Below are 947,776 nucleotides of genomic sequence, written 5' to 3'. Positions count from 1 at the left end.
TGTATATATGGGTGTGTGCATGCCTGTGTGAATACAGAGGCCAGAGTTCATTGGGTATTTCCCCCTGTCATTTTTCATTTCAGACCTATTAAAAGAGGGTCTCTTGCTGAGTGTGGAGCTCACTACTTTTAGATAAGCTGGCTGACCAGCAAGTCAAAGCGGTCCTCACTCCCTAAAAGTGCCTGGGTTACAAACGTGTGTGTGCCCATGTCCAGCTTTTTATGTGGGTTGTTGGGCATATAAATTCAGTTCTCCAGGTCTGCACAATTGCTGTTACAGAGTCATTCCCTCGTCCCCAAATTTTTTCTTTATCCTAGATTTTAGGGCTTGCTGTGCTGAAGTCAAGCTCAGAGAAGTTCACTTTTTCAGTATTAATGGAGTTTGTTCCCCCTCTCATTTCCTTTCTCATACCTGTCCCTTTTTCTTTTGCCCCCTCAAAACAAAGGCTACCCCAGTTTACTAGTCGCTGTAGCTCATCTCCTGGGACACTGCTCTGCTCTCTGACTGCCAATCTCTAACCCCTCTTTTTTTTTTTTCAGTCTACGTTTAATATAAACTCCCACATCTTTGCCACCATTACCCCCTTTTTGTTTCTTTTGCTTACCCTTCTGTCTATGCCCCCACTTCTCTAGCAACCTAACCTTAATATCTAGTCGAACTGTATTTGCTTTCTGTGTTTTTTTCTTCCCACAATAACTGATATATTAGTACACAGGGTCCCTTTACACCTTAAGACAATTGGTGTTCAAGGAGTGATTGCTTTGGAAACTGCTACTCCATTTTTATAATGGGCTTCCTAATGAATAGTGGCTGTTGTTGCAGATAGTACTCCACTTTCAAGGTAGGACTGGGGATGAGGCCTGTTGCCCTAAACAGCAATCTAACAGAGGAAGCCAGAACCTCAGTGCGGCTACAACCTAGTCTCTCTAAACACTGCAAATGCATCCACTCAAAGAAGAAAGGCAACAAGAGGGGGGAAGGCTTAATCTAATAATCTCACTCCAAGATGAGGAAGCCCCCAAACAAAGTACAACATTAAAAACCAAGATTCCTCCTTACCAATTCCAAAATGAGAGCAATATTGTAGATGGAAGTTTCTGTCCTGCCCAGTCCCACAGCCAGTTGGTCCCAAATAAACACACAGAGGCTTATATTAATTATAAACTGTTGGCCTATTGCTCAGGCTTATTACTAACTAGCTCTTATGACTTATATTTACCCATAATTCTTGTCTATGTTTAGTCATGTGGTTTGATACCTTTTCTCCATAAATAAGTCACATCTTGCCTCCTCTGCATCTGGCTGGTGACTGACTCTCTACCTTTCCTCTTCCCAGAATTCTCCTACTCTGGTTGCCCCACCTATATACTTCCTGCCTGGCTACTGGCCAATCAGTGTTTTATTAAACTAATATGAGTGACAAATCTTTACAGTTTCAGAAGTTTAGTCCATTATCCTCATGGCAAGAAGCATGTCAGCACACAGGCAGACATGGTGCTGGAGAAGTAGCTAAGAGTTCTACATCCGGATCTACAGGCAGCAGGAAGAGAACAGCCACTTGGCCTGGCAAGCCCACCCCCAGTGACACACTTCTTCCAACATGGCCACACCTCTTAACTCCTTTCCAACTGTGCCACTCTCTGGTGACCAAGTATTCAAATCTATGGTCCTATCGGGGGCCATTCTCATTCAAACCACCACAGAGGGGATCCCCAGATCTTTTTGTCCCTCTTTACAAAATGTGGCCACAACTAGCTAAATTTCCCCCTTCTGCTTTTCACTATTAATTGTCTTTACAGAGGATGGGTGACTGAAACAGGCTAGAGGCACAGGCTGTGAACACTAGGAGTGGAGGTCTTTAAACAAGGATTGGAGTTTTCTGGAGATGGGGACAATGCATATAAAAACCTAATGAGAACCTATTCATTTATAAACTTTTAAAATATAAATACATTAATAGTCATATACCAATTGATATGATGGTCATATATTAATATTAATATATTGGTAATATGTTAAATATTACCAATATATTAAAATATATTGATATAAATCAATATTTTAAAAATTTAAAACTTATAAATGTATATGTTCCCATTAGACTTTTAGATATATAGAGCTTATAAATATATATGTATACACATATACATACACATGCACACACATATATGTGTATAGATAGATGACAGACAGACAGACAGACAAAGAGAGAGAGAGAGAGAGAGAGAGAGAGAGAGAGAGAGAGAGAGAGAGCTTAACATGCAGCCAGATAATATTGCCCCAAGAAGCCATGGGGTTAAGTGAAAATCTCAGTGCCAAGTATGAGATGTCTTCTTATAAGTCAGAGAGACCTCATACACAATACCAACTATTGCCATTGCTCTTGGTTGCTCAACAGAACTGAATGTAAGAACCTACTGCTGAATGATGTGGGATGTCCTTCTGTATATGTACTGCTTTAATTGGTTGATGAATAAAGCTGTTTTGGCCAATGACTTAGCAAAGTAAAGCCAGGCAGGAAATCTAAACAGAGATACAGAGAGAGTAGGCAGAATCAAAGAGATGCCATGTAGCCGCCAGAGAAGAAAGATGCCAGAACATTACTGGCGAGTCACAGCCTCATGACAATACATAGATTAATAGAAATGGGTTCATTTAAGATGTAAGAGCTAGCTAGGAATACGCCTGAGCCATTGGCCAAACAGTGTTGTATTTAATATAGTTTCTGTGTGATTATTCGGGTCTTGGAAGCCAGGAAACAAAAGCACAGTCTCTGTCCACAGCTAAAGAAACCACAAACTGTTCTTTCAGGACACATGAACCAAGCTGGAACCCAGCTGGAAGTTCTCCATGCTGGTAGCATTCAACAGGCATGAAGGTACTATGCAGGCTGCTGGGGAAGAAGAGTTATCAAAGGTCTTACCTAGCTGTGAACCCCGCAAGTTACAATGACTTGCTGAGCAAAGTATGTCCACTGGTACAATAGCGGTGTGACTATTATGAGAATAAGCAGTCACTTGGTGATAGGATTTGAAGACCGCTTCACTGGAGGGAGCTCATGCCTAGTACAGTAAGCCTGGTCAAGAGCTTATGGGTGGGGATGTCATAGACCCTACTGCCGCTCATATGCACACTTCTGTTCAACTGCCTCTAAATACCTATCCTTATATTCACAGACATGCACTAATACCAGTCATCAGAGAAGCGTCTCTTTTAATAAGCAGTGGCTAATGTAGACTCACAACTGGCAAATGTTGAGAGTAGGTGCCCATTGAAGGCTCAGCCCCCAATAGGGCATTATGACCCGTTTCAAGGCTCTGGGAACATTTTCTGAAGATGGGGCATAAAGAATGTAATAGCTGGAGGATAGGGGGAGGGCTGCAGACTAGATATGGCTGCTGCACTCATGAACTCCCAGCAGCTGGGGTTACCTGCACAAGACCTGCCCTGGATTGGGCCTTTGATGTCTCATCACGGCCCTACCCCTCAGTGATGCTAGTGGCCACTGGGAGGAGGAGGGTCATTTTCTTCAGTGGTGTAGCCACACATTGCTCACGCTTCAGTAAATTAGCCCCTAACTACATTCATACACGCAACTCTAATTAAACTCAGTGTGTCATACACACACACAAGGTAGGAGAGATCTGTTGGGTTTCATGGGGAGGCAGGCAGAGCTCAATGGAAGAGTGAAAGTTATCAAAATTCATCATATGCATGTTATTAAATCATCCAGAAAAAATGTTTCACACTCACTCTCTGAATATTGTCCTGTGATACCATTCTCTCCATGTCGTGGGAATCTGCATAGTCTAGGCGGCTTGCTTCTCCAGGACTCCACTCTACTGTTGTCTAATCGTTCTCATTGTTACCACTTAAATCCTTAGACAAGCAAGTTTTCACAGTCTTGGTCAACATTTCTTATCTTCAACATGGGGATAACTATCGCACCTAGTTGGCAGATGTCCAGCAAACTGTAGTAACTCACACACAGATCGCCTGGTGTATGGGATAACAAATTCCGGCCGGCGCTACAGCTGTCACTTCCCATCTATTTAGCAGTGAGCTCTGGGGGCTTCTGTGTTGTGTCTGAAGATATTCAGATAAGAACTGTATGTGCGCTGATTGTCTTTATGTCAACTTGACACAAGTCAGAGTCATGTGGGAAGAAGGAACCTCAATAGAGAAAATGGCCCTATAGATTGGCTCACAGTGTATTTTATTGATTGATGTGGGAGGGGTCCAGCTCACCCCTGGGTGCCTTAGGAAAGGTACCTTAGGAAAACAGGCTGAGAAAGCCTCCAGCAACAAGCCAATAGGCAGCACTCCTCCATGGCTTCTGAGTCAGCTCCTGCTTCCAAAGTTCTATCCTATAGCAACAGTAAATGGTAAACCGTAGTGTGGAACTGTAAGCTGAAATAAATCCTTGCCTTTCCGAGTCGCTTTTGGTTATCGTGTCCTAATGCTGCCACAGAAATGCAGCTAAGACAGTGTTGAAAGAAGCCGATGTCCACTTCTCTCACGTGCATTTAAACATGGACTCCAATCTGATACTATCCTCAGGTCGAAATTGTTATTTAACCTAGTGCTTTCGGGTATTTTGTTTTTGTGAGATATTGAACATGAATATTCTAATTTTGTAAAGTATGGTTTCTGCAAATTAAAATAAGCAAGCTTATTATCTATTTGGATGCTAGAGGTGTTTTGCTCTTACCTAACATATTTTAATAGACTTATTTAAGATAAATTCTCATTGTCTTTATTTTATGTTTACTCAATGTGCCCAAGGACATGGTCAAGCATTATTTGTGTGTTTTGGGATGAAAAGTAAAGCAGGTTGCCTGCTGTAGGTGGACCTCCCAATCCACTGAGTAATCTTTGTGGGCACTAGGTCTTTGGGATTGACCTGGAGGACACGAAGAAAGCATGAATGTGATTTGTGATAAGGCTTAAAAAAACTTAAATGAATGATAAATATCTTTAAGACTGACAAAAAAGCTCAGAGAAGCCTAATTAGAATACTAAATAAAAAGGGATGCCAACACAACAGAAAGGTCCAAAGTGGGGTCCTGGACCTACTGCCATGCTCTTAGCTCTTCTCAAGCTTGCCAATCCCCACTGTGTATTTAGAATTACAGCCTGGGAGCTAATTCCTGAGATGAAATATTCTCTATCTATATACACCCTGCTCGCTTTCTGAAGAGTCCTAACTCACCTATAGAAAATAACACATAAAATTAAGTTAACAAATCTATCACTTAAATTTAAAAAAAAAAAACCTGGTAATACTAGAATTCAGTATATTTTGCTATATGTGTATTTACATGTAGTTATATATGTTACATAAGAGATAAGCAAAAATATATGTACAATTATGTAACCAGTAAATAAGAATCCTTGACACTCATTTTTCTTCTCATTCTTTTTCATTAACATCCTTGTTTATATAGAATTAAGAAAATACAAATGGGAAAATTTACTGCAATTTTAAGTTTCAAAATTATTATTTAGTTTGAGTTATGAAAATATAAATTATACATATAAATATAGGTGCTTTAACTCTTTAAAATATTTTGCAGTAACATGCATTTTCAAGCAATATTCATTATTTTTACAAGACAGGAAAAATACAATTTTATTTATTCATGAAACTGTACATAGGAAAACACAATTAATAACTTCAATGTTGTACTGTCCAATTTTCAGTTCTTAAGGAACATTATTTATCACATAAATTTCAAAATCTGGTCCAGTGCAGCAAACAGGTTTAAATAAAAGTATTTCCTCTGGTAATGGTTTGTTCACTGTGACTAACAGGTCTGTAAAGGGTTAGAATCACAGGATAGCTTAATTTCTGGTCACAGAGGTCTTAGCACTGGTGTATGCAAATGTCCCACAAGGGTATCCTGCACACAGGTGCGATCTTCAGCAAGCCTTGAAGAGCAACCCCCTCCTACTGCTGTGGGCACTGCATCTCCGGGGTTGACTTTGAGGACACATACATGATTGTGTGTGATTTCTTACACGCTCCTTTTTCCAATTTGCTTGTAGTTTCTTTCCTTTCTTTCACCTCTGTTGAAAGCTTTGATTCCGCAGATAACCTACAAGCATTAAAGCATATATTCTGAATTCAAGTATGGTCAAGAAAAAGAAGTAAATGCCTAGTAACATCGACCTCCAAAAAGGGCTATACTATCTTATGTACACAGGGCAAAAACTATAGTAGACTCCATTATGAATACTAAATGACTGACTTTAAAAAGAATGTGTAATGTTTGTAGGCTTAATTTTTTAAAATGTTTAATAAATATCCTTAAATCTGAAAAAAGGTCAAACAATGCCTGAGTATTAGGTAAAATGAGATACACATCATAAGAACACCAAATACTGAAGCAGTATTTTAAGGTTGACACCACATACAAAAGGTTAATGAACACAAGATAAAATAACATGAAACCCCAGGCTACCCAAGTAGATGGCTGTCTCAGACAAGAAAACAGAAAAGCAAGCAACCAAACAACAACAACAACAAAAACCCTTCAAACAGAGTTTAAAGCAGTAAATGAGTAACACAGATGTTAGCATCCAGCACTTGAGAAGCAGAGGCAAGCAGAACTCTGTAAGTTCTAGGTCAGCCTGGTCTAGAGAGTGAGTTCCAGGACAGAGAAACCCTGTCTCGAAAAACAAAACAAAACAAACAAAAGATGGAAGAACATTCATTAAGTGAATAATGAAAGTGCAGAATTTCAGTTCTCGACAAAGGCCATCTTTTCTGGGACAGAGTTAACCTCAAACAGTGAGTCTAGGTTACACCTGCAGAAAATACATATGGTTGGAAATGTTTTAAGTTAGTAGATGGACTTACACACTTAAAAACAAACACTCTGTAGTATTTTCGTGTGTGTGTGTGTGTGTTTAAGCAGACAAAAATTTTCCAATGTGCAATTTGAATCCATTAGTGACATGCATTATGTAATGTTTCTCCAGCAACAAAGGGCAGAAAAAGTAACGAGGACAACAGACAGCAAGATGCCGTGCCATCTAGAAGCTACCTAGAGACATACTGTCACCCATCGACTTCACACACGACAGGGAGCAGCTGCCCAGCCCCTTCCAGAACTGCTGGATAAGGTGGAGAGGCTCAAACACCAAGTGTTTACTTCTCATACAATACAGATTTAAACATTATTTTAAAAAACTTAACAGAATAATACAACAGTAGCAGCTGATGTTTTTTCTTGGTGAATCCCTCATTAGCACTGAGAACTTACAATCATAGGAAGCGTACCAGGAAACCCTGTGGTATGGGGTGTGCCGTCTTGCTATCTCAGTTAAATGTCTGATTCTGCACCTACTCTAATTAATGTAGCCCTAGCAGTTCCCAGAGAGCTAGCTCATCTCATGGTGCAGATGCTCACCAACAATTTAAATGTGTAAGGGCGTTATTTTAAATACTTTGCACTGCATGTAGACATCATCCATCTCCTTAAAACTTTTGGCTCCTTCATCTTCTTTAAGCACTTTTTAAAACTTTTGTACAAGTATGTGGGTACATGTGTTCTAACCTATCCTTCCTATGCCTGTCCCTTCCTCCCATTAGTCCCTAAAGATGCTTTTGCTTCTATTTTCATGTCACATGCATGTTTTATGTACATATCTGGGAGCCACAAATGAGAGAAACATGCACTATTACTCTGAGACTGGCCTAATCAGCTTAGCATGCTTGTCTCCATTTGCATTCATCTTCCTCCGGATTACCCAGCTTTGCTGCCTCTGAGGCTGACAGAGTTCCGCTGTGTATAAACCATGCATCCTTCACCATGCCTGTGCTGCTGGATGTCTAGGCCAGTTCCACAACAGCAACCGTCCTGCACTTCATGATGCTGTACAGATCCAGGACCTTCGCGCTGACACGCCATTCACTCTTTTACTGTCTATCTCTCTCAGCTTCGCTTTCTCCAAAGACAGGGCCCTTAGAACACTGGCTCCTTCATGTGCTACCTGGCACTTTCTCTTTCCGTCACAAACTCAATTACACAGAAACTGCAAGCTTTGAAGTTTGGGAATAAACACGAAACTAAATTAGCTTGGATATTTAAAAATATCAAGCAGGCATCAAAGCCTATTTCTGAAGCTTAGTATAGATATCAAAAACCATAAAACTTTTACCTGCTCTTACCAAAAATTTAAGTCTAAATGCCTCAGACTACTGAATAGTCCTTTGAGAAAGTTTTTCTTTCATGGCTACTCCTGAACTGAGAGAGAAACAACAGTGCATTTCCTCCACCCAACGGAACCCTCAGGTGTGCTGTGCTGTGCTGTGCTGTGCTGTGCTGTTTCCATCGACTAAGGAAGTGTAACTGCCTAGCGTCACTTGCCATCCACTGCCCTTTCCTCCTGCAGTCACCTTAGTCTTCCTGATGCTCTGAGAAGAACCAAAGGAAGACAGATCAAATGCAGCGTTACAGTGCACACACGGCCAGGAAAACAGACAGGGCAGCATGGCACAGTTCAGGCAGTGAGAGGAAAGATGGAGAAGGCTGCTGGAGGCAAGGCAAAAGGACACACTGACCTGGGGGAGCTGGGGGTGTTCCCACTCTGTTCACGTAAGGCCTCAGCACTGCCTGGACCGTCCATGAGCTTCACACACTTCTTCTCCGTCTTCGGCTGCGTCTCTACAGGCGGACTCTTGCGAGGAGAGAGGCTAGCTGGCTGAACGGCCGAAGAGGCTGGCGGTCCCGGCTGCACAGCGCTACCACTTAAGCTATTGAGGCAGGACTCTTTCTCCTCCCTCTGAAGCGGCAGTCTAGAAACTTCCCCGATGGCACTGGCAGCAGGTGTCTCTTCTGGGGCGGTTACATCCAATGGCAGCACCTCACGCCTCTTTTTGAGCACAGGCACGTCAATTTTCTCTGAGAAGAAAAAACTTATTAAAATGCACACTCATTGAATAAAACCAAGTCACAACCCGAGGAAACCAAGTTACAAATAAATTCGCTCCTTTTTGGGTACTTTTAAAATATATTTTTTCTCTTTGATAAAATTATATTTTTTAATTATTGTACTTTTTTCAATACTTCTAAACTTTCATATAAGCATGTATTTATTACATGTTGGGCACCCGACATGTACAATATATCTCCTGTTCTCTCCACCCTCCAGCTAGCCCGTCACTCTCTGGTCAGCTTCACTTCTATGCCTTGTACCGTCTTTCACCCAATCTTTTGATAGACACTCTGCTGTTTCTGCTTCTGTGGTCCAGGAAAGGGCTCCAAGCCTTATCCTGAGTTCCAGCTCTGGCCCCACGCACCATCAACTCTATCTTGTAAGAGCGTCTATTTCTTTTTCCTTGTAAATTCTGTGATATATACAGCTCAGAAATGATCTGATGTGCTGGTGACAGCAGGGAGCTCTACTGAGATCTCTGGCAGGTGAAGCAGCAATGGCAGAGTCCAGGAGTTCTGGTTGAGTCCCACGCTGCAGCCAGGACACCCTGTGCAGTAACTTCTCCGCACCTGGGGATCTATAAGGCTGCTCCTCTCAGTACTGTCTTGTAGGGACAGAATGAAAAAGACTGCCAGAATTCTGAATACTGGTACTGTACGCCTACTGTTCATTTATAAAATGTACTCAGAATCTGGCCACCTCTATGATGGATGTCTCCCGAGTCCCAACCACAGCCTGTCTCACGGCAGCTGCTACAGAGCCGTTATCCTCTATGTGGTCCCACACAGCCACCCCATCACTTGCTCTACTGTCTCTCTCCCACTGTCACCAAGGCACCCTTTCATTTTCAAACTCAAAATATTAGAGGTCTGAAGTACTACAGCAAAGAAAGGGGTTCCTGCTCACAATCTGCTTTCAGATTAGCATGCCCCCCTGTTTTTTGCACTGCTCCTCTGAATCACCCCGACCCCCTAATCCTGTGTTCTTTGTTGGGTTGGCAGATCTTTGAAATTCATAATGGGTAATTCTTAATCAGGAGAGCATATTGGAATCACAAAAGAGAAAAGGAACAACAAAAGAATCTTTTAGAAACTATAAAAATCTTCCTATTGTCAACAACCTCCCCCTAGTGGTGAGGCTCACTATAGTTCCCACAGGTGATCTCGAAGAAAGTTAGGCAGAGGTACCTCGTTAAGACTCCTCAAACTGGAACACGCCAACACAACCTCGTGAGGGGGAGGCAGTGGCAGCACCACAGCGTTCACAGATTTCTTAGTACCGACTTTCTATTTTTTTAGTTTAAACACAATAAAATGAACTGTTTGCAGTGTATCAGCTGCAGAGACTGTATGGCAGGCTATTTTCTGAGTAGTTAAGACTTACTGTATAGCCTGCATCAAAATGTTTTTCCTTAAAAACAGAATTCCTGGGCCAGGCATGATGGTGCACACCTTTAATCCTAGCACTTAGCAGTTATCACTGGTATGATTTTTGTAAATTCAAGACCAATCTGGTCTATACAATGAGTTCCAGGATAGCCAGGACTACATAATGAGAGTCTGTCTCAAAATTAAATAAATGTAATTAAGTAAATAAATAAATCCAAGATGAATGGTGAAAGAAGACGGTAGAATCTGTATTTCCATCCATTATCCTTCCAGAGTTGGAATAACTATGTACTTAAAAACACCTCAAAGAGCTCAGAAAACCAAAATACAAATGCAAGATGGTAAAGACTCTGGAACACACACACATAGCGACTGAGCTACGAAAGGGCCTGTGACTGTGTTCCCCTTCACCAAGCCACTAGAGCATTATGTACATAATTCAGGGGCTACGTTGAGAGACTCACAGAGGGGGACATTTGACTTTCCCATCATCCCGACTCATTATGTGGAGTTTCACTCCTGCACTGGCCCACAAGGGAGACTACCAAGGGGCTATTCTACTCCAAGTCGGCAGAGAACAAGAAGAAACGGGCAAGCAGGAATTAATATCTAGATCTTGCAAAGCCCTTCATCCCTGTCAAATAGTCCAGACTGTGTAAGGGCCCCATACTGCTGGAGACACAATGTGCATGGCCCTTGGACTTAAGTGTGGGACTGGCTCTCCCAGATGTCTGGGTGCCTCCTTAGGGCTGTCCATGGACCCACACCCAGGTGGATAAGCCACAGAGCTGTCACAAAACTGACAGTTAACCTGTGCTGAGGGTGACCTCTAAATGCTGAAGTGGAATGTAAGAAGTTGGTATGCTGAGAATTGCAAAAAACAAATAAACCAAAAACCACCACCAACAACAACAACAACAAAAACCCACCCCAAAACACCAAAACAATGAAATAGAAGTCACAGGCAAACACAGATGGCAAAGAATATAACGAGCACCTAGTTCATCAATCCAGAGCTATATTTAGGGACTAAGAAAATCAAGGAAGGAGGGTTTTAAAAATGGCAAAGCAAGGTGCCAATGACAGAACTAAAGACATGTATGGGAATAAATAGTTTGAGGGGCAAAGAGCTTAAAATATCATTTTAAGAAAAAACAGAATTTTAAACACACAAACCAGATGCAAAAAATAAAAAAATGTAAGTTAAAAAAATATAGTAAATAAAAAGTTAAGCATAAGATATCAACAGTAGGACTGACCAATCAGAGGAGAGAATTAGTGAGTCTGAAGACAGGCACTTTGAAAATAAGGAAAAGAAAGTGACTACGGAGGAAGAAAGAAAGCTCCAGCGGTTTATGAGACACCATCCAAAGGAAAAGCTATGTCGCTGGTACCAAGAGAGAACCAGATAATGACGAAAGGTACAAAGTCTATTCAAATGAAGAACAGAAGCTTTATAAACCCAAGAAGAAACGACCTTCCTGTGGAAAGGTCAAAAGTTTGGTCAGACCCAACCCAAAGAGTCAAACTCTCAAAGGTCAAAGAACACTCTGAGAGCAGCATAGGGGGGCATAAGGGAGCAGCAATGACCCTGGCAGCAGCCTTCAGAGTGACAAAGGGAAAGAGCTGCCAGTCAAAGCAGATCTTTGGAAATGGAAGATGGATACTGTTCCCTAAGAAAAGCTGAATTCACTGTCTTACAAGAGGTACTGGGCCGGAGTAACAGTAACAATGGCTCAGTGGTCAACAGCACTGGCTGCTCTTCCATAGGACCTGAGTTCAATTCCCAGCAGCCACATGGTGGCTCACAACTGTCCTTAATACCAGTTCCAGGGCATCTGATGTCCTCTTCTGACCTCTGCATGCACCAGGCATGTGCACACATACATGCAGAGACAAAACGCCCATACACATAAAAATAATACATTTTGGGGGATGGGTGGCATCTGAAGTTTTAAACCTGAAACGATAAGAGAAAAATCTCAATATTCAGACCTGATAGTCATGTAGCCCCCTATGCACTGAACAGGAAGATATAAAAAAACACCAACAAAGGAACAATTATAATCAATAGTTAAGGAATAGGAAACATAAAAAGGCTTAAATTTTGACATCAAAACTCAAAGCAAGGGGAGAAATGGAGCTAAGAGGAGGTATTTTTTCTTTTTGACTTAGTATTCAAAATTGTCACACTTCAGTTCAGTCTAGGACGTTCTTTATAAGTGTGTGGTGATTATAACTGAAAACAAATATAGTGACTGAGAAACAATTCTCAGCACCGAAGACTGGAGGGAGAAAGAAAGGAAGAAAAGGCCTACCAGAAAACAACCAGAAATACGGCAGCACCAAGTTCTTAATTACCAGTAATTACTCTGGATGCAGATGGGGTACATTATCTAATTAAAAGACAGTGAGTGGCTAAAGGGATTACAAGAACAGGAACAGAGGATGCTGCCGATGTGAGACTCATTTCATCTGCAAGGATATGCAGAGGCTGGAAATCAATGAATGGAAAATGCAATCCACTTGCAGCCCGGAAGAAAAGTGAGATATTTATGTCAGGTCAAATAAACTTCACATCAGGACAGTAAAGAATGATAAAGGGGCCCAGAACTGAGTCTGTAGCACTGTAGCATACACACACACACACACACACACACACACACACACACCAAACAAACATCAATACATCTCTCTGTATTAGAGAGACAGCAGGCAAGTGACACCTGGGGATACCAATGCCCACTTACAGCAATGGAAAATCACCCAGATAGAAAAATCAGCAGACACTCTGGGCTTAAGGTACACTCCAGACTTCAAATGAAGCTAAGAGAAATGTATAGGACATTCTATCCAACAGCTGTAGAATTCATTCTTCTCTATTGTATATGAAGATCACATGCTAGAAAAAAAAAAAGTCTGAACAAAAACCTACAAATATTTGCTTTGGTGGGACCCCAAACCAAGGTCCCATCAAGTATCCTTTCTCACCCCAAGGAAACCTGTCAACAACAGGGAGAACACTGACCAACAGAGCATAACGGAGAGCTGAGGAATTAACCAATCCATTGACACATAGCTTGTATGTTCACAAAGTCAAAACACGTAACGGAAAGGACAATTTCCTCAATTCCTGGTGCCAAGAAAACTGGCGACTTCACGCTAATTACTAAACACCTCATCTCTCGTATGAAGTGAGATCAGCTAAAAATGGGTTACTCACTAAATACAGTTTCAGAAACTGGGACACTAGAAAAGAGCCAGTGCTGCAAGACTACTCTAGTGAGGACCTTTTAGAGAAGACTTTGAAATGCACAAGCAATAAACGCAAAAGTAAAAAAAATTAAAAGAAAAAAAAAATGGATCATATTAAAACTAAAACTTCTATTAACAGCAAAGGAAACAATGAAAGAGATCACAGAATGGAAGAAAAGTTGGCAAATGATATGCCTAATAAAACATTAATAGCTTAAAAATGATAAAAAAAAAACCCAGAAAGAAAATTACCTAAAAAACAGTCTGATTTTTAAAAAGAGCAAAATAGGGGCTAAAGAATGGCTCACTGAGTAAAGGTGCTTGCCTTGTGAGCCTGACAGCCAAAGTTCGAGCTCCAGGAACTACATAGAGACAGAAGAGAACCGAGCACACATCACACACAGGTACAGGCTCACACGCAGTAATAACAAATACCTGTTTAAAAGACAAACACGATGTGGTCTCGTTCACCTGGGAGCTCTAAAGGCATGACAACTATAGTCAATAACACTGGGCATTCCAGACAGAGGAATTTTGAAAGTTCTCAGCAAAGAAAGGGTAAAAGTTTAAGATACTAAACTTAAACCATAAGTAGCTCTGAGATATGACTACAGTGGTGGATATTAATTACCTCGATCATTCTACAATGCACCGCACTGTACCTTATAAATGTGTCCGATTACTATGTATCAGAAGAAAAACAAACAGAACTTTCCATGTGGAGCTGGAAACACAGACAGCCCTTGAGGTCAAGACTACATCTTCTTTGCCTTTCTGGTGATGGGTCCCGAGGACACAGGACTAATGTCTGGTCAATGGAATGGCAGCAGACAACAACTAAAGAGCCTGAATCCTAACACGTACAGTCCTGGAACGCTCCTCCAGAGATTCACGGGGGCTGGGAGGGGGAAGAAGGGAGGGAGGGAGGGAGGGAGGGAGAGAGGGAGGGAGGGAGGGAGGGAGGGAGGGAGGGACGGAGGGACGAGTACTTGAACCTAAGTCTTGCTTAGTTCTTCTATAAACAAACTTAGCTAGTCTAGCGCCCAGTATCAGTGGCTTCGACAAGCTGAAACTCTGACCTGTGCTGGTCATATGCATCTATGACCCCACTCAGGAAGCAGAGTAAAGGTCAGGAGTGTGACACCAGCCTGGGCTGCAGAGTGAGACCCTTTCTCAAAATAATTTCAAAGCTCTTTCAGCCACCATAAGATGCTACAGTCTTCAAGAGGAGAAACTCAAGTTCTTGCTGTTCAGTATGAACTCAGATATCCTGAGAGAGAACACTGTTATAGTCATGCAACCAGTTCTAATTTTCTTACACATCTGACAGCTAACCTTTACTGCAGACACAGGGTCGTAATTTAGTTTATAACGACATTGGTAAAAAGCTACAAAACATGTCTTGGTTTCTCAGAGCTAGTAGTGATCTTAAAGACGAAAGCCTACGACACACACCTTCAGGCTCATACTTCAGCTTTAGTTCATCCAACTTAGCTCTCAGTTTTATGTTTTCACTTTCTGAAAGCTGCAGGTGTCTTTCATTCGCAAACAGTTTCCGCTCAATATCCAGGGCCCGCTGGCTCTCAAACAACGCCTTCATTCTCTGTATGGATAGCTCGCCTTTTGTGCTTTCATTTTCTTTGCTACAGTAACAGAAAAGAATGATTAAAGAATATTAAAATAACACACAGTACAAGGATGGTAGAATAAATCTTGTGTATTAAAAAGGCATTTCTCTGAGATTTTAACAATAAAAGAAAGAATAAAGTAAGTCTTAACAATGCAACGCCCCCCCCCCACAAGAATTTCATGGAGTCTTTAAAGAAAACAGAGGGAGAAAATATTTTTTCCAAAATGCACACATGCATATATTCAAGTTTTAAATTACACGAAATTTATTCTTGAATTTTGATGGAGAATCTGAGAGTTCTTTTCACTTACCAATCTGAATGCTAAACACAAAAGAAATGCATATTTTATATAAACTCATATGCTACATGAGGATATTTTTATTGACATTCCTCTGGAGATTTTTTGGCAATTAAAAACAAATTAAAAAATGAGTCAGTAATACTCTTATAAGCAAGCAAACCCTTCATCTTTGTATTCAGATTCCAAACACTTACTTTAACTTATCAAGCTTTAGCTGAAGTAAATCTGCATAGTAGGTGCTGTCTTCTAGAGAACAAGGGCTGGCTGATGTGGACGGCTTAGATTCCATACTTTCATATAAGATCTAACGAAAGCAGAAACTCTTATTACACAGAGCAGGCAACACACTAGGTTTGCTGTAACAGCAACAGCCACCACTAAGTAGAAACTGACTGTTAATTTACAGTCATCAAGCTAAGAACCACCCTCTTAACTCACCTGCCTTCTGGAGTAGGAAGACTACTAAGCAGTTCTCTTTTCAAATAAGCAAAATGGATCAATGTGACATGGGCATAAAATAACACATGTTTAATTACGAAACTAAGGCTCCCAACCACACCATTCCCACAGTTCCCCCTCCTAGCTTTTAGAATGGAAGAAGCAATGACTGCTGGTTCAATTCTGGACTTCAGAGAAAAGCTATAAAGTGGAAAGCATGGAGAGAAAAGCCTTGGTGTTACCTTTGGTATTCCCCCATCCCCAATACTGAAGGAAATTCTTTCTATTTCTCTGAGGCAGGGGGTAAATTTGTTTAAAATTTAGCAAACAATTTTAGAGACCGCAAAAACCCAGCTTTCCCTGACTGTAAATGTACTTTTCAAAGAACAGTGCTCAGCCAATGTAGGCACACCACCGCCCAGTAATACACTATACATTTAACAAAATTGCTACCTTTTCAACAGTTTTCTAAGAGATGAAAGTAAAACTTAATATTTAATGATAAACTAATGACCACAATACAGAATACTTAAGGGATCATTAACATAACAGTTATAAAATCTGCTTCTTATATGAACTTGAATCTTTCATTAGAAGCTTAATGAAAAGATACTAATGCTCCCTGAGGTGATTAAAAAATCTGAAAATTTATAAATGTAATATAATCTTACAAAACAACACCAAATAGTTCTTTCTGGTATTGTGTGCATGTGCGCATCAGATAAGAGAAAAGCAAACATGTAAAAGCAACCAGAACACTATGAAGAAAAACTAGGGGAACTAAAGTCTAAAAATAAAAACATATACTCCAAAACCTCTGGAACCCAAACAAACAGAGGTCAACCAATACACAGACACTGTCGAAAGGTTCACGCACAAACAGAAACTTGTTATGTGGTAAACCTGGCATCTCACTGGGGCCGAATTTAACAAACGATGCTGGGACTGACTTCACACTCTATATGCAAGACTGAGGCTAGACTGCGTGAGCTCAAAAAATAAACACTGGGTAAACTGGTACCGAAACTGGAGGTTAATTGCCTAATAAACTACAGAAGCTAAAAATATAGAGACATTCAATTCAAACTTTGGCACATTTACCTTAAATTTCTCCAGATTTTTAATTTCACCTAAAAGGTGTTTTATTTCACCGTTCTTCTGCTCCAACATGGCAAACAACCTTTCCTGCTGCTCCAGCTCAGTTTGAGACCCCCGCATCCTCAGCAGTGTGGAGATTTGTAACTAGAAAAACAATCACCCCCAAAATCAAAATCCTGGTAGGTATATTTCTAGTATAATTCCTGTTTTGTGCTTCACTGATTTGAATTCAACCCAGAAAGTAAATAATCCTATTTCATCTCATAATCTGAAAACATTTGCACCAAATGTTTTGTTGTGGAGATCTTCCAAGTACTTATTTTGACTACTTTTATGGTATCTGAAGTCTTTAACGTAACTATGTATGTGCTATGAAATGGACATGGAACTACATGCTGAGGTCTGGCAGCGTGCCATTTAGACGGTACATGAGCCTGGCCAAACATCGCCTGCTACTCATCACTTGAGTTAAGACTATGGCTCTACTGGGGGTTTTCTAAAATTTGTAAGTGAGTGAGGAAATTGTTAAGTTACTCACAGAAATTAACCACAAGGATGGGTAAGTGTTTACTCCACATTAGTCCAGAACAACTCTAAGAGGCAGGTTCTGGCTAGCACTTTCATGAAGACTAATACCCCACCTCAAGTAGCTTATGTAACTCCCAAGTTTAATTACTGAAGTTCCTTATTTCTTTGGTAAAACACTTAGGGAGGAAAATGAGGGAGCCTTTCTAGCAATCTATTACTACCTTAGCAGCCTCGGGCCCATGGGAGGAGGGCTCAGATCCAAAGGACTGGAACAGCCAGGACTGTGGCCTTCTCACTGCTCTGAGCACTTCCATGACCTCTCACTTAATTAGAATGAGGAAAAAAAGACAAAAGAACCTTACATGCAGATGGCCCACACTTGGCTTACTGAGCTGTAGCAATAAGAGACCATGAGCAGTACAGATGTCAATAAAAAATAAGCCTTTGTGTGAGACCTAGCAAGAGAGCTAAGTCTAGACGAAGTAGGAAACAGCGTTATGCTCAGGAACACACCATGCTTTGTGCAAAAAAAAAAAAAAAAAAAACTATTTCTCATTCCAATGGACAAGAAGACTGTCCACCTGGTGTCAGTGAGGAACCACTAAAGCAATTTGCAGCTGCCTTCCCAAGGTGCTTTTTAATATAAAATAAAGAATCATGCAATTCTACAAACAATTACATAAGTATACTTTCTGAAGGAAATCAGTTTCCTGTATATATTTGCTAAGACAAAGCAGATTAAAGCCTTTACTGATGAATCCATACCTTCATTTTGTTCATCTGCTCTCTGGTGAATGCATTGTGCTTCTTCAGTGACTGATATTTGACTTTCATCGAGTTGAGCTGGCGTTCCATAGCCGCCCTTCGATCATCCACCTGGAAGACATTAACGTGCTTGTTCTTGTAGTAAATGAAATACCAGTTTCGTCAATTTAGTCATGAGAACACTTGCAAGTACCTCTGCAAACAGGGAGTTGCCTTTACTATTGGGATCCAAGGCTTGCTGAAGCGCGTGACCCAACTGCACCTGAAGATCTTGATTTTCTACGCGAGCTTTCTAGATGGAAAAGAAGAGTTTCGCTAGCAGAGGGCAGCAAGAGGGCACTAACAACTGTGCATATGACAACATCCTCACCATACCTCTAAGGCGTTATAATACGACACCACTTCCTTCTCTCGCTCCTCTTTTTCTTCTTGAAGCCGGTCTACCCGGTGAATTAAGGAAGCATTGGCACATTCTAGTTGTTCTTGTTTGTACTGCAGCTCTTTCACCTCTTCTTGGAGAGCAGTCTACCAACAAGAGTACAGCAAGGTTTCTCTTGACTAATCTCTTACACACAGTTGATCCATTCATTCTATTCCCGCCTCACAGTAAAACAAAGCCATCCAGAGGTTGCCAAGTATATTTTAAAATGTTTTTAGTTAATGAATTTTTTAGCAGAGAGCCAATGAAAATACCTTGGAAATTGTCTCCTTTTCCTTTGAATTTTGTTTTAATTATCCACAATTGAAATGAAAAATCTATAGTGACAAGCATTTTAATTTCCACTGTGCTAACATTGTATATCGGGCTTTTATGACCCAACTAGTGTCAAAATAAAAGCCTATAAATGACTCCAGAGTTTCCATAATATAAAATATGCCTTAAGAAGTTATAAAATAGAAAATTATTTTATGAATGAATTAACCCACATGAAAACTCTGCAGAGTGCTTTTTGGTTACGGTAAACAACCAGTTCAGTCTTCAAATTGTTCTTACGAACAACTACAAGAACACGCAAACTGTTCTAACGAGAAAGGAGAAAACACCTGAGATATAAATTACCTTCACACCTTCCATCTCAGTTAGCTCAATCTGAAGAGCCAGCACCTCCGAAGACATGCTATTGAGCATGCGCTGCTCAGACATTAGCCGGAGCTCTTCCGATTTGTGGGCGAGAACTTCCTCCTGGTGGTCCAGCTTCTGCTTCAGCTGCTTCTCACTTAACCTGGCTTCATCTAATTCCACTTTCAGTTTCTCTAACTAAACCAGGAAAAGAAAAAGAAAGACTCACAACCTCTGAACTCAAGGGTCCTTGTGCTTTCTTTGAACTTTCCTTCCTGAAGCTGAATTTACAGTTTATACCTGATTTTCCAGATTCTACTCTACAGAAGCTCACTGGATCTAAGTAACATCCCCACTCACAGTGCTGGGAACTGAACACGGAGTCTTGGGTTGCAAGCTAAACATCTCTCATCTGCCGAGTGTCTTTTAAACAAAGACCTATATTGTTCTACAAATTCAGGCATGACCTACACTAGACATCCAAGTAGACCTGGTTTTCTTAGAAGCAACTGAAGGTGGTATAGCTAACCACGAGGCAGCTGTATATAATGGGAGGTACGCCTCCTCCCGAGCCCTGCAGAGGCATGGGTAACAATGATTCAAGCGGGTAACCTGGTTAGACCACAGTAGCATGATGATGGTCTGGACTACAGGGACAAGAGCTACCGTGAGAGTTTATAGGTCAACTCCTTGGAATTCAACAACAGATTAAATGTGAGAAATAAGAAAAAGATAATGAGCAAACCTTGAGAATTTTAAAACAAATAATTTGAGACTATTGGCAATACGATTTTTGTAAAAATTTTCTTTCTTCCATAAAAAAGGCCATCTTGATTATTATCTTTGCTTTACTTAGTCCCAAATATTTCCTCTATCATATCTACTTAGAAAATTAGGGCTACTGCTAAATCCATGCAAGAATGAAAAACAAGAATATATCTTTTCCAGTTATCCACATCTCAAATCGGATTAGCTACAAATAGGATTACTAGTTGTCAGAGCCACAGGCAAGATGATTCTGTATTACACAAAATCGTACTTACTTAGATATAATTTTGCTGATACCATTATTCAAAATATATATTCAAAAATATATTGTAGTTTAATGAAAAATTATAGGTGGAAACAGACTTGGAAAATATTAAAAGATACTATACAAAAAATTAAAAATTGAAAAACAGACTTCTGAGAAAATAGGACATAAAAAATCTTTAAAAATTTTCATAGAGTAGGATCTGAAAAAGAAAATCAGGGTACAAGCTCCATCTGAAGAGAAGCATAAGCAGAGCCCCAGATTTCTTAGAGGCAAACTGAAGGCCCAGGGCAGCTGGGGTCCTGAGAGTGAACGGGTGCTCACTGCACAACTGCCCACTCTGTGTTTACAATGGAGCCAGGATATAAGGAATCACTGGACCATGGGCACAAACTCAGTACCGGGCTTTACTGTCATCGGCTTCAATTCAAATAGCAGTTCACAATTTCTAGCTCTTATTTTGTTCAATCTCTTCAGTTCACCTAGCCACTGGCATCGTTGTCTGTCATAATGGAGATAAGGTTACCTCCTTCACAAAGTACTTTTGAGAGCTGAGACGTCCACATGTTTCCTTCCATAAATACATATGAAGTTTCACCTCTGAAGCACAGTAACTCACAAGACAGCACACCAGTTTGTGTGCAGAGTAGCAGCAGGGACAGCTACAGAACTAGTCAGTTATCTTACAAGGTGAACACACAGCCTATAAGGAGGCCTTACTGGTCACCAATATTACGAATACAAATATTCAGATACCAAATTTAAATAATTAACAATTTCATGTCATTAGCAGGCTAGTTGTACACAAATTCCTTTGATGGCTTATTTCTCAGTGTTTCCACTTGAACATTAAGACAGGGAAAACTTATTTTCGGCCATTAGTACTTAAGCAACTCCTCTGCCCCCACCCAGTACTTACAGATAACCATACAAACACAGGATATTTTGCTCTGAAACACAGATCCAAACCTTATTTTTCAGGTCATTCACTTCCTGCCTGTGGCTTCTGTTTAGCTGCATTTCTAACTGCTCCAGCTGCATTTTCTGTTGTTGCTTCAAAGCTTCGCATTCACAGCTCAAACTTTCTAACATCCGATTCTTGAGCTCAACTTCTCTTTGAAGGGCATACTTCTCTTGGTTATAACCCTGAAAACACATTTAGATGCATAAAAAATCTTAATCATTAGATATTAGTTAGCATCCTAAGCTGGTTCATAACCGCTATTTGCTATCCAAATAGCAACCACTTGTCAAATGGAATACTGTAGTTAATCAGTTTTTATTGTCTTGGGTTGGGGGCAGGGTTACATGCATTTTCATGTGTATGCGTGTAAGTATAGTCCAGGCAACAACCTCAGATGTTGTTCTTAAGGCAATCTTATTTTTGGGACAGAGTCTCTCACTGACCTAGAACCTGCTGTCAAGTAGGCTAGGTGGAACTGCCAATTAACTGAGCCCCAGGGACCCACCCATCTTTCTGCCTCTCCTGCACTGGAAGTCATCAGTGTGCATCATCATATGGGCTTTTTCAGTATGACTTCTGGGAACTATGCTCAGGTAAGGATTTCACCAAATGAGCCAGGAGCCCAACCCTGCTGCTAATCAGTCTTAATGAACCCCCAAAAGATGTATTTGGAGACTGCAGTGGCCTCAAAACACTCAAGTGAAAGAAGGAAAGTCCTAGTCTCGGCAAATTACCAACTTCTGCTTTCCAATCTGTGGTCTCTGGTGTCCTGAAAGCCAGCAGTGGAGGTGGTGATGGAGGGAGCATTCTCTGGACTCCACATCCAATGAACCCTCGTACTGATGAGTGATGCCCTCGGCTAAACATCAACCATCATGGTAGCAAGCAAGTCTTATCTCAAGCTGATCAAAAACTAGGAATTTACTGATTATTAGGAAAGTTACCTTTAATGTAGCACAGTATCAGAATCTTTCCAAAATTTAAAATCCACTTGAGAGACAACAAGAAAAAGTAAAGGGACATTTGGTAGCACGAGACCAGAAACTCTGTAACCACCTCACAGAGACACTCAGCCATCCTCCCAACAACTGTCCATTCCATGCAAATGTGCTGGGTCACAAACCCATTAGCAGATAAAACACGGCACTAACCTCAAGATTAGTCTAGAACCCACAAGGGCCGGCTAAGAGGAGGCTTTTTAAGAACTAGCTCCTGCCAAACACTATACAGAGGACCAAGGAGACATTTAATTCTACTTAATATTATGCAAAGAATCCCGCAGAGCTATGACTAAAGTGACTTAAAGAAAACCTCTCATGTTTGTGCCTTCCACAAGTGTGCACACACCACACTCCTAAATCAAAGTGTCCAACACGCAGACTCCGTGAGGGTAAGAGTTCTTCTCAAGTGCACACCATAATTCTGACTAATATAACGCTTAGTTCACCAACAACTGAGTAGATTTACCACTATGGTATTATCTATCAGATGGAATGTTTTATGAGAGTGTGAATCACCATGACTAAGAGATGAGGGGCAGTGTATAATGTCCAGATGGCAACGGATGCTAAACAGTAGAACAGGGGAGAACTTTGAAGAGGAGCCTTTCTAAGGAAAAGATGTATGAACAGATTTCCAAAGCAGCAGAAGGAAATGCTCATGGATGCCAGATGCTGTGATGCACACACTATAAGGGACACATGTTTAACAATCATACCGTGCCAGACATCCAAACTCCAGTACAGCTTCAGATGTCATTTGCATCTTAGCTGCTTGAGTTTGTTCCAGAACCCCAGCCTGATGCCTGGATCCTAAAGAGTACCAAGCCCAACAAATACCATGCACCTCCCCCTATCTATAGTCTTTATCCTGACAAAATTTAATTTTAAATTTGACACAGTGGGAAATTAATGATATAAACAATAATAAAAAGAGCAATTAAAAGATATGTGTCATTTTACTCTCAAAATCGAACTGTTCTTAGGATGCTAGACAGTATAATAGCCATGTGACAAGACACAATGACATAGTGTTACAGGAGCATCATCTGCTTCATGTCTCCTGGACAGTGATCCGTGTCCCCAACAGGACACTTTAGCTTTATAAATTACATATGGAATTTTCCGTGTATTATGTATGGATAACTGTACTGTTCAACGTACAACTACAGTAGGGGGAAGAATGTTAATGTCCAGGCTGGAGATATAGAAATTGCTTCAGTTCACTATCAAGGAAGGATTAAAAACCCAGAGCATGATGGTCTATCAAGCCCCATTCAAACAAAGACAAAACAGGGACGCTTTTCTGGCACTCAGATGCTACCAGTAAGCATTACTGTTTGATAACCAAATGCTCTTCCTTATATAATGCCTTGAAAAAAAAACAGCAGAATGGGTAAAAAGGAAAAATACTGAATAAACTATTACTTTCAAAGTGTTGTTTGCTAAAAACCATTTACAAAATAATCAAAGAATGGAAACATGCTAAGGTTTAAAAAAGGTATTATAATTCTTTCTAAATTACTTTTGGAAAAAAAATAAGACAAGGTAGGATAGAGAAGAGATTATGGCAAGAGACAACACATTTGAAAGAAATGACTGTAAACACGTCTTGAAATGCATACATCTATGAAAGGAGTTTAATTGGTGTTACCATGTAATTGGAGGCAGGTGTAATACCCAAATCAGACATATACTACCAAGTAAAACCCAACATCAGGAATAGGTTACATGTTTTTGTGCTGTTGGCCAATGGTATCCTCAACAATTATAAGGTACTACCAGTGCTACTGGTTACCCTCCACAACTTGCCATAAGACCCGACATGGAGAAATCTAGCTGGTGTTCGGCTAGAAGTTTCATCCTACTGGTTAGTAGTGTTCACAGTGTTGAAAAGTGCTACGTACAACACCAGAGGAGAAAAATAACAGTCTCACCCAGCTACATACCGTGTAAACCACAATTTAACAACCTGCTTACAAGTTAGGCCTATGGGTTCAATAGTGGCTTGAATGCTAGGGGAATAATCACCAGTCTTTTTACTTGGATTTGAGCCCTCTCATTCCCTTCTACAAGATGAAATCCATACCTGACACTGTCAGTGAGACCAAGAACCTGAGGGTAGATAGGTCATGGGCCCTAGAGGAAAACCTACAATTACTATTCTGCTAAATGAACAGCAATGGAACAATGCTTAATCACACACTGCTAAACCCATAGTTCAGGACGCCACTCAACTCTCACCAGAGACGTTCTTACAGTAAATGGGAATTAACACAGGGAACAAGAGACTCTGGAATGTTCAGCCCTAAATGGGATGTCTTATATCACACCCCTCTCCTCAAGGTTCAGAGATCCATTTGGAAGAAGGGGCAGAAAGCCTTGAAGAGCCAGAGGTAGTAGGTGACTTCAAGGAAAGAGCAGGGCAGATGAACTCACATAGGAACTCCCAGAGACTGTGACAGTGTGTACAAGACCTTTATAAATTCCAGGCAGACAAAATTCCACCACAGAGGAAGGGAGGAGGGCACAGAGTCCTACCCCGAAACAAGAAGCTATATATGCAACCGACAGCTGCTGAAGAGGGAAAATCAGTTTCTGCAGTGCAGCGACAGTAGGTGGATCTGGGAAGAGTTGGGGAGTGGAGAAAGAACATGATCAAAATATATTGTATAAAAACTTCAAAATATTAAAATAAAATGAAACAAAAATAAGATAAATAAAATTCAATTAAAATAAGAAAAAATTGGCTGGAATTATTTATATTTCCCCTCCCCCCAACTCTTCTGTTTTTAAAGGAAATCTAAGTTTGGTGAGGTATTTTCAAAACAATTGTGCAACATGACTTTATTTCTACTCTGAGGCCTGCAATCTTTGTCTTATGATTTGGCACTACGTGATTATCAAGAACAGCAGTACTTGGGAAAATGACAATTGCCATTAGTGATCTTTTACCTATTATATTTAAACTTCTGAGATTCAAATTTAAAATACCAAGCATTTAGTATTAAACTGACTTAGCCATTCTAAAAATATCTGTGTGCCAGGCAACAAGGTTATACCAGTGAATACGAGTAGACAAAGTTTCCTCTCTTGCAGAGTTTGCGTCTCTGGAGACAATCAGCACTCCAGAGATTTAAGAGCAAGTTTGGACTTCATACTACACAGTCAGTGTTAGCTCTGCTGACATGACATTTAACTGAAAGTCTAAGGCTGAGCACAGAATCAAGAAGCACGGGGATGAGTCACTCCACAGGAAAAAACAACTAGTATAAAATCAGCACAGGAAAGACTGAAGAAAAGTGGTTCGAAAAGGGGTGGTGAGTCAGGCAGAGGCCAAAGCACAGGGGTACGTACCCAAGCAAAGAGCTCAGACTCTACTGAAAACATATCAGAAAGCCCCATAAGGTTTTCAGAAGGAAAGAAACGAGCTCTCCTGCATGTATCATGAGCACTCGATGTGTGCAGCGTGAATGGTCAGATGGTAATGTGGATGGTGACACCCGTTAGAAGGCTGCAGCAGTAGGTAAGTGGACAGATGGCCGTGGGCTGGGTAGAGCAGCAGCATCCCAGGCAGATGTTTGGTTGTGCTAGGTTGTTTTTTTTTTTTTTTTCTTTTAAGTCAATTTAACACAAACCTAGACATATCTGGAAAAAGGGGATTGGTGATCTTGGCTGAGAAAATGCCTCCATAGGATTGACCTGTAGGTAAGTTTGTGAGGCATTTTCTTGATAAATAATTGATATCTGAGGGCTCATGTCACTGTGGGGAGTGCCTCTCTGGGCATGTGGTCTCGGATAGTACCAGAAAACAGGCTGGCCAGGCCACTGAGCAGCCCTCCTCCATGGCCTCTGCACCAGTTCCTACCTCTAGGCTCAGGCCCTGACTTCTCTGGATGATGGACTACGAGCTGTAAGATGAAATCAACCCTTTTCTCCCCAAGTTGTTTTCGATCACAATGCTTTATCACAGCAATAGAAACCCTAACTAAATGAGTCCTTGGATTTGTTGATGGATAAAATGTGGGCCTTCCTGACTTCAGGCTCAAGCAACTGGATGAATGCCAATCCATTTACTAAAGCAAGAGACCATTCAGTTAGCAGACAAGGAACGAGTTGTTCTTTCGTCAAGCTTGAGATGTCCGTTAATGGCAGGTACTTGAATACACTAATTTGGCCTCCAGGCAGAACTAAAGGCTTGGTGCGATGCCACGGAGCATCTAGATGTTTAGAACCAGAAAAGAAGTGAGGTCACGTAAGTAGAGCGTAGACTAAACAAAACCTGGCAGTAAATGCAGCACAAAGGGAGAGCGCATTATTTGACTTTTCAAACTCAGAGCACACTGTTGGAAAGAAGCCTGGAAATTCATTTAGTTCATTCTCTTTCTCAACGGCGCTAGGGTGGGAAAGACTTAGGTCTTCCAAAAAGAATAAATAGTTGTTACACAAAACAAGTATGTAGTCCCCAAGCACATCCTTGTTAACAGGTGTGCCGGATCCTACCTCAGTAACGGTCATCATTTCTTCATGGCATTTATCCAGTTGATTCTGCAGTTCAGTTTGCCTCTCCAAGAGCTGTAAGCCATACTGTGCAGCTTTCAGTCGCTCCTTTTCACACTCTTTGAGTTTGCTTCGAAGATCTGTGATCTCTCGCTCCATGCTGTTTTCAGCCTACTATAAAGAGAAAATTTACTGAACTTGGAACTAAATGTAGTGATATCAGAGCAAGAGAAGAAACACATACAGTTAACACTACTGTCATATAAAATGAAAGGGTTTTTAGATTCTATTCCTGATTTGTAAGCTAATACCTCTAATCAACAATAGCAGAGTAGGTATTGAGAAATCGCTGAATACTACAAAAATTATGACGGCAAAATCAATATGATTGGGGGACGGGGTGAGACAGAGTTTTTCTTTTCGTATAGCCTTGGCTGTCCTAGAACTCATTCTGTAGACTAGGATGGCCTCAAACTCATAGAGATCCTCCTGCCTCAGCCTCCCCAGCGCTGGGATTAAAGGTGTGGGCTACCACCACCCAGCAAGATTTCTTTTATTATTATTTTTTTGTTGTTGTTTTTTTTTTTTTTTTTTGAGACAGGGTTTCCCTGTAGTTTCTAGAGCCTGTCCTGGAACTAGCTCTTGTCAACCAGGCTGGCCTCGAACTCAGAGATCCGCCTGCCTCTGCCTCCCGAGTGCTGGGATTTAAAGCTTTTATTATTTTTTTAAAAAGATTTCTTATCATTAGAATATAAGCATAATTTTTCACAAGACTCAGAACTGAATTCTGTTATGAAAGAAGACGACAGGGCACTCTCAGGAATGATCCTTGAAGTAAACGCGAAGTCAAGACTATATAATGTTCTGGGAAGTCAATAAGCAAAATTCCTTCAGGATGTGGGAATGAACAATCATAGCAAATAGTGCTAAGTCAAATTAGGTGAGAACTTGGAAGCCACCCACTGGATTTCAAATATACCCATCACTGGCCCAAGGGCTGTTCCGGCAGAAGTGGGCTGTGGCTGAAAGTCTGACTAGAATAGATTTGAGGGAAAATGGTGGGTCACACAAGGATGTGGGTAAACGACACACAGAGCTCCAAAGCCTGATGTTCTAACCACTTTTCGGCCCAACCTCTGAAAAACACAACCTGCATAAGTCATTAAAGTAACAGGAAGGTCTGTGGATGCGCTACTTTAGTTCTAAGCCCACTTCCCCCACTGACCCCCTGCATCAAAGTAAGGTTTGTAAACACCTTTCATCTATCAGAACAATAAAAAGCCTGTAACTAGATGCATTACAGCTGATAGATAACACATGAACGCTGACTGGGCATCAACAGAAATACCATGTGAGCCAAATGGGATTTTAAACTTTCTGGGGGCCATATCTTCAAAACTAAGCACGCTGGAAAACATTTAACCCGATACATTCAAAATGTTACCATTGCACACTCGAATCATTGTAAAACAAAATGAGACGCTACAGTGAGAACTCATTGTGCGTTTGTTACATTTTTTGCAGCACCTTAATTCGGGCTGCATCACTGGCTAGGGGTAATGGGTACTGAAGATTCCAGACTCAAGGTCACCGAATTCATGAAGACCACCCAGCACCCTTATTTATCGGCAGCCGAGCGGGCAGCTAGCCGGTCCTACGGAAAACTACGCCCGGCCCGGAAGGCGGCTCCAGAGAACTCAGGTTCCGGAAGAGCAGGCGTTCCGCTGGCGGACGCGCCGTTCTCCCCTCCCGCCGCTCGCCCTTACCTCCCAGCTCACGCTTGCCGGCTGCTGCAACCAGAGGCTTGTCCAGAAAGCACCGGGCGCCCGGATTCGTGTCGGTACATCCACCTCAGCACAAAAAAGCTGTCCTGTTTATTCAGCTGAACCAGAGCTAAATAAGTGCCGGGATTTTTTGAATACTGTTCCCGCGAGAGCTTGCATTTCTCACGAGATGTCTCGTCCAATCCGCACCTCCGAGACAAACAAAAAAGGACGGACTTGTAGCGACTGCGCAGGTGCAGGCGACACGCCCGCGACTTTGGCTTTCCTGCCTGTTAGTTTTCCCGTGAGCTTTTTTTTTTTTTTTTTTTTTTGCTATATATCTGCTTTACGTGAACTGTGTTTCTGCATTTTATTTGTTTGCCGTCGTCTTTAGCAGCGCCATTGTAGAGGCAGTGTCGCTGGTCAGTGTGGGGCTGACACCACCTTGTGGCCCGGCGACCCTGTCAACCCCACCCTGGCCTGCATGCTGTCATCCGCTGTAGCTAAGGCGTTTTGTCTCCCCGGTGCCGGGACAGTGCCACATTCCACACGGAACCACCAGCTAGGCCCGCCTTGCCAAGTCCACGGCATCCTTCCCCCAGAGAAATGTGACCTATCAAAGTCATAGAGCTGCTGTTCAAATGAACGCCAGCTGTTCCGCAGGACAGCTGAGGCGCATGCGTATTTAAATAGAAATGCCTTGTAAATATGATTATTCTTTAAAAAAAAGTTTAAGCACTTGGAAATCTGGTAAGTTCAAGTACCTGGTACATGGCATCATTTCTTGCGTATCTAAGGACTTGCCTCTGTCTCTTTTCTTGTCATGTTTCACAGTGCTGAATCCTCCCAGCCAGTAGATGAAGGTGTCGACGTGACTCTCATTGCAAAATCTAATCAAAACTTCCCTGACTCCAGCCAACCACGGCCCCATTTCGTTTTTATGTATATAACAAAATGTCTGAGGACGTTTTTTGCACTGTCCAGTTTCTATTATTATTACTATGATGATGATTTTTGAGACAGGGTCTTCATGTACCTCTGGCTCTCCTGGAACTCACTCTGCAGACCAGGCTGGTCTTGAACTCACAGATGATCCACTTACCTCTGCCTCCCAAACTCTGGAATGTTGAAGAATATTAGTTTACAAATGTGTTACATTTGTTTCTGCTGGGAAACATTTGTTTAATGATGCAAATATGTGTTGCATTCTTTCATGTAGCATCTGTTTAACTCTGTAAAACTGTGTTTCTTTACCTGTCTGAAACACCTGGTTGGTCTGATAAAGAGTTGAACGGCCAAAAAAGCAAAGCAGGAGAAAGGACAGGCGGGCTGGCAGGCAGAGAGAAAAAAACAGAAGCAGAAATCAGGGAGGAGGAGATCAAAGAGTGAGAAAAGAAGAGGCCAGCTACACAGCAAGACATAAAATAAGAAGAAAAAATATACAGAAATAGAGAAACGTAAAAGTCCAGAGGCAAAAGGTAGACGGAATAATTTAAGAAAAGCTGGCTAGAAACAAGCCAAGCTAAGGCCAGGCATTCGTAAGAAAGAATAAACCTCTTGGAATCTGGGTGGTGGGCCCCCAAAGAGTCAAAGAGCCAAAAGAGGAAAAAAAAAAAAAAAACAAGCAACTGCACTGGGATTAGTTTCTTTTATTATTCTGGTATTCCCATCAACTGGGGTCTGGTCTTAATCTAGTACACTGAATTGTCTCTTGACAAGATCACCAGTGGGTTTTTTTTTTTTTTAACATGCAGGCCAAATATGAACTGCGCCAGTACAGCACCCCAGGGATTTCTACCGTGCCTTGTCTCCTCCCCTTTCCTGCATTCCCCTTAAGGCCTCCATTAAGGTTTAATAGCCATCCCCCTTGACTCCCAGCCTTCATATTCATGTGTAGACCTCTGTTTCTGAGGGAGCTTGACTAGGCTTTAAAGGATTGAGCTGACTTTAAGATAAGCATATGTAGCCATCCCTGAGTTCTTGATTAAATGAGGCAAATTCTGTTTCCTCTATTATTTTCAAATTCCTTGACTTGGGAGTCAGGAAGATAACCTTGAGCCTTAGCAGGTCAGGACTAGTTGGTAAATAAAGTCTTTATGAACTCCTTTTTTTCTCCCTTGTTTCATGAGACGATAATTCATATATCTCTCATGTAAAGGGTTAAGTGGCCACAGTGAGGCAGAGAATAGGAGGATGTGATAAAACGTACCATCGAGGAGTTGCTCACAATTTAATATATTACTTACATCTATTTAATTTATATTAAAAATTAGAGCTGTATAAATTCATATAGACATGAGTGATACATGCCCCTGCATGAGGGGGAAAGTGTTCTTTGTCTGGATACTCGTTTTTTGTTGTTGTTGTTGTGTTGTTTTGGGTTTTTGTTTGTTTGTTTGTTTGTTTGTCGAGACAGGGTTTCTCTGTTGCTTTGGAGCCTGTCCTGGCACTAGCTCTACATAGACCAGGCTGGCCTTGAACTCACAAAGATCCGCCTACCTCTGCCTCCCTAGTGCTGGGATTAAAGGCGTGCACCACCACTGCCCTGCCTGGATACTCGTTTTTTAAACGTTAAAAATGCAGTGGCACTAAGAGCCTTGAAAGATGGTGGAACTAAGGAAGAATGGATTCAAAGGGGAAAGGGCTGTGTTCACGAAGTCTTGGAAGCCACTCACCCTGTAGTTGTTAAGCACAGCTTGTGGGAGAGCACTGACTTGAGCTAGTCTTCTACACTGGCCCCCTACACGAAAGTCACATGGGATCACTTTTGGTAACTGGTACATGAATAACTAAGCTTCAAGGCCCTCATTAGTGGACAGACGATTCTAATCAGTAAATGCTGAGCTGGGGACCAGGGAAGTTGTCTCTATACCTCACTTGTTTCCTGTCCACAAATGCTGCCTGATATTGTTGGGGGTTTTTTTTGGGGGGGGGGGATTGTTTGTTTTTGTTTTGTTTTTTGTTTTTTGGGTTTTGTTTTTTTTTTTTTTTTTTTTTTTTGGTTTTTCAAGACAGGGTTTCTCTCTGTAACAGCCCTAACTGTCCTGGAACTAGCTCTTGTAGATCAGGCTGGCCTGGAACTCACAGAGGTCCGCCTGTCTCTGCCTCCCAGTGCTGGGATCAAAGGCTTATTGTTGTTTAAAGGAGTAATTTTATCATCTTGTGATTCAGAGAGCTGTTTTATCTTAGCATCATCAATAAAAGTCAGCTGGGGTCTTTAAAGTAACTTTGTCATTTTCTCTTCTGGACACAGTTAAGTCACTGTTTGAATGTGGCCGACAGTGGAGGCTGACTGAGAAGCCAAGGACAATGGCGCTGGGCTTTGATTCTTCTGCATGGACGGCCTCTGTGGGAGCCTTCTCAGGTTGGTTGATCACCTTCCTGGACCTGGGGGGAGTTGGGAGGACCTTGGTCTTAACTTAGAGTAGGGAACCCCGATGGCTCCTTGGCCTGGAGAGGGAGGGAGGGGGGTATGGGTGGAGGGGAGGGGAGGGAAGGGGGAGGAGGAGGGGAAGAGATGGAAATTTTTAAATATAAAAATATAAACCATAAAAATCTTTAAAAAAAAAGAATGCCCTGGATGAAGTGCAGCCAATACCATCACCAGACACTAGATGTCACCAGTGAGACAAATTTGAATAGCTTCATGAATGAACTTGGCCGGTTCCATAGTGCTAAGTACAGATCTCCCAGATCACACTGAGGTCACACAGGTGCCCTACATGCCAAAGGTGGGGGTGGGATCTCTTGTGTTCCCCGTTTTCATTTTAAATAAGAGATGGGGCATTCCTCCTCACACGGTAGTGGGTTCACCAAGCATAGGAAAGGTCTCTGAATTCCGAGAAGCAGCAAAAATATCCACTCAAACCCCTAATAAAATTCCTACTACTACAGCTATTCACGTAGGGGTTGGCTGCTGTAATAGCTTGTCGTCATTCTTCATTGTGACAGTACTAACCCACGTGTACCGGGGTGTTGCACTGTCTTGGAAAGGTATACGTTTTGGTGCAAACTTATTTTGCAATTGTTTATTAGAGTACGGCAAAGGAAAAAGTCCCTATACTTGGGCTTAGAGTTCAGTGGAAGAGGTATCTGTCAAATGATTCTTAGAGGATTCTTTGACGTCCCTGTTCTTTCATTGTTAAATAGAGCTATAAGCTAGATGACTTTGGGGGCCAGGCAAAACATGAGTATAGAACTCTGAGAAGCCAAGCAGTCTGAAATAAAACTGGATCCATTAGTGAAGTTCCATGGTTGATAGAATGGGCTGGGAAGTGAGGTTTTAGAATTTGTGGTGAAGGTTGTGGCCATTGAAGCCTGTAGAATAGCTAGATCAGATTAAAGAGAATAGCTGTCTGGGTGCAGGATGTGGGGATTGTCCTAACCCATGAAACAAATAAGCCAATAGGATCTAACCTAGTAGTTCTCCTTCCTAATACCGCACCTTTTTAATACAGTTCCTCATGTTGTAGTGAGCCTCAACCACAAAATTATTTTTGTTGTTACTTCATAACTGTAACTTTGCTACTGTTATGAATCATAATGTAAATTTTTGTGTTTTCTGATGGTCTTAGGCCACCCCTATAAAAGGGTTATTTAACCCCCAAAGGGATCATGACCCACATGTTGGAAACCTCTGGTCTAACAAGAGAAAGAGGAAACAGGAGACAGACTGGAAGTGGAATTGTCACAACCCCTAGTGTGACAGATCATAGACTAGTTGTCCAAGCAGCAGCTCTGACTGCGTGGTAGGAACAACGCCAGTGAAGCCTGGCGTGCAGTCTCCTCCCCTTTAACTCCCAGTGAGCCCAATTGCTACATTCTGGGTTTGATTGAATAAATAAAGCCTTCATTCAGCAGTGTTGTGCTATCTCAGTATACTGTATTGATGGGTGTCCTGTTTTTCCTTCCCAGTGCACTGTGTATTTTAGAAGCAATTCATCTTTCCATCCATGTTCAACCATGTGGACTTGGTACAGCTGATTCTGTCCTTCAGTTCCGGTGTACTTTAACCTCTAGGATACTCATCTTCTTACAGAAACTGGTTGAAAGATGACCAGTGAACGACAAGCCAATGCGATTTTTCATTGGGACTGCTGGGAAAATGGATTGTGTTAATGCCCTCTCTTGTGTACTGAAGATATTGGCCCTCATAACATTGTGCCCCACAGCTTCCAGTTGCCACATGGCCTGAAAAAGGAATGAAAAGCAGGGATGTAGGTAGAGGATGATAGGAGTCCTGGCCATGCCATCTGAGTGCTTCAAGCAAGCCCTGGAGCTAGAGACATCCATCATCCCTTGTTCACATCACTTCAATCTGAGGTCTCTGCTTGGAAGACAACGTGTTTCAGCCAATATACAATAATGCTTCTATCTGAGAAAAAGTGTCTCAGACTGCCCAGCCCCGGATGAGAAATCTGTATGTGGCCCCTTCCTCTCAAGGCCCAGAGAGCACTGCACAAGAGGAGGTGGGAAGACTGAGGGCCATGGGTAGGGGATGACAGGGGTGACACTGATTTCCTGGACAAGAGCTGTCCATCCCACCCACGAACTCAAAGCTGCCATGACTGCAGGTCCAAGAGCAAGGCAAAAGCAAGTGAGTCACAAAGACCCAGTGTAGTGTGGAGCAGTTGGCCATCATCGGCTGCTGGGAGGGTCCATTTTCTTCAGAAGTACATCCACCAAGGGGCTGCCCACCCCTCCACCAAATGGCCCTTCACCCGTCTGTGCACATCCTGGCAGCATAAGTCGACTCGGTGGGTGTAGAAGAAGAGCACCTGAAGTTGGAAAGGAAAGGTGGGGAGGTGTGGGGAGGGGCTAGAGGGGCGGGAATGGAGGAGGGGTTGATCACAACACACTGCATTTATGTATGAAATTATCAAACAGCAAAATAAAATAATAGATTTGTCTGCGCTTGAGTGGACCCAAACTCTTAAGTTCCAAATTTACAGTTAGAAGTTCTGCTTACTTCTAGACAAGATGGCTTCTTTGTTGGGTAAAAAGGCTCGCCTGAAGGAGAAGAAGGTTTAGCCTAAGTGGAGGGGCCAGCGAATGGTAAAGGAAATTGAGGTCTCAGGCATTATACTGACTAATATTCTGTCAACTTGACACAAGCCAGTGTCTTCAGATAGGAGGGAGCCTCACTTGAGAAAATGCCTCCATGTGAGCTGGCTGTCAGCAAGCCGTTAGGGCATTTTCTTAATTAGTGATTGATGGGGAGGGCCCAGCTCATTGTGGGTGGTTCCATCCCTACGATGGTGGTCCTGGGTTCTATAAAGGAACAGACTGAGCAAGCCATGGGGAGCAAGTCAGTAAGGAGCACTCCTCTGTGACTTCTGCACCAGCTCCTGCCTCCAGGTTCCTGCCCTGTTTGAGTTCCTGTCCTGGTTTCCTTTAGTGATGAACGGTGCTGTGGAGGTGTAAGTCGAATAAACCCACTTTCCCCATGGTGTTTCATCATAGCAATAGTGACCCCAACTAAGACAGTCAGCTTGTAGGTAATCTTTTTCCTGCTCTTGATTCAGATGCCCTCCTGACTATATTAAAATTGACTTTTCCCCCTAGATAACCTTAGGGTTTAAACTCATTGGAATTAAGATTACTATGTTTACAGATATTGGGTCTTTTACTTCCTAAGAATACAACAGAACTTGTTAGTCTGCTTATGTGTATAAAAAACAAGTCTTTATTATTATTTATTATTATTATTTACGATTGTATTTCTACTGAAACCCACTTTCCAGCACCCATTCCATATCCTTTTTTTTTTTCAGACAGTGCTACAGTTCACTGGAGCTCTTGGTCTAGTAGGATGTCCGAATCCTCTCTCATAAAACATGTTCCCTAGTTATACTGATTCTCCTCTTGGCTTAAATCTATTTGACCCAAGTCAAAGGGGAGTGAGTGTCTTAAGGTCTCTCTGAGGTCTTACACTGGTCACACTAAACTTTCCAGAGATAGAGATAGAGAGAGGGGTATTAGACTGCCTAATTCTTAATGTATTCTATTATTTTATTTCTAGAGTAAACTATTGGGAAATACATACTTTAGAGTCAGCTCTACCGCGTAAGAAGCTGGATACTATTTTGTAATTCAGTTCATGACCACCGCCACTTCCTGCCTATTGCCACTAGGTGGCAGTCTTGGCAAATATTTTTTTTTTTCTGTGACTGAAAGGGAGCATCTGTCATAGAACTAGATTCTACTTACTGTTGGAAGAGACTACTTGCTAGTGTCCCTTAGATCACACACACACACACACACACACACACACACACACACACACACACCAATAACTTGCGATGTTAGGCATCTGACTGTGGTTCTGCTTTAACTGGTCTTTCTCTAATTCTCCCTAACTCCTTTGTTTCAACATTTTCTCTGGAGAGGTCAGGTGATGACTAATGATTAAAAAAATATATAATATAGAATTAGATAAAGAAATAACACTGCATGTTCTGAATCTAGTACTGACACTGAGGGCATGCTGTGTTACAACTTAGACACAATCACAAGCAGCTGGCCTTTCTGGACCTCCATTTCTCCGGGGATAGATAATCAAAGCATCTAACTTAACAGATAGCTGGGAACGTAAATGGTAATGACATCAATAACTAATCGTCATTCTTATTAAGACCATCTTTCCATTCATATATCGCTCCCTTTGGGACCCTTTGCTGGGTTCCTAGCCTAGGACTCACCTCCCAAGTATGGTCCATAGCACCCTGTGCTTAGCCTTCAGAACAGGAATTGTTTGTGGTCGTTTATATCTGCCTTCAGCAGTAAACTGTAAATCTTTTGAACATAGAGAAGACCTTTATCTGTTTTGCTCGTTATAGTTCTTTTTCCCCCAGTAATTCTCACAGTGCCAGGATATGCTAACTTAAAGTTAAGCTTGACGAAAGAATTTTTTAAATATGCATATCACTAATGTGGAATGCAGATAAATACGGATTTATAGTTTCTTGGATCTCTAAGAGATCAAAGCACCTTACAAAAGGGTTAGATGCTGAACATTTATTAATTAACTTACATTAAGTAGCTTTTGGTCTGTTATCCAAGTAAGTATGTGGTGGTATTTGATACCTCAGCAGTTTGATTGCTTCCTTTACCAAAACAGGATAGGTAGCCCTTTACTTGAGCCAACATTTCTTCATTTAAAATTTATAGTTTGATATTGTTTCTACAATTCCAGCAGTCCTTCCTTTCTTTCCCCTCTTCCTTATTTCTTGGCATATTGAAGATGAAGCCCAGGGTCCCTCACATTCCAGACAAGCACTCTATCATGGTGCTGGGCTTCCAGCTCTATCAAGCGTTATGTAAACTTGTTCTATTGGAAAATCCCATAAAGCAAAGAGTCCCTGGCTAAGGCATATGCTCACTTTGTGTAAATTATCAATTCTGCGTATTGTGTTCTCTTTAAGGGAAGAGCTGTACTCAGAGAACTTAAAGTTCTCTAATATTTTATCAATATTAGATAGACAGGTTTATTTATATGTCATATTCATTTTCCTAACCAGAAATTATTTGAGTACATCATTTCAGAGCCCCTAAGTTCCCTTAGTTATGGTGTAATCAATGCAGCAAGTACGAGGGCACAGAAACAGCCACAAGAAATACTAGAGGGAGGGTGAGTTTACTTTTAAAAGAGTTTTGTTGTTGCTGTTTTCCAATCCTTCTCTCACCGTGAGAATGAGAAAGTGTTCTTTTGCACAGACCACCTCGACTCCCTCTTCTCCTGTCTCGATGATGAGACTTTAGGCTGCCCTGGGAGTAGAGACGTCCATTTCTTTGTTCCAGTCATTCTTTACTGGTTGTACTTAACCTTCCACTACCTGGCAGGATGCTGGAACCATTGCTTTATTTCGAATGAATCCCATCAACCACCCACGAGATACCGTGTGCTGCTGGCTGTATGTGGCCACTTGTGATAAATCGGCCAGTCTTGTGAAATAGTTCCCTGAAATGAAGTTCTGGAACTCATCAGGTGTCTTCTCTGACATTCATATCTTCGTCCAGTTCTCAGATTTCCCAAGCAGCTGGGAAGAGGCCCATATCCTCCCCCAGTGCGTGCCTCTTTGGGAATCCAGATCTATGAGCTCTTTGGCACTAAAGTTATGCTCTTTTCACTCTATGTTAGCGCAGGGCTGAGAAATCTCTCAGGGGTGAGCAACCATTTAAATGTTAGAGCACAGACAGTTTCAGGATCAGTGTGCAGTTAGCCATTTGCAAGAAAGGTTGCTGTCCCTTATCACTGCGCCTAAATTAGCAAAACCCCCATTGTATTTTGTCTTCTTGTGGAACAAGGCTGCAGGTTGACTTGGTCCTCTTTTCATGCCCATCTGTGTGGTGTGGTCTACACACAGGAATGAAGTATAGCTTCTGGTTAAGTCAGTGCGTAGCTTTCAAGTTTTCCTTAATCTGTGTGACTACAGATTAATTACAGATTAATTGTTTAGCCATGTGAACACCTTCTCAGAACTGTGGTAATATGTCACTGTATGAACACCATAGTGTAGTTAACACAACCTTGACATCCCAGGTCAGTCGTGTGATGGCTTTCGTGATGTTAAGATGTGAAGTCAATAGCTTTGGAACACGCCTATGGTATCAGCACCCAGGAAGCCAAGGCAGGAGCTTTGCAAGATCTAGGCCCACCTGAGCCATGTGATGAAACCCTATCCCAGGAAGAGGGAGGGTGGGGGAAACAGGTGATGTACAAAGCCGCTGCCGGTTGCTGCTGTTTTTCAGTAAATGTCAAACAGTTTATTTTCTATGCTGGTGGTGGAAACAAGAGCTTTGGGCATGTGAGGCCAACAAGTCTGCTGGGAGACACCCCCAGTCCTAAACAACAGTTGTTGCTGTTTTAATGTCTTATTTTAGTGTGTGTGTGTGTGTGTGTGTGTGTGTGTGTGTGTGTGATGAACCATCTCTCCAACACCTGCTTTTTTTCCATTGTTTTTATTTAATAAACAGGAGTGCACTCCAAAATACTTATAAGAAGTATAGTAAATTCATAAACAAAATAATAGTCATTTATTATTATCAAGTATTATGTACTGTGTGTAATTAAATGTGTGATACATTTATATGACAGGCAGAATGGGTTGGTTTTTCCAGCATCACCACAGATACATCTGCAGTGCATTACCCTGTGCCCTCAGGATGGCTGCAGTACCACTCAGGGACTAGACTTCTTTGTGAACATATGGGACTTCTTGTTGTACATGTGGCAATCATTGACCAAAGCATTGTTATGTGGCCATTGCTATGTGTAATTCAAGGCACTTCACCACGGAAAGATTTTGTGTGACCATCATTTCCCCCACAGAATTTCTGGCAAAGGGGTTAATACGGATCCTACAAGCAGAACCAGGTTAAAGTTCTTGCACACGGCACCTCATTCATAAGGTTTGAGTCTCCCAGCCAATCCAGGGAAAATGGGCTTGCAAAGCAACTTCTCATTTATTTAATAATTTGGTTAGAAGGTTAGATTTTATTTCTGCTCCCACAAAAGTCATTAGGGCAGCTCTCATCCTAAGAAGATTGCTTTCCAACCTTGCTGTGCCTTAGAAACTCCTTCATTAGAGTGCCGGCAGCTTCTAATGCCTGCAGACCGTACCCAATACTAATTAAATCAGAATGCACGGGCATACGTTTTGCAAATCCCCTGAGCTCAGTGTATGGCAGAGTTTGAGCCTTACGTTGAAGCAGCCATGTACTCTCTGCCACACCACTGAGTTCTATTACCTCTGTAGCCCAGTGGCTCTCAACCTTAGTGCTCTTCAGCAATGCCTAGATCCTGACAAAAAGTTCTGTTCTGTTCTGTTAAGGGTCACATCTAAGTATCAAACATGATTATCTGCTCTCCTAAGTGACTGTAATGTCTGCTGGTAGTATAATTCCTTCGCCCAAAACTCTTAAAGAGGTAGTACAATATAACTCTCTTACCATTTTTTCTGGCAGTTAAAAGCTTTCTACATTGTTAAAATTCCTTTCCACTAGTAATTTCATAGAACTTACGGAATGTTCATTTTTCTTAAGTTCTCTCAGCTCTAATGTCCAACCATTTCGTTTAATCTTCATTGGAGACTTGTTCATAAAATGCAGGTTTCATCACAGCTAAACAAAGTTTTGTTTTGTTTATTTATAAGTGCATCCATACCATGTTTGAAATGGATAATACAAAATTATCATTTATCTGAAAATCAAATTTAATAAATGTCCTCTGTTTTTGATGTATGTGCTCAGACTAATTGGAGTGAGATCATGGGTTATCCTTGGGAAAGTCAGCAGCTGAACTGATGTTGGGGAGAGCGTGGGTTATCCTTGGGAAAGTCAGCGGCTGAACTGATGTTGGGGAGAGCGTGGGTTATCCTTGGGTAAGTCAGCAGCTGAACTGATGCTAGGAAAAGCGGCATGCCATAAGTTTCAGGGTTGGAGCCCGTATTGGAACCCTTTCCCTTACAGCTAATGGTTGTACATAAAAATGCAGGGTGAAGTGTGTGTTTAGCATCTATAGGGGCTTTGCTTCAGCTAGTAGCATCACCTCCCCCAAGACCCTGCCTCTCCTAAAAGATCAGCACTTTGGAAATTAAAAAAGGAGTTTGAAGCGCCCATGAATACTTTGACTTTCCTTCTCTCAAGGTCAAGTGTAGGAAAGGGGAGGAAAGTGTTGAGCCCGTAGATAGACAGAATGTAGGAATCGGTGAAGACCTGGGTCCCAAGTCTAGGCTTGGGCTGTACCCACCGCTCCCAGCTCCAGGGTCACAGCTCTGGCCACAAGGGAGTTGCCACCTTATCATCTTGAACCTGCCGTATGGTTTCAGATGTGACTTGATTCATTGTTCTTTTCTTTTGCACTTTGTAATTCTTACTCTCCCCACCTACCGGATGCCTGCTGCAATGGCTGGAACCAGCCTAGTTCCAGGTAGAACTGCTTCATAGCCCAGTGAGTCTGAACCAATAAAAAACTTCTCAAGTACCCAGTTTTGAAGAACCTGCTAATTTTAGGTTCTTCCCCAGAAGTATGGATGCCTTCAGCTTCAAATTTAAAAGACTGTTCACTACTGGATCATTTCCATAATTTCCTTCCTTCCCATCATCTCAAGTAGGCCTTTGCTCCATAAATGAAAACTATTCTGGGTATATTTCTTTGCCAACAGCAGAAAAGCTAAGAAAAGGAAAAGGGGCATTTATGGATAGCTTCCTGAAAGCAGGCATTATAATGATCTGGCAAATTGAAGCCTGAAAGTTGGAGGCACAACCTTCAAGCCCTTGTACTGTCCTCTAAGAAGGGACTAGGGAAATAGGTGATGTGCCAACTCCCCTATGGCCTGACCAAGCTTGTCAATGGAAAGAATGCCACAGGGGAGCTCTGTAAACTTACAGCCTGCTAACAACACTGTTTTTCACAAAGCATTAGATACTGAGAGGGAAATGGGAAAGGCTAAAGCTGGCCTGCGTCGTGGTACATATTCGTAAACCAGCTTGCCCTCTTTTGTGCATATGTTTCATAGGATCAAGAGGAAGGGGCCAGGTCCATAATATTCATGTGTTAGGTATCTCTTTTAGCTGTGCTCCTAATGCCTTTCTGGCTGCAGAAGAGGAGGGGCCTCCAGCCTTGGGATAATTGCCCAACCTGACTTCAGGTTCAGGAAAGTCGAATAATTAATAATAAAACTTCTAGACTGACAACTCTGAAAAAGGAAAGAGGTACAAGTACTTGCACATCCAGAGAAGACAATTTAATGATCTATTATAATTGTGTTTAATATTCATAGATGAGCAAAAGTGGTTTGCAAAAGCTTCTAAAATCCATCTTCTCAGATGTAAGGACCGAGGATGTCTTAGCATAGTGGACAGCATGTCCTCGCTTCCGAGACTGGCTTGGTATTTTACTTTGTGCTTCAGTGTTACACTAGTTGTCCATGTCAATTTTCTTACAGAAAATGGAGGGAGTTGTGGTTTTTATGTATGATGAGAAGTGTGCAAAATGGTAACCCAAGATTGTTCTGCTTACCCGTTCACAACGCAAGGGGAAGAATCTTTGAACAAAATTAGGAAATTGGGGGCATACATACTCAGAGTCTCGATTTCTGGCTTATTTTCAAAAGTTCAGCATGTTTGTTAATCATTTTGATCCCAATACCCGTATTCGTGGTGTCAGACTCACTAGCTTGTTTGTTGCATTTGCGTGCTTTTTCCAGTCTACTCACGGCTGCCTGCTCCGTTATGTTTGGCTTGCTCCTCCCGTGAAGTGAGTAGGGTGTCAGAAGAATTTTTATTATGTGCATGGGTTCCTATATGCATTTGAATTTGCCATCCCCGCTATGAGACAAGATTAGATTGTAACATTACTCCATTGTCTCCCAAGCTGAGTCGATTTTTTTTTTATCAAATGGAATTCTTTGAATTGTTGTGGGCCATCTGATAACTTGGCTTGAGGAAAGAGCTCAAGTCATTTCTATCAAATTTCAATTTAATCTGCTTAGAGAATGGATACATTTGTCCCCAGCAGAAAAGTTGCTAAGTGACTTTTCTTTTTTGGCCTTGCTTTCATTGGTTGAATAAAAGTAGCCATTAGGATAGGTTCATCAGCACTTGAAGAACAGAATTAATAATCTGAGAAATCTGAAGTGTTTGCCAGCGTCTAAACAGTCTACAAGGTGCTTACCTGTTGGATCTGCTCTAACACTGGAAGAGTCCTTGGGATAAAATCTAGGCTTTTTATTTAAGGGAAGAAATAGCTAAGCAGAGGTTAGACATTTATTCTTGATCACACAGTGGATTCGTGTCAGAACTCAGATCTAAATTCATCTTTTTTTTGTTTTTTTTTGTTTGTTTGTTTGTTTCGAGACAGGGTTTCTCTGCAGCTTTAGAGCCTGTCCTGGAACTAGCTCTTGTAGACCAGGCTGGTCTCGAACTCACAGAGATCCGCCTGCCTCTGCCTCCCGAGTGCTGGGATTAAAGGCGTACGCCACCACCGCCCGGCTCTAAATTCATCTTTTGACTTTAAGCAAGGCCAGTGTTATTTCCGTTATCATTAATGGTCTCTAGCATATAATAGATACTGTTTCAGGTTTATTTTCTGGTCTCCACTGAGGTTGAGTTCTATAACCATTATTTACAATAAGAATAATAACACTGTCATACTTTAACTTTTAAGTAACAAGATTTTATCATGAAATTATGAGCCATTATACAAGTTGCTTTCTGAAAATATCAAAATGATCTTGAGTGATGGAAACCTTCTAATTCATATTCTAAGGGAAAGATGCATAATTATAACTGTAGATGCTTCCCCTGTTTTATTCCTTTTATTATCTCTATGTCCGATTTCCCCCCAAGGAATCCACATTGCTTTTAAACTTGTTAGAGTGTTTAAACATCTATGTAAAAGCAACAAGGGCAAATTAGTTTGATAAAGACGGGAAGCATTTTTGTGAAGTTCTCACACCTCATTCATTCCCTAATAGGATGTGAAGGCCATTTCCTGTGACTCAGATACGCACACTAAGAGAAAAAGGACCTGACACTTTCCCACAGTGAAAGAAAAATGTCTGGTGGCCATGACTACACAGGGCATACGCTGGGAGCATGACCCAGAGTACATTCCAGGCTGAGCAACACCGACTTGAAAGTAGAAAACCCAGCAGTTTCCTTTCTCAATGAGTACCCCTTCGAAGTATATGGCCAATTGACCCAGCCTAGTGTGCTAGAATGGCCTTTGATTTTTTTCTTCTGAAAGTCTGAAGGCTAAGGAGAGCTGGGGAGTTGGTATAGCTTTGCCTCCTTCCAGAGAACAGAGTGGCAGTAAAGTGAGCACCCACGGCCACCTTCTCCCCCAGTGGCTGGCAACAGCTGCTTGGTTACCAAGGGAAACGTTTACTTGGGTGGGGAGGAAATCCTTCTTTATAAATAATGTGTTTTATGACTCCTGTTTCTGGGAAACCTGATACAATGCAGCTACAAGTATTTAGGGTCAAGTTCCAATGGTTTTAATTAAATATTTGACTGTTTTATGTGTTACTGTAATTGACTGAGTTTGAGGCCTAGGTTATTAAGAAGTAAGAAATTTGTATGTTTGGGTCTCTCTCTCTCTCTCTCTCTCTCTCTCTCTCTCTCTCTCTCTCTCTCTCTCTCGGCTATCTTCCTCTCCCTCCCTTCGGTCTGTAATCTTCTTCTGTAGTCCACACTGCAGTTGTGTTGGGCACTGACACTGTGCTCCTAGAGGTGAATAAAGGAGTCCCCAGGACAGGTTTGATGAGACAGAAGTAAAATCGTCCTCTCTCTCTCTGATTTTCTTACTGTTTTGGGAAATCTTTCTTCAGATCAGAGATGGTGGACAATGGCTTCAAGCTGGGACATCTCCACTCAGATCCATGGGCAGGAAAGCATTTAGAAGGGCCACACGGCATCTCCATCCAGAACCGAGAGTAACCGACAAAGCCTAGACTGTACTTGGTTCATTCCTGGAAACAGACTTGGAGAGTCAAAATCCCTTTTTCTTCTGTTAGGCTTCTTGCTTTTCCCCTAGCAGATGTGCGCTTCTGGAACCCCGAAGCTCTTCATCTAATGTAAATCTACTCACTGTGGAGATGTTCTAGAGGAGAAGTTTAAGGAAAACTTTACTACAAGATTTGGTTTCTTTTAACAATCTTGTAAAACAGTTTTACAAATAGTTCCTGATTTAAAATATTGTTGCTGTCAGAAGCTGAGCGAATCTTTCCTAATGCCCCATGGTTGAGAAAGTACAGACACACTGTATTATGTAGCAGAAGAAAAATGGGGTTGTTCCTTATGTAGGAAATAGGTTAAGTAATCTATTCAGATACGCAATTGACTGAGATATTAATGGTCATTTCAACATGCCATATGGGCAAGCGAAACCAGACAGGCTTGGACTAGTCACTAGAGGAACACCACAGAGGAAACACCAGCTCTAAAAGTCCCAGGCTGGCACTATGAAATATGAGCTCCTGCCATTAACAGCCTTGCCAATCCTGTTTCTACTTTCAGCTCCACTATACAGAGTGGGGGGCCTTGGAACCCCATTTCTTGGATCCGAATCAGGCTTTTATTAGTTATTCTGTGACGTGCAGCTTCCCAGTGTTTCTTACCCGATAATAGCAGTGTGAGTGTCCAGTGAGAAAGCAGGGTGCAGAGACGGCCTCTGGCATACGGTAAACAGCAGTTGCGTCACACTGCAAGGCTACGTTGTAATAGTCATGAAGCCTTTCTTGACTTTCTTGTAATACCAGCCCCCTATCTCATCCTAGTCATATGTAAAACCGGAGAAACATAACACTGGAGGGCCAGCGTTCTCATCATTTAACTTCTATTTTAAAAGTTTCACGTGTACACAAAAGCAGAGACGTTCACGTGAGTGACTTGGTGCATGCCCGTTGTTGACCTTCAGTGACGGTCACTTTTTATAGCTCTGCTTCCATCTATTCCTCACCAATATCTTTGTGGGATGTTTTGCAGCAAATCAGAGGTGCCAAATTCTTTTCACCATAAATGCTTGAGTATGCAGCTGTAGCAGAGAGGTTGCAAGATGGCCAATGTGATTCTTCTGTGTGCGGCCCCTTTGCAATGGGACTTTTGTCACTCAGGAGGAGATGGACTCTCTTTCTCAAGCGCCATCCTGTGGGCTAGCTACTCTTGTGAGCCTGTAAACATAGCCACTCATGGAGGCTACCGTGGGAGGATTTTAAGTCTGAGACCAACTTGAGCTACATAGTGAGACACTTCTCAAGAGCCACAGCAGAAAGTGATGTGTAATTGCTAAGCAAAAGAATTCTTCAGCTGAACTTGATCTATGATACTGACCTTAGAGGATATTGAGGAAGTATCACTTCTAAGTCCTTAGGTATGGGTGGGTTTTTATGAATGACCAGACAGCACAGTCATCACAGTGAATTTTTAAAAATGTTTACACATTTAAAAACATGAGACTCTTACCATCCTTTCCATGGGTCTGAACTTAGACGGCACAGGGCCCTTCATGACTGTGAAGGAGCATGGCAGTGCACTAGGATCTGTTAGGAAATCCTGTCCTGTGATGCTCATGCTAACTGCTTCTGACGCTGAAGTAGCTGATCTACATTGTGGTCTAAACAAGTGTGTTGATCGTTGATCTGAGACAGTCGTTCTTAAGCTTTATTGGCTCACAACCTTCTTTGAAAAATCTAATGAAATGCGTAGAACTTCTTACTGAAAAAAAATGCATGAGAGAGCGAGGGAGAGCGAGAGAGCGAGGGAGAGCGAGCAAGCGAGGAGAGAGAGAGGGAGAGAGAGAGAGAGAGAGAGAGAGAGAGAGAGAGAGAGAGAGAGAGAGAGAGACCCTTAAATGCCTAAATGGGGAACAGTGCATGGATGGGTGCATGGGGAGCGGTGGTCACAGGCTAGTACTGTGGGGATACAGGGTAAAAGGCTGATGTTCTTGGTGGAGTGTTCCTTCCTTGAATCCCCAGGGACGTATGGTTGACTCTTAACTGCCAGATAATCTGTTTCTGTTGTCAGCTGTGTGTTTTCATTGTTGCTACCGTTACAGCTACTTTGGACAGAGTAGGGACTGTTGGCACGCGCTTCTGCCTGGATGTCAGGTTTAAAGGGCTCCTGACCAAGTCGTGGTTTGGTTGGATACATTTCAGTGTCTCATGAAGATTCCGTGTGTTCCTGCTACTCCCACTCCTAGACCTGCCTTTGGCCCAAAGCCCTGAGTGACAGAATGACTAGGAAGTTGGTGGCTCCCCGGAAAAGCCTTCACGGCTGTTCCTTACCATTGCTGGCGCTGTCTGATGGACTGGATGCTTCTGTGGAGTGTGAGCTGAGTGTTTTGAAGATTCTAGGTGATGATGTATTAGGAGTGAGTAGGCTGTTAACACCACCTTGGTTCAAGTTTCACCCCACTGCTTGACTATTGTCTGTGTTGTTCACCACATATTAGCTCATTCGTGTTTGAGAAGGATAACCTTTGTCCTTGAGGCTATCTCTGGTTAATACTCCATATGGCCAGTTGTCGGTGGAGCTAGGGATGGAAGGAAGCAAGGATCGAAGGCTGAGAAGCCAGAACCAAACTCAGGTAAACTGGAAGATTGCAATGTCTTTAGGACAACTACTTTATTGTTTGTAAAATGATAGATAAAAGTTATTTATTGTAAATCATTATATAAAGAGGTACTCACTCACACCATCTTTCCCCATCCATTGCCTTGTTTTTAATAGTAGCACACACCGCCTTGCACAGTGTTTGCTTACTTGCTTGCTCATTGGTATCCTCCATTCTGACATAGGCTTCCCTAGAACATAGACTCTGTTCAGTTCAGTGTTCTAGCCCCGCGACAGTAATTAACATGATGACTGTTCACCCGCTTCAGTTTCTTCTTAACAGACAGGTGAACAATTAGATAAAGTACTGTTGACTAGCTGGCATTTCCTGAAGCCCTGATGCTGGTGTGTAAGAATCCCCGGGGAAGGGTGCTTGAAAGATGCAGCTGTGCCCTCTGTCTCTTTAGTGACCCTAGCCTTAGTGTGCCAACTGAGCCTCAGGATCAGGTGCTGGATTACATTCTGTAGAGCGTCGTGAAAAGGCTGCTGTTGTGTGACTCCTGTTCCCTCCGAGTGTGTAACACAGGAGTCCCGCTCTTTCTTCCCAACGATTCAGACAAGTCAAAATAATAATAAGCCAAACAAAACTGCTCCAAATTACAACCAAGCAGGTGTTCCCTGATCCATTCTCATTAAATGAGACATTCTTCAGTACTTCTCCTCCCCTCTTTTTTTTCTGTATTCTTTCAAATAAGCATGTCCTAGGAGACACACATCTTACAAATGTAGAATATCCTTCTTGGCTGTATATTCCTTTCCAGCTGTAAAGCATTCGGTAGCAGTGAGAACAATAAAAAATAAAATAAAACAAATTAGCATTGGAGTCTTCCATTTAAAGTACATATAGGCCAAGTAACTCCTACAACAGAAAAAAAAATCAGTTAAACTCCAAACAATGTCATCAAATAATTAAAAACACGCATGATTAAAACTACTTTAAAAGTTATAATTCTTTTTTACTGTCCAAAGGAATGTAAATTAAAGGAGTATTGACTTTTTTGTTGCTGACCAGCGTGGCAAAGTTATTCTCTAGCACTGTGGAATAACAGTTATGCCAAAACACAAGACAAACTGCAGCCAATCAACCATAGTGAGTTCTATGGAAGCGGTGTGGAGGTTGGGTGGCAGATTTTCCATGTAGACATCTCAGCCCAGAAAGTATACTGAGGACTATATTTTTAGGAAGATACTAGTCCAAGATATATTTTCTAGGCTATTAATGGATGAGCCATTTATAAAATCAAATATTTAAAAGACGTTAATATCCGCCCACACATTCAGGATTAATAAAAAGTGCTTGACATAGTTCTATATACTAAAAATAGCTGACATTTATTTAGTACGCTGCCCGACTACCACTGTACTGAGTGCATCATAAAAATTCGCTCCACTTTCACAACAATCCTCTGCGAAATTAGTATGATTGTCTCATTTGATAAGTGGAGAGACTGGGCTGCACAGAGTTCAAGTGATCTCTGCTCAAGGCTATGTGAGTGGGAGGGGTGCGGTTGTGACATCACCCAGACAGTCTGCCTGGGGTCTGTACTCCTCACGCTGCCCTCCATGGAGGATGTGACACAGCCACCGTGCAGAGAAAGAATACAGAAACTTCAGGAGAGGAAAACGGATCTCAGAGGAACCCAGTAATTGCAGAAGGAACAGAGGAAGAAAGAAAAGATGTAGACAGCTCAGAAAAACGTTTCCGATATGTGACACATCATACTAAATATGCCACAGCAGGGGTTCCCCTTTATAATTCACCACAGTCTGAGACTTAGTTAGTAAGTCATATTGTTGTGAGAATCACAAAACGTATATTTTAAAACCATTAAACTGTTAGCCTTATTTAGTTCTGACAAATGTTAAAGACCCCAGACTGACTCAGTACGAGTTTTCCTTGCTCGTCTTTCCTATAGCTATAGCTTAACAAATTTTCATGGTTTTGCCATTTGATTTTGGTTCTGTCTTTATCACGGAGAAGCCCTAAGTAAATGTGTGCGTGTTAGTAATTGAAATGCAAATGGGTACAAACATATAGTGCTGAAATAATTGTAATAGACATGGTTGTTTGGCTGACCCAAGAAACACTGAAGAAACTGAGATCTCCACTTTTTAGGCTGCAGCATAAAATCTTCAATTCTGCAGTTGCCTTTGGATGTAGACTTGGTCCTGTGATATACGAGGAACTGGCTGCTGTAGGATTTTCGATAAAATGCTATTCTGGGACTTGAAAAATAACTTAGGGTTTAAGAGAATGGCTGGTCTCCCAGAAGTCCTAAGTTCAACTCCCAGCAATGACGTGGCAGCACAGAACCATATGTAACTCCAGTTCCAGGGGATCCAATACCCTCTTCTGACCTCTGAGAATACTGCCTGTGTTGGGTACACAGACATACATGTAGGCAAGGCATCCATACACATAAAATAAAATTTTAAAATATTTAAAATGCTCTGCTTTCCAGATAGATCAAACCTGGCTGGCACTGCTGCCTGAATAGTTTCTGCACCTCGATAAACCTTTCCACCAACACAATAATCCAAATCAGATAAAATCAAACCGAATTAGAAAAAGCCCAGGTTTAATGGCTACCAAAGCTCCCGGGTGGCCCTCTAGCCCACCAGAAAGAATATGGAGAAGGAAGACCAGAAAACCACGTGTTTGTTCTCTGGGGTACAATTTAAATACACTGTGAGAGTGATCTTGGGCATCTCTGGGGAAGAGATCATCATTTGATGGGCTTTCTTGGAGGTGGAGTCTGGACTGAGGCAACTCCCAGGGGAGGGGGCTTGAGATGGAGCTTCCACCGGAATGTTCCAGACTCTTTGGATATTTGGATGTCAGGGACTGTGGTATGGCTTTAACCGAAACATTCCAGACTTATTGGGCATATATTTGCCAGGGCTGGGGTAACACTTCCAACCAAACGCTGCCCTCTCCCCAAACTTTTCGGTTATCCTTTGAGCTCTGAAAACAGAAATATTTTGCTTTTCCAGTGTCCAGCTTGTGAACCAGAAGCTACAAGATAAGGGAGAGAGAAGGTATGCTGACCCTGATATTGTACCACGACTGAGCCAAAGCCAGCTGAAGCCTGCTCTAGACTTCTTGTTATGCGAGAAAAATAAAACTTTGTCTGTTGGGACCACGGTTGATGTGTTTGTACATTGCAGCCAAGCCATTTCCAGTGAATACAGAACTCAGCATCCTCCGATGTGAATCCTTCCTCTGTTTAAACACATGTTTAATATCTTACCCTACAAAAATATTATCTGTGTCATTTCAATGGAATCTTAGAAGACTAATATTAGAACTTAGGGTTCTTATGCTTAGATTTCTTCTTTTTTATATATAAAAATGGGTATTTAGGGAGGATAAATGATTATCACGAGATCATATGACTAGTGGTTATTTTATATATTACAGAACTTTACATGGAGTCACCTCCAGGCGGTCATCTCTGTTGACTCCAATCATAAATCACAAGGGTTATGCACTCTGAGGTATAAAATGTGAGGTGAAGAATAAGCTGCAGCTTCTCAATAGATAAACTTCCTGGCAAGAAATATGTCTGCTCCTAACCCCGAGCGTGGGGACTGCGGGCTGATGAGTTCACAGCAGAGCTGAGCGTGCGAGCCCCTGCCTGAGAGCCCACATAACTGTGCTCCGGCACACGTGTTTGAGGAGTCATTTTGCCGGATGATTTGGGTTACTGATAGCCGCTGAGATGTGTGAGCCTGCGGCAGCTGGCGCAGCAATGAACTCATTATTTTTGTCTAAAAGGCCAGCTCAGTCCCTGCAGGAACATCTTTTGGGTATTTTTATATCACTTATAGCTAATGGGTCTAGATTTGCCACTTAGAGTTCTAAAATGAATTTGAGTAGAATAACGGCATTTTAAAATGAAACTTAGAATCATAGTAGGTAGAAGCCAAGGGTGTGATATCAAGTCAAATCTTCCAGAGGTGTATTATGAAAACCCGACTGAAATGAAGGAGGTTTTTTTTTTTTATTACGGTCAAGAAAAAGCAATCCCCCCCCCCCAAACAAAAAAATCCTAAAACTCAAACATGTTGCTATAACCTAAACAATTGCAATTTAGACTGAGCTTAAAAGCCACTAACATTCTCTGCACTTTCGTCTGGTGCATTCCCCATGGAAGCACAGTTTTTGTCCCTTCTTGCCTCTTCCCACCCTCTATCATTATTAATTTTGCTTCCCGTCTCCTCTGTCCCCTCACTAGCTCGTTGCAAGTAGCAGGATCATTTCCCTATTGTTTACTGTGACACCTTTAGTGATGGCGCTGGGCCTCAGAGTAATTTAAGAAGATTTGTTGAATCCAAGGACACCCAAGACCTCTCCAACAGTTTTTTTTTCTGTTCAGTCAAGTCGACAAATGACCCTTTCTAGGTGAGATGAGGGAGAGATTCTCTTTATGTTGGGGTGATAGCTTTGACTGGCATTTCATTCAGGCACTTGTGTGTCTCAGTCCCAAGTATTGGAGTGACTGAAATGTGTCTTAGTCATGACGAAATTACTGTGTGTGTGTAGAGTTCGGATTTATCTAACTTGTTGCCCAAGTGAACAATGAGGAAGACAACTTTTAACTGTCCTCTGTAGGATACAGTGATATGTTTACATTTCACAGAACGGAGTTTTCTAGGGATATTTTCACAGCCTCCAGTTGAGCCCCTGCTCTCAGCATGCAAATGTGTTGGTCTGCTACCCCAACAGGAAAAGCATCAGGAGCCTGGCAAACATTAGCCTAGCCTAGAAGGCCTGCAGGGGGTGTGAGTGAATGGAAATGGGGTGTTTGTAAGCATTGCATAACAAGAGCAAGAGCCTGACACTTTGCCCAAGACGGAAGGCCCCAAGAGAGAATTCCACACACCCCACCCACACTTGGGAAGGAGCTCCGTGTGGGATGTGGTGTGGGAAGACCATTATTCGGCTCCCAAGAGCAGCTTGAGTTGCCAGCAAACTGAGTTTTCAGAGTATGATAAAAAGGTAATTACAGACATCAAGATTAGAGTTGCTTTTTCTGCAAATTCCATGGGGTCTCTAAGCAACTTGATCTTTGAATCCCCGAGGAACTAAAAATCTACACAGAAGAGATTCTTCTCTTGATCCTGTAAGAATCCCCACCTTGAGCGCTGCCAAGGAAAGATTCAGCTTCGTGACACAAACTACAAGAAATATGTCTAGGCTGTTTTAGAGGCTAACATTTAAAACACAATTTAAACTGGTAACTGTGGCTAAATTCTCCCAAAATATTAAGACTATATGTGCAAGGTGCTTTTCCTGAGTTTAATGAAACCCTATGCAATCACCAAGAATGGATTCTGGTTTCAGAAAACCTTACGCATGCTATTTGAAAAACATTTTTCAGTTTAAAATTGTTTGCCATTTTATCAGAGAGGCACATCTCAGAAGAAGAATTTGACTGCTGGAAGGTTGAATCCTTGCATTTGGTACCCATAAACGTGAGTCCCCACCTCCTCTTTTCTTGCCTCAGTCAATTAATACTGATCACAGCGGATGCCTGAGAACAAACAAAGGCTTACTCTCTGATGCCCAAAGTACTGAATAAACTCCTACCACCCGGAAGAATCTGTTTGTTAGAGAGAAATGCTGCCTCTCAAAGTAGAGTCTCATGCTACAGGAACGCCGATGTACAAGATCCCTCTCACTGTTTGGTTTGGTGTTCTTAAAATTTTAACTTCACATAAATATATAGGCTCAGTTCTCTTGAGTGGAAATAAAATACAACAACATAAAATTAATTCTTTGTGACTAAGTTGAGTCTTGTCCTGAGTGAAACTTGGTGGATGAGCATGTCTTTCTCTCATTCTCCTTGGAGGGGCAGGTCAAAGGAGTTGAGCCTGACACAGAGCTCCACCTGACTGCTGAAGTAACATGGGTCAAAAAATACCAGGCTAACTCCAAGATAAACCAATTATAAAGTTTTAATTATAAGGGGCAAACTCATGGAAATGGAACAAGAAGTCCAAGCTCGGCTGTGTAGTCTGGGAACCACAGAGAGAGCGAACCTTGGGAGGCCCAGTGTTTTTCTCTGGGTACCCAAAAGGTCAGGCCCTAACCTGGTCCCACCTCTTAAAGATCATTGGCTGACATAGATTCCCCATCACCTCCCTCTTTTGTTGAAATAAAAGAGTTCCAAACCCAATACAAAACTATATATAATAGGAACAGATATCAAGTATAAAATTACAACCAACATAAACAATATTAAGCAAGTAACACATGATAAATGTTTTAATAAACATTTTATTTTAAAGAGTTTAAGTCTTGTATCAGAAATGGCTTGGCTAAATCATAAGATAAGGGTAACTAAGACTTTCTAATCTTTAACCCCATCAAAGGCCTGAGAAGGGAGATAATATTACTTGAGTAGGCAGGAAGCGTAATCAAGCAGCTTCCAAAGCTTATATGACAGAGACAACTGGGTACCTGAGCCATCACTCAAATTCTCATTTTGCAATGTTGAAGCAACCAACGTTGGCTAAGGCCTAGCATAACTGATAGACCATTTTTAGAGGCAGTAGAACCATTTTACCCTGTCTTGGGAAGGTTTGGTAGTCTTTTTTCTTGTGTCCTGCTTATCCAGTTCGGACACCAAGTACTTTGTCAGTGGTCGAAGCATAGGCAGTTTCTTGTCCAAAGGCCAATTGTGCCAAGAAGAAAACAAACTCCAAGTGGAGTGTCTTCAGTGCTCAACATTCTATTAGGAATAGATTGGTGCTGTCAGGAGCAATTGTGTCTCATGTCAACAGAACCCTAAGTTATTTAAATGCCATGTTCTACAGATCCTTGAAGTGGTTGAAGATTACCTATCTAGACAGAATACAATCTCTATGTATCTAAAGGACCTAATTAATCTGACTATATGTACAACAAACATGAATAACTATTGACCTATAATACTTAATACCTGTATAACTTAAAGACTAAGACTTTATATCAGAATATTAATAATAAATAATCTGTAAAGAAATGTGCAGCAAATAAGGACAATGAACTCAAAGTTAAACAATGTAGAAGTATCTTGATCAGAAGTAGGAATAATATATAATGCAATATGAAAATATATCCTAAAAATTGTATCAATATACAAAATGTCTTAAACAGAGGTAGAAACATGCATGCATACAATCTGACAAAATAACTTTGCATAGGTGTACAAATATTGTAAACAGAAATAACAAATATAATTTGAACTTGTATCAATGTACAAAAACTGTACCAATGTAAATTGTCCATAAATAATAGCTCACAAGTATTCACTCGATTACCCACTATTATTATTATTAGTGTGAATAAGTTCACATTAAATTACCTATTATCCCAGGCCCATGACTCTCTTTTCTTTTAATCCTCACCTAAAAATATGCATTTGAATAACTCAACCTGTAGAAAATATGTATGACTAACAATGAACATTTGCAAGCCCTTATTTAGGTACAGAAATAGTTTACCTCAATTACTTCATTTGTCTTTCTGTGTGTGTGAACATGCGCATACGCGCACAGACACACACACACACACACACACACACACACACACCACATTTTCTTTCATTTTTCCTGAATCAAAAGAGCTTGTTACTTACATTATGGCAACTTCCCTTGAAATACATAATTTATGTCCATGTAAAGGTGGATCGAGAGAACTGACTCCACAGAGTTGTCTCCTAACCTCATACACATCATCGCACACATGCCACGCCCATACATGATGATAAGATAAGTTAAAAATTGAATATTACTTGTTCTCACTAGAACTCATGTTGCGGCTTGGTCCCCTATGTGACAATGCTAAATGGCAGGTCCTTTCCCAAGTGTTTGGGGTTATGAGCTCATCGCTCTAGGAAGAAGTTCATGCCTGCCTCCTGGCAGTGGGTTCATCTCCTGAGATTGACCTCCTTATCATGAGAGGGGTCTGTTAAAGTGAGATCCCACTGTGTGATCTGGGTCTCTCCTGCACACATCTGCTTCTCTGAAACAAAGTCCTCACCAGCATCTCAAACCTTGCTGAGAGGGGTTTCCAGCCCCCAGACCTGTGATTCTGATGAGCTTTTTTCCTTCTCACATATGCTATTTTGCCTGGGTTGTCCCTGAGTTGCTGAGTTCCAGTCATCCTCGTGTCTCAGACATCCAAGCTGCTGGAGCCGGGACTGCAGGTGTGCACCCTCGTGCATCCCTACCTCTTTCCTGTACACCAGTGTTGTATGGCAGCACTAGAGGATTGTGTAAGAAGCTAGTACTATACACTTGTATATAAAGCAAAACAAAAGACTCCAAGCTGTTGTTCCCACAACTTCCTTGTTAAGAACCAAATCTGGGAGCGCTCACTATGTTTAGTCGTCGTGGATCTGATCCATTCTTTAATTGAGACTGTCACCTGAGAAAACAGTTTTGTCGGAGTCCAGGGAGGGAGGGGAGGGAAATCTTGTTTTATCCTTCAGGCAAAGTTCTTGGCTTTTGAAGTACAGACGCTAAGAAATCAAGCTTTTCGTCACTATTGTAGTTTTTCAGATGCCTGCCCTGTGAGCAGAAAACATAAAAGAAAACATAAAAGAAAACATGGTGCAGGTAATTTCCTGTCTGGTGGTTTTATATAGAAATGGAATGGTATCTCCAGTTTAGTGGACATGTTCCTTGGGGAATTCTTGGAAGTATCTCCCAAGTGTTCTGTCTTTTTACCTTGCAGATCTAATCCTGGATCATTCTCTCTCTCTCTCTCTCTCTCTCTCTCTCTCTCTCTCTCTCTCTCTCTCTCTCTCTCTCTCTCCTCTCCTCTCCTCTCCTCTCCTACAGTGTATTCTTGCACAAAAGCACAGAGAGAAAGTACTTGGGACTAGCTTTTAGGGGAACTTTTTTTTTCCAATGAGAATCAATGATAGCTGCAGTTGAGATTTTCCAGAACTCTGGTAATGAAATGCTCTCCCACGGACCTTGCGTGGCTGGAAGAATCAGTAGCGGTATTGAATTCAGAGTGCATTCTCTTAGTGGTATTCTTCTGAAACTGGTATTTTGACAGTGAATTAAGTTTACTAACTAGAACTCATAGCTTCTTATCCGTAAGTCAGTTGCAGAGTTTGCATATGAATTCTGTCGCTTCTGAGGGGCTTCCATTAGAAAGACAACAGGCGTTCTAACCATGATCTCGGGGACCCTACGGTGTTTGTTAACAGTCTTTTATTTAACACAGGGAAGGTGTTCTGTGCATCTTTCACTGGCAGAAACACAAAAGACTAATTATCCTTGTTTATATAACAACATAGACAATTAACTCAGAGTCTGAGACTAACTCAACCAACTCTCAGAGCACGAGTTCTTGCTGAGATGTACAGAAAATAAAAAAAACCCTTTTATTTCTGATTTTTAAGGATTATTGTTTTCCGTTGTGTGTCTCTGCACATCTGCCTGGCGCAAGTGCCTATGGAGGCCAGCAGAGGGCACCAGGTACACTGGATCTGGAGGTTCAGGCAGTTTATGAAGGACTCTGTAGGTTCTGGGAATCAAATTCAGGGCCTCTTGGAAGGGCTGCAAGCACTCTTAACCACTGAGCCAGCTTTGCAAACCCCGCCCCCACCCAAATCTTCTTTGAGAGATACAACAGGCTGTAAAAAAAAGTTCTCCAAACATCTATATGACAAGGACTTATATCCAAAATAAACAAAGAACTCTTGTGGTTCATACTAGGAACGCAAACAGCCAAATTTAAAATGAGCAAAAGATACAGACAAATTTAGCCAGTAAGTACACAAAAACGCATACAAGAAGAGTGCATGGAGATACCACTCTGCAGTCACTAGAGTGGCTAAAATTAAGAAGACCATTACTAGCAAACGCTAGCAGTCAAAATGTCCGTCAGCACATGAGCAGATAAGCCAGTTTTACAATGTGTATGCAGTCGGATTCAATTTAGCAGAACAATAAAAAGGAATGAAGCAACAGCATGGGCTGAATCTCAAAATAATTTTGCCAAGTAAAACAGCCAGGCAAAAATGAGTACATATTGTACATTCCTTTTGTGTAACATTCTAGAAGAACAGAGTCATCTCCAGTGATTGAAAGCATACCAGTGGGTGCCTGAGGATGGGCTTGGGAAGTTGAGAGGGTGAGGCAGGAGGAGAACACAAAGAACTTTTCCCATGTGTTGGGTATCTGTGATGACGGTTTCACGTTGCCTAGGCCTGTCAAAACTCATCAAACTGCCCTTATCGTGTGTTGTCTACCACATCTCATTATCCCTCGATAAAACTGTTCTTAAAAGAGAAGCACGGATTGGATTAAAATGTTTACAGTATATCACTGATAATGGACAGAATAAAAAGAAAATGTGAAAATGTAGTATTTCCAAAGTCCCTGGAAATCAATAAGAGAAAAGGCAACCCAGCAGGAGACTATCTGGTGGAGTATGCATCTCACCACTGGAGCCCCAAAGAACAAGGAAGAGAGAGGTAAGTAGACCCAAGCATTGTCACAGCCTTTGGTTGTTCGAGCGTACGTCAAACTACACATTCACATTAGATTTAAACACATTAAGAATACCGCAATTTCCAGGAAAGTCATTTTAGATTTAGAATGTATGGTAATAAGAGAGGCAAGAACAGAAATATAATTTAAAAAAAAAACAATCTAAAAGATGAAACAAAAGAGAAAAAGGTTACTAGATCAGATGAGAGATTCTAAGTTTACATAATTTAAAACCACAGCACATGTAAATTTCTGTTATTATCTTAGGCGCGCTCATGTGTGCGTGTGCACACATGCACACAACACACGGTATATTTTCAAGTTGGTCATGGCTCTTGTCTTACCTCCTGGATATCTGAGCTTCATTCGATCTGGTATCAATTTCCTTAAGAAACTTGCTGTATTGTTCTCTGCTTCTGAAAAATTATTTTAGTGTCTGGTTGTAGAAAAATACCTTCTTTTGGCCGCAACTAAATGTTTTCTTGGTCAGTGGTGGGTGTACTGACGTTTGTTTTCAGGTTCTATTTGTCTACTCTAGTTCTTCTGTTTTATGTTGGGAACTCAGCATTGTTTTTGGATTCTTCATTAGTAATTTCTTTTGCCTACTTTCCTGCTTTTCTTTTGAGAAAATAACAAAAATGTGAATAAGATAGTGCAGTGGAAACCTATTTATACTTTACCAATATATACCAGCTTTTAATAGATTTGCCTGTGCTTTCTCTCTCTTGTGGGTGTTTGCCTATCGACATATGATATATCGACGTATCGATAAAGTTAACTTTACCCATAGTCATGCTAAAGCGATACTTGTTAAAGAAAGGATAAATCCCCCATAAGATCCTTAGACAATTCAAAGCCCATCATCAAGCATTGTGGGTGGCTCTCTGATTCTCAGTCTTTGTTTGTTTTTATTTTTCTCAGAAGACATTACCCAAGGGAAAAGTGAACAGCTGGGAAGACAGGGGACTTTTGTTTAGTTTGTATTTAAGGGACTGCACATGAAACATTATAGACTTAAACTGATTAAATTATTGCTCGTTTTGGGATTTAAGAAGGAGATGGGAAGAAAAAAGTCTAGATGGCACATTTCAGGACTCTGGCCTTATGCCATATTTTCTATTAATAAGCAGGCTCTTTGACCATGGTTGTATTTTCATCCGAGTATTAGGACCATTGCCAGGTCTAAGGTTCATGTATGGCATGGCCCTGAAAATGAGGCTCCCTTAAGCCTCTACAGTAGACACATAACATGATTCATCCCCATCCAGAACTCATGTTGGATCCTTGAACACAGATTGAAAACCCCAGTCTCCTTTTTCCTTGGACACTCACCTGACTGCAGCATTGTAAACATTAACTTGTCCAGGCTAACTTAGTTATTCTTCTTTTTTTTTTTTGTTTTTTTTTGAGACAGGGTTTCCCTGTAGTTTCTAGAGCCTGTCCTGGAACTAGCTCTTGTAGACCAGGCTGGCCTCGAACTCAGAGATCCTCCTGCCTCTGCCTCCTGAGTGCTGGGATTAAAGGCATGCGCCACCACCGCCGAGGTAGTTATTCTTCTTTATTTGTCTATGTATGGTATTTCCAAAAGTATTATTTTTAAAAGCTTATCATCAGTGGGCTGCCATTCTATACTTTTAGAACAAATCCTTAAGTGCCAAAGTGGATGGAAGAAGGAAGGAAAGAAGGAAGGAAGGAAGGAAGGAAGGAAGGAAGGAAGGAAGGAAGGAAGAAAGGAAAGACCTTCTTCCAGCTCTTCCACTCCCTTCTTTGGGGATAACCCTTGATATCACCTATCCTTGCTACTATGCATTTATACAGATGCAAGTTTGCCTGCATGCACTTAAAAATTAGTATCATGCTGTAGTGGTTTGAATAGGAATGGCCTCCAATGGCTCCTATTTGAAAGCTTGGTCATTAGAGAGTGGTGCTACTTGACAGGGATTAGGAGGTGTGACCTTGCTGGAGGAAGTGCACCACAGGGAATGGGCTTTGGGATTCAGAATCCCAAGTCAGGCCCAGAGACTTTCTCTCTTCCTGCTGCCTACAGATCTAGTGTAGAACTCTCAGCTCTCTCTCCAGCACCATGTCTGCCTGCATGCCCCTTGCTCCCAGCCATTACAATAATAGGCTAAGTGTCTGAAACTATAAGCAAGCTCCAATTAAAGTCTTTCTTTTCTAAGAGTTGCCGTGGTTATGGTGTCTCTCCACAGCACTAGAACTCTGACTGAGACACATTCTTATGCACTCTCCTGCAGTCCTTCTCTGGTCTCACAGTGTGTTTTGGTGTTTTCGTGAAGAGTTACAAATGAACGCTAGTCTTTTTAAATACTACACAGCAGTGTGTCCAAAATAGCAACCATGATCGTGCAAATTCAGTGTATAGCATGTGGCAACATCCTGGTCCTTTATGGATGGCACCTTCTGTAGTTTCTGTAATAGCTCTATAGAGAAGGGCATTTGGCTATCATTTTACATTTGCGGGAAGCTGAATCACTAGACAGATGATTTGGGCAAGTCTAAATTACTAGTAAGCATTAACTGTAGTTCTGATGATTTTCTTTCAACCACTATATAGTTTGTTGCTAGTATAAGCACACCACATTCTTTTTTTTTATTTTCTGATGGTGTGTGTGTGTGTGTGTGTGTGTGTGTGTGTGTGTGTGTGTGTAGTAATATAATATGCACATGTCTGTGTGTGAACGGAAGTGAGGCTGCCTGGCAAGTAAGCTTCTGGTGTCTGCATGTCTCCTCTACCCCTGAGTGCTAGAGTATAGTCTCTTACAGACACAAGCAGATTTGACATAGGTGCTGGGGATTTGAGCCCACATCTCAGGCTACTGCAACTAGTATTTTTGCCAACCAAGCCACCTTCCTAGCCTCAAGTAAAACATACTTTAATATTCCTTTATTTATATATAGTTAATGTATCATAAGCCATAACGTTGGGGTGACATCTTTTGGGGTCCAGCCTTGAAGGGATTCACATATTCCAGGGCAGGAGCATGAGGACCAGAATTATTAAGCAAAAGGAACAGAGATATGAGAGAAATAATGGATAGAAACACAGAACAGCACAGAGAGGAAAATTCAGTGAATACTGAAATCACCCCCGTTTATTTCCACATGCTTATGAACTTCACTCCAAAAGGGGAGGAGGGAGGCAACAGACTTCATTAACATGATATAAGGAATAAACAGAGCATTCTCAATTAAGCACTCTGTAGTTTAAACAGGACATGTAATGCCTACACCTTTAGACTACTGCAGGCAGCCACTCCCTGGAACCTTCTGCTGATTTTCATGAAGGAGCAGGAATAGACTTGAATTCTCCAACCTCTGGTCAAGGTGGAGCGGGTCCACCTCTATACTCAAAATACTAATTAACCACACCCTATGTCAGGATTTCTTGTTTGTAGCCACACCTGCTGTCAACAACTTTGACAGAAGCTCAACCTCTTTAGTCAAGGTGGAACGGGACTCGCATTTGTGGGCCCTGGGCATTAAGGTGCTCCAACATATTTATTATAAACAATATTACATCAGAAAACTTTGTTTACTTGCTTTTTTTCTGTATGCAAATGTTTAGGTAGAGTGGAGACGTAAAAATGAGTCTCTGGATCAAAGTCTAGGACACTCGGAGTTGTGACAATTGAAGCAGAAGGATGCTTGCTGTATTGGTTAGTTATCTGACTTCCTCAGGAGGAAATTTAGTACACACTAGGGCAGGCTGAACTGTGGAACTCAAAAGCTGTAGGGACCCTCAGCCAGGGTGATCATATCATACGATGATCTCACTCTTTGTTTCACACACTGTCCCAAGCCCCTCCCTGATCTTTTAGATGGATCAGTTGGTTAGGCCACACATTGCTCTAGCCCTAATTACTATTCATTTCATTTGCATCTTACCTGTCTTATAGTGACGTAGACAGCATATACACAAGGTGAAGGCAATTATGAGTAGGGACCCGAGTGCCATCTCCTGATAGCCCTCAGCTGCACTGGACCCTTCAGATGTTCAACAGTGTTCCTGGCATGTTTGGTCTTGTGCTCCTAATAACCCAAATTGATCTCTGCCTTGTTATAGTTATATGAATGTGTTATTAGCCTCCATTCTCCTTCTCATAAAAATATTAACTCACTTTAACTTTGATAAATCTTGCTGCATTTCTCTCCTCCACTACACACAGTCACCTTTGATCCATGCTCAACACAAATACCATTTGTTCAAGGTCATACATGTCTGTGTTAAGCGTTGCATTTAGATGGGCGCCATAATTGAACACAGAAATTGAAAGTTTCTGAGCAGTCAAATACTTCTGGCTTGATTTATTGAAAATACAAGCAGGGATTCATATTTGAGTGCCCTAGGCATGGGAGTGAGCAGGGCCCATGTTACAAGAATATGAAATCATACTTAATATGAACCCTTCTCTTTCTTGGGAGTTGTATGAGAGATCTTCGTTTGGATATGCAAATGAGAATGCTTTTATGAAGCTCTGACCCTATAATAATTTTCAGAAAGGCAGAATTTGAGCTTCTAGCCTGTGCTTGCCCGAGAATTAAATTCTGCTTTCCTGGAAACTATTATACTTCAATATAATCTTTTCTCCACTGAGTCTTTAATAAATGTTTTATATTGCATTTTGGTCTTTGTACCCTAAGTAAGCTAGCAGTAGAAAGGATAAATCGGTGTTTTAGGGAGAGGTTGTTATAAGTCTCAAAGCCTCATATATATATATATATATATATATGTGTGTGTGTGTGTGTGTGTGTGTGTGTATACATATATATATATATATTTGTGTATATATAGTGTGTCTGTCTATCTGGGTGTGTCTGGGGTTATTTCTCTGTGTATATACATGTATATACACACACCATGCAATTTCCTCAGTTAAATACATTTTTTTCATTTTAACCTTCAATTACACATTTAAATAATAGTCTTTCTCACCTTGCCTGAAGAAAGGAATCGATTCAAAAGTCTTAGCACTGGGTGAAAGTCAATTCCTGAAAGTTAACTTTGACCTCCTCTGTCAACGCTCTCCCTGGAAATTCTTCCTGCTTGTGTGAGACAAAGAAGTACTAAGGAAGGGCCCTCCAGGTTGAAGAGAGGAAGTGAATTACAGTGGACCTTTGCAGTGGACTTTGGGGGCGGGGAGCTGATGGGATGGGAAGGGTCCCCTGAAAACACTCTCTTCTATTATCACCAAGTCCCTATTATCACAGGGAATAATCCATGAAGGCCTTTCAAGTGCTAGAGGGTTCCCAAGGTTTCTTTAATCTTTTGTAGCCTCCCTTTTGTTGGAAAAATGCTCAAGGTTAAGTAAACAAAACACACAAGCAGGCTGCTCCTGCATGATAAACTAGAGAAGGAACAGAGAAGAAAGAATTCTCGGACTGGCAGATTAGACCAAGACATAATCTGTTTCCTATTAAAATATGTCTTGGAAACAAGAGCATGTTTGGGGGAAAACAGCTCTAGACAAAATGCTGTTGAATAAGGTTCTACTTGAATTGCAATATCTGCCTCACCTTGCCTTGGTCAGTCAGTCATGGCTAAGTCATGAAAACAAAATTGAAAGTTGTGTGTTTTGTCATTTCTATTTCTGTTTCTGACATCATCTTATCCACTGATATTAAAGCTTTGTGAGTCTGAACATAGAAAATTATTTCCCTTTGATTTCTGAAAGTTCCCATTCTCCCTAGAAATGAACTAATGTCCTCCTGTTGGAAGGTGTGACCACCACCCTCATTCCGTATCCTTGTTGACAATAGTGTTTTAACATTCCAAGTATATATGGATGTTATAGCTCTCCCTTACAGTTTTCATATGTTCTAAAACATGCATGGAAACTTCCACAGGAGAGGCTAACCCCCACCTAATACTTTGATGTACTAGGTAAACAAACTTTGTCGAAACTGTTTTGTTGCAGATTCCATAGAAGATCCTTTCCCCCTGCCTTGTGGGATGTGCTCATACAGAAGGAAGGCAGAACAAGTCTCCTCTCGCCGTATCTTGACATTGGGGGCCGTATTAATCATACCGCCCCTCAGAATTAGTATCTTGCTCTGTAGTTAAGGAGTCACAGAGGTGTCCCAACAGTTCTAACTGTATCCATCCCAAGAGTTCCTGTGCAGCAATTGCTCTGTGTTTACAAATAAATGCACCCTTGCTGACTTGCTTCTGGGAAGTATTAGTAAATGGGAAAGAAGCTTGTCTTGGAATTCCTTCATGCCAGAGAACATATTCAAATAACTGTGAATTCTGAATAAGTTTTTGCAGGCTAAGATCTTTCTAAACAAGATTGGGAGGATTTCCTAGTTGACATAAGTATGAGATGTTAGAGAGTTATTGGCTTGATCCTTATGTTTGAGAGAAGGGAATGGGGGGATTTGAAACACACATGGAACTGGTTATTTAATTATTTGATTCTCAGACAGTGTCTATAATAGAGTGAAACCGACTCCCCAGTCTATCTGTGGCAATCACCTTGAGCTTTCTGAAGCACGTTGCTGAATGCAGCACCAGCCCGAATTTAGTTTAGTTGCTGGCTGGCACTTCACAGCTCGTGGGCTTCCTTGCCTTAGCTGCAATCTGGGAATCTTTGGAGAGCAGCTGGATCTCCTGGGACCATATGCAAGGACTCTCTTAACTCTAAGTATTGTTCTACATGGGACCCTACACAGACAGATCAGCTCTTCTCACATGAGCACTCATAAATTAATTCAAGCTTGTGCCTAGGCTGATTTTTCAACATACGCTTGAGTCATAAATAGTTGAACTTCTGGCCTTGAGAGCCAGGCCCAGAGTTAGCTAATTCTAGACTTGTGCTATGCATCTCACTTCCCTTCTGCAAATGCATTGATGATGTAGTGGTGTGCACAGCTGCCTTCCATTTCCCCTCTGTGCCCACCAGTTCATGCCTTTAGCAGATATCACCAGAATGAGGACAGGCTTTTTTTTTTCAAAGTGAAAAATGGACAAATGCACTTGACTATGAGATCTCCAACAATGAGGCAGCACTATTGCGGTAATCTCCCAGAGTAAATGTGATGCTTTTGTGTTTAGGGTTCCAAATACGATGTCCTGCTCTATTATGTTGACAGATGAAAAGTGATTAGATTTCCAGATACATTACAGTTGTGATTAAGTTAGAAGTTATGCTGTTGAGGTTGTGGTCAGAATCTGATGTATTGAAGTTTGAGGCTTCTTATTTAAGAAGTTAAAAAAAAAGCCCTCACACGCTGGAAATGTGTCTAGAAAACATTACTCAAAGAAATGCCGAAGGATAGGTCTGAATATCCTGCAAGAGAGCAATGGGCCAGGAGAGTGGAGATACTTAGGTATCCCAGTTACTATTTGGAGCTTCGTGTTATGGGCTTCAAGAATAGGAGGAGCTTGGCTACTAAGGGACATAGAGAAGGTGGTTCTCTGTTTTTATTGACAGGTTAGGCCATAAAATATTTTCTGCCATACACATCCCTACCCATAATGCATCTGATTTTAATCATATGCATGCCCAGTTTTTCAGATGCATAAGATAGTAACTGGGTGAATCTCCCTAAAAAACTCCCCTGAGGGCAGTTTTTCCTCAAACTAGTTCAGACTGGATCTCACCCCACATCGTCATACTGGACTTAACTGAGGATATGTTTAAATAGGAATTCTTCAGGTTTAATGATCGTTAGGGTAGATGATACCTTTCCATTGTTTGGAGTAGAATGTACAGGTGGGGGCCCAAAGTTGCTAGGTGCAGCGACCATGGAGGAGCTTGGGGACATCGCGCATGCCGGTGAAGAAACGAGGCTGTCAAGTGCATTATTTGAACAACACTTGGGAGTTTGTGGGTGTGAATGATAACCCAAACTAAGCCCGGTTCGATGTTAAACTACTTTCTATGACTGCCTGCCTCAGCAAACCACTGGATGTCACTCTTAAGCTACGCAAGCATATCTCTAGCCTCAGTAACAGCTTCTGATAGCACATTGGAAGTTAGACACAGCCAGGGATGGAAATCCCCAAAATAGCTTGGCTGGTGCATGTGCAGTGTCAATGAACTGCAGCCAAGTTTACTCTAAGTCCCCATACCTTTTCTCTAACTTTGTTCTCAGTGGCTGTGAAAAGGGCTAACAAACAGAGAAAATCCCACCCATGTCGAAAGGCACGCAGATCACTCAGCATCTCCATTAACTGCATGCTGCAATCGGGGCGTTGGGATAAGGAGCTATCCAAATGAGGGACAAGAAGAGGGGAGTCTACATCAGGCATACATTTAACTTACTGGACTCTAACTACAGCCAAAGACCGTGGGAAGAAAATAACAAATAGAATAGTGCTGTGGTTTGAATGCACATTCCAGATTCGTGCTGAAACTGAACTGCCATTGTCACAGTGTTCCGAGGTGAGTTGGTCACCAGGGCTGTATCGTTCTGGACACATCACCGCCATTATCGGGAGTGGGTCAGTTAGCGCAGATTGACTTTGTTATAAAGCAAGCTCTTTTTGTGTGCTTTCTTCTCATTTGGGTTCTCTACCCTGTTACAACCTCTCGTGTAGGCCCTTGGGATGTCAGTGCCAAGATCTTCGCCTCCTCAGCCTCTACCCCTCTACCACCACATGGCTATCGAGACTTGAGCTAGGTCTTTAGAATGCTAGCAAGGGCCTTTATCCACCAAGCTGTCTCTCCAGCCTCCCGTGTTTAAACTTTATAGACCCATTTGAAAATAAAAGACACTTTCCCAGAGAGAGGTCTCACTTAGTGCAGAATGTTTTCTTCTTAAAGTCATTTTGTTCTTCTCAGTGACCATGGAGAGCACAGAATTTTCCGAAGGCTTCTCAATAATCATGCTTTAAACTTTACATCATTAACTGCCACTAATGGTGCAGAACAAGTTGCTTCTCTATCATGTTCACAAATGTGTTTACTGGGCTTCGTGAGTATCCACAAGCACACATGCCCTCCTATCTGCTTTCCCATCCCCCTTTTTCTTCTCTATTGGTTGCTCTTCTGCTCGCAGACCTTTTTATTAAAGATTCTACAAATTAGAGGCTTGTGTGATCCTTGTCGCTGTGTAATCGCTTTATTTTGCTCAACATGATGATCTTTAGTCGCATTGATTTTTCTGCAAGTGACTTGATTTCATCCCTCTTTATGACTAAATAGTACTCCATTGTGTGCATATAGCCCGTTTTGTCTGCCCGCGCCCCTGGGGATGGACACTCAGGCTGATTCCACAGCTTGGCTACTGAGACTGTATGTAATAATACACGTGTGGATATTTTACTAGAGCAGGGTTAATTCTTCATTCTGCGTGATGAGTTTCTTATTCTGCGTGTTTGTTCATATGTTTTATGTCTCCGTCAGAAACATGCGCTTTGTATGTCCTGGTTCCACCAGTTGTTCTCAGCCCTGCCTCTCCATCTCTCACCTCTGGAGTCAATGAAATAAGCACTGTCCTTTCAGCAGAGCGCCAGCATGGGAAAGAAAAGAGAATGATGCCTTCTTGTGATGGTGTGAGCCATTAGTCCATGGGAGCATTTGAATCTCAATGTGTTTCATCCTCTTACCAGGTCATTCGTCTTTGAAGATGGTCACACATCAGGGTGAGAGATGACCTAATGACGGGGGACGTCTTCACAAGTTATCATCTGAAGAAGTGGCTTTTGAAGAATAAGAAGATGTGTGTGTGTGGGGGGGGGATCCGCAGTCAACTCTTCCTTCAACTATTAAACCTTTTGAGATTCTGTGCTTTTTCAAAATATATTTGCCTAAACTTATTCAAGGACTCACTTAGAAGGGAGAAGCCGGAGGGAAGGGGAAGGGTCTGAAGCTGAATGGAAGAGTCACTGCCACCCCTGCCCACACTTGCACGACTTGAGCTTACTTGAATACCTTCTCCCCTGCTCAATGGCTTGGCTTAAGGGGGTTATAGAAAAAAATCTCTGAACATGCCTCCTGCATTACTTCGCTCTGTATCAAAGCGTGTCCCATGCACAATTCTGTACATTTAGTGTTTTTTTTCCATAGCAACTCCTTCCAGATGAATGTGACACCTTGATAGGTTCTAATACAATAGGAGTAACACACTTATTTAAAACGGGTTTTACTTTACTCTAAAACAAAATATCTCTAACTATGGCTGGCTGAGTAAACTGTGAAGCTTTTTACAAATGAAAGGGCTAACAAGATACTGATATGTTTTGAGTATGGGTCTAAGAGATGGCTGGAAGAACTTGGCTGCTTGACAACATTACATTACAGATCAACTTCAGTGTGGAGTAATACACAGTTCACATACACCTTAATGGGAACCTCCTGCCTCTGACTCACAGCAAGAAGCAGAGCCAAAGACTTGTGTCTGGAGCCTTTTCTTAAGTTCCCTGATTGAAATCTGGACTTATATTTACCCTGTGTTTACTTTCTGAAGTCAATGATATCATGGTGGCCAGGACTCCAAGTCTAGTTGGGGGCAGCTTCAGAGGGGAGCCTTGTCAGAAATCATCCACAGGTCAGCCTGGAGAGGCTTCATTTTTCCAAAGACAGGATGGGAGCAAGAGTGAGAGCAGGAGAGAAGTCAGCTCTGCGGTCCATTGGTTCTCACGTTCACAACTGGGCAATTTATTCTAACAGTCTCAGAGAGAACTGCCTCAGGAAGACAGGCCGGGTGGGACCAAGCTTCCTCTAGGAACTGTCGCTCCAGGGTGTGTAAAGAAGGCAGCAGCTAGGTTTTCAACATAAGCAAAGCAAGAGCCCCCTAAAAAAAGGGGAAACATAATTAATAAGATTAGATTCTTAACCTATAACTCTTCTGGATCGTAAGAGCAAAAATACTTCCAAGCTCTCTAGCAATCAAATAGAAACCCGAAACCAGGTGTTGCCACTGGGCCAGACAGCTGTCTGATGGACCAGTCGTTTGACTATCTTAAAGTGTGAAACTAGGGGAAAGTTTGACCTTAGCCATACCTCTGTAATGTGATTAAGTCATTTGGAGATAATGAAATTAATGTCCTTTTCTTCCCCACTATTGACTGTGTTAAAGGCAATTTGATCTACAGTGATACAACAATATTCTGTTTTGGAGAAGCATGGCTGGCCCAGCGCTAGCTGTTTTGGTTGTGAAAACTGAGTCTCGGTCTCCACGATCTAAGTGACACAGGGGCCATGGGGTGTCCTCCAAGTGCTCTAGTTCAGATAAAACAGTCTTTTCCCGCCTGGATCTTTTGACAAGTGCTTTGCTTGAAGCAGTTTAGTAACTTCCCGATCCTGGATATTGTTCTTGCCAGAGGGACACATGAAACATACATGGTAGATGGGAGAATTTCCTTTTATTAGGCTTAAGTAGGTTTTGTCTGGTCTGGTAGGGTCTGTCTTACCTAAAGGTAGGGAAAATGTTGTTGATTGAGGTGTCTGCTGTGTTGGGAGTGTGGGGGAGGAAGTAAACCGTAGCAGTCCGTGGCACTACTAAGTCAGGAACCGGAATACGACCACATCAGCTTTGCAAGCTGACTTATGGACTTGGGTTCCACCTTCATTTCAATGGTTTTTCAAAAGGTTTTCTTATGATTCCACCTGATGGTCAGGATTCCACTGGCTTGTAAAAAAATCACTTTTCTAAAGTAGGATCTTCAAGCGGAAGAAACTTCAAACTTAAACGACAGAGAAAGATGGCTGAATTAAATGATTGGACGAGAGAGTAAGGAGTGGAGGTGGGGGAGGCTATGACAAATCTTATCTTTTATGACCTATCAAAAACCCATATTCTTTGTTCATCTCTTCCTAGTGCAGTATGTAGGTATCACCATGGGACTGCCATGGGGTTTTGCATTTCCTGCTAAAAGCCAGAAAAATAGATATTTTTAAAATAAAAATTTCTAGTTTTTAAAACACCTGGTTGTTTTTTTTTTTTTTTTTGTTTTTTTTTTTTTTTTTTTTTTTTTTGTATTTTTACTCAGTTAAAAAAAAAACCTCTTGGAGTTGTCAGGAGCCAGTTAATTACCTCCCTCTCTTTTTCCTCTGTCATTCATTACCAGTTGAGAAGTGCCACAGGAGTGGGACAGATGGGGATGAAGATGTCATCATTATTACTGACAAAGCTGATTGCAGAAGGCAGGGATGTGCAGCCAAGTGTATTTTCTAATTCCCACTTGCTGAAGAAAGCACGGGTGTTCATGACTGCCTTGTAAGAAAAGAAAGGGTGTGAGAGCGAGAGGCAGCGTGGTGCTCCGAGACTGTTAACAGAGTAAGTTACCCCATTATGAAGTGAGGAGCAGCGGGTGTCAGAGCTAGCCTCCCTCCCCATCAGGGGAGAGCAGAGCTCCTCAGAGTGAGAATGACCTGCCCCTTTCCCCGCCTGCCCATGAGACTGCCCTAATAACAAGAACTTCCCTTACAAAACTGTGGTGCAAGATAAACATTTCAGAAGAGATTCAGCCCAGAGATGTGAATTTGCAGCCTCTGTTTTTATGGTTTATGGCACTCTGTTTTAAAATATGTCTTAAGGTATTTTTTCCCTTCTGAGTAAGTTGCCCCTTTCTGTCCTGCAGTTTTCAGAATGAAAAAAAAAAATCACAGTACTATTGTTGTAAGCAAACCCGCTAGACATATTTTCTCATTTTTATGGGAGTTCAACAGATCTCTTTGGGTGTTCCTTGATGGTTTGGTAGTTGTTAAATCACTGTGTCCTATATTGTAGAACCCTGTCAGCTGTCCTGACAATGCTGGAAAGTAGATTTCAATTGCTACCATCCCACAATGTTTATGTCACCTGACCAGGTAAGTAAATCTGAGAAGCGCTGTTTACAGCTCCAGTTCTCTCCCATGGAGGCTTTCCTTCATAGCTGTTGTCTTCCAATTCCTTTCCTTGTCTTCCCCTTCTATTTTAACATCTGTAGTCATTTTCCTGAATCTTCCATGTTTCTGCTTCTTCCTCCCTTGCCTACCTCAGGCCATCCTCCCCTGAGATGCACACAGTAAACACTTGACCAAGTACAATAGCAGAGATGGTCTGACATTGTGAGTCTCCCATCTGGCTTGCTCCAGACACCTAAACAGGAAATGACATTCATTGTTTTCCCATTCTCTGTGGTTGTGGGAATGGTTATTCCTAAGTACAGTTTGCCATGAAGGCTCCGTGGACTGAAACAACATTTGTCATAGCAAAGTAAGTTGTTCTCAAGGCTTGTCATTGTAAATGAGTGTTGCGTTTAGCAGACAGTAAACAAAGCCATTTTGATGCAGGCAGTTTAAGTTCTCATTAATGTGACTGAATCCCAAGAAGTGTGAAGTCTAGCTTACCTTAAGAAAATCCACTCCTGGGGCTGGAGAGATGGCTCAGAGGTTAAGAGCATTGCCTACTCTTCCAAAGGTCCTGAGTTTGATTCCCAGCAACCACATGGTGGCTCACAACCATCTCTAATGGGGTCTGGTGCCCTCTTCTGGCATGCAGGCATACACACAGACAGAATATTGTATACATAATAAATAAATAAATAAATAAATAAATAAATAAATATTTTTTAAAAAAAGAAAGAAAATCCACTCCTCAGATCTATTTTTAAAAGATTTATGTTTTACATGTGACCTTCTGTCTGTATATATGAAGGTATGTATGTACACCAAGTTCATGTCTAGTTCCTGCAGAGGCCAGAAAGAGCATCAGATTCCCTGGAACTGGAGTCATAGGTGGTTGTGAGTCTCCCAGTTTGGATGCTGGGAACTGAACCAGGGTCCTCTACAAAAGCAACAAGTTCTCTTGACTGCTGAGCCGTCTTTCGAGCCCCCCTCCCGCCCCTAGAATCTTAGTTGGCTAAAAGTATCTTACAAGTTTCTTGTGAGAGCATTGTAAGTAAGACCATTGCTTTGGTCTGGGTTCTATCTGATGCATCGCCTTCATTTTTTGTCCTTTAGTCTGTTTTTGACTACTCAGAACTTATTTTTTTAGGCAAACAATGTTTAATATCAATATGATAAGCCTTTCCTTTCATGCTATCCCTGGTATTTCCTCATCTGGAGTTTTTTCCCACCAATATACAAGGGAGCCTTAGTGGCTTAGAGTGCTTTGAAGGGGGGGCACTAAACAGGATGCTGGAGCTTAGACCTCACAATGTCCCTTTTTGTTCCAAAATGATCCTATGAGTAGATTTTATGTGTGTTCGAGGAGAAGTGGAGTAGACCATTTCAGACCAGACTACCTCAGCTTCATGCCTTGAACTTCTTCCTGGCCAGCACAGCCCACTATGGAAGTTCATATCCAGCAGTGCAGGCAGAAGGCCAAGCGCTAGGCCCTACACCCAGGGGTATACAGTGCATTGAGGCACCAAGGTTCAGGTGCATCCCAGGCAAGCCCAGTCCTCTAAACTCATCAGTCAATCAGCTCCCATTTAGGGAATACTTCCCGGGGTTTTAGAACTGCTAAATATATCTCACATATTAGCACTTTTAATTTAATCATTGCTATGTGTATGATGAAGGGAGTCTCATAGTGAAGAAACTCACGCTGAGTCGTTAAAGACACTAAGCTAGTAAGCAACAGAGTCAATATTTTAGCCTGGGAATCCGACGCCTATGTCCCCCAACCCTGTCCATTGGTCTGATCCTGCAACTTCGCTTTCACCCAGACATTCAAGTTAACATTCTAGGTTCATGTCTGGCTGGGAATGATAGCATCCGGCCTGAATTTTAGAAAGCCATACCCAAGTGCGTGCATAGCTTCCATCTCTGAAGCAGGCTGTTTCGTTTTTGTTCTTTATACTCATCTCTAAGTTAGGGAAAGTCCTGGTTTGCTAGAGTTGTCAAAGCACTAGCAGAGATGGGCTGGATTCAACAGATAGCTATTTTTTAATACCCCTGAGGGCTGGAAGTCCAAGATCAAGTGTCCACATATTTGGTTTCGTTAGAAGCTGTTCTCTTTGATTCACAGATGGTCGTGCTCCCCACCAGGCCCACATATGTTTTCTTTGGATACATACATACCTCACATACCTGGCATCTCCCCAGGCCCTGACCTTCTTTTCTTATAAAGAAGCCATTTGTAGGGGATTTCACTCAATGATGGAGTGCTCATAGAGCAAGTGCAAGGCCCTGGATTCGGTTCTCAGTGTGGGGGTGGGTCACATCAGTCAAATTGGATTAGGATAGACCCTAATGGCTTCATTTTCACTTAATTATGTCTTTGAAATCTCTATATCCAAACTATTCAAGTTATGATGTACTGGAAATAGGGCTTCAACATGTACATTTTAGGGTGGATACAGTTCAGCCTATAAAAGTGGACTGAGAACTTGCTGCCAATAAATTGATTAATTGGGGCTCCAGAAACATCTATTTGACTCTCACTCTTGGTTAGAATGCGCTGCTCTCTTCACTACTATCTAGAATGGACCCCTTAGGAAGTAATCTAGTGTAAACCCTCGTTTCCCATTGCCCTATAGCTTGCTTGCACCTTGACACAGTGTGATTACCTGTATTAGCCTTTGGCACAGTGTGAACACCTGCATTTGCCCAACGTTGGCCTTTTGGAATTTAATGACCAAGGAGATACTAGTAAGAGGTGGGACCATTAGACTACAGTCAAATCATGTTAGCTTCATCCTCATGAATAGGATTAGCCTCTTATAAAGTTCTGTTACAAAAGAGGCTTGAGCAAGTTCACGTGTGTCTTCCACCCTGTGATCATATGTAGAAGGTACCACCCATGAGAATGGAACCCCATTAAACATCAGATCTTTTGGTATTTGGATTTCCCAGCCTCCGGAACTGTGGGTGGTTTGTAAATTAGCCACGTCTCGTCAAAGTTTGAAAACACAAAGACACACCCTTCCCTACTAACATGGCACAGTAAAGGGACTTCAGAGCACACACCTGTATTCATTCCTGGACAGACGGGTACTTAGGGTGTGTAAATTTTTTTATGAATTAAGGGATTCTCTGTTTGATTTGTAGATAACAGATATACTCATGCTCACATAATAGCCCCTGACTTTTACAGCATTGATGTGATCTCTAAGGCAGCCACTGCCGGGCTACGTTTTGAGAAGCATGTTGGGGTAGAGAGTGAGGCCCTATTAGTAGAATTTTGCAGTTGGGCTGAACTTGCCTGGGTTAGCATCCAAGTGTCACCTTCCTCCTGGATGATCTTGCACAGTCTGTCTGCCCTTTTGATTGAGACACACCCCTTTCGCCTGTAAAGAGAAAATGAGAATATACACCTGGTGGATTTGTTGCTAAGTGTAAATTAGCTGAGACATTTAGTTGAGTTGAAATGGTGCCTGCCTCAGAGTCAGTACTTAATAAAGGTTAACTCTGAATTTTATTACTAGTGCTGGAGTTTATGGAACGGTTTTCACTGGCTTATCCTAGGTAGTTTTTTTTTTAACGAAATTTATATTAATATCATTTATTTTCCTGCAAAAGGTAAAAATTCAACTCAAACTGATTAAATATGGAAAACTGTCTATTGGCTTTTGCACATCCGAAAATATAACAAATGTAGCTGGAGCCTGGTACAGAGCCTAAATGGTGTCACCAGAACTGAGCTTTTCTCTACGCCTTTCTGAGCTGTCCATTCTTGGTGGCTCCCTCTCATAGTTGAAAGGTAATTCCCATTAGTACATGGAACTGGATGAATCTAGGCTGAAATCCAAAGAAAAAGAGAGCGTCTTTATTTTATACTTTCTAGGAAAAAAATAGAATGCCTTCTGATTGGTCAGGTCAGTCCATGTACTACTCTCATTTTAATTAACAGATATCATTAGACTTGGGACTTTCTTTTTTTTTATTATTATTTTTCCATTCAAAAATTTACACTTCCTCACCTCCTCCCATTCCCCTCCCACTAGCTTCCCCACTCTCCCTTCTCCCTCCCTCTCCCTCCTTAAGAGAAGGCAGGAAACCCTGCCCTGTGGGAAGTTCAAGGCCTCCCCGCTACATCCAGGCCCAGGAAGCTGTGCATCCAAATAGACTAGGGTCCCAAAAAGCTAGTACATGCAGCAGAAACAAGTCCCAGTGGCTTTATCAATGGCTTCTCAGTCAGCCACCATTGTCAGCCACATTCAGAGAGTCCGGTTTGATCACATGCTCATTCAGTCCCGGTCCAGCTGGATTTGGTGAGCTCCCATTAGAACAGGCACACTGTCTCAGCGGGTGGACCAACCCCTCGCGGTCCTGACTTCCTTGCTTGTCTTCTCCCTCCTTCTGCTCTTCAACTGGACCTTGGGAGCTCAGTCCGTTGCTTTGATGAGGGTCTCTGTCTCTATCTCCATCCATCGCTGGACAAAGATTCTATGACAATATTCGAGATAATCATCAGTGTGATAGTGGGGCAAGGCCAGTTCAGGTAATCCCAACAAAATTCTTCACAGACCTTGAGAGAACAATAATCAACTTTATATGGAAAAACCAAAAACCCAGGATAGCCAAAGCAATCCTATACAATAAAAAAACTTCCAGAGGCATTACCATCCCTGACTTCAAACTCTATTACAGAGCTACAGTAATGAAAACAGTTCGGTATTGGCATAAAAACAGAGACGTTGACCAATGAAATCGAATTGAAGACCTGGATATTAACCCACAAACCTATGAACACCTGATTTTTGACAAAGGAGCTAAAAGTATACAATGGAAGAAAGAAAGCATCTTCAACAAATGGTGCTGGCATAATTGGATGTCAACCTGTAGAAGAATGAAAATAGATCCATATCTATCACCATGCACAAAACTCAAGTCCAAATGGATTAGAGACCTCAATATAAACCCGACCACACTGAACCTGTTCGAGGAGAAAGTGGGAAGCAGACTGCAACACATGGGCACAGGAGACCACTTCCTACATATAACCCCAGTAGCACAGACAATAAGAGCAACAGTGAATACATGGGACCTCCTAAAACTGAGAAGTTTCTGTAAAGCAAAGGACACTGCTGTTAAAACAAAAGGGCATCCTACTGGATGGGAGAAGATCTTCACCAACCCCGCATCAGACAAAGGTCTGATCTCCAAAATATATAAGGAACTCAAGAAACTAGACATTAAAATTCTAATTAACCCAATTTAAAAATGGGGTACTGAACTGAACAGAGAATTCTCAACAGAAGAAGTTCAAATGGCCAAAAGACACTTAAGGTCATGCTCAACCTCCTTAGCAATCAGGGAAATACAAATCAAAACAACTTTGAGATACCATCTTACACCTGTCAGAATGGCTAAAATCAAAAACACCAATGATAGCCTATGCTGGAGAGGATGTGAAGTAAGGGGAACACTCATCCATTGCTGGTGGGGAACACAAATTTGTGCAGCCACTTTGGAAATCAGTGTGGCGGTTTTTCAGGAAATTGGGAATCAACCTCCCCCAGGATCCAGCAATACCACTCTTGGGAATATATCCAAAATATGCCCAATCATACTACAACAGCATTTGTTTGACTATGTTCATAGCAGCATTATTTGTAATAGCCAGAACCTGGAAACAATCTAGATGCCCCTCAATGGAAGAATGGATAAAGAAAGAGTGGAATATATACACATTAGAGTACTACTCAGTGGTAAAAAACAATGACATCTTGAATTTTGCATGCAAATGGATAGAAACAGAAAACACTATCCTGAGTGAGGTAACCCAGACCCAAAAAGATGAATATGGTATGTACTCACTCATTAGTGGACTCTAGCCATAAACAAAGAACATTAAGCCTATAGTTCACAAGCCTAGAGAAGCCAAATAACAAGGTAAACCCAAATAAAAACATATATAGATCCTCCTGGAAACTGGAAACAAACAAGATCGCGGGGCAAAATTTGGGAGCATGGGGGTGGCGTAGGGGTGGGAGGATTGGGGGAAGGGGAGAGAGGGAGAGAGAAGGGAGAAGGGAAAGACTGGGGAGAGCTTGGGGGAGTGGAAGGGTGGAGATGGAGGAAGGGCAGATATAGGAGCAGGGAAAAAGATATCTACATTAAGGGAGCCATTTTAGGGTTGGCAAGAGACTTGGCTCTAGAGGGGATCCCAGTTGTTCATGGGAATGTCCCCAGCTAGGTCCTTAGACTTGGGACTTTCATAGGCTAGATCTGTTTCAATGACCCTCCCCCAACATACACACACACACATTCTCTCTCACACACATACACACACGTGTTAGATTAGTTAGGGATGGTGATACTCCACTGAAAGCATGTGGCTTTAAGCGGTAAAAACGGATATAAGTGCTGGGACAAAGGTTAAAGGGTTCCAGCCCGCACAACATCTGCCACCAGCATGGATGAATGTAAATAGATTTGGAGGACTTAGCATGCATTGCAGCTCAGTAGTGCTGTGAATCCAAACTCATCAGGTGGTTATGAATTATGACTAGTATGAAAGAAAATGTCAAGAAAGCGAGTCCCGTGTATGAGCCAAAGAAACATACATTAATGTTCACAGTGCTGGGGTATGAAAGATTTTTACATTTCCAGTTCCTAGCAATGAAGAAAAGTTCATTGGTTCTTCTGGTCATCATTCCATGTATCTCTTCTGCCAGTAGCAAGGGAATGATGAACACAGTTGACTTCTATGAAGAGTTTCTCTGTAGTGTTAAGTAGTATAATCAAAATAACAATGCCCCCTCACCAATTCATCCCTTTTCCATCATCTTGACATACTGGCCTTGTCCTGTAATACTGGAAGAATCATTGACTTTCTGTGGATGTGTCTTCTCTCTCAGAGCCTAGGAATGCCCAGTTTGGTGTTAGTTCCTGAAGCCTTTGCAGAGTTTTGCAAACCCAAGCACTCTGAGGAGTTGGGCTTTGTAGAGACAGGTCAACCTTGTCACTTGCTTCCAGTCCAGTCAAAGCTGTGTCATTTGGCTACAGGATGTGTTTATCGAGCCTAAACCAGCTTCCTTGTTGGGGTCAAATCCCTTGTACTTTGTCTTTCTGTACAAAATCTCCTTGGGGGTGTTCTGGAAGCAGCTGTGCAACCAAGGCAAGAATTCAGGTAGTGTTAAGATCCCTAACCAAAGCCGGGCGGTGGTGGCGCACGCCTTTAATCCCAGCACTCGGGAGGCAGAGGCAGGCAGATCTCTGAGTTCGAGGCCAGCCTGGTCTACAAGAGTTAGATCCAGGACAGGCTCTAGAAACTACAGGGAAACCCTGTCTCGAAAAACCAAAAAAAAAAAAAAAAAAAAAAAAAAAAAAAAAAAAAAAGATCCCTAACCAAAATTCCACCATATCTTTCTATCACTACTCTATTGTACCCGATTATGAATTCCAGATGCAATTTTTGAGAACATTGCTTGTCATGCCATTGTCTGTAAGTTTCGTAATTGAAGATTTAAGGAATGGCTAAGAAGGAAATTAAAGGTACAATTTTTTGCTCATGTTCTTGGGGGAACGTAGGTCAGTAGTAGTGTGAACAAGGCTGTCAAAATCCTTGCCAAGAATAATGCAATGTGGCTCCGAACACCAAGCTTGAATAGTATCTTATCGGGCTGTTTACCAATACAATTTCCGTGGCAGGAGTCTGGTCCCCACTCACAAAATATCTCTAACACATGCTAGTAATCTCTGGAATTTAATTTTTTTTTAACCCAAAGCCTGAGCACTTTTTTGAAGTACATCTCTATATATTGTGTGCTATGTATCCCCCTCATTAAGAGAAAGAGTGAAGAATATCAGATTTTTGTCAAATGAAGCAAAGGAAAATAATTTGTCTTTCATTTGTAGAAGAGAAAATGATACTCCAGGGACTTGGATGCCTGTTCTGTATTAGTAGGCAGTCTCTAATTGAACCTACTTTGAAAAATTAGACTTCAGGAGTTATATCTTAGAAAGTACCTCTAATTTAAACATTCAGTAGTTGAGCATGTGAGATCATCACCTTCTGAGAGGGATGGACTAACAACCAAAAAGAAACCTGTGAGATATAGATATTACCTTCCCTCATGTGAACTTAGTGATTTAGGAAGAACTGATTTACCAGGATTTTTTTTAATTTAATGACCTTTCCCACATGCACTCTCCCTAATTCCCATAATAACACTTTGTTTATGTGGGTAATTTTCTTTCCAGTGGGAGTTCTTACATGCATTAATAGCCTTATCTCATAAATCAACTCAGTGCACTGTTTAGCTTGATGAAGTGCAGAGCTGGGGGTTTTCTTAAGTACATCAGCTGGGACTCAAATGACTCTGTTTCTCTCTTGTGGGATTCCACGTGAGATGGTATTGGCATAAGGAACTATAATTAGACTGGGTAAGGCGGTCACCTGACATCTGCACAGAGGGATGGGTACAAACTCATAGATGTCTAGGGTGTCCTCGTGAAGAAGGTAAATCCTGAATTTGTGTCCATATTGACAGAAAGTTGAATCAGAAGTTCTTGGGGAAAGAAAGTCTTTGGTTATCTCTTAGCGATATCATAGTTCTTATTTGTTTAAATCTCCATTCACAAATTAAAATTTCACCACTGGATAATTCTAAAACCCAGCTTCAATGAATATGAACAGAAAGAATTAATGGATATTGTTGATAGGTATTCTTGGTTATCAACTGGACTATATCTGGAGTGAACTAAAACCCAAAAGGCTGGGCACAGCTGTGATGAATGTTTCTTAGTTAAATCATTTGAAGTGGGAAGACCCACCTTGAACCCGGAGTCTTCCTCTATCACCTTATTCTTTTGAGACAAAACCTCCCAATCAAACCCAGAGCGCACTGATAGGTCTAGTCTCCCTTATCGCTTTGCTCTGAGGAGCCCCTGCTTCTGTCTTGTGAGTCTAATTGTTGGTGAGCGGTTACATTCTCCCATCATCTGTGTGGGTTCAATGCTCTTGTTTGCATGATAACCACTGAGCCATCTTGCTTCCCCTACATTCTTTGTTTCTTAAATCAACATCAACTATATCATCTGTAGATATCTTTCAGGCACTTCCATTTTTACAATTTCATTTTTGGTATCTATCCTTGTGGATGCCTATAGAACTGGATGATAAATTATATTTTGCATTATAATGTAACATAGGGTATACTTCATAATAGATTCCATAATTCAAACATATAGTATAATTCTATCAGTGGATATTTAAAATATGTTGTCCATTATAAACAAAGATGAACATCTTTTCAAAGACCTGCCTACATCACAGACATCCACAGAGCATTTTGCCTCCACTTAATAAAGGAAAACAGGTGCTTCTGTGGTCACTGTACGCTGTTCTGGGACCATCTTAATTTTGCTTACAAGACATAATTATTACAACTTCAAGAATTTTCCATGTAGTTATTAAGAATAGTAATTATAAAAATGAGATCATATAAACTTTCAATGGAACAAATTAAGCTATAGTAAGCTATTAACTCCCCCAATCCCATTATTTCCTAATTATTTTGCCATGCCTTACCTACATATGTGCTCTTGAGATCAATGATTGCTGTGTTTGTAAGGTGAGAACAAGATACAGCAGTTCTGGACTGTGCTATCCCAACTATACAGAGTTATATTTTTAGCTTCAAACTGGCCATAGAGGAAGTATTTGTACCATAGAAATCACAGTGCTTCAAAAATCATGACTACCTTTATCATTTTGTTGGTGTATAGACTAAGGGTCAGCAAAACTTTTCTATAAAGGTCAAACTAGTAAATGATTTAGGTTTTACTCGACATGGACTTTGTCCGTATTCCTCTTCTTGTGTGTGTGTGTGTGTGTGTATGCAAGAGTGTGTGAGTGCATGTGTAGTGCGTGCATGCATGCTTGCATGTGTGTGTATGTTTAAATAGGGAAGAAAAAGACAGTCAGATAATGGGCTATACTCTTCTAACATCTGGTCTAGACATAGAAAAGCTAAGCACATTTAATTTAACATGGTTGTGTAGGAACTCTTTACACTGCAGAGTGGGAAGCCTGAGGAAGTAGCAGGAAGCTTAAGGAAGTAGCAAGAAGCTTGAGGGAGTAATGGGAGCCCTGAGAAAGTAGCGGGAAGCTTGAGGAAGTAGTGGGAAGCCTGAGGAAGTGTTGCTGCAGTGTTTAAAACTATCGCCCTGTGCAGCAAAGAAGTTTACCCTTCACAGACAAATCAACTCTCGACATAGGTGTTCACTGTTTATGCCACTTTCATTTTGCTCACTAATGTAAGAGAAAACATAAGCCCGCATTCGTCAGGAATCACACCTGGAAATGTAGAAGTTGAACATTCATCAACACTACTGAATCAAGCCCATGAAATTTGTGCAGAAAAGGAGCCCTTGTTCACCTGACTAGGATCCCTTATTACACTTAAGTTGCATCTTTTCTCTCTCTTAAGCATGCACACGTATCTCTCACTCATGGATTTGGCACACCTTCTTTAGTCTTACGTTTGGTCTTCTTACAGCTGTTTTTCAGTTGTTATAGATATATATCATCATCACCCCAAGTCAGAACCCGCACTGCAAATACTGTGTTTGTACCCAGTGTTTTCACCAGAAAAACTGGGCTCACAGGGCGGGAAGGGATGCTCTGTGATTAAGAACACATTCTGTCCTTTCAGAGAAACAGAGATTAGTTTCCAGCACTCCCAGTCACGTCCAACTCCAGTTCCAGGTGCTGTGACAGCCTCTCCTGGCCTGTGTGGGAACAGGGGCTCATGTGCATGGACACACACACACACACAGACACACACACAGACACACACACATGCAGGCACAGAAATGCATAAATAAATAATAAATATTTTTAGTTTAGGGGCCACTGTGGAAAAGGATGCAATATGAGTTTTGAGAGCTGGAGGTTAGGGAAGGTGACAAAAAACATTATCTTCTGCACATTACAGGACTGCTGCACTCAGGAACCTAAAGCATCTGTGGTCACCTGCACAAGGCCCATACAAGAGCAACATTCTAGCATGGAGTAGGGAGAGGCTCATGAGCCCTGCCCCTAACAACAGAGGAGCTATTGGTACTAAATTGACTTCTGGGGGAGGAGAGCCCATTTTTACTAAGGACATAGACCCCAGTAAAGTCGACTACACTTCAGGACTCGGCCCCATACCCGTAAGTGTGTGAGCATCAGAAATGAACTTGGTAGATTGGTTTTTTTTTCCCCCCCACAGAGGAGGTGGGGAGGGAAGAGTGGATCCTGGAGGAGTTAAGAGGAGGAGTTGGGAATGATATAATCAAATTGCATTATATAAAATCCAAAGTTAATAAAAATATTTTAAAAAGAAAGCTGGGGTAAATCCTAATACTATCTCAGCGTTATTATGAAGAAAAACAAGACAATTTGCATCCAGTGTGCAGATGACATTCTGCATACGGTAAGCAACTTGAGCCTTAGCTGTCATAACTGTTAGCAGTTTGCATGGTGACAGTACTATCCCCACCATCCTTAACTCTGTGGCAGTGCAAGATCCCCAACTCATCCCTGGCCTACGGCAGGCACACCGGAGTTTTACATCCCTGAATATGCCGTCTTTTTACCATACGGAATGCGCCAGTTGCCAAGGAACTGAAACTAAACTGCATCTAATGTCTCTGACTCAAGATGTTTGCTGACGTGGAAATACAGAGACGAGTAAATGTAAACACCACTCCCCGCTGCAGAGGGCTGATGATCTGACTGAGGGGTCGTCCCACGTAGCAGATGGAAAGCGCTGGAAATGAAAGAGGCAGTAAGTGTCAGGGCATTAGAGATAAGAGGAGATTCTGGGTTCTGTGACGCCAGGGAAAGCCGGAGGATGAGATGGGTTACTCTGCCTCTCGCTTTTTACAGATCTTTCTGTCCCTCTGCAATGACCTCAATCCCTCTCACTTACGTATTGGAGAAGAATCTCACATCCGGAATGACTAACGCAAGTGCTGCCATCTGAACAGCTCTGAGGACCCTCGGAGACACTGGCAGCTTCCATTCTGAAAAGCCATTGCAGATTCCTAACAATTAGGAACAGCATTCTCACATCCCATAAAGTGCTGTAGCAAGCCACGCTGGGAACATTTCGCATCCACGGTAATGTTCTCGGTGTCTGATGGGGACATCTGCCTGGAATGGAATTGATGCTCACCGTCAAAGGAAGCCTCCTGAAAAGGATCCTTGCAGAACCAGGTCCTTGCAAAGCGACCTCAACCATGGCCCTGTGGCCACTTCTCTGCACCTCCTGTGGTAGTTCTGGTCTATGAGGTGTTGGAGGACCCTCACCCCAAGCTTAGGGAGGGTTTGGGGAGAAAGCATGATGCCAGAAGAATGGATTTTCAATATTTGTTGGCCTTCCAGAAAGGCTCACATAGCCTGTGAGTGGAGTTTGGGGGCTGGGAAGTGGAGCTAATATCAGAGGGTAATTTTTCTTCCCTTCTGCTGGTAGGTTTCTGAGAGGGGCAATAACTATCTGGGTCATTGTTGGCAAAGCTGTAAAAGAGAGTGACCTGATGGGGGCCTACCGAGCATCTTGGTCCTTGCTCCCAGTCTAGAGCAAGAGATGAACGTGGAGAAAATGGGTCAGGCCAATAAATAGGCTTCTAACAAACCATGGGCAGCTTCCTGTTATGCCAAGGTCAGAGGCCGTCAAGAAAGACCCAGAAATCAGTTCCCTGGTTTTGATCTATACAACACAGAATGGCATATCAGTGCATACTAGCACATGACCACTTTATGAAACAGATGAATTACTCCTCAGAGGAGAACCAGTTAGTACAGGGGAAGAGGACAGAAATTTTCTCCTCCCCTAATTCATCTGAGAAAGGGGCATTCTTATGGGGGGGGGCAAGATCTTGGTCAAGGACAAAGATATCTCCACATTCTCACACCCTCTTCGGAAACAAAATTCTGTCTGATCACTGAGCACCAGGACCATGGTCTCCTCTTATCCCACCTTTGTCTCTTCTGCCCCTACTGTTCCTTTTCTCTCTTTCTTTTACGTTTTACTTTCATTGGATGCCTATTTAATTCCTGTGCTGAATAGTTTTATGTCAACTTAACACAAGCTAAAGTCATCTGAGAGGAGGGAATCTCAAGAAAATGCTTCCATAAGATGGGGCTATTAGCAAGCCTGTAGGGCATTTTCTTAATTAGTAATTGAGGTAGGCAGGCCTAGCCCATTGTGGGTGGTGCTGTCTCTAGGCTGGTAGCCCTGGGTCCTCTGAGAAAGCAGGCTGAGCAAGCCATCAGGAGCAATTTAGTAAGCAGCACTCCTCCATGGTCTCTGCATCAGCTCCTGCCTCCAGGCTCCTGCAATGTTTGAGTTCCTGTCCTGACTTCCTTCAGTGATGAACAGTGCTGTGAAAGTAGAAGCCACATAAACCCTTTCCTCCCCAAACTGCTTTGGTCATGGTGTTTCATTCCAGCAAGAGAAACCCTACCTAAGGCAAGTCCCTTGAATTTCTTTTACACAATTTTGTTTCAGTGCCAAGCATGTGCGGTGAGAAGGTAAACAGATGGCTATAGCTTGTACTTCTAAGTAAACATTGAAGCGAAGTAGTCTGCTGGTCAGGTAAGTACTCAAGCAAGCCAATGATTGTAAGATGTGGTAAATGACGTGACTTCATCATGCCAAAAAGAACGGGAAGAATTGTGGGAGGCATCTAAGCATTTGTTTGGGTACCTAATGTCTCTAAAGGAGGGTGTTTTTGGAGGGTAGCATTTCTGTAAAGTCCTTTCAGGGACTGGGGTGAGGAGGTGAAAAGGGGGATAGGAGAAAAGAAGATGAAAGTTTACTCCAAACTCTTTACAGAATTGGTCCTTTCTGGTGGCAAGATAGGGCAGCTCAACCACTAGGCTGGCCCATTGGTTTCATTTATGTGTGCACGAGCGTGGGGACACACACATAAGTACACACAAACACTTGGTGGTGACTTCCTAGACTGTTAGGTTCAGAAGGGTTTCAATGTCTTCCAGGGTTCAGCGGTGTGAGGGCCCATGGAAACTGGTCTAGAAGTGAGAAGAACACCAGGGCAGGGTTACTCCTCTGATAGATTTGTTCAGCAACCTGATTAGTGAACAGATCATAAACTGGGCAGACAGTGGGTTCCTGTACTAGCCCTTGTCCTAACACCAGGCCTTGATTCTTTAAAAATCCATATAGTCAATGAACTTAAGGTAAAATGTGCCCTATCCCATCTTAATTTATCTAGTCAGAGTTCTTCCATAGTTCACTGTGTCTCTTAAAGCAGATGAACAAAGTCCTAGACAATAGAGAAATGAGGGATAGATCTAATTCTAATAATCATTATAATGTATATTTTAAAAGTATTAGCCTTGTGTTCATATTATAAGTGAAGTTATCATTTAAGTAAATCTATTTCATCAATATACAGCTTTCTTCGTAAATATTGAAGGGGTAATCATGTATGTAAAGGGACGATGTGAGGATATAAAAATGGCATAAACCCATAAAACCCCAACTTAGAGTTTGTATGGCTTAAATTATGCTCCTTTCCTCAAAATTAATATGTGGAAGTCCTAACCACAAGTACTTCCAAAAATGAGTGCAGTTTGTGATCAGTATCTTTACTGAGGCATTCAGATTAAAATGAGGCCATCAGGACAGTCTCTAACTGATCTAACTAGGGTCCTTATGACATGGGGAAATTTGGACACAGAGGTGGGTATATATAGTGAGAATACAATGTAAAGACACCCAGGGAGAGGATAGCTATTTACTAACTAAGGAGACAAGGGACAGAATGTCCCCTTACATCCCTCAGAAGGAAGAAACCCTGCTAACACATTGATTCCAAACTACTAGACACTAGAGATGTTAGATAGTCAGGGCTAGAGAGATGGCTCAGATGTTAAGAGACTCATCACCAAGAATATTATAGTCAGTCCTATGGCGAAAGCCACCCAGTCAATGATGCTACAGTAAAATAGTACTAATGATTTTATACAGAATTTGTCTTCATATATTTGAAGCAGGTTGGAAGATAGTAAAATATTCCTCGTTAGTCAAGCCATTTAATGGAGATACAGCTAGGCTTGGGGTCTAAAGACCTAGGTTCATGATCTCATTGTGTCATACTCAATAGGGCTATGAACGGTCTCTCACTTGTGACATCTCCCTAGAGACTGGTGTCCCCCAGTCACCACTTGATCCTTCCCTTCTCTCCCGCTAAGACTCCACGTTTAGAAAGCACTGCGTCTCCAAGGATTCCAAGATGTCAGTCATCTCCACAGCTGGATGGAGGGAGAATAAGGGCAGGACTCATGGGAGAGTGGAGAGCTTGGAAAAGCTGTCTAGACAGACAGCCTCAACATTTAAACTTGTCTGTACATATGTGAATGATCCAAGAAGCTCCTGATGCTATGCTGGCCTGCAGATGGTCTGCTGGGGGGAGGCCACCAATGATGCTGCTTGATGGTGGCAGGTGAGGGGCACACGATGGTTGGGAGAAGGTTGTGTACCTGGAATCTAGATTCTAGATGATAGCGTCTTGCTTTGGAAGTCAATTTTCTCTCACTGGCCAAATCCCAGAACTTAAAGTCCTCGGGGTCTTCTGTTTAGTCTGGGTATAATAGAATGAATACGTTCTATTCTCAAAATGTAAGTTCTTCCTTTTGTTCTTATTATAAGAAAGGCTCCTTCCTCACCAGCTACTCCCAACTTATTTTGACACGTGATCTTATCTCCTGTCACTGTGTGGTTTCCTTGAAGGGTTGGGGGACATCTGAGATGAGAGTAAGGGAATTATATGAAAAGTAAGGGAATTATATGAAAAGTCAGCCAAAGGAAATCAAATTAAACTATATAATTCATATGAGAGACAGTGTTTTATACCTTCTTCTAGTCTTGTTTTGGGAGAAAGGATAGGCAAGACCTAATTTAGCTTGGTTAGTTTTGGTAAATTCATATCTGCCCGCATAGTGATGGTTCCTGAAGCAGCATGAACAAAAAGAATCTTCAGTGTTCTAAGCAGAATGAAGATTGTATAAATAATACTTTTTCAAGTCCCCCCCACCAATATGTTAATAACAATGTCATGAACAATAGCAACAAATATTTTCTGATACAATAGTTTAGGTATTGGAGATCTACTCATTAACAATCCGACAGTGACCCTTACCTCAGCTAAACTTATGGCCTTGGTGTATCGACCTCATGCTTGTGGATATATGCTTGCTCTTACCCATTAACTACTCCCAACCCCCCTATGAAGGGGCCATGATGTTCCCTCCTTTGTAACCGGGAAAACTGTTAGGGTTGAGCTTGCCTGTGCCCATGTCCCTGGACTTCAGTCCACCCGCTATCACCCCACTTCCTGAGAAGACTTACAGACACCTTAGGCCATTTTCTTGTGTGATGGTCCTCACAACGCAAGGCTACAGCCCTTGGGAGTCTTAAACTTAGTAACCACGTGCCCATTAGAGCCAGGGATTAGGGATTAGTGTTGTTATTTTAGCTTCCCTCTTTGTCTCCCAAGCTCAGGAGCGGAAGTGTGGTTCATTCCAGGCACCCACGTCCTACCCCCTCTCCTCCGGTGCCACTGTCACACTGCACTCACAGCAACATCTTGATCCTTGGCAGCACTTCAGAACTTGACATTGGGGTTGCTAATTATCCACTCATTTTTTTCCCTTTGGGGTTCTTAACCATTAATAGTGGCAAATTGAACGTGTGGAATTGCAATTTCCAGGCTCGGCTTTATTAACCCTCATATTTGAGCTGCTCGTAGTCCACGCTTTTATACATATGTATTGACTTTGAAGTCATAGCGAGCCTCCCACCGCTTCCTCTCTGCCATGGCCCACATTTCAACTTTCAGTGCCCTCTCTGGAGCCTGCAACAGCTGGTGTTAGTCAGCCAGCTGTCTGGAGGGCTGCAGCCTGCTCTACCGTGGTGTGTCAGAAAGCCGAGGAGGATGCTGACCCTTTGGATATTCTCTTGCAGGCAGATTCCCAGCTGCCTTGGCACGCCCTCGGCATGAGAACGGCTGTGGAGTGAGGCTACGTTCACTCGCTGACCAGATGGGATGAGGTGAGACTAGTCAGAGCTCATTACCCACCATTAGGTCAGAGTCTCTCCACTCACTAAATCCAGAATATAATCTTCCTGAAAATGCCCTGGGAGGGAGGTAGTGATTGCTTTAGTGGGTGAAAAGATCACAGAAGTGTTGGTAATTCATTGAGCCCTCAAAATAAAATTGAAGCTATTTCTCAAAATTCACCACAAGTAAACAACTTAAGGAGAGGAAATAGCCTGTGTTGTGTGGAGGCTTTTGAAGGGGAAAAATGAGAAACAAAATGCCCAACTGAAGGGTGAAGTTAAGAGAAATAAATGTTGCCTTTAGTAGAAGTGATACACAACTTCTCCAGATACTAGAATGGACCGCTCTCTTTTGGGAATAGCTAAGAGGCAGAGACATAAACCTAGAAGAGGGAGACTTCTCCCTGTTGAAGATGAGAAAGGACTTCATGGACGCATCCACTCAAAGCCAGAAACTGTACAAGGAATCCAAAGTCCTGGTTCCCCCTGCAATAAGCCTTTGTTTATTGGTTCCGGCTGGACGCAGCAGGCTGGCCCTGAGAGCATCCATGTACCTACACCGTCTCTAGGTTTCGGCTGGCTCTCAGTAGCCACACAGAACAGCAGAGAAGTCTTTGTGACAGAGCTTTGATCAAGTGGCCTTAGGCAGTACATGGCTTCTCCTATTCCCTATTCAATAGGCTCTGTCTGTTGACTGTCACCTTCCCAGCAGCTTTCTGTTCTGTACCAAGAGCCCTAAGGGCAAGGCTGCAAAATCAGAGTCAAACGTAGTAGATACCTTGTCATTCTGGACCAGAAGGAAACCAAGGAAAATGCCTCATGCACTTCCTTCTCTCCCCCATCTTTGGGAAGTTTCAATTTCAATTATGAGAACTGTAAAGAGAAGATGTATCTCCTTGACTCAGAGGATGAAATTCTGGGTCAAAGAGGCATAGATGTGAACTCTAGTCAGGCCAACTGACTTATTTCACAAAAAGGTTTTTAATAATTTCCCCTTATCTAAGGGGGATCTCTCCCAAGACTTCGGTGGATTCCTGAAATCACCAACAGTACTGAAAGACAGACAGACAGACAGGTGCGAGCATCCACGCATGCACGCACGTGTATGCACGGACACACAGACACTATTTTCTTGTACATAGATATCTATGATAAATCTTAATTTATAGATTAGTGACAGTAGCACACCAACAATTAAATGAAAGAGTCGGCAATGTTACTCGGCTTTCCCTCTCAGTATTCTCCTGCTACCGTTGAACACAGTAACGTCACCGTGGAACACAGAACCTCAGATGCATGGTGACCTTGGAACCCCAAAGCTTCCTGGTGCATGTGTGAAGGGAGATCGCAGACACAGATTTCCTGGGGGTGAAAGTGTCCCAAGTCTCTGCTTTTCAAACTTGTTGTTTCAAGTCTGTCATTTTCCTTCCTCATTTTCATCCAGAGATGCAAAGAAACTTGTATATATTGTATATGTGACATTGCTTTCTGTGTTTCCCTCTAGCGCCTACCACCATGTGTTCCTCTGCTAATCATAAGGTGAATGACATAAAATGACTGAGATTCAACTCCTTTGAACTCGAAAGATCAATTCCACGTGACTGCATCTTAGACCTGGCTCTCCGACACCACAGGAAAGATGAACAGTATTTTTTTCTGGAGTATTTTTTTTTTGATCCACTGTGATTTATATAAGGACTCCTTATTGTTAGCCATTTTGATTCTCATTTTCCCCCTTAGAAAACCTCCATGTGTATAGGATGTTTCCTCTCTTTAAGTTGTTTTCTCGCGGTGACCGTCTTGAAAGAACTACAGATTTAGTTTGAGGTCCAATGAGCGATGCTCGCTTTTGCCCATATTTGTCACGCCTCTGTTCTGCTCCTCTGTAGGTCTGGCTAGGAATAAGTCTGTTGACAGAACTGACGCAGAAACAATAGGAATTTCAGGGAACGTGCCTGGTGCTTGTCACAGGCCAGGCAGAGGGGCAGAGAACAAAGAACTGAAGTTCTTCTAGGAAAGTCTGGTCAGTCTCAGGCAGAAATTTTAAAAGGAAAGGACATTTCATTCAGGCAGAGCTGTCAAGGAAGTGGGGAGGGGAGGAATTCACAAAAAGGTGAACCGTGAAAGTCACTTAAATGCCTACCAGTGCGAGAATGAATAAATAAAACACACTATGCTCCTTTGGAAGACGTTCATAAACAGTTGGGAGTGAAGTAAGTCAATAAATTGGAATGTAAACAAATTTCAAAAGGCTTGATGAAAAAAATTGCATTATAACATGGTGCAATTTACATAATTTTAAAATCACATTAAAATATCATCTATTTCTCACAAATGCTAACAAACACATTTATTTATTCCCAAAATGAATTTTAATTAACATGTAAAAACATAAACGTTGAATTAATACATGAAAGCAGCTGTCTTTTTTGAGCCTGTCAAAAATATTTGAAATCTTTTCTTCAGTTTTCTTGGGATATATGTTATCATCTCTATCTATAGTTTCAAGTTGTTCATTTACAATATCTAAAATGAACAAGGAAATTATCATATGTGTTATGATTACTTTTCTCCATGGGAGGCAGAAATAGAAGCAATTTAAATTTTCCTATAATACTTTTATTTAAAAACAATAGGGATGTAAATATGATAACAATTTAAGAAGAGTGAATTCTAGAAAGGGGTTACTTAAGCATTTTATTCATCTTTATTGTTTTCTGCTCTTGTTAACTTTCCCAAATCATTATCAAGAGCAGTGAAAGAACTTCTGAATATTAGAGGTGCAGGCGATGACTTGGTGGAAGAGGACTTAGGCAGGTAATGGGCTGGAAGAAGAGAGGGGGTGTAGCTGAGTGGTTGGCAAGGGAGGGACTTATAGGTAATGAAGATAAGAAAGCCAATAGTAAGTATTGTCACATGCTATCTGACTGTAGAGGCTACTGTAGCAGCATCAATAGACTTTGCCTTTAGAACCAAAAGCTGCTGGTGATTTGGACCCCTGGTTTCTCACTCCTGCATTCTATTTTGGAAATTGCTGAAAGTGGTTGTCTTACCCACAGTTATTCTCTTTCACTGGGTTCATCTCAATCCAGAGGAATCCAATTGGATGTCAATGACCTTTGCTTTAGCTGAGACAGGCAAAGGAAGCATACAGTTCCAAAGATTCCCAGGAGACTGGCTGAGAATGTTGGATTGATATCACAACTCAACTACTTTCTTCCTTGCCCAAGCCCCATCCTTCATCCCTTGTCGCCTATTCTCCCAGATACTGATCCCAAGAGCAGTAACTTTTTGTAGAAAAAATGCATAGTCTTGACACAGCAGCAGCAATAACAGAAACACAGCAGCAGCAACAACAATAGCAGCAGCAATAGTAGCAGCAACAGAAGCAGCAGAAGCAACAGCAGCAGCTGCAACAGCAACAATAGCAACAACAACAGCAGCAGCAACAACAGAAGCAGAAGCAGCAACAGCAGCAACAGCAGCAACAGCAGAAGCAGCAGCAGCAATCGCAGCAACAGCAGCAACAACAACAGCAACAGCAGCAGCAGCAACAGCAGCAACAACAACAGCAACAGCAGCAGCAACAGCAGCAACAACAACAGCAACAGCAGCAGCAACAGCAGCAACAACAACAGCAACAGCAGCAGTAGTAGCAGCATCAACAGCAGCAGCAGCAACAACAGCAACAGCAGCAGCAGTAGCAGCAGCAATAGTAGCAGCAGCAGCAGCAGCAGCAACAGCAACAAAGCAACAACAATAACAGCAGCAGCAGCAGCAACAGCAGCAACAATAACAGGAATAGCAGCAGCAGTAGCAGCAACAGCAAGGAACTCTGAGTAATAGCAATGGTTTTCCATGGAACTTGACCCACACCCTTTACCAACACTGGAATACAAACTTTCCTAATGTGTCCCCATGTGAATAGCTCAAGCAAGTCTTGTGTATTTACATTCTTGGCTTCCACCATCCCCAGTCATTAACAGCTGTTATTGTGCTTGCAAAAAGAATATCAGATTCAGGTTCTGATATTGAGGAACTAATACTACAGACTGAAAACCAAAACTCGGAAAGGAAATAGCACAAAAGCACTCCTCTCCAAATGATATTAAAATATAAAATTCTACCTGAAGGAACAATATAAATACACATTGAGCAGGAATACATAGTCTGTGAGCTCAAATGCATTAAATTATGGAAATGAACAAAGACGCTGGAAAGTTAGCAAAACTTTTAAAAAGAATTAGAAAATCGGAAAAGAACCAGAAAGCTCACCAATAAATAGTTCACTGACACAGTGAATTGAAGGGTGAAGGGAGAATGGCAGAGCCAACTTCATATTGGAATTTGAATTGACGAAATGAGGACTTAGCTAGAAGAACTATAGAAAGCCAGAAGGGAGCTATGCTGGGTGACATAATCACAGCACTTGAGTCACGTTCTGAAAAGTGTGACACATCAGGCCTGAGGATAATGACTTCCCAGTGAGGGAAATGGTTCTGGAAGAGGGAGCCTAGAGGAACAAGATAGAGAGAAGGCGACAGCAGTTCTAGAAGAGGACTGATTTAGCAGAGGGTGTGGAGGGTTTCCCGGGTGGGGTGGACCCCACTGCCAGCTTGCACATTGGTCCACCGTGAAACCAATGCAAAGTGAGGACGGTGGCAAGGCAGCTTCCTGGCCTGACCACTGCAAATGAGTCCCCATGTTCAAGGTAACCTCAGTTACAATAGCTCAGCACTCCCCATCTTGATGCTGACCTCCTACACCCCCAGTAGTAACCTGGCCCTCCATCACTTAACGCTATGTCCAACAGGGCCATCAGGGTAAATCTGCCTCTTGTGTGAAATCTCGCCTCCCCAGGTCACAGTGATCTCTCACTCCCTGGAAACCCTAGTCATTCTAGCCAAACTATTTTGTTCTAGGTTTAAACTAAGTTAGCACTGGCTCACAAGTTGCTGTTGAGGTCCATGCCAGTTACCTATAGCCAAAGTGGTCTTGCCACCATTTCCCCCCACCCAGTTGAGCAGCGTTTGACAGGTTTTGGCACATAGACTCTCTTTGCATCTGTGACTCTTCACCCCTCACAGCAATCCTAGAAGGTGATTCTTGTCATTATCCCATTTCACAGATAGTCAAAGCACCCAGCCAGTCATCTGTCCTTCTGAACCCACCAGTTTCACCCTCAGCCTGCTCAGTTAGATATTGGAAGAAGGCTGCTAATGGGCGCCTGAGTGGATGAGGAAGGAACCAGGTAATGGCGTGCCTTAGTCGTGGACACAGTGAGAGTTTAGGTCCTCGGTTCGTCTCTAGACTTGTGCACGGGTAGAAACTGTTCTGCTGGCAGAGAAGCCATGTGCTGCCATATACGTTACAGCTGATCTCTGAGGTCCTGCCTATTGCTCAAAAAAAAAAAAAAAATGAAGAGAAAAACCCTCCTTCAGAAGAATTCCTGGAACGGTAGCAATTTCAACAAGGTGATTTTTGTTGACCCAGAGGGGTATTGAAAATCAAGGAACTAAGCGACTGACGACTCTTTTGAAAGCATTGTTTTTCTAAATCTGTAGCTTCGAGCGAGCGTTCATAAACTTCTCCAGACCCCTGTAGGGCTTGGGATTCCTCTGGGGCTCGGTTACGGTAAAATACAATCAACAGTACAGCCTGGCTGTTTATCTTCAACACTCATCATTGCTTCCCACTCTCTTCCTTCTTATCGGAGGCCGAGGAAGTCAAAAGCAACATGTAAGCAAGATAGTGGCTGGAAGAGTTATCGCGCGTTGCCAGGTGAAGAATCATAGCTGAGTTGGGTTAACTTGATGGCCCCTCTGCTGAAATTCAGAGCCTCTTATCTTTGCTCCCACTTCTCCTGTCTAGACACTTGACAATGATTTGCAGGAAATTAAGGCACTTATCCCTGCTGAGAAGCCAAAGTTAAAACATTCCTAAACATAATTTTACCCTGTGTGTGTTTAATGGGAGTCAATGTTAATTCCGCAGGAAAAGAGAGATGGCTTTTCCTCTCTCTGTCTCTCTGTCTCTGTTTCTCTGTCTGTCTCCCTCCAGCCCCCTGTGTATGTGAGTGTGTGTGTGTGTGTGTGTGTGTGTGTGTTGTGTTGTGTGTCTGTGTTTGCCGTTAGCCCACTCTCCTTCAAACGTAGCTGTGTTATTTTTCAGTCTGTTCTTTCTAGGCTTGTGAGCTTGTCAGATTATTTAAGACATAAAATATAGGGTTTTTTTTTTTCTCTGACAAAAGGAAATGGGAGGGACTAAGACTCTAGCATTCAGCCTCTTTTGGTTTCTTTTGATTTTCTTTTCCTCACAAAGTTATAAAATGATTCTGTTCTCTCAACACACGGCAGAGGAATCACCTAAAGTGAAACACTGGCTTTTGTTGAGAAAATGCGCTGATATATTCATGCTAAGGTTCCAGGGCTTAGCATTATCATCTGGCCTCCAGGCTGGGAAAGGATGAAAGAACTGCTTTTCCACTAAGCAAGAGAGAGGGGGATTTGAGGTTCTCCTTTCTAAGAGACAGGCAGAAGGGTGAGTGAACGGTGCTGGGGAGGGAATGTTGTAGCTGAGAGCTGCCACCGCCGAGCTGCCAGCTCTAAGGAAACAATTTAGGAGAGAATGCAAAAGGCAAAGGATCATCAACAGCCGTTCTTCTGCCCCCGCCTCCTCTCCCCTCTCCTGTGAGACTTTGAGATGCTGAAGGAAAAGCGGAGGTAAGTCATACATCCAATACTAAGGGCAAAAATGCTTCCACAGAGGCCAGAACCAAAGCTAGGTTATCCAAATTATTTTGTTTTATTTTATTTTATTATTTATTGTTTTCAAAATGGGCCTAGTTGTTCCCAGAATGGATCAGAGTGAGATAAGATGGCGAACCTCGGGCCTGGGGAGATGGCTTTGTTGGCAAAGTACTGCCACACAGCGTGAGGACCTGACATTGGATGCCCATGTGAAAGCCAGGAGAGTTAGCAGCTTAGCACTGGGGGGACAGAGGTGGATTCGATCATGGCCTGCCAGTCTAGCCAGCCACTGAGGTGCAGGCTCAGTGTGACCTTTTCTCAAAAATAAGGTCGACAATATCAACCTCTTGTTGCCACATACATATGCACATACATGTACACACCCATAAACGTGTACTCACACATAAAAACTATACCCTGTCCCACACACCTATATATGCACACACATGCATACACCTGCCACCACATACTCACACATAAACTATACACTCCCCCCACATATATATGCATACACATGCACACACCCGCAATCACATACTCACACATAAACTATACCCTCCCCCACACACATATATATGCACACACATGAACATACCCGCAACCACATACTCACACATAAACTATACCCTCCCCCCACATATATATGCACACACATGCACACACCCGCAACCACATACTCACACATAAACTATACCCTCCCCCACACAATGTTTTTACATTTGTCTATCACATACATCACTTCTCCTTATGCAATATGTTCTAGAAGGAAAAAGGAAGAAAGAGCTAACCATTTGTTAAATGGATATGAAGCATTTTGTCTGTAGTTTTATCTTGTACAAATTGCTGTAGGGTGAGAATTCATTATCTGAAATGCTTGTGATGAGAAGTAGTTGGAATTTAAGATACTTTTCTGATGTGGCAATATTTTCATGAATATAATGAGATGTCTTTGGAATGGGCTTCAAGTGTAGATGTGAAGTTCATTTATGGTTCATTTGTAGTTTATACACTCGGGCTGGAGGTAATTTTAGATACTATTTTAATAATTTTGTGTCTTTTACTAGTATGAAATATTAGTTGTGGAAGACAGTGGGTTTCCCCCTGACATCATACATGCCTCTATGGTGCTTCGACCATTTCTACTCCCCCTGCTCCCCTCACTTTATCCCTCACTTCTGCTGCTCTGCTTCTTCTCCATAACTGTTCGCCTCTACAATTTTGTTTTTATCTTTTGGTCTATGTATAAGAAGTATTTCTATGTACACAAAGTATTTCTGAGTCAACATGGCAGCTTCCAGCTCTGCTCATTTGTCTTCAAATGACACGAGTTACTTGTCACATGAGGCCAAGCATGGATCTTTCCGTTTGTGGCGTCATGTTCATATTCAGAAAGTTCTAGAGTTTGAAGCCTATCCAATTCAGATTTTCTATCAGAATATAGTTTTTAGCTCAGCCTACAGCTTTCTGGAGCTGCCACAAGAACATACCTCAAAGTGTGTGGCTAAAACAGCAGAGATAGATTTTCTCACGGCACTAGAGTCTTGACTTCTACGATCACTTCTGGTCTCCCTCCTATGCTTGCAAGGATGGTCATCTTCTGCTTCTTCCTGTGATCTTTTTAAACATTTTTAACTGTGGTATAGTCTCTGTATATGACGACATCATCATTCCTGGACCAGGGCTTGCACATGCCCTTCCAAGGCTCTATATACAAATGCAGGACATTCTGAAATACTAGGAGTTAAGGTGAACATACAAATGGGAGGTAAACGCAGTGGGTTTCAGCCCATGTCAGTGAGGTATTTATAATGCAGGAAGGAAAAGGGCAAAGGACATCATAGGTTATTTTATAGCTGGTTGTAGTTTGGTTGGCACTTGATAGTTGGCATTGTTATACTTATGACAAAGAGATATCTCGCTGTACATCAAATATCTACGCCACATGGATGCAGAGAGGGCAGACTAGGTGAATGCTGTGAAAATTTAGAATCGTTTGGAACATAGGCAATTCATACCCTGCTGCTATTAAATGAAGGGCAGGGCAATCCTGCAAAGAATTCTGAATGCGAAGGAGTGAAATGGAAGGCATCTGCCATGATGGGATTGCAGAGATGCTCAACAGTAACGACCTTCATATTGACGCTCTTAGCCCCCGAGCGCCTGGTTTTATGAAATAATACACACTCTTCTCATTGCTGCTGATGTCTATAGCTGGAACTCGTGTTACTTGCGACAACAGTCATCCCTGCTGACACGCAGCTGTAGACTCCTCTGACACTCAGCCCCCAGTAGCTTTTGCAGTCTCTAGTGAGAGTAACTGCTTCGAAGCTGTTCATTTGTTAGAGAATGGCAGCCAGCAAGGAAACAAATAACAACAAATGTGGACAAAGGATAATGAGCCCGTATGCTGCTGGTGGGAATGTAAACCGTTTCAGCCACCACAGAGGTCAGTATGAGAGTTTCTAAAAGAACTGAAGTAGATCTACCACATACCATTCCAAGGATATTTACATGCATTACACACTTCCAGGCAACTTACCATAGACCCTTGCTTATCAGTGTTTGTTGAGCACCATCCCCAACAGCTACATTATAGAACCCATCTAGATGAACAACAGAGGAACGGATAAAGAAAATGTCATGTGCATATAAAAGTAATTGTTTTCAGTCATCAAAAAGAACAACTCAGTCATTTGCCATAAAAAGGAAAAACCAAAAATACTCATATTAAGGAAATAAAACCAGTCATTCTGAGACCTATTCCAGTTCCTAGATTTTATATAGATCTATGAAACCATGTAGGTATATATGACAGGGAAGTGGAAGTGAATTTTTCTCAGGGAAGCAAGGGATCTAATGGGAGGGGAGAGGGACCACAAACAGGAAGGGAGGGCACAATGGGAGGAATATGCTCAGCATACAACAGACACACGTATGAAATTTAAAAAATAACGAAAAAGTAAGTTATATGAAAAGAAGTCATTTGTTTGTCAGAGAGATGCCAATGCCCACAGCCTAGAGAAGCATGGTCAGCCTTCCAGGTTATTCATGGCAGGTCCTCTGGGGTTTGGAAAGCAACTAACTTTGCATTTCTGGAAGGCTATAATATTGGAACAAAAGGCAAAATAGTTTAACTTAAGAATCAGTCATAAAGAGAGCATGGTGGTAGCAGACAGCTTTAATCCCAGCATTTAGGAGCAGAAGTAGGTGAATTCCTGAGCTGGAGGCCAACCTGTCCTACAGAGTGAGTTCCAGAACTGCCAGGGCTTCACAGAGAAGCCCTGTCTCAAACAAAAACAAACCAAAAGCATCAGTCATATGTGCCTGTGAAATTTTCTTTATATTCTGTTTCTTTATCTATGAATCAGAAATAACCTTCATGCCTCAAAATAAGTGAAATTACACATGTAATGCTAAATGACAAGTTCAGGAAGTAAAATATAAAAATCTCAAAGAAGAGCCTCAGCAATGAATTTGGTCAAGTGGAATAGAGACTATCAGGTCTTGAAGGCAAAGGAGAGGAGCTGGATAAGCCAGTCAAAGAAAATGTTAAATAATAATAGTTACTACTATTAATAACAATAATAATAAAAGAAAAGCCATAAAGGGAATGCACAGGAACTGGTACACTATAAAGAGGCTAACCTGGGGCTGGAAAGATGTCTCAGCAGTTAAATGTGCAGGCTACTCTTCCAGAGGACCCAGACTTGATTCCCAGCACCCCTATAACTACTCACAAACATCTGAAACTCCAGTTCCAGGGAATCCAACACTCTTCCTCTGGCCTCTGTGAGCACCATGCACATATGTGATACACATACATACTAATAAATCTTTACTAATTTTTAATTAGTTAAAAGGAGAAGTGAGATAGGAATTTGAAATTTATTAGTAATTTTAGTAAAGAATTATTTAATATGTAACATGACCAGAAATGAAAAGAATCAAAAGAATGGCGGAAGAGAATTTTATTTACATTCAATTTCTGTACAAATGACACAATTTCTAATGAATATCTAAGGCTTGGTGAGTGGTTGGGTAGACACATCAGTGAACAGAGGTAACCACTTTCAGAAGAATAATTATAATGTATGTTAATCCTTTTAATAAGTACCTTTGCTCAAGAGCCATGTCATATGAAGAATAATACTCTGGACTAGAACCTCTTGCCCAAAGCTACTTGCTACCATTAAACACAATTAAACTCAGATATGTCGGGTTTTCATTTTCATTCAGTTCCAAGAATTCTCTGATTTCCTGTGTGATGATGTCTTTCTTGACCTAAACTTATTCAGTAATATGTTGTTTGGTTTCTATGAGTTTGTATATTTTCTGTAGTTCCTATTGTTGATCTACTTAGGGATCTGAAGAGATGGCTCAGTGGTTAAGAGCATGTACTGCCCTCGCAGAGGACCTGAGTTCAGTTCTGAGCGCCCATGTCAGGCAGCTCACAACTGTCCGTAACTCCAGATCAAGGGGGTCTGACACCCTCTTCTGACCTCTGTGGCCATCTGGATTCATGTGCACATGCCCAGAGAGACACAGCACACATACACATAATTTAAACTTTTTTTGGAAACCTACTTAGCTTCACTTATGCTTTCTTTTGTAAAACTTTACCACTCACGGATCTGAGTTACAGACAACAACAAGCTCACGGATTGTTACATCTAGATAGACACAGATTCAAGCAGCTGCTTCACACATAGAAAATTAAGTCTTCACTATCATGTCCTCCTAAAAATTCATCCATGTTTAATTTATGCCCATCATCAATAAATATTATCTTCAAAACTCCAAACCTATAATACACATGCTTAAAATTTTTACTTGGCGTACATCTCCTAACATCTGGGTTCTGTTACTATTATCACGTTTCTCCCTTTATCTGATGATAGCAGATAATAGATGAGAAGTTCCCAAAGGAGACCGTCACGTCTCACTCCATCTCTTTGCAGCACACGGTACACCTGGCTCGTGTTCCTGTTTCAGGTAGACACGTTGAGCATTTTATGCCGAGATAATTTTTTCTTGACTTATGGGGCCCTTCGAATAGCTAGCTAAAAGGGAGAATGCAAAGTCGGTAGTGGATGTTGACAGAGGCATGTGGGCCGTTGTCCAAGAATTTGGAAACGTCAAATCCCTAAGATGAAAGGGCTAGCCAGTGCCTCATCCACAGTTGGGGAAACTGATCGGCTAGGAGAAACGATACTGCCAGGAACACACGCTCTCGGAGTACCGCCTGCGTTACACATCCACTCCTGCAGTCTCCGGACTTGCCAACCCTTGCAGTCATTTTTAACTCAGCTGCTGACCTGACTAAAGAGAAGCCGTGGGTGGTGAAATGGGCTGGAGGGCAAGGTATTCAAGTACTATTGGGCCAAGATGAAAGTTGCATTTGCTCGCAATATTAAGTTCTTTGCTGGGCGGTTTCTCGCTCCTTTTCTGTAACGGTATGCAATAGATGGAGCACAAGCGATGGGAATTGAAGGTGTGTAATAGGAAATGCATTTCTAGGAAGAGCTCAAGGAATCACTTTATTCATGTTTTGGTTTCATCTGGATACACACGGCTAGCGCACAATTTATGTGGAGAGAATAAAATCTGACATTGTTAGTTCTGAGGATGGATGTGCCCTCTAAATCCAAGACAGTGAACTGATTATTACTTTTCAAACAAAACCTATTTAGTCTGACTGAGAAACCTGCTGTTTCTCCCTACCCTTTGCAAAATTGCTGCTTAAATGGAACCTAATGGAAAATTTCATTGTTTTGCATCAAGAATTTCTGTGGCCTTTTGTGTAGCAGGAAATCAAGGTCACAAAATGCTTGCATCTTCCGAAGCTTGCCCTGCAATAATTTAAGGTTCAGGGGTGCAATTGCTTCCCATAATGCCCTTCTAAGTAAGTGGCTTTGCTATTTCTTTCAGTTAAAAGGAGGAAAATGGGGCATTGTGAAATGAAATTTGCACCCGGAGGTTTCTTTCTCAGAGACACTGAAAAAGCAATGGGTCCCACTGCAGGCTGAACACCCATGTACTCTAAGGGGGCCTTGCAAATGATACACATTCCCAGACATTCTGATTTAATTGGTCAGGAATGAGGTGGGGCCAGACTCCTCATAATGAGCGCGGCTCTGTGAATCTTCTTGGCCTCCCTTGACCTCCTTTACCCTGCGGAATGCTCTGCGCGGCTGCCTGACCATGACCTTGCCTTTGCTAGGTCCTTGCTGACCCTCCCCATCTCCCATCCCTTCACCCTCACACTTTCGTGAGCTAGCTAGAGCTGAAGGCAAAACTGGAAGGGGCATGGTTCTCGTGGCCCACATTTTGATGAAGTGCCACAACTCCAAGCATTAGATCTCTCTTCTGAGAGCCACAGCGCTGTGGGTGGGGCAGGGAGGCAACTTGCCTTGAGAACAAGCTTGAGTGAGATATAGAAGACAGGAAGAAACTGGCTGGATAGATATCCACCCCCACCCCCGTCCCCACGCACACATCTTTTTTTTTTCTCTTCTGTGGACTACTCCAGGATGTGGCTCCTACTTAGACAACTACAGGCACCCTGTCAATCAATTACATTGTCTCTTCCATTTTCGTGTGACATTGTGGTCAGTGTCTGAGTTAGGGTTACTATTGCTGCAATGAAACACCATGACCGAAAGCAAGTTATGGAGGCAAGGGTTTATTTGGCTTATAATTTCATATTATTGAAGGAGGTCGGTTCAGGAACATGGATGATGCAGAAGCCATGGAAGGATGCTGTTTACTGATTTGCTCCTTTTTTTTTTTTTTGAGAACCGAAGACCACCAGCCCAGGGGTGACCTCAGGCACAGTAGGCTAGGCCTTCTCCCATCAATCACTAATTAAGAAAATACCCTACAACTGTGGTTCTCCATCTTTCTAATGTGGCAACCCTTTAATACAGTTCCTCATGTTTTGGTGACCCCAAACCCCCAGCCATAAAATCATTTTGCTGCTGTTTCATAACTATAATTTTGCTACTGCTGTGAATCGGAACCTAAGTGTCTGATACGCAGGATATCTTATTTATGACCCCTATGAAGTGCTCATTCAACCCCCAAAGGAGTCGCCACCCACAGGTTGAGAACCACTGTCCTACAGGCTTACCTGCAGCCTGATCTAACAGGGGTAGGTGTCTTTCTCAACTGAGGTACCCATCTCTCAAATGACTATAACCTGCATCAAGCTGACATGAAACTGGGGAGCACAGCCATCAAAGTAGAGCACATCTTTCCTTTATTTCCTTATCTTTGTTATCCTGGGCTTGTACCACCCCCCGCCCCCAAATTGAGTCCCAGCTTTTTAATTCTTGCCTCAGGCTCTGCTTCTTATAGAAGCTGAGTTAAGTGCATTTTTTTTTTTAATCTCGCAAGTGATTTTGTGATAAAGGGAGAATGGAAAGCATTGCTTCTCCAAAGACCCAAACTCCCATCCTTCTCGAATATCAGAGAGGAGGGGAATTTTCCTGTTGTCATTTCCTTTCATTTATTTTTCAAAACAAACACAGAAAGAAATTCGAAATTCTCTTCCTAGTCGCTGTGCACTCAGGTCTCGGCATTAAGCACCAAGCAGTGTGGTGTGCTGCCCAGCAGAAATACATTCCACGCAGACATGGGGCCTTGTGGTTTATTTTTTTTTAATTAATTTATTTTTTATGACTTTGTAACAATGTCTTCCAAATACTGTCACAATACAAAGGACTTCTCCATTCTTTTGTATTTTCACTTAATATTTCATAAGGTTAGGGGTTTATTTTCTGTCACCCTAATAGGGATTTAGATTGCTTGCAACATTTTTGACATCACAAACACTGCTGAACTGAGCGCCTTTGAGTGTGTGGCTTGGAGTATGGAAGTCTTGCAAAAGACAGCTAGAACTGGAACTGTTAAGAGCGCATTAGGTTTTGACAGACACTCTTTTTTGAAAATTTTTAAAACAATCTTTTCTCATTTTATATAGCTATCCCCATTTCCACTCCCTCTTCTCCTCCAGCTCCACCCTTCCTTCATCCCCAACCCACTCATCCATTCCTTAGAAAGAGTAAGGCTTCCCATGGGGAGTCAACAAAGTCTGACCCATCACCTCCAGGCAAGACCAAGGCCCTCCCTCTATATCTAGGCTGAGCAAGGTATCCCTCCAAAGATGCCAGTTCAAGCACTAGGGATAAATCCTGGTCTGACTGATAGTGGCCCCACAGAGTGTCCAAGCCTCATAACTGTCCCCCACAATCAGTGGGCCTAGTTTGGTTCTATGCAGGTTCCCCCACTATCAGTCCAGAGTCAGTGAGCTCTCACTAGCTCAGGTCAGCTGTTTCTGTGGGCATCACCATCATGGTCTTGACCCCTTTGCTCATATTATTGATCCTCCTTCTCTTGGACTGGTCCCAGAGCTTGGCCCAGTGCTTCGCTGTGGATATCTGTATGTGCTTCAATCAGTTGCTGGATGAAGGTTCTCTGATGACAATCAAGGTAGTCATCAATCTACCTTGGCAAGAAAATCTACCTTGACTACAGGGCAAGGCCAGCTTAGGCATTCTCCCCACTGTTGCTTAGGATCTTAGCTGGGGTCATCCTTGTGGATTCCTGGGAGTTTCCCTAGTGCCATGTTTTTCGCTAGCCCCTTAATGGCTCCCTCAATCACAATATCTCATTTCTTTCTCTCCCTCTCTATCCCTTCCCATTCTTGATCATCCCATTTCCTCATGTTCTTCCCTTCCCTCCCTTTCTTCCCTCCTCCTCTCTTTTCACCTTCCCTTTTCCTGCCCCCCCACTCCCAGTTTTCTCTGGAGATCTTGTCTGTTTTCCCTTCCCAGGGGGATCCATGTATGTCTCTCTTAGGGTCCCCTTGTTATCTAGCTTCTCTGGAATAATGGACTATAGGCTGGTTATCCTTTGCTTTATGCCTAATATCCACTTATGAGTAAGTACATACCATGTTTGTTTATCTGGGTTACTGGAAGGATGGTTTTTAACCAGTTCCATCCAATTGCATGCAAATTTCAAGATGCATTGTTTTTTTTTCTGCTGAGTAGTACTCCACTGTGTAAATACACTGTATATTCTTTATCAATTCTTTGGTTGAGGGGCTCCTAGGTTGTTTCTAGGTCCTGGCTATTATGAATAATGTTGCTATGAACTTAATTGGGCAAATGTCCTTGTGGTAAGAGTGTGCATTCTTTGGTTATATGCCCAAGAGTGGTATTGCTGAGTCTTGAGGCAGATTGATTCCCAATTTTCTGAGAAACTGCCAAACTGATTTCCAGAGTGGCTGTTCAAGTTTGTATTCCCACCATCAATGGATGAGTGTTCCTCTTACTCCGCATCATTTCCAACATAAGCTATCATTGGTATTTTTGATCATAGCCATTCTGACAGGTGTAAGGTGGTATCTCATTTTGATTTGCATTTCCCTGATGCCTAAGGATGTTGAACAATTCCTTAAATGTCTTTTGGCCATTTGCAGTTCTTCTGTTGAGAACTCTCTGTTTAGATCTGTACGCCATTTTTTGATAGGATTGTTTGGTAATTTGATATCTAGTTTCTTGAGGTCTTTATGTATTTTGGAGATCGGTCCTCTGTCTGATGTGGTTAATGAAGATCTTTTTCCATTCTGTAGGCTGCCGTTTTGTCTTAGTGACTGTGAGTCCCACTCTGCATTCCTAGCAAGAGTCCATGGGAAGCGCTGCTTCTTCACACATTTTTGCCATCTCAGTTGTCAGTTTTAAACAGTTGTCAGGGTGGGCAAGTAAAACTACTCCGTAGTTGTTTTAACTTATTAAACAGCATTGTTTTCAATTTTTATGTTTAGCCTCCTTTGGTCTTGTAACTCTAATTTGAAAAGCAATTTCAATAAACTATTAGAATAGAGTCTGAGGAGAGTGTAGTTGCTAGGAAATTGGCCTATTCTTTATTTCTGATAATCTTTTAAGCAAGTTCAGATAACTCATGGACTTTCCTCTCTGTATCCCTCTCCCCCTTTCCTCTACTTGATCTTTCCATTCTAGCCCCATCCCATCCATCCATAACTATCTTTTTTATTTCCCTTTCCTAGGGAGCTCTATCCTTCCCCCCACCCTCAGTCCCTTACTCTATACATAACCTCTGTGGATCTACAGTTTGTATTTTGGTTATCATTGACTTAATGGCCAATATCTACATATATGCAAACACATACCGTATTTGTCTTTCTGGATATGGGATACTTCACTTGGCATGAACTTTTTTTCTAGTTCCATCCATTTACCTGAAAATTTAATTTTAACACAATTTTTTAAAATGATTCTTTGGGAATTTCACATCTTGTGCCCCAGTCCTACTCATTTTCCAATCCTTCCATGTCTGCCCTCTCCCCTTGCAGCCTCCCCACCAAAAGTAAATAAAAAATTAAAATTAAAGGAAGCTGTCTCATCTTCAGTTCTGCCCTGTGCATACTACTTTGGTCCTCCTTCTTTCCCACCTCTCCATCACATATTGGTTCACCATAGTGGCATTGGGGGCTACATTGTGTCGTGCAGTATACCCTTTTGCCCAAACAGCTTTGCTTGCAATGAGTCATTGGTCTGGTTCAAGGCCTCTGGCTTCTGCTACAGCACCCATCCTAAACCCTCACCACGATTCCTCTCGGATATCCTGCTGTTGCCAGAGTCATGGAAACCCTGAAGTTAAGGTTCTACCTGTTCTCCCACCACTGAAGGAACTACCTTAGTGGCCAGGGAGTGGCAGGACCAGCTTCCTTCTCCCACACAACCCAGGCCAGCTCTCCTGTGCCCATGCCATGTATGGTCATTGAGGTGGTGCCAACTCAGCACCACCCTTGGACAGCAACATGACTTTAGGTGCCAACCCAGACCACAGACATCCTCACAGTTTTGGTGGTAATGTGGGCCACTGATAACAACCTGGACCCCAGCTACTGTAGGTCTATGGACCAAGACATGGTCCTCAACTGCAGCACTGGTCCAGATGTTACTATGGCCTCAGGTGGCAGCTCAGGTCACTCAGATCAGAATGGCTCCAGTGGCAGGGTGCCCCTTGGACATCAGTGTGGCCTCTGGCAGTGGCCCAGACCACAGAAATCCGCATGATCCTTGGTTGTAACATGGGCCATAGACATCCACACAGGCCTCCGCTGCAGAAGGGCCACAGACCCACACACGGGCCTCTGTGGCAGCTCAGGCGGTAGGTGGGTGGGCTGTACCCATAACCTTAGGTGGCTGATCAGGTCACTCAATCAGCCCCTGTCCCTCACCATGTCGTATCTCCAGTTACACCCCTCTTCACAGCACCTGAATCACCCCACTTTTCTCACTCTCCCATTCCCCCACCACATACTTGCTCATCATAGTGGCACTCACCCATCCCTTCCCAGTGGCAGGCTGGGGTCGTAACTGTCTTTCCTCCAGGCTCACTTGTGTGGTGGAGGGCCAGGGCTCTGAAAATCTCATCTTTTAAATGCCCTAGTAATACTCCATTGTGTAACTATACCAAGGGACATCTAGGCTGTTTCCAATTTCTGCCTATTACGAATAGAGCAGCAATGAACAAGGGTGAGCAAAATCTCTGTGGCAGGATGAAGTGTCCTTTGGGTATACGCCTGTGATGGATAGTCTTATGTCAACTTGACACAAGCTAAACTCATTTGAGAGGACAGAAGCTCAATTAAGAAGATGCATTCATGAAATCAGGCAAACATGTAGAGCATTTTCTTAATTAGTGATTGGTGGGAGAGGGCCCAGTCCATTATGGGTGGTGCCATCCCTACGCTAGTTATCCTGGCTGCTATAAGAAACCAGGCCAATCAAACCATAGGGAGCAAGCCAGTAAGCAGCACCCATCCATGGTCTCTGCATCAGCTCCTGCCTCTAGGTTCCTGCCCTGTTTGAGTTGCTGTCCTGACTCTTTCAGTGATGAACAGCGATGTGGACATGCGAGCCTTTCTTCCCTTTCTTCCCTGAGTTGCTTTAATCATGGTGCTCATCACAGCAATAGAAACACTGACCAAGACAATACCAATGGTGGTATAGCTGGATCTTGAGAAAGACCCATCCCTATCTTCCGAAGGAGCCCCCACACTGATCTCCATAGAGGCTTTTCAAGTTTGCACTCCCTCCATCAATGGCTAAGTGTTCTCCATACTCCACATCCTCACCAACATGAGCTGTCACTTGAACATATGGACTCTTCAGGCCAATAGAAAGTCTTTATAGCTGGCCATCACCTGCATGGGAAACTCACCCAAGTCATGCAGCCCAAACCTTACTGCTCTTGACTTTTTAAGCACAAAAAGACATAACCTTAACAAACCGACTTGATATACTTTAGTTAACAAGAACAGTTGGCAAGAAACAGAACTACTGAAGCAAAAAAAAGCGAAGTTAGTGCATTTATAGACTTTCCCAACCATATCCTGGGACTGTTGACTTACCCTTTGTCCCTGTTTTAGCAGGTAGACTAGGTCTTTGTTCCTATTTTGACAGACATTCCTGCCTACATGCTGGGTTCCACGACCCAAATGGACTTAAACATGGCCAAGATCTGGGGCCTGTTACACAATGACTTCACACTCTCTCACACACAAGAAAGTCTAGGACATCCCAGTTTTTCTTTGAGAGGAGTCAGACCTGGGCATCAAACAAGATGGCTTTCTAGTGTTTAGGTAGCTGGCAGAATCCTGCACACCTGCCTGGCCTGCTCTCCAATTCCTCTGAGGACACTAATTCCACCTAGTTCCTTTGAACAGAAGCAGAGCATGCTGAGAACTCTCCCCCCGCAAACAGACACACATGGGTTGCCAGGGAGTTTGCATCCAGAAAAGCTGGGCCAAGATTTCCATGGGAAACAGCTTTACGCAAGCTGAAGTAGACCTGGCAACATGAAACAGCGCAGTTCCCCTGCCTAATGGAAGCAGAGTGGATGTGTGGATAGGAAAGTGTGGCATACATGTGTCTCATGTCTTCCCTAGAGACTTCACCTCTAGGGAAGTCTCACAATTACTGTCTTGGGGACACACATGCCCACCAAAGAGTTCTCGCTCCTGATCTTTCAAACCATGTATAAAATAGGCATGGTAAGCCTGGCTAGAATTCCTAACATGCTTGACGAGAAGGCCAGCTTTGCATAAGATGACTCGGAGACACTTCAGATAGCCGTGCATTTGGTATGAGTGCACATTCGACACAGAAGGGAGTCGCAGACGTGCTTAACTGAGACACTGTACTAAGAGGCAAGTGTTGAGTATTTAGGACCCTAGAAAGCCGCATCCTTCTATTATTTCCACTTCATTTTCTCTCCTTGCCTATCCCCAGGTATGTTCTTCCCAGTCACGGGAGAGAAAAGCAGCTCTCCTCACCCTTGCACTTCCTGATTGACCCTTGCAGGGACACAGCAAGTCCGGTGCAGTGAGAATGACTCTGAATGTAGCCTACTCCTCTCCGTCTCTCAGATTCTTGCCCTGTATCTGGCACCAATGTAATTTCCTGTATTAACTGAAACCCTCTTTGTGTCCCGGCCTGTGCTAGGTGGTGATGAACAATAACAAAACCACAATCTCTGCAAGCATCCTGAAGAGGAAAGGAAGCCCAAACAGCTGGCCGTGGTTTCTTGATGAATGGAGACTGCCGTTGGACCAGGAATGTGTAGGTGGCCTATTCATTTTCTACATGTCGAGTTCAAGCGCATTATGGGCCACCTAGAAAAATGAGATCGTAAGTCATTGGGTAAATAGTCTGGGAATTAGAACAATAGATTGAAATGATGAGAGGAATTTGAGATTCAGCATATGGGTTCGCTTGACATTTTGGAATGAGATTCTGTAGAGGGAGAGGGGGAAGTGAGGAATGGCTGTGTGGCAAACTGTCTAAAAGTGAATTGAAAGAACACCAGGGATCTGGGCGTGTCGACCAATGGCACCACACTTGGTTAGCATGCATGAGAACTTGGATTCAATCCCCAGGATCAGAAAACAGGAAAAGCAGAAGATAATGGGGAGGAAGGAGAAGAAAGAAGAAGAGGAGAAGCAGGAATTGAAAAGAAGAAGGTGGGAGAAAGGGAAGGGGAGGGAGAGAGGCAAGGGAAGGAGCAGAGCTGTATTAAAGTCTTATCATCAGGGCCTTCAATTCTCACTTAGATTGGAAGGTACCAGCCTGTGTCCTCCATCGGAAATGACAGCATTAGCAATAACACAACTACAACAGAAAACAAAAGGAAAAGAGTCATTTTCAGGATACTGGCTATCCAGCGACAAAAGACAGTAATCCATGCATGATAAATGAATGTGGAAAGCAGCTATGCCCAGTACTATACCATCAACACTGGGGGGCAGGTAGGGATGGGAATAGGAGGGATCCGGTAAGGGGTGTGGAGGAAGAGAGTACTGGGAGAAACGACTGGAATTGGAAGGCATTTCTGGGGTTCAGGTAGAAACCTAGAGCAATGGAAACTTCCTGGAATCTATGAGACATTAGCTTCATAGCAAAGCAAAGACTACAAGCAGTGGGGGGATACAGAGCCTGAACAGGCCATCTTCTATAACTCAGCAACCCAGTCACAAAACCTTCAACCTGCAAAATGTGCCTGGATAAAGATGTCTCAGATGTTTTGGGAGTAGCCAACCAATGGCTGTGGTCTAACTTGAGACCTTTGTCATGAGAAGGAGCTTAAGCTTGACACTGCCCAGAGGGCCAGAAAACAGAGAGACTGGATAGCCCAGAGACCTAAGATAGAACCAAACACAACTGGAAAAGAGTCATTGAAATGATTCCTAATGATATTCTTCTCTACTCAGAGACCAGAGCCTAGCATAAGCATCATCAGAGAGGCTTCATCCAGCAACAGAAAAGAGCAAATGCAGAGACCCACAGCCAAATTTTAGGCAGAGCTTAGGGAATTTAGCAGAAGACTGGGAAGGAAGGACTATATGAGCCAGATTGGTTAAGGACACCACAAGTAAAAGGCCCCCAGAGTCAACTAAACAGGGATCATAGCTCACAGAGACTGAACACACAATCAGGGAGACTGTATAGGTCTGGCCTAGGTTCTCTGCATATAGGCGATGGTTGTGTAGCTTGGTGTTCTTGGTGTTCTCTGACTCTTAGGCCTGCTTTTGGAACATTTATCCTCCTACAGGGTTGCCTCATCCAGCCTTGATTTGAGGATTTGTACCTAGTCCTATTGTAACTTGATATGCCACGTTTGCTTGATTTACCTGGGAGGCCTGCTCTTTCCTGAGGGAAAACTAAGAGAAGTGAATCTGGGAGAGAGGGGAGGTGAGGAGAGGGACTGGGAGGTATGAAGGGAGGGGAAACTGCGGCCAGGATGTAATATATGACAGAAGAATAAGTTCAAAAAGCAAAAAAAGAAGAAAGCAAATGTGGTAAAGTTCCTAAATTATTTTATGTTCCTGCCTTGAGAAAGTTGCTAGACCTCAGCCCTGAGGAGAGAAGCATAGCAATGAGGGAGTAGGAGTCCTGAGGGCAGTGGCTGGGCCTCACAGAGAACTTGGGGAGGGGGGGCAGCACCAGAGACCACAGGTGCTGAAGAGGCTTCAGAGTCCCCGGATGAGGTCAGTGCACTCAGGTGAGGAAAATACCCAAACCAAAGAGTCATCTGAAATTAGTGAAGGAAACACCCCCTGAGACGGAATTACAGAGCCAGGACTGGTGTCAGGATAAGCAGCCAGAGTAAAACACTTCTTAACCATTCAGATATCAGGCAGAATACTCACCAGGGGTTGGCCTTATATGGCAAATTAACCCGAGAACAAACACTGATCTGGCTTTGCCTGAATAATGAGCATGTAAAATCGGTAGCATTTTTATAGACCAATAATGAGATTGCTGGGAAAGAAATCATGGAAGCAATCCCACTCACAACACCTCCAACTATCCTAAGAATAAATTCAGTGAGGAAAGTAAAAGACCTTTACATTAAAAGTTGCAAAACATTAATGAAAAAAAAATTTGAAGAGTTTCCCTCATGGAGTTTTTGCATAAGAGGAAAGAAATCATGTAGCTAAGGACTTGAATATTCATAACAGCTTTCTCGGCAGTGTCTCCAAACCAGAAATAACAGAGTCCAGAAGCGAGTGGGTAAATTATCTGTAATATGCACACAATGGGAACAATCTATTGATACAGGGAATGACACCTATAGGTTTCAGAATAATTATATCGAGTGGAAAAAACACACCCCTTCCAAGTATACTGCCTGGGACCCTGGGTTTACTCTCTAGATCTGTAAAAGATAAAGCACAAGAAGGAATAAAGGTGAGGTGTTTTGTGAGGTAAAGAAGATTAGAAAATAAATAATAGTATGGAAAATATTTTGGCTTTATACGTAAGTTTTACTACATTAATTATGGAGATAGTTTAGTAATTGTATATAAATTTGCACATATAAGCATGATTAATAATTTAATTTATATCAAACCCTAAGCATCCTATACTCACACTCTTGGGTTTCCATGGTCGAGCTAACACCAGACGTGGGATGTTGAATGAAGAGACCTTTACGGTGCATTGCAATTCCACACTCCCACTATTCGCTCGGAGAAGTATGCAGAGATTATTTGTACTTCCCCATAGATCTGCCATATGGGGCAAATTTCCTTTTTGTGTGTATTGAACACAGCTTGAGGTGACATAAAATAATGAATAAGGAACTGGAAAGAGATTATTATATTTGCTATTAATAACCGATGTGACTTCAGGCAAGTCATTTCCCCTGAGGCAGGCAAGCATAGAGAATAACCCGGGACTCTACTCGCTTTGGGTTATACAGATACATCATCCCTCTTCTCGTAATATAATTGGCAGCCTGCCTCTTTTACCAGCTCATATTATGTACCCAGGTCTTGGAAGGCATCAGGCTATATGCACAATCCTCTCTGAACAAAGGAATAAATTTCTCTTCTCCTTTACTATCATTAAACTTGGAAAATGTACATATAAACATGTTCCCCCATACATCCTGGTACAGGGTAGGGGGAGCTGATGCAGCCTGAATTGGTTTGGGGGAATGTACAGTAAGGCAAAACTTGTAGGGTGAGTCCCCTATTTACCATCTGATGCCTATGCGTAATTGACTTGCATATGAAAATTAGCTACATTATGAGAAGGGATGTGCACAGTAAAAAAAGTACTTATATGACCTCATCTGTCACTCAAAACATAGAACCACTCTCATCACACCCAACTCTTCTCTTGAATCTCATAAAAAAAAGGTCACAAACAACTGGGGCCCTTGAGTATCTTCATTCTGGTACCCACTGCTCTCTTGCAGCGTATTCTGTCATCCTTTATAGTTTTGCTTGGAATAAAACTTCCTTGAATTTTTGCAATCAGGTGAGCCTTTATTTCAGTTATTTGAATACAAGGCTGAGATCCTAAAAGTACCCAATCCAGACCATACCCATTGATAGCACTCCTACCTCTGGATTAAAAGATTTGAATAAGATGATCATGAAAGCTCCTGGAGTTGGAAGATTTAAGCTCTTAACTTTCCCCGCATCACACAGGGGAGTCTTTAACACTCTTTCTGGCAGGCAGAACAGTCATTCCACCAGTAACCCTTTAATATTGTGGTCCCACCATTAGGCGAGTTTACTGCTTACTCTAGCCACCGCCTGCAGTATTACAGTGCACATGAGCATGTCTATGGTCCTGGGTGTCCCACGGAGAAACAATGGATTTAATTTTGTTAGCTTAGCCTTCCCAAGTTTTGACCACAGACTCCTATAGTTTTACCAAACACCTAATAAATATTTCATAGTTTGGAATATACTGATAATTATATATTGTTTTCTAGAAGACAATAATGAATGAGAATGGGAAAAAGATAGGTTTGGAGGGCTGGTGTGACGATGCAGAGAGACCAAGAAATGGCAGAGTTGCCAGGGTTATGGGAAGGGACAGCAGGAGGGTGATGGTATAGGAGCAGGTTGCGGGAGGCAGCAGGGAGGAAGGTCAGTGGCTTCCTCTGGGAAGTACCATCTCAGATCCTAAATATGGCTTTCATTCTCTACTTCCCGCAGTTCCTCGGAGCCACTGGAAGGCAGGTTGTACATCCATCAGCCCGAGTATTCCACTTGGCTTTGAATCTCTCTAATTGGATTATTAGCAGATGGGAGTTTTTCTAGCGCCTTGGCTCCAGGTCTTCCATTGTGTACAGAATGATGCTTGCTGGGAGAGAGTCCAGTTGCACCGCTTCTCTCTGCGGTGGCTGCTCCCGTTCTCACATCTTTTATGAGCTTTAGGACATTTGGGAACTAGCTCTTCCAATACCAGAGATTGCTCTGTTCACACACGCCTAATGCTAATACTTTTGATCAATGCAACTAGCTCTGTTGCTCACCTCTGACAAGATCAACTGATATTTGAAAAGATAACACATTATTTTAAAAGTTGAGATTTAAAAAAAAAACCCTGCCTTCTACCGCCTAGGATGACCACTGGCAGCATCTTGATCATATGTCTTGTACTTTGAGTTGCTATTTTCTGAAACAATGCATTCCCATTTGTGCCAGTGGACTTGCAATGTATGGGAGACAGGATAGCGGCTTCTCAGAAACTTCTGCTTTCTAATGCCCAGATAATAGAATGGGCTTCCTTACACGGCAAAGGGGGAAGGTAGAATTAAAGTTGCTAATCAACTAATGTGGAAGAAGGGAGATTATGCTGGGCTATCCAGAAGGACCCTGTGTACCCGTGAGTGACCTTAAACACAGAAGAGGGAGGCAAAGGTTAGGGCAGTGCGGTATAATGTGAAATGTCAGCTGGCCATTGTTGGCTTTGAAGATGGACAGGGACCATTAGCCCAGGAATTCAAGCAGTCTCTAAAAGCTCGAGAAGCCTCATAAAGCAAATGTATAGAAATACTGTTATTAGTAAGAATGCCCCTAGTCTTTTATTCTATTTTCCTTGGCCCCATTTCTCACTCTATGCCAGCAGTGTTAGGGACCTGCTATGTATGTCTTCATAACTTTTCAGCTATACACAACGATGTTTAGGTGCACACACCACCCCCACCCACCTCTCCACCCACCCAACCCCCCCCACACAGATGATTTTGAAAATATTAAATGGAAATGGAAGCACAGATCTCATTTTGGTCACAGTTAAATTTTTTAGATAGCTTTCCCAACTGAGTAAGCCTGCAGGTGGCATAATTGGGGTGGGTGTCTGCCAGCCTTATAATGAGCTACTCTGCTGTGTAAATGGAGCACAACATAAAGCCATCACCATTCGAGGCAGGAAGGAGCAATGCACACGGTCAGACTGTGGGTGACAGTATTTGAGAATTTGGATGTCTGTACATGAGCGGCACTTGGGGACTTCCCAGCTGCACAGGTCCAAACACCCCCTTTGTATTTTGACCATTTTCAATCATATGTTTTGGCACCTCATGCATTGTCCCACCTGGACATGAATTCTAAAACAGTGTTTCTACTACTGTACCACCCCAAGGTTTGACACACACACACACACACACACACACACACACACACACACACACAGAGTGGTTTAATAGTTCCCCCCTCTGCACACAAGTTCAACCACTTTCTATTGTTTTTGTCAAAGGACAGAAAACAAATTCAAGAAAGAGAAAAGGTTATTAGCTCACAGGATGAGGTTAGGGTCAGAAAGCCATAGAAGCGACTCTTTGTTTATCTTCCCTTTTGTGCAGCCAGCTTCTTTTAGTGGGCTGCAAGTGTGGCTGGAGGCAGTGTCTGCTCCTGCTGCAGTAATAAGGAGCCTTAAACAATTCCACATTTGCCTTCATAAATCCAGCAAAGGAGTCTGACTTCCCAACTTGGATCATGTGGTTACTTTTAGTTTAACTTCTGTGGCTCTCGAATACAGGCCCAGCCTAGGTTGTGTGTGGACTCAAATGTGTTCTCAGCTCCAGGAGACAACACATGTATTCCACAGATGATTATCATGATATTATGGGGAGTGGACAATTAAAAGACAAAAATCAAAGAATGGGCAAACCAGAGAACTCTAAGTTTACTGAATTCTATTCCGTTGATATTCCGAAGTTTCTTGCTAAATATAAATGAAATTTAGGGCAAAATCAGGTGCAGTGAGTTCACAGGTTCATCTGTGCCATCAACACACTTGGATCGAAGACATTGAAAGCAAACTCTCCTTTCTATTGAACACGAGCACATTTTCCTTTTCATCACTGTTCCCTAAATGTGGCAATATGTGACCATTCGCATAGCATCTACACTGTGTAAGTATTATCAATTGTCTAAAGACGATCTTAAATGGGTTTGTACAAATGGGCCGGAAGGGGCTTGAGCATCTGTGAATTTTGAAATGTGTGGGAGTGGGTTCTAAAACCAGTTCCTTGGGGAAAATGGACCACTGTTCTTCTAAGCTGCAGACAGGTAACTTAAAATACATGGTTTGTCTCACATACTTCACTCCTGGAAAGGTAAATCAGGCCACGGGATGGTGCTGAAGACCCCTTTGTGCCATGGAACACTCCCCAATGAGCTGGCAGTGTTCACTAACCACACCCACCTCTCCACAGAATGGACTCACAGAGCTTGCCTGGCATGGTGGCTCTGGCTGTTGTGTTTTCTGTCCCCCCTACTGGACAAATCGCTGTGCCTACTCTGGCAGTGGGATTGGATGGCATTTTGAGGCAAGCTGTCTCTTGGAAACTGAAACCGTTAAGAGAGGCTGGGTTGAGCTGGTGGGACAACTGGTATTTGGCTGAGTTGGAGGAGGACAAGAAACAGCTTACCAGCTGCTGGGGAAAGTGTTTGTAACGAGAGAGAGGAATGGGGGGAAGAGGGGAAGGGGCAGGGGAAAGAAGTGGGGGGAAGCATGTTTGTGTACAGATGCTCTTGTCTGTGAATGCATGGGTGGAGGTCATAGGTCAATGCCAGTATCTTCTTTTGATCCCCATCTTGTTTATATCTTTTTGAGATAAGGTCTTCACTAAACCTCAAGCATGTAGCTTAGTTAGACTGCATGGCCAGAAAGGCCCAGAGTTCTGCCCATATCCCCCATTCCCACCCCTACAACACAGGAGTTGTGACAAATACCTGCCACCACACCCGGCTTTTTACGTGAGTGCTAGGGAACAAAATGGAGGTCCTCGTATGCCAAGTAACTTACCCGCTGTGATACGATAGCCCCTAGCCCTCTAGAGCCTTAAGAAGGCAGTCCACTACTGAACGCATTTGAGGACTAGTCAAGTGAGCCACAGAAGCCAAAGTAGTAACTGATTTGGACATACAAACAAACAAACAAAAAAAAACCTAAGGAGCAGAACCAGACCGCATCATCACCTTGTCCCGTGAGACAGAAACACAGCACGGCAAAGAGGGCGCATGGCAGAAAGACAGAACGTTGAAGAAGACTCCTTACAAAGCTCCCGGGAAGCTGGAGGGTGCATCGCTAGCTGCGAGGCGTTGAGAGATGTGTGCGACACTTTGGACCCTGTTTTCTTATTTATGCCGAACGGCTGACACGGCTCTTAGCTAAGAGTGGGCCTGATGCATAGAGGGTATAATGGAGTTAGTGGAAGTGGTAAACCTTCATTCCTTTACAGAAACCCCTTTCTTTGTTATTCGAAACAGAGCAGGCTATGACGGAAGAGGCTGGAGCCTTGCAGGAGAACATATTCTCAAATGACAAATAAACAGTGCTTTCCTGGATATTACGCATCATCAGCATCCCGCTCTCTCTGTGAGTACAGAGAGTCAGCAGCTGACAGCGCAGCATTTTCTGCCCTCAAAAGCTTCTCTTCCCTCCAGAAGGACAGCCAACATATGTAGAGCAGTAGGTGATGTGGGCCAGTGATGAGTGCTGGACAGGGAAGCAGCCCACCCTAGCCATCAGCCATGGCATGTGTGACCTTGTCCGCTACTGGCAGTCATTAGATTCCACTTACTCAGTATAAAACGCAGTAGCCATGTGTTGCCTTCTGTTCTCATATGGTCATTGTGAGAGTCATTTAAATAGGAGGCTAAAAATCAAATAAAATGAGAAACGTGTTACACAAACCCGGAAATGTTGATTAGTGTCAGGCAGAGTTTCTCCATCTTCTTGGAACTCCAGGCAACCCTGACTTTCCTCCTAGTGTCTCCCAGTCAAACCTGGCACCTAGTGGATGAGGGCCCTTAAGGCCAGACCATTTGGAAATCTACCATGGCTTAGGCCAGACATGTGGCAGCCCCTGTCTATGATTCCAGAGTTAAGTATGTAGAGGGAGTTGGTGTAATATGGAAGTGGCCTAGATCACTCCAGCTTGGGAGTGGCGTTCACAGCCACCAGCAAAAGGACTCAGGTAAGTGAAAAGCATAGAACTCAGTAACAAGCACTCGTTGCCTTCTGTGAGGGGCTAAACTTTACATCTGGAGTCTGAGGCTCTTAGATCTAGGGCTAAACAAGTCACTTCCCTTATCTTGTCTTACATCTCCCGCATGGCGGTATGGAGAGCTTACTTACAGGAGAGGGACCAAGCACTTAGAGTGGTGGTGAGGTGTTATGAGCTGCCAATGACAGATAATGAACAACGACTCTGCAAGCTTTGTGGTATCCTCGGTTGTGCAGATTTTAGGCTTGCAGCGGAGCATCAGACTTGCTTGTTCCCTAAGCCTAGCAAACAGGACCCTTATCTTCGAAGAGGCAGGCCTTGTACCTGGAGCTGCCCACTCCTCCTATTCAATTAGCTCCTCCTTCATTATCCCCTTCCCCTCCTCTTCATCTTACTTACTGAAAGTATTTTTTAAAAATCAGAAGGCTGGGGATACGACTCAGGGGATACAATGTTCGCCTTAGAAGCATGAGGACCATTGTTTGGATCCCTGGAATCCACAGAAAAGCCTGGTAGGTGCAGCGGCAATTCCTAGTCCCAGCATTCAGGAGGCAGAGATGAGGGGTTCCCAGGGCAAGCTGGCTAGCTAGACTGGCAGGAATTAGTGAGTTGCTACCTCAATAGACAAAGTGATCAGGTATCATGAAAGAAGCCCATCAGCCCCAGACCTCCACGTGAACATGCCTGTACATACGGTATACACCTATAAACACAAGACAGCTAAGCAACAAAGAAATGGGGGTTTTCATGTATACCCAGAGCCATAATAGACTTGACCCTCTCCCTTCTAAATCACTGTGCAGAACTAACATAATTCTCTTCTATGCCTTAAAAACAAAACAAAGAAAGCCTGATTACCATGCAGCCACAGGGTTAAATAAACAATGGGCTCCAGCAGGAATAGCCCCTCCTTTTCTTCCCCAGTCTTCCTCTTAGGGCAAGGCTTGAAGGGTTTCTTTCTGGGAAAGGATTTGTTGCTGCCACAGAGAATAATAAGGGACCCAAAGAGATGATTAATTAGGTCCTGTGCCCAGGCCAGGATTCAATAACAAACATTCATGGAAAAGATTCAAATCCATTTGCATGAAAAAAGATGAACGTAAGAGTTTTTGTAACTTAAGTGATGCTGTATGTGTGTGTGTGCGTGTGCGTGTGCGTGCATGTGTGTGTGTGTGTGTGTGTGTTTACAGCAAGATAAAGAAAGCTGATCTGAAGTCTAAGTGGCTGTGTGTTCAGAAATTCCAGGGCACGCGATGCTGGAGCCAGCTCATCGGAATCCTTTGCTTGAGTTCTGACAGGTTGTGTGAACTTGGGCGAATAAATGAATATCCCTATTGCTCGGTTTTCCCATCATAAAGTGTAGAGGCGGAGCGCTAGAGCGAGGACTAAAGGGACTCTCAGGACAGAGTTATCAGAACACACTTGATGTGCAGTGACTGCTTGAGGCCGCTTCTGTATCTGTGTGTTCTAATCCCTCACTGTAGTGGGAGACAATACTGCAAAATGCTTTTCGACCATGTTTTCTTTTCATCCGGGGCACACTGCCAGACTTGGACATCAAGCCCTTCTGACAATTTAACCCAGACATATGACTGAGTTCAGCCAATAAATATGATCAGAAGTGCCATGATGCCTATAGGTCAAGGTTGGTGACTGGTGCTACTTGCCCATGCCTCTTGCAGTGTCCCGAACCTTAGTGAACTGTGAGGAAGAGAGACTGGGTCCCTGAAAGGCTGTTCCCACTAATCTTTGGGTCATTTGTTATGTTCAGTGGCAACAGAATACCAAATTGTTACCAGAAAAAAAACCCATAGAGCCTTGCCCTTCACTGTCTTCTGCTTCTGAATGGAGGTTGTTACAGAAACTGATGATGTACCCTCATGGGTGCAACAAGGGTCTCCACTCACTAACATGCATGAAGTTACTTGGGACTTTGCTCTTCTTTCTTGCTTCCTAAGAGGTGGTCACAGCAATAAGAGAATATATGGACCCATCTAATAAGAACTGGCTGTAATTCAGCCCTGGCTCTTCCTTGGCGACATGACATATTAGCAAACACATGGGACTTGGAATCAGATGACTTGAGTTTGCATCTTGGCTCCGCCATTCTCCAATTGTGTAACCTTGGACTAATTCTGTAAGTCCTCAATATGGTTTGTCATCTTCAATGTTAGTATAATAAAAATTTGAAATTCACAGGCCGTGGTGGCTTGAACAAGAATGGACCCCACAGAATACTTGAATACTTGGGTACCATTTAATGGGCCTGTTTGAAAGGATTGGGAGGTATGGCCTTGTTAGATGAGCTTTGTCACTGAAGATGGGCTTTGGGGTTTTAAAAGACTTACATCATTGCCTGTGTTCCTCTGCCTACAACTTAAGAATCAAGATGAAAGTTCTCGGCTGCTCCTGCCACCATGCTTTCACCCCACCCTCATGGACTCTAGCCTTCTAAAACCATAAACCCCAAACAAACTTTCTTTATAGGTCGTCTTGGTCATAGACCAAGTAGGAGCAGAAAAGTAACAGGCACATACTCTTGCCCAGAAATCATACTTTTAGATTATTTTCCTGTGAAAAAAAAATACCTCCACAAACATCCTACCTATATATGTAAGAAGACAACTATTAAAGAATTGTGTGTAATTGTCTAAAGATGGATCCAATAGTAATGTGAAAACTAAGCAATTCATGATGTATTCATACTTTAGAATATACCAAACTGCTATTAATGGGAGTTGTATCATGCATGCTGATACAACTGTCCACATTATTTTGTTAATTCAGAGGCAAAATGCAAGGCAAAAATAGAGTAATTGAGCTTAGGTTACTTAAGCAGCTGTGTACCTATAAACACATCAGGCACACACAGAGGTACATTTCTAAATGTGGTTTCAGATACTAAAGTTAGGACTTTTAAGGTGGGAAGAACAATCAAGAGTGGGAAAGGTAAATGAGGATCATTTCTGCTCTAACACTTTTATTTCACACAATGTCATTCTTATGTAACAAAAGAGGGAAAATGGTGATAAATAATGCCACTCACTTAAAAGAGTTATTGCAAAGCTAATTTGAGAGAAGAGAAACTTTGATATATTTTGCAGTCCTTATGAAAAGCAAGTCTTTTTTTCTAATTGTATTCTTGGGCATGTATTTACCGTGGCTAGAATTTTTAAAAAATCTATCCAGGGACTGCAGAGCCTCTTGGGAGGCTATCTAATTCTCTCTTGTTCATTTCTTTTTCCATTGTGTATGCTTTTTCCAGGTTTTCCCTGAACATGACAAGTGATCCTACCACCGAAGTCTGACTATCTCAAGTTATCCTACTTAGTACTTCCTTTGTACAGAATCTTATCCACTAAAACATCTTAAATAGTATTCTTCTTAGTATCTGGGTTAACTCCTCTGGTGACTATCCAGATGTTGCTGAGGTGGACATGATTCTGAAAGGAAGTCAGTTCAATGGTATTAAAGTCCTAAAGCCCAGGCTCTTGATGCTCGTGAGATTTGGAGGTTCAGTTTTCACGCAAATTTTGCTGTCTTAAATAATCCTAAATTTGTGTCGATATACAAAAATCCATTATCACTGTAAAATACTTAAAACTAGTAGTTGCTTTTTTGGTTTAAAAGTAGACTCAATAATCTATTTTTTATCCTAGTTTTATATTTCCCCCTTTCTTTTCAGAGTAGACTCAATAATCTACCTGTGTATCTCATCATATCTATATCCCCCTTTTTCTTTTCAAACAAGAACCCTGAATCTAAACTCCTTTGTTCAACTTTTTCCTGACTATTACCATAAGGACTCATAACCAATCGCCCTAAACAATGATAAATATCCATAACCCATTAAACTACCAAAACTCATCCCACGTCTTGGGAATGTGGGCGTTGTGTTCTTGAATTTACTTCCTACTGTTTGGGGGCAATAGCATCTTTAGGGGATCCTGAAAGGAAATATTTGGATTAATTGTCAAGTCCTGGGAGAGATAGCTGTACCATTTATTATCCAGTCTTCATGTAATGGGAAAGTGCAGAGCTTGTCTCGGGTCCTGCTTAGAGTCGTCTGTAAGCCTGGATCATCTCAGCTAGCTACCTCAAAATGATCCTGAGTAGTTTGTAGTTCAAAACTGATCTTTAGATGCTGTGTCTTAGCTTAGTGGTGTTATCATAGTCCTGGTGGACTCGCCATTGTGGGGCCCCATCCTCCTTTCAGAGACTACAAAGGTCACTCTTAGGTATGATCATGGTTTGCTTCAGAAAATTTAAATACTTTAAATATCATATACAACAGATCTCAAAGAGATTAAAGGACCATATTTTGTTATAGATGTCCAGAGTACAAAAACTTAATTCCTAGTTGCCTCATAGAGACTCAAACCCGAAATCATGTAGAGGAAGCTAGTTGAAGCCTTTTTCCAGAATTAGTACTCTATATGACCATTAATATCATGACAGAAAGTTATATATATATGTATATATATATGTTATATATATATGTGTATGTATGTATTAATCTTTAAAATTTTGAAATAATATTTATACCTTAAGAAAAGCTGTTAGCTGGGCGGTGGTGGCGCACGCCTTTAATCCCAGCACTCGGGAGGCAGAGGCAGGCGGATCTCTGTGAGTTCGAGACCAGCCTGGTCTACAAGAGCTAGTTCCAGGATAGGCTTCAAAGCTACAGAGAAACTCTGTCTCGAAAAACCAAAAAAAAAAAAAAAAAAGAAAAAAAGAAAAGCTGTTAAAGAGTCAAATTAAAACCAAAGGATTATGCAAAGGATTATGAGATTAGTGGCAATAGAATAGTCTCTAAATCTTTGTTTTTCTTCTGTCCTATATCAGGTGGGTCTTCTGACATAAGACAGAGACTTTGAATTTTACTTTGATAAGCATGTTTGGATTTAGAGAAGCAGATAGCCACAGTCTGACTCCAAAACCAGCTTTAACTTTTAATTGGACAGGAACTACACAAAGACCATTTGCATTATGTGTCTATAGAGAACAGCAAAAACAAACTTTTTTTTATGCTGCAAATATCAAATATCAATAGCCCAATTTACTCTTTTTCTTGGGACATTATTTTGTGGATGATTTATCCCTTTTTTTCACATGTTTCATTTGTCCAGTGGTTCTCCAATTCCTTATCTGGATGCCTTTATTCTCCTGAAAAGATGGAAACAAAACCTCCCCTAACCCTCATTTTGGGGAGGTTCTCTTATGGCAAGTTATACCTAATCAAATGAAAAGCATTTGTTAGTTTTATAGGTTAGTTTCAACTGAACAGCCTTGCTGTTTGATAAACTACCATTTCTTCTAATTAAGAGGTCTTTTTTGTTCAAATCAAACCTTTTGTTAATTTTTATGGTATCCATATCTTTTCTTCTCCTGTGGAAATAAAAGCAAAATCTCTTCTCCAATATAATACATATCCTGGTTTCCATTCAGAGGTCAATACATTTTTAAAGTATACAGGCTGATCAAATTCTGTAGTTTTTTTCTATTATCCAATGTCTCTCCACACCTATTCCTTTCTCATTAGCATTTAGAAAATTCAAAGTTAATAAAACATTATGCAATCTATTTCTGGAAGTTTTTATTACTCCTTTCTGTTTATTTAGCATATCCTTTAGAGTTCAACTTGACCTTTCTTTAACTGCTTTCCCTGTAGGATTATATGGTATACCTATAATATGCTTTATATTATAATAAGCAAAAAACTTTTATTTTACTAGGAACATATGCTTGAACACTTTCAGTTTTAATTTGTATAGGTATACCCATGATGGTCATAATGTCTAACAAATGTGTGATTACCAAATCAGCCTTTTCAGAATTCAAATCAGTTTCCCATTTAAGTCCTGAATAGGTAGCAATGGTGTGGTGTACATATTTTAATTTTCTAAATTCTACAAAATGGAAAACATACATCTGCCAGATTTTATTCCTTTGAATATCCTTTGGGTTAGTTGCTGCAGGTAGTGAAGTCTAGCTGTATAAAGAACAAGTACATTTCCTTATAATTTCCATTGCTTGTTGCCAAGTAATGGAAAAAATTTTTCTTTAAAACTTTGCTATTGACATGATGCTTTTTTATGAAATTCTGAGGCCTCCAGAATATTTCCTATCAATAGTTGATCAATTTCTTTATTACTTTTTGCTAAAAGGCCTGGCAGACCAGTATGGGATTGGACGTGTGTTATATATACGGTATTGTTCCTTTTCCTGATAATTTCTTATAAATGAATAAATAATGAAGTCAATTCTGTATCATCTTGTATAAACCCAGCAGTTTCAATATGCAAAACAACTCTTTCTGCAGACTGAGAATCAGTAACTATGTTGAGGGATTCCATAAAATCAATTAATACCATGAGAATAGTATGACTCTCTTTTTTGGAGAGAGTCATAAGGGCTTTGAGACACTCTACTTCAGTTTTTCTGATTTGTAACCTTCATTTCCTGATTTATTTGCATCAGTATAGAATGTAGGGCTCCAGATATTGGTGTGTCCCATACAACGAGAGAAAGGATCCAATTAGCTCTCTTTATAAATTGGATTCTCTTGCTTTGGGAATATTTGTTGTTAATCTCTCCCAAAAAATTAGTGCAAGCTCTTTATCAAGGTTTGCTTTCTGCCCAGCATTTGTCAATTTCATCATTAGTAAAAGGTACTAGTACAATTTCTGCTTGGTCTAGTACTGCTAATTCACGAAACCTCAATTTTCCTTTTAGAATCAACTCAGAGAGCTTTTCCACATAAGTTTATTTTGCTCTGTTTATGTGGTAAAAAGAACCATTTTAAGCAATATCTTCCCTCTGCATTAATATTCCTGTAGGAGAAGGCTTAGAGTGTAAAATAACCAGAATGCAATCAAGCTCTGGAACCAAACAATCCACTTGTGCATTTATTTTCTACCAAAGTCAATTCTCTCAGCTTCGCCTGATAATTCTCTTGTACTATTCAAGTCCTTGTCACCATTTAATGTTTTGAATGAGTTACTCAGTTCATCATTTTTTAATTCCAATAGTTGGGTGAAGACTGGAAATGTCTGCTAGCAATCTTTGCAAGTCATTAAAAGCTGACCATTGAACTCTCCTAATTTGCTCTTTTGGGGTCTAATTTTTTGTAGACCTATTTTATATCCTAAATAATTAATAGACTCTTCTCTTTGTATTTTTTCAGAAGCATTTTTTAATCCCCAACTAGGAAAAATTTTCTTTACCTCTTCAAACATTCTTTTTAAAGTATCTACATTTGAAACAGCTAATAATATGTCACTCATGTAATGGTAAACTATAGATTGAGGAAACTGCTCATTTTTAATGGCTGAGTTACAAAATATGGTCACATGGTGGGACTATTTAATATTCCCTTTGGGAAAACCTTCCATTGATATCTCTTAGCAGACTGAGAGTTATTATGTGTAGGCACTATGAAGGCAAATTTTTTCTCTATCCTTTTCTTGTAAAGATATAGTGAAGAAACAACATTTTACATCAATAACTATAAGAGGCCATTTTTAAGTAATAAAAAAGACAAAGGAATTCCAGACTGTAGAGAGCCCATTGGCTAAATCACCTTATTCACAGCTCTTAGATCTGTTACCATTCTTCATTTTCTAGGTTTCTTTTGTAATAACAAATACAGGAGAATTCCAAGGACTGCTTGATTCTTCAGTAAGCTGATTAATTTAGCTGCTGCTGTACCAGCTGGTCTAAGGCCTGCAGTTTCTCTGTTGTTAAAGGGCATTGCTCAAACCATACAGGATTGTCTGTCAGCCATTTTAAAGGTAGGGCTGTTGGTGCCTTTGGAAGATCAGCAGCTGTTGTGCCCTGTTCTTGTACAATGTGAAAGGCCAGTGACTGTTCTTTATAAAACCTTCTAATACTTTTCCCAGAAACACACATTAATTTATGGTTTATTCCTAAGATTGAGGGAATGTTAGTTAATCTGAGTATTCCACTGCTGTAATAAATCATGTCAGCTACATATGGCTTTAAATTTCCTCTCTGTCCTTCTGGACCTATACATTCAACTCATCTTGTGCTCGTTTTACTTGAGATAACATTCCAATCCCTAAAAGCTGAGCATTTACCTCCTGAAGAAGCCAATTTGGATTCCAAGATTCTGGTGCAACTATTCATATTTTTAATTTTAGTCTTTGTTCATTTATAGAAATTAGCCAAAATATTTGACTTATGGTTTCACCTGAATTTTTTGTTCTCTCATTTATAGGTTTCCTTTATCCAGATCAGTATGGTTTTTTACAATTAGCACTCGGTTCTTTAATTGCTCTGGGAAGAAGTTTCTTCATTGGTGACAGAAAATTACTGAACCGAATTTCACATGGGGTCTTCAAGAGGCCCCTCAAGGTGATTCCTGTTGGCAAAACATTATCTTGACTGTCCCTTATTGATCTACATTCACTAGTCCAATGTCTTTCCTTGTCACACCTTCTGTATAATTCAAAGGAGAGGGGCATTCTGTTTGAATTATGCTTAGAAAAAGCATTGTTTCTAGAATTGCTGTGTTTACAATCCCTTTTTAGTAACCTTGTTTACAAAAATGGAAACATTTGACATTTTGATTTTTCTTCAAACCACTGGAAATCAACTCTCTTATCTAAATATCATCATGGTTGTAAGATTCAGTATTGATTGTATCGTGGATACATTTCTCCAAGGGAGTTGATATTGCCTTTAAAGGCCTAATTATTCTTTTGCATTGTGAACTGACATTTTCAAAAACCAGAGATTCAATTACTATTTGTCTAGCTTCTGAATTTGGTATCTTTCTATTTACTGCTGAAATCAGTAAAGTTTTATTTGGGGCCCTGTATGACTTTAGTAAATGAATCAATTTTCTTTCCTATTTCTTCAATTCTGTCCCAAGCATTCAAATTTGCTGCATAGCATAAAGCCAGGGTGAGATCATCATACAGAGATTGCCTAATTAGCATAATCTCCCTCTGCAAGAAGTTAGTCTTGGAATACTTCCATACCTCTAGCCCTACTTCATTGTTCAATGGTCTTAGCTTCATCTTTCCACCAGGTCTTTCATTGTAATTGAGCACCAGGCTTCAAGACTTCTGTAACCATGTCTCTCCAGTCTTGAGGGATAACTCTATTACAAGTTGACCATGAGTTTAACATCTGCTTCACAAAAGGTGAATACATGCTATATGAGACTATCGCTTCCTTGACTCTCCTTAAATCTAACATTTCCACAGGATTCCAGTGAGCACTTAAACAGCCTTGGGGATATCTGTCATTTGGCAATTCCTATAAGGTGACTGGATAAATTAAGGTTGGTTGTTTGAAAACCTTAGACTGTTCCTCTCTAACCTTATACTATAATGCTGAAATTGGTTCTCCTTTAAATTCCTCTGATTGGATTTGAATATCTCTATGATCTTTTTTAATAAGTTTTTCTAAGGCATGTATCTTGGCACTCATATTAACCAACTTTTTTAGAGATAAATAAAGAATTATCAAACTGACAATAAAGATTATAAAAATGATAATTAATATGTCAATCCCAGTTGATTATCTCTTCATTTAATTGATTTAATTGTTTAAATTTTAAATTATGCATTGCATAATCATACAGAGACCCACCTCTCTCCATTGTATTAGTTTTCCCATTTTTTAACTTGGGAAAACACTCTCTTTAAACTAATTCCTCCATTTAAGAATTCCCAATTGTCTCACCAAATCGGCTGCTGATGACAATGAACATGTGAGGTTGACTGCTGGTGTGTAGAACAGTGGAAACCTGAGCGGGTTTCAAAGCAGCTACCTAATTTGGCAGCAGCCCAAGAAGGGGGTCCAGGGAAAGCCCACCAGGAGAGAAGAAAGGAAAACTTAGCCCATGGGGCAGTGACTCTGACCACAAGTTGCTCTGGCCTATGTTGGCGACTGCAATGTCACGGGAAAAAGGCTTTCTCATAAATTCATGACCCAAAAGTTGGATATCAGTTGTTGTGCAAATTCTAATTGGTCTTAATAATAAAAACAGAGTCAGATATTAGGGTAAATGCTGAAAAATCAGAGAAGTAAATGAGCCAGCCACTAGAGAGACCTTTTATCTCTACCAAATCCTCAGACCAAAGTGGGCAAGATACCATCTCCACGAATTCTTAGACTGAATGCACATGGTCTCCTGTCTCCTTCTGCCTTATAATTCTCCCTGCTCAGCCATATCCCTTCCTGTCTCCAGCTCCCTAGTGCTGGGATTAGAGGTGTGAGACTCCCAAGTACCAGGATCTGAGGTGTGAACCACTACTACCTGTTTCTCCTCTAGACTGGATAAATTTCATGTAGCCCAGGGTGACCTTAAACTCACAGAGATCCATCTGCCTCTGTCTCCTGAGTGCTGGGATTAAAGGTGTGTGCTACTAGTGCTTGGCCTCTATCGCTAACTAATGTGGCTAGCTCTTCACTGTGATCTTCAGGAAAGCTTTGTTACAGAACAAACAAAATATCACCACAAAGCTCAGAAGTCATGCAGTTCCTCTTGGCTTGTGTTCATCTCATTCGTCATAAAGTTTTGCTCAGTTTCAAGGGAAGAAACATATTCAATTTCTTGATAGAAAACAACAATGTCCTGGAAGACCACAAGGAGCAAAAACATTGTTATAGGAAATTTTGGAAGGTGCAGTCACAATTTATAAGGTCTGGTGGTCATGGATTGTTAGGTCATCACACCCTGACCACTTGGTGGCTACTTGAAGTCTGGTGTCTTCTTGGGCCTCAGCGTTTATGAGATGTACTAAAGAATGTATAGTAGTCCTAGGTTTGAGGAGTTCTCCTATTTGTCTTTGTCTTGTAGGAAAGGGAAGAGCCATAGCAGAGAATCATTTTCCATTGCCATGCCTCATTCCATATTGCAAACATTTCAAAATCTATTCTGTCCTTAACAGCTAAAAGGTTCAGTGGAGCATATCTTCTGTTTTTCTGATGAGCATGAGTTGGATCCCCTTTCTCTCATCTCAACATGCATCCCTAGGTCCTATCAAGATGATGAAATGAACCCACATGCTTCCTCCACACTTCCTGCAAGAAAAGAGTTCAGATTAGATCTGGACTAAAGCCTTCCAGTTATCAAAGGAGTCTTCTTTCCTGAAAAATTGATGTTTGTATGTAATGTCCACCTCTGTCCCCTGGCACAGCAGAACATAACAGTGCCTGGAACAAGCTGCCTAAAGATTTTAAGCAGCTTGCAGTGAGAGCAAACACTCTTTTCTCTGCCGTGTGAATAGTGAATTCTCAATCAAGGAGCCATTTACTGTAGTTTACTCTCTTTGATTCTCAAGGCACTTAAGACTAGAGACTAAAATTAATTTATCGTGGTATCGAACAAGATACTCTGCTCTGTCCTTTCTGTTCTAAAATCAGCTGCCTCAGGTCTGTCTTACTTTAGGTACAGAGAAATCAGGAGATTTTTATTTATGGTTGACTCTTGAGAGCAATATGTGAACTGAAGATGCCAGAAACATGGAAACATACACACACGTGCACATGTACACACACACACACACACACACACACACACACAAGTACAGGCATCACACTCCTCAAACAGCCCTATAATCAAATATCTAAGCTTAGATCCCCACACCCCTGACCCACTGTTAAAGATGGAATCCAGGGCCTCTTGCATGGTAGACAACTACTCTATTCCTGAGTAGTCAGTCTCTGGATTTAATGTTGAGTCTTCCAAAATTTTGCTGCTAATAGTTTTCTGTTGACTGCAAGCCCCATGAAGACATAAACAGTTTCTTAGAACCTATTTCATGTAATAGCTGTATTATATTTAAAGAATGTGAGAGAACTGTGGATCCCCTTTCCACAGCAATGCTCGATTTACTGAACAGTTGAACTGCTCACCTGGAGGTGATTAGCATCTCACAGGGCTTTGACAGCACATTTGCAACACTTGAGATGCCCTCAATAGCAACAGGAGGTAGCCATAAAATTAGTGTTGAGGCGTAGTGTATTCCATAGTTGGTTGTATGGAGTTATGATCTAATGCTGTATCTATGCTTGTTAAAAATTCCCTCCATCACACATGACACCATGCATGCTGTGTTTAATAAGTCTTCACTTTTAATGATACTTTTGTATATATTTATGAAAGCAAGTAATGATACAACAGGCAATTGTCGACATATTTTTAAATTTGTGTCTTTGTCTTCTTTGGTATTTTTAAGCTGCACAATGCATGTGCAATTTTTAAATTGTGACCTATCTCCAAAGTAAACTTGATATCTTGTGGACCCATAAAATCCAAACCTATATTGTTCAAGGGTCAGCTGCAATTGTTGTTGTCGTTGTTGTTCGGCAGGTCTGGGAATGCGTGTGCTAGAGCTCGCACAAGCCAGTCTACTGCTCTGTCGCTGAGCTGCATTCCCAGCCCTGAACCAGGGTCTTGATGGTTGTGGAGCGAGTGGTGAGCTGCCTCTCTCCCTTTATTGAAGTTCTATGTTTTCTTAATTAGTGTAGGATACTACAGAAGAATCCCACACAGTGGGTGGTACAAACAACATATATTTATTTCTATTTCTTTTCTTCTTCCTTCCTTCATTCCTTTCTTCATTTTTTTCTTTATTTCTTGTTTTAAAGTAAAATCTCATGTATATACCTGGCTGGCCTCAAATTTGCCATATAGCTGAGGATAACATTGAACTGATTCTCATGTCTCTACCCCCCCAAACCCAGTGCTGGGCTACCATTCCTAACTTATGTGGTCTTGGGGATCAAGCCCAGGGTTTTGTGAACTCCAGGCAAATACTCTACCACACTACTAGCCCCAACCAACATCTATTTTCACAGTTCTGGAGACTGGTAAATCCAAGAATAAGGTGTCTATTGACTTTCTTTGTAGTTTATAGCCAGCAATCTTCTCATTGTATTATCTAATGACCAAAAATAGAGAGAAGCAATAGTCCTCTCCTACTTTTTTCCCAGTAATGCTACATAGAGAGGCTCTACTTGTATGAACTATGTAACTTCTGAAGGGCCCAGTTCCCTAACGCTATCACACTAGGCTTGCAATTCCAGCACCTGGCTGGAGCAATGGCTTAGAGTTTAAAAGCACTAGCTACTCTCTACTTGGGTTCGATTCCCAATACCCACATGGTGGCTCACAGCCCGCTGGAACTCCAGTTGCATGGGATCCAACACCTTTTTCTGGTCTTTGAACAGGCACACCTGTGGTACACAGACATCCATGCAAGCAAAACACCCAAGCACATAAAAAAAAAAAAACTCAACATATGTTGGGAGGTATTGTTTAGAAATTTCCTCCAAGATAAACCTCCACCTTGGAGGGAGCCTCACTAAAACACAACATCTTTTAAACAGTGAAATATTTCATCCTGCAGGGGAGCACTGTAATCTCAGGAAGTAAACAAATCACAGGCTTCAGGAAGTCCCTAAAACTGAACAGATACCCTAGGTCTCTCTCTCTCCACAGCTTATATAAGCAATGAGGACTGTATAGAGATACCCTAAGACCAGCAAAGCCATTTGAAAGAGACAGAGACCAGCTGAGCTACCTGAGTTGCCTGGGAAAACACCAGACATGAGTCAAGCATCCTGGGAAAAGTTCAGACCAACTGAGATGCCTGGAAAGGACAGTTCCAATTCCTGAGCTGCCTGCAAGGATATACTCATTGTTTCCAGCTTTTGTGAGCTGTCACCTTTACAAGTCATTTATAAGTTCTGTAAGTAACCCCTTTCCCATGCTGCTGTAAGTCACCAAAACAATCAAATTTCATTGATTCTCTAAGTTGTACTTTGGTTATATCCTTATTTTGGTCTATTGTCAGTTTTCCATCTGAGTAAATGTTTGTTTTCATCTTTCCAAAAATGCTATCAGACAAAATAGAAAAAGACATTCAGCTAAAAACATGTTGCCCACATTTAGGCTGGGTTATCTTACATCAATTAAGACAATTAAGGCAAAGTCCCCCATAAACATGCCTATAAGTCAACATGATCCAGACAACACTTTACTGAGACATTCCATCTGATTGTCAACTGTGTCAAGTTAGCAATTAAAAATAACCATGACAGGAGCTAACTGGGAAAACATATTTTTCTAGAAACTGGTAAAGAAAAGAATCAAGCATTTAGTCTGATTTCCTGTAGGAGCGCTCGCCCCTCAAGTAACAAACAGCTGATGAAGGTGTGTTTTCCTTCAAAGGGGGTTTTCAGCGGTAAACGAAGAAAATAGACCATTTTGCAAATTGCTACCTACATAATGGACCTAGGCAATGATCAATGATGGTGCTAACAGCAGAGGAAGGGAGACAGCAGGACATTGTGTTTCACCTGATGAAAGGTATCACTGTCTACAAATATCCTATAAAGAACCTGCAACCTGTAGCTGGAGTTACAAATTCCCAGAGAAAAGAGAATTATGAGATGATAGTAAGGTAATGTCATCCGAAGAAGTCTACATTTGCAATTCTACAAACAATTGAGTTTCATCAACAAATTAAAAAAAAAGAGGAGAATGGTAACTATGGCCAATTGAGTTTTGGGTCTCCATTCTTCCTTCATTTCCACGTCTATGTGACCTTTAACTTAGGGCCTAGCAGTGGGACTTGTTTGAGCAGTAGAACAGCCTAGGAGTGAGCTGAGTGGCCGCCATGCATGCAGCCATCTTGTCTCTGCTTTAGTCTGTGGATGGGATGGGACAAGCAGCTTTAACTTCCCTATAGTAATGAACTGAAATTGAAACCGGGAATTAGACGCTAGAACTTTTCTCTCCCGAGTTGCATTCTGTCCTGGTATCGTATCACAGCAACAGAAGTGAAACTGGGGCATCTTAGAAGATGCCAGTGAATATGGGTTCTAGTTTCTTTATTAACTCATGGACATTTAACATATCGGGTGTGCTTTAACTCATTGGTTTTGCAAGGGTTTTTGCAGCGACTGGAGGGCCAAGGAATACTGCAAAAATCACACCACACAACAGACCTCAAGCAAGAGATTTCTTTTAGGAAAGGCTGCCTCTGAGCGAGGGAGGGAGGAGAGAGGGAGAAAGGAAGGGAGAAAGGGAAGGCCAGGGAGGGAGAGAGGGAGGAAGAGGAAGAATGCAGGTAGTGATGATGCAGATTTTATGGGGTGTGGAGCAAATGCATACTGGATGGAGGAAACCTGTCACATCAGCCCTTAGGAATGGTGTGTGTCCCATTTGCCTATAGTGATGCCAATGACCGAAGGCAGGGTCAGTGAACATCTGGTCCTGGAATGTGGGCAGTTCTGACAGGTTTTATGTTATTTATACCACTATTCAGATTGCCCCATGGTAGGCAGTGGAAACTTCTTTTGAATTGTTTTTTGACTTTGAGACTTTAAGAGTGTCTTTGCTAGTGTCATGACTGTTGAGAAGATTTCCTAAGATTAATCTCATACTTGCTTTATTTATTTATTTATTTTGCCCATATTATTAGTGTTGGTGTCTCTCGGGTTCCCAGATAACTCAAAAAGCAACTGCAATGAAGTGTGACATTGAAGAGAATGGGAGAGAGCTTGGAACAGAGCTTGTGTTGTTCCACTGAGGAACAGGCGGGGGCTTCAGTGGGAGAAATGGGCATTGGCAAAAGACAAGGCCATGTTTTTAAACCAGGCTATAAAGAAGCGGGAGATATACACCAGGAGTGATCCTGGGGTTCTGAGGTTCTGACAATCTTATATTGCCCTTTATTGTTCTGACTCCCCAAAGCCCCTTGACCCAGTGTTCTCTAGGAGCTTTTGGCCAAGATAAGAAATTTGTGTAACAGCAATTACTGAGTGGGATGGATTCACCCTAGGGCAAGGCTGTCTCTGGACAATAAAACGCAGCCTTTAGGCCTTGGAACCAGCTTCATTTTAGAGTCTTTCACAGATCAGCCTCTCACTCCTGGGTTTTGAACAGCTGGTAGCAATTTTCTTGTAATAAACGACTGCTAATTATCCCATACACAACACTTAATTCATGCCTTGTTGTCAGAATTGAAACTTCACCTATTCATTTTAATTATTCTGTTCCCTGATTGCCCTGACCCTCTTTCCTAGGAGCCCTACTTTCTTATCCCACCTCACATCTTTATCACCACATTCCAGAGAGCTGGAACCAATGGGACAGAGGCTTCTGGCGATAGTCATTCTCCCTGGATCAGAACGTGACCCTCTGGTTCTTCCAAATGATCCACCTAATGAGAAAATGCAGCCTCCGGAGAGAAATTATCATCACAGCATTCTAGTGAGCTCAAACATGACCCTACACGGCAGAGTCCCCGAGACCCAGTTCTAATAATTTTATTGCCATGCTGTATGCCTTTGATCGTGCTGTTTGACTTAATTTCTCAATTGTTTTCACTTCTAATGGGGTATAGAAGCCTCCATGAAAACTGCAGAAAGATAGTGCACACTCTTGTGTCACTCAAAGACAAGCAAACCTTCTGGTAAGTGCATTGTTAGGTAAGTTTGTCATTGCAGGAGTTATCTTAGGGTATGCTCACACAAATCATAAGGATCTAGGTTACTCGCTTGGCTTGGTCTGTAGATGCAGTGAAGACATACTGTACACATAAGATGTATGAGGATGTTGTTTGTATACTTTGAGTACTGCTTTACAATAAAACACTTAGGATATAAGAGTCATAAAATAACAATAAAAACTACAAACGCATAAGTCAACGGCAGTCGTTTATCAGCATATATTATTTTTTACATGCTGGTTTGGTGTGATCGCAGCAAAAGAGATTTGTTTACACTGGCATCACCCAGAGTGCACTACGCTACAACATTCAAAAGATTATGATGTAACTAGCCAATAGGAAATTTTTAGTTCATCTTAATCTTGTGGGACTGCCATCATATATGCAATCCATCTTGGGCCATTGCATCATTATGTGGTGCATGACCATACATTAATGGAATTAATAAGCTATGAATTCCTTTAAGTATCCAAGTTGACAATTCAAGTTTTGTGAAATATTACTATATCTTCCCAGTAAATGGTAAAGAGAAGAAAGTCTTCCAAGCATGTGAATAATAATCTGTCATTTCTAAATAGTTTTTCATTTATTATTCCACTGGGTCCTAGTCACAAAGTTAAACTAGATCAGACAACTAGAATAATCCCTTATATGGATAGAATTACACTCCCCATGCCCCAGAAGGATATGCTGAAGTTCTTAGTTCTGGTGCCTCAGGATGAGACCTAATTTAGAAATAAGGTTGTTGCAGGTATAATTGCCGAACATGAGGATGAGGTCATGCTGAAATAGGGAACACCTTTAATTTAATGGCTGGTGTCCTTTAAAGAACGGAGACAGAGAGAGAAGATAGCTGGGTAGGGACTAACAACACTCCCCTACCTCCCTGTAAATCTAAAGGAAATAATCTGTTCTGTGACTTCACAGAGTAGGGAGGATCCCAGTCAACAGCAAACTCGAACTCAAAACAATCACAGGGAGACCATCGTTAGCTTTATGAAAGGGGCCACGGACTTTAACGGAGAGGACTGAACAGGGTGACGGCAGAGGGAGAGAGTCTAGCCTTCCACTCTGGATCCACAAATGAATGGAAAAAAAATGTTATTCTTTTGGTCCCCGCCCCTTTCCACGCCCACTCCCCAAAAAAGGAAAAGCTCCGGAGGCAAACCCCAAAAATGTGTACAACAGAGATCCAAGCTGAGTGCAGCAGATGCCGGAAGCCACTCCGGGCCCTAGTTGCACATCACTTCCTGTCTGTACCGGAACAAGCAAACAGAAAATTCAGTGCAATCATATCTCTAAACTTCAAAGTCTTCATCCCCTTTACCCCACCCCACCCGCGGCCTCATCACAAAGAGCGTGAGACCCAAGAAACCACAGAGCCACATGAACGACCCATAGGAAATGATCTGGACTGAAACTCAGTGGCGCAAACATACTTACACTAGGACTTCGGACACTAAGAGAAAGGTATCCTGAGCGCACCAGGCAAACTACAATATTCAGCTGTTTTAAAGGTAAATACAGGCACGTGTGCAGCCACGCCTAAGCTGCTGACATTTGGACATTATAATGCATACGGAGAAATGTGATCATTTAGCACACATGCAGAAGACCATGGCTGACCAGGCAAGAACTATTCTGAGGAGGCGCCCCCATGCTGAGATCCGGGAGACTCCTCGGGGAAGGCTAACCCCAATGATACCTCGACAGAAACTGAAACTAAAATGTGACCATTTGAGCTCCACTAAACACTACATACCAAACGATCTGATCTAAGGAGTTTGAACTGTAGACACGAAAAGTGGCAAACCCATATTAGACAAGTGTTAGGGGCTAAAGACAGCACCCATTCCAGAAAGGAAGAAAACTTAGATTATGCTATAATATTTTAATTTTACATCACCATTTGTTCTTTTTAAATTTTCATTTTTGAATAAGTGTTTGATTATTTCTTTAGTTTTTCTATGCCTTGAGTTGATCATTGCCCTGTGTGTGCCTACGCCTGCTCTACTGCATGACCTGTATTATTTTTCTTACCTACAGCGTTCCCTTTCCATCCTCATTTTCTCCCTTTCTCTTTCCCAGTCCCTTCTTTTAGTTCTTTTTTTATTTATTTTTTTTTCTCATTTTTTTTATTCAAGATTTCCATCTCCTCCCCTTCTCCTCCCCCTTCCCTCCCCTCCCTTCCACCCATACCCCCACTCCACCCCTCTCCAAAGACAAAGAGCCATCAGGGTTCCCTTCACTATGTTTAGTCCAAGGTCCTCCCAGCTCCCCCTAAGTCCAGGAAGGTGAGCAACCAAACTGACAAGGCTCACAGTGAGCCCGTCCATGCTGTAGAGTTCATGTTCATTGCCATTGTCCTTGGTTTCTCAGTCCTTCTCCACCGTCAGCCACATTCAGAGAGTCCGGTTTGGTCCCCTGTTCCATCAGTCCCATTCCGACTGGACTTGGTGGTCTCCCGTTAGATCTGTCCCACCGTCTCAATGGGTAAAAGCACTCCTCGCGGTCCTGGCTTCCTTGCTCATGATCTCCCTCCTTTTGCTCCTCATCAGGACCTTGAGAGCTCAGTCTGGTGCTCCTATGTGGGGCTCTGTCATTTTCTCCATCCAATGCCAGGTGAAGGTTCTATGGTGATATGCAAGATATTCATGAGTATGACAATAGGATCTGGACATTTCTGGCACCCTCTCCTCAGCTGCCCAAGGAACTAGCTGGGGGCGTCTTCCTGGACACCTGGGAACCCCTCTAGAGTCAAGTCTCTGCCAACCCTAGAATGGCTCCCTTAACTAAGATATATAATTCCTTGTTCCCATATCCACCCTTCCTATATCCCAACCATCCTATTCCCCCAAGCTCTTCCCATCCTCCACTTCACACTTTTCTCTCCCCATCCCCCACAAATGTATATGATTTTAATAACCTTTGAGCTTTACTTGTCCCAACCATATATCAACTCCCCCCTTACTTATCACTCCTCTATATTCTCTTGCACTTAGAATAATTCTTTAACTTATTCGGCTTCTTTTCTTTTCATTTCTACCCTCAGTGACTAACGTTTTGTACTGTGTGTTATCTACACTTTTCACTCTTCCAAAGTGATTAGAATTGAGGGGAAATATTTTGATTGACTGCTACAATACCTCCGTAAGTGTCCTGTCCATCAATCATGGTTGCATCTGATTTTAGTGTTTTACAGACCATCACTGAAGGGTATGCCAGGGACACTGTGGATACAGGTTATGGGTATAGCTACTGAGCTACACCCTCAGGTTAGAGGGGAGGAATGACACTCAACCCTGCTACTACTGAGTCCACTTGAATAAATATCTCAGCTGAAAGAATACAGGTGACTTTTTAAAATCCAACGTATGACGTAATTCTCTGTGTCCAATCACCAAGGCAGAAACATGAAAAAATCAATGTAATATGGCTTCAAAAGTTACCAATTCTACAGCTGTGAGTTTTCATGGAAGTTAATTAAGTGAAGTCTCAAGCAAAGTATTCAAAATGATAATTGTAAGAATGATTGATGAAAGCCATGAAAATGTAATAACTAAGCTCTTTAATTCAAAAGGAATATGAATAAATGCCTTAATGAAATAAGGAAGTCAATACAAGTTATGGAGTAAGAATTCACTAAAGATATAGAAATATTGGGAAAAAGCAAACTGAAATTTCAGAAATGAAAAACTTGGTCAAATAAAAATCTCGGTAGAAATCCCAGTCAAGAGAATTGAGTTGATGGCACAATATCAGGGTTTAAAGAAAAGGTAGATGAACAATAAAGATATAAAGAATGAAATTAAACATATAGTAAAAGTATGAACAGAACATGTAAGTTCTGTGGGACACTGTTGAAAGACCAAATTTATAAACCATGGCATAGAAAGAAGTACAAACTAAAAGCATGGAAAACACATTCAATAAAATCATTCCAGAATAAATGCTCAATCAAAGGAAAGAGATGACAAGATACGTAGCCTTTAGAAGGCCAACCAGGTAGACAGACCCAGAAAAGTACTCCCTGTATTGTCACAGTTAAGACACTGAGAGTACTGGGCAAAGAGCACTGAAAGCCACAAGGAAGAAGTTTCTCATCACACATAAGACAAATCCACAACAATCCCAGTGGCTCTCTCAACAGAAACTCTAAAAGACAGAGTCGTATGGAATGATGTGTTTTAAGATCTGATATCAGCAACTGTCAACCCAGATCATTAGATGAAGAAAAATTACCCTTTATTACTGAGAGAACACGAAAACCTTTCCAGGATAAATATAAGCTAACCCCTCATGTACACACATAGACACCACAGAAATTATAGTCCACAACCAGTATGGCTTCATTCCATACTGTACCCAATCTCAAGTTATACTATACATTCTTTAGTATAGAGCCATAGTAATAGTAATAGAAACCACATGTTTCTGGCATCCAAACACATAAAAAATGGAACATAATAAAAGACATGAACTTAAATACACCAATTTTTGACAATGATACCAAAAATACATACTGGAGACAGCATATTCAACAAATGGTGTTGGCAAAACTAGGTGGCTCATGCATGGGTGGCTCATGCCTCTAATCTCAACACTGCTGAGGCAGAAGCAGGTAGATTTCTGTAGGTTAGAGGCCAGAACTATCCAATAAAAAACTTTCTTTAAAAATCAAAAACTGAACAAACAAAAACCTGAATGTGTACATGCAGAAGAGTGAACTAGACCCTTAGCTTTCACCCTGCACAAAAATATGATCCAAACTAACCAAAGACCTCAATGCAAAACCCGAAGCTACAAAGCTAATCGAAGAGAAACTGCAGAGTGCAGCGCATGGGCACAGTCAAAGACGTTTTAAATAGGACCTCAGTGGTTCAGGAAATAAGACCAACAATGACCCATGGGACATTATGAAGCTAAAAACCTCCTAGATAGCAAAAGAAGAGTCAATTGAGTGAAGGGCCAGTCTACAGGTTTGGAGGGAAACTTTGCCATCTACTGACAGAGAATCTATACCTAGAATATACAAAAACTCAAAAACAAGAAAATAACCTAATTTAAAAAAAAACAGACTGAAGACTGAGCAGAGATGTCTCAAAAAACTACTACAAATGTCTAATAAACACTTCAAGAAGTGTTAAACAGCAAAGCCTCATATATAGATATTTATGCAAAAATAGCAATGACCTAACCTGAAGCCCTGAATGCATATGATCTTAGAAAGCCTTTGTTCTTCTACTTGGGCTTTGCCTGAGTATCTCAAACAGAGATGTTTACAGTAATGATACCCTGTTTTCCCATGCCCTGTGAGAGAGTCTTTTACCTTAGCCATTGTAATTCTATCAGGAACCCTCCATGATGAGACAGTAACTTCGGACCCTACCCAAACCCCATAAAGGACTACAGTGAAAACAGTGAGCGTATCTCTCTCTCCCTGAGGAGCCCTTAAACACAGGGAGTCCTAATTTGTTTTGAGCAATTTTCCCTCTCCCAATTCTCATTTTTAAGCCTATTTTAAAATGTATTTAATAAAACTTCCAGTTCTGCTTCATAAACTGTCTAGCCCTAAAATTAATTCCAGCACCAAAGCCTGGTTTGGGCTGAATCAAGGTCCCTACGCCTAGGAAATCTCCTCAGGCTGCTAGGATCAGAGTGGGCACCTCTGTTTCCTTGATTTGTGTCCACCAAATACTTACCTTTCTACTACAGTGAGGGATGAGACACGAGTACTCACTTTTTCCATTCTTGCCCTTTGTAGTGTCTGAAGTCTGAGCTAAAGTAATTAGATGAAAAATGAAAGAGATACAAAGAGGAAGATGCCAAATTATCCCCACCTGCAGATGATAGGTTCCTACATATGAGACTCCCTAAAGACTCCACCAGAAAACTCTCTGAACAGGTGAGCGCATTCACAAAGTAGCAGGGTATAAAATCATCCAGAAATCAGCAGCCTTCCTATATACCAATAATGAGCACGCTGAGAGAGAAATCAGGAAAGCAACAACGTCACCGTAGCTTAAAAACTTCTGTCAAGTAACCAAAGGTGAGAAAGACCTCAACACTGAGAATTTTCGAGCACTGAAGAAAAAAAGTACCAAAGAAGACAGTACAGTATGAAGAGAGCGCCAGTGCCCGTGGATTGGCAGAATCAATTTTTTTAAATGCTGTGTTTCCAAAAAGTGATTTACAGATTCAATATAATCTCAATCAATGCCTCAATGATAATCCTCACAGAAGTGGAAAAAGCAACCCTGAAATGTATATGGAAACTCAGAAGATCCTGAGTAGCCCAGGGAATCCTTGCAGAAGAGCAATGCAGGCTGTGTCGTACTTCCTCATCTCAAATGATCTTACAGAGCAATAGTAACAATAACAGCAGCGTGGTCCTGACACTGAAACAGGCATGTAAAACAGACAACCCAGAAATAAAGCCAAGCAACCATAGCAGCTACCCGATGTTCTGTAAAGACAGTAAGATGTACATGTGTGAAGGCCAGAGGACAACCTGTGCCAGTAAGTTCTCTCTTCCATCAAGAGGGTATGTGGGTCCCAAGGGAATCCAACTCAGGCCCCCAGGCTTTGCAGGAGGAGCCCTTACCTGCTGAGCCATCTTGCCAGCCATAGGACAGCCTCTTCAGCAAGGCAACAGAGAAAACAGGATGTCCACATGGAAAAGAACAAAAGTTCATCCAAATAGCTTACTCTGCACAAAAAAACCAAAGCAGTTCAAAATGGATCAAGACCTTAATATAAGACTTTAAATTTTGAAAGTGCTAGAAGAAAACATAAATAAAACATTTCAAGACGCAGGCACAGGTAAGGGTTTCTCCGAAAACGCATTAGTTGAGTAATTCCAAGAGCTGACAATGGGACTGCATGCAAGGAACAACATTGTGCTCGCAAGGGAAACAGTGACGTGAAGAGAGAGCCTCCAAAATGAGAGAAAGCCGTCACTCAGTGTCTAGAATATGCAAAGAGCTCAAACCTACACACCAAAACACATAATCTAATCAGTAAGAGGGCTGATAAAGCAAACAGACAGTTCTCAAAAATATAAAGTACAGGTGATTGTTCAATATCCTACCACCCTGGGGAAATAGATGATAAAACTACATGCAAACCCCAACTTACAGCGGTCAGAATGGCTAGCATTAATGGAAGGTGCTAACAAGTTCTGGGAGGATGTCCGGTGGGGGAGAGGGAGCCCCTATCTGCTAGTGGGAAAGTAAACTAGTTGAGTCACTGCAAAAGTTGACAGGAAGGCGACGCAGAAAACTAAAACTGGGAGCTGGATAAATAAGGCAGTGCTTCATAGCACTAGCTGCTCTCCAGAGGACCCAGGTGTGATTCTCAGCATCTGCATGGTGGCTCACAGCTGTCACTCTAGTTCCAGGGGATCCAACATCCTTATCTGACCTCCACAGGCACCAGGCATGTGTGTGGTACACAGATGTGCATGCAGGCAAAACGTTCCCACAGCAACCAAGGGCCAGAAAGTGGAAGTCCAGGTTTCTACAAGGTTTCCAGTTGTGGAAATAGGCATTTGAAGCCCTAACCAGAGTTCAGAGTTCAGAACTTGTAAAATACATAAATTCCGACTGAACACCTAAACTCACACTTTTGGTATGGCAAAGGGAAGAAAAGTACAGAGTGGCTGTAGCAATGACTCAGGAATTAAGAGTGCTGACTGCTCTTTTAGTGGACCAGGGTTCAAATCCCAGCACCCAGGTAGGGGGGGGTCATAACATCTGCAAATTCAACTCCAGAGGCTCTGTTGCCCTATTTTCGTTCCTGCAGGCATCAGGCACACCAGAGGCAGTGCTCAGACAACCATGTAGGCAAAACAGCCACACACATAAAAATATAAAGAAGAAGAAGAAAAGAAAAGGGGGGTGAAAATTGCCCTAACAGCTTGATCCTGCCATGTATAGAAAACAAAGATTCGTTCCTCGACTCCCTTGTTGATGGGAGCTTCATGTTTTCATCACTTAGGGGAAAGAGAACGGGAATAAATGTGTACAGGACCCCCGTTCTAAAATAAATCCAACTAGAGACGCAACCTTGAAAGATGGCTTCGAGAGCGTCTCCCTCCCCACCTTGATGTTTTAACGGAGTCGGCAGTTTGAGCTTCCTTGTAATGGGAACCAGAAGAAATCTAAAGGGAAAAGGCCACAACAGCAGGCCCAGCTGCCTTTGTGTCTAACTGTATCAGCTCTGCCCTCAGCAAATAGCCAAGTTGCCCGACAGGCAATTATTGCTGTTCCTAATTGCTTCTATCAAACCCGGCTGTTGGAAGTACCTAGTGCCCCATACTCAGCCATGCCTCAGCCAACCCGATTTTTTTGGCTTTGGTTAAGGCTCTATTTTTGGCACACTGGTTGCTGTCTGGCAATTGAGTCCATTCAGACGTGTTAAACTTTCCAAAGGGGCTCTTTGATCAATGCCAGAAGATGATCTAATTAGGTTCTGTCTTAAGGAGTGAAATGGTACAGCGTAATGTCTCCTGTGTGGTTTGTCGGTACCCTGGGAAATGATGGAAGCTCATTTTGAGCTCTGCCCATAGACATCCACAGTAGAGCTATCTGCAGGCAGCATCTTCTTGAATACATGCAGAAATGGGGATTTGTGTGGGAAACTATGAGCACCTATAGGAAAGGATGAGTTTAGAATTTAAAGTATGCAAGCTCTGATATATTGCCAAATGTAGGAAACACAATTTAGCACTATTTTATTAGTTCTCTCAAAACTTTTACTTAATGTGCTTTGAACACACATATCAAGTATTCCCATCACACACATACACACACACACATATGCACACACACATGCACACCCTCCTCTCACCTCTTCTGATCCAACTTTGAGATGTTTCCATTTTTTTGTATTTTCTTTCCCTTTCAAGTCCAGTTTGCATTACCCAGCTACCCTTGACAGTAAGGTCTGTTCCGGTAGGCAGTCAGCTACCAATGGGTCACATCGTTGAAGGAAACTGACTCCCTGTCTCCCAGCGGCTTTCAAATGCCAGCAGCTGCTCAGTTTGTGGGAGATTTCCTGTCCATCTTGACCTCTCTGTGCTGGATTTTGTCTGGATCTTGCACAGGCCTTGGACATGCTAACGTAATCACTGCGTGTTCATTTATGCATCTGGCCCATTATGTGTGGAAAACACTCGTTCCTTGATGTTGCTGACAGCCTCTGGCTCACACAATCTTTCTGCACCCTCTTCAGGCATTTTTTCTCATTTAAAAAGTTTCCAATGTGATTAAATTGCAGCTCATTTTATTTCCTTCTGCCCCATCTTAAACTGTCCATTGATACCAGTAAACTCCGTTCTTGCTAGGATGAACATGAGCGAGGTTTTCTAGTGGAGTTTTTCAATTCATTCTCCACGAACTGGCATTCACTGAGCATCCAGTGTAGGGATGATCCCGGGTGCTACAGGAAGGGCAAATCCAGAAGGAGGCAATGTTTTCTAGGACCAGATGTTATAGAATTACATACAAGAAAGTCACTATAAAAAATGGATAGGATCATGACAAACTGTGGAAAGGAAGTAGGATATGACATCAGAGTTATTCTGGTACTGAAAACGCCATTTTCAATAAAAATAATAATAAGTGCAGAGAAATTGGAAAGTGTAGCTGATGCACAGAATGAATACAAACTGTCCCGGAAGAATCTGACATTCTAATTATTAAAGATTTTAAACCAGCTGTTTTATAAACAGCTTCCAATAATAAAATCCATGTAGAAATGAAGAAAATATGAAAATGATAAATCTCAAGTGGAGAAGAGCAACAAATAAATATTTCTAAGTCTTCTGGAAATTCTGGAGTTGAATCATAAAGTCATTGAAATAAATTCAGTTGTAACTACCTGCACAAGACCATGCGGTCCAAAATCCCAGCACAGATGAGGGGCGAGCACATGAAGCTGCACCCTTGGCTGAGGAACTCTGGACAGTTAGTGACTACTAGGAGAAAACAAGTCAGATTTCTTCCAGGACGGCATCACTGTGAGGTTACCCATGTTCTCCTAGATGGTCCTTCCAGGATGACATCACTGTGAGGTACCCATGATCTCCTAGATGGTCCTTCCAGGATGGTATCACGGTGAGGTTACCCATGCTCTCCTAGATGGTCCTTCCAGGATGACATCATTGTGAGGTTACCGATGCTCTCCTAGATCTTGATCCATGTATATACAGAGAGCAATAAATAAACTCTGTAACTTAAAAAAGAACAACAAAAAGACAACATGATATCAAGAAATAAAATTAGGGGGGATATATAAGGAAATAAAAGGGAAGGGTAAATGGGTTTAACCAAAATATATCATATACACTTACAAAATTCTCAAATAATAAAAAAAGGAAAAAATGAAAATTTCACCAGAAAAGCACAGAATCATATCTGATGTATCAGAAGAAAAATTCAGTTAGCTTGAAAGTAAATTCATTGATGTCAACTTTTGGGGGGGAAAGAAAGGAGAAAGAAGTTTTTCAAATGAACAGATTCTTAGATACCTGTAGGAGTCATGAAGCCTAGTACTATTACCAAAATACTAACTGTGGCTGTGTGTGGGGGGGATCAGAAAAATAAAGGTAAAGAATTAAGAGCCCAAGCTGCTTAAATGTGATTTTAAAAAACATCCACTCATCTACATATAGAAAATTGACAATATATCCAAGTAAGAGAAAAAAAAAAGATTATGTTATTTGAAGTGTTGAAAGATAACGAGAAAATAAAAACTTGACTTTAAAAACATAAACTTGATTTTACTTCAGAAATCGTGGGGGTCAGAAAACAGTAACAAAACTTATTCAAAGTGTTGAAAGAAAATAGTTCACTTTAGATTCAAGCACACACATGGGCTAAAATGAACATTACCTAAAATAAACAGTGCAAATAATAGCAAGAAATAACTGGGAGAGAGAAAATATGGAGAACTATACAAAAATCAGAGAAAGTAGACTTTAAAGGAAAAATTATTAGAAAAATAATTGCATTATGACAAAAGTGACAATCTATAATGAAGATTATAATAATTATAAACATATGTCCTCTTAACACAGAGTCCAAAAATACACTTTCTAAAAATTTGCCAGAATCAAAGGAGAAACAAATGACAACGGTGATATTTGGAGACTTGAATACTCTAAACTCACTAATTGAGAGAGAGAGAGAGAGAGAGAGAGAGAGAGAGAGAGAGAGAGAGAGAGAGAATACATATTCTTTTCATGTACTCATGGAACATTTTCTGAAGTATTTTGGTCCCAAAACAAGCCCAAAATGTTTCAAGGTGAAGTTACAGAATTTGTTTCCTAAACATAATGGAAACAACTTGGAAATCAATAATAGAAAGAGATTTGGGGAATTTGCAAATGTGTGGAAATTAAAAGACACATTTCTACATAAGAGGTTTAACCATTGGGCCAAACAGAAATTTCAAAGAGAGTTGGGTAACCGAGTGAGAGGAATGAGAATATGCTGTACCAAAGTGTGCATGTTTAGACAGTTTACCTTCCAATGCGTATGTAGATAACTCAACATAGTAAACTGTCACCTGAAGAAACTAGAGAAAGAGCAGACCAAATTCAATGGTAGCAGAAAGAGAATAATAAAGAGGAGTAATTAATTTTATAAAAAGAATTAGAAGGACAATACAGAAAAATCAACGAACCAGTGTTTCTTCTTTGAAAAGACTGATAGAACTGATAAATATTTAGCATGTTTCAACTGAGCACAGGAAGAGAGCAGACTCAAACTCAAAAACCCTGGAAAGGAATGAACAAGAACAAATGGAAAGAAATAAGAGCATCATAAAGTAAACTGTGGGGCTTGAACGAGCTTATCTCCTGTAGACTTGGATATTTGAACACTTACTCCCAAGTTGGTGATGCTGTCTGGGGAGGTTGTCGAACCTTTGGGAGGTGGAGCGATGCTGCAAGAAGTGCATCACTGGGTGTTTACGATCTCACCCAACATCCAGTGTCTTCCTCTGTTGTGTTCTTGTCTATGAAGATGTGAGCTCTCTGCTTTCTGCTCCTGCTTTCATGCCTGCCTCCTGCTGCCACGCCTCCCTGCCATCATGGACTCTTATCCCTCTGGAATGATAAGCCCAAGAAACTTTTCCTTCTGTAAGTTGAATTGGCAACGTTTTGATGCAGCAAGAGAAAAACATGTAGCTCACAACTTGGTCCTGGAGGGTGGGCTGCTGTTGGGAAGAACCTGATCATGCTGTGTCTTGGAATAATGTGGGAACCCTTGGAACTTTGACTAGAAAGTAGTTGATTGTCTGTAAGCAGAGTTTTAAGGGGCATCCTAATAGATGCCTGTGAGAAGCAGTGCTAAGAGCTGCGTGGACTGTGGATACCCAACTTCAGGGATTCCAGATGGGAATAATATTAACAATTGTACCAGAGGCTATTCCAGCGATATGTTGGCAAACAAAAATCTGGCTGCTGACTGGCCTGTCCTAAGAACCTGCCTGAGGCAAACTTTTAAACTAATGGACTAATTTCTTTGGCAGAAGGAACTTCAAGACAGCAGAATATTGAATCTGTAGTGCTGTTATTGGTACTGCTGATGACGGTCTGCAATGAAAAAGAGCAAGTGGGGGCAGACACAAATAAAAATGTACAGTTTGGAGAGAAAAGGAGCATTAAAAAGCTTAATGTTACAGCCAAGGATTGTGCTGGAAGAAAGGTTGTCATTGCCAAGGAAATTAGCACCCTCACGGAGAGACGGGATCTTTACTAGAACAAGACTTGGGGCAAGACTCCACCCAACTAGGCTTCCAAATGATGCAAGTAAAATGCCTAAGAAATGTCCTGATCCTAGAAGGCAACAGCAAACAAAAGCCGCAGCCCACGTGGTCAGAGGGTGAGGGTCCAACCCAACCTGGCAGCTGAACTTGGCAGTGTTGCCCCTGTGGCGCTACAGGGGAATGAACGACGCAAAAGTGAACGGGCCCTGGATTCTTCCTCTGTGTGTTCAGAGAGCTACTGGGGCCAGGCAACATGTGGGTCGGGAGCGCCTTCCATGAAGGTCCTGAGAGAATCGGAGGCTAGGAGAGGCCACTGCATGAAGCTGCGAAAGTGCAGTGTGAATCCAAGATGTCGGAGATGCCAGAGCCTTGGGATATCTGCCAAGAAGAGCTGCATCGAGGGAGCGGAAGTAGCTCAAGACGAGAGAGAGATCTATGTTGCAGGCAGCGAAGCTGGAGGGGCTGCGCCCTCTGAGAGCTCTTCGACACTAGATAGGGAACTAAAGAGTTGGGTGTTTGCCACGCTTGGTTTCAGTCTTGCTTTGGTCCAGTATTTACTCAGCATATTCCCCTTTCCCCTCATTTGAAATAGTAATGTATGTTCTTTGAGATTATGTTGAAAGCATTCAATTTTCTTTTTATTTCACAGAAGTTTACAATTAAGAGATTGCCTTGAGTCTCAGAAGAGAGTTTCAACTTTGGACGTTTAAACTGTTGAAGTTGTGAAAGACCGTGGCAACTTCTGTAGTTGGACTGAATATATCTTGCCTTGTGATATGGCCACCAGCCTTTAGGGGCCAGGGAGTGTAATATGAATGAGAGTGACCCCCGTAGGCTAAGCTGTTGGAACACTTGGTCTCCAGTTGGCGGTGCTGCTGAGGGAGGTTTAGGAGGTGCAGCCTTGCTGGAGGAGGTTTGTTACTGGAGGCAGGCTTTGAGGGTTAATGTCATATACCACTTCTAGTTTCTCTTCCTACTTTGTTCCACGTGTGAGCCCTCCGCTTCCTGCTCTAACTCTCATGTCTGCTGCTCACTGCCATGCATCCCCACTTTGACAGGCTATTATTCCTCTTTAAGTTCTAATAAACACTTTCTTCTATAAGTTGCCTTGGCCATGGAAGCAAAAACAATAAGTAACTGGTATGGAAATATAATGATCAATTGCACAGCAATAAATTATGAGTGAAACTGAAAAATGCCTAGAAAGACACTAACAGTGATTCGAAAAGAAAAACAATCTGGATAGACATAAACGGGATGAATTAATAACCTAAAAAATATTTTTATGAGCTGGACATGGTGGTGCATGCCTTTAAGACCAGCACTCAAGAGGCAGGTGGCTCTCTGTGAGTTTAAGGGCAACCTGATCAACCCAGCAAGCTCCAGACCAGTCAGGGCCACATAGTGAGACCTTGTCTCAAAAAAAAAAGTCCTCTTTTCACAGAGAAAAATCCCAGGCCCATATGAATTCATTGTTTTAATTCTATTGATACATCAAACAAATTAATACCAATCTTTTGCAAACCCTATCAAAATATAGAAGAGGTTGAGAATACTTTCTAACACGTCCTACAAAGTCACTATTAATTTAATACTCAATACAGAAAATTCACAGTAGAAGTACAGTTCAATATCCCTTGTGGACATAAATACAAAAATCCTCAGTAAATTCTAGCAAACCAAATCCAACAACATATTTGAAGAATTATAAACCATGACCAAGTAGGCTTTTTCCCAAGAATGCAAAGCTGGCTTAATATGTGAAAATCAATCAATGTAATATACCACATTCATAAAATAAATAGTCCATGTCCCCACTTGACTTAAAAAGGATATTGACAAAATGCTGTATCCTTTCATGATCAAGCTACAACAAACTAGGAATTAAAGAGAATTTGTTCAGTATAATGAAGTACATATCTAATACAGACTTATGACATTATACTTAATAATGAAAGAAAAGCTGATGCTTAATATGCACAAAATAAGTCCACTCTTGCCACTTCTATTCATTACTACTTTAGGCATTGTATAAAGGACAAATAGAAAGACATAATAGACATTTACATCATAGTAGCGATAGAGTAGGGGGAAAGAGGGAAGGGGAGGAAGAGATGGAAGAGAATGGGAAAGAAGAGGCAGAGGAAGTATAGAAAGGGAGGATGGAAGAGAAAAAGAACAGGCAGGAGGTGGAAGAGGAAGAAGGGGAGGAGGATGAGTTGACAGCAAGAGTAAATGCTAAATTCATTATGCCAGATTTTAGGTTACACAGTCAATATACAAACCCCAATCATATTTTACTATGCTCTTAAAGAGCATCTGAAATCAAATTTAATATTCCACTTTCAATAGCATCAGAAAGAATAATAGATTTAAGAAGAATATTAATGAAGTGCAAGATGTATGTACCCCGTGGAAAGTACAAAAGCATTGTTGAATGTAAATAAAGTAGGCGTGAAATAGTAGGGACCTGTGTATTCCCTGTGGCTTGGAAGATTTAAGATGTCAAAATCTAAAGTCAAAGGATGAAGTTGGGCTCCTTTCTTGTGCCATCAAAGAAACTAATTCAAATGAATCATGGATCCAAACATAAAATCTGAAACTATAAATATCTTAGAAGAACATTGAGGAGTAAATCTCTGTGACTTTGGCTTAGCCAAAGCCTTATTCGATTTGACATCAAAAATCACAAAAGAAAAAAAATAACCTGGGCTCTATCCAGATCTTACAAAAAGCCATGCCTCTAACCACGTAATGAAAAAGCCAAATGCAATCTGCAGAATAGGAGAAAATATTGGCAAGTTAGGTATCTGTTAGAAGACATCCCTAGAAAAAGTAACTCAAAAATATCAAGACAAAGGACCCAAATGGAAAATGGGCAAATAAATTGAATGGATTTTATTTTAAGAAACTGAAAATCACCAATATCCATGTTCAACATGATTGATCATTGTAGAAATGCAAACAAGAGCTATAAGACAGCAAACAGCTCCCCAGCCTCCCTAGAAAGGCTTTCACTAAAAAGACAGGGACAACAGCGTTGACATAGATTGGAGAGAGCTGAGCCACCATGTATTTCTGGTCGTGTCATAAGCTGTACAGATGTTTCGTGAAATGGGTTGACAAATTCTTTAAAAGATAAGTCTGTAGTTACCAAAATAATGGATTTCACTTCTAGGAATAAGCCACAAAGAAATGAGAACATGTCCACATAAAAATCTGTGTACATATGTTTATAAGCAACATTTCCAAAACATAAAAAGTAGAAACAAAGTTTTTTCAATCGATAAAGTGAAGTGTGCCCATGTACTGCCCAATTATTTACCCGTAAAGACATGAAGTTATACACGTTGTAATAAGGACAAACCATGGAAACCTTACTTTAAGGGAAAGAAGCAAAGCACGAAAGGTCACCTGATATTTAATTTCATTTATATGAGATGTTCAAATAGGTAGATTCATATAGGAAGGAAATAGAATGGGCTATGTTAGAGTTAAGTGTAAGAGAGAACGGAGAGACTGCCTGTCTGTCTGGGGAAGTTTTTGAGACAATAAAAATGTTCTAAATTAAACAGCTTGGTTGCACAAGTCTGAACATTCTTTGCCCCACTGAATCGTCCACTTTAAAAGAAAGAATTTTATGGTAGATGGGTTTTATCTCAATAAAACTGCTATTTACAAAATATAAATCATGCATCTGTGTTTTAAGCTGTTCGATAGCATTCCCTGCTCTTAAATTCCAAAGCTTAGCCATGGACACAGTGTGCTATGTCCCTTCACACCCCCTCCTCGGTGTGCTCAGTCACCCTGACCCATGACCTTTGCTTTGAACATAACTCGTTGCTTTCTACTGTAGAGTCCTGTTTGGCTTTTGTTTTGGGAGGGGTGGGGAATGCTCATTCAATACTTTGCCAACAGTTTTTCTAACTCATTCCTTCCGTTTGTCTAGAGTAGAAATTCTCCCCTCTCTGTCCTTGGATAACTAACTATACTGTTTATTTTCCTTGAGTATTTATAGCTTGAGTTGAGATTACTTTGTGTATTTATGTGTGCATTTGTAGATCTGTCTTTTGACCTCCCGGCCCAGTTCCCTCTTGTAGTAAGCTATCTCCATCTTAGGAAGAACTTTCTCTGTTTTCTAGTCATTATGCTTCAACTTTGAGAAGTGTTTGTCCAGTCATTGTTACCTTGTACCTGTTCCTTGAATAAATTCTCACGTCTAATGACAAAGCCACCAGATTTCTTCTCTCACACTGCTCATTCTAAAGAAGGCCAGCATAATGTGAACGCAGTAATGGCTACTGAGCATCCCCACCGACGGCCATGCTCTTCCATCATGATATCAGAGTTCTCTGTTAGATTTCTTGACCTCACTTGGAAGACCACCTTTGTGTCCTGTCAAGATCCACTATGTGCTGCAGAGAAGAGAAACGTGAAAGCTGTCCTTGAGGAATTCACATTCGGCTTAGTGAAATAGACCTGAACAATGGAAAATAATAAAAATAATAATAATAAATGCTGGTCATAGCAAAGTGCTTGGGAATTACAAGATTGAAGGTCATTGATGTTTGATGGATGATGTCACTGAACTGGTTAAATGTACTTTATGACTTATGGAGAAAGGGGCTCCAGATTACTGATTCTCACATCAGGGATGAAGAGATACAGGTAATTTTGCTCTACAGCACATCATTGGCCATGTCTAACGGTATTAGATGTCGTGGAAGGGGCTGTTGGCATCTGGTAGTAGGAACGAGGGAGACTGTTGAGCATCCTCCAGTGCACAGGGCCGTCCCTGCCGAACAGGCATGTCCTCACCCAATCAGTGTTGAGACTGAGAAACCCGGGTCAGACAATGGTACTTGGTGCTGAAATGGTAATGGGAGAGACTGGTAGGTGTGGTTTGGAATGGATGAATAAGGCTAACAACACCAGAACCCATGTTCCGTCTCGATGTCACACGTGCAGAAAAAGCTCATCATCCATGCTGTGTCTTCTGCTGTAGCACAGGAAGGAGGGTTGTGCATAAAGGGTTTTCAGTGATGAAACAAATGTAAACCTGATCAAGACCATAGGGCATCACGGATGATTAAAAATATGTGTGAAGCATGTGTTACTTGATATTTAAAATAACCACAACCACAATGCTGAAAATTTTAAGCCTTAATCTTGTAACCTTAGTTTTCATATGTGAAATTAAAGAGCGTCTAGCCCGACATCAAAGTCACAAAAATTTTATCAATTGAGGCAAGTCATTAACTTTAAAATTAAAATTATTAAGTAAAAACTGGCACAGGTGGGCTGTGGAGTCAAGAAATGCTCTGAAGGTGAACCACAGATCAGCCAAGCTGGGGAGCCGCTCCAGGGAGGGATTTCCTTCCCCTGTGAGCCTGGAATGTTAAGGGTGGGAAAACACACAGAGAAACAAGCCCATAAAACAACCAGCCAGAGAGATTATTTCAATTTAGAGTGATTTTCATTATGAAAAGAGCATATATTCCTGGATTAATTTCTCTGTGTTGTGCCAGGACATACTTTCCAATATCCCGAGCCTCCTAGAGCATCAATTTGGTGGGAAAGCAGGAGAGAAGGAAGATAGTTTTTGATTCGGGGGTCAACCCTGTTGCCTGGAAATCCCTGCCTAGGAGAACTCCCCTTCGTTCTTGCTTCCATGTGGATTAGACAGAAATCCCTCATTCGAGCTCCCTGCCCCATGTCATCTGATCTCTGCTCTTTCTCAACTCCACCGTGTGAGCTTCAGCTTCATGCCAACCTTCTGGGTTTGCAGCCTTGGCTGCTCTGTCAGCTGCACCGACTGTTTTCTGTCTATTTCCTCAGGGGATCTCTGCTTGGTGAGTCGCCCATAATTTGTTTTCAGTTCAAATACTGCCTCCTCTTGGGGGTTTTTCTTTCGAAAAAAAGCACTTCACCAATCACTCATTCCCACATTATCCTCTTTGGTCATCTTCAATGAAGTAAACACACCCTAACATCACGGTATTTGTTTACTTGCTCCATGAAGAAAAGACCTTGTCTGTTCCATTCCCAGTATTCCCCTATCGTGTTGAATGGTGCCTGGCATGTGGAAGGAGTTTGGCAAATATTTGTTGAATGAATACATGAATTAGATAAGCTGGGGCTTGGACTGGATCATCTAGGAGGATCCCCTTCCAGCAATGAAGCACTATGATTTTCAAAGTCCATCACAAAAAGCATCCATCTTTCCAACTGAGCGCTTCTCCCTGTATATCGGCCAAGATAGGATTTCTCGGGGCTTAACTGCAATGGCGGGTAAGCAAGGAGAGCGAAACAGATGTCTTTGGGGCAGGACACATCTTCCTCTGAATTTAGCAGTGGAGCAAAGAGCAACCCCTGTAATCAACGCAGAGGTGGCTGAGAGAGCAGCTGGGTCCTCTGCCAAACGGCCTTTGTGGATGTCAGAGCCAGCTTCTCCGAAAACAGCCCTCTATTTAGAACAGTACTGCAAGCGGAGCTTGCCCAACACCCCCGGCCTGTTCTCCTCTCAGTTGGGCTCTCCAACTTGTCACATATGTGTTCAATTGCTTTCTTAACATCGGCTTGGGTAACCCTGATGTGAGGGAGATGAGAGAGTCAGCCATGAGGTCCGTGAAGGTCTGATGAAAGCAACTTCAACACATAACCATTTGCCTTGGCAGGAGCTCGGGCCAAGAGCAAAAGTCCTCTTGATGTGTCAAATTATAGATAAACACAAGTTTCTAAAACATTCGTGATATAACTGCAAATAAATGCTGGCAACTGGCACTGCGCTCCGTTTACAAATAGTTCCTGTCATCCAAACAGTAAGGGGATAAACTTAAGTACGACTGACTTCCCAAACATTTGAAAGCACTTTAATAGGCAGGCTCTGAGGCTGTATCAGCATAAGAAAATCTGAATTAAGGAGTAAGGTCGAACCAGCCAACAGCGAAGTTGCACAGGGCTAAGGTCATGGGATCTGGAGTTTATCGAGATGACTCAACCGAAGATTCCTGTGAGATTTCTTCTCCCATTCTTCCCATCTTTTAAAGACCTTCTGGGCTGTCCACAGCCCTGACTCAGGCTTGGATTGGCTTCTCATTTGGGAAGTGTGTCCTTAGAAACCGGATGAAGAGCCTTGGGCCCCTGATTAGATAATTATACCTGACAGAGACTCTAGAAAAAAGAATCAGCGAGAACACCTGGCCCTCTGCAAAGCTCTGTCGTGATGTCGAAGAGACCAAGAGATCGGGGCCACCACCTCTGCCCCTGGCCACTCTGTGCTTCCATGCATCCATTAATCTACCCATGAGCCAAGATATATTTATTGTATTCTTCTTGTATGCTAAGCACCATGCTAGGTATTGAACTACTTCATTAAGAAAGACTCTGGTTCTGGTATCTGAGGTATACGTATCTATCTGAAGACAGAAGACTCAGACTTCTGTTGTTATCTGAGTTGACAGTAATCATTGAGATACGAAAGATAAGAGAGTATATGTGTTTTAGGGAAACCCCTATTTCCTACATCCAATGCAATGTTGGGGGTACAATAAACATTTCCTTCTGGTCTCTCTTTGAGTTTGCTTCTAACATAAACATTTATGTCAAGTCTGATTGTTATTGCTATTTCAAGTATAGAATGCAGCAAGTCGCCAGAGTGTCTTCCTCCATCCCTCCCTCTCTTCCTCTTCTCCCTCCTTCTTCATATATATTGACAAGTAATGATTGCACAGACACATTCAAGGGTTGTGTGGATCCTCCTTGCACTCCTAAAATGCAATTTCAATTTCCTAAAACCTACCAATTCCAGAGTTCAAGACGCCAAGATTTTAAGAGTTCTTAGAACTTGGAGCGATTATGATCGCAACTTCTTCTGGCTCTTAGGCCTCTGTAGCACCATTCCCACCCACTGTAGTTGGACCACAGCCAAACACAGAACTCAGGCCTTTCTTTGAGCTCCATAAGGAACTGACTGAATCACCAAAAGTATTTGTAAACTTAACAGAAGACATTTTGAGGGCGGGAGAAAGAAAAAAAAGCAAAAAAAATTTAAGAAAAAAGTATTTGGTAGTGAGATAAATTGACCTCAACAGATGCAATTTCACTTGTTCCATGCCTGCCAGTTAAAGCTCTGTCAAGACACTTGCCTTTCTGGGCACCATAATGCTTGCTCAAGGGCTTGATATGTATCTGAAACACGTCCTATTTCATTTTTTGAAAGTAAAAGGATTAGGGCTGGAATGATGGCTCAGAAGTTAAGAGCAAGTACTCAAGCACCGCCCTGGCAAGGGGACCCATGTTTGGTTCCCAACAGCCATGTCTGGTGGGTGCCTCAGAACCATCAAGTCCAAAGAGAGCTGACATCTCTGGCCTTCACCAACGCTGCAGCCAGCTGCATCTCTCCCCCACACACAGATGTATATATAATTAAAAATGATAATAATTTTAAAAAGGAAAAGTCCATACGAGCTCATGTACTGGGAGAGATGATAGACAGGCGGATAGATGATACACAGAGCTCTCATGTAAGGCTCTCAGGGCTATTTATGCATATACATAGGTGGGTACCATCATCATTTCATTAATTCCTGCTTCCCTTCACGCTGCCCCTTTTTTTCTCATTTTCCTCTCCTGTGCCATTTAGGAAGAGAAACAGAGATTTACCATTGGCCCTCCTCTCCCTCCCTTCTTTCTGCTCTGAGGTCTTGGCTCCCACTGACGTCATATCCCAAGCATGTTTACCAAGGTATTTTCCAGACAATGAAGGCTTCCTCCTTGTGAGGGATTAAGGTGTCAAATGTCAGGATAATATTTTTTCAACTTGTTACATTTGTGTATACACAAAAGGTTCCATGGCTTTAAATCAATATTAAAAACATTGGCTGTGTCTTTGGGGGTGTTTTCACTCTCAAAAAATTCTCTGGTTCAGAGGAAGTCGAGTTTCCTGGTGGTGAGAGAGGCCTCAGAGCATGCCTCCTAGATGGCCGGGACAGCACAGTCTGTCCGAGCCTGCTCGCACCCTCCTCCCAGACACAGAAGATGCCATTGGCCCTGTTCTAAAGAGTCAAGGGGGCTGCAATGCCAGGTGGCTAGAACCTGGTACGAAAGTCAGATAATATGCTGCTCCCCTCAAGAAGTAGTTTATCATGTTAGTCTCAGAATATTTCTCCCTTCTTTTATTCGTTCTGCTTCCAAAGCAATCAATCACACAGATGTCACAGATGGAAAGAGACTTCTCTCAGGAAGGAGAATGCGTGATAACAGAGTTCCACAGTCTTTATGTATTAGGGTTGGCTGGTAGCTGCAATGAGCAAACACGGACTCCCAGATATCCACTCGTTTCTCCTATAATGCTGGCATTACATACACTTGTGTATGTGCATGTGCGTGCGTGTGTGCGTGAGTTTTATATTACTTTCTGAAGCATATTTAACTCTGTTTGATTCTTGGTAGAAAATCACGTTAAAAACTGAAACCTCCCATCGCTATCTCGGTTTCAGATCGCCTGTGTGACTCCTTCCCTCCTGGTTACCATGGCCCACACGAGAAGAGAGGAGTTTGCTTGCTGTCTTTGGCATCTGTCAGAGGAAGAAGTTGACTTTGGAAGCATTTTGGTGTAATTATAGTCTATTGTAGGTTTGGGTTACAGATAGAGGCAGACAAGGAGGAACGTGAAAGGCCTGTTCCGTCACCCACCGCACACAGGTGTGTCATGGAAAGAGCCCAGCAGACTTGGCTGGAGTCGCAGCTCCATGGTAATGAGCTTTGTGTTTTGGATAAAACAGACCGAGTGTAGTCTTCCTGCGTCACAGAGGAACAATAACACCTGCTTCACAGGACTCTGAAGGTTTGGGAATGGTGACTGTTTCTCTTGGATTTTCAAAACTGCCTTCTCTCGAATGTTGCTCCTACCTTTTTGGACCTTCCTCTCCAATTCCAGAAGACACCAGACACAGACCTGGGAACTATTCTTTTCCCTTTGACTCTCTTTCCCTGCATGATTCTGCCCATAATACCACCATTGTTTCTCTATAAGAAAGCTATGAAGATAGCCTTCCCACAGTTCCCTTAACCCAACCTAATGAAGGGAGTGTGTAGTAAGCAGGGAGTCAGCAGATCGGGGGTTTTCAGGTTGGCATTTTCCCAGAAGTCATCACTGTTGGTAGATCAGAGCCTACAAGAAGAGTAAAGGGGCGGGTTCCAAGGGGAACATGTTCAAATGACAAAGCCAACAGTCTATGCTCAATGCCTGCAGTGTCCCAAGACTGTAAATAATAAATATAAGGACCCCGATACTCAACCATTTTGCAGGGTCTGGTTACAGAGCTGAAGGTGTAACTAAACACAAACACGGCCTCACTGGCACTCAGAGGCTAAAGAGCCTAAGAACACTAGCGATACAGTACATGGAGCTTAGGCTGGAGTAGGCTCTTAATGCATTTTAAACTATACAAAACTTGGGAGCTAGGATGACGGCATAGCAGCTAAAGCACTTGTTGCCCTTCCCCAGGACTTGGCTTCAGTTCCCAGCATCCACAGGGCAGCTCACAACCACGTGTAACTCCAGGTCCAGGAAGTTTGACATCTTCTAGCTTTCATGAGCACCAGGCACGTACACGTTACATATACAGTCTACATTGATGCAGGCAAAGTGCCAACACGTAAAAATAACAATTGAGCTTTATTGAAAACTTCATAGAATTTGAGTTTAAAGATGTCTAAGAATGTCAGGTGATCAAACCCTTCCCTGGAGATGAAAAAAAAATTGCAGATTCAATCAATGTAAAATAAACTGTTTAAGGCCAAAAGAAAACCAGGAATGTCTGAAGGACAAAAAAAAAAAAAAAAAAAAAAAAAAAAAAAAAAAAAAAAGGAGTGAATGGCTTTAGGCACCTGATGGGGGATAATTATAACACTTGGCTAATACATTTTTGGCGCGAGCTTCTTGGCAGAGAAGGCAAAGTGGAAACACGCTGGGTTACTTAGTTTTGGTTCTCTGACAATGGAAAACATAGAATTTTTTCTAAAGAGACAAATTTTTTCCTGGAACCGAACATGGGCATTTATCATGTGAGTCATTGCGAAAGGATGCTGAGGACAAAATGGACCCATCTCCCTCTGTGGTTTCTTACCATGCAGCTTCCCATCTGGGTGTTCTCATTTCCACCCTTTATGGCTGTTTCTTAGTGATCAGGAATCTTTTTAAAGCACTGGGTGGGCCTGGAACAAATCGAGAACGGAATGACTTCTGCTTCCCACCTCACCACGCCCTAGCCTGAGGCCGCTGAGAGAGACGGTGCAGGTAATTTCTCACCTCAGCATAAGCATAAGACAATAATGATAATCAGAGAACTTCTAATTGTATTTCTTCTCAACGGCGAGTACATTTTCTAAGTACAAGCATGCTGCTGACCATGGTGGTTTGAATAGGAATGGCCCCACAAGCTCATATATTTGAGTGCTTGCTCATCAGGGAATGGAACTGTTTGAAAGAGTTACAAGGATTAGGAACTGTGGCCTTGCTGAAGGAAGTGTGTCACTAGTGGGTGGACTTTTAAGTTTCAAAAGCCCATGCCAAGGATGTAGCTGTCAGCTGCTGCTCCAAGGCCCCGTGTGTCACCATGCTCCCTGCCGTGATAAAAATGGGCTACATCTCTAAAACGGTAAGCAAGGCCCCCATTAAATGATTTCTTTTCATAAGAATTGTCACGGTTATGTTGTCTTTTTACAGCAGCAGAACAGGGACTAACACACTGACCAAGTCAGTGGTTCTCAACCTTCCTAATGCTGTGGCCCTTTAATGCAGTCCCTCATGTTGCGGTGACCCAATCATAAAACCATTCTAAATGCTACTTCATAGCTGTGATTTTGCTACTGTCATGAGTTGGAATGTAGGCGTCTGTGTGTTTCCCTATGGTCCTGGGTGACCCCTGTGAAAGGATCATTCAACCCCGAAAGTTTGCAGCCCACAGATTGAGAATCACCAGACTGAGGCTTTATCAGATTACATAGCTCTTCCGAGCCCTCCACACTCATCCCAGTCTCCAGTTCCTTCCATTGTTGGTGGATCCCCAGGTGACTTTGTTAAAGAGTGTTCCACTGTCACTTTTGACCATGGCAGTGGCAGCATGGTCTCGTCACATGTTTGCATGTGAGAAGGGAGTGACACACAACCTGCAATGACTTCAGCCACAGTTGTGCGATTACATTTTCCTGTGGCTAGCGAGGCAAATCTCGTATGACAGCAACTAACAGGTAAATGTGTTCCCTGCGTTTCTCTACGTTTATAAGTGGAAATATGCTAAGATGTAAGCACATTTTATCACATTCCACTTGGATCCTTGGCGTTCCCAAGAGTTGAGGTGTACACATAGAGAGCAAAACAAACAGAAACTCACCTCCCCCCTCAAAAAATATCAAGCCCACAGTGCAACTTGTAATTATTATGAAGAATTTGTTTATATAGTCAATTTATGAATTATTAATTTAAAATCTTACTCTACAGCTAATGACTGCTCTTTGTTCTTCTTGTATTTACTTAAACAGTTGAACCCATTTCGAGTTGAAAATTACAAAACATCCCAGTGAGGCGCTTTGACCATTCTGGAAATTTCAGACTGTATACAAAGGCTGACTTTTGTGGGCGTGCATCCTAAAGGACCTGGGTCCCTCCAGAATAAACTGTGATTCCAAGGTTGCACAAGGCAGTTGACAGGTCCTGAGGGGACCGCTGCTGTTCCTGACTGCCCAACCTCCTTTCATCCCATTACATTGCCCATGCCAAATCAATGCCTGTGCTCCACACAACAATACACAATTAATAAAACTTAGTAAATAAATCAATGTGTATTAAATTATGAGTAGATTTTTGAATGAGTAAATCAGACATCCACCCTGCTGATACCAGGGCAAACCCAGAAACGCCCATCTACACACTCCGTGAAGGGGGCTGATCTAGCGAACTGGCTCTGAAACTTCTTGCCCACGTTGGAAAGAAAGAGAAATAAATATTTGCTTAGCAAGGGAGTGTGTGGTATCACAAGCAGATGTGTGGAGTTTGCAAATGAGTAGTGAAGGAAGAGACTCAGTAAACGAAGTTAAAATAAACTATTTATTGCACTAACGAAGCCACAATGTGGTCGCACCCAACAGATCACAAGTGTGGTAGCCCCGCCCCCTTGAAAGTCGTCAGCCTCTGCAGGATGTACTCGCAGTAACAGGGAAAGGAAGGCTTCTAACTGACTTGGGGCATCCTGGACCGTTTAAAGCCTCAGTCCATGAGTGTTAGGTCTGGTGGTTTTCTGTCGGTCTCTGCGCCAGACGGAAAGAGGATGGGGTGGAAGAGAAGTCATTTGTGTGCCTCGTTGCTAGGGAGGCAGCTTGCAGAGTTGGGTGCACACATTCCCTGCTTGGGTGACTTCTAGACTCTGGGGCTTGGCAAAGCTGCAGCTAAAAACATGGAACAAAATAAACTACAAAACATAGAAGGAATGTGGAGAAAGTCATGAAAAGCAAATTAGTGATTCATAGAGATTACAGTGTAACGGCTGCAAGATTTTCCAGGCTTTGATTTAAACATTTTCAAGAAAGCAGTTGCAGCAGAGACTCTCTTGGTGGCTAGACATGAAGGAGGATTTTCTTTTTTTTTAGAAATAACAGACCTTTGTTTAGGATGCTTATTTTATTTTTAATAAAACAGACATCACTTTTATTCCCCTGTTCCTCTCTTGAAGAAATAAAAATCCCCATGTAATCCCAGCTTCTGGATGTAGGTCACATAGAGAAGACACACAAAGATCATTTCAAACTTAAGGGTCGTTTTTTTCATCACCCGGAAGCTCTTAAACAATTGTATAAAGAGTTATAAATACCGGTTGTGCCAGTAGCCAGTGCATGTATGTATGTATGTCTAGCCGTTGTCTGGGCCCAGCAAATCTACAATTCCTGAATGAAGATATCAGTTTATCATGGTTCACCAGGTCATAACTAATTTTTAAAAAGACCCCCAGATTCAGATGAATCATGGCTAGTGTGCCAATATAGGAACAAACACCTCAAGATTGACGGTATAATGGTCAGAGCACTAGCCAAGATCAACCAAGCGCAAGGAGCACGCATGCCTAGCTCAGCCTAGTGCAAGGATGCAGGCATGCCTCACTGGCTGGTTTTTGTTACCTTTACACAAACAAGAGTCACCTACGAAAGGAATCTCAGTTGAGGAATTGACTCCATCAGATTGCCCTTTGGGCATGCCTGTGGGGAATTTTATTGATTTATGATTAAAGTGGGTGGGTCTGCCCTCTTGGGTGTTGCCTCTCTGGGGCAGATAGTCCAAGGTTATATAAGAAAACAGGTCCAGCAAGCCCTGGAGAGCAAGTCAGTGAGTACTGTCCCTCCATGTTGAGAGTGCCTCTGTTCCTGCTTGGAGTCCTTTGATGGCTTCTCTCAAGGATGGGCTGTGACATCGAATAAACCCCTTTCTCCCCCATGTTTGCTTTGTGCAATGAACAAAAGAACTTTGGGGTTGGTCAACCTCTGCCTTTGCCTCCCGGTCAAGTAGTCCCTTTTTTTTTGTCTATAACTCTTCCTGTTATATTAACCTGGTCTTCATTCCTCCTAGATAATTTGATGCCTTTTTTAATACTTGTAATGGCAAATAGTACCCAAAATACTTGTTAAAAAATATAGACCCGCCGGGCGGTGGTGGCGCACGCCTTTAATCCCAGTACTCGGGAGGCAGAGGCAGGCGGATCTCTGTGAGTTCGAGGCCAGCCTGGTCTACAAGAGCTAGGTCCAGGACAGGCTCTAAAAAAAAAAGCTGTAGAGAAACCCTGTCTTGAAAAACCAAAAAAAAAAAAAAAAAAAAAAAAAAAGCTAGTTCCAGGACAGGCTCTAGAAACTACAGGGAAACCCTGTCTCGAAAAACCAAAAAAAAAATATATATATATATATAGACCCATAGGTAGGACCCCAGGAAACAGACCCTCCGAGGGTCAGTGTTTTCTTGCCAGAGAATTTGGGAGTGCTGGGGCTCCTGGTGGTTTTTCAGTGTCCTTTTTATGCTAAGACAGCACAGTCATGAACCCTCCCACAGATGCCTCAAATATGCACACTGTTTTATGTTCCAGAACTAGTGGCCCCTTGGAGCTAAATGTTGACTTTGGGCCAGAAATGACTTCTTGTCTAGGACCTCCCCAACAGGACCCACTGGTTTCCAGAAGCTTCTGGTAATGATGGAAATAGTGCTATCAAGAGTCTCTTGCAAAAGATACGATCAAATCTCTGAGAGCACACGAAAAGTTATGAAACAAGAGGAAGCCTGTGGTTGCTGAAGATGAAGAAAGGGGGAAATGAATGAAGTCCTGTTCATGTGAGCACTAGTGTATTCTGATAAGCAACAAACCTTCAAAACAGCTGCAATGGGAGACAGCGTCATAGTGATCCCTCTGCAGAACCCTAGTTCTGAAAAATAGCCCATCAGAAACAGGTTCTGGCCTCAAATGAATTTGAAAAATACGGTGAACTTTACCCCAGTAAACAGACTCATAAAGTGTATCTATTTGCCCTAAAAGGCTCTGAGAAGTCCTGTTGCAAACAAACACAATTAAAATGTGAAAACAGAAATACCTCAGACCTGGAACATTTTCTCCCATTGTCCCATAAAACAAGCATAAACATCTGTCTGAATGTACTTGGGTAATGTTGATTTAGAGCATACAGTGAGGGAAGAAAATGCATTCACAAAGGTGCTTAATACTGTGTGTAGTACTGTAACTACATCCAACAGAAAGTTTACTGCAGGGGTCAACCTCCTGATTTTTTTCTCCCCATGTAAAACTTTAAAATGTGTGCATGTATATGCATGCACACACACACACACACACACACACACACACATACATAGAAGCAGCAATATGAAGCAGGTCTGTTTCTCATGTCTTCACTTATTTTAAAGAGACTGGTGGGAACATAGGCAATAGACTTGCCCCACACTTCAGCTTCTGATCCTCTCTTGGTCCTTGCTAACGAAAAGCAAGTGTATGGCGTGAGAACTGGGTGGGGGCTAGCTGAGCTCGGGAATGTGGAAAGGGGGTATGTCTGGAGCCTCTGGCTCTTTCCAGGCATCTGGATTGGAGTTCCAGCTTGTCTTCCTTTCTGTCTTTGCCAATCTGCCTCTCTGGGGTCCTGGCGGCCTAAAGATGTCACCTCGTTGACATGCTTCTGCCCTTCCTGTGTTTAATGCCGTTGCTTTAGAGGGAGCCTTGCTTCCAGGGACCTCTGGGACCCGAGGATACCCCAAGCACAGTCCATGTGGCCTCTGGGTCGGAAAGGAGCAGAAAGAGCAGTCTTGGCTAGCTTTGCCAACTGTGTCATTGTTCAGAGATGTAACACTACTCTGGCCAGAATGGGGACATTCTAGGCTTAGGTTATGAGTCCCATGTGTCAGAGCTTAATGGCACTTTGAGGTGCCTCTCAGATCGGGTGATGTGGGAGTGGATGTGTGTCCCTGAGATGATTGGGTTAGAAATCACTGAGACAGTGGGCCAGGGATTAGGAGGAATGCTGTTCCTCCTTTAGTCGTTAAACCCAGTCTTAAAGCAGGGAGAGAAATCATTTCAGTTGTGTGTGCTTCCATGCTTAGGCATGGTTGATTGCTCCATAGGGTGGGTGAACTCTCATTCACTGAGGCCCTCACTTGATCTGCCCTTGGTTTGACAGAGACAAATCATAGTTGGAAGTAGTAGGGTACAGAAGTTTTGTTGGAAAGAATAGTGTCTTTAAAAGTAATTTTATACGCATTCCTTAGAACGGTTCACCTCTTTTAGCATTCCAGTGGTTGCTAAAAAAAATAGTTGACAACTGCCTCCCCCCAAATTAACAATGTGTGTGTATGTTAATTAATCACAATTACTGATAGAAGGGATATACAGCCTAAACTTATAATAAAACATTATATAATATGAAAAACAATATGTGATAAAAACATTATATATTACATTTCTGCCTGCATGTCACCGTGTCCCGCCATGATAACGGACTAGACATCTGAAACCGTAAGCCAGCCCCAATTAAATGTTTTCCTTTTTAAGAGCATCTGTGACCATGGTGTCTCTTCACAGCAATAGAAATCCTACCTGAAACAATAATTGATCCTTATAGGACCATTTCATTGGTTTTTTTTTTAAATCAAATCCTTATATCCTCAGCCAACCTTGTTTATAACTGACAAGTGTATTTCCAGCGTGACTTGATATCTGTTTGCTAGCAAACAAGATGAGAGGGAAAGCTGGAGACTCATCATGCTAAAGATCTTTGTTTCACAGTCACCTCCTCTTCTTTGAGGGGACTATGTTCTAAGATTTGACAATCCCCCTCCCCCAGGCAACTGACACCTACACATTACATCCCTGAAGGAGGAATTTAAGAGATAGATGTACAGAATTACATAGTATTGTACAATATGTCTGGCATATAAATACAATAGATCCAAACCCTCCAAGGGAGTCTATAAGAAGAATTTGATTATTGTTGTTGATGATGTTTGTTTATTTGGTGTTTTGGGGGGGGGGTTGTTGTTGTTTGTTTGTTTGTTTTTGAGGCATGCTCTCTCATACAGCTGTGACTGTCCTGGAACTCACTATGTAGACCCCCTGGTCTTGAACTCACAGAGACCTGCCTCCTGAGCACTGGGATTAAAGATGTGCGCCGAAAGGCCCAGTTGCAAGAAGAATTAGTGAACGGTAACTTTGCTTACTTAATGATAAATTATTTTAGCTTTGTTTAAACTGACTCACAAAACTTGAACAATATAACCACCTCTGTGAGCTATGGACAACTGCTCTGGTGTACGGCTGAGCCTATCCTATACTGTCTAAAACCCATAGTCTGTCTTATTATTTGCAAATGTTGCCTTCTTTCCAGGGAAGTTGGAGCTGGTGATATTTAGAGAATGGTTGGGAAGATTTTGAACCAAAACTCCACCCTTCTCCACGGGGTTTTCAGCTCCTTGGGGGCGTTGTGCACATTCACTCAGGGCCTTGTTTTTTTGAATCAAATCTGTATATCCTCAGCCAACCTTGTTTATAACAGTTGCTTTCTGCTGAGCTTTTAGGACTGTAATCTCATAGACACCCCCCCCCGCTACATAAAAATAAAAACTCAAGGCAGCCTGCACTTAGACATGAAAAATTGCTAGCATTCCAAGGCAGAAGAAGGCTGGGAGATGAAATCACCATTCCTACTGGTCTGCAATATTATTGATTATCAATATCACATAGTTAAGGATTGGAAGGGATTGCTTTAAATAATCCCTCCTCTACGGCAGTAGTCTTAAAGGATAGCAGCATTTTCTTCTCTAACCTCCTTTGATGTTGGGAAGATTTTTCTGGAGATAAGTAAAGTCTATGATACGGACAACAAATGCATGAAATCCATCAAAGGGGCAGGTTTTCCTCCCACACATGGAGTGTAAGCTGGCCCTGAGGAATGGAAGGGATTGTAGGGAAAGCATCCTAGTGGGGCATGTAACATAAGTGAAGGGCTAGAGTAGGAACTTGGGAGAAACAGCAAATGAACAGTCCAGCTAGAGAAGACTTGGGTTTATACAGAGATACGACAGCTATTTCAGCAGGGCCCCACAAATACACTCTTGGCATGGAATCAAGTTTTAAAAACTAATAACTGGAAAAAATTGAAAATAATTTGAATCTTTACTATAGCTTGTTAATAAAAAACAAATGCTCGAGCTCTTTACCCATCAGAACTTTGGCTCTCCCCTTTGGGACTCCATGCTCTGTTGACACATAATTCCTAACTTTTTAGCCCACTGATTGCCTAGTCTTCCCATAATGCCTCAAGAAATTAAGGACAGAGTTGAATGACGATCATAATTTCCCTTCATGGGGACTCTCTGCGAGTCAGTGAAAAGATGCCCCAGGTCTGCTGCTCTTAATAACGACAGCTGTACCAGTAAAGAACAATTCTATGAATAAGCTTGTCCGATGGTGCACCTTAATGCAGCCCCCGGAAGGCAAAGGCAGGAGGATTCCCATGAATTCAAGGCTAGCCTGGTCTACATAGCAAATTCTAGGCCAGTCAAGGCTACACAGTGGGACCCTGTCTCAATAAAATAATTATGTGAATAGACCATCTCTATACTTCTCCCCTGATTAGCTCTGCAGTATAATGTCCATTTGAGTGTGTGCATGCATGAATGTGTGTGTGTATGTCTCTGTGTGTGTGTGTGTGTGTGTGTGTGTGTGAAAGAGAGAGAGAGAGAGAGAGAGAGAGAGAGAGAGAGAGAGAGAGAGAGAGAGAGAGAGCGTGTTTCCTTTGCCTTAGGCCTTAGGGCTTACTGTTTCTTTTGCATATATCGTTTGTTTCTTGTGGGTTTTACCTAACTAATTCCTGCTAATCCTGGAAATTCAATTTAAAAGAAGCCTCAGGGCTGAGGATGGGACTCAGTGAGAGAGTTCTTGCCCAGCCTATGCAAGGTCCTGGGTTTGATCCTCAGCATTGCTAAAAGGAAAAAAGATAATGACTTTTGCCCAAAGGTGTTCCTTGAATGATTATTTATCTCTCTTTTCTGAACCCATGTGTTTCTTGGTATTTTTGAACTCCCTGTATTATCTTATGATTCCATATTTTACCTGTTTCCATAACTATATAAAGTTTAAAAATAAGCCATAAGTCTTATTTCTTATATATACATACATATATATGTATATACAAATACACAGGCTTACATATAAATATATTAATATTTTTTTTCATGTTTTTTTACCTGCTTTATGTTAATACGATTTTTATTTTTATGCAATGTTTCTTGTGTGTGTATGCATACATTTTTATTAGTTTAGTGTTTTATTTATGCTTTTGGGTGAATGAATCTCTTTATGAGCATCTTCCATAAGATAACACTGTATTAGCCCATTAGCAAATTTACATCTTTCCATGCGCTACTGGTTCATATGAAGTAGAAGCTACCCTTAACTCTCAGAAGAGCAATCAAAGACTGGGAAACATTCAACAATTGGGACAGGTCACACAACCAGGAAATGGAGCACCAATCTGAGCCCAGGGCTGGCTGAGGGGCTTTTGTGCATGCTAAAACATGAGAAGTTATTACTTCAGGAATTGAGAAGAGATGTGATTCTCTGGAAAGGAAAGAGGGGACAGGGACTCTCTTGGTTGACCATCAGAAGTAGTGCGTGTGCCAGCATCATCCAAAGACATGGGTAGAAAGGAAGGCAAAGGAAAGATACAAGGTACACATATACTCTCTCCTTAGGGGATTCTGAGACCTTGGCTTCTTACATTATGGGACATTTGTCTATCAACATTTTTTTTCAAGAATAGTCTGCTCTACTTCAGAAACCCTTGTTCTGGAAGAAGAAACAAGAAGCATAGGGGCAAAATTATTCTCAAGAAGTCATCTGCTTTTTGTTTGGGGGCTTTTTTGTGTTTTTCTTTTGTAGGTCTCCCCACCCCCATGATTTGATCCAGGTCTCACTAATGGCTGAAGTTCACACTAAGAACACAGATCACCACCAAAGACATGAGGGAACATGTGTGTTCCCCAAGCAACTAGCACCTATCCAATCATGAAAGTGTATAAGTGACGCTTGCCGCAACATAAACACAGAGGCAACTTGCAGAAGAAAGAGTTTATTGGGGACTTCCAGTTTCAAAGGGTGAGTCCATGACCATCTTGGAGGGGAGGATGGCACTACGGCGGTATCTGAGAGTTTAGATCTTGATCCACAAGTCGAGGCAGAGAGAGCTAACTGCGAATGGTGTGGGATTTTTGTAACTTCCATACCCATCCCCAGTGATACATCTCTTCCAAAAAAATCTTCCTATTCCTCCTAATCTTTCCCAAACAGTTCTACCCACTGGGACCAAGTACTCAAATACACAGACTTTTAGAGGCATTCACATTCAAACCACCACAGAAACATAGCAATAGCATAAAGTTGTTTGAGTTTCCTACAGTGTCTGTGACAGATAATATCGCATTTACCTTTAAGTCAGACTTTCAGCCAGGCTCTCAGTATGTTAGGTAGAGGTGTCAGTAAGATACCTGAGTTTCTAAAGGTTGTAAGAAACTTGTTTTCTGGACTTTTTCAGTTTCTGGAGACAGCCTGCATGTCTTGGGTTTATGGCTTCTTCTTCTACCAGGCCTTCGAGGTCATGTCCTCCTCATGCTGCCATTGCTGAGCTTGTTCCGATTGGACAGTCAGACAACCTGGACAGATTCTTACCTCATGTGAGTTCATATAATTAGGGTGGTGTATTCACTCTGTCTGTCCACTGACTGTCCATTATGTACCAGGTGCTAAGATTGCAGATTATTCTTCTGTTAAGATGTTTCTAGTCCAAGCGGATAGATTTATAAACACCAAATGCAAGATAGTATGCCAAGGACATTGTGAGAGGCAAGTGGGTCCTGGTTTCAGCATCTGTGGATTAGGTAATTGTGGATCACAACTATTAGAAAAATTGTATTGAATAGGTACAGCCTTGTGTTCTTGTCATTATTGCTTATACTATACAGCATAGCACTTACGTTAGGTATTTTAAGTAATCTAGAGGCAATGGTTTGAAGTATACAAGAGGGTGTACATAACTTTAATGCAAATGCTATGCTATTTTATAGAAAAGACTTGAGCATCTGTGTATTTTGATGTCTGCAGAGGTCCTGGAACTAATTCTTCACTGAGATCAAGTAATGACTACATAGACAAAGGGCCTTTAAGCCAATACAGAAAAACAGAAGGCATCATGGGTAAGATGATGCTTAGACTGCCTAAGGAAGAATTAAAAAAAATCTAGCCAAGAAAGCAGAGGAGACAGAAAGGGTGCTATAGTCATGACTTTTTGTTTCTGTGAAAGCAAGAAATGGGGCCGTGTACATCTAAGGAATTCACAATGAGTCAAATTCCTGATCCACAATTCCAGTTCTAGAAATGTATTCTAAGGAAGTTAGCAGACATCCACATAAAGATTTATGGGTGCAGACGCTCATTGCCGTGTGATTTATAATAATAAAAAATTAGAAACAGCCTAAATATTTATAGTAAATTGGATAAATGAATCCATATGATGAAATATAATGTAGCCCTTAAAAGCCATCTTAAATGAGGGGAAAGTACTCACATTGAATTAAGCAGGAAAAAGTAGTTTAAAATGTGACCTCAATATGGTTAAAATTGGACACAAAGCAGGCCAAAATGAATACTATGTATATAAGTTATGCACAACGAAAGACTTGAATAAAAATCTATAAAAAATGGTCAGAGGCCAGAATTTAGGGAGTAAATGCATTTATAAAGCACTAATTTTATGCTGGGAACAGTTCTAATAACTTTGTATAGATTAATTGATGAATGGATCGGCACAACACCCTATGAGAGAGACATTCTAGTAACCGTTCACCTCACTGATGAGAAAACTGAGGCCCGACAAGGTTAGTGAACATGGCTAAGTTTTCCTAAATAGCAAGTCCTGGAAGTTGGATTTGAACTCAAGCAATCTCCATACAGATGACTAAGGCCCAAAGAGACACTCACACCTAGTGAGGGCCTTTCTCAGGACAACAGCATTTCAGCCTCTTTTTCTGTTTGTTTTGTTTGGTTGTTTGGTTTTTCGGGTTTTTTTTTTTTTTTCACATTTAAAAATTTCCATCTCCTTCCCTCCTCCTCCCCCTTCCCTCCCCTCCTCCTCCCCCTTCCCTCCCCCCCCTTCTCCCCCTTCCCTCCCCTCCCCTCCCCCCACACCTCCCCTCCCTCCCCCTCAAGGCCAAGGAGCCATCAGAGTTCCCCACTCCATGCCAAGACCAAGGTCCTCCCAACTCCCCCCCGGACCAGGAAGGTGATCGACCAAGCTGAGAAGGCTCCCACAGAGCCCGTCCATGCAGAAGAATCAGAGCCCAGCACCATTGTCTTTTGCTTCTCAGTCAGCCCCCTTTGTTGGCCACATTCAGAGAGACGGGTTTGGTCGCATGATCCATCAGTCCCATTCCAACTGGAGTTGGTGATCTCCCATTAGTTCTGTCCCACCGTCTCCATGAGTGAACGCACCCCTCTAGTTCCTGACTTTCTCCTTCATGTTCTCGCTCCTTCTGATGCTCATCAGGTCCTTGGGAGCTCAGTCCAGTGCTCCAATGTGGGGCTCAGTCACCTTCCCCATCTGTCGCCAGATGGAGGTTCCCTCACAGTCCTGACTTTCTTTCTCATGTTCTCTCTCCTTCTGCTCCTCAACAGGACCCCGGGAGCTCAATCCGGCGCTCCAATGTGGGGCTCCGTCATTTTCTTCATCTATCGTCAGGTGGAGGTTCTATGGTGATATGCAAGAAACTCATCAGTATGGCTATAGGAACTGGCCTTTTCAGGCTCCCTCTCCTCAGCTGCCCAAGGAACTAACTGGGGGCGTCTCCCTGAAAACCTGGGAACCCCTCTAGGGTCAAGTCTCTTGACAACCCTCAGGTAGCTCCTTAAATTAAGATATATGCTTCCCTGCTCCCATATCCACCCTTCCTATATCCCAAGCACCCCATTCTTCCGAGCTCCCCCCATTCTCCCCTTCACACTTTTCTCTCCCCGTCTTCCCTTGGCCCAGTCTTGCCCAACCCTCAAGTTCCCAATTTTGCCTGGCGATCGTGTCTACTTCCAATATCCAGGAGGATTACTATATCTTTTTTTGGGTGTTCACCTTCATATTATCTTCTCAAGGATCCCAAATTTATAGGTTCGATGTTCTTTAATTATGGCTAGAAACCGATTATGAGTGAGTACATCCCATGTTCATCTTTTTGGGTCTGGGTTATCTCACTCAGAATAGTGTTTTCTATTTCCATCCATTTGCCTGCAAAATTCAAGATGTCATTGTTTTTTACCGCTGAGTAGTATTCTAGCATGTATATATTCCACAGTTTCTTCATCCATTCTTCCACTGAAGGGCATCTAGGTTGTTTCCAGGATCTGGCTATTACAAATAATGCTGCTATGAACATAGATGAGCATATGCTTTTGTTGTATGATTGGGCATCTCTTGGGTAGATTCCCAATAGTGGAATTGCTGGGTCCTGGGGTAGGTTGATCCCGAATTTCCTGAGAAACCGCCACACTGCTTTCCAAAGTGGTTGCACAAGTGTGCATTCCCACCAGCAATGGATGAGTGTACCCCTTACCCCACAACCTCTCCAGCAAAGGTTATTATTGGTGTTTTGGATTTTAGCCAATCTGACAGGTGTAAGATGATATCTCAAAGTTGTTTTGATTTGCATTTCCCTGATAGCTAGGGAGGTTGAGCATGACCTTAAGTGTCTTTTGGCCATTCGAACTTCTTCTGTTGAGAATTCTCTGTTCAGTTCAGCGCCCCATTTTTTAATTGGGTTAATTGGCATTTTACCGTCTAGTCTCTTGAGTTCCTTATATATTTTAGAGATCAGACCTTTGTCAGTTGCAGGGTTGGTAAAGATCTTTTCCCAGTCAGTAGGCTGCCTTTGTGTCTTAGTGACAGTGTCCTTTGCTTTACAGAAGCTGCTCAACTTCAGGAGGTCCCATTTATTCAATGTTGCCCTTAAAGTCTGTGCAGCTGGGGTTATGCGCAGGAAACGGTTCCCTGTGCCCATTTGTTGTAGAGTACTTCCCACTTTCTCCTCTATCAAGCTCAATGTATTCAAATTAATATTGAGGTCTTTAATCCATTTGGACTTGAGTTTTGTGCATGGTGATAGATATGGATCCACTTTCATTCTTCTACAGGTTGACATCCAGTTATGCCAGCACCATTTGTTGAAGATGCCCTCTTTCTTCCATTGTGTACTTTTGGCTCCTTTATCAAAGATCAGGTGTTCATAGGTTTGTGAGACAGGATTCTCTGTGTTGTTTTGCTTTGGAGCCTGTCCTGGAACTAGCTCTTGTAGACCAGGCTGGCCTTGAACTCACAGAGATCCACCTGCCTCTGCCTCTGCCTCCCGAGTGCTGGGATTAAAGGCTTGTGCCACCACCACTTGGCAGGACAACAGCATCTTAGCCAAGTTCCTAGCTGCACAAGGCTCTGTTGGACTGAGATGGGAAAGTTAATGGGTTTCCTGGTCCTGCGAGATTCTCAGGATGTTCTGGGATCCTGCTGACATGTGAATCTTTATGTTTGCATTTCTTTGAAGTTCTTTTCTGGGCAAAGGGCCCTGGAGGCAATGAGGAATTATGCTCCTGCATGGAGCCGAGAGGGTGTGTGTGTGTGTGTATGAAGTTGTTTCCCATGATATAAAATTTCTTACACCTCTCTGTTATTGTTTTTCTTCATGCCAAGGAGAAACTTCATTGTTTAAATGGTTTCATGTAGGAAAAATTAGTTTCCAAAAAGAGCCTTGTCATATCTTTGATTATATTGAAAACCTGGGTGGACAAGTTTCCATGTGAAAGTCCTGAAAGCTTTTGCCCATTGGTAAAACCTTACTCCCTGAGTCAGTGTGGGTTGCAGAGACCCAAGTCTGAGCCAGGTGGTGAAATTAACTGGTTGACAGACATAAGCTGATAGATATTCCAGGGAAAGACACATCATTGACATTTACCAACTTGGTCAAGTTCAAAAGTGACCTGCTACTTTTGTGTCAGGCTGTCCCATCTGGGCCAGATAATTCTCCTCCAAGAGAATTCTCTAGCCGACCTAAAGAGTAAGTCAGTTGTCAGAGAAGCAAACTTTAGGCTTCAGGCCAGGACGTTTCTTTCAGCCCTAATGCGGGGAGACAAAAGCTGACGTGAAAATTGCTATGATGGTAGTAAGAGCTTCTAGTTTACTGTTGAATGTGTTCACCTCAGGATGGAAAGAAGGAAGGACTACACTGAACACATGGCCGTTGTCCTTGTCACAGAGGGCCTTTGCTTTTCCAGCCATCTTGGCTTGCAGAGTCAGTGGATAAGACAAGCAGAATCACAGATTGTTCCCTCCTCCCTATCCCCAGTAAAAGGCATTGTGGGAAACAGATCATCGCGGCCAGTCAATGCCTAGACAATGTGGTACTGATATGGATATCCATTATGTGTCAGCTAAAACAAGGCCAGCACTGGACATGCAGAGGCCTTGGAGTCACCATAAAATGGCTGGATGGCTGAGACCCCAAAAGTAAGCAAAAGCTATTATACAACTATTTTAGACAGAGTGTCATTTTTAGTGATTCTGTATAAAGAGGGCCTTGAGGTCAGATCAGAGGCCCGAGTCTTGTCTTTTCCTTTCTTTTCTTTCCTTTCCTTTCCTTTCCTTTTCTTTTCTTTTGTTTTTTTGGCCAGCCTACCTGTGTGTTTTTACCTGTAAGCCTGTGCCTGCCTACCTGTGTGCAGCCCATGTGTACCAGCTGTATCTGGGTGTGAATGGCAGCTGCCTTCCTGGTCAGTTTTACTCAAAGTACATAAAGAATGCCTTATCAGTCTATATTTATGCTAATTCCCTCCAACCTCCTAACCTCCTGTGATCATTCTACTTTCCTGGGTTGGGAGCACAGACCCTACAGGCATGAGCCACTCCGCTTACACAGGGGAATTCAAGGCCATAGCATCCCTGATAGCCATGCCAGTGGATATCTGAAGGTTAGATTTTCCACCTTATGACTAAACTCGATGCATTTGGACTGGGGAAGGAAAAAGGGGGTAGAAGCAACACAGAGAGATTGCTGTACCCGGACCTGCTAACGCAGAAGAAAGCATTCATTGGTAGACCCACACGACTCTGAGCGAACATCCATTGACTCTACTATTGCCACCAGGTTAGGACAAACCATCAGTCAGATGGTCTCCAGGGGTGACTAGACTCAAGACACTGCTCAGCTCCCATTTGTCCTTTTTTCCCACTGTGCTTAAATTCTACAATTAATTCTATCAACAGCTCTTTGCTACTACTGGCTACTGTCTACCAGGAACCACCCACTGTTCTGGTGCTCAACTGGATGAGCACAAGGAAAACCATAAAACCAAATTGAAGTTCTGTGCTCTACTTCTCCTGTGTGACATTTTATTCTGAGTGTGTTAGTCCACCTTGAACATTCTTCCAAATCTGGGACTGGGATTCTCTTTAAGGTTATATCGTGATGTAACCACAGTTGAAAATTTGTATTATTTCTTATAACTTGTAGTGGCATTTCAGTTGTATTTTAATAAATAAAGACCGCCTGAAGATCTGAGAGGAAAACAGTCCCACTGGTCAGCCTTACAGACCAGGTTATGGTAACACACATCTTTAATCCCTGTAGCCATAAAACCTGGCGGTGCACACCTTTAATCACGGTGGTGAACACCTTTAACCCCAGCACTAGAGAGGATTATAAAACAGGAGGAGACAACTTTCACACACAGTCTCATTCTGAGATTCCTGCAGGCAGGATCACCATTTCATACTGAGGTCGAGGTAAGAGCCAGTGGCTGGCTGTTTTGCTTTTTGGATCTTCATGTTGAACCCCAATTTCTCTCTTTGAGTTTTTATTAATCATGCTTCAATAACTAGTTAGTATTTTATTGTATAAATTAAACATTCTGGAACTGGAGAGATGGCTCAGTTGTTATACTTTTCTTGCAGAATATCCGACTTTGGTTTTTAGCACCCACATCAGACAGCTCACAACCTTCTGCAGCTCCAGCTCCAGGAAGATCCAATGCCTCTGGTCTCCTTAGGCACCACAACAAAAGTGAATCATAATCCACACAGGGACACATATTCCTTCATTGAAAAGTAAGTTGTGGGGGGTGGAAAGATGACTCCATTGTTAAGAGCACTGGCTGCTCTCCCAGAGGACCTGGGCTGGATTCCCAGCACCCATGTGGCAGCTCACGACTGTATGTAACTCCAGTTCCAGGGACTCCAGTGCCCTTTTCTGGCCTTTAAGGGTACTGCAAACAAGTGGTACACAGACGTATATGAAGGTGAAATACCCAGACATAGAAAAATAGAAGAGAAAAAAGTGTAAAGTCTGTATCTCAGCCAACCCTTTTCTTCTACCTCATGTGGAGCCACAGGGAAATGCAGTCACTTCTCACAATCATGCCCTTCCTTCCCCCCATACTCACCCAGATCCCTTCCTGTTGTCTCTGGATCATTCCCCCAGTTACTGTGGAGGAAGTTTCCATCCCGCAGTCCCCAGACACACTTAGCTTTGTCTTTCTCTCCTGCACATGTGCCGTATTATACACTTCCCTTTCCCTTTCTGTGATTCTACATAGCTATAAGCAGAAACCCCCACGAGGACAGAGACTCTCCTCGTTTTCCCCTTTTCTCTGGGTCTCCCTTCTACATAGACTAGGCTTATACCATGTGGATGAGTAATACTTATATTTGACTCTGGGGCTGGGAGAAGGGCACAGGATGCATGTGGAGGGCCTAGGACGAGGCTTAGGAGGAAGAAACCTGGAGATGAATATAACTCAAATTCAGAATAAGGGAACAAAAACTTTTCTTTCTTGCTTTTAACTTTAGGTTTTATCAAGTTCGTCCTGGAATACAGAACCTCAAGGAGCCTCCCCCAGTGCTTTGCTTTGAAGAGCCAAGCCCTGAATTTTCAGCATCTGTTTGGATCCTTTCTCCCTTCAGAAAGTTTGACCTTAACCTTGAGGATTTCTATAGCGATGAGTCCATCTCAGTGTCAGTGAACTTAAGTAACTCCCAAGAATGAAATAATCCTGAACTCAAAATGTTAACTGTCTATTGGAGGTTTCAATAATCAACTAAGTGGAAGCCTTCACCATTTAGAAGGCCTGGCCCTGGGAAGGGTAGCAGATGTCTGTAGGCTAGGTGACAAGGTGACTCATTTTCTCGGAGCCTAATTCCAGCAGCCTTGGGGGCCCTCTGCTAGCTATGCTCAGAATGGCAGGCAGATCAATAAGATTATGGTCAAATCCCTAAACCCAGTTAAGCTGGAGCTGTAGCCCAGCCTAGGATGGAGGCACAGCGTGAAACAGCTTAAAACCAAAAGTCAAGAAGACAAACCACAATCACAGTGTATCCATCAGACCTAGGGTTTGAGTTCTTTCTTTCAATTAATTTGTTTGTGCGAAGTGATTCTAGATAACTAATGTATATATGTGGCTTTTAAAAAAAATCACGTAAGAACATAGAGTTAAGAGTCTCCTTTCTGTGACTGAGCATCAGTTCCCCTGGCTTTCCACATCACAAGGCAGCCAACTAGCAGCGTTAGTACATTTCCTTGAAGAATCTCTGTGTATTTGCATATGCTGGTGTGCGCTTGCATGTGTTTGCATTTGTTTCTATGTTTTTGTGTGTGCTCTATATATTTGTAGGTGTTTGCATATGGTTACCTGTGTTTGTATATATTTGATTATGTTTATGTGTAGTTGAATGTGTTTCTGTGTGTCTGCATTTTTGTGTATTTGTGTGGATCTGTTTGTATGTGCTGATGTTTGTGTTTTTGCATGTACATACGTGTACACGTGGGTGTGTGCATATCTAAATAAGCAGCAATGTTCCATGCTCACTTTTCCTACACTTTGACTATTTTACTTTATCTCAGCAAGCACTGTATGGAAGATTAAATGCATCTCATCTTTAAATGTCTCATCACAGCTCCTTATCCAACTAAATGTAACTCAATTAGCCAATTTCTGCTACCACGAAAGGAGTTATAAGAAATTTCTTCATATTCCATCTTATTAAGAGGAAAGCCACCTGAAATTAACCAGTTTACTTTCTTTTTTTGATGGTGCTGGAGCTTGAACCCATGCTAGGGATATGTTCTGTTGCTAAGCTACATTCCCAAGTGTGGCAGTTTGAATAAGAATGGCCCCCAGAGGCTCATATTTTGAAATACTTGTCCTTAGTTAGTAGGACTGTTTGGGAAGGCTTAGGAGGTGTGAATTGTTGGAGGCAGTATTTATTAAGGGCAGGCTTTGAAGTTTCAGAAGACTCATATCATTCCCAGTATGCTCTCTGCCTTTTGCTTGCGATCTGAGATGTGAGCTCTCAGCTGTTCCTGCTGCGGGTCTTTGCTCCATCACCATGGACTCTGACGCTCTGGGACCATATGCTAAATTAAACACTTTCTTCTAAAGTTTGCCTTGGTCGTGGTGCTTTAGCATACCAACAGAGAAGAAATGAATACATCAACCTTTTTCATTTTAAAAGTTGAGACAGAGTTTCGCTATGGAGCCCAGGTTAGCCTCAAACTTGCAATGGTTTTATCTCGGTCTCTTGAGTAGTTGGGATTATAGGATAGTTCCACCATGCCTGAAAGTTATAATTCTTTTAAGTAATTTTTTAACCTTATTGTTATCAAAGATTACATATTGGTATAGAGAACTAAAGAAACAGAGAAAGACACAAAGTTCCCCAGAACATTAACATAAATAGCCACCTCAAAGGTTTCTTCTGTATGGCTTTTTATATTTATAGCATAGCGTACTTCTTCCTCCTTCACCCAGTTTATGTATTGTGAGCATCCTTCCATGTCATCAAACACTTTTAAAAGCAACACTCCAAAATGCTAGTTGGGCTGGAGAGGTAGGTCAGTGGTTAATTGTGCTTGCTTAACTGACTGCCACTCCAGCTCCAGAGAATCCAATCTGGGCCTCCATGAGCGTAAGGCACATAAAGATATACATGTAGACCATTCATGCACATAAAATGAAACTTAATAAAACCTTTAAAATGCTATACTTGCTTTATCAAACTATTCCCCCACTGTAGTGTTCTGGCAGCTTTGCATTTATCTGTGTATATAGCACTTGAACATACATTTGTGCGCACAACTGTTCATACTATGGTGATGTATACACAGATTAACAGTTCCTACTATTCAAGAGCTGGTACAAAAGAGCATACATGTCTTCCCAGGCCTTTCTCTTGCCGTGTCAATGAGCTTTTTCAGAAGAGCCTGTGCCCAGGCCGCTGTCCCCAGCAATGACTGCCAGTGTCCGGCTCACTCATTCATGAACACTTTCCCTCTTCTGGATGCCCACACTTCTTTATTGGTTTACAAGCAGAAGTGGCTGTGTGACCTGCTTTGGTCATTGAAATGCGAATAGGATTGACATGTGTCACTTCCAGGTGGGCACAGGGAAGGAAAGTGAAAATCAGTTTTCCTTCTCTTGCTGCACAAACAAGGAACATGCTGCTGGAAGTCTTGTTTGCTTCAGTCTCTGAGGAAGTGAAGATGGTACAAAGAAAACTCCCAGTCAAGTCCTCCATTGGAAAACCTGCAAAAAACAAGAGATAAATCTTTGCTTTTAAAATCACTCTGGAATTCGGGACTATCAGGAGAATGAAACCCAGATCCCTGAGACAGCCCAGGTTGGGAAGGTCACGTCTCCTCTATATCTCAACACAGCACTAGGTTCACAGCAGCCCAGGCAGAAGTGAGAACATTGCGATTATGTCAGACATATCCCACACACCGTGTTGCTATAGAAACTTGGCCTTATGCATTCAATATTTCATCACCAGGTATTGCCTTGGACACAGGAGTTGGTTTGAGGATGACTGTGTGACTCCATGGAGATTGGTAAAATGTGATAACAAAACTTCTAGATGGATCTCAAGAAGAATATGCTTTCCTGCCTGAGCTGCCCAATGCCAGGTACTGTCAGGAGTAGATATGCAAACTGATTGTAGCCACGTTGGGACTGACCCAAGAAGAAAGGCAGGCTCCAGAGTCACGCACTAAATCTTTTAAAAGCCACACACAGCCTTTCCCTAGCCTTGAGATTCTGGCTGATGACGTAACTGAGCATTTAGCCTCTTGCAGATGGAGTGTGGTAACTGATTATTGTAAATACATTGCTTGAGGTTAGGCTCTTCCTGGCCACCCCTCTCCTATTCCAGCCCCACATCCAGCCTATGGTGACACTAAGAAACCAGGTCACCCACTCCCTGGCTTCCTGAGTCTGCTCTTTTCTCTTTCTTCTTCTGTTTTCCACTACCAAGCCTCTTTTTCAATCCTTACGATCTCTACTAAGGGGCCTGCAGCTCTCTCTGCTCAATCCAAGTCTTTCCCGTCCTCTGTACAGAGCATGCATGGGCCCAGGCCCTTCTGAGAGAATCAAGCTTTGAGCTGTCTTGATTTGATGGCAAAGTCAAGACTGAGAGGGCTTTTGGTAGAGAGAGCTTCATTCGCATAGTGGCCTCTAAGATGCAGAGTAAGAAAGAGGGTTGGTGGACACCCCAGAGGAAGGAGATAATTGTGTCTTCCTCCAGCCCAACCAAGGTTTCCCTGCTCTTTCAAGCCTTGCCTGTGCCCTGGGGGCTGGTCTCTGAGACAGTGCCAGCAGGTATCTTGTCCTCTGGCTTCTGGACTGGTATGGTCAATAGGGAGCGGCAGCAGGAAGTTAAAAGGCGAGAGTGCTATGTAAGAGTAATGTTCTCCTAATTCAGGCCGTGTTCAGCAGGCTTTTCCTTTGGGACTCCGGCTCTGCCAAGTTCCCTTCATCCTCAGCACCACCTCCTCCTGGGACCAGGGAGCTGGCCCACTCCCTGCGAGACTTCAGCTGGATTGGGGATTGTGTCAGTTACGTTTTGTTGCTATGCTGAAACACCGAGGCCGAAAGTGACTTACAGAACAGAGTTTATTTTGACTTATGGTTCTAGATGGAGAACATAGTGGTTCTAGACGTTTCCATAACGGTGAGGGCATCATGGCAGCATATAGCTGGGGCAGGAAGCTTAGAGATCACACCTCCACCCACAAACCGGAAGCGGGGCTTGAGCTGGAAATGGGACAAGGCTCTCTCAAAGCCTGTCCTCTGTGATGTACTTCCTACAGTAAGACAGAACTTCTAAAGGTCCTGTAACCTTCCAACCAACATTGTCACCAGTTGGGGACCAAGTGTTCAAACTCATGAGTCCATAGGGTGGTTTTCTCATTTAAACCACCACATTGATGGATGGCTGACATTTTTTCATCATTTCTTATGCTTTTTCCAAAATCTCTGTAGGTATACACTTCTGAAAATAAAGCAATTGAACTTCTTCAACTGAAATCTTTATGTGTTTCTTGCTAGGATATTGGTGTTATAACAATTGACATTCTACTCTGTGTGCAAGGGGACTGTATACCTATAATATAGCACCTTTACACTGGACTCTATAGTCATGAATGATTCTAACTAAGTTTCATATATATGTTTATATATTTACACATATACTATATATTTATATTATATGTGCCCAAATATACACTATATGTGCATATTTATACATGTCTATTTATATGTACACTACACACACATACACACACACACACATACATGAAATTTGAAAGTGAAATGTATGCCCTGGCAATTCTGAAGCATGCATTCGCAACCTGTATATGGTGATTCCATTGAACTTGACCATATCAGGTTTCATGATCTAAGTTGAAGAGGACAACTGACCAGGTCTCTTCCTCATATACACACACAAATGTATGTATGTATGTATGTATGTATGTATGTGTATGTGTGTATGGTGTGTGCTTGCATGCGTTTGCATTTGTTTCTATGTTTTTGTGTGTGCTCTATATATTTGTAGGTGTTTGCATATGGTTACCTGTGTTTGTATATATTTGATTATGTTTATGTGTAGTTGAATGTGTTTCTGTGTGTCTGCATTTGTGTATATTTGTGTGGATCTGTTTGTATGTGCTGATGTTTGTGTTTTTACATGTATGTACATGTACACGTGGGTACACACACACACACTGCAACTATAATATATTTAAAAAAATAGTGGATGTGATTTTGAATATTCCCAACACAAGAAACAATCATTATATATTGTGCCCATATATTGAAATAATACATTGTACCTTAGAAATGTTTATAATTACCATGTTAATTGCACACAACCCTCATTGTGATGGCTAATCTTGGCTATCAACTGGACTATTTCTGGTATCAGTTCATAGGCAAACCTGTGAGAGATTTTCTTGATCAGATCATTTGAGATGGGAAGATGCCCCCAAATGTGTGTGTGTGTATGTGTGTGTGTGTGTGTGTGTGTGTTGTGCAGTTTATTAGACTGGATTACAGGCTGTGGTCTGGGTAGTCCAACTATGGCTGTCTTACGATGAAAAGGTTGAGAATCCAATCACTAGCTACCCTGAGCTTCTGAATCCTTACCTCGACTCTTAGTGCTCTGTCACACTTGAGCCAGTATGGAATGTCTCACTAAAGTGTCTGTTCCACAAGGGCAGGAATTGCTATTGACTTGTTTATTGAACACTTGGAAGGCACAAACTCGGAAGGCACGAACCCCACCAGACATATTTGTGAGCAACAAATATTCGGGCTAATGACTTGTGTAAACACTGACTGCACCTCAAATCCGGTAGGGGGCTCCGGAGTGCAGAGCAGACAAGAAAATTCCACTAAGTACTTGTAAAGCTGCCTCATGCCCAACCATTCTTTGTCTAGTGTGTTAGCCATGTTTTTGTTACAAAGTGTGTAAAGGGGGAACATGTTCTTTTGGCTCAGGGCTTCTGAGGTCATGGTTCATGGCTGGCTCCAATTCTTCTAGGCCTGGGGGAAGCAGAACAAATGGTAAGAGGGTGGAGGATGAACAGAATTGTTGACCTCATGGCGGTCAAGAAGCAGAAGAGGAAGGGCCCCAGGTCACGGCCTCAGCTCCTAAGAACAAACTCAGTTGCCAGGGTTGCTGTCTTAGGGAGACAGGGCAGGTTGGATTCATGGACAGAGGAAGTAGAGATCACTGGAGAGTTTCTGTCAATCTCACAATCCATATGATACCAAACGAGACAAATGCCATCCTCCTAGCTGAGGGCTCAGACGTCTGGTTGCTGTGGATTCCCCACGTGGCCGGTACAGTGTGTGGTGTACAAGACATTCCCCTTGACCTTGACAGGGTCCGGTGAAAGTGCTCAGTGCGGAGTAAGTTTCACTCTGGTCTTCTGACAGTGACACAGAGGTTGGCATGGGAGAGGGGAATGCTCAGTCAAGTGATGCAGCAGGGGAAAGGTCACACTGTGTAGGCCAGACACCCCCACTGCCTCTTTATTCATCCCTGCTTGTTTTGGAGATGCGAAAACAAGGTCCAAAGAGGGTCCTGAAGGCCATAGAGCTGACCTGGAAATACCTTTCATAAAGGCTTTTCTATTGGTAGTGGCTCTTTGCATTAGGAAAAGTACATGTGTGCACACGATAAAGGAATGAAGGCCAGAATGCCACTGGTGAGCAGTGAGAATATCTCCATCGCTTAGGTAAGAGGGAGAGCCAACTGGAACCCAGATTAACTAGCTTGTAGGTGGCACCCAGTGGGCAGGATCCTGGAAATAGGAATGGGCTTTGGAGTTTTCTTGTGCTGTTTGAAATCTGAAAAAACACTTTTATCATATTTTTAGAATGACGGGAAACAAACACATAAACCAGCCATCCACCTTGGGTATTTTAAATAAACAAGCTGAGAATTCTGAGAGCTAGAGGGTGAACAAAGAGCCCATGTTCACTTAACATTTTCACCCCTTACTCCAAAGGGGCCCCGGTTCTCCTGACAGAAACTGGAGCTCCTTCTGCGGTGAGCCACAGCTCCCCTGGGCCTGGTCTTCTCGATGGAGGGTTGTTAGGATGTCTCTCTTAGCAGGAGTCTCAGTTGAGAAACCCCCAGAGACCCTCACAATCAGTGCCTTGCTGCTCACCTCCCCTGCCGGAAATGCCTGCTCCCTGATTTCAGATGCAGCTCTAGTATCATATCTGGTCACTGTTTTTTTCTGCCCACCCCACACCACTCCATTACATGGAAGCCCGGCTCCAGCATGGCAAGCGTCAGAGGACTTCAGCAATAGACATTCCCGTGGATAAGTCATCTTTCCTTTGTCGCTTCTTCAGTTGCCAGGAAAGGAACTCAGGCTCCATATCTTTTAATTTTTTCTTTTCTTTTCTTTTCTTTTCTTTTCTTTTCTTTTCTTTTCCTCTCTTTCTTTGAGGTGGGAGTGGAAGTTCTGAGATGGGGGTTCTCTCGGTATGTACCCCTGGCTGTCCAGGAACTCACTGTGTAAGCCTGGCTGACCTCGAACTCAGATATCTGTCTACTTCTGCCTCCCCAGTGCTGAAATTAAAGGCGTGAGCCCCCACCACCTGGCAATTTTCTTAATTAATACATGTTAATTATAAATAGTACTCAGGGCCAGTGTGGTATACCTATACATGTGCAGAGCATGCGTCGGTCAAGTCCAACCTCCGTTTGTCGGCCTCCACTACACTCCCCCCCCCATCCTAGTAAGTCACTTCCACAAATGAGAGCACTTATCTTTCTGTGTCTGGTTTATTTCATTTATAGTGCCATCCAGTTCCATCAACTTTAATGCAAATGGCAGGATTTTATTTCTGTTGACAGGCGAATAATACTCTACTATTGTCTTAGCTGTTCCAAGTTAGCATTGCGGTAAACATGGGCGCTCAGCTTCTTTCCTTTGAGAAGTTTACCAGTGTGAAAGAGCTGGGTGTTTTAAGTCTGGTGTTAGCTTTCGCTCGCTTGCTCTGGGGCAGTGTTGGGGGCAGGAGGTGCTTCCATTCTGTTCTCCGTAGGGGCTGGCCTAACTTACATTCATTAGAGTTGTTTTTTCTCCATGTTTGCCGGCATTTGTCTTCTACAAAAGAGTAAGAGAAGCCATTCTGCACGCCCCCAACTCCTTCCAAGGCCTGTTATGTCCTTTTATCAGTTTGGGACCGAAAAAACTCCAACCCTTCTTCTTGCAGAGGTGGCCGAGGGCTTGGGAAACCATCTGATCACACATTTCCCACCCAGTCTTTCTCCTGCTGGATTTCCTTTTCTGGGCAAAGCTGTGCACAACCCATCTGGCGGGGCAAACGGGAGTCATAATCAGAGCCCGTGGAAACAGCACGGTTACCGGTCATTTCCCAGGCTCACTTTTATGACTGACAAGGTGGGTGGAGGAGAATTGCCATGCATCTCATTGGATCAATATTTGATTTCCTCTCTGCTCCTGGCTCCCCTCCCAGCTTTGATCTCGGCCTCGGGGGCAGAGCCAGACAGGTGACTTTCACAATGCAAATCAGGGTCAGCCACTCTCTGCTCAGGCTTTGATCCCCTGGCTAAGGAGAAGCTGGCAGGGAATGCCAAGGACCCCGGGCTCTGCTCACCCACGGACTCTCGGTGACCTTGCACAAGGTGGAATTCTGCAGAGGGCTGTCCTTCTTGCTCTAGTAGCAGTTATTAAACTATCATTTCCACTACGAGAACTTTAGAAGGGCTTCATGAGAAAGGCCAGCTTGCTGGCAGATTGTATCTGTGTACTTACCCTTGCTCAAATACAAGTTAAGTGGCTACATTTAGTACAAGGTCAAGGCATTGGAAATAGCAGGTTTTACACTATTGTCCTGGGGACTTCTTTTGTTGCCTTTGATGAATTATTCACACTCTTCCACTTCCAAAGGTTTTTACTTCTGCAGCCTTTTCCATGCTGTGGGCACTGGGGCTCACCCTGGGTTCACCCTGGTAGGGAAGAAGCAGGCTGTGAAGGACAGGGAGAGAGTTCTTCCCTATGCATTGATCAGGGCAGGCTGACCCGGAAGGGGAAGTAAAGGCAGTTCCCAAGCATGTCCGCTCCGGGATTCACTGGTAAAAGAGAGGTAAAGGAAAGAGAACCAGGAAGTCAGGAATGTCGCTGTTTCCCGATGACCATGACTGTAACAAATGACAGGGTGTATGGCTAGAGTTCTCATATTTGAGACTCTGAGGATAAGTTATTTCACAAGCTGCCCTCATTAGCTTAAGACAATTCAGATTCAAGAACAAAAAGCCTTATGTTGTTTCTGCATTTCTCATTATACAGGGGTGTGAAACCTTGTTGGTACAACTATTTATCCATGGCAGATCTTCCGGAAATCTCTATTCTAACACTGTCAATATGTATCTAATGCAGTCTTTAATAAGCCATATTTTAAAATGTTTATAGTATTAGGAAAAAGCTAGCCTTAACTTGCTAAGTGATGGTTTGAGGATTGATACGGCTCTGCTGAGGATTTCACTCCCTACACAAGGGCATGCTCTTAATATCTATTATTGCACAACAAACTACTCCAAAATGTAGTGGCCCCGAATAACTCACTCTGGTGGTTCTGTAGCTTAACCAGACTCTCCCATAGCTGTTTTGGGTATCTGGGTGAGATTGAGTCCAAGGCAGAGCGCTCCCATGGCGAGCATTGCTGCAGACTGGGAGTTCAGGTGAGGCTGTTGTCTCGAGTAGCTAGCTGTGTATAGACTTGGATGGCTGAAGAGATCTGAGGACATTCCAACAGTCCCTTACAGGTGTATCAAAGCTTTGTGTGCCCTAGTCTTGGTGGCCATGCGGTCACATACATCATATTCAAGGGCTCATGACATCAGTCCAGATTCAAAGAAAGTGAGATCTTCAGGAATACTATGTGACCTGTTAGATTAAGAGGGCTTTTTTATTTTTTATTTTTATTTTTATTTTATTTTTTTATTTTTTATTTTTGGCAACTACATGCCTTGGAGCCATTTTTGACTCACCCTTCGTTTCTGCCCCCTCATATCTTGATTTGCTTATCATCTTTCCTGATTTACATTGCCTAGCCCATCTAGATTCTCCCATGATGCTCTTTCACTTCCTTTCCCTACTTGCATCAGCTCCATCCATCCTCTTCAACAAATTCAAATTCTTGCTGGGTGACTCTCGCTGGCTCGAAATTTCACTGGACAGCCTAGAGATTAGATGCTCAATCTGACATGTTCTGTCAGAGGCAGACTTAGGTGGAGGCTCACCAACCCAGACTTGCTCTCATTCAAGTCATGGATGGTCCAGTCCCTCCAGGAGACATGGTAGGCACAAATTACCATAGCTTTGCTTTTGCTCCTGAGCTTTGGCAATGAACAAGCACAACTGTACAGAGACCCACTATAGAAAGAGGTCAGTCCTAGCATCTGAATAAAGGAGCTAACTTTCATCTGGTCATCTGGCATCCTTTAAATTGCTGCATAACTCTTTTGGGGAGAGCTCTAAAAGTCCTAACCATTAGCCTGGCCTTCGTTCGTTGTCCCTGACTCAGAGAATGTACCCCTGGACTGTCTACTTAGAACGTGCTTGGGTCAGGAATTCCAGACCCCTAATTTTAGAGATAAGGAGATAGATCTTTAGAAGGGAATTCTTTAAAAATTCCACAAGACAACGACAGACAAATTTCATTTCCCAGGACCCCAAAGCCAAAACTATTCAACGCAGGCAATCAGAACAATAACAACAACAACAACAACAACAACAAAAAAAAAACAACAGTAGACACTGGACACAGGAGCAAAAATAGAAGTTAAGCCCCACCCCTTGGGGGGTTGCCCCCAGCTTCATTCAAGTGGAGGCTACAGTTTCCATTTTCATGGATGATCAGCCAGATTTTTTTCCCCCTCATTACCTGCTGGTATCTACATACTACTGACTTTCACTGGAACTTACATGCGGCTCACCACCCAGCCCCATGCACCAGGCTTGGCCCTTCCTTTTCCCTTCCTGCCCTTGCTTCTCAAAGGGGCAGCCATCAGCATCATGCCAGATCACTTTACAGCCCTTTCACACGCTGCTGTGAGTTCTCTGGGGAGCTCATAGCCCCGGCTCACTGACTCTAGTCCGTATAAACTCGCAGGGTATTGACTTATATGGAATTTTCCAACCCTACTTACAATTTCGGCTGAAGAATTAGGCAAAATGCCTTGCATATATCCCAGAAGTCGTAACATGAATTTTTCAGGCTGGTATTGGTTAAAAAAAGAGCTCTCCACATGGAATGTAGAAGAGTTCTGGGAACCGCCTTTCCCAAAGGCTATTGAGATGAAGCGATGCTCATGGCTGGGCATAGGTTAGGTGGTGGGAACTGAAAGTTCCATCCAGTGCAGCTCTTAGGATGTTGTAGAATTTCTTTTTAACTGTAACAAAGAAGGAAGTACTGAATTTTCCCCCAGTTGACAGATTTTTTTTTTCAGGTCTGGAGGCAGAGCTGTATTGATTGGGTCAATAGGCTTCAATATCTGCTTTGGAAAAAAAATAATCCTAAACGCTGACTTTTGTTCGCCTTACAGTGTTCTAACTAGCATCTTTCACACCTATATTAGAGTCCTTTCTCCCTTCCCCTTCAGAGTCATTTCAGTGTTCCAGTATGAAGACCTGCAGGCACCACCCACCTAATGCGTGTTGAGTGACAGCCATCAACTACTTTGTCAGCCTCCAAGAAGCTCTCCCCTGCGTCTTCTGTTACCACCTCAGGCCTCAATCTCCTCTTTTATTTTCTTTACATTGACCCTGGCCGGGTCCCAGAAAAGCATCATGGAAATTGTGCTAGTGCCTTGAGATCTCAAAGGACCCACAGTAGCCAGGCAATGGTGGCACACGCCTTTAATCCTAGTACCCAGGAGGCAGAAGCAGGCAGATGTCTGTGAGTTTGAAGCCAGCCTGGTCTGCAGATCGAATTTCAGGATAGCTGGGGCTACACAGAGAAATCCTGCCTCAAATAAGAAAGTGCGCGTGCGCGCGCACACACACACACACACACACACACACACACACACACACACACACAGAGAGAGAGAGAAAGAGAGAGAGATCCACAGCAATTTCCGACTCAACTGTTTATTAGCTAGCTAATGATGCAGTTACCACTTTTCTAAGCTTCTATTGTCTTCTCTCTATTTAGCTACTAAAGTGAACCTGGAGGCATTGCCATCCCAGTATCTGATACCATCAGCTTAGGGTCTAGAAGGAGACTAGAAAGAGGCATGTCCACAGTGCAATGCATGGACACTTGGCTCATCACATGTCCAACGCTCTTCCTATTGTGGATTCGGCCGGCTGGCTTGGTCAGTCTTTTCCAATACGGTGACGCTGGTGTTATTCTGACAAAGAAGATCAGGCCACCACCCATTTCCCACCGAGCATCTCTTCATCTTTCACCCCAATGACAGACAGCTACACCAACATGGTTCGAGTCTCTTCTATTCAGTTTGCTTATTGAAACCGATAACGTCCCCTTCCCATCCCCCCATAAAACAAGATCTCTTCAACATATACCCTGCCCCAGAAACTAGTTATTTACAGTATGTATGTTCCAGAAATACCTTGTAATGAACCATACAAATCTATTTGTCCTGCTGCTACTATAATTGCCTATATCTTATTATAACTTAATATGTAACAGATTTCTTTTGGTGAAGGCAGAAGCAGCTGAGCATTCACTGAGAGCACAGACATTGGAGGTTGTTGAGGAGCCAGTGAACCCACTAATTGGATAAAAGGGGGGTGGTGTGGAAATTTAATTAAACTGGCATTTGCTCTAGCTGCTGGAAATATTAATCAGAAAATGAGCTGTTAAAAAAAAAAAGCAAAAGGCGAGGGATGACATTAAAAATGCCATGGGTGCCATTCTTTCTAGCATCGAGGAGGAAATGGATCTCTTCCTCCCGTGACGGGCCGGTCATCTGTCCACTGAGCCCTGCCGACAGCTTGTTTGGGCAGAGATCACAAAGAAAGGCGCTTGGAAAGCTGTGAGCAGAGAGGAGACGTGTGAGATTCTTGATTTGGGGACCAGATGCATCTCTTGGCAACTCTTCATGAAAACATAAAGATAAAATATGTGTCTAAAAAGGCTGGGTGGGGGGGGGGGGAGGCGAGAAAAGAGAAAAAAAATAAGCCGATTTCCTCCTTCTTTTCAAGTACTCCTCCCAGAAAGGGAGGTGGGGAACATCTGCATCCATTCAAGCAATAACGCTTAAACAATTGTCAAATTTGAGAGGGGCGCATGAGGGTTTTGAACCCCGCGTTTAAATACATTCCACAGCCCAGGAGCCTTTGGAAAGACACCATCCTCCCTGGGCCTGCAAACAAGAGCGTAGGAAGGCAAACACAGATGGCAGCGCTGTGTTTAGTTAGGGCTGCTTTCACAGGTTTGTTTAAGTGGGCTGAGTGGCCAGACAGTCGTTCCCCTAGAGACCATCGCCCCATCACCACCAGGGACAGCTGGGCCTTGCGGGGAACTCCGGGTTAATGGACTCGGCCAAGGCCCTGGACGGCAGCGAAACACAATTCTTCACTCAGAAGGCCAAAGGCCGCGCGATCTTCCCTTCAGTTCTGGACTTTTGCAGGCGTCTGGAGAAGCCTCGCTGATCAATTGGATGCTTCCGTTGGGGGTGGGAGAAAGCTTGCCTCGGGGAAGTTGTCCTTTGAATATAGGCCTGACAACGGCATAGAGTTCTGCTGATTTATCACGAGTACATTTTTTCTTCATTCTCCCCGGCCCCGCAGCACTTGGGAAAACTCATGTGAAATGGCCGTCTGGGCCAAAATGTATGGCAGCCCTTTCGTGTGGGTTTCTATTCCCTGTGAGTGACCAGGGTGCTGAGAGCTCTGCTCACATGAGTCACTGCTGGGTGGCTCAGGCATTCCTCAGCCTCTTGTTGGGACCTCTGGTTGCCTTGACTCCCTGATGATGTGTCCTCGTGTTAGCTCTCCAGGGCTGCTGCAACAGAGCCCAGGGGTCTCCCTTACCAATAACTTCACTTTCCACGGTTCCAAGGCTCCAGGGTCATGTGGCTAATTGAAGAATGTCTTCATTAAAGGGAGAGAGGAGTGGGGAGGGAGGGAAAGGGAGAGAGAGAGAGAGAGAGAGAGAGAGACAGAGAGAGAGAGAGAGAGAGAGAGAGAGAGAGAATGAGAATAACTTTCCTTGCACTCAGGTCTATATGTTTAGGGTACATAAACCAGTATACATAGGGTTTGGTAATATTTATGGTTTCAAACAACCGGTGAGAATCTTAGACAGTATTCACTTGTGATTAGAGACCCTTGTTCTTTCTACAAGTTAGCTATCTAAAAAAAAAAAAAAAAAAAAAAAAAAAAAAAAAAAAAAAAAACGAATAATCTTTGCCTCACAGTTCTGAGAGGTAAAATCCCAAATAATAGAAGAGCCAACAGGGCCGCATGTCCTTTAGAGGCTGTGTTGAATATTTCATTGCCTCTCCCCAGCTCTGGTGTGGCCTGAGAGCTCTTGGCATCCTGGGCTTCATTAATGTTTAAGTCCAGTTCTGTCTCCACCTTCACATTACATCTTCCCTGGATGGTTGCCTCTGTGTCCCTCTCCTTTCTCTTAGAGTGACCCGACCAGGGTCCGCCCTAATCCAGTCTGCCCATCTGCAAAGCTCTACTAGTTAGGATTCACATGCGTTGGGAGTTAGAACCTCAATTTATCTCTTCGGCAGAGACCATTCAGCACCCAGCAGCCTTTATTGCAAGAATCAGAACAATAGGATACATCATTTATTTACATCTCTTTAGGTCCCGTGAGATCCTGACCTGGACTATAGAACTCAGTGGTACATTACTTGCCTGGCAAGGCCCTGGGTTTGGTCCCTGACACAAAAGATAAACAGGAAAGTAAATGTTTGGACTCCTCTTTGTATCCTTCCGATGAATACATACTCCTAGTGTCAACACATGGGTATGAAAAATTAATTACATGTAAAATAAGACCACAAATTACTCTGGCGAGTTTTTCAACATTTAAAAGGTCATTGGCTCTCTATTTAAAGACGATTGAGCAACCACCAACTGTTGTTTCTTAATTCATCGTGATATTATAGTTTCCTGCATACTGGTGTCGAAACGCTCCTCCTATTATGAAACATTGGTGACTACAAATGGTATTTACTTTTACTTTTTTTTTTGGTTTTTCGAGACAGGGTTTCCCTGTAGTTTCTAGAGCCTGTCCTGGAACTAGCTCTTGTAGACCAGGCTGGCCTCGAACTCAGAGATCCGCCTGCCTCTGCCTACCGAGTGCTGGGATTAAAGGTGTGTGCCACCACCGCCTGGCACAAAACAAAATCTTGATGAAGAAAAAAATGCCCTGTTCCCACCTGAAGGTGGATTCCATTCTTTACTGATTACCCCCTCTGAAGAAGTAACACTTGAATAATTTCAGAAATGGAATAAAATTAGTCAATGGCTATGACCCACTTCCATGAAGGTCTAGAGATCTGTTTGCAAAACTATCCAGATATGAGTCCCAAAGTTTATTTAGACTTCTAATAATGGTCACTACTTGTTTCCATAAAGTTTGGTGGTTTGTGTTTTATTTAATGTAATTAGCTATCTGTCGAGGGACAGAATGAGGTAGTGTTCTAGTTTATTCCTGTTGCTATGATACAATATCCTGACTAAAAGCAACTTACAGGAAGAAGAGTTTATTTGAGCTCACAATTCCTGGTTTCAGTCAATCAGTAAGGAGACATCAAGGCAGGAACTTGAGACGAGACAGGCCGTTAAATCCAATCCACAGTCAAGAGGAGAGAATAGTGAATAAACACAGGCTCACTTGTGCTCATCATGTTCTCTCCACTCCAACGCAGCTCAGGACCCAACGCCTAGGGAATGGTGCCACCTATAGTGAGTGGGCTGAGTCTTTCCATCTCAAATAACTTAAGACAAACCCCTAAGGCAAATATGATCTAGACAGTTGCTCAGTGAGACCCTCTTCATGCTATTCTAGGTTGTTTCAAGTTTATGTTGAAAGCTTACCACACAGGTGGGAATCTGGCAGTGAGCCCAAGATTGACCATCACGACTTGGAAGGTAAAGATCTTTAAAATGTGATTACTGGTTACACATAGAGGCTAAGCCTATAGTCCTAGCTTTGTAGCAGGCTGAGATGGGAGCATCATTTGGATCCGTAGGCTGAAGACCACCATAGGCAGGAGAACAAGAATTATCTCATAAGAGAAAGAAAAAATGTGATTTTCAAGCCATCTGGAAAAATGATTCTAGTTTCTAACATTTCTGTCCACTTGCATCTTTGCAGGGGTCCACCTCCTACATTATATGTACTGTGTCATTTTTGAATTACGAGACTGGTGACTGAATCCATGGTAGTGAGTCAATATTTTCTTCGCATAAACCAAAATGCCACCGGTCTCCACTTCCACAGTATGGTCTGAACATTTTCCACATCAGACTTGAGCTTGAAAGGCCTTGATTGGCAGCAGATATGAGTGGTTGAGCAAGCCAGCAGGTCGCAGACGGAATAGCAGAGTGAATGATTAGTCAAAACCATGAGCTGCTAGATTTGTTTGATTTTGTTTCCTGCAAAAAAAAAAAAAAAAAAAAAAAAAAAACAACCCAAAAGTAGTTCATATTTGCACATTTGAGCAGGAACAGTTTTTCACAATAGAAAGGAAGCTAAGCAAGGGTTAGACCTGACCGTCCAACAAGATCGATTCTGGACATAATCACTTAAGCTTATCAAAGAATTTCACAGCTCTCAAGAAAGGTAAATTAATTATTGACAGACAGGATGTGGGGAAATGCTGGCTGGCCGGTAAGTAAAGAGACAGGAACAGAGTGAAGAGTGGATTCATCAAGGCCAACCATGTTTTCTAGCAAGGCCACGAGGGGGGAAAATGGGTTCCCATTGAAGGAAGACAGTTAACACTTCCTCTTGGGACACTGATTTTGTTTTTCCAGCAATACTTTTAGATTCAGATGGAGGGAATGTGTGTTTGGGGGGGCATAGACCAGTCTTTCTGTGTATAGGACAGAATCACTGAGCTATGATAGCCAGGACTACAGTTTCTCTTTCTCCCTTCCCAAACTCAGTGCAGTTCCTCTAAGTACAGGAATGAGGTTGTGACTCTTTACCAACACTCACTCTCCTCATACGGGCAGTGTCAGTGCAACTATGTATGAACACCCATCCTCGTCTCTACACCTAATACAGGCCTACTCTTCATTTTGAACCAAAATAATTTCTGGTTAGGTCATAACATAAGCTGGTTTGGGCCATCTTAATCTGGAAATCACATTCCTCCCCTCTCCCCAAATTCAGCCTAGTTCAGGGAAAGGAAAATCAATATGCCACTGCACAAATGGATACCATGTACTACAGAGAAGAGCTGGTAGCTAGCTGGAGGAATGGAGTGTTGCCTGAACCACTTGGAGGTTGTGGCCAGGTACCTGATCCGGCGCCAGCTGTGGCTTTCTTTCACTTGTGCTTGTTTGAGAACGCCAGATGTTTCTCGGGCAGCCTAGACACTCTTAGCTACTACACACATTCTGAGTCAATGAACTAGATATCTGCTGTGAAGACCTAGAACCCAGTTTTAAAGAAACAAAGAATCCAGGCTATAAACCAGTAATGCAGGTGCAGATTGCTCGACCTGTCTAAATTGCGGAAGAGAAGGGGAGTGGTAGGTGGGAAGGTGGGTGCAGAGAAACACTTCCCTACAGTTCATCAAAAACTCTGAAAATAAGCAACAATATTTCAGCCAAGAATGGACTGAATACATAGCTGTGGTCCCATAAGATACAACGGACCTGAAAGATAACTGCCAACTAGTGATATTCCTCGCCCATCTGTGGGACGCAAGTCTAGACAAACCTAGCACTGCCGGTTGTATAAAATTACAGGGCATAAATTTCTGCAAATTGCATAATACTTGATAAGGTAATAAGTAATGGGTTTCTGGTTTTTCATTGGTATCAAATATACTTTTACATGTAAAAAACCAAATCTAGGGTAAACAGTGTGTAGCTTTATCTGGCAGCTGCCTCATCCCATCTCTTATTTACTGGGTCTCTTTCCGGCGTTAAGAAGTCACACTGGGGGGACCAGTCTATACTATCCAGGTTTCTATAAGTGCACTCCACAATGCTGAACCAAGGAGGAAATTGCTTAACAACGTATTTCTCTGAATACATCCGGCCATTAAGTAGCATGTGACTGCAGCTTTCTTTTTCTTTTATAAATAAACCCTCCTTGGATTACACTACTTTAAGTGTACCCCAGGGCCTGTTGGGGGAAAGTCAATGTTAGAAGCCTGGTCTGCGTGCATTACGTTACTAATTAGTTTAAGAGACGATTTATCTTGAAAGTGTGGTTTTCTTACATCGAGGAGGTCCAGAGCCCCTTGTCTTTCCCTCACCATTGCTCTGAGATTACAGAATGGCAGACTGCTCATCCTTAACCAGAAATGTTGGTGTTGGAAAAGTTGGTCCCATGTGTTTGTTCCCTCATCATGTTCAGAACAATGGGAAGTAGATACAGAGTACCGTGACATCCAGATTTCAACGTTATTGCTTATGGAGAATGGACTTCTCTCTGGTCTACCGAAAGAGCAATGTCTACCAGTTTGGAAGATGGTGAAGTCCCACTCAGGCAAGCTTACCTTCCGTGACACTCTAAGTGAAAAGGCAAGAACACATGCATTGTGGGCAGGTCCCAGACAGTCAACCTAAAGATTCCCACTCTCTGAATGTTTTCCTCTGGTGTCCCAGCTCATGAGTCAACATCCTTTATTCTTGGCAAGTGATGGAGGAGGAGGATATGAGAAGGCAGGGAGCTGTCATCCAAATAATTTGGAAAAGGAAACCTTTTCTATTGTGGTGAGTAAAGTAATAGCACTAAAGAATTAACAGACAAAAGGGATTGCTTCTATATAGAAGCGTCTTCAAGAATCAAATGTTTGCCTAGGTTGATTATAGTTGAAAATTAATGTTATTTTTTATGATGTCTTAAAATGAAAAACTTCCTTCCTATTCAAGTCCCCATGTGGAAGGAGAGGAGGGGAATGTGCTGTGCCCTGAGTTGTTGTCATGGTATTGTTTTGGAGCCATGCAATTGAGATTCCACACTTGGGTCATATCTTGAAAAAATATAGTATCATTGTCTTTCAGAATGAACAAATACATGTGTGTATACAAATGAACAGACACACGTGAGGCCTTTTTATTTCAACAAACTTTATCCATGTCCTGTCACATGATAAATGCTTTTGTAGGTGGTAATACAGAAGTAATATGCAGAGACTGTTCTGAAGTTGGCCACAGACTTAAAGATGGGAAATACTTAAAGCAATAGAAATAGATACAAAATAACAGCAGCTCCTATACATTGAGCATTGATTATGCCATATACCAATATATATACTTTCTGTGTATTTTATGATTTAATTCTCCTGAGAGCTCTAGAAAGGGATATATTTCTTTTACACATCCCCTTTACACAAGAGAAATATGAGGCACAGAGCAATTAAACAACTTGTCCAAGGTAAACACAGTCAATAAATAAAAGAGTTGTATTTGGACCCAGGGAGTTTGATAAATGGCCTAAGAGACTGACCCACACAGTCATAGAAAACTGAACATGAACTTCTCCTCTAGTTGTTCTGAGGACACATTCCCAATCTAGACACAGACATTAGGGCTTCTGTTCAAAGGATCTCAGGGTCCATAATCTGTTTCCACTGCTTAGAGACATTATGAGCCAATCAGCTTGGAGATTAGTCTTGGACTCATCCTGTTGCCAGGTCCAAGAAGTCTGAATGTTCCTGGAGAAGCCCTAGTCTTGTCCTCACTATTCCTCCCAGAAATGGCCCATCAGCTGGACCAGAGAGTATCATTCTCTCCTTCCTTCAAAACCACTCCTGCTGGGGATGCAATACCCCTATGTTAACCATCTAGAAATGGAGATTCCCTTTTTGTCAGCCTCGCTCACAAAGAACAAGGCCCTGGGCAGCTCCAGTTGCTTCCTGCCTAATGAGAACCATGTGAGCATCTCACTGATGAGGAGCAGAATAGAGGTTCATCTGGCTTGATCATTTCCATACTCTTATAGGATTCTGGGCATGAAGCGCATCTCCCATTGTCCCAGCACGCTTGGGAGAGGGGGGTGGAAATTCTGTGAGGAATTCCATTCAAATCCCTCTATGGGCTCCATGCTAAAAAAAATGTTCTGCCCGATACCCACAAAATGACAGATGTGGTAAGCATTTGTGGAAGATTGCTGTTGGGTCTCAGATCAGCTTTGTAGAATCGGTGTGGACTAAATCAGCCTCTTTCCTCCAGAACCATACTTTCTTTCCAACCAAGGTGAAGAGATCAGGCCTGATGTGGGATTCCCCTCGGTATGCTATGAATACCACTGGTGAATAAAGAAACAGTCTTGGCCTATATATAGGGCAGAACTTAGGTAGGTGGGGAAAACTAAACTGAATGCAGAAAGAAAGGAGGCAGAGTCGGGAGAAACCTTGTAGCCCCGCCAGAGACAGACCCTGGGAACTTTACCAGTAAGCTACAGTCACGTGGAGATACACAGATTAATAGAAATGGGTCAAATTAATATGCAAGAGTTAGCCAATAAGAAGTTAGAGTTAATGGGCCAAGCAGTGGTTTAATTAATATAGTTTCTGTGTGAATATTTCGGGGCTGAGCAGCCGAGAACCAACAAGCACTCGCCCCACAACACAGGCCTTGGACTTAGGGGATAGAACTCCCTCCATTAGCATTGACAGTGTGGCCTTGTATGACAGCCCCATAGGATTACCAGGAGGATGGGTGAGGTTGAGGGCTGGAGCTTGGGGTGCCGTCGGCTCCCAGAAAGCATCTGCTCCTGTTATTACTGTTGTGCCGGTTACTAAGTGTTAACAAGTGAGTGTTTATAAATAGTCTAAATTAAAGACACAGCTTTAGCCTTTGGAGTTCCCTGAAGCCGCTTCCCTGCAGTCTCTCATATCATTGTGGCTGTGCGGCTGGCTGGTAGGACTGAGGCTACCTGGTGCCAAGAAAGAACTGGATGTTCTTGCCTTCGACTACATCTGCAAACACACTGATTTTCCCCAGGAGTTTACTTAAAGCGCGTTTAGAGTTGAATTCTATTTGATTTCTATTTCCAATGACTCATGAACCCAAGGTTCCTGCCTGTGCTGAAACACACATTTCAGTCATGGCTGCTTTGACCCCTTGATGTCTCCCTTCTAGCATTGTGTGATCCCATCTCTCTTCAATCTTTCCATGCCCGGCATGATCCCATACCTTTGGTTCTTTGCGACACCGAAGAATCTCTTCTCTGCAAGGGATGCTGGTTTGAAAAGCAATCTGCACGTCCTTGCTCTTCTGATCTTTTCAGTGTCCTCTGAGAAGTGGAAAGGCTCCACACATATTGGATGTCTTCATTAGCGAGGCTTAGCTCCGTTCTCAATTGAATGCTTACACCCCCAGGGACAGCACAGCCTAGTGACCAAACCTGCACTTCAAAGCCTCGCTCTCCAGGTTCCAGCAATAGGACTTCTCCAGTCCTGTACCTTTTGGGGAACATGAGAACGTACCTATGGAGGAACATATGAATGACTGTTATTATAAAGTCTTTCTAGGATTTAAATGAAGTAACTCATGTGAAGAGCTTGGCACAGAACCCAACTCAAAAAAATTCTCAAAAAAAGGGCATTGTATTAGCATGAGCACTGTCCACTGGAATTGGGGTTCAAATTAGAATGAACATCGTTATTACTACCCAGGCCTTTGCACAGCCTTTTACAAAAATTAACACATGTATTAATATATAATTTTTATTTGTTTTTTTCATATAGTATATTTTAATTATGATTTTTTCTGCCCTAACTCCTCCCAGATCCTCTTCACCTTCCTATCTACTTCGTGTCTATTCTCTCTCTCTCTCTCTCTCTCTCTCTCTCTCTCTCTCTCTCTCTCTGTCTTTCAAAAGCAACCCCACCCAAATGAAAATCAAAACAAACAAACAACAAGAACAACAACAAAATAACACAGGAGATAAAAACATGTCCAAACTGAACATAAAGCTCACAAAAAAACAAACAACAACAAAACCCAGAAGTCATTTTGCATTTCCCAACTAGTCCTGGGTATGGAGCTGCCCTGAAGCCTGGTTGATATACTCAGTCAGACTCCAGTGGGGAAAACTGAATTTCCCTTTGTCAGAGGCTATCAATTGCAGGTAGCTTCTTGGTTGGGGGTGGATATTGTGTCCACTCTCCCCTCTCCGTGCTAGGATCCCTTCTAGCTTAAACCTGAGCAGGCTTTTTGCTCACTGCACAGTCTCTATGGATCCGTGTGCACATCAGTCCTGTTGTACCTGAAAGGTGCTGTTCCCTTGGAGACATCCACTACCTCCGGCTCCCACGATCTTTCCCTCTCCTCTTCCACCTAGATTCCTGAGCCTTACAGAGAGGGGTTGATGTACTCTGGTCTTTCTCTCTCTGTACTTTGTCCTGCTCTGGGTCTCTGCATTAATTCCTATCCACTATAAGGAGTTTCTCTGATGAGGGGGTAAATGAGTCACTAATCTATGGTTATAGCAATAGGTCATCAGCAATCATTTTTTCGCCACGCTCCTTTAAGCGAATTAGTAGACTTTTTCCCCCTTAGGCCCATGACCTATCTAGTCCCAGATCTAGTTTTGTCTAGTCTTGTCTAGTCTTGTGTTGCCCACTTTGGCAACATTGGGATTAGGTCCCATCTCATGAAAGGGGCCTTAAATCCACGTAAAAAGTTATTGGGCGCTCTTGTTATTTGGGTCAGTATCGTACCAATGCAAAGGACACTGTTGCAGATCAAAGCGTTTGTAGCTGGATGCTATTGGTTGATGATTACCTTTCTCTTCCAGCCATGTTTGAAATAACTTCCAACACCAAGAATGCTAGTCACTGGGTGCGAAGCTTCTAGCTGGGCACCTGTTTGATTTCTTTGTGTTCTATGATGTAAGTATAGATTATCCTCAGAAATAGTGGCTTACCATCAGGTTGTAGAAAGCAACCAATAACCTTGCTGTGGGGGTTGGAAGGGTCCATATCTCTCCACCCCTCCCGTATGTATGTGTGTTGGGGGGTCTGTGTGGACATGTGTGCACATACAGAGGGCAACCCTCTCCTTCCACCATATGGGTTCCAGGTATCAAACTCTGGTCCTTGGGGTTCCAGCAAGTGACTTTACCCACTTAGCTATCCTGCTAAGCCCTATCTGCATCTTCACTTCCCTGGTGTATTTAGTAGACACCAAATAATCTTTAGCATCCAGCGTGAATTCTGTCTGCTGCAGAATACCATCCCTGTTCACTCGGGTAGAATATATCAACGCCCAGCACCTCTGCTGTGATGCTAATCCCTCTAAATAGCATTTACACGCTACTGTGACTATCTATCCTAGAGACTGGGCTTGTGGAGAGTAGTCTTGGAAATCACCTGTTAGAGAACCCTTCTTAAGTACTCTGCTAATTGAAAAGAGCTGCAGATCTCGCAGGTCTGAGTCCAGGAGGACAATCAAGACGGAGCCCTTATTCTGTCATGCCTGAGCCAGTTTGCTGAGTTTAAGGAACTCGGGGACATTTTGCAAATGGTAGCGTATCTCTGCCTGGTGGGTGTCAGGAACCAGCGAGTTGGTTTTTCTTGTTTAATCAGATGCGGTGAAGACACCAGGCAAATGAGGAGCCGCATGGGATGGGGGCACACTCCTTTTAAATAGCTGCCCTTGATTTCTAAACTTTGTTGTATTGGAATGAGAGTACATAGAACCCGCCAGGCACCCTGCCCTCCCTTTTATTTGTGCAGGGCTTCTTTCTTCTTGGTATTTATTGCTCTGAGTCACTTCTCTGGGTGCCAGATGGAAGGAAGACGCGAAGCTCCTGGCTGCCTATGAAGAAACGTGAAGTTGTGTTGGGGGCCAGCTGAGAGCGGGGAGGGGCAATGAAGCTGCGCTGGGGACTCATTTTTAGATAGGATTACGCTCCCACTCTTCGGCCTTTCTCATCCCAGGAGGCTTGATCGGTTCCCCAGAGATGGTGATTCTCATATGTTTTCCCTCTTGTTCTTTGAGCCCATCTGTAAATTTGTAGGAGAAATTTAATCCGTATGGTCTCATTCATTAAACTCATTAAGCTTCGTATAATGAGAACAATTTCGTGGCTGCAAACCCTTCAAAGTTTACTCCTGGCAGCCACAATTTCCTGTTTGTGAAGAGTGAGTTGGGCATCAGGCCTGAGATGGTTGTTTTTGGGGGCATCTTGTTCCAAAAACTGAGATTTTTTTTCTCTCCGTTTCAGAGAGGGGCATTATATCTAGGTTACCAGATGCAGTACCCACACCAAGTTTGTCCTTCCTGGTCAGAATGACCAAGACTATTCTGGTCTGAAAGATTTGACATTCCTAAGTGATGTGGTCTTTTGGATTTAATACAGGTCACCACTTCCACATAACCTGTACCAGTCATAAGAATGGACGTGACTCCTTTGGCTGATTTTCCTTTCTACATTTTTGTGCCACCATTGCTTTCATTTCTCGTGTTATAGTTAAAATTAACCACCTTCTACAAGATGCCGGCTATGCTGTAGATGGTACTTTAAAACACAAATTCTGAAGTCAGGGGGACCAAGGCTGCTTTAAACTGACGATGAGTGCACCATTTTGAAAAACACAAACTCTCTGAACTTTATTTTCCTATTCTCTTTGAAAACACCCTCTGTCTCTCTCTGTCTCTCTCTCTGTCTCTCTCTCTGTCTCTCTTTCTCTCTCTTTCTCTCTCTCTCTCTCTCTGTGTGTGTGTGTGTGTGTACTATTACCATCTCCAAATTTCTGTTGTTGCCTATTTTGGGTTCCTTGGGTATAGAGAATGTTAATTCCTGGTCGGATATATTTTTTTGCAAATATTCTCTCCTAATTTGTGTGTCAGAATTCATGTTCCTGGGGGTGCACATCTGTGCTGGCTAGTCTCATGTCAACTTGAAACAAGCTAAGAGACACTTGGAAAGAGGGAACCACAACTAAGAAAATGCCATCACCAGATCAGTCTGTGGATCCTTTTCATGATTGATGATTTATGTGGGAGGGCTCAGCTCCGTGTGAGTGGTACCACCCCTGGGTTGGCGATCCTGGTTTGCTCTAAGAGAGCTGGCTGAGCAAGCTGTGAGGAGCAGGGAAGTAAGCAGCCCTCCTTCACGGCCCCTGCCTCAGTTTCCACCTCCAGGCTCCTGGCCTGCACTCCCTTCATGATGCACTAGAACAACAATATGAAATAAACCCCTTCCTTTCATCATCATCATCATCATCATCACCATCATCACCACCACCATCATCATCACCATCACCACCATCACCACCACCACCACCACCACCATCATCATCATCATCATCATCACCATCATCATCACCACCACCACCACCATCATCACCATCATCATCATCATCACCACCACCACCATCATCATCATCATCATCATCATTTTGAGACAGGGACTTGCGTTGGCCTTGAACTCTCTGATGACACATGACTGATTGGCCAGCAAGCCCAAGGATCCTCCTGTCTCTGCTTTCTCACTGCTGAGATTATTGACACCAGACCCAGCGATTTTACTCGGGTTCTAGACATCACACCTTGGTTCGTGTGTTTACATGGCAAGCACTGTACTAGCTGAACCAACTTCCAGCCCCAAAACTTCTTTTTAAACTTTCTAATGTGAAATAGGCCGCAGAGAAAATGTACAAAGCGTGAAAAGATAGCTTAACAGGTGTTAAAATGGATACACTAGGTCGGCCCCTGTATCACCTTTCCCATGGTTCTTCATCTCTCATAGCAAAAGGCAGGCAAAATTTTGCCATTTCCTGATAGCGCACATCTTTAATCCCAGCACTTGGGAGGCAGAGGCAGGTGGATCTCTGTGAATTCAAGGACAGCCTGGTCTACAAGAGCTAGTTCCAGGACAGACCCCCAAAGCTACAAAGAAACCCTGTCTCAAAAAACAAAAGGAAACAATAATAACAACAAATGCCATTTCCTGCCACCATCACTTTGGCATTTCTTTAATTTACCTCCCAATAACTCTGAAGGATGTGCCTTAGTTGCCCTTTTAGTACAGTCCTGAGCTATTTGTTCTGTGGTCTACGGCTTCCTTTAAACAGTTTGTTTCTGTGATTCGGGTGCTTGGCTGTAAGTAGCTGGAATTCACTTATCTTCAGTGCTGTATGCTGTTTCATCACATGTGGATCCCACCGCGTATGTAGCTATTTCACACGGGATCCACATTTGCGCTATTTCCAGCCTGAGGTCATTATAAGTGATAGTGATTAGTAAGTGATATGAATGTTTCCCCTGGGCACAGCACTGATTCTGGGTAAGTGCTTGCTGAGCCACAGCGTGTACTATCTCCACATTTAGTAACGGATGCAAAGGTGCTTGCTGGTTTCTGATTCTACGGCCGTGCCTGAGAAGCACTACTGCTCTCTAGCCTCGCCATGCTTCCTGACTTGCTAAGGGGGTCACGCATGCTACTGCCCTACAGCTGGAGGACTTCCATTAACCATGGAAGGAATTTGACTCTGGCAAAACCAGATCGTTGTCTTCAGTGCAGAGGAGAACTTGAAGACTAGCCCTGAGGAAGCACAGTTGGGGTGATTAAAGGTATTTGCATACAGACTTTAAGCACAGGGTTAAGAAAAACAATGGCTCACAAAAGAAGATGGGCTCGAGGGTGGGCTTGTCGAAGAAGGACTGAACTTCTTTATATTAAAGTTACCTGGGGTATTTTTCTGTTTTGTATTTTAAAATTAAATGTATGCCTGGGCAGGAGGAGTACAGGTGCCTGCAGAGGTCAAAAGTGTCAGATCCCCTACAGGCAGTTGTGAGATGCCCAATATGGACCTATATTCCAGTCTTCAGCACATGCTCTGAACCACTGAGCCACGCTCCAGCCCCCTAAAGTTACTTTACTATAGACTTTAAGCACGAGAGTTAAGAGAAGTTTGCGGGTGAGAGCGTGCTCAGAGAGAAAGAAGCTGCGTGCAAGAGTGTGGGTATGGGCTTCTCGAAGACAGTCGAACTTAGCAACTTGTTGAGAGCATACTGTCTCTACGGTAGTCACATACAGGATTTGGATGTATCTTGAAGCTATCATCTTCAAAGCATTGCTAAGAAACCTAAATGAAGTCACAGAACAGCTCCTGAAAGGCCTCTTTGGGATGCCAATTGATAAGATAAAGATTAGGCTACAAGGATACAGAAAAGTGGAGGATCTTTATGTAAACAACGCTAACAGTCCTCCTTGACAGTCCCAGGAAGTTTCTGGGAACAGGAAGGAGGCCACACTCACAGGCACCGTGAGGCTTGAAACTGGTTCCTCGCTGCGTTATCATAAGGCATCTAGATATGAAAGGAATGCCATCTCCATGTTGATAACCTTCAGAGCAAACGTTAGCTGTGACGGAACTCTGATTCAGAGTCTGTCCAGAGCCATTAACCAGACTCAGGAGTGAGGCGCCCCAAACTTTCCCTGTCTTCCTAATCTGCTTCACAGCGTCCATCTTCAACTCTTAGCCATGCCAGCGGGCGATAGAAATTTTCGTTTCGATTGTAGTTTGCCTTTCCCTGACCCCCGGTTGATGAGGAGTTTTCTGTGTGATTGGGGTGTTTATAGAGGTTCCTTTTGCAGAGGCCCTGTTAAAGTCTCTTCTCTATTTGTCTTCTCTACTCCGTTTGTGTTTCCTACGTTGCTCAGCTGGAATGCACGTCTTGCTTTGGCTGACTTGTGGCAAGCTTGTCATTCGTCTCACGGTGCCGTTTAAGGAAATGAAGCTGTTCCTTGTAACGTGGTCAGCTTCGTCAACCTAGTGCCTTTTATGTCCTCCTTACAAACTTCTCTCTTAAACCAAAGTCATAATCCCCTGTAATAGATCTGAAAACGATATTGCTTGCTTTTACTACTTAGACACATCATCTTTCCAGAACTGATTTGTCGTTGTTACTGTTTACGGGGCTAAAATAGGAAGCCAACAGTTCCCCAATGCACACGCCTAACTTTCTCTGTGACACTCTCTACCAACATTGTGTAAACCAATGTCCCGACAGTGTGTACTCACAATTCAGAGTCCTCTGTCTACTGTAACTTTTCAATAAATCTTGATGCTCTGCTGAGCAAGTCTACTGCCTCATTTTCTTTCTTTATGCTGTCTTTTTTTTTTTTTTTTTTTTTTTTTTTGGAATTTCTGATTTTCAATGACCCCAGAATTTCCACAGAAGGTATTTGGAGAATTTTTTTTAAGGTAAAATTGATCTGTCTTTGTGTTGCATGTCCATTTCCTCCTAATTGAAATATTCCCTCAAGAGGGGGTGGAGGAGGGCTCATGAGACTCAAACTTAACAAGATTCTCAAAGCCCCTCTCCAAGGTTAGGGAAGCAGCAAAGAACTGCTAGGAGGGAAGAATCTGGCCAGCTGAGCAGCTGAGGGAGATTCTGAGACCTGAGAGATTCCTGCAAGTCACAGAGAGAGAGAGAGAGCTCAGAGTTGCCCTTTAGTGGGTTATCACCTGCGCTTTGGAGGGGGGCATTCCAGTCACCTCAGTCCTGAGAGTCACTCCTTACCTACACTCCTATAACTAGCTCAATTAAAGCTCACTGGTTACCGAGTTGGGTTTGTTAGAATCCTTACTTTGGTCTGTTGTGGGTAGACCTGGGCGTGTCCCTTCTCCCCAGGAGAAATCTCATATAATCCACTGCAATAAAGAAATCCCTAATTCATCAGCGAGCCATATCCATGCCTTTAGAAATTAAAAAATTCTCTGAATAGATCTTTACAACTTTCTGAAGGTGGAGGGTTGGTTTGCACAAATTTCATTAGATTCTGCACTAGCAACTTGATATTTAAGACCTATCCCGAGTGGCATCTTTTCCTAAACGTCATTTTTCATGCTGTTTCCTTGATTTGGACATGTAATTGATTTCTACATTTGACCTCATTAGTTTTCCTTTTGTTTCCATTGCTTTCAGGTCATTCACACGCTTGCCATCATTCCTCCTTGTTGCCTCTTGCCCTCGTTTTCTTCCTCTCGGAAGAACATCCTTCCTTTCACACAGGCCCACGTGCAACAGGGTCTGTGTTTCTGTGGGTCTGAAAATGCCTGCATTTCCTCCTCCTGTCCCCTCTCAGTCTGTCTGTTTGAATGAGGGGTCTGCTGAAGTCTGCACACGACAATGATAAATTGTTAGTTGGTAGTGGAGTTATTGGATGCAGATTCAGTTCTTGGTAGATAATTCAGATACAGTAAACAGGACTAAGTTCTTCCATCAGAAGACACATTCTGGCAGTTTCTAGTCTCCCCTCTGACAGCAGTTATGATCGGCTCTCTTATTTTGATATCAATTACTCTCGACTCATAATTAGTTGTGTGAAGTCTTTCATCTAGCATATCATTGTCCGTGGTTTGACTTCTACGTCCTTGAAAGACAATTTCCCAAATAAACAGCGCACACTCTCCTTCCTGGGAATATTTTGTTACATCATGGCCTTTTGGCATAAAGCATAGCTATTAAAATTTATATAACAATATGATAATTTCATTGTCAGTGACTTGGTAACTTTGTTTGGATGACCAAAGAAGACTTTTGATTTCTAGAGACTTCTATTGTTTCTCTGAAATAGACTGGATATTAGCTGTTCAATTTGATTTTTTTTAGACATAAAGCTAAACATTTATTAAAAGAGAAAGGGAGAGAGAGAGAGAGAGAGAGAGAGAGAGAGAGAGAGAGAGAGAGAGAGAGAGAGAGAGAGAGCACACGCCAGAGGGGACAGGAAGAAGAGAAGGACCAATTTGATTTTTTTGAGTATTTTGTCTTTTCAAAATATATTTCCATGTCTTGGGTTTTTTCAGCTTACATACAGCTGTGTGTGTGTGTGTGTGTGTGTGTGTGTGAGCGTGCGCGCGTGCGCGCGTGCATGCACGCACACGCACATTTTCATACTTGTGTAATATTTACTTTTTTATTTTATATTTATTTTGCTAAATTTCCTTTGTACAGGGAATCTTACTATACATCCACAGTCCTTTTCCTATCTCCTATATCTTATATTTTTCTCTCAAACAATTTTGATCTGATATAATTTGAATATTATCTGATATTTGAAAGCATCGGTTTGATGTTTTCCTCTCTCACCACCCATTTCTCTTAGGGATTTATCTTTTTTGGATACTTCTTTGTTCTATGTAGAAATTTCTTAACATTATTTGTTTTATTAAAGCAAATAAAAAGCTGTCATTTTTTTATTGCTATTGATCTGTCACCTGTATTACACTCTTGTGAGCATGCATGTGTGTGTACACCTGTGCCTCCATGTATGGAGGGCAAAGGTGGGTATTAGGTGTCTTCCTCTATTGCTCTCTGTCTTATTTTTTGAAACTGTCCCCCATTGAGCTCAGACCTTACCCATAGGGCCACTTACAGGCGTAGATCACACATGGTCCCCACTCAGCAAGCATTTCCCACTGAGCCATCTCCTCAGGTCTTATTGATTCTCTTCTGACGATTATAAGTGTCTTTTCCTTTGGCTAGTTAAAAAAAATAATTTGGTTATAATCATTCAGTAAGACCTGATTTGTTTCAGACTTACATCCTTAGGATTTGTTGGTTTACATCAAGTTTGAAGATAATATTTTCATCAGTTTGAGACACCACTTAACCGCAATGCCTCCTTCTAATCTTCTGGCTTTTATTTGAAATCTTTCTGACTTTTCAGTTGCAGGCATTTTATTTTATTTACAACTCTATTACTGTATCCTCTGGGTTCCCAATTGTTCCTAATTATGTGCCCCTCTTTACTCCATGCCAGTTCAAAGCAGTTTTTCCCAAGTTTTCATCCAGTTTTCTCATTCTGTCTTCGGCTATACTTAGCACATCATTGAAACCAACTATGGGTTCCTTTTTGAAAATTCTATCTTGTCTACCTGTTTTCCCACCTGAAATCCATTTATAATTCTTAGTTCTTTGCTAAGAACATTAAGTTCAACTTTTATGCTTGTGAAGATGGAGGACTGATGGCTTTTGCTATCTATACCTGATTATCACACCAAAGATTTTTAATTCCTATCATTTGTTGATTTTTTTAAATATTCTCTTATGTCTTCTCAGTAGTCCTCTTGGAAGTTATCCTTGTGTGTTGGGCATCATATGTTGGAATGAATCCTAGACTATAGCCTGATGGCTACTGTGCTGTTGTTCTAGTAATTCTAAGGGACTTTCATCTGCTTTCTCCAGGTTCCTGGGGTACAAGAATATGGGAGCATCTGAATCTAATGTTAGAGGCTGCGATTTTTCTGGGCTACAGAAATGAGATCAAACAAAACCATGCTGCTTTTGTCTTACCATCACATGCAAGCAAGGACCAGGACCTCCTTCTGCCGGCTTCTGGAAGTTCGTGTATCATGTTTTCTTAGCCCAACTTTGGCAAGACCTAGACACAAATTTTCTCTCCCTAAACCTATAGGATGGTGTGATATGTGCTGCTGAGCATCTTAGCCATTGCTGCTCCATTGCTAAATCTCTCTGGATAGAAAGAAAACTGCAGAAGGCTTATTCTACTTGAGCCTATGTTTCCTAGATATTTGCTAGTAACTCCACGTTAGCTTGGAATGTTTCTAGCAGGAAAAATCACCCAATCCAACAGAAGGCAAATATCTGTTTCTTCACTGGTAAAGGTAAGGTCTATAAATTTTGATCTTATGGAGATTTGGTGTTTTCTTTTTTAAAAGTTTTTTTGTTGTTTGGGTTTTTAAGACAAAGTCAGTTCAAAGACTGTAGCACAGGCTAGGCCAAAATGTATTTCATCACCCATATGATCCTAAAACTTTCAGCAATCCTCCTGCTTCAACCTCCTGAGTATGGGTATTATAGATTATGCCTCTATGTCCAGCTCATCTTGTGTTGTGTTGTGTGGTAACTATTAACCCTCCTGGAAGGATAGAATATATCTACCTACTTAGCACCTCACTGAGAATTTACAGGCATATAAATGAAAATAAACATTTTTTTTTCCAGTTAGGCTTAGAAACTCCTGTAACTAAAACAATCAGAAAAGGTTGGAGGAATAGTGAAGACTAGTGAGAATCCTTCTTAAATGCTTTAACCAATGGTCTATTAACCATGGGAATATCTATTCCTAGTTTTAACTATTGCTTATATTTTATTGTATTTATTAGACTGTGGCTAGAATATCCTTTCTTTATATTTCTAGAAGATAAACATTCTTGTTCTCTGTGGCCTCTAGCTGCTCTACACGCTCCCAGTCACACACTCTCCCTGCAGCAGAGGAAAGAAAATACATCAGATCTCCCCAAATTTGGAGTGAACAAAAGCTCACTAAGGTCATGGAACATTTACTCTTCCTCTGTCTTCATAGAGACATCCCTAATGGCAGGACTGACTGCCACGTTTACTGACGCTTGAGATGAGATCACATCACCTTAAAGGTTTACATACCTGTCTTCCCAGATCCTGTGATTTCATGTTCTAAATACATAAAGAACAGGACATGGAGCTCACTGCACTGCACAGCCTGCCCCATTCTGTGCAAACCTTACGCCTTCTGAAGACAGCACATTCCATATGGAATGCCGTCAGCATTGGCAGTGATAACAGTATGGCTGCCCCCACTGAAATACCAACTGCATTACCTGCTTTAATTCTGCGGTCAACATAAAAAATATTCTACACTTTTGATGTTATTTTTGTAGCAGTGAAGAAATGAAAGCCAAGAGAGTTAATCATCCAAATTCATACATTTAGTCAGCACCTACTAACCTTTGTAACTTTGAATTTCCCACTTATAATATGGTAAATAGCAATTAGTTTTAATGGGATAATTGGATTCCTTAATTATGTAATATACCAGCCATGTTATAGGCAATTAATATTGTTGGTCACCTAGACAGACACAGACATATTAGAGGATTATGGAATCCTCTAGACTGTGTCTTCCTTGTTTAGGATATTTTGATCATATAGCATCCAGTGTCCACCATAGTCCTAGGTGAAACATTGGCCTTACCAAAATGTATAAGCCAAATCTTCACATTAAATAAGAACTTTAGAATTCTGTGATACAACCTAGTTTAGAGAAAAACATTTTTTGCAGAAGATTCCAAGGAGGGAGAGAGACAAATGCATCATGTTCATAAAGCTCTGTTAAAGAAACTTGATCTTAGAAAATCTTTCCTGTGAACCAGTACCATGCCATTTTGTAAAAGCCTCCATTTTGGTTGAATTGTGGCAATTCCTGGAATTCTGATAATTTATTTTCTAGAACTGATCTGTTTTCTATATTCTTACTTTTCCCACCCTCATGGCTGATTCAGAGACAGTGTGACAGCAAGCATGTACTGGAGAATACCAATCTTATGGCAGAGAACCTCTTTCTGCCTCATGAACCTCTAAGAAGAAACTCTCTCCCTCCCTCCCTCTCCCTCTCCCTCCCTCCCTCCCTCCCTCCCTCCCTCCCTCTCCCTCCCTCCCTCCCTCCCTCCCTCCCTCCTCTCTCTCTCTCTCTCTCTCTCTCTCTCTCTCTCTCTCTCTCTCTCTCTCTCTCTCTCTCTCTCTCTCTCTCTCTCCATACTACATGATCTTGGGCCGATCTCAGAGCATCTACCAAGCTGCTGACTATCTCTGGAACTGCTGAGACTTCCAATAAGAAGAGTCTTTATCCCAAAGAACAGTTCTGTGTCCCTGAGAAGCTGCAAACTTGAAATGACCAGTATATTGAGAATATTAGCTCTGATTCTGCCCTCTGGAAGTGCATGGAATAAGCTTCTTGTTTTATTTAATTGTTTTCCCCAAATCTTCCTCCGGATACTGCACTACAGATCATAGATCCACCTGGTCCCTTCCTTCCAGGCCAGATATGTGTGGCAATATTCAGTGTACCCCACGGATCAACTGAGGACATTCCATCCCTTTGAGATTTAAATAAAGTTGGCTAAAACCTCTGATGCCACATCCTGTGGGAATTTGACAGCCCAACCCTAGGTTTCGGCGAATTCCTAGGGATTTGCTTTTAAGGTGAGGTTTGGATGGGTTACTAACTTTGTAGAACTCTTACTCCCTCATGCTCTTCTGTCTTCTCAGGTCTCCATCTGGTCATCTTCACACAGAACTCACTTCCTCGAATCCTCTGTACCACACATGGGTACCATTGGGTGTGTGGCAGAGTTGACCAATGGTAGCAACTGACGATTTCCACTGCCACACAGACTATTGGGAAGTAAAATATTTAGCGCTGTGGTTTTTAAAATCCCACATCCATCTATTCTTCCACTAGGAACTTTTTAGTGGTCATCTTTCTCCTTGAACTATTAAATTTTGCATGCTTCCCCGGCTGTTTTTTCCTGTCTGTTTCTTGAGACAATGTCTTGCTTTGTAACTCGAGTTGGTATGAAGCTGAATAACATGCAGTCCTGATTACCTCAAGTTCTCAACCCTTTGCCGCCCCGTCTCCAATACTGGGATTACAGCTGTGAGCCACTATCCCAAATTCTTCTCACTCTTTCCCTTAGTGTCTCTGTTCTTCTCATAACAATACATTCCTGCCCCTCATTTTCACGGAGCTCTCTCCTTTGACACTGGGTCCTAGCTCTTGTGCCAAATCTATTTATCAAAATATTTTCTTAAGCAACAAAATTACCTTCTTAATAAGCCCTCTGCCACATACTTACAACATGATTTCAACTCTTCTCACTCATTAAACATTTTGTTGCTGTTGCTAATGCCTCTTTTGGCATTCATTTCCCAGAAGGAACTCAGTGAGGTCTTCAGGAGAAACACTTTACTAATATAACAAAAAAATATCTACCTTTATAGTTCCAAAATGGTGCTTGGATAGGACCCTGTGTGGAATATTAATGACTAGTATGGATCATGTACCTCTTATTTCTTTTCCTTGAAGATGTTTCAGGCAGTCAGGCTTTTAATTTACAAATGTAAATTAAATCGCACCAATAGACTATATAGTTGCGAATCCAAAGAATAGGATGGAGACACCTTGGATACATGACTCTCATTCGGAATGATGAGCATGTTTTCTTCATCTTCTGGTAGCTAAGGGACATTCTGGCAAAGATGCATGCATATATTTTAATCTGAACATGGTTGCTTATGGTTGTCATATGTGACTTGGACTTTTAAAAGCGTCAGAGAGTAATTAGAGAGCGCGAGGATGGTGATTACTACTCGAGAAAACCCCATTTTGAGCTCATAATGGTTGTAGACAACTTTGGAGTAACCCAGAATGTTAAATTAAGCTTATATTATATTCATAACTGTTGACTGGAAAGATAAAGCCACCTGAGATACATTTTAAGTATGCTAGTATTTATTTCCTCAATACTCAGTTTAGGCCAGGTATTGTGTTAACGTCATTCTATGCATTAGGTCATTTCCTCCTTCCTAAAGAGAGCTCGAAGAAGGGAAACATTATTCTCTTCATTTTATAGGTGAGGAAACTGGGATGTGAAGCGACACAGCAATGTGTTCAAGGTGCCTTGACTATGACTTGGAGCAGCGCGAGACTCAACCCATGCTGGCCTGGAAGCTATCGGTGTCCTTCCACCCTGCCCACCCAGAGAAGGAAACAGATCATACGGGACATTCCTCCCCATGGCGGCAGCATTCTTCCTCATAAATGCTATGTTTATTTTTATTTTTTGCAGGGCGCCTCAACAGCTCCCCCTTGAGTCTCTAATATGCTTTCATTTGCAAAATCCAAACCAGCTAAGTGGTCAATATTTTGAAGGAAGCCACTAAAGGGAACGCTTTTCCCTGTTCTCTCCCTTGTGGGAGCCATGGCTGTACAAGAAGTAAGGGGAGAGTTCACCAAATCTTAAGAGGAGAGAGGCCCTGGTTCGCGGGGACATGAAGAGGTTACCAGGGAGACTTCAGAGATCACAGCTATCAGAGAAAAACTCAGATTCCATCTTGGTCTCTAAGGAAAAAAAAAATCAGTCCTTTTCAAAGAGCATAATTTTGCATCTTGATTAAAGTGTCTCGGGAAATGAACCTCATTAAATCAAACCAATGGGTTGAAAGTGTGTAATTAAGCTAATCCATTTTGCTTTTCTTAATGCCTTAAATACCTGTTTGTATGGAAGCCTGAACATCGTGAAACTTCCTCAGGTAAAAGACAGTGTGAGCCATGGGCGACTGAGAGTCCGAGCATTTCTTCAGGGACTCAGTCTTCCTTGAACGCTCTACTTCCGCAACACCATCAAAACAAACATATCCATGGATATTCAGCAGCATGGCTTCATATTTCGTATTTCACACACTTCGTTGATGACGTTGTCTTAGGGTTTCTATTGCTGACATAAACACCATGACCACAAAGCAAGTTGAGGAGGCAAGGGTTTATTTTGTGTCTGAGGGTTTTTATTGCTGGGAAGAGGCACCACGATCACGGCAACTCTTCACGAAAGAAAATATTTAATTGAGGTAACGGCTTACAGTTCCAGAGGTTCTGTCCATTATCATCATGATAGGGAGCATGGTGGCTGGGAGTGTGGCTGCACGTAGGCAAACATGGTGCTGGAGAGTTCTACATCTTGATCCAAATCAGGAAGTGTACTGTCCCATTGGGCTTGAGCATATATGAGCTCTCAAAGCCCACGTCCACTGTAATACTCCAAAAAGGCCACACCTCCTAATAGTGCTACTCCCGTTGGGGGTCATTTCTTTTAAACCACCACATTTTGCTTATACTTTCACATCACAGTTCATCACTTAATGAAATCATCAAGGGAACTCAAAGCAGGAACTGAAACACAGGTCTTGGAATAGCGCTGTCTACTGGCTTGATTCCGCAAGGCTTGCTCAGTCGGCTTTCTCTTATGCCCCAGGACCACCCGCCCAGGTGTAGCACCCTCTACAATGGGCTATGCCCTCCCACATCAATCACTAATTAAGAAAATGTGCCACATACTTGCCCATAGGCCAATCTGATGAGGCATCTCCCCAATTGATTTCCAAATGTCTTCCCAAATCACTAGCTTGTGTCAAGCTGACATAAACCTACCCAGCACTGATTGATCCATTTATTTGCATTCAATATTTAGTGTTGGAGGAAGGCTGCTTGTTTCCCAGCCGCCTGGCAGCTCAGACCTGAAATAATCACACAGAAACTGTATTAATTAAATCACTGCTTGGCCCATTAGCTCTAGCTTCTTATTGGCTAACATTTATATCTTAATTTAACCAATTTCTATTAATCTGTGTGTCGCCATGTGGCTGTGGCTTACTGGATAAAGTTTTGGTGTCTCTAGCGGGGCTGCATGACTTCTCTCTGACTCCTTCTTCCTTCTCCCAGCATTCAGTTTAGTTTACCCCACCTACCTCTATTCCCTGAGCAGGCCCAAGACAGTTTCTTTATTCATTAATGGTATTCACAGCATACAGAGGGGAATCCCACATCAATTTAATAGACACCTATCATGTGGCAAGCAGTAGAAGTGTCTGCCCTTGGGAAATACACAATGTATAGGAATCAGAGTGGATGTTCTTCAGTAATGTGATCCTTAATCCCTTTGCTTTTCTGCTAGTCTGCTAGTTTTCCTTCATAGTCTTGTATAGGTGACTCTTGCTATCCTTATAGATTCACACCACTTCTATAAAGATTGATTTACAACTACGTGTTACCTATCTACTCTTATTTTTTGGAACATCATATCCATATGCTCATCTTTGTGTTTTCTGAACATAAATAATTCACACAAATCTGCAAGTCGATATAGCCAAATCTTAGCCCTCAATTGTTGTCCAAAATCTGCTTAAATCTTAATAAGCTGATCTGTATTTCATTTACCAAGAAACCCAGATCATAAGCTTGGGGGTTGTGCAAAGCTTCACATTCTTTCTCATGAACCCACAAGTTCTCCCCCATAGTCACAATATCTCTTTGTGACTATTAAACACCTATTTGTCTTTGGTTCACCCCTATTTCTTGGCACACTAATTATCATGCGTGTACTATGTCAACAATATAGATGTCAACAATTTAGATGAACACACTTGTGTCTTTTCACAAGTTCAGAATTTATTAACAAATTATAAATTTATTAACAAATTATAAATTCATGTGGCACAGTAGTTTCATTGTCAGTATCAATTTGCCAGACAGTCCCACTTCGTTGATAGTCCTGGACAAAGCAAACATGGATTTTTTTTTATCCTAATCTCAATTACTGATATCAACTCTCAGTTCATACATTACATATCACACAATAAATAGATCTCTGTCTGTCTGTCACTCACAGGAACAAGTCACTTATTAGTCTGGGCTACGTGGTATCATAAAAACATGCTCTTCATATATCCACACAAGGCCAATAGCAGCGGTGGGGATCAGCGGGGAAGGATCTGAAGGTTTAGTTGCTCATTGATGGGAAATCATAGAGATTCCTGAAGGGCTCCTCACACAAGCAGAACATAGAAGTTCCAGTTCCTTTTTGCTATACCCTGCTCTTTGCCTCCCTTCTTCCATGGTTCAACAGTATCCTTATGAATATTTTTTCTAATAAACCAGAATACATAGGTAAATATTGCCCTGAATTCAGCAAGTGACTCTAACAAATTCATCCAACCTGAGAAAAGGTGTGTGAGCACCCTATCTTGTCTCTATCAAATGCACAAGATGACATCAGGATTGGCTTAAATGGGAGAATTCCTCCATCACATTATTTCCTTGTTTGCTGGTAAGCAGAAATCTCCAATGCATCCCATTGCTGAGTATGAAAGAGAATCTGAGTTTAGTCTCTCCTGCAAGACCCATTCTAAACATCTGTCATCTTTTACCAGTACAAAGCTTTTACACAGTCTCTTGTTCCCATTCTTATTGACCCCCCCAAGCCTGCTCTTCACACATCTGTCATGGTGATCAGCCAGGAAAGAGAAATTAGACTGGGTCTCTTGCTTGTATGAATTAATCGAGTCCACAGTAATTCAAGTGATGTATTCAAATTTGTCTCAGATGCTGATCCCCAACCTCATAGGCATCTCAATCCTCACAGGATGGGCTGCTGGTATGGGATTCCCCTCTGTAGGCTGTGAGTATGTATTACTACCATTGGTTAATAAAAGAAACTGCTTTGGGCTATAGCAGGGCATAACATAGCCAGGCTGGAAGATATATACATATAGAGCTAGAGCTAGAGCTAGAGCTAGAGCTAGAGCTAGAGCTAGAGCTAGAGATAGAGATAGAGATAGAGATAGAGATGATAGGGATAGAGATAGAGAGAGATAGAGATAGAGATGATAGAGATAGAGATAGAGATGATAGAGATAGAGATAGAGATAGAGATGATAGAGATAGAGATGATAGAGATAGAGATGATAGAGAGAGATAGAGATGATAGAGATAGAGATGATAGAGAGAGAGATAGAGATGAGATAGAGATAGAGATAGAGATAGAGATAGAGATAGATAGAGATGGAGATAGATAGTAGGCAGAGTCAAGGAAAAGCCATGTAGCCACCACAGGAGGCAGATGCCGGATGCCACACAGAACGTTACCGGTGGACCGCAACCATTTGGCAATACACAGATGAATAGAAATGGCTTAATTTAAGATATAAGAGCTAGCCAATAAAAAGCATGAACTAATAGGCTAAGCAGTGTTGTAATAATACAGTTTCTATGTAATTATTTCGGAATTGGGCATCCAGGAAATGAACAAGCAATCTCTGCCTACAGGTTGCCTTGATATTAGGCTGCGGTGGGGAGAATATGTACAAGTCCCTATGATGTACCCGCTCTGTACTGCATAGTTATAATTATAGACTTTCTTATCTCAGACCACACCTTCCTTCAAAGGAGGCATTAATGAGACAGGAGACAGGCAGATCCTACAATAGGCAGATGGAAAAGGGACAAAGGAGTCCCACAGGGGAGTGGCAGCACGCAATCATCTAGCGGGACTGCAGGAGCTGAAATGCCACCAGCTAACTAGCTTGAACACTAGAGCTACCTCTTCATAACACGTCCCCCTTCCTGCTTACAATAGGTGTTCTAGACCTTGGTTTCTAAATGGCCCACTAGGACTAACGCCAGACTTCATTATTCAATGGAGGGTCTTCAAGATTTTAGCCTCACTGATATATAAAGTCTGGTCTGTTCTCCTTTCTCAAAGCACATGTAACCTCTAAGCAAGGGCCTCTGCTAGGAACCCCTTTAGGTCCCTCCCCCATTAGCTAGGAAGTTTCTCTTTCATTTTTATTTTTTTCTTAATAAAAATCTCCCCTGCATTGCTTGCTCCTTGTGGTCCATGTGCCTCATTCCTCATGGTCACGAGACAAGAGCTTGAGAAAGAGAAAGAATCTACAACATTCATGGACCCACTCTGTAGTGAGGAGACAGAGGTGTGAGCTCCTACTGAGAACGACTGAACCTAGTTGTATGGTATCAGTAACCCATTGAATGAGAATTTCAACCCAGGACTCCAAAGTCTTGACTTTTCTCCTATTACTGTCATATGATAGTGCCTCTTCTCCTAGGAAGTCTTTTTCAGTAGCCATAAAGTTATGGAAATGGTAAATTCTGGTTATGCAGAAGAATTTGTATATGCATAATTGACTATTGACCTAGGCATCATAAAAGAGTCCTGCAGATGTGGGTAATTTTTATAAATGATGGTAAGGCTCTACACCCGGGAATCTGATTGCAGAATTGCACGTGGTGCAACCTGAGTTCCAGGTGTTGGTTTGGGGTGTGAGTGTGTGTGTGTGTGTGTGTGTGTGTGAGAGAGAGAGAGCGAGAGAGAGAGAGAGAGAGAGAGAGAGAGATTGTGTCTTTTAATGTTTTCTGCGTAATTCTAACTTGTAGCCAGACTTAGAAGACACCCTGTTCCAAGTCAAGATGACCTCTCTGAACTTCTCTTTCTGAAATCTACTAGCCAGGTAAGCAGGTGGCTTCAGAACTGACCGTTATTTGGACATACTAGGACAAGAGAGTATCTGAGAGATGACTGTCATCCTCAGTGGCTTCTGGAGGCTAATTGCTTACGCAGGATTATGTAAACAAGAATTTCGAACCCACTTAAAGAATTTGTTTCTTGCTGAGCATCCCTGTGTAAATGCCGTCTACATCTTCCCTGCTGTCTGCATCTTTCCTTCAGCAGTTTACTGTATGGTCAGAGACGTCCTGAAGGTGGAGACCTCATTCATAGCTGAGGTTGTGTGACAACCAAGTTTGAGGGAAGAATGAGAAATTAAGAGCAAGCAAGATCCGGCTAGGAGAAGGGATAGCGCACTCTCATCTGCCTAGTCTACTGAGGCACCTACCCTTTAAATAGAGTTCAGATGGTCCTTCGGCATTTGAGCTGAGAACTGAAACATACTGCTGTTAAATTTTTATTTAATATCAATAACAACTGAGTTACTTAAACTATCCCTGTGGAGGGTCTGCGGGGGTGTGGATGAGTGTGTGGGTGAGGTGTGATACGGCACATGCATGTGAGCACACGGGGGGGCAGGCACCTGCACTTGTAAAGGCAGAAGCATAATCTCCTCTGTCAATCACCACCTCATTGCTGTGAGACAGGGTTTCTCACTAAACCAGAAGCTTGTCATTTAGGCTAGGCTGGCTGGCCAGTGGGATCTTGGACTCCTCCTGTCTCTGCCTGCCAGTGTTGGGGTTATGGTCATCCACAGCCATGCCTGGCCTTTTAAAGGTGGATGTTGGGGATTCCAATTCAGGTCTTCGTGCTTGCAAGCACTCTTAGCCCTGGAGCCATCAACCGGCCTCTCTGAGTCTTACCTTGTGGAGTAAAGATTACCTGGACAATGAGCACTGTCCCCTCTCTTGCTGTGTCACCACTGGTCATTGTTATCAGGACTGAATAAACAGTTCCTTCTTTATGGTGGAAGAACTGAATGGTTAGGCATCCGGGTGCTGGAAGCTGATTCTATGGCTCTTGGGAATCTACTCCTTATGAACGGAGGGGCTCTGCATAAGTAAACTTGCTTCAGTCTCTCTACCTATAAAATGGCCGTTCTAATCCTGTAGGGTTGTTAGGTAAAGTAATTCATGGGTACGGGAGTGTCCGTCATTCCTGGGATTTAACGAAGACTATGAAGAATATTTGTTTTAAATTTTCATAGCATATATAGAAACTCACCACCAAATGGATCATCTGCCTTCTTAGCAAGCTTCCAAGTCAAATCCAGAAAGAAGTTTAGCCTGTGAATCCCGCAGTATTTTCCATGCGCATGATCTATGATCTGGTGGAGAGAGAAGGCGTGTGCTCTGGACACTCAGTATCATCTTGGCTCCTCTAACAGGCCTGGGAAACCAGTTGTCAGTCTCTGAGGTTCTCCTTGTATTACTTCGGGTGTGTATGTCTATGAATATTCATTCCAAATTATAACCTGCAGATACTCTACATCAAGTCCTGGATACTCCCTCATTGCTCCGCCCCAACATGTTCTTAACCACTACGATCCCTTATTTCCCCTGCATTCTGCTCATCACACCCAACCAGGACTGTGCCGAATCATTTGCTCTGGCCCATAGAATTTGTCATTTATACAACTCAATTACTGCCAGCAAGGCTTAAAGGTAAGAGGCTAGATCTTGAGAACCGAGGATACTGTTACCATGGTTTCACTATAGGGGGGTCTCTAAATGACAAGGAACCTTTCATCCAACTTCAAGCCTTGATGATGTCTGTTCTATTTGGTGTTGAACTAAAGGCTCTTCTCTCTTGCTTATTTTTCTGGTTTATTGTGTGATATATCATCTTTCCAGCTTTTGTTGGAGGTAAATCTATTCTACCACAAAATCCTAAGAGTTAAGAGTTGTTGGGTACCTACTGTGTGTCACTGTGTTATTATATTAATACAGTATACACCAGAACTCGTCAAAAATACACAGATGTTAATCTTCTAATTTAAATTAATTTGAATCTTATTTTTTATTATTTCTTTTACTTTTAAGATTATAATTAGATCCTTTTCCCTTCCCTTTCCTCCCTCAAAACCCTCCTTTATACCCCCTTGCTCTCTTTCAAGTTTACCTCTTTGTTCATTAATTGTTGTTACATGCATATATGCATATGTGTATTCATATATATTCCTAATAATAACCTACTCAGTCTAAATAATGTTGTTCACGTGCACGTTTTGGGCTGACAATTTGGTATTGTATATCCACTTGGTGTGCTCTTCCATTGGGAAGACTATTTCTCCTGATTGATGTGTTCTTTAGTTGCCTGTAGTTCTTTATGAAGGGCTGAAGTTTTGCTTATCAACTTAAGCATATCTATTGTTGATGTCTTTGTTCAGCTTATTGATTCATTTTTGCAATGCTGAAATTAAACCCCAGACAAGTGTTCTATCACTGACTTACATTACAAACTCATGATCAGAAGAGATTCCTTCCTCCATGTAATGCCATTTTTTTCCAAGATACATTAAATGAATCATGCGCCCCCAGGGAGTGGAGAGATGGCTCAGTAGTTAAGAGCCCTAGGCTGCTCTTCCAAAGGACTGGGATTTGATTCTCAGCACCCACATGGCAGTTCACAGCTGCCTATAACTCCAGTCCCAGGAGATCTATTGCCCAGGAGATCTTCAGGCTGATGCACAGACATACATACATAAATCTATTTTTAAATTTAAAGGAAAAAAGACACGTTTATTTTATGCTAGAGAGATGGTTCAGTGTGAGAACACTGACTGCTCTTCCAAAGGACCGAAGTTCAGTTCTGGGCCCAGGTGGCAGCTCAAAACTATCTGCAACTCCTCTGGCCTCTTCTGGGCACTAGGCATGCACATGGTACACAGATGAAGGAAAATACCACAACAGAAATAAATATTTTTTAAGACTCACAAATTAAATTATTTTAAATTACCATTAAAAACTGCATTGACCACATTTTACATTTTTTTAAATGAAGCATTATCTTCCCCTTTCAAATAAAGATATAAAACTCAGAGAATTTAAAAGGCATACCTCATATGACACAGCAGGTACAAGCCCGAGATCAAAATCCATTTGAATATTCTCCACTATGTTGTGGTTTTCTTAGTATAAAATTGGAGAGTGGTATGCACTAGGTGATTATCCAACATTTCATGAATGAGTCAATGTAAAACTAAAGGTGATCTTTAACCCTTTGTTTGTCTGGGTACTATTCAGAGAATACACTGTGTCTGTGTCTTCCTGATACATTGCTACGGTACATTCTCTAACCGATGAGAAGCATGCTTTCACTAGCAACTCACAAGGCACTCCTAGAGAAAATTTTGTTTGGGCAATTTTACTTTCATAAAGAGGAAGATAAAGAGGAAGAAGAAGAAGAAGGAGGAGGAGGAGGAGGAGGAGGAGGAGGAGGAGGAGGAGGAGAAGAAGAAGAAGAAGAAGAAGAAGAAGAAGAAGAAGAAGAAGAAGAAGAAGAAGAGAGAAGAAAGAAGAGAAGAAGAAGACACGACGACGACGACGACGAAGAAGCCCTTGAAGAACCCAAGTTTTATAGAGCTTCCTAAGTGAGGAATCTAGGATTCTGCCATCTGCTGTCTTGGACTCCTAAGGTGAGGGTCACACTTGCTGAAACCCCTTCTGCCTCCTCACAAAGTTGACAATGACTGCCAAGAGTTTATGCTTTTACCCACCCATCCAGATGGGCATTTGCATTTTAATAAGGTCCTTCTACACTTTAGCTCAATGCTTCTCAGAGTGCAGTCCCTGGGCCTCAGGGACCCAGAGAACCTTTCATGAGGTCTACAGAGTCAAAACTATTTTCATATGTTATTTGCCATTTTCACTAAGTTAACGTTTGTACTGACGGTGCAGTGGTGGCTCTGCCAACGCCTCCGAATAAATCAAGACATTAGTCCTCAACTGTCATTGCCTGCTTCGACACCATACTTAAGCAGGGGGAAAGCTTATTTCCTTAATATTTATGAGGAGGTAGTAAGTGGTGTGAATTTTGTTAAATCTGGACCCTTGAGGACACATACATTTAAAACATTTTCTGTGACCAAATGGGATATACACATAAAACGTAGCATCTTGCATTCCTAAGGAAAAGCACTTGTGCAGCTGTTTGAGCTGTGAGTTGAACTAGTCACTTTTGAGTGGAACAATATTTTTTTTCTTGAAGAAATGACTGACAGGCACACTAGTTGTTAAGTCTTGGCAGACACTTTCTTTTAAAAAAAGTGAACAAAGCAAGCCTGTCATTTCAAGGAAAACAACTGACAGGACTTGATGTCAATGATAAAATTTGGGTGTTGGAGCAAAAATTAGAATTTTGAAAAATTTGTATCTGCTACTCGTGAGCTTGGCATTTCCCCAAGACTTCAACAGTCTCTTGATCAGATTGGTGGTAATATTAATGGATATGATTTCTTCATATTGTATAATGGGATATGTCAACATCTGGGAGATCTGCATAACTCAGGCAAAAGTCAATATTTTCCAAATGATCAAGTATGATGTTAGAAAATTGTGGCTGGGTAAAAATACCCACTGAAAGTTCATGTCAGATCTAAGGATTTCAATAAGGAAGTGTATGAGAAGTTCATAGATACATGTGGAGCTCTGTAGTACAACTAACATGCTTTGGCATAATATAATAATTAATAATAATAATAAAAATAATAATAGTCTCTGTGGTTATCTAAGAAGGCTATAAAATGTCCCTTCTTTTCCAACAATTTCTCCCAAACAACATACCACAGCAGACTGAGAACAAGGGCAGTTATAACCTACCTTCCTCCTTGTTTTTTTTTCCTTTGTCTCATTTTGTTTTAGTGGATATAAAAAAAGTCTACATTAGACATGGGGAAGGAAGAAATAGGAGCCTTGTAGACAGCAGCCAGTAGACAACGCTTCAACTGGTTGCTGTCTACAAGGCTCTGAGTGACCACTATGTCTATCTAGAAGGCACATTGCTGAAGCCCAACTTGGTCACCCCAGGCCATGCTTGTACCCAGAAATTTTCCAGTGAGAAGATTGCCATGGCAACTGTCACAGCACTTCATTGCACAGTGCCCCCTGCTGTCCCTGGAGTCACTTTCCTGTCTGGAGGGCAAAGCGAGGAAGAGGCATCCATCAACCTCAATGCTATCAACAAGTGCCCGCTGCTGAAGCCATGGGCCTCGACTTTCTCTTATGGTCGAGACCTGCAGGCCTCTGCTCTGAAGGCCTGAGGCGGGAAGAAGGAGAACCTGAAGGCTGCCCAGGAGGAATACATCAAACGAGCCCTGGCCAACAGCCTCGTTTATCAAGGAAACTACACCCCAAGTGGTCAGTCTGGAGCCGCAGCCAGTGAATCTCTCTTCATCTCTAACCATGCCTACTAAGCAGAGGTGATCTAAGGCTGCCCCATCAATACTCCGGGCCCCTGCCTAGCCACTTGCTTTTGAAGAGGGAGCCTTCAGGGTCTTCCCCATTAGTCTTGCTGCCCTCGCTTCTGGTGTGGTATTGTTTGTGAATGCTAATTCTGCCATCCCTTCCAGCCCACTGCCAATAAAATAAGAGCCTCAGAAGGCAGGGTGGAGAATGGCATTTGGGGCTTAACATATTGTCTGTAGAAGGCTGGAGGCATCCCCTCTGCTTCAGAGGAAGCAGCCCTCACCTTCTCAGTAGGGTTCTCTCCACTCACATCTCCAAAATGGAGAGAGGCTGTCACCCTACTGTCACTTTGGGCCACCTTCTTTCTTTGCAGAGCAAAGGGTGCGACAAGCCTCTACTGGCAGAAATTTGCCTATGTGGGTTAAAATCAATATTCCCAGTGGTCCTGTTATGCCAGACATCAAAAGGATATTTTTTGTTTTTAAGTGTAGAACAATGTCAGTGTTCTCACTAAGTATTTTCTGCTTGGTAAACTATTTTTCCAGAAAAAGAAAATCTGTTCATATGTAGTGGTGGACTATTTTTTAAGAAATTAATGCCGGGCGGTGGTGGCGCACGCCTTTAATCCCAGCACTCGGGAGGCAGAGGCAGGCGGATCTCTGTGAGTTCGAGACCAGCCTGGTCTACAAGAGCTAGCTCCAGGACAGGCTCTAAAGCTGCAGAGAAACCCTGTCTCAAAAAACCAAAAAAAAAAAAGAAAGAAATTAATAATTCCTTAGCTTACATTTTTCTTGAGTTTAGTCTCAGAGGTGATAACTACCGAGGTAGAACTCACGCAGGTACCAAGGTGCTTTAGAGGCTTAATTATTCTTCAAATCATGAAGGGAATTTCAGAACAAAATTAGGAGAGTCACTGCTCTACTAGAAGGAAGAGATTGGTATTCCCCCCACGCACGCACCAGTCAGTGGGGGCTGGGAAAGAACGTTTTCCCTCCCAAAACCCAAACGGGCACTCTGAGTACACGTGGCCCCAGAACCCCGATAAGACTCCGGTCCTATAGTCTCCCGGTACTGCCGCTTTCACTGCGCCATCAATCCCGAACTCAGACAAGTCCACAGCGAATCGGGCGTCTGATTCGGGGGTTCTTTCATGGATCATAACCTTCAGACTACGGGACTGGGCAAGGGCAGAGGTCTTTAGATGACTCTGCAGAAAGGGTAGTTCTGGCAACCAATGTGAGACCCAGGCCAACAGTACTTCTTGGCAGGGACCAAGAATGTGCGTCCGTTAATCACCTTGCCAGGGACTTGGGATAGCCCTTTGGGCAGGAAGGGAGAGGCCTGGGAGACAGGGAAGAGACAACATCATCATCCAAATCAAGACTGAGGTCAGCTGTCCAGACTTTTCTTGTGGTTGCAGTTCCTGTGGCTACTGCCCACGGCTTCCCCTACTTCATCTCACTGTCCCTTGAAGGTGCTTCCTGCCCTGTCCTCCCTAGGCCAGCGGTCAGCCCAGTGCTGTGGGTTGGACTCTAATTACTAGCTGTGCTGGGCAACCCGCCCCTTCTAATTCAGCTTTGACACAAATAGCTAGAAAGCTTGATTGCAGAGTCAGAATTCCCTCCGCAGTGCACCAAGTTGGTTCCCTTCTAGAAAGTGGACTCTTGCTCATTCAACTCAATGGCTATTACCAATCATCTAGCAGATGCTTAACAGTTCCTGTGAACAATGATTTCCAGAAAGATCATTTCCAGAACCATAGAGCCTTGGAAGCTCCAAGCATCTCAACCTACAGCTTCTTCCATGCGGGCCCCAGCTTGTACTCCTGCCACTATAATAATTCCCAGCTAATTGTCTCCCAAGGCATTTCTAAAATCTTTCTGTTATTAGAAAAATTCTTCTTTTTCTCTGAAAGAGGTGGCATAGCACAATGGTCAAGTCACACAGTCCTGGGTTTTAATCTGTTACACATAGGACTTTGAACAAGCCGTTTTCTTTCTTTGTCTTGGTTTCCTTGCCTAAACTCATCACAGGCTCTATGGTGAGACTGTGTGCCTCTGACATGTATTATTGTCTGTGTCCTGACACAGATTTAATGCTGATGAAGTCTGTCTGGTACCACGCATAACCTCCTATGGCCTTGGGGAAATTTGGTGGCTTGGAGCTATTTTGTAAATAAAATGATGCCCACATAACAGGTTGTGAGGACACACCTCTGCCCAGAAACTTACTAGATTGAACTGGGGTGTGTTGTTTGAATTTTTCTGAGCATCAAGTTTCTTCTGTCTCTAGATGAGAGTGAGCAATGGTTCTGGCTTAAGAGACCAGAAGTAAGGAAGTATGTAAGATACATAAAAGCTGGGCCCTGTGTCTGAGCAGGGCACATTGTAGACTCTATTGGCTGTCTTTCTTTGAAAATGTCTTACCTATTTTTTAGATCTATATAAAATCGAATCTTCCTTCCAGGTAGATCTTTAATTGTAAGGCTCTCTAGTATTTCCCCACTCTAGTGTAGACTTATCCCACACAACAAAGGCAGTTCTAAGATATGGTTTCGAAGACCATTTGCCATGTTGAGGAGGCTCCCCAGATGGCCTCCAGTTTTTCTATGTTCCCTTCAAAATGTGACAAGTCAGATTGAAATGTGCAAATTGACCATGTGCAAATTGCTTAGCCCCAAGAACTTAGCCCCATCACCTTTATTGTGTGTGACACTGAGCTCCTTAAATACAACAAAAGACCAAGCAATAAGCAGGCCGTGTTCTCAATCATCTTGTCTCAGAGCCACCTTCAGCCCTGAAGCCATGTACACACTTACTGCTGGTAAACTGGTCTCCGTGGTGCCACACTCAAGAAACAGAATGTTTTTAATCCTATACATAAGACTTTCTCTCTTGTTTCTTTTTTCTCAGCATAATAGAGCATAACTGGCAAATAAGAGTTGAATATGCTTAAAACATACAACATGATGTACTGAGATGCACACATGGAGATGACTGTCACCTCAGAGCTCATGTATACATCCATCCCCTGTATCTTTATCCGTGTTCCCTTAGCCAAGGATAAGTATGTAACCCAGGGCTCTTACCATAGTCACTGTGTGTGTTTTATACTTTTTAGTTAAACCCTGACAAAAACATTCCCATTATTTTTATGTATTTTCTTGTCTAGTTCCTTAAAAATAAACCTGTATTTTGATATTCAGCATGTCTCCTACATATTACTGTTGCTAGTCACAGACCTCAGTTTATTTATTAAATGTCTGAAGAGGATAGAGAAAACCAGGGCTCAGCTGGGTGGTGGTGGTACACGCCTTTAATCCCAGCACTTGGGAGGCAGAGGCAGGGGAATCTCTGTGAGTTCGAGGCCAGCCTGGTCTACAAGAGCTAGTTCCAGGACAGGCATCAAAAGCTACAGAGAAACCCTGTCTCTAAAAACCAAAATAGAAAAAAAGAAAAAAGAAAGAAAACCAGAGCTCCATAGATGAAATGGAGGCCAGGCTATGACAACCCAAGTGAACGAAAACTCTGGTTTCTCACAAATCTATTATATAATCTCTGGGGGAGAATACTTAAATTTATCATTTATTTGCTAAATACAAAAAGACAACATGAATACATCCCTTGTCATTTATTGAATGAAATTATCTTCTATTTGTGCATATGATTTAAAGGTAAACAAATAGAGAAGAGACTCAGAGAAGGATCTCGGTACCAAGCATAAAAGACCTTTATCTCTCCAGGATTCTGTATTACTTTGCTAGGACGATGTGTTTGAAAAGATCTCTCCATTATAACATATCTGATGGATGTGGATTGTTAATTCCATTGGCTGGCTGGAAAGAAGGCTGAGAAAGAAATCAGGGTCATCTGGTGTGATTTGTTCTCAGTGACTCCCCAGCACTCTTGGAAACTGAAAATTTCCTTTCCTTTAATATGCTTTCCAGTCAACTTTCAGTTGTTAGTTGTTTTACTTTATGAACAATGCAAAGTTTATAAATTCTGTATTTATGTCTTCTTAAGAAAAACAGAATATTTATTCTTCCCCAGTGCTGTGGTTGGAATGTGAAATGTCCCCCACAGGCTCCTGTGTTTGAACACTTGGTCCCTAGATTGGGTGCTATTTGGGAAGGTTATGGAAGCTTATGATGTGGACTCTCCCTGAAGTCTCTAGGGGTGGGCCTTGTGTTGTTGTAGCCCACCCCACCGTCTCTAGGCTCTTTGCTTCCTTACTACAGAATGATGTGGCCAGCTGCTTCTCCACCACAATGGGGTATAGCTCCCTTAACTCTAAGCCGAAATAAGCACTTCTGTAAAATTGCTTCTTGGCAGATATTTGGTCACAAAAACAAGAAAAGTAACTAATACATCCTAATATGTGGCACTTTTCCCATCAAAAAAATATGGGTTGGTTGGTTTTTTCTTGCATACAAGATTATTGACACAAAACTGAGAGAGGAGAAACAGAAAGTAGGGAGTTACATAAAATGTAGCCTTGAAAACATGAACAATAGACACTGAGAAGTGTGCTTGATGGCTAGAAATTGATCAGCATGGGTTACCAGCATCAGCAGATTTTTTTTTATAGCAAGGACTGGAACTCTAAACGCTAAGAGATCCGCATCTGATTGTGACTTCTCCATTATCACACAAGGAATCCTTTTCATACTGTGTGCTAGCCAAAGAGTCAGCCTTTACCCTCCCACATTCTCCCATGCTCCCGTTTGTCTGCAGCAGGGTCCAGCAGCGGAGATGACCCTAGGGGCCATGTGGTTCACGCCTTTCTGGCTGTGGTCAGTGCACTGAGACACACTGAGCTGAGAGAAACAACCAGGGAAGTCTGTGGGGAATTACATAATGATGGCGAAATCAAGGGGCTGTCGCTGCACAGAGTATCTGCAAACTGTGTCAGCAATTCACCCAGGGAACTTTCACCCAAAGTCCTGACTGTGGGATTTTCAATGTATGTACATTCTGAACACAGACTGAGCTCGTATTTCACACGAGGCACTAGGCTAAGTTCTGCAGCCACACAATCAAGTTTACATGCATTCCCTAGGAAATATCTGAGGAGAGGTAATGTTTGGGTTGAGTTTTCAGGAGGTCCCAGATCTTGGTTAGGAGAAAAAGACCGATGAGAAGGAGAAAAGCAATCCAGACAATGAGAATAGCTGAGGAAGAGAGGGCTCAAGAGCAGGAAATAGCCTGTCAAATTTCATAAACTGTAAATACCTCTGGTGGACCATATAATAAACTGTCTGTGGGACAGGGCGGGACACGGCTGGAGAGGTTAGGTTAGCAGCCAGATAGCCAGGCACGAAATTAATGGTTGCTTGAACTCATTGTAAAAACCATCATGATTTCTACAAAGACTCATCATCAATGAGAAATCAACACAACTGTGTTTTAGAAAGAACTCTAACGGAGTTGTGAAAATAAATCAGCAAAGGAGCCGTCCAAAACCCAAAGAGACCAATAGGAAGGCTGGGGCAGGGGTAAAAGTTGGCAAGGGTGGAGCCTGACTAAAGCAGGGGTCGGTTGTGGAAGCAGAACAAAAGGGACGGAAGAAACTGATATGAAAGAAAGCCACAGTAGGAAATCATATGAGAGTGACTTCGGTGGCAGAGGGATGAGAAGGTGGCGGGGAGGCTCGAGGGCAATTCTCACATTTTGTCATTTGGCTCATTGTGTCGACAAAGTTTTCTTCACCACAGACAAGGAACCGGGAGGAAGAGCCAAGCCTACGGAGTGAGATGATGAGTTCAGCCTTTGACATGTGGAGAATTGGTTCTTCGGGGTTTTTAAGTGGATTCTTGCAGTTGGCAGTTTTATATGGGGATCCGAAGCTCATTTTAAAGGTGTGGGTGGATGGCTGGGTACAGGCTCATCAAAGTGTGCAAAAAAATAGGTTTGAAGTCGTAAGTTACATGAAGAAGTAGGTATCATAACGGGTGTTCTGTCGCGTCTTTCTCACTAACCTGTATACTGCTCAAAGGATATTCATCTGGTCCATCGGTAGACAAGCGTGTAGGGGTATGGTCCGCCATGCTGTCTGCTCTAACGTCCATAGTTAAATGGTTCAAATGGAACCAATCAGGTAATTTAACCACCATGAAATTTAATTTTGAAATCTTTGTACAATATTTCTAATGCTTTCTACTAGGGGGATGTAAAGTCGGGTGGTGGGGGTAGCTGGGTTCGGCTATGAAATGACTAAACAAGGTGAGAGGATTGAGCGAGTGAGGGAGTGGGGGAGTCTAGACTTCCATGCAGCTCTTGAGAGTCTGATAGCCTTCGTGACATGAAAGTTTTGAGATAATTAGAGAAATGTATTTACTGATTGCTCAAATTGATCTGCTGGTTCCATGCAATCACCATTAAAATGCTAGATTGCGTTTTTTCAGAAACTGACAGGCTGGCTCTAAAATTCTTGCAGCAGTATAAAGAAACCCAAGTCACCAAAACTATAGTAAGACAGAAAATTGTTGGAGGACTTAGCCTTTCTGATATTATAACCTAGTATAATGTCACAGTCATGATATTTAAAATTAATTTCAAAAGGCCAGAACCCTGGCATAGAGATCTAGAATAGAAAAGAAGAGAATTGAGACTCCAAAAAGAAAACTCACCTTGATGAGCCCATCGATTTTCAGCATTTTCAGCAGGGTGCTTTGGAATTTAGCTTCCAAAGAGGAATATCATGTGACTCACAGGACAGGGATCCTTGTAATAAACAATCTAAAAAAAGCACAACAGCCTCAAGCAGGGCAAGAAAGGGAAATACATGGGCGCTGGGCTGAACATGGCCAGATGGCCCAAGTTAATTTGGGGCTTTAAGGTAGGCCATGCTGGAAAAAACTACAATCTCACCCACACGTAAAAGAGGCCATGATAATAAGAACATGCTGAGAAAAATGAAAAACAGAGGAGAAACCCACAACGACTGTGCAACAAGGAAGACAAAGACCAGCGCTCCTGTCACAGTCGCTAGAGGCTGGACGCGTATCTAAATGTTTTGAGTGTATTAATTCGCTCAGTACTCACCCAAGTGTAATAAACACCAGCATTAAACAAGGGGGGGCAGGGGATCGAAGACAGAGTTTCCCACAGCCAGGGAGTTGGCAGTGTTGAGGAAGTGCTTCTCGGCTCCAACTGCACATCAGAATCACCCCCAGGAACCTGTAAAACACACCGTGTTCAGCCAGCCGCTCACCCCAATTAAATCAGACTCAGTGACGATGTTTTAAACCTTCCCAGGTGCTTCCAAGGTGCAGTCAAGGCTGCGAAGCATTGTATTAAGGCACAGAAAAAAATTTCCCTCAGTAAACAGCGGGGAGAAGCCCGAGCTCGCTTGGCATTATTGCATCTGCTGGGCACCGGGACAATGTATTTCAGAAGCTGGCCTTTGAGAACTTCAAAATAAAAATTCTTGGGCCTCAAGCCAAGCCTTGGATCCTTCAAAAACCCTTAGGTAGAGCCTTGTTGTTCATGGGGAGATGGTTTCAGCTTTATTTTTTTTATTACTTTTTATTTTTTTAGACAGGGTTTCATTGTGTAGTCGAGGCTAGCATGGAGCTGTCAATTCTCCTGCCTCTGCCTCCCAGTTGCTAGATTAGATTACAGGTATATACCACACCAAACCCAACTTGCCGTCTATCTAACAGTTTAGCAGACTGATTCAAATCCTGGGTTACTAGGCTCTCTCTGGGTATAATGCCTTGCTCTGTATTTTCCTATTTAACCTTGGGAAACTTTCTTTATCTATGTGAGCTCAGTCTTCATTGTATCATTATATCCTTCTTACCTACATACCAGGTTTATCATGCAGGATGGAAAAAGGAAAGGTATCAACACACACAGGTTTATCATTCAGGATGGAAAAAGGAAAGGTATCAACACACACACACACACACACACACACACACACGCACGCACGCACGCACGCACATACGCACGCACACCAATTTCTCATTTAATGCAGTAATCGTTACCATGACAGTCACATGCCTTGACATTTTCGTCAAAAGCGGGCTGCATAGCAGACAGCGGCCCTAGCAGATTGCATCACCCAACACTGGTAGTGATCTCAGTGTATGTGAGCTCCCTCCGTGATCGTCACAGAATGACGACACAGCCTAAGGACACTTTCCTCAGAATATGTCCCCTTCACTTAAGCAATGTATGACTACCTGCTATTCTGTCACACTGGGTATTGGCACAAAATTTAAATCTCAAGCTTGCTCTCATTTTGGGACCCTCTCAAAGGCATATACATGACGGGGAAAGTTTTGGAAACAGAAGAGAGGGGGCTAGCAGAGAAATGGGGCAGTGAAGGGACTACGTAACAAGAATGAAATCCCAGGACCAGTATGTCATAGCTGGGAAGAACCACAGCTACAATCCTCCATCTGTGTAGACACAAAGGGCAGCTTAGGGTAGAGTCTTGTCATGGGGAGCATCCATTTGTAAGACACTGAGAGGTTTCTAAATGGATGTGATTAGGGCTGGGTGTCTCCATAGAGCTTCAGTCAACAAACGGGCTGGTCACTGGTGATTAGAATGGGGATCCATAACCAACCATAACTCCTTTCACACTCTGACATGGTCCGATCCAAAGATCCACTCCACTGGTATTCACATGCTGAGAGATGATGGTAGAGACATACTGAAGTCTGTTTTCTATACTTGACGCATGATTTTTCTTTAAGAGCAGACCTCAGGTATGTAAAGCATATAAAATGTATATACATCAAACATTTACTGATGATGAATCATAATGCAATATACTTTAAAAGAATTGTTTGATATTTATGTGTGTATGAAATGTAACCACTCATTAAGGACTAGAATTAATTTGTATATGAATGAGATGAATGTCTTTATTTTCACATAAAGAATTAAGCCTTGGATGAATATTTCATACCACAGGATTATTATAGGATTATGTAGGAGTTAACCTACATAGAGCATTGTGAATGTTTTGTTTTCTAGAACTAATTGATATCTTGACTTTTTTGATTATCAATGCTGAAAAATGCCTCTTCACAAAATTTCAAGTTTGTTAGAAATTCTGTCCTAATCTTAAGGCAAAATTCATTCAGTGATTTTTTTTTCTTAAAATAAAGCTCAAATTAGCAACTCAATTTAAAAAAATCTATATGTATGTGTGCATGCATACACAAGGGCACATATACATGCATGCACGCATACACATGCACACATGCCATTGCATGTGGAGGCCAGAAGACAAGTTACAGGATTATGTAAATTCTGGGAATTGAACTCAGGTTTGGTGGCAAACACCTTTCCTCCCTGAGCCATCTTGTTGGCCCTCAATAATTTTAAAAATCAAACATTCTAAACCTACCCAATCCAAGGACACACTAATTTGTTGCTTGGATACTGAGGATGATGATAGGGAAATATTTCAAGCCTGTATTCCATAATTAAAACATTATGTTTCTATAAGAGCAGAAAACTTTATGCGAAGCAGAAACACTAATTCACAGCGTAGAATAGTCTGGAATTGGAATGGAGCTGTTTGCAAAAATTTGATTGGTGTTGCCAGGTGTGCTGATGTGCAGTGAGAAGTGTCCTGGATGCGTGCTTAGAGCCAAGGCTGCAGTGAAGTTGCTCTTAACTGCTGAGCCATGTCCACCCTCAGTCAAGGGCTGGTCTAATCCTAGTTTATAAAATGCCTGCTAATGAGAGGAAGGATGCCGAGTGGCATTGAGGCCCAGCTAACAGTGCTTGGAGGGCAGAAGAAGGCACCTGGAGAGGTGGAATGGGATGCCAGATGCTTCAGGACAGAGCAGCAAGCAGCAATTGTCTGGTGCAGATAGCAGGTGTGGGACACGGTTGGGTGGAGGATCCTGCCCTTTTAACAGTTTCTCGTGCTTCGGACTCCTGGTCGTGATGATCTGTTATTCGCTCAGAAGCAGGGGAGGATTAGAAGGAAGCAGTTGTCCGGGTAACAGCGTTTGCTGGTGGAAGACACAGCATCGTAGCACGATGGGACACAGAAACAAAAATGCTACACGCTGGGCACAGAAATTCATGGGCTCCCATTCCTGATGTCTAGAAGCCCGTATTGAGGTATCAGCAGGGTTGAATTCCTCAGAGGCCTGTGAAAACAAGGTGTTCCAAGCTTCTCTGGAAGTTTCTTGGGGCCTTAGGCTATCCTAAGTTTACAGAAAATATTTCCTCCGCTTATGTCTGTCTCTATGTCCAAAATCTCCCTTTTCCAACAGCACACTGTAGTGGGGCCCACCCTAAGCATATCATTTTAACTTCATTGAAAAGGTTTTGTTTTAATTATTCATAGTATGTTGATCTGGTTGGTCTGTGCTCAAATGATCCTTCTGCCTCAGTTTCCCAAGTAGTTAGGACTACATGTGTGTGTTTATGTGTGGGCGTGCCAGCGGACGTGTCTCCCGCCTTGTTTGTTTGGGTCTGTTCTTCTATTGTTTACCAGGTTATACCAGGCTGGCTGGGCCAGAGCTCCAGGGACCTTGACATCTCTGCTTCTCATCTCGCCATAGCTTGGGGATTACAGATGTGTGCCACCACATCTGGCCTTATCTGGTTTCTATGTGTTCAAATTCAGGTTCGCACACTGCACAGCGCTAGTATTTCACCCACTCAGTCATCTCGCTGGGCCTAAAGACTTCTTCCCAAATCGGGTCTGATTCACAGTGTCCTGGGTGCTTTCTTCTTGTTTTCTCATTGTTGCACCTGAACGCCTGACAACTTAAAATAGAGAGGGTTTATTCTGGCTTACAGTGTGAGGTGACAGAGCTCCTTAGAGTGGAGAAGGCATGGGATGTGACTGGTCAGGTTGTCTCTGGCGTCAGGAAGCAGAGGGTGAATAGAAAGTAGGACCTGGCTATCAACCTTCCAGGCCTTCCCCAACAACCACCCAGTAATATAATTACTCCAGCAAGGCTCCTCATCTTAAGGTTCCACTCCTTCCAAAATAGTACAACCGTTGGGTATCAAATGTCCAAACACATGAACCCATGGGGGACATTTCACATTCAAGGCATAACACAGCCCTTGCCCCGTTCTCTCTTAGCGTTGAACCCACACAAACTCTCAATCACTTGTAGATTTTCTTCGGACCTCATTTTGTTCAAATTCAGGGCTGTGTGACTTCAAAGCACATTCTCTACTGCCTTCCACCTGGAGAATAACAGTGAAACCCCACATTGCTCTAGCAGGACGTCATTCTGAGGAACCTTTCCAGGGCCTCAAAGACATCTTACTAGAGCTATTGATAGGAGTGTTTACAGAAAGAAGATACAAGGCCGAGAAGAACTTCAGTAATCACATCACCGCCTACCCAAGGGATGGGACCAGGGATCGCAAATTAACTTATTTTTGTCCCCAGGTACATAGTAGAACCAATAGATGAACTGGATCTCATGGAGTCTAGTGCTTTTCTCGCTGTATTTATGAAAAGCACTGCACCAGATGCTGTAAGAATATCAAAGAAGTATAATATCCCGTCAGGATAGTAAGCACATCATTTCAAACTGTTGAATCTCTGAATTAGGGATGCTACTTAGCATTCATTGCAGGTCCAGTTGGCAGCATTTTCTCTTTTATAGTGGAATATAACAATAGGCATACATTTTACCTTAAGAGTCTTAAACCCAATAAAACTGAATTTAAGAACCAGCCCAAGAAATCTCCCATCTAGTTTTGAAGAGGAGACATTTGTCATTTGGTGTCACAATCAACATCACATGATAGACTCTAATGATGAAGTTCAAACTAATCACTTTAACACCACAGATGAGAAAAAGAGTGGGTAGGAAATGGACCCGTCTTGGAACTCTGAGTCGTATTCTGAATCCTTCCAGGGTGTCTCCTTGCTTTTCAGGTAAAGGCAAAATTTCCTCCAAGATTGGACGAGTACTCGTTCTTCTCAGTCTCCACCCTCGTGTTGCACCACATTTCTGGCTCTCCCCACAGAGGTCCCCTCTCAATCCCTCAGCACTACAGGCTTCCCCCGCTACAGTCATTCTGCCATACTGCTCCTCCTTCAGGAGTGCCCTTCCACTCAATGACACTTGCTTGGAGAAAAAGTTCAGAATTCTCTGACAAGGTCATATCTATCTCTTAAGTTGTTTCAAAGCACCATGAATTTTTTCTTTGTAGCCTTTGCTCTCAGGATCCGCTTCTAAATGCATTCCATCATTTGGTTACTGTTCATTTGCTCCATTAGACTTGAAGATCCTTGAGAATAGATTTCTGCCTGGTTTGTCCTCATTGTATCAGAGCTAGCACAGAGCCCTATACATAGATGACAATTAATACTTGCTAAGTGAATAAATGATGGGTGTGTTTAGAGAAGAATTCATGGCGACTGTATGATTTGATACACATCTTGAAATAGTATGCGATCGACATAGTTGCTGAATCACACAAACATGACGTCAAGGGTTCTGCCTTTTGAGGATCTATTGGAATAATTTATAAAGCACATTGAAGTGTTTGAGCTACATGTATCTCTTATCTCTTATTAGTGCATGTCTTCCTCCTTAGTAGGAATCTCAGGTTTGAAACTACAGTTGATAGTGCTTTTGTGTATTCAAAGGGCCTTGCTGCACAAGACGGTCCACAAATGCCCATTGACTGCATTTGACCAGCAGTGATTCTAAGCAACTCTACAGAGATAATTGAGTTTGCTTTGTTTCTGAACTCACATCTGACTAGGAACCACAAAGGTCACATTTGTGTCATTCAGCAAATTTATGGATGGCAGGGAATCATTCAAACGGGTAATCTAAGTAACCCAGTTTCCCTTCCGGTCTACTTTCCCCACAATCTCTCTATTTCTACGTGGTATTAAGGGATGTCAAGAGTCCATGGTTTCAATATGGAAAGAACTCCGAAACAAGTGTCAGAAAGGATGTTTTCATCAATGCCCCTGACCAGTGCATTGCCACTGTGTTCCCCAGGGTTGCTGTCAAAGCTCTCCTTGGCTACCTCACAGGGCCATCCTTTTTATAGCAATCCTTATATAAAAAGCCTTGACACAACGTGTTCAAGAATCAATTTCCTTCATTCTGCCTAAACTTTAGCAACTCTTTTCAGTCCATGAATATCGGTATTTTCCCCACACCGAAGCACTCTAATCTCTTCTCACCTTTGATCATCACATCGAGTCAATTTAATAACACCATTTCTGTGTTTGTTGTGAGCCCCTATTCTCTTGTCACTCCTGCCCGCTTTGTGTTCCTATGGCTTTGTTCTTGTTATCCGAACTGAACTTTTCATTTGCAGTCAGTGTGAATGCAGGCACAGCTGTAAGGCGCAGTAGAGAGATCCTGTGTGTATCCTACTCAGTTTTCTCCTGTGGCAATATCTTGTAAAAAGAAAATTAGGGTACAACTTCACAAGCAGAATATTGAACCTTATGTAGCCCACCAATCTTACTTTGATTTCCCAGTTTTACTAATCGGACATCTGTGCCATTCAGTGTGAGTGTGTGCTTAGTTTTGTGTAATTTACTTACGTCCATTGGTCTGGACATAACCAGACCACTTACACACCACAGGCAAGACGCACAATTTTGTCACTGCAAAGGCTCCTCGTGACGTCTTTTTAGCAGCCACACCCATCTCCCACCCACCCCACACCTCTCTTTTTCCTTTTTTCATGCACCAGTCTAATATTTCGTGTCTTTGCTGCTGATTTGCTTTTCTGCAATACTAATTCTGATCTTCACCGCCTCTGAATTGAAAGTTTACTCATTTTAATTAATTAATTAATTAACAAGTTAATTAATATTTCCAGCCTGATCACATGACTGGCAGAAAAGGTCAATGAAATGATTCCTAATGACATTCAGCTGTGCTCATAACTAGCCCAGTTGTCATAGGAGAGGTTTCATCCTGCAACTTAAGGAAACAGATGCAGAGATCAATAGCCAAACATTAGGCGGACCTCGACAAATCCTGTGGAAAGGGGGAAGGAAGAATTGTGGGAGCCAGAGAGGCCAAGGGCACCACAAGAAAACTCACAGAATTAACTAACCTGAACTCATAATTGGGGCTCACAGAGACTGAACCACCAAACCAGAGAGCCTGCATGGGAGTGACCTAGGCTCTCTGCATATGTTACATTTATGAAAAGATGGTATGCTGCTGTATTTTGCTCCTTCACAGTCCTGTGTTAGGTTTATAATTCATTCATATCTCTTGTTTTGTTATTCCCTCTTTTCTCCATGGTTATTTTAACAAGCACATGAGTTCTGGAGGAAACTCAAGAACTAAGTCATGGAGGCAAAGTCTTGGCAAATAGATGGATTACTCCAGCCTCAGATGCCACTTGTCAAACTTCATGGCTCATGAGAATCCGGGCAGATAGAACTAGTCAATTGGACAATGTTTACAAAAACAAACCAATGGACATTGTAATCTTCAACTGACCTTCATTTTTCACATGGATAGACTGAGGGCAGCTGTCAGAGAACCTGCAGTGGAGACAGACTGAGGACAGCTGTCAGAGAAACTGCAGTGGAGACAGACTGAGGGCAGCTGTCAGAGAACCTGCAGTGGAGACAGACTGAGGACAGCTGTCAGAGAAACTGCAGTGGAGACAGACTGAGGGCAGCTGTCAGAGAATCTGCAGTGGAGACAGACCGGGGACAGCTGTCAGAGAACCTGCAGTGGAGACAGACTGAGGGCAGCTGTCAGAGAACCTGCAGTGGAGACAGACCGGGGACAGCTGTCAGAGAACCTGCAGTGGAGACAGAGAGGACAGCTGTCAGAGAACCTGCAGTGGAGACAGACCAGGGACAGCTGTCAGAGAACCTGCAGTGGAGACAGACTGAGGACAGCTGTCAGAGAACCTGCAGTGAAGACAGACCGGGGACAGCTGTCAGAGAAACTGCAGTGGAGACAGACTGAGGGCAGCTGTCAGAGAACCTGCAGTGGAGACAGACTGAGGGCAGCTGTTATAGAACCTGCAGTGGAGACAGACCAGGGACAGCTGTTAGAGAACCTGCAGTGGAGACAGACCAGGGACAGCTCTCAGAGAACCTGCAGTGAAGACAGACCAGGGACAGCTGTTAGAGAACCTGCAGTGGAGACAGACCAGGGACAGCTGTCAGAGAACATGCAGTGGAGACAGACCGGGGACAGCTGTCAGAGAACCTGCAGTGGAGACAGACCAGGGACAGCTGTTAGAGAACCTGCAGTGGAGACAAACCGGGGACAGCTGTCAGAGAACCTGCAGTGGAGACAGACTAAGGACAGCTGTTATAGAACCTGCAGTGGAGACAGACTGAGGACAGCTGTTATAGAACCTGCAGTGGAGACAGAGTGAGGACAGCTGTTAGAGAACCTGCAGTGGAGACAGAGTGAGAACAGCTGTTAGAGAACCTGCAGTGGAGACAGACCGGGGACAGCTGTCAGAGAACCTGCAGTGGAGACAGACCAGGGACAGCTGTTAGAGAAACTGCAGTGGAGCCAGACCAGGGACAGCTGTTAGAGAACCTGCAGTGGAGACAAACTGAGGACAGCTGTTAGAGAACCTGCAGTGGAGACAGACTGAGGACAGCTGTTATAGAACCTGCAGTGGAGACAGAGTGAGGACAGCTGTTATAGAACCTGCAGTGGAGACAGAGTGAGGACAGCTGTTAGAGAACCTGCAGTGGAGACAGAGTGAGAACAGCTGTTAGAGAACCTGCAGTGGAGACAGACCGGGGACAGCTGTTAGAGAACCTGCAGTGGAGACAGACCAGGGACAGCTGTTATAGAACCTGCAGTAGAGACAGACCAGGGACAGCTGTTATAGAACCTGCAGTGGAGACAGAGTGAGGACAGCTGTTAGAGAACCTGCAGTGGAGACAGAGTGAGAACAGCTGTTAGAGAACCTGCAGTGGAGACAGACCGGGGACAGCTGTTAGAGAACCTGCAGTGGAGACAGACCAGGGACAGCTGTTAGAGAAACTGCAGTGGAGCCAGACCAGGGACAGCTGTTAGAGAACCTGCAGTGGAGACAAACTGAGGACAGCTGTTAGAGAACCTGCAGTGGAGACAGACTGAGGACAGCTGTTAGAGAACCTGCAGTGGAGACAGACTGAGGACAGCTGTTAGAGAACCTGCAGTGGAGACAGACTGAGGACAGCTGTTAGAGAACCTGCAGTGAAGACAGACCGGGGACAGCTGTTAGAGGATCTGCAGTGGAGACAGACCGAGGACAGATGTGAGAACATCTACTGCATGCCAACTACATAAGTAAATTATCAGACTCAAGAATGTCCTACAAAGGTGACAAGAGAAAATGCCCTGCACTCTGGTAGTTTGGCAGCTGCAGTAATGTGTTGTGTCTGGGCTGGATTTGTGGACCTCTAGAAGGCAGAGAGCTCTCAAGAGGGATCTGCTAATATAGCAGGGTTTTTTAAAAAAACAGTTCTTTCCTTGAAGATTTCCCTGCATCCATAAGGGAGAATAAAGACAAAGGACCTCCACCTCCAAGGTTTAGTCATATGATTGAAGAGTTCTCTCTACTGCCTTTCTGTTTTAACAGTCAAACCATGCTTTAACCATGAGTCGAATTTAATCAGGCTACATAGGATTGAAAATACAAATAGCCCTGGAGAGAACTTATATTCCTTAACACAGAGGGTGCTGTTGTATACTTGGACCTCACCTGAAAAGGGACAGTGACATCAGCTGTTAGAGCCTTAGACACTTGGTCCAGCTGCACCAGTTTGGAGCGTTATTAAATGTGCTATGTGACCTAAGTTACTTGACCTTTCCACACATCAACTTTTGTATCTATAAAACGGAAACTTAACGTCAGCATCTTCTTTTCAATAGTGTTGTGAGGATAGAAGCACAGCATCTGAAACACTCAAGCATGTTATGACATTTATCCTGGCACCGATCTTTTTGCGCTATGTTCCAGGCACAATTCACAGAGTGGTTTTATGAAGCAGATACTAGGTTTCTCAGGGAGTAAACAAAGACTCGGAGAGTTATATAACAACGGTAAATTGGCTAATTTAGAATAGAGAAGAGAAGGCTGATCCTTCCAGCCTGGGGAAGCTGTGGAAGGTCTGTTGGAAGAGCAAACTGATGCGTGCAGGAGGAAGGGAGGGGCATCCGTAACATAATAGATAAGGAAAAGAGCAAAGCATTCCAGGAAGTGTCCAGAGCTTCAAATTCCTAAAAATAGGTTTATTAGATGTAAAGATATGTGTTAGATATTAGATGTAAAGCAAAGGGTAACCAGACTACAATCCACAGCCCTAGAGAAACTAGGTAATAAGAAGAACCCTAAGAGGGATGCACGGGCTGCCCTGGGAAGAGGAAACAGGTAGATCTCCTGGGTAAATTGGGGGTAGAGGGTAGATGGGATGGGGGATGGGAACATGAGGGACTGGGAAGGGATGGAGGGAGAGAGCAACAAAAAAATCTTGATAGAGGGGGCCATTAGGGGTTAGGGACAAACCTGGTGCCAGGGAAACTCCTAGGAATACACAAGGATGACTCCAACTAAGAACCCTAGCAATAGTGGAGAGGGTGCCTGAACTGGCCTTCTCCTGCAATCAGATTGATGAATATCCTAATTGTTATCATAGAACTCTCATCCTGTAATTGAGGGAAGCAGATGCAGAGATCCACAGGCAAGCACTGGGCTGAGCTCTGAGTCCAGTCAAAGACAGGCAGGAGGAGTTATATGAGCAAGGGGCTGGGTCAAGAGCGTGACAGGGAGACACAGAGACCGCTGATCGGAGCTCCTGGAAGCTCACGAACTCTAGGCCAACAGCTAGGGAGCCTGAATGGGACCGACCTAGGCCCTCTACATACGGGTGACAGTTGTGTGGCTTGGTCTGTTTGTGGGGCCCCTAGCAGTGGGACCAATATCTATCCCTGGTGCATGAGCTGGCTTTTTGGAACCCATTCCCTATGGTAGGATGCCTCACTCAGCCTTGATGCAGGGGAGAGGAGCTTGGTCCTGCCTCAGCTTGATATGCTATGCTTTGTTGACTCCCACGGGAGGCCTTACTCTTTCTGAGGAGTGGATGGGGTGGGGAATGGAAATGAGAGGAGAGAAGGGAGGGGAAACTGTGGTTGGTATGTAAAATAAATTTTAAAAATGCAATCATCATTCCACTCATCATGCCTGCATTGAGCAATGTGTTCTAGTGTCTGACCATGACGGGAAACAAGAAAACTGTCTTCCCACGCTCAACTCATATCTTACACATTCTGCCAAGAGGGGAAGAAAAGTGGATGGCGATTAATGCTTTTTAAGCTTTTCTTTCTCTCTCTCTCTCTTTCTTTCTTTCTTTCTTCTTTCTTTTCTTCTCTCTTTCTCTTCTCTCTCATCCTGCCTTTACTCTCTATCTTCGTTCTCGTCTATTCTTTCTTTACATTTTTCTTTCTTCTTCTTCTTCTTCTAGCTCCATCTCTCACATCTTTTCTTCTTCCTTTCCTTACCTCTCTCTCTCATCTCTCTCGTACATCGCATCTCTCTCCATCTCTCTCTCATCTCTCTCCTCTCTCCTCTCTCTCTCTCTCTCTCTTTGAGTCTGTCCTAGAACTAGCTCTTATAGACTAGGCTGGACTCGAACCCAAAGAGATCCACCTGCCTCTGCCTCCCAAGTGCCGGGATTAAAAGCTTGCGCCACCACTGCCCGTTTTCTTTTTTTATGCCTTCTTATCACATTATATTGTAAAGAATCCTTGGGCATAGAGAAGATGAAATTTGCCAGGGATCAGATCTTAAGGTTCAGCCTTCCGTTACTGAAATCTCTCATCAGACTATATATCCTTTAGCATAGCTTCTGCATTAGGATTGCAGACTCAGATTCCAGCAGGGGTCAAAGTTCAATCAACCGAAGCAACACAGGTAAGAGATACCAGTATGTAAAACAGTTGGGCCATGTTGGAACTAGGGGTATACAGCTTATATTAGGAACTCCCGTTCTTAACTTGTAACAGACTACTGGCAGATCTTCCCAGTCTTTAACAGGATCCAGAAATGTAGAATTTGATGCAAAAGTTCCTTGCATTTAAATATTGCATCCGATGTTATAAATAAAATGAGGTGTGCCAAATAAAAATGTTTGAATGTCACTTTTCAGCTCTTGCTACCAGCTGGTGTTCAAACAAGAAATGGCATGCGGTGGATGCTGTCATTTCTAGCTTCTTGGGAAAGCTCAGAGTCCCTGCTTCTACCCTTGGTCTGAGAGTCACCCATTGCATTCCTCACTCCCACTGGCTCCCCCGACAACAAACTGGGCAATCTGAACCAGGAGTCTTCCTGCCAAGGTATTGTTGCTGAGTTTTCGAGTTTCAAGTCCCTTGTTATGAATGAGTCATCTCCAACTCCATTAGCGGAGAGCTCCTCTGGGTTCAGTCACCAGAGGCAGAGTGGGGATGACTCAGACAGAGGAGCACGCAAAGCCTAATGGGTCCAGCATGTGGAGGCCTTTGAGATGTTGAAGCTGGTGTTCATGGTGTCCAGGGAGAGCACAGAGGAGGGCTGGATGTTGTAATGTGCTCCCAGCGAAATTCGCTGCCGGCTCTTTTGCACTCGGAAGAATTTGAAATATTTGCCTCTGACCTCAAACACAAAGTGGTCTCGCACCTCAAGGAGATGGTTTATTATGAATCCCTTATGACCTGCTCCAGCCTTCTTCCCTCTTCAAGCCCGACTGCAACGTCTGGGTTTAGGTATTGCCAAACTGTTTTCAGTTCCCCCATTCTTTCTTGCTCTGATGCCTTTGTGCATGCCATTTTGTTCAGCTGGGAAATCTTCATGTGCCTCTGGACAATCCCTAGTTTTGCTTTAAAACTCAAAACAGACTTCACTACGTCAAGGGAGGTATTTCTGATGCCCCTCCTCCCCACTCCTTGGAGTTAAATGTGTGCCCTTCTTTTGTGCGTGTATAACTTGAAGTTGCCTTTTCATATTGTGTGGCCCTGACCTGCTTATCTGCCTGTCTGCGTTTTTGAGGCAAGCCTCTGGAGGCCAGGAAGCTGTAGTCTTCTTCCTTACATTCGCAGGCATTATACACAACAGGCAGTCAATAAGAGTTTATATGACTATGTGGAATTGAAGCTCTGTGGGGACTTCTGTGTGACCTGTATCACTCTCGTAACTGACTTAAGGATCCTACCTCAGCCTTTGCCGTCTGGGCCTCGCTGCGTTCTCTGCAATCATAGGTGGAGTGACTGTTGCAGAGAAAGCAAGGGTGGACAGATAATCCCAAAGTCAATATCTCTGTCCAAGTCCCGTTATTCACTCAAATTCAGTAAATACCTACTGAACAAATACTCTCCACTCTTCAAATCCTTATATTTTGGAGACAGGAACAATAGACACACAGGGTTCAAGGTCAACAATGAGGTGCAGGGAACATTTATTGGATATTTATAGTGTACCAAACACAAAACTGATATGAATAGGTGCTGTCATCTCTATCCAACAGAGAAATTGAGACTCAGAAAAACTTTTCTAAGGGCTCCTTAGTTGCAGAATAATAGGGTTAAGACTTCAGTGAGTCTAATGGAAGGTCATTATTCAGTGTTATCAGGTAAGTGCTGGAAGATATGATGAGAAACAGGACACCAGATCTGGGTGGTAAGCAAAATGAATATAATTGGGCAAGCTGCCAGAACAGGCATGGGATTTGGGGAACCAGAGAAGAGCCAGAAATGAACCAGAACCACAATATTGAGTTGACATCAAATTACTGCAGGTTTTTGTATGAATTTCTTGTTTATGGTAAGAGCCACACTGAGTCTGGCTACCTTGAAGCTTACCAATAAGAAGACAGAGCTATAGCCTGTTTTATAGAAACAGTCAGTGGGAATGGGCAAGGTGAGTTCCTCCTCACACCTTCCATGATCTCTTTTGAAAAAGGGTTTCTCAACTCATGAGAGCTTTTGAATAGTTTGTCTCTCTGGGTCCCAGCCAACACTGAATGAGCCAGGTTTCTGGGTAAGAGGCTCTGGCATCAGTACAAACGGAAGTTATCCGTAGCTGATGAGCAGCAAGGATGTAAACTCTAGTCTTAAGACAAATGAGCTTTGTTTGTTTTCCTTTTGTCTGAGAACAGAGCTGTGAAGCCACATGCTTCGAAGGGGCAGGGAAGATGTGTGAAGGTTTCTTGGGCTAAGAATTGGAAAACTGAGTTCTTCTTTTCAAAGGAAATACAGATGGGAATCAATGTGTAACCTCACCAAACGTGAGACATTCAGAGGTAGCTGTCACCCCATATTTTAATGAGGGAACTTCTCGTGTTTAACTTTCATGTCGTCAAAGTAAGGACTTACTGTGAAGACAGAGGGTGTGCACATGAAACATTCTGTCTCAAAACTCATTTCACTGCGGTATTCTTGTATTTGGCTGATATGCTTGTGGTTGAGGTCAACCATGTTTTGATTCTCAGCCCTGCGACTCTAAGGGCAAAGTGGCTGTTGGTTTTGAGCACAGTTGCTTGCTGAGTCATAGGGCAGCTAGAGTTGAGTTTCAGGCCTCAGAAAGCTGCCTTCATCAACTAGTGTGCCCTTTAAGATGATCTCCTAAATATTGTGGGGTTCTGAGGGGACCCCCACTTGGTGTGCCCAGATTACCCCAGCCTCATAGTGGCTACTAAAGGATTTACAGGTAGCTGTATTTCTCAAACTCCCTTGCATCCAGGAGTCTGCATTTGTATTACTATCCTCAGTTAGATGTATGATGGAGGAGTGTTTATGTGTTACTTTTATTATTAATAAAAAAAACTGCCTTGGCCCTTTAAGAGAAAATTAGGTAGGTGGAGTTGACAGAACAGAATTGTGGGAACAAGGAAGTAGAGTTGGGGAGATGCTTCAGGCAGTCGCCATAGTGAGGCTCCATGCTGCTCCTCTCCGAGATGGATGCAGGTTAAGATCTCTCCCGGTAAGCCACACCTCCTGGTGCTACAGATTACTAAATATGGGTTAAAGGAAGATGTGAGAATTAACCAATAAGAGGCTGAAACTATGGGCCAGGCAGTGTTTTAAAAGAATACAGTTTCCGTGTAATTATTTCGGGTGTAAAGTTAGCCGGCAGCCGGGTGGCAGGACGCAGCCCCTGCCCCTTCACACTACAGATGTAAGGTGGGGGATGTTTTTAACCTCTGACCTGGTGCTGATAGAAAAAAATCTGACCGTGATGATCTCTCAAGCCCAGCTCTATGGGTTGTCTATTTTTCATCCATTGGACACATCTTCTCTTAGGAGACAGCTTATTTAGATAAAGGACATCTAGTTCATGTCTTGTCTTCTGAAATGCAATGTATCTTTGTTATATCCCACTGAATTAGAAATGAAGTGTGCAAGATGATGGGGATTTCTGAGACAAATGGATCCCTCCTAATATTATTTCCCGATGTATCTATATCTTGGGAGTTATTGCAGCCCTTTTTGCTCTCTAGCCCCACCTGTGGTGGTGGGATGGGAATGGCCCCCATAGACTCACATATTGTTCCCAGTTGCTGAAACCATTTGGGAACCATTAGGAGGTGTAGGCTTATTGGAAGAGGTATATCACAGGGGTGGCCCACTCTTTCTCAGTTAGTGACTCCCCCTCTCTTTTGGCATCATTCTTGCATATATAAGCTTTCAGCTCCTCCTCCAGCACCATGCCTGCCTGCCTGGCTTTCCTCCTGATGGTCATAGACTCTAACCCTCTGGAAGTGGGAGCCTCAAATTAAATTCTTTCTCTTCAAGTTGCCTTGGTCATGGCATCTCTTCATAGCGGTAGGATAGTAACTGAGACGCCATACCTCTTATTGGGAGGGTAGTAAGTAGAGATGGAAAAAGCAAGCTCAGGAATCTGTTTCTACCAGCATTTCCCAAACACAAGGCCTGCACACTTCGAGATGTGGCTAGATGTCATATTTTATTAATTAAATTTATTCATTTATTTTGCAATACTTCTGAAGCTCCTCCTCCTTCTTCACCTCACATTCTCTCCCCCAACTCCTTTCTGCCCTCCCCCCGACTCTACTACTCCTTGGTTTCTGTTCAGAAAAGGGAAGGCCTCCCATGGGTATCAACAAAGTATGGTATATCAATGAACTCCTCCTATTGTATTAAGGCTGGGCAAGGAAACCCAATATGAGGAATAGGTTCCCAAAAGTTAATCAGAGCGTTAGGGGAAACCCCTGCTACTGCTGTTAAGAATTGCTAGAGTAGTAAGGGCATCTGGGTGATGGGCTGGGTCTGATCCGTGAACACATATGTGTGAGAACATAGCACTGTAGTACATTATTACATACAATTAATATATCTTAGTCAAAAGTTAAAATACACATCTTCTAAGGGGTTGATAAAATATTATAAAACAGGAAGGCAGGAAGAAATCTGCAAGGGGAAATAGACAGAAGGTGAGAGAAACTAGAAACTCCAAGGAAGGCTGCGTGTTACATCTCTGCCAGTGACCGGAGGGAGAAAACAGAAACGCTGTCTGTTTCCTCTCCTAAGGCCAGCCCCAGCTCTCCAAAGAGGTGGGAGTCCCTCAATGCCTTTTCCACGTGTGCCTGGAATACCTTGGTGGTTTGACCTCTGTCAGTTACATGTTGTGTTTATAAGGAACCAGACTCCAGCACTTTCTGAACAGTTAAGAGAGACTGTCTTCTGGGCTTTGCCCCATTAAATATCTATTCTTCTCCCTAGATGTGTCGTACAGATGTCCTGGCCTTCTGACTCAAATCCTCAGGGTAGGAACATGAGGCACTTTCTCCTTTGGTCCCTGGGAAGATGTTTGTGTTTGTCCAGGAGTTGGGAGGACTTTTCATTTGGGCGGTCATTCTCCCTACATGGAGCACTCAGAAGAGCGCAAGGGAAATACCGTCTCCAGCATTTACACCCTCGGCAGTCACGTTTCTCAGCAGATCTGCCCTCCTGGTAATCATTTTTCATTGTGTAGGTGTGGGGGAAGTGTGAGGAAGGGAGGGAGGGAAGCGGGGAAGAAGAAAAATAGAAAGGAAGGAAAGAGAAAGAGACCTTGATCTAGTATGGATCAATCGTGTTACATACCCAAATGCACAAAGCCCACAGTCACTCTGAAACGATACTTCAGGCTGAACATTGTAAGCCTGTTAAAGTTGCCCGGGCATTCTGGGTCTATAACCGTGCAGATCCAGCCTTGCTGTTGTGCACAGGGCACCTGAGATTTCGGGTTATAGACTAGACTTCCAGCCACGGTCAGCAAGGCTGAAAGGATGTACCATTCCCCAGTCACACAGTGCTTCCTTCTAGGATAGTCTTGAGATTATATTCAAATTCTTCTGGAACTGGGAAACGTGACACGTTATGAACCATCACATCCATGACTCTTTGAATGCAAACTGCTACCCCAAAGGTGGTTTAAGGATCACCTAAAGAATAAAGGAATATGATGCTTTGTAGAGTCCTTTCTATGTGACTTGTCCTCAGGTAAAAATTCCCCATATCATGTCCTGTCCAAGCTGACATCCTCATAGCTCTACGTTCAGTAGGAAGTGAGAGTCTAACCTCTCATGCTCAAAAATATCCTAGCATGAGTCTCACTGGATGAACTTCAACCACATCCTTATTCCCAAGCCAACCTCTATGGCCAGTCATCTGGCTGCCAAGGCCTGGGTCACTTCATTCCTGGCTCTAGAGACAAGACAATGTTAGTAGCAATAGATGCTTGTCACACATACAAAACTATTCTTACACTCAGCTTACTGATTTTTTTCTTTCATTCACTCTGCAGAGATGAATTAGAATGCACTTTGTAGAAACCTGATAGAATCCCAGTAAATGGCTACTTAGCTTTCCTGCCACAGCTCAGGATTCATCGTTTACTGATGAGTCCCTCATTGCTGTCTTCTAAGCAGTTACTTCCTTCTCCTTGATGTTCCTGCTGTGGCCAAGGAATTGGCACACAACATTCCATTTATGTTGATGTCTCCTCATCCTTCTCTCTCAATTTCTGTTAACTCCCAGAGGTCAGGAATTGTTTCTTATTTACTTTTGGTCTCTCCAGGTAAGAATAGCAGGCACAAAACCCTCAAAAGGAATTTTATGGAAGAAATATAGGAATGATGAGCTAATTATTTCATTAAAAATCAATGCATATGCTCCTAGTTCATGGTGGGGGGAGACTTGGCAAACTGTCAAGGGAAATAAACCCACAAAGAAGTAGAACATAGTGAGAAGCATAATCAGTTGCTGCGCAAAGGGTAGGAAATAGAGAGGAATATGTGCTCAGCCCTGGAAGAGAAACACCACAACATCTCTGAGAGCATACGTAGTTCATATCCACATCTATCTCCTACAGCTCCCACCCACATACTCTCAGTTCTTGCACTCTTGAACAACATTAAATAAGTGTTCCTATTGTTTTAGCATCCTGGATAATTATCCACAACACATTAGAGGCTGAAAAAATATTTCTGAAAAGAATTTGTTACATTTTCTTAACTACTAGCAGGATCAGTAGAGTGAGCAGACATAACTTATTCCACTCTCAGGATTTTTCCAGATAACGCCCCATCCTGAAAGCTAAAATGTAATACTTTACTGTAGACAGTTACCTATGTCTGAATGTCTCTATCCCTATAGTCGGAATGAAAGTGGGTTGTGCAGAAACTGTATTTGCTTTTGGTCAAATGCGATAAATGATGCATGCTGTCCTGACTAACGTGGAGTAGCTGCGCTGGTAGAGTAGCTGAGCTAGTGGATAAATAGCACTGCTGACCTGGGACCCAGGAGTCACAAGACTAAACATCCTTGCTTCCATTGTTTGTATTTGTGTTGAGTTTGATTCTAGGAAAAATGGAATCAAAGTTACTCTCTGTCTCATCCTCTCTGCTGATCGTTCTTCTCCTCTCTCTCCTCTCGTGTGCATTCCTAGGTTTTACCTGCACTGAGAATTCATGGTAGCTATGAAAATGCACCAGTACCATCCCACGGCCCCAGGGAGACCATAACGGATCGAGAGTAGCAGCTTGCCTTGAGTCTATAGCATCCTGCTGCTGCTTTCCTATGGCTGCTCTCACTAATCATGGAGCCCAAGAGGGAAGCTAAGGCAGGCCACACGCAAAATACTGAACAAGTGGGCTCTAGGACCTCTCCATCAGCCTAAGTGAGACCATGTTGAAACCTGAATCTCTGTCTAGCTTCCCCCAGGTCAGTTCTTCATTGCAGCTGACTTTCTTGCTACCTCTTCTCATCATTCCCCTGTTCACACAGATACTGTTTTTTTTTTTTTTTTTTAACGCATCTAGAGACTGTCTGACCTCATTTTAATCCCTGTTTCTTGGAGGACCAAGAATGTCTTGGAGTTTCTATTACTGTGATAAAACACCATGACCAAAAGCGACTTGAAAGGGTTTATTTTAGCTTTTAACTTTTAGGTCATACTCCTATCACTGAGGGAAGTCAGGGCAAGAATTCAAGGCAGAAATCTGGAAGCAGAGGCCATGGAAGAAACTACTTACTGCCTTGCTCCTCCTAGATTCCCCACTTATACACAGACTGCCTAGGGTGACATCATCCACAATGGGGGGGGCTGCCTACCCTCCTATATCAATCATTAATCAAGAAAATACCTCTTTGAGGTCACCCTGGTCTACAAGAACTAGTTTCAGGACAGGCTCCAAAGCTTCAGCCAGAACCCTGTCTCGAAAAACCAAAAAGATAAAGGGAAATATATCTCACAGACTTGCCTACCATGCTGGTGGGGGTATTTATGATTGAGGTTCTCACTTCTCAGATTACACTAGCATGTGTAAGACTAACAAACAAACAAACAACGACCGAGACCAAACAAAATACAAACCAGGACAAGGAGCAATGCCATTGAAACCCCACATGGGAAACATACAGGTGAGAGACTTCTCCAACCCCAGTGATAGGTAGGGATTTTCCTCTTTAGGATGCGGGAAAGAATTATAACCAGTGAATGTAGAAAAGATGCCTTGGAGCCAGAGGGTTCGAACTTTCCAAGGTTGTGACAAAGATCCTCACAGAAAGATTCTCACAGAACCATTTGACATCCCATCTCTCTCAATCCTTCAAGGTTAGGTGCATGATCTGTTGGGCTTGTTTCCTGAGCTATATTTCAAACTGTTCCATGTTTTGTTTTGCTTCATTTCCAAATGGAGGTTACTTTGAAGATTTTCTTTTTGGTCTGATTTTTACATGGGAATGATGAGAAGAGAAAAGCCCAGAAAGACTTTCAGTACCATTTCACTGAGTTCTGCCCTCCATCTCATAAGCAGCCTGACCAGGCAGCCACGTACCTGGTGGGAGTCCTTGCATACTATAATTCTTTCCGTGTCGGCTCAACATTTAAGCTGAAATGGAAAAATCATAAAAGTATATGTTTTATGCTCAAAATAAAGATTTATTTCCCATGAACATATTAGATGTGACTTTTTTTGAACAGGACAATTTCTTGAGAGGCATATCAAAATATTTTAATGCAGACAGTCCACTAAATCACTTCCAATAAAGAGCAGACAGCATTGTGAATTTTTCAGTTGCAGGGTAGCTTGTAACCGGGAACCCTCGATGGGCCAGTCTGGGAGTTAGTGGTCAGGCCATATATACACCAGGTTAACTGCATATACTTAACACAAAAATTGCAGCAGACGTAGGCTGGCAGCAGGATGGAGAGTTTCACTGAAGCCAAGCCTATTTAGGCTCACTGGTTTTGCCAGCATGTACAGAGCTAAATTGGCTCCCTACTCTAATTTTATCCCGTGACATTTTAGTTTCCTCTCTATCCTGGTAGTCTATATAACCCTCAGTGGCTCATCTATTAATCTGATCTGTGTCGTCATTAGCCTGTGGTGTGGAATGAGCATAGTCAATTCTTGTGATGTCCTCCAGTCAGTTTGAACACTCTGCTGGTCGGAGGAAAAGCTAGAGATGGTAGTGCCTAGAAGAGACAAATGAGGGGGAGCAGTATTGATCAATGTGCCAGAGAAACTGAGGGAAACTATAGAAAGAAACCACCTTCTGGGCGGGAAGAACCAGGAAGGCCAGTGAAGGGAACACCTGCCTTCCCAGGTTGGGTGTCTGACTTACCCAGGGAGAGCTTCATCAGAGGTGGAATCCTTCAAGTGAAAGAGGATGTCTGGGCGACCATGGGTAGAAGACAGATGTGTTCAATTAGGAGACACTTCCAGGGGAGCAGATCCTTATAAACAATTGCCTCAAAGTAAGGATATAGTTGGTGGTGGCACACGCCTTTAATCCTATCATTAGGGAGGCAGAGGTAGATGGATCTTTGTGAGTTCTAGGCTAGCCTAGTCTACAGAGTGAGTTCCAGGACAGCTAAGGGTACACAGAAAAACCCTGTCTTGAAAGAAAGAAAAAGAAAGAAAGAAAGAAAGGAAGGAAGGAAAAGAAAGAAAGAAGGAAGGAAAGAAAGAAAGAAAGAAAGAAAGAAAGGAAAAGAAAGAAAGAAAGAAAGAAAGAAAGAAAGAAAGAAAGAAAGAAAAGTATTATGCAGTATGGTTGTGTTCCATTGTATATCTATTACTTCCACAGGTCACCTGTCTTCCTTTTTATCTAACTCTCTATTAATGCATACGAAACAATACACAAATTGAGCAATTTAAAACTTTTAATATGTCACATGATTCTTAGGTTGGCTTTTCTGAGTGTCCATTCTCACTTGGATTTCCTATGTGTGGTTGTAGGCAGATAGTGCTCTGGGCTACAGCGTCTTGTACTTGACCATCTTAGATGTGTTATAGTTATTGTTGGCTGCTGCTATGGGACTCAGCTGAGGATGTCTCCTGGAACCTGTCTATGTGTCCTCTTCATATGCAAAGCATGACAGCCAGCTTCAGAGACAGAAGAGCTCTTTGTAGCCCAGCCTCAGAAATCCCAGGTTTGGGGCTGGAAATGAACTTCAGCAGTAGAACAGTTGCCCAATCTTGCAAGGCTTAATTTGATTCCTACTTCTGCCAAAACCAAACCAACCCCAACTTCCCCAAACAAACAAACCAACCAATTAAGTGAAAACAAAGCCTATAGAGAAATCCCATCTTTTGGATGATTAAGGCAAAATCACTGAAGCCAGCCCGACCTCAAAGGGAGGAAAGCCTGACTCTTCCCACTAATACAAGGAGTTGCATATAGGCCTATGGGGAGGGTAGCGGAGGCGGGTGTTGGTGGATGACATTTTTGACTCCTCACCACTTCCCACATTTGGGTGACACCCTTTGTACCTCTAACTGCTTCCCAGACAAAAAAACAGCCTAGTTCAGAGCTATACCAAGTTGTTGATGGGCATAAAAGGTAACATTCAAGAGCCTGAACACTTAGACGTAGGAAGACCTACCTGGCTTGGAGTGTGGACTTCCCCACTTAACAGCCCTGATCTCAGAAAAGTTGCTTCATCTGTCTGAGCCTTAGCCTGAGCAGTGGCGTGTGTGTGTGTGTGTGTGTGTGTGTGTGTGTGTGTGTGTGTGTGTTGTAATTTTAATGTTGCCTTTTCACTTGGTAACAGAAATAGAAAAGAGCTGTTCTTTGCTTCTCCAGCATCCTTTGTTTAACCTAGCCAGCCATTGAGAGGTATTCAAGGTGTAGATTGCCACTAGGGAGCTAATGTTTAATGAAAAGGTCCTATGGACCACAGTCAGAAAAAGGAGTCAGGCTCTAGCACTAGGCGTTGCCAGAATAGCTTTAAGGACCCCATCCTAGAGAAGAAAAGTGAAGGGTCTAATCCAGGCTGGGGATACCAACAGAGCCCTGAGTATGATTCGGGAAGCCCTCTACCTCTTGTTCAAGTACCTTTTCTTTCCTGAGGTTTAGTTATTCAACAACAAGGGGTGAGTGTGATTTCAAGGCTGCCAGCTTCTTTGTAGTCTTGCTCAAACAATATTATCTTAGAAACCCCTGAATCAGCCCAAGTCTTCAGCTGCCACAGCTCTCTGGTTTTAGCTATGGTTTGTGATGGTTCTCTCCATTCTGCGGAAGACTTTCCAAGGCCCCTTGCTCTTAAGCCTTGGTTCTTTAGGGAGCATCAGAACCAAAGGTCTGTTTTGTAACACAAACGTGATTGATGGCTCCCGGGCATGATATCTTTTTCTGCTGGTGTTTCTTCATTTACCACTCTCCCTGCTTGGGAAGACGAGTTACTGAGCTTAATGGAATCCTCTGGCTTTCTGACTTCTCTTTGGGTTCAGCCAATCAAAAGATTCAGCAGGAAACAGGAGGCCGTGGGTGGTGAGAACATGAGCTATTTGTTCTTTGTTGAATGAGCATTGTAGCTGTCACTGGCTGTGATTTCCCAAGAGGGTGGCTACTTTACCACCCTCCAGCTCCAACTCTCCCTTTCCTCTCTGGCTTCTCCAGGTTGAGAGGTGATAATGGCTTAGCAGGGTTCTTTATTTGGGTGCCTCCACATCCTTCCCTAGTCCCTTTAGTCTCATTCTCATACCAATGAAAAGAATTTCTTTATCCAAAACATGAAGAATGGTGGGAGGAAGGGACAGAGAGGTGGCTCAACAGCTCAGAGCACATACCATTCTTGCAGAGAACCCAAGTTCAATTCCCAGCACCCACATCAGAAAGCTTACAACTTCTTGTAACTCCAACTAGGGAGGACTACAACACCTCTGGCCTCCATAGGCATCTGCACTTGTGTGTGTGTGTGTGTGTGTGTGTGTGTGTGTGTGATTATATACATAATGCATCTGCACTTGTGTGTGTGTGTAATTATACACATAATTAAAAATTAAATTAAATAAAGGTTAGGTGCAGTGGTTTGAAAGAAAATGGCCCCCAAAGGGAGTGTCACTATTAGGAGGTATGGCTTTAATGGAGTAAGGATGGCCTTGTTTGAGGAAGTGTGTCACTGTGGTGGACTATACCTTTGAAAATGTTAGCCACCCCAATTAAATGTTTTTCATTTATAAGAGTTGCGGTGGTCATGGTGTCTCTTCACAGCAATAGAAACCTTAACTAAGACAATAGGGGACCGGGATGATGGCTTAGCAATTGAGAGCACTGGCTGTGCTTGTGGAGCTTGGAGTTTGGTTCCTAGTCCCCACGTCAGGCAGCTTGCAATGCCTGTAACTCCAGCTCTTGAAATATAGCCCTTCTTCTGGCCTTTACAGGTAACTACATTCATTTATGCATATCCACTCATAGACACACATAATTAAAAATAAAACATGTATTTTTATTTTTAAAATAGTTTAGTGTAAGGAATCCAGAAGTTTTCTTCTAAGGTTCCAACTGCTGTAGTCTTTAGGGATTTCTTAGAGGTTTCATGGTGGAAACCAGGCTCCTCTTTCCTGGACATCAGAGCTGTTAGATTACAACCAGCTCAATGCCCTCTCCAGCCTCATTCTGCCTGTGAGGATCCAGCACCTCACCAGGCACCCTGGCCTCCCTTCCATTCTCCCAAGACAGGGAGCTCATTTCCACCCCCCAGTCTTTGCAATTGCCTTCCTGTATTCTGGAAGATCTCCTCCTAAGTCCCAGCCTTCCCCTGCTGAGCAAACCCTCTGAGTCTTTATCTAAAGGCTGCTTGGGGAAGTCTTTTTGATTCGCAAGATTAGATATTTCATTAGTTCCTTAACTAGCTCTTCACATCCCAGCCCACAACCAAAGTAGTTATAGATGATCCCTGGCTTCTGCTGGGTTTATCAAAAGGTGACCCCCGGTATAAATTGAAAACATCAGGAAGTCAAAGAAACATGCAATGAACGATCCTACCCAACACTGTAACCTACCTAATCCATCTTCAATGTGCTCAGAACACTGTAACCTACTTGATCCATCTTCCAAGTGCTCGGAACATTTACATTAGCAAGAAAGTCATCCAATTAATAGTCCACTTTATATCAAAGCTTTGAAATCCTCATGCAAATGTGGTGGAAAAAGCAGAACAAAAAATAGAATTGCTCTGTGACATTATCCCAAGAAAAGACCAAAATTCATAACCTAAAGACAGTTTTTCTCAATGTGCATCATTTTTACACCGTTGTAAAGTCGAAAAGCTGTGAGTAAAACCACTTAAGTCAGGGCCATGTGCATTTGATCACCTTGTCTCCTACTAGACTCCAGAAACAAGGGAGCAGACACAAGTCGATTTTGTCTCATTTTTATATCCTCAGTATATTCGTGGCATCCTAGCACACTGTAGGCCAGTGCTAAAGAATTTTTGAGTAATAAATATATTCCAAAATCCCCAATAAACAGAGCTCCAAAACATATGTTTTCAATAAATATATCTTCAACAAATCTATGAAGACATATATACAATCCTCAACAAAATGTAAGAATATATTTTCAAATAAATATGATTTATAATCCCATGCTTCATTCTTGGAGGTCAAAGAACAGGTCAGTGTTTCTAAGACCATGTTTTAAAAACAGAGGCTGTGATGAGGGCTTGACTCATCAGATTTTATACAACTTAATTCGCCCCCTGCACCTTCAGTTCCTTTTGGATATTTTTAGAAATTCTGTATCCAAACAAAACTCTGGGAGGAAAATTTATACTCCCACCACCACCACGTGTGTGGTGTGCAGTGAAGCAGAAAAGCAATCAGACATACCCTCGACGGAGGAGAAAACAGCAGAATGAGCGTCCCTGGGCAAGGCATCCTGAGGGAGCCAGCCCATCAACTGCTTGCTTTGGAAACGACTGTTTTATATTTGTGGTAGAGCAGCAACAACAAAGAGTCTGCAGCCTCTAATCTAGTGCAAAGGACTTAGGAAAATATTCTTAATAGATAATTCAGCTGAGTGTCTCAGGGCCTTAGAAAGCCCAGCAGGGGAGCCTCAGAATTGGTTTCCTTTGATCTGACAAATCCACCCAGATCAGCGGGATCTCATACCATTTCTCTGCACAAATTTCATAGTCTCACACTCAGGGAGGCCCTGCCAAAGAGTCCCCAAACTGTGAGGACAAAAGCCCCACCAAATATTCAGCCATCAGCATCTCCACTGACTTCTTGGGAAATAAACCCTAAGCCTTTGGTTGCTCCAAGCTATGGGAAATGAAGGACGAGCTCTTAAAATATCACTTCCCACTTTCCTGCCTGCCTAAGTTGAGGGGTGCTACATGGCAGAAGAAAAATATCATTTTCCACGTTCCGTTCTGGAAAAGCCATACCCGTCTGTGGGGACACGGAGCTAGCATGGTGGCTATAGTCACGGGTGGTATCAGCATGACGGGGTCTGTGAGGGTTTAGATTTTCTAAGAGGTTAGATGGAAGAAAGGGAAGTGGATTCAAGGGAAAACAATGTTCTCTACGGAACTGTCACTTAAGAGAGAAGACCTCAGTAATCTAACCCAACAGAGGTCAAGAGGAAATAGGTACGGTAAAACACCATGCTCTTTCTAGACTGGCAGTGTCCTTCTGGCCTCTCTCTGTGGTCCTGAGTGTTCCTGCCACCCAGAAATGCCCACTGGAACCCAGGACTCAGTCTCAAATGGGTTAGTCTTCTGGACACATTGATCTCCCCGGAATGACACGTTCTTCAAGGCCTGCCTGTGTTTTGGGCCCTTCGTTTCTCTTGCACCTGATGAGGACAGTCCTTCTGCAAGAAAGCACTGACCATTTGAGTCGGCAGTGGGTGCTGACTGGAAGGAATTCCTGCTTCTGGGCACAAGCCATACCTAACATGGCTGCGTTCGCTGTCCTGTCCCATGTCACCCTCTTTCTCCTTTAGTAAAGAACTTAAGAACTCAAGATCAAGGAATTAAAGGCTGGTGTTCCAATGTAGAACGTAATGTTTGAAGAAGACTTTTTATTTTTGTTCTTTTGTGTATGTGTGATTTGTTGCTGCTGCTGCTGTTGCTGTTGCTTATTATGGGATATCTATCTGTACACTGTGAGAAGATATAGTGTTGTGATTGGTGTATTAAAAAGCTGAACAGCCAATAGCTAGGCAGGAGGGATAGGCAGGATTTCCGGAGAGAGAAAGGAAGAGGAGGAGTCACCAGGAGACATGGAGAGTAAACAGGAGGGGGCAAAATGGAAGAGTAGTGTCACATAATAGAACGTAGATTAGTATAAAGTTTTAAGAGCTAGTTAGGAAGAAGCCTAAGTTATAGGTCAAGCATTCATAATTAATAAGATGTCTCTGTACCATTATTTTTGAGCTGGCTGGTGGGGCAGAAAAAGATTCCTTATATTTGCTGTTGTTGCTGCTGTTGCTGTTTGGAAGAGGGTCTTGCTATGTAGCCCTAGCTGACCTGGAACTTGTTTTTGTAGACCAGGCTGGACTCTAAGACCCACAGAGATCTGTCTGCCTCTGCCCCCAAATGCTGGAATCAAATCGTGCACCACTGTGATGGCTGTTCTTGGTTGTCATTGACTATATCTGGAATGAACTATAATCTAGAAATGGATGGCATACTTGTGATCCAGAGCTTGAGACTGGATGGCATATGCCTTTGATCCAGACCTTGAGGCTGGAAGGTGGATCTTTAATCTGAGCCAGACCTTCTGTTGGGAGTCTGTATCAGGACAAGGGAAGAAGGAAGGCGGTGTATTTGTTCTTCGCCTGCTTGTCCTCACTTTGTCAGAACATCCATTTCTTCACTGGCAATGAAACCTACTTCTTTGGGATTCCAGCATACACCAAATACCAACTGAGACACCCAACCCATAGGACTGAGCACCTACTATAATCTTGGTCTTTCCATTCACAACTAGCCATTGTTGGACTACAGTCTGTATGTCATTCCAATAAGAGAGAGAGAGAGAGAGAGAGAGAGAGAGAGAGAGAGAGAGAGAGAGAGAGAGAGAGAGAGAGAGAGAGAGAGATTACATAAGTTTGTGACTCTAGAAAACCTCCACTAATACAACCACTATGCCTCGCCCACTTAGGAAGGTATTTGACTGCTCAAAAAGTTGCTGGTCTTAAAGATAAAATGTGGATAACAGTAATAGCTACTTCACAGAATATGAAGCATCACTGTCATCTGTGAGGTGTGCCACTGATGTGCACATAACATATGGTTAGCACACTCTCTGTTAGCTGGGACTGGGCACAGGCCATGAAGGCATGGATGAGTGCTGCTTATTGGCTTGTTCCTTGTGGTTTGCTCAACCTGCTTTCTTATATACCCCAGGACCACCAGCCCAGGGGTAGCACCAGACAATGGGCTAGACTCTCCTTCTTCAATCGTTGATTAAGAAAATGCGACACAGGCATGACTAAAGGTCAATAATAAAGGAATTTTCTTAATTGAGATTCCATCATTTTAGTTTGTGTCAAGTTGCTTAAAAAAAAACCAACAAACTAGTCAGTACAAGGGGGGGGGGGGGCGCTTAGAACTGGGCCCACAGGCCCAGTGGAGAATTCTTCATTACAGAACTCTGGCACCCAAGTCTGAGAATCACAGCTAAGAGGAGCGTTCCTAGTGATAGAAATCTGGACTCAAAGTGATGGCACGTTCTTCTCAGAGGAAGATGGAATGGTGAAATACTAAGTGGCAAAGCCTTTTCTCTAGTTTCATCTACAGAGAGAATGAAGTGGTGAGGGAAGAAGATCTTTGCCTAAGGTTACAAGAGCATTTGTCTGAGGCTCTCCAATGCTTCTTAGGTGACAGCCAGGAGGCAGCAAGAAGTCTCATGGTGTGGGCATGCAGATTAAAAAGGTCTGTGTTTATTGAAGGGTTAATTAAAGCAAGGCAGGTGTGTGGGAGGTAACGGTGAGTAAGGAATTCTTATGAAGATGACTGTGGATGTTTCGTAGACGGGGCTAAGGAATTGGATTTCACCTGTAGGTGGTGAACAGCCACTGAGGCCCAGGATATTGATTTTATATTAAATAAAAGAGTTGGTGAAGACACTAGGGGTTCAGTGTGCTGATCTGAGAGAAGAGAAGAAAACAGTAAACCATTGCAACATCATACATATGGCGTCCTAATACCACCATCTCCCTCCTCTTCCCTCCCCCAGTTTCTGTGATATTCCTTCAAAACGAAACTTTCACACTGGGACAGAAACTGAGTCTCATGCTTTCATCGCTGCTGAGGTTTCTGTGTCAAATAAAAAGCTGCCCCTTCAGTGGTCCTGAACCCAGACATCATCTACAGAATGTAAAAGCTTACAGGAAGTCTTTCTTCAGGCTGCTAATGAGCGGCTGCCCCTGTTGTGATTTCCCCACTTCTCAGGCATCCAGCAGGTTTTTTTTCCCTCCTCTCACATTGATGATATAGTGGGGAGACAGTTTCCAAAAATTTAGGGTGGCTAATGCATGCTTGGATCCTGTTGGCAGTCAGGAGTTCCAGAGAAAAAAGTTAGGGAGCTGCAAATGCAGGGTCTTCATGGATTCCAAAAGAGCATGGAAAGACCACTTGACTCCATGCAACACATGACACCCTGAAGCAGAGCAGAAAGACAATGGAGAACAAGCCACCGGAGAACATACTCCAGATATCTTGATCATGGAACGATTTTTCCAGAACTCTACAAAATGGGGCGGGGGTAGGGGGTAGGGGAGAGTAACACTTCCAATTCACAGAGCTGACAGAGACTACATCAAGTATTCAACTTTCTCATAAATCAGGGAGAGAAAGAACAAGTCTCAGGAGCAGACAAGGTAATTCACAGTAGAAATTCAAAAAGCCAACAACCGTGAAAAAAACTTATCCTCACTCAACCTACGACTGGAAACGAAATAATAAAACAGGAGTGGGCGATACTGTACTTGCTTACAATCCCAGCGCTTGGGAAGTCTGAGACAGAACGGTGGCTACAAGAAGTTCACAGTCAGCCTGACCTACGTGCTGTGATGGTAGTTGTCAACTCAGCAGAATTGGGATTCACCTAGAGATGAGCCTTTAGGTGTGCCCTTGATAGCGCTAATTGACGTGAGAAGATTTGTCTGCTAAGGAAGCCATTATTCCCCCCGGGCAGGAATCCTGGGCAATAGAAGCTAAGAAAGAGAGCTGAGCCGCAGCGGCATGCATTCATCCACATCTGTTTTGTGATTGTGGGTGTGATGCCAACAGCTTCAAGACTTCACTGCCTGTTGCCTTTTCTTCTCTGCTATGGGAGACTATGTCCTCGAACCGTGGGCAGACATCAGCCCTTTCTCCCTGGAGTTCCTTTGGTCAGTGTATTTTATCTCAGCCACAGGAAGCAAAGCGAAGACATGGGGACAACCCATCTCAAAAGGAAAAAGTCACAATGGAGAGATGTTGCATCTTCATAATACACCAGAACATTTTGAAGGTCAAGCAAAGTTGAGTATTGACATAAATTCTTAAGAGACAATGTCAGGGTCTCTATCAACACCTAGCTCTCAAGCATCACAGCTCCCTAGGACAACGCATTGCCAAGAATTAATAAAAAGTAAAGATGCCCATACTGTGCGGTTGAGCTGTTCAACAGTGAAAACACAGCCTGAGCACACATTCACAGATGGGTGCAAGGAGTCAGCATGTAGCGGGAAGTGCAACAGAGAAAACTGCAAACAAAATTTATGTTCATCATTAGAAGAGTTAGAAAGAGTTAGAAAAGGACTATCTATTTTATTTACTATTATTATCATGATCATTATTATTATTAATAGGTTTTTGAGACAGGGTTTCTTTGGTAGCCTTGACAATCTTAGAACTAGCTCTGTAGATCAGCTTGGCCTCAAACTCAACAATATCCACCAGCCTCTTCCTTCTGAGTGCTGGGATTAAAGATGCTTGCCACCACAGCCTGTCAAAAGGACTCTTAAAAATGGGGAAATGCAAAGTACTTAAAGTGAATGAGTAGACTCTACTCATTAGCAGATTTAAATCTTTACACTATGTTTACATAGAAAATAGTTATAAAAAATATTATTCTGCCACTGGTAAAAATCTTAAGCTATAGAGCAATGTCATGTGATGTTTTTAGACAGATCCATAGGTAGTAAACATATAAATGTATAGGCAGGCAGGCTATGAGCCATCTTCTTCCTAATCTAACTTCTGGGGAGGAAGGTTGGGAAATGAGACCGGTAAGAACAGAAAAGAGACATTAACCGAATGCCCTGTAGCGCAGAGCAGTCTGAAAATTCCAGCGAGAAATTAAATCCCCTGCTTGTGCTTGGGGGAGTTCAAGAACAAATTTATAGCACTTGCATGGCATAGAAATCTCCAACTGCGAAAGTGGTGTTTAAAGAGAAAACAGCTCCCGGTTGATGAATCTACTGAGGCACTCTGCAGACCAACAGTCACGGGGTGGAGGGCATGTGACTAGCTGCACTAACACTCACATGGCCGTCCTACTGATGACCAGATCTCGACCAAAATGTACAGAATGCCTAAGAAAGTCGTCCACTGTGAGAGCAGGAGGACGGTAGAGATGACTCACTGGGGAACTAAGGAAGAGCTGATAATCTGGATCTTTCCTAAAGAAAATATTTAAATAATCGATGAGTTCCTATTTGAAATGTTAGGGCCTTCGCACTATTAGCTCAATGACCCTTCTGTGTTGCTAACGATCAATGATTGTTGTGTCCTTCCCCTCACCTTTTCTGAATGGAAGCATTCATGGATAGGGTCTTGTTTCTACCGGTGTGGTGAGCAGAGGGGCAGGATTCTGTTTGCAAGAAGAGGCAGGGAGCTTTTGTTTTTTTCATAGGACTCAAGACAGGGCGGAGCCACGACAGGATCTGATGGAGTTGGAGCCGGAGTCAACATTGAATTGATGTCCAGGTTGTATCCCTTGGGGGAGAAAGAGAGCTTGGGTGTGGGCTACAAAGGAGGGGACAAAAGGACTTTTGATTACCAGTGTCCTTGCATTCCCTCACTCTTCTGGCCAGTGAGATTAGCCAGGACCGTGTGACTACTTCTGGACAGTGTCCAGGGCAGGGCGTGATCCCCACCACTACTGGGCTGAAGCTTAGGAGAAAAGTTTCAAGATCCGCTTTCCCTTTTAATCCCTAGGGACATTGGCAGCTACATCTTGGGGTGATAGTTCAGCCACTAGATAGAAACAGCTGGATTGCAAAATCTCTCCCTGGAAAACAACTGCAGACTTCGCATGAGAGAAAAATAAACTTTACCATGTTAAGCCAAAATGAATATTGTGTGTGACATTGTGCACAGAGAGAGAGAGAGAGGGAGCGGGAGAAAGAGAGACATCCAGTGACAGAGAGGCACAGAGACAGAGACAGATGGAGACAGACAGACCATAGGAACGCTCCTTAAAAATAAGTTCACACTGAAGAGTTAAAACCATGCGGCTGTGAGAAAAACACACTCAGAAATAGCAGCCTAGGATCCTGACATCATGGAAGTAGATACTGAGCCTACGTTTAAAAGAATATTTAAGTGCCAGATGCACAGTGTACCTCTTGAGAATCACAAAGAAAACCATCGTTAAAAGAAATCAATAGATCCTTGAAAAGTGAGAAGGCAGCATTTCACATGGAAAGGCGAGTGGAACACACGCGCACTTGTCTTTTGTGAAAGTCTGAAGTGCAAATGAAGCAACACGTATTTCCAAAAGTACTAATTTCTTATGCACTATCCTCGTGGGAGGAAATTGAATTTTGATTCACGTTTAATATTATGTAAAAATTGTATGATAGAAATATAAAAATTTAAATTGTAAAGGAAAACACAGAAGACCACCTTGAGGGATATAAAGCAGAAGGAAATACTTGCAGTACATATATTTAGACAAAAATTAACATTCTCCATATCTAATGAACCCAAACCAGGTAACAAGAGAAATACAGAGATAGAGATGTGCGCGCTCTCTCTCTCTCTCTCTCTCTCTCTCTCTCTCTCTCTCTCTCTCTCTCTCTCACACACACACACACACACACACACACACACACATGTACGTGCACACACACCGAGGGAGGAACACAGATGATCTATATACCCACTTCTTAAAAGAAACTTTCTAAAGATAATAAGTTGGTATCATTCCTTAGAGAAATATAAATTAAAATGTCATTTCAGTACCAGAAAGATACCACCGCAATTTAAAAAAAAATAAAGTTAAATAAGCCTTAGCAGAAATGTCAAGACACTGGACTCTCCTGTGCTGGTGCATGAGTTTGAATTAGCAGAACCACTTGAGAAAACGGTTGCACAGGGAAATCAAGCTGAGCGTGAAGTTACTCTCAAAAGACGTCTTAAAATCAGAATTGTCGCCCATGCTAGGTAATGTGGGGGAGAGGATTAGGTTGTAGGTGGGACTGGGGCTGATGACCTTTGACGAAATTAAATTCAAGAGATTGTCCTGCTGCATGATCTGTGTGGGTCCAACAGGATGAAGAGTGTCCTCAGAAGTGGAAGGATGGATCAGACCGAAGAGTAAGAGTGAGAAGAATTTGAACCAATGTTGCTAGAGGGTGGGGGCACAAACCAAGGGAAGCAGCTCTGGGGCAGCAAAGAAAAGGACAAAGACTCTCCTGCGGCCTCCAGCCAGCATAGTCCTGCTTGCACCTTAGCCTCAGCGCAAGGAAACTCACGCAGGAACTCCAGTCTACACAACTGGGATACATTAAATTTGTGTTGGTTTAAACTACTCTCTGTGTGGCAATTTGACACAGCGGCAATAGAGAATTAATATATCCCATGACTCAGCATTTACACTCTCAGATATATGTCCAAATGGAAATCAGAGACACATGCTCCAAAAGACAGGAACAGAATGCACATGCAGGCATATTCATAATTGCTTTGTACGGGAAAGCACTGATTTCCATACATGTACAATAAGTAATTTGTATCCTTTTAATATAAAGAAACACTAAGCCAGCCAGCCAGCCAGCCATACTGAGGAATTTACATACAACAGTATTGTGTCTCTTATAAATAGAAGGTTGGAGAAAAGGATTTCAGGTTGAATTTTTCTTTATGAACTGGGGATGTTGCTCACTGGCTCACTGGTAGGGCCCTTGCTTAGCACTGCGGTCCATCCCCAGTACTGAAACAAAAAATAAATAATAGAAAGCAGGGAGAAAAGAAGGAAAGAAAGAAGGGAGGGGGAAGGAAGAAAGAAAAAGAAGATAGAAATAGATGAGAGCTAGATGGTGGATGGATGGATAGATAGACAGACAGACAGATAGATAGATAATAGACAGACAGACAGACAGACAGATAGATAATAGATGATAGACAGACACAGACAGACAGATAGATGATAGACAGACAGACAGATAGATGATAGACAGATAGATAGAAGATAGACAGACAGACAGACAGATAGATGATAGACAGACAAATAGAAAATAGACAGACAGATAGAAGACAGACAGACAGACAGATAGATAGATAGATGATAGACAGACAGACAGATACATGATAGACAGACAGATAGAAGACAGACAGATAGATGATAGATAGATAGATGATAGACAGACAGATAGATGATAGATAGATAGATGATAGATAGATAGATAGATGATAGATAGATAGATAGAGATGAGATTGATTTTATTTATATTACACTCAAAGACCAGTAAAATTCACCTTTATTTTAGAACCACACCTGCTTGATAGGATTTGCTGACTGACACATGCCAACTGGAGTCCCCAGTCTGTCCATGCCTTGACTCGGGAGTCACCTCCACTATAGTTGTCAATCATGCTCTGTACATATCTGTGTGCATGCTACATTTGAATGTAAGTGTTGACTTTAAAAGGCAATGCGCTGGTTTGAAAGTAGACTAGACATAGCACGGGGCAGATGGAGAAAGGAATCTGATGAGATTCTGAAGAGTGAGTCTAGGAGATAAATGCAGATCTTAAAGAGAGAGGGATCGCCACCATTTATACCAGGTGCTCTCATAAGAGACAGTTGGGAACTTGTGAGATGAAACATTGAAAATGTATTTAGCTTCTCATGTGGTTAAGATCGTGAGTTTCGGGGCAGCATGGGCAGCCTCACAGGGCCTCCATCTCTACAAGAGAGGAAGCCCCAATAATTGAAGGTCCTCCTGAAGTCCATGTGTTGGTGGTTTATTCACCAGTGATGGCAAAGGGAAATGTTGTGCCTTGAGCTCATGAGGTCTGGAGTGCTACCCCTGGATTATTGTGTGTGTACCCTCAAAAGGAACCATGAGACTCTGGCCTGTCCTCTGCCTCCTGGCTTTCTGACTCATGTGTAAGCCATGGTCTTCCTGGGTTGTGACCGCATTGCCAGTTGCCCAAAGCAACAGCCTGCCTGGTCATGACTAAAACTCCAGAACTCTGAACCCAAGAAACCTTCCTTTTCAGAAGTGTGGCTGACACCACGGTAGAAATCTGGCCAACAGAAATAAAAGGATCTCATTGAAATTGTTCTTGACCTAATCTTTAAAAAAAAAAAACACTACTTATATTTGGACAACAGAATAAGCAAAAATGTAAATAAATACCTGCCATGATTGATACAGTTGTAGTCAAACCATTATTACCAACCAAAGGTGGCTGAAGACATTGGAATAATAATGACACAGCCTCAACCTTGGCAGATTTTGTGTGGTTTTATGGAAACCGACAATAGAACATCATGTAGCCTCCTCCACAGTCAAGCTACATTATAGTTCCATGACATAGAAAACATCTCCCCAGCCACACTGTGGTCGGCCCTTCCTCCCACCCCGGTCCATGGCAACCACCGATCTGTTTTCTGTCCCTGCAATTGTCATTTCCCAGAACACCATGTAATTGAAATCGCACAGATTCTGGCCTTTTCAGATGGGTTCATTTCATTTAATAGAATGTGTTTGAGATGACTCTGCTACAGCACAAATCTGCTGCTCATTCTTATTGCTCACTAGTATTCTTCCGAGTTGATACAACACAGTGTGCTTAGATGTCCACCAAGTGAAAGGTATTTGGCGTGTTTCCAGTACTTGGTGTCTATGCATGAAGCTGCTGCCAACAATTGCCATGGGGCTTTGTGGAAACATATTTTCAGTTCTGTTGGGTAAAGAATGGAATTGCTGGGTCTTCTGCTGAATACACTCCTGCGTTATTCAACGATGGAGACACATTCTGCAATACGATCGGCTGAGACACCATCGCCTAGCATGCACTGCTGACTCAAACATGGCTGCGCCAATGTGCGGCGGCGTGAGCTTTATAAGGAACCTGTGATTGGGGCTGCTGTGGCTGTCTCACTTCCTGTCAGTCAGGTGGGAGCACGGGCTGCCCCACCCCTCACCAGTACTCTGTGCCATCCCCTCCCCGTCCATTTGGTGGGTGATGATCCTCCTGTGCAGTTTTTTATTTTCGTTCCTTTACATGTTGTCTGCTGTGGGCAGACTCCTTTGGCTCACATGATCAGGTAGTTGAAGAACAGAAACTTGAAATCCAGATGAAGCCTAATGTATCACTTCTTTTTTTTTTTTTACTATTACGATGTTTATTTATTTATTTATTTATAATTCCCTTTTACATTCAGGACGCATTACCCTTTGGAAAGACTGGATGGGGGGTGGGCTGGGGGGATGGAGACCTGTAGTCGAAATGGATCACCTCTTTTTGACAGGGTCTCACCATGTAGCCTTGCCTAGCCTGGAACTCACAGAGATCCTCCTGCCTCTGCCTCCTGAACTCTGGGATTAAAGGTGTGCACTACCACTTCCAGACCCAGGGCATCACTTTTTAAATGTAGGGCATTATTACGGTCATAACTAAGACTTCTTTGACTAATCAAAGGCTCAGAGCTCTTCTGCTGCATTTTCTTCTAGCAGTTTTGACCTCAGGCTGCTTTTTTCGTGGTTGTAGTGCTAAGTCGGAAGGATGTTCGTCTTTTGACTTTTTTCTTTTTTCTACTTAACTGCTTTTAGGCCTTTGTGAAAACTGAGTGTGTGTGTCTGATTTTAGACTTTTTAATTATATGCCATGCTGGTTTAATGACTGCAGCTTTCTAGTAACCTAGAAATCCAGTGATACACCTCCAAAACTTTGCTGTTGTCCTTGTTTAAATTTAGACTACTCAAGTTCTTCTGCCTTTTTACAATGAATACAAACTGTTAATCTTTACTAAAGTGCTGATTATTGCAGTATATTTATGTGTATTGGGTTTGCTGTTGGTTTTGGTTTTGCTTTGTTTTGTTTTTGATGTAGTCTCATTGTGTAGTCCTGTCTGACATGGCACTCACTATACAGACCAGGATGGCCTCAGACTCACAGGGATCCACCAGCCTCTGCCTCCTGAGTGCTTATATCAAAGGCATGTGCCATCACACAGAGAATATTTATGTACAAGTTTGGGGAAGAATTACACCTTTGGAACACTTCCTTGCCACTCCATAAATTTGCCTGATCTCTATCTTTCAAATATTGCCCTATTTCTATCTTTCAAAGATTGTTTTTGGTATTTTCTCTCATTCTAATCACTATAAAATATCTTCTGGTTTGCACCTTCTTCCATGGACAATCTTCCTCACTTACTGACCTCCTGTGAGTGGGCATTACATCTTGAGCGCCTTCCTATACACATGGTGTAGTTTGAAAGACCCTCCTACAGAATTTTGGTATCTAAACTCCGAGATGAAAATAAAAAGAGACACTTACAGAGCACATTTGCAAAGAGAAGGAGTTTTTCCAAAATACGCTTAAATTAATGGTTTCCTCTGAGCATATAAGTGACTTGCCATGGCCAGACTTGGTGGGAAAGGCTTGGCTTGACATCAGGTGGACTCACTGCTGCCATCTCTATGTGAACATATGCAATGAGCTCGTTAGTTACTTAATGATACTGATTGGATCTTCCTGTATGTCAGGGTCTGTTTGGGGTAATCTGACATTTCAGCAGTCAAAAAATAAATAAATAAAAATAAAAATAAAAAGGATCCTTCTGCCTGGAAGCTTTGATGATAGCACCACAGGTCATCAATAAATAATAAACTTGAAAAGTAAATGCCATGTGTGGTGAAAAATGCATAAGTACCTGACAAAAGGCAAAGAAGAAACTGGAGGAGGAAGGGATTGGGAGAAGACGTGCATGGCAGTGGAGAGATGTTATATGAAGTGACACGTTCAAGTAATTGCTGAATGATTATTGAAACAATATTGAATAGTCAAATATATGCAAATACTTCAAGGGAGGAAAATGAACCAAATAAGCATCTAGGGGAAATTTCATCCAGATTGGAAAGAAAGATCTAACAAGGCCTGACATGGAGGTTTCTAGGATGTGGAATAAACAGCAACAAGACATATGGGGCTGGAGTTGGAATAAAAAGGAAGGAGCCCACAGATAAGAGTTGTGTGTGTCCTATTATGCAGGGTTTACTAACAACACACTGCTGTAGACTGGCTCTTTTATAACCCACAGTGGGGCTGTATTTGGAGACTAACACTATAAGGAAGCAATCACGGTAAATAAAAAAGGTCCCTAGATAGTATCCTTAGGAAGACAGTCAAAAGAGCCTCTTTCTCTCCCTCCTTTCCTCCCTCTCTTTCTCCCCATCCCTCCATTTCCCAAAGATATCACATGAGCATAGAGCAAGATGGCAGCCACCTATGTAACCCAGGAATAGAGGTCTCACCAGAAAAATTGCTTTCCTGGCTTCGTGGTCTCAGAGTTTTAGCCTCTGCATTTTTAAGACAGTAACTTGATATTTAGTTACATAGCATACACTGCATACAGGCACTGATTCTAAGCAAAGGAAGGAGCAATTTGATCCATTATAGACAAAGAAGGAGAGAAGCAAAGCTTATGGGAAACTGTTATGGTTGCTGGTTGCTAGGAGATTGTGGAGGTGTGGTAAGGCCAGGATCTGAGGACACCTGGCAGGACTTCCTGCTGTGTTAGCAGTAGAGGTGAGAAATGGAGAGACAGATCCCACAGTTTTGTAGCTGGGAGAAAGGAAGGAGTTGCCACCAGCTGATAAGGAGAAGGCCACAAACAAATTTTTAAATTTTAACTTCAGATTTGCGGCATCTGAAATCTTCATTAGATATCCCAGCGGTAATATTAAGTGGGTAGCTGAAGATACAAATCTGGTTTCTGAAACAGAGAGGTCAGATGGATATATTAATTTGAGAGAAATCAGTATGTAGATGGTGTCCAAAGTCCTGAGACCAGACATGCTCCCTGGGGAAAGTGGTGAGGGCACAGGAGAGTGGAAGTACAAGGACTGAGCCCTGAGCATGTGAACAGGACGTTAGGAAACTGGGCCAACAAGGCATGCCCAAGCTGAGTATTCAGCAAGAAAAAATGCCCATCAGGGTACACGGGATGAAGTGGGTTGAGAGTTGCAAGGATAGAAACAGAAGAGGATTTAAAATATTTATTTATTTATTTATTATGTATACAATATTCTATCTGTGTGTATGCCTGCAGGCCAGAAGAGGGCACCAGACCCCATTACAGATGGTTGTGAGCCACCATGTGGTTGCTGGGAATTGAACTCAGGACCTTTGGAAGAGCAGGCAATGCTCTTAACCTCTGTGCCATCTCTCCAGCCCCAGAAGAGGATTTAATACCAGGTGGAGGGCAGGAAAAGAACAGTATCTCACTGAAGGACAAACCATTCTGCCTCTCATTAATGGCTTAAAGTAGGCCCACCTTCCTAGGGGTGGTCCCATGGCCAAATGAATGGTAGGTCCAGGGATTCTAGATGGGCACAGGACTAATTCAAACATGAGAAGACTATCTGTGGATGGAGATGCTAGCGAAGGGCTAGACATGGGATGGCGTGGGTAGCAGTAGATCCTTCCCTATCGTCACAGATATCTTTTCAACTCTAGCTATATTAGACACAAAAATTCATGAGCTGCATTTAGTCAACATCAATATTTCCAAAAACCAACGTTCCAAACTCATTGCTTTCAGCTTTTTCCTGATATCCTCTGTGTGTATGTGTGTCTGTGTGTGTGTGTCTCATGTGTGTGTGTGTGTGTGTTCTCCTCCAGGTTCTAAGTCTTCTGAGTATGTGAAACCCATCATGATATCATCTTCAGATGCAATCTAAGAAAATGTGAGGTTAATTTGATTTACTGAATTTTTTAAGTCATAAGAAATTATAATGATCCATATCATCCTAGTCAGAATGGCTGTCATCCAGAAAACACATGACAATGAATACTGGCGAGGACACAGGGCAAGAGGTAACAGTAACCGCTGCCCGTGGGAAGGTAAACTGCTTAGCCGCTATGAAAATTAGCTGGGAGTTTTCTTTAAAAACTAGAACTTTCATGCGATCTGTTAAACTGCTTGTCATATACTTGAGGGATTCTAAGTTATCTCACAGAGATCCCTACGTGTCTATGTCTGACACACGATGAGATTTTATTCAGTGGTTAAGAAAATGAAACTAAGACATGTACGGGAGAAAGGACAGAACGGGAGATCACTGTATGAAGTGAAATAAACCAGACTCAGAAAGACAGACGCTGCATGCTTTCTCTCATATGTGGAATCTGCATTTAAATTTATAAATACGAGCATGCCTGAAAGGAAGAAAGGAACCATGGGAGAAGAAAAGTCTAAGGAGTGAAATGCGACGTGAAAGCAGAAGGAACCAGTGGGGGTGGGGAAGACAAGGGATGGCAGTGTGGGGCGGGGCAGTGGGATGAGGACAAAGTGATGTTTTTTTCTTTTTTTCTTCTTGGTTTTTAGAGACAGGGTTTCTCTATGAAACAGCTCTAGTTACTCTGGAACTAGCTCAGGTAGACCAGGCTGGCCTCAAACTCCCAGAGATCCCCCCGGCAGGACAAAGTGATGTTAAGGTAGGAAAGCTTCTGAGCCGGGTGGTTGGCAGTGCATACCTTTAATCCCAGCACTGAGTTTGAAAGCAGCTGGCCTTGAACTGACAAAAATTCACCTGCTGCCTCTGCTTCCTGAGTGCTGGGATTAAAGGCATGTACCACCACCACCCAGCATGTCTTAATAAATCTTAATATCCAGCTTGATTTATTTTAGAACTATGTGGTTATCAACTTCGTAATGCTGAGACCCTCTAATACAGTTGTGGTGACTTTCAACCATAAAAACATTTTTGCTGCTACTTCATAACTGTAATTTTGCTACTATTGTGAGTTGTAATATAAATATCTGATATACAACCCCTGTGAAAGGGTTGCTCAGCCTCTAAATGGATTGTAGCCCACAGGTTGAGAAACACTGCTCTAGTGAACTATTTGGGGAGACAGCTGAGGCCCCTTGTTCCATTTTCCTCTCCTTCCCCCATAAGCGATCACTATCCAGAATTTCAATTTTATGTTTCTATTTCCTAGTTGTTTTCTTCATATGTCTGTCAATAGAGAAATAAGGTGTTCAACTTTTTAAAGATTTTTATGAATTCCATAATACTATACATATTTGAACTTAATTTTCCCTAAATGGTGTCTTAAGGATGTTTTTATACTGACATAATGTGCCCTCTTATTTAAACAGGTACATAGCTTTCAACTGCAGGTATTATATCAACTCACCTGTCATTCTGGTGAACACTGCGATTTCTCCCATCATTTGCTTTTGTAAGCAGCTTTTGTTGGTGGCCTTTGAAAATTATTTATTTTTTGAGATTATAATTATATAATTTCCCCCTTCTCTTTCCTCCCTCCAGACCACTTCCCATATACCATTCCCTTCTCTCTTTCAAATTTATGACCTTTATTTTTCATTATTTATTGTTACATACATGTATGTATAATACACATATATTCCTTAAATACATACATACAGCCAGCTTGTCTGTATGATGTTACGTATATGTGTGTTTTCAGGGCTGAGCATTTGGTATTGGACAAACAATGGTGTGTTCTTCCCTGACGGAATGAGCTGCTTGTTCTTTGTGTAGATCTGAGGCCTCCCAGCCTTTCCCATATCCACTTTGGCATGTCTATGGCTGGCTTTTTTCAGTTCATGTTTGGACAGCCATGTGGGGGAGACTTCATGGGTTGTAGCTCCTGACATTACTAGAAGACACACTTTCACGGGAAACTCACTGATCCTCTGGCTCTTGCAATCTTTTTACCCGCTTTCCCACAATGACCCCTGAATCTTAGGTGTAGAAATTATTTTGTAAATACATCCGTTGGGACTAGACTCCACAACTCTACATTTTCATTGGTTGTGGTTTTCTGTAGTGGTCTCTGTTTGTTGCAAAGAGAAGTTTCTTTGAAAAGGGGTGAGGAGTATGCTTATCTGTGGATATAAGGACAAAGGTTTAGAATGTTGGTTGGGACTATGCCAGTTTAGTAAAATGGCAGTTGTATGCTCTCTTCAAAGACCCACAGCTTCATTAGCCCTGGGTAGTTGCCTTGGTATCTCGTACAATGCTTATTGCCCCTCCTGTTGAGTGGGTCTTAAGTTCAATTAGAGAGAAGCTGGTTGCTGTCAAGGCATGTGCGCCCTATTGCACCTTTAGGATTATCGTGCTTTGCTGGTCCTTTTTGTGATCCATAGTTATTAAAGCTAGGTTGGACTGTTGGTTGCTTTCCTACGTTGGAAGCTTGCATAATACCTTTTGATATCATAAAATCTAGTCCTCAGGGAGGAGGCTGTAGTGGTTTGAAAGAAAATTACCTCCAAAAGGAGTAACACTATTTGGAGGTGTGGTCTGTTGGAGGAAGTCTGTCACTGTGACTATTACACCTCAAAGTCTGTTACTTTGAGGTCTCTTTTGCTCAAGTTTCCCTCAGTGTGACTGCTAGACAACTTCCTGTTTCCTGCCTATCAAGATGGAAGGCCTCTCCGCTCCTGCAGCATGTCTGCTTGCACGCTGCCATGATGATAATGGACTGAGCCTCTAAAACTGTGAGTGAACCACCACATTAAATGTTTTCCTTTATAAGAGTTGCTGTGGTCATGGCGTCTCTTCACAGCAATAGAAATCCTAACTAAGACAGAGGCTTTCAGGTCAGTTACAGCTCAGGTCCTCTGGGCTCTACCTCTGAAGTGCATGGTGTTTTCAAAAATAGGGACTTACCTTCCACCTCTGGGAGGCAACAGCAACAGCCTGGGTAATATTTTGGGAGTCTCTTGGACAACCCTGGACAACAGCTTGAGCAACTTGATAAAGGGCTTCTCATGCCTGGAGTTTGGGGTTTTGTTGTATGGTCTTTGACTCTTGGAGGTAGCATTGCTAGTCCAGATGAGAAAAGTTCATTTAAGCCATATATATTTACATAGAGACTTACAGATGTATTTTACAGGGTTTTTTATTGTTAGGTGGGTTTTTTTGGTAGTTAATTGATTCCTTTTGACCTTCTCAGATAATCCTCACTGTTATTCCAATCCTATTGCCCTCTCTGTCTTCTGCATTTATCTATCCTCCTCCCCATTTAGAGCTCCCTATTCTTCCCCATTTCCCAGGATCAGATAAGTTGTGTCCTGCTATTCCTCCTTTCTATTGCTTGCCCTGTTGATGTCCTTTTACACGCTTCCCTGGTGCATGTGTGAGCATTTGTCTGTATGAAGTTCTTTTGGAAACATAGATGTGAAGTTACTTCGTCTAGAATGGCATTTGGGAATCTTCATGATAAAAAGGCTCCTCCTGGAACGATTCTATTCTATAGCCAAGGCTGAGAAGTACTGCTCTAGACTGTATATTTCCATACACCGAATTCTTGCCTGCCACAGCACTGTCTATCTTTCTATTGTTGTGATAAAGACCATGGCCAAAAGCAACTTGGAGAGAAAAGGTTTTATTTGGCTTACAGGTTACTGTCCATCATCAGGGGAAACCAAGGCAGGAACCTGGATGTAAGAGGTAAAGCAGAAGCCACAGAAGGATGTTGCTTACTGGCTTGCTTCTCTCGACATGCTCAGTTGACCACCTGACCACAGTGGCAAGTACCTTCACATCAATCATCAGTTTAAAAAGAACAAAACAAAACAAAAAACTCAAAGTTCTTGCCTAGAGGCTAATCTGATGGGGGCATCCCCCCCCCCGCCCCTGTTGTGGTTCCCTCAGTTGACTCTAGCTTGTGTTTCCAAGTTGACAGGAAATATAAAAATAAATGCACATAATGCTGAAGAAGTCACTCTTGGTGCTCTAGGGTTGACAGCCATGACAACAGCTGCACAGTGGGTGCCCGGGTGAGACCCCACCATGGACTAGTAACTGGGTAACACTCTCCAACACGTTCCTGTTATCTTTAGCTTTGCCCTCACCTGCAGATGGGGAGCATGAAAGCATAAGACAAACAAGCTCAACACAGCTAGAAATAAGCCATGGTTTAGCCATCAATGGTGATCAGTTGCTGGAGGTGCCTCAGTGGAATGAAGAAATGACTCCAAAGCCATCTGAGAGCTTGGTGGCTGAGGCTATGGCTAATTATGTCTAGTATAGCTTAGAGCATAAGGATCACATAGCTGCCAAATCATTGGGGTGCCACCTAAGTCTACCTGCCACCAGTCAGCAGGGAAGAACAGTTGTCTGGGGACTTGACTTGGTGTGAAAGAAAACTGTCATCTCTTTCTCTTTCTAAAACCTTGCCCTGTGTTGTTAGTTTGCTGGACCAACATGTCCTGGCTAATCTGTAGGGTGAGCTCTTGGTCCTTCTCAGTCAGAAAAGAAGACGAGTTAGAGCTCAGACCTCTCTTTCCCTGGATTCCTGGTGTGAGCCAAGCCTCTGAGACCATGGAGCTTGGGTCCCTCGTGATAAGAACGCAGATGATATCTGCGCCTCATGCCGGTATGAGGAGCAGGTGTAACCGCTGTCTTAACCCCAGCTACCAAAGCAGGGTGATGGTTGTTGCTGTGTTATCATTATCGCTATTAAAAAGTGAAGTAGTTATCATTATGGTTCAGTCTGTGTTAGGCATGGTTTAGACAATCCCTACAGGAGTAGATTTAGAAAATCTATCTCAAACTGAAATGAGTAGGGATTTGGGCAGTGTGCTGGCTAGTTCTCTGTTGATACAAGCTGAAGCCATCAGAGAGATGGGAACTTCAATTGAAAAAATGCCTCCATAAGATGGGGCTGTAGTAGCCGGATGGTGATATCACATGCCTTTAATCCCCGCACTAGGGAGGCATAGGCAGGTGAATCTCTATGAGTTCGAGGCCATCTTCAGAGTGAGTTCCAGTACAGCCAGAGCCACACAGAGAAACCTTATCTTCAAACAATAATAACAAAACAAACAAACAAAAAGATGGTGCTCTAGGCAAGCCTGAGGGGTATTTTCTTAACAAGTGATTGATATGGGAGGGCCTGAACATTGTGTTTTGGGCCAGCCCCGGGTTAGGGGTCCTGAGCTGAACTGAGCAAGCCAATAAGTAACACTCTTCTGTGGCCTCTGCAATGGCTCCTGCCTCTAGGTTCCCATTTGGTTTGAGTTCCTACCTTGGCTTCCTTTCCATGAACTGTGACTCAGGACATGTCAGTCAGATAAACCCTGCCCTCCCCAACTTGCTTTTGGTCAATGGTGTTTCATCCCAGCAACAGTAACCCTGACGAGGACAGGCAGAGATGATGGGGCACCCAGGTCATTTGGGGCACTGATATTTCTGAGGATCTTGGGCACTAAGGTCAGCCCACGGGAATTTGCTGTTAGACTTGGAATAGGATATAAACACGGGTGAGGAAGTGGGCCCTCACCAGAGGCAAGAAAATGGGAGAAATAACTAGACAGACTCAGTTACTTGGAGTGTAATTGTGTCAGCTATGAGCACGTGTTTACAATTCACAGCGCTGGGTGTCAGAACCTTGATGCCGCCTAGGCCGTGAGAAATAAACAGGGATATTTTGGGGAATTCTTCTTTTACCCCAATCAACAAACATTCCATCGCCAATGAAGAAAAGAAGGCAGGGCCGAATTCAAAAGCAAATTGTTTTCACCGTGGTCTGGAGTCTGGCATCTGCTTGGATTCTGAAAAGATTGCTGGGTCTTTTTTTTTGCTTCTTGTCTTAAATATCATACTCGTTTCAGAGCTGTGCAACTTCCCAGATGTAGGAGCATAATAATAGATGCTTGTCATCAATGTCCTGTATCTTTATTTATCAACAACACATACTGGCGAGTGCAAGTCAAAGCAAGGACTTCGGACTCATGCCAAGATAACATTACTGTGGAAAGCGTGCGTCACAGTAGCTACGACTTTATAAACAAGGGAACTGGGCTTCGGGAAGGTGTTTTTGTCTTGTTTGAAGAAGGGTGGTTTCTTGTTTTGTTTTGCTTTGCCTAAATGTTTCCAAATATTTTTAGGTAGGGAATTTGCCTTTTAAAAGACTCTAGTGTGATGAGTTTTGACAAATGTTCGCAGTCGTGAAACTGAACTCTTAATTGAGATATAGAAGGCTTTCAACACCGAGGAAAGTTCCCCTGAGGTTTTCCTTAGGCCAGTGGGGTCCTCTCAAGCCCAGTCCCCAGCTCTCTGCAATCTGGTTTCTGACTGTTCATTGTCTTTTAGGAAGTCATATACTCTAGTCAGGGAGTGTGTAGTTCTGTGGTTTTTATCCACTCAGGTAGTGCTTCTGAGAGCCGTCGATTTTTGTAGCCCATGTGGAAACTTTGATGTGATCTTTCAGTTCTGTTTCCTATTAAATTGGCTGTCCATTTTCCAATCGATAAACATTGGAATTGTCCCTTCCATTCACTTACCATAAATAAAACTTTCCAAACTCAGCTATGGTGCTGAGTTCTCCCTCGGCTTGGTTAAAATACCAGAACTGGGGTTTGTCAGTCATAGAACATAGGCTTCGTGAGGACCTGCTGCAGGTCCAAGTCTGCTTCCCCTGGGATCTACACCAGTTTCCAGTCACTCTGTGTCTTCAACATCCACTTTTCATCTTAGTGGCTCTGTGGAGCCAGAGGTGGTATCCTCTGGCAATCTAATTTGCATGTTGCTAATGACAGTTACATTTAGTTTCGACTCACTGGTTTGTTTGCCATATATATCTGTTCCTTGGCCAAAAAAAAAAAAAAAAAAAAAAAAAAAACCTATTCAAATTTTGCCCACTTTAAAAATTGAGCTGCTTACCTTATCTTGCAGATGTTTTATTTCGATTAAATCCTATTTTTCTTTCTTTTCCTTGTTACAGTCTGTGCTTTCTTTGTCAGAGATAACGAATCTCAAGCTTAAAGATATTTTTCTCTTGTGTTTTCTTCTATGATTTTCATCCATTTAGTCCTTACACTTATCCACAGATCACTTCCAGTGATTGTTTATATAGTGCGGAAAAGGCAACGGGTTATCTCTAGCCAATTGTCCTGGCACATTCTGCTGAAAAGCTGACGCACTAGCCATTGGGTTACATTAGCACGTTAGCTAAAAATCAATACATGTGTATGTGGAAACATTGTTTTATTCTGTCTGCATAGCTGATTGTTTAAAGCTCCACAAATAATTGAGATCACGCAATATTTTCCTTTCCATGTCTGGTTTATTCCACTTAGCAGAATGTCTTCCAGATGCACTCCTGTTGTGGAAAATGGCAGGGTCTCCTTTTTAAAGCCCAAATAATATTCCATTGTACATTGTGGCCAGTTTCCCTCTCCATTCTCCCATGGGTGGATGCTTAAGTTCATTTCTGTACCTTGGATGTCGGACAAGATGCTTCAGCGAAGGTGGGCCTGTGGGGTGTGTTCTCCTTCGTGTATATACCTAATGGAGGCATGAGAGTCATATGGTAGCTGTATTACCAATTTCCTCAGGAAACTCCTGGCTGTTCTCTGGTATGATTGTAACAATGTGCATTGCCACCAAGAACTTACAAGGATTCTCTTTTCTCTATACCCATCAATTTGGGGAGTTATCATTTGATATTTTCTTATTATTTTGGCAGTGGGGGGACTGAACCAACGCCTTATACATCCTAGGCAGGTGAATCTACTGAGCTGCAGGGTCCGTTTCCTTGACTGTTTTGATAGCTGCCATCTTACTGAGTCCGAGGCAATATCCTGTAATGGTTTTGAGCTGCCTTTCTGGATGATTGAAAATGTTCACTGCTCTTTGGTCAGATGTGTCTTCTCTAGGAAAAATGTCTTACCTATTCTTTCACCATTTTTTTGTTTAAGATTTATTTTTATTCTTTTTAATTAGGTATTTATGTGTCTCTCCTTGTAGGGATATCTGTGCATGAATGCAGTGCTCATGGGGGCCAGAAGAGGGCATCAGCTCCCCTTGGATATGAAGTTACAGGTTGTCATCAGCTACTTAACCTGAGTCCTGAGTCCACACTTGAGTTCTCTGCAAGAGCAGTGTGTTCTCTTAACCACTGAGCCATCTCTCCAGCTCCTTTCCCTATTCCTTAGCTTGGTCATTTTCCTACCACTGGGTTGTATGATTCATTACATACTTTGGATATTAATTTCCTACTAGATAAACAGTTTGAAAATATTATCGCCTGTCTTTTAGCTGTTGTTTCACCAACGCTGTTTCCTTAGTCTATGTGAGCCTTCTCTTAGCAAATACTAAGCCATTGTGATGGCTCTGGCCTTATAGGAAGTTTCAAACTTGGTAACGCAGCTCCCACACCTTCATTCTTGTGCAAAACTGTAACAATTTTAGATCATAGTATGTAAACTATGATCTCTCCAAGTTCATTTTTATTTTTATTTTACACTCATGAGTATTTGTCTGCATGTATGTATGTACCCATAGAAGCCAGAAGAGCTCTGGTCCCCTAGAACTGGAGTTACAGACAGTTATGAGCCAGCATATGGGTGCTGGGAATCAAACATTGGGCCTTTCAAGAGCAGCCAGTGCTCTTAATCACTGAGACATCTCTCTAGTCCCTGCTTTTATTGTTCAAAATGACCTATTGTGCCTATTTTAGGCCCTTCATTTGTTTATATAAATCACAGAATTATCTTGTCAATTTCTTTTTAAAAATCATTTGTGATTTTTATTGGGATCGTATTGAGTGCATTGAGGAAAAATGACATCGTAACCAATTGAGTCTTCCAATTCATGAGCACAAATATAGCTCTCTCTTTTCATTAGGTCTTCTTGGCCACTTTCATTAACATTTTATCAGTTAGTTTTGTCCCTGAGTCACATTTGTATGCAACTGGGAAGGATTCTGTCTTTTCATTTCAATTCTAGCTATTTATTGCCAGTTTCTAAGAACTTTGATTTCCTGTGATAATCTTTAATCCTAAATCTTGCTAACTCTCTTACTCGGTTGTTTAGGATTTCCGGTTGGTAGTCACACTGTCTACAGTCAGGAGTTCATACTTCTTCAAGTCTGTATGTCTTCATGTTTTTCTCACACCATTACACAGAATAGGCCCTCCAGAATGGTGTTGAAATGGGTGGTAAGCTCAGCTCTTCCCAAGTTTAAGAGAAAAGTGTTGATTCCTTCATTCTGTGTACCAGATGTGGAGGGCTGTTTGTAGACACCCTTCACTAAAGCCCAGAATGCTCCTCTTTCCCAAGATTTCTGGAATACATGTGAAATTTTGTTAAATGCTTTCTCTATAATCAATCAGATGATACGTCTGTATTATAATTATATTATAATTAATATATTAAAGGACACTGATTAATTTTCCAGTGTTTAACCCACTTTCCACACCTTAGATGCATTGCTCTTGGCTACGTTTAAGTGATTTTAAAATACAACTCAATCCATTCTGACAATTTAAAGACAGTTTTAATGACAGATGTTGATATACAATTTTTTTGTGTGTTTTTTTGTCTGGTTTAGCATTGGGGTAAATGAATTGGAAAGAGTTCTATCTCTTTCTGTTGTGCAGAAAACTTTGTACGAATTGGTGCTTTTGCCACTGAAAGCATCTGGGTACAGAATCTCTTTGTGGTAAGACTGTTAAACTATGAATTCAGTTCTTTAGTGACTATAAGACTAATTCGGTTATTTATCTCTTTATGAGCAAGTTTTTGTAGTTTACTTCTTCAAAAGACTTTTTTATGCTCTATTTAAGTCATCAAATGTTGGCATAAAGTTTTTCATATTTCTTATTACTCTTTGGATGTTAAGAATATTTCCTGTGCTATTCCAAATTGATAATTCTCTCCCTTTTGTGACTATTATGGCTAGAGTTTTACAAACTCTATCTTTTCAGAGAAGCAATTTTATTTCATTGTTTTTTCAGCCACAGAAAAGTAGCAACTTCTGTTCTTTATTCTTTTTTCCCCTCTGTTTCTTTGGGCCTGGCATGCTCTTTTTTTTCTGGGCTTCAAGATGGAAGCTTGAGCTATTGATTCTAAACCTTCCTTCTGTTCTACAGTAAGCATGGAGTACCCTAATGTTCTCTATATATACTCATTTTGTTGCTTAGATTATATACTGTATTTTAGTTTTATTTAATTCAAGTATTTTCTAATTTCTATTGTTATTTCTTCTTTGAATATAGTTTATGAGATTCACTTAATTTTCAAAAAGTTTGGCGTTTTCCATAATCTCTGTATTGGCAGTAGTTTCTGTCTCACCAGCAGCTCCCAAATAAACACACTAAAATTTATATTCATTGTAAATGCTTAGCTAATACCTCAGGCTTGCTACCACCTAACTTGTACATTTAAATCAACTCATATTTCTTACCCTGGCTTTGTCATATGATTCATGGCTTGTTACCTCATTTTCTATAAGTCCTGCTTCCTTGGTGGCTTGCTGGCATCTCCTCTGATTCTTCCCTTCTTCCTATCATTCTCAGTTTGGTTCTTCCACCTAACTCTAACCTATTGAGCTATTGGCCAGTCAACTTCCTTACTAAATCAATCAAAGTATTCATATTTACAGTGTAGAGAAGGAGCTCCAGCATCTCTGGACTGCTCTAGTGGTATAACTGTGTCACCTGCTGGCCCGCATTGTTATTATACCTTAAAATTCTCATCTGAACCAGGATTTTAATGGAGATAAGTCATCTGATAATTGAAGACAATATCACCATCCAGGAATTTAAAAACCTTTTCATTTCTACTATGGGGAGAATTCTAGAGGAGGCATTTGACATACCTGGGATGTATACATTCTTAGCCATAGCTATTATTAGTTTAATACTTCATATGATGTTATTTTTTTGTTGTTGCTTTTTTGTTTTTGTTTTGTCAAGACAGGGTTTCTCTGTGTATCTCTGGCTGTAACTCACTCTGTAGACGAGGCTGGCCTTGAACTCACAGAGATCTACCTGTTTCTGCCTCCCTGTGTGCTAGGATTAATGCTGTGTGCCACCACCACCTGGCTCATATTATATTCTTAATGAAATGGTTTCATAACAGAGTCAAGAATGAGAAACTTTTAGGATTGATACAGACTTTACAGACTAGTAAATGAGAAGTTAGATGAAAGGATTCATAGCATTGAAAATGATAACCATAATTTGACAGGCAAAATTCACACCATGCAAATGGGTTATGAAACTTGCAGAATGATAATGAGAGATTATCTGAAGGATTCATACTGTTGAAATTGACAATCAAAATCTGTTAAAAAGTTATGACAAGCTAACAGATAGAACATCCCTCCTGGAAGGCAATCTACATGCCATCCAAATAATCTCTAAGGATGAGAAGATATCATTAATGGAAAAATTTAAGTACTTGGTGTCATATGTACATGAAGAGAACCAGAAATTAAATTAATAGATTTGATGAAATCATTAGAAATATTCACAAGTCAAGGAATTCAGACCTTACAGAAGGCAGTGATACAAAGATTTGAAACCATTGAAGAACTTTTCAGAACTGATAAGCAAGGAGATGAGGTACAGACAAATGAAAATATTGAAGACTTAACATCACCAGTACCTCTCAGAGTCAGAGATGACTTACCAAGAGCTTTAGCTACTTATCCTGTTACTATTTCTGAGAAGCCAGAAAATAATAAGTAGCCAAAAGAATATACGGAATGTAAATGAGAGCTTATATGTATGAAAGAGCTGAAAGCTATTAAGCAAGCAGTAGTGTCTCATAGCATGCATTCACCTTATGTGAGGCAGTTGGTAAAGACATGGGCTTCAAGAAATAGGGTTACTTCACATGATTGGCTTCAGTTAGTGTCAGTTGTATTAGACCATGGTCCACAGATACAGTGAAAGAGTTATTATAGAAAGGAAGCTAAAGTCTTTGAACATCAAGGTGGAGCCAGAAGTTTTGAGGCTTCCCGAGATTAAACTCTTGGTGAAGGCTGTTATGCTGATACAATGAACACATCTTGTCCCCATGCCATACTGCTGCCTTGAATACTTAGGACAGGAGTCAAGAACTAGGAAATAGAATTGAATCATATAGTAAGTTTATACAATGCCCAAGAGAAATATTTAGTAACTTTTTGCAGAGATTAACTAAAGCTGTACAAATAGGGGTAGAAGCTAGGTGAGTACTCATTAAATCTCTGACTTTTGAAAATGCTAATTTAGAATACAAAAAGATACTTGGGCCCATTTAGGTCAGATCAGCACTAGTGGATGAATGGATCCTACACACAACTAGTGCTGATTCCTTTGACACTGAGCCTTGGGTAGGAGAAGCAATTTCCAAAGGTATGAAGTGACATCAAGATACTAAATGTTTTTATTGTGGTAGAATAGGCCATCTGAGAAGGGATTGTAGACAGGGTGTTCATAGAAATATTTCTTCTGGGAATGACCCAAATACAAGGTGCCAAACTTCTGAATTATACAGAAGATGCAGCACAGGCCAACACTGGACCAATGAATGTAGATCAAAAAGAGACAAACAAGGCTACCCATTACCATTGGGGAATTCCTTGGAGTGGGGGCTCTCATAGGCCCCCGGGTTGAAAGTGGTCCAGTCATTTCTTGTTACTGCAGAGGGCACACCTCCCCAGAAATATTAGAAAATTCAGTGCCTGTTGTAAAATAAATATATCATATTGCTTTGAATGATAGAATAACCCATGGAGGATGAATCAAAAATTCCAGTAGAAAATAGAAAACATATATTTTGAAAGACTTCTATAAATACCAAAGATCAAAGTTGCGAGTACTAATCAATGGCATAATAACTGAAGAATTATTAGACACAGGTATCAATGTGATTACTATTACTTCAGAATCTTAGCATCCAAATTGGCCTCTTCAGGAGGCAAGTGTTCAATTCCTAGGAATTGGAACTCTATCTCAGGTAAAAACAAACCAAGAGATATATTGAATGAATAGGGCCAGAAGGACAAAGAGGAAGGCTAGGCCATATGAGACTAATATAGCAGTGAATCTATGGGATTGTGATCTGTTGCAGCAACAGAATACCCAGATAAACATTCCTGAAGTCTCAGGAACAGACCATAAATCAATTCATGTTTCTAGGATGGATATTATAAGGTACTATTAAAAAAAACTGAATGGTGACTGACCATTCAGGTTGTACAAAAACACAGAAGAACTGGCAAACTCTCAGAGGAACTAATGGTCCTACTTTTAAAGTAGTTAACTAAAAAATCTATATGGATTAAGCAATGGATTTTATCAAAAGAGAAACTGAAGTCTGTAGAACAGCTGGTACAAAAACAACTAGATGCTTAGCACATTGAAGAATCAACCAGCACTTGGAATTTTCTTGTATTTGTTGTTAAAAAGAAATCTAGAAAATGGAGAATGGCAACAGGTCTAAGAGCTGTTAATGAGGTGATTTAGCCAATGGGATCTCTACAATCTGAAATTCCTTTGACTTTCCTATTGCCCAAAGAATTGCCTCTTATAGTTATTGATTTAAAAGATTGTTCCTTCACTATACCTGTATAAGAAAATGTCCAAGAAAAATTTGCCTTCACAGTTCTAACTTATCATAATTCTCAGCCTATTAAAATATATAAATGGAATATTCTCCCATAGGGAATATTAATAGCCCCACCCTGTGCCAATATTTTTAAGTCAGCCATTGGAAATGAAATGTAAGCAATTACCTGAATCTATAGTTTACCATTATATGGATGACATTTTGCTACCTGATTCAAATGTAGATACTTTAGAATGTTTGAAGAAGAAAAATTTTCCTTGTTGGGAATTACAAATTGCTCCAGAAAAAATAAAAAGAGAAGATTATATTAATTATTTAGATTATAAAATAAGTTTACAGAAAATTAGACCACAAAAGGTGCAAATTATTATTATTTTTTTTGGTTTTTCGAGACAGGGTTTCCCTGTAATTTCTAGAGCCTGACCTGGAACTAGCTCTTGTAGACCAGGCTGGCCTCGAACTCAGAGATCCGCCTGCCTCTGCCTCCCGAGTGCTGGGATTAAAGGCGTGCGCCACCACCGCCCGGCTAAAAGGTACAAATTATGAGAGATCGGTTGCAAACTATAATGACTTCCAAAGATTGCTAGGAGATATTTTCCATCTACTCCCTACTATTGGGACAGAACCTGATGACCTGATCGTTTTAAGCAAAACCTTAGATGGCCAAAAGGACTTAAATAGTTCCAGGAAATTATCAGCTGAAGCTGACAGTGAATTAACTTTGATTGAAGAGAAATTACAAGAGGCACACGTAGATCGTGTGGATCTGAATCTTAACTACATTCTGGTCATATTAACTTCCAAACGTTCCCCTACAAGAATTTTAATGCAGAGGAAAAATATTATCTTAAAATGTGTTTTATGTAAACTGAGTAAAAAGTTAAAAAACTAATGTGAAAAAGGTCGCTTGAGTTAATTATTAAAGGAAAATCGAGATGTCATCAATTAGCAGAAGGAGACCCAGTAGAAATTGTAGTACCATTCACTAATGATGGAATTAACAAATTACAAAAAGAAAGTGAACCCTGTTAAAGAGCTTGTAGTAATTTTTTGTGAGAGATTAACAACTATTATCCCAAAAATGAGGGAATTAGACGTATAAAGAGAACTAACTGGATCCTTCCTTGCATTGCATGTGACACACCAATAACTGGAGCCCCTACATTCTATACTGATGCAAATAAATCAGGAAAGTCAGGTTACAAATCAGAAAATTTAAGTAAAGTGGATCAAAGCCCTTATGGTCCTGTCTATATAGAATTATATGCTTTTATCATGGCACTAAGAGATTTTAAAGAACTTCTCAATATAGTTACCAATTTGCAATATGCAAAAGAGTTGTTTTGCATATAGAAACCATTGAATTTGTACCAGATGACACAGAATTGACTTTATTATTTATTCAGGTACAAGATATAATCAGGAATAAGCATCATCTCATGTACATAACACACATCTGATCCCATATGGGTCTGCCAGGTCCTCTAGCACAAGGTATTACAAAAATTGATCAATTATTGATTGGAAATGTGCTGAAGGCCTCAGAATATCATAGAAAACATTATCTCTGTAGCAAAGGTTTAAAAAAAGACTTTTCTATCACATGGCAACAAGCCAAGAACATTATAAGGAAATGTCTTATTTGTTCTTTTTTTTTGTCTTACTTGTTCTTTATTCAACAAAATACCACTACCTGAAATGAAACAGGTTTTTTTGCTTATTATAATATAAGCCATATTACAGGTATAACAAACAATCCTACAGGTCAAGCAGTTACACAAAGATCCAATTCAACAATAAAGGATATGTTAAATAAACAGAAACGAATGATAAATATGCCCAGAAATAGATTGCATAATACTTTATTAACCTTGAATTTTCTTAATGCTAATGATAAAGGAACAATAAGCTGAAGAGAGACATTGGAAAATAGAAAAAAGTTCTGAATTAAATCAGCCGATGTACTTCAAGGATGTGTTGAGCTCAGAATGCAAACCAGGTGATGTGCTACATTGGGGAAGAGGTTTCACTCTTTTTCCACAGGAGAAGAAAAGCTATGGATACCATCAAAATGAATGAAGATTCGGTTTGAAAAGGAGAAACCTCTTGATAAAGAGAAATGACAGCCCATCTTAAGAGGTGACAATCCTACAAATTGTAAGGAAACCCCTTAACAACTTTTCTTAAGGCAAAAGATTTATAAGGTTGATATCTATATCTATGCCTATACATATATATATATATATCAAACTTTTTGAAATTATATTAGTAGTCATATAGAGTACTAACTAATTCTAGAAAATTTCCTGTACATGATTTTGGGTTTGAGTCTCTATCAGTTTTCTGCAGTGGACCATGAGCACTCCTAACAGTGACCTTTGAAGTCTCCATAAGGAGGATGGAGCCCCACAACAACGATACCTCCAGGAGTATGATGACACCAACCAGCTGAAAAACACCACCTAAAGATCAATTTTGGATTACAAATTTCTCAGGACAATTCCCGATGGCTAGCTGAGATGATCCTTCCTAACAGACTGCTTTAGCCAAGTCTTGAAACAAGTCCTGCACTTTCCCATTACGTGTAGACTGGACACAAAACGATTCAGCTACCTCTTCCAGGGCTTTACAATTAGCCCAAAATTTTCTTTTCAGGATTCCCTAAAGATATTGTCACCCCCCCCCCCGACAGCAGGAAGTAAATTTAAGAATATGACACCTACATTCCAAAGAAATGGGTTAGATAGTTTTTGGTCATTTAATGAATTATGGATATGTGCCATTGTTTAGGGATGTTGATTACAAGTTATTATTGGTAATGGTCAGGAAAAAACTTAAACAAATGAAATTAGATTCAAGGTTCTTATTTTGATAAGAAAAAAGGGGATATAGATATGATAGGATAAAAGGGTAGATAATTGAATCTGCTCTGAAAAGAAAAAAGGGAGGATATAGAAATGTAAGATAAAAAGGTAGATTATTGAATCTGCTTTAAAAAAGAAAACTACTAGTTTTAAATGTTTTACATTGGATTGAATTATTGTATATTGTATACAAATTTTGCATATTGATACAAATTTGAGATTAATTTTGTTAAAATATACTGTGCATATGTTATTTAAATCTTGTCCAAGGTATTGTACCTATACAGCACATTTAACAATGTAATGCAAATTTCTAGTTTTTGAAAGTTATTATTACCAATTGTTTAGGATAATAAGGAAATTCAGGTTAGTAATTAGTCATCTATTATAATTGAACTTGTAGTCACATTAAGTATGTTTTCAAGGTCAAACAAAGATATATTTTAGATAGATAGGTTATCATCAAAAACTTTAGAGATCTACAGAATTTAGAGATCTATAGAATTTAAGATGTTTCAATAACATAGCCTCTTTTTATGACTATGAGACATGTCTGCCACTGGTAGCATCAATTTACTTCAGAGAAGATAATGGGCATTGAAGGAACTACACATGGAGTTTACTTTCTTTGTGGGAAAGTAAACCACTGGTCAAGAAAACGTTCTTGCTTTGACTGCTGACCGTATGCTGTCCTAATTGGGCAAGCAGGACACAAAAGAAAATGATTGTCAAACATTGTCAAGACAAGGAGAGATAGCCCTTCAAGAACATCCTGCTTCACAGAAAAGTCTGTCGGATATGGTAGGCCTGTCGGCTGAAGATAGATGCCCCAATATTACAGAGGAATTGGGTGGCTGTTTAGGCAGCCAGCTGTCTAGGCAGCCAGCTGTTTCGGCAGCCAGCTGTTTCTGTCATTTCTCACATTTGTTAGAAGTCGCTTGCTTGCACTTCCTGCTTACTCAGTTAATATTATTTTCTTCTTGGGGCTCTGAGAGAATTGAAGACTAGATCGTTATAGTTTTTTTTTTTTTTGTTTACCTGAAAGCAGAAAGCAAGTCATGATAGAAAGCAAATTAGGTACAAGACTTTAGTCTCACTAAGACAGGATAGATATGGAGTATTTTCTCTGAATTTGTCAAATGCAAATGGACTAGACATTGTTGATGTATTTATTGCATGTTTATATTGTATATAATCATTGTACTTGTATATAGTTTCCTTATATTAATTATAGCCTTCTTTTTCCCATTTTTGTGTGGTGGGTGGCATACGCCTTTAATCCCAGCACTAGGGATGCAGGCGGATCTCCGAGAGTTCGAGGCCAGTCTGGTCTACAATAGCTAGTTCCAGGAGGGCCAGGGTGACACAGAGGAACCCTGTCTCTAAAAAAACAAAACAAAACAAAACAAAACAAAACAAAAGTTTTTGAGACAGGATTTTATATAGGCTATATTGGCCTCAAACTCACTAAATTAGCCAAAGATACTCTTGAATTTCTGGCACCCCCTCTCCAACACCCCCTTCTTGCCTGGTATGGTCATAGGCATGTATTACTACAGCCAGTATGTGCTATTGGGAAATGAGTCTAGGGCTTGATGCATGTTACACAAGCATTCTACAACCTGAGCTACGTCACCAGCCCTTTGTTTTATATTTCAAAAAGTTCAGCAAAATCTTATAGCATATGCCTTTGACTTATAGTTTACCTTTAAATATTACACACACACACACACACACACACATTTGCCATTAAAATAACCTTAAAGCAGTGTGCTTTGCCACCTCCCTTCAGATATTCTTCCTATTATTATCACACATTTTATTTAAACCTCTGTCAAGAGCCCCAGGATACATTATCAGTTTTCTTTACGCAATTACCTTTTGAAAGCATTGTTAAAGTAATTTTTTTTATATAATGAACCTAGCCCTTTGAAGTCCAGTTTGTCAGGTTTTAGTAAATAGACATACATTTGGCAAACTGGCATCTATCTGATGGCTATTATGACTGATTCTGCTATGAAAACCCAGGCATGAGACTTCAGGCTGACATCTGTTTTCCTGAGTTTTGTTTGTGTTTAATCCCAAATGCTGGGATTAAAGGCGTATGCCACCACCACCCGGCTCAAAGCCTTTTAAAATGAAATGGAGACATAAAACTAAAAACTGCTAGTAATAATAAAATGCAAAATACTCAAATAACAATAAATGACTAGAATACATGAGACCTCACCCTGTATGGGAAACTGCCAAATTGTTCTAAGTTATTGTTTTTATTAGCAATAAATGGAGGTTCCCGTCTCTACTTCTTTACCAAAGCTTGGTTATTTCAGTCTTTGATGTTGGCCATTCTGTGATCCTGTAGTGGAATCTCATTCTGATGCAAATTTGTATCTCTCTAATCTGGTGAATAATTCCTTTGAGTATCTTTCTATGTGTTCAGATATTCTTTCTACTTCTTCATGTATTTTAATGATTTCCCCAGTTCCCCATTTGATTTTGGACTTTTAATTACTGAAATAATAATGAAAATGTTTCCTTTTTAAAAACAAGACAAGGGGGCTGGAGAGATGGCTCAGAGGTTAAGAGCACTGACTGCTCTTCCAGAGGCCCTGGGTTCAATTCCCAGCAACCACATCGTGGCTCACAACCATCTGTAGTGAGATCTGGTGCCCTCTTCTGGCATGCAAGTATATCATCTTTGCCATCTCTAGGTCTGTTTCCATTTTATTTTCCTCTCTATAAATCATATTTTCATGTTTTTAGTCTTCTTTTAAGGTTCTTTTAGAATCTAAGGTGTTATTAGTTCCACTGAAGGTTAATCTTTCTCCAAGGTTTCTACCTTGTGCCTTAGGTTTTACGAGGTCTCCTCACTGTGGCTGACCCACGTGTGTTGACTCTGGGCTGGCCTCAGTCTTCTGGTGTTTGGGGTTTCCTTTCCCATCATTACATACTTTGCTCCCTCAAACACTCAGTCCTGGCTCCAGGGAAACCACTTGCAGGTTTCTGGAACTCTCCTGCCCAGGCCTCACTTCTCAGGTAGGGAAGTTTATAATCTTAGACACACTGGCCACTCAGCTCTCTGTCTGCTCAATTTAGGGAGAATTCTGACCTCTCCCCATCCTGCAACTTGGAAATAATCTCTTGCCAGTTAGATGGCAGAATCATGGCTCACTTCATTTGTTTGCAATGGCAAGGAGCATAGTTACAAGCTTCCAACTTTTCAATATTTGAAAACCACTTTCTTAGTAGAGTTTTTTTTTTCCTTGCTCATGATGGAGTAAATCTAATTCCCACAGCTCCCTCACAGCCAAACACAGAACTCTCCAGTAGTGTTGGCTGAGAAGTGTAATGCGATCCAACATATATTTTCACATGACAAGACTTCTGGGTTGAACATTGACTGTGGCAGGTAAGGGATGATGGGGGCAAAAAGCTAGGAGTCAATTGCTATAACCCAGGACAAAACTACTTGTGGCAACAGTGATAGACAGGAAAGGAAATAGTTGGATTCTAGAGAAAAAAAAAATAAACAGGATTTGCTGATTGTTTGGATGCTGAGCAAGAACAGAAAGGGGAGCTAGCTGTACGATGCTGAGAGTTTCGGCCCAGGTGATCCGAAGGATGGGAGGTCATTGGAAAGAACTGTTTTTAGCAGAGAGTTGAGGAATAGTGGAGGATGGTGTCCAAGAACAAACATTAAGAGACTCTCAGACACAGTGAGGACAGATAATTCTCTCAAGGCGTTCAGTAAATCCTCCTAATCGCCATGATTTCTCTACCCTGTGCTCTCTGGTGTCGTCTTCTTGTTTTCTACTCTCTCTTCTCTCAAGCTGTCTCCTTTCTCACGCTATGCTCTGGCCCCCCGCTGGTTCCACTACTCTCTCCCACTTCCCCAGCCCTGGCCATGCTTAGTCTGCTTTCTTTTCTCTCTGCTCTACACCTTTTTTTCCTTCTCTTAACCTACAATAAAAACCGTCATGTCGGCGATTTCTTTACCCGCCCCTTGCACACAAAATTCATTTTGTAAGGAATTCATAGTCCAGGTAAAGTCAGGTAGAGAGACCATCTTATAAATGTATGTAGAGGCTTCCAGAGTTACAAGTCAATGAGAGAAGGCTAGGGCAGGGCAGGGGTTGGGGTGGAAGTGGGGTGAGGAATAATAGAGCTAGAAAATGCTTCACTTGTGTGGTAGTTTGAATAAGAATGGCCCTCATAGGCTCATATATTTGAATGCTTAGTCATCAGGGAGTTTACTATTTGAGGATTAGGAATTGAGGCCTTGTCAGAGTGGGTGTGGCCTCATTGGTGGAAGTGTGTCACAAGAGGCAGGCTTTGAGGTTTCAAAAGCCCACGCCAGACTCAGTTCTCTCTCCTTGTTGCTTGTAGATCAGAATGTAGCTATCAGGTACTTTTCCAAAACTGTGTCTACCTGGGTGCTTCCAAACTCTCTGCCATGATGATAATGAACTAAGCCTCAGAAACTGTAAACAAACTCCCAAGTAAATGCTGTCTTTTATAAGAGTTGTGTTGGTCACGGTGTCTCTTCATAGCAATAGAACACTAAGACAACCTGGGTCCCAGCAATGTTGAGGTTTTTATGGCTAAGGACCAGAGCAGTTACCCCAGAAAGAAAAGGCTGAGAAAGGTATGTTGCAGGGTGTAGAGAGAAGAGGGTATAGTAAGTTCTCAGAAGGTAAACACCTCAGTGTTTTTAGGGACCATTAACTGGGTCTCTCTGGCTCCATGGAAGGTGGGTGAGGATTGCTGAAGAAGCAAAGCTGAGACAGAGAGGGACAGTAACCAAAAAGTCCTCCCGTGCCATGTTCGTTCTTCAGGCTTTCTCCTACAAACAAAGGTTCTGAACTACATGCGAGCAGGGCGTCTAGTTAAAGTCCCAGGAGAGTGATGAAGGAGGTTTGAGGAAGGGGAGATGTGGTCAAGCACTGGGTAAGTAGGAGCCATAGAGCAGGAGTTGAAAGGTCATTACTGTTAGGTCCAAAGTCCACCCCCTTTCCTGCCACAACCTCCTCCCCCCACAAAAGCAGTGCTGGTGGGTGACATTGTCCTACACAAAAGGACTTCGGCTGGGTAAACAGCACTTTCTGTGTATTAGAAAGGTTGTTCTTCTAAGGCAGGTTCCCCTTTCCCAGGAGCCACCCTTAATCCTCCAAGAACCTCCATTAACCTTACCCTTGAAGGTCAACCACCTCTGGCAAGGGCACCTGGTTTTTGGGTGGTTGAAAGTTTAAGTCAGCTCAGAATCCCCACCCTGTTGACTGTCAGATAAAACAGGAGCGCTTTTCAGCCATTTTGCTCCCCTTGGTAGTTTGATCCCTAATAAATCTTTCTTTCTACCCAGGGAGTGGTCTAGTTCAGCAGTTTCTCTGTGCCATCACTCAAAGAGGAACAAAAGCACCAAGAGTTTAAAATGGCATTTAGGTTATTTTGCCTGGCCCACTCAGTCGATTAGGATGGTATTGAGTACACTTGGACGTTTGTACAGTAAAATACCCTACAGGAATGTGTATGTCTTCAATGAGGTCATGTCTCTAAGGCTTGAGTTAGAGATATTATAGTCACCAATCCTGGAGTTCTTCATTAACTGCATTTCATATTCTCAATCACGAAAACAAACAAACAGAACTTGTCAAAGCAGAGCTGGGGAGTGTTAATCCCACTGGATGAGAATAAGAAGACCACTACCACAATTGTGGGCCAAGTTTGAAGCAAGCTTTAAATAAATACTGGCCAGGATGACGGATTCTGGCCAGGTCCATTCTGGAATCCCTAGAAAATGATGATGCACTACACCTATAAAGGCAATTCCATAAGACTGTTTATTTTCCATCAGGTCCAATGGGGGGCAGGCATACACCCAGATGTACTTCCTGCCTGCGCACCTCCAGCCTCCATCCAATCAAAGGCAAGCATGCATCCTGATGCTTTTGTACCTCCCATCTACACGTGATCAAGCACACCCCCTCCCCATGCAGTTGGGTCAAACACACTTGAGTAGAGGACTGAAACACGTGGTTTGTTATCTTCCATAAATAGCCTCCAGCATTTCAGGAAGTATCTGTCCTTGGGCAAGGAGCTTACAGATTAGATGTGTTTTTGTTTTATGGATCTCTTAGGCATAGTAACTTTGACTCTTGCCGGAGATGGCTCAACAGTTAAGAGTCCTTGCTGCTCTTTCAGAGGACCTAAGTTCAGTTCCCAGCACTCTCACTGGGCAGCTTGGTATCACCTATGACTCTTCAGGGTCTCCAACCACGTCCTTTGAGGGCATGAACACACATGGCACTTCACACAGAGATACACGAATACATGTAAATAAAAAGATATCTTTAAAACCTGTATAAGTTATAGAAAACATGATGCTGCCTTTCCCGGACAAATAGAAATTCCCTAACTGGCTTGTCTTTGGTCAGACTCTGGCAAACAAGTATCTCTGGAATTACAGTAGACTCAGGTCAGAGGTATAGAAAAAAAATGTATCCTTATTTTCACACACACAAAGTAGACTGTCACTCATAAAAGTGCTTCACATTTATTAGGGCTGATACAAAAGTCAAGGGTGAATAACTCCCTGCCCAGGTTTCCATCCCTTTCTAGACCTGGCTTCCAAACCTGTCTTTGTGTTCCTCCATTTACCCAGGGGAAACTTCAGGCTTCTGCACCGTCATTTCCTCTCCTGAAAGACTGGCCTGTTCTACATCCTACCTCATCATCTCACAGTTAGATTCCTCTTGTTCTTTGAGCCTCCTTTCCTGATTATCGTTTAAACTTTGCTAGCCTCCATTTTTATCCCATCATCCTGCTATGATTTGAGTCGAGAGAATCTTCCAAAGGCCCAAGTGTTCAAATCTTGGTCTCTGGGTGGATGCTATTTGTTAGATGGTGAACCCATTAAGAGATGGGGCTGAATAGGAAGCTTTAGGTTGGGCCATTGAAGGCATGACCTTGAGAGGGATCGTGAACTCCAGGCTCTTTCTGCCTCTTTCTCTGCTTCCTGGACACTAGGAGGTGAGCAGTTTTGTTCTCTGCTCCCTACCATGATGTGTGGACACAGGCCCAGGTGATGGGCCAATGAATGAGTCATGAAGTAAAATTTCCAAAACCTTTGGTCAAAGTTAACCTCTTCTTTTTATTAGAAATGGAATGCACACACCTTCTAGATAGTTTATAGTTTGTGATTATATTTAAGTCTCTTGTTTAATTCTTTTGTATCTGTTGCCCAAACAAGACTATGGAAATAGAAACCATGCTTTCTTTGTCTGCAGCAGAACATCACCAGTACCTAGACAGCATTCAGTATTCAGGAAATAAATATTGAATAGCAGAATAAGAAATAAGTCAAGAGGGAGAGCCGTGGAGACGGCTCAGTCAGTCAAGTGTCTGCCAAGCAAGCCTGCAGACCTGAGTTTGAATCCTCAGAACCCATGAGAATGGCTGAGCATGGTGGTTTGTGCCTGCAACCTCAGTCTTGAATGAGGGGTTGGCAGAGAAAGGGGGATCCCTGAAGACCACTGGGCAGCTACCCCAGCTGAATGGAAGTGCTGCAGGTTTGGTGAGAGATCCTGTCTCAAAAAATAAAGGTGGAGAGCAGAAGACATCTGATGTTGACCCCGGACCTCCACACGCTTGCACATGTTTGTGCATGCTCACAGGCATACCACCTGCACACACTGCACACACTCTCCCATACAACACACAAACATAGAAAATCCATAAAGGGAAGACAATCAGGGCTTTTTACTTTTGATGACCTGGGTCCTGTACCCGCACGGCCGCTCACAACCATTTGTAACTCCAATCCCATGGAATCCAATGCTCTTTTCTGGCCTTTGCAGCCATCAGGTACCACATTTGTACATGCATGCCAAAAAAAATCCCACTCATCCATGTAAAAATTTTAAGAAATCAACAAAAAAGAAATGAGGTTTTTTTTTTTAAAAAAAAAAATTTGGTTACCTTATAAGTAATGATAACCTCTCCCCTTAAATTTAGTTCCATGCAATTTGGGGACCATAACTGTCAAAATTGCATTCTTGTATTGACCCGGATTAGTTAGTGTTGATGGAGATAATACTGAATTTTCAAACCTTATTAGAAGATTTAAGTTTTTTTTTTAAAGAAGAAGAAGAAGACGACGACGAAGAAGAAGAAGAAGAAGAAGAAGAAGAAGAAGAAGAAGAAGAAGAAGAAGAAGAAGAAGAAGATTATTTAAGGGTTTTTTGGTTTTTTTTCTAATGTCATTGCCTTTTACACATGATTCTAGATTTGCAGAATACTCTAAGGCCCTCCCCTGAATTTTTTCTATATGTCCAAGCCAACAGGCTAAGGTACAGGGCTTGGGTTTTTAGTTTTTACATAAGGGACTTCAGAGACAAGTTGAAAGTAGTATTTATCATTTATGCCCATATTCCACTGGTCAGAACAAGGCATGTACTCTCCATCTAACTTCAGAACAGGTTGAGGAATGTAGTTTTCCTGTGTGCCTGGAAGAAGAAATTAGGTCTGTGAGCAACAAGTGAGCCTCATCCACAACAGAGGATTTTATTGACCCTTGTGAGGATTAGACCGTTAATGCATACAAAATATTCAGAGCCGTGCCCACACTCTCAGAGACATCCATGTTTCCAACTGGGTTACAGGAGGATATCCTCTGAGTCTGCACTAAGTTCCACTGGCTAAACAAGGCTGCTGTCCCGAGGCTTCTGTTAAGCCCAACAGCTGGCTAGAGATGCAGCGAGCTCCCATTGTCCAAGAAGGCCAGCAAGGTACACAGATGCTACCACTAATCCGAGTGGCACACCCTCTGCTTTGTTTACTATGGTCCCCTGGGTGGGACAAGTTCTATGCACAGGTGCTTTGGTTAATTGGGTGATTAATACTCTTCAATCTGGTGCACCATTTCCCCCGTGACAGGCCTTCCTTTGTTTAGATTTGAGATAAATCATCATCCGGTCTCTAAGAGGCTTGGGGTGTCACTCATTTCTGTACAGCTCTCGGATCTACACCGTGGCCTTGAGGACCAAGAGTTTGACTTTACACCAGCTGGGTTGCTTCTTGATGTCCAACTTTAGGGAAATAGGATCAGTCTGGAGGAAAGACACTTTGGGGGATGTCTCTTGTTTCTTCTGGGGGATTTCAGTCTAAATCACCTCTCAAGTGCAGGGTCATGGTCTTTGCACAGAGCCTTCCATTACTAAGGTGAGACAGCAAGGGCACAGTCAAAGACACTTGAGAGAGCAGAGCTCTTTTCTCTCTTGAAAGTCTTTTGTTGACTTTCAAGCCAATATAAAAGCCCCCACACTCTCTTGTTTTCCATCTTCCCCAAATCCTTTTTCTTATGCCTGCTACTACTCTATGCCTGCAGCCTTACCTTTCTTCCTTCAATGTAGGACCATTCTCTGTATGCCCTTCAAAGCTAGACCATATGTTCTCAGTCTTTCAATGCAGCTGAAGTGGTTTCCTCTCAGAATGTGTGGAACACTTATCTAAACTACACCCACATCGGCGGCATTTATTATATCCCACATTTTTTTTTTTTATTTTTGTGTATCTTACTTTTTCCTTCTCAACTGGAGTTTGGACAGCTGGGTCTGTGTCTTCTTGAAAAATCCGAGTTCTCAATAAATACTTACTTTGTTGATGAATTCAAATGACTGCTACTCAGACTGGCAAATGGGTAAATTAATTTTTTGTTATATCACCTTAAACTATGCAGAAACAAGGTCACCGGTTCCTGCTTTTTCACATGTCCCCGCTTTACAACCACAGGTGACTGGATTGTTCTCTCCAGTTCTAGTTGGAACAATCCTGAGCAAGGGATATGATTAGAACATGACAGTCCCCCAAATGATGGAGGTAGATCATATGAGAAGAAGAAAATTCCGAGTCATAGCCACACTCTGGAGTGGAATGCTATCTGATGCAGGTAAGGCTCAGGTTTTAATCAGTCCCTCTTTTTTCTCTACGAGAATTTATTTTAAAATCATATACTTATTCACCAAAAAATCTGTCTAGTCAATGTAGATCCTGCCTTTGGATTGTGTCAATAGAGTAGCTATAAACCTTCATTTTCTGGAGAGAAAAACATCTTTGATACAATAATAACAATATTTATAACATTCATGATGATGATGATGATGATGATGATGATGATGATGATGACAGTGTCCTTCCAAGTTCAAAAGATAGAGCCTTTCCCTCAATTCTATATATTCTATAAATGACCTAAAATCTATATACATGAATTATTCTCTCTTCTAGTAAGATTTAACATGGACCAACATCTCAAAACAAGTTGGGGGCTTTATCTTCTCCCCGAGTCCTTGTTCCCTGACTCCATAAAGATCTGTGGGTAGTTCTGTGAGGGACTGTCAGCTTCAGGGTCCCTTGTGGTAAATGGATAAATCAACATGAAGCAGCAGAAGAGAGTCAGTTTAGAGACTGTAGGGAAAGAGGAGGCAGGAATCAGGAATCAGCCACAGATGGGAAGCATTCGAGGCTTAGCAATGATAGCAAACCACTTCTAACGCCTACCTCCTATAGGAGATAGAAGATGAAACTGGTTACCAAGGAGACAGGTAGATGGAGGAGAGGGATGCTGGACAGAGCTTCCCCCATTAGTAGAAGACTGGCAAGGCCAGACTCTAGCTCTTTTAGCGGAAGGCCTAAGCTCTCTCCTCCGGCTCTCTGAGCAAGCTCTGCATGTGGTCAGACCTGAGGAAGTGCAGGTGATAGATAGATCAGCTTCCTAGGAATATAACTACCTCTGACAGTGGGCAGAGGGTGGGTCTGAGGAATCCATCAGACCATCACCAGCACAGATGATTAGCCACGCTGAAGAGAAATAAATACATCATGATGGAAGGAGAGGAGAATGGATACGTTCTGCAAGAGCTCTGAAAGAATGGAGCGCCCACTTCCCCTAAAAGATTAAGTCATGTTGGTCACCATAAGTAAGCCTGTCACAGGATGCCAGATAGACTAGCTGATTGGGACAATTGTTGACACAGTTGGTCATTTAGCAGTCATCAAAGGTTTGCTTAGACCTGTAGGCATTGAACATTCAAAAGTGGATTCAGCATATCTCTCGGTATGCTTGGCATTTAAAAAAAACAATGTTGGAAGCAATGGATTAGGCAGGGTCACTGTCCTCAAGAATCTGTTAGTCCCAGCATGGCGGTGGTGGCGCATGCTTTTAATTCCAGCATTCGAAAGGTAGAGCCAGGTGGATTCTCTGAGTTTGAGGCCCACCTGGTCTACAAAGGGAGTTCCAGGACAGCCAGGGCTACACAGAGAAACCCTGTCTCAAATAAACAAAAAACAAAACAAAAAAAAAACAAAAACAACAACAAAAACAAAACAAAACAAACCCAAAAGAATCTAAAATCTAACAGTCTGGATCATCTAGGCTTCCTGAAGGGATTGATAGTCAAGGTGAACCTGGGCCAGAGATAAAAGGCAGAGCAGAAAATGACGTCTTGGGGAACTACTGAGTGGGAATGACAGAGAAGGAGAAAGAGAGAGCGAGAAAGAGAGAGACAGAGACAGAGACAGAGAGAAGGAGGCAGATGAGAACAGATCCCAGTTTCCCAGCTCATAACTGCATCTTAGAAAGACTCTTGGATCTTCAGGACAAAATATGGATTCACAGAGCCAAAGCAATTAAGCAATGAAGTAATATTTGTGGGAGCCAGAGAGAGCAACAGCCACACCTGAATCCAGGGTCCAAATTCCTGCAGGAGGACCAGAGATGAGCAGGGGCCAGATGCGAGACTGGACCGGAGTGGCTGTGTGCTGTGGGACCGAGGAGGTGCTTCCCAGGCGTGCTGCCTTTTCACACCTCTGCCACCTTTGCAGCTAACCACCTCACCCTGTCTGTTTTCCATTGACAAAGGAGCTCCTTCCTCCCTGCCAGCCAACTGGACTTGACATGGAAGTGGTACCAGCTGCTTTTGTCTTCGCTAGTGAGAAGAGTGATCATATGACCAATCCAAACTAGTCCACACCTTGAATCGTACTAGGAATTTGGAAGTCTTATGACATCTCACTTTTGTTCTAGGCTTCTTTGAAGTCCTTTTCAGTTCTTTCCTTAAGAGTCTCTGTGCTACCAAGGCTTTCTTTATTCAAGCATAGTGTCTTTTATGATCCTGATGTTCTACTGTTATTGTATATTGTCTGCAACCAGAACACCTCATCTGACTATGGTGGCCTGGTAGGGAAACAAAACAGGTGAAGGAGAGGCCTGAAACAAATTTTCTTGGGGGATGGGCGGGTGTCTGGAAAAGAAAGGGGAAATTAAAAAAAAAAAAAAAGTTGGCTCAAAAGGCTTTTGTAGAACTCTGAAAATCATACCACAGAGTGAAAGTTATCTTTGGCATATATATGGGCATACAAAGTTCTACCCAGCAGCCTGACCCCCTAATGATTTACCCAGACGTCTCCAATGGGGCTGGCTAATTCTTTCAGGAGGAGATTGACATATATGACATATTGTGAAGATGACCCAGAATTAGGCAGAGGGGGGAACAGAGTCCTGTGTCCTGGTCCAAAGCCTCTCACTGATTAGCTGGGTGGCTATGCACAGATACCCACCTCTTGGAGATTCACTTTCCTTCCTAGTAAAAGATAAGGCCTGTATTACATTTGAGATTCTGAGCTTATACAAGAGAGTTTTATGTTAACACCAAAAGAGGTTAACTGGGAAACCTACAGAAAATCTCCAAGAAGGGGTAGAATGAGCCATACTTTCATCTTTGCTATGAAAATCTTTTCCCCTAAGAAGAAACATGCGATCCAGCCATCGCCAGAAGACGGATAGGTGTAGAACTGCCCAATTAGGTGATTTCAGGTCTCTGCACACCGTGGTATTCTGTTTACCTGTGTCTTTTCCACTTGCCCCTTCCTTAAAGACGACTGACTGACTCTGAAGGACCCATGTGGTCTATTATAAGGGGCTTCTCCCAGGAAGTAGCACATTTGAATGCCTATGAAGTCATTTAAAGATCTAGTAGGCTCTCAAACCCTCCAGCAGCTTAAATAGAAACACACAGGCTTCCCACTGTGCTAAGAGAACCCACCCAGACCCAGCCTGCAGGGCTGCAAACCATGCTTTAGCACACACGCATTTCAGAAAACAAAGACAACTCTACCCTTAGCTGCTCCAGACAGTCTGAGATGCTTTTGTGCCCTTGGGTCCTTGCCTGGTCCTCTCATCTGCCACAGTCCTGGTACTAAATTGGTTCAAGGTTTGTAGGAAAGCTTCAGAGGAAGGAGGCAAAGGCATGTTTGGAGTTCTTAAATGCTGAAGTCACCCGGAGATGCAGAGTCTGGCTCCCTTCTGACCACCAGAGGGCGATGGCAGCAGCATCTGGGCAGAGAATTATTCCCAAGAATAACAGCAGAAAACTGCACCCCCTGTTCTTATGAACGACGCTGGAGTTGGGGTATGAGTGTATGAGTGTGTGTGAGAGAGAGTGAGAAGCGGGGGGAGGTATGCAATTGGATGCCTGGAGCAAAGACTCCAAAAATCTGCGAAGTATAATAAAATAAAATTTGCACCTCTGCTATATATTTATAGTATGTAGTCAAGCAGCTGAAAGTTTCCTTTAAGGAAAACGAAGACATCAGAATAGCATTCATATGAAAGAAAAGAGAATTCCCAGAAACACAGTTGTTAGTAGGAAGTTAGAACTTCCATGTTCTCCTGTGTAAGTGATTGCACATTGTGTGTGTGTGTGAAAGTGCATGTGACTATGTATAGTTAAGAGTATAGGCTGTATGTGTGCGTGCGCACGTTTGTGTGTTTGTGTGTGTGTGTGCGCGCGCGCGTGTGTGAATGTAAGCAAGGCTCTTTCAGACCTTTCCCGTATGAGGGGACCTCAAAGATGTCTGGGCAATACTTCTTCCTGTTCCTGCCCCTTCCCTTCAAACAAACAAACAAAATCATTCCTACAAGCATTTATGGAGCTTCTAACACAGTCCTTCCCCACCAGCATCTGGAAAAGCTCAGACCAGCCAATTTAGAGCAGGCACTGGCAGAATGAAGGCAAGGCTGGGAAGGGGGGGTTGGGGGTAGAAGGAATGATGGGTGCCTTGCAGGCTAAGGCAAACATCACTTTCTTTTCTTTGATGCTCAGAGGAGGTCGGACAGAACGATGGCACCTTTATTTGAGGAGACAAAGACTCACAGGTGACACGATTGCCCCAGAGTCATCCAAACAGGAAGTAGATGATCGAGACCCTGAAGTGGTGTTGTCAGTACAGGGGTACAAGTTCCTGCCTTTACTACAATCAGCCACATTTAGCAGCCATTGTTTGGCAAAGCTGAACTGGATTTCTCCTGGTAGAATATGCCAGCAGTGACCTTACACACACACACACACACACACACACACACACACACACACACAGAGAGAGAGAGAGAGACGGAGAGATTGAGAGAGAGAGATGAGAAGAGAGAGAGAGGGAGGGAGGGAGGGAGGGAGGGAGGAGGGAGGGAGGGAGGGAGGGAGGGAGGGAGGGAGGGAGGGAGGGAGGGAGGGAGGGAGGGAGGGAACCCAGTGGCGCCCATTGGCTGTGGAGTGTGTGTGTATTCTTACCCCTAAGCCCTGTAGGAAGTACTTGTTGATTTCGTTGATCTTAGTGAATACTAGACGGGGTAGGAACAAAGTTTCCATGGATAAATATTCCAGGGCACAGCATACCTAGAAGCTGTGTGACTTCGGGTAAGCACTCCACTTAGTCCAACCTTGGTTTTTTTTTTTCTTTTTAATTTAAAAAAAAAAAAAACAGGCCTCTTTTCTGATGCTCCTATGTTGGGACTGAGAACATAGCACAGTGCTGGAATTAAAAAAAAAAGCCACAAGCTTTATTAGTCCTTTACTCCCAAGAATGGGTGAATTTTCATGTTTCGTTCCTAGGGTCCGACTGACCAAGTTCCTTTCCTTCCCAGCTGGGTCCCTCTACCTCCCCGGTCGCCTCCTCCCTCCAGGCTCTTGGTTGCTCGCTCCAGCAAAGTTCCCAACTTAGTCGACGTGACACGCAGCGCAGCCAATGGGAGGCGGAGCTGGTGTTTTGGGAGGGGGGGCGGGAGGGCCGGGCCCCGCGTCTCCGGTGTCTGCTCTGCTCAGTGAATGGAGAGAGCGAGCGCCGGCCCGCTCCTCTGGCCGCCCCGTGCCCTGGTTGCCGCCGTGCTCCGGAGCCCAGCCTTGAGCAGGACTTCCCGGGGCGCCGTGTACCTCGGCGCTCAGCCCAGGACCCAGACTGAGCTCGCACCTCTGCCGGCGACCCAGAGGGACCCTGGGGCGCTCGGTACCTGGGCACCGTGAGTGATGCGCAGCGGGGCAGCGCCAGCCCCACGGATGGAGCTGCTGCCGCCGCCGACCGGCGCGCCCCGCTCCGCCCGCGCCCCGTGCGCCTGAACGCCGCGCCCGCCCCTCCTCCGCGCCAACTCTGCCGCCCGCCCCCCAGGCCGCCCGCGCGCCTCCTCGGGCTCCTCGTGTCCCGCCGCGCCAGGCAGCCTCCTCTGGGCGCGGGCGCTTGCACACCATGGCCCCGGGGCGGACCTGCGCTGGCGCCTCCGTGCGCGCCCGCCTGGCGCTGGCCTTGGCGCTGGTGAGCGTCCTGAGTGGACCCCCCGCTGCCGCCTGCCCCACCAAGTGTACCTGCTCCGCTGCTAGCGTGGACTGCCACGGGCTGGGCCTGCGAGCTGTTCCCCGGGGCATCCCCCGCAACGCAGAGCGCCTGTGAGTACCCACCCCGCCCGCCCAGGCCACCCACCCCGCTCCTACGGAGTCGCCCTCGGGGCGCCAGGTCCTTCCCTCCTCTCCCGCGCGCTGGGGACGACCTCCGTTTTCCCCTCCGCCATCAGACATTCTCGCTAAGTTGGGGGTGGCGTGGCTTTGGGCAGGTGTGGAGAGAAGAGTCCGAGTTCCCCGGCGTTGGGGACCGGGGAGTGCCTCTCTGGGTGAGGGCTCTGGCAGCTCGTCTACTGACAGCTCCAGAGAAGCAGATAGAAGGCAAGGGGTGGGGAAGCGTGGTGGTCTCAAGGTTTGAGGTTGTGTGCAAGGGGTCCAAGCTCCTTGCTTCTTAAAGAGAGGGCGAGGGAGCAAGGTAGACGACGATGAGGAGTCGCGATTGCAGAGATCCAAGAGAACTACACCCCCCGTACCCCCCCCCCCCCCCAAAAAAAAGCCGTGACTCGCTTGGAGATCAGAATGAGCCAGCTGCTGTGTGGCTGTCCTTGCAAGGAAAGTTGAGAGTGTACGTGAAGGTCTTAACTTCTGAAGAACCGGACGAATTCTGAGTGGGTGCTCTCAACACCCTCCCTGCCAGGAGCGCAGCTTTGGAGATGCCAAGTTGCAGCCCGGGTGAATTTTTTATGGCTGGGTTATAAATGCCTCCCCAAACGGGCCGGAGAATGGAAATGCTGACAGCCCTTTAAATGAGACCTAGCGCTATAATCTTACAAACCGCACTCAGCCTCGGATCCTGGGGTTGGCAGCTAGCGGAGAGGCTCTTGGAGAGTGGGGTGGATTGACCCTCGTTTTAACCCCAATTGTGCAACCAAATATTTACTTTTCTTATGTCAGCGTTTTGGGAAGATTTATCATTTTGATCCTCAAGACCAAATTCAAAGTTTGAACTTCGGTGGTGGGCTCCGTTTAGTCCACAGTTGGGGGCGGGGTGAGGGAGCAGGGAGCCCTGGTTGAAGGGAACTGGAGCCTAGGAGTGGGTGCGTTAGTCAGAATTCCATCCATTGCACTCTCCAGTTGCTCTCTTCCCAGCCTGTTTTGGGGATAGGCACACCGGTCTCCCTCCGTCTTTCCTCCTTCAGGTCAAGAGAAGCGCGGAAGGAGCTGAATTCCCTGGCCACCCACCCCTTCTCACCTCACCTCCTGTCTTCTCTTCCCTTTCCTCTTCGTGGCTGTCTAGGCAGAGACTTCTTAGAAACGCCTTCCTTACGTTTTCTTTTGTTTGTTGTTTTCAAATCGCGGTGGTTGTTCTGTCGCTTGAACTGTACAATCCTGGAGGTCTGGGCCTGCTTCTTCATTAACATCAGGAAATTGGGATCAGAAATGCAAACTAAGCTTCCCAAGAAAACAGGACAAATTAAGTGAGAGTAAGAGGCCAGAACCCAGGCGCCCACACCTTCACTCAGGCTTGTATTAGACCGCAGTCGTGAAAAATTTCATTTCAATGGTATTCTTAGGTATGTATTAACTGAGGTTCCCCTCCTCGTGTGAGTGGTACAGATGAGTTAGTGAGACAGAAGCTGTGCAAATGTTTCGTGGGTGCTTCCCCTGTGGCATTTTGTGTATACCTGGTACCGCTTTGAAGCTCCCCAGCAGTCCAATTCCCTGCATCGGCAAAGCTGGTTGCTCTGCCTTGTTCCATCTTGTCACGTAAGCAGCTAAGTGTTTGAATCTCAGCCTGCCAGGCTTCTAAGCCCAGGTCTTTCACCACAAGGCAGACTCTTTGGAACCAGTCAGTTTGGGCCAGATCTCTAGACAGACAGTGCTGGGAGGGGAGGGTCTAGCTGAGCTGCGTCTCAGGGCCGGACCCAGTTGCCTCTGCTTTTGGTATAGACTGCCATCATTCATGCTTTTGGTATAGACTGCCATCATTCATTTTTCTTTGGCATCAGCTGTCTTTCTTGGGGGGGTCATGAAACTATTTCCCATAGTCAGGATCATGTTTTCAGTTTGGGAAGATTGGGGCAGTGGGCCTCTCTCTCTTCTGGCTAGTCAGAAGTTATCAAAAAAAAAAAAACTAGTCCGTGTGCCACCAGCCACTTCCCCCAGAGACCCTGGTGACTTAGAACATCTCATCTGTCCTACAGCTGGAGGCAGTCGATAAAGACCTCGATGAAGGGCATTCCCACGGGTGTCCTTACTGTAGTCGTGGCCACCACCAGGCGTGAGCAGAGGAGGTGCCACTCTGACGTGGTTGTGGTATCTGGCGCAGCTTTGGTCACTGGTAAGGTTTTGGCTTTAAGTGCATGGATATGACCGAGCTGCCTCTGGTGACCTCATATCGCCTCTCTAAGATGGGAGGTAGCCTTTTAGAGGAAGCAGGGCTGGGCCACTTCAGGTTCAAGGGCAGCTCACCAGCAGCCCTTCACCACCCATCCTGGCTCTCAGGGACTCAGATGGAACCTCGTAGTACCATGCAGCCACACCATGCTAAGGATTTCAAATTTGTCACACACATATTCTCTCTCTCTCTCTCTCTCTCTCTCTCTCTCTCTCTCTCTCTCTCTCTCTTTCTCTGTCTGTCTCTGACTGTCTCTCTCTGTCTCTCTCCCTCTCCGTCTCCATCTCTGTCTCTGTCTGTCTATCTCTGACACTCTCTCTCTCTCTCTCTCTCTCTCTCTCTCTCTCTCTCTCTCTCTCTCAATAAACATTGCTTGAAGCTTCTGTAGTGTTCCTGTCTCTGTCCATAAAATCATTGCATACCCAGAAGAAACCCAAAACTTTAGCTTAAAGGATGTGGGCAAGAGTCAGAAGTGGGGACCTTTCTTGAAGACCCCTTTAAGTCCCCTGGGGGGGGGGTCTTTCTGTCATGGGACACTGATTTTTATCAGCAGAGCCATTCTCCCAAATGGTGAAATTGTGTTTTAAAACAAAGAAGGAGTACTTTTCTCCAGAAAGCCTCTTGTGAAGGAGAGAGAAAAAGAGAGGGGAGAGAGTTTCCCCTAGTCGTATGACATTAAGGACAGCCCGAGGGAGAAGGATGTAGTGGTCCCCATTTGGACTTGACTTCAGGCTAGGAATGGGATCTGAATTGTTCATCATTCAGTCTCTATCAGAGTTGGGGGGTTGTCTGTGTTCCAAGTTCTCCCTCATAATGTCACCGCATCACACAGAGAAGGAAACCCTCTGTCTTTTATAAACTACTGACAGTTTTCCCCCTCCTAGAGGAGGAGGTAACACCCACAAGTAAGCTAAATAAACGGAGGGGAGAATTCGGTGTCATTTATTATCCAAGCAGCAAAGACAGAGGCCCCGGGAGGAGAGGAAGTCAATGGCGGTGCTTGAGACAAAACATTTACCAGGGAGTGCAGGGTAAACAGATGTTGCGTTTGCCCTTCTGAGTACAAAAGGAACCCACAGATGTAATTCTTCTCCAACCACAGCCTCAGCCTGCATGAAAATGAACCCTCATGTGGGGCCCCTTCTCCCGGTCCTGTCCTGAGGCAGGCCTAGGCCCACCTCTCACCCACAGCTAGGTGGTGGCAGTGGGAGCAAGAGTGGACATCTTTGCTTTTTCCACTCGGCTCCAGAACATGCTGGAAACTGCTGTATTTAAATAAACATTTCCTGTTTGCGAAGGAGAGCGGGCGAGAGTCTGAAACGTGAGAATGTGGTAACTTAATTTTCTCCATCACTCCAGATGACAGCAAGCTTTGCCGGTGGTTGGGTCCAATAAAAACCGACACCGTGTCGTAGGCTTTCCCCCACTTGACCACAGAGGTCCAGAGGTCAAGTGGGAGACTTTCCAAAATGCTCAACAGCCAAACCCTGAATTCTGGTACTCCCAGCCCTCAGGGCCAGCTCAGAGGACCAGGGACAGTCTCTCAAGTTATGTGGCCTCTTTGGACCAACCATGGTGATGTGGCCTTTCAGAGAGGCACAGGACTCTCCCGGATAGCCTATAGAGCAGGGAGGGTACCTTCCTCCAGGGTGCCGTACAGCTTTGTGAATTGCTGTACCTCTTAAAAGTAGGATTCTGGTGGAGTCTCTGTAGTTTCCTTATGTAATACACAGTTCACCTGTGAGCTGCCACAATCCTCCTCTGTACCTAGGCTGGTGCCTGGCACTTAAGTTTCTAACAACTATATGTCGAATAAAAAGCACATGAACCTCAAAAACACAAGGGCAAGATGAGCTATTACAGATTTGCATTTTGATGGGAGCCCAAGGGCTACCTCCCAGTAATCTATTACATGAGATACTGCTATCTAAAATTTGAATTTCATCAACTAGAATTATTGCCTTGTAGTGTGTTCTCCTCCCCCCCCCCCCCCCCCAAGACTTACTGCATGATCCACTCTGAAGTCTGGTTGCCAGGCGTTGCTTAGCAACATCACAACACTCCTACTGTGCACATGCCAGTGGAGTGAGCCAGGGATCCTGACTACTTCTGCCACAGGACTTTCTAATCAGGAACTCATCAGTGGCATCCTGAGCTCTCTGTGGTTTTTGATTGCTGCTCTTCTGGCATTAATTGATGTGTATTTGTAGGGTCATTATTAAGTTTTGTTTTTGCCAGTCGTCTGGGTTTTCTATTCTGCCCCCCCCCCCCCCTTTTCACTGTTATTTTGTTTCTCTGTTGTTCTGTCTATTGTCTGAGTTCACACCCTCCATCCCCACCACACCCAGGAAAGTGAAAAGGGTGGGTGGGAACAGTGGAATCTTTTGCCTAAATTGGTGGCCAAGAAGTCAAGGATTTAGACCCTCCACACAGCGTTTTGGGCATGGGCTCTGGCAGCTTTGCACTGGAAGCTTAGGTTTGGAGTCCTGTTCTGTGGCATGCATGCTTGCTATTGCACCTCTGCTGCTGCCGTGCTGCTCTGGACTGCAGTCTCTTTAATCCCTTTTGTACCTCAAACCTCATTCCCACACCTGCAACACAGGGATTGTAGTCACGTGGGGATGTGAACACAGCCCGAGGCAATCTGCACGCTGCGCTCTGCATGGTGCCTGCCATATTGTTCACTCATCACTGTGGCTGTGATTATTTACCCAACTGCAATTTATCCGGCTGTAAAGTATGCATAATACCCATTCCCTTTTGGAAGGATTAAGATGATTGTGTCTAGGAAGTGCTATGCTGTACCTGGCACATAAGAGGACTGCACAGTCTTGTAACAGTCAGGCGATGGCTGTGTCTCCATTTGCTCATCTGAGTCTCTGTCCAGCTGGATGGCTTAAGATGCTCGCTCTAAATTTTGTCCCAACACTAAGCCCTGTGGAGGCATGGACTGTGAGCTATGCCTAATACACTCTTGCTTGGTCTCCTCGCTGCTTCTGTCTCTCCATCCTTCCCCAGCAGCTGAACCCAGGTTGGCCTCTGTTCCATGCAGAAGGGATTACGGTTGAAACAGTTTTTTTTTTTTTATCTTATCTTTTTCATTGACATACTGCTTTGTGTTCTCTTTAAATAGAGAATGTATTTTATTTCTTTAGAGGAGGGGTAGGCTAGAGCCTCATGAGGAATTTGTGGTCCAGACTTTCGGGGTTCAGTGTCTTTCCGCTTTCTCTAAACACCCTTTTACCGGTTCCTGGTGTCTGCCTCCCATACTGCTTTTACATGAAACAGCTGTATTTACTAGCACGTAGCACTCTTGCTCTGTAAGATGGTTTTAATCGTGCTTTTTTTTCCCCTAAAGAAATGCTGAGAAAAAGAAAAACTAGGAAAGAATCTCACTTCGATGATGCAAGGGAAGGGTGCATCGGTGCCCTGCGGGTGCCCTGGGCCAATTTCTAAGGCTCTCTCCTCGATCCATTGTGGAATTCAGCCTTGCTCAGGGAGAGGCTCGTGGCAGGATACTTCTGCTCGGTGTCCTACAGACCAAGACTGTCTTTTGTAACTGTTGCTGATGGCTGCCAGGCGGCCAGGAGGCTGTACGTCTCCCCCATCGTTTGGCCTCCTTTCTGTGTTTGATATAGTGGTCCCCAGGAGGAATTGGTCAAGGGGTGTGATTGAGAATCCTCAATAGTGAGCAAATGGGAGGTGGGAAAAGCTTATGGGTAAAGATGTGAACTCCAGAGCCAGGCAAAACTAGGTCTTGGCTTTCCCACTGATGACACCCATCTTCTGGGTTGTAATGGGATTGTTATTCATTTTTGTTGAGATAGGTTCTCAGTGTGTAGCTCTGGCTGAACTGGAACTCATTATGTAGACCAGACTGGCTTCCAGCTCACAGAGATCCTCCTGCCTCTGCCTCCTGCATGCTGGGATTCAACTCATATACCACCAGGCCGTGCTTTAGAATCCCCTTTCTTTATAAGGCACTGGGAGTATTGGATTAACTCACATACACATCCTGCAGTTTGGCAACTCACATACACATCCTGGGATATGGACCACCCATTATGACATTCCTGTCATTATTTCTGTAAATTCCTGTGGACTCTACTCCTTCCTGAGAATGCTCACTAGACGCCTGCTCTGGAAAAGTCATGATTGGCAGGGTTGCCAGGGGTTCCCTGTTCAAGTTCCCACCATGTCCTCCATCAGCATTGCACAGGGGAAAACCAACCCACATCCCTGGCTCTCTACATCCTGTGATGAGGAACTCAGTTTTCCCTGAACTATTCCCAGCAGGACCTTACCCTTCACGTGAGGTCAGGCGAAGCCCAGACAGACTGTCAGACTGTCCGACTGTCCTTACACAGAGCCAGGGGACATCCTTTGTCTGAATGACAGGTCTTCACACTCTGAACGACAGGTCTTCACACTTCTATTGCCGTTGTGTCTCTCCCCAGTTACTTGGGCTTCTGTTTCTTTCCCATAAACCTTTGTGATAACTCCAAGGGCTTTGTATGTGTTGCGGCTTTGGCACAGGCCCTGCACCCACCCCCAGCTCTTGACCTCTGGGGATTTTCTTTGACTGTATAAATTGAACCATTTGAAAATGCTTGGGATCAGAAGTGGTTCTGATTTTTGAAGTTTTTCAGGTTTTAAGGTATTTGCATATATATTGAGAGAAGAAGAGACAGAGATGGGGAGGGAGGGAGAGAGGGAGAGAGAGAAGACTGTCTTAGAGATGGGACTCAGATAAAACCACAAAGTACATTTGTGTCTTATGTACGCATTGTACATGGACCTTGAAGGCCGCTTGAAACAGTATGTTTGCTCATAAAGTTTATGGTTGGAATTTTTTAGTTAGGGGATTGGATCATGCCTGTACTTAGAAAGTTTTGGATTTTGAAGCATCCTGTATTTTGAATTTTCAGTTTGGGGAAGACTTTTGACATTCTGATTATTATCTTAATTGACTTCCATTGGTGGTTCTTTTGTTTGCTTTTTGACAGTGTTCCCAGCTGGTCTTGAACTCACTGATGGAGGACTTTCATTGGTTAATTAATAAAGAAACTGCTTGGCCCAATAGGTCAGAACATAGGTGGGTGGAGTAGACAGAACAGAATTCTGGGAGAGAGAAGGCAGACGCTTCAGGCAGTCACCATGCTTCTCCTCTCCAAGACAGACACAGATTAAGATCTCACCTGGTAAGTGAGAATTAACCAATAAGAAGCTGAAACTAACGGGCCAAGCAGTATTTAAAAGAATACAGTTTCCGTGTAATTATTTCGGATGTAAAGCTAGCCGGGTGGCGGGACACAGCCCCGCCACTCCATCAACAACTCACCATCTTTCTGCCACCATGGTCAGAAGTACAGGATTCCAAGCAGGAGCCACCGAGCCCCGTTCTGCCAATGCATTTGAGTTTGTGGGAGTGTATGTGTATGTATACGTGCACACAGGTGCATGTGGAGGCCAGGGGTGGATAGCAGTTCCTTCCAGAGGGTGCTTTTCTTTCTTTGATGAAGCAGGATCTCTTACTGAACCTGTAGCTCACTTACAGGGCTGTATTGGCTGGCCACCAAGCCCCAAGGTTTCTCTTGTGTCCTCCTTCCCTGCTGGCTGTGGTTACAGGCACACACTGCCACAATGGACTTTTTATGTTAGTGGTAGAGACCTTAACTCAGATCCTTATATTTGCAGAGAGCCCAGCTGTATCCCCAGTCTTTAGTGCAGTTAAGCCCTGGATGGCTTATTCCAGTTGGGCTTATTTCTGCCTCCTTCATAGCTCCCCAGCCTTCCCTGATGCTTTCTTACTATTAGCTATCTAGATTTGAGTAGTCAACCCCCAACCCTTGCTTTTCACCACGTAGCTCAAGGTAGACTCAAATTCAAAATCCTCCTGTCTCCGCTTCCTGAGTGCTGGGACCATAGGCATGCACTTTTGTGTTCAGCTTTTTAGTTAGTTTTTAGATATCTAAGAGCAACACTGTGCATTATCCTAATTAAATTCTGGCAAATGATTTCATTTCATTAGGTTTTTCAGGAACATTTTCTATTTTGAGCTACTCCTTTGAAGATCAGCCGCTTGGGTTACCCTTTCCTCGCCTACTCTTTTCGGAAATTTCAGTGAGCACGCCCATGGGTCTGACTTGTCTTTAGAGTCAGCGGACGCATTAGTTTCTGCAAGCCTCTTAACGGATTTAGTCTATGTGCTTGTAAGTTCAGGTGCCCTTGGAGTCCAGAAGAGGGCACCTGAGCCTCTGGAGCTAGATTTGGGAGTGATTACGAGCCATTTTATGTGGATGTTGGGAATCAAACCCAAGTCCTCTACAAGAGCAGTGTGTGTGCTCTTAACCTCCGAGCCCACTTTCCTACCCTTTGGAAAGTGTCTGGGTTGTAGGATCACGTACATGGCTTGTTCTTTCTGTCTAAGGTGGATAAGGATAAAAACACTGAGGTCTGCATGGTGTGGTAGCCTGCACTTTTAATTCCAGCACTTGGTAGTTAGAGGCAGGAGGATTGTGAGTTCAAGGCCAGCCTCAGAAATCTAGCAAGTTTAAAACCAGTCTTCCTTACAAAGTAAGTTCCAGACCAGTTTGGCCTTCACAAGACCCTGACTCAAAACAAAAACAAAAACCAAACAAACAAAAACAAAACAAAAAAACCCCACCTCATTTTATTACCCTAAAATAATTTCCAACTAATGCTTTATTGATTGGCTGAATTTCCTCTAAATTTGTGAAGTAGACTTGTTGTCACTGTGACCCAGTGCTTGAGGAGTTTGTCTTTAGGAAGTAAGATTAACTTGGCTCCTGGTCTCATAAGACTCAGGACTTCATGCGGGGAAGGCATGGTGGAGCCGCTCATGTCATGGTGGACAGCAAGCAGAGAGAGTTGATACAGGAAGGGCCAGAGCAAGATACAGCTCCAGTGATTTTCTTTCAGCTGGGTACCACTTATTAAAGCTTCTAGAATATGTCAAAATAGTGCTACGTACCAGTTGGGAACCAGCTTTTCAGTACGTATGACTTTTAGCAAAACACTCATATAAGAGCCGTAGCTCTCCTGGTTTCTCAAGGGACTGTCTGCCATGACTTTATCTTTATCCTCTTCCTTTTAGACTGGTACCAGAATCCTTACCAGTAAGGGGTGTGTGCGCATGTATGCACACACACGTGCATGCCCACGCCTATGCTGGCTTCTCCTGGTAAATATGTTGGCCTGAGGACTCAGTCCCTTTTACCAATAGCAAAGCTCAGTTTGCTTCAGCCTTTTAAACACAGCAATTTCACTTTTCAGTCTTGCCTGCCCTTTGACATGGGCATGTTCACCTGTGTAGTTCTTGGGATAAAGAGGATGGAGAGAGAGATCAAGGAGAACTGTGGCCTCTAGACTCTCCAGCCTTAGTAAGTAACAATAGACACCCTCAGAACAAGAGCTGCCATTGAGCCCTGGCCTCACATTTGACGTGCATGAACTAACTTACCATTGTCATAATAATTACCCCAGGGATGTAGAGGTACTGCCCCACTTCACAGATGAGAAAACTACGTTTGGGAGCAATATCCCTGGTTATGAACAAGAGAGGTGGGGGAATCAGGAACTGCAGGGTAGCCAGTGGCCATGCTGTTTCTTCCCCAACCCTGAAAGTTTTCTGTATTTCTTTACTTGCTTTTGACAAAATAACTCAGAGGAAGGCAATGAGGAGGTAGCAGAGGAGGAGGAGGAAGGGGAGGAGGTGGCTGTGGTGGCAGCAGCAGTATCAGACTTGACTCACTGAGCACATTTTTATGCACGATAGTATGACTTGGAAGTCTCGTGGGAAAGAGCCATCATGTGCAGTTTCGGGAAGAATGCGGCATTTGAATCACAGCTTGAAAGATAAACAGGGTTTCCTTGCGTAGAAAGGGAGAGTGGTACAGAGTCCCCGAAGTTCACAGTGGATGGCCTGAGCCCACTTCAGAATGTGTGGGTTCTTCCTGGGGAGTTTTTTTTTTTTTTTCTGTGTATAGGGGATCTTAGCCTAGAAGCTATCAATCAAATCTTAGGAAGGATATCAATATAGTATTTGTCAATACGACTATAAAATCCCCCAGAGAGTGAGGAAGACAGTTTAAGACTATATAAAAAAAAAGTTTGGATTCCATTTTTCCATCGCTGTAGCATAAAGATGAGGCCAGTGATAAATAGAGAAAAGACATGAATTTAGCTCATGGCTCTAGAAACTCAAAGTTTAAACAGCACACTTCTGGCTATGGTGAGGGCCCAGTAGGTTGGGTCACACTGTGGCGAGTGACAGCGTGACTAGGGATGTGTGTAAAAGGGAGTGACCGCATGGCGAAGCCAGAAAGCAAACCATGGAGAGGTCACAATTGCTTTCTTATGAAAGTTTATTTTCATGGGAACTAACGTGATCCCATGAGAGCTACATTAATCTCCTTCAAAGACAGTACCCTGAGACCTAACTGACACGTACTGTGACCCACCACCTTAAAGTCCGTCCCATCCCATCCCGTCCCAGTATTGCCACGCTCTGAAATGAACTTCTGACCCAGGAACCTTTGGAGAATGCACTCAAACCTATCTGCATGACAGCAGGGGCATAAAACTCCAAGAAGAGTCTGAAGAACCTTGTTGACTTCTTTCCATGCTCAATTATTTATTCAGATTTTAGCAGAGTTTGTGTTTCTTCCTAGTTACATTTGTCCCGCTAGCCTGCTACTTACCTTCTTCTGGCTGTGTTCCCTGGGCTGCCTGTTTATAGCAGATCCTGCCAGAGCAGCATGGACATGAGCCTCATCCTGGCTGGAGTAGAAAGTGATTTTGTCTGTGTAAGCCTCGTCTCTGTTTATGCAGGCTCAGGCTCCTCGTCTCTCTCTGAAACATCATCCCGGGTTACTGATTCTTGGTTCATCCCACACTTTGGCAGCAGTGTGTCTTATGGGTCCTGAAAGTCTGCCAACACGTTTAACCACCCACCTTGCCTCCCATTAAAAATTTTCAGCCGCTGAGCTCCCGTCGGCTACCAGATGTATCTACTCTATGCTCCCCTGACCTCTAGAATGAGTATATGCCTTTACTGTGTCTACAGGGCATGGAGGTCAGGCCAGATGTGCTGTCTATGTCTTGACCTTGACCATGGAGTCTTCCCTGACACATTCCTTGTCCTGCCTTAACCTTTCCAGCTTGGCTTCCTGCCTTTGATCGCCCCCCTCCCACATCGCTCCCTACTTGTGGTAGCTTTGGACTTCTGCCTCTGGAGATCCAGGTCCTAAGAGTAGGTATCGGGAGGATCTTTGTGATTTTAGCCTCTGCTAGAGACTGAAGGTTTGCAGTGAACTCATGGCTTTGTTCTGGAAAGAACCTCACACTTCATCTTCCTGGCCATTTGCAGGCCTTGATCATGCCACAGCCGTGGGTAAGGGTGCTGCAGAGCTGAGCTCTGTAAGTGATGAATTATTAAGATATTTTCCTGAGCCCCCTCACTCTAAGCAGAGAATGGAGCAGAATAATCTGTCATTGAGAATCATGTCAATGATGGTTTCTGTGGAGAGCTGTCCTTGGAAGATTTATTGGAAAAGTTTCAAGTCTATCTAATACTCTGCGTGTGTGTGTGTGTGTGTGTGTGTGTGTGTGTGTGTGTGTGTTCGTTCCTCTTCTGCCCACTTCTGCGATATGGGTAGAAACCATTCCACATAGGGGTTTTTCTGAGTGATGCTAATGAGAAACTAGCTGGGAGTACCATTTAGATGTGATACTAAGTAAGTAGAAAGATCTAGATCGGATTGCAGTTTGCCTCAATATCTACCTGCAGATCCACCTTTCTGCATCTCTGTCACCTCATCTGTTGCTTAAAGAAGGGTAGGGAGAGGGCTTATCTGATGGAGCCAATATAAGGTCTGAATGAGACCAGATTGCTGCAGAAGTCTCTTACATTCAGTCCTGTGCTTTGAACCAGGGCATCCTGTATCTGGAGGGTGATGGGGTCTACTTTAGAATCTTTGCTCATGCGGTGAGGAAACTCAGAAAACTTAAAAACCTTCCTTGGAGTCCCCAGTGTCTTCCAATTCAGCTCCAGATTCTTTCCCACTTAACCAAAGACATCTTTCACAAATGCAATAGTCTCGCTCCCACAGCAACTTCCCCGCGTGAGTGCCGAGAACTCTCAGCCTTAACCTGGGATCAGACAAGGGGATGCGTTAGACAGGTTCTTCTCACCCTCATTACCAGATGCCTGACATTGGTGTATACATAGTTCCGGGGAGTTCAGTTTATCTTGGTATTTCTGATCTTGTGCCGAGGAAGAACATGGTAGTAAGAACATGTCAGGGAGGAGGCTGTTCATCTGATTATGGACAGAAAGAGAGGAAGGCACCAGGGATGATATTCCCTGTGAGGACTGGACCTTAGTGAACCTACTTCCTTCCTCCCAGCTGAGACTCACCTCCTGAAGTTTCCAGACCCTACCAGAGTAGTTATGCTAGCTGCGGCCAAAGCCCTAAGCTATAAACCTTTTGTGGGACACTTCACACTGAAACAGTGGTGTACACGAAGGGTAGAGCCAGGAGAAGGGTGACCTATATGGCCGCTACCAAAATGCCTAAGGTAATTGAACCATCCTCTCAGGGCACTTCAGGACAGGTGGGTGAACCGGGATGGGAGAAATTCAGGGTTGTTGAAGGATGTTGCGGTAAGTCTTCCAGAATCACTGGTGAACACAGCTAGTCCCACTCGTCTCTGTTAGTCTATATGAGATATATAAAACCCCATGCATTATTTTAAAAAAAAGTACGAGTGGAATTTAAAAAGGGATATGGGGAAAATATTAAATCTGAGGACAATCCTACCCAATAAAGTACTGAAGATCGTCTCCGTGGTTAGCTGGCAAACAGTGAAGATGTTGTCATTTAAAAAACACAGCGAAGAGAAGTCACGCCCTGCAACAAGGCCCACATAGGAGGTTATTGGAAGAGGAGAGAAAAGGGGCAGATAAGGGGACAGAGATGGGTCCTGGGGACAACAGTGGAGGAAGAGAAAGAGATGAGGAAGGAGGGGGTGGAAGAGACGGGAGGTGGGCAAAGTCCACCTTTAAAAAGGGAACATACCAAGTGTGCATAGTGGGTGCTCTTAGTGGTTGCAGCTGAGGACGGATTCTGTCAGGACCCCAAGGGCAGACCAGTACAGATGCCTGAATACTAACAGCAGGTTCTGCATTTTATTAGCACTAACTGCATAGAACACTGACCTTATTTGAGAGGTATTTCCATAAACACTGACACACAGCGCAATCCCATTTGAGGCCATGAACAGATACAGCCGCCTTCCCCACATGGAGCTAAACCACTGGACACTGTTTCAAGGTGACAGTCCCCCCTCCTTATGTGATTTTCCCTAAGCAATGAGACTTTTTCCTGGGGAGGGCAAGAGAGTGGGCTTTGGACTGGAATGGGTTCTTTGGGCAGGTTGGTTAGGAGCTAGATAGACTACAGGAAAAGCAGGGTGTAAGGGGAACGGGAGCTGAGAACCTGCACATAGACAGTTTCTCTATGGAGTCTCTTCTTGTGCACTGGGCTTGTGTCCGAGGGCAGGTCTCATGAGTGCTTACCAGTCCTTTAAGGATAAAAGATTGACCAGGTGTGGCTGCACAGGCCTGAGTCCCAGCACTTGGGAGACTGGGGCAGGGTTCCAGGCTAGTCTGGGCCACATAGTGAGGCCCTGTCTCAAAATAAGTAAATAAGTAAAGAAATCCCAGTTTTTATTTTCACAAAGCGGGATGGATGAATCCTGGTTTGCAGTAACTGTGAGCAATGTCCACTCCTTTCTTCCTGCTTGAAGCTGGCACTTTTTCCCATCTGATACCAGCTTATGAGGTCCGAATTTCTGACAGAGAACTGGGTTCTATTCTTCCAGTACTTCTTTCCTTCCCCGAGTTGGGAGATTTTCAAGCTTTGGGAGACTCTTAGGATCATCTGGTCTACCCTCTCCCTATCAAACTCAATCCACCTTGAAGGATAAAAATCTTCGAGAGGTAACAGAAGGACACCCGGGCTATTCCTGGAATCTGCCAGCACAAGGCGTTTCCCTGTTTCCGTGTCAATATTTGGGCCTTAGACAAGATCACCCAGAACCACAAGAAACCTCTTGCAGTCTGGGACACTGAGCAGCTAGTGGAAGAACCACATCTATTCCAGAGAATAGGAACTGGTCCAGAACCAGTGGAAGAAGGTCCCGTGGAAATGTGGGCTTGTTATACAGTATAGCTATCGGCATCAAAGCTCTGGCTGGCTCAGGTTCTAGAAGGGGAAGATCCCAGAGATGAGGAAAAGGTCAAGGAAGAAGATAGCAGGAGTAAGGCCAGGAGCAGGAATCCAAACTGGGAAGGACAGTTGCCCCATGGACACGCTTACTCATCCCAGTGCCTCCAAGCCCATCTCATTACTTCCACCACAAGACAGTGACCAATCTGCAATGGTTAGGCTGAGGTGTGCATTTTTATCCTTTCTGAAAATTTCACCAAGCTTCTCCCTATCCTGTGCCCTCTTGGTACATTCTAGGCATGCTGCAAAGAGCTAAGTCTCGTCGAGGTTCTTTCCCAACTGGAGCTGTATGCTGATTGGAGTCACATTTAGACAGGAAGCCCTCTTCCTGTCTGTAAAACAAGAATCATCTTCTGAGAAGACTGTGCTACAGTTTTCTTTGTGTGTTGCTAAAGAACCAAGAGGCCCCATAGCAAACTAGCATTTCACAAGCAGAGCAGGGCTGGTTAGCGCCTCCTGCCAAATGTGACTGTGTGTAGTGGTGTGTAGGGAAGTAGCTTTGTCAAGAGGAGGGAGGACTGAAGGAGGTGGATATGCACAATTTTTAGCAACAGTAGGATGGTGGAGTAGAAGGAATGCTTGCCTGGGAATTTGGAGACCTATCCATGCCTCTGACACACGGTGTGACCTTGGATGAGTCTCTTCACCTCTCTGGGCCTCAGTTTCCTCTTCTTCACAAGTGATGAGAGAGGTAGGCTGGACGAACTCCAGAGATTCTTCCAGCCTCATGCATCTTTGCATCTGAGGGCTGGGAGTTGGGATTTAGCTCTGTGCCAATAGCCAATGAACCCCTGGGACTTTCTAGAGGCAAGAGAGAGGCCAGGACAGCTGCTTCAGGGAGTGGCTGGTCCTTGATTAAGGCTCAAATAATTAGCTCAGCTCCACAGTAAGCCTTCTGAAATTAAGAAAGAAAAAGATGTTTAGTTTCAAAAATAGCAGTTGATGTTGCTTTAAACTGATTGGCTAGGGGTTTTGTAGGTTTTTATACAAAGACATCATTTTTCCTCCTCTGTGGCATAGCGGCTCCAAGTCCCTATGCTGGAGTTAGTGTGACCCTCATTTGAATGCTCTCACTAGCTAAGCGATCTTGCGCCTGCTCTTTACCAGTGATCCAGTCCACTGTGTTGTTAGGAGTCCAGATGAGATAGCCCATATCCATCTTAGTGGACAGGGCTGACCTTAAATAGCCAGTTAAGAAACAGTCCTCCTTGAGATTGAGCACATGAACAGTAACCATTTTATTGTGCTCTGCGAGCCTCAGTGGAGATGGCTCATCTGTGATCTTTGCTTCCAGCCTGAGGTTCTGGAATGGCGGGGGGGACGCTTGGAAGGTGATACTCAATTCCCCTGAGCCTCAGTTTCCTCATCTTTAAAGGGACAAGAGGAGTAGAATGGTGCTGACCATTGGAAACTCAGGTCTGCACCTCAACTGGGATGACTGAGGCTGGACGCGGCTCCAGCTAAGGACCAGAGTGGCCTGAGTTTCCAGCACAGCATGGCATGATGTCTTTAGGGCAAGCTCATTTCTTACCTAGCGGAATCCCAAGAAGGGACGTACAACTTAGATACTTGCCTGAGGACATCATTCCAGATTCAGGCTTCCACGGCTCCTAGAATTCAGGGATTTCTGTTATTGTTATTTGGCCACAGGAACTAGTCTAGATTCATGGGCAGGGCCAGGAGATTCCTTCTTTCCAAGAAAGAAATCATAGCATGTATGTTTAAAAGCCTTTACATCCATATATTAATACTCATTACTGGTGTTGTTTGTTCCATGGAACCCAGTCTCTTAACTAGATTATAAGTTTCTTGAGGGCAGGAGCTATGCATTTCTCTGTAGAATGCTTGTGAAATTAGATCAAAGCTAATACCTGCTTTTAAAAAAATCAAATTAATTTACATGGGCAGCAAGTATGGTAGAAAAGACCCCAGGCTTTAGAGGCGAAGCAATCTGAATTCAAAATGTGCCCTTCAGCAAATTACCTGTTTTTCTCATCAAAACAAATAAATAATGAATGAATATGGTCATGCCTATTGGAAGACTTAGGGCTAACATATGGGAAATGCATAGCTGGTGTTCTAATATTTGGTTCCTGAATCTGTGGCATTATGGCATGTGCACAAGTGTTCAAGTTCATGTAAACCTAGATCCAAGTCTCATCACTTCTGTGTGGCTAGAGACAGATCCTTTCATCTTTTAGGGTGGCAGATTCTCATCGGTAATGTAGATCTCTTAGGAATCCAGGTCATCCCTGACATATACTCAAAACTTAACGCATATTGCCTATATATTGAGTAACTGGGGCAACTTGTTTGTGTATTGATTTGTCCACAGAATGCATGCAATGGGCAACCAATGCCACTAACTCCCAATAGTCTCATTGGTCAAGTCCCTGGATACTGGGACTGTGGATGCCTGGATCTGAGATGTGTCCTCACAGGATGTTAAACTAGCCCTTTAGAGAGGAGCACAGGGTCCTGGTTAAGCATTCCAAGATAGTACTCTATTGTAACACATCTGTGACTGAATTTTAATGGTTTTAGGTGCCACTTATCTCCATAGGATCCCTGGTCTCTGCCAGTTGTACCATCTTTTTCTCAGGTAGCCATATGTCTACTTCCCAAACATTCCTGTGCCTTACGACTATGTCACTGAAAGGAAACATGGAGCCCGTGACTTGTCGTGTCTGATTTTTTTTGATTTTTTTTCCACCCTGTATTGTATTTGGCAAAGTATACTAATCTGCCTGCTAATGGACCAAGTTAGGACACTGGGTTTAATTTTGCTGGATAGCTCCTGGTACCTGTGTTCATTTCATTTTAAAGACAGAGACTCTCTACATATTTCTGGCTGCCTTGGAAGTCTCTGTATAGAATGACCTGACCTTGAATTCACAGAGACCCACCTACCTCTCCTCCAGGGTGGCGCTTTGGGATGAAAAGCATAGGCCACTATGCCAGGCAGGGCCGTGGACTTCTCTTTAGGAAAGATTGCCCATGAACTTCCTATGGCTTTTAGCCGATATTCCAGGAGCTCCGATCTTGCCTTTTTTTCTCCTTTCTTTCAGTCTAGATAATCTGATTCTTTTTTAAACATGAAAATGAACTTGACTTTAGGGAAAAAATGTACAAAGCAACATTTTCCAAATGATTTTGAGGTCATTCAGTGCATGTGTACTGTTTCTGCAGAGTAAGCATCTTTCCCACCTGGCTTAGGTGACAATCTGTCTCTTCCTGCTCTTATAAGTCATTTTATCTCTGCGGAGCAGTCAACATGTGCTGGGTTTTGGCTATCCAGGCTCTGCCCATTCAGTTTCCCTGGTGGCAGCCTCCCCGGTATCGGTTGAAACCTCATCCTTTACCCCCAGTGAGGTACCATGTCATGGCTCTGTGATGTGACGTCTTCTTCTCTCCTCATCTAAGAATTAGCTCTTGACCCATGCCAGGGTTTATTGAAAGCTTCTTTCCAGGAACTGGAATCTTGACCACTAGGACAGAAAGACTGAACACAGTGGCTGTCCATCTCATCTTTGCACTTGCAGAAGGATAGGGTGTGCCTGCCTTCTTGCCTCCAGACCTGTTCTTAAGAGTCCCATGAAGTCCACAAGTCTCCAATAACCTTCAAGAGAATTCCCCTTTTCTCTGGCTCACAGAACTGAGACCAGATAACCCTATATCAGGGAGGGGGCCACGGTTAACTTATTCCTGTGTGGTGGTAGTGACATAATTCTCTGTGGGCTTTGGACAGGGCCAGACCTCCCTTCTAACCACAGGCTTGTGGTTCACCAGCTGGTTGCCCTTAGACAAGTCCATTTTTTTCTGAGGATGTCACATCATATTAAATAACAGCAATGAGTCTTGAAGCCTGACTCTTAGGTTTGCCAGTACTTTGGAATCACCTAGGGATATTTAAAATGACCAAATGCCTGGGCTCCATCCCCCGAGACCCCAATTTAATGATTTTGGGATGCATTTTGGGTGTTGGGGTTTTGTAACATGCACAGGTATTTCTGGTGAGTGGCAGTGTTTGAGAAAATTGAGGTAGAAAAATTCTTCAAATTATAGGGAAGAAAAAATGGATAAGTTCAATGCTACATGTAAGGTAAGGATTGACAAGAGTCACCCTGCTTTCCTTAGTAAGGTCAACACAACTCATTGCTTTTGCTTCTGACACTGTTTCTTTGTTTGGAGGTAGTCATAGCGATGCATGACAGCCAATCTGCAGTGTAACCTCGCTTATTTATCCCATTGGAGGTGAAGGGCAATCGTGAATGTAGCCAGAATCATAGAACATACAAAAATGTGATTACTTTCACATCCGTGGAGGAAAAAAACTAGGGCGAGTTCAACAATGCTTTGTGAGAACATTCTATGGAGTAACTGCTTTAATGGATAGACAAAATTGATTTATAATTACCATGGTAACAGCAAAATGGAATGATGCCTTTCTGAGGGATGTGGACCAGGACTAAGGCAGATTCTGTTTCACTTTGGCCCTGCAGCTTGCTGGGTGACCTTGGCCCCTTCAAGCAGGTCATCTCTGGAGTCCTAGGTTTTTAATCTGTGAAGTCTTCAATTGAGTCTTCAGGGAAGTGCACTGATACAGCAGTAGTTGAGACAATGAGGAGAAGATGCTGTAGGAGACAGAGTGAAAGCAGGACCTTGAGCCTGATACGGGGTGAATTGCAGATGCCGTTTGCCCACCAGCTAGCTTCCCCATAGTCTACGAAACCTATGTAGTCTTCTGTCTTCATAAAACCCTTTAAGTAAACAAGGTGTGGCATGGAAAGCTCCCATCTATCCCAGTGCTCCTTCCCCGCAGTCCTGTTGACAGGTTGAGTTTGCTTTTGTTGCTATCGTTGGATGGGGCTGCTCTGCTTATTATAAATTATTTACCAATGTCTAAGACTTTTACCTATTAGCTCCCAATAGAACTCCTTGTGACAAGAAGAAAGCATCTCCAGACGTTATCAGGTGTCCCCTCCAGTTAAAAAACCCTGCTGAACTCCACTGCCACGAAGCGTGCTTGCTTCAGTCAAGCAGTGCCAGTGTTTGTGGATGCACAGTAGTTAATATCTGTCGTGTCCCCAGAGGCTCTTCCAGCTGTGTCTGACCCAGACAGCTGCTAGGAATCGTCATGTCCAGTGTCACACATGGGGGTTCTGTGCAAGCACAGCTCATGGTAATAAGCGCATTGGCTGCCGTTTATTGAGTGTTTACTATGTGCTATGCACATGGCTGAGTGTTTTCTATATTCCATTGTCTCCATTAATTAATGACATCAACAGAGTTTGCAGATTGGTGGTTGGTATGGCAGATCCAGGTCTTTGGTATGATGTATTTGATTCACAGAACGTGTGTGTGTGTGTGATGTGCATATATATATATTATTTATATATGTTTGTATGTGTGCATGTTTGTATGTGTGCATGCATGTATGTATGTGTGTGTGTGTGTGTGTGTGTATGGAGGCTGGAGGCCTACTTTAGGTGTTATTCCTCAGGGGATGAAATAAAGTCTCACTGAAACCTGTGACATACCCAGTAGGTTAGGTTGACTGCCCAGTGAACTCCAAGTATCCTGTCCCCACCTCCTCAGCCCCAGGTATGCCTCTGTGACCAGCGTTTTTGGTATCGGTCATGACTGGGAATCCCACTCACCACCAAATGCTTGTGTGGCAAGCACTGTCCTGAGTGAGCAGTTTCCCCAGCCCCTCACAGGATTGTTCTAATGTTAATTTCTTATCAGCATTTTCAGATTGGGCATAATACATGTATAAATCTATTTCTAGTGTCTTTTAAAAAGTTTGACAAGTCTGACAACAGACAATCTATTTGGTTCATGCAGTCACCGACTAGCTTTTAGATGAGGCATAGGTCCATTTTACCGCATCCTTACGACTCCCTATGGCAACACACAATTCTGGTGTGTGTCAGCGGCCATTTGACACCCTGCTGATCATTTTTTTAAAGCTAACTTGAGCTATTAATCTCATGGGTTAGCTCCTTTTAGCTGCTATATTCCGCCTTACCTACCACTGTGTATGGTAAGTTACTGTTCTTGTTTTAAAAATGGGGAAATTGGGCTCAGTAAAAGCAACACTCTTGCCCAAAGTCAAATAGCGAAACTTCAATTGACAAAGCGATTGCAAAGCAAAGATCCTTGCTGCCCCTCCTTAATAACCCTGCCTGGCAGTGAGCGCTCAGAGGATGCTCGGCAAGCATGTCCTACACCTGAGAAACCTTGGCCGCATTGTCTGCATCTTTGAGTTTCTTTGGAGAACCAACTCCCACTGTCCCTTTTGCTCACCAGGAAGCACATGTGGCCAGGCTGTGAAGAGTGTCTTTTGACTATAGTTCCCCAGGCTGTGTTTTTCTGTGTCTGTACCACTTTTGGGCTGTGTCCAAGGGCTGCTCACACACTCATACATAGCCGAGGGGCCAGCTGGTGTGTGTGTGTGGTGTGTGTGTGTGTGTGTGTGTGTGTGTGTGGTTCTGCCTGAGACGAGGCTGCTTGCCTGTGGGGAGGATGTGATTGCTTTAGGAAATTAAGTGGGAGTGATTAATTAGGAAATGTACTGAGGACTCTGGCAAGAAATAGAAGCTGGAAAAAAAAATGGACCCCTAAATACAGACTACTTCTGGCCACATGGTTAAGGAGACTGTGCTCTGAGGGAGTGAAAACATTTCATCCTGCTGCTTCTGAAGTTGTTGCTGCAGCATCACCTTGCATGGGGTTGCTGGAAGGGACCCCAAGACCAGATGGTCCAACCTCTCTTTGCTCTGAATGGACTTGAAGGCACGGGAAGCCCTGAGGAAGATGAGGAGGAAGGAGGAGGTAGATTATAGAAAACAGTAGGACTTGGGACTCAGAAGAACTGGGTCTCGATCCTGGAGACTTTCCTGCTTATGTGTACCAGTCCAGTCTCTGTCAGACTTCTTCCTGCCCAGTGAAGTGATCTCAAAGAGTAGATGAGCAAAAGCCTGCGTAATGACCGCTGCCTGGTAGTGTGTGTGCTAGGCAGTGTTCTAGAACTTCCTTTGTGTTTTCTAAGTCCCTGTGACCATCCCATGAGGTTGGTACGATTACTAGCTCATTTTAGAGACGAGAAACAAAGGCCTTTGGAAGATACACTATTTATGTAATGCTCCAACTCTGCTAAGTGGCCAAAGCCACGCTTCACATGAAGGTTGACTCAGGAGTCCCATGTTCTTAACCTCTAAGTGTCCTGCCTCTGAAGCATAGTACATAGTACATAGTTTATAGATAACATTAATAATCAGCTTGAAAAATGACACATATATTACAATTTATATATAATTGGTTCAATATAAAGAAATTGATGTTAGGCTTTGTGAGACTGAACTCTGAGGACTTGGCCTTTTTGTTCCTAAGAAAGGTCAGCTGGGCATTGGTGGCCCGTTCTTTTAAAATCCCAGTGGTGTGGGATAATTGTCTGTATTCTGTCAATCATGTTTTAAATAAATGCTGATTGGCCAGGTAGGAAGTATATGTGGGTCAACTGGATAGGAAGTAGAGGCAGGGTGATGAGAACAGGAGTATTCTGGGAAGAAGGAAGCTCTTCCCGCAGTTCAGCCCAGACCACCGAAGAAGCAACATGTGAACTGCCCTTCTGAGAAAGGTACCCAACCATGTGGCTAACATAGATAAGAACAGTGGGTTAATATAAGCTACAAGAGCTAATAAGAAGCCTGAGCTAATGGGCCAATCAGTTTATAATCTTATGGAGACTTCTGTGTGATTTTTCTTTGGGGCTTGCCGGCCATGGTGTACTGGGCGGGACAGAAACCCCAACAAGCAGGCCCCTCATGTTACATCCCAGCACTCGAGGGCAGAGGGAGGCAGGCAGATCTCTGAGTTCAAGACCAGCCTTGTCTACAGTGTGAGTTCCAGGACAGCCAGAGCTGTTACACAGAGAAACCCTGTCTCAGACAAAACAAAACAAAACAAAAGGGTAGATGTAGTAACTTCATAGAAGTTATTGTTTTACAAGTTGGGTACACATCTGTGATCCAAAGTTCCAAACCCTAAGCTGTCCCAAAATCTTAAACTTTTTGAGAGCCAATGTGATGCCTCAAGTGGAAAATCCCATAACAGCCCTAATGGCATGAGTTGTAGTCAAAATGCGGGTGCACAGAACACAGTGTGCTTTGGTCAGCGCTTCTATCCCTGTGACGAAACACACGACAGAAGCAACTTGAGAAAAGGGTTTATTTGGCTCACACTCCCACAGCACTGTTCATCATTGAAGGAAGTCAGGACAGGAACTCAAACAGACCAGGGACTTGGAGGGAGGAGCTGATGCAGAGGCCCTGGAGGGGGTACTGCTTATTGGCTTCTTCCTTATGGCTTGCTCAACTTGCCTTCTTGTAGAACCCAGGGCCTTCAGCCCAGGGATGGCCCTACCCACAAAGGGCTGGACCCTTCCTCATCTGTCACTAGTTAAGAAAATGCCTTAAGGGCTGAAGAGATGGCTCAAAGGTTAAGAGCATTGCCTGCTCTTCCAAAGGTCCTGAGTTCAATTCCCAGCAACCACATGGTGGCTCACAACCATCTGTAATGAGGTCTGGTGCCCTCTTCTGGCCTGCAGGCATACATGTAGAAAGAATAGTGTATACATAATAAATAAATAAATAAATATTTTTAAAAAAGAAAATGACTTAAACAGACTTACCTCCAACCCCATCTTATGCAGGCATTTTCCTAATTGAGGTTCCCTGCTCTCCGTTGACTTCAACTTGTGTCAAGTGGACATGAGGACATGAGACTGCCCAGCACACTATATGTAAAATGATGGACGGGTTGTGTGTACGAAGTGCATATGAAGCAGGAATGACCATCATGTTTAAAACCTGTAGTTAGTATATATAATATGCAACCCTTCTAAGATGTGGGGGTGAGGGCTCCCCTATGATATTTAAAACATAGAAGTCACAGGAAGTTTGAGACTGTTTCTTCCTCCATAACACTGCCTCATCCTTTTGCTGTTACCTCATGACCAGGAGACAGAACATGTATGTTGGGGGTGGGAAGGGAATGCATGGGACTCAATAACCAGGTTCTACTGTTGATATTGGGCCCCAGCGCCCCCTCCCCACCTGTGAGTCCTGCCATGTGAAACTTCACCTTCCCTTGCCCCAGCACGGCTTTGCTTTTGAGGGTCTCTGCGTCCAATAAAATCTTTCAGTTACATACAGGTGAAACATGGGCCTTGGAGCTCTTTTTTATTCTATGAGACTTTGCTAATTTTAATATGCTGTAGTCTAGTTTCCTGTCAGGCTCAGTTGAATGCTGTTGCCTTCACCCACGAACATAGGAATTACGGTGCTGCCAGCATGGAATTCTTTTTGACCCTGGCCTCTTAGCTCACTCCTCTGGCATTCTCCCAGGGGTTCTAGCAGGACAGCCCCTTGTTCCTCTCACTGAATTTTTGGCTTGTTTGCTTGCCGTCTTTCTGGAAACTCTCTTCAACCACAGTGTCACCGTGGATTGTCTTGCATTGGAAGCTCTCTCTTGGGTGCTTGGGATATGGGTTCTAGGGCTTTGCAGGAGACCGTGAGGGTTCCTGTCACTATTATCCTTCAATCCTCTGGTCAGAATAAGGTTGGAGAGGCTAGTGGTCCAAAAAGAAAAAGAAATAGGCTCATTCCCTAATGGGAGACCCTAGATGTGCCACTAGATGCATATTCTCCATCTCTTCAGCCGGCCGGGAAGACTAGTAGGACGTCTAAGCAATGAGTCTGCTCATCCTGGAGCTCTTGCTCCTTCCCAGAGTGCTGGTGTTGTGAGCAATTAGCCAAAGGAAGGCTTCGGTTTGGGCCTGTGCGTCAACATTGGAGTTCATAGTAACGGTGAGAGATAACTTTTATGGAGAGCTTACGTTGTGCCAGGCACCATGCTAAGTGCTTTTAATGTTCCATTTTACTGCACACGGGACTTGGCTTGGATCCGACCTGAGTCGCAGGGGGATAAATGGGACACATACCTGGCATACAGCTGTGATTGAGGGCAGCCCATTCAGCCCACTGCTTTGGTTTTGGAACTGTGCCTCTGTAGCTTATAGTCTTCTTAATTCTCCCGATGCTTAAGCAGCAGGTTTCATTGACTCCTGGGTATAAAAACGATGCCGATATACAGTGCCAGTGGTCCCTGCATGGAAACCTCCATACCTGCCATTTAGTGGCTGCCTGCATCTCCCTAGCGGAGCTGGGCTTTCTGGTGCAGGTCTCAAATCCTATCAATAAAGGAGTGAGGAGAAGCTGAGCAGGAATCAGACTTAAGAAAGGAATGTAATTATTTAAGCAGGAGAGCCCATTCATACATTCATTTGTTTATTCATCAGACAAAGGTCTATACAGTGTGCCTGTGGGCTCCTGTGATGTCATGGGACCATGATAAAGTAGTGTGACCTCACCACTTTGTTTGCAGAGAATCACCTCCCCACACCTGCTATCGTGGTTGTAATAACAGCGAGGCAAAGCAAAGCGAAATGAAGAGCACACTCGAGAAAGCTTAGGGAGGACGTGGAGAGTTGATACTCATTTCCATTGCTGGCAGGAATGCCAAATGATAGCTCCTCGAAAACTTAAACATGGAATTACCATGTGACTCATCACTGACGTTCTAAGTAGATACCCCAAAGATTTAAAAGCGGGGTCTTAAAATAGACGATTGGGGACCAGTGTTCACCGCAGCATTCTTCGCAATAGCTCAAGGAGGAGACAACCCAAGTGTCTATCGATAGATGAGCGGTGAGCAAAATGTGTGTTTATGCACAATGGGAGCCGATTCGTCCTGCACAACCAGTGGAGTTCTGATATGCACCGCAGCGTGAATGGACCTTGAAAGCATCACACACACAGGAGGACAAAGCCCACGTAATTATATGAACTATCCATAGCAGGTGGCTATGTGGGTAAAGGTGATGGTGGTAAAGGCTGATGGCTCTGAGGATAAAGGTGCTTGCTGCCAACACCGATGACCTGAGTTCTGTCCCTGCCCTGACTTTGGTCCTTGGAATTCACAGGGTGGAGGGGGAGAAGTGACTCCCATAAGTTGTCCTGACCTTTATACATGTGCAGTGGGGCGTGCATACCACAAACCCACACTCACTAAATAAAAAATAGTTTCAGGAGCTGGGAGAGGTTGGAGAATAGGTGCCTAATGGGGTGGCGAAATTGTTCTGGGCATAGAGAGGGTGATAGCCGCACAATGTCGAGAACATCCTTAGTGTCAGTAGACAGTGCACTTAAAAATAGTTAAATGTTTAATTATATTAAAAGTTTAAAAATTAAACCAAACATGTTTAACATAATAAAAAAACCTATCACTTCTTGATTGTCTGAGATAAAATCAAATTTGCAGGCATAGTAAATATAACCATTATTATTATAATGGCAAAAATCATGTTCTATACACTTTACCACATTAAAAAAACAAATCTCATCACAGAGTGATATATGGTAGAAAGCCTATTTAGTGCAGAAGGAGTAGAAACCCCTTTCAGCACTACAGCCAGGTCTTCTGCCGAGCACAGGGCTTGGCCTAGAGTACAGACATATTTCTTTTTCTGCAGAGCCAAACTGGGAACACAATAATTCTATTTGTAGTTGAAAATGGCAGTGAGGCTGTTGAGTGTAAATTTTATTACCATGGCAACCGTGGAACACAAAGATGATAAAAATGAAAATGCAGGAATATTTTTGGCAGGTGGGGTCAGCTGGAGGTAACGTGGTTCCTGGCAGGTAACTGCAGGATTTGAAGGAGAGCGAATTGTTAATAATTGTTTTTAAAAACTTGGAATTCCAACTAGGCTGTGTCTTCTGTGTTCCAGTTGAGGGCATCCAGGCTGCTCTTTGGACCAACTGAACCAAAACAGAAAAGATGAAGTTCAAGTTGGTAATGAACTCTAGGAACCTTTGTTAGAAGTTTTGTCGGGAAGACAGGAGGCCAACCACTCTTGTCTGCACCTATTTCCAGCCTAGTTCATACCCCGGGAAGTTGTACCGTGGGCCTTAGTGTCTCCCAGCCTGCTCCCAGAAACTGCAACTGCCGTCTGGGGATGTGGCTGGGGAGAGAGGAAAGAAGACCAGAATTTGTCCTTTAAGGAAGGATATTTGGGAGGCAATACAGGGGATGCATCTTTCTGTGTTGTTTCCCAGGTGAGAACGCCTACCTTCCGAAGAAGAAATGGCTGTGGAGAGCCGCCGTAGCTTCCCTGTCTTCCACCTAGCTCCCTCTGTGTTTAGGCTTAGCTCACAACTTTGAATTGGACAGGAAAAGCTTTGCTCCACCCCCACTCCTTGAAACCCACATACTGGGAGCAGTTTTAGAACTCAGAGCCTGATTTTCCACACAGTCCCTTCCTGTCCTTAGTCTGCCTGTGATCCCTCTATCTAGACTCGGTTCTGAGCTGCATCCTTTTCAGTGTTCAGTGTGACACAGCGACACGGTGAAAGAGCCAGGCCTTCCGGCACTGGCTGAGTGTACTACGTTTGGAAGACTTTTGGCAGCCTCTGAGGGAACGTGGGGTCATTTTTATGGCAGTTGAATTACTATGATACTCAGTATGAGGGCTGAATAGGTATCTCCTTGGACACATGATAGTTGTATAACTCGAGGCACAGACATCAGTGTTATTGCGGTCCATGATTTGGTAATACCTCTATTCCTGGGTTCATGACATGTCATGCATCACATGCGTGTGATACGAACACCTAGACTCCACGAGTTCCCCGTACTTGGTAGCTACTGTGATTATGGGACCAAGTAGTCATTTTGTGGTTTGACATCTGAGTGAACCAATGCTGCTCAGAGTGTAGCAGTGTAAGATGGTCCTCGGCCACATGGGCGCACAACACCCAGGGACAGCATCTCTAGGTCACTCCCTGCCTTCATACCTCTCAGCTACCTGGTTTATACATACCGTGTTTTCACCTCACAGCAACTCTATGATGTGACATCATTATTTTTCCTGGCTTCTAGAAGAAAACCGAGGCTTGATTTCCTTAAACGATTGATCTAAGACCACCCAACTATGAAGTACTAGGACCTAGAGCCCAGATGCTTAACCAGTATTCTGGGTACCAACGTGTGGGTTGTGTGTGTGCTTCACTGAAGTTTATTTGGAGGCTGAACCAGAAAAATGGCTGCCTCAAGTCCAGAGGCTTACGTTGTGATCATTCATTCCAAGAAGCCCTTGTCCTGTCATGGGCACGTCTCCCTGTGCCGCAGGGTGTTACTTTTCCAGGCTTGCCGCATCTAGCCCTCATCAGTCATGCAGTAATTAGCTCATTCTTCCTTCATCCCGTCAACACTCACTCGTAGAACAGCATCGCCACACTGTGACTGCTAGGTTTGAGGTCATCTAATGGGGTGCCCCGGGCGCTGTCCTAGTGAGGCTCACACGTTGTCTAATGTACTCTGCTTGGGAGGTCTCGTGACTTCCTGTTGCGTATCACTTCTTCACGGTGGATAAGATGAGGGAAGAAGACGTTAAGCAGGGGCTGGAGAGATGGCTCAGCAGTTAAGAGTGCATGCTGCTTTTGTAGAGGACTGGAGTTCAAACGCAGCACCCATGGCAGCTGGGCAGCTCACAGCTACCTGTGACTCCAGCTCCCGGTGGGGGATCTGATACCCCTGGCCTCTGTGGGCACCTGCACTCCCATGTGGCTGTACAGACAAGCACAAAGCAATTTTAAGACATTAAAGTAACGCTCTTAGGTTCTCCCCAGATTGTGGCAGAGCCAGGATTCGGGATCTTCAAAGCTTTCTATAATTTCATCTCTCCAGCACCCAGAGCGTGAGTCATCTAGGCAGAGTCTCCAACTGCAGTGGACACCAGAACACTCGGAGGGCTTAAAATGCAGCTTGATGGTCTCCCACCTTCCCAGACGTCCCACTCCAACAGGCTGGGTGGGGCCTGCCTGGCGGTGTGCCTTCATGGCTGGTTCTCTGAGGAATGCCGCTGTGGTTGGTCTGCGGAGCACACTTTGGGGGTCATTGCTCCTGCCTGAGAGTCCCAAATTTATTACTTTCCTAGAATTACACAGCACCTAGTATACAGCAGTCACCTAAAATATATTTGTTTAGTTTGAATTGTTCAGGTGTAGATCCATCTCTCCTTTATGTATTATGTTATTTTGACCTCTCTTTGTGCACAATTCTTAAAGCTTTGCTCTTTCGGGTTTCAGAACGTTCCACAGGGTCAGACCCCTTTATGCATGGTGCAGGGTCTTGTATATATGGTATGCTTGGTAAATATTAGCTTGCTTGGTTGGTTTAGAGATGAATCTTACTAAGACCTGAGCTGAAAGCTGGATGACACCTAAGACATTAGGTCTTGAGATGGTCTCCAGATTCTTACACGAGCACCTGTGCCATAGTTGGTGTTGAGATGTGTTTGTTGAACTCCTGGTATTATTGTAGCTTTGTGGTCAACAGCCTGGATATTTACCTGCTATCTCTAGCCTGATTCCAGATTCTGAACTAAAGTTGGTATATGGAATTTTCCAGCAACTACTCTCAACCCTGTCCATACATTGAAATCACATGGGGGCTTTAACCTGATGTGATGGTACCCCATTTGTGCCTCCAGCCCCAGACTCTGCTTTGGTGACTCTGGAGTGTGGCTGAAGCAGGAAGACTTCAAAGGCCCCCTTGGGTGATTGAGTGTGCCGCCAAGGCTGGAGACCTTCCTGAGTAATTGGTTTCCTGATTTTTCCTTGGACGTTTACAGAAGGCTGCTAATGTATGTGCGTAAGCATACATTAGAGAAATGGGGCACTGTGTCTTCCTCTTGAGTGGTCCATTTCTCATATTCTAAAATAAGGATGCTAGGACTGCAAATCAAGTCCCAGGTAGAAACCTGGCAAAGTCACATGACCACCTGAGAGCAGCAAGGATGCCAGCCACCATCTCCTGTGGCCATCTTTGGGCTGCCACCTTCCACGATGAGGGGGCTCTTTTTTTTTCCCCCAAGCTAGTGTGGGAATAGGGGATGAATGCAGGTGGTATGGCCATTGCAAGGCTCTTTTGTTCTCTCTCAGTTCAGAAAGGGTCATTCTGCCAGGGGCCGAGATGTGGGGCTTAGCATTTGGCATCAGGTGCCTTGGTGCCGAGCTTATTCTTGGGTTTCTTGGTGGAAACACACCCGGCTATGTGAGCCCACAAGATGGCTGAGAGTAATGAGAAAGGTCATGCCGGGGCCTCCATTCCAGCAGGTTTCTTGACTCAGCACAATCCTGGTGTAATTAAGCATGGCAAGAAGTAAAAGGGGCACGGGCTGGTGCTTACCCATGTGCACTCAGTCCAGGCCCCAGGGGGCCTGGGTATTCAGAAGTGCCAGCTGCTCTCGATTTATGGGAGCCAGGGTTTGGCTCGCCAAGGCCACATCCATGTCTGGGACTCTGCTTCATTAGCCAGTAGGATTGACTGTCCTAGTGGTATGACTGAGTGAGCAGCTCTCATTCTCCCTGGACCCTAGTCTCTTCTGTGCCATTTCAAGCTGAGAGTGAGACCCATGATTACAGCAATACTTTCAAATCACCACCATTGTTTGAGCATGGCACCTGGCAAGGAGCTATGTTGGACACCAGAGCAGGAGATAACTCTTACACTTGGCTTCTTTTCGTAGATGGGAAAGCACTGTACAGTCTGAAATGCAGTTACCGCCTGGGCCAGACAGGTCATATAAGTGAGTAACTTGGGTGCCTGCAAAGTCATAGGAAGCCATAGGTGCGCAGTGAGTCTGGTTTTACATGTCTAGTCAGGTGCTATGGCACACACCTGAGGGTTTCATGTGCTGTACGGTTGGCCCCCATGGTGGTGGTACAAGGTTGGTGAGATTTAAGAGGTAAGGCCTAGGGCATGGAAATTAGGTCATGAGGGCACTGTCCTCACAAAGATTAAGGTCATTTTTGTCCAGTTCCAGCTAGGGTTGTTCTGAAGGAGCCCCCTGACCTTGTGCTCTCCAGCTGGCTGGCTGGCTATTTGATCTCTCTTGCATGGTGTTCTCTCCGTGGTGCCTTCTGCATAAAGCCCTCCACCAGTGAGAGCTGGACAGATGGGCCCCCCCCCCAACCTCAGACTTAAATGCAAAGTGTTTTGCTTTAACAATAGAAAGTGGACCACGAGGGTATTTTTAAAAGCTCTTTTTACCAACTAAATAACAACAGCAATCCACGTGGTGGGACACGATGGTGAGCAGCCAGTGTGAAACCCACTTCTGGCCTCTGTGGGCAGTGCGTTCTCAACTGGAAATTAACCCAGAGTATTGGGTCAGGGTAGAGGTGTCATCAGGATGCGAATGGGAACGGGAAGAGACTACAGGGACTCTGTCCTCTAAGTATGCCCTCTTCAGAAGCGGAGAATTGAGGGTCCTAGAGAATTGACAGAATGGGGTCTCGAGGACCCTTGGCACAACACCTACAGCTAAGTTGGCCTCTGTCCTGCACCCGCCTGGTTCTTCTGGTCTCCTTCCCATTCTGCTCTGTACCACATTGCCCGTCACTAGGTGGTGCCCACTTCTCCCCATAGGGAGGGGGATCTGCAGACTTTGTCAGTGGCCCCAGCTAGTTGGACTGTGTCTGTAACAAGAGGGTCTATGAGATGGGTTCTCGGATCAGAGAGACCGGAATCAGCCCAAGGGTTATTCCTCTAAGAAGGAAAAGAGGAAGCAGCAGACTTGGGCTTAGGCGGTGACATTGGTGAGTCCTTTGCTCTGAGGTTTGAAGTCCTACATAACTTCTAGGGCTCTCTCGGTTCTGATGTGCTGCTATTTTTAGCTCCGATCTCCAGAATATAGGGCTCTCCCACTGTTTTATTTGTCCATCTCCGTACCCCTGGCTTATGTTTTCCGTGGAGAGAACGCTGTGGTGGAAGTTGCCTTCTTGCTTAAACAATTTGATCCCATGCGGTGCCCCATGCACCGGCACCGGGCCCCAAGCCACGTCAGAGTCAACAAACCACAGCCTGAAATTGCAGCCCTCCAAAGCAGAGGAGTCTTTAATTTGACCTTAAAATAGCCCACAGCCTGAGAATCTTGTGGGGACCGAGAGCAAGGTGTAGGATTGAGTTGGGGCCCTACGTCAGGAGCCAAGGCCATGAGCTGTGGGCAAGGCATGGGGAGGGATTGAGTGCCTGAGTTGGAGGTCCCTTAGCTCATTTGAGGTTGCCTCTTGAGTCTCTTTTATAATATGAGGAGAACAGTGTGGTGGTAAAATTACGCAGGGCCTGTCCCCTCTGTTTGGAAGGCCTATGTATGTGCTCTCTCTTCAAGACTCTGACCATTATAATATTAGCTATTATCAGCACCACCATGATTATGACCTCTTGGATTACCTTCTAATTACATGCTCCCTCATGAGCACCATTTGCCGTGTTTACTGTTGAACAGCGGCCCCTGGAGTTGTGAAAGCAGCAACACCAGGGCAAAGAGATAGTAAGCACATGGAAGCTGGGGCTGTTCTTACCACTTGGTGTGTATAAACTTAATTCTCAACCCAACAAAAGGAGCAAGGAAGGTACCTATGTTAGAGGTACGACAGGAAGTGGAGACACAAAACTTTGCAGGAATGCCCCCCAAACTATGCAGGACTGAGTGAGCTTCAGCCTGATGGTGGCACCCGCATGGCCAGCCACTCTCTTTCCCCACAGAGCCATTGTGGTGAGGTTTATCCTTGTCACCGTGCTGTCCGCCATTTTCTTGATTTTTTTGACCTTGCTGGAGTAGAGAGGCTTCTAGATCAAGGGTCAGCAAACATCTTCTACTAAAGCTGCAAGTAATTACTTAGTTTCTGGGGATCATGTAGCCTCGGTGGGATGACAAGACTCAGTTGTCCACGTAGAGCAAACCCAGCCTTAAGCACTATGTAAGTGGGTGATTGTGGGCTGTGTTCCAGGAAAATCGTATATATGGCTATCGAAATTTGAATTTTATGTGTCATGAAATAGTATACTTTTAATTCTTTTTCCCTAGCCAGTTAAAAAACATAAAATCTATTCTTAGCTCCCAGGACATAGAACAAGCAGTGGACTTGATTTGGCTCGTGGCCTGCAGCGTGCTGACCCCTGTCCCAGAACACAGGGACTTGGGGTTTGGAATTTATTGTCATTTCTGCTTCCACGCTGAATGAATTACTGGAGGTAGGCTTTATCAGCTAGTCGGGATGACTTGGGGATACTGCTGATTTCTAGGGGATGAGTAAACATTTCCCTTCTCAGAGCAAAGGATGGGAAGCCAGCCCTGGCGCAAAGACTGGAGAAGGGGCAGGTGGGAGCCTCTTTGCTTAGTCCTCATGGGTGTGCGTAGGAGGGTAAGGAGAGAAGTTTTTTCTCCACGTGAATTGTAGAGATTTATTCTTCACAAATAGACCTATGAATAGAACGTGATTCATAATGGGAAACAGATTTCTTCCCCTTCAAGATAAATGGAATGTCCCCCACCTCCCAAACCGAGAATTGTTTCCTCTTTACAAAGGATACAAATTGGATTCCCCAAGGAATAATCAGGGAGGTTTTTCAAATTGTCATAATAAGCAAGATATGGTTTCATGGCTGATGAAAGGAGACTTGCCTTTCCTGGGTCTGGACACGAAGGATGGGCTGGACAATCAGACAGGCCCTTCTCCCTCCCTGTCTTGTTCCTGTTTCTTGGCATTTTATCAATGCCAGGTGGCAAGGAGTGACTACCGCCTCAGCAGAGTTGGTGGGCCTGCCCCAGATCCAGTGTCTCACTGTGGAGACATTCTCTTCCTTTCCAGCTCTTCGGTCTCCTGAAAGGGGTCGCCTCTTCTCAGCCAAGCTTCCTGACATCTTCAGTTCATTGTGATCTAGAGAAGAGGGCTGGCCCTGCAGATGGGAGACTAGCCTGGGCAAAGGCTCCGTGTCCAGGATGACCCTTGTGGCTTCAGAGGACCTGCCTGTCGGATGAGCCATTTGTTTTGTGTTTCTAGACAGTTGGGATATTGGACTGAGGCCCTTTACCTTGCAGAAGGTGGAGATCCAAGGAGGATTGAGAGATGGGGCCTGTGAACTTGGAGGAGTGTCATCACAGTTCGGGGTGGTTCTACACAAACGGCAAGAGTTAGTCTACAAACAGGTGGTTAGGAGGGGAACGAATGGCCATCACCTGATTGCCTTCCTAGTCCTGCACTGGTTGCTGGAGACCTGGGATGGTTGCTGGAGACCTGGGAGAGACTCCAGGCAGCCCTTGTCTTCGTGCTCGCAGGCTAATAAACTGATGTCTTTAGTTTCTTGAGAACTTAGTAGCGGAGAACAGGAGCTGAGACATCGAGCTCTGCCCATTAGAACCATTGCCCTGTGGGCACTGCTTCTGAATGTGTCAGAACTGGGGCACGCAGCTTAACCTCTCTGGACCTCACTTGCCTACAAAATGGCAGAATAATGATAAGATTATTATGGGGTTGCTAGGAGGACTGAAAGGAAATGAACAGAACTTGATATATTATGAAAACCGTACACAGAAAACTTGCCATTAGCCATCATTTTTGCACTTTCTCAGCAGTAGTGGTTCCTAATTTATTCAAGCCTTTAAAATTGATCAAATCCCTTGTTCCCCCACGTGATCTCATTTGGTTTTCTAACAAGGCCTCTGAGGATCAGCAGGGGCCATTCTGCAGACAACAAGGATGCTTTTCCAAAACCACATGATTAGCATGTTATAAGATGGGCTCTACGCCTCTAAGCTACGCACCTATCTACTTATTCCTGACTCCATGCCACCATGCCTTCTTACAGGAGTTCAGAGCAGCATCTGGCTTGCGGATGCCTCGGTAAGTGGCAAGCATTCTCTTTTTCTCAAGGAGCTTTGGGTGTCATCAAAAAGCAAGAACTCTGTTCTACAGAGTCGAGAGACCCATGAGCCATTGGAAGCCATTCATCCCTTCCCCAGATAGAGAAGACTGACTGGAAATGGGCCAGCCAGGAGATTCACATGATGCCATCCAACGACACCCTGTGCCGAACCTGCAGAGACCTGCCTCTGGTTTCCTGCGTGTCACTTGGCAGATTCCCTCCATGTGTGGAAGGAGAAGAGAAGCCAGCCTTCTGGGTGGATAGTGTTCGCTCCAAGTTGCACCACTTCACCCCGCCCCCTTTGCAGCAGACCTTAACATTATTCTGTGATTACTTAGCATCATCCTTCCCAAATGTGCATCAAATTAAAGAGTTATTAGGGCATGGCAGGACATGTTTATGGGGGAAGAATTTCCTTTAAAGTCACAGCTCAGCCTGAACTCACTTTATTAGTGTTTATACAAAGCATGTAGCCAGTTCCAGTGCAACCCGTGTTTAGATTCTTGCAGCAATCATTGCATTCCTTGGGCTGATCCATCTTCTTTTCTTAAAGTGATCAGTGCACCCATGCTGTAAGTCAGTTCATAACACGTGTGCTGTGTTCCCTGGTTAGACTTGGAGGTTTGCCCCATTCAGAAGTACAAACATAGCATGTCTCACAAAGAGCTGCAGACTTAGAAATGGTCAGAGACCCAAGTGGACCGGATGGTGGTGCACACTTGTAATTCCAGAGTTAGGGAGGCTGAGGCAGGAGGATCACCACAAGCTTGAGACCAGCCTGAACTACATGGTGCATTTAGAGACCATATAGTTGACATAAAAGAACCCTGTCTAAAAAATCAAACAGTCACAACAAAAGAACAAAAGCATAATGAGCAACTATGTTTCTTGTGAGTAATTCCTTTGACACTCGTGCTACCAAGAATATTTGTGGCTCTAGCTAGGAGACTGATTTTAGTGACTTGCCTTAGACAATCCCAATATTTACTCATCTAACTCGTAAATATTAGTGGCATCCTCATTGGCTTAAGAAAGTATTCAACTCGGATAGTGAACACACTACATTTCAAGACATCTTCAAGTATAACTCAATTAAAATGCTTGATATCAGGGCTGAGAGAGATGGCTTAGCAACTAAGAGCAGTTGCTGCTCTTCCAAGGGGACCTCAGTTCAGTTCTTAGCCCCCATGTTGGGTGACCCATAACCACCTATAACTCCAGGTCCAGGGCATTTGGCACCCTTTTCTGAACCCCTGGACACCTGCAGACATGTGGCATTCACTCTCTTCCATATACACATAAATAAAAATAATAAAAACAAACCTTCAAAACATTAAAAAAAACATATTTAAGAGCCCAAGTTCAGGTAACTCCACCATTCAGCAGACTTGATGTTTGTTTGTTTGTTGTTTATGCCTTTTAGGTGCCAGATGTTATGCTGAACCCCGAGAATTGAGATATAACCAAAGTATGGTCCTTATCCCACGAAGGTGGAGTTTATCAGTTTAGCTAAAATGATGGGATATTACTAAAATTTCCAGAATAGACATTTCCATTTGTGTGTCATGCTTCAGTTGCTTTGTTGTTAGGCATCTGGTACTCTGACCACCCGGGTGTAAATGCTGCTATGTTACTTGCCAGCTCGTGACCCTAGACAAGGGCTTTAATCTCCCTGCACCGCCATTCATAAAATGGGAGCACCTCATTGACTTCATACGCTGGAAAAGTCAGTGCACATTGTCTCTTCCATAATAATTACCCATTTAGCAGAAATTTACTTAGGTTCCCATGTAGCTGCCTGCAGCATTTGTACCTCTATTGGCTGGAGTTAAATAACCTTTCAAAAATAAAATCTTGTTGAAGAAAATAGCGGAGTCCAAAGCCAATAATTGTTAGTGACTTTAGTGGCTCAATCAGTTAGTCTTTTTTTTCTTTTTAAATAAGGGGAGAAACTTTTCCAAATTCAAGTCATGAGCTAGAGAGGAAGAAAAATCATGGATACCTAAGTTTCAGCCTGGCTTTGCTCTGTTGGTGTCCTTCCGGGTATCAGTCAGCATAGAGTAAGCTGTGCTGCAGGAACAAATAATTCCAGATGTATGAGTAGAAGAACGGGAAACTATATTGCTGCTCCTATTACCGGAGTGTAATACACTTGGTCTAGGCATGTATGGGGGTGTGGCTCATATTCCAACAGTCACTCAGGGTCTCAGGCTCCTTCCATCTTGGGAAACCACCATTTTTACACATGGTCTCTGCCTGTTAAAGGGGAAGACAGGGTAATGCCGTTCAGGGTGTTTTATGACCTTGCCTGGAAGTGGCATATATTGCTTCTATTCTGATTCCTTTAATCAGTCGGGTGGTCCCACTTAGATGCAAAGGGCGTGGGAAGTTTCTTCTTGGGAATTGCTGAGCAATTGGGGGGAATGAAGCAGTTAGGGGAACTTACAGCAGTGTCTGCCATAGAATGCTCCCTTTAGGTTCTTTTTGCCAGTTTCCCAAAGGCAGGCTCCTCGCTTCTGGGGTTTGGAGTTGCTGCTTCCCAACATTTGAAGAATCATTTTGTCCCAAGCTCCCACAGGCAGTGTGGAGATAGGTTTTGAGAAAAGACCTCCTGGGGAGACTTTAGGAAGGCCTGAGACTTCTTGCTATGACAAAGCAGGGCATACCAAGTGAACACTTTGGGCTGGGGGTCATCAGCGCCCCCAAGATGAATGCTCAGAAAAGAGTAAATTGTCTTAGATAGCTTCGGGAAAGATTGCTTTTCTGAGATAGAAACATCCGGAATGTCCTGGATTTGTCACAGAGAAGGAGAACTCTTTCTACAGGCTGTGCCTGGGATGGATCAGGGAGGGTGACATCAGGGCTGCCAGTTAGATGAGGTGTCTCCTCGGTGTTAATGAGGTGGCAAGGACGGTCTTATCATCACCTTCTGCCTGTGTTCACAGTGTGCTGGGAGAGGTCCCACAGGTTGTTCTCTAACTTGCGCGTGCCCTCCCCCACCTGTGCGCTCTCTCTCTCTCTCTCGCGCTCTCTCTCTCTCTCTCTCTCTCTCTCTCTCTCTCTCTCTCTCTCCCTCTTTCTCCCCACCCCCCCCCACACAGACACACACCAAACTTTAAAAAAAGATTATTATTCAACAGAAGTTTCTGCGTGAGTAGTCTAAGTCATTTGCCTGAAGCCACATCACCATTTGGTGAGATCGCCATTCCAGGGCCTTTCTGTGGGAGGTCAGGCTCGCATGTCCATAAAAACCAAGTGTATAACCCAGGCGAGGAAAGTTCATGAGGTGGGTAGATGCGCTGTGGGCTTCTGACGGTTTGGCCCAGCTTGAGTCACCTGGGAAGAGGGACCCTCAGTTGGGAACGTGTCTCCATCAGATTTGCCTGAGACTATCTCCCTGGGGCATTTTCTTCATTGCTGATTGATGGAGGAGGGTTCATTCCACCGTGGGTATCGTCATCCCTAGGCAAATGGGCCTGGGCTGTAGAGGGAAGCAGCTGAACAAGCTAATCAGTAGTTTTCCTCTGTGGTTCCCTCCCCCTCCCCCCCCCCAACACTGGACTCCTGTCTGGAAGGAGAAGCCAAACAACAACCCCTGCAGTGGATTTTGTCAGGGTGTCTCGTCACAGCACCAGTAAGCAAATAGGACAACTGGTGCATGTCCAGCGATCGCCCTTCTCAGTGTGTCTCTTATACTAGCTTTTGGTGGCCACAAAGGTCCAGAGTTATCTGGTCATCTGATTTTGGAAGGACGGTAGAGGGAAGGCAAATCAGGCAATTCTAGAATTGTCCAAAATGTTGAAAATTGACAGTTAATTTATGCACGTGAAAATCACAAGGAGACTTAGACAAAGCAGGTCTGTAGGTCAGGATTCCCTCAGAGGCTAGAGACCGCAACTTGTACTTCTGTCCCTCAGCCCAGTTGTGGCTGTATCCCCATGTTTCTCTGCCCTAGAGCATGAAGCTAAAGGAAGCAGGGGTTGCTCCTGCTGCAGGGAAGGAGAGCCGAGAGCTCTTGCCTGCACCACCACCTTGAAGAGCCTCCCCGTGACCCCAGGCAGACACCCAGGTTACCCCTTCTGTTTGGCTGGTTCTTCCCCCCCGCAGGGAGCTGTGTGCACAGGGTTGGCTGCAGGCGTTTGCAGGTGTAAAATTAAATATTCTAGGGCGCTGCCAAGTCAGAGATGTAGCCCAGGGAGGCTCCGTTCCCCAACAACTGTGGTAGTGTGAAGCCAGTTTTTTTTTTAAATCAAATTCAACCATTTCTTCTTTCCTGTATGCGTGTGTATGTTTTTAAACTTGGGTTGGGTTATGTAAGGGTTGAGAATGAAGTGCAGAATTCAGAGAACACTTGAACAATGGCTCCTGGTGGGTGTCAGGGGAGCAGAGTGTGAGGGAGCTCTGTGAGGCCTCCGCGGGGAAACACAGCCGCCTGGAACCCGGTAGGATGGGAGTCGGGTGGTTCGGGAACACAGGCTGGCTCTTCTCTGCCATCAGGCCAGGCAAGCGGACGGCATCAAGTCCTTGGGCTGACAGACAAAACAAAGACAGAAGGGCACACACGGGTGCAGGACAATCTGACTGGCTCCCAAGAACGGCAATTGTGCTCGTCACATGTCTTGGGCGGATGGCCCAATGTGCACCTTGAAAGGCTTCTGTCTACCTTTTTATTTTAGCTAGGGCTAGGTAGGGTCTTAGGTCAGGTGAATTTCTTTTGTTGATAAGTTTTTGGAAGGGCATGGGAAGTTGGCTTTATCAGAGTTGCTTGTGACCATGTCTGTAGGGCACAATATGGCACAGGGAATAAACGTGGGGTACAAGTTATCTTCCCCAAGGCCTTCTTAAGATGACTAATTTACTCTTTTCTGAGCATTAATCTTGAGGACAGTGATCCACCATCCCGCATATGTAATTCATAATCACCACAGAAAACACCAAAATACCAAGAAGCAAACTATGAAATGTTTCTTTTTTTAAGAAAAAAATCACCACCAACAAAATACCCTGTCTCATGCTTGTGAGATGACAAGTCCAGTATACATTTCTTTCAGTGTCCCCAAGGGGCCTTACTTCATCCAAGGTGTCCAGGACGAAGTGTGGGGAGTATCCCCTTTGGTCCTTTGGGAGCTGAGTCAGGCGTACAGGAAGCAGGCAGCAGTTCACGAGGTGGGAGAAAAGAATGAAATGTGAGGAAAGACCCAAATGAGCTGTGCAGAGGCTGGGCCATCCAGTTCAGAGGGGAAGACTAGGGGACTCAGGGGGTGCCTGAAAATTGGGAGTATCAGTTTTATTGGGCTTTTGTGGCAAACACCTGGGTGCCTAAAAATCTTTCAGTTTGTGGAAAACAGAAATTGGAAATGGTGCTGGCAGGCCATACTTGAGTGACTCTCTCTCTCTCTCTCTCTCTCTCTCTCTCTCTCTCTCTCTCTCTCTCTCTCTCTGTGTGTGTGTGTGTGTGTGTGTGTGTGTCTGTGTGTATGTGTGTGTGTGTCTGTGTGTCTGCCTCCTCCTGGCTTTGGGGGGCACGGGTTGACAGTCCTTGGTGCTCCGTGTCTGGTGGCTACTCTGCTCTCCTTCATGCGGCATCATTCCTGTGTCTCTGCTCCTTCATCTTCTTCATCTTATAAGGACAGTAATCACACTGGCTTAGAGCCCATCCCGATGAACTCGCTTGAACCCAATTGCATCTATGAAGAGTCATTTTCAAATATGACCGCATTCATATTAGTGGGGCTCAGGGCTTCAACATAGACTTGTGGGTATATAATTTTACCCATAACACAGCCATGGTGTTGGGGTGGTGAGCGGACACGAAAGCTTTTGAGACCGGACAGAAATGTGTGTGCGGGCAGAGTGCCTAGCATGGTGGCAGGGTCTAGTGGGTTCCCAGTAAGCGTCTGCAGGTCAGAGGAAGGAAGAGTCCAGCAAGATAAGCTGTGGACAGAGATGAAGTCTGTTGTGCTGGGATACTAAGTGCACATCTGTGGGAAGTTAATTGTGTTGTATGGGGCAGAATTCCTCTGAGGGAAGATGGCTTATGGCTGCTGTCTCAGTCTCTTTCCTGCTGACCCCATTTGCGGTCCTGGTAGTGCAAGGCCTAAGTCAGCCCATGGGATGCTGTCTGCCCTTTTGTTCTGTCTGGCTCTTTCTGCTCCTATCACTCTCTGGGTCTGTTTGTTTATATTCTTCTACCTGGAACCTTCTCTTCAGCACCTCCTCCCCTCACCTCCCTTCCCTCTGGTCTCAGACATGATAATCTCTATGCAAGAGAGGTCCCATACCTGTCCCAGACAAGGCAGAGCCTCCACTTCCTTGCACCCCCACCTTTTTATTCTCCATGCCATCTCTAAAGCTATTGTCTGGTTACCTACCTATCATAATACCCGGTCCTGTTGTTTGTTTACGTTGTTTGTGTATGGTCTCTGATGCCATTTGCCTCCTCTTGCTGCCAAGCAATCTTACCACAAAGGCCACTTCAAACAGTACCAGTAGGCACCTCAGAGACGGCTGGGCCTCTGCCCCCTGCGTCTGACAGGGCTTTAGTCACAATGCTGCTCGAGGCTGTGGACTCTTTCCATTTCCGTGGGCTCATTGGTGGAGGATGGCATCCTTTGAGGTCTGTTAGACTGAAGGCTTCAGGTTGTTTTTGCCATTGTCAGTTCCCATACCCTGCTGTGTGATGTTGAGGCCGACCTGAGTTCTTGCCATGCGGGCATGGCCACATGCTTCATCAAAGCTGAAAAGAGGCCCTGAGCAAGATGAGCACAAAGCGGCATAAAATACATCAAAAGAGCATCCTTTTCGCCTTCCCTGTGCTGTTTGGAAGCAAGCCCAAGGTCCTGCCCACCTGAAGGAAAAGGGAAAGGGGTGTCCTTAGCCACCAGCTTTGGATCTGTCTTCCACACTCACCAAGAATTCAAGTTTCTTTAAAGGAAATTTGTTGTTTAGTCTTCTAGCCTTAGCCACAATGGAGTGCCGGGTCCAGAGCGGTGATTAGTAAAGACTGGTTATTAGGGATGGATGAAGGGAGGAAGCGAGGCAGCGGTAAAGGGAGATGGGAGTCAGGGGCAGGAAGGCTGGAGGAAGGAAGGAAGGAAGGAAGGAAGGAAGGAAGGAAGGAAGGAAGGAAGGAAGGAAAGAAGGAAGTTGTGGGGGGCATATGCTCTCTTTTGCCTCCTGCTTGACGAGTCAAAAAAAATGTCTGCTTGCTTTTACCCTGAGGCAGCGCCTCTGGGCTTTTATATTTGCTATTTTTTCTTTCCAAATCCCTTTTTTCCTCTCTCACGTATTCCCGTGCCAACCCAACTGTGCCCAGCTCATTTTTGAGGTCTCAGTTAAAATGCCATCTTTCCCTGAAATCCTCCCCTCTACCTACAGGGCCACCACCCTCCAACCTTACTCCCTTATAGGGTTTGTTTATGCCTCTGGCATAGGAGAGAACAGGGGTCTGTGAGCTATAGTCCCAGGGAAAACTTAGCCTCTTTTTTTCTTTTTCCTCTTTTACCCCTCCTCCCCCAGACAGAGTTTCTCTGTCCTCGCTGTTGGGGAATTCACTTTGTAGACTAGGCTGGCCTTGAATTCACTGAGATCCACCAGCCTCTGCCTCCCAAGTGCTAGAATTAAAGGTGTGTGCCACCACCGCCTGGATCAACTAAGCCTCTTTGACCACTTTTTCCTAATAAAGTTTTATTTGCATACAGATACACAGCTTATCCTCTACTCATTCCTTTAAGTCTTTGGCAGTTTCCACACTGCGGAACAGAGCCTGGAGAGCTGGCTCAGCAGTTAAAAGCACTAGAAACACTAGCTGCTACAGCAGAGGGCCAGGGTTTGATTCTCAGCACCCAGGTGGCATCTCACAACCATCTGTAACTCCAATCCATGGGCATCCAACACTCTCTTCTGGCCTCAGCCATCACCAGGCAGGCATGTGGTGTACAGACAGACATGTATGCATAAAAAAGACAGAGAGAGGGCTGGAGAGATGGTGCAGAGGTTAAGAGCACTGTCTGCTCTTCCGGAGGTCCTGAGTTCAATTCCCAGCAACCACATGGTGGCTCACAACCATTTGTAATGAGATCTGGTGCCCTTTTCTGGCCTGCAGACATACATGGAGGCAGAACACTCTGTGTGTGTGTGTGTGTGTGTGTGTGTGTGTGTGTGAGAGAGAGAGAGAGAGAGAGAGAGAGAGAGAGAGAGAGAGAGAGAGAGAGAGAGAGAGAGATACACGAAAGGGAAAGAAAGAAAACATGACAGGCAAGAAAAGAATAACAGGCATTTGTTGTCTGGCCCTTCTAAGATGAGCATATGAATTTGTGGCATAGACATTACCACACTTTATGGCAACCGCCCCTTTAATCATTCCCCATGAACTGCTCTCTTTAAGGCCAAGGGCTATAGCACTGTTATTTCCTAGCAATGTTATAGTCCAGCAGTTTGTAGGGAAGTCCTGTTTGTTGAATGAATACATGAACGAGTGAGTTCGTGAATGATATATCAGGAAGAAACAGAAACCAGACAGAAAACTCAGCTGAGAATTAGCCCTGGCAGACACAGTTACATGTGGACAATTTCAGGGTATAGGTGTTGTTGTGTTTCTTCCTGCGGCTTGTGTTTACCGCGGAGTCGGAGGGAGGAACCCAGGACTCGACCAAGTGTGTGGAAAGGTTGTTTATTAGAGAAGGGGGTGTTCCACAGTGGGGTAAAGGGGCCGAAGGGGGTTAAAGAAAGAGAGAGAGAGAGAGAGGGAGAGGGAGAGGGAAAGACAGACAGACAGACAGACAGACAGAGAGACAGGGGGAGATAGGGGAAGCAGAGAAGTGGGGAGAGAGGCAGAGGCAAAGCTGCCTCTCCGAGAGGAAGATGGAAAAGAGAGCGAGCCCAGGCTGAAGCTGAGGATCAGCCTGCCTCAGCGGATGGGGGAGGGAGTGGGTGTGGCTTGTCTCTTAAAGGGACAGGGACCAAAACCATAACAGATGTAGCCCAGGGAACCACCGAGGCACAGTGGAGGAGTTTCCATCTCTGAGGCGGAAGAGGGGAGAGGAAGCTAAGTGTTTGCAAGGCTGACATGGGCATAGTACCTAGAAGGAGCTGTGACCCTTGGTAGAAAAGTGTGCTGACCTGGCTGAGCTCCCAGGGAAAGCCCCAGGAGAATGGCTTCCTTGTCCCCCTCTGCTGCTGCTTCCCACCTCCACCCACCTTACTGGAAGATGGGAGAGCTCCCAGACAGCCCAGTATGAGCAATTGGGTCTTCTCCCTGGATGAAAAGGCAGAGTAGGTGACACCCAGACCAAGGCCCTTTGCCCCCTTTTGCCTTGATTGGAAATGAGGTCTGTGGCACACCTTGACCCTGACCCCTTTTATTCACTTTCTGTACAGGAGTCCCAAATCCATGCTATCAGACTTTGTGGTGTATTGCTACAACCTGCGAAGACTTTAAGAGCCTCCTGACTGGCTGTCATCCTTCCTTCCTTTGTAATTCCTACCCCTGCCCTTGCTGCCACCCGGTCCTTTCTGTCCTGTCCTCCCTTACCCTCTATTCTAAAAGGTTTTCTCTGAGTTTCTGATTAAGTGTTGTTGCTCTCGACACCTCTCTCTGTCTGCCCATTCACCATGGAATGTAGAACGTCTCCCGACATTTCATTTTGCATATTTTCTGAGTATCTTATGATTTAGTTGATCTCTGCTCTTTCTCTGCCCCACTCACTGTGGAATGTAGACTCCCATCTCCCAACATTTCATTTTGCGTATTTTCCAAGTATCTCAGGACTTAGTTTATTTCAGCTGCAAAGTGCTGAGAACAAGGACCAAGCTACAGTCTATATTTTTAAAAGCCTGCTTGGTTATAGATCCCAAAATATAACCATCCTAGTAGATCTGAAAGCTGACTGGACTGCCCAGCCTTCTCTATTCACAGTACCCTACAGACTTCATCCCAATATGACCTCACTTCCATTCTTGGCCTGTGGAGCCTGTGCAACTTCTTTGTTATGTGCAGTTCCCAGACTGAGACTCTGTCTTCCGTTCTGCAGTGCAGAAGGCGGCTCTTTGCAGAGTTGTGCAAGGAGCAGGCAGATATAAGAGTCCAGTCTCTGTGTGTGGTATGTTCTCTGTGTGGAGTTGCTTCTGACTATGATGATGTGAGTTATATCTCACTGTACCAAAGGTCAGACATAGTGTACCTCCCCTGCCCTCTGGACAGTTTAGCTTAACCAGTCTGCTTTCGATATGCGCAGGCGCTTACACGAGCCCAAAGTCGGCAAGATCATCTAACCCAGGATCAGTTTTGCAACAATCTGTTGAGCATCTCACCTGTTTTGTTAAAATTGGTGATCTAATTGTCCAAGTACAACCATACAGTGGGGAAACTGCAATCTGCACCCCAGTGAGGTGGGGGCCATTCGTGTTCTTCTCCATCCCAGACAAACGTCTCTCAACTGCATCCCAGCCTACACCACCATCCTCCCCCTACCAGCCACCCATCTGTTCCATGGGTTCTCCCAAGACCACTCGTCACATGCTTTCTGCTTGAGCCTCCAGGTAACCCTGTGGAGCTGACATTTGGGGTCACATCTTAGGAGTGTCTGTCCTAGCAGCAGTTGTCATATCTGGGTCTGAGTGAAGTTGTGTCTTTGCTAACGCCACCCAGCTGGGTAGTGAGGAAGCTGGGATTCAAACCCACAGCCTCTGGCTTTTCCTCGGATGTCTCTTTTTCTTCACGCTGTGCTGTTTCACTGGGGGTAGATCTTTATACTTCCCCTTCCCAGATGCGCTGTGACTCAGAGAAAGATCTGTAGGAACGCTGCGGAGTGAAGGAGGAAAGGAGTCCGTGTGTGCATGTGCCAAGACAGAGACAAGAGCCTGGCCCAGACTCTGTTATTTTTGTTTCATTTTTTTTTCCAGTGCTGCTCTGAATTCTTCTTCCTCCCCACTCCACCCAAGGTGTCAAACAGATGTGAAAAAAAAAAAAAAACCACAGAACTCAAAGCTCAACCGTGGTTTATGATTCATGTGTTGGGATGGGGAAACCAATGCAGGAGATTGCTATGGTGACAGCTGTTTACAGAGGCAGCATGGGAGATACCAGGCATGGGCAAAGATTAGAGAGCATCCTTGGGCTCGCGGAGAGGCTCAGTGTTGCTACTGTCCAGCCTCGGTGGGAGATAGGACAGAAAGTGTACCATTTTGGCTGGACCTGGGGGCAATCAAGCCAACAGGTGTGTTCCTTTATTTCCATCAAAGTGAAGAGATGAGAAACTGTGTCCTCTCATTCTATTTGTTTTTGTACTTTCTGTCCCTCCCCAACCCATCCAGTAGATAACTTTACCCAATGAGAAAATACTTAGACTCGTGATAGATGGGCATCAGGATCCGATGGCTAAAGGTGACCTGGCCTATAGGGTCATTTTTATAGGGTTGGGGAGCTGGATCACTGGGTAAAGGGCTTTGCTGTGCAAACGTGAGGACCTGAATCATGATCCCCTTGCACTCATGCAAAAAAATCCAGGCATCATGGTGTTTGTCTGCAATTCCAGGACCCAGATGCGGAGACAGAGGATCCTAGGTGCTCACGTCTAACATGGTTAGACAGTCTAACCAATTGATGAGCTCCAGACTCTGCCGCAACAACAGAATAAGGTAGAGAACAAAGGAAGACACTTGACATTGACTTCTGCCCTGACAGGCGCATCTGTGGGCCTGTATCCTTGTGTGCACACACACGCACGCACACACCTGGCCTCTGCATTCAGACAGTCTGGGTTCTAGTGCTATTTTACTTCCTGGCATGTGACCTCATGTTCAAGTTTTCCTCTGGATGAAAATCTTCTGAAGAGCAGAGGACGAGACCAAGTCTCCTTGTGTGAAAGAGAGACAATAAACAACGGATTTGAGAGGTACACAGAGCGTTAGCAGAGGGCTCGGCGCGTAGGGTCTGCTCGGCAGAGAGATGCTCTTAGGGAGGTTCACCTACAGACATTCATCTGTTGATGGAGACAATGATACCTATTGTTCAGACGTGTTATGAAGACAAGATGAAAACCAAAAAGGATAGAAAGTTAAGACATTAAACCTGACAGGACAGACTGCTGTTACAAACAGCCCCTGGATTCGGGTGGCTTTGAAGCTATTTCTGGAATATGTCTGAGTCTGATGGGTACAGATCAGGAGGCAAGGAAGGCATCTCTATCCCATGCAGTCTCTCAGGAACATGGGCTCTGACCATGTGCCACCTTGGGAGTCCTCCATTATTTTCTGAATCCAGTTCAAGATACAGGTCAAGGAAGGGTGTGAAGCATTGGACAGGGAATTTCATGGCTCTGCATTGAAGGTAGCATGTATTATTTTGGCCCATTGTGCAGTGCTATGAACTCAGTCACATGGTCACACTCAAGGAAATCTTGGAAATTCAGTCTGTTGTGTTCACAAAGATGCTTTGATGGACAGCTTACCAGCCTGCAAGGGTTCAGTGAATGGAGTCAAGTCAGGCCGTAGTGATTCCCGTGCTTCCGTTAACTCCACCTGAATGAGTGGACATCCTCGCTTAAGCAGTGTTTATTGGGCCAAAGATGAGCGCGGGGCCACTTCTTACCTCATCTCCAGAAGACATAAATGCCTTCTTTCCTTGAGCCATCCTTGACTCTAATGACAGGACTGAGGGTCTCAAAGCAGCAGCCATGGAGAATCACCTTTGCCATGGAGAGCCATGGGAATGCATTTTACTCGTAGTGGTGAATTAAATATTCAGTAGGTGTCTTTTTCTCCCTCTTTGTTCCACATCCTCAGTGTTATGAAGCAGATCACCCCAAAGTGAATGACTTAAAGACATGGGAATGGGGTACCTGGTTTGTTTTGGTGAACTAAAATTTCTCTGTGTTATGTAGGTATGTAGGAAAGTGTACTTCAACTAGTTAGATTAATCCCAAAGACTAAAACCAAGAATTTAGTGATGGGTAAGCACTATGAATATAGCATCTTATTTAACCTTCAAAAAAAAAAAGCTCTTGAGGTTGTATGTGTCATTTTGATCCTTAGTCACGGGCCACTCAGGAGGTTGGCTGGGCAAGGAATTCAGCTCCGGGACTCTATGTGAGGACCCTCACAGTATAGCCCACCCCACCATGTCCTCAGCACCTCTGTGGCACACTGCATCCCTTCTCGTAATGAATATTAATTGAAAATATCAGTGCGGCAGCTGGCAGAAGGAGCTGCTGCCGTGCCACGCTGTGTCCTGGTAACTAAACCCTCAACTGCTTTGTCATTTTCCCAGTTATCAAGGTCCCCACACATCCATCCGGACTCTGGGGGGAGCAGAGAAGAGTGCTCACCATGCTAGAGACGTTACTGGATTCTAGCTATCTCTCCACTGCTGGGCTATCCTGGCGTCAGTTTGTGCCTTGGGCCCTTTCCTCTCTAACACCCTGCATAGGTAGCGGAAGTGAAATGGGGTGGTCCTTTATCACAAACTAAAAAACAGTTTGGATGGATGGTCTAGGAGGAGGAAACTGAAGAAAGAGCAGTGGAGTCCAGGTGAGGTTACCCAAGGCCATGCTTGAGTTTTAATCTCACTGTAATTTCTCATATCAGCAAAGTTATTCCTCCCCAGACTTGATTGCTTCCTCACACAAAGTGCAGAAATTGGAAACTGCTCTCCTTCTTGTCTAATGCAACACTGACCTGTGACCTAATGTCACCTGTGGGTCACAATCCCTTGAGGTTCATGTATCAGATATCCCGTATAGCAGATACTTATAATATGATGTATAACAACAACAAACTTACAGTTAGGAAATAGCAAAATCATTTTATATTGGGGGGGGGGGCGTCACCACAACATGAGGTCCTGTATTAAAGAGCTGAGAACCACTGCTCTAATGCAAGCCTATAACTCACAGGTATTCGTGGAGACCTGTTGTTGGACAAGTGACTCTCAGTAATCCAGGGAGACTATCCTGATGCCTTGGCTGACAGCAGACACTTAATAGCACTGCTCCCATAAGATTTACTGCTGTGTGATATCATAGCTGGTAAATCTCTCTCTGTGTGTGCTCTAATGTTTGTACCATGGAAGCAGGCAGCTGCAACTCGAGACTATTTGCCTGCCCACCAGTTCCTGAATAATCACTCTAAGGCTTAATATTAATTACAAACTGTTTGGCATATTAGCTCAGGCTTATTATTAACTAGCTCTTACAACTTAAATCAGCCCATTTCTATTATTCTACATTTTACCACAAGGCTCATGGCTTGTTACCTCACATCTTGCTTCCCCAGGCGGCTGCTGGTGTCTCCCTGACTCTGCCTTCTTTCTCTCTGTATCTTTGTTTGGATTTCTCACCTGGCTCTATTTTGCCTGACTATTGACCAAATCAGCTTCTTTATTAATCAATGGTAATAAAAACATATTTACAGCATACAAAAGAGCACCCCACATCGGGCAACACATATTTTTTTCAAAGCAAATTCTGTATATTGAGTGACTGTGGCAGTATATAAACTCAATCTACAAACCCCATTGTAGAAACTCCACAGGCTCAAACCCTGAAAACTTTTCTTCTCGTCAGGAGGGCACGATATGAATGGATTCATTCGTCAGCTTCCAGTGTTAAGAACTGTAATATTTTTTATGGCTCCTTCCTGTAGTAGTAGTAAGTTCTTTGGACTCATTTGGGGGCCTACCACCTAGATCCCAAATGAATCATACACGAAGCCTTACTCTTATTTAGAAACATCAGACCTTAGCTTGGCTTGTTTCTTACTTGCTTTTCTTCATTTATATTATCCCCTCTGCCTTTTGCCTCTGGGCTTCTTCTTTTCTCTTACTTTTATAAACCTCTCTTTTACTCGGGGGATTACTGTGTAGTTGGATGGCTGCCCCCCCCCCCCGATGTCCTCCTCCTTCTCAGGCTACTCCTCCAAACCCCTGCTCCCAAATTTCTTCTATATATCCTCGCTGCCTGCCAGTCCTGCCTATCCTTGCTCCTGCCTCGCTATTGGCCGTCAGATCTTTATTAGACCATCAGGTATTCTAGACAGGCAAAGTATCACAGCAAAACAAATGCAACACAAACAAAAGTAAATTAAAAATTAAAATATTCCCAATGCCCCCATCCCTTTTTCATCTAGGGCTCATAGGTGATTTTAGGAAATACAGAATGTTTATCCAGTTGTTCACAGGTTTGTTCTTAACTTCAGCTCCCCTTTAGCCTTGGCTTCCTACCACCCACAATGCCTCCTTCACCTTTACCCTAGTAACTGTCACGCCGAGCTTTCAGCTCCCCCATGACAAATGCACCTAAGCTTCCAAGTTGAGGCTGAACTCATCCAGGCAGCTGCCTTTGCCTACTCTGTAGAATTAGCTTTTACTACATGCTACGCACAGGCTCGATGGTGTTGGTACTTGTGAGAAACTAAACTCAGGGAATTTACCAACTAGTTAGAAACTAGACAAGTTTTGTTTGGCCTACTAGACAAGGTTGTGTTGTCTGTTTATACCTATCCAGTAATGTACCAAAGCCAATGACCATTCTTTTCGATTTCAAGGAATAGAAGTAAAATGGCTGTTTTCATCTTCTTGGTCTAGAACACTGTCCTTTAGTGGAGGCAAGATGGCTTCTGGGACCTCTGAGCTAATTTAAACCAAAATGAAAATAAAATGGAATTCACAAAATGTTAAAATATGGAAGTATCTGGCTTCAGGCATAAGCAGATCCAAACGCTCACAAAACACCATGAAGGGTGTCTCTTTTCGTCATCTGGGTCTGGAACACTGCCCTTTAGTGATACAAGATGGCTTCTGGTGGGAACTTTGACCTGCTTTGCTACCCCAGTGGATAGAAAGTTATTCTTTGAATCATGCATGCATTCCTGAGACAATGAAAGGGATTAAAGGTACTTAAAATTCTGGCCTGGGTCAACTGCTCCTCCCTGGAACCCCTGGAATTTTGAGGAGGCCTCAGTTCTACTTTCATAAATTAATCTGAAAATTGGGGGGGCCTGGGGACACTGAGAGATACGTTTGTAACTTGAAGAAAAGACCACAGAAGACAGGCAGTTAAGTGTAACTGGGTTCCACTACGTACATAATGAATGGCTTATTCCATACAATTTCCTTCAGGTTAGTTGGGCATGCTCAAGGGATATCATTAATCATTGGAATTGCCTACCCCCTGACAGGTAGCTTTCCCCCAGTCTAAGCCAGTCTGCATTGAATAGACTTAAGTGTAACCTGCAAAGATCTGACCTGAGTTTTTGTTCCATTGCAGTGACCTGGACAGAAATAACATCACCAGAATCACCAAGATGGACTTCGCTGGACTGAAGAATCTCCGAGTCTTGTAAGTAGCAGATGGTGTGCCAGCGAGTTTTCATTTTCAGCTCTTCAGCCTATGAAAACGGTGCGCTGCCCTGACATCACATCCCCAAGCTCTGGCCACAGGAATTCATGCTTCTGCTCCAGAAAGCCCTTCATTACTATACCAAGTGTTCACAGATATCAGATTGTATGGTTGGATGCCGCTGGCTGGGCGAGATCGATAGAAGGACCGGGTTCCAGTGACAGGAAAAACAGAAGGCAATAAATGAATTAAGTCAACATGCCCTGCTTCCTGGATGACAGCAATGTCAGGTTGACTAACCATGCCTTCCCTTCCAGAGAGATTATAATTTCTTCCCCAGCTTGTGCATTAAAAGAGCAATTGGGACAGATGTTATTTATCTTCCTGCTTAATGGAGAGGAGGGGAGGAGAGATGGAGAGGGCCAGGCAAGGGCAGAATCCTGGCTGGCCATTCACAGCTATGCAGACAGGTTGCAGAATCTGAGGTAGGCATTGATGGAATAGGGAGACAAGGAACGGCGCGGGTTTCCTTTCTGAATATTGTAGCATTTTACCTAACCCTAGGTTTGAGTTTCATAAGGAGATGCCTATGTACTGTTCACTGAAAAGCTTGACGTTCAGAAAAACGACAGCGGAGCGATTGGGTTCTCTTTCTTTCCTTCCTTCCTTATTGCTGATTTTTACCCATAGTGTGACTCCTGCCCAGGAGTGCAGCCTAAGAAGTTTGGTCCCAGCTTTGATGTTATTTGTGTCATGGAATCTTGGCTGGCTCATCTTTATTGACAGTTGCGGCTAACTCATTGCTACCAGATTCCACCTCACTTAACACACATATTTTTTAAAGATTTATTTCATTTTGTATATATGAGTGCTTTGCTTGCGTGCATGTATGTCCACCATATGTGTGGCTGGTGTCCTCAAAGGTCAGAAGAGGGCATCAGATCCTTTGGAACTTGAATTATAGATGGTTGTGAGCTGCCCTGTTGGGCCTGGGAATTGAACCCGGGTCTTCTACAAGAGCAACAAATACTCCAAACTACTGAGCTGTCTGTCCAGCCCCTCAGCCCCCTGTTTCCAGCCTTCACTCACAGCTCTGCAGAACAGAATGATTTTGTCCTTGGGAGAAGAAGCGCCAGATTCTGATTTGATTTGGGATTCATTGCTCATGCAACTTTGGGAAAATCCTGTACCCCCTTGGATTTCAGTTTTTCCTTCAGCAGCATAGTGAGTGAATGCTTCAAAGTCCTCTGAATTCTAGTTATACACGGAGTGCTTCAGGGCTTTGACATTTTCTCAAGCAGCGTTTGATTACTGCCTGTCACTTGTGAAGCAGAACTTTGGTAATGTGGATCTCTTGTTTGAGAGGCATTAGTAATATTGCTTAGGCTGATGGTGACCAGCATTTTCTTGGTTACTTACCGTGGACATGGTGCCTAGTCATAGAACAGAACATATAAGGTTGGTGTTATTATGGCCCCCTCTTTGCAGGAGAGGGAACAGCAGAAATCTCAGCTTCATGTAGTGAGCGACACAGCAGTTGGAACTAGAATGCATGCAGTACTTCTGTGCTTGCACAGGAGGAGAATGAGGTAGAGGAAGGAGAGGGAAGGAAGAGTGCATGGGGTCTTGAGGAGGGAGAGGGGGAGGGCATGCAGTTCTGGTGTGAAGAGTGTCACCTGAGTGGTATTCGGGGCCAGTGCACAGGGATGCAAGAATCTGATGCAGGGCCTTCAGCTACCAGATGCTCCCCCCATGGACCTCTCTCCTCTCAGAGTGAAGACCTACCTTGAACTAAGCCTGTCCTGTGTTCTGAGCACCTCCGTGTATGTCAAGCGAGTAACTGCTCTGATAAGGTCTATGCCCATCAGAAGGGGAGTTGGCATAGGTGGGGGGGGGGATCCCTTGGTTCAGTTTTAGGGTACTTTGTATTAAAAGGCAAGGCAGGAGACTGCTACTTCTAGGTCATTTGCTGGCTTAAAAGGCAGAACTGTATTTAGGCATGTTTTCTTTGTGTCTTTTTTGCCCCATTTCTCCCACTTGTTCCTGTAAGAGATGTTTTTTCATACAAGTCAAAATTCACCTAATGTTTCATTTTCTAACCAAGTCAAAAATAACCCTTTGATTTTCTTACTGCTGCAACAGAGAGACTAATAAAAATTCCAATTTCCATATCTGCTCTCTGCAAATAGAAAGTTTAAAATAATCACAAAAGATGACATTAATGTCTTCCGCAGAGTCTACAATCCTCCTTTGACTACAGTTTATCTTTTGAGTTAATTGGTGCATTCTTCTATTTTGATAAGCAATACCAAAATGCCTTTTACTCCTTTTTTTATCGCCTGTTAATAGATCTGTTTCATTATCTCCCTTATCAGCTCACAGACAGTTCCTTTCAAGTGGCCCTTTAATTCAGTGAAAGAAATCTGCTAGGTGGAATAGTGGAGAAGCCTTCTAACACCAATAAAATATCCAAACATTTTAATCGTATTTCCCCTCCATCCATTCTTCTCAGCTGAGTAACCCAGAGAACTCTTTTTTATTTTCTTTTGAAAAGCTTTCATCACATGCTGGCATATTCTCCATGTCTGTTTCTTATTTACAGTTTATGGTGAAGCATTAAAAGCCTCGATCGTCGTGAATAATTCGAGCTTGCCCCCCATTTCCATGCAGAATGTCTTCTGTCTGCTAATATGGTACAGGTGAATGGGTAAACAGAGAAGGGAGGCTGGTGAACTTCCGTCCCATCCCAGGGCGATTTTCCCTAAATGAAGCAGAGATGTAGGCGTTGCCTGCAACCATCATCTCTCCCACAGGTTGGGAGCAGGGAAAAGTCTCTTCTGTTGATATCAATTATATCCTTTTTCTTAGTAATCCATTTAAGGGCTTGCTGTGTTCGCAATGTGGGAGCCAGCTTTATTCCAAATGGGGTTAATAAAAGAGTTTTAAACTCCGCCCCGGCCGTCATCACAGGAGAGCCATTTCCGATTCTAATGTAGCGAGGAGAAAAGGAAAAAGGAGAAAAGTGCCAAAGAACCAAAATGAACACAGTCTGTGTCCCCCTAACTCAGAACAGACACCAGCCTTGGACAGCTCTCGTGGGAACCGAAAACCTAGCCTGACCATGATCCCACGTCCTCCTGCGTCTGGCTGGTAAACCAGGACCTGGATCAACAGCTTTCTTACATGCCCTTCGCTTGCAGTGTGGCTTGCCATCTCCGTGCAGGTTTCGTGGCTCACGGATCCACTGACAGATGCTATTATTTGTCGAGTGGTATTTCCTGCACCTTTCAATGCCAGGCACGAGGCTGGACTTGGATGGGTTTAGGAAGTCCATCTGAAAAGGACCCCGATACCTTTCCAACAGGAACCAAAGGATACTGCAGGGGGCAGGTGAGGAGAGCTAACGTTGACAGAGGTGTGGGTGGGATGAGATGGTACAGTCCCTCAGGCTAGGGAGAACAGAGCCACAGCTGCCTCGAGGCATTGGGGAGCAATGGGAGCACCTTGATCTTCGAGCCCAACTAAAGCAGCTGTGTCTTAAGTGGAGGGACGCAGTCACCCTGGAGTGGTTTGATCAAAGGGCAAGTTTCCTGACCCCGCTGTCCTTCCACTGTTCCCAGCTCCTTCTAGTAAAACCCAGTGGCTGAAGCCAACAGTAAGTAGAGGCCAAGACGTTCTTTGGAAAAGTCATTGCAAGCCAGCTTCCTAGTGCCTGAGCGAGGTAGAGCAGGGAGAGAAAGCTCGCACGCAGGTATCGCCCGTCTCTGTTTCTGTTAGCGTAAGGAATACAAAGCTGAGAGATGCGTTCTAGGAGGTCAGAGCGAAGCCCTTCCCTGTGTCCGGAGGTTGACACTCGGCTACTCTAGAGTTAGTCCTTGTTCTAATTGGAGAGGAATGACAGTGAGTGCTGGCTGGTTGATTGATTGATTATAAAAGTCTGGCCGATCAGATCAACTCCCTAGTCACTAGCATCTAACTGACACCCTGTGTAGTTAATGTGCTAATAAAAGTCTGTTAGCTTCCCAGGGCCTCCTTGCCATATGGCAGAATGGAGATGAGGAGGGGAGGGGAGGAACGTTTATTAAAAATTAACAGATTATTACTTCAAACGCTGGGCTTTGTGATCTATTTAATTCATTTTTACTCTTCTAAGTGCTTCTGTGGTGTCCTATCTTCTGTATTTTACAAATGAGGAAATCGAGTCTTAAGGAGGATGGCTAGTGTGTTCGTTACACCACCACCATCTAGTAAGAAGGAAGGCAGAGATCCAAAACTATACTGGGGGCTCGGAAGTCCTCTCCTAGCTGTGTGGTTCCCCTTGGGCAAGTCTCTTAGCTACCCTGTTCTTACCTGTTAAGGGAGTGGCCTGGAAGACAGTGTCCTGTCAGGGACAGAAGTCACATAAATGGGAAGGCTTGAGAGGTTGAGGATTCTGATGAACAGGCTGACCCTCCTGGCCCGTTAATATTTGCACACACAGATGTGTTGCGTGTTTGAACCTAACGACTTACCATTGCATGCCCGGATAGAAATCTCACATCATGGACTCACCTTCTCCTTTATGGAAAAGTCAGTGTGTGTTGGCCCCAGAGTTGTGGTTTTCATTCTAGGTTGACAGGTAGGCCACGGTGCTGGGTTGGGAGTATGAGGAAGTAAGATTCTCTTCTTTAATCTTTGGGAAGAGAGGATTTCCCCAGTGAAGCAGGTTGACCCTTAAGCCTAAAACAAGCCGGAGGTTAGGCTATCCTAAGGGGTGAGGTCATCATAGAAGGTCTGTTATGGAATGAAGATAGACCCTTCCCGGGCCATGCTTCTGCCCTTCCAGAGGAAGCTGGGGCTCTCCCTAATTTTCTCCTCCTCTCAAGAAACAGCCTTCAATTGCAGCTGCACGTCCCCCAAATCCCATGGAGCCACCGAATGCAGTCCCTGTCATTTCTTGGCCCATTTCCCACCCAGAATCCATGCATCATCCTGTGTCCCCTACCTGTTCAACTAATCCTAATTTAAACTCTTTTTCCCCCTTGGTAAACTGCGGAAACAAATGTTTCTTTGTATGGTCAACTCTTGCGAATCCCGTGCGTGGATCAAGCTCCCTTAGGCAGAGTGACTAGGACTTACAAGGGACAACTTCTGTGAGGTTGCTATCTTTAGGAGGTTGGGATGAACCTGGCCCTGCTTGAGGGACTCTCTGGGTCCTGGCTAGCTGTCTTCGGCACAGTGCTGTTTCTCTGTAACTCTGTCTTTTCTATGAAGTTGAGCAGGGAAGGAAGGCCCTTTTCAATGAAGTATTTTTGAGTCCTTGGAGGAGGGAGCTCCAAGGGAAGAGGTGTTGGATGTACATGGTTTCTCCAAGGGAGGAGGGAGCTCCAAGGGAAGAGGTGTTGGATGTACGTGGTTTCTCCAAGGGGCAGCTTTCCCTCTTCCATTTCTGTGCAACGTTCTGCAGTTCTCTGGAGGGGGTGGGGGGGGGGACACATTTGCTGGGAACGTTCTTAAAATAGAGACATGGAAGCCAATCTGTCAGGTAGACGTGTGCAGGCGGCGAAGCTCTGGTTACCGTGACACCACACTGGGATGCAATGATTTTTGTCCCAACAGAATGATTACAGTGGGGAGGACCCGGGTCCCTAGGAGGGGATATGTGAGATGGCTGCACAGCCTAAGGCCTCTGATGAGGCCCCTGACTATTTCAGTCCCTGACCCTGGCTGCCTTTCTGATTCCAGGCATCTGGAAGACAATCAGGTGAGCGTCATCGAGAGAGGCGCCTTCCAGGATCTGAAGCAGCTGGAGCGATTGTAAGTAAAAGCACAGCCTTGGATCCTTAAAATTAAAAAAAAAAAAAATCTGCGTTTATTTTGTTTTGTTTTTGTAAATTGGTCTTGTGACCTTGGTTTAAAAACAAGTCTTCAGTGTTCCATGGAATGTTTTCTACTCTATTTAAAGTTGCTTTGAAGCCTGTTACAGAGGCACCAAGATCCATATCAATTGTTCTAGAAAGGATACAGTGGCCTGCATTGTATGGGGGCTAGAATTCTTCTTTCTGGGCTAGAGGTAGCCTTTGGTTTTTCTCACATGGGGCTGCTTCCCCCCAGACCTCAGCTCCTCCTTTCCCATAGGAGTGAGCTAATGTCATAGGAAGCTATCGCCAGGTCCTCTACTGCTTAGGCTTCTCCTCCTGGGACTCCTCCTGGGACTCTTGTGGGAGAGGAAGGATGGGCGAGTGGGCGCAGCCTTCCGCGTGCCTGCCTTTCCGAGCGCCAGCCTGTCTCAGGAAACCCACACGATTCCACGAGAGAACACATTGCCACTGGTTTAAAATAGGCCGCTGTTCTGACTTGATCAGAGGGTGGGCAGCAAAAGAAGTGGGGCTGGGAGTTGGATGGAGCCTCCATTTATTTTACCCGTGAATGCTTTTGCAGAGAACTCTGGGGTCGTTTTGATGAGGAAGGTTGCTCAGATGGTTAAGTGGGCAGCTTCACCTTTCCTCAGTTAATCATAGCTGACAGCTCAGAACATCTGGAGATTTGCTTTCTGCCCTCTGAGTGGGGATTGTCCCTAAGAGCTCTTAGTCATGCCGGTGGGCGGCTCTCATCGATGCCTCCCCCTGCAGCCCCATTGCCCTGACATTTTAGCTTCGTTCTGTACTGGGGGCTGGGATTGCAACAGTTCACGGCTCTGCCAGCTTACCTGGAAAAAAAAAAGCCACGGCTCTGCTTTTCCGTCCTGTTGCCAAAGCTCGCTTGCTTGGAGACGAGTCTCTCCTTTTTAGAGCCTTGCTTGGGTGAAATGGATTGCCTGACCCAACTTTCTTTCTTGTGTAATGTGTCATCCTTTCTCCAAGTCATTATATCCAGGGCCACATGGCAGCAGGGAAGGTCCTTGTCTTGTGGGGATTAATATATCCCAGAAAAAAGGCTTTTCTTCCCACTGTTGTGTGGACCACCTCATCCGTTGTTTGCTTCTGGATCAAACTCCAGCATGGAGCTCGCTGTCACTAGTTTGTCAAGCCAGAGTGACATGTATTTCTAGTAAGAGAAAAAAGTTATTTAAAAACTTATGTTATCTTTGTTTATGTTTTGATTTTTAAGTTTCCTAAAATTTAAGTTCTCCTTTTTTTTTTTTTTTTGGACCAAAGAAAACATTTGTTAAACCTTGTTCCTCTTTGTGAAATAACCAACATTTACATAGGAAAATAAACATATGGTCCGGTGTGAAAAAGCCTCCTCTTGCTTAGTTTTGTGATTAGAAGGGTAAATAAGTTCTTAATTTGTTAATTTCATGGTTGTTGGGAGGGAATTAACGAGGGCTTTGGAGACACCAGGAACTCCGTGTGTGTTTCACATGCGATCCGTTCTTTTTTTTCTACTCCCCCTGCCAAATTACAACAAGCAACCATGAGGTGTTATTACCCTCATTTTGCAGATGAAGAAACAAAAGCCCAGTGAGAGTAAGCCAAGGAATTGTCAGGGCTGGGGAGGAGTCCAAGCCACATCTGTCTGACATCAAAGCCCACGTCCTTTCATATCCCTGTGTTGCAGACACTAGATGAAGTGTGAGCTTTAACCGTGGCCCTGCAAACAGCCTCTCACGTACCCATTCAACTCCAGGGAGGCTCAGGGAAATATTCTGGCAAAGGTCTGCTTGCTTCGGAGTGGTGAGCAAGGCCAAAATACCATGCGTGCCTGGGGACCGGAAGGGATTACAATTGTCGAGCAAACCTGGCTCTTTTGTCTGTTTTGGTATATGAGGTGGGTAATGCTAGCTGCAATGCTACATAAACCCTCAAATCTCAGTGACTTAGCACACTGGAAATTTACTTCTAATTCCTACAAACTTAGTATGGACATTCCTGTTAGGGCCTCTCTCTCTCCAAAGTACAGACTCAGGGACAGGAACCCTTTCATGCCTTGATTCTGCCATCTTTGTATCTTGGTTTGCAGTGTACAAATGTATCAAGCCAGAGTGTGGGGAAAATGGCATGGAGCACTGGGCACCAGAAGTTTCCATGTGAGCATGGGAAGAAGTATACCATGTCCATTCTTAAATCCTGTGAACTAACCATGTAGCTGTAGTTAAACTGCAGGGAATATTGACAGAAGTGACCGAGTTCTATGACAGGAGGCAGAGGCAAGGTTGTTGGGTAGGTAGGCAGCTTAACTTCTGTTGCAAGGGAGCTGGAGAGGTACTTGGGCAGGAAGATGGGAAGTCTCTGTCATTTGATAGGCATCAGAGTCAGCAAGAAGGTAGGTGTGTGTGTGTGTGTGTGTGAGAGAGAGAGAGAGAGAGAGAGAGAGAGAGAGAGAGAGAGAGATCTGAGATAGATAGATAGATAGATAGATAGATAGATAGATAGATAGATAGATAGGGAATATGTGCAGGGGGAGAGAGAAAGAGGGAGAGAGGAGAAAAAGAAAGTATGTGTGAGAGAGATAGAGAAATAGATAGGGTGAAAGAGATAGGGGGTGTGTGTGAGGGGGGAGGGAGAAGGAGAGTGTGTGTGTGTATGTGCATGTGAGAGGGAGGGAGGGAGGGAGGGAGGGAGGGAGGGAGGGAGGGAGGGAGGGAGGGGGGGGATGTGTGTGTGTGTGTGTGTGTGGCAGGGAGGGAGGAGAGTGTGTATGTGTGACAGAGAGAGTGTGTGTGAGAGATGATAGAGAAATAGATTGTGTGTGTGTGTGTGCGAGAGAGAGAGGATGTGTGTGTGTGTGTGTGTGTGTGTGTGTGTGTGTGTGTGTGGCAGGGAGGGAGAAGGAGAGTGTGTATGTGTGACAGAGAGAGTGTGTGTGAGAGATGATAGATAGATAGATGATTGTCTGTGTGTGTGTGTGTGTGAGAGAGAGAGAGAGAGAGAGAGAGAGAGAGGAATCCTTACTGGTGTCAATCTGCTTTCAGTCACACTGGGACATGAAATAAGAAAATGCCATATATTTCCCATTAGCCTCTGAAGAAGTAGATAGTGGCTGTGCGCTGTGCCATCTGTAGCACGCTCCAGGGTCTCCTTACCCATGTCTCTGTGTTGCATAATAGAATATTTTTATTGGTTCTGTTCTAAAACACAGCCTAAAAAGTAAATGGATTGGGATAATTTCCATTCTGAGTGTTTTATTCTTGGCTTATTCTCTTGGGGGCTCACTGGGAAAGAGAAGCGGGGTGTTAAATTTCAAGTCTTAACTTGGAAGTCTTTTCCTCCATGAAAGTACCCCTAGACTGCGTTAGGTACTCCTCTCTGGTAGATCATTTCCTATTGCAATAACAGAACACCGAGGCTGGGTGCTTTATAAAGAAAAGTTGATTTAATTAATAGTTTTGGAGGCTAACAGCATAAAATTGGGTGACCCCACCCATAGGGCCTCTGGTGTGAGGGCTTCATTAGCTGTGCTGCATTATGGTGGATGGCATCATGGTGGGAGCTTACATGAGAAGGAGAGATGGATTATTTAGGGAGGTAAGAAGCCAGGGGGTAGGAGGGCACAGGCTTGCTCTTCTTTTCTTTTCTTTAAAAAAAAAAAAAAACAAAACAGAAACAACAAAAACCCTTTTGCTCAGAAGCCAGGTGGTGGTGGTGGTGCATGCTTTTAATCTCAGCACTTGGGAGGCAGAAGCAGGTGGATCTCTCTGAGTTCAAGGCCAGCCTTGGTCTACAGAGTGAGTTCCAGCCAGGGCTATTACACAGAGAAATCCTGTCTCAGTAAACCAACCAAGCAACCAAACAAACAAAACACATGTTGATCTCAGGAGAACAGCAAACTTACTTTCCCATGCCAGTATCAATCTCTTATAGAAGTCATCTGTGTCCCCTCCCGTCACCCACCATGACCATGGCACTATCACCTCCCACTTGGTCCTGCCTCTTAAAGGTCCCATTGTTGTGTTGTATTTTACTCTTGTCTTCTGGGGGGTCCGCCACCCAGCTCCCAAGTAAATCTCTGAAAGAGGCTTGTTCTTAATTATGAATGCCTGGCCTTAGCCTGGCTTGTTTCTTGCCAGCTTTTCTTAAATTATCCTGACTACCTTTTGCCTCTGAGCTTTTATCTTTCTCTATTTCCGTATACCTTTCTTTATATTTGTCTTTTCATGGCTAACTGTGTAGCTTGGTGGCCCTGCCTGTCCTTGCTCCTGCCTTGCTATTGGCCGTTTAGCTCTTTGTTAGACCATCAGGTGTTTTAGACAGGCAAAGAATCACAGCTTCATAGAGTTGAACAAATGCCGCATAAATAAAAGTCAGACACTTTAAAATAATACCCCCCCCCCCCGCAACATTCCATGGCCTGTTGATCCTGCCACATTTCTGATGAGGCTGCCCGCATCTCTATCACACATCTTCCTGTGGTAGTGGTGCGTTGCTTCATTATATCCCTATTGTAGTGTTGGGCACCATGCCTTCACTCCTCTTTCCATATTGTTTCTCTCCCAAGCAGTGACTTTGTTGTGGGTAGAATTATGTCTCATTTAGCTCCTCCTAGTTTTAGAGCCCTGAACAAGGAATAAGTGTAGATACTTAAGGGGTATTTACTTAAAATACTTGATGTTTTATTTTATACTGGTAGATCTGAGCTGGAACTAAAATTTCCCCTCCTCCAAGAAGATTTTTGGTGATGTCTGGAGACATTTTTGATTTCTACAATTGGGGGTAAAGGCCAGTAGTCCTGTCTGACAGATCTTGAAGTTCTTAGGACATCCCCCAAGAAGGAATTCTCCAGCCCCAGGTCTCACTGGTGCCAAAGTGGAGGAGTCCTCATGATGGGAGAGGTAGCATGCCAGACACTTCACTGCGTGATCTTGGTATGGTGAAATATAAATCTCAAAACCACTGCTGTGAACTATCGTTCCTAATATGTTTACGCCAAATCTGCCTTTGCTAGATCCCAGTTCTTTTTTCCAGAACGTTCCAAGAGAATGAAGCTTAGTGAAACCAGGGGGTGAACAAATAGACAAGCCTTTCCCTGAGGTAACCACTCCAGTCTCCTCAAAGAGTCTGTGTCACGAAAGATGAGGCCATGCCATTGATTTGTCTAATTTAAGCAGCCCAGAATGGCAAGAACACCACCATAGTTGGGAGAATGAAGATCATCGGAGCTCCTTTAATTATCTACAAAGTGATGATGCTGTTAATGTTTATTGCCTTATTAAACTCGAGGATGGTTGCTAGAATCAGCAGGACAGCCTCTTAAAAAGCATAGTATAGAATGCAATAGCCAAGGGGAGGGAGAGGTGTGTGACAAACTCTATCGCTAATTCAGATGAAGGACAAAAGGAAAGAAAAATTACTGGAGAACAAATGGGGCAGTAGACAGTAGATGACAGTCAGGTTCAGTGTGTAAATACAGGTGCAAGATTAGTTCTACATAGATGGCTAGCCAGCACTTAAAACACACAGAGTGGTAAACTTAAGAATATACAATACTTCACGTGCTTTTTTTAAAAAAAAAGTTTATTATTTTTAATGATATGTGTGTGTTTGGGCACGTGAGTGCAAGTGTTAGGGTGTCCCCTGAAGCTGGAGTTATAGGCCATTGAGAGCCCCCTAATGTGGATGCTGGGACTTGACCTCAGGTCCCCTGCAAAAGCAGCAATAATTCTTAATCACTGAGCTGTCTCCCCTGCACCCCGATACTTACATAATTTTCTAAAAATAAATTAAACATAAAGATGGGGGAAGGTTGGAAAATGTAGGAAGTAGTATTTAGAAAACACCAAAAGAATGCACTGAATAAAAGCGTCTTCTTGTAATACAGAAACATTATTGGGTCTAAAGCAGGATATTTCATACTGATAAATTCAGTTAATAAATACAGCAAGTCTATGTATGTGGCTAAAACCATAGCCTGAAAATATGCAAGGCAAATATTGATAGCACTAAAAGAATTAACAGGTTCATTATTATATTTACTTCTCATTAACTAAGAAACCAAACAGGCACAATTATTAACAAACAAGTATTTTAATAACAAATTTTGCAACCCTGCTCTAATTGCTCTGTCGACAACACTGCAGGAACAACTCTAAAATATTCTTTGCAAGCACATAGGAAACGATTCCCTACTTGATTAGAATGCAGGGCTCAGCTGGAGATGTAAATCATTGGTACAGCGCTTCCCTAACATATGCAAGGCCCTGTGTTCAGTTCTGGGTGAGGGGGAGAAGGGAAGAGAAGGAGGGAAGGAGGGACAGGATAAAGATAAAGGGGGACAGAAGAACAGGTGAGGGAGAGGGCAAGAATGGGGAGGCAGGCTCAGCAAGTGCCAGAGGACTGACATCATGTGGACCGCGGTCTCTGACAACAGAAAATATTAAAAATAAGTAAGGGATCTGTAAGCAGACCGTTTCAAAATGTTTGTAACTGAGTCATATATTTAAATAACTTCTGATCCAGAGAGCATGTTCCAATGGAATTAGGACACGTATTTCCTGAATGCTAATAAAGACATAATATGGTATTGGATATAAATTGCAGCTAAAATTCCAAGGTTGTTATTATTATTATTATTATTATTATTATTATTATTATTATTATTATTTTGCTTTGCTCTGTCAGATCCTCCCTGCCACATGGACTGACACCTCTGAAACCATAAGCCAAGTAACTAGCTCCATAGATTGTCATAGAAAATATAGTCACAGCTACACAAAAAGTCATGGACACAGTGGTGAATCCAAGAAAACTGCTCCAAGCTCTATTTCCATTTGCCCCTTCATAACAACTACAGAGGAATTGTGATTAGATGGGGGATAAAGACATGGGATACTCTGGTTCCTTTAAACTCTTCAAGCTCCTGAAAACAAGGTTTTCAACCCCACTTCAGGAAAGGCTTGGTATCAATATCATAGTTTCCAAAATGTTAGATAAGCAGAGAAGGAAGGAGAACTTAGAAAGTTCCAGAAGCTGCCAGAGGAACCAGAACTTGAAAAACCCAGGATTGTATTTTTTGTTGTTTTTTGTTTTGTTTTGTTTTACAATGAAATAGGGCGTAACTTGAGAAATTTAAAGGTGTGAGGTATCTTTTCCTTGCCATTCTTCCTATAATTTCAAGGAAATTTATATTACTTAAGAAATGAACAAACAAGCCAGATGTATGCCTTACACCTTTAATCCCAGCACCTGGGAGACAGTCAGAACTCTGTAAGTTCAAGGCTAGCCTGCTATGCATAACGAATTCCAGGCCGGCAAAGGCTGCATCGTAGAGGGGAGGGGATGGGAAAGGAAGAGAGAAGATTAATACTGAAGATTGTGCAAAGTTGTTCTAATTAGAAAAATAAAAAGAATATGGGGCATAATCACCTCCCTAGAAACAATGAATACAAAAATAACCTGTAGCGAAAATAACATTTACAATTGAACAGCTGTCAAAACTAGCTATAAGAATGAAGATCCTAAAAAATGATTAAATAATATAATCAGAATTTTTTTTTAACTCAGAAATGGCATGACTGGAGAAAAGCAAGATTTGAAAGGAGGGGTAAAGAACCGTAAAAGGAATTTAGAAAATGAAAGAAGCATTTCCAAATGAGTATTGCCAATAGTGTCTGAGGAAGAACAGCTGGCAGATGACACTACCCAGCCCCGTGTCTTACTACAAAGCTACAGTAATCAAGACAAGACGAGATGGGGAAACAGTGTAACACAAGCCAATGGAGTATCCCAGACACACACACACACACACACACACACACACACACACACACACGCACGCACGCACGCACGCACGCACACACACACGCACGAGTAGGATCAATTGATTGTTTTTTTTAATAAATGACATTTCAAAGTTCAGTGGAGAGAGAAGTCTTTTTAACAAACAGTGCTGGGAAAATAAAAATATCCATATGCAAAGGAATAAAACACTGCAACCCTTTGCATCATACACCCAAGGGTTTGGTGTTTTTTTTTTTTTTTCTGTTGTATTTTCTTGCTTTGGTCTGGTCTGCTCTTTTATGCCTCTGTTCCTCTCTTTCAGAATGGAAATGATTGTTTGTCACTGTGTGTACTGGTATTGTGTAAGTGTTTTTATTTTATTCTTTTATTTTATCTGGGCTAACATCTATATGGCTTGAGTCTCGGGAGAGATTCTGGACTTTGAAGCAGTTTTGGTACTATTACAGACTGCAGGAACATTTGAAGTTGGACTGATGTATTTTGCATTGGGAAATGGCTGTGAGCCTTGGAGTTAGTTTGGGTGGGGATTGTTCTCCATACGCTCTTGTGATTGAACACGTGGTTCCCAGCAGTGTCACTGTTTGGGGAAGCAGTGAAACCTTTACATGGAGTGGCCTGACCAGGAAGAAGTGGTTGAATGGCAAAGGTGTAGGTCTTAGCGGTTATAGCCCGCTCTACCTTAAGCCTGACTCCTGCTGGTTTTTGACCTGCTGCGACTTGAACAAGCAGCTTCATGTTCTTGCCGCCAGAACCAGAGCCACTTCTGTTTCTCTTCCTTCTTCACCAGTACTGACTGTACCCTCAAACTGTGAGTGAAAACAACTCCTTTGGCCCCTAAAAATCTAGTAAAGAAAGAAACAGTTGTCCCCTCCCCCCAAAACCCACATGGATAAAAAAATAAACAAGATAAACAAGTATTTCTCAAAGACAATGTTTAAGGTTTTCCCACTTTGGAAGACAGTTTAGTGTTCCTTACAAAGATGAACACTGTCTTATTATAACAGAGTTGAGTTCCTAGGGACTCGGGAAAGAAGTGGAGGCTTGAGAATGTAATGAGGACAAGGGCTGGCTGTGTGGAGTGTTGGCCCGTGGCTCTGAGACGGTGAGTCTGGAGCACTGTGTGCGTTTGTCAGAACCCATAAACTGTAGAGAACAAGGAATGAACTTTAATGAATGCCAATTTAACAATATCACTGTGGAACGTGACTGCAGGCTTGATGAATGGATGTATCAATCACGTTGAGAGTGATGGCCTAAGATTCTGATGTAGGTAGCTTCGAAATGAATGAAATCCAGAAGATGGAAGGCAAAAGGAGCCACACAAAAGGGCTGTACTTTAGTTGATAAATTTGTTTCCCATGGGGCATCGATGAATAATTTACAAACCACTGGGCATGTACACTGTGATTGAATGATGTATGTTGGGTGGTGGGACACACATCTCGTTGAAATTTATGGTCTGGGACAAACTATGGAGAATATTAGAAGGAACCTTTAGTAAATGGAGTAGAGTTGCGGACGTAGGTATGAACTCATGATTAACCTAATGTATGGGCTTTCAGCTAATGTAACTGAATTTAGACAGAAGTATCCATTAAAATGTGTACATCCCGGAGTTCATATATATGATTTTTATCGATAAGGGAATATAAAAGCAACAGCAAAATAGGATCAATGAGTAGCCCTAGCTCTTGAATCTTGGTGTGTGCTGCTATTCTTAGTAGGGTTAATGTGCCCTGGGGGAAACGGTTTATTCTAGGACTGGAGCATGATATGTATTGTGCCGTAAAGGATATGCTTGAGACAAAAAAGCAAAGAGGACAACAATGGATTGAATTGAATATTTCAAAATATCTAGTAAAAAGGAATTTAAATATTCCCAACACAAATGTCTAAGGTAATGGACCCACTTAATTGCTCTGTGTTATATCCATGTGCCAGTGAGCATCACACTGTACTTAAAAAATGCATAACTTCTATGTATAAATTAATATTCTAGATAGATTATATATACAAACACACACACACACACACACACACACACACAGAGAGAGAGAGAGAGAGAGAGAGAGAGAGAGAGAGAGAGAGAGAGAGAGAGATCTCTTAAGTACCAAATCTTTGATTACTGGAACAGCAGAATAAATGAATTAATATTAAACTATAACCTAATTCTAAAAGAAACTCCTAAATTGCTCAAATATAGATAGGTTGAAGAATCGTTCAGATATAGATAAGCATAAGAGAAACCTATACCAAGTTCTATATTGCTTTGCAGATTCTCTACCCTGTATGAGGTTGACCAGATCTCTGCATTCCCCAGCTGTGGGGTTGCAGTGACTTTCATTAAAAGAACAGCACATGGAGGGGTATACAGTAACTTAACAGCATGGAAATCTGAGACACCCTGTCTCATTCCAGTGATCAAGATCGGCTTCAACAGCGACAAGTCCTCTTGATGGTTTATACCTTTGACGTGGAATGAAGAAAATAATACTGTATTTGTGATCTCCTTAGAAATCTATTATCTTAATTTAAAAATGGAAAAACGTCCATCAAAATTTAATTTTTTACAAATACTCGAGTAGACCTTGTTATGTTTGGATAAGCGTTGCCCAGAGAGCCTGTATTAAGCTTTGCCCCCCGCCCCCACTTCCCTACCTTTTTGGAGGTAGAACCTCATAAGAGGCCTTTGGAGCCTTCGGGGAGTGCCTAAGCAGGAGTTTTTGGACCACAATCGCTCTCATCTTCTCCTTACTCCCTGACTCAGGAGGCGAGTGGCCTGCTCCTCTGCAGTGTCCCACCCTCGTCAGAAACCTCAAGTGATGGGACCACTCCATCCTGGAATGTGACCTCCACACCGTGATGCCATGCAGCCCTTTCTGTTCCTCATCATTTATCTCAGGCATTTTGCTATAGTGATAGCAATCCAGTAGAGCCCTCTTCAAAACTGTTAAGAGTCATCAAAAAGACGGGAAGAGAATTTGTCATAGCCGAAGGTAGCTCAGAGACAAGAGAACTAAATGAATGTGGTATCTCAGACAGGAACCTGAAGCAATCATAATAAAAGGGCACAAGTAAAAAAATATGAACATGTGAGGAAAAAACTACTGACGTTAGTTAATAGTGTATTAATAGTGTTTAATGATGATAAATGTACTACTCTAATCTCTCTTATTAACATTATTAATATATTATTATTACTAGGAAAAATTAGATATGGACTGCATGGAACTCTTGGTACAATTTCCCCACACAAATGCAAATACACACCTATTTTTGTAACTAAAATTTATTTCTTTAAAAACCGCCTCTGCTAAACTATACTTTTATTGTAGATGTATGAAGAAAAGGTATTATGTGTGAAAGTAGGGGCTGCGGTCAGGGCCTTTTGCATGCTAAGCGAACACTACCACAGAACTGTGTTCTGAACCAAAAACAAATGCTTTTTAAAATTGAAACATGCATCTAGATGGAATTCAAGAAAAAAATAATTGTAATGGATGGTGCTTCAGGAGATATGGGAAGATGGAAAGGCCATCACTGTAGGTAGAACTTAAAAGGCGAGGAAAACCAATAGAGATAGACGTTGGGCAGAGTTCTTCTAAAAATTACAGTATGAATCTGAGGAAGGGAGCTAGAATAATGGTCCAAAAAGAATAGTGTAGAGAGATACTGTTATTCAGAAGATGTCTGTATATAACAGACGGCTTGAAAGTTCATCCTGAAAGGACCCTGAATGCCTTGGAAGTCAAATCCAAACACAGTCCAATAAAATGAATGCATTTAAAGGAGGGATTCTCTACATGTTCAGCCAGTTAGAGACTTATAGTGGAAAGAAAGCCAGATTTCCAGCACCTTTTCTGATGCCAAAATATTTTTGCCAGAATATTATTTAACAATTTTATTTAAGGAAATGAACTGTGAACCATGGCCTGACTCCCCAGCTGTATTGACATTCAAGTCCAGTGACTGCAAGCTAGCGTGAAAATTCCAGACCCTGGGTACGAGTCTTCCATGCAGTCTCAGAGAGAACAAGGTTCATTCATCCAGAGCCCAAGAAGACAGTGAGACCAAGCCTGCATGTACAGTGAAGTGGGGATTTAGGCAGGCAGTTGTGTTTCATGGATGACTTAGATGCCGTCTCTGTGGTTCCCTTTCTCTGAGTTGTGTTATCTCCAAATGTCAGAGGTTATCAACTTACAGAGAAGAAGGGTTTAATTTGACTCACTATTTGGGATATTCCAGTCCAGCGTTGACTGATTTTGTTTCTGGGCCCATAGCAAGGCCACATACCATAGCAAGAGAGTGTGGCAGACCAAAACTTCTCAGCACATGAGTAGAAACATAAAGGAAAGCAGGTGGGGGTATAGGACGGGAGGTAGGCTTCACAATTATTTTCTAGAGCAATTCTGAATGACATCAATACCTAGCACTAGACCCTATTGCAAAGGTTCTGCCCTTTTCAGTAATGACACCCTGGAGATCAAGAATTAACATACAGGACTTGGTCAGACAACCAATGTCCTTACTGTAGTGTTGGCTAAACTGACAGCATTCTAGAAACCTGACGTGTTTAGAGTCACTAAATGGAAGAAATCGGGTCCCTCATCATACACATGAGGCTCTGACATGAACAACAAATCAGCTTTTACGGTTCCAGAACTAACAATATAATTCATCATATTCACAGAGTAAATGAGAGACGTTGTTTCATTTTCTTAGATAAAGAAAACTCTCTAATTTAGTTCAGAATTGGCTTGTGACTTAAAAGCATTTGATGCATAAGGACAAAACAGAACCTAAAAAAGGACAAAGCTCATGGCTAATGAGGGGGCAGTGTAAACCTGCTTTCTAGGTGAAGCAAACAGCTTCCATAATGATCTCTATTCTTGGTCCCAGCTATCAAAAAGGAAGAAAACCAAATAGGTGAAGGAGAAGAAGACAGGGGGAAAGGAGTGAAGAGAAAACGTGGAGGAGACTGTGTAACCGAAGAAAATAAGCGAGTGTCATGCCCAGATAACATGACCAGGTACACGGAACATACAAAATAATCTGCAAGACAATTTTCAGAATCTCAGTCGGTCCAGAAGCTCACAGGACACAAAGTTAATGTCTTAGAAAAATCAGCATAGTGCTCTGTGCTTCACCAACAGAGAAGTAGAGGCTTTAATTAAATTTTTACAATAGCATTAGAATTGTTAACTCTCTGAGAACAGGTCTAAGGGAAGATGTGCAGCACCTTCGCACTGACCAATTAAAGGTGGCTGCAGTGTCACAGGTCTGGGGGGAAAACAGATGTGGCAGTTCTCTCCAAACTGCTAGCTAGATGGATCAGCATGGCCTGCCTCCAAATACCAGAGGTTACTGTGCAAGTTCTTGAGATCATCCTAAAGTTCGTCTTGAAGATGAGATGCTCTTGAAGACTCAGGTATAGAACGACACTGGATTTGGAAAAGATGGTGACTGTATGAAGCAGTTAGGTTTGCATAATATGCTGTGCTAGGGGAAATGGATTTCCATATAAAAAACAGTCTTGACAACCTGTCTCATGTCAGTCCCCAAATCATTTGTGAGTGGACTGTAGATTTAGAGGTGAAGGCCAGGATGCGCACACCTCTGGAATACAAGAAGATATCTTCATCGCCTTGGAGCAGTTGATATTTTCTATCTAAAGCATAGAGGGCCCCAAACTACAAGAATGAAGTAGATAATCGGCTTACATTAAAGCAAGTAACATTTGTTCATCCGGATACATTATTTATAAAGCCAGGAAAAACACGTCACAGTGTAAGTGAAGATATTGGTTATTGGTAGAGGAATTATATTGACAATTTGTAAGAATGCCTACAAATCAATAAGAAGACAATCAACCTAGTAAAGAAAGGGACTAAACTTTGAAAATCCATCTGGAGGTTTCTCGGGAAGCTAGAAATAACACTACCGTATGACTCAGCTATGGAACTCCTGGGCGTGTACCCAAAAGACTGTATCCTCTATCACAGGGATACCTGCTCATCCATATTCATTGCTGCTCTGTTCACAAGAGCTAGGCTAAGGAGGCAGCCTAGATGCCCAACAACCGATGACTGGGGAATGAAGATGTGGCCCATAAATACAATGGGATATTACTCAGATATAAAGGAAAAATGAAAACAGGCAAAAATGAACGGAATCGGAATAACATCTAAGTGAGGTAATCCACACCCCAAAGAACAAGTGTTGCATTTTCTCTTTCACTTAAGGATCCTAACTTCAATATTGTAGTATGGAGGCATATCTGGGCAAGGCAGGAAATAAGGAAGGGAATAGGGTCGGGGGAGAGGCTACTTAAAGGAAAGCGGATCATAGAATATAGGTTTAAAAAAAGGTTAAGTTGGGGAATATTGTGGATTGAATGATTAGTCAGGGAGGGATGTGGGGTGTGGGAAGATGAGGGTCCAGGGTGAGAGGAGGATTAACTGGGATAAAGGGAGAATGATGAAACCATTTGGAGAGCAAGATATGCCCACTGTGCAACAGCAGCGAGACTCTTGGGGAGGGTGAGTAACTCCCTTCTGAGTAGATTTAAGACCCACTCTACATGGGGGTGTGGAGGGAACCAATGAGAGAGAGAAGAGAGGAGAGGAGTAGGGAGAGGAGGGGAGGGGAGGGGAGGAGAGAGAGAGAGAGAGAGAGAGAGAGAGAGAGAACACGATGCAGTGGCTAAGATTTTTGAATTGGCGGTTCACACAAAGATCTCCAAATGGTCAACCATGATACATAAAGTTGCTTCATCTTTAGGAGATTGTGGAATAAACCACAGTGTGTGGCACACTCATGAGACTGTTTCAGTATTAGTTGTTGATGCGTGAAATGATCACACTTGTTATATCCAGCTGTGGATTGATACAGTTACTCTGGAACACTGCCACTGCCAAGTGAATCTGAATGTATACATAGTCCAAGATCCTATGGTCCCTGGGTGTGTACCCCACAATATTGCATATTCAAATATGAACATATTACCATTGTCTATGATAGCCCCAACCTGGAAACCAACCAAATGCTCCCCAGCTGTAGAGTAAATAGAACCCAAGGTGCTATTTGCTTCCTTCGGTGGAATCAACTAAGAAAATAGGAAAATGACACACAGAGAAAATCTGCTGCTACCTTCCATGACACGGTGCTTCTTAGAAACACAGTGACAGACAAGGCTAGGCATGGAAGCTACGCAGAAAGTGATTCCATTTATATCAATTTAGAAATAGGTAAAAACTGGCCAATGGTTTGAAGTCAGACAATGGAGAGTGGTAAGTCGAAGTGGGCATTAGGGTGTGGTTGTGTGTGTCTTCACTCGGTTAAAGTGGAGAGTTTGTGGGCCTTTAGTGGGTGAAAATTCCTCAGGTGGTACAGTTTTGATTGGTGGATTATTCTTCAAAAATAATTTCAAAAGAAATAAGAGCTAGAACAACCAATCTGAATGGATGGTTTACAGTGGAAGGACTATCTGAAATAAACCTAGAGAGAGACACAAACCATGGAGTGTTATGGTGTTAGGAAATTACCATTGAGTTAAAGTGTGAAAACGGAATTCTCGGTCCTTAGGAGAGCCTCCTTAACTTTTTAAAAGGAAAACTGTACTCCTTAGGGTACTAGTGTCTACATTTTGCATTAAAATCGTCAATAAAAATAGAAATAAGTGATGAAATGGAAATCATTATTGAAAATCTAAGTGATGATGGATATGTAAATACTGATAACAGTTTAAAGCATTGTATCTTCACATCTTTCTTTTAATCATCACATCCTGTGTACAGAGAGGAAAAAAAAAACTCTGGAGATCAGAAAGTTAAAATAACTTGCCATGTGGGATTTGAATCCAGGACTATTCTGGATCCATGTGCTGGGATAAGAAAACACAGCCTCCAGGAGCTGGAAGGAGATCGAGATACTGTATTATCCAATTTCCTCCTTTTACAGAAAAGGAAGCAGGCTGGAGAGGAATTTGACTTGCATGAAATTTTAATGCAGCATGCAGGGTTTGAAAATTTGAGTTGCCTTGGTTTTTGATGTTTTTCCAAAGAGCCAAGAAACCGTGGTGTCTTTAACCCTAACCAGAGTTCACAGCCACTCTTTAATTAGTTGTGATACAAATAGATTATGTATATTTAAATGCATGTGGGTGACAGATATATTCTGTCATTAAATGGTTGCGGTTCTCTTCCTCCCAGTGGTGAGATCCCCTGCTTGCCCCGCCCATGCCAGTGTGTGTGTGATACTTCTCCATTGACCACTCAGAAGCCAGACACCCAGTGGCTTCTCCCTTATTAGTGCTGTGATCAGAGCCTGCCCATTGTCCTTAAGTCAGAATCATTCACAGGCTTTTCTTTGTAAAATTTATCACCTGTGGTGTCCACACTTAAATTACCCCAAGGTTATATCCCCTTTGGGCGTGGTTTGTAAGGTACACACCACTGCGGGTGGATGCCTTTTAGTTGTTTTATTAGTCTTTATTTTGAAAAAAAAATTCTAGTTTTGGGATTTATTTTCTTTTCAGCCCTTAAGAATTTTAAATCAGAAGGGAAGCCATAAAACTGGGAAAATATGAACATGAATATTAAATGTAAGTGTGGTGATTGTAGTTAGGAGAACCGCCTCCGTTTGGGGGATGCCTGTCAACTCTGGGCATCGAGTGTTTTGATGTCTAAAAACCATTTCACATGATTCAGTAAAGAAAACAAATGCAACAAAGGGAAAACAATTGCTAATCCTAATGTACATAATAGGATAGTTAATGTCTGATGAGCAGGGATGATCAGGACATTAGGAAGCCCCAGAAGGATGACACGCCCCAGCTAAAACTACCCTGTGGGATCCCTTCCAAAATATATCCTTTGAGGAACTAGGGTGGTAAAGAAGAGGTTGTTGGAAGCCTTCAGCCTGTGAAGCCTTCAGATATCATTCAGGAGCTGTCTCCCTCCAGAACAAAGCAGAAATACGGGCCAAGTTGTGGGGGGATTTTAAGCATCTGGGGAGGAAGAAAGTCCAGTGGGACAGTGGGAGCCCAGGTCCTGGAGTTCCAGCCCATACTCCCTGGCTGATAGACCTCAGGCAAATTAACAGACCTTTCGGAACCTTCGTGTCTTGTCTATAAAACACCCATCTATCTCTATCATGTGGTTGAGAGAACTAGATGGCATCCATGGAAAGCATTTAGGAGGTGTCTGGCTCATAGTAAATGCTTAAAAGCATTTTGCTGCAGCCTCTAAAGCAGGACTAAAAAAAAAAAAAAAAAGACTGATTATATGTTTCTGAGAAATTGTAAGACCGAGATCTTCATCTAAGGGCATTTTCAAAGCTTTTTCCAGCAATTTCCTCTCTTAGACAAAACCCACAGGCGCTCATCGGCCGCTAGAAAGGGGGCAGCAGGCAACGCTGTCATCCTGGGTGTTAAGGGAGTTCACTTGCATTAACCGAGCAGCCGCTGCCCATTAAGTACTCTGTTAGCACTCGAGAGTGCAAGAGGAGACCCTGGAACCTTCCTTACAGGATCCTACAGTCCACTAGGAGGGCAACTGTATAGTCACATACCTGTCACCCTGGCAGAGAGTGTAGAGTAGGTGAAACTGTCCGTGGTGGGGGTACATGGGGACAGAGACGGTGGAGGGGCTACAGGCAGGAAGGCTTCAGCAACGCTTGAACTGAGTCTTCAGAATTAGGAACACACGATTGCCACCGTCATATCAAAGATAATGCATATGAGGGCTTTCAGTAGGGAAAGGGCAAGCACACCGACGGCTCTTCTCTAGAAGTTTCTGGAGGCCACAAGACGTGGTGATTTGGTTGGTTGTTACGGAAGCTGCTTCTGCTCCTTCAGCCAATAGCTGCTGAGATACAAGCCCATTGAGGCGTGGTCCCTCCTTTAAAAAAGCAGCAAGTGCCCTCTGCTTGCTCTCTGGCTTCCGGCGACTAGGCCCCCTTCCTGATTGCGCAGGGGACTGTTGTCTGGGACGGCGATCTGTAAGTTTTTCCCCCTTTAAATAAACAACCATTCTATTAATCATAATTCCAAACTGGTGTGGGATTGTTTGTGATTTACGCCTTCAGTTGGGGACTTTGTGGGTACTGTCCTGATATTTAAAAATGAACACAGACTCTAGAGTTTGGGAGGCATCCTCATCCCAAACTAAATAAAACTACTTACAGCACTTCGAGCATCTGTGAACTATCAGGGGAGTGTGTCAGTGGCCAGGAGGAACACCTAGGGAGTAATCATTGACTAGAATGGCCTTGTTGTTTGTTTTCTCTAAAGACTTCCGTTTCTCATTCATATTTATGAATGCGTTGCCTGGTACGTGTGTGTGCTGTGCCCATAGAGGCCAGAAGAGCACATCAGATCCACTGGAGCTAGAGTGACATGATTGTTAGCCACCCTGTGGGTGTTAGGAACCAAACAACCCAGCTCATCTGCAAGAACAGCCAGTGCTCTCAACTGGCGGACCATCTCTACAGGCCCTAGAATGGGCTTATATATAGTTCTGGTTCTGAAGCTTCCACGGAAGAGAGGCATGAAAAATTGACGGATGGTTGTGTCTCCATAAACAAGACCAGCTGTGGAAAATGCCACCAACCACTGGAACCAGGTCCTGTCAAATGCTTACTGTCTCCACACACAGCGCTTGTGAGATCGCGGCAAGGGCACGGTCCTGTCTGTCATCTCAAGGTCACTCGTGGGCTCGGGTTCTTTGTAATTAATGACTGTAGGGGCCTCAACGCCCTCACTCTCTTACAGCGGTCCTCCCTTACAGTCTCTCGCTTCATTTCCTCCCTCCTTTTAATGTTTGCTGAGTGCAAATTGGTAAATACGCCATTCACCCATTTTTAGAGGCCCTTAGAAGATTATTCGTGTGAAGTACCCAGAGTGATTGGCACATATCCCTCCAGGAATTTGCCTCCTTTCCCATCATCCTCACAGGCCAAGAGTGATGAATAAAGAGAAAGAAAGAAGTGTATTTGGCTAAGAGGACCAAATGACTGCATTTTTTGTTCATTTACTTTTTTCCCCATCTCCGAGGCCAGCACCTCATGCTAGATACATACCAACTTGGCATTGTTGCCTTGTTCTCTCACCAGAAGTTGCTGAAACACACAATTCTCATCTGGAAAAACAAAGTCTATTTTTTCTCCGATAGGAGTGAAGGTGTTTTCAGAAAGCGCCCATCTGTTCAACAACTGCAAGAGGAGACTAGACGGTACTCACTGTCATTTTTATCTTTGCAAGGTCACATGGCCTGATAAGGCTGGCTCCAGCCCATTCCCCTCAATGTCTTCAATATGAAAATAATTTTAATCTCATTAGTTGCATGTCTTTATATATCCCTTTTCTTGGCTAGAGGTAAAAAGTATCTGAAGGATTAGTCTTCATGTTTTACAGTAGAATGGTTGTTAAGAGTGGGTACATATCAGCTAAGATTTGAATTGCAAATGTTATCCTTTGTACCGTGTGTGTGTGTGTGTGTGTGTGTGTGTGTGTGTGTGTGTGTGTTGTTCATTCTCTAAGATGTGGATGTTTGGAATAAAAATGGTAATTGACCTTTAGCAAGGGAACTGAGAGAATCGCTTCTGTATATTATATGGCTGTGAGCTGGATTTTAAATGTTTGATTAAGTTATTAGAATGTTTTGCTTTGGCATAATGTACTACAATTCACGATTGCTGACCAAAGCAGTTAGTCAGTGGAGAAGAATAAATTGTTTTGAGAGGTGCTGCTTCAAAACCTAGGTTTTATTCTCTAGGAAAGATGGGGCTTTAAATAAATCACATAATACAAATGAGAATTTCCATAATTAAGATTCTAACTAGGGGAGCTTGCTGCAAGCTTTCAGAAGAAGAAAATGAAGAAAGACACTCCAGGCTGCTTTGATATTCTTTTCCTTCTTTAATTTATATTTTGAGTGTTCTACTTTGTTTTGGGGTGCTTAGAAATCAAATAGCATGAGACAAGGACACATGAAGTGTATATTGTCAAAGGCTAGTCTCTGAGATGGGAGGGCTTTTGGGAGACAGATACACTAAGCAGATGGCTTCAGACAAGCCCAGGACTGCTCTTTCTTCAGGGATCTTTGTCTGTCTGTCTCTGTCTCTCTCTCTGTGTCTCTCTCTTTCACTCCCTCCCTCCCCCTTTCTTCCTTTCTGTGCCTGTTTCTGCTCTCCCCCATCTCCCTCCTCTGTCATCTTCCCCGTCTCCCTTCCCCCTGTCTCTCTTCTTCCTTCCCTTCTTCTCCACCCTTCCTTTCCATTTCCTCCTTTCTCTCTGGGGTTTCATTCTTGCCAGGCACTCACTCTGCCCCTGATTCTCCCCCCCCCCCCCACGTACTCACAGTTCCTGCCTGGTTGTCCTCACTGTTTGTCACCTTGGATAACTTTGGTGTTTTCCGTGTGTATGCCCTGGTCTGGGTGTCTTCAGGAAATCTTTATTAAATGACAAGGTCCCTCTTTGGGAGAGATGTTTCTGGCCTCCATCTTCCTCCCCAGGATCTTCTAGCAATTTCCTCCAAGCCCCACAACTTCTTCCCAGTACTGCCAAGCTCATCTCCCAGGAGCTCCTAAATAAATAAAATATAATTAAATTTGTGTGATTGGTCCTTGTACTGCTCTATTTATTTGATAGATGTACATGCTGGAGAACTTTATACAGTAGTGTAGAAATGTACCATTTATAATGGGTTAAGTAGGGCAGCTGTGGTCACTGCTAGAAAGAACATGCCATCAGGCCCTCCCCTGGGAACCTGGGCACTTCCTCAGATGCGATTCTAGAGGATCAAACAAGACAAAATTGGGACTGATGTCCTTGGCAGAAGATCACAGAGGGCTACCCACTAATACAGTAGCATGCTAGTTTTCGTTGGAGATTAGCACAGTGAATGGAAATAGGCTAAGTCCTCGGGTAACCTCCGCTGAATTTCAGGTCGCCTATAGGCCAAGTGGGAATCCCAGGCCAATGTCCTCATCCTTCCATCTTCACCGGTGCAGTCCCAATGTCCAGCAAAGCCCAGGGCTCACGTCTTATAATACTCAACACGAAAATTACACTCTCATTCTGATCATCAGACTTAAGTGGTATAATTTAGTGGAGGAAATCTCTGCCAAAAATGTAAGCGTGTACACGTCAAGAAGGAACGGTTCGGCTGTACCCTAGCTCATGAGTACTCGGATCTGTGCATCTTATATGTGTCATACCATTGAGGTATGACTCTCCTTGTCTCTTGGCTCAGAAGCACTCATCTGTTGCCATGACCTCCATACCTCCCATTTACCCATGGTCTTGTACATTTACTAATACCTGGGACAACTGTTTCCAAGTGAGTTCCCTCTTCTAGCAAGACTTCCTGCATCAGGATTGAAGCAAACAGTCAAAGGAAGTGGGAATTCAGGAGAAACCACTGCTGGCCTATTGCCAACCCAGGCTTAGCATACAAGGACTTCAGCATCCATAGGGGCTTGGTTCCAGGACCTCAGGGCCCTGAGATATGTGTATGCTAGAGAAATTTATACAGCAGTGTAGAAGCAGACCGTTTATAATGGGTTAAGTAGGGCAGTTGTGGTCACTGCTGGAAAGAACATGCCATCAGGCCCTCCTCTGGAAACCTGAGCTAAACTGGTGTAGTATTCAACTGGGCTTATGCGCATCTTCTGACTTGTTAGATCTTTTCTAGATTACTTACAATGCCAAAATAGCGGAAATGCCGCGTGAGAAGACTCTATATTATACAGCTCAGTATACTCAGCTTCATTATAGAAGTGTCTGTATATCTTTCAGCAAAATCACATCTTTCACTGGAAATTTTGTTCTAAATTTCCTTGAATGTCCCTGAGGTGGAACCTGTGGATACAGAAGACTGACTGCATCTTGTTGGGCATCCGCTGGCTGCAGCATGTAAAATGCCCTTCCTCCAGCATCTCATTCTGTGAGATGTCCGAGGAAATCTAAGTCTAGATTATAGCCAAAAAATAAGGTAAATCTGATCCAAGACTTTAACTATCCTGAGACCTACTACTGCCTGCCCTGTGACAGGGTGAGAAGTGAGGGTGTGGCTTCCACCTGGTCCTCAGAGTGGACGAGTCACCCTGATATTAATGAGATACCTCGTCTTTGTCAGCCGTGGCATGTGGTGACCTGGGCACTGCCTGATTTTCTTTCTTTCTTATTTTAATTTTTAGAAATGTATTCTCTCATATATTACATCCCAACTGTAGTTTCCCTTTCCTCCTCTTCTCCCTGCACCCCTCCCCATTCACTTCTCCATTTCCCTTCAGAAAAGAGCAGGCCTCCCAGGGATATAAACCAAGCATGGCATATCATGTTGCAGTAAGGTGAGGCGCATCTTCTCATATTAAGACTGGATAAGGCAAGCCAGTTGGAGGAAAAGAGTCCCAAAAGCATAAAAAGAGTCCGAGACAGTCCCTACTTCCACTGTTAGGAGTTCCACAAGAAGACTAGGTTATACAACTGTCACATATATGCAGAGGACCTAGGTCATTTCTGTGCAGGCTCCCTGGTTATCTGCTGAGTCTCTGTGAGCCCAGGTTAGTTGATTCTGTGGATTTTCTTGTGGTGTCCTTGACCCGTCTGGCTCCTACAATCCTTCCTCCCCCTCTTCTGCAGGATCCCCCAAGCTCCTCCTAATATTTGACTGTGGGTATCTGTATCTGTTTCCATCAGTTGCTAGGTGGAGCCTCTCTGATGACGTTAGTGCTAGGCCTCTGTCTATGAGGATAGCAGAATAACATTAGAAATCATTACATTTACTTTTTTTCTCCCCCTGGTGTGTTTGATTTTTTTTTCCCAAGGCAGGCATTATTACCATCACTGTACAGATGAGGAAACAAAGGAAAGAGGAATTATGTGCCTCCAGCTCCACAGAGGAGAGAGCAGCCCTGAGAGTCTTTCCTCCTTCAGGGCGGTCCTAGGTCTACAGGGTGCCCCAGATCTACAGGGTACCTGCGCTTAAGAAAAGGAAAGTGCTTTAAACCCACTGTGTTCTATCTTGAAAGTAGGGAAGAGTTCAGCTTCCCATCTTGAGAAACCGGTCCTGCTGCTCAGAGGCAGGAGACCCTCCGCTGCAGATGCCTGCTCCTTCCCTGTTGCTCACCATTGAGCTCTCTCTGGTTTGCACAGACCTGCACTCCCAAGGCTCCCAGGTGGGACTGATGAGTGGGACGACAGAGGGGATTAGAGTACCCCGGCTAGAGGAGACTAGCTTCGGAACCAGGTGGGGGCCGCCTGCTCCCTCTGGCCTCTTGTGTGTCTCCTTGCTGCCATCTCCTAACCCCACCTCTCCTCATCTCATGCTTGAGCGGTAGCAGACCTCTCTTTCATGACTGCTTCTACTCTGGCTTCATGGACCGTGTTCTCCATACTGGAGTCATTAGAGTGAACATCCCAAACCCAGACTGCTTGAATTTTGTCCTCAGTTTCCCTAGGCTAGCAGTGTAGCGGAGTCAAGCTTCTCTTTCTTGCTATGTGCTTAGGACTTGGAGGGCTCTGGCTCTTGCCACCTTCCCCAGCATGACTGTCCCCTCTCTCTCACTTTCTGTCTGCCAGAAGCGTCGCCTACTGCCCTCCCTTGGTAGCATCGTCTGTCTTCCAGTACCTAGCAGCTGACTTACCTCAGGCAGCCCTTCCCTGACCACAAGCTTCTTGTGTTCCTCTCACACATCCTGGGATGGCAGACCTCTGTGCATTTCAGTAGCCCCTGCTCCCCATTAGTGAGGTTGGATTGGAACTTCCTCATGACAATGTTGACATCCCTGTACCTGTCTACAAGCTGCATGCATTAATGCTGCAGGATGTGAGCAGTATCCTGCCTTGGAGTCCCAGTGAGGACATTAACCCGTTCGGCTAGACATCCAGGCCCTGTTGTTACCCAACACTATTGTTCTCATATTTCCATATTAGAAAGATTTGCTTTCTTATTCTTCAGCTTTGCCTCTTCCCGCCTACCTCTGAATGAGAATGGCCAGGCCTACCAGGTTCTTCCTTACGAAGCCATTCTATCATAGTGAGGCACCCTCTGTTATAGCATCTCTTTAGGATAGCCTTGACTGCTTCCAGGCTATGGTTTAAAACTTGTCAGATAATAGACATGAGAATTTTTGGGTGGAGGAGATGCCCAACAACATATTACCTAAAACATCCATGTAAGCAGAATTTCTTATTGAGGTATTATTTATGCCGAATATAATAAATGGGTTTTAAGTGTTATTTTGTATTTTAGTATATACATTTTATTTTTAAAAAATGATTATACCAGGGGGCTGGAGAGATGGCTCAGAGGTTAAGAGCATTGTCTACTCTTCCAAAGTTCCTGAGTTCAATTCCCAGCAACCACATGGTGGCTCACAACCATCTGTAATGGGATCTGGTGCCCTCTTCTGGCTGACAGGCATACACACATCTACAGAATATTGTATACATAATAAATAAATAAATAAATAAATAAATAAATAAATAAATAAATGATTATACCAGCTGGACGGTAGTGGCGCACGCCTTTAATCCCAGTACTCGGAAGGCAGAGGCAGACAGATCTCTGTGAGTTTGAAGCCAGCCTGGTCGACAAGAGCTAGTTCCAGGATAGGCTCCAAAGCTACAGAGAAACCCTGTCTCAAAAAACCAAAAAAAAAAAAAAAAAAAAAAAAAAAAAGATTAAACCATTTTAGCTCTGAAGAATAAATACAGCATGGTAAATATAGCGTATGTTTATTTTATATAATAAACTGGGCAATCTCTATTTTTCTATATTATTTTATTGGTTCTTTGAGAATTTAATACAATATATCTTGATCATTTTCACTCCACACAGATTTAGCCCCACCTTCCCACTTCTTCCCCCCCCCCTCTCTCTTTTTCTCTCCCTCTTCCCCTCCCCGTCCCCCTCCCCCTCCCTCTCCCAGAAGCTATTGACTATCAATAGCTCTTCAGTCCAGGGAGGAAGATTTTGAGCCCCTCATCCCTGGGCAATGTCTTATCACAGGGATTTTCTACTGTCTTAATTTCTGTAGTGACATTTTATAATGCATTTTCTTGCATGTCCATATTTTATCCTTACTGTCATTGCATGGAGTATGTCTTCCCATTTTGCTCATAAGAAAACCGAGATCCAAAATCTCCTTGAAGTGAGCAATAGACTCTAGATTTGAAAGCAACTCTCTTTCCCCTCAAGTGACTGACCTTGCCATCATCTTCCCCCAGTGTGTCTTCTTGTATACTTGGTACTAGGTATGGTTACAAAGTGAAAAGCCCACCTGCTCTTCCTACTTTGTAGATGGGCTCTGAAGGCAGAGCCAAAGATGAAGGCCCCACTTCATCCCTCCCCATCTTCTGTGGCCTCCCCCTTTCCCTCTGTGGTGCTGCCACAGATGATCCAGAAAAAAGATTCGCAGGCTTCCCTGCAGAAACAGATCTCTGAGCCAGCCCTTGGGAACAAAGCAAAGTCTTTGCTGGATTTGTTTTTCTTGGTTGATTTATTTGACAAGGACCCATTTTGTACATCATTTTTAGAGCCTCAAAACCCTTTTCATCCGCAAAGGTCTCTTCGAAGCCCAAGGAGAAATAGAAGAGAGCCTATGTATGTGATATGCAATGCTTTCTGGCCCCAGAGCTCTGCCCTTCTATTTATCTTCTGACCCTGAGGTCACAGGCTGAGGATCAAGGTCTGAAGTTGCGCTAAAATCCCATCAGGTAGGAGTCGATTCTCACTGATCCTGCAAGGCACATCCCTGCCATGTTTGTTTGACTTGGTAGGACACCTACCTGCTAAACCCATCTAACAAGAGTCCATGAATTATTCACTCTCTGACAAGACTTTTTTTGGTAAGATGAGGTGTTACAACCAGCCAACAAAAGGAACTGTTCTGCTCTGGCTGGCTGCCCATTCAATTGCTGTATGGTCCTTCTGAAGACACCCTATTCTAAGAAATCCTTCCTGCAGATTTTGGGCAACAAGTCAGTCTTGGAAGCATCCTTCACTGTGGCACATAGCTTGTCAGATGCAATCAAAATGGGCACCAGGCTCCCTGGGAACTCTCTCTCTATTTTCACATGTGTTTCTGCTATGGGAACGACACATGCATAAAACATTCAGGCTGAATATACAATTGCTTTTAATAACCCATGCAGCTAAATTTATTAGATCACACTGCCCCCTTTGAACTGGGCTCTGGAATTTTCCATGTAGCTCAGTATCTCCGGTGAGAGTTAGACCTTCTCTTTCGGGTTGTTTGTCTCGTCGGTGCTTGAATTCCCAGGCTTTGGCTGTTTTGTTAAGAAGTGCCTGTGATCAGGTTGGCTGGAGGTTCTCCATCACCATTCTTGGTGCTTCTGTTGGGGTGACAGGAGCAGCAGCTGTGCCAGTCCTCTGACTGTAGGGCTCCAGATTGCTTCAGAGATGTTAAGGCAGAATACCTTCCATCATTTTTGACTATATCTGCTTTCTTGTTTTCCAAAAGTTAAGTTGTGGCTTGACTTTGTCCATTTCCTCACACCCTGCCGCTTAACTCAAGAAGCTCAGAGCAAAAACGTTTACGTGGTAGCTTCCAAGTCTCTGGGCCTAGAGAGAAAGGAAGTGATTTGCTTAGATCCTGTCCCCCATTCATCGCCATTCTGACAAATAATTGTCACCAGAGATCAAATCAGTAATCAGCAGATTGATTCTGAGCATCTGCTGAGCACAGCTTTCTTGTTGGCAACCGTGGAAGAGAAAAAGTCACAGCGTTCTGTCAACCTCTGTGTTAGTGTTTTTCTTCCAAGGGCTATGAGGTGTAGCACGCTACACAAGTGCATGGTATTTTCATTCGTATGGATTGCTGGTGTGTGTGTGTGTGTGTGTGTGTGTGTGTGTTTGAACTGTGTGGTAAATAAAGACCTCTTTTAAGTGCATGGTCTGATAGAGACATTTACTTAGAATGAGGGTGCACTCGGTGTTTAAGTGAAAAATCCAAACTACAAGTTAATTTGTTTATGTGTATGTTTTATTTATTTGTCTATTAAATAATTTAGATCATAATGAAGAATGACAGCAAAATGGTATCTGCATGATTAAAAAACTCCCTGATACCGCCATCCTAAGTGTACTTAAAAACATACATCCTCCGGGAAGCAAGCGGTTTATTATTCAGGGAGGTAAGCCAAGAGCCTTTGAGTGTTTGACAATACCTGGTCATTAGCTTGCATGGCTCACCACACAGCCAAGCCATAATGGACTTTTAATGAAATTGCTCTCACATCCTTGTGTTCTGCTCATAGTCTACACGGTAGTAACATTGAGACATAACCCACACCCCTACAACCTTGACTCTCTGGGTGAGCAGATGATATGGAGAAAGAAGTAGCCTCCCATTCAACTGTACACATCCCATTCTGCATTATCCTTGAGAGGCGGACACCAGAGACGTGGCAAAATGCAGATGTGTCACCGGGAGCTGGTAGGTGGAGGTCAAAGAAGCAACAGAGCTATGGCATCTAGGGGCCCGGGACTGCTGATTTAATAGACTGCAGCCCGAGAGGGGAGTTTGTGGCCACCAGCGCCTGCAACAAAAACGGCGATCAGATTCCCCCATGCTCCCCTCTGAGGAGCCTTAAACCCATTCAGATGTGTAATACTGTTGAGTGCAGTGAATAGCCGACCATGGTCTTGGCATCTCTGTGGTGACTAATTTGTGGGCTCCCTGATTTTCCTCCGAGTTAAGTGGTCTTTATGCTCCAGTTCTGGCAACACTACACAGTGCTATATTGTGTCCACCATTCTGCCTGGCTTATTGGCGCTCGCATAATGACAGCCTGTTGAATGGCAAGAAATAGTGCATAAACAAAGCAGCCCGAGCAGAGGGGAGCACTCATTTTCTGAGCCATATTCATTCTGAGTCATTGTATTTTCTTCTGAGGGTGCGGGCCAGGCTTCTGAACCTGGTGCATGTGTTTCACTTTCGCCCTTAAGATCTTACAGGAGCTTAAGTTTGATTACACAAGGAAGCCAGCAGCTAGCACGTGCTAGTAGTGCATGTGGGTGCAAAGGAGAAAGTACTGACGGAAATCCAGCCCCTTGCAGCGCCTCCAGCAAGGGCACTAGCTTTGGGATTACAATGACCTCTTTTAAGGACAAGCCTAAGAGGGTGTGTATCAGGGCAAAGTATGAACATACTAGAAGCCAGATCAATGTCTAATGCGAGACTGAGGGGTGGCCACAGGGGGTGACAAAGGGTCAGATAGCAGAAATGAGCAAGCAGATGGGTGTAGTAGAATTGGGGAAGGGCCACTATGTTTGTCTGAAAGGGCACCGTCACCTGTTATGTGATATCTGTGCCATGCTTTGAAGAATCAAATTGATTTGATAGACCAGTTTGGAGTGGGCATGTAGCAAGTCATATGTCTCTCACTGAGCACACGTGACTACTGTGGAAGTTGAAAAGGGAGGGTGTTGTGTGCTGGTGGTGCAAGGCTGGCAAGGATTAGAAGTCAGTAAAAGGTACAAAACTACCACTCACTTATCTGGGTCCTGGTTCTCCTTCCAAAATTATACACTAACTCCTTTTTTTTTTTCTGTGCTTTGGGAAGCCATTTTCTTATATAAATGCGGAGAAAGGAGAAAAAGAGGAGGAGGGAGGCAGGGAGAAAGAGAGAGGGAGCAAAGAAAGTGAAAGCGGAGTGAACGAGTGAGCGAAGAGAGGATGGAGAAGAGACGATCAGAGGTCGTGCGACATTCAGAGGCAGCGTCATCTGTAGATGTAGAGCACAATCATTATTTTGTCAAAAAGTCCCATAGCTCTAAAAACGAATCCCCAGTGCTTGTCTGGGATCCAGGATTCTGTAAACCATCTGAGAATTTTCTTTGAGTGTGGTTTTTTTTTTTTTTTCTCTCAACCTCCAATTTAAGACTTTTCTTGCCTTTGTTTAGGGCCCCTCTTTTAGTTTGTAATGAAGAAGACTTGTTTACACTGGGCTGATTTTAGTATCATCACTCCTGCCCCCCCTCCGCCCATGGGACTGTTGCCCACACAAGGCACTGGAGTATCCAGAACACCGGCCAGGGGCTGAGTGTCCAGGTCGGGAGAGGTGCAGCGTGGATGAGGATGCGGATAAGACAGGCCGGGTGAAGCGCCCTGGGTGAGGTCCTTGCAGGACATTTGCTTGGGTCCACCTGGTGAGTGAGTGAGTAGACTAGGATTGAAGATGCTTCTTGGAGCAGTTGCTCCCAGCATCCAGGACCGAACCTGAAGCACCTGGAGCAGTACACTGCGGGAAGACAGCTGGGACAGGTCAGGATCTCAGAAGGCTCTCCGAGTGTAAGAGGGGGAGCCACACAGTAAGCGCTCAGCTCCCACAGCGTTCTGTTGTTGGCCAATGCCTGTCTGTAGTTACAGTCATAAACTGCCATCCTATGAGTAGGCCCTGGAATCCCAGGATGGAAGCTCATCCCCACCCAGCCTTCTCTGGGCCGCACAGGTGACCCTCACACAGTAGACAGCCAGCCAACAGGAGATCCTTGATCATCACCGTACAGAGATGGGGAGAAGCACTGTGACAAGTGATGTGACTTGTGGTCCGGTGTCCTCGGCTCTCCCAGCCTTGGTTTTTCTCAGCTATTGATGTGACTGATGGGGTCTGTGGTTAAAAGTTAAAAAGCAGGGAGCTCCCCCAGAATGACTTGCCACCCCTGCTGCTGGGTCTCTGCAGTGTGACAGGCCAGTGCTACCCCTCTGCTGGAGGTTCCAAGTGCTCTGGGGTGGTCTGTCCTGATTTTCCTGGTTTGGAGCCTCTGCCTGGCTGGGCCACAGAGTCACTCTTTTACCCCACCCCACCCCACCCCCCGCCCCAGGGAATGAGCCCCAAGGCTGCAGCCCTTGTGTTTGCTGATGTTATCAGAAGAGTGATTGGAGCCTGTTTCTCTATTGATGTTGGCTCTGGGCCTAATCTTACTGTCCTGAACTGCAAGTCCAAGAGGGTGAACCAGATAGAGTTCCAGTGCTCTGCAGAGGGCTGGAGGGTCCAAAGCCCTCAGAGAGAAATCCTTGTACCTGGTAATGATCTTGCATTGGTGGAAGCTTCCTCTCACCTTCATTTTACCAATCTCATCCCTTGACGCACAGTATGTTACCCAGAGTAGCCAAGTGGGCCTTGAGCGCCACCCACTCAATAACCGTCACTAGCGTTAACTCAACACTTAGCAGCTGCACGGCTGTGTTAACCGCTTCCATATGCACGGGGAAGCCTTGCGACTGCCCAGCGCACTAGCTCCCTTGCCTCCCACTTTCGCAGGTGAGGAGTAGAGACCTAGAGCAGTCCAGTCGTTGCCCGAGGTCAGAGATCCAGCAAGTGTGCATGCAGCTGGAACTGAACAGTCTGCCTACAGCACTCTTTAACTCGAGAGCCTGAATCACCTGAGTCACCTGGAGATGTGGTTGACAGATGGACAGATTCGGTGCTTCTGATATATGGCTCCTGATACCTTCTGACGTTTGTGTAGTTGTGCATGTGTATGCATGGAGAATGGAGGACAATTCCATGTGCCCCCACTATGCAGTCACACACATATACACTGAAACGCACACATACACCCTTCCTCCCTCCCTCCCTCCCTCCCTCCCTCCCTCCCTCCTTTCTTCCCTCCCTTCCTTCTACTTTGCCTCATAAGATGTCTTACTGACTTGAAACTTGCCGTGTGGAGCTCACCATGTAGAGCTCACCATGCAGGCTAGATTAGGCCAGTCCCTCAGGCCAGTGAATCCTGTGGCTCTGCTCTCTCGGCCTCTCAGCCCTGGAGCTACAAACATGTGCCACCATGCCAGCCCCACCTCATTTTACATGTATTCCGGGGGTGGATTTCAGGTCCTTATGCTTACAAGGCAAAGACTTGACTGATAGCGCTGTCTCTCCAGTCCACCATTGACCTTCCCACAAGCTCTGGATGCTGCTGCTGCTGCTGGTCTCCAGTTCTTGTCACTCTGTACCAGGAAACTGACCAGCTCTGGCTGGCTTGGTTAGTTAGCTGTCTGCCCATTTGGTTGGGTCTAAGGTGTGACCCCCACACACAGCCACATGGCAGGTGGTAGGTGGAGAGTTGAACCTTGGGTAGCTTTGGGGCAGCGGGCACTCTATGCTGTGGTTGGCCCGGCACTGGAAGTTTCTGCAGCACAGCCCCCTCACTTCTTGACTGGAAAGAATTCTCTTCAATCTTCAGCCTTCTTAGTCTTCACGGTCCCAGCTGGCCTTCTCGGCTGAGAATTCAAGGAAAGTCACTTGACCTTGATTTGTGTCACCTAAACATCAGTCTCTGCATCTCCCATCCTTGATTACAGTATCATTTACCTTTCTACTTCTTTCAAACCTTGCCGGGAACCTTTGTTCCTGTTTTAGCCATGTCTTCCTTACGATGTCAAGTCCTAACGATTCAGACTTACAGAGTGTCTCCGTCCTCTGGGCCTCCCAAAACCTAGAGAAAGAGGCCGGCCAAGTTTAACAGCTTCTTAGTAACCTCCATTTAGTCCTTCTTTGATAGCTGTTAGGAGAATTATCTACTTCATTAGTCCCTTATTACTGTCCAGCAAAGGACTGTTGTTGACGTTGGCCAGACGTTGCACCCAGAGCGCAAAGGCATTGGTTCAGAGTGCACTCTGGCTCCCTTCTGAACCCTGCTCTTTTCTAGCCCCCCATGATACTGCCCCTCTCTTTTTCTCCCATCTTCTTTGCAGCTCTAGGCATTCCCCCAGAGCAAATACTGATCCAGTGCCTGTTTTTCGTAGCCACAACCCAAGCTGAGTGCAGGACTGTATTCTGTTTGCCTTCAGAGCTCCCCGTCCGTGACCACAGCGTTACCACTGCTCAGCCCCGTGGCTCTGTGGCAGCGTACTCAGCTCCCTTGACCCCCACACGACTCACAGAAACCTGTGTTTTTATTTATAGATGAGGATCACTGTAGGAGTTACACCACAGGGATGTTGTGTATGGAGGAGGTGTTTAGTTGCATTGGCCAACAGCAGGTGCACCATAATCTCACCTGACATTGCAGGCGGGTTAAATCCATTTTATTTTATACATTTATGAGGCACTCAGGATGAAGCATTGTTCATCCTCAGACATGACAGTCGCGATGGTTGGTTCTGATTGTCAAGTTGACACAGTCTAGAGGCTCCTGAAAAGTTATTCTCAATGAGCGAGAGTTTAGATTAGGCCTAAGGGCAAGTCTGTGGAGGGGGGTTATTCTCTTCATTTTACTAGCTGAGGTGGGAAGATGCAGTCCCCTGTGGGTGGCACCATTCTCTAGCATTGTCTCCTAGACTGTGTAAGAATAGGAAGGAGGCTGAACAGTAAGCACACATGTATTCATTCTCTCTTTGCTCTTGACTCCAGGTTGGCTTCAGGTTCCTGCCTTAGCTTCCAACCCACAATAGACGATAGCCTGGGTTTGAAAGCCAAATAGACACTTTGTCCCTTAAAGCTGTCTTTGCCAGGGTATTCTCTGAGAGCGATGACTGTGAAGCTAGGACTGCATTCTCTGCTGCAGCCATGGCGCCCCCTCAGTCGCCGTTTTATTATTTAACACCATTGTCCTCTGCTGCCAAACTCCTATGCAGTCTTCAAAGCCCAACGTAAACATTGCATCTTCCACTCAGCTTTTACAGGTCTCAAGTATAAAGGTAGTCTGTTCTAGGAGACTCTTGTGTAGCACCGACTCGCGTTGCCTTGCTCAGCTTAGTCAGTTTTCCTCAGTCAATGAACCATTAGGTCCCCAGTTCTCTTGTTTGTCTGTCTTGTTTTCACTGCGTGCAACACTTTCCAACAGAAAGTTCCGCAGTTGGGGTTGGCAGTGTCCAGTAGAATTGCCACTTGCCGTGCAGAGCGATTGAGGACTTAAGATGTGGCCGGTATAGCCAAGGGCTGGATTAGAGATTTTATTTCATTTCAGTTAAGTAGCCGCACGTGGTCAGTGGATAGTGTGTTGGACAGCTCAGAGAGCTGTTGATCAAAGAGTCCCGAGGAATGGATGGAAAATAACAATTGTAACAAGCACCATGTGGGAGTACATTGTTGCCAAAAGGCATCCTGGGTTTGATTTGATGTGGGAAGGCCGGTCAGGGAGAGCATTCCTGAGGTAGTGATGGCCGAGGAAGGATCTGACGTAAAAGCGTGAGGGTGTAAGTAATAAGCACATAGCCCATGCAAATGGCCTGTGGTCAAAAGGAGCGTGGCTTGCAAGCAGACCTCCATGGTAGTCCAGGAGCAAACATGACTCCCCTGCCCCTCCCGTATTCACTGAAACGTCAAAAGTGTTTCCCACTCAGCTATACAGTTGGTCAATTTGGTAGGTTCAGCTCTGCAGTTGGTAGTTTGGTAGGTTTGGTAAAGTTTCAGGTTTGGCTGAGACACTCCACACTGAAGCCTCACTTCCTTTACAAAATGATTTTCCAAAGAACCAGGAAACTGGAATATTGGTTCCTTTCATCTCCAGGAAGGAATCTTAGAATTTTTGTTTTAAGCATCCTTTCTTGCCATGTGACTTGGCTGGTGCGATCTTCTGTGTTTTAGGACTGTGGGTGACGTTCTAGGTATATTCTGAAAGAGCTGTACCCTCAGGCAGATGCTGGCCCCTCCCTTCAGACTATGTTCCATGCACCAGGCTCATTCATTCAGCCAACTTGTTTCTTTCCCTCAACAAGCAGAGGCAGTGTGGGATGTGGTCATTCAGTAGAGAAAAAAACTGTAGTGCCTTTGGCTTCAGGGAACTTGCACAGAGGTTCTCAGGCAGCTGGACCACCAGCTCTCCTCTACCACAGCTCCGGTGTTGAAGATCTGGTGTCTTGTTCTGGATCCCTGCAAAATTCAAACATGAGTTTTCCAAATCACCCGATACTGGTGTCCCAACCTCTCTGCCTCAGAGTTGAGCCCAGAGTTGCCAGATACTCTTGCTGTGAGCTGTCCATAGCTTCATGTGTTCTCTCAAGGAACTCTTCTCCTACTTACAAGTGGGGAGAATGTGCATTCTTCAGAGAGCCAAGGTCTTTTAATAAAAAGAAATATGTGTCTTCTTGTTTACAATGAGCTTGTCCCCACACCAGTTCCCCTTACACCCTGGACTCACAAAAGAGCTCAAACAAGGTTTACTTCCCCAAATCTGGCAAAATGGTAAGAAACACAATTAACAAAACAAAACAAAACAAACAAACAAACAAAAAAACTACTCAAGTTCTCATCCAAACAAGTTGTCACTAAAGAATGGAAGCCAGATGTTATTTTAGTGAGGAATAACTATGTGGCCATGCTGTCGATTAAACCTGGGGGTCTCCTTGGATGGTTTCCACATGCTACGATAGCTGGACTCCCAGGTAATGGTGTTGCACATTCTTCAGTGTTTTTTCTGGGACACACATGCTTAGATGGTTAAGGAAAGGTTAATGTCCAAGCCACACCTCTTGCCACAGCTGTCCTCAGGACAGTAAATCAGATGTAGACCATTGCAGTGAGCTGCTGTAGGCCGTGAGTTCAGGGTGGAAGGCACAAACCATTGTCAGGAAAGGGAAAGGACAGATCCCCACTGAGCTGCCTCCAGCTCCTCAGTGAGGGAGCTGCTTTTGTTGGGAGCCCTCCCGGCTTCCCAGTAGCATACTTCAGATAACCATCTACGAATTAAAGATGAAATCCGGCCTTGGAGTGAAGAGTGGCCCTTTGGGGGTTAGCATTACAGCCTGCTCTACCCCAAGGCTGATTCAATGGCAAGCTTTTGGGCCAAAGGAAGTGTTTTCTCTAATTGGCTAAATCTCCATAGGAAGGCCACTGAGCCTGCTACTGCTTCCGTCAGGGCGGTTCTCAGCTCTCAGATTTTTTTCTCACACTTTTCAAGTTTTGGATACGATCCATTGTTCACTGGCCTTTGAAACATAGCATGCTGGTATCAGAACTTCCTTGGAGGGCAGAGAAAAATGAGAGAAGGGACAGGTGATGAAACTTAAAGGGTTCAATGGGGACCAAAGCAGAGACGAACCCAGTGGGCAGAGGCAGCAGTGTCGTCCTGGAGATGGGGTGGATCTCAAGAGTGAGTCAGGCAGGTGTGCACAGTGTTCTGCCCCAGGCTGGGGACCTGGCTCACACGCGAAGTTGGACAAGACCAACCATGAAGATCCTGGGGGAGCAGCCCAGCCAAGGGCCTAATTCCAAGCACGTGAAATGACTCTAGCGGAAGGCCTACTCCCACCTGTGAGGAAGGGTGCTGGGGTTCACCCCCCCCCCGTGGAAATTGAGGACAATAACAGTAGGTCCTTTCCCCCTCATTTTGAGCAAGTTTTAAAAATAACTTTTTTGTTAAAATAAATAAAAACATTACACATCAAAATTAAACTGTCCCAAAGTCTATATAACTCAACAAACTTCTCTATGGTTAGAGTCATCATTTGGGGTAGAAGCTGGGGAGATTCACATTGAATTTTACACTCTTAGTATCAAATGTATTTTATGAACTTTTCAGCAACCCTCAAAAATTCATGACAGAATTAGAACTAGATACAACTAAAGAAACATTAGTTTTATATCTTCTTTTTCAATTCATGTCTACCACCTGCATTCAGCCCTTCCTTGCCCCCTTATAGTTAGCCTTTCTTGTTTTCTCTGCATGTTACAGCGAACCCACATGTACATTTATTTAATCAGGTTCTCAATCTATGGGTCGTGACGCGGGGGGGAGGGGGTGGACTGACCCTTCCTCAGGGGTCACCCTAGACCATCAGAAAATACAGATATTTGTACTGTGAATTGTAACAGTAACAACATTACAGATACGATGTATCAGTGAAAATGATTTCTGGTTGGGGGTCAGTACAACATGAGGAGTTATAGGGTTACAGCATTAGGAAGGTTGCGAACCACTGGTACACACACACACACACACACATGTATGTACACACATGTTAAGTCTGGAGCCACTCAGGCTAGTTTCCACACTCGAGAGAGAACATGCAATGTGGAGACTTTTCTGTCTCTGATTGTACGACCAATTAATTTTATACATTCCATATCCGTCCATTTTAAAGATGAAATAGGTTAATGATTATAACAACTTTATAAGACTAGTGTTCAGCAATATGTTTATTATGTTTATTATTTAGACATGAAGAAACAAGAAAAGACACTTCCCTGTCCGTGAATATGAACTTAGAGATCTTAGGAGGAGCTTGGCGTTTGCACCATTCATCAATTCACACTCATTCACACTTGCATTCTTTACTCAAATACCATTGGTGGACAAGGCACTCTTCCAAAACCAGAGATGATGGAAAGCTGGAAGTGGCAAACCGTAGCCTGGGAGACAAACCCAGCCATGCTGCCTACTGTTTAAATAAAGTTTTATTCAAACTCAGCCGTGCTTATTCATTTACGGCTGCTTTCATGCTTCATGGTCAAAGCTGAGTAGTTGTGACTGACAGCACAGAGCCTGCAAAGCCTGAAGCGATTACTGTCTGGCTCTTTACGGAAAATGTTTGCTGGCAACAGCAATAGGCTTTGGGGGCGGGGGAGGAGAGTACTGAGAGCTGAGAGAAGTGTCTTGTGGCCATTTTACACCATTTTACACATTTTCAGCCAAGACCTAACTAGTGGATGAAATAGAGGAGAAGAGAATGTTCCAGACAGAGGGGACAACATTTGCAAACTCAAAGAAGTGATAAGACAGAGGAAGTTCAAGAGCTGAGTGAAATTCAAACAGATGACATAGAACTTAGCAAATTCTAGGTTTTAAGGGAGCTGTTGAAGGAGTTTTAGGAGGAAATTAACATAATTAGATTGAAATTATATAGGATTGAAGGTGTGGCTTTAAGAGTTGAGAGAGAGGCTGAGAAGTGGATTGGAGGTGAGGAGACCAGTGGAGTCCATTTCTGCAATACAGAAGCAGCCGGGACCAGGTGTGACAGTGGAATTAGGAGAAAGGGATGGTTTAGAGACGTGGCGAGAGGCTATGCTCTAAGCATCTGTTGATGGGACACACGGGAATGTCACATAGAATGGAGCGGAGCCTTCTGCTGATGTGGAAGAACTGATGATAGAGGAGGTGACCATGCCCATCCTGATGTAGGGTGGGGTAGTCACAAGGATAAGTTGGTTGGATGTTTTCCCAGCTGCATGTTCCCCCCATTCCACTACTTTAATACCACGTAAGACTCCTTATTAAGTGTTGGGTGCTAGATAGGCTCTTAAGCCCATCCACTTACCACCTCCAATCCTGACTTCCACTGAAATTGGCTCCCTTTCCCCATTGGATTTTATTGCTCTTCTCGGGCTCCTGTGATCTCACGAGCCTCTCCCCAGTTTTTCCCAGTCTAGCTAGGCTGTTCTTACTTTCTCCTTGGGGATTCCTGGATTCTATTCTTCCTATCCCTCACCACTTTCAGGCTCTGGAGGAACCTTTTCTAACCACTGCCTCCCAGAGTACCTACCTGGGACCAGTCATTGGGCACCCACTGTCTCCTGCATGACTGGGGAGCAATCTACATTCTCTGTCTCCTCCCTTTGATGGATGCTCCATGTGTTGGCCGATGCCACCTCCTGGAACCTTCTTCTTCACCTTTTGCTTGCCTTTTCGTTATCTTACTGTTATGCCTACTGTCCTATGATAGGAATCTAACGCACCACGGGTTCATTTAATTATCATATCTCTGGTCACTATTCTTGGTGCTGAAGATAATAGTCAGAATAGAGCGTATCTTACCCGTGTGGACCTTACAGTCTACTGGAACATGAGAAATAGTACATGTAATAATTGGGTAGCCAGGGAGGCAGGGGAGTGCGGCAAAGACTGCAGGGCTGAATCTGTAGTTACAATGAGTGGAAAAGGTAGGTTCTTGGGAGAAAGGGAAGTTTGAGCAGCTTTCTGAATGAGGTGATGATGTCACCTATTGTAATATAAGAGGGATGTTGGTGACCTGGAAGAGAAAGCAGGGAGTCAGAGCATGCAAGAGTGATGAGATAAAGCAGGGAAGGTTCTGGAATGGGAGATGGGTAGATCATATAGGGATGGATGCCTGGTAAGAATTTTGATCCTTACTCCAAGTGAACTGAGAGTCACTGGGGATTTTGAGCAAAGTAATAATATGTTTTACATGGTTTGGGGACAGTTGCTGTAGCAACTCATGGGAAATGGGATGTAGGAGATAAGAATAGAAGAGGAATCCACAAGACAGCTATCGCCCCCGCCTCCCATTTCTCTCCTATACTAGAATTCGTCTGGTCTTCCTTCTAGCCAAGCATCCTCCAAGCTTCAGTGACTCATGAAATTTGTGTTCTTTTTCCTTGTATTTGGGTCATGGGTTGGTTGGGTGTGGCTGGTCCCAGTTGGCCTCAGGAGGGTTAAGTTGTAGATTAGGTCTAGAGAGGGGAATGTTCTGATATCAAAGAGAAGAGATCATGTCAAGTTATACAAATGCATTTGAAACCTCTGCCCACATCAATCTTCTATTGACCAAGTCAAGTTTTATGACAGAGCTCAGCATCACTGAGGCAAGGATATATGTATGCAAAAGACACATAGTAAAAAAAAAAAAAAAGCCTTGAGTGCACAATCCTATGGGAGGGAGGGGAGAGGATTGAAACAGTAGACTCACCTGCCATACCCTTTCTTCATGTCAATGCTCTGTGTCTGTGTTCTCATTTCATGTTGTACCACATGATGTCTTATCTCATGTTTCTCTTCATCCATCCTTAGCTCAGGTCCTTTAGAGTCACATCCTAACTCACACACTGATGTCCATCTGTCTGCCCTCTATAAACCCAAACTTTTTTGGTGGCTCCACTTCCCAGCACATCCCAACAGGTTTCTTTTTACCATGTGGCTTGATTGTCTCACATATATCTAGGAAGCTTCAGTGATGAGCTATTAAGCAATGCAAAATTTTGTAAATGTCACTATTGTCTGTACCTTCTTTATTGACAGTGCCGATCTGTGTGGCACTTGCCTGTTGCTAAACTTGACTTTAAGTCAGCTTCATTTTTTGTCTTTTTGATAAAGGTATGCATTTTCAAACGCATAAGCACAGATAAGTGTGTGTGTGTGTGTTTCATGCCCTTTGAAATCTTCAGGGATATGACCACTGCATTTTGGGACCCTGGCTTCTCACCTTCCTCTTGTATTAGTCATGGCTCTCTAAAGAAATAGAACTGATAGAATTAATAGTAAGCATACGTAAACACACACATGCACAGACGGAGAGAGTTCATTCACACACAGACACAGAAAATTTATTGGAGTGGCTTACAGGCTGTGGTCTGGCTAGTCTATCAATGGCTGTCTCTCAAAGGAAAGGCCAGGAATCCAGTAGTGTTTTGTTCCATATGGCTGGATGTCTCAGCTGGTCTTCAGTCTACACTGGAATCCTAAGGAATAGGTTCTAATACCAGCAAAGGAATGTCTCAGGCAGCAGGGTAGATGAACTTGGCATTAAGAGTGAGGGCGAGCAGAGAGAAAGCAAGAACTCCTTCTTCTGTGTCCTTTTATGTGCACTGCCACTGGAAGGGATGGCCTAGTTTTAGGGTGGGTCTTCCCATCTCAAATGATCCCATGAAGAACACTCACAGGCGTGTCGAGCTCCTTGGCTTTTAGTTGACACCAGATGGAGTCATGCTAGCAACCAATGCTAGGAATCACACATCTGGTCTCTTCAGGCCATGGTAGGCCTCTCACTATATGTGTATGTGTATGGTCATCAGAAATCATTTCAGTGTGACTTTATCCCCTTCATCCTCTGAGCTGGGAAGACTCTACCCTTTGTTCCCTTCCCTGTCCTTTAGCAGTAGCCTCCTTGCTAAGTCCCTTCACCTCCAGTTAGCCTTGCCTTCTTTCTTGGCTTTAACAGTACAAACCATTGCCCCATTTTACAGTTTGCCTTGTAATCTGTATTTGTTGATCTTATCATTCTGGGTCTCAGGTATTCCAAAATCCTCCTCATCCAGCCCATCACTGTCCTTTGCCTTTCTTTCCCTCTGTAGATAAAAAGTGTCTTCTTTACAGGTCATTACATCTTAATGTTTTTGGTCACATACTTCTCCTATATTTCTCCATTTTCTATTCCTTATTTCACCCCTCCTTTCCTTTCCAGATGTTACTCAAATATTGCCTCCTCCATGAGCAGGAATTCCCATTCTTGTTGGACAACATGAAGTTGTCATCTATATTATTGGGTCTCATTGATACCTATCTTGGTATGCATGGGGCCTGTGGGTCATAGATGGGACATTTCTCTTTTCAGTTTTCTGGATTCCCTTCTTAACATATATCACATGTGCTCCCCTGCTTTTCTCACCAAACTGCAAGTCTCTTTAGAAAGCGATATTGCTGGATTTGGTGTCTCAGAGCATGATACTGAATAGCTACTCAATAAACACTGTTCTCATTTGGTATACAATTGAGTGATTTGAGCTTTGCTGTTTCAACAGGCATATAGGTTCTCTGAGGGTAGATCTTGTCATCTCTCTCTTACTTACCACATTGTTTGCTAGATGAAACATAGGCGCTTGATACATTTCCAGCAAAATGTGTTACATAGCTTCTTAGCCTTTCGGAGAGGACTGTAACAGAATCCCACGATCTGAGTGACTTATAAACCACAGAAAGTTCTTTCTCATCATTCTGAAGGCTAGGCAGCAGGTTAGTTGACTGGTGAGGACATGTTCTCTGTTCATAGATGGTGACTTCTCGTTGCATCCTCAAATGGTAGAAAGAGAGGTGGGTGCTTGTGGTCTAGTTTTTTTTGTTTGTTTGTTTTTTGTTTTCTTTTGCTTTTTCGAGACAGAGTTTCTCTGTGTAGCTTTGAAGCCTGTTCTGGCACTAGCTCTGTAGACCAGTCTGTCCTCCTGTCTCTGCCTCCCCAGTTCTGGCATTATAGGTGTCTGTCACCCCCGCCTGACTGGTCAGTTTTAATAAGGACACAAATTTTAATCATGAGTGCTTCACCCTCATGAAGAACAATCTCTCAGAGACCCCTCCTTCTAATATCCTCACCTTTGGAAGTTAGGGTTTCAATGTGTGAATTTGGAGGGACACAGATGTTCACATTATACCAAGTAGCAAACCCAGGAGGTGTTTATGGAGAACAGCGCGAAGTCCTGCCAGTTAGACAGGCTAGTCCTTTTAATCCCTTACAGGTTTTGAACACCACAAAAACACATCATGATTTTGAAGACTGAAGGCAAATAACATGTTTTGAGAACCTTTTCCCTCTGTCCATAACTGAAAAGATGTATTTTATGTGAGACAGCTAGCTATGCCCATTGCACACCAGCCTTCCCTCTCGGGAATGGTGCTGAGTTGTCTTCTGGCACTTCAATAGTTTATGGTGGTGGTGGTGGAAGTGGTGGAGGTGGTGGTGGTGGTGGAAGTGGTGGAGGTGGTGGTGGAAGTGGTGGAGGTGGTGGTGGTGGAGGTGGCGGTGTCTTATGTAAAACAGAGCAGGAGAGACAGTGGTCCAGAGGCCAACACACCTGGAATCTATTTATGAGGATCACTGGTACAGGCCACAGCTTGGGCCATTCATTTATTTCTCACTAAGTGAACATCTGGGATTCAGTTTGGGACGCCAACAAGTTTGGATGGGAGCTTGAAGCTGTGGTTGGGATGTGGACTGCTCAGCAGAGGGGTGGTGGTGAGGAGGGTGAGCCGGGCTCTTCCACTGTTCAAACAGAACGGCCAGCGGGTTGAGAAACCCTTCACACACTGGGAAAACAGGACAAAGGGAGGGGTGTAGTGTCAGGAAGGCTCAGTTGCATCAGTGTAACCGTGCAGTTGGGAAAATGCCCCTTTCCCCTTCTCACCTGGCTCCCTTCCCATCCTGTACTTCTAATAATATCCAGGTATTTCCCTTTTCTAGGAATAAAATAATAAGAGAAATTCTTGGACTTGACCCAGGGAGGAAACGCTGCGAGAAAGTAAAGCTCTAATTAGTTATAGATGAGATTTGGTCCCAGATAATTACTCCGCATTCTTGGGCTCGTGCCTTAGAGGCCTTAAGATCTTTATTTTTCCCCGTTGCTAGGTTCGTAGATACCTTTCTAAACGCCTGGCTAAACACAGGGCCTTACTCCATAATTAACAGATCTGTGAGGGCGAGAGTGTTTGGAAGAAAAACGAAAGAGAAGTTTGTCATTCACAAGCAAGGAGTGTTGGAATCTTGGCTGTCAGGGCTTTCCCCGCTCCCCCCCCCCCCCTAACTTTGAACTTACTCAGAACAAAAAGAAAAGGCCAGTGGGTTCAAACGGGATCATTTGAAGCAGTACAGTTCGGGAAATTTTCTGCTGAGTTGCACCTGCCCTCCCTGACATCGGCCAGCTATAGTATTTCTCTTTCAATTTACATCTGTCAGTTTCCTACCTGTGTGGGTTGAAGGGGTCTGAGGCCCCGAGAAAGGGCCTAGAATAACCCAGAGAGGATGTGGAGTCTGTAGCGGCCCGTGCACATGTCATCGTGTATAGGACCAGTTTTCTCGTGTTCTTTGAAGGATGTTTTCAGTGCAAAGACATTCCTCGAAGGCCCAAAGTGTTTTCCTCTTAATTTCTAGTAGAAATGACTTGACATTAACCACAGGCTGTCTGTGGCTCGCTTAGGTCTCAATGGAGTGAGCCTTCTACAGAGCAGTGCTAAGGTTCAAGGAATTCTGTCTCCCTTCCCTGCCCCCAACATGATGCTTCTGTATTCGTGGTCAGGCAGCACATGTACACACATGCACACACGAATACACACACATGCATGAACATTAGGCCCCTGTGGTCTGTCTGACATCTCCCTTCTGCATCTCTCACTTTGCTGTTTAGAAACCCCTCCCTGGTGATGTCTTACGTGGTGCAGAGACCTAAACCCGCTTCCCCAATCCCTGTTCAAGCGTTGACATTACCCGTACAGTTCAAAAGGTATAACCTTTTCTCCAAACTCTCATGTGCTCTTGCCAGCATGACATTGAGTGTTTCATTTGTCTTGTGAGTGTGACCCTCTGGTGACTTGGTTGTGTCTAGGATGGCCAGCCAGTGAACCCTAGGGAATTTGCCTGTCTTTCCCTCACTAGCACTGAGGTTACAGACACATGCCAGCCTTGCTTGGCATATATGAGGGTTCTGGGACTCCAGACTCATGTTCTCATGTTTGCACACCAGGGGCTTTACTGACCGAGCCATCTCTCCAGCCCTTGACGTCATCATTACACCCACCGACCAGCTAACAGACTGACCAGCCAACAAGCATGCATTGAGCACCTGCTAGTTGCTAGAAATCATTCCCTGTGCAAAATAAACAATCCCTGCGTTCATGGCATTTAATATTTGATAGCAGGGGTCATGATTCCTATTCTTTAAGAGACAAAGGCATGGGGAGGTTAAATTGTGAGCTTGGCTTAGAATCCAAGTGCCGTCTTGTTCAGATCTGTTTATTTGTTTTGTTTGTTTGTTGCTTTGTATTCAAGACAGACTTTCCCTGCATTGCTCTGGCTGCTCTGGAACTTGCTCTGTAGACCAGGTTGGCCTCAACCTCAGAGATCTGACTGCCTCTGCCTCCTGAGTGTTGGGATAAAAGGTGAGCAGCACCACTTTGGGCTCCCCAGCCCCCATCCTAGACTGAGGATGGTAAGAGCAATCTTAGGAGGCATGCAGTTGATGACTCTGTTGATGGAGTAGAGGCCAAGGGTGGAGCTGAGCTCTGCTACAGCTCTTCTAAGCCTGGCCTCATGCTCTCAGTGCCCTGCAAGGGTCTGCATGATTCACAGGCTCTTATCTTGTCCCTGTGCCGCCTCTCTCTCTTCTGTCACCCAGCCCTGGTTTCATGGCTGTCACTACTGTCATTTGAACTACCTGCCAATCCCTGTCCCTCTGTCTTCCTCTATCATCCTCACTTGGAAAAACCTGAATTCTGACTATATCCAGTCTGGGGCTGTTTGTACTCTTTCAGAAATGGGACTTTATGCGACTGAGCTAAAACATCTATGTGGACAGATTGCGGCTATTCCATCGCTGGCCACAGTGGCCATTTGCTGCTGCCCGCCTGTCTCCAGCCCCTTCCTAAACAGCTGTTTCTTACTTTCTCTTCTCAGTCATCGAACACCTCCTTCCCCTCCTCCATCTCTGCTCGGAATCTGGTTTCCTCTTCACGAGGAGAAAACAGAAGTGGCTGCAAGAGACTTCCAGAGGCTCCTGAACCTCTACTTGTTATTGTTTCTTGATCTCTCTCTCTCTCTCTCTCTCTCTCTCTCTCTCTCTCTCTCTCTCTCTCTCTCTCTCTCTCTCCCCCCTCCCCCCCCCCCCCCTCTCTCTCTCCCCCTGCTAGTGTGCCAGCTGACCTACCCTTGGCCCTGTCACAGTTCAGGGCCTTCCCTTTTGTACTGAGTTTTCCTCATTACCTATATAGAAGTCTCCCTTTCTCCCCATGCAGCAAGGGATGGTGGTGTGTGTCTGTAATCTCAGCCCTCAGAAATGAGGCGCAAGGGTCATGAGTGTGAAGCTAGCACGGCTCTGAGAAAGTCCCCGCTGCTTCTATATCAGTGGTTCTCCAACTTCCTAATGCTGTGACCCTTAGTACAGTTCCTCATATTGTGGTGACCCCCAACCATAAAATTATTCCATTGCTACTTCATAACTGTAATTTTACTGTGGTTATGAATCATAATGCAGATATCTGATATGCAGGTTATGTGATACGTGACCCGCTCCCCAAGGGTGTTGTGACCCACAGGTTGAGAACCCCCTGCTCTATTAGCATCAGCTCACCATTCTTTTTGGAATCATACTCATGTGCATGTAAACGTGTCACAGTTTTCTCTATCTGAAAAGAGAATAAAACAGTCAAACCTCTTTCTTGGATCTCTATCACCTCCTGTCAACTATTTTTCATTTCCCCGCCACAGAAATTGTCTTAATGTTATTTCATTTATTTATTTTAATGTTATTTCATTTCTTTATTTTCTCCTCCCACTCTTTTCTTGAGCCATTCCAGCTCAGAACTCACGGCCATCTCTGGGCCAAGCCTTGCTCTCAAGTCTCCAGTGAGTTCTGTTACTGCTAAAACCAGTGCTCTCCTCCTTTCTCTCTAGGCCTCCCCTTTCTGCCCTTCCTTCCTTGGAACTCTGTCTTCACTTGACCCTATCGCTCTGTGTGTTTCTTCCCCTAACACACAGAGACCTGTTTCCTTGTCACCCAGTCCCTGAGGGATGGTGGAGCCTAGACTTCTGCCATCTTACCGTCCTCGACCATGGAGACCAAATCCAGTTTCATGACCTGAAATATGACTCTATCTCTGAATCTTAGCTCCCAAACCCAGATCTGCATATGGGGTTATCTATGCAGCATTTATGCTAGGACAGGCACAGGCAGATGTAACTGAGCACATTTAAATCTGCTCCCTGCCTCCACCCTTCTCTCCTTGCCATCTTCCCCAGTTGGGTAATCGAAGTTCCAAAGTATCTAATGTTCTGCCTTCATCTCTCTTCTGATGACCTCTGCTCCATCAGTGTGTCTCATCTCCTCCCCCTTTAGATAATTTCTAGAGCTTGGCCACTTACTGTCCCCACAGCTGCCACCCTAGGTTCAGAGAGAAGAGCATTTCCAAAGAGCAGAGCAGCCTGCTCAGTACCATGAGGCAGGGCAAGCTGCACCTCGGTAGTTTCTCAGAAGGGATTCAGAGGAAAGACTTAAGCCCAGGAAAGCCGCCTAGTGCATTGGCCCATTGTGAGATGTGGGGTAAAGAAGTCACTGGGAAGATCTGAGGGCCACTATCACTAGGCTGACTGCCTAGAATTTATCTCCCTGTGTATGTGTGTCTATGTGTCTGTGTGTCTTCATAAGAATGTATATGTGCTCTCTCTACCTGTGTTTTTTCTGGAGTCCGAACCTTTAGCTGCTTATAATAACTCCACATCCAACCCTGTGGGGTTTCCAGAGAGTCCAGTGATCTTTTCTTTCCCTTTTTAAAATTGTGTGTGTGTGTGTGTGTGCCCCCGACCGCGCGTGTGCACATGCGTGCTCGCCCCTGCATCTACATGTGAAAGCCAGAGGTGGATGTCAACTGCCTTCCTCTGTCTTTCATTACCTTATGTTTGGAAAAGGTGAAGGGGTGTTGTTTTATCGTTTTTGAGACAGGATCTCCCAATAACCTGCAGCTTACCCCTCAGCTAGACTGGCTGACTAGTGCCCCTTGGGATCTGCCATTTTCTGCAGCCCCAGTGTGGGGTCACAGACGTACACCACTATGTTTGCCTTGTTACGTGGATGCTACGGACCTGAATTCAGGTCTTCATGCTTATACAAGCATTTTCCCCACTGAACCATCTCCTTGGACCCACGGCACTCTCGGCTTTGGTCATTCATAAAGCCTCCTGCTGACCGCAGCCTCAGTTTCATCTGCATTGTTTTATCTGCATTTGTCTGAGAGGCAGCAATGCGCAGCCACGGGTTTCTTGGTGCCCTTCTCATTCTCTGAAAGCCTATGGGTCTCTACCGCAGCTGCATCGACAGAAACCAGGCCTTTCTGATCTCCTGGGCCTCTTTTCCTCCAGAAATGAGTCTTCTGCGTGCATAGGCAGCTGTACCTTGTTGCTAGTTCCCTTTGGGGATCATTGAAGCAGCCTCCTGTTACCCAAGCAACAAAATCTTGAATGCAGAATGGCAGAGGGTCCAAGCCACAGACTTGAGTGTCCAAGAGTCCTCTGCTTAAGCATCATTTATGAATTGTGGGATTCGGGTTGCATGAATTTACCCAACCTCCCTTGTGTGTCAGTGCTAAAGAGTTGCTTAAAAGACTAAGTGAACCATCTATATAAAGTGTCTGGCATATCTCAGTGCATAGTAAGCACACTATGTTAACATCTTTTTTTTTTTTAAAGGAGGAACTAATGAATGAGTTAACAAAGAAAGAAGACAAAGTAATATTGGTTATTATGAGAAGTCCACACCAGGTATCCATAGCTTCTTGTAGATTCCGAGCTCCCTTTGCAATGAAGCTTGGGTCACGTGATTAGTTACAGACAATACGCTAGCAGCAGAAGTTTTATGAGTCACTATAGAATCACAGAGTTATGAGCTGGTGTCCTCCCTTTAGGTTCTTCCTCCCTCTCTGGACCCAGGAGGATTGATGACCGCATTTTCCCTGTGGCATCATAGAAGAGGAAAGGAACTCTTGCAAGTACAAAAAAAAAAGTGTGCACAGTATTAGTGTGGTGAGATCGTGGGGTTCATTTGTTACTGCCTTGCTGACCAATACACTCATCTATGATGGAAAAAAATCAGTCTGTACTTCTGAGCTCTTGATGATAATGATAACAACAGTACCTGTAACTGCTACCCTTTATTGAGCCCTAGAGAGAGACTACAAAGCTGTTTGCCTTTCACCCTCTCAGGTATCATGTTAGGGACATGGGTTTGCTATTACACAATAACTGTATTCTTTTTTTAAATTGTGTTTTTAAAATAATCTCTTTTAAGTTCTCATAAACAACTTCACTGATGAAAAGACTGCTTAGGGGCAAGAAATTTAGTCTACAACAGAGTTAATTCTCCCCAGAAATCTGAAAAACAAGGTTTTCTCTTTTAATTGCTCTTAGGTTACTTGAGAGTTGCAAACTAAAAATAACTAATCTTAAAAGTTGGCAGACGCCAACCCAAATGTCATTGATCACATGCTGAACACGGTGGATGCCAGTGGTTAGTTAACTTCCTTCTAAACCAGGGCAGTCAATTTTGAATTGGTTCATAATTGCTATTATTAGGAAGACCCCCTCATCCATCACTAAAGCTGTCTATTCTCCACTACTATTAAAAAGAGAACCCAGCAGTCTCTCAACTCAAGTGACCCTATGTGTAGAGGCTGTTGGCCAACAGATTCTCAGCCTCCGCCACCCCTGCCCCGGGTTGGTCCAGAATGTGAGTGGCAGAAACCCTAACCAGTCAAAAATCGGAATGCATACTAGGTAGGTTCAATAAGGGCAGTTTGCATCAGGAAACTCCATAGAGCAGGATAATAGACTGAATTTGCTGTGTGTGACAGGTGTCAAATCATCTATGCTACAGGAAGCAGCTGGTGGAAGCCGCCCCTAATCTAGACTCCCCAAAGTTTCATCTTTGCTCCAACTTAGAGTGATGCCTATGACCTGGGGGGGGGGGGCGGTGCTGGTACCGGTGTGAAGCTGAGGTCTGAGGCTTTCTCCCGTTGGTTTTTGTCCTTGCCCTGGAGGTTTCTGTCATCCTTAAGGCTTTCTAGCCTGGGTCCTTCCCATCTCTTTCTGTCTTGGAGAACAAAGTAGCGTTGATGCTTTCTGCGTAGACAGGGGGCTGTTTCTGAAAGTGTCAGTGGACTGAGAATAAGCACAGGCTGCTTGTGACTAAAGCAAGCAGTCTTGGTGACCTTTTGGGGTCAGCACACACAGGCTTGCTCCCTCCAGGGTCTAGCCCAAGACACCTGGACATTCCACTATGCCCTGTCGGCATGTGGGTGGTCCTAGAGGTCACCTATCCCGTCCTTTCCCCAGGAAGGCGAACTGGTGAGCCTGACCCCTTCTCACCTTGTACAGCTGAGTCTGGAAGCTGAGGCTCTGGAAGCATTTTCTCCACTCAACATGCTCCTCCATACCTAGCTGAGCGAGGCATCCACTTCCTCAGACTCCCCCAAGTGGCCACTCCTGACATTTGGGTTTATGCATCAAATTGAACAAGCCCTTATTAAGGGTCCCTTGTGAGCCTGCTGCTTTTTGTCCTTAGGACACAAAGAATATGTTAGACATATTTCCCACCCTGGGAAGATGAGATTTATATATCAGGCATTGAATCAAAATGGTGTATAATGAAGGGCTAAGTTGCCACCATTAGCTACAGGTTAGCATCGGACATCTGCCTTCAGATCCCATATCAGCAGGTTGGCTGTTTGGCTACGGGCAAGGGCCTGATCCTTCTTAAACCATTGTATTTCCCCCTTCACCAAGAGTCCTGGCCTCCACACATTTCTATGGGAATTCAGAGAGAGAAAATGTGTGAAGTGAGTGTTTCAGATGGAGGTTGACTCATGGTTTTAGTGTTAGCACTAGGTTTAAGTAGATGAAGCACAGATGAGAGCCATCAGCAGCACAGAGGTTCTGAACTACAGCACATCCCCTTCTGTTCTCTGCCCCTTCCTTTTCTTTTCCCTTCTTTAGCGATTGGTGAGTTCAAATGGTCAGCTACCCAAGCTTGATCCCAGGAGGCCCCTTTTACTCCCTCCATTGCTGCCAATCCCTCAACCTCTTCACACCGTTCCTTCACAAGCCCCTGTTGATTACACCTGCCACCTGGCTCCGCATCAGTTCTTGATTATTGCTAATTAAGCCCGTGCTTCACTCCAGAACTCTCCTCACTGCCTCCCCTTAATTGCGGTGTCACCTCCTTCTAACCAGATGACCACTTCCTTGCTCAGTTCTCCAGTTGCTAACTATTTTACATAAGTCACCCCCACCTTCCTCACAAAAATCAGTACAGGACTGACCCCCAACGTCCCACAGAATCCTGGCATCTAAAGGAATGCACATCCAAGCCTAGAATTCTTTGTTCATGGCTCCCGAAGAGTATTCCATTCATCCTTCCAGTTTGAACTCAAACTCGCTTTGTTTGGATTCCTTCATTTAACCGGGACTGGCCTAGCTGCTCCTCCTCCATGTTCCTTTAACACCTATGCTTACAAGATTATAGAGTAATTTTGTTTCGTATCTGTCTCCCCTGACAGCATACGGTCATCTTGGGGAAGGGACTGTGTTCTACTCGTCTTTTCATGATCTTATTCAAAGAGAACTGGAAGCTGGGCAGTGGTGGTGCCTGCCTCTAATCCCAGCACTTGGGAGGCAGTGGTCTGAGTTTGAGGTCAGCCAGGTCTACAGAGGGAGTTCCTGGACAGTCAGGTCTACTGAGAGAAACCCCATCTCAGAAATATGAAACCAAACCAAAACAAAACAAAACCCCACGCAGAAAAAAAATATAAAAGCACTGGAGAGATGAGAGGACGTAGGAAACAAAGGAAGATGATGATGATGGTGATGATGATAATGATGGTGGTGGTGGTGGTGATGATGATCATGGTGATGTTGATGATGGCAATGATGATGATGGTGATGATGATGGTGGTGGTAGTGATGATGACCATGGTGATGTTGATGATGGCGATGATGATGATGGCGATGATGATGATGATGGTGGTGATGATGATGATGATGGTGGTGGTGGTAGTGATGATGGTGGTGGTGGTGGTGGTGATGATGATGATGGTGCTGGTGGTGGTGATGGTGATGGTGGTGATGGTGATGATGATGATGGTGGTGGTGGTGATGGTGATGGTGGTGATGATGGTGATGATGATGGTGAGAGTGGTGATGGTGATGATGATGGTAGTGGTGGTGATGGTGATGGTGGTGATGATGATGATGGTGGTGGTGATGATGATGATGGTGATGTTGATGGTGATGATGATGATGGTGATGATGATGATGATGGTGATGATGATGGTGATGGTGATGATGATGGTGGTGGTGATGATGATGTTGATGAATGAGTAGTTGGATAGATGGATAGTTAAATGGATAGATAGATGGATGGGTATGTGGCTGACTGAAATGGATCAGTTCATCAGGGTTCAAAACTTGATCATATGTTGAATGCATCAAGGTCTTCAACAACCACACAAAACCAAGACTGTGCGTCTTAAAGATTCACAGTTGACGTCAAAACTATGACTGCAACTCAGCAACCAGTGGGCTTTTGGCTTTGATCCATAGGGAAGTTTAGAGGTGCCTCTGATCATAGAGGAAAAGGGGGCACATTCATGAGGTGGCTATGCTAGCTTGACCTGGCAGCCTCCTGCTGCCCTCCTGCTTTCTTGTTGGTCGTGTCAGGTCCATTGAGCTCCATGTTCAGACCATAGTTCATTTTAGCTTGAACTGTGGCTAGAGATTGCCACCTCCAGTGCCAGAGTCACATCAAAGCAGGTGGCATCAAAGAACCAAGACCAACAGCCACCATCTGCAACTTTCTGGAGAACAGCTTGTTTCTCTCCCTTCAATACTCAAGAAGTCTGATAAGTGGCCTCCTTGCTTGAAGTTTCACTTCCTTTCGAACCAAGCTATCACTCCTACAGAGAGCTTTTAGAAGAAGACCTTTGGTCCATTGTTTCACCAAGGAAAACTGAATAAGTCATAGAGTGACCTGGAGGTATAATATTATGCTCCTGATATGGAGAACTGGCGTGTGACCCAACCAAGTGGCAGTGGAAAGACCTTGGGGCTACTGGGATCAGAGCCCAGCCTGGCCGCCAGGAATCCTCATTCAGGGGTTGAGAAGCAGCCGGGAGAGCACAATTGGCTAAATTTGGTTGTGTTTTTATTTTTGCCCAGCCGTAAATACCGGCAAAGAAATGAAAACTATTCCTTCCCTTTTGGGAGCCTCGGAGTCAAACTGGCTTTATTTTTAGCTGTAGCTCTGGGCTCTGTCTAGGGCTTTTAGCACATTGTACACCCTGCTCACCGCTGTAAGAGGCAGAGGGCTGAACTTCAGGGGTTTTGCCTAGTGCTGAGTGCTGGGTGTCTGGGTGAAATTTTTAGCAGACTTCATGCAGCTGTGACGACAAGGGTAGTTTCAGACAGACTGAAAGAAAGACACAGTTCTTGCCTGAAGGGCCACCAAGAGAGTCCTTTTCAGGCAGGGCCGTGTACTCCGAGCAGGTCAGTGTCTGGTGAGGGTAGAGGAAGTGGCCGTGGCATCCTAGATGAAAAGAAACAGAATGAAAAGTGAAGCAAGGGAAAGGGTCAGGCACTTTTGTTCTGTGGAGGCTTTGAGCGCTCTGGTTCAGGACCTGAAGCCAGCTGACTGTCCAGATCCTGCTAAGGCACCCCTGAGAGACGCTGTGGCCTCCGCCTGGCCTGGAACACTGGCTTTGAATCCATTATGTAAGAGACGGGGACAATAACAACCCAGGCCTTAAGCTCCGCCGTGAGATTCTGCCAGGGCAGCCTGAAGCATAGCACTTGGTATGCAGGGCAGCAGGTGGTATCAGGCCTTCTCCATCGTGCCATCATGTGGCATCCAGCCCTTCCACTGGAACTGCAGTAGGCCAGTTCTCCCTGGAACACACAAGAGTAGAGTTATTTTGCAGCTGGAAAACCAAGGGTCAAAGGATTCAGTAACTTGTCCTCAGATCTACAGTGAGAATATAGTCAATCAAACCTGAACCCAGCACTGGTCAGCTCCAGTCCTAACACCATGCCTTCTGTGGGACCAGTGACTTCTGTGTCCTATGAAAGGACTTAACCACTAACCACATAGGAACTACTTACTCTCAGCAGGGGGCTGGTTTTCTCAGTCTTGAGCTCCCCAGTTCCATGGTAGGAGTGTGCAAAGAAGATACCAGAAGTGAAATTTTTTAAAGCAGAAAGCAAACTCATGGAGACAGCTTATAGAATGGTGTGTATAAGAGCCTGTTAAAAGAGAAAACTGGGGAGTTGTTTAATGGATAGACTTAGCTGTGTGTAACGAACGAGTCCTGGAGATTAGTCGTACAACCAGAAAGATACAGTCCACACTATTACACCCCATGCCTCTGAATTGTGTGCTTAGAAACAGAGAAGACAGCTAATCTCTTGTTGTATGATTTTAGCATCATTTTTAAACGATTAGAAAAAAGATCACAGGTATTGGAGTGAGACCATTGTAGAGGTAGGCCGCGGGTGAGAGCATTTTTTATATCCATATTCCCAGCCTTTTTGTTCCATCTTCACACTGGTCAGAAGCCTCCTCAGCACTATCCCTGGTCCCACCCACGTGGCACAAACTTTGTCAGGGCCCAGTTGTGTGCTTTTTGAATGATATTTATTAGGCGACATCGTAAATGCTTTTCTCCTTCATGCTTGGCCCTTTCTGACCTCCTTTGAGTCCCTGGTTCCCCTGCAGCATTTGTCTATAGAATGGGAGAAGAGAGTAGTAGGCAAGTCTCCCTTACAGAGTTATGTTGTCTTGGAGGACATGTAGGGGAAGGATCAGGCTTAGACTTCACTGCTGAGAAGTTAATGTAGACCCTGGCTTTCTCCTCGGTTTGCCTAGCTCTAGTTCCCTGTAACTGCCTTTTGCCTTTGTGAGAAATGCAATGCGAACCAGCATGGAAATAGCTAGGGACAGAGTCCCCTCTGGCTTGGTTACCTCAAGAAAGCAGCCCTCATCGATATCACAACAGGGGCTTAGTGTCCCTTGGGAACCTTTACAGTTCAGGAGACACCGGACTGTTTTCTGTGATTATCAGTTTTGAGCCACTATGACCACAATTCCTGACTTAGATAAGGAAGGAAAGTTTTGTGGTTTTTTTTTTTTGTTTGTTTGTTTTTAATTTGGCTCTTTCAGAATTTCAATTCATAATGGCAGGAAAGGCATGGATGAGAAGCTCACTCAGTGCTAGGAAGGAGGAATGTGCGATTGGTGGACCAGAGAGCAGGGAGAATATTGGAACCTCCAAAGCTCTTTCCTAAATGATATATTTCTGCCAGCCAGACCCTAGCCCTCTAAAGGTTCTACATCATCTCCAACTAGCCCTGACACCCGGAGAACCAAGCATGAGCCTGTCAGGTTCAGATCATAAAAGCTCTGTTGGTAGTTACCCAGTATAGACATCTCTATATGACTGAGTTTAACTACAAGCCATACTTTTTGCCCAGAGTTTGGGCCCCTATTTGGGGCCAGTTTCTTGATTAGCTGCAATGATGAAAACCTACCATGCTGTCACATCCCATAAATATATCTTAATTGCTTTTAGCTTAGAAGAAAATAAACTTTTAAGTTGAAATAAATCCCTTCTAGTTAATGGATAACATACTTATTTTTATACTTGGACAGATACAATACATAAAAATGTCTTATGGATAAGCAGCCCAGAAAAGGCCAAAGGGTCAAAGACCCTTGAATGTCACAGTGCAGCCCTGCTGTGCCCCCCATGGCAAAGATTGGTTTTGGGTTCCTCAGCCCATACTGATCCGACTTGCCCTCTTTTCTGTTCCTATGGCAACTGCCATCAGCTCCATCCCCACTATTATTTAAGACTTGGTACATTTTCTCTGATATTTAATTCATGCTATGAAAAGCTCAAAAGTGTTGCCTGGAGTCCACGGGAAAGAAGGTTGTCACCAATGAATGATGTCTGTCCTAGACTCGTGACTGAGAAGGGGAGGCACAGCCAGTATGCTCGGTTTGCACCCATGACTGACATGGATTTCTATCTCCAGCCTGACTACAAACTCTGTTATAATGACATATTCGCCTTATATGTGTCGAGCATACCGTGCTGAAAGATCTAGAAAGTCTCTTCCTGGGGATGGATCGATTGATCAAAGCAATGTCGTGTGTGTGTGTGTGTGTGTGTGTGTGTGTGTGTGTGTGTGTGTGTGTGTGCTCAACACTCCTTTGACATCTTTCCATTCATCTTTTCCCCCCCAGACGCCTGAACAAGAACAAGCTCCAGGTCCTTCCAGAATTGCTTTTCCAGAGCACACCAAAGCTCACCAGACTGTGAGTAGCATTCATGTGTATTCTCTACCTTGCGTCTCACCTGGCTTCGGTCTCATGGACACTGTGGTTGTTGCGGTGTACGGCACCCGTGCCGTGTGGAGCTTCAGAGCAGAGTCTGCCATCTTGCTCCTTTTGTCAGAGCCGGGTGGGTGGCTGTTGTCAGAGTCGGGTGGCTTTATTGACCAGTGGAGGCTAGCCATGTGTGGTGATGGATTTTCTTTTTTCCTGGCAAGGAGGGAGGAAGTTCTTCCATTGGGTCTGAACTTATTGCATGGAATTTCCCCAAGAGGGGTTGGGGTGACTTTATTCATCAGAAGCTGCCTGTGTGTGTTCTTAATATCAAGTCACTAAACTCACTGCCTTGCTGATTGCAACAGTCCCTGCCCATGGCTTACTTTCTTGCCATTGACAGTCCAGGAACTCTGGGTCTTCAGGTTTATGGTTTGATGGAAAAATAAAGAAAATTTGGATTTCACATTATTTTCAAGGATCGTTTGGGTACATATATTCATTGTGACAGCCTAGAAGCTTGGGAGCTTGAGGTACAGACTGTGGTAGAGACCGTGAATCATGGCTTATGGTGTTCTCTGCAAGTGCTAGTTATTGACAGCAAACTTGAAACCCTGCTGGCTTGGATGACAGGTGAACTGTGCTGCCCAAGGGTACTCTGAATGGAACAGCATAGTGTCTGACAAGCAGAGTCATAGCCTGACTGAGAAGACACTAACATGACTGGGGTGGCTCCCATGTTATAGCCACCAGTCTCCTTCCCCATGGCTGGGTTTAATGCCTACTTATGCAATCAAACCGTGCCTGTAGACTGGAATAAACTGGAAAATAGGAAACACATGTCACTGGGTGCACTTAAGCCCTGAATTAGAAATACATACTTATGTATGTGCGTGCATATAAACACATGCACACACACCCTATGCATATAAATACATTTGCAAAGAGCAAGAGGAATGGGCCTGGGCTGGCATTCAGAAGATCAGCGGTCCAGTTGAATTTCTTCAGGACAGATCTGTACTTGTCAGTGGCCTCTTCTTTGAGTGCACCCCCTGTCTTTGGTTCTCTTGTTCACCTAGTTACTTTGCTAAAAGAAAGAAAGGAAATGACCTCCATTTCCCTGCCTCTGATCTATATCCACCTGGAAGGGCACATGGCCCAAGGAAACGCATAGCCTGGTCACCTAACCAAACTCAACAAGCAGTGGATCCACCACAAACCATCCTGATTTTTAACAAACCGTTCCCTGTATAGTCCTCACTCAGTATCCTTGGAGCATTGATCTGCAGACTGACAGGTAACTAAATTCTCAGCTGCCTGTGTCCTTTTATAAAATTAGGAGACATTTGTATCTAAACATCTGTGCACACTTCCCCTCTACCTTAAGTCATTTCTTAGACTTGTCATTCTTAAGCGAATGGAAATACTATATAAATAGTAGATGTTGTACCTGGAGGTTTCTCCCCGCCCCCTGCCAGTTCCTGAATAACCACTCTGAGGCTCGATATTAATTATAATTAATATTGTTCTATTAGCTCAGGTTTATTGTTAACTAGCTCTTATAACTTAAATTAGCCCATTTCTGTTATTCTGTATTTTACTACGACACTCATGGCTTGTTACTTCACATCTTGCTTCTCTGGAAGCTGCTGGAGTCTCCCTGACTCTGCCTTCTTTATCCCTGTATCTTTGCTTGGATTCCCCGCCTATCTCTATTCTGCCTGACTGTTGACCAAATCATCTTCTTTATTAGCCAATGGTAATAAAACATATTCACAGCATACAGAAGGGCATGCCACATCAGGATGTATTATATGTGTTAGGAATTCCGACCAGGAAGCTTTGTGCATGCTCAGTGGAGGTAGTTTTCTCTCTAGAATTCCCCATCTAGAGGAGGAACTAGCAGAGACTCACCCAGTGTGCCCTGAGTAGCCATGTGTCCCCTCGACGTCTTCATTGCTGCTTATCACCCCACTCTTACCGAGTCATGCAGGCATATGATGTTCTCCTGGTATCTCAGCATCGGTGTCAGGGTGGAAAAAGTCTCTGGCGGCTGCAGCTGCTGACGACTTTGACAGAGTAGAATCTGGATCGGAGAACTCTGTTGGTTTTAGTTCAGCTAGGTAGTTTTCCTATTCACAGATGACTCCCTAAAGCTACCAGGCAATGCCCGTTTTGTGCCAAGAGTCCTGAGCCAGACAGAGAAGTTTCAGGTGTTATTAACTAGTGTCTGGGATGCTGGCTGTAAGACCTGGAGCTGGAACTCACTGGTTTTGTCCTAGTGGCCCTTTTCTAACAGAGAGTTTGGAGAGCCCCTTTCCTGTGCTGGTCTTCATTAGTAAACAGAACTGCCTCTCCTCCCTTCTCCTAGCTGCTCAGGGGAACCATGAGCACCCAGTGAAATAATGGTGTAACCGTGTGCTTTCTAGGGTTGAGCGGACTGGAAAAGGGGAAGGACCAACTTACCTATAGCTGCTTCTCTAGTTGTTGTCTTTACAAAGCTCAGCTTCGGGAGCAGGGGAGAACTGAAGTTGCAGTGGGCATTGAGATACATTATACCAAGCATTTGCTTCCTGCCAGAGAATTGCAGCTGTGAAGGCAGGCACAATGTTCAACTCATTTGGTGACCATCCTTCTGGGAGTCCTTGGCCAGGCACAAAGACTGGCACGAATAGGCACTGAGACAGTGATGGCTAGCTGAGTAGGTAGATGCATGAGTGATATGGGTCCAAGGATAAAAGAGGGTCTCTCTGAGAGGTTTGACTCTTTTACTTATCATTCATTCATTCATTCAATCAATCAATCAATCAATCAATCAATCAGTGTACTTTCTTTGGTTGCCTATTATAGCCCGTTCCTTTTGCTCTGAGGACTGACTGAGCAGAAGACGTGAAGGAGATACTTAGCTCGCTCTTTGCCCAATCCTGACAATCAATCAATCAATCAATCAATCAATCAGTGTACTTTCTTTGGTTGCCTATTATAGCCCGTTCCTTTTGCTCTGAGGACTGACTGAGCAGAAGACGTGAAGGAGATACTTAGCTCACTCTTTGCCCAATCCTGACACATTCTGACTGACTGCCAAAGGCTGAGAGCTAAATATATATAAATATATTTTAAATCGAAGCAACTATATTAACCCAGGTTGGAGCGCTAATCAGCCATCGCTTTTTCTCTTTGGGCTTGATCTTTGATTTTTCTTAATGGCCCCATTATGTCTTTGTCTTATTTTGTCAGCCACTCCAGGGCCTTTTTGGAAGTAAGCAGGGTACAAATTAGAAAATCAATAAATGTGCAATCATGGGTATGTATACATATGCCGTCAGCCCTGTTAGAAAAGAGCTCTGCCTCCCAGGAGACACCGCACGTCAGTTCCCTGGGGAGACAGGCTCGGTGTGGACCGTGCAGCTAACCGGTCTGTAACAGGACATACGAGATAGCAGCACTTCTGGGCTTCGCTCTTGTTATTGTCTTCATGGCCAGTGTTTATCCTGAGGATATTTTTATAAATTCTTTGAGAATTTCATACATGCCTCCAGTGTGTTTGACCATACATACACAGCAACTGTCGCTCTTAGCTCCTCGCAGATCCACCCAGCTCTCCAACCTCAAGTCTTTCATTTTTTTAGTAAGTTGACTCTTCTTGTCGCTATGACTAAATACCTGACAAAAAGCAACTTAAAGGAAAAGGTTTCTTTTGACTTGCAGTTTAAAGGGACATGCTCCTTCATGGGGAAGAAACAAGGGGCTGCTGGTCCCGTGGCATCCACAGTTCCGAAGTAGGCAGCAGACAGGAAAGCGGGCTATGCTATCAAAACCTCAGTTCCTACCCCACCCCAGTGACTCACTTTCTCCAGAGAAGCTCCGCCTCCTAAAGGTTCCAGGGCCTTCTGAAACAGACAGCACCACCAGTTGACACCAAGTGTTTAAACCTCCGTGCCTATGAAGGACATTTCACATTCAAACCATAACATGTATCTTCTGGAAAGGCCATGGTGGTATAGGAAGGTGGATTTGAAGTGCAGATGAAAAAGAGAAGCAATAGCTATCGATGGCCTGTGCTATATTAATAATACGTCTAACTAATGAGGTCCGGAAGTGAGAATAGAGTCATCTGAACCCAGAGGAATTCTATCAGTCCGTGTAACTGAGGAGTCCAGTGGTAGTAAAGACCGGGTAGTAAAGGCCAGCTGGGGGCAGGGCCTAGGCGGTAGCATGAGGACTTCATGTTGCATCCCTTGGAACACTGGACGCCATGTCAAAGCAGAAAACCTACAGTTACGCTGACTTTGCAGCCCCAGGGAGCCCTGTGAAGAGTCTGGTGGAGAAGGACTGAGGGGAGTTTGGCTCCGCAGCTTGCTCTCAGGGATTGTCTAAGCTGATGATCACTGCTCATAGGGCAGTGTCCTCTGATCAAACCAAGTGTGGTCGCACATCCATCCCATTTGTTTGGACAACAGGTTCCCCACAGAAGGTGGTGGTTTGAGAAGACACAGTAAGGAATGCCAGTCTTTAACAATAGGTGTCAACAAGTTTATTGCGCACCTGCTCCACACAGTGCTTTCAGTGAGTGCTTCAGATTCTTGCAGTGGTGTGTTAGGATAATAGCAACGGGAAGCACTGGGTGCCAGGTGCTGTTCTGCGCACTTTACATCTGTGAAATCATTCGGTTGTCGTGACAACTCTGCAGGGTAGGTGTTGGGATTCATACCCTGGTTAGTGCTGTTCCGTGAGAGTGAAGCAGAGGCTCAGAGGGGTTGATGAGCTTGCCTGACGAGGTTCAGGCGGAATCCAGATCTGACTCTGGATAGCTCCATCCAGAGACTGCTTTTCTCCATCTCAGCGAGTGTGTGTTCCTAAGCCCGCTGCTCTCCCCCATTTCACGGGAAAGTAAAGCACAGCGAGGTCAAATTACTGCTTCATAAATCCCATAGATCTAAGGGGTAGCCCCTCCTGAGAGCTTGGCCTCAGCGTTCAGCTTCAGTCTTCACACCGATATTGCCCGCAAACCAATGTCAAATCTGCTTTTAAACCCCGGAAAGTGGAAAGTATGCTAGGTTTCCATCCCTGTGGCGACAGATTGGCATCATTAACTTAGAAAAGAAGGTCTCTTGAAGCTCGGCCTTGGAGGTTCTAATCCAGGACAGAGCGGCCTCATTGTTTTTGACCTGTAAGGGGTCAGGGAGCCATGTGTGGAGCACGTGGAAGAGCACAACCTCACAGTGAGGAGTCAAAGAGGAAGAGCAGTGGAATGGGGTCCTTGCCGGATAGTGTTATGTCAACTTGACTCAAGCTGGAGTGACTTAAAAGGGGGACCCTCGATGAGAAAAATGCCTCCAAAGATCCTGCTGAATGCCATTTTCTTAATTAGTGATTGATGGGGAGGGCCCAGCCCATTCTGGGGGGTGCCAGTCCTGGGGTGGTGGTCCTGGGTCCTATAAGAAATCAGGCTGACCAAGCCACTGGGAGCAAGCCAGTAAGCAACACCCCTGCATGGCCTCTGCATCAACTCCTGCCTCCAGGCTCCTGCCATGCTTAAGTTACTGTCCTGACTTCCTTCGTTGATGTACAGCGATGGGGAGCATAAGCCGACTAAACCCTTTCCTCTTGAACTTGCTTTTGTTCATGGAGTTTCATTATAGCAATAATATCGCTGACTAGGCCAGAGTCCCAGGGCACATATGTGATTCCGCCAAGTCCTTATCTTACATTTTCCACCATCCCACATTGCCCTGCCACCTGTGGAGTGGACGTTGTTCTCAGTTGTGTCTCAGGACTACGATGGACCTGTCATAAGTCCTAGTGTTTCTCCCGGGCCTTTGCTGGTCACTGTCCCCTTTCTGCTCTCAGATCTAGTGCCCTCTGATTGGGGTGTACCCTCTTGAAGCCTATGTTCCCCCACGTCTGTTCTCAAGGATAACGGGCATGTCCCAGGTATCCCCCACCGCTGGAGTGTGCACAATGCCAGCAAGGTCTGAGCTCTTTGCATCCTAACAGTAGGACTATGAGTAGGAATAATGCTTTTTCTGCTTTTTCTGGGATGCCCAGTTTGCTGAGGCTAGGAGGTGATGAGGGAAAAGAGCTAGAGGTTGTCCGTATGCACTTTGAGAACAGTTGCTTCCCCCTGTCAGTCTTCTACCGTCATCAGAAAGGTAGATGGTAATTAACCTATGTCTCTGGGAGTGTTGTGAGAATAAATGGTACCGGAAGTACTGAATACAGCACATCGTAATTGCTCAGTAAAGACTGCAGTCCGCTCCTGTCAGCTAGTGAATGGGCAGTGTGCATGCTGTGCTTTGGGGTCTGTGGTGTGAGCTCTGCAGCATCTAGTAAACAGTCCAGACTCCAGCATAGCAGAGGGCTGGATAAGCAATACGCTTGGCTTGGGAAGACTCAACTCCTATTGGCTCTGCTGCTCACAAACTGTGTCCCTAGGCATGCTGCTTTGCCTCCCTCCTGATATTTCTGTTATGCAGAGAGGACCGGATGGCCCTTGATTTGTTTTACTACCTGGAAGCTATTGATTTCTCACTCCCACCTGCACTTTCAGCCTTTGCTTTTAGCTACACACAGGCGAGGTGGGGTAGACTTTGGGGCTATGAAATGCTAAAGAGGTAATATTGCCCTAAATTCTTTTGGAGGAATGGAAAGCAGGGTGAAAACCGTGATTAAAATCGTTGAATTTTCCCAGATGGCACAGCATTGGACAAGCTGAGGGGTTGGCCTTGCCATTGAAGGTTGAGCATGGCTGGGTCACCTGGCCTGGGTCCACGGCTCGTGCGTCCCTGGAGGACTAGGTAGTGGGTAGCCACATTAGCAGTTGTGCTGGTATGGCTGGGAATCTGATTATTCTCCTCTTCGTTCAGTGAGGTGTTTGACAGCTTTGAAAACATGACACCGGGGTTAAGCCCATTGTCACTCACTTGGAGCAATGGAATTGCAAGAGGCTTGGAAGTTAATCCCCAGGCAGCTGAAAACAGTCCGAAAGTGGCCAGTGAACCACTCTCTGAGTCCCTGGGCTTCTGCTGTGGTTAAGTGACATTGCTGTCTGCGAGAAAGGCCAGGAGGCATCTATTTCCAGGAGCTTCCTGTGCTGAAGGGCCTCTGGGGTGTTCCTCTGTTAGGGCTCTGTTTGTGTTCTGTTGCCTTGTCTGTCTTGTTTAGATCCGCTCTGGATCCCCACACTAACTGGAAGCTGCATTCTGCAATGTGTTCTGTCTCTTTGAGGCAGCTCACTTACCAGAGCAAAGAAGAGGACCTAGAGCCTTCCAGACCTAGCTTTGAATCCCACCTTCTGATGACCTTGGATGAGAAGACTCACCATGCTCAGTCTTCTGGGTCTGCCATAACAAGTGTGACAGACCACGTGGCTTAAGCTACAGAAACCATGAAGTTCTAGAGTCTGAAACTCAAGGTGGCAGTCAGGCTCTGTCTTTGGTTGCCAAAGGTCGTCCCCATGCTCCTCTGTGTATTCATGCCCTTGTCTTTACGAGGACATCGGTCTTCTTGTCCTTATCAGGCAGGACATGAGTCACACCAAATGAGTCACACCCAAATGGCTCCATTTTTAGTAAATATCTAGTCTATACACAGCTGCACTCTTGAGATCCTGGGCCTTGGAGCATCGTTCAACACATGACCGTGGGAGGTGGAGGGCACATGTCAACCCACTGTGGTATTTTAAGGGAGTTTTTGCAAAGTGGGTAGGTCAGAGGTTCTTTCTAGATTTCACCTTGAAGAGATAGACACACCAGTGACACATTTTAGAGGTAAACAAACAGCTTCTTGCGTCATGATGCCAATAGCTTTCAAATCCAGCATGCAAACCCAAGCTTCATTAATTTCAGGTCCTAACCAGACCGTCTGTACTGTCATTTGGAGAGGTTAGTAAGGGAGACGCCAGACGCCTGAATCATTCAGAGGCTCTACCTGAGCCTTGCCTTGCTGTCTGACTGGAGCCTTGCACCTCAGCAGTACCCTCTGCAGCTCACGCAGCCCTCTGCAACCGCCTTGCTCTTCCGATTTCTCATTCGGCTTTCAAACATAACTACATGCAGTCTGTGTCTCCATAAAACTCTGCAGCGATGTGAAACCGCGCTGTAAAAGCAAAAACCCACTGGAGAAAACAAAAGCCACGCTAGCCAGCTTTCCAGCAGGCTTGCTATCTGATGTGGTAAAATGACAGTATGATGGTGGGAAGCCAACCCGTGGGGATGGTGAGGCTGCAGCCATCGGCGCCTGCCTGGAGCCAGGAGCGCAGAGACCTGGGTGGTCCTAGCTGCCTGCGTGTTTCCTCTCTGGGATGCGGTGTCATGCCGTTTGCTCTCTGGGATGCGGTGTCATGCCCAGAGAAGACTGGATGGAGTACGGTCTTTGATATGTCTTGCGGGCTCTTGAGGTGGGAGTTTCAGGGCATACAGGCTCTTGAGATGTGAGTTGCAGGGTATAAGGTCATGTTCTCTGAGATCATGGTCAAGCAGAGCTCAAGGAACACGGACACGAAAGTCTCATCTCTGCTCCGTTCACCAAGTCCCACATTGTAGGAAGCAGGGTCATGTGTTTGGTTTGGGAAATGCCTGGACACACGCTTGCAGACATGTTTCCCTTCCATCTATGTGTGGGTAGGTCATGAATAACAGTCGGTATCACATCACTCTTGGTGTGTCTGTTTTGTAAGCATTGACCCCCACTTCCACCCCCATCTCTGTCTGTCTTTCTTGTTCTCAATCTGTGTCTTACTTTAATCCAGAACCAGAAGAGTAGAATGGAAAACATAAAGTTCCCTTTCTCCCATCAGGAATTGCATAGCAGAGCACAGAAACCTTTGGACGTCATCATAGAGTTGCTTAGAAGGCTAATATTTGAATTGTCCTGTAAACTTCTGTAATACATGATACTAGAACCAGGAGCAAACATTGTTTAGACCAGTGGTTTTCAGCCTTCCTAATGCGGAGCCCTTTTAGTACAATGTTTCCTCATGTTGTGGTAATCCCAACATAGTTGCTACTTCCTAACTATAATTTTGCTACTTTTATGAATTATAATGTAAATATCTATGTTTTCTGATGGTCTGAAGTGATTCCTTTAAAGGGGTAGTTCGACCCCCTCTCCCCTACCCAAAGGGATTTCACAGTCTACAAGTTGAGAACCGCTGGTCTAGTCTCTGCTTTGTGAACTTACCTGGGCATCTAAATTCCTGGGGATTTTGTTAGAAGTTGGTCTCTAGCCCCATAGATCTGAAATGGCACCCGTGAATCTGCATTTAAACAGCATACCAGGTGATAGCTGCTGGCCCAGAGCCATGTTTTCTGCTTAGCAAGGGTAGGCTCTAATTCTTAGCAGTCAGAAAAGACACCCTCAGTGCAGACTCCTGCACTGTGCACCCAGGATATCTAGCTTGTTGGATCTGGAAAGGAGCTGGGTATTTGACTTTGTAAATAGACATGCTAAGCAATGTCTCACCTGTGAGTATGCCTTTGGAAACACCCATCCAAGATAATTCCTGTTATTTTATAAAATTTGGAGGAAAAAGGAACCAGCCAGCTGTTAAAGACCTACTTTTTGCTATGCACCAAATGCACATTCCAGTCCCTCAGAAGAATCCTGCAATGGACCTATTGTTATGCCCATTACACAGAAGTGAAACAGGCCTTAAGCATTTAATCACAAGGAGTAAACCCGACCTATACTTTATTTCTCCACCCTGTCATGTAGCTCCCATGTTGAGACATGCTTTTAAGGGCTCGGAGACTGAGAAAGACAGAGGAAAAACCACATATTGGTGAAATTTTTACGATTCGGTGCTTGGAGTATGCACACTTACTTACGTAAACATATATGAACAGATGCTTGCTATCAGATTTCAGATATGAAGACTTGAAATACTGAAAGAGAAAAATCTGGAGACTTAATGCTAGCAAGTAGGCCTTTCTAGATTCCCTGAGATTTATCAGAGGTAGGAATTGGGCTTTGCATGTTTAGTCCCTTTAGACCTTTGGGCGAACAGAAGAGATCTCTAACGTGATCAGGCAAGAGAACATTCTGGCAACTTGGAAATTGTTTTGAATCTTTTTTTTCTAAGAGGCAAAGAAAAGCGAGCTGTGAGCGTACAGTGCTTTGGAACTGCAGAATATGCTTGTAATTTTTACAATTCTGCACAGACTGCTTTGCCACATCTGGTTGATATTACCGGCGGGGATATATGGGGGAATAAACCATGGGTTGGAATGTGAAACATCCCACAAAATGAGTTTCTTATAGGCCGCTGCATGAAACATTTTGAGTCTCCCTTGCTTTGGAAGGGTGGCTTAAGTGATTTCGTGGATTTAGTATTTTCTTTGGTTGGGAAGGTAAGGGGTTCTGTTGGTTTACCTGGTGGGGGTTCCAAGATGGTTTTTCTGAGGATATAGGTGTCACTCTTGAGTCATGCCATGGGTTCCAGTGAGGGAAATCATCCTACAGGGAAGCCAGAGAAACCTTGGTCAAACAGCACTGGCCAGGGGTGGTCCCATTGAGAGCAAACCCTTGGGGGCAACTGAATCACCACAGGAAGAGGAGGGCTGTGCAGAAGGGGTTACCTGTGTGAGGGTTTCAGAAAAGATCCTGAATCCTGGCTGGTGATGTTGAACAGTTGATGGCAAGAGTGACTCGCTTTCTGGTTCACACAGGCGAAAGCCTTTGCGATCAAATACATTCTCTTTGCTGTATATGTAAATAAGTGAGATGTTTTCCCCATTGGAAAATTTTTAGAAAGGAAGGAAGGAAGGAAGGAAGGAAGGAAGGAAGGAAGGAAAGAAAGAAAGAAAGAAAGAAAGAAAGAAAGAAAGAAAGAAAGAAAGAAAGAAAGAAAGAAAGGATACCAAGCCATACTCAGGACTGTCAGGTCCTTGTGACATCCAGTCCACAGGAACAAGACCGTGTGACCAGGGACACCTTGAATGTTCTGGATACCTGCTGGATGTGTGCGTTGCTCCACTGTATTGGGGTGTTGAGTTTAGAGCCCAGAACTGTCCAATCTGCCCAGAGGGTGTGACTATGGGCTTCTTGCCACCTGGCTCCTTCCCTGGCTTCCTTGGCTGAGACCCACCTTCAGAGCTGGAACCCTGACAGCTGAGTTCCTGCTGCACACTACCACGGCTGCTCTCAGCACCCTGCGGCATGTGGCAGAGTTGGCCAACTTAGACAGGGATTTGTGGCCATCCCAAGAATGCGCAGATAAAGAGTGTAGTATTTGTTACAAATGAGAACCCAAAGCCAACTTTCACGCACGTCATGGCATCCTCGCGCGCCGTAAGAGGTGGACACTGTCTTAGAAGCTAAACGTTGGGGTGCTACTGTAGTCTACATAGAAAAATACCCTTTGCAGGTGGGTAGACCCCAAGCACCCTTTCTTGTATTATCTGAATCATGCAGATATATATCCATATCAAATAATATTGAAATAGTGTTCTCAAACTAGATTCGGTAACCACAGAAACATTTTCAAAGAACTGAATCGTCTCTCATTTTCAGCCAGTGTTTGGGGGTCTCCCGCAGGAACAAGTAGAGTTCTAACTCGATGATCTAGATTCTAGCATAATTTCAAACTATAAACACACACACACATACACACACACACACACACACACACACATACACCTGTAACTTTCCTTTCTCCTGGCTTTCCTAGGGACTTAAAGTCCTAAATTTCAACATTAAATCCATTTGTAAGGTTTACAGTTCATTTACAAGTCTTGGAGATTGAGGCCTAGGATGAAAGTGTTGATATAATATTAACAACAGCAAAACTATGATAACACAGCAGTGTCCAAGCCAAACAGAAATGGAGACATGTAAGTAAATTTCACATTCCTTGCCTGGATTTGGCGTGCAGGGCCGGTGATTTTGATTCATGGTTTAGAATAATATTTTAATGTTAATTCGCGGTGTGGTGTTCTTCTCATCAGCGCTCTGTAAGTCTTCCTTACCTTGCGGATGCCGATGAAGTCTGCTAAGAAGCATGGCTTCCCCTTGATTGACACGACCTGTATGGAGCCAAGAACTCTCTCCCTGGATGTCAGTCAATGTGGGAAATCCTGCCAGGGAACCAATGGTTTGGCTTCTTCTGGTGTATCTAGAGCTCTTGACTTGAAGTTTTACTTGACAAGTCAGCTTTTGATTGAAATAGACATAAAATCCTACCAACATTCCCCTGAGCATGGAAACACTTCAGTTCCAGAAGATTATGTAGCCACAATGAGACAAAACTGATTTCTAGGAAGTGACCTAGGACTGGTCCCCCTCATGTCAGTTAGGTGCTGTAGAAACAGCACACTCTGAACCACAGTGTTCAAGAAAATCTAACTACAGTGAGTGTTTAAAGCTGAAGGGGACCTGTGTTACCCATATGGAAACACTGGACTATAACTTCTGTTCTCTTTTTAATTACACAGTTATCATGCTGATAAACACTATGCTGCCTGCTCCTTTTCAAAAATGCATGGGGAGGTCCAGAGAGATGGCCCAATAGTTAGGAGCAGTAGGGGTTCTTACAGAGGACCTGGGTTCAGTTCCCAGCACCCACAGGAAGCTCATAGCCATCTATAAATCCAGTTCCAGGGGATCTAACAGCATCTTCAGGCTTCTGGAGGTTTCTGCATGTGCATTGTACACATTCATACATGCAGGTAAAACATTCATACACATTAAATGAAAGAAATTGTCTTTAAAAATTCATGTGTGCCTAACATGTATACATATCATGTAGCACCATACTTATACATATAATATGCCATACCATCCATATACATATACGTGTCATACCTCACCACATACATAGCCATATTACACCACACACATAATCATACTACTTCACACGCATAGCAAACTTCACTATATATCATACCACACATACCCCTCATTTGAGCATGCTCACATACACATTGCACCATACTCATACATTATAACACACCACACACATACGTGCATCATGCCATGCCCATTCATGAAGCATAACACATACACAGAAAATACCACATACCTATATACATGCTAGTGCACATAGTATACATATCAGACCACACTGTGCCCATATAAATGTCATACCATACACAGGCATGTATCATACCTCACCAGATACAGACAGGAAAAAAAGAAAAGAATACCTTGTCTCTGTTGGAGAACTGCTGATGGATAAATGACATCCTTTCTAGGCTCTGAACCAAAACATAGGTGTTATTTCAGTTTAGTGAAGGGCCCTGGTAAGGCGGCTCCAATTACGGAGCAATGCTGTGCTGAGATCTTGGGGTTGTGAAGGCAGCAACCAGCTGGTTGAGGGGCACCCTTTGTCTCCTCGGCTTATAATTAGTACTTGTGGTGCATAGATGTTACCGTGGTGGGTCTGTGTCAGAGACGGTGAGATGTTACTGCAGTTGTTTCTAGTCTCTGGAGAGCGCCTCCCTCTTTCCTGCTGGAGACATGCGTGGGTCATACCTCTGTCTAAGACCTTCAGGGACTTCCACGCGATTTTAGACCTCAGGACAAAGCACTGTCAGGCAGCAGATGCTAAGGGCTCATGCACTGAACAAAATTGTCTTAGGAAATGGTCATTATGGCTTTCGTTGCTAATGGTGCTCTCTGCAGACCCTCTTCCCTTTGCAAGACACTTCCTTTATTGAAATGAGAATGAAGGATGGGAGATCATTAGGTCTAATGAGACCGGAAAGCAGCAGATGGAGATGGGGCTTCCCCGGGAGCACGTGACTCTGCTCTCCCTGTGGACGGGCACTGGCGTGAAGGGGTAGGGTCAGAATGACTGTCAGCGCTGCCTTCACCATCTATTCCCAGTTTGTCAGCCACCTCCTGATTCAGCCACATCACCTAGGATCAGCCTTGCCCTTTCTCCAGGAGGTGCTTACAAAGGCATCTTCAGTAGCCAGTCTGTTTCTTCTCATGCTCCTCTGCCATCTTCTCCGTCCAACAGCGACCATAATCGTTTTAAGACAAATCAGACTTCCACACATGCACACATTAAACCTTGAAGTGACTGACTAGGTCTGCCAGCTCCAATACTCTACCTTCTAGCTGGTTCCGGCCAACTCCAATACCCTTTATACAGCCCCTGCCCCTCTTTGTGGTGGCATCTCAGACCACTTCCCACCTACTATGCTCCCATGGGCCTTCCTCCTGTTGTTACAGTGGCTCTGATCTCCTCTTGGCAGCCTGTTCCTTCTTGGAACACACAGATTCCAGATGTCAGCATGGCCCAGTCCTTGAAATTCAGATCTTCGCTCCAACTTTCCTTCCTCAGAAATCCCTTCTCGCCCCCTGTGTGTGGTAGGTGGTGATCTCCTTCCTTACTGGGCACTTGTCTGTAAATTGACCCTGTTTTGGTTTCTTTAGAGCACTTCCTGCCACCCAGATTTGTTGGCTCATTTGTTTGATGATGTGTTTGTTCTCTGCTCTGTCACCTGTAATAGCATGTGAGCATCTTGGGAGCAAGGATGCTGTCTGTCATTAACTGCATCTTCCACCCTGGCATCTAGAACTAGGTGGGTATCGGATGAAAACACTAGGAAATGAGATAACGAGAAAAGAAACCCGGTCTCTTCGAAGTTGACTTTTTCTTCTCATTGTGTGGTCAAAGGGACTTTCTGTTGAAAATCAGAGCTCTTTCTTCCTTGCTCTGAACAGCCCCAAATGACTCATTAAGAGTGTGCTTGTGTGTGCCTACTGCATGCACACACATACACAGAGCCATGTCTTCCATGCTGGAAAGCACACACATTGTGGGGAGGCTAAAGGAATGGCAGGCAGGATTTCACACTTGGCAGTGGATCTTCCCTGCAGAGAGCAATAGCCCATGGTGGGATCCCACTCTCGTAGATGTGAGCCAGTGCCCAGCACTGTGAGCTAAGGAGAGGAATACTGGTTTTGATGATTATTTCAAAGGTCTGGGAATAATATTCTCTGATAAAATGAAATGAAAAGATAAACTGTTGGCTTCATCTCCAGGCCTCATTGATTTTTGACTTCTAATGGGCAATGAAAGGGATTGTCTAGTTATTGGAAGCCTCAGCTCAGTGAAGGTTTAAAAAAAGAAGACTAAGTGGGGCGGGGGGGCTCAAACTAAAACCAAACCCAATTTTGAAGGGAGAGAGAGAGAAGGCTAGATCACACTAATTTACTGAACACTGGCCTAAAGCTCCAAATTGCTTTTCTCTTGATCTGGGATCTAAACCAGAGGTTGTTTGAAAGACATCTGGTGAATGAGTCCAAAGCTGAAATGAACCATGTCTTCTAAAATGATTGAACCAGAACCACTCCGGGACATCAAAATATTAATGTTTTCCAACACCCCCCCCTCTCCTCTCTCCCTCCCTCTCTGAGACTCTGAGACTCGGCAGCGGTGCCCTATAAACGGAAACTCTAACCTATCATTTGCCGCCCTTCTCCCCTTCTGCCCTACCCATCCTCTCTTTCTCCTTCCAGGAGACCCACCACCGTCAACATCTCCCATACTGCACTGCAGGATGTGGGCTCTTGGGACTCCCTTCATCGTCCCATGTCAGTGAGAGGTGCTGCTTTTGGGGATGACCTGATGTCATTGCCATCTTTAAGCCCGGGTCATGAGGAAGAGGGAAATGACTGTCCATTGAGGCTGATGTTAATAAAAAAAGAACTAGGGGCAGGGGCGAAGGAAGATAATTTGGAGGAAAGCCAAGGGAAAAGAGAGAGATGGAGTGAGGGAGGTAAGGTCATAATGGGGATGCTAAAGAAAGAGACACAACCCAGGCAATGCAGAGGAAAACGGATTTCATCTTTTGGTGGATGCTCCCAAGGCAAATGGAAGAATCTCTGATCACACCGAGGGCTCAGTTCTGTATTAAGTTTTACACAGGCCCTCGTCTCCTCCACCGCTCCACACAGCCAATCTCATTGAATGCCAGAACCAAACGGTACCCTCTCTCTTTTTAGACCAGTGTTCTCATTCTACTGTTGGAGAAACTGAGTCATACAGCAGTAGGGGACCCCAGATTGCCAGCTTTCAGGTTTCTGGTCTTGAGGTGCAGGCTCAGCACCAAGACATTTGTCTACCTTAGCCATGGCCTCTCAGTAAGGAATGGTGAAACCGTGGAATGTTAGAAACCGAGAAGAATGTTAGAAGTGTGGCCTAGAAGACTTACCTGATCTGAGCCGGCTAGAGCAGTGGCTGTCTTTTAAGGAAAGGAATACAGATACAGGCACCAAATCTGCCAGTCCCTGGATCTTATACTTTTTGGTCACCATACCCATAAAAAAATGTGTTTGTGATCTTTATGAATCAATTATCTGTGAATATAAATGGATTCATCATTCTTACCCATAACAGACTTTTCAGGGGATTCTATGGGAGCCTGTTGGTCATGTCATAAACTTGAGGCAGGGCACGGAAAGAATAAAGCTCACTGAAGAGCCAAACCAAAGAGAGCATCTGCAAGTTAGGTGATGAGAAGAAAGGTCTAGAGACTGACTCTCCTGGGCTGCTGACTTTATATTGGGAGAATGTTGGGGTCGTCCAAAGACACAGTGGGACCACTCATGATGGGAAGGATAGGAGCAGTTCTCTTAGGGTAAGGAGGGAGAGGAGACCACTTCCCAGAGCTCATAGCTTCCAGGCATGGACACCTGGGCAAAGGCAGCCCCAGGGATCTCTAGGGTGTTACCTCGCTAATTGATTCAGCACCAGAAGCATCTCTGTCCGCCCTGCCTCCTCGTTTCTCCTTTTCCAGAACGGTGTCCATCTAAGAAAAAGTTCCCAGCCTGAGACTTTGGAGGCGCTGACCAGGCTTTCCGGGTGGACAAGCTCACTGGTGTGCCCCGCTCACCTGCCATATGTAACCTGCTTACTTACCTGCAGCTAATTAGCTGGCCTCAGTGTGGAGTCCCAAATTGCTGTGTTAATGATGGCAGCCCTCCCTCCCCTAGTGGTGCTGATTTCCCCTCTCAGCGTGAGGGACTTCAATAAGATCTCTTTCCAATGATATAATTTGATTCCTCCTTGGGAAACTGCTTTGGTCCTAGCTCACTTAGCACTAAATCTCTCCATAGATACTCGCATTACTTAATCTTTTCAGGCCCCAGACCAGCCCAGGCCTCTTATTTATTTATCTGGGGCCCTGTTTACTTCCCCGTTGTAAATTACTTCTGGCTCCTGGCGGTCTGATTGCCTCAGTGATAGACTAATAGCGGGGGAACTTCAGCACATGCCTTGTGTGATGAAGCAAATAATACACTTAGCTTCTGGGAGGGAAAGACACCCTCTATTTACTTCAGTGGGGGGGATCGTACTCAGAGGAAAGGGTCAAATCATTTACCTCATAGCTACCAGTGGAAGTCAGGGTAATTACTGGCAGAATTATGTGAAACAAATTGTCAGGCCTATAAATCAGATTCCCTGGTTCTCCAAGGCAGAGGGGAATTCTGTTGGTTTGAAGGGGCTCTACCTCTCACATGGGGTAGGCTCTTAAGAGAGTGTCAATGGGCAGAAAGATTGGCCCAAGGGGCATGCCCTTCACTGACTCTGAACCCTTGCTAAAAGTGGGCAGATATGGTCTGCAGGCCTATCTAGCCCCTGTCACCTGAGATTGGAAATGAAGTTTGGTTGGAGCATAGCCATGTTTGCGATGGCCTGTCTGTGAGATGTGATGCAGATCTGACAGAAACTGTAGCCACCAAAGCTGCAAATGCTTCCAATCCAGCCCTTTACAGGAGAAGTTGCTGGACCTTACTCTTCCAGTAAGCCCTTTGTAGGTCTTTGATATCAAGATGGAGAGATCAATCTGGATCACTCTTCTGGTCTTTGCTTTTCCGGGAGATTCAATCCCTTGGCAAAGACTTTGGAAGGATGCTAGACTAGTTGTCCCTCTGTCTTAATACTTCAGTACCTTATCATCGTGGTGCCTCTCAGCTACCTGCCTGGTGGCTTCGTGGGCACCGTGAACCCATTTGACAGAAGAGAAAGTGGAGGCCCTGAAAGGTGAAGCATTTTGCTCCAGCTTACTCCTTGAGAACTGGGATTCATCCCTTACTTGTCTAGCTTTGAATTCTTATTCCGGCGGAATCTTCTGTTTCCCTGGGAAAACGAGAACTGGCTTCGGTAGTGGGGGAAAGTTGATCTGTACTTGGGCTCTCTCATCAGGAGAGCTGCTGAAAGGGGGCTTGTGAGCAGCCAAGTCAGAGGAGACACGAGCGAGAGGAGACGTGGGGGGGGGATCTCATTTTATTCAGTCTCTACTCACTCTGGGGTGGAGAGTGGAGCCGGCCCAAGAGTATGCTATCATATTGGGCAACACAACAAGGACTCAGTCACGCAACAGGGCAAGACCAGAGAAGGCCTGGATGATAGTGAGCTTATTCACGGTCTCCACAGCCTGTGTGGTATGGTCTGCTGGAGCGAGAACATGGTTCACATCACTTCGTTATGAGTTCTTTGTGGCTGGACCGGAAGGCAGACCCTGGCTCCTGCACCCTTAGAAATGCCTCTCTAGGCTTAGGTGAGAGGGTACGAAAAGGACTCTATGAACTTCTGACAAGGGTATGGGCAACCTGGTAGGCCCACAAGCCTGTGGAAGTCACCTTCATGTCTATGGCAGCTGTAAATTCATGAGGATGAGAACGGGAATCAAATGCACCTATTTTGTTCTTTTAAGTTTCTGGGATCAGAGCCTGGAGGACAAGAGGAAATGGTAAAAAAAAAAATCATAGCAAAAAAAAAAAAACACCCCACAAAGTACAGCATTGCTAAGCACCAGGTGTTATTCTCAGCATCATGGTCTACAGGGTCCCTGGTGCCTACCGCTGGCTATAAGGTGCTTATTTCTGCTTTGCTTCATGGCACAGGAAGTGAAGTCCTGGAATGATAATTTACTCAATTATCACTTGATGGAGCTGGGAAGCCAATATAGCTGACTCCTCAGCCACTTGCATGCTAGGGGCAGGAGGTGAGGAGAGGCACAGATGAGTGGCCAAATTACCATCTCTCAGCTCGGCTACCCGGGGCCCAGGATTTGGCTTTTTTTTTTTTTTTTTTGAGTCTCCCTTGTGTAAATGCAAATGGCATCAGAGATGGGGAGACTTAAGGGCGATGGCATATTTAAGCTTTCCTGTTGTCTGGCTGACAGGAAGACCCTAGCAAGCCCTTCTTAGTCCTCTCCTTTCTTGCCAGCAATGCTAAGTCACAAGCCCAGGCTGTTCCTTCGGTCCTAGCCCTGTTCTTTGTCCTTTGGTGAGCTATGCTGCAACTTGGGTGCTCCAGCCCAGCCTCAGCTGCTCTCCTGTAGCCACAGTTGTGGACCGTGCAGCAGACAGAGAATACCCCAGCGACATTGAGTAGAGAAGACTTGCTATCACATTCGTTTCCATGGGAATTGAATTCTACCAGGTCATATTTCCTCTGTGGAACCTTCACTTTGAGAGCACTAGGCAAATCGGGGCTCCGCTACCTCTGGACACCAAGCAGTGGCACACCCTTGCCCTCTCCCTCCCCTAGAAACACACTCATTCGCTTTGTTCATGCCACTCCACGCTCTTACTGCTGACCACCCTCCCTGCCTGGGCTGTCCAGCCTTCTCTCTCAAGACCTAGCCAGTCTGAGCAGCAGTGCTGTGCGGTTTTGACAGAGTGAGCCTTGTCGGTGGTAGGGTTACGGCAGACCTGAAATGCAGTAATCCTTACAAAGCACTTGGCCTAGTGCCCTACACTCAGCAAATGTTAGCTGCACTTACATGGCTCTCAGGGCTCAAAACATCCCATTCACAGAAGGCTTTGTGGCCACCTCACTCAACAGAGACTCTCGCGTCCATCTGTCCACGGGATTCTTCCGTGTGGTCGTCAGAACCTCACTGCTCACACCTTCTCAGTATATTTGGCATTATTTCCGCATGCTGCTATTCATCTTTGGTGTTCCTAAACAAGATGTTTCCTGTGTTTCTGCATTCTCCTTCCAACAGCACGGTGAATAACCATGCTGTCTACTGGGTGGGTTTTGCAGAGTCGTCAGTGAATTTACCAGCCTATTTCAAGGAACTGTCAGACTGTGTAAAGTGAAGGGTTTGGAGGAAATTGCTCACTTGTATTTTTCTTCTGCTTTGTCATTGCACATGTATTTATTTGTTTTTCTTTTCAAGAGTATGTGTGTGTGTGATGCATGTGTGTTTGTATGTTTTTATCTGTGTGGCTGCGCATGTGTACAGGTACAGTCTCTGCATATGTGTGCATACATGCATGAGTATGTCGTAGGCTTGTGGTTGATGTCAAACATCTTCCATACATCTTGGTTTTTTTTTTGTTTTTTTTTTTTTTTTTTTTGCCAGTCTCACTAGCAAGATTGTTCTGGAAATCCTCTATCCACTCTTTCTAAGGCTGGAATTTCAAGGGGGGCCTCTATGCTCACCCGGTGTTCACTCAAGTTCTGAGGATCCAACTCCAGTTTTTTTGCTTGCAGAGCAAGATTTCGAGCCACTCAGCCAGTCCTTGCCCTTTCTTTTAAAGAGATGATATGGGAGAGTCCTCAGGTGGAATCCTGTTTACAGAGGTATTACATTTGACCTTCACAGCTTTTAAAGAAATGAGCTGACTGTATTTAAAACTAGAGTTGATGGAGAAGTTCAAGTTTCTAGTCCTATCCAGTGCCCCAGGGGTGACGTCACAGAGCCACATCCTGGCACTCTCTCTCAGCAGTCCCCCAGCGTTCCCACTGCCCACAAGACTCCTTGTTCACCTTGTAGTACTTAAGGTCATTAGCTCTGCCAACACTCCCTTCCTCATCCTCTAGGGATGTTCCACATACCAGTTCCACAGAGCAGGGTCCTGGCTTCCCACGATGAGAAGCAGGACCCTCATGGGTCCTGATCCCCTGAGCTGACTCTGAAAACCAAGAGTCTGATGGTTTTGGTTAGCGTCTGCTGTTCTTTCACCCTTGAATAGTAGGCAGGCATAATGGCCTCCCTCCTACAGAACAATATGCGTGCCTTCCGGAGCTCTGATGGAGCCTCCATGCCATTAGATTAGAGATGGAGGAAGCATAAATCATTCCCACCTGGGAGTCCGTGTGATCCGCTGACCTGCACAGAACTAACTTACTGTGTCTTCATTCCTTTATACCCATCATTAGGGTACAGGCAGGGAGACATAAAGAAGACTTTACTCCAGGATCCCCTAGGCACCCCAGGAAACCCCCTGCCTGGAGGAATTTACCCTTAGCACCCTACTCATATCATAAGGCCGCCCTTACATGGAGGCTGAAGTTACTTCATGGTCAAGGTCAGCCCATCATATCCATCCTTCTGCCCATAGCCAATGGAGAAATGGCTGGGTCTGTTTTTACCTGAAACATCTGCTCCTTCTCAGGGTAGTTTTTTTGTGGCCCAGAAGCTTCTCTGGTCTCTAGATTCTAGCAACATTATTGATTTGGGGTGTGCTAGCAGCTGACTCAACAGTGGTTCTCTGGCAGGGATCCACTGATCTCCCCTCTGGTTGTCTAAACTGTGAGAACGTCTACCATTCTCTCTAGTTTGACGACTCAAGAGCCACTCGGTCCAAGACAGTCTCTCATGGATAGAACCATCGGGAGCAGCCAGCTAATTCCATTTCCCTAGCTGTGTTTCAGAAAGCGATTCTGTTATTTATTTCACAAAAAAATGTGTATTTTCATGCAGTGTATACATAGATACACTGCAGAATGATGCATGAATCTCAGAGTCCAGCTTGGATTACGTAATGGTGCCCAGGGTAAAAAATGTTGCAAGGGTTCTGGGGTTCAGCCAAGCCCACGGGGGCTTTGAGACATGGTAAGCTGAGACCCATGGTAGCAAGTCATTGACTCTGTCACCTCTGTGCAGATGAGATGACGAAAGATCATCTGGTGTGTAGGCTAAAGGTGATCAGAGCCGCACTTCTAACACTCCTCATCCTCTGTGGAACTTAGAAATCTGTGTTCTTTGGGCCACAGAGCTTGCTATGAATCTGCTAAGCAACCCCTAAGCAGAATCCTTGGTGGCATGGTGGAGAAAAGGAGACAGGACAGAGTGGTCACTGACTTCCTGTGGACCAGAGTCTTGGGACGATGGTTCCAATCCAGGGGTCAGGAAGCATATAGTTAGCCTCTCACTTACCCACTGTTACTCCTGTAGGATTGGGTAGCCAGGATGTGTCCCTCAGACGATAGTCAAAAACTTGGGCAGGATGATATATGACTGTATGGTTTAAGATCTTTGGCTAGTGTGCTTTCTGGTGCTATCACCAAATACCTGGGACTGAGTCATTCTGAAAGAATAAAGGCTTGGTTAGCTCACAGCTCTCAATGTTGTGTGGTCCAGATGCATGGTAAGGGGGCGTGGAATTTCCTCTGTCACCATAACCTTAGAAGATGTTACATGGCCAGACAGAACAATATCTTTCGTTACTTTTTGTTCCTGTGAAGAGATACCATGAGAAAGTTTACTAGGGGGTTGGGGTTTCAGAGGGTGAATCCATGGCCATCATGGGTGGGAGGATGGCAGCAGACAGGCAGGCATAACACTGGAGCTGTAGCTAAGACATTACATCTTGAGACACAGTGTGAGACAGAGAGAAGGAGACTTTTGAAACCTCAAAGCCCCGGTTTCCAGTGACACACCTCTTCCAACGAGACCACACCTTCTCATCCTTCCCAAACACTGTCACCAATTGAGGACCAAGTATTCAAACATGTAAGCCTGTGGGGGCCATTCTCACTCCGACCACCACAGCAAGTGTGCTAGCCAGGCACTGCCTTCCATGCCTGTCCTCGTTTACTGTTTCTTTGTTTGGTTTGTTTGTCTGTTTTGCTAGCCCACCCAGAACTCACTCTGTAGTCCAAGCTGGCTCTGAACTCGTGGCAATTCTCCTGTCTCAGACTATCAAGTTCTGAGGTTATAGATTTCCTTCACCGTGCACTCTGATAAAGCCACTAATGCAGGGGGACTGGAGAGATGGCTCAGTGATTAAGAGCACTGACTACTCTTCCAGAGGACCCAGGTTCGATTCCTAGCACCGATACGGCAACTCACAATTGTCTGTAACTCCGAGATCTGATACCCTCACACAGACGTATGTGTAGGCCCATAAAACAAAAAAGAATAAAAATAAGCCACTAATGCCTTGGGTCCTCCACCATTATGACCACAATTTAATCCTAATTACTACTTTTCAAAGGTCCTGCCTCCAAATAGTATCAGCCGGCCAATCCGAGGATTACCTTTCTAGTACTTCAGGGTAAGACATTGAAACCCATAGCAACAATGAAAAGCAGACCTGGATTTGAATCTTGACCTGGCCACTTTAAGTCTTGGCCAATTTCCCAGAGGCTCTGTTTTCTCTGCTTGCTTTTGTTTTTCAAGAAGGATCCTAGCACCTGCCTCGTGGTGCTGCCGAGTGTAGAGCTCACGGCCCCGCACAGCAGTTAATTAACACGGGCTCGGTAAACGCTTGCTATTTTTATCGACTGGCTGGCGGAGAGCAGTTTCCCCTGTCAGAAGTCTCCAAGGCCCAGAAATTTAAAACCGAATTATTGAGCAGTCCCTGTGTGCCGGTAGTCCACAGTCTTGAAACAATAGAAAACCAGGCTGTCGAATATTTATTATTTTCTAAGAAGTTATTTTTCACCTTATTAAAAATGATTTCAGCATGCAGGTTTGGAAATGTGTGGCTGGTTATGGTTTCCAAAGGCATGTAACTGCTTTCCGAAGACTCCTTCTCTGGCCAGAGTTGTAGGAAGGGGTGGCGTGTGCTTGGAATGAGAGGACCAGGAAGACGTGAGGGATTGAGTCCTAGGGATCTGGGGGCAAAGGTTCTCTGCTAGAGAGAATGGAAGAACCCCCGTGGGAAACTGTTGTCATGCTGGACTTGGTTACCGAAACCCAGAACAACACTGCAGCTCAGTCTCCAGGGTGTGAGGCCAGGAAATAGTGTTCCAGGTGCGTTGAGTGCTCCCCAAGGTCCTCGCCAGGCCACCTCCTGGAGTCCACCACCTTCTGCCATTTCTCCTTCTTGCTGATCGCTAGGTGTACAGCTACAGAGCCACTAGAGAGGGGACTTGTGGCCTGTGGGACAGCAAGACAAAGTACCAGAAGTCAGCCTGCCCGCGTTCGAGTTCTCTCCTGCTTGGGCAGATTGTTCAGCCTTCTAGGCCATGCTGTTTTCACCTGTGTAATGGGTACACTGGTAGCTAACTGGGACACTCGGGTACTGCCTGTAATGTCTGACAGCACAGTCTGGAGCCAAGCAAGCCTCAGGCAGTGCTTGCCAATAGCTGTCTTCTTAACATGGGGTTGTGGGGAATGTTCCCAGTTCTCTGTGTGACATGGAGCACACAGAGACCTTCTGGAAGAGGAAGACTCACCACTTTCTTTTTATACACTTTCCTGAGCTTTCAGTAGTTGTGGAATAAACCAGAAACTGGGAACAAGTTCAGTAAGGCCAGGGAGCCAGTGGCGGGAGGTCAAGGGAGGCACCTGAGTGTCCCTAGGCCCCTGCTAAGTGCTACTGGGTGCTGTTCTCCCCCTGCCAGCGAGAAGGGGGCTGCCAGGAGAGAGGGGCTTTGTCAACACCTATCTCTGCACCATTGCTTAGTGCAAGGTCCTCAGACACCGTTCCAAGCTGGGTGCTCAGGACGTGGATGGGTGAATCAGCAAATGGCCTGCCTGCCTTGTGAGATTCTCAATCTGGTGGGGGATATGTGTGAGAAATAGTGAACCATGAGGTAGCTAGAATGTGCACACATGGACGTGCTCTGTGGGAAGATCCTGGGCAGAGGGAGGTTTGGGTAGGGGGAGAGGGTGTTTGGTTTGGTTTTAGGTCAGGTTGTTAAGGAAGGCCTCACAAGATGGTAACTGAGTGATGGGCTGGGGAAGCTGAGGATGAGAACCAAGTTGGCAGCTAAGGAAGGAGCAATATGTAAGAATGGATGAATGAATGAATGAATAAATGAATGGATCAACGAGTCAGTGAAAAAAATAGGACTACTGTATAGATGGTGTGTGGTTGAAATAAATTATTTAGGATAAAGCCTGATGCACAGTATGTCCTCAAGCAATGCCAGGTTTCTTTAAATTTCGCAGACTGAGTAATGAAGTTGCTGTCACTTTCTGTGTCCTGAAGTCACTTTCTTTTCCTCCCTCCCCCTTTCCCTCTGTCCATCCTTCACTCTCTCCAACACTGCACTCCTGGAAACGGAGCCTAGGGCTTTGCTCATTCCAGGTAGGTGTCCCCTGAGGCAGCCCTCTGAGGGTTTGGAAGCTTTGGTATTCTGCATGGTTTGCTGCTGCCACCAGCCCTGTGGAGTTGGCAAGGCAGTTCCTCCCAGCTCACACCTCTCCTTGGAGAGGCCAACGGGTCAGGCGTTTCCTGAAAGGCTACCCTCTACCAGCGCACTAATCCACACGCTGCTCTACATGTAGGTATTGCCTTCCGTAATCCTCACTGAGTCCCAAAGGAAGGGCTTGATCATACCTGTTTGAAAGATGGCAGATGTGAGCGTAACTAGGATTGCAGCCAGCCCAGAGTGGCCCAGCAGGCGGCTTGCTGGGTGGGGCCTTGGAGATCAGGGTACAAGATCTGTTGTAGCAAGCACCATAAGCCCCACATCAAACCTTGGGGTGCCATATCAAAGGGGTGCCCATGCATGGGAATGCTGGAGACAGAGCCTGTAGCTGGTTTTGTAGTTTAACTGAAGTGGTAAGCTCGCCACTGAGCCAGGATCTGCTGCTATTCCTGACAAGGGCTTGCTGGAGATGAAGGCAGCAGTGGGCCCTGAGAACAATAGCCACATTCCAACAGGGAAGGGGACTGTCATCACCACCCCCCAACCCAAACAACTGCTTTTTATCCAGCAAAAGGCTGGAGGGGCTGACTGGGGACAGCCCAGAACAGGGCTGAGTCATAGAGCTGACAGATCAGCTCAGAGAGAATGGGGAGACGCCAAGGTTAGCTAGGGTTCCCTTGGGACCGAGGAGAGTACCCCAGGGCCTTGAGGGAAGTTGACACTTCAAACAGCTGGGCACAATGGGACAAAGGGTGGCGCCGCTCCTGTGGGTGAAGATGCCACGGCTCCCTGCTGTGCCCTGTGTCTTGAATCTAGAAGGAAAGCTTGCTTCGTCTAAGGGAGTTGACTCCAATAGAACTGTTTCCATCCTGTCTTCCTCTTCCACTGCCTCATAGTTACTAGTCTCGGTGGGGAGTCTGAGGGTGGCATTTAGAGGCCTTCCACAGAAATTCTAAAACAATAGGCTAGACACACAAATATGTGGTCTGTTTAGATGTCTGGGGTTGCTTTCCCTTGCTTGATAGAGAACATCCCCGGCATCTTGATTTGCTAAAAATCTTTCTAGAGAGTAAATCACCAGGCCACGGGTGGCCTTGGGGCTGACAAAGTTCACCATAAGATGGCTCTAGTGTCTTCTCCCATGATCCCTTGTGCTCTCCCTTTAGTCCCCTGTCAGATGGGTCCCCAGGCATTGCTTCTGCTCTGGGGAGAATTAACAGGGCAAAAGACTCAGAGGCTTTACGAGAAAATTAGCCTGGAAGTGACAAAACCATAAGATGACACAAGCGGCCATGTCCCTCCGTGGCTTAGGAGGCTGATACCTCTTTAGCAGTCCCCTTTATAGATAAGGATAAAGTAACATATCCAACCTTTCTACCCAGCTCTGGGCCACTGGTCCATGCTCTTGTACGCTGGGCTGATAGCTCATATTTCTATCTGTGCATTTACTTTGATGCAGTTCTGGGCCTCCAGAGCAGCGGGAAACTGTGAGAAAATCTTAAGGTCAATATTTTTCAGCTGTTTCCCCCTGCACATGAGTTCTATCTTACCTATTCTTCCCAAAGGGGGGCGGATTGAACAGAGCCTGGCACAGGAAGCCTACCTCTGGAACAGGGGTAGATCCTGGCTGTTGGATTTCCCAGTTTAAGGCCAGGCTTTGTACATTTGAGGCTGTGTGTGCAATGTTGATACCATATAAATGAAGTTGATTTGGTTTGATAACCATCCGCCAGGAATACCTGATAATTTCCTTTTCTAATGATCTGTAGCAACATTTTCTTTTCTTCTTTCCTGTCCACCCTTTGAGAATTTTGCTGTAGCTTCCTCCTCAGCACCATCTCCCATATTGTTAAATGAATCATGCATCACTTGGTAGTAGACGTTCATGCTGACCCTAGCCAGCAAACCCTGTGCCTCTACCTACAAGGCAGTGGCTCTGACTTGATTTTGTCCTTAGAGCACTTAGTCTCACCAGGCTCAGTGAAATTAAGTAGTTTTACTAAGTTCCACTTAGTAGAGGTTGGGATCTGGCTTAATGTGACCCGAAGCCTCTGGTTCCTAGTGTGCGGACTTTCAGGGTGGTCTGTGTCGTAGGTAACCTCACATCCATGCTTGGCTTTTCTACACAATTCGGGGATGTGGTCCTCCCAGGTAGATGTTCCCAGGACATCTAGCAGAGTACAGCATATCCAGATCCCCCTTAACCCACTGCAGCCCTGCAGCGTATCTTCCCAATGCTTGATGACCTTGGGGCAGGAAGGAAGGAACCTTATTTCTCCTGCTCAAAGGGGAACATCGTGATCTAGGGCACATCTTAAACATCCTACATCCCACTCTCTTGGAGGGCTTGTTACAACAAATTGCTGGATTCCCTCCCAGAATGGCTGAGTCAGGAGGTCTGGGTGGAGCTGGGGAACTTGAATTTCTTTCCACGTTCCAACACAGTCAGGGGCGCCAGGGTGAGAACCACGGTGGTAGCAGTAAGTACGAAGTAACATCAGATCCCACCACGGCAGCTAACTACCCGACCGTGGGAAACTTTCCAAGACTCGCAAGGAGTAGGGAACATCCCCAGTAAAGAATACAGAGTAATGCTACCAAGTCATGCAACCTGACGGAATATGCCATTTGCATATCTGTGCTGAGCGTCACATTCAGAGCACTGATAGAGCACTCTTCGTATACTAGGCTCCGGTTTGCAAATACACACGGTTCCCATGACAAGCCTGGGTGGTAGTCCTTTCCCTGTATTGTCTTCAATGTGCAGAAACAGAGACCAAAGCTCAGAGGCATTATATAATTTGCCTGGCTTCACCTGACTAGAAAGCGTGTGTAGCTGGGGCAATAACACAGGCTGTCAGGCTCCTGGTGGCCATATTCAGTCTCTGTGCAGCATGTGGTACATGGCTTGTCATCGGCAAGTCGCCCCCCTTCCCAGGTGAGTTAAGAACTGCCTGCTGAAGGGCCATGAAACTCTTCTTTTCTAGTTCCCAGGCAGATTACCCATAAATGACAAAGAGGCTTGTTTTATGACCACCAGTTAGAAATCCTACAATTGGCCTCCTCTCTGATACCAGTGTGATTGGCCCAGAGTGGCTGCTTTCTCTTTCTACTCCCCTGGCATTAAAGTTTATCATTGCTCAAGAGGAGGGTGCTTGAAAGGGGCCTGTTGGCTGGAGGAATACAGGAGGTGGGTTGCGGGTCAGTAATGAAAGCAGAGAGACGTTCGTTGCTCTCCCATCCAGGGCCATGGGAGTCTGTCCAGCCGGTGGTAAGGAGGTTGGCCTGAGGAAGGGCAGTGATAGACAGGGTGGGAGGGGAGCAAATAGTTTCAGCCTGGCCGAGTAACTGAAGCTAAGAGGGCAGGCAGTGGGAGAATTCCAGCTATGTCATGGGAAATGGCTATGGCCAGGGCTCTGATTAGCTGTCGACCACAAATCCCCTGGGATCCTGCCAGGGGTCAGGAGACTGGGGCACCTCTCGAATGCCAAATGGCTTGCCTTATTTCATTGTCAGAGAAGAAGGAGGCAGTTTTGTGTGTTATCCCCGTGTGTACACACTGGCACTGCCAGGAGCTGAGGGATGGGTGGGGATGTGGGAGAGAGAGGGAAGCTAGAAAATTCCGCTTTTAATTCCAGGGAACATAGAGGCAAAAACCAGTCCATGCCACTGGGGCTTGGCATGGTCTCAAAGCTGTTTTAGTCACCACCTCAGAGGCGGTCTGTCCTTTCCTCGCTTTCTGCAAGGTGACACATCAAAGTCTCCACCCCGTGAAAGCCCTAAAAGGGGAAACATTGACCTGGATCCCTCACAGTTGAGGTGACATGGAACAGTGGGGCTTCAGAAGAATGGATGTCACAGGTGAGTCCCCCATGGTTTGCTTGCTTGACATCTTGGGCCTGGAACTGAGCAATGAAATGTGGAAAAATCAACGGTGACAGTCAGTGAGCCCGATGCTGTCCCACACTGGGGCTCCTGGGAAGAAGAAGGTGGGATCACTTCAAACCACTCCTCCAGCTTAAGCCTTTAGAAATGTTTCAGTGAGGAAATAAATGGACAGATTGTCTGTTTGGGTAATTGTGTCTACAAAGATGAAAATTAAAAAACAAATCTCTGAAAACTTTTCAGGGCTATTTGGTGAATAAAAGTCTTCATCTGAGCTATTCGTGTTTCCTTGTTACAGTGGAAAGAAACTTTCTGCTAGTTTAGTGGTCACAAGGGTAAGCAGTGCAGGCTGTAGAGTTAGATGAGTCAGTTATGCAGTAGGGAGGTGAAATGTATGACTTGGGACAGATCGTTTGTCTAAATAGTCATTTTCTTATCATTACACAATATGGATAATGTTGGTGTCCTTCCCTTTGGATCATTAATATAACCCCTGTGAAGTGTTAGCACAGTGATAGACATGCTAAAGGGGTGTAACTTTGGAGCCAATGATGTTTAGTTTCAACCACAAAGAATAGAAGACCCTACAAAAGCAGAATGTATACAGTGTGGACGTGTTTTCTATGAACTAAACCCCTGCAGATAGGAAGACTGGAGCACATAGACAGAGGCTCCAAGATCCAAGCTGATTAAGCTTTTTGTTCTAATACTGCTATGCTTTGAGCTTATCTCAGTTATCTAAGTTCAGTTTGAAACCATCACATATATTTTCAAGGGCACATGGAAGAAAAAGTAAAGGGGAAGGTCATGTGACAATAGCATTTCAAGAAAGGTAACCACATAATGTTCTGCTTATTTCACATTAGCTTGGGGTTTGTGCTGCTTTTCCTAAGCTACAATCTCTGCCTTTTAATTGGTGTATTTAGATCATTTACATTTAATGTAATTATAGGTATGTTATGTCTGTCATTTTAGTTTTCATTTTCTGCTATTTTTCCTATGGTTTCCTTTTCTTTGTCTTCTTGTGGGTTACATGAACATATTTTATAATTCTATTTTGATTCATTTATAGTGTTTGGAACACCTCTTTACATAGCAGGTTTAGTGGTCTCTCTAGCCATTACATTGTGTGTGCTTCATATTCTATTGACATCCACAATTTACCAGTACAAGAGAAAGTTAGAGACCACACTTTTCCTTTACAGTCCTTTACTCTCTTCCATTTGAATACAGTCTTAAATACTTCCTGTAAATACACCAAGAACCATACCCATTTAATTGTTTCTGATTCAAGTGCCAAACATAATTGGGATAATTTAATAAGGAGCTATGTTTACCCATATTTGTATTCTGTCCATTGTTCTTTTGTGTCTATTCTAAACTTCTTTTATTTTTTGTTTTAGAGACTTTGTCTTTTTAGGACGTGTCTTACTGTGACAAATTCTATTAGTTTTCTTTCGTCTCAGAATTTCTTGATACCCTGACTTTATTTTACAAGATATTTTGGTGTATATATTCTGAGCTAACAAATCTTTCCCCCAGCTCCCCAAAATAAAATAAGATAAAATATGTATGTACTGCTTTATGGTCTTTCATGGTCTCTGATGAGAAGCCTGATGTTATTTGAATTATTTTCTCTTTATAGGTATATGGATAAAATGTTTTCCCTTCCTCCTGTTTTTAAGATTTTTAAATTTTATTTTTCAGTTTTCAGAAATTTGACTATGACATTTCTTGCTTTGGATTTATCTCAGTTTATCTTGTTTCTTATCAGTTTACCTTTTGAATCTGTAGATTTATGTCTTTTCCCATTTGTGAAATTTTCATCACTTCATCTTTCGGTTGCTTTCTGAGCCCCTCCCTCTTTTTTTCCTCCCTCTCCTGATATCCTGATATCCATTGACATGGATGCTGGATCTCTGAGGTTCTGCTCATTTATTTTCATTCAATTTTTTTTTTTTTTTACTTTATACAGATTGAGTGACTTCTGCTATTCTGTCCTTTATCCCAGTATAAAGAGTCTGTTTACTGCATCCTTAATTTTGGCTGTATATTTCAGTTCTCAGATTCCTGTTTTGGCACCCTTTTGAATTCTGTTTCTTCACTAAGACTCTAGTGTTTCAGTTGTAGCAAGCGTGTTCCTAGGACTGGAGAGCTTGCTCTGTGCTTATGAGCAATAACTGCTCTTACAGAGGACCCAGGTTCAGTCCCCAAACTGCCTGAAACTCGAGTTCCAAGGGATCTAATGCCCTTTTCTAGCCTCCAGGGGCCCATGAATGTATATTTGGAGCATAATTCAAGCAAGCAAACACACATTCACATAAAAATAAACGAACAGGACATATTCCTTACTGTTCACAGAAGCCTTTGGCATGTCTCCTTGAAGATCCTCATTTGATTGCCTTTACAGATTTGGGTTTTTTTTTTTCTTTGTTTACGTTAGGATGAGTGAGTTTTTTTTATTATTATCAAAATTGAACATTTCAGGTATTATATTGTTTAACTCTTGTGGATTCTGTTGACTTCTAATCCCTGTTCTGGTCTCCACTGATCGCTGAGAGAGACGGATTCTCCATTATCACTAAGTTAGTGGGAATCTCAGTTCTCTGCTGAACCTGCACGGATAATGATGGCTCATGACACCGCCCATGTCGCCTCTTTAGGAAGGAAGTTGCTTCTTCACTGTAAGTAGTGACTTTCCATCTTCCTGATTCCTCCCGAAAGGTGAGTTTGTATTGGAAGGGAGGCACCTGGTCACCTCCTGGGACTAAGCTGCCCACATGGTCTTCATGACATGGTGTCGAGGAGATTGTTACTGTCCAGCAGAAATACATCCTCTCCCCTAACCTGGTCTTCTGTGGTTTTGCTCAGTGAGCACTTGGGTGTATTGTCCCAGCAGGCGAGGGTAGCAGTCAGGGCCCCTTGTTCCGTCAGTTCTGATCAAGCTGTAGATGTATGAGTGTTTGTAGTGTTCTGCCAGCGCTTATCACCAGAATGTAATGGTTTCCTCGGCTGCCTCTCTCCCTCTTCTTTTGATAACAGCAGTGAACTTCTCCTGTGCATCTGTCCATGCCCATTGCATCTGCAGACTGCTGGTGTTCCCAGTTCTTCTTTAGAGGATGTGATGCAAAAAGAAAGCCTAGAAACGACTGTGCCTTGCCTCGGGCCCCCAGCCTGAGTCAGCTTGCCTTCTTCTCTCTCCTGTTAGCCTTCTGATAGTCATTTCTTGTAACCCCAGGGCTTTGAAAGGAAGTCAGTAAAATGAGCAAGCTAAAATGTGTCTCTGTCATCTGCCTTGAAATGGAAGTCATCTAAGATGGCTTTGTGAGCATGTCCCCGGGTACCTTGATTGCTCTGACGAAGCAGATGAGGCCCCAGATGCATTGCATATTTACGTCCACCTGCTGAGTGTTTTTAATGAGCCTACTGAAACTCGGTGTTCTGTGTGCTATCACTAGTGGAGTGTGAGATGCTCTCTATCCCACGATTGATGAAATTTACAACAAATGGAAACTACCAACACAAGGCAGGGTGGAAGGTGGGGACAGAGCCACCACCACAATCAGGGAACTCTTTTCTGCAGACATCAGGGACCGTACTGTGGGGGCAAGAAGATTATAGGATGAGATTATGTCAGTTAGCTATTGGGGAGGGGACTTAATCAGGACCATTGGATGGGGTCTCTCTCGTGTGTGTGCGTGTGTGTGCACATGTGTCTGTTTGTGTGTGTATGCACACGTGTACACATGCGTACGTGTATGTTTGCAGGTACAGTGCTTTCTGTACACTCTCTGTCTTATAGGATGTTTTGTTTCCAGGACTTTCCCTTTATCACCAACCATACTGATTTATGGGTCGGAATCAGATGGAATGAGAGCCGTTGGCTTTCCTATAGCAGTCAGATTATGACCTGGGCACTCATAAGATTGAGCCTGGCATTCCCTTACCAAGTTTCCTGAAACTTCTGTGGGCTAATAAATTAGTAAGATCCATGGTTAAAGATGCCTAAAAACACAGCTACTTTGTGAGACTATCCTAGAATCTTTACAGAGCCTGGATATACCGTGTTAGGAATGTTGTTCCCCTATGGTGTCTTTAAGGGACACCTAGTAGGAAACATGGCTGTGGACGAGGTTGAACATTTCACAGCTTTTAAGGGGAGGATCCTTGGAACCAAGCTTTGGCGCTTTCTGTTCCCACCATATCTACTTCTGAATTCCAGGAAGTCTGAGCAACTTTGTGCCGCTGCCTTAGACTCTTGGCACCACAAGGCTTATTTTAAAAGGAGGAAGTCGGGGCTGGAGAGATGGCTCAGAGGTTAAGAGCATTGCCTGCTCTTCCAAAGGTCCTGAGTTCAATTCCCAGCAACCACATGGTGGCTCACAACCATCTGTAATGGGGTCTGGTGCCCTCTTCTGGCCTGCAGGCATACACACAGACAGAATATTGTATACATAATAAATGAATGAATGAATGAATGAATGAATGAATGAATGAATGAATAGAGGAAGTCTTAGAATGCTACCTTCAGTGTTCTGCAAAAACCAAATAGCCCTGACTTCCCAGAGCTCATGGCAGTCGTGGAAGAGTCAGTATTTTCTCCCTGCCTCCATCCCAGCCCTTTCCATATTAACACAGAGATCGCTGCCCTTTTAGGGACTGTTCACATCGAGTTGATGCTGCCCTGAATGGAGGTATGGGTGTTTGCCAGCCCGTGCGTAGAGCACTGGCTGTGCCGGTCAGTTTGTTTTAGAACCAAATTGCTGGTGTCTTTGCACTCCTGCACTATGTGAACGTGACTCGGGCCGGAGAAAGGCTCCGATTGCTATCAGTTGCAGACACTGTGGTGTTTGACAGTGGTGGGAACAGCCTTGCTTTGTTTGAGCAGGAATGCAACTTCTGAAAGCCGACTGTGTTGACTTGAACACATTATCCTTTTGTGGAAGCAGTGTGTGGATGTGTTTGGTAAATGGACCTTTATCTGTCTCGGGGATTCAGGGCTGCTCTGTCAAATACCGCGGATGCTAGCTACCGAAAACTGCAGCCGCTCTGCGGGCTGTCATTCTTCTAATCAGTGGTTGAGCTGGAAGGCCACCGTGACTGCCTTTAATTTTTGTCACCTTAGAGCTGATTCTCTTTTTTTTTAAATTGTTTCTTTTCTAATTTATTATATTTATTTATTATTTATTATGTATACAATATTCTGTCTGCATGTATGTCTGCAGGCCAGTGGGCACCAGATCTCATTGCAGATGGTTGTGAGCCACCATGTGGTTGCCGGGAATTGAACTCAGGACCTTTGGAAGAGCAGGCAATGCTCTTAACCACTGAGCCATCTCTCCAGCCCTTAGAGCTGATTCTTAGAGGACTTCTTTGTGACCGCTCAAATGGAAGCTTCCGTTTCCCATGAAATGTGGCCAAGAGCACTGTCGCTGATGGGGAGCCCTAGCAAGGAAGACAGAGGTGCTATCATCCTCTCAGCCTGGGCCTCGTCAGCCCACGTGCTGATGCAGGACGAGTTCCCAGAGCAGTCTACCAGCAGTCTGTTCCTAGCATCTGGCATGCTCTAGGCCCAAGGAGAAAACTTAAGGCTGGGAATTAAATATTAAGTCAGGTGTCCAAATAGCATGTTGCAGTCTATTAATGAAGGCAGAGAAGTATTCGGGTTGGGGTTTATGATAGTCACCCCGTACTCGCTACCATAGAACACTATCTGCTGCCACACACTACAGACTATAACATTCGTTGAGACCCTGGGGACTCTGCAAAGGGACACACAAACCACATGCTAGAATTCCATGGCTTCAGAAAGACTCAAAGGTGGGTGTTTGGGCTTGGGGTCGGCAGGAATTATTCTGGAACAGGAAAATCACTTTTGTCCATTGGCCAAATGTTCCAAGTAAAGCAGCAGAGAAAAGGGTGTTGGGGGGGGGGTTCCTTAGCCAAGGGGGGTCCTTACCCCACTCTGGCCCCAGATGAAATGAGGGATGGACAGAGAATCTGCTTTGAACTAACTTGTCAGCATCTCACTGTGGGCTTTGACCTGACCTTTGTCAGCAGGAGTGACATCCCTTCCATACACGCCCCAGGAAGTAGAGCCGGGCCAAAGTCAGGGCAGAGATGGCTGTGGTCTTCTGCAGGTATTCTTGGAATGCTTTTAATCTGAACAAGGGGCACTGCCATCTGTCCTGGGACCATGGGCTGGGAATGGCTCACAGCAAACCCGTGCTAACGTGTAGCTGGGAATAGCGCTCTGTGGCTGCTCTCTGGCGTTGGCAAGGGTGTCCTTTTATGTTCAGACAATGTAGCGTGTAAAGGCCCGAGGCAGCTGTGGCCTCCCACTCTCTCCCTTAATCCTGAGGCACTCACAGAATCAGAGGCTGAAATGATAATTGAATTTTATGTTTGTGAATATGACTTTCAAAATACATGGACAGAGTTTTTATTGGAAAAAAAAAAAAAAACAGCCCTGAATGCATTGGTAGGGCCTGCTGGACCACTGTTTTGATGAGGAGCGTGGGAGTCAAGGTGACATGTCCACACAGCCCTGTAGTACACCCTCAACTCCTGCACTGAGACCCTCAGTTCATCCCCTCAGCTGACACAAGACAGAGAATTATATATTTGACTGTCTAGTCCAAAATCACCCCCTATATACACCAAATGCAGGGCCATCCCCAAGAGCTGTGTCCAGAAAAGAGCAGGCTTTACGGAGTGTCTTCAATAGATATTCTTCACGACAGTCAACTTGCATTCAAAAAAAAGCTTCCCTCCCTCCCTCCCTCCCTCCCTCCCTGCCTCCCTCCCTCCCTGCCTCCCTCCCTCCCTGCCTCCCTCCCTCCCTGCCTCCCTCCCTCCCTGCCTCCCTCCCTCATTCTCTCCCTCCCTCCCTCCTTGTCTTGACCATCAGCCTCCTGAGGTGCACACGGGTGAGGAGCCTGTCGGAGCTGAGGTAGTCTCATGTGTTGACAGGCTGAGCATCCCTCTTCACACTCACCAGGCGTTCGCTCTCCCAGTCATGAGGAGAGCAGCTGTTGCGTGTGTCAGTACGCTCCTCCTTTGAGTGACAAATGTACAATGCTGGCTTCCCGTGATTGCAAGATATGAGCAGGCATTGGTGTGAGGTGCCTTTCTACCGGAACCATGTGACCTTCCTTGTGCTGCCAGGGCTGAGCTGTGGTCGCGATAAACACCACAGCAGCCCATGAGAACGGACAGCCCATCTTCACGAAACTCTGCGCATGCTTTTTCTGTATTTCTCTTGAAACCCCATCTGGAGAGCTGGCTGAAGGGTACTTGCTTCTAATCTCTGCCCTTAGAAGGCTGAGGCAGGAAGATTGACATGAATTGGAGGGAGCCTCATCTACATGGTGAGTACTAAACTTGATCGAGCTATGTAACACAATCCTGTCTCAGAAACAAAAACAGCAACAAAACTGAGAGCATTTTTTTTTTTCTGATAGTCTCCATTATGGGATGAGGAAACTGAATCATAAAAAGATAGAACAAGGTCACTAGGTTTGTATGAGGCAGGGATGTGATGTGAGTCTAGAGCTAGGTACCTACAGTCTGTCTTTCTTTTTTTAATTAATTGGTTTTTTAAACAATCCTTTTTTATTTTACATCCCAATCCCAGTTCCCTCTCCCTCCCATCCTCCTGCTCCCCTACCTTCCCCAGACTCCACCCCCCATCCACTTCTCAGAAAGGATAAGGTTTCCCATGGGGGAGTCAACAAAGTCTAGCACATCACTTTAGGGCAGGACCAAAGCACTCCTCCTATATCTAGGCTGAACAAGGTATCCCTCCAGAGAGAATGGGCTCCAAAAAGCCAGTTCAAGCACTAGGGATAAATCCTGGTCCCACTGCCAGTGGCCCCACAGACTGCCCAAGCCTCACAGCACTCTCCCCATTCAGAGGGCCTAGTTTGGTCTTACGTAGGTTCCCTTGCTGTCAGTCTGGAGTCAGTGAGTTCCCACTAGCTCTAGTCAGCTGTTTCTGTGGGTGTCCCCATCGTGATCTTGACCACTCTGCTCATATTATTGCCTGTCCCTCTCTTCAACTGGACTTCGGGAGCTCGGCCCAGTGCTTCACTGTAGATCTCTGCATGGCTGGATGAAGGTTCTATGGTGACAATTAAGGTAGTCATCATTTTGATTACAGGGGAAGGCTAGTTCAGGCATCCTCTCCACTGTTGCTTAGGGTCTTAGGTGGGGTCATCCTTGTGGGTTCCTGGTAATTTTCCTATTGCCATGTTTCCTGTTAGCCCCATAATGGCTCCCTCAGTCAAGATATCTCTTTCCTTGCTCTCCCTCTCTGTCCTTTTCCTGTCTTGATCATCCTGTTCCCTCATGTTCTCCCCCACCTCCCCTTCTCTCCTCCCTTTCCATCCCCCCATGCTCCCAGCTTTCTCAGGAGATCTTGTCTAGTTCCCTTCTTAACCACTTTCCCCCATCAGCCCTTTCCCGAGCACTGCTTACTGTGATAGGAAGAGCAGTTCCCTAACACCTAGCAGAACAGCCCTAGGACAACCTGAGCCCTCCTTGTTCTGCTCCTGAACCTGAGAAGTAAGGAGCAAATGGTCCTGCCATCTCACTAAATAAAGTTCCCAAGGAAGTGGCACTGATGCCAGAGGAGGGTACAGCCAGTGATGACAGGGTGCTCAGATTTGGGGCATGGAACTCACACGGATCATTTGGATTCCTGACAGGAGGGTCGACCTAGGATTGATGTTCCTCCTGCCAGAGCTGTTACTCCAGGATGGCCTTGAAAGCAGTTAGCTCTCTGGGATAGTGTGCTCTTAGAGAGGTCGGCCATCAGAGCCCTGTCTTCACAGTGCTCAGAAGCTCAGGGATGGCTCAGCGAGGAGAGCAGCAAGATGCTCCCTGAGAGAGGGGAAATGGGAACCATGCAGGCTAGAAGGAGGCGCGCTCCACACTGTGAGGGGCTGCAGAGGATGCAGTTAATAACTGTCGAGTGAGAAAGTCAAGGCCAAGAGGGGAGCCTTGCTAGTGGAAAGCAACGGGTGTTTGCCGCTTCTGTCTAAACATTGACCCTAGCAGTGTCCTTCACACTTAGCCTCCCTCCCTTGCTCCCAGCTCCGATTCCTGACCTGCCACCTGGCTTCCAAGCCCAGTGTTTTGGTGTTGTGGGGAGGGTGTTTTCATGGCCTGGATCTCTCTGATTCCAGATGTCCAGCTGCAGAGAGTTTAGGACTCTCTCTTGGGGAACAGGAAAGGGTTGAGTTTTGTTCTTTCTAGATTGCTGAAGAGTTCGTCTCAGTGATGTTTCCAGCACCTGGGGTATGAGTTTGATCTTGGGTTCCCAAAGGTATTTGTTAAATCGTCCTTTAAATCACGAGCCATTGCTAGAGACCCTTCCCCATCCTCTTGAGATGTGCAGATGGCAATGGGACCCATCCTGGAGATCGGATCTGTTCTTCAAGGTCAGGGTGCTTGAGTATTGACACAGAACAGGAGCCAGGTTACCTGATCACTGGGTCAGCCGTTTGTTTCACTCCCTGCATCCCCATGGCTCCACAGGCAAAGGGGAGCTGGATGATGAGGAGGGACCCTGCTGTTCCGTTCCAGGTCTCATCATCCTTCTGTGAGGCAGTGGGAGCAAGAGGAGACATAACAAGTATGTATGCCTAATGAAGTATGCTGTGTGTATATATGCACGCACATATGCGCAGCTGGATGGGGAACTATGCCTTGGTTTCCTTTCAGTACTGAGCCCATTCTCTTCTCCTTATTTAGAACTTTGTTTAGACCCAAGTGTCATCTGCTTGTCCACCAAGAACCTGCACAGCCTCACAGCTTTGTCCTTATCTTATTTTATATTTAACCTCATTAGCTATTTGTGGGCCAAGCCTGGACCAGATCATAATGGCAGGCTCACAAGGAGGGGAAAGTCTGATGTTTATCTCTGCTGTGGAGTGTCTGGAATAGTAATTAACTTTGAGGTTCTGGATACAACAGGATATGGGGGGCGGGGGCATGAAAGTCAGAAGGAAAAAAGAAGGGGCTAATTTGCAGAAATCTTCCTGAAGTCTAAAGCAACAGTTTGTCTATTTGTATTTGCCCATAGACCCCTCATGTATGAACATCTGCATGTAGTTCATCCGCAGATGTGGCACAGCAAGGAGTTTATTTTGTCATTGAACTGAGTAACCTGGGGCAAGTTGTGCTATCAGTTAAGAGTTTATTTTGTTTACAAAATCGGGGGTGAAACGAGATACGTGATTACAGCACTTAGCGTGCTTTCTGCTGTGTAGGTAGAGGCATCAACCAACGGGAGGTTGTCCAGCCGGCTGTAGCTAGTTGGTGCTGGACCACATCCGGTACGCTCACTGCTCAGATTCTTGGTGAGTCAGAGCTGCCTAACTTTGGTCATTCCTGGCTCCGGAGGAAAGAATGAGTTGTAATTTGATTGTTACGGACATTTTCCAAGACTGCCCTAGTTCATGACAATAGCACATAAATGGATTTGGAAAGCTGGTTTATACAGTCTGTGCTCTTGATCTCTCAAGTCTTCCAGCATCACACACCTTGTCCCTCTCAGATCGCACCCGCAAAAGTGAGTAGTTGCCCCTTTCAGCACCTCATTTCTTTTATAGCCACTAGAGGGTGCATCAGGGGGTTGTTGGGGTCTGGGTCTGTTGGTGACAGATTTAGACAGTTCCAAGCCATCTGTGTAGACCCCTCCGAGGTCAAGTTCCTGACTGCAATGCAGATCATGCAGATGACAGGGACAGGATTTGGGAGCTGGAATTAATCAAGGAGACTTAGCTCAGGAAGATGATAGCCCGTGGTGTATTTTTCCGCAAGGGCAGACTGGATGCTTTTGTCTAACAAGAGTGTGTATAATTATTTTGCCCCCAAACAATCACTGCCTACATGATGCTTTTCTATAAGCAATCAAATAAAATTTGTTAGTATCATTTCCTCTTAATTTGTCATGCAATTAGCATGTGATTAGAATCTCCCAGGCTGTGTTTCTTCTGTGTGGGGCAGCTGAGCAGCTGAGAGTCAAGAACTTGACGGTGAGAAAGGTCTGCCTTCCAGCCCAGCTTCCTCCGGCCACCTCCATCGCTTTGGACAAGTCGCCTCTGTGACTTGCACTTTTCTCCGCTGTGGAAGGGGACGGAGGTTACTGCTTTTTTGCAGGACATCTGTGAAGGTTTGCTGCGCGCTGAGCATCGGGTCCAGAGATAATAATGGCTTTTCAACAAATGGCAGATGTCGTGATTATTTTGATTTTTGTTTTGAATGAAATGGCTAGTCACACAGGCCATTACTCCTTCTTAGAGACCAGCTTCTGACTTCCAGGTTATAATTAAATATGTCAGCTCTAGCGCTGCCGTGCTCTAAATTTCATCCACCACGACTCCTTGTTAAACATTTATTAGACTCTTTCACAAATACGCATTTTATAGAGAGCATCAATGCCAAATCACAATTACAAACCATTTTTACACCACACATAACTAAGGTCAGGGCCTATGTATATGAGATGACAACACCTTCCCAAGCAATATGCAGTGCAAATGGGGTGCCTTCCTGGCCACTCCTCGCATTTCAAACCAAGGTATGGCATTTAATTAATCTCTAGAAGGTTTCATCTCGGGCTTATTAAGTGCATTATTTTGTGAAGGCAAACAAGCAGCCCCTACGAGCAGCGCCAAGCATGTTTATTCCAAATAGTTAATTAAATTGTGTCAGTTCCTGCCCTGGAGCTTTCGGGCTATTCTGTCTTTCTACCCGTGTGGACGTTTTGTCATCGTTCATTTTTATTTCCTCTCCGGCCTTTTAAAGCGAGGCGCTGAGCAGCGGCCCAAGCATGTGCGTAGCTGGAGCATTTTGCAAAGTTAAATTGGTTAAATACGACCGAGCTCTGCTCCTGGAGCTGGCTCCATTTTTTTTCTACAATCCACTGGGGCTTTTCAGCATCAAAACAAACCTGAACGGTTCTGACCCCTAAATGTGAACAATAGCGATCCCGGGGGAGTTTGAACCTCCCCTCTTGCTTGAAGCCGTGTGGAAGGGCAGTGTAGCTGGAGCCAGGGTGTGTGGAGATGTGCTTTCTTAAGCTGTGACACTCCCCTGACCTGCACGTCTACATGGAAGTATTTAAGGAGGCTGTTTCTCCGAGAAGCATGAGGCACTTCCTTTTAGCTTTAGAGGTACCTATCCCGAAGGAGACAGCAAGGGACTGTCATTTCTATACTAATATGAGGGACTGGCGCACGGGAAATGCATTCAACTCTATACTAATATGAGAGTAGATGTATGATGTGTTCAAGACGGGGGGACTCCAGGTCTTAGACACCCAAGGGCCAGGGATGCTGAACATGTGGCATCCCCTCTTTCTAGTAGCTGGAGGCTCAGCCCTCATCCTGGTGCTGCTAAAGCCAGCTTAGAGAGAAAGGTGAAGGGGCCAGGGACTCAGATCACGCTTGTAGTGGGTGTCAGTAATACTAAGCCATTGATAACACAGTCTGGCTGTGGTAGCAACAATGTGTGAATTGCTATTAAATGTCTACTTAGGCATTAATGCTTTGCTGGTCACAAGCCTCTTGTATACCAAACCCTTAGCAAGAGGCCTTTTTGTTCACAGGTTTGTCTTACCTCTGATATGGCCCTGAGCTGGGTCATCTGAGGAGAAGCTATACATCTGTGGTGTAGCTGGCTTCTCGAAGCTTTAGTGTGTCTGGTAATAACAGTTGGCATTTATCGAACAGGTCCTCTGAGTCAGACACTAAGCCTGGTGATTTCCTAAATTCACTGCATGTGGCTCTCGAGCGTAGGCACTGTCCTGTCCATTTCACAGATCAGGAAACCGAGGCACAAAGAAGCCAAGCCATGGGTCCAGGGTCACCAGCTAGTAAAGGGCAGAGCCAAGGTTCTGCTGTACGGAAAGGTAATGAATGAAGTCAGGTGTGGCGGCACACACCTTTAACCCCAGCACTCGGGAAGTAGAGGCAGGTGAGTCGCTGTGAGTTCGAGGCCAGCAAGGTATACAAAATGAGTTCCAGGACAGCCACAACTACATAGAGAAACCTTGTCTCGATAAACCAAAGAAAAAGAAAAAAAGGTGATGTTAACTCCTAGTATTACACTGGGGCCCTCACGCTTGTAAGTGGGGTGTGGTAGTTACATGTTTGTAATGCCAGTACTGGGTGAGAAAGACAGGAGAATTCATGGGGTTCACTGGCCAGGCAGCCTAGCCTAAGTGATGAGCCCCAGATCCCAGTGAGAGACCTTGTGTCAGAAAACAAGGTGGATAGCCATGAGGCCAACATCTGTGGTTGACGTCTGGCCTCCATGTGTATACACACAACACACACACACACACACACAACCAGTGCTGCAGGTATATATGTTAACAGCAGCGTGGTTAATCCCTGTACCAGGGAGATCTTGAAAAAGACCAGCACTCTAAACTAGAGTGTGGGGAGAAGGGAAGTGATTGAGGATCCGAGTTGGACAAAGGTGACATACACCAAGGAAGTTGTGCCAGTTGGGTCTGAAGTCCTGTATGTAGAAGCAGGGCAAACGTCAAAAGGTGTGCAGGAGTCAAAAGGTGTGCAGGTGACATGCAAGCCAAAGCTGCCAGATGATCCAATCAGGTGTCGGCAGCATAGAAGGGCATTTAGGAGGCAGGGGTGACAGCTATGGCCAGCTGACTAGTGGACACCTTTGAACTTGAAGCTACCACCATATCTAATCAATCTGAGGGAGTATGAGGTGCTATAGCCCTGTAGCTAATGGAATCTTGAAAGATGGCGGTCTTCCTTGGGGTGGTAGAACACCTCTTTCCAAAGAGAGAAACTGCCACTAGTCAGCAGGACTCTGGCCCAAGCAGTGTGCTGCTGTTATTTGGCAGCATCCATAGATGCCGGAGAGGGACGATATTTATGATCAAGAGCAAATGCTCTGCAGACTGCCTGGACTTGCGTTCTGGTTCTCTTCTTAGCCGTGTGTTTTTAGAGAAACGAGGCAATCTCTCCAATGCCTCGGTTTCTTCTGTGCTATAAAATGGAACCGTGTGTTCCTTGCGAAGATAATTCACTAAGTGTGAGCGATTGCTATGGCTGTGGTTTCTGTAAAGCGGGGATATTATTCTAGAACCTCAAAGCTGAGAGGGACAGGTAATCTAAGAATAAGAAGCTCCATCCCCATACCGTATTGTCTTCTGCTCCTCAGTCATCTCAGGCCGTTAGCTTTGTGAAAGGGTGGCCAGGCAGTACCCCATGGGTGGAGGCAGACCCTTGGCCGCGAAGGACTTAATTGCAGTTACATTACTAGAAGGCTGGTAACATAGTGGGCTTCCTCTAACACAGAGAGCCTCATTAAGCTGGGGTCTCTGGGTCTTGCCTGCAGCTTTAGGCTTCCCCAGCCACTGCACATCTGTACCCTGTGGATACATCTGTGCTTCAAGGAATAGAATTGGCCAGGTGAGAGGCTGGTTGTTGTGCCCTTGTCCTCGGTGGACCTGGTGGACACAGAGCGGTAATAAACTACACTTCCTCTCTAGTCCAGGAGACAGGAAGCTCCAAATTGGCCTCTAATTAACTCTGAGGGAACAATGGTTTTCTCCAGAGTCTGGCTGCTCTGACCAGGTCTAAGGAGGTGTCACGCAGCCTTGGAAAATAATTACAACCCAAAGGATGCCTCCGAAGCCTGGCTCCTGATGGTACACCTCCAACAAATGTGTTTCTCTTTCTTTGCAGGGTTCGCTGCCCTTAATTGCCACCCTGCTTCATTAAGGGGCAATTAATTTTGTGACTCGGTTTTAAGGTGGTAATTGTAGGTGAGGACAGAAAGCCCACGGTTAAACAGAATCAGGCTGGATGTGAAAGGTGCTTCCCCTTCCCAAAGATGAAAGAAGCCAGGAGGCTGCATCCCAGGCAGGCGGCATCCCCTCCCCTTGACTTTCTTCAAGTCACACGAGCTTCTGCCATGGTAGCAGGGAGCCCATTTCTTTTTCTTTTTCTTTTTTTTTTTTAAAAAAATTTGTTTATTATGTATACAATATTCTGTCTGTGTGTATGCCTGTAGGCCAGAAGAGGGCATCAGACCTCATTACAGATGGTTGTGAGCCACCATGTGGTTGCTAGGAATTGAACTCAGGACCTTTGGAAGAGCAGGCAGTGCTCTTAACCTCTGAGCCATCTCTCCAGCCTGAGCCCATTTCTTTCTGCCCAGGTTACAGGGCTTTAGTTTAGGGATCTTGGCCAGTGGCCATCTTCCTGCCATGGTAGTAATCCTAAAAGACAAGATTGTACCCAACAATCTGGGGCCTTATGGTGTTTTTAGGATATGGCTTCCAAAGAGACCATCCTCACACAATCCACCGGACTCCACATATTAGGGGCATACCGTAGCTCTCTGTCATTCTAGATACACATAGATTCTCCTGGCATTCACTGAGTGCTAACGGAGAGTGTCCTAGGCTTGGCGTTAAATGCCTCTTGAGGTGAAATTTGGGTGAAAGAGTTTGTTCTATGATTTTAGGTGTTTGTAGTCATGAGAGCTGAATGCTAAAGAAACAGGAACCTCAGTCGTGAGAATTGACAAAAGGTGCAGCTTCCTGGGAAGGGGCAGTGCAGGAGGTAACAGGGCCACCAGAAAGGTCAAAGAAGATGCCCTAAAAATGGGCTTCCGAGCTTAGAAGAGGAGGGGACCTGTTACCAGGTCACTGTGAGAAGGAGGGGGTACTCCGGTCCCAGGGAGGAACACATGCAAGGGTTCTGAGTCACATGACACCACCAGACAATTGAAAATGAAGGTGACAGTGCTGCAGGGTGATCGTCATGAGATGGAGCGGCCAGCCAATAGTGCAGTGGACCTCAGTGCTTCCTTCCCTAAAATCAAGATGGCCGTCCCTTGCCTGGTCCCCACCAGGGAGAGACAGTAGAGATGAGACGCAAGCACAGCTCCGTGTATCATCTTTGATCCACTCATGAGGGTCACATAATTCTTGCCACACACTTGGTTTTTCCCTGGCCATGACTGTGGTGGTTTGAAAGAAAATGGCCCCAAAGAGAATGACCCTCTTAGGAGGTTTGGCCTTGTTGGAGGAAGTATGTCACTGTGGGGGCGGGCTTTGAGGTCTTTTTGGCTCCAGCATCCCTCAGTGTGACAGTCAGTCGACTTCCTGTTGCTTGCAGGATGTAGGATTCTTAGCTCTTCCTCCAGTACCACATCTGCCTACATGCCGCCATGCTCCCCACCATGATGGTAATGGACTGAACTTTTGAAACTGTCAGCCAGCCCCCTCAATTAAATGTTTCATCATGCCCTGGTCATGATGTCTCTTCACAGCAGTAGAAAACCCTAAGGCAGTTGCCATCCAAGGCCGGGACTTCATGGCACTGATTTGAGCAGTTTGAGACACGACATGGGGCCTTCTCCTTTGAGCCTTCTGTCTTCTATCCACCCCCCCCCTATTAAACATGTTTCCAAATGAGTCTCCCTCCTGTAAACTAACTCTTTTATTCTCTCTCTCTCTTTCTCTCTCTCTCTCTCTCTCTCTCTCTCTCTCTCTCTCTCTCTCTCTCTCTCTCTCTCTCTCTCTCCCCCTCACATGCATTCTTGCACATTCAACTCCTGATGTAGAAAAAATGGAAATAGCGCTACGGTAAGTAATCCAGTGTGGGTCTGAGCCTGGACCATGGTGTCAGACTGGGCTTACATCCTAGCTATATGAGATGCTAGCCACATAATCTTGACAAAGGTCTGTAGTAGGAGCAGCCATGGGCTGCATTCCTGCCCGGCTTCCGGTCGCCTGGCTAGCTTATGCCCCTGAAATAACAACACACAAACTATTCATTTAAACACTGCCTGGCCCATTAGTTTCAGCCTCTTATTAGCTAATTCTCACATCTTGCTTTAACCCACATTTAGTAATGTGTATAGCACCACCAGGTGGTGGCTTACCAGGAAAGATTCAGCATGTCTGACCTGGCAGCTGGCTCCATGAGAGCTGGCTCCTGTCTCAGAGAGGAGAGGTAGGGAATCTGCCTGAGGTGTCTCCCTAACCTCCCTTCTTCCCAGCATTCTGTTCTGTCTACTCCACCTATCTAAATCCTGCCCTATCAAAAAAGCCAAGGCAGTTTCTTTATTAACCAATGGGAGTCCTCCACCAAAGGTCCTTAATTTCTTTAATCCTCTGACCCTACCAAAAAAGCTTAACAAAGCACTGGCATTTCACACTGTTGGTGCTGTGGCCAACACTTACTTGGTGTTTCGATAGCTGATCTTGTAGCTAATGGTGTCGCGCCATCAAGGAAGACTCCAGATCCAAGAGGCAAGTAGGCAGCTCACAGAGAAATGAGGACTGCTGGCCACTACACTTGGGCTTGTCTCCTCTTTGCTTCCCTTTGTATATCTCCAGTTTCTTTCCTGAGCTAGATGGGCTTCTGGCCAGAGTGAGAAAGGTGGATCTGGATACCCACAAGATGAGTTCTTCATCCCCAAGCAACTTAGAAAGGTCCACCACTTCCAGCTGTAAAGTGAAGACCCTCCTTGGGCACGCTCCATGATTCTGCAGACACACAGTTCCTGTGTTTTCAGTACAGGAACCAATCGCTGTGACCTCTGGTCCGAGCTGGAGTGATAGGCAGCGCTTGTCTCATGACAGGAGGTGAGGACAATGTTAAGAGAGCAGAGGCAGTTGCCCTATGGTGGATGGGGATGAGGACAGATGTGGACACCGGGGAGAACTCCCTCACGAAGGTCCCTTGCTGTTGAGCCTCCTGCAGCCATCTGTAAGTCCGGTGCATACCACGTTTTCCTCCCGAGCCTTAGACAGTCAGGGTTCCTAGTTTACACTCAGTCTGAGCCCTAATGAACTGCTCTCCTATCTCTCTGTCTCGGGCTGAGTCCAGTGGGCAGTGACCCAACACCACCGTGATTTGTGGCTCTGCAGGAGGAGGAGAGAGGATGATTATGGAGGCAGCAATTACTCTGCCCAGGCCCCTGCCTGGCAGGGCCTTATCTTTATTTATAGCTGGCTCAGACGCCCAGGCCCAATTTTTGCCCTTGAGTGACTAGCGCACTGCAGTTTTAGTTCATAAAACACTGTTTGTTTATAATCCTTAACGGATTCTGTTTTATTAAAAGAGAAGGCTCCACGCGGGGTATAAATAAAGTAACCGGTTAAGGCTGAGTTTGTGTTCACAGCGAATGTGCGATGGATGGGAGCCCATGGCAGAATAATGCACGCTCATGACCCGAATTCATTTGAAAAAAAAAAAAAAAGTCTTTTTTTTTCAAGGTCCTTGAGGTTGGGGCTGAACCATTTCCAAGAAGCGTAATAAGCAGAGGCAGAAATAAGACCTCCCAAGGTGCTTTGCTGGAGTGGCTTCCTTTAAGAGTTGACGTGTATTTCCGTTTGCGAGGCATTGTGGCAGGCAGAATGCCGTCTGTGTTCAGCTCCATGATTCAGAGGAAGAGGGTGTGATGGAGGTGGGACTAGAGCCGTGGCAGTGAGAGGCAGAGGAGGCCCTTTGGAGCAGGTGGCATGAAGGATGGACCCGATTCTGACCAAGAAGGAAGCTTAGAGGGGGAAACCCAAGGGTCAGATCAAGAGAAGCAGAACTGGGGTGGGGGACAGGTTTGTACTGTACATGGAGATGGCTCAAGAGACTGTGGGAAGGTTCGTATCCTGCTGCCAGGGAGATTTGGAGACAGAGGGGGAACCTCTGGGGAAAGAGAGAGAGAAAGGGGAAAAGGAAGGAGAGAGGGAGGGAGAGAATGTTAATATTAATGACTATGTTGGGTCATGACTGGAGACACTGCTGGACCATGTGATTCCTGCTGCCAGTTTCATTCATCTAGTACCTACCCTCAGAACCCTCTTTCCTCCCAGAAGTGATGTCTGAGCCCCAGTAGAATTTGCCCCACGGTGCCTTGCTCCTAGCTGCCATCCCCCACTCCTCCCTTTGTGGTCCCTGCAGTCCCAGGTGGTAGCCTCTGTAGGAAATGCTGCGCCTGGCATTTTGAAGTCTCTGTGGTGGCAGAAAGCAACATGCCCTATCCAAGACCTACCATGTGCTTCTGTGTTGTCTGGGGATGGGAAAGGTCTGTGGTGCCCTCCTGCAGCCATCTTACAGAGGTTTCTTGTAGCGGTGGTAAGGGCTTTAAGACAGCAAGCTCCATGAGCTACCAGCACTGCCTCCCTTCGTTTCTCTCTTCCTACCAGTGCAGCCAGTAGGTGCCTATCAGGCTGTGCGCACTCACAGAATAGCCTGTTTTTCCTTGTAAGACTCCACCAAGGGACTACTTGGGGAATAAAAGATCCCAGAGTCAAGCAGCATCTGCAGCATTAGCCATAACCATCCAGAAAAGACCACCAGGTAACTGGCATATTTGTGGGTACTCCTCCTGTGTGCCCGTGGCTGACACCATAAATCAATCACAGAACCCTTAGACTATGGAGTCCAGAAGATGCCTCAGAATCCTTCTTGTCCTGGTGCTGCAAGCAGCACCTTCCAGTCATCCAATCCTAGTAAGATTCTACTGCAGTTCCTGCTTGTCTGGTGTCTTGACACCTTTACTATATACTACCTGGGCATGTGACCATCACACTAGACTGTCCAACATGCTATGGTCCCACATGTATGCAACCCACCTACCAGCCTAGCTTCCCCCATATTTATACCCCACTATCATTTTCTGGACCCACTCAAAGGTCACAGACAGACTGGACACAATTGGAAGCTGACATGAGAGGAGGTGGGTTAAATAGTCATGCTGAGTCTCTTCCTGCCTTGCCATCTTTTGATGTAATTAAGAAACTGTAACACTTTTAAATGCACAAAACTCAGTTCCATTCTCTTCTTTCAGGATAGAGAGAATATAGTGAGACAAAGAGATGATGCAGTTTCTGGCTTTCATTACCCTGTAAATATAAACAAGGGCTCCATCATCGTAGCAGGGCTGGACTCGACTCTGGGTCTCCATTAGTCTGTCAGCATCATTACCAGGGCCCCAGAGCCCCTCATTTCCCAGGCCTTTGCTCCTGGCCTAATTGCACAGCTCTGCAGCGTGCACAAGGAAAGGGGTGGTGGTCCCTAGAGCTCTTTATGGACACCTTGGTTTCATTTCCAGCCTCCTGTACCACTTGCCCATCATCGGGAGTTGGTTTTTTTTTTTTTTGTATCCCCTGGGCTCATATCCTCCAGTTAGCCTCAGTTCAAAGGCCCTGCAGAGATTCCTCCACTGAGAAGAACAGCCCATTTCTACCTCTGGGCTGTAGGGAGGTGGCCACAGGCCAGCCAACCCGCTCGGTGCCGAGTGTGTTTGCTGCTCTTACGGTGTGTGAGCTGCGGTTAATATATCAATATTTGCTCCGGAGGGTATCTGGCACAGAGCAGGTCTCTGGGACACTGGCAGATAGATTGCCTTCTCCCGGCGCATTCTTCATTTGAGGGGGGCAGGCGTGGAGGGGCTGTAGCTGTTGACAAGCAACATGGAAAAGGATCCCCTGCTTTTCCCAGAAGAGCCTCACAATCTGGCACTGTCTGATCTTGTCACTCTCTCCCGTTGTCTCCATCACGAACTTCTTCCCGATGGGTTTCACTCATTCCAGCCTCACAGCCACATTTGACTTGATTGGAAGCCCCAGGGGTCTGACCAGTGCTTGATGGAACAGAGTTTAGTAGTTGTGGACGTGAAGCCAGGATCAGATCGCTGGGGATGAATCCTGTTCTCACCAGCTAGCCGTGTGTATTGGACAAGCTCACTCACCTCCCGCGGTCTCAGATTCCTTCTGAGACATGAGGATCTTGAGAACAAAATAGCTGTAAGGAACAGAGAGCATCATGCATGCAAAAATAATTTACAGAGCATCTTCTGCATAGTAAATGTTCGATCTTGTTCATTACCCTTCTCATTCACTACATGGTGACTCATGGGTCCTTTCACCTATTGTTAGTGTCTCAAGGATAAAACCCTCTGCTTTTCTATATCATCTGTTTCTCTTTCAATAGCTGAGCACTAGGTATCCAGAAAAGGTTGCCCACAGTTTTAAGGTTTTAATGGGATTAACTAACCTACACCAAGGCCAGCAACTAGGAAAACAGACAAGCGCAAAGGACTTGTGTTCAGTCTCGGGAAGTTTGTTGGTGCAAAGCGAAAAGAGGGAAATTCTGTTTATAGTTTCATCGAACAAAGAGTCTGGCGTAGGAAAGGTGTCCATGAATTACTGTGACCAGCTGTGAGGAATGTACTGCTCAGACCCCCCCTCCCAACCCAAGCTCGTCAGTTGTTCTAAAGCAGAATGAAATTCTCTGGAATACTGTCGCTGGTGCCATTTTCATTCTGAAGCAGTTTCTTGACATGCCTGTCAAATACTGTAACAGCTGGGCTAGCCAGAATGCACCATGCCCCTGGGTGCGTTGTGTAAAAGAGCATGAGATATCAAGAACGGGAGCAGGGCAGGATGGAGGGGCACGGTTCCATAGGACAAACTGAGTCACGGAAGTTGGGAAGCATCAGCCACACTGTGGGAACTCACTGTGTGCTGGGCTGATGGGAACAGTGTATGTTTGCTGTCTCGTTTAATTGGTCCAGCACCCACCCTAGAAATAGCATTCAACCCAAGGATGCTGGTACAGATGATGCGACGTGATACAGTGTTTGGAGTAGGAAGCTCCATGAATGCGGAAGAGAGGGAAACCCCGTGATGCTACTATAGCAGGAAGAAGACCTGCATGCCCTGGGCTTGCACTGTGAACACCCCCACAGGTCTACCTTCACCTGAGACAAGTGGACCTGGGTTTTTGTATCCATCCATCATCCCCTGTGGGCCTGTAATCTCACTTCCTGGGAGAGGGTGGAGCCCGACTTTCTGTGTTTCTGGTTGTGTTCCCTCCCAGTAGCCAGGCCTCACAGAAGGAGGGAAAGAATTTACTGACCTCGTAAAGAGAAGCTCATAGCATCTACTACTGAAAGCACAAGGCAGGGCCCATTTTCCAGATGAGGAAATTGGAGCCTAGAATGTTTGTCATTTGCCCACACATACCTGGAACCATGAATCACACCGAAGTATACATACTCAGAGACTGCCCTTGTCCTCCGCGTCTGTTAAATCAAGGTTGGATTTGGGGTTGTTATCACGTGACCATCCTGCTGTGTCAAGAACGTTCTCAGCTCTGACACTGGAATTCCCAAATCCTTAGAAGTTCCTTAACGTGGACAGAGGAAGGCAGTTGGTGGGTGGGAGGAAGAAGGAGAGAGTCAGTGTGACACTAGGCAGTGTGACCCGGCGAGGCAGTTCAAGAGAAGCAGCTCTGTGAATCTTTCTGCTCTAGAAGTCACATTCCCTTCAGCCAGTGACTGCTTAGGAGATGTGGGTGAGGGGTACTGAGCCAGGCAAAGCCCATCCTTTAGAGGCCCGGTGCAGGCAGGGTGGTCTGAGATCCAGGGTGGGCATAGAGAGGCAAGGCTTGTTCTGATGGCTGATCGGAGGAGGCGAGTAAGTTACCAGCCCCCTGAGGCCTCCTCAGGGAGCTTGCCAGAAATAGATACCCTTCTCCTGCCTCCCGCTTTGAAGCAAGCTGTTTTGCTATGTGTGCCTGTGAGTGGGAGGGTGTGAGGGGAGGGGGGAGGGGTGTGGATTGATTGAGAGCAAGGAAAGGATGTAAGCCAGGACTGATCCAATGAGAAAATGTCCTTTCACGTTCTCGCTGCAGCCATAGGCTGGGCAAGGTGAGACAGGCCACCGAGCTTCTCAGGGCCTGGTCACCTGAACCAGAGGAAGCCCCTGCACAATCGTGCCCCTTGGTGAAGTTTTCTGGTCAGGATCCAGGTGAAAGGTGAGAACCGAAGTCCAGAGGCCTCAGAGCAAAAGAGGGTGCCAGGTACCAGGACAGGGCCTTGGGCTGGAACGGCACAACTGTTTTATTTTTATGTGTACATACACATATATTCACATATGTGTGAGTGAGGGAGTGTGTGTGTGTGTGTATGTGTGTGTGCGTGCGTGTGCATACGCGCATCATCTCTTTCTAGGCAGAATAATTGACACATTTTTTTCCTAACAGGAAAACTGAATTCAATCCTAGACCCTGGGACTGGCTCTTTAGGAATTGAAAGGAAGGCCGAAGCTCACTATGGAGGATCAGGTTAGCAGTTAAGCCTTGTAGCATTGGTGTTGAGTGCTCTAGTCTGATTGCCAGCTGGGTTAGCATTACCTGCCATTCCAAGACTAAGGATGGCCAAGGCAGCATCCAAGGTCACAGGGCTGTTTATTTTGAAGTTCTGGCCAGCTTCACTCTAGTCAGATGCCTTGGTGGCATTGGACCTATGTAAGGGAGCAGCCAGAACTGGGTATGCAGCTGGGAAACTATGTTGGGAAACACATGAGCCTTTTGGTTGGAGTAAAATTCAATCCCAGAAGACAATAGCTCCCGATCCTTTTCTTTAAGAATTCCAAGTCTTGCCACTGAGGTCACCTCCAATATTTTCCAATCCAGGTGGCCCACCGTGAGGCCTGCTTGTAGAGGGAAGGCACCCCACTTCTGGACAGACTGGGTTCTGACTTTGGTGCCATCTTCTTTCCCTGAGCGCCCTTTTGATCAGAAGGGTAAGAGTCAGCTTCCCTCTCATTCTCCCTTCTTTCTCTCACAGCCTGCTCCCAGGGGTTTCAGAAAACTGTCCCTAGAGCGATCTAGGCTGATGAAAGGACAGTTTCTCTTTCCCTGACTGGGCTACATGAATATCAGGATAGAGGTTGTCTTTCTCATGACCCAAGGCAGTTGCCTAAAATCTCTTCCTCAGCTCCAGCCAGGATAGTGCCTCCTCCATTCAGGTCTGCCTCTCACTGCCCTGCCCTAGTTGTGAGGGGACATCAGGGAGAGTGCCACGGCTGGGACCAAACATAAACCTTAGAGATTGCCTATTTAGATCATTTTCCAGATTTGTGTGTGTGTGTGTGTGTATATGTGTGTGTGTGCGTATACACATGCATGTGCGTGTATGCGTGCATGTGTGTGGTGGCCAGAGGCCATCACACCCACATCAGGGTATCTATGTAGGTGCTAGAGAGCTGAACTAAGATCCTTATTCTTGTGAAACAAGCAGTCTAACCCATGATCCATTTGCCCAGCCTCGATTTCCATGTTTTTAAAACTTTCCAACATCTCATGTTTGTGCTTCTGTGACAGAGAGAAATGTGAGTGCTTTGTGTCATGACCGGGAAGCAAATGCATGTATACATCCTGACAGAGAGTATCATGAAATAGTGCTTACCCTTGGTACCTATGATAAGAGAGTGATTGTTATTTCTATGTTTCTAGTCGTTTCTTTGGCATTTCATGTCTTGGAATTATTATTAGTCTTGACAGTTGTCGAATTGATCCAGTGAACCCAAGAAGAGGGGACAATCCATGGGTTAGGGAAATATTGACCCAGTCCACTCCTATTTTGTAGAAGAGAAAAATTGACAGACGGTAAAGGAAAACAACTTACTGCAATCCCACAGCAGAACACACGTGTGTGTATCCCTTACAATCTTCCAGGAATAGTCTGGAATACATAGCAGTGGGTAAAACAGGTGTGGTCCCTTTCCTCGCCAGGTTTGTAGACTGTGGGTACAGCAGACGCTAAGCCAACTGTGCAGAGTACGATACATGCTATGGAACGAATAAGCCAAGAACGGTAGTATAATTAAGTTCTGAAAGGTAGGGATGCTTTTCTTATTAGGGTCATCAGGAGATGTATCCCAGAGAATATAAAATCTAAGGCAAGTCCCATAGAGAGTATGAGGGGCTCTAGAGGAAGGAGGAGAAGAATTTGTAGGCATAGGGGACAGGGAGCAGTGAATATAAAGTCTTAGGTCATTTAAAGAAGAACTGAAGCTGGAGAAAGCCTGGCATGTACTGGGAAGAGGTGCCAGGTGGTTGCAGAGAGACTGTGGTGCCCTCTCCTTCTAGGCTGTCTGCACCCTGTTCTTGCGGATGAGTAGCCACTGAGAAGCTGAAAGCCAGTGTGACATCAGTTTTCACTGTCATCTTCAGTCTAGAATCGCCAGAGAAGAGGGTCTCAGTGAGGATTGTCTACACTAGGTTGGCTTGTCCAGAGGATTCTCATATTAAGTTAACCAATGCAGAAAGACACATCTCGTTGTGGGCTGCAGCATTTCCTAGGCAAGGGGTTCTGAAATGTCTTAGGATGGAGAAGCGGAGCTGAGCGCAAGCAAGCAAGCAAGCAAGCAAGCAAGCAAGCAAGCAAGCAAGCCAAGGATCATTCACTTTGCTCTGCTCTCTTGATTGTGGAGTGTGATGGGACCAGCTAGCTGGTTTATGTTCTCAACGTCTTCACTTTCCCTCATGATGGACTATCGTCACCTGGAATGGTGAGCCACGTAAGCCCTTTCTCCCATAAGGTGCTTTAGCCAGGGTGTTTGTCAAGGCAGCAGAAATAAACTAAGAGAGCAAGTGTGTGGCATGGATGAATGGATGGCTCTAAATGCACTGTTCATTGGTGAGAGACAGACGGCACATGATCTCAGTCCTGTGCAGTTCTAAAGAAGCTGATCTTACAGAGCCTGAGAGAAGAGTGGAGCTTGTCAATAGCTGGCACTGGAGGGCTTGGGCAGAGCGTACTAAGCTATCGTTAGAGCAGAGCAAAGTGATCGCACATGCTTTTGCACAGTTGGGTGACTGCAGATAACAATGGCCTATTGTGTACATTTCAGACAGTCACAAGAAAGAACTGATAGATGTTTGCAGAGGTATATTACCCAGAATTCATCAGTACACAATAAACACACGTATCAAGGATCTCATGGTACACTATTAATACATATAATTTTTACGCGGCTATTTCTAGAAAGCAGTAATACGAGTTCTTTTTAAAACTGATAAGGGAGAGAAACAGCCCATGAGTAAGATGTGAAATGATCTTTGTTACTAATGGTAATCTTAAAAAAAAAAAGAAGCTTTAAATGTTTTAAATAAAACATCTGTTGGCTTGTCAGCTTTGGCGACTACACGGAGGAGAGGTGGGCGAGGCTCAGTGTGGCAGGATGCCCATCCGTGGACCCGTTGGTCCTTACGTACGGTCCCCAGAGGGAGGCCTGTGGGTCTGCCTGTATGGGGGCCCAGAGCTTTGCCCGTTTAGAATGGCTGCATTATTAATGAAACATTTGCATCTTAGGAAATGATAAAAACAGGCTGCTACATGTAAAAATTAAGTAACTCAATTTGTTTTAACAGCTTGCGCTCTAGTACAGCAATTTGTTTGGGCATATACACAGGACTCCATCAGAACAGTAATTATACCATGCTAATTATTTTACTGCATTGTGTACATCTGACATTTAATTACGGGAAAGTATGCGAGGGGAGATTGTCTTCCTCCCTCGGTCTGCCTGACAGGTAGTTTTGCTTCCTGTACCTTCTTTGCAACTACATTGTCTTTCTGCCAACTTGTCATCGGCGATGGAATCGCGTTTCCATGACAGCTGGGCTCAGCCCTGTTGCCTGCAAGTTTCAGACAATCACCAAAATAAACAGTTGACACAGATGTTATTCTTATCCTCCCCGTTCCACAGCCCCCTCTCCCCTGATCTAGCGCCCACAACAAGGGTTTTCTTTTATCCTTCTGTCTCTTTGAGAAGGAACGGAATTCCTGTCAACCCAGAGCATCTTCTGGTACATCAACAGACCTCTTGGTGTGGTTTCTCCTGTCACCTCTGCCCTTCTCCATGGAGACAGTTACCATGCCCACTTGCATATATGTTTACAAAGAGCTCAGAACATATGGGCAATGGACCAGCAGCCTCCAGGTTGTGTTCCCAGGAAGGTGGAAAATGTGGACTCGCCACCCAAGACTATACCAGCTTAGCCCAAGGCGGGGCAGCCTTTCTCAGGGTACACTGTCAAACACTCCAGAGTAAGCAGGTTGATGCCTAGGCTGTGCTCACAGAGGTGAACCTGGGAATGGAAAGGGGTACAAAGCTCCTGCCCATGGACAGGAATGCTACACCCAAGTTCGAACAAGAGGAGATGAAGCAGTATAGAAAGCTCGGGTACCTCTTACTGGTTCATCATCTGAACTGGTATAGCAAGGCTTCCACCAATGGGAAAGGTTCTGGGTCCCTCTGTTGAGGGGGGCAGTAATTACAATTAGAGAAAAAGAAGGCTGGAGAGACGTCTCAGTAGTTAAGGGCACTGGCTGCTCTTGCAGAGGACTTGAGTTCTATTCCTGGCATTCACATGGCAGCTCACAACTGTCTGTAACTCCTGTTCTAGGGTATCCGCTCCCTCTTCTGGCATCTGTTGGCACTGCATACACATGGTGCACCTACACACGTGCAGGTAAAGCAGTCATACATATAAAATAAAAAATAAATCTTCTAAATTGTTTCTTTTAAGAGAAAAGAACCATAAAGGCAAAGGAGAGGGAATGGTTTCAGAGTGAACAGCTCCTAGAATTGGGAAAGGAAACTGGAATGGGAAAAAAAAAGGCTTTTCCCAAGATTTTGTGAAGTGCAGCAACTGCTCCTGGAAGCACCCACACCACCCTGTTCCAAGTGTAGAAGTACAGAGATTAGAGATGGGGACCCTTCCCAGAGCTAACGCCAGAGGCATTCTTCCTTCATTGTGCTCATTATATTCCCTTCTGTGCTTGGTGTTGGCCAAGAAATTTGGTGCACCGTAGGGAAATAAAGGGAAGACACATAAAGACCTTTGGCTTGGTACATAGTGTACACTCCAAACAGTCCCGGTCAGGCAGTCTTAGATTTGTATCTTTTCATTTTGGGTTTGCCTGGTCCAGACCTCAGGAAGCTTCAAGCCCTTGGGCCAGGAATTTGCAGAAGTCAAAATTCCCCATGAGAACCAGGCAGGCCTCTGCTTGCGCAAAAGATGGTTTTGGGTAGCGTGTGGGCCATTGAAAAACCTTAAATCATTGTGCGTTGGTTTTAGTGTGCATTAAATATGTCTTAGCTGTGCCTCGAACCTGTGTTTTAATGGCTGTAATAAAGTTCCCTGTGTAAATGCAGGTTTGACAAGCCTCCTTCTGCCTCCCTTCCCAGCATTTCCTCCTGTTATAAACTTGCTCAGAACTCACTCAGGCCCCCTCAGGATTCACCCTTGGCTGCCTTCAGTGCTGTTGTCTTCTCCGCTACTTCCTCTTCCTTCTCCCAGTCATCAACTTCCGACATTCCTTATGGCCCACTGGGGCCCTGTGTGCTGGGGGTCCAGCAGACTGGATCCGGTCCAACCCCAGTAGCAGGAAAGCTAACAGCAGGGGTTTCAAGACTTGAAGAAGGCAGAATGACGTGAGGAGCCCTTCCAAGAGGACCTTGAATCTCCGTTCCAGACCCTCCATTCCTACTGAGTGACTCTCAGCTTCCTGTTTACACAAATGTCACCTGGAAGGAGATTTCTCTGGACTGTGATTCATATTTAGGAAGCCCCACACAGAGCGCTCTATCCAGAATGCTTCCTACACACGAGTCTAATGGCCATGGAAGTGGAGGGAAGCATGTTTTAGGTTTAAGCCTCTGTAACGGACAAAGTGAAGAGAACCGAATTATGGATGATTTGAGGGTAGCTAAGCCACAGTCGACAAGGAGGGGCATCGTGAGAAGCATAGACAGTCATCTCTGGCCATACTTTCTCCAAGTGGGGAGAAAAGGAGGTATATTAAAACTCTTCAAGTTGGCAGACTCCAAAAACTTTGAGAATTGGAAATGAATTTGGACCTGGAACATAGTTAATGGAATGAAGAAATGAAATCAGAGCTAAAAGGGACTGACTTAAGGCGAAGTAGGAAAGGAACCGCAGCTGCAACTCTGGCGGGCTTGTTAGACTATCATGGCCCAGTCCCATCTCGAGTTCAGCATTCAGCAGTCCTAAGGTAGCCTGAGAGTTGACATTTGCAAGTGCTTAGATGATTGTGCGGTTGCCAGTTCGTCTGAGAGACCCCACTTGGTCAGCCTCTGTGCTAATGAACTGCCAGCGTGCAATTTGCAACCAGCAATCTGGTAACAGATTTTCCTAAATTATGCAATTATAATTTATCTTTCCTTATGTGTTCTTTAACAGCTAAATAACAGAGTACCAGACAATCAGTGTAGTGAAAGGACCAGGAAGGCTCAGGGAGTCTTCAGTGGCCTCACTTGGAACCCAGAGAAGCCTTTGTCCCCCTAACCTGGCCATGTCTCAGAGGAGACGGACAGGGAGTGTCCTCAGACACTATGCCCTTCCCTAGAGACGGCCACACATGCTGAACCTTCCTGACCCACAGACCCACAGTCAACAGTACGCCAATGCCAGACACTTTCAGCACCAACAGGGCCACCAGAAGTAGAAAGTCCTACTCCGTGAAAATGTGTTCCGTGCACAAAATTATTAAAAATATTGTATGAAATTGCTGCCAGGTTAATTTGACAATAAATGTACACATTGTGCATGAAACATAAATGAAGTCCATGTTTATACTTAGGTCCCAGTCTCAAGATATCTCCCTATGTATAAACAAATATTCCAGAAGAAAGTCAAATCTGACATTCTCTGGTCTCACATTTCAGGTGAGGCAGAACAACCTGCTGTGCTTCAATGAACCTTTCCGGCTCATGCGTTTCATTTCTTAACCACGTTAATTATTTTGTCAAATGTTCATGGAAATGTTTTACATATTTCCAAACAATTTCTCTAGCATCATATCCCGTGTATCCTTCTGCGTTTGCGTCTCTCACCGTTCAGTGGGCTATGTCACACCAACACACATCAGCTGAGTTCATTTTACAACCCTATACTATTCCGTAGTCGTGTACCAGAATTGTTTATACTTCCCCCTTCTTTAGGTCACTTTCCATAGAACTACTGGGGCTTTGATAGTGTTGTCAGCAGCCATGGGGTGCCAGTCAGAGCAGCTGCATGCATATATTCATTCACCCATGTAGCAAAGACTTATCTTGTCTGAGCCAGTACTGTCTTACGAATAGGGATTCGGCAGGCATCGGGCAACCCTATCTCGCCCCACCTCCTTCCTGGTGCCCACTCATAAGACATTTGCAACAACAGGTGGTGGTGGTGGTGGTGGTGGTGACATCTTATAGACCAAGGAAAGGAACTCCTGTGAAATCAAGTGACCTTAACTGGGCTCTGTGAAGAGAGAGAATGTAGAATCCAACCATCCATCCAGGCCCAATTTCCTTTGTAATGTTCCACCAAGCACCAAGTTTCCTGATGAGCCATGTAATTTTTAATATTATCTTAATTCTTTCTAGAGGCCTTGATCTTTTTCAAAATAGGCATTTTAGTTTGAAAAAATTCCAGCAAAAAGCTTCAGAGTTAACATGGAGAGTGACCAGTGTATACCTAGCCCAGTTTCCCTATGACTAACATGTGTGTGTGTGTGTGTGTGTGTGTGTGTGTGTGTGTGTGTGTGTGCGTGCGCGCAGATGTGTGCAGGTGGAAGTGTCATTCTTAGGAACACCATCCACCTCCTTTGAGCTAAGGTCTCTTGCTGACCTGGAGCTGTTCTCTTTAGACTAGACAGGCAGGCAGTAAAACCCTGAAAACCTCGTCTGCTTCCCTAACACAGGGATTCTAACACGCCCCAATGGCCTGGTATTTTTATTTGGGCTTTGGGAACTGAACCTAGATTCTGGTATTTGCAAGCCAAGCACTTTACCAATCAAGTTATCTCCCTGTCAGGTTATTTTATATACTGTGGTATACTTGTCATCAAACTAAAGTACTGATACTTATATATTAACACCCATACTTAATTAACACTGACATTTATATATTGACTGAAGAGCAAAAAAGATACCCAACCAGTTTTTCCATTAATGTTCTGTCTGTGTGCCCCAGGAACCAGCCCAGGCTGTCACTATTGCCTTGTCTTGTTGGTGTCCTCTGGTTCACAACTTATTCATCTTTCTTATTTATTATGACTTTAATGCCATTATTTTCACCTTATTCTAAATGCTTAATAAGATACAAACAAAGATGGAGATAATTATGTCCATTTATTGGAGGGCTGTGATTCAGTCATTGTCCTCATATTAGCAAAAGGACTTTTCTCCACTACTACTTAGATGCCAGGATAACAGACCAGGGAGTGACATGGATCCTGCGGATAAACGGCCAGGTACCCATGCAACATAAAGAATTGTAGGTTTCAACTAATAGGAAGCTTCACAAGGAATGGTATTTAACTTAACTACTGATGTCCCAACCTAGTGGCAAGTATCCTAACCACACTGTGCCCTTCCCTATCAGTATGTTGTACCTCTCAAAAGTCAGTCCTGGAGCCAGGAAGATGTCTCTGTGGTAAGGGACTTGCCAAGCAAGTCTAATGGACTGAGTTTAATCCCCAGAACCCATGTAAAAGCAGAAAGAGAGGACTGTTTACACACACATACACACACACACACACACACACACACACACACACATTCCTTTTTTAAAAGCTTCAGCATGACATATTATTTAAAACTCCTTACTTCCCATGACCCCAAGTACAACTCTCTCTTCATTAAGTAGGGATGGGCATGAACTGCCGTCTCCGGGCCCTACGGCACTGCCAGCAGGCAGGGTTAACCATGACGTTTTCCAGCCCTACTGTGTGAGTTGTCTGACAACACTGAGGGATCAGAGAACTGTCCAAGTTGTCAATCCAGCGAGTTAATGTGCTATAGGATGCAAATTCTTGGAGAGAATTCATTCTTCAAACTCTGTAAATACCAGCCTTCTTACGCCCTTGCCCCATCTCCATCTTCCTTCACACAGTCTTTTCACTGCAGAAATTTCAGAAAATCATATATGCAAGGGAATGTCCCCGGCCCCCTTCCCAAAGCTGGTTACTGCAGGTAGCTCACCTGCCTTCTCTCACCTGCACACTCTTTTAGAACATGTGGTCTAGCATCATTTTGTACGATTCCACTCAAAGTCATTTTGAACATTGTTCCTGTTTCTTCAACTAACTGTTCAGTGACTCCACAACAGGGCCTCATTTACGTAATTTTGCTTACTTAATTATTCTGTGGCACAGTCGATTAAAATTTCAACGCTTGTTAGAATATTTTTGGAAGTAGGGTGTTTTTGCCCTCATTCGTTAGATTATTTCTATAAAACAGTTTCCTACAGTGGGGTTATTGGGTTAAAGATTAAATTATTTTAAGGTTTTTTTCCATGTACTTTGTGGTCTCTGGAAAGCCAGTTTATGAGAGATCCGAAGGCACCAAGTAATAGTATTAAATTTTAGATGCTTTCTTGCTTAAATGAGCTTAGACTTGACCCCAGAAAGCAAATTCACCCATTCAAAGTTCATTCATCCATGTAAGTCTGGCTTCAGACCCTACTGAGTACTGAGCACATTTGGAGCCTCACTAATCTGTCTAGAAGTAGACTTAGGAGGTCCCTTATTGGTCAAGAGGAAGGTATCAGATATTCATGCCCATCCCCTGACAACTCCCTGGATCAGAGGACTGGTGGCTTGGTTCACTGAATTCTTGTTTTTTCTAAGGGAGCTGTCACATTATGAGAAAGATGTCCCCTTCACACTCCATTTGGGGTCATTCAAAGCCCAGGAAACAGAAAGAAAACATTTCTCCCACACCTGGGCAAATCCTTATGTTAGAAGGTGGCCACCGCCAGCCCCATCAAATAACTGAGAAGAAGCACTTGTGTCCTGAGAATTGAAAATGCAGTCTGGGGTTTTTTCGGTGGTTTGAAGGCAACACCTGGTTGCAGTCTCCGTGGCTTGGCTGTGATTGGTCCAGACGAGTTCATGTGCTGGAAGCTTAGTTCCCACTGTGATGATAGAGTTGGGCACCTAAGAGGTAGGGCCTAAAAGGAGATTTTTAGACCATTGCTGGTATGCCCTCATAGTTTCTTCGGGGACGCCAGTGAATCCCAGGAGTTTCTCTGTGGCTTCTGGCTCCTCATGTGATCTCTCATATACCTTTCCTCATTGATGGCTCTGGCCTCGTCATCATCCAAGGAAACTGTCACCCAGAGACCAAACTGAAGGAGCTGCCTCCTTTGTTTAGCCTCCAAAGCGATGGTTACTCAAGCCTTTTCCCTTTATAAGGTCCCCAACCTCAGGTATTTTGTTAAAACAATAAAAGGAAGCAGACTAACACTGTTCCCTGCATGGGAAAGTATCACCCTTGGTTTTATGACTGTCCTTCTATCCTTCTGCCTGGTCTTCTGTCTTAGGCCAAGCCTGGTGATAAATCTTTTGCTTTTCATGATGGTAAGTGAGTGTGAGAGGCACCATCTTGAAATGAGTTCACAACAGGAAAGGAAGAACAAACTAACTGCTTCTTCACACCCCGTTACCAACATAGACCTGCTGCAAATGAAGCTACCTTATGGTATCTGGGGAACATTCTCTAAGTGTCTAAATCGCTTGAATCCCTGAAGTGAGTGTAGGTCTTTCACTGTGATGTGTGACTCATGGAGAGCCGATGAGTCCCAGGGGGCCGCAGTCAGGAGTGACGAATGGGTCACAGGACTCATTTGGTTAAATTGGGGAGAATAATCGGGGCCACCAAGGGCAAGTGTGAGATGAGCCCCATCTGCGGGCGAGCGTCTTACAAATGCTGGCTGCTCCTGTCACCGGGGCTATGAGTCACCTAGTCTGCATCCCCAGCATGATTAGAAAGGACCACAGACAGTCTGGCAGGCTCACACATCTTCTGCTTGGCCCCTGGTGCCCCCACGCCTTCATTGGTCGATATTGTTGTGTCAGGGGAGCAGAGCCTGTGTCTGAGAGCGAGGCCGATGATGGAGTGCCGTGAAAGGCACCGTCTGTGTCAGCCGTGATGTCACTACCAAGGTCACCCGCCCACGTTGTGCTTTGCATGATGTCACCGCTCAAGTCGCTTGGCCCTGAATCAGAGTTGCTCATGTTACGCCGCTTTAGTTAATTAGCACAATGAGAGGGAGAGGGTTCTGGGGATTAGAAACTATTTTTCCCTTTACGGCCCGGTGCTGTAAACAGTGAGGCCGTGGTTTCCACACGCCGCCCTCCACCCTCTTTGTTTGAAATTTCTCAGTGTGCTTGTTTCCTGAAAGCATTGCTAAAATGTACGAAACGTATGATTCTTAGAGCAAAAACATCGTCTTGGCATAGGAAGGTGTTCCTTGCGGACCTGTGAGGTCTAACAGTGGCCCCTGGCATGCTGGGAGCTCTCTCTTGCTGGGACTCCTTGAGTCCCTCTCCCTGGTGAGGGGGATCTCAGTGCAAACATGCCATCCTGAGCTGTGCTGAAAAAGCAAGTTTTCCAAAATGAAGTCCTCGCTGCCCGCGACCTCTGGACACCAGTTGTGGATCTCTTACCCGAGACAAGGAGTGTATTTCATCATCTTTACCTGAGGCAAGATAAAGAATTCTGCTCGGGAAATGTGAGCCGCTGTCCCCAGACCTCTCTCCTCCCCAGCTGATAGACAGGCACGGAAGGAATGCGTTTGTTGGCAGAAATTCGACAGTGCCTGGGCACAGATGGAGTCACATTCTTATCCCCGTGCTCCCCCTGTTTGATGTGGTATGTGGGGTGTGCTCTTCGGGGAGATAGGTGCCTAGCAAGTTGTCAGCTGCTGCTTAGCAATGGATCCCAGCGGTGGGTTATGGGGGAAAGCGGATTGGGCAGTGGAGATGAACCAGGAACACACTCCTTGAGTAAGTTTCCCCAAAAGAATGCTTTCTTCCTTGTTTCCTTTGTGTGTCCCAGCTCTGCCCTCACTGTGACGTTTAGGGGGTCCCTTGCTTCTATTGCCACTAGAAGGCTTTCATGGCAAGCACAGGAGTAAGGTAGAACTTGCAAAATGCAGCGAATCAAAGCCCAACTCTTGGGATTCTATGCGCTGTGATCCAGGAGGGTTCTGGGACGCAGTCCCTGGGGTCTCTCGGGTGACCCATGAGAATGGGTGTGACAAAGATGCCTTGAGAGCACTGGCTTTGAAGCCTGACATGTCTGACCATCATGGTGACCGTACCCACTCGTGCAGCGGTATAATTTCAGGCAAGTTTGTACCTGTCTAACTTTGGCCTTCCCATTGTTCAGTGGGGAAAATGGAGTATGTTCTCCATAATGGGGAGTGAGGAAGTGTAAAAGAGATTCCCCCTTGGAAGTCCCAATAAAATGGAGGCTGGGATTCTAACAGGGTCTTAACATTGGTCCTGGCAAAATAGGAGGATGAGAGCCGACCTTATATAGGAGGACTGTGAGAAGGATGCTGGGATGTGGGCGTGGCAGGAAGGTTATCCCAACTCTCGCATGTAGAACAGAGGCTTCCTTCTACATACGATGAGCACGAAGATTCAAGTAGGTGTGGACACACGGTAGGGTCCTGGATCAAGGGCTCTCTCAGGTTCTTACTGCCGACGGCACACATCACTGTACATCCACGGTGACAGAGTGACACAAACAGTAGCTTAGAATTTTGCAGTTTAGAACCGGAAATGGATGGCTGCAGCCACCGTTTTTTTGGCAGAGCCACACCCCTAAACGACAGGAAAATCTGGGTCCTTGCCGTCTTCTTATCGAGGGGCCACCTACATTTATTGACTTTTGATCTCTATCTTCAAACAGCGTCTTCGCCTTCACTCTCTGCTCCCCTCTTAGACCATGAAATGCTGCTGCATGGCACCAAGCAGAAATCTCAGCCACACTGATAGGGATCTCCAGAGCAATTGCCCCCAGGCTACTCGGAGGAAGATAGAGAGAGCTGAGAAAATCGTACCCTCTTTTTTTTTCTCCAGATTGATGCCATCCCTTTTGAGCTGAGCCCTCTCACTCTACTGAGGCCAACGTGCTCTTTGAAAGATCAAATTAAGTCTAATTTTACATGGGCAGAACGATAGCTCTGTCTTTACAGTCCCTTAAGTAGATAACGTTCTTGCCTCTGCTCTGGCTCCTTCTGTACGTAGAAGAGGCATTTAAACAGGTTTTGAAAGCTGAGGAACCACGCTCTGAGGACTTTGTGATGAAAGGGCTTTTACTGGCCTCCTGTCAGTCCCCCCTCCCCTGTTCTTTAAATGATATGACAAATGAGCGTCTGATACAGTCGTCTTTAGTGTGGTTTCATGAGTTGACATAATTAAGAGCCATTTCTACTTGGCAGGGCTTTGGGAAAGCCCTCCATGTCAGATGCACCAGGAAATTAATTACCTAACAGCTCAGGTGAGCGCTTGCTCTGGAGACAGATATTAAGATGGAAGGAGAGATGGGAGACCACAGAGGGAGCAGAGCTGGGTTTGGTGGCTCAGCTGGAGACAGGAGTCTCTGCCCCTTTCCTCCTGCCCCCACAGTTTTCAAGAATGTACACCTGAAATCAGATATGAACCAGCTCCCAACTGCAGCTGCCCACCTGCTGGACAGAAAACACCTATGTCAAGGAAAAATGATTGTGTCGTTGATTCCCTCCAGTTCTCATGAAATAAACATCACCTGGCAGTTCCTTCCAGAGTGATTAGGCATTATTTCATTGCCTTTGGTCCTTCCTGCTGGGTTAATCATTGTTCTGAACAATGACTGCATTAATCAGCATGCTAACAGTCTCTAGTCATTAACAACATAATAGGTTCAGTGCCTAGAGAGAGGCCCCTCTATCAAACCACCAGGAAGCTCAGAACTCAATCTATGGTGGGTGCTGTTTCCTAGGAGAGCCACAAGTGCCCAAGCTACTGAGAGTTTCCTTTGGGCAATTTAGTTTTGGATAGATTCCAGGGGTCATGTGCAAGGCCAGGCCCGAGAACTCTGTTTGGGTGGAATTCCAAGACTTTGGCTCAGGGTCAGCAGTGTCTTTGACTTCTGTGCTTTTCAACTTTGGTGCTTTTCAACTTTGATGCTTTTCAAAGCTGCCAAGACAGTCTGTGCATCATGGTTAAGAACACAGGCTTTGGGGCCAACGCAGCAGACAAGCCATTTATAAGACGTTAGGATGAATTGAATACTTGGGAGTAAGTCTTGTTGACTGTATCAAATTCATTTTTCAAAGTCAATTACTGGGGGTGGGGGGATGGGCAGCTTAGGATGTCGCTCAGTTGACAGACTACTTCAGCTTGCGTGAAGTCATGGGTCGGATCCCCAGCATGGCATAATACTGGGTGTGGTGGCACATGCCTGTGCTCTCTCAGCACTTGGGAGGTGGAGGCAGGATGAGCAGAAACTCCAAGTCATCTTCGGCTGCATAGAAAACTCTAGGCCAAGCTTAGGCTATATAAAACCCTGGGTGTTTGTTTATCTTTCTTCAATTAAAAAATGAGAATTAAAAGTTTTAAATAAGTATCCTCTTAAAATATCACTGGAATATTTTTTTAATCGTGAAGCTCCATCCTATCTTCTGAGGTTTAGCAGATTGGGAATAACGCAAGGGGAAAACTAAAAATGTCATAAATGCCACTCTAGGTTAAAAGGTGACCAGTGTGCTCCCTGCTCTGAGTCACTCTTGGAGTGACAGATACACAGATGACAGGTTCCTGCAAATTCAGGTGACAAACCTGCCTTTAGCGGCTGCCACTTTCACCCCAAGTGATGCCAAGTTCTGAAAAACCCCAGACATGTACAATAGACCCAAATGCCTGACTCCCCTTCTCAGCCCAGCTTAGTTCTGCTCTGTAGGCCCCCTCCTCCTGAGTCGTGGCTGGTCATGGCCTGGGTCTGTCTCAGATTTAAAGGTCAGCAGAATTGAGCCATCAACTCCAATTTTCCCTTCCCCATCTTGGTCTCACCTCTCAAAAGTCGAGGGACCCTCTGAGATTAAAAGGGCACCTCCAGGGGGCTGGAGAGATGGCTCAGAGGTTAAGTGCACTTCTTGCTCTTGTAGAAGATTGGTTGTACTCCCAGCACCTGCATGACAGCTCATCTATAACTCCAGTCTCAGGGGATCGGATGCCCGCTTCTTACCTCAGCCTCGGTGGGCACCAGGCACACATGTGGTACACAAACATACATGCAAGCAAAACAGTCATAAACACAAAGTAACAAAATAAATAATTTAAAAAAAAAAATTAAAGGGCATCTCCAGCCATTGTGATAGGGGAGCCAAACCCAAGAGGAAGATCAATGCAAAATGCTTCTCCTTAGCACATACCTGTCTCCTGTTATATGTACCTGTCCAATACTGGGGACATAACCACTCTTACCACACACTGTGGAAAGGTGGGCATTCTGTGTATCAAGAATATCTGTGTGGAAAAGCCAAGAATCTCATCGTCACTGGGCCCAGCAGAGTGGCAACCACTGGGTTCTGTCGGTTTGGTCTTCATGTGCCAACTCATGCATGAGAATCCCTGTGACATGTGAAGGGCACAGGACAGAGCCCAGAGTTTCCATTTAATCTGTTCTGTCTTCTGCCTTCCCCAGCAGCATTCAGAGCTCATCTTGCACAGGGCCACAGAAATCTTCTCTTTTGGGGGAGAACACAATAATACTCTTTGGGTGGCGAGGCAGAAAATGGATAAGGTATTCCCATGGAATAGAGGGCCCTGGCTGCTGGCTCAGTCGTTCTTTTAAACATTCAGAATTCCATTTAACACCTTCTCCCAGTCCCTAGAAATCTTCATCCCTCCTCCCCACATCAAGTTTGGGGTGAAGTTGGGACTGGCAGCAGCTAGCATGGCCACTGTGTCCAAATTCCACTATTTCTGTCCTGAATTTGATTTTTCTGACAGACTTGGGCCAATTCCCAATGAAATATATCCACAGGCTTTCAAAATTATAGGCAAAATCCGGCTGGCAAGAGGAACGGTTGGGGGTGGGTAGAGACTGAGAAAAAAAGGACCACAGTAATTACTGCAAAAGGTCCAGTGTGGTGGATCTGCCCAGAGGAAGTCATTTCATGTGGGCTCTGCTTACTTACTTCCGGTTTGGCTCTCCTGCCTCCCCAAGGCTGGCACTGAGCTTCACTTTTTATGGACTGAAAGTCCATTGTCAAGTTCCGTATGCTAGTGGTTTGAGAAGTCTTGTTTTCTTATTTTTTTTTATGGGTGTGCTAGGATGGTGCAGGCATAGGGCGTTGTTGGTACCTTCCCTTTATGCAATATTGTGGCTAATTAAAACGTATGGCTGCCCCAGCCCTTCTCAAGAGATTTGCTAACTGTAGACGGCTAAGGCTGCCTCTGATTTGCTGTGTGTTCCTGGATGAGCATATCCCTTGGGCAATTAACCCCATCCTAGACATCAAGGAATGAGGACGGAGCTCTTCCTGAAGGATTATGCACATCTGGAAGTCTCTCTGGACTTTGAGGCAGGCCCAGGGAAATCTCAACAGATCAATTGCCCCTGGCTTATTAGCAGATCCTCTCTAAAACTTGACTGGGTTTGCTGTGGGAACTGGAGGGCTGGAGGAAGCATCCGCCTTAGGACTTCCCCAGCTCTGGCTCTAAGCAGTTGAAGCCTTTTCTCAGAAGACAGCCTCAAGGGGCCTGGTTCTCCTTGGACCTCAGACCTCCATTGAAGGGAAGACATACAGGTGGCAGAAGGAAGCAAGCATAATTATCAGAAAGCTCATGCACTTGGATTGTCTTCAGAATGACAGCCATGATTGATGTGGCGTTCTCATCCGCCACCAGGTTCTGCCAGCTTGGCCTTCGTATGCTTCTACCACTCCAGGAACATTTGGGAGTCCAGTCTTTCCTCTATTCCACCCTGAACACTAGAACCACATTGCTTGCCCTAGACCAGTGGTTCGCAACCTGTGGGTTACCACCCTTTTAGAGTCCCAACAATCTGTTCATAGGGGTCACCTAAGACCATTGGAAAAAGATAGGTATTTAAATTACAATTTATGACAGTAGCAAAATCGCATTTTTGAAGTAGCAGTGAACATGATTTTTCTGGTTGGGCTCCCCACAACATGAAGATCATGTATCAAAGGGTCGCAGCACTAAGAAGGTTGAGAATCACTGTCTTTGGCACCCCAGCCTCAAATATTCACTAACTCCCAATTCCTTTGTATCATGGCTTCCGGGTCCCTATATACTGTGATTTCCACAGTTGATCGTTGGCTCCTGTCCAGCCCTTCGGTGAGAAGCAGACCAGCGAGCCCTTGGATTCACTTGCTGTCTCCCATCTTTGCTTTGTGATGATAAGTCAATCAAATTCTCTTCTTTCAGGGAGAATCCTTGACAGCTCCAAGCATGCACACAGGCTGGCTGGTGCGCTCTGTTACTCTTGGATGTGTGCACTCGTTCTCTTTATCTGTGTGTCTGTCTGTCTGTCTCCGTCTTTCCTGTGTGTGTGTGTGTGTCTTTGTCTTCATCACCCCTGTGTATGTATATCTGTCTGTATGTCTGTCTCCATCTCTCCTGTCTGTGTGTGTTTCTGTCTCCAACTCCCCTGTGTGAAGGTGTAAGTCACAAACAATCCCACACCAGTTTGAAATTATGATTAATAGAATGGTTATTTATTTAAGGGGGAAAAACTTACAGATCACCATCCCAGACAACAGCCCTCTGCACAATCAGGAAGGGAGACTAGTCGCCGGAAGCGGAGCCGGAAGCCAGAGAGTGAGCAGAGGGCAGTGGCTGCTTTTTTAAAGAGAGAGAGAGAGAGACCACACCCCAATGGGCTGGTATCTCAGCGGCTATTGGCTGAAGGAACGGAAGAAGCCCCCCCCCCCGAACACCTGTGTATGTGCGTCTGTCTGTCAGTCTCCATCTCCCCCATGTGTGCTTGTGTATCCTCATCTCCATCTTTGTCTCTCTAATTTTCCAGCATTGCATTATATAACTGGTTCACATGATATATGAAATATGAACCCTGTAAACAGGCCCCCTCTGTACCCCTTGGAGGACTCATATGCTGGTATGCAGATGGACCTTGTTCTGAGCACAAGCTGCCTTCTGTAGTGGTCAGTAACACAGCTCAGGCGGGGATTGGGTCCCGCCACACTGTACAGCCACAGGCAAGCTCTGTCATCCACATCCCTCTTTTCTTCATTGACAATATGGGATGAGATGAGTCCTATTTTGTAGGAATCGCTGTAAGAATCAGGCATTCTGGGTTAGGCACTTGGCACAGTGCTCAGTGTCTTATCTTTATCGTGGAGTAGACGTGCGTTGATGACTTGGAATTCTGGGAGTGGGATCCAGGCCGCGGCGTCTAAGGCCTGTGTATTTGGATATCTCCATTCTTGGCTTTTGTACATCTGTCTTTTTTTCTCCTGTGAAAACTGGGTGGAGTGGGAGACCCACTTCCCTGGATGGTTGTAGGAAACACATTGTTGGTAGTTGTGGAATGCCTACACATAGGGAAGAACGGCTCTGTAAAGTGAAGATCCACGGGCCCCTGCTCTGAACAAAGGGTCAGCGTTATCACCCACACCACATCTCGACTTTTCTTCGCGGCCTTACTTTCCCAGTCTTTACTTGCCGTCTAGTTGAGGTGGCAAAGAGACCCTTCCAATGCTGACTTCATCATTCTGCCATCAGGAAGACTCAGTGCAGACCAGGCATGATCGTTCTCGTTTTCCTAATGAGACCTTTCAGGTGACAAAGGTGAATTCAGTCACCTATCTGTTCCCCCGAAGAACCTTCTCCTTGAACTCAGAACTTCTCCCCCCCCCCAATGTGCTCACTTGACTGAAAGCTGCAATTCCGAGCTATTAGCCGTTTCCTCCTCCAGCCCTCCCCCTCCATTTCATCAGCATCATCCTGGGGTGGATAATGTTTCTCTAACTGCCTAATTGGGAGAATTTAGCTGGAAAATTGCCATGATGTTCTTTTAAAGGGTGCCAGGCGCCGGAGGCTGCCAGCTGTAATGTCAGCGAGTAATCCTGGCTTTACTGCTGTGGAGCCAGGGAGACCCACCATCCCCTGTCTCCTCCTCAGGTGATTTGGGCAGACCTTGGCTCTGAGAAGAAAAGACGCCAAAGCATCACAGAGGTGGCCAAGGAAGAAGCATCTAGTCTAGCCTGACTCCTCTCCCTTTGGTCCCTCTCTCTAGCCTGTACCACTGGGGGATACGCTGCAGTGATGGGGAGGCAACCCAAAGTGTCTCTGTGGCATAGCCATTAGCTCTGCACAAACTGCAGCGACGTGAGTTTCGGCTGGAGCGCTTAGGGAAGGACAGAACTAATTGCCAAGGCTTATTTATCACGTTAAGGGATAGTGTAGTCTTTAGAAGAGTCAGCTTTCAGGGCCAACTCCTGTCTTGGGTACGGGTCTAGCCTCTGCCGCTTCTTGGGCAAGTTAGCGGCTCTCCGAGCTTCATCTTCTGTAAGATAGGATGGAAACACTGACCTCTGGACCACATGTAGAAAGTCCCAGGCTGATGAGCTTCTGCTGTCGCCACCATTACGACAAGGCAGCCAGGATCACCCTGTACTGTGCCCACCTACTTAGAGAAGGCATGCAGACTTGTGTGGGGCCGGTATGTCTGGCTGAGCCTATAGGGTTGCTTCCCCGTCTTACCAGGTTTCCATTTATGTTCCACAATGCCACTACTTGGCAGTCTAACAAGGCAAAGCAGTTAGTTTAGCTGGGGCTAAACATCATCTTAAGATGAAGAGGGATCACTCCTCAGTCTGCCACACCGAGAAGCCTTCCTATCACCATAGATAATGTGTATGGAGCATTCACCGGCCTCGGACGCTGACAATTAATTGTGTTAACTCGGTTATTACTCAGCATGACACAGGGATACGGGTACATATTATGGACCATGGGGGCCGCATGGAATATTCAGAAGAAGAGGGTCCGAGGGCGTTTGTATTGCCATGTGTACTGCAGGCCAGCTCGGGGATGAGCAGACAGCCAAAATGTTGAAGAGACAAAACGCTATTCTTCAGTCCTAAGATGGAGGGAAATTGTGGCACGCGTGACAGCATGGATGAATCTTAAAGGGCAGTATATGCCATTCACAAGAGCAAAAATACTTTATAATTCTAGGTACATGAGTGGGTTACCTAGAGGAGAAACTCCACAGGGCCGGAATGGGGAATTATCACTTAGAGGATACCTAGTTTCAATTTTACCAGATGAAATAGATCCAGGGGATGAGTAATAGTGGGATTGTGAACGTATTTCATGCTGCCATGTGGAATGTTTAAGAATAGTTCAAGTGGTGAGTTTTTAGCTCTCACCACGATTGCACATCATTTGAAACAGGGTTTCAGGAAGGGAATATTTACAAAGATCCAAATGCACTATAGGTGCTTCTAGGTGATGATAGAGCCCTGAGGGAGGAGCAACCACAGGAGGTTCCACCCACCACCAGGTGAGCAGAGAGCTGGGAGTTTAAGTATAGCAAGCCAATGCTTCCAACAGCAGCCCAGAGGGAAGAGGACATGCATGAGGCCTGACTCCTGCCCTCTTGGCCTCTCATGTCCTACCTGTGGCTCCAGTGGTTACAGCCAGCTGGAAACCAGAGGTCACAGGAAGCTGGTGGTGTATTCTGAAGAAGTCAACCCCTTTAGGGCTCTGGGAAGGGCAGAGGATGAAGAGCAGACCTAGATAAGGAGAAAATACCCATATAGCTACTGTTCTCCCTGTTCTGTGGATTGGGAAACGGAAGGGGGGAGGGTTCAGTAACACACTCTAGGTGACAGTTAATAATCCTGTTGGTCTAGCACAGTGGTTCTCAACCTTCCTAATGCCTCAACCCTTTAATACAGTTCCTCATGTATGATGACCCCCCAACCGTAAAATTGTCTTTGTTGCTACTTCCTGTCATTCTGCTGCTGTTATGAATCATGATGTAAATATCTGATATGCATGCTATATGATATGTGACCCCTGTCAAAGGGTCGTTCGAGTCCCAGAAGGATCTTGACCCACCACATGAGAGGAAGAGGGAGACAGGAAAATGTGACAAAGGTCCATGCTGTCATGGCCATTGGGTGTTCTCCTTTCTGTAGTGACAAGAGAGCTTCATTAAGTAACTTGACCAAGGTCATGTGGCGGATAGACAGCAGACCCAGGATTTTAGACTCCAACCCTGAGCTCTTTCCACTGACTATGTGACCTTCAGCCTGAAAGTCCCTCCTTGTCACCACCATTATCACCAGCATCGGGAGGCTGCACCGAGGAAGTGTTGGTCTCTGCTGTGTGTTAGGACAAAGGGAGCTACTATGCACAGACCCAGTGTTTCCCCGCCCCCTCGGAGCCCTCAGCCTGGGGCACAGAGACACAAAAACTCTGCCTCTCCATTTCCCACCAGTAGACACCAAATGCTGGGGCTGAAAAGGACATCTGAACCCTTCTGCCAAGCCTCCCTTTGCCTGAACCAGAATGCCCCGGTAAAACAGCAGGCTCAGACACAGTGTCCACTCAGCCCCGGGAATAAAAACTTGAAGCTAGAACAAGGCAGCTGCTTCCCCTGGGATCTCACACATCATCTCTTCTTCCCATATGCACAACTGATTCCTAAAACTAGTCTCCCAAAGCTGTGGTCCTTTCCAGACCCAGCCTGCTGCTCCGGGAATGAGGCCTTCAATACCAGGTCATCACCTCTGTTTGTGTTCTTCCTGTCTTCGATGGCTTTCACAAAGGGCCATGAACTCAGTGGCATACAAAGCAAAACCCCAAAATCTATTGCCTTTGTAGTACTAGAGGTAGTACAAAATCAAGATCTGGACAGGGGCGAGTTCTCCTGAGGGCTTCTGGGCAGGGATTCCAGGTGTCTCTCATAACCTTTGTCCACTGCAGCCCCGTCAGACTTCCTTCAGTTCCAGAGCCTTCCCCACACACCCTTCCCCACTCCTTACTGATGCCTTGTTGTGAACTGACTCCTGCCTAGCTAGTCCTTCATTTGACCTCCATTCGAAACAAGCTCCTCTCGAGGAGACCTCAGGCCCCTTCCAGGCGCTGACCCACAGCCCCATTGCTCTAGGGATTGGATTGGAATGTTGGCCATCAGATTAGAGTCTCCATGAGGAGAGAAACAGGTTGCCTCCATTACCAGAAAGCTGGTACACAGTGCCTTACCATCTGGAAGCTCTCCAGAACCACCCGCCAAAGGCAAGGCAAAGGACAGAGACAACAGAAAAACAGTTGAGACCCCGTGCTTGAAGAACTCCTGGTTTAGTAAGTGGAATTCCTGTGGAAACAGACAAAATCCACGGTGTCCTCTCCGAGCAGATGAGGACTTGGGGGGGGGAGGGGTGCAGCACACAGATGTGGACCACCTAAGGCTGGAACAGAAGAAAACAACCGAGTCTTAGAGGTGGAGGTACCTAAACTTAGTCTCCTGAGTGTCCCTTGGCTCTTCTCTTCCACACAGAGGTAGCAGGGATTCAAGACCTGGAGTCTGCATTTGTTTGCTTTGTAGCACATTGTAACTAACTTCAAGGCTTTTCCTATACTACCTCATGGTTTATGTGGGGCAGGACCTGGGCACAGTTCATAGGCTTCTCTACTCAGTGTCCCACAGGCTGCAGTCAAGGTATTGGGTGGACCGCGTTTTCAGCTAGAGGCTTGACTGGGGAAGATCTCTCAAAGTATATAAATATAATTTTTCTTTGGCTGTATGGCTAAAGGTCATGTATTTTTCTGTCTGTTGTCTAGATGCCGCTCTTGTATCCTGGCAGCCTCAGCATCCCTTGCTAAGTGGTTTTTTCAATATACCTTGCTTTATCTACTAGCAAGGAAATGTCCCCCCCCACGCCAGTCTTTGAACACTGTCCGAAGCAAACAAACAAACCCATGGGGTGACAATCTATCATTTGCTGTATTACATACTCACAGGGATGACTGACACACTTTTGCTAACTACCAAATAAAGGGAAAGATATTTGGTCACCTTGCCACATTATTTTAGGTCTTACGCTCACTCAAGACAGATGTCAGTGGGCAGAGGAGTATGGTCACCTACCATAGACCCGAAAAAGTATATGCATGAGGATGTTAACTACTCCTTTTACCTTGCAGCACTCCACTGGACTAGAAGCTGTAGTGGATACTGGAACACAGGGGAGAACAAATCAGATGAGCTGTAGTGGGAGGGTGCTCACTGAAGTACCCTGAGAGCATCTCCCTCTGAGAACCTGACACAGAGAGGACCTTCCAGATCCTACCCTCTCTTATGGAGGCACCAGGAAAGGTCATGAAGCCCTTGCTCTGGCCCTTTGCGAAGAAGTGGGGAATCTGATCTGCCTGTGGTGTTTAGAGTAGGGGCCTTTGCAAAGTTACTAGGTTTAGACAAGACCATCAACATGGAGTCCTGGTGACTGAGTCCTGGTAGCTTTACAGGGACAGAGACCAGACATGTAGACACAGACACCTACACTCTTTTTTTTAATTGTTTTTATTGAGCTATATATTTTTCTCCACTCCTCTCCCTTTCTCTCACCTCCCCTTCTACCCTTTCCCATGGTACCCAATTTATTCAGGAGATCTTGTCCTTTTATATTTCCCATGTCGATTAGATCCAGGTATGTCTCTCTGAGGGTCCTCTTTGTTGTCTAGGTTCTCTGGGATTGTGAATTGTAGGCTGGTTTTTCTTTGCTTTATGTCTAAAAGCCACTTGTGAGTGAGTACATATTATAATTTGTCTTTCTGGGCCTGGGTTACCTCACTTAATATAATATTTTCTCACTCCATCCATTTGCCCACAGATTTCAAGATGTCATTTTTTCTGCTGTGTAGTACTCCATTGTGTAAATGTACCACATTTTCCTGATCCATTCTTCAGTTAAGGAGCATTTAAGTTGTTTCCAGGTTCTGGCTATGACAAATAATGCTGTTATAAACATAGTTGAGCACATGTCCTTGTGGTATGATTGAGCATCCTTTGGGTATATGCCCAAAAGTGGTATTGCTGGGTCTTGAGGTAGGTTGTTTCCTCATTTTCTGAGAAATCGCCATACTGATATCCACAGCGGCTGTACCAGCTTGCACTCCCTCCAGCAATGGAGGACACCTACTCTCTTTATCTCTTGCCATAGGATGCTTATGTACTTGTGACAGGAGAATTGCCAACCAGAAGACAATGACAAAACGAGACCCTTAGATCTCAAATCTCAGAACTGTGAGCCCAAATATACCTCTTTTCTCTATAATCTGCCTCGAGTATTTTGTTAGGGCAATGAAAAATGGACTAATTCTCCATGTCTCGAGACATGCTAACAACTGTATGTTACAGACATATAGTTGGAGATGACATTTTTCACTCACACAAAACATGAACTAACCCATCTTGGTCTTTTGCCCTCTTCCCTGTCCGTCACACCCCCAACCTGGCACCTTCCCTAGCCTGAAGGAATAACTTGGAAAAATCCCTCTGGACTCCACACCAGTGATGGCCTACAGAGACTGGTGTAGCCCAAGCTGCCTGACAATGAAGGCAGCTTGTCTTCCCCTGTAGCCTTCTGTCTGAGAGTACAACTCGCTTGCCCTCTGTCTAGAGAACCTTTCTCTCTTGTTCCCCAAAGGCTCTCTTCGTGGTTACTTGCTACTGCATGCTATGGTAAAGAAATATCGTAGCCATAATGACTGTGGTGGGAGAGCCAGCTACCCTGAGTGGAAACTGCAGTGGTGTGTGGTGCTGGGAGGGTCCAGAGCTGTCTTCGAGGTGGCCCGCGAGGACAGAGAAGACTCCCCAGAAGCAGGAATCCATGAACTGAAATGAGGAGGAAAGGGAAGCAGGCTAAGACCACCCTGGGGGGGTATCCGGCACAGCCATCCAGGCAGAGGACACGGTGTGAGCCAAGCCTTGAAGTAGGCTAGAGTTGGGAGGAATTAAAATCTCATTGACTGAAGAGATGAGAGCCAGGTGGTTATTTTTCCTGCATCTGTAACCAGACCCAAACAGAGAAGAAGGCTCTAATCCCATTCTATTCCCAGGCTCCTGTGATGTGGCTGGGGCCTGAGTTTGTCATCCTGAGGAGTCCTTCCTGGGGCTACCACCCCATGGGAAAGGTTATCACCACACAGAAATCCAAGCAATCCCCTCACCATATTCAAGGCTCACAGCTTAGAATAATAAGAGTTCTCTCTAGGGCTTCCGAAATGTCAAGCCCAAGTCAACTTGGAATGAAAGCGTCAGGGTTATGGCGCTCAGTAACAGGAAAATGTGCCAGCCATAGCTCTTATGAATTTCAGTAAAGCTGAGAAGTGCAGCTAGGTTAGTAGAACGTGGGAGGGTGGCTGGATTTTCTGCTCCGTCCTCTTCCACCAATCTTAGATTCCAGAGTACAGTTGCCCTTATTGTACATGGAAACAGGCTGTGAGGACTGCTCTTTATTTGGTGGATACCAGAATCCATGTGTTTTCAAGTCTTTTGTAGAAAGTGACAAGCCATTTTCATGTAACTTACGTGTGTTCTCTCATATACCCTAAATATAAATATATTTATATAAATATATACAAGGCATATAAATTATCTCTAGGCTACATACAAAACATAACACTCTATAACTAGTCACCATATACCACATTGTTTAGGGAAATCCTGAACGAAAGGAAAAGAAAAAGGCCAGGCATATTGGGTGAAGATGCAATCGTATGGTGACTTTCCAACCCAAGGCTAGCTGATTCCGTGGTGCGGAGCCCATGGGCATACAAGGCAGATTGTGAGGGAAATGAACCGCATGGTTGATCTGTGAAAAAGAGCAAGGAGACAGACAGCCTCACTCCTCTTCTCTGCCAACCGTGAGGGGCAGGGTCCAGCCATATGGGCAGCCAAGAGGAGGCAGGGACGGTGGGGCTTGCTCAGCACTAATTAGGAGCAAACCAGGGCCTGGCTGGAGTTGGCTGCAAGGACACCCAGCAGGGACCGTTTCCTGCGCAGGGCAGGCAGCCCTGGATTAGGGGCGACAGGTGCTGCCTCCTCTGACACTTTTGGCAGCATCTCCCCCATTCCTATGGCTTGCCCCTAGATGCAGGTGACCTTGGAAATGTTCAGGGAAGCGGAGCCTGGCTGTAGATTCTAGAGAAAACTGCCTTTCCCAGCGCCCTTTGTGGAGCAAGCAAGAGCTGGAGGACTTCAGCTTCCACGGAGCTTCAGCACATGGACAAGTGGCCTGTCAGTCAAGCCAGCAAATGGTCCGTGTTTACCGGGATGCCTAGAAGATACCATACTGTGAGGAGGCGGAAGGGGCCTGGGGATGTGGACAGCAGCATTAGGAATGGGAACACTCGAGACAAAGGAGGAGGAGAAGGCAAAGAGTCAGGGGTACACAATGACTGTGTTCAGTGCTGATGAGGTTTTTGTTTTCTTTTGAGTACTGTATATGTCTGTTGATCCAATAATTTTGAGATCAGAATGACTGTCCACCTGGCTTCCTCTAAATGACCCACTTTTTACTGGAGATACGGAAGGAGCTCCTGTCAGACGGAAGTCTCCACAGAACAGCCTCTCTCTCCTCCCATTTCATGACGGTCATAGTCTCATAGCCATCCCTGCACCCAAGTGCTCCGCCATCTGTCCTCCATTCCGTGACATCTACATCCTAATACAAACAGGAGGCCACCGACCATAATCTCTGGATCCTGGTATTTCTACTTCTCTTTGCTCTGAAGCTTGTTGGTTTATGCAAGGATGCCCTGCAAATAAGCCGTTTTTTTTTTTTTTTCCTTTCCCTGCTATCATGTAATGCACAAGGCCGGATAACTGTATAAAAAGAAGAGGTTTATTAAGTTTGTACACCGAGGTGTTGAAAATCCAAACATGGTTTTGCAGATCTGGCATGTCACTTTATGGTAGATAGTAATGGCAGGGGGGAAGTCACACATATGAAACAGGTTGTGAGGGACTGGTCTTGCATTCCCTACCAAAAGCGTGCCCTAAATGACTTTAGGTCACTCTATCAGCTCCACTCCTCAAGGATCTCATCAGTTCCCGAATCACCCTACTGAAAACCAAGCTTTGCATGAACTTTGTGCGGGGGGGGGGGGGGGACCCCTTTACAATGTAGCCAATGTATCATAATACCCTTGAAGGCATCTCTGACCTTGAGAAAACTGCTGTTTGGGGGCAAGTATTTTCCACATAGGCAGGCATAGCCCTTCTGCCTGCCTCTGCCCTTGTCATAGAAACAGGCCAGGAAGTTGGACCCTGACTACTTCCATGGTTTAAAAAGAAAAAAGGGGAGCCTTCTTAATCAGTGTGAGCATGTACATGTATGTGCATTAGAACCATTAATGGCTCTTTGGAGAGAGGTTAAATTTATGTGCGGTTTAACCAAATGATGCGTCTCTGGGGGAGGGAGAGAGGGAAGCCGTCTCCCACTCCCATTAAACAGTATTTGTGACTCATGGAAAAAAAATAAAAGAAACCCTGAACTCCACTAGCGTGAGAAAACAAAGGGGAAATCGGAATTGCAGATCTGCCAGAAACCTGCCATTCACAGAACCCACAAATCGCAGGAAAACAAAGAGAAATGGAAAGATTCGGTATTAAAAACCCATTCTCCCCTGAACCCGTGCCAGCACCCATAAAACAATTACATGCGATCATACTCCAGGCTTCTCTGAGACACTAATTCTTCTCTTGACAGTCAAATGTTGTGCTTGTTTCTTTCAAAATGTTGTACCCCATAAAGAAGGGCACATGATTAGAAGGGCGGAACCAGAAGACGGGGCAGGTCAGCTTTGCCTCTAAACATGGGAATCTCTGTAGATTTCTTCCTACTTAATTCTTTCGGTTTTCGTTTGAGCTGCTGGTTTTTGACTGGGCTATGACAATCTTGTATGGCTTCCAGATGGATTTTGTTGTTGTCGCCAAGAAACCAGACAGGGAGGTGGGGTAGCTCTGCCAAGCAGACCCCTCCAAACTAAGAAAAAAGCTCTCTGGAGCTCCCGACCAGAAGAAGATGGTAAGGATAGAAGCTGGGCCCAAAGTGGGGTGAATGCATGCAGTCAGCTCCTGGGAAAGCCAATCCTCCCATCCGTCTGTGGATTCAGCTCATTCAGTGGTTCTTTGACGTGTGATTAAATAAGACCACTATGTGAAGTTGGCTTTGCGTTTTGACAGGTGAAACCCTCATCAAAATTACCCTATGCTGGGATGTCAGGGAAAATATACAAGAGGAAATTGGAAAATATGATTGAGCCTGAGTGTGAGCTTCCTCTACCACGGGACTCTCCGGGGCTTGCTTGTTTCCTACTGTTTGTCCCTGGGATGTTTTCCCTCCCTGAAGGTTGTATGTAGAGGCTCACAAAAGGCAGGTGACTTTGTATACACTGGCTCCCTGGGACCACAGCTTTGTGGGTGCACCTTGTTCAGATCAAAAGAAAGGTTCTTCATAACAGGGATGTAAGGGGTGGAGCCCAGAGGAGGAGAGGCCAGAAGAAAAATAGGCGAATTAAGTGAGAAGCATGTTACAGGCCAATTTAATCAGGCCTAATATATCAAGCCTGGTATTGTTTTTGGAACTGGATTGGGGAGTAACAGGATCCCTGACAAGTTGTGGCCAGCCCCAGTAATGGATGTCTCTAGGGTTCACAGACCTGCCTGGAGAAAACTTCAGCACAGAACAGCAAGTGGCAGGTCCACTCTGGTGACAGGGCCAGGCACAGGGCCAGCCAGGGCTCATTCTGTCCCAGGCCTTACTGCCTTTCCCATTGGGTGCCACTGTTTCAGAGAATCCTGCCAGGCCTCCCATAGCATGAACGGGAGAGGGATAACAGCCCTTGCTTTCAGAAGACTGTATCTCAGGCCACAAGCAGCTCCGTATTGGGCTTGGAAGATGGTTCAGACCCTCACATCTCACAGCAGAGACCCCAGACTTGGAGACTCGTTAATGTCATCCCTACATTTTTGCAAACAGACAGGAACTCCCTGGAATGAGAAAGGACCTGGCCCAAGGGAATGATTCTCCAGACTACTTGCTTTCAAAACTCAGCACAAAGCAGCAACTTTGCATCACACTGGAATGTGGAGCCTCAGGGTGCTTTCCTCACACACACTGAGGTTCCCTCAGGCCACAGCTTTGCAAGCCTGTTTTCAAAAGCTACAATTTCAGGTTCCAGGATGGAGCCTGGGCCTGTGACACTCATCACGCCTCCTGCTTGTGGCCAGGTTCTGTCCTGTGAAAGATGCCATCAAGGACTCTTGTGTGTGATCTTGGTGTGACATCCTGAGCTGTTCTGTATTAACTTTTGTACAGTCCACCAAAGGTCTCATTGCTCCCTGGTGCCCATGTTCATGGCTTTTTTTCTTACATGGTGACAAGTTTTCCTCTATTCCTTAAAGGAAAACACTACCTTTAAACATCTACGGGATTCAGGGTGAGTCCAAGTCATCAGTATTAAGTTGCCATTTGTCAAAACAAACATAACTCAAAACTGGTTAGCCAGGATGAGCCAGGGAAAGCAGGACTCCTTTGTTCAGCTTTCCTTCTGGTTCCTGCAGGCATGGGGAGCGGCATTTGGAGAGACATCAGCTAGCATTTTCCTGCCAGCAGGGGTCATTGGCAGGTGGAGTTCACCATGTCAGCTTGTTATATCAGTGAGCACCCTTGCTCACTGATGCGTCCTGATGTGTTAGACTCTCCTCACACCACCGTCAGCAGCAATAGTGGGACTTGGAACTGATCACAGGACCAGTTGAAGTAGTGTTGCTTAGCTTGAGGATGGATACTAGGCAGGCAGTTGGGATGCAGGCTGCAGATGCTGGGTCTAGTATGCTGTCCCCATCTTTCTGTCCCCGGAGTCTGACCAGATGACTGGATGGGAAGGGAGGGACCCTCATATCATCGCCTCTGCTGGGCCTCCAGTTTCTCTCCTCTGCCTAGTGAGAACATTGGTGACACCCTTCACTTGATCCCCTGATTGGATTCCCTTTCCTGCTCTCTTTGCAAAGCTTACCATTGTCACTCTTTGTTTTGTGTCCAGAGGAACCTGCGCTAAAGGTACTCCTTTCTTCATTTGACTAACATTCTAAGTAAGGCTCATCTAGTGTCTTGGGGTGTTTCTGTTGTCATTGTTGAATACCAAAGACTGGTTAGTTTATAAAGCACAGAAGTTACTTACTTCTCATCTTTGGAGCCAGGGAGCCCAAGTGCATGGTTCTGGCATCTGGTGAGAGTTTCTTGCTGCATCAGGGCATGGCCTAGGACATCTCTTGGTGAGACAGAACAAGATGCTAGTTCAGCTTTCTCTTCCCATTGTCAAGCCACTAATTACCTAATAGTGGCCCCACCCTCAATAGCCCATCCAGTTTTTCTTATCTTCCTAGGGCCCCATCTCCAGAGGTGATTAAAATACTGAATTTGAGAGCAAGTCTTTAACACTGGTACTTTAAGGGAGACAGATTCAAACTATAGTATCTAGTTTGAAGGGCCTGATTTCCCAAAAACTCTCATCTCATGGTGCCAGAACCAAAGGTGATTGCCAAGCCAGCACTTTCTACCTCTTTTCCTCTCTGTCCAGCTCCCCATGCTCCATCGCTGACTTCGCAGGCTCAGGCTGTGCACACATTCTTCTTCCTTGCTTCCCCTTGAATTGGATGAGGTCGCTGCTGCTGTCGGTGCAGACCAGCATAACCTGATCAGCGATTTCTAGGTTAGCAGTGTTAGTGTGTCCACGGGAGGCTGTGCAGGTGGCGCAGTACATGGAGATGAAGCAGAGCAGGTGACAAGATTATAGATGAGTCATCTTTGACATTTGCTCAGCAGGGAAGGGGCTCCTTCTCAAGCCTAGTGGGCAGACCCGGCCCCTCCTTTACCAGGTGGCAGGTGGCTTCCTTCCCTTTGTGGCTCACCTTCCAGGCCATCTCTCCTCCTTGTGGCATTTCTTCCCTTCCTTGTCCTTTGGCAGGAAAGCTGACCCCACCCCTGCCCACCCGTCCAGCACACTTACTTCTCCAGTTCTCCTTGTCACACGGTCACACAGCCTTGCTCGGCACACAGCACACACACTGAGATGGAACCTAGTGCTCCGTGGCAGGCCTCTTCTATGGTTAGGCCTAGGATGGACAGATACGAAGTCAGGCTGCCTGGGTTTCAACCCAGCCCAGCACTAAAGAGTTGTGTGACCGTTGGGGAGGCTCAAGTGTTCCACCTGTCAGACATGGCCCAGAATCATTTCCAGTTCAAAGGTTATGATGCAGGTGAAAGGATAAAAGCCAGATACCACTGAGCACTTCAGAGAGCACAGCGGAGATGCTCAGCCATTAGTTACTCTGCTTGCATCCACAGTGTCTGTGTCTGTGTCTGGTAGGTGCACGTAGAAGAAGGTTAGAGCAGTTGTTCTCAACCTGTGGGCTGTGACTCTTTTACAGGGATCATATATCAGGTATGCTGTGTATCCGATACTTATATTGCAACCCATAACAGTAGCAGAGTTAGAGTTATGAAGTAGCAGGGAAAATACTTTCATGGTTGGGGGTCACCACAACATGCGGAACTGTACTAAGGGGGTCACAAAATTAGGAAGGTTGGGAACCACTGTGTTAGAGGGAGAAGGACACCGGCGGAAGCAGGCGTTAATTGAACGTAGCAATGATGAATTATTGCATAGCTGATGTACAACCTGAGCAAACACGAAGCTCAGAACAGGCCCCAGAAGTACCCCCAAGTAATTTTGCCTGTAACTTGGCTTTACCAGGTCTTGTCTTGGGGCTGGGGTTATCTGTGCCTATAAACGGCCTATTTTGTGCACATGGAAAGTTCCATTTCCTTAGGCAGATTCGTCCCTCAGAAATAAGGTGGGATAGGTCAGATGAAAACGGGATGGCAGAGAAATCAGGAGAAGATGTGGGAAGAGACTTGCTCCATCCTCCACGCCTCCTTCAGAAGGCTGAGCAACAGTAGCAAGTTTTTGATGTGGGTTGTGGGCCTCCAAGAGCAGCCTGAGAATCTGTGTTGCCAATAGGGCAGGTATCTGCCATCTGACCTTGGAGCACACTGCTCTCTGTCCCCATCAGCCCAGGTGTGTGACCCTCCTACCCCCTGGAATGTGGCCCGCTGGAGATACCATCAGCAGAATTCCTTTGGCTTCTCAAGAAATGCCCCTTTGGGAGAGAAAAGTCCGAACAAGCTGGGAAAATGTGAACTGGGCTGCTTCTGCCTGAACAATTGTCCCATTGTTATGACCCATGTCCAGTAAGGGGCTCGAGTGATCAAGTGACAGGTTTTCCAGAAGCCATTGTGCTTAACCTTCACGTTGTCGGGCTCGTCTGAGGTGGGCCTGTCAGCAGTCTCAACTCCAGCTCCATGGACACTTGTGCCTGTTTGTTGTGTTATGTCACATCTAGTGAACTGTACCCAACATCTCCCTTGCTAGAACTGTCAGGGTTGAAAATCTGCACCTGGGATCACGCAGTGTGCGGAATAGGTAGAGAACCTGCCGACAAAATGGAATCCTCTGTGCACACCACGATTTATTCAGCCTCTGGTTCGATGCTGTAAAAACATCTCCTCTACGCCTGGGCTCGGGAATGAAATCCTGCTTCTACTAGGAGAAAAGACTTTCAGAATCTATTAGGAAAGGATTCACACTGGGGCCAAAAATACACTTGATTGTGTGCAGGGTGTGGGCGCCCACACACATTTGTGGTTTGGGCAGAGGGTCCCCCCGTTCAAAAAGATGAGGGGTGCCTTGTACACAGATAGAAACCTAGCCACTTGGCTCCGGGGACGTTCTTCTTAGAGTAATTTGTGACTGACTTATGACCCAAAGTGTGGAGCACCATGGAGAGCTTGAGAAGTTAGCTCTCCAAACCGAACGAAGCCAAGCCAGGCCCCTGGCACTCCCCAAAGAATGTGAGGGCAGCAGGCAGTGTCACCTTCTTTCACTGGAGTCGTTCCTCTGAAGGTTTGTCCCAAATGAGGCGAAAGCACCTGTCAAGTATATTTTTCTAAAAAAAAAAAAATTTAAAAAAAGACTTAAGAGCGTTTTTTGAATGACCCCAGCTCAGGCCCCCTGGGGGTCCCACTTATATTTTGTAAATGCTCTGGCCTTGGCAGCCCCTGGCTTCTCAGCTGCCATGAAGCAGAATGGAAAATACCCTTGATTATCCAGATTGTGACTGGGGGAAAGGTTTGGACCTAGCAAAGCGCAGCTGAGGAATAGTATTTGGGGAACGTTGGGGGTTCAAAGCAAACTATAAAGTGCCATTGTTAACCTGACAGCCACTCCCGATACCAACTGTCCCACTACTACTCAAAATAATCTTCATCCCTTCAGAGATTAATGCATGTCTAATGAATACAAAAAATGCAATACATTTCCCGGTAGAATTTTCCTCCTCCTTCCCCCATCACCATTTCTTCTCTTTCCCTCTTGCTTTCTTTCCTTTCTTTGTCTCCCCTCCTTTTCTTCAGTCTACCCATCCATCCAGCCGTTCATCTCTCCATCACTTTGTTCTTTAGTGGATGAACCGCCCACACCTGAATGGCTCATCTCGAAGGGCTGGACCAGGCGAGGGGCAAAAGTGAAGACAGAGGGTTAGGAGTCAGTTCCTTGGCCTGATGCACAGGGCGCAGGTGTGTGCGGTGGGAAGAGAAGCCAAGTGATTGTGTTTCTGCATCGGTTCTAGGTGCTGAGCCACAGTGGCCTTCATGGCAGTGATCTCAGTGGTCTCAGCCGTGTAGCAGGGCGTATCCCCAGGGAGATGGTTCACCAGGGCCATCCGATTCATGGGGCGTGAATGTTCGGCTGGCTCTCTCACACCTGTCTACACTCTGACTCTTTCTCCCCTTCACAGTTGGACAGCACTGTAGAGTCATGGTTAAAAGCGGCAAACACACAAAAACAAAAAACAGACCACAGGTTTGGCACCCTGTTTCCTCCATGTGAGTTCCAGCTCTACTTAGGAGCACAGCTTCAGTGGACACCACCGGGATGCTGGTCCTGCGGCTTCACTGAAGTATGAAAGAGATAATTGAACTAATAACATAAGTGGGTGTGGAACCGCGGTGTGGCACAGCTCTGTGAAGGTTTATAATCCTCCTGCTGTGGTATGAAGGCTAGAAATATCCCGAATGATTTGCTGCTTGGAAGGTAGGCACTACACCAAGGGACAGTAGACTGTGGTGTCAAACAAAACTCTGCCTAGTACCTCTCTTTGTAAATCTTTATTTACATCTGTATCAGGTCCCAGCCACACCCACTAATTTACATATTGGCTGCTTTCCAGCCAATAGGGCAGGGCCAGCTGGGTAGTTGTGCCACTTGCTGGCCTGCAAACCTTAAAATGTGTACTCTCAGCCCTTCCCGAGGAAAGCATTCACCATTCCCTGAGCTAGACAATTAGAAAACAAAGTAACATATAACACACTCTGGAGGACACTGCACTAGGAGGCATGCTTATGATATTTAGTTCATCATTATTTGACTCTCAAATAGCTGGAAAGCATCTAAATATCCATCACCAGAGGAGTAATCTAGTTCAGCTATAGCAGTTGCAAAGAATGCATCCTGTCTACAGGGATTAAAAAGGAAAAATCTCTAGTAGGCATTGTTGAGTGGGAGAAGAAGCAAGGATGTTCCCATTTGTGTAAAATGTGTGAAACATACTGTGTATCTCCTGCCAGGCCATGTGTAAATATGTAAAAGCAGAGAAAGGACTTGGGGGGGGGGGCTGGAAAAATGTGTTCAACAGCTAGATAACAATGCTTGCCTTAGGGAAAGGAGCTCAGCGGACTTTTGGAGTAGAGAGAGTCCAGTCCTAACTGTACTGCATTTACAGCTTGCATTGTGACCAGGAAAATATATTTGTGTACACCTTGTTTCATCAAAACTGGTTAGAAAAACATTGTGTATAAAACATAGGATACCCGGACAGACTCTTGAAGGACAGACATAGTTCTAACGGTTGGGAGGCGGAAGGAAGGGGTGTGGTGGGTGTATGTGCTGGAAAGATGGAAGTGTCCCAGAACAAGGAAGACACAGATGAATGGAGTCAGAGGGAGGGGACAGTGGGGGCAGGCAAGTAATTATCATAGTGGGAACTCATTGTCACAGTGGACAGTGCTAGGAGAAACTAGTGTTCCACATGATGTCACCATGAGACAGGCCTAAGAGGTAGCAGGTGGAGAGACCACACTCATCCAGACTGGGAGAACTGGAGTGCATCTGCCTGGTCAGACTTGGGTAAGGGGATTGTTCTTATTCTTTGCAGTTTTAATTTCTTCCTATAATGCCCTGACAGGAGGGCACCAGAAAATGTGTGCCTCTCATGGCTTCCAAAGCAGTCGGATTTGGTTTTAGACTTGGTTTCTGTCAGTGAGGGGCATGCGTGTTTTCAAATTCACTGCCACTTCATGGAAGAGTGCCGGTCGGATGTGGTTTGTGGCGAGAAAAGTCAGCATCCGTACTTTTAACAGTAGGAAGTCAACTGGAAGACAAATGTACTTCCTAGTGTGATCTGCAGTTATACAACGAAAACAAAGAAGTAGTAGGGTGCTGTTTGAGATGAGTGAACACTCAGCACAGAAACAGGAAGTGGGGGATGGTGGTAAAGGCTAGCCTGGGTTACTGAGTAAGTCCCAGGCCACCTTGTCTACACCCTGTCTCGTGGGGGGGGGGGGGGGGGCGGGGGGCTCGTGGTTTAGGCAAGTCCAGCTATTACAGACACTGAAGCAGGGAGATCACAAGTTCAAGACCTCCTAGGCCATAGAGTGAGCTCAAGGCCAGCCTGAGAGACTTAACAAAGACCTGGTCTCAAAAATGCAAAGTATAAAATGCACTGGTAGATATAGGTCAGTGGTCAAATGTGCGGTTAGCATATACAGGGCCCTGGTTCAATCCCTGTATTACAAAGTCAAGGTTGAAGTTGCAGAAAGTGGTTCTCCTATCTTCATCTCTGTATGGAAGGCAGCTTCCTTGCTTCTGCTCCTCCCCAGGGTGATCCCTGTGGCTTAAATGATATGACTAAGTCATTCTACCCCTGGGTTCAGGGGCCTGTTGGCAAGCTATCGCCACGATGTACCAGACAGTAAATATGTTAGCCTTTTCAGGACACATGGTCTCTGCCCTTACTCCTGTTCTGCTGTGGGTATACAAACCTAGTCAACATGGCATGGGCGGCCCTCTGTATCTACGTCCCACCTGTATGGATTCACCCACCTGTGGGTCGAAAAATCTTAAAATTAAAACCCCAAGAATTTCCAAAAGGCAAAACTTGCATTTGCCATGTGCCAGGCTCTGTGTATATTCCCGTGAATGAAATGACATGTGAGCCTGCCTCTGTCATACCAAGGATGCTCAGTCTTTCTGGAGCTCCTTACCTGAACCTTGGTCCCACCATCTAGTCCATGTGTGGTGTGGTTAGCCGTGCAGTACCTACATACTGAGCCAGTACAGACTTCTTCTTGCCCTTATCCTGTAGCAATAGAAGACAACTGTTTCCGAAGCATTGAGATTGTATTATTAGCCACAGAGATGTTCTAAAGTAAACGGGAGGCTGTTGGGGGTTGTAGGGTTCAAGCATCTTTACATTTCAGTATCTCCAGGAGTCCTACCCGTGAAATGAGTAGACAAGACTCCATTCTGGGGAAACAATGCCAGGCTGGTCTTGACCCCACAGGTCATAGTTTGAACACTTTTGCCCTCAAAGCAACGATTCTGTTGACCACAGTGTGTCACCTCTTTGTTGGTCTCTGCATCTGCCGCGTTTGAGGTGGTCTAGGGAATGGACAATGGCTTTGAAAAACAGTTTGGGTGTGGATTCTGGCACAAAGCTACGCTCTGTTACCATGCACAAGTGATTTCATGTCACGAGCCTCAACATCTTCGTTTGTCCAATAAGAGGAGAGTTAGTACAGCAAGACCTCAAGAGAGAAAGTGGAGTTGAGGGGGTTCCCGACACTGGGCTCAGGTCCTGAGCACAGAAAGCTTGCCCTGGCTCTGTTGCCTCAGAAGGAAAGTGTGCTGCCATCCATCTTGCCCCAAAGTCTCCGTGCTGCCTGGCACTGTTTTTCCAACACCGAGGCTGATGTGTCTGATTGACTGAGCCTGGGTCAAATGTCTGTTCCCCAGCTGCAAAGGCTAGAAAGGTTCCCATTTAGAATTTAGTGTTTAAATTAAAAAGAAATTAAACTGCGTGTGTGCTTTCGTGTGTGTGTGTGTGTGTGTGTGTGTGTGTGTGTGTGTGTGTGTGTAGGTCTGGACACATGTCCACAGGGTAGCCAGAGGGGCCAGAGGCATTAAATTCTTCTGGAGCTAGAGTTACAGGCCATAGTGAGCTGTCTGACATAGGTGTTGGGAACCGAACTTACATCTTCTATAAGAGCCAATCTTTCTGACCCCATTTTGGCTTATTCTCTGACACCAAATAAAAATGATAAAAATGGGACAGGACAGGACAGGGCTGGATGGCCTATCTGGATGGCCTCCAAATGATGCCATTCCTCGTGACTACTTACTGGATTCCCCCTGACCTTTGCAACTGCTGCTGTTACCAACCCCACCCACTTTGGAGTCACTTTTCTGGATTAGTGAACTCACTGGAACGTGTTTCCAACCTGGGCTCTCAGCTCGGGCTTTGGGCTTTGTGCTTTCCAGTAGGGCCCTCAGCCTGTCCCACACCATCTGCGAGCAGCCTTTCAATCCAGCGTGGGCACCGAGCGATAACTAATTATCAGGCTGAGCCAGCCGTGCCTTAGGCGTGGCACACGTCCGCTCTGCCCCGTGGAGAAGAGAACCAGGCAAGGCACAGCGCTGCTGCGGGAGCCACAGCCCCCATCCAGCCGGCCCTCTTTGTCGTTTCCCTATGGTCACCCTGGAAACTAATCCCATCCCTCTTGACCAGGCTGCCTGCTTCTGTGATTGTCAAGGTAGCTTATCCCCTCGTTAATTAACCGCTCAGGAAAATGCTGTAAGACACTGTGCTGTTTAGCTTCCAGCTTGTTAACACAGGGGACTACGGAGGAACTTTGACCTGGCTGGCCCATGGCTGCGAGTTGTGTGACTCAAGAGAAAAGCCAGATGGAAGAGGCCCTTTTGTTTTCTGTGGCTTACCATTATTTCTAAAGGTCACAGGCTAAATGGATGGGAAGAGCGGGACCAGAAATGCCATTGGGAGGCGGTGCAGAGGACACTTGTCCTTTGCCAAGGCTTGGGGGAAGAGCCTGGTTTGTAGGATAGAGGTGTGCAGGGTTAGGTAAATGACTGAAAACATTATAATTTGGTAGCATTTTTTAAAAAAGACTTTATACTGTATGTGTGTGTGCATGCGTGTGTGTGTGTGTGTGTGTGTGTGTGAATATGTATGTGTATACATGGATGTCTACGCCAAGGCCAGTACAGGGCAATGGATCTCCTGGAGCTGGAGTTACAGGTTCATGTGAGCTGCCGCCATGGGTGACAAGACCCAAACTCTGGTCTTCTGCAAGAGCAATAGACACTCAACTGGTGCGCCCTTTTTTCAGCCTTTTATTTGGATTTCTACAATAAGCGATAAACTATTTGCCGGCGGCTCTGCTGTGATATGAGGCATTGTGTCCCCAAGATGCAGTCCCATCCTCAAGGAGACCAGCAAGGGTACAGATAAGATAATACCATGCATGCTTTACCTCAGCATTAAGGGACACTGGCCCAAAAGGGGATCGCAGTGGAGGGTGCTGAGAAGTTTTTGCACCCCGATAAACTTCTCCACTGACGCTTCAAGTCACCTTTCCACATGTGCACCTCTCTAGTGAGAACACATCCAGCAGCACTTAGCGGTGACACAGAAACTCAGGGAGAAGCAGCTCCTCTCCAGCACGCCTTCGCCAGTGTTTCTCAACCTGCGGGTTGTGACCCCCACAGGACCGCACACTGGATATTTACATTACAATTCAGAACAGTACCAAAATTATTGTTATGAAACAATAATTATGCAACAAAATAATTGTATGGTTGGGGGGTCACCAAAACATGGGGCACTGTATTCAAGGGTCCCAACATTAGGAAGATGAGAATCACTGCCATAAGCTAATCACACCTTTTAGAACCTAAGGTAACCTTTACCTTTTGGTCAAGTAAGGTCATATTCAGGGGTTCTGAAAATTATAGGACACATACAACTTTGGGGGGCCTTTTCTACCTGCAGGGGTCCCCTGTTTGGTCTGAAAGTGCAGACAGGGAGACTTGCTGGTGCTTAGCTTACCTTGAAGCCCATTATCTGCTCATCAGCTGTTCCTCTGTGCCCTTAAACTTGAGCCAAAATACAAAGTTGACTGAGTCACAACCTAGACAAATGTGTTCCAAACACTGATCCTGGCTTCTCCATGGAGATTCCTTCAGCGGCTGGTATCAGAGTCCTCAAAGCTCCCCGGAGATGCTGATGCACAGGCAGGTGGAGCAGGCTGGGAGTGGGGTAGGGGTGGGGACACACCATCAGATTCTTTGAAAGAAGCCTGGATTTTGATGTGAATATTGTCCCTCCCCCACTGCCGCATCCCTCCGATGGATCTTGCTTACTCTTGAGTGAGCCAAAAATTCCCAGTTCAGAGATGCTGTTGCCATGGAAAGGGTTTTGTGCTGTGATTTCTTTGTCTTCATCTTTTGGTTTTATTATTACTGCTGCTGTTGTGTCGAAGAATAACCTCTCCTAAGAATAAACTTTGGAGAACAGGGAACATTACAGCCGTTTGCCGGTACCCTGATGGGTCCTTGATAGCACGTCACACTGTAGCTTCCTAGAGCCCCCATGGTGCCACAGCCACCTGGCAACGATGGGCAGACTTATCTTCCCTTTCATGGCGGCCACTGTCTGCCCCGACCCCAGCACCTTACAGACTGGTCCCTGCCTTTTCCAGCCAGCACCTGTGTTTCCTGTATTAGAAAATTGAGACATCTGCCAACAAAACAGCAACGTGGTGTGTCCCCAGGGACACTGTAATTAGTGTTGTCTTCTAGGGGTGCCCTGGCCCTCAGATCTTTCCAAAGCAGGCAAAGCCCTGTGTGTTGTATACAGAAGAGAGAGTAAGAAGACAGAGAAGGTGGGGGCATTGGGAGAGGATGTTAAATTAGAACTCAGCATATTGGTCTAGGGAATCAGCCTTTTTTCCTTATTCATAAGGATTAAATTCTACTTGACTGTCAAAGGTGTATTATCCTCTTTGTAATTTTTTGAAAAATGCAGAAATTATAAAAGAAACTAGAAAAAAATGAGTCATGACATCATCAATCATTATCCATATTTTGGCCCATTTCTTTTCAGTACTGTCATTAATTGTATTACAGATACCTTTGTTGGTGTGTGTGTGTGTGTGTGTGTATGTGTGTATGTGTGTGTGTGTGTTCGTTCTAACAAAATTATACCAGAACCATGGTGACATGTTACTTCAAGTGTTTCAAAAGTAGTATGAGGGCTCTCATGGTACTTACTGGGGTGACCATGGTTTACCTAACACTTCCTCCTACTGGCCTGGCAGATAAAGCCTGAATGCACAAGGCATCGATGCTTCCTGGATGCACAGAGTCCCAGAGCAGGCACAGTACAGACCTCTGGTCTCTTCCCTGCACCCCCCACAGGTGGTTCCACTCTGGAGAACAGTGGCAGGTATGCGCGATTGGCCCCTGACTCTCTAGCTCATACCCACCTGGGAAGGGAGGGCCACACTTGCAACCAGACCTCGAACTGTGCTAAGGAATCATCTGTCTCTCTCTTCAGTCATGTCTGGGCCATTACTGTCATTTCTTTCCGGCTCATACTTCTCCCCCCCCCCCGCCCCACCCCAGCCAATCCACTTAGGAGCTGTTTCTCAAACTGTGGGAAAAGGGCCTTGTGTTTTGTTTTTGCGAAAGACAAAATAACATGCTTAGAGGGCGTCGAGTGTCACACTTGTACATATTTACTCAACTTCCAGCTGCTGACTCTCACTGCTGTCTGAGAACGACCCGTTCCAGCCTCAGCGCTGGTCCACAGACCACGTTCTGAGTGTGCTGACCCGTGGAGCTTCCCCGGTGCGGAACTGTCTCTCCCTCTACAGTCTTGACCATCTCCCCGCCCACCAGCCAGACTCTTCCTGCAGACACTTCGAGCCAGTGTGTTGGCTGTGCAGGTCGGCACCCTCATCTAAAAGTCTGAAATGGGAAACTTATCAAGCATCATTAGGACACTCAAAAAGTTCTGGATGTTGGAACAGCCTCATAGTTTTGGATTAAAGATGCTCTGCTGCTGACGTCTTTGCGAAGACTGTAAAACGTGAAACCCTTCAGTCTGGAGCACATTGGGTTCCAAGCACTCCTTGTCAGGGATGGCCGACCTTCCCTAACAGGGAGAAAATAAACATGTGGGCCTTGACCTTTGCCCTTATTTCTGATCAGAATGGATGTCCAGAAAGCAAATTAAGAATAAAGGACTTAAAGACAAGATCTCTTGAGTAAACTGGGAGCGCGGGGACCGTGGGAGAGGGCTGAAGGGTGGGGGGAGAAAAGGAGGGGAGCAGAAGAGACAAAAAAAGAACTTAGCCAGGCAGTGGTGGTGCACATCTTTAATGCCAGCACTCGGGAGGTAGGGGCACATAGGTCTGAGTTGAGGCCTTGGGGAACAAAAAGGAGAAAGAATAAAGGGCTTGGGTATTCTTCAGGCCCTCAATGCTGTTATCAAACTCCTTTCTGAAAGTTGGTACCGGTTTTGATTCTCACCATCAGGCATTGCGAGGGAGGTTCAGCTTTATTGGGCGCCCTGCTAGTATTGACATCTATTTAATGATTTTTGTATTCTATCCTTGCTTCGTGGGCAGTCAAAAAGAAATACCATCTCTGTGTGTTTCTCATTTACATTTCTAGTCAGGCTGAGCCTGTTTCATATGTTCATTTTGTAAATGGATTTTCGGGCTCAGTGGTTAACCAGCAAGACCTAGAGGAAGCCTCACACTGGTGCTTCATTCCAGAGCTGGTCCCTTCCTGGCCCTGTGGCCTGGGAGATTGCTGACAATTGTCAGGGCCTTTCTGAGAGCTACCCAAGCAGCAGACTCCTCAGGAGATGTCTAGGGCTTCATCCCATGGCTACCCTCTCTGTTCCTTGCCATCTGTCTGCTCAACTCCAAGTTGGTCAAGCTTTCTTCTTTTCATTTCTTGGGTTTTTAATACATTTTTATTTGTAAATTGATGTATTTGTGTCTGTGCCCCTGTGCACGTCTAGAAGAGGGTGTCAGTCCCTCGTAGCTGGCGACCCAGGGCTTTGCTGCAGGGTATCTGACTTCTTATGTGCTGGTGTCAGAACTCTGGTTCTCAGGTTTATGCAAAAGTGCTCTTTCCCATAGAGCCTTCTCTCCAGACCCTGTTTTTTGTTTTGTTTGTTTGGTTGGTGTGATTGTTGTTTATTGATATAATGTTTAGTCCTTAGACCAGGTGGACCTTGAGCTTACTGCAGTCCTCCTGCCTCTGTCTCTTAAACGCTGATATTACAAACATGACCTGCCACATCCAGCTTCGTTCATGTTTTCTTTGTAGCAAAATGAGGTGGTTGGCCAGTTTAGTCTCTGAGTTTTCCTTCCGTGGCCTTCACCATTATCCTGGAGGAAAGAATACCGATGAAAGCGCAGACTCCAGCTTCAGAAGGACCCGGTGTCTGGGAGCATGAGTGCCATTGGTATCAGAAGAGGGTTAGCACCTTTGTTAAGGAATCCAACTCTGAGGAATGTTTTCGGGCTCTCCACAGAATTAAGGTCTTGGGAGCTTTCAGGAGATGTGATGGCACTGAGGTAGTTGGAGATCAAAATCACCACGAGGGTGCCCAGAACACCCAGGCCGTTTCTGCCTATCCTTTGAACCCTGCCTCTATTCCCTGTGTCTTCACTGAAGGGACTTTCTGCTCAACCACCCCAAAGTCCGAGGAGATGGTCCCACATTGGGACTGGCTGGGCACTGCCTCGTCCTCTCAGACACCGTTAAGGTTGCCATTGCCTTGCTGGAGTGGTGCAGTAATGACCGTTTGACGCCAGGCAGTTCCGAGTTACAGCAGTAGCGTCCTTCTTTCTGTATCGTTAGTTTTCACTTAGTCTTAAACAGCCGCTCGTGTGACCTGGATTGGAGGAATTGGAGTGCATCTAGACGATTAAAAGACCTTTACACCTTGCGGGTTATCGCTCAGTAGCGAAAGACCAGAGGAGCCGAGGGGGAACCTTTTGCCCTGTTTATTGCTGTTAGTTGCAGGGCTGATTTCAGGTGGGAGTAATTGACCGATGCAATCGTTTGCTTGTATGGCCCAGGTCTGCCCGTTGGGTGAGACGATGTTAAAGGTACCAGCCCTGGGGTTGCCAGCAACCTAAAAGACAGTGAGCTTGCTCCGCAGAGATGCTGGACCAGGAAGCTCTTTTATCACCCAGGAGTGCACTCTGCCACGTGTGTTTCCAGATGACCTGCTCCAGCTCCGAGTGACAGTTTGGTGTTCCCGTAGGGTTCCAGGAAGCCTGGATAGAATTGGGAGTGAAGAAATCAAAGAATTGGGGTCTGGGGAGAACTGGCTGCCCAGAAGATTGGGTCTCTGAAGCCAGGAGAAATCTGATCTATGGGTTGAGCTTGCTAAGAGCTCACATGGCGAAGAGTTTCTTCTAGAGGTTAGGTGCTTCTGTAGAGCACGCCAGTAACACAAGTAGGTGCAGCTGGGCAGGGGGCAGTGGAGGGAACTGGGCTCCTCCAGCCAACAGGGAGTCTTTGTAAAGGCAAAGAAAAGGGGCCTTTCCACTCAGGGGAGGTCAGCTTAGCTGGCTTTCATTCCAGTCCTTTGTGCCTTCAACAGGGAGAACCCTAAAGAGACCAGATTCAGTGCTCTGGGCCCTGAGATAGGGCAGCCCTGCTCAGCCCAGGACAACTTGATCGCGCAAGGGTGGAGGCCCAGTGATAATGCAGCTTCCGCGAAGTCTGTAGAAGTCGTGTGTGTGTGTGTGTGTGTGTGTGTGTGTGCGCGCGCGTGTGCGTGTGTGCGCGTGCGTGTGTTCTTTCATTCCCCATTCTAAAATGGAAGCTCGGACTTACATTTTTGTTTACCATGAATATCAATCACCAGTGTCATCCCAAAGGCTTGAGTGAGCAAGGCTATGAGTTTGTAGACACTGGGATATAAAGGGTTTTTCCTGCACCCTTCACCCCCACTTGAAACAGGGTTGAGGGTCCCATGGCTCTTCACTCTCATTCCCACGAGTACATTTCAGAGAAGTATCAAATCGGAGAGAAGTGAGGGGCAGGGCCTGTGAGCTAACCAGGAGGGGTGATTTTTGCTCCAGGTGGGTATTTTAAATAGTCACAAGCCTTCCCTACTTAATTGCCTACCAGACATGAAGATTCTGGGTCAGTTGGCCCCTGGGTGTCAGCGCTGAGGAAGGGAAGGAATAGTTGCTGAAGAGCTGTGGCAATCCACACCCAGGGGCAGGTTCTCCTATCCAGAGGCTTGTGGTAGCTGCTGCCTCAGACAGTGTTTGGGCTTCCCTGCTGAGCCTGGATTGAGTGCATATAGATGGCTCATTAAACCCTGAACTGACAAACACGCAGCCTGCAGAGGGGCCCTTTGAAGAGCTGGAGATCACAGGGATGATTTCCTGTTTGCCAGTTTGTAGCTTCAGATCACATCTTTTCGGATCCTGTTAAGTTTTACTGAGGCTCGCTGATGGTACTCAGCACCCAGCACCCTTTGCTACAAGCGCTAAGCCTTCACAGGTGGCATTTCCGTTTTCTCAGCTACTTGGCTTGCAGGTGTGTATGCTTAGAGTGGGAGGAACATGGTAGGTAGTAAAGTGTTTTTTGTTTTGTTTTGCTGCGGGGGTGGGGGAGTGCCAGCTCGCCCAGAATCCTTCCTGTGGTGCTGTTCTATGAGGGTACAGGGTATCCTTCTGCTTCTGCATATGCACTGCATATGTTGTCCAAATTGCCAAGAGTATTTGACTGGTAAATGCAGAAGGGCCTAGAGCTGGCCCTTCATGTCCTTGGGTCCTCCACGGACATATTCAATATTCAGCCAACTATGGGTTGTAGATAGTGAGGGAAAAAAATCATGTCTCTACTGAACATGTACATATTTTTCTTATATTTTTCTTGTCACTATTTTCTAAACATGCAGCATTCAATTGATACTGTATGAGATATCATAATTCATATAGAAATCATTTAAAGTCTCCAGTAAGATGTCAGTAGGTTTCAGACACTGTACTGCTTCACGGAAGGAATGTCGGCATCTGCAGATGGGGTGTCTAGAACCAGTCACCTCTGGTACCAAGGCAAGACTTGGAATTGTGAATGGAGTCAATTATTTTGTTGGTTCGAAACCTTTATGTGTCCTGTTCCTCAAACTGGGTGACCAGTTGGGTCCCAAATAGCACTGAGGGGCAGTACTTCCCATAGGCAATTAAGGGATCCAACTTTCCACTTTGGATGTTATATAGGACAAGCATTTAACACAATCAGTATCTCTGACTCTGTAGTCCCTTTATTTGTTTTGGACCCATAAGAAAAAATTGCTAAAATTCTACTTGTGCCTTTGCCCTGTTTCAGGCTCTGGTGGGAGGTGGGTGTGGGGGAAACTTCACTAGCAAGAGGGTCACTCGCCTATAGTTGCTGATGCAAGGTACTGGCATAATGGAAAAGCATTAAACTCCATCATTATCTCTGTTACTATTACACTTTTATTAAACTCCATCATTATCTCTGTTACTATTACTGTTGTTCTTCTTTTATTCTTAAAGACTTAGTAGCTGGATAGCTGCGCGTAGCTGCGCGGAGTCCTGAGGAACACATGTGACCAGGGCGGCGGGTGAACAGGCGGTGCAGCGGCGGGTTAATGGCACAGACACAGAAAATAGACATAAAGCTTTATTGAGAGAGAGAGAGAGAGAGAGAGAGAGAGAGAGAGAGAGAGAGAGAGAGAGAGAGAGAGAGAGAGCGAGCAAGAGAGAGAGAGGGAAAGAGAGAGAGAGAGGGAGAGGGAGAGAGAGAGAGAGGGCGCGTGTGCACACGCCAAAGGGGGGCAGTGAGAAGAGAGAGAGGGAAGAGATTGAGGATGACTCCAAGAGACCAGAGGTCGCTGGGAGTGGGCGTGGAAAGGGGCGGGGACCAAAAGAATAACATTTACACTTTTATTTCATGGTTTTTGGCTTATATACAGGACAAGTAAGTGGCAAATTTGAGTGACTCTGATTCTTTTAGTCCTGACACTGTCATTTTTTCCCATTCTGTACCAGGCTTTTGGTAAACAGATAGACAGACAGATGGCCACTTTCAGATAGACAGACAGATGGCCACTTTTCCAAGCCCCCGAGTGTCGGGAGGGTGGGTGGGGTAGAGAACAAGTAACAAACACTCTGAAGGCATTTGCAGTTTAGTCAGTGGAGAGATGGGTTTGCAGTTCTTCATAGAACCTCCTCAGAGCTCGCTGAGACATAAGTGAGGTGCATCGTGTTAAAAACAGGTTCCTGTGTGGAGGAAGAGATGGGTTAGTGGTGAAGGGCGCTTGCTGGTTGGAGCCTGACTCTGCTGGTCTTGGCTTATAACTCCCTGTATTCCTAGCTCAGAAGGATCTAGTGCCCTCTTGTGGCCTTTGGGAACACACACACACACACACACACACACACTAAAATGAGTCTTCAAAAAAAAAGAGAACACTTCAACATCTTTTTAATTGGATGTTTAACAGAAACTTAAACTGTAAAGAACAAAGGAAAACAGAAAACCTAGAAAACTTGAAGGTTTAAAGCTGACATAGGCAACACTGGCTTGTTTTGTTGTCATGGTAACAAGCTGAGGCCCATAGTGAAGGACACTTACCTAGTACACATCCCTTTGCCGCTCCTAGCTTTGTTTCTCTCATCTGTAAAATGAGTGCTGTTTGTGTTAAAGGGGTCGTGGGGGTCTGCTTCCTGTACAGTTAGTTCCGTCAGTGGCACAGTGTGTGGGGCCCTGGGCTCACACTTCGTGTAAATACTGGCTTGGTGATGGTGTGACCCTGGGAAAATCATTCGGCTCCCCTAAGCTTTATTTAATTTTTTTCAAATAAATCGATGTTTCCATGTTGTTATGAAGACCAAAACAGTAGATGACAAAGAGAAAAGAACGTGATCTGTCTCCAGATGAAGGCGTGCTAAACTTGGGGCATTCTTACCTGCCTTGAACTTTGTCCCTCTTAGAGTCCTATTTTGTCATGTTCACAGCAGCCGGGACTTCTGACTCCTTACCTGCCGGTGAGTGTGATGAGTAGATCATTTAAAGACTCGTGCCTTTCTAGAGCAGGACCTGGGTGTCAGGTCCTTCTCCTCATAGAAGATCTACATGTATAAATATCCCCAAGCTCTCGGCTTCTCCCAAACATGCCATAAAACCCCCATGGCACAAAGCAGGTTAGCCATGGTGCAAGGCACATGATACACACTAGGATCCTAGTTGGCACAAAGGCCCAGAGTTTCTTACCAGTTCCCCAGGGCATGGTAGGTATTCCTAAGGGTTCCTGTCAGTCATGCCGGCCCAGCCTAGGAGTAGAGACTCTGCAAAACCCCCTGCCCTCACTATCTGAAGCCCCACTCCTCTCCCTCCCAGGAACCTCCGGGCCTCCTGCCCTCCACCCACATGAAAGAGAAAAATGTAACACCCTACTATGAAGACCCCAGAGCAAGAAGCAGAGTTCAGTCTTAGAAATTTCCTTCTTTATAAGTGGTCTGTTCCACAGAGTCTCCGATGCCCTTTGTTCTCCCAGGCCATACACAAGGCTCCCAGACCAGAAGGAGGGAAGCAAAGGAGAGGTGGGGGGGGGGAGGCTTCACCAGCCCCAGAGCTGTCTGCATTTGTTCCAGCAGAAGCTCCAGGTGGAGGCTATCCCAGCAGCTCCTCCAGGGTAGCTGAGTTTTCTGGTGTTTTCTTCTTCTCTCCGCACCCCCTAAAATCCATGAAATCTGATAAATGGCTGTTCAGAAAAGCCCAATGCAGACGCTCGCTACGATGATGGTGATGATGCTTCATAAGCTAGCGTGTTTGCAACTCACCCTTGGATCTGAGCATACCAGCAATGCCCTACAATCCAGAGGTGATGTTTAGAGACAGCTCGACTTACCCAAAGCTTGAAGGATGGATGACAGACGCTAAGGAGATCTTCCTGGCTACAGAGAAGGGTGGACTAGCCAAGAAATCGGGGAAGAGGGAAGATTATTGAAAATAGCTTCTATAGATGTGTCTTTTGTGTGGTTTTTGTTTGTTTGTTTTTGTTTTTAAAGAAGAGGAAATAACATTTGCTGGCTAGCACCTTGTACCTTTCCCCTGGAAGGAAGCTGGAGGGTGTGCAGCTTTGGGACCCTAATGTCAGGGACCCACTCTCCATCTACCTAAGACCTTGGGTACCTTTTCTCCTGGGTAGAATCATTATTCACCTGCCCAGCGAGTGGTACCTGCCCAGCGAAGTGGTACCTCCCTTGAAGCATTATTTTTATTACAGGTTAAATACTCAACATGTCAAAGGGCCCAGTGGAGTAATTGGCATTTGTCCGCTAAGTCAACCTGACTGGACATAGACTCAGTGGCTCCTTAGTCAGGCTGCTGTCAGACCCTCCTTGGTCTCTGTGCTTGCCTGGGTTTAGTTTCTTCAAGAATCCTAGTGAGTTTGGCTAGTAGGTACCTGGATCCCTGAGACTTGATGTCTTTATGTTTTGTCTTAGTAATTTTCTATCCACGGAACCCCACCACCACATCCACATACCTTCTCCATGTCCAAAGAGCCCCACGTGTTATATGCGGATGGTGCCATGGAGGTACAGCAATGATCAGCCTCCTCTTCTTCTTCCTCCTTTCTCTTCCTAGTCTTCCTCTTGTTATTTTCTACCTTTCTTTCCTCTTCCTTTTCAGCACTCAAGATCTTATCTCTGACTCTTCCAGTGTGGCCTGGACAGCTAGAGTCTTCCTTTTAACTGAATACATAGAATTGTTGTCTGCCTAGAGACTAAAGATGGAAGGTAGACCCTTCTTTGTTGAACTCAAGACTGTGAAACCTCCAAACCAAACAAACAGGCACAAAATAGAGCTGAAAGGAGGCAGGTGTGGAACATGCAGGGTTCCTGTCACTCTCTGGTGTACACAACCATCCAAGCAAACACAGCTGAACACCTTGGGATCCAGGCAGCCTTTGCCTCTCAGGGGGAGAGGGGAGGGATTCTGGAGTCTTCAGCCTTGTTGTGCTGAGTCTCTCTGTTCTTTCTCTATCTTTGTGTATTCTTTTTTGATTAAGAGGGTAAATGGGAAACGTTTTCTTTGTTATTTCCCACCCCCGCCCAAGTCCCGTGCTATGGAAAGCTTGGTCTGGAGTCATAAAAAGTTGAGGGTGTGATGCCAAAGAGCCTGATCTTTGAATCCTTGTCTTCTCTCTCCCGAGCTTGCCCATGAGTTTTCACTGCCCCCCCCCCCTTAGGTTAAGTATACAGATTCTGGAAACTTCTTCCCCAGTTATACATACTCCATACAAAGAGCTTTATGCAAATAAGGACACGTAGAGAACGAAAGTAGAAAAGAAAAACTGAAGCAAAGACAGCGTGGTGGAGTCTGTTTTTCCTGCTGTAACAAAACACGTGAGAGTAAGTGGTTTATAAAGACCAGATTTGTTTTCTTGTATTTCTGGAGGCTCTGAAGCTGGAAATCACGATGGAGTCTGGTGATGGCTTCTTGCTGAATTATCACATGGCAGAAGGTAGAAGGGCAGAGGGAGCAACCCCTCCCAAGATCTCTCCTTTTTTTTTTTAAAGCATCAGTCATTTTTTATTAATTAATTTATTATGTATACAATATTCTGTCTGTGTGTATGCCTGCAGGCCAGAAGAGGGCACCAGACCTCATTACAGATGGTTGTGAGCCACCATGTGGTTGCTGGGAATTGAACTCAGGACCCTTGGAAGAGCAGGTGGTGCTCTTAACCTCTGAGCCATCTCTCCAGCCCCCCAGGATCTCTTTCATAACTGTTAAACACTGTCACGAAGGGTGAGCCCTCCTATTCCAATCACCTCCTGAAGCTTTCAGTTCCTTTGAAGAAGAGATGCCTTTCATTTTTAGTTAGGTATATGTGTGCATCCAGCATATGTGGATAAGCGCACGTGAGTGCAGGTGCCTGCAGAGGCAGAGGCTTTGAGTCCCTGGAGCTGGAGTGGTTGTGAGCCACCTGATTTAGGGGCTGGAACCAAATTGAAGTTCTCTGCAAGAACAGTCAGTGCCCTTCACTGCTGAGCTACCCCTTCAGCTCCCAGGTTTCAGCTCTCCATATCATTGCAGTTCAATTAGGTTGCAACACGAACTTGGAAGAGAAGAGGCTTCCAAACTACACTGCAGTGGAAGGATGCAGGCAGAGCCACAGGAGAAAAGCCGTGTCATTTTCCTGACGTCAATGCTTGCAGAAGGCACTTGTCTGACTACTTATTGTGGAATGCTTGTTATGTGCTAGGCTCTGGTTAATCATCACATTCTACAGAATAAATTCTGATCTCTTGTAAATCTAAAGAAAAAATCCCTTAATGCCACCGGCCTTTGATAAGACTCCTCATAAACTACTGGGGAAATGCAAGGCTTCTTTTTTCCCATGGCCTCTCAGCATCACTGGGGCCAGGGGCAACCCACCACAGCACAAGCGCTAGTAGCGTCTATTGTACGAAACTTCCTAGGGCTCCTTTTGTGGGTAGTCATCCAAGGAGCAGGGGCTTAGCTTTGTTAAAGGATGCTAACCTCTCACATAGCAGATTCTTAAAGAAACTGGGTGTTCCCATCTTGACCCCATTCTAAGATGTAAGACCGCCCCCCCAACACATACATAAACCCCACTGTTGGGATTTGTGGTATTAAAAAGCTTTAGGCAGACAGCACAGTTCTAATCATTAGTCTATCGCCAGTGGCCCTATGAGCGGAGCTGGAGAAAGAACTAGCCGAAATCTGAGTGAAGACACGGAGCAAAGCCAGATCTTTAAGGCTCTGGAACTCCAAAGCCAATACGGAGGAGGTAAATGATGCTTGCAATACCTCTCTCCTAACACACTAACACATCAGAAGCGGAGTCTTTTTGTTTTTGCCTTAAAAGAACCAGGGTCCGTTAACACACCACAGATTTTCAGCCCAGAGAGCTCTTACAGGGCCGACTCTGACCGAGCTGAAGTGTGGATGAGTACTTTCTAGACCCTGGAGTTTTAGACAACAGTCCTTGTCGAAACGCCTCCAACATCACCAGGTTTTTCGGAGAAACTCTTAATGTTTCCTAGCGTTGACACACACATACACCAGCAGCACTAAGGTCACACCTACAGAGAGAAGTCTGGCTTGGCATTTATGGTACAGATAGACGTGTTCTCTCTAGTATATGCGTGTTGTCACTGGCTCAGGAAAAATGCTCAGAAATTCTGGCATCAACAGGCCCCTCCTTTCTCCCCCTAAGGTATCCATAGATACCTTAGATTTTCTCATGGGGTGAGAAATGATGATGGCAATATCAAACCCAGCTACCGCCCCCGTGTGTCTGGTCCAAAATAACAACAAGGAGACCATCAATCACTCCCAGGTGGCCAATGGTGACCCAGCCATAAGCAGAGTCTCTGGGTGATGAATTATGTTTATATCTTGACTCTCTTCTCTGACAGTTGGCCTTCTACAATGAGTTTTCCGAGTTAGAAAACCACTCCAGATGTGAGAGCAACTCGGGGTTCCAGGCTCTCAGCCTAATTAATTCAGTCACAGGGTGGCGATTAAAGAGGTCAGTGGTGACATTTCCATAGAGCACCTTCTGCCTTCCCAGCAGCTAGCTTGTCCTAGGGCTGCAATTCTTAGTGGTTCTGGCAGTAGGGGTGAGGGGGTGGCAACAGGTACTTGAGCCCCTCTTCCAGCTGTTTGTATCAGTGACAGACCAGGCCCAAGCCACAGTTCAGTCACCCTGGGATAATCATCACCCACATATCAGAAGGCTTTCCAATGGCAGAAATGTCATCCCTGCAGTAACCCCAGGGTGATGGCTGTCCTTTTCATCTCCTGCTGAAGCCTGCTTCTTAGGAGAAGGGGCCTTTGGAAAATTGTCTCTCAGAGCTTCTGTTTCGACAGGCTGTAAAATCCAGTTGCCAGAGGACCTGTTTCACATGATGTGTTTGAGGAATAAGTGAGCTTTACGTAACGTTTTGGATAGTGGCTGGGACGGGAGACACTCAGTAGATGTTCATCTGTGACATCTCCACTAGTGTTGTTTATACCAGAAGTATGTCTTTCAGGACTCCTAGTTGGAGGCCACAGAACCAGAGCGTAGGTAATTTAAGCAGAAAAGAAACACATTTTTAAAAATGATATTGAGTATCTTATAGAATTACTTAAAGAACAAGCAAATACCATATAGAAATCACACTTGGCTCACAGTACCCAGCATCACCTATGAGCCTTGCCCTTGAGGAAAGCACTGACTCCTCGTCTAGCTCAGGAGACTGTAGAGTGCTTGTCAGACATCTCCAAAAGGGAATGGCGTGCAGCTCTCTCTAGCCCCATTGCCCTAGAACTAGACCTTTGTCAGTTGCCTTTAGAGATGATTATTCCAAATTCTTGCCTCTTTGAGGAATACCCCTCATTCTTGGCTGATACATTACTGGTGTTGCTGTGAGAGTCTGGGAAAATACTTATCCACCATTAGCCAGGTTTCTAAGATTACCAGGTTTCTCCTGCCTAAACCCAACGAGAAGAGATTTCCCCAAACATTAAAAGGAGGAGGAACAATGATAGAACAAGAGAAAGGATGACCAAAGGGAAGGTTCTTATGGGGATGAGGACACATTGCAAGGTTGGATTTATCCATGGTCACGGATGTCATGTATATAAGACTGGCCCGTGGTCAACCTGAAACCTGACTCTAGACATGGACTCTGATGTCTCTTCCATCCCAATGAGTAGATACCTGTGGAGAGTTAAGAGAGGGAGGTCTCCTTCCCCCAAGAGGACCTAGTGATAAGAGGGGGCTAGGGGCAGGGAGCTAGCCCCCAAGGATGAATAAGAATTCAACCAAAGCAGTACAACGGGGTGGCAGGAATCCGGTCTGACGGGTAGTGCCCCATTATTTTCATGCTTCCTATGCTGTGTGAGCACTTGCCAATAAATATTAAATGGATGGCTAATGTCACTGGGTTAGCCTCTTGTCACCTTAGCTACCTGTGGGCTTGCAGGTAGGCTTTGGAGGAGGGTAACATTTCTGTTGGTGGCAAGAATCCTTCACTGGAGCAGGTTGAGCTCCTGCAGAAGAAACTGTTGCAAGCTCTCTAGATCAGAAGGGAGAGCATTAGAGACAGAAAAGAAAATGGATAACAGGCAAAGCATCTCAGACGCTTGGACCAGACTGGACAGAAAAATGCCCAAGGGACCACTCCATTCAGTGGCACAGCTGCTTGTGGGGCTGATGGGGAGTGGATTTTATCATCTGTGGCTGGGCCCCCACTGCTACCAGCTGACCTCTGCCATCTGGAGTCAAGAACCATTCCCAAACCTCTCGGTGGGTGGTGATGTCAGGATCATAAAACTGCTCCAGACAGGCATAACCTGCCACTTGCATGGTGGCTCTGTTTGATCCATCGGAGACTCTTAGCCTTGAACAGTAAGTTATATCTTTGTCTGTGCTCACCTTTCACCAGAGTCCCCTCGGAACAGGAAAGAATTGAAGTGAATAATGAGGCCATTGGCCCTGTTGAGAGTCCTTGGTGCCTAAGCTTTTTGGTCCTCACAGCCCTCCAGGGAAGACCAGCAACTCTTGACACGCCTCATTTGACAGATGAGGCATTGAGGCTTCAGGAAGCTTCTATGGCTTCTCCAAGGTCACACGGCAGCAACTAGAAGATGGATCTGAGTCTTCTCGCTTAATCCAGTGATGCTGCAGTTGTCACCCACCCTTGGTGACTTCCGTGACCCCAGGAGACACCATCCAGTGTAAAGTAGGTGGCAGGATTAAAGAAGAGAACAAAGCCCTGGAGTTTTCTTTGCCCAGAGCAGGGCAGAAAGAGCTCTTCGTGTGACTAGTTCTTGCTGCTCGTGTCAGGCTTCTAAATGTGCAGAACCCTTACCAAGCCCGCATTAATGTAGCAAGTCTCTTCTATCTTGATAGAGTGCCCTCACCTGCAGGCAATACTTCCTCTCCCCCCTCCTGAGCTCTGGAATGAGATTTTGGTCATTATCGTACATCTTCATAAAGGATTCTTTTGGCTATTGGGGAATCAGAACTGAGCTGTTCTAGTCCTAATTCAGCCCAACTTAGGTCCATGTGACATCAAAGAGAGCTTTTATTGCCTTCTAGGGTTTCGGTGATATTCCAGGACCCTTGCACCTGTCTTTTCTCCCCCTTCCTCCTTTAACCAGCTGACCCAGTACCTCTCCCCTGCCTGCCCCATTCCAACCCTCCCAACCCCACAGAGCAGTTGAGAAAGCAAGACTGTTTCCTAAACGAGACGCCAAATAAGTCCTACTGGTAACTCAAGAATACAAGGTCTACACGGGAAGGCAGGTCGGGCAGAATTTCAATCCCCATGGTGATCCTGGATTCTAGGCTTACACACCGCAAAGATTGCATGTCAAAGGGCTGCTGCAGAAACCTCCCCTAAAGTTGAGGCTGGTGTTATTAGGAGGAAGTGCAGAGCACGGAGAATCCCAGCCCTGTACAACTTCATTAGAAGGGCTGAGCCCAAGTAAACAAAGCGTACAGTATGAGAAAAGGCCTCGTCTACCACGCTTTCCTACTGTAGACATTGATCATACGGTGTGCCCTGGACACGGTAATCGGTGTTTTATGAACTGTCTTTCCCTCAAAGGCTTTTTTTTCTTCTTCCTTCACTTTGCTCAAAATAAGAATTTAATTAAACTCTGGGTTTTTCCTGCCGCTGCTACCTCTTAGAACAGTGAAATAGTGTTAGAAGTTCAGGGCTGTGCAGAAATGAGTTCAGTGGTGCTTCAGAGACACTGTTGGGCGTGAGTTACAATGGCCACTCTTAGGGACAGACGCTAACACAGCAGCGTCTGGAGGACTCAGTGTAGTAAAGGCTTTGACGGTGATAACCACACAAATCAATTAGTCTCAAGACTCACTGTGTGTTTGTTTCATAACTAAGACCACAATCAGTCTCTTAAATATTCCTTATAAGGTAGGTCCTCTTATATAACATACTTTACACATGGGAAAACTAAGGCTTGAGGCAATTTAAGCACCTTGTTCTGGGTAGGAAGGAAGGAAGCCAGAGTCCATGCCCAGTCTCTGTCTCTAAATGCTAAGTACCTACTGCTGTGGCCTCTGCCTTTTAAGGATGAAGGTTGATTGACTATGGTCAAAGCAATACAGGAGTCTAAAAAGCTTTTAAGGTCAGTTTGAAGGTTGATGGCTCCAGGCTCCTCTGTAGAAGCAAAAGTAGTGGGAGAGTCTAGGCATCCGTTGGTAGACAGGACTGTGGCATTCAGCCGATGGATTGGGGAACTCAGGTGATGAATCTGGCCTTTGCATCCTTAAATACTTCGGAAGGTCAGCCTGGCACAGAAACCCTGACGCTGCACGGAGAGAGCTCGATCCTCCCAGTTGGCAAACATTAGCTGGTTGAAATACTTGCTGATGGAAATACCGATAGCAAGCTGACAAAAGTTCAGACCCGTTTCGAAAGGTCACCTCGACCGACCAAGCAAGTAGTTCGAGTTTTGCCCCCTGTTTTTCTCTGGCGAAAGTTTTCGCCGTGGCCTCCAACTTTTTAGTCCTCTCTCAGCGCGTGATCACGTGACTCGAGATGACTTGAGATTGCGAAACAAGGGGTGCGCTGATCAGAAACTTTACTTTCACCTGGGCCGGAACTGCAGCTAGATGTCTGCCTACAGCAGCAGCCCTCTAAGAGGGAGCTGACACATTACTGGGATGTCACATGAATCAGGTACACCCTGGGCACACCCCTGAGTGTATGGCAAAGCCTATACAGTATTAGTCTGTTGAAGGGCCCACACGCCCCTCAGTCCATCACCCACCCACTTAAAACCCTAGAAATTAACTTCAGACCTTCGTTTTCCCCCAAATTTGATGAGATTGGTTTGACTTCTCAGTCCCCTTTTGTCTTCCGGTTTGTCTCTATTCTGCTGTTGCTCCTCAGTCCCATCCTATCGCCTGATCTTGGTCCGACCCCACCTGTCGTCTTCCTTGTGGGTCACTGCCACCTTCAGATGAAGGAGGGTGCCCCTTCTTCTGTGGTCTGGTCTGGTTCTAGATGGCTCTTTGTCACCCTGGTGTACGGAGTCACTATTGCTTCACTTTTCACAGCCCTTCTCGGCACTGTCTCTCTTTCTCTTTCTTTACTTCTTCTCTGATGTCTTGGTACTCCAAGACTGGGTCAGTAGCCCATACCTCTGTACTATTTTCTCTACCAGTTTCATCACAGCACAGTACAGAAGACAGGCTCACGGGCATCCATAGAAGTCAGCCGCCTTCCAGAGCCCCACACGGATGCTCCTCGGGGATCGTTGTGCACAGGACTGAGTTCCTGTGCACCCATAGGCTAGTGGCCCTCTCTCCAGTCATCTGCACAGTCCATGGTCATTGTTCCAGCCTGGGCCAGATGGAGATTGACAGCGTATGCAAGGCTGCTGCTGGTCCCACTGGCTCTGACCCATGGCGAATGACTGGGAGTATCCTAGCACAGCTCTCTGGGGCTCTTCGTGAGCTGTTCCTTATCCACGCTGTCCACCAGCCCACCGCTGGCCACTCTTCCCTTTCTCGTTACGTGGAAGCGTCCCATTCTACCACGAACGGGTTGTTCTTCATACGTTTCTGTTTTTCTTAGAGAAATCTACACCTGGAAATTTTTTGGAAAATAGCAGGATATAAATGTTATTCTTAACATCAACCACCCTCCCCAGCTTCTTCCTTCCCTCATTGTCTGTCTTCTTAAAACATAACAAGAGTTCCCTTAAAGCAGGATTTATTGTACTTTTACAGCCGAAAAGGGAATACTGCTTACCAGCATGACTGGCGGAAAATTTCCAAGCTGTACAGTTCACTGGTTTATATTACCTAATAGAGAGATAAATAAGTCATGATTCTTCTTAAGGACTGGCTTTTAATTAGATTTTTAATGGATACTCTTTGACTTCCCCAAGCATAAGTACTGCTGTATTAGTTCATTATTGTGATTAAAAGCAGCCAATAATGATCATAGCTAAATAATTTTCCTCAAGTGTTCTTGCTCAGTGTGATACCCTGAGTGCTGGCGGCAGCTGGCCTGAGCAGGATTTTTTTTTTCTCTCATTGGTTTCACTTCAGAGCTCCTGGTGAGAGTCCGAGGCTGGGAAGCCTGCAGGTGTAAAAAGTGCCAGCCTCAGTCCTAGGAGCCAAGCTGTGTGTTTGTGTGATGCTAATTAAAACACACCCCACTTCTTTTTTCTCTGAAGTCTGAGGTTACTAGAAAGCTTAACCCAGCTGGACTATTTCCGGAAGTGTGGTTACTTCACTGGCTGGGATGTGAGTTGAAAAGCTCACATACCTGGATGTCTGTGAGCTTGCCCCCTCCCTCTGGCTGGCTGGGAGGCTCACTGGTTTGAGGTAGAACCTGTGTGTCCCCCCCACCCCTTCTGTCTCCTGAGACTTGGGGTTTAAAGGTGGATGGCTTCTTCCAGAAGGTCTATGACTGATATGGGGTACTAATCTTTGCATTTTTTTCTTATGTTCATATGCATGTGTTTGTGTATGTACAAGTTCACATATGTGTATGGCTGCACGCACAAGTGGAAGGCAGAAGTCAGTTTAAGGTGTAGAGTCCCAAGTGCGGTCAGTCCTGTTTGGTTTGAGACAGAGTCCCTCACTGGCCTGGACTTGCTGACTAGGCTGTGATGGCTGGCCAGCTCCAAGAATCTTCCCGCCTATGCTTCTCCAGCACTGGGGTTGCAGGTTGTGTTCTACCTTGTCTGGCCTTTTAACAAGCATGGTGGGACTGACCTCGGGTGCACAGCAAGCACTTGGGGACTGCCTCCCTGGCCAGTGTTCGTTTCTGTTCCTTGTCTTAGCTATCTCGCCTCGCCTGTCTATTTGGATAACCTGTATTTCACTTATGTATTCACTGAAAGGATAAAGTGTAAGATGCACATCTTTACAAAGATCTGCCCCAAAGGGAGAAAGCAACACTCATAATTACTATTGATGTTGACTTATTTATTCTGTCTTTTTTTTTAGGCATGGGTTTTTATGTCTGTTATTCTTTTCAAAAATGGCATGCTGTTGTCCTGGTAATATATCATGGGTACTTTCCCATGCCATTAAATCATCTTCTACAAAATGCTTTTTGAGATCTGCCAAGGATGCCATTACATAAATGCAACCATAATTCATTAATTTCTGCCTTTTATTGGACATATGGATGATGTTAAGGCTTATATTACTATTGGCAACTTATTAATATATATATATATATATATATATATATATATATATATAAGTTTTGGACATACTGTGATTGTTTCCTTGGGTGAACATCTTAGATACTTGTCAAAGGGCATGGAAACTGTCGGTGCTAGGCACTGCCACATTGTCTTCTAAAGAGACAGAGCAAATGAACAGTTTAGACTAGAAAAGGAGTGGTATTTCTTCATGTGTTTTCCAGCATGCAGGATTATTATTTTTATTTTTTATTTTTTTGTAAGTTTCAAGCCTTGGAGATTGGGAGTTGTTTTAATTTTGTATTTCTTAGCATTAAAGCTGCCTCTGTTTGTACCTTGCCCACCTTGGAATGCTAATTTTGATGTCATGTATCTTTTGAAGGATTCGGTTCTCCTTTGCCAAAAGGCAAATCTCCCCTTGACTGCCTCTATCACTTCATGCTGAAGAGAAGAGTCAACTTGGGGTTCAGGATTGCAGAATAAAACAGTACCACAACAGTGGAGTCTATCCTAGACAGTCAGAGTCAACTAGTGAGTTTTATGGGGAGCCTGGCTTTTATTTGTTTTATTATAGTCAGACAGAGCTTAAATCCTGCGTCTACTATTTGCTAGCTTTGTGAGCTTCAGCTAGGCTCACTTCTCTGGACCTCAGTTTCCCCATCTGTCCAATGATAATGACAGTTATCCAACCCAGTGGTGGCAGACATCAGAGGATGCTGCAGTTGTCATCTAAGAGACTGCAGAAGTCAACAGGTGCCATTTTCTGCTCTAACATGTCACTTTATAGTTGCCTTTCTTTGATGTAACTACCAGGTATGTGTGGGGGTGTGTGACTTCTTTGTCTATGTCTCTCTCTCTGTCTCTATCACTGTATCTCTTATCTTTGCGTCTCTCTTTGTGTCTCTGTCTCTCCCCTTTTTCTCTGTGTGTCTCTTTCTTTCTCCCCCTCTTTCTCTCTCTCTGTATCTCTCTTCTTTGTCTGTGTCTCTCTGTCTCTTTGCGTCTCTTGTCTCTCTGTTGCTTTCTGTGTTTTCTTGTCTGTCTGTCGCCCCCACCCTCTATGTTTGTGTGTGTGCAGCACACTCACCCTGTCTCTGCCTCTCCTGTCACTCTGCATCTTCCTCTCCCTCCATCTCTCCTTCCCTCTCATCTTCCTTTCCCTCTGTCTCTTCTTCTCTCCCTTCTTCCCTCTGTCCTTCCTGAAGGGACAGAGGGAAAGAGATACATGATGCTTTTAGGAAAAGATCTGCCAGCTCCTGTGGAGCTCTTGGGAGATTGATTGTCTTCACCTCCACACTGGCCCAGGGCCATGGAAACAGAACTGTTCCCAGGATCCAAGGATGCCTTGGCCAGGCCAGCTTGGCCTCCACATTCCCTAGCAGTAAGCAGGGTGTGTCTGATGTGACTGAGTGCAAGGTCAAGGGAAAGGTCAAATTTAAAAGAGAGTGGTTTGGGTGATTGGGCCCCACTCAAAAGTATTCCCAAAAGATGCTGGCTTAGAGCCTCTGGGAACACCAGGATACTGGCAGAAGTATCAGATAGACTGCTCAAGAGGAGGAAAATGGGAAATAGGCTCTGTGTGATGGCTTCCACGTTATCCATTGCGTAGAGGACATCTCTTCTGTGCATGTTGATTCTAGCACCTTAGGGTGTAGACTGAAATGATGAGAACATGTTTGGAAATGGCGTGGAAGAGTCTTACGAACACTTTCAACTCTGGAATACTCGGAGCATTGCAGGTAGCCAAAACTTGAATCTTTCCGCCATCGTTATATAGGACCATTTGCGATGTGAGCTGTTCTTCTCTGGATTCTGATTCTATAAGGACCATATTACTATTTCTCACACCTCTCCCAAGCAAAAGTGTGAAGGATAAAGTGAAATAGTAGCCACAAGTAATGAAATTCACAGTGTCAAGTCAAGCAAATAGACTGGGTTCTCTATATTGCCAAATGCTGGAGAAAATCTAAAAAGTTCTTATTTCCCTTTTGCTAAAACAAGGAGGTAGGATGAACAATTCCCTTCCCTGCCTTAAAGCCATGCGATTGTGGAGATCTCTGTGCAGTGCCCAGTCTGTATATACCTAGAACCTAGCTGCTGCGCCTAGAATGGAATCAGTATTGAAAGAAATTCCATCTCCTGGGACCCAAGATGTAAGGGGGAGTGGATCAGGGTGCTGTATCTGCAGGCAGGCATGAGGAACAGTAACCATTGAATCAAAAGCTATCAAACCCGACAAGATGTAGGTCAAACTTCCTCTAGGTCTCTTTCCAACCATGTGACCAGAGTCAGAGCACTCACCTTCCTGGCCTCTGTTGCATCTCCCTTCTAAAGAAAAAAATCCTTTTTTTTTTTTTTTTTTTTTTTTTTTTGGTTTTTTGAGACAGGGTTTCTCTGTAGCTTTGGAGCCTGTCCTGGAACTAGCTCTTGTAGACCAGGCTGGCCTCGAACTCACAAAGATCCACCTGCCCCTGCCTCCCAAGTGCTGGGATTAAAGGCGTGCACCACCACCGCCCGGCACTAAAGAAAAAAATCCTAATGCTGGCTCTTTTGAGTAGCAAATGAGATCACATATCAAAAGATATCCACATGCCATAGGCCTGCTGCATACTGGGCATTCACCAATGGGACCATGATTGCTATTATTGGACTAAGCTGCAGAAAGTAAGTTTCCACCTCAGCCACCCAAAGAGTCAAGATGCGGTTTCTCAGAGCCAAGAAGTGTCTGGCGGGCAAAGTTCTTTCTCCCAATCTCCCTTCTACTTCAGTAAGCGTCCTTTCAGGAAACCAAAGATGTGTTCCAGGAGCCGAGTTTGACTTGTAAATATAAGAAGATGTGTCTTGCCATTTGTGACACCATGCAGAATGAAAGGCGTGCATTACCAATGGGCCAATGCAACTTAAGCTCTCCTCTTATGAAAATAATTTACCCTGCTAAGTACAACACATTAGCCAATATGCTATCCCAGGATAAAGAACTGCTTTTCTAAATCATTCCATAAATTAAAAGCAGCACTCACTGATACATGATTTCGTAGATAAATCCAGAATGTGTGTTGTCAGAATTTCTGTTGCGAGGAAACAGAGGAAATGTATCCTTGAAGAAATACTTTGCAGTCATTGTTAGCGCCTTCCCTCCTTCTGCTCACGGCTTCTAGTACCTTAATATAAACGTGCGAGCTGTTAGCGTGAGATGCACATTCCGGAGCTTCGGGGGCCGCCTGCCTGTGTGGCTGGCTTGTTATTTAAATTCCCTTTGCATTTCACAGATTTAAATACTGCCAGGGCCCTGATTTATGGCGTTCACATTGCACGTATAAAACTTTCACTACGATCTCCCTGCTTCCCATGCACACAAAGGAGGAAGTCAAATATCGTCATAGGTGGAATGGCTCCTGGAGCGGAGAGTCCCTGGTAGGATATAAAGACGGGGGGGGGGGGGGGGGGGAGTATTCGAGAAACTCTTGGAATGTCACAGTGTTTGCGAGCCTCAGTTCTGAGAAAACTGTCCCTATCCTTTCCGTCAGTCAGCCATGAGGAGACAGGAAGACATGAGAAAGAATGAAGACATAAAGCAGGTGAGGGGGGAATTACTAAAAGATGCTGTCTGCTCCTAGGAGGGATCAATGTGCCCCCCTTTCTAAGATGCATCTATGGCCAGACAGAAGAGGCGTTCTATACAGGGCAGTCAGACTCACATGACTCCAGAGGATGCAGAAGTGACTGTCAAGGTCCTCCATCTGGTGTAGGCAGCTAGAGTCCTATGTGCACAGCTGGTAATGGGGCCTGACTGGCATTTAGCACGACCGGGTCCTCTCCCGTGGGTATTTTCAGTCGCTGGAACACTAGTTGGTGCAGGTTTTATATATGAGTTTGGGACAGGCCAACAAATAAAGAACAAGTGTCCCAAAATCTCGTTAGAAAAGGTTTCATTCTGAGCAAGTGTACACGTGCGCACGCACACACAAACACACACACACACACACACACACACACGCACGCGCGTGCGCGCACACGTGTGCACACACATACATGCACAGGCCTACGTATCAAATTAACTCTGTGGGATTCTTTCTAGCATGACAGAGATTCAGACTCTGCTCAAGGCAGGACAGCCTTTGCTTGTCCGGTCAGTTTTCTGTCCAGAGAGCATGAGTGGGGGTGGGGAAAGATTCTCTCCTCACAGCTTTTATCTCTCTCCCAACTTGAGGGGAGCAGGGGTGTTTCTTCGGGGATAAGTCATGACCTTAGATTAATGGCGCTCTAATGCTGGGAGCATCCCACTGATGTCACTTCAAAGTCTTCATGGCCAAGCCCAGATGAGTCCTGTGTACACTGTGAAAGACTGGTAGCCTGCGTGGGGATTGACGGTACAGTCAGTCAGAGACAGTGGAAGATCTAACACTATAAGGAGGGTGTCTCCACAGAGCTTCAGTTCATGTGGCTAACAGACTGGGACTACAATCACAACTATTACGTGGTAGACGGTAGAAGGCGGCCTTGGTGGTGGGTGAGCCTCCGTATAAATTCGATGGCATTTACCATTCTGACTAAAGGAAGAATTCAGCGGAATAATGCAGACCCAAGATGTGAGGAGACCTCAGCAGGTCCTAGCTCGAGTTCCAGGTTGGCGCACAACCTTTTCCAGAACATAGAAAGTAATAGGTCCAGAGATGTCTCTTCCTGCAGCAGTGGACCAAACTGCTGGGGAGGCCCCACTGCCGCTGCCATTATGATGGCAAATGTAACATTCTTCTCCCTGGTGATGCTGAAAATCCTTAGTAAGCCAAGAAGGAAACCTTTATGAGAAAATAAGAGCGGCTTACATCTACTGAAAGTTGATCCTTGAACCATGCTAGCAGATGACCTCATTGAACCCCGCAGCAACCCCACAAGGTAGATCTTGTTACATGGCACATGAGAAAACGGGAACATTGAGAAGTGAGAGTTACTTAGAGAGCGTCTTGAGTCCAAGTATCTCTGACCCACGGCAGTTGGACGCCACTGCAGTTCCCGTTAGTCTAAGCAGGAAAGGAAGGTGGTGTGCTTCCCCCAGAGATGTTCAGGCAGTCATTCATCCTTCTAACCTGGCTCTGAATCGATGGACTGAAACCCAGTGTGAGCACTGACACACACACACACACACACACACACAGTCTCTCTCTCTCTCTCTCTCTCTCTCTCTCTCTCTCTCTCTCTCTCTCTCTCTCTCTCTCTCTCTCTCTCTCGCACACACCCTGAAAGGCACACTTTTAACTTCTGGTCTACAACTCTTCCTTTGCACATACCAAACCCCTGACAAGCCTCAAGCTGGACTCTCGTGGAAGAGCAGGACCCAAGGTTGTGCCATGTGGTGTGACAGACCTGAAGCCTGGAAGAGAGCTTACACAGTTCCTCGGGAGCCACCCAGAAATACTATTCATCAGGCAGTTGTAGCTTTTTCTCCAAGGAAAAAACTTGGGACCCAGAGAACCCTCTCTGGGGCTAGACAGGTTAGCATGGTTAGGCTCTGGTAAGGGTCTATTCCGGGGTGGAGACTGTCTGCTTATTAGTGTAAACTCACATGGTGGAAAGCAAGTGCCTCTTGGGGCACTCAAACACACACATACACAGACATTCACTCATGCATGCACACGCATGGTGTACACACACACCCACACGCACCTTTTAAAAAGATTTATTATATGGGTATGTATTGTGCACTTCATGTGTGCATGGTCCTTGTGAACCATTAAAGGGCATCAGATCTCTTGGAGCTAGAGTTATAGATGGTTATGAGCTGCCTGGTGTGGGTATTGGGAACCGAACCTGGGTTTTCTGGAAGAGCAACAAGTGCCTTTAACCTCTGAGCCATCACTCTAGTCCCTGTCTGGGCCCTTTATAGGGATCATATTGCATCATGAAGCTGACTTCTACCTCCTCATGCTAATATGTTTTTGGGGAGGTGAGCACAAGCATGCAGATCACACCTGCTCAGCGGAGAACTGGTCCCTCAGTGGAGGGGGCAGCTGCCCCTCAGTGTCCACCTGGTGGGCACCGTGGCAAAGTGGAGCTGAAATACTCAGGGATTTTTTAAAAAAAAATAATCAAGCCAGAAATTTAGATTTTTTTTAAAAAAAGTGAAATTCCAGATCTTTCAAATGTTGAAGACGAATTAAACATGGTAATGTAGACTAGGCATACTGATTGCATCTGTGGGCTGGAGGAAACATGTTTGAGATTTCTGCAGTCTACCTGTAGATACGATCAAGGGCTTTGCCACACGCAGCACTGGATTCTAGTTCTTGCTCCTCTTTATAGCAGTGCTTCGTAAACACGTGACTCGGCATCCTCAGAGTGGCGACCCTCAGGCCGCCTTGCCAGCCTGCTGCAGTGTTGAGCGGATAACACTTGCAGAATGCCTTGTATGGTGTCCAGCAGGAAGTGCATCAGTACCAGAGATCTCCTTGTCTCTGTTCTCAAGTACACAGGAATGATGAGCTGCCTCACTGCCTGACTTCGCTCCCAGGGAGCAGGAAGAACCTTTATGCAATGGCATGCTCCATAGGCTCTCTGCGGTCTAGTGCCCCCGAAATTGCAGCCTTCTCTATGTCAGGAGGATTCTGACAGCAACTCTTTACCAAGAAGGTCAAGGTTGTCCTGAGTTTCTGATCAGCTTTTCTGGCCCCAGCTCAAGGACAACAAGAGTTATGACTGACTTATGAGAACCTCCGCCTTGCCAGCTTGTCTCGCTCCCTGGGCGGCCTTTCCCGCCCTTATGCTCCTTGGTTGCAGCGTCGCAGCCTCCATAACATGTTTGCCGCGAGATAGTATCTTGATGGCCTGCGGTATTCTGAGAGCTCTTTTTTTTCACTGCCCACTGCGGAGGAGCATTTTCCTACCTTGAGGCACCTTACTCCACCTTCTGGTCTCAGCCAGTTGTCCAAATCTCAGCATAGAGTAAATCCAAAACAGGAAACCGGAGCCAAACTGCCCATAGCCTGTGCTGGTACAGCAAAGCATTCATATCGGACTGTAGCCTGGCCTTCAGAGGGTTGCTGCAGACGCAGGGGTGCCAGCTCGGTCTTTAGAACCAACTGTACCTCTAAGTTCCCAGTGCAGGACTCTGCTCCTGACTCCCTGCTGAGTGCCTCAAGTCTCTTATCTCATGCAAGGCAGCTGTCTTCTACTTCTCTGCATCTAGTCTGTCAAATGTATGAGCAGCTTCTCTGACCTTTATACTTTTCAGACGGTGTGGTCTTTCTAACACATTTGCCACAATAACCCAGCCTACCTTTCTGGCTTCTCCCTAGCATGACAAAGCACCACCTTCCAAGCAAGCGGGCAGGCTCTGAACATTTGATCAGTGGTCTGGGACTAGAATGGGAACGCATATGTACTAGTATCTGACCCATCACATTCTTACAGAGGTTTCACAAGCTCAGGGAAAGGTCATTTGATGGGTAGCTCTTTTGATAGGCAGAAAATATTTGGGGGGGGGATATTCAGAGGAAGCCTTTGCAAGAACACAGCAGCCCCAGCACCTGCAGTAATGTGTGTCTCTTTTGGTTCAACAGAACGGATTGTGGATACACCTTACACAGAGTGAGGCTGCTCAGTTATTCCCATAACCAGTCTCATCTCGTCAACCTCTATACCAGCGAAAAGGACAGAGAAAATCCCCAGTCTTCCTTATTAAAACGCAGCCATCTCTTTCTGCTTACTCTCCTTTCCAATGACATATTCTCTTTGTGATGAACTCTTGAGTATTTGGAGGCAACTTCTTGCTTTCCTAGCAGAGAAGGCATAGTGAGAAACCCACACAATGCCCAAGGCCAGGTGAAGTAGCATCCTTAGCTCCTTGCCCTGGTCCCTTGCCTCTCGTTGGTTGCCAGTCATGTTGAAACTGTGGCTGATGGAACTTACCTCCTTTCTTATCAGAGATCTAGCCTCCCAGAGCAAGTTCTGCATATGACTCTACCTACTTTTCACAGGTTCTCTGAAACATTTTCTCCAAGAACCATAGCCACTCTGCTTCTCCTTAGAGCTACTCTCTGCCTGGCAGTAGAGTCTCATGGTAGACCCACAGGCTTTACCCTAGCTCCTTCTGTATACTCTGCTAGAAACCTATGCATTCCTGCCTCTGTGGGTTATATGGGCTTTACGTGTGGACCCTTGAACCTCAGTGTGGTCTCTGGAGCAGACAGGGCATACAGGGGCAGTTCTGCTTACCAAAATGTACCATGAATCATTTTCAAAATCCTAATATCATTTCACTTACTCCATGTCATCTTTTGTTACTATGGTACCAATAAGGCAAATATTTTATTTTGTTATATTTATTTTACTTATATTATCTATTTATTATATTTACTTTGTTTAAAATGTTTTATTTTACAATTTGAAAAAAAAAAAACCTGAGGCTTCGAAAGGTAAAGAGACTTAGCAAGGTCATACAGCTTGTATGTGTCAGGGATAGTGGGCAGCCAGGAAGAACTGTGGGTGCTTTGACTCTGGGTAGGGCATTTTTTCTGTGGCACCAGGCCACCTCTCCTCAAGGGTCCTTTTATCCCGAGGACTGTGAAGTCAGCCATGGGGCACCATCATCTCCACCAATCTGCTCCCTTGTCTCTTAAAGTGATTATGAAGTAGAAACCATGAAATCCGTACCTGGAGGAACAGCAGGAATTCTGCCTCAAATAGGCACACATCCTGGAAGCCAACAGCTAATGCTGAAGTCACGGGAGCCTTGCTTCGTCTTTCGTTTTCTTTTCTTTTCTTTCTTTTTAAATTTTTTTTTAAAGGATTGCTAGCTATGAATGCCTGGGAGGTAGCCAATGATCCATTGTATGCCCTAAATAATTTGTAAGTCAAGCCTCCCTATTGATGGCAATGCGATGTCAAAATCACTCAGTTTAACAACGCATGTTGAAAGGACAAATCAATTATGCCCAGCCTCTCCAAAGGTGGTTTGGGAAGGCAGCACGTGGAGATGTGAATATGGATAAACACACATGTTTAACGGAATGCGGAAGGGATGAAAACTGGCATAGGAATTGAGGAATCTTTTAGACTCTCCTCTTTGCTGGGAAGCCTGCCCAGCCAATAACCCACAAGCCCAGTCCTCATCCACTGGATTGATGAAAAAGCGAGGCTTGGTAAGGGATGTGGCTCAGAGATGAGAAGGCAGTGTGTGCCTATGAGGACCTGGGTGGTTAATTCCCAGTGAAGGAAAGGAGAGTGGGAAGGGAGGAGAGAAAGGAAGAAATAGGAGGCTCCAACTGCTCATAGCAAAGCTCTGGATCCCAAGCAGACCATGTCTTCACCATGCTCTTTACCTGAAAAGATCAAATGCCCCATTTCATTGCTCCCTCCAAGCCTATGCAGCACCTGCCTGGACTTAGGAAGACTGTCCGAGTGACCTCCAGGACTCCACTGTGTTCCTCTGCCATCATATCTGAGGACAAGCCAGTCCATGACATGCCTGTCTGCCCAAGCCTGTCTCCCTGATTTCCTATCCTATGCAGAATCAGCTCCAACTTCATGCTGTTGCTCACGGAGCCCTCCACACTTGGACCATTACCTTCTTTGACTTCCTCTCTTACCTTGAAGCTTCTGCCTCTCCTGGTATTATCTTCTTCTGTCTTGAAAAGATCAAAATATTCCTGCCTCAGTGCCATGGTTTGAACTCCACCCAGGTGTCCTTCTTTTGACCTTAGTCTAGTCTAATCTGCTGTCACCTTCTCGAGAGGACTTTCTAACCAGTTACTGTTACGGTACTGTGTTCTGTTTCTCTTAGAACACATCACTACCTGAAATTTATTTGATTATTCATCTGCCCATATACAATGGAAGGTTCTGGAAAAAGCAAGGACTTCATTGTGTTCACATGGATGCCCACAGTACTTCCAATGCTACTTGGCTTATGTTTAATACACTTATCAAAATTCTTGACTACTCCTCTCTCTCTTTCTCTCTCTCTCTCTGTCTCTCTCTGTCTCTGTCTCTCTCTCTCTCTCTCTCTCTCTCTCTCTCACACACACACACACACACACACACACACACCAAGGTCAATGTGTGACAGAAGTAATGCCCAACTTATGAGTTGCTGGAAGATGACAGATTGTTTAAGAGGTGGGCCTAGTGGCAAGGGGTTGTAGGACCTACTGAAAGGTGGTCAGACCATTGGAGGGCTGTCCCTGAGAGGGATATTGGGACCCTAGCATGCCCCTGCTACACACAGACACACACACACAGACATGCACACACACACACACACACAGAGAGAGAGAGAGAGAGAGAGAGAGAGAGAGAGAGAGAGAGAGAGAGAGAGAGAATGAGGAATGAGGTCCAGGACAGTCAGGGATACATAGAGAGACCTTGTCCACAAACAAACAAAACAAAACCCAGACACAACTGGTGTCTTCCTTTTGGAGGAAAAGGAAGAAAACCTATTTTCCCTGCTGACTCTGTGGATACTCCATTCATTCTAGAGCTGGGTTGAAAGAGTCTTCTTGGGTTGGGAACCTAAGAAAAGGGTGGCCAGCTCCAGGAGCAGAGCTTACTCTAGGAGAACATTGGCACAATGTGGAAATCACTCTACAGTTATAACACTGCCTCCCTCCGCGCTGATCATATGGGGTCTTATTCTTACAGGACTCTTCTGGTACATACTGCTTTGATATCCAGACCAAATGCAAGCTGCACCCCCCATGGGCACAGGCGACTTTTTGACCTGTTTACCTGGGGGAAGGTGGGCAAGACTTCTATGGGATGGCAGGGGACAGGGGGAGGGGGCATTGTCATGAAAGGACCCATTGAATTTGCTGGCACCCGATGGAGGTGACGAGACCGTGTTTCAGCAGTGGCCTGAGCGGAGGCATAGGTGGTGTGGAAGGAAGTTCCACTCTCCTTCCACTCAGAACCCACTTCAGTCGGGAAAGACCAGGAGGCGAGATGGCTTGTTTGGGCCGAGACCTCATCAAGACCAAGGGTCATGTGACCTTCCACATGTTACATGTCATTGACAGATGTCTTTATTGATGCTCACACTCTTGGTTCTTCTTTGACAATTTCAGCCCTCCTCCTTCTGACAGTTGGAAAGCCTTGTGTGACTTAGCTTGTCTTGGCAAGCCTGGTGCTGCCTGAGGGGTCTAGGGGGGTAACCACTTCTGTTCTTGATCTGACCTGGCTAATTGGCCCCAGGGAAGTAAATTATATAAAAAGAAGAGCTGCCTCTGACACTGGCTGCAGTCATCCCTAAGTATAGGAGACACGTAGAATGACCACAGTCGCCTTATAAATCTGTTATGGCCTCTTGGCCTCTGAGCAATAATAAATAGAATCCTCGCAGGCTGTCCTGAAGATATGAAGACATTTTGTGAGAACATCTGGCATTCATTGACTCAGGAAGAGGAAGAAAAAAAAATCATGAGCCTTGGGACAGAATTTCATTTTCTTTTCATGTTGCCATGTGGATGAAGGAGCCCTCTCCATCTTGAGGCAAACACCGGGCGGGGTATGTGGGCTCCCTTTCAAGTTTTAAAAGGGACGTAAAAATGCACATGAATTTCTGTGAAGACGCTCACTGGCGGGGGCATCTTTTTGAAGGGGGCTGGGGATGTCCTATTATCATAACTTGCTGTCAGTGTGTCTTCTTCCCCTCTGGTCCTGTGAAGTTTGCTGTGCTCTGCCCTCTGGGGACAAAGGGGGTTACTGAGGCTGCATTCTGCAGGTTGGCGACTCCAACAGCAGGGAGTGTCAACCTAGAGTCTTAGTTTTGTGCAATTGTTCATTCCCTTAGCGGTTTCCAGTTCTGTAGAACAGTCTGGCTTATAGCTCTACCACCCTTGAATTTAGCTTTCCCTAGGCATGTCATGGACGGGTCCCTTCGGAAGGGTGAATTTTCTCCATTCCCATGGGGGGAGCAGAGGCTGTTCTTTGATCAGTGAGTTTGAATCGGAACAAGGCTTAGGTGGCCAAGGTGGTTTAAAATGTTAGCAAACAGTGGGATCCCTTTTAATTTTTTAAAGGGGACTCCAGTTATACTCTTTATGGCTTGCTTAATTATCCCAGGCCCCTGAATGGCTGTCTATTGATTCCAATTAGCATGATTGACACCTCATGTGGAAGGTGAAAGCTAATCAGAGGCAGGACCCCCACGGAGATTCATTTCCTCCTTGGAGTCTATCCTGGGCTGGAGGAAACTTAAGCAGGGAGCTGACATGATGCACCCACAGCTCCATTTACTCTTTCATATGTGGCCCAGCAGTGGCTTGGAGAAGCCGGGAGGCTAGGCGCTTTTGCAATGCCATTATTTTTAAAACCAAACTACAACGAATTCTGTTGGTTTTCTTTTTCTTTTCTTATTTTATTTTCTCTCTTTATGCTGTGAACCTGAGTGGTTCCCCTGAATGTGTAAACTCCCCCCACCCCTTTTCTGGTTCTGAAAGGACCTTGAAAGTCGACTTTTTATTATGTCTGACACCACATTTAGAAGTGGACATGAACTTCCGAAAACAGTCAACTTTCAGTTTCTTCTTTTCTTAATGATTCAAATGCAGATCTTGTCGAGTTTCTAAGAACACATTCAGAAGAATCCAGACCTAGTAAGAGATGATAGATTGGAGGCCAGACTCAGTTGGATAGCGGAGCCCTGGGATGACGCTGAATCAAAATGCACAACATAAAAGAAATAAAGCCAACAAAACGGGCCAGGGATGGCTGTGCCTTGCGTCAGGTGCATGAAAAATTCTGAAAGGGGTAGATGTGATCTGGATGACTCCTATGGCATTGCTGCCTTTTAAGTCCATTCTTCCTAGTCACAGAGAAAATCTCACACTACAATTGGCAGTCAAAGCAATAAAAACAGTATGATGCGGTTACCAAAAACAAAAAAATACCATAATGGGCTGCGTAGTATCCAGTTCAAAGGGGGCGGTGGTTAGGTAAATCCTTATGTTAATTGGCATTTTATTTGACTGTAAATTTTATAAGGAAAGGCATGATGTTGGTTCTCTAATTGCTTCATTCCCATAGCCACCAACAGTGCTCTGCCTGTCAGGGTGGATGCTTGTCGAACAGATTCTCCCTGCTCAGATCCTCTCGTTGTAAAGAAACACTGAAATATTGGTTGTGGTTGGTGAATTGGTTAGGAAGAATATAAAGGGAAAGGATGGGTGGTTGAATGGATGGATGTATGAATGGATGGATGATGGGTGACAGATGAATGGATAGATGGACACATGGACGGATAGATGGGTGCATGGATGCATGCGTGGATAGATGGATGAATGCATAGATAGATCGATGGACGAGTGGATGGATGGATTGATGGATGAATGGGTACATGGGTGGATGAAATGGATGGACAGATGCATGGGTGATAGCTAATATAAGGAGAGGCGAGATGTGACCCTGTTTGGGCAAAGAACAAACATAATGGGCAGACAAAACTCCATGCTCCCTTCCTAGAAAGAATTGCTCCACTTTGGGTATTTGTGCACAAGGGAAACACTGCATCCCCAACCTGTGTGACTTCCTTTAGGTAGGTTGAGACATGAAGTGAGAAGATAGGACATTGACATCGGTCAGGATGGTCCTGTAAATTCCAGGTCACCTGATGGGTCTCTGCCATTGCTTGGCAGATTCAAGGAAATGTTAGCCCTTCCCTCACATACCTTCTTTTGGAGGTTTTCCATTTACTTAGAGGAAAAAACTGGAGAGGAAAAGGGAACCAAAAGAAACGAACAGCTCAGCTGTACAAGAAGCCATTGTCTAAGCTTGACATAGGAAGGCCTGCATCTCTGCTAGAAACACCACTTACTCGTGGCTGCATTTCATGGTCAAGTTACTGCCAGCAACAACAAATATAAACAATACCACAGATACCTAGCCTGGGGACTTCACAATCCATTTATTGTATCTTTTTAACCCATTTTCAAACTTAGGTTTATGTCTGACAGATTTAAGTGTGTTGCTTGTCACTTGTCAACCCCAAGTGCCAGTTTATACGCCTTCATGTCACTTCTTCCTACCGCTACAGCAACTCTCCAGACAATTAAGAGTCTTCCCAGCATCCCGCGGGGTGTGTGGGGACCTGACCTGGACTGTGTGGAGAGAAAATATGACGTGGCCAGTTTTGCCTTTGGAAGCCTTGCCACGCTCTTTGCGGTTCGTGCATCCTTTCCTGTCCCCCACTTCTGTTGCCAGTTGGCCTTTGTATTTATATCACCCTTGGGGGGTGGGGAAGGGAATGGCCCAGGAGAGGCTAATAACGTAAGAGAACAAAAGTCAAGAAAGGCATTTCTGAGCCCGTAAACCTCTAGATTGATTTCTGTTACCTGCTGTGGTCATCCTAGGAACTATAAAAGCCCCAAGAACTCTATATTTTATGTAAGATCCCTATCCCTTGCCATTTCACATTTAGTATATAACACTTGTGTCACCGTTAAGGTATCAGTATAGTACCTGGACAAAAATTTAAAGCTTTGTATTTTGACTTTGTCCTTGTATATTGAAGCCATTGGATTTCTATCCCGACTATGAACGTTTTCATCTGACCCCAAAGGGCTCATGTGACATGGGTCTTGGGTAACTTAGGAAATGGCTCGCCTCACCGTACTAGTTTCAGTGGCCTCTCGTGGGTTGCTGGCCTTCCCGAGGTTATCTAATTTACTTAATTCAGTTTGCAGTGAACATTACTAGTGATTTTTCTAGACAGTTGAATTAGTGGGGCAAGGGGTCTGGGTTCCCCCCTTTCAGACAAGGAACCCTTCCATAAAAGTCCACCTCACCTACAGGGATGAGACACCACCACCGAATCTCTAAAACCTTAATATGGCTTTTATTAGCTAAGCAAAACTCCCCTGGTGTTTAATGCATCATGTTGAAGTGGAGCTGAAGCCCAACGTTGCATTTTATATCCCAAGACTGAAATGTCTGCACCATTTTGGGCACTTAGTAGCACTTTTGAAAGAGTCTGTAGACAACCTAACTGCTGTGTAGACAGCCACAGCGATGGAGGTACCTAAATTCTGTTGTGTCTGGTGTAAGAACATCAATCTTTTTTTTAAATTGTTGCACCTGCTTCATTACCCTAATTAAATCTCCCGTTTCCATGCGCCAGAGATGGCCATGGTAACACCATCCTGGAGGAGTCAGCCCACCCAGCTAAAGGCATCGTCCTATCAGTGGAAAGAAGGGAACAAGACAGAAAGGCAAAACAAATGATCAGGAAGCTGGGAAGGCCTCTGGAGAGCGCCCAACGCAGAGTCTCCTGAAAGATGGGAGAGAGTTGACAAGATAGCTCAGGCTTTAGGGCACTCGCCACCAAATATGGTAACTTGAGTTCAGTCCCCCAAGACCCAGATGCTAGGCGAGAACCAGTTCCTGCAAGTTAGCTACTGCCCTCCGCATGAAAGCTATGCAGCTCCTAAAATCAAAGTTCAAAATTTTTCAAAGATAGAAGAGTAAGGGCCCGTTTCAGGAGATCGAATAGCAATGATGGGTCACACATTTGATTCCAAAGACATTTTGGGGTAGGGGGGAGGTGGACAAGGCCCACCTTTTTTTTTTTTTCTTTGAGACAGGGTTTCTCTGTAGCTTTGGAGCCTGTCCTGGAACTAGCTCTTGTAGACCAGGCTAGCCTCGAACTCACAGAGATCCGCCTGCCTCTGCCTCCTAAGTGCTGGGATTAAAGGCGTGCACCACCACCACTGTCTATTAGATTCAAAACACAGACGTTTCAGTGGCAAAAATCAGTAGGCTTGGGGGTGAGGGGACGCCAGGAAGAAGAACATCTGAGGTCTCTGCTGCTGCATTGTGGTAACTGAAGGAGGGCAGGAGCAAGGAGCAGTGGTTTAAGGAGTGCCGAGAGGAGGCAACATGCAGTTTGGACCTGCTGAGTTGGGTGAGCCTACAGCACAGCCAGGGAGGGAAACCATATTGTTCACCTATGTGTTGATGTGGGAGTTTGTTGTTGTTGTTGTTGTTGTTTTCATATTTTTCTAATTTACAAATCAATTTGAATCCTTCTTAAGGAAGTAAAACGACTAAAACAAAACAAACAAACAAATGAACCAGATTTAGTGTGCCGTGTCTCTGACTAAGGTGGCCTCCTCCCAGCGAGAACCAGAAGCAAGCATATGAGGTGTGGGATGGGTGCTTCCAGCTGCTAAGTAGGAGTAAGGGTTGGGGCAGAATGGGTTTGGAAGAGGGCAAGGCACTGGGAGGGTTAAGACAGTTATCACTAAGAGATCACTTTTGTTTTTAATTTCACACACATGGGGTTCATAATATTTCCAAAAGCAGGACTCAGCACTCGAGAAAGATGGAGAGATAAGGAGCCTTTCTCTATGAGAAGCTGGGGGCACTGTTACTTTCTGCCTAACAGATTCCCATGCTGAGATTAGGTTTTCCATGAGGGCCCAGTGGAGAGTGGCTTCCAACTGCAGCCATCTGGTGGCTCTCTCCCTGTTCCTAAGTGTGCAGTCTTTTGCTCGGTCCTGATCTGCTCTGAGGTCAGGCAGAGCTGGTTGGTCTGGAGACGTTGCCGATGTAGCATGCAGGCTGTTGGTCTCTGTTGTGTCTCTTTGCACTATCTTACTCTCCTCTCTGGCTTTTAAACCAGTGTCAATGGGCACAGTTTCTTCCGCAGTGGATCTGATTCCGGGAACCTCACCTCCCTCCTTGTATTGATTTAGGAATGTTTCATTGCTGTAAAAATAGCTCTGTGATCTTTGGTTTTCTATGCATGCCTTTCATCTGGCGCTCACAATGTGCTGTACAGATGTTGTCCTGCCAGACCCCAGTGCCCCCTAATTTGCTTTCTGATCCCTGGCTAGTGTGGTCCCTCTGGGCAGTTTCACTCCTTCCACTGTAACTAGGCACACAGAGGATACCTAGAGGGTTGATACCCTTCAGGCACTGCCTCTTAAGTTTTGGCCTTGACCTTCCCCACCAGATCCTCTTCATCCCCTGTCTTCTCTTTTCTGCCTTTGTAATTCTGATTAATGAAGTAAGTCATTCCTTCAGTCATGTTACTTCAGTAAGTAATAAATTCCGTCATTAACTCAGTGTGTCTGTCTTGAGTGACAGATTAAGTTCTGTTCGCATCATGTCCCTGGAGAGAGAGAGCAGCGAGCAGCAATCAGCAGCAGGCCTTGCATCCAAGAGCTCTCTTGGTGAAAAGTGAGAGTAAAACTTAAGCTGGTGGATGCCAAGGTGGGAGCAAGTGTGAGGTTTCGTGGGGGAACAAGAAGAGAGACCTCTGGTTCATCTTGGTTCCTCAGGGAATGCCTCCTGCAGGAGGTAAGAGCTTGCAAGGGGGGTCTAGCCCTGGCTGCCCTGGTTACAAGCTGCTTTACCTCCGGCAGGCCACTTGGTGCAGACCTCTATGCCTTTCATGCCCAATAGTTAAGGTGGAACTTAGCAAAGCCTATGTAGTAAGTGCTGAGTCCACACTCACCCACTCGCTCCAGTCACTAAATCTCCACTTTGCACCTATCAATCCTCTCGAAGGTGTGGCCATGTGCACATTGGTCTTTGGAAGAACCGTATTTTTTAAAGAAGTAAATGACAGTCATCCCAGCTGCTTTTCCTCTACATGAGCTGTACTTGGCTGTCTCTCTGTGTTGGAATCACTTTTGCTGCTGGGGGGCAGAGGGGGGTGAAGCACCAACTAAGAGAACTTCACCACAGTGAAGGAAAACCAGGGAATATGGAAAAAAGCCAATGAGGCTGGCCCCAGCTTGATCAATTAGATGTTAATTCTTATCTTCCATAGCACTCCCACGTTACACAGCAAGGTTTGCTTGGCGCGAGGCAGTACGTGGCTGTATAGACATCTTATTAATGCTGGTATTTCGGGGGTCAGGTGGAAATGTAGACTCTTCAGATGGTAGTCACCTGCAACTGCAGAGTTCTCAGAGTTTTTATACATAAAATGCAGTGTTCCTATGAGCCTTTCTTAACCTTCCCATTTATGTACCCAACTACAGTGGTTTCATGACCCCCCAACACACACACACACACACACACACACACACACACACACACGGGAGGCAACAGAATGACCAAGAGACCACTAGCTGTGACCCAATGGAAACTTCAGCATGACTCTGTCACTGGGGCCGCCTTATCTCTAAAACACCTGTGTATCACAGAGATGACATTCAGGGATGCTTTGGGCAGAAGGCTGCTTCTCTAGATCTAAGCTGGGGCAGTGGGAAGGTAATTGTAGATGCCACAAAGTGCCACAATAATCAGTGCTGTCCTGTGTCAGGGCCTGGGATCGTAACTGGAGAAGCATGGCTCTCTGAGGCTCTTCTTTAGAGCAAGCCCCTGGTCGTTTTTCTTTCTTAGTTGCCTTCTTTTCTTGAGATACAATACAAACAGATCTCAGTCCACCACAGCGAAATGCACACACCATTCAGGGCTTTGGGGTGTACTTACTTCATACAACAGTCACCACCGTCTAATTCCAAAGTGTTTCGGTCACTTCCTCAAGAAACCTGTTAACCATTAGAACTTGTCTCCCCATTTCTCCCTCTCCCCAGCCCCTGGCAACCACAAACCTACTTTGGGGGCTTTTTGGCTTTTCATATAAATAGCATTGTGTAATTTGTGGCCTTTGGGGCCTGACTGCTTCAGCGTATGTGAAGAGTTTCCAAGGTTCATCTGGGTTGGAGCTGCAGTCCTCAGTGCCATTGTAAGTTATTGTATGTACCACATTCCATGTGTCTGTTCTTCAGTCAGTAGGCCTTTGGGTTGTTCATCCCCTTTGTTGTGACTGTGTCACTTTGAACATTTGTGTATAATTTTTTTTTTTTTTTTTTTTTTTTTTGCGGATGTGTAGTTTTGATTGCCTTGGACGTATACCTAGGAGTGGGATTTACTGGGTCACTAGCAATTCTTTATTCAACTCTGAGGAATTGCCTGCCGCGCTGTTCTCCAGAGAGACCTCACCGTCGACATTCAAACCAGCAGTATACGAGGGTTCCAGTTTCCCCATGTGCCTGTGGTTGCTTGTGCTTGTCTTCTCAACCCTGGGCGTGGACATCCTAGTGAGTGTGAAGTGGTCCATGTTCACACCTGCCATTGATTTGGTCAGTCTAGGGCTCCTCATTTTTCCCCTTTTGGGATAGGTTGTTTAGATCTAGGCGCCAAGGTTTCCCCCCTCCCACCGTGGTGGAAAAGAGGAAGTAGTTCTTAGAATGGATCTGCTGTGATTGTACCATCCTTAAGGTTGGCTTGGACAGGATGTGTGCCATCACCATCTTCGCGCTCAGATGTCCCTTGTTCCTGTGTGTTCCTGAATTTGCATGAAGGCATGTCCCCTCTCAAACCAGAGAGAAAAAGAGGAGGAATTCGTTGCCTTCACACACAGTCCCTTGGTTCTCTTTATTTTTTAAACCAAGAAGTTAATGAAAGATGCAAAGACCTCTCGTTTGGAAGAAATTAAAATTAGAATGCAGTCTCCTAGAGGTTTATTCTTCAGTCTTGATCCTTTAACCTAAGCTTATGTAGACTTTCCCCGAAGGAGAATTTGAAAGGCAATTTACACAGTTATATTTAACGAATTTAAGGGAATAAAGTGTTTTCGTTCATTTTAGTTGTATGCTCCCATTTTCTTTATGCACTGGGGCCGTGGTTTATAATTACTCTTATCACTGAATTTGATCCTGAAGGAAAACCAGCAAAAACAAAAACAAAAAAGCAAAATCACCCAATTTATTGTAGGTACTTTGTGGGTAACCTGTGGATATTTTGTCATTTGGAATCTTCTTGGAAGTTGTAACCACTGTGTGTCTCAGCTAGCCCAGATGAATAGGGCTGTGAGTATAACCATCAAGTCCTTGTCTACCAAGCCCAGAACTGAGGGGCGGGGCGCAAGGCAAGCTAAGCTTTGCCTTTGAATCCCTGTTGGGTGCTGGGTAGCTGCCCTCAGCAAGCCAGTTTGCCTAGCGTGCAATGAGGTTCTGCTAGGTGGACTTGGGGAACTCTTTGGAAGGGTGAGGTCAGGAGGTGTCAGGATAGTGGCCTTGATAGCGGGCCTTCGACAGAAGGAAGCCATTAGTAGTGGCACAGCCAGTGCATCAACCCTTAAACAATGAACGCATTGCAAGTTAAGCATTCGGTTTTTTTGTAGAAAATTAAACTTGTTAACTAGAGGCTTGAACGATGGCTCAGTGGCTAAATGCACCTGTTCTTGGGGAGGACCCTGGTCCTGTTGCCAGCACCTGCATGGCAGCTAACAATTCTCTATAATTTCAGTTTCAAGGGATCTAAGGCCCTTCCTGGGCTTCCTTGGGCACTGGGTATTCATGTGGTGCACACACTTATATTCAGGCCAAACACACATAGTCATCAAAAATATAAATAAATCTTTATTTAAAAAAACAGGTTAATTAAGCGAAGAACCTGGTTTTCCTGGAGCCACGTGGTGACTATGCCTTTATAACTGGACCTGTCACTTGGTTGTCTATCATTTATCTTATTTTTGAACAGTAGCATTTCTTGAAATGGGGCATACCTGTTTGGAATACCAAGTATTGCCGTCCCCGCCCCTTAGCCCCCATCTTATGCCTCTGCTTGAACATACCTGTTTGCTTTCCCAGTTGGCAAATACTCATTACAAACTACAGAGGTAGCAGCAGCAAATTCTCCTGGGAACCTAGAGCCTGCGTTAAAAGGGGTACCAATGCCTAGGAGAAAACAGACTGATGCCAGATTTCACCCATCTTGTCCTGCCTTGGGCATTTAACTGAAATCTCACGAAACACTTAGGTTCAAATGCAAGGGACGGGATGCTCAAACCGTGATAAGAATCTCAGTTATAACCCTGGGAGAGCGGCCACGCGCCAGATTTGATAGAGAGGAACCTTCGAGGACATCTGTCTTTGATAACTTCTAATGCAAAGAGTGGGATCCTTTGAAATTAATTGGTTGGTATAAAAGCGGTGCCTTTAATAATGCAGCGGAGAACTTTTTGTTATGTAGAACAGCCCTTAACCAGGGCTGACTTTGAGGAGTGGATTAATTTTTCATGAGTTCATAACACTCTGGGCTACTGTTGCAGCATCTACTGGTTTCCTCCCCCGCCCTCCCCCCCATTCAGGGCAATGTGCTTCTGTATGAAAGAAGAATTGTGGCACTCTTTTTTTTTTTTATTTTGCCTTGGGTCATAATCTGGAAGAGTGATTCTGGGAACTTTGAGAATTCTCTAGTACACGCCTATGAGCTAGAGAGGCAATCTTATTTCGCTAGCAAATGTTGTGTCTCAGTGGTCCATTTTCCATGCATCTGTGTAGCTGCAGAATACACAGTGTCATGGAACCAGGAAGGCAAGTGGAAGGAAGCAAGTGCCCCTCCTACATAGAACTGCCTTCTCTTAAGCCCCAAGAGTTTATTTTAATAAGGGTTGAGATGGATAGTTTATCTTCCACCACCCTTTATCACCAGGAAGGGATCCTGGAGGCTCTCTGCCATTCTGTTGGCCTCTGAGTCTGGTTGTAGTCTCCTCCAAGGTAGGCGGAAGAGACTAGCTTCATTGTTAGCCGGCAAGCTTGGTCTGGTTTTCTGGAGTAACTCCCTGTATGCCCACCCACACAGACTGCGTCCCCTCTCCAAACACCTGTCATCTGTAACTGTGGAAGGAAAATATACTAGAAACTTAACCTGCTTTTTCTTTCCTAACACTGCTTCATAAGTGAATGAATTGAGAAGTGTCTGACGTGTATTTATATAACAGTATTGGAGGGAGGGATGGATGGAGGGAGGGAGGGAGGCAGGGAGGGACGGAGAGAAGAAAGGAGGACAGACATGGCTATTCTATGGTCAAAAGATCTGGTCCAAGTGTTGAAGCAACTGTAAATGAAGCGCACAAGGAGGAAAGCTCTGAAAAGCCTTCTCCCAAGTTGAAGGATGTGACTCCTGCATGTCCCATGGGTCTTAGCACCATCAGCAGTGACAACACTCAGTGATTACCTCTGTGCATCTGGTACCCTGACTAGACTGACCATGAAATGCAAAGACCATGCCATGTCTATTCCTAGTGTTCAAAATACTGCCAATGCACTCGGTACATAGCTGTTGAATGAAAGATTGAGCAAATGAATGAAAGAGCCATGGAAATTAGTCAGGTTCTCCTCTCAAAAGAAATGCTACTAAAAAAAAAATAATTGGTGAATACCCTAGGTATACAGAATAGATTCATGGAATGGTGCTCTATGCCTTTACTAGTTTGGATATGTGGTGCACAAGACACGGTAGAGAATAACACTTAGAGATTATTGGTCCAATAAAGAAATTGTGGAACAGCTGAACATTTTTGCAACCTTCTTTACATATTAACAGTACAACTATTAATCACCACTTGCTCCAAAGATCGCCGGCTTCGTATTAATGCACCAACCATTCTTTGCAGAGGGGTGAACAGAAGCAAGGAAGCCTGAGATTTTTTTAGCTCATTTTCAAGTCGGAATCAACAACAGCCTGGTGCCTGTTTGCAGGACATACCAGGTCATGATATGTATGCACAAACCCCTTTTCTCCCTTTCATTAAGGGATAATTGATTGAGGTTAGAAGATTGGAGAGTCCTGGGAGATTTTTAATCCAGTGCCATCATGTAAAGCTCACTACATCAATATGAAGCTTCCATAGGGGAGTGCAGGAGTAATTGAGATGCTACACCAGCTGGATTCCAGATGAAGACACATTTGGAAGCTTAATCACAATCATGTTCTACACTAAATATTCATCCGTCTGTCTCCCAAAGAGGACAGGAAATTAAGCTGTCAAGGGCAGGAGGGATGAGGGCTTAGCTGAAAGAAGAAACCCACACCTTAGCCTTAATCTCGAAACAGGCAAGGGTGGCTTAGAAGGCGGAGGCAAAAGCCTCATCTTTGCGGTTTTATCTCCTAAGAAATTTTGAGCTGTTTATACACAGTTTTTCAGCATTACAGTTACCAAAATGAGCTGTTAAAACAACTCAGTCTCCTTGCTGTGGGAGAAATATGGATGGGCAGTGCCCTCTCCGCAGAAGAATGTTCTAGTGAGCCAATATGGAGACATAGTAAAGTTTTATAAACACTCAGGAGGAGCAGGGGAATTCCAAAACAGCCGTGGGCAGCAACTGCATGGGCCTTGATGTGCGGCGTCCCAGAAGTTAAACCTAAACCCTGCATGTAGCCAGTAGCAATTAACGTGACATGCTCTAGGCTTCCTTCTTGTTCTGTGTCTTAATGCAAATTTTCCAAGTTAAACTCTTTGTAATTCCATCTAAAATGGTCCCTAGCATCTAAATGTCATTTCAAAGAGCTATTTGGGCAATGTTTAGCTGCCCCAAATTAAATAATTGTCTCCTTTGAAATTCTGGCCAGTAGCGTGAATCAAGCATTGGCTTTTGCTCAGAGCTGGTGAAGCCCTGCATCGTGGTGTCACTGTGTATTTGGAGGTCGCATGAGGTAAGGCACTTTGGTTGCAAGTATCAGAGCAGTTCCTGTTGGAGTGAGGGGTAATAAGAGGCCTTCTCATGTGGTCAGGGGTCAGGTAGGGGGAAGTTCGGTTCCCACTCTACCTCCTTGGTGTACTGGTCTCGTGGTCCATCTCTGTGTAGGATGGAGCAGAGACACGGGGAGATCCTGTCTCTGGGCCTTTAATGGTTTTCCTAGATGCTTGTCCTCAGAACTTATTTTGTCCAACCCAACAAACAGCCCAGTGAGTTTCTCTGCCTGTGCTATGAAATAAGACTGTGGGCTCTAGTCCTACAGGGGGCTTTTGGGAATAAAAGCAAGGAAACCCAGGCTGGGTATTGCTCCGTTGTCGTTACTGCTGACGTGGTTTGGAGCTGACTTGCTCATTGGCTTGCAGTCTTTTTTCCTATATATATATATAAGGAAAATACTACCTAGGCAAGAAAGCTTAGACACCCATATTTTTTTGTCTAGCTCAGTATAAAGTGTAATTTAATTCGTATGTATGTATAGCTATTTTGTTGAAACGTATCTACTTACATACATAGTATCTATAAACACACACACAGGGGCCCGCGTGCACACACACACCCAGCCATCAATCTCAGAGGAGATCTCCCATGCTGCCCATTGTTCCGGGATTTCTTAGTGTTCTGGTCTAGTGCTGTTGAGAGTGTCACTTACCCAACTGGTGCCAGTTGGCATCCTGTGTGTTCCTGGTTTGGGACAAGTCTGAAATGGAGGGTAAAGCATCAGTTGTAATCTGACACCTCCAAGACACTGAAGCTGACAGTCGTTTTTCTAATACTTTTCATTGTATTAGATTCTGACACATTGGCCACTTTATTATTATTATTTTAACCTCCAATTCAAAACCTGGTAAACAGCAGCTGTCACCGAAGAGGTGAGAAGCCAGTCAGGACGGACACCTACAGAAAGCATTCTAGCCTTTGCTAAGGTTTATTTGGCATGAGAGAAATGGTCATGCAGCATGGTTAAACAGCACTGTGAACAAAATGGTGTAGAACAATGTCATCAGGAAGTCATAGACGGCCATGTGCCACATGAGGGGCTGAGAGAACACTTGCCAGAGATCACCGCAGGACGACCAGGTCTCAGGCTGGCAGTCGTAAGGAGAGTCTTCCTTACGCAGGTAGATTTGTTTGGCCTTCCCTTGCATCTTGGACGTCCTTTCAGAGCCTGCTCTGTCCCTCCTCACTGCAGCCTGCCGGGTTAATCTCCTGGTGAGCGTGGGCCTGCAGAATGAAGCTGGATGGAGTTATATGTCAGACTGCAACAGACACGCACTAAATATCTCGCTCCATTATCCCAGACGGGGCTTTGATGTTAGCATAAAACACGTCCGATTACACGGGACGTTATGTCATGTGTCAAATCTGTGTTGGGGCTCTGTCCTGACACTTTAATTAGTGCCGGGGAAGGGGAGAGGATATTATTTTTCAATTTCAAGGCAAGTCCCTTAACTCCTGTTGGGAACTATTGGGCTGTTCGCTAGCCTGAAAGTAGCCTTCTCTTTAACAGCGGTATCATCTAAAGAAAGGAGCTTGCGCCAGGAGGCAGAAAGCTAATGCAACTCTAACCAATAGCAGCAGCTTGTGTGAGTGAGCCACACTGAGTGTTCTCTTCTCCCATGACGTAACTGTTTACTATTTTCCTTGAAGTTGTCAGCATTAAAAGGAGGCGTCTGAAACTTGTCTGTATCTCACAGGCATATGAGCTGCTGCAATGAGATCATACCTGGATTTAGATGGAGTAAATGATGCTATGTGAATGGGTGGGACCAGGCAGAGGACACTGACTTCTGAGAGCTTACTTGGAGGCCTGGCTTCGCGTTGTATTTTGCTTGTTGCTTGTTGTTTGATGCCAGTGCCTCTCAGGTCTGCAGCTTGGGTTCAGCGCTACACCGTACCCAGAAAAGCGTCTAGGCATGACTCCAGCCCCTTGGCATTTGTGAGCGTGGCCCCGCGTAATGAGAAACCTTCGCTTTGCTCTCTGCTCCCAGAAGAAGGTCATCCAACTTAATACCAAGTGAAGTCTCTAAGCGTCAATAAGCCGCATTCATTTTGACATCTAGACTCCTGTGTAATTAAGACCTCGGGTCTGGCGCTTGGTTTATCAGTGTGTGTCGATTCTCATTTACATAGACTTTGGTTTTTCCCACATCTCTGCAGAGCCAATGCTCCCCATCCCCAAATGCTATTAACAATGAAAGGGCTGAGGATAGAGTTACCGCCCATCTTGTCTCTAATCCCTGCTTAACATTTCCCTTAAAAAGGAACACTGCTCGATTCGGAAATTAAGCGCTATGTGTTTAGTTGTCCTTTACAGCAGGAGAAAGGAGGTAGGCTTTCCATCGCTTTCTTCTGAGTTTGGAAAACATCCGATTTCATGCCCTTTGTTCAGCTGTGAAGCAGAGGCTGCAGCGTGATCACAGGGTGGCTTTGTCATCTCTCTTTTATACATGGGAAAGGCTGAAGCTCGTCCCACCTCCCTTGGTGCTGTGTGCTACAAACCCAGGCTGGCCTGCCTCGGTGTGTTGATGATGTATGTATGCAGGCTGAAGGCTGCCTGCTGTAACTGGATTCTAGAGGAAGAAGGTGGCTTCTGTGGCTCCTGGGAACTGGCCTCCTATACTCTGAACTGTCTCCTGGACAACAGCATTCAGGATCCAACCATTTGAATGCTTCCTAGAGAAGCCTTCAAGACTGGGGACCTTGTATCCATTAGCCAGAGAACTGGCCTGGGTTCAATTCTCAGCACCCACATGGCGGCTCACAACCATCTGTAACTCCAGTTCCAGGGGAAGCAATGCACTCTTCTCCCAGGGAACCAGGAATGCATGTGGTTTGTTTTTCCAACTGGAATGAGAAAACACTTATTCAAGAGACATTAGAGCAGCTTCGTAAGACCATACCTGCAGCGAGCTCTGTGGCCAGGGAATAAAGAACACGGCGTCTGTGGATCTTTGTTTTCTCATCTCAAAGAATCGTTCATCATAAAACTGAAGAGTAGGGAAAGAAGCCTAATATGAGGCTTGGAGAAAGATCCTGGGGTGAAGGAAGACCTTGGGAAAGCTCTCACAGGGTGGTATGGTGGGAGGCACATGCTGTTCTACTCTCTGCTCAGAGGACCGAAATACGAAATAAGGAGGACTGTTGAGACTGGGAGTTCAAGACCAGCCTGGACAATATAGTGAGACCCTTCCTCCTCCAGAAAATTGAGAGTTGCTTTCAGGGAAGCTAATGTTCTCTTTGTGTCCAGCACTACCCCTGAGAAAGTTTCTACAGCGTTCTGCTCCTCTGTTAGTTGATCATAGTTGATCTTAGATGTAAGTAATAGATAATTATATTGCTCACTTTGTAGGGCTGCTGGAATCTTTTTTTTTTTTTTGGTTTTTCGAGACAGGGTTTCTCTGCAGCTTTTTTAGAGCCTGTCCTGGAACTAGCTCTTGTAGACCAGGCTGGCCTCTGGCCTCGAACTCACAGAGATCCGCCTGCCTCTGCCTCCCGAGTGCTGGGATTAAAGGCGTGCGCCACCACCGCCCGGCCTGCTGGAATCTTGTAATGTGCTTACCACAGTGATTGACACTGACTCTCAGTTCATGTTGCCTGTTGGTTCTAACATTGCTACTGATGTTCTGTTACTTATCAAGAAACCCGTCCTCCACTGACTGAGACAGACTCAGTCTACCCAGAGCTCCTTAATAGCTACCCTCAGTCCCAGAGTTCCAAGAAGTTTACAAGCAGCCAAGAGACTAGGCCAGGGCCTCTCTACCTCAGTCCACCTAAGAATGGTCTCCGAGAACTTCAAGCGACGTTCCTCCGCTCCGCTCCTGAACAGAAATGTTGACTACGTTCTCCTGAATCCAGATGCGAAGGGTTTGAAAAGCTCATTCGGTGATTCCAATGTCAAGCACCACCGACCTGGTAGAACGACCTGTGAAGTTGGATATTGAAAAGAAAAGTGCTCATTGGTTCGGATGTCGCTAGTGGTATTGATTACATTTCCTTAAAACTAAAGCCTGGGTGTGCTGAGTGTGTGTGGCTGAGTGGCAGTGTGCCTGGCTAGCTTGTACAAAACTCAGGATTCAACCTTCAACACTGTAACCAAAATTATTAACTAAAGCATGGAGAGAAATACATATAAATTAGATGTAAATAAACATCAACTTAAAAATGACATCTTTCTGGTAAATACTTAAATGAGGCCTGAGAAGTGTCCCGGAACCAAGAATGTTTATAAAGCAACCTCAGAATGGATGCACTCGTTAAGTTGGTGGGGTAAGGAAGTGGGGAGGATCAGGAAGGAGCTGAAGGAGAGAAAACCATAATCAAAATATAGTGTATGAAAGAATTTTAATTATCATGGAACAAGAGTAAAAATTCTGAGTTAAGAACACAGAATTGGTCTCAACTTATTTTCTCTCCTCCTCCTTCTTCCTCTCTTTCTCCCTTTCCTCTCCTTCTCTCTCTCTCCCCCCCTCTTACTCACTCACTCTGGTTTTTTAGGACAGGGTCTATATAGCTCTGACTATCTCGGAATTCACTGTGTTGATCACAGAGTTCAGCCTGCTTCTGCCTCCCAAGTGCTGGGATTAAATGTGTGCACCAGGAAGCCTGGCATCTAGTAACTTATTTTCAACCTAGATTTTAAAAGATATCATTCCATACTAACTCCAAACTGTAATTTTATTTGCCTGGTAAATATCAACACAATTAATAATAACAGTATCCCACATTTTCCTTCCGCTTTACCATGGGCAAAGCACTTTTAAGTGGGCTTCCTTAGAACCCAGGGAAGCTGGACTTTTGCCCGCTTGGCACAGATGGGGAAATTGCAACCCAGAAAGGTGAGTTATGTTGCTTGTCCCATTACACAGCCCATCATAGACGTGTCTGAATTTGGGGTGCTTTTATTTTTCCCCCTCCTGCTCACTTGTCTACGCTGCCTGCTGTACCTCTACATTAAATTACAAAATCCCTTAAGGGCACTTCAATGACAAAGGAAACCTACCCAACAGCCTCCTCTGGAGTTTCTTCTTATATCTGTGAGCAATTTCAGTCTTTCCCCAGGCATGGGCCATTGTTATCCTGGTTATCAGGCAGTCGGGACCCTGCTAACTGAAATCCCTCCAATAGCTGCCTGGCTTGCTTTGCAGAACCCCACAGACCTGCTAGCTTGAGCCCTGCTGCTCTGCTCTTGCTCACCAGGCCCCTGGCAGCTGCATCTGCTCAGGATTCCTCAGCCAGGCCAGGCCCTTGACCCCTGTGCTTCTGCAGCCCTGTTTCCTGCAGCAAAGCGTGGTTGCTCGTCATTTGCCAGGAACACCTATCTTCTCTCTCATCTCAGCACACGGCAGCCCAGCTTCCTCGCTGGATGAGACCTTTCTTTACCCTTCCATTCTGTCAAAAACTATTCCCTTAGTCACTCTTGTTCTGATTCGTATTTATTGGGATGATGGGGGAGGGAGGGTCAGTTCTATCCCAAAGCATCATCTCCCCTTTTTTCTAATACTCAGCATAGTGTTTAGCACAAGTAACTACTCAATGTGTATTGACTCAGTGAGAACATGACTAAGTGGATGCGTGGTTTATTCATATTCTGCTGAGGGCTGGGGTACAGTTTCACTGCCTGTACCTATTTCAAGCCAGAAGGTATGAGTACCTACAAGAAATTCAAGGTTTTTCAGAGCTTCTGTCAATATATATATATCCTGAAGCTGTTACTTACACTAGGTGCTCTAAGATTGTGTGTACGCTATTGTGAGTGCAGGTGCCTGCAGAGTCCAGAAGAGGACGTCAGACCCCCTGGAGCTAGAGTTACCCATGGTTTGTGAGCTACCCCTACATGGTTACTAGGAACCTAACTCTGGTCCTCTATAAGACTAGCCTATGTTCTTAGCCACTGGGCCAGCCCCTATGTTGGTTATGCATGACAGGGAACGTAAAGCTGGAAATGGCTTCCAAACTCGGGAGGGCATAGTTTAGTTAGCCAGGAATAAATAGAACGTCCAGAGTCCAAAGCTCTCCTTTCTTTTCTTCCCCGGAAGCCCCTTCTGATGACAGTTTCAAAACCACAGATCTCGTAGATAAACCCAACAGGAGAAATGGGCAATGTGTGTTGTATTCCCAGTGATGCAGTTGTAGATAAACTGCTCTTGTTAGCTAAGCTTCAGTTTCCTTACCATGAAATTGGGTGTGATCGCTCATACCACACTTAACTCATTGGATCATTTTGAGGATGAAATAAGGTAAAAATGAAAATATTTTGAATCGGTAGACACCCTTCACGTTATCCCTCAAGCTTATATTACATAGATGTGATTTAGTCTCCTTAAGAATTTTTAAGTGAAAGAAGATACACTGGTTTCCGTAGATAAAAAGACATCCGGAAGGCAAAGTGAGAGTTAAATGCATTTTTATTGGGCACCAAGGAATTAGGTGGGTGGGCTGAAGGTGACCGCAGTTTGTGACAGATCTCTGCCTGTGGATCAGGATGTTGTTTGTAACCTACCCTGTCACCTGTTTTCCTAGAAGCTTGAGTTGGTAGGTCACATGACATCTGGAAGCCCAGATGGGGCACTGTGGGTGGCTTGCAGGGGGGTGGGACGGTAAAAGTGGAGTGGTGGCCATGATGGTGGGTGGAAGCTGAGCCGAGTATAGAGACTTTAGCAATGGAAGTCACCCCACCATCTCAGCAGTTGGCTGTTGAGCCATGAGGAAGGAAGTTGTTGTCAGGGGAGGCTCTTCAGAAAAGCATGGAAGCATCAAGAGTGACTTGAACCAAGTCAGGTAGCGGGCAGGTCTAGCAAGGTGGCTGGCTGGTTCTTCCTTCTCTCCAGGGTGGGGCTCAATAGAGGACTGATTTCCCAGAAGCTGTCCGGGTACAGCCAAAATAGTGGCTTCCCCCCCTTTTCCAGGAGCGGAAGTGACTCCCACAAGCTCAGCATTAAAGGGGGGCACAGCACTGGGGGTGCGGTGGGAACAGAATAAAAGGACCTAAATACAGTCAAGGATGTTGACTTTGGTTAGTATATAAAACCTAACCGGATTAATGGAGCCTCTGGATGGAGAATGTGTGGACACTAATTGCCCCTAAATTACAGTGGATTCCATTGAAACTGAGAATTCTCAACAAACCCGCTCTGCCTTCCTTTCCGCCTCCCTCCCTCCCTCCCACACAATGCTAACGTGAATGTGTCATTGTGATGGGGATGAAAGGTTTTGAATTTATTTTCCACTTCCCTCCAAGATCTCTTGTTTGCAAAATACAAGAGGGTCTGGGCTACTAATCTAATTCCAGTTTTATTTCAAATTAAAAGTGTGTGTGTGGGGGGAAACGGTTTTCTAGGGACTGTGTTTTCTAGAAGGCTGCTCCACGCCTCTAGCCCCTGCTTTGGTTTCTCCACCACACCAATGACTCCAATTAGTGGGTCTCAGAGTTGATTGTACCTCCGAGCCCTGTTAAGTCAGAGCCCACCCCAGAGCCTCCTCAGAGTAGGTCTGAAAGAGGGGGAGCCCCAATCTGCATTTCTAATGAATAACCCTGCTTCACCACAAGGGCTTTGCTTTGAAAACCACCAAGAAACCAGGAAAATGTGCAAGCAGTGTAAGGGACCTGGCCTCGGGAAAGGAGTATGACTCCTGACACCCTAAAGCTGTGTCTGCCGGGGAGGGGGGCTGCGTGGGGGAAGGAGGAAGACAGAAAATCATTGCTAAAATCAACTGTGTGTGTACTCTCTAGGCTTTCTTCAGGCACATGGCTGTCATGGGATCAACACATCTTGTTAGATAGTATGGAAGATAGGGAAGGGGTTGGGGTAGAACAGGCCCACCTAGGGCCTTGAAGTCCCACTCCCCATTATCTGTTGATAGGTCAAAGAGAGTCCCCCCCCCCCTCCCGCCCCCGCAGTTCTCACACCTCCAGTCTGCTCTATATGTCCCTTTTGCCTTGAGGGCACCCATAGGTGTCCATGCCACCCAACTTACTTACAGGTCACTTCTGTGCAAGGCTAAGTAACTCTGAGGCTGCTTTTGTTAATGTTTCCTACACTTTTCAAAACACTGGACAGAAGTGTGTCAACAGATTTGGAGTTTTAGTTCTGGCCTTGCCTCTGGCTTACTGTGTAGTCGTGAGAAAAGCATTGCAACCCCTGGGTAAGATTTTGTTCATCAATTAGAGGAGAGAGTTAGTCCAGGTAGCTTAGTGGTTATTCCCTTTGGTGGGGGCAGAGGGATGAAGAGAAAATATATGGACCTCTTCCCCTCCAAAATACACAGATGCACATAAATTCAGAATGTTGCCTACAGCTTTTAGACAGTCAAAATAATAGTATAGTAGTAATAACAACAACAACAACAACAACAATAATAATAGTAATAATATAGCAATAATAGGCAGTAACAACAGCTAGTTTTTCAGCTAATTGCCAGTTACCCTATTGTCATACTCTGGCAAGAGTGGACCTTGAAGCTAAGCTACTAATGCCTATCACAATGTAAAAAACCATGACAGGAATTCCACTCGGGTCACCGAGCTGGTAGGCAACAGAATGTGGTTGGAAGTAGCCTGTACCGTTCTGCAGGTGATCAATTGCAGTTTGGGTGTTTCTGAGTCTGGGTTACCTCGGGTGATATTTCAAGTTCTGAAGTTTAGAAGACACAGACTTATTTATTTATTTATTATTATTATTATTATTTTGCCTCCAACTAACAAACATCAGTAAAGTGATCCGCAGTGTTCTTAAGGCTTTGATGTATCAAAGGTTGTCACAAAATTTAGAATTTAAAGTATATTTGGGAATCCAACTGAGCAAAACTGGCAGCCATAGAGCCACACCTCCCTCCTTTGTATGTGTCTTTAAAAAAAAATGAATGCTTTCTTATCATCGTTCCTGACCCGAGGCAGTTTCAAGGCTGGGGCAGCAGCCCATCTCTGCCTTGGCAGGTCGGTAATGTGACGAGATAAAGGGCAGGTCCTTAATGAAAACCACTCTGCCTCCTGCCAGCAAAGGAGTTTTCTTAGTGCATTTCAAGTCCTCTAACACCTCGTCCCAGATCAATGGCTTTTCATAAATGCACCAGGAGATCTTTGAACCACTAATGCTTCAGGGGCTGTTTAGGTTTGGAGTCAAACTGTTTAATATAACTCTCCTCCAAGTCTGGTTCTATTGAAAGGTCGCCGGCAATGTCTAAAAAGCAGAACCGCCATGGCCAAGGGACATCCCCCTGCCTTGGCCTCCTGTTTATATAAGCAAATTGGACCAGGCTGATTACATTCAGGATGGGGGAAGGAGGAATGGAATGGCATGTGGGTCCTGGTTAAAGAGCTGCGTGAAGAGGGATCGGATTAAGAGTGCCTTTTGAGTAGAGTGTGGCAGGTCATTTGCCAAGGCAAGTAGGGGGGAAGGCTTTGATTGGCTTCGTCAACAGAGTAAGTCAGCAACAGATGATGCACTTCCAAAAACCTGCGTCGTGCCAGAGAAGGCACAGCGAACTTCCCAGTGTTCTTGGGGAAATGAGTGCCATTTAATCTCACTAGTAGATTTAGCCTGTACGCCAGTTCAGGGAGGGTCTTTTCCAGCAAGCGGATGGCGAGCAGCAAGAGATGCCACATGAAAGGGCAACCTTTCTTCAGCCCAACGCGGCTCCTACACTGGTTTCCATGGAGCCTGTGGTGGGAACAATAGAGAGAAAAACAACACTAGGCATTTCCTAATGTGCCCTGCGCGGGCCTGTGCTATGGGCTGTAGCCCATCTGCCGTTATCACCTCCGCTATCAGATGCGAAAACAATCTCAGCACACATGACCGAGTTGGCCAATATCGCACATCCCTGGGATAGTAACCACAGTTATCGCCTACTCTTGCCTGCCATGCCATGCGTATCTGCCCATGTGGATGGGATCCACTGTCATCTCTTAGATGGCATAGACCCCCCAGAGATCTGTGGCTTTGTTGTTCCGTGTGGTCACACAGAATGTCCCCTTTATTTTGGAATTCGCATTTATGGAGCATATGGTCTTTTCAGCTTGCTTCTCACCATAGAATGCAACATTGGAGGGTATTTGCTTAAGGGGTGCTATGGAGAGAAGGGGCATTAAATCCAGTGTTTTATATGCGCTGAATATTTTTTTCTTTTATTCTTATAAAGTTGGTTTAAAATTAGCAGCATTGTGGCTTGATTTTTTTTTTTTAACATTTATTTTTAACATGCCGGAGTGTTTTGCCTGTATGTATGTATGTTGTGTGCACTGTTTGTAATACCCACTGGAAGCCAGAAGAGGGCGCCAGAACCTTTGGAACTAGAGTAACAGGTAGTTGAAAGTAGCCATCGCTATGTGAGTGCTTGGAACTGAACTGGAGTCTTCTGCAAGAACCTCATGCGCTCTTAACCACTGAGCCATCTTTCCAGCCCCGTGGGTTTTTTAAGCTATAATTATTGTCATTGTTATTATTTTGTTCATATAAGCTCACTGCATAAACTCCTGACTTAGGCAACAAAGTTAAATAAAGATAAAAAGAAGCAATCTTTAGTATCATGGTATGTGGTCTTCTGCTTTTTCGCCTGTGTGCATACACACATTAACGAAACATGTTTTGCAGCTCTTCTGCTAGCCCTACACAGGGAATGTCTTTCTGTGTCCACAGCTGTAGAACTCCTGTCGGTTCTAAGTAGTTGGATCATCATTTACTCCATCTGCGGTTGATAAACTTGGTCCCTTTTCCTCGCTGGTCTCAACACAGATATAATAAGAGTCTCTGTATTTACAACTTGATGCTCGTCTTCCTGTCCCTGTTTTTGACTCGGCTTTTTTTTTTTTTTTTTTTTTTTTTTTGAAACTTCAGGCCATTTATTTGAGTAATGTTGTTTTAAAAATGAGAGAACATAGCCTTTGTCTGCTTCAGGGTGCCTCAAATTCCAACATTCAGATTTTAATGTAAAAACTAGGTTGAGTGAGAACAACAAAGATTTCCAAGTCCTTGCTTTCTTTTCTCTTTTTAATATAACCCATCAAAATATTATAAAGCTGAACGGTGGTGGTGCGTGCTTTTAACCCAGGCACGGAGGAGGCAGAGGCAGGTCGGTCTCTGAGTTTGAGGCCAGTCTGGACTCCATCCCAAGGAATTAACACACCAAAGAGCATGGAGTTATTTCTATAATGTCCCGTGTGTGGAACTGATGTATCTCAGTAGGCTTGGAGTCAAAACTTAAGTAGGGCCAGTGAGAGGCCAGAGAGAGGGTACTGACTGAAGTTCCAGGGACTGCGTTGTAAGTCACTCATCCTTTTAGGCTCATGGGGATCAGTGGCGGTTTGATCAGAGATATCTTAGGACCAAGCCAGGTACACAAGTAGAATCTGAGAGAATTCAGGCTGATTATGGTGGGTAAGATGGTAAATCCCCAGGACTCCTGTTTATTATTTCCGATCAGCCAGATGAAGCAATTTTTAGATTTACATTTAGATTTTTTTTTTTTTACTTGATGAGCTATCACCATGGAGATGGAATTGAAAAGCCTTTTCTTGACAACGTTTCTGTGAAGCCATTTGTCTAATTATTTGCACACTGTGACTCTGGGAGACCCCGAGACGTCTGTGCTTCTCCCTCTACCAAGAAGGGCGTGATTTCAGCTCCTCTTGGATTCTGCACAGCAGAGGCCTTCCAGGTCTCCCATATGCCAGGGCTCTTCCAGCAAAGAGATGAGACTCTTGCAGCTTCCCACAATCCATCTCAGAAAAGGAACTCACGAGTGGAAAAGATTCAGGGAACGGAATGAATGTTAAAGAACGCGCCTCCTGTTCTCCGGGAGGGGTTCTCCGTGTACCTTGTCTAGACCCAGCCGGCCTCATTTTGTCATGCAAGCGCACACAAAGGTGGAGCTGTCAGAGCCATGAGATGGTCAGAACAGGCAAAATGACTTTCCGAGGTGATCCAGGAACACAGCGACCTAAGTTGTCCTTTAGCGGTGGTGGTTATTGTTGTGGCCATGGTTTTTCTAGAAGTATTTGTGAATTCCCCCCCTTCATTCAAAGTAGGATCTTGGTCTAACTATCTCAAAGACATTTCGACAGCTTCCAGCAAGTAAAAACACATACCCGGCTCACTGCCTGTTAAGAGGCTTTTGATTGACAGCTCTCTGTTTTAATGTTAGAATTTGTATCCACCTACACACAACATGGGGACAGCATACTATATTAGAAGACACAGCGTCCCTGCTAAATGCCAGTTCTGCTGTTTACTAGACAAGTCACGTGGATGATACCCAGTAAACGCTGTTATCAGATGCCTTTCCAATGCCCACTACTCCAAGGGGGAGAACGACCATACTCACGTTGCCCGGTTGCTAAATACTTCTGTTGTGTTCATGTTCTGTACCACACCCCAATCCTTGGATTAAGTTGCTGGCTCAGGGATCTGCCAAATGGGTAAATGCTTGTTCTTTACTTTTTCATAATACCCTTGTCCCATTTTCTAATGGAACAAAGCAGGGTGTTAAGCTGGGGTTGGATGTCTTCTTTATTGCTCTTAGATGCTGAAGCACAGAGCACATTCTGGTTTGTTTGGGTTTTGTTGTTGTTGTTGCTGTTGTTGTTTTGTTTTGTTTTATTGGCCCTTGTTCCCCTTGGGAAAGGTATCAAGGCCCATGCTAGAGGACCCTGCCATGTCTGTACATACTGTCTTCTTGCATTTTTCCCGTCATCCTCAACCCAGCCTATCCAGTAATGTGCTTGTACACGGAGATATTGAGATTGAGTTTCTTTGCGCTTTCGGTATTTCACCAGGTTCAGCCGTAAGAACATTTCGTGCAAAGCAAATATAAGAAAAATATAGGGGGCATAAACTCAGTCTGCACGCATCAGTCTCTAAGATAGGTGGCTTCGTTTCTAAAAATGTTTCCCTGACGTCCACTTTCCACAAAAACCAAACTGCAGACATTTATGGGTCCCCTTTCCTTCTTCCCCAGTGGGTTTATATGAGTTTCTAAGTGTTTGAGTGTTGCTCGGCAGAATAGAAGCGGAGGAAATGTGGTTCCGAGATGCTGTCTAGTTTGATGTCAACTTGACACAAGCTAGAGTCGTCTGAAGGATGGAAACTTAGTTGAGAAAATTGATGCCATGAGATCTGGATGTAGGGCATTTTCTTAGTGATTGATGGAGGAAGGTCCAGCCCCTTGTGGGTGGTGCTGTCCCTGAGCTGGTGGCTCTGTAAGAAAGCAGGCTGAGGAAGCTAGGATGAGCAGGCCAATAAGCAGCCCTCTGCTGTGGCCTCTGGATCTGCTTCTGCCTCCAGGTTCCTGCTGTGTTTGAGCACCTGCCCTAACTTCACTAATGCCCAGTGGTGGAAGCAGAAGTCGGATAAACCCTTTCCTCCCCCAGCTGGTTTGGCTGTGGTGTTCCACCACGGCGACGGTGGCCCTCACAAGACAGAATGGTGCCATGATTGTGGCGTATGTCTGTCTGTGACAGATGGGAGCGTGTGTTTTAGGATTGCTCGTGGAAGGACTTTGGAAATTTGGGCTGCAGAATTCACCAAGTGTTCAAAGCTCGGTGAGCCATTCTGTGGGAGCATGAAAGATACGAATGTTGAGAGCCATGTGGACTTTGGAAGTCTGATTTGTGAAATTTCAGAGAGAAATTTGAGGGTCCCCTCATTAAGGGACTCTCTCGGGGCCACTTGCTGCTATTTTGATTTAAGAATCTGTGGTTCTACTGAGGTGGGGCTTAAGACACGTCTGTGATTAACAAGATAGCCAAAACACTGGAATAAAAGCCTTTGCTTTAACTGGTGCAGTTGATGCTGTTTCACTGGAGCTGAGACATTGGCCGTGATTAAGAGACCGGCATCGTTGAGGTGAGCTCTCCTGGGAAGCGTTTCCTTCAGGTCAGCACACAGAGGCTGTGTGCCAGAGGCCACCAAGGTTGTACTTCCCGCTGGCAGGCCAGACTTGGTAGTGTAAGAATCACACAGGTGGTACTGGCTTTGAAAGCAGGAAGAGGTTATGAAGAGCAGCTGAGGCTTGGCACTGTGTGGCAGGCCTGGGGTCCCTGAGGGGAGCTCGGGGGAGGCTTTCTCGGTCAAAGTGGAGCCTGGTTGCAGCAGAAGACCTCAGTATTTTGGAGATGCCGGGGCCATAGAATGAGTGCCAAGAACAGCAACAGATGTGCAGTAGAGCCTAGAAGACAAGCCGGTCCTGTTGCAGAGGGTCCTTTGGAGGAGCCCAGATTCATTAGACAATGAAGTACTTAGACTGTTGGAGTTTGATTCGCTTTGTTCGGATTGTGACTGTGCCCCGGTTCTTCCATCGTAAAGTAGCAGTGTTTATTTTTTATTTTACAGGAGCCCACAATTGATAGACTTGAACTTCTAAAGAAATTTTAAAATTTTAAGGGACTGAATATTTTAAAGAGACTGAATTTTTAAATGCTTACATTTTCCAAGACTGCGGAACTTTTAAATTTTGAATATATTTATTGTGATATATAATATATTAACGTGTGATCCTAGGGATGAGCAGGAGAGGAAAGGTTATTGCTTGACAGTGATGGGTTTGCGTGTGAGCTCAGTCGTGCTGTCTAGTTTGATGTCAGCTTGACACAAGCTAGAGTCATCTGTAAGGAGGGAGCCTCAGTTGAGGAGATGCCTCTGTAAGATCTGACTCTAGGCATTTTCTTAATTAGTGGTTCACAGAGAGGGGGGTGGTGCAGCTCTTTGTGGCTGGGGACACCTCTGGGCTGGTGACCCTAGATTCTATAAGAATGCAGGCTGAGCATGCCAGGGGGCTTTCTGGCCTCTGCATCTGCTCCTGCCTGCAGGTCATGCCCTGTTTGGGTTCCTGCCATGGCGGGCTGTGGTGTGTAAACCAAACTGACCTTTTCCTCCCCAACATCACAGCAATAGAAACCCTGAGATAAGAGGTGAACAGCTCTGGTCTGCTCCCTCCCTGTGCTTCTTCCCTTCAGCTCCTGCAGGCACAGCTATCTTCCCCTGCTTACTTCTCTCAGAGGCTCTAGGGGGGTTGCGGACTATTTTGAGCCGGGCGGCTAATTGCCACCATGACTTCCCTGCTCTTTTCCTGCACCAAGATAGAGCGCCAAAGGGGTTTTGAGAGGATTTTCTTTCCTCAGTGGCCCCAGCTAGTAGAAGGACCGTGTCAGCTTCTGTCGTCCCCTTGGTCTGACCTGCCTCCAATCCTGTGTCTGTCGCGAGGAGCTAAGAAAGGGGTTTCCATGTGTGTTCATCCATGGCTCTGGTGCCTTCACTACTTCTGTTGTCGTTCCCTGAGGAGGAGGAATCTTTGGAAGGATCCTAATTCTGGTGGATCCAGTATACCTTGGGTACACTTGGTTCCCAGCAGCACTATCTGGTTCTGGGGTGATGGGTCTCTTGCATATGTTCTCTTTCCAATCCATCCTCGCAGGCAAAGGCACCTGAGTGATGAGACCGGGGTCCTTGGGATGGTTGCGCTTTCAATCACTTAAATTAAATAGTCTCATGTAGGTAATAGCCACGATATCAGACAACATAGGTCTAGATTTTTAAAACTTAAAAGACCAAGAATTAGTGTCTTTGTTCTCTATGTGGAGCTGGTACAATCCATTCCCAAAGGTGGGCTTATATCCTGTCTTCCCAGGGACAAAGGAGTGTGCCTGTTTAAGAGTGAGTTCTGTAAAACATATCTGTTAACACTTCAAAGTAAAGTACCACATACATAAACATATCGAAAAGTGGTATTTCGCCGTTCAAACCAGTGAGCAACGCAAAGCCCTAAATGTTGCCTAATCCGCTAAGGCACTTCTAATGGACCATAGGCATCCTGGCAACTTGATAAACAGTTGCTCCATTTCTGTCTAAAATCTAGTGTGCTGTGTTGAGATCTAGACTTCCATAGAAAATCATGACTTCAAAGAGGTGGCGACTGGCTCTAAGGGATAGAGTTTCTGCCAGGACGGTCTAAGACCAGGGCTGCCACATTGTATGGAGAATTCATCCCTAATACTCCACTGGCTCCTATAGCAGTCTAAGCACACGGCTAGACTCTTAGATCTGCCCTGGAAATGATTATCCCCTGGAGAAATGGCCACACCTCTTGCTCCAGCCGTGTGTGTGGCAGGGCAGCCCCTAGTCAGCAGGGGGAGATGACAAGCTCCCTAGGCCTTTGGAAGATGTGGGTAGAGACCCCAGGCAAAACAAGTGTCCACACCCCTACCCTCCCTGGTTTTCCCACCTCCTTCCTCATCTTCAGAAGTAGCGGTCGGTCCCTACCCTCCTGGCTCATGGTTTTGGAGATGCTAGGGGTATTCTGAATAAGGGAAAGACTCCGCTCCTTAACTCTGACTTCTAGCCTAAAGGAGGAAGCTCAGTATTTAAATTAATCCAAGCTGCTGTAACAAATGGACTTAATATAACACACAAAGACTCAAACTGATTGAGGCTGAGTTCTCTCTCATTTACAAACCAAAATAGCTTTTCCTAGTGGGTCAGCGCTTTGCCTCCAAGTAAGAAGGAAGAGACCAGGGTCCTGTCAGCAAGTAATGACTAAGAATAGACATTATGAGCCCCACTACCTTCAGGGGACCTCCTGAGTCAGTACTGGGCTTGTGTGCAAACATAGGGAAATTGTATGCAGGCTAGAATCTTTCAGTTTTCTTACCCATCTGTTTGAGCGGATTCAGTTATAGGATCATGCCTCGCAGCAAGGAAGGCTGGGAAATGTAGTGTAACTTTGGAACCAGGAAGAGGAAGTGACCATGTTTAAGGATTAGCCAGGCATTGCCACTCATTCAAAATAACAAGTGGTAGATTTTTGTTATAAGAGGCCAGATGGTAAAATAAATATTTTAAGCTTTGTAAGCCATACTATCTCTGTCTCACTCACTTCTGTGACTGCACTATGACCATAATATAAAACATTAAAAAATGGTGGGGCTATTCCAGTAAGACTCAATTTCCTAGACGGACAATGGCCTATTATGGCCCCAGAACCATGGTGTGCCACCAGCTATGGTCGTGTTCCAGGGAAAATGCTTTCCCAGCAAAGCACAAAACAAGGATACTTCAGATTATTTGCAAAGAACTGCAAAATGTGTATGTGTTTCCTAGAGCAGAACTGGAGGCAGTGAGGGCAAATGGATTAAGGAGCCATAAGAGGAGCCTGAGAAAACATTTAATTAGGTTTATATTATAAAAAAGATTATAAAAGAGATGGTTCCAGCTATGTTTCAAAGGAAAATAATGGTAGTTACCAAAAAAAAAAATGTTTATTAAGAAGTCTAAGTTTCAAGTCCGCGTTCAGTATCTGTGGGACGGGACGAAAGGATGTATATTTTCAGCAGGACTCTTTGCTGTTTAAGCAGGTGGTATGGGTACTATGTAATCCACGAACTACAAAGCCATTGCTGTCCCTGCCTCTGGCATGAGCCTGTGGAGGACATAAATCTACGGCTTGTGCCTGAAACTGCTCACCCAGGGAAGTCCAGCTTTCCTTCAGAGACTACCGAGACTTGACTCAAGAGAACGTGTCTTACAGATTTTTCTAATTTCTTTAAGTTTTCTTGGGACTCTGGTTTTCTGATGATCACGCTCTGAGGTTGTTGAATGTGTGAGTGGTAGGAAAGAGCCTAAACTTCCAAGCCAAGCTGGGCATGGTGGTGCACGCCTTTAATCCCAGCACTCGGGAGGCAGAGGCAGGTGGATCTCTGCGAGTTTGAGGCCAGCCTGGTATACACAGTGAGTTCCAATACATCCAAGGTTATGCAGAGAGATCCTGTCTCAAACAAACAAACACACTCACACAAAGCCTTCCAAACCAAGCCGCTGCCCAGCAAGCACTTGGGTTTCATCTGCCTCTCTTCAACCCTTGCTTCCCTCCCACTCAGACCCTGGGCAGGGCTTTTGCTTGTTCTTGTCCAATGAACTGTCCCTGCTGGAAGATTGGATTCTTAATTCCTAAAGCTTTGTGACCACCCCGTCCCTTATCCCCCTGCCAGGATGCAGCTAAAAGCTCTCCCTTCATCTTCTGAAATATTTAGAGCTGCTATACTAGCTTCCTTCCTGTTACCCAGCAGCTAGCATGAAGGAGGCTAATTGGCCAGGAGAGTCATGGCGTGGCTTCCTCAACACCCTGATTTTCAGTGCAGGGTCCTAAGAGCACCCCAGCAGGGAGATGTAAAACACATTGTGGGTGACCTTGAGAAGGTCACTTCTGGGGTGCCAAGAGAAGGTAGTCACATATGCCGGTCCATCTGCTCATGGCCCAAAGATGTGGGAACAGGAGGAAAAAGAAATCCACCTTCAGGACCCCTACTTTCCTCTAGAAATAGCTAATTGCCTACCTTCTGGATGGGTAGGAGTATTTGAGAGTCTCTGAGGAAGAAAATGCAAAGCATCGAAGAGTAAATAGCAAATCAATAAGTGTATTTCTGTAGTTCACCAATAAAGGCACAGAGATAACAGAAAAAAAAAAAACCCTGAACATTCTCCCCCCCCCACCCACCCCGAGATTTCTTTAATGGTAAATTAAATGATATGAGCGTAGTACTCAAGTCTATTTTCTGAGCATGGAAATTTTCCCTTAAATGACCAGATCTGCTCATTTCTCAAGTCCCCATCTCCTGTGAGTCCTGGCTGCGTGTTCTGTCTGCCTGGGGATATGAAAGCCTAAGCCAAGGTCTGTCCTCAGCTCAGCAGCCTGGCAGTGTGCTGGCCCAGGATATGGTGCTGGCAGCTAAAAAGCTCCTTTTCTTGGCAAGGCAGCCTTGGTTTTCACTGTCCTTTCCAGACGCCTTCAGGTGAGCTTGGGAAGATGTGGAAAACTCAGGCTGGAGGGGCTCGCACAAGCCTTGGTTCACTGCCCAAGTGCAGATGCGGGCTGCCCAGTGGCCTCGGTTCTTAGGAGGTTCACCTTGGGAAAAGTGTGGCTAAGGACTATGCCCTCTGCTAGGGATCCCAAGTCTGTGTGTACCAAGGCCTGAGACCTTGCCTTCTCTGAGCTTCCCCATGCTTCTGATGCAGATGTGTAAGACATCATGCAAGTCACACAGCGGCGGTGGGGTAAATAGGAAGCATGGGGGAGGGAGGCCAGAGTCGGAAGTGCTTTTTTTTGTTATTTATTCATTCATTCATTCATTTGACTCACAGCAGTCATGTGATCTTGCTCAGCCATGGAATCTGGCATTCCTAGTAGCTTAGATTCAAAGCCCCGTACCCTATTTCATTAGAAGTTTCTCCCTGCTAAAGTCCATTTCCCTCTCTGTAAGTCTCAAGTGGCCCTGGAAGACTTCTCCAGTGCTTGACCACATTCTGGAATTAGGTTTTTGTCTCTTCTGCAGGAAGAATAAGTTTGTTGGTAAAAACGTTGTACATATTCCTCCTCTTGGGTCTTATTCTTGGTGTTTTTGCCACCCTTCCCAGAGTTACTGCTGCCGCCCACACCTTTGGGATTATCCGTTTCTACAGGACAGTCTTATTTCCATCATCATAAACAAAGGTACCTGGAATGTAAGGGGCTGGCTGCAAAGTGGGTACAGTGTGCCTGCTCTGCCTGGCTCTGCTGATGCAAGGGCTACCATGGATGCTGTGAACCCTGCCCAAGCTGCCCAAGAGACAGCTGCCAGCATTTTCATGTCTGTGCCTTGCCATGTCCATCCCACACCTTTGCTTGTCTTGCTTGGGCGTCCATTGCCCAATAGGAGTCAAGTCACTTGGAAAGGAGTGATGGGGGGGAGTCAAGTTTCTGGAACCACAGATAACGCACAGAGCAGACTAGTTGGCCAACACCAGTGGAAACACTGTAGATGTATCTAATTAGGGGCTGCCTGCCTACGGTGTACATTTGTCTTTCATCTTGCCATGGCTCAATGATTTGAGGCACAGATGCATACAACTTGCAAAGGTAGCTTGCAGCACAAGTCGCGTGGACACTACTGGTTCCCTTGAGCTGCGGTCACCATTGTCAGCATCATTATGGCCACCAACTGCATCCCTTTGCAATGCAGAGAATGAAGCCAGAGCCCCCAAACGCACGCTAGGCCAGCCTTTACTATTCAACCCCATCCAGAGTCCGCATTAAATCTTTCAAGACGTTTCCACCAAGAGAACTTTGGTTTGCCGATGATAATTTACATCACAAGAGGCAACACGGCTTGACTCTGACAGACAAACAGAGCTACATTCAAACTCCACAACAGCACTAGCTTTGCTTCAGATCCATCCCTCATGTTCTGTGGGCAGAGTCAGTGTTCTGTGGGGGAAAAGTGATTCAGCAAGAAGTAATAGTCACAGAACATCTACCTATCTATCTGTCTGTCTGTCTGTCTGTCTGTCTGTCTGTCTATCTATTGTTATTGTTGTTGCAAATGCTTTCCTTAATTTTTTGATTGAAAAAAATCGCATAAAGCCTATGATGTATAAAGTGCAATCTCTTTCCTTTCACAAATGACTAGGGCACAGAGAAATCAGATCCCATGACTGAGAACATGCTCCTTACTTCTGTGCATCAGTTCCCCACTGTATTGCAGATTAGGTGACAGATTACTAAAAGAGCTTGACACAGCAGCCAGTGCTCAGTAGGTGCTCATTGCGGTTATTATGTGTATTTAATGGACTGGTCCATCCCAAATGGAATGATTTCTCAACTTATAGGGATAGAGTGCTTATGAAGAATTACGGTTTTAATTAACAGTTTTGCCAAGCTTGCGCACGCAATGGCCCTATCCTAACAAGGCTCTCTGGATCTTTTAAATTCCCTCCAGCGTCATTGGCATGATCCCTTAGTCACAGCCATTCCCTCTTGTTAGCCTTGCTTTGATTTCCAGGGCAGAAATGTTGCATTCCTGCATGCATCTGGGCTTCTGGATCACCCCGTGCTTCTAGGTATGGGAACTGTTTGTTAGTCTGGACCCCCAGGACCTTGTTAGATCACCTTTGCTTGCTGACTGCCCGGTTTTCTTACTAATCATTCAGCAAGAGACTTGGGCTTTGTCTTAGAGCCTCAGAACTAGATAGCTAGATCAGTATAGTTAGAAGCAGCTCCAGATCTGGGGTTATAGTTTCTGAATTGCTGGTATCTAGGGCTTGCTGCTGGGACTTGTGAGGTACACGAAGGAGTCTTGACAGAGAGAGGGGTCAAAAGAAAGGCAGAAGAAAAAGAAAACTAAGAGAAAGAAAAGAAAAGAAATAATCTAGAGAAAAGTGACCTTCATAGATTGAAACAAAATTTTGAACTGGGAGATTCTTTGGGGGTATACATTGCAATGTCTTTCTTCTTTCTTTTCTTTCTTTTTGTTGTTTTTTTTTTGTTGTTGTTTTTGTTGTTGGTTTTTTTTTTTTTTTTTTTCAAGATGCAGGGTTTCTCTGTAGTTCTGTCTGTTCTGGAACTCACTTTGTATACCAAGCTGACCTCGAATTCACTTTCCTTTTCTTTTCCGTGTTTTTATTTCTTTTTCCTTTTTTTAAGTTGGAAAGTTCCTAAGGTGAATTGCACAAAGTTACACAGCTGTGCATTTGGTATGACTTCTGGGTGAGGACACCATAAACTTCTCCAGCATGTCCCTACCTCTATGAAACTTGTGCATACCTGAGAGGACTCCATTATTGGCTGACTCTGAGAGTTCAGAATCCCAGCATCCCTGGGCAGGGACTCACGGCCATCAACATGCAATGCACTCCTGCCAGATGCAGGGTCACCAGAGACCATGCCCCAAACCTGACTTTGAAAGAGCACATATGTCCTGACCATAAGAGCAACCACCCATGGGAGAGTAGGGATAAGGCGACGAGGGGCAGTTTTGTTCTTTCTAATACTCAGAAAGGTCACACGAGGCCCAGTAACTTATAGAAGTGGTGTCTATTTTACTCAGGCTGTGCTTTTGCTTTGTTTTTATATGGTTGGAGAACCCTTGTCCAGACACTGTCTTTTCCTCCTTGCAAGAGCTTCGCTGTGTTGCCAACGACGTCACCAAAGTAACCTCCACCATCTGAGGTTGTCTCTCCTGCTCCTGCAAAAGGCAGCCGCCTGCCTTCTCATGCTCTGCTTCTCTCCCCTCTCTGAGGCCCTCTTTGCGGAGTTTCTCCAGACAGCGGAGCCCTTGGAAGAGAGAGTGTCTGTCTGTATGAGGGAGGCTAGCTTTGTGTGCGCTGGGCCGGATGCAGTTCAGTCCATCGGCGATTCAGCAGAAGGCAGCTCCAGGTTGTTTGCTTTTTCCTGGTGATATTTTTCTTCTTCATCTGTCTCACCATCTTCCCCCACCAATACTTTCGTTTCTTGACTCTCATCAAATTTATATTAAATCTCTACTCTATGTACCTGGATCCAGACTCAGGGTTCTGAAAATTTGCTAAGGCTAGGAAGAGAGGAGAGAAGTTTGAGAGGAGAAGGAGGGAGAGAGGATGGTTTAGGCAAATGGCGGGGAGGTGGAGAGGGGGTCGGGGATTTACAGAAGATCATGGCAAGCCATCCTACCAGAAATGTTACCTCCTTGAGTCGTTTAATCCTTGAGTATCGTGTTCTAGGGCTCCCGGCCATTCTATGGCTGTGTCATAAAGTTTGATTATCAAGATTAAAAGCATAATTGTGTCTCCTTCCTTCTCTCTTTCCCTATCCTTGCTCTCTCCTTCCCTCCCTCATTTCTTTCTTCCTTCAACAAACATGCTCTGTAGTCCAAGCCCCACTGGCAGGCAGGCAGGCGGGCGGCGTCTTGGGTTTCCTCTGGTGTTTTGACTCTTTTTCATTTTCCCCTCATGCCCTGACTCTAATGTTTGTGGAGAGCCGAGCTACCTTGTGAGCTATACAGGCTGCCTTCTTGTCCTGAAGCCCATGGTCTAAGGGGCGTCCATTAAGGAAGCCGGTAGGTTCCTGAGACACAGGGGTGAGTGCCAAGAGAAAACAAGTAAGGGAAATGTGTCAGAGGTGAAGGCGTGTGACTTGGAATTGGGGGCTCCAAGAAGGTCTTCCTAAAGAGAAAATGTTTGAATGGAGTCCTGCACAAGGAGTCATGCTCCAGGTAGACTTCCCCATGTCAGATCTACCCCTGGCTCTGACTGCCCCCAGCCTCCTATTCAGCCAGGGTTGAATTCCACCCTGTCTTTACCCCAAAACGGGTGTGAGAGGCAGAGGTCAAGTGAGCTGCTGAGCCTGGAGTGACCCAGTCCTGGACGCTTTAATGAGGATCCAGGTAACCCTTTGAAAGATGAAACCCGTGGTCAGGTCTCCCCCAACAGAGAATCTCAGGTTTCAGACTTAATTATGGAATGGAGGAGATGGCCCAGCCTCCATCCTGTTCAGCTGGTGTTCAGCTTCCCTGGGAAGAGGCCTTCCTGTCTCCAGTCCTGCAGGCTCCAGGGTACTTACCTCAAGCAGATGCTGGCTGCCCCAAGTCAGTGCTCACCATGGCTCGCTCACAAGGCGGGTAGGAACAAGAGGTGCTGGAGAGAGCCTCGAAGCAGGACTGGCCTTAGCGGCTGCCAGCACTCCCAGCTGCAGGCAGCAGCTCCAATTATGATGTCACAGACAGATGGAACAGCTTTCAAGGCCGTGAGCAGGTCTTTCCCCTCCTGTCCTCACAGAGTTAGGGTAGAGCAGTAGAACATCAAGTGACAGCAGCACAGCCCCTGCTGGTGGCTCCTAGTTTGGCACTTGATGTATGCTGGCCAGTTTTGTCTTAATCATCTCGAAACCATTTATTCAATGCATAGCGAAGGCTGGCGTTCCCTTAGACTGCGTGCCTGGGATCAGACGTGGTCTAGCCTTGGAATGTTCCAGGCTTTTACATATCCATAATGTATGTAACTTGGGAGTAGTTACATATCCACAATCTCGAGAATGAGACGGAAGTGTAGACGTGACGTTCAGTAATAGGTTTCATGTACTTCATATGCATAGACTAAAAGCAGCTGTTTCACAATATTTGCCTGGGACAGGGCAGGTGTACGGGGTGTTTCCCTTGTGAAGGTTGGAGAGGAAAAGTGTAAAAAGAGATACCAGAGTGGGAAATAATTCCCTAGGCTGTGTGTTTGTTTGCTTTGACTCCAGTAAATGTGAATCTCAGTGTGGCTGTGTGAGGGCCTCCACTTTGACATGTCACCACCTGAGGTGCAAGAAAGGACCTGTGGTCTCCTAGCTCTTCCTCTGGTTTCGGGATCTGGATGTGTGAGAAGACAGACCATGAGTCCTGACACCGACCCGAGGACTTCCCAATATTCTCAGGGGTGGCCTCTTCCCAAGGACAGGGCTGAAGTTAGTGGCCAGCTGTGAGTGAAAGCCTAGAAAGGAGAAATCAGACAGGAGCAACACAGGCCAGCAGGCCTCCGGCCGATTTGCTCCCAAATCACAAGGCCACGGATGTTCTTGTCCCATTTCACCTTTAAGAAGATGCCTTCCCCTCAACTCCCTCCAAAAGGACTTCCGCCAATCATAAGCGAGGCCGCTCGTATTCACAACTTAGTAGATAATAAATAATAGTTACCCCTAAGGTATTAGAAATGCGAACTGACAATAAAGCTGGTTCCCATCTTCTAACACCTAATTCGAGAAAAACAGCGCTGTAATGTCAGCCCGTCCGAACATCCCTCACAGAGTGAAAGCCTGGAACGTTTATCAAAGCGGGCAGTGCGTTTTCTTTATCCTACAGCACAGGCAAGTGCCGGCTGTGGCTGTTGTGATGGTGTGACCAGCTGAGGCCCTTTCGCCAGCAGCAGCCGCATGCAGGTAACTTTCAAAGTGCAGTAGGTTTTTTTTTCCCTTCTCTTTGACCTGCTGTCCATATCCGCAAAGCTTCTAGGGCATGGGAAACCTTGAGCACTGGCAGAGGGTCCTTCCCCCCAGGCAAATGGCTGTCTTGAGCATGCTTGCTGGTACATTCCTCAGCCTCACCTCCTCAGGGGCATCCCCAAAAAATCTCACCTGACTCTTTGTATGTCTCTTCTCCATAAATCACCCTCCACTCCAGCTTCCTTGAGCTTTGGAGGACTCAAGCTATCTTTGAACAAAGGTGTCATGTCACCTGGCCCAGAAGGTGAAGAACTGGAGACGTAGGTACAAGCCTTCCTAGGGCCCACAGGCGATGCAGGTATTGACTGGCTACCCCAGTAAATAAAATGTTCTCAGTTTGACTCCTCTGCAAGCCCAAGAGAGGTGGCCTAGAAGCAGATACACTTAGAATTTCACGGTGCCCATGAGTTTGGGGAGAAACCATTTGGAGCGGCTGAACTTAGTGGTATCATTTCTGGGATGCTGGAGCCCAAGACAGGCTGGTCAGAAACGAACCAGGTCCCAGAGCCAACCTGAACTGGACTCCGTAGTGGCTTTGGTTACAGCTTTGGCCCACGTGAACCTGGAGGCTTCCGAGGGGCCTAGCTTCCCGGAGCCTGTATCTTTTTCTGGAAATAATTAGAGTCGCATTTCTCATCTCGCCGGGTTGCTGGGAGAATCGGATGACACAGGCTGAACTCAGGCACTTCCTCCACTCCAAGGTGCTCTAAAAATAAAGGACATTATTTTCTAATGAGGATGAATCTCAGTTCACAAATTCAGTTTTACCGACTCAGGGTTCAATTTCTGTCCACCCTGTCTCATCAACTGACTTTCTATTTCAAGCGCTATCTAGGGTTGCTGGATTTAGCAAATAAAAACTACCGGACATCTAGTGCAGAACGCCCTGTATTGTATTTGACACCGTTACCTCCTCCTTCTAGGCCACTGGGAATCTCTGGAAAAAATGACCCTTGTTCTAGGACACAGTTGTAGGGACTTTAGCAGTGTTAAACCAGCCACCCAAAAAAAAAAAAAAAATAGATGGAAAATAAATACAAATTAAGTTTTAAATATGTTCCAGCCATAATGAAAGTAGTTTCTATATACCACATACTTAAATATATCAGATGGAGTGCTGTCTCCTCCTAGGCCATTAAGTAAGAGTTTTTGTGTTGTTGCTCAGGTTTTGTTTTGTTTTGTTTTGTTTTTAAGCTAATTTTGGTGGCCTGGAGCCATTTAGTAGAGTTTGAGGATTCTGCATGAGTCAGCTGCTTTTAGAAGAGAGGGGCTCTACTGTCAATAACTGAAGCTGATCAAATTCTTCCTCCCTACATTACTGTGGTCCCTCTGCTTTGCTGTGGGTTATGCTTCGCCGGAACAGATACCTAGTGGAGCTGAGGAGCCTGGCCCAAAACGTCCACCTGGAAAGGAACTGGAGGTTGCACACAATGCTTGGTTCTTTGGCAGACTGGGGGGAAGAGTGTTTATAAACGTACTCCCCATTGTGACATTTGGCGTCATTTCCAACTAATGACATCTCTGCAGGAGCCCTGCAGAGCTTGTCTGCCGACTACCAAGTTACGATCACCCAGAGACCCAGCTTCGTGGGCTCTGGAAAGTGAATTAGCAGGTTGCTGCTCTCTCTCCTAAGGTGCAGGGTGGGTGTGACGTTCAGTGAGAAGAAGGGAGCGCCCCCTCTCCTCTCGTACCTCCGCAGGACCTTTCACACTTGCTGTGTGCGCTCTCTCCCTCCTAATTAACCTTTCCGCTTTTCCTTTAACAGGGCGGTAATTTTCGCACACATTGACATGGCGCCCTGAGTGTAGAAAGGTCAGTCCGCCTCTGTGCAAATCCCAGCTCGGCTACTTCCCAGCTGCGTGACCTTCCACCAGTTACTTAATCTCTGAACTCCAGTTTCCTCATCAATCCAGTGCAGATAATCACAGCACATAAATACATTCGCCGCGAGGTGACTGGGAGGGTCGTGCGAGAAATACGCTCGAGTGTTTCTGCAGCACCCGGCACATACAGACTCACGGAGCAAGTTGCTGGGGCTGTGCCTGGAATAAAATAACCGCAAGGCCAAGGAAAGGCGGATGTCTGTCCCATTGGAGAAAGAAAACAGGCAGAGGGTTCCTGTGCTTGTCCACCCGGGTTAGGACGTCAGAATCCATCTTCTAAGCAAGAAATCCAGCCAGGCCCTTAGTTCTGGTCCCTGACCCATCTCACTGGCAATGTGGTGTGTTCTAGCTTGTGCCATGTGCTAGCTCCTGCTATGGTCATAGCCTCTTCCCTAAGGCTCAGAGCTCTCCCGCATAGCCTATACAATCCTATCCCATGCTTCCAACATGCCCCCTTGTGGCAGGAATGTAGTTGCCTATGTGTCTGGGTGTGTGCACACACCCATGCTCTTGCATGCACAGAATAAGCACAATGCAAAAGGCCATCTTCTGCTCCGACAGAGTTCAGAGAGAGAAGCTACCGGGGTGCGGTGGGTGGGGGGGTCCTGCTTTGAGAAAGTCAGGGTTCTTACAGCTTTAACAGAGCTGGCTAGGAAAGACCAGTGAAGCGAGTAGGTTCCAATATGCACTCCAAATCCTGCACCTTGAGGCCCACACATTTACACGGGGGTCATGCAAACACATGTACAGTCTCACCAGCCCAGAGACACCTGCACCAGCACTAACTACACACACACGTTAGAGTCTATGACTTGGGGCTCAAAAACTGTGTAGAATAATGCTGGAATGGAGGAGCAGTCTGATAGCTTATGAACCAGGAAGGGAGACGGACAGTAATGAGTCCTGATGGCAGAAGAGGAGATGCCCCCAGAATTCTGAGCTCTGGAGAGTGCACAGGTGGCTGTTGGGAGTACTGAGGGCATGGCTACATGACAGGAACAGCATGCCATAGCACAGACATGTCGTCCCTGCCTGAGGAGGCTGAAGGGGGTCAGCCATAGTATCCAGGAACTGGAGTTCACTGGTGAGAGTCATCCCGATCCTAACCCACAAGCTCGCTCTTAGGGGACTTTAGAAGGGAGGAACCAAATGGAGGTGACAAGGTATCCTCTTGTCAGATTTTGAAATCTTGTTTCTAATAGTAACCAACAGATTGATACCAGTTCTCTATGCTCAGAGATGTAGGCATTAAGTGAGTGTGTGTGTGTGTGCGTGTGTGCATGTGTGTGTGTGTGTGAGAGAGAGAGAGAGAGAGACAGAGACAGAGACAGAGAGAGCTGGAGGGAGGAGTGGAGAGAAAGGCTGGCTTTAAATTTTAATTGGTCTGCAATGAAAGATTTAACTGTTTAAAAAACACAACGGTCTCAGTCCCAGACCACAGCTTATGTGCTGTGCTGATGTGGAAGGTTGGGGCATAGTGAAGAAAGAAGTGAAGAGAGGCAGCTTCCTAATAGATCCCATGGGCAGTTGAGCCCTTGGGAACCAGTTTTTGGGATACTCGAGTAGGATTCAGCTCCAGCTCTTTGTTTGTCCCATTCATTCAGTAGGAAAATTCATCCTTGCCCTCCTTATTGGAAAGATAATCCCATAAATGAAATAGATGGTTAGAGAATGCCTTGGTTGAGAGTTTGCAGTTGCTCCGTTTCAAAACCCGGCTGTTGGGAGCTCTGCTGTAAGTGCCAGGAAGACAGTACCATGGAGATGCCCGGAGGCTCAGCCATCCCTTAGGAAGGGTGGCTGTCGCTAGTCAGTCTGTCCTCTCACATATGTGACAGGCCTGGGTGAGGCTGGCACTGGGTCTGCCTCGGCCCCTGTGGCTCTCCCAGGTTCAGCATGGTACCTAATATTGAATGGAACTTAGGAAATACTGGTCAAATTTTTTCCATGAGCATTTTCAGAAAAACTATAGCTCATACATTTCCACCGCCCTGATGCATCTGTGCATTGTCACTTGAGTTTTTAACACTGAACCTGAGCAGTGGATTGGGCCTGAGCCCTTTGCACTATGATCTCCAAAGCTGTCCACCCTGCCGTTGCTGCCCTAGTGGCAGGGGAATAAGAAATGTGTCTGCTTATAGTTCACCCGTGATTCTAGAAGAGGACTGGGAGCATAGAAATACAGTCAGTGTTTGTTGAATGCCCGAATGAATGTTACAGTGTGTCTTTTCTTTCATCCTGATTATTTAGTTCAAGAATAGAAGCAGGAGTTTTAACGTGAATGACACCTGCCGAGCCACTGGAAACGGGGCTGAGCTGGGCTGCGTGTAGTGTCTCTGTTCACATTCCATTGTGGCCGAGGTCATGTGACGGTGCTAGTGGCAAGGGTGATGCTGACTGGAGCAACCACAGTGGCTGTCGTGCACCCCGTTAGACTCCATGTGCATCACCTTGACTCCTTCTAGCTATTCTGGAATATGGGTATTACAGTCTCCATTTTGTAGAAAGAAGACCAGAAATTGTCTTAGCTTGGTGCAGTATAAAAGAGTGGTACAGACCAGATGCTTTGTGTGGGAGGTGGGGGGTATGCATGTGTATACACACACACTGTGCATGTGGGAGCTGGTGGTTAGCACTGGGTGTCTTTATCATTATCATCATCATCATCATCATCATCATCATCATCATCATCATTATTTTACCTTACCTTAGAGCTCACTGATTCAGCAAGATTACCTGGCCACCAAGCCACGGACTCACCCTCTCTCTACTCTCTCAGTACTGAGGCTGTAGGCACACACAACTCTGCCTGGATTTTTATGTGGGTGCCAGCTATCCGAACTCAGGTTCTCATGCTTCTGTGTCAAGCGCTTTCCTGTGTCACCTCTTCAGGCCCTCAGTTATGTATAGTATACAAGTATGTGCTTCCTAACCTTCTGAATGCTGCGGCAAGATGGGGGCTTTACCAGCACAGTCCAGTTTGGTAAAGGCCTCCTCGTGGCTTTTAGACCAGCCTGTTGTCCCACCGTCTCCATAAGTTCTCCGGGCCCTTCTTAGGAGGCCCTGAAGACATCATGAGCGCTCTAGTCTCCTGACCTCATCTAATCACCAGAGGCCTCACCCTAGGTTTCATTCCATCAGACATCAGGGTTTCCGCCGTCTGATTTCTGTTGGAAACACAAGCATTCAGTCCCTAGCTGAGGGGGAGCCCATATGGCCAAGGCCGCCTAGTGAAGCTGGCATTCGGGTAGTATTTGACTCGGATCTATTTAACTGCCCCCATAGCCCCTCTCTTACCTCGGTACCCTGCTGGGGAGTATCAGACCAAGCACCGAGGGAGGCCCAGGGGGTCCATAAAAGCAGCCAAAGAGAACCAAATTATAGGGAGTCTATTATGGTTGATCTTAAAAGCCTCATAATGGCCTTATTTTCTCTGAGACTTTGAAAGCCAGTGATTTACCATGGCTCCCTGCACGGAGAGATGTCCAGCCAGCCAGTCCTCCCCTACCTGGGTCCTAGGCCCCCTGATCCTGACCAAGCAGCGATGTAGGAAAGGGTGGTCCTTGTTCCCTTTACTTCTCTGAGACACAAGAATATGAGCCTTTGGGGTTTTGTTGTTTTTTTTTTTTTTTCCAGGTGGGGTCATGGGCTTCTAGCCAAAAATCCTTTCAATTAATGGTCTGGGAACAGCACCCATGAAGAAAATTAGAAGCAGATAAGGAAGGAGGGCCAGTGTGCTCAGCAGGCGTGTGGGGAATCGTTCTTGGATTGTGTTGCTGACTTCCTAGTGTTTTCCTAACGTGAGAATCAGTCAGCAGGGGCCTGGGTTTTTTATGAGGGAGGAACCTCTTCCAGACAGCTCTGTCCTCAGCAGCCCCTGTAAATCCCCACACCCCCACTTCCAGCGAGAACAGTGCTCTCTCCAGAGTCACCGTGTCAAAGTCTGTTTAGCTGTTTCTTACTTATCAGCCCCAACCCCAACATTAGTTCATGCTTGGAATATGAAGCCATTTCATATTTATTCTTGTTATATCTGGCAGGGAGCCTTGGAAAAAATAAAAGAGTCCCATGATGGTGCTGTTCAGTGCTTATATCTTTATGGTGTCTTGGATTGATTTGATTGACAGAGCAATCACGGGCACCGGTGAGTCCAACTCTTCCCCCAGCAGCAGGCTGAGAAAGGATGGACACACAGCTCACTTCTCCTGGGTCTGCCCTGAGTGTGTGTGCGCCTACTTAGCCATTTTATGGAAGCAAGACCATGCATAGTAGCCCCGTAGAGTTCCCTGAAGGCCGGTGCTGAGTGAGAGCCTCCAAAAGAGTAATGGTGGCTGCAGAGCCAAGAGGGATGGCTTTTTCTGTAGAACATTCTAGAAGCTAAGTGAGTCTCCCCTTCCCCAGAGGACACTGAAGACTCCTAATAGGATCTCCATAAGGTCACAGGGAGCTCTGAAGACATTTGCCCAGTAACTTGGCCTGCCTAGAAGCTGAAGTTCAGATCCTTAAATGCTTCTGATAGGTTGAAAGGGTTTTAATGAAAGGTCTGTCGACTTGAAATGATGTGCAAAGTTGTCTGAGCAGACACACATGGTACCATAGGACAGGATTTTAGAAGGTGAACCAATGGGTGTTTGACCCCAGTCAGCTTAAGAATGCGTGGACATGCAGATTTCCCAAATGGACACCCGTCCCTTGGAGGTCTGAGGCAGTTTTAAGTGACATTCAGACTGGTGTCTCATTTTCTAGCCATGGGCTGATTTGGGAGTGGGGGGGGGGGGTCAGGCCTGCACATAAAGTAGCATTTGAGCTTATTTTTTTTGCAGGTATTCAGAGGGAGATTCACCTACGCCTCTAAGGAAACAGAAGTCAGGCTTCTTGTGGGTAGGATGCCTTAGGTGAGCGGTACAACAGGTTCCGTGCCCAGGTGACGGAGTCTACGGTTCCGTGCCCGGGTGACGGAGTCCACTGTTCTGTGCCTGGGTGATGGAGTCCATGAATGATTTTTTTTTAAAATAACTACTGTTAGGAAGAAAGCAATGAAGAATCTAGACCTCATCATCCTTTGCCCAGCTAGTATTTCTAAACTGGACCCTTGTTTCTTTCTCGTGCCTTCTACAAGTTATCTGTTGCACACTTCACAGTCTCCGAGCATTTGACTCCGCTACCCTAGCACACGCAGAGGTTTCCTGTGGCCGGCATATTCCATCCACACTCCTCATAGCTGGTTTCCACGACATCTTCCACCTGACATCATCTCCACCATTTCCTAATTCTAAAATTCCTCTCCGGCCAAGGCCTTCTTTCCAGCATTCTCCGTAACACTTCACGTTCCCCGTGCTGCTCAGCCTCCTTGCTTTTCCATGGCCTCACCCTGGACCCCTTGCTTCCTGTTCCTCTTCAGCACCAGTGCCTTCTCCACAGGCTTAAAGTCTACTGTGTGCAGTTCCCACCCATGTGTCTGTTCTCCAGAGGATTGCTATATTGCTGCCTTGCAATTCTGCATGCCAGGAAAAGGGGAGGAGGGGCTCTTTTGGTTAATCACTACTTCATTTGGCACCAGTAAGCCAAGGCCGAGAGAGGAGCTCCAGCCAGACGTCCAAAACTTCCCTTTTGGCTTGTTGAAACTGTTGACGAAATTCGATAAGCTTGGGATTAATCTCTGAAAAACAAGTGAGATACACTCCGGGGTTCTAGAGATTTTAACTCCCCGGTCCTCGTGCCAGCATAGGTTATCAGAACCAAGACTTGTCCATTTTTCACAGTTTATGAGGTTTATCTCAGAACTGCCATGAGATGCTGACAGGAACATGAAATGGGTCTGTGTTGAGTCCATTTGGAGTTCCCGTTCCCACTCTTAGAACAAGTTGGAACGCTCCTCCGTAAACACTTGAGAGGAAAAAGCAAAGGCGAGAGCAACTCATTTCTGAACCTCTCGGTTACTTGGTGTTTTTCTCTAATCTTTTTATTGGTGAGACTGGACCTGAAAGATATCAGCTTATCTCTTCATTTCAAGCAAAAAGAAAAGTTGATTTTAAGTGGTTTAGCTGGGAAAGGTGTCTGCAGACGAATACGTGGCGAAGGTTCCAGAGACTTATATTGTCTCGGGATAAAGTAAAGGAGACAGGGGCTTGAAAAAACACGTGACAGAAGAGATCCATTTGTGAACAGGTTTCTCTTCTTTGGTCATCTCAGATTTTTTTCTCCATGTCTTTCTCATCATACAATCATGGGGGGAAAAAACAGCCAAGCACTTGGCTAACTGCGATGGAGGTTGAGATGAAGTTCCGCATGCTTGCAGGAGAGCGCATTCCCCCGTTTGAATGGGATTATTTACGTCCCTCTGACATATCACAACCAGCTAACAAATAGGAGGACAGGGTAATGAACTTCTTATCAGTGTGGAATTCCCTAAAAGAAGGTTTCCAAAGCAACTCAAATGACAGATTGGCAGGAGGCATTATTCAAGTGTGGTTTAGAGCCTAAAGCTTCAACCGGAAATAAAGACTTGGCGTCAAGAGCAGCTCGGCCTATCTGTGTTTATCGGGTGCTTCTTGGACGCTCAGGGTGGTGACCACAGGTCTCTCTGTTCGTGACTGTTTGTAGCTGGCGCTTCCCAGCCATTCTTGTGGCTTCTGTGAGCACGCACACCGGATGTTGTCATGTTCAACTCCGATCATCATGGCTCTGATGATTTCTGGTGCCGTTGAGTTTTTGTTACTCTTCCCTAAGGTTTTGTTGCAATGGTCTCTAGAATGGTGAACATTTTCTGTGATTCTTTCATCACATTTTTTCTTTGTGTGTGTCTGAATTGCAGGCGGAAGCATTTGTGTGTGAGGAGAATATGCCAGTTCAGCAATGGTCATAGGCAGAACTTGTATAGGTTTTATGTGTTCTCGACTAGTTTTCTGAAAGGCTAAGCCTAAGGTTGTTTCAGAATTCTTAGTTCTGGGACAGCTGGGTAGTGGAGCTGGCACGTCAGCAGCTAAGGTAATGTACCATATACTCAGACCACCTAGATTTGACAGTTCCCTCTCCAATGCCTGTGTCACCTTTGGTCGCTTATTCGCTGTCTGTGTCTCCTTCTCATTCTCATTCTGTAGAGCTGAACTCTATAAACTTAGTGCTGTGGGGATTAAATGGAATAGTACGTGCATTCCTGTATGCCTGGCCCCTTTGAGGCTCTCTGTAAGTTCTGCTGTTCCTACCTGCTAAGAAGCACTCCATGTCGTATTTCCTTTCCTAGAAAACTCGGGAGATACCCTTCTAACTCAGGACTGACCACTGTGTCTATTGGACACCGTTTCTACAGATGATCGAGGACACATTCTATTCATTATTTCCAAAGAGGGATGGGGACAAGTGGGTGGCAAGAGGAAGAATCACGAGGGCCACCTTGGCTTTTTTACTTCCATCTCTGTTGCTCCTGACTCCAAGTCATTAGCTACAAGGTTAAGTACGTGAAACCTAGTGGGTCCCATGTTCCATGGATCTGCAAGCTCCCTGATGGATGTCCCCTTAGGTCACCTGTAACCTCAGAGCCTGCCCTTTGGGACGCAGCCAGGACTCCATTTGTGAGAGTCTGTAGATGCACACCGTTTGTCCACACTGCTGGGGTTCGATAGTGCCTCCTTTTCAGGAACACCCTCCCCAACATATATACATCAAGGACAGTGTCCAAAGTTTGTGGGAGGCTGAATAAGGAAGTTCACTGGTGGGTGATCTGACTTACATACCTCGAATGCCAACATTCTGGCCTACATCTGCCTGAGAGCTCTTGGCCCAGAACTTGGAAAGGGATGAGAGTAAAATGATGTCTTACCTAGCACTCCTGAGGTATCCGTATCAGGCTCTTGGCTGGAAGGTTCCAGTTGGTACAACTACTTTATGAAAGGGAGGTGTTGTTTTTGTTGATAATGATGATGATTTACTAGCCCAGAAAACCAGACTGCAAAATGAAGGGTTTAGCGATGATGAGAAGTCTCTGCCAAAATCTAGAGTCAGAGGTCGCACATTCTCGCCAGAGGTGCTCAAGCAGGGAATCTTACCTAGGGTCTCCTCATGACTCAGTAAAGCAGGCTTGGCCAGGCTACCTCCCGGAGGGCCTGATTTAATTTATCCCGAGTGAACCCCGAGAATGTGCATTTCCATTAAGTTCCCAGGTGTTGTTGATGCCCTGAGTCTAGCAGCCAACACAGACCCACCCCATCCTCAGACTGCCCAATGGCTATTCCAGTCACAGTCTTCAGAGTTCAGGACTGGATTTGAGTCGTATCCAGTTCTGATGCAAAACATTAGAACTAGCAAGTAAACCTACTTGGACTATTATTAATTAAAATATTTCCAATCTTTCTTAAAAGAAAAATCTGCTTCTAGGTGTTGTGTAGATATTGTCATTGTTCTTGTCCTAAGACAAAAAAGAGAATCAAGGAAAGGCTGAATGGATGTGTCATGTTAAGTTGTGGAAAAATTTCCATCAAAGGTTTTCTCATAACCTTTTAATCTAGAGCCAGTCTAGACGATTTTTCTGTCACGTGACTCTGAGATCAGAAGCCACCCCTATGTCCTGAGTGGTCTCCACAAAGTATTACCAAGAGCTTGCGCCTTTGCCTTATTTATTACATCGCTGTTCATTTCTGTGGATGGGTGTGTGGGAGGGAGCAGTTGGTGGTGCACTTCATGGTGCAGTTCATGGTGCCCAAGAGGAAGGCAAAGGACCCCATTCAGGAGTCGGTTCTTTCTTTCCATCCTGTGGGTTTGGGGGGACTGACGTCAGGTGCTCTGGCCTGCTCACAGGTGACATTCTGAGCCATCTCACCAGCCCCTGCACCTATTTTTAAGTATGAACCGTCAGGCGTGAGGGAGTCAGGGAGAGAGAAGTTGGCTCCGACTCTGGAAAAGATAATTGCGTGAAGACTGACGCCCCTGCTCCCTTTAGAGTCAATACCAGAGTTGGGCAGCAGAGACTGCTCAGTAGCTGAAGTCTGGACTCACAACCGAAAATAAAAGAATACCAAAGTTAAGGCCAAAGAGGGTCTAAAGTACTGAGGACAAGCCCAGGTGTCCAAGAAGTGTGACCCCCACGAATACCACTGTGACTGCGGGTTGGAATTTCACACCATGCTTCTACAGGCCCTCTCTCTCACCAGCCCTTCCAGCGGAGCTAGGAGTTTGTGTGGGACCCAAACAGAGGGTAGATGGTTCTGGTCTCGCTGACGAGGTCCACTGAGGTCTCTTGTAATGTGCCCACTCCGCATTCTCTAAGCTCCTCTAGGAAAAGGAGTGTGTGTGTGTGTGTGTGTGTGTGTGTGTGTTTGTACCTGTGTGTGTGTGTGTTTGTGTGTGCGTGAGTGTGTGTTATGTGTGAATGAGTACACATGTGCATTTGGAGGCCAGAAGACAACATCAGGTGCCATAGGAAAAGGATTTTTGAAAAGACTTTTACAAGGTCACATAGTGTGACTGACTTTCTCAGTGCCTCATGGGTCCATCCCCAATAGCATTCTAATTGGGAGGTGGGGATCATTTCCCAACCTCTTTTCCAGGCCATTCTTCATTTCCTTCAGGTCCTCCCCCATCTCTTTCCTAGCAGGGCCTGGTTCCCACTAGAGCCAGAGTCCCAAACTCTCCCCAGGGAGTAGGAAAAGCCTTGTCCACTGGAAAGAGTAATGTTAATGTCACCCTGGTTGTGAAATGGGAACACAACCCTTTGTTATGAACATGGCGTTGCCCTTTGGGTGTCCCCCTGTTGACTGTAGCCTAGAGAAATCCTGTGTCTGTGGAGAGGGGTCAGCGGCTGGGCTCCGGAAGGCTGTGCTTGCTGCCTTGTGTTTGCTCTCTGTCTGTCTGAGGGGGCAACGGCCTTCCTTTAGGAGAGAAGTCTACTGGCAACAGAAGTCTCACCACGTGTGCCTCTTCCCCAGCTGCCACCAGCCACCCTGACTTCTGGGACTTTTGTAGAGCATCTTCTCTGGGCCTTGGCCGGGCCAGGTGCTGGGGGTGTGCACATTCGTGGATTTAGTATGGGATGTTTGACAGTCATCAGCTGAATGGTGTGGGTGGGAGGACGCTGAGGCAACTCTGGGTCAATCAAAAGGAGCAAGAATGAATGGCAGTACTGTAGAAAGTGGCTTTCACTGCAGTCCTACTCTCTACTCTCAAGCTCCGTGAGAGGAGGGAGGGACAGACGTCCAGCTAACTGCTGGACCTTGTATCAGAGCTGGGCCGGGTACAGAGATGGAAGGTGCCACCTTGGTGCTCCATTGTTAGGTAAGCAATTAGACCAGAATTGGGAGGGAGCAAGAGAAGCCGCTGTTGAAGATCACGTGATTCAGTTTCTCAGGAACCTTTCTCATCTGAGAATGAGAATCATCTATTTGCAAATGTGTCAAATGGATCCTCTCAGGAGAAGAGCTCTCTTGGTAGCGATGATTCTCAACTCTCTGACAGGAGATGAGTGAAGATTCCCTCCATCACCTAGCACAGTTCAAATCACTTTTCCTTCATCACTTAGCCATGGAGAGCCCAGGGAAGACACGCTAGGTTTTGTAGTCGTCATGCAAACCGCAACTACTATTAAAGTAGCTAGGGCATATCCATGTATATTAAAATCATGTAATTAACTATGTAATTTGATAGCAGAATCCAATCTGTCTATCCTGCTAGATAATCTAAGTTTCTAATTTCTGCCAGTATTATTTTCCATGTGCTTGCTCTCTCTCTCTCTCTCTCTCTCTCTCTCTCTCTCTCTCTCTCTCTCTCACACACACACACAGAACCTTAGCAGCTCCTTTGTGTATGACTTTCTGCTGTGAGTACAGAAAAATCTCTGTTTGCTTTTCCTTTTTTTTTTTAAAAAAAAATGTCTTTTAGTTTTGAGATTATAATAAATTTCTCACTTTCCTCCCTCCAAACCCACCATTATGCCCATATGTTTGTTATTTTTACTCTGTCAGTTTGCTTGATTGCATTGTAAAGACCTAGAGGTGTAGGGTGCATGCTGGATGAATGGCAAGGGTAAAGAGGGACTCCTGAGTTAGATTGGCTTGACTCTTGCCTCTATTCCCTACTAATAATGTGACCTTAGGCAAGACACTAGATTTCTCTGTGCCTCAGTTTCCTGATAGAAATATAAGGCTAATAATAGCTTCTAATTTCATTGGCTTTAAAAAGCTGGGTGGTGGTGGTGCACACCTTTAATCCCGTACCCAGGAGGCAGATGCAGGTGGAGCTCTGAGTTCAAGGTCAGCCTGGTCTACCAAGTAAGTTCCAGGGCAGGCAGGGCTATAAAGAGAAGCCCTGTCTATAAAAACAAAACAAACAAACAAACAAACAAAAGCATTAAATAAGACTATTAAGTCCCTCCTTTCTCCATAGAAGCAATGTTCCGAGACCACCAATGAAAGACTGGAATTGCAGGTCAGACTGAACTCTTCTCTAGTGGTTTTAGATTTCAGTTTTGGTTTTTGCACCTACAGTGAAGTTTCACTTTTAAATTGGGCGTGGAACTGATGATGTGGATCAGTAGCAGAGAGACCTTGTGTTTGATCCTTATCAGCACAAAACAATAATAGCAGCAACCTCCCCCGAGATTTTATAAATTAAGCACGATAAGATGAATTACTCTAACTACTAAAATACAGAAAAACTACAGCAACATATTGTAATAAAATCATGCAAGTATGATATCTCTCTGTGTCATAATCTCCTGTTTTATATAAGTTATTGATGCATAGTTAGATTACTACATAAGGCTTACTTGAACTCAGCACTGCGATCCTATGACAGCTGATCCTATATCCAAGAAGGCCGCTGATGGGCAGAAAGCGTATACAGTCCAGATACACTGAACCAAGAGAGAACTGGCATCCTGGATGTGACAAAGTAGGATGGTGTGAGATTTTGTTGTGCTAATCAAGATATCATGCAGTTTATAAATTAGAAATTTTATCTTTCTGGAATTACTTAGTATTTTCTGAAATACTTAGTATTTTCAGTCTGTGGTCAGCCGCAGACAACCAAAATTGTAATAAGGACATCTGTGGGTAAAGAGGAGCTACTGAACTTGCCAAGAAGAGTGCCTGATACAGGTGAGAGTTTCAACACCATTAGATTCATTTCTTTACAGTCACCCTTCAGTACCCATGGGAGATTGGTTCTAAGACTCCCCATAGACACCAAAGGTCACCAATGCTTATATTAAATAGCATGGTATCAGCAGCCAACCTACGCATGATGTCCCTTATATTTTTAAATCCTCTCTAGATGATGTAGAATACGAAGTACGACATAAAATTAGCTGTTAAATTGTATTTTAGGCTATAATGACAAGAATAAAAATGTGTTTGTGTTCAGCCAAATCCTTTCTTTGAAGATTTCCCACCCAATTCATTGGTTGAATGGTTGATGTGGAGGACCAACTGTCTCTGTGTCTCCCTCAAGCCTCCCAAGAGGGTCTTACCCATCCACAGCAGTTCGCATTACTGCCTCCCCAACACCGAGGGTCCCATTTGCTCTTTGTTCTTCAAAGTCATGAGGTTTGAAATCCGTGGGTCCCATAGTCTTCAGAGACTTCCCACTCTTCTGGGACAAAAGTTTTGTAAGTTACCTAGTAAGTCCTTCCCTTGCTGTGGTCTGATCACAGCCAGAACCCTAGTTCCCAGTTTCTCCTCTGCATCCTCCCCAACCTCTGGGTGACTCATAATTCTCACCCGCTCTAGAAACAATCGGTCGGTTGCTGCTATAAACCTACGCGCTGTAAATCATCTGTGTGCATCTATTTCTTGATACTATAACAATGAGAGAAGTTTAAGGACTCTACCAGAATGGGGGAAAGGAGGGAAGGTACCCATGGGTCTCTGGGTCTCTGTTGTTGACACAGTGAACAGCTGCCTATGAACAGGATAATGGATTTCTATGTAAGCATCCCTTTTATTTCCCTGTTCACCTTTCATGGTTAAGTCATGGATATTTTAACTGGTTACTTGGAGAATGTATGGGCAAGCAAGACCTCTTTTCACACATCCTGATGAGGAGGTCATTCAAGGAGAGTAAGGGCCCTTCAGCACAGGTGTAGGTGACGACTGAGCCCAGGAGATGACTGAGCCCACAAAGAGACACTCCACTAACCTCTAAGCATTTTGTGGCATGCATGGCTTTCAGTTTCCCGATGTCCAGTTCACATCTGTGTAGGGCTCATAGCTTAGGGATGGGGGTGGGTCTCTGAAAAGCACGTCTACGACCCTCGAAAATGAGCCCCCTGTTCATGACCTACAGATGTAAGGACAAATGTATCAGAGTTGTTCTTCCCATCCCAGGAGTCCAAAGCAAGAGACAGTGCCCCCATTTGTACCCCCTTACACCATCTTATCAGTAGCTCACCCGGAGCCTGGCCACTCTGCTCTCGGTGGCCAGCGCTGGTCTCCTTAGCCTCTTAGATGGGGAAGAAAAGTGTGGTCTCAGTTCGAGAGGCAAGATAAATCTCTTAACTGTCGCACTAAAATCAGAACTGTTTTCATCTAGGGCCTAAGAGAGCTGGCCAAGGATGTTTCCCAGCTCTCCAGCACCCTCTTACCCAGGCCGGGAGCTGCTCTGTGTCACCTCTCAATCAATACGGCTCTTTGAAGCTCATGCCCAGCTACAGGGTCAAGGCTCTGCTTGAAAAGGGCCTTGGCTGGTAACCACTGGCATTTTCTGTACAAAAGGCCTGAACACAACAATACCGGTACCCCCTTCCTTGTTCAATAACCTGGGAGGCAGACCACAAAATGGATTCTAAGGTTTGGCAGTTTGCTAAAGCAGCATTTTTTTTTTCAAACCGTGTCCTTCAGAACCTTGAGGTCGCACAGAACAGGTTAGTGATTGAGTAGGCAGTGAGGACAAAAGGAAAATAGGATATACAGACAACAGACCCCTCATCATCTTGTCGCCACTGCCACCGCCACCATTCTGGGTAGAAGGCCTCTGCGTGCTTGTTCTTGATGCTGTGGTTCCGCATAGTTCCTTGTTTAACAAAAGGTTTCATTGCTCCCACAATGAGTTTGAAGACCATGACTGGTTTTTGTGGCTCTAGCCTCATGATTCAAGCTATAATTATATTTACAGGGAAAAATAAATAAAAACCTATTTGCCAATCCAGCTAATTAGCCCTTGCATAAAGCAAAAATGAACCTCCGGAGAATTCCACAGGAGTCTGCGTTATAACCCCCCACTTCGGATGTAGTTGAGGATCCTTGAATCTGCCCCCAAGTCTTCTACTCCTAACTCATAGAGGCGTCTTGCACTGCTAATGAGTGCCCCCCAACTCCCCACCCCTGAACTATCCCATGCCCTCTTCACCCCCCATCTCTTTGCCTGGAGCAGGAAGAAAGGCATTTGTAAGCCCCAGTAGGAGTGTCACAATAAAATGTAGGTGTGTGTGCTCTCTCTCTCCCTCTCTGTCACTTTCTCTCTTTCTCCCCCCGCCCTTGGTGTGTGTGTGTGTGTGTGTGTGTGTGTGTGTGTGTGTGTGTTTTCTGTAGGGAGCAACTCTTCAAGCAAAGCATGGTGGCCCAGGAAGTGGGCAATGAAGCAAGCCCAATAGCAATTGCATTGGCTTGGAACCAACAGGTCAACTGCATGTTTCAGAAAATTCCATTTAAAAAAAAGCCTACAAGGAGGCCCTGCTTGCACACAGAATTCTTATATAGTCCCTTTTTATTATATTTACCATGCTTTTAAATGGAAATGCTAATAATATAATAACAGCAACAAAGACAGAGTGCTTGCTTAGCAGCAGCTCCAGGCCCTAAAAGTCTTCAGTGTGTCGCCCATGCCCTCTATCCCTCAGGTTCCTGGGTCAGAGGACACTGCTGGCATCAGCAAGGTCAGCGCCACAGGACAGTGTGCAGGTTTAGAGAGTAGCTGCTGTAGCATGGTTAAGGACAAGCAGGGGTCAGCTCTAAGAAAGGGGCTTTCTTATGTAGGTCACTGAGCAACCCCTGAAAACTGAGACAGATTTTCACGAGACCCAAGTAGAGCCCAGGAGTAAAGGCTAACCTTTTTCTTTCCCCAGAAGGCTCTCACTGCACCCCAATTCCCAGGACCAGCTGCCGGAGAGAATGGTCAAAATGGGCGACCACAGTTTCTGGTGCCAGTGACTTAGCATGGGCTGGGGGGGTTGGGGCTAGAATGAGCATAGCACTCACCTGGGGCAGTGGGGACTGCTCCCTTGGTGGCCAGGCCTGACTCCCTGTGTGCTGTGACGGGGATGCCCATGGAGAATTCCTACTCTTCTCTCAGCACATCTGGCTCTTGAGCCTGGTAGCCTTTACTCTAAGATGGGGATGTGTCTAGAATCTGTTTTGTACTCAAGTGGCCTTTGTGAAACCGATGGTTTGGGTTAATCCTTGCACATAGTAGCCATGCACAGAAACGTTAGTTTATGTAGCCGTTCTTGTTGGGAAGACAGTCCCACCCTACCTGAGAGGATCTTACTGTGGCAGCGGCAGCTGTGTGGCATTGGGTGAGTCCCTTTACCTCTCTGAAGCTTCCTGGTCCCTTTTCACAGAATGAAGAGGCGGCAGAGTGAGGGAAGGGATGTCTATATGTGCTTCGCCAGGGGCCGGTGCTCACTCCGTGAGACAGAGCAGCTGTGGACGTAGTTCTAGGCGCTCCACTGGGAGAGCCTGTTTTAGCCTCTGCCCTAAGGCCTCCTCAAAATGTGCCTCCACAGGCTGGTTTGGTGGTCATCTGGTAGACATCAATATTGACCCACCCGCCAGGGACAGGGCCTCCCCAGATCCCTCCCTCTGCATCTTCTTCCTTCTTCCTTGCAGTGACACTGTCTTGGCTCTTGGCTAGATGTAGAAGTCAGCTGAGAATTGTCACCCCTCACAGTCTCCTCCTTAGTGTCCCAAGGAATGAGAAAAAAACATGACAACTCCCACTAGACAATCGCTGTCTGCTCTCTTCCTAGAAGGTCACTGCTCCTGAGTTGATAGGGACATCTCATCTGAGTTAAGTTTTAGTTCTCCTTGTGTAACCAGAGCTGGCAAAGCAAAACCCAGGGCTCCAGCAGCCTTCGCAGGTTAGCCTCAGCCATTCAGCCCCAATACTTCGATTAGAGGCAGGCGTAATGATGAAAATCAAGAAGGAAAATAGTTGGTGTGGGCATGCTGAGAAGAGGAACAGATAAAGGGGACCAGTGACCCCAAGTCTGGCCTCAGGTCACTGAAATGAGCTTTAAGTGGAGGAAGAACCAGGGTAAGAGGTATGCATAATTAAATAGTCCTGATCAAGATGTGGTCCTGCCCACAGGTCTTGGCCCCAGAAAGTCTTTATCATTGTCATTGTTTGATGGGATCCATTTAGTTTCTGTAGGATTCTTTCTGCTATAGACTGTGGTCTCACCATCATGGGTGATTGCTCTCATCTTGAGAGTGCAGTGTGTGACCTCTGTGAGCCTACTGTTCTGGGACTCTACCTTGACTCGAGAAGAAAGGTGAAGACCAGTCCATTCACCATAGCTTCGGCTAAAGGAGATAACACAAAATGGAGGCAGCCATGTCAGATTCTCGCCTGCTTTTCATTACCTTCTGGGCCCAAGTACTTTTTTGGGGGGTGGAGAAGAGATAGCTCTGAAGGGCCCATTTTATATACATTAATAAAATTATTGTTTTTAGGGCTGCAGGTAATGATGGAAAGCAGGTGGATGAAGGATGAAGACCTCAGTCAGGAAAGACATCAAATCGAGAGAGCTTCCTAGAACTGAGCCATTGAAAATAAGTCAGAAAGTGCCTTGCATAAAAATAAAAGCTTTCCATAAACATTTTGAGCTCAGGGCTGGAGACTTTTGCCCCATCCCATCCTCGAGGTCTTGCACTTGGGTTTCTAAAGGAGCAGAGGAGAGATTGTGCCCCGTGTGTTTCCCAGAACCGCAACTGCAAGGTCACAGGGCAAACGTCCTGATGTACCTGAATGGGAAACCCGACTCCTGTGGTCTGCTGGTCTGTGGTCAGCTTTAGCTGAGGTCAGCGCCAATCCCATCTTCAGCAGAAATGTGTCAAGGGTCTACCAGCTTAGTGTGACAACAGGACACCTACGAGAATCCTAAAGTAGTGGGAGAGAGAGCATGGAGAGGCTCTGATGTGGGCTTACATCCCGTCTCCACTCCTGGCCTGCTCAGCTTAGCCTCCCCTGACTCTAACGTGTACGCTATGCCTTTATTCCTACAAGTATTGGATGAAAGGGAGCTCAGGGGACATCCCGCCTGACCTCTCATTTCTTAGGAAAAGAAGAACTTGAGCTTGGGGCAAGTGAAGGGTTTGTTCAGAGTCTAGCTCTGGTGTCTGGCAGCCTTGGGCTCAGACTCCAGCTTTTACTGGTTGATTTTTCAGCCTATTTTCTATGTTTCTCCCATTTTCCTGTAGCTACAGGGACAGGAGCTGTGGTTTCCTTTTCTGTGTCCTTTGCTCATCATACTTTAAAGTCAGACTGAGCATCCCTTATTCATAATGCTCGAGACTGGAAGTGGTTTGGGATTTGTTTTGGAGGCATAGTTTGGAATTTTTTCATATGCATAACGAGATGTCTTAGGTCAGGGCCTGAGTTTACAAAGATATAGTTCATTTATGCTTATTTATTTTTATGTAGAGACAGGGTTTCTCTGTAGCTTTGGAGCCTGTCCTGGAACTAGCTCTTGTAGACCAGGCTGGCCTCGAACTCACAGAGATCCGCCTGCCTCTGACTACTGAGTGCTGGGACTAAAGGCGTGCGCCACCACCGCCTGGCTCATTTATGCTTTATATACACCTTATGCATGTAGGCTGGAGAAATTTTGGTTGTATTTTCACGCACATACATTTTGACCCCCAGGCCATCATGGGAACTCTGGTGTGGGATTTTCCACAGTGGTGTCTGCCACATTGGCACTCAGTGCTTCCCAGATTGGATTGCTTCCCAGGCTGAGTTTAGGAGTTCAGTCTGAAGTGGATGGAAGTCCAGCTTTTTCTATCTTTGCTTCTTCTCAGATCTGCCCAGTTCTTTTAGAACGTAGCACCTCACACACAGAACGCCTGGAACTGGAGCGGCAGTAGAAAGATCGCTGACAGTTGTCACCCCTCAGTGTCCCCCTCTTACTGTCCCAGGGAGGGAGGCCCGTGTGCAAAGGCCACTGAAGACTTGGAAAGCTGCACTACTGTCCTACTGGAGTTCCTAATTCTGTCTGGTTCCTGAATGGCTCGGGCTGGTTCCTTCCTCTTGCAGTTATTTTTACTCCCCGTAGAGTTTGTTTTGGAAAGCCCATTTTTTAAAAAGTTTTCCTTGCTAACAAGAGTTTTGTAAGTTTTTTTTTTTTTAGACCAAAAACAACAACAACAAAAGATCATTTCTTAAAGATACATACTTAGGTTATTCATTCATGCCTGGATTTGCCTGCTTCCCCTGGCTTTGTCAAAGGGCCATTCTTTCTCTGTGTTTTGCAAAGCTTTCCTGTTTTCAGGGGGAGCTTTCTCATAAAACCCCTGAATGCAGCGGTGTGTCTTGGCAGCCTCCTGGGGTCAGAGCTGTGGAGATGTGAATGTCCTTTCCTTCGGAGAGCAGGAGTTTGCTCCAGCAGGATTTGTTCACCAAGAGTCGTGCAGAAAAGTTTGCTCAAGTGAACGGTGAGGGCAAACAGCTGGCAGTTAGAGGTGGGGAGAGTACCGGGGAGGTTTCTGGAGAAGTCCCTGCTTTCTCTGGGAGGCCCATTCCAGAAAGGCCTCTCTGGCACTGCTACATTCCTGCTGGCCCTAAGGATTTCCCAGATGATTGTATTCTGGCCTGGCAAAGGATGCCTATGTGACTTTCTATTCAAAGTGTCCTCGTTCAGACAGCGTGTGGGTCGCAGGACCTTCATTGTGCCTCTAAAAACTCAGTTGAAAGTTTGCTTCAAGGGAGGTCTTCTCTCTCCTCACAGCCTGCTCTAGGTCACTGTGTCCTTGGAATCCTTTTCGGGGTGTGTTCAGAAAGCCATGACGCACCCTCCTTCTGGGACAAGGAGATAGCGAGTCCTGGGGAAGGGTTGTGGGTACGACTCAATGTTCTGAATCTTTCCCCACCAGCCCAGCATGATGGGCAAACCCATCCTGGTCTCCCGACCCTTTGAAATCAGAATGTTGTCTGTGGTCCTTTCAAACAGAGAATTTGTGGGGCACATTGTGTGTCCTTGTCATTGAGAAAGGAAGGAGAGCCACACCCGCGGAGTTAGCAGGAGTGTAGCAGCAATCTCCTAAGGTCCAAGTATCCATATTTGCTTAGGACTGGGAGATTGTCCAAGACGCAGGGATTTTCATACCCCGGTAAAGTTCCAGACAAAATGGTCACCTTAGGGACATGAGCATTCCTGACACCTTAACACGGGTTTCACACGCAGTGGGCTTCCTGCTAAAGCCTGGCTGTTGAGATAACTCTTCCAGTAAGAGGAGTGAGGGCAGACCATGTTCCTCAAAAGATAACACCTTGAAGCCCTGGGCTGATTCATTCTGCCTCAGCTCAATGTGTACAGGAAGAAAACTCCCAGAAATAGAATCAGGAGCCTGTGGGAAAAAAATTTAACAAACCCCTACAATCACCACCAGAAAGGGAAAATTAAAAATAAGTATCTGGATATGGTATTTTAAGAAGAAAATCACCTTCATCTCTTTATTCTGCAACTGGAAGCTTCCTCTCTCATGGATAGACTGCCACCGTGTGGCCGTGAGCAGGCACGTGGGACCAGGAAGAAAAGACAGAGATGAGAATTGCCTCTGGGCAGCAATCAGTAGGGAAGGCAGTGAGCTCAGTGCTGTGGGAAGAAGACTGATTATATTAGCAGGGGCTGGGCTTCCTCTGTAGACCAGGTTAGTGAATGTGCCCCTCTGCATGCCTCACCCCTATAGCATTCTCACCCTGAGCCCCAAACATTATGATTGCCCCAAGTTCCCAGATAAGGAATCAGGGACTGAGGCTGAGTACCTCTTTCACAACGACCTGGCACAGAGCTAAGGTTTCAGACCTGAGTTGGTTGACCCGGAACTTGGCACAGACAGAAAAACGTCAAATGGAGTGGCTGAGAGGAGCAAGCCATTCTTCAAGAAGTAAGCCTGACTAGTTTATAGATACATCAGGAGAAACTCCAGTACCCAAGGTGGTGGAGTCCAGAGCAGAGATCCTCCGCAGAAGTAGAGAGTAGGCAAGGAGACAGGTTGTGTACACTAGCCAGTGAAGGATGAGGAGGAATCCAGAAACAGCTAGGGACCATGGGTTAGTGGCCAATGGGCGATGTGCTCACAGGGTCATCACTTTGTGGTCATGTCTTCATTACACCGAGTACCACTATGATTACTGACTAAACGTCTGAAGTGTTTGATCCACTTCTGATTCATCTGTGGAAGCCCTGTGAACTCTGTTCTGATGCCCCCCCCCCCCCCGTTTCATATATGAGGAAACAAATCACAGGGAGGTGGCCACCCTAATAAAAGGGGAGTCACAGGTTGAACCCATGTCTTTCCGACCACCCCATGCTTATTGCCTGAAGGAAACGGAATTGCTGTGGCAAGAAGAGCCATACAAAGCCAACTGGCAAAAGTCCAACAAGCAGTAAGGAAAGGTGTTTGCAGTTGGGGCAGCCCAAGGAGGCAGGGGAGCAAGGGTCTTCACGTTGGTGATCCGGCTGGTATCTGTTGGAAGTCTTCTCCAGCCAGGGATGTTGGCATCCACCTGTAAGTAGAGACATTACAGGTAGAAACCAGAGGATAGCAAACCCAAGATGAGCCTTTAATACAGAGTGAGTTCAAGTTCAGCATGCACAGCACAGTGAGATCCTGTCTCAGAAACAAAAAGCACAATGAGGTCTGGGATATAGAGTACTTGTCTAGCATGTGTGAGTCCCTAAACTCTATCCATGGTATTTGAAAACACCACAAAGGAAAGAGGAATGGATCGGAAAGACAGCTCAGTGGTTAAGAGCATCTGTTGCTCCTGCAGAAGCCCCAGCACCCACATGGTGGTTCAAGCCACCATAACTCTAATGTCAGAGAATCAGATGCCCACTTCTGACCCTTAGGGCACCAGACACATGCACGGTACATGTGCACACATATACAGAATAGCATGTACATGCATATATATGCATAAACTAGAATAAATATTTTAAAAAAGAAACTCTCCCTCCCCTTCCGGCTGTGTGGACTGAGAGCCAGCCTATAGTCTCCACAGAGAGGACTGGGATGGAGTCAAAAGGAACAGCCACAGCACTCTAGGTATTTGCTTGCCCTTCTTCCAGCAGGGGTTCCTTCCAAGATCCAGCCTCAGGCGGATCATTTGTGCTCTCTCGCCCAGTTTCCTTGCCTGTCACATGGAGTTTGTTTTTCTGTTTGTCTCACACTACGGACTTGAACTTTGCGGTGTCTAGTACCATCAGAGGGTAGACTGGGGGGATCAAAAGGAGACAGTGATGTCAAGAAAAGGATTCCAATGATGACCTGAACTGAGTGTGTCTCCTTTGAAAAAACTCCTTGTCCACATCTTGAATGAAAATTAGTAAAGTCGCATTTGCTTTGTGCGGCAGGGCATGCTATTCGAAAGGCTTGGCTCCAGCAGTCCGCTGTCTACGGCTTTGCTTTCTGTGGTTTCAGTAATGTGCTGGCAATAGGGAAATCGTACTGTACAATAGTCAATGGGTGGGGGGGGGGATCACATCCACACTCCTTTTAATACGATATTCTGTTAGAAATATTCCCTTTGTTACTGTGGATGATCCCCTTCTGTGTTTAGCTGATGAATTCGACTTTATCATGAAAGACCCCTGGAGTGGGGAGACTCTCACTCAAGTCTCAGGATAACACGACCCCCGCCCTCCAGAAACTCACGAGAGACCATCCTTGCTGCAATCACATGAAGTTTATTGACAGGAACCAGCACGCTGAGGCCGAAACTCATTTCTCACGCAGGGGTAGAGTTCGACCCCGAGTAGCTGGGAGAGGGGGTATTTAGGGGAAGAAACAACAATCTAAAGGGGGTAGGGAGGAAGTCATTGGAAAATTCCGAAAATACCAGTGATAATCACAAGGGGGTAACTCCCCATTTCTCAAGATTATTCTCAAGATTATAATCTAACTTTATGGTCAGCTAGTTCCTGGAACAGAGTCACTGAACCGGCTAACCTAGATTTTTGGTTCTTGTCTCCCTGCTAGATTTTTTGCTCTGTTCTTTCTTCTAGAGGGGGTCTGCATTTTCCAGGTCTTTCAATCATAAGTATGCATATAGAGGATTAAACAGCCTAGATAGTGTTTGGTACTACCCATGGCTTCAGGCATCCCCAGGGAGGATGTCTTGGAGCAGATTCCTCATGAATCAAGGGGTACTTCTCTATCCTGTCTGGTACAAAGTCCCAGGGAAAAGTAAACTCAAATTGACTTTTGAGAAAGAAGATCGACTTACGTTCTGAAAAGCCTGCTGTGATCTAATCAGGCATGATTAAATTGGGACATCAAACACCTATACTTCCAGTCTCCCATTTGTGCCCAGGGAGAGCCCTGGCATAAATGCTCATCGCGGCCCCACTCCCAATGAGCATCTTTGTTTCCTCATCCTGTGACAGAGAATAAGAAGTTCTGATTGGCTATGCCCAAGACCACATGCTTCTCCCACCATGCATAGGAACGGAAATCAGGCAGACATGGGTTTGTAAACAAAAATGGTAGCACAGCCATAAAAGTCAGGGGAGGGGAGACAGTGGGGAGGCAACCAGCCAACTAGCAGTCAGTTCCAGCCACCACAATCTCCTTCCTCTTGTGCTCATTCACAACCACCAGGGCTCAGCCCGCTTGCCAGAAACAGAGCCTGGGACTTGCTGTCCTGAGGGTTTGCTGCTGACAGTTTGTAGGTGGCAGAAGTCTGATCACTTTGTGTTTCCTAAGACGTGGAGAAAAATGGGAGACGTGGAGAAAAATGGGGAGAATAACCCTGGGAGCCAGGATGGCAACTTCCTGGCTCAACTCAGGAGACAGCCATGGACAGAATTGGATCCTCCCTTCAGGACAGGTGGTCCACAAAGTTCAAGGCATTTTGAGTCCAGCTTTAGTCTTCAGCCAAGAACTGGACTCCCCAGCAAGTGCAGAAGCAGGGCAGCAGCAGAAACTGCATTAAGGTGTCTAGCCGGGAGGAGTGTACTCTGTCAGGTGATGTCGTTCTCTGCGAAGACTTGGCTGTTTCAGAAGACTCCTTTCTCTTTGCTCTCCTCTTTATCCTCTCCTGTGTGTGGTGGTTCTAGAAAATTTCTGAAATTTAGTTTTTATAGTCACTCCTCAACTGTGCAGAGTTGGGAAGGTCTTCTCAAGGACCTCACAGTTCAGAATGGGAGTAGACAACTGTGTGGGATTTTTATCACAGCTTGGTAGAGCTAAGGTCATCTGAGAAGAGGGAAAATTTCTCCATAAGATCAGGCTGCAGGTGAGCCTGTGGGGTATTTTCTTAACTAGTGACTGATGGGAAAGGCTCAGTCCCTTGTGGGTAGTGCTAACCTCAGGGCTGGTGGTCCTGGGTTCTATAAGTAAGCAGGCTGAGCAAGCCGGTAAGCAGCACCCCTCCATGGCCTCTCCTTCAGCTCCTGCCTCCAGGTTCCTGCCCTGTTTGAGTTCCTTCCCTGACTTCCTGCAGTAGTGGTCTGTGCTGTGGAGCTTTGGTCAAGAGTAACTTAGATGACAGCAGAGGAACAATCAACCCTGAATTGACAAGTCCACTTAACTTTGTAAATAACTCTCCCCTCCCCCTTCCCCCCTGACCTCCCAGCAAGAGGTGATTAGGCCCCAAAGCACATCTCACCTTGGTTTCTCCCTAGGGTTCCATAGGCCTTCTCCACAGGCTTTCTCCTCTGCTGGGCCCTGCACAGCCACGTTGACTTCCCCAACTGCCATGGTGGTCCATGGCCATAAAGGTGAAAAGCCAAAGTCATGGAGAGAGGGAAAGTATTGTCAGGAAACCTGCCAGGTGACTTAATTGAATTTGAGCAATTCTGAGGGGGTGACTGGTTCTCATTTAGGAAATGCAGATTGAATAGCTAGTTCCCTTGTTAGGGAGAGGCATGCAATTTGAGGAGCTCTGCATGAGGCAAGCCCGGCAGCCCCACACCACACTCACAGCCCCTGCTTACAGGGACCTTGTATTCTCTTTGTCATATTTCATTTCAAAGTCAAGCAATAGTCTACTTTGTTAAAAGTGCATTTTACAATTTCTGCTCTTATTGTTACAGTATTTTCTCTGTCAACTTCTCAATTTCTTATTTTTTAAAGTGATGGGTTTTTTATTTCATGGCCTTTTAAAAAAAATGATTGCGCGTGCGTGTGTGTGTGTGTGTGTGTGTGTGTGTGTGTGTAAGCATACATTCATGTGAGTACCCAGGAGGTCAGAAGAAAAAGTGTTGGGTCCCCTTGAGTTGGAATTCCAGGTAGTTAGGAGCCACCCAAGGCGAATGCTGGGACCTGAGTTCCAGTCCTCAGGAAGGGCAGGAAGGAATGTTAACCATTGAGCCATTGCTCCAGGCTCTAATGTAGTTTCAATTCAATTCTAATTTAGAGAATTTGGTTCTTTTGAGAAAGTAAAAAGTTGTCATGACTTTTTGTTTGTTTGTTTGTTTTTGCCTACATCACATACTTCAAAGCATTCTTGGAAATAGTTTATACATCCTTAAGTCAATACTTAGAGCAGCGGACCTTTGCTGTGGTCCCAGCGTGTAAATGCTTTGTAATTTACTTTTTACCCCAGTCCCACTACATAAATTCCATTTTGCAGATAGAGATGCAAATGCATGGAGCGTGTGGGCTACCCAGACTTGCCCACAGCTAAACAGTAGTGGAGCAAGGAATAGGAATGGTGTTTTCTCTTCTCCACCACCCTAGACCACCTCCCCCAAAGGATCTTAGCATCAGGGAACCCAGACATCAGCGTCCCATAAGGTACTCCCAGCATTTCTGATGAAGGAGATATGTTATCATTCCCGAGGAAGGGATTGCAAGGATTAGGTGAAGAAAACTGTGGCACTAGCCAACACTTGATTTATGGGAAAAGATAAATTGGCACCAGACAGGGAAATCCCTGGCTTTAGGTAATCTGGGGATGACTGTGTGATCCCCGCAAGCCAAAGCACTTTATTGGACAGATAGTGGTATTTTGATGGCATTCTTTGGAGACAGTGGGCATCAGAAAGTTCAGACAGACCTTTTGACTCTCAAATGCATCTCCAACGGGAATGGCAAGGTGGCTTGAGATTGCGATATCCATTCCCCAAGTCTGCAGGTCAGCAGTGAGGTTACTTCCAGCCCTTCAAATTTGATTATTTCAAGAGTTACATAACAAGACTCAAAATGAACACTATATCTTCTCAAAAGAAATGAGGCCAAAGGGCGGCCATATTCCCCACCCCATTCTTTATACAAAGCTTCTTATAGCAGAGATGGTTTGAAATAAACTCTGAACATTGATGGTTATAGTTATACCTGCCAAGACGTTGTGTACATTACAAACTATGAAGGTACACTGAGGATAATTGCTGTGTTTGACGTGATGAATATAGTTAAATATTAAACACTAGAGCTGGGAGTCCCTTGGCACAAAATAATGAGATTAATGCCTTATGTCCTTCCAGTCCGTTGGTCTCCTTTCTGCTGAATTCAGATAGATGCTCAGAAGGCCCAGATGATCCTCTGAAGGGTCACTCAACTGGAGCTTCAATCCAAGACCAAAGCTAAACCCCAGTGCCAGCTCCCTTAGGATTAAACGTGGAACCACGAGCCCAGATGTTCTAATGCTTCACACATGATTAGGTAGATGGTCGGCCGCATCCCCCTCTCCGTCCCCCACTTCTTAATTTATTTTTTAACATACGTAAAAATGGTATATGCTTGCGAAGTGCCATGTAATGTTCAATATATGTCTGTTGTATTACATGGGAACATGGTGTGACGTTCAACATCAGGGTTAAACATATATTTAATCATTTGCCATTCCCTTGTGGTGAAAACATTCAAATTCCTTTCTGCTATTTCAAATTTATATACGGTGTGTTCCTGTCATCATAGTCATCTTAAAATGCCCTGCCGACAGATGATAGACAGTCTATAGACATTTATAAGATACAATAAAGTAGCTTTGAAAGATGAAATGACGTTAATAGAAACAAATTTCGAATTAGATTCAACAGGCACAAAATTGCATTTGAAAAGTATCAGAGTGTATAGAATTAGACAAAAAGAAAAGAATCACAGAACCAGGCAGGTCATGGGAAGGGTATGTCTAGGTGATTAATATTATGTTAGGGGTGTGCTGGTGTCGAATTATGGTAGAAATTTCTGTATTACTAACGCTCAGCTTGCATGTTTATGTCCTCAAGGGGCCAGCAACACACATTTTATGGAGTGGGCAGTGGCTGCCACTCAAGAGCTAAGGGGCCTCGGTCTTTGCTCCAGCCTTGAGGGCCCTTAAATATCCAGGGTCTGAGAAGCATCCTTGAGAAGCAGATGTCTTTGATACAATAAGCCAGAGCCCTCAGAAGAATACGCCTGACATTGATTCAAACCATTTATCAGAGGAGTATGAGAACAGATGATGTATTTCAGAATCCAGGCATGGAGTTATTGATCGTACAAGAAATTAAGACTTAAGGTTATTATAGTAAAGGGCAGGGGAGGGGAGTGGGCCCTTGTGCCTGCAGTCCCGGATAACCCGTTCAGCTGGCTCTACAGTAACTGAAGTCAGGAGTGCTGGTGAGATCAGCGCCTGTGGATTGTATCTGCTCTCAGTGCCGCTGGCTGAGCGTTTGTATTATTTTATTTTATTTATTTTGATGGGCGTGAGAAAGGTTCCTTGCATGCAACACGCATGTCCACCTTGGCACATGCTGGGCATACTGCCTCTTTCTCTGATGCCTTTGACCTCGGCACAGTCCTGAAACCGCTGCCCCCTCCTTCCATCTGTTTTTATTCAGACCCTAACCCTGCCTGCCTTGACCCTTCCTAGTTACCAAAATCTGATCTCATATTAGACCCTGGCTAGATGCACCTCACTATGTGCTTATGGCTGGAAAAAGAAACCCACTTCGCAGTTCAGATCATGTGTGCATTGATAAACATTTGCCAAGTAACTCGTGCCCCATAGCAGTGTCATTTTCCTAATGACAAAAATTAGATATTGCGACAGCTTCTGAACAGTGCCCTGCACACTGCTGCTGAGAGTTGCTTTCTTTTGCCCCAGTGGTTCCCTTCCTAGGGCTGCGGGCCCTTTAATACAGTTTCTCGTGTTGTGGTGACTCCCAGCCATAAGTCTAGAAATGGTTGCTACTTCATAACTGTAATTTTGCTGTTGTTAGGAATCGTTGTGTCAATATCTGATATGCAGGATATTCGATATGAGACCCCTGTAAAAGGGTCGGCTCACAGGTTAAGAGTCGCTGTTTTAACAACTAATGTCTTTCTAGCAAAATAGAACATAATAAAATGAAGAAGTCCTTCTGTGTCCGTTTTCTTCCAGTTGGCTTTTTGCTTGGTTATTTGTTTCCTGGTTTTGTTCTCTTGTTTGTTTTGGTTTGAGATAGGGTCTCACCATAGTGAACCCCGGGATATGAAAACTGCTTTTCCTGTCTCTACCACCCAGATGCTGGAATTACAGGGGTGTCCCCCACCTCAGTTATAACCATTACTTGGGGTGAACTTTTAGGTTCATACTCATTTCTTTTGTGGCACCACAAACATTCCCCCATGCCAATAAATATCCTCCTGGCCCAGTGTTTTCAATGACGGCAAAATCCGCTGCATTCAAGTGGCCACTAACATGTTTGTTGGCTTGTTTTCTCTGAAATTTCTGCAGGCATCAATGGGGTAAAGTGTGTCTTTTCAAACGTATCTCTGCCTTCATGATGGTTGCTTTCAGTCCATAGCCTTGTAGCCCTGGATCAAAGGCTACAGAACATTTGGGGATCTTTTTTAAGCCTTTCTGCATTGCATCAGTGGGAAAGTACTACGGGAGCCAGGAAGACTGTCCTTGGTCCTAATCCTCACTCTTTGGCCAGTGACTTTGAGTCCCTAAACCTCAGTAATTGTTGATAACATTCAGGGCTGGATGGAGAAGCTTTTGTTTCACAAGCCAGTTGGGAGGCCTTTGATGAAGTCATGCCTTCTGAGCCCTCAGGTTGTACCTAGTCTTGGGAGCAGCCTTCACCTCAGATGTGTTGGAACATGCATGAAAGTGTAACTCATTTCTTAGCCTGCCATTTCCATCAGTTTGCGCACGTCTCCGAGCCTGGGCACTGCTCCACAGTACATTCTGGGTAAGGAGGAAGGAGTGTGGGGGCTGGAATGTGAAAGGCATGCAGAGCTGGCCTAGTTCTTCCCGACTATATCAGAAGAAAACCTCACCGAAATAAACAGCTCCAAGATAAAAAGCACATGGATTAGAATCTTCTCAGGGTGGGGTCCGTTCTCCACAGGGTGGAGCCTCGCAGTTTGTTGTTGCTTCTTGAACACACTGACATTATGCGGTTCTGAAGTCTCGGGGAGACCTTTGGATCCCCATTTTGTCTCTCTCTGGGCTCTTAAGGCGAGGGAGAGAAAATACGCCCGCTGACCCCCAGCAGAGCTGTGTGCACCTCCTTCCTTCTGCCTTGGTTGAATCCCACAGAGGTGAACATTGAGAAAGCCTGTGGGAGGGTGTGTGGCTTGTGGTGAGCTTTGTGTGGAGCCGGCCCTTGCTTTCAAGGCAGCGGGCACATCTGTATGTTTGGATTTTCCAGGAGGGATAAATCACACAAACAGAGGGGCTCTGGATTCCTTGGGGGGAGCCCATCCCCCTTGAATTGAACACATGCCCCATTCTGCAGGCTGTGCAGAGCACGCTGCCTACACCACGCTCATCTGAAGCACGTTCTCTGCAAAACTCATTCTTGGAGAGAACTTGCTTTGTTGCCACAGTTCAGCCTTTTAGACTAAACAGACAAAGAGAAAATAGTGAGCTGAGGGCAAAGAGAGTTCCTTCTGTGCAACAGGAGGGAAGGACCTGCTTGGGCTTCGTGGCCTCTGCTGTTGGGACTCCTATTCCATGTTGACCGTGGTGCCCAAGCCAAGAAAGATGCTGGGAAGTAGATCCTGTTGTTCATTGTGTCCTGATCCCTCTTTGTTTTTTTCTCTGCATGGATGGTGCTGTGAGCTTGTCTGGCCTCCAAACGCACATCTCGTCCTCTCTGGGCCCCAAGCAGGCCTGTGGTATTTGGCCTGCGTAGCAGCTTTCCTTTAAAGTCAAAGCATTGAAGGTTGATCTGGTTTGAACACAAATCCAGAGCTTGGGGTTCTTTGGCATGTGAGCCCCTCGGGGCTGAGTCAAAAAGACTACAGTTCTGTTTTCCCCCCACCATGAGCCTAAAGTGATGTGGAAGAATTGTGTCCTCTTTGATGCCTGGGAAACCAATGCCTGGCTAGTTTCCCCATCCTCCAATCCTGTCCATCCGGCAGTTGAGTTGCTCTGTGGTGCACACATCCTGTTTCTATTACAAGGTGCATTTTGCTGGCAGGCCCTTTTGCTCCAGCCACCCCTGGGTCCCTATTCCTGTTAGCTGTGACCCCCTCATTCTATTAACATGCTGACAGAGCCTGGAGTAGATGGCACTCACCCACCCCACCCCCACCCCCACCCGGCCTCGAAGGTTAAGCTTTCAACCCAGGGAGAGAATCTTGGACCAGCAATTTCGGGAGACAGTTAAAAGATTAGATAGTAAATTTACTTAACAGAGACTAATCGCCTGGGACTGGATTTCATATCCTGTTTTGAAATAATGTATTTTCTTTTGTGCTCTGGTCTGAATCTGTCATCCCTCTTCTAATAATGAGAGGCAGCGGATTTTTAATCTTTGACCCTCTTCCACATAATCTAATCACAGCGGTTTTCTGATCCTCCTCTCCTTATTTGGCAAAGTTCTGGAAAGAGAATCATTTCTCGGGCATAGCTGAGCTATGTTCTACTTCTCACTAAGGGTCTGAGTTGACAGGTAAAACTAGATCCTACCAGTTCGTGTCCATCTCTAGGCCTCACAGCTGGGGCCTGCTCAGGGGGGAAGAAAAGGCCCAAAATGCTGATGTCTGAGTCAGGTGAATGAAGGGGAGCCATTAGGTGACAGATGCTCTATGCCAGGGTAGCGTGTGCGCCGTGAGTCCCACATGGGAGCAGTCTGAGGCGCGGCAATTACTGATGAAGCTAAGGATGAGGCCCATGTGATGCTCTAGCTATCCACACATGGAAACTTGCGCGTTTAGAGGAGTTTCTTCTCCGTCAAGCTGGGAGGTCTTCAGGAGTCTCGCCTTTCCTCTTAGGGTTTGGCTCATAGATGGGCGTTTGACCCCGGGCAGTACATGCTGAGGTCTTCCTTTATGTGTGGCGTCTCTTCATACTGTCTGGCTTTGGGAGCTGCCCTGACAGGAATCTTGGAGGAAGCTGGGAGGTTAGGTTCAGCTCCAGCTGAAAATGGAGTAGAAGCAAGTCAATACAGGGTCGCTCTTACTTTCCCAGCTTCCACCCATTCTTTCCGTTTAGGAGACTGTGACTATCGAAGGAGCCGTAGGCAAGATCTATCTACAGCCCGTCCCTCCGTGCCTCAGTGACAGAATAAAACCAAGACCTTTAGCTGCTCAGCCGGGGTTGTCCAGCTGATAGTAACAAAACACTCCCGCGTCTAATTCATTAAATAAATAATTGTATTGAAAACATGTGTGTGGGGCAGGGCGTCGAGACTGAAAGGGAAGGTGGAGAAGAAAGGCTTGTAGTCCCAAGGAGCCAGTCAACTTTTGAGTGTATTGGGAGTGGCTGGCTCAACAGTCACACCCAGACATTAGTTTTGCCGAATGGGGGCATCCCTTTATCCCCATTTCCTTCCTTTTGCCTTTGACTCATATGCCACAGAGGGAGACTTGTGGGGTTGGCCTGGCCTCTGTACTTGGCCGAGACAAGATAATGCATTTTGATTAAGGTTATGCCAGACTGCATCCAGAGAAAGTCAGAAGGTATTCCAGGGATACAGTAGCAAGCAGAGCAGACCAAAGGAGGTTGTAACAACTATTGGCAAGGGGACTCCCTTGATTGTGCGCCAACATCCTTACCTCTCCTGTTGTTACTGCAGTAACCAACGTCTCCAGGAAGCTCAGGGTTTAGGTGGAGGTTATTTCATTCCTGACGACTCTCCCAGATTCCACTTCACACTTGCCTTCGTTAACTGCCCCCCCCCCCCCCCCGGGTCCCTTGGCTCCCCACTCAGATCTCACCCTCTCCCCTGTATTCTCAGCTGAGATAAAGAATTCATAGATACTAAATAGCCAACCCCCATCCCTAGCACTGTGTCATTACCTCCCTGGGTGTGTCAACGGCTCCCTCCTGGGAAATGTGAGAAGGGAAATGGGTCCTTTTAGCCAGTGAATGGTGCTTTGTTATTTTGATGCATGAATGCAGAAGGAATAAGAGACAAAAATAAAGTTAATAATACATTGCACTGTAGATAATTCATCACTTCAATCAATAGGCACTGCAGGTCACTGAACTGGAACAGGTGTTACTGTGATCCAAACACGGAATTAATAATTGAAACTACCCTGATCTGTCTTCCTGGAATGGGAAGACAGACAACCCCAGGGATAGATACATTCAGCACAGGAGGAACAAGGCGATGGAGATAGACAGATGATTCATTTAATGCCTACAGCTGTCACATACAGTAAATATGAAAATCTGCTTTCTATCTGGAATCCGCCTCATTTGGGAGTGAGGTTAGCTGAATTATATCCTCAACTCTGTGTTTATTTTTTTTCATTTATTGCCGGAATTTCACATGATCAGTTAGCCCGGAATGCCTCGTTCTCCGAGGTTAGGAAGGCTCTCTAGCAGTGATAGGCAGTGGTATGCACAACATGTGTGCCCTATTACCTCCCCACAGCCTCCTGAAATCCGTGGGGACGCTCGTCTTAGTCGGTTGGTCCTGTAGCCATATTGAAGACCGTCAAATCGGTGATGTGGAATTTACAAAAGACCAAGACAGAAAAGTCCTGGGAGGTTCCTTGTTGTACAACTTGGGGCAAGTTCCGTGTCCCCTCTGAGCCTCAGTCCACCTCCCAGAAAGGAAGATAATGACAGCACTATTCTCAAAAAAGTGCTGGAGGTCTGCGTGACATAAACGGAAAGTGTAGATCACGGGTGGGTACCTGGTGTCCAGCAGTAACTTTATCCCCAGAGGCGGTCATGGAGGTGCCAGGCTAGGTGAAGGTAGTAGGAGTCGGTGGTGCCAGAGAGGCATTCGTTTTGGCCAGGATGAGATAATAATGCCTCTTGATTAAGGTTCTGCCAGATTTAGGAGTTTGGGCTTGTGAGGGACAGAGTCAGCGGTTAAAGCTAATCTGTATCCCACTCCCTCCTGGTCAGGATGTCAGGAAGTGAAGTCAGAAGGAAGCAGAAGTCAGGGTGAGCGTGAAATGAATAAGACCCCCAGCAGGGTGACTGCAGATGGATCTGCACTGGTCATTGTAGGGATTAGGGAGAGTGAGCATGGCCTTTCTGATAATATGGGGGGCATCTTCTAAAGGACTGTTAGGGGGAGAGCAAAGGAGGGGATCCAAGCATGAACGCAAGCTGGAGCCTTTGCTAGGAAAGTAGCCGGAGTTTTAAGAATAAATGCGTAAGAATTCATTTTTAAACCTCCCTTTTTTAAGATTTTTTTTTCTCTTAATTATATGTCTGTGAGGCCTAGGGATCGTCCGTGTGAGTGCAGGCACCCTTGGAAATCAGACGCATCAGGAGGTTATGGGATGTCCAGCCTGGGGGCTGGGACTTGAAATCAGCTCCTCTGCAAGAGTATACACTCTCTTGACCATTGAACTATTTCTTCAGCCCAAGACTCTCTTCATAGCTTTCCTAGGAGTATCCACCTTATGCACATTCTGTTCTTCCAGGAAGGGAGTTTGTGTGTGTCCTTACTGAGTCTGTCTGTGTGTGTCTGTAAGTGGTTGTATGTCCGGGAAGATATATTCGTGTGTGTGTGTGTGTGTGTGTGTGTGTGTGTGTGTATTACATTGTGAGCATGCATGTGCCTATGTGTCAGTCCAGGCGTCTGTGTATGTTTATGGGTATCATTGTGTGTTTGCGTGCAGAGAAATATCAGTGCAGATGCCAGGATATCTATGATTATATGTATGTGGAGGGATTTTTTTTCTTTCTCTCTGTGTGTATCTTATATACGTGCATGTCCCAAAGTAGGGGATAATCAAAGGAAATGGCTTGAGGAACATGGCCTGTGAGACTGGCCATAGGGAGCCTGGGGACGTGGAGCTTCTTGTGCCAGTCAGACAAGCCTTCTACCCACCGCGCCTGAAGAGGCTAGGTGCGCTTTTGGTAGCCAGCATAGGCCAGTCACAGGGAAGCCCTTAGTCTGGGAGTGTCTGTCTGTGTATGCCTGTATTTCTGCTCAAGAGAAAGATTATTTGACCCATGGCTTTTCCACCTAGCTGTAGCATCATCTGAGGTGCTTTGGTCATCCTGGAAAAGAGAATGGGGATAAACCAGTACCCTGAGCCCCAAAAGGAGGGCAGCACTGAGCATATTTCTAGACAGTAGACATTGAGGTCCTTCCTCATCCCCAGATGAGGGCGACTATGCAGAAGCCAAGCACCATCTCTTCCAGGACTCCCCGAATCCCTCCAAGGAGCTGCATTTGAAGCATGAGAGTAAGTTATAGAATATGGTGGAGGAAATAGGGTTGTCTGAGCGCTAGCATGCTGGACAGAAGGCTCAAGGCAGGTGAAAGCCAAGGGATAATCCTCTTTTTAAAGATGACTCCAAGGTCCAACAAGATGTTCCTTCCTTTTTTTTTTTTTGAGTGTGTGTGTGTGTGTGTGTGTGTGTGTGTGTGTGTTTCTTTTTCAAGACAGGGTTTCTCTGTAGCCTTGGAGCCTAGTCCTGGAACTAGCTCTTGTAGACCAGACTGGCCTTGAACTCACAGAAATCTGCCTGCCTCTGCCTCCCGAGTGCTGGGATTAAAGGCGTGTGCCACCATGACCGGCCCAACAGGGCATGCTAAAGGTAAATGTTTCGTAGGGGATAATTTATACCAGTAGTGGTGTAGACATCTGAACATCAATGGTAACCTTGAAAATCCTCTGTATCTCTAGAATCCTGCCCCTTCAAGATTCAAAACTAAGAAACAGCTCCTCAGTTTCTGTCATCTGGTTGCGGGGGTGGAATCTGACCTTCCGGAATGGTAGAGGTGAAAGTAGAGTTTGAACTAGAAAGGTCAGGGGGTCTACAAAGGATGCTTCTTCCATCATTGCCAAAGGACAAAGAGAAAATAGATAAGTAAGAAGAAAGACAGACTGGAGTGATTTTTTTTAAAGTTATAATTGGGTTTAGTGCTTAGGAAATCAAACTCAGGGTCTCACACAAACTAAACACATATTCTACTATAGGGATAGTGTTACCAGACCCTCACTTTTTTATGTTAAGAAATATAATTGAAATGATCCCAAACATGAGGAGACATATGACTGTATTGTATAGTTACCTGTAATTGTCATGCATGAAGGTACCATGAGGTAGGACTCAAGTGTTCCCACCTCGAGATTTTAGAAGTGGATTACCAGGGGCTATAATTTACATACAAAGTACGAATGTCCCATTTTAGTATTGAAATCAGCTAATATTTGTGATGTCCTCCTCATTCACCTAGACAAGCATCTCCCCCCACCTATGTCTAGCATGTTGTGTGCTAGGGATACAGGAAGTCGACCAAGGCAAGGTTCCGTGGGTCATGGGCTCCCCAGGTAGAGAACTATGGGGGATATATAGTTGTTCTTAGAGGGTTCTACTACTTAGAACTTTGTTCATTTACTCTCTGAAGGCATTTATCTCTTAAGTGTAGAAACATACAAATTGTGAGGGTCTGGGGCTGAAGTGGTGGTGGTGTAATTCTTTGGGGGCCCCTGGTGTCCTTTCAGGGTCACAGAGAAAGGGCAGGAGGAAAATTCTAGCTGTCATACTTCCCATTCTCCTGGGCTCCTTCTTCAAGGAGACAGGCCTGGTTTTATCTGATTTATAACTTAAGATTTCCAAGTCAGAATTCATTTAAAGTAAAGATCCGTGATGGGTTGAGGGAGGATACAGAAAGAGACAGATGATCTTTAAAATCTAAGTACTCCCCTTTCTAAATCCTTGTGATGCTCAGAGACCCAGACAGAAATCTGAGTTTATGAGTTTGGGGCAGATGAGTCCTGAGCTATTACCGGGTTCTCCGCTAGTTTCCAAATAAGGGGTGCAGATTCTTTCACTTCACCCCAGTCGTCCTGAAGTCCTTAAATCACAGAGCTGATCTTCATTCTTGCATTGACTGTGTGTTGGCCAGAATTCCACAAAGCCACCTTCAGCACCGAGTCAGTGAACACAGAAGGCTTGCTACTTGGGGTGCCCATATGTAAAGTATGTACATTGCTCACACAGACAGCTAACGCTGGGAGATTCCCTTTATTTCACAAGAAAGAGAGGCTTAGAAATGCTAAGTGGCTTGTCTGTGGTTGCCACACTAAAGGTGTCAAGGACTCAGACATCATTAATGGTCTGGAAACTAGAGCCTCTTGCTGGAGCCTTGCCCTTCACCCTCCGACATCTGCTCATCTTCAGGAGAGCTGAAACCAGTCAGCAGGACCTTAGTCTGCTGGACCGCAGCTCAGAAGCTGGAATACAGGCTTCCAAGGATTTTGTCGCCCTGTACATGTCTTCAGTTACCACTAACGCACTGGGAAGACTGTTGAGCATGGCAGGTTAACTTTGGGGAAAAGAAGAAAGCAATAATAATAATGAGGATTATAATATAATAATTATATATAATAAAATTATAATATAATAATTAAAATATAATAATGAGGACTCAGTCTTTTATTTGACACCAGCATGGATGCTGTAGTCACCGCTAGGTGATTCTTTAGTCTCCTGTTTTACTGTTCCAGCGCACGGTCCTTTTATGTATCCGGTTTGTCTCATGTGGTATTCGGATGGTCAGATGGCCCGGATGAGACCTTGAGTAAACTTACAGTTTTCCTATTCTTGCTAATGAAAAAAAAATTAAGGGAGAGGAAATAGATGCACCATAAGAAGAAATGTAGTTATAACCACATGCTTTCTATAAGAAAGTACTTTCTTATAGGATAGCGGTGCCGCGACATCATAATGCAGCTGAAAAATGGCTATTGTCTAGTTGGAGCTTCCAGTGTATGGAGGAGTGATGTGTCACTCAGGTGTTTGTGGGAGGCTTGCTGCTCGTGTAAGCAAAGTCACCTGGAAGTTTATGCAGCTGTGTGGGAAGTGGCACCTGCAGTTATGTGGACTTTATTACCCTTGATAACGATCACCAAGAAATGTGCGAGGATGTGTGCTCACTGTTGCCACCTGTTCAAAGTGTAGTCTTTGTGCTTATTTCACAAAGTTTTCTAGAAAAGGCTACACTGCGCCGGGCCAGTAGAGCCTCACACAGCTCATGTTTATTGCATCTCTCGACTGCATTCTTTTCTTTTGTGTTTGTTTAAAACCTGTGTTGTTTTGCTCTTCATAGCCCAAGGCACAGTAGGCTACTATATTATACATATCCAAAAGTCACTCAGGGATGGACCTCTTAGAACATATCCCTGTCAATAAGTAGCATGTGACCATATATGTGAGTTACCTCTCTTTACCACCCCTCCTTTCTACAGCTCCACCCTTCCGTGGCTTCTGCTCCATGAAAGGCAAATTCCTATCTTAGGCAAACGTAGTTCCTGTGTGACTTGCTATATAAAATCTAATGAACAGATAGAACAAAAGACCTGAGAGTTGGTAAAAGTCAAGATGAGCTTAGAGTCAAAATACCTTGGCTGCAGGACCGTCCCCAGTCTCCCGAGATCTGTCCACATGCAGAACAAAGAGCTACTGTGGTCTTCCTGGAAGTGAGTGTAACGTAGGAGATTCGGGTAAAGACTGAATTCCCTGTAACTGTTTGTCAGGGTTTCTCTCGTACAACTCCGTGTGGACACCAGGCCCCAGGGCTTTGCCAAGTTACTAGGACAAACCTAAGCATCGTCATCTATTGTTACATGCGTGTCTTTGCCGTGGTGCTTTCCTGTCCTGAAGTCGGGTCATTAGGAACAAGGGGGAACTTGGGATGCAAGTTCTGAAGGAGAGCAGCACCTTCTAGATGAGTGGATCTCAAATGGGGAGCGTAAGGCTCACGGGTATGGAACCCTGCAGAAGCAAGTTTTCAGGGTCCAGTTTCATGTTTTTTTTCATATTTGGTTCTGTTAAGACAAATATCATTTAGAGTGATCCACATTTGCTTAGCAGGGCCAAATAGGAAAGGCATACAGTATGCCTCTGTCCTCTGTCACTGGGTTACACCAGCCTTGGTTTCCTCCTCTGCGGACAACAAGCATCTCCAGCATCTGATGGTCTGAGGATGCGGTGAGATAGACTTACCACGACTCCAAACAGTGAATGACAAGCACAGGTTATGACCATTTTCCCTAGGGGAACATAGACAAAACATCTACTCGCTCCAGGTAGGACACCAATGTCCGATGAGAAGAACCATTCTACCAAAGTTCAACTTGGCAAAGCAGTGGGTCTGTTTGCATTCTGTATAGAGCATGAAGGAGGGGTGAGGGAAATATGAATGATTCAGGGCAGCTGCATTGTCGGAAAGCCCACCCTAACCCGGGTGACAGCCCAAAGGCTGCAACCCTGGAGTGCCCTGTACAACCGGCAGGCGGCTGGGCCATGGCCGATTCTCCACTCCTCGGCCACTCTTTTGTTTGTTTAGCCTTGGGGCGGGGCCTTGTGAATCTTGTGCACTTCAGCTCTCTGACATGTACGTTTTAATCACCTTCTGAGTGTTATGAACCTCCCTCCTCGGAGGAAGTTGCTGCAGAACCGCACTATAATCTGGTTGTTGTGACGATGGTTATTACTGTCTTATCATTGGGAAAAGTTACTCAAAGGAAAAAAAATGTAAATAATTTCTGAGGAGAAGTGAAAGTGTCTGTCTGCAAAGACTGTGTGTGTGTGTGTGTGTGTGTGTGTGTGTGTGTGTGTGTGTGTGTGATGTTTATGGCAGCGTTCTTCACATCAGCCAAAAAGAGTGAACAGCACCAACACCCGTCAATGCTTGAATGGATACACTTTTGTGATGTGGCCATAGAAAGGAATTCAGCCATAAAAATAACACAATACTGATACATGCTACAGCATACATGAATGGGCCTTAAAAACACGCCAGGTCAAAGAGGCCAGGTCAAAGAGACCACGTGGTTTTATGACTGTGTCAGTGGACGATGCGAATGGAGAAATCTGTGAGCTGTACAGATCAGTAGCTATGAAGTACTAAGTAGGTGAGTTGAGACGTGGGCACTGATAGCTAAAAGCACTCTCAGTGAGGGTCCTTTCTTGGGTGACGACACCTGTCAAACATTGGCCAACTTTGAGAGAGTCACGCTTACCTGGGAATGCGCTGAAGCTGGGGGCTGTGCAGTCGGAGGAGTGCATCGTGTGTGCACCACATCTCGGAAAAGCTGTTTTGAAATCTTGATTGAAAGGGGAGTCATTTCGAGATGGTTTGCCTGGGCGGGTGGGACAGACGTGGACAGCGAGGAACTGTGGTTAAGTTCGGGAAGTGGTGGAGACAAGCCAGCCAGCAGCGTCCTGCCTGCTGATGAGCCCTGAAAGGACAACATCTTGAATTGATGTGAAAGTGAAGATTACTTCGCATCCTTAAGTTGGGGAGAAGTTCAAAGGTCATCTAAGGAAAGCATGCCCGGGTCGCTCTCAGCATTCCTGCTCAGCCAAACGCTTCTTAATCTTTGCTTATACCAAGAACCTAAAAATGCACTTGGGGATATTTGTGGCATGGCTTTGGAGGAGACGGGACTTGGGAAAGAATGCATTTGACCCCGTGGCGGGAGGAGAAAGGAGAGTGACAACAGCTGTCCTGACTTGTGACTGAGATGCTACATGCTCCTCACACCTAGTGTGAGGCCCGGGGCAAACTCTGAGTTAAACCAGACCGCGTCAGGACGACAGAGCACAGAAAAGCCAGAGAAAGAAAGGGCCTGCTGGGTTTGGATGCCTCCCTGGGAATTCAGTCATACATTGGGAGTTTCTCAAAGGCCAGCTTTTAAATCCCTAAAGCAGTGGTTCTCAACCACTTCGACTCTTGAAGACAGATCCTCACGTTATGGTGACCACTCCAACCATAAAGTGATTTCATTGCTACTTCATAACTGTAATTTTTCTACTGTTCGGGGTCATAATGTAAATATCTGATATGTGACCCCCGTGGGAGGCAGGACCCACAGATTGAGAAACTACTGTCCTACAGCCTTTCAGAAAGTCACAGAGCACCTGAACAAATAAGGAGACAGGATATAACTTTCCAGAAGGTTCTCAGTGGTTATGAGGAGAAATTGATCCTAGTCAAAGCGTGAAGGTCTCATCACCAAGTGCACCTGGGAAAGGGCAGGGGCGAATGCCATAGTCTGGCCAGTAGATCCAGCCAGAATGCCCAGAGTCCTTCAGTCTCTGCTATGAAAACATACGGACTGTGTTTCCTGCCCAACCCCCAGACTGGGTCAAGCTCCTTGCCTGGGTCCTCCCTGCCGTGCATGTCTGGCTGTCCCCACCTTGTCCAGCCATCCTGTGCTCTGCCGTGAGCTTCCTCCTCTCCAGATCCATACAAACATGCCTATGGGTACCTCACCCTCCGTGTTCCTCCATCCCCCCCTCACTGCTGCATGCTGTTCTCTCCCCACACCTCATCTCAGCGGCCATCCTTCCCCAGAGAAGCTTTCCTAGCAACTCACCAAACGTGGCCTCCCACCACTGCTTACCGCAGCCGCTGTGATTGGTTCCTGTTTAATACTTCTCTTTTTGGCCAAATGTATCTTTGTAACTTATATATAGCCTCACTTCTTTCCTAGCTTTTTAACTATAAACGTGTGGAGGAGGAAAGGCAGGAATTGAAATCTCTCATTTCCCCCAAATAGCCCAGGAACCTGAGACAGTGCCCTGCTCGTGGAAGATGCTGGAAGAAGCAGAGTGGAAGAAGAGGCAGGAGGACTTTGTCTTTAGAGAGAGAGCTGCATAGCAGGCCTTTCTAAATTCATTATCATTGTTATAGCATGTATGTGCATGTGTGCGTGCGTGCGTGCGTACATATGCCAAAGCACCATGTACAGATCAAAGAACGACTTTGTGGAGTTGGTTTGCTCCTTCCACCTTTGTGCAGGTTCTGAGGGTTGAGAGCCTGCTGAGATATCTTGCTGACACCCAGAGCAGACATTTCTATACAGCAGAGTGCCGGGATGCCTGCTTTCCTGTCTACTTGCTGTTAGCATCCGAATGCCTTTCCTGTGCCTTTACTTTTACCAGTACTTATTGAACGCATTTTATTAAAATGAAATCAGTTTCTCAGTTGACAATAGATACCCTGGGACACAGGGATAATGAATGCTAAAGTTTACATCTCTGTGTCAGGGTTATAGTCTGCGTTGTTGAATTGGGGGCAGTAAGGGGCTGACAGTTTAGGAAAGAGACGAGTCTCATCGTTAGCCTTCACTAGGTACAGCAGCCATTGCAGACAGAACCATAGAGGGAATGGCTTTCTAGTGTCTATGTAGTGCCATCCACCTAGTGAGGCTGGCTTCACCCACTTCCCACGTGTCTGATGTAGCACAGAGCAGGAAAATCCCATGCCACACTGGGACTGGAGCGGAGATCTCAGGTGCTGTCTGCATGGAAGCACAGGGCTGATGCTAGCCAGAATGCACACTCTGGGCACACTTGCAGCGAGGCGAAATTCCTTTGTCTCGTTGAGTCTCATCCCTATGATTTCTCTACAGATAAACTCCACAAATGTGAAAACAGCCTTTATTTTTGAATCACCAACACACGCAGTAATGTTTAACCTCAAAAGGGGGTTAGTGGTGACCGGAGTGAATGACTAAGGGGCTGGGTGGTACAATTAGCCCTTAACATGGCTGGGCATTAGCGGCGGGGCAGGTTTGACTTTGTCACTCCTACTGAGCCAATGCCTAGAATATGCCTGGCTAAAATAAACCCTCAATAAGTATTTTCTGAGTAGGAAATGCCCCATTTCACAGATGAGGAAACTGAGCTCTAGGGATTGCATACATCTTGAAATTGTGTTTTTGTTCAAGACCACATAGCCGGTACATGGTGACAGTCTGGGCTTTTAATAGTGAGAGTAGGAAACCATATAAGGTAGTCTGTAAGCCAGGGTGCCCAGGTGAGTTTGCGCACCATGAAGCAATTTTCAGTGGTGGGATCTGAGGACAGAAAGCATCCCTAGGGAGGCCGGACTCCCACAAAGCTCCTGCCTCAAGTTCTCCCATTATGCTTTGCTTCAGAAGAATGCTTTTGTTTGCTGGTCGCTTTGGTTTTTAGAGGGAAGGGTGTTGAGGAAGCCCTGCTGGTACCTCTGTTCATTCAGTATGGCTGGCTGTCTCTGGAGCTTTAAAGGAACCCTGAGCTAAGCATACTCTCTCCTCACCAGAAGCCTGAGCCACTACAGGGAAAGAGAATGGGTTTGTGGATGCTGTACCTGCCACAGAAGGTTCAGGGTGTCACCTTCGTTCTTTGCAAGCCATCAGCCCCAGCCCTGTTGGGAACCCGCCTCAGGAGCATGGGTTTGTTGATCTCTCTGTGACCCTCTTTACAGCGTCTTGTGAGAGGCTGGGCCCTTGGGTTCTCACACCTCATCCCTTCCATCTGGGGTTGTGGAGAATCAGTCCTGATAGCCAAGGACAGGTGCCACAGCAGCTCACTAACACCCCTGCCATCCACGCTCCTCACTAGAAAAAAGCCTGAGGTGCAGTGCATCACCTGAGGAGAAAATGAGACACCGAAACCCTCTGTCCAGTTCGTCCAGCACAACCCACAATGGACAGGTGTGCCTACATTCCAGCTGTGGCTCATTTAACATAGCTTCCAGTGCGTCTGTTTAAAGGGAGAGGTGTGGACACGCACAGGGGGTAGGGTCAACCCCAACCCCCAGACCCCAGCTACTCCCCCATCCCATCTCTTTGTTCCTTTCCACTGGCCAAGCCAAGCCGGGAGTGATTCTGCATCTGAATGATTATTTGTAGTCATGTTTCAAGGTTGGCCACACACGGTCGCGGGGGGAGTGTGGTGCTCTAGATTTCTAAGGAAAAAAAGCTCTAGAGTAGGAAAGCAAAACCCTGACCACAGATTCTACCTCAGGTTTCTCCTGTTTCTGAAGGCACTGGAAACAGACATTATCGTCATTTTATAGGTGAAGACCAGAGATTGATGATGACTTAACCCAGCATCCCACAGCTAAGGGGAAAAAGTGGGAGATAGGGCAGATCCGAGTCTGTCAGTCAAAGCCCGTGAGTTTCCTAAGGGAGACAGCGGTCAGGACAAAGACGTACAGAGATACCTGCCTGAGACACTGATGTAGCTAACAGGTACAGTTTAGTAGGATGGTTTCAGTTGCAGGGTGAGCTGGGAGTGGAATGCTGTTGAGTGAAAAGCTGAGGTTGGCCATCATGTCTCCCTGGTGACAGTTGGCCATCATGTCTCCCTGGTGACAGTTATGCTCCTTGGAGACACATGCTACAGAAGGGAACACGCCGGGTCTATGAAGGGTTCCCATTGTCGTACATGGTCCAGAGCTGTACTGCAAGGGCTGGACACAAAGATGCCTTACAGTCAGCTGCGAGGGGTTGACACCTGCCAAGGTGGCGACAGGAACAGGACCCCTCTCTCCTGCTACCAAAGGGTGGAGACAGGCGCTCCCTCCCCTGCCGTATTTGGGAAGGGAATGAACTTGAGGACTAACTGGGAGAGGCCAGTGAGGTGCTCAGGTCACATGGGGAGTAATGGGTTCACAAGGGCACGGCGTAGGGGGAAGAGGAGTTGGGTGAGTGTTGATAGCCATACTCCTGAGGTAGCGAGGTCCTGAAGACCTGGGAAAACAGAGGAGACAAACTCCGAGGGAAGGGATGATATGTTCAACAGGAGGCGGGGATAAATAATCCTCTTGTCTTTATGTATAGAGAGGAAGGTGATGAGAAATTTAAAAATCGCAGAATTTGGACACTTGCCAGAGCAGGTTTACTAGAGCCTGGGAAGAGAAGCTGGCAAGGGCATGGAGCCCCTAGCAGGAGGCGTGGTGTCTGATACCTCCCTCTCAGGGCACACCTCATCTTCCCTGCCAGCTTGCCACAATGCCTTTCCTGTGGTTGAAGGCTGACCACACCAAATCGCATCCCTGCGGAGATGGAAGATACAGAGATGGTAGAGAGGACCCAACGGGGATTCAGATGGAAGCAACGGAGCTCAGCCACATTGGGAGGGGAATGCACTTAAGGTCTGAGTGAGGGCCATGACAGGGGCTAGGAGATCAGGGTTCAGTTCAGAGTAGAGAATCAAGAGAAAACTAGTACCATCCAGCTTACATTTCAAAGACATTTCACTCTGGCAGTGGCGAAGACGGGAGAGCAGTCCCTGGTAGAACAGCAGAGGAAGTACTGTGGCCACCTCCTTTGGTCCTCCACACTTAATACCCACCCACACTTAATACCCCCCACACTTAATACCCTAGCCCAAGCTATCCCCTCAGGATCCCAGCAAGAGTTTTGCCTTTCTTCTAGAAAAAAAATCACCCTGACTTGTAAATTAAAAAAAAAAAACACAAAAAAAAAAACTCTTCAGTCTCTTCTAAGCAAGACTGAACTTCATCTGGATTCCACCTGAGAAGAGCAAGCATATAAACGTCTGGCATAAATGGCTCGGGCAAGACTGAGAGCTCACCTGGAGAGACGTACAAGTGTTTCACATTCAAAGCCCATGTCACTGACGCTAATCAGATAAGCAAAGCGTTTAGTCCTAACATCTGGCACAAAACTCCTGCTTTTATGTCTCCCATTTTCCCCCCACAGAAGGTAATAAAATCCACAATTGTATCGTGCAATCAATACGGCAGCTCTTCAGGCACTCACGCACGCGCTGCACGCCTGCGCCTCAGCCTGCCTAGGGTAGGAGACCCAGATGCCACTGCTTAGTCTTCCTTCTTGAGAGACTGGGCTAGGCTAGGCAGTCTCGGTACTGTGTGTCATGGAAAGCAAGCTCTGTTTCCCCTGAGCTACTGAGAGAGAAGGCGCGGTGGGGTTGATGGGGACAGAGGTAAAACCGTCACAGAGCAATCCAGATGCAATATTGAGCTGTTTACCTCAAAGCCAGAAGTGTCAACTCCAACTCAAGTGGAGGGTTTTGCCTCAGAGAGAGTGTGTGTCAGTCACCGGTGATGTGTAATGGAGAAGAATTCAGTCTGTGCTCCGAGCGTCCGCGTGATAGCCGTTTGCAGCATTGGTCTATACCAGTGCTTTTGGAGGAAAGTCCGTTTTGGATGACCCACAAGATCTGCCGTAAGGGGTCCATGCTTGAATAGACCAAACTCTTCATATTTTAACTCACATATTTGGTCAAAATACAGTGAAAGTCACAGTTACGTATGTGGGGAGCTCTCTGGGCAAGGTAATTTTGTCTTTTATAGCTTTCTCAAGTTCCTGTAAGAGTATAATAAGAGAGAGAAAGTTTTGCTGATTCCTGCCACTTGGCTTTTTCTTCTTTATGGTTTAGAGATTCATCTTGCTGTTTTCGCACCACTTGGAATGGTTCAGTAGCTTTCTTTGTGGACGTGTGCAGAGTCTCACAGCAATTTAACCTGCTTATGTATTTATCTCCTAAATGTGATGAGAATGGGCTTGCAGCTCAATCTGGCTTCTAATAGTTGGAATCTTAAGAATGTTACTTTCTGGGGGCTGGAGAGATGGCTCAGAGGTTAAGAGCATTGCCTGCTCTTCCAAAGGTCCTGAGTTCAATTCCCAGCAACCACATAGTGGCTCACAGCCATCTGTAATAGGGTCTGGTGCCCTCTTCTGGCCTGCAGGCATACACACAGACGGAATATTGTATACATAATAAATAAATATTTTTTTTAAAAAAAATGAATGTTACTTTCCCCCATGTTTGAAGTGAAGGACATCATTTCTTCCTTCTGAGCATGGCACACTCGGTTCAATTCCCAGAAAAACAGGAAGTCCAGGATAGACCCTAGCCAAGGATGAGATAAGCCAGGTATTCAGGACGTGCTGTGTAAGGGGGTCCTGGATCATGAGGCTGCAGATGTGCAAAGCCAGCATCTGTGATTGGTATCTCCTTAGGTGGTGTGCCCAGGTGTGCCCCCTCACCCTCCAGTCCAGTCCTAGTCCTCATTAGGATATATTAGGATAGCTGGGTTTTCCAGCCTTCTCCTCTGGAAATTTATTAAGGGCCTTCTAGATGTCAGTGGGTGCGGGTGATGGAGAACAGACATGGCTTATGGTGAAGGGACGCTGATCTCCAGGTGCCTTGGCGAGTAACAACACAGATGGATGGCGGGTCCTGTAATGCCCTTCCGGCTTATGTCACATCTTTTCCTCCACTACATGTGGGCCAAAAGATCTGAAACAAATAGCTCTAGGTGACCAGAACGCTCAAAGGTTGGCTGTGTTTAACTGGATTATTTTAAAATTCTCCATTTGTGTTTTATTTATAAGCAATAAAATTCGCTCAATCCACCCAGCTACTTACCTTTTGTCCAGCTTGAAAAATGAAATGAGTTTGTTTTGGGCACTATGTATTCACCAGGCTCCTAATCGCCCCCATACATCTTGCTGGCCAATAATATGTAAAGCCATGCCCCAGGCATTCTAGAGCACGTATAAGTATCCGCTTCTCTCTCTTTCTCTCTCATCTCCCGGGTAGTAATTTATCCAGGAAATGTATTTCCAGCAGGTTAGGTATTAAGCTCTCTCCTCACATAAAATCTACACTGGATATCTCTGATCAAATTATAATTTTCAAAGTATTCTATCACTGTGTCCAGCTAAATTGTTCCTAATGTTTTAACATGACTGAGTGGCTTTCAAAATCTTGACTGCTTTACAAAAGTGCCTTCTCAAATGCTTTAATAAGACTGGCCCAAACAATCACCAGAAAGTGTTTGCCTACTTGGAAGAAAATCAAGCTAATGAATTTTATTTGCTTATTTATCTGTTTGTTTATTGCTTTTCTGGTTTTCTCTCCATTTGGGGGTTACCTCCTGTGAGCTGGTTGTTGTGGCTACAGACAGCTCCCTGTGCTCTCATAACTCAGGCCTGCTGATATTTATTGTTTTGTTGCTCTTTTAAAATCCAGTCTGACGTTCCTCCGCTCAAAACTTCGCCTCTTGTCACTGGTGGCTTTTTATAAGATGCCGTTATGAAAGTAAAATACCTTTTCCTGGGTTTTCACTCCACACCAAGCAGAGGGAAAGCTGAACACAGGGAAACCAAAAAGATGTAGGCAGTGTGTGGAGATTCAAAGTTCCTGTCACCCTCTGGATCACCGACTTCATGATCTCACCTGGTGTTTTCAAGGACTTAGCCCTCCCCAGATACTTCCCATCACCTCCTAATGGTGCCGACTCCAGACTAGGCCCCATGAACACATCAGTGAACAAGACAAGACAAGCCCCTGCTTCATGGAGTTTGCAACTGAATGCAGACATCCCTGAACTTGCTGTAATGGGCCAGATAGCAAAGATTTACTGCTTAGAAAATCACAAAGTCTCTGTCACAGCGACTCATTCTGCTTTCTGTAGCAAGGCACCAGATAACCTAAAAGGGAGTGAAGTTTAGTACGGTACAACTTCACTTACAAAAGCAGGCAATGAGTTGAGCTTGGTGATGCACACCTGTGCCCTAGCGGTGTTGAAGTGGGAGGATTATCAGTTCAAGGCCTTGCACTGCACAGTCTATTTCAAGCCAGCCTGGGGTACACAGCTAGACCCTTTCTCCAAAATAGGATGTGGATGAGGACTTGGGAGATGCCTCAGTTGGTAAAGTTATCCCAGTGCAGGCAGGAGAGTCTGAGTCGGATTCCCGGCACCTACATGAAAAGGCTCGGTCCAGCAGGACATGCCTGTAATAGCCGTATTAGGGAGGCAGAGACGGGGTGGGTGGGAATCCCTGGGACTTGCTGGCCAGCCAGTTTAGTTGAATAGGGAAGATCCAGGTTCAGAGACTCAATCCCAAGAACCGAGATGGAGGTAGTTGAGTAAGTCAGCTGATACTGACGTCTGGCCTCCACATGAACACATACACACATGTGCATATACTTTCACACACATAAATATGCCTACATGCATATGCCCGAAAAATCAAAAGCAAGTCATGGTTGAATTTGACCTTGGCTTGCTAGCCATAGTTTGCTGACCCCTGAACAGATAAAGCATCGAAAATAAACATAACAAACACCACGTGTGATGATTGCCATGGAAGAAACATGGAGTGTAGTAGTGGGTGAGTCTGGGGAGCCTTCCTGCTTCAGAGAGACCCCGAATCCCTACAGAGGTGCTCAGTGGGAGGCAGCAGTGTAAGGAGAAGTAAAATATGATTTGCACTGATGAGAACTTGTTGGCCATAGTCCTCAAGAAGGCAAATGCCAGCTGAGTGCGAGGCATCAAAAGATGACTTTAGACCCCTCTGCATCCATCCCAGCTTTCTGTACATGAAGTCTGTTGTTCCTTTAAATCGTGAGAACCTGTTGACATTTCCCAAAATCTGACCAAGAGCTGCTCTAACTGTCCTGAGGGCCAGGCTCTTGTTCTGTTTCTTCAGGGACCTTTCAGTTGCATGTGGGTTATAGAAAGTGTGCTAAGAATGTGTCAGGCTAAAATAAAACACACGGTATGCATGCTTAGAACGTGTCAGACTAAAATAAAGCACCTGGTTGCATGCATGTTCCTAAAAGAGAGTAAGGAAAAAAATCAGGAAGAGAGTAGCCTCCCATTAATTTGTCCAGGGGAAAGGTCTCTGACAGATACCCAGAGCATCGTTCATGGAGTTCACAACTGAATGCAGACATCCCTGAACTTGCTGTAAAGGGCCGGATAGCACACACCCATGTTTGTGTTGTTTGATTCTAGAGTTTGACTGTCTAGAAAACAGGATGCTGTGCTGTCTACATCTGACAGTGACATCTGCATTTTGAACATCCACTCGAGAGATGCTCTGAGCCACAGGGAACTTTACACCCCGCCATCCCTACGTGGGTACCAAAACTAACCAGGGATCGACAGAGGGACGGGAGTGGAGCAGGTGGACAGCTGGGGATTCGGTCATCAGGATGCACAGCCCTGTGTAGCAGGAATGACCAAGCACTGCCGCTCTCAACCGTGAAGTCAGCCTTGGGACCCATTCACACCTCCATCGCTACCTCTCTCCAGCTGTTCTCCCGCTGTGGTGCAGGGCATCTTCTGAGTTAGGCTCTGGGCTGTTCTGTTTCTAGTCTCATTTCTCACTTTTCTTCAGCTACACCCAACTCTTTCCATCCTGCCAGCCCATCCTGTTATTCCAGCCACAGAACCTTTGTCCATGTTACTATGGCATTACGGGATTATTTCCTGGGACCTCTTCATGTTGTTCTCTTTGAATACATTCTCTCTTCTTTAAACTCCTATCACACTTGGCATTTCTTTTTTCAAAGTACTTATTGTTATATAGTTTTATGCTTGCTTCTATGATTTAATTAATGCTCATTAATTTTTTGATAAGACCTGATTTTACTTCTCACTTTTTCTCCTCCACGTCAGTTTTTAATTAAGAAATAGGGCTGCTTCTGTGTTACAGCTTTTGATACTGATAATTTTGTTTTTGTTCTGTTGTATTTGTTTGTCATTATTCTACAGTGCTACTTGGTTGAAACTAAATATTATATGGGAGAATCATTGGAATGATTCTCTATCTGCATTTAAGCCTGCATACCAGAAGAGGGCATCAGATCCCATTATTGATGGTTGTGAGCCACCATGTGGTTGCTGGGAATTGAGCTTAGGACCTCTGGAAGAGGAACCAGTGTTCTTAGCCACTGAGCCATCTCTCCAGCCTGAAAACTAAATATACTTTTTTGTGTGTGAGTGAGTTTTCTGGCTGCTTCCTGGGGGGGGAGGGTAAGAGATAAGAGTCCTTTTGTGGTGGAGGATTTTCTGAACCAAAGAGGTGTTAGAGATTACTTGGTGACACCTCATAAAACTAGTGAAGAAATGGAGGTTTACAAGGCCCATGGCTTATGAGATTGCCAGCCATCTTTACGGCTGTAGTTCAGTTCTTAGGACATGGGTTCTCATAGGCTTCAGTGGGAGATCTTCCTTGAGTACAGTGCCATTGTGTTCTAAAAGCTAGGGTAACCCTCAGCAAACACAACATTCCAACCCCTCCTCCTTCACTTTTCTAGATTCCCCTCCATATATGTATGTATGTATCAATGCTAGCTGATCATCTCACCAACCCCTCCTTCACTTTTCTGGATTCCCCTCCATATATATGTGTATATGTATATGTATATGTATGTATCAATGCTAGCTGATCACCTCACCAGGCCCAGCCCCTCTCTCTCCTCCAAGGGTACCAGCATCTTCCAGAGAACCCTACTTATGTGTACCTTATCATCCTTGGAATAGACCCACTGGTAATATTCCAGGCTACACATATATTTGTACTATCCTGGGCTTGATTGCAGCTCCGTAAATACCACACTCCAACTCATGCCTAGACCTGAAAAACAGAAGGGCCGTTGGCCGCGGTTGAAACTGTGTGGCCGAGTTTCACCCTGCCTGAGTGTTCAGCCCTGTTCTGGGCAGAAAACGCAGCAGATTTCAAAGCTGAGGTTAGCCCCACTATGGCCAAGGTCACCTTTGTCGGAGCTGAATTCATTTGCTTTCTCCATCACTTTTCATCAGCACGTAGATGGAAGGTTAACTCTTTAGGTTGATTTCCCCTACCTGATAGGATCATACGTCACTAAGTCCCACATTCAGCTTATCATCTGCAGACAAGAGAAAAAGTTCCTGTGCTCCCTTATGCTGTCTTGACTGCCTCCTTGGCAGACCTGAAACACGTTCTACATCCTTAGTTCTTAATTCCACCGAGGTAAGAGGATCTCCACCCACCAGCTAGTTAGATTCTGACTAACAGGGGCCCCAGATCAAGTGGACAGCGAGGTTGTCTCTACTAGAGCATTTCTGCCGTTCCTGTGCTAGGTATTCACTCTGTGTGTGTGTGTGTGTGTGTGTGTGTGTGTGTGTGTGTGTGTGTGTGTGTGTGTGTGTGATAAGACCTGCCCTCAGCTGCATGATGGGGCTAAGCCAATCAGAAGAACCACATGCATCTGCCTTAAGACTCTTGGGTAGTTTGGGTTTAAACTACTACATGGAATACCAAATGACACAAGATGACTGGGTCAGCTCAAAGCTCATTGCTGGAAATTCAAGCTAGATTTTATTTCACTAGAATATAGTTGTGAAGCTTAGAACCACGCAGCCGCCATTTGTCCCCACGGGGGAAGTCTACTTATGGTGAGATCACTTTCTTAGCACAGAGAATGGAGATGCAGAAAGAAATTGGGCTCTGGATGACCTATTTGAACCAACCTTGCCTTCTAATCCGCCTCTAAGCCTTTGAAATCTGTTGGCTCGAGTTTTTATTTAGTTGTAACAGCATTCTTCCCCGAGGCCCCTTTGTCCAATATATACTATATAGAATTGCAAAGTCTATAGTTTTCAGATCTTTTTCCCCTAAGAAAGGTGGAAATGTGGATTGTTAGCTTACAGTTCGTTATTAAAGTAGCATGCGAGCCAAACAAAACACCCTTGTGTGTTCCTAGCCTCGTCTTCTCCATGCTCCAGGGTCTGATTATAATATTCTCTAACTCTAGGGCTGCAAATCTTTATTAGACCCCAGTGAGTTCCAAGAGTCCCAGCCTTGCTGTGCTCGGTGGTACTTTGAAATCAAATAGACCTGAGTGTGAACTAGCTCTGCCATGGAAGCCTATATGATCTTGAGTAATTCTCTCTTGGAATCTTGGCATAACCGGGGATGCCGAGGGAGCAGTCATGAGTTCTTGTCATTGAACTGAGATTATATGAATGGCAACAGGCTTTGAAGGATTCAAAAAGTAAGGCAAGAAAATCTAAGGCGTGTGTGTCTGTCTTCCAATGGCTTTCCTAGTCACCGGCCCTTCTAACTGACCAGAGAGTGGGTATGTCTTCTCTAGCCCTAGGAAGCCTCTACTGCATTTCTTAGTTTCCCCTACTGAGCCGCACACCGTTTGAGCTGAGAAGATTTTAGCCTCCATTTGCTTGGAGCTCCCATCTGACAGAAGATGGAAACAGGGTACAACAGGTGAGAAGAAACTTGCCTGAAACACGTAACCTAACTTAGTAAAGGCACAAAAGGGTGTAAAACTACAACCTCCAATATGCACCCAATCTTAGATTGTCTACACTATCTACTCTGTGCCCCCTGTTGTCTCACAACAGAGAAGGTAGGTCAAAACCCAGAAAAGATAGGTCATAATATTCTCTAACCCCATGAGTGCCATACTCCCACCCTAACAAGGCTTAACTGGGTCATCGAGGGCCCATGTCCATTCTTGGTGGTATGAAACTGATTTTAACCTAAGCTGGCTTCCCTCATGGAGGCAAAAATGGCAGCTGCGTGGTTCTCGGCTTGCTTTGCATCTACATTCTATTCTAGTGGAATGGAGTCAAGCCTCGGGTGTGTCTGCATTTCCAGCAGTTTGGCACCGGTAACCTCCTGACCTGGATTGATGGTGGTGCTTGGCACTCAGTCTCGGGGGTGAGTTTTAGCGCTGCCATTTTAAATCTTCACAGTTTGATCTCGAGCATTGTACCGAGCATCCCAATCCATCAGTTTCCTCCATATGGAAAGGAGCTATGAAACTGTACCCAGTTTCGGTTGTTATGACAACAAAGGGAGCCAATCATATCAAACCCTTAGGAGAATACCTGCCTTTGTGCACGCATTTAGTAAATACAGCCATCAGCCGTGTAGGATAGAGCTGTAGGCTAAGAGATGCACCGTTGGCTGTTTTTACCACTGCACAGCATCTGAACATGCTTGTGCAGCACTGTTAAGTGATCTTAGGGACATCTGTGCTCCGTCACTGTCAGAGTATATATTTAACTCACTTCTTTTCAGAAAGTTTGCAGTTCGAAGGAAGAAGTATTGGCTCTTGAATGCTTACCTGTTAGGTTCTATTGCAGGTTTTCTTAGCCTGTGGGTTGTGACCCCTCTGGGTTCCATGGGGGTTGCCTGTGACCCTTGGAAAACACAGATGTTTACATTATGATTTATAACAGTAGCAAAATTACAGTTATAAAGTAGCAATGAAAATAATTTTATGGTTGGGGGAATCACCTCAACATGAGGAACTGCATTAAAGGGCTGCAGTGTTAGGAGGACTGCGAATCACTGGTCTATTGGATTATCAAGTTGTACATAGACTCACCCAAAGTCTCACTAACACCTGCTTTTGATGCTGTCTCTCTTGCCAGGTGTCATAGGTAGAGCAATAAACAATTCAGACCCGGCCTCTGCCCTCCTAGAGTTTGTAATCCAGCAGGGACAATAATAAAGTCTCTAAGATTTCTCTGGGAGCACTAGCCAGGTTAAAGAAACCAGAAAATCAGACTAATGTCAAGGGCTTTGGAGTTCCACTGATGGAGTCCCTTGTTACTGTGTTATCTCCGATTAGTGACTCAACCTCTCTGTACCTTTATTCGGTTCATTCTAAACTAATGATACTCACTACGTCGTGGATTGTCGAGAGGGTCCAAGCTCGTAGCAGTGGCTCGACACAGGGCACCCACTAACTGTCAGCCGCTATGATGAAGGGCTGCATGGAAAGACTCAGACCTGCCTGTCTCGGCTCACCACACAGCTGCAGGCTCCCTCCCAGACACAGAGAGAACAGTGGCTGAGAAGGACTGAGCAGCTATGTCTGCAAGGCGGCAAATCCCACTTCCCACATCACTTAGGATAGATTTTTGGCCCCTGCACTTGAGGTTCCAATCCAAGGAGACCACCTGCCGCAGGCAGCCAGGAGGTGGGTCTTGTGCCAGCTTGTCTCTCTTAATTTGAACAAATGATTTTGTGTTTGCATTGCTTTTCTTCCACTTACAGCTTTATCCAGCAAAGGTACAGATGAGGTGAAGAGCAGGCTCTCCAGGGTGGTTTTCGCATCTGTGGGTATATTTTCTTACACAAGTCTGTTACATAGTTCTATAATACACACAGGGCTTTGCTCTGCCTTCATGAGCTCCACTTGGCTTTGAGCGCCTGTCAGAGCCTAGGATGTTATTATTGGGAGAAACATTAAGTTCCCCAAGGCACAGAAACCACCCCCCTTCACTTACGAAGAAGTAAACCCCTTCTCTGGATGAGACATAAGTTACACAGGGTCACAAACAAGTTCCTGTCCAAGCCACGGTAGAAACCCACATTTCCCCATTCCCAGACACCTGTGATTTCTAATTCGCCACAGTCCACATGAGACTTACGGGGGAAGAACTAATGCTTTCTTTCCATATCTCAGCTTGAAAGAACTGACTGTGCCTGTCTGGAGCCCTCTGCTAACAAGGGTGCAAGGCTGCCTTCAGCCTCTTTGGGGGAAAGGAGCTCTGATTGATGAGTGACGTCTGCCAGGTCTTGGCTGGCGGGGCCATGTATTGTGCATATTTGTTATGTTTGGCTTAGTGTGAGTCCAAAGCGACACAACCGGCAGCGCAGTTTCGTTATAAGCCTGGGGTGAGAGGGAAGCCGAAGGTGTTGGGTGATGTGATAGGGAAGAAAGCATGTGTTTATAGAGTGTGGGAGAGAGGACATCACCGGACCTTCCCCCCCACCGCATCCAATACCCCCACGTTCATACCATATTGTCCCTTGCAGCCAACCATCTATCTCCTCCCCTCTAAACCTTCCTCTCTTCCTAAACTCTGTCCAAGAGTTGCCCTGGGTTATAGATGAGAAAGTGGAAATGTGACTCTGCTGGTTAGCACTGGGTCATGTGTGTTTATCAGCTATACAGGGATCGTGTAGGAAGAGGGGACCTCAGCTGAGCGATTGACTCCGTTAGATTGGCCTGTACATGTGTCTTTGGGACATTTTCTTAACTGATGGTTGATGTTAGAGGTCTCAGCCCACTGTAGGTGGTGCTATCCTTGGGCGGGTGGTCCTGGGAGCGTAAGAGAGGGAGCTGATTGTGCGTCTGGTGAGCAAGCCACCAGTAACCATCATTCCTCTGTGGCATCTACTTTACTTCCTGTCTCCGCCTTCCTGCCCTGACTTCCCTCAGTGATGGGTTGTGTGGGGGGATGGGTAAGCCAAACAAATCCTTTCCTCCCCCAGTTTTTGTTTTGGAATAGTAACAGAGAAGCAAACTAGAGTGGTAACAGTAGCAGTTAAGGATTTGGAAAGCTATAGATTTCAGTCATACCTTCTTCCGTGGTAGTTTCCCCGAGCAGTTTATTTGTGCCTCAGTTTCCTCCTCTGTGCAGTCCGGATGATAATACCTGTCTTGCTGGGATTTTTGTGGGGTTTTAAAAAAAGATAATTCATGTAAAACCCAAAGGACAATGCCTGACATATAATAAACTCTCTGAAAAATGGCAGCTGGACATGAATACACAAGCTCCACGCAGAGTTCCCTGGGGCTGTGAACTACTAATCCACTGTCCTTCAAGTTGGAGAACTGATGTTCATGCATAATGAGGTCCTCAGAGCCCAATTGCCAGAGGTTTTCTCAATCAACAGAAAAAATTAAGAAAAAAAATTTTTTTGCTGAGTAAATTTTTTTATATTTTAATTTCTTAAAATATGTGATAAGTAAGTGACAGAGTAACCATGTGTGGTTCATCAGAATGTTCCATATGTCAGAATGCTTTGTCCATTCAATAAGCTGTGGCTAACTGGACATGGTGGCATCCACCAGTAACCCCGAGATGCTGAAGTACAGACAAGTGGATCCCTGGGACTCACTGGCCGTCCAGCCTAGCCTACTTAGAGAACTCCAGGCCAAAGAGAGACTCTGCCTCAAAAACTGAAGCTGGGTGACACCTTGTAGAAGGTATTGGAGGTTGACCTCTACCCTCCACATATGACACATACGTACATGCATGCCCATACCCACACATGCCAACACGTATGTGCATGCATGCCCATATCCACACATGCACACTAATATGAAACACAGTGCATAAACATGTGTACGTGTGTCTATGTACGTGTGTGTGTGTGTGTGTGTGTGTGTGTGTGTGTGTGTGTGTGTGTACACATACATGTCTGAAGTCAGTTCTTCTCAGTAGCCCTCAAAAAGGCTTGAGAAAGACAGTGTGGGCAGGGGAAGAGACAAAAATGAAATGTTTTGGTGATAATTCTTGTTTCAAGTGATTTCCAAAACAGGACTTAATTAGCTCATCTAACTGGGTTGTTGTGGTCTGAAGGATGACATTCAGGACGGTCAAGTGACTTGAGTAAAATCACACAGTGACAAAGGAATGGATGTCACTGACACTTTGGACTTCTCCATCCCACTTCCCATTCCACATCCTACCCACCCCTTCCCAGTCTACTTCCCTTTCCCACCCCGGTTCCCCTCTCCCACCCATTCTACCCCCTCCTCAGCCCTCCCCATCTCACTCCACACATATATTGAAGGTGTAACAGAGTCACTGGAGTTGCTAGTTGAAACTACACACCTCACTTCCTGTCATCAGGACCCAGGGTACAAGCCCACGAACATGTGTGCCAGAGACAGATGGCAGCAGATCAGATAATAGCCACGATCAACAAACAGCCATCAGCCCTGGCTACCCTACCTAGGAGAAGCAGCTGGGCTTCCCCTGAGAGCTTGTTAGAAATGTGGCACCCCTAGACCCTCTGTAACAGAACTTGCATGTTCACAGTCACCCATCCCCACCCCCAAAACTAAAGCATAAGATTTATGTTTGCAAGAACTGAAATACAAAAAAAATCTTTTCCAGCCAGTTCTAAGGTCAAGACACTTTTCAAAGAGCCTGGGTTAACAAAAATATCTACTGAGCGGAGAAATGTAGAGATCTGCGATAAAATACTGTCTTTGACCTTGTGGGCATCTCAGCAGTATTTTCAAAATCAATCTATTTAAAGAATGGCAGGGTTTCTGATTGATAGTTTGTGGATCAGCTGGTTGAGACTCATCACGGGAGATCCAAGATAAATGGATTTGTTTTAATATACTTCATTATTGCTTCAAGTCCAGTTTGGATCCTACCTATCAGACATGTTTTTTCCCCAGGCCATCTTTGTCCCATACAGAGAACATTTAGCTGGGCCTGACTTTCTTGGTCTTTGATTTCATGAAAACTTTTACAGCATTTTCTTAAACCCTTTTGAACGGTTCTCAAGCATGGGTCATACCTGTTGGGGGTAGCATATCGGATAACCTGCATTTATAGATATTTATATTATGATTCATAACAGTCGCAAAATTACAGCTATGAAATAATTTTATGGTTCGGGGGGTCACCACATCATGAGGAACTATATTAAAGGGTCGCCCCATTAAGAAGATTGAGGACCACTGGTTTAGGATAATGGATTAGTTTTGAAGAGATGTCTCTTCTAGCAGAGGGCATGAGTGAATGATCAACAACCTGACAGTTGAAATGGGGTGTGGAGGAATTTGATTTCTTCCTAGGAAAGATCAGTGCTTCCTTTACAGTTTCATGGGTGCCATCGTCTATGCTTCTGCGTGCACCTGCTGCAGATTGTGTTAGAATGGATGTCACTCAAAGGCTTGCTTGGTTGACCACCTCCCGGTGGTTCTGATCCACTGTGAGAACAGAATCAGCTGCAGCCCTAAGGTTGAAGCTACTGACGGAGATGCTGCGTTGAGAGGGGTGGAACCAGCAAGGAGGATCGTTCTATCAGCTGTCATGAAACAATGGGTAAACAGACTAACCTTTTGCGAGCTCTTTCCTTTAGGCACTGTGCTGGTTCTCATTCCTTCCACTGCCTGTCCTTCCCCACCACTGTCGCCCCCCCCCCCGCCTGCTCCTCCTCCCCACACTGCCACCTTTTTACACAGTCTTTCCAATTGGTGCTCCTACTAAACCTTATGGCAGTAGCCCTAAGCCCGCTGTCATTCTGGGCCCAAGAAAAGTTGAAAGCTGGTGCAGAAGCGACACATTCCCCACCCCTGAGCCCTGCAGGTATAGTCCTTGCCCTCATGGTTTTTTCTAGACTATACCTTATAGGATGTATGCGTGTGAGTGACTCCTTCCCTGATAGCTTCAAGGCCTGGCATAGCCTTGACTAATAAAAGGGCCTAGAAGGGCTGGTAAAGTAGTTTAGCAGGTAAAGGCCCCTTCAGCCTGACAGCCAGAATTTGATCCCCAGAACCCACGTGGTGGATGGACTCCCAAAGTTGCCCTCTGACCTCTACATATGTGCACACGTGAGAGGAAGAAATATAAATGTCTAAAAAAAATCGATTTGAAGAAATGTACAGGATAGACCAGGCACTTGAACTAGTAGGCAGGTGTGAGCTACTGCTGTTGGTGAGTACGAAGTGTATGTACAACCTTGGAAAATGAGAAACCATTTAGTCTCAAAATTAGGCGTTGCCACTTACAAAAAGCAGCCACACAGAATTCCCCACAGGGGGTGGGGGGGGGCGCTCCAGGGAGCATTACTGTCTAACCTGCAAAAGTAGAAAAATAATTTTCTTTTCAAAAACACCACGCCACCCTGATTGATTTGCTAATGGGTTCTGGCAGCCTTTGTATTAGTCTGAGAAGCCGTTCAGACCACCATTGACAATGTCAAACTTATAAATTGCTCCTGTTAAAATCTGCACATCAACATTAAATAGGAAACACCTGGAGAGCCGGGCCTGGCCGGCAGTACCATTTGGTGGTCTGAGCCTGGTGGGCAGGGACTTGGCTTTTCCGTTACCCAAAGACATTCAAGTTTTCAGAAAAAGAATCAGGTCATAGACAGGTCAAAGACAGGGTCATAAAAGGCTTTGAACTTGAGACCAGATATGACACACAGGATTTTTTTTTTAAAGTTTTCACTAGTAAACATTCAGATATTTCTAGGCCTGCCATCTTTCATGGCAATCATCAGCCGCCGGTCTCTAACCACACCCTCCTTTCTGCAGCTTCACCCGCGCCTGGCTGTGATTGTTGTACGAACTGGTACTCTCTGCCTGGGTGGCTAAGATCGTAGGCTGAGCAGACAGAAAACCTCGGGTCTTAAGATACCCAGAACACTTACATCCTTGCCTCAAGGGACTGGCTTTCTCGTCTGTCCAGTGGTGGCCATGATGTCCTCTGAAGACCTGTTGCCAACAGATAGAGAGAGTAATTCTTTCCAGGATCCACTGTAGAATAAGCAAGCCAGCTCAGAGCTGGAAATCTAACTGGTGCTTGAAATGAAGTCTTCTTCCTTGACTTTCAAAGATTCCTAGTGGTTTTGCCCTCCAAGCTTCTGCTAGTGCTTTTGATACGTGGTTAAGGATGAAGATCGCTAACCTTGCTGGAGAGCCTTGTGAGTGCTGGCGATGTTTCTCATTATGTCTCCCGGCTGTGTTCCTCTCCTCTCAGCCTCACAAAGTTGGGGTTACTCCTAGTTCACTGGTGAGCAGTCAGGGCTCAGGAATTCAAGCAGCCTGGCTGAGGTTAACGTTTTCGGAGAAGCAAGCAAGCAACCAAACATTCTACTGCCTTCTGTTACCTGTCTCTTCTTCCCTATGCTTGATCATCAGGAATAAGGCAATTTCCAATGACTTGTTAGGCTCTGGACTGACACCTGTTTCCCTGGAGCAGAAATGACACCTTTGAAGTAAAATTTTCTCAGCTCTCAACTCTGCAGGAAAAACCTATTTGGGGCCCCATTATGGCTGTATTCTAGAAACCGTCAACTCCGAGGCTTAAATATAGCATTTCTTCCTTTCTCAGCCGCCGGCAGCAGGAAAAACATTTTGAAGGGCAAATAAATATTTATGTATGAGGGCTCTGTGCACAGCAAGTGTTTGATTCTGTTACCCCAATTCCCTGGGCTAAGAGTAAATGACAGAGCCCCCCAAGAGTGTGGGTGTGAATATGACAGAGCCCCCCAAGAGTGTGGGTGTGAATACATTCAGCACCTATATTCATTCAGCAAGGCTGTGTTGAGCATCTACCACATACATGCCAAGCTCCGGGCTCTGGATGGTGTTTGGGGGCTCGGAGGTTCTTCTTTGGGCCTCCAGAACCACAGAGGCCTATGCACTAATTATCTTACTTTAATTGCTATGATGCTGTGAAAGGCTTATCGCTCGCTTCATTTTAAAGATGAGAGCCAGCTGAGCTCTTACTCTGACTGCTGTGTGTGCATAGAAAGAAAAGATTCTCATCTCCCCCACCCCATTTCTCCACCAAACTGTGGTCGCCTACAAAATTAACGGGATAATGACAGTCGCTAAGATGCCCTGAGGCCTCTCTGAGGGGACATGCCCTGGGCTATTTCTTTAAGCCATCACAACTGCCTCTGTGACAAGGGAGTGACAACTCAGAAATACCTGCTGAGTGGATGGTAGAAAGTTGAACCAAGCTGCCCAGAGCCGCAACAGCAGGAGCAGGGACCTCCATTCCCCTTCCGCTGCCTAGAAGTCTCTCAATTCACCAGCTCTGAGCAGACTCCTCCAAATCTTCTTTCTAAATAGGGCTTGACTTTCAGACTTCTGGGTCATCTCTTCAAGGCCCACCTTGACAGGAATGCTGCCCAGTCGGTTTGCCCCAAATCCCCTCCCCCACCTCAACCCTGCCCACCTTTGATATATTAGGGTCTATCCTGACAGAAGATGGCCCCTGACCACCCTGGCCCTGACTTCAGCAAAAATTCCCATTAAGTCAGCTCAGCTAAAACCTCCCCTTACCACTGATGTTTCTTTTTGCCTTAATAAAGGAATTATTTATTCTTTGTTCACCTGCATCTTAGCTGGGAGTTTGTAGCCACTTCCTGTCTGTCTCCACGGTAAAGCTCAGCTGCAGCGGTCCTACAGCTGTGGACCACGGTGATCCAAGTAAGTCCTGCCCTACCGGGTTTTGGCAACATTGTTACCAGGACCCCTGCCACAAAGTCTGGCTCGAGGTCCAAACATTCACTCACATCCGAAGAAAGCAGTAGAGATATGTAAAGATATGGAGAAAGATAAATGAACCCGGGCTTGGGCGAAAGCTGGAGAGAAAGAAATGTCAAGTCGGTTTCCTCCTGCTCATATGCATGTGTCCATTCAGTCAGGTGGCCGACCCCCACCTCCCATTACCTGACATGGGAAGCAAATCTCAGGCCATGGGCCAAGGCTCCTGGGATGGCTGTTTTCACTCCCAGTGAGGTATTTCCGTGGAATCTTCGCTCCACCCCTTACATGACCATGAATAATTTTTGTCTTAACACCTGAGTCTCAGGAGAAGGCTCATTGCCCTCCCTCACCTTCCCACTCTCTTCCCGTCTGTCTGTCTTTCCTCTTCGGAGTTCCTCCTTACCCACCTCCCCTAACTTTGTTTCCATCCTTTCTCCCACCCTGTTGGGATTTCCTCCTCCTCCTCCTCCACAACTGCCCTGGCCTTGCAGCCTCTGTGACAGCGAGGAAAAGGTTGGGAGGGGATTTCTCGAGGTTGAGGGACCTGGGTGCGGAATGCTGCAACTTCGGGAAGTAATACCAGATGTGCCGATGGTGCCAACAATCAGCCTGAAATGTAAGCGCCAGCAGAGCCCCAGTCATAAAGCACTTACAGCTGGAGCATTGGGAATGCCAGGAGGAGGGGGAGGAGGCCCGACTTCTTCACTGGAGGGATCACAGTCCGGTCTTTGGGTGTATTTATGCCTCCAACATCCTTTTCTGCTTTTCCAGAGAGGTGATCCATCTTCCCCCAAGTTTATTAGAGGCGGTTTTCCAACACCACTTATAAAATATTGCAGGCGGCCCCATGATTCATGGCTTCATTTATAACCCACGGCACTTGGGAACTTTGGGGGAATATTTCTCATTAAAACTATTTCCCAACTCTTTTGCGCTGCCTCCTACTCTCCCACCCCCCACCTCCAAGAAATGCCAGAAGATTCGAGATCGGTTTTGAGCAGTGGGCCAAGGTAGGCCTTGTGGGCGTTGAGTCTGGTTCTGGGCGGAGAGGAGTCTAGGTGGTCTTCCCACTAAGTGTGTCCTTGGCTGTGTGGCACATTCTCCCCTTCACAGCCCTGTGCAGCAAAGACTTCAAACTGTGGTTCTTGTCCTGTTAAAAGTTCTGCTTCCTTTTGCAGAGACCTCACTGCGTAGGTAGGACAGTCTTGTAGGCATAGCAACAGGTGTTGATGAACCTGGGTCAGATACAGGGTCAGCAGAATACCTCTTCTAAAGGAGGCTTCTTTCTGTCAAGACGCCAGGCACTTCCTTCTCGGTTTTCCCTTCACAATGGTACAGCTCCTTGTAGCCTGGAGCCATGTTCTCCTTACTAATAAATACTGTTAGCAGCTAGGAATCCATTGTTCCTTTAGCTAAGGTCTAAGTCCCTGTCTCAAATTTCCAGACCAAGCGTCAATGAGGTTTTCAGAAGAACTCATGCCTTGCATCATGATAAAGAAAACAGTGGTTCTATTCTCTTGCAGAATACTGACAGTAAAAATATCCCAAGTCCTTTCCCACACCACTGGCTGACCTTACCTCTCTGCCCTGGGGCCTGTGTTTCTCTTTGTGACTATTATCTCCTGAGAGAAAGGGACAGAATCTGCCCCTTATGACATTTCCCCTTTTGTAGGTGGGTTGCACTCCCAAGCCCCATGGTAACAGTATAACTCACTGAACTTAGAAAAAAATAAACAGCTGGGGTGGGTGCTTGTTTTTATATTTATAGATTTGATTGTGAAAGGTAATGTTCAACTTACATGGAATCCAACTCTGTGTTCTGAACAGGGAGTGGCAGATGAATCATTTATTGCCATTCTGTCAATGAATGCCCAATTGAGTCTGAGATGGAAAACACAGACCTACCCCTCACCTTTCTGCCCCATTCTGCCTGGGGCATTTTGAGACGACAGTTATTATAAAATGGTTCTGTCCCTGTTTTTATGTTTCTTAGCAGAGGTCAACAAACGATGATCCTAGAAACAAGCCCCTGGGTCTGATCCATCCAATTACCTGTCGTTTGAAGCCAGGGGTTAGTAGAATACAGCCAGGCTCACTCATGAACCCGCTCCCATAGCAGAACGGAGGCCTGGCAACAGAAGCTGTGCAGCCCATGAACTCAAACTTTGACAACTTTGAGAAAACATCTTCCTCCCTCTGTTGGGCTTACTGCCCTGGGGATGACGTAACAAAATAGCGTAGACTTGGTATCTTCGAAGGAGAGACTTGTATTTCTCACAGCTCTGAAATCTGGGAGGTCCGAGATCAAGGCTCCAGATGACCCCGTGTGTAGTGAGGGCCTGCCTGACGGCTGTTTTGTGGACGGCATCTTCTTAGCTGTATTCTCACACAGTAAAAGGAACAGTGAAACACTCCAGAGTCCTTTCTGTAAGGGCATCCATCTCATTCAGAAGGGGTCCATGACCGCCTGACAAAGGCTTCATTTCCAAATCCATGCACTTCAGTGATTAGGTGTCAACCTATGGATTTGGTGGGAGACACAAATGTCTACAGCGCAACAGAAGCCATCCAATGCTATATTTCCATGGGCAATTTGAGGGTAGTATTTGAGTTTGCCTTATTCTCTGGCCCCTTAGCAAAACCTAGACATGGTTCATCCCTCTCTCTGGCACATTTTTTTCTAAGTTCAGTGAGTTATACTGTTACCATGGGGCTTGGGAGTGCAACCCACCTACAAAAGGGGAAATGTCATAAGGGGCAGATTCTGTCCCTTTCTCTCAGGAGATAATAGTCACAAAGAGAAACACAGGCCCCAGGGCAGAGAGTTAGGTAAGGTCAGCCAGTGGTGTGGGAAAGGACTTACCAATTGGAGTCCATTTTGTGTCTCACATGTATGCAGCATGCCACGTGCCTTTGGAGGGATGTGAGTTCACTGTTTCTCTGGATGATGGACTGGCTGTGGTGAGTGAGACCGTCTCCTTGATGTGCTGCTGGGACCAGAGTGTGTGGGGCATCTGTGTGTGGCCCAGTATGGATATGGAACTTCACAGATGCCCTTGTTCCTTTCGATTTCTTATGATGCTCTTCAGACCTTGTGGCTTCCTGACCTTCCTGGGGACGCATTATTGAGAGAAAACCTTATCTTACCAAAACACAACCAAGCCGCTCAAGATTTGCAAGCAGAACCTGAGAGCATTTGAAGTGAAAGGAATCCCATGGTTCAAAATGTCCAGAGTACCTGATACTGACCATAAGCTTTCCCCAAAAGTGCTTCTTGAGAAGCGAGAAGCTTGGGCTGGAGAGATGGCTCAGCAGTTAAGAGCACTGGCTACTCTTCCAGAGGACCCTGGTTCAATTCCCAGCAACCACATGGCAGCTCACAACTGTCTGTAACTCCAGTTCCAGGAGATCTGATATCCTCTTACAGACTTACAGGCAAAACGCCAACACACATAAAAAATAATCATAAAGTTTTAAAAGAAAAAAATACAGAAGCCCTAGTGCTGTCTCCATGTGACTCTGATTTGGAGTGAAGGGTGTCTGTACTTCGAATAAACTGCAGGAGCCTTGAAGGACTGGCAGCTAGCATGGTCTGTCTCTTCCCTTTGCAGCCCAGAAAGATAAATCCAAATTGATTCAGCAGTGAAACCCAACAGGACCAAACACCGGGCACTCCCCCTCAGTCCCTGCAGTGAACCTTAAGTTTATTCAGCAGGGCTTGGCGCGTTCACAGGTGCCTTTGAGACTACACCAGGAGAAAGAGTGATCACCCACCGGTCACTTAAGTAAGAGCTCTAGCCTTCTCTATTCTGGAAAAAAAAAAACAGTCTTTTTAAGGTACAGTGTATGTATTAGGCTCAGTTAGGTGTTTTCCCTGAGCCTTCAGGAGAAAAGTCTCCTAGTGGAGAAATAAAATGTCAGTTCTCAGCCTTGCTGGCTCTTGCAGCGAAGTTCTCCAAATTCTTCGCCCCAGATTTTTTTTTTTTTTTGCTTGAAAATATCCACAGAGGAAAGAACACCCCTCCACACATACACACCTGTTTCAGAAGGACCCACAAAGTGTGTCCAGAGCCACGATCATGTCTTGGGTAACTCAGTGTCCCTTCCCACCTTGCCTCTGTGCAGCTCCCACAGGATCCAACTCTGCACTCAGCCTGCGCCTGGATCCCACCTGCTTATGCCCAGTTATGCATCTCTTTCTCTAACTTTCCTTTACGTCCAGAGATGCGCAGCTCACCTCAGGGGCTCCAATGCCCGCCCTTCACCATAGCTACAACTCAGTGATTGGCATCCACAGTGTATCTGACTCTGTGTCAGGGACCTGGGCCCAGCAATGTGATGTGCAGATGAGAAACGCATCCAGTGGTCACTTGATCACTTTGTCCCTTGCCTCCTTTACTAAAGTGATGGACAACAGTTCTCAGAGCTGTCTCCCTCTGGCCTCTCTCCCAGGAAAGACATGGTTACTTCTTAGTTCCCTTTCCTATTGCTCAGCCCTACAGGTCGCCATCCAGCCCCAAGCCCTGGTGAGAATCCCCAAAAAACTAGCCTCATTTGGAACTCTGAACCCTGGAGCTAACTTCAGGACAGAGGTGACTCTTGGCACCAGGCAAAAATCATCAATGCCCCAATCAAATTTTCCTTTCATGCCTCCTCTTTGGTCCAGTCTTCTGCTTCTGCAGCATCTCCAGGCTGCCACCTCCTGGCCAAAGAGAGGAATGAGCAGGGGCCTGTGGGAGTGGACTGCGGACACCCGGACTGTGTCAGCTGCAGCTCCAAAAGGACCCAGGGAGCATCCAGGACCGCAGTCTGCTGAGAGGACCCCGCACACCATGGCTCTGGTGGGCCGCATTTGCCCCAAGTCTCCCCACCCAGAAGTGGCACCAACAGAGGCAAGGTTCTATTTCCCCTCTTGTTGCATTTCCCTTTCAACCTTTCTGTTTATATTGTCCCCGGTTGGTGTTTAGATGTTCAAACAGTTGCATGTTTCGCGTGTACGTGCTTGAGGGCATAATTACCCTTGCTCTTTGCTTCTGTTCTGTGTCTTTTCTCGTCATAATGTAGGTCAAAGAAAATGGAAGAGTATGAAGCATGTAAGTTTTAAAATATTAGGACACGGATATGAAGGAAACTCCCCCACCCATGTGCTTTTAGCCATTTGCTTGTTTAAAAAAAATCCTTTCTCTTTCAAGGAAGGATGACACTCATTTTTAGTCCCAGAAACTTTTTCTCCACCTGATAAAAAGGCTCCATGAATGGAGGTGTTGTGGGATCGGGGGGTCTGCTGGGGTTCAGTGTGGAGATGCTCACCCCAAGTCTTCAACAAACCAAGCGGAAGGGTGGAGGTGAGAGGTGGGCTATAGAGAGAGCAGGTGGCCAGTGTAGAAAGACCTCAGCCAGTCCTCAGTGGGTCATTGGCTCACAGGTCCCCAGATGCCTGCACTCTGATGATTCAAGGTTCGCGTGCTTATAAATAAGCCCCCGGATCTGTGGACTGTCACGTTAGGCCTGCAGTCCCTGCCATCACCCAGCCTTTCCCCTGGATGTCACTGTTGTGCTGTGTGAGCAATGCCTGGTACCATGCAAAGCCCTCCCTAGAAGCTGCCACCCCCTGGGGCTAGAGAAGGCACCCAGGGAACTGGAGGACAAGCCTAATCTGCAGGAATTTGGGGAGGTGGTCAGGACTCAAAGGCCCAGCCCAATAGAATTGCCAGGGTTCCAGTCTGAAGGTGACACCAAGACTGTCTGGTCCTGGGGCCCTCCTGGCTCTCTAGTACAAAGAAGCTATGGCCTAGAGAACTGCAATGTGTTGAGCCCTCCTTTGTGGCTCATTCACTCTCTTGGACAAAGGGTTCCAAACTGGCAGCAGGAGGAAGCTGCAGGCCAACACACACAGTGTCCTGAACAAGGAGCCAGATCCCAACCCTACAACTCACTATACACAAGCAAAGGGAACACAGGGAGATTGTTTTACTACCCTAAAAAATGTAGTGCGAACACTGCCTGAAACGCTTCCCACATAGGGCACGACACTGTAATAACAAGGTCTTCAAAAGCAGACAGCCTTCCGAGTTTAGAGCCAGGGAGAGAGCTCTTGTTTCTAATCCAGTTGTGAAATTAAACTCCAGTCCAGAGATGAGAGTGAAACGGGAGAGATTGGGCTCAGACCCCGTGCACCCAAAGCCCTCTTTCTTTCCTTCCTGGTTTTGGGTTTCCTCACGGTGTCATAGGTGCGTGTGTTTGGGTCCATATCTAGGGAGGAAGGACCCAAGCTTAGCCTGAAAGCAGTGAAGGGACCCCTTTTTATGCCATCTCGGTGTTGATGGTATAAAAATGGGTATGGAATAGCCAAGACAAACTTGGAACATATTATAAGAAAAGCACGTGCCTAGGACTCCAGGCAGGCTCCTAGCACAAGGTAAGTCACACCTGAGTGAGGCCAGACCAGTGGGCCTGTGTCTCCCCAGCCTTGATAATAGACACCAGTCCAGAAACCTTCGGTCTCCCTTTGATTTTGTTCCCTGGGTGACATTTTTGTATCGTTAATTATTAAAGCAGTTCTCTGGTGGGACTCAGTGTGCTGTGACTGGGTGGCATCAGCTAATTTTACTGGGGTCTCATTCTCCTACAAGTTGCTGGCTTTACCGATGTTTTATTATCCTTGCGGAGATGGGCCGAGCTGGAGAAGAACAGCCAGGGCTTCTCCTTCCCTCCAGCTCCCCCCCTCCCCCAGGCAGGGGTCTGATGTTCATCAGTCACCCGTGGGTAGATGGAGGTACCAGGAAGTACCCTCTCAGTGCCCAAAGGGGTTTGTTACAGGATGCCACTCTCTCGATGTAAACTAGGGGTTCCTAAAAGAGGCCTACTTGATATTTAAAAAAAAATCATTACAAAATAGTTCAGTAGGTGGCGAGTCCAGATTTTTCCACAGACGATCAAAGCACATACAGGAAAGTAGATGCCCCTCCCCCTCATTAACACACACACACACACACACATACACTACACACACACACACCTTGAGTTTTGTTGTGGATTTGAACTTTCTGGGAACACTATGGGCACCCCAATTCCATCATTGGTGGGTCTGCCCCATACTTCTTGCAGAGTGCGTCTAGGATGTAAGTTGCTGCAGGGAGCGGGGAGGACGGAGGCAACTGTGGCATGCTTCAGTTGGGGTGGGGAAAGGTAAATTGGAAAATGAGAAGGGAAGCAGCGCCTGAGCAGCTGCAAAATTGTTCAAAGCCATTTTCTCAACTGGGTTAATCATTCCTCCCTGCAGTGTGGGGACACCTACGCGTTCAGAAGTATGTGTTGCTTTATTGCAAAGAGCAGCCTATTAGGAGAGAAAGATTGTCTACCAGGAGTAGCCAACTCCCACTTCCTCCCATTCTCTGTCTCCTCCAGGCCTGCTAACACCCTTACCCCTCAAGATAGCTTCCCCAGCTCTCCTGCCCCGCATCAGCTCTCCCATTGGGAAGGTTTGCCAGTGGTGGGAGGAGTGCGCAGATTCAAACCAGCCCAGCTTGAAGAGTAGGAATAATTACAAAATCTCAGGCCGTTATCCAATTACTTTGACATGTGGCCATTCTAGGGAGTTCTAACTGGATTAAGTTCATTATAAAAAGATTAGTCCTAGGATGGGGACTGTGCATAACGAAGTGAACCTTCGGAGTGTGCGCTGCTGGGGCCACCAAAGACTTGGGGTGGGGGTGCACGGCACAGAGTGAATGGCTTTGTTTATTGAATTACTGCTTAGGGATTTGCTGAGGAGTTTTGCTCAGATGGAGATTGTGGCTTAAAGCAATTCTCAGCCGTTTCCTGTTTGTTTTCCTTTCTCCACAATGTTCCTCAGTACCGTTGTAGTTACTGTCAAAGCAGTAATCCAAACTGCCCGTCCCTAATGTTCTGTGTGTCCATGGAGGTGAGATTATTGATCCGAAAGAATCTGGGATCCAGGAAGCTCATGTATTATTTATAGACAGTACATACAAATGCGCACCCAGAGAGGACCAACACTCTTACAGGGCCTCCCATTTGCATAATGCTCCCTGGCTCCACAGCACCCTTCCACATACATCATTTGACCCACACAGCCGTGCTCTGGGGTGTAAGTCGGCATTATGGTAAAGACTGCCCATAATGAAATGGAGACTCAGAGGGGTTAATCCGTGGTCACCCAGTCAGATAGTGGACCAAAACGGAGCAACTACTCAAATCTACCCTGCTCAGCCTGACATTCTAGAAGAGCCGTTCTCAACCTGTGGGTCGAGACCCCCACAGGGGTCGCGTATCAGATATCCTGCATCTCAGATATTTGCATTGCAACACATAACAGTAGCGAAATTACAGTTATGAAGGAGCAGCGGAGTAATTTTATCCACACTATGAGGGATCGTAGTAAAGGGTCACAGCATCAGGAAGGTTGAAAAACGCTGGTCTAGAAGCTCACCCAAACTCAGTGAGCACATGTATTTTAAACACAGAGTGAATATTCATCTCTGACTGTTGACAATTTGAATTAATCGTACTGGCTGAAATCAGATTTTTTTTTTTAATTTCCTTGAATTGCAGTAAGGATTTTATCAGCTAGCAGTTTTGAGTAACTCGTTTACTTACTAAATACTGTCTTTTCTTCGTGAGCTCGGGGCGGTTTCTCCCGCAGGGAACTGTCACAGCACTTTTTCAGTACCTTCACTAGGGTGCGCACTGCTGTAAGAAAATGGGTCACTGCCACGCTCCAAAAATAAATGCGCATGCTCCATTTGAGTATCCTAGCCAGGAGGGAATCAATATTAGGGTTGGTGGGAAGGTGTAAAGTAATAAGCAATCTCCTGTTTACTTAATTTGCTCTCTGGGACCTTAAACTCCCTCTGGGGGACAACTGAGTTTAAACTCTGAACACATAAATCTCTGCTCTTAGGTGTGACCAGGATGGGCAATGCACCTCTGCTTCCTCCTCCTAAGACCACCATATTATTGCTGATAGACCATGGAATCTTTTTCTACATAAGCTGCTTTTGGCTATCCCTTCTCAAACAGAACGCTGAGCGGCTTCTCATGGGGGTCAGAAATTGCCTAGCTAATGGTATCTGTTTACCAGTCATCCTAATTCTAGACGCTGGTGACCCAGTGACTCAAGAAGCCTCAAGAGGCACAAGCAGAGCAGCCAGTTGGCCTATGTCTGATGCCACCCTGATGGCCAGCGATTCAAGATACATAGAACAGGCCAAGAAGAATGTGGAATAATTGAGAAGCATTAGGCTTGGAGAGAGAATATATTTAGAGTTACGATTACAGTAAAGGTTAAGGCAGACGCCAGTTGGCCAGAAAAGGAAGGGGGGAAAAGGTTGTGTGTAAGCAGAAATAGAGATGGCTGCAGCCCAGTGACCCCATCTAACCTGTCTTCTCTAAAATGAAAAACACAGACAACAATAATCTATGCCGTCTGTAACTCCCTAACCCTCATCCAGTTTATAGACTGTGTTTAAAAGCAAAATAGATTGTTGGAGATAGGATTCTCATTTGCAAAAAGTAAAGCCATTAACTCAAAAAAAAAAAAAAAAAGGAAAAAGCAACTTTTATTAAAACTAAAAGTCTTGAGTCTTCAGGCCAAAGGTTTAGTCTGGTGGCTTAAAAATATCCCTGAGACTTTAGATGGTGGCTTCCTGCATTTTTCACTTTCTCTTCAGTAGGCGTATTAGTTTCTTTATGATTACGGTAACCAAATTCCTGACAGAATGGCTTTAAAAGAAGAAAGGGTTAGGGACTCGGGATATACCTCAAGTGGTAGAATGCTTGACTAGCAAGCATGATCTCCTAGGCTCAATGCCTCATGTGTGTGTATGGCGGCAGGGGTATTTGGGGTCCTGGTTTCGGAAAGATTGAAGTCTCTTGTAGCTGGAAGGTGGTGGTGAGTGGCTTTATCTGTGGTGGGAGGAGCCTGTGACAGCAGGCTGGAGTCTGTGGTAACAGGAGCTTGCAGCCACAGCTTTTTCAGATTGTGGTATGCAGGAATCAGAGAGGTCTAGACCAGAACCAAGGGAGAGTAAAACCTTCGAATGCCTGGTCCCCAGGTACCTACTTCCATTATTTGAACTTTATCCCCAAAGGCTCCCAGGCCAAAGGTTAGAGACCTAGCATTCAGACCTTGAGCCCATGAAGAAACAGACACATTTAAAGTCATAACATATAAAAAAAAAAGTGTGGTCTCTTTTCATTATATTCCTGTAAAAGTTTTGGAATTTATTTTCACAGGGCCCCTGCCTGATGGTGTGCCCATATCTGAACCGATCATGCCTGCTGGGTGATGGTCTGTTCAGATTGACCAGGTCTATGTCATGTAATGAATGTCACCTGAGTCAAGCTTGGCCTGGCTCCACCTATCCTGCTTCCTCACCCAAATGATACCAGGTTCGGTGGCCTGGAGGATAGGGTAGTAACTTTGGGATTGACTGTTTGCTGGGCACTCTGCCCGATGCTAGATCCTAAAGGAAATGTTTAAATATTGGCCCAAAGTTTTGTAGTTTTCAAACTCTTTCCATAATTATAATATTTGATCATGGCACATGCCACAAGGTCTCTATTTTTTTCTAATACCTCAGTCCAGATGAGGAAAATTCCCCCATTGAAATAGATCTGACATTTGACCTTTGATTTATATCATCCCAAATTTTGTATCCTTCCCATGAGGCTTTCATCAGGATTGGATGTTAATATGGGGATCGTAAGTTCTTAATTCTTAAAAGAAGCAAATCATAGATAGGATTTTTGGCTTTTTCACTTAGAAATGAGTCTTGAACTCCATCTTTAAGCCAAGGATAATGCCACTGTGTTGTAGGATTCCCCTCTGTATGCTATGAATATGTTTTATTACCATTGATTAACAAAGAAACTGCTTTGGCCTATAGCAGTGCAGAATATAGCCAGGCTGGAAGAGAGAGAGAGAGAGAGAGAGAGAGAGAGAGAGAGAGAGAGAGAGAGAGAGAGAGAGAGAGAGAGACAGAGGGCAGAGTCAGTGAGATGCCATGTAGCCACTACAGGAGACAGACCCCAGACAAAACTTTACCGGTAGGCCACAACCACATGGCGATACTCAGATTAATAGAAATGGGTTAATTTAAGATATAAGAACTAGCCAACACCTTTGGCCAATTAGACTTTATCAGCAAACTGAGAGGAGATGCAAGTGGGGAAAGACATCAGCTCCAAAACTCCACTGAAAGGAAAACAATGAGAAAGGAGTAAGCAGTTACAACCGGAACAAGCACCATCTTTCAAATGGTAAAACTGTTAAGGCTTTGGATGCCCCAGCTCCTTTGCTTTCTTTGAAGGAATTATAGCTCACTGTCCCGATACTACCCCGGCGATGGCATCAGTCCTGGGCATCATGAGTGGCTCCATCTGAGATGCACAAGCACCACTTCACCACCACACCCTGGTCCTTGACACCCCATCCCCTTGCCACGCCTGCTGGCTGCAGGCTGGCATTTGCACATCAGTCTGTGCTCTTCAGGGTATGCGTCTCATGACAGACCTGACAGCTTTCAATTTATTAGGCTTATTAGCAAATAAAACTGTCCCGAAAAGCGCAGATTTGATATCTGGAAGATTCATTTCAGGAATGATTTAATGGAACCTGCCTGGTAGTTTATTTCACGTCTCTGGGTTGGAACTAAATCACCCTCGTCGTGTTGATGCCCTTAATGTGATGGTTAGTGTTTGTAAAATAAAGAAGCCTGAGAGTCTAGCTGCTTGCCATTTTTCTTTTCTTTTCTTTTAACCAGACATGATAAAAAAAAAATACTTTACTTTATATATCTCGGAGATTCTGGGCTTTTTGTTTGGTTACTCTCAGTGATGTCGTTAGAATGGAAATGGTGGGGAATATATTTAAAGCCGTGGCTCTTCTTAGCTGCTGATTTGTAGCAGTGGGAAGTCACCCGCGTACTCTTGAGTCCCACTCTGCACAAAGGACTGGTGACATCTGGCATTCAATATGACAAACCTATAGAGGCCCCAGCCGGGAACAGTCCATCATTTAAGTCGTCTTGTTCTTAAACCCTGGGCTGCTATCATACTTTCTCAAGATGAAGACTTGAGCAGAGAAAACCTGTTATTACCAAACCAGCCAATGGCACTTACCAAGGGCTATTACTCTCTGTTAGCATTTATCACCCGCGTCTCATTTGACACTTATCATTTATTGCCTGACAGTTTTATTTATCTTTTATTTTATCCTCCCTGTTGGATTACCATCTGCTGAGCGCTCGGGCCTTGCAGCTAGCCATTTCCCAGGCCTGTCTCTGCCTCTTCCTACCTGGGTGACAGGGGCTGTGTAAGTTAACCCCTAACCTCGGTTTGTTCAGTTTTGAAACAGGGATAAAAACGAAACAATACAAGTAAATGACGGGACACATGGGAAACCTCTTACGCACTGCTGAGCACACGGAAGGTGCTCCACAGACAGTAGCTATTGCTGATATGATGACGGTAGGAACACACCTGGCAGAATACACGCTCTTAGATCTTCGTTTCCATCAGTGTATCACGGTCCCTCGTGTACAAGTTTAAGATGCCTGTGAGATGTCTCAATTACAGACCATGTGTGAAATGTTCTATAAAACGCACTTCCTTGCATTTTAGAGCAATGTATGGTCTTTCTGAAAGCGGAACTATATACATGGACTCTATGCATGTAATTAATATATACGCCTGAAAGTGAGTTGCGTCCGGTGAAGACATTTAAAGAGGCTTCTTTGGTAGACAGACAGCGTCTGAGTTGTTGCGTGAGCTTCCTATGCTTGTGATTCCCAGCACCTTCCACCTCCCTCCATCTTTTTTGCACCAGTGCATGGTTGTCCAAGCCCTCCTTCGGAGAACGTGCTCAAATCAGCCTAATGTGCAAAGGTGGAGATAAGAGCCTTCACCTCTCAGAGTATTATTTTTTCAACCTTCCTTCGCATAGTAGACAGCAGACTGAACTAGAATCCACGTCCAGGCACACACAGGTATGCCTCCCTGTTACACATCACAGTTCTGTGAGTCAGGAGCTCAGTGATGTGCCCAGGCCCAGCAGCAGCAACCAAAGCCCTGTCGATCAGTCTTCACCTGCAGCTGGGTAGATTCGCTGTCCAGAGACTGGTTGCTGTGTCTGCCTTGGGTCCTCCTTAATGCTGTGTTTCAGGCTCTTTACATGTTTCCTCCCATCTGTGCATCCCTGAGCTGCCTACAGGCTCTAGTAGCTGGTTATGACCTTGTCCCATGTCACTGTCCTGCTGATGATCTGTCCACACAGCATGTCTAAGTACCTCTGCCTTCCAAATTAGAATACACTATTTTCCTTGGTTATTGTTGGATTGTAAAACGCATAAAGAAGGGGGATTAGAAAGTCACTTCACAGTATTTAAATAGCCTGGAAGCATCCAGATCAATTGCGGGCTCCAGAGGTTTCTTATACAACACGATGTCATCTTGAGTACCAGCATGGTCATTCAGCCAGGTGATTGCCACTTCCTAGAGATCAGGTGATGCGCTAGGTGATTGCCGCTTCCTAGAGATCAGGTGATGCACTATGTTCTTTATATTGTTTCTTACCTATGTCCTAGCTAAATGTCCTCTCCTCACAAACACTAATGTCTGGTGTTAGAACAGAAGATTCTACATAGAAGAGAACTATTGGTACTGTTGAGATGTACCCATGCAATAGTTATATATAGTTTGGATGCCCTAGGGGAAGCCAGGCTGCTTATTTGCCTAGGACAAACCGAACATCCCTAAATGCTTGGGACAAGAAGTGTTATGAGTTTGGGATTTCTCCCCCGGGATTTTGAAGAATTTGTTTGTGTGTGTACCCTGTGAATGGGACCCAAGTCCAAGCCCCCAAATCATTTCTGTTTCCTTTGTGGCCTTTTCACATAGACTGAAAGTAACCCTAGTTACTCTTAGTTAGTCTTAGTTCACCTGCATTGTCTGTAATCACACTCAAAATCTACTCCATCTGCTAGAAAGTCGTGATTTATTGTATGTTAAAAAAGCGTTCAGAGTGAGGAGGTGAGGGGGTGTATAACAAACACACAGACCCCCAGGTATGGGCCATGTGGATGAAACCTTCTGGATTTCGAGCTTCCTTGAGCACTTTTATTCTAGAAATCAGAGAAAGGCAGAAGTTTTAGTGTCAGTCCAAAGGCCTGCTTTGCAAAGTAATGATAATGGTGATTATAACTGTTATCGTTGGCTGCAGTGCTGGAAGTCAGGGTACATAGAGAACTGGGTGACTGCTGTGGGACAGTGGTCTTTTATCCTGTCACTTGTATTATTTTTAAATAAAATGTTGGTTGTCCAGTTGCCAGGCAGGAAGTATAGGCTGGGTGATCAGGCAGGATGCACAGGTGGGACAATGAGAATAGGAGAATTCTGGGAAGAGGAAAAACTCAGACTACAGGTGTCATCCAGACACAGAGGAAGCAAGATATGACTGCCTCAGCCACGGCTAACACAGACAAGAATAATGGGTTAGTGTAAGATGTAAGAATTAATTAATAAGAAGGCTGAGCCAATCAGTTTTATAATTTTTTGTAGACCTCTGTGTGTTTTGTGTATATTTTGTTGGGACTGAATGACTGTGGGACCTGGTGTGACAGAAATCTCAGCCAACAGGTGACTCACCCAAGAACAGTTTGTTGAGGAGTGGTCAGGCTGAAAGAGCCTCTTACCCACGTCTAGGAATTTCTTTGCCATCCCCAGGACACTGTTGGTGAATCCCAGACCCTCCCTGTCAGTTCCACGAAGTTGATGCCACCTAGATACAGCTTCCTCTCCCTCACCCAGACCTCAGTCTGATCCACAGTTGATCTCTTCCCCCAACATGACCACTCCATCCCCATCCTCTTTTCCCACTATATCTTCCTAAGCCAGACTGTTACACCTCTTCCTGGGCTTGTAAGGGACTTCTGTTCATTCTCTCTCTCTCTCTCTCTCTCTCTCTCTCTCTCTCTCTCTCTCTCTCTCTCTCTCTCTCTCTCTCTCTCTTTCTCTCACACACACACACATTCCTTTCTGTTTCCTTCATTCTCTATGAGGGTTGAGGAGATATGTTTGCATGCCGGGCTGATCCCTCACTGTCCTATTTAGCACACTTTAACAACGTTCCCTTTCTCTTAGGTAGACAGGTGTCCTGTGTGCTGTCATCACTCACTCCCAGGCACCCTGTCCTCTGCACTGGACACAGTGACCACTCCTCTGTGACTCCAGTATGTTAGCCTTCTTTCCACACCATAGTATCATAGCAGCTTTTCTCCCTGATGGAATTCTCCTTCTTCAAACCCAGAAGTCTTCTCTGATAGCACCCTTACTCCCGTGCACAGTGCCATGTCTTGGCGGCACACTTCTGTCGTACGACAAGCCCAGTTGCCGTTAAGATCTACACATGTGGTTTAATCCCTTGGGGCATCCCCCAAACTGGAAGCTCCCAGAGGGCAGGAATTATCTTTCAGTTTTACCACGGCAACCCCAGTTCCTGGTATCAGAGAAGTACCCAGGAGATGCCCAATAAACAAGTAAATATATGTAAATTGAGTAAACAACCCCATGATACCAGTGTCCCTTCCTTTTAACTCCATACTGTACTATGTACATTGAGGGTCATAACACCATGTCACCCAGCACTATGAGCTGTCATGGGCTTCGTAAGGCTCTGAAACTTTTTCTAGCGTAAGGTTAACTGCCCCTGTAATTTTTTCTGGGAGGTCTTTTAATTACCACCGACCTTGAGTGGAAAAGCTATGGTCCAGGAAAGGCATGCAAACAGCCTGGCTCAAAGTCGACTCTTGACCCCAGCGACTGTTGATTTCCTATCTACACTAGGCGACTTTGGTTTGCGTCTCTATGCTCACTGCACCCATTTTCCATCCCTGTGAACCTCCCTAGTAGAGGAGACTAATTAGAAGCATAGAATTTCAGAGCCCTTATTTGATAGGCCAGCTTCACTTCCTTGTTTGAAATTTGCTTTTGGTCTGTTGGCTTGGTTTTTGTTTCCAGACAAATATAAACAGATTTATTTCTTTACTGTTCCCATCTAGAGAAGAATATTCTTTAAAGAAACCTCAGACACAGGTATAAGGCATGTTCCTCAAAGCAGCTGTACCATGCTGTGCAGGAATGGCTCTGAGTTTCCCCACAGCCCTGGGATCCAGAACACAGTGTCACAGTCGGTGTTGGAACTCGCTCCCTGTGCCTCTCTTTGTAATCCTGCACACCCCATTTCTCAAAACCCCCAGACGCTGCAGCTTCTTCCGACTCCCCTTGGCCAGGAGCTGCAGGCACTGTTGACCCAGCTTTCCCACTTAAAGATCTTCTGATTGTGTGATGCTGAGACAGAGAAGGGCCGGTCAGAAAGTACACATTGATCAATGTGCTACAGGTGGATTAAAACACAAGAAATTAAAACACACCCAAGCAAGAGGGCCGCCTGCAGCCCTTGACTTTCGGCAAAATACATTTAGGTTGTGGTGATAAACTGGGACCCAGAGTTACCCCCCCCAGCCCCGCCCACCTGCCAGGCTTCCTGGAGGTGGTGTAGCCAGAGTGGCTGTTGGTGTGTCTTGTGGTAGTTCCGTTCAGGACCTGGAAGGGGATGAGTGTAATCTAGAGCATCACTGTGGTTGTATGTGTGTGACCTTGAACAGGTTAGGTACCCTCTCAGAATCTCAGTCTCTGATGTGCAAACTGAGGGTGACGTCTCCTTTAGAGAGCCGCTCCCTCCTGTTAAGTTGTTTTTTAAAATGACGATATAAAACAAATAAAACATTGAAAATGGTGCCAGGCCCACAAGAAACATTGAAGAACGATGAGCCGTTAGTTATGTTTGCTCACTGCTGTTTGAATTCCCAGACAGATTCCCTCTGCCACCAGACCTTAACAGGTTTCTTTGCCCTCCTGAAACAATCACCTTTTGTCCCAAAGGCTGGCTGCCTTTGCTCTCCAAGATGGACCTTCAGTGCTCTAAGAACTACATGGTATCTCTATATATCCATGCAGCCTCTAAAGGATGTCCCTAAAGGATCCTTCCTATGTGTGGACCAGCCCTCCGTGAAGATGCTTCCTGAAGGATAGGCCCAGACTAGCTTATCAGCCCGTAGAATATTGTGCCTTCTGCCAGCAGAGGTCACTCAGCCTGGCAATTAGATTGTCTGTAGAAGACAGCAGAGCTGAAGGCCTCGGGGAGGGGACCGCTGGGATGCAACCCAAACCCATCACCCCCTAAATGTCCCTACAGTTGGCTGTTTGTCACATTGTTGAGCTTACTTCCTTCTCCCTGGCAAAGCAGAACGCATCTCTGAGAAGGAGAGCAGCAGCTAAGCAAACTCCTCAGCACCGTGCCAGCAACCACTAGTGGAGTGAAAGGGAAGCGAGAACCCCTCCCCGCCCTTTCCCTCCCTTCTCCCATTGAATTCAGCCCATCCCATCAGGGTCCTCCAACCAAGTCCTCTGTGGCCCTCTCCGGGGTCTACCCCAGATGGTCCTTGCTTTCTGTCCAGCACTTCTTCATCTTGAATGCCTTAGAGCCAAAGACCCAAGGTATTGGATTCAAGTCACAGATTTATAGAGTCTCTAAGCTAAGGAACTAGCTCTTTGGAGCTTCATGTTCTTTTTCTCCAAAAGATGTGCGTGCGTGCGTGCGTAGGTCAGAGGACAAGCTCAAGTACCATCCACCTTCGTTTTGAAACAGGGTCTCTTACTAGCCAGGAGCTCACCAAGCAGGTTAAACCGGCTGGCCAGTGATCCACCTGCCTCTACCTGGGATTGGAAGCATATGCCACCACACCTGGCCTTTCTTAACGTATGTCCTAGGGATCAAACTCAAGTTCTCATGTTTGCAAGGAAAATACTTGTCAAGTCCAAAGGAAGCTCCATTTCCCCAAACTCTGGTAGTTAGACAAAAGCCAGGCATTCCAGGGGAACTTGTGAAGTCAGTTCCCCTCTATTAAAAGAAGTCATTTCCCTTAATCACTGGCAGAAGGGACAAATGGCTACCTGTGGCACGGTTAGCATACCGAGCGCATGCTGAGCCCCAGGCTCCCTCAGTCTCACAAGTATTGGGTACACATTTCGGAGTCCATGTTGGCATCCTGGCTCTCCTCCCCTTAGCTCCTCAGCTGCTCGTTTCTCCTTATGACCCTGCTATTTCAGCTCTGCCCTCTCTTTGCCTCCATCTCTCTCCACCCCCACCCCATCTCTCTAGCTCTCTGTTCTTGGCCAGGCCCGTCTGCTGGCCGTGTTCAGTTTACTACTTTCTCTCTCTGCTCTGGACTCTTCCAGATGCCTCTGGTTGTCCTCTCCGCCATATCTACAATAAAAGCCTTCTCATACCACGGAGCAGTGATGCCATCAGTTTATCAATGCTATCCTGACTCAGGCATCTCTCCAACCCAGCGAATGTGATACTTTCCCCTCTGGACCTCAAGAATTAGGAGGATGGTTAGAAGCTCATAGCAGACTAGCCAGGGCTTTCGTCCTGCACTCTTAGCCTCATCGAGCTACGTTACTCCTGCACTTTCTGTGCATCTTGTCTTGTGTCTGTATTTATGCCGTGTCCTCTTATGTTCCACGAGGTCTTCTTAACTCTCTGATAGCAATTACTGTTTCTGTGTCTGGCTGCCAGTGTTGCTTTGGTGGTATGGTAGTAACTGTCATGTAGGTGGACAATACAAGCGTTTGAGGACAGAAACTGTGTTATGCCCTTGTAGCTGCTGCGGAATTAACTCCTCTGTGGGACAGGCTACATCGTGAAGTCAGGCACAAGGCATCACGTTGACCTCTGAAGGCTGCTGAAGACTTAGCAGTTAAGTGGGTCCAGCTGTGCGTACTGCTAGCTGCCATTCCTTCGTTCTCACAAGACTCTTTTGGGATGGGCATTTCCATTTTGTAGTAGAGAACAGAATTTGAGAGCGCAGGAACTTTCTTCGGACATATAGATAGGATGTGGCCCTTTGGAGTCTTATTCTACAGTTCTTTCCAGATCCATTAGCTGCTTGATAACCTAGTTCATGGGCGTGTCCCTGGGGGAGGGGCCTTTCCTCCATCCACACTTTGCTGGGTTGCCCATGGTCATCACACCAGGGTCGTGGAGTCTGTGAGATATTTGTCAACCAAGACAGCAGGGACTACTGTGCTCTCTGTTCTTTCTGCCCATTTGTAACAAAGGACAGAAGGGAGAGAAGTCATGAGGAAGAAATCCATAAATGATCTCTTTTCTTTTTCCTCTCCTTTTAACAGAAGAAAGATTGACAATCTTAGGCACCTTCAGAAACAGAGAAGTGTTGTGGAATGGCAGAAGGAATGGGATTTGGGGGTTCACTGGGCAAAATGATCTACATAAGTCCTGGCCACCTGTTGTGGAGCTCCTAGCCATGGCAGGCATACTGCTCTCAGCAGGCAGACCGTCTCGCTGAGGAGACCTTGTGACCCTCAGGGAGTGAGCAGCACTCCACTCCTACCGAAATGCCTGCTCACCACCAACCCTGGTCACCATTACCCCTTCTGAGCCTTTACCATGGGCAGGGCCTGACAAACAGGCAGCATTCGGGTCCTCAGAGTAGAAGTTGTCAAGAAGTCCCTGTAAAAATGCCCAGGTAGGACTGCTGTGCCAAGGGTTTGCATTGACTGAGCACCTCTTGTATGCCAGACACGAGACTCAACCCTCTGTGCTTTGCCTACCTAGAGTCCCTATCACCTCAAATGTAAGGCCACACAGTTTACACCTGCGGTGGCTGGCCTCTTCATTGTCAGTTTGATTGGGTTAGGTGACTCCTAAGTGAATTAGAGAGGTGCCTTTCTTGGTATGTCTGTCAGGGTTTTCCAGACATGATTAACTGAAGGGGGAAGATGCATCCTGAATGAGGCTGAGGCCAAGGATAAATGGAAAAGGAAGAAAGCCCACACGGTGCCTCGACTTCCATTCTATGCCTTTTGTCCACCATGCTGGAAACTCTTCCGCCATGCTTTCTCCACATAGATGGACTGAACTTTTCTGAAGCCAGAATCTAAAATATGTAATTCCTCCTTGTCTCTGTCAGATAGGTGGTGAATGGATGAAAATGGTAATTGATCTACTGGCTTTGTGCAACTTGTTTGAAGTCACCCACAAAAGAAGGCTCCATATTGGAACACAAATTGCCTGACCTCAGGGCCACAAACAATAGCTGAAGTGTCTGCCTGTGTCCCTGGCATGCCAGTGTGAAGAAAATTAGCAAGGACTCTGTCTCCTCCCCCACAGAACCTTTCATCCAGTGGGCACTTCCACTTGCCAGCGTCTTTTCTTGGTGCCACCATTCTTAGCATTGCCATGAAGGACAGAGTCACCAGACACTGGGCACTCCCTCATTCCCAGAGGTGCTACTTGTCTGGGGCGGTGCCCAGGGACTTGTCTTTCATTGTTTCCTAGAGGGCTCTCCTGCCATTTCACACAAACTGGAGACTCTCTCTGTCTCAGGAGAGCGTTTGGCTGGCCGAGGTCCCTCCAAGCCTCTGTAAATGTGGACAGGCAAGTAAGTCAGGTCTGAGCCCGACTTTGAGAAAAGCACGTGACATCAGGGCAGAGGAGAGCAGGGCAGAAAAGGGAGAACTACTGCTTTTGGTGCATCCCAAGAACTGGTGTGAACTAGTGGATCATCTTCCACTGTGACTCCTTTAACAATGAATGCTGCATTGACTTGGGTTTTTGAGGTACAGATAGACTTCTCAGGTAGACCAGATGGATAGTCTGCTGATTAGAGACAGCAATTCCTCTAGGGGAACTAAGGAAGTTTGTATCCCAAGAAGTCTTCCCAGGTACATTGTCCATGTCGACCCTGATTCTGGACTTGCCTGGCTTTCTGTATTGCTTTGGCTTCTGTGTAGTTGACAGTAAAGCTTTGAATAGTTTGTAATTATGTGCATTTTGGTGGTTTCGCGTGCGTGCGTGAGTGCGCCTGTGTGTGTGTGTGTGTGTGTGTGTGTGTTGTGTGTGTGTGTGTGTGTTATTTCATTTACCACCATGTCTTGGAGCCTTTGCCTATGCTGAAGCATATGTCAGAATTCTGTTTCTTTTTAAATCTGAATAATATTCCATTGTGCACATCTCCACAAGTCATTTTTGCATTCATCCGTCAGCAGAAACTTGGGTTGCTTCTGCCTGTCAGGTGTGTGGCTAATGCAGCTCTCGGTGTTCAGATACCTCTTTGAGGCTCTGCTTTTAAAATTCTGTGAGCTATATACTCAGCAGTGAAATTGCCGATCATGTGTTGATTCTGGTTTTCGCCTTCTATGGAATTGGCCATACTGTTTCCCCATAGCAACAGTACTGTTTTCCCTTCCTGTCAAGAGCGCTCGAGTGTTACAGCCTCTCCACATCCTTGCCACTTGCTTCCTTTTTCCCATGTAGCCATTTTTCTGGGTACGACATGATACCTCATTATGGTTTGGTCAGCGTGACTCTGGGGATAGTGAGTGTGTCTTCATGTCTTTAAAATATCTGTGCCTTGTCTTTGGAGAGAGGTTTTGTTCAGGTCGTTGACCCGCATCTGAGTTGGGTTTTGTAGCTGTCACTACCGTCGGACGGACTCCCTTTTAACTGATGGTAAGCTGGAATGCTCGTAAGCAGGTTGTTAACAATGTTAGAGTCAGACTAGAGAAATTCAGGCGTGGAAGTCAGAAAGATGGATGAGATCGAAGCCGCGGCAAGCTCCCCGGGAGTTGGCTTTGCAGTGGTCTGCTAGAGAAATGATGAGGGCCAGAACCAAGGCAGTGAAGACGACTAACTGAATAATTAATAATTACTGTGTGCTCGCTCCTGCAAACGGCAGACCCTGCGACTGAAGATGCATGCTGTTCCCTCCTAGAGAAATGAACCCCTTCTGAGGACCTCACATCTGCTCCTCCCCCAACATCGGGTGCATAGACTCGTCCCTCCTGCGCTTGGGGGACTACCACTTACAGACTTGTGGCTGTCCTGAATTCTGAGGTATTGCTCCCTAGAGAAAGGCACGATTGCTACTGTGTGTGGTTGGACGAAAACAAGGCCTTGGTAGAGTGATCTCTGCATGGGAGAGGGGGGCCAAAAGGCTGGTGGGAATTCTAGTTTCTACCCGGCCAAGTTCATGGGCTGACCCTTGTCAGCTGCCTTTTTAATCCGTTTCCTAGCAGCAGCTTGAGCTCTGAAATGCATCATTTTGTCAGTAAAGGGACCAAGACCTCACTTGTTACTGCCTTTGGATATAACAAATGACAATCTTTTCCCCTTTATTTGAAAAAGCAATGGAGCTTGGAGTTAGCAAACCTGGTCTTGACTTCGGGATTGAGTGAGCCCCTCACCCTCCCCTCCCCATCCAGTTCCTGCATCTGTAAAATCAAGGTTATGGCTCCTACAGGCTTCATAAAGCCAGAAGTACACATTGCCTGAGTCTGCATCTCTTCCAGTGTCTTTATCTGGTCCTGCGGAGCTGGAAGAGCTAATCCCAGACCTCTGTATAATTAATTTTCACTTCTGAAAACGATTTCACATCCACCTTCTGTGGCGTTTCTATAGCACTAGAACCCCGAACTGAGTTAGGTAATGCGAGAGGACGCCAGCCCAGATCCTGTCGGCTCGGCATAGCGGGATGTGTTTCCAGTTCTCCCCGTGTCTGTCAGGGTGCTCTGATTCCGGAAGCAGCAGCTGGCGTGGCTGCTTTCGACTTCCCGGTGTGCGTGCGTATGGTTGCAGCTGCCTCTGTGGGTCCAATTTATGGCATCGTTCCAGGAAGTCACTGCAGAGGCTCCTCTGGCTCTGATCTTCCAGCCACAGCACTCACCTGTAAGCACCCAATCCCTTTGGCTACAAAACTGGCAAATAGTTATCACATTGTTGAACTTTATGCTTAAACTCGGCCGTGGTTACCGTTATCTGCAACCCAGCCCAAAACTGGTTAACAGGATTTAAGAAGCTCCAGAGAATCAATATACAGAACCTGTTTCTGTTTCTTAAAATGTATTCTGTAAGTACTGGTCAACCCAAAACCTGAAGCTGGGGCTAATTGCCACCGTATGAAGGAGACAGCTCCTTACCTCTGGGTGGTATCCTTAGGGCTATGTCATACTTCCCCAACCCTGCAAGCACCTTCTACCCCTGCTCATGGTGGGTAGCTGGTGGGTCTTCAGAGGGGAAGAACTGTTCTGCTAGAAGTAAGATTCAGAGGGCTGAGGGTGTAGCTCAGTGGCAGAGCACTGCCTAGCGTGCATCGGGAGGGAGAGGGAGGGAGAGGGAGGAGAGCAGCAGGGAGGTTGAAAACTTCTGTGGTCTTATAGTCTGTCTCCTGGCGTGGTTGAACTGAGCTACAGCGGACAGTTTGGATTGAAGGGAGAATGAGTACCAGAAACGGAACACACCGCACTTCATTTTTACAAAGGAAAGAATAAGAATACAGGACACGCAAGCCTAGCCATGGAGGGGCTAGGAACCCCTCGGGTTCCAAAAGTCTGCACCGTAGAAGCACATAGAATTGGGGTGCTTTTAACAAGCCATGTCAGCACAGAACACGTCGTCCTGTCTCCGAGGTCCCTGTGAAGTGCCAGCAGTTGACTAGTAAAGTTAAAAAGATGGGGGGGGGGTGGCTTTGTGAAAGGAGGGAGAAATAGGCGCCGAGAGACCCCAAAGTCAGGACTTCTGTCTAGTCCTGCAGTTGGCAAACTTTTCTGGTAAGGTGCCAGGTGACAAGTGCTTTCAGCTTCGCTGGCCAGGCAGTTTTTGCTGCAACTGTCACTGCTGCTGTCGGTCGCAGAGCAAAAGCGGCCAACGACGGCCCGGAACGAATGACTGTGGCCCCGTTCCAGTAAACTGGACTTCAGGCAGTGGGCTGGGCTTGGTTTACAGATCACAGTTAGCCAAGGCCTGGCCCAGCCTGAGAATACTGGATCTAGAAAGGCCGCCTAAGCAGCCTGATCTTTGTAAAAGTCCTCTGACTTCAGAATAGAAGTCAGCAGAAAGCAGACAGATTGAATGGCTCAGAAGAGGTCATGGTGACTGGAGTGAGGAAGGGGTGGGGGTTGGGTAGATGGGTGTTTGATGTCTGGTCAGATATGAAGATGGTGGTAAGGGATTATCAGGATAGACACCCACGGATCTGACTTGTGGGGTTCAGCTTGGTCCACTCTTCTGTTTTTGTTGTAGCAAGCCATTAGCGTTCCCCCCCCCCTCCCACAGTCTCAATGTCGTCCATGTTTGGATCTATCGTCCTGGGCCTAGCCACAGAGCTCTAGGCTAAATCAGCCTGGACTTATTTCCTAGCAGTCTAAATAACCACGTGTCTGATGGCTCTGCCGCTTAAAACCTCACAATGCATGTACCCAGGCTTTCCTCATCTACACAGTTCACCGAGTTCAAACAGTGAGCCATTTGCACACATACAGGTATCAAGGGACTCTCAAATGTTTGTCCAACCAATGCAGATCCTGCATTTAGAATAGAGAGAATTCCTTAGCACCCAACACCCATAGTTTCCTGCTCTCTCCAGTGCCCTGACCTAGCCAGCCCCTCTTTGTCCTAGGCCAGCCTGCCAGTGTGTTTTGTTTGCCAGTACTGTGCATCCGTAGCTCTGTGTTATCAAAATTCTAAAACTCCGTGCAAAACACTGCCTGAGACTTTTTGCTGGTTGTCACTACCCCTAAATAGAATCACCTGTTCTTTGTCCTTGCATGCCAGCATCTGCAATAGCAACCCAGCTCCTCTCTCTCCCTCTTCTCCCCCCACCCTGCCTCCAGGACATCTTGTCTTGGGTCAGTGGCCTCCCCAGAGATGCACCTGCACATACCCATGCCTGTTGAGTTTTATTGGCATCGGTCCCCTCTCCCCACTAATTTGTCCCATACAAGATTGGCTTGTCTGTGGGCAGCTCCCTGGCTCACAACCGAAGCATGTTGTCAGTTGCTCACCTTCTCAGAGCCTCACTTTCCTCGTCTGTAAAATGGAACTCCCTTGCATGGCAGCTATGAGAAGTAGCAGAAAAACCTCTCAGAATGCATTTCAAATGTGACAGATGCTTGGTAAATAAAGGTTCGCTTTCTCCACAGCCCACAAGAGTGACTTATACACTCGAGCACTTTTGTATATCACATACTTAGAATGGCATGTGACACAGAGTGCATGCTTTGGTAAGATGAACCATGCTTTCATATTTAATTTGAAGAGGTGCACGTCAGAGTCTGTAAACAAACGGTTCTTCCTCTGGTTGTCATTCCGTCACCAGTTTGGGGAACTTGAAGATAAATGGTGCCTACCTGAGGGAGCTGGGGAGGTGGCCAGCTAGGAGCTGGAACCGGAGGGGACACAGCAGGAGCCAAGAGGACGGCAATAAATGTGTGCACTTCCCAAAATCAACTCTGCCTCATTTTTAATTTCGCTAATGGCTACTCTTCATTTGAGATGTCATCCTGAAATAACTCTTTTAATAAAGGAGAATGAATGCACTCATTTCCCCCCTTCCTTCCTCTACATCAGCAAGGACTTGGTGCAGTGATGTATATCACCCTCTTATTTTAATTAAGCATATAGCTCTGAGAGGCTTGTAAAAATGTTGCCAACAGAGAAATGCTTTAACGGATGTGAACTTGAGGTTGCCTTGTCCCATACATCTTTACAACATAAAATGGCCCTCCTCGTCTAGCACGTGAGGCGAATGGATGAGCCCTGGTGCGCCTCCCGAGTGCTAATGTTTCGGGAAGAGGAGAGTTTGGAGAAGAATAGGAAATGGTGTGTTTGAGAAGGTTGGGGAGAGCGAAGTAAGGAAGGGAAGAATGTCTTTCTGTCTATGATCTTATGCAGGAGACTGTCTCTAGCGATAGTTTCTGTCACTTGTCCTTCCACATGTCAGGTGACAGGTGATGTCTAAAGACTCAGGTTTTTGAAAGAAGGCGGGGGAAAGCATTTTAAATCAGGGACCTCAAGTTTAAACTTAAGCAAAATGACTCCGGAGCCTCTGGTCTCTCAGCAACTTAGAGGCTAAGCCCCACGCCGCCCACACACTCACTGCAGGAGCAGAGCGGTATGTCCTGTGGATGACATTGCAGACAGTTATTTCACCAGATAGACACGAATCAGTGAGCAAGGCATTGTGGATATTTACACACCGGCTTATCTCCTACAGATCACTGAGTGCAGTGTGCAGGGTTTAGTGTGATGTTTCTAATTCCTGTTTTCCAAAGAGGGACACTCTGTTGGAACAAGGAGCGTGTGTGTGTGTGTGTGTGTGTGTGTGTGTGTGTGTGTGTAACTTAAGTGGCCAAGACAGAGATTAACTTGGATCAAAGAGGACTTAAATAGAAATCCCCTAAGGCCCAGAGAAGTGAACTTGAACTAAAGACTGGGAAGATATTTGAGAATGAATCAGGAGCTCCTGAGATGGGAAGACCTCGTTGATTAGGGCTGGAAAGATGCACTGGTACCACAAGCAGCTGCTGGGCAGTCCAGCCTCATAGCTCCGTATCTGTATTCCCTCCACCTGCCCACAATTATCTTACTGGCGAGTGATGCATCCTGACATTATCCTCCCTGCTTCTAGTTTTAACTGTTGCTCTTGCTCTCTGCAAAACTGGCCCAGGCAGGTGAAATTGGAGTGATTCCTTATGTCCGATGTGTCTTAAGGATGGATGTTAGCTCCATCAGAGAGACTGTAGGTAAAGGCCTCCCATGTAGAGGGATTGTAGCCAGGAAGGACCACATCAGATGAGCTCGCAGCCTCAGTTGTGGGGGAGGGCGGGGCAGGGGAGGATACTGATGTTGAAGCCTCTCTTGCCATCTTCTAGATCTATGCCTCTAGGGAAACCATATACCCACAAAACCTGTATTCCATAACCAAGGTCATTGTTTTCTTTTTTTTTTTGTGATATCAAGTCTTTAAATTTATTTTTAGAATTTTCTCAATACTCCATCACATAATTAATTTCTTTTTTTTCTCATGGTTTATTTTTTTTATATTTAAAAATTTCCATCTCCTTCCCTCCTCCTCCCCCCTCCCTCCCCTCCTCCTCCCCCTTCCCTCCCCTCCTTCTCCCCCTTCCCTCCCCTCCCCTCCACCCATACCTCCCCTCCCTCCCTCTCAAGGCCAAGGAGCCATCAGGGTTCCCCACTCTATGCTAAGACCAAGGTCCTCCCAACTCCCCCCAGGTCCAGGAAGGTGATCGACCAAGCTGAGAAGGCTCCCACAGAGCCCGTCCATGAAGAACAATCAGAGCCCAGAGCCATTGTCCTTTGCTTCTCAGTCAGCCCCCGCTGTTGGCCACACTCAGAGAGACGGGTTTGGTCGCATGATCCATCAGTCCCATTCCAACTGGAGTTGGTGATCTCCCATTAGTTCTGTCCCACCGTCTCCATGAGTGAACGCACCCCTCTCGTTCCTGACTTTCTCCCTCATGTTCTCGCTCCTTCTGCTCCTCATCGGGACCTTGGGAGCTCAGTCCAGTGCTCCAATGTGGGGCTCAGTCACCTTCCCCATCTGTCGCCAGCTGGAGGTTCCCTCACGGTCCTGACTTTCTTTCTCATGTTCTCTCTCCTTCTGCTCGTCATCAGGACCTTGGGAGCTCAGTCCGGTGCTCCAATGTGGGGCTCTGTCATTTTCTTCATCTATCGTCAGGTGGAGGTTCTATGGTGATATGCAAGAAATTCATCAGTATGGCTATAGGAACTGGCCTTTTCAGGCTCCCTCTCCTCAGCTGCCCAAGGAACTAACTGGGGGCGTCTCCCTGGAAACCTGGGAACCCCTCTAGGGTCAAGTCTCTTGACAACCCTCAGGTAGCTCAACCAAGGTCATTGTTACAGAGTTTGATGTTTAAGTAACTCAAGGTTCTAGATATTTCCTCTTTTAAAAAAAATCAAATAAATAATAGCCACTTCCGTACGAGAAACCAAGCCCTCCACTTGATTTAACCTCTATAAGTATCTTAGTCCATGCTAAATATTGACCATTATTCTCCTCTGAGAAGTGAGTATTGAATGATATCAAATTGACTGATAATCATCCAAATTTGGCACAGAAAAGGTTCTTGGATCTTAGCACTTTTTAATCAATGAGGTTGTAACTTTGGGGGAGAAATGTATAGAACTCAAACCATAGTTTTCTGTTATTGCTGATAGTAATATAAGGGATAAAGTAAAGGCCTGTGGTGTTTGACATGAGGGAAGATGAAGAATAGATTTCCACTTCATCTTTCTTAGGCATGGGACTTTCAGTTTTTACTGGAAAAAAAAGATTGTTCTTTGTTCCTTCTGGAAAAAAAATCACATATAATCTAATTTTGCAATATGAAATATCTATACTTCTGATATTATACTACACAACAATAACAATTACTGAAGGATTTGGGTATATTTATAGAAAGGTCTCATGCATAATAAAATCAGAGTGTATGCCATCATTTTAAAGTTTTCTATTTCCCTTCTCAGTATGTCATGGCTGAGTCTCTAGGACAGAACGTAATTCTTTCTTCTTCAACTGCATGTTCTACCAGATGTACTGGAACTCGGCTTGAAACTAACTTGGCAATGACAGATAAAAATTCAGATCGTTTCTAGTGTTGCTGGGTTAGTACCACAATGGATGGCCTCACGAACTTATCTCTGCACAATGCTATGAGTGTCTCTTTAGAACAAAACATGGGGGCCACAACCCCTTTGGGGGTTGAATGATGCTTTTATAGAGGTCACCTAAGACCAGAAAACACAGATGTTTACGTTACAGTTTATAACAGCAGCGAACTTACAGCTATGAAATAGCAGTGAAAATAATGTAATGGCTGTAGGTCACCACAGCAGAGGGACAGTATTAAAGGGTTGCAGCACTAGGGAGGTTGAGAACCATTGCTCTTGAGCGTGGTTGAACAAGACACACCCTTAAAGAAAGCTGGTTCTTCCTCCCCCAAAAAACACATCATCAACTAACATAGTTCCATGACTCTTGGTGAGGACTTTGAACTGGATAAAGAGTTGGACTGTGGCATCCTTGGGGTCGTAGCTCTTCCCACCTAAAAGAGCTAGCCCTGGTCCTGATGCTGCATTGCCAAATGCGTCCTCAGGGAGGCTGGAGCTCCAGGGCTTTTCACAAGTCACACTGTAGAGAGCTGGGTTCCTTCATGGGAGTGTAATTAATTGTAGGAGCAAGGAAGTTGTTGGAAATGCAAATCTACTTCCCAAACCTTTTATGAAATATCATCACCCTCACCTGTACAGACTTTGCTAGCTGGGCTGGAACCCTAGTGACAACAGACATTCCAATTTCCCTACCCCAAGTTCTTCCCGCCCCAGAGCTCCTTTAAATTCCATTTTATTTCTCTCTTGCTCAAGGCAGAGCACCGGGAGAGGTGTATGAATGTAGGGCACGGTTGAAATTTCCCCTGCTAGGAGCCTCTCCACACCTTGAATTTTGGACTCTCAAACTGTTCTTAACTGCAGCTTCATTTTTCTTCCCTGTCATTACCTGATTTCATCTGAAAAATCTCAGCATGTGGTTCTCTTTTCCCTTAATTCATTAGATTTGGCATTGCTGTTTATTATATCAACCTGACATCTGTCTAATAGAACATCTTTGAAGCGCCAGGATGTTTAAAAAAAACAAGGGGAGAAGGGGGGATTTAACTCTCCGGGGTTAACCGGAGACTTTAAATTTATAGAGGTGACTTTAGCCCTTTGTAGATCTTTGTCTAGATAGAAATATATTTGTAATCAAAATGATAATCCATATTTCCTCATTCTCCAGTGGAGATGAAGGAAGAAAGACTTGGGGGAAAGCCCAGCTATTTACTCGAAGGTTGTTTCAAGTCCGTGTTAGTCTGTCTTGGGAGAGAAGATTGCATTAGCTTGATAAAGCTAACCCTTTCAGCCAGGCTGGAAAAAAAAAATGCTCATGCCCCTGTGAAGGTTTCCTTGGCTTCTGTAAAGAGGAATTCGATTTTAACACGCCAAAACCTTCCAGATTGGAGGGTATGCATCTAGAGATGATATGGCCATAAAAGCAATACTGAATTTTTCGTTTTTGATGGGAAACAAGAATCATTGCAACAAACCATAGGCTTTAGAAAGAAAGCTGACAGGGAGCTCCCAGAAACGGGGGTGTATATGGGGGAGGAAAATGGCCATCTCTCTTCAATACAGATAATCTCATAAAAATTGTCATCTGCCTCAGGACGATGCTTCCTGATTGGAGTTCTGAAAGGTGGAAGTCTTTGGTATGAAGTCTCAATAAGAAATAAATAAATCTAAAGTCTTTATGGAGATTTTTTGTTCAGGGACTGATTCTTTACTTCCCCACTGATCCCAAAGCAAGGAGGGAAAAAAGCTAGGGAAGGGACAAAGCCTGACACAACAGGAGGGGATCAGAGCCTAGAAAAGCCTTCTTAGGGCTTTCTCAACGTGTGATAAGGCTGGGATTCAGCTGGGAATTGCTATTGACCTTGCCCTGGCACATAAGCCTACCATGCCTCCGACCAGAGGTAGGGTGCTGATTTCAGATCCTTATTCAGGTCTCTGAGACCCTAGATCCCATGGCAGCTATGCAGTCGTGCCGCAGGCTGTCTGTTCCCAGGTCTGCATCCCACCCGAGGGATGGAGAAGCCCATCCTTAACGGCCCCTCATTTGTTTCATGGCTCTGGAGCTGAACGTATTAGTCATGCTGTATGACAAGGATCGCAGAGATGTTTCCAGCTGTTCTGGAGAGGTGCAAAATGACAGGCCAAGATGCCGCTATCAATAATCCCGCAGCCCCACAGGTGAGGTGCCCGGCATTGCGATGCCGTCAGAGGTCTCACCAGACTACGTGGGTCTCCTCATGTGTAGCTCCCCCCACGCAGCTAAGTGAAAAGTTCCCTGGAGAAAAAGGCAAGGAGGGGGAAAGGTGGAGGAAGAAGGTGGGGGTGGGAAGAAGAAGAAGGAAAGAAGGGGAAGGAAGCGGGAGAGAAGGAAAGTCATGTGAGACTGTAAAAGACATTATTTTTTTAAATTGCCAATCCTTTTTGTTGAGCTAAGTGGAAGCAAGTTATGATCTAAATCAATAGAATTGATAATGTTTTCATCTTGAAAGGTTAACTGTATTTTTGACACTCTCCTATCTCCCAAGCAACTTGGCTTTTAAGAAAAAAAAAAGAGAGAGAGAAAAAAAATATTCCCCTGGGCAAGGAGCCTCAGATACACTTAATTTAAGGCTAATGTTTATGACTGGTTGTTGACCTTGAAATTCCATTAGCACTAATGAAGGGCAAGACTGGACTCTACAGCCTCACATCCCGTAAGTGATACACTTGGTGCCAGGATGGCCCTGTCTCCTTGTCTCTTCATTGGGATGGGCCCTGCCATCACTGGGTTCTCGTGCTTAAGCCAGAGCTCACTTGATTTTGGAGAGCATAGATGGACCCCCCCCCCCCCGCCTCAAGTTCTCCTGAGGAGATGGAGGAGCATCATTAGAGGAGGGTTCACTGCTGGCTGCGTCTGCATCTTCCCACTTAGGACGTTGCAATCCACAGGCATTTTACACCTGACGTCCTAAAATCTTATAGCCACTTAACTCACTATCTTCCGTATACCCATCACCTAGACTTAATGGTTATGAATGTTTTGCTGTGGGGAGAGAGACAATTTTCCAGAAGTTTGTTAAATGACTGTGGCATTTTACCCCTGGATATTGCAGTATGCCTCATTAAAATGTAAAAAAAAAAATGTATTCTTATAGGTCTGTAGCACTATTATCATACCTAACATAACAAATAATAATTCCTAAGAATCATTCAGTATCCAATCCCTATTAAAGAGCCCTTGAGTTCTCCTAAAATGGTTTTCAACGGTGTATTTGCGTAAAGTGCAATTTGAACTTGGTCCGTCATTGTGTTTAATATGCGGCTCAGTCGAGAGCTATGCTGTTCGGTATGGTAGCCTCACTGGTCCAAATGGAGATGTGCTGTGAGTGCAAGGTGCATTCTGGAACTCAAGCCCAGCACCAAAAAATGAGGGCACGATATCTCAGGAATAATTTTCTACTAGTTTTGGGAAGAAATGATCATATGCTAGACAAACATATAACAAAATTCATTACTAAGCACCTCTTTGGAGCTAGAGAGTTGACCCAGAGCCCTGTTAGAGCTCTTGCTGCTCTTGCAGGGAGTTTGGTTCCCAACACTCACATCAGACTTATAACTCTAGCTCCAGGGGAATCTCACGCCCTCTTGTGGCCTCTGTGGATACGCACACTCATGTGAGCATACACACATACACATAATTTTAAAACAATAAAGGATTGGAGAGAAGAAAGGGAAGGGGAAAATGATGTAATTATAATTTCAAAAAATTATTATAGAAAAGTATTTTAAATAAGCACATTTCTTCTTACTTTATTTAACTGCGGCTATCAGAACATTTTAACTTATATAAGTGGCTCATATTTTTATTTCAGTTGAAAGGTATCTGTCTGAAACACTGTTGCCCCGAATCCTAGACCATTTTCTCTTTGATTTGCCACTTGACTGGAAGCCAGGCCAGCTGCCTGAAATGTTTCTAAAGGTATCTTATGATAAGTTTAAATTGTACACACACATACACACACACACACACACACACACACACACACACACACACCTTGTTTCCCCTGCTAGTTGTCTAAATAAAGACTTCTTCAGATTTAGGGTTAATTTTTAGGCGAGAATCCTTAATAACTGAGACTATTTGTGTATGTGGAGAACGGTCCTAGAATGTGCCTAACACTGTTTGGCTCTCTCCTCTCATGCGGAGATTGTTCAGCCCTCTACTGCAAAATTGCATTTCTAGCTTCATGGTCAGCAATATCCTGTGAGTGCTCATTTGGGACCTCAAAGCTCCACCCCTCACTCCAGTGGTTTCATCATTTAGTTGATGACTGTCTTCTGAGTAGCTTATTTAATTAGAAATCGTACGGTGGTTCTTTTCTTCCACTCTACTTACATGTATTACTTAGAATTAATTCATATATTTAAAAAAAAAGAAAGAAATGAAAGCTGGGCTCTTTGGATACCTTGAAATAGACTTTCTAGGGGAAGAGTTGGATGCTTGATGTGTTCCCTTTAACTACTGGTTTACAGAAAGTCAGGTTGGAATAAGAGCTCTCTCTCCTGATAAAGGATTTATGTTTTCTCTTTTCTGAGTGTTAAAAACTCATTGATTTTTTTTTACATATTAAGCATCTACTAGAATTTTTTTTAATTTTCCCGTTAGTTTGTAACATTTACAAATCTATAATAAGAATCTGAAATTTTGCATAAAATTTCCATTTCTTGATTCCCATGGAACACTGAGTGCTCTCACAGTGTGTGGGTGGGTGGGTGGGTGCAGGCCTCCCACGCACACAACACCCCCCAGCCCACCGCAGTGGAGTTCATTGATAGGCCAATTAAGTAGTCCCTGCCTTGTCCTTGGGTTTGAGTTTCTGACCCCCAAGTTCAAACACCTAGGTTATAAATATGGAAATGAAAGCACAGGGCGAAGATGACTGCCTCTGGGTGGAAGAACCAAAATGAGTGGCAGAATTGGAGCTAAAATCTAGGTTCCTCTCTCCCAGGAGAACCAGTGTTCTCATCTGCAGTTACCAAGGGGATGCTCCCAGACAGTCCACAGAGCATCTCTGCAGCAACTGGAAGATGCCGCACAGCAGACGCTGTGCTTTCCGTATGCAGATGAGGGCTGAGCGCTGCTGTCACTGGGGCTTTCTCTGAGCATGATTAAATCTTTCCCAAACCGTAGACAGATTCTGCACCCTGCTTTAGTTCCACCCCAGCCCTCCTTTGGGACTGTGGTCAATGGAGTCAGCCTAAATGCCAAGTAAATCGGATGAATGCAGCCACTTTGAGGCCCCCTGAGGGCAATATTTATCAAATTTAAGTACACATACCCCTTTTGACCCAGCAGTTCCACTCCTAGGAATTTGTAGTAGATATATTCACAAAATATTCCAAGATTTTACATCCCTTGAAGTTCCTTGTCTCACAGAAAATGGGATGGAGCCCTCAGTGGATACAGGTTGCTAGCCCATCGTAAGTAAACAGGAGGTGCCTATTTAAGATATAGAGTTACAGTACTAATATTGAAAGATCTACCCAAAGGATGCACAGTTAAATTACTGAAGAAAAAAATGCAGGGTGTCATGTATATTTATTCATGTCAATTTTAAATTGTATATATAAATATATCAGCATGTGTATAAACACTCTGAAGAAAGAGGCACAAGAAAATATTAACATCCTTAGAGAAAAAGACCAGAGGTCAGAGTAGGAAGAAATTGGTTTTATATTCATTTAGTAGCTGACTTTATGGGATTTAAAACAATATTATGGATATATTTTGCTTTTTAATGTTAAGCTCAGAAATACAGTTGAATGTTCAGATAACGCAGCTGGGTTGGGTAAATTAATGGTACAGTATTTTCATTTGTTCTGTCACTGAGAAAGATACCCTTTTGAGAATGCTTTTTCACTCCCGCCAAGTGTGTTACTCTGGGAATCTACTGTGCATCAGGCCCCGGATGTAAGTGCTAAGCCCTTAGCTGTATGTAGTGAGAAATTCAGGCAAGTGATAAAGTGCATGTGGCCAAGTTAGGGAGAGAGGGGATAACAGACCCTAAATGTCTCAGAGCAGTAGCAGGCAGTCTGGAATTGATGTTGACAGTGGCTTCACGACTCTGGTACTTCGGAATACAAAGAGAATCTCCTGGCAGGAGACTGATGGGGTGGGAATACAATGCCCACGCTGAATGAGCTGTGATAGAAGAATCCAGGCTGGGAAGACACCACAAGAACGAGTGGGGGCTGGAGCTTGGGAAATGAGAACGGCTGAGTCTAAGGGGAGACTGAAGAAAGTTCAGTGTCCTGTGGCTTCAGGAAGAGATGATGCTGTTGTGGAGATCTGCTGTTTGTTGAGGGGCTCTGGGCAAAGGCTAGCTTCCTCATTTAAAAAAAAAAATCTATAGACTGTCACACAGATGCTTTAAGGATTCAAGAGTGGAATGCAGATTCTGTGGTCACTTCGTTTTCGATACCCACCCAGCTGTGCTAGCTCTTACGCAAGAGTGTAAGGGAAGAGAAAAGAATGGAGAGAGCCCCGAGACCGTCTGTGATAAGGAGCACCTTCGGCAGGGCCATGTCTGCCTCTCGTCTGAGACTCTCCGGCTTCCGGCTGTGTGGCAAGAGGTTCCCCTGTTCTATTGAGACCTTGATTTCCTTCTCTGTGAAGGGAAAGAAAGGTTAAAAAAACAAAAGGATTTAAAAAAACGAAAAGAAAGATTAAAAACCAAAAGTACCTTTATATATGCTGCGTATTTACATGTGTAGGGAAGCTATAATCTATAGGTAATCCCACATTTTAAAACGAAGAGAGTTTGAAGGTTTCCAACACATAAAAATGATCATATCAGAGGAGTTAGAAATGCTGCTTGTCTTGATTTGATCATTAAATAGGACACGTGTGTGTGAAATTATAATAGCCCATAAAATACAAATACTGCGTGTCTTCAGCAACACTGAAGGTGGTCCTGCATGGCCAGCAGCTATCTGGGCCAGCCAGGTTTTCGGTAGTTTCAAATGTTATCGTTAAGTCTTTTCCAAGACGCTTAAAACATGAGAGATAAGAAAGCAAGGACACAGGAGGGAAAAGTCTCCCTAAAACGTATATAACTCACATTTGAACCTGGATCTGCTGGGCTCTGACTGGCTTACTGGCTGATATATACATACACACATACATAGATACATATATACATATACATACATACACATATCTTCCCCACTGCACATTCCGATGCCCAACCATGATCTCATGTACTCCGTTCTGAAACCAGAGGCCGGGAAATTTTTACAAAGATGTCTGGTTATATGATGGCCGCTTCGTATTGTTGGAGAATGTGTAAAAATTTCAGTATGTTAACAAGACCTATGTGTTATGAGACCATCTCAAGAAAAAAAAAATCTTGAACAATGCTTTTAATTTAGATTTTGCAAAACCCAGTGTTTAATCAGAAATTCTTCATTAAAAGTATAGTCACTAGAGCCTACGATAAGTCATAGAAAATAAGTTTAAGTCCACAGCACAGCTGTTCTCCTGGGTATCCTTAGTTCAGAGGCTACAAAAAGGCGGGGGGATGCTGTAGGAAGCTAGCGTAGCTCAGGTCCCCCATGAATTATTCAAAACTTACACACTGTGGTCTACCGTGCACATATCTGTTACGTCGTAATTATTCCTTCAGAAGTGCTTTAATAATCATTTGGTATTTAATTAACATGCCCTATTTGTCTTCAGAAGTGAGAGTAAGCAGGCTAAATGAAAATCCAGGCTAGAGAAGGGCCTGGTATGTCTCAGTCCCAGGGAAAGCTGTTTGGCTTTTTCTGAGCTTTTTCTGCTTTTGTTCTTAACCTGGTGCCAAACGCCAGGTTCCAGTCCCCATATCCAGGGTGCTGGGATTTGCGGTGCTGTCACCTTTCACAAGGAAGAACGAAAGCTGTGGCTTCCCTTGGCTTCCTACGTGAAGGTCCAGTGCACTTCGTGAGGAGAAAAAGCATGAGCTGGGCTTTGAAGGACGTGACACTTGCAGAAATCACGCTGATCATGGTCAGCGATGCTCTTGTGATGACGTGTATCTACCTCAGCGGTGTCCTACGATGGTGTGCTCCACCCATCCCTCAGGCAGGACCAAAGCGTACGCGTTGACGTACAAACATACATGCATGCATGGGTGCTTGTAGTGAGTGTGAGCTGCTGCGGAAGCGTGCAAATATGCACAGATGTTTAGACAGGCATGTGTGTAAGTTCGAGAATCAAAGTTTCCTTTGAGCAACTGGAGTGAACTAATACAGTAGAAATTGTACTCCTTTTGGATGCTATTCTTGAAGGTGGTTGCTCTGTTACAACAGACAGTAGTCACGTTGAGCCTTCGGCTCCCCTCATCTTGTCAATAAACAAAGATAATCCACATAGCCAAACTGACTCACCAAAGGGCTAAATATTCTCCCGTGGTCCATCACGAAGGGGTCCTTTAAGAAGGCCATCATCAGCGCAGGTGGTTTGGTTCTGGGCAGAGTCACCGGCTAAAGTGCCTTCTTTTGCTAGGAATTCACACACCTCTGTGCATGTTTAACAAGAAGAGGGACACAGCACATTTGCAACAAATGAAGTGGATTAAAATGCAATAGGTTTAAAGCAGATGGCCATATAAAAGGGAAGCAGAGTTCCTTAGAGAAACGCCTGGAAATTGAGTCCAGGCGAGGTAAGCCAGTCCTAGCGGGCCAGTTGGGGAACCGCCTCAGAGGACAGGAAAGTGGGAAGCATCGTTTTGTCCTCTGTGTTTCTTACCATTTATAATACCTAAATAAATCTCCAGGACATACTCTCTAAACTCCAGGCCAGGGATTACAACTCAAATGCCTTCAAGTAAAGTAATTGAGTGAAGTGGGCAGGCATAATAAAATCACTGCTCTGCAATTCGGAAACAACAATGCCGGCTCAATGATGAATGGCAGTGGGCGCAGAAGCCTCTGTGTTAGGAGGCAATGGGGACAGTCACAGACATTGCTAAACTTGAAATATAAATTGCCTACACCTCCTACAGAGGATGATTACTACCAAGCTTTGTGTCATGGGAGAAGGGGCTCAACCGGGGGCATTCAGGGTTCTCAAAAAAAAAAAAAAATCCGCAACTCCAGAGTTTATGTGAATTTTCCGATTCTAAAATATTTAGCTTGGACTTTTCTTTTAAGGCTGTGGAAATCACACTTAACGCCAGTTTGCCGCATGCCGTGGGCATCCTCGGAATGCTGGGCTCTATGAGAGCAACTCAGGGCTCTCAGCCTCACTCTTTGGTCCCATATCCACCTACGCATGACGAATATGTGACCAGAGACATAGGTACGTGGGTGTGAGTGTGTTTGCATTGAAGCGCCCTTGAGGGGATGAAAAGAAAAGGCGAGAATACTGGATGGGACCCCTAGGTTACGTTCAGGTCAGTCTCCCAGCTAGGAAGGAGGTCATGAGTAGTCACAGGAGGAAATGAGTCATAGGGGTATCCTTGGCGAGCCTCCTGCCAGAGGCATATAAAACATGTGCTTGTCCGTAAGAAATGTCTGCATTTTCTATGTGGGTCGTGCGTGGGAAACTTTTTCAGTGGCCCTAGACATTGGTCACCTCTACTTCTTAATGCATGAGGAGACTGGTTGAGGCGGAAGAACTACACTGTGCTGTGGTGTCTTATCTGTTTAAGATTATTTCAGGATGAAGAAACTCTCTTTAATAATCAGTGCTCCCCAGTCTTCAAAAGTCCCCTCTTCACCGTTCTTCCTCGCAGTTTGACACCCTGGTTATAGGTGTTTCAAGCTCTTTGCTGTAAGAGCCAAGAGAAGTCCCTGGAGCCACCTTGTAGCAGCCATCAGTCCAGAGCACTGTGTCCCTTCTCACGGCCGCGCAGTCCAGGACACCTGGGACTTGGAGTACTGTTAATTCGGGCTCTTCGGAGTCTCTTGTTCTTCTGTGTGGCTCATCCTTCCTGACATCGGGATTCATTCCCATTGGGTGACATCATCTCAGCTGGACGCCTGCCCTCCCTCCTCCACAGATGGGCAGGAGTGGGGAGGACGACTCCATGTTATTTAGACAGATGAGGAAAAGCTGGACAAGGGTGTAAGAAGGTCAGTTGAGGCCCCTAAGTGACTTGTCTGTCACTGAAGTATCTCTGATGTGGTCATTGTCCCTTCGGGAGTGTTTACAGGGAATATAATGCAGCTGTTTAAAAAAGACAGGCAGACAACTGCAATGCGGGAAAGATAATTAATGCAATATCGGTTGCATTCTGGTCTAGTCTCAAAATAGGTCAAGCAGGGTTTGTTGGTAAAACAATGCTTCAGAGACTGAGGCAAGACGATTGTGAGCTCCAAGCAACTCTGAGCTTTATAGTGAGATCTTATCTAAAATCCAAGTAATACATCTGTAAGTAAATCAAATAGATGATGCATTGAAATGATTTAAAATTAAAGAAAAAACTAATAAAGGTTATTCAGGGAAATGGTGTTTTGCCTCTGCTAGGCACCATTCGAGATGCAATGTTAGTAGAAACAGAATGTGGAACAAAGTCTTCGTTTCTTTCCCTCTCTCTATATGTTCGTCTATGTGTTTGCAGATACATATGTATAAGTGCAAACAGCATAAACAAAAAGGACTGAAATGAATAAGCAGAATATTTATAATTGTTACTTTGCACTGAAAATTATGGGTAATTGTTTCCTCCTATGTTTTCTGAAACTTCTTTACACTGTTCATTTAGCTTTAAGGAAATAGTGAATACATTTCTGTTTTGTGTATACGATATAAAGTCACTGAAGTGGCTGAAACGAAAGCAGAATTAACTAGTCCAAAAAAAAAGAGAGAATCTAAGTTACTCACCTTGCCACAAGTTCAGGACTCGCCGTCAGCGGCAATTAATATTTCTGCACGCTTTCTTCCGTGCCTTCTTTTTGTACCTGATCATATGTAAACTACTGAATGACCTGCCTTCTGATGAACGAACTGGCAGGGCAGTTTTGTAATTGAAAACTGAATTTCGCAGGCAGGAGCTCAGACAGGCGAGCGTGCACATGCTGAAGGAAGACACAAAGAGTTTCTACTGTGCCAACATGGGTGCTTCTGTACTGATCGGCCAGCAGCAGAGAGGAGGGAGGGTACCAGAGGGAAGCCACCCTCCACAACTGCTTTGGAGGGTGAGGCTTTGGAGCTGAGGCCTCCCTCCCAGTCGACCCCCAGCTGTGCTTCTTGTAAAGGGTCAGGTATTGCTGAGCCCAGAGCTTGCTCCTCAGTCCTGCAGCATAGTGATATAAAACACTCAGAAAGTTTAAGTCCCAGGGACAAAGGAAACTCTGAGCAATCCTACCCAGCAATTTCAGCTCCCAAGCATACGCAGCAACCTACAGACACTTGCCTGCAAAATCACTACAGTTACAAAGCATATTACTTCAGTCATATATATTTCTTTTTCTCTATTTTGGAGGGGGAAAAAGTAAAATATTCTTCCCAGATCCTCTCCTCCCACGCCTATTTCCAGAGGGAAGGTGACCACCGTGGCAGATTGGAATCTGCACAGGCTCTCTTAGGCACACTTGCATCCAAACACATAGTCACGCGCAGACTAATGAATGCATGCTTTTTTTTCTAAGCAGAGCACAAACTCCTAGGCTTTTTTATCCCCTGGGCTCTAAATCTCACTTATTCTAAACTCTTTTCCAGAGTAATAATGTTTCCACGTATGAGTCACCAAATGCTAAATGTGCTCTTCTCGGCAAATGCGATTCGTTTGAGAATAACTCCCAACAAATTGCCTGCGATGTTTCCCTATTGCTGGAGACAGTGCCGATGCCGGGGTGGCAGAGAGCGGCACAAAACCTGCCATTAGTTTTAATCCTTCCCGTAGTTTTCATTATAGCTGTGAGTGTGACGTGTAATGACTCCTCTTTCGTTTCCTTTCTTGAGCATGGAAATATAGGAATAGGAAGAGAAGGGCAAAGTGATGTTTTCCTTTTGAGAAGTCATGACTCACCCTGTTTCTGCAGACTCTCAAGGTTATGGGCAGGAAATGGGGGCTTGCTGGTGATAAGGGTTCAGGGTTTACTGTTGCTAGTGGTCCCTGCAGAGTCCTCAGAAGACCCTGTATTTCTTTAGTGCTCTCCTGCCTAATACTTAACACTTATTATTCAACAAGCGCTCCCTTGGGGCCAGGGGGCTAGGGTGATGGCTCGGTGCTTAAAAGCCTTGCTGTATAGGTGTGAGGACTAGAGTTTGGCTCCCTAGAACATAAGTAAATACCTGGGAGGATGTGGCTGCCTGCCTGTAATGCCAGCCTTGGAAAATGGAGACAGGATCTCTGCAGACGAAGCTGGCTAGCTAGACTAGACAAGGCTGCAAGCTCTGGGTTTGATTGAGAGACCCTGCCTCAGGTCATAAGGTGGAACATTAAGAATGATTCCCAACATCAACCTCTGGGCCTGCGCATAACTGAACCCACACATGCGAAACATGGACATACACAGAGAGAGAGAGAGAGAGAAAGAGAGAGAGAGAGAGAGAGAGAGAGAGAGATTGGAAAAAAGAATTTACTGAACAGAAAGTAGTTTCAGTACACATGTTCATGTTACATTTACATGGGGTATCTGTTAAGATCTTCTCAAAAGATTGTCTCCACCTTCTTTGGTGTGCCCAGTAAGCAAATGAAATTAATTGAAATAAAATGCTCTTTAACTCCAGAATTCTTTGGCAATATTAAAGCAGGCAGACACCATCTTTTCTCCAAGGCCAAAATGCCTAGACGTTGTCTCTGTGTCTGTGGGCACTGAGGTCCGTCCTTTCTAACGGGGTGACACTGAGAAGGAGTGGGAATGCCAGCAAGCAGGAAGACGCTTCTGTGGGTCGCTGGTTTAACGAGGGTGTAGCAAGGTTCAGACAGCCAACCTAGCCCCAGTGCCTCTGTGCTCTGTGCTGTTGGGCCCTCAATCAGTATCTGAACTGTAATGCCTTCAAATGTAAGATCAGAGCAGTGCTGCCTGCTCTAGAATGTTCTTGAAGTCCAAACAAGTGCATCTGAGGTATATTAGTTAACTATCCATCACTATAACAAAGTACCTGATTACCCTCTAAGGAGAAAGGGCTTATTCTCCGCATAGTTTGTAGGTTCTGGTCCATGCTCCAGTGGCCCCATTACTTTGACATCCACTGTAATAAAACTGGTGATATCACAAACTATGAAGCAAAGGAGAGAAAAGAAGGAGCCAATGTCCCATAATCTCCTTCATGTACAGTGCTCCTCAAGATTTAAAGGTGTTCTCATTTGGTTCTGTTCTTTGAATTTCTATCACTTCCCAATAGTGCCACCCTGAAAATCAGAACTTAATTAACACACGGACCTTTGAGACACCAAGACCCAAATGATAGCGGTAGATGTTTATGGTGTGCCCACCTGACTGCAGGTGCCAGCCCATGCTGGGACTTTTCATACGGCCTGCTGCATTATGAATGGAGGACCTGCCAGTAAGCAGGCTTTGGAAACCTCCGTCTTTTAAGAAAGTTGCATAGTACTGTAACATTGAGGAGCTCAGGATTCGATAAAATAACATTGTCAGCCCAGGACACCTTCTACTACCAAAATGATGGCACCATTGACCCACCCTTCCCCCGCAAACCAGCAGGTTCCTTCAGTGTGATCACCTTTATTTATATACATGTGCCATTCAAAACTGTACTATCTCCATGGCTATTTTTCTTCCTGTTCCTTGCCCTGCTTTCAGAGCTGGGACTGGGAGTCACAGTGAAGTCTGGGAGTTTGTCCATATTGAAGCCTTGGCCAAAGAGCTGGAGGAATTCTAGTATGTGCTGAGTGTTGTCTGATTGATTGTGTGAGGGGTTGTGACCATTATTGCTAAATAGGCTTTTCTGGATCCTCTTTACAGAGGCCAGACATCGGAACCTCTGAAAGTCTGTGGCTTCCTTTCTTAGGGGCTCTGGCTTTTGGCTGTGGGTAGCCTCCAGCTGGTGATAAAGACTGTAGAACTAGGCGCCGAAGGGTCTGTCTTCTCACTCCTCTTAGCTGTTCCCACCCAACGCAGCTTAGCCAGAAAGGGCAGGAGGGACATGAATTCCCCGAGTTCATGATCTTGGTTGGCAAGTGACAGCGAAACTCAGCTAGGAGTCCTCACAGAGTAGGTCTCCTGCCCAGATATGCTCTCTAGGCGTAAGATAGCCAGAACAAGGTAAAGGTCCATGGCTTCCATCGTCTCTTGGCTGAGTCCTGCAGATGAGACGCGGACCACTGTGTCTGTTGCCTCGGTAAAGTAAGTGGAAGGAATTAGGATGGCTCAGAATGTGTGCCTCTGGACTAGGTGCTGGAAGAAACCTCATGATTCCCTGGTAGTTGCAGGAGCAGGGAAGCAAAGTGAGGGATTCGCTGCTCCAGCCTGGACTTTCTGGAAGCCGAGTCACGGGCAAAGCCTTCCTTCTGGTCTATAGAATGGGACCTAACTCCTTCCTCTTGCAGGATGTTGAGACAGGGAAATACGGATGCAACAAGAACATTGGGTTTCGGGGACACCGGGCTTGCACACCCAGGGTTCCTGGCTGCACTGGAAATCACTGTCCCTCCTGTGTGAGGAGTGAGGAGGCTCGGGGCTTTTTCCTCGGCAGAGAACCGAATGAAGAATGGGCACAATGGTGAAAGAGTGACAGTCTGTGGCTTTTTAAATGAAAATTTATATGCAAATGTGCATTAAAGCATCGGTTAGTTTTTAACTGGCTTCCCCAATCAGCATGAGGAAGAGCTGTGCTTGCCTTTCTGCCAGTCTAGTGAACAACTGTGCTCTCCTTCAGAGCTCTTCCATGTCCTTTCTGTCCCCAGATCACACCCAGACATGACCCCACTGGCCCGTCACCTCCACTCTTCTTGACGCATTTCGCTTTACCGTGCCCAGCTGGTCGGCTCTGCAGCCCCCCTTTATCCCTTGTTAACCACCTTTACTTCAGTCCCCTTTTGAAAGGTGTGTGGACTACGTGCTAAGCTGTCTCGGCGTCTACGGTGTTCCTACTACGGCATATGCTTTGTGTCAGGAACTCTCAAACCTCAATGCACATGACCCTCACAGGTGGTGGTGGTGGTGACCCTCACAAGTGGTGGTGACCCTCACAGATGGTGGTAGTGGTGGTGACCCTCACAGGTGGTGGTGGTGATGACCCTCACAGGTGGTGGTGGTGGTGACCCTCACAGGTGGTGGTGACCCTCACAGATGGTGGTGGTGGTGATGACCCTCACAGGTGGTGGTGGTGACCCTCACAGGTGTTGTGGCTGCTATTTAAGACACAGGTAATGGGCCAGGCATGGTGACACATACCTCTGATCCCGACGCTTCAAAGACTGAGACAGGAAGATCATTACTTAGAAGCTAGCTTGGGCTGCTTTGCAAATGGTTGCATCTCCCATCCCAGCTCCTACTTTAGAGGGTCAGGAATCAGATCTGAGTGTTTCTGCTTCAGTTCTGTTAAAGTTCCCCCGCTGGTGTCACATTTCTGATCCAGAGACCAATTTTGACGACCTCTGTGCCATCCTTCTACTCCCACCTAACATTCCCTCCACAATTCCTCTTCCTGCTCCATGAGTCTATTAGTGCTTCCCTTCATCCAGCAGCCTAGTGTAGGGTGAGCTCATGCGTCCCTCATGTTCCCCTCATGTAGCATCTTGTGCATCTCTATAGCTCCTTATAAACTAAAAACACTCATCTGTGGAGTTACTTACCTGAGTCTGGTGTCTGCACAGTTCTATAAGCTCCAAGAACAAAGATCTGTAACATTCCACCCTTATTCCTGGTCCTAGTAACGTCTCACCATGAGTAAGTGCTGCAGGCATGCTCAGAAACGTCAAGTACATGAATTGGTGAATGACTACCATTTACAGTGATTTATAGTGTGTTTCAAGACTGCCAGATCAAAGGGTTTAAAATTGCCCCACACAAAGAAATGATAAATTTTGAGGTGATCAATATGCTAATTGCCATAATTTAATCATTGCACACTGTATACATGCATCAAAAATCATATTTGTGTGGACAATTATTACATGTCAATTTCAAATTCAATTTAAATTCAAAGGAAGAAAAATGATCCATCTCAAATGGAAGGACTGTTCATTCACATGGTGCAGGTATATTGCAGAGCACTGGCTAAGAGGGGAGGGCATCTGTCTAGTTAACCAGATCAGCCAGGTATGTCTTGGCATCCAGATAAATGACAGACACTAAGTCAGCCCTCTTTCACATCCTTGCCCTGCGCTGTTTCTACAAAACTGAGTTCCACAGACCCCCAGACCTGCTTCTTGTCCCAGACTCAGGAACTGTGGCAAGTCCTTCCTCTCTGGAGCCTCAGTTTCCCTATCTATGAAGCACAAAGATCAGACTTTGGCTGTAAAGTTTGTTGAAGACCACAGTTCTGAGCGACAATACTTCATTTTAATTAGGTCCGATAATGATTAGGGTGTTTGTGATTTTCTTTTTGCCTTGGCCAAGTTCGTGGCTGCAAAAGGAGTCAAACTGTCAGGGTGGGCTGAGCTCTGGAGTTAAGGATGGAGACCTTTGGTCCTCTCAGGGTTGTCTGCTTGGAAGCATCCTTCCTTAGTAAATGGAAAGGAGGAATCTATGGAAAGGCCAGATTCAGATTCTCAGGGAGAATTGTCAAGCACAAAAGAAGAAGAGGTACCCACAGCCTGTTTTCTGTCACCTCTCTAGGGGCAGCATCCACCCAACTGCTTGGATAAGGTTTAGGACTAGAATATGCATGGGTCTTTGGTGGAGTGCCCCAGAATACTGTGTGTCCCTTCTGTCATTCCCTCTTTAGCTTCTTCCAGTTTCGATTGTATCCCTGAACCTGTGGGCTAGTACTCATAGCCTGCCCCCGGCTCACAAAACAGAAACAGAAAGAGCAGCACAGATAAACACCCAGCGTGGTTTTAAAGCTTCTTTCTTCTCTGTTTGCATCTTTAAGTTTGTACCCGGGACAAATTCTTGTCAGTTTTCATTCTTAGAGAAATACGTTGGTTTTATACAAAATTAGATTCAGAACATATTAGAAAAACAAACAAACAAAAAAGACTGAGAGAAGTAAGAGCCTTCACTTCCTTTGGTATACCATTTAGTTAAAAAATAGTTTGGGGCAGGCTTTAACATAACAGATTAAGAATATTTTTATTGATATGTGGTGGTGATGCATGCCTTTAATCCCAGTGCTGAGAAGGCAGAGGCAAGTGGATCTCTGTGAGTGCAAGGCCAGCCTAATCAACAGAGCGAGTTCCAGGACAGTTAGGACTGTTACAGAGAAACCCTATCTCAGAAAAACAAACAAACAAAAACCCTTAAAACCAAAAACCTTTTTATCTGTATCTCTTATTGCCGTGTGTGGGGTCAAACATATGCCTTGCATACTGTCGGGCAGTGCTCTCCCCTGAGCGGCCCTACTTGGGTATCTGGAGTTGACTTATCTCCCTCTCTTATGATGTCTCGCAAACCGTGTGTCATTTTGTTTGTGGTTGTATTTACCAGGACCCATGGTTGTGTTTTCCTCCCGTGGGTACAGCAGAGAGTTTAAGGCATTAAAGAACAAGCTCAGGTGCGGGTGGAGGCTTTGCAGGCTCAGCGGTGTGAGCCTTAGAGAAGTTGATAAGAAGAATTAGAATTGAAGGATTAAAAGAGTCTTAAAAAGCCAAGCCATTATAAGGCCCATTACTTTCCATACATTCTGTAAAATCACATGAATGCGGAGAAAGAGACGGAGGGAGGAAAGAAACTGGCTTCGGTTCAGAACGTCAATTATGTCTTTTTTTTTTAAAATTCCTTTTCACAATTTATTTGACATTTTGAACAGTGGCCAAAAAAGCTATTATAACTATAAAACATATTCATTGGGATAAATCTCATTAGTTGAAAGATTTAATTAAAGTATTGACATGCTTAATTGATACGTGTAAGCCAAGACCATTTTCGTGTCTCATTTCCATATGCTTTCTGCTTTAAGAGATGCAAGGAGCTGTATCTTAAAAAGAAAGGAAGGGGGGAAAAAAAAACCTCCCTCCATAAAATTGCTATAGATTCATCTGCTCCTGCCGTCCCCGGGGACCACTTCCTGCCACTCTCCTTGATTCCCAGCCAGCTACTCCTCTAAGTGGCACGGCTGAGAGTGAAGGTGATGTGTACATCCAGCGTGAGTGCCTGCCAGGTCCTCTTATGATCAATAGGAGAATATTTATATTAATAAAGCAGTGAGTTAATTAAATAAAACGGCCCTCTGGGTAAACTTAAGATACTAGAGGATGGGTAGAGATCAATACGTTCAAGCATTTGAACATTAAGTATGTGCCTTGAAATTTTATGGGGCTTTTAAAAACTTGCTTCGTAATGTAAAAAGTTTGAAGCCTCCACAAGTTACCCCCCCCCCTTCAAACCCTGTATCTATCTGGCTTCTAGAGCTCAGACAGGACAGGGGAACTGCTGGAGACCTATAAGCACTCTAAACGGCCCAGCAGACCTCACCTGTCCTGAGAGCACCCCTCCTGGGTGGGGGAGTTATTTTGGGGGGACAAAGGCTGGGCTGTGGTATGGAGACCTGAGCTCAGCACAGCTGGAGACTGAGAGAGAGCACTTCATTGTCCCCGGGGCAGCTTCAGTGAAAGCTGTTGACTTCCTGTTCTCCCTGATAGGTGCTTTGGGGGAGCCTTTGCCGGGCCGCCTCCTATATTCCTCTGGGCTTCAACCTGCGGCTTTCCTCTGCTCCCTGACCTCTTGCTCCATCTACAATAGCTTCCTGTGTGGAGCAGGGTGCTGGGGAGGAAGTGCACATATCTCTCCGTTCTAATTCCCTACCACCCTTTCAGGCTCTCATTTCCATCTCTGACTTTGCTTCTTCTCTGTTTTTATTGTTTCTGCTTCCCAGTGCTGATCTCTCTGCTTCTGTATCTGCCTTTTTGTGTCTCTCTACCTGTCTGTCTCTGTCTCCCCCTTTCTGTCTGTCCTTTGTCTCTTTGAAAAGGGATCACGGGTTCACAGACTGAGCAGTCCACACTGCTGTCCCCTTGTGTTGTCTCTATGCCTGTGTCTTTTCATATTCCTGTCTTTGACCCCAGTACCCAACTCTCAGGGTATGCTGTCATCACCCTAGTAATGATGATCTTCATTGAAATATAAACCTTGCAGTAATTTGAAAAGAACAATAAAGATTCCCTTCTCCATGGAAGAATTGGTGTCATGAGCAACACATTTCGATTCTCATCGCTACCTTGAGGGACCTCTGCCTTTTCCGTCATAGCCCGATGCAAGTTGGCCCACATCCCCAGCTTCCTCCAGCACAGAAAATACTTCGTCCCTAAGTCGTTTTGGGGCGACCTCCTCCTTTCTGCTCTCAGCCCAGATCTGCATTTTGTTCAGAGCTGCTCCTGATCCCATCAGGGCTTTAGTCTCACAGCTACCTTCACTGTTGCCCCAGGGGCCCTCGGGTTTGCCTGGCTTTGCTTTCTCCTGTAGAATCTCCTGCAGCTTTCACCAATCACTGCATCATTGCCGCCTCAGCTTCCGGGTGCTGGGGAGCGGGGCTGCTCCAGCCTAGGTTCCCACCATCTGTGAACCCTCATTAGTCTAGAGATTGGCCAGATCAGTAAAGAGGGGTCTTCCTGAAGGACTGTTGGAAGTATTGTACAGGGGACCCAATCCTGTCATATTGAACTTGACCTGGAGTTGCTGTTTTCTGGCATTAGAGCCCTGTGTACACTGGCTGATTTCTCATCACGATAACCAAATAGCTGGGATAATCAACTTGGTAAGAGAAAAGGTTTTACATACAGTTTTAGGGGCTCCAAACAATGACCTACTATTGCATCTGGGCCTGTGATGAGGTAAACAGAACCCACATGATACATGGCCATGAAGTAAAATGAAGAGAAGGATCTGAGTCCTTCCCTCAACAGCTACTGCAATGATCTATATACCTTTCAGTAGACCTCCAGTTCTCTAAGGTCCCCTGTCTCCTACTGCCTTGAGACAGAGCCTTCTGGGAGACATTTGAGATCTAATCCATGCACTGTCTTAGCCTGTGGGGAAAGAAGGCAGGAACTTAGCTGTCTGCTAGCGTGTTTGAATGTTGACTTCCACAAGTTCAGATCTTGTTAGTATTTAGTACGTGTTTACACGCACCAGTGAACAAATTGTGAGCTCTGAATCCATTCACCATCTTACAGGAATTCTCTAACGTCGGACATTCCATGGTCCCTGTTTTACAGATGAGGAAATCCCGGTTCAGAAAGTACAGCCTAGTCATAAGGCCACTCCCCTAGCAGAGGCTGGAGTTCAGGGTAGAATCTCCCAGATACTGAGCTGAGTTCAAGGAAGAATTTCTGAAGAAGTCTTACCTTTATCCCTTTAGACTTTGTTAGAGTCTCTAGCGTCTCTAGAACTTACTGTGTTCAGTGCCAGACTAGTGGGTCACATTCACCGCTGACTGATTTCAGTTTGCAATTCTCTGGATCCACCAAGTGCTCATGTCCTTCACCCCAAACTTTTTGAGCTAAACGGCCCGAAGCCGGCCTGGAATTAAACATTAGTGTCAAGCTCAAACGAGGTGTCAATCTATTGACCTGTGTCCATCTCTACATAACAAGAGAACAGTGTCTCTCTTTTACTCTGACATCCAGAGTGTGACTCATTAGCCATAACTAAAACCGCTTTGCATAGAATGATAAATGGCGCCGGGGATCGTGGCAAGGGATGTATACTATTAACATGAGGTGATGACTTAAGCGCCTGAGTACATCACCCAGAGCCGGGCTTCCAGAAGCCAGCCTTGTAATTCACGGTGTTGGGCTCTGGCCGAATGTCTTCCCTCCTTTGGTAGGAGATAATTTTGAGCCTTTCTGAAGCTGTATCGATTTTATCGGTAGATGGCCCAGGGTTAGCATCTCACCTTCACCGTGGAGGTTCTGAAAAGCCACAAGAAAGAACAGGTATATACAAGCCACGGTTCCTTGAACTGCAGCCCCGAATCCAAGTTCTGGCCCCTGAGCAGCTATACCCAAGGCTCAGTACATTGTACCATCCCCAGCACACCCATGCCCTTCAAGGAAAATAAATAATAAAATAAAATAAAAGGACCACATGGGGTAACTTCAACACTGTCTCCCTTAGAGGAGGGAAGCGCTAAGAGCACACTTCCCAGAAAGTCTCAGGATGAGGCAGGAAGGAATCTGAAGCTTGGAGTAGCTTTTCCCCATGGACGGCCTGGCTTGTCAAGGTTGCAGCGCAGCCCGAACTAGGGATGGGCTCCAATTTGCCAACCATCATGAAGGCTTAGCCATTCTAGCTTCCACTCTTCACGTTTCTTCCGTTCCTTCATCCTCAGTATTGAGAGGGTTTTCGGGTCTTATGGCAGCTTGGAATGGAGGAGTCAAGTCACAGTTTCTGCTGTCCCAGAAAGAGTCAGAACCTCGGCACTGCCTAGATTCCACTTTCCGCTCCTCTTGTAGTGTATGCTAGAAGCATCCTGGAGCATTGACTTTCATTGTCACCCCAGGGCCCAGCAAGTACCAGGCTTCAGAAAAAGGCCAAGGAGACCTTCTTGGTGAAGAAGCAGATAACTCTTTTTCTCATCATTGAATTTATTTTCTAAACTGTTGTAGTCCTTCAGGCCAGGCCTCAGCTTTCTTCAGAGAAACCAGGTGGCCCATGTGCCTAGCCTGCCTTCCTGGTACACTCGTTCCCACCCTTCGGCTCAGCTCGTTGAACCTCTCAGTGAGGCCTTGCCTGTGCCTCTTCATTGCAAGTCTGACCAAGTAATACTCCCAACAAAGAGTGGCAACAGACTGACAAGGAGGGGAGCGAGATCTCTTTATAGTCAGAGGGACAAACTGGATGTGGGGGATAAAATGATCCAAAGTTTGAGATGTGGTCTGGTTCCTCCATGAACCAAAAAATGGCGTGAAATAATTTTTACTTAAAGGTTTTTGTTTTGTTTTGAGGCAGGGTTTCTCTGTATATCCCTAGCTCTTCTGGAACTTGCTCTGTAGCCCAGGCTAGTCTCAAACTCAGAAAATCCAGAGTGCTGGGATTAAAGGCGTGCGCCAACACTGCCTGTCAAGATTTTTTTAATCCATCCAACAAATATATTTTAATATATAGAGAGAATATAAAAGCAAAGCTACATCAAGCTGGGTTATGGGGGGGCCCGTAGAAAGACTGTGCAGCTTCTGAATGACAGCTAACCCCTCTGGATTCGAACTTCCTTCGGCCAGGACCCAGGTGGCTAATTTGCCTCTGGCTTTTTGGAGAAGTCAAATTTAGCAGGAGCTTGGGACCAGGACTGAGTTAAAAGGACCATATTGGAGACTCTCCTCCATTTTGCTTAAGCTCTCTTTTGTAGGAAAGGTTAAAAGGCCATGAAAGAAAGATTGAATCATTTATATCCCCACCCCCTCTTCCCTGACATGGAGAGAAATGGACTCAAGTTCTAACTGAAAAATATCAATTTACTAAAAACAAAGTCATTAAGAACAGAGTTTCCCTCCTTTCAGATTTTGCTAATTATTCTAAATAGATCTCACCTCTGAGACAGTCGGCTTCTGAACCTAGGGCTATCAGTCCTCAACTCAGATGCAAAAGAGGGGGCCCAGTTAGCAATTAATCACCAAGTAGGCCAAATGCACACGCTTCAGTTCAGAACAATTCCATAAGACCCCCCCTTCCACTTCCCCATCATAACCTCCCCCTCTCTCGCAAGGTTTCGTCTTCTAATTGTAAAAGCTTTTTGGCATGGGAATGTCTTTGTGAAGAAGAGAGGACTCAATTTGGGTCATCTCTCCAAAGAAGACATGGGGACAAGGACACTTCTCCAATTAATCAGCAAATGCCTGGCTCCAGCATTCGGGCCAAAGGATCGATTTACATAAAGCTACTTCTTGAGATGAATTTGCCTCCCCACTCAGCCTCTTGCCTTCCCCCTTGTCCAGCCAGCATTAGATATGCTACTGGATTTCAGATTGACAGTGTCAGCTACGACAATCAAATTAGGGATGAAAGCCTCAGAAGGCTGCCAAGAAAGAGGCACAGGGGGGTAGGGGGCGGGGAACGGAATAATATGTCAAGCTCAGGGGAAGGTAGATTGCATAGAAGTGAGCCCTGTTTCCCTAACCCCAAGAGGCAGACACATCACCTCAAACAAAGGGAAAATACAGAATGCATGTCACCATTCTTTTGGAGCAAGTGAACCCTTCTCCTCCACAAGGTTGATAAACCAAAGATCCCATCGTGCTTAAGGCTTGGCATGGCGCTATCTCAGGTCCAACATTAGAGATTCACACAATCAGATTTTCAGCATCCAATTCCAGCACATCCAAAGCCTTTTTGTGACACTGATGGGTGCCTAGTGACAAGTGTATGTGGTGGCTCTGGCAGGTGCATAGTGATGTGCACACAGGGAGCCTAATGGGTACAAAGTGACATACACGGGGACCCTAATGGATACATAGTGACACCCGCAGGGACTCTGGTGGGTACCCAGTGATATGCAACACGCAGGTGACTCTGGCAGGTACGTGATGATGTCCATATGGAGACACTGGCAGGATGTAATTGTTGGACATATACAGGACTCTCATTGGTACCTGGTGACATACATGCACGGGGACACTGACAGTGACATGGTGATGTATACATGCAGAACTCAGACAGTTGGCATAGAGATGTACCTGTACACTGACTCCGGAGGACCTACAATGCTGTTGGAATCTTGCCTGTGCTTCCTGACCACTTAGTGGCATGAGCAAGGCTAATTGGGCTGCTAATAAGAGGCTCCCAATCCCATCTAATGCAACTGCCTTGTCGCTAATTGTTGATAATCCTAGGGATTAGTGAGCTGTGGAGAGCTCAGACTCTGCATCCTTTGCTGGAGATGATCAGTCAATTATAATGCTGTTTCATTAACAAAAAGAGCATTAGTTGGAGTTGCGGGGAATAATTAAATGAAGAAAGTTTCTGTTTGGACTGGAAGCATTTGTTAACCCTGCCAGCCCTGGAAGAGTGATAGACTGAACAGTTGGAAAACTTGTGTGACTGGAAGGAGGTCCTCAGGGGGAATGCCTTAGTGATTGCAGTGTTTCCAGCTTGCTTTGCTTGCCTGCATCCATGAATTTCACCCTACCCGCTATCGTCCACTGCTGTGACCACACCTGGACTCTCAAGTCCCACATTGAGCTCCTCCAAAGGTTTTCCCTCCGGACAGTGAGAGGCCATGAAGCAACATCTGTCATGCTTCAGGAAGTAGCTGCAAGTGGCCATTGGCCATTTAGGATGTCCCTGGTCCAGTTTGGGGGTGTACATGAAACACACATCCAGTTTTAAGACTCGTTATGAGAAACCATCTCAGTAGGTTTTTAAGCCGATGCATGCAAGTGACAATATTTTAAATGTAATGTTTTTAAGTGCCTTACTCAAATTAATAATCACTTTTTGAGTTTTGTACATTTGTTTATCATACAAAACACACACACTTCTACGTGGGGGCCCACAAAGGCCATGGTGTACACATGGAAGTAAGAAGGTATCTGGGGAGTCTGTCCTTCCTTCTACCATATAGATCCTGGGATCAACTCAGGTTGTCAGGTTTGGTGGCAAATACCTTTACCCTGATGAGCATCTTTGCTGGTGCTTCAGCCATTTCTTTTTCCGCAATTTTAATGTGATTAATGAAAACTTTTAAGCTGAGTCTTTGCTCACGTGTACACCTCTGGGGGTCAGTGCCATTCCGTAGTTAGCAGTTTTCCCAAAGGATATAAGCCAAAGTTTGAACGGCAAATGAAGCTTAGGGCTTGCTCTTCATTTTTCTGTGGTGCCTAGCCTAAAATCTGTAAGTACAGCTTGGAGCTGAGAGCATTGAGTAAAGATCCTGAACAGATAGACAGCCTGTTATAACAGCAAAATGGGGACCAGAGGTCAGCACCTAGCATAGTGCCTGTGATTCTCAGGCTTGTTCAAGGCTGGGACTCGAGGGCCCATCAGGTATCTGTGCAGTAACTCTGGGTGGCTTCCAGGAACCCGCATTAACTTTTAGAAGAAATTCATACATGTTTCAAAGTAAAGTGTAAGCAATAAATGAATCTTTTTCTGAACGCTCAGCCCCCAAAACTTCTGGCCAGCCCTTATTTCTTTCAGCATCTCAATCCAGTTCCCCACTTCTGGATTATATTAAAGTAAAACCTAGACCAATCCACTAGATCCTGAGTGGCCTCAATGTGTCCTCAGAAACCAGGTGAAGTGAACAGAATGTTACCATTCTCATTCCTGATTTTAAAACTATCGACAGAATATCTACATAATATTTTTGCCGCACACCTCCAAATTCTGACTGACCATCTGAGAAGGGCTGTCCTGTACGCCATTCAACGCTCAGCCACGTCTTCAGCCCACCATGATTTTTCATAGGTCTCTCTGAAGATGAAGCCTAATCCAATGAAGTCAGACTGTGTTCCCGAAAAGTCTGGGAATTCAGGCTAGCATTTGGGGTCCTGAGCAAAAGACAAATTCATAAAAGCAGTGTGCATTTAGAGACAGGCTTTCGTCTTGTTGAAAATCAAGCAGCATTAACACTATTGCTTTCGTTTCTGGAGGTGTGCAGAGCATGTTTTGTATTTGTCAATGCCAAGGAGTCTGCGCCTTTGTGTCAAGGTTAACTAAGAGTGCAGGTTCCATGGCCAGCGGTCAGTCCCGTTTGTTTCTGTGTGTAACGCGTAGGGTGCGTAATTCGTCTTTTCTGAAGGGGAAGCATCATGTAACTGGCATTCAATCCACTGCTCTTAAACACCCGGTTAATAAAGGAAGTTTCTGGTGAGTGTGTAAAGAAAGGCGGGACACAAGCTGCTTTATTCATTCTTGCCTTCACTTTCTCATGTCAAGGTAGGAGGTAATGTAGACTCGGGCAGTGAAAGCCAGCAACACAGCTAGAATGCTGGGAAGTGATTGTGGGTCACTCCCCCGCTCCCCCACAGGCATACTTTGATTCTCTGTGTCCCCGAGATAGGTGGCAGTTCTTGAGGAAATGATTCCATTACACTATTGTCATCTGCCTGCGACAAAGGATACCGTTGACTAGACATACCCAGCTGGAGGGAGCCAGGCTTCTTAGACATACGCTCGCTGGTTGCTCATTTGGTTTTTGACAGTGACCCAACTGCAAATATATAATCTTGCTTATTAAGATAAATTGCCCGCAGAAGAGATTTACCTATTAAGATAAATCTTCCCTGAAGTCCACACAGTAAAATCCCCAGGGAATAATTTTGCCTCCCAAGTCTGTCCCTCCTGCCACATAGCATCAAGTAAGGGAAAACAATGTTTTCCCTTTAATTCTCAGAGCAAAGTGACTGGTCACAGGAATATCATACATTAGGAGTTGGGGCCCCGGGGAGGGGAAGCCAGGGTTAGTTTTATATAAGGAGCCGTGTTGAGAATATGAGAAATGTTAGGTCTGTGGCTTGTTTGTCAGAAATCTTTAAACCCCTAAATGGGTTTTGATTGATACGTTCAGTGCACCAATGGGAAAATTCCCTCCTACGAGGCAGAGAATGTGAAAGTAATTTTAACATATATTCAGGCCAAAGAGAATCAGAGTGGTAATCCACCACCCTGATCCCAAATTCAATAACAGGACCAAATATAAACGCTTTTTATATCACGCTCTCCTTTAGTTTGGCTAATCGAGAGCTGATGGATTTTTTTAAATGCTACTGCAAGGGCACCATTGAGTAGTCTCCTGCGCAAGGGATTGAGGCATTGAACAAAAGAGTTATAAATCTCACTGACTGCTTCTTGTGTGGGCTCTTAATTCCTATTTGGGGAGTGATGGTTCAGCCTGCGACCAGCTTCCTGATTGAGAATTGTCTTTGAAGCTGTCTTATCAATGGGTTTAGCCGGCTAGGTTGTCTCTTCTAGCACTTGCTTCCCTTCCCAGGAACTTTGGACTTAGCTGATAAGTCTCATAGCTAGGAACTTTCCGGCAATTTGTCCTGGCTTGCTAGTGTCACTCACCCTTACATTAAGGAGGGCAGCAGAGGCCGGACGGTCGAATTCTCTTGGGTGGTCCCTAACCAAGGATTGTCGGGAGCATGGCTACAAAGGCCAGCCCCTTTGCTTGAAGAAAGGCGCTCCCAGCTCCTTTTTCTCTCAGGTCTAAGACCTAAGGCTAAGTGAGACCTTAGTTAAGTTTCTCTTTATTTCCTTCTGTGTGCTCATTCCCTGGCATCTTGTTATCTGCACTAAAGTCCTGAAGGACTTGGTCCATCCACTGTTTAACCTTGGAGTCGTGGTTTCTCAGCCAATTCAACCTTTGTCCCTTTTTTCTTTTTTTTCTTGTATTGAAAATAGATTTTTTTTCATACAATATATTCTGATTATGGTTTCCCCTGCCCCTACTTCTCCTAGTTACCCTCCACCTCCCCTCCCCTCTGTATTCACATTCTTTCTGTCTCTCCTTGGGGGAAGAAAAATACATGTATCTAAGGATTGATAATAAACTAAATAAGATAAAACAAAAACAAATAAGAACAGAAAAAAAGCAAACAGAAGAAAAAAGCCAAAGAAAAGCACAAGAAACACGGAGACACTCCTGTTCACACACTCAGAAATCTCATTAAAAACACAAAGCCAGTAGCCATAATGTATGCACAAAGACCTGTAAGATTTAAAAAAAAAAAAAAGCCTGACCCAACATTATGAGACAGAGAATCTCCAAAGATGCTGTTGAGTTTGTTGAGTGTGTTGGCATATACTCCTGGGCATGCCATCTACCCTTAAGAGTGGTTTATTTCCCCAGTGAGATTCCCTTGGCGACAACTTCTTATTTGCAAGTGGTTATTGCAAATAAGTGGAGATAGCTCCTAGGTTAGGGAGGGAGGGAGGGAGACCCCATGTGTTCGCGTCTCCTCTTAGCTCTAGGACCCCATCTGATGCAGACCCATGGGGGCCCAGTGCCTGCTGTCACAGTCTCTCTTAGTTTATGTGTGTGTCAGTCCTGCTCTCTTTCGAAGGTCTCGTTTCCTTGGTGTCATCCATCCCCTCTGGCTCAAGCACTCTTTCCACCTCCTCTTGGCAGAGTCCGCTGAGCCCTGAGGTGAGGGATTTAATGGAGATATCCCATTTAGGGCTGAGTATACCAAGGTTTGTCACTCTGTATTTTCTTGCTGCGTGTCTTTCTATTCATTCCCACCTGCTGCAGGAGGAAGCTTCTCTGATGATAGCTGAGCAATGCACTCATCTGCTTCCCTAAAGGGTCTCAGCCTTTTTCTTGAACCAGCCTCTATTGTTTCAACCAGAATGAAGCGATCTGGAATCAAATGTAGAGAGTCCTTTGTAGATTCTAGACAAGGAAAGCGTTCCTTTGTAGACTCTACACAAGGGAAGTGCTCGTCTCCCCTCGGATTTTGTAGAAGGAATACGAGTAATGCTAGTGTGTTTTATTCTGTGCCCAGTTTTAAGTTCGTGTCCTGTGGGTGATAACTGGGAACACTTTTAGCTACATAAATCCAAACCTAAAGGAGGAAGAAACTCAGGGTCTAAAAGCCCCATTTACAGAATGTCCCCCGTGCTCCAAGTACCCAAAGTGCATTACATGTGCCCACAGTTTGCCCCCAGAATTGAGGAAGCTGATAAACCAGTAACCCCATTTGAAAGATGAGAGAACTAAATCAGAGTATTGAACCAACTTGAATGATCATACAACTTAGAAGTCATGCCGTGCACTTCAGAAACAAGTATTCACAATGTTTCTGGAAGTTCCCACCCGTCTTACAGATTTATAATCGTTGGGTTCGAAACCTCAAAACATACCTCCTATCCCCCACCCCCAACCCCACGTGTAAACTGCCATTTAATCCAGGCAAGTTGGAATAAATGTACTCAGGACCAGTATACCCGCCAGAGTGTTTTCAGCTTTAGGGATGGAAGCAAGGACCGTCATTCACTGCTGCCCTGAGAACAAAGCATACCTGACATTGCGGGGAGAGCCCCGGAAGTATTTCAAAGGCTTCTCTGCAACTAGACAACCTTTCAATCCATTTATCAAAGTGTCTGCGGTTCCTGTTTCAAGGTAGATGAAGCAATAATAAATTTGCCAAGAAAGTTAATCTGTGTCCAAAGCATTTTAGTAAATTAAAAGGGTTGCGGGAGGGCTGGCTGGATGTGGGATATGTCCATTCTTGCCAACTCCCATTTGACTTGCTGTCTCCTTAATAAGTCCTCCTTGGTCCTGTGTTTTGGGATGGAATAATCTCAGGCGGTTAATCATTTTCCGGAAGCTGGGAACTGCACTTTAGCTAATGCAGTTCTCCTTAGCTTTCAGAGGCCTAATTATTTAAAAAGGCATCCTGATCCATAGCCCAATTCCCAACCAAGAAAGCCTTCCCGACCTGCCATCTTTCTTCCTGGCACCCTGAAAAGCCCAACACACTTTGCCCAAGTCAGCCTTTGTCTTACCTGTGCCTTCCTTCTGTTTGGGGGAGGGGGTGCCATTCTGGTCACTTCTGCATGTTTCTTTCTCCCAGACACTAAAACCCAAACAAGCAATTGACGAGAACTAGGCTCTTATGCATCATGGATAGATTTTGTTATTTTTATTTAATTGTCAGCCAAAATGGTGGCTCTTGTCTCTCTGGAGGATTGGCCTCGGCAATAGCTCTGTGCTCAGACATCATACTGAGATAAACACACTATTAGGAAACCTCACAAAGGCCCTGCAATAATTGTGAAGGGATGGTTACCGAAAATGAAGCACCCAGCCCTGAGCCCTCCTCCACGCCCCATCAGTAACGCCATTAAATCTGTCAGTTTGTCAGCCCACTGGAGGTATTTATGAAATCAATATACAATCCCGCAGATGCGTGGCTGCGGCATTGTTAGCCATAGAAGAGAGGTTCAGTAGAAAATAAAATTAATAAAATTTACAAGCGATTGTCACGGGGAGCAGATAAATTCCCTGTCTGCTGTTTTACTCCTTCTGGACAGGGCAAATACAGTGACCAGGAGATGAGAAAGAAAACTGTGCCTCTGCTGGGTTCTCTAAAGTCTAAAGAAAACTGGACACACGTACAGGAAGGATGTGGGGCCAGAAACACCAAAGCAGCTGTTTCACCCAAATACAGGCTTTTCCCCGAGGGCCTGCCTCTGAGAACAGGCTCCCCCTCAGTACACCATCTCGCTCTGTTTAAGTACTGTGCTCCTCTCTTTAGCGCCCCACACTATCAGGCAGAACTTCTGCACAACCATGCTTCTCCAGAATATTTCAGTGTATGTCCTGTTCAAAGTAGGTTAACACCCTTTCTGGAATAGGTGCCGCCTCTTCCGGCTTCCAGCAGGGGTTAAAGCTGCTAGTTCTAAACCATCTTCCGATTTGATTTCTTTCCCCCTTTTCCCTGATTTTTCTCATTTATCATTTATCCGTGTGGCCGGACCTCCTCTCCCTAGCAGCCAACGATAACAGCAAAAGCTGAGAGGGAATTAAACAAGGATCTCATGGTCTGGAGACCGACAGGCCTGGGCAGGAAAGACTGGGCCCATTGTGGCTGTGGGAGCCTCCATGGCCGCCCAGATGCCTGGTGGAAATTGCATTAGTCGGATGACAGGACCTGGGCCCCCTCTCTGGAGGCTGATGGAGAGCAGCCGAGTGGCCTGGGTGACACCGCCTGACCTCTGCCTGTCATCGTGGGCTTTTGTTCAGTGCCCCGACTCCAGGCTGGAGCCCTGCTCATTGAATCAGGCCTGGCTGGGGGAGCCTGCAACAGAGCTCATTATGCCCCAGAATTTACTTACATCGGTGGTAGAAAGGGGAAACTGAATTTGAGATGGGGAAGCACCCTACTAGGCAGCCCCAGAGGTGTCTGGGACTCACAGAGACACCCTACGCCAACAGTAAGCCTGTGGAGCCTAAAGTAGCCAAAGCTAGCCCAGCTATCCTGAAGTTCAGCCAGCTGCTCAAAACATGTGTCATTTATCGGCAGGTAACAGAAGAAAAAAATGGATGGTGTATCTCTTCTGCTGTCTTATTTCCACTCCTCCCTTTTTGCAAAGCGTCCCTGTAGATTGCCCGAGTTTCCATAGACCATGGCTGTCTGCCATCTACTTCCCTGTATGTTTAAAGTCCTCAGTAGCCTGTGAGGAGGTAGTGTCAAAACCCAGCCTGTGAGCATCCATCCCCCCAAATCTCTCTGCGGGGGAACTCGGCAAGGATGAGCTTAACCTGCGGTACAAGCTCTTGGTTCAGGATCTTGTGCAGGACGAGTTCCTGAGACGTGTCCCCAAGGGTGTGGATGGAGAAATGTGTCCTGGGGTTTCCGTTTTTGAAAAAATCCTTTTCACATTTTTGCATGATGTGTGTGCGTGCACGTGTGTGCACATGTGTGGCACATATGTGAAGGTCAGAGGGCAGCTTGTCGGAATTGGTTCAGTTCTCCTCCCCTGTGGGTCCCAGAGATGAAATTCAGGTTGTGGGATCTGGTAGCAAGGTCCTTACCTGCTAAGCCATCTTGCCCATCTTACGTTTCTTTATGTGACAGAAGTGGAACCAACACCCACTGAACAATCACATTCATACAATGAGCCATACAATTAGATACTGTGCTGCCATTAAAAATGTTGGCATTAATGCACTTGGTGGGAGACATAGACAGATGTTCTCAATATAGCATGTGAAAAATGGTTTAGAATAGACCTTATATTAGGTCATGTCGATAAAATGTATATGCTCTGTACATAATTGTTAGCAGTGTTTATGGTCTGTGGTTGAATTTTTCCCCCTCATTATTTGGGGGGGGGTTCTTTTCAAACTCCCAGACATGTATATTTGTGTATATGTGTATATACCTTTCATATCTGGAAAGAAGCACAGAGGGGCGGCAGTCGGACAGTCCCATCTTCACCCATGCGTTCCCTTCCCACTGTCCTCCTTAAGGATGCTCCTGCAGCGTGTGGCTGCAAGGAAATAGCCTTGCCGCTTGCAGTGTTTGGCGGAGCTGCCTCAGACGCCTGGGGCTCAGATGGGTCTTTACGGATTGATTGCTCACTGAGATAGATCCAAGCAGGCTTGAGGTCTGAATGAAAACAAATGCACGTGTTTGGTCTAGCAAAAAAATAAAAATGAAACCAGAGAACATAACAATCCAAAAAGGCCTGCAGGGAAGGGAAGGAAATCGAGGCTCTAGAAGACACTTAAATCCTTGGAGAAGATTTGGGTTGGAGCCAGCCACACACCATACTCTGCATATCCACTTTGAAGCAGCCTGTGTGTTGGCATTTCTCGGTGCAGAATGAGGGGTGAGACCCCCATTTTGGATGGAGTGTGTGGAAATGCATAAGAGGTCCCCTTTCCCTATCAGAAAACCCAGTGACCAGGCTCAGTTCCAATCCCACATGCTAAGAGCAGGGAACTTGGGCAAAAGGACTTCCTGAGAAATGGGAGATTGAGTGGTGTTGACCTTGAGTTGGGAGGGATGTCTTGCGGGGGAGGGAGTAAGGGTCTTCTCTTTTCTCTGGGAAGTGCCAAAACTGAATGGGGTGTGGTGTGTGTAACAAATAACCTGGAGTCTTGGCTGTGGCCTGGAGGTGTGAGACCACCCACAGTGCCTCCCCCCACCCCACCCCCACACACACACAGGCATGCTGCTCCCAGCCTAGTAACCTTTTCTGCTAAAGTCTGCACTTGCAGAACAATGTACAGGCTTGTAACAGCCAGGGGTCTGAGACTAAACAGCCCCTCAAACACTTCTGGAGGGCAGCACCAGCAGCCTCCAAGGGTTTTGTTATCGTAATGAGATGCAGAGAATGCGGTCTCGGTCTAACTGGTTTGCCTCTTCTCTTCTTGTTTAGAGATCTGAGCGAGAACCAGATTCAGGGCATCCCGAGGAAGGCGTTCCGCGGCATCGCAGACGTGAAGAACCTGTAAGTGCTGTGTTTGTGGCTTTGGCACAGATAGAGCTCACTGAGCTCTCTGGCCAAGATGGGAGTGAGGAACAAGAGGGCACATCAGCTGGCTGGGAAGGTGGAGCGCTTCACAAAGCCATGTTTGTTCTTCCTGGGTCAGAGCCTGAGTGCACCAAAACAGTGTGACTGTGCTGCCAGGGAGCTTCTCCCAGGGCCCTCTGTGGCATGAGAGTCTGGTGCAGGTGTTGTATGCAATTAGGAAAATGGAAGGGAGGAAGGGAGAGAAAGAAGGAAAAGTCTCATTCATAGTATTCACCAAATTCAAGCACTGATGATGATGATGAAGATGATGATGATGATGATGATGATGATGATGGTGTTAGTGACGGTGGCGATGGTGGTGATGACATCATTGTTATGAAATAGCATTAGAACTTGTGTCCCAGGACCTGGGGGACATGAGTCCAAGGCCATTCCCACTGCCCTCGGCTTTCATTTGTCTGCTCTTCACATTTTATTTTAGCATCACTATTGATTGACAAGATGTCAAGAAATCATAGACAGATTTCTGTACCAGTTCCCTAGCAGTAACATTCCACGTCACCCTAGTCCCCTAGCAACACCAGGAAGTAGTTGACTTCAGTGTAGTCTATGGACCCGAGCCTTCAGACTTTAATTTCCCTTGCACAGTGCAAGAGCAAGTGTGAACAGCTCTGCACAGTTGTTTTTTTTTTTTTACCATGGTCACACCCTCACACTGCCACCATAGTTCAGAAGCAGACTTGTGTTCCAATACTCCGTATTTGAACTGGCCTAATAACTGTGATCCTTTCCTTTGCAACGGCCACAGTTCCTGGGGCCCCTGCCTTTAGAAGGTGTGTGCTTTCTGAGTCTCCACCCACAAAGCTATTCCTCGGGTTCAAAGTAGTTTTGGAGACAGGCCCGGAGATACCGCCTGAGTGGGCTGAGCAAGCCTGTCTGCCTACCAGCCTCCTTCATAAGCTTCAATTCCATTTCAAGCTGTCTTGTAAGAAACTAAAAGAGGAGGGGAAAAGTTCTACAACTGTCACTTTCCCCTGTAACAAATGGGGGGGTTTTAGTTTGCTAACATAGCCGGGGCGCTGGTGATGGCTTCCAGATGCAGGCCATCTGCCTCTCCCACCCCTCACCCTGGGGGCCGAGGCTCTGCAAAACCTTTGGTGTTTAACATGCCGAGCACACAGAGGCCACGGACATCTTTGAAAGGTGAGGGACTGGGAGGTAGAGGTGACTTTGCGGGGCCTTTGGGACGAGGAGGCTGCCTGCTCCTTCCTCTGGGAACAGTAAAGAGGGAGGTGGCACAGGTGTGGCTGGAGCATTGAAGGCCTCTGTAGACAGGTGTGGGCCTTACATAAGACAGAGCTTCTGGGATGGAGATAACAGGAAGCCGAAGAGCCCACTAGCAAAGCCCTGTGTCTTACCCAGAGGTGGCACCTTCACCAGCTTTTCTAGCATTTTGTTTCTTGGATTCTAGAAACTTAGGACTGCCATGAATTCGTCTTAATTAATATCCCAGAATGTCAGGACAAGCGAAAAACAGAGGTCCAGAGAGAGAGAGAGAGAGAGAGAGAGAGAGAGAGAGAGAGAGAGAGAGAGGATGACTACTAACCTGATGTCTACCAGCTTCCTGAAGAATGAGCCCCCAAGTTAACATTTTTCCATATACAGAATGATCTGTGTGGTCCCGCGGTGGTAATTTCACATGGATCAGTTAGCAGACATACCGTAGTCATGTATAAACAGGGCGGTGTGACTGTCAGCTGCATTTATCATCCCCAGGAAAGTAATCCTGTCCCACAGTTGTTCCTAGTAGAGGAGTTGGGGGAACTTTAACTTCCCCTTGGAATATCTGTAACCGTGCAAAGGCCTCAGGAGTAAAAGCTTCCCAATTCCCAAGTCAGCCAAGCAACGCTGCAGGGCCTGTCTCTAGACAGAGCATATGCAAATACAGCACCAAACCAGCATTCTTTATCTGAAAAGGCTTGGGGCCAGAAGTGTTCAGAGTTTCAGGCTTTGTGGGTTTTGAAATGTTTATATAAGAGACATTGTAGACGCAGGACCCAAATCCAAACACAGAATTCATCTGTGTTTCATATGTATCCCGCATGCACTGCCTGAAGGCCATTTACATACAGTAGGTGGGTTTTTTAAAAAATAAAATTAAATTAAAAAATGGTGCATAAAACTTTTTTAGTATGTAATTTTCATGTGTAGTGCCCCGAGGACACACAGAAAGGTTCTCTACCTGGCTAGAAGATTCGGGACCTGAACACAGGTTTTCTCCTCTTGTTGGGGTACATTCCATACCTCCCTGCAGTCCTGGGAGGGGAACACACTCAAGGAAGAGTTCTTAAAAAGAAAGAAAAGCAAACTAACGGCAGGTGGAGTCTTTAGTCTCCTGTTCCGTGAGCAGTGTGCACATGGGGCGAAACCTCTAAGGGCCCAGAAGTGTAATTCCTGTTCTCATGGCTTACTGTGTGACTGGGGACAAGAAAGATGCTCACTGAAGAAGAGGATGCTAAGTAAAATGCTGATAACACAAAAACTTGCAAATGAGAGTCTGAGCCCAGCGAGGGGCTGGAAGAGGAGGAAGATGGCTTTAAGGCCACACAGCCTAGAGGTTAGGAGCATGGCGTGGCTGTCTCATAGAATTACATAGGAATTCCATCTGTTTGGGTCCTGGGTCTGTGACCTTTGGTAAATGCCTTGACACCTCTGAGCATTGGTTTCTGCTTCTGTTCCATGATACTAATAATTGGCCTTACTTCATAGGGATTTTATGAAGGTTAATAAAATAATGGATATGAGCAGCTCTGTGCAGTGATTAGCATGAGATGGCGTTTGCAGCCTTCTGGCTGGTGCCGCCGCTGCATTCCTTCATGGTTGTCATAGTGGCGCAGGCCGTATTTGCCTGCCTTCAGTCTTACAGCCAGGTAGAGCGCTCCTAATCGAAACCTTTCTGTCTGAGTCTTAGAATTCACAGGGTAAACTAGGCAGGCAGGGCAAACAAAGTGTAGGGCAAAATTGGATAAGGGAGTGTGTCCAGGGGCAGATACAGAGACATCTTCTGAGACTTTGTATCCTGAAAGGATATAGACGGGAAACTGTGGAAGAAGGAAATGCCGGGAGTAAGAGATGAAGTTCTCTCTGGTCCAAGGAGATAAGGGCCATCCAGAGCTTGGGAGGGAAGTAGAGAGATGAGCAACCCAAAGGAGGAGCCAGTAGTGACCACACGAATAGTACTTAGTGTTTGGTGCATCCTTAGAGGCTGGAGAAAGAAGTGTGAGTTGAGGAGATCCAGGCTCGGACAATACAGTGACAGCCAATTCTCCTAGTCACTCATCCAAGCATATGTCAACAGGATAAAATGTGAGCTCCTGATGAACGCCGTTTGGGGGGCAAGCAGCAGAGATGTGAACTCCATCTTCTCGGGGCTTCTGTTTCAGAGACTGAAAATTCAGGAGGCAGATCTTGGAGGATCACGACTTGGGTTGTCACCATATGGGTGTGTACAGATATCCTGTCTTCCATGAACAGTGCTAATAGCACTCACCTGTTCGCTAGAAAATGGGGGAGTCTGACATCCTGTTTTGTCCTTTTTGATTGAGGGAATTTGGCAAAGCCACACTACCTCTCTGGACTTTCTTGATTCCAGTATGAGGGAGGTAGATCAAAGGATCCTATAATCCCAAGGGAAAATGCCACATGGGTAATCGGAGGTACAGGACAGGAGCTGACAGCCCACCAAGGGTTGGCATCTGGGCAGAGGTAGTAATGAAGTAGAGCATTTAATTATGCATCTGGGGGTGGAGGGTGCACCTCAGTGGCAGAGTACATGATTCGCATGTGAAAGGCCTAGGCTCTGTTCACCACTCTGAGGAGGAGGAGGAAGGGAAGGGAGCATGGGCCCATGGCGATTAGAAACATATTCAGAAGTGAAGTTTGCACAAGACGCGTTAAAGAAGCCCTTCTACTACACCCAGATTACCTACACGGGCTTGTTGACCTTGTGAATCACGACTAGCCAAGTTTCAGGCTCATTGACTAGTGGCCTTGGCATCAGTCTGTGTAAGAGCAAGCTCTAAACCCTCCGCACCATGCCGCGTGGCTTAGGAAACACACTGCTGTTGATCTAGTATCTTGAGTCACATGACCCGAAGACGAACCTACTGGAGTGTGATACAAATCATATGGGGAATGACAACGGACTGAACCTGTCCGTGACACTATATGCTGCATTACGAGAAGATCTAAAAAAGTCAAAGACTGGCTGGGGTTTTTAAAAAAGAAAGTTCTGTAATGTTGAGATGCATTCACTTTGCTGACCCTCATGTGCCTTTCAAAATGAAAAAAAAAAAAAAAAACTTGTGACAACCCCATTTTCCAGATGATAAAACTAACTTCCCGCCAGTGTGTGTGTGTGTGTGTGATTCGGTAACAGCTGACAGGCAAAATTAAGGCTGACTTTGCAGCCAGACGACACAGTTAGTACTCTGGCTAGTTATCCTTGAAGTGCAGACAGGGCTCTTGGATTTACCCTGTTCCTCCCCCTTGCAGACATCCCAGCAACAGAAAGAATGCAGAGTAGCCAAATAAGTTACTCCAGAGGGCACCCAGGCAAAGAGGAAGCATGGACTTCTGGGGTCTCAGAACAAAGGCAGCAATGTCTGAACCCTATGGGACTGGGGGAGCAAACTGGCATGCCACTCATGCTGAGGACTTGGTGCCCTGCCCCTCCCCTCACCAGCAGAGGGAGCCCCTAGCCGGCCCTCTAGAGAAGACAGTCATTAGTCAGGGATTCTACCCCATGCAGCCACTGCATGTTGGATGTACTGTCTAGTTCCATTTTCCACAGGGTGTGTGGAAGGATAGAAGCTGCTAAACTGGGGGGGAGGAGGGGCGGAACCAGACAGTTGCTCAAACAAACTGATCTGGAGGAAATCCCAAGGAGAAAGCCACCTGCGTGCTGTCATTCACGGGGCCAGTATTAAATACCTACTACCCGCAAGCACTGTGCTGGGTTCTAAATAAAGATGCAGCAAGAAAGCAAGAGAAATCAGGAAGACACAGAGCCAAGGTAGAGAGACGGACTGGGGACTGAGATGACAAGCCACTACCCAGTGGTGAGAAGACCCAGCCACCGCCCCCCCCCCCGACAAATTGTCTTAAAAAGAAACGTCCCCTGGCCCCATCTTTCTCAGCAGTCATGTTTTCCTCTGTTTTTCAGTTTCTATTTGCGAGGACTCTGTAGGACACGCTTTCCAGAAGGGAAAATCAATAGCCCTGTCTCTGCCAGCTCGCAGAATTCGGAATTGACGGCTTGAAAACAAAGCCAAGCAGGCAGTCTTTGTGTTCTCTAGTTAGACCATGCTACAGCACAGCCTCCACCAGAGATTAATGAGAGCTGTCTCCGCCCCACAAGAGGGCGAGGGAGGAGCAGGGAGGGACACTAGCCCCCATTCCTTGCTGGCATCGGTGTTGGCAGATCATTCTGTCACTGTACCTGGGCCAGCACCTGTACTCCTGATCACCCCCCAACCCAAAGCTCTATGTGATCTATGTCCCTCGACTCACTTCACACAGCCCTGCCTGTCCATTTCCAACCCTTGGTCACCACGGTAGCATCCCTGCCTTGGGACCAATTGCACAGGACTGTTACACACCCACTCCTGATCCTACGGGTCCAGCCCAAAGCCGCCTTCCCCAGACCCATCTGAGGCAGCTCCCCCCACCCTACTGCCCTCCATATCTATCCCAGTACCCAGCATGTTTCTTCAGAGCACCTATCACCCCCTGAAATTACCTTGCTCATTTGTCAACTTGTTTCTGCACATCTCACAGAACCAGCCTGTATAGACACATTCTGCCTGTCTCCATCACCAAGATGTTCACAGTGGGTGGCGTGATGGTTCATGGCAGAGGGTAAAGTTGATCGAAACCATCAAAGGCACAAACAGGTTTATTGTCCCACTGGTAGTACCGGTGGATAGATATTACCGACCAGAGCCCATGCACAAGTGTTTCAGTGGTGAATACAAAACTAATGTTACAAGAGGAGTAAGACCATCCTTGTACTTAAAGAGTTCGCAGCTTAACATGAGGATGGAGACTTGGGGACTAGCTTGTGTAGGACATGGCCAAGGGCTCTGTCACAGTTAGCTTCAGTTGCCCACTCGACATATCTGTGACACGAGAAACCTCAGCTGATTTGGCAGGTAGGCATTGTCTGTGGGGCATTTGCTATAGGAGGGTCCAGCCCACTATGGGTGGTGCCATCCCTAGCCAGCTGTGCCCTGGCTGTATAAGATAGCCGTATGTTAGCCTGGAAACGTGCTAGTGAGCAGCTTTTCCTCATGGCTCCTGCCTCTCTTCATTCCTTAATCCCTGCTTTGCTTCCCTCAGTGATGTTACTCTGTAAGCCAGATACCCCCTTCCCTTCTCAAGTTGGCTTTGGTCAGTTTTGTTGTTGTTGTGTTTTTAGCGCAGCAACACAAACTCTGACAGGTTTCACTGAGTGTAAGGGAAAGGATGTGGAGAGGCAGGAAAGCAGTCGGATTCTGTCTCCACTCAAGAAGTGGCATGTATTCACCCTTGAGGGATGAGTCGGAGTTCACTCAAGACCAGGGTAGTCCCAGCAGAAGGAACGAGGTGTGAAAAATCACCGAGCGCGCAGCAGGGTGTTGGAGAATCAATGCTTGTCAGAGCTGTGCGCCTGAAGCACACCCAGCAAGAAAGGAGATGAGGTAAGGTTAGAGCAGGTAGCTGGGGGAGGGACTTGAACACCAGAAGCCAAACTGATGAGGGTTTTAAGAGAAGGAGCTTTTGTGAGATTGTCACAGAAGAAGACTAGCTCCGGAGTCAGTGCAGAGGGCAGATTTTTCCAGAAGGAAGTAAAGCTGGAGTAGCCAGTACATTTAGACAATGATCCAGAAGTCGTGGGCACCTGGTGGGGAAAGCGGGCGTGGGGGCTCCCGGGGTTGACTTCAGTGTCTAACCAGCCTATCAAGTGGAAGCTGAGGTGGACTTTGTGCAAGTTGCCTCCACAGATGCTGACCTGTGGGAACAATGCCTGTCCCTCGGGGAGGGGGTGGCGGGGAGGGGAGGGCGCTTTGTCTAAAGAGGGATTTGAGATTTACTGTGAAGGACAAGGCAGTACTTCCCAAAGACCCAAAGAATGGATCATCAGCTTTTTCTGCTGTGTGTTCCCTGGCAAGTGTGCTGGCTTCAGATCTGCTGCAGGAGCCCACCTTCCTGTCCTCCCTCCTTTCTTCCCTCCCTTCCTCCCTCCTTTCTTCCCTCCTTCCTCCCTCCTTCTTTCTATATTTTCCCTCCCTACTCTCCGTCCTTCAATCTTCCTTCCTTTCCTACTCCCTACTCTGTCCCTCACCTCCTTCTTCCTTCATCTCTACTTCCTTCCTCCCAGCTGTCCTTCTTCCCCTTGTTCTTCTGTCTTCCTTCTCTCTTCCATTTTTTTCCATCCCTTGTCACAATCCTCACTCTGCCCTTCCTCTTGCCAGGTTCAAAGTCAGTCCTGAAAATAAACAGTTGTTCATCCTGCTCTGTAGGTTTCGGTCTGTGGAGAGAGAGGCGGCATAAAGAGCAGGTCAGTGTGATAGGTGCCTCTAGCACCTCCTATGTCGGTCCTGTGCCCCAGCAGCGTGAGCGGCCCTAAAACACTGGCTGACAATTAGAAGAGATAGTTAATTAGACTGGATCAGTCTGGAAAAACCAGTGGTCCCGCATTTCCCGCAGGCAGTGGTGGTCCAGTGCCCCCAAACTCTGCATGGGAAGTTGCATGAAGATCACAGAAAGCTTGTGAACTTATGGCATTCTCTGCTGACCTCTGTGTTCCTATTCTTTTCATCCTATTCATCCTCCTTCATTCTTCTCCTATTCCTTAGTCCTATCTCCTCTCTTCTCCTGCTTCCTCTTTAATTCTCCGCCGTCTTTTCTTTCTCCTTCTTCCCTATACCTCATCTCTTATCCTTTCCGCATACATATTCTTCGTCCTCACCCCTCTTCTTCTCCTCCTCTTCCTCCTCTCCTCTTCTCCTCTATCTCTTCCTCCTTCTCCTCTTCTCCTCCTCCTCCTCTTCCTCCTCCTTTTCCTCTTCTTCTCCTTCCTTCTTCTTCCTCCTTTTCTCATATATTGCATCTTGATCACAGTTACCTCTCTCCTCCCCACACCTCTGCTGTTACCCATATCCACTCCCCTCCATCTCCCCTCAGAAATGAGCAGGCCTCCGAGGTATATCACTCTACGTTTCTACTAACACCCTGTCCTAAATTACAATTGTGTACATGGCCATCCTCCCGTGGGTCTGCATGGTATATAATACCAGATCAAGTCTGGCTTCCTGAAGTGGTTCTTTGCTTGCACATAGTAGGTGCACAGCAAACAGTGACTTCTGGGTGGAAGAATGACTTTCAGCAGAGCCTCTGCTGTAAGGAGAACAGCCCTTCCTGGGAACGCATGATTATGTCTTAGAAGCAAAGAATCAAACCAAGTCAGCGAGAATAAGCCCAGAGAAGCCTTTGTGGTTTTCAGGATAATGGAGACCATTATTCTTGATCCAGCATTAAAATTTATTATCCAGGACAATTTTTCTGTGGGCCAAGTTTTTTTTTTTTTTTTTTTTAAAAAAAAAAAAGAAACTTGTCACAGATATTTAACCCCCTTAAGCACAAAGTCCACAGGAAGCAAGGGGTTTTAAACAAAGATCCAGGATGGAGTCCTGTCTCCCCCCTCTCCTCCTTGCCAAGGAAGCATGGGACCTGCAGGCCTCTGTCTTGTGAGAATTTTGCTTTTGGACTGAGCCCCAGCCTGGAGGTTTTCAGATTGAATGTGAAATGAAAAAGGGCTTAAGAAGAGATGAGTATTCCTGTGGACCTCACACTTAGAGTCTGGTAACTGTGGATGCTCGGTCCCTAGTCTTGTTGCTGTGAATTGAGTATACTGATTCAAAAGAGGATTTTTAGAGCAAAAAAAAAAATTTTTTTGCTCCAATTCTAGATGTTTTTCTGCTTGCTATTCGTGTACTTCAGGCGAGTTTATTAACCATTCTGAGCATTTGTCTTCTGCTGTGTAAAACATTTTAAAAGAAAAAGTGAAGAGTCAAACCAGGAGGCTGTGCACATCTCCTTTGGGAAATCCCATACGGTCTATACAGCACCTTTGCATCGACTTGTTCAGTTGTCATCACAGCCTGACAAATGGGAACTTTGTTTTCCTATAGACAGAAATGGAAATGGGCCCTGAGAGCTGGTCCTGGCAAGACTCGCAAAGGCTCCCAGGATAGTGTGGGCACAGTTAATGCAGGACTGGGAAAGCTCTCAGGCCACTGGCATGGGTGGAGTCAGTCTTGAAAGAAGCACTGGATCCCAATCATCTAGGAAAACTATCTTTATTGTCATTTATTTATCATTTTATTAACGTATTATTAAGTAAATTAATAATTTGATGTTTATTTATTTTTATTAATTTATGATGTGTTTTATTAATAGACTATGTAATTCATATTTTATTCTTCCACCCACCCCTCATTCCTTTTTATTATTTTTTATTTATATATTTATTGGGGTTTTTTTTTTTGAGACAGGGTTTCTCTGTGGAGCCCTGGCTGTCCTGGAACTCTCTCTGTAGACCAGGCTAACCTTGAACTCAGAGATCCACCTGCCTCTACCTCCTGACATCTGGTGTTAAAGGCATGGGTGCCACCTTGCCTAGTGGGGATTATGTCATTCTTGAGAACACCCTCAGGTGTCTCTATAAAGACAGCAGAATATGTGAAGATTTTCCCAATCCTTGCATTCATCACTGCCCCAAATGCACAAAGTGATTGCAGACTTGGTTACTAACTTAGCTGTTCTCTAGTGAGGCTAACTTGATGTTGTGGAATCCCACTTCTGGGATGTGGACAGATGTGTAGCAGCCGTCAATATCAGAGTGCAGTTTTCAATGCTCTAAAAACTCCCCATTCCTCCCACTCATCCATCTTTCCATTTACAGAACCCCAGAATAGGTGCTTCTACAGTTCCCTTCAAATCCTTTTGTGTTTCACAGCCCTTCATGGTGTGTGTGTGTGTGTGTGTGTGTGTGTGTGTGTGTGATCTTATATAGTTATATACATAACTATTAAGTATAGTTAAATATTCAGTTTTTCAGATGGTTAAAACAGGAGTCTCAGGAGCTGGAACATTTGCTCAGGCATAGAGCAGGTCCTTAGCATACATGGAGCCTGAACATTCAGAGTGATCACCAGGAGAGCCAGGACTAGACCCAGTTTGAGTCACTGGCATTGGAATGTGTCTCTCAGTGATGACTAGTGATCTAAAGAACCTGCCAGGGCAGGGGTGGAGTTCCGTTTCCACTGAGATGGGCAGATGACAGATGAGGGCCATGCTTGCATTCAACCCTGGCTCTTGCAGCCATGTGATAAGCCTGTTATACAACTCTTTCTTTGCACCAGCTTCTATGTGTTAACTGGAAATAATTTACACTCCTGGCGATCTTATGGAGAATGATCAGTTTCTCTGCTTTTATCCCATTTTTAGAGAATTAATTTAGCTCAGATTATTACATCTAATGGCAGGATATTCCCTTCCCAGATGAATACATACCAAAGAAAGTCATATCTACAGAGCGCTGATTCCAAGACAACCCTATCTTTAAAAATAGTGTTATCTCCCCCTCTCATTTCTTTCAGGGCACGTGTCTTGTCCAGACCTATGACTTGTGATGGGTCAAAGGAAGAGACAGCCTGTTTCCTCATCCACCCAGTTCTTTTTCCTGTCACCATTGTGACATAGAAAATGCTGGGCGGTGGTGGCACACACCTTTAATCCCAGCACTCAGGAAGCAGAGCAGGTAGATCTCTGTGAGTTCAAGGCCAGGCTGGTGGTCTACAGAGTGAGTTCCAGGGGAACATGGAGAAACCCTGTCTCAAAAAAAGGGGTGGGGGGGATGCTAGAAGAGCTGGGGAGTAATAAGTCTAGTGCAAATTGTGGCAGTGAGTCATACACACACAAATACACACACATACAAATACACACACACACACACATACACACCCCAAAACTGTCCACACCCTGATCTCTGGGTAAATGAGGTTTTGTATATGGAATTAAATTCAGCATCTTGAAATGAATATATATTATCTAGAATCGTCAATGTGGGCTCAGCGTAATGGGAAGGATCTTTCGATGAGAAAAGGTGCATTCCGGAAGAGAGAGAAAAGGCTAAATGCCCAGGATGAGGGCAGTCTGGATCTTAGATAGCCCCTCTCTGCAAGGATTGTCCCCAAGACCCTCCAGCAGGAACATGGTGCTGTCCACCCCTAGATGGTAGCCCACTGAACTTCACATAGGAATTCTGAACTCCAGAACTGAGAAACTCAGGTTGTGTAAAGGTCCTGATACTAATGCTGTCCTTCACTTGCCATCGACCCTTTGCCTCAGTTTCTTTATCTGTTAAACTGTTGGCATATGGCCAACAAATTGCAAGTTTTAAACAGATTGGTTTTAACACTTCAAAGATCCACACATGACAGTCATTTTTGCCTTGATTAGACATTAGAGGTCAATGTGAAATTTTTGTTGAACAAAGAGTGTGGGGCAGGGTAAATTTACATTCAGGCCTGTTCAGATGGTTAAATTTGATGGTTTTTTTTTTTTAAACCATCTTCCACTGGGGAAAGACAGGTTTTGTCACCGAGTTAAACCAAGCAGCAAAGTTGTCAGGTAGTAGAAAAGAGAAATAGGTCGTCCCAGGTCTCTGGTCACCTTACTGGCCTTGTCTGTCACTCAACTCCAGAGTTGAGGAAGAAAAAAGAGACAAGTTGAATGCTGATGAGCAGGTGACTTTTCTGGAAAGAACCCAGGGCTTCACCCATCTCAGGCACTAGTTAGAGATCTGCCGCTTAGTGAAGTTTAGCCCACTGCATGCCCCACCTCACTTCCAGCATTAGCCCTGGATAAACCACTGCATCTTGGGAAAATGGCTACTCCTTCACAGATCTGCCAAAAAAACTTGGCCGGCCGGGATCAAACTGCTCTTGCTGAGTGAATGAAGGAGCTGTGGCCTATGCAGCCTCCCGCACATCAGTTTAGAAACTCTGATCTGGGTGCAGACATTGCCCAGGGGGCACATGATTCCCCTCCCTCCCCGGGAGCTGCTGTTTTGTAGCAGACTCTGGTAGCAAAAGCGATACAACCATATGCAGGGCCCTGCCATTCCAGAGTGAAGCCTCTTGGATCTGTAGCAAGTGTTCAGCCGTAAATGAATGTTGTGGGCCTGTTCGTTTCCATCCACAGCAAGTATCTGCAATTGTTAGCGGTCTCCTAGAACCAGTCCTCAGGCACAGGTGCCCAAACCTCAATTACTTTTAACTGCAGATGGTGAGTCCTTCTGCCAAGGAAGCCACCTAGCCAAACCATTAAGTGCCAGTGGCTAAGATTTGGCGTACATGGTGTGCAGTTGGTTCAGTGGCGCATCTAAGAAGCTGCATCTGATTAGCATTCTGTTTTGGAAGATGCAATCTCTTTGTTCTCATAGAGAGGATATGTGTGGGGGGTGGGGATGAAGTATTTGAGGTTCCTATGAAAGCTCATAACTTAACCCCAACTATTTCTCTCTGCCTACCCTCCACACAGAATCATCAAAAGCAGCCTAAGAAAGGGCAGTTTAGGTCAAACAGAATTATTCAGTCTTCTTGGTCAGTTATGAGATCTTGTAGAGCTCTGCTAATTCTTTTTAACATCCCCCTGTTAATCCTCATGACAACCTTGTAACTGTTACCAGCTGACAAGTGATAAGCCTATAAGGCATAGAAAGCAAAGCGATGTGTCCAGAGCCACAAAATTGGCCTAGCTGGAGTTTGAACTCAAAACTTAAGTTTAACTGCAGCTACTATGTGTAGTAGGAAGGCCGCTTGGTCATTCTGGCCGCTCGGCAGCTCAGACCCGAAATAACCACACAGAAACTGTATTAATTAAATCACTGCTTGGCCTATTAGCTTTAGCTTCTTATTGGCTAGCTCTTACATATTAATTTAACCCACTTTCATTTATCTGTGCATCACCACGAGGTCGTGGCCTACCAGCAAAGTTTCAGTGCGTCTGTCTCTGCAGGCGGCTCTGTGGCTTCTCCCTGACTCCGCCTCCTTTCTTCCAGCATTCGGTTTAGTTTTCCCTGCCTAACTAAGTTCTTCCTTGCTATAGGCCAAGCCAGTTTCTTTATTAGCCAATTGTATTCACAGCATACAGAGGGGAATCCCACATCAGCTATGCTATACCACTAATGAACTCAAGGCATTCAGACACTGTGAACCAAACCCCACTTCTAACAAAATTGTATTTCTTTCTTTTGGAAGTTTAAAAAAGTAGTAGGGCTGGGCATATATCTCAGAGGTAGAACAATGCCTTAGCACCCATAAGACCCTGGATTTGATGCTCAGCGTCTGTGTGCATGTGCACACACACACACCAATGACTTTTCTTAAGAACATGAACTTTTGGATGCTTTCAAAACCAAATGTCTTAACAAGCACTGGATGCCCTGACCTATGTGGAAGCAATAAACTAGAAGAGAGTGGCAGATTCTCTGTTATTTTTCCTACAAATTTCTAGACCTGTAGTGTGAAGCGGCGGGGCTGCGTCCCGCCACCCGCCGCCGGCTAGCTTTACACCCGAAATAATTACACGGAAACTGTATTCTTTTAAATACTGCCTGGCCCATAGTTTCAGCCTCTTATTGGCTAATTCTCACATCTTCCTTTAACCCATATTTAGTAATTTGGGTAGCACCACGAGTTGTGGCTTACCAGGAGAGGTCTTAACCTGCGTCCATCTCGGAGAGGAGCAGCATGGAGACTCACCACGCGACTGCCTGAAGCGTCTCTCCCTAACTCTACTTCCTTGTTCCCACAATTCTGTTCTGTCTACTCCACCTACCTAATTTTCTGTTCTCTTAAAGGGCCAAGGCAGTTTTCTTTATTAATTAACCAATGAAAGAAACATAGACAGATAACTCTCCTCCATCATAGACCGACCTGCTCACACAGACATACTTAAAGCAAGAGCCTCCATCCCACCTGCCCCATAGCCTCCTCTAGGGTCACTGGGACTTCTCTGTGCTTGCCAGCTGCTGGCTCTTTGGCCCTCTAATCTTCCTCCCTGCACCTTTGTCTCCCCATAAGAAATAAGAAAGAAATAAGGCTGATTAGCCCTTGCCCAGGCCACAGTTCTCACTGTAATTGAATGAGATGATAAGTGGCAGGAACTTAGCTCCGAACATGGCACCATGAAATGCTGAATGAATAGGAAAGCTCTGCACCCTGCTCCCCATTCACCTATTTCCCCAGATGGAAAGCTTATCATCCCATGGTTGAGCCATTGACGTCTGGGCTTGGGATTTGGTCTTGGGCACTGTCTCTGAAGTGATGTGTCAAAATTAAACCCTTCAGTGAAGGATTTTAAACTCAAATACTGCAAGTTGACACATGCCACATGGCTACAGCTTGAGTGCTGTGTGAGGAGTAACTGGCTGACTGGAGATGTGGGTTCTGTGACCGCTCCAGCCACTCATTAACAGCTGATACATTTGGGCTTAGTGTTTAACAGTTTGTATTTTCTTTTCTGAAAGAAGTAAAACAACTTTCTGTATTAATCATCTGTTTTTGAATATTTGCTCCTAATACAGACTTTTTAAAAATTATTTGCTTGTTTTTGTAATGCTGGAGATTAAACGGGGCTTTGTGCATTCAAGGAAAGACTACCAACCAAACCACATCTCTAACCACAAACCCAAACACTGAACATGAGGCGAAGGGGTAGAGAACACTTACCTACATTTGAGAGACTAAGTATGATCTTCAGCACGGAGGGAGGGAGGGAGAGAGGGAGAGAAAGGAGGAGGGAGAGAACCTGAATACTGAGTGCCTACACCATGAAGGTGAAACCAAATCACAAATGATGAGATCCAGCCACAGCTGACTAAGACTTGCCTCCTACTTCTGGGGCCAACCTTCTGCAGACAGAGGAAGTACCTAGAGGTTTTTTAGCTGTCTGCCTTATAGTCAGCCCCAGGCGTTGGTAATCTGATCCCTGCTAAATTGCTGGCAAGTCACTATGCCATATACTGTAAATCAATTAAAATCGGCATGTATCCCAAGAGTGACACTGGTGGTGGCCATCCAGGTGACTGAGAGAGCACCGACATGCCTGAAACTCATTCATATGCACTTGTCAATTATCCTCAGCACCAGTGACTCTGGAATTGAACTCTCTGTACCAGGAACCGAGTTTGTGGCATTAAGATACCGACTTGTCCCATTGCTGAAGTGAGGGATTTTGTCCTGCTTCTTTCTAAGTCACAGGGCAGTGACTGTTGTCACTGAAGCACCTCCAGGCTCTTTCAATCCCAAAGGAACAAAACACGTTCTTCACCGCCACTCATTCCCAGACATTGTTGCTCCGAAGGAACTCACTTGTGTGGCTGTGCCGCCACCTACATCACCGCATCCTCGTACTAGCTGCCCCTTCTTTTGCAAACAGTAGAGAGTTGAGAACTCAACTCAAAGTCCTCTACACACCTTCCTTTATCCCTGACCTCCTCTAGAATTGCTCTCTATTAATATATTTTTGTTGGTTTGTTGGTTTTGGAAATGGGTATCAGTTAGCTCAGGCTTGCCTTGAACTCACTATGTAACTGAGGTAGTCGTGAATGCCTGATCCTCTTGTCTCTAGTTTCCCAAGTGCTGGGATTGCAAGCGTTTATCAACACTGTTGGCCACATATGTGTAGGATTTCTGCAATGTCTTGGTCCAGAATCTTCTGCGCCCTGTTAGAGATGCATTTCCTGAGCTCTGTGGATGGAGGAAGGAGTGACAGCTTCTGCTGGAGGGCCAGCAGTCATATGGACTTTTGTAGTCATATGGACTGCTATATATCGTCCTCAGTATAGGTGACTTGGGACTTGGATTTTCTCCACCAGGAACTGGGTTGGTGACTTTAGGAGATGGAGCTGTTCTTTCTCTGGCTGAAATGGAGCTGAAATGGAGAAGGACTTGAGTTTTGGGCAAGCATTTGATATCTCGATGTCTTTTTTTCTTTTTATGAGGACTCAAGATTGCAGCTGAATCTTTGTCTGGACAGTGGTTAGATGGTGATACAGCATTTCAAATGTAGATTCTTGCTCTTTGAGCACCCACCCGCTGTGGATAGAGTACTCCTGTGTTCAGTGAATGCCAGAACCATAGCTACACCTTGGGAAATAAACCCTGGCAGGCTGCGAGCTGCTGCCATCTAACTGAGGCCACACTAAACCACATATCTGTCTCACAGAGAAAAGGCAAGGAGCCTTTTAAAAGATCTCTTCAGGGCTGCTGTGATCATTCATTGTGACACACACCCATCATCTCAGTGCATGAGGAACTGAGGCAGGAGGATTGACTCAAGTTTTGGGCTAGCCTGGACTGCATAATAAGACAGTGGAGGGAGGGCTGTCTTTCTCATTTTCTGTTACTCTGCAAGGACTGTTTGTTTTACCTATGGGGTGGGAAGGCAGAAAGACCCTTGTTCTTACTAGGACTGAGAAGATATTTGATAGAAAATAAAGCCATTAGGAATGTAAAACAAGATTTTTAAGTTATTATTTATTTATTTTTTTAAAGACTGTCTTTTCTCATTTTGCATGCCAATCCCAGTTCCCACTCCCTCCCCTCCTCCCATTCCTCCACATCCCCCCCCCACACACCTCCCATCTACTCCTCAGAGAGAGTAAGGCTTCCCATTGAGAATCAACAAAGTCTAGACATTGATTTGAGGCAGGACCAAGCCTTCCCCCCAACACACACACTCTATCTAGGCTGAGCAAGGTATCCCTCCAAAGAGAATGGGTCAAAAAAGTCAGTACAAGCAGTAGGGATAAATCCTGTTCTCACTGCCGGTGACCCTACCATCTGCTTCAGCCATACAATGTCACCCACATTCAGAGGATCTAGTTTGAGCCTATGCTGGTTCCTTTTCTGTCAGGCCAAGTTGGTGGGCTCCCATTAGCTCAGGTAAGCTGTTTCAGTGGGTGTCCCCATCATGGTCTTGACCTCTTTGTTCATATTCTCACTCCTCCCATTCTTCGACTGGACTTTGGGAACTCAGCCCAGTGCTCCACTGTGGATCTCTAACTCTGTTTCCATCAGTTGCTGGATGAAGGTTCTGTGGTGACATCTAAGATAGTGATCAATCTGCCCATAGGGCAAGGCCAGTTCAGACATGCTCTTCACTATTGCTTAGGTCTTAGCTGGGCTCATCCTTGTGGATTCCTGGGAATTTCTCTAGAGCCAGGTTTCTTGCTAGCCCCATAACGGCTCCCTCAATCAAGATATCTCTTCCCTTGCTCTCCATCTCTGTCCTTCCCCCATTTCTACTATCCCTTTACCTCAAGTTCTCCTCCTTCTCCCCTCCTCCCTTTCTGCTCTCTCTTCTCCCCACACCCTCATACTCCCAATTTTCTCAGGAGATTTTGTCTATTTCCCCTTCCCAGGGGGATCTATATATGTTTCTCTTAGGGTTCTCTTGTTACTTAGCTTCTCTTGGGTCATGGATTATGGGCACATTAACCTTTGCTTTACAGCTAATACCCACTTATGAGTGAGTAACTACCATGCTCGTTTTCTGGGTCTGGGTTACCTCACTCAGGATGTTTTTTTTTTTTTGTAGTTCCATCCATTTGCATGCAAATTTCAAGATGTCATTTTTTTTACCGCTGAGTAATACTTCATACTCATAAAATCCATCAAGATGAAGTCTCAATTCTGAACGTCTATGTCCCAAATACAAATTTTATTTTTTAAGTGAACAAAATGCAAGCACCCACCTGGTGAAAATGAAATAGAATAAAACAAAAAGTGCATCTAAAAGTTTGCAGATCATTTACAGACACACCAGCATGGGGGAAAGGCTAGATAGCTATAGGGCTAGCAGTTATTATCCGTACACGGTGGATATGACGTGGCTTTGTTTTGTAATCAAATTCATTAAGTCATAGTCCACCTTTGATTAAAAAAAATGCACCCATTTTTGCCAGGCTGCTTAAGGTATTTTACAAATGGATCGTCCTGAAGACACCACTAAGATTTTTCTCTGAACTGCCACACAGTCCCCCCATCCCCATGCAGGGGCCCTGCCGCTGCATCCATTCACGAGATTTTTGTCCGCAGAAACTCCTTCCATTAACAGAATCATTTCTCGTCTTGGCTAGTTCACTTCTTACACTTAGTATAATATTTTCAAATTCGCCTTACGTCGCCTTGTTTTTCTGGCTGAGTAGTATTCCATTGTATGGAGCTGCTCCTGCATGTCTCATGCCTTCCCCTATTGATAGGTGTCTGCCCCCCCCTTTTTTTCTTCTTTCCTTTAGTTTCTTTAATGTTTCCTCAATAAACATATACCAATGACAACAAATATCAAGAGCAAGGAAGACCTGGGCCGTGTCTCAGAGTTTTAACCTAAGCTGGCAAAGAAAACCTTAATCAATATATGTTGGTCATGGCTGCCTTGAATCCAGACTTGTGCACATCCAACTTGTGCTCGGCAAGAATTTACAGCACACTGAACTGAGAAAGCGGAAGGCGACCTTTGACTCTGGCACCAGGAACAACAAACTAGTGCAACTCCTGTGACAGGTCAGCTAGTGGCAGCATCCAACATACCTGGGCCCTGCGAGCCATCTACTTAGTTTTCATAATGTAATATTCCCACGAAGGCCCCAGTAATGTATAGGTCAGTGTCGTTTGTAGAGAACATGTCTTGGGACATACCAAAATCCCTGTCCATGGGACTCGGGGTAAATGGACTGTGGTATGCTCATTCATTCACTGGACTATTAAAAGATATTTAAAAGGGGAAAGATGGATCTTCACGCGAGAACAGGTTGTGAAGTGGTCTGAGCAGACCCGTGACTCTCGTGTCAGTGGGACCTACGTCATCCGATCCTACAATTATGAATTGAAAATATTTAGGGGAAAATTGTGTCCTGCTAAACATGTATTGACTTTTTCCTTCTCAGCCTCCCAAGCACTCCAGCAAGGACTTACACGGCATTTACATGGATTGCGTACTGTGAACAGTTAGTTACAGGTGGTTTTAAATGAGGATTGAGTGGATGTATGTTAATACAGCACCATTTTTATGGAAAATACTTGAGCACTGCAGGTTTGGGCAGGAATCAGTGGACCTGTCTTTGTTCTTTATATGTGTGAAATATCTGTGGACAGTTTCCTTATAACCTTCTGGAATACCTTCTGGAAAGGCAAACTTTTAAACTGGAACATGGGCAAGCAATGCTGTTTTCTCCCCCGAACCTCCTTGACACACTCCCAAATGTTCTTTATCACACATATCTGTTTGTGTGTTAAATAGTTTTATTCATTTTAGCCCAAAGGAAAGGAACATTCCTGTTTAACCCACTTTGCTGTCATCAATGCCATGAATATTATTTTCCCAGCCAGAGCTCATAGGCCTCTAAACTGGCCAAACCCAAGCCACCCAGTCACCGCTGACCTCTGTAACTGGAGACTGTGGTCATTGCCGTCTGCTTAAACATAACCACAGCCAAGGTGTGGCTCCTTGTTTCCAATGAAGGGGATTATTTGTATTCTACAGGCCTCTCAGATTGTGGCCTTGACCAACCCTAAAATATCTTTCAACAACGAATCACCAGCAGCCAACCCTATGACCTTTGGAAAATGAATTTCCTTGCCGTTGGGCCGGCCCCAGCTCTATTGCCCAACTGAAATGTCAATTAGATCACTGCTGGATATCGCTTTGTCTGCTTAAGTATATTCAGCCCACAGACCCGTAAATGGTAAATGTTTGCTTGTATCTTTCTAAAAAAAGAAACCACACCAAAGTTCTGCATATGTCCCTGGCTCTGTGTGGCTCTTGGGGGCAGGTGGAATCAGCTCATTGACTTATGGGGAAATACACACACTGAGCCGTCAGGCATCTTCGATATAGCAGGCTGAATAGATGTGGGCATGAAGGCTGCTGGCTGACAGGATGTCTCCTCAACTCGAAGCCCCCTTTCATACCAAAGCAAGACAATGAGGGGGGCATGACTTCCTTTTAGGAGATCTTTGGGCATTATAGACAAAGGAAAAAAAACACCAATGTGAGAGAGGTGTAGCCGAGTGGTGGACTTCCAGCTTATAGCACTAACAGTAAGGAGGCCAACACTGCGTGCTGAGATCTTAGCTGATTCTGACCAGCTTATGGCATTTTGTGTACTCAGATTTTCGGACAGGGGTTAGAACACAAAGAGTTTTCTAAGATTTTCTTTAAGCTAAAGCCTCCATTCCTTTAATCTGCTCTTTCTCTCCTGTGCCCTATTTTAAATGTCCCGAGGAATCCTTTACCCCTTGTCAGCCATGGGCATGTTGTCCAACCAATGAGAAACAATAGAGCGCAGAACTCAAATTCACCCGCAGCTTCATTGGTGGGAAGTGGAGTAGGGGTCTCTTCGAGGTCCATCTCCCATCGTGCTGCTCACCAAGACACTGATGCCCCTGGTGCAGGGGTTCCCGCTTTGTTGACTAATTCACCATGCGCCTGGAGCCTGGATGGCTTCCACTAGACCTCCTTGGACAGACTAGCTATATCCTATGTCATCTTAAATGGCGGCTGCCACTCAACTTCTCTTTGGGGTCTTTGTGTGGTTGTTTCACAGTGTTTGGACAGTTCCAGCAGTTAGAATGGCCCTTGGTGTAGCAGCTGAGGGTGTAACTCCATGGTAGATCCCCAGCATTGTGTGAGAGAGAAAAATCAGGTTAGAAGCGTGGCTCAATGGTAGAGTATCTACCTAGCACACATAAGGCCTTAGCTTTGATCCCCAGCATCTCTATATATTTCTCAGTCTCTCCCTCTCTCCCTCCCTTTATCCCCCCTCATTCTCTCTCTCACTCTCACTCTCTCTCTCCCCCCCCCTCCCTCCCTCCCTCCCTCCCTCCCTCCCTCCCTCCCTCCCTCCCTCCCTCCCTCCCATATATACACACACACATAAAGATGGAACCTGCATTACGAAGTACAGCAGAGATGGACTGTGCAGATTTTCTTAGTTGTCCTGCAGACGACGAATCATCCTGATGAGCTCCCAATCCAAGACCCTTTTCTGGAATTAGTTCCTTAATGCAATTAGATTTCCAAAAATGATTTTCTTCCTTTGCCGTTTTACTGCTGAAGTGGGCACGGGAAGAGCTTTTATGATAAGTGACTTGGCAAGCCCACAGTTTCTTTACTGCCGCCAGCCCTTCTGCCTATTGCATTGTGGGGCTTGGAATTCACCTCCCTCTACTGACTCATAGACCTAACGAGCTAGAAAGGGGCTTAAGAAATGAACCACATGGTCCAGATTTCTCCTTTTACAAGCTGGAGATTAAATTTGCCCAGGACTATTCGGACGGTCAGCAAGAACCGTGCCAAACTGAGGCTTCGTTTGTTTCCTCGTCTTAACACTTAAAGGTGACAGACCGGTGACACAGGGAGGCCAATGGCCTTGAGAGAAACTTTAGTTCTTATTGACAGCCTCACAGAAGTGAAGAGTCTGAAATGCTGTGCCAGGAGATGGCGGGAAGCTTCAGGAGTCGCCAGGAGAGAAGCGGTTTGGTGGGGAGAGTGGGTCACAACTTTTATTGGGTTTCCGCTGAAAAACTAAGCCAAGCAGGGAAACAGCCCAGAACTGTATAGTTTGGATCATTTCGGTAGGGATATGGCAATGTGGGGCTGGCACTAGATGTATACCTGGCCCAGGGCTGGTTTGGAAAAGAGGAGAGGTACTGGCTTTTGTGTGAGAACTGATTGAAAGGAAGGGATTGCAAGCATTGGCTCACAATTGGTTGGTTGGTTGGGTTATGAACAATATCCTCACCCTCAGCTGTTTTACTACCCCCAGGAATTAACTAGCTCCACGAGGGGCATTCTCCCTGCCAGCAAGCCTCCCCTTTGTAAAATGAAGCCATCGTAAGACACAAGAAATAAAAGCCAGCCGGGCGGTGGTGGCGCACGCCTTTAATCCCAGCACTCGGGAGGCAGAGGCAGGTGGATCTCTGTGAGTTCGAGGCCAGCCTGGTCTACAAGAGCTAGTTCCAGGACAGGCTCTAAAAAAAGCTGCAGAGAAACCCTGTCTCGAAAAACCAAAAAAAAAAAAAAAAAAGAGAAAAAAAGAAATAAAAGCCATATTATCATCTCATTAAGTTCCTGGGAGTCCTCAATTCCTGCCCTCTGAGCCCCTGCATCTGGCCATATTGAAGCCCAAATTAAATTGAAAAAGCCAGGGCTGGAGAGATGGCTCAATGGTTAAGAGCATCACCTGCTCTTCCAAAGGTCCTGAGTTCAGTTCCCAGCAACCACATGGTGGTTCACAACCATCTGTAATGAGGTCTGGTGCCCTCTTCTGGCCTGCAGACATACACACAGACAGAATATTGTATACATAATAAATAAATAAATAAATTGAAAAAGCCAAGCATACCCAAATTCTATGGCATTTCAGACTTGATGTTACCAGTTATCACCATATACAGCCTTATTTTTTCCCCACGGTTTATCACATGCCACGCCCCCTCTTCCCCCAGAGAGTATGATTAAAGATTAAGAAACCCCCCCCCCCCGCCTGACTTCCCTATTGAATGCCATCTTAAGATTTTTAAATAGTCTGTCCCTTCTTTTGAGCCGCACTTTTCCTTTGGAAATACTGGACTCAGAACCAATCTGGTTGCACCCGACACCATTATACTGAGTCTTCTGCCACGATCATCCATAGGGCTGGAGTCTTCTTTAGCAGTATTAAAATCCATATTAATGGAAGGTGAGTTGTTTTTCTAGTTAGTCCTCTATCAGTATGCAAAGTACCCGAGGCATGTAACTCACAAAGAGAAAATGTTTATTCTAGCTGATGGTTCCAGGACTTTCTTCCCAAGATGGAGTGGTTTCATTACTTTAGGTCTCTGGTGAAGGCAACAAACACATTGTGGTAGGAACAGGACCAAGCAAACAACTTTCCTCTCAAGCCGGGAAGTAGGAAAGACAGCTATTCTGTAGAAAGAGTTCAGGGCCCCTTAAGTGCCTTTGAGGGACTGCCCTCAGGGACCTACTGGCCACCCACTAGGCCCTACCTCCTGAAGTTTCCATCACCTCCCAACACTGTCACCCTGGAAACCAAGACTACACACACGGATAGATGTTTGGGGAGTGCTCATCCATTACAGGCCACAGCCCTGTAATGACCTAAAAGCAGACAGGTAAGTGGGTAGCCAGGCAGGGATGTTTCCTAAGAAATCTCCCCATTGTAGGTGAGACTCAGACTCAGGAAGTAAACCCGAGGACAGTCAGTGCTTAGGAAAAGTAAACATAAACATCCTGTCCCCATGTCCTCCTACCTTCAGCCCCCTCCAAAACCAAAAATGTCATCTCTCCTGCACACCTCCGGGATTCCTTTGGGAATATGCTAGCCAAGGAAGATGACCGGAGCAGTCAGATCTCAAGTTGGGCAAATACAGAGACAGCACCTTCCGTCTCCCTGAAAAGTAGTCGTCAGACATCTGCCATTCATTCGGGGTCTCTGAGTGCTCTGTCAAGCTTTAACTTGATTAAAATTGAAAACCACATTGCTTGAAATCCAAACGTGAAATCGAAATCTCTTTACTCGGCGCTCTTACGTTCCAAAGCCCGGGCTTATGGATTATCCTCAGTTAATTTATGCCATCTTTGCGCCATACATTAATTTTGAATATATTTGTTGAAAATTTCCTGTAGCTTGCATTTATGGTTGTCAAAGGGGCTTTTATCTTGAAAAAAATGGTGCTGGTTTTAATTACAATTCTAAATAGCTTCATAACCATCGTGAACCCCGGATTTACATCATCTCCATGACAGCCGCGCAATTCCCGCTTTATTGATTTTGTCATTTGCTTCATTACAGTTAATGCAGGCCCTTTGTACAGAGACAATTCTGGGCTGCTCTCTTCTTGGAGGGGTTGGTATAGAACATCTTGATGGACACAGGCCCCATCCCCCACCCACTGCCTCCACCACAGTGCTGACCCAAGGAAAAAAAATCAGGACGGGAGACGGTTCCAAAGTGGTTATCTATCACAGGCAAAGGAAATGTTAGCTCTGATTATCCAACCCTTTCCTCTGGCCGGATGCCTTCATACTTGTCCGTTTGTAAGTGGGGACACCCTCAGCCTCATTTACCATTTAGAGACAACCCACAGTCGTGATCACCCCCTTGCTCCCAGCTCAGATAGAGGCCTAGAAACCAGTGCAGATGGGGGCAGGAGACTAATCTCAGTATGTAAATGCCCAGGAAAGCAAGTGAGTTAGCCAGGGTGGAAATGGAAGCCTCAGGCGATGAACTTGAACAAGAAGGAAACAGAATTGGGGACATTGAGTATAAGAAGAAACTGCATGTCTGTTTGGAGCCATTACTCGTGAGTTTCTGAATGCCAGGGACAGTTAAGGGCACAAAAGAGCTTCTGGGAACCCAGTAAATAAGGGAAGCCCCTTGAGGGATACCAAGGCTGGGGTGCTGTGTAACTCAGCTTCTCACTTTTGATCCAGAAATGGGGATTTTTCTTTCCCAGTTTCTGCTTGAAACAGCCTGCTCTTCCCTAATGAAGACTCGTAACAGAGCTCACCTCTGGCTAGGGTGTGAGAGTGGTGTGAACTTTCCAGAAAGCGGTGAGTCTAAATCCTCTTCAAATGAGGGGCTGAGTAATCCCATCTCAGGTGAACTTGAGGGATGAATGTCAAGTTTGATGACTTTTCTTGTGGCATCTCCAGAACTTTTCAGTGGATCAGTGGGCTTGAGGGTGTCACCTGAAGTGGCTTTCTCTCTCTTACAATTTTTTCTTTCCATCCAATGGATGGAGTCCAGCCTCAGCTTCCTAAAACATACTGCATGGCATTCCAGCTAGGGGTGCTCTTCTAAAGCCTTCCCCATGTCTCAAGGGAGGAAGAAACACTGCTTCTGAGACAAGGGGGAGCTGGACAGGAAGGCTTTTTAAGGACAAGAATAGAAGGAGCTGCAGTAGCCCAGCCACTTGTTCGGAACCCCCAAAAGCACGCAGAAGCGTGAAAGCAGCTCTTGTCCTCACTAGAATTCCAACAGGTGCTATGAACGCTTCCAGGCTGTTTCCTTTTCCAGAGAGCAGTTTGGAAAACGTTAATACCACATCCGTTTATGCTTCTATTCTCATCCAACCTACTGTTCAGTCCTCCAAGACACTGAAGCACCCTCGGCCTCCCTGTTCCAAACAGAAGGAAGCTCACACTTTCATTCTCAACACGCTGCATTAAAAATAAGACCTAGCTCATCATACCCAATAGCAGAGTTAAAAACACACTCCCGTGCACACTGGGGCTCGAGTGGGAATTCAGTGTCCCAGAATGTTACTTCTGCAGGGGCCCCAGAAGTCATCCATTCTTATGCCTTTGCTTACTGAGAAGTAAAGCCACAAGCCAGCAAGGCAAAAGATCCTGACCACCTGATTTTTCAGCAAAGAGCCTGCTTGTAGGGTTGGGTTGGTTTTTTCTAGTAAACACTATCATTTTAGCAGCTCGAGTGTTGGCGCTGCACCCTCCTGGGCAGTACCTTCTTGTCCCCAGTTCTTGAATGCCTGCAATGGTCTCCTTGCCCCAGTCCTGCGGTAGCTTCAGGAAAAACTCTCATCATAGCCACATGTGGAATCAGCCCCCACTGGAGTGAGGGTCCCCAAGAAGGAACCATCTCATATAGCATTATAGTTCCCAGTTTCTTCTCCTCTTTGTTTCTCTTCCCCTTCCTTCTATTTTAACATAAAAAAATCTCTCAGCTCAGTGACACTATTGTGGCTGTTCCTGAGTCCTGGAGAACATTGGTGACAGACAGCCTGAGGGGAAGGACCTGTCACTTTCCCTCAGCCTATATGCCATCTCTTCCCCGGTAGTCACACCCATAAGCGCCTAGTCACTCAGACCAAGGGCTAGGCAGAGAAGGATGTCTAGTCCTTGGTGCTTCTCCCTCTGCCCCATAGTCACCACCTCCAGGCCGCTGTCTGTCTTCTCAGAGGAAGGAAGCAAAGAGGCAGCCTGTACAAAGGCAGAGCAGCTGCTTCTGAAATACACATGCAATCTGCTGAGTTCTCTCTGTGCTGGGTTCCGCTGGCTGGAGGGATGGAGAGGGGAGGTAGCCGTGTGGAAAGTGCCAGGCAGTGGCTGGTCCACACACTTGATGTTACACTGCGGAGCCTAGCAGGCAGTCTTCTGCCCTCCCATCAAGTCCCCCCCCCCCATCCTCTCTGTGTATACAGTTCTCTCCGGAGTGTAGAGTGACTGGCAGTGTCCCCAGAGCAAGCTAGGAAGAAAGCAGTTTTTAAAATGCTTATAAATAACCCCCCCAAAGTAGGTAGATTAAATCCCCTCCCCGTGTTTCTCTCCTGGTGTGCTAACATAATTTCTCTGATCTTGTGTGCTAACACAATTCTGCTCACACCCAGGCAGAGAGGGTTTGCTGTCTTATCGCACTCAGTCAAAGGCCTGCCCCAGGCTCCCCTCCATCTCCATACGATATTGTCACAGGGAAATGACCCTTGCATAGTGTGGTGTTCTAACAGCGCTCCTCCTTACCGTGGAAAGAGTGAGCTTCTCTCTTCTTCATTCGCTGTCTCTTGTGGCACAAGGTAAAATTTACACATACATAGAATTCAACTATACACACACACACACACACACACACACACACGAAAGTTTACTGCATGTTAGAGGCATGGCTTAGGAGTGTACACCTGGGCTGGTGAGACGGCTCAGCAGGTAAAAGTTCTTGACATAAAGCCTGATACCTGAGTGTGATGATTGCCAGGATCCAGACAGTAGAAGGAGAGAACCAATTTTCACGTTGTCCTCTGACACCCACAACACACACACTGACTAAATAAGTCCATAAATAAATAAGCAAACGAATACACATTTAGCAAGTGTAAAACTCCGTATATTTTTATTTAGTATATTTGCAAATAATATACAACCATCACCTCTCTCTAATCCCAAACACGTCCATCTCCTTGAAGGGAAACCCTCGACCTCTCACTTCCCATCTTGTTATTAATGCCCCAGCTTCTGAATCTTGCTAATCTGCTTTCTGATTCTTTGGATTTGCCTAGTTGTGGGCATGTCATGTTCGTGGGACCAAACGATACAGTTTTCATGTCTACTTGTCTTCTGTAGATTATCTTCCAGGTTCACCCATGCTGCGGCATGCACTACTGCCTTATCCCTGTTGTAAATGGTTCACTACTACGCCGTGGTGTGCATGCTGCAGTGTGTTTATCCATCCATCTGTTGGCGGAGGTGTGGTCTGTTTCTGCGTTCTGGGTGTCGTGCTGCAGATCACAGGTTTTTGACTGAACGCCTGTTTTTCTTTTCTTTTGGCTGGGGATAGACTGTGGGTCAGGTGGCAGTGGATTGCCCTCTTTAGAAGGCCACCATACTGTTCCCATCTCAGCCGCACCTTCTTGCTCTCCCATCCGCAGAATAGCTGGGTTCCGGTATTTCCACATCCTGGCCAAGCACTCGCCGCTTCCCCTTTCGCTTTCACGATAGCGGTCTTAGTGGTGGGAAGTAGCATCTCCCGTGAACCCCAAGATTTGTACCAAGCCCCTGACTTAGGCCACTGTAACTCTGCTACAGGTAGGGCAGGCGCTGTTGCCAAGGAATCTAAACATTATTCCTTAAAGGTAATAGTAAATAAAACGAAGCGGGCCTTTTCCTGGAGTGTTTCAGTTCTACACATTAGCTTGATTGAATGTAGTTATCAGCGCCTCCCACATGGCTGAGTTTCCACGACACTTTTTCCACAGTTAATTACAGAGGCCCTGATGTCCCCTTACACCGAGCTTACAAGACATACTTTAATTGGCTTCTGCTGCCACAAAGATACCTCTGAGTGATGCCTTGCTAATGGTCACTGACCCCCCAATATCCTAGTACACGATGTAGCGAGAGCTGTTTGGCAATTTCAGTACCTGTGGCTTGTGCATCTTTGGAAGACAAATGTGCAGTCCCCCTCAGGGAGGGCATGCCCAGAAAATACTGATTGGAATCTTAGCAATTTACAACTTGCCATGTGACAGGGGGTGGGTGGGGGACACACACCAACTGTTTCTCTGAGTGTGTCATGCACCCACCCAAGAAAATGCTCAGCTTTCCCTGGCTGGCTGGAAAGTTACTGCCTGTTGGGTCCCAGCAGGCCACCTCACCTGGAATTGTAGCATAGCACTGCCTTGATCCTCAGCACTCAGAGCTAAGGCCGTGGCTCCCAGCAAAAATAAAAGTTAAGTTGCTATCCAGGGATCTAATTGAGGGACCCAAAGGACTGAGTGGGAGGATACTGCTGGGGCAGGGGTCCTCCCTCTTAAACCATCTTTTGGATGATGGTGCTTGTAAGCTAGTGAAAGTAACTGGGTCCCAGTGACAAAAGACAGACCTGGCTTTTCCCATCAATCTCTTCTCGGCCTTCAGTAACAGAAGCCCATATAGTCATGATAAAGCCTCCCAAACTTTGCACTTTGAACATTGCAGGTGATGTGGGATGGCATGGTAGGTAAAGCCTGAGACTCGTGGATCAGGAAGGCCAGGTTGTGCTCCTTAATGCTGCTGCATCGCATCCTGGATCCTCATTTTACCTGTGTGCTCACAAGGAGCCCCACTGCTGTAAAATCAACCTTTGAATGAAGGGATGAAAGGGTCATCGGACTAAGGTTTATTTTGCCTTGGTTTGTGTACAATTTTCTAGAGGACGTCCTTGATGGACACTTCACAGAGGAGGTCACAAGACCAGCATAAGCTAGACACAAAAATGTAAAGGTGTGTGGTGTGCTCAAATAGTGCACGAGGGAGAGAGCAGTGCCGTGTGACAGACTCGACACTGTGTCCAGGTTAGCAGCTCACTCCTAGTTTTCGGGAGTGTGGACACACCTGGGTCCAAAAGGAAGTTCAGGAACATTACCCTCAATACCACGTTCCTCTTCTGTAAAACAGGGATTGTTGTGATTTGTCTAAGATGCTTGGGTTAGTGCTTGATTAAGTTAAGAAAGGCAATATGCCATTACCGTGATTGTAGTGGCCATGCAGTATATAATGTGGGTTACAGAGAGTCACAGTGTACAGACTAAAGAATACTAAGATTAAGAAATGAAATTCCTGGGCTGGAGCAGTGGCTTGGCAGTTAATTGCACTTGATGTTAAATCGAAGGGCATGGGTTAGGCTTATACATCAGGTGGCTTCCAACCACATGTAGCAATGACTCCAGGGGTTCTGACGCCATCTTCTGACTTCCAGGCACCCACCATGCACATGGTGCACGTACAGACAAACAGGCATGCACACATACCTATGCATAAATAAAAGGGGAAAAACTGCATACTGTCAATGGTGTGACCTTGGATTGCTCTAGGTGCTCAGTATATTACTTGATTGATAATTAATTAGAAATAACCATTAATAAGCGAGGTTAAGCTTTGCAGTCGCTCTCCTCCTGAAGATCTCCCCCATGGAATTCCAAATATGTCACCATATTGGGATCATTTTCTTGTGAGAGAAAATGTGCATTTTCTTTGATGTAAGTTTTTAGTGGCTTCTTGAATTTCAATCTCCTAGTGGCTGGAGAAGTTAGAAGAACCTGTGGGTCTGAACTGCTGCCCTTGTTCCGGAAAGAAATATTGAATATCTCAAATAATAGATTCTTTAAGCTGGGACGGGAAAGGAAGGGATAAACGGATATGCTGGATGGCAAAGGAGGCTGAGTAAAATGAACAGGATTTTCCCCCTTAAGAACTCATAAGAAATCAATCTCCAGACACACAACTTCAGAGCAGAAAGAGACCTTAGAGATTATGCAAGAAAAAAATGGATTCCTTTATTTAATAACATTAGTTTTAAAGCAAATAAAATTAAATAGCTTCAGAAATATATTTCCAGCGTATACACATTTCATTACTTTAATTCTCACGATGGCCTTTTGGCTGAACACTGTTGTCTCCGTCTCTCAGAAACTGAAATGGGAGGACACTAATGACTAGAAGTCACGTGAACTCTGGCCTTGCATTAAATATATGTGTGTGTGTGTGTGTGTGCGTGTGTGTGTGTGTTATCAAACACTGATAACTCACAAAAGATAACTCACCAAGGATGAGTTAGTAAACTCAGATAGATTTTCTAGATGAGCAATCCATGTAATTTTCTTAAGCGAGGGTCTAAGTGTCTAGTGTGAACTCAAAGTGCTGTCAGGGACAGATCCTCGAGCTGTGGTGACACCTGCCTTCAACCCTGAGTTATGACGCCTACGATCCAACCTCTCCTGTGGACACCCAGGGAGAAAGAAATACCTCCACGCTGGCTTCAGCTTGTTGGCTATAGTCACGGGCTGTATCTGTTCCCTGGTGTCCAAAATGAAATTTTTCTGAAACCCCCGTGGGATGAAAAACACTGTCCAACTGCCTCACTAGAGTTTGTGCTGGTCGCTTTAGAAGGAGTGAAGACAGTATAACAAAATAACTTCTGTTATTCTGTTAGCAGGTATAGCTTCATGCCTTTCGTCTTCCCGTTTCTCACTCCTCCCTCTGTCGTGCGCCTTTGTTGAGGACGAACCACGGATGGTTATCTCTCAGGAGTGTAACTAGGGAAACCACAGACCTGCCCCAATCGCTATGGAGACAGCCATTTATTTGTCCAGCCTCTGAGTATTCATGACATCAGCAAGGCCAGGGAGTAAAACACAGATACATGCGTCTTACAAAGAAATTCAAATTCCCAGGAAGGCTGAGAGTGCGCAGTGGAACAATTCGTATATTTTAGGTGCCCACCAACCTCGCCTACCAGTTTTAGCTGTACAAAGTTCACTTTGCATAACAGGGAGTGAGGGGCCTTTTAGGGCCAGTGTAACCAGATGCAAGCTTGTAAATCCAAAGACATCTGAAGCTTTAGAACCAAGCGAGAATATGATGCCCTGGAAATTAATCCCCTTCTGATAGACTCTGCCCCAGAACACAAAGGGCTGGATAGCCATCACCCAGATGCCTACAGAGTGTCTTCATAGTTTGCCTTGGGATGATAAGTTTTCCCAGAATGGGACAGATAAAGTCATAGGCAAACCGTGATACCACAGTGACTTGGTCAGCCTTTGGTCCTGATACAAAAGTGACCACAGGATCTGGAGCTGACTTGAAACGTGAGCCTTAAAACATTTGTAAACAGTAACCAAGCTTTGTTTGGTCCCTTGATCTAAACAATCAAATGAAGCACTCTCGTTGTAAGCGTGGGTCATTTTATATGGTGTACTTTCTGTCTGTTTTACTGTTGTATCTTATTTGCCTAGAGATGCCAGTATTTGTTTAAACATCAAATACAATGTGTCCGAATGAAACGGGAGCTCTACCTCTTCCCTTGTGTCCCCTTGGTGCTACATTGGTTCGCAGGATCCTTCACTTGGATATTTCAGTGTAAATGTGCTTGTCAAAACACCCCCATACGAGAAGGTTCCAACACAGAAGTGGAGTTATTGATATTTCCCAGCGATGTGTGAGACCCTCTTTATTCTCCAAGGTCGGGTGTGCCTCTTTGTTACTAGTCCATCAGCAGTGGTTGCATTATTGCAGAGCTTGCTTCTAGAAGCATCACCTCAGCGGACGCAGATATGCTCCTGCTGAGAAGTTGCATGTGTTGAACAGCAATATGATATATACTGAGCAAGAGGTACTGCGCTTGCTGTGTGGCAAAGTATGCCTTAACGACTCTTGTTAAAATAGATTTCTGTTCAATTTTCAACTGTGTTCCAGGCAGGCAATTGTGATCAGAAGCTCAATTAACCCGACTCTGTCCCCTCCCTTTACAAAGTAGGTTTGGTTGGTTGAATTCACTGGAACGATAGCCATCAGTTTTATAAATAATTTTTGTTAAGTATAGTCACGTTAAATGTCAGAGGTCCAGTATCACTTTGACTGTTTTGTAAGGTATGTGTTCATTTACATGTGTCCGTGAGTGAGATCTTACACCTGTCCGTGCGTGTGTAGGAGATGCAGGCATAGAGTTGTCAGTTGTGCAGACAGAGATCTTTGCAGATAGTTAAATAATTCATGGGTGGGTAAACATATCTGTATGCATGTATTCCTGGGACTCGTGGACAAGTGTACTACATGTGCAGAATAATGGGCTCCCCTCCTTTTGCGCGTGCGAGATGTCATCTTACTGTGGAATGGCCGTAGCTCCTTAATGATGGGAAGTAGTGACAGTTCATTAACAGATCGTGGCTAAGATCAAGTGTTTGATTTGCCTACAAAGTGTGGCCGGTACTCAGTTATATCAAGTGTATGCTTTTCTTTTGAACACATTTTCCTTTTGCCGGTTAAAATAACCTTGAGCTTTATATGATGTTTTGAAAGAGCAGCCGACAAAGGTTCCTACAATGTGTTCTTCAGTGATGATTTTCCTGTTAAGATGTCATTTAAGAGAAAACAAAACAGTGCTGCTGTATTTCTTGTTTTCTACTTAAAGAACAAATAGGTAACACCAAAAAGACAAACAGCGTGACAAGGGTCTTCCTGTCTGGTCCCCAGCCTTGGTTTCTGAAAGCAGGATTTCCATATTTTTTTTTTGTTAGTTGTAATATTTTCTCTTAAGTCAAAAAAAAAGTACACTTGGAAGATATGCATCTACATCCACACACATATTGAAAACAGATTCACATTCGTTTGGATTCTTAGAAAGATGGTTGTTAGCATACAAAAACCACAAATAAGGTAACCATATTTCTATTTGCAAAGGCTCTCTTACACTTCATTCTGCATCCTGGCTACTGAATACAATGTACATTTCTGTTAATGCGCTGTGACTATTCTAGGTTACTCTAGTCTGTGGCCGCGGACTTGTTTGCCTTTCTACCAAAGTATCCCTTGTGTATTTTGTACAGAAGTCCTTTGCTGACTTGGTATATTTTGTGAAGATAGTTTTGTTCAGAAACTAGCAAATGGTTTAATCCCAGAGACTGCTCAGCCTCCGCTGCTTCTTGCAACTTCACACGAGGAGGACTCTAGCGACCCTCACTGTAGTTCTGAAGCAGAACACTGCTCCTGCTGCTGCTGCTGCTGCTGCTGCTGCTGCTGCGGGCCTTGGAGCAACAATGCCTTCTGGCTAAGTTTCATCAGCCATTAGATGAGATCCTGGGACACCCTCCATCCCAACAGCAGGGATGAGCCCAGGTGTGCAGACGTTTTGTGTGCATAGGGAATTCTGTTGGAAATGCTACTCTTATTCCAAATAGCCAAAGCCTGTTTCAGGAGATTCCTACATCCCAGATATTTCTCATGGGAACTCACATAGCTCATTGAAGTCTTGGAATTTTCTTACTCTTTTTTTTTTAAATCTTACTTTTTGTGATAGTTGATGTAGGGTGGATTGGTGTTAATGTTGTAGACTAACTTTTTCTAGATCTCACCTCTTTTAAGGATTTACACGTGCTTTGTAAAAATGTTTGAACTGCAAAAAAATGTTTCTCTCCTGCTTCAATTATGAAAATTGAAACTCTAAGCAAAAGAGACAGACTGGGATAATTCGGAGTATGTTACGCTTAGGGTCAGGAATTCTCACAGAAGTTGCTGTCGCTGAGTCTGCTGTACGAAGAGATTACCTCAAGTCCCCATTCATGCTAGCCTTCCTTCCTGACTTGTTTATTTTCTCGGACTATGAAAGTGCAGTAGTCAGAGTACTGCTCTCAGGGAGTCTGCACGTAGTTCTTGTCTGAGGATTTCTTTCTAAATGGGCTCTGGGATCATGTTAGCAGGGATATTGTTTGCTGAAATCGAAGCTTCCTGGGGAAATTAGGGTGGTTAATTTAATATCATGAAATGTTTTGGGGCTTCTCAATTCGGAGACCAAGGAGTGCAAATCAAATTGTTCTGTATAAAGTAGAGGACAATAAGTTACCTCCAAAAAGAAAGAGAAAGAGACAGCTTTCGTTCTCCCATCCACTGCCTTCCTATTCTTCCTAAGAAGAGCATAGAGATCTCATAGTGTCTCCTTCTGGGGAGCCCTGCTGGGGGACACACCATGTCCCAGGGAGCCAGGAGGTGCTGAGCCCTCTATGGGCTCAGAGGGAAATAATACTTAGATGTTTTCTCTTGTCATAACAAGGGCCACAGGGCAGCAGCCAGGACCCTGTGACAAATGGCTCAGCACTTTCTTCCATGGACCTGTGCTAAGCACAAGGAGACACTACTTAGCGTGGGATAGAAATACACTTCTTGCCATCCAGGAAGAATAGGGGAAAAGCATGTCATGCCCAGTTGCTGGCCTCCTTCTGCTCACATTTTCAGAGTTCTTTTTGCCCATGCCCCGTGAGTGATGGTGGGCTTGGCATGGTGTGCGCAACGAGCTTTTCTCATTCGTCTTGAAGAGGGTCTTTGAGTGAACATTTTTCAAAGGCATGATACAGACCTTTGACCCTAGCACTTAAAATACACATCAGCAGCCTCCAGCATACCGAACTCTCCGAAGCAAACTGCTAAATCAAGTGCTTTGGCTTCAGCTACCAGAAGGTTCTGTGTGTTTATTAGTTCTCTGTTCCAACTCTGACAAAGAAACGCTGAGCTTGCTTTTTGTTGTGGTTTTTGTTGTTTTGTTTTGTTTTCCCTTCCCTCTTACGTGCTTTCAGACTTGGATGTCTCTGTGTTGTTATTTTGGGAAGAAAAGGCCATCTGGGAATGGCAACATGGTTCTTTGGCTAAAGATTCTTTCCACCAAGCCTGATGAGCAAAGTTCAATCCCTGGAGCTCACATATTTTGAAGGAAAGATCAGAGTTTTACTCAGTTTGTCCTCTGACCTCCACACCCGATCCCTTGAATAAATAAATAAGTGTAAAAGAAAAGGCATTTGTCTGAAGCAGGCGACTGCTCATTTTGTCTGGGGACCCAGTGTTTACATGAAACAGGAGTGACTATGAACTGTTAATTGGTTTTTTTGTGATTCCTCTGCTGCTCGGCTCTACAAAGCTGTACCGGCGGGGAGGTGGAGTCAGCACTGGTTCCCATTTGCCTGGCAAACCCCACAGGCGTGTAGCACCCATGTAGACTTCCTAACAGTGCACCTTGAGCCTGGCCCTTTGACTAGCTAGGTGGGGATAGATACAGGTCCTGTTTGGTTTCTCTACGGTTAAAGTGAAAGGACACCATCTCCATTACAATAAACGTCTCCTGGGCAAGCACGTTTAAGCATAAATATTTTAAATTTTGATACTTTTCATATGTGCTAAAGTAAGCTATGAAATACAGCCTCAGAGATGCTTACATTCTGTCTCCGTCTTCCCTCTTATGAATAAACAAATAGGTGTCAATTTGTGGCTCCCACTGAAAATACTTAAACATCACACAATTACTAATGTATTTGACCTCTCTGATTTTACCTTAAGTGATGATGGTCCTCTTGTCCACATCATTTTGTGACCTGGGCTTCAGGGGTCTCATGTGACATTGAGTGCAGGTTTTTATAAATCATTAAGCTCCCCTCCCCAGCACCACTCGGTGATAGGATTTCCTCCACTCCTATTTCTACAAATTGTTCTTTTCTCCTGAAGATTCCATTCTTTCCCCATGGGGGGGGGGCTGTATGTTTAGAATCTCCTCTTTGGTTACTGATGCCCCCCCCCCAAAAAATAATGGAAAACACTCCACAAATCCATCTGCTTGCAGTGTGCTAGCATTGCAAAGCCATCTCTGGGCTGCACACACCCTCGAGCGGGTTCACCACAAACGGCCATCTTCCCACATCCCAGACAATCTGATGATTTAGATACTACTTAGGCGAGTGGTGTGTTTTTGCCGAATTCAGCATGTTCGTTGAACAATTTCTTGGAGCCCAAAGCCAGCCCCGCCGAGTTTCTGCTTGGTAAGGTTTGGTGGCCTTGACGTGGAGCAGAGGTTGTTGATTCATCAGCCTTTAAATTGATGATAAATCTGGGCGCTGGGCAGCAAGACTAGACTGCCCGAATAATGCCACTGCCCAGAAAGTGGCCGCCCCAGTACAGATCCAAAGACATCAGCAAAATCGTGTAAAGAACAGCTCCAGAAAGCTCGGGGACTGAAGAACCCTGTAAGTCCATGTACGCCAACATTAGCCAGGACTTGGAACACTAGGTGTAGAACTGGTCAACCTCAAGGATGCTTCTGCTTTCGGAGACCTGTGTCTTGGTTACTTTCAATTCTGGACATAATCGATTTTAAACCTTGCCCTGTGATGACTGTCTGTCTAGGTGATGCAGCTTCATAATGCCGTACAAGACTTGAAGCAGCACGGGAACTTACATATGCTTACAGCCTCACAATCCATTTACTTTTGCAATGATCATAATATTCTATCTTCCGCTGGTAAAAAATAAAATAAAATAAAACCCTCTGTGAGAGTTACCAATTGTTACTTTGGCATGTTTCGTGGAGAGCTGATTTGGAATATATTAATGGAAGATACAAATCAAAATACCAGCCATAGGAAATGATCTACCTAGATAGGACTCATTTTTTTCGTTTCATATGCGTGTCCATGGGAAAAGTTTTAAGTACATCCACACCTTCATCTTGCCCCAACAGCAGTGTCCTCTGCAAAGGACAGTAGACTATTGGGTGCTAATTGTCATTTTCTGTACGACGTTCTTTTCTGTACATTGCCGTGTTAGGAATTAAATGTATGATATATAGTAGAGGTTGGGTGGGGTCATGGTAATATATACCCTGATTTACTATTTAACAAATAATAAACATTTTGGGATGTCTGTTTGAAATGGTGTCTGTTGTGTATTACTTCTCGACTAAAATCCCTCAGTCCTCAATTGGGATGTCTATTACTCAAGGCATCTTTTAGAAAGGCATTATTTTCCTGCATTTAGGACGGGAAAGGGGAATTAAAAAGGAATCCTAAAAATAGGTGCATTTAATTCTCCCCAATTTAAATGTAAGTGGCGCATCTTTTAGGCAATAATGCTGTTCTTTTTCCTTCTCCATCACAAACACTTCCATCAATGAATTTCTTTACTGTTGACGATAGTTAGTGCAGTTTGAGGGAATCTGTATTTATTCAGAAAATGTTCCCATAGAATGACCTACCAGATGGGCCCCATAACAATGCATGGAGACAACAAACCACCACAGACGTTTGGTGCTTAGAATAATAAAAAGACTATAAAATTAGATTAGTTGAGTCTAATTTGGAATCGGTATATTCCCCATGCACCCTCACCGCTCTTGGGCAGATAAAGCCTTGAGATTTAACGCTGTGTCAAAGCAAAGACTGTAACTTCCAGTAAAAGGGAGATGAGGGAGAGGGGGAAAAAAGCATTCTGGGAGGTCGCGGAGGGCAGAGCAGTGACCTCCAATGATTTACAGGCCTTTAGCTTAATGAAATTGTTTCAGTGACATGACGGTAAGAGCTCGTAATGGATTGGATGCCCTAATGTAATGAAATTACTCCCTTCTGCCTAAAAAAAAAATGCGCAATTAATATTTACTGAGACCTGACAGCCTTTGGTGCGCTCGCCTGTGTAGTTCCCTCAGACAGTCAGAGAGAAGAGACGGAGGAGCAGCGTGGCAGACAGGCTGGCTCTGCAGGAGCTCCTGGCAGGGACAAGCAGAGCCTGCAATGGGTGGAGGGACAGGCGCTTGGTGGCCAGGGATGCCGGCTAGCCGCCCAGCCCCTCGCCGCTGCCCCTGCTCTGCCTTCATGCTCTCCCTTGCTTTCCCACAGGCAACTGGACAATAACCACATCAGCTGCATTGAAGATGGAGCCTTCCGAGCGCTGCGCGATTTGGAGATCCTGTGAGTTAATTTTTGCGATTGCTGCCTTGTGTGTGTGTGTGAGAGAGAGAGTGTATACATTGTGAGGAGAAAAAAGAGGGGGAGCGTTGCGCAGGGGGGTTCTTGTGGGTGCATTTCTGGGTCTTCTGCTGCAATGCTATTAAAATCGGGCACCGGGAGATCCCTCCGGCTTACCTTGGCCAAACTGTTTGCCGGCTGCAAAGTGTGATTTCTCACCTCCCACAAACTGGGGTTCCTCAGTCGAGCTGTTTCTCTTATGCTCCCTCTCCCGCTGTATTTGTCGGAGCAGATGGACAGAATAGCCCCCCAGCATCTGTCTATGTATTCAGGGAGCGGCTGTCTGAGCGTGGGCAAGACAGGGAGACAGGTTACAGGTCTGTGGCCAGTGACAGAGGGGTTATCACCAGAAGGTGAGTCGGAATTAGCCAGAAGCAGGGAGGGACCTTGGCACAGGACAAGGGGGAATGACAAACAGGCTGATGAGGTCCGGTTATTGCTTCTGCTCCTGAGATCTTATCTCAGGCTTAAATTCAAACTTTAAAATAGTAACCTTAAAGTAGTGGGGATGAAAAGATGAGGGGAAATGATTTCTCCTTGAAATTCCACCATGTATACCTTATATAGAAACACACCACACACACAAGATTGTCCTCCTGTGTCTTGGATTTTCACATGCTCTCACTAAAGAAACCTGCTTTCTGGAGAAAAGTCACTGAGGGGTCATGTTGGGGTCGTTCAACTAAAGTTAGATTGTGTTAGAAAACAGTTTGATTGTTTTCCCCAGCAGGTACACTGCTTGCTGCCCTTGATGTGGGGAAGCCCAGAGAGGAAGCAATAAAGCATGGTAGAACTTAGGTCAGGGGCTGTGCAATTCAGTTCTTACCCAGCCACTAATTAGCCATGTGACCTTGGGCAAGTCCCTTTGGCTCTCAGAGCCTCAGTGTTCTCTTTCATAAAATAAAGGAGTTTATTGCTCTCACTTGAGAGTGACTTGCCTTCTCCAAAATCTGCAAAAATAATTGCGTTGGAGCAGTTCTAGCTTCAGAGTGGTGAGAGAATAGGATGAGTTGAGCATCCTTGGGGGTGAAATTACATAGAGATTTCCTGTGATGCTTGCAGTGGAAGAAAGAATGGTTGGCTAAATGAATGAATGTGCTAGAATATCCCTTTGTACCTAAAGGAAGGTGCATAGTCTGCCTTTTCACCTGGAAGACACCAGCAGTGGGTTGAAAGATCCCCTGCACCTTGCTAGAGAGGAAGGTGATTCTAGGAGGAATCACGGGAAGCAGAGGGGATGCCGATGCTGCAAGCTACTTGAAATCGCTTGCAAGCTGAGGATTCCTGGCATAGAAAAGAAGGGACCCACAGACAGGAGAGGTCAGAGTGTCAGTCCTGAGATGGATGGTCTCGCCTCACCCAAACTCTGACCCCGGAACCGGCAACAATTGCATGTCTGTGGGAGAGTGTGCCAGCTCGAATTTAGCAGCCCAAGACTTCTCTTCCTGGGAAACTGGAGTTGAGAAGGGGAGGCGTGATTTTCCCTGCCTTCGAAAAAGCCTCTGTAGAAAGGTCTGTTAGGAACCTGACACTTTTACTCCTTGCAGGGGAGAATGAGAAAGATGAGAAAATGCCTTCTGAAGAAATAGAAGTCACAGCTGTCACCAAACAGCTGTGATGACCTGTCAGCCCCTTGGTTAGTTCTCTACCAGTGTCGTCTGAGGGAGTCTTTGGGGGGAAAGAGACATTTAGGATAGGCTCACATGGGTGGGAACTAGGAAGCCATGGACTTGGGTCAAGCTTTGTGACCTGTCACCTTTGAGAAGGGACCACATAGGAGGTCCTGTAAATGTTGTCCTTCTGACATCTTTCTCCCTACTGTGCCTTCGTCCAGGTCAAAATTCCTGCCCGGGACATATTTGAACAATTCCTCTATTCTCAGATTTTTACAGGGAAAAAAAAGTGATATCCAGACATATCAGGTGTTGCAAAGTTAAAATCTAGAAATCCATGGCCAAAATAATAATAACAGTAATAAAAACTTCTCATTCCTCATCATTGTAGAAGGCCTGCAGGATCTGATTCGTTTATCTTCTCAATTCCAAACAAAGACAGATCAATAGCTTTGTTTTAAAGATGCTCATTTGGCTTCACATGGCTAAGCACTTAAAATTAATCACAATCAGTTATTCCGTGGCTTTTTTAATTTCCAGCAGAGGCACGGAGCTTTGAGAACATCCATCTTAATGGTGAGCCATTCTGAAATTGGCTGGAGTTGACATCTCCATTTAAGGAGCCTCTCCTCCCCACCCTAGACCTTCCAAAACATCATCTACACATTGACATTTTATAACACATCTCTGTGACCAAAAGTTAGGCACCATAAGGAATCTTGTCAATGAAACAATGAACAGGAACTAAGTGGAGGCATTGCATATTAATAATATTTTTCAGCTATAAATATGTTCAAAATACATTAGCCCTAGAAAGGTTAATTATAGAATCCTGAAAAATAATTGTTTGCATATTGAGAAAACTGTCATGGTTCAGATGTACTATGACATTCTGTAGTGTGTGGTAGGAAACGAGGAATGGGGTGTGCTTATCTCATGGAAAGTTCTAGAGATTATTTGTCTTAAGGAAAATCTGAGATGTCAACCCCTCAGGAAGTATTTCACACTAGCAATGCGCTTTTCCCGTCTTTCTTACAATTGGAAATGCCGTAACTTTCCTTTGCATTGAAAAGTTGGTTTTGTTCATTACATTGAACGTAAACTCAAAAGGTGGCTCTGAGCGGGAACCACAGACAGTGAGGAGATCATGGCAGCCAGGGCAGGAGAGAGTGAAAGGCACAGTGTCCCCTCCGTGTTGGCTGTGCCCTGTGGAGACTGTTCAGCTCAAGGTGTAGTGAACAAGGAAAGGCAACGTCCCCCTCTGTTCTCCAGTCAACAGAAAGGGGGCGTAAGAAGAACGGTAGTGCAACTTCTTAAGTCTGGCACGTCCTCACAGCGGAAGAGGGGTGGTAAAATGGGCAGAGCTGGCAGCTCATCCCACCCACCACCACAGCCAGCACACCCACCGCCCAGCACTCCCTCACATTGGCTATCTGCCTGCCCTCAGCCCCCCTAAGAAACTCTTCCCACCACCTTCCTTTCACAGTAGTTTTACAGTAGCCAACGAACTACTAAGCGATAGGCAGGCCAGCCTCCTTGGCCGCTACACCAAGCCCACCTCACTCGTCCTCGTTGCCAAAGCTTGAGGTGTTAGGCTCGCCCCGAGCACTGTGTGCTGCAGGGTGATGTGACCTGTTCTCCAAGAGCTGAGCTGCGCAAGCTGACAAGGCCTCTTGTCAGAACTTCCCACAAGCTCACAAAACTGCCCCTCTTGATCCCTTTAGCCAGCTAACCAGCCCCTCAAAGTGCAAGGTGCCTCCTGGCGCAAAGCCACTCCAAGAGTAAGATAAATCAAACTCATGGGGGAAAGTAAAAGCAAACAAAAAAATCTTTCTTTTCACGTATTAACTCTGTAACTGCAGGGATGATTTAGTCTCACTTCTGTTGTTTCTGGCACTCAACAGTTTGGAGCTTTGTTCTCCAGAAACTCTACACACACACACACACACACACATACACGCACACTTGCAGATGTGATTTTCTGTCATGTAAAGTTTTGGGGAGTGACCTCCCCTCGTCACTCCAGTGGTGACCCATTCACTTCTGCCTGCCCTGTGCATTTTGCGGCTCTGCATTCTCTTTCACCAGGTAAGTTGAGTGGCGGGGCGGCCGCCTGTGACCAACCTGCAGTCTGAGTTTCCTGTGCTCGGGATGTCATAACCTAGGTTTGCAGCCCTTGTCAGCTAAGAGGAAAATGGCCAGGGAGTTCTCGGTTAGACCAGGCGCGTCCCTGCCCAGCATGTTTGTGTGAATGAAACGCAGCAGCAAAGAGTTTAACTTGGATAAAAATTGAGAGGACAGACAAGTGAGGTACAGTGAGGCCGTGAAGCTGGCTCAGGAGGTGAAACACTTGCTTTTCAGCATGAGGGCTTGAGTTTGAACCCCAGAACTTGAGCTTTAAGAAGCTGGGCCTTGAGTTCGAGACCAGCCTGGTCTACAAGAGCTAGTTCCAGGACAGGCTCCAAAGCCACAGAGAAACCCTGTCTCGAAAAACCAAAAAAAAAAAAAAAAAAAAAAAAAAAAAAGAAGCTGGGCCTTGAGGCACCCACTTGTAATCCCAGCATGGGAGAGGGGGCAGAGACAGGTGCATCCTTAGGGCTTGCTGGCCAGCCAGCCTAGCCTACTTGGAGTGCCCAAGCTAGAGACTCCGTTTCAATGACTGTCGCTTGCAGAACAACACCGGAAGTTGTCATTTGATCTTCATTTGTGTGTACACGCATAGGCGCAGCCACACATACAATGAGAAAGCCTATTAATAAAACATGTAGTTATTTTTTTTTCAGGAGTTTATAAGAGATGAAAAGATATTTTCAGACATCTCTGGAGTAAATGTAGCAAGTAAGAATTTCAGAAGGTATTTATGAAAAAATACGTAACCAAAAAAGCCAGACTATAGATGTCAGGAAAAGAGATCCAGGTACCAGCTCAATAGCATGGAGATCCCGTGGTCTGTAGCTAATGAGTGCGTGAGGGTTTCAAAGTCTTGTTCCTACTTGGAAATTCAGTGACTTCCCCATAGTTGATGTGGGCAGGGCCTTTCGGTGTCTCCAAAATGACCAACTACAGCTCAGAGTGTAGAGAAAGGCTGGGACTAGAAGGAGAGCCATACCTCCTAACCTTCTGCAGCCTGGGTACCTCCCTGGGGTCACCTAGTCCCGCTGTGCTGAAGGTCAACAGTAAATTGTATTTGGTAGAGATTAGAACCCTGGGTCCTGGCTTCGCCGTCTGTGCTCTTTGTCTTCTTTGGGCTCTGTGTGCAATACAGCTGTTCAGAGGGGACCCCTGGAAAGGTTTGGGAAGCTAAGCACAGCTTGGCCTTTCAAGACCCACCTACCATTAGAGTTCGATAATGATAAGGAGGTTGAGGGAGTGCAGAAACGTCTGTGACAGAATCGAAGGCCAATCTGGCCTTCTGCTCTCTTCTACACCAGAGGTTGTGGGCTCAACCACAAACCATATTGCATAGACAAAGAAAACTTTTTTATTCTGTAATATATATGATTAACGTCTCACATTTAAAAATTGGGATCACTTACAGAAAAGTCCAAATTTTCAGCTTCTCTCAAAAATCCAGACACATTTGGCAACTCTGAGACCACAGTTCTGCACTGCAATGGCCATCCGTGGATGAGGAACGTCGCCTGGCTTACACCCTTGCTTTGCCGCTCACTTTCACTACCAACCCAGGCAACCCCCATTTTAATCCACCCAGGAGGCATGAGCACACTGTGTCAGCAGAGTGCCAGGCACAGTGCTGTGGGCCAGAGCCTGCCAGAAGTTTTGAATGACCATAGAAAGAGACCTGAGCAACACAGAATCTAGGACTCCCCAAACTGAGCAAGGACACCCCAGAAACAGCCAGGACTATCTTATGACTCATCTCCTAGGAGGTTCCTCTCAAGGTTAAGCTAGCCTCCGAATTCATTTTGGTTTTAAAGCGGTAGTCATTGAGCTCACGCATCTGAAGATGACGACAAAGGGCATATCCAAGTGACAACAGTTTCCCAGACTCCTAATGTTCTGATTCAGCCACATTCAGGCAGGATAGCATGTACCGGACATTGTGTCCCACGTATAAACAGAGACAGGCAAATGGGAAGGAGTTCTTTCTGACAATGGTCTTGATACTCTGTAGCATGGGGATGGTGTCCTGGCTTAGGGGTGTTGGGCACTGGTTTTGGGGATGGTCAAGGACAGTCCAGGTCAGAAAAACCTGGAGCTCAGTGCAAGTGGAACTGTCCTCCACTTCAGCTGAGCTGCCTCTGTCCTGGTTATCAATGATGACATAATGTGTATTACACAGCCAGTGATGTCAGATAGGAATTATTCATGAGGAATATTGTTCTTTCCTCCATGTGTGAGCCTTTGCTGTCTTCCTTTCTCTAGCGTGTTTCAGACAACAAGCTAAGACTTTAGAGGGTAGCCTGTGACTCATATGGGTGCCATAACTTTACAGGGAGGACTGTGTTAATCCAGCTCAGCCAGTGAGGAGCCCGAGGCTCGGCAAATGTGAATCATTTCCCAGACTGAGACTGGCCAGGTCCAGGGACCCTTCTTCCAGCGCATAGATTCATTTCTGCACTTGCACTTAAAGACTCTACTGCAACAACGATATTAAAAATTCTTAAAGATAGACTGTAATGCTGAAACTATATAAACAAGAATATGCATCAATAAGGCCGGTGGCCATTCTCATTGTGGGGAATAATGCGAGGACCGTGGTTTTTCTCTTTAAAAAGCTGATCTATAGATTTGTCAGATCAACACTCAAACCCAGCTTAATCACCATCATCACGTAAGGGTCCACAGACCTGCCCCAGACAAAGAGGAAGGAAGCCAGGGTTAAGCATGAGGCTGATGGGAACTGTCAACAAACTGGAGGCCAGTCCACTGTCACCAAACCAGACGGAAGAGGTTCGGTCCTCACTGGACAGTAAGGACAGATGTCCATATCCCTTAGAGCCCTTGTGTAAAGGCAATGTCACTGGTGTGTGCCTAACAAATGGCGAGTGGGGAAACTCGGGAGAACTGAAGTTGGTGCATACTTTGTACTGCTTCGCTGCCACACCCAGTAGGTCGTCAGCTAAAGTACAAGGCCCCAAGTCAGGGTGAAATTAATAAGCTGAATAGAGAATCGCCACACCTCAATTCCCCTGCCGAATGCTATTGCATTCTGGCCCAGAGAGAAATCAAGGTTATGACTATCGTAGTCACGTTAAAGGTTGAATGAGGTATTTGACAGGATCTGCCCCGTTTCTCTCTCCACCTCTAATTTCTTATTTCTCCCGCTAAATGGTGACACCCCCCCTCTTACTTTTAATCATGAACAAAATCAGAGCTACAGTGAAAATTGGTGCATTCTAATAGATGAGATTGGTTTTCATTTATTTACAAAATGCTTCACCTGGATCTCTCTGGGGGATGCACATTTAACAGTTCTGGAGACAGTGTTTACTTATGACATAGTTTTGAATTTAGAACTGTCATTACTTAATGAAACTCTTAAAATATCCCTGAATATGAGTTTTTAACACCATGCTGCAAATTGCAATGTACCCAGACTATCAGGATTAAATTGCAGTTTGTGGATTCCATTCAGTCCTCAGCATACTAGGACAGATACAGGCTTCTCCCTAAGCACTCCTGTGCTATGTAACACATGCGCCCCTTCCAGAGACCCTCAGTCTCCATGTTTGATGATGGTCATGTGTTTAACATAAATAGCTTTTAAGAAATCCAGCTTAAGCAAAGTGAAAATTAATTTGAAGTCTACAGTTACTTTTACAATCAGATAACCAACATCTTCAGTCTTTAAGGGATCTACAGTCTGAGGTATCTTACGATTTCATTCCCCCACTAATTAAGAGCCGGTTATTTGGAAATGGCACTGGCGTATATTCCCGGGTAAATAGGATGTGCCAATCGCTGAATTGTTCTTCACCAACAAAGGATTTTGAAGCAAATCCTCCTGTTCGCACCTATTTTTGGTGACTGACACTCGGGTGTAGGGTTTGGAATTCTTTTTGCACTTTACACATGGAATCTCAGAACTCAGGAAGGTGAGGCAAGGAGCTTGAGTCCATCCTGGGCTCCGTAGTGAGTTCCAATCCCCTTGAGCCGCTTGGTGAAACTGAGTCAAAAAGAAAACTAGAATCCAATACTGGCATTTAAAATTCAATTGATTTTATATAAAAGACTGTATTTTCTACTTCTATTGACTATCTGAAGCCATGACAATACTGGGCTCATATGTGGCTATAATCATGTTCAGCAGCTCTGTGAAGGAAATATTTGGATGTACATGGTAGCTACAAGCCAGGCATGTCTCCTGAGTGCATTCCCCTGAGAACGAATTATTTCACCGCATCTCGCTTCAACTAGTAGAAATTAAAATTTCCACAGTTAGCACGTAATGGGACAATGCCTGTTCAGGGCTATTGGGAAGTCTGTGTGATGTTTGACCTGGGCCTGCCCAGTGGTTCCCCAAGGAACCTATGTCCCCAAGCCTCTTTTGCCATTGCTGTATATTATAAAGCATTATCTAATAGTAAATATGTCATATATTTATAGTAAATATATCATCTTCTCCACTCTATCAACTCTGTTCTTTTCTCTACCTGAATTTAAACATCTAGGTCTTACACCCACAAAAAAACCCATTCTCAAAAACCCTAGATGATTACAGTTGAATCCCACCAAAGTCAGGCCCCTGCAAGAAGTAGCTCCCATGGCTAGTGTTCACCTCTCTCAGTCTTGTGAATGACTTCTGTTTACTGGGTACTCAGCTGAGTGGCAAGCTCACTCCCCTTGTCTGGCCCCATCTGTATATAGACGTAAACGGGAAATACAGCATCCAGTTAGGAAAAGAAGCCTGTTGGCCACACAGAGCCTGAAGCAGGTATCTGCAGAAAGAGAGCGGAAGCCCTGTTGCTTGTAACTGTTGTCACGTACCAGGGAATGGAAGTGACTCGCAGAGACTAGCCAGGTGTCCTGTCCTTGTGCACAGCTGGGAATCCATGATCACACGTAGTTGTGTCTTGAAATCCTACTCAAAACCCAGCCGTGCCATTTTAGAGTCAGCACCCACCCTCCTAGAATCAAAGAAATTAAGGAAGAGAAAGTCCCTGGTGGGTGGGGGCTCACTTCATTTTAAAAGAAAAAGAAATCCCTGTAGAAAGGTTAAGTAAAGTGTCTGTAACTGTAGGAAAATTTCATGGCAGAACCAGACCAGAAAACAGCCCTTTTGGCTCTTTAGCCGATGCTTTTTATTGCCGTCTGCTTCTCTGTATTACCAGACAGGAAACAAAAATTAGTGAAGCCAGACTCTGCGTCCTGTCTGTGCCATCGTCCCTTGATCCCTGGGCTTGCCAGAGGGAACATTTTGCATGCCGCATGAGGACAACACCCTGCCTTCCTAGCCCCTTCCAGGCATGTGACCACTGCTGAGGGAGCAGCCACCCCAGTCTCTGCCCAGGCCGAGGGTAGCCCGGGAGGGCATCCCATTCCACCTCATTCCTCAGCTGCCAGTGATGGCCGGAGGCTCAATTAGTAAATCCTGGAGACCACTGCTTGTTTTGTGAACCCAGATAAGGCAAGGTGTGAGTGACACCCAGCTTTCTGACGGAGCCCCTCCCCATTACAAATTTCAGGGATCTCTACGTCTCAGCCTGAGAACAAAGCCCCAAGCGCCCTGTGTAGTTTCTCTGAAGTGGCTCGACTACAGACCGTATGCAGGCAGTGGCTCAATGTGTAGACGCAGAACTGATGACTGGGACCATGGACCAGGCAGGGACACACCTGCTGGGAGGAGCAGTCTTTCCCCAAGAACAGAAACTGCAGGGATGTTTGTCACCAAGTAGTAACTGTGGAGTCGAGGACACTGTCGCATCAGGCTGGGTTGTTTAGAAACAGGGAATCTGAGTTGTTTTGCTGGGAACACCTCTCAGTAAACAGCTGTCCTTCAGGAGATGGCATGCAGAAGAAAACTTTAACCACAGCTCACATGTGCCACCAAGAGGTCAAGTAAGTGTGTGTGTGTGTGTGTGTGTGTGTGTGTGTGTGTGTGTGTGTGTGTGTGTGTATCCCAGCTCAAAATATTCATGATATGATTCAGCACAAAACCTGGTCCCTGTAAACCAAATCCACCTTCCAGGTTCACTTACAAATTTTTGTTTCTAAAGGTGACTGGGTGCCAATCTTAAAAATCCAGAAGATTTCCCATGAGGATCCTGCATGGTTCACATTTATCTTTAAAAAAATAAAAGGAAATCCTGGAAACACTGCACCCACACCCCAACTTAACACGGGTGCTAGAAATTCGAAGTGACAATCCACTTTGGAAGGCTGTGATTACTGAGGTCCCTCCGCAGCCCATCCGTGTAGATAATTGAGTTGTCCCCTGGATGATCACAGAAGGCTATTCAGAGTGGACATTTATTTGTATCAAAAGATGCCCGAAACACCAACCTGCTTATCTTTAAGCAAACCACCTATCCAACAAATGTTTTCTGATTCTTCCTGTGTGCCAAACATGCCACCAGATCCTGCTGATACAGTGGGGCACAAAACAGTCTTTCTAAAGGCTGGAGAGATGGCTCAGTGGTTAAGAGCACTGGCTGTTCTTCCAAAGGATCCCAGTTCAATTCCCAGCACTCATATAAAATTGCTGTCTGTAACTGTGGTTCCAGGAGGTCTGGCACCCTCTTCTGTTCTCTGAGGACACCAGAGACAATACACATATATGCCTGCAGGCAAAATAGTCATACACACAAAATAGTAAATAAATCTTTAAGTGAAAAAGGAAAAACTAAAACAGCCTTGCTGTCTTCATCAGGACAGTGTGCACATCCCATCTTTGAGTATTTAAACACTACCCCCTCCTTTCTTTCTTACGAGGCTAGACACCCAGTACAGCTGAGAATTTTTTTTAAAAAAATTATTTATTTCTTCTCTTCTTGATTCCAAACCCACCTGCCCAGCTCTAGAAGTTGGAGGTCACTCTTCCATCCCTGGCCCACTGCAGATAGATACCTTAGCATAGCAACAGTTGCCTGACTCCTGAATAGAGAGAACAGTGTTGGAGCCAAGATTCCGTCCTATAGTCAAGGAAAGAGAGTAGGAAGGCTACTGCTTCCTCGTTCACATTTTGGTCTAAGGAACATTGTTCTCGGTTAACCAAGCGGGGCGGCGGCTGAGCCATTCAGACCCACCACTAGTATCCAGGATCAGCTCCCCGAATGAGTCCTCCGGCATGCCCTCTCCAGGAAACACTAGTGCGTGGCAAATACTGACACAGTCGGGCATCTGGCTGAGAGGTGGCAGCCTGGGAGGGCTCGTCTTTCTCTTTTGCTCTTCCGCCTTCTATACTTCTCCAAGACTCTTCTGCTTTCTCAACACCGGCGCTCTGCTGAGTGGATGGAGATGGATTTCCGCTTGTCAGAGTCGCAATCCATAATGAAGGAAGAACCCAAGACAAGCCCCTTTTGTTCGGGAATCCGCATCATCAAAGACCCAAATTGGCAGCTGATTGTTTTTATTTATTTCTGTAGGTTTTACATGACACCTGGAGACCATTTAAAATGTTCCTTGGCGGTGAGCTCTGTGTGTTTAAAAATAACACTCGCCCAGTGCCAAATCACTTTAGAGTCGGGTACAAATATTGAGACAAAAACCCCAGCTGTTATTGCTTTGGCTGCTAATTTGAGGTGTCAGATGAGAGCCCGGCTGCTATACGTCAGTGAATAAGGCCCCTTGTGAGATCATTATGTTTTCTAACAGTTGAGAGTAATGGTCTAATCAGTGCAGCATCAGTTGCTTTCATTATGTGCCCACACAATGGTTATGAGCTGTAATTTAAACGGTCCGCAGGGAGATCAGGGAACTTGGTAGTACGCGGCACCCAGGATAACTGAGAGCAGGTAGTGGAGGTGTGGTGGCCGCCCGTCATCCTTCTCCCATCTCCTCTGACCTCGGAGACTATTTCCTGATCCAGTAGGAAGAAGACAGGCTTTGGTTAACCGGCTCTTGGTTCTGCGGTGTATTCGTAAGATTTCATTCAACCCACACAACACCAAGGGCCGTGGTGTCTTTTGGTAACGTTTTTCAACTAGTAACCAAGCCTTTTCCTTAAAAGGCATCAAGACACAACTGTCTCCCTCTCCCGTGTAGCCTCAATGGCTCCCCACATTAGCATAGCTGAACTCTTCCTCTTTGTAGTACAGGAACAGGGCTATTGCCTTTGAGCAGCCTCGGCAGTGAGCCTGGTCCCTAACATATCAGACACAATGAAAAGAGTCCAACGCAAATCACATGACCCACCCTCACCTTGGGAAGGCATGGAGTTGGACAGTGGCATCTGTCTGCAGGTGGTTTTGGGAGTGGCAGTCTTATGTAATGTTGACAACTGCGGGTCCTGATGATACACCTGGCTGTGAATATCGTCTCCACAGCACGATAGTGTGTGATCTGGGCACAGTCCATTCATCTCACTTGGGGTAACAAATGAGCGTAAGGCCTGGATTTTAGAACGTTAGAAGTAAATGAGACGGTGTGTGCACTGTGCGCAGGCCGCGGGCAGTGCGTCAGCACCATTACCGTCATCATGACTGTCTATCATTATGGTATCTTCATTGGGAAGTCCAGGCAACCCTACCTCAAAACACTGCTCTTTACAGGCAAGTTGTGCTCGGCAGCAGAAAGGAGGGAATTCATGAGAGAACGTATAGCATTCAGTTGAGATTTTCTCAAAGGATGTACCACTCCCTCCTTCCTGATTTCTAGAGTTTACTAGAGCATCTAGACAAACCAGAGCAGTTCAGAGCTGGGGAGGAAGGCAAGTCACACCTCACTTTAAGAGAAACAGTAGAAAGGGCTTCATCCATGGGGGGGGATGCTAAGGGTGGTCCGCTGTCCAGCTTTATCTACCGGAGATGCTGAGGGTGGCCTGCCATCCCGGAGAAGCTTATTTAGGGTCAAGTTCACTAGATCCAGGGGACATTAGCATGTGCTCTCCTAGGAACAGAGTTTGCAGAGGCGAGCCTCACACATGCATGCTGATAAGAGCTGAGTGAGCAAATGCTCACTTCAAGATTCCATCCACAGGCTCTTGAAGAGTGTAAGGACTCGGTCACCAGCGACAGGTTCTGACTCCTGGGGCATGGTGACTGCTGGACAATAAGAAAAGCAGCCAGTTTTGCTGTGACATATGAGCCAAAGAAGAGAACCAGCAATTTAGGGACAGCCCTAAAGATTTGAGCTTCATTCCCCCTGCCCTTTCTGGGTCAAGCAAGAAGGAGAGGAAACTCTCCCAGCCCTACCCCTTGGAGTTCACAGTCTGCTCGAACCCCACTGTGCTTCCCACAGGGTCTACCCCAGTGTTGACACTCAGCTGCTCTTCAGAAAAAAAAATGGTGCTGCATCCACTTCTATGAGTCCAACAGAAGCACTGTTGGAGGTAGTTATAGCTTTCAGGCATGGAGCATTGGTCCTGTCCAGACTCACTTTACACAAAAGATATCCCATTGCCATTGGCTGATGATGATTCATCAAGGGGACCATTAAGGAAGGAGCCACCTCTCTTATCTGGGCTTAGGGAGAAGGAAGTCTGCTTGGAGGCAGGGAATGAATGGGCCAGTCTACCAAGTGAGTCCTTCAGACCCAAGGAGTCTGGGTATCTAGAAAGGGTACGTAGTGGAGGGGTTCTCAGAACCCAGGAAAGTTGGCCCCAGTGGGAGGCTGCAATTGCACTCACTGCGGATGCCTGCTTTTGCAATTATGTGATACATGTGCGCAGATAATATTGGTGCATTAGAGCCAATTACATGGTGTTATGGACACACAACATGCAGATTACACCCAGAGCCAAGAAAGCTCCGAGTGATAAAGCGACGGTCTAATCGGAGGAGACAGAGGGAAATGTCAGCCTTATTAAGGTTGCCAGGGTGGAGTGGATGTAGCTGGTCAGAACTTCTTAGATCAAAGATGGCTATCTTGAATGATGCAAGAGAGAACTACACTTTAGCACCCAGCAGAGACCAGGAGAGAGCTTTGGGGTGAGGGGGTGCAGAGGGCACTCCAGAGCTCTCCAGTAGTGATCACAGTCCCCTCTTCCCAATTGGGAAGACACCATGCCTATCGCAAAAGAGGTCTTAGGTCCTGGAGCAGCAAGTAGACATCCCTGTACGCTGGCAGGAAGGAGGGATTCTGTTCTGGAGCTCCCTCCTTGTTCAATGGGTTTTTATATGCAAGTATGGCTGCATACACCTTTAATCCCAACTACTTGGGAGACTGTGGTGGGAGCAATGTAAAACAAGAGCAGCCGGATCAACTCTGTCTCCAAATTTAAAATAATGACAAAGGGCTTGGGAAGTAGTTCAATAGTATGTTGTCTTGCATGCCTGCAACCCTGTGGTTGAGCCCTGATAGCAGGCTAAAAAAAAGATAAGAAGTGAGCTTGCATGGGTTTGTTAAAATGTACAACACAGGGCCCACCCTGAGGTTTCTACTCAAGAGGCCTGAGTGGACTGAGAAGCATCATTAATATTCTTGGGTGATGTTGCACGCCTAGAGCTATCCTCTGGGAATCATTGCCCAGAGCCATTCCCTGGCTAGCCCAGTATGGCTGTCTCTTGTCCCCACACAGCATTACAAGGGTCATTTTGCAGGGTGGGAGCATGATGTGCTGGCTAGCTAGTGTAGCTGTCTGCTTTTGGATCTGCTAATTACCGCTCTTGGGTTCCTAAAAACATTTGTGGCTTTCCTTCTTTCTAAGTTCTAAATGCCTTTGACCTAATCCCCTCGTAGCTCTGATTTACCAGCGCGCATTCTCTGGCAGACAGGATCAGAATGGCAGAGCCTGATAGTAAATATTTTAGGCTTCATGGGCCACATGGTCCGTATCGTAACTCCTCAGCCATTATCACACAAAAGCACTCACAGACAGCACAGAAATAAACGACTGAAACTTTATTGACAAAAGCAAGCTGATGGCAGCGCATCTGGCCTGTTTCCAGAATCTGGGGCTAACTGTCATGCACGCTACCCCCTCAGGAATCTGTCATTGTAGGGGAGTCCCTGTCCTACCACAGTACCCGAGCAAACTTGCTGATCCTTTGTGGCTTGAAAAGGTAATTAATTAATTATATTTACTGATTCATATGTATATGAATGTTTTTACTGTATGTATCCCCAGTACCTGCAGCAGCCAGAGAGGGCATCAGGCCCCCTAGAACTGGAGTTACAAAGAGTTATGAATCTCATGTAGCTTCTGGGAATCGAACCCCCGTCCTCTGGAAAAGCAGCCAGTGCTCCTAACCACTGAGCAGTGTCTCCAGCCTCTGGAGTGAAAAATTAAGCAGACCCTTCCTAGTGCTCACAGTCACGGGACCCGCAGGCAAATGTGACATTGTCACCTTTTATTAGACAGTTGTGCTCTTGGTATGAAAAAAAATCTCAGGGCCACTGGACTGGCATTCAGGTCAACTCACCCCAGTATTGAAGACAGCATTTATAATGTGGCAAGGATTTAAGAAGAGAGACTCGGAAAGTGGGTGGGCTGTCATCTCAGCACTGCGAGGAAGAAGGAAGATGTCCCCAGTAGGGTTTAGATTGAAGTGTCCTTTCAGAATCAAGTGTCCTTTGGGGTGGTTGAAAATGGGGGAGGCCAGATAGTCCTGAAGTTAACAAAATCTTGTCTGGAAAGATATGAGTGCTGACTGCTCTCCCAGAGGATCTGAATTCACTTCCCAGTAACCATATGGCGGCTCACAGCCCTCTCTAACTGCAGTTCCAGGGACCCCAACACCTTCTTCTTGTCTCCACAGGCACCAGGCATACAAGTGACACAGAGACTACATACAGGCAAAACAGCCCCATACACATAAAATTTAAATTAAAAAAGAAATTAACAGGATAAATGTAATCCCAGATTTGAGCTGGAAACCTAAAGGAAAATGCTGAATTAATAGTATTTCCTTAGGGGCAAAACCTCCAGTCTTACCTGGATAATTTGGGAGAAGCACCTTTTCTCCACATAGCTTCAGAGGAGCAAGGCGAGGGGGCTGAAGGTAGACCCCGAACCAGCATGGCTTCTCCAGGGATTGGAGGTAAATACTTGAGGTTGACAAGGTCGCTGCTGCAGCGCGGGCAGGCTAACCACTGTAGGGAAGTGGGGACAGTGGCACTGGCAGAGGGAGCCTTTTGTTTTCTGCTGCTAAGGCTTATAAAACACGAGGTGACAGGAGGCTTCTGCAGATTTCCTAGCTTTGGGTCCAGAGTAGATGTGGCAAGATAGGAGCTGTATTGCAGCGGCCACCTTACCCAAAAGCAAAGGGCAGCGGGTGAGTCAGGGAAATGAGATGGGAAGGAAGAAGAGCCAGTTCCGAATTCACCAGCAGCTAGCGTGCTGCCCCTGTCCGACCTCCGGCCTCTCCTGGCCTCTGACTGCTCATCTCTAGAATTAGGGTAAGAATCCTGACCTCTGAGTGCTAGCTTTATCAGGTGAGACTCTGTGAAGCCACAGAAGAAAGGGCTAGCCACCAACGACAGTGACAACAGTGACAGTTATTGAAAGTCGGTTCAGAACCTCGTCCATTCTAAGTGCTTTATATACCTTGTTTCAAGGAATTGGTAGTTGGTCAGTTGCTCTGCATCCTCATCCCAGAAGTCTGTGGATGTCACACTAAGTGGTCAAAGAGGCCTTTAAAAATGGGACCGAATTAATGATCTTGTGAGCAGATACATTCTGTAATCACAAGGTTCCTTAAAAGGGATAGTAAGCAGTCATCGTGAGATCCTTAGAGGTTGGAGTGCCACAAGGAAAGGGCCATGGATCAAGGAATGTAGACAACACCTTCAAGCTATAGTAGGAAGGAAACAAAGCTCCACCCACAAAGACTCCTGAGAAGTACATTCCCGTGGACCCATTTTCGATTTACGACCTCCAAACTGTTGTAGAAAAATAATCATTCCACCAAAAGTCATGGTCCTCTGTTACAGGAGCAACAGGAGCCCATACAGATCTCATTCCTGAGGTCACACTTGCTTGGATTCAAGTCTTGACCCCACCCCTTGCTTCATAGGGTAATGAGAAGAATTGATGTGAGTGTTGGGCATCTCAGGTTCTCACGATTGCCGGGCCAACACTTTACCAGCTGAGTCACCTTTCCACCCCTTAATGAGAACAATTGAATGGTAGGTTACAGAGCCATAACCCAGAGCCTACCTCCGTATAAGGACCTCATAATTAATATCGGGGATGAATGCCATCTCGCTTTTTCGCTGCCTGAACTCTGAGATCATTATGATTACCCCTGTGTTGCAAAGGAGAAAGGTAATGAGATTCAGAAAGTTCCCCACAGTGACGTGGGCTATAAACGGCAGAGCCAGACTCTAACGAGGGCTCTGCCTTTGCGGCCCATGCTCACCAGTGCTGCCCCCTCTGCACTGGGAACCTCATGCCAACTCTCTCATTGAATGCCAGAAGCTTAGGCAGGACCTAATAGCCAGACAGAGTGCGGTGTTCCCTCCCTGGGCCAAAGCTGCCAAGACGAGAAATCAAGCGAATCTGTGTTTCTTCGCAAAACAGCCACCGCAGCTTCCAGGGCAATCAGTGTCTGAGAGGTTAGCAACCTTCTGACATCCCCGAGCCAGGCAGCCCCAAGCAGCAAATCATGAGAGTGTGGATACTGTGTTTAGCCATTCGGGTTCTGGAATAATTGCTATTATCGTAAATGTTTTATAGCTCTCATTACGGCTCACATTTAAATATCAGTGTAGTAATACGTTAATAAGTCATTGCTGCTGGGCCACTGCTGGATACAGTTCCAGCTGAAGCCTGAGTGTTAGCTACCCTGTATCTGCAGCCAAGCGAGGGCTGGCTGTGAACTCGTGGGATCTGAACCAAGCGCTTGGTTGCTCCCTTCCTGGCTTCGTACGTTGTATGTGGCCTTGCACGTAATGCTGTCCCCCAAGTGTGGGGCTGAATTCTGAGGTGAGGGGAGAAGCGACAGCATTGCTTCTGTCCTGGACGCTTTCCTGATGCAGTGGAACTCAGCCTAATGGGCTGAACTCTTTCTTGGTATTGCCCGATAAAACACTCCAAAGGCTTCCCGGGCGGACAGAGACAGGATACACACACGTGCACACACAAAAACAAATTAGTGAGGGGAGAGCTACACAAAAGAGCCAGAAAGGTTTCCGCTTCTGAACTGGCGCAGTTGCTTGAGGCACACAAACACATGTGGTTGTAGATGGGTGTGCTCGTCTCTACTGCATACCTGACACCGTGCCAGACCCACGGTGGGTCTACAGTGGCTAGCAGAGGGTGCGGGAACAAGAACCAGGCTCTTTTCCTCTGTGTGCCCCCTGCCTTCCTCCTGTTGGCCAAGCAAGTAGTGCAGAGACTAGGGCATTGGAGGAGTAGATTTGAATGGCAGATGTGATCGCTGGAACTCTGTTTGGGACTAAGGTCACAAGGGCTGAATAAGTAATCAGCATGGGGTGACAATGTTTGGATGAGTGCTCTTTCCCTTTAGAAGGCTGGAGTGGGGGCTAGACCACTGCAGGACAAGCCAAAGCTAGATTCTCTCCAACGCAGTCAGGAAATTGCTCAGCTCTGTTTACTGAGTGCTTACTCTATGCCCTGAGTCTGTAGCTCGCTGAGAAGACACTTTGAGAGAAAGGTGGGCCTCTGAGTTTGAAGCCAGCCCTTAGCCAGAGAGTGGTGGTGGATGCCTTTAATTACAGCCCAAGGGTGAGGGGGCAGAGGCAGGCGGATCTCTTGAGTTTGAGGAAAGCCTGCTCTATAGATCAACTTCTAGGACTGCCAGGGCTACACAGAAAACCCCTGTCTCAAAAAAACAAGAAGAAGAAAGAAGGAAGAAAGGAGGGAGGAAGGAAGGGAGGGAGGGGGAGAGAGAGAGAATATATTTACCAAGAGTCCACAGCACAGTCTTCTTACCTAACAGTGGCTCCTCCTTGGGCCGCTACAGACCAGTGGTGGCCTGGAGGAGAGTGGGAGAATCTGTCACATCTCTGGAAATCTCAGAGAAAAGAAAGCCTCAGGAACAAGTCGGCAGCAGGAAGGAGCAGGAAGGCTGGATCCAGTTCTTGCTTTTTGGAATGCAAAGCAAAGCAAGTGTGGGGTTGGAACTGGAGACCCAGGCTTGTCCTTCCCAGTCCAGGCCACCTCCCTAGTGTGTAGTCACCTACCTGAACTGCAGAAGCCCCTGCAGAGATTTCCCTCATTGCCACGTTCTCCTGGGCTTCATAATGGGCTTGTCTAGTGGATAAACCAAGGCAGGACTTCCTTAGACCCTGATTCCAATTCTTCAGCAGCTGCATTTCCTTAGCTCCATTTGTCCAGCTCACATCTTTCTCTGTGTTTTTCCCTGCCGAAGGTACTAGCAGGTACTAACATTGCCCCGTGGGAACTCCATCCATGGTCAAGGGGAGCACGGGAAATAGAGTTGGTCCCTCTTGGGATAAGTTAAGATACTCTTGAAGGACCAGAAGATGCCTGGGAAATAGAGATGAGCCTATCAAGATAGCATCATGTCTAGTGTGTGCAGGGAACAAAACGAGAATGGGGTTGGTCCAAACCCACCCACAGAGCTGAGCAGCAATGGCAAAGCTGGAAAGTTGCCTTCCTGGCTGCAGCTCAGCCTCTTCATCTGTAACAAGAGTGCCACATCTCCTTTGAGGGTTTTGCATTACCAGTCAAAAGGGGTACATCTTCCCCCTCCCTAAAAGAACAGTAGCTGGCCTGTACTGACTTATCCCGGTAAGAATTAAAGACGCCGGAGCTGGAGTAATGGCTCAGCCACTCTTTGTATGTATTGCTCTTGATGACGACTCAAGTTCATTTCATAGCACCCATGCCAGGCAGCTCCAGGGGTTTCTGATGCCTCTGACCTATGTGGGCACTAGCGCTCATATGCACATACCCACACACATACGCTTACACATATGCAAAATACCAGGAATCTGTCAAAACAAAAAAAATGGAAGATACTATAATGAGGATCTCATCACTTAGCAAGATGAAGTCAGGGATTTATTGCTCGTGGATGGTGGGGAAACGGACATGAATCAGGACTATAGATCACACACACACACACACACACACACCCATTGTCTGGAGAGTTTCCTCTTGTCTCTAGACACTTGGGTGCTCTGGTTGGTTCTTAGTTGTTGACTTTTTGTTTTACAGCCATTTCCATTCCTCCCCAATGCTTATGAACATCGCAGTGCCCCTCGTTCATAACTTCCTTTTCCTCTGTCTCCGCAGCACCCTCAACAACAACAACATTAGCCGCATCCTGGTCACCAGCTTCAACCACATGCCGAAGATCCGGACTCTGTGAGTAAAGACTCCGCTTCCTCCCCACCTGTCTCCTCCCTTAAGCATCCCCAGGCGCTGCTGTCTCTGCCTGTAAAACCTACCAGACTGTGAATGGGCACACGGCTCCCATATCCAAAGTCATAAAGCAAGGGGGGGGACTTTAGTGGGTTCAGGCAGGTGCAAGGCAGGGTCATGGTGCAGCCTGAATTCCTAGCCACCGTTTTGTGCTGGGAAAACGCATTTCTTCTCACCCCGAACTATGAGACGCCTTCCTGCACTGTGTTTGCTGTGTTGAATAGAAAATGTGTTAGTTTTATGTTACCAAGTCTACTTATTTAACAACAGAAAACTATACAGTGACACACACACACACACACACACACACACGAGTAGGTGCACATGTACACATCTGTCATTGACCTTGCTCATGCCGTATCTCATTGGTGGTTCTGTCATAATGTGATTTTCCCTTCTGGGAATGGAAAAGGAATCTTGTCTGTCCCACCAAGGTGCCACCTGCTCCATGCTCCTGCTCTCTGGACAACATTTGGATATTAGAATGCACTAACTTAGTGCCTCGTCTTTTAATGCCTTGGATAAGAGTAAGCCTTCAGGTTGGGTGGTCCAGAAGCATGCCCATGACTCGTATTGTCTGGGGCACTCTACATTCAGCCAGTAACCCATCTATAAGTTTTTTGCAGTAGAACTGGTTGGCTTTTCCAAAGAGGTTCCTGCTTGATGTTCTTACCTTTCAGAGTGTTTGCATCACAGTAGAAAATGGAAGCCAGCCCCTGACAGCTTAGCCAAGTCCATTTAGGGCCAAAGCAAAGAACTGCAATGCCCTCTGACCTTAACTGGCTCTCTGACCACTTTTCCTTCTTCTATAAATATGGCTGGTGGTGGAGTGTTTGGAACTAACCATGCAGTACCTGGCACCCGGCAGGTAATAGATAGCATTATATATTATCGCCACACAATTATCTAGAAATCTGGACTGACCATTGCAAACTTGTCTGTGCTCCTCAGGCAGCATAAAATCCTGTAAGCAGTTCTCCCCAGATAAGCAGCTCAGAACCATCTGGAACTTTTCCAGAAACAGAAGTCCCAGGCCCAACCCCAGGCCTACGGGGTGGAGACCTCTTGGGGTCTTGCCCGTACATCTGTTGACTGTAAGCTTAGTGCTGTTATAGTTTGAAAGCCACTGAATTCCTCACTGGTAAGAGTGAGCTTATCTCTAGGTGAGAGCAAACAAAGACCAAGGTAGGGATGTACAGGAAAGCAAGGCAGAGGATTTTGGAGCGGGCAGATCCGAGTTTACATGCAGATGCCACCGCTCACTGAGGACACACCTTCATCTTTCTGTGCTTTGGTCAGGGACTTAGTAATACATGCTCACTTTGGAGTCACTGTGAGGGTGGCACTCGGATATGTGACATGGGAAGTGCCTATTGTGGCGTGCACACAGTAGTGTTAATTATTACCAATAATTATCATCTCAGACCAGTCTCTTATCTCTGCTCCCAGATTCCTGTTGGATACCCTCAGATGACAGCACATCTAGGAAAATAAGTCACTTTCCCTCCCTCTGAGAATGGAGTGCTACATTAATAGAATTTTAAGGAGACACCATTTCGTCTTCTGAGCACCCAGCAAACCACAATTAAGCTGAAGAAGTCTGGAGCCCAGGTTCCAAAACGGGAAGTCAAAAATGAGCTTCAGGGTGCTGGGTCTGTTCTCCTAAAGGAGTGGGTACCCAGAAGTTCTTCCTGTGGAACCCAGCCTTGCAGCACCTCCTGACACTTCCCCTGTGACAGGCTTCCCTCTGTGTCTTTTTCAAATGACCCTGACAGTGACCAAGGGAGAATAGGTCCGCAAGAGCTGAGGGTGGTGGCTAGCTTAGGCTCTTGGGTACCCTCTTGGGACACGTTGAGGAGAAGTGGGTAAGTTTTATCTCATTTCGCTTGTGATTTTTCTCGATGGTACCAAATATCCGTCTAATGAGTTCAGATCAATCAATCAATGTCGTCTGTCCCTTTGCTCTCTGCCTGCTGCCATTTTCTCTTTAGTTTAATTCAGAGATGGCTCAGTACAGAACTCCCAGGGGACAAGCTGACTAATCCCCCTTCTCTGTAATTAAAGCGTTGGGGGTGGGGCGACCGGTGTGGGAGAAGGAGGGAGGAGGAGAGAGGAAGGAAGTGCTAAATGGGATTTCCAAAGGCAGGCTCTTCCATAGAATTCAGAAGGCCACATTTGATGGAAAATGAACACTGACCCTCTCTAAAAGGATTTGCTGGAAATTTAATTTGGCATCTGTGGCTAAATGGCACCTTTTGTAAACTGGCATTTGTATTCATTCGCCTCCTGCTCCGCAGAGGTGGTCTCATCTGTGTGGAATATGGTGTGTCCACCCTCAAAAGATCACAGAACAGCACGCGGAACCCCAGCCACTTGGAAGCACTCACATATCTAAGCAGCCGCAGCCGCAGGGTTTGGGAAGAGACTCAAATCCACCGTACAGCAAATATTTCGGCACGGTCCTACCATGTGCCAGGCCTCGTGTGAAGCACTCCCCATGAGTTAGTTCAGCCCACAGAATGGCCTTCCCATTTTATAGCTGGTAGCACTGAGGCTTAGAATGAAATCACCGCTCCAAAATCCAAGTCAGAAAGCTGGAACCAGTGCCAGGATTAGATCATTTGGCCTCTGAGCCAGAGCTCGCATCACCCAGAGGGGTGAAAAGCAGAAAACCATGGGGCCAGATGAGCCGAGCAAGGAGACACCGGAGCTTCCACGTGACGCAGAAACTCTATGTCATTACCCTCACAACTTAAAAGGTAGAGCATGATTAAATAATTTTCCTTCTCAGTCAGAGGATTTGAACCATTCTTGGCAATTTCCACGCCAAATCTGATGGTGTTCGTGGTTATTTTTTAAAAACAGTACTTAGTAAGCCAGCGTGATAGTCCACAACTGGTCTGTAATTTCTGGTGCTCCGAAGGCAAGATGGAAGGTAGAGATTGGAGAGCCCCTAGAAGCTCACAAGCCGGCTAACCTGTCTTACATAGTGGCAGGCAACGGACACTTTGTCTCCGACACAAAGGAAGGCAAGGACTGATGCCTAGGTTGTCCTCTGACCGCCACCTGTGCACACTCACAGTCACACACTCACGTGCACAGACACCACACACTCGTGCACGATACACACAGACACACAGACAAACAAAAAGTGTGGTTAGCATCTGGTGTAGCTGCCCCATTTTATCTTCCAAGCAGGGTGTGAAAGATGACTTTAAAGAATCTATCTAGCTTGACCCTGCTGTCATTTCTGATAAATAATATCCCGAACAGAGGGGGGCCAAGCCTGTCCCCTGCCCAGGGCTTTATGGATTAAGGTTCCATGTGGCTTCTGTATCAGTTGAGGTCACTACTTTTTTGTGACCCCACTTAGGAAGGGAGAAGGTCTCAGAAAGATGTTCAGAGGGATAGAAACATCTGTAGCAAGATTGAGAAGAGCGGTCACTTGGGGCTGGCCCCCTGGGGCTGAGAAAGACTCACTTAACACAATCTTTAAAAGGGAAGCTTCCAACTTTTTTGTTAACCCAGAAATGAAGCATCTGATGTAAACCTGGGCATGCCTAAACCCCATTCTTGTCCTCTTAAACACTTATCCTCGATTGGAACTGATGGGAACTTGCTCTGATTTAGCCCCCTCCGAGACCCATGCTCTTCTGGAAGCCATCTCTCTTGTCTTAACATCATTGTATTGCTACCAAGCAGGGCACATAAAAGGCAAGCTGATTAACTGGCTGAGTCTCCTGGCACGAATAGAATCCCCTCCCCTCAGCCCACTCTACAGGGCAGCCTGCCCTGTGTTCCCCCTACCCCTCACAAAACCACTATGCTATTTGCCCAGTCACCTCTGCTACCTGGCAGGGGCTGGTGGGAAAATCCATCATCTCCTCCAACTATTTAGAAAATGGTAAGAAATCTTCCCTTTGCTCTGGGTACAGAGTGATCATGCTCATTAACAGAGGTCTCGCTAATACCTCCTCCAATTGAGGTGTTTCCCTCTGGCTTGGGACTTGAACCACAGTGCCCTTCCTGGATTCAGAATCCAGGCTTAGGGGAGGCCATGCTTGCATTAGCTCAGAGGGTTTGGACTTGGAAACTAAAGGGTTTCTTACAGTTTCTGTGTGTAGGGCCTTGGAGTTTCTGAAGGTGTATCTGGCTTAATCTGAAATTCAAAAAGTACTTAATATCTACAGATATTTTTAGCAAACAAAAATGTTAATTTGGGGGTTCATTTAATCCACCTGAAATGCTTGGATTTGGGGTAGCCAAGCCCCAGTGGACTTGGCCTGCTGGGGTCCTGCGCCCACTGCATGGAAGCTTCATCCAGCGCACAGCCTGAGTTAGCTGCACTTGGCTAGTATTTGGCAATGTTGACCTTGGCGATAAGTGGGATGTAGTCAAGGGCCCTCCAGTTCTCTCATTATAGTGCAGACATGATCCAAGCCGCTTCTTTGGGCTGCCACGCTGTGTTAATGGGCCCGACACGGGGCTCTCGACAGTCCCAAGGGAACAGCTGGCTGATTAGCGTGCTCAGAATTACCTATTAGAAACTGACAACGAAACCTGGGTCTAACGCTCCTGAAACTCATGCAGCACCAGTTCCAACAACTGCAGGAAATGTGGAAGGTGGAGATGGTGGCTTGGAGTCCTTACGGAGGGCCCTCCAGAAGTTTCCAAGTGTCCTCAGTTTCCCTCCTGGCTCATAAGAGGAAGTTCAAGTCACTGAGCCAGAGGAGATTCCCCCTAGGAAGTGGAACAGGCAGACCCGTCTAGGGACTCTTATCCACTGAAGAACAAGGAACTGATCTGGAATCCCAGCTCCCACTGAAGAGTCGTAGTGTAGAAGACGACTTCTTCCCAGAGGCATCTAGATCACTGAGAGTAGGAAACCACCAGGTAAGACAGGTCTTCACAAGGAGAAGGCAGGACTATGGAGAGGGTGCAAAGGATTCCAGGACCCTGCTCAGAAGACAGGAGGGTAGAGAGGAAGAATGTCCTCTAGAAAGCCTCTTCTCTCTGTGCCCCCAAACCCTGCCCTGGGTGCACAGTTGGCACTGACTTAGAGCTCCCCGCTTTTCATGCTGTGGGATCACAAAGGACACTTAAGAGGTGATGGAGGAGAGGCAGAGAAAGCTGTAGCAGATCTCAGCCACACGGCCCAACAGAACCGGAGAGGAAGCAGAACTCCGTCTAGGTCAGCTGTCAGTCCTGCACTCCCGTGTGACAGAGTCACCCTCTCTGACTCACACCAGGATGGGTGGGGTCATTCTCTGCCATCACACTGTAGTGATGTCATCCTCCCTCCCCTCTGGAAAGGAAAAGAGCAGAATTACTATTATATCATTGACATTGCTCCAAACCTCCAGGACCAGAGCTATTGACTATTACCTACCCTTGAAGATATTAGTGGTTTCTGATTTTCTTCCTGTGCATAGGGGTCAGGAATGCTACTCTGGGCTCAGGTAAATTATCATGCTGGGGCCAGAGACACCAGAGGTCTCGCCCACTCTCTTCTCTGTATAATGGCATCCCTCTCTCTTTTTCCCAGGCGTCTCCACTCCAACCATCTGTACTGCGATTGCCATTTGGCCTGGCTGTCAGATTGGCTGCGACAGCGGCGGACAGTTGGCCAGTTCACCCTCTGCATGGCCCCTGTGCACCTGAGAGGCTTCAATGTGGCAGATGTGCAGAAGAAAGAGTATGTGTGTCCAGGTGAGCCTGCCTTGCTTGCTCTCCCCTCCTAGGCTAAGATCTGCGTGCCCATCAGGATCCTGATCCTGAGCATACCCCTCCCAGGGGTTGGTATGGAAGGAACCCCCTAGTCAGCGGAGAGATGCAGTAATGGGTTGAAGAGCTTGCATTCTGCAAGGGGTTCAGAGAGAATCTGTTGACATCTGAAACAGAAGATGCTGAAAGAACCCCTGAATCACTCTCTGTGAGCCCCATAGCCCCCTGGCACTAGGAAACCTCAAATTTGATGAGCAGCATGTCGTCAGGATGCAGGTATAATGAGGTGTTTTTTGCGTTGACTATACACCTCTGCCACCTAAATGCCTATAGAAATGGGGAGATGCAGGGCCTGGACGAAGCCAGTCTAGCTAGAAGTCCTAATCCTGATGTGTGCTGTTGGCAAGTTACCCCTCAACTGAAATAGAAATAATGCTAGAATATAGCTCAAAGAATGAGTGGGAAGATTGGGGGAAATAATGAGAATAGAACACTTAGCATAATGCTTGTTAAGGCGTGAGATAAGTGAAGTTTGATGATTATAGTTTAGTGGGCCCACAGGATGTGCTGAGCAAACATACGGGCTTGATCTGTGGGTGACTGGGGTGTAATAGAGGCCCAGATTGCCTGCATAGCACTTGGAATTGACACAGACAGGCACAGAATTCAGCTCTCCAAAAATGGCAAGTGACTGACCCAGCATCTTCCCAGAGGGCACAGCTTTTAAGCCAGATCCCAAATTTTTGTTTGCTTCTGTTTACTTCTACCAATTCTTCTGGTGGCAAAGAAGTAGAGATAAGTCCTGGGTTTGGCAGGGGTGGGGGAAGCACACACACACACACAAGGATTCCCTGAGAGTCATATAGGTTCCAGGAAGCCAGCCCTGGATTGCAGTCCCGTGACTTCTAAAAGGCTGAGTCAGTGCACACAAGGAGCCGACCTTGCATTTCTTTCTCCTCTCCGCTATTACCCACTTTCAGTGCTGTCCTTGGATGCTTTCTTCTGCTGTTCTAAAACATTGGCAGAAGCAGCTTGAGGAGGAATGGATTTAGTTCATCTTGCAGCTTACAGTTCATCACTGAGGGAAGATAGGACAGGAACTCAAGGCAGGAACGGAAGCAGATGCCATGGAGGAGTGCTGCTCACTGACTTGCTCCCTATGGCTTGCTCAGCCTGCTTTCTTATATAACCCAGGAACACCTGCCTATCAATCATGAATTAAGAAAATGCCCCACTAACCTCCTTATAGGTCAATCTAATGAAGGCATTTTCTCAGTTGAACGTCCCTCTTCTCAGATAACTCTAGCTTATGTCAAGTTGACCAAACACACACACACACACACACACACACTCGCATGCACACACACACGCACACATACACACACACAAACTAACTAACCACCGTGGTACTGATGGCTTAACAAACTCAATTAACAAACATCCAGGCCCCAGGATACCCAGAGTGTAGACTTTGTGGGTGAACCATTCAGTTCCTGAATTCAGGGTGCCCCTCCTCTCTCTCCCCTGCTCCTTCCCTCCCCTCACCTTGTACTTCATCACGTTATTTAGTTTTCGAAAACATTTTAACACATCCCTAAGTAGTACCTCAATAACTTCCTATGGACGCCCACTTAGAAATCGCTTCCCATCAAACACATCTAATAAAACCGTTTATCACACAGGCACCGGATTCAAATATAGTGACTATAATTACAGTAATTATCAGGCAAAGGGTGCAATATCGGCATAAGTGCCAGTGAAAGAAATAATTACAGAGTACAGGAGCCATCCAAGAGCTACTGAGGAAAACTAATTAGAGAGAATGTGAAAACATTACACGACAGGTGGGTGCCAGGGAAGCGGCATATGACCATGGATACGTCCCTGTCATGAGAGCTGCTTCCCGCCAGCACACTGCCCAGGCCCTGCTCACCCAACAGCAGTCAGAACCCAAGCCTTAGGAGAAGAAGGTCGCCTGGCCCCAGTCCTAGAAACGCTAGTGCCTGAGCCCTAGCCCTTTGAAAAGCCTAGATCTAGCAGCAGCCTCCTTGGCTAAATGAAGGAAGAGAACAGCCTTATCTCTTCCCTGCTTACAGCAGCCATGCCCACTGCACATGATGGTCCTTGTCATTTCTGTCATGAAGCCAGATGTCTTTTGAGGACATGAGAATAGCCTCCTCCCCCCCCCTCAATTTCTAGACATTAATAAGCTATGAATCTCGCCCTGTCTCCAGTAGTACCAACTTAAGGCAGTAATGCAGAGGGACTCCCCTATGTGCAAAGGGTTATGTCAATGACTCGTCAGGTACCCAGGGGTTAAAACATAGACTGTTCTGAGCTTTAAAAAAGGTTACAGTTGGTCACAAGGCTTGGGGGATCTGGCGTATTGAGCCCCTGTGAGGAAAGGACACTACCATGACAAGTGAGAAAGAGAGGTACGGGCACGACAAGTGTCGCATCGTCTGTATGATAGGTAGTTTATAAGACTCTGATAAGGGATGCTAGAGAAAGCAGTATGGAACAAGGCAGTTAAGACAGCGGTGACCAGTCTGGGAGGCCCTGAGAGGAAGGTCACAGAGAAGGACTGTCCTAGATCCTTGCTACCCTTGCATGTACCATCATGGAGGGTATAGACCCACCCACCTCAGGCCAGAGCCCGACAAGGCATCCGAGGGAGGCTGCCTGGTGTGGATCTGGCGGTGATTGTCTAACATTGCCCAGACACAAATCGAACAGCTCACTTAGGGCCCTTCAGTGAGGGATGAACACTTCTGAATGATGCAGATCGTCACTCAGGAGCAACAAGCACATGGAGCATCAGTTAAGTCTCCTGTGCCTGTAGCTCCAACCCCAGAGTGCCCTGTCAAAGCAGCAGGAGACAAACTCCCTGAGTCCTTCCATGGTAGCTAAACCTTCCCCGAAACACAGCTCCAGAGATAGGCCAGACCTTATCTCACTTAGCTGGGAGGCCCTGCCTGCCCAAGTCCCTGATAGCGCCCTTGAATTAAATCCAGCCATCCTGAGCCTGGCCTCCCCTCATCCCCCAGAAGCCTTGGGGACAGACACATTATCTCTCCAGCTAACCAGACCTCTGCCAGCAGCACACTTAGCAAAATGCATCTCCTGTCAACTGTACCCTTCCAGTCTAAGACATTTATTTCCTCCCTCTGGGGAGGCAATTGGGATTTTTTTTTTTAGCCAGGGTGAAGGGACTGCATCTCTATTTTATCTTTTATCAGAGTATCTTCTGTGTGGTACAGCCTGCCCTTCTGGGCTGCCTTCCGTGACTACTAAAGGATCTCTCTGTCAGCATCTTTTGTTTCTAGAGCCCGAGGGCTTTCAGGACCCACAGGCCATGTTTCATCTGCTCGTCCCTTGGAACATATCAGAATTTTATCAAAGTGTGTAATACATTAGAAAAGGGTTCATGGTATATGATTTGTAAGGGTTTTTTTTTTTTCATCTTCATTTAACGGTCTTATTTGGGGCTTCATATTCTAAGATTTATTTTTCCATGTGTTTCTTTTCCTGATATCTTAATCTCAGAGAATTCCTACCTGTCATTATTCATAATTTATGGCTATTTGTTAACTATTTGACCCCTTGAATCAATTATCTCTTTCCTTTGAATGTCTTTGAGCCCATTGATTTGTCTATGCACTTCAGACCTGTGGCCTTGAATATGTAATATCTTTTCATAAAGATATCAATCTTATCTTCCTGTAGTAAAGGACAAATCTCATTTTTTTCCAGGTGCCCCTAAACAATGCTGCATCCCAACAGCCTCTCCATAAATTTTCTCTTTTACCATTCGAAAATAAAATACACTTATCTCCGTGGAAACAGTAACTTTCTTTCATTCTCTTTTTCTTTCTTCCTATTTGCGACTAGTTCCTAAGTATAAAGATAATTAAGGTAGGCTGTGTCTTGCCACCCCTCTCCTTAGGAGGTTTTAATTAAAATACCATAATTGAACATTGCAGGAATGAGATTATTAGGTTTATTTAGCCATTTCCAAAATTATCATGCCTCTGGTATTTAAATCATGTTCATTTATATTCTCATCGTAATTGCTGGAGTTCCTTTGTCACTGAAGTCTGGTGTTGGCTTTTGAAAGGCCAGAGGCCAGTTGGGAAGCTTAATTTGAATACTGGAATTAATTTATTTCAACATACTCACAAGGCCATTGGATATTTTTACTCTGTACTCTACTGGGTGATTTTTTTTAATCAGAAGAAAAGAAACAAGAGAGTGTTCACCCCTCGCTAGTGTAGCTTACACAGTCCATGTCTTGGTCCCTTCTCCTGCCTCCTGAGGTTCCCAGACTCCATGGATTTTCAATTCTGTAGCTATAAAGAGAAGCATTTTAGGTAGTGTTATTTTTTTCCCTCAGAAGAGACAGAACGGTGCTCATTCACACGTGAGAATCGGCTCTGTGATATTGGGTAGTTTCTTTAACCTTCATACTCTGCGGGTCCTTCGTCAGTGTGATGGGAATGACCGAGGTAGAGTTTGGCTCACAGGGCCACTGAGGATCAAGTGGTGTCGTATATCCAGAGCACTGAATGCAGCCTCGTCTTCATCTCATGGATGCTGGCTGCTGTTACGAGAAAGGTGATCATTCTTGGTATCTCCCTGGGCCCATCCGAGACCAAAGGCAGCAATCTTCGTCCATCATCTGGGCAAGCAAGTATGGCCCTTGCAATTTTAGATCATCCTCTTTGCCAGTTAGGAGGAGAGCAAAGATGGAGTGATAGCTGAGTAGGGCCAGCAGAAGTTTGTAGTGTGTAAGGAAGGGCTGGTGCCTCCAGTGTCCCATGCACTGCTCTCCTGTGCCTCAAGACACCAGACCATGCACTGGGGAATGGGCTTTGCTAGCACTGAAGCGTAGTAGAAAGAGTGAACCTCAGGAAGAGGTGTCTACTTCCACGGCCACTCCGTCTCCTACTTAACACCCGAAACCACCTCCCAGAGCGGGGGGGGCGGGGGACTCAGAACTCAGGGAGCCTTCCTCGGGGGCACCCAGAAGTAACTCCCACCTCTGTAGCTCGGGGACATTACCACCCCCACCTTTTCCAGGCCCCTAACCCAGTTCATTCATGTGCCCATCCTTATTATCCAGAATGTGTCTATTAAGTCCATTCTGTGCTGAGACATGTTTTAGGCAGTGAGACTATAACAGTGAGACTTAAACAGGTCATTGCCTTATAGAATTTACATTCTCAGCCTGCACAGAGAAAGCAAAGGGCTGGGACTTCCGCCATCACTTGCGGACACCCAGGCCTTGAGGGCACTAGACCAGGTTCTTCAGTCCCTCATCAGAGGAATGTGCTTGCCAGGGAGGGAATCTGTCTTTCAGTCAGATTGAAACCTAAAGTGTTAAACAAGGGGTATTGGCCTCCCCAGCGGAGGGTGGTGAATGCCTCCCTGGGGAGCTGCCAGCCCAGGGTGCTGACAGAGGCTATAATTACCACCATTTTCTCTGTGTAATTAAAGGTGTTGTTAGTGACCTGGTTAAGGAATCCTTTTTAAAGCTTTCTTTTTTACTTTTTGCCTTGACAACATGCCTTGAAACATAGTGTGTACCCCTATCGGACTCAGAACCACCCAGGGAAGACGCAGCTGGTTCCCAGGGGATTACTACCTGAGTCTGGTTTTAGAATTCATTCGTTGCAACGTGAAGTCAGAGGGAACCTTTGAAAAACTCCACGTCGCAAGCTCCTGTTGCCAACAGGAGCCCTTGAATTTGATGCCTCCCCCTCTTGTAGCTTTTCTGATGCATACTCCGCAAGTAATATTTTGCCTGATCAAAAGAGGGACAATCCTCAGATCCACCTGCCTGAATGGGTGGAGTGGCTAGACTCAGACCAGCACGTCCCCCTACAGGAAGATATCCAGGGTGTGGTAGTTCCCCTAGCCCAGGCAAGTGCATTTACCTCTTGATGTAGAAGGCCTGGCCTGGCAGTTTTCCTTAGGGGAAAGTCATCTACACCTCAAAAGCCCTGGCATGGGAGGCCAGCTGTTTGTTCCCAGGCTTCCTCCACGCTGGACCCTTTGTGTGCTTTCCGGGAAGAAAATGAGAATAAAACACACTTTGAGGTGTCCTTCGCCCTCAGCATCCATTGTTCTGAAGGTCAGGTGGCTTCCCAGCCCCACCAAGGACCTCAGAATTCATGCCTTCGCGACTCCTCATCTGCAGAGATAGGAACAGAGAAAACTCAGCTCTGCCACTTGCCCGAGAACTCTAAGACAATTGGAGGCAGCAAAAGCCCCACCAGCCATGACCCCGACTCTAGGAAGCCCTTGCCCTGCCAGACATCTTCCAAACAGTCCTCATCTGCCTACCGACTGCCTCCGCTTCACGGCAAAGCCATGCTGTAGGTTAGGTATAGTGATTCCCCCATCCCCACTGTTTTACAAAGGAGGGAAACTGAGAAACAAAGAAGCACAGATGAAGAAAGAAGATTCAGGTCCAAACCTAGTCCGTGGTACACCACCACTGCCAGCTATAGCCGCACATCTGAAGCAGATGAGATGATCTTCGAACAGTGGGGTTAAGGTCAAAAACCTCTCTTTTTGTCTCCCAGAAGAGGGAGATGCCCACTGATGGTAATTCACCCTTGGGAAGCTGTTTAGGAGACTCAGTGCCAGGAAACTCCTAACACTGGCACAAGCTGACCATTATGTTCTGGCTTCCCAGGTCCCCACTCTGAGGCTCCAACCTGCAATGCCAACTCCCTGTCCTGCCCTTCTGCTTGCACATGCAGTAATAACATCGTGGACTGCCGAGGGAAGGGACTGACAGAGATCCCTGCCAACCTGCCAGAAGGCATCGTGGAAATGTAAGTGTCCATTTGCCGTTCCTCCATCCCTAGTCAGCTCACCCCTCTGACTCAGCCAGTCCCTCAGTGAACAATCAGAAATGTTGGGCTGTTAAGTGTGGCCATTAAAAATACTCAGGAACCTCTTCTCTAGGGCTCTAGGTTTTCATCGGTATAATGGCTCAGTGGTCAAGAACATGGACTCAAGACTAGTGTTATCAAACTATACAGCCTGTAGGAGATACACCTAACATCTATGTTACAAACAAAGTTTAATTGGGACACATGCATCCCTGTTTGTTCACACTATCTTTGGCTGGTCCCTCAGGGCAATATGGAGTAAGTAGTTATGACCAAATATCACACAGTGCACACAGCCTAAAATGTATTCTATCTGGTCCTCCTCAGCAAGCTGTCAGTCCCTGCCTGGGGTCAGATGGAGTCTGTACCCTGGGTCTCCTGCATACTGTCTGGCTGGGTGGCATTTTGGTGAACTAGCTCTCCGTGTTTTCTTTGGTTTTCTCACCGCTGATTTTCAAGCCTGCTAAGTGTAGTATTAAGTGTCAGGAATCTCGGTGAAAACAAGGTGAAGTACTGTGTGAGCGCTTAGTGAAGGCCTCCGGACGGGGCAGGGAGCTAGGAAGGAAAATGCTGAGCTGCATTCATAGCTCTTTATCGTTCCTATGAGACCTTTGTCCTTTAGATTAGCTCTTCAGGTAAAGAGACAAGATTGTGTGTGTCTATGTGTGTCTATGCATGTGTACAAATGTGAGACTCCGTGGTAAGATGTGTCCGTATAACTCAGCCTTCTTCGTGAGTTAGAACACAGCCATTGGCTCATTCTAGGATGAGTAGAGTATCGGTTCAGCGGTGGCCTCAAGCCAGCTCTTAGAGGGTCACAACTGCTTTCGTGTCCTGCCTTTACCATTGGCACGTGATGGAGGCTTCTAACAACATGGGATGGAGTCCCTCAAAATAAAAGTCCTAGAGTCCCTTGCCTCCTGCTCAGTCTTTGCCTCCCCTTCCCCCCCCCCCCCCCCCCCGTTCAGACACTTCTGTTTTCTGTTCCCAACTCCTTCCAGTCCGGGGTCCATTCAGCATTTCGTCTGTCTCTGTGTTTGTGCTGCAGTTGGCCTGTGCTCCAAGAGACGGCAGCAAACAATGCAGACAATATGTCTGCCATTGTGGCCTGTGTATTCTAGAGACATCAAACAATAAAGAAATTCAAATGACATGTCAAAAAGTGGCTGGTGTGTCGAGAAAGGTGAAGCCAGGAAAGGAGCTGAAGCAAACGGAAGGGGGTGGCAAAAGTGACTTCTGGCAGAGGTAGTGGGAATGTGTGTGCAAAGGCCCTGAGGTGCAGGTGTGTCTGGCATACCAGGAGGCCATGGTGACTGAAGCAGAGGAAACAAGGGGGAGGGATAGGAGCTACGGTCAGAGGGGAAATGGGGGCCAGGTCCTGGATCCTGGGGTGGTTTATGGACTTTGGTTGCAGCCTGGTCAAGATGGGAAGAAGCACATGGCCCACACTAGTGGAGTCCTGGCTTGCTCTTTCATCTGCTTCACCAGCGCTTCTCTGAGTCTCTGCCCCAGCCCCAGAAGGCACAGGTTTGTCTGTGCCGCTTACCAGGGCGGGAGCTAATGAGTGGGGAGGGCTTTTTGCTGTCCACACCCCGTGAGGTCATCGCACATGCTCCCCACTGCCTTCCAGCAATCCCAATCTGCCATCGTCACCGTCCACAGTGCTGTGCCCTAGACCTGGAGAGAGCCCTCTTCTGGAGCGTGCAGAGCCCTGGCCCACCTCTCCCCTTCTGGCTTCTTCCTCTTGTCCATCTGTTCCCCCTTTTCTCTTCCTGTGCCACGTCCCCTTCATCAGTGGCTCTCTTCTTGGTTCATTTCCCTATTTCTCCCCATCCCCATGACATCCCCCATCTCTCCCTCCGCTCTGTCTTCCTCTGCCTTGTTAACTATGTGCTCTTCTTCCTCAGAGGCCTCTTCCCACGTCAGGTGGAACTTTGGCTCTCTCGAGACGGGTGTTCTGGTGAGAACACCTGCCCACTCCACGTCCTTGCAGATTCCTATGGCACAGCCCCCATCGTCTTCGGGTCTTCTCTCCTTCCACCTGCCAGGTTCTATATTTTGTTCTTTGGCACCTGGAGACCTTCCTCTTGGCCAAGACACTAACTCATAGCCTGAAGGAAGAGGCCAAGTTAAACTGTCAGGCTGTATCCAGGGACGCTGCCCCATCTCTGTCCATATCTCGTTCCCATCTCTGCTGCCCCATCTCTGTCCATATCTCGTTCTTTCCAGCTTCCCATATGTCCCCAAGTGTGGACTTTACAGGTCAGCTCAGGTCTCCAGAAGTTCAAAACTGCAGGTGCCTATATTAAAAATGTCCCCGCCAGATCACACCTAGGTGATTGGACTTGTTTGGACATTGACTATTAAAACAAACGCTGACAAACTAGTATATTAATATGAGATGATTCCTGAGTTCTTAACCACTGTAAGTTAAAGGGACATAGTCAAGAACAATGTGACAAGTTTTTTTTTTTTTTTTGAGCGAAAGTGTCATTTTAAGAAGCATCCTTTAAAATTCCAGGCTTCCTTCTTTTTGCCATTATCAAAAATGCCATTTATTTTACAAAATGTTGGGCACTGCAGACAGAGTATGTGTGTGCATTATATAATACTCATACATAAAGATTGCCTTTTCTTGATAATTTATAAAAAAAAAATCTCTAGTGACCTAGTAAATCAGAAAGTCCAGGAATGTACAGCCTAGGTAGGATGTTTCCAAAGATGAACAACAACCACGTGGTGGTTATGATGGTATGGTCCAGCAGACCCCACCACAACCACGGGGAGGTTAAGGTGGTATGCTCCAGCAGACCCCCATGCCACCTCTGACCTTGCCTTGTAGCCACTGGCAAATAACTTTTCTGAGTCTTTCTTCTCTCACCTGAGAACTTAAGGTGCTGATGCCACTTCCTGGGGGCTTCATAGATGGCATGTCCTGCAAGAAGCTTGGCATTGTGTCCAGCACAGCAGAGATACTGTTTGCGATCATCATTATGTCACAACCACAGCCACTGCAGTAGTGCCACCATTTTCATTCTTCGTGGTGACAAGTGTCAGAATAGCATATCCCAGGAGGCGCCTACTGAACAGAGGCCTCCATGAAGACTAGTCGGTTCTTCAAAGAGTTATAGGCAGGAGGATTGATTGTAGGCAGACGCTAGCCACATACGGTGTGGCTTGAACCTGAGAATAGCTCATATTCATGCAAATATATGCAGACATGGTAATAAGGTTGCCCCTGCTTATTGGGCACCCACCGTCTACCAGATGGATCACACAGGACTTCTCTCGCTGTGCTTGCCTCTTTCTCCTCTGTCATGAAACGCAGCTGAGAGATTAAAGCAGATGAATTAAGTCCCTGTGGTTTGGGGTAGTAGTTTGAATGGTGATCTGTAAGAGAGAGTATGCCATAGGAAGCTCCAGCAGTGCCCGGGCTTGGGGACCTGTGTGTTAGCCCAGAGTCTCCCAGGCAGCTAAAGTATGTCCTTGTAGTGGCGATAGAAACCAGCCTGTGAGCGATGGGGGGGGGGGGGAAGAGGAGCAGAGTTGCATCAGCAGGATGCAGCTGGGCAGAAAATGTGTGTTTGATTTTTCAGCCCAGAGACATCGGAACTTAGCCTTCTCTTTAATATCAAGAATTAAACCTCTTGCCCATGGCCACCTAGAACCCATATTTCCATCTCCCCACTTAGAAATGCTTGGCATGGTACCAGACTCTCCGCTTCCTTTCCTCAGTCCGTAGCCATTTTCAGATTCTTTTAAATCGTCTTAACCTTGGGAACAGTCCACATTTGGAAGGAATGCCTATCTCTCATGCAAAGCAACCTGGCAGACTCTCTTTGATTTTTTTTTTTTTTTTTTACAGAGAAGTGTGTGCTGGTCTCCTCGCATGCCAGAGCCAATTTCTCTAAAAATAGCTTTCTTCCAGAAAACCCACAGTGAGAGGGTTCGCTGTAGATTTTCCTCGAAACTCGGCTTCCATCAAGGGCACTGTTCACATAGCTCCTTGGTGTTTCTCTGAACCTGCTCCAGCATCCAGCAGGAAAGATTCAAGGAAGAACCAGAGGTCCACACACTTTTCTGTTCTCAGTCCCCAGACTCTCTCCTGGGCCTTCAAATGCTCTAGAGTGACCATCTATATGAAGGGTACCTTCTGATTCTCAGCTCCATTTCTTCCACGCTTGCTCTGGATCCCCAGGTGGTATCCTCTAGGGTCTTGTGTCCTTTGCTGTGGAAGGAAAATGGGTTTGATGGGAAAAGGCTGTAGGTGGGCTTCAGCATGAAGCTGTAAGTGGACATCTGGAAGGAACACACAGCCCCAACATCAACCTCACAGTCAGCTGGCATGAGGAGACCCTGGCTTAGCTAGACTTGAGGCTTACAAAAGTTGTGCAGTTAAAAACAAAATGACCAGTCAACCAAACGAATAGCCAGAAGAGTCTAGAAATCAGACATCTTGGACACCTAAATGTTCATGAGCACCAGATTTCTGAAGCATTGGCCTGGATGGGGGTAAGGGTAGGATACAGGGACGGGAGCAGATGCTGGCAATATGGAGCAAGTGATCTGGACACAGATGGCTCGGAGCCTTGGGGTCAACAGTCTTCCACTAGCATCCTGCTTTTGTCTCTGACTTCAGGCACATTCCTTCATATCTCGTGTCTGATTCGGGAGCCCCTTTGGGAAATAAAAGTTATTGTAACTCCCTAAAGGCTTCTTTCTTATGGGGATTAAGTGGTATAAGCTTGGGTTAGCACAGCGTTTGGAAGTTACTAAATCTGGAACGTGAAAAGCAAAACCCTGTTCACCTTTGTGCCTTGATAGATAGCATGATTTAGTCTCAAACTCCTACACTGCTCGTCTTTTTTCTTAAGATTAAAGAATGCCCTCTATGGGCATCTGCACACGTCTGCACACGCGCCTCGTGGGAAGAGCGAGTCTGGCACGGTGCCTGCCCTTACATTTCTGGTCCACAGGCAATGCCAGGTGTTTGGCCGACGGTCCATTAGAGATGGCATATGCCAGATTTGCCTCCTTTTCCGCCTCTTTGCTGTAGACCCAGCATCTGAATTAAGTAGAGGAGACTACGCTTCACTGCTCAGAGCAAAAGTAAAGGAAGGGACTACCAAGGCTGGGCTCAAGGTGCACCATGAGAGGGATCATCTTCAGCCCTAGTCTAGGCTTAGTTGGGTATCAAGAATTGAGCTTCTGAACATACAAGAATTGAGTTCTTGTATGGTCTCCAAGTAGATGTCTCAGGATGACTTGAAAAACAAATACTTCGGGATTTCCTCCCTTTCCCTGGGTCTGGATATCTTCCCAAGAGTTCCCAAGTCCAAGTGCTCAGGATATGACTCCGTCCGTAAGGGGCCTGCTGCTCAAGCATGAGGATCCGAGTTCAGATCCTCACAGGCCACATAAAAAGTAGGGCATGGGGCATAGCCTCAGGGAGCAGCCAAAATAGGCAGATCCTTGGAGCGCATCGACCAGTCAGTCTAGCTGAATGAACGAGCTTTGGGTTCAGTGAGGGACTGTATCCAAAAATAAAGGAGGAGCTCAGTGGGGGAAGAGATGCAACATCAACCTCCAAATGCATGTGCATGCATAACATGTGTATGTATATGGGGGGGGGATTATTGAGCTAGGAGGAACTAAGAGCAGTGACGTGTAAGAAACTCCTTAACTGGCAAGGACTAAAAGAATGAAGTTTCTTTGTTTCCCAACCCCGAGATAGTAGAGCCTAGAGTTAAGGAGCCAGGTACTTGGGTCACAGCAGTAATCTGTATTCCACTCATTAGCTACTGATATTAGTAATAATGACTTCTCGGACCACTCCTATAACGCAGTAGAACAGTACTGCATGCTTCATGGCACCGTAGAAAGGAATAGGTGAGCCAGTGTATGAAGGGCACCCTGTCTGACATTCCCATCTCTTGATAAATGTTAGATGTTCATCCTACCATCACTGCTGCTGGTGCTGTCGGCATTTCAACATGGCCTCAGAATGTCCTTTATAGGGCAACTTATAGGCACACACCCCCCATACTGGACATAACCCTGCATTCTTTCTGCCATCACGGTGACTTACGCATTGCTAGAAGTATATCACGTTCAGTCACATGTTTGCAAATGACATATCATGAAGGGGGCACCTGAGGAGCTAGAGCAAATCAATACGGCACCCAAATGGCCGAGATTCCCCCGTCAGATGTTCCCGTTGTTTTTTTGCTGGTGCAGGAAGATGTTTGGATGTTTGATTTGTGTGTTTGTTTTTATGCTAGCTCTATTAATTCTGTTTGCCGCCTGAAGAATGTTTGCCAGACAAAGCAAGACACATGCACCAGTTATGAGGGCCCTAAAACAGCTGTTGGCTTCAGACGTCGCCTGAAATGTGACAGCTTTTGCTAATGCTCAGGCTTTTTGTTCTTTACAGTGAAGCGTTTTCACTGGGAGAAGAGATTGTTGTTTCCTTGTTCCAAGCTGCAGGACAGGTGGCATGCTCAGCCTCCTCAAGGTCCTTGCTCTGTTGGACTCTATGCCCATGTGCACCCCCATGTACACGCTCCCATTCCTCTGGCAGGAGGGCCATTCTCCCTGCACATGAGCTGGCAAGGACTGGGAGAATTATGGTTCAATAAAACCCAGTGTTGAGAGTCAGGGCTTTGGAATCAGATAAACTTGAATTGAAACCCCTGCTCCAGCTTCTCCTAACTCTGGACTAGTGAGTGCCTCTGTGCGCCTCAGTTCTCTTGTGTTTAAAGTAGGGTTAGGGAATTGCGGCATGGTGGTGCGTGCCTGTAATCATAGTATTTGAAAAGCTATAGCAAGAAGACTGTATGTCCTACTCTTGCCTGGGCTATAAAAGGAGATTGTGTTGCAAAAAGAGGAAGGAGGGAGGGAGAGAAGGGAGGTGGTGAGAACTTAGAGACGCACCTCACCGATGTGTAAATAATAAGTTTGACATGCCATGTAAGGCTTGGTGTGCAATGGCTGACCCTTATACACTGTTAGCTCTTAATGTTATCATCCTTCCCCTAGCCTTTTTTATTTAAGGGACACAGACAATTCACAACTACCCCACCACCACCACCAAAGAGGTCTCACTGCCTCCTGAGCATGTCACGCCTTTGACACTCCATTAAGGGCTCAGTGAGAGGCTGAGAAATACAGAGAAAGCCCATTCCCAGAAAATCTGAGGATTACAGGATGCAAGCCAAGGTTTCTACCGCAGTTAATCGACTAAGCTTGGAGTTCTTTGTCCTTTATCCAAACCTCACTCCCTTGTACTCCATATGAGTATTATATATGCATGGGTAGGGTACTTACTTCCAGGAGCCCCACGAAACTCCTGGTCCTCAGGTGCTCAAATCCATTATATAAAATGAATATAAACTATGAACGCCCTCCTGTATACTGTAAGTCTTTCGCAACTAGTCATGGTACCTAGCAGTGCCAATACTGTGTAAGTAGACTGTGTTGTTTAGGAAACAATGGTCAGAAAGTCTACCCATGTTGAATAAGATCCCTTTTATGATTTTTTTTAAAAAAATGCAGTTGGTTTCCTTATAAATGTGAAGCCCATGGATCCAAAGAGCTGGAGTGTATTCACATCTCTGTTCCATCTTCCCTCAGCTCTGACAGAGAATTTTCCACTGGGAATCTACCTCCATGATGTCAGTGGGGTCCTAATGCCTCAGACTTTCCTGTGACTTTGGGGGAAGCCTCTGTTTCATAAATGGGGCAAGCAATGGGACCAACGGATAGGAACAGGATTCAGCGATTCCACCACTAACTAACTTTGTTCTTTCTGACAAGCTGTTGGATCCCTTAAGGGTCCCTTTGCCTTGCCTACAAATGGGCCAGTACAGCTTGTCTCATAAGTGTAAGGGATCACAGAAATAACAGCCATAAACAACACAACTCCAGAAGTGATGGTTCGCCTTGATTATATGGTAGCAGTGAAATTCAGTTCTGCGACGGCCGTCTTGGATTCGACTCTGTCAACAGATTCTTCTTGAGGTCCAGCGCCACATCCTGCTCATTGGAGCACCCCTCCCTTAGTGCTTGCCAAAGTAGAGGCAGGCTGGTTATAAATTGTACAGATAGATAACAGAACCCAACATTGCTTCACATGCATAGGCTTCTAGCTACAGCAAAGAATCATGAATTCCCCTGCAACAAAAGAAAAGGGTCACCACCCTTGTAGACAGGGTTCTCTCCGAAGGCAGCAAACCATGGAATCCCTTTTCTGAGTGGCAGGTGACTCACAGGATGCCTGGAGAGCTCGTGCTGCCCCAGAGATCCACGGAGCTGTTGCCTTGGCTGAGAAATCCCTGCTGAACTCTCTACTCCGTTGAAAAACGAGACTGTCCTTGGAAAGTCTGTCAAGACAGCCTCTGTGGGTGGCTGCATCCAGTAGCCCGTGGTCTCTGAGTCCCCTGGCAAGCTTTGGTGACTCACCAGCAGCCAGTCAGCCAACCAGGCCCCTGTCCAACCTGCCGCTGACTGCAGTCCCAGTAAAGTGCCCTCCCCACCCCCTCCAGCAGGGCACAAAGACATTGCTAACAGAGCGTGGCCGTCTCGTTTGGAAACTGTGTTCATCCAGCAGCCAAGAATGATCTGTCCTGGTGCTCACTCTCCTCTCACCCGCCCTTCCTCTTTGGGCTCCTACTCGTTCCCTCTTCCTTCTGCCTAGAGAGTGATTTGTCTGTGTTATGGGTAGGCCTGACAAACCATTCCACATTAGCAGCTGAGATGTTGTTTGAAATGGGAAAATTGCTGGCAAACTGCTCCATTAGCGGTTCCAGTAACAAATACTCTGTTCCCCCAATGAAGATGAGATCGTGGAGGCACAAATTAATACGACTGTCTCCCCTACTCTGCAGTGGGGATTACTCTTCAAGATGAATGGGTCCTCCTTGCCAGAAGTGTGCAGCCACTAGACATAGCCTCCGAGGGAGCTGGTCCCTCCCCTCTCTCACTTTGGCACCCCATACATCCCCTTCCAAACATATTCATATTCTCTCTCTCTCTCTCTCTCTCTCTCTCTCTCTCTCTGTGTGTGTGTGTGTGTGTGTGTGTGTGTGTGTGTGTCTTCCCAGCTGAGGGTTTGGGGAGCAGCCATGCCAAATGAGGAGCTGATAAAAAGATCTGCACCTGAGGGAGAAGGGAGATGGATGGGGATGAGGTACTGAGTCCTCAGCCTGGGCTCGGGTGTCATTTATCATCTGTAATAGAGTGTCCCACCTGCCGCTCATGCCTGTTTCCCACTACACCAGTTCTTAGTGGTGGGAAGGCATTTGAGAGATGAAATAATAAGACTGGAAAGGCTCCCTTACTCCCCACGGCCCCTTCTCTTCCCAGTAAGTTCTGGGCTCCAGGCCTGCAGCATCTCCTGTTCTTCCCAGAATCCTAAGCGTAAAAGCACTTGAGAAAATTCATATGACGTATATGGTACATAGTCCAGCAGCACCTCCAGGGTCCAGCCTGGGCCCTGAGGCTTGCAGGCTCTCAGGGAGCCAGTCTGAGAAGTGTCGTGCTGAAAGCCTGAAAATTTTCAGGCTCTTTCCACCACAATATTAAAACTGCCAAAATGAAGTCAGCTGCTGACAGTTCTGCCCATTAGCTCTAGTTGAGATGTCAACTAAATAGCAACATGGTTCCATGGCAGGAAAACACAGCTGTCTGATGACCTCTCTCTTTCTTCCTTCTCTTTGTGACATCGGCTTTTTCAACACTTTGCTTGCTTCCTACAGCATTCTCTGAAGAACACAGCTGCCTCCAAAGGCAACTACTAACGAGCAAGCTTCGAAGCTCCTGGATCTCCCTTTCAGCTTTCCCCCGACAGCTCTTGGGCCCTTGGATGGAGCTGTATGGACCAACAGCTGAATGCTGTGACTGTTGCAGGAGGTCCTTCCGCTCCTTCAGCCAATAGCTGCTGAGATACCAGCCCATTGAGGCGTGGTCTCTCCTTCTTTAAAAAAGCAGCAACTGCCCTCCACTCTCTGGCTTCCGGCTCCTCTTCCGGGCGGGCGACTAGGCTCCCTTCCTGATTGCGCATGTGACCATTGCAGTGTTTGTCCTGTCTCCCTCAACCGGAACTCGTGACTTGTACCCTTGTGCTTTGTGCGAAGAGACACCATCCTATAGCCCTTCCGCAGTCCCTTGGTGGTAAGTGGTTGGGTAATTGACTCTTCTCTGCTCTGTTCTCCAGACGCCTAGAGCAGAACTCCATCAAGGCCATTCCTGCAGGAGCCTTCACCCAGTACAAGAAACTGAAGCGGATGTGAGTCTCTCTTTGTCAGAATGTTTCTGTGGGAGGGTGGGTGGAAAGAGGGCTTTCCAGGGTGTAGCAGGCATCCCATCTGACGGATAGATCACACCCGTCCTCTCAGACAGAGCTAGGCTGTTCTGAAATTGCGAGGAGGTGTCACATATACATGGCAAGGTTTGCGAGCTTCAGTATGTAGAGCTAAGAGCCTCTCTGACCGGAGAGAAGTGAGATGATCCTTGTGAGAGAAGCAGGTGAGCCATCCCACCCCCAGAGCCATATTGGCCAAGTTAAATGCCCCTGGCTTTGGTGATACCAAAGCAATATGACAGTGGCTTCTTATCTTCCTATACTGCCATCTTTCACATTCCTACAAACATGGATACACTTATATACTTAATACTTAAATGACTGCTACAGTGTCTGGATGGAGCCATCAACAATAAGGAAACTACATTCATGGAGGCTCCACTTCAGTTGGAGAGCACAAAAAAATAAGGCGATAAGTATCAAGATTCAGTAGGCTGTCCTAGGCAACAGTCAGGGCAAATGGAAGGCATAGAAGTCATGCATGCTAGTTCATAGCCGGTGAAGAGGAGTAAGCAAGGGAGGGGTGGGGTGGGAGATCATTGAGAGGTACAGGTAGAGGCTAGGTCACATGAGCACTTAGGACCACAGTAAAGACTTTCTCTTCTAAGTGACATGTGTTAGCCCTGGAGGTTATGGCCAACATTTGGGCCTGTGGTTTAAGATTGTAGTCATATGAATTGGCCATGGTCAAACCCAGCATCCCTAGAACCATAGTTACTGATACCACATCATCACTTCTTCGTGCTGGTGATGTCAGCCTGCTGTATCCTCCCTACCACAGCAGCCTGAGACTGTACTCCTGCATCATCCCCGCCGTGGGGGACAGTATCAGTCACTTGGTGACCTTAAACCTTAACTGTGAGTTACACAGCCCTGAAGCATTTGAAGAGACAAAAAAAAAAAATGGGATTCAGAAATGACCCATCACAGAGATTAAGTTTCTACAGGAAAGGGCTGGAGCTATGGCTCAGCGGTTAAGAACACTGGTCGCTCTTCCAGAGGACCTGGGTTCAATTCCCAGCACCAGCACTCACATGGCAGCTCCCAACTGTCTGTAACTCCCGTTTCAGGGAATTCAACACCCTCATGTAGGCATAAAATACAAATAAATAAGTTATTTTTTTTAAAGATTCGAAAGGGGGATCCTCACTTCCCTCTTCCATGTTGGGAAACTGTTAGCCGAGCCTGGTGTTGAGCATGCTGTTTTCATTCACCACAGAAAGAAAACTATGCATCCATTCAGGTCCCCTTGAATGTGAGGCCTGTCCACTGATTTCTCTTGAAGGTGGCGGGGGCGAGGGAGCTGTGTCAACAAGGCCTACTGATTCCTTTCATGTTAAAAATAAATATGCCCACGAAACAGTGGCATTAGTAGGCTTACCCCCCAATCTCAGGAAGCCAACTTCCCATCTCCCTGGAAAGCCAAAGCTAACAAAAGCAAACAAGATCTTCTAGTGCAATTCCAAAAGTGGAAGCCAACATAATGAGCCAGCTCCAAGCCCAGGCTTCTCCCTCGCTTTGGCAGCATCCTTTCTGGAAGAGCTGTATAAATATAGGCCTTAATATTTAAAACCTTGAGTCATTAATCTCCCGGTATCCCTGCTTCTCCAGCTCACTTCTCCATGCGTCCCCCAAATTCATTTTTAAAGCCTAGCTTGATTATGCACCCAGATAGTAATTTTGGTGAAAAATGACAAGTCCATTGACTGCCCCCAACCTATAGCTCCTGCATGATTTAAGTTACTGTTCTAATTTTTTTGTGAAGTCCAGGTAATTTAGAGCTTGGCTGTGTTTTACTGTCCTTCCTCCAGCCCATTGGAGTTGCCACGATTGGCACATTCAAAATTCATAAGCCCTTATCAGTCATGACCTGGGGAGTGAATTTAATTTTTGATCATTTCTGATGCCACTGGTATTTATTATGATGCCCCATAAAGGGGTAAAAGGAGGAAAAAGAGTCTGCTTAAACTTTTCTGACTAATAGAATTTCAGAAATATAGACTGTTGCTTAACGGTGTAGGCTCAGATAAGTCTCAGATGCGAATGGATTTGAGACCCTAACCATGATTTCCTTCTAGGTAACCATGAATAGTTTATACATAATTTTTAACAAGAGGAAATTTCCCTTCTCAGCTGTGACTGAACACATCCTAGTCACTCTTTCAAAAATAGAATTAATCATGAATCATTGATGCCATGCCTACCTATTTCTAATGATCACCCCAATATTAAAATAAATGCTGGTAGGTAAAAACCCATATGAGTAAAGAGATGGGGTGCTAGAGATCATTTTTCTGGTTTTATAGAGTTGATGTGTGGTCAGCCCTAACACCGAGGACAAGCCTGTGCCCTTCTGCCAGAATGGTGCTAGAAGGGCTCTTTGAAGCCAGATGTGGTAGAGGTACCATCCCAACTCAGAAGGTTGAGGCATGTGGGTGGTGAGTTTGAGGCCAACCTGAGCAACAGAGCCAGACCATGTCTCAAAAAAAAAAAAAACAAAAACAAAAAAACAAAAAAAAAAAGTTCTTTTCATTTGAATGCATGGGGTAGAACAGAAACCTTCCACGGGTTGTAAGATTTCCTAGTATCTTATTATTTTATTCTCTGCTTATCCCTTCTATGTACTGAATTTGCTGTTCCAGCCTGGAAAAGTCAATCTCTCTTAGTCATTCAGTTTATAGCTCCAGGGTACTGAGTAGCCTGATCAGATTCTGAGATATGTAGTATGACCTAGGGATCTCCTATACCATGTTGGCTATGGTTAATAGCAGCATATTGTCTACTTGAAAATTTCTGAGAGTAGGTTGTAAGTGTCCTTACAAGTACTAATAGGTGACTTCCTAGGGTTGGGATGTGCAGAACAGCTTGATTTAGCTATTCCACAGTGAGCACATATCCAGAAACATCACACTGCAAATATATAAATGTATACAATAAAAAAATTAGGGGAAAAAGGGCTAAGTGACTACCAGTGTCTCTTCACACCAAACCATCACTTTTTCAGTTCCCATCATCCTTCACTTCCAAACTGATTACCTCACCTCGTGTTCTAGCCCAAGGAGAGTTGATCCCTGAAGTTCTCATTGTGAACTAAAACCCCAGTCTGTCCCCACATAGCTGAGTCAGGGATCTTCCCCAGTGGCCGGGTAACTTCCTTTATGCTAGGGGTCTGGACCCTCTGAATGGACATCCCATGACGGGGAGAACCTCAGAATGAGCCTCCTCTCCGATGTGAGCAGACCCTGTGTGCCGCTCTAAAATGCTTTGCTGGGCAGCCACCCTGAGGGTGAGCAAGATTAGGCTAATCCAGGGTATCGGCTTGTTAAGACCCTTATACAAAAATGGAGCGCCAGAGAAAAGCCCAGCGTAAGCTGACAGTTTGCGAACACAATCTGGATTTGTTTGAGGCGATCTTGCCAGCTAAAGGGATAAGCCAGACAGCTGTGCCGGAGGGGCCTTCACCTGGGAGATATCTTGCAACTTAGAGGCTTTGGAAGTAGGACAGAAGGGAGCAGAGGTCTAGGTAAGAGTCGTTGCATGGCCTTTTCCTAGGCTGTGAGATGAAAGGGGGAGACAGGAGAAATGTACCCCTTTTGTGTGCGGTTAAGAGGCTGGGCGGCTGGATGACTGGCCCTACTGGAGGCCGTCATTTACGAATCTTCTCAGATGTGCTTTCTTCTCAATATCCTCCTGTCTCCTGTTGGCCTGCGAAGACCTCAGCCCTCCCTCTTCTGCACAAAAGCAAGGACCCATTGATTTATTTAGTTGAACAGGACACGTTTCTTGTCGCGGGAAATTGGTGTGTCTCCCCAGCCAGTGACAGGAGCCCAAAGGCCAACCCTGAGCTAATAATTCTGAGGAAAAGAAATCCCCCTTCACAGGGGCCGTTAGCAAGAACCTGTGGCCCAGTTCTCGCTGGGACTCTGAAAGTATGCAGCAGAGGGTTCCCGGCATCTGGGAGACCAGGCTAGCCCCTGCACCTGTACCTTCGAGGCCAGGCTTGCCACCATGTGCGTTATGTTTGGGAGATCCTTTTAGCCTCTTAAGCTTGGATGTGTCAAACGGGCTCTTTCCCAAATGAGGAACATTCCCAGCCAGTGACACATGCCTGTCTCAAAGGCCTTCTTCTTTGAGAGGCTTGTAATTTGCTCATATCCCACAGCTGAGAGAGTGTATCACCCATGCTCAGAGACTCCGTCAGAGATGAGATGAAGTGACTGGGGAGGTGAAATACCAGAGGTGTTTCAAGATAATAATCACTACTGGGGTACAAGGCAAGAGAACAATGTGTAAAGGAACCTTTGGTTGGGTGGGACCCATGGTGCCTTGTCTGTACTGTTAAATACTTGATAATGGCACCTGAAACCAAGGCCCTGGCTTGAAGTTGGTTTTTGTTTGGGGTTCAGGTTTTTTTGTTCGGGAGATTTTGTTGTTGTTGTTTGTTTTGGTTGGTTGGTTGGTCGGTTAGTTGGTTGGTTGGATTTTGGTTTGTTTTATTGAGACTGGGTGTCACTATGTAGCATAGGCTGGCCTCTAACTCCCAATCCTCCTCCTCCTCCTCCTCTCCAAAGTGCTGGGATCACAGGGTATCAGCATGCCCAGCATGCATGACTTCTGGAGGTGGCTTCCCCCACACCCAAACAGTAATGACATATAAGTACATATCCATAGCCTTTTGTGCCAGACAAGACTTAAGTGGGCATTCCTTAGAACCCGAGACAACATGGGAAGGTACACTTTACCCCGCAGCGGGAGATGTGTTCCTTAGGCATTGCCTCTTGTGCTGTGTATAAATAAATGGCTTGATCAGTTCATCTCTACTGGTTTTGAATGGCTGGACTGCTGGGTGCATACTTCAGGAAGAGCGTTATCACACCTGTGAGCCGTGTTCTTAGACTTTCCTATTAATGTTTTCAGAGACATCAGCAAGAATCAGATATCGGACATAGCTCCGGATGCCTTCCAGGGCCTGAAATCACTCACGTCGCTGTAAGTGGGGCCGGGGTGGGAGGCACGTCTGCATTTTTCAGGAGGTGTTTATCAAGGCTTTATGTTCCCTTACACACTTGTGGCAATCTGGTAAAAGAAACAGATATTTCTTCGGGGGGAAATTGATCTCGGGGAATATTTCTACAACTCACATGCATTATTTTTATTGATTAAGTGCCCAGCGGCTTTCCTAGTTATTGGCTTCTAATTCGAATGCATCTTTGACTCTCACCTCGCTCCCCCTCCCACCTCACGCTGCACAGTGCTGTCTCGGGGGAGACCAGGCTGTCGGGTGGAGAGAATGGTAATGGACGTCTGAGATGAGGCCATGGCCCACCACCCTTCCTCCCATGGTCTGTAGCCTTGTCGAGGAGGGCAGTACTTCCTTTGCTGATTTCCAGGCTATTCCAACCTTGCAGTTAGTGTGCAGAAAAGATCCACCCCATCTCATCACCCTTCCTTTTGTGGCTTTTTAAAGCCCTTATTTGGCCCAGTGGTAAGATTCAAAGCCCCACCCACCAAGGGCTACTAGACTCCCAGGCTAAGAAGGTTGGGAGTTGGCTCTTACTCCCTCAGCAGCTCACTCAGGGCATAGGCAGTCCTTCCGCCTTCTCTGCATGTTTCCTCAGGCAGAGTGGAGACAGTGATCCTTCCTTGTCTAACACACTGTGTGATTGACATATTATACCAATAACAATCATTGACAGCATTTATCAAGCACTGATTGTGACCAGGTCCTCTTCGCAGAGTCTTACGGGCTCGATCCTCCCAAAAACATAAACGGTGGAGTCTTCTGCCATGTAGCTCAGCTCCTTAACTGTTTCTCTTCCCATCTGTAACCCCGTCACCTCAGACTGTACCTCTCACCTGGTGATGAAAGAAAAGGTTCAGGGCTGGGGAGATGACAGTGCGTGTGTTACCTGCTGCTGTAGCTTAAGGACCCCCATACAGCTGTAACCCAGCCCTGCGGGTGGGGGGAGAGGAGAGTAGATCTCGGGAGCTCACCGCTCAACCACTCAGCTCACCAAGTGGAAAGGAATGGAGGAAGACACCCAACATCACTTCTGGCCTCCACACATACACACAGGTGAGCAACGTGCCATGCCTATCTACACACACACACACACACACACACACACACACACACACCGGCATACATCACAGAGAGGGAGAAGGGATGACAGAGCATGTTAAATAAGTGAAAAGCACTTCTGTAAAGACACCCTAATGGGTCTGAGAGGTAGGACTTGAGCCCAGCATATTTGGTCTAGAATTCCACTGCTGATGTCCGTACTATGCAGCCCATTCAGCATACACTACGTACTGCGTACGTAGTGACGGTTTCATCAGTTCGAACATTTATATCATCTAGTGCCTTGTTCCCTTCGACACCCCAGACAACCAAAAGGGTGTTCACGGGCGTGCAATCTGTGCTTTGCCCCGTCACAACCCGTTTGCCTAGTTTATGAACACGCAGGTAACGAGATGCACATATCCTCCCATCCCACTGGGCAGGGACCGAGGACAGGAAGTCCCTGATTCAGCTGGTGTCTGCTGCCTGCCGAGTAAATTAGTTTCATTTATCGAACAGAACATCTGGCTGGGATATCAAAGACGGGGCCGTGTGTGAGATTAGTGTCTGCTTATTGTGATGAGTGTCACAGAGAGGAGGAGACGGAGAGGCCCCTGCCACCAGGATCCCATCTTAACCTTCCCCTTCCCCTTGTCTGGTCTCCCTTAGCCGATATTTGGGGACAGTCTCAAGATAGTTGGACAATTCCTGTCTTGCAGAAGAAATTCGAAATCCAGTTGCCAGACAGGAAATTGGCCCACCTGTAGTGAACTCAGAGGTGCGTGCCAAGCATTCATTGAAGGGCCTCTTGGCTTTTGTTTATTCATTCCTCCACTGGGTAGATGCTTGCTGTGTAAGTGTTTGAGAGGCACTAAGAATATGACCAGCAACCAAACAGAGACTCCCCAGGGCTCCTGAAGCTGACCATGTAGGGTAACAGGATGGAGAGCGTTTACCCCAGACCTGTTCATTCATTCATACATTCATTCAGTGAGTGTTTATTGTACTAAACCTTGCTCTTTCTCCACTCTTGAGACCCAGCCATGGCTGTGCCCTGTAGCATCATCGCATTCAGGAAAGTTGAGGAAGAACATAAAAACTAAGCCTAAAGGGGCTGGAGAGATAGATGACTCTGCAGTTAAGAGCACTCACTGGCTGCTCTTCTAGAAGACCTGGGTTCAATTCCCAGCACCTACATGGCAGCTCACAACCAATTGAAACTCCAGTCTCAGGGGATCTGACATCCTCTTCTGGCCTCTTCGAGTCACATACATGGTGAACAGACATACACACAGGCAAACCACCCAGACATACAAAATATTAAAAATAATAATAATAAACTAAGCCTATAGAAATGTGTAAGTAGTATAAGCTACCATAAAGGTAAGTGCTAGGGAGAAGCAAAATAAGATAATAGATGGTAGAAAATCTTAGCTAAAAGACTGAGGAGACTTCTGCAGAGAGCGAGGTGCTTGGGCTCAGACATGAAAGGCTAATGAAGGTGATCCCTCGGGTGGGAAGCCACGCAGATCTGCAGGCGAGCACCCTCGAGGCTGACACATAGGCAAGCAGGTGACCCACTAGGTTTGAGGGTGTTCCATACCAAGGCGTGATGGACTGCCTGAGGACCCCTTCCCCAGCATCCCTAACCTCACCCCCACCGCCAGCAGCTTGTGCCACTCTAGAAGCTCTGGCATCCATTGAGACGAACAGGCAGTGGCATTACTACATTTGCCACAGTGAGCAGTGGGACATTAATATGAATTACAAATGTGAGCCCGTGCCATCATGCTGACTTCTATTTAGTCATTAATTTGTTGAAGCATTAATGAAACACACCCGCAGGCTGATGGAGAACTCACTCTTCACTCCCAGTGGCTTCTGGAGACGGGCGGCAGTGGGGGAGAGGGGGCCAATTTCATACTCTTTCGCCATTTCTTCCTCCTAATATTTGCCTCCTCTAATGTCCGTCAGCCCGGAGTCTTGATTTGAGTGGGAATTAAATAATTGCATAGCCCGTGTCCTTAGACCCGAGAAGGGGTTTTAACAGACGCAAACCAAGCCCTCTTTAGCTCTGTTTCCTGATCAAAGAGGAGGCTCGACCCCATGGACAGCAGAGTCTGTCAGGAGATGAAGCCGAGAGAGGCCCAGAGAGTCTCAGTTCTAGGTTTACGGACCTGCCAGGGGCTAGGTTTAAAAGGTGAACCCATATTCCTTTCCCAGGCTTCTTAACTCACCAGACATGAGGCCTCGAAATAGCAGGGGGGAACACTGTGGACCTCAAAGATGAAATGAAAAAAAAAAATCCAAGTTCCTTTCTTCTTAGATCTGAGAGAATGAGACAGGCGGATAGAGAGTGGAAGCTGCCATCATCTGAGACAGCGAAACTCCTCAGCCTCCCCATTGAGCCAGGGCACAACTCAGCAATGCCTGCACCATCTGGAGATGCCCCGCATCCCTGTAGCCCCCGCTGTCTAGATGGGTGATTAAAGAACTCCGCTCAGGAATTCCTAGGATGCAGTGGGATATTAAAAGGAAACATTCTATAGGCTAGCTCGGCCTGATCAATACCCATTGAAGACACAGGCTGGCCTCCCACACTGCTTATTTACTGTGGGGCGTGAGTCACGCTAGCAGCTCAGGAGGTACCACAAAGGGCCCGCTTCTTCCTTGTGGGGGTGATGTGCCAGACTGGGCTGAAGTGCAGCAGGATGGCGCCTGCCTTAGCTCACCTCCAGGACGGCACCTCCACCCACATAGGATGAACTGCCTGCCTGCCTCTGCCTCTGGATCCCTGATCAGAAGATGGGATGGATGTGGCAGCCCAGGGCGCCAGGTGACCTGAGATCTGGCACCCAGAACTGGCAGAGGTGATGGCCTCCCTTACGTCCTGCTGATTGCTGTCATTTGCTTTCTTCCAGGGTGCTCTATGGGAACAAGATTACAGAGATTCCCAAGGGACTGTTTGATGGGCTGGTGTCCCTGCAGCTGCTGTGAGTAGAAACCAGCTACTATTTCCATCTTTGTGACCGTTCCTTTGCAGACCGAAAATGTTTCAGCCATGCTCGGAAGCATTCTTTTGACTCGATGCCTATCCTACTGGCACCAAAGCTGTGCATCCCATCTCCCCTCCCCAAGGTTCGTTTGTGTGGCCCGAGAGGCAGAGAGTTGGCAAAGAACACTAGGGCCCAGTGTACGTAAGCCTAGATGATACAGTCCAGAACCCTGGCCCTAGTGTGTGTCAGGAATGGATTCGGGACTTGAAAGTGAGAAAGAAATCGAATCCTGCGAGAGGAAATGTCTTACAGGGGTGTAGGAAGAATCTAGGGACTACAGCCTTCTCAAGGCAAACGCCAGTCTGAAAGCTGAAACAAGGCATGTGACCTTGTGAGGGGTGTGGGTGGGGAGAAGGCATTAGAGAGAAGCCTAATCAGTCAGCAGTGTGACTGTCTGGTAGGAGAGGCTGAGGGCAAGTGTTTATTTCATGTAAAGGAAGATTGTTGCCTCAGGTTTTAAACTTTGGGCTTATTTATTTGTTTATTTTATTCTGGTCATTTGGGCTTAAATGTTTGAAGAAGATAACTGAACTCCTATGTGGAGAAATAAAGAAAGGGATTCAGCTTATTTTAGGAGGCTCGATGATGAGCGAGACTCATCCCCGGATTGTGATTAGGTAGTGGCTACAATGTTATGAATTGGGCACTGCGTGTGCGTGCAGGCGTGGGAGTGTATGCGTGTGTGCATGTGCGCGTGTGAGCAAAGGAGCGTATGACTGTCATAATTCCTGTTGGTATTAAGAACTGACCTTGAGTACCCTATGAGCATTGGAGAATGCCTACTCTCAGAGAGGTAAATGACTTGCCCTGTGTCACACAGCAAAATAAGCGTAGAAATTGAGTACTCTCATGGTCACATGTTTCTAAAGGCTTCAATAGCGCATGACAGGATTTCACAGGCCTTCATCTGAGTACAAACAGATTTGCGTGTAATTTTTTTTAATTGCCTGTCTTTAAACAAACAAACAAAAAAAATCCCCTCTAAGTCAGGCAAGGTATTGTGTACCTTTAATTTCGGGGCTTTCGGAAGCTGACACAAAAGGGTCATGAGTGTAAGGCCAGGCTGGGCCACATTTGGTCCATGACGGAGGAAGGGAGAAAGATGGATCACCTCCAATTCCCAGGGAAGAAGAGGCTCCAGACTCCCTGCCTCCCTTGTACAGTTAGGAGGTGCCAAAATCTAAGTTTATGGGCCAGATGGTCCAGCCAGATCTCTGAAAGGGGAGAAGGCGCAGGACCAAAGACTCTTAAGTAGTAAGGTGGGCACAGGTAGTTTTGGCTTGCAAGGACACTTCTAGAAAGAAGTGAAGACTTCCTCTGACCCTCCCATCTCATACCTTCACACACCCTAAATACCTAAGTCCCTGGGCAGATTGCCCCCAGGCTATATACCAATGCGAACCATCAAGAATGAAATGGCCATCAAGATTCTGGGCTGTGGCTCCATTAGCTCAAAAGCAGCGAGAAAAAAAAACCTCTCTGTTCCCCACATCTTCCTGCTTCTTCCTCCACTTCTCTCTCATTCTTCCTGGCTGTAGGCGAGCAGATCTGTGTTCAAAATTCCCCTGCCCTTCCCTGGCCTTTGAGGCTGTTTTGTAGAATGGCATACCAGGGCTCCGCAAGGATCTGGGTGTTTCACAGATGGTGTTCTTTGCTTCTAGCAGAGAAACTAAGTTACCACTGGTTAACTGGAGCCATTAATCCACAGAATAACAATAGCAACTGCCTGGAGGTGGGGGTACTGGAGAGGGGTGCTTTGGCCAGCCAGGCTGGTATGCATGGCCTTATATGATAGACACCGAAAGGAACAGTTCATGTCCCATCTCCACTAAGGAAAGACGGACTGGACATCAAAGTGCCGAGCACTGTGAGCGGTGTGTATCAAAAACTCTAGACCAGCATATTTTTAAACAAAGGAAATGTGTCCCCGCTACAAGCTGACAGCAGTCAGGAGGTTGCAAGCCCCCCCCCCCCCCGGGTTTGAAAGACAGGCCAGCTGAACAGCATCACTTTGAGCAGATGGAATTGACTAGCTAGGGGGTAAAGACAATGCTGCTCCCTCTGTGGAGACCAGGAGTTGACACAACTCAGGCTGGCTTGCTTTCCAGAAAGAACCCGCAGGCAGAGCAGGAGTCCATCATCTCTGGTTGCTGGCGTGCTGTTGAGCAGTTGGAAAGCAGGTCCCCATTAGATCGAATTTAGGGTTCAGCAGGCTGTAGATTGGATTTCTCCTCATTTGGCTGCAGATAGTCTGATAAGAAGGCTCTGATTAGAATACCCTGGAAGACTGGGTAATTGCATCTGCTTTGACTCCGAGGCCATCACTGGGAGTTTGTCTCCCCCACCCACTCCTCCCTCTCTCTTGAGTGATTGGTTCATCTCAAAGTGGAAATGTCCCTTCCGTGCCTAGAGGACCTGAATGTTTTCTTTCTGGCACTTACTGTGATACTAACAAGGACCAAGTCAATGTTTGTGCTTGCTTATTCTGTGCCCCCTTCCCTTTCTTGCTTGCTCTGGACTTAGCTGCCATCCTTCCAAATATGCTCAGTTCAGGATATACCCAGCCAGGCTACCTTGGCAATCTGCTTGCCATGTTCCTTTGGACAGGTGATCAGCACTATCCTAGGCATTCTGGGAGACTTCTCCAGGCAAGCTTTAGCTGTCCTGGAGTTGACCCTGAACTTGATACGTTGTCTTCTGAATCCTCCCGAGGGTTACATCCTTAGTTTAACATCCAAGATCTCAGGTCAAGTGAGCCTCAGGGCTACACACCCACATGCTCACTCACACACATACACACCCACGCAAGCACACACGTACATACGTGCATGTACACACACACATATATAGAGTTCCTAAACCATAACACATGCGTATAGATGTCCCGGCTGGTGCCGCAGTCCCACCATGGCTTTTCTGACAAATCTGCCTGTCTTCCCCTTCGCTGATGGCTTCTGCGATAAGTTCTCGCTGCACAGTTGGAAGTTGAAAAGCTCATTCTTAAACTGAACCTCAGAAGTCTGTTTTCATTGCCTTCAGATGTTTTTGAGTAGCTGGCGGACCTCCGTGTAATTAATCCTAGACGGGTTCGGTACCAGCAGTCATTCCCTGTGTAAAGATACACTCTGTGGTTTGCCTTCGTTGTTCAGGATGGGAGATAGTCTATCAGCTTCCTTGTTCAGCCTGGCTGCCGGGAAGTTTGGGTGAACCCAGGGAGGCACCTGAGAAGCCAAGGTTAGAACAGACAGTGTCACCCGCATGTAATCCCAAGTGTTTTCCCTCCACCCCCCTGAGCTCTTAGGACATCGGAGGTGATGGGCGTCTCGTCCTGTGTGGGCAGCCAGCAAGTAGACGTGCCCTAAGAGGCTGCACTTTGTAGCTTAGGAAAGGCAGTCAGTGTGTCAGGAGGGCTGTCATTTCCTTTTCTGATGGGCAGCTGCAAGCTGTGCTGTCCCAGCCTTCCCTGGGGAAAGAAGCTCGTTCACTTAACACTCATTGATTACATGGCATGCCTTGGGAAGTCACTGGAGTTGTGGTGGGGAGGGGGGCAGTGGCCTCAGAGATGGAGGCTTTTCAACCTGCTCCCGGAGGTTTGAAACCAAACCAGAATGCCTTCAGCCTAGGTTATGGCACCTGTTGTTCAGTTTTCTTGGAAGGCAGACAGAACCATTTGAGGCTCCTGAAGTTTGCCAAGCCAACATGCCAATTACAGAGCAGTGAACCCAACTTCACTCCAGATAGATAACATCCCCTCACACGCAGCTTCACGTGCACTGCCTGCTGTTGCTGCTGCTGTTGCAGAAGCAACTGCTACTGCCCAGAGCACCTAACAGTGATTGAGTAGTTAAGATGCCAAGTATTGGTGCTAAGCAATGGCGGATACATAGTCTCATTTAATCTTCTCAACAATGCTACAAGGAAGTATTTTGATCGAGGCCCATCTTACAGACCGGGAACTGAGGGTTAGTTAACTTGGCCTTGATGACTCATATATAAGTTTTAAGACCAGGAATCTAGGAGCTCATGTTTCCAGGGACACAAATGACGTTGGGTGGGAAGAAAGGGGTCCTCTCCTGCAGCAAAGACAGCTCAACTCAGCAGTGCATTTTTAAGGAGAGAATTCCTCACTTTGGTGTGAATCTGGCATTTCCTCAGGAAAGCCTTGAGTTTTGGAGTGTTCTGTGTAAATAGTTCTCTCTTCTTAAAGGCCTGATTAGTCACCAGGTGGCAATCATAGGGAGGTGACCTAGTTACCAGGTGGCAATCATAGGGAAGTGACCACCCCAGTACCTGTGTGACAGGGGGCAGACCAAGTAGAGCTAGGCAGGGTCACTTGATTGCCCAGCAGCTAGGTCATACCCCTCCCTGTAGGCCCCAGGTCTCAGCTCTTAGGAAAACCTTACCTGTTCTCAGGTCCTTCCTGTGTCACTGGAGTGGATAGATTGGCTGGCGTGTTTCCCAAACAGGCCACCGGATGGCGATGCTGTATGCTTTTGTTTCAGTTCCATCTGGAATCACCATGACAACCCAAGGCCTGTGACGACAGCGTAGCCATTAATGGGAGAGAAGGAAAGAGTCACCTCTGCCACCTTGCGAGTTGGAGAGGTCCTCCCGTGCCCATCCACAAGCACCAAGAGGAGGCTGGTCACGGCCAGAGTGCCTCTGTCCTGTGGCACCAGAAATCAGTCATGTCTTCCTCAATCTGGTGTCAGCAAGTTGCTGAAGGTCAAAATTAGCTCCCCGTATTTCATAGGAGAGAGGAATGTGAAAAGAAATTAGTCCTGTTACACTTAGTGGATAAAGAAACTTGGGGCGACAGAGGGTTAATTCTAATGACATCAAAGAGCAGACAGGCATATTAATGAGAGAAAGATGCCTGGAGATCCCCCAGCTTAGTCAGGGGGCCGTAATAGCTCCCTTAATTGGTATCCATACTAATACTTTATGCCCATGTGTAATAGCAAATACCTCTCTAGAGACACATAGAACATTTTAATGGCAGAGAGCCTTTATAATGCTTTCTCTAAAAAATGTTCTCCCCTGAAGGAGCCAAAGAAAAGGTCATGCCAGGGGCTGTTGGTACCATCTTTTCTCCTCCCATGAATCTGTGGCATGCGCGTGTTTGTCTAAGAGAAACTGATGCGCAGGTTCAGGAAAAGGAAGTTCGTGATGCTGCTGTTCTGGCTGGGCTCATTCCTGTCTCCCAGGGGTCGGGGGCTTCCTGAAAGAGCTTCAGCTCTTCTCTTGGAAAGCCCGCTGCACTCTCGCTTGACACTGGTTTTCTGAGAAGACATCGCACTCTCTGGAGTCTGGAGTCTGGTCTTGGCATCTGTGGCAAACACTCCGTAAAAAGGAGGAGTAAGGTGACCACCTCTTTCCACAGACCTTGGGGCAGGGGTAGAGAAGATAAATACAACCCAGACTGATAGCTCTGGGCCGCTGATCTAACACGTGGCTGGCTGGAGTTGCCAAGGTGATTTTAATGCAATTTATCACTAAACCCAACTCCAGATGTTAGTGTTTTCCAAACCCTGCAGTAAAGGCCTGTGAGGATAGGATATGAGCAAGGGTAGTGGCTATCGGTGGGGCTTCAGCGGCCTTGGGAGAGAGACTGCGCTCTTCTTCACAGATCTCAAGGGGCCCATCTTCTCCCCCACGCCCCACCCCCCACTACCACTTGAACCCTGAACAAATGAGGCTGCAAGCTGCTACTAGCAGTGAGATTGTCTTCGTCTTTTCTGAGAGGCCAGGCCAGTCTCCTGGCAGGGCATGAGTTATAAGAACTGTTTCCATACCTGACTTGGGGTATTTCCTTCCCCACTAAGCTCCGGCTTTGTGTCTCCAATCCTGCTTCTCCCAGAGGCGGCTGTTTCTGGAGAGGATTATCTCCCAGCAGCATCTTTATGTTGGGTAGTCGATGGGAGGAGAACTAATGCCTCTTGACATAAAACATATGCACAAGTCCAAAGTGCTCCCATGAGCAGGGGGTGGAAGCCGCGCCGCTCTCCTCTCAGTCCTCCAATGGGAACATGGCTCTTCTTGTTTTACGTTATTGCGAAATCATCACTAAGGTTTGATACGGAAGTCTGCCTCTGCGTCCTCCTAGCCTTTGGTGACTCCTGCTTCGTCTTAGTGAGGGGATAGATAGCAGGGTAGCAGAGTGGTTAGACTAACGGACCATCCGCAGGTCAGGGAACGCTACTCCGTTATTTTATGCCTTTGAGACCTCACAGTGTCATCTGGAAAGTGGAGACAGCAGTTACTGTGGAGGGCTGTGGAGGATTAGATAGTTGTGAGGTGTCAGTACGAGGGCTTAGTGTGGACTGATCTGTCAGATACCCATTCCCATCGCCTCATCAGCCTCTCAATATGCACATGGTTCCTGAGGTTCCTTGAGTAGGTTGGCCCAGAAGCCCCAGAGTTAGTTCTGCTCCGAGGACACTCGTGCACAGTTGGGGCGGGGGGGGGGGGGTCAGTGTTTGCAGCTGGGAAAGAGGCCTCTGGAATGAGGCAAATGACCATCCCAGTATAGAGGATGCTGTTGTCTCATCCCAGAATGCAGGAAAACTTCCTTGGGAGGAGAATAAAGAGCCATGAACACCATCTCCCTCACCAGCACCTAGCTAACCCTAAACATGGAACCCCAGCCTCACAAAACTACAAGATACAGAAACTGCTACCTTCTCTGAGTTACACTAGGGAATATGCCAAACTGAGATGCCACCCTACTTTCAAGAAGCAAACAGGATCTCCTAGACCCAGATAGGCCTCTGTCTACCTAAAGTGTACCCCATACACCTCAAGGCAAGTAAAGCTAGGCATAACCAGAGATAAGCAGTACAGATAAGAGAAAACGCATGTAGATTTTAGGCAGAGGACGGGAGGTGAGCTGTGCAGTCACACAGGCTGAGGTTTTACTCACTGTTGGGGAACTTGACCAAGTCTGTGGTCATTCTGACCCTCAGATTCCTTGTCAGAAAGGCGAAGGTGATCGCAACGCTGTTACGTGGTGTGGCCACCACAGATGACGCAGCCTTCTTGCCATCATTTCTAAAACTGTTTACATTACTGATCCTCAAAGGAGGATGAACCAACTCAGATCAAATATTGTAGAGGTCTTTACTCCAAAGAAAGAGGTTTAAAACGAGCCCGTGTCCATCCTCTAATTGCTAAAGTCCATTGCAGGTACAGTTTGAGCATTCCTAATTCAAAAAGCCTAAACACTCCGAAATCTGAACCTTTCTGATCACCTGTATGACATCACAGGTGGAAAAGTCCACGCTTGACCTCACGTGACAGATCACACAGTCAAAAACAAAACAAAACAAAAAAAGCATGTAAAATCATTATAGAAAAGGTTCTGCAGGCCTTGGATATAAGGTGTGTATGAAACATCAATAAAAATAGATTTGGGTCCCCTCCCTCAGCTCTCTCATTATACATACACAAATATTCCACAGTCTGAAGTTCCAAATACCTCTGGTCCCAAGCATTTTAGATAAGGGTTGCTGAGCCTATAGTCTTTTACTTCTTCTTCTTCCTTTGGTGCTTTTCAAATGCCCTCATCTCTTGCCCATGACCAGATAACTCAGAGCTCCTTTTATGGCAGCCAGACCGAGTTGAGTAGCTGCCAGGCTTCTTCCCCCAAAGAGAAAGAGCAGAGGCAGGCTGCTCGATCTTGCCAGTGCTGAAGTTCAGAAGGCCATCCGCAGCGTCTAATTCTCCATAAGCAGCTTAATTTTATCTCTCCCGACACCTCCTCATCATGCCTGGGTGGGGCCAAGCAGCTGGTAGAGGATGACTGTCCAAGAGACTGCGCCCTTCTCTGTCTTCTTCTGCCCCCTGTTTCGTGACCGCTGCACCCTGAGCTCTGATTCTTAGTAATTCGGTCAGCCTGGGTTGTTTTACTATTTCACCTCTTTGCAAGAACATCTCATGCTGAGAGATGTAGGAGCAACAGGGGACAAAGGAGCACCCAGGCGAGCCAAGGAAGCCAAGCTGGACCTGGTGAATAAGTATCGCCAAGATCCGCACAGTCTAGATAGACTCTATATGTAAGGCAGAGTTGCTGCTTCTCTGTCCTCAGAGCCATCTTCCTTGTCTGATTCAAATGCTTTCAGAACCAAGTATCGCTGTTGGACTCATGAATCTGGACTAGGGTGTCAAGTCCAAAAGCCTTCTCAAGCCAGGAAGCTTCAGGGGAGGAGGGTACACAGTAGGGAGGCATGAAGACTGTGGCAGAGAACATACATCCTGCCTGTGAATGTGTCCACTGCACAGCTGCCAACACCAGAGTCATTGCCAGGGGCTTTGAGATTTGTTTTCTAAGAAAAAGCAAAGATCTAATGTATGTGTGAGCGAGTATATGTGTGTATGTCTCTGTGTGTGTCTGTGTGTGTAGTATGTGTGTGTGTTGTGCATGTATAGTATGTGAGTGAGTATATGTGTGTGTGTGATATGTGTAATATGTGTGAGTGTATGTATGTGTGGTGTGTGTATAGTGTGTGTGTAGTATGTGTATGTGGTGTGTGTATAGGATGTGTGAGTATGTGTATGTAGTATGTGTAAGTGTATGTGTGTGTAGTGTGTGTAGTATGTGTGAGTGAGTGTGTGTGTAGTATGTGTGTGAGTGTATGTATGTGTATGTGTGTGTAGTGTGTGTGGCATGTGTGAGTGTATGTGTGAGTGTATGTGTGAGTGTATGTTGTGTAGTGTGTGTAGCATGTGTATGTGTGTGTAGCATGTGTGAGTGTATGTGTGTAGTATGTGTGAGTGTATGTTGTGTAGTGTGTGTAGCATGTGTGAGTATAAGTGTGAGTCTGTATAGTATGTGTGAGTGTATGTGTGTGTGGTGTATGTAGCATGTGTAAGTGTATGTGTGTGTAGTGTGTGTGTAGCATGTGTAAGTGTATGTGTGTGTGTTGCATAACATTCCTAACTTCTGACAAATAGAGAGGTCTTACTGTGAAATGGTAGAAAGACTGGGTTCTCAGGCCATTGGCTAAGTCATCCTGGTATCTTTATGGAATAGTTTCACATTTCTGGCAAGATGGTGCTCTCAGAGGCCTTGAATATCAATATTTAGAACAAATTGTTTACAATTACTTAAAAAATAAAATACCCAAGCATACTGGCACAAGTCTTTAATCCCAGCACTCAGGATGCAGAGGCAGGCGAATCTCTTTGAGTTCTCTGCCAGCCTGGTCTACATAGAGAGTTCTAAGACAGCCAGAGCAACATAATGAGGCCCTGTCTCCCCCCAAAATTCATTCATTCATTAACTAATTAAAAATATAAAAGTAAAATAAAAGCTTGTACAGGACAGATCTACTTCTGACCGGGTGGCTAGGCTATTTTCTGCTCATATCTGCCTCCTTCAAATGTTCCCACCTAGATTGACCTTGACCACAATTTAATACAGAAATCACAGGAAATTGGGAGTGGGGGTTACAGAGGGGATGGGCAGATGGGCAGGGTAGATAAGGTATCCATAAAGAAGCAGCTGAACCCCCAGAGACCTGGTTATCGTGATGCCTCCCAGCATGCACTGGGAAACTCTCCTGCCCTGACCTTGAGCAAAGCCCTCGGACTCCGCTTCAGTTTCTTCGCCCGTAACTGTGAGGTGGCGCTGCCCATCTGCCCAGGTTACAGCCAGAATAACGGGGTCGGGAAAGCACTCTGGAAAACAAAGAGTATTCTAGCAACGTGAGCTCTTTTCCCCACTCTGAAGCAGGAGGACATCTGTGTGGACCCCAGGGACCTTGCCTGTGATTAGCCAGATTAAACAGGCAGTTCTTCTTCTGCTTGTCATGGCCACAGCTGCCTGCCAGCACCTGGAGCGCTCAGGCAACTGTAAGGGAGGTGGGCTTCCAGCAAGGGAGGGGAAGTTGGTACCCAGGGGAAGCTCTACCGGCACTAACTCCGGTCCCTGTGGACTGTGATACATAGACACTCCTGAAGCAAACGGGTCTGTTCTGAATCCCAGGTCCTGTTCCGAATTCTGGGTCAGTCACCACCAAGGGAGCTAGCTCTAAGCCTGCCTTGAGAACTGATATTTAAAAACTCAACATTTTTACTCTGTGGTTTCTTTTCCTCTCATTCAAGAAGGAACGAGAAATGATTTCACCATAGTTTCAAGGACACAGCCAGTCAGTCCAGAGTTATAAGGGAAAAGCTCAACACCCAAATTTGCCCAACTTAGCAGCTCTGCATCCTGAAACTTACCTGTGACAGTCAGAGCATCTGCTGGACCAATGTCTCGCCCACTTCCTATGTCGTTCTGTGAAGGAGGGGACAGTACCAAGAACTATAGCAGAAAGGGTCCCTTTGTGGGTAGGAAAGATGAACCCAAATCAGAGCTGCCTTCAAGGAGAGACACCCCTGATGTTGCTTATGAAGTTGGGTTATGTGCCCTAATAAAAGATAAACATTAGTAATGAATGGGGAAATTGATGATATTACTTTTGTGTTAACGTAGATCATACACAGGGCAAACAAGAAAACTAACCAGTATCCTCAAGTTACAGACTGAGGTGAGTGGCAGGAAGGAATTGTTATAGGGCTGTGAGAGGCAAAACTGGGATTTCAGGGTTCTGCTGAGGGTGAAGGGGTTCAGGGCAGGCCTCCCTGAGGAGGAAGAAAAGGTCAGAGCAGGCCTCCCTGAGGAGGGAGAGAAGGTCAGAGCAGGCCTCCCTGAGGAGGGAGAGAGGGTCAGGGCAGCCCTCCCTGCGGGTGAGAGGGTTGGGGCAAGTCTCCCTGAGGAGATACCATTTGAGCTGTGAGTCCAGCCTTTCCCAAAAGGGGTATAGAAAGGACTCAGGGTCAACCATAGAGTGACTGAGGAACAACAGCTGGTCCAGTGGGGCTGGAGGGTAATGGATGGACAGAGCAATCTTCTTGGACTGCCAGCCCCCAAATCATGACACAGAGACTTGTTATTATTATGACTGCTCAGCCTTAGCTTTAGGCTTGTTTCTAGCTAGCTGTTTTTTTTTTTCCTTCAGCTTTTTATTAGACCAATCAGATGTGTGAGGCAAACAAGGTGAAACAGTAAGATATCTTTACATTGTTAAACAATTATTCACAACACAAACAAATGTACCACATCTTGACTTAAATATTCTATTCCACAACAGATGGAGGTATGAGGTTATGATAAAGGCAAGAAAGGTGATTGCGCGCGCGCGCGCGCGTGTGTGTGTGTGTGTGTGTGTGTGTGTGTGTGTATGTGTGTGTGTGTGTATGTGTGTGTGTCTACGTGTGTCTACACAGGGACATATTTCCTCCCCGAGAGGATGGCCTATAACTTTCATCAGACTTCCAGTGAAGTCAGTGACCCAAACAAGCTCCAAGGAGTTCTCTGACTCAAACATTGTCCTGACTCCGTCTACTAAAGCCTTACAATAATTGTACCAAATGAATTTTTTTAACCCTTTCTGATTCCTGGAAGCTCTGAATTCTAAAGCAGAAAAAATGCAGTGCTGGGCTCTACTCCCAACTTTTCTCCAAGGCTGCAGGACAAGGCCAGGGGCAGGTGTGGTGGTCGGATGCATAGCACAGCATCCATGGTGATGGGAACAAAGTGAGGAGGGTCTAGTTAGCCACTGGAAGCGGCCTCTGTTTCTCTGGGCTGTGGCAGAAACTCAAGGCCACAGGGATGAGGGATGGCCGCTTTCCAGCAGTCCCAGCAGGTGCAGCCAGCCCTTGCTCCACTGGCAATGACCAGAGGCCTCTCTTCCGCCTGCAGCCTCCTCAACGCCAACAAGATCAACTGCCTGCGGGTGAACACCTTCCAGGACCTGCAGAACCTCAACCTGCTCTCTCTGTATGACAATAAGTTGCAGACGATCAGCAAGGGGCTCTTCGCTCCTCTGCAGTCCATCCAGACTCTGTGAGTACACAGCGGCAGACCCCTACCACCAAAACGAGGGTGGCCTGAGGCCCTGTGGGAGGATTTCTAGCACGTGCAGCAGGGATGGGAGATGAAGCTCAAAGCACTTAACTGTATGGAGCATCCCAGCAGGGTCTAGCCGTGCTGGGGGTTTATCTCGCTTTCAGACATGTAGCCTCACAGCAACCCAGGAGGATGCCACCATCACTCCCAGATTCTATGTGAGGAATCCAAAAACAGTGAGGTACTGCTTACTCAAGGTCACGGATAGTACAGAGCAGGATTCCAAGGGTGGTAGAACTTGCGAGCTGTGCTCATAAGCACGGTAGCCATGGCAATGTCCGAAGCAGTTTCCATATCGGTGAGACTCCATCCCTTCTTCCGGAAGCTTCCTGCACCCCGCAAAGCCAAGCCTCTGATAGAGGTTTTCTTGGCATACCTTACGCACACAGAACTCAACTCCCAAGGGTTGCTGGTGTGTGTAAATACTGCGGGTAAACAGATGAGTACAGATCTCAGAATGTGGTCTTGGCAGTTCCAACCTCAGATTTCAGCCCCAGCTCCAGGCCCGCAATGAGCCCAGGGGTCTCCTGGAACCCCTGGATGTCATCTGGCCCTTATTTCCTAGTAGTGAGAGGCAAGAACCAATATAGAATGGGAGCAGCTGCTTGTTATTGAATGCCGACCACATGCGAAGCTCCGTGCTTAGTGCTGTGGATGTTTTCTTGGTGCCCAGAAGAACCCGATGCCCATGGCACTCCCATGATTCTAAGGTGAATGGTGACAGTACTCACTATTATATATGGAACCCCCGCCGTTCGCCAGTTGCTATGCTACCTGCCCTATGTGCCTGGTATCACCAAGCTTGGAGAAATAAGATGTATGTTACTCTACGTGTAAACTCTGAAGCTCTCACCTGACATTGCCCCTCAGAGTTGGCGTGGGTGAAGTGGAGCCAGTCAGCAGTGGGTCCTGCCCCGAGAGGGGAGAGCTGGGAGGCTGATTGCCCAGACCAGATGTTGGCTACATCTGTGCTGCCTTTGGCAGACAGCTGGCCACAGATCCCCCCCTTGAGTCCTCTCCGAGAACAGAACCTCAATACCAGTTTGCTAGCAACACCAGTTTGCTAGGGTGCAGCCCAAGGCAGGGTGGTGGTAAAGCAAGGTGCTGCAGGTCACCCCCGATTAACAGCCCTGTCCCTCTTTCAGCCACTTAGCTCAAAACCCATTTGTTTGCGACTGCCACTTGAAGTGGCTGGCTGACTACCTTCAGGACAACCCCATTGAGACGAGTGGGGCCCGCTGCAGCAGCCCACGCCGGCTGGCCAACAAGCGCATCAGCCAGATCAAAAGCAAGAAGTTCCGCTGCTCAGGTAATCAGGTTACTGGAGTGGGGCCCCACTTTCTGACTCAGAATACAGCAGCCCCAGAGAGGCCAATAATCCAATCTGGAGGACAGCGAGCGGTGTAATGGCTCCTGGGGAGCATCTTTGCAAATTAAATTGGGGAAATTCAGTTAGCCCTACAGAAAACCAATTACCTTATGGATTTAAAATAAAACACACTCACACAATAAAAGCATGGGGGAGGGGTAAGGCGGCTTGGGAGAAACAGAACCCAGGCACGGTCCAGGAGGAGCATGCTAGAAGCTTGGAGACTGGACAGCCTTCACTCACACACGCGGGCTTGAGAGGAGGCCAAGATTTATTTTGTCGTCTCTGAAGCCGATTCCCCAAATGGCACAGAAATATACAGCCCAGGCCGGGCTGCAGCCAGGCTTTAGTACAGCCTTCAGCCATAATGGGCTGGGTTACAGGTTTCACAAACACCTTCCCTATCTCCTTGAAGCAGATGGCTGTTCTCTGATGATACGGGAAACAGCGGGCTGTGGGGGGAAGAAAAGCCTGTGTTCCCATGCCCAGCTCTGTCTAGAGACTGTCGCCCTCCCTCCCCAACCCAGGAAGGACAGGGAGACGAATAGCGAGAGAATTCGCAGCCCACCTTGGAAAGGAACCTGGTCCCCTTGACCATTGACTGCTTGAGCGAGCAGTTAGACATCATTTCATTTCTCTTTTCCTACCGGAAAAGATCAGAACTGTCCTCTGCGCACTGTGACTGATAAACCCACAGCAGGAGGTCCTGAGATAGGGTGAGCCGACCCTGACAGTGTGTATCTCAGCCAGAACTGAGCTCCCTTCTATCCCAGAGAGTGCTCAGCCAGTGTGTTCTCCCAGGAACAGTGCCAGCATGCGGACTGGCCATCAGCAGACCAGCAGGCAGATTTTGGCGTCCTTGTACCATGTTCTTTGTGCTTTAAGTCAAATTCTGTCGTATATATCACTGGGGTGACAAACCTGAGCCTTTTGTCTTATTTTATTTGCAGAGGCAAATACCTGGAGAGGGTCTAGAGAGATGCAGGGACTATGTGGCGGTCAGGGCCTTGTCTGTCACCTTCCCCAGCATGGTGACTAGAGAGACAATTTCCTGTGCGGAGCACTGTGCTGAGTGATCTGCTTTGATTTGCTGCTTCTGATAGCTGCTTGAGGTCAGCTGGGGAGATCCTGCTCGAGAGCAGAGGGAGCTGAGGGCTCCAAGGTGAAGGGTCACCCACACACCACAACCTCAACCAGTAAGGTCAGGACCAGGCTCCTCACTGCTCTCTCCTTGACACTGTTAATATCTAGGAGGGAGGCTGTCCAACTGCTTGACTTGCTTTCTTCCTAGTCTCCTGGATCCACTTCTAACCCCCGAACACTGTCTTTAGATTCCTCCCTAACTCTGGTAGCGTCTCCGGATAGAAAGTTTCCTCCAGCAGCAACTGTTCTCTGTAACAGACCAGTCCTTCCCAAGGCTTTCCTCATGACTGCCCCCCCTCCCGTGTTCTTTCCTCTTTTGTCTTTGCTACTCAGGTCTGAATTCATTAGCTGGGCCAGTTAGTAGTTCCCATTAAAAGGGTCGCTGAAATCAGAGGAGGGCAGGAAGCCACCTGCTGTCCTCGACCCTCAGTCTCAGGAGTGTCTTGCCCATGCCCCAAGGCCTCAAGTTGAGCCTAAACCTTGGGTGGCAGTACAGGGATAGAGGTGACACTGGATCCAGTGACTGGTGCTCTATATTAGTCATGGCAGTGACCTAGCATTAACCGAGGCTAGGACAGGTAGCAAGGTATGGGTGATGTGTACAGAAAGGACAGAGTAGGGAACGAGAAATAGACATTGGAACTGGGAAACAATAAAGCTAGATTTGAAATCTAGCTGTGCCAACGTCTACCCATCTACCTTGGTGTTTACAGGATCCTGGCTTCCTATGAGGGGCAGAAATGGGTGGCAAGGATAAAGAAATGGGGAGAAGAGGGCAGAACTCTTGAGCTGACTTTGTCTAAAATAGCATTTTAAGAAATACTAAGTGGAAAGCCTATTCCTGTAGAGGTAGTGATGTCCAGAGTCCACATGAGCTTGGCTTAGAACATTTGGTTTGCTTTTATGTAGCCATGGGGGAGAAGCTGCAAGGTTGCTACTGAGCTCCAAAAGCCTTGGCTTTGAGAAACACCAGGACCCATACCTTGGCTTTGGGGAATACAGAACCCATAGCCTTGAAGATTTGTGTTTCCATAAAGCTCCAGAGAGGGGAGGGGGAGGAGTGGCAGATGACACGGACTCGAGTTGACAGATAATAATTCTGCGTTTTACTTTCCCCTAAAAGCAGCCCCCTTGAAAAGAAGGCTGATGTGATTAGGAGCCCATTTGAGGGCTGCTTCTGCAGTGCACATAGCCTCTCCCCGGGTAGGGCATCTGGCTTCCCAGCCGCTTTGCTCTGCCTCTATCAGCTGCATCCATCACCCTGGACCGAGATCTGTTTAGGGGTGGATGCTGCCCACCAGGGGTGATCTAACAGCCAGTTAAGTCCTTCAGCGCAGGCCCACCTGGGGAGCACTTGGCAGCTGGAGGACACTGCCTGTCTTCTGTCAGGCTGTCCTCTTTAGGGAGAAGCCATTCTTACGGAAAGGACAGGACTCTTTGGATACAGCTCAGGGGCACCTTAGAGACCTCAGAGGTCATCCAGTCCGCTCTAGAGACAAAACTGAGAACCACAGCAGCAAAAAAAAAAAACAAGTCCAGGCTGTGATTTTCTAGACACAACCTGAAATACTATAATGATTTTAGCATACTAGGAAGATTCCAGATCATTTGCCTCTGGGACCTTCCGTGTCCTTTTAGAAAAGCAAAGCAAGAAGAAGACCCAGAAGGAACTTTATAAATTACATTTTACTTGGAGAGAGAGAGAAAGAGAAGAGAGAGAGAGAGAGAGAGAGAGAGAGAGAGAGAGAGAGAGAGAGCGCACAACAAGGACTAGCAGAAGTATGGAGATCGTTGGACAACCTTCAGGAGTCTGTTCTTCCACTCTCTGGAGCTTGGAGATCAAACTCACGTCACCAGGCTTGGTAGCACATGCCACATGCCACATACTGGCCCATCTTACCGGCCACACAAGGAGGCTCTAAAATTTGTGAAATGTGACCTACTCATACTGAGGTACTGAGCAGACTCACAGGAGAAATCTCAGAACCAGAGTGTTCAAGAGCCCTGCAGTCGCAGGTGTCAAGCTGCAGTAGAGCCCACATTACCATTATTGTAGTCCGTAAGGTCAGGACAAGGAGAGAGAGATCAATGGCGCTAGGCAAGGACATGGGCGTATACTACCTCACCGGGCCATCATTGCAGACAATAACCCACGGAGTGCTGAGATGCTGAGAATGAAAACATCTTGTCAGTGGACCAGTCCTCAAAACATCTGGGAGAGGAGAGTGACCTGTCCTGCCTGTCAGAGGTCAGGTGTCACCTGGCTGTGGCTCTATTTCTTTGAGATATGCACAACTCGAGCCTGATGCCAAGTAGAAAGGAGCCTGACCTATGGAAGGTGGCAGATAAAGATTGGGTCCGTGGCACACAAGACCACCAGACTGGGTTTACCTCACCCTCTCCCATGAGTCCCAGCCAGAAAAGGGGAATAGAAATCAGAAAGATCCTGAAGTTAGATATCTTATCATGCAGCTAATCAATTGGTTCTCTTGTCCTTTCCTTCCATGTCTTACTCTGGCAAAGATCCCTTTTCAGAAGCCAGCCTCTAACTACCGTCCATGCACTAGCCCGACTTTTGTGACTGTTCTCAGACCATGGTGACTGCCGGTGTCTCGTTCCCAAACCTGAGGCTCCATTGAGTCCCCCTTCTGTGTCCGGCTGAGAATGTGTGGTTTTAATTCTACACTTCCCCCTCTACCCTTCAAACCATCTGGGGGTGAACTGGCTATCAGCCCAAGGGGTCTGAGGACCCTGCAAGGTACTCAGGAGCCTCCGAACTGTGGGATGCTAAAGGGTGCTTTTGTCTGAAGAGGAGAGTATGCTGTGCTAGACCATAGAGAACGATGGGAAATCACTTTTTCTTAAAGGCCATAGACTGCCACGAGGCCCCTCAGCTGCGGGGTCGGCCCTGTGTCACAAAGCGAGAGAAGATGCATTGCTGACTTTCGTGTCCTGTCAGATCACATGGTGGGATGGGGTAGGCTTTGCAGGCTCAGTCTGGGGTTGATATGTCATTGGTGTGTTGTCTGCCAGGATGCTCCTGGCTGTGAGTGTCTGATGGCTTCCTGCCTGTCCCTCTGTCCTACTGAGGCTCCCTGGGGCAGGGCACAGGGAGGTGGGGCCCCTGTCTTTGGCAGGATCCAGTGGACCACACTACTGGTACTAATCCCGCTCAGTGGAGGCCTGCTCTGGCTCCTGCTTCTCCACGCTGCTTCCTCTGAGCTCCTGTCCTCTCTCTGATGCCTGCTTCCTGACCTTGACTCTGACCAGTTGCCGCGGGGCTTTCCTTTGTGCTTGATCTAACCATGTGGTGGAACGATGGAAACGGAACATGGTTCTGTCAAGCACCGCGGAAAGCACCGTTCTCTCCTGCAGCATGGCCGCCGCCACCGCCACCACCGCTGGACTCTTCTCTGCTCTGGATCACCACACCTGCCAGACCCTCCTCTCCCAGTCTTGACTCACAGAGGGATGGGGGTGGGAATCTTGAAGGAGTCAGGGATATGGTGACCATTAAAAAACCATTGGGGCCATGCTAAGAGTATCCCACCAATCCTATGCAAATGAAGTCACTATGCCCCCAAATCTGATCTCAAGTGACTTCAGGAGTGACAGCTAGGTTCCAGCTCCCCATTTGAAAAAGACGAGTGTACCTATGGCATAGGCCCCATTGTTTCGTGGGAGGCTCCCGGCACAAGGTCACTGAGTGGTAGCTAATGCAAAGGATGAGTCATCCTGTTCATGACTTTGACAGCACCTCACTTGGCAGGCACTTCATTTGAAACGAATGTAAGCATGAGAAAAGATAGAACCAACACAGGCCTGAGACCTTGAACTTGAACTGGGTTTCCTTCTGACCCCAGCTTTTACTCCTCATGAATGTTTAGATATAGATCCTGCTGAAACCCGGTGTCCAACATGTTTTCTTAACCTTGGAGCACAATTAACATGGAGGTGTGGGACTCTTCATCTGGTGCCATGTCAGAGGCCAGGAGAGGTCTGCGCAGACAATGGCTGTCTCTGACCACAGAGAAAGGGATCTTGGCACCTTCTCTTTAATTTGTCTCTTGATAAATCCTGGGCCTGGTGTAACCAGAAGACTTTGTTGCCATTTTGTGCTGAAGTCTGTGTCTTACTCCATGAGTAAGAACTAAGGTGGAAATAAACCCTTATGTAACCGTAGGAGCCAAGTTCTGCGTTGCCACCAAGCTGTGTGGTTCTAACTATCTCCTCTCTCTGATGGATACTCAGAGAAGGGCCCCAGCCACTGATGAGTAGTAATGGGTGTCCTATTAATCTCGCTGACCTTTTGAACATACATAGAGTTCTTGCTATTGGCCAGGCTCTGGATGCTTGACACCATCACCCTAACTTTACAAGTAAAGGTGTTGAGACAGGCTATTAACTACCCGACCCAGGGTAATCTGGCTCCCAACTGGCTGTGCTTTGCCTGAGTGCTGTCAAGCCCTTTCTCTTCTGGACACTCTGCCTGTGAAGAAAAAATTTTGGAAACTTTGACTTGAACTGATATGGAGTTGGAGATGGTTTTCACATTCTCTTTCCAGCTTAACATCTGCTCTTAGAAATGACTTGAGTAAAAAGGAAAGAAAGCATTGTTCAAGTGGCTCTTCTATTACAACAGGAGCATGCAAGATACCATGGGTACAAGCAACCCCTCCTACACAGAGAAGCATCCTTCCCCTTCTTGCAGAGGAGACATTCTTAGCAATGCCCACATCATGCGAGGGCCAGGCCTTTGGGAATGAGTCCGTGATAGCGCCCTTCCTCAGCATCTCCACGATGCTTTGGCAGTAGGCATGTGGCTGTACCAGGGGGCTCTCCCTCTGTTTTCAGGCATGTGACTGAGAGACAGGGACAGCTTCATGCCCAAATGATAGCCAAACATCCAGTGTTTTCTCAACCACAGGTGTCTGGTTCCCCCAGCATGGCCCAGGAATGGATGTCTGTATCGTCTGTATGTTGTGCAATGTCCTTGTTCCATTCACACTCATGACTTGTCCCCTTCCTGTCCGTGTCACTCTCTTTCCGAGCTGATAAGCCCTGACAGACCTTTGAACACTCCCACCCCAGCTCCTCTTTCTAAGGTTCTTCCTCATCTCACCCATCTTGGGGAGGCTTGGGATAGAGGAGGAGGACTCTGGACACATACGCTGGCTTCCCCTGCTGACCAGATAACGATGAACTTGAGGTGCTTCCCACGCCCCTCCCAGACACAGATGTAGAACAAGGCTATATAATAAAATAAGATTAAAAATGGCTGTCGACTTTCACCTTTCGCCCAACCTCTGCCTATTAAAGTTTGTCTATGACTGTGTACCACGTGTTGTCGTTCTGAGATGTCCGCTAGTGGGGAAGAGGCCTCCAAGGGCAGAGGCAGACAAAAGCTAGGTGATGTCGGCTCCTCCAAGGCCCACTCCAGCTGGGATCGACCTTTATGGCCTGTCTCCAAATCCTACAAGATCCCTCCCATCTGAGCTCACCCCAAGGAGGAGGAGCTTCAACCCATTTCAGTTGGTTCTCTCCTCTGAAGTATTTCTGGCAGTGACAAATATGCATTGAGATTGAAATTGACTTTTAAAGCTCTGGAAAAGTTAAAAATACTTTTGGGTAGTTACGAGCATTAGGCATAACAAATAGCTCCGAGGAACCCTGGGTAGCTTCCGTAATGAAATATGAAGTGACAGAGGTGGCATTTCGGGCTGGCTCTGACTGGGAAATGAACTTTTTCGGTTATGTACATACGCTGTTATTAACATTTCTGGTTCCCACTCATATAAAATATCACTTTCCGACCCCCTCGTTATTACAAACCAGGGCAATAACAAAAACAGCAGGGGGGGGGGGAAATGCTGGAGAGAACACATTAGTTCATCGAATCTAATTGCAAAATCATTTCATTAAAATGGGTCAGCAGCTCCACTGCCGAGGTCTGCCAGTTATAACCTAACGATACTACTGAGAGCGATTCCTGCTAACTACAGACTGCTCTCACCTTGATTAAAACGAAAATGCATTTAATAGGCAGCCGTCCCCAGCCAGTGCACATCGGCAGGCTCACGGCGAAGTGCAAACTGGGCTCCCTCCTGTCTTTCTGCCTTTGCTCGGTCGTCAGGGTTCCTCCGTTTTGCAAGTATCCCATGACAGACCTGTTTTGAAGGAAACATATTCATGCACGTGCCAAACGCCCCCCTATAACATCATCATGTCGCTCCACTGACAAGACCAGAATGGGCTTTCATCTGGCAGGAGTTGCAGAATAACCCAGCATTCTGATATGTCTAAAGAGAAAGAGTGCAGGGTTTATTCAGTGGGTGATGCGTGCAGGCCAGGAAAAAGATTTACATAAAATGTTGGACCAGGAAGCTGCTGTAAAATTGTGAAACAGATGCGTAGGTTCTGTTTATGCAAGTCTAGGGGTGCAAGGGGGACAAAGGAAGCAGGTGGGAAAAGGGAATAGAGGAACAAAAAGGATACATCCAGACTTCTGACTCCCGGTTTCAGCTAGATAGTGTCTTTTGAGAATGCGAGGCCCACCAGTTTTGTTCCTGATCAGCAGTGACCACAGGAAGATAAATGAGAGCAGAGAGTACAAGAGCAAGGGAGGTGGGCGTTTGCGAGCCTCATCGTCCTAGCTCCCTGGAGGAGAAACCCATTCTGTCTGCCTCCACCACATCGGACTTGGTGGCTGTTAGAGATAGGGGGGGATAAAGGATCAATCACAAAGCACACTAGCCTACCTAGCGTGAGTATGAGTCACGAGGATCTCTGAAAGCTAGCTCTAGTCCATTCGCCATGCACTGAGAGCCCCGTAGACCTTAGGGTCTTCATCTACAATGTGACGTTCTAACCTCAGAGGTTAAGAGGAACCACCCATTTGAAGTTTGGAGAAAAGCAGCCGGCTGCTGGTTCAAGTGCGGTTAGCTGTCAGCTACTCCCTTCAGCTCCAGTGAAGTTTCTCTGGCCTTGACCAGGTGTTCTGTCGTGATCTAGGAAGCACAGGAGTAGAGTCACGTGTGTCCGTACTGTGCTTGCCTTTTCCTGGAGACTCTGCCTCTGGTATAACTCCCGTCTTCACCCAAACCTCTGGGAAATAGGAGCTAAGAAGTTGCAAAGCCTAACCAAATGCACCCTACAACATGGGGACTGCGCGTACTCAGCCATTCGCCAAACACGCGGTGTTCCTGCACTGAAACACTTCGGAAATACACACGGGGTCCTTGGGTGCTGGCATCATTCCACTTGTGCCTTGACAAACGTGAAGCGAGCTCACACTGTATACCTGGCAATACACTGATGAAATGTGGGTGTGAGAGCGTGAATAACTCCCCCCCCACACACACAACACGCTCACGTCAGGAGAGCCGCGTGCCCTTCCCCATTGCCACTAGCATAATTCATGTGCTCACAGAGGTCTGTCTGACTGGCCCCAAGGGCATGTCTCAGAGACGTCAGTCTGTCAGGCCTGTTGCCATTACCAAATGACCTTGGAAGAAATGAAATTTTGAAAAGAATAAATCTTAGCTCCAACTTCTAGCTCATGGGAATTGGCCTTTTACTGGCATTAAAGAGAACTTCCTCTATGCAGAAGTCAGGTCTGTCTGACCCTGGCTCCATTTTGTTTTCACTGTGTTTTAAGAATTGGATTCATTGCCAGTGTATTTTAAATATCTGGCTTCTCCTAAGACAACAAAACAAATCTCAGGCAGCTGTAAGCCAGATTCTCAAAGCATCAGCATTGTGGGCTCCAGGTACCCTAGTGTTCCACCCTCATTGAAGTCAGAGTCGGGTAGGATGCCAGTGGTCATTTAGCACCAGATGAGAAACTGGCCTCCTTCTCTTATTGTCTGAAAGACCAGGAGAACCTCTAAGTATGTGACCCCTTCTCGTACCTTAGTTCTACCCTCCAGTGCCCGCCCCCCACAAAAGTCTCCAGTCTGCAGATGGCAAGCGTCATGGAACCAAGAATCTCCTACAACTGTAGGTTGGATTCTGTGTAGGCGCCTTGTGGTATTTCTCCGAACAGAGCATATATAACATTAATCAACTTTCTCAAAAGGTCCATGACCCATAAACGCATAAGAGAGCCCACAGATCTGAAGCCTGGCTTCGTGGAAGACAGAAAGTGATGAATGACAAAAGACAGTGTGGGAAACACGTAGATGTGGGGTGTGGAGAGTGGCCAAATGGTCATCAGTACTGTCTGCTATTTGATTCCACACCCTATAAGCAGTTTTTCCCAAACCTGCATTCACATGCACGTGTGCTCATACATGCGTGCACTCACACATGCACATACACACACATCCCTCTACCTCCCAACTCACTCCCCACCTCTACTCCCGACAACGTTAGACCTTGTGCCAGGAAACCCAAATGATGATGACAACCCCCTCTTTGGCCCCACATAGGCTCTGAGGATTATCGCAACCGATTCAGCAGTGAGTGTTTCATGGACCTCGTGTGCCCTGAGAAGTGCCGCTGCGAGGGCACCATTGTGGACTGCTCCAACCAGAAGCTGGCCCGCATCCCGAGCCACCTCCCCGAGTATACCACTGACCTGTAAGTCCCACCCCACTGTACCCCTGCCTACATCTCTTTACACTTTGAGTTAACTCGAATAGGGTTCTCTGTGTGCTTGGCTGAGAAAGACACCCAGGCATACATGAGCAGGCTGCTTGCAAGTAAAGACCATTCATTGGTTCTGAACACTCATTGTAAACCAGGTTCTGCTCTAGGCTTGCATTCCTACGGTGAACAAAGCAAATGGCACCTGCTGGCCCTTAGGTACTTAACAGCATTGCCAGAAAACTAGATATTAAATAAAAATTGTGACTAGGCAAAATACAACTAAGATGATTAAATGTATGTAAACCACCTAATAACCAGGCTAGAAGGGTACATTGGTTTATCCGAAACTGAGCAGTCTGGCTACAACATCCGTCATCCAAATGATCATCAGGGTTGATTCTGCCGATCTGGCCAGCTAGGTGGGTGTCCCCCACCCTCCTTCACTACTCCATATGTGTACCCCCAGAAGTGTCACACTTGGATGACCTGCCCTGATAGAACCTCCAAACAATCCTTCAAGGTCTAAAAAGGGACAAGGTAAAACTTGAAGCATGGTAGAGGATAAAGGACAGCCTGTGAGGCTAACCAGACCTGACATTTACTTCTCCTCTTCCTTCCAGCCTCCCTGAGACTGGCCAAGATGCCTCTCATATCTGAAACCCAGGTTCCCAGCTATAATGGGGGTGGGAGGAAGCAGGGGGATAACATCTCCCTCTACACTTCAGAAGGTCTAGAAGGAGTACACAAGCATAATATTTCTCTTCACTCTTGGCATAGAATGAGCCCTGGATACACAGTGGCAGACTTGTGGCTCTGGTTGCTTTCTGTGACTGCCCTAGTCACTGGAGGGCACAGTAGGCTCTGAGCACAGAGGTGCTGGGTGCGGAGACCCTGGGCCCCCTCGGACGATAAAAGTCATCAGGAAGAAATGTGCTTGGGCTCAGGAGATCCTGAGGAACTTCCCTGGGGGTTCGGGTTGCCATTGGTACCCCCATAAAGTGGGGCCAGGAACCTGGTATTTGACTACGTGTTTAAAGTTACAATGTGTGTCTGTGTGAAGTATGTAAGAAGCCACAATCCCATGAAGGAGGCATGGGAAGGCTCCGACTTAGTGTCTTCCTGCCCTTTCCCATCTAACTCTCCCAGTCCAGCCCCTCACCTCATACTGGAGTTTTTCGTGATTCTGTTGAGCTTTACTGAATGTGAAGTTGAGGCAGAGCTCAGCCAAAGCTGTGTGAGGAAGAGTGGCAGGCGAGCAGCAAAGGCTGAGCCCTGCTTCTTCCGCCTTCCCACGTAGGCGACTGAATGACAACGACATCTCCGTCCTGGAGGCCACTGGGATCTTCAAGAAGTTGCCCAACCTGCGGAAAATGTAAGTCAAGATGAGGTACAGAAGCCACCTCAGCTTCCTGGGCCCTCACCCTTCACTCCTGCCCCTGTGCCTCCTCCTGTCCCCTGCTGGATCCAGGCCTGGAAACCAGGGACACAGTGCAGAACAACATAGAACTTGACTGTTGTTAAGCTGTCGGCCATCAGGTGGATCTTATGCCCCACACCTCCTTGCCTCCTTTCCCTTGTCCCCTCTACTTGTCGCTGCCCCAGTCCACATTCAGCGTCTGCTTTAGAAGGTTGAGGAGGTACTTGGATCTGGAACGGCAACGGAATAGGGACCCTGTGGTATTTGGCATTTGGGTGAGGTGTGAATGGAAGGAATCTCCAGCTGTTCTGAATAAGTCACAGAGTCCCCTGGTCCAAGTAGAGACTGGACTTAGGCAAAGAACCTGCATGCTGTTACTGGCTTCTGTAGTGCATGGCTCCTTGTCATCCTGACCCTCCCCCTTCCTGGGAGCCGGGGCCTTGTCTTAAAGAGAGCAAGAACGATGCTGTCCCCTGTGATAGCCCTTGTCCTTAGCCAGGACTGCATGCCTGCCTCGTGGGCACCCATTTCTCCAGTGTTCCTTCACCCCTCTTGTGCTGGCTTCATGTTCTATGCTGGGCAGGTGAGGGAACCATAGCTCAGAGAAGTTCAATGGCCTCCCTAAAGCCACATACTGACTACATGTCAAAACAGGCTCTCAGAATGGATCCACCTCAGTCCTACCAGTGTGGTCAGGCTCACTCCCCTCCTCACCCTTTCTAGTGTCTCTGCAGAAGTGCCAGCATGGACAGGGCGGGCTTTTCACCATCTGATTCCCAGGGCACACTTGTCCATTCTTCCTACCCCACCCCATATCCCATGTCTCCCAGCCTCACAGAGGCGGTGTCTGTTTCTTCAACAAGTTAAATGCAGTCCATCACTACTTACCAATTCCATACTTACTAACTCATCTCTGTACCAAAAGTCACAGAACTTTAAAATCACAACTTTTCAAGCTGTTTGTGTCATTTCCACACATATGGTCATGAAAGCCCTACTCACCCCAACATGCGTCCCTTAACTGGGACACGCATTCCCAGCTGGGGCTGAACACGATGATGCTCTGCCTTCTGGGTTCAGCTTCAAGCTGTAAGCGAGCATCTACTTTACAGTTTATCCAGTGGCATGGGCTTCACAGTTTTGTGCTTTTTAGTGCCAGCTTTGGCCCAAGCACAGTGTTGGCACACTGTCTAGAAACCCAAAGCCTGAGAGGGTTACACTGTGCCTCACTGAGGGCACATGCATTGTGGAGAAGCTTTGTGCATTTGTTCAGGCGTGAGCCCATCACTGCTGGCCATGTGTACCATGTTGATGGATCAATAGTACAGTAAATACAGTGTCTGAGCAGAAAGCATTCACAGAACAAGCTTATTATTGATCGGTTGATGGAAATGCCATGGCCAGGGCCTCACAGGAGCCTTGTCTAGTTTTCCTGGGAGCAGCGATTCCTTGTGTGCTCGTTCAGCATTCCTGGTGATAGAGAATTTAGCCATCATGAATCACGAGGATTATTTGTAACTCCTCATTTCCTGTTCATCATATTTCTCCCCATCAGTTCCCTGCAGCCAAGGGAACAGACGCCTTCTAGGCCCTGTGCAGCTGCTCTCTCAGTGGCACCACACGTGTGTCCCTGCTGCTGCCTTGAGCCACAGGCCCCTGTAAACAGGAGATGAGTGAGCTCTCTGAGGGGATGGCAGAGACCAGGGCACATGTCAGGGTGGTAAGGATGTCACTGTGGCCCAGCACCCATGAGCTTCTGGCACCCGGCACAATTAGCAACCACTTAGATGTGTCCTTCCCATCTCTAACCAGAGAAAGGTGTGCTTTGATTTCAACCTCAAGACAGATGTGGAGGTTAATGTGGGCGAGAGGAAGGTATTGAAGTGAATCGGGCTGCACCAGTACCGAGTTGCCCCGCAAACAGGGTCCCAGGAGTCTTCACTTCTGCAAAGAAGACAGTCCCCCATACACGCCTTTTCGGTGAAAGTCACACAAATTGTGTTCCCACTTGCGATGGGGATGTGAGCGCAGAGAAATAGCACTGCAGGATGAGGGAAACAAGAATACGGATGTGTTACAGGAGGCAGCTGGTCCCCATCCTCAGCCACATGCAACCTGAGCGTGGCCAAACGCAAGCCCAGATCTCAACCAAAGGAACAGATGCCACTCAGCTAGTCCCTTTCTTTGCCATGCAGGAGTGGAAGTTGGGGCTGCCAAATATCCCCCGCTGCTCCAGGTCAGCTAAACATTCAGATGTGGGGAAGAACCTGCAGGCTGGCCTGCACTGACCCAAGCTCAGTTTTGTCCTTGTCCACTATGTGGTCCCAGGAGACCCTTTGGGGGGTGGGGCCTTGGTTTCATCATTTGCATAATGAGAATAAATTTACTCTTCCTGTGAGTGATAATGAGTGACAAGGTGCTGCTCAGAGAACTAGTGTCTGCCTTGTATGCACAAGACCCCGGTTCGATTCCCAATACTGCACAAACCAAACTAGACAAATAGGAAGAAATAAGGATGGTAGGTATAGGCAAGAGAAGATGCCAGAATCCAGTGCCAGTGGGTCGAGTAGCCTAAAGTATCCAGTTACATATGTAGACAGTTGTGCACAGAAAGTTTGGGGAGCCTGAGGAGTAGGGCAAAGGTGATCATGATAGAACCAACATTAACTAGCAGTCAACACTTACTGTCCGCTCTGTGCCAGAGAGTTCTAGTGTTTGTTTAATGTTACCCTCACGGAGCAAAACCAAGGGCTTTGGGATTGCTTCATTCCACACCTGAGGGCACGGAGACAGAATGCTCGGTGACTTGTTTGAGTTTAAAACTTAAGCAGGGAGCAGAGCCAGGAGCCAGCGGCAGCCTTGCAAGTGGGCTGGGGAAGGTCACTCCATGGAAGACAGTAGTTGTGTATGTCCTTGCACATGTGTGTGTGTGTATTTGTGTGTGCATCCATGTGTTTGTGTATGTGTCCACGTGTGCATCTGTGTATGTGCTTATCTATGTGTTTGAGTGTGTCCATCCATGTATGTGTTTGTGTCTGTATGTCCCTGTGTGTATGTATGTCCATGTGTATCTATGTGTTTGTGTGTGTCCATCCATCTATATATGTGTTTGTATCTGTATGTCCCTGTGTGTATGTCCATGTGTGTATCCAAATGATGTGTCCATGTGTATGTGTATCCATCTGTGTGTGTACGTGTCTGTGTGTGTGTGTCCCCATGTGTGATGTATGTATGTGTGTATGTGCATGTGTATCCACGCACTAATCAGTACCAATCACCTGACTAAGACCCCACAGGATGAATCCAGCCCCAGGCCCCCGGCTGCAGCCACTTGCCTAGCATGCCTGCAGCCCAGAGTACCATCCCTAGTTCAGCAAGATTTGGGAAGGGGAGTAGAAAGACAGGAGGGAGGGAAGGGGGAAGGAAAAGAGAAAAAGGGGCTCCACATTCAGAGCTGTGGCTCTCCTTGCAGTGGACTTCAGCCCAGTTGTGATGCTCAGGAGACCCACCCATACAGAGTCTGAAAACCAGACAGCCTCTAGCAAGTCATGGGCACATGGCTGGATTTGTTGCTACTTGCAACAGTTTCCCAGTTTTAAAACCAAGGAGCTTTCACAGAAACCATAAGATCTTGCTTTCTGGTACCTCTGGGCTATCAGATGCCCTGGCAGAACTGGCCCCATAGTCTCAGGTTGGCCCAGCAGAGTCAAGCAGAACAGCAACTACTCCCTTAGATGGACATGAGGTCCTGGTCACCTTTGTTTCCAAGGGGCCTGCTTCTCATCACCATTAAATCACCTGCCTGGAACCCATGAATACCTAAACATGTAGTAGTCCTTCAGAGAGGGACAGGCTCATGGTCCGTGAACAGAACCGCCTCATCCTGGCAGTGTGTCCGAACATATGCTCAGGCATGGCCCATTGTCCTAAGTCTCCAGAAAGGACACTTGGCTCTCTGATGCATTCCTCCTGGGACTGAGCTTTAAACAGGACTGTAGCTCCGTCCCCACTGCAGGAGTAGCTGGCCGACTTTAACTCCCGGGAATAGTGAGTGGCCTAGGAGAGCCTGGCCTCCACTGCCTGGGCCCAGGCTGGGAGCTGTATCAATCCTTTTGTGTGCCTCTGTTTTCTTTGAGGAGAATGGGAGTCGGGGGCACACAGCAGCCTGCAGAGGCAGTACACATGAGGCTTCTGAACCACCACTAGGCCCAGCATGCATTTCTGTGGCTGGGCTGTTGTCAGAGCCACAAAGAAGCACCTTTTTCTTTATTTTTAAGATTAATTTATTTATTATGTTGTCCCATTGGCATGTGTGTTTGCAAGCCAGAAGAGGGCACCAGATCTCATTGTCGATGGTCGTGAGCCACCATGTGGTTGCTGGGAATTGAACTCAGGACCTCTGGAAGAAGACCCAGTGCTGTTAACCTCTGGGCCATCTCTCCAGCCCCGGAAGCACCTTTCTCTAGATAGGTCTGTGGAGACAAAGGGAGAAAGCCCACTAACTGACTCCATCTGTGTTCTGAGGCTTCCTGGGAACAGACGCATCTCAGGGAGACACTGCACTGGGACCACATCCGAGCTCTTAGTAATCCAGACACACTCATTTTCCAGAATGTTTGCTCCAGGCTACACTCTGTTCCCCACCCTCCACTCCAGACTTCTGGGGTAAGCCCAGCTTCGGCGGATAGAGAGGGAACAGCCGTACTTCTGGAAAGCCCTTTGACTACACCCCCACCCCACTTCTGTTTCTCATTCTCCCTGACTAAGGAAATGCAATTCACAAACCTTACAGCAATGGGATGCTAATTTTGCTCTGTTGAAGAAACAGATATCAGGGAATGGCCCTCCAACCCCCACTGCTCTATCTTCCAGTCCTCCTGCGTGTACTCATCCCCAAGGAGCCTCCCACCCCGGAACCTAACCCTGTTAGGAAAACCTTGACCTCAGTTCCTACATCTAGTTTGGGGGTCCTATGCTGTCTCCCCTATGCACTCTCTCCATCTCCGGCTTGTGCCTGACCAGGACTATCGGAACTGATAAGGAGGCGGGCTGAGTACCACGTTATCGCAGAAATGGATCCCGGTTCAGGAATGCTCCAGCTAACAGGCCTTAGAGTAGGGACTTAGGGTGTTTAAGCAGGAGAGGAAGGGGTTGGGGAGCATAGAAAGAACAAAGAGAAGATGATTTAAAAGATGGAACAGCTGGAGTTTGTTCCCTCTAGTAGGGGTTGGCACTGCTGTTCTCTGGGTGCCCAGGCCACCCATGGGAAATGCAAGTGTCTAATATTGGACCCTTGGGTACCAATATTTTATCATGTGTGCTTCAAACTGGTCCTCTGTTCATCTGGAAGGCTTCATCTCTGTGCTCTGTGAAAGGGTTTGTTTGGCCCCATATCCATCCAAGGCTCTGGCATGAAGCAGTTTCCACCCTTACCAAGAGGTCTGGACATATGGCTAGTGTCTGCAAGCCCAGCAGTTCAGCCAAACTCACATGCTCAGTGAGTCAGCAACACCCTCAGAGTTTCCTGTCCACAGCAGGAACATCATCAGGCTTGGTTCCATCCAGAAAACCACGCATACCTTCAGCCTGGACCACAGGATGGTCCAGAGAATCCTTGCTTCTGACTCTTGAAAGAACCCTGGGAACTAGAATTTTCCATGGCTGTGCAGGATCTACCTATTGTCACTGTCCTAGTATGGTCTCTGTGCTGTGGACACCAGGTTTCAGAGAAAAGGGTCTGCTCTCAGATCGAGGCATCCTCGGGGATGGCAGCACTAGGGCTGGGGAGGAACAGGGGTGTTGTGAGAAAACCAAGATCCCAGGACTGGGGAGATGAGCCAGTTGGTGGAGTGCTTACTGCACACGCATGAAGACCTGTTGCATCCTCAGCATCCATGTATATCCAAGGGCAGCAGCATGTGCCTATAATCCTAGAACTGGGGAGGAAGAGACAGGAGGATCCCTGGGGCTCACTAGCCAGTCATTCTACCTGAATCAGGCAAGCTCCAGATTCAGTGAGAGACCATGCATCAGAAAATAAGGCAAAGAACAACTGAGAAAGATGCCTGATGTTGACCTTTGGCCTTAGCACATACATGTGTACACACATGCACATGAGTGTGCATGTACACACACACACACAAAACTAAAGCCTCCCAACTTGAATTCTGCAACTTAATTATGTTGACTGAGTTTTCTGTCCTTCCCAGTTCCTGCAGTCATTAAGTCCCAAAGAAATCACACAGAAGTCTACATTAACTATAAACTGATTGGCCCATTAGCTCAGGCTTTGTATTAACTCTTATAACGTATATTAGCCCATTATTCTTGTCTTTGTTAGCCACATGGCTCAGTACCTTTTTCAACGAGTACCTTTTTGCTTCTTCTGTGGCTGGTCAGGACTGCAGAGGAATGGGCTTCCTCCTTCCCAGAATTCCCTTGTTCTCATTGACCCACCTCCACTTCCTGTCTGGTTGTCCCGCCTATGCTTCCTGCCTGGCTACTGGCCAATCAGCGTTTATTTAAAATATAATTGACAGAATACAGACCCTTCTCCCACACCACAGTTATATAAGGCAGTCCTCACACCTCCAGAGAAATAATCACGTAGGAAAGGGAGGGGTTGTTTCTTCGATCTTATGCTTCACGTGTTGCAGAAAGTCTAGCTTCACAATCCAGCTCTTTCAGCTGTGTAAATCTGGGAACGTTATGCAATTTTCCTGGAACCCAGCCTCCTCAGCCATAAAATCAGACAGTCATATTTGTCTGTTGGATGTTATTTGAGGGTCTGATGAGGTTACGGTGGTTGGCCTCTTCTAAGTAAGAAGTATCTACTTGTAAGGGGCTTCTGCTGAGAGACCTACAAGCCCCTCAAATGAGTTCACCCCCACTGGGGAGCTGCTTTTTGTTTTTCTCCATTCCCTCCTTCGAGGACCACTGCTCCTGAGTGAAGAGAGGAAATAATAGTGAATCTCCCAGAGCATCCAATAAGTGATTACACTGGAAACCCCTTAAGCCTTGGGCTGTGTATGTTACTCCACCCGTTAAGAGGAGTACCTCCCTGTCCCAGAGCACAGATGCTGAGGGCCCAGCGTCAGGGAGCTGGAGGCTGAGAAACCGCCACCTACCTCATTCTCCTGCTTCTACCCCTTCCTTCTAGAAACCTGAGCAACAATAGGATCAAGGAGGTGCGAGAGGGTGCCTTTGATGGAGCAGCGGGTGTGCAGGAGCTGATGCTGACGGGGAACCAGCTGGAGACCATGCATGGACGCATGTTCCGGGGGCTCAGTGGCCTCAAGACACTGTGAGTACCCAGATCTAGGCTCAGGTCCAAAACAGGGAGGCAGGAGGCAGGGAAATGAGGGCTGGACTGTGAAGACTGTGGACTTGGAGCCAAGTCAGGCACCATCCTGACCTTGTGAGTTCCTTCCTCTCTAAAACATCAGGCTTTCTCTTCAATGCAAGGAAGCTGACATGTGAGCCTACCAGCATGCCCACACACCTGAGCACATCTCAAATGCAGAGCAGAGCCCCCCTAATACACCCATGTGCATATTCATACCAGAAATATACTGAGGGATGCACACAGACACTCATATGCCCATTACTCATCAACACAGAAACACATGATATATCCCTAACTACATCTGCAAACAAGCATCCACGTTCAAGCACATATACATACACTGAACTCATATGTGGGTCCTCTTCCTCCTAGAAGTACTCGCGTGCACACTGACAGCCATACCATCTGTACAGGTGCATGTGGATAGCCTTGTTTTGTGTTGACGATGTGTCTCAGTTACTTTTCTATGACTGTGAAGAGACACCATGACCAAGGCAACTTATAAAAGAAAACATTTAATTGGGGATGGCTTAGAGTTTCAGAGGGTGAGTCCCATGACCATCGTGGCTGGGAGTGTGGCAGCAGGTAGATAGGGATGGAGCTGGAACAGTAGCTGAGACAGGAAGAAAGACAGAGCCAACTGGAATGACATGGGCTTCGGAAACCTCAAAGCCCACCCCCAGTGACACACCTCCAAGATGGTCGCCCTCCCGATCCTTCCCAAACAGTTCCACCAATTGGAAACCAAGCATTCAAACAAGGAGCCTGTGGGAACCATTCTCACTCAAACTGCCACACGGTGCGTGAAATACAAATTCATATACATTGGTGCTGGTCCCAGTGAGGGTCCAGGCCCCTGCACACCATCAGCCAAGCCTGAACAGTGACTGGCTGAGCCAGGAGATGGCTGTTTACCTTTTGAGGGGTGAGAACACTACCCATGAGCCTCTCCCGCCCTCTTCTAGGATGCTGAGGAGCAACCTGATCAGCTGTGTGAGCAACGACACCTTCGCTGGCCTCAGCTCCGTGAGACTGCTGTCGCTCTATGACAATCGGATCACCACCATCACCCCTGGGGCCTTTACCACGCTCGTCTCCCTGTCCACCATGTGAGTGTCCCCAGCTGCCCATTTCTTCCGGGCCCCTCCCTGCAGAACTTCCTGCTATCTCAGCTCCCCACACTGGGGCCAAGGTCACCTGCCCATCTGTCTATTTAATACACACCTGTCAGGCTCCCCCTATGTGCAGGATACCATCTAAGTGCTAAGGATTATAGACCCAGCTCCTCCTCTATGGGGCTGGCAGCACAGTGAATTATCCCCATGATGAGAACGTCCAACATGAGCTTTGTGGAGAAGCAGTAGGGATGATTAGTTTATTGAAGAAAGGGGGGGAAATGCATATCCTTTAGGAGGAACAGTCATGCAAAGGCCCTGTGGTTGGTTGGAGCAGAATAAATATGCGAAGCCCAGCAAGGCCATTGAGCTGAATATGCTGTGTAAGATGGGACCAGAGAGGAGGCCAGGGGCAGACTGCGTGGCCGCAGGGATGCTTTAGTTTTCAGAGCACACCACAAACCTGGGAGCTTTTCCATAGAAGCTTTGCTATGGTCTGATCAACAGTGGCTTTTAAAGGGTGATCCTGTCTATGCTGGTGTTTGTCAAAGCCAGAGTTGGAGCCCAGCTTTCTGGACCTGTCAGTGAGCACTCTGCCCGAGAGGTCCCCTGTAAGGAGCACTCTGCAGGAGTCCTCCCGAGGACAGGGGCAGCATAGGACAGTGGTTGTTGACTGTAATAAGGCCATGTTTCCCAGGTTCGAATCCTAGCTTCCTCTCCTCGGCTGTGGCACCTTGAGGCTGCTTCTTTATCTCAGTGCATCCCATCTCTCCCAGCACAGCCCCACCTCCTGTGATTGCCGCGAGGACTGGTCCTGCTGACCGTGTGATCTGCACGGCCAGGCCTCAGGACAGACAGTTCTCAAAGGGTGTTCGCTTTACAGTTGCGGGTGATGCTGCCTGTACCTCCCCTGTCCTTAGCGAGCAGTTACCTGTCCCATCTCCTTTACTCAGAAATGACAAAACAAAGTCGCAGTCCCATCTGCTCTTGCGCCTCTTGTCACCTTCCCACCTGAAACAGAAGTAGAGCTGCAGAGCCGCTTGGGGCCAGCCATCTAGTGTCTCCTGGTCAGTGAGCCCCTCTGCCCTGCTGCCAGGCCCCCCTGACCTCATACTTCACACCCTGTCTGAGGACTCTGCAGTGGCAACTCCTGGATTCCACAGCCTAGGAACCCCTTCTCTCTTCGCTCCCTCCTTCGGTCACATGGCCTGCCCCTCCCCATCCACCCTCTGCCTCAGTGACATGACAGAGGGGTAAGTTATTTAGCATGGTCCCAGGCCTGGAGCAAGCACCCTCGTCCCCTCCCCCAACAGTCTGTCATGACATTGCATAGACAGTACTCAATCACCTGTGGTACACAGGCTGGCTTCTGGATACGGAGAGGCCAGCAGAGATGCCAGCCTCACAGAACTCAGTCAGTGGGTAGCTGCTGACAGTCACAGAAATAACCTTGGTACAGACACCACCGGAAGAAAGTAAGGGGCACAGGTCGGCAAAAGGAATGGTCTCAGCGACCCCATGTCAGGAACACCCAACAGCCCAGCTCCACAAACTGCAGGCATTTCCAGGAGGAAGGAGAACATGGATACTGTCCTCAAGTAGAAGAAATTGTCCCAGAGACCTCGCCAGCTTTGTCCAAGTGGGGCCTGATGGACAGAGGAGGCCAAGGCTGGAGGTCACAACACAGCCGTTAGCATGGGCTGTGGTGAGGGCACCAACAGGCATCCCCCTGTGTTTAGAGAAAAATTCTGCATCCTCCAAGAAGGGATGTCAAGGCCTCATCACAGGGAAAGCTAGCCTGGGCTATAGGAGGGGACCCTAGGCTTTCCACTAGGGTCTGGATGGACAGTGACCACTCGGGCTATCTCTCCCTCAGAAATCTCCTGTCCAACCCTTTCAACTGCAACTGCCACCTGGCCTGGCTCGGCCGGTGGCTGAGGAAACGCCGCATCGTCAGTGGGAACCCCAGATGCCAGAAGCCCTTTTTCCTCAAGGAGATTCCCATCCAAGACGTGGCCATCCAGGACTTTACCTGCGAAGGTGAGAGGGCGTGAATCGGGAAGGCAAGGTAGGCTGCTGAGACCCCAGACACCGTCCTCTGTAGGAATGCCTTTGTACCGGCCATGTTACGTGCCGTGCCCACAGTGAGTTTGGTGCCCCTTAGATGGTATACCCCTCTGTACTGTACATGGGTACACAACTGGGCAGGGAGCTCTTCCTGTCTATGTTATGATGAGAGTCAGAATATGTACCAATGGGAAACAGACTACATGAAAATTCCTGCCGTTTGATTATGAGATGTGAACCCACAAATATGAGACTTTGGGTCTCAGGACCCCAGAAGGCATATTTGCTTACGTGAATTCAAGCCAGTATGATTCTTTACTTGATGATTTTTTTTCTGTTGCCTTAGAACAGAAGGATTTGTTTGAAGATTAATTGAGGTGTATTATCACGAGGCTGATGACAAGCTTGCCACCCTATAGGGTCTACAATATAGTGGTGGGCAGAGAGGAGAAAGTAAAAAGAAAGGAGAAGGACCGGGCTCTGCCTCTGTCTGACTGCTTCTTTTGATGCCATGGTTTATTCCTCGTGTGACAGACAGGAGCCCCTTTCCTATCTGTGGCCATGGGTCTGGCTGAACAGCTTGATGGGTCTTCATTTCCCGCAGAGCGCAGTAAACGGCAGTGCCCCTCCCCATGCTCCCAGGCACGAGTCCTTCCCCTCTGGCAGTGGAAGAAACCAGTAGCTACCTTTCGTTCTGGCTCAGGGTCACTGCTGGGGCTAGGCAGAGCTGGCCCTTGCTGGGAACAGTCTGGCCCTGTCAGCCAGCTGTGCCCAGTTGTTCTCCTGGCGGGGCTCATCTTCTACCAGGCTCACGCCATGTGGGTTCTCCGCAGGCAATGAGGAGAGCAGCTGCCAACTGAGCCCGCGCTGCCCCGAGCAGTGCACCTGTGTGGAGACTGTGGTGCGGTGCAGCAACAGAGGGCTCCGTGCCCTCCCCAAAGGCATGCCGAAGGACGTGACTGAACTGTAGGTACCACCCCAGCCCCCGTGGTCTCACCCTTCCCTCTGTACCCCAGCATCTCAACTGAGGGTGTGGGGACACACCTGGCTTCGCTGGATCGCAGCAGAGCTTTTCTCAGTGGTTGGGAGCGAGCTTTGAGTGGTGTTGGGGGATGGGGTTGAAGAGGAAGAGGGAGGCCAACTCTAAACCATCTCTTCCTGGTAAGTGGCATGCCTGACCCTCCGCTCTCTAACGATACTCCAGAGTGCAAATGGGCTGCCGTGTTTCTTGTACCCTCCAATAACCCGTATGCTGTACCCTGCCTTTCTGAACCCTTTGAAGCCTCTGTCTAACCCAAGTGATAGCACAGGGTATTATGAAAGCCTCTTTGTACATTTGAGGGCCCACATACACTGTGATCCTATCCCTCCTTTGAGCAATCCTGTCAAGCAGGTGATGTGTCAGCGCTGAGTCACACCGTTCTAGAACTTCTTCCCAGCTCAGATTCCTCACAGTCTCTCCCCAGATCTTGTTCCTGGGCCAGAAGCTCCAAGTTACATGAAACAGGTGCCACATTCTCTCTTTGGAGAGCTTGCAGTACTGGAAGCGGCACCCTGTCTGGCTCCGTGGTAGATAGGCCCTAGCTCTCAGTCAGATATAGGCGCTCACCACCTAGTGCAGAACATCATGCCTGCCCGTGCTCTCTCACGCTGCCCTCTCTTGTACCATCATCCCATGGGGATGAGGTGCCTCATACATCAGGCTCATTGCCAACGTGGAGAGATGACACCTAGCGAAACAGGTGTGCCTGGCACTCATGAGGCCTTTGGTCTCTCTGGGAAAGGAAGGCATTTGGTTTGTCATCTCCAGAGCTCAAACGACTCAATGAAAGAAAGGTGAAGCGAGCAGGGGGCCGTGAAGGAGAGGTTTACCTAGTTGTACCACTCAGAGAAAGCTTCTCTGGGACATGATGCTATGACCAAAAGTGCCACGCAGGAGCAGGTCCCTAGCAGGGCAGATGGAGTGGGACAAGCAGAAGTAGCTATGCCAGTAGAGACCCTGAAATGCAGACTGGAAGAGCCAGGTGAGGGGACTGACCGAAGGTGACGGTGTCCAGGCAACGAGAGTCACACCACCACTCACACCCACCCTGTCACACTTGTGTGTCAGAACTCCATCCCAGACCCCAGGTCCACTCCTGCTGGGGCTATCTGGGCTTGTATCCTCAGATATAACTGACAGAATGTGATGTGACCCAGATTCCTTCTGGGGAATCTATTGCTTCCCAGGCCAGTGTCTCCTAGGTGGGCTATGAGCAAGCCAGCCTCTTAGAATGCAAACAGATCTTAGGTGGGACTGTCACTTCTGGCGTTCCTGGATGCTCAGACAGGTTGTCACGGGTACTGGCAGCCCCGGGGAAGGAAAGGAGGTCTGACAGTCACTAAAAGGCCCTGTCAGGATGGGTAAAGGCTGAGGCTGAGCCCTCGAAAGACTGGGTGAGCAAATACAATGTCATGTGGTTAACTGTGTCCAGGCAGAGGAACGGCAAGAAAATGTCCGTGGAATGTGCTCCTTCCTGGCTAGACGGGTGCCAGGTGACGTGTCAAAACGCAGCAGTGCTGTGAAGACAGCTCATGAGTGCTCTTCTCTAAGGTACAGGACTCCAAGACTGAAATAACAGAAATAATTGGGGCTCCGTGCCTTTAGAGGACCTCTCGTCATTTTTCTGTGGAAGAGATGATGTCTCCCAGCCAAGCACAGCTTCTAGGACACTCCAGGGAACTCAGTTCTGGTGCTGAACCATCTCCGGGAGCAAATGGGGAGGGGGAAGCAGGGAAATGAGAGCTAGTAGGCCTGGCATACGGTGCCATGGGTCCCCAGCTTGGGACCTTTTCTGCCTTTTCAGCACTCCAAGAACATATGCCTGTCAGGTACACTGCGATACTCGACACATAGAAACTAACACGGACCATTTTGAAATAGCTACTCCTTATTCTGTCTAAAAATAATTCCACACCCACCACATATTTATATTAGAAGTGTGTTGTTGACACAAACCAGCCACTGGCGTGAGAAGGGCGATGCTGTCTAGCTTGTGCAAATCTTTCACGTCCGGCTTTGTGACAACCCTGGTTTCTGTTCCTGATCCCCTGTGTTGTGATAGTTGTGCAGGTAAAGTTGAAGGAGAAAGGCCAGTTTAATGTAGACATGGTTGGAACAGGAAGGATCATTTTAAGAGTCCGTTCCAATATTGGTGGATTTTCATCAATGATCATACACTACAGACAGTGGGACCTTCTGAAAGGGTAGCTGCCATGTGAAATCTGCATCCATATGCCTGTTCTGTTACCCTAAACTACACTGTTCTGCAGACTTTGGGGTAGTACTGTCTCCCAGCTGGGATCTATACCATCATACACTGGTCACTTAGATTAGCTCGCTGACCTATGCAGGTCTTCCAGGTCATGATGCATTCCGTTGTCCAGCAGATAAAACTTCGTGTCATGACCACTAGTCAGTTTCCCATCATAGAAGTCTTCAGGAAGAGGGAGCTGTCCCTGGGCAGTGGTGGCGCATGCCTTTAATCCCAGCTCTCAGGAGTCAGAGGCTGGTGGATCTCTGTGTGTCCTAGGCCAGCCTGGTCTACAAAGTGAGTTCCAGGACAGCCAGGGCTACACAGAGAAACCCTGCCTCAAAAAAATAGATAGATAGATAGATAGATAGATAGATAGATAGATAGATAGATAGATAGATAGATAGATAGATGATAGATAGATGAATAAATATAAAAATAAAAAAGGGCCGGTGGAGCTGTTGAGCTCAATCCAAGTTTTCAAAAAATATTAATATGTATGTGAAAGCCCCAGTTCAATCACTGGCAACAAATACCATCTGTGCTTTGCCCTGTGTCCCACTCTTTGTTTATTTTCCAAAAACCTCCCTAGTAAATGCCCCTGACTTAGACGACTCTGCCAGCCATTCTTGTAAGTAGAAATAGCATTCCATGGGAGACTCCCAAAGCGGCTAGTTCAGCGAGCAAGGATTTCACGGAGTGTTTCATGGGCTGCAGAAACGCTGTGTCTGCACTGTTCATCCCGTTACACAGTTTCTAAAGAAACAAGCGCTCAGGGGTCTGGCGCTGTTACTCTTGCCAGTGTTTACTGCCTTGTCAAGGGCAGTATGAAATGGGGCTTGCTGTTGTTACAGTTCGCTTTGTTACTTTATGTGCAAATACACCGTAAGTGACGGCACAGTGACTTAGGCCCAGTCATCTGTCTTGAGCTAATGTCCCTTAAGCTGGTGTCTTCTGTTGGTTTTATGCCACCAGTGCAAAGGTGAGATGCGTACAAAACAGAGGAAGCTGGTCTTTTTCTTTAAGATTTTATTTTACTTTTAGTAATATTTATATGTAGAATTGGATGCATGTGCTTGCAGATGCCCACAGAGATCACGAGCAGAAGGGGCTATCAGATCCCCTGATGTTGAAATGACAGGCGGTTCTGAGCCACTCGGTGTGAAAGCTGGGAGCCAACCTTGGGTCCTCTGCAAGAGTGGTATGCGCTCGTAATCTCTAAGCCATCTCTCCTGCAGTAAGAACAATGCTTGTAGATCATTACAAAAATAATTTGGACCACAGACTTCTGAAAGTTTCTCAGGGACCCTTAGGTGTGGGTGATACATGAAGAACCACAGCAGTCACAACAGCAGCCAGCAAGGAGTGGGGGGGGGGGACACCAGCTACAGGCAGCATCCAGTTCCAGATTGAAAGGGGGGCTGTGGTGGTTTGAAAGAAATGGCCACCAAAGGTAGTGGCACTATTAGGAGGCATGGCCTTGTTGGAGGACATGTGTCACTCTGGGGATAGGCTGTGAGTTCTCCTGTGCGCAAGCTACTCCCAGTGTCACTGACCACTTCCTGTTGCCGCAAGATGTAGGATTCTCAGCTCCTCCAGCACCATGTCTGCCTGCACACTGCCATGTCCCACCTTGATGATAATGGACTGAACCTTGGAAACTGTAAGTGAGCCACCCCCAGTTAAATGCTTTCCTTTATAAGAGTTGCCGTGGTCATGGTGTCTCTTCACAGCAATAGAAACCCTAACTAAGGCAGGGACCTACAGGCTCTTCTCAAAATCAGGGCAAAGCATGTCAGCCCCCGCCCCCAAGTCACTGAGAAACTGCCAAAGCAGTGTCTCCCCACTAGCAGGAAGGACAGTTATTGCCCTGCAAATATCTCTTTATCGTTGAGCCTGCCTCGTTAATCCAAAGTAACCAAAACCTAAGAATCTGTTTGCTTCCATCTGCCGGAATGTTGACAGACATGGGAGTTAAACCTCCATCTCCTTTGAGGCTAGAGAAGGGTTGAGAATCTGACGCTGGGGAAATCTCATCCACAGCTCAGTCCTTGATTATATCGTACCTGGGCCATTTGGGTTCTGACTTTGGTCTGAAAACCATGACCATGAATTTGTCTTTTAAGTGGTATCCCCAAAAGAAAAGGACGTATGACTGTCCCCTCACCAGACACAGTCGCCAGGAGAAGGGACAAGTAATCAGACACGAGGTCTCCTGCATCCTGGGGAGCAAACTAGCGGCAGGGATGTGCTGTACCGTAGACACCCGAAGCCTGGTAGAAGACAGAAAGGGGGCAGGGAGGGCAGACACGGGGCTGGCACACATCTTTGAGAATTATCATAGTCAGAGATGATACCAAGGATGCACTGGGGAGAGGAGAGAACCTGATACTGCTCTCTCCAACAGGTTCAGGATGGGAGTTGGGATGCCAGAAAGCAGCTCGATGGAAATGTCTCCCCGGCTGTTGGTTACTAGGGTGTGGACATGCAGTCGGAAAAGGACAGAACAAGGGTGGCCAGTCGCAAACACTGAGACACAGCCCACTCAGAGACGAGGGTGAATCCAGGGAACTCTGCCTGCACCAGCCTTTGGGAGAAGGAGGGAGGAAGTGTGGTCCGTGCTACAAACCTGCATTGCGCTGGAGCACTTGTCTCTGTGCCAGGTGTAGTGGGGCAGCCTCATCAGCTCCTGCCAGGCACACTCCCGAGCAAGCAGCGCCGTTCCCATTTTTATTTATTTATTGGGGGTGCCTGTACTGCAGAGTGCATTGTGGAGGTCAGAGGACAATGTGTGTGGATGAGTCCCCTCCCTCTACCGTGTGAGTTCTGCTGGGGATTTGAACTCAGATTATCAGAATCAGCAGCAAGCACCCTTACCTGCTGAGCCATTTTGCTGACCCTGATCATTCTGCTCTTACCCATCAGATTGCCAAGGCTTAGAAAAGTTGAGTGGCTTTGTAAACTTTTTTTTTTTCATTTTTAGTTGACAGAATGATGAAACTTACTTATGGGATACGGTGCAACATTAAATACGTGTAAACAACACATAATGATCAGGGCAGAGTAATTGTGAGACCTAGCCCCGCAAGCATGCTATTGGTGTGTGATGAAAACATCCAGAGTCCTCCTGCCGGATGGACTGAGGGTACAGCTAATCATTGCCACAGCTTCTGTTAGGCTGAAGAGCTGTGGTTCTCAACCTCCCTAGTGCTGTGGCCCTTTAGCACAGTTTCTTGTGTTGTGATGATCCCCAACCATAAATTATTTTTGTTGCTGCTTCAAGACTGTAGTTTTGCTCCTGTTATGAATTGAAGGTAAATATCTGATATGCAGAATAGCTGATATTTGACCCCAAAAGGGGTTGCGACCCACAGATTGAGAACCACTGATATAGCATAATTCTAGTTTTTTTCTTCCCGCCCACTTGCTCCCTGTACCATTACCCACCCTCCTTCATTTCCCTCATTTTTCCAGCCTGGGAAAGCCATTGCCCTTTCTGCTTCCATGAGGCCTGCTATTTAATGTCCTCATTCAGGTGCAAACGCTAAGCCCTGGACTTTCAGAGCCTGCTTATAGCAACCTGCCCAACAGCTTCAGAGCACAAACCCAAGCTCTTCCTGTCCGCCCCACCACAGGGTGACTAATACACTACTTCCCGGTGCACGGGCCCATGCCCGTTTCTGCCTGGTGACCAGTTTCCTGGGGTTTTACGACATCCAGCCATGTCTGTCACCTGCATTGGCAGGAAGAGACAGACAGACCAGGAGCCCTGCCGTCATTGTTTGGGGCACTGTCTGTGTTCCGGCCAATCCATGCTGACAGCTGGACTTGTCCAGCCATGCAGCTGCTACCAGCAAAGAGACTGCTTCTCCATTCCCTATTCTGGGCATGCTTTTCCTGCATTGGATAGACTCACAGCCCAGCCTGCCTATATTTCTTGACTCTTTGGGTTTCTATTGCTGCAATGGAATGCCACAGCCAAAAAGCAAGTTGTCAAGTAAAGGATTTATTTGTCTTATACTTCAGTATCACTTAATTATCAAAGGCAGTCGGGGCAGGAACTCAGACAGGGCAGAAACCTGGAGACAGGAAATGATGCTGAGGCCATGGAAGGGTGCTGCCTACTGGCTCGCTCCACATGGCTTGCTCAGCCTGCTTTCTTATAGAACCTAGGATCACCAGCCCAGGGATGGCACCTTCCACAGTGGGCTGCCACCCCTCCCAGCCCCACTCCCTGTCAATCACTAAACAAGAAGATGACTTACAGACCTCCCTACAACCTAATCTTATGGAGGTATTGTCTTAATTGGGGTTCCTTCCTCTCAGATGACTTTAGGTTGTGTCCATTTGACATATCCAACACACCCTGACACAGGGAAAGGCAAAGGGTACCCCCAGCCAGGTACAGGGTTCACCCCAGCTTTGGAGAGAGGCTTCCTCTGAGCATGGTAGGATCCTAGTATAGGCCTGACTCAGAGAGACTCAGCAGGCAGCCTTAGAAGAGGATGCTTCTCAGTGCTCTCAGGAGGTTGAGGAGACTGAGGAGGACTGGTCCCTAGTAGAGCTGGGACTCTATTCAATACTGGGAACTCATGCCCGGCATGAGAATGATGGGGGCTGAGAGCAAGACGCTCCTTCACTCATTCATGCAGTCAGCTGGTGTGCTTCAGGAGATGCGGCCACTGGAGTTGGAGTAGAGCAGTCAGGGTCACAGTCACATACCTGATCCTGGAGACTTGGAAGAAAAAGAAGGCAGCGTGAACTAGCCTGTGGCTGAGTCATCTTCCCCAGGGACATTCAGGAAGAAAGCACATGTCTGCAGAAGCCCTTCATGGCAGGAAGGTCTGTACCTGGATCCCTAAGGGGGCAGGCAGCCTAAGAAGGAAGGTGCATGTTCTGGGAGCTTGAGAGGTCATGTGCAGGCTGAGGATCAGAGGAAGGCAGACTGTCCACACGTAGGGACACACCAGAGCCAAGCAAGCATTGCCATCAGCAGCATGGCTTAGTGCCACGCTCCTCACAGCAACACTTCTGGAAGCAGACGAGGAAATGAAATCTTCTGGTAATCATGTATATAGTGATCTAGGTGGAGAGGTGGTATGTGTCTGTGTGGATATATACACATGTGTATATGCATATATGTATTTGAATGTATTTTCAAAAACTATTCAACACTAGTATGCTGGATGCTATCCATAGCAGCCCTCATAATACTTCATGGTAGTAATTATCACTAGCTCCATTTTATTGCTATGTGAATACAAGCCCAGAGAGGTTAAGGACCTTGCTTACAAACACACAGCTATTAGTTAACCAGAATGGCCACTGAGCTGCCCCCACTTTACCCAGGTCTCTGGTGGAAATCCTGGCCTGGAGTAGGGTCTCCTGGAAGGTGGCTGTCCTCTCCCTCTCCTGCTGCTCTTGGAATTCTTTGTGAGAACCTGTCTGCTCTGCAAAGCTTAAAATGGGAGCAGAAAGCAGGGAGTGCTCGTGCGAGGCGATCTGTGTGGATTTTCATGCAAGGCAGGTGTGTTCTCGGGAGCAAGGGCTGAAAGAGAACATTTAAATTCAGGTCAATGCAAAGGTTGACCTGCCAGAAAAGCTGCTGCAGTTCTGAGGCCAGGGGCAGAGGGCAGGCTTCTGAACCGTCCCTCAGGGCCCCCGCTCCAGCTATAGGCTACTTTGGAGTTGAGAGCGTTCATCAAGGGCTTCCTACAAAGGCAGCGTCCCTCAGCACTGCATCTGCATTTCTGAAGCGGAGCTTTTTGATTCTGTGTCTTTCCAAGCCGTGATGCTAGGACACTGGGACACCCTAGACCGAAAGCAGCTCCCGCTCGTTCCATAGTGCCAAACGCAGCTCCCTCGGGAAGTTCTGTGATTTTCATTGCCCAGGTGACATTTCCTGAGCCTAGCTGTTGCCAGTCAGTGTGTAGGAAGGCCGCTGTGAGCGTTCTGACGTGACTCTGAGGACAGACTCATACTGAAGATGCCACCAGGAACTGAAACACTTACAATGTCACCTGTTGGTGGGGGAGCTGAAATGTGGGAGGCAGGCTAGAGCTAAGGTTGCAGGAGGAAACTTGACAAGGAGGCGGAGGCAGGACCAGGGAAGACAGAGACCTGGCTACCCTCTCTTTGCCCGTTCAGGGAAGGACAAGACCAGCACAATGGCAACCAGAGGTCATCAGAGGGTCAGACATGAGATGAACCAGAGAAGGGATGCACATGTAATTTCCTGTCTGGACTTGGCTAGGTTGTAGTGCCAATTATCATGGTCAAATTCTTGCTCTAGCTGTTTCTGTGAATACATTTGATAGGTGCAGCTAGCATCTGCAGTTGGTAGACATTGCGAGCAGTGGAGATTCTGACAGCAGGCAGGGAGCAAAAAGCAGGTGGTTCACTTTGCTTACAGAGGAGACAGGAAGACTTTCAGAGGAGCGAACACTGAGCTACTCAGCCCATTCACTCTTACTGAATACAAAGACTGAAGCAGAGACAACGGCCTGCGCATGTCATGGAGACTACTTGGGAATCTTGGTCCCCCCCACCCTTGCCATAGACTCGAGTGTTTGAATGCTCTGTCACTATTAGGAGGTATGACGTTGTTGGAAGAAGTGGATCACTGTGGAGGCTGGCTTTGAGGCCTCATATATGCTCAAGCCATGCCCAGTGTCACAGACACTTCTGCTGCCTACAGATCAAGATATAGAACTCTCAGCTCCTTCTCCAGCATCATGTCTGCCTGCGTGCATGATCCATGTTTCCTGCCATGAATGATAATGGGCCAAAGCTCTGAAACTATAAGCCAGCCCCAATTAAATGCTTTATTTTATAAGAGTCGGTGTCTTTATAAGTCGGTGTTTTTATAAGGTCATAGTATCCCTTCACAGTAATAGAAACCCTAAAACAAAAGCCACATGTTAACAACTCATTACCCCAAATTAGGTCTTAGTGAGCATATTAGAAATGCAACGTCTTTAATCCTACCCCAGACCATCCGGGTCAGAACCAGCTTTGTTCACGTGATCCCAGGCTGTTTACATACATGTTAAAGCTTGAGAAACACTGAGGCAGCAGAGGAGCAGCCTCGGGGAACTGAAGACAGGCACCGGGCAGGCAGATGGCAGTGACAGGATACCTCAGGTGCCATGTGGAAGGAAACTCGCCCCAGAGAGTCAAGATGGTCTGGAAAGTCTCCTTAGCAAATCTTCCCTTGTGTCCTAAGCATCAGGATGCCTGGGACAAGGACTTAGACTGGACGGGTGAATAAAGTGGCCTGTGACCCCTCCCGAGGGTAGGCATCAGAGGGGCGGGCTGTCTTTGTAATTTATGACCACATAATTCAACTGAGGCTGCTTTCTTCTGTGAAACTTAAATCCGCAGAATTTGGGACACCCTAGTTGAGCAAGTCTCTCCAGGAGCCTGGGGTCCAGGCAGGTCACTGTTTGTCCAAAAGAGTTCCTGTCTGTTAGGGACCTTCATCCTGCAGCTTGGTCGCTGTTGTCATGTACCCCCTGTAACACAGACATACCCCTCTTTCCTTATTTCCAGATAAGACATCAGAGATCTTCAGCTTTGAATTCCAGATCATTTTTAAAATGTTTTTTCTTGGGGCTAGAGAGATGACTTAGTGGTTAAGAGCACTGGCTATTCCTCCAGACGACCTGGGTTCAATTCCCAGCACTCATACGGTGGTTCACAGCCATCTGTAACTTCAGTTCCTGAGGAACCAATGCCCTCTGTGGGCCCCAGGTACACACATGGTACACAGACATACAGGCAGGCAAAACACTCATATACAGATAAATATTTTTTTAAAAAATAAATGTTTTTGTTATATATTAATCATATACAACAATAACTTTCATTTCATTTTGATCTTTTCATACACGATATGTTTCAATCTTATTGTACAATCATATGTTCCTCTATGCAAGCTTTCATATTTAATATAATGTCTGGTTGGATTACAGGTATCAGATTTCCTTATGACTTTGTCATGCATCATTAGTTTGGACACGCACACACACACACACACACACACACACACACACACGCGCGCACGCGCACACACACCTACTTTTCCTACCCCTGTCTCCCATCCCCATTTTTAAACCTTTCCTGTTTCCCCTTCCACGTATGCCACATGTGTCCTATGACTTTCCCTCGCCTTCAAGGATCTCTTCCCTCCTCTCTCATTGGCCCCTTTCTAGTTTCCTGAGCTCTGCCCACATTCTTTCCCACACAAGTACACCTATATAAAAATTAGAAGCTGGGCTCTGCGTGTGGGAAGGGGGTGTTCAGCGTTTGTCTTTCCAGACCTAGGCTACCACGCTCAATCTCCTGTTTCCAGTGCCATCCGTTTCCCTGCACGTTTCGTAATTTCATTTTACGGCTGAATAAAACTCCATATGTACCACATTTTCATTATCTGTTCCTCGGCTGATGGACGTCTAGGCTGGATCCATTTCCTAGAGGTTGTGAATCGAGCTGTGGTGAACGTGGCTGAGCAAGTGGCTCTGTGGTGGGATGGAGAATCTTCCGGGTACGCAACAAGGAGTGCTGTAGCTGGGTCATGTGGAAGTTCTAATTTTAGCTTTTAAAGACCCACCCAGACAGATGTCCATGCTGGCTGTGCCATTTACACGCCCATTGACAGTGAACAACAGCTCGCCTTTCCACATTTCCTGGACAGCATTTGTTGCCGTTTGTTTTTTCCATAATAACCATTCCGACTCGGGGGGGAGATGGAATTTCAAAGTAGCTTGAATTTACATTACCCTGATGGCTGAGGATGTTGAGCCCATTTTAAAATATTTATCAACCATTCATATTTGTTCTTTTGAGAATTATCTATTAAGTTTGTTGGCCTATTTTTTTTACTGAGTTTTTGTTTAAGTTTTTTCAGTTGTTTGTATATTTCAGAGATTAATCAGCTGTGAGATGTATCCATAACAAAGATTTTTCTCCCGTTCTATAGGCTGTCTCCTCTAATAACTGGGTTGTTGTAGGGAGGTTTGGGGGTTTTATTTGTTTGTTTGTTTGTTGCATGCAGAATCTTTTTAATTGCATGAGGTTGCCTTTGTCAGCAGCTGATCTTACTTCTCAGGTTACTGCACTCAGGGGAAGAAAATCCTTAGCTGTGCCTTGGGTCTTGATCCTCTAGCAACTTCGGACTTTCAGGTCTTAACATTAAGGTCTCAGCCTCAGACTTGGCTTCTGTGCATGGTTAGAGAAAGGAGCCAGCTGTGTCCCTCTGCTAGAGATACCCAGTTTCCCTAGCACCACTTGTTAAAGAGACTATCTTTTCTCCAGTGTACGTGGGTGTGGTTTTTGGTGTGGCTGTTTGTAGAAGGAGCTGCGGGCTGCATTCCTGCACGGCTCCTCCTGCACAGCTAGCTTTACACCTGAAATAATTACATGGAAACTGTATTCTTTAAACACTGCCTGGCCCATTAGTTTCAGCCTCTTATTGTCTAATTCTTACATCTTACTTAACCCATTTCTATTAATGTTTGTAGCACCACGAGGTGGTAGCATTCAGGGAAGATCCTAACCTGCGTCTGTCTAGGAGAGGAGAGTCATGGCGACTGACTGAGGTGTCTACCTGACTCTGCTTTCTTTCTCCCACAGTTCTGTTCTGCCTACTCCGCCTACCTAATTTTCTGTCCTATTAAAAGGCCAAGGCAGTTTCTTTATTAACCAATGAAAGTAACACATAGACAGATGACCCTCCTCCATCAGCTGTTGGTTTGGTTTGGTCTTTGCCACTTGTAAAGCTGCATGGCTTGTTTCTCGGCTCTCACTTCTCTGTCATTGACCTGAGTCTGGTTTTGTGCCTGTACCTTGCTGTTTTTCTCACTTTTGTTCTGTAACATAACTTGAAATCACGTGCACTGATAACTACCACACTGTTCTTTTTGTTCAGGGTTGCTATGGCTATCTGGGGTCCTTTATGTTTCCGTATGAGTTTTAATGTTGTTGTTGTTGTTTTCTGTTTCTGTAAAGAATGATGCTTGTATTTTAATGGACGTTGCATTGAATCTATAGATCACTTTTGGTAGGCCAGCCATTTTAACAGAATCATGTCTTCCGATCCATGAGCGTGAGAGAGTGCTTCTTCTATCTTCTAGTGTCTCCATCAGTTTCCTTCTTCCTTGTTTGAACGTCTTCTTTGTATATGTGTTTTTGCTTCACTTGTTAGATGTTTTTCTGTATTTTTGAATGTGTTGTGAATAGGATTATTTCCCTCACTTCTTTCAGATCTTAATTATTTATTTACATCGTTAGTATATAGGACGGCTGCTGATTTTTGTGTGCTTAATTTTGTATCCTACCACCTTACTGAAAGTGTTTATTGGCTCTCAAAATTTTGTGGCGGGGTCTTTTTTTTCATGTACTTTATGTGTATCGGTGCTTTGCATGACAGAGAGGGCATCAGATCCCATTACAGATGGTTGTGAGCCACCATGTGGTTGCTGAGAATTGAACTCAGGACTTCTGAAAGAGTAGACAATGCTCTTAACCGCTGAGCCATCTCTCCAGTCCTACTGGTGGAGTCTTAAATCATAGAATATACACATGGAATTTAACTCCCTCCTTTTCTCTCTCTTTTTTTTTTAATTTCCTTTTCTTGCTGCTCTGGGTAGGATTTCAAACACCATATCGAATAGATGACAATGAACACCTTTGTATTGTTCCTGATTTTAATGGAACTACTTTCTCTCCATTTAGCATGATGTTGGCTTTACTTCATGGTAGATGCCTTTGTTATCTTTCCTCTTTCCCAGCCTCTTGGGGGTTTTATCACAAAAGAGTGTTGGGTTTTAACAAAGGCCTTTATCTGTATCTATTGAGTTGATCCTGTGATTTCTGTCCTTGAGTCCATTGGGTGATGTATTACATTTATTGATTTGCTTAAATGATCCCTGTTTCTCTGTAATGAAGCCAACTTGCTTATGGGGAGTGATCATCTTGGTTTGTCCTTGAATTCAGGTCACAAATATTTTGTTGAGGTTTTTTGTTGTTGTTGTTGTTTGGCATCTAAGTTCATCAGGGAGATTGATCTACAGTTTTCTATTTTGTTGTGTTTTTGTTTGGTTTGGGTATCAGGATAATGGTGGTTTCATGTGTGAATGTGCATGTGCACACATGTGGGGTTCAGAGGACGACTTTAGATGTTGGTTCTTTTCTTCCACCTAGTGTATGTCTGTTGGGGGAAGCTGCTTGTTTGTTTCTGGCCACTCAGACTGGAAATAACCACAGAGAAACTATATTAATTACAGCATTGCTTGGCCAATAGCTTAAGCATATTTCTGGCTAATGCATATCTTAAATTAACCCATTTCTATTAATCTGTGTATCACCAAGTGGCAATGACTTACCAGAAAGGTTCCGGTGCATCTGTCTCCTGTGGGTGGCTAATGGCTTCTCTCTGACTCTGCCTACTCTCTCTCTCTCTCTCTCTCTCTCTCTCTCTCTCTCTCTATATATATATATATATATATATATATATATATATATATATATCTTTCAGCCTGGCTTTACTCTGTTAAGACATTGGCTGAAAGCAGCTTTGCTATTAACCAGGGGCAATAAAACATATTCACAAGCCGGGCGATGGTGGCGCACGCCTTTAATCCCAGCACTCGGGAGGCAGAGGCAGGCGGATCTCTGTGAGTTCGAGACCAGCCTGGTCTACAAGAGCTAGTTCCAGGACAGGCTCCAAAGCCACAGAGAAACCCTGTCTCAAAAAACAAAAAACAAAAAAAAAAAAACATATTCACAGCATACATCACCTCCCACATCATATGTCTGCCAACCAACTCAGGTTATCGGGCTTGGAAGAAAACACTTTTGCCCCCTGAGCCATCTCACCAGCCCAGGTTTGGTTTATTCTTGTTTTGTTAGGCCCTGAGGAGCATCAATTAATTGTTTATTTATTGTTATTGTTGTCATTCTGATTTTTAATGTAGGTGCTTACAACTGTGGGCCTCCCTCTTAGGACTGTTTCCACTGTATCAGATAAGTTAATGTCTGATTGATCTGTATTTATTCAATTCTTAAGCTTTTTTCCTTCTTGGTTTCTTCAATGACCATTCATCCATTCATCATTCTATAGTGTGTTGTTTAATATCCATGAGTTTGCAAATTTTCTATAGTTTCTGTTTCTCTTGGTGTCTAACTGTATTCCACTGTGATCAGACAGAATACAAGACGTTATTTCAGTTGTCCTGTATTTGCTGAGACTTGATTTATGTCCCAATATATGATAAGTCTTAGAGAAAAATCCTTGGACTACTGAAAAGAATATGTATTCTGCAGTGTTTGGGTGGAACATTTTTGTAAATGTCCTACTAAAATGGCATTAGGTAGCTGGGCAGTAGTGGCACGCGCCTTTAAAATGTGCTTTTAATCTATGATGCCACTTAATTCTCGTTTCTTCCTTTCTCTCTGGATAAACTATCTATTGGTGGGAATGGGGCATGTTACTGTGTTGAGGTTAATCTATGACTTTATATCCAGCAGAAAGATTACCTACATTTAAAAGAATCAACCAATGATCTAACTCTTGATGTACAAATCTCAACACACACAAAAAAAGTAAAACACACAAACAAACAAAAAACCAACCTGCCTCTTCCAAAAACTACCAGTCCCAGAGAAGTGGCCCCCAGGGAGAGTGACTTGGACAAAACAACACACAATTCAAAAGCATGATTATCAATACATCCAAAGAAATGAAAGAGGACATGAACACACTCCTGCATGGATCCAGAGAACACATACTTCAGTGCTAGTGACTAATATTGAGATGATAAAAAGAAAGTAGAGGAGAGACCTGAAGGGACAAAAAAAGAGGAGGGAGGTGGGGTTTCAGGATAAAGGTCTTCTAAAAAGAGAGACATGAAGATATTCTATCTGATATTGTAGAACATTCCCATCTCTTGCAGAGCTGAGCACAGAGGCCCTGCAAATCAGGCCAGATTATGTTGTGTGGGAGAGGAAGAAGGAAAAGGAAAAAGGATAGGGGTGGGTCAAGAACAGAATGAAGCCACTGGCCTACTAAAATGGCATTGGGTAGCCGGGCAGTGGTGGTACTCAGGAGGCAGAGGCAGGCGAATCTCTATGAGTTCAAGGTCAGCCTGGTCTACAAGAGCTAGTTCCAGGACAGCCAGGGTTGTTACGCAAAGAAACAAAGAAACAAACAAACAAAAAATGGCATTGGGTATTAAATAAAGATAGGTTAGATGCTGAAGGATAGAAACCTGAATGAAAATAGAGGATATGAAAACCTAGTGAGCCGATTGCTGGGTTCCATCTAGACTCGTGTACCTTCCCAGCTCTTAGAGCTCTGCTTAGCTCCTGGGCTTCCTCTGCTGTGGATGCTCCCGTTCTCCCTTCTGAGTCCTCCTGTGCATGATCAGATGACAGATGCTGTCCTGGACGGCGCTTCTCAGATGCAGTCTCAGGAGCTGGTCCTACTCTGTAATTTCCTTCAGGCCCTGCGCAGCTCTTGTTGGTGTCCTGTGTGCTGCTTGGAGTCAGCATGAAAGTTCTTGGGGACACTTTGGTTCCTTCTAGGCATTCTGTTGCCTCAATGCTCTACAACCTGACTCGGGGTTTCTCTTCCAATGTCACAATGTCCTCTTTGTCGGGTTTGTCAGAAGATAGTCCTATACTTATACTGGGAATTTCTCAAGTGTGGTTCAGGAGGGTCTTGGGCTGCCAGTACTGAGCACTGAACACTAAGAGAGGAAGGCTTCCCACAGCGCCCCCTGCTGATGCTTCTGCCCTGGGTGTGCCCCTCCCCTTCAGTGTTTCTCTTGTGATTGCTACTTTTCAACTTTTCCCAGTTAATTCCCTGCAGGTTCTAGTAGACTGTCCCTGAGTATCATCTGCCACTTAGCATCTCCCTCAATTTAAATTTGAGTTCTTAAGACAAATGATGACTGAGTTCCCCCAACCACCCTTCCAGGAGCTAAATAAAAGCTGTGTGGAATTGTCAACCTTCCTAACGCTTCAATACATTTAATACATTTCCTCAGATCATGGTGACCCCCCAACCATAAGATTATTTTTGCTGTTACTTTGTAACTGTAAATTTGCTACTGTTATGAATCGTAATGTGAATATCTGATTCGCAACCCCCAAAGGAGTCGTGACCCACAGTTGAGAACCACTAACCCACTGCTTAGCCTCTAGATCAACTAATGGTTTCTGTGTAGCCTGGAGTAAGTGGCTCCTCAGCTGTGTGTTGCTGCTACTCAAATATTGTAATAGGTCAGCATTAAGTGAGTGCTTCACTTATTAATATTAAACAGATTTGCACCGAGTGCCTAGTGTGGATCAGCAGTGTAAAGAGCCCTGCTAGGATACAGTGGAGGGCAATTTTAACAAGAACTCTGCTGCCATCGTGAAACTGACTCAGTCTAGTGGAGAAAAATATCACCGGCTGAGTGATCTCAGGATTACACAATGACAGATGTTTGGGGGGTGATTCATGGAGGTTCTTGGGGTGTTCCTAGCGTGCAGTACCCTTCCCGGTGCTATCAATTTGCACCTCTCTTTCAGGTACCTGGAAGGAAACCATTTGACAGCGGTGCCCAAAGAGTTGTCCTCGCTCCGACAGCTGACGCTTATGTAAGAAGCCTGCATTTGTTTCTCCTCCCTGAGGTGGTGGTACAGGACTTTGGGGAGTAAGAGAGAAGGGTGCTGTGGCAGATGCAGCAGTTCTCAGCCTGTGTGGTCCAGGGAGAAGTGGCAGGGAGGAAACAGAGCAGGCTGATGTGGGAGGATTTGCCAGTAAAGCAGGTGTGCAGAAATGGACACAGAATGTCATCATGGGCTCCGAACTACCTTCCTGTTGGCTTGCCTCTGACCTTCCAGGCTCCAAGCTGAATTCCCGAGTCTTCTGGAATTTCAGTTCCTTGCGAACTGTGACCACACTTAGATCTGCCAGGAGCCCAAACAGGCATCCCTTCTTCCTTTTCTGGTTTCCCAGAAAATGTCCCAAGTAGATGGTTTAAACCAAGGGCCTTCAATAATGCCTGCTACAAGCTTCAAGCCTCCCAAGAACCTGAAAACTCTGGAATGGGAAACGGAGAACCTGGGCATGGAAGAGGCCTCTGAGCTCTGTCCCTCAACAGTGGCTCTGCCTTGCAAGAGCCATTCCTTGGGCAAGTGGTAATTGAAAGATGCCCATGCCTGCTTGAGAGGGGTAGGAGCCAGTCCACAAGAGACAAGAATGGTTCTTTCACAATGACTGTCAGAGGCGCAGTAATAAAAGGTTACAGAAAGCCGGCATTTAGTCCCTATTCTTGTTCTCCAGAAACCAGTGTCTGTATGAACAGTTCTCAAACTCAGAGCAATGGGCATCTGAAACTGGATAATTATTGGTTCAGGGAGTTGTCGTGATTATCATGAGAAACTAGGCGGTGACCTTGGCCTCTGTTAGAAGCCAGTAGCATTTCCCATTATCAACAGCCTAAAGAAAAGTCTGCAGACTTTACCAAATGCCAGGGTGGAACAAAAGGGCCCCCACTGAGAACCGCTGTTCTGTAGCAGCAGTCGCAGACTTCTGCTATGGGGAGTCACCCAGTGAGGAGCTGTTCAGGCTGTCATGGAATACTGTTGCCACGCCCACGTACAGCATTTTAACCTGAATATACAGGCAGGGAACCCTGGCTTCGGGAGATTTAACCCCCCCCCCCCCCAGGTGGTTCCAGTGTACCGCTAATAATCATCCTGCTGTTCTGGGAATCTGTCTCTGAGGAAGCCAGAGGATGTAATGGATAGAGGTCTCTTCTCCCACAAATTTGTCCCTCCTAAGAGATGAAACATGGAACAAATAAATGACAGAAAGGGACTGGTGATAAGAACTGATCAGGGGCCAGTTGTGCTGGCGCACACCAGTAGGATTTGCTGAAGGAGATGGAGGCAGGAAGATCACGAGTTCGAGGCCAGCCTGGACTACACAGGCTGTGGTGGGCTTTTTAGCCAAGCAGTGGTGGTTGATGCCTTTAATCCCTGACCTCAGGCAGCGGGGAGGAGGCAAGGGGAGGCAAATCTCTTGAGTTCTAGGCCAGTCTGGTCTACAGATCAAGTTCCAGCACAGCCAGAGCTACACAGAGAAGCCCTGTCTCAAAAAACAAAAAACAAAAAAAAAAAAAAACAAAACAAAAAAGAAAACAAGAAACAACACAAAAGAAAGAAAGAAAAGAATTGATCAGAAGAAGAAATATACTAGAATAAGAAGAAATTGTTTTCTTATGGGTTATGTTTTGTTAGAATGAAATGGATGAATAGGTGTGTAATTGAGTGATTTAATCATTGAATGGGTAAATAAATGGATGAATGGGTGGGCAAGGACAAAGTGAATGGGAAAACTAACATTTGAATCAATGGATGAGTGGGTGAAAGGATGGGTAGGAGGGGGGATAAATGGACCAATGAGAAAGCGAGTGGATACATATGAGGATGAGTAGGCATTCAGATGGACAAATGGAGGTGAGTGGATGTAGATCCAGGCTAGTGATCAGATGTACGTGGGAATAATAGGTGAGTGGGCAGATGGACAGATAAATGAGCGCATGGACAGGTGGATGGGTGGGTGCATGCATGGTAGTGAATGGACTGATTGATAGGTAGTAACAGTAGGTTGTAGGCTCCCTCCGGTGCAGCTAACAGTAACTCATGGCTTTTCGGTTTTACTTTCTCTAGTGACCTGAGCAACAACAGCATCGGCATGCTGACCAATTACACCTTCAGCAACATGTCCCACCTCTCCACACTGTGAGTATGGGGTCAACCATGTACACCCATGGGCATGGCTATCCAGTCTTGTCACCCCTCATTCTTGAGGTGCCCTGCTGTCGTGGTCCTTGGGGCTTTAGCTGCCCCAGTAAAAGGCAGGCTTTAGTCACCAGAAGATGCAAAAGGGAGAGGTAGGGGCCTGGCAGATGGAGGAACTGGAAGCTAATTACCTCTGAAGAAGGCTGTCTTCTGAATGCATGCATGTCCTTTCCCAGTGGAGGATTTCCTACACAATTATATTTTGCTCAGACCCATTTATTTCCCATTAGCTCCGCACGTTGTAAGCACACACCATTTGACAGTGGAGGGAGGGGGTAGGAAATCTGATTAGAGAGCCAGTCTGCTGTGGAACATGGGGGCGGGGGACCAGCTTAGGAACTTCCTGGAGTGGTAGGAGGCTTCTCTTCCCTCTGTATTGCAGTCCCTTTGTCGATACGTTAGCCCAGGGAAATCAGAGGAAACGTTTGCTTTGCCCGGTCCGCAGTGTAAACAGTGCACCCACGAGAGCAGGAGCAGCCAGCGGGCTCCCATTTCTCTTTCCACAGGATCCTGAGCTACAACCGACTGAGATGCATCCCTGTCCATGCCTTCAACGGGCTGCAGTCACTGCGAGTGCTGTGAGTCACAGGGCCTTGGGTCAGCTTGCATGGTACTGGCTAATAGCATGAGGCCTACAGAGCTCTCGCCTTCCACTGTCCGATGAGCAAAGCCCATTCATTGCCACCCGGCCACGCTTATTTACTCAATGGGGTAAAGAGAATGCACTCTATGAGTCAGCCATTCCTGAGGTTCAGCACACTGCCACTCATAAGCCTTTAGCCAATCCAATCACTCACCCCCTCGAGTCTGTACTTTGCTGCATATCCGATAGGTCAACCCACTCCGCTATTAGGGTATTAGGCTACACTCATGTGTCTCCCTCTCATGAGCACAGAGTGGGGAATGGAGCCACACTGAGATGAGCGGGCTTCTCACAGGTGCTCCCTATGCCTTCAGAAGGGTGATGCATCATCCTCGGCGAGGACCAGAGATGGCAAGCTGGAAGGCCAGGGGCCGTCCAAGCTCAGAAGGTTGGCTTGACAAGGACCTTTGTCAAAGACCGAAAGCTTTGGGTCTGGGTACCGTGACACGCATGTGTAATCCCAGTCCTTAGGGAGGCTGAGGCAGGAAGAACGTGAGTTCTAGCCCAGCCTAGACTATCTAGTGACTTTGAGTCTAGCCTGGGCCACACAAGATACTGTCTCAAAAAAAGAAAGGGAGGGAGGGAGGGAGAGAGGAAGGGAGGGAGGGAAGGAAGGAAGGAAGGAAGGAAGGAAGGAAGGAAGGAAGGAAGGAAGTTAGTTTTAAGAAGTCGCCAACATTTATAACCAACAGATCCTGATGTCCACCTTCTCTTGGGGAGTCAAGAGTCCTAAGTGCCCCTGAGCTCTTCCTCTGCATTTCTGCAGACAGGATTGCACAGACAGTAGCCTCCCCACTGGTACACACCCCCCCCCCCCCCCCGCCTGGTCCTGTCCTGAGTTGAAGACAGCTCCGCTGAGACAGAGGAGCTATAAACAAAGGCTAGGGGGCTCCAGAACGCTTCTGGTCCCCAAACATCTCTGTCCCTCCCTCTTGTGTGTCTCTTCACCCATAAAATCTGATAGTGATGGTAATTGCCTCTCTGGATCTTAGGAGGATTGAGTTAGATGCTGCATCGAAAGCACATGTCAAGCTCTGGCTACTGTGAAAGTGGAATAACTACTCATCTGTTCTTCTGGTCTCATGTGGGGGTGCTTGCTGGAGCAGGAGGACACTGCTCTATGCTAGACCCAACTCTTAAGTCCAGCTTTCTACCCTGCACTATTTGAGAAAGAAAGATGTGTCTTTTTCCGTTATCACTTTTAAGGTATCTCCTCATGATGGTAGAGATGTCATCCTGCTCTTAAACCTCTCACCTGTATTTTCTAGTCCATCATTATTCTAAAAGCGACCAACCTCCATATTTGAAAAGGTCAGGTCTGGCCATTCCTTCTCCTGATCCTTTGCAATAGCACCGTCAGATTGTGAAGATGATGCCCATTTTACAGATGGGGAAAACCAAGCCCCGGCCAAGGAAGTAACTGGCCAAGTGTGCTTGAGTACAGCCTCCTGCCTCAGTGCCATCCAGAAACAGCACCCAGGAACCTCATCTGTTCCGAGACTCTGGGCTGGTGTGATGTATTAAGACCTGCAAAACACCCATGTCAGCGACAACTCCTGCCACATGTCATCCGCACTGTTATTAAACATCAATTCCCGGGGGGCAAAGAAGTGCCCATGCTGACAGTGTGCAATCTGTTATTGTCACTTACTTATTATCCGCTTTCTCCAGGGAGTGTGGGAATGGAAACATCAGCGAAACCATTTCCTTGTTTCCAGCTGAATGCAGGAGTGGCTAGGTCTCATTCGTCTGGCCCAAAGCCAGACCAGCTGCCCCTTCCACTGCCTGCAGGGACCCTGTCCATCCCAGCCTCCAGCCTGCCCTCCAGGCAGTCTAGTGTTGCTGGGGATGCGTTGGGAGGCAGAAGAGAGACCTTGCGGTTTTAACTGGATCTCTGTGCGTGGGTCCAAAAACTTGAGTCATTCTGATGGTGATAATTCACAGATTCAGAGTGAAACAGGTTTTCCCTGTCCGTCTGTCTGTTCACTGGGGTGATGATGTGAGCGTCACAGCCTGCCAGGGGTTTCTCCTTCCTCAGGTCCTTGTGTGTCCTTCCCCAGCCCCGCTACCATCATGAGGTCCCAGGAATGCATGCCTACTTTCAGAATGCGGGAGCTTGCTTCTTGAGTTAAGAGTCAGCAGGCTTCAGCACCGTCATCCTAGAAGCAGTGGGTCTTGGGCATAAAACCGATCTCAGAGCCTCTCACTCCACCCAAGTACCTCAGTGGGGAACAACCATTTTCTGCATAAGGACCAATTCAGGAAAAATAACAGCGTTTATGGGCTACATTTTTACGATATTTGTATCCTTTCTTCTGGTAATTGCCCATGTAGGAATTCCCACTCTAGAAAAACCCAAAATGAGAGAAAGGTTCTATAAATCTGAGTCTTTGTTGCATTGTTATTTTTTAACCTAAATTTTAAATATTACCTACAGGGACCACAATGGGGAAATGTATAAAGAGATTATGACAGAACTAGTCAATGAAACGCAGTTATTAAAAGAGATAAAGATGAAAACGAGACACGGCGTGGGAAAGGGCCGGCTGTTAGCTATTGTGTGGGAAAGGGAACTTAATTATATCTTGTAAACATTGACACCAGTGGACAGAGACTAAAGAGAACAAGAGAAAGAATGCTTGTGGCTGGTTCCTAGTACTGATAGAGCAGGAATGCAGACTCTTACAGGGTGGCAGGTTAGGGAGTTGGGCAAAAGATGGGGTGGTTTTATTTGTTTGGTTGGTTTTTTTAGTGTGTGCTGGGTTGAGATCATGTGTGACAGTGTAAGTACACACATGCTACAGCATGCATGTGGAGGTCAGAGGACACCTCAGGTGTTGCTCCTCGGCTTGGGGAAGAGCCTCTTGTTAATGTCTGTCTCACAGGCCCTGGAGTTTCCAGGGGTTTTCTTGTCTCTGCCCTCCCATCTCGCTAGAGGAGAGCTGGGGTGACAGATAAACACTACTGCAGGCTTTAGATGGGTTTCGGATATCTGGACTCAGGTCCCCACACTTTTATACAAGTGGCTTGCCCACTGAGCCACCTCCCTAGCCCCAGGTAGGTTTGTTTTTCAACAGAAATTGCATTATCTGTAATGACCTGCATACATACATTGTGCACATGTGTGATTGTGTGTAACTGTCTGTCTATGTCTGTCTCTGTGTGTGTCTATAGGTAGTGTGTCTATATATGTGTATCTACTTAGCTGTCTGTGTCTCTTTCTCTGTGTGTCCATCTGTCTGTGTGTATCTGGGGTGTGTGTGTGTGTGTGTGTGTGTGTGTGTGTGACTGTGACTGTATCTACTTAACCGGCTGGCTGGCTGTCTCTCTGTCTCTGTGTGTCTATCTGCCTGTGTGTTTATGTGTCTATCTGTGTGTCTATTTGTCTCTGTATTTGTGTGTGTATGTATGTGTGTGGTTGTATATATCTGCTTGGCTGTTTGTCTTTCTATATCTTTCTTCCCCCACCTCTGTGTGTGTGTGTGTGTGTGTGTGTGTGTGTGTGTGTGTGTGTGTGTTAGTGAGTGCAGCTAAGTACATTTCAGAGAACAAGACAGGAGAGTGGTCTGGAATCCAAGTGCAAACCATTGTGTGAGGAAAAACATATATTTTCTCTACTTCCCTTGTGATGTAAAATAGCTCGTGAGAACATTCTTGTCCTTCTTTGGGGATCTGTGCACTCTTAGGGATATTTGCCCCACACAGAGTCACATGCTCTGTGTGTGTGTGGTCCTAAATGTCACTCCCCAGCCCCACACAGGGGCACCTGGAATCAGTTAGAACAGGGAGGGCTGCCCCAACATGCACAGAGGGAGATACTGAAGCTGTCATTCATCGTCCTGCGGATTTGTAGCTTCTCATCCACAAAGTAGGATAGACTATTGATACCCACAAGGAGCTAAGGACAGCACGAAGCCCTCCTACAACATCCCCAGGGCTCCAGATGCTCTTTGTTTGGTTACCTTCCCAAGAGGGACCTCACTGCCTCATCAGAGACCTGGCCCACCTCTGCCAGCCTGGCGGCAAATGCTGGTGGTAAGCTGAAACGTGGGGCTGGCGGCCTCCAGACCATGGTGCAGGCTCATTCCTTGGAAACAAAGCCAAAGCTGAACATTAAAATTTAGCAGTAACTTCACAAAGAATACGAAGAAGTCTTAGACATATCCCTGGCTAAACTTGTGACTTCGGAGACTGGGACGGAAAAGTTTAGAGACTTGCTCTTGGTCATTCCCTTTCCTAATGCCTTCAGTGGACAAGCTGCCATGCTGGCCTGGGAGGTGGCCTGGGACAGTAAGGGAGACACCATTGCTGTCCTCTAAGAGGGGCAACTGTCAAGCTGAGAAGCACTTGCAACCTAGGGTGGCAGCTGAAAGAAGAGCCACAGGCCACAGGGATGGCATCACTGCATCCTGCCCATCTTAAAGCCATCTGAAGGAACAACCCTCTCTGGAATGTCTTCATTGGTGTCTGTTAAGCCTTCTCTCTGCACTGCCCAGGGATAAGGGCTTCTGTGACCTAATCATGTTCTCCATGCCTCTGTTAGTCCCATCTCACGTATGAGTAAACTCAGACTGAGTCAGAATAAGTGACTAGCCTAAGATGATGCAGTTGGGATTTGAACCCAAGACTGCTTTCTTTCCAAGTCAATCCTTCAGTTTCCAAGGCTGAGATGCAGCCAGTGAGACCCACCTAAGTAGAGAAAGGAGTGAAGAACATTCTAGAAGGTGGTAATATGGCTGCCCTGGACAGAGACCTTAAGATCAGGGACAGGTATGGAGGCTGGAGTGTTGGCTCTGTAGGGAAGAGCAGCTGCTGCTCTCCCAGAGGACTGGAGCTCCGTTCCCAGCACCCACATCAGGAGACTCACAGCAGCCTGCAACTGCAGCTCCAGAGCTCCAACCCCTTCTCCTGGTCCCTGTGAACGCATGCATGCATGTGTATGTGCGCGCACACACACAAGAAATGGTTTCTTTGAAAGGACAATGTGGAGGGCTCACAGGAACTTGCAGGTGTGGCCACAAAGAAGATTTCATGCTAGATACAAAAGAGTATGACCAAATCACATTCCTATAGACAGAACCAAAGCTGAACTCTTGTCTCTGGGCTCCTAACACGAGGTCTTCGGACCTCTCTCCCTGCCTAGCTGATACCTGTCTTTAGTCTCATGCAGCTCGTCCTCGAAGATTTGGGCATTGCTGATTGAAAACTGGTATGTTTTTATCCTTGCCCAGAGAAGTTTCTCATCAGAACTAAAGGGTTGTGATTTGGACTTGGCTGGATAAGGGGGTGGTAGGATCTTAGATGAGTTGGAAGAAAGAAAAATAAACCTCATCAAAATATATTGCATGGAACCTTTTTAATTTAAAAAAAAAAAAAGGTGAAGTAGGATAGAGGACTTGGGACCACACTACCAATGTTCACTGTGTCTTGGCTCCAGTCCAGAAATGGAGTCCTGGGGCTCCCAGGCTTCTAATTTATATAAGTGTTGCCTTGAGGGGGCCTCAAAATAAATCCAAGAACAAAGTGACCATGTACTGGGTCCTACAGCATCTGGGACCTTAAGGGCTTTGCACCAACACTCACAGCTGGCTGGCTTATTAAAAACGTAGTATTGTAATTGGCCCTTCCTGACCAATGGAGAAGAGACCAGCTCAAACTACCTAAGTGTGTGGGGGCGGGGGGGATATATCCTTTGAACAACTGAACAGTTCAGGGTAGGCAGTGGCTCTGGAACTAGAGAAGGCACACAGAGATGAGTGCAGCTGACTTGCCCCTCGGCCCTCTTTCATGCATTGGCTTCCCTCACAGGTGGGACACATTCATCTCTTCATCCTGACCTGCATAGCATCCTGACGGGCTGGAGGTTTCACTCTAGTGGCTTAGCAGCCTGCAAAATGAAACAACCTCCTCCTCCTCCTCCTCCTCCTCCTCCTCCTCCTCCTCCTCCTCCTCCTCCTCCTCCTCCTCCTCCTCCTCCTCCTCCTCCTCCTTCTCCTCCTCCTTCTCACGCCTGAGTTCCAGTGGGAGGCTCGGGTTGCCTCTCACTGGCCCTATAGGGGAGCTAGCTCCTACTGTCCCTCTAAAGGTGTGAGTGCACCTGTGCTGGAATGAATGGATAATGGAGAGACGGCGTTCAAAAACTGTGGGCATGCGCGCATACGCAGGAGCTACACAAAGATGCAGGAGGCAAGATGGCTGAAGCTTAAACCTCTTCGATGGACAGGGGCGGCAGAGTAGGCAGTAGAGTTCTCTAAGCAACCTCGGGGTTGGGGGGGGTAACAAATAGAGTTTAGAAGAGACAGTGAACCCAGAGATCAGACTTTGGGTGTGATGTTGGGTTTTCGGTCTCCTCTGAGACGGGAGTGTTACCTTCCTGAGTGGCAAACTGTTACTAAAAAGCTTAGTGGTGGCTGTGGGTCTCTTTGATGGAACTCCAGGGACATTCCCTTCCTGTGCTTCAGGAGAGAAAGAAGAGAAAGAGCAGCAGGGCGGGGGATGGGAACAGGTCAGATGGGACCAACATGAGGAAGCACAATACATAAAAGTGTGAGTCAGAGGCAGGCAGATCTCTGGGTTTGAGGCCAGCCTGATCTACAAAGCGAGTCCCAGAACAGCCAGGGCTACAGAGAGAAACTGTCTTAAAAAACAAAAACAAAACAGACTGTGAGTTGGCTGAGGTCTCCCAAGGAGCCTTATACTGGTCTTTATGACACTGATTGCCCGCCCAGACCCGGCAAGAGCTCAGATAGGGCCTGCCATCTCTAGGCAGACGATGAGCACCTGGGCATTCAGAGGTCCCAAGGTTCAGACAGCCCGGGTATAACGATGGATGGCTAAGTTTCACGCTGTTCTAATTATTCCGTCATCTGCAGATTGCCTTCAGCATCCTCTAGAATAGTGGTCCTCAACCTTCCTAATGCTGGGACCTTTTACTATAGTTCCTCATGTGGTGCTGACCCCCAGCCATCAAATTATTTCGTTGCTGCTTCATAACTGTAGTTTTGCTACTGCTCTGAATCATAATCTAAATATTTTTGGAGATTGAGGTTTGTCAAGGAGGTCACAACCCACAGGTTGAGAACCCCTGGTCTAGAGAGAGTCTGCTCACTCAGCACATGCAATGCCCTGGGTATTTTCCAGAAGGGAAACTAAGCCCTTGCCTAAGTACTAGGAGAAAACCCCCTAGCCCTTCCCCATGAACTGTGGTCCCAGGATCAACAGCATCAGTGCAGTTGGAACCTTCAGAATTTCAGGTCCCACCCCAGACCCCAAAGATGTAGCTCAGACATGGAAATCTAAATTTTTATGTCTTTATTAGCATATGTTAATCACACATAATAATAGTTTTCATTGTGACATTTTCAAGCATGTATATAACGTGTTTTAATCATATTCGTAACCCCATTTTCTTCTCTTGTCTCCTTCCCACTCTCATGGATCACCTTCCTCTTCCTCGTCAACTCGTCCCCCTTCTAATTTAACAGAACTTTTGTTGTTTATGTGATACAATGAGTTTCCTTGGAGTTACTGACAGGAGCATAACCCTAACCCTGAACCTTAAACCCCAAACCCTAATAAGGGTGTTTTTTAAATACTTTTAAATTTTTATTCATTCATTTTATGTGTATTGGTGTTTTGCTCACCTACATGTCTGACACCCCATGTGTGAAGTGAGTTACGGACAGTTGGGAGCCACCATGTGGGTGTTGGGAATCAAACCTGGTTCCTCTGGAAGAGCAGTCGGTGCCCTTTACCGCTGAGCCATCTCTCCAGCCACTAAAGCTGAGGAGTTTTTCCACAGGAGCCTGAGTACCCTCCCAGTGACTACACTGCTATAGAAAATGTTTATCCCTCTCTCGGGAACCTATAGATCACCAGGGAGGAGTGGAGTCTCACAAGCCCTTCCTTCCTCACAACCATTAACTGCATAAACATCCTCAGGAAGGGTGAGCCCCATGGCCCCTCCTACCCATCTAGACAGAATGATGATGGGCCCAGTCAGGCTCATGCAGGTCTTATACAAGTAATCTCGGCTGCTTTGAAGCCAAGAATTCATCAGCCATATCTTGTCTGGAAGTCAGCCTTCCACACCACTGCCCCAACTCTCTCCAGTTCTTAGGAATTTTCTGCCCTCTCTTTCACAGTTTTCCTTAAGCCTCAGAAGGGGTCATACCCACGTCCGTTTATGGCTGAGCCCCCAACAGTCACTTCTTCTCAGCACTTCGGTGGTTATGTCTCTGCCATTGCCGCTGGCCTCTACAAAAAGGAGTTTCTCTGACCAGATCTAACAGCAGCACTGAACTAAACTATTAGCATAGTTACCTGGAAGGCACTTTAATGGGAACATCATGTCCACTTAGAAAAAAAAAAAGTAGTAAGTTTCCCCCATGACCTCTTCTGCCTCAGGATTTTGGCCAGGTGGTACCAGACTTGAACTCCAATGGGGACCAAGCCTCTCTAAGCAGAGAATGGTCAGTTACCTATCTCCCTGCCCAGAACTGACTTGTTACTATGGCGCCATTGAGCACCTGTGGCCTGGCCAGTCGGCCCTATAGAACACAAGGTCCACAATTATCTCCCAGCAGCCTACACGGCATCGTCTGGCTCTGTGAGAGCAAGCCCCTGGGGAGGAAGCTTCCAGCTCAGTTCCAACTTAATCTCTCTATACCCTGGAGATCAGAGTATGTGGCACCTTCATCAATAAGGTCTTCCCACCTAATTCTAGTGAGCAATGAGCACTCTTGCAGATACCTGTATTATTTTAGGGTTCTTAGGGACAGCCAGCCCACCGTAGCCTTGGGATTTTTCACTTACCAATCTGTGGCTTCCGGGAGCACCATTTTCCACCCACACATAGTACCTCCATTCGAACTCTATTTTTTTTAAAGTAGTAAATATGAGTTTTTCTTATGACTTTTTCATACATGTCTAGTTTTGGTTTATCCTCCCACTGTAGGCAGAGACCACTCGTTCATTTCCCAGCCACCCAGACCCGAATAATAACACAGAAACTATATTAATTGCAGCACTGTTTGGTCAATAGCTTAGGCGTAGTTCTAGCTAACTTTTACATCTTAAATTAACCCCATTTCTATTAATCTGTGTAATACCTCAAGGCTGTGGCCTACAAGTAAAGGTTCCAGGGTATCTGTCTCCTTTGGCAACTACGTGGTATCTGTCTGACTCCACCTACTTTCTCTATATATCTCTGTTTGAATTTCCCACCTGGCTTTACTCTACTAAGCCACTGGCCAAAACAGCTCCTTTAATAACCAATGGTAATAAAACATATTCATAGCATACAGAGGGGAATCCCACATCATCCCACCATCGTTTTCTCTCTCATATCCTAGGCCCCCATTGTCCCTGTCATTCATTAGCACTTAGAAAACACTAGATTCTTTCTACATAGTTTAACATATGTACCGGAGCTTCATGTGACAATATGACTGTGGCCATTCTCATTTGACAATCAGAAACTGAGGCTCAAGAGAAAATAAGCCATTTTGCCCAAGGCCATGCAGCTGGTAAGTGGCAGAAACAGAGCCTGAAAGCAAGCAGCCTGGCTCCGGAATAGATGGCACTAGCCACAGTTAATCAAGCACAAAATGTCGTATCTGAAACTAATGGTTCCATTAGGTAGATGTGGCCCTCGGCTTTTCAGGTGTAAAATCTGAGGCCAGAGAAGTAGTTTATCCTCCTGATGCTCTACTACCAAAAGGAACTGGTTTCTGGTTTCTGATTCTCGCCCAGGTTTATAGAGTTTGAAAGTACATTCTCTTCCTCCCCAAGCCCTCAGCCCCTCCACTCCTCCTGTTGTCCATGGCCCCACAGCGATAGCAGTGGCAGCTAATATCACTAGCTGTGGGGCTCTGGGGACCATAAACGTGCGGCTGGGCTGGATGAGTGTGTTGGGTTCAGTGGGGTCACTTGCTAACCTGTGTCTTTTGCTTCAGGACCCTCCATGGCAATGATATTTCCAGTGTTCCTGAAGGCTCCTTCAATGACCTGACGTCCCTCTCCCACCTGTAAGTAACCTCTTTCTTAGTGTGTATTGGCTCAAAACAGAAAATGGTAATGGTGACAGCCACAGTGTCATCACGTCGTGCTATTTCCTTGTGTTAGGCAGATGTCCCTCCATATGCACAGGGGAATGGCTCACGGAGTCCTAAGATCCCACAGATGCTCAAGTCACTTACATACAATGAGATATAGGAGCATGTCACACAGCCTCCTAGATACTTGACATAGTCTCTGGACTATTTAAAATACCTACTGCCATGTAAACACTTTGTAAATAATCACTATACCATATTGATTATAGAATAAGGACTCAAATAAGTCTGGGTTTAAATGTGTTCATTATAGGTGAAACTTTTAGAAATTATTTTGACCCATAATTGGTTGGACCTGCAAGTAGAAAACCCAATATTCGAAGGCCAACGGGAGCTTATTTTTGAGATACTGTATTCAAACTGTACACAATGTCTTGTTTCAGAAGCCTTCATAGAGGCCGGGCGGTGGTGGCGCACGCCTTTAATCCCAGCACTCGGGAGGCAGAGGCAGGCGGATCTCTGAGTTCGAGGCCAGCCTCGTCTACAAGAGCTAGCTCCAGGACAGGCTCTAGAAACTACAGGGAAACCCTGTCTCGAAAAACCAAAAAAAAAAAAAGCCTTCATAGGTATCATCAATCCTGGCAAACCATATGATGTTTGAACCCTTACCATACCCTAAATACATTCAATAAATTATCCTATGTATTTCTTTGGGGGGCAGGCAGGTTCAAGACAGGGTTTCTCTGTAGCTTTGGAGCCTGTCCTGGAAGTTTCTCTGTAGACCAGGCTGGCCTACAACTCACAGAGATCTGCTGGGGATTAAAGGCATGCGCCACCACCACCCAGCCGAATATATTTCTGTTTTTTTTTAAGTTTTAAATTTTTTATTGTTTTTATTGAGCTGTATATTTTTCTCAGCTCCCCTCCCTTCCTCCCCCTCCCTTTCTGTCCTCTCCCATGATCCCCATGCTCCCAATTTACTCATCTTGTCTTTTTCTACTTCCCATGTAGATTAGCACAATGTATTTCCTAGAGCACTAAGTCACTTTATCCCCCCCCCTTTTATTACTTTATTTTTTTTTTGCTTTATTCCCTTTTATGTGATGAACTTGAGACTTGGGGAAATTTTAAAAATTCATTCTGAGGCTACCTAGCCAGCTAGTAGCAGAACTGCAGTCCAGCTCCAGGTTTGCCTTGACTCCAACGGGCGTATTCTCAAGCTTCTGTATCCTATCCTTATTTATTCTCCTCAAGGAAATCGAGACGATGAATAACAGCTGACTACCTGAAAGTTACCCATCAAGCCAGTGAGACTTCCGGGTAGAGTTCAGTTTCCTTGACCCCCAGGTCAGCCCTCCCCTAGCCAGCACACTCAGGTAGCATTTTCTTCTGGGTACCATCTCTGTTGGTCGGCGTATAAGATTGTATTCCTCCTATGTAAATATTTTAATTATGTTCATGTCGTGTGCACAGGCTACAGTAGTGACATGTATGCATTCTAAAAATCAAAAATAGAAATGCTGAAGAATAGGATTTTTTTTTTAATTGAGTCATGGTGTTTTCTTCCCAATCTCTTTGGAGACGTTTGGGTTCCACTGTGGCTCTCTCTTCCGTATCTTCAATCTCACTAGATTGAAGCTGCTTCGTAAAGCTGGGTCTCAGAACCTTCTTTGAAGGGCATGTCTTCTAACAGACCCTGTGCTTAAGAGCTACTTGAGAAAGGGGCCAAGGTCCAGAATGAGAGCCACGATTGGAGTAGAGCAAAGGACAGAATTTTCCAGAGAAATGAGAACGAAGCTTCCAAAGAGGGGTGTCTTTTAGGCGGGGATGGAGCATCTACTGAATTGGAAATAGACTCCAGAAACTTTGATTTTGCTTGGTGGTCATGTCTTCTAGTCTGCACACCAGACTCCTCTAATTTAGTTTCAAAGCCTTGAGTTTTGAGGGAACCACAGACGGGGAGCCTGGGGGCCAGGCCAGGCAGGGCCTAACTTCCTCTTCTGCCTTCTAGGGCCCTGGGAACCAACCCCCTCCACTGTGACTGCAGTCTGCGTTGGTTGTCAGAGTGGGTAAAGGCTGGATACAAGGAGCCTGGCATTGCCAGATGCAGTAGCCCCGAGTCCATGGCGGACAGACTCCTGCTCACCACTCCCACCCACCGGTTCCAGTGCAAAGGTAGGGGCTACCGGCCCACCACATCACTGGCCTCACAGGATCTGCTGTGTTTTCAACATCTAAGCACATGTGACTTGTAAAACCACAGCCTATCTCAGGCACATAGCCTAGGTAACATAGGTATATTAATTCTCTGTTTCATATTATATCCTTAGATAAGTTTCAAAGACTCAAATATGTGATCCTCAAACAGTTTGCAGAATTGCTTTCCTGAAAAAGTGATGATCAAGTTGGGCTCACATTAGCACCCTCTCTGTATCTAGAGAACCAGGTTCTTTTGTCTTAACGTTATATATATTAGGCCTCTCCTTTATTTTATCTGCCTTTAATTTTGAGGCATCCTGAGTTTAGTTTCGGAATTTATTTTCCATTTGCATTGAGCATTTGTCTGTTGGTTTCTCTTCACTCATCTTCTGGCATGTTAATGTTCAGTTTTTATTTTCCCTTCCAAACTTTGCTGTGCCCCATGTATGTAACAGCTGAAACCAGAAAAACATTCCATTGATTTAAAGGCAATTTTAACTTTCTGCTTCCTGCTTCTGAGACATTTGATCTGATACTAGAAGGACTCAGATAGCCCTGGAACAATGGCACTTAATCTGGACAGGAGTCCCCCGAAGAACTTTAAAAACCAAGGGTAGGGGTTGGATCTGGATGGCACTGCCTGGCATATGTAAAGTCAGGTTGGATCCCCACTTGCAGAATAACATTGGTTCTCAGTCCCACAATCTCAGTTTTGATTAAACTGGTGTGAGTTGCAGCCTGGGCTTGGTGTGTAGGCTGGTTCTGACTTGTCCTTGTGTGTCCAGAGAAATCTCCATGGGCTGGGAGCCCCCTTAGTCAGAGGCAAGCATGGGCAGATGGCTCTGCTCATTCTCATCTAAGCCAAGTTATACCTATCGGTCTCAGAGCTCCCGGGACCCTTATGTTCATCTGCTTACAAATGATCACTCACCAGAGTGAATGTCAACCCATGTCTAAGTGGGTACCATGATGTCCTTAAACACACACACACACACACACACACACACACACACACACACACCACACAGAGGAGATGGTTGCAGCTTCCATGGGTGAAAAAAGCAGTGTCCCTGTCCGCATCATTCTGTGTAGCATCATTATCCCTAAGGTCTTGCAGGAAGGACTCTCTGTGTGTGCCTTTGGCCTTGGCATCCCTCCTTGGCTATTCTATGAGAAAGGGCTTGGCCGGGGGGGAAAAAAAAAGAAGGAGAAGGTCAAAACAGAGCCTGTGCCCAGAACTTCCTGGAATAGAAGATGCGCAGGAGGGTTCTAATTATGGTGCACTATTTGCAGATTAGCACCCAAATCGGATCAGGCTAATTACAGTAATTGATTTGACTGCAGAAGTGCTTCTGTATGATGTCCCACTGTGATTCTTACTCACTGGACAGTGGCTGAATTAATGGGACGCTCGCCAGATTGGATGTACAGCCTCAAGAGAGCCAGCTGCCCTCTGGGCCTAGAGATGGGAGGGAGCCCGAGCAGAGGGGAAGCGGGGGTGAGTTAGCCTTCTCAGAGAGCTGCCATCCATACTCTGGTTTTGCTACCCAGGGCCAGTGGACATTAACATCGTGGCCAAGTGCAACGCCTGCCTCTCCAGCCCATGCAAGAACAACGGCACTTGCACTCAGGATCCTGTGGAGCAATACCGCTGCACCTGCCCCTATAGCTACAAGGTAAGGCAGGAGGCCCTGCCCACGCCACCCGTGCCCAGGCTCTTCCTTTGTCCCGGCTTCAGGGGGAGACCCCATGCAGCTGATGCTACTCAGAGTAGCCTGGGTAACTCTATGACACATGTGCCCCACCCCCTAAGTGGCATTAGCCAACAATGTCACTGTTCTCCTGCATATGGGCTAAAGCTAAGGCCCCTCTCTGATGGACCCGTAGGATATTTACAAGGATGCTTTGAGATGAGAAGGAAATGCTACCTCTGAATTTTCTTCGTGAGTCACAGGGAGACTGCAACCCAGAGAGGTAAAGGATCCTTTAGTGAAGGCATCCGCTAAATCCAGCATCCCGACTGCCATTCCAGGGACTAAGGGGATGAGGGGCTCGAGGACTCAATGGCTTGGGGGCTTTCAAGCAAGCCCACCTTCATAGCTGACAAGTCTAACAAAAGAATTGAGACTCGCTGATCTCCCTTCCATCCTACCAGAAATCCAGGCTGCTTCCAAGACAATCTTGTCCCCCATTCGTCTTACCCAGCACAACCCAGAACAACAACCCAGAAAGGCTCACCCTTTCTCCCAGCAAACCTATGCAGAAAGCCTATTATACAGATATAAAAACCAGGCTTCAGTAGGCTTTAGTAGGATTAAAATTCAAGGCTCTATGGTCCCAAAGCCAAAGTCCTTTCACCTGAAGAGGTTCCTGAGTAGCCACGCCCCTTTCAGTGCCTCACTGGAATCGGGAAAGCTGTGGCTCAGGGCTCTTCCAGGGGACACTCCAGATCCCAACTTTCAGGTACCATCTGAATGGACTGGGCAAACCACGAGCCCAGGGCAGCCCGCAGCCCGTCTTGTGCATCCTCTGCACAGGCTGAGTGACAGGAACACAGTGTCCACAGTCCTCGAGGAACTGTGCATATACAGTAACGGGCTCGAAAGGCAGTTTCTGGGCAACTGGTGGCTTTCTCAGCGCCACCCTGGCTGCTAGCAGACAGTGTCAGAGTGCCACCTATGGGCCTGGAACAAGAAAACCCAAGGGTTTGTTTTAAAGCTGCTCCTGAATCCTTAAATTTAACACAGAGTCCCCAAAACGGAGATTGAGAATGGCATCACTCAGGCATGGATCCGCTGAGACCTCTGCATGTGTGTTCAGTGTAGGGGAAGGGGTCTCAGGCTCCGGAATCACAGAGAAGCGTGTGAGGAGTGTAGCTTTGCCGTGTACTGGCTGTCTGTCAGTGACCAGTGACTTCACATCAGCCGTCTCTGGACACTGAAACGCATCCCACGGGTTGTGAGGAACAGATGTACAGTCATATGTAGAGTACACCTAGGGAAGGACCTGGGGTGTGGGAAGTACTTGGCAAGTTATCACATTGCCACCTTTCCTTTTGCGTACCGGCCACCCTCGTACTGCCGTGGGAGATCGGCCATCAGTAGCCTATGGCCTCTGCTGCTTCCATTGCGCTTCAGTCCACAACAAAGTGTTAAGGACTTTTCACACGCATTGCTGCATTGCCTTGGGAAACTAGAGCTTTCTAAGGATGCATAGCCATTGCCGTTAGTCTCCTGTAAGGCCAGGCCTTAATGACACGGTTGGAGCACATTATCTCACAAAGCACGCTTTATCGTCTTAGAGATATCAGTTCTTATCCTCATTTGAGAGATGAGCCAAGATTTGTAAATACAAAGAACTCACCCAGGCTTCCCTACAAAGCCCTGCTGCTAGTCTTCCCTAGTAACTGGCTCTCCTCTTACCTCGCCCTCCCACCTGAGAATGGGAATGGTCACCGTCTCCAGCAAAGCTGTAACGAGGTTAAAAACACATCCCGTGTGCGCTTCACCCACCTTGGTGCCAGGTTCGAGACATTCCAAACAACCTAACAGTCTTGCCACTATTCCAGGATCTGGGGAAATAAAATACTGATTTTCTTTTTCCCAACCACTTAGCTTCATGCACATAGGTTTGGTGCCTCAGAGCGGTACTTCCCAAGCCTTTGTGTGCCCAAGAATCTTATTAAAATCTACATTCTGATTAACCAGAGCTGGGGTCAGGCCTGATATGGTGTATATTTAACAAGCTCCCTGGGGCTGCCCAGTCCAAGGACCACACTTTGAGTAGCAAGGTCTCTGAGCAGTTCCCCAGCCCCCTCTCACCATAGATTAAAATGAGGGAGCTGTTCCTAGATTCTTAAAGAAAGCCAGTAGCCTAGATCCTGTCAGAGAGGGGAGACGAGGCAGGCCAGAGGACAGAAGGAAGACAATTGAAGAGCATCCCGATTCCCATAGATCTGAGCAAGCTGCATTGGAAGAGAATTGAATTGGGCTAATTAGGCAGATGTTCGAAATGGTGATTATTTTCAAGGACACCTAAGTGACAGAAATCTCCATCTCTAGCCCCAATTACTGTGTTTTCAAGCACCAGGAAATGCTTCCTAGATTTCTGTGCTCTGCCTAAGGTCTCAAAGAGATCCTGCACACCTCACCACGCTTTAGAGGGGATTCTGCAAGTGGTATTAGTATACCTCACCACCGTTCAGCGGGAGAGGTCTGCCTGGGCCAAGTGGTTCTTGCGAGATCACTAGAGTATCAGGTCAGATTACAGACAGGGCTGGGAGGGGGTGCCCGTTGTACACTTTTGGAGGTTCTCTTATCCTGCCCTTCATACTTCTGTCTCCAATACCACTACCACCCGTGCAAGCATCCCTGAACTTTTGAGCATACTCATCCCTGCCTCTGAGCCGAGGCATCATCATCACTGATGTTGTTTACGGGGCTACGTCACCGTCACCCAGGAGGTCCCTTGCAGGTATTGTGATTCTGCAACGGCAGTGCACTCCCCGCAGTCCAGGTAGAAACTGAGCATCCCTTAAATCAGGGATCCTCACCCTGCCTAAGGCCGTGACCCTTTATGAACCCCAACCATAAAATTATTTTTGTTGTCACATCATAACTGTAATGTTGCTGTTACGTATCGTAATGCAAATATCTGATATTCCCGATGGGCGGGAAATATGTGATATTCCCACAGGTTGAGAGCCACTACCTACTGTGAAATGCTTGAGACCAGAAGCATCTCAGATTTCAGGTGTTTCTGGGTTTTATAATACTTAAATATGCATACGGATTGGTACTGTGGATCCGTGTATGAGTCCCAGAGCGCATGTAAAAAGCTGGACATTATCATGCTGTAAGAGTCGTCTCAGAACTAGAGGTCAGAGACAGGCATAGTCAGGGGGTTGCCAACCAGCCAGCCTAGACAAGCTGTCAAGACTCAGGTCCCAGTAAGAGACAGGCCATAGCGTTAGCTCAGCAGGGAGAGGTACTTTCCACACAAGCCTAGTGACTTGAGTTGGATTTCCAGAACCCGTGTAAAGTGGAAGGAAAGAGCCAGCTACTAGCTCCACAAAGTTATCTACTGGCCTCACATGCACTGTAGCCCATACTGTGTGCACACTTGCACACACGCGTGTGCATGGGCACTCATGTGCATGTGCAAACACACACACACACTAAGATATCTGGAAGATAGAACCAAGACTAAGAGTGAAATTAGCCTGTTTCATATATACACATAACCTGTATTTGTAGATATTTTTTACTATACCTGCTTTTTGACCATGACCCATCTCCTGAGGTCAAAGGTAGAATTTCCCACCTCTGATGACCTGTCAGCCCTCAGATGTTTGATGTTTTCATGTACTTTGAGTTTCTAGATCAGGCGTACTCCGTCCACCTCACTCCCATTTCATGGAACATAAAAACAAGATCAAAGAGAATTAATCATTTCCTTCGGCCATCTAGCAGCCTGCCTAGACTTGGCTCCAATCCACAGCAGCACTCCAGAGCCCAGGTTTTCAGAGGAAGAGAATAAATGGTCCGGCATAGAGGGGCCTGGTGCTGAATTTGGACTCGGCTGTCTGAGTTCATCTGTTGGCCGCCTGTTTCGCTAACTGCTGCGTAGTCTCAGACCTATTGCCTTCTCTTCCAAGTCTGCCTTCCCTACCTGTAAAAGGGAATGTAATGACAATTGTACTGATCTCATAGGCTTCTTGGGGACATTATATGTGATCGTGGCTATAAAACACTTAGCATGAGGCCAGGAATGGAAAGTGTGCTCAATAACGTGAGTGAGACTTCCTATCGCACTTTCTATTCCAGACGCTGACTTTCAGATGGGGGCCCTGAGTCACTGCGGCTTAGGGGTAAAGCCAGATAGCTCCATAAAGAGCACTTTTCCTCTCACTCCCCCTCTGAGAAACCTCTGTGTGGGGCATGGACTCACATAAAGAACCAGACAGACAAGGACAATGCCTTCCAGCTACTGGAGAGGGGCCCAGGGCTCCAGCATGCAGGAGAGTGGGAGGATGCATCTGGGCCCCCAGTGGAGGCTATCCTGGCCCAATGCCTCAGCTCACTTGGCAGTAACCACACAGCCAGGAAGCCCCAGTCCCATGCCATCACAGGCACTGGCAGCAACAGAAGACGGGACAGGCTCTTCTCAGGCAGATGGTGAGCAGGTGGTGGTGGCAGTGGGAGAGCTCCCATGATCACCCTGGCCTGGCGTGCACCCAAGTCCCTGAACCCACGGCTCAGAAATATGCAGTAGACACCTCCCCAGGCCTGGTGCTACGAGGTCCTGCAAAGGGCAACTTGGAGATCTCAAGAAAGTACAAGATTCATGTCTGAAGTATAGGATCCTAGTCCCAAGAGAGAAGGGGGAACCATGGGGCCAAGAGGACCCCTGGGCTGTTAGGTCTGTGCCTTGGAATCACCTGCTCAGAGCCTTTGTCCTCGTTTTTGCTTTGACCTGGCATGATTATCCCCACCTGCCAGACACTGGCTCCTTCTCAAGTCATACCTACCCTGAGGAGGAACCTGGTCCAGAGTAACTCTACCTCACGCCAAGGCATTGCAATTCCCAGCCTGGCCTGGCCTGGCCTTAGACTTGGGAGCAAATGCAAGTACCTAAGCTCTACTGCAGACCAACCAATCAAGGAGGAACTGGGGCAGGATGTCACTTTACAGACAGGTTATACCTTAGGTCCCCTGCTCAGTGAAACAAATAGCAATACCACCTGTTAGCTTTTACAGAACGCCTACTGTGTGCCAAGGATGTTATATAATGCACAGTGCTTCCCTCCGTGAAAGCTCCCGTGTCATTCTCATAGTAACCCCGTCACAGGTTAAAGGGCTTGGGCCCACCATGAGTCAGAAAGAGGAGGAGCTGAAAACCAAGCTCACCTTTATCCCCAATCCATACTTATGCCCCACAGTTTAAGACAGAGAAGCCTGTGAGCTCTGGGCATTGGTCCTGCTGGAGCCTGAACTCTGTACTCTCAACATCCCTCCCCTTCTCAGGAACAGCCACCAGAGGCAATGACTCCCTTTGTCTTGTATTGACCTCCTCACTTCCATCTTAGTTTCATCCCAGAGACTGCTGGGAAGTCCCTAGGGTCTCCTGGGTCGTAGCAGCCATCAGAGGCCACACTCAACAGACACTTTTCCCCACATCTGTTCCTCAGGGCAAGGACTGCACCGTGCCTATCAACACTTGCATCCAGAACCCCTGTCAGCACGGAGGTACCTGCCACCTGAGTGAGAACCACAAAGATGGGTTCAGGTAATACTCAGCCCTGACCTTCTGTCTTCTCAGAGAGCTTCCGGCTTAGACTCCTGTACGGGAATGATGTCAGTGGGGGAGGAAACACAGGAGGAAACGGGGGCATCAAAGGATAAACTGTCCCCAGAGATGCAGAGTACGGGTGCAGGATTCGAATCTAAGTGCCAGCCTCCACTGTCTGAGTCTGGAGGTCTCCAAGGGAGGCTTCGGATGCTGCTAACGTCATAGGATGGGACCCTGGCCAAGAAACCTACTCACCCCGTAGTCCCTCCTCTCTCTGCGTCACAAATAACAGGGACTACCGCTGTCACCTTCTGTGTGCCAGGTGACAACTGCACTTCCACCATCTCTCCTAAACCTTCTCACACCTCTGTTGGGGGAGGGGAATTCTGTCTGCATTGAGCAGGAAGGAAACTGAGGCACAAAGGCTAATGGTCACATGTCCTGGTCTTCTAATCAGGCTTCTAGTCCTTTCTGGCTAGACGGTAACTCCTAGGAATGGGACGGTGCCTCTGGCCCACCTGTCCCCACCAGCTCCCAGGTGCTGCAGTTTCCCCAGCAGAAGCAGGTCCCTGGGAAGGGGCTCCCCCAGCACAGCGGGTTGGGGAGCAGCCCCTTCACAATAAAGATGAGACCCTGGTGCCAGACAGGCTCTGGGCAACATCAGACCTCAAATTGCGCATAATTAACTATCAAAAGCCCTCCAGCCGAGGCTGCTGTGTGGTCTGGGGAGGAAATCTCCAGAGAACCCAGCTGGCCAGTGCATTCGCCTGCCAAGCAAGCCCCACCTAACCATGACTCCTGAAAAGTGGGCGCTCTTCCTGTTCCTGCCTGGAGTCAGCCAAACCGCCCACTTCCTGTTCACCAAGAAAAGAGGAGATGACCATGGTGGCCCCAGTCAGGAAGTGTACGTCCAGGGCTGAAAGTGGGTTCTGCCCGACTCGGGCCTGGGACAGGGTCCTGTGTTGGGGGCAGGTTCCCTGAGTGTGATTGTTCATCAAGGTCCCGCTTCGCCCTCAGTCTTGGACAATTTTCATGTAAACTGGAAACTTAACTATGAAAGACTGTAATGTCCAGATCTACGGGACTTGGGGACTGGGGCCAAAGGTTTGGGCAGAGGCAGGTGTAGGGGATGGCATGTTTGTGTGTGCTCCCAGGAGGATCCACCTTCTGCTGCATTGTTGCACTGTGACAGGCAGACAGGCCGAGACACAGTAGGGAGGGGTTTACTAAGAATAGCTCCATAGCACCTCTTGAATCCTGGAGTCAGTGCCTAGGATTTCCCAGCTGCCCTGGGAGGCTTAAAGCAATGGGAACAGGCTCTACAGTTGGAGGACTTGAGTGTGTACAGACGCAGCTCTTCCTAAAACCAGTGGGAGCGGGCATCCTAGATTCTGCTTTACCAGAAAATCTTGGGCAGTCCTTGGCCTATAGCTTCACCATTCCAGCTTCATTCTCCACTGTCACAGGGCACCAGGGTTGTGCCTGTCTCCCCATAGCTGTTCTCTTTCAAGGATTAGGGACTCCTTTGACTTTTAACTCACCATCATAGCTGCATCAGCCCCATTTCCAACAAAGGTCACATCTGAGGTCCAGAGGGTTGGTACTTCAGCCTACCACTTTTAGAGGACCACAGTCCTCTAAACACCTACAGAGTGTCAGAATTCCAGAAGCATCGCCTGCCCTCTCCACTCAGGTGCTACTGTGCCTTGCTGCATTGCCTGCTCGCCAAATGAGCAGAGGCCAGGGCCGGCTGATGGTATAGCTCAGCTACAGAGCACTTCTGCAAAAAAATCATAAAACAAACAAGCCAGTAGATGGATAGATAGATAGATAGATAGATAGATAGATAGATAGATAGATAGATAGATAGATAGACAGTCAGACAGACAGATAGAGAGACAGATAAAAGACCACAGGGTTAACCATACAGAAGAACAAAAAGGAAAATGAGACCCCAAAATCTGAACAAAGTCTCCCTGTTAGCTCGCTAACTGCTCCTGGAGTTGCCCTGGCCAACTATTATCTATTATTAAAATATATTTACTATTTATTAAAGGCAAGGGCAAATTTGTATACTAATAAGATTAAATAAATGTTGGCTAAACATTTGAGATTGTAGGACATAGAGCACCTTCAGTGTTCTTTTAGAATAGATAGATACTTTTATTTTAAAATCACCAATTCTTAGAATGACACTTTGCATAAAGACATAGTACAAAATTGCAGAAGTATAGTTAGGGCTATTTCAGAAATTGTTGGAAATTCTATACTCAACCCAAGCCAAAATCATTTAACAACTTTTTATGATGATCGGCAGCAACTCCAGTGGCATTTTTAGAGTATTCTTTCCTTGACAGTTCCGTACATGTGTACAACGTCTCTTGATCACAGCCAACCCAAATAACCCCCCCCCCCCGCTCTGCCCAGATCTCTACTAATACCTCTGCCTTCCTACCTTCAAGTCCTGTTTGGCCCAATTAGTACCCCCTGCCTGTGCATGGGTGTGGGGCCATCCCCCAAGGCCTGGGCATCCTACCAACAGCTATACCCCCGAAAAAAAATGACCCTCCTCCCCGCAGCCAACAGTTGTCCACAGCTCCTCAGGTAGGACTGTATCCTCTCCCACCCGTGCTGGGACGATGACCGGCCTGCTCTTGTGCAGATTGTCTGTGGGTAACTGCAGAACCGCTGTAAGTTCGTGAGCGCAACAGCCCTGTCATCCCGGAAGGACAGTTTCGCAGCCTTCCTCCAGCTCGTATATTCTTTCCACCGCCCCTTCCTTGATGTTCCCTGATGAGCCTCAGGGACAGTCGATGTAAATGTCCCACTTGGGACTACCCCTTATAATACTCAACTACCCCTTATCCTCTGCACTTTGACCACCCAAGTTTGCTAGTCATTCTAATCTGGGGGTCTAGACATCCGTATCTGGAGGCATTTGAAGACGTGTCCACTTAGTGAGAAGGTTCCCCACCTTAAGCCTGTGACCCCCTGAGCCATGGGCTTTGACATTCTAATCTAATCCAATCCAGAGACACAATAATTGATGAGGGGTGGTGATAGGGAAATATTTTCAAAATCCTTACTATTTCAGTTTTAAAATTGTATTAACAGTCACATTTTCTGCACTCGGACTGCACGTGTGCAGTTAAAACACTGCGGTTCATAGCACACAGGCGTCTCCAGTCTGAGCAGAGGTGTTTGCACCACTGTGGTGTGACAGCATGCATGGGGCAGAGTGCACGCGGATGCTCAGGAAGCAAAGCTGCAGAGAGGTCACGTGATGCGGCACCAGCCAGCACGGCCACAGACACCTGGGATTCATTATGCATTTGATTTTTAATTCAATTTTGGACTGTGTTTATTCAGAAACCTTTCGCTGTTGCCAGAATTTTCACAATCCCTACGTTCAGTTATAGGATCCCATATGGGGGTCACAATCCACCGTGTAAAAAGCTTCAGCTTGAAGAACCCCTTCAAGGTACCAGATAAAGGCCGGGCGGTGGTGGCGCACGCCTTTAATCCCAGCGCTCAGGAGGCAGAGGCAGGCGGATCTCTGAGTTCGAGGCCAGCCTGGTCTACAAGAGCTAGTTCCAGGACAGGCTCTAAAAACTACAGGGAAACCCTGTCTCGAAAAAAAAAAAGGTACCTGATAAAGACAGGAGAGACTTTGACGTGCCCGCACCCTCTCTTCAACCATTAGCAACATCTGCTCTGTTGACTAACCATCACATCTTTTGTCCCTGCCAGGCCCTGAAAAGTCCCAGGGAATTGTTTTGGGTGATGGAGGACAACTAACAGTTACTACTTGTTTAGGATCGTGGAGCACCTACCCCTGTGTGACTGTAAAGAACTGGCCCTTTTCATGATACCCTGGGTCTACAACAGGAAGGGGGAATAAGAATCATTTTGCACTGTTATTCATTAGCTCAACCCTCAAACGTCCTTGGACTTTTGTAGAAAATGTGATACAATTTTCAGGTTGTAAGGAAATGGATAAAGTAGGATTCTGGGGCCATGAAATTTGTTTTCTCTTAGTTTAGTTTACTTTTTAAATCTATATCTAAAATCAGAGCAGTCTCGGAATAGAGGCCTGGACTTCAGGTCTAAAGCCTGAGCCACTTCCGGGGATGACCACAGCTCCTTGACCCGAACTTGGACCCTGCAAAGAGAGAACTTCACAGAAGCCCTTCATCAGACACTAGCTCCCTCCCACCCCTCCACACTTCCTAACCTGTGGCTTCTGCACTGCTGCCCAGGCTTGATGTGTTCTCATTTAACCTCGTATGCCCACTCCTATGAGCAGGGCTTGGCAGGGATGGGGCGGGGAGGAAATCTCAAACAGATGTTCTGCAGCAGAGGCGGATGAAAGAAGCGCACCTGCTGATTGGGGTCCTTTGAGATGCGCACACAAAGGGTCCTTGGTCTTGGCAAGAGAGGAGTCCTCCCACTCCAGCTCCTCAGAGGCTGGGGTGGTGGGACAGGGCAGACGTAGCAGCAGGGGAGATGGTTCTGGTGGATTTTGTCTAGAGCTAAGTATACCGAGTGCCTTCTCTGAGGTTGTCTGTCCTTCCACTTGTTCCGTTGCACATATAACATCATTAGATCTTATCAGTGCACAAGGTCAGACATCTGGAAAGTGCCAGGCCAGAATGCATTCCCTGCAGGCCTAGCTGCAGAGCCGTGACCTTGACCAAGATGCCCAGTCTACCCCTCGATATGGAAGGTTTGCCTTAGAAGGAAACATTATGGGGAGTGCTTTTCCTCCCCTCTCTGTCTACCCCACAGAGAAGCCAAAGGAAAGGAGGATTCAAATACAGCTGTAGGGACTTAAGCCATTTCCAGGAAACCACTTCCAGCTGTGGAGAGGTGGAGGGACTTTGCTGTATAAAGCAAGGTAGGGGACCAGAACACTGCCTGGAAATGAGTAGCTAGACAAAATGACCTTGCAGGTTCCTAAGTGTCTTCCTAGTCGGGTCTCCAAGACCTCAGCATCCACTGTGCTGTCTTAGACGTCCAGCCAGCAGAGAGACCTGATGATTGTGTTTTCTATCCCCTGCCATTCCTGCCTTCCTCTCAAACCTGCCCTGTCCTCTGACCCTGGAAACCCCTCCGTTCTACACACACATCCCTAAAGCTGCTCCTGCCCGCTGGGCTTTGAGGGACAACGGTGTGAGATCAACCCGGATGACTGTGAGGACAACGACTGTGAAAACAATGCCACCTGTGTGGACGGCATCAACAACTACGCATGCGTGTGCCCACCTAATTACACAGGTAACGGTCGAGGGGGACGCGCTCATGCCGGTGTGTTTGTGGGGTGGGGTGGGGCGGGGCTGAGGATGTCACTAAGAGAACACAGTTTTCTTAATGATATCCTGGAAGTAGGAGGGAGACAGACACCCCCACTCAGTACCCTCTCTGTTGTTTGTCCCGCTCCCACTCCTCCCACTTTGGAACTTACTGAGGCTCTCCCACCTGCCTGTGCGGCGCTTATGGCCACCCCTTTGGGAACCCCGCATGTTTGAGGCTGGGCAGAGAGGTGTGGTCACAGTTGGGGCTTTGTTTAGTTCTGGAAATCTGTCCCCCACACGCTCTTCTTGGAGCTGGGAATGCAAAACTGATCAAAACCCAGTTCCTTCTCAGAAGAGGCTTAAGGTCAGGCCGAGAAACATGAGCTTGCGTGGGAGGAAAAGTGGGGGGCAGGAGGGTTGTGAGACCACAGCGGAGAATTTACCCGGCTGGAGGATACACAGAAGGCTCCCATGGGAAGGGTTCCTCTGGAATGTCTTCCCTCCCACCCACCCACCACCAAAACCCAACACCTCTGTTTCCTGCATCCACAAGCCCTCATGAGGATATTTAAATACTCCTTTTGCTTGGGAAGCAAAATGTCACCAACTGATGCAAGCAGACTGCTTTGTGGTGAAGTCAACCTGAAGCGGCATATCCCAGACTATGCGCCCATGAATTCTTTGAAAAATGAACCCATAGAATTTAACTCCGTGGTTTTAGAAAACAGTAATAATTATAAAATCTGAAAAACACTGCATGTAAGAATAGCCGTCTCCTTGGAGCTGTGACTCTAAGAGACATGGTGGCGTTGTGAACGTTCCAGCTTTAAGGGGTGCTGTGTGTGTCTCTTCCCAATGTACTTGATCTCCAAGACTTCTTGCGCCACCCCGCAGCCCCATTACAGACCTAGACATGTTGTGTTCTAAGTAATGCCATTTGGAAATGCAAACCTAAGACAAGGGGAAAATGTGATAGTACTATTGGGGGCTCCCTTGTACTCGTCCATGGAGCCCAGCTGTTCTGTGAAGCAGAGCAGGCCGGGAGTGGGGATGTCCAGGTTGTCATGCCTGCAGAGGTAGGAGTACAAAAACTCCCTTTGCCCCTCCTGAGACTTAACTGTCAAGCCCTCAGCTCAAGAGCCAGGGATTCCCAAGAATAACTTTGAACCTATACCAAGGCCAGTGAAAGACCATCAGCTCTACTCGCTCCAAGCTTCCTGGTGCAGACAAGGCCTTGTGCTGGGAGCATGTGCAGGGGAACGCCCATATGCCCTTCCTCTCACCCTCTGCTGAGAGCGTGGTAATAACCAAGAATTGGTATTGGCAACAGGCAACCATTACTGGGGGCACTTACTGTGTGCACTATATGCAGAACGCTGACATTAAGTCTATGGCTTGGCTCAGGGCTTCTGCCTACCTAAGATAATAGAGAGCCCTGTACAACATCAAATCTTTGCTATGCTCAGTGCCAAAAGAGAATCATGATGCCAGCAGCTAAGGGGTAAGCAGAGAGGCTTAAATTGGCTCTGTAGCAGAGATGGACTTTAAAAAAATCCCAGCATGCCAGGCGGTGGTGGCACATGCCTTTAATCCCAGCACTTGGGAGGCTGAGGCAGGCAGATCTCTGAGTTCGAGGCCAGCCTGATCTACAAAGCAAGTTCCAGGACAGGCTCCAAAGCTACCCAGAGAAACCCTGTCTCTGGAAAAAAAAAATCCCAGCAAGCAGATAGGCATGGAAGCAGGGAGCTGAGGTCAGCCCTCTGCCTAGGGCAGCCCTGTCTGATCTGCAAGTGACCAGGCTACTACAGGTATGTTGCAGCTTACACCTGAGGGGGAGCTGTCTTAGGGTTTGCTACTGTTGTGAAGAGACATTATGATAAAGGAAACATTTAACTGAGGTGGGGCCTTACAGTTCAGAGGTCCAGTCAATTATCATCATGGCCGTTAGCTTGCTGGAGTGTCGACAGACATGATACTGGCTGCATCTTGGTCAGGAGGCAACAGAAAGTGAACTGACTGTCACGCTGAGGGGAGCTTGAGGAAAAAAAGACCTCAGAGCCCACCCTCACAGCAACACTTCTTCCAACAAGGCCACACCTCCGAGTAGTGCCACTCCCTTTGAGAGCTATTTTCTTTCAGACCACCACAGGAGCGTTGTGGCTTCTCTGTCATAAGAAGCGTCCACATCCTACCCAGACATGTGTCTATGACCCCGAGTCTCTTCAGGGCACTAGGACGAGGAGAAGGCCTCCCAAGAACACAGAGCCTCTTCCTGGGCAGATATGAGTGGTACAGTTCAGGTCTAACTCAGGGCAGGATAGGGCTCAGCCTGTCCCCACCGCAGCATGGGCTAGTCTCTGAGGTGGTATCTCATGCCATCACCAACCAGCCACCTTCATACTTCCTGTCCCTGTTAGCTTCCTATTTGCTCCTGACACCAACCCCCTGGCCTTCTGAAAAGAGCTTCCAAGGTTAGAAATGTTTCTGTCTTAGATCATCTCCTCCTAGGCTTTTGGCTGATCTTTCAGAGGACTTGGGTTCAAACCCCAGCACCCACATGGGAGCTCAGAACTGTCTCTAATATCAGTCCTATGGGATCTGATGCCCTCTACTGGCCTCTGCAGGCAAAACTCGTGAATAAAAATAAAAATACATAGAAATAAAAACAAATAAAACTTTTATTGAAAAATAAAATCCTGGCTTTAAAGCACCACTCTGTGATACAGTCCTTCCTCCTTTCCCTATAACTACATTCCTAACACAGACACAGATTTTTCAGGTGATGCAGGCTTATCAGATTTATCCACACTCACCATCCCTGGGTACTTAGGACACATTTGGCATTTTGCAGCGCTGTGAACTTCAAAGGTAGTATATCCAGAGATCAGAACTACAATCTCCTTCATTTCCTTCTGTGAAACATTCAGCTGGCTTTCTTGACTGTGGCAGCTGTCGCATCCCTGGTCCATTTTTTCCAGGAAGCTTCCCCTGGCCCCCTGAGCAAGGCTGTGGGTCCCTGTCTTTGTGTCCACAGTTCAGTGTCGTGGTGGCATTCACACCTGTGGGTGGTAACTGCCCGCCTGTTTGCAGACTATTCTCACTAAACAGTCGTAGAGGATAAAACTTGTCAGTGCTGTGTTCCCAGCACCTGGTACCGTGCCTCACATCAATAAATAGATGGCAAATAGGAAAAATATCAATATAAATAAGCATAGGCCTAGGTCAGGGTCTGACCTGTGGCTTCAGCTGCAGCGGCTCCAGAAATGTCAAGGAAATCAGCCAGACGGTGCTGAGTGTCCAGGAGAGACTCCAGGGACCTCCTCTCTGTCACTCAGGTACCTGAGTGTGTCTTCCCATATGGTGTCTTTTTTTCTTTTCCTTTTTCTTTCTTTCTGAGTCAGGGAAACTGGATCAGGAGTCCAGTCGAGATGATATTACCAAGAGAAGAATGTAGGGCTCCTGGTATCCGTGGCTTATGGCCTCAAGTGGGACAAGTGGGGACCTTGTGGCCTTGGTGACCCCCACTATCCTCCCAGAAGCCTAATTTCTCTTCCCCGTGATCTCCAGGGGAGCTGTGTGATGAGGTGATCGACTACTGTGTGCCTGAGCTGAACCTCTGTCAACACGAGGCCAAGTGCATCTCCCTGGACAAAGGATTCAGGTAAGGCTGGCCTCATGTCCTGGCACGGAGCCCTGAGGAGTCTGGCTCCAATGCCGGGGTTTGAAGTTCTGAGTCAGGCAGTGTCTGTCTCCCCCTGCACAGCCTGTCACCCCATCTTCCTCCCCACTGCATCTCTATCTGACCCAGACCTGGTCATATTTCCACAAGTTGACTTTATCTTTTATAGTTTTTTCCTTTCTGTATTCTTCTAATGATAGAAGCAGATAAAGAGATGGACACGTTCCCTCTTCCTCTCCCCTTCCCTTTTCCTTCTCCTCTCTTAGCATCTCTTTCCTTCCCAGAGCTGAATAGGAGGGACCATCCACAGAAGGAATCATCAAAGGTTAATGCACCATCTGAAAGGTGTCTGCTCACCTGCCCAATGTGTAACCCTTGTAGCAGGCCGCCTTCATGATCCTGCTTCCCCGTGGCCACAGAAAGTTTGCTAGACTGCACCTGGGGGAGGGAGGTGGTGGAACCAGGAGTTCCAACTAGGTCCAACAGTTACTGCTGTTGGCGGAATATTCTCCATCTCCAGCGGCAGAGCCAACGAGGGGTCCCCGTGAGGAATTTGTAGAGTTAGGAAGAGGCAGACAGAGAAGGCCACCCAGTGCTTGAACCTGAGTGTATCTTCCCATATGGTGTCTTGTTTTCCTTTCTCTATGTGTGTGTGAGTGTGTATGTGCGTGTGTGTGTATTTGTGTGTGTGTGTTGTACATGTGAGCGGGTGCTCTCACCACCGTGGCATGTGTTTGTGCCACAGGTTGCCGTGGAATATCAAAGGAGGATCAATCACTTTCCAAGCCTGAAATTTGCAGTGCCGTGACTGGCTTTAGTGTGGGGTCTGGGGGGTCTGAACCTGGGTTCTCAGGCTTGCACAGCAAGCCTTTTACCCCTGAGCCACCTCCCCAGATCTCTATTATCCTTTCCTGTTGCAAAACCCTGGGCCTGTTGTTCATCTCTAGGGCAATTGGAAGAGGTGTGAGGCCTCTGGCTTTGCCAAGATAAAGGAAGGCACGGCTGCTGTGTGTACCACCCTGAGCTAGTCCACCCAGCTGCTCATGCCCCTCTGACATATGCTAGGAAGAAGCTTCAGGAGCGGCAGGTCACCTGAGGGCAACCCCCAGACTCCTCTCAACCCCAGGAGCCAACATCAAGTAGGAGCCTCTGTTTCCTAAATACCAGGCTGTGTTCTGTAAGTGGACAGAACTCTGTGAAGTGCAACCTGGAGATAGGAAACATGCCGAATCCACGCTTGGTCCCAAAGCAGAGATGCCAAGACTGTCAGACAAAGGGCTGTGGGGGTGCCAGGGAGGGGAATGAGTAGTGACTAGCCCTCAGTCACACCGAATGAGAAGAAGAGTATCATCCAAGGTCTAGTGGAAAGACAGCAGACTTAGAGGGCATGGACTTTGAAAGAACACACCAGGCCATGGAAACTGGTCAGGGGTGGGTGTGGACACAGAGAGTTAGAGCTGCCATAGAGTTTTCATGAGCCTCTGATGTTTGTTCTGAAAACCTCACCCTCTGCTATAACCAAGGGCCCTTGAGTCTGGGACAGTACAGGAAAAGAGACACGAGCCAAGCTTTCCTTGAGTCCTCTTATTTCTATATCATGTCATGTCTCCTAGGAGACAGTATCTCAGAAAGTCTATATAAACCAACACGGTAATGGTAGTTTTTATATTCAAATGCACTTAAACAATAATCCATTCTTCCAATGAGGCATTTTATTATTGTGTCCCCTCCCCTCCCATCATCAAACATTTGATATCCCACAGCAGCCTAGCAGGACATTACTGAGAGAGAGTGACGTGCTTGGGACAGCTTTCGCTTATCTTTAGGGATACTTTAATGAGATCTCAATGTCAGGCAGATCTGCCCAGAGACCCTGAAAATAGCAAAGATCCCATTGACTCATGTACACTGAAAAGTGCATGCTGTACCTGGTCTCATGAACACCCCATGCTTTCAGTAGTGAAAAACTGGGACCCTCACAGCCCAAACCCAGTGACACAGACCCAGCTGCCTAGAAGCTAAGAGAGAAGAGGGGCTGCACGTCAACCCAGGTCCGTCTGACTTCTCAGCTAGACCCAGATACTCCAGGTGTCCTTGGCCCCACAGTCACTAGATCGCGTTATCAACATGGAAGATACAGCAAAATGTTTGAAAACAAAAGGAGTTGAAGTGGCACCACCTGCAGCTTCTGCAGTCTGAGAAGTATTATGTAGTCCCTGCTGTGACGAGCAAGTGAGGTGCTCAAACCCATACCTCGTGGAAATGTGTTCGAAATGTAGTGCCTACGCACGCTCCCTGTAGCTGCACTCTGTGTGTGTGTGTGTGTGTGTGTGTGTGTGTGTGTGTGTGTGTGTGTGTGTTTGAAGATGGAGTTTCTCTGTGAGCCCTGGCTATTCTAGAACTCACTCAGTAGACCAGGCTGGCCTCAAACTCATAGATCCTCTCGCCTCTGCCTCCCAAGTGCTGGGCTTAAAGTTGTGCACCACCACTGCCCAGAGCTTTTTTTTTTAATGGCAAAATCCTTTGCTCATTAACGTCTAAGAAGGCTATGCCAACAAGAGTTTGTAGACACTCTCGCCTCCAGGCCTCCACCACTGACTTTAGAAGTGGAAGTAGCTTCCTTACTCATCGGTTGCCTTGAACTTCATGTTTTAAAGGTTGATTTTTTTTTATCCTATTAAATGTTGAGGAGCTGTTTTTGAGCCTTGGAGAAGGCCTGTTTGTTTCAGCTGCTCTCCTGGGCTCTTGTGGATCCAAGTAACGAAACTCAAATGCCTGCCAAGGCTGGGGTTTGGTTTGGGTTTTAATCTTTTTTAGCTAGTTTACAAAATAATGGGCTTCATTTTGACATCCTCATGCACATGTACATTCTTGTGCCTTGATCATCTTGTCCTTCCCACCCTCTTCCAGCCCTCCTCCAGGCCCAGATTTACCAGCAGCTAAAATATAGAAGCAGAATTTCAATGCATTTCTAGTTTGTTTCTTTAGAAAACTGGCTGAGCCAGTTTTGGTGGCAGATGCTTCTTTGAAATTTTTTAAAGATTTATTTTTTACTTCATGTGTACAGATAAAATAGCAATCAATGCCTGGGGCCTAAGAAGGCCAGAAGGAAGAATCAGATACCCTGAAAGCAGAGGTGTAGACTTGAGAACTTCCATGTGGGTGCCAAGAACAGAACCTGGATGCTCTGCAAAAGCAACAAGTGCTCTTAACCAATGAACCATCCCTCTAAGTCTGCCCCCCGACCTTTGTTTTTTTTTTAAATTTTTGCATATGTGTATATGCATGTGTGTACAAATTCCTGCGGAGGCCAGAAGAGCATGTTGGATCCTACTGGAACTATAGTTACAGGTGTTTGTGAGCTGCCTGATGTGGGTGCTGGGAACTGAACTTGGGACCTCTGTGAGAGCAGCAAGGGTTCTTAACTGGTGAACCATCTCTCTAGCCCTGATGGCAGATACTTTAACGCCAGGATTTAGAGACCCGCATAGAAGTCTCAAGAGTTTGAGGTCAGCCTAGGGAGTTTGAGGCTAATCTGGCTTTGTCACAAGACCTTATCTTTAAAAAAAATTTTTTTAAAGCCTGAGGGAGGGAGGGAGGGAGGGAGGAAGGAAGAAGAGAGAGAGAGAGAGAGAGAGAGAGAGAGAGAGAGAGAGAGAGAGAGAGAGAGAGGAGAAAGAGGAAGGAAGAAAAGGAAGGAAGGAAGGAAGGAAGGAAGGAAGGAAGGAAGGAAGAAAGAAAGAAAGAAAGAAAGAAAGAAAGAAAGAAAGAAAGAAAGAAAGAAGGAAGGAAGACACTTTGGCAGACCACATCCTTAAATATACTCTGATGTAGCAATAGGTTGCACATCTTGGATTTGCCAGCCAAGTCCATTAAAGGTGAACCAATTGAATACTAGTAAAATTCACCAGATCTGAACACACACAGGTCCACCCAGATTCTGGAACTGTTTCTACAGGGCCACCATGTGCCTTCAGAATCTTTTCTAGTCAACCACTTACCTAGCTCTGGTGTGATGCTGGGATTCTGTCCCACTCTGTTCCTAAGGGGAAGGAGTACAGAGAGGCAGGGAGGAGTCTGTCTGTCTCTGTCTCTCCCCCTCCCCCTCCCCCTCCCCCTCCCCCTCCCTCTCCCTCTCCCTCTCTCTTCAGGTCCTGAGGGTGCAAGCTAAGAATTCAAAGCTCTTCCTTACCCTACACTCCCTGCCTGTGCCGCCTCTCCCTTTGCCTTGGAGAGATGGCATTTTGATTTTTTTACTCTGCCCAAAAGAATTGAGCTGATACACAGGCCTTTCAGGAGGGAGAGAGACAAGTGGACACTGTGTCATATTTGTAGGGCTGCCTCAGGCCTAGGTACTCTCAGGTCTGTTTCTAGGCAGGGATTTCGGTTTTGTGTGACCTCAGACAAATGAGCCACAGACACATGGTCTGGCTACCTACAGGCTTAGTTTGGGTGCTAGAGAATTATGGTAGGGCTATGGACCCTCTGCTCTCTGGAGAAGGCTGGACCAGTTGAACTGGGGCCTGCTCAAGGGCAGCTTCTTCTATCCTGTCCTCTGGGAAATAAGAGCTTTGAATCCTTTCTAAGTTTGCCTGTCTGAACAAGCCGTGAAACAAAGGCAAAGGTATACAGACGCCATCATGGCCTTCATCCTCGGTCATCATCTCTGTATGGTGCCGTCACAACACTGGGACAGTCAGCGTTCACTGTACTCCAGAGTAGTAGGGCTTATCAAGGAGCAGTGGCCTTGAAAGAACATGCAAGATAGAGAGGCCACCGTGAGTGGCCAGGACACCTATATAACATCTGTCACAGTAAATGTAGCTGTCACTCGATGTGGCGTTGGGGAGGTGGCTTGAGTGTTTTCTGAACGCCGCTTTGGATAGGGCCTCCCCTGCAGGCCCCTGGGGATCTGATGAGATGCCCCTTGAAGGTGCGCAGCCAGGTGTCTGACGGGAAGGGAGAAGGAACCACATATGGCCCAGATCTGTTGTGATGCCTCCCGTGTTCCCAGCCCAGTTCTGAAAACAAAACGTGTCCCCTCCACACAACAGATAGACCTTGACTCTGCGAGCAAAGGCCATGCACCATGAGTGGAGCCCAGTAGCAGAGGCGGGCCTGGTGAACCCTTCAGGAACTAGAGCACAGGGAGAGAGGTTTGGCAACAGGAGGCGCCAGAGCACCTGCCGGCAAGTTGGCAGACCCTGAGCAAGCGTCTCTCTGCGTGTGTTCCAGGTGTGAATGTGTCCCTGGTTACAGTGGGAAGCTGTGCGAGACAGACAATGACGACTGCACAGCTCACAAGTGCCGCCACGGAGCCCAGTGTGTGGACGCGGTCAATGGCTACTCATGCGTCTGCCCCCAAGGCTTCAGGTATGACACAGGAGCACCTCAGAAGGAAGGTAGCCTGGCAGAAGGCGGCAGGGATACAGGGCTCCCTGCAGCGAACCAGGGCAACTCCATGTAGAAGTTAGATTTGAGTCCACGCTCACATTGTCACACATGCGTGATGCTACCTAACCGAAGATGCCAACCATCTTGGAGCCCAGCTTGTGGGGTGGCTGGAAACAAAAAAAACATTTGTAGCATCTTAATGGCAGAAAAAGACGTGAGGGCTGAGGGTGTAGCTCAATGTTCATCGTGCATGTGAGGCCAGGTCCAGTCCCTAGCACCAAATGATAAAAGACAATGAAAAAATGTGGTAATTCAGTAGAGTTTTGGGGGCCCATCTCTGGAATTGGTGCTAAAAGAAATGTCAAGTAAGAGGCATTGGTCAGGTGGTTAGATGTCTGTGGAGTATGTAGTAAAAGCAGCCTGGGCTCCAGGTCCCCCTCAACCTGGACTGGAAGGGTTAATCATGAGGTTGCAGGAAACTAGGGAGCAGAGACTGTTACTCTTTTAAAGATAGTGGAGGGGGAAGGTTGGTCCCATGAGGGGCAACCAGTTCCACGAGGGACTGCGGTGGGTCACCCAAAGCCTCAAGGCCTTTGTGAGTCCCCAGAGGCCTGGTGGGTCAGCAGGTGGAAGACCACAGTGGGTGAGAGACAGACAGATATGCTATTCAGAGAGATAGTTTGGGTATAAAATTTATTTAGTGGGTTATGGAAGAAAAAAGGGGAGGATGGGAGGGAGAGAGAGAGAGGGGGAGAGGTGAGAAAAGAGGAAGAGAGGGGGAGAGGAGGCAGGAGATCCACTTACCTCAGCGGAAGGGGAGGGGTGTTGGGAGTGGGCGGGGCTTGTCTCTTAAAGGGACAGGGTACCCAGGTGACAGGCCAGCAGATCATAACAGAGACTGAAATAGCATGAATACAAAATATGCAGGTGAACTCTGACATAGACAGTGAGCCAAGAAGAGGCTGTGCATTCTCCCCAGCCCTCATCTGAACCTCGGGAGACAGTTCAGTGGTGTTAAGGATAGTCACAGTTGACAGGTAACAGTGCTCACTGCTCTTACAAAGGACCCAAGTTGGGTTCCCAGCACCCATGTCAGACAGTTCACAACCACTTATATCTCCAGCCCCATCAACAACTCCCAATTCTCCCTCTGTAACACTAACAACCTCACTCCAAGTTCCGTTGCTATGAGCCCAACTGTTTGAACAGTCAGGTGGTGCTGGCCTTTATGGCTGGCTCCTTTCACTTAGCACAGCGCTCTCAAGGCCCATCTCTATTGTCACAGTGTCAGAACGCCTTCTTTTGTGACGCAGAATTTCCCTGCTGGCTCTCTGTTAATTCACACAATCTGTGCCCTCTACACACTCACCTCAGTCCATTCTGATGGTTCTGAAATCTTCATCCTAATCTGAGTCAGTTTTTTTTTTAAGTTTTTCATTTATTTATTGTGTGTGTATGCACGCACATTCACACGCATACACTTATAGCTATCAAAGGGCAATCTGTGAAAGTCAATCAGTTCTCTCTTCTACCCTGGGTCCCAGGAATTGAACTCACGTCATCAGGCTTGGCAGCAAGCACTTTTACCCATTGGGCTGGGCTATTTTGCCTACACTGACTCAGCTTCTGAAAAAAAAAGAGAGAAACTGAACCGTAGAGGACCCACTTCAGCTAGAGGCAAGAATGGAGCTTCCCACTTCAGCCCTCCCCTTAACTACGTTGTCTCCTCTCTCCCCTGCCCCCTCTCCAGTGGGCTCTTCTGTGAGCATCCCCCACCCATGGTTCTGCTCCAGACCAGTCCCTGCGACCAGTATGAGTGTCAGAACGGGGCGCAGTGCATCGTGGTGCAGCAGGAACCCACTTGCCGCTGTCCCCCAGGCTTCGCTGGGCCCAGGTGCGAGAAGCTCATCACTGTGAACTTCGTAGGCAAGGACTCCTATGTGGAACTGGCCTCTGCCAAGGTCCGGCCACAGGCCAACATCTCCCTGCAGGTATGTTCTTCCCCTCCCATCTACCATCCTTGGAAGGACCACAGTGTGGCACCCCTCAGAGTAAAGCTGGGGTTTCCCAGATCCGTTAGCAAGCCTGCCCCTTCTACCAGGGGCTGGACCAGCCTAGAGCAGTCTGTAAGAAACCAGGTGAGTCTCATAGCACGCAGCGGCTCCTTGTTATCCCCTCTTCATTAAGTCACACCTGCAACTATCCTGGGCCGGACAATGGGGACCAGGATGACTGAGAAAGAGAAGCTGGGAGCTAAGGGAGCACAGAGGAGGACATACTCCTGGGAGGAATCAGGCCGGAAGAGCTAAGTGGTTCCGAAGCTTATGTGGCACGTTCCCTAAATTCTGGGGAGAGGGCTAAGGACCGGAGTGACCCAGTAAAGAACAAAGGCAGGGGAGGAGCTAGCTGAGAGAGCTGTATTTGCAAAGACCTAGGGGCAAGCAGGACACATTCCAGGAATGGAAAAGAGAATGAACCAAGTGGTTTTGTCAACACCTTAGCCCCAGGGATGCAACTGGACAGTGCAGGCCAATTCGTAGCCCAGGCACTGCTGGGTGCTGCCACGCACCAGCTCTGCAACCTTCACCAAGGTTTAATCTGGAGCTTCCACTTGAGACACTCACTCAGCACAGATCCGATCTCTGCAGCCCTACACACAGCAGGGTCTGCTCCAGATAGTGGGCCTGAAGGATACAAAAGAAGATACTCTCCCTACAGAGCCTGTCCGGTGGGCAGGAGTGTACCGTTGGCGTCCATGCTAACACAAATAGGGAGCTCTAACTTCCCCCACCCTCCTGCTTCCTTCCTTCACTCCTCCCCACCAGAACAGCCTCCAGTGCTCCAGACACCCAAATGAGCTATCAGATGTACCTGCTCCACATCCAGGCCTGTGGAGACTCAGCAGTGCGGCTTCTCCCGGCGCCTGTCTTCACCCAGGTGCCTCAGCAGCACCTGTGCGGAGCTCTTAGATTTGCCGCTACCTTGCTCAGGGGTGAAGCCCAGACAGTGGTATCGTTAACATCCCCAGACGGTTCCGAACACATCACTGTCTGCTTCATGGGATTCACTGAGTTAAGCTCTGGTCTTTAGCCTTTGTTTACAACTATTAGTAGATGATGTTCCATGCAGAGAGACAAGGGGCAGCAGGTATTTTATTGGATCGCACTGTATACCACTAGTAGGAGAGGCAGATTAGAGTTGGGGCCTCCTGGTGTGCAGTTACAGCCAGCCCGGTTTCCACCCCTGCACACTCAACCAGCCACAGATCAAAAACATTGTAAAGACATTTGCAACTGTCTTGAACATATATAGACACACTTAGCCCCTGCCAAGTATGTCCAGCCCACAGTCCTCAGGCCATGTGTAGCTAAGGACAGCTATGAATATGAGCCAGAGAAAATCGGAAACTTACTTAAAACATTATGAGATGTTATTATTTGCAATTTTTTTTCAAGATGGTTTTTTTCTGTGTAACAGAGTTCTGGCTGTCCTGGAACTTGCTCTGTAGACCAGGCCGGCCCCGAACTCACAGAGCTCTACCTGCCTCTGCCTCCCAAGTGCTAGGATTAAAGGTGTATGCCGCCACCACCTGGTTATTTGTGAACTTTTTTTATACATCTATTGCACAGTTCTCCGGCATGAATTTGTAGATGATAGGGTTACATCACAATCTCAAAAGGTTGAGCGTGACCGTAACCACTACAAATGCATTACAGCTATTACCATAGCATTTTCCCTGGGTCGGGTATTGTCATGCATCTAGAGAGGGTGGAAATCATGTGGGAGGGGAGCATGGATTCAGTGCAAATACCCTTTTATATAAGGGACTTGAGCATCCTTGAGTGGTCAGTGACTTTGACGTCTTGACGTCTTGGCACGTAATACATGCTCAATGCAGATTTGTTGAAGCAGTTTGCTCAGCTAGAATTGGTGGTATAAGCTTACCTCTTGCCTTCTGGAATAGACAGGCCAGATGGGGAAAGAGATATGGATCTGAATTCCAATCTGGTGTCGGCTCTGAGACAACCATCTGAAGAGGGTGCTGGGAGTTGGTCAGGATTGGCTGGAACTCCCGTAGGTCCTAACTCACACACCCTGGTTGCTCTCCGCAGGTGGCCACTGACAAGGACAACGGCATCCTCCTCTACAAGGGAGACAATGACCCCTTGGCGCTGGAGCTGTACCAAGGCCACGTGAGGCTGGTGTATGACAGCCCGAGCGCCCCTCCAACCACCGTGTACAGGTAAAAGACGCCGCACCCAGCCCCAGGATGCGTTCCTCCAGAGTAGACCCGGAGTGACTCTGAGGCTGCTGTCCCACACAGACGCACATGCTGCTCACAGAGTGGCAGGTGGGAGGGAGAAATGGGCTGCTGGAGGCAGAAGCAGGACCGGAAGGCAGGCCCCTGTGCGGGGATGACACCTCATTACCATAAGATAAATGGCCAGCTGGCTACTGTGCATGGAGCCAGGTGCTCCAATGGAGATGAGGCTGCTTAATGAGGTGCCCTTTTCAAAATGTCATCCTAATCTTTTATTAGTTTAAGAAAGAAAGCAGGGCGATTAGCATGCAATTCAAGAAGGGGAAATTCAGGAGCACCCAGGGAACAGGGCTGTGTTCAAGTGACTTTCAAACCATTCTGAAAGACAGTGTTTCCTAGATTTGAAATCTTTTTAACAGTCACTCTCTAGTTGGGCAGCTTACTGTAGCTGTAACAAAATACCAGAGGTGATCAACTTATAAAGAGAGAAGGTTTCTCTTGGCTCACAGTTTTAAGAGATTCCAGCCTGTGGTCATTTGGCTTCACCACTTCGACTCTCCCATCATGGTGGAAGCAGGTATTGGAGCAAGCTGCTCACCTCCTGGCAGCTGAAACACACAGAGAGAAGAGGGGACCAAAGTTCCCATGATTCCCTTCAGGCTGTGCCCCTCAGTGAGTGGAGGACATAGGCCCTACTTCTTGAAGGTTCCACCACCTCCCAGAAGCACCACAGACTCTGGGCCAAGCCTGCAACACACACACCTTTGGAGGACACCTTAGCTGCAGGCTGCACTCCCAGTTTTCTGCATGGCTGCTGTGCAGTGGTTGCCCCATGTGCCACCTTCAGCCCACACTCAGCCTCCTCACGCCCCTCGGCCGTACCTAAGTGACATCTCACGCAGACATGCCCATTCACGCTTCATGTTTTCTGCCCTTTCGTGAAGAACAGAGTGGGCAACCTCATCTGAAATAATTCTCCAGAATCACAAGCTTGATGATACTCAAAAGCTTTCCCTTGTTAGAGCATCTTAGATGGAGGGCAGTCAGTTCCTAAGCTGTGAGCATCTTAGATGGAAGGCGGTCAGTTCCTAAGCTGTGAGCATCTTAGATGGAGGGCAGTCAGTTCCTAAGCTGTGAGCATCTTAGATGGAGGGCAGTCAGTTCCTAAGCTGTGAGCATCTTAGATGGAGGGCAGTCAGTTCCTAAGCTGTGAGCATCTTAGATGGAGGGCAGTGGTCAGTTCCTAAGCTGTGAGCATCTTAGATGGAGGGCAGTCAGTTCCTAAGCTGTGAGCATCTTAGATGGAGGGCAGTGGCCAGTTCCTAAGCTGTGAGCATCTTAGATGGAGGGCAGTGGTCAGTTCCTAAGCTGTGAGCATCTTAGATGGAGGACAGTCAGTTCCTAAGCTGTGAGCATCTTAGATGGAGGACAGTCAGTTCCTAAGCTGTGTGCAAATTGCAGAACTACTTTTGGTTGCAGTCATTGCAGGTAGTAGACACTCATACCTCTACCAAATAATGATTAGAATTGAAAGTTGGTTATAATTTATGATATTTTTAAATTACCACTAGCCCTCTCAATGCCCGTCTGAGTTGCCCTTGAGTCTCATAAAACCAACAACAGAAAGAGCCTGACTGGGGAAGCCTGGGCACAGAGGAGGCCACGCTCCCCTGGGGGACTTAAGAGCTTTTCCAGTTAACTAAATCTTTTCTTCAGCTGAAACTTTGTATTGAACTTAAGACTGTTAATACACAGGGGTGGAACTGCCCTGCAGAGCTGGGAGGCACAGGCTTCTGGCTCCCCTATGTGAAAACCCAATGTGAAAACCCTTGTTATAGCCAGTATGTGTGAGCTGGTCATGGTAACAAATGCCTTTAACTCCAGTGCTCCAGAGGCCAAAGAACATGTGTGGATCTCTGTGAGTTCAGGGCCAACCTAGTCTACATAGTGGGTTCCAGGACAGCTAGGGCTGCCCTGCCTCAAAAAAAAATAAATAACAGTTTTGGTTAGAGGGTATATCTCAGTAGAAGGGTGTTTATTGAACACACAGTTCCTGAGTTTAGTCTCTCTCTGTCTCTCTCTGTCTCTGTCTCTCTGTCTCTGTCTCTCTCTGTCTCTCTGTCTCTCTCTCTCTCTCTCTCTCTCTCTCTCTCACACACACACACACACACACACACACACAGTAGAGTCAGAAATGGAAGAGAAAGAGCTATGGAGGAGGCAACAGTGACTCTCAGAGCAGAGTGTGGTCCCTGAGGTGACAACACCTCATGGTTAAAAACACAGAAATATTCATCTCTGATCCTTACCCCAGAAGTAATGGATATAAAATCTATGTTTAAGGAATCTTTCAGGTGTCTCTCAAGAATAAAAAAAAAAAATCTTTTTTGAAACAAGAGCCTGCTATATCACCCCAACTGGCCTGAAACTCACTGTGTAGACCAGTCTAGCCTCAAATTCCCTGCTTGCCTCTGCCTCGGAGTGCTGGGATTAAAGGTGCACACCATATCCAGCTTGATGCAGCAATTTCAGAAGCAGAGTTGAATGTGTAAAAGGTCCCCAGAGAAGGAGCCATTTGAGTTGGATGGTGTAGGGAGAAATGTTTATATGCAGAGAAGACAAGTAGGTGGACTGGCTTGGGACAGCGGCAGAAACAAGAGAGAGTGGCAGGGGCACCAGCCAGAGCAGAAGGCTCACAGTGGAGGCTGAAGAGAGACAAGGCCAGCCTCAGACCATAGGACACAGCAGATACCGGGTCTCCTAACATCTTTGTTTCTGAAACTGGTGCCCTTGGACCAAGTGGGAAAGACAGAGAGTAGGGAGACTGGGCCAGTGGCAGCCTGACAAACCATATGCCTGAGAGAAAGCACTTGGTGTCACTTAGAGGGGAAAGAAGTGGCCCTCCTCTCCTTCCCTGTTCGCCTTCCTTTGGCACTGATGGGTGTTTCCTAGGGCGCTGGTGAGCGTGAAACAGTACTTGGCAAATGAGCCGTGGTGTGGACTGTACAGGACGGAAGGTTAAAGACAGGCTTCCAGAAGCTGCTGGGCTCTGTGCAGAGTGAGGAGCCCTCTGGAAACACTTTGCCAAGCCGGAAACCATTGCTGCCTCCTAAAGCTGCCACCAGGGAGTTGTATGCATTTATCACGCCCACTAGGGAGATGGCATGCCCTTGGAAAGAACCAAATGATGGACGTTCAAGCAGATGATTTGGATTCTCATGCCAACCCTGGTGACAGTGTCACTGCCCTTCTGTTTGTAATCATAAGGGGCCGCAGGCTCTAGAAATCCCACATTAAAAGTGCCTTATGGGGCAGTTAACGTATATTTATATGCATATCATCCACATAGTCTAAAGGCAATTTTAGAGAACATAAGTATTCTTAATAATATATGTTTTGATTACAACCTATCACATGAGGTCATGTGTGGAATTTTCTGCTTGTGACATCATGTTAGTGCTCAAATTTTTCATGTTTTGGGAGTCTTTTGCTTTATGTTTTTTAGATATAGGAATGCCCAACCTGTGAGTATCTTTTACTCACTGTCTTGGTAAACACTAATTAGTTCCCAGGGCCAAATGTAGGGGACGCAAGATCAAATACCCCACACAGAGAAGAAGGCACACATGTTGACAGACAGTGGCTACACACACAGAATGTGGCAGGCCTCCCTGGAGGCTCCCTTGCGTACTGAGGGAACACTTCTGAAGAAGGAGTAAATGATTCCTACTTGGAAGATAATGGAGGACTCCCAGGGGAAAGGAGGCTAACTTACCACTAAGAGGTGTTTGATGCCCTCTGTGAATGCCATGCTGGCAGAGACTGTCGTTCACGACTGGTTCTCTGTGAACTGACAGGAGCTGAGGGAGCAGCTCCTCAGAGTCATTGCAGTGACTTCTTGCCTCCTAGAAACTATGTCAGCCTTGAATAAAAGCCAAGAAACCAAACCAGAGCTGGCCTAGCATAGGAGTTGGCAGTCTACAAATTTCTGTCCCTAAGGTCCCCACGAACAAGCCTCAAGGAACTGTGAGCAGCCAGGGCCTCTGCAGACTTTCCGTTCCTGGAGCAGGTAAATTCTGGGGCCTCCCGTCTGCCCATCCCTTGCTCAGCTCAGGTCCCTAGCAGTCATAAGGCGTAAAGAAGCATGTCAGGATTCTACTGCAGGCCACAGGGCAAGCAGGCAGCAAGCCCGTCTGGGGCTTTCCTGCCCCCAGAAGAGGCCAGGCCTTCAGTATGGAGACTTACCATAGTCTCTTGCCCACAGGGCCAGGGACCTGTGGGAAGGGTCAGCTAACTGGAACTCCCATGGCCACTTGTGAGGAAAGGGCTTTAGATTACCAAGAGAAACCAAATATTCAGGTTTTAGGGGCATGTCTTGGTTTTTGTCTTTTAAGGCCTGCCCTTCAAAACTCCACGCATGTGTCAGCTTTGCTAAGCAGAGCACACACCCCTCACAGTGTGCATACATCACCACCCACCCATTCACGGCCAGGGTCTTTGTCCCATTTGTTCCTGAACCACTGGACAGCATCACTCTTGTTTGAGGGATGGGAAGCCTGGTTGCTTAGAGGGAGCCCAGGATGGGAAGAGCTTGGCCTTAGACACAGGCCAGGTTTCCATTAAATCCACCCTCCCACTGTGGCGGCTGCAGGCCGCAGTATGAGGATGCAGGAGTCAGTTGCTAGAGAGGAGTCTGTAAACCCAGCTGCTTGCCTAAAGAAATCTCAAGCCTTTGTTCCTGCAGGGCTCTGCCGCCACCTATTGGTCACTCTTGGCATCCACGAAAAATGACCACCTGATGATCTTTTTCCCACAGTGGCCTAGAGTCCCATAGCTGGAAGACAGGAACTTAAGTCCTGACTTCACTATTTCCACTTGAGGCACCTAGGCAATAAGTCTCCTGTTCCCAAATGAGGAAAGATGTGCCTGCCTGTGGTCTTGTTAGGGGTAAATGAAGGTTTTCAGTTTCTGCCCTTACCCATAGCCCACCCGCTGCCGCTATTAAAAGCAAAAGAGAGGGTCAAAAGCATTTGCTGCTCCTGCGGAAGACCCAGATTCAGCTCCCAGCGCCCGTATCATGCAGATCACAACCACCTGTAACTCTGGTTCTAGGACAGTCGTTCTCAACCTCTGGGTCACGACCCCTTTGGGGGAGTCAAATGGCCCTTTCACAGCGGTCACCTAAGACCATCCTGCATATCAGATATGTATGCTACAATTCATAACAGTAGCAAAATGACAGTTGTGAAGTAGCAATGGAATAGTTTTATGTTGCATGAGGAACTGTATTAAAGGGTCATAGTGTTAGGAAGGTTGAGGACCACTGCTCTAGGAGATCCAGCATCCTCTTCCGGCTTCTGAAAGCTCCAGGTATGCACGTGGCACGCACACACACACACACACACACACACACACACACACACACACACACATTCAGGCACTCACATGTACACATAAAATATAAGCACATCTTTACACATAGACCAGAACTCTGTGGGCCCCTCTGGCAATACCTGTAACCATAGTGAAAGACCCCCAGTGTAGGGAGACTCTCACTCAAGTCTCAGGATAACACGACCTCCCCAGTAACTCAAGAGAGACCATCCTTGCTGCAATCACATGAGGTTTAATGATGAGATGAGACGGGAACCAGTGCACTGGGGCCGAGACTCATAACCCACACAGGGGAAGAGTTCGACCCCAAGTGGCCAGGAGAAGGAGTTTTTAAGGGGAGAAACCACAGCCCAGTGCCCAGTGATCCAAAAGGGGCAGGGAGGGCGTAGAAAATTCCAAAAATACCAGTGATGATCACAAGGGGGGCAACTCCCTGCCTCTCAAGATCACTCTCAGGGTCATAATCAGCTAGTTCCTGAAACACAGTATTCCAAAATACCAAAGATAATCACAAGGGGGAAACTCCGTTTCTCAAGATTACAATCTAACTTTATCTTCAGCTAGTTCCTGAAACATAGTCACTGAACCTGCTAATCCTAGATTTCTGATTCTTCTCTTCCTGCTTAGATTTTTGGCTATTTTCTTCCTGCTTGGGGGGGGGGTGGGGGGAAACCTGGATTTATCCAGGGCTTTCTTTGGGGAGACCTGGATTTATCCAAGTTTTCCAATAGCAGCCCTAGACAGGCTCCCTCTAGTCAGCCTCCAGAAGCCTCAGTACTGCTACCACTTAGGGTTGTGTGACCCCAGTGAACAATAAGGAAGACTTTCAGGTCTCTTGTCACCCTTGAAATCCCTAATGATCTCCCCAGGAGCCTGATCACAGGGTTTGCCAGTATGGTTCCTGAGGTGCTGTCCACCTAATTTTGACAGGGTCTCTCACTGGCCTGAACTGACACCCCCCGTCCCCGTGCTGGGATGGCCAGTGTGCGGCACTGCACCTGGCTTTTTCTGTGTGTTCTAGGGACCAGACTAGCACTTCACTGACCCAGCCCCCCTTTAATAGTATAAACATCACCAATAATTGTACATCCTCCCAGTAATTGATCACTCAATGACTGTGGCAGGTTATTCTCCCTTTTTGAGGACACTGAGACAGGATTCTGTGTAGGCCATTCTGGCCAGCAATGAGAGGATGGAGAATGGCTGTGTCTCTGGTCACACAGCCAGCCTGTCCTCTGCCTACTATTTCCCTCACTCTATGAAATGCCATAGTCATTGCAACTGTCCCTGCTGCCTGTAAAGTCAGTGAGAATCTCAAGAAGGTTTCAAGGAGAGAAGAATCTCCTGTCTGCCGCCCACACATTAGCCATTGAGACAGATCTAGCAACTCTGCGGTGAGCCCCGTTTTTCACGTCTCCAGACTCCTGTCACCTCCCACTGTTCCCTCCCAGCCCCTGCCAAGGGTGGAGTCCTGGAAGGAACAGAACTTCAGAATCAGAAGTTTTGCCTATAAACCCTATCTCTGGCATGTATTAGCTGGATGACCTCAGACAGGTCACTTAACCTCGCTAGGACTCAGTGTCATTGTTTGCAAAGTGGGTTGTCTAGAACCCACTTCACAGAATTATCAGATAATATAAGTGAGTGATTTAGCACTATACATGACCCATGATCGTAAGTCCCTGCTCTATCACATATTAGCTGGGGGAGGGGAATAGACAGCTCCGTTTCCCTAAGCTTTCATGTCTGTAGTTCTGGAACAAGGATAGACTCGTGTTGGCATAACATGAGACCCTCTTTCCTCGGATGTGGCCTGCTCTGACCTGGTGGCTATACAACGGATTTAGGTGGAACAAAGACAAATTACCAGTATCTTAACCAAGAGAGAGTTTGTTTCATACATGCTAGGGGAAGAAAATGACACCATACTGGAATATTTTCTCCCAGATGTTTCCCAGAGCAAAGCTAACTCCTCCGTGAGGTTGACGGAGGAAAGGGGGCTTTGGAAGGGGCCGCATCTTCAGTGAGGTGGTGTGCAAATAGCACCAGCCTGAGGTGATGGGCTAGGGATAGCTTGGCCCCTGTGTGAAAGACCAGAGCAGGACCTGGGGATCTACTGCAGTGCCTCTAGGCTGGCTTGGTGCAGGGAGCAGAAACCTGCTACAAGGGCTGTCACTGGGGCCACTGCTCATTGAACACAAAGAGTCGGCGTGAACGTTAACTGTTCACACAGGACTCTGTGTTGATGTGAGAAAACAGCCCTGTCCTCAGGAGACACCCCCGAGGGATCTAGAGGTCAAGGGTCATGACGTGCATCTCTTACCCTTACATGGCTCTGAGAAAGAGTGGAGGTGGGGGCCAAATGCAAGTAATTGAAGAGCCTGGGCAAAAAGGTCTTTTCTGGTTGTTTTTTTTTTTTTTTTCAAACTTGCAGTTGTTTCCGAATGGAGACTAGAGCAGAATGCACGCAGTACAAATCCAAACTTCAGCCCCGTGCCTGGCCAAGAACCACGCCTCACCTCTGGCTCTTTCCCTTTCTCTCCTGTGCAGTGTGGAGACGGTGAATGATGGTCAGTTTCACAGTGTGGAGCTGGTAATGCTGAACCAGACCTTGAACCTGGTGGTAGACAAAGGAGCCCCCAAGAGCCTGGGGAAGCTCCAGAAGCAGCCAGCAGTGGGCATCAACAGCCCCCTCTATCTTGGAGGTAACTCTCCCCCACCCTCCGTCACCACCTTGCCCCCACCCTACCCACCTTTCCGACTTCCTGCTTCTGCACTGACACCCCGACCTGATGCCAGGGGTCTCCCTGATGTCTTCTTGCCCCCTACTGCCAAGGTCAGTCAGAGGAGACTTCCTGGAGGAAGTGATAGCAAAACTGGTGGCTGAAAGGGTGGCCAGGCGCTAGCCCAGCCATGGGGACCGACTCTGAACAGATGCTGGCGAAGGGAAAAGGGTGGGCCTCTGTGGGAATAGCAGGTGTGCAGGGAGGGGAGGAGATGGAAGGGTGTCCGGGCTCTGCTACAGTTTAAGCTTCAGGGCAGTACCCCTCTGGCCTGCCACCTCTTGGACGTGACAAGAAGCATCACCACACTGAGGTCAAGCTTGTAACATGGCCAAATGGCAAACCACCACAAGCTGCCTAGACCAGAAATGAAGCCCCTGGGCTGGTGGGTCGTGAAGAATTATTATATGTAGAAAAGAAAAACTAACATCAGAGCGGGCGCAGGGGTTCAGATTGGGACACGGGCAGAATGCTACCCTAGTGAGGGTCAGCGACACCCTGGGTTGTACCTAAAGACACATATGTTCACACAGCCACCGAAGCGGTTTGTTCAAGGCTGAGTCCTAAGACTCGGGTTTCCCCTGCCATGGGCTGGCCTGGACCCAGGGACTTGCAATGTGAGCAGGCCATCCAGATGCAGGGGACACAGAGTACTCCTGGCCCAGACCCATCTCAGGACAGAATCTCCACAAGGAAGACCCTCCCTCCCCTGCGCCTGCTCCGCTGTGGCCTCAACAAAACTGGGTATTTTTCCCAGCCAGCATGGGGCCTAGATAGGAATTAGCATGGAAGGGGGGAAAGTAAAAGCTTTATTTTATTTTATTTTATTTTATTTCTGAGACAGGGTCTCACATAGCCAGGCTGGCCTCAGACTTCATTTCTAACCAAGGATAACCTTGAACTTCTAATACTCCTGCCTCTACCTACTGAGTGCTGGGATTACAGGCATGTGCTGTCATGCCCAGTATATGCAATGCTAGGGATTGAACCTGGGACTGTGTATATGCTTAGCATTCACAGCAGCTAAACCATAGGCCCAATAGTAAGAGGAGAGGGAAAACACAGACCAGACATCACCAAAACCAGAGTCAGGCCTTTACCCAGTAGTCTGACTCAAAGGGTAGCAAATAGTCTGGAAACCTTGTACCCCCGATCTTCACTGATGAAAGCTGCTCCCCCACCTACATCTTCTCTCCCGAAATGCAGCTCCTTTTCTGTGAACTTTCAAACAAGAATGAGAGTAAGGGGCACCTCAACCCAGTGGGGACAGCAGGGTGGCCAAGTGTTCCTCTACCCACACCACACCTAAGGGATGGGCCTCAGTTAAGCCAATGGGACTGTGTGGCAGTCGGTGATAGGTCCTCTCATTTCTCCTCTGAAAGTTCACAACACAGACTTCTTGGGGACTTTTTTTTTCTGAGATTAAATACTGGTTATAAGTTGAGTTTTAACAACACTAGAGCAAGGACTTGTCCCTGTGAGGAGAAGACCCGGTCTCTGACCTGTTAGCTCATTTTGAACAGCAGAGGCCCAGAGCTATGAACACTATGAACACTTACTGTGTGTGTTCTCACTTTGAAGGTTAAGGGGGTGGGGTAGGCCAAGGGGGTGTCTTCAGCCTGTCCCCATTTCCTCCCGCAGGCATCCCCACCTCCACGGGCCTCTCAGCCTTGCGCCAGGGTGCAGACAGGCCACTGGGCGGCTTCCACGGCTGTATCCATGAAGTGCGCATCAACAACGAACTGCAGGATTTCAAGGCCCTCCCGCCTCAGTCCCTTGGGGTCTCTCCAGGCTGCAAGTCCTGCACTGTGTGTCGACATGGCCTGTGTCGCTCTGTGGAGAAGGACAATGTCGTGTGTGAGTGCCACCCAGGATGGACCGGTCCGCTGTGTGATCAGGAAGCGCGTGACCCCTGCCTTGGTCACAGGTGAGTGTCCTAAGGGCACTAGGTTCTCAGCTCACAAGCTGCCCTGCCCACATGGAAGGACTGAGCACTGGTGGATGCTGGGGGAATTGTGGTCCTACCGTGGCTAGCACAACTGCTTAAAATGCCAGGAAGTGAGGCTCCTGCATCTAAGCAGCAGGCCCGGCTTCAAAGCATGAGCATGAGGGGGACTTTCTCAAAATATCTGTCTCTACCAGGCAGCCCTTAGGACCTGAGAAAGCATTGCTAGACTCTGCACTGCCCCTGTGTGATCAGAAAAGCCTCTCGGGAGAGACATAAAGCCCCAAACACAGCCCAACAAATAGAAGACGGACGGATTCCAGTTCCTGCGTCTGCATAACAGGGCACATCTGAATCACGTTCAATGGTTCAGCTCTTCATTATTCATTCATGTGTTTATTGAGGGCCTACTACGTGCAGGGCCTTGTACTCAGTGCAAGAGACCCCAGTATTCTAGAAACTGCCGTTGACAAGATATAAGACCAGGCTGGAGAGTGGTAATTTGGCTGGCTGGACAAGTTGAGGAATAATAGTCTTGATCAAGAAGGAAGGAGTACTGTAGAGGCCCAAACTTCCCGTTACTTGTGATATGTGCGCCTGGAATTAGCATGGATCCTGACGTGAATGTCATCAGTAGACTCAGCAACGTGTCATGATTGAAAATGCAGGCTCTGAGAGCTAGAGAGGTGGCTGCCCCCCAGCCTGATGACCTGAGTTCAGTCCCCAGGACCCACACAACGGAAGGCAAGATACCTCCCACAAGCTGTCTCCTGACCCCCACAACCATGCTGTGGCATGTGCACACAGAGAGAAATAAATAGACGAATAAGTCAAAGCAATATTTTAAAAAGAGCTGGGAGCTCAAGAGATGGCTCCATGGTTCTTCCCAAGGACCCCAGGTTCAAGTTCCAGAACCCATGTGACAGTTCACAGCCATCTGTAACTCCTGTTCCAGAGGATCCCACACTGTTTTCTGACCTTTGTGGGCACTAGGCACACACATGGCGCGCATATATGCATGCAGGCAAAATATCCACATACATAAAAATGAATAAATCTTTTTAAATATTCGAAGAGGAAAAAGAGAGATGGCTTAGTGGTTAAGAGCACTTGCTGCTCTTGCAGAAGACCTGGGTCCACCCAGGCACCTACATGGTGACTCACAACCATCTGTAACTCCAGTTCCAGAAGGTTCAGTGCCCTCTTCTGGTGTCCACAGGCACCAGGCACATACACATGTGCAGGCAAAACTATCATATACATAAAATAAATACCTCAAAAAATTTAATTACAAAATGCAGACTTTACCATTCATCCATCCTTCTCTCTGGGAGATGGGCAGCAGGCTAGTTCATAGGAGGGGCTATCACGGAATGAGGAGTGACCACTTCACATAGTACCTGATACACGGCACGTGCCATCTGCTGACATGTTAAGTATCTCCTGTCCAAAATGTCTGACACTAGAAACATTCACGTTTGGGGTATCTTTTCACATTTTGAATTATGTACATCCACCTCTGAGATATTTGGGGGATGAGAACCAAGTGCATACACAGAGTCCATTTCTATTTCATAGACCCCCTCATACACAAGATCTAATAGTTCTCTATGATCTGTTCTATGTGTCTGTGTTTTATCAGCGGCCACTGATGGAGGTCAGGTGTAGGATTTCTCCCCTGGACTCCATGCTGATGGTTAAAATGTTTTAGATTTGGGGACATTCTGAGTGAGGGTTGTTCAACCTCTAGTAGTAGAAATGGTAGTAAGAGCATTTACTCTTTAAATTGAGGGAGGATTAGAATATTGACAGAGACCAACAAAATGACTCAGAAGGTAGAGGAGCTTTGCTGCTAAGCCTAACAACCTGAGTTCAAGCCCCAGGACCCACATGGTAGAAGAGAACGTACTGTAACAAGTTGTTCTCTGACCTAGGTGTGTGTCCATATGCCCACATGTGCACTGGTGCTTGCACGCATACACACAATAACATGTAATATTTGAAATTGTCTTTGCCATATGCGGTGATGTATATCTTTAATCCCAGCACTTGGGAGACAAAAACAGGCGGGTCTCTGTGAATTTGAGACCAGCCTGGCCTACACAATGAGACCCTGTTTCAAAAGAAACAAAAATAATTATTTCTTAATGTCGACGGCAAGCTTAAAGTGTGTTGGGTAATAAATTGACACGGAAGACTTCGATGTCTCTGTAGGAAACAGTAGATCTGCATCTGTCTGCTCAGAGCTGGTGGTGGATATTCGCTAGGGCACATGGGCTTCCAGTTGCATGGGATTTGCATGAAAAGAGGTGTTTAGATGCTGGACTGAAGCAGGACCGTACCCAGCACAAGGTCCCACAGCTCTGTCCTCTGGGTGGAAGGACAAAGGAGCCGCTAGTGACACTGACTCTGGTCTCGGCCTCTCCCTCTGCCCCCAGCTGCAACCATGGGAAATGTGTGGCAACTGGCAGCACATACATGTGCCAGTGTGCAGAGGGCTATGAGGGAGCCTTGTGTGACCACAAGAACGACTCTGCCAACGCCTGCTCAGCCTTCAAGTGCCACCATGGGCAATGCCACATCTCAGATCGAGGGGAGCCCTACTGCCTGTGCCAGCCTGGCTTCAGTGGCAACCACTGTGAGCAAGGTGAGTCTGCTGTCCTTGTGGGATGGAGGGCCTGCAAAAGAAACAGGGGTCGAAGGAGCTGATTTTTCTCCAGACGAACCATCAGATAGCAAGGAGGAAGCCATGCATGATGGCTTAAGTGACCGACCCAGAGAAGTAACTGTACTGTCATTTCCAGGTCATTATATCAGTTAAACTGCCAAGGTACATTCAGTAAAGAAGGCTGCTGCATAGAAGATGTAGCAGGTGATGGGGTCATTATGGACACTGACTGACTGTCCTGCTACCTTGCAGAGTGTCTCAGACGAACATACGCCATGTAGAATGGTACCTAGGGATGTGCTCAGAGCTGAAGTGTACGACTTAACTTTGTGAAAAATCTAAGTAGGATTTTTTAAAGATTTATTTTTATTATTTTTCTATGTGTGTGTGTGTGTGTGTGTGTGTGTGTGTGAATGAATATATGCCATGTGTGTGCATTTCCCATAGAGGCCAGAAGAGGGCATCAGATTCCCCCAGAACTGGACTTGCAAGTGGTTGTGGGCCGCCTGGGTGCTGGGAACTGAGCTTGGGTTCTCAAGTCCTCTAGAAGGGCTGTAAGCACTCTGAACTGCTGAACCATCTGTATGACCCCAAGTTAGGACTCTTAAAAGTCAGAAGCAACACCGTTGTCATGAAATAAAATTCTGGGTGTCCTTGAGCCAGACAGTTCTCTCTGGGTTGTAATTCCCCACCCAAAACAATGACACTCATTTATTGTAAACACTAAGTAATATTGTGGTGGATGAGAATTCAACATTGATTCTTGAGTGAGATCCCCGAAGTGGCTAACAAGCCACCTAGAGTGGCCAGCATAAGCAAAATGGCCCGACAAGAAATACCAACAATGTTTTTCCTATACTGTCTAACAGAGAATGCCTGAGTACAGAGGGAGGGGAGCACCCTCATGCTACCCCATCTCCTTGATTGACACTGACTCGGAGCTAAGAGAGAGTTTGTCATCACAGGCAGAAGGAGGGGGGGGGGCACACAGAGAGAGACAGAGAAAGGAGAAGGGAAAGAAAAAAGGAAAGGTGTTGGGGAGGGAGGAGAAAGAAGGGAAGAAGTCTTCAATCAAAATTCCAAGACCCCATGAGCTCACTAATGCTTTCTCCCATATGTTTAAAGAAGCATGATACAGTTCTTCCCAAACCAGTTCAGAAAACTGAAGAGCACAGCGTACTTCCCACTCATTCTGCAGAATTCACATTACCCTTACACCCAGACAGAGAAACATGTGTGGGAGAAGAGGGGACAAGGGAATGGAAGGAGATGGAGTAGGGGAAAACCAAACACCTAGGGGTCAATATCCCTGACAAACCCAGAAGCCAAAGTCCTTGGCTTGAAACTATCACTTCGGGGCTTCTCTTCCACATAATCACTGGTGTGCGCACTCTCTCCGCCACCAGCTTCCAAGCCACACCCTGTCACTCAGGGACTCTTGCGTCTCACATCTGCATAGAGCACCCTTAACTAAACCTGTTCGTGTTTTAAATCTGAAGTAATTTTCACCTCGGGCCCACATCAGGATGGCATACACACCGCTCATATACCCTTCACCCCATTGTTAGTGTTGCCATACTTGTGCTCCCACATCCCACACACACGCATGCCCACATGCCACACACATGCATGCACACCCACACGCCCTTCATCTCTCTGCTCCTTCCGAATCCTTTAAAGCCCTTCCCAGTTTGAAAGAGCTTTGGAAGGTGAATTCTATGCCTGTGCATCGAATTGAAATACATAACCCTCTAAAAAGCACCGATGCTTTTTCTTCAGTCGCCTCTGCGGCTCACAAACGGATCATTGAGGAGGCTGGGTATATGTGTCATGGTTTTCCAGGCAGATAGTCTGTAGAGCTGAGGCACAGGATGACAAGGGATGATGCTACGATTCTGCTTTCCTTCCCCAGATGTTCTGTCAGTGTTGGGAGGAAGTAGAGGATGGAGGAGAAGAACAGGGTCAGAGGTGAACATCCCAGCACAGCTGGGGGTCCTCTTTACTGCTCTCCCGTGGTTCCTAGGACTTCCACAAACGTCCTGAAGGGCTGTTACCTCATTAGCATTTTTTCCAGATCTCATCTGCGTGGTCACTTCCCCAAAAGCCTCCCGGGCCCTGGACCAAGTCAACTGCCTTTCGTGTGCTCTTATAGAAACATGTACCTTAATAGCTTCTCTCTGCCTTGGTTTCTCATTACAAATAGATCCACTTCGGGGTCGATAGATTTGGAGTGCAGGCTCTAGATCAAGGGAGATGGACTAAGGGAGTGATAAGGCCAGTCTGGGACCAGTTGGAGCTCTGATGCTCCATCCAGAGCTCTTAGCATGCTGTCCACCATGGCAACATGGGGAACAGGCTGGCCTCCACAGACCTCCTAGTTTCAAAGAAGCCAGCAACCCAGATTCTTAAGTGAATCCAGATGTTTTCAATTTTAGTATCTAAGCATCTGCCTAGTAACCAGTTGCTAGTTCCTTGGAGGATGGAGGGGACCAAGTTCACTCCTGTCACCAGAATATCTTTGGGGAATAATTGTCCTAGTGTAGAGCCTGGCACAGTAAAAGTTCTCCATATAGAGGGAGGGACAGACTGAAGGATGGAAGGAAGGGTGGGTAAGTAGGTTGGGGGAGGGGGGGACAACCTAGTGAATAAGTATAGGCGGCTTCAGATCACGTGTCCCCTGATAGCCAATCAAGGACCACCCCACGGTCATGCCAGACCCCTTCACCCTCAGTGCCCTAACGTTACCTCTCTGCCCTCTTCAGAGAATCCATGTTTGGGGGAGATAGTCCGTGAAGCCATCCGCCGTCAGAAAGATTACGCCTCCTGTGCCACAGCCTCCAAAGTGCCCATCATGGAATGCCGCGGCGGGTGCGGAAGCCAGTGCTGCCAGCCAATCCGCAGCAAGCGGCGGAAATACGTCTTCCAGTGCACCGACGGCTCCTCATTCGTGGAAGAGGTGGAGAGACACTTGGAATGTGGCTGCCGCGCGTGTTCCTGAGCCCTCTGCCACCTACCCACCCGTCACCTCTCAGACTCCAGCTCACTGGGCTGGAGACAGCCACACGGAACCTCCTTGAGATTCGGGATGAAGGAAAGAAAGCTGGAGAGGAAGAGGCAAAAGAGAGAATATTAAGTATATTGTAAAATAAACAAAAATAGAACTTATTTTTATTATGGAAAGTGAATATTTTCATCTTTTATTATATAAATATATCACACGGTCTGAGTATATGTACTATATAGTGTGTTATTTTTACTGAGTTTTGTTTTGTGTTGTGTATTTGTTGTGTTTTATAAACAGCTGTTTAAAATTTTAAGACAAAATAAGACTAATAAAAATGTTTTAAACAAAAGGATAAGAATAGAGAAACGGTAGCCTGTCTGAGGCAGGAAGAGGGAATTTTATGTGTACATAGCTCTTTCCAGTCAGCAAAACCGAGAGCTCTTTCCTGAGCTGGTGGGGAAGGAGCAGAGAAGGGAAATTCTGTTTCTCTGTGGGCTTCACTCCTCTTTTTCTCTCTTCCTTGACAAGTAGCAAGCTTCTCATAGTTCTGGCTTTCTAGGCCCAGTGTGCTCTTTGCTTCCAGATAAGCTGCTGGGCCCTGAAAGTCTTATTGCAGTTCAGAGGAATTCTTGCCCCTTGCCCATCATCTGACCCAGGCCCCCTGGCTGGGTGTGAGCCCTGGGGACCCCGACTTCTTGGCCAACCCTGGTCCCCTGAGGGAGTTGACACTGACTTTGCTGAGCAAGCTGGGTCTGTTCTGCTGAATTCACAAACAGCCACTTTTCCTGCCCCTCCCATGAAGCGTGTCCTCAGAGATGAGGCAGAGAAGAGGGAACTATAAACTGGCCACAGGCCCCAGACTTGGCCCTCCCTCACAAGTCTTCCTTCCAGCCAGTTTTATTGGAGTACAATTCCAGAAGGCAGGCACCAGGGCTGCCCAAGGACAAGCCATGCCTTCATGGATGCCCAACAGGCAAACCTCTGGCATCTGGCCCTCCAAACCACCATCTCATTGCCTAGAAACGGCACCATCCAGCACGTGCCTGAACCCCACTTTATCCCACACCGACTTCTCTGGTGCAATGAACCCCATTTCTTTTGGGGGGGGGGGTTCGAGACAGGGTTTCTCTGCAGCTTTAGAGACTGTCCTGGAGCTAGCTCTTGTAGACCAGGCTGGTCTCGAACTCACAGAGATCCACCTGCCTCTGCCTCCCGAGTGCTGGGATTAAAGGCGTGTGCCACCACAGCCCGGCTGAACCCCATTTCTTAACCAACGACACCCAGGCCCCTCTCGGGCTCCGTCGCTTGCCTTACACCACCATCTGATAGGTAGAGGAGTCTGGGCTGGAGCATAGCCTCAAACTCTAGATTCCCTCCAGAAGGAGTGGACACAGGAGACAGGCAGTAAAAAAGACCCATCGGCGAAAGGAAAGCAGGTGCGCTTCCAGCTGCCTTTGCTCTTTGCTCTTTGCTCAGTTTTCCCTTCTGCCTCATTCGTGTCTAGGGAAATTCTAGAGGCAGGGCCTCAGGCATCCAGGAAGTTCTTATTGCTGTTAGCAAACACGGTTGTCCAGCTTCAGACTCAGCCTCCTGAAGGCCTTTCCTCATCTCCCACATCTTCCCCCACCCCTATTCACCCTCCCCCCCACAGCCCTCATCACTTAGCACCTGCGGCCAGCTTCTGAGCCACTCACACCAACCCCCTGGCTCTGCTTATCTATCCTTTCTCTAGAGCCTCTGCTGCTGGAGCCTCAGGAAGGAGAGTGTGGGACCTTTCTGCTCTGAAGGTCCCCTGAGGAGCTCAGCTACTCTGTGAGGACCGATGGTTGGCCCAAAACTGAAAGTGAAGAAGGGTGAGAGAAAAGAGAGGAAGGTAGAGGGACGGACACAAGGCAAGTGGAAGACAGGGAAGGAGGGTGAAGGGATGTGATAGAGAAATCACTTTTGAACAAGCATATGCGTGTGCATTGCTTTCCAGGGTTTGTACCTTATAATGGCTGTGTTGAAAATGTTCATAGTTAGATTTAGGAAGTAGGTGCTCAGTACAACACACTCAGATGCCACTGCAGTGTAAGCCCATATATTTATTTATTTATATGCACATATTCATTTAATTCTCAAAACAGCTCTATGTAAAGCCATTACTAACCTACTTTATGGTTGAGTAAGTTGAGATGGAGAAACTAAGGATCTTACCTAAAAGGTCGATTACTAATACGTTCTAGAAGCCAAGGCTTGAGCCCAGGCTGTCAGAATCCAGAATTTGCTCACTTAACCACTATATCACACTACTTCTTGTAGGAAAGAAACACACTGTGCCTTTAAGGATCCTACAGTCTGGGGCAGGAACAGTGGTTAAATGGACTGCTTTGTTGTACTATTCTGGTCTTAGCCAAAAGGTCAAAAGGCAATAATTGCTTGATTGATATATATATATATATATATATATATATATATATATATATATATATATATACCTTAATGACAGAATAATGAGGGCCACTCAGAGGAGGGTATTTCCAATCCTGAGTATCGGTCAGGTAAGGAGTTTGACAGCACAGGAAATGACCCACTGAAAAGCAGTAAAAGGGAAAAGTCTGGAATGTTTGGTGAGCAGCCAGAGGCCCATCGTAGCAACAATGTGGAATCTCCCCGTGGGGCCACAAGAAATGGGGAATGTGAAGGCAGGCGTAGTCCTACAAAAAAAGAAAAGTCACATGGCTAAACCACGGGGAGCCAGAGACTTGGCATGGGCAGGGCAGTAGCAAGATGGTCTGTGGGCTAGAATGGGGAGACAGAGACATATCTCAAGCCGGCATGTAGGCTTTAATCATTCAAAATGGCCTCGGGGCTCATAGTAGTTCACTTTGTGGCCGGCAGACACTAATCTCAGAGTGAATCTCAAAGTCTCCACCATAGCTCAGGAATTCAGTTCTGGAAGAGGTGACCTTGGGATGTGCCCAGTGTTCCCTCCCAACCGTCCTGTCCCCCCAGCCCAGCCATCCCCAACAAATGGACCTGATTATTCCATCACCAACCCCCCTCCAACTCTGGGAGGAGACACTGGGCTGGAAGCTTTTTCCCTGCGGCCACAAGAACCCTGCCACCACCCTCTTCCACTCACCCTGTGTTTGTCTCTGAATCCAGCCGCAGTCAGCCAAGGACAGAAGGGCCAGGCTCTGCTTCCAAGCATGGCTTCGACAGACCTGACCATACAAGATGCCAAACACAAAGATCATCCATAAAATCATCCCCAGAATGAAGTTTCTCTAAAACTGAAATTTAGAAACTTTATTCTCGAGAGTAGCCAGATTCTAAGACCAGAACCATCCATGCACAGGAAGAGGTCGGGTAGTTTGCACTCTGAGGGGTGTGGCTTAAAGTGTGTGTGGGGGGGGGGGGTGACTCTTATATAGAAGAGTCCATCTGCTCTCTTACCCCCTGAGCGGGGTCAGGAGATAGCAGACCCCTTTGGGATTCAACAAAGCGGGGTGGGAGGGGTATGTGTACCCCAGATGGTTGATGAAATGCTACATCTCAAAGCTCCATGATGAAGTACGGAGCAAAGCCCTGAAATGTACAATGTCATTAATACTGTTGTCGTTGATGTTACAGACTTGCCAAACAGCCATTTTTAAAAGAAAACTTTGCCTATTCCACCTCATGGCAAGGAGTCTGATGCTTCAGAAAATGAAATGGGGGAGGGGAGAAGACTTCCCAGAGTTAGCAAAAGAAAGGAGAAATGCTCCCGGGGGATCCTCAGGAACCCAGGAATGACCAGACTGACACTGAGCGAGCCAACCTTGCATTCCTCAGAGAAGCAGTCACCCACTGTCTCCGCTTGGAGCAGGAACCCTTAGCAACAGATGAGATACCCTTCAAAGAGTCACAGGATCCCAGGTAGCAGAGGTGGGGGGACCCTTGGGGTTGCTGTGGGTCAGGAAACAAGGATTCGAGAAATGAGATGATAACTATCACAAATCAAAGTTACGTAGCTGATCCGTACCTAAAGGCAGCAAGGGCTCCAAGGGGTCCATACAGCCAGTTGCTCTTGCTATACCACAGTGAGGATCCAGGCAGAGCAAAGCCTGAGACTGGACACATAAACAGAAGTACATCCTCCACCTTCCCACAGCCACCTCCCCGGGTACTCATAGATGACCGGGAAGCTGGGACCATGGACAGCTTGAGCATCACTCACCCGTATTGTCAACTGGGAATGTAAGCAGCACCATGGGAAACACTGGGACAAAGCTAATCGTAGATGGGAGCCAGTGGGACCAGTTAAGGCAGAGTTGGCATTTGGCAAAACTTAGTTCTCTAACTCAATGGATTCTAATATGAAAAATTTTTTTTTAATAAACTTAACACTGTTACAATGCCACTTCCTCAGTATGGAATAAAGAATATGCATTTCTTGCTTCAACATCTGCCATCTTCTGATGTCATTCAAATAAACAGATGGGGAGTCTACTGTGTTCTTGTGAATGCTATAACTCAGTCTTGCTCTCTAGTGTGTGTTTTGTTTTTGCCCCTGACTTTTAGACCCTATAAGTATAGTATAAATTGTAGTATAGGTACTACATTCATGGGGGTTGGGTAAATCTGTGTGGAATCAGTTGAAAGAAACTAATTTCTTAGACCATTAAGTAAGAAAGAAACACATCCAGAATTCCCATACACATTCCCTAAGGCCTACGTATATGGCTTGTGCTCCAGGGTCTATAAGAGATGTGGCTTGAATAGGGTTCAGTCACAGACTGGATGCCAAGGGTTGTGGTGAAGGAAGTCTCTCACTTTCAGAATGGAGAAGACACATAAACGGAAGGTGAGTCCTCCAGGGTCTGTTTCATCCCCTCTACTTGTATTTTTTGTTTGTTTGTTTGTTTGTTTTGTTGTTTCGTTTGTTTGTTTTTCAAGACAGGGTTTCCCTGTGTAGCCCTTCCTGTCCTGGAAATCACTCTGTAGACCAGGCCAGTCTTGAACTCACAGAGATCTGCCTGCCTCTGCCTCTGCCTCCTGAGGGCTGGGATTAAAGGCATGAGCCACAAACATCCAGCTCCTCTACTGGTTCTTTCACCAAGCATTTACTGTGCATTTGTTACATGCCAGGTATCATTCTAAGCAATAAAGATTTCAACGATAATGAAAACCAAGTCTTGTTTTGGAGTGTAAGTGTTAACTGACAGGGTGAGTTGTGTGCCAATCAACACCTAGAGATACTGATAACAGATATCCATAATCGCTTAAGAAAACAAAGTAGAGGAAATGTGACAGAATTACAGGTGGGTGCTTTACTAAGAGAGCAAGGTAGGCCTCTGTGAAGGACTGAAAAGCAGGATACCAAGAAATTAAAAGATAAGCAGAGTGGCAGTGCCACTCTTGCCGGTCACCTCCTCTCACGTGGTTATGTTTATGGGCAATGATGATCCAAACATTTTATAGGCCAGAAAAGATGATAGAAGGAAATCCACCCACCTCTCTGCCCTGGGAACACTTCAGAGGCTGTGGACTCACCCAATGAGGGTGCATATGGAAGCTGCCAGAGGCCAGTTGAATCTTATATCCTTGGGGAAAGGCCCTATACTGCCCTTGTTGAGATGCCAGCAAGAATAAGACACTGGCAGCAGCATTATGTCCAAATGCTAAGATCAAGAAACCCTGCTTAGGCTAATCAGATCCATCTCTGAGTACCTAGATAGAACCATGTACCAAAGAAGGGTTGGAATACAGAAGAAGAATTCTATAGAGCTCCTTGAAATGCCTTGCTGGGAACACATGGCGGCTGGTGTTCTATTCTTGGGTTTGGAACACTGTTGTCAATAGGACACTGGGACAAGGGCATTCTGGACAGGGGAAACACCACCACCATCCTTCTGTCATCCTGTGTCCCTACTATATAACCAGTCCAAATGGATATAGAACAAGAGTCTAGATTTACTATCTTTAGGTGGCATCTGAAATATGGTGGAGTAGGTGACAGTCAACTCCAGACTTGTTTTCTTTAATGCTCCCTGATGTGGGATTCCCCTCTGTATGCTGTGAATACGTTTTATTACCATCAGTTAATAAAGAAGCTTCTTTGGGCCTATGGCAGGGCAGAATAAAGCCAGGCAGGAAATCCGAACAGAGATAGAGAAAGTAGGCAGAATCAAGGAGATGCCATGTAGCTGCAGAAGGAGAAAGACGCCCGCCCTGGAACCTTACCAGTAAATCACGAACCACGTAGTAAAATACAAAATAATAGGAATGAGTTAATTTAAGATGTAAGAATTAGTAAGAAGCCTGAGCTATTAGACCAAGCAGTGTTTTAATTAATACAGTTTCTGAGTGATTATTTGGGGTCTGGGCAGCCAGGAAACAAACAAGTAGCCTCTGCCTACAGCTCCCCAAGGTCTCGCTCCCAGAGTGACACTATTAGAAGAGACTGTATTTGTTACTTTCTTGTTGGTGTGGCATCTTATTTTGGTGGCTTTAAGGCGTTATAGCTCACCATGGAGAGAAAGGCACAGCAGCAGGAGCAGCTGATGACAGCGGCAGTAGGAGTATGAAGCTGCTTGCTCACATTTGGGCAGATCGAGAAGCAAAGAGAGACAAATGTTGGTACTCAATAGGCTCCCTTCCTTCTATTCTTTTATCCAGTCTGGCCCTGTAGACCATGGGATGCTGCCTCACACCTTAGGATGAGTCTGCACTCCGTTAAATCTCTCTGGAGATACTCTCACACACATGCCAAGGGGTGTGTCTTCTAGCTGATTCTTATGACAAGGAAGAGTACCCAAGAGCATGCATGATTGAAAGGTCTCTAACAAACCCCTGGGGAAACCGGATATGCATCGGTACCTATTCCTAACCAGCTTCTGAAATGCACTAGTGAAGGTCAATGAGCTCAGTATGAGACATGGATCTATTACACTACCAGAACACAGAGAAAAGGCTTCCGGGACGTGGATGTGGATGATCCTGAGCACTTAGGCATCAAAAGCAAACAGACGGGTGGGACTGAGGAGCTTCTACAGAGCAAAGGGAAAGGTTCACAGAGTAAAGAGTGACCCATGGCCATGGAAAATCTGTGTGTGTTAAGAAGTTGACAGCTAGAATGTACGAAGAAAATAAAGGGAGCCAATAAGAAGACAGAACCTGGTTTAACAATGGGAAAAAGACCTGAATGAACTATTCTAAGAAGATTAACAATGATCAAAAGCCTTGTAAGAAAATGCTCCAAAGTGCTGGGAAAAATGCAGTTCAAGACCACATTGAGATTATCACTCATTTCAACAAGAATGGTTGTCAAAAACATGACAGACAACAAGTACTGCAAGGATGTAGAAGGGACCCCTGCATACAATAGGGGAGGATGCAAATTAGTACCGCTCTGTGGGAAGCACTTTGGTGTTCCTCAGAAAAGTAAAACTGGTACTACTATATGATCCAGCATCCTTGTTTTGTTTTGTTTTGTTTTGTTTTGTTTTGTTTGAGACAGGGTTTCTTTGTGTAATTCTGGCTGTCCTAGAACACACTCTGTAGACCGTGCTGGCCTAGAATTCAGAGATCCACCTGCCTCCGCCTCCTGAGGGCTGGGATAAAGGTGTGGGCCACCACTACCCAGCTGATCCAGCATTCTTTCCACAGAGAATATTTACATGCTTTCTATTTACATGCTGAAAAGCTACCTGCTTGTCCATATTTATTGCTGCATTGTTCACAACAGCCAAGACTCAAACCTAGAAGTCTATCAATAGTATTTTAAATATCATTTAAATTTAAATCATTTAAATATCATTTAAATAGTATTTTAAAGTATCACTTTAAAAACGTGGTACATATCCATAAAAATGAAATACTATTGGTTGGTTCATATAAAAGGATGCAGTTTGGGACGGGAGAGAGAGCTCAAGGGTTAAGAGTACTTGTTGCTTTTGTAGAGGACCTGGGTTCAATCCCCAACACCCACATTAAGTGGCTCATAACTGTCTGTTATTCTAGTCCTAGGCCTTTGCGGCACTATATTTTGGTGCACAGATATTCTTGCAGGTAACACGCCCATGCTCATAAATAAAATAAAATGAAAAATAGAAAGATAGAATTCTGACAGCTGCAACTTGCTATACCTGGAATAAACTGCAGTAAGATAAATACACATGATCTCACTCGTGTGGAATCTAATTGAAAAAGTCTCTTAGAACCCTTGGTACATGCCTTTAATTCCAGCACTTAGGAGACAGAAGCAGACAAATCTCTGAGTTAAAGGCCTGTCTGGTCTACAGAGAGAGTTCTAAGACAGCCAGGGCTACACTCAGAAACCCTGTCTCAGAAAGGAAGGAAGAAAGGAAGGAAGGAAGGAAGGAAGGAAGGAAGGAAGGAAGGAAGGAAGGAAAAATCATGGTTACTTGTAGAATATTATTTTACCTTTAGTCCCAGCACTCGGGAGGCAGAAGCAGGTGAATCACTGTGAGATCAAGGTCAGCCTGGTCTTACAAGAGCTAGTTCCAGGACAAGATCCAAAGCTATAAAGAAACCCTTTCTTGAAAAAAAAAGAATATTATTTTAAATAGGTAAAGATGTGTTACACTTGTTTGTGCTGCAGAATATTACTTTAACTGTGTAAAGGTGTGTTACTTTTGTTTATGCTGCATTTGTTTAATTATGAAACGATGTATTGCATTTGTTTCACCTTGCCAGCCTACGGCAACTGATTGGCCTAATAAAGAACTGAATGGCCAATAGGTAGGCAGGCGAGAGATAGGTAGGGCTGCCAGGCAGAAAGAATAAATAGGAGAGGGCGCCTATTTATCAGGTGGAAGAAATAACAAGAGAATGAGGAGGAGAAAACAAGGGACACGGCCTGGCCAGAAGCAGGGTATCTGTCAGCCAGACAGAGAAATGGGGAAAGTAAGAGATAGAAAAGGAAGGAAGGTAAAAAGCATTCGAGGCAGCTGGGCAGTGGTGGTGCACACCTTTAATCCCAGCACTCGGGAGGCAGAGGCAGACGGATCTCTGTGAGTTTGAGGCCAGCCTGGTCTACAAGAGCTAGTTCCAGGACAGGCTCCAAAGCTACAGAGAAAACCTGTCTCGAAAAACAAATGAGAGAGAGAGAGAGAGAGAGAGAGAGAGAGAGAGAGAGAGAGAGGAGGCCCCTAGGCAAAGTAGATAAAGAGAAACAGGTTAATTAAATTAAAAGAGCTAGCCAGAAATGTGCCTAAGCTAGGCCAACCATTCAAAACTAATAATAAGTCTCTGTGTCATAATTTGGGAGCTGGTCGGTAAAGCCTGGTACAGTTACAAGAAGTTACAAGTAGGGACGGGGGAAAGGGGTTAGGAAGAGGTTGGCCAGTGGGTACAAGACTGTGGGGAGAGAAGAAACAGAACATCTAGCCGATCAAAAATAAATGTTAAACCTCAATGCAGCCTAAAACATAGCTTCACTAAAACTGGTGGTGAGGAAAATAGACAGATTCATAACTGAGGGGGTGAGGGTGGAGAAAGAATAGCTACAATGTAGCCCTGAGTCCTGGGATGAGCTATTACTAGTTGGGGAGGCGTTAGTTCACCTTTTCTGTGTGTCTTGGGGTGACCTCACTCTAGGGACCTGACTTTGTACGTGGCTTCATCTTTACGCTTTTGATGATAGTGAACAGGGCAGAAGAGTGATGGATGAGAGGCTGCCTGGCTAGAAGGTGCATTCTCGGAATGAGGCACTAGAGCCGGGCAGTCACCAGTGCGCACGCACGCTCTTCACGACCTTTCACTGAGACCACAGAAGGGCTGCCAGCAGGTCCTGCACTCTCCACCTGTCCTAGCTGGGGTTTCTCTCGCGGCAATAAAACACCATAACCAAGGCAACTTATAGAAGAGGTTATTGGGGCTGATGATTCCAGAGGGCTAGGACCCAGACAGAACGGAAGGGGCAGCAGGCCACAGATAGGGTAGCTGGAGCTGGAAACCGAGAGATGAGGGCTTACATCTCAAACTGCAAGCAAAAACAGAGCAAACTCAAAAGGGCCAAAGTTTTTAAACTCTAAAGCCTGCTCCCAGTGGCACACTTCCTCCAGCAAGGCCACACCTCCTAAGCCTCCCCCAAATAGCGCCAACTGGGGACCAAGTATTCAAATGCCAGAGACTGGGGGTGGGGGCATTTATCAATCAAACCATCACATTGTCTAACCAATGAGGGAGAGATCTGAATCATACAGTTAGATACCACAGAGGGAGGATGGGATCCAGGACTCTGCAGTGCCCTGTCCATTGTAACATCCTGATGTGTATGCAGCAAACCCCTGGTGAATGTCTGTGATTGGATGCTTTCCCACACAGAGTATCCTGAGCAAGATGCTCAGCTCATCAGATTATGGAAAGAAGACCACACTAATCAAGAGACTGAAACCATTCACCTTATCTTGGAGCAAAGCTGTGCTGGCTAGATTTATGTCAACTTGACACAAGTTAGAGCCATCTGAGAGGAGAGAACCTCAATTGAGAAAATGCTTCCAGAAGATCCAGTCTGTAAGTAAACAAGCCTATAGAGCATTTCCTTAATTAGTGATGGTTGGGAGAGGACCCAACCCATGGGTGGGGAAACTTTCTGGGCAGGTGGTGGTCCTGGGTTCTAGAAGCAAGCAATCTGAGCAAGCTATAAGGAGCAAGTCAGTAAGCAACACTCCTCCATGACCTCTGCATCAGCTTCTGCCTCCAGGTTCCTGCCATGTTTGAGTTCCAGCCCTGACTTCCTTCAGGGCTGGACTACGATATGGAAGTGTAAGTCACGTAAACCCTTTTCTCTCCAACTTGCTTTTGATCATGGTGTTTCATCACAGTGATAGTAACTGATACGGAAGTCAATACAACTCCTGGGAAATGGCGGAAGCCACTTCCTTTTACAGTGACTGTCCTGAGTCTGGTCCTTCCTCATACCCTCCCACAATCCTCAAAAACACAGCAAGGTAAGACTTGTTACTCCAAGTTACAAAGTTCTGGAATTGTATCCAGTGTGGCCACCGCCTAGGGTTCAATGGGTAGGAAGTCACAGGGCTGTCCCAGCTATTGCTTTTGTCTTCTTTATTTCTTCTAATCCCTAGTCCTCCCGCTAGTAATCTCACCATTCAGAAGATATCAGCTGGCTCTCTGGTCAGCTGGAGCTAACTGAGAGCCCAGGACAGAACAAGACTGACTCTACAGTGATGTATCCCTTGACCTCAAAACCTTAGGCAGCTCAGGACTCAAGCCTTGAATCCCAAAGGAAAGAAAGCTCTGCCTTTTCAATGCCTTGGCTCAATCTTGGACTTTGTTTCTCTAGTATATGGAGGGTGTTTGTTTTGAAACAGACTCACTATGTAGCCCTAGCTGACCTTGATGTCACAGAGATCCACCTGCCTCTGCCTCTCAAGTGCTGGGGCTAGCAGTGTATACCACCACATCCAGCCAGATCAGGGGTTTAAAGAGGCGAAGCTCTGCCTACTTCAGGAGGAAGTAACCAATGTGTAATGGAGCACGGCAGTGTGAAGACTGTTTCTTAAAGTTAGTATTCTTCAGGATTCAAGCCTGGGCAGCAGGGTTGCCACAAGTTGAAAGCTACCCTGGGCTACATAATGAGTATCAGGCCAGACTTAGGTATAAAACAAGACCCTCTCTCCAGAAATAAAAACAAAAATAAAATGAAGAAATTTTGGATTCTCAGCCTATTGTTCAGTGATGCAAAAAAAGAAAAAAATATATGCTTTGCCCTTTCAGAACTGATCAGAAATTCCTGGAGGGAGCACCAACCTGCTGCAGAACAAAGTCCTTCTTCCATCCTTTCCCTCTACGACTGCCTTTTCTGGGGTCGCAGCTCCATTCTACACAACTCCATCTTCTGAGGATGCCTGCCAGATAACGGACTATCCCATGACTCCAATGGGCCATCTCATCTGCCTGCCTCTGCCTCTGCCTCTGCCTCTGCCTCTGCCTCTGCCTTCATCTTGTCTCTCCGAATATCCTCTCCCTTTCTCCAGCCCACCATTCTATTGTCCATAAACATGTAGGAATGTTTGGCAAGTCCTGTGCCATACCGTTACCATAAGAATGAGGTGGAGGCCAGATGGTTTTTAGAACTCGGCGTCTGTACTACGTGCTATACGGTACTGCGCCTGTAGCTCCCGTGTCACTACAGGACCGGTTGTGGGAACCAGTAACTGGGCTGAAAATTTAAAAACACATTCACAGAGAGACACAGAGAGACAGGACCAAGGGTCACTCTTGATACAAGAGTGCCAACTTTATTGAGCTCAGGTGAAGCTTTATATAGGGATCCTCAACTGCTAGCCACACCCCAGCTCTCGGGCTCTTTCAGCTGCAGACCCATCGGAACCCACTCCCCTGCCATTAGGGTTTCTTGCTCAGAGCAGCTGCAGCCGGCTCAGAACAGAGGAAAACAATTTGTTTTGCTCAGAGCAGCTGCAAACACAGGAAAAACAAGCTGCTCACAGGGAATTCAGGGTCCGTGGATCCACAGCCCCCAGTAGCTCCCAACAGATGGTGGTGGCACATGCCTTTAATCCCAGCACTCGGGGAGGCAGAGGCACGCAGATCTCCGTGAGTTCGAGGCCATCCTGATCTACAGTGCTAGTTCCAGGACAGCTGAGAAAACCTGTCCCAGAAAAATAAATGAGGGTGGAGCCATGACTCAACAACTGGCTTGCCATTCTTAGAGTCTCACTAAGTCACTCTCCTGCCCGAAAGGATGCCAGGTATTGGACCTGGCACCTCAAGGCAAAGCTGCATACTGAAGCAGGGACTTGACCTCTGCCGTCAGGCCTGATTGCGGCAGAGGAAAGGAGCTGGGAGTTGCTTCCTTCTCCACCTCCCATCAACAAAATGAGCCCAGGTGTTCTCCACTCTTGCCATCTCTAAAACGGAATTCAGAGCAGTCTCTGTCCACAACTGGCACAGAAACGGCCAGGTAGACAAATGAAGGCAGTCCTACCCAGCAGCATCTCCCTGGCATCATCTGTAGAAGGTGGTACAAACAGAAACTGTGACACAGAAGTGTGTCCCTGCACCTTTAATCCCAGCCCTGGGAAGGCAGAGGCAGGTGGATCTCTGTGAGTTCCAGTCTAGCCTGTCTACATAGTGAGTTCCAGACCAGCCAGGGCTACACAGAGAGACACTATCAAAAAAAAAAAAAATGTGCCACTGTATCCCAGCCTGACCTGCACCTGCCACCTTCCCCTTCACGTCATCAAGGCTCCCTGATCTCTATAGAAAATAAATCTCCATGAAGGATTAACTTGGGTCAGAGATGGAGCTATTCATTCTCACTGTAATGTGAGGCACCCACACACCAGAGAGCAAACCAATGGGTTTGCCCCATCTTGAGTCTTGAGCCTCTAAAACAGTAAACTAAACAGACCTCTTCTCTTTGTTAAAAGACAAAGAAGTGACTTTGGAGAAGTTTTTTTTTAAGACACAAAGGTGTATGAAAATCATAAGAAAAAGGCAAAACTTGAAAACATGTTAAGCAAAATAACTCAATACAAAAAAGTCCCATGCTTCTGTTGTTATGAAATGTCCCCAACTGGATCGTGACCACTGAAACAGAAAGTAGATCCGTCATCGCCAGGGACTAAAAGGAGGAGGAACAGAGAACAGCTGTTGAGCAGGGACAAAGTTTGTTTTCAGGACAAAGAAGAATGTTCTGGAATTGGGTGGGGTGGTGATGATTTTACAACACTGTGATTGTCCCAAAAGTGGCTGCATTACGTGCTTTATAATGGTTTCCTACAATAACTTCAATATTGCCTAAATTTTGCCTCCATTCAAAACCCTAGCTATATGAGGGTTGGTAAGGCTTTATAGTGAGGCGCTATTTTAAAAAATATATATATAAAGTAGAAAGAAGGAGACAGAGGGCATTGGGGGGTAGCTATGTCCACTAAAAGGTAAGCTCAAGAATATTTTTAGGTGTTTTGTGGACTGAGCTTGGGTTTGGTTTTTTAGAGCATATCCATCACAAAACTCAAGAATTCAACTGCAGTGCAGTCACACAGTGGAGGGTAATGATGAGAACAGACAATAAACAGCTACATGCAAGATCATAATTGTGTCCCGTTGACACTCTGTTGAGCTAAGGAAGACAAATCCAAAACCAGTACACATCCTTAATTTTATTTCTATGAAATCCAAAAACAGGCAAAAATTGCTAAGAGTGTAGCAGTCAAATATGACTCTCTCAGGGCCAAGGCATGAAAGGGAATAACAGAAACGGGCAAACCTTTTGGTATGTCTTATATGGTATATATGTTTTAAAATGTTTTGGCATTTTATTTTCATTTTCTACTTATGAGTTTTTGCCCAAATGTATGTCTGCACATGTGCACACAGTACCTGCAAAGGCCAGAAGAGGGTGTGAGGTCCCCTGGGAATGGAGTTACAGACAATTGTTGAGACACCATATGGGAGCTGGAAATTGAACCCAGGTCCTCTGAAAGAGCAGCCAGTGCTCTTAACCACTGAGCCATCTCTCTAACCCCTGATGTGATACATATCTTGATGTGGGTGGCAGTTAAATGAGAGTGTGCATATATTAAAAATTCATCAAGCCCCTACACTTAGGATGTGGGTACTTTACCAAATATATGTTAGACCTCAATGCAAAAGTAGTTAAAATTGTGTTTGTTAAGACTTTCATACAGCATGTCAACTACGATGTCTCAAATACCGTAACATACATAACATTTGAAAATCTAACCTATTTCACATAGCAATACTTCTATGTGAATCAGGCCAGCAATCAGTCTATTTGAAAATTGTTAATACTAATGCTGGTGCCAGCTCACTAAGTGGGTTCCAAAAGCCACTAATAAACCATGGTGAGCTTTTTGAAAACCATAGCTGATGACAGTAGGGAGTCCCTGGATGGTGCGAACAGAACAGCGTTTTAAAAGTTCTCCCTGAAGCAGTAGATCAAGGTGTAAGCCTGGAACCAGGTGGTCAGGGAAAGAAGGCCATTAGCCTTGGAGATGGTGCTAGAAGGCAGAATCAGAACTGGAACCTTAGGATGAGGGGTTTTGTCTACCCCTTTGGGCCTCTGGACTGTCCTGCCATTTTCATCAGTTCTGGTACCTGCCTGGAGTCACCCACTGGTTCTGAGACCTTGATATTCCCCACTGAGGTGGCTGGGGGAGAGGGATGCCCCTTCTCCTCCCCCTGGCGTTGTGGGGGCAGAAACCTTCCTTCCATGACTCTTCCTAGCATGCAGTGTTTCTTTCAGGACACTTAGAGTCTGGGGCCCAGGGAAGAACCAATAAGGAAAGAGAAATCTGTGGTATACCCATTCCTTCCTGACACCATGAAGTCCCTTTATTTACATATTATCTCAGCACTACGAAAGTCTTTTTATTATTAATAATTTTAAGCCAGTATATAATGACTTTCATTACAGAATTTTCATTAGCTGTTCAAATAGTTGGGACTCTTTACTTCAAGCTCAACAGCTGAAGAATGAACCAGCTCTGCCTGATGAAAGTCCTAAGTGCTTTCTCAAGAGGACCTCTTGGCTCAAGATGCTGGCCTGGTTCTCGCCCATCCCCATGGACTTGATGACCTTGTCCAGAGAGAGACTTCCAAGAGGCTGTCTTCTGTCTGGACAGGACTAAAATTTCATACACTGTGTTTGGAGTGGAGTAACTTAAGACTCTTCCTCCACAATGGTCATGCTTTTCTCAGCCAGCCTGGTCCATGGCACCAGGACCTGGCACTGGTTGAGTTGGGCAATTACTCTCTTACTCCATCTTTCTGGCCAGAATAACAGGATTCTGATGCTAGCAGGCATTCTGAGGTTGGGGTGGGTAGAGGAGAGAAGGATAACATGGGGGTGGGTGGGGGGGGTAAAAGAGAGAAGGCTAACATAGGGTGGGAGTAGAGGAGAAAGGACCAATCAGCAGGGCCATGTCCCACGAGACCTGGCTCAGACTGTCTCAACAACCATCCCTGAACTTCCACAGTAGGAAGACGTTGCAGCTGCTGAAAGGCTTCAGCCCTGACCTAAGTACCATGTTTCTTTGCTGTCACCCCATAGAGAATTCTGGAAGTAGAAAAGGATACTAGCTGGAAATCTGAGGTCATTCAGAGCTGGACCCTTGGAAGGAAGATACCAAGGAATAATGCATACACCAGGTGGCCCCCATGGCTGCTCTATGGCCTTCCAGAGCACCCCCCTTGCTTTCCCTTCCCCCTCCCCCTCATGCCAGCCAAACAGCCATCTGATTTCCACAGTCTCAGCCCTGTTGTGCACAGACCTAGGTCAGCCTCTTGCCTTCAGACAGCTTTGGCATGATGCCAGACCTCCAGGGACTCTCATCATGTTGTCTCAGTGGTTCCCAGGAAGTCCCCTCAGTTTGCCTTCTGCGTAGACGGGAGGAGGTGGACACAGAGGCACGACTGTGCCATCGGTGGCCTGTCATCTGCTTGTTATGCCTCGAGCTCGTATTGAGATCAGAAGTTTCTCATCTCCTCTCAGAGTATTGGGCTTAGCTTGTCTAGCAACACGCTCTAGAGACCGATAGCTCTTAACACCTGTGGTACCCTGCTTCAGAGCCCACTCCTGTGACTCCTCAAGGCAGAGTTCCTACCAACCCTTATTCCCTCTCTCAAGTAGCACCAATCTCTGTCCCTTCCCATTCCCCAGCTCCCTAGTCACCTAAGACTCACCTCTAGAATGAAGTTAAACCTACCAGCTGGAAAGAGGTAGAGAACGGCGAACGGGAAGGAAAGGGAGCTGGGCACGGACTGATGCTTTCCCCTCTGGTTTTCTTCAAACTTAAGCCCCTTCCTGCTGTTGCCTCAGTCCTTCCTCTTCACAAGCAAGCATTTTAGGGGAAGAGTCTATATTTAGACCATGTCCTCCCCTCTCTTTTACTTCCCAACACAGTGAAATCTGGCTTCTGATCTCTCTTCTCTACTGGAACTAAGCTGCGCTCACCAAGAATCACCCATCTCCAAAATCCCACTGACACTGAACAGACTGTAATGTCTTGTTTCTCCTGAGCACATGGCACTGAAGGGGACCCCCAATTTTTTACTGACATTGTCCTCCTCTGTCCTCTATGGCTCTGCCTGTCTCTCAGTTACATCCTCTGCTATAGTCTGAACATAATTTATGTCACCTAAGCATCCACTATGTCAAAAGCTAGGTCCCCAGACTGGCACTGTTGGGAAATGAATTGCAGCTTGGTTATTATTGTCTTAATAGCTAATATCCACATATAAGCAAATACATACCATATTTGTATTTTTGAGTCTGGATAACCTCACTAAGAATGATTTTTTTTCTAGTTTCATTTACCTGAAAATTTCCTGTTATTTTCTTTCAACAGCTGAGTAATACTCCATTGTGTAAATGTAGCACATTGTCTTTATCCATTTTTCTATTCAGGAACATCCAGGTTGTTTCCAATTCCTGGCAATTATGAATAGAGCAGCAATGAGCATGGTTAAGCAAATGTCTCTGTGGTATATGCTCAAGTGGTATAGCTGTATCTTGAGATAGAGTGATTCTTATCTTCCTAAGGAATCACCACACTCCTACTGACAATGGATGGGTATTCCCCTTAATCCACATCCTTACCAGCATAAACTGTTACTTGGTTTATTAATCTTAGCAATTATGATGGTTGCAAGATAAAATCTCGAAGTATTTTTGGTTTGTATTTCCATAATGGCTAAAGATGTTGAACATTTCTTTTATTCCTCAGTCATTTCAGTTTCTTCTACTGAGAATTTCTATTTAGATCTGTACCCCATTTCTTAAAATTGGGTTATTTATTTTCTTACTATACAGTTTTTTGAGTTCTTTATATATTTTGGGTTTTAGACCTCTATCAAATAAAGAGTTTCATAAAGCATAACATCAAACAGTCCAGACAAGAACAGTTTCTTTTTAAATGAGCTGCACAAACACAATACCTTAATCAAGAGCAGAAATATATATATATATATATATATATATATATATATATATATATATAATATAAAACAAAATTGACCTAAAATTTGTATCAATAGACCAAAATCCATACCAATGCAAATTATTCATCTCTATAGCATATCCCCCTTTAAATGTAAACAGACATTTATAAACAGTTGTTTAGGGAATTTGGGTGTAGTTCTCTCCAAACTGCTTCCAGCTTTTTGTTGGGAAAGTAGTTGGGGATTCATGGAGACCTTTTGAGGGTTCTTGATCTGTAGTGCGGAGCTGCGGACTGTGTTCCTGCCGCCTGGCTCCTGGCTGCCCGGCTAGCTTATGCCCCAAAATAACAACACAAATTGTATTCTTTTCCATTCTGTAGTGTGGAATTGCGGGCAGGCCTGCTTTTCGTCCTGCCCGGCTCTCGGCCACCAGCTAGCTTATGCCCCGAAATAACAACACACAAATTGTATTCTTTTAAATACTGCCTGGCCCATTACTTCCAGCCTCTTACTCACATCTTGACTAACCCATATCTAATAATCTGTATAGCACCACAAAGTGGTGCCTTACCAGGTAGATTCTAGCGTACGTCCATCTTGGGCTGGAGCTCCATCGCGTCTGGCTTCTCTCTCTGAGGAGAGGCACGGCGGTCTGCCTAACTTAGGAGAGGCGTGGCATCTTACTGATCCTTCTACCTCACTTCCTCTTCCTGTTCTGTCTACTCCACCCACCTAAGGGGCGGTCTATCAAATGGGCCAGGCAGCTTCTTTATTAGCCAATGAAATCAACTCAAACAGAAGACTCTCCCACATCATTTCCCCTTTTTCTGTTTAAACAAAAAAAGAAGGCTTTAACTTTAACATAGCAAAATTACATGTAACAAAACAGTTATCAAGTAAGAATTACAGTTACAATATTTATATCTACTTTAAAAGTATCATAACTAAGGAAAACTATAACTATCTATCTATTCTTCAACTCCATCAAAGACTCCAGAAAGATATAATATTACCTAAGTAAATAAGAAATAAGCAACTTCCAAACTCTAGAAATCACAGAGACATCTTGCTACCTGGACAGTCACCCAAAGTTCTTTTGTACTGTTGGGGCATCCATCTTCGGCCTACAGGCCCATAAGTATCCAGCAGACATTTCTATGCAGCAGGAAATTTCGAAGGCAGTTCAGTCACTATCTGCTGTGTCCTTCAGAATGTCTCACAGACTCTTTCTTGAATCAGGAACCCCGAAAGATCATCTCACATTTAGGCAAGTTCAGCAGTCCTCTCTCTGTGGGTTCTTTGTGTCCAGTTTCTGCAACAGTCCAGGCAAGAGCAGTTTCTTGCACAAATTGCTATCAAACTCCATAAGGATCCTCTTTGATGCCCATCATCTTCTTGAAGTAGATTGGTGCTGCCAGGATCAGACGTGTCTCATTGTCATGAAAAGCTATAAGTTATTAAAACATTTAAAATGCCATATTCTGTAGTCTTTGGAAGATATGAAGAATTCCTATCTAACTGAAATATATCTCTATATATCTAGAAAATCTAAACTAACATGACTACAAGCTTTACTATTATTGATGACTATCCATTAACAATCTATATACATTACATTTTTAAAATGAACTACACAATCACAATACCTTAATCATTATTAGAAATACATATACATATAAAAATTGACCTTAAATTTAAATCACTAAAGCAAAATCCATATAAATGCAAATTATTCATCTCTATATCATATCCCCCTTTAAATGTAAAAGAACATTTATAAACAATATTTGGGAATATGGGCGCAGTTATCTCTCTCCAAACTGCTTCCTGCTGAATGGGGACGCTGTTAATCAGATCTTTCATGGTGTAACCTGTGTGCCAGGTTCATCTCAGTCATCAGTTGGGTGAAGTAATTTTCTGAAGGTGTTCACAGCAACTTTTCAGGAGGGCGTGGTCTACCATACCATATTGGGATAGATGCAATCCATAGGGTCTTATTTTCTGTAAAAACAAAAGAAGAATCTCTTTTCCAAAGTATCATATCCTTAAATCCAAATTCTGAAGTCCAGGTATTTTCAAAATATCTATCTTGGATTAGTTCAGCTGCATGTGTAAACAAATATCTTTTAGCAGCTGTTGCTCCTTCCTCAGCATTCAAACAATTCAAAGAGAGCATAATAGTATACAGCATCAAGATTTTCTGTGTATTTTCCATCTTTGTGTGACTTTATTTTAACCTCTATTTCGTTTATTTTTACTTTTATTTTTTGAGACAGGTTCTCTGTATATCTTTGTCCTGGAATAACTCTTTAGACCAGGCTGTCCTTGAACTCACAGAGATAGTCTGCCTCAGCCACCCCAGTGCTGGGATTAAAGGTGTGTGCTACAATACCTTGAACTCACAGAGATCTCTGTCTCTGCCTCCCAGGCACTGGGATTAAAGGTGTGTGCTACCACACCTTGAAGTCAGAGGTCAATCTACCTCTGCCTCCCAAGTGTTGGGATTAAAGGTGTCTGCCACCACTCCCTAGCTACTTCCTTTTTTCTTTTTCACTTTTAAGAACTTTAACCTTTATCATGCATATATTTTTAGCACAGTGTAAATCATTTAGAGGTTTTCTTTTTTTTGAATCTCTCTTTACTCTATCTCTCTTTTTCTGACCATATGAGCCTTTAAATTACTGAGCAATATGGGTAGGATTCAAGCTGCGGCTTTGCCAGCTAGATCCAGCCCATTCCTTAGCTTTCCAGCCTCATGGCAGAGGTACTGGATGTAGCCATGTTTATCACCACAACTCTGTGGCGGTTCAAGGTCCCTGCCAGCAAGCAAGCTACAACAGTATTAAACAACAATCAAAAGTTCCATAGTCAAGACCGCCTGCTTGAAAGAGTCGGAGTTTGCCCTGGCAGGACGGCCCAGAAAGCCGGCATTTTAAAACAGCACAACTTTTTTCTTGTTACAGCTAAAAACCAAAAAACATGCATTCAGCTTTCCATCAACACCTTTTAAGTGTTTCGTGGCAGGACCTCTTAAAAGAGCTGCAAGATTTTGCAGCTAAAGCTGAGTCAGGAAGCCTCTCTTAGATGAGAGTGCTTTCTTACCTCTAGCAAGCAAAGCCAAACCTGAGAAATAGCTGCTACCAAGAAAACATGCTTTACTCTATTCTTTCCCAAGCTTTCTCAGGCTTTCTGTGGATTCAATTATCCACGTGGGCGCCATTCTGTAGTGAAGAGCTGCTGGCAGGCCTGCTTGGCTCCTGGCCGCTTGCTAGCTTATGCCCCGGAATAACAACACACAAATTGTATTCTTTTAAATACTGCCTGGCCCATTATTTTCTGCCTCTTACTCACATCTTGATTAACCCATATCTAATAATCTGTGTAGCACCACAAAGTGGTGCCTTACCGGGAAGTTTCTAGCGTACATCCATCTTGGGCTGGAGCTTCATTGCGTCTGGCATCTCTCTCTGAGGAGAGGCACGGCGGTCTGCCTAACTTAGGAGAGGCGTGGCATCTTACTGATCCTTCTACCTCACTTCCTCTTCCTGTTCTGTCTACTCCACCCACCTAAGGGGCGGTCTATCAAATGGGCCAGGCAGCTTCTTTATTAGCCAATGAAATCAACTCAAACAGAAGACTCTCCCACATCATTGATCCATCAAACCACATTAGTCTGGAAGGATTTCACAGGTTCTCATCCTCTGTAGAAACAAAAGAAGAACCCCTTTTCCAGTGCAACAAATCCTTAGACCCAAAGATTGAAGTCATGATACTTTTAAAATATATGTTAGTTTAGCTTAGCAGCCCATACAATAAAATGTCTATCTGTACTTAGTTCATTCAGTCAAAAAATTCAAAGAAAACACAATATATATAATCCAGACTCTTTGCGTATATACCATCTTTATGTGGCTTATTTTTTTACTGTATTACTTTTTCTATAAGTTTAATATTTATTATCTTTACTCCTTTAATCTATGACTGTCTGTACTCTTTTATATTACATTTACTGTCTCTTTACTCTTTCTTCTCTATCCCAAGCCTACGTACATGTTTTAAACACACTGTCTCCTTTAGAGGTCCAACAAAAAGCAGAACACAGAACTGGAGTGTGGAGGGCCAGTGAGCTCTTCCCAGCAGGCCTGAGAATGACTGGGAATCAGGGGACTTTGGGGCCTGGCTGGAGATCAGGTTTGCCCACTGTCTTGAGAAAAATGTTTCAGTGAGGAATCCTGATCTCTCACCCTCAATTCAGCCAGGTGACCACCATGGTCCACCCCTTGGAATGTCACCATTGCAATAGTAGTGTGGGTTGCTTTTAAATGTGGATTGTTTTGAGGAAGTTCTCCAGCCTCCATCAGGAAGATAGGTCAGCTCCCAGTGGGGAAGAGAAAGAAAATTTCCTTCAGGTTTTATTAAACCTCAAAAAAAAAAAAAATAGGGATTGGACCTAGAGGAGCAGAGGGAGACATGAAGATCTGTAGTCAGCCTACCTGCTTCCCTGGCAAGAGTCACAAATAGTTGTTTTGTTTTTTTTTTTTTGAGGACTATGCAACCAACCATCTTTATTTTTTAAAATATGAACTTCTATTAATACAAAAGTAGGAATTTTAAGAGGAGTTACATAGGTAGAAATTTAAAACTTATATAGAGATACTTGGGTAAATGACATAGTATAATTTTGGTTAATAATGTCATTGTAGAGGAATGGAAAAATAGTTTTTAAAAGAAGGGGAAAGAGCCGGGCGGTGGTGGCGCACGCCTTTAATCCCAGCACTCGGGAGGCAGAGACAGGCAGATCTCTGTGAGTTCGAGACCAGCCTGGTCTACAAGAGCTAGTTCCAGGACAGGCTCTAAAAAAGCTGCAGAGAAACCCTGTCTCAAAAAAAAAAAAAAAAAAAAAAGAAGGGGAAAGAGGAAATAGATATGGAGAGTGTCTTAATTTGGGTTATTATTGCTGTGATGAAACTCCATGACCAAAAGACACTTGGGAAGCAAAGGGTTTCCTTCTCTTGTAGTTCCAAATCACAGTTCATCAACAAAAGCAGTGAGGGCAGAAACTCACAGAGGATAGGATCCTGGAAGCAGGAACTGAGGCAGATGGAGGAGTGCTGCTTACAGGCTTGCTCCCTGTGGCTTGCTCAATTTGCATGCTAATGGAACCCAGGACCACCAGTCCAGGGATGGTCCCACCCACAGTGGACTGGGCCCTCCCCATCAATCACTAATTAAGAAAAGCCTCTACAGGATTGCTTACAGCCTAATCTTATGGAGACGTTTTCTTTTGTTATTGTTTTGCTGTTGCTGTTGTTGTTGTTGTTGTTGCAATACAGGGTTTCTCTGTGTAGCTCTGACTGTCCTGGAATTCACTCTGTAGACCAGGCTAGCCTCCAACTCAGAGATCTATCTGTCTCTGCCTCCCGAGTACCAGAATTAAAGGCGTGCGCCACTATCGCCTAGTTGGAGGCATTTTCTTAATTGAAGTTCCCTTCACTCAGATGACTTTAGCCTGTGTCAAGTTAATATAAAACTAGCCAGCACAGAGAGAAAGTGTGTATTAGGTTCTTATTAAAACAAGCACTGACAACATTCTGATTCCTGCAGAAAGTAAGCCTATCTGCTTCTCATTCTGTGAACCGGTTTTTTCTGGTTTGGGCTTTTATATAAACAGATGCACATTTGTCATGAGCGTGCTCTGCCAGAATCATAGACGGGTTTGTGTCTTCTGAAATGTCAATCGTTACTAATAACAATACATTCTCTAGCTACATAGGTGTTGTTGGGTGCAATTTGCCAAGAAGTCCCAGTGTCCCTTGACAGCTGGATATCGAGAACACAGGTTACAGATGCAGGTTCTTTTATTCCACTCTTAATTACAATTTCTGTTACAGGGTGGCAACAGAACTGTTACAGAGCTGCAGAGTCTGAAGAGTTTGAAAGGTCTTACTAGAGCCAGAGGGCTGATAGAGAAGCAGAGAGAGTGACTGCTGAGGATTGGTGCTCAAGAGTTGCTCAAGGAGTGTAGGTCCACTGAGGCCCAGGCATGAGCTGAGCTGCATATGTTCTGGACCACAAAGGTGAGATACAGAACTGGATCGAGTTGGATGATGGGTACATGGATGGGTGACTGGCAACTTGAATAGGCCATGTCAGGCAATATCCAAAGGCAGTCTAGAGGTTTCCCCTGTTGGTTCTTTGAGACATGCTGGGTGGTCAGGTGACAGCACCATCATGGTGCTAGGTGTCTTCCAGGCAAGGTGCTGTACACCCCCTCTGTACCTAGTAAGCTTGTGGGTTTTCCATCCCTGTCTTGCAAATATGGTTCTAATCTGCCCATGTGCTCACACGTTCTGTACCGGTCATCGTGAGTGCCAACTTGTTGGGATTTAGAATCTCCAAAGAAACACATCTCTGGGTATGTCTTCTAGGGATTCTCTAGGTCAGGTTAACTAAGGTGGGAAGACCCATCTAAATGTGCTCAGTACCATTCCTGAGCTGGAATCCTGAAACAAATAAAAAAGGAGCTAGTGAACTGAGTACAAGCCTTCATCACTCTGCTTCTTGCTACGGATAAAACATAACGAGCAGATTCTTGCTCCTGACCTCATGCCTCCTCTACCATGATGGATTAAATATGTCTGAATTCACCCTGTAAGTGTGTAGGTGGTACTTTTTTTTTTTTGCGAGGGAATAAGTTCTCAGTCTGTGCCTCACAGGTAAGGTTGGACCAATGTGGTGTCTTATGTGCACAAAGAGTTTGAATTCAAATCGAGGCAAATATTGCTTATAATATAAAGTCACCATAAACAAGGTACAACCTGAAAGTTACATTTCATATAATATGGCATAATTTAATACAGTCTTCATACATTGTACAAATTATTTTTTGTGTCTGGCATCTTTTGCTTAACATTGTGGGGTGTGAGGTTCATACACAACAATCCATTTTTTTTTCCCATTTACAGGATTTCCCAATCTCAGCACTATTGATATTATAGGATAGGTGCTGTTGCCTGCACAGGGTAGGTGGATGGATTCTCTTTGACATGAGTAGTGCCATCTTGTATTATAATCTTCATGACTGCCCAGAGTCCCTGATTAGTTTTTCCAGTGTAGTTTCCCAGTCAAATATAAAGAGAAGAAAATGTTAGAGTGGTCCGTGTGGCTTTACAACTGGTCATTGGCTCTGAAAACTGTGCTTGGGGAGGTGGGGCTAGAGGGTGGGTGCGTGTGCAGGTGCACATGTGCCCTGACATGTGGAGGTCAGAAAATAACTCACGGGACTCGGTTCATTTCTGCTGCCTTGTGAGATCCATGACTGAGCTCAGGTTGTCAGGTCTGTTGACTAGCACTTCAATCCACGGACCCATCTCACTGGCCCACTGCCTGGCTTGTTGATGTTAGGTTGAGGTAAACCAGGTACACTCCAGCTTGGACAAAGTTGATTTTCTCCTGACCACTTGACAAGACCCTGTCTTTTGACTCAGTCTTTGGAATTCACATGGTGCTGCTACCCAGAACCACACTTCTGTTTCAAGTCCCCAGTAACTTGCACTACACACAACCCCTTTATCTCAAGGCACATTGGGGCCAATTCCCACACATTGGGACCTGGTTACTGAAGGACCATAGAGTCTTTATCAGCACCCTAATTCCTGCCAGCCAGATGCCAACACCAATTCTTCCCACCTATAAGTTGGCATAGTCAGTCACAAAATCCCATAGACATTACCAAATGTTTCCTGGGTAGAAATCAGCCACAATTTAAGCTCTCTTTATATAATATGCTATTACAGGATTATATCAAAGTATTTGTCCTACTATTGATAGACATTTATGTTGTTTCTAATTTGACGCTATTGTGAGTAATATGATAATATAATGAATAAAAAACAGTATTTTCAAGTTCCAAAGGAAAAGAACAGCAAACCAGGAGAGATAGTGTGTGTATGTGTGTGTGTGTGTGTATCTGTGTGGATCAGTTTAACCACAGATCCTCCTTTAAAATACTTTGGCAGGTAATATTCTAGCAAAAATAAAAATTTGTAGGAACACTGAAGCCATACGGCAAATGAATGTGACAAAATAACACGGTGAAGTACACTATTATCAAAGATATTAGGACAGCCAAGCCTGTTGTTGCAGGCCTGTTATCCCTGCTCCTCAGGAGGGCAGCTAGAGCAGGAAGATCACAAATGCAAAGCCTGAATGAGCTACAGAAGACAAACCTAGGCAACACAATGGTGCCTCAAACTTAAAAAGAGGAAGAAAGAAAAAAGAATGAGAGAAAGAGAGAGGGTGAAGAATTTTTTTTAAAAAAAAAAGGAAAACAAGAGCATGGATAGAGCGTTGCCTAGCTTCCACAAGGCCTCAGGTTCAATTCCCACAGCCAGAATTAACCACGCAGCTAACTAATTAAAATAATCAGCACAGCTGGGCGGTAGTGGCGCATGCCCTTTATCCCAGCACTCGGGAGGCAGAGGCAGGTGGATCTCATGAGTTCAAGACCAGCCTCGTTTACAAAGCAGGTTCCAGGACAGCCAGTACTGTTAAACAGAGAAACCTTTCTCAAAAAACCAATAATAATACTAATCAGCACAAAGTTTTCTGAGTGCAGTGGAATCATTGTCCTGACATCAACTTAAAGACCTGGATAAATTACACAAAATGCTTTTCTAAGTCTGTGGAAGGGGCATTGAGGCAACGCAGCCTGGACAAGCCAAAGCTCTGAAACAAGGGGAGAGTTGAAAGGAGAGCTGAGGTTGCAGCTGTGTTTTCCCCTGGGCGCATTTAGGATATGTGAGCATGGACTGAGCACTGGGACTAACCCTGGCAGATGCACACCCTAGAAACCACACATGTTTTCTGGGGTTGCCTGAAGTATAATTAATAAAAGCTCAGAGGCAGATATTGGAGTTCAACCTAAAGACCAGAAAAGCAAAGCAGCCAGCCACTAGCTCTTACCTCGACCTCAGTTCGAAAATGGTGATCCTGTCTCCAGAAAACCTCAGAATCGGACTAAGACTGAGAGCTGCCTCCTCATGTTTTATAATCCTCTCTAATTCTGGGATTAGGGGTGTGCATCACTACCACCTAGTTTCTATGGCAAGCTAGTGTGGCTACTGGGATTAAAGGTGTGTGTCATTGCTGCCTGGTCTGTAAGGCTGGCCAGTGTGGCTGTTTTACTTTTCTGATCCTCAGGCCAGCTTTATTTATTAAAATACAAACGGAATGCCACTACAGTTACCCTGAGCCGAAGGGACACAATTAGGAATGAAAAGAGAGTCAAGAACATCTGATATTCTTCATTAGATGTTTGCAGAACATACAGGAGGCCAATGGGCTCAGCTAAGAGCGCCTTAGAGTCTGAATCCAATGAAGATACTCAGATCATAAAATATTGGGGGAGGGGGCCTTCTGAAACTCATTAAAATTAAAAAGATGTTTAACTGTCTCCATGAACATCCACCCATCTGCCTTTCAAAGGTGATGCTTGGTAAATATGAAAGGACTAAAATTAGGGCCAGAGAGAGGACTCAGAGGGCAGGAGGGCTCACCTTGGAAGCCTGAAGACTGGAATACAGACCCCGCCCCCCCATGGAAATGTCAGGGAAGGCATGGTGCCTGCCTGTAATCACAGCATGTCGGGGACAGAAACATGGGTTTCCAAACTGTCTAGCTAGACTAGACAAATCTTGCCTACACATGTGCATGCACACCCATACACACACACGCACCAACACACATGTGAACACACATATATACATATACAAAAGCGAAGGACTAAAATCATACAACGCATGTCCCCAGCTACCATGGACACGAATCAGAAATCCACAGCAAACAGCGGTACTGGAACCCCTTGGGTGTTTAAAAATTAAGCAATGGATTTTCAAATAACCAATAGGTCAAAGGGGAAGCCACAAGAGCCATTAGGAAATAGCCTGTGCCTGATTAAAAGGTCAGATTAGAAGGGATGGGCAACAGCTGGAGCGGGGCCTGGAGGGCAATGGCTACTCGGAAACACCTGTGTCACTAAAAGGACAGGTCCCAAGCATTAAACTGTAACCAAGAAACAATTCTACAACTCAAAAAAAAAAAAATCAAAAGACCTGTGGAAGAGGATAGCGAGGGCTAGGGGTCAAGCTCGGGGTAGAGGGCTTGCCCAGTATGCTCAAGGTCCATAATTTTGATTTTTATCACAAAAAAGATATTCAATGTCTAGTAAACATATGAAATGCACTAGGCTTTTCCAGCCCTGAGGAGCATGCAAACGGAAAACACCTGACACAAACCCATCAGACCCAGAACAGCCAAAGGGTTTGTGCTGGCTACTGTCATGTCGACTTGACCCAAACTGAAGTCACTGGAGAAGAGGGAGCCTTGATAGTAAACTGCCAGCCCACAAATAATGACATAGGAACTGATTGTTAATTATTAAATCTTTGCCTCTTAGACTTTTTCCCAGCTACCTTTTTAACTTAAATTAACCTGTCTCTGTTGATCTACATTCTGTCATGTGGCTCAGTTACCTCTGCTCTGTACTGTATGTCCAACTTCTTCAGAGTCTCCTTGCAAATCTGCCCTTCTTCTTCCCAGAGTCCTTCTCTGCTCAGAAGTGCCGCCTATATCTCCTGCCTAGCTATTGGCCGTTCAGCTTTTTATTACACCAATCACATCAATACATCTTCACACAGTATACAAATAACCCACAACAAGCCTCAATTGAGAAAATGCCTCCAAAAGACCTGATTGTAAGCAAGCCTATAGGCATTTTTTTATTCAGTGATTGATGTGGGAGGGCCAGACCATTGTGGGTGGTCCTGGGTGCTATAACGAAGCAGGCTGAGCAAGTCATGAAGAACAAGCCAGTAAGCTACAATCCTCCATGGCCTCCACATCAGCTTCTGCCTCCAGGTTCCTGCCCTCTTTGAGCTCCTGTCTTGACTTCCATTGATGATGAACAGTGATTATGAAATGGAAGCCCACTAAACTCTCTCCTCCCCAGGTTGCTTTCGCCATGGTATTTCATCCCAGCAATGGTAACACTAACTAAGACAGGGCTCACAGTCTCATGCATGTGCATTTCATAGGAATCTATGAAGTCAAATTCACAGAAGCAGAAAGCATACCAGTGGTTGCCAGGGCCTTCCTTGACATTTACAGAGGCAGTAGATCTTAAGTGTTCTCTCTCAGAGATATACGATGGACGTATGCTGGAAACCGTGTGGTGATGGAAGTGTTGATCTGAGAATGAGCATCACTTACAGCTGATGTGTATAGCAAAGCATCACATTGTCTATCTTGAACACATGTAATTTTAAACTGTCAATTGTATTTCCTTTTTTGTTTTGGTTTTTTTTGTTTTGTTTTGTTTTGTTTGTTTGTTTGTTTGTTTGTTTGTTTTTGAGACAGGGTTTCCCTGTGTAGCTTTGCAGTCTGTCCTAGAACTCACTCTGTAGATCAGGCTGACCTCGAACTCACAGAGATCCACCTGCCTCTGCCTCCCGAGTGCTGGGATTAACGGCGTGCGCCGCCACCACCTGGTCTGTCAATTATATTTTGCTGAAGCTGGAAAAGGAAAGAATGTGGGTGAGTAAAATACTCCACTCCAAACATGCTTCTCTGGCATCTGTAGAGTTAGCCGTTCAAAGAAACTGCAAGCCCGGGATTAGCTCTGAAAAGCCGCCTGGGATAGTAAACAGTAGGTGCAGACCGAGGTTGTTCTCTTCTGATCTCTTCTTCTTGGCCTCAGAAATCTCGCAGGAGTTGGAGATGGCTCAGGGGTTAAGAGCACTTGTTCTCGCAAAGGACCTGGGTTGGTTCCCAGGACCCACATGATGGCTCACAACCTTCTGTAATTCGAGTTTTAGGGGATCTAACACCCTTTTCTGATCTCTGCAGGCATCAGGCATGCACTTGTGTCCAGGCATACATGTAGGCAAAACATCTATATGCATAAAATAATAAAAGACAAATTTTACTGAGTATAAATAGCTATTTGCACATGATCACCCTCCTAAGGAATACAACACATGTCTAACTTCTAAGAGAAGAGACTTGTCTTGCCAGCTTTTCGCTTTATCCCCAGGAGCCAGATAGCATGTTCTTTTTGCATGGTGCATTCTCGTGCATGGCCCCTGGTGAACATAGGTAGGCAGGTCTGCTGGACATATAACTAGGGAAGAAACCAGCTGATCCCAGGCACATCTTTCAGCTTCGGTTAATACTGACACAGGCTGGAGAGATGGCTCAGCAGTTAAGAGCACTGGCTGTTCTACCGGAGGACCCAGGTTCAAATCCCAGTACCCACATGGCAGCTCACCACTATCTGTAACTCCAGTATCAGACACCCTCACACAGACATTTATGCAGGCAAAACACCAATGCACATAAAATATAGTGATACTGACGCAGGTTTCCATGGTAGTGGCAGCAGCCTTCCTTGCCCATCTCCAACATGAGAGTATTGCTGTTCTGCACACTCACCCCTCACACACAAAATACCTGCCTATAGTTCTAATTTTAGCTGTTGTTGTTTAATCAGGAGGTTTTAAATGTACTCTTTCCCTTCTGAAGTTCTATTATTTTAATCTATGAAATAAACTGACCATAGACTTCAGAGGAACAAAATCTATACTATGTCTAATAGACATGAGAATCTGAGAGTCAAAGTGGGGAAGCGGGAAGATAACAGACCCTTAGACAGAGCTCAACAAAGAGACAGTGGCCTGGGAAAGGATGGGGAAGGAGGTGGCACTGGCAGTGGTCAAATGAGGAGGATGTGTGCAGGGAGCCAGAGATGTCTTGGTAACAGTCTCCTTGGTAACAGTCACATAGACTCATCTCTGTCTAAGTGACTTTGATCCCTAGAACCCATGTGCCATAGTATGCATGCACCTGTGTGCACACACACACACACACACATATACCAATAATAAATTTAATTTACAAAAAGTTTTAAAAAGAGTAGCGGAGGGCTGGAGAGATGGCTCAGTGGTTAAGAGCATTGACTGCCCTTCCAAAGCTCCTGAGTTCAATTCCCAGCAACCACATGGTGGCTCACAACCATCTGTAATGAGATCTGGTGCCCTCTTCTGGCCTGCAGACACATAGACAGAATATTGTATACATAATAAATAAATAGATATTTTTTAAAAAGAACAGCGGATATACACAACACATACACATATGGAATTTTGAAAAACAAAGCATGGATGTCCCATAGGAAACAAGATTATACACATATTAGGAGACAATGAAATGCCAATTATGAAGAAAGCAAAAATTAAAGTTCAGAAAGACCAGCAGGATGGCTCGGTGGCTAAAGGGGCTTGCTGTGCAAACCTGGTACCCTGAGTTCAATCCCTGAAACCCACATAAAGGTGTAAAAGAAAAAAGTGCACTCCACAAAGTTGTCTTCTGACCTCCAAATGCACACTGTTGCACATACACACACACACACACACACACACACAAATAATTTTTCAATTTAAAATTCAAATAATGCCAATGTTGCTGGGCATGCCTTTGATTCTAGCACTCAGGAGGCAGAGGCAGGTGAATCTTCAAGTTCAAAGTCAGCCTGGTCTACAGAGCAAGTTCTGGGACAGCCAGAGCTTCACAGAGAAACTCTGTCTCGGAAAAAAAAAAAATAAGGATGGAAATGTACCAGTGTTCACAAGGAAAGAGATAAGTGCCAGTCAATCCTCTCACACTGCTGGGTGGAGAGAAGATTGGAGCAGCCACACTGTAAAACAATCTAGCAAAATTTTCATACTTCCCCGTTCTGAAGTACATATTCTTTTAAATTTAAGTTATTAAATTTCAACATCTAAATTGATATTTCTTTTATGTATGTGAGTGGTTTTGTCCTCACTGTATGCCTGTGCATATGCCTGGTACCCATGGGGGTCCGAAGAGGGCATGGGGTCTCCTAGAATTGGAATAATCAGCGGGCTGCGACCCACCGTGTGGGTCCAGGGAATGGAACTGGGGTCCTCTACAAGAACAAGAGCGCCTAACCATCGAGCCATCTCACTGAAAGAGGCAGACAAGCCAGATCTTTTCATCCAGATGCCCGCTGGCACGTGGTTCCTCGTTTTCTAAACTGAACTCCTCAGCTTGCCCTGCTCAACCATTCTGCCCCCGCTGTTTTTCCACCTCTCTTCCCTTTGGGGTTTGTGGTACCATCGAGCGCACAGTCACCTAGGAAGACAATGAGAGTCAGCGTGTTGTTGTTCCACTCCCTCCCTGCTGCTCCTCAGTTACCCCACTGAATGAGTCATATTTTGAAGTGAGTCTAAATCCCTTCACCTCCTTCTTTTGTGGCTACGACTGACACCCATTTAATATAAGATCTGCCATGCATTTAAAATAAGATCTCTTTTCCACGGTTCCCCTGCTCTCTCCTATTCACACGGCACCATTACCGCTGTACTTGGCCGCTTGCCAGCTCACGTTTCAAAGGTCAAGGCCTGTGAGCTGGCACACCTCCTTGTCTAGCCTCCGCCTCCTCCTCTTGCTCTTTGTGCTCCCCCATCCAGCCTTTGATCTTGAGATACCAGCCTGGTTACACAATGCTCATCTCTGCCCCGGAAGATGCAAGGTCAGTCAGTTACGAAAACATGAGATTATCTAACCATTAGCCATAGTGAGTTATCAAAATGGTCATTTTAAACATTTTTGTGCTGGGCTTTAATCCCAGCACTCAGGAGGCAGAGGCAGGCAGATCTCTGTGAGTTCGAGACCAGTCTGGTCTACAAAGCAATTTCCAGAACAGCCAGGACCATTACACAGAGAAACCCTGTCTTAAACAAAAACAAACAAAAGAGACATTTTTATAATTTTATATCAAGGCAATCTTACAGAAATATTATGTGAATAAGACAAAAAAAAAAACCCTGTGCATTCCTTGTCTAGAATTGTTTATATTTAGCCCCACTTGGCTTTTTTCTATATAAATATAGATGAATCGGTTTTGTTCTAAATTCTGACATCATATTTGACTGTTTTTTCTAACAGCTAGAACACTCCCCTTCATAATCATAGATCATGGTCAAAATCAGAACATTTAACATTAATATAACACTACTTATTATCCAATCCATACTGCAATTTTATCAATTTTCCTTAAAAGAATTTTATTATCCCCAAAATGTCCTTCTGGAGGTACATGATGTCAGTTCAATCCAGTTTGGTTGAGGTCAGCTTGGGTGAATTCAGCAAGTTTCTCCACTTTATTTTTACCAAGCACTGGGTGTGCTCACTGATGTTTTCACTTCAGGCCTTTTTCAGTATGACGTTAACTGGGTCTTCAAACCATCTCCAAAGTATCTATGTATCTGTTTAAGATTTTCTATTTAAGCCGGGCGGTGGTGGCACATGCCTTTAATCCCAGCACTTGGGAGGCAGAGGCAGGCAGATCTCTGTGAGTTCGAGACCAGCCTGGTCTACAAGAGCTAGCTCCAGGACAGGCTCCAAAGCTACAGAGAAACCCTGTCTCGAAAAATCAAAAAAAAAAAAAAAAAAAAAAAAGATTTTCTATTTATTTATTTATTTATTGACAAGGTCTCTCTACACAGACCTGGCTGTTCTGGAATTCACTCTTGTAGACCAGGCTGGTCTTGAACTCATAGAGATCCTCTTGCCTCTGCCTCCCGAGTGCTGGGATTAAAGGTGTGCGCCACCATGCCTCACCAGGTTTCCTTAAGTTTCTTTAAGGAAGAGCTAGAGCTGAAAGCTACTTCCAAAGCAATCTGAACTGTGAGCTGTTCTGGAATTCTTGTTTTCTTAGTCCTTTGCATGAGCAATTTGCCTTTACCAGTTTGGTCCCTATGTTACCAACTTAGTTTTCAACACGGAGGATGGAGGGTGTAGTGATCTGACAACACCATTAAGAGAAAAGAGTTAGCAGAAATACTTTGTAAATTAAACTTCCCAGAAATGAGAGATACAAGCTTTCAGTTTAAAAAGTCTTGCTAGGGGCTGGAGAGATGGCTCAGTGCTTAAGAGCATTGCCTGCTCTTCCAAAGGTCCTGAGTTCAATTCTCAGCAACCACATGGTGGCTCACAACCATCTGTAATGAGGTCTGGTGCCCTCTTCTGGCCTGCAGACATACACACAGACAAAATATTATATACATAATAAATAAATAAATAAATAAATAAATAAATAAATAAATGTCTTGCTCCAGCGAGACCCACTCCTAAACCTCATCACCATGACAGATCACTTTAGCATGAGTGAGTGTGTCTGTGGGACCAGGGAAAAAGGGCCCAGGAGAGGGAAAGGGAGTCTTGGGAATGAGGGGAGTAGAACATATATTATACAAAAGAGGAAGTAGGGATACTGGAGATGGAAAATGAGTGAGATGGATGGGGATTTGATGTGTGTGTGTGTGTGTGTGTGTGTGTGTGTGTGTGTGTGTGTGTGTGTGACGGAGAGAGACAGAATGAGAATGTAGAATAACCCTTATGGGATGATAAAGCTGCTTCTAAAAGTCATAGTTCATTAAGTGAAAAATCCCCCAGGAGCACCCTTTTTCCTACAAGTTGTTGGTCAGGGAGGCCCCTGGTCCCCCTAAAGCATTATAGGTTATTGCTACTGATGCTGGTTATCCCTAAGATTGTAATACCCTCTGGCTAACGACACCATATGCCTTGGCTGCAAGGCCTAGAGAAATCAAGCTAGAACTGGATTGGAAGCTCCTTCCCTGCTAGGTAGACCTCACCATGCTGGAAGATGCTCTGCAGGCTGCCTGGAGATCATTGACATCAACAGGCTTACTCAGCTGTGGGGCCTGCATGCAACCATGCCAACCAGCCAGACACAGAGGTAGTGGCTCAACAGTGGCAACTATGACTGAGGCCAACATTTCTTGCATGGACTTGAGGCTCCTGTCACAGGAGGGAATTTGCATTTGGTATGAAAACCTGGTTAAGCACGGTGAAGGCACCGTGAGGAAGCTACCGCGGTGGTTTGGCTGAATGGACACAATGTGCTCATCTAATTGGTTTCTACTTAACTCTGTCTATGTGGGCAGTGTTATCAGCTTTAGTCTAGAAGCTTCATTTTGCAATGGTCAGCAGTGACTGCAGAGACTCATAAACGGTCAAAGTACTAAGACTATCTGACTGTCAACTACCCAGCCATACAGGGGACGTCTGTATCCTACTCCACCCCCTAAGGCTCTGGGAAGGAAAGGTGAAGAGAATGGAAGAATCAAAAGGAGGAGGGAGAGTGGCATTGAATGCTGGTCTCCAGGCACGGGACCTTGAACTCACAGACTTGAAATCACGTGTATGTGATTACCTGCACAGACCTGAACTAGCCTGGGCCCACCAGCACCTTGTCAGGGAAGGAAAGAGGCGCATGGGGCCCCACCCCCGGGAATCTATAAGCTGTTAATGTGGCTGGGGGAAGGGAAGACATTTTCTTCAGTGGTGTAGACACTGGTAAGGTGCCCATAGTCCTGTGAAAAACTCTGATGAAACTCACTGCATCACACATAAGAAAAGGACATGAAAGGAGAAGGGTTTGGGTGGGAAGAGGTAGGAGATTAGCAGGTGTGAGGGGGAAACAGAAGAGAGTAATGGGAAGGAGAGTATGATTGAAATATATACAGGGGTAAAAATGTCTTGATGAAACCATTATGTATAGATAATGCATGCAAATAACATTTCTGAAAGAATTATCTGCTGTGGAAACACCTCAAGTCACTGCATCTCTAAGACTTCCCCTGCGGGGCTCTAGAGTTTCTTTTGCAAGTCTAATGAACACAGTGGGTGCTGCTTGTGACCTTGGGTTTGCAACCTAGACTCCTATTCCTAGCTTCCTCCCCTGCGGCTCCCTTTCGTAATCTGTAGAAATGGGGATAATTGTACCTCCTCGTAGAGTTATTAACAAGATGACAAGAAGACAGCATGTCAGGGGCTTAGCCCTGTGCTTAGAGGAGAGTGAGTGTGGAACACCTCTGAGCTGAATCCTCCTTTCCCTTTCACAGAAGCCAAGGATTAAGAAGAGCTGTCAGGGGCCTAAGAGATGGCTCCGTGGTTAAACAGCACTTACTGCTGGTACAGAAGATCTCGATTTGGTTCCCAAATTCACACGGCAGCTCACAACTGTCTGTAACTTCAGATCCAGGGGATCTAACACCCTCTTCTGGCCGCCACAGGCATTGCATGCACATGGTGCACATACATACACTCAGGTAAGCACACATGTATACACATACATACATACATACATACATACATACATACTAAAAATTCAAGAGGAACTCTCAGGGCAGGGGTGTGGCTCAGTGGCAGAGGCAGGTTTAACAAGCACAAAACCCTGTATGGGTTTGCTCTCTAGGAACAAAGAAAATGAAAAAGAGCTGATTGTGAGGACTGGTCACCTCTCCTGATGCAGAAATAGCAGCCCTGAGTTTGCTATCTTTGCTGTCTGAGACTATCTCTTCCCCAACCCAATGAATACTTAACTTCTTGGAATGCAGGAACATTCTGCCTTGAAAAGCCAGGGTGTAACTACTGTTCCTCCTATTCTTGGGAACCTTTAGGAGGCCAATTGCCAGCTTGGGTCTTAATCCCCATGTGAGAGATAAAGGCAGGCTGACTACTGCATTGTAAAAAGAGAAGAGAGAACTGGCACTCTCTGGGTGCCAGCTGTGGGTCACGACCTGAGCTGAGCCAAATTCTGCAGTGACCGTATATGACTCCTTCATGGTAGATGAAGACAGCTGGGTCCAGAGAGAAGGAAGTGGTCCACAGTCACCTAGCCAGAGAGTGGTAAGGTCAGCAAGCCATTCTCTCAGACTGCAAGGTCCTGGCTGCTTCTAGAATACCTGCTTTCCCTCTCCTGTCGATCCTACGCTTTAGCAATAGTTTGTGTCTTCTCAGTGGTCAGTAGATAATGAGTTTTCTGTGGATTATCTCACCTAACCCTCATATCAACCTACAATGAAAATAACCATCTCTTTTGTTTAACAGACGAAGAAACTGAAGCTTAAGAAGTGTCACTTGAAGCCGGGCGGTGGTGACACACGTCTTTAATCCCAGTACTCAGGAGACAGAGGCAGGTGGATCTCTGGGAGTTCAAGGCCAGCCTGGTCTACAAGAGCAAGTTCCAGGGTAGGCTCCAAAGCTACAGAGAAACCATGTCTTGAAAAACCAAAACAAAACAAAACAAAACAAAAAAGAAGTATCATTTGTCCAGGGTCATGCTCTCATGAAGGGTCATTTCAGGGATTCGAATCCATATTTGTCTGATATCAAGGAGTAGGCTCTGAGCTTCCCCCCACTCTTCTCCATCCCCATCACTCAGGCCCACCCAAAGCATCCGGGTGAAACCTAAACTGAGTCCTTCCACCCCGAGTCCTCCAACTTTCAGGTTGATTCTTGACTGTGCCAAGAGCTGCTGACACTTGGAATTCAGATAGTCACAGACCTCTGGGTGCCCATGCCCCAGGATCACTGTCCTCATGCCAACTGCAGTCCCAGTGGGCTGGAATCAGAATTAAGTGGATTAAAATCTCTTCAGGCATTTATAGTAAATTAAAATGTCTTTCAGCCTGAAATATTTTTTCCCAAGAAACTGGGCCAAAGGCCAGCCTTGTCTCTGAGCCTGTCCCCTGAGGCTGCAGGCTGCCTTTCTTCCTAAGACAGTTTCTCAGAAGGATGAAGAAACAAGTCAGGTTGTGTACCCTGCACCGGGACAGGTCTGTGCCCAACAGATGCAGGGGTGTGTAGAAGGCGGGCCCCTCCCTAAGGTCCTTCTGGTGGTTCCGTTTGTGAGTCTCTGAGATGCAGCTCAAACCAGACTTTGAGATACATCCTTACTTGGCTTTTTCCTAACTTTATCTTGCTTTGTTATCTCTGTTTTGTTTTTTTAAAAAAAAAAATCCATGGAGTATCAATTCCATTTGGCCTGTATGTTTCCAGGGAGCTAACTCTAGAGGTGCTCCTGCAATAGGCACTTAGAAACTGCTTTTGCAAGACCCCATTGAGGAGTTGTGAGATGACTCAGCAGACAGACACGCTTGCCCAACAATCTGAGTTACGTAAATCTCCAGAACCCACATGGAAGAAAGAGAAAACTGATTCCCGAAAGTTGCCCTTCCTCTCCTCTGACTTCCATATGTGCTCTGTCATGTGTGCACTTGCACACACACACACACACACACACACACACACACAAATGTCTGCAAAGTAGCTAAAAGCAAGATAAAATCTTTTGTTTATTTGTTTATTTGAAATAAGGTCTCACTCTGTAGCCTTGACTGGCCTCTGACTGGCCTGGCCTGGAACTTGATATGCAGACCAGTCTGGCCTCAAACTCAGTGATGCCCCTGCCTCTGCTTCCAATTGAAGGCAGGCCTTACCACACCTGGCTTCTGCCTTTCACACCTGTCTCCTTATATTAGGTCGCCTTTTTACTACCTCTGCCTATAGGCATATAAATCATTCGAAGAGTCAGGCAAGGTTGCCCAAGGCTTTAATCTCAGCACGTGGGAAGCAGAAGCAAGTGAATTTCTGTGAGTTCAAGACTGTTCCAGTCTATATAGTGAGTTCCAAAACAGCCAAAACTATATAGAGAGACCATGCCTCAAAAACAAACAAACAAACCATTCAAAGATTGTCTTTCTGGAAGCTGATAATATCTAACCTATCACAACCCCTCCTAAGGCACAGAGAGAGATAAGAGAAATTGAGGTGTCTGGCTGTAGAACCATGCCTTAAGTTATTGTCCTAAACCTGCAGTCACCATGGGTTGGAGAAACAGCCAAGCCTGTCAGGGCAGACCATACCCTGAGATGAGGGCAACTGTCTATGATGGCCAGACTGTACCCTGGAATGGGGAGATCATCTTACAGGAATCAGATTGTCTTACTCAAGAAACAAGGGCTTCTGCAGATCACCTTGCTGAACCAGAACTGAGATAATGATCAACCAGACCGACCTTGACCAGAATTGCTTGATTTGTTCTATCTGCCCCCCTCCAATTCTTTCTCCATCTAAACTTCTTCACATTACTCATCTCTTTAATTGGCATATTGAGATGACTGGCCAAGCCTAGCAACCAAGCTTTGTGATTCCCAGAGCCAGAGTTTTATCTGAAAACTGGTTTATAGCAACAGAAGTGTTCCTAGACAGGCCTCTCCTTGGTTAGGTCACTCGTCAACAGAAGAAGGAACTAAATGGGTGTACACCCGAAAACAATGGCAGTGCGTGAAGCCTCCCAGTAGATAGTGAGTTAGCTTTCAGTGACTAGGACAACAGCCTGAGGCAGTCAGCTTCACTTCTGGTTTTAGAAGTTTCTGTCTATGACCACTTAGGCCTGTCACTTTGGGCCTGTGGTGAGCAGATGTCACTGCAAAGTCCAAGAATAAGAAAATAGATTCCAGAAATAAGAATGTAAAAATAAAGAAATATAAAGATACAAGTCTAGGAGAATGAGAAAGGACTATCAGCAGCTTTCTCAGCAGATCAAGGATCAGTCATTCACAGTGAGCTATCTTCTCAAATGCTTAAGAAGCCTCCATCAGCTTAGGTCATTTCATTTTACAACTGGCTGTTCTATTTACAAGGCTGGAACTTCTTTCTGCAAACTGAGAATAGTGTCCTGGCCATCCTTGATAAACGACAGATATAAGCTAAGTTAACCTCTAGGAGACAGAGATACGTGACCTCTGGGTTAGGCACTGTCTCTGTTATGAGAAACTGGCACCATTAAAGGGGAGGCATGGGACTTCAGTATACACTGCCTGGAGGTACCAGGAGACACACGGGACAAGGTAGAAACACGGGTTTCACTAATGATATCTGATAATAGAGGTTGTAAAGTATGGCAGTCTGTAGCTGAGTTTTACCTTGAGATAGTGTGAAAAGCTTTCTGATATCTTTGAAGTTCTCAGCCTAAGAATCAATTAATTCTAATTTATTAACCTTCTAGTATTACTAGCAGTCCCTTTCCTGACTAATTGCTAAAGATATCTGTTTTCTTGCAATTAGTGACTTTCGCTGTAATCTACTCTAAAACATATTTTATGATAGCTGTCTAGTTGCCCATTGATGTTAGAACTCACTCCCCTCCTTAGGGTCTACGATGACTGACCCACAGGACAGGGTAAGATTGTAAAAATTCCTTTGTTCAGACCTAATGCTTGGTGCCCTCACTATGAAAGATGGGTTCAAAAACCAGCCTTTTGCCACAGCCTAACAAATATCATCTCTGGCTGTGGTCTCAGCTAGCTGATAAGATTCTGTGCCCCATGGTGTTTTTTTTTTATTATTATTTTTAAGTTTGCTTCTGGTTTTCCTATGATCTGGTTTCTGGAATAAAGTTTGCTTCTGGTTTATTAGACTTGGTGGTGGTGACCTCCCTGGACCGAACATCACAAAGTGGTGTGGGACAATTGTATTCTGTCAATTATATTTTAAATAAATGCTGATTGGCCAGTAGCCAAGCAGGAAGTATAGGTGGGACAACCAGACAGGAAGTAGAGGCAGGGCAATGAAAACAGGAGTATTCTGGGAAGAAGGAAGCTTCCTCCCCAGTCCTGTCCAGACACAGAAGAAGGAAGATGTGACATGCCCCGCTGAAAAAGGTACTGAGCCATGTGGCTAGTATATACTAGAATCATGGCCTAATATAAGTTGTAAGAGTTAATAAGAAGCCTGAGCTAATGTGCCAATCAGTTTATAACTAATGCAGACTCTCTGTGTGATTTCTCTGAGGCTAAATGGCTGAGGGAACTGGGCAGGACAGAAACCCCAACAAGCAGGCCTTCATGTTACAACAAAGAAAGTACATTGCTGGAGCAAAGCTGCTCATCTCATGAAAGTCAGCAAACAGCAAGAGAGCTTGTTTTTATATCAAAATCCTTAACCTGAAGCCCATTAATCAGTGAATTAACCCACTGATGACGTCAGAACCTTCATGGCCCAGCATCTGCTAAAGGCTGTGCCTCTAAACACTACTGTGTTGGGGAGCAAGCCTTCTACACAAGAGTGGTTGAGGGGCATTTGAGATCCAAACCATACCTAGATAGTTGACATGAAACTGTGATGCATTTGACCACTACTCCCAGGATGCACTTGGGGAATTTTGCTTTCTGACTTTGAAAGGGTAGTTTCTATAGGTCTTGAAGTCCTAGTTCCCAGAGTGGAGAAATGTTTTATTATAGCTCTAACATAATTTTTAATGCATAAAGTCACATGATACTGGTATTAAAAATGTAGGAATGGGCTGGAGAGATGGCTCAGAGGTTATGAGCACTGGCTGCTCTTCCAGCAGTCCTGAGTTCAATTCCCAGCCACCACATGGTGGCTCACAACTATCTGTGATGAGATCTAATGCCCTCTTCTGGCCTGCAGGCACACATGCAAGCAGAATACTGGATTCATAATAAATAATTTTTAAAAATGTAGAAACCTGGTCAAACTGTGCAGCTTTTAGATGGAAGACTTTGGAGTGTAGGGATGTAGCTTAGTGGTAGAGTGTTTGCCTGGCATGTGAGAGTTCCTGGGTTCAAGTCACAGGAGGAAAACAGCAATAACAACATTTAAAATTGTAGCTGAGGATTTGAAGTCTGTTGGAAGTGCTTGTGATCAGAGGGAGGCATTGGAGTGAAGAACTCCTAGGACCTTAATGGCAAGGGATGGAGCCATATACACATGGACATATACAAGCATGCTTCCTAGCTTACCATGCGATTCTCTGCACACCTCAGACTCTTCTAGCACCAAAGCCTTCACCAAATGAAGCCATCAGACATACCTTCGAAGTACGTGGACAAAATTAATTTCCTTCTTCCCCTCCCCATTTTCTCCAACACCCCACATTCTGTCTACCTCTCTCTCTCCCTGCCCTGTCCAGTGGCAGCTGCTGCCCTTCTCCCTTGGCAGCAGCCAGTATGTGAGCACAAGGGAGTTGAGGGAGTCAAGGGTGGGCATGGCCATTCCTTGGGACATGCAGTTGGTGAGTGGTGACACAGGACCAGGGCACGTTTGGCCGGCTTTGTGATGGGAAGAAGCCTTTCCCCACCCAAGTCCTCTGTCTAGACAATCAGCAGCAGAGGCTGTCGGTCATCCCAAGTTTGCCCTCTTCTGTGGGTTGGAGCAGCTGACTCAGGCAGGGAACCCTCAGCATGGTGGAGCTCAGCAGATCCATCTTCCCCGGGGGACCCTCTCTTCCACCCTTCCAGAGCCTGGCTTTTGCGCATCTCTTTTGGCAAGCTTGAGGCACCTTCTGGGAGGGAGACACAAAAATTCCAATTGTATAATTTTGACTCCACATTCCAGTTAAATGCTTTGATATTTGCGACTCAAACTGGCAGGGCAGGAGATAAAGATGAACAGAGAACTTCAGGCTGATTTAAAATTTTAATTTACCCTTATTTAGAACTACATGAAATAGCAAATAAATACCACAGCAAGTTGAAAGAGTGTGCGGGGGAGAAAGAGAAAGTGTCTTCAAGAGAACCTCTTCCCTCTTTGTTTTCTCTGAATTGAGCTTGTTTTGAACAAAGAGGTTAAGTTAAAAAGCCATAGCCTGACGGGCAGTGGTGGCGCCTGCCTTTAACCCCAACACTCTGCGAGTTCAAGGCCAGCCTGGTTGATAGAGTGAGTTCCAAGACAGAGAAATCCTGTCGGGGCGGGGAGGGGAGTGAGGGGTGGGGAAGACAACATATTTCTTTCTTTCATCTTCCCTTACTTCTACTTTCTTCCTAGCTGGGCAGTCATGGGAACGAGGCAGGACCTCCAGCCCTTGTGTATCCAGCCCAGTTTTGCATACAAGGCTTCTGTGTTGACCTTGGCCAAGGCCTTTGCAAATGAGCTAGGCCAAAAAGATTCAGGATATATACCAGCTCCATTAGTGAGGGTGTTGTTCTTGTCCTTCATGGTCAACTCACCCCCTGTATGTCTATGCCTATGTGTGAGGGCACATGCATGCCAGAGCACATGTGTGGAGGTCTAGGGACAACTTGTGGCAGTCAGGCCTCTCTTTCTATTATATGGGTCCTGGGGATCAACCGTAGGTGGTTATATTTTCATGTAATTGTTCCTTAATTGTATTTTCAGACATTTAACGTGGAATCAAGGAGACAGAGAGATGACTCAGTGGTTAAGAGCAATGACTACTCTTCCAGAAGGCCAGGGTTCAATTCCCAGAACCCACATGCAGCTCATAACTGTCTGTATCTCCAGTTTCCAGAGGACACCTGATACCCTCAAACAGACATACGTGCAGGCAAAATATCAATGCACATAAAAAATAAAAAACAAATCATTAGAAACCTTCATCTTAGCCTAGAATAGTGGAGCATGCCATTAATACTCATACTCAGGGGGCAGAGGCAGGTAGATCTCTGTGAGTTTGAGTCCAGCCTGGTCTACAGGGTGAGTTCCAGAACAGCCAGGGTTGTTACTCAGAAAAACCCTGTCCTGGAAAAAACAAACAAACAAACAAACAAACAAACAAAAAACAGAATTAAGTTCCCAAAATAGAAAAAGAGTGAAAAGTGGGTAGAGTGATTTAAATGAGAAATGGCCCCATAGGCTCGGACATTTGAACACTTGGCCCCTAGTTGGTGTGACTGGGGAGGCTTAAGAGGTTCAGCCTTACCAAAGGAAGTTTGTCTCTGAAGGTGGACTGAGGATTTAAAGCCTCGAGCCACTTCCAGTGGACCCTCCCCGTGTCACACTTGCGGTAAAAGATGTGCTCCTTCAGCTCCCTGTTCCTTCCAACCAGTGGCCACTGGGTCTCCCCACCTTGACGGACTCCACTCTCTGGAGCCTTGAGCCAAAATAAACTCTGCAAGTCATTTCAGGTCTTGGTGTCTTGATCAAAGCAACAGAAAAAAGTCAGAATAATCTGTCCTTCCCTTCAAGTTGTCTGTGTCAGGTTTACTGTCTCATAGACAAAACCATGACTAAAACGTGGTCAGTTCATCTGCCTCCTTTCCCCATGAGACAGCAAATCTATCCAGGCAGGTCCAGCTTCCACCAACAGCTCATGTTGGGGTTGCCTGGATCACCTAGGAGTTCACCTAGGAAGTACTTCTTCCTCCAGTAGTTATTATCAAAAATAGCCTTCTTTGCATATTTCTCCACAACCGCCTCTCTTTGGTCTATATCTGCCTCCTGGGAGCAACCTGAGCAGACCAAACAGGTGCCTAATGACAGCCTGTCCGGACAGGAAATCTCTTCAGACTTCACACTGTGAGGCTTCCTGCCAGGGCAGGGTTTGAGACCCCTGACCTCACGACACCCCCACCCCCAATCCCAGAAGCCTTCGTCTTCGGAAAGTTAGATCTGTAACTCGGGATTCTCTTGGTTCCACATGTTGATTGTGTGTGTGTGTGTGTGTGTGTGTGTGTGTGTGTGTGTCCCTAAGGTGGAGGCTGGAGGATCAGAAATTCAAGGTCATCCTTGAGTATGTGTATGAGGATAGTAGCCTGGGCAGTGTGAAACCCTGTCTAGAATGGAAGAAGGGAGGTAGAGAAGGAGGAAGAGAGGGAGAAAGAGAGGGAGGAAGGGAGGAAGGGAAGGAGGGAAGGAGGGAGGGAGGGAGGGAGGAAGGAAGGAAGAGAGAAGGAAAGGAGGAAGGAAGGAAGGAAGAGAGAAGGAAAGGAGGAAGGAAGGAAGGAAGGAAGGAAGGAAGGAAGGAAGGAAGGAAGGAATGAAGGAAGGAAGAAAGGAAAGAAGGAAGGAAAGAAGGAAGGAAAGAAGGAAGGAAGGAAGGAGGTTGAAGAAACATCTCAGGTGGTTATGAGTACTGGTTCTCTTCCAAAGGACCCAGGTTTGATTCCCAAGGTGCACACTATGTAACTCCTATTCCAGTGGATTCTATGTCCTCTTCTCCCGCCTACAGGTACATGATACACATACATACATACATACAGGCACACGCACACATAAAATAAAAATGCAAAAACCTTTTGTAAAAAGGAGGAAAGAAAGCCTTTGAATTATAGTAAGAATGTGGGCCTTTTTTATTAACTATGTGTGTGTGCACCCCCACACACATGCATGTGCCATGTTGCATGAAAGGAGACTGAAGATAGCTTTCAGTAGTCAGCCCTCTCCTTCCACCATGTGTCCTGGGATTAAATTCAGGCTATGAGAGCCTTTCCTTACTAAACTACATTGCCAGCTCAAACACATGGGTCTTGTCATGTTTTCATCTTGCTGATGCCTGTGGAAGACACGCTCAGGCATTATGATGTGATGGTCATGTCAAAGTTCACACTTGAGAACTGTACAATTGGTTTGTTTTTCAAGAATAATAGCTCTGGCTGTCCTGGAACTCTCTTTGTAGACCAGGCTGGCCTCGAACTCACAGAGATCCACCTGCCTCTGCCTCTCGAGTGCTGGGATTAAAGATGTGCTTCTCCACCACCCTGCCCCAAAACAAACAAACAAGCAAAAAACACGTAATGTTTGAAGTTGTGATTTTGTGTTGGGCCACACTCATAACTCTCTCGGCTGTGGGTCGGACATGCCTTGGAGTTTCAAAGTGAAAGGTGGTATGGGGAGATGAGAAAGTCCCCTACAGGCTCATGAACTGGAACACTGGGTCTCCAGTTAGTGCACTCTTTGGGAAGGTTGTGATCCATAGAAGGTAGAGTCTTGACGGAGGAAATACACCACTGACGCGGGCTTGGATGGTTTATATCCTCACCCTCCCACCTCGCTCTGCTTCCTCTGTGGTGTGAAAAGGTGACCAACTGGCTTCCTGATCCTGCCACGCCAGGCCTTCCCTGCTGTCAAGGATTCTATCCCTCTGGAACCAGGAACCAAAACAAACCCTTTTCCTTCCAAAGTTGCTTTGGTAATGGTGTTAATCAGGGCAAAGGAAAGTAACTGGTGAGATGGTTCAGTGGATAAAGGTGCCTGCCACTGGGCCTGATGACCTGGTTTCATTCCCAAGGCCCCCATAGTGAAAGAACCAACCCCGCAGGTTGTCTGTCCTCTGACCTCTACAAGCTCACTGTGGTGCACGCTTCTCTCTCTCTCTCTCTCTCTCTCTCTCTCTCTCTCTCTCTCTCTCTCTCTCCCTCTATCTCTCTCTCTCTCTCCACACATACACACACACACACTCACACACACAAAGAGAATAAGTAAATAAATAAATGTGAAAACTTAAAAATAAAGGGCCAGGCAGTGGTGGCTTCACCTTTAACCCTGGCACTCAGGAAGTAGAGTCAGATGGATCTCTGGATTCATGGCCAGCCTGGTCTACATAGTGAGTTCCAGCACAGCCAGAGCTACCCAGAGAAACCCTGTCTTGAAAAACGGAAAAGAAAAGAAAGACAAAATTAAGAAGATTACATTTCCAGAGCTGACCATCTCTGGGGGAAGGTGAACCAACAAGCCTGAGTTTCGGCTCACACCACTGTCCTCAAGCCAATCATGTAGACAGAAGAACGAAATTTCCTGGTTACACGCTTTTGTGACCTGAGGGGTCAGTTATTAAGTTGATTTATCAACAGAACACCTACAGCAGAACACCTGAGAAAGGCTACTTTATAAATGAAAGAGGTTTGTTTAGGTCAGGGTTCTTGAGATCCAAGATGCAAAGGTCTCAGCCAGTGAGTGATGTCATTCTTCCTGACAGTCTTGAGGTAGCAAAAGATGGGTGCTCACATCTCTGTGTCTATGCATGTCTGATCTCTTAATCCCTTCTCTTTTTTTTTTTTTTTTTTTTTTTTTTTTTGTTTCTCAAGACAGGGTTTCTCTGTCGCTTTGGAGCCTGTCCAGGACAGAATATGGTGAAACAGGGGGTCAGAGAGCTGTACAGTACTGTCTCAGGCCTGATAGGGGAATGCCTTGAGAAAGTTCCCCGTGTCCCTATGCAGTTATTAGCATTTGATCACTAGCGTTCCATTTAAACCAACTGAATTCAGCGTGGAAACGTTTGCCTACATCTTGGATACTCAGGAGGCTGAGATAGGAGGATGGTTTATGCTAAGGACTCCAAGCCTTCCTGGGCAGTGTCATAGATAGCTTCAGCTGTCAACCTGACCCCATTTAGGAAGAACAATTTCAGCTGAGAATCACCTCCAGCAGATTGTCCTGTCTGCGTGTCTGCGGGGCATTTTCTTGATTGCTGATTGATATAGGAGAGCCCAGCCCACTGTGGGTGGAGTCATTCCCAGGCAGATGGGTCTAGGTTACCTTAAAGAGAAAGCTGAATAGGCGTTCAGGAGCACCTGGTAAGCAGTGTTCCTCCACGGTCTCTGCTGCACTTCCCTGCCCCTAGGTTCCTAATTTGAGTTTCTGCCCTGCCTTTCCTCCATGACGAACTGTAACCTAGAAGCCAGGTAAGCCCTTTCTTCCGAGGCAAGTTGGTTTTGGCCAGTGTTTTATCCCAGTCACAGAGAGCAAAATAGAACAGGCAGCATGGTGTGACTTGGATTCAAAAGAATAAATGAATGACGTTTTCTCAATATTGCACACAGCATAAATGACCGCCATTGAGAGAACTAAGGCATTTTTATAGTTCTGTATCACATCGAAGGTTAAGATTCTTGCCACGCGGGCTCAACTTCGACTCGAGTGAGATGGCAAGGCCCGTCCCTATGCACTCCCGTAGACTCCTAGACAGAAGCCTCTCAATCAGAACACCCCTCTCTCTCAAGCACCGACCAGCTAGCTAGTGGACCGCAGCTAAGCACCACCAAGCCATGGCCTTCAGCCTACAACTGTGGCCCCAGCAGAAGGACCACGGGAAGGAACTTTGCACTAATCAGAGCTGGCTAAGCCTGTTGCTTTTGAAGCCAGCGTGGCTCAGTTGACCTGCTCAACTGAAATCATTGGAGGTAATTAAGAGGGTGTGGCTGGACTTGGCCTCCAGAAGGAAGGAGGGAGGCAACTGTACGGATTGTCCTTTGCGCAATTCTTGCATTGCAAAATTGGCACTGGTCTCCACTTTCCTCTTCGTGCCATCTAGCTTTGGGAAGAAAAACCTAGTGGGAAGTCAGGCGTGTTGCCTCCTGACTGTGATCCCAGTACTCAGGACTTGGAAGCAGGCTGATCTGGAGTTCAAGGCTATTCTTAATGATAGACCTGTCTGGACTATGGAGACTATCTTAAAAGCCATAACAACAACAAAGGAGCAGAGACATTGGGCGAGCTAAAGTGTTAGGCCTGCAATTGCCTAACACTGGCCTTTTATCTAAATTGGTGATTCCCACAAGCTCAAGGCCTTTTTCATATATGTAGAATCATTTTTTTTCAGTTGTCACAACTTTGGGGGAGGGAGGTGTAGGTACAAGCCAGGGTATTCTTATATCTTACAAAGCATAGGACAGCTCCCCAGCAGAGAATCCCACAACTCCACATCCTAATTCCTACTGAAAACAGGAAAGAGGCAGGAGAAATGGCTCAGTGGGTAAAAGCACTTCCTATACAAGACCTGAGTTTGAACTTCCAGAACCCCATGAAGCAAGGTGCCAGAGTGCTCTCTGTAATCCCATTGAGAGATGGGAGGCAGAGACGGGAGAATCTCCACATGCTTGCGAGCCTGCTGGCCTGGTGTGAGCAGAAAATAACAACGAAGAAGAGACTGAGGTGCTGTAGGAAGACCTGCAGCTTGTGATTGCCCGCCTACTGGGGCGTGGCCTCTTATACTATATACGCAGACACAGAACCTGCGTCTGCCCCTTTTTTCCTTCCTCCTTTCCACAGGCTGCTCATTTGGATTGCTGGATTCAACCGGTCAAGCAGAGGATTCTGATTTGTGAGTTTACCCCTAAATAAATATCTATTTCTCATTTCTGAGCTAGTGTGGGATTTCTCTCAAGCGTCCGTTCATCCCTTGGTTCATTCCACACTGTGTTGAATATGATAGAAGGTGAAGCAACACCCAAGGTTGTCCTTTGACTTCCGCACATGTGCCCCCGTTCACACACATGAAATTGAGTGTGGACACATGCATGCACATACACATTCACAAGAAAACAGGGAAAAGAAATTCAAGTAATTAAGGCTCTTTCATGTGCCATGTGACACACACATATAGGCATGCACACGCATGCACGCACATGAGTACCATTCACTCAGCTCTCCAACTCTATAAAAGGATATTTCCCAGCTGTACGGTGGTGGCGCACGCCTTTAATCCCAGCACTCAGGAGGCAGAGGCAGGCGGATCTCTGTGAGTTCGAGGCCAGCCTGGTCTACAAGAGCTAGTTCCAGTTCCAGGACAGGCACCAAAGCTACAGAGAAACCTTGCCTTGAAAAAAATGGTATTTCCCAGATGAAAAACAAAGCCCCAATTAAGTAAGGTCTTCACTCAACTAGTAACTGAGTCTAGCTGGTTGGCAAGCTCCATGATGACAAGAACCCATAATTTCAACCCCTCCCATTTGCCTTATTCATCACAGAAGTTACAGCCTAAAGAACTGGGCAAGATACATTTGAATTAATCATGGGTTAATAAGTGACCACGAGCCACTGTCCCTGACATCCACACTTGTTTCTCCCATAACACCTCCAGAATATAAAAATCCTCCCAACTTCCTCCAAGGGTTGAATCAAGGCAACGTAGCATGGTAGGAACAGAAGTCTCCTCAGGCCAACTTGAGTCAAAATAGGACTTTATGGCAATGCAGAGTTATTCTAGAAACCCATGGGCTTGAAAGGCCACCCGGCAGGCATCCAAGTGACATATGATCTAAGCAGATCTCATTGTCCTTTTCCCTCCTAACATCTTACTCATGGCCTAGGAAAGCAGCCCTGGCTTCATTTAGAATTTGAGGCTATATGGCCTCTTACCTGTGTGCCTCTCAGTGAACTAAGTCTCAATCTTAGTATATTCTTTATTAGCGTAACAGAATAATCAAGTCTGGGAAGATTTATGAAGAGCAGAGACATAAGTAGCTTACAGTTCCCGAGGCTTGGCTCTATATTAATATAGAGGGCTCTATCCGTTCAAGACATCACTCTGCATCAAAATGCAATTGGAAAGAAGAACCGTCAGTGGGTCTTGTTGGATGGAAAAGCCAGACAAGAGGACAGCAATGCTTTGTGACAACCGATTCTTCAGTAACTGATGCTGCGAGAATTAACCCAGTCCCAGGAGAAAGCCATTAACCCTATTAATGATCTGACTACCTTTTGAACACATCCTTGTTACACTGGGATAAACTTAGAAGGTAAATCTCAGAGAGGCCAACCCACACTCAAACCACAGCAATCTGTCAATATCCAGGTGGTGACTTCTGTTTGACTATAAAAATAGAAAAAACATCTGAAAATGAATTTCTTTCAGCCCAAAACGGTGACGCCACCCTGCAACCCCAAGCTCAGGCCATAGAAGGGTTTATTCAAGGTCATCTTTGACTACAGAGCAAGTTCAAGGTCAGCCTCTGCTTTATAAGAGAAAAGAAAGGGAGAGAGAGTCAGGGAGTGATAAGGAAGGAGATTTTTAAAGTAGCGTTCTGTCTCTTCTATTTTTACATCATTTATTTATGGCAATACATGTGTGGAGATCAGAGGCAACTTCTGGGATTCAGTTCTCTCCTTCTACCATTGGGTCCCAAGAGTTTAAATTTAGAGCCGGGCAGTAGTGGCGCATGCCTTTAATTCCAGCACTCGGGAGGCTGAGGCGGGCGGATCTCTGTTAGTTCGAGGCCAGCCTGATCTACAGAGTGAGTTCCAGGACAGCCAGGACTACACAGAAAAACTTTGTCTCAAAAAAAAAAAAAAAAAAAAAAACCAAAAAAAGTAAATCAATAAATAAATGTGTTTAAACTTAGGTCATTAACTTTGGTAGCAGGTGCCTTTACCTGCTGAGCTATCCTGCCAACTCAAACAGGATTCCTTTTCTTGTTTTTTTTTTGTGGGGGGTATTGAAACAGGGTCTCTCTATGTAATTCTGGCTGTCCTAGAGCACACTGTGCAGACCAGGCTGTCTTCGAACTCACAGAGATCCACCAACTTCTGTCTCCTGAGTGCTGGGACTAAAGACACGTGCCGCCATGCATAGTTAGGATTCCTTTCTGGATTCTGGAACTTCAGGATGATAATTATGACTTTTCATTTTCACTTCATTTTCTAAAATCCAGGGTTGTCTCAGGACATGTTCAGTGTGCAGTGTCAACCCTCTGTCTAAACTTTCGCTGTTCTGAGCATCAAGGAAGACTTCCGGGAACAGGGTCAGGGGTTGGGGGTATAGCGGTATATTATTTGTCTTTTAAAAAACAAAGCTTGCCTGAAGATTAGAGGGCAAGGCAGCCACACTAGCCAGCCATATAGGCAAGGAAATGATGGCACACACCTTTAATCCCAGGATTCCGGAGACAGAAGCATAAGGAGCTCTGTGAGTTCAAAGACACACTGGAATCTGTCTAAAAGAAACAAGGGCCCATGTGTTCCCAGCACTTGGGATCACACACCTTTAATCCCAACATTGGGGAGGTGCAGACGGGAGCAATATAGCTGGGCAGAGAGAAGAATATAAAGGGGAAGAGACAGGAACTCATTGGAGTGTGGATCTTGCCCCTTTGGTCTGAAGAGTTGGTAGAGGTGAAAGGTCTCTCTAGTGGTTGATTGCTTTGCTTTTCTGATCTTCAAGTTGAATCCCAATATCTGTCTCTGGGTTTTTATTATTCACATTACATGGCTGGGAGTGGTGAGAAAGCTCAACACTTAAGAATACTTATTTCTCTTGCAGAGGACCTGGGTTCATTTCCCAGCACCCATATGGTCAGTCAGCACCATCTACAGCTCCAATTTCAGGAGATCCAACAGGCACAAATGTGGTGCACATATAAGCTGCTAAAATATCCATACATGCCAAATAAAGTAAAACGAGTTCATGGGGTTTTATGGTGGCTTTTGGAGTTTGGTTGCTCATCTGAAAAGGGAGTTTAAAAGTTGTGTTTGTTCACGTCTGCCCTAAAGCTCCATGATTATGAAAAGGGTTTCTCTGTGTAGCTTTGGAGCCTGTCCTGGAACTAGCTCTTGTAGAACAGGCTGGCCTCGAACTTACAGAGATACGCCTGCCTCTGCCTACCAAGTGCTAAAATTAAAGGTGTGCGCCACAACCACCGGGTTGAAAAGTATCATTTTAAAAGTTGAATAGTGTTACCTCACTCAGGATGAATTTTTTTCCAGTTCCATCCATTTGCCTGAAAATTTCAAGATGTCATTGTTTTTTTTTAACCACTGAGTAGTACTCCATTGTGTAAATATACCACATTTTCTTTATCCGTTCTTTGCTTGAGAAGTATCTAGGTTGTTTCCAGGTTCTGGCTATTACAAATAATGTTGCTGTGAACATAGTAGAGCATATGTCCTTGTGGTATGATTGCGCATCCTTTGGGTATATGCCCAAGAATGGTATTGTTGGGTCTTGAGGTAGATTGATTTCCAACAGTTCTGAGAAATCGTCATATTGATTTCCAAAGTGGCTGTACAAGTTTGCACTCCCCCTTACTCCATATTGTCTCCAACAGAAACTGTCATCAGTGTTTTTGATCTTAGCCATACTGCCATACTGACTGGTGTAAGGTGGTATCTCAGAGTCGTTTTGATTTGCATTTCCCTGATGACTAAGGATGCTGAGCACTTCTTTCAGTGCCTTTTGGTCATTTGGTTCTTTGGTTGAGAGTTCTCTGTTTACATTTGTACCCCATTTTTAATTGGATTATTTGGTATTTTGATGTCTAGTTTCTTGAGTTCTTTATATATTTTGGAGATCAGCCCTCTGTCAATGTGGGGTTGGTGAAGATCTTTTCCCATTCTGAAGGCTGTCATTTTGTTTTAGTGACTGTGTACTTTGCCTTACAGAAGCTTCTCAGTTTCAGGATGTCCTGCCGCGGACCAACTCTCTTGGAGATCGAAGACCGAGGGAGAACAGGGGTGAAGGCTAAGGAGAACCCGGGATTCGGCGAATGACAGACAGACACAACTCTAATGAGATTTGAATCTGCTGCAAATTTACTAAAATTCAAGCATTATTTTTATGAGATTACAGAAGGAAATTGGCAAACACAAAAGCTTACATGAAAAAAAATGATTACAGGCAGTTGATTGTTTTCAGTATGTCTTGTGGTCAGGGCCAGGTGGGCAGAGCTTTTCTTTGAAATTCGTCTCACACCATTAACCAATTACTAACTTTCTCATGGCCCTATATCATATCTGCCCTCAAGGTAACCCAAACACCATTCTTCAGGATTCCACCCCCAGGGCTTGCTCCAATATTGAATGGCTGGCTTCATATTGTCAAGAATAGCCTGCCTTTCTTTCCTATCTAAAATGCATCAGGGGTTTCTCATTCTGGCTAGCCTCTCCATAGATGGTAACTCATGTCATTCCATACGTTTTCCTTCATAATTTATCCATTTTCTATTATCATGAGCTCTTTCTGTTCTAGGGTATCCATAAATTCCCCCAGAGAGCGAGCCGGAGTCTAAATCATAACATTAATGGTCTGAATCAAGGGAAGGGACTGACGCATCAGTTCCTTCGTATTCAAGGAGCTGTTGGGAATGTTTCCTGGTTCCTTGAACAGATTAAGTTTTTTTTGCAAGAGAAAAATAGGACAGAGAAAGAAAATAGCAGAGCCAACGCAAAGAACCATCGCCAGGAACAAAGTGAATGAGGTCGTTGAGGCCGATCAGGCACCACAACTCAAGCAGACTGCCAGGGAGCCGCCGGGGGCCAAGCTCTGGGAAGCACGAGCCCCTCATTTTGAAACGGCCTCCACCTGAGAGGCATTTTGTCACACAGGCAGGACAGCCGTGGATGTGGCAATGTCCCATTTATTATTTGTTGCTTTCAGTGTCTGTGCTGCTGGAGTTATATTTAGGAAGTGGCCTCCTGTGCCAATACACTCGAGGCTACTTCCCACTTTCTCTTCTATGGAAGCAGATGTAGAGATCCACAGCCAAGCACTGGGCCAAGGTCCTGAAGTCCAGAAGAAGAGAGGAAGGAAGGCTCATGTGAGCAAGGGGATGGGAGCAAGATCATGTTGGGGAAACTGACAGAGACAGCTAACCTGAACTAGTGAGAGCTCATGGACTCTGGACTGACATCTGGGGAGCCTGCATGGGACCAAACTAGGCCATCTGCATGTGGGTGACAGTTGTGTGACTTGGTCTGTTTGTGGGACTCCTGGCAGTGGGACCAGGATCTATCCCTGGTGCATGAATTGGCTCTTTGGAACTTCTTCCCTATGGTGGGATGCCTTGCTCAGCCTTGATGCAGGCAGGAACTTGGTCCTGCCTCAACTGTGTATGCCAGGCTTAGTTAACTCCCCATGGGCGGTTGTACCCTTGCTGAGGACTGAATGGGTTGTGGTGGAGGGAGGAGGGGAGAGAGGGAGAACTGTGGTTAGTATGTAAAATGAATTTTTAAAAAAGCTGAATTGTGTTTGGCCTGGAAAAAGAGGCAACATGAAATTAGAAAAAGAGATGGCCAGGGAAGAGGAAGGGCTCTAGGGGGCATGGGGAATGGAGAATAATGAGGGTGAATAGGTTTAAAGTATGGAGTGTACATTAAGAAACTGTCACAGTGAAATCCGCTGTTTTGTGTAATTAACAAGCACTAATAAAAGCACTTCAAAAGAGCATGTTGGGCCAGACTTTATCCCTTTATCCCCTGGACTGGGGAGACAGAGGCAGGTGGAGCTCTGTGAGCTGGCGGCCAGCCTGGTCTTTAAAGCAAGTTCTAGGCCAGTAAAGGGATACAGAGTGAGATCCTGTCTAAAAAAATAAAATAAGTCAGGTAAAATTAAAAGGATAACTTGGATTTGGAGAGATGGTTCAAAAGTTAAGAGCACTCACTGTTTTAGCAGAGACCTGAGTTTGGTCTCAGAACCCACATGGCCACTGACAGCCACTAGTAACTGCACTTTCAGGGTATCTGGCCTCTTCAAGCTCCTGCGTGCAGGTGGAGTACATAATAAATAAAAGAAAAAACCTATTGCACATAGTTACGGAAGGCTAAAATCAGAGAATGCGTGTAAGACACTCAGCCCTGTACCCAACATATAGTATACAGTAGGTGCTCATTAAATTCCTCGCATCATTGTTAGTTGATCTTTGATATTGATACAGTTGGAAGCAACTGGCAAGGCCTCAAGATAATGAACAGGACACCCCCTGTGTAAGAGGAATAAGGCTATTTGGCCGACCAGTACACCTTGTGCAACAGTCTTTGGATAATTCTGAAAGTAGAAATTCCCAACAGGGCTTAGCCATTTGTTTGGTTCCAGATAGGAATCACTCCAAGTCTGTTGGAAATTCATTCATCCTTTAGTCTGGCGCACCAGCAGATGTGATGTAAAAAGCTAAAAAGCAAACAAGAT

General features: G+C 45.4%; 2 protein-coding genes and 1 pseudogene across 2 annotated transcripts; 2 read left to right on the top strand and 1 right to left on the bottom strand.

Moving 5' to 3' along the window:
• Positions 1 to 5,664: 5,664 nt before the first annotated feature.
• Spdl1 (spindle apparatus coiled-coil protein 1) lies at positions 5,665 to 28,773 on the bottom strand. Its single transcript, XM_038328154.1, has 12 exons — positions 28,669 to 28,773; positions 26,906 to 27,076; positions 21,410 to 21,586; positions 19,408 to 19,605; positions 18,723 to 18,872; positions 18,541 to 18,639; positions 18,348 to 18,458; positions 17,058 to 17,198; positions 15,713 to 15,822; positions 15,042 to 15,229; positions 8,570 to 8,909; positions 5,665 to 6,098 (listed from the first exon to the last, which is right to left on the bottom strand). The coding sequence occupies exons 2-12, from the start codon at positions 27,059 to 27,061 to the stop codon at positions 5,951 to 5,953; spliced, it is 1,818 nt and encodes a 605-aa protein (XP_038184082.1). The 5' UTR covers positions 27,062 to 27,076; positions 28,669 to 28,773; the 3' UTR covers positions 5,665 to 5,950.
• A 184,348-nt stretch (positions 28,774 to 213,121) lies between these two features.
• Positions 213,122 to 220,476, top strand: LOC119811519 (annotated as a pseudogene).
• A 78,923-nt stretch (positions 220,477 to 299,399) lies between these two features.
• Positions 299,400 to 892,709, top strand: Slit3 (slit guidance ligand 3). The gene is made up of 36 exons (XM_038326237.1): positions 299,400 to 299,601; positions 350,304 to 350,375; positions 356,100 to 356,171; positions 410,499 to 410,570; positions 692,595 to 692,666; positions 730,499 to 730,570; positions 750,527 to 750,598; positions 756,201 to 756,364; positions 763,080 to 763,221; positions 773,495 to 773,566; positions 778,559 to 778,630; positions 782,624 to 782,695; positions 794,505 to 794,648; positions 795,857 to 796,020; positions 805,653 to 805,803; positions 807,110 to 807,184; positions 814,389 to 814,532; positions 815,540 to 815,683; positions 817,566 to 817,729; positions 818,590 to 818,722; positions 835,624 to 835,692; positions 837,772 to 837,843; positions 838,410 to 838,481; positions 848,503 to 848,574; positions 850,613 to 850,776; positions 852,352 to 852,476; positions 857,990 to 858,087; positions 863,228 to 863,367; positions 866,952 to 867,045; positions 872,299 to 872,436; positions 874,208 to 874,448; positions 876,570 to 876,700; positions 884,663 to 884,817; positions 886,537 to 886,822; positions 889,279 to 889,487; positions 892,271 to 892,709. Exons 1-36 carry the CDS (start codon positions 299,405 to 299,407, stop codon positions 892,504 to 892,506), a joined length of 4,572 nt encoding a protein of 1,523 aa, XP_038182165.1. The 5' UTR covers positions 299,400 to 299,404; the 3' UTR covers positions 892,507 to 892,709.
• The last annotated feature ends 55,067 nt before the right edge of the window (positions 892,710 to 947,776 follow it).

Source organism: Arvicola amphibius, chromosome 4 (assembly GCF_903992535.2).
Source record: "Arvicola amphibius chromosome 4, mArvAmp1.2, whole genome shotgun sequence".
NCBI lineage: Eukaryota > Metazoa > Chordata > Mammalia > Rodentia > Cricetidae > Arvicola > Arvicola amphibius.
Note: the sequence above shows the minus strand (reverse complement) of the source record. Positions and strands in the feature narration are given on the sequence as shown.

Bases quoted from the DNA above. Each gene is read 5' to 3' on its own strand.
- Spdl1 (XM_038328154.1), bottom strand. From the start codon at position 27,061: ATGGAGCGAGAGATCACAGATCTTCGAAGCAAACTCAAAGAGTGTGAA. The intron at 21,587-26,905 runs GTAGGATCCGGC...ATGTGTTTTCAG, and splicing joins AAATGATGACCGTTACTGAG to GGTTATAACCAAGAGAAGTA. The intron at 18,873-19,407 runs GTAATTTATATC...TCTTGTTGGTAG, and splicing joins CTGAGATGGAAGGTGTGAAG to ACTGCTCTCCAAGAAGAGGT.
- Slit3 (XM_038326237.1), top strand. From the start codon at position 299,405: ATGGCCCCGGGGCGGACCTGCGCTGGCGCCTCCGTGCGCGCCCGCCTG. The intron at 410,571-692,594 runs GTGAGTAGCATT...CTTCTTGTTTAG, and splicing joins ACACCAAAGCTCACCAGACT to AGATCTGAGCGAGAACCAGA. The intron at 763,222-773,494 runs GTAAGTGTCCAT...TCTGTTCTCCAG, and splicing joins CCAGAAGGCATCGTGGAAAT to ACGCCTAGAGCAGAACTCCA.